Source organism: Camelus bactrianus, chromosome 5 (assembly GCF_048773025.1).
Source record: "Camelus bactrianus isolate YW-2024 breed Bactrian camel chromosome 5, ASM4877302v1, whole genome shotgun sequence".
In the NCBI taxonomy this organism is placed as follows: domain Eukaryota; kingdom Metazoa; phylum Chordata; class Mammalia; order Artiodactyla; family Camelidae; genus Camelus; species Camelus bactrianus.
Window position 1 is genome coordinate 59,525,769 of NC_133543.1, and position 1,087,835 is coordinate 60,613,603.

The following is a 1,087,835-nucleotide window of genomic DNA, read 5'->3' on the forward strand; positions in this document are numbered from 1 at the left end:
TGTAAAACCCATCCACATAAATTGATTTACAATTTTGACTAACACATTTTAAGCGCATTATATAAATCACATAATATATACTTGGATGTATCTTCATTATTGTATTTTGTGTTTCAAACATGTTAGACTTTCCTGATTTAAAAGCCTAAGGAGACAAAGAGTTCACTTTTTTATTTTCTTCATCATCCTAGGGATGTAGTTATATGTTATATGAGACTATTAAACAATCAAACTTGCTCTCATGCACTATTGATGGAACTGTAATTGATATAACCTCTCAGGAAGTTACCTGATTAGTGTGCATATTCTTCAACACAGCAATCCCATATCATCCTAAAGACACACTAAAACATCTAAGCAAAGCAGTGTGTACAAATGTTCATGACACTATAGTCTAAATTTTTAAAAAATGGAAGCAAACTAAGTAACCAACAACAGAGGAATGGAAAAATAAATTATCTGATTATATGTTAACTAAACATTTTATAAGCATAAAGTATTCACATATTAACTTTTGTTATAAAAATAATAAATGCTTTTCCAAAAGCAGTTGGTAGGGGAAGAAATAGTATGCAGCTGGTTTTAGCAGAGTGGTCATGCTCAAGCTAGGTCAAAAATCTGTTAAAATATCAGGGGTTTTGCAACCAAAACTTCATCTGTTCCAATCTATTTTGCATAATAAAAAATAACATATATTAAGCACAATTTGGACAAAACATAAGGAGGCATAGCTTTCTAGATTAGTATTAGGATGCCACTGAAGCATATCCCAAGAATCATGAAATTAAAGTTCATTTGTTTTAAGCCCAACCAATCACCATATTCCCTGGCCTAGGTGAGCTTCCCTACCACTGGGAACTTGCCCTTCTCAAAACAACCCTGCCACCTCTAGACAGGTTCAATAAGGGAATGTTTCTTCTTCAGAGTAATTCCAAATTTATGTGTAAATTTACCCATCTTTATTTCCAAAGCTTACTTCTTCTAAAGAATTTTTAAGTTGCATACAGGCTTCCTGCTTATCCTCTTCCATTGAAAGAAAAAAGAAAACCTTCAGGTGGGGCCATCCAGGTGAAAATTTGGTAAGGTACCAGCTCACCTTTCTTGCCCTGCATATTCTCCAATAATAACAACTAAATATCTAGCCTCTAAGCCCTCTCTCTCCACCGGTCCTAACCTGTAATTCACACTCAGTCTTCCCTTTCATCACTCTTGATATCCTGATATCCTTACATCAGGTCCTTTTCAACTATCCATTTCTTATCTCATGTTAACTTCTTATGAAACATTCAACCATCTCAAAACCCCCAATCCACCCTCTTATCCAGCAGGAACAGCTTAACTCTTGCATTCCTGAAAGGGAGAAGCCATCTAACTTGAGCTTTGTTAACTTTCTTCCTCACCACAAGGAATGCCACAGAATGTCTCTGACTTTCTCTCTCCAAGGTGAGGCCTCCTCCTTGCACACTTGATGCCTGTTTCTCTCCCTTCCTCCTCTGTAGTCGATCTCGTTTCCTTTTGCCTGGCTCCCTCATTGGAGATAATACCTGCACCTCTGAAATACCTTTCATCTCTCCTATTTTACTCATTCTGCCCTCTTACAATTCAATATATTCAGGGGTCTCCTATTTTCAAAATGAGAAAAACTGAAAAACAGAAAAACTTTTCCTTCCCCTCAAGCTGTTGTCGTCTTTCATTTTTACTTTTTCATTAACATTTATTTAAAATTTTAAGTGACTATTTGTACAAGATACCCTACTATGTAGCTCTGTAGTGGAACTAGAGATATAAAAAATAAACAAGAAACAACCTCTGATTTAAAAGCCTAATCTATTTCAGGAGGCAAATACACGAGAAACTTCTTGGGGGAAAAAACTGCCTCCACTTGCTGCTTGAACTTTCTTACCTTCTCCTCAGTCAGATCCATCATCTCCTCAAAGCTCCACTTCCAATAAAATCAATGATATAGTGATTCCTGAATCTCAAGTCTTCCTAGTTCTCACGCTCTTTGACTTTTCTTATTTTAGAAGCTGTTAATGATTGCAAAAGTATTTTCACAAGTGTGTTCAAAGTTAATCTCACAATAACCCTGTAAGGGAGATATCCCACCACAACTCCAAACTCCCACCCTCTTGTAAGAGATGGGGCTCAGGAAGAAGAAGTAATTTACCCAAGATCACCCAGCAAAGACATGACAGAGCCCGGACTAGATCCCATATTTTTGTTTGTTTGTTTTGGCTGAAGTATAGTCAGTTATAATGTGTCAATTTCTGGTGTACAGCATAATATCTCAGTCATGCATATACATACGTATGTTTGTTTTCATATTCTTTAGATTCTAAAGCCTCCACGCTGCTTCCCTTACCCCTGGTACCTTCCATGGCTGACTAAATGAATGACTGCATGCATCTGTATTAATCAACCACATGCATATAGAATGCAGAAAGTTTGAAAGTCTTTATTTCTCTGACCTAATCTGACAGCACGTCATACGGCACTAGGCATGGAATTGCCACCAGTAGTTGTCACCGTCTAGGTTACAACACAAAATGTAAGCTGACCTTAGGCGCCTGGATGGGGAAGATGGTGCCTTGTTTTACCGAAATGCTGTCCTCCTCCAGAATCCTGTCACGAAATTGTCTTATACATGAACAAACTTTATAATAGGATCCTTGGTGCCTAATTCAACAGCCCTAGGCTGAAGAGCAGATGCACTCTCCTTCTATCACATTTCACTACTAGAAGGTAATGCTTTAGTAAAGTTCCAATTTATAAATAATCAACTGCATTCTAGTATATTTGAGTAATCAAAGAAACTGGAGCATCTTAAATACCCAAACGAAATTCCTTGTTGACTTCTCCATCTATATGATCTCTAATTAATGGATTCATTCCCACCTTGTTGTATTCTAATCATTCCGAAACTCTTATGATCCTAGTATCATCTGAAAATCTCTAAATGAATGCCTCATCACCTTCTTTCCTCCTTTCTTGTAAAAAAAAATTATGAACACAGACTATTTAGAATTGCTGCCTCATCTAATTTGTTTGCAGGTAACTTTTTTTAACTGCCTACAGCTGTTGTCCCAGGAAAAAAATGTTGTCTGATAAAGGTAGCTATCCACCTGCTTTTTCTAAAGTAAGAGATATAAACACATCTGGATTTTTATCTTCTGAACAATCTCTTGCTTATAGTCCTAATTAGCCTAGTCATTTAGTTTTATTTGTTGCCATCCTATCTGAACATTTTACTGCCATTTGAAATGTTTTCTGAAACTTAGTGCTTATTTTCTTTCTCTTCTCCAATATGTAATTTTTTCTTAATTTGGCTTGTTTACATTGTTTTCTTCCTCCTTCACATTTTTTTTTTTTGTAAATGGGTATTTTTAAATCTCTTCCATATGTCTCCATAACTGGCCTAAGATCTCCGTTAGGCATTTATTTGTGTAAACTGCTGTCTTCTTTCTTTTTACTTCCTTGGATAAAACCACCTTCATTTTGTTCTATTTTTTGAAGGGCTTATGAGGAAATTGAGCAAAATCTTTATGTTTACAATTAGACAGCCACTTCTTGGGTACTCATCACATGCACAACACTGTGCTAAACTGGGGGATGGAAAAGCCAGGCAGAAGGAAGACCATGAAAATAGAATGGAATACAAGATCTTAAATTCAGGGAAAGCTAAAGTCTAACAGGATAGATAGAATACCTAAAAAAATCAGAATTCAAAAAGATATATGTAAATATGGTAGCCAAGTATAAATGGACTCTGTGAATTCTGAAGGGATAAGCAATGATGAGTTGGAGTTATCAAGGAAGGTTCTTGGGAGTGATGGACATTGCCCAGGGAAGTGTGTAGGATGTCAGTGGTCCAGCTGGTGCTGGCAGTATTCCAGCTGGAGGAAATGGCACAGAGGTAGAAATGAACAACTTGTTCAGGGAGTATCTAATGTGTTGCTGGCTGGACAAGGGAATTAGAGTCAGTGGAAAATGAGCGACCAGGGGAAAGTTGGAGAGAATAGAAGGAAAGAGGGATGTTTATTAACTTTAATTTGCAGGACTTCATCACATAATTTTGATTCTGATCCTTGTCAGTTGTGTCTGCTGCAAATATCACCCCCCAACCCAGCTCCTAGCTTGTCTTCTCTCTTTTTTTGAAGATGACTTGATGAATATGAGTTCTTAATTTTAATTTTAGAGTAGTCAGATTTATCAATCTTCTCCTTTATGATTAGCACTTCAGTATCTTAAGAAATACTTCTCTACCTTGAGGTTAAAAAGATATTCTCCTATGTCTTCTTCAAAAAGTTTTCAAGTTTATCTTTTAAGTTCTTAATCCCTGTGCAGTCAATGGTGGTGATCCACATTTTTTCCTGGCTCAGTTGATTTAATTGTCTTTCCTTTTCCCAGTAATCTACCGTATCTCCTCTGACATATACTAAAAGTTGCACTAGTCTGTTTCAAGTTCTCTGTTCTGTTCCTCTGGCCAATTAAAAAGTAATTTCCTTTACCATTAACTCTTTTAAATGGTGCCTCAATCACAATAACTTCACAATGGATACTTTAATTTGGTACAATATTAAATCTGTAGATCAGTTTGGATATGGTAGGTTGGTAGGTAGCTAGATGAGTCTTCAATGGACCAAAGATGAGAGTTTTCAAGAATCCAGAATTATGATTAATCTAATTCTATGTACTTGAAGTTCAAAGGTTGCTGTTGGGGGTGGGGGTACAAAATGGGATGCCACTGAGTACGTTTTTGAGGTAAATATTTTTTTAAGTCAGGTCATATTTTAGATTGTATAGTGAATGACATTGAGGAAAATAAACACAAGAAATCTGTACCAGCAGAGTCAACACTAGACAATTCAAGTATTAGCTTGGAGAAACCTCATTCTTTTCTTAGAGCCCACATTTTTTGAGGGCGTGGACTGTGTACAGCCAGCACCTAAAGTAATGTCTGACAGATAGTAGCCACTTGATTGTTATGTGAGGCATGGATGAATAAACAAATGAACAATTGAATGGTAGCATCATAGATGAAGTAAATATAAAAATTTTTTTCCGATTTTATTGAGATACAATTGACATACAGCACTGTATAAGTTTGAGGTGTACAGCATGATTTGACTGACATACAAGAAATGACTTACATACATGAAATGATTACCACAATATGTTGATTGAGCATCCATCATCTCATACACAGAGAAAAGAAAAGAAAAAAATTTTTTTCTTGTAATGAGAACTCTTCAGATTTACCCTCTTTACAACTTTCATATATAATATACAACAGTGTTCACTGTATTTTTTAATTTGAATCTTTAGTTCAATTTTATAGACCATAACTCTTCAGTTAGGAAAAAGAGCCTCCATTTACAGTTCCATACAGCTCATCAAATTTTCTTCCTCCTGCACTGCCCTGCAATTGTGTTAATGGTCAGCAGCATTTATTAGCCGTCCAGTGGAATGGACACACTGTGCTCGGTACTGGGAGGAGCTGTGAAAGGAGATAAATGAGTTAAGCAGTCATGGCCCCTGTTGTTCGAGTTTTATTCAAGCTGAGAGTACAAAGTGACCCAAAGAGAAAATGTTAGAGCACATAGGGTAATAAGTGTAAATTAGCTCCATGCAAACTGAGAGCATTGGGGTTGAGAGAATGCAGGCAAAGCGGCAGGTGCCCCTTTGGAAGGTGAGAAACAATGGCGCTCCCGCGAGAGCTTCCTCCTACTGTGGAAGGATTTACTGTGATTTCTTGTTTCTCAAACTATGGTCACAGACCCTTGGTGAGTTATGATGAACATTCATTAAAACAGAAAATATATGTGTTATCTATATTTATCTATATTGACATGGATAATAGGTATCTTCAATTTTATTTATCATTTATATAGATTTATTAATGATTTATTTATTATCTATGTACAAATAGAATAAAATAATTTCATAAGGTATGATTTCAAGAAGAATAACTTCAAAATAGAGTGCATGCATGGCATATCCTGAAAATAAAAAGTGTCAACTTATTAAACTTTTATTTCACTTACTTGCATGGTTTTATATGTGTAGGTATGTGCTGGGCCATAGTATAAACTGTATTTCTTACTGTGCATAGTGATCCAATTTATCTGAAAGCCACTGCTTCTATGCCACAGTAAACTGAGCCACAAAGGTCTGTGCAGCCAGCTGAAAAGCCGGTGCAAGAACAATCGCCCCCTTCTGTCCTGTCCACACAGGGCAATGACTTCCAGGCACTAGTCACTCTATGATTGATAGGCTTAAACTTCGTTACCTTGTCTTGTCAGATTTGCAGGCAGGTAGCCATCTTTGTTTAAAAGAACTTCCCCCAGTTCTTACAGCTACTTGCAAGGCTGGGATCCTGGTGGTGCTTCCCAGCTGTCTATAGATCTGCCATCAGTTTAGAAGTTGTCATCCCATCTTTCAAATCCTTATTCTGCCTACTCAGGTTAGGGCAACCCTCTTCAGCAGTGATGTGTACATCCTATTGCCCCTGCCAGTTCATTCATTCCCAGTCTAGCAGAGCAAGGTCAAGATGAGCCTATAGACACATGTGAATCTCATACTACAATTTCCAAAAATCATATGGTTTATTTTCACTATATTATGTAGAAGAAGCTTACATTCATTTAATGTAGTGTATAGGCAGTTATGCTATCCTCTGAGAGTAAATCCGTAATTATTCTGTAGTAACTGCCTCACATCATTTCTTTTCTAGATAAGCTCTGTAAGTTTTAGAAATTGAGAAAATAATATTCGAACTAATAAAGCTGAAATTGTCAGCACTTTTCCTCTAATGCTCAGTTGTCAACAGTTCTGAAAACAATGAAAAATAAATCTCTAAAGAAACAGGATAAATGGATTCTATCTATGTGTTAGCTTTTTCTTTTGTTTTTGATTATTATTATTTTTTTTTATTGAGAGCCAAACAAGCCAATCCAAGAACCAGGAAAAGGTCAGTTTTACAGATCAATCCTGAATACATCAAATGAGCACATAGCAAGTATCTACCAAGCGGAGAACAACCCAGAAAAGAATCAAAGAGTTAGAAAACAGAGCCAACAAAAAGTAGTAGGCCAATAGGTTAGAGACTGAGTGACCAATTTTTACCATTGTCAGGGCTCTTCCGACTTCAATGAGAATTCTATGTACCAATCAATAGATTTCATGTGCTCCCATGTGAGCAGAAAAACTGCACCTGTAGGTGACAAGCAGAACTTGCTGCAATTATGTCAATTATCTGTTACGGGGAGAGTGCCAGAAGTAAATAGTACAAAGGATGATGGCTCTTAACTAAGGCTAATATACCTGCATAGCTAGAATGTGCTTTTGAATTTTATCATTTATTTTCCATAGAAAGAGAGACTTTGGAAATGATATTAAATTTATTTTGGCCAAGCCAAATGGATTCACTGTATTGAGAGGTAAATTTTTGAGGTTCAAAACAGAGGCTGTATCTTTCTAAGTATACATTCCATCCATGCAAGACTGGTCCTGTCCTTTCCTTTGGTGGGTGAAGCTTATGAACATTCATAACAGAAGACATTTCATAATTCTTTTTTATTGTTTCCCATGCTCATCAGACATTTCATCATACTGTGATTTTCAAAGAGAGTAGCCCCTGGAAGTCCTCCAAATTGCCCTTGGGATGGTCTCAACATACCAATATTTGCAACTCTATCTGTAAATATATAACATTATAAAATATGCCTAATTTCCTTCAATCTATTCTACTTTAGGCCCTTTTCTCCAAAGCTTTCAAATTCCATGACAAAGTTTCAGAGGAAACAGAGTATCCTAATTCTGGATTTACCATACTAAGTATATAAAGACATAAAGAAATGTAATACTTGCCATGAAATAATTTGTCTGGTGTTGCCCTTGGTGCTGGAGGGCACCATGACCTCTGCATTCAAATTTGCAAAGGTTAACCACTATATATAAAAATTGATAAAAAACAATTTTCTTCTGTATAGCATGGGGATCTATATTCAAATCTTGTACCTTTAAATACCTTTAATTAAAAAGAATATGAATATATGTATATACATGCATGACTGGGAAATTATGCTGTACACTAGAAATTGACAAATTGTAACTGACTATACTTCAATCAAAAAAAATTAAAAATTAAAAATAAAAACAAAATCTGTAGGGGAAACAAGCAGGGCCCACCAGTGCTGTTCTAGAAATAAACTGGCAGCTAACAGGGAGGATTGCTTCTTGCTAATTAAGAGACACCCAAGAAGGGTTCTTGACTTTCTGTAGAGTGTTGTAAATCGTCCCTTTTTAGAATGCAGGGTATTTATTTTTAAAGAAAACACACATCTGGTGTTTATACCGGATGGTATGTAGACATTTCCTATTATTATTCATTCTTCTGTCCATTGCTACAGATGCTGTAAGTATCTTCTACACTTTTCCCTTCTCTTAAGGCTAAAAACGGAACCTAACATTAAACATAACAGTAAATAAAGATGCAAAGAAAAGCTAAAATGAAAACCAGGTGCATAATTAGATTAATTTTGTCCTTGGTCACCTCAACAAGACAATATAGTTGCAGTGTAGCCAAATATATATATATATAGAAAGGTAACTCTGGAAAATAAACTCTTCCTTCCATAATTGGACTTTATATAAAATAATATATGCCTACAGAATTGCCCTTAGGTTAAAAACGCTAATTGAAGACCTCTGATCTATTTGTCTGGTTCTGACTTAATTCTCTTTATAACTTAAGAGCTGTACTAACCTTATAACGAACGAACATTTGACTATTTTCTGAAGCTACACCATTCAATGTTTACTTTAATGACATTATTTGGAATCAAGTAAAAGAGTGCATATTCTGATAGCAGAGAATACACTGACAATAGGCTATCCAGAAATAAACTTTAACAGAGGACACTGTATTGCTCTGGATACACACATTTCGAGTCAGGACTTACTGAGGCCTCACCTGGCAGCATCCCCCAACTCCTTCACATCCTCTTCTTTCTGGGGATAAGGGTGAGCCTGGAGAGCATGCACTGTCCTCAACTCCACTGATTCACTGAGCAATATTTATTGAGGGTCTACCATGTACACAGTGTCTTCTAAGGATTTTAATATCTTGAGGACTTTATCGTCAGCATTACTCTCTTTCTAGAATGTCAAGACTTTTAGATTTTTAAGAACTTAAAAAATAAAAACTCTCGTTACCAAAAAATTGAATACCCCAGATATAAGAACAGATCTTAATCCATTCTCCATAAAATCCTTTACAATAAAGAGCAAAGAGACTCAAGTTTACCTCTAGTTAGTAGGTCAAACCTGGGTACCAACTATTTTAGAGATTCCTGAGGAAAAGAGAAGCAAAGTAGAGTTTTGTTAAACTGAACTTTCATCTGCTTGGCCAATAAAAAGATAAAGATTTACTTTAAAATGGTTTTATGTAACTAACATTTTCTAAGGTTTACTCTAAGAGGAGGAAAGGCAAATGACACTGCCTCAGATCACAGAATAAAGGACTTGTGTCATTGGGGGACTGCTCTTGGAAAATTAATAGGTTCCCAAATCAAGCCAGATGATTAATACTGGCTTTCATTTGATCTATAAACCACAATGACAGGCACAGCATGCCCTCGACTTTGCCTGGCATTGTGATTTAATGAAAAGAGAAAGCTTAGAAGAAGACTATGAAGGAAAAAATAAAGGCTTCTGTGTTGGGTCAGAAACTTCTTGATTGATACACCCATTTCTGATTTTGAAATCTTGATCATGGAAGTTTTGTGTATGGTGGATAATTTCTTTAGGAAGATAAATGGGTAAATGGTATTAGTTTTTTAAACACCAGTGACAATTTTATAGAAAGTGATAGCCTCATATTTTCTAAAGGAAATGCCGTTTGCAAAGATACAATGCTGAGGAAAGTAGGGGGAAGTGGATGTGCCAATTGTGGGTGTACTTTCATATAAAATCACCAAATTTTGGTTAAATACAGTCGGTTTTGGAGGCCTGCAAGGCTACATTGGAAGAAGGTTGAGGCCACAGAAGACACAGTTTGAGCAAGCATACCACCAGGCTCTATCTGATCGCAGAGGTTTCAACTTGCGTTGAAAAACCACTATGCAGATGAGAAAGATGGAATATCCAGACGCCACTGTGGAAACCTGGAGCTGTCATAAAGCCCAACCTGGAGTCACTCCCACTGTTTTTCCTAAGACTCGTACCCCAGTCATTGCTTACCATAGCTCAGAACTCTGCTCTGAGATGGTCTACACCCACCAAATCACCTGAACGTTCATTTCCACCTGTCACTTTGGCTCCTGTAATGGCCCTGCCCCGTTCTTCTCCCTGAGCACTTCAGTCTGAGCCTGGTCCAAAGTGGCTTACATACCCTGCTAATTTTGCTTCCAGAGATCTCTTCAGAGACCATAGATTCTTCCCTACCAGCTTCCACTCTCCAGAGGATTTCTTAACTCAGAACAACTAAGAATGTGTGCCACATCTTCACAAAGAGATTCTTTATTCTCTGATTGGATAGTCACATTTGCTTCCATGGTTGGTCTTAGTGTTTTTCTATTTTCCTTTATTCATTCATTTTTTTCCACATTGACTGAGCATCTGCTATATGTTCCAAGCCTCACCTTTGAGTTAAAGACATAGTCCTCATTTCCCTGCAGAACTTAACCTGGGGAGGAGAACAGCCAATTTACAGGTTACGGTGTAAGAATGACAAAAGCTTCAACAGGTGTAAACACAGGGGCTACTGGGCCACTTAAACCAGCCCGCCTGATGAGTTTGCCTGTTTGATTGCAAAATGACTAGGTTGAAATGTCTCACGGTACTCTTTTTCATTAGCAAGCTTTATCCCCCAAATCTCCTGAGATTATTCATTCTAAGAATAATTACTGAGTATTTACAATGAGCTGTTCTATGTTCTATGTGCTATAATTTTAGTACTGAATGGAACAGAAATATATTCCTGCCCTCACGGAGCTTACATTATTCTGCAGGAACCAAAACTTTACTAGGTAACACATGAATAAGTAAAATATAGACAGGGAAGATAGCAGTATGTGTTAAAGAGAAAAATAAAGCAAGAAAGAAGGATATGAACTGGAGAGAGAGGTCAATGTGCTAGGGTGACTAGGGAAGGGCGCTCTGAGAAAGTGACCTCTGCCAAGTGATCTGAAGGATGTGAGAGTGAGCTGTGATGCCGTCTGGGGGAGGGGAAACATTCTGGACAAAGAGAACAGCAAATGAGAAAGGCTCTGTGGCAGGAAAGTGTCTGATATGTCTGAAAACAGTAAGGAAGCAATTATGGCTTGAGATCAGAGAATGGGTTGGTGAGAAATCCCTCTCCTTTTAAAGAAGAGGAGAGAAATTTGCTTCCCAAGCTAGTTTCAGGACCTCATGAAAAGACACAGCATTTGGAGAAGGAAGTAGTCAAGTTATTATCAAGGAGAACAGTGCAGGAGGGCAAAGCCCTGTTTCCTGGACCTGGAGTCACCCTGGTAACCTTCAATCCTCACTCCTTGCTCTCGGTAAAGCATTTAATGTACACGTTTCTTCCAGGGAAGACGAGTGGAAGCAGTAATCTTAAAGGACAACAAGAAGCAACTCAATTACTTCAGGCATATTTAAAGAAAGGTATAAAAGTGATTGTGCATCCTGGGTATTTAGTTTTCCTCCTCACCCCCCCGACCAAAGGTCCTTTCTCAACCTGACATCATGTTGTACAGAAAGTCACCATTGAATGTCAATGGAACAACTTTTTACAAGACTTAAATAAATTATAGTTAAGAATTGAGTCTCCAGAGATCTTTCAACCCCAAATTGACTCACCACCTAGGAAAACAGCTCATAGAGAAATACCAGTGAAACTATCCAGTTTCAGAAAATTTAAAATCAAACACACACATGCACACTGAAAAACAAGTCAAAATTCTAGATTTAAAAAGAAAACAAAAATAGTACCTTCATGACTGCCTCTGAGGCAGTTGTTCTTAATCTTTCATCAATTATGGATTCTTTGTAGAATATGATGAAATATGCAGACTCTGTCTCAGGAAAATGGATATGCATTCAATTTCAAGGGGTTTATAAACCCCATGAAGCCCTTCCATGGAACAGCTCTATAGAGTTGGGATTCAGAGCATCTGCTTTGAAAGAAAAAAAAACCTTTCTTTTTCAAAAAACATTTCTCATATTTAAATTCATTACCATTCCTGAAAACTTCAGAGTTCTAGCTCCATCATCTCCATTTACTGTAAACACACTATAGTTTACAATTCAGTAATCAGAAGGTAAGCTCCCTCCTGACATTAGAGCAAACACAAGGTTGGAGCTGGAGAAAGCAGCTAGCAACAGAATTCAGTGTCAGGGAGACGGTTCATCCAGTTCAGACTATCTGCCTTTGGAGATACCACCATTAAACAGCCTCAGGAGGTATCCTCCAGGCATGGGCTCTGTGATGCCTCGCAGCATCCCATGACCCTGCTAGGAGCCCTCATCCCAGGAGAAGCACTGACTTATGCAAACAGACTTAGCGGTCTTAGAAAGCAGCTTTTATCCCCTCTTCGTGTCAGTGGGTGTTCCCCTGTCCTACCATTTATTCACTGTGCTCACCTGGAGTGGCCTCTAGAATCTCTTTGTAAGCACTAAGCTCTGTTCCAGCATGTAAAGGAGGATATTAAGGAGAGAGGAAGAGAAATATTCTGCCTGCTGGTATTTGTCTCATCTGTGTGCCTGTTAACCTACCAACAAACCTATAAATTTAAGCTTAAACACTGAGATGAATAAAAAAAACAAAACTATAAAACGATACATCGTTACTGCTGGGAAATGGTCCAGAAGAAAGAAGAGTTTAAGCATGCGTATATGCATTGCCTTTTATTTTTGTATTAAAAAAAGAGGTGCTGATACCCTTATTTTAATAAAGTGCAAAATGCTTCTCCCACTCTTTTCCTGTTCCCACACACTCCTCTCTAGCTGCGTTGGTTTGTGAACTTGTTGTTCTCACCAAAGGATTTAGCTAAGAAAGAAATGGTAATTTGTTTAGCTTGATTGAAATCAATGCTGCTTTAACACAGCACTATTCTAGCCCTAACTCGTTCAGTATGTGACACATTCGTAACCCGCGGTATTGGGGGTATGGGAACACTTTGTGTTTTTATAAATGTGTCCCTTCTGGGAGTGAAGTATGCTATCAGCAGGGAGGTGGGGGCAGCCCCCTGAGAATCAAGGACTAGGCTCTTAGGGAAAAAGAAGCCTCCCTCTCCTCTTACTGGGAGCCAGGGCTCAGCCTTCTGGAAAGGTGTTCTGGCTGTGGCAGAAGAGAAGGGGATCCTCTGAGGAGTCACCAGTGCTCCAGTCGTTGACTCTCTCCAGCTCTAGCTCCATGGAGATTCTGCTTGTTTTTAATAAGGGTGATTTCAATCACAGAAATTCTCAGCACGCTACAGAACAATACAGCAGACACAGAGCCTTGGAAATGAACTTTCCAAGTTCCTAACTGAGCATACCAAGAGGTCTCGGGTTGCTGCAGACCTTGGAAGGTGTAGCGTGGGGACTGTCCCTGGGGACTGAGTCAGAGCCTGCAGACACTGAGTTATACAGTCAGCCCCCACCCTCAGAACCATCATGCTGGAGCCGTGGTCCTCAAGTGGGGGCCATGGTGGAACTGGTTTTGATTAAGTTTTATTAGCTCAAGTAAGACAGGGCACCTCTAGCTGTAGAGGCCAGGACTCTCACTAAACATTCCCTAATGTGCGGGACCCCTCCACCCTCTCCTGGACAAAGACTGATTTGGCCCAACACGTCAATAGTGCAGAGGCTGAGAAGTCCTGTGCTAGTGGGAATGAGGGCACAAAGCTTTGGGAGACCGGAGCAGCAGAACTAGTAGGGGCCAAATACAGCCTAGGACCCTATAGGTGGCAGAAATTTGGACTTTTCAATCAAACCTCAAAGGCTTTGAAGACTTCAACATAGGGTAGAATAGTTTTGACTGGATATTTCACTTTAGAATCAGACAAGAGTATCAGAGAGGAGTATTCTATGGCTGCTTGAAGTTAAGGACCTCACCCTCCAGGTAAGTCTTTCATTTTCTGAGTGTGCACGTGTGTAGAGAAAGGTAACACAAATGCAAACATATCCACCTGGAAGGAGGCATTTGTAAGTTGTAAATGAACACAACCTAGGTCCTTTGTGCCACAGACGAGGCTGAGAAGAAAGGTTATACATCCCTTCTTTGCGTTCAACACACTATAGACAAGTGTAGGCTTAAGATAAATGAGCTGTCTCCTGCCCATCAAGACTGAAGCACTGGACCTGAAAAATCTCCCCTGAAGGATTTCTCAGGAGTCACTTTTCAAGGATGGGCCCAGGTTCGTGCAAAGAGCTCTTTCCTCCATCAACGGACACTTCTGTTGTTGCCATGCCTTGGCTACTGTGAATAATGACACAATGAACGTGGTAATGAAGATCTCTCTCTAAGTGATTTTATTTCTTTTGGATATATACCCAGATATGGGATTGCTGGATCATATGGTAATTCTATTTTAAATTTTTTGAGGACCTTCATATTGTTTTCCACAATGACTGTACCAGTTGACATTCCCACCAACAGTGTATAAGGGTCCCCTTTTCTCTACATTCTTGCCAACAATTGGTACATATACACAATAGAATATTATTTACCCTTAAGAAAGAAGGAAATCATGTCATTTGTGACAACATGGATGAATCTGGAGGACATTAGGCTAAGTGAAATAAGCCTGACACAGAAAGGCAAATGCTGTGTGATCTCACTAACATGTGAAACCTAAAAAAGTCAAACCTAGAAACAGAGAGTAGAAGAGTGGTTACTAGAGGGTGAGAGGATTTCCCCCAATCAAAGGATACAGACTTTCAGTCATAAGATGAATTTGTCCTGGAAAACAGTGTGCTGTACAGTGTGCTGACCATAGGTAATAATAATGTATTGTATACTTGAACTTTGCTAAGAGAGAATATCTTAAGTGTTCTCACCACACACACAGAAAAGTAACCATGTGAGGTGATGGATATGTTAATTTGCTTGATTGTAATCATTTCACAATGTATATGTATATCAAAACATCATGTTGTACACCTGAAACACAGATACAATTTTTTTTGTCAATCATACTTCAGTAAAGCTGGAAAAAATTTGACAAGATAAAATACAAAAAAAAAAAAAAAAAAAAAAAAGAGCTCCCCTCTGTCCTCATGAGAATATCACCCTGGGAGAATTTACTGAAGAAGGAGGGCCATGTGCATGAGCATATGCGTGTGAGAGTGGATGTGTTTGTGAATGTGTGTGTAAGTGTGCACGTGCATCCTCCTATCTTTGTCTGAACGTACCCTCCAAGCGTGCTCTGCCAGTAACGAGTGGCCACTTCCCCTTTGGACCTGGGCTTCCTCATAAAGAGAGAGAGCTGGATTCAATGATCTCTAAGGTCCCTTGCCAGCTCTAACATTTCTGGATTCTTTGTAGACAGTCATTTCGTGCCTGCAGAATCATGCCAAATGGCTGCAACCTTTGCTCTCTTCAGTGGCCTTGTGCGAACTCACCAGCACAGCGGGCGGCTCTGTGGGTGGCGAGTACAGATGGGGGGCCTGGATGGACAACATTCCTCGCCTACCTCTCTTGCTCTGAAGATGTGCCTCGAGATAATGTGAGAAAGACTTTAACGGGCTGATTTTACGTGAGGGTCTAGTGACAGAAAAACAGCTTCTAGTCAGTGGTTTACTCAGAGGATCATTCCACAGGAGCTGAGCTGTTTCTAAAATAGTCCCCAAAGTAGCTTAAAAAATAATGGAGATTCTAAAACCAGATCATTTCCTGATGAAAACTCTAGGCCTGCCCAATTTTTAATCTTTTCTGAAATCAGCATGGTTTTTCTTTTTCCCAAAAAGTTATTTAGGATGAAGTCCTTGAATTTTGCCCCTTGGACACATTTACATGTTCTATCTAATTCCTTAATTTTTTTAATCAAGACATTCCTAGCTTTAACTTGTAGTTTGGTGTCTTTGGGGGAAGCAGGGTGTTTATACCTAGTTGTCTGACAAATATACAGCATCCAATATTCAACATTTAAATGCAATTAAAATATAGAATCACAAAAATATTGCGATGATTTAAATTGCTCCAGTTTTAATTAAGGGATTAGGGCAATTTAGGATTAGAAACATAATATAATGCATAATCAAGATGTCATATTTCTATAGGTTTTTTAATAATTTAAAACTCTTATGACTTTAAAGATGAGAGGTATGTGGGTGTATTTGCCAACAATGAGTAATAATGATGCTGGGGAAGAATAGGGAGATGTGAGTAAAAAATATGAAAACTCAGATGTGCTGAGAAATTTTTAAATCTTTCTGTCTGGTGAAATGTTCAACAGTCCTGAATTCTTCCAGGCTAAAAGCAATGCATCCAAATAAAACCTCACATATAAGTGTAATGTGTAATTCAGTAAAGTTGTTAGGACCCATATCTCCATTTAAAAAATTCTTGCTTATTATATTCCTATTTCACTAGGATCATCTTATTTTCTTTATGGCTCTGGGACTTGTGGGACCATTTTAATCTGAATTGATCTAAAATGTGGTCTGTGGATGATAAAACCTAAACGTGTGGTTAAAATTTTTTAAATTAATTGACATTTTCGTTATTCAGCTGGCCTCCAAATTGACTCCATATAAATTATATTGCCATACATAAATCGTTCGAACTTTAGCTGCCACATTTTCCATATAAACCAACAGCAGCTATAAACAGTGTTAAGTGAAGCAAAAAGTGGTTTCCCTATGGAGGCTGGAAATGTGAAGTCTCTCATGATTTTTAGCTTCATATACTTTCACCATCAGCATCTCTCATCACATTTTTAATTAAAGTGGTATCAGTGTCTAATGCAGTACCCAGGCTTGCTGGCTACCAAAGCAAGGTGTGGGCGCAGTAATTGCATCCTAAAGCAGACAAGCATTGGTTCTCACTTAGACCAGCCTCAAATTGCTGATGGGACCTGAGAATCCGTGTACTGGCTGCAGGGGGCACCTGGCCCTTTGATAACTTTTGAACAAAAAACTTGTAAGATCATTTGGTATAATGTCTGACTTCAGGCAGAAGAATAACACAGCTACCTGTATAAGACAGTGATCTAGATCATCATTACCCAATAAAAACATAATGAAAGGCATTTATGCAATTTAAAATTTTCTAGTAGCCACATTTTTAAAAGTATAAAAACAAACAGGTGAAATTAATTCTAATAACACATTTCATTCACTCCAAATCATAATTCTTTCAAGAAGTAATTGATACAAAATTATTGTTTTACATTTTTTTTCATGCCAAACCTTTGAAATCTGACATGTATTTTACATGGACAGCACATCTCAGTTTGTACCAGCCACACTTCAGTTGCTCAGTAGTCACATGTGGCTAGGAACTACTGTACCAATGGTACAGCTCTGGGCCATCAGAGTGGGCCAGGCTGACTTTGCAGCACTGAAGAGCTGAACAGTCTGGGAAAGGGTAGCCCTCCAAAGAGCACTGTTTGGCCCCAGAGATTTAGACAAAGCAGTGGAAGTTAGATTTTTACTTCCACTAGCTGGCCATAGTGGCAATGTTTCCAAAAGAAGGTATAAATAAGCTTTGGTCTGTTCATACAATGGAATACTATGCAATAAGAATGAATGATCTACAATTACATGCAACAATAAGGATGAATTTTGCAAGCATAATATTCAGTGAAAGAAACCAGATATGAAAATCCTGCAGTTTATGTACCCAATTACATACACTACAAAAAACAAAAAAAAACAGGCAAACTAACTCAAGGAGTACAAAATCAAGATAGCATATACCTTTGGTCAGGGAAGTGACTGGAAAGGCATGTAGGGGAGCTTCTCGGTGCTGGTCACATTCTGTTTCTTGAACTGAGTGTGTTTCATTTATGAAAATTCATTGAGCTATACACACTGATAAAATATTAATTTGTCATTAAATACGTTATACTTCAAAATAAAATATTTTTAAAGAAGGGTAAGATTCAAAGTATTAAATCTCTGCATAATTCTGTTCTGGAGCATAAACATATATCATGTACCAAATAACATTAAAAAAGATATGTCAATGCTTCTGACCTAATTCTTTAAAATTTTGGATTTCAAAATAAATTACAAAAACAAAAACAAAACAAAACAAAAAATCTCACAGATATTGATTTCTGAAGATCAACTTCAAAGGTGGTTGGGGGCATGTTGATTTAAATTCATAGGATTCAAAGAATATGAACGGGACTATAGTCAAACTATACCCCATCTTAAAACAGTCCTGAAATTATGGTTTTGCTGGTGTAATCATCGAAAGATGCCTATATTCCCATGTAAAGCTTAAAAATTGTGACCCATGTAATCTAACCTCAGAGTGGAATAGCAGTCAAGCCACAAAAATTAATTTCCCTAGAAGTTTTTGGCTTGTATTGCTGAAATACCATAAAGGGGCCATGTGGAACACAATGATATTGCTTGAAATCCCTTTTCCATACCTAATACTTACATTATTTGCCGCAGCTTCTCCTACATCTCCTCCCGTCAGCACTCTAATCCTTCTCCCCGCCACTTTTCCCCTTTTAGCCAAACTCTGTAAAGCAGGATGCTGCTTTGGAGGAGGCTGAAGGGGGAAGAAATGAAACAGGCAAAGCCTGACTCCTCTTCAGAGGAACAGAGAAAAGGAAGGATGGGAACAAGCATATGTTGACGATTTCTGTCCCATCTCACAGTGTTGGTATCAGATTAGCATCATCTTAGGTTGGGGTCCTGGAGAAAGAGACTCTGAGACAGAGGTTTGTCTGTAAGAGGTTTATTGAGGAGAGCTCTCCAGAACAAGACCTGCTAGAGAACGAGGAAAGCAGGAGAAAAGGGCAGAGTGAGAAGCGGCGTGAAGAGCGGCCTCCCGTAGTCCTACAGGGGAGCTGTGAAACTGTGATGGCCCTTCCGTGGTGTCCTGAATCAAGACAAGGGCTCCAGGCCTTTGTGCCCCCTAATGGACAGTCACTAAATGTGGGCTGCCCCGGGAGGGGGTGTAACCGGGGGAAAGCAGCTCTTCCCAGCAGAGGAGAGCGAGGAAATCAGCTACACGCTAACAGCAGCCAGGGGCCGATGCAGCTGAGGGAAAAAACACCTCAGCCCTGAAGGGTGCACCTAGGTGGCTCGTAACAGCATCCACTACAAGCACTGTATTAAAAGCTGTCTTTTCATCCCAGAAAACAGGAAGTATCTGACTCTACGTTGCTTCTATGATCATCACTCTTCACGTTATGATTTGGAACATCTTTGTCCCTAATTCTTGTTTTGGAAGGCCTCATATGAAATGAGTTTGCTTAGTCTGTTGTTTCAAGCCAGGTAATGACGATCCCTTACATGGAAAGCGTTCTGCCAAATGTCTTTGAGGAGTTCTTTATGCTCAGGCCTCCTCCTCTGAATGTTTCCCTTTAGCTCTTCACACAGCTGTTCGGATCTCTTCTCACCATTTACCCCCTGCACGTTTTTAAGCCAAGAAAAGTTCATTTTCAGCAGTGAAACTGCAGTGTAGTTATGCAGGTTTGATGTTGGTGATGGTAAGTGGCTGGCTCAGATGAAACCGCTCTAGAATTTAACTGCTCAATGCTATATGCCAAAGTCTCCCAGGCCTTTAGGAAATTTGGTTTTCAGCACATCTCAAGTCTGGCTTGAATTTCCCCAGTTATGTTGATGCCAATCCAGTTTCCAAGTCATAGATTTGTTTGATTCCATTTTGTCCTTCCCAATCTATTTAGCATATAGTTTGACTAGGATAGCAAAAATGTGTTTTGGTTTCAGTTGAAATGCTTACATTACTTGTCCATGGTACATACTATGATATATAACCTCAATTTCCTTCAGCCTGATATTCATTTAACTTGGTAGTGAGTCCATGCTTGTCCTAATATGTATTAACATCCAGCACATAGGATAAACATAAAGCAGTCCTAAATCAGTTCCCAGATAGACTGAAAGAGCCATGAAGTCTAACCCAGATCTTCTTATTGAATGCAACTGGAGCTTTATTGATCAACCCTGACCTGGCAACCTATGCCATCTGATCATGTTTTAAGGGCCTGTTGGAACTTTGTGGTGAACAAATCTACTTAGTAGCTGCTTGAATTACCTGAATGTTGTTGGGCACCCTCTCTGTTCAGCCACACCACTAGGCATTGCCTGGCACAGGTCCATGGATAACACATCCTAGCACACCCTGTCCCTACTGTGGGGCCACATCCTAGCTGGTGGGAGGGATGTCAAACTGTGAAACTCCAGGCCCATTGACTGCAGTGTGTCACAGAGTCAGACTGAGCAGCTGGAACTGAGAGAAGCCAAGCAGTTAGGGCCTGGCACATAAATAAGTAGGAACAGGAGTTCAAAGTCAGCCATCAAGCCAGCCATGAATTTGGGGCTTAGAGTAATAAGAGGTCAGGGAGCAGGGAGCCTCTGGAGATCAAGACAAGGCAAGGGACCAGGTGGAAGTGACTGAATTTTATTCAGTAATGATCTAGGCATGTCATAAACTCCCTTTAGTGTCTCCAAGTCATCAGATTGTTCAGCTCTGGCTTCTACAACTAGCCATATTTCAACCCTCTCCAGTAGTTTACCTTTCACATAAGGAGCTTTAAGGAAGAGTCACTCTGTGCTCTTCAAGGGTATAAAAACTATTTTTTTCTTTTTGCCATCAGAGGGCATTTAAAATTTGACTAATTAAGCTTCACAATATCTGTCAGTTAAGTAATAGATTGAAAGAATGTATGGCCCCCTATTGAAATAAAGTCCCATTTGGAACAGAAATTTTCTGAGCTATAACTAGACAGCAGTTGAAGACAAAGTGCCGAGGACAACATATGGGACAAAAATCCAAATGGGTGGAAGGATGAAAATAGGACAGGAAGCTAAAATAGATGTGCACTCAATTTCTTTAGTATAAATAGCATTGTCTGTAATCTCAGGTATATGATTCAGCAATTGTGAATGGAAATCATTTCCAGTATTGCAAATGGGCAAGCAGCTGGTCTATGGATTCTCTTATAAAAGTGGGAAGGGTCTCTGAAAGATTTTGAAAACACTTGATAAATTCCAGTTTGGGGTAAAACTTTTTTCCATTTGTTTATAACTGAAGTCCAAATCTCCTAAAGCAAATAGAAGTGACTGTTTACCACTTAAACAGTAAGTTTTAATCACTGAAGGAAGATGATCTCAGAAAGGGTGGGTACGAAGTACCACAGAGCTGCTGACCTCATTACAAATTCATGACCACTACACTCACTGGGGCTCTGATAGCCACATTGCATTGGTCTGTTCCTCCCAGGGTGAATCCCTGTTCCAATCACAATCAAACTTTCTTCCCCTCCTTAGCTCTCAGCTCCTTTGTTCAGCCTTCATTCTCAACACAGTACCTCACTGTCTAACTTTAATTGGAAAAATTGTCTGATTTCCTTCCCATCCATGTATGACTTTAATCTAATTTTTAACTTAAATTTTTACTCATCTCTTCCTCAAATCCCTTCTGCCTCAAAAAGCAGTGTACTTACTCACTTCCAAAACCAATTCTTCCACTGGATTCTGTCTCCTATCATCTTCTTTAGGGCTTTATTCCATCCATCAAACCTCTCTGTCTAACACCATTTAAAAAAAAAAATCACCTGTTCCAGTCACCTATTATTGTATAATAAGAACTCAAAAACGTTAATGGCTTAGCACCACAACAAATGTTGACTCACTCACCAGTCTGCAGTTTGGGCAGATCAGGCTCCTCAGTTATCCAAGTGGCATCTTCTGGGACAGGAAAGCCCCATAAGGCTTCTCCACTGATGTCTGGTGTCCCAGCTGGGATGCTCAGACCAGCCTGAGAACTGGCTAGACATCTCTCTCTCCTTGTGGCATTTCCATGTGGGTAGCTTGGGTTTCCCCTACAGCAGGATGGTGTCAGGTTCAGACCTCTTACATGGCAATCTGGCTTCTCCAGGGTATAAAAGCAGGTCTTCTTGATGCCTTGACTTGGAAGTCTGCCCAAAGACATCACATTCTATTGGTCACAGGGCCATCCCAGATTCAAGGAGAAGGACTACATAAGGACATGGATACTGAGAGACATAGCTCATTGGGGGTTATCGATTCTCCTTGCAATCAGCTTTCCTTATCCTAATATAATATTTTTCCAACCTTATTCTCCTCAAAGAGTTACAACCCTCTCTCATTTACATTTCATCACCACTTCTTAAAAAATAATTCCCTACTTGTGTTTCCTCCAAGGTAACACCTCTTGTTTCCTCCTCAACCCACGGCAATCTGGCTTCCAATCTCATCACCTTATTAAAAACTAACAGCAACTTCCTAATTGTTAAATCTACATATTTCTCTTTTGTTCTCATCTTATTGTATTTCACTGAATCATTTGTTTCTGTTGACCTCCTTCCTGAAATCCTCTTCTCATTTAGTTTCTAAGATGTTTTGTAGCACTTCTCCAAACTTGCTTCTTCTTAATATTTTTCTTTCTCTTCCTCTGCATAAATATAGGTGGCTTCTGCATCACCCCTACTCCCATGCTACCCAGTCTGTCACTAGGTTATCACAATCCTACCCTGTAAAATTGAGAAACCAACCCCTCTTTCCATTTCCATTGTTCTTACACAATTCAGAGCTTCATCTGTCCCTCAGTAGGCAAATGCAAGAGTCTTCTATTTGATCTCCACCACTCCAGTTTCTGCCCCTTCCAATCCTATAAACTGGTTCAAGAATTACCTTACTTAAACAGAACAATCTATGTGCAAAACCTTTCCCTAGCTATCCACTGCCAATTAGGAAAACTCAGTCTTCTTGTCTTAGTTTGTCAAACCCTGTAATTCTGGTCTTAAACCATATTTTCAGATACCACAGCAAGTCCCCATAGCCTTGGTTTTAGTCCCACAGGACATTTCATAATTTTCTAAAAATGTCTTGTGTTTTCCTGCCTCTTTACTCTTTCTTCAGAGAAGTCATTCTCTAGCATCGTCACCTATTAAAAACTTCCTCATCCTTTAAGGCCAGTCTTCAAAGCTACATTTTCCATGAAGACTACTCAGAACAAATCATTCCACTTGCTTTATGCCCATGGGATTTTATTTAGACATTGATTTTAGAGCATATCACATTATAAGTATAATGTGTTATTATTTTAGCATTCTTCACCAGATTATAAACCCCTTGAAGCTAGAGATTCGGTAATCTCAGCATCTAACACAATTGCTAAGAACTCGATATTTTTGAGTTGAATTGAATAAGCATTATGAAGTAGCTCTTGGCTTTCAACCTTTAGCCAAAGAGTCATGTAAAATGAGATGTTTCCTTTAATACATGTGATTTAGTTACCAGCTTAGAACAAAGGCTCTCTGTGGACAGGGTTGCTAAAATTCTGCCCCACTCAAATCACTCAGTGGTATAAATATTAAATTAAATTCTAGAGGGACAGTTCAAAAATATCTAGAAGTATCAAGCAAAATAGCACTGCATTTCTCCAAATTACCTAGATAATTGCCTTACTTCACCATCTTTTTTACATTATCACTCTAAGATTTATCACTCACTGATGCTCATGAAATTTTAATAACTCTCTGAGATATATGTGACAGTGACACTGCACTTTCACAAGCAACATGCAGACATATAAACATTTCAGTTAAGTGTGTCAAATAGCATGCAGATAAATCAATAGAATGGGATAAGGAAACATTAGTAAGTATTTCATATTGTAAGAACATACTTGATAACTCCCTGTAATGACTACCACAGAATTATACTATCTGCCTGGTGAACAGCAATTAAGGCTCTACCTCACTCACAAATTTATTTCTCAGATGTATAGATCAATAAATCAATTCTCTTTTTCTATCTCCCTATAATTTATTTAACATTCGTGTCTCATCTGTCCTTGCCTAATAAGTTCCAACATTTGCACATTAGGCTGTTTAACCCACCCATAGATTCTCTGTCAACTAGTTAATGATCTGCAAACAAACATTACAGAAGTTCCTGTTTTAAAGGAATCCTAAGGTGAAGACCTCTGCAAACCAAGTGATTTGATTCTAATCTGTACTTTGAAAATTCAACTTTGCATAAATAGCTCATAGGATAGTTTGATAGTTTCAAACATAGTATAAAAAGTGATTACTGAAAAACTGGAATAAAAGTTTATCATTAAATCATTTTAGCTAAGTTCCCCAAAATGATACTTTTTAACTCTAATGCTAGTGATCAGTAGCACATTAGCACCATTAATAAATAGTTCAATTTTAAGATTCTTGGACTAGAGAGCCTTGGATGTTGCAGGAAGGAAGAAGAGAACGGAGAATTTTTCTCTTTCAGTTATTGCTGACTGGTTCAAAGCACTATTTCAAAACTTCAAGATTTGCTATCAGTACTCTTCCATTTCCTACTTTTCTCCCTATGCACTTCCATCCTCAGGGGCTTACTCTATGGTTCTCTTTTTGCAGTCTCTTGCTTGAATGGCATTAAAAGCTATATTTCAGGCTTCAAGATGACATAAATCCATCCTATCTTTTCCAAACTACTCCTCCATCCAGGCAGACGAAGTATGCAGTGAGCAGGGACTCTGGTGGGAGAGGAGAGAGAGTGCCAATCTCATACAGTTGATCTATAACACACCTAAACATGACAGAAGTTGGTTCATATTTTTAAAAAACAATATCTGGATATTCCTTGACAGCATTAATAATGTAGTGAATCAAACATGAGAAGGAAATGGAGAGAAGAGATGATGTTACAGTCCCCTGCGAAGGAAAAGGAACGGAATAGATCTACTAATCGCAATGAAGATGAAGGGAAAGAGGGGGGATGACTCTTTCATCAAATCACACAAGATACGATAGCCATTTGTATGTCAGGGACATTCTTTAGTTGGGAACTTTGTGACAAAGTGAGACCCTCCAATTAACAACAAAAGCAAATAAACCACAAGATCAGTATTTTACACTTATTCAAATATATTAGAAACATATAAATACCCAGCTTGGAAATTAAAAGAAAATTAACTAGAAATAAATAACTGTTCAATCTTGAGAATTAAGTATTTTTCTTTAGAGTTTGAAATAACTCTTAACAATCCATGGAAAATCCCCAAAGTTGAGTGCATTGCTAGTCATATATTTTATGATTTCTTGATTGTGGGAATTATTTATAGAAAAACAAAAATGTTCAACATATTTGCCAACTGAGGAAATGACTAGCTGAATTTTATACCTATAAGGGTAGAATTGATAAGTGGGAAATGTGCCACTTAACCCAGAATCATAAAGGCAAAGTTTTATTTCCTAATCATCCATATAGCTCCTATATTTCCTATAGCATTTTGCTTTGCCTAATATACCATTGCAGTGAATTAACTGTCTCTGTTCCAATCTAAGACTAACCTTTCTACCTACTCCATTGCTTGTTACCTATTCGAGGGCCGTGCTCCTGCAGGTATGTCCTCTCATCTGGATTATCCCCATTAATGTACAAATATGCTTCAATATATCATATTTAAAATAAAAATTTTTCTCCTTGGAGAATTGGCTGATTCCAATGTAAGATAGAAATGGTACAAGATGAGCCTAGAAGATGATGTGATACCAGAGAGCGAGGAAACTATGGAAAAAAACCCCAAAACCTCCCAGGGTATTTCCAAAGGATTCTGAGGTCAAACTGAAGAACCTCCTACAAGGTACAAATGGGAACAATTTGAGCATCAATAAGGATAATAACTACAATGTATTGAAACACATTAAATTATTTAAATCCATGAGTTCATAATAATATTTTAAAAGTTATTCATTGTTAGAGGATACTAAATAACTTACTATTTTTAAAACTGTTAGAGAAAGAATCAAATGTTTATTCTATCTTTCCTAAACAAACTGTAACAGTAGTAACCTAATAAGTGATGAGGGAAGTATTCCAGCTAATAAATACACAACAAAGATAGAATTAGAATGTCACCATTTTTCAATCCATAATGAATTAGCATATCTAGGCATAGAGCATCAATTATTGCTAACATCACAAAAAGAGAGATAACCAGATATTATGTTCTCCTTGATAGATAAACATATAATGAAATAATCTTGCCCTCAAAATTTAAAACCTGAATCTGATTAACCTTTTGGATGCAACTATCAATTTTTTGGAAAGTAAAAAAGAAGACTGTTAAACAAAACCACAGAAGTCCAATCAGACTGTAGGTGACTCTATAAGACAAACTACCTGATTTCTTTAAAAATAATTTGCAAGAGGGGTAAGAGATGGAGAGAGAATCTTTAGACAAGAAATTTAAAAGACGTAATAATGTCAAATCAAAAGAAATTGCAATGTGTGAATCTTGTCTGGAAATTAATTCAAATAAATCATACAAAATTATGACATTTATGAGGTAATTAAAACTTTGAATTCTGGATATTTGATGCTAAGGGATAATTATCAGTTGTTTTTAGGTGCTATTATGGTATTTTGATTATATTTCTTTCCAGAAGGCCCTTATCTTCTAGAGATACACTCTCAAATATTATAGATGAAATAATGATATCTATGATTTGCTTCAAAATAACACAAGGGTAGATAAATTCATAGCAATACAGATTAACAAGATTGCTAATCCTTAAAGCTTTTGGTGGGTATCTGAGGTCTATTGTACTATTGGGTCTAATTTTTTTAAGTTTTAAATTTGCCGTCTTAAAAATATTTTTTTAATTTGTCTCTTGAACATGTTTTTATGTACATCTTCATTTCTCTGCTCCCCATTGGAGCAAAATTCCACATAAGACTCATCTCTATTTCTTTACCTCCCATTCTCATCTTTCAGCCTTTTTGCCTTTTACTTCCCACTGCTCCACAGAAACTCCTGTCCTCTAGATGCCCTATGACCTCCATCTGCCAATCCAACCTTCAATCTCTGTTCTCATCTCACTCAACCTCTTTGCGGCCCTTGACAGTGATTTGACCATTCTTGGTTTCCTCTACTCTCCCTGTCTCACATGCTTCTTCTAATTTCACTGGCTTCTCTGTCTTCAATTCCCCTCAAACTGGCAATGCCTCTGGGCTCCCTGGCAACACATCTTGCTAGGTCATCTCACTCAATTCCACAGCTTTAAACCCAATCTCAATGCTGATGGTGCCCAACTTGGCATTCCCATCCCTAAGCCCCAACTTGTATGTCCAACTCCACTGCAATGTCTAACAGGCAGAGATCTTAAAATTAAGACATGTACAATGAAACCCCTGATCCTGCTCCTGCTCCCTCCCCCTCACATAATCCCCTGACACCATTCCATCCTCTTATTTTAACAAATGCATCACCACCTCCCCAGTCACTCAAGCTAAGAGCCTCAAAGTTACCTTTGATCATTTCTTCCCTACTCTATACATTCAATCTGTATTTAAATTTATCCTAAACCTGATATTAGAGCTTGGGCTGCCATAAAAAATACCATAGACTAAGGGGCTTAAATGACAGAAATTTATTTTTTTCATGGTCCTGGAGGCTGGGCAGTCCAATATCAAGGTGCTGGCCAGTTTGGTTTCTGGTGAGAGCTCTCTTCCTGGCTTACAGAAAACCACCTTCTCACTGCATTCTCCATCACATAGCTGGGAAAGAGTCAGAGAGCATTTATAAGAACACCAATCCTAGCCTATCAGGGCCTCACCTGACTTCACTTAACCTTAATTACATCCTTGTAGGCCCTGTCTCCAAATACAGTCACACTGAGGGTTAGGGCTTCAAATATGAATTTAGGGTGGGAGGGGACAGAAATCAGCCTACAGCATCTGACCACGATTTCAGGGCTTTTACATTTTCCCTTCTGCCTAAAATGCTCGTCTTTCCAGTTTTCTCAGGGCTAGCTCATTTTCAACATACAGATCTCAGGGTGAATATTCCCTCCCAAGACATCCTTCCTTTCCTAAAATACTCATTTTTCCCTCCCTTTCTTAATGACTGTATAACTTCCAGCCTCCCAGATCTTCCTAATGGTTCTAAAGATGATTCAAAGAGTGAGTGACCAGAAACTTATATTAAAAGTATAAAAAATAGATGAGCTTCTAATAATTACTGTATCAAATTAGCCATGTGCTCTGAATTATTTCTGTTTCTCTAACACTGAAATTGAAAAGTGGAAATACAGTATTTCTAACAAAACAAAAATGGAGAGCAGTTATACTATCCCAATCCTTCATTACTTTTCATCTTTATACCTGTACACTCACACACATACACACACACTTACGCATATATGTGAACATTCACTTTTTTCTAATAAAAAACAGGATTATTCTGTATACATATTGCTCCATAATTCATTTTCTCACATAGAACTATACCCTGGCCATTCTTTCTGGGCTATGTAGATCTACCTTTTCCTTTTTAAAAGTCACATTATATTCCGTTGTCTGAACCACAGTTTCTATCTTCATGCTTATAGAGATGGCACTGAGCTTGTTTAAAATTATTCATTAATATAAAGTCCTTTGTGCACGTGTACTTACAGACTCATGCAATTAGTTTTTCAGGCTAGATTCCCAATATTGAGATGGCTCTCTTAAGCGAAATGAACATTTTCATTCTTGAAGTTACATACCTATTTCAATTCTCATCAGCAATATATGGCATGGCTCTCATCAGCTCAAGATGCTCAAAATGTTATCAGAATTCTCCATGTGTGCCAAGCAAACAAAATTATCTTGCGGTTTTAAGTTGCATTTATTTAATTATCAATGAGATAGAACATCTTTACATGTGCCTGTTGGCCATTTTGTATACTATAACTTCTATATTCATGCTGTTTTGTGTAAGTATAACAAAAATATTCTACTAACATTTGAGAGGGCTTACACTAAAACACACACATAACTATTAAAAACAGATAAAATGAAATGCTGGAGATTAAGCTCCTGTGTTGTATGTAAGGCATAAACCCACTTTGCATATGTGCATTTCAAGGAACTGTTAAGGGCTACTTACTATGAAGTAGGCACTCCTCTAAAGCCCTTGGATGCAAAGATGAATATGATCCTGCCCCTGGGCTTGTACTGTTTCTGTGTAATTAACTAAACATCCTAACAAGATAAATTAAAACATAGAAATGACCAGCTTGGCAGCTCCATATTAAAAATTATACATTTACCAAACCTATAGGATACAGACGCACAAATTAGATCATCAGTGGATGTGCTAAGGCAAAATTTGTAATGAGGAAAACAACATAGGACTAGATTTTCACCATAATGAGTAAATTGATCACAGGTTAGCATTAAACACATGTTAGATTTATATAATAAAAATGTGCTGAGGTTTCAGGAGGTGAAAACATTTAATTTCATTGACAGTCAAGAGAATATGCATGAAGAGTTGATGAATTGCCTCTCTTACTTCTTAAAATCTTTGCCTATAGAATCTCTGACGGTTTTACAAATGACTACATCCACCAAGAAAGCGTGTTTGGTTTCTCAGATGAATTCACTCATAAAGGAGTCATAGCAGGTAATAAAATCATTCCAAATATTAAAAGAAAATGAGAGTGAGAACCATGAGTGCAATTCTCTGCAAAGCTGAGAAACAAAACACTTTCACTTTAGACACCTTATCAAATGCTCCAAATCTGAAAATAATTCAGTTCAGGATTTTACACTCAACATCCCAGATGCCCGCACAGTTGGAAAAGTGGGGCTGCCCTGATTCTGGCATATGGTGGAGGTATTTATATGACAAAATGCAACTTTCTTCCCCCCAAACTGCCCAAAGACTATACAGGGTCTGGAGAGATTGATCATTAGGGATGGGTTTTTCTGATCAAAACAGGACAGTAAATTAGCTGGAGAGTGAGACAGCCTGGTAAGGAGCCCTCCCATCTCACCATAGGACAGGCAGCCCTGACCGGTTCCATGAGAAGGAGGTTAATTTTGTTACTGTTGTTCCCTTTCCAAGAAGCCTTGAATCATCATGCAGCAGTGTGGACATTAAAGATTCCATGAGATAAGTCTGAGCAAGGAGACAGAGAGAGAGGATACCATGGAAGCATAGTCAACTTGGAGCTCCACCAGGGAGGCAATAAATGCTATCAGTAGAATTCCTTCCAATGACCAGGGTCTTTTGCCCCAGACACGTCCATCCTAGAGCAGCCTCAATGCCCTGTGCTCTGGAACATCCTTTTACCATGGGAGACAAGTGATCTACTTTGGGCAGCTCTGTGGCATCTTAGAGGGTCTTGGCACTACGGCGTTGGTTCCAGGGCAGTCTCAAAATTATCTGAGGGGCTAGATTTTACTCTAGAGCCCGTTATGGATGGACTAAAAAGTCAGGCAGCCTCTTTGGCCGGAGGCAAGGATTTATGTGGCCACTTTGGAAATCTAATTCAGTGCAAGTCCAGTTCCAGCCTTGATCCTAACAGGTTGAGTTTTGGTATATGCTAATCTCTTGATTCACAATGGAACTGATCAAAATTTGAAAGACCCACAGAAAACTCCCTGTAGTAGGATATAGGTGTCCCTCTCCCTGCCAGATATGTCCGAATCCTAAAACTAGGTATCTGAGAATGTGACCTTATTTGAAAAAAGGGTCTTTGCAGATATAATAAAGTTAAAGATTCTTGAGATGAGATCATCCATCTTGGATTCAGGGTAGGCCCTAAGGGACAGAAGGAGAGAAGACACCAAGACACAGAGGGAAAGGCCATGTGAATATGGAGGCAGGGACTGGAGTGATTCAGCTACAGGCCAGGGAGTGTCAAGGGTTACCCACTGCCACCAGAAGCTAAAAGAGGAGCATGGAAGGCAGTTTCAGAGCCTCCAGGAGGAGCCAATCCTGCAAATGCCTTGATTTTAGACTTCTGTCCTCTAGAAATGTGATGGACTAAATTTCTATGTTTTAAACCATTCAGTTTATGGTAATTCATTACGGCAGCAGTAGGAAACTAATGTAACCCACAATCCAGAGTCACTGAGTTAGTGTGATCTGTTCTGGCAGACAGCACTGGGAATACTGTGACAATCACCCTTTAGGGCACAGTTGGGGTACAGTGGTCAGAACACAGGGTTTGGAGTTGGAGACCTTTGTTAGTTACTGCTGTGCATACTTGGCAAGTCCTTCTAGGCTTTTGTCTCTTCTTGTGAGATCAGGAAGGCAGCCTGGGAAAATAGGACAGAAGTCAGGTAGCATAAGTCAAGAATACATCAGAGGTTATCAACCCTGGTTACATGTTAATATCACCTGGGGGAAGTTCTAAAACTATTGTTTATAAGGCCTGATCTCAGTTAAATCAGAGTCTCTGGGACTGAGCCATGGGCACTGGTAATTTTTTAAATTCCCTAGGCACCACTTCATACCCACTAGAATAACTACTATTAAAAAAACAGAAAATAACAAGTGTTGGCAAGGAGGTAGAGAAACTGGAACCCTTGTGCATTGCTGGTGGGAATGTAAAATGATGCAGCTGCTGTGAAAAACAATATGGCACTTCTTCAAAAAAATAACCCACAATTACCATATGATCTAGTGATTCCACTTCTAGGAATGTACACAAAGGAATTGAAAGTAGGAACTCAAACAGACAACTGTACACCTATGTTCAGAGCAGCATTTTTCACAATAGCCAAAAAGTGGATACAATACAAATGTCCATTAGTATATGAGTAGATAAACCAAGTGTGGTATATATCTAGAATGGAATATTATTCAGCTTTAAAAAAGGAAATTCTGACACACGCTACACGGATGGACCTTGAAGACATTATGCTAACTGAAAAAGCTCCAGACACGAAAGGACAAATATTTTATGATTCCATTTATATAAGGTACCTATAATAGTCAAATTCATAGAGACAGAAAGTAAAATAGTAATTTTCTGGGGCTGGGGAGAGGAGAGAAAGAAGAGCTAGTGTTTAATGGATACAAAATTTCAGTTTGGAAAGATGAAAAAGCTCTAGAGATAGATGGTGGTGATTGTTGCACAACAATGTATTTAATGCCACTGAACTGTACACTTGAAAGTGGCTAAAACGGTAAGTTTTACATCATGTATATCACCATGATAAAAAAACAAAAAAATAGATGTTAACTACACCTATTGTGGTAATCACAATATACCTTAAACTTATACAGTGATATATGTCAATTATTTCTCAATAAAACTGGAGAAAAAATACAAAAAACAAAACAAAAACAAAAACAAAAACCCTTCCTGGGCAATACTGATAAGCAACAGAGTTGAGAAACAGGGATAAGCAATGCCCAAGTTCAGGAGGCTAAGGCAGGTCAGGCAAGTCACTGAAGGGGCCACTTTGTCAATGGCCAGGCAGGAAACTCCACGAGACCCACGACAGGGACTCACTCCTGGGGCTGAGATGCTGAGAGGCTGAGGCAGGAACTCAGTCACCGCAAGGCTGGGTCACCAAAGTCAGAGATGGACCAAAAGAATCACTGATGTGGTGCTGAATCAGTGTTTTTAAAATAGGGTTCCTTCCCAACACTCTGTACAGGACAAAATCGGTCCCACTCATGGGACAAAGGTGAACTTGTTGGGGGAGGGAGTAGGAGAGCGCACCTGACAGGGGACTCAGGAAACGGAAAACCCAAAGACTGTCACAGTCCTGAATCTGCTTTGTTTTCTTAACATCTCAACTCCGCAGATTTTCTTCATGTAGAGAGAAAGCCTGTGAAATTTCAACTCTTCACCCCTTGGGTAAGCTCCCACTCTGCACATCAGTCTGAGAGAGGTTTGAGAGCCTGGAAGCCTTGCATAAGTCTGACAGAGCAGTCTATCGATCTATTTCCAGCGCAGAGTGGGCTGCAGGGAAGAGCTGAGCAAGGGTGCGTGGGAGTGGGGTGAGGGCGTGGACGAATAGATGTTGATTCTGTTCACTTCAGTCCCAGAGGAAGCTGTTTCTGGTCTGGCCCCACAGTCTGGGCATGTATACTCTCCTAGCGCTGCTTTTGGACACGCTTCTTTCAAAAAGTAATAATAATATTGTCAAAACCAAACTTCAGCCCTTTCATTTGAAAAGTTTTCAGCAATCTTGTTAGCTATGAGAGAAAATACAGAGCTTTTGCTTTAGCTATTTATTCTAACCTGGGCCCGTTTCTCCCCAGGTAAGGACTGCATCTGTGGTCTCTCTGGTCTTGTCTCTGCTCAGTTCTGTGGCATCTATGAGAGGATGTTGCTCTTAGCACACCTCATGAAGGAAGAAGGTGGTTGGGAAGTGGGGTTTCACCTGTCAAATGCCACCCCTACCAGCTTCCCAATAGCAGCCCAAGTGTTGAAGGGAAGTACTGCACCTCTCCTATGTTAATGGAGTCAGTAAGAACAACTGTAAACACTTCCTTCAAATGAACTAAGAGGAAACAAAAGGATGAAAGGTAGTCTTCTGTGGTTCCGATACCTTGCAGCTCTGTATGCATATAAATGGGGTATAATTTAGTTAGTCCTGTATTCCGGGGTGAAGCAAGACCACAACGGCAGGTCCAGGTTTGAGGGCTGGACGAATGCTGACTCAGGCCCTGTTAAGGCTGCTTTCCCGTTTTAGGAACAAGCAAACAGGCTGGGGAAAATGAAGGACACACAATGGTGCGAGTATTTGGCTCCCAGGGTTTCTTTGTTCTTTAGGATGCAGTTCCCACATTGGGAGTCCTGGCAGCCATGCAGAGTGAGGACTCCCCTATGTCAGAAGATGCCGTACGTGCGCTTACTGCCTTTTATACTCTTCTAAAAGGGGGTGGGGTGGGAGGGGGCTGCAGGGCCTAGCAGCCTACATCACTCAGGCCTAACGTCCAGGTTCCATGTTCAGGATTTCCAGACGCATTGCAACTGCGTTAGAGCCTAGTCCTCCTTTACTTCTTGTTGAGCCACAGGGTTACTTGGGACTTCAGTGCAACTGGCCTGGCCATGGCCTATCATGGTTGTGAGGGACAAATAATTGTCTCCAAATTCTTTGCCATTTCCACCAAAGAAATTCTACGATGAAGAGGAGCAATCTGTCACAGCAAACATCTCAGAGCAGTGACCACAGTGACAACACTTAGAGGCAAGGCTTGTTTGATGGCTAATTCAGAGATGTGATTCAGAGATCTGTCTTTTTTTTTTTAATTGAAGTATAGTCAATTACAATGTATCTCTGGTGTACAACACAATATCCCAGTCATACATATACATACATATATTTGTTTTCATTTTTTTTCCATTAAAGGTTATTATAAGATATTGAACATAGTTCCCTGTGCTTTACAAAAAAACTTTTAAAAAATTTATTTTTGTATATAGTGGCTAACATTTGTAAACCTCAAACTTCCAAATTTATCTCTTCCCACCCCCTTTCCCCAGTAACCATAAGATTGTTTACTAAGTCTGTGAGTCTGTTTCTGTTTTATAGATGAATTCATAGTGGCCCTTTCAAAAAAAATTTTAGATACCACATACGAGTGATATCATATGGTATTTTTCTTTCTTTTTCTGGCTTACTTTGCTTACAGAGATCTGTCTTGATCATCTAAACCCTCTGGTTGTTCTGAGGACTGTTTCATCTAACAACGCCCTCATCTGCACCATAAAGTAGACTTTCTGAGTGACTAGAAGAATCCCGTCTACCACAGGAAGCCTTGGCTAGTACTGGTGACACCCACGGTTCTTATTTTCTGTCTAACCTTCTTTTCTAGATTCCATGCAGATCCTGGCTCATTCCTGTAGCTTCTCACATTCTTCTGAACCAAGACTTCACCCTGTGGTTTTGACATTTTAAATTTATCTCTTGGATCAAATTCATTCGTATATTTATTAATTCACTTCTTTAAGAAAGATGTATGAAATCTCTATTATTTACCAAAGCAGTGTGCTAGGCACTGAGGGAAACAACAGAGAGAAAAGACATCCTTTTTAGCTTAAAGGTATCCACATTCTAGTTGGGAAAATAGACAATGAAAGCCCTGAGAGAGGTCTACAGATGTGTCTGGAACCAACTATGTTATATATTATTTTATTATTGCTATTATTACTATTTATTGGTTTTTTGAATCACATATCTGTGTATAACCTGATTTTTCAAATTGTGATTTATGATTTTTAAGTTATCCTCATTTTAGACAGTGTTGTATCAATCTCCAAGGCGACTTCTAATGTCTTCACTTCCTGATCTTTATCTTCTTATAAGGCCCCTCCCCACATTAAATCAGTGCTAGTCTGTGTGACCAATAAAATACAGCAGGAGTGACTCCTGAGGTTATAAAATGTATAACTCCCATCTTGGTCTCTTGGATTGCTCACTAGACAACCACATCCTGTGACAATGCTGAAGTGGCCCAAGGAAAGTCTACTGGAAGAGGAATGAAGAACCCTGGCCACAGCCAGCATCAACTTACCAGTCACAGAGTTGACCACCTGAGAAGCAAATATCCCAGCCCTAGTCAAACCTGCAGGTGAGTGCAACCCTGGCTAGGATGTGATTACAACCTCAAGAGATCCCAAACCAGAACCAGCCAGCCAAGCCAACTCCAAATTCCTTACCCATAGATGTCATGAAAGATAACAAATCATTACTATAGTTTTAAGCAAGTAAGTTTTGGGGAAATTTTTTACACAAATTAGATAACTAGATAACTAACACAGCGGGGCTATGCTTTGTTCCTCTGTTATGAGTTGTTCTGCTGTGTGGAATCCCTCTAAATATGCTCTCTCATTGCAGCTCCTTCACGCCTTAAGGCACAGCACAAATATCACCTGTTCTAATAGTGGTTTTCTTGGTTATACTAATCTCAGATCTGTTCCAGTTACTTGGCACATTGCAAGTATTACAATTCCTTGTCTATTTGTCACAACTATTTCTAGATTTTGAGCAATCTAAGGGCAGGCTGTGCTATATTCAAAGTTTACAACATCATAGTACCAGCCTAGGTGCTATGTCTTGTGTATCTTATGTGTGCAATAAATATTTTTAAAGGAATGACATGAACGATCAGTGATAGAGTGTGGTACATAGACAAAATGTGCTACATTAATTTTTACATTTTTGTGTTTCATTTCAAGAGCTCTTTTGTCTTTTACATTTATTTTTCCTGTATTGAAATTAGAGCAGGGAACGAACCTCATCTATTATATCTTTTCTGCCTGCCTATGGCATCTAATATAGTGCTGGATATTCCATGTATGCTCAATAAAGGTTGACTGACTAAGCATTTAATACCTTAAAACAAAAATTCAATAAATGTAGTCCCAGTGACCTGAAAGAGTAATGTTTCTCCTTGTGTGTCTAGTGGATTACCAAGGAGTATCTTAGAGCTGGGGTTTTAGAAACAATTGTCAATGCCAAACTCAAGGACACAACTATCACTGGAAAGGAACTGCCTCAGAGAAGGAAAATTCCCAAAGAATAATAAACAGCTGAAGAAATCAGTCTGTACTTGGTCCATAGAGATCTGGATCTCTTTGATGTAGAGGACTCCCTTTGAAATTTACACCCACGCTGAAATTAGAGATTTCCTTTTAGGAGAGTGAATATCCCATCCTCGGTCAGCCTAAAAGGCAACTTTAGTGATGAGGCTACCTAAGAAATACCTGGACTGCCACTGTGAAGGTGGAGATCACCACTGTGAATTCCTGGCAGAGCAACACCGACAAGGTCCAGCTACAGTCTGCTTGGTGGCCAGTGCTGACTGTGCTCAGCAAGAAGGCTCCATGCATCCTGCTTGTGATGTCCCCCTCTGCACACTGTCCTGAAGAGTCACATTTACCCTCTAGGATGCAAAGCTCTCAGCTCCAGTCCTGCCTATGATTGGCTTATTTCTCTTCATTTGCCTTTATCCATGCTGTGTCTTAACTTTGACTGATTGGTTTATGTCTCCTGGATGAATTTCCTTTCATCCACTTAAGTACCACTAATGAACTTGTGATTAATGAATTCCTTCTCAGTTTCCAAAGTAGGAGTTTTATTGGTAGGAAAGTAAATGCTGACATTACCCAAATTTTCAAAAGAAGAATCAAATTATTTTTTTAAAAGAAAGGAGCCAAAGTTCTGATGATGAAATTATTCTTCAAAACTACTTCTTTATGATATTTGGTATAGCCAGGGTTATGGAAATGAGAATAACATTTTTGTCAAATGAGAGAAAAATACAAAAGTGGAAGGAATATAATGAATATTCAAGCCTTATAATATACTAACATTTACCATTCGGATTTTCAATAATTTAATAGAATACCAAAGCAGGTTTTTATTATTCAACATATTTGCCTCTGGATTATCCATCAGAGATGTAAATGCCTCTAATTCCATCATGTTTATCTTGTAGGTATATTAATAACTGCACAGCTGATGGCTTTTGTGTTTGTATCGACTGTATATTTGTTATTATGAGAACAATAAATATAATTTTAGAAAAGAAAGAGATAAAATTATATAAAGTAGAATTATATCTAGAGGGAATGGAATAAAGTAAAAATTGTTAATAGAAACAGAGCTTTAGGAAATAAATAGATTTAAAAATAAACATTATGGTACAGAGGGTTTTTAAAAATTTGTATACCTACAAAGGATTAAAATGATTTATGGAAGATTTTTTGGCTCTAGACCTTACTTAAATATAATAATTTAGCCTGAAAAACCTTTGGTATTTTATTAAAAAGTTCAACAAAGAATAACAAAACATGATCATCACAATCTTCAAGTGGTATTTATTAAGATCCCATCTACTTCCTTTAAAATCACATCAAGTACATAAATAACAAAATAGGGGCTCATTAAAAACTGATCTTCGTGTAGTTTCTATGTTCATTCTCATAACTGTTTTCACTTACAACATTTTCTACACCACCACAACATTTATAAAGCACCCAACACAGGTCAAGAACTGCACTAATCACTTTAATGTATAATCCTGCTTACCATTCCAGACAACCCCATGGCTAACTACTCAACATGCTGCAGACAGGGAAACTGAGGCATAAAGAGTGAAATAACGTGTCCTGGTTCACACAGTTAGAGGTGGCAGAGCCAGAATTCAAATCATATCTGACTCCAAAGCCTAAGCTCTTATCATTCTACTATGAGAGTAATTAAGAAAGTTAAATCTCCTTCAAAAGATCTGCCCACTTTCCCAGCCCACACAAATGTCACTCCCCTTTCTAAATCAAAGCTTTCTCTATATATGTTACGTGTTGACTATATACTGCTTTATATTGTTATGTATATGTTTAAAGTGTGCAAAATTTGTTTCTCAACTAGACTGTAAACTTCATGAAGGTAGGCTTACTGGCCATACTATCATCAAAAAATAAAAGATGTGTTGGTGAGGATGTGGAGACAAGAGAACCCTTGTACACTGTTGATGGGAATGTAAATGAGTAAAGCTATTAACGAAAACAGTATGGTAGTTCCTCAAGAAACTACAAACAAACAAACAAAAACAAAGCGTAAATACAGGACAGAAATAGACTCACAGACAGAGAATACAGACTTGTGGTTACCAGGGGGGTGGAGGGTGGGAAGGGATAGACTGGGATTTCAAAATTGTAGAATAGATAAACAAGATTACACTGTATAGCACAGGGAAATATACACAAAATGTTATGATAACTCACAGAGAAAAAAATGTGACAATGAGTGTGCATATGTCCATGAATGACTGAAAAATTGTGCTGAACACTGGAATTTGACACAACATTGTAAAATGATTATAAATCAATAAAAAATGTTAAAAAAAAAAAAAGAAACTACTAACAGAATTTTCATATGATCCAGACATCCCTCCTCTGGGTATTTACCCAAAGAAAGTGAAATTGATACCTCACAGAGATACCTGCACTCCCATGTTCACTGCAGCATTATTCACAAAAGGCAAGGTATGGAAACAACCTGTGTCCATCAATGGATGAATGGATAAAGAAACTGAGATTATCTATCTATCTAATGAATATTATCCAGCTTTAAAAAAAGAGAGGCTATCATTTGCAATGAACCTCAAAAACATTATACTAAATGAAATAAGCCAGATACTCTACTAATATGTAATCTAAAAAAGTCAAATACATAGAAATAAAGAATAGGAGGGTGGTTTACCAGGGACCAGGGGATGTGGGAAATAGAGGCATGCTAGTCAGTGAGTACAAAGTTGCAGTTATTTAGCATGGATATGTTTAGAGATCTAATGTACAACATGGTGAGTATAGTTAATAATACTATACTGAACGATGAAAATTTGCTAAGACAGTAGATTTCAGGTGCTCTCAACACACATGCATAAGAGTATCTATGTGAGGAGATAGTATGTTAATTAGCTTGACTGTAGTAATAATTTCACTATACATGTGTATCAAATCATCATGTTGTACATCTTAAATGTATACAACTTTTACTAAAAATAAATATATTAAAAATGTGTCATATACTCTTACAGTTTACCAAACCACTGGCTCATACATAAGCACTCATTAAGTACCAGTTGAATTTAATTGAATGTGACCATTTAAAATAGGTGTTGATGATTAATAAGGTATTAAGCACATTCATCTTAGCATTGTACTAAGCATTTTACATATATTATCTCATATATTAATCCTGGAGGTAAACTGTGAAGTAGGCTTCATCATGCCCATTTTACAAATAAAGAAATGGAAAAAATATTAAATAGTTTGGCCAAGGTCACAAAGAACAAGTGGCAGTGTGGGATTCAAATCCAAATTGTCTAAAAAAATATCTGTCTTCTTATCATCTACTACACTGTTACATTAGGACTTGGCTAGAGAAAGTGATATTAAAAAAATTATTTTTGCTTTTGGGTAAAGAGTGAACAAGAATTGATCAAACAGACAGCATATATCATTTTTATATATTATGTGTCTGAGTACATGGGACTAAATATCAACAACACGACTGATAATTTAATGCTTACTATGAAGTAGGGGAGGAGGTGGGTAGAAGAGAGCCTTTCTAGATACATCACTCACTTGGGGGACAGAAAATTGAATTTAGTCAAAACTATTATCTGTAATCTTTCTAGAACTAAAGACTGACATTTAAATAGTTTCTGATTTCATATGAGATTGCCAACTATTTCTGTTGGAGAAGTGAAGCTACTTTTATTTTATTTCCACAACTTGACTTTTTGAGATGAATTAGCTTTAACATCAGAGATATTCCATAGTTTATTGTTACTGCATTATTAAAGATAACAGTCTTGAATGTTCTCCTTTTGACCACAGATCTCTTGGGATCTACTCTTCCTACTTCAAGTTTGTGTTATATTAAGTATTTTATTTTCTTCCCAGGGGTCATTCTTTCACATCCTCTTGCTTTGTCCTTTCCTAATAGATGATTCACCCCAAAAGAGATTCAATTAAAACAAGTATCGGGGCAGCAGGAGAGATGAAGAGTGTTCAGCAAGCAAGGACCGACCTCTATTTTAATTTCTCATAAAGTGATGACTCACTTCTTTTGCAAACACTGGCTTCACTGAGTGCTTCTGCTCTGCTGTCTCTATACCTTTGCCAAAGATGGCTACAATGGACTGACAGTATCTCTCTTTATTGGGAAGCAATACTTTTGATAGTTTTCCAGGTGGCCATATCAATACATAGCATCATCAATATGCAGGAGCAAAATTGATTTTAGTGGCTAGAGAAACAGTAAAAAGTCTTAGCAGATTTTTCCTTCAGCCTTCTTAAAAATTGCATTTAACTATATATCCCTTCATGATACCATTTTAAAATGGTTAATATGTTTGTCTGACAAAGCAAAAATATAGATCTAGAAAGAACTATTAATGATGAAAAATTAGAGACAGTAGGAAAAAGTGAGTTGCTGCAGAATGAAGTTCAGCTGAGCAAGGCACGAATAAGAAAAGAGAAAAATGGTCTAATACCGTAGAGTAAGATTATTTCAATTCCAAGATGGGAGAAAAAATTCATTTCCCAGGGGAACTGACCATAGGCATATACCGCCTATGTTCACTTCAGCATTTGGTGATGATTCAGAAACAATATAAATGATGAGCCATTATGGTTCACTCTCATGTAAGAGAACATTATGCAGCCATGAAAATGGGTTGTAGAGGTATATTTAATGACATAAGAAAAATTCATTAAATATTATAAAGAAATAAAAACTAGATTATAAAATGGTAGATATAGCATTTGAAAATTGGATAGAAACACACAGATACTCACATGTACACACATAATATAAAGATGGGGAAGATATGCCACAAAATGTTATCAGTACTTAGCTCTGGGTTATGAGTTTGTGGATGGTTTTAATATTTTTCCTCTGTACTTTTGTATATTTTTAAAATTTTCTATAATTAGCGTGTATTACCTTTGCAGTTCCATAATAAAAACAATACATTGTATTTTTAAAAGTGACGGAAACAGAGAAGAAATTCTATTTTTGGAAATAAAGCTGACTAGGTGTCCTAAATAGCTCTTTTATTGAAAACAAGAAATAAAAATAAAACAAACAAAATCTCTCTTTTTAAAATATATTTCCAAGGAGGTAGAGATACACCAAAGCCTAAAACAAAGTCAAAGAGGAACTCCAGGGAGGTAAGCAATTACTCCAATGTCCTTCAGTCTGAGGGCCATATGAGACTCTGGTTAACTGAGCTTGTCTTCAGAACATGTAGGGCGAAGCAGTGGCATGATGGAGCAGCCTATCAACAGCCCGGAGAACTGACTTTACGCACCTCTTCCCAATTTCACATTCAATGGTACCACCTTGGTAGCTTGAAATTAGCCATGTGAGTATAACACAGAAACTGGCAAATGGTACAAATTAGGGAACTTTTTTCCAGAGAGCCAGTCCTTAAGCATTTACCAACACACTACTGAGCATAAAGTTCAAGACAAATCCTAGGCTCTGTGGAAGACAGGGAGTCTAACTGTAGACCCCACATAAAGCTGGGACCCCAAAGAACTACATATTTAGTATAAAAGAGAAGTAGAAACAAGCCTATTCCACAGAAGAAATTATCAAGAAAACAAAATTGATGCTAGGTGGGGGACAAAATATCTTCCCTGAAAATTTAACCACAAACTTAACCTCATGACAGTTTTAGGACCTGAAACTCATACTATCTATGTGTCCTACAAAACTGCAACCAAAAGTGGCCCAGTTGGTGGTATCCCCAGGCTTCTGGCTGATTAACATACAGGTATAAATTATAGTCTGCTCTCCGCATCTAGGGTCCTCCACATCCGAGGAGTCAACCAACCACTGACCATATAGTAGTGTAGTATTTACTACTAAAAAATATTCATGAATAAGTGGACCCTACCAAGTTGAAACCCACATTGTTCAATGGTTAACTGTACTGATAACATTCTAATACTTAAGATTGGCAGTGGGTACACAGGCATTCCTTTTTATTGTTATTATTGATGCCTTAAAATACATTATAAATGTTCTCCTTCACGTTGTCAATATTTAATAAAATATTTTATTAAGCTATTTTTAAAGTAGCCTAAAAGGAAATTCTCCATAGTGTTGACTATAGTTACATTTGAATCATGTGACTATGGGTATTTTTGTTTTTCTGTCTTTTCTGATACTTTCAAACTTCTTCTTGAAACTGTATTAAATTTACAATAAAAATATAATGATGAACATGCTTACTAAAAAAAGAAGCATATGGCTTCAAAACATTATAAATGTCTTTGCATACAATAGTAAACTCAGAGGATCCTATTATCTGGAATCTTGTCTTTTATTAACATATAAATAGGCAATAGTATTTCTAAAATACTACAGAGAAGGAAGGCTCCTTTGGGGCTTGTTTTTTCTCTGGTAAGTAAAAACATAATATCAAGTTTCCAATGAATTAAGGAAGATTTTTAATTACTCTTTGGAACTTATGAATGTTCTTAAACTGAATTACTCCAGTTTCTTAATTATATTTAATGACAAATTAATTAGAGGACTAGGACTGGTAAAATTATAACAAGACTGTTGAGAATTAAATTTGTTTCAGAGTCTGTGGCAAAGATAAGATTGATTTAATTTTGACTCAATGTGTTTATAGAAAGAAAGGGTTAGAATAAGGCACATTGGTAACAGAAGCACTGACACAGGTAGGTTTTTAGACAGAGAATTTGCTTAGGCTTCAAAGCATTTTCAGTAACTAGTTGAATAATCAAATCCTAAAGAGAAAAAAGAGAAAAGAAGAAGACTTTTTAAAATGTGCTGAATTCAACTTATTTTAAAAATTATATTTTGCAAAACCATTTAAGGGAAACAATGAGATAAAAAATACATTGGAAGCTGCTTCATTTTTTTCTAACATTAAAAAAACTAGCTAACTTATAATATGCTAAAGGGTAAATATTGTTTCCTATTTGAAAACTATAGCTTAGCCTGCTCTTAAAATTTTATTTTAAGTGGCCTAAATTAAGCTGTAAGTATTCCTTTAATTTCCAGCTATATTTATTGAGGTATAATCACATACAGTGAAATGCACAGATATTAAATACAGAGTTCAATCCAATTTAACAATGAATACCTCTGAGTAACCCAAACACCTGTAACAATACAGGCCACTACCATCACCCCAGAACTTTCCCTTGTACGCATACCCAATCAACTCATAACCCCATGCAAACACTGCCCTGATCTCTGTTATCATTGACTGAATTTGATTTTTCAAGAATCATGTAGTATTCACTCTTTTGTGTCTGGCTTCTTTCATTCAGCATATTTTAAAAATTGTTTCATGGTTCTTATTCTACTGTGCAATACAATTTGTTTATCCATTTTCCTGTTGATGGCCACCTGGGAGGTTTCCAGTTTTTAGCTATTACAAATAAAGCTGCTATTGATATTTTTGTATAAGGCATTGGTGAACAATATGTTTTAATTTTTCAGATTAAATATTTATGTGTGGGATTGCTGGATTATTAAGTAAATATATTTTTTAAATGCCAAAGAGTTCTCCAAAGAGGTTGTACCATTTTATACTCCTACCACAAATGTATGAGGGCTTTGGTTGATCCACTCCTTGCCAACATGGGTACTGTCAGTCACCTTCATCTCAGTCATCGTGGTGGGTGTGTATTGAGCTGTAATTTTCTCTTTTTGAATATTCTTATCTGGTCTCGATATCAGGGAAATCTGGCTTCATAAAACAAGCTGGGAACTGTTTCTTCTTTCTGTATTTTCTGAAATTTTGGGAAGTTTTATATTTGTCTTATATGAAGGTTTTGAGTTCTTTAATATATATGTCTATCAAGGTTTTTTACATTTTGTCATGTTAGTTTTTGTAATTTGTATCTACTTTGAATTTGCCTATTTCATCTAAGCTATTTAACTTATTGACATAAACTTGTTTATATTATCCCTTTTCATCCTTTAATATCTGCAGAATTTGTACTGATGTCCTCTCTATCATTCTTAGTATTGGCTATTTGCACTTTACCTTTTTTTGATCAGTTCTGTTATTTATCGATTTTATTAATCTTTTCAAAGAACCTAATTTTGACACTTTATTTTTCTGTTTTTGTCCATTTTCTATTTCACTGATTTCAACTCCTGTTTTATTAGATCATCTCTTTTAATTATATTGGGCTTAATTTGCTCTAATTTTTCAAGCTTCTTGGAAACACAGGTCATTTAATCTACATTTGTCCCTAATATAAACTTATATTGAAACTTGTATTATATTATAAAATGAATATGAAATATAAAAATTGAGAAGTAAAAGTATAAGCTTATAATACAAAGATTAAAACTATATATTTTTAGTATAAGCATTTATGTTTGAAATATAAATTTACCTCTAAGCACAGCATTACCTGCATGCCACACATTTTGAAATGTTTTATTTGTTATTTAGTTCTAAATATCTTTAATTTCTTTTGTGATTTCTTCTTTGGTCCATGAGTTATTTAGAAATGTGTTGTTTATTTTCCAAGTATTTGGGTATTTTCTAGACATCTTAATGTTATTAATCTCTAACTTAATATTGTTATGAAATAACAAATGTTGGTGAGGGTCTGGAGAAAAGGGAACCCTGGTACACTGTTGATGGGAATGTAAATTGGTAAACCGTATGGAAAACAGTATGGAATTTCCTCAAAAAACTAAAAATAAAATTACCATATAATCCAGCAATTCCACTCCTGAGTATGTAGCTAAAAAAATAAATAAAAACCCTAATTCAAAAAGATACATGCAGCCCAATATTCATAGCGCCATTATTAACAATAGCCAAGTTATGGAAGCAAACTAAGTGTCCAAAAACAGATGAATGTATAAAGATGTGGTTTATATATACAATGGAATGTTACTCAGCCATAAAGAGAATGAAGATTTGCTATTTGCAACAGTGTGCATGAACATAGAGGGTATTAGGCTAAGTGAAATAAGTTGAACAGAGAAAGATAAATACATATTCTATGTTATCACTTATACATGATATTTAAAAAAATAAAACAAATAAATGCATATAACAAAAGAGAAACAGACTCACAGATATAGAGAACAAACTAGTGGTTCCCAGTGGTAAGAGGGAAGGGGGGAGGGGCAAGATAGAGTAGGGGACCAAACTACTATGTATAAAATAAATAATTATAAAGGATATATTGTAGAGCACAGGAATTTTGTAATAACTTTAAATGGAGTATAATCTAAAAATAATGAATCATTACACTGTACACCTGAAACTAATATTGTAAATCAACTATATGTCAATAAAGAAAAAATACTATTGTGGTCAGAAAACAAATTTCAAAGATTTCAACCTTTGGAATTTATTGAGACTTGTTTTAAGGCCCTTTATATAGTCTATCTTGACAGATTTTCCATGTGAAATTGAGAAGAATTTGTATTCCTTTGTTTCGGCTGTAGTGTTCTGAAAGTGACAATTAGGTCAAGTTAACTGACACAGATTTTCCTGTCTTCTATATCCTTACTGATTTTTTTTTGTCTACTTGCTCTATCATTTACTGAGGTGCTAAAATCTCCCACTAGATTTGTCTGTTTCATACTGATAACTTCAAGCATTTAAGAACTTTATTAGGTGCATACATAAATTTTTTGTTTTATTATTTTGAAATGTCCCTCGTTCATCTAGGAATACTCTTTGTTTTGAAGAGTCTAATATTTTAAAAAGTCTCACTCTGATGGATGAGAGCATATTGTCTTTGCATATAGGGATCTTCCTGAGTCATGACACTAGCCTTTGCTCAGCCTTTAACAATGTGTTTCAAAGCTCAGCCATTTCCTTCTTACCCACTTTTGTGGCAGCGTCCTCCTCCTCTGGCTGTTCCACCAAGAATGGAGCATCTGTGGATCTCTTCTCTCGCTTTCTGAATTGTAGCTTAATAGATTTCTTTACATCCTCAGCTCTCTTCTATGACCCCAGAAAACAAAATAAAACTATGAATTTGTATGTAATCCACATTGTTCTCACTGTTAAGGTAGGAATAATGTTTTCTTGTGACTTTCCATATCCTACACCATAAATGGATGCAGAAGGGCCAGCCTAGGTATTTAATAACCTAAGACTCTCTTAAATCCTATACAAAAGGATTAATCCCATGATTACATTAACTTAGGCTTGATACCATGGGTCCTCAGTCTTTTCTTGATGATGTTACTCGCAATATAATAACAGTTTTTTGAACCATCATGGAGACTATGTCTGATGTAAGTGAACCTCACCCCAAAGAAGCCTCTCAACTCTGGAGCCTCCTCTCCTTCTCACTGCCTCTCCATCATCCTACTTTGTCACCAAGGCTTGCTTATTCTCCAGTGCAGTCTGTACATTGCTGAGAGATAATTCCTAACAAACGCACAGAGCTGATCCTATAACTAGCTTTGAAGCCCTTCAGTGGCTCCCCACAGCACAGATTACCATGCCTTTTATGATCTGGCCCTGCATTATATCTATAGCCTCTTCATTCTAGATCACAAGACATGCTATTCTATTTGTATTGAAAGAGTCTGTTTTGAACTCTATTCTATTTAGTGACAGAAAAGTTAATCTAGTCAATTTGGGGTAAACCCAGTGAAGCCATGAATCTTTCTCTGCATCTTCTACCCTGGATTGATCTTCTCATTCTTTGGTGTCATGGGTCTGTCTTGGAATATTTCAGTTATCACCACTCTTCTACACTGGCAAATCCTGTGATGTCTGAGTACTTGTCTACTCTCTAGTTGTGGGTTTCACACTGTATCTGCTGCTGTGCCTTCTCCCTTTTGGGAGGCCCCAAACCACAAATCCACAGGTTGTCAGTGTCATATTTACAGAAAATCTTTTGGCTATTTCCCTCTCCTGATTGAGTTTCACAAGAATCTATAAAGCATCCTAAGATTCTTCTGTCTATTCCTTGTCTTTAGACTTTTCTAATGCACTCTCCAGTGCTATGATGATATAAAGAATTCTTCAGGGCTTGTCACCTTCCCAGGAAACCCAAAAGGGCTGCAGGTTACGGGACTCCTTAACTCCAAGAATTTCAAATTTATACAAGGTCCTCTGTTTTCCCTTCAAATTCAGAGAATCTTTATTTTAGCTAGGAGCAATAAAAACTAAGCCCTCCTCATCACATATTCTCCCAAATATTCCTGCCTTACTCTTTTGAAACTCAAAGCCAAGACTTGACATCTTTGTTCTCTGGTTCTACTGGGATAACTTCCACTGAGGACAATAGGTCACCTGCCTAATGATTTAAATACTGAAAAGAGTGAACTGGATAATAAAAAGTAATGGGAGGGAGGTGAAAGGGAAAAACATATCAGTTAATATTTCACAACATCCACTACATAAGCCTGTGTTTATTCTTTTCAAATTTGAAGTACTTGGGACCAGTAGAAACAGCAAGAATAGAGATGGCATTCTCTGCAATACTCCTAATAGTTCAATGATTGTATTATTGAGCCTCTGTCAGCAGAACATATACTTGGGTAGGTTTTCGTATTGTGGCCACACAGTTGTGTTAATTATTCACCAGAGTCTCCCTCATCCTACACCTCTGATTAGTAATACACATCAGAAAGACAAGAGATAGGGACTACCATGCAGAGCTGACAGAACTAATTTATTATATAGAAATCTCCTAAAATCTCAGATTATAAGCCACAAGTCTCTTAGAGGTAGGAACATTATAAAAATTATTGGCAGTCCTACTACATTGCAAAGAGATGCATGCCAACTTTTCCTGGGCTTGCTTCTTTATGCTGCATTTGTGGCATGAACTAACATCATGGGGAGCAAAAGATTACCCTTAGATATGTTCAAAAAGGAGAGAAGTCTTTCTTTCAAAAACTTAAAGGAAAGTAGATTCCACAACCCTCCATAGTAAATTTGTACATTTCTCATGTATTCCTTAGGAAAAAATCATGCAGTGACTGAAGAACAGTTTTGACTATTATTTTCTAAACAGATAGGAAACAGTGATCAGCTTGGTTTGTGGGGAGAAACTTATCTGAAGTTCTTTTCCAGAGCTTTCAAATAGGCCGGTATAGTAAAACACAACAAAACAACCAACAATGATAGAAAACAATGCAACAGACATTTAAAACTTTTCAACATTTGTGAAGCTAAATATTGGGGGTTTATGTTGTAAAACTGACTACTTGGGAGAAAAGACTAAAAGAACAAGTGGAAATCATCATTATTAGAACATTTGTTAAGTGTGTAATAGTATGTGAAATGTATTCTACTAGTTGCTGTGTAAAAAGTTCAGAGATCATTGTTCTGTTAGCTTTTGTTGTGTAGCAAAATACTCAAAACAGTGGCTTAAAAAAGCAAACATTTATTAGTTCTTAAAGTTCTGAGGGTTGGCTGAGTGGTTCTTCCAGTCTTTGCCAACCAGATCAGGGCTCACTTATATTTGGTGCCTAGTTGGCCTAGGGGGCTAATTTATTGAGTTGGCTCAATAAAGGCTAGGCAGGTGGCCATGGCCTCTCATCACCCAGCAAGCTAGCCTGGGCTTGTGCACTTGATGGAAAAAGGATTTCCAGCCTGAAGAGAGGCCAAGCCCCACAGACAATACTATTCAAGCCTCCCTGTGCATATTTGCTAATGCTCCATTGGTCAAAGCAAGTCATATACCTAGATTCAAACCTCTTATAGAGGTGTGAAAATATATTCTTGTAAAATGGCTGAAATTCTAACTAGGGTTCAGATAAATACTCAGATTCAGCATTGGGTATCTCTTTTGGTTCCAACAATGGAGTAGCAGAATATATCTCTTAAGGATAAGGGGCATGCAGAGAGACTAGAGATATTTGTGGCCATTAATGCAATCTCCCACATCATGCATTTTTGTATACAGTTAACATGAGGCAATAATTACAGCTGTATTTGAGTTAGAAAGAAGGCCAAAAGTACCTGTAGATTTTACACATCTGTATCTTTTTTCTTTTAACTTGCTTTTGCTCCTGAACAGAAAGTGTACATATAAATCAATGCATTAGCACAAAATGAAGACATTTGTGTAACTAACACTTATTTCTGGAAATAGAACAATACCAGTACCCTAATGGTCCCATTTATCTCTTCTCCCTCCCCAAAGATAACCACTATTCTGATTAGGTCAGTTTTACTGTTTTCCTACTTCATATTATTGGGGTCACATAGTGTGTGTTCCTTTGAGTCTGAGTTCTTTTGAACATTTATGCTCTTTAGATTTATCCATGCTGTTGAACATAGCTATGGTTTTTACCATTTTCATTTCTGTATAGCATTCCATTGCATGAATAAAACACAAGTTTTATTTATCCATTTTACTACTGATGAATGTTTGGGGTATTTCCAATTTAAGGCTATTATGAATAATGCTATTCTGAATATTCTTGTATACATCTTTTTGTGCACATTTGTATACATTTCTTTTGAGAAGAAAGAAGATTAAAAATGTTTGCAGTGTTATTATTGTTTAAATACATAAGTACCCAACATGCAGTGCTCCCCTCCCCCCAGCTTTATTGAAGTATAATTGACATATGAAATTATAAGATAGTTAAAGTGTACAAAGTGATGATTTGATATATGTATATATTGTGAAAGGATGTGCCCCTCATTGAGCTAACACATCTCTCATATCATGTATTTACCTTTGTTTTGTTTTGTTTTGGGTTTTGGTAAGAACATCTATGTTCTATTTTCTTAGCAAATTTTATTTATATAATAGTGTTATCAACTGTAGTCACCACATTATACATTAGATCCTTAGACATTATTTATCTTATAACTGAAAGTTAGCGCCCTTTTACCAACCTCCCACATTGAACATGCAGTGTTCCGCTGTCCTGTTGAGCACCTCGGAGTGAAATTGCTGGCTCGTGGGGAACATGTATGCCCAAATTCAGCTAATATTGTCAAATTGGTTTTACTCATTTATACTCCCAGCACTTCCATGCATTTTTCCCCTCCAACACACTTTGATGCATACATTTTAATCCTCATTTTGGTGTCTAAGGTTTTAAGCATTATTGCCTTCTACTTTCTCTTGCTCTACTATGAAATACATTCTTTCATCAAATGCTTATTAAGTACCTACAAGAGATTTTCAATTTGAACCTGGGGATACAAAGGAATTAAAGTTGAACTTCTGACTTTCAAGAAGCGTCGACAGTAGTAAACAACTCTTTTTCAAAAGTAAAGGCCTATTCCTCTCCAGTGCCTCCCACGTCTCCTATCACTTCTCCAATACCTGCCTCCAGCCTAGTGTGCAATGCAGCGTCTTTCATTAACCACAAGCACAATTTTCCTTCCTCTTTTCCCTCTTTGGATAACTATCCCTAAGAGTTTTATTTGCTTGTTTTTGGACAAAAAGTAATATTAAGGGCACAAGCAAAATTATTCTCAAAACTTGAGGAACAGTGGCAATATTTACTTTTCACATTTTTTTCTGTATTTCAAGGAAGCATCTCTGCATATATTTGTGTAGAATAGGATTTTCAGATGGCATTTATATTGTGAAAGAAGACTCCAAATGTTCGAAGTCTTCTTACTGTTCAGTATTTCATATTGTAAAAGGATCAGGAGAATACATTAGTTGTTAAGGTAATGTGCTCAAGTACCTTTGTGGTTTAAAGGAGGCATTACAGCTCCCAAAATAGCTGCAGTGAGTCCTTTTCACTGGTAATATGAAACCAATTTTTATTTGTGAATTGAATTGTTACATCTGTGCAAAACATTTCAAAGCCCAAGAAGAGTGATGTAGGAAAAGTGAGGTTTTGTTATATAAAAGTAGAGCACTAGTAATAAAATTCACCTCATTTCAAATTAAACTCATTGAAAATCACTAGTAATAAAATTAATCTCATTTAAAAGCACTCATTTAAATATTTCTGTAAAGTATTAAGAGCTACCCAAAAGTCCTTTGTTATAGTTTTTTCACAGGCTATCTTTATTGAGTTTATATTTATTTCCATCTATACCCAAAAGACAGGGCTCCAAGCAGATGTCTGTAAGCAAAAGTATAGTAAGGTGGGAAGAGCTGTCCTCACTACCCAAATGAGTCCAAACTGCCCATCAACAGGAATCACTCTGAATTAATACATACGGTTTTAGTGCAAGTGGTACAAATCTGAATCAAAGTAGCTTAAGTAGAAGAGGAAATTCATTGGTTCATATAACTGGGAAGTCTGGTATCAGCCACAATTAAATTTATTTAGAGAGATAACAAAATTGTGAGGACTCCTCCTTCATCTGGGCACTGATTGCTTTGGAGCTGCCCTGTTGTTCTCTACTGCAAATGGGCTTTTTTTCCATGGGGCAGTGGATGCTCCAGCTTCAATAAACACCTTTCTTGGTCTACGTGCCATTAGACATGGTCCTGTGTTTCACACTCCAAATTGAAAAACTACTGGGGAAGGACTCTGAGTGGCCTGACACAGGTTACATGTTCATTCGTGAACCAGTGGCATTGCTCAGGGGTGTCAGGTGATTTTATGGCCAGGCCAAAGAGTTCCTTCATTGGTAGGTTTACCCAAATTATCTGATGGGAAAGAAGGAATAATCCTCATATAAAAATAGCAAATGCCCTCATAGGGGCTTCCCATATATTGGTCATAAAAATAGTGTTGGAGAAGGGAAGATCTCTGATAACAAAACAGGGTGTTATATAAAGTATGGGACTCATAAAGACTCCTAATTCATACCAGATTCTGTTCCAGGACTTTTTTCTAGGAGGGAAGCCAACTCGCAGGAGGTTCAATCCTATTTGCTCAATCTTTTAGGTTTTGTAATGCATGAAATTACTGATTAAATGACTAGTTAATTCACTTTAACAACCATTTGGCTGTCACTAAAGTGTATGATCAAAAATTAAGGTTTTTGGATATCAGATAACTTAATTCTCTAATATAGAATTAAAAATAATTCAGTAGCCACAGCTGGTTGTTTTCTACTTCTAAAATGTGTCAGTTATAATAAACAGCTACAAGGAGAAACCAGAACCTATATGAGACAATTATATTAACAGGCTAATCATACTTCCATTTACAGAAAATCTACTTTTTAAAATGTCAACCAGAATGTGTTCTCTAGAATGAGATATCAGAATATTTGGCTAAACAAAAACAATATTGCTGCCCACTACTCTATTAAATGATGAGTTCCTCCTTTAAAACAAATCTTGCCCTCACAAAAACAAGAGGGCAGTATAAGTAGACACAGCTTTATACTAGTGGAGACAGTGAGGTTCCCAGAATAAGCACTAGCATTGGGACCCACTAAAGAGTATTTCCTAAGTGCTAGGTCTACGGCAGCGGTAGTCACTGGAGACAATTTTGCCTCTAAGGGCCTATTTGGCAATGTCTGAAGACATTTTTCATTGTCAGGACTGGGAGACTGGTGCTACTGGCATCTAACAGGTAAGGCCAGGGATGCTGCTAAACATTCTAAGGTGTACAGGACAGGCTCCAGCAACAAAGAATTAACTAGCCCAAAATGTCAGTAGTACTGGGGTTAAGAAACCCTGGTCTCTAGTGAGGTTCAGACAGAACGGCAATGTTTAGTAAGACAAAACTCCTGCCACTGGCAAATGAATACTCTATTTGGGGGCGGCGAGGTGGGGGTGTGTGTTAGGATAAAAAATAAAAATGATCTCACTGTACAATACATAAGTGCTAATTACAAGGCCTTTATTATGCATCAGGTGCTGTAGAAGGAAAAGCCATTGCTGGGTTCTGTATCAGGGCAAACTTCATGTTAGCAAAGTGTATGTATGTTCAATCTTGAAAATATGAAGAGGCAAATAGAAAAGGGTATTTTAGGTGGAAGGTAGGAGGCAGGCAGAAATTCAGAGATGAGAAAGAATAGTCTTTCAGGGCAGTAAATAACCAGCCTGGCTAGAACAGGGTCTGTATGGCAGGGTAATCTTAAGAAAGAAATGATTTCATCTGTCATGTGTGATGATGGGGTGGATGAGTCCTGGCTCTGCCATGTCTTAGCTGGGTAGACATGAGCATGTAAGCTGTAAAATTAGGATATCTCTTACCTTACGGTTTTTGTAAAAATTATGACAAATTTCTTGAGTACTGTTCAATGGGTGGCAGCTCCTAGAACAAACATTGAGGAAGACAGATTGAACTTGAACTTTAAAGAAATGCTAGAGGATTAGTTGGACTTCAATGTATAAGGGGAGGACAGGATGAAAGTAATGCTTTAGATTAATAGGAACCTAGGTCGATGGTATACAGCTGGCCACTGCACTGTTCTTTTGACTTTTCTGAATAGCTAACATTTTGCAAAGTATAAGCTGTTCTTTTTTTTTTAAACTTGATCGATTTTTCCTGCAAGAATTTAGGCTCAATTGAAAACAGATCCCTGTTTGTTTGTTCTTTGTTATACCCTTAGAACAGTGCCTGACACACAGATGATCAATAAACTATTGTCCAAGTCCAGCTACAAAATAAAAAGGGCCAGAACTTTGGTGGTGACGGTTTGGGTGGGAAGATATGCAAAGATTTCCAAAAGCAATATAGATAGAATTTGGTGATTTGAGGTCGGGACAAGCTCTGAAAATGCAGTGTGATGAGAGATTGGTGGAATCAACTGCAGTTAAGTTAGAAAAGGTGCAGATCTGAGGAACAATGAATTGTTTAGGATACATGACATTATGGAGAGTACGCTAATGAAATGCAGCACTGAAACCTGACAAAAGTTTTAAAGCTGTTTAGCTGGAGGGGATTACCGAGGTTAGCAAATTAAATGAGGTTTCTCAAGAAAGATGAAAAGCCTATTCTCCCACTATTATGAAGAGCAAAAACCACACAATGATCTTTTTGTATGATAAACAGTGTCATTTCAAAATTAAGTAATAAATTGTTTTTGATGGTCTGGAGTAGAGTCACAAACTGGCTACTCAAAAGCTAATTTTACCTATAGATTGCTTTGTTTGGACTTTCAAAAAACTTTTGGCTGTTTTAAACTCACAGAAAGTCATTGTGAACATTTAGCAATCAAAAGCTACGTACAAATTCTTATTCTTTAACTCTACTGAAAACCAGGCAGATTTGACCACCTTTTGTACAGGCATAATTAGATGGAGCTGAGCATGTGTTGCTGCCTTTTAATAACTCCAGTTTACTATCGCATTTGATTGTTTCATCTGTGTTATCCACCTGGCCCCTGCAGGTATTATGCCTTTGTAGTTCCTGGTCTAGTGGTACTACGTCAGCATCAGTGACAACAGAAACAACATAACAGTAACAATGAGAACTCAGTTTCAGGCCCTGTTCTAAGAACGCCACAGAGATCATTCACTATTTGTGGAAGTTACTATTATTAAACAATTTTACATATGAGAAAACTGAGACCCAGAGGTTAAAAGACCTGTCTGAAGGTGAACCGCCAGCAAGGAATATAGGTGAGATAAAAGTCAGACTCAAATGAGATTTAAGTCAGATTTAAATGTTAGCCAAACAGTAGTAAATTACTCTATATGAACCTGAGTCTTTGTAAAAGGAGGCCTGTGCTCTTCTGTATGTACGTACACATAGACATGCCGTACCCTAAATGACTTTGGTTAGCTGAGTATCTCCTTTCTTCTATCTGTGCAAAGCTGGCCTATGGAGAACTCAATAGCTTCATTCCTCCCCATGCATGGCATTGTGTGGTGAGGAGGGCAGTTTGTAACGGTGAGGAGATGTCCTCTCATTTATCCCTAGAAAACATACAATGCATAGGTCAGACTGACTTCAAGAAATGTATGTTCTGGGAATCAAAATTGGTGCAGCCACTATGGAGGACAGTATGGAGGTTCCTTAAAAAACTAAAAGTAGACTTACCATATGATCCAGCAATCCCACTCCTGGGCATATATCTGGAGAAAAATACAACTCAAAAAGACACAAGCACTCCAGTGTTCACAGCAGTGCTATTACAATAGCCAAGACATTGAAACCCAAATGTCTACTGACGGATGACTGAATAAAGATGTGGTGTGTGTGTATGTGTATATATATAATGGAATAGTACTCAGTCATCAAAAAGAATAATGCCATTTGCAGCAACATGGATGGACTTGGAGATCGTCATTCTAAGTGAAGTAAGCCAGAAAGAGAAAGAAAAAAGCCATGTGATATCACTTATATGTGGAATCTAAAAAAAAAGGACACCAATGAACTTATCTACAAAACTGAAACACTCACAGACAAGAGAACAAACTTATGGTTACCAGGGGGTAGAGGCGGTGTAAGGGATAAATTGGGAATTCGAAAATTGTACCTCTTGGGGAGTGAGGGAAATGTTAGCTATCTTGATTGTGGTGGTGGCTTCATGCATTTATCAAAATTCATCAAATTGTACATCTGAAATATGTGTAGTTTATTGTATAGGAACCATATGACAATAAAGGCATTAAAAAAAAGTATGTTCTAACTGGAGGTATGCAATGTACTCAAAAGTTTTTAAGGACATTTAAAAAGAAACATGTGGGTGGGTATAAATGGAAGTTGTAGAGCATATCCAAGGCTGAAAGGCTGAGGGGACATAAGAGATCAGAATAAGGAGAGCCGGGAAAATCATTTGGCAGTGTTTTAGTTAGAGCTTGGAAGTGTATACACAGAAATGTCCACGCTAAGGGAACAGAGGTTTCCTGAAGGTCACACCGAGCACTCTGGATTCTCTCCTAGCATACCAGTGAACATCAAAGTTTGCACGACTAAAGAAACATTCAGTAGAATAAACATGGAACAGAAGAATCTGAAAGATCAGAAAGGACATCTGACTACATTGGAAAAAGTGAGAATCAGATTAGGACAAAAAATCAGCTCCTAAAAAATCCTGATGCATGAAAGCATAAAATTATAAGGCAGACAAGAATTAGGAAAAAAAAACCCATCAGTTGAGTCAAAATGAAAATGGCATAAACAGGGTACTAAAATCAAGAAAAAAAATTCTCTCTTTAACTATCAGGGATGACCACAACTTTTTTCCCTCTTTCTGACAACACATTTGGGAAACTTGAAATAATGGGTATAGGAACTTGCTTGCTTAAATTAAAAGAACATATACATCTGGGAAAGAAGTACTATAATAGGAAGAATGTGATGGAGAATTACTCTTTGTCACATTTTGATTCTAGAAAAATCTATTCATTTTCTGTGTAGCTATTTTAAAACAATCTTTTTTTTTTAACACTATACTACAAATGACATATAAAAGAGCAATCAATCATGAGTCAGTTAATGAACCTCAGTGTTTTTCTAAGTCTCTGCTAGATGCTGGGGAAAAAGAAAACTAGGATTTATTGAATGCCCACTTTGTGCTATGTATTACTGCTGGCTTTTGACTGCATTATTTCATTTCACCACTACAACTGTGTGAGGTAGGCACAATAAACTAGTTAAAGATGAATGTGAAGGTCAGAGAGATGAAATAATTTGCCGAAGTCCACACAGCTATTGGGTGGCAGGGCTGGTACTCAAATACTACTCTCTCGAGTTTCTGGCCATTCTATCCTCCAGTTGGATGAATGAAGTTCTGGAATGAAGCTAATCTGGGTTAAAATCTGGTCCTGCTACTTACCAGCTTTGTGGCCTGGACTAATTATCCTCTGTGGACTTCACTCTTCTGTAATATGGGGAGACAAAACCAATTTTCAAAGTTAATAGATCTAAAGTTGTGATGGAGTAAAGATGGCTAGAATAGCAGCATTAAAGCAGGTGAGCTGGGTGGGTGGTGGTCAAAGTATGGTGCTTGAAGGAGACTTCAGAGACAGTGTGGACTTTGAAGTCGGCATAAAGGGAGTGACTGTGGGAGTAGGTGGTAGGGATGGAGGAACAGGACATTACAGGCAAGGAAGCTAAGAAACTGAGTAACAATGAGAAATTCATGCAAGGTGATGTGAAAAATCTGCCTGAGTGGCAGACAGTGTATGTGAACACATATCTGATGCTGCAGAAATGCATCAAGAAGGCAAATAGTCCAGTTCCCTACCCATTCCATGTCCTGATATGACTCACTTACACTTAAATACTTCTGCATGAAGGTAGTTAGGTGTTCTGTTAACTGCATTTTAAAGAGTAAATAAAATAGTGAAGCACTAAGAAAAAAACTGAATTAAGTAAAACAGGAAATGTGAACAAAAATTTCCAGGTGATATTTACTATAAATAAACATCTATGCCTCAGCACTTCCTTCTGCCTCAGTTCTTCCCACAGCAAATACCACCTACTTTATTAGAGACCTTCTCTGACCTTCTTATGTAAAATCACCACCTCCCTGCACCCCCTCCATCATCCCACACTCTTTCCTTTCACTACTTTTCCTCATAGCATTTATTACCACCAGGTACACTATACACTATAGTTTAGTAACTCTTTAAGGTCTTAAGTACTCAATAAAAAGAATGGTTTCCCATTTTTACATTTAGAAAAGAAATTATGAACTAAGGTTAAAGTGAAGAAAATAAAATTTCTACTCTGTTGTTCTTTCCTTGTTACCACCTCTGAAGATGAGTGTTCAGTTAAAAATTAACTCTTACTTACTTTCTTTAGGGCTTATAGCCTATGTGCTCCTTGAATCCAATTCGCTGAGCTTCACAGTTCTGGGAAATGTACCTTGTCCACAACAGTCCATTCTAATCACAACCTACCACCTTCTAACCGCTGCAGTTGGAGAAAAAGCTAAAAAGAGTTTTTCCAAGCTGTCAAATTCAATTAATACTTTGGGGGGCCAGAGGGAGAGGAAGAGGAGAGAATAATATTTCTTTATTGATAATGACTTTATTGTTACTTATACTTAAGTTTTTAGACAACAAAAATAGAAAACATTTTGAATCAGCGTATGCCTGAAAGCCAAACATTAAAATGGTGGTCCCATATTCTTGAACCTGAACTTCAGCTAAAACGGATTTTATGTGCTTTTAAGGTGAACAAGTAAGTACAAGTCGTCTATCTAGTAAATAAGGTGAAATGCCTTGTCAGCAAATCTAAAATTTCAGAGGTGATATTTTATTTCAAAGGTAATAAATAATATGGTCACATATTAATTGGTGAGAGTTACAATGATGGAAACCCTTAAAATTCTTATAAAAAATTAGAATTATTTCAGTTAGGCTTGTCCACATTGCTCATGACTGTATGTTTTCCAACAACCTATAAATCTAAATTAAAAATTAAATACATATTAACTTACCAACAGTGATATAACTTCAAGGCTGAGAAAAAGCACTAATCACGAAGAATTCCAATTACATGTTAATCTAACAGTCCAGAAAGAAGAAATGTTATCAATGAAAGAAGTCCTAGTTATAAATAATATAGCTGTATATCTGTTTAAAGACAAAGATAAACCTAGCTTCACCAAAACACTTGTGAAAAAAAATACCCACCTATTTTGTTCAAGACTTAACATGAAACTTAAGATAATTCCTCTACTTTAAAAAAAAGGGTGACTCCTAAGGAAGGTTCATAGCATCTCATTAACAAAGCAAAAATGTTAAACTGAAATGATTTGTCTATTTTGGTCTTCAGTCACAAATAAAAAGCCACTAATAATTCATTATAATAATTCCATAAACAATTGAAAACATTAGCAGAAAAGAAATTTTTGTCAATGAAAAAAATCACTGATTCAATGAGCATTTGATCATTTTATTAACAAAATATAAGCAAGAATTACATCCCTCTCTGGTGAAACTTTTCAAATAATTTTACATGGAGGGTCTTGAGATGTATCAATAAAAAAAAAAAAGTTAAAATGAAAACTTTTTTTAAATGTACAAATACAAACCAGTACTTTATACAAGAATTCTCTATAAAGTTCGTCAATCAATGTAAAAAATAATTTGTTTCAACTGAATATAAGGCATTTATTTCAGTGTCTGTAATTTTGCAGAATTACTTCTTTTGCTTTGTTGGAGACTTTTCCCTTCGTCGGTCCTGATTTTTCTTATATACTCTGGATTGTTCAGAGTATCGGCTAGGTTTTTCCCATCGCCTCTCGGCACCATTCTGATACCTATCTTCATCGCTTCTGGAGCCCGAATGTTTTTTATTCTTTTCTCTTGACTTGGATCTATCTTTTCTTCTAAAATGTTCACTGTCTTTATTTTGGTGTCTGTGCTCATTTTCAGAGAAAGAGTTTCTTCTCTCTCCTCTTTTCTTTTTGGGCTCCCCATGCTTATGTTCCAAATCTACATGCATTTCTTGGTCTCTGTCATTCATGACTCTGCTGTAGCTATTTCGCTCAGAAGGAGCCCCTCTGTCTGAAGTGTACTTTGTGACGGGATCTCTTGAATCTCTGTCTCTGGGCTTCTCTGACCTCCTTTCTCTCTCAGTCCTCGATTCCTGGTGCCGCTGCTCTGGTCTCCTTTCTTCTTGTTTCCTATCGTTTATTTGTTGTTTCCTGATCAATTTATCTACTTCTTTACTTCTGGGGTTCCCATGTCCCTTCTTTCTGGTATCTTTAGCTGCATGTATAAAATGAAATACAGTTAGCTTTTATTTCAATCTTAATTTCATAGTTGAAAAATCACATTTATTGAAACATTATAGGCTTACTAATTCGGATACAGTGGATGCAGAGCCAAACTGGTTGAATGCAAAGTCTGATGACAGAACATTATACAAAATGTTTAGTGTTTAAGAATATACAATATATTAACATTAGCTGCCAACGTAATGTTTCAATCCTTAAACAGCAACTTTAAATAAACTATAGCAAATGTAAAAGTTTTAATGAAGTGACAAAAAATGGTACATTTCCACTTAAAAAATTTCATCCAAAACATAAATTCCAGCCCATGTGCATTATGTCATATATTATGTCAGATCTGGTACATAATTAATATACAATGATCACACATACCAGCAAAGTCTCTTCCTAAAAGATGGGTTGAGTAGATGACTGGGTTTGCTTAACAATATGAATCTATAATATTTCAAATAAAAACCTCCTCCTACAAAACAATAGGTCTGCTATCAGAGAAGCACTAACTGCACTAGCAAAGAAAAGCTTTGTTGAGATACACTCACAGGCTTTAAGAAAACCAAAAAGGCTTGATTGCTGAGTAAGCTCTTCTAAAGAATGCCTTGAAATTTTTAATTTTATTGATATGATCACAAAAATAAATTTTAGATAATTACAATGAGACATTTTACCATGTTAAGCTACAAAACAAGTTTAATCTCTTTATCTGTGTTATTTAGTTTGGGAACATCATCAAAGGTACTGAGATGACCAAAATTTCTGTCAAATTCATATGAATACAGAAAAAAGAATATATGGTGGAAAACTGCCTATTCTTGTCCTGCCGCCACCCAAACCTCATTGTTACCAACCTCTATTTCTCCTGCCAAATGCCTACCCTTGCACAGTCAGTTGGTTTGCCGCTAAGGACCTGTTTCTCTGGTTCCTATCAAGCAGCTCAGCTGAGCTGCAGCTACCCAAGCAGAAACCATCTGGCTCTGTGCAGAATCAACATCTCTCTGACCCTGCTGTACACCACTCTTGGTGCTTCACTGACACTAAAACCTGAGCCATATAATATATAATATGCGTCTCCTCTCTCTTTGGTGTTTGCTTTACAATTTTCTAATTTGGGGGAAGTTCATATGCTTTTATGCTATTTACTATTTTATTGATACAAGTGAAAGCTCTCTACTGAAACTGTATGATGAGGCAAATTAATTTTGAATCAGCAAGCTTCCTTATTGCAGCAGTTCATGCTGTGTTATCATCTGTTCTCAAAACAGATACCATGAAATAACAAATTCTTTTGAATTACAAGAAGTGAATGGTAAATGACCAATGTTAGTATATTTCAATTCAAGAATAAGACTTCCTATGAGCAAATGGAATCTTGCTCTAATAATATAAAGCAGTGAGAGTCCCCTAATTCTGGATGCCACATGGTACATAAAACACTTCGAAGTCAAACAAGGGTGTAAAGACTAACCTTCCAACCTACTATGGTGTGGGGAAAAGTGCTGCCTGTCTGAAATGCACATTAAAAAAACAAGAAATGACATGCATTTTGGACAATCAGACTATCTCTTATTCAGAATAAGAAACTATGATGGAAGAAAGCAGAGTTGGCCCTGGGGAAAACAACAGACCTTCTCAGAAAATGTACATTTGAAAAATCCTTTACTATAGTACTTCCCCTTCCAAGAAGGATGAAGAAGACTGTGGAAGACTAGTAATGCTGCTGAAAACAACTAGAAATGCCAGATAAAATTTTAAAATCTTCTGTTTAAAGGCACTAAAGATCTGGAACAACTTGGGATACTATAAAGAAAGGAAGCGAAAAAAAAAAAGAAAAAAAAAAAAGATGGGCGTATGTGAAAGAAACACAGGAGTCAACCCAAAGGAACTACTAATTGCCAAAGCTGAAATGATTTCAACAACACAATCAATGATAGCATAGAATAAGATAAATACCCATGTCCACACTGATAGAAATATATAGTTGAATTAATAAATAAATGAGGGGGGACAACTCCTTCTTACAGGAGAAATTCAATTACTAAATGTAGAAGAAAACAGACAAATAGAAAAACCACTGTTTGGCAAACACTACAGTAGTAAGGGTTGCAGATAAGATCCAAAGATGGATGCTAAAACTGAAAACTGCAAGTCAGAGGAGAAAAAGGAGATCTGCATAATATCAAATTATCTCCCCACAAGAGACTACTTCACACAGAAAAACAGTTCCCATGAAAAAATCCAGCAGACACCACTTTAGCCAAGTGAGCAAAGTTAATGTCATCAGTAAGACATATCAATATTATGTACTCCTCAATAAGGCACACTAAGAATAATACGTCATTTCTACGGTATTCTGGCCAAAAATGCATAAGCTCATTCTAATCATGAGAAAACATTGGACAGATCTCCATATTGAGGGACATTTTACAAAATAAGTGACCAGAGGACTTCATAAGGGTCAAAGCCATTTGAAACAAGGAAAGCCTGAAAGGAACTACCACTGGGGTAGAAGACTAAAGAAAAATACAATTAAATGCAATGAGGATCCTGGAACAAGACAAAGGACATTTGTGGGAAAATTGATGAAATTCAAATAAGATCTGTTGTTTGGTTAACAGTACTGTTCCAATGTTAATTTCCTGGTTTTGGTAATTGAACTATGGTTATGTAAGATGCTAACATTAGGGGAAGTTGGGTGAGGAATATGTGGGAATTCATGGTACTATTTTTTGCAACTTTCTTATAAGTCAAAAATTAGTTCAAAATAAAAAGTAAAAAATAAAGACACTGGAGAGCTGACCAAAAAAAAAAAGAGGACTAGAGGGGCCAAGATTGAAGAAACGGCAGAACCACAGAGAGGTAAGCTGATGCCACTTTCTCCATGAGCACCTGCTGATTCAGGGCTGCTGCTGAGGGACAGAGACCAGCAGAGCTCTGGTAGCCCTGCAGGGCTGGAGAGACAATATTGGGACTAGTTATTTGCAGTACATAATGTGACAAAAGATACATAACCAGAACACACAAAAGCTCTTACAAATCAACAGAAAAGAGAGCTCAATAAAAACAGGGGGCAAAAGACTTCAACAGCCACTTAACAAAAAGAAAATATCCAAATGGCCAGTAATATATAAAATAGTGCTCAACTTCATTAGAGATCAAGGAAATACAAATTAAAACCACAATGCAATTCATTACAAACCCACCAAAATGGCTAGAATGAAAAAGATGTCAATTAAAGTGTTAGTGAAGATGGGAGTTACTGGAACACTCGTACGTGGCTAGTGGGACTGTAAACTGCAACAACCACTTGGAAAACTGTTTGGCAGTATCTACATACAACCTACAACCCAGTGATTCCACCTTTGGGTACATACCCAACAGAAATACACACACACACATAAAATGTATATATATAAAAAGTGTCCCCACAAATACTATTATAAACATTTTTGGTGACTCTATATATATAGTATATACAAAGATACGTACAAAAAAAGATATGTACAAGAATATTCATGGGAATGCTATAAATTTAAATTTCCATTGAGTAAAAAGGAGAAATGTTAAATATGCTGTGGAATATTCATATAGTGAAAAACTATATAGCAATGAGAATGAATGAACTGTAACTGAGAGCAACAGTACAAATGAATCTCACAAACATAATGCTGAAAGATAAGCCAGAGTTCATAATATGTAATTCTAAGGTTAAAAGCTGGCAAAATTATTTATAGAATTACAAATCAGAACAGTAGCTGCCATGAGGCGGTGGATGGTAATAACTAGAAGAGAGAACAACGAGGACTTCTGTGGTACTGGTCATTCTTGTTCTGGGTGCTAGTTACATGGATGTGGTCTGTTTATGAAAATTCATAAAGTTGTTCACTTATAAGGTATGCACTGAATGTGTGGTATGTGTCAATCACATATATAAAGCTTCACTATTAAAAGTAAAAAATTAAAATTTCTTTAAAATATAAACATCAGAAAAGCTCCTGTAAACTAGATTGATATTATAAATGGCATTTCAGTCAACTCTCAAATAAATATCTGCAAATGGAATATCTTCATTCCTATGAAGAGGATTTCAGAAGGCAATCTTGGCATTATAAATGTTGAATTCAGTACAGACTGCAACAATGATAGACGATCATTTATACTATTAATCCGTGGCTTATAAATAACTGAACTCTAAAATAAATAAGCAATCAAATCACTCTCTTCCCTTGTAAACACTACTAGCAGTATACTCATTGGAAAAGAGCATGATCAATTATAAATGAGTTTCAATACCTGAGGCCGAGCTCTGACTACTGGTGGACGAGGAATCGCTCTCTTCACTAGAAGACTCTGAACTGCTATCACTGCTGTCTGAGGCAGAGGCAGAGGAGTCAGACTCCGAGGAGGAGGATGCAGAAGAGGAAGAGGAGGGGGAGGATTTATTTGGCTCAACATCTGGTTTTTGTGCCACAATGACCTTTGGTGTGTTTTTGAGATGCTCACGCAATTCATCCCTAATTAAAAATATAATCTCTGTTAGATTCAGCTTTGAAGGCAACTGTGAGGTAATTTTATATGCTGAATAACATTCTGATAATAATTCTTACGTTAAACCTCCAAGGCCTATAGAAGTAAAGAAGTTGATGGCAAACCGAGTGTTCCTTGGATTATCACGGGGTAATAATCCTTCAAAGAATGGCTGTAGGGTTCTAAAAAAGAAAAGAAAAATGAACAAGAGAGAACAGACTGCTTCAGGATAAAAAGGCAGAGTCCTTTATATAGTCATTTTTCAGATTTTCTATATATTAATTAGTAAATGAAATACAACCAAGTAAGTGATTTAAAAATCATTTACTAGATTAGGATGCATGCTATTTAAATGAAAGTAGAGTCAAGTCATAAGTTACTAAAATTGATTTCTATAATTATACAACAGAGGTTTTTTAAAAAAAACTTTCCTAAACACACATAAATACTTGGAATACATATACATACACAACACATATAAACTTACATATACATACTTCTATTGTATACGAGTGTATATACAGAAAAGTAAAAAAAAAAAACCACTCCTCTGTTGTATACACATAAACATATGTATACTCAGCACTGTGCAAGGCACTAGGGGAGTGGGGAAAGCAGTCAACAAAAGAGAAATCAAAGATGAAGACTGTATATAATTACTATTTCTACGGAGGGGAAAAATAGAAAAACATTAACAATATAATGTGGTTTTGGACATGTGGTTTCGAGTGCTACACTGAATGGACTAACAAGTGGAGTCAGGAAAAGCATTAAATGGACCAACAAGTGGAGTTAGCAAAGTAGACCAATAAATCAGTATATGAAGCCAAGAGAAGGGGATGGATTGGCCCAGAGCAGGAAGAATCCAGGGCAGATTTGGCAAGTACTAGAGAGGCAGGCTCAAGGGAGAGAGAGGCTGAGAGGAGTACAGCAGAATGAGAAGAAAGTGAGAAGCCACTGTGAACAAGTGGTCAACAGTGTGAGTGAGACCAAGAGGTCAAGAGGCATGAGGACTGAGAAAGATCCTGCAGGTGGTCACTGAGAAAAATCTGAAAGGATTTCATAGTGTGAACGGAGTGGTAGCCAATGTGAGTGGGCAATGGGCAATCTGAATAAATAAGAAATAAGAAAGCTAGGATAGGAATTACATAATAGTCTTGAAACAAAACCCTAGTTCAGTATAGTAATTTGAACAGTTATATGATTGATATTCACCTGTATATATCCACAACTGTCCATTGATAATAAAAAATTATCACTCTAAGGTTCAAAATTAGGGTAAAACTGAAAATAAAACTACAAATATCCATTACTGGAAAACTCCAGTGAGCATGCAAAAAATAATTTGTAAGTTCTAACTAAATTAAAAGAGGCATTAATTCTGCCTTTTCTCTACTTGAACTAAACCATCATTAAAAGTTTCATGTTAGATGGGATTTCAAAATTGTAGAATAGATAAACAAGATTATAATATACTGTATAGCACAGGGAAATATACACAAGATCTTATGGTAGCTCACAGAGAAAAATATGTGACAATTAATATATATATGTTCATGTGTAACTGAAAAATTGTGCTCTACACTGGCATTTGACACAACATTGTAAAATGATTATAAATCAATAAAAAAGTTTCATGTTGTCCTGTGCCACATAGAACATGAGGTTCAGAGCAGTGACTAACGGATGAAGAATGTCCTAAGAACTTAACTTGTATTTTTACTGAGAGTGGACTTACATCTGCTAAAGTAGGGGAAAACCTTTGAGGGCAGTAAGAATAAAAAGTGCTTAATAATCAACTTACTCATCCTTTAATCTTGCATTCAGTTTAGGAAGACCCATGTATTCACACAGTTCTTGGAAAAATATTTTAACAAAAATTCTACTGGATGATGTAGTGGTTTCTTCACTCAGCTTTATACATTCAAGCACCTGAAAATTAAAATTAAAAGAAGGCAATTTTATTTTGGTGTTCAAAGGACATAGATGGTCAAAGACTAAGTAACCAATATTTATAATTTTAAGTGTCCCTTGAAATTATGACTTGGTTGCATCTTCAATCAGAATTATCTCTAAACATCTTCCCTTATGCTGATATGTACTGTTTCTTCAAGAAGTTTAAGACTGCTTCTCTATACTAATTTTCAAAATGTTAAGATGCTATAGAAATAGAGTTCATTCTCTTATCTTGAGTAACGTGTTTTTTTTTATGGCATGGAGGATATTGTCTCTAGCATATAATGCTGAAGCAATGATTACTTGCTCCTAAAACTCACTCATCAAAACGTGGGTGTGTGACAAATTGGGGCAAAATGCCACTTAAAGCATTAAGCTATTGTTTTGTACAGCACATTTAGTACACAATAAGAGTTAAGACAGAGTGATGGCTTGTTCTGAAAACTAAGATTGGAGCTTAAAAATTGAAGCTCACAGAGAGATATTTTAGGATAAATAAAAATAAAAGCAACCTCCAATTTTTTATGGATTATGTGTTCTAGGATCTCATTTGTTTCAGTTGTTTAAAACTTTGATTTCATTTTCCCGAAGAAGGGAGAAAAGTAAGTAAAATAATTATGATTAGCTTCTTGGGTTGGCATATAAATGCCTATTAAAATAGCTGAATACACTTAGTACTTAAAGTATTAAAAAAAAAAAATCAACCCAGTGTTTATAAGTTCAATGATGGGGCTTCATTCTACCACTGGGTTGCAGTATTCTACAATATGATCATCTTTTTCCTTTCTTCTTGAATGTAATTTCTTTCAATTTTTTTAGCAATTTTGTTTTTCTTATAATCTATCACTTTTTATTTTGTATTATCACTATAGACATCTTACCTCTTCTTTTACATGGTATTAAGTTCCTTCAAAGCAGGGACTATATATATTTCATTTTGGATGCCCAGTATCTCTTTCTGGGCCTACAATTGGTGACTTAAACAAATCGTTGTTGAATTAACAGTAGATGTACAATTAAGTGACAGCTTAATGTAGTTCATTCCAGCCCAGTGTACATATGTCCCCATCAAGAATGTCTTTCCTTGTTCCAACTATGACTATTGGAACTCCTCTCTATCCCTTACCCAACTCCAATGTCTGCTAAGAAAAACACACTTTGCCAGAACAATCATTTCTCTCATCCTAACTAGAGGAACTACTAACCATTATTTCCTCAGGAAACAGGCAGTAAACTCAGAGGCTCATGAGCCATCCAACTATGGATTCATGTGGATATCAGTGTGCATGCACATGTGTGTATACAGAGAAGATGAAAATCTATGGTTTTCTCTGAAAACACTCCTAGCCATCACTATTAAAAAGCACCGTAATGTTCGGACTGTTAATATCATCCAGGATGGTATTTCTTACACTCATATATTACACTCATATACTTAGCTTTTTGATCCCATGTTATATGAATATAATCTCAAAGACAGCCATTATAGAACAAGTTTGCGACACAATTCATTTTAAGTACATTTCCTACATAGGAAAAGTTTGGCTATGTTATACTTAATATCTATTTCAGAATAACAGGGGATTAGGAAAGAAGTACAAATATTGATCCATCTACTTACACTCCATGGAAGTGAATCAGTGTATAAAAGGTGAGCAAACATCTTAGCAACATTTCTCAATTTGTTCGTTTCCAAGCGATGGATGGTATCATATTGTTCTTTGAATATACTTTCAAAAGACTCCATGTATTCTTTTTTTAGCATGCAAAATCGCTAATAAATTAAAAAAAGTCAAAACCATTATTAGCATATTAAGTCCTCCTAGATTTATTCCATCAAAAATTAATAAATATTTAGTATATTATATCACTCAATCTTTTTGTGCTGTAGGATGGGTATTCAAAATATGAAGTTAATACGTATCACTGCATCTACCTGAGATTTATATGCTAAAACAAAATTATACATGTAGCTGATCAAAGACACACACATTTGTATACTATAAATATACTTCTCTGTGGGTTGAGTTTGGATTAAAAAAATTACTTTAGTTCATGCTTTATTTGTGCTGCCTGAACACGTACTTGACTTTAGAAACTGCTGTGTAATCGTGAAAAGACAGCATTTAATTGTCCTCTTTGGGAAATCATTACAAAGCATGTAGAATTTCCCAAAGTTCTGCAAGAGTGATACGTGATGTAATGTTAAAAAGAAGTGGGAAAAGAGGAAGCTGCAGAGTGGGAAACCCAAGGAAGGGGAGAACAATTTGCTTTCAGCAAAGATACGTTATATTAGACTAGACCACAGACAGACCTATTAATTCATAATACTTAAGTGAAGAATTCCCTTTCTGATTTCATTAAAATCCAACAAGAAAAATGAGGCTGGAACTCACCCCAGCTAATAAGCCAAAAAATTTCTCGTATGTCCTTTGTTGGGCACAGCAATCAAGTATCATGTTGCAAAGTTCTTTCTATTTGGAAAAAAAAAAATGACATTAATGATTCAAAACACAATGCATTGATGCTATATGAAAGAGACAGCATGAATTTTTAAATAAGGTTTTAAAAAACACAGAATTTCTAAAACTTTGTGCACTTATTTAGTTATGAAGACAAGTAAGAAATTCAATCTATGTCAAGCCTATAGTTTTTTAAAAATCTTCTGTTTGACAGAAATTCCATAGTCATTTATGTTAATTAGACTGATTACAAAATTCTAAATTCAGATTAGTATGAACTACTTCAAGAAAACCTAGTATGTGAAACAGATACATCAAAAAGAGACTGAATATACTGTATTCTAAAAAGATTCTATACAGAAGTCTTTTAAATATAGATCACCAATATGACATCTAACTGTGCTGTCCAGTAAGGCAGCCCCTAGCCACTATTGTAGCTATTTAAATTTAAATTACTTAACACTACGTTAAAATTCACATTTTTTAGTTTCTCAGTCATGCTAGCCACATTTTAAGTATTCGAAAACCACATGTGACTAGTGTAGTGGCTACTGTACTAAACAGCGCAGAATATGAATACTTCTATCACTGCAGAAAGTTCTACTGGACAGTGCTGTTCTAGAAGATGATAATCTAGTTATAAAACTTTCTATTCAAAGGCCTCACTTCACAATGTTTGGTTATTTTTGGATATAATTATATTGCTAGATTATTACTTAAGATTAGTCACAAGCTGCCTCAATTAAAATGTTTATAAACATGTAAGTTCTGAAGAGATGTACTTTGTCAAAATGTAATACAGTACTAAAAACTTCTATGAGGCTTTTCTGAGTTCTACTATATAATGTTAATTTGACATATTAAAATGCATTTTCAACTTTTGCTACCAACATTGTATTTTATAATAACAATAGTTAATAAGGTTTTAAACAATGTCACATAGTAATGTACTGACAGCATTGCTAATAAAGTCAGCACTACCTGCAAAACAAATTACTTTCTTCCCTAGACTAAATGCAAATTACAAGTTATTCCCTGTGGCTTATAATAATTAAATATTTTAACATTTTAATTAAACACTATAGTGATTTTAGGAGAGTCTTTGCAGTGGATGGAAATACATGCACTAAGACACTCTTCCAAATGTTATCAAAATATGATGCTGTTAGTTCTAGAACAACTATCCTCTGGATTAATATTAATAAAATTTATAATGACTTAATTATATTCCTCAAATAATGTGACAAGGTCATACCATAACTTCAGTTCAATTATAATTTTAAAGGTTAACTGACTAATTTATTCTCTTCCAGTGACAACACATCAAGTAGCACCCATAATACAAACAGGTACACTATTATTAATATGCCAATAAATAAACTTTAAGAGGGAAAAATAATTTTTAAAATTTGAAAAGAATAATCTTTTCTCAAAATTCCATTATATGTCATTTTAAGAATTAATCTATATATTAGAACAAAGGTTGGGAGACTTCTTCTGTAAAAGGCCAGACAGTAAGTATTTTAGGCTTTAGCAGTCATATGGGCTCTGCAGCTAGTCAATTCTCCTGCTACAGGGCGAAAGCAGCCACACCAATAGGCATGGCTGTATTCCAATGAAACTTTATTTACAAAAATGGGCAGTGGGCCTGGGCCACAGTCTGCCAATCCCTATAACAGACCATATTTGAAGCCTTAAGACAAAGGACTTGCACCTAATAGTAACTTTGCTGAAATGGTCAAGAAGATCTTTTAGAAGAACTAGAAACCAAAGAGCTTATCAGAGCTGATACATCCACTCTGCACCTGTGCTGGGTCTATCACATGTAAAGCAAAGTGTGAAAAACAAGACCCTGAAACCCATGGCTCAGGGTCCAAGGATCTAAAATCTAGATGGGCAAGAAGCAATATACATAAGAATACAACTAGAAAAAACACCCAAGATAGCCTTTTCAATCTGGTCTTTACTATCCTTGGCACTAGGATTCCATGATACTTTGAATAGTGAAGCATACCGAGTTACAAGACTATGAGCTCCATGGGCCAAGAGGAGGTTAAAACGTGTTTTATGGATCGCTGAATCCCTGACACCTTACAGAGTCCCTGACATATAGTATATGCTGAATATATTTTTGTTAAATGAACTAATGAATTTAAAAAATGGTACATACTCTTCTATATCCAATTAAAGCAATGTAACAACATGTATGGTGATCTTTCTAATTTCTGGGGCAAAGAATGCTTTAGTGCATAAAGCAGACAAACTTAAAGAACAAACTATTGTATGTAAGCCACCATTTGAATCACTCAGAAATCTATGTAAAGTGTCGTGGTTCAGGGAGAATTCCTCCTTTTCCCACAGCCCATTCAAGTAGCCAATTTAAGTCACTGGAATGAGTAGCACATATGAAGCACCCTAGGACTCTTAAGTTTTTAGAGTTATTTAAAAATTTTAGAAAATCTACATTTAAAAAATGAATATTTAGTACTGAGTTATTGTTTCAATTCATGAAACCTATTAACTGTCTTAAATATTTTTATAATAAAAAAAGTATTAACTTACTGTTTGACTCTCAGGAAACTCCATTTTCAGCAATTTGTGAGCACATTCTTCAAAATCTAAACTGTAGAGATAAAATGGTCACAATAGTTAGGTTAAAAACTTGAAGCATAGTTAAACTGTAGCACTCTTTCATACACGAGAATCTTACTTTGATCATTGTTTTAAATAATTATTTTAAACTATAATTTCATACTCTTGTATTGTGGATATAAAAAAGACACAGCTCTTAACTCTACAGAGAATGAAGTACTGGCACATATTACAATGTAGATGAATCTTGACTTCTGCTAAGTGAAAGAAGTCAGACAGAAAGACATATAGTATAATTCCATTATACAAAATGTCCAGAATGCGCATAAATAGACACAGAAAGCAGACAAATTTTTATCACATTGCTAAATATTTCCACTTCTCTCTGATCCAAGTCAGGAAGAGGTGGAAGATGTTCCAGGAGCCCAGTATGACATCTACTGCTTAATCACCACATTTATAAGTTATCTTGATTCACACCCAAACACAGGGCTTCCACATTATATAAAAACTAAGTATAAAAATAGTAAATAGCTAAAATCACTTACAAAGAAAAAAAATTCTTTTTGTATAGTATTCATATAAATTGCATGAAAAGTATTTTCAATATGCTTCACTTAAATTATCAAACTCAATGTGAATTTCAATCAGGAATAATCCTAATATCATTTGATAACAGCAGTATAAAATAATCTGAAATATAATGATTATGCATTTAGTTTTATGGTTCATCTGTATTCCTCAGCTTCTGTTACTTACTGGATTTCATAAGCACAACAGGGGTAATAACCCAGGATAGTAGAATGGAATTAAAATAAAAAACTAAAATGAAAAAAAGAAATCTATCAAGAAAGAGCTTTTATAACAGACAATATTAAACAGTATCTAGTACTAAGTTTAAACTAACTGTAGCTGATAAACCTCAGTAATATAGCAATACCAAAGAGTATTTTAAAAGATGTGACACTTCTTTTCTAGTTTTGTTTTTAAAAAAGTAGAATTAGTACTCAGGAAAAAAATCCTGCAATTTCTGAAAAACAAGTCAAGTAGCTGATGGAAAAATTTTACAACTTTCTTTTTATCTACCAAGTGAAGTATCAGGGAGAAGGTATGACAATCTATTTTTCTTGTTCCTGTTTTATTTTAAAAGTATTGGGTGACTCCCTACACGATGACTGTTTCAGAGCTGCACTAAATGTTAACATTAAATGAACTAAACTTGCTTGATATTTGAAACCAAATGAATTTCAGATTTAACACAGATTAATAATGACTGAGGGAAGGATAAAGAAAAAAGATTTTCCATGATTCCAGTTTTCAAATTGTATTTACAAATGGTTTATTGATGTCTCCAATCTAAGAAACTTCAAATTGTTGAAGATATTATAGACCCACCTCCCTCTGATGCTACAGCTTCAATAATATAACATCAGACTGGAACATCACTCAGGACTATCTAATCTTCAAAAGCAAAGCTAATGGTGTAGTTTTATGTTTTATGTAAATAGAAGAACACTGTTGAAGAAGCCAGAACAGTAAGAAGAGTACTGGTGAGATCAGTCAACCAGTCTTCAAGGAAAGGAAACAAAACAAAACAAAAACCTCCCAAATAGTTCAGTTGCCAGATGCCAGAATTTCTATTCACAAGATTTCCATAAGTGAACAGTTTTTATAAATAATCTAACCTCCTCACAAGATAACCACTGCTGATATGTTAATGTGTTATTTCTAGAATCTGCCTATTTATACAGTTAAGATAGTACTACTGGCTTGGTACTATATAGTGTATATTATTAGTTTTTATTCCTACCCAACATTAAATTAGACCACTTGCCCACATCAATGCTAATTCTCCATTAACCTAATTTTCAATAGTGGCATAACTGGAAATTTTGATTATTTATATTGAGCAGTAAGACTGTTGTTCTCTCTCTTTTTTTTGCACTGAGCAATTCTGTGTATAATTCTGTCAACATGTATTTAAGAAATATAATGAAAAAGAAGGGTCAAATGGCAATTACACCAAGCCACCGATTCATGCTACCAAAAGGCTTCCCATAAAGAACATACCAACTTAAATTTCCACCAAAAATCTTTACATGTATCTAACTGAAATCATTATTAGTACTGAGTACTGTTGCTTTAAAAAAAATAAAGTAAATCACTTCAGCTGTTTTAATGACCAACAATATTACTTATTCATCTAGATTGATATCTGTTTGCTAACATTTTTCATGTTTTATAATCCTATTACATGAGTCTCCCAACCATGTCCTTTAAATACCTGTTTATCAAAGTCCCTGTGTTTCTTTCCTAAAATTATTTTTAATAGGCATTTAGGGGTGGGGAGCTCTTAGCAAACTGACACATAAGGCAGCAGTTATTGTACTGTTACTAGAATTGGTACTATTACATAATAGTGGCTGTCACTTGTCTAATGTTTTAGTTTTTCAAATCCTTGTATGTGATTCAGAGATTACTGAGGTTAGATCAACTAAAAAACATATTTCTTTTAAATAATCATTCAAAGAGCTCCATCATAACTCTTCAAATTATAACAGTATTAAAACAGTGAACCTGCTGTTTACAACTGACTACTGCTGAATTTCTTTTAAAAAAGGACAAATAAAAGGTCAAACTCTAAGAATAGCTACCAATGACAAAAATTTCTCATTTTCCACTCTAAGTTTGTATAAAAAAATTTAATAGTTTTTTCTTTCAAGCGAAAGGCAAAGAAATATGTAAGGATAAACTAAAAAAATTTCTAACCAATGTTTTGCTGTTTAACATTTCTCTTTTTGAAGATGAATCTAAGCCAAAAAGTTTTCAGACAGAATGAAAACAAGATGACTCCTACTTATGAATCATTTTTGCTATTACATCATACTAAATGGAAATATACAAAACTTGGTAACAAAACAAAACTGAGAAAACATTCCTTCTCCAGTGTAAAATATCAACACTGGGCCCACTAAATCAATAGGTTGATTCCTATTCAAAACGACAGCTGTACTAAGCATTTAATATTTTCATTTATTCCTCTTTAAAACCAAATTCACAGCCTTCAAAGAGAATAGGTTCTTTTAACAACATCATAGTAGTTCTTGCTTAACATTACTTTAGAGAGTCCTCAAAACTTTCCTAAGTTTAATTCCTACTTCCATTTATATTCATTTCCATCTGCAAAACAAATCAGTGTCCAAATGTTATCACAACGGTGTTTCTCTGCTTAGAACCAGAGTTAGAAACCAAGTTAGAAAAAAACTAAATGTTAACCTTCCACTACACAATTAAATATGATGCTAGCTCTGTAGCATGGAATTGCTTCCAGGTTTTTATTAGTGATATTTAACTATAAGAAATGACATAGCTAAAAAAAAAAAATGTAATTAGTTGATAGTTAAATAAGTAAAGAAAACTTGCTCTTGAAGTGAAGACCCAACAGTAGGAATCTATTAACAGGGTCTTGGGAGTAGATGAAGGATGGGAGTAGGGAAGCAGGTAGTTTGAGAATCCCTGCAGTGGTATTCAGTTTTCTGCCTTCAGGTTCTAAAAATCTCATTTCCTTGTCTGCCCCCTATTGAAAATAAGGATCAACTGAGCTACAGTATCTTACCTTGACTGAATAGCAAGATAAATTGTACGACGAAATGAGACCAGATTAATTTCTGTTTTGTCATGAATAGTCACCTTTTGTCCTGAAATCAAATATAACAAAATTATAAAACCACAAAAACAAATGTGAAGCACTGAAAATGTATCCCTATACAATATTTTCGTAAATCTACTTAGAATCTAATTTAAAAATACTCTTTCCTATAGTATAAATGAATATTTGTAGAATTCAAAGTAACCATTTCTAGTCTTTTGCCATATTTTAGAGTATTTTAGTTAAGTTTTGTCAGCTCAAAGAAGTCCAGAACTCATCAAGGAAAATTATTTTAGTTTCTGTGTTACCTGCTCATTTAGACATTATAAAAGGATGCACTAACACGGTTGTTTGGTAAAACATTATTTCTATATTTATAATCAGCTATCATGATTATTTGGAAGAAAACGGTAACTTATGGATAGAAGTTCAGTGTCAGAGAACACTGGATCATCATGACAGGTTGGATGGGCCCAATACAAGTATGAGTATTTGTCAAAATTTTCTCTTATCTAACACATGAAAACTTTCTTTAAATATTTAATAGCTTTCATTTGAACAGTATTTTCACATAAAACAAAGAAGTTCACAAGTTAAATGTAGTGCATGGTTAGGAGATGTTTTAAAAAAGGAAGACATTGGAAAAAATTAAACTTATTGTTATAAAATATTTTGTAGAAGAGCTATTATATTACACTCTAAGATAGAACTAAAATATATTATGTCCTAAAAAGGAAAGATATGTTTAATATTTTCAAATATGTAACACAAGTAAATAATAACCAGTATATGTATGTTCTGATGTTTTAACTGAGACTTAAGCAAAATAAAGTTCTGGGCTTAGTTTCCTGTGAAATAATATAACCAAGCTGAAGAGGTAGAACATCATGCCTGCTTCTGTACAAATATAGCTTTTGGCCTCCTCGCTCTATTTTTCCAAAATGAAGAGCAAATATCTAGTCATTCTCTTCTGTCACATTCATGCCAAGGTAACATAAATCACATGCACTCAACATGAAGGCACCATTTTCAGAGTTTATAATCAAAGACAGAAAGTGTCAAATTAAAATTACTGATATTAAAAAATGAATTTCCTTGTTTAATACTTTTAGAGGAGGGTCTTTCAACCTTGCCAATGCTGATATTTTGGGCTGGATAGTACTACATTGTGGGGGGCAGTCCTGTGACTTGCAGGAGATTTAACAGCATCCCTAGCCTTCACCTTACTAGAAACCAGTAGCATCCCTCCCAACCCTCCATAGACTGAGAATCACTGTTTTAGAGGATTACATCAGATTAATTTGAGAATATTTTACAGTATTATTTGAGTAAGCTGTACTTTTACCTTCTTCATCATCATCTCCCTCCTCCTCCTCTTCTTCTTCCTCCTCTTCACTACTTCCTGCATCTTGGTCTGTGTTTGAGTCACTATCTCCTTCATCAAGAATTTCTAAAAGAAGAAAGTAAGTTTAGGAAGTAAGTTTACTGATGAGCAAGTGAGACAAATGTGTCCCATTCTGAGGAGATAATTCTCACTTCACTGTAACCCACAGTGGTGTACAACCAACAAAGATGATCACACAGGCCTCATATTATTGCCTACGTAGTCACAGAGCAATGTAACTCATTTGACTAGAGAGAGCCGTATGTATAATTCTTCTGCTAGACAGAAAGTGGCTATGAAACAACTAAAGCATGAGAAGAACAAAGAACAAGTGGATGAAAGTTTTCCAAAAGAGCAAGAACACTGGGAAAATACATTAGAAATGGAAATTAGCATATTGGAGACAAAATATTATAAGTTCATCATCAGAAAGAAGATAATCTATCATGAACAGCTTGGGCTAGATACAGAAAACAAGAATTAGGCTAAGAATGTTTTTTGAAACATAAGAGAGAAGGAAAAATTGCCTAATTTAGCATTCACTTTAAATAAATAGTAATGAGATTTTTATTAAAATGTATACCTATTAAATAAACATTACAATCAATCCACAGAATTTCTGTATGTAAAACAGAAACTGAAGTTTAAAAGCGTTTAAGAAAATTGGTAAGATGAGTACTTCATTGGATTATCACCTCGTTAAAATATAAGTCACATTCAGAACTGGATGAAAACAGTGATGTAAATAAGAGACTACATAAGGCCAGCTATCATGTTAATAGTAAGCAAATGACAAAACCTAGAATCATATTTTGTCCAATGGTGTGAGCTTCATCAGCCTGACAAAAGATTTTATGACCCTGGCCAACAATTCACTTTTGCATTTTTATTATAATCAGACAAGTTTTAATACAGTTTTGGGGGCAACTAATTTTTAGAAAAATTCTAATTTCTTTATATTTAACTAAGTAGTATAAATCAGGTGCCACATATAATAATGTTAGCAGAGAACTTCATACTATGAGAAACAAATCACTTTATAAAAATGGACAGTTGTCATTCAGCCCTCAGCTGACATACCAATCTTATTTCTAACAAATGTGATTTTAAGAAATGATCTGAAGTGTCTAGTTTATTGTTATATAACACACTACGCAGACCTTTAAAAGTGGAAACTATTTAGTATTCAATAGTAGGAAGACAGGCACTCCTGCTGTTTTCCCAAATGCTGTAAGACCTAAAACACAAGTACACCTGGGTCACTCTAAGGTGCTAATTACTAAAGCTGTGCACACTTCCTGCTGTGGCCATGTTTTTTTTTTAATGCCAGCTCTAGAAGAACATTTTATGAAACAATGAAGGTCAAATGGATTGTCTAGTCGTTTACATCATCCTCCCCTCATCTCTTCACTTTAGGATCGATCTACTTACTGAAATCACGTAGGCAATGACAATTGGATTTCATTAACTGAATAAAGCAATGGTTTCAAAGAATGGTCTGTGAGTCCAAAACTATTTCTTAGTAATACCAAGATACTATCTGCCTTTTCACTGTGCTGACATCTGAAATGGTGATGCAAAAGCAATGATGGTTAAAACTTGCTGCATCCTGAGCACAAATCAAGGCATCAAACTGTACTGTCATTGTACTCTTTACTGCCACATTCTTGTACTGGGGAGAAAAAACCACACACACACACAAACCAGTTTCATTTAAGAATGCCCTGAAGAAAAAATAGAAAATTATTAATTCTGTTAAATCTTAGCCCTTGTGTATAGTCATTTATAACAGTCTGATTAAGAAAATATTAAGTTCATATATAGCACTTCCTTAAAGACAGATGTACACTGGTGAGGGTTATTTCAAGAAAAGGCACTTGGGTGACTGAACTGAAGAAGAATTAGCTATATTTTTCATTTTTACTTGAAAGAATGGCAGGCAAACTAGAGTTGTTAGGTATTTACCATTTTCTCACATATAAACAAATCGAAACTGTCATTTCAAGGAAAATAACCAACAGTATTTGCCACCATGATAAAATTGAGACTCTTCAGATAGAAAAGCAGAATTTTGGAAAACTTGAGGCCAAACCTGTGAGTGTGGGAACTTTCTAAACCTTAGACTCTTCTGACAATATAGGTGGTAGGTAATATGAATAAATGTGATTTCTTGATATATTAATATTTTGATACTGTCAACATAATAAAACTTGGAAGATGTGAATAACTCAGTGAATCAGTATTTTCCAAATGACCAATGCAACATGTTACGAAATCATGCCTTGGTAAAAGATCCATTCAAAGTGACAGGGCAATGAGTTTTAATACTAACAAAGTATGAAAATCCAAGAATATTGTTTCAGGTTTTACAGTACAGTTAATCTTTAAGAAACTACTAGTTGTTAAATATTAATCGACATAGATTAAGGAGGAATATACACAATTATAATTCTGAAAAGGCTATTAAAATACTCCTCCTTTTCCAACTACATATCTGTGTGAGGCTAAATTTCCTTCACATATTTCAATCAAAACAACCTATGGCAACGGATTGAAATGAGAAACAATATGAGAATCCAACTGTTTCCTATTAAACCAGACATTAAACTGTACAAAATATATAAAATATGCCATTCTTCTTCTTAAATTTGTGTTATAGTTATTTTCATAAAAATATGAAACTTAAGTGAACATGTACTAGGTTTATTATTGTTATTTTTGAATTGCTCTTTTTAAAAATATATTCCCAGTTTTAATTCCTTATCAGTAAATGTCAACAGTATAACCCACATAAACAAAAGCTCTTTGGAGTCCTCAATAATTTTTAAGAATGTAAAGGGATCTTGAGACCACAGATTCTAAGCAGTGCTGTAATAAAACTACTTTCCTGGCATTGGCCAAATGCCAACCATCTAAAGAAATGGATGGGGAATTCCCAAGCTAAAAAAAAAAAAATTGTATCAGGTATAATAAGAATTCTACAAAATCATGTAGCATCTTTCATGGAGACTGTAAAAAAAGTTCATAAGAAAAGAAGAAAATGGGTTTAAGGGGTTTCTCCCTATTTGGAAACAAAAGTTATAAAAGAAAAACAGCATCTAAGGAAAGAAATCTATTTATTGGCCCAGATTTTTAGGCCAATGTATAGAAAGGGGAAGCTTCTTACATCTCTACTTTCCCCTTCAACATTCCACATCTAAGCCTGACTAGAGCACAGAATGCAGGCGATGACAGAGGTCTAGGTCTCTGCTCTCTCTTCTGAGGAGCTTTCAGAGTTTTAAGTATTAGTCAGGTAAAATCACAACTTAAGAGAAATAGATCTATAGAATTGTTATATAATTACGATGTATAAAATAATAAATATAATTATATAATAGAATACAGAATGACGTAAGTGGCTCTGAATATTAACTTTAAAAGAAAAATAATGAAACACATGCGAAAAAAACAGTATCAATGTCTAAATATATGCTCTGTGGCAATACAAAGCACTGTATTTTACACAAACAAGTAACATTTACTCCTTAACTCAGACAAGTATCTTGTTCTAGGTCACTTAGCTAGTAATGGCAAAAACAAAATACAAACCAATGTCTGTATAAAGATAGTGCTTACAAAATACTTATGATGTACAAATGATAATAATCAATTTATCCCTTTATTAAGCACCAATACCATATATAACATGGTGACTGATTTCATCAGAAAGATATCAACCTGCCCTCAAGAAATAATAATATATAGAACTCTATAATAAAGTATAGCACTTAACTGAATATTAAATTGGGTGGCAATTTAAGCAGTAATTCTTAAGTGGTAGTGAATTTAATAATGGCCACCAGTAATAAATGAGTATTTCTTAAAAGGAATAGAACTTAAGAGTTGTATGATTTAAAATAGAAAAAGGAGAGGAAAAATGAGTTAAATAATTTAGAATGAAGTAATACCACAGATAAGCGTTAGAAATATAATACATGGGCAAACAGTGAAGAGAATGGCTTCATAAGAGCAAAGATTTCAACAGGTGGGGGTCAGGGAGCTATACCTTTCTATCAGTATTATATAATTATATAAATTGCTTCTACTTATCCAAAAGAAATTATTTTGCAAAAATCTACATACCCTTCTTAATAGCTTTGTACTTCTCTTCATTCTCCATAAAATTAGGATCCATCTTGAAAACATCTTAAAAAAATAAATTAAAAGTTAGTGTTTATTTTCTGTATTTACATTTGTTTGCACTACACTTCCCAACACTCACCCCTGACTTACTAAGAACATCTTCTGGATTATACTCATCTTCCAGAGGGAGCATATGGGTGAACTGATCATCTTCTTCTACTAAGTCAAGCCCTTCTAGGATAACAGGGTGGTCCTTGAATCCATCCTTCCGTACAGCAAACATGACTTCAATCATATACTGAACTCTTTTGTCAATTTCAGACTCATGGAGAATGTTTCGAAGGCGTTCAAATATAGCTAAACAGAAAGATAATAAAATAAGCAATATATATTATAATCCTCAAACAAGAGCTCAATATCAAACCAAGAATACAGACTTACCATTGATTCCTCTTGGTGACACCTGGGTTAATTTGAGACCACATTCCTTGAGAAAACCAATAGCTACTTCAACACTATCATCTGTTGGTCTTTCCAGAAGCAAAGTGAGCATCTCTAAGCATAAAACTTCATGTGCCTTAAATAGAATGAAGACATATAGAATAGAGATAATGCTTTACATACAATTAGTATACTATTGATAGTAATTTAAAAAATCAGTAAATCTAGTTTTTGCAGTGATAATATTGTACATATGATGAACAAAGTTTCATAATGTATATAAAAACACTCTAAACATAGGATACACTTTTTCTTTTATTCCGTTATGCATCTGTGAAGAATTTCCTGATGATTTTTCCAAAATTTTTAATTTACTACACTGAATACAACTATTTGATTATATCCAGAAGAAATACTTATATTTTCTATATAAAAATATGTATTATCTATAGAATATGTCATAACTTATCTCAAAATACAAGTTAAAAATCATTTACTAATTTTTAATCTAAGGTATTTCATAATCACCATATGAAGAACAGTATATGATTCTTTTTATAAGACCCTCCTTCATGACCACAACTCTATATCCATTTCCCAATCATTCTATCAGCAACTCTGTTACCAGGTAGCTCTTAAGTTACATGAATACTAACTTTCTCAAAAAATATCTTTCTAGTAGTTTATTGTTTGCAATGACAGTTGTGAACGCTTTTTAAATTAAATCAAATTCTTTATACTGGCCATGGTCAAAATTTAGAATTTTATAAACAATGCCAGGTAAGGAGAGGGAATAAAATACTGAGAAGCTTTGCTGTGAAAGAAAATGAACTTAGGAAGCATGTTCAAAACATCATTTATATGCCTTTTAAAAATCAGACATTTATTTAAGATGGGGAGAGACAAAGTCTAAATCTCCACTCAGAAAAATATCCTCTTCACACTTAGTACAACATCAAAAATATATATACTGCTTTTATTTTAGGAAGGCAGGAGAGGTTGAACAGTCTTACATCAGGACAAGATAATACTGCTTTGTACCACAGTTTGGAAGATGTGAAATATTTATCACTTTAACTGTTTTGTGACAATGCCAAAAATATCTCCAATGTAAGTGTAATATACATTCAAAAACTGAAACATATTATCTGTGTTGTTATAGACTGTGAAATTAGGTTTAGAGACATGTGAAATTAAGTTTCCATGATTTTAAGTAGAAAATTATCATTCTAATAATACAGCTAACTAGGTTAAAATCTAAAAGGTTTCTAAAAGTGAACACTGGAAAGAATTTCATATAGGAAAGGATTAAAATATTATTTAATGTTAGAGAAATAAAATTAAGTATGACTTTAAAAATTCTTCTTCATATGTATAGATATAATTAAAAAATGGTATCTGAAGGAAATCTCTGAGTATGAACAAGAGTAATTTTAATATTTTCATGTTTAAAATAAAGCTAAATCAAAACTCTCAAATAGCAGATGAATATAAAATAAACACAAATTGAACTATAAAATAAATTATCTGTTTATTTAAAACAGATTAAATTTAATCTACTATATTTTATAAACTGATTCTAAGAAAAGATAAATACTACATATACTATATAGTTATACATATGAATATATACATATACTATGCAGTTGTAGGGAATAGTATTTTGTGTAGAATATCAGCTGTTAGGTTCTCATGAACACTAGGAACAGGGGAAGGAAGTGGAAGAGATAGCAACTTCAAAAAAAAAAAAACAATTAAACTACATTATTTGAAGAAAATATCTGTAGTTAAGTAACCACGTACAATACTAAGAGATCAGTTTGATAAAACTCTTGTTCTAAGTTCCTCTTTATATCAAAAAATACTAAATGCATTTTTCATGGTTCTAAAGGTAAAATATCATTCAAGATACTTTTCCAGAGGACTATAAATCAAAACAAAGATATGTCACTGTAATGGCTCAAGCCTATAGTGTAATGCCACTGAATGGCACCAAATTTTAAAAATAAGTACTTACCACATTTTGGTTAATAAGATGTGCCACAAATTTTGAAGCTGTCAAACAAAGTGGCTGAGAAGGGAAAGTAAAGACAAAGTAAATCTATAAACTAAAACTGATTTTCATTTAACTATAGAATCTATGGCTTATTTACACACTTTATTTAAAATATATAACACACAAGGTAATTTTTACTTATAAACATATGAAAGAGTGCCATTTCTGGCTAAATAGTTATAATTCAACAGCTACAGCCATCATTTTTGTTGCTCATTATTAGAGGCCACGGATATTTACGAGAACAAAAAAAAGTTCTCATGAAACATGCAATTTTATCAACTACAGTTGATACTGGTTTATCAGTCTGCCCCGTAGCAGCCTACTTACAAGCCCATTATATATACCTTATCATTTCTTCGATAGCCTTTTCGAAAATTAAGAATTAACCTTTTGAGGATTAATTCTCCAATTTGTGGAAATTTTGAGTTGATAATTGCCACTAATGCTGCATAAACATGAGTGAAGATTGGAGAAGCACTCTGTGCTTGCAAAACAGATCTGGATAGCAGGCCTCTGATTAAGAGAAAAAAAAAGTAGTCAACAATAATCACCAATTTAATTAGAAGGAAAAAATCCCTCAATTTATAATTGTTTAAAAAAAAATATCCAGCCATATTACTCCCGTGTAAATCATCATAAAAGCTAAATTAGGACTAAATTTTTACCACTTTTACTTAGGGGAAGACTTTGTCTTACTAATAAATAAAAACTGTTTTTGAGAAAACAAAGCTTCAATCTGTGCTTTTGTAAAATAGATTTTACTATAACTTTTCCCCCCCAATTTTTCTCTATAAATATAATTCCTCTTTTCCAGCTCCTGTTCATTACATTTAATCATGAATTTGAGTTTTTAACTTCTTATATTAATTTGTTTAACATTACCCAAAAAGTTAAGGGAGAAAAGACCTGCTTCAAAAGAACTGAACTTAGACTTAATGTGAAGTTTCCATTATGGGCCCAATATTCATAGAAATGAATTCTGTGATTAAAGACCAATTTGAGTGGTTTCCTTCTTTAATGACAGGCTTAAGTCTTCTGTTAGCAAAAATAAGTGAAAATTTGGAATTCTTCTTAGAGAGATAAAGCCAAATCAAAGCATTACAAGAATAATGCTCAAACAATGACAGGAAAATAAAAGGTTCTAGCTTCTAACTCATTTTGAAATGGACATGTTTCTACATACATTTGATAAGAAGAGAGATACAAAGTAGGCTAACTGAAGACTTATTTTCAGCAATGTAATGATAAGTAATTAATTACTAGATTGCCAAAAGGCAGGAAAACAATGTCTTAATAGTTACCAGGTTTAGGTATGACAATTGAACCACTGGAGTAGAAAACGAGAAAAGAGAACTGTTTATAAATTGTAAGGTCTTAAGCTACCCTTATAACGTTCCTGAGTCTGCTTCTTTCTGAGTAAAATGGGAGCAACCGCCTAATCTTTGAGGGCAGTGGTTGCCTCCTTGTCACCTTACTAATCCCTACAACCTGCTACACCTTTGTATTTCCAACGGTTTTGAGATGATGAATCAAGGTCTTAAGAAATGACATGGGAAAAGAGCCTTCAGATTTTAAAATAATAAAACTGGTTTGAGGTAGCTCTTTTATGTATATACAAGTAAATTTTCATTATTCTTCATGAGTTTAATTATTGGAAATAGTCAGTAAACAAGTATCTGTGCAAAAATCATTATGCAGTATCAAAGCTTCTCAAAAAGTAAAAACTCCACACAACCTCTAATGTGGAGTACAAGTTATTTTTGGTAGCTTACATTTTCACAAGAACTGCATTTTAAATAAATATTCTCAATTACCTTTAAAATGAAGTAGTATAATAAGTTAATGATTACTGTTCGTGTAGATGTTATGTTCCTTTGAAAAACTGCTATATAATACTACAAATAAAATAGCTGATGCTTACCTTCCTCTAACTATATTTTCTTGAAGAAGTTCTTGAATAATAATACCGATATTGGAAATGTTGACTTTGTTGATCAGACCATTGATGGACTTCTTTAGGGCTTCCCAGCTCATCCTCTGGTATGCTAAGCTAAAAAGAATTGATTTTAATAAAGATGAAAACTTAGTCAATAATCAAGAGGTTATAATGACACAAAAAATACTAACTATTCCTTAATTTTTAACATTCTTTTTTTTTAAATGGAGTTACTGGGGATTGAACCTGGGACCTTGTGCACACTAAGCACACATTCTACCACAGAGTTATACCCTCACTCCTGCATTTTTAACATTATTTTCACAAAATGACCCAAAATGCAGTACAATATATGACCATTTGGGCACACAAATTACATCCTAAACCGTATTTGATTCTCTGTATACATGATACTCATATATAGACTAATTCCCTTTAATAACATCATAAAATAATGTAAGGTAACATTTTGTTCTATGTCCATGTATACTGTAATTTACAACAGTTATTAGTTAGATTCAATACATGCTTCCTTTACATTGATTAATTTAAACTTGTATTCAAAGGAAATTTTTTGAAATTGAAGTACATTGTTGATTTACAATATTGTGCTCATGTCAGGTGTACAGCAAAGTGACTTGATTTTATATGTGTGTGTGTGTGTGTGTGTGTGTGTGTGTGTGTATAGTTTATTCTTGTCCATTACAGGTTATTACAAGATATTGAATGTAGTTTCCTGTGCTATACAGTAAATCCTTGTTGTTTATCTATTTTATATATGGTAGTGTTTTATCTGTTAATCTCATATTCCTAATTTATCCCTCCCCTTCCCTTCCCCTTTGGTAACCAAAAGTTTGTTTTCTATGTCTTTCAGTCTGTTTCTGTTTTGCAAATAAGTTCATCTGTACTATTTTGTTTTAAAGTAAAAGCAACTATTTTTTATTTTAAATAATAATTATGAAATATTTAAATATAAGCCATAAAAAGGAAATTGTTATTATGTCCCTTCTCATAAAAGCATGACAGAGAAAACTAAATGTTTTAAACTATAAAAAAATAGTATTAATTACAAGAAAGGGGAGTCATATGAAATCATGGGCTGAAAGACTATTCTAAGTATTTTAAAGAACATCTCTATATTTAGGCAGTAGTCTCACAGATATATCAGCTAAATGCTAGATGGCTATGCTGTTTTTTAACTTAGAGCTTAGGTAAATTATTTAGTCTAACTAGGTTTCTCTAGGTTGAAATTGTTAATATTTAAGGTCTTCTAAAGTTCTAAAATGCTATGGTTTTTATGATTATTTCTCTGTGAATATGATTTCAGCTGCCGAAAGTCCTAACTTTCCCTCTTTCTTATACCTCTCTGTCAGGCTGGCGAAGGTAATGAACTTATTAGAATAATATACATAAATACATGGGATTACAAAGGATACCAATCATATTGAAATACAGTTTTCAAACCATGGAAAGAACAGAAATTTGATACAGTATTCTACATGCTTCTTTAGCACATTAAATGACAAGTAGTGGTAGGCATCTTTAATTTACAAGTAGCATAAACAATATTTTGAGGTATTTGTAACAAATAATCTGTTAATACTATGGTCTGTTGCCTAAATTCCTAATAGAAAGAAATGCTAAATTAGATTAATAAAAATAAAGATGCAATTTTCTTTCTGTTCACATTCACAGACTGCCTGAATTCTACCCATGGACCTCTTAAAAGTATGTAGGTTAAGAATCCCTGTTCTGGAGTGGTATATTAAGGAGAGGTAGTAAGAGTTGTCTGCCCTGGTGAGGAAGAGGATTTTATCACTGACACTCTTCTCAGCAGACAATGGAGACAAAAAGCAGACTGATTTGCAGTTAACTTGCAGTTAATTTTATTACCCTTTCTAAATTCTCTGTAGATTATATATATATCCCCTTACTGTCTGCATCCAAGGTGGAACACTCCTACTTACCCTCAACCCTTTAGTATGCTACTGTCTAGAGAAATAAGATCTATGGCTTAATAATGAACCTGATCAGTAAGATACTGTTGACACATAATCACAAACTATCCTATTAAACTTTGGTCAAAAGACTATAATCAAGTACAACTGTACTTCATAATTAGGAAACCTATAATTAATCTGATTTAGTATCTCCTGAAAACAAACAGACTACTCTTACAACTCCTACTTCTGTCTCCTTTACATCCTATAAACAGAGTTCAAATGTGTATAAAATTATCTTCCAAGAATCTGTTTAAAATTGCATATACTGTGGACTCTTTTCTGCCCACTTTATCTATAAAGAAGTATGACTTGGATTAACAATGTTTTGGGTCTTTTACAATTAGGACTGCTTTGGACTGGATTAGAGACAATAAATACTTCTTACTAATGCTCCCAGAATGCCTACATGATCATGAAGCTCCCACAAACCACAGAAGCCAGCTCCAAATCCCTTCTCAACTAACACTCCAGGCATCACTACCAAATGCTGGAATATGACACATCAAGAAAAACTTACATATTAGTTTTAAATTTAATGTCATTTAAATGTCCCCTCCTACCTCACAAATTTTTTAAACTTTACTTCAAAGATTTTTCTTTATTTTATGTAAATGATGTTTCCACTTCAAGCTAATTCTTGTAACAAATTTAGATTTCATTTATATAAGGTTCTCAAGTACTTTCAAGTTGCCATTAAAGTACTCAAGAAAGATGTGGGAAGACTTTCTTGACTCACCAGGAATCTGTTTTCCTTAAAGCATAGCTACCCTCTATCCTAACCATTTACTGACTACCTGGCAATTGAGTGATCATTTCAATCTTGGACCACAGTTTTCCTGGTTACTATCTCATTCCACTAGAGAAAAAGGTCTTGAAAACTTAGCTGCGCTTCCTACATAGTTCCTCACCATCCCAACTATTTTGAAAAGGGAAGAAAAGGTACTTAAAGAGTGAATGGTCATACATGAATTTTGAGTGTCTGCCTTGGTGTACCAAAAAAAACTATAGTCTAAGATATTATGGTCTAGGTAGGAAAAGGCGGGAAAAGGGAAAACTGTCAGCTTTGTCTCACAGATTAGTACTGGGGCTGGCAACCACACCCAAGAGCCAAATGCAGTATACAGCCTGTTTTTTTTTTAAACAGAGCTTTATTGAAACACAGCCACCTTCATTTGTTTAAATGTTGTATCTATGGCTGTTTTCACTACAATGGCAAGGGTGAGTAGCTGTATCAGAGACGGAATAATGCATAAAGCATAAAATATTTACTACATGGCCTTATACACAGAGCCTAAAATACTTACTATCTGGCCTTTTACAGAAAAAGTTTACCAACTCCTGGTTTGATACAACTGGAAAGATCCATTCTAGTTCTAGAATATCAACAATACTCTTGATTATCAATGAAAAATGGATACTACTAATAGGCATGCAACTATAAAAAGAATAGTTTAAAAATAGTTAAAAAAAAGATAGTGATCTTTCCTCAAACTTTTCAATTCATTCATGCAAAACAATAAAGGAATTATGAGCTCATGTCAGGGAAAACAGTAAGCAAGGCTCCATTGGAGCTTCTGAAGGTAGGGAGCAAAGAAGTCCAATTTGAAGTCTCTATCACTGTGGACTCATGCAATTTCTAACAGTCAAGTTTAACTGGACAATAGTTGATTTTTTTTCAATAGGGATAAAACCTTGTATACTTAATGATATTGACATGCCTGTTTTTATCAGTAATCTGTTCTTGCATCATCCTGAGCTTTGCAGGAGGAATATATGCTCCACCCGTGCGAGTAAGGAGAGGATCCAGCTCCTCTTTCTTCTTCTTTGTAGTAGGTTCATCCTGAGCAGATGAACTCTGGGTTACTGATGGTTCTGGGCTTCTTCTCCCAGGAGATGGAGATTTCCGGGATCTTTTCCGATCCACATCTCTTTCTCTTTCTCTGCGTTTTTCTCGGTCTCTGCTTCTGTTAGATAGATAGATAGATGATAGATAGATAGATAGATAGATGTATATAAAGATATATATATATTTTTTTAACAGAGAAAAGACAATACAAATTACATTCTTAAATGAACTATATACTGAACGAGTGAGACCATTTGGGGGTCACAAATTCAGACAAGGAAAAGTGGTTTGGAATGGGGAAGTACCTCACAGACAAAATGTAACTTTAACTAGGTCTTCAAGGCTTGACAGGATTTACACTGGGGGCAAGGTGGCGATGGGGGCAGAGGAAGACAGGATAACATTCCGCAACCAGTACAAGACAAAATAACTCCTGAAAAACTGAGCAAGGATGTTTAGACCAGAATGAGCAGAAACAATAAAGAATCATGTGTAACAGTAGTTGGAAAGATGAGTTCTATTCAGGCTATGAAATCTTAAAAGACAAGCAGCAGACTTTAAGTTTTGTACTCTGGAGGTGATAAGGAATCCTTAACAGTTTCTGAGTGGGAGAGTGACATGAAAACAGTGTTTTAAGAAGACAAACTGGCCTGTGATGTACGTGATAAAACCAGAAGAAACCAGAGTTTATCTCCAATAATGGCAATTTAGGAGTACAAATGTTATTAAAAACACTATAATTTTTGACACTGTTTCTTGATAGAACTGGTATTTTTACTGTAAATCTCAGAATACCAGAAGCCTGTGGTTATTTGAGACAATGTAAAAAAAAAAACAAACAAACAATTTTCCAACCACAATATTGATTTTTTAAAGCAATCAGGGTATTGTTCTCTGAAACTACCAAGAACTAGCAAGAAAGAATGAATTCTTTCTTTCTGCTATCTTTCTCCAGAGAGGAGTTTGTCCACTTGGGTTGTTTTTTTTACATATACTACCTAGAAACTCAGATTACTCTGCTCATGCTTTGCACAATCATGAGTTATATGAATACAAACAAGTATGTTATACAAACCAGTAAGTAAAAACAAGTGTCATTTTATCAGTGCATTACCAAGAAACCGCTCAATTGATTTTAGCTAAATCTAGAAAGTATATTTGAGATAGTCTATATTAATACACCCTACATGGAGAGAGAAAAGCACTCGCCTCCTCAGGTAGCTGTGGAGCAACTGCTTAAAAACTGAAGAGACCCCAGTGACTTCCCATGAGGAAAGAGTCTGCATGTACTAATATAACATGAACAGTAGGGGAAAAAAGTGGTTCCAAACAGAAACCCCAGTTAGTCAAAGGCAGGTGCTGTGAAATCTAGACACTGATTTGCAGTTGAGTTGCTTCTTACCGTGGGTGTAACATGTTCCAAGAGAGTAGCTACAGAAGGAATTTACTGACGGTGGTTATGACTCTTTTAAGAGACACTAGGTAGGCTGCTCACTGGCTGGTAAAATCCTGTCCTTACAGTTACAGTGCTTATTCCTTTAGAGTATAGCAGTAACAGAGTCTTCTGAGTCTGAACAGAAATATTTCTCTTCAAGAGTTCTTGTACTGTTAGCCTTTATATTCTACATAATACACAACCTGCTTACTTCACAGTGTGACTTTGTGGATCGACTTTATACACATACATTGGACCAAACAGAGTTACAGTGAAGTAATACAGTCAGGGATTATGGAAATAACCATTTGCTTTGGAGTCAGAATTGAGCTCAAATCCCAGTTTCATCAGCTACCAGATGGGTTAACTGCAACCTCAAGTAATTTAATCAGTTCAGACCCATTTCCTTGTATGTAAATTTTGAGAAATAGTATCTAGTATGTAAGAGTTTTGACAGTATTTGAGAAAGTATACAGAATGCCCAGCTCACCAATTATGTTAGTAGAAGTTGCTCTTATTAAGTGTCATTAGGGTGATGGCAGATGAGCCTGGCTTTTGGAGGTTAAATTAATCTGACGTTTAAGGATTGGGTATACATTAGAAAGTAAGTAAGAGTGAAAAGGAAATTTTGGCTGCGGGTATCATATAATGTGTTTAGCTCCAAAACTGCAGAGAAGTTTGATCAAAATTCTAGTGGGGTATATAGCCTTGGTGGTCATGGAGTGGCTAATACGAGACGTCAAAAAGGATACAGAACTAGGTGAACAATAAAACATAGCAGACAAGTTTTTGAAACTGGATAACTAACAAGGTGGGTACTCAAGTTCTTCAAGACTCAAGTAAGAGTAATTTATACTTAGATAAAAACTACGTATTTGTACCTTCATTCTGAATGTTCCTCTGCCATTATGTAGGTAAGTAAATTTAGCTCACTTTATGTCATATAATATAAATGACTTTCATTCAGTTAGTAAAGGATCTCAAAAGCTCATATAAGCCAACTCCTCACATAGTACACTATAGTGAATAAAAGCTTGGGCTCTAGAGTCAGACAGACCTGGACTTGCCACTGATACACTTCTAAAACATGAACAAATGACTGAACTTCTCTAGGTCTCATTTTCTTCATCTATAAAACAGACGTATACTTACTGCAAGAAGTTAACACACATTAAGTCCTTGTTAGAAAGCCTGGCACCTAAAAACATCCATTTAATACTAGCTGCAATAATTATAAAGCACAACAAAAATTTAAACAAATATAATGCTTCTGCAGTTAAAATTTCCAGGACTAACCGTGACTCCATGCTACCATCATAAGAACGTCCTCTTCTTGAATGCTCATAATCTGACCTGCTGTAATCAAAGTAATCTCTATCCCGAGGGGATCTTTCTTGTTCTGTGTACCTAACATGTAAAATCAGAAAACCAAAATTGTAAGTTGAAAATAACAATGTTATAAATACTCAGGAAAGTCATATATTGGTAATGGTGAAGCAACTCTGTGACTAAACGAAGTCTTATCAGTCTTAAAAAAACAGCTCATTTTGTTGATGACCATTCATTTAGTTGTGATTATAAAAGCTTTCAGTTTGTATGACAAAACAACTACTGGAATTCACTTAACCAAACTTGACATCCTGATTCATATTGTCTTCAGTAAAAGGTATACAGCTGCATTTCATATATAACTAACAGAAAAAAGGCTATCCTCCAAATAACTACTTTTGCTTAGTTGGCTCATTTTATCAGTTCTGAACAAACGACACCAATTTTATCAGTTGGTTTCCATAAAGACCGGTTTAAGTCCACTCCAGAAGACTATATTTATCAGCTGCTATTCTTAAAAATGCATTATTAGATAGCTGTGAGAATGGACTGAAATTATTAACAAGGATAGCATAAGATCTGTTATTTGAATCTTAAAAATCAATAAAATCAGAGAACCTGAAGAGAAGTTAAATACACACATACGTAACAAATCTACACAGTAACATAATCCATGTTTTATATACACATCTACAATTAATTTATACACACACATACATGTGTGTATATGCACAGAATTTTTCTTTACATATAGAGAGGAGGTGATTGATGAAAGGTAGTAGGTAGATGCAAACCACAGCAATTAACTTGATGTTCATAAAGCAAAGGTTTTAGAGACAGCAGAGTGAAATACGAAAAAAACACACAGAAAGTAAGAGATCAGGCAAATGAAAGAAAGTTTAGAGGATGCTTCTTCCTTTATAACATTTTTAATAGTCAAAGCTTACTAACTGAAGTAACTGAAGTACTACTATGAATGAATGATGGTAACACTTTTGGATCTTTGATCTTGACACAATAATGGTAAGATATAACTTACATAAAAACATTCTGGAAACTATAAAGAGCTATGTAAACATAAAGGATAGTATTAACAGTAAAAGCATTTCAAAATAATGTGATTTCAACTCAGCTTTCCATTTTATAAACTTTCATTCTGTTTAGTATTTGAGACATTAAAATTATTCCCTTTCACTTAAAAAATTCCATAAAATCTAAAATTAATTACTAGAAATTCTGAGTACAGTCATTCAAGGATGATTTGTTCTCAAGCCCACTCAAGTAATATTGCCTATAAAATCATCAAAAAGAAGTTGTTTACCTCAAAATTAGAAATCTAAGAGCTAAATAATTTCTTAAATTTATTATAAAAATTTTAAATGGCATTTGGAACACATAAAACTATTTACCTGTCTTCTGGAGAGGAGGTCCTCTGATACGAATTATAGTTTTCCCTTCTGTCATGACTAGAAGAATGCTGTCAAAGGAAAAAAAGGGGAGGGGGGTATTTAAAAAATTCTGTTAAAAAAACATATAGATAATAACATATTTACCTTGGAAATTTCAAGTGCTTTACGAATTATTTCAAAATGTTTTTTAACCATAATAATTTACATTACATACATTAAAATGAAATTTTCAGGTCATTCGAAGTAAGTGTCTGTGGCAGATATCTGTTTTCTCTATGGATCAAATACTTATTTCATCAAAAAAATTCAAGGTAGAAGAAAATAATTCTCAAATTTCCAATGTCACTTAGTTGATATTTTATTCCTATGTAGTAAGTTATAAATTTATAGAACATCATTTTTATAAAGGCCTTTCCTGGTGAAAAACGTGACCAAGGGCCAGAGGTTTTCTAAAAAGAGCTCACTTCTGTGGTTGCGCCCAAGTCTTATAACACTGCATTTAACTTCTTACCTCCTTTGGCTTGCAAAAACCAATGTTAGTCCAGGTTACTAAATCTAGATAAAATACATAGCTAGAAGAAACTGATTCTAATGTATTTATGAAAATTCATATTTTCATTCTCAGCAAACATTAGTCAAGTGTCTGATATGGCATGTGTGGCATTATGGTAGGCTGAAAGAATTTAAAAAACATGACTCATACAATACAGCTCCTATGCCAAATCCTTTGAAAAATAACAGACATACAAGCAAGTAACTTCGATGTAACATGAGACTGAAAATACATGTCACACTGAGACAGAGATATGACCTATCCAGTTTAAGAACATATCTTCATTTAAAAATCCAAATACAGTGAAGAAGCCAAAATATTTATCTCTATAAATAGGTAGATTTGTTAAACCACTGGTATAAAAACATTCATATTCATAAGCTTATTTTTAAAATTAAAATAATTTTAATTAACTTAATTATAAGAAAGGAAACACAGTATGTTTTAAAAGTATCCTAATCTTGAAATCTAAGAAAAAATAATTCAAATACTGACTAACTTGTTCCATATACTTACATGCTTGCCGCCTTAATGGGAAAAAAATACATTTAAAAATAGAAAATTATACTGCAAAGAAATGTAAACAAGCTTCAATTTCCTCTTATTTTATGACTATATAATTAGTAGCAGTTTGAGTCAAACATTATCACAAGTAAATTGCCAAAACAGTCTCTGTAACTACTGAGTTTCTTAAATAGTACACACTAATTAGACTAATATATGTTGGTGAATAAGCATGTGATCAAAATTCATAATTTAAAGTAGGCAGTCTGACTGCTATTTTACACTGAATGCAAACATCTTAAAATCCTGTTTCTAATGTGTATAAGTTTTAAAAATTATTTCACTTAGCAACACAATTAAATAAAATTGTTCAATATATATGACATAGGTTCCCATCAAACTTGACATCAAGATCCTAAACTAACTACAGAGCACAGGATTCATTCAACTCATGAAACACCAAACACAGTATTTACTCATTTATTATAAGACACAGCCTTTCCCATGTAGACATTCTGGGGGATACAAAACATAGGAAAAACCCTCAAGGAACTTATGATCTTATGGGAGAGAGATGGTTTTAAAGATCTTTACAGTTAAACACATCAGATTATATGTGGAAGAGAGAGAGGAGGAGAACAGAAAGGAGGGGGAAGAGAAGGAGGGGAAGGAGGAGGGAGAGAATAAAACTGCACTGCCTACCTTTTCTTTTACAAGGCATGGCAATTATTTTGATTACATTAGGGAGAAGGCTTCAATTCTGTACTAATGATTTTTAACATCTCTCCGCAACATCTGTTGCGACCAAGAGGGAGAAACCAAAAATATTGAAGTCGTGAATCAAGATTTCGTAAATATGATCAAGTTAACAAATGACTGGCACACACAGGAAGTGCTAACAGGAGATCATGAGCACTGTGGTACAGAGTGCTGAGAGTGACGGTGAATAAATGGGAACTTGAATTGGGCTTTGGTAGATCTCACTAAGTGAAAAATAATTTTGACGTGTGGGTCAAATAATAACAACTTGAATTTCCCTATTTCCCTTATCACAGAGTTTAGATTATATAAGTCAGAGCAATAGTTGAAGATAACATGTTGTCAAAATTACCTTTAAAAATTCTCTAAACTGTTCATTAAGAGAAACAAATACGGTACACTGTGCAGTCACCTGTAGGCTCTGACAATGTAGAGAGAGCAGTTATGAGGTGAATGGAATGGGGAGCCTGTGTCCAGAGGCTTGCACTTCCATTAGGCTCAGGAACAAGGTTTCAAGAGCAAGAGAGAGGAGGAGCTGGAAGAGGTGGGGAGCTAGCTTCGAGCTAGCTAAGGAAGCCACAGTAAGGCACAATGGAAAAACAAGGGACCCCAGCTGGAGCCTCCTGAAACTTACAGTTGAGGCATCAGAACATCAAGAGAGGATCTGAGCTTTACCTGAGGTAAGAATGGGCCCAACCCAGCTAGTGCACCTGCTTACGGCAAAATGGAAAGAAGGAGGCAAACTAAACTGAGAACTGGCTGGGAGGGCCTAGCCAATAAGTGTGAAGGGCCTGCTGACTGAAGACATCTCCTCCTAGGCTGTGCGGATGCCCTAGAGGACCCATCTGGACCACAAGAGGGAAATGAGAAGCACAGTCTAACAGAAAGAGGGTTCTGAGAATGACTAAACACTTCTCCCCACTGTGTAAAAGGGTTAAAGTCTAAACCTGAGTGCTCTTGTCTAACATGGCTTAGTTAAGAGTCAGTTCTGCACAAAGTCCTTGGCTCCTAACACAGAGTCGGCCACCTACAGTCCCCATAATTCATTGTTTAACTGTTGCTGGCTCAATGAGTACAAGTCCCAAAGAGGAAGATATCAGAACACTATATGAAGGTATCTCCTGACAGATGGGGCTAGTTTTGGAAAAAGTGAGCCCCCTGCCAAAGGAGATATGCAAGCACAGGCTGGATGTCTACCAAGCAGGGAGGCTGGACAGTGCCTTCTCATACTCAAAAGAGGTCAGAAGAAATGGCAGCAGAGTCTGCCTTGGGGTCTGTGAATGTATCAATTCCATTTATTAAGCACTTACCAACCCCAAGCCTCGTACCTGATGCCAGCGGTTAAGGAGCTCACATCTACCCACTCTCTTTAAAGGGGTGCAGAGGTGTGGAGAAGGGGAAGGGAGAACTGTCCTTCTTTATAATCAAATAAAAATCGACCTTCTCCTTATTGACTCCAAGACCCAAGAAGTGATGTGACTCTTTGCGTAGATCCATGGACTACACAGATTGGCTTGTAGATCTGCACGGTTGCAAAGAAAAGGAAGTAGAATGGTTTGCTTTCCCGCCAAGGCCACTCACAAGCAGAGGAACAGTTTTGGAGCAGCTGGAGTTACTGGTTCCTGTACTGCTCTGCGCTCCTTTACCATTCTACTATTCTCATAACCTACTCTAGCCACACTAGACCTTTGTCTTTGACCTTGTTGTTCCCTCTGCCTGGCACACTCTTCCCCAGACATGTGCATGGCTAACTCCTTATCTCCGTCAAGTGTGTGCTCTAGAAAGCCCCTTTTCAATGGGTATTCCTTGTTAAAAACTGCACTTTCCCAGTACTACTGATCAACCTTACCCAATATTTTTCCTCCATAGCACAAGTCTAGTCCTTAACACTCTAACATACTATATAATTCACTTATCTATTAAGTTTATGATTTATTTTCTTTCTCCCCTACTAGAATGCAAGCTCCATGACACCAAGGATTTTTGTTTTGTTCACCGTTTTACCCAAAGTGCTTAGAATGATCACTGGGACACATTAAGAATTCAGTGAATATTTGCTGAAAAAATTGAATGTATAATGTCTAACATTACATACAGCACAGAATAAAGAGCTCATTTTTGCATATGAAATATGCAACAAGAGGATCACTGGAAGACATGCAGGAACTGTGACCAACTGAGGAAGGAGATACACATCTTTCATTTCATGCTTACTCAGGAAGGAATGCTTTTTGAGAAGAATGGTGGAATTTCCTGTCGTTTGTTATTTATTTTTCTTTGACATATGCTCACTCATGAGTACCTTCTTCATTCACACATATACACACACACATCCTGTATGTTCTCTAAACTACCCACTTGTACACTACTACTCCCTTCTGGCCAAGTACCTACATATGAAATTGTGTTAAGGTAGATGAGTGTATGATACCACTCTACTGTCTGGTTCTAATGTCCTAATTACATAAATGCATTTTTGTTTAAAGGATAGATAACTGACTACAAGTTTATGTTCATTATTATAAGCTTCAAACACTTACCTTTATTTGTGCCACACTACTTTTCATTTTCTCTTGCCAACTGACGTGATAAACACTCCCTAAGCTGGTCCAAATAACAAGCACTAAAAGGTTTGAATTCCTTGACAGTTTACTTTTTCTGTCTGCAAACGTCACCTGTAAAATATACCAAAGAAAGCTCTGTTAACACTGACAAAATGTGTGTGAAATAATGTTATTCCCACACAATGGACATTTGATCACCTTACTTTTCTTAATAGGCACAGATGTAATTCATAATTAAATGAAATTTCAAAAAACTCTTTAAATAGTTCCATATAATAATGTATAAAAAACACATATTAGTATAAAAGACTCTGAACAAAAAAGCAGTAATAACAAAGGCTTATTAAGCACCAGAAAGTATTCTAATGAGTAAGAAGAACAGAAGTTTTTAATAACTGATGTCTGATAACTTAATTCAAAATGTTCTCATTGAGTGAGACCTATACCTGCATCATAAAACAATACTGTGATATTATAAAAAAGAAGTGAACAGAGAAAACAATTATATAAGAGAAAATAAACAAACCAAGTATGAAATATCTAACATTTCCATTTGAACTAAGAATGAAATATCCAGTGTTCTTGTAATAATGATCAGTCAGATATTTCCACTTCATATGGAAATACAAAGTGCTGAACCAGAATAATCTAATCAAGTCTTAACATGATCTATCAAAGACACAGGGTTTCAGCTACACGCATATATGAGAACTAAGTACTTGGCTCAGAATAAATCTTGTCATCAGTGTTTAATGCACAAATAAAATGTCTTTCAACAGCCATCTATTAAGTAAAACTTAGTAATTTCTGAAAAATGCTGCCTTGATAGTTATGTTCACACAAAACTACTATTCAAGTATTGTATTGGAGTTACGTATCTAAATGACTTAGTTTATGGTATGGTGTAAGGCAATGAAATCACAAATGTAAATGAAATAGAAAAAAAAATTAAAGAGGTATAGAATATAGAGAAAAAACTGTGCTCAGTACCAAAATAACTGAACACAATTGAGGAAAAAAAATCTTAATTTGAATTCAAGAAAGGATGTTACAGATTATCTGGTCCAATTCCTTCTTTTTAAAGATAATAACACTGATGGTCAGATACGTCATTTCAATGTCCTAAGCTATAATAATGCCCTAAGCTATAAAACAAGCTAGTGGTTGGCTAGAAACCTAGCTTAAGGATACCTAATTAGGTATGCTTTTCACTGGACCACATAAACAAATAATCTAGACATTATAAAGGGATATAGAGCTGCTATCATTTAATACAGATGGAGATGTACACAAATCAATAAATCAAGAAAAGTTTCCATAACAATGGTTAGCATGCTATCTAGATTAGTAAAAACAATATATACCAGATTCTTCACAAATTTGTCAATCCATAAAACATAATTGCAATCTGAAGCATACCACTGCTCTGGGACTCCCAGAGAGGAGAGGGCCACGTGCTGGGTATATGCTACCAAACTGACCACCCCTGAACCAACACACACTAAACAGAGTCCTGCTCAGGATCAAAGGACTGAACTAGATGTGAACAACTGCTCAAAAGACAGAATTTGCAACTTAAGTCTAATCAAGTTAATTGCCTGAATAGTCACCATTCCTCCGAGGAATGTACCAGAACCCAAAGTCTTAAGAAAAAAGACAAAGGAATCCAACACTGAGAGACCAACCCAGATACTAAAATTAGCATGCAAGGTTTTTAAAGCATATTCAAAAGTGCAAAGGAAAACATGTTTGAAAGGAATAAAAATAAAGAAAATTTCAGGAAAAAAAAAAAACCAAACAAAAAAATGAACCAAATTGAAGTCCTAGAACTGAAAAATATATGAAGCAAAAAAATCCACTGGATAGACTTAATAGCAAAATGGAGATGAAAGAAAGTAAGCTTGAAATAAGATCATCAGAAATTATCCAAAAGGATAGTGACAAAAAAATTTTTAGTGAACAGTATCAGGGACATGTGGGACAATATCAAAAGGCCTAATGCATGTATATTAAAGTCTAAGAAGGAAAGAGAGAAAGAATGGGATAGAAAAAAGATTTCAAGAAATAACAGCCCAAATTACCCCAAATTTGATGAAAGGCACAAACTTACAGATTCACAAAGCTCAGAGAATACCAGGCAGGATACGTACAAAGAAAACCACACTTTAAGGTCCTGGGTTCAATCCCCAGTATCTCCTCTAAAAAGAAATAAACCTAATTACTTCCCTACTCCCCCACAAAAAAAAAAAAAGAAAGAAAACCACACGTATGCATAGTCATATATAGTTAGTAGTCACACTGCTGAAAACAAAAGATGAAAGAGAAAATCCCGAGAGGCGTAAGAGGAAAAAAAAACAAACACATTATACACAGGGAAATAATTCAAATTATTGCTGGCTTCTCATCAGAAACTAAGGAGACCAGAAGACAGTAGAATAATCTTTAAAGTGCTGAAAGATTAAAAAACTGTTAACCTAGAATTCCAGCAAAAATAATCTTAAAAATGAAGATGAAATAAAGACATTTACTGTTTGAAGAAACAAACAAAACAACTAAGAGAAACTAAGAAAGTGTATCACCAGCAGACCTGTACTGTAAGAAATGCTAAAGGAAGTTCCTCAAGCTGAAGGGAAATTATACCAGATGGAAGTCTGGATTTTCAGAAAGGAATGAAGAACACTGGAAATGAAATGAAAACTTTCTCAAGAAATATAAAAGACTACTTTTTCTCTTATCTAAAATACATTAAGTCTCAAAGAAGACATACAGATGGCCAACAGGCATATGAAAAGGTGCTCAATATCGCTAATTATTAGAGAAATGAAAATCAAAACTATAATGAGATATCACCTTACACCAGTGAGAATGGCCATCATTTAAAAGTCTACAAATAATAAATGTTAGAGAGGGTGTGGAGAAAAGGGAACCCTCCTACATTGTTGGTGGGAATGTAAACTGGTGCAGCCACTATGGAGAACAGTATGGAGGATCCTTAAAAAACTAAAAACAGACTTATCGTATGATCATGAAATCCCACTCCTGGGCATATATCCAGAGAAAACTCTAACTCAAAAAGATACATGCACCCCAATGCTCATGGCAGCACCATTTACAGTGGCCAAGACATGGAAACAATCTAAATGTCCATCGACAAATGATTGGATAAAGAAGCTGTGGTTTATACAGACACACACAGACACGCGTGTGTGTGCGCGCGCACACACACACACACACACAATGGAATAGTACTCAGCCACAAAAATGAAACAATGCCATTTGCAGCAACATGGATGGACCTAGAGATTATCATATTAACTGAAGTCAGACAGAGAAAGACAAATACCTTATGATATCACTTATACGTGGAATCTTAAAAAATGATACAAATGAACTTATTTACAAAACAGAAACAGACTCTCAGACATAGAAAACAAATTTATGGTTACCAAAGGGGAAAGGGATTTGGGGAGGGATAAATTAGGAGTTTGGGATTAACATATATACACTATTATACACAAAATAGATAAACAACAAGGACCTACTGTATAGCATAGGACTCTATAGTCAATCTTAATAACCTATAATGGGAAGAATCTGAAAAAGAATAGTTATATATATATGGATAACTGAATCACTTGGCTGTACACCTGAAACTAACACAATACTGCAAACCAACTATAACAAAAATAGTTTAAAATTTTTTTTAAATACAAAGGTTTGTTTAAAGCAAAAATTATAATGTCTCGAGAGGGCATAGTGTATGCAGATGAAGTATATATGAACTAAAGTGGACCCACATGAGGCAAAGTTTCTAATATTTTTGTGAAATGGTACAATATGAACTCTTAAGAAACCTGTGAAAATTAACAGATATGTATTTTGCTCTCTAGAGCAATGACCAAAAAAAAAAAAAAATACAGATAAAAAGTCTATAGACAAATTAAAATGGGATTTAAAAAATATTTAATTTATAAAGGCAGGAGAGATAATTTATAAAGGCAGAGGGGACAAAAAGAAAAAAATAAGATGGCAGACCTAAATCTAGCTCTGTTAATTATATCCAATATTAATGAACAAACATTTCTAATTAAAAAACAGAAGCTACCCCTCCCTTACCTCAGGTGATACAAGGCACAACCTTGTCTGGCTGGATTTTAGGTCCCACTTGCCTCTCAACAAGATGACTCTGTGCCATACACAAACTACATGATTCTTTTCAAAGATCCTGTTTTTATGGCTATAAATGTATAGAGATATAAAAATCAAAATTTTATTCAACTAACTTTTGCTCAAAGGTAATAGTATTTTTCTTTTTTTACCTCTACTAGCACAGTCTTTATATTCTAACATACCCTTATCACCTAGTATTATTTACACATATACTTGTTCAACAACAACAAATATTTACTGCGCTGTATTATTTTTCCAGGCATCCTTCTAGGCACTGGGTAGAACAGCAATGAACAACCTAAACAAAATCCCCTGCCCACATGGAGCTTATGTTCTACTTACAGGGAGTAATTATATAATGATCAGCAAAGCACTCAGCTACTGAAGCAAAGTGGCTGGCTGGGCTTTTTTCACACATGCCAGTTTCAGATCATTACTTAATACTGTAATCCAGACTGCTAAGTCACTATACCATAATTTGAATTATGAAAACCTGCATGATTGGAGAACTACTTGTACATATCTTGGGGGCTACCTGACTTACTGCAGCAGGAGATGTGGGGTGGGGTGGGGGGGAGGGGTGGTTACCTAGGCATGCTGGTTTTATGAAAGCATCCCCAAGGTAATTCAAATATTCAGCTCTTCCTCAAGATTTCCAGCTTTCCAATTCTGGATAAGAAATTGATTCTCAATTTGTCTTAAACCATAAGCCACTTAAGGTAAAATATAGACTCCACAACTTACCTACTTTATAGTGAAAAACTTAGTCATAAACCACTTGGAAAGGGAAACAAATTCCAAGTATTAATCCTTAACAACTGACCACTAAGAAGCACAAACATGCATGTAAAAAATATCAATATTGGTGCTTTTTAAATCTGAGAAATTCTGGGCACAATTTATGGGGAATAAAATTCTCACTCATAATGCACTGATGGCCACGGCACAGGTTCTTTGGAGCTTAAGATATTGGCCATGATAATTAAAGTAACACTACTACTGCAACATGGTCACGAACACAAACTTCAGCACTGAAATGGAGTTACCCAGGTGATAAAACATGTTCATAAAATGCTTTTATCATCCTTAAAACGAAAACAAAACATGAGAAATTGAGAGAGGGAAAGAAGAGAAAAATCCCTGCATTAACAGAGACAGCCTTCCTATGTAAATTGGATGTTTTTGATAATAATAAATGTTTCAATGATTATGTACTTCTCAAATTAAAAAAAATTTCATATACATCAGCCAAAATAAATTGTATAAATTTTCTTTTGCCTGTATGCTTAAATATGTTCATTAATTGGTGAGATCTGGAATATATTTTATATAAAAATTAAAAGCTTAGAGTACTGTCAATGTCCTTACTATCCATAATTTGTTCTTACTCCCAGGATAATCAGTGACTAAGTCCTTACAAAACTGATGCTGTATTACATATACCTCAATAGAGGATTCCAGGATCTCACTCTTCTCTATTCTAATAATGTGATTATGAAAGTTAATAGTCATGTATTACCCACAGGACTCTCTGCTTCTTCCTTACATTCACTGAAAGACCCCTCCTATGAACCAGCCTCAGGAATTGAATAGTCTAGAAGGAAACTCAAAAGAATCAACTCTAAGCAGAAGACTCTACCTAGTACTCTACTTTTTGCAGGAAATATGCTGATGGATATTGCTGCCATCATTACCTGTGACTGATTTCCAACACTTTTCTGATCCAGGAGAAAAGTCTGAAGACTACTTCTGTCTGAGACCATCAGAACAAGAATCTCCTTACAATGATGCTAGACACCGGTGACTGGCATGCACTTCTTTGCCTATTTTGTTTTGATCTTGATCTTGTTTTTTTCCCCCCTCTCTGCTGACACTTCTAAATCAGCGTTATTCAAGAAAACTTTCTGCGCTGATGTAAATGTTCATATTCTGCAATGGGAGTAGCTACTATGCCAATTCCAATAGTCACTGGCCACATGTGGCTACTAAGCACTTCAGATATGCCTAGGGGAACTGAGAAAATTAATTTTATTTGATTTTAATTAAGTTTACATTTAAACATGAATAGCCACATGTGGCTGCCAATTACCATACTGGACAACACAATTCTAAATAATTAGTAGACACTGGGGCCTTTTAGTCCAGGTACTCCCAGGATCCTTGTTTTTGACAATCTCCAGATATAATACTAATTAATTCTTCAGATATGGGCAAAGTAAAAAAAGTTCATATCCAAATTAATGGGAAAGTCATTTTGTTACTGTCCATGGCAGATTCAGATTACGGGAAATAAGGGATAATATAATAATCCTCATCCTAGAGTTTATCTATGTTGCAATCACCAATGTGTGATCTCCAGAGGCTTAAATGCTGCTCTGCAGCTGCTCTGATGCCAAATGATCATTTAACATAAATAACAAGAAAACCTGGCATTAAGAGATACTACTATCATCACAAGCTCGATACACAATCATGACCCACTGAAAAACAGTGTAGGCAGGGACTGATCACATCACCAGATAATAATGGTCTATTCTTCAGCTTAGGCTGAGTAACCAGGAAGGATATTAATAAAATGAAACAAACAGCCCTGATGACAACCAAGAATTGACAATTGACACAGAAACCACAACTTGTAAAATGGATTTCCAATAACTTGCAAAGCAGAAAAATTATATCAATCTAAGTCACAATGTACATCATGAATTATCTAAGGTCAAATTCTTATTTCTAGTTAGTTCAGACCCATCTGACCCACACAAAATGGTGTCTGTATGGACTCGTGTGTTCTAAAGATACGACCATTTACTGTTCCAGCAACTCTTTGGTTTACAAAGTCTCTCCGGTTTACAAATCCCTGCCAAGGCCATCTGATGACTACTAGGTATGCTACTGGGGATTTTTCATTAATGGGCTTTAACATACAAGAGAAATGAAGCAGTTTCTCCAACAATTCAATGGCATGGGGAACAAAAAAAGAGAAATGAATGGCACAGTTGTTACAGAATAAAAGAGGCCTAACAGACTTAATACAGGTAATACGTAGACCTTATGTAGATCCCAAGTTGGACAATTTGCCCTACTCTAAAATGGGACGTGCTTATGTAGCAGAACCCATGCTAACCTGAATTCAGCAGTAACTCAACTAATATCCTCTATGAAGTCTTTCTTCTAAAAAAGGAGGTGGACTGAAGTTCTTATCTCTTCATAGGGGACAAAATAATGGAAGAGAACACTGTTTAATCCAGTAAGATTGTGAACTTGTTGACAATTATTATAGTCACATCATGGTTTTCTGGGTAGAAGAATAAGAACAGGGTGGAATCTGGACTCTCAGAACTACTTAAATCCTTATAGATATACATTTTCTACCCAAGAGAACTTTTCTTAGTATGTACCTGAAATAAGACTCATTTCACAATCAGCTGTTAACTATATAGTGTGCCCAAATTGATAATAAAAGAGATATTTTAAGCTTTACTGCCAATAATACACCAATTTAAAAAAAAGCATTTTCCTCAACTATATAACATGCTTTCCAATGAGACAAAAGTCATTTAAAAATAATATAACGATTAGTGTCCCAGAGCTGATTGGAATGGTGCATTGGAGAATGTAGGCTGCCCAACACTGTTCAAAACCAGCCAATGGGAGGAATGCCAAAGCCTTTACAGTAGCTCTACACTAACAGATTCCATAGCACATTACAATGATGTTCCTGAGATATCCAGAGATGAACTAATTATATTTCCTGTGTTAGAAGTCATAACTGTGTAGAGTAGATAATAGTAACAACAATAACAAATAGTAATAAACTATGGTAGCCACAAAGTCACTATACCAGGGACCGCATTTATATATTCTTATTCAATCTTCATGATTACCCTGCTTTTGTGATTTTTTTTAAAGCCTTATTTTTCAATGGGAGAATTGAGGTACAGAGAGTTGAAGCAATGTGTATAGGTAAATCACAGCTAGCAAATGGCAGAGCGAAAATTCAAATTCAAGAAGGTTTACCTGATGCCAAAACCATCTGCTATTGCATCCCAATGAAAATGCCAACATTAATAAGTTGACATCAAATCAGTAAATTATAAAATTCAAAGAGATACGATCTCTACTACCCAGAAAATTTTCCTATTCTAAACTGACCCATTCTTCTGAAGTTCTAGGTAGCAAATGTTTTGATGTTAATATAATGAGTCCCTACTTTTTAAACACGCGTAATACTTTTAAGGACTCCTTCATCTAATTTGCATAGTAGAATTTACTGTGACCTAGTACAATATGAGCAAATAAATCATACTGTGTCTTGACTCTATTGTGTAATCTCTAGTATTTCCCTTGGCTACCATTCTAGAGTCTTAAACCTGGTTTCTCTTCTCAACCTACCTACACACTGGGCAATTTTTTATGCATTTTATTTCAAATTACCTCATCTATAAATTTAATGAGTTTTCTTTCTGATCAGTGTCATCTTTCACCTTTCTGCCCTTCAACCATCATAACCAAATACTTTTCCCGCAATCAAGTAACAATCTGTTACATTCCCATGACCCAAAATGTAACCGTGAAATTGACAACATTGTAAAGTAGACTGCTACTGCAGTTCTAACAAAAAAATCCATAAAGTACTATCATCGTCCAGATTTATACAGAATATGCCTATAGGGAAATTCTGAGAGTTCAACATGTGCATGCTTGATACTTAAGACTAATTGGAAATTCCTGCAATGAGAGCAATTTATCTAGAGTTTATAGCCCTCTCTGCTCTTCTTAGCATCACTATGTGGATTTTATGATGAATTATTAAATTTCTCTCTCCTTGTCACAAGTAAGCAACTCAGCAAAACCACACCTGCTCTCCTGAGCAAGGAAGTTATTTTATAAGGAAGTATAGTTTCAGCAAGCTTCAGAAAGTAAAATATTTAATAAGATTTGTTAAGAAGGGCTTAGACTGTTAACTGGAAACTATAAAACTATAAATTCTGCAATTATCTAAAAAACTCAAAAAATTAGAAAATTTTCAACTAATGGCAGAAATGCATTGCTTTCTCAATTATTTGAGTATAATACATCTACCATTGTCCCTTAGGTGTCCTCAACTCAAGTGAGAGGAATTTGCCAAAACATCCTATTCTAAAATTGTTAAAAGAAAGTCAAGGAAGTGAATTCCCTTTAGCTTGCTCTTCTGCATTCTACAAAGTAACATAAGGTACGGCATGGCAAATTTCAAACATTATAAGATTTTAAACAAAACAAAACAAAACAAAAACAAACTTTAGTTGCCCAGTGGAGAAATGGAATATTTAATAGTATTCAAAATAAAAGCTAGTTTAAGTCTCTTCCTAATGCAAAAAACGTAATGCTGGGTGTGTGATGGGATCCTCAGAAAAATCTCCAAATAGAACCTGAGCCCCTGACCCTTCCAAATAGTGATTTTCCTTTTCAGGGAACAGATAAGAGTAACAGATTGGTCACAGTTCTGAAGCATGAATGAAAAGATTGCTATGGCCTTTCCCTATCTGTACTGAAAGAAAACTCCATTGTTTAAGAAAACTGCTTTCTTATTTTTTCTTGCTATTTTTTGGATATATATGTTAATAAGAAATTTGCCCTATGATATGCTACATAAGAAAAAAATGATGTTGTAATGTAAACTTCAGCACAGGTTCACCATTTCAAGAAAAAGGCCAGAACAGTCCTAACCTTTTCAGGAAAAGTCACCAGGGTGACAATCCCTTATCTGCAATTCTGAAATCTGAAAAGCCTTGAAAGTACAAAGATTTTTCTTTAGCTTCTGGCAAACTCATTTAGCGGCAAAATTTGACATGCACTAACTTGGGACTTACTGTGATTCTTCATTTGATGTACTGTAGAAATATTAATGTGTTCGTATTTCTTCCCTGGAGAATTGCTTATGATTAGAGGATGTTGCCCTGGACCCCAAAAGGGGGATTGCTTAATAAATACATTTGCACTGTATTTTTTATCTAAAATCTGAAAAAATTCTGAACGTTAACACAGAATTACAAATAAAGAACTGCAGATCCATCCTCTCCGTCTGCTTCCTGGTACATCATTGTACTAGGTGTACGCTTTGACTCATAACCATTTGAATGCCTGATGGTGACTATGTTCAAGTACAGGGCTGGAAACTGTGTAGACAGTATTGGATATTATTTGGATTTTTTAAGTGATTAGTAATAAATACAATGTAAAAGCCTTTGACTGGTCTGAATCTATGTAGGGGAGACAGTATCAACTTGGGGACATTTTAAGACAGGTTCAGATGAGTTAAAAAATACAACAAAATTTAAAAGTTCTTATTTTAATGAACTCAGTGACACCAATATTCATATCAACAATTACCCATTATAAATTGGGAAATATTATTCCCCCATTCATTTCCTACATCTTGAAGCCAGTCCATATTAATCTGTATTTAAGTTACCATAGAAATTAAAGAGTGATATGATCATTTGGACATGTTACTTAAAACTTTTTTAAAAATTATTTTGTTGGTACACAGGAAGATGCATCATCTAATGTGCTCCCTTTCACCACTATGCAGGCTCTATAAGAGCAGCAATTTGTCAATCTTTGTTTCAAAATTTCTATCAGCTATTTCTCGATTTACAGTATTGATTTTCAAGTGAGTTGGTTTTAACAAAAAATTCTATGTGTTGAACTTCTTTACTGATTCATTTAAATATAAATTATGACATTTATGGGGCAATTTCCTTCACCATTCTCTTTCTCTACACAGCCAAGTTTCTTTTTTTCATAGATGAGTCCACATTAGCTGCCTCTAATTCTTAATCTCCCAATAACCCCTCTTAAACACCACAATTTGGTTTCCCACTCCCACTACTCCACAGGACTTATCAAGGTTACATCATGACCTCCTTGTTGCTAAATCCAGGGGCCACTTCCTTCTTGCATGACACTGCTTCTAGCAGTTGGTACTGAGCTAAACCTCTTGTTCAAGTTCTCACTTTGCAACTTACAGGGACACTAAGTTCATCTGATTTTGCTCTTATCTCTTCCTGTCCGTCCCATTAACATTGTACTATCCCACAGAGTTTAATTTTTCCTTATGGATTTTTGTCTGTTCTATTCATTGCTATAATCCCAAAACAGAAGTCTCTTAATGTCTGTTAAACAAATAAACAGTCCTTATCTTTTCTTTCTCCATATTCTCTCTGGAAGATATCTCCACTGCCACTTTAACTAATATTCATAAGAAAGACTTTATTCCAGCTCAGTATTTTCTATGGGGCTCCAAATCTTTATCTCCAAATGCCTACAGAAACCTCCATGTGGATGTCCCAAAGGTCCTCTGAACTAGGGAAGTCCCAACTGGAACTCATTTCCTCCTCTCCTCAAACCAGCACTTCCTCTAGGATACTACCTATAAAGCTAGCCAAGTGATAGTTTCCCTTCCCTTACTCTCAGTCAGTCATCAAATCCCACTGATTCTACTTTCTCAGTTAATAGGAGATAAAATCAAATCTGCCCATTTTCTCCCCATTCTCGCTGCCACTGTATCATAGAAGAAGGTAGGGAAAAGGCTCCATTTAGGGAAGATCCCATAATAAGACAATCCTGATTTCACTTTAGAAGGCAAATTGTTTTTGACCTCTCTAACAAGATTTTTCACAAAGTCTTTTTTTACCTCTAGGGTACAAGAACTTTCCCAACTTGCCTCTAAAAATATATGCATACTACTAACTGGTAAGGTTCCACTGTATTCTACCCATGCTCGGCAAAAGGACCCTTTAAATATCTGAAAAGCTGCCTACAGAGAAACCCAGGCTTTAAGGTAAAGGTGCATCCCATTATGATATATTCAATACTATGCCACACTTTCCAAATTTCCCTCTAAGTTTCTAAAATGAAAATTCTGTCTCAATACCTACTGTATCAACAATCTGTCTCCTTCTATTCCTTTTTAATAAAAAAGAGCTCCTCATTAGCAGTCCCTCCAGTTACTGAACAAATATAAATCCTAAGGGACAACTCTATTGCTGCTATACCCTCAATCATTTGTACTTATGTCCTCCCAGGCCCACCCTGTTTTGCCTTAATTTCCCCATACTTCACTTGGTTCACAGCTCAACTGCCCGGCAACAGAATTTAACTTTCCTCATTAAGCTCAACACTTCATTCACTGAACAAATATTATTATTATGGGTTTTACTGGTCTAGTGATTAAGCGAAATTTATACCCATTTTTACAATAACAAAGAAGAGACAAAACCTTACATTTCAGACCTATACCATAACCCTCACCATTGTACATAATATATACCTTGTGGCAAAGAAATAGCTTGTTCCTTTTTCATTTTGTCTTAAAGTTTGTATTTGTGCAGGAGTCTCCTTTGCTAACTCATTAAAACAAAAAAAAAACTTGTGTAGAACAAACAGGAAAAAAGAACTAAAAAAAATGATAAGGTTGGAGCCATAACTGATACTTATATTTAAAAAGTGGTTTAAAAAAGCACTTGCAGAGAAAATGAGAAAGTATATGGTTAAAAAGAGAAAAAGTAGGATAGCTATGGTCTTTTTCTACTTTTTTTTTTAACCCTCATTCTTTGGAAAGAAATTAAGAATAGAGGGTTAAAGGCCGTGTCTGTGTATAGTGAGGAGAGATACACATTAAGCTGCACACAAGGCACTGAAATCTGAGAGATGAGAGTTCCTATCCTTAGGCAGAAAAGTTCACATGCTATGGCAATGTTATAAATACAATACTACTGGAAGAAAAGGCAGTGCAACGAAGTGGGTCTGGGGCCTACAGAAAGAAGCGGGTCTAGAAGCAGAAACTTGAAGGACAAGTAGGAAAGCAGAAAAAGGTCATCCCCCATATGAAAAGGGGAAAAAAGGTCACTCGGGCAATGAGACAGCGTATGGCAGGACTCAGAGATACGAAAGGCCTTGTAGAACACTGGATCCTTGAAGTTCTTGGTCACTGGTATACATCCAGAACTTAGGACAGTGCCTGCCACTTAATAGTTCCAATTTTAAAATTAAATATAAAAGGAGGTGTGTGGACTTTTGATGATTATTCCTATTTAGTTCTATGTAGAACTCCTTCTAATGTTTTGACAACTTCTTTACCAAGAATACCACAGCCACCTTATCCCGCATATCAACCCCTACATCTAGGAATCCCCAAGCTGTCTGTCATCAATTGTTTCAAAACAGTACTATCAGGTGGCATCCCCTATCTGTCTTCACCCCATGATAACCTGGAGAGCAGCTTGAATAAACCTCCCTATTGAAATGAGAAAAAGTACCAGTCCCCTTGAAGGCACTGCAAAAGGAAATCTGATCCTGGAGGTGCAGCTACTTCAACTTACCAAAACAAGTCTAATTACTGAATATGCCACAAGCTTTCAAACATTCAGACTACTTTGTTTCTTCTCCCCCAAAATCTGTTCATTAGCTTGCCCTAAGTATATGAGCTGAATATGTTCCACCAAGTCTTATGGCACAGCTTTGAAAATGGGCCTGCTAATGATTTAATTAAAGAGCCAGTTAGTAAATCACATTCTAAATTTTAAAGAAAACTTGGAGCTGGTGGCCACCACAGAGAAGTTTATGAAGTAGCCCCTAGATACATAGCACTACATTCTACTCCAGAGGCTCCTGTCGCCAGGTCTAGAATAAAGCTGTCCTGATAAACTAATTCAGGAAAGGACTCACAGGGTAGCTTCTTAGGTGGAAGTGAACTCTAGTCTGATTCTTTTATGAGTTAGGATCAAAGTCAAGTTAAACATGAACCTCCACTGGGTCTGTCCCCTTAGACAACCTATTCTATAATCACAGGAACCCTTACATCCCCAGGCCAAGGCAGCCCATAACATTTCTGTGGTATCTGTCCACTGGCTAAGATTTATTAGCTTAGCTACAAATAGCAAAGGCTTGCTTTAATCCACTGCTCCCTCTCCTGATGTTATTATTTTTGAAGAAAATGTTTTGAAAGTTTGCACTTTGCTATAGGCCTTGAAATATCTTTTCTAATGTCCACTTGGGAAATGTATATACTGTGACCAAATATTTAGGCTACAGGTTTATTAAGTCTGAAAGTTTCTGAAACTAATATACCAGAGGTCTTTTTGTTCCATTACCCTCCCATGCTAGGATTCTCAGATTTAAACAGAAAAGTAGAGGAATCACAGCAAGGAAGCAAAGTCATCAGTGGGATCAGCTGTATTATCAATAGTCACTTCTTTGTAAAACTAGCTCTAGGCCAGCCATGACTTATATCAAGTTAGGGATATACCAGGTAGTACAAGATTCAGTCCAAACCCAAGTGGGCAATAAATAAACTAATGTTCAAGTTAAGGCGTGGGCACCATAAATACACAACGTATCACCGTGTACTCTCTCAAATACAACAAGCATTGTAGATCACTTGGCAATGTACAATCATCAGGGAGGAGACTTAACCTCTAACAATTCAGCAGCTGGGAAAATGCACAGAGCTAAGAAGTCTGGTTTAGGAAAGATAATTAAGGAGTCTAGGAAGTGTCAGAATTCCAGAAGTGATTGGAGCTCAACTATCCAAAGTACGGAGGGATGTGGTGGCATAATAACAAGGAAATACTGGCTGGCCAAAGATCAAATACTTTGGAGTAAGGAAGGCAACAAACCTGATTCTGGGGGTGGAGGTGAACTATAGCAGACACCTAGGAGATGGGCTTCAACAGTGGCTCTCAAACTAGCTGGCATGAGAAGCATGTGAATGCTTTGGTTAAAAAAGACATCACAGGGCCCGCCACTCCCCAGTTTCTGATTCAACAGGACTGGGGTGAAGCCTAATAATTTACATTTCTAATAAGTTCTACAGAGATACTAATGCTACTGATCCTACTGATTCCGGAGAATCATTTTCAGAACCATTGGGCCAGGGTATTAGATCAAAGTTCTTGGCCTCTGAAGTCTGAGTCCCAGCCAAATGCTCCATGAAAGTGGCATAGGCATTTAAAAGTGGAAGGGCAATATTCAGAACCAAAGAACAAGAAATGAGGCACAGAGAATTCATCAATTATACTGCAGTAGTAATCATAACATAATAGCTGATACTGCATGCCAGGCACTGTGCATGGTACCTTATATGCCTTATTTTTCTTCATCCTCAAGACAACCTGCATTTTTCGTTTGAGAAAGCTGAGACTAGAGATGTTAGGTAATCTGTCCCAAGTGAAAGACCTAATAAGTGCTGAACCAAGACTGGAATTTTTGGTTTACTAGTCCATCACCCAGTACCAATATAAGTAGGCCTCTTCCTCCTCCCATAGATGCTGCTTGTAGAAATGCTTTTTGTTATCAAGATCACACTTTTAACGCCAATTCTAAATTCACTTTTCCATAGTAGGATGTTAACTGAAGTTGACTCCTGAGTTCACTGGCACTCCTATGATTAAGTTTAAATATCGATAAGGAGACAGGTTAACTGATTTTCTGAAGACCAAGTGTGCTCGTTTATCTATCTGCTATTTCCTGTCTGTGGACACCTACAAGTGCAAAGAGAACAATTACCGCACTTTCAATCCCCTAATTCTTGCATCTGGAATAGCCTTTCCCCATTTTTTAATTTATGCATTTATCTCAAATAATTGTTGTGAGGATTAACTGAAAATAGGTTAAGCGGTTATTGCAGTTGGACTCAGTGAAATTATTATATTATATATTACACTTACATGCAGGTGTATTATAGGATCGGAGGTCGAAAGAAAGGTGGTGGAGGTTGGAGACCTAAGTTTGAAAATTACCACCTTACTGGAGGTAGTTCAAGTTATGGAATGATAAAGGGTGACCGAGGAAGAGCACACATAATGAGGAACGGATAGTTCCCAGGACTAAACACTAGAGAGTATCAGTATTTACATGACAAATGAATGAAAAAGAGACGATTAATGACATTTTAAAGAAGCTGTCACAGGATATTACGCTGGAAACAGGAATCAGAGTAGGAAGTTTCACTATTTTTAAACTTACTACTGTTCATTAATCCCACACCCGTGGACTGGGGCACTAAGAAAGGGGCCTTGAGAAGCCCAAACGACTCTATAGGCTCTAAAGGATCCGAGTCCAAAACACACTGCACACGAAAGAGCAGTACCAGCGCTAGTGCTGGATTCCACAATAAAGACACTGCGGCTAGACAATCCTAGGAACCTCACGAGGAAGCTAAGTCCGTCCGCGCAGGCGGGAAGGGAGTACTCTGCCCCCTCCCAACCCGACCCGCTGGGCCTCCTCGGCCAGACCGACACTCCCAGCCCAACCTCGCGGGCCAGCGCGCGGCGGGAGGAGACCCAAGAGCAGCCCGGCGCCACCCACGGTGGTATCAACGAGCCCACACCCACTCCAAGGTCCCCTTCACCTCGCACCCAGTCCGGCAACCCGCCACCCCCAACTCTGGTTCACTGCCTGGAGAGAGTCTACGGAGTTCGGTAATTACCTGGAGCTCCACCGCGCCGCCATTACACCGGATGCACGTCACTTCCTCTTCCCGGGCCCAGCAGTAGAAGGAACGCGGAACGTGAAATACATAAAAAGCCACGCTAAATTGACTTCGAAATGTTATTCTATTAATTTATTTTAAATGCCATCTTGTAATACCAGATTCAGAGCAGTCGATCCGGCCACACTTTTCCCTTCCCAAGGTGGCGACAAAAAATACAAACTACAAAGTCCAGAACCCACCGCAAAGGAGGGCGGAAGTGACGCGCGCAATTGTAGGCTTAGAAAGCCGCAATGTACGACGGGAACGGTAGTTCCTCTGGAGAAGCGCCAGAGAGCGCGTTCAGGACGCCCGCGGGAAACATGGTTGTGAGGAAAATTTAGCAAAATTTACTTTAATCTAAAATTATATTTTTGCGCTTGGCAAAAAAGTAGACGTTAGTGTAGGCACTTTTCCTTGAAAATCTTGAGGAGCGCAGACACCTTTTTCAGACTTTTTACGATAGTTAGACCAAGAACGAATATAAGGAAAAAATGTTACCACATGTTAAGTGACTACTAAGTTTCAAGATTTCAAGCCTAAGTGAATGTTGGACCACAAACAGAGTGAAGTGAGGAGAAACTAATTCTGTAGAGAAGATGTTGCCTCTGTTTTAGTTAAGTTACCAACTGACGAGAGAGACATCGCGAGGAGAGATTGCCTGACTGACTTGGAAATAGCGGTCTGTACAGAGCTCAGAGGTAATCAAGGTATTTTCTTAAACGTTACTTTTCGGTAGTAACAAAACCTAAAAGTTAAGCTACTTGTTACTATTTTGGGAACTGTCTTTTCCTAAAAACAGCTGTATCTTTATGTTCCTCAGCAATGTATAGGTGAGGCCTGGTTTCTCTACACGCTTACCTTTACAATTTTAGAGTGCTAATACTACCAACCTTTTCCTAGAGACACGAGAGTATAATGATTACAGATAAAGACAGTGGAGTGGAACAACTTATGTTTAAAACATGAATCTATTGATATATACTCATGGACAATTACCCTTGGGCAGGTTACTTTACACTGTGTGCCCATTTCCGGATCTGTTAGGTAAAAATAATAGTGCACACCCCATAGGATATTTTTAAGAAGTTATTAGTTGATACACTTGATGCATTTGAGATAATTCCTACTATATAATAGTATTATCTGTCCCTTTTTCATATTTAAGATAATTGGCCATAGTTTAAAGTTCGTTTTGGTACCTTAAAATATTTAAGGGGATAGATTTCAGTCGGACTAATACAGGGCACAGGAAATGAATCTGGTAAGCGTTTGTATCTGTATCTGAAAAAACCATAGTACCACCTCTACAATTATCAATAGAAATAGGAAAGTTAGAGTTGGACCTAGGAGAATTGGATGGAACTGGGAAAGACTAGGTTTGTCATCTGGATCCTAAAGGAAGCAAACGGGGATAGAATTAAGAATGTAAAAAAGGTGAAAAGAAAGCGAGGAAACTAGCTGGGGCAGGAGTAGCTCCAGAGCTAGAGTGCCTCCCTGGGATAAACTGGCTAGGCCCTTGTAACATAGTCTGTCTCAGTCATTGGCCAGAGCCTCCCTGAGAAGAATGTGGCCTTGACTCAAAACCTGAGGTGGGCTTGGAAGTGGTCACAGCTAAAGTCTGTCACCTAACCACATTCTTCGTAACTAGGTAAAAAGCCTTTTATTGAAGAGGTGTCTGAGCAGCACATCTCTGGTTTGTCACAGTTCACCTTTTGCACCATGTAGATTCATTCTCCATACACATTTAGGGAACCGTTTCCTTCCTGAAGAGAAACTTCAGACAGAAGTTAGTGGGACGAACTGTAGTCCCAATCTTTGCAGTTGGTCCTGAGCCACAACTGAACTCATTGCCTTTTTCCTCCACTATCCATTCTAAATTTTCCTCACTCTCAGCTACCATGTGTGCTGGTCTCAGTAATTAAACTAGTGGTGTAAAAACTCTAATTCTTGAGAAATTTAAGCCCCTGTTAAGTCCCCTTCTCAGGCAGGTGTTGCTGCACTTGTCTATTTACAGTCACTATCAGGCAAGGTAGAGGTGCCCAAGTGCTCATATGAGTACCACACGTATTCTTACTTGCCCCCATTGAGTAACATCAAGCTTACCTCCTCCTGATGATCAGAGTTAGCTTCTCTGCCAAGGTGTTGACTCCTTCTTGCCAGCTTGTCCCTGAACTCAAGAAGTTCACAGTTCCCAGGCAGCAGGTGAAGCTTAATTCAGAAGGACCCTTGCTGTGTCCTCTAGCAAGAATACACCACCTTTGGAGACTAGGAACTCTTAACTGACAAAGTTCAGAGTTGCAGGAATGGGGTAAGTACTGTGTCTCTTAGTGGGTCATTGGGAATGATAGTAAATGGGGCTATAGCTGTTTTAATCCATTGTTTTCTGGCTCCATGTATTGTTTCTATCCAGGACCCTGAGCCACATCAGGGTCTACTGCATCCTGGGGAACAGCACCTCATTCTTGCAGGGTATTGTCTCTAAGCAAGTGCTTGAACTTATCCTCAGCAGGCCATTGCAGTGCTATATGAGGCCACCAGCTTCTAAGACATGAAACATGTGATTCAACCAGTGGAATCCATGGTCACAGACACCTCCCTGCACCACCTTTGCTGTAAATTATTTCCCTAGTTGTATGCTTTATTGTATTATATTCCAGGCATGCCTGTGGATCAGGCATTGTGTAAGTCCCCAGATAGTTGTGCTAGGTAAAGATTGCTGGGTATGGAAGGCAACTGCTTACCCAAAATAAATAATCTAGTCCCCATGTTGCCCCTTCCAGGATAGAAAGATCCCAGTGTAGTCAACTTGCCACCAAGTGGTTACTTGATCTCCTAGAGGAGTGATGACGTATTAGGGCTCAACATCAGTCTCTCTTGCTGGCAGATTGAATTTTCAGATGAGGCAGGAAACAGGTCACCTGTGGTAAGTGGAATCCATGCTTCTGGACCCATTCATAGACTCCATTCTCGTCACTGTGGCCATTTTATTCATGTGCCCATTATGCCAGCACTGGGGTGGCCACTGACAAGGACAGGCTAACATCAACTAACTGAGTAATTTTGTCTACTTGGCTGTTTAGTGCTTCTTCCATGATGTATACTTTCTGGTGGACATTGACATGCAATAAAAAGATCACACTTTTTGCCCATACCAGTATTTTTATCCACATACCTCTAGGCCTCCAAGACCTCCTTGTCTGCAGTCTTCTAAATCTCTTTATTTTCAGATATCTGACCAGCTAGTCAGGCTATTTGCCTTTCGCCTACATGTATATCTGTATGTATGTATGTATGTATGTATGTATGTATGTATGTATGTATGTATTTGTCTGTCTGCCTATCTATCTATCTATCTATCGAGAGACCACTTTTCCTTCCATACAAAGTAGATAATGGATGACCAGGTGTACACCTGAAGTTCTGAAGCTCTGCCCATTAGGAAGATTGTCCCTCTCCTCTGTTTTCAAGGCTGTTCCTGACTGAGAGTTTAATGTAGTTGCTGTTCAATTTAAGCTTTTATCCAAGTACTTAGCCAACCTGTCTGTAAACTAAGCCTTTTTTTCTTCTTCAGCTTGTTCAGGACCCCACCTCCTACCCTATATGGCCATCAGTATGAGCTGAGAGAGGGCTGTCAGTGCAATTGCGATGGGTGAGGTCAGGGTTTGCACTATCTGTTGATGCAGATTTCTTGTACCCCCTGGTCTTCTTCATGCCTTTATCCCCAATATAACACTTTCATCTTATGATGAATTGTGACTGGACCCCCAGAATTTATGACATGGTGGATTCAGCAAGACACATTTCACTTGTGCCACTCAGCATCTCACATTCCCCATTTAGCAGTAGCCTGCCAAGAGCTATTTTTCAAAAGTTGTACAACCTTGATCCAGAACCCCAGGAATTTGAACTGTGATTCTTCTACTAAGATTTCCATAAACTCCATACTGCATCTTTTCCTGAAACTGACAACTCTAATGCCATAGGATCTGCCAGATCCTTTAGCCCAAGTATCAAGGCTGCTTGCACTATGGCTCACACCTGCTGTGGAGCCCTTTCTTGTGCCAGGTTGCAAGGCAGCTTTGTATGTCACCTGGTATTATTTGGGCCAGAAATCCAGTCCTAGGCCTGGAGTGCATTGTTCACAGAACCCAAAGCAGCCTCCTAGGCCATGTGCTTTCTCCTTTCTTATAGGGGATGCAAGAGGCAGCAATTTGTCTTTTACTTTAAAAAGGATATTTTATCACTTCCCAGAACACTGGGCCCTTAGAAGCTTTAATGAAGGGACAGGTCCCTGATTCTTCATGGGGTTTATTTCCTAGTCTCTGGAGAACAAACCTCTAGCAGACTAGACACCTCTTGTTAACCTGTTTGAGCAACATGATGTCATTGTTATAATGGATCAATATGATCTTCTACAGAATTTCCAGATAATCCAGATCTCTTTGGACTATATTATGAAAGAGAAGAGTTAACAAAGCCTTGGGGCTAGACTGTCAATGCATGTTGTTATCCGTTTATTTCATGTGGACATGAACTACTTCTAATTGTCTTTCTTGATTGGGGTAGAAAAGAATGCTTTCTCCAAATCAATGGTCACATACCATGTACCTGAGGCCCTATTCTCCTGCTTTAGTAATGATACCAGTCTTGGTATGGCGGCTGCATGTGGGGGCTGCTACTTGTTTGAACTTGGGGTATTCTATAGTCATTCTGCTAATTCATCTGGTTTCTGCAGGTGCCAGAATGTCAAATTAAAGGGAGATGTGATGGGAACTATTATTTCTGTATCCTTTATCTCTGTCATACCCCTGGCATTGTTATATTGTTTTAGATTTACACTCTTGGCCAGGAGAGGCAGTTTGAAAGACTTCTCTTTGGCTTTCCCATTCTGATAGCTCTCACTCTGCAGGCCAAGGACAATATATGGAAATTACTCCAACTGTGAAGTATGTCAATCCCATCTATATACTTGGGACTGGATAAATGACCACTAAGTTAATCTGTGAATCCAGTGGACCATTGTGGGCCAGACTCTGGCCATAACTCCATTTACTACCTGGCCTCCATATACCTCCATTCAAATAGCAGAGCCATGCTGTTGCTTCAGATCTTCAGGTATCAGTGTCAACTCTGACTTGTATCTGATAGCCCTCAAAATATGTGAGTACTCCCCTTTATCCATGTACAGTCATTGAAATAAGTCCAAGTGGGTCGTTGGGGAAAGGCTCATGAGAAGTTTTTTTTTTTTTTTAATTGAAGTACAGTAAGTTATAATATGTCAGTTTCTGGTGTACAGCACAGTGTCCCAGTCATGGATATACATACATATATTCAGGCACGGGGGTATAGCTCAGTAGAGCATTTGACTGCACATATTATTCATTTCATATTCCTTTTTCATTAAAGGTTATTAGAAGATATTGAATGTAGTTCCCTGTGCAATACAGAAGAAACTTGTTTTTTCAGATCTGTTTTTGTATATAGTAGCTAACATTTGCAAATCTCAAACTCCCAAATTTATCCCTTCCTACCCCCTTTCTCTGGTAACCATAATAATGTTTACTATATCTGCGAGTCTATTTCTGTTTTGTAGATGAGTTCATAGTGTCCTTTTTTTTTAAGATTCCACATAAGAGTGAAATCATATGGTATTCTTCTTTCTCTTTCTGGCTTACTTCACTTAGAATGACGATCTCTAAGTCCAACCATGTTGCTGCAAATGACATTATTTTATTCTTTTTATGGCTGAGTAGTATTCCATTGTGTATATATACCACAATATTTTTATCCAGTTATCTGTCAATGGACAATTAGGTGGCTTCCATGTCTTGGCTATACAACATATACTAGATATGATGTTGCAGGGTGCTTGCTCTTGAGACCTACTAAGTCTTCAACCAATAGTCTGAAAACTGGTACAGGTCCAGGAATTGGGCAAGAGATTGTGACTTTTTATTGGGGCAAACACCCTCAGCCTCCTGCACATCCATTCTTGTAATCATGTATATATTAAGCAACACTGTCGTTGGCTGCCCATATATTTTGCCCCTTGTGACACCATGTTCTGTTAACCATTTTCACAACTCCCTATTGGCTGCTGCTCCTATGTTCTGGTTATTATAATTGTGACCTCCTAGCATCTGAGGGTTAAGTGTTGTTCATCCCCTCTTACTTCAGAGCCACATCATCTGCACTGCTACTAATGAACCAAATTCCATGGCAGGCTCTCCTATAGTCAGCCCTGAGTTGTAAAGAGGAATCAGCACTGGATGTCTTTCTTTGTGATGCTGGTGCCCCTCTTACTAGCACATTCCTCTTGGCCATGGGGAATGATATGTCTTTTGGATCCTCCTGTGCAAAGTAATTTTCTGGTAGGTTTTCTGGCCTCACATAATATATTCACTCCAGCATGTCCACTCTCCTGAGCTCTTTATGTCCTTTCTCCAGGGTCAGCTATGGCAATTCAGGCACTTCATTTCCCTCGGCTTGAGCCATTACTCCTCCAGATGTCTGGGAATTACTCTAGCAGCACGTTTGCTCCACCTACTTGGATTCTTTCCAGAGTGTTTAATTCTATATTCCAAGAGAATGCCCCCAAATCAATAAACTCTCTCTGTCTAGTATATTCCAGTGTTCTCTACCACTGAAAAGTTTTAGCAATTGCTCAACCATATTGTGCCAAGTACTAATGGTGCCCCATATACCACCTAGGATGGGCCCAATTTTTTGCCAGTCAGGAAGCGAGGGATCCAGTTTCAAAATCCCAACTCACTATTTAGTTTTTTGAGTCATTCCTGGTGCCACGGTGTCATTTGGGTCCTCTGAGAAGTGGACATTGAGATGGAGACAGGAGAGTAAAAAGTTTGTTGGGGATTGACACCTGTGAAAGGAAAGGGCAGGAAAAAAGATTGAGCAGGAAGTCAACAGACCACAAGGCAGATCTGATGAAGTCTCTGAAAGCCCAGCAGAGAGGTCCAGCGTGAGGATTAGCATTTAGAAGAGTCTTGCACTGGGTGAAAGTCTAGGCCCTTTGTAGCACATCTTGTTTGGTCATTGGCTGAGGCCACCCACCCCCAAGAAGAGCGTGACCTGAGCTCAAAAGCTGAGGCCAAACCTGAAGGAGTTAATAGCTGGAGGCCACAAGTCCTTTCCTGAAGAGGGATCTGAACATCTGAAGGGTACATTTCTGTGTCTGTCACATAGGTACTAGTACTAGAAATAATTACATGTGTTTGGTATGTTCTGTATTTCTTAATTAGTTCACCACTGTTGTAAGGATCACATGGGAGTAATTGTCAAATCAGAAGAGATCTCAGCCTTTCCTGGGTTTAAGTTCATATAAAAATTTCAGAGATTGTAGATTTTAAGGGAATGACCTGAAAATTTGCCACTGCCCTCACTGTTCATAATAGGTTCTTAGTTCATGGGAAACATCGATGAAACCCTTACGAAACAGCTAGAAATAGAAGGAGAATTTTACTCTCCTTCAATCTGATATTATTGGTACTGTAAGAAACTGATCACAGCAATTTGGTCTCATTATTAAGCAGGTTTCTGCTTCTCTCTGAAGCTTACCTGAGACTCTAGTTTAGGCAAGAGGTTAATGATTGTGTCATTAACAGAAAACAGTCTCAGAGCCCTATGAAAAAGACTGTACTAGGTTCTCTGAACTATGGGTATTTCAAAGAACAGAATCTTGGGGACAAGCTTCCAAGGTAAAATTCCTTAGGAAACTTTTAGACTTTATCAGTGTACCAAGTTAGAATTCCCAGGACTCTTTTCTATCCAAAAGGGGACATCCTTCATCAAAGCTAACTATTTGACCCAAGATCCAGTGAAATACAAATTAAGTTCAGTGGACTTAATAAACTATTGAAGGAAATTTTAATATGGTCATTTATTCAGAATATTTTTGGTATTACTTTAATGTTCTGTTTTTTGTGGGTATATGAAAGAGCCCTTTCCTTTTCTTCTGAAGCTACTTCAAGTCTTTAATTTGGTTAACTCTGCCTTTGGGATCTGATTTTCACTAACACTTAAGAATTGAGAAACAGATATTTTTACTGAGTCTCCTTACTTTCATAGTCTTTTTTCAATAAGAATAGTTCTTCCTTTTTATGAGACTACAAATGGACAAACCAACTGTGCAACAAAGCCATACTGGAAGTGTCGCATTTGAGAATAATTCTTATTTAATTGTGTATCATTCAAGGTTGACTTTATATGTCAAGACCAGCTCATGAATGACATTAGCTGTTGGCTTTAGCAGTGAAGGCCAGCCAGCTGAGTTAATGACCACTGATCTAAGGATCCTCACTAATCCCTTTTCCTATGAAGCTCAAATGCTGTCTTGGAGAGGGAGTAAAGGAGGGATGGATCTTGAATGATTAAAGTTTTACTTGGATACCTGAGCATTACTTAGTGTTGTTTTTGTTTTTGTTTTTGTTTGTTTTTGTTTTTGTTTTTGTTTTTGTTTTTGTTTTTGTTTTAGTGGTTGGGCAGTACTAACCTGCAAGGGGTGTTTGGAAATGTGTAAGGATGGTGAAGTTTGTCACCATGCCTGGAAAGGCTGCTCCTGGTATTTTGGAGAAAGAGGAGGTAGGGATGAGAAGGGGCAGGGGTGCTAAATGTCTGCAGAGCTCTGGAAAGAACTATCTTCCCATCATACCCCTTGAATTATCGTGAGAAACACAGAGAGTGCTGAAATCATATTCTCCATTTGGGTTTAGAAGAGTGGCTTAACAGTTTCTGTTTTGTTTAATTTTTCTCCACACAACCCAATGAGTAGAGTTCTTGAGGAAGGTAAGAGTAGTTTAAATCAAATTAAGAATTACTTTTCCTTCTCATATCCCATTTGTAATATGATTGGTCCTGTTACAGCTATACTTAAAAGGAGAGTTAACCAAATGCAACGTCATTATAGCTGTATTTTTAAAAACTGGGAGTACCGACTCCTGGAAGGAACAAGAGATATTCTTTACTTGATTTTCTTTAAGATATGTTTTTGTCTAGGGCACCTAAATCTCAGATGATTATATTTATCACACTCAGAAGCCAAAGCTTTGACCCGCTATTGTGTGACTCAATTCATATCATATTTTGTCCATTTTAACAAGCCTCCAGTGCTTATGTAACCCACATGTAATAACTTAAAAGGTCTGTTGGAACTATTTCTGACAGTTTCTACGAAAACACTTTAATTGGGATGGCCAACAGCTTTTAACTGCCACAGGGGATGTTTTGCTACAGGAGGTGGGTGGGAAAAGAAACAAAAACCCACTAAAGAAGAGGGTTCTTTTACCCACCCCCACCCCAACCTGTGTTTTTCTTTCTGATGATGTTTCCAGAAAGCTGGACTTTCAGACAAATGTTAACGTTTCCAAAAGGCAGACAGTGCCTTTTTCTGTCAGTGAAAGCAGAGGCAGGAGAAAATGCTTTCCAGGGGGAAGTGGAGATGAAGAGGAAAGTTGGGTCTAAGAGTAAGGAAGAGTAAAAGAGAAGACTAAAAGCAGTGAAAAAAAAAGAGAAGGAGAGAAAGAGAGAAATAAATGAAATGGTAACAAGAGTGATATTTCAGAGTCATAATCCAACAGGAGTGAGCAGTAATGATCTTGTATTGCAAGCAAGTGGACAAGGACTCTACCTTTGGTACAAGATAAGAATTTGATGATGATGTGTGCTGCATGCTCGAATCTCAGCACTGCCTGGGCCATTGGGAAGCAGGAGGGAGCACACTGAGTCTGTCTGCAAATTCTGCCTCTGAGAGGGAAGCTGAGATAACCAATCTCGGGTACTAGGGAGCAGTAGAGCATGCTAGTTAAAACATGACGCCCAGAGCCAGATTGATAGTCTAAGTCTAAATTTAATAGCTGAATTAGCTATTTATTGTTACATAACAAATTACACTAAAGCTGAGTGTTTGAAACTACATTTATTATCTCACATTTTCTGGGAGTCAGGAATCAGGTGCAGCTCAGCCGAGTTCTCAGGCTCAAGGTCCCTCACAGGGCTGCAGTCAAGGTGCTGACCAGGGCTGCAGTCATCTCGAGGCCTGACTGGTAGAGGATCTGCTTCCACGCTTGCTCACATGGCTGTTAGTGGCCTCAGGTCCTTGCTGCCCAATGGCCGGAGACATCATTTCCTTGCCACTGATGTGGACCTCTCCCTAGGGCAGCTCACAATATGGCAGCTGGCTTCCATCAGAGCAAACAAGTGGGCACACCAATCTCAAAAGTGACATCTCATCATTTTTGTCTGTTCTTTTCGTTAGAATCAAGTCACTAGGATCATTCCACACTGAGTGGAAGGGAATGACCTCAGGGTGTGAATGCTAGGAGGTCATCTCAGAGGCTTAGGTAACCCAATCTACCAAGCTTCAGTTTCCTTCATGCTATAATAAGGATGAATAATAGCACTTACAACATTAAACTATACAATAAAGAACATTTTTGGGTATGTGTATGTTGTTTGAGGATGAACTAATATAATGTATGTAAAATGCTGAATGTGGGAGAAAACTCTAATCCGAAAAGATACATGCACCCCAGTGTTCACAGCAGCATTATTTACAATAGCCAAGACATAGAAGCAGCTTAAATGTCCATTGAAAGATGAATGGATAAAGAAATTGTGGTGTATATATATATATATTTTTTTCAGCTATAAAAAAGAATGAAAAAATGCCATTTGCAGCAACATTGATGGACCTAGAGATTATCATACAAAGTGAAGTAACTAAGTAACTCAGAAAGAGAAAGGCAAACACTATATGGTATTACTTATATGTGGAATTTTAAATATGATACAATGAACTTATTGACAAAACAGAAATAGACTCAGACATAGAAAACAAAATTATGGTTACTAAAGGGGGTGAGAGAGGGATAAAGTAGGAGTTTGGGATTAACAGATACAAAGTACTATATATAAAACAGATAAAAAACAAGGTCCTACTGCATAGCACAGGGAACTATATTCAATATCCTATAATAAATAATGGAAAGAATATAAATATATATATATGTATGTATATAACTGAATCACTTTACTGTATACCAGAAACTAGCATAACATTATAAATCAACTTCACTTCAATTAGAAAAAATTAAAATGCTGAATGTGGTACCTTACACATTTACTTTTGAAATAATGAACGTTTTTTCCTCCTAGGGATTTCCTTTACTTTTCTTCCATGCAAGTAGCTGGTTTACTTTGCTCATTCCTCAGGAGGGAGGTATGGCTGAACAGGAAGCTGAAGTCCTGCTGGTCTTCCCAGTTTGATTTCCAAAAGCCTAGATCCTATGGAAACAGAAACCAAATAAATGGGAAAAATACTGGGGGAAAAGTAGGTCCTAGGAAGGAAGAGTGGGGTGCATGCTGAGCTTTCTCCTTCTTAAATTAGGCTTCACATATTAGAAAGGTCTTTGTTTTCTAATTCTTTTTTTAACTTGTTTTTATTGAGTTATAGTCATTTTACAATGTTGTGTCAAATTCCAGTGTAGAGCACAATTTTTCAATTATACATGAACATACATACATTCGTTGTCAAATTTTTTTTTCTCTGTGAGCTGCCACAAGATCTTGTATATATTTCCCTGTGCTATACAGTATAATCTTGCTTATCTATTCTACATATGCCTGTCACTATCAACAAATTTTGAAATCCTTTTGAGTAAAGAATTTGGTGAAAATGATGGACATTTGCATAAGCAATTCAGTGAAGGAAAATGGCCAGACTATATTATGAAGAGGGAAGGTGTCTACAATCTTACTGAATCCTTCAGCATGAGTTCTGTAATCCTTGGATTAGGTAGAAGGAAAGTAGCCTGAAAAAGCAATAATGGGGATTTCATTGCCTGGAGTTTAGGTTTAGATTGAGTTAGTACTTAATACTACTTGGTAGTATTTTTAAAGTTGCATATCTGTACACAGCAAGTCACTTAACACTATCTTTGAATACTATAAATATTCTATACACTATTTTTGAATACCATAAATATTCTATCATACAGCCAAAGCTGTGCTAAGAAAAATGCTGACTGTTTGGATGGCTTAAAAGTCACTGTTCAATATATTGAGATATTTAGGGATAAAAAGAAATAAAGGACATTTCTCATAGTTGTGTATTTGATCAATAAATAGAAATTATTACCAAGCACAGGTCACAGTAAGAGATACTGAGAGAAATATGAAGTTTAGGAAAATGTGCTCTACTTCAAATTTTCTATCTAGTTGAGAGCTACTGTCAAGCTGATTTTTTAAAATCTAATTGAGAGCCTCTGCGAAAGGGTTGATTTGACCTATGGTGTCTTTTTATCAGGTTTCACTCCTGATTTTTGAAAATCCCCAGGGAACAAGTCCTTGTTCCACAAACCTGTCACAAGAGACAGGATATCACAGTGGTTAAGGTGGCCAGCCCTGAAGCAAAGATGACTGACAGAATTTATACCTTGGCTCTGCCACTTGGTAGCTGTTTGATCTCGTTCAATTTACTTAAGCATCTCTGTACCTCAGTTTTCCTACCTATAAAGCAGTAAAAGTAATATTACTCATGTCATATGGTTATTGTGAGAACAAAATGAGATAGTCTGCAAAAATACTTAGAACGTATTAGTCCAAGTATGTCTGGCTCAGTAAACATGAGCATATTCTTATTAGCTGGTTGTTACTTTTCTCCATGAAATGACTGCTTTAGGCTTTTCTGCTCACCAGCGATTGCCATCTTATAAGCACTTCATCTAGTTGCTATTTTCTTCCCATCCTAGTTATGCCCCAAAGACAGACATAGTTCCTAACCTTTAATTGCCCAAGGCACAGCTGTGGTGTTTTATAGAACTTTACTGAATCATGCATGAGATGATAATACAATGCAGACAAGGAAAACCTTGGACAAAGCATTAGGTGCCATTTCTCTTGGAGTCCATTAGCCATGCCCTTCCAGAGGGGCTCCTTGGCAGGCTGACTCTGTCCTTTACTCTGCCTTGCTATGATGGTCCAGGGCTTGACTCATTTTCCCCAGAAAGCTGTCCACTCACTCCTGCCCTTCTTTTTGGGGCCCAGGGCCCCCACTCACTCTGGCTCTAGCTTTTTCAAGAGAGAGTAAAAACCAGTCAACATCATCATAATCTCTGCAGAAATAACACATGCCCACAAAGAAAACAGAGCAGATTCCATTCTCATTGTCTGAAGTATCTCCATTCCCACTTTCTTCTTTACTTTGTACAACCTAAAGGCCCATAAAAATGTATTCTCTCAAAGAACTATCTTTTCCCAAATATAAATTTTCTGCTATCACTAGAACAATAGGGACACATTTCAGTCTGATTTTATCTACACCAAACTCCATCCAGAAAAAAACCTCTTTATAATTTCTCTCACAATGAATGTTTTCAGGACACAGGGGAGTGGGGAAGATATTGAATCAGAACGACCAGGTTGTTAGTATGGACAATTGCAGCTCATTTCTGCTGGAGATCCTTTAATAAACTATATACAGTGTTTTCCAACAGAAATGTAATGCAAGCCACATATGCAATTAAAAATTTTTAATAAGTAAAGCTAAAAAAATCAGGTAAAATTAATTTTGACGTTATATTTTAGTTAACATATCCAAAATAATTATAATTTCAACATATAATCAAGAAAAATATGAATGAGATAATTTACCTTTTTTTTATACTATGCCTTTGAGGTTCCATGTGTATTTTACACTTAAAGTGCATGTCTGTTTGGACCAGCTACCTTTCACGTGCTCAGTAGCTATGTTTGGTACTAGCCATATTGGACAGTGTGAAGAACATACCTCGACATTGCCCCTAACAGGACAGTGGGGTCCTTCATTGGCTGAGAGCTGCTCCTGGGGGAGTTAACTTCTGGCCAGCTTGGCATTTCAGCCAACATTGCTCTTGAAGCCAGAGAAAGTTTTCAGGCAAAGAGATGTGAGCCTTTATGCTAAAGAACCATTAGGGGAGCTATCCACCAACCACAGGTGACCTCTGCAGAGGCCAGGGGACGTGGTTAAGGTAACAACAGTGTTCACTACAACTACCTAAAACAATACCTGGCAGCGTTCCATCCTAGTGCTAGCCAAAAATGGCCAACTAGTTACAAAATTGGGATACTGTATTAGGAAAATTACCAAACAAATGTTTTTTTCTCCTCAGCAAAAGAGATTGTTCTCTGGTGAATGTGAAATGATAATGTCCTGAGGTTTTTTTTTTTTCCCCCTTTACTTTCTATTTCCTCCATTTCAAGCCTGCAGATAGATAGAGCCCACCCTTGCCTCAGAAAAGGTTAGTGATAGGTCTAAATATAGAAGACTTTGATGGCTTTTTTTAAAATTGAAGTATAGTTGATTTACAATGTTGTGTTAGTTTCTGGTGTACAGCACAGTGATTTAGTTATACACATATATATTCCTTTTCATATTCTTTTTCATTATAGGTTATTACAAGCTATTGAATATAGTTCCTTGTGCTATACAGTAGGACCTTTGTTTCTGAAAGCAGGCACCTCTGGAGGGGAGTATTCTATAGCAGAGTGGAAGAGAAGTTCACACAGTGAGAGGAAGGAATAGAGGTGCGTAAGTCTGCAAGTAGCGAGAACTTGGGCCCCATTCAGTGGCAGTACCTTAGCATGGGGGGAGCAGTAAAATGGCAAGATTGCAAGAATGCCTGCTTGCACACCTAAGGTGGTAGGACTCCAGGCAAAGTGTAGTGGAGATTTCATTGACTTTAAGCCTGGCACAGAAATGTCAGTCATCATAAGTACCAATGGGCATCTCAGCAGTGATCAGTGTGGACCAAAGATTAGATGGAGACTCCACAGAAATATGCTCTGGGTGAGACTCTTGCACATTTGCAGGGCTCTGGGTCCTAGTAAATTTGCATTATATGTATATGTATTTTTTCTGGATTGGTTCCTTTAAAGTGTCAACATTATCTCTAAAAAGCTTTCAAGAGGTTTTCTGGAAGTATGGGTGGGATTTTTTTTAAATCCCAGATTTCATGAAATGAGCACAAAATTTTCTTTTTCACACTCTAGGGCTGTACCTATGTATCTGTTTTTCTGGCTTCCTTAAAAAAAAAAAAAGGAGCATTTATATTTTAAATAGTTGATATTCTTCGTACATCCTATATTTATAAGATATCAAATCATATACTCCAAAAATAAGAACTAAGTCTTGAGGCTATAGCCAAAAAACGACATATGCATTTTAAATACATTGAGTGAATATTTTAATAGAAACATCATCATTATTGCTGCTACTTATCGATTCTGAAATTTTATTTTATTTTACTTTAATTTTAAGTAAATATACTTTCAGGCCTACTGAAAAGTTGTAAGAATAGCACAATGAATTCTTATACCCTGAAGCAAAATTTCTCAAATGTAACATTTTACCACATCTACTTTATTATTCTTTTTCTCTCTCTTTCTCGCTCTCTACCTCTGTCTCTCTTTCTCCCTCTTCCATTCCTCATACACACACACATGTACTCTCATATATGTATATATGAGATTGTAAGGAAGCTGTAAAAATGTCTCTTTACACTTAAACACTTTGGCATTTATTTTCTAAAAGCAAAGACATTCTCTTACATAATCACAGCACAGTTAAATTCAGGAAATTAACATTGACAGAATACTATGACCTAATCAACAGACCTTATGCAAATGTTGCCCGTTTGCCAGTCCTCAGTGGCAAAAGGAAATCCTGGATCACACATTACTTTCAGGTGTCATGTCTCTTTCATTTCCTTTAATCGGAAACAGTTCCTCAGTTTTTGCTTTTCAGAATTAATCTCTAACTCCAAAATTTATTCGTTTATTTATTTTTCATTTTAATATTATGCCACTTTTAATTTTAAAATGCATGTGGAAGTAGTTACTTAACTATATTTCCATTTCCTAACAACTATTGTGGAGAATTATTATAAAGTAATTTATATAACAGTAGAACTTGCCAAGTAAATACACTTTTTGTAGGTTGGTAAATTTTTTTTATTTGAGTTCTTTTTTATTGAAGTATAATCAGTTTATAATGTTGTGTCAATTTCTGGGACACAGCATAATGTTTCAGTCATACATATACATACATATATTCGTTTTCATATTCTTTTTCATTGTAGGTTACTATAAGATATTGAATATAGTTCCCTGTGCTATACAGTATAAACTTGTTGTTTATCTATTTTTTATACAGTAGTCAGTATTTGTGAATTTCAAACTCCCAATTTAGCCCTTCCCACCCCCTTTATCCCTTCCTTAGTAACCATAAGTTTGTTCTGTATGTCTGCAAGTCTGTTTCTGTTAATAAGTGTTTTTTTTTTTCTTTTATAATGTTGATGTTTTTGAAGAGTATGGATCAGTTGTTTGGTAGAATGCCCTTCAATTTGGATTTGTCTGATGTTTTGTCCTGATTAGATTCAGATTATATGTGCATTTTTGGTGGTAATGCCATAGAAGTGATGATGTGCTTTGTTCTCAGAACATCATATCAGGAGGCACATGATATCAATTCCATTGAGAAAGTCTTATCATGAAATAAATGTCAACTGAAGTAACCAGTCTACTCAGGGACATAGTTGGTTTATATTATGGTGCAAGTTTTTTTATACTGTCATTAGTTGATAACAAACAATTCATGGACTGATACTTTGAGTAGCACTCTTATCCTGTGCATTTGTTGATTATCTTCCTAGTGTTCATTTCTCAATTTGTCCCTTGCACAATAGCCTTTAATCTTTGTTTTAAGGTTTCACCTCAACTTAGGGAAACCAACTCCATCCCCTCACTCTACCAGAGGAGCATATGATCAAGGTTATGTCAATAAAAGCATTGCATCCCTTTGGCTTCAGTATTGTTTCAAGATGGGATGTGACTGATGAAATTTAAATTACAGTGAGTCTTGGGACTTTCGGTGGGAATGCTGGGGCAACAATTTGGTTTCCTTTTGGAAAATGTGCTAGGAATATGAAGTCTGGAATTACTCCAGCCATTGTCACTATGGGGGCTAACCTGAGATCAAAGCTGGCCAGGGAAGGAGGGAACAGTTGAACAAACTGGAGGGGACAGTTGAACTAACTGAAGGGAACAGTTGCTATTGACTTTACAAATGTCTAGATTAAACCTGACTTGATATCTATTTTTGAACTGTTTAGCAATAGTTCTAAACCAAAGTTTGTATTATCTACTATGGGAGGAAATATGTAAGAGTATCTTTGGTTGTGAGGGATGCTATTGTCAGTAGGCTATGACTACTGGCATCTGGTTCCTAAAGTCAGGGACATAAAGGATAGTTCATAATAATAACAAAGAATTGCCCCAGTCAAAATGCCAATAGCAGTACTATCTCCCCAGTTGAGTAACACTTTTAGGTTTCTAGGTTTGGATTGGAATTTTTACTTATTTTGAACTGAAGATATTCTACCTTGCAGGGATACTATTCAGGGAGTATGTATGGATCTAGATAGAGTGTTTATAACTACATCCATTTTGATGGTCATGGCTTATTCTATCCTAGTCATTAAATGTTTTGTATATTACACCAGCTACCAGATCCAGAATTCTGTGCTCTAAGTCTGCTATGTCTGGGGTGAGCCTGAGTGATGAACTTTAGTATTTCAATGCCGTCTTCCTCAAATCCTAATTGCATCTGCAAACTCCACATGAGGGGACTTCTATCTTGGTTTTTTGATTTTTACAATCCAGCCTCTTTTCTTACTGACTTGAACTCTATTCCTTGGCTGGGAATCCTAGGTTATTCCTAAGCCTGTGGCATTTCCCTCTTCCAAAAAACTGGATTCCACTCACCAACACGATGCCAGTGTTTGGAGCACTGTTTTGACCAAGCCTCTTAAGAGTACTGCATTTGGCCTATCTCTCAAAATTTTTCACAGAAGACATTGTTGTAGCTATGCCAAACCACCAGCAGAGCTCCCTCAAGTAACAATGGCATCCTTGACTGACTTGGAGCTAGTCAACTCATCTAAGTACTGAATTTGGCCTGATGACTGCCTCCCATCAGGAGGCCCAGTCCTGAAGTACAGTTAATCCTCAGTTCAGTCTCATCCTGCTTCTTCGGTCTTTGCTTCACCATGTCTCATGTCTGAACCTCATAGGTAATGACAGTGTCTTAAGGAATTAACTGAGGCTCTCCACCTTCCTGAAGCCAGACTCATCCTTCTTCAGAGAGAAAAGAACAGAGATTCTTGTTTGGTAAGGAGTAGTATAGTTTAATATATTATAGAATGGAGATTTAAGAGAGTTATCCAGGTAGAGAAATTTACATTCAAAAACTAATAGAGTAAAAATAACATGAGCTTTGTTGATGGTTACTAAAATTAGCTTCTTATGTTGATTTTGTCACTGGATGAAGGGTTCCTAAATATTTGGGAAGGAGGGATTGCTTTTAGCCTGAAGTTTTTTTTAGCTTTATTGAGGTATAATTGACAAATAAAATTATAAGATATTTAGAATATACCACTTGATGATCTGATATAAACATACACTTGTGAAAGGATTTTCCCTGTCAAATTAATTATAGCATCTATCACCTCACTTTTTTTGGTTTTTGGTGATAACATTTAAGTTCTGCTCTCTTAGCAAATTTCAGTTATACAGTACAGTGTTACCAACTATTGGCACCACGTTTTAGATTAGGTCCTTAGACTTTATTCGTCTTGTAACTGAAAGTTTGTCAACCTCTCCCTATTTCCTCCACCTCTCAGCCTATGGCAATGACTTTTCTACTCTGTTTCTATGACTTTTTTTTTTTTTTTTAAGATTCCACCTATAAGTAGTGCCATATCTTTCCCTGTATGGCTTATTTCACTTAGCATGATGCCCTCCAGGTTCATCTATGTTGTTGCAAGTGGCCAAATATCTTTCTTCTTTTAAGGCTAAATAATAGTTCATTGTATACATATGCCACATTTTCTTTATCCATTCATCCATCAGTGGATGCTTTGGTTATTTCCATATCTTGGCTGTTGTAAATAATGCTGTAGTGAACATGAGAGTAAAGATATCTCTTTGAGATAATGGTTTTGTTCCTTTGGATATATACCCAGAAGTGGGACTGCTGGGCCATATGGTAATTTTATTTTTAATTTCTTGAGGAACCTCTATACTTTTTTCTAAGTAGATATACCACTTTACTTTCCCACCAACAGTGTAAAAATGTTCCCTTATTTCCACATCTTCACCTACATTTGTTATCTCTTGTCTTTTGAGAATAGCGTATCCTGACGTGTGAGGTGATAGCTCCTTGTGGTTTTTATTTGCGTTTCCCTGATGATTAGTGATGTTCAGAACATTTTCATGTGCATTTGGCATTTGTATGCCTTTTTTGGAAAAATGTCTATTTAGTTCATTTGCCCATTTTTAAATTGGTGGTTTTATTTTTTATTTTTATTTTTTTGCTATTGGGTTATATGACTTTCTTGTATATTTTAGGTTTCAGACATGTGGTTTGAAAATATAATCTTCCATTCCATAGATTGGTTGGTGGTTTCCTTTGCTATGCCAAAGCTTTTTAGTTTGATATAGTGTTGTTTTTCCTTTTTATACTTTTGCTTTTGATGTCAAATCCAGAAAACCTTTGCCAAGTTCAAAGTCAGGGAGCTTACTCTAACCTTTTCTTCTAGGAGCTTTATGATTTTAGGTCTTAATACATTTTGAGTTGATTTTTTGATATGTTATAAGGTAGGAGTCCAGGTTTATAATTTGCATGTGGCTATCTGGTTTTCCCAGCACCTTTTATTGATGAGATTGTCTTTTTCCATTGTATATTCTTAGCTTTCTCATAAATCAGTGTTCATTCAACCAATCTATATATTTTGCTTGGAGAATTTTAGTCCATTTATATTTAAAGTAATTATTGATAGGTGTGGGCTTACTATTGCCATGTTGTGTTCTTTGGTTGTTTTGTAGATCCTTTGTTTCTTTCTTCCCCTCTTACTCTCTTCCTCTGTGATTTGATTATTTTCTATAATGGTATACTTTGATTTCTTTCTCTTTATCTTTTGGGTATTTACTATGACTTTTGCTTTGTGGTTACCATAAGGCAACCACAATTTAATTTAATATTAAAATATTATACTTATAACAGTCTATTTTAAGCTGATAACAACTTAACTTAAAATGCATATGAAAGCTCTACATTTTTATACACACCCATTTTATGTTTTTAATCTTTTTATATTGTGTATACATTAACAAATTATTGTACTTAGTTATTTTTGAATACTTTTTTCTTGTAACCTTCATACTAAAGTTAGAAATGATTTACCTACCAATATTACAATATTCTTAATTCAACTAAATTTTGTCCTTGCCATTGAGTTTTGTCTTTCATTTTTCATGTAACTAACACCCTTTTGTTTGAGCTTGAGAAAGTCACTTTAACATTTCTTGTAAGGCTGGTCTAGTGGTGATAAACTCTATCAGCTTTTGTCAGTCTGGGAAACTCTTTATCTCTCCTTCAATTCTACAGGAAAGGTTTGCCAGGCAGAGTATTCTTCTTTGGCAGCTTCTTCTTTTCCAGTACTTTGAATATATCATGTCTCTCTGTTCTGGTCTGCAAAACTTCTGCTGAAATCTGCTGATTATCTTATGGGGGGTTGGGGTGTCTCTTGTATATAACAATTTACTTATCTTTTGCAGCTTTTAAGGTTCTCTCTTTCCATTTAACTTTTGACGTTTTAATTCTAGTGGGTCTCTGGATTCCTCTTATTTTGAACTCTATGAATTTCCTGGATCTGAATGTCTGTTTCTTTCCCCAGGTTAGGGAAGTTTTCAGCCATTGTTTTTTTGAATAAGCTTTCTGTCCTTTCTCTCTCTCTTCTGTGACCCCTTTAATGTGAATATTGGTCCACTTGATGGTGGCCCATAAGTCCCTTAAGATATTGTCACTCTTTTACATTCTATTTGCTCCTCTAATTGGATGAATTACACTGCCTTGTCTTTGAGTTTGCTGATCTTTTCTTCTGCTTCATCTAGTCTGCCATTGAGCCCCTCTATTACAATTTTCAGTTCAATTATTATATTCTTCAGCTCTATGATTTCTGATTGGTACTCTCTTATGTTTTCTATCTACTTATTGAATTCTCAATGAATTGTTCTTCTGACCTCAGGGAGCAGTTTTATGACCAGTATTTTGAACTCTTTATTGCTTAATCACTTATCTCCATTTTATTAATATCTCTTTCTGGAGTTTTATCTTATTCTTTTGTTTGGAACATAGTCTCTGTTTCTTCATTTTCCTTGACTCTCTGTGTTGGTTTCTGTACATCAGATAAAACAGCCACTTCTCTCAGTCTTGACATAGTGGTCTTGTGTAAGCAATTAGCCTTGTTAATCAGCCCAGCCAAGCTCTTGGTTTTCTTTCAAACCATTGTGATTGTCCAAGCTGCCTTCTTTATTCTTGTTGCCTCCCAGTAATTGAGGATGTACCGAGACCCATCAGTGTCCCAAAGGGGAAGATCACAGTTGGCACCTAGATGTGGGCTCATTAGAATCTGGACCCTCAGGCAGCAGCTGGGAAAGTATGTACTTAAGTCCCTTCCAGGGAGAAACTGGGAGATACGTGTTTTTGCCTGCTCCCTCTGTTCTGGCCTTGTTGTATAGCCAAGAAGGCAAGGGGTGCTCCTGTGCTCATTACAAACTATTTCTTTGTTTGCAACAATCCTGTGGGATTTGTGAATGCAAGCCCCATTGGCTGTCAGAGCCAAGCAATTGAGGGCCCATCTCTGAGGCAGCAGCTGCAAAATCTGGGGTGCCATATGTGTGTACAAGCTCTTTCCAGGGAGATACTAGCAACTTGGTTTTATTGTTGGAGCAGGATGAAGGGAGAAGGCAGGAGATGTCTGCCAGCTTCCCCAGTCTCAGTATGATACAGCCCAGCCAAAAATATATACCAAAGTTAGAAGCCTGACCCTCAGGCATCTGCTTTTAAATTATGTAGGTAGATCCCTTTCAGGGAAAGACCAGGAGATGAGCTGAGTCCTAGTCTTTGTTTGCTATAGTCCTGTAGGACTCATGAATGGAAGCCCCTTTGGTAATGAGTGCCAGGTGATCTGGGGACCCATCCCTCAAGTGGCATCTGTAAAAGCTAGAGTTCAGACATTTGTTCAGGCTTCTTCCAGGGAGATACTGGTGACTTGGAGCAGACTAGAGGGAGAAGGCAGAGGAGGTATATTCCAGCTTTCCTGGTCTCTGGAGATGATCACAACCAGCCCCTAGATATATGCTAAATTAGAAGCATGTAGATAAACTTCTTTGTGGGAAATAAAGGGATATGGGCCTTTTTTCCTGCTCTCTCTGTGCTGAGTCCTGGGAAATAGCCAGTTAAGAACTGCTTCTTTGTTTGTTATAGTCTTGTGGGTCTCATGAATGCAAGCCCTTTTGGCTTTCAGAGGTAGGTATTTTGGGGGCTTGTCCCTCAACTGGGAGTTTGAAAAGTTGGAGTGCTAGATGTAGGGTCCAAACCCTTCCCTCCTCAAGGAAAAGCTGGCAGTTGTTTGTTCCCTCCTGATTTTACTGTGCTGTACCAGGGAAATCGTTTATGATGAGAGTGTGTCTCAGCCTTTCCTGCCCATTTCAATGTATTTTCTCATTTCCCCAATACGTAGGAATAGATCAGCTAGTTTCTGGACCTCTTTCATAGGGAATTACTCCACATGTAACTGTATATTCCATACATCTGTGGAAAGTGGGGAGCTCAGGAACCTCCTGTGTTGCCATCTTGATTGACTCTCTATTCTAATTCTGGTCTTCTGAAGTATTGAAGTCACCATGGCTGGAAGAGAGATAATGCCAACAGTGAAGTGGGGGTACATCAGAGGAAGAGAGACCCTGGCATTCCATTCTGCCTCATGAGTATGTGGACTGACAATAGAAGGAAAGCATGGCAAAGAGGAAGATAGCTAATGGCAAATTATTTTAAAGTCTATCAGATGTACCAATAAACAATCCAAAAAAGTAATTTAGAAAACATATCCATTAATAATAGTGTCAAAAAGAATAAAATACTTAGGAATAAATCTAACCAAGGAAGTGAAAGACTTGTATAATGAAGACTATAAAACATTACTAAAAGAAATTAAAGAAGAGACAAGTAAGTGGATAAACATTCCATGTTCATGAATTGGAAAGCAATATTGTTAAGATGTCATACTTCCCAAAGTGATCTACAGATTTAATACAATCTCTCTCAAAATTCCAAAAGCGTTTTTTGAAGAGATAGAAAAATTTATTCTAAAATTCACATCGAATCTTAAGGGACTTTGAGTAGCCAAAACAATATTGAAAAAGAAGAACACAATTGGAGGACTCACACTGCTTCATTTCAAAACATGTTACAAAGCCACAGTAATCAAAACAGTGTAGTGCTAGCATAAAGGCAGACAACTAGACCAATGGGATAAAAGAGAGAGCCCAGAAACAAACCCTCACGTGTTATCAAATGTTATTTGACAGGTGCCGAGACCACTCAGTGGGGAAAGGGCATCTCTTCAACAAATATTGTTTGTAAAACTGGATCCGCATGCAAAAGAGTGCACCACATACAAAAAGTAACTCAAACTATATTAAAGACTTAAAGATGAGATCCAAGACTATAAAACTCCTATAAGGAAACATAAAGGAAAAGCTTCATGACATTGAACTTGGCAATGATTTCTTGGGAAGTGACACCAAAAGCACAGACAACAAAAGCTAAAAATAATATGATTACATTAAACTTAAAAACTTTTGTGTATCAAAGAGCACAGTCAACAGAGTGAAACAGCAACCTACAGAATGGTAGAAAATATTTGCAAATCGTGTATCTGATAAGGAGTTAATATCCAGAATAAATAAAGAATTGTTACAACTCAACAGCAAAAAATCAAATGATCTGACTTTAAACAGTAAGAAAGGACTGAGTAGGTATTTCTCTAAAGAAAATACACAAATGGCCAACAAGCATAAGAAAAAAATGCTCAACATCACTGTATGATCAGGCCACCCAAGATGGCTGCTCTTTTGCTCTCAGTACATCCCCTACTCCACCAGTCCCTTCCTCACCTACATCCTACTCTCCTGACTGACCTCCCCTTTTAATCATAGAGTCTAATCAGTACATGCTTACATACCTGCCCTGGGCCCCAGCTAGTGATTGTTCTGATCTTTAGATCAGAACTGTCTCTGCTATGGTAGTTTATCAAAGGGGCAGTGAGAGGCATGCTCCTCTGCTGTTTTCCCTGACAACTGATGAGGCAACCTGATGTCAGTTTCTCCTATAACTGGTAACCTCCTTCTTCCCTGATAGTGAAGACTGCTGCCGTGTCCTACCTGCCTTCTGTCGCACATGTAAGATCCTCCTATCCATTAAACCGTTGCTGTCTCTGTTGCTGACTCCAGGCTCTTTCTTTGGTCTTGGGGCTGGGCAAGTACAGGGCTTGCCGGCCTGTGGGATACAGTCCCACACTTACCATAATAAAAATGCAACTTGAAACCACAATAAGCTATTACCTTACACCTAGTAGGGTGCCTACTATAAAACCAATAAACAGATAAAAAAAAAATCAGAAAGTAACAAGCTTTGATAAGTATGTTGAGAAATTGGAACTTCTGTGCATTGTCGGTGGGATTACAACATGATGCAACTATTAGGACAGTTCCACAAAAAAGCAGTATGGATGTTCCTCAAAAAATTAGAAATAGAACTATCTTATTATTCAGCAATCCTTTTGGCTGTATATCCAAAAGAATTGAAAGCAGGGAGATATATGCACACCCATGGTCATAGCAGCACTATTCACAATAACCATGAGTGGAAGCATCCCAAATGTCAATCAATGGCTAACTAAATAAACAAAATGTCCATACATACAATGCAATATTATTCAGCCTTAAAAAGGAATAAACTCTTTTTCACATGTTATCACATACTACAACATAGATGGACCTTAAGGGCATTATGTTAAGTGAAGTAACACTTACAATGTTAAGATGTTTGTTGTATAATTTATTATCCCCTTTTATACAGATAAGAGAACTGAACTTGGGCAACTTATGTAAACTATTCCACCAGTAAATGAAAAACAAGGGATCCAAGCTCAGGACATCTGTCTTCAAAGTTTCTCTTAGCTATCTATCTTGACTGGCCAAATTTAAAAGACTAAAATAGCCACAATTTTATTTTGAAGAGGAATAATTTTATTTACTGTACCAACCTTACTTCAGACATTTATAGATTGGCACTTTAAATCTTTTTTGACATAAAGACATTTTCTCTTAATTAAGGCATTTGTGTGAAAATGAGCTAATTCTTTAGTGGTTTATCTGTTCACATTTTCCTTATTCCTTACCTGCAAGTGTAAGCCTCAACATGGGAAATGACAAAGAATTAATAATTAAAACACAGAGGAGAAAGCTGGAGCAAAGAGTCCCTGAAAACCAAAATGTGCTGAGTCCAGAGGAATGACAATGAAATTAGTAGGATTTTTCTTTGTTTATTTGTTTGTTTTTTTACTGACAAGTAACAGTGTCCGGATATGTGCCTATGGGGAAAGGCATAGTTAAAGCAGGAACACTTTAAGGTTTTGTTATCCTCCAACACTTACTTTTGGAAATCCTGCATTACATCATATCAAACACACTTAAATGTACCGATGTACCACATTAAATGTAATGTCTGTGCAGTGAACAGAATATAAATGCTTTTTATAGTTTTGTTTAAAAAATCATTTATGTTTATCTCTGATTTCTAAAGAATCATCATGTTTACTAGACAATTATTTGAAATTAGACAATCTAAACTACAAATTGCTGTCCAGGGTAATGAAATTAATATTAAATTTAATGACGAATGAAATTAATACAACATTTCTTTTGTAGACATTTAGTTATTTTGTTCAGTGTTTGGAGCCAATAAACTTTTGTTTTTCAAAATAGAGCAGTATTTTTTAAAAGCGGATTTACTGAGATGTCATTGACTTACCATGCAAGACACCCATTAAAATGTACAATTCAGTGGATTTTAGTACATTCACAGATATATGCTACCATCACAACAGTCAATTTTAGAACATTTTCATTACCTCAAAAAGAAACATCATGCACTTTGGCTTTTATCCTCCCTACTTGTTTCCTTTCACTCCCTCTCTAGCCCTCAGCACTTTAAAAATTTTTATCTCTATAGATTTTTTAAAAATTCTGGATATTTCATATGAATAAAATAGTATAATACGTAGTCTTTTTTTGACTGATTTCTTTTACTTAGCGTAATGTATTCAGGGTCATCCATGTTGTAGCATGTATCTGTAGTTCATCATTTGTTATGGTTGAATAATATACACATTGTATGGATATATCACATTTTGTTTTTCCATTCATCAGTTGATGGACATGAGGTTATTTCTGATGTTTGCCTATTGTGAACAGTGTTGCGTAAACATTTGTGAATAATTATTTATTTGAATACCTGTTTTCTTTTGGGGATATACATGGTGTGGAATTGCTGGGTCACTGGATACCTCTATGTTCAAATGTTTGAGGAACTGCTAGACTCTTCCAAAGTGGCTGCACCATTTTACATTCTTACTAGTTGTGTATGAGGGTTCTAGTTTCTCCACATCCTTGTCAATAATTGTTATTATCTAGCTTTTGATTCTAACCTCCTAGTAGGCAGGAAGTGGTATCTCATTGTGGTTTTAATTTACATTTCCCTGATGACTAATGATGTTGAGCATCTTTTTATGTGTTGATTAGCCATTTGTATATCTTCCTCGGAGAAATGTCTATTCAAATCTTTTGCCCATTTAAAGAAATGGGTATTTGTCTTTTTATTAATGAGGTATAAAAGTTATTTTTATATTTGGAATACAAGTCCCTAATCAGATATATGTTTTGCAAATATTTTCCCCCATTTTGCGGCTTGTCTTTTTACTTCCTCAGTGATGTCCTTTGAAGCACAAATGTTTCTGATTCTGTTGAAGTTCAATTTATCTATTTTTTTCTTTTGTTGCTTGTGCTTTTGATGTCATATTGAAGAATCTTTTTCCAAAGCCAAAGTCATGAGACTTACCCTTTGGTTTCTTCTAAGGTTTTTATAGCTTTAGCTTTTATAATTTTGTCTTGGATCTATTTTGAGTTAATTTTTTAATAGGGTGTGGAGAAAGAGTTCAGCTTGAGTGTTTTGCCTATTGCTATCCAGTAATTCCAGCACCATCTGTTGAAAGACTCCTTATTAAATGGTGTTGGCACCCTTATCAAAAAGCAGTTAGCCAAAACATGTGATTTTATTTCTTGACTCTCAGTTCTATTCCATTCATCTTTTTGTCTGTCCTTTTGCCAGTACTGCATAGTCTTGTTTACTATTGCTTTGTAGTACGTTTGGAAATCAGGAAGTAAAAGTTTTCTTACTTTTTTTTTTTTTTCAAGATTGTTGTGTCTATTCTGGGCCCCATGAAATTCCAAATAGATATTAGAATCAGTCTGTCAATTTACATAATGAAGTCAGTTGAGATTCTCATAGGCATTGTGTTGAATCTGTAGATCATTTTGTGGAATATTGCCTTTTAGCAATATTAAGTCTTCCAATCCATGATGATGGATTTTTTTCCATTTATTTAGATCTCCTTTAATTTCTTTCAATAATGCTTTGTAGATTTCAAAGTGTAAGTTTTGCACTTCTTTTATTAAACTTATTCCTAGGTATTTTATTCTTTTTAATGCTATTGTGAATGGAATTGTTTTCTTCATTTTTATTTTTGGACTGTTCATTGCCAGTGTATAGAAGTACAACTGATTTTCGTATATTGACCTTGTATCCTACAACCTTGATGAATAGTTCTAATAGTTCTAATTGTTTTTTAGTCTATTCCTTAGGATTTTCTTTATACAATATCATGTCATCTGTGAATAGAGATAATTTTACTTCTTACTTTTCAATCTTGATGTCTTTTATTTCTTTTGCTTGCCTAATTCTTCAGGCTTAAACCTCTCCTACAATCTTGAAGGCACTGGAAGTTGTGAAAGAGACCATTTTTGCCTAATTCCTAATCTTTGGGGGAAGGATCTAGTCTTTTACCATCATTATGTATGATGTCAGCTGTATGTTTTTCAAAGATTCCCTTTATCAGGTTGAAGAAGTTCCCTTGTATTCCTTGCTTATAGTGTGTATTTATCATGAAAGTGTTAAATTTTGTCAAATGTTTTTTCTGTGATAATTATGTGATTTTTATTTTTCATTCTATTGATATGATGTGTTACATCAATTGATTTCCAGATGTTAAATCAACCCATATTCCTGGGGTAAATCCCTCTTGGTCATGGTGTATATATTACTAGAGTCAATTTGCTAGTATTTTCTGAGGATATTTGCATCCATATTCATAAGAGGTAGTATTGGTCTGTAGGTTTTTCTCTTGTGATATCTTTGTCTGGTGTTGGTATGAGGCTAATACAGGTTAATGAGTTGGGAAGTGTTCCCTCTTCTACTTTTTGGAAGAGTTTGTGAAGAGTTGGTTCTTTAAGTGTTTGGTATAATTCACAAGGTAAGCCTGGCTTTGGCTTTCCTTTGTGGGTAGTTTTTTAGTTAATAATTCATTCTCTTCACTAGTTACAGATCTATTCAAATTGTCTATTTCTTCTTGAGTTATTTCAGTAGTTTGTATCTTTCTGTAAATTTGTTTATTTAATCTAATTTGTTGACATACAATTGTTCATAGTATTTATTTATAGTACTTTTTATTTCTATAAGGTCAGTCGTAATTTCCTCTCTTTAACTTCTGATTCCAGTAATTTGAGTTTCTTTCTGTATTTTCATTGATATAACTAAATTTTTGTCAATTTTGTTAATCTTTACAGAGAATGAGATTTGATTTCATTGATTTTCTATGTTGTTTTCACATTCTCATTTAATTAATTTCTGATCTAATTTTTATTATTTCCTTCCTTCTGCTTACTTTAGATTTAATTTGCTGTTTGTTTTCTAATGTTTTAAAGTGGAATGTTAGGGTTTTTTTGAGGTCTTTCTTTTTTCTACATATAGACATTTGCAGGTGTAAATTCATCTCTAAGCACTGCTTTAACTACATCCCATTACTATTGTTTTGTTGTGCCTTCATTTTCATTCATCTCAAATGATTTTGTTTTCCCTTTTGGTTTCTTCATGGATCCACTGGTTATTTAGGAGTGTGTTGTTGAATTTCCACATAATTGTGATTTTCTAATTTTTTTTTCTGTTACTGATTTATACTTTCATTCTATTTTGATTGAAGAACATACTTTGTATTATTTCAACTCTTTTAAATTTTTTGAGATTCATTTTGTGGACTAGCTATGATCTATCCTAGAGAATCTTTCATATGCACTTGAAAGTATATTCTGTTGTTGTTGGGCAGAGTACGATGTAGATATCTGTTAAGCCTACTTGATTTAAAGTGTTGTTCCAGTCTTCTATTTCCTTATTAATCTGTGCAGTTTTTCTATCCATAATTGAAAGTTGAGTTTTAAAGTCTCCAATTATTACTATTAAATAGTCTATTTTTCCTTTCATATATTTCAGTTAATAACTCTTTTATGATCTCACTTTTCTAAGGCCCTCACATATCACAAGCCAAGATCACTGTGCCCATGGTACCCAGTGGGAAAATGGCACAAGCTGAAAGGTCTCCACTGACAAAGTCTGAATGTCTCAACAGATAAAATTTTATTTTGTGGAGATTATTTCGTATTGACACCTCTGGATTTCCAGTGATCTAATTTCCAATGGTCAAATGTTGGGGCAGAATTCTGCTTGCAAGAAGAAGAAAAATAGAAAGTTTTTTAGCTTGTCAAAAACTAAAACAAGGAGAAATTCAATTTGTGAATTGGGGGTGAAAAAAAGACTGATTTCTTGCTTAGGTATTGTGTGTAGAAGCAACAAAATAGGGAAGGAGCAAGAAATAGTTACAGAACAATATAATTTACTGTTAGGGAAAAAGACTGGGTAATTCACTCAAAAACCTTATTTGCTTCCATCAAACCTGTATACTTTCTAGTCCCTATTGTTGTACTTAGATTCCCAAGAGATACAATAATGAAAACACTCCTGGTTGAATGCACCCTTATTCTTAAACAGAGCTTCTATCCTGAATCTTTTTCTATTTTTCTCTCTAAATGACTTAGGTATAGATATCTCCTTTATGATAATGCTTTAAAATTACCTTAAGACCTGAGCCTGGGCCTCCAGATTAGTCTTCTCTTTCTTTGGCATGGAACCCTGGTCCCCTTAGCAAACTATAGTCAGAGGTGTCCTGAAACAAAGGGCTGGATCACCAGAAGTTTTCCAAGAGAGAAAAGAAATATGCAGAATGTAATATCATATTCCTATGATCCTTTAATTCCATCCATAAAATGTTTCACCTGCTTACAATGAGAAGAAGGGTGAATTCAAGACATAATTTCATGGTGACCTTACTGTGTGCCCTTACCTTGACATTGTGCCTTGATACATGACCAGACCTTTACTTGAGGCAGTTCAAGTGGGGCCACTGCTGAAGATTGCTTTATTGCTAACTCTGGCAAAGGGTCTTGTAAAAAAAAAAATACTGTGGATCTTATGAATTTATTTTTAACATGTTAATATTTAATAATGTAACTAGAACTAATGAGTAATAGTGTTAACAGACTTCAACTTCTTAGTAATAAACAGCTTTTTAAGCTAGAAAAAAAGTCCACTAAGAGTAGAATATATGACAAGTTTTGATTAGAAGCTAGGTGTGCAGTAAGGATGTAGTTAATGAGACCCTGCTTGGGGTGGGTCAGGCAGTAGAGGATACTACATGGGAGTACCAAGCCCACTGGGAAACATTAAGAGGAATTTGAGCACTGAGTGCTGAGGGGTCTTCATAAATAGAGAGTATAGAGTAAATGATGTTTGGAGGGAGCCAAAGAAAACTTTTACTTCTTCATAAATTTGCCTGCAGCTAACTCTGCCCTGTTTGACATCAAACTGGGCATCACCAATTTCTGGATTTTAAAGCATATAAAAGTCAAAATGTTATATATTAGCTAATTAATTTTTAAATAACACCATTTATTATTTTTGGGACACTTGCTCAGATTGCATCAACCCATTACATCAAGCAGTGGTGGACATTTATCATTTTAATGATCCAAATGAGCACTCCCTGTACTTCCCATACCGTTCCCCAGACTTACTCAAAAGAAGTGCTTGGGAATGCAGGGATTCAATGGAACCCTCACTTTAAGTTGCTTATCAGATCTCTTGGTTTGAGAAATAAGCCTTTGGAAACTTTGCAATCTTATAGACACTCTTAGTGCCCCAACTGAAGCAATAATTCTGGGAGGGAGTGTCCTTTTGGGGACCCTAATTGTACCATAGAGGTGATATTGATCATGGAGGTAAAAATGATACCCAAAGCTCTGATCCTGAAGACCCAAACTCTGCTAGAATAGGTTGTCCCACATCTAGAGATCCCAAGGAATGGAAGACCAGGCTCTTGGGCATTGCCTCCAGAGTCCTTTCTGACATTAAGCCTGAAAGAGTTAAAGATTATTGCAGGAAATGAATATGGAAATATAGTATTAGGTGTGTGTATGTATTGGAAGGAAGAAGCAAGGAGGGAAGAAAGAAGGAAGCCAATTCCAGATCTTGCCTGACTTCAAAGCTTGAATCTTTTCATTCAGCAAGTTAGAGCCAAATCCTCAACCTAAAAACCTCAAATGCCTTTTGAGTCACTTGGGGCCATGCTTAGAACATCAAGAGTAAGGCACAGCAAGTCTTCAACCACTGTACCTGCTCATGCTTCATTTCTGTTTGCCCATTTCCAGGATATGGGTAATTATTTTTATGCTAGATTAAGGTGAAGGATGGATTTAGTCCTGAGCCTTCCTCTATCTCCCAATCCCAGGCTTCATTCACCCCATTGTCTCTTTTGATTTTGTTCCTCCCGGGACGGTAAAGACCTGATCCCTCTGACTTGATTTATAATCCCTTTGTTTCTCCCTGTAAAGACCAAATGGAGGGAAAGAACTTAAAAAATCCCACCCTCTCCACTCTCTCAACCCTCTCTTCCCTCTCAGCCCTCCCCCACAGTGGTGAAGATATGGAATTACTGGAGGATCTGGTTTCAACACTGATCCAGAGAAGGTCTTCCCCTTCTTAGACTTAGATGACATCAAGGGAAGACTCTGCAAGGCCGTATCTCTGTTGCCATAGAAACTGAGAAGGGAAAGATGTTTCAGAAGTTAAAACAGCAATGTGGAGGTGATATGTTTTCCCCATATTGTGATTTCAGCAGATCATAGTATTCTTGTGCTTTACAGATGGGAAAATTGAGTCTCATCCAGGTTAAGAGACTTGCCTGAAGTCTCAAAATGGCACAGCTCAGCTTTCTTGACTGGACTAGTTTTCTTTTCACTATGCCATGGCTAGTACTTAACAGTTTATTATTTTATGCTTTATTTATTTTTTTAAAAGGTTGTGGCTAAGGGAATTTCCTCACCGTAATGTATGAAATTAGTCTGATTCAGGTCAGAAGAATGAAGTCTTGGAAACATTTCTCAACAGAAAAAGAAGAGAGAAAGAAGGGAACAAAATGTAGATTAAGTATAACATATCAAAGACTATTTGCAATTAAAAAGTCAATAGATACCACATGGTTATTTTATTAATAATAGATTCAATTTATATATCTACAGGGATTTATTGAAAGAAAAGTATTGCCTGTCATTGTATCAGAAAAGAACTGTCCCACAAATACAAGGTATCTTTTTGTATTCAGTTTCTTTTGATTTTATCTTGTCTTGTCAAATACTGTACAAAATGAACAACTTCTGGTAAATACCTAGCAAAGAGTAAAGTGTAACAAATGAAGATGATAATTTTAAAAGTGTCCCTTAGTAAGGTGAGTTTGGGAATACTGCATATGTATATATCACCTCTCTTTCCTTTTCCAACCCACTTCTTCCTTCATCCTTAGTTGCTTTCCAGAGAGGCAGAACCAATATGTATTCCCATTTAATTGTGTGTATGTGTACCACTTTCTTTACTCTCTTACCAACACTGTGTATTACTAATCCCTTTATAAAATTTTGCCCCTCTGATATAGTAAAATAAACTCTTTATTTTAATTTGTAGTTTCCTGATTACTAATGAAGTTGAGTCTATTTCCTGATCATAGTAATAATAGCCAACACTTATTAAATGCATATATCACAGCAATTATTTGCTAAATCCCTTAAATGGATTGCCTCCTTCTTCCTGACGGTACATTTATGAGGTATGATTTCTGATCATATTTACAGATGAAACCAAGGCATAGGGATATCAGTGACTTGTCCAAGGTCACAGCTAGGAAGTAACAGCTTGGACGTGAGTGTAAATAACCTGAGTCTAGAACCCCATGCTCTTAAAGATTATGAGTTATACTACCTTTCTTCACGTGTTTATTGTTTATTTGAATTTTTTATTATGTGAGTAATCTATTCATACCTTTTTCTTTGTTTTATTAACATAGCTACTTGATGCAATTTTATTACCTAAATCAGAGTGTTGCTTCTTGATTATGTTTCCACTACTTTGGACTTGCAGCAGCTCAAAAGACCAGCTTGTAGTAGATCAACAGGAAATTGCTTTAAAGGTTTTTAGAAATTCTCAGGTTTATAAAATTCTTATGTAGCAAAGTGTTAGGGACTATTTAATGTGTTTTAATGCTTTGATAATATAGAAATTTCTAGGTCTTCATTCTCAGTGTCCTAAAATAGTAATTTAGAAAATGTCTACAATATTTAAAAAATGAATCTTTGATGGAGAGGCCTACTTAAAACATTCTTAAATTAAAACCTCAAAAAACCCCAACTCAATTTAATTTTTTTCCAAAAAGATGTAGTTTCCAAGAATATTTTAATCTGTGAGAATATTACACAATTTTAATTGGCGGAAAACATTTGTACAAACCAATAGAAATTGCTAAGAATGGCTTCCAACCAAAATTGTCAGTTTGAGACATTGACTTCCCTTTTTCGCTATTGGAATAATGGTCACAGGTTCCAGTTAATATGTGTTGGTTAGTTTTACAAAAATGAATATGACAGACCAACTTCTGCCTCTGCTTTCTCTTCTTTTTTTCTGGACTCATGTGTTCACTGGTTAACAGAGTTTTTGCCTTTCAGTTAATTTCATTACTTAATTGGTTTTTAAAAGAATACAGAAAAGTTCTCTGCTTGACTTCAGTAACATAAACCAGCCAGAAAACACACACACACACACACACACACACACACACACACACACACACACAACCTTGTGTTTGAAACCAAGTGAATATTTCAAATGTTTTTCTCAGTTGTTTGAGTCTAGTATTATATGACAACTGAAACTATGCTATTAAGGCAGGAAGTAGGATGAAGGCATTGCTAAAATAGTGACTAACCATGGACATTTCTTTGGAAATGCTTACTTCACATTCCTGCTATGATGTTTACAAGGTACTCACCATGAATACAGGTGAGAGACCATGAAAAGAGTTGCTTGGCTGACATTGGCAACATTGGACTTTGGCCCAAACGGATGATGGATCTCCCATTCATCAGAACGGCCACTCAGACATAGTCCCATGGGAACTGGCCACCCTCTTCCTTCTATCTTTTCTAGCCTACGATCTTCTCACCTTTGTGTCTTTCCTTTCCTCTTGCTTCCTCAAAACCATCTCATCCATTGCTCATTCTCATTGTCTTTTAATATAACAGGAAACAGGAGGGAAAAGGTTGAAGAGAGGTAGCCACTGAGGCAGCTGCTGTTTCATTTCCTACCCTCAGCATTGTCCTCTCTCAGCCTCAGGGCTAGTCTCAAATTGTTTGAATATTTCCCACCGTTTCCCCAAATCTGTCCCTTTCCCTGTTCAGCTTCCTGCTGAGAAACTGTCTGGTGTGCTCTTATGAAATACTTCAGGATTCTTCTGAACACGAGGCAAATTTTACTACATAAACCTGCCCTTATCACTTATGTTATCTTTATCTTTTCTTCTAGAGTTGAAGAAGAAGAATGAAAAAAAAAAAAAGCTAGGTATGCAGTAATTGATCTTTTGAGTCATATGTTTTTCATTCTTTTTTTTAGCTCTGTTGAGGTATATTGACAAAATTGAAAGATATTTAAAGTATACCTCAGGGTGATTTGATATATATATACATTGTTAAAGTCACATTTTATCTTTAACTTTAAAAGCAAAATGATGAGAAAACCCACAAAAATAGTTCCATGCTTACTTTGAGGCCAAGATATTAGGGTAAATGCTATAAGCTCACTATGTTTTTTATCTGGCCAGGGAAGAACTCTAGACAGAAGCAACAGATATGGTACTAAAAGTAGAAGTAGCTTGGCTAATTGTTGAGGGCTGTTGATTGGAAAAAAAAAAAAAAGCACAACCTAAACATTGAGAATTATGGCTTATTCAGTAGACTTGCTGAAGACTTAAATCTCTCAGATAGCTCTGAGGGATGCTCTGAAGAGGTAAGGAAGGAGCCAAGATATATAGGACTTTTTGAAAAACAAACAAACAAACAAACAAACAACTCAGGTAGTTGGAACATGAAAAGATTACTGTTAAAGAAAAAGAGACATCTCAAGTTAATGAATTTAGTGCTTTTCTATGTATAGGAAGATGCAAGAGGCTGGGCTCATTAAAATCATTCCTTTGATATGCACATTAACTATCTAGGGCCAGTATCCTTCTTTTCTCCATCCTGAATCCCCTCAGGATGCACAGTTGGAGGTGGCTGCAGTGGCTGATGACTTGATGATTGCCACATTCTTTGTTTACTGATATGGCGGGTGATATTCTTCATCCAGTGGGCAGTGGCCAAGATGGTGGCCTTAATTATCCTCACTCCCGGGAGCTTCTGACTCCAGTTCCCAAGATCCCCATCAGGTTACATTCTATTGGAGCAGCTCCGCAGGCCATGAGAACTGCATCAGAAACTTGGATTTGGGAGTATGAAGAAAAGCTTTGGGGAACAAACTGATGGAACCACAGCTGAGTTTACTCTGTTGATGTACTTGGCCAACATAGTGCTTCACTTTTTTCTTTAAATTTGAAGGCTTTCAGGTGTGGAGTGTCTTCAGTTTACCAGTTTCCACCACTCCCTCCCTGTTACTAAATACAATTCAGTACTAAATAACATTTTCAGTTGTTTATGTGTTTCCCCAATCTTGAAGACATTTACAATCCTGATTACAATTCCATAGCTGGAAATGGAGTATGGAGGGAGGGTGTAATCTTACTTCTTCCCAAAACTTATGTAGGGTGAAGACTTTTATGGCTGGATTTTGAGGTGAAGGGGAAGAAGCTGCTCAGAAGCGATATAAGTTTTTTTGTTTGTTTGCTTTATTCTTATTTTTTTAAATCTCTACTTCTAACACTAGTCCTATAGACTGCATTCCCCACAGCTCTTTCCCTTCTTTCACTTAGAAGCCTCCGTTTTGCTCTGTACTGACCGTGTTCATGCTGAAATGCTGAACAGTTCCCTATGGGAATATATATGTATGTGTATATATTTATTGTTCTTTTGAAAAATCAATAACAACAAAATAGAGCAAAACCAAATTCTGATACACACACTCACATACCCCTGACCTTTGTGATTTTTTTCCTCAAGCAAAAATAGCTCAGCTGAGAAGAATTCATTTGTGGAAAGTTGTAGTTTTAAATTTAATTAAAACAAAAAGACAGTATTTATTACTTAGGATTTCAAATATTTACCTTTTATCTTAATGCAGTGCCTATAACTTTTTATATAATGAAGCAGAGAAGTATTACTATGAGGAATTTCAAACCTTAACTGCATTCTTGTAACTGGCAGTGCAATCTATTTTCCTTTTAATGTTGGTTTTTACTGGTAGATTCTGTGGATAGTTTGACTATCTGGCTATAAAGAATCAAAAACAGAATGAAAAAAATAACTTTGAAGAGTTTAAAAAGAAGAGTTTTTCTTCTTTCTTGGTAATTTCCCTGCAGGATCAACCAAGCAGTGAGCTGTCTTAACTTAATTTCCAGGGAGGAGTGGGAGAGAGTTGGACACAAATTGAAAAAAAAAAAGTCTGATAAAAATAAATCAACAAATTTATTATTTGAGGTGAAAATGAAATCCAATGGAAAAATAGTATATTTTTGTACCTGTGAATAATATGATAAAGAAACCAGTAAGAACTGAAAAATGGTCAAGATAATACATTTTGTGTTTTGTGTATTTTACTGCAATAAAAAAAAAAATGGAAGAAGAAAAAAAAAAAAAAACCAGTAAGAAATGAGACAAGCCATGGATTGTGATTTGATAGGAGAGTTTTGATTGCTGAAGATCACAAACTCAGTATGAGAATGGCTGTTCAAATAAAGAAGCTATTTAGTATGTGTTTAAGTTCTTTAATGTCAACTGTGATTGAGTTTTGATATTTTACCTCTTTAAACTATGGTAGCTTAATCGAAACAGCAGGAGCAGCAAAGCAAAGTAGAAGAAACATAGAACTTGTGGCAGAGAATATTCTTGAAAATTGATACCGTCCACTGGCACCTTGTGCAATTTTAATAAATGTTTTAATTGAATGAAAATCAATTAAATATCCATTAAGGAGCTGTCTGAGAATGTTGTATCATTAGGTAGTAACAGTTGCTGATTTTTCTTAACCATAAGTGGGAAATGTGAAGAAGAAATTGGAGTAAAGAGGACATTTTGGAATGCCATAGCTGACCTGTGAAACCTACTCTAAAGTAGTGATAATTGTGTCTGGCTCATTCATTGCAATTTTGGGGATTTCAGTGGCTGGCACTCATCAACCGGAAAAAAAAAAAACTAAGACTATCAGAGACCAGAATGGGAAGAATGGACCCCTATCCTGAATGATGGATCTTAAACTTCTAGGGGATGGATCCTTTGAAACTTTGATGAAAATTCATTTGCATGTATCCAAAATTATCTATATATAAAATTAATGTCGAGGGTTCATAGGTTGTCAGAATCTCATCCATGAGTCATCCAGAGTTCTGTGGACTTAGAGATAAGAATCTTTTCTCTAAGGTTTGCCTTCAAGTTGAGTAATCAACAATAATGCCCAGAGTCAACTTTGGCTCAATGGTAGCCTGGTCTGGAAGATGGGGGTTAGAAGTAGGAGATTTAGGCAATGCTGACATGCAAAGCTAAGGAGGCATCATGACAAATTCTCCTGATCATCACAGTATTCCAAAGCAGACTCCGTATTGCAACTGAGACTACAGGGAACAGGACTCCATCTCTCCATAAATGAGCAGTTTCAAATAGTTAACCAGCTTCACAGTCCTTATTAAATAAGACAGCCCTAATAGCAGACTAGAGCACTAGTCAAGAACTTGAGGTAAATCCCCCAGTAGCAATTTGGAGAGTATGTGCTGCCTGGAGGACCCACTGGAGCTAAGGGCTTATGCTTGCCAAAGACTATACCTTTAGCATCAAAAGAAATTTACAAGCTTCAAGGAAATTCTGTTTGTACTTCATGCCCTAGTTACAATTGTCTGAGGAATTTCTGAGCTCAAACCTGTGGGTAAAGAGTATCAGAGACAGTAGTTATGGATGGCTAAAAATGTGAAGAAGAGTTCACTGTGCTTATACATCTTATTTCTGGACATGAACTTGGACTGAAGTATGTAGAAGGTATGGTGGTAGCATTTACTCTTTACACTGAAGACCACACATAAAATCGATTTGTACAGAAATGGTATCTTAAGCACTGCTGTTCTTGGGTGAAGGGCAGATTAGAGCTCATTGTATTATGCTGTTTCCTACTGGACTTTCTGCCTCAACCTACTTATTAAGCATTACTTTATTTTTTCTCTTCTAAGTCAGTGATTAAGGCTGTGCTTTAAGGAGAACGTATTTATTATTTGGTATTTCTTCCTCCCCCTTAATGGCTTGCATCATCAGATGCATCCCCCTGAGCATGGGGGATGTCATCTGGCATATGCACACCTGCCACATTTCAGCCCTGCTCTGTCATGCATAAAAGTCCAAGCAACATGCTGTTTAAATTGAGCCACACTGACAGTTTCCGTTCATTCAAATAACATCTGTGAGATTTGTGTGGATTAACATTCAGATGACAGAAATCTAGTTTTTATTCAAATAAAAAGATAAGGACTGGTTTATTTTAACCACGGGCAGGCTCTAGAAAAGACTCACATCTCTTTGGAATGAATCAGTGACTGTTATTTTACCAATGGTTTTCTATCCAGCCTGCCAGGGTCCTGGTACTTTTATAAAAAAATCCAAAAACCATAGCTGAACGTGCAAATAATACTATGTTTCTTATTACTGGGAAATTGCACTCAATAATTAAAAGCTTCAGTAGATGTCCCCTCTGCTCACTGCCCTGGAAGAATCTACTTTTGAAAATTGCTAGGTTTGCCCAAACTCATCCACATACCTGCTTCATTCTTTAAGAGGATGGAATGTAAAAGACTGTGTAGCTTAGAATGACTGACGTCCTTCAGGGGTTGATTTTGGCTAGTCATATAACTATTACATGCTGTGTGACCTGAACGAGACTGAGGAGGGTGGTGGGAGGAGACAGCAGGGGTCAAGATGCAGAACACAGGGGTGCCTGTAGATTCCGTCTGTTGGAGCTGCAGGCCTTATCTCCATGTTGGAGTGCAGATGCCTCACAAAGAGCTGCCCCTCCGCAAGGGTAGACCTGAGGACAGCTTTCAGAACACAAGCTGTAAGGAAGGTGGATTTATGTAAGCTTCTTATTTGTGTTATCATGGGCCAGGTTGTCTTAGAAAGTGAGGAATTGCTTTTTTATTGTAAATGCTGAATCATAAATATAAGCTTAGATGTAATGCCAGAATCTGGAATTTTGTGAACTCCTTTCTCCAGGCCATGTCTAGGAAACATCACAAAGTAGAGCAGGTTAGTTTCTGATGCCTTCCTGTTCTTTGTTTCCAACCCAATCCCCCTCCCCTCAGATACTCCCTGAACTGCAGGTCTTCTTTTTTTCTTATCCCCACCAAAACCTGGTTCCTGTTTTTAAAAAAGTCAGAATCATACCAACATCCACATTAAGCTTAAAAAATAACTAAGTGCTGACTTTTGCTTTGCCTGAAACAAACAAAAAACTAGACACAGTATATGAAACAATGGTTTTAAAGACATTAGAAGATGGAGGACACTAATGCCTAAGAAACAGGCAACAAATGGGGTGAGTCCTATGATGGCTCCAGCTGACTACATTGAGAGAGTCTCCAAGCCGTGGTGTGCTGACAGGGGGAACCCAGGTGTAGCCTGGTGGACTCCCTACGTTGAGAAAAATCAGGATGTTTTTGGTCTCTATGACTGGGGATGCTCTAGACCTCTAGTGAACAGCAGTCAATGGGAAATTCCTGAATAACAAAATAATTTTCCAAGCCAAATTGTGCAAGTGCCAGTGAGGAGAAACACTGGTATGCTCTCTGCCAAGAACAATGAGGAGGCTGAGGGAATATCCAAGACTGTATACTGGGATGACACTGGGGTGCTGAGGATAGAACCATTTCTAAAAACGCGAGCAGTGTACAATTAACTCCTTAGTTTAAGGACTATTTAAAAAGAGAAAATATTATGACATGATACGTATTTTGACCAGTCTGAAGGCTTTGAGGAGAATTTTCTTTGTTTAGGATGTAAAAACCCATGATCCCGAAGTACCCTTTCATTAGTGATATATTCTGATCTTTTTTGAATTTTAATTTTATCCTGGCATGGCCTTTTGTGAACAGTTGTCTTTAAATCAAGAAACATATGGTTCTAATGTGGCATCATGAACTGAGAGTCGCCTTCCTGCAGATGAAATGGCACTTCAGGCAAAGTGCAGACTGCCCACCTCTGAGCATTCTCATCATTAATTATAAGTAAACATCTTGCCCTCTTGATGATAAATGAAAAGAAGCAAGTCTTCCTATTTAATGACTACATTAATTATGAAAGCAAAACATAATTATGCTGGAAAAACAAATCTTTGGTTTCAGAGGATAAGATTATTTTGTCTTACAGCTTATTCACGTAGGTAGAAATCAATACTTGTGTGTTAACAGATGATTGACATATTCAACAAAATTACTTTTATAAATACTGTAGCTTGCCTTTGCTGAGGAGAGCTGGAGATACCTGTTGGCTAATAAGTATTTCACTTTCTTCCCTTGATCAATGCTCCTTGAGTGTGCTCTGTGGAGAGGGATAGTGCCAGGTACTGAGGCACAGGTTGGACAACACAGACACTGTCTTGGCTCTCTTCCTTCTTGAAGTTGCTGTCAGTCCATAAAAGTGAAGTGATTGGGACTGAAGAGGGTGCTTCTCAAGTGAATTTGGTGTGGAAAGGATACAGGGAAAGAATCACTCTGGAGTAGAGTGGGAGCTGGGGTCTGGGGAACAGCTCTGGCACCAATATATGACCCTGAGTAAATCACATTACTCACTGGGCATCAGTTTCTTCATCTGTGAAATGAAGGTATTGCTCTTTCATCTTAAAAGGTTTTTTTTCCCCCCGCTTTAATTTATGGATGGAGGTGATCTACTCTTTGCCCCAAGGGATGGGTTTTCCTCCCAAAGTAAAGTTTATGTGCTAAGCAGAGACCTTACTTAACCCTCCCCTGATGATTCTCTCCCTGCTACATCTATTTGTACAGAGTAAGATGACAGACTGGCTGAAATGATGGAGTATTCATTCTTTCTCCTGCCCTTTTTCCCGTAGGTGAGAGTCATGGTTGTCCCAAATCTCTTAGGAGACTTTCTAGAAGGCTGAAGCCTTTTCAGTTCTGCTGATTATTTAGTCAGTACAATGCATGAATGGGCCCAATGTTTTTATATACATAATTCACCTTAATAACCTCAGACAGTCTGATCTGGCCTAACTTAATACATGTGTAGCTCTATTGTGTATCTTTTCTATTATTACGATTTAGCCTTGATGCCCTATAATTATTAATATAAAAGCTTAAAGAATTACTTTCAGATATTCATCTGGAAGCATGAAGAATAATAGCATTATTTATTTGTCATGGTAATATTTTGGACAATGCCTAAGACATTATAAGCATTCAGTAAATGATAGCTGCTATTTTTCTGATAACTAAGGATGTTTCAGTATTTGGTAGGGCAAGTTATCCCCTCATTATTTTAATTTTCAAAAAATTATTGGCTATTATCACTATATATTTATAAAGGTGACCTTAAAAATGCTTTTAGTAAGGCCCAGAGGGCTGAGGAGAAAAGAATAACACTGTTATCTTTACGGTTTTAGTTTCCCACCCTGTTTCAGTTGTCTGTTGCTGTGCAACAAGCCACCATAAAACCCAGTGCTTCGAAACATAAAATTAATTATTTCTCACAATTTGGTAGGTTGATTAGGTTGAATTGGGCAGTTCTGTTCCATGTAGTATAGGTTGAGGTTGTTTATGTCATCCTATTCAAATAGGAGCTCTGCTAAGTTTGGGCTAGCAAGTCTGACGAGGTCTCTCACATTTTTGGAGCCTCAGTGCATGAAAAGACCTAAATGGATGCCTTAGGTCTTTTCTACATCACCTTTCTCTCTAGGTAGATAGCTTGGACTTCCTTTGATCATGGCAGCATGATAAGACTCCAAAGGTGGAGGCCACAAATGTCTTAAAACCTGGGCTCAGGGCTGCATGGTATCACTTCCACTGCATTCTATTAGTCAAGTCACAAGTCCAGCCTAGTTTCAAGAGGAGGAGAAACAAATTCCACTTGTTGATGGAAGGGGCAACATATACATCCAGGGAGGGGAGAATTTGATGGTGTCTGGTAATGGGCCAGAACCAATGTTGGTTAGTATGGTCAGCAGTCAGGAAAAAGTGCTAGTCATAGTAGCCATGGAGCAAAAGAGAGGGAGGACAAGCTGAAACTCACTGAAACCTCTGTCTCTGTTGCTGCAAATAACTATTATTAGCCTCAGAGAGCGATAGCTGCTGCTTCGCTTCTACCTCCCAAATCCCATTCAAATATTTCTTTTTGCCAATTCTAATTCAGAACCGCACAGAGATGAGAAATCTGGGAACACAGCTCTTGCTTAACCAGGTTGAAAATATAATGATCCAGTGCACTATTTAAGATCATGATTTCTCTCTCTGTTCATTCAAGTCCTTGTTTAAACCAGTTGGTGGTGTTTTATAGTTTTGTTCACATAAGTGTCTTCATTTTATTTACATGTGTTTAGTGAGGTTTCATTGTCTTCAGTGCTTTTGTGAATGGCATTTAAAAATTTTGGGGGTTTATTGTAGTATTTATAGTGCTTTTCAAAGCATATTTATAACTGGACAGATTATTGGTATAATTAGTTCTCAAAGCATTTTTTTTTTACCAGTACAGCTTTATTTTGTACACAGATTATCATATGCAGACATTCAGAGTTACATTTTTTCTTTCCAAAATTTATATTTTTTTCAAGTATAGATACACTAGTTAGCATGACTGAGGAGACCCTCTGATTGAGATTCATTCCTTATAGGGCTCCACACATCTCAGGAAAATACAAAATTTTATTAAAGAGCTTATGATTGTCACTGCTATTTGAGATCCTGTACTCAATCCTGACACAGTATAACCTATAACCTGAAACTTCGACTTTTCTGACTAACACTATTCAGACTCTAAAGAAATGCTTCTCTCCAACTCTTGCCCAATGTCCTTGAAACAAAAGCCAATACAAAGTTTTGGAGACTGCCACTGTGAATGTGGATTGTACCACTGCTGACATAGGTGATGAACACTGTTTTGGAATACAAGGAGTCTTTGAACAATGCAGGTGCTTGGATCATAGGAAAGACATATTCATTAAATCAAAAAACCTTTCTATCATAGAGCATGGATAGAATAGAATTTTGTAGGCATCCATTTTCTTGCTTCTCTTCATCTTGTAACCCACAGTTCTGGAGGTACATATGAATTAGCACAACATTTGCCACAGTTGCATTTGGCAGCTGAGGGATATTTTTTAATATTAAATAATTCACATTACTCTAAGTTTTGTATAAATGTAAATATGGATATAATGTATGAAAACTAATAACAATTCTTCACATTACTCTCTATCTGATGTTTTAATAATGGTGCAAATTTCAGTATAAGTGTTATAAACTGACATAGTGAAAATAAATATTTTGTAGTATTTTCTGTAATGATAATTGATAATACGTAACCCATTATAGTATTTGAGCATAATATAGAGAATTCATGGACATTTCTGAATCCAAACATTACTTTAAGATTTTTATTGACACAATTGAAATTGTCAAAAAAATTATCTGAGATCCACGAGTCAAGGAAGATTGTCTAATTTGGTTTTATTGTCAATAGAATACAAATTATGTGAAACTCTTGACCATAACAATATAATTAGTGATTTCATTGAAATGAATAAAGAGAATGGATTTATCTAACAAATCTATAATGATTTAAAAAAATAAGTAAAAATTTAAAAGATTTATAATAATTTATAAATAGTGTATATTTTTATTTTCTACTCATATGTCTCCATCCCATCAACAGAATATGAAGACAGGTGCACTAATATAAACACCTAGCTGTCTTTGATGTTTTGATGACTTTCATGTCATATAAAATCATTGCTTAACACAGTTTTAAAATTTTTTGAAATCAAGGCTAGTAAGTAGGTGGATGGAACCAAGAAACATCTAGATTATGGATGCACTGTGAATCTCCTTCAATACATAGACTCTTAATGCTGTGTAGGAAGTTCCCTAAGACCTCACACATCTGGAGAGGGGTATGTCAAGTTATGGGATAGAGTATATTTTAATTAGCAGCTTTTTAGCCCGATTTTAAATTTTTAATTGCAGATGTTTTTATTGAGGTATCTGATATATATTAGTTTCAGATGCATAACATAATGATTCAGTATTTTTATATATCAGAATATGATCACCATAATAAGTCTAGTTAACATCATCACTATATACATAGTTACTTTTTTTTTCTTGTGATGAGACGTTTTAAGATCTACTCTCTTAGCAACTTTCAAATATGCAATACAAGATAATTAACTATAATGTACATTATATCCCCATGACTTATTTATTTTATAAATGAAAATTTGTTCCTTTTGACTCCCTTTTCTCATTTGCCCCACCCCCTGCCTTTGCCAATCACCAATCTGTTCTCTATGAGCTTCTTTTTCTTGATTCCACATATAAGTGAGATCATATGATATTTATCTTTTTCTGTCTTACTTATTTCATTTAGCATAATGCCCTAAAGATCAATCCATGTTGTCATGAATAGCAGGACTTCCTTCTTTTTTATGGCTGAATAATAGTCCATTGTATATATTTACACTACATTTCTTTATCCATTCATTCATTGATAGACACTTAGATCTGTTTCCATATCTTGGCTATTGTAAACAGTGCTGCAGTGAACATGGGGGTGTGTGTATCTTTTCAAGTTGGTGTTTTCATTTTTTTCAGATAAATACCCAGAAGTAGAATTGCTGGATGATACAGTAGTTCCATTTTTAATTTTTTGAGGACACTCAATACTATTTTCCATAGTAGCTGAACCAATTTACATTCCCACCAACAGTGTACAAGTGTTCTCTTATCTCCAAATCCTTGCCAACGTTTGTTATTATTATTTTTTTTGTGTGTGAAAATAGCCATTCTGACAGGTGTGAGGCTCATTGTGGTTTGGATTTTCATTTCCCTGATAATTAGTGATGCTGAGCGTGTTTTCATGTACCTGTTGACCATCTATATGCCTTCTTTGGAAAAATGTCTATTAAGACCTCTCTGCCTATTTTTTTAAATGGGATTGTTTGTTTTTATGAGTCTTTATGGATTCTTTATATATTTTAGATATTAACCCCTTATCAGGTGTATGACTTTTCAAATATTTTCTGCCATTCAGTAGGCTGCCTTTTCATTTTATTGATGGTTTCCTTGATGTGAACAAGCTGTTTAGTTTGATGTAGTACCACTTATTTACATTTTTTGCTTTTTTGCCTTTGCTTTTGATGTCAAATCCAAAAAATCACTGCCAAGATCAATGTCAAGGAAATTACCATCTATATTTTCTTCTAGGAGTTTATGATTTTGGGATCTTAACATTCAAGTCTTTAATCCACTTTGAGTTAATTTTTGTGTATGATGTACAATAGTGGTTCAGTTTCATTCTTTTGCTTATGGCTGTCCACAGTTTTCCCAACACCATTATTGAAATATATTTCTCTATTGTATGTTCCTAGCTCTTTTACTGTTGTGAATTAATTGGTTATATACATGTGTTTTTTTTCCCCCTGAGTTCTCTATTCTGTTCTATGTTGTTATGCTTATACCATGCTGTTTTGAGTACTATAGCTTTGTAATGTAGTTTGAAACCAGGAAGTGCGGTGCCTCCAGCTTTGTTCTTTCTCAAGATTGCTTTGACTACTTGGGATCTTGTGTGGGTTCATACAAATTTTAGGATTGTTTGCTTTATTTTTATGAAAAATACCATTAGAATTTTGATAGGGGTTGCATTGAATCTTCAGAGTGCCTTTTTTCTAAAATGTTTCAATAAATATTATATTTGAAGATGATATGTTGATACCAGTATGACTTCTTTTCTATTTCATTCAATTCATTCAACAATTACTTATTGTGAGTCTACTGTGTGTAGTGTGGATAACTTGATTTCTCCTTGAATGTTTATAATTTTGAGTGTTGAAATCTAAATTCTTTTTTACTTGCTATGTTTACCTCTTTATCCTTTTTTTTTTTTAGTTTGAGGAGAATTTCTTGAGCTGATCTCATTCACATTTGTGATTTCTGCACCATGCAGTCTGCTGATTGCTGTTACCATAATGTTTGTAATTCAGCTCCTGACTTTCATATAAAAGTAGTTTTTCCTGGGAGCAAGCAGAGTGTTCTCTTTTTATGGATGCAGTGCTCTCTCAAAGATCTTTGAGGATATAAATGTATATTTTAATTATCAAAGTAAATCTATTTCATAGGACAATATTTGCTTTATTCCTCACTCATTCAACAAATATTTACTGAATGCCCATTATATGCTAGGTATTGTTCTATGCACTGGGCATATATTAATGGGCTAAAGAGGTTTTATATTGATATATGTATGATATATCAATGCACTAAAGGGATTTTTTAAATGTGTTTTTATTGAAGTGTAGTCAGTTTACAATGTTGTGTCAATTTCTGGTGTACAGCATAATAATTTAGTCATACAGGAACATACACTAATTCATTTTCATATTCTGTTTCACCATAAGTTACTACAAGATCTTGAATATGATTCCCTCTACTATACAGTATAAACTTGTTGTTTATCTATTTTATATATATTAGTTAGTATCTGCAAATCCCAAACTCCCAATTTATCCCTTCCCACCCCCTTCCCCACCTTGTAACCATAAGTTTGTTTTCTATGTCTGTGAGCCTGTTTCCTTTTTAGCGTGTCTTTTTTTTTTTCTAGATTCCACATATAAGTGATATCATATGGTATTTTTCTTTCTCTTTCTGGCTACTTCACTTAGAATGACATTCTCCAGGTTCATCCATGTTGTTGTAAATGGCATTATTTTATTATTTTTAATGGCTGAGTAGTATTCCACTGTATAAATATACCACAACTTCTTTATCCAGTCATCTGTTGATGGACATTTAGGTTGTTTAAAGGAATTTTTAAATCCCTGACCTTGTGGGGCTTAATTCTAGTGGGGGAGGAAATATGATCAACAATGAACATAATTTTTAGAAGGTCACATCATCATTCACATGTTCGGTGACTTGCTGGAAAGATTCACCAGACACAGAGGTAGTTGGAATCACAGTTATGTACACACGTCAGGATCTGCAGGGGGAAAAGATTTAACAGGCAGAGTCTGGAGGGGTCCAGGCATAGCCTTCTAAAATTCTCTCACCCAGTGGTTGGCATGTCACAAAGAACTTGCTTCTTCCTCCAGCAATCAAATGTGGCAACACGTGTGCAACAGCATTGTTTCTGCCCAGGGAAGCCTTCTTGAGACTTAGAGTCCAGAGTTTTTATTAGGGGCCAGTCATGTAGGCGTTCTCTGCCTATTCAACCAGCCACATATTACCAAAATTCCATACTCCCAGAAGGAAAGCAGGTGTTCATTGTAAATCATGCTGTTTTTACAAATACAGGCAGACTTCATTTTCCTTTACTTTATTGCTCTTTGTAGATATTGCATATTTTATAAATTGAAGGTTTGTGGCAACCCTGTGTGGAACAAGTCTGTCGGCCCCATTTTTCCAACAGTATTTGCTCACTTCATGTCACGTTTTGGTAATTATCCAATATTTCAAACTTTTTCATTATTATAATGTTTGTTATGGTGATCTGTGGTCAGGAATCTTTGATGCTCACTGAAGGTTTAGATAATGGTTAACATTTTTAGTAAAAAGGAATTTTTAAAGTATGTACATTTTTTAAGATATATGCTATTCAACACTTAATAGACTACAGTATAGTATAAACAACTTTATATGCACTGGGAAACCAAAATATTTGTGTGACTCACTATTTTGTGGTATTTGCTTTATTGTTGTGTTCTGGAACCGAACTTGAAACCTCTCTGAGATTTGCTTGTAGCCTAGGCAACCAACCTTATCAGTAAGTAATGTAGGGGACATTCCAAAATCTAACTTCCCAGGCCTACTCAAGGACCAGCCCCCTAAGCAGGCCCTTTGAAAGAACAACATCAGACCTTCTATGTGAACAATTTCCTGCACAATAATAAACACATAAATCTTATATGTTAATGTAACATGACAAATACCATGAAACAATAGAGCAGGGTAAGGGGGATTGTGGGTGCCAGGTGGGGAAGCAATTTGTAAATAGATTGTATTTTTAAATAGCATTTTTGAGTAAGTGATGTATTTGAACAAAGGCAGAAAGGAGATGAGGCAGCGGGCCATGTGGATAGCTGGAGAGAGAGCTGGCTTTCAGAGGAATACCCAGAGTACAAAGGCGCCCTGGCAGGAGGGTATCTATTATTTTCAAAGAACAACAAGGACAATAATGTTGCTGGAGCAGAGAGTATGGAGGAAAGATTAGGAGAGGTGATCAAAATGGCAGTACTTGGATTTTCATTTCCTGAAGATTTTCATATGTTGTTTTTTGTTTGCTTATCCTTATGCAGAGATTTCTATTAGTGGGAATTGCAATTGGTTCTGCAAACATTTCATGGCTTTCTAGCCAAAATGTTAATCCCAAAGTAAAGAAGAAATTGTACATTTTTAAGATTTTCATATTGCTGGATTAAAAGTTTAATGCTTAGAGAATAGGGTGGAATGGGAGTGGGGACTGTTCAATGCATTGCCTAATTTCTATGGCAAATGAGATTTCTTTCTTTGCCTTCCACAAGTAGGGTCTACTACAACTTGTCCTGACTCCCACTGCTCTCACAAGAACTGCCCTAGGACCAGTCCTCACATAAAGCTCCTGAATTAGGAGTAAGTTAGATTAGAATTCTAGTTGCCTGAGGAAGGCAGTATACCTGGTCTGGGAATGCATTTCAGTTCTCTGCTTACTGTGTGTTTAGTCTGGGTCAGCTGGAACAAAGACTTCTTTTTCTAATGGGCAGTAGAATCTATTGGAATCATAATGGCAGTTGTCTTTTGAATTTAAATATTTGAATTTCAAGAGGGCTTTTTCATCCAGGGCTGGTAAGTAGATGGAACCTAGAAACAGTCTCTAGAAGAGGGATGTGCCTGTGAGCCTCCTTCCAACAGATGGATTGTAATGCTGTCTTGAAAAGCACCCTGAGATAGAGTCCTCACTCACCTAGAGAGGATGTTGTGATTGGTAATTGATGCGTGTGACACAGGGGGAATGAGTAGGCACACCCCTTCCCTGTATTGGGCATCTCTATTCTGGATCTGTTGAAAGAATGACTGTGACTGCAGTTCCAAGCACTGTTAAAAGCAAATAAAGGAGTTCTTTGGGAACTGGAAAGGAACCTACTCTGGTATCCTTCAAGTGGTACCATAGATTCACCATCACGTGTAATCTCCAAGTAGTGTGTAGTGCCAGGTGCAGCATAAGCTTTCTTGCAGTTGGTCTGAGAGCCTAGGTTTCATATAACTGGATCCTCTTGTCCTGTAATTAGGGAAGAGCTGCCACAATCATTAAAGAATAACACCATGCTCAAAGAGAGGCCATTTCATGTTGGTATGTAAGAGATCTAGAAGATGTCATCAAAGACCAACGGCATGGCTGGGATTTGTTCTAGTTATCTATGTTTAGAAGGCAATTGGGAAAAGTTTGGGTTAGACAGACAACATCTCTGGGACCAGATTTTTATGGAAACCTAAATAAGTGCTTAACTCTTAACTGTCTATACAAGTCCTAAATTTTAAGTCCTTTAAGGATGGGGACTCCTAGTTCCCAGCTAAAGCCTCTGGGCCCTTAACACATTTGTTGAACAGTCAGCTCTTGTCAGCCAAACCTGTGGCTTCTAAAGTCCAAATTAATCGCTTGGTTCAAGCATTTTTCCACATAAAGAGATTAGAGGTATGCTATGGAAAGATTGTTGCTCCCAGGTCAGTCTTTTTCGGTACATCAATAAATACATAGCATCATTATTTTCAAGTCTGAAGGCCCTCATCTGAACTCTTTGGAAAATAATGTATTCCTTCCAGGGAAGTTATGAGGATTAAATGAGATAATTCACAGTTTCCAAAGGCACTTTACTGGAACATAATAAATGGTAGTTTCCTTTTCTCCTTTCAAACATGGAAACTTAAGAAAAAGATATAGCATAATCTACAGATTGAGAATAAGGTAATAAAATTCAAAATGGCTTTTGAAGTTTAATAAAGCTGAGTACTCTTGTTTATATATACATTTGCTTTTTTGGTTTAAGTGTAGTTTAAATCAAGCTAAGAACCAATCCAAATAACTTTTTCAATTAATTTTGGCACACATAGAGCTAGTTTGCTCATTATGTTATTACTGTCTGGAATCCTGTTTTCTAGTTTAGTTTATGACTCTGGAAGAAGATTTTTGGTCTGATCTAATGTGTCTTTTCAGAACTATTAGACTTGAGTGTATTTCAGAGAATTCTATGAAAGTTTTGACTATTATTTTAGTTCTCTGTTACTCTTAAAAAATAAAGACGTTGATACCTTGAAAATCGTTAAGATAATTATAATTATGTTCACTATCCCTAACATTTGTAGGATTATCAGAAGATTACAATGGTAATGAAATAAGGTTCTTTCAGTTTTTATGTTATAGATACCATGACAAATTCTTTACTTCCAGGTAAGAAAATATAATGTAAACTGAATGGCAAAATTTCTATCAGTAATGCATAGCTTCTGAAAGAATATTTTTAGTCCTTAGAACTATCAAGAAATGAGTTCCTGATTTGTGTAGGTACCAGACAACAAGAAGAGAATTTTTAAGAAAATAGAAAAGGAGAATTATTCAACTTTAATGAAGCTTATTTCCCAAAATTTATAGTTGTCTCCACAGCACTTACATTATGGGGGAAAAAAGCCAAAATTAATTCATGAATCAGGAATTATAAAGTCTCCCAGGATGATATTGCTATTTTCTAAATAAATTGAGTACTGAATACCAAAGATTTTAAATTTTATTTAAAAAAAAACTACTCTGAATTTTTTAGCTTCTGAATTTTTTTTCAAATCTGAAATTTTAGCAGTTTTGATACTTAGTTGAGCTCTAAATTTTTTTATATTTGAAAACATTGTTTTTTTTTTCCAATAAGCCTCTGGCAATGACATCCTGGACAGGAGTATAGCAGAAATAAATTGGCTTTGTGTTTAAAAATCTCAAAGGACTTAAGATACTCAGTTAAAAAATGCTTTAAAAGAAGGAATATTTCCTTCAGTTTGTAAAAAGTGGCCAGTTTGAAGTTATGCTTTTAAGAAATAATTTTAATATTCATGATGAACATGAAACAGTATCATTGAATGCTGAACTGATATTCTATTAGAATATCTAGAGACCTCTTAAAATGATTGTAAGATTACATAACAGATTTCTGTGTTTTGCATTAAATTGCTGGAAATTTTAATGAAAATGTCAGTAATTGCAGTCAGAAAAATCTTTAAAGCACATATGATTTCTGTTACTTTATAAAGCTTCTCAAAGCTGTCCTGTCACATTGTTTAAATCCCAGTGGAAGGACTGGAACCAGGTAAACTCAGAGTTGTGAAGTATGGTCGGTGAAGTTCATATTTACTGCCCAGAACATCTACATTTGGTGTCCTTTTTACATTCTTGATGTGAGTATTCCCCAGTGCTCATATATAGTATCAAAACCTGTTTACAGATAAAGAGTAGACAAGAGATAGCCATAAGTTTATTTAAACAAGAAAACTGGTGACTTATTGTGTGCCTTTGACTGAGAAAGTAAAAAAATAAATTTTCTTTGCTGCTGTCAATGATCACAGAAGGCAGGCATCTAAAAATACAAGATCCCATTCTTTACGTCAGCTTGATAGCTGCTTTCATAATATTGTCATGAATCATGAGCCAAGGAAAGGCCTTATACATTACCTAGTCCAGTTCCTTTATTTATGGAGGTGATGATGGTGAGAGGTTGGTGGGATGGGGTGGAGTGGGCTCTGAGGCTGAGAAATGATGTAGTTTTCCCAGCATCACAGGTGTAGTGTCAGTGGAAGATTGAAATCCAGACTGCCTAAATGCCAGTGCAGAACTCAGCTTTGTGAAAAGCAATGTTTTCCAATCATGTGTTGATTAACTCTGGAGTTAGACCTTCTGGGTTTAATTTTGGCTCCAGCTCATCCCTTGCTATTTATTTAATCCATGCCTCCATATTAGTGTCTACCTCACAGTCTTGATGAGAAGATTAAATGAACTAAATGAAGCTGAAGATAGCCTGGTATGGTGAGTACTCTACAGATGTTAAGAACACCATGAACTTTGAGGAGTCTGGTCTCCTCTGCCATTTGACCTATATTTAGAATCATTCCAGCCATTAGTCGTTTCAGCCCATGCTGTAGAGAGCTATGCTTTATATGCTTTACTTTTTCAGCCAATTAGGGAGGCGATTCCTATTGATCTATGAATGAAATGCTATTAGACCCACCCTAAAAAAAAGTACTGTACTATCTATCGCTGGTTCTTATAATGTATTAAACTGAAGTTTATATAAGCCAATTCTTTAAACATGAGGTTGAAATCATTCTTTGAAATGATTCTTGCTGTCTGTTTCCAGGGAAACAGTCATTTGGTTTACTTGATATTTCCCAAATGGATCCTATTAGGGTGGTAAAGTAACACTTGATTTTGTTTCTTTGGCATCTACTAATTGCTGCTAGTGCTGAAATAGTGACGTGCTCCCTAATCTGTGTCTAGTATGAAGACAGCTTGAGTGCCTGGGACTAGAACTACACTTCTATTCTTTCTATTCTTATTGGCAAATACTTCATCTCTACATCTATATTAACCCATGAACTTTTTGTTTTAAGACTTATTCAAGTGTTTCCAGAAATGTAGTACTATGATTTTATCCCATAATGGCTGTGAGTTATAGTTAATATGAATGCTAAGTTGTTTTAATCTTGACATATTGTTAAAAGATGTTCCACTGCACCACCTTAGTGAATTACATGCATTTTGCACCTGACAAAGGGATTTTTTAAAGAAATACTGCCCCCTTGTGTTGTAATGTGGTATATTATTGAACAAGGGTAATTTAAAAAAAGGAAACATTGTAAATTCTCTTAATTCTCTTAAGCATATCAAATCTCACTTAGAAAGAACACTAAATAATGTGCAGTGTGTATAATACTTTTTTACACATTAATAAGTAGTAACAGGAAAAAATCATACAGGATGACTGTTTCTTTTATCTTTTTTACAAGAAGCAGCATGTTGCATTTTAGAAACATAATCTATCTTTAGTGAAAGTTCTTTGTGTTTTTGTGTTAGTCTTTGCACACCATTTTACCTGAAGGAAATACTACCATCATATTCATAGGTTTGTATTTCTCTGTCTAATTACTTCACTTAGTATGATAATCTCTAGGTCCTTCCATGTTGCTGCAAATGGCATTATTTCATTCTTTGTTATGGCTGAGTGGTGAAGCAGAAACTAACACAATATTGTAAATTAATTAAACTCCAATAAAAAATAAAAAAATTAAAAATTTAAAAAATAGGTTGGTAATAGTGCTTTACAGATGACAAAGGACTTTTGCTTACGTGATGTCATTTAATCTTCAAATCAACTGTGAGGAGAGATATTACTGTTATTCTTCCTACTTTATAGAAGAAAAAAAGAACATAAGGAATGTTGAATAATGTACCCAAATTAAGACAGTTAAGAAGTGTAATTGGTAAGATCATAAAGAAAGCTAAGGTATGTACCCAAACTCATGTAATTAAGATCTGACCTTAAACACTGAATCCCTTCTGACTACTAAGACATTCAGAAGTCAGTACAGCAGTCATACTGCTGAAACTGTAGAACTAGAACTTTCAGATCATTGATCAAATTGAGGTTTTGTTGTCATTTCATAGCTCTATATTCTATACTTATCTTTGTTTCATGAAACACAGCATTAGATTGCTATTCTTGTCGTTTGGTAAATTTGATTTGTGGGTTAATCAGCATTGTTAAAGAGTGCCAAAAGAAAAAAAAATCAAATTGATTTGCTTGTGTTCTGTACTTAGAAGCATATTTTACAGTTCAAAGAAATCATTTGAGTTGAAGAAGTTACTCAGAGGGAAATGTATCTATAAAGTATCCTAAAATAAAGCCGAAATCAAGTATTACATAGTTAAAAGGGTTTTTTTTTAAATTGAAATGAATAAATAAATTCCCATGATTAAGCTTTTCAATAATACGAGAAAAGGAATTAAGAAAAAAGTTAAGGTTCTTTTCCCCTTGCCAAAATCACATTTTCTTTCCCAGAAGTAAACAGTGTTAGCAATGTGGTATACTTTTGTTTTTCACTATTTTCTATGCATTTACACATATTTCTATGCATTTTTCACTCTATTTTCTATACATATGGACAAATATATTATTTTTATGCGTCATGTGTAGGATTCATTTGTATCCCGTTGACTGCTTTTTTCACTTAGATGTATATTGGAGATCTTTCCACACAAGTATATATAGATCTTCCTTACAGCTTTTTAATTGCTGCAAAGCAATTCATGGTATTACTATGACTGAATTTTTGCATCATTGGTGGCCCTTTAGGATGTTTATTTTTCATGGTTACAAATGGTGCAGGAATGATTTCTTCCTACATGCTTCTTAGGGCACATTCATGACTATTTTCCTAGAATAGATGCCTAAAATTAGAGTTACTGTATCAAAAGGCATGCGTATATTTAGCATTGATAGATAACAGCTAACGTCACCTCCGAAAAGCTGTTACATCTGTGTATTTTGACAAAGCATTCAGGAGAGTGTTCCTTCCCAACACTCTCCTCAAAGCCAAATCATATTAATGTTTATTTTATGCCTATCAGTTGGGTAAAATTTTTTGTTTCCTCATAGTTTTAATTTATATTTTCCTGATTACTGGTGAGGTTCAGAAATTTAACGTCTATTTATCTTTATATTTTTTTCTTCTAAGAATTGCTTATTCCTATCTTTGTCCCTTTATATACTGAAATTTTTTATCTTTCACTTATTGATTTGTAGGAATTCTTTTTATTTAGATTTTAATTTTTTTGTGTTTTATATATAGTAAGTATTTTCTTTACTAAAAAAAGTTTTTGTGATCTTTTTTGGACAGACATTACACATTTTAGATTTGAATCTGTTCATCCTTCTCTTTATAAAGGCAATATTTTTGTCTTACTTCAAAAGATCTTCCCCATTCCATTATTGTAAAATTATTGTCCAGTGTTTTTATACTTTATGATTTCACTTGCTTCCTCTCCCCTCAAATGAATGGCTAATGGGCCAAATAATATTTATTAAATCTCTTAACCTTTTCCACACCAATTTGAATATGATACTATTTTCTCAAGATTTAAATTACTGTGGTTTTAAAATATATTTTTATATCTAGCAAGTCTGTATCCTTTGTTCTTTTTAAAAAGTTAATTACATTACTTAAGGCTTTTTTTTCTTTCCATATGAATTTTACATTGAGACTATTTGGTTTTATGAAATATTCAATTGAACTTTTATTGCTATTGTGTCGATTGTTACATTAATTTGGTGAGACATTACATATTTAAGATATTATGAGTCTTTTCATTTAAAAATTTTGCACATATCAATCCACCTATGTTTTTGATGCAACTGGATATCCAATTGTAAAAAAAATTAGGTGTTAACCTCAATATCATACTCAAAAGTTAATTTCAGATGGAATAGAGAGGTAACTGTAAGAGTGATGTGATATGTCTATATTTCTTACTAGAATCTTTTTTAGATATCTTATTTTTGTTCTATTGTCTGTGGAATCTACTTTTCTATATTATTTTATAACTGATCATTGCTTGTATATTAGAGATTTATTATCAGTGTTTGAATTTTGATCTTGTATTGGCCTCTTACAGAACTCTTATCAGTGCTAGTTATTTCTCAGTTGATCTTCTGAGAATCAATTTTTTCCTCCATAAATAATGATGCTTCTTTCATAGTTTATTCCATGATTATTGGCTTATTCAGAGTTGCATTAGGTTGGAATAATCTTCGCAGTGTGTATTCATCCAGAAATTATTTAAGCATAGATGGTCAAATTGATTGTAATAAAGTGATGGTACAAAGTATTTTATTACTATTTCAAGCATATTTGCTATATCTGCAGTTATATTTCCTTTTGCATGTATGACATTATTTTGATTATTACCTGGAAAGATTTAAAAAAATTTATTTCATTCACCATTTCAAAAAGGTGACTCTTGGTTATATTCATGAAATTATTATTTTTATTTCTAATTTTATCTTTATTAATTCATGTTTAAACTTTTGTTGGAATTTTTTTCTTATTATTTGTTTTTAGCTATTGGCATGTTAACCTTAATTCATTTATTCTTCGTTTTCTTGATTTCCAATATGTACAATTGAGACTAAGTATCTTCCTCATACTGTTGCTTTGGTTTACACCCCATAGATTTTGATGTGCAGTGCTCTTATTTTTCATTCATTTCTAAATAACTTATGATTTTTATTTCCTTCTCCCCTTATTTCCTTCCTCTCTCCTTTTCTCTTTCTTTCATTCACTTGCTTCCTCTCCTCTCTCCTTCTTCCTCTCTTCCTTTTTTTTCTCTTCTTCCAGCCATCCATCCTTTCTTCCATCTCCTTCTTTCTTTCTTCCCCTCTCCCCCTTTTCTTTCATCCTTTCTTCCCTCCTCCTTCCCTTAGAGTGAAAGGTGCTTATTAGAGAGTCCCCTGGGGATCAACACCTGCAGAATGGGGAGGGAAAGGAAGCAGGAAGGACTAGAGGAGCAGCTGGGCTGCAATGCAGGTGTAATGACAGCTCAGCTGATCCCACTGGGAGCTAAATGGCCTGCCAGCATTGTCCCAGGTTTGTCCAAAATGACTAAGCCTTGACCAGCTATCTGATGTGAGCTGCTCTTTGACCTTCTCTTTAGCTGGAGCTCATCTTGGAGGGCCTGAAGGATGAAGGATGTCTGCTGAACAGGAACAACCAGCCCTTCTCTGAAAGGGATGCCGTGTGTTGTTCACCACGTCTCCTACATGCTTAGCACTTTCTCTGCTCACCATTCCTTCTCATACCTTCTTCTGGGGACATTTTTCTTCTGGAAGTGCATCCTTTCAGAATTTCCTTTAGTAAGGATGTGCTTAATTTCTTCCTCATTCTTCAACTGGGTACAAAAATCTAGCTAAGTGTTTGGTGTTTTTTCCCCATCACTTTGAAGATATGATTTCATTATCCTCATTTCCATTGCCACTGTGTAGAAACCTCCTGTCAGTTTGTCGTTCCTTTTTATGTAATCTCTTCTTTCTGGCTGCTTTTAAGATGTTTTTGTCTTTAGTATTCTGCTGTTTCATTCTAATACATCAAATAGATTCCTTTTTATTTTCCCTACTTCTGTTGCCCTTTCTGCATCTTTATCTTCTCCATGAAAAAAATTTTCTGGACATATGCTACATATTTTCTTTCTATTATCTATGCCTTCTGCTTGCTCTCTGTCTCTCTTATCTCTGTCTTTCTCTATCCCCTTTTCTCTCTCAGTAACTTTCAATTTTGGTATAAATTCAAATCTCTAGATAGTTGTAAAAGTAGTAAAGATCACTCCCATATACCCTTTACCGGGATTCACTAATACTTTATATTTTAACCCATTTGCTTTATCTCAGTGCTTTCTCTTTAAGTGTGTGTGTGTGTGTATGTATATGTGTGTGTATTTCATTATTATGGCTACATTTTACATTTCCCCCAAAGTTTAGTGGCATTAAAAACCATTTATTATACAAATAGGTTCTCTGGATCAGGATTCTGGCTAGGGCACAGTGGGCATTCCCAGTCCCTCTTCCTTTCTCTCCCCAACACAATTCCCCCTCTACGTACCCAAACATATACTAATATTATATTTTCTCCATCACTCTTGGGAATTGAGCTGGAGACTATGTTTGTAACTACACTGTGATTTGGAGTAGGTACAAAGTGGACAATGGCTTATTTTTCCAGTTTAGGGTGGAACTCCATTAGAATATTTTATAGTTTTGTAGGAAGGTCATATATTTTGTACTTGTATCAGTTGAATTTGCCCATTCAGACTACAGTGAGCAAGTTTGGGTTTCATAATCAGGTAAGGATTGCATTAAGACCTCCAGAAAAAAACTCAGCGACTTTGTATTCAAAAGCTCTTTTATATAAGAGTTTATATCTGGCAAAGGATACGAGGTTCTGATTGAAAAGCAATCAGATGAGAGCAGTATGCACTTTGTAATACTGTGTAATCTGATAAGCTGTTCCCATCTTACCCTCACTGAGTACAGTGGGCAGGAATACAGTTCTAGGAAGAGATGAACTGTAATATATTCTAATGCCAAGGACAAATTCATGCTGCAGCTTCCAATGTAAAGAATTTAACAAGAGGAATCATCTGTTAAAAAATTTTTGTGAAATTCCCTCATTCCTTTCATTGATTAACCTGATGCTCTTTTACTTTGCACAAAGATCTCCAACCATTAGAATATCACTCTGTGAAAATTATGGTTTAAGGCTTTTCTCCCGAATATTTGTGACAAATGTACAAAATAAATTCTTTCTGAAAGTAAGAATCAAGGCTGCCCCTCTGCAAAACAGACATTTGTCTTTCACATCCAGCTCCTCGTTTTATGTTTGCTACCTATGTTCCAGGCACAGACATGGATTCTCCTGCTCTGTCTCTCCATACTGGCACCTATGTATATACTTGTGTGCACACGTGTCCTGCTTCTCCACCCCCTCCCCCTTCTTCCTTTGGTTTATTGGTCCTTAGTCTTTGTTTTAGGTCCTTTCTGGACTGGGACCTGCCACTAATAACCCACACAGTGGTAATTTTTTGACAATCCAGGCCTTAATGTGTATCAACTCCTTTTCTCTGTAGCTCCCTTTTCTTTGGTCAACACATCCTTTAGCTCTGTTGTGTAGCCCAGCTGTCAGATGTCCAGTGGCAATTAGCTGATCTTCTAAATGCACTATTAATTGACATGCTAAGGTTAAAAAGCTGTAAGAGTATATCTTATTTTCTGAAGCATGTGAACTTTCATGTGTAGATTTATAATCTAACTTCTGGAAATGGGATATGTTAAGCAGAAAGAGAAAGGCTGGAGGAAGAGATTACTTTGGACATTTGCATGGTCTGTTAATATCTCTCAAGGCACCTGTTGTATATAGCCTCTGGTAACTGTGGGGTATATTGCATTGACTACATTAAAATTTCCCTAAGAAATTGAGTCAGACATTCACAGGGAAAGTCTCCTCTCTTCTTCTTCCTTCCTTTTCCTCTCCTTTCTTTTCCTCCATCCCAACTCTTGTTCATGTGTATGTTGGCAATTTTTCTCCTGTAGCATTGTTTTTAAGGAAAATTTTGTGTTTGTGAATAAAAATACCCCAGTGGCCTCAGTTTTCTTTCCTTCCATTAGTATTTTAGCTCCCTGGCATCTGCAACTGACTGTGCATTGGAGTGATGCTGCCAAAGAAGAAATAAAAAAGGAAGTTTTATGTCGATATAGAATTAATTCATAAAGCCTAGGGTGGAGAAGTTAACCTCTGTGCATGAGACTCCCTTCTGATTAACAGATGGCTACAGATCCTACATCCCCAGAAGACTGGATCTTATTATAGCAGGTGTAAAACTATCACTGCTCTGAGTGCATCTCTTTAGAGTTTAGGTCTTAAGTCTACTATTCCCATAAAATAAATCCTGTGGGTGCTCAGATTTTTTAATACGAAGTGTAGAATGAGCTCTTATATTACAAGTAGTGTTTTGAATTACTTTTAAAAAATGTAGTTTCTTTGAACAGTATGTTTTTTCCCTGTGAGATTTTTATTGGGAAATGTTAGATACATTTAAAAAGGTGTACGAGGTACTGCTGTAACAGTATAAATTAGAACTTGTGAGATGCATTTTTTGTTTTCACAAGGTTAGTTCTCTTCAAATAACATTATTTTTGTAATGTTTCACATAACCAGACTTTTGTGCACACAAACACAAAATACATAAAAATACAATTCTATGAAATTTTAAGCTCTTGTAGTAGAGACGTTTTCTAGATATATTTATTCTCTCTCTCTCTGTATATATATATAATGTATACATGTAATGTACACACACACATACTTACTAAGAACCTTAGACAAGTAAACCTGATATGCAGACTTGAGTTCCTTTTTTACAAAGTAGAATAGTATTAATACTGCTCCACTAAATTTTTGTGACAAATAACAAAATACTAGGATGGAATATTTACGTGATAGGGTTTATTAGCTGAGACATTGCTGAGTCTCTCAGAAGGCCTTATGAGCAATCTGCCCCAGAGGTTTTCAGGATTCTCTGGACAATCTTGAATATCAGAACATTTGAGGACCCAGAAATAGACAGTCTCATCCCTGATTTTCATGGGCATTCAGGAGCTCTGTGTGAACAAGCTTGAATCCTGGCCATCTACAGACATGTCCAGTGAAAGAGGCTGAGTGGACAGAAAACAGACTGCAGGGGAGGGCAAAGGAAACTCTGGAAGAGAGACCTCAGAGGGGTCTAAGGAGTCTGATGAAGCTTTATGAGGTTCTGAGTGTTTAGAATCAGCTGTAATTCAGGATAAATCATTAAGCTGCTCTTGAGACTTCTCTGACTCCAATCCTCCGTGGTTGCTGACTGAAAGCCTCTATGTATCCTATGGAATGTGCTCTGTGATAAAAAGAGGAAATTGTGTTCTTAAAGGTCCTCTGCAAGAGCTGGACTTTAGGAAAGGAGGATTGGAGAGAGGTCAGATGGTGTGCTGCAGAAGTAAGGGTTTATATCAGCAGAAGTGGAGAAGGGAAAGTGGCAGAGGAGGGGACACTTGAGACCAAGCTCGGGTCAGGACCATACTGAGGATGGCTATGTTAATTTCCTAGGGCTGCCATAACAAAAAAACACAGACTAGCTGGCTTCAACAACCAAAGTTTATTTTCTCATGGTGCTGGAGGTTGGAAGTCCAAGATTAAGGCGTGGGTAGGTTTTTTTTTTTTCCCCTTGGCTTGCAGATGACCGTCTTCTCCGTATATCTTTATGTGGTCTTTCCTCTATATGCTTGTAGTGTCTGTGTCCTAATCTCTACTTCTTATAAGGACACCAGTCATATTAGATTAGGGTCTACCCATATGACTTCATTTTAACTTAACTACCTCTTTAAAGGCCCTGTCTCCAAAACAGCCATATTCTGAGGTACTGAGAGTTAGGATTTCAACATGTGAATGTGGGAGGGATGCATTTGAACACATAACAGTAACCTTGGTATGACATCAGCAATCTTCTCAGGATCTGCAATGGATGTGATCTACATTTTTTGGGTTACCTGTAAAATACCAATTAAAAATTACATAAATATATAATGTCTTAGAATAAATGCTACAAATGTCAATGAAATGTTAAAAATTAAATGATTTTAACAATATTCCTATTTGCATTGGCTCTAAGTCAGAAATAGCTTTAGGAAATACTCTATTCAGTTTTCGTAAGAATTTTCATATACATTATTTCCTTCTAAAAAGTCTGTGGGGAAGACAGAACACTCTTAGTGTTAAACAGATAAAGAAATTGAATCTGAAAGAAGTTAAGATGACTTGTCCATGGTCCTAAAAACAGGAAACCAAAGATTTGAGAGTCAAAGGGGAATGTTTTGAAACACAGCAATATAGAAATGCATAATGTCTTGTCAGATCAGGTTGCCATATAAAATACCATAGACTGGGTGCTTAAACAACAGTTATTTATTTTACCACAGATCTAGAGGCTGGAAATCCAAGATCAGAGTGCCAGCATGGTCAGGTTCTGGTGAGAACTCTCTTCCTAACATGCAAATGGCTGCCTCGAACCTTATCTTCACATGGCAGAGAGAGAGAGAGAGAGAGAGAGAGAGAGAGGGAAGGCTCTTTGGTGTCTTCTTCTTATAAGGACACTAATTCCATTGTCGGTGCTCCACCCTCATGACCCTATCTAAACCTCATTCCCAAAGTCCCCATCTCCAAAACCATCATGTTGGGGGTTAGGGCTTCATCATATGCATTTGTGGGCGGGGGCAGACACATTCAGTCCAAAGCACAAAGGTAGAATAAATAAAATATGAGGGAAAAGAAAACAATCATAAGCAACTGTAGGATACCATATAGCTATTAAACTATTATAGAATAATTCTGTTTGCATTTATAAAATGCAAGTCATCGATTTTGATGAAACTTAATATATAATTTTTGTGATATTTCTATAATAATGTGGTGTTAATATATACTATCAGAGGCTTTCTTCCTTCCTTTCCTTTTCAGATCAGCAGAAAATGTATATTATTGAGAGCCTACTCTGTTTGTGTGTTTTATTATTTATCATGGATTTTCTCCAGTACTTTGAAGGGCCTGGTAGGTGGTGCTTTACAAATAAGGTGATTGTTGCCTCTTGGTTCCATGCAGAGATGACTGGCAGGGACAATTAACTCAACAGGACACTCCATTGTGATTAATCTAGAAAAAGACCTTTGTCCTCAAAAGCTTGAAGGCATGGACCAGGTAAATTTCTTAGAGCTGCGCTAAGGCCTGTTTTTCAGAGGGGAATGCTAAAGCAGTTTAGTTCATTTTCTCAAATGTGAATGAAGACTATAGTGTCTGAAAGGAAATCTTATTGAATTGGATTTGTTATGACATAAAGTAGTAAGGAGACATTAATATAAATAGGGAAGGTAAAATAACCTTTTTATTTTTATTGTGAATGTCTTATTCTCAATTTACATGCTTAATTAAAGAATTCATAGCAGGACATCAGCAGTTTTATTTACTTATTTATTTAATAAATACTTACATAGTGCTTATCCTTAGCTAGGCCCTCTTTAAAGCAAGAGCACCCCATGAAACAGAAACTGTCATCTATACTATACAGTTGATGAGATGAAGTATCTTGCCAAGGTCACACTTAGCGTTTAGTTTCTCCTAAACTGAATGAAAAAAAATACAGAATTAAAGTAATTGTGCTTAAGAGAAAGGACAGATAATTTTTCCAATAATAATGTATTCCCACCTATCTTGAACAATTGTCATGATATCCTTGAGAAGAGGATTTTGCTCCATGTTCAAATATTGTAGACTCTCACATTATGTAGACTCTCATTTAGTTAGTGTGAATTAAACCATATACACTGAACTGGAGATTATTCCAAAGTGAATGTTTTATATGAACTGTTAATCTGCTGTTCCTTCCTTCTAACTCAGTTCTTCTGGGCATCCTGCCTTGATAGTATCATTCTAATATTTAAAGTTAAAAAATTTTCATATACCATAATCTTTTACATACTAGCCAATAAATACATTCATCAGGTGCTCAGTTGAAGAAAGAAAAATGTATTTCAATACTAGAAAAAAAAAACTGTCTGTTAGATTTAGAGAAGGCAGATGGATCTCCGATGTTTCACCATTTTAAAGGACTTTAAAGGACAGTTTTAAAAAATGTGATTTTTAAAAAATTTTTCAAATTTAAAAAGCTATCTTTATTATCTAATATCCACCTGACATGTAACTTTACTCACTTTATCCAGGAAAGAGCCAGCAGGCTTCTACAACACACTAAAACAAACATGTCAAGAAAATCTGCAAACTCTATATATGCTCTCTCATGCTGGGTCATAATTTCAAGTCTCCCAGTGTGTTTGTCGTTTCAGTTTTGATTTGCTCAAAACACTAAACTTACTCATAACCCAATTGATACCTTGTGTAATGCTCCATGAGATATGCTGACCAGATTATTTATTTATTTGTTTTTATTGAAGTGTAGTCCATTTGCAATGTTGTGTTAATTTCTGGTGTACAGCATAGTGATTCAGGCTATCCATTATAGGCTATTACAAGGTATTGAATATAGTTCCCTGTGCTGTACACAGGGCCTTATTGTTTATCTCTGATCAGATAGTTTAGATGTAGCCTTGTTCTACAGTGACTTTCCAGGATGAAAGTTCTGCTCTAGAAAATCCAACCTTTCCTAGACTAGATTGATGTTGTCTATTCCCTGAGTAAAGAGTTAACAAAATCTTGTTACTTAACTTACTTGGGTGTTTTAGGATCGTTGGAACCAGAAAAGCAGTGGATCAGTCCCAGAAACTGAATGGCTCTCCCCATATTGCTATCTCACAAAGCTCTTTTAAAATTTTTTAAAGTAAACTTTAAAAGCTTTTAAAACTTATTTTTAAAAAGATGTTTATTGAATTATAATAAATAAAGTGCACAGATCACAAGTGTACATCTCAATGTTTTTTCACAAAGTTTTTGAATGGACCTATTAACCACATCAAGAAATGGAACTTTACCAGCATTCAGAAGCACTCAGAAGCCCCTCATGTACCATTCTAGTCATTAGTGCTTCTGTAATGATAACCACTATTCTTTGTTCATTCTTATCGCTGTATAGTACAGTATTCCATAGTATGTTACACCACAACCTATTTATCTGTTCTACCGTTGGTAGAAATCTGGGTCGTTTTTGTAATTTAGCTGTTGTGAATAGTGCTATTATGAACACTGTTACATATCTTTTGGTGAATATTTGCACCCATTTCTGTTAGGTGTATATACTCAGGAGTCATGTTTATATTCAGCTTCAGTAAAAACTACCATTTTCCAAAGTGATTATATCAATTTACACTCTTTGCAGCAGCATATGGTCTATATCTTCATTAAAACCTCAGTGTTTTCTGCCACTTTGAATTTTAGACATTCTGTTGGTTGTGTAGTGTTATTCCATCGTGGTTTAATTTTATTTTCCTGGTAATTAATGGAGTTCAGCATTTTTTCATGCTAACTGGTGATTTAGGTACCTCTTTTATGAAGTTTTGGGGTCTATTTTTGTAATGAGTTGTGCCTTTGTATTATTGATTTGAATGAAGAGATACAGGTTAGGTATAGATACTGATATAGACATAATTTGGATACAAGTCCTTTGTTAGAAAAATGTACGGCCATTATCTTCACCCCTCTGTGGTTTGCCCTTTCATTTTCTTTTTGGTGTCTTAACGTTGAATGGAAATTTTTAATTTTAATGTATATAATTGTATCATTTTCTCCCTCTTGGGTTATCATTTTGCGGGGCCTGTTTAAGAAATTTTTGCCTACCTTACGTTTATGAAGAATTTCTTCTAGGCTTTATTTCAGAAGTTTTGTAGCTTATGTTTCACATTTAAATCTAGAATTATCTAGATTTTAATAATTTAGTAATAGATTTTTGGATGTGGTGTGAACAAGATATCAAGATTCCTTTTTTTGAAAATACAGATGTAAAGTTGTCCTAGTATCATTTTTGATGAAATTATAATAGTATAATTTCAAACAATTTTTTTATGTTTGTTGTTGGTGCCTAGAAAACTAGAGTTGTTTTAAATATTGACCTTATATTCTTGGACTTGCAAAATTCATTTATTAATTCTCATGGTAGAAGTTTTTGGATTTCCAAAGTGTACAATAGTAACTATAGTTTTAAATATAGTTTTAAATAGTAACTCATAATTTTAAATGACAGTTATTTTTCTTTGTTTACCACCATTATTTATTTTTCTTTTCTATTGCACTTTTTAAAACAACCTTCAGGATAAAAATTGGATAGAAGTAGTGATAAGACCACCTATTTCTCAGTCCTGATCTTAGAACAAAAACTTTCAATAATTCACCAACAGAAACAATGTTTGCTATAGTGTTTTCATAGAGATTTATTAACAGATTAAAGAACTTCCCTTCTATCAAATATATTTATGCATTTATTGAGCTGCTCATATGATTCTTCTCCTTTATTTTGTTATTGTGGGAAATTATACTGATGATTTTCAAACGTTAAATTAGTCTTATATTTCTAGAATAATTCCTAGAGTCATGATATATGATATGTATTATCCTTTTTGTATATTACTGCATTAGATTTGCTGTTATTTTGCTTAGGGATTTTGCATCCAAGCTCATTAGAGGTTAGCTTACAATTTTCTAACTTGTATTGTCCATTAAATTTTGCTTTATAGTGACCTAATGAAATGAGTTGAGAAATATTTCCTCTTTTTTAATTTCTGGAAGAATTTGTGCAAGATTGATGCTGTTTCTTCTTCTGTCATATAAGCCTAGAGATTTCTTTGTGTGAAGGTTTTAAACTATAGACTTAATATATTTAAAAATACAAGAAAATTCAGACTTCTTTATTTTTTGCTGAGTTAATCTATTTTAGGAAGTTGTCTACATCTAAATTCTCAAACTGATTTGTATCAAATCAATTTTAATTTGTAAAAAAAAATTTTTTGGTAATAAAATCCTCTCATCTCTTTCAGTATCTGTATGATCTGTGGTGGTTTTCTCTGCTACATTTCTGCCATTGTTTCTTTGAAGCTTCTCAATTTTTTTTTTCTTATTTAACTTTCTAGTTTCTTTGATTCATGGACTGGAGAAGTCTATTCCTTAATTTTTAAGAATGTGAGGATTTTCTAGTTCTTTTTTGTTATTGAATTATGCTTAATTCCATTGTGCTCAGAGAAGAAACTGAAAGATCTCAATCCTTTAAATTTGTTGAGATTTATGGCCCAACATGCATTTTATTTTGATAAATGTTCCACTGATGTTCTAGTATTCTTGAAAAAAAATGTACATTCTGACATTCTTGGGGGCAGGATTGTATACGCATATAATATATATGTGTATATATATGTACAGCCTGTCAAATCTTTACTGTTTTTTTGTCTAATTCATGTATCAGTTATTAAGAGATGTATATTAAAGTCTCCCACTCATGCACATTTATTTTATATATTTTATATATTTGAAGCTACATTATTGAGTGCATATAAATTTTAAATTGCTTCATGTACCTGGTAAATTGATCATTTAATCAGTATGAAATATTAGTTCCTATCTTTAGACAGACTTTGTATGTTCAAGAATACCTAGTCATATTAGAATAGCTACACTAACTTTCTCTTGGTTCATATTTGCCTGTTTTCCATCCTTTCTTTTCAAGCTCTGTGTCCTTATATTTAAAATGTGACTCTTGTAATCAGCATTATAGTTTTTAAAAATTCCAGTCAAATAATATTAACCTTTTAATTGAACTAACTAGTCCAATTACAATTTATTTAATTATGGAGTTACTTGATTTTATGCATACAATCTGAGTTATTTTTTAATTTCCCACTTTAAAAAAATTATTCTTATTTTCTTTTGGATTAATTGAGCTTTAAAGATTATTCTCTTTCCCCAATCAGCTTTTTAGTTATATATTCTTTTTTCTATTCTTTGTTACTTCAGCATTTAAAATATACATTTATTACTTAATAGAGTTATATAAATTTGTATTTTTCCACTTCCCAGACATGTAGACTACTTAGAACACTTTAACTACTTTACTTCCCTACTCCTGCCATTTATGTTATTTTTCAGTCATTTTAATTTTACATATATCTAAACCTTTACAAGACATTATTATTATTATTTAGTACAATCAGTATTCATTTATATTTTTCTTCATACCTATCATTTCTGGTATTCTACATTTCTTTCTCTCTACAATTAAGTGTTCTTTTATTAAAAGCCCTGTTGGATTCTCAACCTCTTATAAGGTTTTTTTTTTTTTTTTTGATAGGAATACTGTTCTCTAATTTTGCAATCATTAATTTCCAACGAACTTCAAGGGAAAATGAACTCACAGGATGAACTTACTCATCCATGGTTCTTTTCTATCTGTGATCTTGCTCCCTCAATTACTGTCTCTATGGCTTTCTATTATTATTGGTAGTAGCCTGAGAATTGACCACTGGATTTGGTAATGTGGAGGTCATTTGTGACCTTGATAAAGACAGTATTGGTGGAGTAGGTGAATGAGGGTGGTATAAAAGTGTTTACCCAGTGCTCAGTCTATATTTCATAATATATATTTTATTTATATTTATGTAATAAATATAAAATATATTTTATAATATATAACATACAGTTTAAATGTGTAATTTCTTCATGCTTTGTGGTAATTAAATAATGTATGTTTATTGTATAAAATTTTAAAAACAGAGAAAATATGAAAAAGAAAATATAAACACCAACAACCAATGAGAAAAAGCAAAAATAAGTCTAAAAATAAGCAATGTTATTACTTCAGGGATAAAGGATGATAGAGACTTGGAATAGGAAAGTGGCAGAGGAGATGGGGAGAAATGGGTAGAGACAGATGCTGGATGTAGGTAGATCAGCATTCTTGCTAACAAATTGGCTGATGGACCATGGTGAGGGAAAGGAAGTTACTGAGAATGACTCAAAGATGTGTGAGTTTTCACTAAATACCTCTCAGAAATCCCTCAAGAGTATGCTAAGTGCACATTTGTCAAAGGAAAGTTTAATTTTTCTTAATTAAAGATAGCATTTAAAATAAATTTGTTTTAAAGATAGTTTTACCACCAAAATGGCTGTCATAAACATTGACATGAGGAATTTGTATCTTTTGCTCTATGAGAAAATGGATTCTTATCCATTCTTCCTCTTGGTGATACTGCTTTCCATGGTGTAATCCTTATTTTCTTTTTCCATCACATTTCAGCATTTAGAAAATTATTCTGATAACTTCAATGTATCTTGGAATTTTTTAAAGAGGGAAACAACTTATTTGCCATCATATGAAAATTAAAATATTCTAGCAATCTTTTGCCTTAAGGTATAGAGTAAAAACAAAGCAGTAAAATATTTATTTTGAAAAAGTAATTCTTAAAACTGTGTCTTTCATTATGACACCAAGATCCTAGGTGAGGGAAAAGGGGACATGTGGCAGAACCTTGATTCTATTTTAAATAATTTGAAATTGGCTTTAATGGTACCCTAGAATTTTTTTAATGTTGTAATGAGTCAAGTCTTATAAAATGAAAATAGAGCCCTTTTGATAATCATTTGTATGTTGTTCAGTGAGAGTCAATGCAAGAAATGAGACTTAAATTCTCAATTAAGGTCTGATACTAACCAGAAAAATAAGCTAACAGGTTTCAGCCATGGTTTATTTGATGCTGTGTTTTTTGGATAGGAGCTCTTCAGCAATATTAGTACTGTCTCATACTTAGGCTGTGGACAGCCTAACTCACACTATGTGGAAAGGTCTCCAGCATTAATAAATTAGAGAATAATTAGAGAAACAGAAAGAAAAATACCATATGATATCACTTATATATGGAGTCTAAAAAAAAAAAAAAGACACAAATGAACTTATTTACAAAACAGAAATAGACTCCCAGTCATAGAAAACAAACTTACATTTACTGGGATGGGGAGGTTGGGAAGGGGTTGGGAGTTTGAGATTTGCAGATACTAACTACTATATATAAAATAGATGAACAACAAGGTCCTACTATACAGTACAGGGAACTATATTCAATACCTTATAGTAACTTATAATAAGAAAGAATATGAAAACGAATATAGGTATGTATATGTGTGACTGAAACATTATGCTGTACACCAGAAATTGACACAACATTGTAAACTGACTATACTTCAATTGAAAAAAAAAAAGAATGAGGAAACTTAAATTCCTTCTCTTAGGACGTCAAAGTGAAATCCTAAAGCCTTGCAGTGAACCCCCATTCCTTACCTGTTGGTCAGTAGGGGTACAGCCACCTTTTCCTCCTCTTTGGTATGCAAGTCACCATAGTGAGTAAGTAAGATCCTAAAACCAATTGATTTCTTAGTGCTGCTCTGCTGTGGTTATGTTTCCTTTAAGTAGAAAATCAGTATATCTTGGTTGAATGTCTCTCACACAGTGATGAGATATAGAAGATGCAGTGTAGTTCTCAAATAATTTATAATCTCTATATAAGTAAAGTCAAGTGTGCATGAAAAACAACCAGCACTGTGAAAAGTGATGGTATCAGCAGGAAAAGTTGCCTGGGGTGGAACTGGATATATTTTGAGAGATTAATTTAAGTGATCGGAGATGTCAGGGATTGAGTGGGGAAGAGATGGCATGAATAAAGACACAGGAATGGTAGTGAGATCAATAATAGTCGCAATAAAACCACAATCATAATTGTAATCAAAAACTTAATAATTGTTAGCCAATCAGGACCCACTTCCTATCCCTGTCCCCATTACCGTAACTGGGGGCCCTACAGTACAGGACAATTGTTAGCAGAAAGGGCATTTTTATAGCCCTTAGCATCCCTTAAGCTGTGAGAATCAGGCATTGTCCTAAGAAGATCTCTCTCAAAGGGAAAAACTTTCACAAAGGTTGTACAACATCCCAAATTTCAATGACTTCCCAAGTACTCACAGATCCCTTCTCCTCCCAGTGCATCACAGAATCACCGATAACCTTGACAAGTGCAGTTGGAGTAGGGACAGAGGGAACATTATCAGTAGGACCTGCAACCTTAAACCTTGGTCTGGAATGTCTCTGATCTCACTATGTGAGCCCTTGCCATTTCTGACCTTCAACAGGGAAGAAGAATTCTGGCAGTGTAGCACAGACATTTTAAACTTTGGCTTTAGCATTGAACTGAGTTCAAATCCTGACTCAACCAGTCACCAGCTATGTGACTTTGGGAAAGTTACCAAGTGCTCTGAGCTTCATGATCTTCACATGAAAAAAAAAGTTAATAATAGTAATGCTTACTTCATTGTTTTTTGGAGATTGAAAGAGAGAGTTCATATAAGCACAGTGTTAAGCACCTAGAAATACTTCATCCCTGTTGACCATTTTTGACTATTGTTTACCTGACACTAGGCAAAGTATTGGGGCCTTTTATCAGTCTCCAAAATCTTCAAACTACCCCCCCTTAACAGAGGTGCTGGGGATTGAACCCAGGACCTCGTGCATGCCAAGCATGTGCTCTATCATTGAGCTATTCCCCCACCTCAAAAATGTGTATTTTAATTTTAGTATCACTTATAATGTCTTATATAATCTCTGGGAGTGCTATAAATCAGTCTGGGAGTTTGGAAATATTTTTTAAGTTATGTATTACATAAAAGAAAAGAAACACTAGATAGTCATTCAAAGTCATCCTATTTTAAGTGGCAGAAAATATTAGAAGAAAGTGCTTATCAGTTCTCAAACTTCTTTATAATTAATACTATTATAAAGCAATAAAAATAGTCGACATTTATTGAACACTAACTTTGTATCAGACATTGGACTGGTATCTTGTAGGTGATGTCTCACTTACGAGGTAGGTGTAGAATTATCCTCATTATTGCAATATCCCCTTTTGTTTACAGATAAAGAAACTGACTGTTAAAAAGTCTGAGTAACTGAGCTATGGCCACATTGCTGGTAAGCAAAGAGTATGGAGACAACCCCAGCAGGCTGTGTTCAAAGTTTTGTTAACCACTTTGCTGTAGGGCACAGTGCTATTATGAGGATGGTGGCTCAACGATCTTGCTGGAGTAGCAGGTCATATGGGAAAGGAGTGGAAGATAAGATTGACAGGGTCATTTGGGGCTGATTTATGAAGGATTGAAATGCAAAGGAACTCTAGAAAAGTCTACCTTGATCATTCTTGAAAAAAAGTTAATTTGTTTGTGTTAGGAACATTATCATGTGGAATGCATGTCTCCCAGTCTGCTGAAATATTTAAATCAAATGGAGGGTGGGTAAAGCGCTTGGCCAAGTGCCAAGGTCCTTAGCGGACACTCCTCATAGAGCGGCTGTTTTGCTTTTTAATACTGTGGAAGTGTTCTCATCTGACCTCCACTTAATAGACTCGCCAGGTTAACCAATGCTATTTCCCTTGCAAAACATTTTAACTGATACTTATGAAAAGCTATGGCTATGCCAGTACAGATCAGCTCTCACCAGGGGTCCTGATGGGTTGTACACTTCCAGGGGATGAAATGTGCTTGTTCCCAAACCTGTTTGACAGCTATCAAGTAGTCTAAATGAATTATTATGTAAACCAATGAAACATGAATGTGGGAGAAAACGAAATTTCTGTGCAAACTTAATTGGATGCTTTGGGTACACTTGATAAAGACAAGTCATTAAAAAAATTATGTCAGATGAGTTGTGGGCAAGCAAATGTAAAAGATAAAAAAACTTATTAAAATCTAGAAATAGTCTACACTCACATTTCTTCTCAAGGGGTTTATAATTCTTGGTTCACTTTAAAGGCACATTGTATCATGGTATAGTTTATGATATGGAACTTGGAATTTACCTTATCCTCCTGTAAAAATAAAAAGACATTCATGTTCTTGTTTACTTAAAAATTACCTCTTAAAAAATCTCTTAAATGTCCTGTATTTGGTTTATGTTTCTGAAAACAAGAAATAAGAGTTGAAAGATTGTGCTTTTCTTTGTGATAGTGACCTTTTTAAAAAGTATCTCAGTCAGCTCCTCAAGGGAGATGAGTGCCCTGTGGTTGATATAGAGTCTTCAATGCAGGGTTTCAAATTTAGAACTTTTCTGGTTTAGAAACTATAAATTATTTATGCAGTATCAAGCTTTTTAAGCTCTGTTTATGACAGGTTGGGATTTTGCCAATCTTGGTTGAAACAGTCTAAATAATTTATCTTGTGTTCCTTCAACCTGCAATACATTCTGAAGCCCAAGAAATGTTAAATAAGCTTTATTTTCTTTTCTGCTATGCTGAGGTCAGGGAGGTTAAGCACTTAGACATTCTTTGAACTCTTCTTGGTCCCTCGTCTTCTCTCAGTGTGCTAGATTTCTTTCTTTACTTTCATATTGTGCCTTTCTTATATATGACATTTCTACTTCATTGAACTTTTTAAAAAAGAATTCTTTATCTCCCATTAATTATCTCTACTGAATTTCTATACATTGTAATTCCAGTCATAAATAAGAGGATATCTTTGCAAGCAAAGAATTCAATTATTTTTGGATCCTATTATCTTTCGAGAGTATGAACAATGAATTAGTCTGATTTGATTTTACTGAAATGTGTGAAACATTAATGATAAACATCAAAAGAGTTCAAGGTTTAGTTAAACTCCTACAATTTGGGCATTTATTTGAATTTTATTTTCAACATGTTAAGTATGAGATAATGCAAATACTGGTAGTTTTTTTCCCTTCATTCAACAGTTTTCAAGATTTATTTATGATATACAGGTAGATTCCTTTTTAATTTCAAAAGCTATGTAATTAATATACCGCAGTCTATTTCTTCTGTGGTTGGTGGATATTTGTTGTTTCCAATTTTTTTGCCACTAAAACAATGTGCATCCTTATTCAATATTAGCGGTTCTCTCAGATATACTCATAGAAATGGAACTGCTGAGCCAGACTGTGTGTATCCTCAAATTTTTATTTTTTATTAAGGTATAATTGACATATAGCATTATATTAGTTTCTGGTGTATAACAGAATGATTTGATATTTGTATACATTGCAAAATGATCGCCGCGGTAAGTCTAGTTAACATCTGTCAGCATACATGGTTACAATTTTTTTTCTTGTGATGAGAAACTTTAAGATCAATCTACTCTCTTAGCAACTTTAAAATATGCAGTACAGTATTATTAAGTATAGTCATGATGCTGTACATTATATCCCTGTGACTTATTTATTTTATAACTGAAAATTTGTAGCTTTTGATACAAATTTATCTATTTTGCCTACCTCCCAACCCCTACCTCTGGCAACCACTAATCTGTTCTCTGTATCTGTGATCTTGTTTTTGTTTGTTTGTTTATTTTTTGTTTGGTATTTGTCTTTGTCTGTCTAACTTACTGAGTTATTTCACTTAGCCTAACACCCTCAAGATCCATGTTGTCACAAAAGGCAAGGTTTCACTGTTTTTAATGGTTGAATAGTATTTCCTTGTGACTGTATTAATGCATATATATATATGTATATCTCACATTTTCTTTATCAATTCATCCATCACTGGGCACTTAGGTTGTTTCCATGTCTTGGCTATTCTAAATAATGCTGGAATGAATATTAGTGTGCATATATCTTCTCAAATTAGTGTTTTCATTTTCTTTGGATAAATATCCAGGAGTTGAATTGCTGAATCATATGGTAGTTCAATATTTTAAGGAGCCTGCATACTGTTCTCTATGGTGGTTGCACCAATTTATATTTCCACCAGCAGTGAAGTTCCCTTTCCTTCATGCTCTTGCCAACACTTATTGTTTCCTGATGTTTTAATAATAGCCATTATAACAAATGTGAGGTAATATCTCATTCTAGTTTTGATTTTCATTTCCCTGATGATTAATGATGTTCAAATATAGTTTTATTTATTTCATGAATCCTAGAACCTGGAGCTACCAGGTTCTAGTAAGCGCAGAATTTTTATTAATTTTGAAAATAGAGAAGTTTGAGAAAAAGGAAATGCATGCTATCAGTATTTGATTATGACAACAAATTCTGTTAATTTTAATAGCCTCATTTCATTAAGAAACAGAAGAATGAAAAGGATGGATAGTAAACATATAAATATGAAATTCTTACACTCAATTAAATGCACATGTGATATTACTAGTGCCATTTATTCTTTTCTGTCATCTATTGAGCTATTTTAGGTAATACTCTATTTTTTAACTTGGGATCCATGTATCACTCATTCTCTGTAAATGGGGTTGGGTGGAGGGCTAGGGGTGATATGTGAGTCAGATGTGTAATCCTTTGTGTAATCCCACCCCCTTGAGTGTAGGCTGGACTTACTGACTTTCACCCCTGATGGGAAATTCTGCAAAATTTCGTTGCTAAGGGACATGGAAATGGGAGAGAAATAGTTGTGGCCAATTTTGCAAACAATCTACCACAGCCTGACATCTGGCTATGATTATTCACATCCTTCTCACAGACAAACTATACTCACTTTCCCCTGAGACTTCCCAAGTCTAATCTAATTACTGCATTATGCTTCAAGTTCAGAGGCTTGAGATCTACATCTGGTCTGGATGCAGCTCCTCTAGACATAGAGACCTCAGACCCAAAAGTACAATTTATCTGTCCATGCACACTCAATCTACAATAGTGAAACATAGCAGGATAGCCACAGCAGACACTTCTATTCAAATAAAGAGAAAGAGCAAAGGCATTTAATAGTCGTGGTCCATAGAAATTCTGAAATCCAACCAAGCAAATATTCCTAGGTCCCCCTACTCAGAGGTAGGAAGTGTTCCTTGATTAAGGCACAGTTCCAATCCTTGGAAGAAGTTCCCCAATAAATCCTTCTTCATGATCCTCAGTTCCACTCTCTAGATGTCCTGTCATTAGAAATCCTACCACAGCACCAAGAGTACAAGCCTGCTCAATGACATGTGGCCCAGTGGCCTCTCCTCACCGCAGGGGACAGCTGAACAATCCCAGAAGAAGAGTCACCCTGTGAATGTGTGAGGAAGTTCAACGGAGCCACTGAATTTCACCCTAAATTGACCTACTGAATCTGAGTTAATGTTTCAAGCCACTTAATTTTAAGCTGGCTTGTTACACAGAAGTAGATAATTTCTAACAGTAAAAAAAATAGTATACCTACTGTGGAAGACAAAAAAATCATAGTCCGTATAAACAGAGTAAATAAAGGTTAGGTTATATCTCCCATCATTTCTCTTTTATTTTCCACCTTTTGGATTTTGTTTTGTTTTGTTTTTGCTTTTCATTCTGGGAAATTTTCTCAACCTCATCTCCCAGCCTTTGTCATATATTTCAGAAATTCACATTTTCATTTTTGACATCTCTTTTGTATTCTGTGTACCTATAGTATTTAAAAATATTAAAATGTGTAAATATATATATAATAAATAGTTGAAAAATATATAGGCAAACCAGATTCTTATGATTTATTCAGTTTAATGAAATAATGACAAAGACAGGAAAAATGTATTTTGTCATATTATTTTATATTCTTCAATAATTCCACCAATATTTTAAATATCAAGCTCACTTTTATGTCCTATAGAAGCATTTTAGAGTTTCAGAGCTTTTGCCTGTGTGATTTTCTTAACATATTCACTCTGGCTTAAATTATCACCTTCATTCCTTCATTCTAATGACTACTGAATGAATCTATAACTTTGCCTTAATCTTCCAGTCTGGCTCTAGTTTTGCATTCCATCAACCTGCAGAATATTTTCTTCTGCCTATCTTGTTACTTAACCTTGACATGCCCCCAAGCCAGATTCATCATCTTGGTGCCACCACTTTTCCTGTCATATTAGCTCAAAACCTTGTGAAGTCAAAATGATTTTCAAAGATGGAAAATTGAGATGTATAAAATGTAACATCCTTTATTTTCCTATAATGAAAATTATATTTTCACCTTATGCATCATTCTTTCTCAAAGTAACAAAGCAACCCAATCACTTTTTGGAAAACTCATTTCTTATGAATCTCCCATTCATATTCAATATTTATATTATATATACATGTATATTTATTATATTATATATATTTGATATTTCTGCTTTTTCTCTCCACTGCAGAGGTGCATTGTTGGTGGGAGGGTTCCCTGTCTCAGTTTCCCTGCCCCATGCTGCCATTGACTGAGAGGTGTAGTCCTCCTTCCATCATCCTTGGTTGTCAGCATCAATTCTTACTTTTGCTGGGATGTCTTTGGGTACCACCACAGTGTATGAACTGAGGAACCAGTATCCCTTTCTGTTGCTATAATTCTTTATCACTATATCTGACACTCCTTCAAGCCAACAATTCAAATAATCTCAGTTGCTTGAGGCCCCTCTCCAGGGCTGCTCTCCAGAGATATAGGACCATAATCAAGACCTGCATGCCTGAAACATCCAAGCCCAATGTCATTTTGGTGGGCAAAAAGGGAGGATAGTCTTCCACTCTATCCTTGGATCCCTAAGGATAAAGGATAGTTGTGACTCTTCTACTTCTTTTTGATCCACAAGAAATGGAATGGGGAGGAGGTGGAGGAATGGGAGTGGGCAGTGTTCAAAGTCCTTAGTCTAAGTGTCTAAACTCTCCTCTTCCCATCTAATTATCTTCTTCCTTTCCAGGGAGAGTTTGCATGGAAGGAGGGCAGGAAAAAAATTTTTCTTCACAATTTTCCTTTAAAATCTTCTGCGTTATGTGCACAATGAAGAATTATTATTTTTTATTGGTATCATTATTACTAGTATTAAACTTTAACTTAAAGCTAATAACTTGGTGTCTTTTTTCTCTTTTCCCAAATACAGCAAAGCCTGCCTCATGTCCCCCAGCCCAACTGAAGGTGGGTCAAGGGGTTAACGTACCTGTGGAGAAAGCACATCAGTTAATACTTCTCATCATCTATTAAGTTCGGACTTATCTGAAACTCCTTCCTCTTCTGGCTTCTATATCCAAGATCCAAGACCTTTCTTTTCTTTAAAATACCTTTCCTTATTTGTGCCTTTTCAATTCTAACAGCTACTGCCCTAGCTAAGACCTTATCAAACATGAGGATTACTGAAATGGCCTCTTGGCAGACCTCAGTGACTCAAGTCTCTTGCAGTTTGAATCTGCCTTCTGTATTGTGGCTGAAATACTTTTCTTTAAACACCACTTTTATCATTTCACTCCTCTATTCAGAAATATACAATGGTTGCCCACTGGGTCAGGTTCAAAAATTTTTGCTTGACTTCTGGGCTGACTGTAATAGGGATTCACTTGATTTATAAAACTTTATTTTTCACTCATCTCAGCAAGACCGTTTCAAGTTGGTTTCCTTATTTTCCTTATTAGTAATACTAATTTTTGCCTTTCATTTTTTTTTATTGATGTGTGGTCAGTTTACAATGTGTCCATTTCTGGTATATAGTATAATGTTTCAGTTGTACATATACATACATATATTCATTTTCATATTCTTTTTCATTATAGGTTACTACAAGATATTGAATATAGTTCCCTGTGCTATACATAGGACCTTGCTGTTTATCTATTCTATATATAGTAGTTAGTATTTGCAAATCTTGAACTCCCAATTTATTCCTTCCCACCTCCTTCCCCTCTGGTAACCATAAGTTTGTTTACTGTCTGTGAGTCTGTTTCTGTTTTGTAGATAGGTCCATTAGTGTGTTCTTTTTTCTGTTCTTTATTTTTCAGCTTCTACATATGAGTGATATCATACGGTATTTTTCTTTCTCTTTCTAGCTTAACTTCACTTAGAGTGACGATCACCAGGTCCATCCATGTTGCAGCAAATGGCATATTTTATTCTTTTTTATGACTGGATAGTATTCCATTGTATGTATGTATGTGTGTATACACACACACACACACACACACACACACACACACACACACACACACACACACACACACACATATACCATAGATTTTTTTATCCAGTCATCTGTCGATGGACATTTAGGTTGTTTCCATATCTTGGCTATTGTAAATAGTGCTGCTATGAGCATTTGGGTGTGTGTATCTTTTTGAATTAGAGTTCCCTCCAGATATATGCCCAGGAGTTGGATTGCTGGATCATATGGTAAGTCTATTTTTAGTTTTTTGAGGAATCTCCATACTGTTTTCCATAATGGCTGCACCAAACTACATTCCCACCAACAGTGTAGGAGGGTTCCCTTTTCTCCACACCCTCTCTGGCAGTTATCATTTGTGGACTTTTTAATGATGGCCAGTCTGACTGGTGAGAGGTGATACCTCATTGTAGTTTTAATTTGCATTTCTCTGATAATTAGTGATACTGAGCATTTCTTCATGTGCCTGTTGGCTATTTGTATGTCTTCACTGGAGAATTGCTAGTTTAGGTGTTCTGCTCATCTTTGGATTGGGTTGTTTGTGTTTTTGTTATTAAGTTGTATGAGCTGTTTATATATTCTGGAAATTAAACCTTTGTCAGTTGCATCATTTGTAAATATTTTCTCCCATTCTGTAGGTTGTTTGTTTTGCTTATGGTTTCCTTTGCTGTAATTTTTGCCTTTGAATTTATGCTGCATTTCTTGCCAGTAATGTCTGCTACTTCTACTTTTTGTCACCCCAGTTTTAACCATCTTTCACGACCCAGTTCAATCTCACCCCTTTCCAGACATCTTTTCCCCAGTGAAGATAATTCACGCTGGTCTTTCTTGCCTCGGATCAGTGGCCCCTAAACTTTCCTGAAGATTAGAATCACCTGGAGATGGGAGTGGCTTTAAAAAATTCCAATGCCCAGGTTATACCCCATACTAAATAAATCAGGATTCCTGGGGTGGGAGCCAGGTGTCAGTATAGTTTAGATCTTCAGGTGATTTCAGTGGGCAGCAAAGTTTTGGGAACCCCTGCTTTTGGTTTACTATAATGTGTGTCAGCTTACCATAACTTTGTGCTTGGCTGTATTTGGTCTAATATTGGTCTCCAATTATATTTTTGTTACTCATCTAGAATGTAAGAAAACGAGTTTCATGCTGATTGAAGCAGAGAGTGTTGTGCTCCAGCCAGATCCCCTGGTATCCCTTTCACCCATCTATTTGCCTGTCCTGCAGCTTTGGCATGGTTTTGATTCCAATGGCCAGTGCCTGTGAGCCTGCTTTGCCAGGCCAACCTCAGGCTCCTCATCTCATGAGCGATGTATTTGGAAGTATGAAATCAGTTCCCTGGCTTCTAGTTTAGCTAAATATCAGAGTGCCCTGCAGGACCAGGTCCTGCAGGGTCAGGTTGAAGCTGCCCTCCATGGGGTTTAGTCTGAAACACATCCTTGCATGACTTTCCTCCCTATTCTGCTTTCTCTGCTCCCTTACTGATTTCTCCTGGGAGCACCTTCTTAATAAATCACTTGCTCACGAATCTTCATCTCAGAGTCTGCCTCTTGGGAACTCAACCTAAGATGCTTATCCCTCCTTCAAAGCAGAGTACTGAGCACATATAAAATTCAATGAAGATTTATTAGAACAGGGATTCTTGATATGAGAAATAGAAACACAATTTAATAAAACCTTAGTTGAAGGTACTGAAATATAATATATTCAGGGGTTCTCTGTAGAATTAGAAATAATACTTTCTTAAATGTAACTTTAAAATCCTGGACATGTTGAAATCTCACTTGGGGTAGGAAATAGAGGCTAGGTAAAATTTCCTCAACAACATTTATAAAAATATCTGAGGAACAGTTTGAGACCAAGCAGTGTATAGCATCAAGGCAATTACCTTGATATCACAATTGAACAACAGGGTGGGAGACATGTAATCTCAAATGACGGATGTTGAGAGGGATTTTTTTCCTTTAGACCTGGGCCTGGGAATTTGCGTTTTCAAGAAATTCCCAGGTTGGCTTCATGACATTAGAGTCACAGGAGAGGGTCAGGCTAGTTTCCTGTAGGTCACCAGTTTCACTCGCCTGGGCTTGGTAAAATTTTATGATTTTTATGAATCATGGAAATGATCAGACAGCAATAGAACCTGCCTGAGATACTGAGAGGCAGGAAAGCAGTAGTCCATCAGTCACATTTGGAACAGTGATTAGAGAAATAAAATTGCTTCTTGTTTATGTTCAAGTGAACATTCAGTGAATGGTTACCCTGAAACCATCAGCTCACCTAGAACCGAATTTTGCACATATCATTTTGTGGCCAGTGAAGCAGAATTTTTACATCTTGAATTGTTTCCTTTTTGAGCCCTTCTTAGGACTAGCAGCAGTGATTTTGCATCTCTTTGTTCTTCCTTACTCTAGCTCTCCCTTGGGTCCATAGGAAAGAATAGAGAATTCAATTTATTCAACTATTTTGTTTATAAGGCATGTGGCTATAGGAATCATTTTTACATTTATATAGATCATGGGCTTTTTTCTTATAATTATTTGTCAGTTATTATGAGGAGGTTTGAGGCTTTAGCATATAAACAAAAGCACATGAACATGTTTTGATATAGTTTCCCGTTTTTACTACCTAATCTTACCAGACTACGCTGGGAAAGCTATTTGTGCATGTTTCTCTGTGTATGCATTTCTTCAGCTAATAGCTTTGCTCTATTTTCATACGACATGTGTATGATTGCAAAAATATCTTTCGCATAACCACAATTTACTGTTTTTGTTTACTTGCCCTTTGGGGTTGTATTACCAATTTGCAAATGATACGGCCCTCTTCTGTTAAAAGTAAACCACCTCCATTTTAGGTTGTTTGATGTAAAACAAAATTCCACTAGATGGCGGTATTGGAATGCAAACTAATATGTCTCTAGTTTCCCTTCTGTCTCTATAAAATCCTCCGTTTGAAATCTGTTGGAGCTTGTCATTTTGGCTTTCGAAGGTCTGCTCCTCCCTAAACTAAATGTATTGGGATGATTTGGTATTTCAGTCATAGACCATGCAATGTTTCCCAGAGACCCCCAGATGACCCTGGGCAAAAACAATGAACAGGCTTTTTTTTTTTTTGGTCCAGTTCTCATACCAGTCATTTCTTTGCTGGTATTTTTGGTTCTCTTGTGCTACTCCACTAATATTTAGGAGCCATCTGATAGTGACACTATCTTTTAACCCTAATCACTGCCCCAGCTGACTGAGGAGCTGATGGATTTACTAGATTAACAGCTGTTAACAATTAACTGATCTTTGCCAGTTTGTCCAGTGCTTCTCCACATATGGTCACTTGACCAGCAGTATCACTGGGGAATTTGTTAAAAAGGCAAATTCTCAGGCCCAAAGCTAGATGTGGTGAATCACAAACTCAGGCCACGGGACCCAACTATCTGGAGTTTCATGAGCCCTCCAGGTGATTCAAATGCACATTGAGCTTGAGAACCACTGTGTTAGATCCTTCCAGGTAAGAAGACTCACCACTTTGAACTAACCTCTTTCCTCTTTTAAAGAAGAACATTAAAAGGCAGACAGGTGGGTGAAAGAAAATTTTAAAGGCGAGCATGTGTTCCATTCGACCTATGGAGAAGCCTGGCTCTGTCCTCAGCTCTGCCTGTCACCACGGAGCCCTTCCATTGCTGTAATACTGAAGCTAGTTTCTAGGATGTCAATGAAGTGGCAAAGTATGATTAGTCATTCCCGTTTCATTTTCGAGAAAGAGGCCGTGAGATGCTTAGGAAGGCCGCCAGATGGCAGCCTCGTTCCTACACTGTCTCTGAGTTACTGAAAGTCAGGTTCTGGCTCTTTAGTTAAAGGCGATCCAGTGGCAGTGGTCATTTATTGGCTGTGCTTATTTATCTCTTTCTCTACTGCGGCTTGCGTCAGACCCACAGAGGGAGAGAGGAATTAAGTGTGTCAGAGAGCTCCTCTGTAAGACTGCGATCCACTCTTGTCCCTGTTTCACTGAATAAATGCTAGGGAGGCTATGAACCTTCAACACGAGGTGAGCCATCTAGTGAGGCTGGGTCTCAATCAAGAGCAGTCGGCTCCAACAGGTGTCTGGAGTAGCTCTGTCTTCTGTCCTTTGATGAATGCTGACTACCTGCACATCCAGATCACTTGGGGGAGCTTTTAAATCTCTTGATGCCCAGGTTGAACCTCATCAAAATCTCAGAGGTAGCTCCAGGCCATCAATATAGTTGAAAGCTTCTGGGTGATTCAGAGTGTATCCAGGACTGAGAACCACTACATTAAAGGAATTGAGATTAAATTTGTGGCAACATCGTTTCAATGGAGAAACCTTGGTTGTTGCCTTATATTCTGGGGTAGATTTCAACAATGGAGTTTCTTGTCTTGGCTAGTTTTGATATTCACATGGAGAGATTTTGTAGTACAAACAGGAAAGGCATCACTGTCCCTCCTCCAACTTTCTACTCCCTTTGTCCTTCCTCTTCCCTTTCACTCTCTCCCTCCCTCCCTCTTTTCTCTTCCTTCCTTCCTTTCTTTCTTTTTTCTTTCTTGCTGTGAAGACTGAAAATCTGAAATTGTGGCTACAATTGGGGCATATTACGGTTGCTTAAAAGGAAAATTTTAACAAAAATATATAATTAGTGTTCTGAGTTTAAAATATTTTAATTTCCTTTTTGCCTCTGGTCACATGTTCTTAGATGCCCTCAGGCTACAGTCCCTATTTTAAAAGATATGATAGTAAAAAATTTACATCAAGCTTGATGAAAGACTGCTATTTTTATCTCATTAGCTAGCACTGAATAGATAGAATGAAAACATTCTATAATAATTGCTCACAGAACTGTGTAGAACTGCTGGCTGGAGTTGGAAATTGTTCTCTAATACGAAGCTCCTTTTGTACTGAACAAGATGAGTTTTATGAAACTGTGTGTGAATATTTTTTACTCTATTTACTCTGGAAAATCCTGTGTGCTTCCGTGCAAAATTCTTAATAACAGGTACAACGAAACCTGGACGGAAACAGTTGTGGCATGTGAAATAGGAAATATGCTTCAACTTGGTATAAAAGTGTAAACAAGTCTAAGCTTAGTTGTTTCCACCGAAGGGGGACCTAAAAAAGCATCTCCAGAAATTTCACTGTTGGTGATACATTGTGGTTCCCTAGGCATCATCTTTAAACATGTACATGTTACTAGAAAAAATAATTTGTTAGGTTCTTACTTGGCAAAAGTTTATCAAGTTGTTCTCTGTGAGTGGAGATTATATGAGAAAATTGGGAGACTCAGGAAAAGGGAGCCCAATGAAAGAGAACAGGCTGGGAAGAAAGTAGAATAAATTAAGGCATGGGGAGTCGATGGGGATTTATTTTCCATTTTGATTTAAGGATAGATCAGGGCCAAAACTGTGGAAATTTTGAAGTGGTTCACTGTAGGATTGTTACCAAACTCAGGTCCAGCTGCTCACTGCTCGAAAATCAATACTGAGAGGCAATTTTTGGTGGAAAGGAAAGTTGCTTTTAATCAGAATGCTGGCAATCTGGGAAGAAGGTGGGGAGGACTCATGTTCCCCAAAAACCAACTCCGAAGATTCTGCTCAGCCATGAAAGTTTTAAAGGGAAAAGGGGAAGTAATCTCAGTTAATCATTGAGATAGGCGTTCAGAGTCTCCACCCCCACCCCCACCCCCGCCCCCGCCTGCAGGCTTGTCGACTTGTGATCTTTAGATGCTGTCTTGTTTGCACAGTTTGTTCACAGTTTGTTCTGAGATTGCTGAAGGGGAAGCTAGGGAAGAGATCTGGTCATCCATTAATTACTTACCCTTCATTTCTACTTCTTTCATCTACAGAAAGAACCAACAGGTTCGGCAAGGTATTGTGTGATCAAAAGATTTGAAAGGTGTACTTGGGCGGGAGATGAGTAGAGCATGGGGGCGCCTGATTTGAAAGTTAGTTACGGTACAACTTTGCTAAAGTGACAAGGTGAAAGGGGTTTCCTGCTGTGGGCGGATTCCTGTAGAGAGCTGCTTACAGGATTAATGCTCTGACTTTTTCCAAGTGACTTTTTCCAAGTGATACTTCATTGGTTTGTGGGTGCCTTAGAGAACCAAAAAAGCTATAGCCTGTATAGTGAAGTGGCCTGCATTCCAGACAGGTTTTCTGGATTCAGACCTCTCCCATTAGTGTAGACATGTCCAAGGCAGTGTGACCTATTCATAATTTAGGCAATCTCTGCATTTGGATCAGCATTAGTTAGGAAACAGTGAACTCCTGAAATCATGGTTTAGATTCAGTTTACATTTAAAATTAACATGCACGGAGTCTTCTGACAGATGGATGTTAAGCACTTCTGTCTATGAGGGATTGGCAAAGGGTTTGAGAAACCTGTTTGGAATCGAACCTGTTTTGTTGTTTAATTGGTAAACTTCTATTCCTATGGTACTATACAAATTTTAGGCATCAGCGCCCTTCTGTCTAAAGACATAAACATATTCAATTAGTGGAGAGCCAGATCATTTGTTTCAGTAGCTGCTTTTATTTTCTGTTGTTGATATGTTCAAATAGTTAAACACTTGCATTCATCTCATCCTATTAAAGGAACTCCATCAGGGAACAGTGAGGTAACATGTTTGGTGACAGCAGGCTTAGTCACCCTGCTGTGAGAAAGAGATGAATAGTGTTTTTTAATCTTACATCTATTGACTCTCTCCTTTTCAAATGTATACACCATTATTGAAAGAAGCTACTGCAGACTATATTTTGTTAACCGTTTATCTTTTTCACATCTTCATTATTAAATCAAGTGGTACATTTACTTACATGGTTCTACATAAACTGAAATTGCTGCATGACATTTCTTATTGTTTATAATTCCCATTTTGAAAGATTGAGTCATGCATTCTTGGAATTCTATAAAAGCTTTCAGTCTTCAAACTAGTAGTTTCCATTTTTTCTTTCTTGGCTATTTGGCTGCCAAATCCTCTCCCATTTTAAGCATTATCTTGCTTATGTTTTGTGATTTACCTGCTATTTGTCAAAACAATTTTTAGAATGATATTTTCTAGTTTCCCATTAGAGCACAGTATGAAGACTTGGATATAAAATATCATATCGGTGATTACTTCCATTAGCCAGAGTCATTTTGTGAAAATTTGGAATTCCAATAAAAACAATTTGAGAAAAATCAATTACTTCATGAATTTAAGAAGAACAAATATTATTCTAAGATAATATTACTGTTTTGAAAGCATAGTATTTCCTTCAGGAAGACTATAGCTAAAATGTAATTTCTTTTATATCCAGGCTAATTTCTTCTAGATCTTGTGATTAATGATTAATTGTATGGCTCATACAAGTCAGATTTATCCCATTCCAGGATATTTCAACCATTTTTCTTGACACTGGTGTAGTGTTTGATAATCTATAGTGTCACAAGATCATTCTTACTAAACAGTGGCTTACTTAAGTGATTAATTTAATTTACTCTTATCATTTCCTTGGTAGAAAAAAAACAAGATTTGGCCAACTTGGTTATAATTCCCCTAAATACTAGGAAATGATTCATATTGACATTTCCCCCACTTTAAAATCTCCAAAATTGGGATGTATCTTAATAATCAAATATATCTTACAATTATAATTGGCAGTGTTTTATTCTTTCTGAGTGACACAGACTAACAATGCATTATACAATCAATGGCATCATAGATTTAAATTACATAGAACTAAATTGAGTTTGGAATTAACAATGATTTAACAGTTTTAGGTTTCCAAAAGGATTTTTGAAGTTTTTGCTTTTATGGTTTATTGTGCAGTCAAGATTCTTGTGCCATTTTCACATACCAAAAGCACTGAGTGCACTGCATAGTGGAAATTCATCACAGTTTAGAACCAACCTGGGCACACTGCTGAGGATATTGACTATTTCTGGCTCTCACCTAATTTGTTTTGAACAAGGCTCTTAAATTACTTGCTATTAGTTGAACTTCTGTTTTCTATAACCATGACGTTATAATTTGGTGTTCTATTCCTGGAGATCCATTTTTAAAAACCATGAAACATTAAAACTGATTATGAAAATATGTGAAGAAATCTTTCACATATCTATATAGGCTCTTACAGGTATGTATCAAGTATTAAAAAGCTATTTTATGAGTGACTTTGGGCTAGTTACTTAATGCAGGGCTAGAATAGTGACTGAAACATGATATTCCTACAGCACTGACATATATACATACATGCCACTGGAGGGGGAATTTTTCTGTAAGGGCATGCCTGAAGGTTTGGCAGGTTAAGTCTGAATGAAAGTCTTTCCTTGCTGGTGAATTTCCTTGGAATATGTGTAGGCATTCATCGTTGTTCCAAATACTTCACAACTGCTTTCAAAATAAGGTCATTTTTTCTCCTCCTCTCCTTCTTCTTTCTCTCTCTCTCTTTTTTTTTTTTTTGCCAATAGTGTTTATTGGATGCCTGTGAAAATCTTTTATTATAAATGTTGGGAAAGAAACATGTGTAGCTTGACTTCTTAAGTGATTTCTTACTCTTCCATCCCAATAAGAAATTAAAACCTAATATTTTTTAGAATCACTAGGGCCTAGGGGGTCAGGGAAGGAAGGGATGTCAGACTTTACCCCAACATTGGCTTTTACCCTGAGAGAAATCGGGGAATCACTGTAGGGTTTTAGCTGAGGAATTACATGATCAACTGACCTTTGAAAAGCATCACTCTAACTGAGAATATGAGATTTCATTTTCACATTAGTAGCTTTATCTACGACAACAAAGGTTGCATTATTGGAGGGGTCATGAGTTAGGCCAGCATTTGTTAATGAAACAGGACCATGGCATGGTGGGGTAAAGTCTTCTAGTCTTTGGGACACATAATATTTCTACCCACTGACAGCTATCCTGCTTCAAGAAGTATATTAATCTCCTTAAGGAGAGTGACTGTAAGTTCATTTTTTTTTTCAGTGTAGCCTCACACATTGTGCCTGTGTATGCTCAGTGACGGGCACTGTCTGTCTCTTTCTTGATAGACTCTGGATATGGGAAGCCGAAGTCCTGTGTGCACAGTGGCTTACATATCAAGGCCAAGTCTCTGTAGTCCAGATTTGGTTGGTAAACAACTCAGCAAAATTATTCAGCCCCTATATTGGATCCCATGCTCAATGATGGGAATATAAAAATGAGTAATGAATGGTTTCTTCCTCAATGAGCTCATGACCTTGGGAAGATGTAAGAGGGTTGGTTGTATGTTCGGATTTTTACTCTTCTTACTGGAGAGGAAACAAATATAACTCTGTTCCATTAAATTTTCTTTGGTCAGACTGTTTTTCTCTTGACTTCAATTTCATTTCATCTTTTTAAGTAGGTACTTCATTTAGAACAAACACCAGTAGAATTTTCCTGAGGAAGATCAGGAAGTGTCTTCTGCTAAAAGTCTTTTCATAAATGTGCTCAGTCTATCTAAATGGTTAAATATGTAAGTAGTAAGGTTAAGTTATTTAAAATTTACGTGGCCTTATCCCATAGGAAGGCTAGACATTTGCTGTGTGATCTAAGACTGATATCCCTCCAGTGAAGTCAAATTTCTGTCTTATCTTAGAATACTTTCTTTGATTTTTTTGCTATAATTCACTGAGAAGTCAGTTTGTTTCCTAAAAATAAGAATGAGAAATACTAGAATTTCTGCATAGGAATTATTTTGAAAAATATGGGAAAACTGTCTGCAGGCAATTAATCCTGCTCTGAGTGGATTTCTTAGCTCTATTACTGTCTTCAGTTCTGCCTAGGGTAACACAATATTTTTGCCACCTGGTAACCATTTAGTGGCTTGCTGTCTGTCAAATTGGAATCATCAATCTAAGATCCACAAAACACACTGACCTCATCAAGAACTATCAGCCACATTAATCACATGGTGAGCAGTAATTAATACCTTTGCCGCATATCTAAGCAGATGCCAAGTGGTAACTGTGCCCAGAGACAGAGTCATTTGGTGGGTGGTCTGAAGGTGTATTCTTTTAGGATGAATTGAGATGTGTTGGTAGGAAACTTGCTGCCCAAATGAATGAGAAAATCAAGGACTCCCTTCCTTATTTGTGTAGCAGTATTGCCTCCAGCGTGTACAGGGTTGTATGGATTTCCTTGATGGCCCTGGGTAAAGCTAATCATCTTTACTCCAGGCTATCACAGTATTTTGGTCATATTTCCCCTAATGCAGTTATCAGAATGTATTTTATATTTATATTTCTAACTCTGGACCAGCACAGTTCCTGACACCTAATACTGTATACCTATTAAATGAAAGATTGAACATGGGTATGAATATGCAATATATACAAACTATGATAAAAGCATGCTCTTTGCAAGTATAGGCTAATTGGTGTCATATTTGTATCCTTATTGCCTAGTAGTTGTTGGGTACAGAGAAGATGCTCAGTAAATGCTTGTTGAATGTACATACTTCTTGCCAAGACTTCAGTCAGATACCTCTGCCCTCAGAATGCTGCTGATAATGTGCATATTGCTGCCAAAAGAAGTTTTAAAGGATACATTTATGTCATAGTTAGAGAATTTTGTAGGAGGCTAGAAATTATACTTACTGTAGGTGAAAATATTTATCTACATTCACCTAAAGGGAAGAATCAGCAAAAGTCCTGATATGTTTTCAGAGTTCTCAGAGGACCTCTGATAAAAAGGAAATACAGAGGATCCAAAATAAAACTTCCTTCTCTAAAACAATTAAAAACCATACACACATACACACACAATTGACTCTAGAAAGGTTATTAGATGTTACAATTTTTTTTACTGTAATCAATAATGACATCAAAACAAAAATAGAATTTATCTTCCTGCTTCCAGCTAAAATGATGAGAAATAAATATCAGCTTTTTATGTTAAAGGACTTAGGTAGCTTATACTATATAGACAGGTTTTGCTAATGGAATAAAATCAATTATACATTAAATATTGTATATAGTTCCCTGTGCTATACAGTTTGAACTTGTTTATCTATTTTATATATATTAGTTAGTATCTGCAAATCTTGAACTCCCAATTTATCCCTTCCCACCCCTGTTCCCCCCTTGGTAACCATAAGTTTCTTTTCTATGTCAGTGAGTCTGTTTCTGTTTTGTAAATAAATTCCTTTACCTTTTTTGTTTTTTTTCAGATTTCACATATGAGTGATATCATATGGTATTTTTCTTTCTCTTTCTGGCTTACTTCACTTAGAATAACAATCTCCAGGTCCATCCCTGTTGCTGCAAATAGCATTCTTTTTATGACTGAGTAGTATTCCATTGTATAAATATACCACAACTTCTTTATCCAGTCATCTGTCGATGGACATTTAGGTTGTTTCCACGTCTTGGCTATTGTAAATAGTACTGCTATAAAAATTGGGGTTTGTGTATTTTTTGGAATTAAGGTTCCCTCTGGATATATGCCCAGGAGTGGGATTGCTGGATCATACAGTAAGTCTATTTTTAGTCTTTTGAGGAATCTCCATACTGTTTTCCATAATGGCTGCACCAAACTACATTCCCACCAACAGTGTAGGAGGGTTCCCTTTTCTCCACACCTTCTCTGGTAGTTATCATTTGTGGACATTTTAATGATGGCTGTTCTGACTAGTGTGATGTGATACCTCATTGTAGTTTTGATTTACATTTCTTTGATAATTATGAGCTTTATTCTTAATAGGAAAAATGTTTAGTGTCCATCAGCCTATTGGGGCTGTGGGAGTGGTGATCAATGAAGAAAATATCTCTAATTTGCCTTACCAATTTAAAGCTTTCTAAAAATTTTAAACAAAAATGACAGGTAATCATGGTCAAAAGCAGATGAGGCTGATTTAGGCTTTCAGGACTTGTCTTTCTCATTTAGTGGCTTGTGTCTTTCTGACCTGCTGCTTTACTCACTTGATATTCTTGTCAATTATTCATTTGCCTAGTTTCAGCCTGGCCCCCAGTCTGATCATCCCATCACGTAGTAGTCAGCTGGCCGGTTGTCTCTCTCGAGCTCCTGGTCTCCACTTCTTTTTCACATCGGTGAGAGGTCTAATGCTTAAAAAGTACCCAAATTAAAAAGACAAACACTTACCTTCCCCATCATTCCCATTTTGTTGGCTTCAATTTTGGAATGAAAAAAAATCTGAAATCATTAAATTTAGTAATTTAATTTCAGCATTAGAATATATATGTTTAAAATGGGTTAAAGTTAATGTCGACCATTTCATCAGTTTTCAAATAGTCTTTCACAGCTATCCATTTCACTACTTTTAACCTCTCTAAGGACAGAGCTCTGTTTCTTTGCACTCCAGGTTGCCCACTCTGGCTTGTAACTCAAAGCATCCATGATATGGGCCTATTTTATTTCATCAGCTTTGAAGAGTTTTTTAAAAGGGTGATAGTAACAGCACTTTAACTCATATGATCAAAATGTGGAAAGCAGTTATACCTGTGCCTGGACATTTTAATATCAGAAAGCTTGCATCATTTGTACTCACCTTAAAAAGACCTGCTGGAGACACTTAGCATACCCTTTTGTTAAACAGAAGTAATTTAGTCATTCCCACCCTGAGAAGATGCTTTGTCATAGCACACATATCTGAGAACTTTACGTTGGATTCATCGTAAAGAAAATTTAAAATGATCAGACCCATAGTTTATTTCTCAAGTTATTCTGATAAATGGTTTTGGCAAATACAGTTTCTCAAGTTGTGTTTCAACCTCCTGCCATTTACTTTCCTAGATTGAAATCTATCAGTTTGAAATGTATTGGCACTATCACATGAAATGAGGTTTGGAGGATATTTAAGAAATGAGACTAAAATTCAGTAGGGGAAATTGAGAGGATTCTATTGAGTAAAGTCTAGTAAACAATAGTATTTGAACTGAGTTCATAGACAATGGAACAAGAAAGCTGTAAGTTTGACAAATTACTATATAAAAGGCAATAAATAATGAGTTATCAGAATTTGGCATTGATTATATGTGGGGTAACTGAGGAATGAATGAGTACATAGTTGTATGATTTTCCTAGTGTTCCTATATGAAGGGCATAAGGTATTTTCATAGCTTGTTCAGTACATTATAGACACATGATTAAAATAAACTCTACTGGCATTAATGCAAAAATGCCAAAAAATTCATCGGATGGTAAAATAAGCACTCCTAGCCACAGAGAGTTGTGAATTGGTATATAAAAGAAACCTTATCTGAAATGGAAAAGATGAAAAACAAAATAACTTATTCACATCCCCTTTTAATCAATAGTACTAGGGTTTTGGTTTCAAACTCCCAAGACACGGATAAACGAAGTAAGTTAAAATGCATAGCACAGTGTTATGTCATGCTGTAGACAGATAAACATAAACATGCCATGAAAAAAAAGACATGGGTATAGGACTTTTTGATTTTGTTGTTGTTGTTCTTAGAATAAAACCTCTGAAGGACAAGATCCTGTTTTTTAGGTCTTGTTTAAGAATTAAAGTAAACCACATGAAGTGGATTTTGAAAGAGTTAAAGAAGAACAGATACTAAAAATGATTTTTCTGCAAGCACAGCAGCAGTTTGAATGCCAGCTGCAGCTTTTGCAAAATAAGCAGGAGCATTTGACCCTTATCCCATAGTAGTTGTGGAAGGAACAATTGTGAAAGGAGGACAGAGAAAGGTCATGAAGACAGGACGTGTGTGTGTGTGTGTGTGTGTGAATATTTGAGTGTGTATCTTTGGGAGGGTGAAAACAGGGAAGGGAGAGGGAGTAGAAGAAATACTCCCAGAGGTACTTCCCCTGACTGCTATGCTTTATGCCTAGATTCTTAGGGCAGGTTAAATCACATCTAACTTGCTGAAAAGAGAAAGAACAGAGAGATCTATGGAAACTGAAGGTCAAGAAAACCCCAAAGAGAAAAACAGATTCAAAAGCATGAGCAGACCAGCGAACACTGAAGCTAGAGTGGGCCGTAGGGCTCCTGGTGGTCCCGAGGTTCAGAAGAATGTATACAGTCATGCCCTGGAGTTGGGCGCCATCTTGAGTCAGTAGAGCTACTTCTTGGAACATTTAGACTGCTATATGTAGAAGTGTCTGAAGAGAGCAACAGAAGAGTCAGAAAGTTTCTTTCATGCAGCAGTGAAGAATAATGCATGAATGTGGAAACATGAATGATAACAGAGCAGTATTAGCAACAGTTGAGTCTGCAAGCCTTGTCCATTAGAAACTGGATTTATATAAGTACAGAATAGAATCTGAGAAATTTTATAGCATGTTATGTTTAGAGCTTTCTTTCACCTCTGTTGGTAGAAGACCATCTTGATATAAGTAAGAAAGATAAAGACAGAGCCAGTACTGGTACTAGGACTTTGTGTGAAGAGAGACTGTTGATTAGAAGAAAATCCCAGTTGAGAAATAAGTGTTGTCTTTAATTATGTATGTGCTTAAGCATATACCAATAATTTTAGAAAATTACCACATTAAATTACCCTGTATAGCATTTTCTCTTTTATTATTTCTTTTCTATTATCATTTAAATATTATGCCACAAACCCTAAGTTGGAAAACTCCATTAAGTTATAAGGTAAAAATATCTGAATCTGAATGAATACAAGCCAATCACATGATCACTTGTCTATTTCATTCATTTATTCATCCACCCATCTATCCATCCATTCATTTATCCAGCCAGCAAACATTTATTGTAAACAGTGTACCTGACACTGAAATATAGGTATTAACAAAATATCCTGCCTGCCCAGGGGTTACAGTCCATAGGTAAGAAAACCACCATTTATTGAATGCAGAGAAATCAGTGTCTCAAGAAAAGCCTGCACAGGGTGTTACTGGAAATGATGGAGTTTGTATACTGATACCCAAAGTAAATGAAATAGTTTTTCTCATACCTGACATTCTGGGTATAAAATTGCAGGGCTGGTGTGGTGGTTCCATAATATCAAAGCTCTAGGTCTTCTATCTGGTTGCTTTGCCATCTCCAGTGTGTTGCTTCATTCACATGGTCCACAGTGGTTCCCACCCACATCCTCACTCCAGCTAGCAGGAAAGGGGATTGAAGCCACTGAGAATTCTCTTAAGAAGACAGCTCAGAAGATGAACACATCCTTTCAGCTCACATTATCACTGGCCAGAAATTAGTTTTATGGTCATACTTAATTGAAAGGCAAGTGAAAAATGGAAATAGATTCTTTCTTGTGGGTGTTCATGCCTTCAGCTAAAAATTGAGAGTTTTACTGCCGCTAGAAACAAGAAAATCATGGGTTGGGGAGAAGGCAACTAGCAATCTCTCCCAGAAAACCTACTTCAATGTGTGTGAGTTAACAGAAGGCTCTTCAAGCATGAAGGGGAGTTTGACAGGCCAACAGCATGAGAAATGGGGCTCCAAGAGGAGCATGTTCATTAACTCACTATGTCCCTAGACCTGAGCACAGTGACTTCCAGGCACTAGTTATTTGTACGCCTGGGATCCTTCAGATGTCTGACTAGGTAACAGCCCTGATTGGGACGAAATGGTACTCAAATGGAGACTATTCCTTTTTTTGGTCAATGTGCTATTACTCTTAGCTAAAGGAACAAAATTATTGCAGGATACATGCTCATAGCCTTTGAATCTCTCCCCACCCTTTATGCAGAATTCTTTGTTGTCATTGCCAAGTTCCTGGGTTTCTGACTTACTGACTAGGACGCTGGCTAGAAATGCAGCATAAAGAATTCTGCTCACATCAGAAAATGCTGCTTCTCCTGGAGGTCAGTAATGGAACAGAAGGCTAGGGGTGCTTTTGGAAACACAAAGATGGGAAATTTCGGGGATTGATTGCTTCAATTCATGGGCGTTAAGAGAAAAATCTATCTAAAAAAGATTATAGAAAACATTTCTTTGTATTATGTGTCGTATTCCTGGTCCCTCTTTTTCTGCCTCTTCAAGACATTTCAGTAAACTCATATATTATTCTTTGGTACTTTGAGTCATCTGATTTTTATTTCTTTTGGATGAAACAGCTGTGCTGAGGTAAGATTTGAGGCTGGGGTAAGAAGACACCATTTTATTTGAAGGACTTAGGATATTACTCTTGCCCAAGTGTTTTTTGAACTTTTAAAAATCAATAAGCTGAATAGATGGCTGCCCATATAATGAAATCTTGGGTTCTAGAAAAAAAAAATTACCAAACTCTCTCTTGCCTACCCAGTTTCCTAGAACCTATTTTTTGATTGTCTACCTTTGGACTAAGCGGTGACTCGTAATTCACCAAAGATATACTGTTTCTCAGTATATCTGAGTAGCTTATTTAGTCTCTAACATTTTAATGCTTATTGATTTAAATTTCAGTTGTCTGATGACTGGAGAAGCTAGGACTTCAGAACAGAAGGGAGAAAACGCCTAGCTGAGGGCAGGTATTTGAAGTAGGAGTGAAGTGAGAGTATAGAAGTGGGGAAAGACAAATTTCATCTACTCATTTTTTGCCCGAGGCTGACTCAGCCACAAAAATTTAAAAATGCAAAATTAAAAAAAAATCTGTATTTCTCAAGGAATTCCTGCTTTATAGAAAAGGCAATATTTCTCACCAGAAAGACTATGTTTTTTCCATGTAATATTACTTCTTAAGGCAAAGTTTTCTCTGAATAAATGAAAGGCATCTGCTATGTTTTCTCTAGATATACTTCTAAGCCTTTCAACAAATTTGAGAAAAAGCTAGAAAGGAATCTTCCTTTCATAGAAACCTATATTTGTTGGATGATTTAAAAATTCATCATGTTTGTCAAAATATGACAATTATTTATCAAACTTGATAGACTTCAGGGCTATTTGGTGGTCTTATTTAATTTATTTTCTTTAAGCAATCCCTCTTCTTCTTTTGACAGATGAATACAAACAGCATTTACAGAATGATATATTTTTCCCAGAGCAATCATGCTTGGATTTAATAATCACCAGTGATGACTCTTTTTCCTCTTTTTTAGCCCTAATTCCAGACTATAATGGAACACAAAAGCAGGTTTATGTGGCAAGCCCCATTTGAAGGATAAGTATAGTCTCAAAGCCCCAGGGAGATGTCTTGTTTATAAAGCTCTTCCTTCCATTAACACTACCTGACCTTCAGGGTGGTCTCACATAGCCCTCTCGTGCCACGAATAACAGGCCTCGGGATGACTAAAACTATGTATGTCACAAATCCTCGACAGCAGAAAACCCAAATTATCTTGTCACCATTTCACACAAATGAAATAGAAGCCCAAGGTAAGGACAAAGACTGCTTTCCACAAGGTGGCAGTGGTCTTTGTGCAAAGAACAGAAGCCAAACATTCACTGGGTCTGTTACCAACTGTGACAAAATTTTGCCCCTGTGAATTTAATGCTTGTGAAAGCCGTGCCATGGTTGTTTACTCTGCCATGGGCTGAGTTCTCAAGAACAATTAGCCCTATTTTCATAGGAGAGGGAAAAAAATGCTGCATATATAATATAATGTCTTATATAATGTCTTTCTCTATGGAGCCAAAAGTATTTTGCAGCTGTTATTTAATTAACCTCACACTATGCCTCTGAGGCAGGAAAAAGGAATTACTGTATATCCTATTTATCACAGTGAATTTAAATAATTTACTGATATCATTCATAGAAAGAAATGGTGGCACAGGGAATAAAACATTCGTTGAGTTCTAATGCATAGCCCTAGTCATTAAACCAAGCTGATTTTCTGTAGAAGCAATGTTATATATTTAGGGAAGAGATCCTATTTAGTCCATATTAAAAACATTTTTTTTCACAAATGCAGATTCCAAAACAGTGGTTTTCCCATTTTAATTTGATCACTTAAGTACATTAGCCTTATGAGTTTATTGCTTAAGAATACTGGTGAGCTTTTAAAACACAAAATCCCGGAGTTCTGTCCTCAGACATTCTGCTTCCATAGATCTGGGATGGGGCTTGGAAATTTGCATATTTTAAATATAACTCAGGTGATTCTGAGACCTGTAGTCTTGCCCTCACTTTGAGACACTGTTCTATGAGCACTGAGTAATATCCTGGTAAGACAGAGAAATTGACCCAATTTTCTGAAATTAAAAGAACCTACTTTCCTTGGAGAAAGATACTGTTTTACATAAAAACTTAAAATATAACACTTTCCCTCAGTTTGAAGGGTAAATCCATAAGTGCAATTATTATGCTTTATTCATAAGTTTTATTTAAAAATCAGTTAACAAAATTTTAAGCATAATTATTTTTAAGCCATACTGTCAGAAGAGAAACTATAATGATTTTTTAAAAATTTAACAGATGCTTTATCTTTCTTTTGAGTTCCATGGTCACATTTGAGTAGGCTTTAGGTAACTGGACTAGTCTACATGGAATATTGTACTTTTAGAACTAGATAGGACCCTAAAGATCTTCAGGTGCCAGGTGTGGTGTAAAAATTAACCCATTTCTTATAGCGTGAATCTGTTCTTCCTGAGTTAGAAATCAACACAAATCTTTTTACTTAGTTTTATCAGCTTGTTTAATTGGACCTCTATAAGCATGTTCAGTAGTTAGGAAAGGATAAATTTGATTGACTCTCTGAGTCAACAGATGCCGTGTTCCTAGAGGTATGAGTCCATGATGCAGGATATTCAGGGAAGATGGTGGGAGGCTGCGTGAAGATGGCTGTGTGACTTGGAGTAATCCTTTACTGGCACTGAAGTGATAAATGGGCTAAGAGTTGGATTTTGAAGGAGGACTTTCCCAAAGGGCCACTGGTGTGCTGCGACTCTCACACTCTCACACTATATATGCCTTCCTTCAAGTCAAGAGAGAGGTGATTTAAAGAAAGCAAAGACTTAATTTGGGCTCCTGGTGGTTTGGTGAACATAATGATGATTGTATAATTCCTACCTGGAAGGCTTTATGGCGGGAGAAGGGCTCTCAGGCTTCTTTGACAGCCAGGTTGCTCTCAGAATAGCTGCATTCTTAAGTCATCGTATTCCTGCTGGTTCTTGGCAGTGTCTGGCTTCCTAGTGTTTACCAGTTTATTCAAGGTGAGGTGATATATTATTTTTGTTTTAATTTGTATTTCTCTGATAACCAGTGAACCTTAGCATCTCATTAAATGCTGTTGTATTTTGATTTTTTTCTTTACATTGCTTATTCATATTCTTTGCCCATTTTTCCCCTGGAGTTGCGATTTTTTTCTTGATTTGTATAGATTCTCAGTAGATTCTAGTCTATGTTCCTGTGTATAGCATCTCCTTGTGTAATTCTTAGATGCTTCAGAAATTATAAATCTATCCTCCCATTCTGTCAATTGCCTATTAACTTTATGGTATCCATCATCGAATAGACACCCTTAATTTGAATGCAATGAAATTCATTCTTTTTTTTTTTCTGCCTTTGTAATTTTGTTTAAGCAGTTCTATCTTGCTTAGGCTATAAAGATGTTTACCCATGTTTTTCTTATTGGTTGCAAATTAATTACCTGCTATATATGTTTATATTTATGCAGAAATGCACAAATTATTTTTATTTGGCTTAGTCTAGAAAACAATTAAGATGATCTGTAATCAAGTAATTATAAAATAAAGCTACTACCATAAAAATAGTTACATTTGAAGTATCAAAAACAAAGGAGACAATTTAAAACTACCTAAGCTAATATTTCTCAACATGAGGTCTGTTGGCCACTTGCATCATAGTTATTTTGGATAGTCATTAAAAAGGCAGATTTGAGGCCCTTATTCCAGACTTGCTTACTCTGAATCTGTTGTTGTGGACCCAGAAATCTTTATTCTTAATATGACTTTTGCGATATTCTGAATGTATACTAACAAGTGTTTAAGACCACTAATCTAAGAGTACTAAGTTTGAGCTTTAAATTAAGATCTAAGCTTTTAGGCAGCACTGACTATGAGGAAAACATTGTAAGATATAAACCTTTTATGACAAAAATAAATGCATTAATTATTTAGGAGAAAAAAGCTCTTTCCTGACTCTAAATTCACTATCCATACTGAATCTGCTTGAATCCTTTTTGCAGAGGACAGTTAGCAATATAAAGACCATCTCTTTAAAAAGTTTTTTTAAAAGAATATTCAGCAATGTTTTTCACCTGATCTTTGGTTTTACTTAATCTTCAACAGAAGCTGAGAGCAAAACATTAGAGTAACCACATGAATGAATTTGCACAACTGAGTTTGAATTAGTTTTTATGCTGTATTGAGGTTAGGAATGAACAACATTTCATTGTGAGGAATATTTTGGTGGAAAGAGGGCAAGGTAAAGACAATTAGTCATCACAGGGCTTATCTTAGGGAGATCCTGGTTCAAAATTTTTACATCAAGATGTAGTGTTGATATGAACATTGGAAGAGTATGAATTTTGAGTTAAAGGTCACCTAAAGTGTTACATAATTGGGGAGTTTGGGAAGAGCAACTGACTACTGGAAACTGAATTTTCAAGGATTCCCAAAGTGCTCTTTCTTTCTTCTCCAAAACTTTCCATTGCTGATCACTAGATGAAAGTCTGAGGAGTCCCTGGTATTAACCTTGTTGTTAGATATCCTACTTAAGGACTCACTATAATTTGATTAAAAAATACTTAGCACTAGCTCAGTGTACCTGGAATCATAGAATTTTAGAATTAGAAACTTAAAAGTTATCTAGCTCAATTCCTCATTTATATGAGAAAACTAGGGCCCCAAAAATGAAGGTGATATGGCTTAGATTATTTGTTTTTTTGGCAAAGCTGAGACTAGAGTTCAGGAATCCTGAGCCAAATGTGAGAGTAAATTGAGGACAGACCTACATCCTGGAGAAAATTGGATTTGAGACAACTTCTGAGGTAGATTTTCTCCCTGTCTGCCAACTTCCAGAGAAGTAAAGAAGGGGATTAGGAGAGCACATTAGATAAATTTTTAAATTTTAAGATAATTGTTGATTCACACACAGTTGTAAGAAACAATACAGAGAGTTATCTTAAATTAATAGAATAAAAGCACTACAAAAATATACAACATTGTAAATCAACTATAATTCAATAAAAACAGTTAAAATAAAAAAAAAAAGTACTACAAAAATAAAGCCATTCTAAAGTGATACCCATATTAAATTCTGAAACTTTGGTTAGGATTTGGGAATTAAATAAACATTTAAGAAAAATATATTTAAGATGAGTAATCTTAAGAATGTGATAAGAAAATCTGGGGACTTGGATTTGATCAATACAGTTTTAGTTAGAATTCTGGCACATGCTTGACATCGATAATTGTACAGGGAGTTCCCAAGCAACAGGCATAAAGATTCAGTTTAGCAAGATGAACAAGCTCTAGGATCTGCTATACAACATTGTACCTGTAGTTAACAGTAATGTTTTGTTCACTTAAAATTTGTTAGGAAGATAGATCTCATATTAAAGGTTCTTACTACAGTAAAGGAAATTGTTGTTCAAACATGAAGCAAGCAATCTATATACAGAAGGTAAGTAAAATTTTGTAAAATAAGGTGGGAGCACCAAAGCAATTCTTGCTGATAAAAGTGAAAGGAAACAATCTTCATTAGAAAAATCTGGAAAATAATATTTCTGGATGACAAAAAATGAATTGGATCTAGATCTATTAGCAGGATATTTTCCATGAAGATATAGAGAAATTAAAACTTATGATTGCCCATAATCAACAGCTAACAAGTATAAGATAGTTATTTACAGAATTCCTATTGAGTCAATAAAAACAGGATTATCAGCAGGGCCAACTCCTTGCCTTAAATAGTTTGTAGTATTAGTAATAGGATAGTTCTTCTTGCCTAATTAAGTTAAGGAAAGTAGCAACAGACCAAAATTATGTAATTTCTAAGTCAGAGTGAAAGAGCTCAAGTTTTGTTTTTATACAAGCAAACAAACAAAATGCTCTTTTAATGGATTCTGGTGGAGAGGACTAGAACTGACCTTGTCCAAGATGAGGCTGTCTTCTCACATTTCATTATTTTATTGCTTGCTCCACTGCCTGACATCAAGGTTACTGGCAGCTTATTCCTAATTTCTAAAGCACTGTCAACAACTATTTCTTTTCCTTCAAAGTGGGATTGAAGTTCTGTGAAATAATTTGAGGTTATAAAAAAAGCTATATATCATAAAACCAAGCAAAAACTAAGAAAATCTTCTCATCTCTCTTTAGCAATCTTAGAATAGCAAAAGTTTAATATTAGCAAATTACTGCATAAGCATTCAGGAAATATCTAGGGACATTGTTAGAACTGAATTTTTAACTAACTGAAGATTTGGGGGAAAATGTATTTTTATATGATTTAGTCTTTTCTAATTTCTCACAACCTTAAACAGTAATTTTTCATTTTCTGATTGTACTGGATATTTTAAAATCCTACCCTGCAAACACTTGCATAAAGCCTTCAACATTTCATGTGTTCACTACTCTTGCTTTGTCATTGGTTAGTTAGAACTTCATTAATGGCTTTAAAAATTTAGCTCTAGTCATTGAATTATTAATCAGAAAATATAAATGATAGATAAGTTGTTCAAGTTAGAACAACTTCCTGTGGAGCCAGGATGGCAGGCTGTTTAGGTAGGTTCAGCAAATCGTGCGGGTGTGAGATACCAGCACATAGAGCAAGACGTTTGTTGGCTGGGACAATAAAGAGCTGCAGGCATGGGTAAGGTTAGGAAGTTGGTGAAGCAGATATGTAACTGTTATCCCTGACACATGACACTTGGACCTCAAGAAGGTGAACTGGCCCAGAAAACATTAGGATTTTTAGAATGAAACCCTTGACCTGAAGCCATAAAGTAATATACTTTTTCAGATGAAGTGTCTTGAAAGCATAGTAATTCCATGTTTTATCACTCCCTTAACTGATAAGTCAGAAACTAAATTTTCTTTTTTCAACTGAAGTATAGTTGATTTACAATATTATATTAGTTTCAGGTGTACAATATAGTGATTCAATATTTTTTATAGATTAAACATCATTTAAAGTTATTATAAACTATTGGCTATATTCTCAGTGATGTACAATATATCCTTGTAGCTTATTTATACCTCTTAATCCCCTATCCATATATTGCTCCTCCCCCTTTCCTCTCCCTACTGGTAAGCACTAGTTTGTTCTCTGTATCTGTGTCTGTTACTGTTTTGTTATGTTCATTAGTTTTCTTTTTGAGATTCATATAAGTAACAACACAGTAATTTCTCCTTCTCTGACTTATTTCACTAAGCATAGTATGCTCTAAGTCCATCCACGTTGTTGCAAATGGCAGAATTTCATTCTTTTTTATGGCTGAGTAATATTCCATTATATACGTACCACATCTTTATCCATTCGTCTGTTGCTGGATACTTGGGTTGCTTCCATAGCTTGGCTATTGTAAATAATGTTGAACATTGGGGTGCATGTATTTTTTGAATTAGTGTTTTTGTTTTTTTCAGATATATACTCAGGAGTGGAATTGTTGGATCATATAACAGTTCTATTTTCAGTCTTTTGAGGAACTTCCACACTGTTTTCCAATTACATCACCACTAGTAGTGTACTAGGGTTCTCTTTTCTCTACATCCTTGCCAACATTTGTTATTTGTAGACTTTTGATGATAGCCATTCTGACAGATGTGAAAGGATATCTCATGGTTTTGATTTGCACTTTTCTGATGATTAGTGATATTGAGCATCTTTTCATATCCCTGTTGGCCATCCGTATGTCTTCTTTGGAAAAATGTCTTTTTAAGTCTTCTGCCTATTTTTTAATTGGGTGTTTGATAGAAACTAAATTTTCTTATGAAAACCACGAGCTTCTTGTCCCATCTTTTTTCACAAGGTAATAATGTTCTACAGTAAGACAATAGAGTCTGTTCACTGATGTGAATCACCTTGTTCTGCCTTTATGAGAATCCAGGGGTTGGTTTTTGAGAGGTGGACTGCTTATCCAGTGTGAGGTTACCAATACTGGATTATTCTCCTATTTTAGCTTCTTTCTCTAGGGAGTGATAGTAATAACTGAATACTTTTGTTTTGCCTTATGAGGAGAAATAACATCATGTTTAAACTTACTTCCCTTTCATTAATTTTTCATTGTACCTTCTGAATTTGTACTCATATAAACTCACACCCCAGTGTAATCCTAGGTTATATTTCTCTTATAGTCTATGAATAGAAACCTTTAAAATTCTGCATCCATAGTTTAGGAACATGAATTAATCATCTGAAACTCTTCACCACTTCTTGACCATTTTACCTTATTACCATGGTAGCCATATGCTCTAAATGTTAATCTGAAAACAATACAAATGAAGAAGATATATTTTATCTCCTTTTCCACTGAATCACTGTCTGGCTGATCAATGGGGAAGTATAAGACCAGGATGATGGACTCTCTATTATTTAATATTAAACACACAGATTTGAGAAATTAGGTACATTTCCCACCATTTTCCATCTTGTGCCTTGGTTACTAGGAAACCATATGAATGTAGCTTGAGGGACAAGGGGAATTTTGAGCTGAGATATCACTGTCTTTAGTTCTCAACAATTTATCTCTTAGAGAAATGTAACTTTACACAAGAGTTGCATGAGGGTTGTCAATTGTACAGTGTAAAGGGTTCTTACTCTATTTTCTTGTTATTCCAATTGAGATTATGAAAAATAATGTTAAATTGGATCTGATATGCATTTGTGGTTAATTTAGAGAGAAGAATTTAGGCAGTAGATCTATTTTCTTCAATAGAGTGACAACTGTAATTTTGGTCTCTTTTGAACCTATAAAATTTGCCTGGCATTATGAATGACTCAGTTAGAGTATGATGGTTTAAATCTAGGCATGTCCTAGTGTGATTTCTTGATCATTCATAAAAATAATAGTTTTATTTTCAGTTGAGAGCACAAATTTGAAGATATCTCATAGGCCAGTGGTTCTTCAAATTTTTTGCAGAATTCTTCTTGGACTGGCCAAGGAAGCCTTGGATGCATCTACTCTGTTCACCGTTTTGGTTGGAAAAACATTGTAGTTATCAAAGTATACTTTTGTTGAGGTACTAGGTTTATATCCACTTTAGTCAGAATGGATAATTCTGTATTTGAGCTGCAACACGTATTAATCTTAAACTCTAAAATCTATTGATTGGAAAAGTATAGCTCATCAGTACTGTTAACATTATGGGGTTAACCGGTAACCCTGGACAACCTTAATTGATGAAGGTAGACTAACCTAATTTTTATAATTGAGATATAAGAACAACAGTGACTGAAAAACTTAGGTGACTTAAAATGAATAATGCATGGAAAAATTAAATTTTCTATCTGAAACTAGTGGGCAGTCCAGCCACGTATTTGTGTGTAAATATATCAGGAACTTAAAAGTTTGGCCATTGTGTGGCAACTAGGAGGTTCCAAGTGTAGGATTAGACACGGGAGGTCTTTTTTTCTCCCAGCTGCCTTTTTGTGTGGTTTCATGTTGAATTCTTTTCCTACTTGTTCCCTCTTGAAGTTACTGTTTGACTTCTACCTGACTTTGCCAGTGAGTGACTGTGTGCCTCCCATAATCTCCAATATATCACTTACATAGAGTACACTTTAACTGAAGATTTGAAATCGTGGTGGCAGTCTACAGCATGGCAGACAACAGAAAATAACCTAAAACCACTGTTTTTACAATTCCTGGCCATCACTACCTTGGGAATTCCTTATGATTATATCTTTCCTTGACTTTATATCTTAATAGAATCTCTTACTCTCAAGAACTTTCCTTCCAATCACACTCAAAATTTTACAAAAGTCTTGAAATAAGATTTGAAATTATAATATTTCATTAACATGTCCTAGTTCAAATTCTTAAGCAGTGTTTGTTTTCCCACTAAGCACAGAAAAATCTAAGCATTTTTTTCTCTTTCTCTCTATTATAAACATATGTAAAAATGAAAGTCATGGAATTACTTGGCATTCACCCATGACATCAGAAAAAAGAACTTTCATTTTTGGTGCATTGTGGCAGCTTATCAAAAGAATTTTGTGTGTATTCTTGACTATTCTTTCTTAATAAGTATTCTTGTATCTGTTATTCATACATTATTCAAGAGTAGTCAAGCTACCTGTACAAACCCAAACTATTTTTGCTGGTATGTAAATATTACTTTAGTGTCATAGGATTGCATATTAAAATGTATTCTAAATTATATTTGAATGTAGAATTTCTTGATCAATGAGTAGCATTCCCTTAGTGATTTTTAGACTCTAGAAATTCGAAATTTTTTATAGTTTTAATGGAGCAATAAAAATAGGATATTTTTTGTCTTGGTGGTAGTGAAGATTTTTTGTTTGTTTTTCTGGTAAGTTCAAATTTCTTGCTACAATCTAATGAATTTTTCTAGAGAAGGCAACCTTTATAACAATATTTAATTTTTAAAAAACATAAATTTTTGGAAATGCTATAGAACTTAATGAAATAAGAGAATTGACTTGAAGCTTAGGAGTATTAAAATAATGATTAAGAGCATTAATTCTGGACCTCTTTTATGTTATTAAAGAGGTACTAAGAGACTTTGTTGTAATGTTCTTTTCCTTTGAAGGCAAAGTCTCTTTCTCCCATGCTTTGTTCCTTTCTGACCCTTGCTCTGATTGTTGCTCCTGTCCTTCCTTCTTGGCTTTCTTCTCCGAAGAAGTGTATGCATATAAGTATATGTTCAGGCTTAATTAATGCCGATATTATTTAACCCCATATTAAGATACTAAAGTATCATTCCCATATACAAGTTATGCCTAACCTTTTTTTTCCCCCCTAATTGGGAGCTTATTTGTTTATAAACCTAACCTAAAGTTTGGTTTGCTTATTTGTTTACATAGGTGTTCTTTAGTTAATAAACTTCCTTGTATCACAAAAATTTATGGTTACTAGGTAATAATATACCAAATCTCAGTTGTTATGTTTAATAGGTCTTAGTGCCCCTTGGCTACAATCTCTTGTGTCTATCAGACAGCTTCTAGTAAAGCATTATGGAAGATGTGAAGACTATGACTAAACCTAAAATTACACTGAGCAGCCACTATAAATCTTCCTTATTTAATGCTGTGTCATATATCAATAACAATAACAGCTAATGCTTGAAGATGGCTGTCAAATACATGATGATTAATCCCACTTTCTCCCTCTCAGTTTGGATTCATTAAAAAAAAATACACAATTCATATACAGAAACATGATACTAGTTTGATTTTTTTTTTTTTTTCTGATAAAGCTGGACTATAGATGTGCCACCACAATCAGATTTCTTGAGATTTGCCCTCGTAGTATATCTTTGGAGTGGCCATTGAAGAAGAGACCTAAAGTAGACATTTGGCTAGATGCATGGGGAATCAACATGGCTTGTATGCCAAAGGAAGAGGTAGGCTTCTAGTTTTACTTCTGGAAAGCCATCCATGGGCTATGATCTCACTGTGCTTCCGATAGAGCAGGGGAAAGAATGTATTTCGCCTTCTTGATGACAGGCTATTACAAAAGAGGAATGGTGGGAGAGGAGAGTCACTCTTGCCAATAGACTTTTCCAAACCTTACCAATCCTTACCAGTGAGATAAGTCACTATTCCTGTCTAATGCCCCAGGGAGGAAAGGGGAGGGAAGGGGAGGCAAAAGAGAAGGGAAGAGAGAGATTGAGAGAGGAAATTGTCCTCAATATTTCTGAATTTAAAGGTGGTCATTCTCACTTCACAGGCAAAAGTAGGAACACCCGGAGAGGTAGAGATAGTCCTCACTTTAATAACAAACATTTAATGACCACTTATTCTGTACTAGGTGCTATGCTAAGTACTTTATATTTATAGTCTTATTTAAAGCCTCATATGCTAATAACCCTTACCTTCCTTAGGACAACTGATCTTATATGATCCATAAGTTTCTAGTAGAGCTTCCAAATATGTACCCTTTAGAGTAAGACGTGCTATTAGATAAAAACATAGATGAATTCTTGAGGGGCTGATAGGTTATTTGGTGGATGATTTAGTTATTAAATGTGGAAGTTAGTAATGACTCTAACAGTGGTCTATAAACCTATTCATAAGAACAGAAACTTTCTTGAAAATCTTAGTCTTAGATTTTGCAGTTGCAAAAATGTTATGCTTTTACCTGAAGAGTTAATGTTTCTTTATATTTTATTTACCCGAAGATTGAATGATTTCCTTTCAATCATTACTGTCCCTATTACCACAATTTAACATGTTATACTCCTGGAAATCTTTAGTTCCTCTTTGTGATAATCCACTCATTTTCTATTCTTTTATATAATTCCCATCATATTACTCTTTACATTCAAACCATTAAAATTATATAAACATATCAGGTTTGGAGGTTTATTTGCCTTTAGCATTTCCTTCTGCATTCTTTTTTATTTGTTTTTGTTTTTTCCTTTTCTCTCCCAGCTTTATTGAGATATAATTGACAAATGACGTTGTGTAAACTTAAGATATACAACACGATCTCCATTCTTAAGACCACTTCCCCACTGTAGTCAGTGTAGTCAGTAAGTGTACAGATACTTCATTCCAGCCAGTTTACTAGAGATACCTGTTTTCCCCATAGAGTAACTGTAAATAAATAAAAAATCGACATTGGAAAATTGTTATGTTAATACAATTTACAAGGAATATTTTGCTTGAGAATTTAGGGTGTAGATGGAGAAGATAACCTCTTTATATCCTGGCATTACTGGGATCCCTGGCAAGCATCACAATTTTTATCTTACAGAGATGGGAAAGGGTGTTGAGAACCAGGCACCAATTAGTTTACCTGAACTTATATGGACTTTATCTTCACTTGAGTGAGAGAGACACAAATACCCGGCCCCTCTGCTCCCTGGATTGTCTTTCTTCTTGATTTATGTCTACTTGAGATATAATATTGCAGCCAGGGCCTTCAGAGGTTAGTCAGAGGTAAATGTCCATTGGGCAATCATGTTTGTGATCTCTGTAGATTATGCTTATAGAATCTTACGATATTTTATTAATCAAAGTCTACTGGCATATGACCCTAAATGTCAAAATATAATGCCTTGTAGATTGAGCATCTATTGTACAAAATAATTGTGCAGAATTACTTTGGCTCATTTGGTTTCTGTTTCAACACCACAATCACTGTACCTGAATAATCTTGAGTTTAAGAAAATTGGAGCCATAGTAATTAGTTGGTGGGCCCTATATCACACAAAGAGGCTATAAAAGTTGTGAAAGATAAATAAAATGTCAGTTTCTTTACTTACAAACCCAGGTCTCTCTACACTTAATTACATTGCTAGGCTGTCATAACATTTTCAGAAAAGGAAAAAAAATCTTTTGTGAGCAAATCTGTCTTCAGATCATCAGTTAATATTTTTATTTCAAAGAGATAAATGCTTTCTGTAATCACTGTATGATCTCTGCACATATTAGATAAGTTTCTTCTTTCTTTTAAATAAGAAAACTCTTGGCTTGTTGAGTTTTCTATGTACTATGTGATACAGTGTCTTGGAAAGCACGTCATTGATTTTTGTTGAGTGAGGCTGCCAGTTTAAACTTTGGAATATAAAATTATTGTTGAAGTTTAAGTCTTGAAATAGTCACTGTGAAGAAAGTTGAGAACAATGAAATAAAATTCTAATTGAAATTGAGGATGAACTGATATTTGTACAAGATATCATTAATTTAGAGATAAGTTTAACAAACCATTTCTATCCTGATTTTTTTCTCAGCCATATTGAAAATAAACATTTGCAATAAGCTAGTATTGATTTTTGTCCCCAAATGAAGAACTCTTCCCAAAATCAAAGCAACTCCAAGATTAAAAACAAAACAAAACAAACCTTAAAGTACTTTTCATAAAGAGAGCAAGTTTTCTTTTTTTAGTTATCCGACTCCGGCAGAATTAGATTGTATGTAAAGATGTCAAAGAAATTTTCAGGTGTAAAATATTTTAGATGGCTCTAAAGCAATAAAATAGCAAATGAAAAATGAGACAAAATGAATTTATATATAAAGTAGTTTATCATCACTTATGCTAGCTGATGGAAAGAGTGTTTGAAGTAATATTATATGATTTAGCTGCAACTATGTGTGGCAATAAATTCAAGTCTAGAGTTATCGTTCAGTCATATAAAATATTGAACACAGCATATCATTTTAAAATGTTGTGTAGTGCACCATGTAGACAGCAAAATGACAATCTACGATAGTACTTTCTGACCCCAGCTCTCCAACAAAGCCACAGTTTAACTGGTCTATTGACAGGGTAGATTATTATAGATTAGAGTGGTTCACATAAGATGGCAGATTCTATTCTTTTGTAATAGTCCGACTGAGTTGCTCTTGAAAACCCTTCATCCAAGAACCTCAAAACGTTACTAATAGGTACTCTTATGTCTGAACGTTTGTCTGATAATTTTTTATTTGCAAGGAATTTGGACTCTTGAGTATTCATCAATTATTCCTATCAGGCATTCAAGCATATTCAAGTCATTTAAAAATGAATCTCTAAGTCCTGGGAGCTCTGATTAACCCCTGTAGAGAAACACCCTTAGACCACTTGGCCTCCAAAGCCCAACTCTCTCATTGGACAATTGACTCATAGTTGTGTCTTGAGTAAGGGGGAACACATCAGTTAGCCTTTCAGACACATTTTATTTTGTGAAGATTGCTATACCCTCATTTGTTTCTGTCCTTACAAGATTATAAGTAAGAATATCACTGGTTTTCATCATTCCACTTGCTTTACAGAAGGCTTGATCTAATTCACATATTATTTTGTTTTTCCAGAAATGATCTATGTATATCAGATATAATTAAACAGTTCTTTGTTATTGCAAACACTTTGAAGAAAGGGTTTCATTTTTGTACTTAGATGATAATTGTATTTTCTTAGAAACCCAACCCCTTTGAATTCTCTTCATATGTTTCTGTGGAATATTTAGCAACTGAAATCTCCTTTATTTTAAGTGTCATGAACAACAGATGGTGCCCCTAAAAAGACTAGTTTCATATTCAAGTCATTTTGCAATAGCAATATCCTTGAATTGTATTCAAAGTAAACTTAGTGCTTCTGAGTACAGATCAGAAAGCCAAATGAATCAGAAGATAGGAATGGAAGAGAATAAGTAATAACTCTTACATTTAAATAAATTCATTGTCATCTTAAATATCAAATCCTGGTCAAAATTACAGTGGTGGAATTTTGATGTCTTTAAGTTTATCCCCAGCCACACTTTGAGACATGAATGAAAGCTTCCCGTGAGACTTCTTAAGGCAGATATGTCTTTAGGATCCTTTCATGAATTTCCTTTGACTCTGGGCTTTGCCTGCACCATCAGCTCTCCTGGACCTTAGGCTACCAGCCCACACTGCTGATTTCGGACTTGCCAAAGTTCGTAATGATATGAACCAAACAATTCTTTATAATAAATCTCTTTATGTGTACACATCCTGTTGGTTTTGTTTCTCTGGAGAACCTCAACTAATACAAATTGATTGTGAGTTTGATACAGAATATGATGGATTGTGAAATGTAGAATGAGTGGGAAGCAGCAAAAATGTAATGAGAAGATTGTAGTTTTACTCTAGATCTGCAACTAGACACCTTTGTGATTCTGGGTGAGTCTCAATGCACTTGAAGATTTTCCTGTATCAAAATGTGATAAACTGTATCAAACAGATAAACTCTTAACATCTTTCGCAGTTTTAACATAGGTGAATACATCCCTGTTGTTCTTGGCCTGGGAGAGGCCAGTAGTTTCCCTGGTACTTCTTTCATCATTACCATGGTGTATTACAAATTATGGGAAACCATGTACAGAGTGGGGGGGGGCATTTATTGAATATATAAGAACGAACATCTATTATTAATGAATTAACGTAAAATGGTAATGCCCATTCATCTTACCCCATACTCAATCAAAATGAAAATAATCAAGTAATCTATTCACAAAACAATCAAATTCTTACTGAAAGCAATTTCTTGCCCATGTTAGACATTAAAAAAAAAACTTTTATTGAAGTATAGTTGATTTACAATGTGTTAGTTTCGGGTGTACAGCAAAGTGTTTCAGTTATAAATATATATATATATATATATATATGTACATATGTATCTATATATACAGGTATGTATATTAAAAACACATATTCTTTTCCAGTTTTTTTACGTAGGTTATTACAAGATACTGAATTTAGTTCCCTGTGCTATACAGTAGGTCCTTGTTGTTTATCTATTTTATGTATAGTACTGTGTATATGTTAATCCCAAACTCCTAATTTATACCCCTTGCCCCTTTCCCCTTTGATACCATAAATTTGTTTTCTGAGACATTTTGTTTTAATACCACTGATAGAGAGTTTAACAATTTTAAAAGAAAAGAGGCCAGGACAATAAGTAAACCAACCTTAAAGAATGATGTTGCCCAGGAATGGGGGTTGAGACTCCCTGAGGCATCAAATAGAATGTTAATGGGAGGCACGATATAATTGCTGCTGTATCAGTGCCTTAGGCAGTTCCTGTTTCCTATTACATGTTTTACTGAATGGTTTTGTTAAGTGATTTCTTTTTTTGCTTCCTCTCCCACCTTCCTTTTGGATCTTGCTTTTAAAAATCCCTATAATTAATTTCTGTCTGTTAACTTTTCATCTTTTCTTCTCATTGTTCCTAGATATTCTTTTATAATGAAATGGAAATTAAATTTTTAATTAGCTCTCTATACTTTTAATCTGCATATCAGTTATTGTCATCAACACTATCATGTTCATTATCTTTAAAGACTTTTGTGCATTTGCTGTGTGCTACTTTTGTAGACACCAAGTAAGTTTATGGAGAAGATGGAATTTATAAGGATTTTAAGATGAATATAGAGAACAAATAAATGAAGAATTATATTAAAATGAAGCAGGTGTTCCAGTTAATAAAGTAGTATGTTACTCCTTTATCATAATTATATGAGTTCAATACAAATTTCAAACACTGAAAATGCAGTTTTAAAAACCATTGCTACATTTTATGAATTATCATTATCATTAAATTGTTCTTAGACTATTGACTGTAAACTGTGTTCCTTGGTCTAAAGGAATGTAATTTGGTGGTCCAAATTGGTATAGTAAGTTTTGTCCCAGTCCTTTTATATTGTTTTGAGCATTTGTATCTCCCACCAGCTATGCAAATCTCTGTTTAGAGTAACTGTCCATTCCTATAGGACCCATTTATAGCCTCCCAGGGTTACCAGTGGTGGCCCTGTGAGATCTGCTTGTCTTCTCTGTTTGGGGCCTTTCCTCCCAGGGAAACCATACAGTTATTTGTGATTGTTCAGCAGTGAGACATGGGTCTTGTAGCAATTCAAACATACTCCTCCATTTCACAACACGTGAACCCGAAGAACCGCTCGTAATTGTCTCTTTCTCACAATCAATTTAGGAAAGTTTCTTCAGGAAGCTGATATCGATTTGCAAAATGAGACAACTCCTCCACATCGTATTTTCTGATTGCGATAGTTTTTGGTCCCCCCACAACCTTGACTATCTTTTTGGTGACCAGAGGTTATAGAAATGCTATTGTTTTTCCAGCATAAATTTTCCTTTTGATAGTGGCGCTAAGATTAGAGGCCAAAATCTTAGCTTAATGTAGCCCCAGAATCCACCTCAACTTTTTGCTTTACTTTGATTTTGGCTATTACAGACAAAAAACCCCAAGGGATTGTGTATGTAGCTTGTTTGTCATGACTTTGCATTTCTTTATGTGTTCAGTGTTGGGGTCTATCATTTCTAAATTCCGCTAGTAACTTTTACCTCTAGTAACTGATAACACAGCTGCTGTCTCATTTTACAGGTAACTTGGTAGCTATCTAGGCATTAAAGGGTCATCAGTCCTTGCCCACACATTGTTTTCCCAAATAATGCTTTCACTATGCGTTAGTGAGTCAAGGTTTTTCTAGAGAATCCCACTTTTTATGCCAACTAAATTATCTAAATTGATACAGAAAAATGTGATAAAATTCAGCCTTCATTCATAACGAAATGAACTCTTAACAAACCAAAAAGGACATTTCTTCAATTTGAAGACATCGAAAAAACCCAGCTTACCCCACTCTCTCCTAGTCCTGCAGTTAACCTCACACTTAATAGTCAAAGACTGAATGTTCTTCCCCTAAGATCAAGAATAAGGTGAGAATGTTTACTCTGATACATCCAGTCAACATTTCTGATACCATATTTTCCATTTCTAGCATTCTTTTTTTTTTTTTTTTCGTTTTTTACAGCTTCCTTCATGCATGCTATCCACATTTTCCCATGGATCTGTTAGCATTTTTATCAGATATTTCAAAGTCCCTGTCTAATAATTCCAACCTTTAAGCCATCTCTGCGTCTTCTTCTATTGATACTTTTCTATCTTGACTACAGGACACGTTTTCATGCTTGTTTGTCTCCTAATGTTTGATTGCATAGAGGGCATTGTGTGTAAAAGAATACTAGACGCTGAAGTTAAAAATATTTACCTCCTCAAACAGTGTGCTTCTTTGTTCACACTGCTAGAGTGGCACCTAAATTAATGTGGTCATCTGTGGTTGTTGAGCTAGTCTGTTGTTAATTTTTTAGCTTTTGTTTGATTCAGGTCACCACTGGCTTCAACATCTTAGGATGGGATCAGGACTTTCCCTTCAATAATTTTTGCAGACAAAGCATTGGCACGATTCCAGAAATTCCTTAGTGGTTTATGCGTGAGCCACCAGCTTTCCTAACTCTTGATTTTTCTCTTTATATTCTGACTACCAGCTTTCTACATTGCTGGAGAATTATCTTTGCACCAGGTGAAGAACTATGGGAAAGATTGGTATGTGGGTTCAGATACACTGTGTAGTTGGGGCTCCTTTGAATTCTAGTGTATAATACCATATGGAATTCCTCTTAAACATATCTGTGGTACATTTGTCCTCATTCTTGTCACCATGCCTAGAATATAAGCAGCTGTGGTCTCTTTTCTCCTAGGAAGGCCTTTTTCATTTCTCAATTAATTCATTTAGGATTTTTTGTTTCCTCAGATTTCTGATGGCTTAAAAATTATGATTTTTGCAGCTTATTTGGTTTGTTTTGGTTGTTATGGTGAGCAGATGGACTCTTAACTTTCTGCATTCTAACCAGACCTATTTTACTTATGCTCTTTTTCATCTTTCTCTCTGGAGTTGAATGCTTTAGTTATTAAGTTATAAAATTTCCTATCGAATAATGAAATCATTTAAAACCATGGATTGGCATCTGAATTAAATTTTTTATATACCCCAGAAGTTTTTATATGTAATGCTTTCATTGCCATTAATTTCTAAATATTATTAATTGCAGTTTTGATTTTAATTCTTCCCAGGAGTACTTAAAAAGTGGTGTGTGTGTGTGTGTGTGTGTAATTCTAGTTTTATTACTAGTAATTCTAGTCATGATCAGAGAGTATAGTGAAAACAATGGCTGCTTTGGGGGAGTCGCAGAGTTCTCTTTATGACCTAACACTCAGTGGCTCTATCTTTAGCTTTGAATGAATGAAAGAAGCTTTCACTGCCAGTAAATGTTACCTATACAGTTTTTAAAAAGCTATTTGTGGATCTAAAGTTTTACCTATATTATTCTATTCAGATCTATTTTTTTCTAATTGATCAATCCAAGAGTAAGAATGATGTGCTATCTCCCATTAGATTGTGTTTCTGTCAACTTCTCTTTGTATTTCCTACAAAAAAAACTATTACCCTTTTGTTACCAAACCAAACTTGGGTCCCCTCGCCTCTCTGTAAAGCCAGTCTACTAACATGGGTTGTGGTGAAGGAAAGGACAGTGTTTATTGGAGGTGCCAAACAAGGCATGTGGGAAGCTAATGCTCAAAAACAGACTCCTTAGTGGGTTTCAGGGAAGAGTTTAAGGGCAAGGTAACGGAGGGGAGTTCCCAAGGTATGTGATCAGCTAGTGCACAGTGATTGGTTTGGCGAGGTAACAGGGCAGTGTCACAAGGTTAACATGATCAGTCCTCCCTCTCCAGCCAGTCTGGGGTCTACATGCTCATGGTCATCATGTAGTTAACTTCCATTTGTTGGGGGTTTTAGGATCTGTAAAACAACTCAGGAATGTGCATCAGACACTGTTATTTATGTATTTCAAGGAGGAACTAACGATTCTGTGACTGCTATATGGATGATTTACTGTGTAAAATGCTAGCAGTTCTCCTGGCCCACCTGTTGTTTTTGTTACTACATGTTCACATGCTTTCAGTAGTTAATTCTTGAGCCAGGCTTTTGTGACTTAAGGTGTTACGGAAACGACAGGCCAGTCAAGAAACAAGCACCACTCGGAGGGTTGGAGTACTCAGATGTATTACGCCGGTGGGCTCAGAGGGGCTTCTGCTCCAAAGCTCTGAGCACCTTCAAGATGTGCACATGAGGTTTTATAGGGTAAAGTACAAGCTTGGGGTATTCGGCCAATAGGCATGGAACAGCTTTAGCAGCATCATAATCACAAAAGTGGAGGTGGGGAGGCAGCAAACCAACATTCCAAAGCCAGATATGTATCTTTGAAAATCCAGCTGGCTAGCAAAAAAAACATGAACAGCAAACCAACACTAATTAACCTAGATTTACAAGTTAGCCCAGCAGAACTCAGATCAGTATTCCAATACTTAGACTTGTTGGCCCAGCCCAGCCTCTCCTTCACATTCCTAGACTTATGAGTTATCTTGTCAGACCAGCCCGGTATTTCCTTCACAAAGGGAGGCCTGAGAGACTAGTTTTTCCACAAACAAGAGGCAGGCAGAGGACATGGCAGGGGAAGGCAGGGATGTCTGTCCTAAGAAGGCCCCATAGCGTCCTGCTAAGTGACACTTGAACTTTTTGTTGCTCTTATTTATTACCTAATGGTTCATGCTAGCTAAACATTTTTCTTACTTTTTTATATATTGTTATTTAACTTGCTAATTATCTTTGCATTTGTATCATTTTGCTTCTGTTTAATTTTTGCATCATTTTGTGTTTGTTTGATAAACATTTTAACATGCTTAGATGTTTAAACTTTATTTTATGTCACATTTTCTTAAGTGTGATTCTTACAATGTATGATTGTAATTTGTTTAAGGTTCATTACTGCAGACTTTGTCTTTAACCCATTTTCACTTATTGTCATAATTGTGTTTTACCTGCTATTTCTGTATTATTTTACATTTTCTATTTTTGCTTCATTTTTTTTCTCCCTGTCCCATCACTCCTCCTCATCCTCCTTTTTCTGCTTCTTTTTCATCCAACTTTCTTGTTGTTGCTATTTTTGTTTCTCTTTGAATTATTTTCAAATTTTACATTGTTTTACATTTTACTAGTTTTTAACTTTTAATTTTAAAATATACCTGACCCTATATTTTTATAATTGTTTCAGTAAAAAAAAATGAATCACTATCGCTTGGCTGCTCAATTGTAAAAGGTGAATAATGCAAACGGGGAGGGTATAACCCAAGCAGTAGAGTGCATGCTTAGCCTGCATGAGGTCCTGTGTTCAAACCCCAGTACCTCCTCTAAAAATAAATAAATAAATAGATCTAATGACCTCCCCCACTAAAAAAGGTGAATAATGCAAAGTATGTATGTGACTTGACCACAAATTTTAACAGCTATTTGATTTCTATAGTTCTTGTTATTTGTGCCAATTTCCCCCAATTCCCATAGTAGATTGGCCTATAGTCTCAAATTTTCAGCATGCTTAAGAGTGTTCATCTTTTTCTGAATTTCCATAGCTTTTTGGGGGGGAAGCTGCTCAAGGCTGATTCATGCATTACTAGCCAGGTGCCCTCTTCCTGAATTTGCCTCCATTAAAATTTCTAGTGGTGGTTGACAAAGCATAGAAAAGCTGTTGATTCTTATTTATCTTTTATTTAGCTAATTTACTGAACTGTCTTATTAATTAAAATGAGTTTGCAACTGATTATAATTATCTGATTATACAATTATATCATCTGGAAATAATGAAAATTGCTGTATTCAATTTTCCAGATTTATTGTTTCTAAATAATCTTCTGTCTTGTTTCACTCTTACTTATGATTTGACTGTTAGTTCAAAATATACAATTGCTTTAGCAATCACTGCATTGTTTATAAATGTTCACAAACTGTGTAATAATCAGTTATTGAATATTTAGATTTTGCCAAGTATCCACATATTAGCTTCCATATTCTTCCTTTTTCTCTGATTGAAGATTACCATTTCTAACCTTCTGGATTCTTTCTCTTTCAGGATTTTCCTACATCACTAACCTGGCTCTGTGATAATGTTTTAACATTTCTTAATACCTCAAGTTAGAGTTAATCTGAACCTAGAATTTTATACTTATTTAGAGTAGCTACTTGCTGTCTTCTACTATAGCCTCACTTGACATACTTCCACACTCTCTGTAAAATGCTTGTCTCACCCTTCTGTTCTATAGGTTGAAGCATGTGGAGTTGTCCTTACATGAAAAAGGGCATCTATAAAGACTCTTCCTTAACCTACATATATGGGTCTATCTAATATAAGTAGTCCTAGCACACAGGCTTTTAAAAATAGATTCCTGTGTATTGTGGGTACAATTGACAAAAAGAACTAGTAAGACCAGTACTGGTTCCAGGCCATGATACTCTTTTATGCTGGGCATTCTCCCTAAGTGGACTTGGCCGACATTGAATGTGATAGTGGTAGCTCTATTAGGACAATGGTTTAACTACTCCTGAGACCCAGTTTTGGAAGAAAGTCAAAAGCACCCATTGGGTTTGGTTTCTACAAATTCCATAATAGTCACACCTGTGATTAGGGCTTAGTTCTCTTTTAGTTTTGCCCACCCTTGTACCCCTGCCCCACAAGTTCTCTTCATTGGCCTATTTCTACTAGAATCTGGGATTTAATTCATTGTTCCTAAACCTAATCCTTTAGGGCAGATGGTTGATTATATCTAGCTTTGCCCTTCCTCACTAATAAGAGCTAATAATTGCTTTCTAAGGGAAGTCTTTTCTCTCATCATCCTGTTTTTCATTGTTGGTTAGAAGGAAAAGCATTGTGATCAAGTGGAGTCAGCTCTCACAGGAAGTCAGATTTGTTTCCTAATTCTGACACTATTACTCATGTTTTGGGAAACCTTTGGCAAAAGTGGGCAGAAGATAAGATGGAGTAATGAAGTATGTTATACAGGAATACTTGGGACAATCAAGGACAGAATAGTAGAGTACCACTTAAATAAGGATAAAAGGATAAATGCAAGTAGCCAAGTGGAGGAAAAGATGTCTTAATCTTTCCACAGATCACAGAGGCAATGTTAGTTTTAGGGAATTCAAGTATTTAGATTTCTGTTCAAACATCTGAGTTAAAAAGCACCCAAGCCAAGACATGGAAACAACCTAAATGTCCATCAAGAGATGATTGGATAAAGAAGGTGTGGTATATTTATACAATGGAATACTACTCAGCCATAAAAACCGACAACATAATGCCATTTGCAGCAACATGGATGCTCCTGGAGAATGTCATTCTAAGTGAAGTAAGCCAGAAAGAGAAAGAAAAATACCATATGAGATCGTTCATATGTGGAATCTAAAAAACAAAAACAAAAACAAACAAACAAACAAAAACAAAGCGTAAATACAGGACAGAAATAGACTCACAGACAGAGACTACAGACTTGTGGTTACCAGGGGGGTGGAAGGTGGGAAGGGATAGACTGGGATTTCAAAATTGTAGAATAGATAAACAAGATTACACTGTATAGCACAGGGAAATATACACAAAATGTTATGATAACTCACAGAGAAAAAAATGTGACAATGAGTGTGTATATGTCCATGAATGACTGAAAAATTGTGCTGAACACTGAAATTTGACACAACATTGTAAAATGATTATAAATCAATAAAAAATGTTAAAAAAAAATAAAAAGGCACCCGAGCCAAGACATGGAAACAACCTAAATGTCCATCAAGAGATGATTGGATAAAGAAGGTGTGGTATATTTATACAATGGAATACTATTCAGCCATAAAAAACGACAACATAATGCCATTTGCAGCAACATGGATGCTCCTGGAGAGCGTCATTCTAAGTGAAGTAAGCCAGACAGAGAAAGAAAAATACCATATGAGATCACTCATATGTGGAATCTAAAAAAATACAAAAATAAACAAACAAAGAAAACATAAATACAAAACAGAAACAGACTCATAGACATAGAATACAAACTTGTGGTTGCCAAGGGGGTGGGGGATGGGAAGTGATAGACTGGGATTTCAAAATGTAGAACAGGTAAACAAGATTATACTGTATAGCACAGGGAAATATATACAAGGTCTTATGGTAACTCACAGAGAAAAAAATGTGACAATGAATATATATATGTTCATGTATAATTGAAAAATTGGGCTCTACACTGGAATTTGACAGAACATTGTAAAATTATTATAAATCAATAAAAAGTGTTAAAAAAAAGAAAACACCCAAAGCTAAATTCTTTACTTCTTTGGTTGACTAATTTTTCAGAAATCAAAGTTAGAAACTTGGAAGCTGCTAGTCTGAACCTAATTCTGTACCATGAAGAAGAACTGGTCAATGAACTGGAAGTTCCAGAACTTGGGGCAGAAGGACTGCTGCCTTCCAAGTCCTCATACAGTCCTGGAAGGGGCACCATGGACAGAGTCAGGTGCCTTGTTAGTTTTAAGAAGAGAGATTCCAAATAAGAGATAAGATGGGCATACTCTTGTATCCTGAAAATATAAAGAGGGAAAAATCTTCAAAGTTTGAGTGCTATCAAAAGCAACATTCAAAATAGGAAAGAAAAAGATCCCTGTGAGTCAAAAGAGATGGAAACAAATGAAGAAAGTGATGCTGCTGTTCACAGAGCCTTCTGAGGGGATTTAAAATATTTACAAAAGTCAGAGGAGATGCGTAACTGAAGATGCATGTAAAAAGTCAATACGGTCCCATAAGAAGATTATCAGGAGGCTAATAGCTGAAATTTGCAAACAGGGGAAAGAGGGTCAGCGCAGAGGACACAAGGGTTCAGTTTTCTGTGTAATCATGCCTGGTATGTTATCAGTTCCTATGCCCTGGATGAGAGCTATCCAAGGAATGTAAAGTCCACTTGGTTATGTGCAGGTATCTCAGGGCATCACTTTAGGTCCTGTCTTTTACTTTCTTTTCCAAATCTGCTTTTTCTGCTTTTGTGTGTGTGTGTGTGTGTGTGTGTGTGTGTGTGTGTGTGTGTGTGTGTATGTGTGTGTATGTGTGTAGTTTAGTTGGATTCTGTCGTTCTAATGTAAACCCATAGATCAATGCTTTGATAAGGCTGCTATATGGCTTATCCCTCTCTTTGCCTAGAAAGGTTTTTTTGTTTGTTTTTTTCCTTAATATTTTGTGGTCAATTTTTCAATCATACAAAAAAGTAGAATTAATACACATATAACTACTACTTACACTTTGATATGGTATTGTTTTGACTTTATTGCAAGGGCTGAACTAGTTTAAAGTAAAATGTAAATCTTGAAGAATTTGTCTAAACTTTGTAGTATACATTTCTAAATTTTTTTAAAGCACATTCTCCTACATAATCACATATTCAAAATTTTCCCATTTTCTCCCAGAATATCTAACTATATTTTTAAAAATTAAGATATAATCAAGGACTATACATTACCTGTAAATCTCTTAAGTTATAGCTCTTAAATTTCTTTTAATCTAGCATACTTCTGCTCCTTCCTCCCTCCACTCTGCCCCTACATTGTCTTTTCCAAGACAGGCCAGTTTTCTTACAGAAAACCTCATATTCTGATTTTTGTCAGCCTTTTTTACATGATATCCATTATTCCCTATTCCCTGTGTTTCTTCATACCTGCAAGTTAGATGTAAAAAGTGTGATTACGGTTAGTTTAAACATTTTTGGCTGCTATACGTACATCACATCAGGAGGCACTTGCTGTCTAGTTATCCCGCTGGGCATTCTGTTTTGGAAATCTCTTGGCTCCCTGCTCTGCAGCTTGAGGGTCACTTATGCTCATGCCTGGCCATACCCCAGCTCTTGGAGCTCTGACCCAGGTGTGATCCCATGAGACATGCATATTCTGTCCCCAACCTGTCATTCTCCTTGGGTAATCCCATCTACTCCTATGGATTTAACAGCCAACCCTGAAAAGATGTTGAGTGATTGATTTTCTATAGAAGATAAAATCAAAATGTCATTCAGGGTAGATTAAATTCAGTTTAGCTTAGAGGTGAGAGACTGCAGTTTTTGTATCTAAGCTGCTGTTCTTCTGTCATTTAGCTTATGATTGAATATACCTATTAGATGGGGAATGCAGACTAAAGTCGTTAGTGCTTCTCTTTATTGCTGGTGTCTATTTCTATAGCTAGACTAAAGAAAATTATATAAAATACAACTCTCTAGCATTCCAGCCTCATGAGTCCCTGGTTGAAACTGCAGTTTATGGTTGATCTACCTGTCAGCACGTTGATCCTCTGCTGGTGGTAGCCAAGAGAAAAACAGAAACTGTTGCAAAGAGCACCTGTCTTTTTAATAATTTACAGTTAGCATTAAATAAATAAAAAGTGAAATGGGGAAAAAAAACTATCCCCAGCTTTATTCTCTTTGAACTTTCACATCTGTGGCACACACATTCACGAAAAATCTGCTTTACTTAGCCTCTGATTTCTAACTATGGAAAATTAAATAATGGTTATTGAAGATGTATGTTTGCGCTTGCAGCTTAACCTTGGCAGAGTGGTAGAGATATGTAGGGCAAATATTCCAGCATTGTAGGTATAAAATCAGGAAAGAAAACTTTTGTACCCTATCAACCAGGAAAATGCAGAAGGCTGCAAATAAGAAAAGAGTTTTTTTAGGGTCTTAGGAATTGTAATTCGGAGACACAGGTTTGGGTAAAACCAAAAATGTTCTGGGGAAGAAAGAGTCAGGGGCTTGTTAAGACAAAGTCATGGGCTTGTACTCTGAAAGAAGAAAGGAAATATTTGTCCTTAAGTGATGGTTGCTATGAGTTGTTTTAGTGAAAACGTCTGATACTATCTTGAGTCTCTGGCAGTGGTTCTGGGTGCCTTCATTAGGACAGTAAGTGGTCAAAAGGTCAAATTCCATCCAGGCTGAAACATGCATCAGTCACACTTCCTAAACAGCCTCCTGGCCCATGTTAGAGCACTGTCTTAGCAATACCAATTCCATTTTGATTTTCCTTTCACAATTCCCACTAATTTACTAAAGCAATTGTCTCTGTGTGACCTTTTGTGTTTTATACCAAGAAGAAAAACTTCCTCTATTTTTCCGGTTCTCTTTTGCACTGATTTGCGTTTTGTCTAGATCAGACTTGGTAAACTTCTTCTGTAAAGAGTCAGATAGTAAATGTTTTAGGTGGTATAGGCATGTGGTTTCTGTCCCAACTACTTGATTATGCTGTTGCAGCTCTAAAGCAGCCACAGACAGAATGAGCTTAGCTGTGCTCCAATAAAGTTTTATTTATAGACATTCAAATTTTAATTTCTTTAATTTTCATGGGTCATTAAATATTATCTTTCTTTAGATTTTTTAAAGAAGATTTGAAAACGTGAAAAACATTCTTAGCTCTCAGGCCATTCAAAAACATAAGAATGGCAGGCTGGATTTGGTCTGTGTAGTTTGCCAACTCTTGGACCTAGTCTTTTGTTTTTAATCCTTATCTATTTCTCTCTCTGCTGTTTTTCTCTTCATTCCTCTTCCTCTCACACACATGTACAATGTTGAACAATTGTTAAGGACAGTGATGTGATACTGTGATTTACAATAGCCAACGTGTATATTTGGTCTTCTTCTGGTCTCTGGCACACAGCTCCTAAAACCCGTTGAATTTCTTCCATGTTGAGAGTGATCAAGCTGTCTTTTATAAAGTTAATGAGATGACTTTTGGAAGCTTGTAGATAACTTAAGGATGAGGGCTGATTGCCGGAGAACTAGCCATATGATTACAGAGCTACAACTTTTAGTCTCACCTCCTCATTCCCTGGAAGTGAGAAGAGTTGAAAATTGAGTTCAGTCACCAATGGCCAATGATTTAATCAATCATAACTATGTAATGAAGCCTCCATAAAACCCCAAAATGTCAGGGTTCAGAGAGATTCCAGGTTGGTGAACACATGGAGATTTGGGGTGAGTGGTGCTCAAGGAGAGCGCGTGGAAGCTCTGTGCCCTTCTCCACACATTGCCCTGTGCATCTCTTCTCTCTGGCTGTTCCTGCGTCATATCCTTTTATAATAAGCTGTTAATCCAGTAAGTAAAATGTTTCTCTGAGTTTTGTGAGCCTCACTGGCAAAGTAATCAAACCTGAGGAGGAGGTCATTGGAACCTCTGGTCTATAGCCAGTAGGTTAGCAGCCCAGGTGAGAACTTGGTTTTGTGACTGGCATGTGAAGTGGGGTGGGGGTGGGGATGGGGGAAATACAGGCTTGTAGTACTGAGACCTTAATCTGTAGGAACTGATTCTATCTCTAGATAGATAGTGTCAGAAATGAGTTGAATTTGAACTTGCTTGGTAGTGTCTGGGAAAAATCCCCCACACTGGAATTGTTGCCCAAAAACAGGCCTCTGTACCCTAATAGCTGAATTGAGACTTGGAGTTTTGAGAAGAACTAGGAAAGAACAGCTTTATGTCTTTGCCAGGCAAAGGGAGCACAGCAGGCTAGTGCCTTAAAGACTGTGAGCCCTTTTTGGGGTAAGAGTCCTGGGGTTTTATAGAAAAATGGGAATGGGAGAGTGGTAACAATTAGGGTGTGAGCAGGGGCTACATTCCTTTCATCTTGATAAGAACTTGCTGTTGTTATGGAGGAATTTAGCAGGGTCTGCCCATTTTCTTGAGATTATAAGTCCATGACTTTCTTTCAAGACTTCTAGGGTAAAAGGATGTTATTCTAAGAAAAGAATGCACAGGGAGGGGAACATGTTAGTCATAAGATCAGTTTAGCTAGAAGTACAAGCCTGAACAACTCAGTAGCCATCTTGTTAGTTTTCTACTCTTTCAGAATTGGTTGCAAAATTGTAAATGGCAACTCATCAAGATATTCATTTACCCTAAAAAATACAAATACAACCCCTTCGTATAAAAAGAAATGATGAATAAATGTAGTGATTTTCACTAATCTCTTTATTAATGCAAGTTATACTGTTACTGCTTTTTTACTTAAATATTGATTATAAAGATCTGACTCAAGGTTAAATCATGTCCTCCAGGATAAGATTTTTCTACATGCATGCTTATAGATTAGACTGCCTTAATCAATAAATAAAATCAACAGGTATTATTAGTTTAATTTTTCTTCTAGCAAATGTTATTCACAACAATTAGTTATTCATAAAATCTCATCTGTACTTATAAGCAATGATCCAAACTATTTTAAGTTTTATTAGATTTCATTAAAGGCAAATTTCAAACAGATACATTGCATCCAAGTAATCATCCAACTAATTTCTGTGGTGAGTTTAAACATATTCACGATTCCTTTGATACTTTTCCCATTGAGATATGGGATTTATCCTCTCCCCTTGAACATGGACTGACTTAATCATTCACTTATAACCAAGGGAAAGCAAGAAATGTGATGCTGTGTAATTTCCAAGGTTAATTCCGAAAAGGCCATGTAGCTTTTGTTTGGTTTTCTTGGGATAATGATTCTTAAACCCCCAGGTCCTCCATGTAAGAAGTCCAACTCCTCTGGGGCTGCCATGCTGCAGGGTCCATGAGTGGATGCTCTGGTTGACAACCCATTTCTAGCCAATAGCCAGTATCAACTGACAGTCATGTGAGTTGATCTGTCTTTGATATCCAACACAGTTGAGTTTCAAATGACCACAGCCCTAGCCAAAATCTGACTATAACCACATGAGACTACAAGTGAGGACCAACTATCTGAGCCCTATAACACCTGAGCAAAATAAATTTTTTTCTTAGCTACTAAATTTAGGGGTAATTTGGCTGCAATAGTACCCAGAACAATAGTATTTTAATGTTAGCAATATTAAGTCTGGACTCAAGAATATCTCAGTCCCATCATTTAGTATCTGTTTGAACTTCAGAAAGTTAACCAATACCTCTAAGTTGTACTTTACTTGATTAAAATGGGGATGATTATAGGACCCATTTCAGAGCTGTATGAGGATTAAACTAGAGAACGGTTTTGGAGTGCCTGATCTATGGTAAATAAATATTAGCTCTGACTATTAAGCATACACACACACACACACACACACATATACACAGGGCCTACTCATGGACATTAAGCCATGCAGTCACATTGGGCTCCATGTTCAGAAACTGTGCTCCATGCTTGGTTTAATGCTCTGCTGTTGACATTTTGAAAATTTTAATGATTTTTGAATGAGAGGACTCACTTTCTTTTTGCACTGGGCCCTGCAAATTATGTTTCCAATCCTGCTCTCCCCTACTTACAACTATAAAGTATTAAATAGTACTCTTAAGCTTTATAATATTCCTAACTTCCAACAATTCTATTTCCAGAAATTTAGCAGATCAAGGAGACCAACTGGGAAATTCAGTTTTTGTAAGTCATGAATTCTAAATGGCTTACATAGGTGGATGGCTTGCCATTTCTCATGAGGTTGCAGTCCAAACGTCAGCAGAGATGTCAATCATCTGACAGCTTGCTTGGGCTGGAGAGTTTACTCATGAGGTCACTTATGTGGTTATTAGCAGGAAACCTCAGCTCTTCACCACGTGAGCTTCTCAATGACACAGCAACTGGCTTTCACCAGAGCAAGTGATTCCAGAGAGAGAGGCAGACTCCACAATTTCCCAAGACCTAGTCTTGGAAGTACTTACCTGCTGTATTTTGTTGATCACACAAGCAAATCCTTATACAATAAGAGAAAGGACTCCACAAGGGCATGAATGCCAGGAAGGGATTTTAAAAAAATGAATAAAGTGCCATTTTCCCCTTTTCTCTATTCATAAAGAATGAAACTACTGTAGAACAAATTAATTTACTCGTTTAATTCTACAAGTAATGAGTAAGGGCTATTGTTAAATTAATTATGGGCCTATTTCCCTAGAATCAATGTCATATAGGACTTCTTATGGAAGTTCTATCAAACATTCTATACAGTGTATCCAAGAGAAGCCCACATTTTTAAAAGAGAGTGCACAATAGACTTGAAAGAGGATGAGATTTTTAGTGGCCAGACCAGCAATCAAATTGTTGTTCTTGCCACTTACCAGTTATGTTGTCTTGTGAAATCACCTAATCTCTTTGAGACTACTGGGCCACAACTGTCAAATGGGGGAAATAATATCTAAATTGTAGCCTTGTTATAAAGATTAAATGTGAAACCTAATAATCTCTCTACAAATATGGTTCCATTTTCCCATTAAGGAGATGCAGAAATGTGTTTCCAGGGATTAGAATGAAAAGAGAAATCTGTGCAAGTGCAGGCCTTTATTAACAATAGATACTAGCCTGGAAATGCTCTCCTTTCTGTTAGAAAAAACTTGATTATAAAATAGTTTGCCATGAGGGATATTGTCCTTTTGACCTGAAAGATTTTGCTGTTAAGTAGCCGCTTTGGGACAATTTCTTTGATACAGTAATATACTCTGGCCAATCACCATCTACAAATTGATTCAAATTAAACCAGAAGGATAATTGAATTTTCATCCTGGCTCGATGGTTGGTTATTTCTTTGCCTCCGGTCTTTCCATTTGCAAATCCATCCCATATTCTGCCCCATATTAACCTTCTTAGGACTCCACTTACAGGCACTCCATTCCCAAATGTAAAACCTTTAGGAGTCTTCCATTGTGTTCAGGATCAAATTAAATTATTTAACAAGTAATTCAATGTCTTCCATAATCTGACCCCATTTTACCTTTTGGCCTTATTTCCAACTTCTCCCTTGTACAAGTTTTCCTTTCCAGTTTTCTCACCTCCTGATTTCTGCCTTCCCCCTTTTCTTTTTTTGCTCATTCTATTAATACTCTCCTTATCTACTTTGCCTGTCCAAACTCAATCCAATCTTAACACCCTCCCTAAATATACAGTATACAGTCTTCTCTGCAAATATTTTATCAGAGCAACAACCCAAATAGTGATTATATGCAGACACATAACTCTCTGTAAAATAGAATGTGATTCATGCCACCAGCATAGTTGAAATTGCTAGAGTAAGAAGAAGGAGAAACCACTTTCAACCTAGGGCTTGAGAAAGGATTCCTTGATGAAGTAGTTAACATTTGAAAGGGTCCTTGAAAAATGGCTTAGAATTTCTAAAGAAATAAGGAGACATCACTCTTGGTAGAGGAATTAGTATATAAAATGAATCAAAGTTTGGAAAATGTAGGGTATTCTCAAGGAATAATGAAAAATTTAGCTTGGACAAAACATAAAATATGAATAGAAATATTTGGGGTCTTGGTAGATTGGAATCTGATTTATAGGGCATTATATATACACCAAATTAAGAAACTTGTACCTTGGATGGACCTAGAGATTATCATACTAAGTGAAATAAGTCAGACAGAGAAAGACAAATATCATATGATATCACTTATATGTGGAATCTAAAAAATGATGCAAATGAACTTGTTTTTCAAAACAGAAACAAACACAGACATAGAGAACAAACTTATGGTTACCAAAGGGGAAAGTTGAGGGGGGAGGATAAATTAGGAGTTTGGGGTTAGCTGATACAAACTACTATATATAAAATAAATGAACAACAACTGAATGACAATTCAGTTATATATATATAACTGAATCACTATGCATTATACCAGAAACTAACACAACATTGTAAATCAACTATACTTCAATTTAAAAAAAATCTGCACTTGAACTCTATTTCAAAAACATTAAAATGGCAGGAGAACTTCAGATAAAATGAGGGGTGTGGTGTGCAGAGCAGAGAGGAATTGAGTAGACTAATTAGGAGACAATTGCAGCCGAATAAAAGAATTTAATTAAGACTTATTTTAGGATGCTCAATAAAGGAATATAAAGAAAAGTGCAGATGTGAAATGAGGGGACAGATGTGAAAGAGGTAGACTTAACATCAAATAATGAATGGAAGAAAGAAGCATGGACGTTATACTTTGATGGGTATTAAATGCTTGTTAAGAGTATGAGCATTGGATCAGTCAGCTTGGGTTTACATCTTGGCCATTTCCAGACTGAAAGACCTGAAAAGTTTCATAAAGTCTATGTTTCAGTTTCCTCATCTGTAAAATGGAAATAAAAGTATGAGAATTAAGTGTTAATATCTGTAAAATACTCAAAACAATACCTGGAAAACATTAAGCTCTATAACTGTTTTTTGCTATTATTGGAATATGAACTAAAATAGGAGGCCATGTAGTAGTTTGTGTACTGAAAAACTGATATAAGGCAGCTGCCTTATAGTCAAGAGATAGGGTAAGAAAGTCTGTGGAAGTTGCAATGCAGAGTTTTCAGAATTTCTTGCTTATAAAAGCAACATAATAAATATGTGATGATTTAATTATTCCTAAATATTTTGGGTCCAAAATAATTTTTACTTAAATAAAAATAATGTTCTCCTTAAATAGGTATCTAAAATTATTTTTAAAAATCTAAAATTTTCCAGGAGAGAGAAGTGTATAACATATATTAAATGTTTACTGTGGCTCAGGCCTGTTAAATGTATCATAATTTTATTCGCATAATGACCATATGAAGCAAGTGTTTTAAAATTAATGTTAAGCTTGTAGAATCTGAGAATCAAATGTTAGAGTTTATCTATTCTCCATTTCCTTCCTGGAGTTGGGGTTTAATAGAAAAATGATAAAAGAATCCCTTTAGTATCAGAAATGAGAAAAGGAGAACACCTATTGTTAGCAGAGAGACCCCCTAAATTGAAACCCACCAATGGGTCTTGCCACTGACTGTGAAAGAATTTGCAGCAGAGGCAGACAGATAAAGTGAATGGCTGCTTTATTGCTCAGGAGAGGAAAAGGAAAGAAAGCACTTGAGTAGGGGGAAAGGTACTGGAGAGGGGAGCTATCAGCCAAGATGGCCAGTCGAGGCATCTCCAGCTGCAGCTCAGGACACATGGACTTTTACGGGAGGCTTCTGCCATCATGTCCTCCTTCTGGGTGTTACAGAGCCAATCGCCTTGTCTTCTGTCCTAGTATGGGCTTTTCTGGTTGTTGTCATGGTAATCATCAACTATCTTGGTGCTGGTGGGTGTATCATTTAGCACACCAGTACATTATAATGAGCATATAATGGGACATAAGGTCCACTGGAAGTCAAGTCCTCCACCATCTTGAGCTCAGTTGGTTCTAACCAGTATTCTTTGCAGCTGCCTCCTGAGACTTAGATAAGAGTAATTGGTTTCTATTCAAGGGAGGGCCAGGGGTATAATGCTGGGGGCAACAGCCTGATGAGGCTGCTTGGTAACAGTTTGTGAGATTATTGAAGGGGAGGCTAGGGAAGAGATCTGGTCATCATGCAATTATCTGTAAAACAACTAGGAATATGCATCAGAAAGTGAATCTGTGACTCCATTGTCCCAGTCATTAACTGCTTAAACTGCTCTTTTATGATTCAGGGAGGCCTTGGGAGACTTTAGCTTTTCTATAAACAAGGCAAAGGTTGGGGGTGGGAGGCCCTCAGGATCCTGCTTGGTATCACTATCAGCCCTATTATTTAGTGTTTTGTAGAAGTACTAAGTAATAAAGTTAAATGGGAAAACTAAAATAGTGAAAAGGAGACACACATTATTGTTACTTCTCTTGCCTGATAACAGTCATTTGTTTCTGCATTCTTTTGTCTTCTTAAGATCTTGATTACCAAGACCTTTCAAGGGCAAGCATTGTGGTCAGGCTTAGATCACAGGATGACTTAGGCCAAAAATGGCTTCTCTTCTGTCAAGAAAGCCATGCCTGGCTGTCTTTCCAGGGACCCCGTACCCTAACTGCTTACAGTGTGGGCAGTGTTGGTTTCCTTTCAGGGCTGTGAGGGAGAATCTGCTCCATGCCTCTCCCCTTGATTCTGGTGGTTCACAGGCAGCCACATCCCTGGCATTCCTTTTGCATCACTCTGATTTCCACCTCCATCTTCACATGACATTCTCCCTGTGTGCTTGTCTGTCTCTTGTCAAATTTCCTTTCTTCCTAAAGACACTGTCGTAATGGATAAGAGCCCACTCTAACAACTTTATCTGAATTAGATCATCTGCAAAAGCATATTCACAAATAGTGGGGGTTAGGACCACAACATCTTTTTGTGAAATTTGGTGAGGCAGGAGGAAGTAGGCAGTCTCATACAGACATGAGGAGTGTAAACTGGCCTTATATTTTGGAAAAAAATTTAGTAATATCTATGAAAAATTTAAGTGAAAATAGTATTTTCCAGACAATTCCCTTTTAGGAAATTTTTCCTATGCATATGCTCACGATCATTCTTCAAGTTATGTGCAGTGTGTTTATCACTGCATTATTTGTATTTGAAAAACAAAATGAAACAAAATTGGACACAGCCTAAATGTCCACCAGTTGAGGACATTGTTAACTAATTCCTACTCATGCACTTGGAGATACTACCTGGCTCGCTCTTTAAGAAACAGAACAGGTTTCTTATATATACTCATTAGGAAAGATCTCCAAAGTATATTAAGTAAAAAATGCAAGACATACAATAATTGTTTTGTATAATTATTTGGTCTGAAGATTTTTAAAGATTAATATACTGGATATGTCAATTATTTACTTGGAGGATGTGCAAGAAACTGTTTACAGTGTTCCCCGTTGCAGAAAGGGTTTGGAACTGGGGACAAGAAGGAGACTTTAAGTTCATAACTTTCCATAGTATTTGAAATTTCTCACCTCTTTCATGTATCATTCATCTTGTTTTTTCTGTTTCTAATATCACCAGAGTTGATGTGTGCTGTGGGATTATGGACAGTTTTATTTTTGTTTTTGTACATTCTGTACTAAAAAGGAACTAATGAATGTTAAGTCAAAAGATGAAAGACTGTCTTCAACACACTGATTGAGATAAGGGATTTTTTTTTCCCTTGGGTAGAAGTTTCCTATAGAGCCACATTCCCAAAGGATGTTTAGTACCTGTTGGAGGGTTATACCCTGTAGTTTCATGGATTTGTGCTCCATGACTTTATTACTTCATTTTTAAGTATGGAAGAAGTAGGGTTCTAGACAGCTTCAGAATTCTAACCAGAAAACTACAGTTGGAAAGGCTATGCATATCACTTTTATGAAAGCCAAAAACAAGAAAACCGTAGTATTTACTTTAGGATGAAATCCAGAACTAAACAAATGCAGTATTTTATTAAAAAGGTGATCTCTTTTTCCAGAAGTTAAATAGTCTGCTCTAAGATCTGTCTTTATTTGCTGTGACCTGGCAGAGTCAACCTTGTTAGCCATCTACCTGTGGGAAAACTTGTTCATACAATCATAGTCAATTCATTTATTTCCTGGATGTGTTACTAAGGTCAGTTCAGACATGAGTGTTTTCTCTATTAACACAGTGGAAGAAGCACTGTAAAGTAACTTTACATTTTGAATAATTTCTAAATAGTGTGCTAATCTCCTCTGAAGAAAAATTAAAGAATGCAAAATATATGAAGCATTTAGATATAGACCAAGAAGAGCCTACCCGCAAGGAATAGAAACATCCTTTTACTCCTTTATAAGCATTCCTGTAGGTTACCAAGTTGAAAATCACTTGTGCTCTGTGAAACCACCTGAGGGTTCTTCTGTTTGTTGTAGATCTTTTCATGTAATAGAGGATTTCATCATTCAGATACCTTCTAAACTGAGCTTACATCAACTTATATTTGAAGACTCTCTTTTTTTCTTTTAATGTGGAAGATTTTGAAATTTTGCATTCATTTTTGGTTTGGTGGGTACAATAAGATTTGTTTCTCAACAGCCAGATTTTTCAAATCTGTCATTTTCTTGCACAACCAGGTAATTCCGAACCAGCTGTGCTGCATGATCCGAGGAGGCCTGTGCAAGAGAAGTTTTATAGAAGTACATTTCATATAGTACCAAGCACTTTTGCTGAACGTGTTAATTTAAATTACTTAAAAGAGACCCATGGGAAAAGGACTTTCATGTTCTTCCTCTTTCTAAACATCATAAAAGTCCCTTGTTAAATGCAAGACAAGTAAAGAACACTGATGTCCTTTTCTGTTAACAGCAATTCCCATCATTGGTTAATCTCCTCATCCTCCTGCATTCTTGATTTTATTTTTATGTATGGCGCCACCGCCCCACTTTAACATATCTGTCATCAAAACTCATCAGTCTTGCCTCCCTTCCCCTTCTCTCTAATAAGTTTTAACCTCCCACAAGTTTTATAAATTTTATCTCTATAATGTTTCTTAAAATTATTTCTCCCTCCTCTGAAACTTGATGGAATCTTATTAGTTCTTTTCTTATAGTGACCACAGTCACTAGTATAGAGCAGATTCTTGGGCTTAGGCACTGAATTACATGACATACACCTGTTACTTTATTTAGCCACCATAACAATTATATAAGGTATGCACCATTATACCCATTCTATAACAAAAAAGGAAATTAAATCAAATTGTTTAAGTAACTTGTCCAAAGTCACACTGGCAGAACTGAAAATAAGATCCAGTGCTGGTTGACTTTAAAGTCCATACTTTTTGTGTACATCCTCCTGCTTCATCTTTGTATATTCATCACCTTTTACTTTATAGTGTGTATAAATGTGTGTTTGTGTGTGTGTATCTCGTTTCCCTTTGGAGACTGTAAATTCTTTTAGGATAGGTCCATGCATGACTATTCACATTTCTCTTCTTATTTCCCTTTACCTCTTATCTCTTAGGGCCATATATTTCTAAAGTGCCCTGAAACATTTGGTAATAGTTTACAATCAAATGAAAATCTTTGCTGGGTAACTTCTGAAACAAAATAAAGTCCTTTATCTTTACAAAGAATCTCTTTCGTAAAAATTAAGGAATGTGGATAGATTTGTGGTCCATTTTATTCTCTAAAAACATAAAAAGAATCTGTGAACACACGGTATTCATCTCTTCAAACACATGAAATTCAAATACAAGTGCCTTGGCATTAAGGATTTGAATTTGTATGCAAGATGTCATAGTTATATAATTTTTCTGTCAGAGAGGGTTGGATATGCTCACTGGCTTTTCAAATTCCCTCATGTATGAGTAGACGTACTTCTAGGGATGTGTGCACTCTCTAATATATGGAAAACTTTATTCATTATGAACAGAAAAATTTCCTTCCCAGCTCTGGGCCATATATAAGAGAATGAATGTTCTATTAGCCAAACAGATATGTAGGACAACTTGCAATGCATTTGCCTGTTATAATAGTTTTTTGGCCATGATTCCAAGCTTATATTCCAGGATTTATATGGTATCAGAATAATGATGGGAATTACAAATCCAGTGCTAGCAACATCTGTTTGAATCTTCACTTTAATAAATTTGTAATTATTTCAGTTGATCTGCATTTTAAGGCCTGCTCTTATCTAGGCTGATTCTTTCCGTCTAATGTTGTTTCCTGCTATTTCAAAATTATTAGTTCCTTTCAGGCTACTTTAGTCCCTCCTCTGGTACTCATACTATGTTCATAGTAGATACCCCTCTAGCTATTAGATTCTGTTTATCTCTTAGTGCCTATTTTGAGTTGTTTATTCCACGAGACACTTTCTCCTATCCCAGACTGTGCTAATCTCTTCTTTTGTGGAATTCCTAAAGTAATTTTTTTCTCTATCCCATTATTGGGTATTATTGTTGTCTAGGTTTTTAAAATTTAGTGCCCCCAGCTCACCTGAAAGTGTCTAGAGGTCAAGATTGACTAGATAACCACCAGACTTCTTGAGTGGTCAGTACTCTTTCCCTAGGTATCAATTTGTTAAGGGCCCCAACCTGACATGATCCAAGCTCATGAAAGCCCCTACCCAAATCCCATGATTCCACACCCACCAATTTAGCCCAATGTGAAGACCAAGTGAAGCAGCTCAGCTCAGCCTGATTTATTTTAGTATAGCGACTTTTCTAGCCTGTTATCTCTGAGTAGAATTCTAAATTATTGTAATATTTAATGAGGCCCTAATGAAATATTTTACTATATTTTCTTCATCGCTGGAGACATATCACTGGATATGAATTTAAAACTTTATGAAGTAAATTTTTTTCTAAGCTATTATCATTGTTTAAAGTTTATACTGTGTAAAGCATATTGAAAGGCAAAATCAGGAATGAAACATATAATAAAAATTACCAAGGTTTCTTATATATGGCCATTTTTTTCTTCCTATTTTTTGTGTTCAACAGATAGGAGTAGAAGTTCCAAGAGGGCAGGCTATTGTCTACCTTGTTTTCTGCCCTGGCTTCTGCTAAATTCTGGGCATAGGGCATTTTTGAATGACTATTTAAAATGACTAGTATAGATTTTTCTTAGGAGTAGAATATGTACTCTTACTTCGTGTTTCCTGAAGTGTGGTTCATAGACCAATTGCTTCAGAACTACCTTGGTGCTAGTTAAAAATGCAGGTTCCTCGGCTCCATCTCTGGGGCATGTTTATTAATGCTTTAGGTTATTCTAAGGCACACAAAAGTTTGAGAGTGACTTCTGTGACTCATGCCTCACGTGAATGTTATGTATTTCTCTTTGATCCATTGTTTGAAATCGTTTGTTATTCTACAATTTCTAGGCTGCATCTTTCTATTTACAAGTGGCCTCATGACTGGTTGAAGCTTGCATTGCTCCATCTGAGAGCATCTGAGCTCACTTCCTGTGGCCCCTGTGCCCTTTCTATTACTTGCAGATTTTATTGGGTAAGCCAAGTTGTTGAACACAAAATATGATTTTCTGGTGAATTGTCCCAAAGATTTTACAAAGGAATGAAGTTTATTTAGTTTAGAAAATCAAAAAGGAAGGAAGGAGGGAGGGAAGGAAATCTTAGAGGTATTCTTTTTTCCATTTCTAAGAATGACATACAAAAATGTAATTTTAAGCATTAAGACACATTCGTTGAACACAAGGGTTTGGATTCATTAGAATCTATCACTAAAAGTCGCCTGTCCCACTACTTGTGTCTGTACCATTCACAGCATAGTTTGGGTGGTGGTCTGCTTCAAGGCAGGGAAACGGTGCAGATAAACCCCCAGATCCCTTTAGCCTCTCCAGTTACCAGGCATTCAGTGACCCACTGCTGTTTTCTCCCCTAGACATTAAAGGACTGGAACAAGATGTCCTACTGTGGGAGAATAGGGCAACAGTGTTGCTGCAAATCCAATCAGTCTCCTTTAGATGTGGTCAGTCTTCTTTCTTCTTTTAGTCTATAAGTCATACTTTTTTTTTAATTGAAGTGTAGTCAGTTGTGTCAATTTCTGGTGTACAGCATAATAGTTCAGTCATACATATGCATACATGTATTCATTTCCATATTCTTTTTTATTATAGGTTACTACCAGATATTGAATATAGTTTCTTGTGCTATACAGTATAAAGTTGTTTCTCTATTGTATATATAGTGTTAGTATCTGCAAATCTCATCACACTTTTGATTTGGTGGCAGCTGTGCATAAATTACATAACTGGAACACTTTTTCTTATCCAATCAGGGAATATCAGTTTGGGAACTTCAAATACCCATGATATTTTTCTTAATTGGAACTATACCATGTGAGCAGTAGTGTGAAAACCTTCTTAACATTTTCTTCTTTTTTCCTTTTTTTTTTAAAGTTGGTGCTTGTGTCCTTACAAGAATAACCTAAAGATAAATATGACAATATCTTCAGTAGATTTAAGGCAGGAGAAAGGCAAGTTATAAATATTAATATTAGTGTGTCTTTTGACACAGCTAGCCTACCAACCCAAATGGCTGTTATCAGCACAATGTGAGTGAGTGACTGCTGGCCTTTCTCCCCATGGCTCTATTCCTAAAGTCACAGTGAGCATATGTGGAAATAGCCAGATTTAATACAAACACAAATGTTTGTTCTAGCTGTGCCTAAGACCTGGTATAACAATCTTTGAAAAGTGAATTGTTTTGCCAAGTAAGGACTTAAACTGTAAACTGATAATTAATAATTCAGGCATATTAGGGTTTCTGCCTTTTTTTTTTAACATCTGAGCTATAAAACATTTCATGTTTGATAACCAAGTGAGAGTTTCTTTAAAGTAAACAAATTGTCGTGAATTTTAATATTCTGAATATGCCAGGGGCTTCTGAAGATCTGTATGTGAGCTTAGACTAGATTATTCACTTTCCATGTTGACAGTCATGCCTGGAATTATGGAAAATGGCATAAACTCAGCTCTGAGATATGGAACCAGGAAGACAAAGCACTTTTTATTTTTATTGCTTTTCGAGGACATGCATCACTCTCACCATCTTTATTGCAGTTGTCACCAGATGCATTTATTCTGTGTGCATCTTCTGTGGTCTCACCCATACATACAAGGTTAAACGCAAGTTTGTTTTCCTGTCCACTCTGAGTTTAAATTCCAAATCATGTGATGATCTTGTGGATTTGAGTTTGATATGTAGAATTTACAAATAAATAATGGGGAAAACCTTGTAGGGGGTGACTAAGGAACAGAAAACTTAGAATTAGAAAAATGTTAACTTCTATTTATGTCTTATGGAAGTTTAGAGGTGCTTTGTGTAACAGATGGATTTTAGCAATATTCAGGATGTGTATAGCATGCTCAAAATAATTTGTGCTGTGTTGGATTCAAATCTCTCACACACACACACATATATATGTATTTATATGAAAATATATATGAAATATGTATAAAATATATTTACCAAACTTAAAGATTATGTTCTATGAGTAGGGAACATGGTTGAAATGTATACTTTTCTATGTTTCTTAATATTCTAAAGTTAGTTACTCACTCAATTCAACTGACTCCAAAGACAAAGCATTTCTTATTAAAAATCAGAAAGAACACTTGCATAGAAAGTGTCCGTTAGAAACAGAGGACTGACGAAAAGGTTCAGAGACATCATTTGTAGTTATATTCAGATGTTATGTTCCATTTAAGCAATGTTGTTTTTCTGTTAAGTATACTATTTGTGTGTGGTAATGTATAAAATTTTGAAACTACAAAAAAAGTATAAAGTGGCAAATTTAGAAAAAAATCATCTGTTATCCTACCATCCAGCATGGTTAACATGTTGATGTATTTTCTTCCCCTTTCTTTTATGTGTGTGCGTGTGTGATACACTTAAATACATACACATATGCTTGTCAAAGTTAAACATGTACACAATGTGATCTATAAATGGAAATCTTTAGAATATGGATGTTAATGGACCTACATAACTAAAATCCTCCTTTCCCACTTCTCAGAAATTGGTAGGATTGCTGCTGAAGCTGCACTCTCATTTAACAGTTTCCTCTCACAATAGTGTTTCTGCTGGATGAAAGAATGTTCAATTCCCAGAAGAGAACATCCATTCTTAACTCTGGACCTATGCACATTCTATTCCCTCTGCCTGGGACACTCTTCTTCTCCACCCTGCGAACTTTCATTTAACCCATTTATACTTATCCTTTTTTAATGAGACTGTTCCTGATCCCCCAGTCCTGGACTAGAGGACCCTATTGTGTCCTCCCAGTGAGTGTATTACTTACTTTTAAAATAGACCATGTGAGATTGTAGCCACTTGCATGTCTATATTTACCACTAGACAGGAGGCTCTGTGAAAGTAGAGATTGAATCTTTTTTGCTTTCCATTGTATACCCAGCACAAAGCTGGCACTTAGTAGGTGCCCAATAAATATGTATTGAATTAACAATAAACCAAACCCTCCAAGTATCACTCATATCTTGTGGGAGCTGATTTTCTCATTTTGTAGAAACCTACAGAGGACTTTTCTGTGTCAGAGTTATGTCCCTCAAATCTCTGATCTGCAGATGAGAAAACTCACTAAAATAATCCTGTGTCTTTATTTTAGAAACCTTTAATTGTTAAATATCCTTGTTTCAATCCAGTAGTTTTATTTGGCTTAATCTCACTTGAGAATACTGAAACCCTTATAAATGGAAACTTTGAGGATAGGTTATATTGTTTCATATTATTAAATTAAAGATTTTTTTTTAAAGCAAAACCAGAAACCTAAGGAAGCATTTTTTTCCCTAGCTTTCTGAAACTTTGCAAAGGAGATCATATGCCTTTATATTTCCAATACCTAGCATATTTTGGGGTCTTGATCAGTGTTTTTACACAAAAGAACGAGGATAACTATCTTTGATATATTTGTAAATGATATTTTGTGACTAACATTTATTAAACGCTTGTTAAATGTAAAGTCATCTCTTGTTATTCCTGTCAATGGGGAAAACCACTGGTGTGGATAATTGAAAACTGAAGGTACTTTGAGTGAGGTGGATGGAAACACTGCCTGGCAACTTCTCAGGATCCATGATGCCTATTGACCTTCTGGATGGATGATTGGATTTGACCAAATTGAGTGGGTCACATGTGTAAACACATTATAAGTTTGACTTCAGTTTTTATTTTCTGCTTGGTTTCAAACTGTATTGTAGGGGAAAATGTAAACTAATGAAGAAAAGACTAGTAAAAATGGAAGCACAGTGAGGGAAAGACAGTAAGACTGAAATATGAGGTTTGATGTCAGTGTTAAAATTAGTAAATATTCAGGATTGCATCACAGATTAATTTGTGAATTTTTTAACATATGGGATTTCAAGGGCTTTAGACAGACTAATAGTTTGGGAAAATTAATTATTGTCTAGTGTAATGAAGAAGGCTGAGAGTACTTCCACTCTAATTTTAAAAATAGATCCTTGAAATTTAAATTTAGGAAAGTGCTCTAGATAGTCTCCAAAGATGGCCATTAATTTCTGCCTTTCTTCTATATTCATGTCACTCTACCAATCAAGAGGTAGAGTCCATCCCTTACCCTTGACTTTGAGCTAGTCCTTTGACTGCCTTTGCCTGATAGAATGGGGCTCAAGTGATGCTATGCCTATTCCAGGACTAGCCCTTAAGGAGACTGGCATCTTCTACTTTATTTCTCTTAAAGCCAGCTGCTATGCAAAAGCCTAACTATCCTGAGACCACGATGCTGTGAGGAAGTCCAAGCTAGCCATGTGGAGTAGCCATGTGGAGAGCATCAAAGTGCCAGACATATGAGTGACGCTTTCTTGGATCTTCCGATGAAGCTCAGTCTTTAGCAGAATGCAGCTGAGTGAGTGACCCCAGCCAATCCCACATGAAGCAGAGGATTCCCCAGCTGAGTCTAGTCAACTGAGAGACTTGTGGAAAAAAAATCGTTGTTTTAAACTGCTTAGTTTTGAGTGGACAGTTTTGCAGTAATGGATAATGAAACAGTAAATGACTCATTGCTGCTAATATTGACTTTAAAATTCTATTTTCTTATAATTGAAATTTGATGAGAGAGTAGAACTCTCACACACACAAATTAATATGTGAGGTGATGAATCTGTTAATTTACTAGGTGAAAGGAATCTTTTCATAATATGTATGTATATCAAGTCACCACAATATACACTTTAAATATATTACAATTTTGTCAATTGTACTTCAGTAAAGCTGAGGAAAAAGAAACCTGAAAAATTTCTATTAGCATGATGTATATATTTACAAGTATTATGTCTAAATATTTACATACATGTATTTATGTGTATATATAAAGCAGATATACCAGATTAGAGCATACATTTTATCTTTTAGCATAAGTTATTACTAATTATAAAAGTGATCAATATTTACAAATTTTCTAGATTATATATTTCTTTTGACTTGTGTCATGACCAAAATCTACTTCTGATTTAAATTAATTTATAACCTTTCTCAACAATTTGAACTAAATGGATAAAAAATTTTCAGCAGATTCCGTCACAAAATGCAAAAGAATTCGAACTGATGCCAATTTCAGACTAGAAATTTTAAATCACCATTTGTTATTAGAAATGGAAAATTTCCTAAAAATACCTAATTGAGACGAGACAGATTTTTATGTGTGTTCTAAGATTAAGATGTGAGCTTAATTGAACATCACTGGAAGGAGAGAGAAAATAAAATTCAAGATATGCAGTTAAAGCTTCCAGCCTTCTAAACCTTTCATCAAGTGATGACTAGCTTCAAAGATCAGTAAAACATTATCAGCACTCCACCAAGCTCATGTACCCCAAATCAAATTCAGAAATGAAAATCAAATAACAGCACTTTGTCCATTAATTCTGTTAGCTTCAAGCCCAGACATAGCAGGGACCCTCGAGGATTTCTAAGAGAACCCCAAGGTTATTGCTTGCTGGCATCTGAGACTCTGGTGAAGATTCAGTGGGAAAACAGATGTTACACCAGAGCTTTGCTTTGTGAAGAATAACAGATGAGTAGATAGAGGCTTTCAATCTGAGAGCAGAACACAGGGTGATCAGAATCCCAATCACTCGGTAGAAGATGATAAAATACAGCAGTGGAGGGATGAATTAAGATGACATGCTGTGTTTTATCAATAAAAGTAGTGGCAAGAGATATATTTCTTACAATTATTTAACCAGGAGAAAGCTCCCGAGAATGATACATTTTGCTTATAAAGCAGTGTGAAGTGGGATAGATCACACTGTCAATTTAATGGCTCAGTTTGCTGCATTTGTATTAGCAGCAAGATTATTCTTTGTATTCATTCAAAATGAATGAAAACGTAGGAAACTGATTCTGACTATAAATCCGTTTCTGCTGGAAACCTTTTGTCATCCTATGCTGTCCTTAGTCGTTAGGATGGAGCAGGTCAGAAAATTGGACAAATGACTCTTTGTATTGGGGAGGCTTTGGTATTCTGCCCTATACATCAGCTTAAACACATGAGATGTTTTTCTCTAGAAATTAAAAGCACGGTTTCCATTTTGAATGAAGGATGTGACATCTACCAGATAATAACATTATAACTCAGTTTAGAGTAATGTGAATGACAGTTCAGTATGATATACTCCGTGAAGGACAGTTTTTAAGATTACTTATTCTCCTAAAAGCGATGTCATGTGTTCAGTGCATTTACTGTATGCCAGTACCACAGTAAGAACACAGAGTTCATTCATCAATAATCAATGGGCAAATACATTGTTACAAGTGTCAAATCTGCAGAAGTATGTTTGCTTTGCAGAAAATCAAATTAGAATTTTCTTCTTCCTTGAAATATGAACTCCCTCATAAATAGATATAAAAGAATATTCAAAGGTAAATGGGAACAGTTTTTTTTTTTTTGGTGATAATTTTCATTGTTATTCCTAGTGATTATTACCATAAAAACTATAAATTGTGTAACTATGTAATATGTTATGACTGAGAACACTGGGACATGCCATTGTGGTTAAAAGCCTGACTGCCTAGGTTCAAATCCCAGCTCTGCAGCTCACTGACTGTGTGACATAGACAATAACTTGTTTCTGTGTGCCTAATTCCCTCATCTTAAAATGGAGATAATTATAGTATTTACTATACAGATTTTAAAATGAGGATTAAATAAGCCAATATATGTAAAACACTCAGGAGTTTTAATAAGTTAGTATATGTAAAACACACAGGGACTGACACATGGTATTTTCTTAATCAATATTAGTTATTATTTTAATACAACATATTCAGGATATTGAGCAGGATGAGGATGTGGACATTCAGGGGAACAATTTCTTTAGAATGTAAGCTACTTTTTCTTCTTTAAAATGAAGGACAATTTTTATTTTTAAGACCTTCAGAAACAGATCTCATTATCTAACTTTGGAACTACTCCATTCTTATCAGGAAATTCTTCAGGGTAATTACCCCACTCTGACTTTGTTCTTAGAGAAATGTATTTATTTGATCACCTTCTCTTCCACTATTCAAGAGCATTGATGATGTTCAACATTTTTTACAAAAATAATTTGATTCCCCCTTCCCCACTCACTTTATAAAGTTACTCTCAAAACCCATCAGTCACTGACTTTAAAACATCTGATCAAAATCTTGATTTTCATTTTAGTACAAACAGTAGAAGTATAAAACATTTTCTCTACCGAACAAGAAATATAACTCTAAACAAGATGAAATGGGAATCTAATGCTGTCATTACTGCTGAAATCCATTGTCCTGAGGTAGAGTGAAATCCATTGCCCTGGGGTAAAGTTCAAACTCCTTGCAGGGTTTATAGGCATGGTCTATGCCCTCCTTTTCTTCCCTCCCCATCTTCCCATCCTCTGCCCAAAAAGCACACGTTCAGTATGCTTCAACCATTACAAGCTTTCCTCAGGTCCTCTGATAGATCATGTTTTTTCCTTCTTCCTAGTCTACATCCTACTTCACAAGGTCTTTACTTATCATTAAGGTGGGTCTGACCTTAGACATTCTTTTTTCCAAGGCGCCATCTTTGATCTCTAAACTCTAGGGCATGTACCCCTCCTATGTGCCCTCATAACAGCTTCTATTATGTCAACCATCACACATTTTATAATTTCTTGTTTAATTATCTGTACCCATCTTGAAGCAAAATGTTCTACAGTTAGCAAAATGTTCTACCATATTTTAATTATTCACCATTTTATCCCTATCACCTAGCAAGATACATATCACATAGTAAGCACTCAAAATGATGCTGAGTGACTGATCAAATGAATGAATGAGCTGCTAGGTTTCTATTTCCACTGCCAGATAATTAAAAGATTTTCAGAAAGGTTATATCTATACTTAAATAACATTTCTTATACGTTGAAAAACATAGGAAGAGGGGAAAACCTAATTTAAAAGAGTTAAGGGGCTTGCTCTTAGCTAGTTACTGAGCTAGAGTAAAATTCCCATCATCACTGAATCTCACTTCTGTCATTAGTGTAGCCTGGGGGAAGCAGAGTTTTGAGGGTTGTATTGGAAGAAGTAAAATATACCTATCTAACAAAATAAGTAGTGAATTTTAAACTACCTATAAATATTCCAAATGAGAAATTGCCTTGAAACTGATGCTATATTAAAGATTTAATATAAATGATGGTTATGTGTGCATAGCTAAAGAACACTCTTGTGCTCATTATTCCATTTTATTGTGCCAGTTTAATAGCCTTGTGATCCTTTTTATTGAATATTGATTATAGTTTTGAATACTTAATATGTTAAATGAGAAAATTACAATAGAGCCAATTTTGTTTCAAAAATGCCCCAATGCTTCCTACAAGACTTTGCTGATTTTTTTTAAACCTGATTTTTTCTTTATCTTAGGTTAACTGGGTTCTAACATGTCACCAAGGTAATAAACCCCCACAGATAGCCTTGCCTAACATGTAAACAGTTCTCACCAACTATGAACTTCAAGCAACTCTATCTTGAGCGTGATTTATGGCCTGTGTTCTCTTTAACCTCCAGATAAATCTGACAGCCTGTCTTTAGATGAAATATTCATGAAGTTTCATAACATTCATTACCATTTTATGATTCTTTTAGTTGGTATAACAACAATCCTTTCTAGCACTCTATTAAATCAGGAAGCAACTTCGTAAATCACTAGCCCAAGTGCAGGAAACCATCACTTGTTAATGTCTTAGCTGTGCTACAAAGCGTGCCCAAGCATAGGGGAAATTCATGCTGCCATTTACATCATCCTCCAACATGCTAATTTGTTTGGGAAAATTCCTGTCTGATCTCTTCCAGCTCTGGGTTTTCTGAACTTGACAACTAAGTGAGAAATCTCTGAAAGCCTTGCATAAAAATATGTTACTCTATGTAAAATGTGCAAAATGCACGATAGCACAAAGCCTCTTCTGCAGGTTACTAGCAGATCATGTTTTCTGGGCAGGCAGAATAGGATTCTAAGAAGCACGCCAGATGGGGGAAAGTAAGTCTCTCTTCTCAAATCCTGCCTCACTTTATCATTTACTTTCAGCACAACTTCTCAAACTTTGCTTCTAGAGCTTCAGATAACTTTGATCTCCTATTACCATCTTGGAAACTGATAAAACTCCAAGGTGGTGGTGCTATTTATATATCTTGGTATGTGTAGCTATTGTCAGAAATACCTTTGAATAATTTTAAAGTGGTCAAAAGACATAATTCCTGAGCTAAAGGAGCTATGTCTTTTCAGTTTCAAGAATCAAAACTTTCTTCTGTGTTACATTGTTTAAAACTATCCTGATAAAATATTTAATGTTCACCATATAAAGATTAGGACCTGAAATTTAAAATTAAAAGGTAGTGATTCATATTATGCTATTTTAAGAGTTTTCTTCTGTTCTTTGGAATCAAACCTTAGTCACATTCAAAAGAGAGAATAAACATAGCTAGGCATATAGTGGATCTTTCAATGGATTTTGTGGTTTGTCATGATTAAGGATGTTATATTTAGGACAAAAGAATATCTGAGTCCAGAAATCTGGGTAAATCATGGTAGTGGGATAGTGGAGGCAGGTTGAGAAATTAAGAAATAATGGAAGTGCCAGACAATTTTTATCATGATGGGAAGTGTGCTGACAAAGAATCAGCAACCCTTTCATTGCCTATTATGTCTTTATCATGGGTAGTTCAGTTCAGAAACTAATGGGAAAACCATTTTAAACCTCTTAATTGCTTACTGTTTTTATATCTATCTCACTCAGAGGGTGCTACATGCAAGCCAGATGGCTGCAAATGTTATTCTGGTTTACAAGCATGGAGATTTTTGTATCACTGCCAAAGCCATTGTCAAAATGTCCTATATCAAAACAAAACAAAAAATAAAATTCTCTGTTTTCCAAACTTCTGAAAATTCTACAATAGCAGTGAAATACCAACCCCCCTGGAGGTTTTGGCAGCTAAAAGGAAAAATTATCCATCCCTAAGCAGCTTGTTGTCTGAACTAACCAAGCAGTGGGGCAGCCAAAAAAGGAACTGCATCATTGAGAAGCTCATGAATTTTCAAACAAGCAGCCTTTGGAATTCAGAACTTCTCATAAGGGTCCAAGCCGAATGGGCTTGGCACAGAAATTAGCCACTCAGAAGGGTCGCGTGGTGACTGGAGGGGGGTTTGGAAGATGCTAACTATATTCACCCTCAGGCAAAGGGAAGGCAGTGCCTATGCATGGTTTTGGATCCAGCTAAGATGTCTCCTAGATATTAGCTACATTGGATCAAAGGCAGTTTTACCTTGAATAATATAGGAAAATATCATGATGAAGTAAAGGTAAATGATTCCAGCCAACACAAGGTGGTACCAACCAACTGTATCTTAGAAATAGAAAAGGCCCATTCTATTCTAAAATTGTGTTCAAACTGAAAAACATAGTTGAAAGTGAATTTCTGACAAATGGATGTTGTTAATATGCAAATATCAGGATGATCTTCTTATAAATTGTATGATCTAGTAAGTTTAGTTCTCCTAAGTCTTCATTCAGAACCCAAACTATTTTTTGATTATCTCCAGAATTGATGTGTTTTAATTTTTTTTGTTGTTGTAAAAGAATTACCAACTTAACATAAGGGAGGATTTTCTAAAGGGTGAGTTAGAAGAGAGTTTTGGCTCTAAGTCTTAAGAAAGCAAAGTAGTTTTCTTGTATTATGAGCTGTTGCTAAGGACACATAGAACAATGAGAACTCAAATGTGTTATTAGCATTGTTTCAGCAGTAGATAAATCTCTCATGTACCATATATTTCTCCCTGAGTATTGCTCATCTATATTCTGCTTCACTTTCTACCTCTTCAATTCTCTCAGTCTTGACATTTCTATTAGTTGAGAGTGTTGGAAGTTGTTACTAGTTGAATTCTCCAGAAGTGGATACCGAGATGGTGTTTGGGGATACACAATGTTTATTAGAGGTCAGTACCCATGGAGGAGAGAGAACGAGGTAGGAGCAGGATTGGACAGAGGGAGAATTTGGCTTGTGATACATGCCTGGCAATATCTTGGCCAACCTTCAGGGCATCTGGAGCAAGAACTGCTGCTTAGTGGGTCTATATTGGGCTATCATGGGGTCCATGCTGCCCCAAGGAAGCACATGACCATGGGGAAGATGGCCTTTAGAAGCTAAAGCAGTCCCTGATGGCACTGGCAGTAGGAGACTATATGTCCAAACTTGTCACAGCTGGTCAACAAGTATTTCTGAGAAGCAGTATCTAGGTGATACATCTCTGTATCTATGATAGAGATCAATATTCGGAAACCAGCCAAGATTCAAGGAACAGAGTATGAGTGTACACAGTCAAGAGACCCAGAAAGCAAGGAGATTAGAAAGCGAGAACTAAAAGCAGCACTAAGAGACCAAAGAGTCTAAGTCAGAGACACAGTCCCAGGCCCCAGACCAGAGCATCTTGCTGGAAAAGCTTCAGATCCAGGAACGAGTCTGACTGACATACGCACCAAACAATGGAGAGAATTTTGAAACTGAGCCAAAGTTCTGGAGAGAATTTTGATACTGGACCACAATTCTACTTCCCATGTTTTTGCAGCTGTGGATAGACAACTAGTCTGAAAGCAAATGTGAGTCTGTTTTCTTAGATGAAGACAATTTAAAAATGTTCTCCAAATTTCCAGTTCACTTGTTAACTCAAATTCACCTGGTACCTTACAGCTTACCTTTATGCTTTGGGTATTGAGGGTCTTCCGTGAATCTTTGAGAAAAAAACAAACAGAAGCCCATGAGTTTGAATTCAGAAAATAAACAATTTTTTATTATTCAGTAATTGTGAATTGCAGTTACTCTGTTAACAATATCTTTTTTCTTCTTCCCAGGATAATACCTTTATTATCTTCAAAGAAAAAAAATACAAACCAATTTACCATTAATTAATTCATTCAACAAATTTAATCGAGTGTCTACCACACATATGCCAGGCACTGTTTTGGGTAATTGAGTGAATAGAACAAAGATTCCTGCCTTTGTAGACCTCAATTATAAACAGATAGTATACAAAAGACCTAATAAGCAATATGGACAAGTGAAAAGTAGATCAGGATTAAAGGAGTTGGAGGGGTAGCTGAAATGGGAGGAAAAAGAATTTTGATCAGTTACAGGTTGGTTGAGGCGGGTCTCTTTGAGATGTCGATATCTGAGCAGTCTTGAAGGCAGTGATGTCTATGAAAAAGTGGTCCCAGCAGAGGATCCGCTCGTGCAGGTGCCTGAGTACTACAGCCTGCTTGGTGTGTCCAGGGAACAGCCAAGAGACTGTTGTGACTGGAATAGAGTGAGGGATGCTGAGGCAGTGATAATGAGATCAGCACAGTAAGGGTCATGAGTGTGTGAGGAGATGGTGGAAAACTTGGGCTTTAGTTCCAACTGAGAGTCAGAGCTGTTGAATTTTGAGTGAGGATGTTAACTATCTGATTTAAAAAAATTTTTTAATTGAATTATAGTCTGTTTACAATGTTGTGCTAATTTCTGGTGTATAGCTAGTGATTCAATTATGCTTATATATGTATTCCTTTTTATATGCTTTTTCATTATAGTCTATTACAAGATATTGAATATAGTTCCCTGTGCTACACATTAGGACCTTGTTGTTTATGTATTTTATATATAGTAGTTAGTATCTGCAAATCCTGAACTGCCAGTTTATCCCCCCATTCACTCCGCCCCCCTTTCCTCCCTGGTAACCATAAGTTTGTTTTCTATGTCTGTGACCATCTGATATGTTTTAAAGGCTCACTCTGTCTGCTCTTGGAAAATAAACTGGAGGGGATGAAGGAAGCAAAGGCAGAAGTCGGGGAGCAGTTAAGAGGCTGGTCTAGTAATTTAGGTAAACAAGACATGGCCTTCCTTTTTGCTGTAGGCTGAACAAAAATTAAAAGGCCAAGTACTACTGTGCTACTGCTTTCACCAGACTTAGATTTCACACTCAAAAGTCAGCAAAAGAACTGCACTTTGAGAGAAATTGTCTATTGTTTGGTTACCTTTGTTCTTTCAGGACTAAAAGGTGACATGAGATAGCAGAGAGCATGTCTGTCTCCTTTGTACTACTCTGGCATTTCAGGATCTGAGAAAACTGCTCTAGTATTGAGGTTTAAATACTGTCATGCCCAGAATTCTGGTCAACCATTCCCAATGCAGCTTGTGTCCTCAGAAATGATTTTTGAAGCAGAAATACACAGTAGGACGTAGACCTTTTTTTGTCTTTCTATAAAAAACATGCTTTCATGAAAATCAAATAACTCCTCCATCAGTGGAGAAAAAAAAAGAAAAGGATGTGTCATATTTGGAGCAACAGTCAGGCAAGGGAATACACTAAGAGTGCAGAAGTTAGATGGGGGCAAAGACGTAAGTTAAAGGAAATAAAGTTTCCTGGGAGGAAAGGCAGAACATGATTAGGTCAGTTCAGGAAACAGTGAAGTGAAAACCACGCTGTCTTGAAAAGTCAGGAGCCCTGCCCCGGGCATGTGCCCAGAGCACAACAGCTTAACACCTTTCACTCTTGGCGTAAGGTCGTTTCTGAAACTGGGTTTTGATTCTCAGACTCTTTCTTTTTGTGGAACTGAGCATTGTTAAAAGTAGTTTTTGATGAAGCTTCTCTAGACACCAGTTATGCTGAACTTAATCATTTACCAGCTGTTCTAAAAAGTACTATATCTGATTGTCAAAGACCTTATGGGTGGCTCCTTAAAAGTTTTCACTTTATTTGATGGGCAGAGGAGTTGTGTGTGTGTGTGTGTGTGTCTGTCTGTTTTTCTGTGTGTCTGTGTATCTGTGTGATTTTCTTCTTAGCATAAAATTGTCTGAATTTTGGTAATTTAAAGAACACAAAATTAGTTTCACAATTCAAAATCTCAGTGACTGTTGCATAAATGGAAAGTTGAAGATCTGTGGCATACTTGGGGATTCATTACATTTCTTTGTTGTCAAATACCACCTGCCATTTTGTTTCTCTGCCTGATTTGTAGAACTCTGAATCTACCATAGGACCCTACCATAGATAGTGTAGATATTGACTAATATCATAACATCTACTTGAAATTGAAAGAAAGAAAGGAAAGGAGTAAGTGTGAGCCATTTACTTCTTCTAATGGTTGGTAAATCCCATCTAAGCTGCCCTACAGTGAAAATTCCTCCCAAGGCCCCAGTGACATAAAATGCATGGAATACAGAAAGATTTTGTCTGATTTTTAAAATTTTCTTTTTAAAATTCAAAACAGGGAATGGATATCTTCAGTCACTGCCTTTTGGAGAGCTCCTTAAGACTCCCGGGGAAACACCAGTGGTGGTAAAATTTCAAGAAGGTAAGTCCAGCTGAGAGGCTGGGAGATTGTGATAGTGCTGATGGTTAAGTCTATAGAGGGCAGGACTAAATAAATTTTCTAGCTAGCTTACTCCAACTTTTCCCTTTTTGGCCAGGGATATCTTCAATTATATTATTTGATACAGAACCTTGTGAACTAACCATTTTTGATTACTTATTGTGTGACTCACACTGTGGTAAGGATACTGAGGACAGAAAAAGGCAACCTGAGACTTGATACGTTCTTTCAAGAAAGTTCCAATCATGTTAGGAGAAAAGACATATATTCATGAAGTAAATGTAAACATTGAAACATAATACATCATTGTATCTCTAAATATATGGTAAGGATGATATATTATGCAATAAAACTGGAATTTTCAGAAATGACTTCCCCTCCAAAACCGGCTGTCACATGCAGAACTTACCAGAAAGATACTAGTCTAATGGCTACTTTAATATCAAACACAAACTGCAGCAAATGAGATATTTGTTCAAGATGTCTTCATGGAAATAGAAACCTATGTTAAGAATATAAGAGGTTTTTGGAAATTGAAATGGGGTGGAAGGATAGAAATCGTTTTTTAAAATGTTTGTTCTAGAGATTGTAATTTTTTAAATTAAGTATAGTTGATGTACCATATTATATTATAAGTTACAAGTGTGCAATATAGTGATTCACAATTTTAAAGGTTATACTTCATTTATAGTTATATAATAATAACTATATTGGTTATATTCCCTGTGCTGTACAATATATCCTTGTAACATATTTTATACATAATAGTTTGTATCTCTTAACCCCCTCCTATTCTCTTTCCCCATTGGTAACCACTAATTTGTTCTCTATATCTGAGAGTCTGTTTCTTTTTTGTTATACTCACTAGTTTGTTGTATTTTTTAGATTCCACACATATGTGATATTGTATAGTATTTTTTTTTCTCTGACTTATTTCACTTAGCATAATACCCTCCAAGTCCATCTATGTTGGTGCAAATGGCAAAATTTCGTTCTCTTTTATGGCTGAGTAGTATTCCATTCCATATGTATATATATATATACACACACACCACATCTTTATCTGTTCATCTGTTGATGGACACTTAGGTTGCTTCCATGTCTTGGCAATTATAAATAATGATGCTATGAACAGTGGGGTGCATGTATCTTTTCAAATCAGCAGATAGAAACCATTTTTTGTGTAGAAACCATTTTTTTGTGCTCATTTTAAGTGCTAAAATTAAAACAATAGGATAAGTTCCAGGTAAGTTTTATTTGGACTACAGTTTTAGACTTCATAGTATTTGAATATCAGAAGCAACTTAGTAAATTTTAATTATTGGGAGATTTCATTTAAAAAGCTAGATTCCCAGGTTCTTTTGAAACATCTGAAGATCTAACCCCTCCAGGTCAGCATTCTTATAGGCAGCCATCTTCGAGAGCTGAGTGGCAGATGGCCTCTTTGTTGTCCACAGCCCATTGCTTTTTACTGTTCTTTACTTTTTCTCCTAGCATGCTTATGTACCTAGCTAGCTCTCTGCTGGCATTTGAATTTGTGATTCCCTAAAGAGGCCCAATCTCCAACCAAAAGCATTCATGCCTTTTGCAGCATCCTTCCTGCTTGAATGCATTATCTGGAAGTTCACTTCTTCTCTAGGCAACTTATTCCAGTGTTGGACACCCCCCTCATTTACTACTGAAAAGCTCTTTTCCTATATTAAGCCTTAATCTTATTCTTCTAATTCTTCTAATTTTACCTGGTTTTGTCCTTTAAAGTAAAAATGTATTTTTTCCCTCCTTTATAGGATGTACCTTCAAATGTATATGATTATCAAACAATGCCAAGAAACCCAGTTTCAAGAAAACTCCTTGTTTTCCATCCTGACCCTGAACATTCCTTATGGTCTTTTTTTTTTCTTTTTTCTTTTTTAGTTCTGTGGATCTTTTCAATTAAGTTTATTATTTTGAGTTGATGGTAGAGTCACATGGAGTTATAAGAAATAATACATAATGATCCAATGTACCCATTACTCAGTTTCCCTCAATGATAATATCTTGTAAAACTACAGTACAATATCAAAACCAGAATATTGATGTTTTATTGTCAAGATACAGAACATTTCCAGCACCACAGGGATGCCTCATGTTGCCCTGTCAGTCACATCTGTATCCACTTCTACCTACTCCTGTCAATCTCTAATATGTTTTCCAATTCTGTAATTTTGTGATTTCAAGAATGTTATATAAATGGAACCATATATTATATAACCTTTCAGGATTTGTATTTTTCACTCAGCATAATTCTCTGGAGCTTCATCTAGGTTGTTCTGTGTGTTAATAGTTCTTGCTTTATTATCACTGAGTAGTATTTCATGCTGTGCATATACCAGTGAGTTTAAGCATTTACCTTTGAAGGACATCTGGGTTATTTCCAGTTTTTTACTATTATCAATAAAGTTATAAACATTCATGTACAGGTTTGTCTGTAAACACAACTCTTCATTTCTCTGGGAAAAATGCCCGGGAGTGCAATTGCTAGGTAATATGGTAGTAAAGTATTTAGTCTTTTAAGAAACTGCTAAGTTCTTTACCAGAGTGGTTGTACTATTTAAATTGCCACCAGTAAGGTATGAGTGATCCAGGTATTTGATACCATTACCAGTATTTTTTATTTTAGTCATTTTGAAATGTGTGTAGTCATAGCTCATCATGTTTTTTATTTGCAATCCTTTAATGGTTAATGATGTTGAACATCTTTTCATATGTTTATTGACATCTGTATATTGTCTTTGGTGAATTATCTCTCTATCTCTTCTGCATTTTTTCCAATTAGATTGGTTGCTTTTTTTTTACTGTTGAATTTTGAGAGTTTTTAAAAAAATATTCTAGATAGAGGCATACCTTAAAGATATTGCAGATTTGGTTCCAGACCACTGCAATAAAGCAAATATAGCAATAAAGCTAGTCACGTGAATTTTTTGGTTTCCCAGTGCATGTAAATTATATTTATGCTATACTGTAGTCTATTAAGTGTCAGTAGCATTATGTCTAAAAAACAATGTATGTACCTTCTTTAAATAATACTGTATTGCCAAAAAAATGCTAACTGTCATCTGAGCCTTTGGTGAGTCATAATCTTTTTGCTGGTGGAAGGTCTTGCCTCATTGTTGATGGCTGCTGGTTGATCAGGGTGGTGATTGCTGAAGGTTAGGGTGGCTATGGCCATTTCTTAGAACGAGACAACAATGAAGTCTGCCTCACTGATTGACTCTTTTTTTTTTCCCCCACAATTTCTCTGCAGCATGCAATGCTGTTTGATAGTGTTTTCCCTAAAGTAGAACTTCTTTCAAAGGTGGAGTCAACCCTCTCAAACCCTGGTGCTGTATTATCAACTAAGTTTATGTAATGTTCTAAATACTTTGTTATAATTTCTACAATCTTCAAGCATATTCACCAGGAGTAGATTCCATCTCAAGAAACCACTTTCTTTGCTCATCCATAAGAAGTAACTCCTTCTCCATTCAAGTGTTATCATGAAATTGCAGCAATTCAGTCACATCTTTAGGCTCCACTCCTAATTCCTGTTGCTGTTTCTACCACATCTGCAGTTACTTCCTCTTCTGAAGTCTTGAACACCTCCAAGCCATCAATGATGGTTGGAATCAACTTTGAAACTCCTATATATTTTGATATTTTGACCTCTTCCCATGAATCATGAATGTTCTTAGTGGCATCTGGAATGGTGAATCCTTTCCAGAAGGTTTTCAATTCATTTTTCCCAGATCCATCAGAGGAATCACAAACTATGGCAGCTATAGCCTTATGAAATGTGTTTCTTAAAGAATAAGACTTAAAAGTCAAAATTAATTCTTGATCCATGGGCTGCAGGATGGATGAAAACAACATTAATCTCATATATCTTCATCAGAGCTCTTGAGTGATCAGGTACATTGTCAATGAGCAGTAATATTTTAAAAGGAATTTTTCTTTTTTTTCTGATCAGTAGGTTTTAACAGTGGGATTAAAATAAACAATAAACCATGCTGTCAACAGATGTGCTGTCACCTAAGCTTTGTTTTTTGAGATAAGCAGAGTAGGTTTACCATAATTTTTCAGGGATTTTCAGAATGGTAAATTAGTATTGGCTTCAACTTAAAGTCAGCAGCTGCATAAGCCTGTCCTTTGAAGCTTTGAAGTCAGGCTTTGACTTCTCTTCTCTAGCTGTGAAAGTCCTAGAATGCTGTTTTATCAACATTGAAAATCTGTATTTAGCCACCTTCATTTGTTATCTGAGCTAGATCTTCTGGATAATTTACTGCAGTTTCTACATCAGGACTTGCTGTTTCATCTTGCACTTCTATGTAAAGGAGATGGCTTTTTTCTGAAAGCTTATGAACCATCCTATGCTAGCTTCCAGCTTTTCTTCCTCTGCTTCCTCTCCTCTCTCAGCCTTCATAGAATTGAAGAGAGTTAAGGCCTCGCTCTGGGTTAGGCTTTGGCTTAACGAAATGTTGTAGCTAGTTTGACCTTGTATCCAGACCACTAAAACTTTCTCCATATCAGCAATAGACTATTTTACTTTCATATTATTCTTTCGTTTACTGGAGTAACACTTTTAATTTTCTTCAAGAACTTTTCCTGTGCATTTACAACTTGGCTAACTGGCACATAAAGCCTAGCTTTCATCCTATCCTGGCATTCAACTTGCCTTTGTCACTAAGCCTAATTATTTCTAGCTTTTGATTTAAAGTGAGAGATGTGTGACTCTTCCCTTCACTTGAATGCTTAGAAGCCATGTTAGGGTTATGAATTTGCCTAATTTCAATATTGTTGTGTCTCAGGGAATAGAGAGGTCTGAGGAGAGGGAGAGAGATGGGGGACTAGCCAGTAGGTAGAGCCGTCAGAACAGAAACATTTTATCAGTTAAGTTCATTGTCTTACATGGGCATGGTTTCAGGGTACCCCCAAAATAATTATAATAGTAATGTCAAAGATCACTGATCACAGTTCATCATTAACACATATGATAGTAAAAGAGTTTGAAATACTTCAGAAATTATCAAAATGGGACATAGAGACAAGAACTGAGCAAATACTGTTGGTAAAATGGTTCCAATAGACTTGCTCCATGCAAACCCTTCATTTTGTAAAGGTTGCAATACCTGAGAAGCACAACAAAGTGAAGCACTATAAAATGAACATCCCTGTACTAGTCCTTTGTGAGATATGTGGCTTGCAAATATTTTCTTCCACTCTGTAGTTTGTATTTTCATCCTCTTAAGGTGTTTTGCAGAGCAGAAGTTTTAAAACTTGGTGAAATCTAATTCATAATTTTTCACTTTATGAGTCATGCTTTTGGTATCAGGTCTAAGAACTCTGCCTAGCCCTGAATCTCCAAGAAGTTTTCCCTTTTTTAAAAAAAAAAAATTTTATTAAATCCATGATTCCATTTTGAGTTAATTTGTTGTATAAGGCATGGAGCTTAGGCTGAGGTTTACTTTTCTTTCCTTCCTGTCTCCCTCCCTTCCTTCCTTCTTTTTTTTTTTTTTTTGCCAATGGATACCCAATTACTCTAGCACCATTTGCTGAAAAGGTCATCTTTACTCAATTGATTTGCTTTACACCTTTGCCGTGAATTAATTAGGCATATTTGTGTAGGTTTGTTTCTGGTTTCTCTATTCTGTTTTATTGACCTCGTGTCTATTCTTCCACCAATACCACATAGTCTTGATTACTGGGTAGACTAATTCCTGGTACTTCATTTTTCTTTTACAAAATTACTTTAGCTAATCTAGTTCCTTTGTCTTTCCATATGAATTTTAGAATAATCTTGTCAATATCTATAAAAAATCTTGTTCAGATTTTGAGGGATACTGTGATAAACCTGTATATCAAGTTGGGGAAAATGGACAGCTTTACTGTGTTGAATCTTCCAAGACATGAACATGGTATGCCTTTTCATTTATTTAGAACTTCATTGATTTCTTTCGTCAGTGTTGTATAGATACAGCACACATATTCTGCACATGCTTTGTTAGATTTACATTCAAGTATTTTATTTCATTTTTTAGTATTGTATTTTCAATTCCAGTGTCCAAGTGTTCATTTTTAGTATATAAACATATAATTGATTTTTGTACATTTATCTTGAATCCTGCAACCTTGCTGAACTCACTTAATAGTTTTAGGAGTTTCTTTCTTTCTTTCTTTCTTTCTTTCTTTCTTTCTTTCTTTCTTTCTTTCTTTCTTTCTTTCTTTCTTTTTTGGTAGATTCCTTGGTATTATCTATGTCATCTATCAGGTCAGCTGCAAATAGGTATAGTTTTATTTTTTTCTTTCAGATCTGTGTGCCTTTTAGTTCCTTTTTACCATAGTGCACTGGCTAGAACTTCTAGCACTATGTTGAATAAGAGCTGTGATAGCAGACTTCCTTACCTTAACTTTTCACAATTAAGTATAATGTTGGCTATGGGTCTTTTTGTAGATCTTTATCAGGTTGAGGAAGTTCTAACTCCCCACTTGGCCTCTGCTGCTAGGGATATGGAGGTGGAGCCATAGTTTTTTTCTGTGGTGTTTGTCTAGAGTACAGTAGTTATTGTCTGAAAGTTTTCTCTCCTGGTAAGCTGGCCCTTTATTTGGTTAGACAGAGAAGGCTTTTGTTGTAGCTGTTACTTTTATTTGGGGGGCCCACTGGCATTTACAGATTGTTAACTTCTTTAGCTTCTAGCTGGGCTATCTGAAGCAAAAAGAAAACTCAGGGAACTCACCACCATGACATTCCTTGGGTCCTTAAGTCTCTAGCTGATCAGCCTTCCTCTCTCCAACTTTCAGAGGCTTTTAATAGTTTTTATATATGATGTCCAGGGTTTTATGTGTACTTGGCAAAGGGAAAAGTAAGTCTACTTTATGTTCTTGGAAGCAGAAGTCTGTACTCTACTTTTGATGGCTACAATGTGATGCATTACCTAATTTTCACCCATGCCTTAGAGAAGACTCAGAAATCCAGAACAGATTGACCACTGGATGGTGACATTTGAATCCAATACCATACTCAGAACAATGTACAACCCAGGCTGGGACAGCTATGGTTTGGCCTTCAACTATACTCGGTGAGTTCAGCTATGTATCCAGCTGTCACAGACAATGTCCTCCTACTATTCCCAAATTATTTGGAATTAATGTCAATGTGAGTGTATAAGGTGGATCAATTTCCTATACCTTCTACACCCAACCTAGAAATTGCAAGTGTACTATCTCTTTTACACATTTATTTAGTTCAGACACCTCTTCTCACTTTGAGCTTGAAGTTCAAGCTCTCTGAATCCTGCAGAGAGCAGGGTCTCAGATCTATAACCTGATCACAGTATTTAGATTGAAAAAGAGCAGGATCTCATTGATATTATGTACCAAGCTCTGCAGAGCCCAGGCTCCTTTCTGGTGCACCTACCATCAAGTGCATATGAAATGTAAATATGTCATCAACTGTCAGAAACCACCTTTTTACTTTGGAAGTCTGTGCAGCATGTTCATAGAATGATTCCTCATAAATACTATCTCTTGTTTCTTTCCATTCCCCATTCCCACCATTCCCACCATTCCTCTGAGTATTCCCAATTTTCTTCCATTCCTCCTTTTCAGGGTCAAATCCATAAGGAATACCACCTCTATTTCTACCCCCAGGAGTGTGACCAGTGACTGTGGTATCTCCTGACTGTGGATTATGGGAGATGTACACTGGGAGGTGCACAGCAGCCATACCTAAGAGCCCAGGAACTTTATGCCCACCAAACCAATATTCTGATAATATAAACCCCCATGAAACCAAAAATTTACCTTAGTTGGATATAGCTGTCATAGGAAATAGGTAAGAATGGGCACTTTCAGATGCTGGGTGAAGAAAGCTGCATATTTTTTTAAAGTGGTGAAAGTGTGACAATATTAAAGGGCACCTAAATAGGGTCACATGGTAATGAAACATAGTCCATGTGATTTAGAGCCAATTTTATGTATACCCCATAGAGGTGCACTGTTCAATACAGTAACTTCACATTGTTTAAATAAAATTCTAAAATTCAGTTCCTTAGTTGCACTTGTCATATTTCAGGTTCTCAAATGTCACACATGGATAGGTCGTCATACTGGATGGTGAAGGGTAGAATTCCCCATTGCTGCAGACAATTCTTTTGGACACTACTGCTGGAGAATATTCTTGTTACTTTCTATTCTCTTCTTACCTTCTAGGCCTTTGACTTTTAGATTTAGTGTTTCCTGTTTTACAGTTTTCCTATTTGACTTTGAAGACCTATCCCATTTGCCCTTTATTGCTGCCTCCAATAGTGCCACCAACCTTAGTTTTGAAGAATTGCTGATAACTCTCGCCAAAGAACTAACTTCTGACGTCTCCTTTTGCTTTTGGTTTCAGATTTATTACTTAGTGCATAATGGTCTCAACCTGCTTACACCTATGCTTAGACACCTCCTGATTTGCCCTTAGCAATTGGTTTGTCTCCTCCCAACTATCTCTCTGAGTCAACTTACCCTAGAATTTTAGTCCATAGCTTTCCTGTTCTGTCTTTAACTCACTGATCTTCATAATATTGCTCTTATCTCTTATGATCTGAAATTGTAAGCAGTAATGTTTCATTAGTCTGCTATAATTGAGCTTCATTTTTAGAGTTATTATTGTGGAAAACCTTTTCAAAATGTGGTTAGTGCTAAATGAACAATATTTTTTTATATTGCAAGAGAGAAATAGAAGTGGGGCTTTATACTAACAGCTATTTGGGAAAAAGCTGGAACATGCATTCCAGATAGATAATTAATTTGTAAAACTATTCATACTATACACAGAGCAATGATGCACACAATTTGAAACTGCCAGCTTCTCTGCACTTTTCACTAAATATTAGTTGGTATTGTTTCATCCACAGAAACATTTCTTAACTAAAATAGCAGTAAAGCTAACTTCATACAATTTTTTAAAAAAATCCAAATTTCTACAATTAATCCCATTTAAAGAAAGAAGATCAGTTAAAAATGACTTGTAATTAATTATGTACAAAGGTTTTTTTTTTCTTAACATTAGCTTGTCTTTTTAAGATGCACAAAGATTGCTAAGGGAAGACTCCTACAGTAAAGAGAATATAGAAGTGAAGGAGAACCAATTAAAGTAGGTAAATTATTAGGAAATGTAATCAACCTTCAGTTATCTAAGGACTTGCCAGTTCGTGTATGTATTCCTTCATCTGTTAGGGAATTGTAGAAAAAGAGAGTAAAATGGAAGTTTAATCACTGATTAAAGCCAGTCTAAAACCTAATTGCATCTCTAAGTATGGTGCATTTCACAAAATGAGCACTTAATAAAACTTATGGAATTGTAGATAAAGGAAAGATAGACTATCACAAATTAAAATCAGTCAAGGAATTTGAAATGCCTCCTGTGTGGAAAGTACACTACTAAGAATTCTACAGAAAACAGAAAATAATTTGTAGATTCTAACCAAAAAAAAAAAAATTAATTATTTAAGAAATGTTTCCATAATGAATGAAAAACAGCAGTGCCTATGATGTTTTCATATAGTTTTGTGAGATACTTTATATAATATTATATATACATGTTTTGATAGTTGGATATTAGAAATATACCCAAATAAAATATTTATAAGATATTATAAATTTTGATTTTTAATTAATAAATAATATTTTATGAGTCCATCTAACAAAACTCAATTTAAAGTAAATTTGCTCTCCTCTGACCAATGATAGGTGTAGAAACTAAATGGACTCTGTGGAGTAGTGGAATGTAACTTCAATCCAAACCTTTTGTCCTATACCCTGTGTATGAAAGAAAGGGCTCCTTTTAAGTAGGATTATTGGGAGGGTGATGAAGGGAACCTCTTGACTTTTATAAGATGTAACTTTTATATTCCTGGCAGTTTTAAAAGTAACTAGAACATGGCTATTATTCTTTCTTCAAAGTAATAAATTAACATTTAAACATGTAAAAGTGGTAGTTGACATCACTACTGCTCATTCGTCAAAGTTCTTCAGTCTTTCCCAGCCTATGTAGTGCCCTGTGGACACTCTGCCTCATTGACTGTCCCTTCCTGGCTGCAGACGTGAGAAGCTCCCCTGTCAGTCAGGGAAGCAGACCCACTCTGAGTGCTGTGGTACCAGGATTTGTGATAGGGACAAGACCTTGCAGAATTGTGGGAGAAGTTGGAGAACCTAAGGCACTAACCAGCCTCTCTGGTGCACTGGTGTGGGTGAGCAGACAAATTATCTTGTTGGGGTGTTTGTTAACTGACATCTGTGCAACTGCTGTACTAGGACCATAAAGGAGAAGTGGTGAAGTCAGTGGAAAGTTACTGTTTCTAGGTCTGGGGATGCCTAGGGGTTCCTGTCTATTAGCAGAGTTAGGAGTTTGGAAGTAGAGCTGAATGCAGGCTGGAGGAGAGTGAGAACAAGCTGAAACTACTGATATGTCTGCATCTGTCTTTCAACATCAAGAAGATTAAAGACAAGCTGAAATCTCCTGGAAGATCTTTGTTTCTCACTGTCTTTAATGAGGATGACCTTCAAAGAGTAATGGCTGCTGTCTCACTCCCTTTTTCCAAATCACATTGATTTCTCTTCGGACCACATTTAACAGAGAACTATACAGGGGAAGAGGCTTCTGGGAAACCTGGTTCCAGATTAGCCAAATTGATAAAGGACAAAACAGCTACAGGCCAGCTTTTGTCAGCTTGGCATCCATGCATAGTGCTTTTAATCATATGTGTAACAAAGAGCTGAATCATGATTCCACCTAACATGATGCATCTACATGCAACTGAAAATGTGCTAACATGACATCCTCTCTCAAAAGAGGACACAAAGGCCCATAGTCATTTCAGCTATCTTTGGGTGATATTCATTCCTTTTCTAGCTGAGTCATGTTCCCTCTTTGATATCTTCTAACTTAAGTATTGACTTATTAGGTTAATTGCTATTAACACATATTGTGTTAGACATAGGGTAATAGGAGAGAGGAAAATAAGGAGAAGGTTGATTAATATATCTGTCTAGACATATGGTTGTACATACACAAATGCATTCCTATCAAAGTAAGGAGGAAATACTCATAACTGCCATAGTCTTAAATTTCTAAATAGTCACATGGTTGTAGCTGGTATTGGTAACTTGCACCTTCTAATATCCATTCCATATTCTCTTTGCCCTCAGCAAGCAGCTTAGCTGATTGTGGTTTTTTAATGGGTGGAGTATCCCAAAGCTGCATTTCTGAAAGGTCTGCGACATTAGCAGTTCTGATTATTTTGAATTTTTTTATTGTTCCATTAATTTTTTATTGTAAGAATATGTGAGTCCTAAGAAATGCCCCAGAGGATCACCTGTCTTGCAGACATCTGCCTGTCTACCCTGTTGTGTAGAAGCAACACAACTGCATTAGATTGCTATTGCTGCAAACCAAGTTAATACATTTAGCAATTTAAGACAATACACATTTATTATCTCACAGTTTCTGTGGGTCAGGAGTTTAGGTATGGTTCAGCTGGGTCCTCTGCTCAGGATTTCATCAGGTTGAAACCAAGTGGTCAGTTGGGTCTGTTTTTCTAAGTTCATTCAGACTGTTGGCAGAATTCAGTTCCTAGTGGTTTGAGGACTGAGATCCCATTTACTTTTTGTGTGTTGGCTTAGGGGAAAGAGAGTCTTTTGAGCTCCTAGAAGCTGCTTTTAGTTGCTAGACATGTGGTCCTCTTATCTTGCAGCATGGCAGCTTTCTTCTTCAATTTCAGCAGGAGAAACTCCTGTACTCCGCTGCAACTGAATCATGTGTAATGTAATCTAATCAAGTAGTGCCTATCTGATCATATGCATAGATCTTGCCCACATGCAAGGAGAAGGAATTAAATTGACATACACACCAGGGAATAGGAGTTTGGGGAGCCACCTTAGAATTCTTGTCAACCACCATTTTCTCCTGGTAGTTAGAATCAATCATTCTACCCACAATTAGTTCCTTCTCTGAATGCTGACTCATTGTCACGAGGAGTGGCCAGGTGGCAATTTCAATTTCGTTTTTTTGGAACTATTGATATGTTCTCCATTGGAAGTGTTCCTTCTTTTGGAACAAAGATCTCTAAACTAGCAGATCCTGAATTTGTGGAGATAGGAAGCCAAAGTTTTGCTAGTGGATCATTAGGATTAGTAGGGAGAGGAGCTATTCCATCTCCCATTCCTTGTTTCTCTAACCAGTGAATCTTGGCTCTGGGGAAGAACCCAGCATGGTATATTGGGCATTGATTCAGATCATATGTTAAATGCTGAAGGACATTACCCCTAGTGCCACAAACTGTGACCCTCCAATTGGCACTGTATCAGAGCCTTTAGACGATCATTTGATTGCTTCCAGGAAATACGGTAAGATCAGTGAATTCAATGAGGAAAAGCCCATTGCTGCTCTTTACTTATTGCGAAATGACTTCTTTGGACAAAAGCAATGCTGTGTGGAATACCACGATGATAAATAAGGTATTCTGTAAGTTCACAGATGGTGGTTTTATCTAAAGACTTGAGGGCCAGGGTTGCAAATCTGTATCCAGAGTAAGTATCTTCTCAAGTGAGAAACATTTGCTGTCCCTTTCATGAAGGAAATGGCTCAAAGTAATCAACCTGCCTCGAGGTGTCTGGTTCTCCTGGGGAATTGTGCACCATATTGGAACTCATAGTTTGTTATTCTCAGGTTGAGTGAGTATTCAGCAGTTGATAGAGTAGCCTTAGTAAATGGAAGTCCATGTTGCTCAGCTCATAAAGAATTTTCACCTTTGCTACCATAACTACTTTATTCATAAACTGGTAGGGCAAAATCAAGAGAGGCTGGGCAAAGAGGCTGACTAGTATCTATAGAATGAGTAATCTTGTCCACCTGGGTATTAAAACCTCTTCTGCTGGTGGTGGTCTTTGGTGGGCATTGACAGGGGACACAGATACCTTCATATTTTCAGAGTCCATTCTCAGACTTCTTCTCCAGAACTCCTTCTCATCAAATCCAATCATTTTTCTTCTAAGTAAACAAACTGTCATTCCTTGCCAAAGAATCAGCATACATCCCCACCTCTGGCCATCTCTCATTCCAGGCAGAATTAAAAAATAGGTGCACTGCTCAAAGTTATACCCACTGGGGATATTTTCCTTCTCCATGGTCCTCAGAGCCACTCCTGAGTGGGGCTGTAGTGGAATACTTCTCTGCTTTTAGGTAGTGCCAGTTTACTGTACAGAACCATCTATAACCCAGCCACTAAATTTTTATTTCTCATCAGTCATCTGGTTAAAGTGACTCCCATTTGTATGGGCTGATAAAGCGGAGGTGGTGTAGCAGGAGTAGAAATCACAGGAATCTGAACTACTCGCTCATGTGTTTTACTTGTGCTTTCAGGAATTGCTCAAGCCTGATCTTGTATATACCTTTTCCAGTTAATGATGTTAATGATGGAGTTATGCTAATCATGGAGTGCTGCTGTTCACTCCCAGTTTTATGGCTTGGTAGATCAATCAACAATCAGTTCTTGAGAGTCAATTTAGTTTTCATGATAATTTGGTAGCCCATGTTAAGCATCCACTTCAATACTGGGTTCGAATAAAAGTCAGATTCTATTTCTCAAAGAGAGAATAGGTATCTGCAAAGGATGACATAACTTTGTGCCAAAATCTTAAAGTTGTGCACTGTTTTTTACCTTTATTGACTTTACAGCAGCTCCGTAACATCCCTATTGCCACAAACACTTCAAGCACAATTGGATCTGCTATATTATATGGACTTACATGAAATTCTAGGATTTTTTGAACATCCTTCTTTTGTTTGGGCCCCAGTAAGGGCTGACAGCCTCTTGGATTACTCCACAATTGGTTATGTATCATCCCCAAATGACGGATGTGTTGCCTGCAGTTCTAAAGAGGCCCATTAGGCACAGTCCCACTCTCTGTGTTAGGAAAGGCCAAATTCAGCGACTTCACCTTGGAAGGGATATAACATGGCTCTGACAGCTAGAATACTAGAAAATTTTCTGTAACTTTTTACATATACATATCTTGCCAAGGTGTCTAAGGTAGTTGCTACCTCCTGCTTTCCAGATCTAATCAGCATGGTATTATCAATGTGGGCAATCAGGACATCTTGTGGAATGGAGAGATGATCGAGGAAGTACACTCTGGACTAGATTATGACATAGGACTGCAGAATTGATATGACCCTGGAGTAGGTTTGTGATGTTGTGTTGCTATCTCTGCTAGGTGAAAGCAGTCATATGATTAGTAGTAACATACCAGGAGCCTGAAAACATGTTAATTTACTTTAGTAAAGAAATCACATGTAGAACTGCAGCTGTAATAGGAGTTGCCACCATCTTAACGATAAGCCACTGTCATTATCTAAGAGCAATCTGTCCTTTACACAGGAAAAACAGGCACATTGGATAGAAATGTGGTAGGAATAGCCACTTTCATGTCTTTCAAGTCACTGATTTTGGCATTTATAACTGCCATCTCACCAGGAATGAAGCACTACCTTTACTTTATTATTTTATGTGTAAGAGTGGTCCTAGAGGTTTCTAGTTGGCCTTCCTCATGATACTGTCCCTTATTCCATGAGTCAAGGAAGTATTACAGAGATTCTGCAGGTTGTTTTTATCTTATTTTTTCTAGTAATGCTTTCCAGAAGCGGGAAAAGAACCATGAGTTGATTTGGGGGATGCACTGGAATTACCATGAGTTAGACCCAAGTCAAAACTTCATCAATTGTGCTTCCAAAAGCTTGTACTATGACTAGCTAGTGGTCACAGTGGTGTTTTAGTTCTTCAGAAATTATCCCAATCCAGAACCAGTGTCCAATAATTTCCTCAAAGTTGGGTAATTTTCTCCTTTCCAGTACATAGTCATCCTGGTAAAAGGCCACATGTCCCTTAGGAAAGGCTAAGAAAAATATTTAGAATATAGTATTTGGCATTGTATCAGGGTCCTTTCTCAAGGGACTCCGCCTTCCTTTCATTCAAATAGCTCTGGGTTTGTGAACTGGCTCAAGTCTTGGAATTGGATAAGGAGTTATGACTATTTTAATGATTCAAGCAGACATTTTTCTCTATTTTGAGATAATTTCCACTTATGCAAATCAAGTAAGACTTTAGGAGTTTTCCCATCTTAGGTACACCATGATAAATTTTCAGATGTCAAGGATCACTGTTGGTCAAATCATTTAAATTACTACTTTGGCTCTGTGGTGTATTACAATAGCTGAGAGTTCCAATTGGTCCTTGCCATGTCAACAAATTCAACACTATCAAACATAATGTTCTTTCTACTACAGCTCAACACCCTTATGAGTCATTGTCATACCTATGTACTCAGGTTTCTTTGGTTAAAAAAATGATAAAAATCTTGCAGATCTTTGGGTGTGTATGGCACTTATTTTGAACCTGACCACTTGGGACTTGCCAGGACTTATCTGGTAGTAGGTCTAGAAGCAAGGAGAGTTGGTGAGAGTTGGTCTTGATTGGGTAGATCCATTCAAGGTAACTATCCCTGGGAGGCCATCTCTATACTTGGACAAGGTGAGAAGGGCTACTTGTACTGGTAAAGGAAGATCAGCACAATCTAGGGAGTCACAGTTCTATTCTTTTTTGGAATCTGCACATCATATTTTTTAGGGTCCCACTCTTTCTTAGTGCCTTCACTATGAGATTGGGAATTCAACTGAGGTTATTATTCAGCCACACAGGGGATTGGACTTTGAGTTTTGTTTCCAGAAATCTTGAGCTACAACTAAAGATGTAAGGGTACCTTTTTGGGGCAGACAGACAAACTTTTTTTTTTTAAACCAGTCCTTGAGATGGGAATTTAACATCCTGAGCCCATCAATTTTTTCCTCCAAGTGTTCTAGTGTACTTAGAACATAACAACCAATCTGTTACACTTTAATTATATTATATTTTTTAATAAGAGAAAACACTTGACCACCCAAAATTTTGCCTTCTCTAGGCATCTGAGTACAGGAAACAATTTAAGTGACATTTTGTAACTATGTGTTACCGAATACCAGAGTTCCCTTTACCACCAGCAATGGGGTCATTAATACCTATATTACCATTTAGTCAGAGAAGTCTTTTTTTTCCATTTGTAAACTTCTGTTCCCCTGGAGCCAATCTTGGTACCAATCATTGTAGCAGATATTGTCAGCCAGGAAAGCAGAGCCATGATAAGTGTTATGGAACAAGGGATTTATTATTGGATAAGAACTGACAAAATTGTAGGCAAGGGAAAAATAAAGAGTGTAAAAGGGCAATTTGCAGATCAGAAAAATCACAAACTAGTACGTCTGAAGCACTGGCACAGGTGAATAAATTGGTGCTTGTCAGGGGACTTGTGAAGCAGATTTGTCTACCTGCCAGCATGGGACTGAGAAGAAAAACAGCTGGAGAAGTATACGGAAGGTGGTTGTCCCTATGAGTGATGGTGACATGGGAATTACTGTTGACTAGAAAGGCTGGTAGTCAGAACAGGAAGTCGAGATGAGTCAGAAGAAGCTAAAATCTTCAATACCTCCACTTTTATTTGTCAGTGTGGGGAGAGCAAAGACAAATGGAATCTGCCGATGGCTCTACATCTGTCTCTCACCATTTCTAGCCATGATGACTTTCAGAGTACAACCACTGCTATTTCACTTCTGCCTTCCGAATCTTGAGCTCTTCTGTTGGCCACCTCTAATTGGGAAACTTAAAGGGGAAAGGGATTCTGGGAAACATAGTTTTAGGTGGGCCAGATTGACAGAGTAAAATTGCCACATCCCTTGTACAACTTGCCAGCTTCTTTTCATGCCTCCAGTGGTGAGCACACCGACCACATGTTGAAACAGCGATGTTGGTAAGATCAAAGTTTCTTGGATTGCTGAGTAACTGTAGAGAGGACGCTTGCCCTCGGGAGTCACACAAACTACAAAAGACTTTATGGGAGAAAGATAAATAAATGTTTGTTGTGTTAATCCACTTAGGTTTTGGGGTTTTTATAGCAGCCCAGCCTCTTCTGGTTAATACACTCCTTCTTCCTTAAAGTAAGGGAAGTTAAGCAAGATGGTTCTTGTTTAGAATGGAGGGTGCTCTTTGGCAATGAAAGGAGCTCTTGCTTTTTGAAGAAGACAGTTACCAGAAGGCCTCTCTGGAAGAAAAACTCCCTGAAGCCAGTGTAGTTATTTGGGTGCGGTGTTTTGGGAAGTAAGTAGCACCTTAGGACTCCTTTTACCATCGAGTAAGAGGAGCCTCCTCTTGATTGAGTGTTTGACTCCAGGAAGGAAGTGGTGTATTCTGGAACAAGTATGTCCCAGACTGAGCTGAGAGACTCCAGTGTTGTCCAAGTGTTGTGTGGTTTCGGACGTGAGTCCCAGCTGAGTGAACTCTGCACTGTCCCAATGCTGTTTTAGCCATATTCCATGTCTTCACTGCTTCTGATTGCTGCTGCTGCTGCTGCTTTATTATCTCTATCGACTGCTTCTGCCTTCTTGTTCTAAATCTCTATTCTCTGAATTCTTAACCAAGTCATACATTCTTATCTTCTATAAAAAACTCTCACACGTGCTTTTTTGAATTCTGCTCTCATGTCTCTAAGTACCGTATGTATGTTTATCATCATTTTGATATTCTGCTGAAACATTTGGTTTAATACCTTTAAAGCCAAATTCATTCATTTTTGATAAAATTGTTTCTTCCTCATTTTGATTTTTCTATTTGTCAATAGTTACTCTACCTGTCTAGTCAATCAAGCCGGAAACCTTCCTTGACCTCTTACAACCAGTCATATTCTATACATTTTCCTTCATTTTTCTCTAGTGCTTTAAATCCCTCTGAACAAGACAGAGGTAGGCCAGTGAAAATCCTATGGGCTTTAAACATATTTGTACATTTTTATTGACTTATGCATCTATTTTAAACTTAGATTTAAAGCTAAATTTTACTACTTTTGTGTTATAATACAATGTGTGTTTGACATTCTGCCCTCAAACATAGTATGCTTAATCTGTTCTCTAATAGCTATATGTAAAAACAAACAAGACAGATTTTAAGAATGTTTTTATAAAGAAATGCTAACAAATGAATGCACATCTGTCTATTAAAAGGGAAAATTTAAAGTTCAAACAAATTTATAAATCATTAATAAAAAGATCTTTATCTTTTGGACAAACCTGGACAATTTACTAAGTGTAGCAGTAAAATTTTTATGTAACTTGTTTATTTATATCTGGAAAATATGGGGAAAATTATAACTTGATTTTGAAACTACTCCTGTAAGAATTTTCAAGACATGGTAATATTTGATAGCCAGAGAAAGTTATGGAATTGCAGTTATAATAAAGTTGTGATATATTTTGAGATGATGTAAGATTCATTTACAATTCAATAAATACCTAGGAATAATAATAGTAACAATATTTCATTGAGTTCTGCACCTTTATGGGTCCAACTCTAGCTCAGAGAAATTCACTCTTAATGATACGTAAAGGCACTCCAGATTAAGTGTCAGCACTTATAAATTTGACCTGATGTAACTGCTTCTCCTGTTTCTTTCAAGCCTTGTTAGCTTCTCAGTCCCATTAATGCTTACTTCATTCAGCTTGATGCAGAATTTGATTTCTGACATACAGCATTATGTGATGGTTGTTTTCTTGTCTTAGAGTAGAATTTACAAGGATTAGATTTTCAAAGGGAGCATTTCCCAGAGCTTACCACCTACACCTATCAATTGGTTTCTTGCATTTGTTCCTTCACAATCATTTTCTAAGCAACTTCTATGTACCTAATAATAGGCTAGGTACTTTGATGATTAAATCAAATAGAACAGTGTACTTACATTCAAACAGCTTATAACGTGTGGAGCAAATATATTAGAAATCAAGCACTACAGTGTAATGTGCTCAATGTTACTTTAGAAGTGGGGGGCACAGAGCTGGAGCAGTGAGTGGCACATAGTAGGTACTTAATAAATTTTAATATTTAACAAATTACCTGTAAATTATGAAGTAAATACTTGAATTTTGAGTAGATTAATGGATGAATAGTTACATAAATTCATCGGTATAATCTGACTGTGGTTTGAGAGAAGGATCTTGACAAATTTCCTAAAAGAGAGAATGTTTGAAATGATTTTCAAAGAATGAAAAAGTTTCAGGACAAAAGAGGCAATATATTGAAGGCAGTTAGAACAAGTATGAAATATAAAGAAATCATAAAAATTACATTGTTCAGGAAAATGATTTCAAAAGCATGGAACAAAGAATTCATATTGTTCTGTGGTTGGAAACTTAAAACTGGTATTTCTAAATTAGAACTCATGAATTCTTACTTAAAATCACTCTTCTGTGTGATTCGCTGTTAGAGAATGAGACTATCAACTAAAGAAGTAATCTAGCTATCACCTCCCCTCCACTGTCCCACCTCTATTGAATTACTCACCCGTGCTGCAGAGTGACCAGCTTATCTCTGAGTCACTCTTCCCTCTTCACTTTCTCCAACACATCCTTCAGTCAGGGTTCACATCCTCATTCCCTCATTCATTCACTCCCAAATATTTGCTGTGTGCCCATTATATTCATCTACATTGCTATCAAAGTGGTATTTCAAATCTGTAAATGTGATTATGTCCCTCTCATTTATTTATAAGAGGCTATTAGGAATGAGATTGTGAAGAGCTTCATAGACTAAATAGTTTATATTCTAAACTAAATAGTATAGTTTAATAGTTCTTTCTCTGAAAGCTAAAGGAATCCATTGAAAGATTTTAAGCCCCAGAGTGACATGTCTCTATTTACATTTTAGAAAGATCCCTCTGAAAGAATCAAAGATGGAGCCCTGGAGAACCAACTGAAGGGTTGTATCAGGGGATGGAGCTGGTGAAAGATACTAAGGAGTAGACAAAGATGGGAGAAATATTTGAAGACAATGGAGTCACAATAGCTAAGGGAGGATGGACTTTCATAAAAAAGGGAGTTCACAATAAGACTTGTATCATGTTAATTCTCCAAAGGAGAGAGAGAGAGAAAGAGAGAGAGAGGGTAGTTCTCACCAATATTTGTCACTCCTTCTATTGGGAGCAGTGAGTGAGGAGACTGGGGAGGGTAGGTGTTCCCATGTTAGGGTTTGAAGCTGGAATATAGTTGGTGTTTGAGAATGATTTGCTTACATTGTATGGTTTTCCACCTCTGACATTTTGGCTTGACAGTCAAACCTATGAAATTTAGAGTGCAGGAGACAACTACAGTTTGTAAGGTCAGTCTTGGTTCCTATCTTCATGAAGTCACTCCCTGTCACCATCCTCTACTCCTTGCTATCCTCTTTGAACTATGCTGGGCAATTCAGATTTTGCCCTGGAATGATCTGAAATGGGTGAAGACTACGTTCAGTAATCTGTCTACTAGGCTGAATTAGAAATGTTTTCCCTATTCTAGTCCCCATCTCATATTGTATTCATTTATATAATTCACTGGGAGTTATATATTCAGTCAAATTACAATATAAAAGTGTTCCAGACAATGCCAGCAGTGGAAACATGACCCAAATTTACACAATCAGAACACCCTCTAATTATTAAATTGCTGAGGGGAAATTAACGCCCAGAATAAATTGGCTTCTAAATTGCAGTCCCAAAGAATTAAAATCCAAAATTTAACTCTCCATTATGTTTTTTGTTTTGCTGATTTTTCCACTGAGTTGAGGTTTTAAGTCGGTGAGTGTTCCTTCAAAAACTGTAACCTGCAGTGGTTTCCACTGCTTCCTTTAGAGGAGGCTGAGAATCAATAGGACACTTGGGGTCATCACAATACTACTTGCTCACTCATACCATTGAGAAAGAACAAAAATCTGTAGGCCCACAGCAGCAATCCTAGCAAAGTCATATGACCAAGGTTTAGGATATAACACCATCCAGGCTCTCACTGCAGATGTTAGCTAAGAATCCTGCATTCTGTGATATCTGGAGGATAGATAAAAATTGGTGGGAAATAGTTTGAAATAGAAATATTTTTGGTTTTAACTTTTCCATAATAGTGGTCAGTTGGCTATCAACAGTTTCCACTTCTGCAGTCCAAAGTTTTCATAGCTTCAAGAGCAAAGTCCGGTACAAACCAATAACCTATGTCACATGCTTCTTCAAAATAAACTTTTCTTTTATTCATTTTTAATTCCCTTGTTTTTGGTTAATACTGACAATTTCAGTGGCTCCATCTCAACTCTTTATGTTCTTCTTTTAGCAGGACTAGAGTTTTTCCCTGTTATGGGCCATTTAGCAGCAGCTAAGAAACAGGACAGGAATGGGAACAAGCAAACTTGGGTTTCTTCCACCAATATTCAAGACTCCCAAAATCTCAACTCCTACAGATTAGGAGATGCTTACTCCAGCCCTGTGCTTCATATTCCAGGCTGAGTCATCTTCCATTAGTACATGTATGAAAGTTTGTTCATTCTCATAGAAGCTTTTCCTGGTTCTGACTTACTCTTTGTGGTACTAAGTCCCAGAAGTGATAGCTCATCTCCAGTTTAAATTCCCCAAAAGAGTCTCTCCTGATCTCAGGAAAGATTACTGTATTTGCACGTATAATCAGATATCTGCTTGTTTGGTTTGAGGGCTCTGAGATGCCCATCATGACTAATAAGATGAATCTCTTCTGCTTTAACCTAAGTGTTGTTCTTAGCACAAGCACATCAGTTAAAATCTTGCTTAAAGCCCCAACTGGCCACTTGCTCACTTGCACTAAAGTCTAGTCACATAGCCTAAGCCTCTTAACACTAGCCACACTCAAGTAGACTCCAGCCATAATATAAACTTCTGCTAACTTCAAACTTCAAAGAACTGAGAAGCAACCACTTGTTAAAGGTGTTCATTTCAGCCACATTAGAGTGTTCAATCTGCCCTTGTCATATTTTGATCTAAAACTGTTTAGGAATTTATTCTCTCAGTTCTCCAGCCAATACATCTTGTACTGGGGATTTAGGATGACGATTAACCACTCTCCTCCTCTAGTTTAATGGATCCTGAAAAATATACATAAGAGCCAGATAAAAGACTTATTTATTTGATGAAATAATTTATTGATAAACCTGGATGGAAAACTTGGATTAGATTTGAGGCCAAAATGGGTTCCTTCCTATTTCTTACTTAAATGATTCTATCCTTCCTATGAGTAGGCACAATGGCTGGAAAACTACAGGTTTCACCTTCCCACGCTGTCCTACTGAGTTTTGTGCATGCAAGAAGCAGCAGAAAGGAAGAACATACAATATAGCTTGCAAGCAAACAACTTGAAAACTAAGGGGCAGAACATGAGAGCTGTTACTATGACTTCATTAACTCTGCTTATTATCAGTCTGGTGCTCACCAGTACTAGGGAGGCTTGGGATACGGTGAATGGAGACATGGGCAGTGGTTTTCTTCCAGATACTTCCAAGAGATTGATATTCTTACTTTATGACCTGACAGGAGTATGGGAGGACAGAGGCCACTTCCCTTTGCAGAAAAGATCACAATGTCAAATGCCACTCAAAAACGTCAAGGTCAAGAAAGATGAAGACAGAGAGTGTTCACAGACTCTAGTATGGTGAAGTTCATTAGTAATCTTAGACTTTTCCATTTCTGTAGTGCGGTGATTCTTGAACTTTAGTGTGCTTCAGAATCACCTGGAGGGCTTGCTAAAACACAGATTGCTGAGCCCCGACTTCTCAGTTTTTTGATTGAGCAGGTCTCGGATGAGGCTGGTTGAATTTGCATCTCCAAGAAGTTCCCAGGTGATGTTGATGCTGCTGATCTAGGGACCACATCTGGAAAACCACTGCTGTAGAGTGTTGAGGACAAAAGCCAAATTGCAACTGTGGGGTGAATGGATTATGAGAGAGTGGAAGCAGGGTATGTTAACTATCCTTTATGAGACAGAGCTGGAAGAAAAGTAGAGATGAATAAATGTTGAGACTAGAGGTTATATTGAGTTGAGGAGGGATTTTCTTTAAGCTATACAGATATCTTTATTTCCATGCCATTTATTGTGACAGGATTTGTTCTGTCATACATTTACAGCTGAACACTATCATGAACTATCTTTCTGTAGTGGTTGTATGTGCCAGATATCTTGTTTGCTCTTGAAGATCTGCTTTCTCTCTCTCTCTCTCTCTCTTTTTTTTTTTTTAATTGAGGTACTGGGGATTGAATGCAGGACCTCCTGCATGCTAAGCATACATTCTACCACTGAGCTATACCTATCCCTCCCCCACTCTCTATTTTTCACCATATCCTCTGAGCTCCTTGCCATCTGGCTTGCTATTGGGTTTGGCCAATGGGGATCTCTGGCAGAGATGAGAGGGAAGAAGGAGACTGAAGTTGGGGCACTTGTTCCCTTGGGCTTCTTCCCTGACATACTGTCTTATGTTGGCTCTGTTTTTGACAAAAGACTATTGCTTCTCTAAAGATTCTTTTCTGATTCTATTAACTCTTGTACCCTCTCATTCCTATTCTCTGTGTTTTATTCTATACCCTGCTCATATCTTTATATGTTAATATTCTATATCAAACCTTCCTTGAATTATCTTACTTTGAGTATACCCTCTTGGTTGCTGAATGATGTAGGGGTGTGTGTGTTTGTGTGTGTGCAGACTAGCCGGCATGCCTCCATGTATGTGTAGGTTTTCCTTTGGGTTACAATCCTTCCTCTACTTTCAGTCCTTGTGATTCAGGTAGGAATGACTTTATTTTTCTCAGATTCAGAAGTCAGCAAGTGATCTGGGTATATTGGTATGTTCCCTGGCCACAGTTCAGCTCAGAGAAGGACATTTGATCTAATTTGTCTCAGCAAGGTTCGGCTCCTACACTAGATATATTTGAAAGCAGTGCTATTTCCTCTGTGGTTGCTAAGCTGGTCCTATGTCAGCATGGATCTTCCTGTGATCCTTATCATCACTTAAGAGATCCTGACCAGGAATGAAGGGCTACAAAGGAAAATGGAAATTAAAAAGGAAGAGAAACAGATTCCTAATGATACCTTTCCAAAACATGAATTCAACTGAAAGTGGCTACTTCTAAGTATTACTGTTTATTTTGCTTAGACCATTTTGAGTTGAGTTCTATAATTTGTAATAAAAAATTTCTGGCTGATATATTCCTTATTCCTTCCGTGTTCTATGTGTGTTCCAATGTTTACCTTTTGGCTTACTACATAATGTTTCTTTGAATTTTCTCTAATTCTCTAGATTCTTCCTAAATCTGCCTTTCTCTTCTTCAAAGGTACATTCATATGTATGGATTCTGTCTTGGACAGTCTTATTAAAAGTGCATGAAAACCATATTTTACCCTGAGGGGAAAAAAAATGGAAAATCTCAAAAAGACATTGGTGGTGGAGTTAAAATACTACATTTGCAATTTTACTGATACATCTGAGGCTCTAAGATAGAAAAGATTCAGTGTCATTTTAAATCTGTAGAATTTGAATCATAAAAAGTACATGAAACTATTATAGGATTACTTCAAAACTATCCTTTGTTTGTACTTTTTACTATAGCTCTTTGGTTAATCTACCATATCTTGAACTAAAAGGATAAGAAGCTAAAAATGTGATAAATGCAGGCAGTAAGACATTAAAGGCAAGAGAATAAAGAGCATTGTCGTGGGGGTAACAGATAAAAATTAAGTGTTAAAATAAGCATAGGACATTGGTGCCTCTGGATTGTGAAGCTTACTCACTCCCACTGCTTAGCAACATTCACCAGGTGCCAGAGAAATCGAATACATGTCTTAAGCTCCAGAATTTGTTAACACCTTTAAATGTGCTTTCCAATTCACTAAAAATGCATTTTAAAAATATGTAAACTGCTACTGTTGAAAGAAGGAAAAATCCATTCCTATAGTTTTTTTTTTAAGCTTTAGCTGTTTATAAAACCTGACAAGCACAAAGAAGAAAATTCATTAATGCCTAGTTTTTTTTTTTAAAAGGAACAATGGTTGAGAAAACAATAAGCTAGTTCTGTGAATCTGAAATATATTTTAGCATTTCAAGGAATAATTTTTTTAATGCCAGATGTTTAAGTTTCCAAGTAAATGGAAAGTTATGAATAGCTTCTTGTCAAAGGGTATCCTCCTTAATTAGTGACTTCATTTGCAGATACTTATTTGCAGTTGCTTCACAAGCTTGTATCCTTCTGTGTTCCGTCTACCCACATTAACACTGGGAGTGATCATGGGGTTCCCCAAGGAAACTGACAGTGACTGGCTACAGACGTACTCCCCTGCCCTACCCTTCACCGTGCACCAGCAGCTGATTTCAGCAGCTGTTGTGATCCCTGGCAGAGGTTCATTCATTTATGCCTTGGGACAGCTGCTTAGGGTGGCAAGGGTTTCCTTGGGTGGCTGGGAGGAGGACAAGCTCTACCTACAGCTGCTCCAGATCTAAATTTTCACTGGCTGTAGCAGAGTGCAGAGAACTAGCAACCCCCTTGTTTATAAGTCTGCCCCTCAGAAGACTGAATCAGAGCGGCAATTCAATTCTTACACATAGCCTGTTCTACTAACAGATGGGAGCCATTAGGAAACTCAGGTGGTGAATTCATACAGGAAAAGGTGTTTGGTCTATTACTGTCTCTTTGAAAAAGAATGACTTTGCCTACTAAGATTCTGTGCAATTCAAAGTGATTGGAGGAGGCACACACTCAGTCTCCCTGCTTAGCCCGGGGAGCTTTCAGCCTTGGATACTCATAGGAATCACCAAGAGCTTAAGGGATGCCCAGGGCCCACTCTTAGGGGTTCCAATTTCCATGGCCTGAGTGGCAGCCTCGGCTTCAGAATGTTAAATAGTTTTCCAGATGGTCGTGTTTGTAACGACCAGCCTAAGCTGAGAAACACTGCTTTAGCCCAACATCTCTGAAATTATTCTCAGAACTACCTTGCTGTCTTCTCAATGAAATCAGAGCATCCTCTTTTGTCTCACCTGAATTCCTGCTTTACATCTGTTTGATTTATACCAAAATACTTAAATTGTCACCTGGCAGTTCTTACCTCCTTTTGCCTTCTCCTCCCCATTGATACTTCATTTTCTAACCATTATATCAAGACATCTCTCTTTTTTTTGGTCCACTATCTATTAGAGTTTCTAAGAAGAATTCCTAAAATTAACAAAACAAGGGTGTATACTAATTTTATTTTTTCTTCCTCTTGATATTTTTTTTCTTCTCCCCTTTTTTTTCTCTACCTACCCAACATGGCTTGCCCTTCTTTAGGTGGAAGCCCTCAAGGAAATGAGGAACTCAGACAAACATTTGTTTAGATATTATATTCTTTTTAAGTTGATGTTCTACTCTGATATTTAATAATTCTCAGAAAAATGTAAGGCTTGAGTAACTAAAAATGTCGTTTAGTACAGAGCAGGGAGGATAGGTCCCAGAAGATGCCTTGTGCTCATCTGTAATTTGGAAAAACTAAGCAATAATTATCTGTGATCTTAGGAGGGAAACACAAAGTTTAATCAACAAAAACAGCTAGTAATTAGGAGTTTGTAAAAAGTAATTAGCACACAATGTTCTATACTTTTCTATTCTCCCCTTGGGCTCTGAAGATACAGCTATCAATATATGAAACAAGAATGATTTTATTTTCATGTCAGTCTGACCACTCATGTTTCCTTGATCAGTCATCAATGGTGGCTAGTATTCTCCAAGAATGGGTCTTGAAGATTTAATAGAAATAGCTACCTGCATTGCCAGAGTGAACTGGGGAGTACATTCTGGGACCTGGAAGTGAAGTGTCTTGTTCAACTCCACACAACAAAAGGAAGAAAAATGGTGTGACAGTGTTTTTAATGTTGAAATTACTTAGATCACATTCCTACACATGTTTGTAGCACAGTATGATAGTTTAACTCATCTACTTCATTGTGCTTTTAGGGACAGAGTGAAGAAAAAAAATAAAAATAAGCATTGATTATATACTATGAGGTCGGATAATTAAACACATCTTGCAGGAAAAGAAACTGAGGTCCAGAGAAATAAAATAACTTGTGGAGTCACTTGGAGGAAAGTGGCCTCCTAGACATTGAAGTCTAGAGTAGGCTGAGCCTAAGTCATGAGACGTTTTCTGATTCAAGAACTAAATCTTGGATTCCAGGTTAGATATGTTACACTTTGGTGATATAAGCTGTAGGTATAGCTCTGCATTTAAGAAATTGGACTTTGGAGACAGTCAAGAATGTGAATCCTGGGTTCAATAAATAATAGCCTCTATGAGTCTCAGCTTTTTCATCTAATGAATGGAATTCTTACTACCTATTTTATGGTGGAATTGAATCCTTTGTAAGTATTCAGTGAGGTATTATGAATAAAACACTCAACTTGGGCTGGCAGAGTAGATTTTCAAAAATGGTAACAGTCTTATTGTTATTGATATTATTTTAGTATTTAATACCTAGAATATGTTAACTATATGTTTTGATACTTAAATTATTTGATAGTCATACTTTGGAGCTTTAGCTACATATTCATTATTCAACATATATTAACTGAGTACCTACATTGGCTCAGTTTTTAGCACAGAGTACATTAGTGAGCACAACGGATAAAAGTATCTGTTCTTGGAGATCTTACATTTGTGGGCTAATTATCCTGCCTTTCTGTTAACAAAAACACTCAAATATTAGGGAATTAGCTATTTAAAACAAAGTCCAGCTTATCTTTTCCATTCTATTTGATATCAAGTATTTCAAAGAGATTTCTTAATTTTCGCCATAGATAAAGTATGAATTTCAGGCATGAAAAAAAGATTGTGTTGCTAACAGCTGTTCCAAATTAACCCATTTAAATTTCTTCGGCTTAGAAGAGGTACTAAAAATCAATTAGTACCATATAAAGGGCCCTGCATAACTATATTATTCATTCTCTGGATCTTTCAACACCTGAAACCATCGTGTTTAAAAATATGGAGTCAATTGATTAAGCATGGTACATGCACCTTAATATTAGCATCACTTAGGAATGTGCTCTGGTAGTTCAGCCAGGAACAAAATAAGGCTCTGTAAAGCCAAGTGCAGCAGTTGATAGACCTCAGATAGAGGTGGCATATCATTTGTTTGGAGTTTGTGGTTCTATTATCAAAGCAGCAAAGGACAGAAGGAAGAATTGAATGGATACAGATTAAAGTAAGAGACTGAAAATCTGAAGGTTAACACTTTCAAGTTTTACTTGTTCTTCCCCTAGTTTCTACATTCCTTTGTGCCTTCTTTTTTTCTTCTGGTGCTGCAGGACTTGGAGGATAGAAAAATCTGAACTGATCTAAAGAATCCCAGAGGATCTTGTAAAAGTTTTTGGGAAGAAATCAAGGGAGGCAAAATAAGAACATTCTTCTGTGTAGGTTAGAATTATTTGATTTTGTCACCGATAGATTCAACCAGTGTTCCAGGTTCTTGTCCCGTCCCAGAAAGAATTCAGAGACAAGACTTAGAGGTTAAAAAGGTAAAGTGAGGATTTATTAAAGGATGGATAGTACTCTCTCAGGGGAGAGCGGGCAGGCTCAGGTGAGCAGCTGCCCTGAGTTTTTTGGCAAGTTAGTTACATAGGGTGTAAAAATGAATGGGTGGAATATTCATTGGGGAGGGAAGGGTTTGGGGTCGTATTCCCTGATTATCGTCCCAACTCCACCTTTCCAAAGGGAGGAGGGATTTTTGTCCTTATTTAGTCTGGATCAGAAGTGTCATGGCATCGGTGCATGATGGGTACTTCTGATCTGCAAGGCTAATTTTATTGAAATGAGGGCATAATGAGTAAAAGGTTACATTTGGACACTGGAAATTCCTGCCTTTTCTGACCTTTCTTTGTTGGTCTCCAGGCCAAAAGGTGTGACTCCTTATCAGCCCAAAGATTCCAGCTTTTCTTTCTCTGCCCAGGGATCCCTGCTGCTCACATGATGTGTGGTTTCCTGCATTTGGCCTGTGCCCCTCCTTTCTGCCCAATTCCTGCCATTTGGTCTGTGTCCCCCTTTCTCTGCTTGTATCTAGCTATCTGCCTGCTCTAACAATTTTTTAAAAAAGGGCTCTGAAAGCCATTTCAAGATGTAAACTTTCTGGAGCAGCTTAATCAAACTACCGCCCACCCATAGCTTTTCCTGTAACTTCACTCCCTGGAGGTTTTTGTCCAACATGTGCAGTAGAGGTATTAGATTCCCCTTTCTTAGCCTATACCTGTGTGCCTGACCATTTTAAATGGTTGCTAACGTGTTGCTAACTGATTAGGCTTAAAAAAAGATCTGTTACTGACTAAAGGAAACAATCAGTGTTGTATACACTCTGAGAGGAAGAGGAAGGGAAAGAGAACAACTCTTTATTTTACTTAATTAAAAGTGACAGTAACTTCATTTTTTTTTTTTTTTTTTTTGCTTGAAAAGGTGTGTGCAGTATGTTTTTTAATTTCCAATTGAGACAGGAAGGGGGCAGGGCACAGCCATTCAAAGAATGATACAGCAATTAACATGAAAATGGTGGAAGATTCAACCCCCAGTAGGCCTTGAGGCTCAAGATTTGACTTCTAGCAGATCTTTAGCTTCATTATACGCCCATTGTAATACATTAACATGGTAAATAACATGCCCACAGGCACCTTGGCAGTCCCAAGACTAGCCACAAAAGGTTAAAGAGTGGGAAATGGCCAACTTCCTGGGAATCCCAGCTCCTTCCCCAGGCTAGTTAGACTGGTCCTTCCACTTACTAGCATATGAAGCCCCCAAGCCCATAAAAATTGGCAACAGGGTGCCTCGCGCTGCCGCCTCCTCTCTCTCCCTCTTCGGAGACAGCCCACACTCTTGTCTATTAATCTGAGCACCCAACCCCCACACCTTGTGGCCTTTCTCTTGCCTTTCAGTGTATCTCTCTGAATAAATCTACCTTTACTCAACTGTGGCTCGCTCTTGAATCCTTTCCTGCTCCAAGCCGAGGACCCACACTTGGTGGGGCAAGTCTCAAGGGCTCAACCGAACCCTGGGACACAGACCTTCTCACACTCCACATCCATTTTTCCTGCATCACAATGACAGTGAGAATGGTTTTAAAGTGTGATTGCACTGATTGTGCTGGATTTACACATGCAGATCAACTCTCCCCCATTCCCCTCACCCAGCCTGCAAGAGGCTGTGCCCTGTTAACTACTTGCCAGCTGGCTTCCAATGAGGTTGGCCAATGGGGAACTTCAACAACAGAAAAGTAGTCAGGGTTGTCTCTTGGATCCTTAATAGTGAGGTTGCCTTAGGCCAGCCTTTAAAGACTTCAGGGGGTGGGGGACAATCAACATAAACTCCTTCTTCTGCTTTTGGTAACCACTCTCTCCTCTTGCCCATCAGGCCTAGAGATACAGAGCACCCTGCTGTTGATTTTCCTAGACTATGCTTTCCCCTCTTTAAACAGGCCCTCTAATTTCAGAATTATGCATTCTCCGCCCCTTTTCTTGCCTTCTCTTGCCTCCCCCTCTTTCTTCCCTTCTAGGATATCTCCAGGTTTATTCCAGTATTCATCTTCTGTTCTTAGGAAAAATGCAACTCAAAATGCCTAGGGGCATAAGTCACAATTGGTCTTGAAAACCGTTTTCATTCTATTCATCTTTCCAGGGGTGGCTTTATTCCCTTACCTGGAACCTAGATGTAGCCAATGAGGCCTGAAGGGAAGACTGCCATCAGAGTTTGGGGGAGACTTTCCCTTCCCAATGAAGAGAGACTTTATCGAAACCATCCTCTCCTTAGGTAGATTCTGATGAGGTATCTGTGCATGACACCCAGAGCTGCTACCACCACCTTGCAACCAGGAGGGAGATATCTCTGACATACTGTGTATGGCTGAGCAGAAAGGAGGAACACAACTAGGCCCTTGCTGAGGTCATTGTGCCTGTGAACTTTCAGTCCTGGAACCACCTGCCTTGTTATGTACAATTGTGTACCCATTATTGATTAAATGATTCATAGTTACTTTTTATATCATTTGCAGCTCAAAGCATCCCAGGTAAGAGAATTATTTTCCTGAATAAAAGTGATTTAAACCAAAATTTTAACATGATACATATCATTTCAAATTACTGTTAACCACTGTAGGTGGCCCACTAACCTAGAGGGAGTGAGCACATAATCAGGAATTATGGTTTGTATGTTAATTGTGTGTATATTCATGGCATAGACATAGTTAAGGAAAATATCTAATCTAGTTCTTGGAAAAAATTATTTTAGGTTAATGAGCAAATGTTTAATATGAAGGAATTACAGCAGTTGGACAATAACGCTAAGAATTATCTTGCAATGTAATTGTCAATTAAAATCAAAGCTCATCTTGTCTTAAAATATTAAATTGCATGTGTTACTGGCAAGGAAAAAAATCAGAACTGAGATATTTTGCAAGTAGAAGTAATCATTTCTATGGATGAGGAAAAGATTAGGTATTAGTCCTCATGGATAGACTTAGCTACTTCCTACAATTAAAAACATGATCATTCTCATCTTTTCGATTATGTGTTCTCTTGTCTCTTGTCTAGAAACCCTGTTCTGTTTTCTTGGTCTGTCAATTCTATCCCTCCTTCATGATCATCCTCTGATGATCAGTGTGCATGCTCCAATAAGCTCTGTCTGGATTGTGCTTTCCTTCTCTTGCTGTGGCACTAATTCACTACTTCTATGGTTATGACCCTTAGACTTAAGATAAAATTCAACATTTTTAAACTGCCCTCCAGGTCCTTGGAGGATGTAGCCTTCATCAGCTTCACCAGCCTCATCCTGTCCTAGGGTGAGTGAACTGGTCACTTGGGCTGCCTTTTCAGTTCTTTGAACACCCTTCCCCTCCACTTTCACCCTACTTTTCTCCTTCCTAGGGATGCTCTCTTGTCATGCTCCCTTTCACCTCCATAAATCCTACTCAGTCTTCAGACACTTGAGAATTAAGTTAGTTTCTCCATTCTTTGTTCTTCAGTCTCTTGGGCTTTCCCTGGGAATACCCACCACAATTGTAATTTTGTGTATGTGCTTGTATCCTAAGTGTCAGCTTCATCCCTTTGAGAATCTCCTTCCTCTAGAATATGAGGGAAAAAGAGGAATGTTTGGCTCCTGACCATTTTGAATTCACTCAGCATCGACTTCACCACATCAAGGGCTCTTGTTTCTACTCTTAGCGATACTGTGAATATTATTTGCTTTGCCTTCCCTTGTGGAACTCTGGGATCACCATCTCCCTCAGTATTTGCTGCTAGCTTCTTCAGCAGGTGGTGATGTGAGAGAGGCTATAATTCTCTTCGCTGACCTTTAACCTAATTACCTACAGTCCTACTAACAAAAGGCAGTCCATGTGTAGCATACCTGAAGTGTTAGGGATTACCAGAGGAAATTACAGTACAGGTGAAAAACATCTTGAAGCTATATGTGAAATAACACCATTCCTAAAGTTCAAGGAAAAGAAACTCACATAGTTTCTCCTTACAGGCAACTCTACTGTCTAATCCCTTTACCCAGTCTTGTGGTCTGCCCTTTTCCACACTGAGAGTGTTAGGTCTTCTCTTCAGACTATCCCGTAATTTTGATTTGTTCAACTCCTTACCCAGAAGTGCTAGTCTCACTTTGTAATTCTTGTCTCTTTATCTACAAGGTTCAGTGAAGATCTGCATTTAACCACAGTGAAATATTTCTTAAAATCTGAGTTCTGTCTAAAATAAAACCATGGAGGCATTCTGTAAGACCATCTCTAGAGGGTTTTTCATTTCAAGGTAGCTAAACTTAGCAGACTTTCTGCTCCTATGAAATGAAGATGTGTTTCCTCTTTCTTTATTAAATCTCTTGGTGGAAGCTGTTGGCACACACACCCCCTCCAAGGAAAAAAAATTTTTGTACACTTAGCTTCGATCTATATTGAGGAATAAAAAATGTTCTCTTAAATCTAACTTAATCTGTACAGTTTATACTCTGCTTAGTGGAGATGAGAGATGACACTTCGTGCAGATAGATGACACTTTCCTTTGTTTAATTCTCCTTCTTGTAGACCATGCTCAGAGAAAGACATAAGAATCAGGGCCCATTATTGTGTTTTTTTAAACAAAACCATATGCCCTTTTTTGGAAAACAAACAAACAAATAAAACAATTAACTATGGAAGCTTTGAAATGACAATTTTCCCTGTACCTTGAGCCAATTTAAATTCCTGGGAAAGGTACTTTTTCCTACTGGTCTCTAATAGGATATGGAAAAATCCAAGTATTTCTCTTCTTCTCCATCTGGGAAGGAAGCACATGGGATAAACTGCTTAATGTCTGTCTCTTGTGCTCAAATTTAAGTCCTAAAGGTGGAAATGGTGTCTGTCTTATTCACAGCTTAGTCCTTGGGGCTGGAACAGTACCATGTGTAAAGTATGTGCTCAGTAAGTACATGTGGAATAAAGAAAGGGAGAGATAAAGGAAAGAAGGTTGGCCTTACACATGATAATAGAGATCCTTCCAAAGGAAGACACAGAAGAGGTTAAGTAACTTGAAAGGGGTCACACAGGTAATGAGTGAATATATCGGAAGTGGAGTGTATGTTTCATACGTACCACTATGTTACCATACTTTGACCAAGACATTATCTAATTCAGTGCCCCAGTAAGGGTCCATGGGGCCATTTTGCCCACAAGAAGAGACTGAAGAGGCCTGCTCTGAGATCTATTCCAGGGATAGTAAAGGGAGATCTCAGTCCCCTAGTGCCAGAAAACCAGGTAGAGTACCAAGCCAATCACTCAGGCAGAGGGAGTAACACTGGCGGCAACTTACTAACAGGTTGGGGGAGGAGAGGAGCACTTTTCAAGAGGCTAGAATCCAGGCATGAACAACAATCAGACTGTGGAGAAGAGGGTCCTATGAAGAGGGAACTAGGGAACTACAAGTACAAGGATGCTGTGAAGGGAACACATTTGATAAGGCCAAGGCCCAGTAAGGAACCAGAGTGGATACAGTGGAGTCAAGAAGTGGTGTGAGCTGAGCAGACAGAAATAGGCAGGGCCCAGTGTCCCCTCTCCCACCTCCCACCCCAGGGACTTTGCAGGTCCTGGCACAGTGTCTGAGTTTGACTCCAGGGTGTTGGGGGGTGGGGAAGTCCTTTGAAGGGCCTAAGTGAAGGAAGAACCATGATCTGATTTTATATCTTAAATCATTCTGGTGCAGTGTGAGAAGGGAGGCTGTCATGGGAAAGAACAGAAGCAAGAAGACCACTACAAAGTGATTGTAGTAGACTACTCGAACCCCAAGAGGGGCCTTGGACTAGGGAGGTGTCATCTTCACGCATGTCACCTGTCTGCATCTGATTAGACTTTCTGCTCTGTGTTCCCATGTTCCTTTTAACAGTCAGTCTTCTATATGATTATTTATCTGTATGTCTTACATCACCAAGATTACAAGTTCGTTATTGACCTTTGGACTAACATAGAATCTAGGACAGGACCTTGCTCAGACCAGGAGCTTAGTCTATTTTTATTTGAATGTGAAATAGCTATTTTGGTAGAGATTCTGATGCCAAAAATGAATTTCATGGTAAATTCATGGGAATTGACTACACTTTTCAGTTTTTGCCTCTGATTTTTATTTGTGTGTTGCCTGCAGCATTTAATATTTTCTGTCATTATTATGGTTATTTGCACACATAGCTTATTTACCCTAATAGAAAATAAGCTACATGAAGGCAAATTACAGTATTTTATTATTTCATACCTCAGTACATATAGTGGGTATTAAATATGTATTTATTGAATGGGTTAGATGTAGGGAAATTCATTTTTAATTTGATAGTTATAGCTGGGAATGGTATGCTGCTATCTTAATGACCAGAACACCTATTTGGCTTCCTAATAAATTTCTCAGCTATTCTCATGGTTATTACAAAAGGAGGGATATAAAACAGTGAATCCTGGAAACTTGAGAAAGGCCTGGTACTGAAAGTTGCTTTTTAAATTATTACCCTTACCTGTCCACAGCTTGTTTTCCATTAGCTCTGAGTTTTCTGAATTTGTGGCTTGTTCCTGTGTCAGCAATAACACATTGAAAGTGTAACTAGCATGTTTCATTTGTGGGCTTGTTCACTGAGGATATATGGGAAGTCTATGGGGTAGCAGAGGACAGGAGGGAATTACGTGTGGGGAAAACATGGGACTGGAATAAAAGGTCCAAAGTCTTCGCTGATGAGATGGTCAACCCAAGATGAGCAAAGCTAAGAACAGGACTGATCTTCCCTCCCTGGCTTTCATGCTCTATCTTTCTTGACCATTAACTTGACAGAGTGCAGAGATGAGGAAGCTACCTCACAGGTGATAGAAGGAGTAAAAATTATAACTAACATTTGCAGAGGACTGGGATTATTTTAAGCACTTTTAATGTATAAACTCATTTAATCCTCACAAGAACCTTGGGCAAGAGATTGCTATTATCTTCATTTTACAAATGGGGAAACTGAGGCACAGAGGTAACTGACTAATGTAACTTGCCCAAGGTCAAGGGAAATTGAAGGGGAATTTCAAAAGATGTGATCCAGAGCTGTTTATATTCATGTAAATGGAAAAAGAAATAGATTCTGGGTGTCAGAAAAATCTCTGAAAATTTATTTCCTCCTCCTTTATCTCTTCCCTGAACAAAGTTCGTCACTGCACATTGAAGCCATACTATAGTTTTTGTGGGAATGAAAAAATGCTTTGGGTAGCAGTATTTCTATTCTACTCTATAAATTATACAGGTCCTTTCTGAGGCAGCCTGTTTAAACATGTTGACTTACCCTTCTTGTAAAATGTTTATAGATATGATTTGCTACGGGGAACTATTTTAAAGACTCCAGGCACTGTTGTGGACTATTATAGCAGCCTCTATAAATCGGTTACAAGGGGCATGCAAATGAGAGCCTTTGAGGGTCAAGGTACAATCATCACCAAAAACCATAAGGAAGATAAGCCATAAGAAAGTAAGAAGAAAAATTCAAATATTTAAATTGCAAATTTGACAGGATACAGGACACTTATATGGCAGCCTAAGAAAACCTGTCATGGGATACAAGAACAAGAATTTATTATAGCTGAACTAGGCCAAACGCAAACATACTCTTGTCTTAAAAAAATTGAAAGGACCAACTCAAATAACAATGAAGGAAGACAAATATGCACACAGGGAAGGCATACAACTCAGTCATGTTGGTATTCCTGCTCTGTAAAAGCTGTTAAGGCACAGATTTAACAAGTTAAGGTAAATTGGGGCTCTGAGTTCACACATACCCTAGATTTATAGTATAATAACTGTCCAAATGTTAATTATCATTTAAAGATGCAAAACAAAAAATAATCCTAGAGGGAAACTATCTATTCACTTGTTGTAGCATTATTAAAAAGAAAATAACTCATTGATTAAAAAAGATAACACCACAGGGATTAATGCATTGCATGCTCATTGTTTGTTTAAAAAAATAGCATTCCAAATTAGTTTACAGGTTGAGGATATGGGTAGGATGAAAACAAACATCCCTTGAGCTTGAGTGCTTACTATTTAGATAAAAATTATCAACCATTTTAAATTTTAGAAAATTAAGACTCGGAGATATTTGAAAAAGAAAAACTTGCCCCAAATCATATAGTTGGTATATCTACAGTAAACTTAGACTAGTATGGTTCTTTCTACTACACAACTTTTTTCTTTAATAAATGCTCAGTTGGATTAAAGGTCAATCTGTTGAAGTTCAGGTTACGGATAGAGGTCAGACCCTTATAGAAATGCAAGATCACAACTCAGCAATGTAGAAATAGGGCATTTTTTTCTATGATCTCTAATAACACATGCTGGCTGGCATATTCCAGTGGATGGAGAAGATAATATAAAATTGACAGCAAGTGGCATTTTAATCACTTGTGCTCACTTTGGGGAGCGAATGTTATTTTGATTTCAATTGTTACTGAAAATTCTCCAAACCCCCAGCATTCAGCTCATACTTGACTTCCAAGATTGGTAAAAATTATTTGCTGTTGAAAGGAACATAGCCTGATTCCTCATCTTTCTCTTCTTTCCTTTATATTCCATGTGTCTGTGCCTGCTTATCCCAAGGTTGGGGGGCAGGGGGAAAGGGGAGGAGAGAGGGGGAGAGGGGGAGGAGGAGAGAGGGAGAAGGAGAGAGGTAGAGAGAGGGAGAGCTAAGGAACAAGGAAGGTGAAGTTCTGCCCTTTGAAGTACCTGTTGGAAAGCGATAGTGAATTTGTGATCCTCTTAATCCAATTGCAAGATTAACATTCCTAAAAAATCATGTATCTGTTATATTTGCCACCCCCACTCCCTAACATGGGATTAAAACCCTTCTGGCTCCTTTTACTCTCAAACATCTAACTTAGTGTTGAGAAAGTACATGACACTCCAGGTTCATTTATGTTAATTTTCACATCAGTGTGATTGAATTATGCAGGTTTTACTGTCCAATAATGGGCCAAGTCAGTGTCAACTGAGCACAAGTGGGCAGTAGTTTGTTTTCTTATTTCTGGAGGCAGTATCATAGTCAGGTAGCAGGTGGCAGGAGCCCTTGAAAGTGGTTTTACCAGGGTATCAAAATCCTAAACTCTAGGGCAAGGGTAAACTGTGAGGTTGAGAGAAGAGATATAAGAGAAATCACTCATGTTAGGTCTCAGGATTGTGAGGATGAACTCCAATAAAAGCTTTCCTTGAGAACCCAAGAGGTTACCTATCCTAAAAATGTAGATCAGTCTTTGATAGTAACAAAATGAAAATTAACTTATAGTCATATGATATTTTAAAGTATTTGTGTTACTTCCACATAGTTGAACTTACTAGATTTTTATAGCACTGCTGTAGGAAGGCAGGGTAGATATTATTAACTTCCATTTTATAATCTGAAAACAGACATTCAAAGATGTTAAGCGATCTGCCCCAGGACCTATAAATTAGAGGGAAAGATCCTAGCTAGGGTCCTTGAGCTTTCTCCATTCCTCTTCCACACCATCTCTCAGTGTTCCTCCCCCTAAAACATATTTCAGCCAAGCAGACCTGACCATGTCCTAACATTTTAGCCTGTACATCACTGTGTATGCTGGAATGCTAACCAAGTCTGCTTTCTCCCTTATGTGAAGGCATCACTAATTGCTAAATACAAAGTGATCTTTCTGTCACCTGAAATATTGTAGCTTTTGTTATCTGTGTGACTTATTAAATATTAATGTAGTTCCTAAAATATAACCAAGGACACTTCAGCTTCTGAAATTCCCTTCTAGACAATTTTTAAAAATCTATTTTCATTTACTCTTTCCTTTTTAACTTTATATGTCTAAAACTCTGTTTTTGTTTGTTTGTTTTTTAAGTTATTGAGCTTTTTCCAGAACAAATTCATATATGTTTTAAAATTCCTTTAGGGACTCTGCAGTGGAAAGCATATAAAAGGTGCTCAATAAATAGCTGGTAAACAAATATGTAAATGTTGAAGATTAATTAGGAAATAGTTTTTCTATTACTTACTCCCACGTAAATGGTGTTTATCTAAATAGTACAAATGGTTTTGCCAGTTGATGTTCTCTCCATGACAAAAAAACTTCACGTTAGTCACAGATTTAGCATATTAATATCTACTTGAGCTAGTTTGTGTACAGATGTCAGAGAACCAGTTTTGGTTATATTTTTAGGATATAGTCATGTTATTCTTGAGATAATCATATTTCATTATTGGTATTGAAACCTTCATTTGACCCAGACATACTAGTATTTATTTAGATCTGTATGTAGATTCTCAGATCCTTAATAATGCACTAATGGTTGATCTTTAAAATACACAGAAGTCAGTTGGTTAAATGTCTTTATGAGCTTCTCTGCCCCTTGAGAATGTCTGTAAACTTGGTTTAAAGCCTGAGTGCATGGCCAGAATGCTTTTCATAATCTCTGCAAATTCTCAGCAGAGGACATAGCTTTGTTTCCTCCTCCTCTCACTTATGTGTAAAGCTCCAAACCTCCTCTGTGTTTTGTTTTGTTAAAATCTACCGGCAGCAAGCATTTTTGATGCTTGATTTTTGTAGGTTTCAATGAAGACATGGGTGCTCTCTGCAGAAATTCCATCACATACTACACAGTCTTTCCTCTTGCTTCACCTCTACTCTCTCCTTTATTTTCATCTCCCTTTTCTCCTTTCCTTTTTTTCTCCCTCTTTTCTTTTCATTTTTAAAGCAAACAGTCCATCGTCTTGTCTTAAGCAAACAGTGTTACCCACATTCAGGCCCCATTATTTCTCACCTTCTGCTCCAAGTAAGGTTATTGCTGCATTCCCTTAACAAAGGGGTGTTCTTTTTCTAAGAAGAATTCTTATACCAGCTAAAACATTTTTTCTTCTTGTTATGAGTGCATCTCCAAGCTGACCACATTCATTATGTCTAAAAAGCAAAATTTGACAATACATGAGTTTTAAGGGAACCCAGAAGCTGAAAACATTGCAAAAAGGCAAACCCTCCAAAATACGGTATGAAGGCCATAGAATATCCAGAATATTTGCTAATTTCATATCAGTTTATCTCTGCATTATTGGAGTTCTCTAAATTTCCACAGAGCATTACATTTACTGCAAAACTGTCTTCCACTGAATATTATAAAACTTAGAGAAGGATGTTACATGCACCCGTAAGATTCCTCAAGTCCATTCTCTACATATAATGACAAGGACAATGAGGCACCGTGAAGTGACTTTCTCAAAACTACACAGTTTGATATGGAACTTAGACTGGATTTGTAGTCTGTTGTCTGCATGTTGGGGATTGGTAACTAAGTTGGCAGGCTTAATCACTCATGAGGCTCTGAGCCGAACAAGGGAAGATGTATAAATTCTCACTGATACAAATTCTGCTCAAATGGCTCCTACAGTAGCGGGGGGTTTTTAAATTTTGTTGCTGACAAAAGCCAAATGGTTCCCTTTCAGGAACTTTTGCTGAAAGAACTGAATTTCCAGCTTTGCCATTTGATGGTTTCTGAATGACAAAAAGCCCAAAAATAATGGGCCAGGGAATTAGCCATGTATTAGGAGGAAGATAATAATTATAATAAAATGGCCTGTGTGGAAAGAAAGAGACTGCAAGCGTGAGAGAATATTAGCATAAATATCTCACCCAAACAACCTGTGATCTCACTTTTCCTTTTCTGTTGCATAAACACTGTTTATACTACTGTAAAATTATAACTATGTTGCAGTAAAGCAGTGGTCCTGTTGCTTGGCTGTGTCAATTGTTTTCTAGGAGTCTTTGCTGAAACTGCCTCAGGCTATGTTTCCCAAACTTGCTGGATCATATTTTCTTTTTTAAATAGATGATTCTTATGATCTGTAAACTCTTGGAGTCACTGGTCTGAAGCTTTATTTTGTAGCTTATATTCTGCATAAAAATCATCTTGAGGAGGGGAGAGGATTTACTAAAATGTAGATTCTTCAGTCTCATCCCTGGAGACCCTAATTCGGAAGATCTGGGATGGAGTTGAGGAATTTTCCTTTTTATAGATCCCCTAGTGATTCTAAAAGAGGTTTGAAGTCTGCACTTGAAGAAGTGCTGGTCTACAGGCTATACCAAAGTAAATGGTTAACATGTTTGCTTTGGATTTAAATGTGTTTATAAATGAAACTTTCTCCCAGGAACTCACAAGAAATCATTCCCTAGATCTGTGTTACTTCCCCAACCACTTTTAAAGTATTAACCTTAGATAGTAATTTTATCTTCTTCCTTCATTGCAATACATTTTCCCTTTATTTGATTTTGTTTAAATTACAATAGTAATACTCACTTTTTTGTAACAAATACTATAAAGATATATGGAGGAATGTTGATTATCATAAACCAGCAATACACACAACTATTGTATGCACATCCATGTCACCTATTTTCAAGACTCTGGGGTCAAGATTCACAGCTGGTATCATCATTCTATACCCTTCTCTTTGCTCATTCAAATACGTACAAAAATGAATACCTATACACACAAGGACTTTTTCCATATGAAATTATCTTGTTTGACATCCCCACATATCAGTAGACGTAAATGTAATTTTGTTTTTTCCAATTTCTTTATTAATTCATTCATCCATAGAATCACATATATTTATATGTGTAATTTTACATAAAAGAGATAATCTCTTATGTGTCGTTTGAAAATTAGTACCGTTTCTTTTTCTTCTTGAGTGGTCTCACCCTTTTTCTCTGTCTTTTTCACTTCCTTCTAACCTTATTGTATACCTAACAACCTTGCTTTATCTTATGTTTTCCTCTATGGATATATAACCATATATAAGGATTTTATCTATATCTGTCTATCTAGTCATCATATTAAATGCTTTTCTGCATCTTTTTTCTTCACCCAATAGTACTTTATGGAAATGTTACCGTGTCAACTGGTATAAAACTAATTCATTCCATTCTAATTGTTGTGTAGTAGTTCATGGTGAATGTTATTCTGCCATTCCTCTTTATGAAAGAATATTAATTTTATTTCTAATTTTTTGCCATTACGAGCAAAAGTACAGAAACATTCTATACTGGTGATTTTATTGTTATGGAATACATTCCCAGGAGCAGGATTGCTAAGAGAAAGAAAAAGCAGATATTGTCTTACTGCTTTCCAAAAAGATTGCAGTAATTTACATTTCTATCAGCAATGTGTGATCATAACTTTCCCCAGCATCCTAAACAGCATATGTGTCGTTAATTTAAATTTTGACAGTCTAATAAATATAGTGACATTTCATTGTTATATTAATTTATGTTTTCTAAATTTATAGTAAGTTTAAGTTTCATTTTCCTTTTGTTTTTACCATTTAGATCTGCTTATTAGTGAACTACTTATTTATATCTATTGCTCATTTTTCCATTGAGTTATTTTTATTGTGAATTTTAACAGGCTCTTTGTACATTATTTCATTGCTCATAATAAACATTAAAACTTTAAAAAAATTTTTCCTATATAAATCATTTAATATTTTAATTCAAAATATGTCTCCTTTCTTGTTTGCATCTTCAGGGTTTTTCTTCTTGGTTAAGAAAAATTCCCACCCTTAAATTAAAAAAAATTATGATTTAAATTTTAAAAATATTTAGGTCTTCTATCCCCCTGTAATTTATTGTTGCTTATGGTATAAGACAGGGTTTCAACTTTGTTGTCTCCTTCTAAGGTAAATGGTTCATGTTCAGCATTTAATAAATTCTTTATTCTTTTTTAAACATCATTATTATATAGTAAATGAATGCATATCCTGGAATTCTTTTTTTATCCTCTTATTGTACCCAATCTGTTTATTCCTATGCTGATACTATATTAATTTGACAGTAGTTTTATGGTATATTTTGATATTGAGTATGAATCTCCTAACTTATCTTTCATTCCTTTTTCTTGGCTATTCTGAGGATTAATTCTTCCATACAAAATTCAAGATCATTTTATCTGATTCTATAACCAGGAATTCTAACTGGAATCACATTCATTTACATGATAATTTTTAAGGGAATTAATATATTCTGCTTTTAAGTCATCACCTAAGAACATTGTATGTTTTCCCATTTATTCACACCTTGTTTTAAGGCCTTCAGTTAATTTTTTAAAGTTAGATTTGTTGATATATAATTAATAATTGGTAAAATGCATCTTTTTGAGATGTGCTGTTTGATGGATTCTGACAAAGTACGTGGCTATATATATCTGCCACTGTAATCAAGACATAGGACTTTTTATCACCTCCCAAAGTTTCCTTGTGCCCTTTTTTATTTAGTTGTCTTTCCTCACCTCCAACCTCTGACAACTATTGATCTCTTCTTCAATTAGTTTTGCCTTTTGCATAATATTATATAAATGAAAGCCTATAGAATGTAACCTTTGGTGTCAACTTTCTTTCACTTAGCATAATTAGTTTAGAAAGTGTTTATGTTGTTGCGTGTATTAGTAGTTTGCATTTTCATTGTAGAGTGAGTATGCTATTGAATAGACATTTTTCCGTTTACCAGGTGATAAGACATTTTGTGGTGATTATGAATAAAGCTGCCTTATATATTTACATATAGGTTTTAGTGTCAACAAATGTCTTCTTTTCTCTTGGGTAAATAACTAGGAATTAGATTGTGGGTTGTGTGATAAGTTATGAACTTTATAAGACACTAGCACACTATTTTTCCAAAGTGGTTATACTATTTTGCATCCCTGCCAGCAGTGTATTAGTTTCAGTTGCTCTATATCCTGGTCAGGACATGATTTTTGTTAGGTCATGTTTTGTTTTGTTTTGTTTTGTTTTGTTTTGTTTTGTTTGTGTGTGTGACTTAAGTCATTCTTAAAGGTGTATAATATCAATGAAATTTTATTAAGTTTTTCATGCGCCTTTTGTGGGGGCCCCAGGAGGTTAAGTTTATTTCTACCTATTTCATTACTGTTGTTTTAGACTTTTCCCATTTATGTGTCTTGATGTAGATTGTACACTAAGGTAAAACTGTTGATTTTGTATATCTATCTCTTATCCATCCACTTACAAATCTCTTCTATAAATTGAGTAATTTTTAAATTAGAATCTCTGGTGTTTCAAGCATACGAGTGCATTATCGGCAAATGACAGTTTTATCTCTTTTTAGATATATGAGTTATTTCATTTTTAAAATTGAATTTGCCAGAACTCCAAAATAACAATAAAAAATAATGACAGCATTGAACATCTCTGCTGAATTCCAAACTATGAATAATCATTTTTAATGTTTTATCTCTTAATGTGATATTTGCTATTCAACTTTGATGGGTAGATTTATTTATATTTAAGTTATCATTGCTATTCCTATTTAGAGTTTTATTAGGCATGTCTGCTGAATATTATCAAATAACTTCTCAGCATCTAATATGATTTTCTGTTTTACATTTTTGCTATGATGAATTACAGTGATACTTTTTCTGATACTGAATGAACTTTGCATTCTCTACTTCTTTTAATAAATTGTTGGCTATGTAAACTTTATTTAAAGTTGGTAAAAAGTAAAATAAAGTATAGTTTACTATTTTCCTTTTTTATTGAGGTAACATTGGTTTATAACATTTAATGTAGGTTTCATTGTGATCTAACTTCTGATAACCATGGTGTGTTCACCACCACAAGTCTAGATTCCATCCATCACCATATGGTTGACTCCCTTTACTCATTTTGCACTCCCCAGACCCCTTTCCTTTCAGGTAATTACTCATCTGTTCTGTTTCTATGTATTTGTTTTTGTTTTATTTATTTACTTACTTATTTAATTTTAATATTCCATGTATGAGTGAAATCATATGGTTATTTGTCTTTTTCCATCTGACTTATTTCACTTAGTATAATACCCTCAAGTTCCTTCCATAATGTTGCAAATGGCAAGTTTTTTTCTTTTTAATGGCTGAGTAGCATTCCGTTGTGTATATACCATATTTTCTTTATCTATTCATCTATTGATTAGGTTGTTTCCATAGCTGGGCTATTGTAAATATTGTTGCAGTGAACACAGGGCTGCATGTACCTTATTGAATTAGCATTTTCGTATTCCTCAGGTAAACACCCAAAAGTGGAATTGCTGGATCATGTGATAGTTCTAGTCTTATTTTTTGAGGAACTTTCATACTGTTTGCCATAATGGCTGTACCAATTTACATTCCTGCCAGCAGAGTATGAGGGCTCCTTTTTCTCCATATCCTCTCCAACACTGGTTATTAATGTCTTTTTGATAACAGCCATTCTAGTGGGCCTGAGATGGTATCTTATTGTGGTTTAGACTTGCATTTCCCTAGTAATCAGTGATACTGAATGTCTTTTCGTTGCCTGTTGGCCATCTGTACGTCCTCTTTGGAAAAATGTCTTTTCAAATCCTCTGCCCAATTTTTAGTCAGGTGGTTTGGTTTTTTGCTATTGAGTTGTATGAATTCTTTATATATTTTGGGTATTTACTTCTTAGCAGATGTATGATTTGCAAATAAGTTCTCCCATTTGGCCCTATTTGGTAGGTTGTCTTTTCATTTTGTTGATGATTTCCTTTGCTATGCAGAAGCTTCTTAGTGTGTGCAGTCCCACTTGTTTATTATTGCTTTTGCTGCCTTTGATTTTGGTATCAAATCCAAAATATTTTTGTCAAGACCAATGCCAAGGAGCTTACTACCTATATTTTTTTCCTAGTAGTTTAATGGTTTCAGGTATTACATTCAAGTCTTTAATCCATTTGGGTTCATTTTTGTGTATGGTGTAAGATACTGGTTTAGTTTCACTGTTTCCCAACACCATTTATTAAAGAGACTGTCTTTTCTCCATTGTATATTCTTGCTTCTTTGTTGTAAATTAATTGCCCATATATATGTGAGATTATTTCTGGGCTTTCAGTTTTGTTCCATTTATCTGTGTGTCTGTTTTTCTGCCAATATCATACTGTTTTGATTACTGTAGTTTTATAGTATAACTTGAATCATGGAGTGTAATATCTCCAGCTTTGTTCTTTTTATTGGCATTTCTTTGCCTATTTAGGGTCTTTTGTAGCTCTGTGCAAATTTTAGACTTTTTAATTTCTGTGGAAAATGTCATTGGGATTTTGTAGAGATTGCATTGAATCTATAGATTGTTTTAAGTAATGTGGACATTAAACAATATTGATTCATCTGTTCTATTAGCACAGAATATCTTTCCATTTTTCCATCTTCATCAATATCTTATAGTTTTCTGTGTACAGGTCTTTCATCTTGGTTAAATTTATCTCTAGGTATTCTTTTTGTTGTGATTGTAAATCTGATTCTTATTTCTCTTTTTGCTAGCTCATCATTAGTGTATAGAAATGCAATAGGTTTTTATATATTGATATTGAACCCTGAAACTTTACTGTATTCACTTATTTCTAAGTTTTTGGTGGAGAATTTAGGGTTTTCTATATACAAAGTCATGTCATCTACAAACAGTGACTGTTTTACTTCTTCCTTCTCAATTTGGATGCTTTTTATTTCTTTCTTTTCCTTCCTAATTCCTCTGGCTTGGACTGTAATACTACTTTGAATAAGAGTGGCGAGTGTCAGCATCCTTGTCTTGTTCCTAATCTTAGAGGGATAGGTTTCAGTTTTTCACCATTGAGTGTGATGTTAACTGTGGTTTTGTCATATATAGTGTTTATTATTTTGAGATATGTTCCTTCTATACCTATTTTATTGAGAGTTTTTATAATAAATGGGTATTAAATCTTGTCAAATTCTTTTTCTGCATCTATTGAGGTGATCATATAATTTTTGTCCTTCATTTTGTTAATGTGATATACTGCATTGATTTTGTGAATGTTGAACCATTCTTGCCTCCCTGGAATCAGTCCCACCTGAGCATAGTATATCATCCTTTTAATATACCTTTGGGTTTACTTTGCCTAGTTTTGTTGATTTTTTCATCTATGTTCATCAGAAACACTGGTCTGTAACTTTCTTTTTATGTGTTTTCTTTGTCTGGTTTTGTTGTGAGGGTAATGTTGGCCTCATAAAATGAGTTAGGGAATGTTCCCTTCTCTTCAGTGCTTTGGAAGAGTTTGAGAAAGATAAGCATTAAATCTTTTTTGAATATTTGGTAGAATTAACCTGTGAAACAGTCTGGCCCTGGACGTTAAGTTTTCTGGGGTAGGTTTTTGATGACAGTTTCAGTCACCTTAGTAGTGATCAGTATTTAGATTTTCTATTTCTTCATGATTCATTCTTAAAAGGTTGTATGATTCTAAGAATTTATCCAATTCTTCTATGTTGTCCAATTTGTTGGCATATAGCTATTCATAGTATTCTCTTATAATCGTTTGTATTTCTTTGGTTACCTACTGAAATTTCTTCTCTCTCACTTCTGATTTTATTTATCTGAGACTTCTCTCACTTTTTCCTTAATGAGACTAACTAAAGATTTGTTAATTTTGTTTATTTTTTCAAAGAACCAGCTGTTAATTTCATTGATCTTTTCTATTGTCTTTTTAGTCTCTATTTTATTTATTTCTGCCCTGATTTTTATTATTTCCTTCCATCTACTGACTTTGGCGTATCTTATTTTCATCTTCATTTGTCTTTAGGTATTTTTTGACTTCTCCTTTGATTTCTTTATTGACCTAATTGTTGTTCAGTAGCATGTTGTTTAGTCTCCATATATTTGTGGTTTTTTCAGCTTTCTTCTTCTAGGTGATACCTAGTTTCACACCATTGCAGTCAGAAAAGATACTTGATATGATTTTAGTCTTAAGTTTATCGAGACTTGTTTTGTGTTCCAATACATCATCCATCCTTGAAAGTGTTTCATGTGCACTTGAGAAGAATGTATATTCTGCTATATTTGGATGGAATGTTCTATATAAATCTGTTGAGGGCATCTAGTCTAATGTTTCAGTTAAGACCAATGTTTCCTTGTTAGCTTTCTGTCTGGATGATCTATCCATGGATGTAAGTAGGATGTTAAGTCCCCTACTGTTATTGTGTTGCTGTCAATTTCTCTCTTATGTCTGTTAATAATTGCTTAATATATTTTGGTGTTTCTATGTTAGTTGCATTTAAAACAATAACTATTATGTCTTAATAGATTATCTGTTTTATCATTGTACAATGTCCATCTTTGTCTCTTGTTACCCTTTTTGGCTTAAAGTCTGTTTTGTCTGATATGAGTATTACTACTCCTGTTTTCTTTTGGCTGCCATTTGCTTGGAGTATTATCTTCCTTCCCCTCACTTTGAGCCTATCTTTGTCTTTAGAGCTGACATGAGTCTCCTGGAGGCAGCATATAGTTGGGTCTTGATTTTGAAATATATTCAGTCACTTAGTGTCTTTTGATTGGTGAATTCAACATATTGACATTCAAGATGGTTATTGACAGACAAAAACTTAGTACTGCTGTTTTATCTTTATTTTCTGGCTGTTCTATATCTCCATTGTTTCTCTCTCCTTGTGTTTCTGTTGTTTTTTAGTTTGGTGATTTTCTATGATTTTTTCTAAGTTTCCTCTTTTAATGTTTGGTGTCCCTACTCTAGATTTATAATTTGTGGTTACCATGAGGTTTGTATAAAATGTAGATAACATAGTCCTTTTTCTGCTCATAACATCTTGTCTTCACTTGCTTATACAAATCCTGTCCTTTTCCTCTTCCTCTTCTATGTTTTTGTTATTTCAAATTACCCCTGTTTTGTTGGTGGTGACCAAATTGCTAGTTTTTATCTCCTTTAACCTTTATCCTATAATTACATGTTTAACAACTTATTCTGTAGAGTTGCAATTTTCTGATTCTATTTATCATCTTACTCAAATTTTTATGTACTTCTACGTTTTTGTTTCAGGTAGAAGAGCTCATTTCAGCATTTCTTGTGAGGCAGGTTTAATAGTGATGAACTCCCTCAGCTTTTGTCTGGGAAAGCCTTTATTTCTCCATAACTGAAGGATAACCTTGCTGGATAGAATATTCTTGGCTGACAGTTTTTAATCTTTCAATATTTTGTGTATGTCATTCCACTCTCTCCTGCCCTGTAGAGTTTCTGCTGAGAAATCTGTTGATAGCCTGATGGGGGTTCTTTGTAGGTTACTGTCTGTTTTTTTTTTTTTTTTTTTTTTTTTTTCCCCTACTTACCTTTAAAATTCTTTCTTCATCATTGACTTTTGACAGTTTTAATACAATGTGTCTTGGAGAAGGTCTTTTTGTGTTGAGATAATTGGGTGTTCTTTTAGCTTCTTGGACTTGTATATCCAGTTTCTTCTCCAGGTTTGGGAAGTTCTCAGCTATTATTTCTTTAAATAAACCCTCTGCTCCCTTCTCTTTCTGGGATACCCGTCACCCTTATGTTGCCTTTCTTGATGGAGCTTCATTGTTCTAGTAGAATTTCTTCATTTAAAAAAAAAATCTTAGTTCTCTCTCCTCTTCTCCTTGAATCATTTCTAGATCTCTGTCTCTGAGCTCATTTATTCTTTCATCCATATGGGCTGCTCTATTTCCAGTGCTTTCTATTTCAGTCTTCATTTCATTTATTGGGTTCTTTAGGTCCAGAATTTGTTTTGTTCTTTATTAGCATTTCAATCTCTTTGGTAAAGTATTCCATCTGTTCATTAATTTTATTCCTGAGCTCATTGGAATGCCTTTCTGAGTTCATTGTAGCTTGTTGAGTTTCCTCATGACAGCTATTTGGAATTCTCTATCAGCTAGACTGCAAACTTCATGACTTTAAGTTTGGTTTTTGAAGGATTGTCATTTTCTTTTTGTAATGCCATGTTACCATGGTTTTTCATGGTGCTTGATGAATTGTTTTTCTCCCAGCACATTTGAAGTGGCAAATGCCTTTCTTACTTAGGTAAGCTTTTAAAAATTTTGATGCTAACAGTTCAATTGATGGATAATTAAAATACTTCATTTTGTTTTTCAGGAAGTGGTATAGCTTAGGTTTTTGGTTTTTCTTACCTGAGCTGCCTCTGGCTATATCTGAGAATTGGCACTGTCTCTACCAGAGGTATTGCTGGTGCCCTTGTCATAGCTGTTTGTGCTTTTGGAGTCATTGGTGCCTTGCTGCTGCTGGTCTTGCTGCTGTTGCTGGTGTCACCAGCAGAGGCACCAGAATGGCAGGTACCTTTGCCATGTTCAGGGTCACTTGGGTCATGAGCACTTCTGCTGTGGTGGGAGTAAGGAAAGTGAGTGCAGAGAGCTGGGGTCACAGGTGCCTCCCCTGTCTCCAGGATTGTCCAGATTGTGGACTGCAAATTGTGGGCACTGCAGCCACTGCTTGGGGTGAGGGACCACAGTTGAGGGTAATGCTGCTGCTGCTGGAGGGACAGAATTGTGGGCTTCACTGCCTCTGCTACCTGGTCCCTTGTAGCCATGGGTGCCTCTGCAGCTGGGAAACCAGAGTTGTGTCCACTTCGTTCCCTGCTGCTACCAGGTTCTCTGGGACTGCAGGCTTAACTGCCATGGCTGGAAGACAGGGATTATGGGCACCACATTTGCTGTTGCCCTGGTTTTGCCTCCTCTACGTGTTGCAATCCACTAACCTTCACATATTTAGATGTGTGGATTTCTCCAGCATCCTGGCATCCTAGTGTGTTGGACAGGGCATCCTAGTGTGTTGGACAGAGCATCCTTGTTGAATCATACATGTTTTACTAGTTGTAAATTGAAGGAGAGACACAAAGGAAGCATATCACACCACCATGATGCTGACATTACTATTATACATTTCATCTCTCTTTTTTCTAAGGTTCACTTCCACTTCCCAGATGAAATCTTTGAAAATTTTGCTTTTAACCTTGCCCCACCAAACTCCAAATCCTAGTTTAGAAATTTTAGTACCAGGTGAATATTAGGATTTCCATTGCAGTGTATCTTTTCTATTTTGAGAAACTTTATCATATGTATTACACATTCCCATGTAATCTAACATTGTTTATTTGTATTTTACAATACATATTTTAAGATTTACTACCTATCACAATTTTCTCTCCTACTCATCTTCTCATATTTATTAAGAGGCTTTATATGACAAGTAATATAATGGATTTAAGCTGGCTGAAAATATAGAAACAATATTAAAACTTTATTTTATCTTAACAGTTCAGAAGTTGGGTTGATTTTATGTTTTGTTGATTCAGTGGTTTAACAATGTCTTCATGCAATCCATTTCTTTCCATCTTTTTACCTTAAAATGCTCGTTGTTGTTTACGCCCTGGAGCCAAACAGAAACCTGGGTAAGATTCTCAGTGTTTTGGATTTCTTTAGTTCCTTTTTTTGTATCTTCCTCTATTGTTTGAGGATGAGGAAATCTACATATACTCTTGAGGCCAGTGTCAGCTTTTTCCTCATGGATCCACAGATTTCTTTTAAGACTCCAGCTGCATTCCTATCATCAGCTTAGGCTCTCCAACCTTGAAAATTCTTCAGTGTCTCTTAGGTAGAACATTACCTGCCTGTGGGAGTTATAGTGGAATTGGAGTTGGGATTGGGGTTGTAAATGAAGGCAGGTGGAAAGTGATCAAGCTGTTCTCTCTCCAGGGCATTCCACTCTCTTCTATTCACTGCATTTTGAAGAAAGCTTGGAAGCCACACAGTGACCCTTATATTACAAACTGAATAATATTTCACAACATCTTTAATTACAATACCAGGAAAATACTTAAAAGATTCTAATTTTGCTATTGGCATTTATTATTCTTTTCTGATTATATGTAATGCAAGTTTTTCCTTGGAAATTTCCTTGGCAAAGCAAGATAGAATAAAATAAAAAATTTTCCACCATCCAGAGGAAGCCAGTTTTTTGATGTCTGAATTTTCTTTCTGTATGTTTTTTTCTTTGCAAATAGATGTATCTAGAAAATATTTTATCTTTTAAATATTATTTGAAGGCATAAATGTATATTTTTCTTTATGTATGCTTTAGTTTGCTTCTGCTTTCTGTTCTGTTCCCGGGACGTACCTATCTTTTCTTGTTATAGTATCACATCATTTTAGTTATCATAGATTTATCATGGGCCTCAATATCTAGTACTGCTAGTTTTCTTTCATTATATTTCTAACTTACCAGTTTTCAAGTTTTTTCTTAAGAGCAATGTGTTTTTCTAAGTCATTGAATATCTATTCATGGAATAAAAGATCTAGGTGATCCATTATATTGTGCCTTTTCATACCTACAATATTTTTGTTTCCTTTGCATATAAATAAAGTGTCAGCTTATTATATAATTCTTAGATTAAAGATCATTTTAATAAAATTTTCTAAATATTACTTTATTATCTGCTGGAAATCATTTCCACATAAGAAATTGGAAAAGACTGATTTTTTTATTCTTTGAAATAAGCTCCAAGTGACTTTTTTCTTTATGGATATTTGTAAGATTTGTTTCTGTATCCTTGATAGTCAAGAATTTCACCGGGATATGTCCAGGAATGTGTTTTTCTTTCCAGTCTTTTACCACAGAATTCTATAATTCATTCCAGTCTGCAGGTATCTACCTATCTTTCTATTTTTGAGTTTGTGAAAATATTTTTCTCCTTTGTTTCTTTCTCTCTCAAAGAAGCTCGTAATTGCTAATTTCTGTCTCCATTCTCTTGCTTTCTGTCTGTGTTATTTTTTTTCCCCCTCATCTTTATCCTTCCCTCTTTTTTGACATTTAGCTCCTCTGACATTAGTCATTCCCACACTTGTGTGCATACTAGGATCACCTGGAGAACTTTTTATGACACATATTTTCAGGCCCTGTGATATCAACTGAATCAGATTCTGTAAGAATAGCAGCTCATGTCTGTATATTTGAAAAGCAGTCCTTGTGGTTCTGATGCAGTAGACTTGTTGACATTTGAGAGCCAATATTCTACATTTTGTTTCTTTCTACTTTAGTGTTGATTCTGCACTTCACTGCTTCCAATGTATGATTTAATTTTGTTATTTTCATTCAGTTTCACTGAATTATTTTCTTACATCTGCCAACTCAGTTTTTGTCTTAGATAATGTTCTGCCTTGTCATGGCAGTTTCTCTTGTTTCATAGAGTCTATGAAACCAGATGGGATCACATTTCCTTCTATGTTCATAAGCATGTTTTTCCTCTATATCTTAAGTGGATTAATTTCCTTGTTTTGTTCTGTGAAATCTTTCCATTGGCTTCTTGAATTGGAAAAGATCTGGCCAAGCCCAATGTGTACTAGACAAGATGTGTTCATTTGCTTTGATCTTCTTTACTATATATTTCTGTGCTGCCAGATTCTCCTTCTTAGAATACATATTAGAACAAAAGTTGATCTACACAGTCCCTAGTGAAATTTCTATTTTATAAAACCTTTTCTTTACAACTCCTTTGACATAGGGAAAGGATTCTTTCACTTTGATTACCTATTCTTTTTTAATATGAATAGGTAACTTTATCCTGAATAATGTGCTAGAAGAACATTTTTGTCCCTTGTGAACACTAAATGTTCGAATGGCTTTTCCTATTGCTGTGCTTACCTATTACTAACAAGATCTCAGATTGCACTTTATTAGAGCCTGTGTTCTGTATTTTTGCCCATGTTGCATTGCTAGGAGATGTGGCTTCATAAATGGCTATAAGAAAAAAGTTATTGATAGATAGGTGGAGGAATGGAAGGCGGAACAAATTCTGGCTCTCTTAAAGAAAATATCTTACATAAAAGGGAGGTCAGTGGTTCTGGCTCCATTTCTCTGAAATTAGGGCTCCCTGAAAGTGAATGGAAATTTTCTCTTAGGTTAATCACTCTTTAGCCACGTCATTGGATCAAAGGTCTAGACCAGCATCCTTAGAAATATGCCAGCCACATAATGTAATTTAAAATGTTCTAGTAACCACACTTAAAAAACTAAATGAAAACAGATGAAATCAGTATTAATAATTTGTTATAGTCACCCCAATAGTCTAAAGTATTATTATTTAAACATGTAACCAATACAAAAATTATTTGAGATAATTTACATTTTTATTTTTTTCAGAGTCTTTGATATATGATATGTATTTTTCACTTTCAGAACGTGTCCATTTGGAATAGCCACATTGCAAGCACTCAGTGGCCACCTGTGATTAGTGGCTATCTTATCACACAGCACAATTCTAGACCGTGATCTTTCTCACTCAGTTCAACTATGCAATTTTATAAGGGAAATACCTTCCCAGATTTCAGCAAATTTTTATAGGTAATTTTGACTTCTACTACTATTTGGACTTTACATCTCTTTCAGTATTTTTATGAAAACTTCTGTGACAAATTTGGCTGTGTAAATTCAATGAGCCATTACCATCTCCTGGAAGATCCTGTTGCTTTGTTACAGCAACCTGAATCCCGTTGAGAGACCAAGCAACACTCGGAGGGTTGGAGAACTCAGGTTTATTATGCCAGAGGGCCCAGAGGAGTTAACACTCCAAGCTCTGGACCCCGATTACAGGTTTACACAGGCTTTTATAGAGTTTTAGGTTTCAATTTTCATGCCGTATGCAAATGAGGTGTTAGAAATGGACCGATCAGGAGTGAGCTTTTGGGAACCAATGGAATTACAGGGGTAAATTTTGTTTTCCTAGAAGCAAGCCATTTTATAGAAGCACAAAAGCAGGAAGGCAATGGCCCTGCCTGGGAGGTCTTGCTGGTCCCTTTGTGGGTTTTGCCCCTTCAACTTAAAAAAAATTAAATGATAATTAACTTTACTTTCTTGTTTTGAATATTAAATCTAGAGTATTATCTGATTATAGTAAAGCCCCTCAGTTATTTGCCTTACTATGATTTAAAAAAATTTTGATAACAATTGCTTATTTTCTTTGCTGTAAGATGTTTAATATCCACATACATTGTTGATTTTAAATTTACTTCAGCAGCATTTCTTAGAAATCTTCAAAAAGTGTTATTTCTTTCCCTCAAAATCCAAATATTTCTATACCCGTGTGCCTATGGTTGACAATGAAATGGAACTTTTTTCTTCTTCCAAGACATCAACTTCTTTAACCCTAAGCCTTCTGAGTATATGCCATTATTCCTATGTTCCCTGAAGTGAGATAAAGGATCTGGGGGGAAAAATAAAGGGGATTATCACTTCTGACACTATGTGGGATCCCTTTAGATTTTTATCTGTTAGAGTCCTCAAGCCTCCTAGGCTTTTAAATAACATATCCTTGTTCTTCAGGCAGAGAGAATTTAGCTGGATAAACCAGCCTGGACAAGATCTTCAGTAACCATTATCTAAGGAAAAGTTGTATTGGGTTTGGAATATACTTCAGGCTATGTATGACCTTGCTAATGGTGGAAGCCATTGTCATACTTGCTCCAGTTGAATGTTAAGTGCTTTTAGATTCTTTTACAGACTAAATGATGTAACTTTTTCCCACTGATCCTGTCTTCATTTCAATTTTAAACATTCTCAATAGGAGAAATAAGAATATTACTGAAAAATATTCTTGTAATGCCCTTGTTGGGGAATATAGGATGAATGTCAATAAATACCGAGACTTAACTGAAATTCTTGCAGCATAATTGACAATTTGTTGGAACCTGTTTGGCTCAAGTTGCAACAATGTGTGTCATAATTAGTTGTGAAATGATGGTTTCTGCTGAGACAAAGAAGATGATACTGGGTTGCTTGTGGTACACTTAACTGGTGACCATTTCATTGTAGCATAGTGTCTAGTTTAAAAAACAAACAAACAAAACCTCTGTAGAGTAAGTCTCTGAGCATAGTTAAGAACACCTTTGGGAATAGCTAGTTGCCCTTTCTTCTATGACCAAAGGGATCACCCAGGAAAAAGTGAAATAAAAAATTGGTCCATATCATTTATTTTTGGCATCACTCAGTGTTTCTCCCCAGAGAAAGGGAGAAATCGTTTGATTCCTCATTAATCCACAGGCTCCTTCAGAAAGGAGCCTCATCCTACTTCCATTTGTTTGCTTTGTAAAACCCTGTGAAGACAGATGTGAACCCAACATGAAGGCAGTCTTTCTCTGAGACTCATTTCCCCATGAGACGTTGTCCTTTATAACTAGCTTAAGCAGAATTTTCCATGATGCTTGTTTAGTACTTATGAAAATATTTCATCAAAATTATGTGCATATTGAAATGGTGGATATGGAATTAATCTGGGGAAACTTTGGACAATCACTTGTCTATGGGTATTAGTGTCTCTTTTTGTGCTATATTTTAGTGACCCAACTTAATAATTCAAATGATACCATAGAAAATGTCTGAAAAAAACAAGTGGTTTCCAAAAAGAAATGCTTTGTCAGGACAGTCTTCTTATTGCATTAAGATGGGCTTTCCTCTCTGATGAAGGGTACACCATGTCTTGGACCACAGAAGAAATGAGACAATGGTATGGTCTGTTTGAAGAGCTGTTCAGAGATGTCCTTCAGGGCAGCTTTGTACTCAAGGCCTCATTTTCTTGTCCTGCATATGAGTAGAGAAGAATGCTTGCTTTAGTCAATGTTTATAACTGTAAATCTCATAGCAGCAAATAAGTAAGTGTGTAAAAGTAGCATGTCTTTGGGAAATCACAGAATTTGGTTAGAATAATAATTTTATCACTTAATAATGTAACTCTTCATACAGTATTTAAATTATTTTGTCTGTTTTTCCTTTTGTATAAAGATTGTTATGTTACTGAGTCCAGGATTGTACTCCTTGCAGCACAACAAGCCAATAAATTGAGACATAAGGTGATGGGACAAGGAATAGTGAATTTATTCAGAAAGCCAACAGACCAAACAGACAGCAGACTTGTGTCCCAAAGAACCATCTTACTTGAGTTAGAATTCAGATTTCTTTTAAACTAAAAGGGGAGAGGGTGTGGCTGGTTATTGCAAACTTCTTGCCAGCCAGACCCCAGATGTGATAATCCTTTGTTCTTGCAGCTGTCCATGTATACTTGGTAATGGTTCCCAACTTTAAACAAGACAAATGTTATTCTCTGCTCTGCAACTTTGTATCTCTGTATGAATGAAAAGTGTTATACCTTTAAAAGTCAAGCTTGGGAGGCAGAGCCTTGAGAATGGGCTATCATGTATATTTCAGGCTCTAGACAACATTCTTTTACTGTTTGAGACAAAGGTGTAGAGACAGCATGATTCAGCACAAGCAACAGAGCACAAAAGTTAGAGGTAAAGGAATAGATCCAGTATGGAATTAGGTTGGTTCTTCTATCATACAGTTATGGATACCTACTATAGGAAACTGTTTAGAAGATCTAAATAATAAATATGAGTGCTTCAACCATATTGCCAGGTATATAACTAGATGCTGGATTCTTTGCCTCAGTGTGGTCAACAGAATGTTGTTATTTGATAAACTTATGCTACTTTCTTATTTTGAAATTGTCAGTTAATGGATAATGAAAATATGGAAGAAAAGATAGGGTTATAGTTTTCTAGCACAAGTCACAGAAGTGTTTGATGATAGAAAAAGGAAATATTAGGGAATATTATCATTCACCTGTGATTAAGATTGTTTTAAACTTAACATAAAATAATTCTTTTAAAGTTCATGCATAAGGGAAAATAATATATAGCTTACTTCTGATTTAAATAGTAACTTTCCTTGATAAAAATCTGTAATCCTGTCCTTTGCTGATTTCGGTTCATAAAAATCTAGGGTAAAATTGGATTTTAGTGAAAATCTGATGGTGCAAATTTTTGTTTCTTCCTTTTTATTTTCTCAATGAATAACTCCTATCTTCAAGATCTTCAAGTATGGTGTACAAAAGTGAAGATAAAATAAAGTATATTTTATAGGAGAATAAATGTTTCATGAATAAATTGATGTGTGCTAGGAAATTCAATGTGGAACATTCTTTTCTTGATATAGTAGCAATTCAAGTGAAAGCATGTTAAATTTAGGGTCCTCTTAAACAGATATTTCTTGGTACTCTTTCTGAATGATGAATACTTTATTTCAAAAATTTATCTAAGGAATTTTATAGACTGGGAAGAAAGGTTATCTTTTTTTTTTTTTTTTTTATATTGTACTAAAATCTCTTCTTTATTATTTCCAGTCAGTTTAAAGAACTTTTTGGTAACAGTTTCTATTGTAGAAGGTGTTATTTAGAAAGAATTTAAAGAATGAATGAAAAAAATTTTAAGAAGGAGATTTTATTTCAAAATCGTGTATTTTCATTGGTACCACCTGTAATTGAGAGGCACTTTGAAATGTTCTGTAGCAATTCTAAAAACCTCTGGCAGTTTCTTGCATTTTATCTGTCTTAACCCACAAGTACAACAGGAATGAAATGACAACATGGCTGACCGAGTCCACAAGGACTTGTGTTGTTGCTACTGTTTAAGAGATCATTCATACCTCATTCAATAGTAATTCCTTTGACTATAACAATCATCTCTCCTCATCCATCTCAGCTAGCAATGCTATTGGTTTTTCTCTAATAATTTCTTATTGTATGTAGATTTCTTTCCCCAACTCAATCATAAGATACCATTTTGTACAAAGTGTAGTCAGACTAATTTTTATATTGCTTTTGTATTTTTCTAGAATAACTTCAGTTTACCATTTGATAGAATAGAAATTTAATCATTTCTTCTTGTCTATAGAAAACCAAACTATGTTGATCTGTATACGTCTATGCTGGAAAGCAAGAGCTCAAGCAGGAGAGTATTTGATACTGAGATGAAGAGCCAGTGCTAAACTCATATTTTATTCCAGGGGGAAATATCTTTTAATTTGGAAGGACAAATACAAAAGTTGTGAACTTAATGTCATCTTGATAATTAATAGGTATATGTATATATTCACAGGGGCCCTTCTCATATTGATTAAAGCTGAATAGAGTGTGTTTGTGAGAGCATGTATGTGTGTGAATGTGTGTACATTTCAAAAAAAAAAATCCAAAGAGACATTATATGAAACTTAGAAAAAATTTTTGAAAAGGGGTTTTGGATGCAAACTCTATGGTCTGCATATGTTTTAGAAGAACAAATGCAAATGATCTATGATGTTGTAACAACTTGAGGGCTTGCTATACTTTTGGTTCATCTCGTATGTTGGCCACAAGGTCTATATGAATACATCATTGTTAAACTCTAGAGGGAAAATATGCCTCCAGTAAGAGGCCGGTTGATAACAGCCCCTCAGATGCATTACCCACAAAAGAATCTTCTAATGTTGCATGTGGTGGATAAGCTAGATGGACTGACTCAACATTTATTCTACCTTCCTTAATGTGCTTTCTGTATGTCAGAGACTGGACAGCTTAAAAGTACTTTTCTCAGACTTCCTTTCGAGCAGAAGCTCCAGATATAATTTAAGTTCAGTCAATCAAATGCACTCATGAGGGGCTTGAATGCAGAGCAGAGTGAAGTGATGAGAGGGAGGGCCTGGAGGGGTCCTGCATTTTCTTGGTGCAGGGTCCAGTGCGGGAGCCAGCAAGTCCAGCAACAGCTTCCTGATACTTGGAGCAATGCTGAGGCGCTGTCTTCCTGATTCCCAGCTTCCTGTCTGGAGTTCAGGTAGCAGTTTCCTTTGATCCAGTTATGCAGTAATGATCTGGGAGTTGCTCCTAGAGGCCCAGCCCAGAGCACTTCTAAACCACCCTGCAATTTTGTAAGCACCTCATTCCCAGTGTTAAATCCCTTTACTTTACTATAGCTGCAGTGTCTTCTGTTGTCTACATTGAACACTAACTGGTAGACAGATGCCTGATAATTCTTTTCCTGTGACTCGATCCCTCTCTACACTCATTCCTTGAGGGTCTATTTTAATCAGTACCTACATCAAAAATGTCCTTATAAGGCCAAAATTAACAAAAATACTCTTATGTTTATATACCTAAGAGACACTGTTAATTGAAAATTAATCCAGGAGTTTCAGAGAGGAAGGTGGCATGAGGATAATTTCATAGTTTTACTAGGGACTGACTTTCGGAGATAATACCATATATTTCCAATATGAATAATCTATTTCCAACAATAATTAAAAGCCATCTGCAGACTGGTAATAATTACCTCAAATTTATCACTTTGGTTCATAAACTTATTTACTTTATTATGGATGAAAACTTTGTTAAATTTTATAGGAACAAATGCCTTATGAATACTTAGCAGTCATTTCTAATCTTCTTATAAAGCTCTACAGGTATTATAAAATACAAGAGGATAATCTTTTAGCCAAAGGGAAAAGCTGCATTTTGGGTTTCTTTTTGCTGATACAATGTGTTTTTCTGATTTAGGATGTGTCCTTTTAAGTTACTCTATACAGCCATGGCAATGCCTCAATGAATTTGTCTTTTTTTCTTTTATCTTTTAAAATACTTCATTTTTTAGAACAACTTTTAGATGTACAGAAAATTTGTGAAGATGGTCCAAAGAGTTCCCATATACCCCTTGTTCAATTTCCTCTATTATTAACATTTTACATAACTATACTTTATTAGTTACAATTGTCAAAGCAGTATAGTATGTTAACTAAGGTTTGTATTTCATTTGATTTTCCTTCGTCTTTACCTAATGATCTCTTTCTATTCCAGGATCCATCCAAGATACCACATTTACATGTAGTCATTCTGTTCCCTTTTACTTATCCACTGAAAGTTACAATATTACAAAAAGTGGTAAGTTATTTGAGGTTTAAATAAATTTTTTTAAAATATATTTATTTTTACTTTGGGGGAGGGATGGAGGTCATTAAGTTTAGTTAGTTTGTTTTTTGTTTATTTAATGGAGGTGCTGGGGATTGAACCCAGGACCTTGTGTGTGCCAAGCACACACTCTACCACTGAGCTATACCCTCCGCCTAAATAAATTTTAGTTGAAGGTACACACCACATTCCAGAAAGGATTCATTCAAAAAATATAGACACAACAATAAAGAGATACAGTTGTTTTGCTTGGTTGCCAGTTATATCATGCCTTCTAAGTTGAAAGTGGGTGTGGGGTCATAATATCCTTTTTGTAGACCTGTTAATAATCCCCCCACTTTTTGCCCTCCTCATTTTTGCTCACTTGTGTTTTCTGTCTCTCTCTCTCTGACTAGGAGGTTCTGAGTTTTCACCTACTTTGGGTCACTTTCCATACCTTTCATTTTCCAGACTGTAACTTCAGCTCTGCCTTGGTCAGTATGCAAGCATTCACTTTAGATATTCATTAAAATCACTTTTATTCTTTTGGTCCCATTTCTCAGACTTTTTTGCTGTTGTCAGTTATACTATATTTATTCCTTTACTATCATTTCAGTGAGTCCTCAGGAGGTAAGGGATATAAATCTGTTTTAAGTCTACCATCTTAACCTGTAAATCTCTTATAAGTGTTTTATAAAAATTATTTTGTCATTATGGTATAGTCATAGTATTAAAAATCCATGTGAAATCACTTACTATTCTTTTTCTTTCATTAAATTAAAAATGATAATCTGTCCTTTTTTAGATGATAATGAAGCACATCCAGTAGAATATTTAACACCTGTCACTTCTTTTATGTAATCTCATTATATCATTCAGCATTTTATTCATTTCCTGGGTTCATTCTGTTGTCTGAAAGCGAAAATAGCCAGCCACCTACAGAAAAAGGATGAGGATTATAACAGGTTTCTTTTGTAATTTTAGTGATTTCACACCTTAAAGGGGGTGCCTGGCCCAAGCATGTTTAAATATGTCATACAGATGGTATGGAACAGAGCCAGCTCACTGGGGTCTCCTCTTTTAGCTAATGAGTTCACTTGCTGCAAAGCAGAATCATTCATGTGTGTATTTCAGTCACCCAGTAATCATCCTATTGCTGGAGGGGTTCCTGCCCTAGAGTTATGGAGAAAGCTGAGAGCATGACAGCCAATGCTGGACAGATGAGATCACAGCACTTTACTAGTCACATGTACTCACAGCCTGGGGGAGGAAGACACTGCATACTATGCTGGGCCATAAGAGGGTTGTCCTTGGGAACAGAGTGAACAATCAGGAGCTGGGGTAGGCAGGTTTCGTAGTAACAATAGCGTACCTGCTCCCTGGTTCTCACAGGATGATCTGATCAGCTTCTTAGAATAATTCTGCAGGCTGGCTGGGAACTGAAATTGCTACTCAGGGATAGGCAAGAATTGCCCTTGATTTGCTTGATAAGGAGGATTGTTTGGCTAGGGGGACTTATCCTTGGGAGCAAAGTAGGGAGGAGAGCCTGCATATAGGCCATTTGAGGCCTTCCCAATTTCGTCAGATCCCAAGGCAGCACATAATATTGGGCCTTAATTTTAGGCCTTAAACTGTAGTGTGCTCCGTATGTAAATAAATAATTTTTAGGTGAGCACTGAGTATGATATTAGTTTTTTCACTTCCACCCCTGCCCCATTATTTAATTACATTTATTAATTTGTTTTCTGAGTAGGCATATTCTTGAAACATCTTCAATCTGTAGTTCAATCCTGTGAAGAGGTGTAGTTTCTTAAAATGTCTAGCAAAGATTTCCCAGACTAAATGACTTGCCTCAGTGTTGATCATATATAAAATACATTTATGGAGTTAAACAGATTAAGCAGTACAAGTAAACTCTCAGTTGAAGTCAGAGTAATTGAACTCAAGTACTCCGAGAAATAAAATTTCCAGTTTTCCTTCGGGAGATAATTGTTGATGGAAATCTCATGTACTTTCGTTACTCAATGATGCCCTAGTTACACACTAATAAATTTTGGAAACAGTCTATTATAAATTGTATAAGTAACTTGGAGTTCTGACTTTTGAGAGGAAGGGAGATTTGTTAGGTAAATGAAAAATAGTTTAAACAGAGTAATATTTGGATTAAGTCTCAATCAGCTATTTTAATGATTAATGGAAACACTTTTGAATGAAGGTCTGTTTGAGCCATGGAAAAGTAAATTCAATTGCAAACTTAGGAACTATCATTCAGGGAAGGAAAATCAACAAGAGAGGAAAACTGGCATAGTGGAAAGAAAATTGGGCTGTGAGTCAGGAAGCCCAAGAACCTGTTTTGAGATCTGACTTTGAATAAGTTATTGAACTTCTCTTCGTTTCTTTCCACACCTGTAAAATGAGGAATAAGCTAAAACAACCTCATAGATATGACCCAGTTCCCAAATTTTGTAATCCAAGAAATCTCTGGACTCTTAACATTTTATGATCATGTCAGCGGCCACATTTTCACAGAGCTTAGGACATCTGCATTCCATTAAAATACATATCTGCTTCCTTTGTTCAAAATATCTGTTTATATGAAATCTTTCTCCCAATCATTATCCCTCTTGGAAATTAAATAAAAGTCTAACTGGAACGCCAAAGCATAAACACACTAATAAACATTTTAATGTAGTCACCTTGTTAATTTTCAGAGAACACCATAAAGAAGTCATAAAATACACTCCTCAGCTAAGAATACCATCAGCCACTGGCTAGGACATTACTTCCCAGTATGTTAGAAACTCCTTATCAGCAGCTGAAAAAAAATAATGCAGTATTCTTGTAATGATACTTAATAGAAAAGGGATACAAGATATCTTTGAAAATAAAATAAAAACATGGGGAAAGGCTGTTTCTTAGTTAGCCAAAATTAGCCAGCTAAACAGCTCCAAAAATGATTTAAGTTGTACTACCAGTAGCCTTTTCCTTGGTGTCACAAAATTACCATGGATTTGTTTGCCCTTTATCTGGAATAGTTAATAGTAATAGTAGCGGTACTGATAGCTGATGTGTGCTGAGTACTTACTATTCAAAATGCTTCATATTCATTAAGTCATTTAATCTTCATACTTAGGTTACATGTGAGAAGTTTGGGACAAATAGTGTTTAAACATTTACTCAGTCACACAACTAAGGGTTAAATGGTAAGGCAATGATTTGAACCTGGCAGTCTGACATACGAACTGTTATGTGGAGGAGCATGGAGGATAATTGTAGAATAAACTGCCAAAAGGCAAGCTAGTGCCGCCAAAATATCAAGCAAGTTGAGAAAGGCACAAGAATCCTAATGTAGATCGAAAAGTAGATGATAATATTCTATTTTGCACTTGGGAAGAAAGTCATCGTTTTCTTCTTGCCTTTCTCTTTGTTTTTCCTAAATATATATGTCACAGAATAGTCAAGGGGGCCTTTTGAGAGGCAGAGGAAAGATTTAAGGGAGATTTAGTGTTGAGCATTTTGGGAGAGAGAAAACACACACTACTTCTTGCCCCTCAGCAGCCATCTTCTGCTCCTTGCTTGCTGGGAGAGTCTGCCTCCCATGAGAGAAGTTGAGAAGGCCAAAAAGGCTGAGAGGGAGCATTTTTAAACTGCAGATTCTATTCTCTAGTAGACATAGGACTGTGTAAGGTAATCTATTTTTAATTCAGTAAGATTTGGTAGTTTTTATCTTTCATAGTATTTGCTTATTTCATCTAAATTTTATATTTATTGATGTAAAGTTGTACATAATATTCTTTATTATTCTTTTAATGTCATAGGGTATATAGTCAGGTTCCCTTTCTTATTTCTGATACTGGTAATTTGTATATACTGTCTCCCTTTCATCAGTCTGGCTAGAGATTAATTAAATGTATTAATCTTTTCAAAGGATGAATTTTGGGTTTCATTGGTTTTATTTATTGTCTTTCTGTTCTATATTTTACTTACTACTACCCACACTTTTCTTTTTAAAAATATTTATTTATTTATTTATTTATTTATTTATTTATTTATTTAATTTTATTTTTGTGGGGGAGGTAATTCGGTTTATTTAGTTTTTAATGGCGGTACCAGGGATTGAACCTAGAACTTCCTGCATGCTAATCACACACTCTATCGCTGAGATACACCCTTTTTTCCCTGTTCTGTCCACATTTTTATTGTCTTCTTTCCCACTATTTTGAATTTAATTTGCCATTCCTTTTCTAATTTGGTAGACTGAAAACTTAGAAAACAAAAAATCTCAAATCCAATGTCTAATACAATCAATTAATGCTTTAAATATCTAAGTACTACTTTACCTGCATCCCACAATTTTGAAATGGGATGCTTTAAATATTATTTAGTTCAAAAGTATTTTCCAGTTTTCTTCATAATTTAACCCATGGGTTCAAAGGGGTGATTTATTTAATTTCTATATATTTGGTACTTTTGTTTTTGTTGATTTCTAATTTAATTTGTTGTGGTCAGAGAACATACTCTGTAATTTTTTAGTGTTTTGAAATCTGTAGAGACTTGTTTATAGACCTGCTGTTGTCTTTCTTGGTACCTATTCCATGTGCATTGGAAAGGAATGTGTATTCTGCATTTGTTAAGTGGTAATGTTCTATAAATGTCAAATAGACAATCACAAAAGTGATTGATAGTATAATTCAGAGATACTCTACCTTACTGATTTTATTTCTCTAGTTCTTGTATCAATCACTGAAACTGATGTGTTAAAGATTCCAGCTATGATTGAGCATTTGTCTGTTTCTTTATTTCTGTAAATTTTTATTTCATATATGTTGAAGCTCTTTTTTGAGAGGCATATATGTATACGTATAATTGTTATCTTACTAATGTTCTGACTCTTATTATTATTAAAAGATTCTTCATTGTCTATAGTAATGTCTACTCTTTAAGTCTATTTTTTGATATAAATAAAGCCACTCCAGCTTTCTTACTCTGTTTTACATGACATATCTTTTCCCAGAATTTTATATTTATTATTTGTGACTTTGCACTTGTGTCTCTTGTAGATAGCACATAGGTGATACCTCATTGTAGTTTTGATTTGCATTACTCTAATAATCAGTATTATTGAGCCTTTTTTATGTGCCTATTGGCAATTTGTATGTCTTCATTGGAGAATTGCTTATTTAGGTCTTCTGCTTATTTTTGGATTGGGCTGTTGTTGTTGGATTTTTTGTTGTTAAGTTGTGTGAGCTGGTTATATATTCTGGAAACTAAACCATATCAGTCACATCATTTGCAAATACTTTCTCCCATTCCGTAGGCTGTCCTTTTGCTTTGCTTATGGTTTCCTTTGCTGTGCAAAAGCTTATAAGTTTAATTAGGTCCCATTTGTTTATTTTTGCTTTTATTTCTATTGCCTGGGTAGACTGCCCTAGGAGAATATTGCTAGGATTTATGTCAGAGAATGTTTTGCCTGTTTTCTTCTCAGATGTTTATGGTGTCTTGTCTTATATTTAAATCTTTAAGCCATTTTAAGTTTATTTTTGTGTAAGGTGTGAGGGAGTATGTTAACTTCATTGATTTACATGCAGCTCTCCAGTTTTTCCAACACCACTTGCTGAAGAGACTGTATTTTCTCCATTGTATATTCTTGCCTCTTTTGTCAAAGATTAATTGACTGTAAGTCTGTGGGTTCATTTCTGGGCTCTGTATTCTGTTCCATTGACCTATATGTCTCTTTTTGTGCCAATATTACACTGTGTAGATAACTGTAGCTCTGTTGTATTGTCTGAAGTCTGAGAGGGTTATTCCTCCAACTTCATTCTTTTTCTTCAGTATTGCTTTGGCAATTCTGGATCTTTCTGTGATTTCATATAAATTTTAGGATATTTGTTCTAGTTCTGTAAAAAATGTCATGATTAACTTGATGAGGATCTCATTAAATCTATAGATTGCTTTGGGTTGATTGGAGTTTTAATTCCATTGATATTTAAAGCAATTTTTGATATTGCTTATTTAGGGCTGTCATGCTTTTGGATCTTCATTTGCCTCATCTTTTTTTCCCCTTTGTTCCTCCTTTTCTGCTTTCTTTTGTTTTATCAGATAGTTTTATTTCAGTTCCTTAATTGGATTTTTTAGCTCAATTTCTTTCTTTTATAATTGCTTTCTTTTATAATGATTATTTTAAGGATTGCAATATGCTCTTAAATTTATCCCAATCTGTTTAACATTATTACCTAAATACTTCACGTAAATTACAGAAACTTTGAAGCAGTATACTGTAACTAATCCCCTCTCTTTAATGTTACTGCATCTGTATGTATACGTTATGAATTCATTAGATATAATGTTTTATATTTGGCTCTAAACCTATATCCCTTAAGGAAATTAAGAAAAGGAAAAGGATTATAGTACCTTATTTTTAATCACATTTATAATTTCTGGTACTCTCCATCCCTTTCAGTGGTTCTGAGTGTTTCCTTCAGACTGAAGAACTTACTTTAGTACTTTCTGTAGTTCAGCTTGGATGGCAAAAACCTCTCTCATTTTTTGTTAACTGCCCAAAGCCATCTTTTTTAATTTTCTTTTTTGGAAGATAGCTTTGGTAGGTATTCTATTCTCATTTGATGTTTTCTTTCCTTTTAGCACTTTTTCATGTCTTCTGGATTCCAGTTTTTAAGAAGTTAGTTTTTGCTTAATATATTTTGAAGCTCTGTTATTATGTACCTACAAATTAGGGTTATTATGTCCTCTTGATGAATTATTCCTTTTATTGTTATGAAATAATCTATATCCCTGGCAATATTCTTTCCTCTGAAATTTACTTTATTTTATATTAACAGAGTCACTCCAATTTTCTTTTGATTACTGTTAGCATAGTATATCTCTTTCCCATCATTCTATTTTGAATCAAATCTGACCTTACACTTAAAGTAGATTCTCGTAGGCAGCTTATAGTTCGGTAACACCAATCTGAGAATTTTTGCTTTTTATTTTGTGTCTTTTGATTATTTACATTTAATGTAATTATTACTCCTTCTAATACTTTCATGTAATTCTTACCCTAACCATGGTAGTTTTCCCACATGCATGCACTAATCATTAATCAGCTAATCCAAGAAGTTACTCCACAGATCTCTAGGCTTCCCATTCTGTGGAGTGTTCTCCTTTTGGGTACTATGTTGTGCAGACTCTTAAGTGTCTTGATCTTCCTAGTCTTCCAGCTGCATCTCAGCTCAGGGAACCCGCTGAGCTGTACCTGGATTGTTCTTCCCTATGCTGTAGCCTAAAAACTCCCTCCAGGCAGTAATCTGGACAATTGTAGGCCTTGCTTTTTTGCTCCCAAACTTTTGGGAATCACTGTCTTATACTAAATGATATCCATATTTTGTCTGAACTTTCAGTTGTTCCAGTGAGAGGGTAAATCCAGTCTTTGTTACTCTATCTCAGTCAGAAGTAAAGGTCCTGATCAGAGTAAATTTAAGAGATAAAAATACTGCATAAGTAATCTACATGTCAGGTCCCAGTCACTATATTTTTATATTTATTTACTTTTTGAGATATAATTTATATACTATAAAATACACAAATCTTAATATGAAGATTGATAAATTTTACACATGTATAAACATAGGAAAGTATCACCCATATCAAGATACAGAACGTTTCTACTACCCTAGAAGATTCCTTTGCATCCCTTCCCTGTTAGTACCTACATCTCTGCTCTGCAGAAGTAGCACTATTCTAACTTCTACCACCATAGTTTACTTCTATTTTGTTCAAACTTGATATGAATGGAAATATATTTTTTGTACCTTTTTGTGCAATGGCATCTTTCACCATATTGGTTTTGAGATCCATATGTTATGTTGTGTATATCAGTAATTCATTGATTTTTTAAAAAAAGTTACTGTGTACTATCATTTAAAAAAATTTTATCCATTCTCTTATTGATGGTTATTTGGATGGTTTCCATTTGGGGATTTTTTGAATAGATTTGTTATGAATATACTTGCAGTCATTATTATAATAATTTTTTTCTACAGGAATCAAAAAAATGAGCAAGAAAACCTTTTACTGAAATTAGTAGTTGATAGTAAGTGATGCTGTTTAGAACCATTTAATCTTAAATAGCTACTTATACAATATTTCTGCATATCTTCATTATAATAATCATTTAGATTATATACAAAGATGACCCAAATTATTACTTGTTTTAAACTGACTAATCTCCAAAGAAAGGTTTTTAAATGATAATTTGTGCATGCTATAATGATAATTTGAATATAACCTGAGTTAATAAAATTAATATCTTGTGGGCTAAGCTTTGCTGAACACTTACTAGGTACTGTTAATGTTAAAGATGTTTTATCTTCGCAACAATAGAAGTAGAAAATATTCTATGTAACTTGTGATATAACTGAGCCTTACTTATGTTAAGTGAGTTGTTCTATATAACATACCTGTAAATAAACAGTGTTGCTAGAATTAGAATTCAAGTTGGTCTGGCTTCAGTGCCTGAGATTTCTTTATCAAAGCAGATTTACTAATAGGTGCTGCTGACTAGAAGAGGGATAACTAATTTATGTGCATTACTAAACTTTTCTGATTGTTAGCCAATTCTATTACTATGATTTTGATTACCAAGTTAGTACTTTTAAGTACAGAACATATCACAATTCAGAATTCATATTTCAGCAATGGGGTTATGTCAGCACAAATTTATACACTTGTTTACAGAACAGTTCTTTTTAGTGGTTCAGAGACTGTGATATATTGATGCTAGTCTTATGATTGCTTTTATACATCTTTAGCTGGGCATTATTGGTCTAAATCAATCTTGATTATGACATGTTCAGACATCATCACTCCCACAATGAATCCTTCTTAACCAAATGATTTTTTTATGAGGAAAAAGCAATAAAACAATTTTATTCCTCAAGTATTCTTTAGTTTTATAAAAATGACTAATTTTAGTTCCCATGGAATTGTTGAAAGTTTCTCTATGAAAGCCATTTAGTTGTGGTCTTGTTCTGTCAATTCAATCGTTAGTTTATTGTAACAATAATATAATAATCATGAAGGACAGATAGCAAGGTAAGCACACACTAATTTCCTATGACACTAGCAGCATGATGATTATGGAAATGGCAAATGAAGCTCTTAAGATACAGGAAGTCCATTACTAGGATGTAGTAAGATGTAGTTCATAGAGGCATTTATTTCAGCTGCACCTGTTAGTCAAATGCTCTATCAGCATTTAAGCATATGTTTTCCAAGGTTATGGCTAGGCTATTTAAATGTTTTCTAAGCAGGGCTTAAATTACAAGCACCTAAGCTGACCTTGAAAAATAGACTCACACATATAAATGCAATGTAAGTTGATTTGAGCTTTAAGCCAAGAAGACATGATTAGTAGTTCTGTGGATTGACAAGGGAATAATTTAAGATCATCAGTGATTTAAGCACTGATCAAGCAACAGAAGTGAACATAGCTGGGTATGGATCATAGGTAAATTTAAGAAGTGAATGTAAATTTAGAAGGAAATAATAGTATTTCAGTTGATTTTAAAGACTTTTTTTTTTTCCCCCAAAGAGAGATAAAGAAGGTAATTCAGAGGAGGTAAAGAAATTGAATGTGACGTGAAGACTCCTAGAAATGCAGAGGAGGGTGATGTGAACTAGTGGAGAGAGAGTTAACTGAAGAGTTAGGTCAGGATTTGAGAACTCTCATCTCTCTTACCACTGCGTGGCCCTCAGCATGTTGCAAACCTTTGACATCTGATTTCCACATCCACAAAAGAAGAGATTGTAGTAAACGAGGCCTGAAGGCCCTCTGGTTCTGACCCAGTGACTGAGTTTCCTGCTTACTGGGAGCACAGATCAGAATTATTGTCATTGGGAATAAGGGAACATGTCTAGTTTTCCAGTCTGTGGGAAAAGTTTAGGCTCACCTACAAAAGAGGTTAGCAAAAATATGAGGGTCATTTTAACCATAACTGTGGATTAAATTGATTAGCTTACTCCATCTACCGGGTAGTAACTGTACAATAGGGTCTTTTACTACCTGATTTACTTGTAAATTAGAGTTGCAATTTCCTAGAACCACTTTGCCATTGACCTTATGGAAAATAGCCCTAATCTTAGTTAATAGTCTCTAAGTAAGCTATTTCTGGCCATTTTGTAAGAAATCCATATTTAATTAAGATTATTTATGAGTGGTCTTTAAAAAGAATAGTTTTCACCTCCTTAACAAAGTGAAAGATAAAAATTATGTGATGATTTCCATAAATGCAAAAAAATGACAAAATTCAACATCCATTTTATCACAAAATGTTTTTTATCATAAAACTCAGCAAAGCAGTTATAAAGGGAATGTACCTCAATGTAACACAGGCTATATATGACAAACACATAGTTAACGTCATACTCAATAACGAAAAGCTAAAAACTTTTCTAAGACAGGAACAAGACAAGGGTGTCCACTTTCATCACTTTCATTCAACATAGTACTGGAAGTCTTAGCCAGAGCAAGGGAAGAAAAAGAAATAAAAGGCATCCAAATTGGAAAAGAGGCAATAAAACTCACTATTTGCAAATGGCATAATGTTATATAACCCTAAGGACTCCATCAAAAAACTGTTACAACTAATAAATGAATTCAGTTAAGTTGCAGGATACAAAATCAATACACAAACTCTGTTATGTTTCTATACACTAATAACAGTCAGAAAGACAAGTTAAGAAAACAATCCTATTTACCATTGCATCAAAATGAATAAAATACCTAGGAATAAACTTAACCAAGGAGGTGAGAGACCTGTATATAGAAAACTACAAGACAATAGTGAAAGAAATGGAAGAAGACACAAACAAATGGGAATTTATTCTGTGCTCATGGATTGGGTGAATTGATATTGTTAAAATGCACAAAGGAATCTATAGATTTACTGCAATCCCTATCAAAATTCTAACGGTAATTTTCATAGAAATAGAACAAATAATCCTAAAATTAGTAGGGAACCACAAAAGACCCCAGAGTCAAAGCAATCCTGAGAAAGAACAACTAAGCTGGACACATTATACCCCTGATTTCAAACAATATTAGAAAGCTATAATAATTAAAACAGTATGGTATTGGCATGAAAACAGACACATAGATGAGTGGAACAAAACAGAGAGCCCAGAAATAATCCATAGGTATATGGTCAATTAATTTACTACAAAGGAGCCAAGGATATACAATAGGGAAAGGACAATCTCTTCAAAAAATGGTACTGGGAAAACTGGACAGCCACATGCAAAAGAATGAAACTTGATCACTATCTTACACTATACATAAAAATTAACTCAGAATTAATTAAAGACTTAAATATAAGACCTGAGAGCTGAAAGCATAAAAGTCCTAGAATAAAACATAGGAGGTAAACCCCTTTACATAGGTCTTGGGGATGATTTTTTGAATATGACACCAAAAGCAAAAGCAGCCAAAGCAAAAGTAAATAAATGGGACTACATCAAACTAAAAAGCTTCTGCACAGCAAGGGAAATCATCAACAAAAAGAAACGGCAAACTGATGAACAGGAGAAAATATTTACAAATCATATATCTGATAAGGGGTAAATATCCAAAATACACAGAGAAATCATATAACTTAATAGCAAAAAAAAAAAAATTCAATTAAAAACAGGCTGAAGATCTGAATAGGTATTTTTCTAAAGAAGACATACAGATGCCCAATAGGTTCATGAAAAAAAGATGTTCAAAATCATTAATCAAGGATGTGCTAGTCAAAACTACAATGAGTTATTACCTCACACCTGTTAGAATGGCTATTAATCAAAAAGACAAGAAATAACTTTTGGCAAGTATGTGGAAAAAAGGGAACCCTTGTGCACTGTTGGTGGGAATGTGAATTGGTGCAGCCACTATGGGAAACAGTGTGGAGATTCCTCAAAAATTAAGAATAAAACTATGTGTGATCCAGCAATTCCACTTCTGGGTATTTATCCAAAGTAATGAAAATACTAACTTGAAAAGATCTGTGCACCACCCTCCAATGTTTCATTTATACTAACCAAGATATGGAAACAACTGAAGTGTCCACCAATAGATGAATGAATAAAGAAAATTTGGTGTATATACACAACAGAACATTATTTAACCATAAAAAGAATGAAATCTCACCATTTTTGATAACATAGATGGACCTCAAGAACATCGTGCTAAGTGAAATAAGTCAGACAGAGAAAAACAACATATGATCTCTCTTACATGAGGGATCTAAAGAATGAACAAATAAATTTTAGACACAAACAAAAGAACAAGTTCCTAGATACAAAAAACAGACTGGTGGTTGCCAAAGGTTGAGGATAGGGTTGGGATAAATAGATGAAGGGGTCAAAAGCCTAAAGGAAAAAAAAAAAAAAAGCTTGGGATATAGTTAGTCTGGAGACTATTAGGTCCTGGGAAAATTGACTTATGAAACTAAAACTCATGGTATTTTGGGGTCTACTGGAAGTAACAGTAAGTCCTAGTACAGTGTAATGGTAGTATTTTCAGAGCACCATTGACGTAGATTCCTGTGATCTGACTCAAATGATCCTTCCATCAGGAAATACATGTAGCATATTTTATTCTGGCCTAACAAATGTTATTAATAGATTTGTGTATTTTTTTGAGCACTTCTCCTAAGATTACTTTTGTCAGGGCAATTTTTTGCATTGATTAGTGATTTCACTTGGCAATTGTTTTTCATGATATTGCATCATGCTGTCAGTTATTTGGAGGGGGCTCCAATTTTTTTATAACTATTTTAAATGCCATTCGTGGCTATGAGAGCTGAGTCTGCCAAAGCTCCTTGAGCAGTTTTCTTGTTACCATGAATTCACCATCTTTATAAGTAATCAAAAAAAAAAAAAAAAAAAAAAAACCAAAACCAAAGTGAAAAAAAAGTAACAATTTTCCTTTGTTAGCAGATTTGAGGTATAGTGAAATTAAAATATGTTTTCTATGGAAAGAGTTTTTTTGGTTTTTGCTTCTTTTAATCAAAATGGCAGATGTACTTCATTAATTAAAAGAATATTTATTGAGGATCAACTATAGGCTAAGTGTTGTTCTAGAAGCAGAGAATATAGCAGTGAACCATCTCAGACAAGGTTTCAGCTCTCATAAAGCATATGTGATAGTGTGGTCCAAGTAATTTGTAAAATTAGAGTCTCACATAGTGATAAGTACAGAGAATAGCTAGTCATGAAATAGGAGTGTTGGCTATCTCAGATGAGAGCAATCAGAGGAGGATTCTCTGAGGAGGTGACTGTGAACTGAGATCTGAGTGAAAAGAAGTGAGCTAAGGCAAGGTCAAGGGTGAAGACATTCAAGCTTACAGCAAGCACAAAGACCTGGAGCAAAGTGTATGCTTGGGGTGTAAGAAAAGGTCAAGATGGAGAAAGTATTGTGAGCAAATAGGAAGCATAGTTCTCTGAACCTTAATTTGCTGAGCGTAAAATAAAGATTATAATACTTCCCTCATAGAGCTGTTAAGGAAATGGGAACACACCTACTGTGTACCAATGCTGCTGTTGTGAACAACAAATGCATGCTCTTGTTCAGTGCATGAAAAAAGACCTGACTTATGTTCAATATGTAATTTTTGTAATTATGCTATTTTATCCTTGAATAGATGAATGGTTTATAGTTAGAGTTTGCAAAACATTTCCATGTGTCTTATACAATATATTTCTTAGACTTTTGAAGCAGTGTACAGCATTCCTGGTCAGAATTTTATGTGTCTGGTCATTTGCCAGTGAATGTCCTGTTATCTCTTTATGGCTGATTCTGAATTATAAGGTAATTGTTGTTGAGACTGGTTGTAAAAACCCAAAGGCAGCTGCTCAGAATCTGAAAGTACCCTTGTCAAAAGAGGTTGCCATTTAATAATATTTTTTCTGGAAAATTTAAAATATATATGCATAAGTATTTGAAGGATTGAAGTGTATTCTAAGTCTATAGTGAAATAGAATTATATTCTGGACAGTGTATCCTAAATCTATAATGATACAGAGTTATATATGAAGAGTTCACATCATTGTAGGGCATGTTGTTTTAACACATTTGGAGTCACATTATATAAACCTAGAATCATAATAGCTTAGTGGGAGAAGGTACTTCAGAGATTAGATTGTCTAGTCTATTAATTTTACATTTCACAAACTATGCTCCAAAGAATATTTCAGTAGATATTAACAAGCATTACATATGTGTGCATACACACTCTCACACACACAGTTGAAAAGCAGGGTTTTAAAAGAACTTCTGTGGCTTTCTGTAGGGCTTAGAGCTTTCATCTGTTAATACACATTGTGAATTCTCAAGTCAAGAATATAAATTATAGCAATTTTCAAACTTGTTTAATCAATTACATAATCTTTATCCCAACCCATGGAATAGTTTTTAATATCTCATTTTACTAACATTTCATGGAACACAATTTGGAAAAATGTGACTTAACTTTCTACACAATGAAGGAATGTTCTTGCAAGCATCTTTCATGTGTGACTATTTAACTTTGGTTTGAATAATTCTAGTAATGGAGATCTTCCAATCCCATATTTCCAAATATTTCCTTGCACCTCGTACTCATTACTTTAGTTCAGCCTCCTATAGGTATAATGACAATAATTGACATTTATGGAACACTTATTATTGCTAGAAACTTTAAAGAACACTTTATATCTGTAAGTTAACTGAACATGTTTAACCTATGAGGTAGGGTACTACTTTTATCCTCATTCACAGTTAAGGAATTTGGGCACAGGGAAGTTAAATATCTTGTCCAGGGATTTATTTAACTTGGACAGTTAAATAGCTGTAATTCATGAGGCCAGTGTTCAAACAGAGGTACTCTACAAGTAGTGGGGAAAAAACATTCTAGTCTAGTCTTCTGCATTTTTTCAACAATGTAATTCAGTGCAATTCAAACAACTTAGATCTATATTGCTTGTATGACTTTGTCTTTTTTAACTTTCATATACGAGGCCCAGACTTCCTCCACGTGACATTATATCATATCTCCTCCAAGTCTTCTTTCTTGAAGTTAATCATCTAACTTGAGTTAATCATCCCCAATTCTTTTATCTCTTTTTCAAAATGGTGTATTTCCCCAATCTGCTTCCTAGTCTAGTATTCCAATTTGACATGTTTTCTCTTAATATTCTCTTTATGATATTTTTGAATTAAAACAAATAATACAGCATAAGCTTTGGAATCAGAGCTAGATGTAGGTGCTGGCCCACTGCTTCATTAACTTGTATTGACAGAGCTCAGGTTTCCTCCCTTATAAAACTGGGAGTATAATATGTACTTTAGTTATTGTCTATGAGGATTAAATGGGATGATGTATTTTTAGGGGACATTTATTTGTTCTGGCACAGGATAGGCGGTGCAATAAATGTTGATTCCTTCCTCCTTTCCTTTGGTGATGCCAATCTGGTCCATGTATGGGGGCTCCTTCCTGCCCAGGTTGCATTTCTACTCTGCATCTACCCATAAATCATTTTTTTCCTTCCACTGTCTTTCCTGGAAGATAAATGCATTTTCTTATCTTTTGTTCAGAGATTTTGTCACCTTATAATGAACTGTCTTTCATTTTGTCCCCAAATCATGGGGGACCCAAATTCTGGCTTTGTGTAGCCTGAATAATGACCCCCAAATATGTCTCTATCCTAGTCTTCAGATATTGTGAAAATATTAGTTTATATGACAAAAGAGACTTTGCATATGATTAAATTGACTACCTTGAGATGGAGAGATTCTCCTGGATTGTCTTAGTTGGTTCAGTGTAATCACAAGTGTTCTTAAAAAAGGAAGGCAGTAAAGTTAGAGTCTAAGAGAAGGTACATGGATTGAAACAGAGCACAAAAATTGAGTGGTATCCATTGAAGATGGAGGAAGGGACCATGAACCAACCAGTGTTGGAAGCCTCTAGAAGCTGGATAAAGCAAGGGAACAGATTCTCCCTACAGTGTCTAGAGGGAATGTAGCCCTGTAGACACATGTTAGATTTCTGATCCTCAGAGGTGTGAGATAATAAAATGAGTTAATCCACTCAGTTTGTAGTCATTGTTTATAGCAAAAGTAAGAAATTTATACACTGTATGACCATATGGCAGTTAAACTTTCTAAGGCTCAGTTTTCTATCAGGATTGTGGTGAAGTTTGGATATAATACATGGAAAAATCCTCTACAAAATTCCTAGAACATAATAAACTCTTGATAAGTGTTAGAAGCTGTAATAGAGGAAATAGCATTTCAAACACTTTCACTATTTAATTGAAGCCCATATGTAAGCATGGCATCATCAAAATTGTGAGACCTGATCTTGTGCCTGATTCAGGGATCTTTATGTAGCATTACTATGGCTTCTGGCTTCAGTCATTAATTATTATATGTTGTATCTTTACTTAAAACACTCTGATAGCTCTTTCTGTCTCATTGAAAATAATATTTGAACATGGAGCATGGTTTACAAGGCCATGCAGAATCTGGCTTCTGCCTGTATTCATAGCCACATGTCAGTCATCTGTGCTCCAACCACTCTGCACTTCCTTACCTCAGGGATTTTTGTTAAATATTTCTTCTGCTCAGAGTGTAGCACTATTTCCTTCTGATCACTCAGGTCAGCTCAAATATCCCATCTTCAGGAAGGCCTTCTCTGATGGTACCAGCTTATGTTGCTCAGCAACCAGGCTCTCTCTCTCTCATATTCTCATTTCTTTGACTTCATCATACTTATATTTATGCCTGTTTTTGCATGTTCACTATCCATCTCCCCTACTTTACTCATGGTGTAAGCGCCACAAATGCAGGAAACTGTCTGCTTTGGTCACAGCTGTAGGTTCACTATCCTTCGCAAGACACCTGGGGTATCAAAAAATAAATAAAACATGAATAGTAGCTTCTAGTGCTTGTGGCATTTCTACTCTACTGAATACCAGGTTTCCTGATGGTACTCATCTCCTTGTATGTGGCCTGAGAGCAACTCTCCTACCTGTTGATGGTTCAGATCTCTCTACCAGCAGCTGAAAATCCTAGTATGGCTCTGTATAATCTCCAAGTCCTGGCTTTCCACTCTGGTTTATCTTCAGTTTACAAATCCCTAGATCTTAAGGGCTAAAATTCCAGCTACCATGCTTTTGACAATGTCTCTTACTTCAAGCTTCTTGTTTACTGTCTACAACTGAAATGTCTGTCTACTTCAGATAATCTAAACCAGTTCTACCATTTAAAAAATTCTAGATAGTTGCCATATAGTTTACAACATTCATTTTACTCACCACTGTCTGTATTCAGGTATTATTACACCATTTCACATTCAGTATAAGAAGCTTATGATAATACACTTCCAAACTCTCTCTTTGACCTGTTTTGTTATTACTGTTATACATTTTATTTTTATATATTTCATAAACCCCACAATAGAATATTAATATTATTACTTTATAAAGTTAATTATTTTATAGCAATTAGAAATAAGGAAAATTTATTTATCTTTGTTGTTCCATTTTCAGAGATCTTCATTTCTTTGTGTAGATCCAAGCTTTGATCTAATATTGTCCTCTTTCTGCCTAAAGAACATCCTTTAACATTTCTTTTAGTGTAAATCTCTTGGCAGTGTGATATCTCTTAAGATTTTGTTTTTCTGAAACTTTTATTTTTGCTTTCATTTTTGTAAAGATACTTTCATTGAGTTTAGGATTCTTGGTTGACAGGGTTTTTTCTTGCAACAATTTAAAGGTATCACTCCATTGTCTTCTGCTTTGCACGGTTACAGATAAGAAAGCTGCTCTAGTTCTTTGTGGGGTTTTTTGTTGTTGTTTTTGATGTGTGGTATGTCCTTTTTGTTTTTCTTGGTTACTTTTAAGATTTTCTCTTTATGTTCATTGCAATTTGACTATCATGTGTGATGTGTTTGTTGTTTTGTTTTATTTTTATTTTGTTTTTAATTTGGTCCTTCCTGCAGTTCTCTGAGTTTCTTGGATTTGTGGTTGGATATATTTAACAATTTAAGGAAAAATTCTTGGCCTTTGTCTCTTCAAACATTTCTTTGTCGTGTTATCTCTCACCTCCTGCATGACTCCAGTTACATATATATGTTAGTCCACTTGATATTGTTCAATAGTTTCATGCTTTGTCCTATAATTTTTCACTTTCTTCCCTCCTCTTTTCTTTGTGAGGCTAATTTACATTGATCTATCTTCATGTTCAATGATTCTTAAGTCACGTCAGGTCTGTTGATAAGCCTATCAGAGTAATGCTCTGATACATTTCATTTCTACAATTTTCACTCAATTCTTTCTGATAGTTCCCAACTTTTTTCTAAAAATTTTTATCTGCTTATGCATGGTCACCTTTTTTACTTGAGCTTTTAACAAATTAATCAGTTATTTTACAGTCTCAGTGTGATGGTTCAGATATTTGGGTCATCTCCGGGACTGGTTCCATGTGTGAATTTTATTACTTCTTCACAGTAGTTTGTTTTTTTCCTTCCTTATTGGAATTTCTTATAATTTTTATCTGAATGTAAAGCATTAAGTACAAAATAGTTGAAAGTGAGGTAAATATTATTTATACCCAGTAATAGGGTCTTCTTCTGTTAGGTCAATGGTGTAGGGGATTAAGTCAGTCTAGTTAGGAGCTGTGCTGAACTTGGTGTCTTTGTCTATTTAGACTTCTATAAAAGAAATGCTGTAGAATTAGAGGCCTTATAAACAGTGGAAGTGTATTTATTACAGTTCTGGAAGCTGGAAAGTCCAAGATCAAAGTGTTAATAGATCTGGTGTTTGGCGAGAGCCCACTTCCTGGTTCGTAGTATTTTTTCACTCTGTCCTCACATGGCAAAAGGCACAGGAGATCTCTTGGGGGTCTCTTTTATAAAGGCACTAACATCATTCAGATGGGCTCTGCTTTTATGGCCTAGTCACCTCCCAAAGGCTCTATCTCCAGTATCATCACATTGGAGCTTAGGGTATCAACATGTAAAATTTAGGAGGTAAAAAATATTCAATTCACAACCTTTGGGTTTAGTTTTTTAAATGCATCATAGGCTTTAAATTCCTCTCATTGTGGCTCCATTCCTTGTGCTGAGAATGAGGCTGTGAAGCCAGGGGAACATTCTGAGGGTTTGTACTCCACTCTCAGGGGGCAGCCATTCTTGCACACTTGCATAATGTTTTTATCCATGCTGTGGCTCCTCACCCAGTGTAGACTCTGCTGTTGGTCACTCACTGGGCGGATGGCAATAGGTTTCTATTGTCTTGCTCTCAGGTTGGAGCCTTTGCACTAGGCCTTGGGTTTGGACTTTCTTGGTATTCCTGCCTCTCCTCATGGCAGTCAAACTTGGCCCTATTTCTGTGGTTAATCTTGGGCAAAAATTTTCTACCCTTTCCTAAGTATTAACAGATTAGCTCTGCTTGATACTGGAATAGGTCCTCGAGATAGATGCTTTTCTGCTCCTCCCCCAAGCATACAGATATTTTTTTTCAACTTTAGCTTCAAACACAACAGGATCTTTTTTGTTCCTTAAAGATGATGGATTTTGTCCCCTTTTCCTTAGTGACTTCAAGGCTTTGCTTTAAGTGAGAGAAGGAGCCAGGCATCTGCTAATCACCTCCAAGTCTGTTATACCCATGGGTTCTTTCTCTGAATACTCTGCTCCATTTTTCTTATGAGCACCCAGTGGAGGTTCATGGAAAAAAAGTGGGGAGTGGGGGACCTGCTAGTGAGTAAAATAGGAAACCAACAATGTTTGGAGTTCTCAGCTCTTCCAGATAGACACACTAGCCCCTGCTGTCCAACAGTTTGTGAAAATTGTAGCTGATTTCCTCTAATCTCACTTAGGTGTGCTGACTGCTCCTAGCTTTCACTGTTGATCACAAGTGAAACAGGCTGCATGTTTTGTTTCTCTTTGGAGAAGCTTGTCCCAATTTGGAATTCAGCCAACTCACTTACCCTGCCTGTCAACTCTTTGGCCAACTAAAATTAGGATTTTATGGTTTCTACCTTATCCTTGTTAGAGAGTGAACAACACTTTTTTTTTTTCCCCCAGGTTTCTGCATCCCAAGCAGAAGTGGGGAAACCCAGCTAGTTTTAAGGCTGATTCTACCATGTGGATATCAATCCTTCTCATTCCTGACTCTGGCTTCTTTTCCTCAGGGCTTTTTCTAGATCTTAGGTATCAGGATAGCTACTTTCACAGCTAAAAATACTCCTGTTCTAAAGGAATAGTTTCACTGAACAGCTCACAATTGTAGTTTCCCATCTGAAGGATGCCTCCAGCTTGCAGCTGGCAGGATAGAGGCAGCTCAGTGTTTAGTCTGTTGCAATATGCTTCTTTCTTCTTTAGACTTCCTTTGCTGATTCATCACTCAGGTGTTAAAATTTGGTAATTTTCATAATCATGCCATCACAGGTTCAACAGAACAAAATATTCTGTTAGAAGATAACAAACAGTAAACCTTAAAAGATAACAGATGTGACTCTCAGAAATGGATAAGGGGTGTTTCATAACAGAATGTAATAATTTAAAGGTAATTTCTTAAAAAGATTGGTCATGATTATATATTTTTTTAAAGTTTTTTAAAAATGATTAATTTTGCCTTATAGAACAGGAATTGGTACCCAACAATGAGAGCCACATTTAAGAAAAATGGCTTACATTTAAGTGGCTGTCTATTTGGGGCAGATTCACTGTAAGTTCAGAGGTAGCAGGTAAAGATAAATCTAATATGTCTCACAGGAATAGATTTTAAAGTAATAAGTTAAAAGCATTAACCAGAAAAACAGGTTTTCTTTGACTAGCAAGGAACTAAAAGAAGGCAAAGACTGCAAATGAATACTGCTTTTATTGCAAAAGCACACAGAGATAAACTCATCCCTTGAGGGGTACCCCCAACTGTATGAAGGGATTGTATGCAACAGAGGAGTCTTAATAGTAATGAGCAATAATTGGCACTTACAGCTGACCTTTCCCATAAAATCCCCTAAGGACTTATTGCACATTGAATATTATACTAATCTAAAATAATAAAGAGGATCGTTAGGCATAAAAAGTATTTCAGATATTGGCAGGACCCATAAACTGTTAAAGAGAGAATTTCTAAAAGCTATCTAGGGATTACAAAGCAAAGTCTTACTTTCATTTATTGGGTAGGTAACATAAACAGGTGAAGATGGCTGGCTGTAATATAGTAGGAAGTGGTGAGCTTAGAGTGCCCTTTGTAAAGATTTTCAAATATAAATTAAAAAAAAATTTTTTTGTCAGCCAAATTAAATAAATCTGTAGGCTCTAGATCCTTCCCCAACATACCTGCAAAATGACATTTTACCAATAAGGTAACTAAAGTGGTCAATTTCCTATCTTACTATGTCATATAGCCAATTTTTATAAGACATATTTACTTGGCAGCTAGTAATTGAATCTAAATCCTAAGGTCTTCCGAGACATCTCTTGCAGCTAAGAGTACAGCAATGCCCAAAAATCTTTGTAGATTTAATAATATATTAAAGCCCTACTCAGGCAATGCTCCTCAAATTAGAACAGTGTTCATCACCTAATGGAGGCTTATCTGGCTTACACCAAATCTATGAACTAGGCAACAAGTTTCCTTCTTCAAGGCTAGGTTAGATATTTAACAGGAAAGACGAGTGAAGCAAAGATAAATCTTTTCTCTCTTCTTGTTCTTTGGAAAACATTAGCCCAAGAGAACATGTTTTATCTAACAAGTGTTTGTTGAACACACTATAGAATGATGGAGAATATAACTTGCCTACTGATTTGGCAGATAGCAGGGCACATTTCTATCTATAGGAAGAAAAACGGCTAATATCAAGTATAATAAGGTGTAGGGAAGAAAATGTTTAGAAATAAACTGGTCAATTCTATGGCTCGTAGGAATAGAATAGTTTGTGCTATTTTCTGTGGGACCAAACACAATTCCTGGATTTGGGTAAGTGTGTGAGACTGAAAGCTGCGTTTAGTAGAATCACAGTTCTGATTGATGCACTGAAGGAAGGTGAAATACTTGTCTCATTTGTCATGATCAGGACCTGAGAAGGCAAACCTCGTAGGCTGCATTTAAAATCTACAGAGTAAACACAGCATTGTTTCCTGGGACTTCACTGCATGAATTCCAATAGTTTAGAAGTAAGTAATAGTGGGAAATCTTTATAGACTTTCTGATATTTTTCTTAATTGAGATCCAAGAATAGGCAGGATCACATAATTAATGGATCACTCTGATTTAGTCCTTTGGGTCTGAGTTGATTTTTAGTTATAAAAAGGTAATTCTATTATCTGATATAGACAAATCTAAAAGCTTCTTATTATTTGTATTGCCTTTTAAGCCCCTCTCCAAATGTGTATAGAATTCTATGTTGACTTAACTTGGTTTTAACATAATGTTAATTAAACATGTTCAAACATAAAATAGATAAAATCCCAAATGCTAATAGCTCTTATACAAACATAAAATCCAATAAATACACTGATTTGAGATATGAAAAACTATAAGCAGAATACAATTGAAGCAAACATATAACAAGATAAAAGATATTGCTTTGCTGACATGTCATTTCTGGTTGACATGGGAAGAGTATTGATTGCATGATAGATAGTCCAGCATCTTAGTCTTACTGTGTATGCTGTGTTGACTCAATTTCCCACAGCTTTTCCCACCCCAAACTAAAATTTATCCTAGAGCACTTCACAGAGCCCTCAGCATCTGTTCACACCCTATAGTTTGAGAAAGGCTGGCACACAGGCTATGGGACTTGCTCAGTGCTTTACACTACTTGTGACACATTTTAAAAGACCCCATGTAAATAAATGAAGCGGTAAAAAATAAAGCAAATATAAATACAGCTTGCACTTCTAAAAAAGCAAAACATGACAACAATAAAAGTGCTTAAGGAGACTTTTTTAAATACAGAATTTTCTCATAGGAATCAAACTATTGAAATGATTACCAGCATCCCCTTTCCCACTAGTTGTTATTATTTTTTCTTGTGATCATTTCACTAGTTCTTACAGAATGGTCCCATGGGAAGCTGCTCTGAAATGCCTTTTCAGTCTCTTGAGTCCATGACCAGTGGTAAGTGGTCACAGCCATTTTGTGAAAGACCAACCCATAGTTAGGAAGGCTGAGGCCAGTGGGCAGGTCCTGAACCTGCTCAATCTGAGGAAGATTATTCAGGGAAATTACATCTAAACTTTGGGAGTTAAGAAGAACAACATCTTGGGATGCTGACTTAATTTAACTCTATCACTCCAGCTTTGGTTGATGTTATAGCCTGATGGGGATTAAATAAAGACTGTTGACTCCTAACTTGTAATGTTTCCCAAGAATCGTAGTGAAGAATTATACATTTAGCAACTTTACTCTTTCATTCATGCAGTGGATTTTTTTAGAAGGCAGCCCCACCCATAGTTGACCTTGGTGTCATGTGTTGTGATCTTTAATAAGGAAACTGAGGCTAATTTCAACTGATTCCTACTTCTGTGGCTTTTGGCTCAATATCCTGCCCAAGACAAAGTTTGAAAACCCCCTAGACTGAATATTGTTACATCCTTTCTTAAATGTTAAAATATCTTCTAGAATATAGAATATACTAGGTTTATTTCCTATGTTGCTGAGGTATTTCCTTTTTGACAATTTTATGGATATTTAGCAATTAAGGAGAATGGTGATCTGTGACACTTAAAATCTATGCATGTTTTGACATCTGTCTAGAAGTCAATATTATGCAACCCACAAATTTCAAGATAAACTTAGACATAAGTCACTCTGCTGTACACCTGAAACTAACATTGTAAATTGACTAAACTTCAGTAAAAAATAAGAAGAAAAAAAGTTTCTCTTCTGTAACATTCAATATAGTTAAACATATTTTTACATGTTTCAGCTTATCAGTTTTATCATTACCACTAAGTTATCATCTATTTATTCAAATGCATTTGGTACAGTACACTGGGAAGAAAGATGCATGTTTCTTCAAATATATAGCTATTGGAAATGAGAAAATGCTCTGTGTTGAATTTCACACAGCAGTTTTCACAGGAACGTTCTCTCCTTATCTATGATTTCTGAAATCCTTCTTACGACCATCCTCCTCTGATTGAATCCCTTTTCAGAGAAGAGCGGGTTATTTTTTTATTATTATTATTTTAACAAACCCTACTAATTTTATTTTAAAATTTATTGTCTCAGAATTGAAAACTATAAACCTTAAATTCACAGAATTTTTTGGATAGCAGGATTTGAAATTTAATCACTGCATGGACTGAAACAATACAGATAGGTGAATTACATTAAATATCATCCCTGGAATGTCTGAAAATGCTGCTGTGCTATTGCTGCTTTCATCAACTAGGACTAGCCTCATTGTTCTAAATCACCTTTTGTTAGTAAAGAGAAACCTAATCACAAGATCTGCTAAGTTAAGAGGATGTGTACTTGTCAAATTGTATCTGGAGTTATTGCTGGGATAAACCCACTGCTGACGTAAATTCAATAAAAATAATTAAGATGCAAAAGAGGGGCAATGATGTAATAAGTTTTTGTTTATTTATCATACTTCAGACTTACTCTCAAGTGAGATTTTCCTTAAAAATTGCATTAATGAGCAAGAACCATATGGCTTGAGATGGAGATATTGCAAGAGTGGCATAAATCCAGCTGTCCATTTCCAGCACATAAGCATATTTTATTTGCTGTTTAATTGTTTCTAGTAAAAGAATTTGCTTATGTGCTAAGTATACACAAAATATTTCATTTTCTTTTTATATGGTTAATAATGGACATTTCATCATCATTATTATCTTACATTTACACAGCACCTTTTGTTTGAGGAACTCATGTAATTTATAACCAAATCACAAGATCATTTATGTAAATATTTTATGTGCCTATTTAGCAACCTTGAAGCTTGCCATGTGTTCACATTCATGGAGTCACAAATAATTTATAGGAGGTCAATTACAAGGAAAGGGATTTTTAAAATTTCATTTTCTGTTTATTCAAGCTGTGGAATTGGGAAGTAGAGGCAAAAGGGGCTAAGTAAGGGGGGAGATGTAACATGTCAGCCTGAATTTCCTGCTAATTGTATGAAATATATCTGTTGGGAGGGGAGGAAAAGGACGAGAACTTAGGAAACTTTTTTTTTTGAATGTGCTCTGAATGAAAAGTGAATTAATGTAATACCTTCATTACTTTTAAAATTCCCAAATATTTTAAATGATTTTTTTCAACTACCTTTTAAACTGAGGTATTAATAACATTGTGTCCTTTTCTGTTCATATGCAAAAATCCTTTATTGAGGGCCACTGTGTATAATATACTTTATTAGACTATCGTGTTTGTTCTAACTTCAGAACGAGTATTAGTTCAGAACTCACAGGCTTTCAGTCTGATCCATAATATATGTGTAGTTTGGTTTGTAGTTTACAATTTTTAAAAATTAGATACAATGTTTAAAAATTAAAATATTATACACAATATTCTGGATATGGGGCTAATTTCAGAAAATCAGAAAATTTGTCAATACTGGATTTAAGTTTCTTCATAGCAGTGGTTTACTGGGGCCTAGTAGCCTGGCTCCTTTCATGTGGGCATGCCTGCTTTAGTGATCCACCTCTCTCACACTCCATAACTGTAGGTAGTTAACAGAGTATCATGTTTGAAGTGATGGAAGAGAAACAACAGGAGATTAAACAGAGAATTATGTAGGGACCATATTTGATGAATCTTGTAGAATATCAGAAAGAGGTTGGACTTTTATTTTGCGGACAACGGGAAGCCTTTGACATACTGTAAATAAGAAAGTGGTGTGATTTTATTTACTTTGTAGGAAAAAACACTGATAGTAGCATGAAGGATGGATGGATGGCTTGAGACTGGATGGAGAGAGACGGTTAAAGAGCCCATTGCTATAATCTATGGAAGAATGATGGTAGTTTGAATAGATAGCCAAGTGAATAGAATTTTGTGTTAAACTAGATATGATGAGTAAGAGACAGGTCATAGTCTAGAAAGAATGCCATAATATTTCTCTTATGTGAGACTAACTGGATGGTGCCACCATCAAGTTGGAAAAGAAGTGAAAAGAAGAAGAAGTAATTTAGTTTTGAATATCTTGAGGTCAAGGTTTTGTGGCACATCCAGATTGGAAATACACTGTAGGCAGATGGAAATATGACTCTGAAGCTTGTGGAAGTGGAGGATATTGATATCTAAGTTGGAAGTAATACACTAGTGGAGGACAAAAAGCAGGAGGAAAGGCAAGACAGAATCTTGTAGAACACCAAAGAAAGAGTAATGAAATACAATGAAAAAGATAATTTTTTTAAAAGAGCAGTTTCAGGTTTACAGCAGAATTGAGCAGAAAATACAGAGTTCCCACATAGCCCTCCCCGTCCAACATGTATACTCCCCTACCCTCAACATCCCTCATCCGTGTGGCATATTTGTTACTATTGATGCACCAACATGGACACATTATTATCAACCGAAGTCCATAATTTGCATTAGGGTTCACTCTTGATGTTGTATATTCTATGGGCTTTGACAAATGCATAATGACATGTAGTCACCACTATAGTATCATACAGAATAATTTCATTGCCCTAAAAATCCCTTGTGTTCCATCTGTTCATTCCTCCCTCCCTCCCTCCCACCAAACCCCTGGAAACCACGATCTTTTTATTGTTTCTGTAGCTGTGCCTTTTCCAAAATGTCATTTGGTTGGAATCATACAGTTTGTAGCCTTTTCAGACTGGCTTCTTTCATTTAGTAATATGTCTTTTTTAAGTTTCTTCCATGTCTTTCATGGCTCGATAGCTCAGATTTTTCACTGCACATATATTTTTTAATTTACATACCTGTACTGTTCATTGTTTCTGAGAATGTTTAGAGCTTTAGCTCTTTAAACTTATAGTTATCAAAGGAATAAAGCCAACCACAAAATAAAAATTTATTCAAAAAATACATACACCTTGCTATTAAAAGCAACATTATTTATAATTGCCAAAATATGGAAGCATCTCAAGTGCACATCAACAGTTGAATAGATAATGAAGATGCAGAGTGTATATATATGCATATATATGTAATGGAATACAACTCACCCGTAAGAAAGAAGGATACTTTGTCATTTGCAGCCCTCCATTCACTTTTTTCCCACTTCAAAAACCAGATTTTATAACTGACATAAACATTTCCATTACATCAAAAACAACAAAATACCTAGAAATCGAAATGACACAAAGAAATGGAAAGATTCCTTGTGCTCTTGGATTGGAAGAATCAGCACTATCAAAATGGCCACACTACCCAAAGCAATCCATAGATCCAATGCAACCCTTATCAAAATGCTCATGATATTCCTCACAGAACTAGAACAGACAATTCCAAAATTTAAAAGGAAGAACAAAACACCCCGAACTGCCAAAGCAGTCTTTTGTAGATCTTTCTTTTTCTCTTTCTTCTTTTTGTTCTCTTTTCTTATGGTTTGATGACTAGAGAAGGTCCTTTAACATTTGTTGTGAGGTTGGTTTGGGGGTACTGATATCTTTTAGCTTTTGCTTATCTGTGAAGCTTTTGATTTCTCCATCAAGTCTGAATGAGAGCCTTGCTGGATAGGGTATTCTTGGTTGTAAGTTTTCCCCTTTCATCACTTTAAATATATTATGCCACTCCCTTCTGGCTTACAGGGTTTCTGCTGAAAAAATCAGCTAATAACCTTATGGGAGTTCCCTTGTATGTTATTTGTTGCTTTTCTCTTGCTAATTTTAATATTTTCTCCTTATCCTTAATTTTTGTCAATTTGATGACTACGTGCCTTGGTGTGTTCCTCTTTGGGTTGAGCTTGTGTGGTACTCCCTGTGCTTCCTGGACTTGGGAGACTGTTTCCTTTCCCAAGTTGGGGAAGTTTTCAGTGATTTAAAAAAGATAATTTTTAAAAGGAGGAATTGCTTAAAAGGGTTAGAAGTCAAGCATAACCAAGTGTTCATTAGATTTAGCTACTGGTTAAGAATAGTTTGGTAAAGTAGAAAAAGTTTATTTGTAGTATGCATTAAGGAATAAAAGGAAGTTGAGAAAATGTAGACTAGATGTCCATTCCCAGTAATATGGCAGATCAGATGTATTGGAAACTCATTTAAAACCATTTGGGAAGTTTATATTAAAATAGTAATTATTATTTTAAATGTATAATTGGACTCTTAAAAATGTAAGAGTAAATTCCCAGGGCCAAAAACATGAAGGTAACTGAAAATTGGAGTGCTGAGGATGTACGGCAGATATTATGAGGTTTATTGATCTTATGAACCAAGGGTCTTGGCATGTAGTACTTCTATAGGGACAAGTGATAAAGCTGTGGGCCCGACAACATAGTAGTATCTGAAAGCGAAAACTCCCACAGAAAGTTTGAAGGGCCAACACTCAGTAAAATGACCTACTTTAAAAAAAAGTCTACCCACCAGCGCAGGGAGATGTTACGCCTTTATCTTGACATTTAGAGAAAAACATTCTTCCATAAGACTTTATTACAACAGACTTGTCTTCATACCAGTTTGGAGTTCTAATTTGTACTGTCCACACAAGTGAAGAACCCCAAGCCTTGCCATTAATAAAAAAAAACTTGTCAAAACCCAGTAAAACCTTTTGGTATCGATAAGAATCTAACATAAAATCCTTCTGTATGACATAAATTCAACCCTAAACTTACTGAATACCAACAATAAAGTTTCATCAAATGTATGCTTAAAATCTAAAATTACAGTATATGTGGAAACAATCCACTGGGAATGGGAGTCAGAAGATAGGACATACGGTAGGAATAAACCATTAAAGCCTTCATATAGTTCCATTATAAAATAAGTATGTTACTAATAACTAAAACATGAGGAAAATACATGATACTATTGAAAAGGTAAGAATAAATGTAGATCTTCTAGACATGGAAAATAAAGTTACTAACTTAAAGAATATTCAGTAGATTAAACAGTTGATTAGACACAGTCAAAAACGATATGAGGTAACCAGAAGATGGATCTTAGTAAATAACTCAAAATGCAGCAAATAGAGATAAAGAGAAGGGAAACTGAAAAGGGGTTAAGAGCCATTTAAACTATAAAGAAAAGGCCCAATATATATCTAATTAGAATGCTAAAAAATGAGACCAGAGTGAAAGTGAGTGTGACACTCTTAGGTTATTTCCATTGCTTCAAAATCTTCCCATTTTCGAGTCTCAACTGAGTTTTGTCCTTCTCCATCAAGCTCATAGTGCTACATCCCACTTCCTCAGATTTATCACTCCCTGATCCTACATTTCTATAGTCTGAATCACACAACTCAATGCTAGCTATATAGTGTTTTACATAATTTTTACTTGCTGTTTGAATATTTGTTTTGTTTTTACCTTTGTGTACATTGTAAGTACTTCTAAAATTTATACTTAGTTTGTATCCTTCACTTTTTCAATCTAAATGAGAAGATTGTATGCAGTAAAATTCTTGTTGGCTGATTATTAATTAGTATATTCTTAGCTAATACAAATAAAATTTGCCATTGATCCAAATGAAAAATAAACAGGAATATAGTGATGCTACTAGGAAACAAAAAAGGTGTCATTCTGTTATTATTATAGTGCATTATATAAACTATAGCATTTATTCTAAAAGAAAAGCAGTTGGTGATAATGATACTACCTGGAAAAATTACCCATAGACTTCTGAAAATTTCTATTCATCATGTGTTTTTGTTATATCATCACTAGTATTTAATTTACCATTTTTTTCGTCAATAGTGAGTTCTTTTTTAAAATCCCTCTATTGATATAAGTTATAGTATTGATTTCTCCAAATTGCCTAATGGTCTACTTGAATTACTGGCAAACTATAGTGATCTTGTCTTGTTCTGTGTACAAGCTTCTTTTTAATCAATTTTCTAGATACTCAGCAGTCAGATTATTACCAACCTCAGTTTAAAAGGATTTATGCTCTTCACTGCCAATTTACATTCAGGTGTAAAATGTCAGAGACAAATTTGAGTACAGAAGTTGATGGAGGCAATTCAATATTACTATGTTTAAAAAGAGATTACTTGTTATATTCGTATTCACTATATTTCAACAGGATTCTGACTTGAAAATCAGAGCATTAGTCAATTCTGTAATGACACAGTAACTCAAGGGCTATAGAGACAAGTTCAGGGCAGATCAATAATATTACACAAATAATAAATTTCAGTAATAATATAAACATAATATTTGAGAAACTTATAAAATCAAAGGTTTAACATGTTTCCACTAGAGCACTAGAAGTGTAATTTCAAGGGCTGAAGAATTACAACTCTGATAAGAAATGAATATTATGAGGTGTTACATCCAACATATCAGGAAAGAGGCAGATTTTTGAGGCTTTTTTTTATCAGACATACATGAGATACAAATATAGACTCAAATAATTAAGATAAAATTTAACTCTAATATATACCATCAAATTATATGTGCTACTTAGAAAAACATTAACATGAATAGAAGGTCAGTGATTTTTAGAAAGGAATCGTAACTAGTAGACTAAAAATTGTCAACACAAAGCTACATTCTAGTCAAATATTCTTGACCCCAAGAAAATTTTCTGCCACTTGGTGTTAATATTTGGACCATCTGTAAAATAAGAAGGTCCAAATTAGAGTTGTTTTATGGCTGCCAAGATTTTTATAACAGAAAACATCTGTGATAAGTTTCAACAGCAGTCCTGCATTGCGATAGAAACTATGAGTGAAGAAAAGGGTCTTCTATGTGCAAGGTCTGTGTGTAGCTCTCACCTGGAGGAAAAAACACCCTTGGCAGAGTGCTGGGCTATTAAGAGTCTTTCTGTAATAACAGAAACTTGCATGAGGTGGTCTCTTAGGTCCTTCTCGTCAAGTTTTAATGCTTTATGTGGTGAGTTTAATGCTTTACTCCTCTGTGAGTCATCCCATGAGCTTAGTGCCTGGCATGGATCTAATCTCTGAAGTCAATTTTCAATAAAAATACGTAATTCTTCTTTTTTTTTTTTTAAATAATGTAGTTGTGGAAATAGTCTAGGGTTTATGAACATGAAATATGGTAAAGGCAACATTATATATCAAGTGCTCTAGCCTGTGTCTTCCTTAGGATATTATTTGGCTTAACACATAAACTAACTGATCACTGGGGAGTTTGTTTCCTCTGAGTAGTTATTGCCTGGCAAAGAGACATATGGTTGCATGCATTTAAATTCTTCATTAAAAATGTTTACAGGAGGGAAAAAGTAATATACTCTAAAATGGCAAACATTATAGACGGTTGCAGAATTCAGCTCCAAAGAGTTTTATATCATTACTTTACTACTTAGAAATAAACATTATGCCTAAACAAGTTGTTTATACAAACTACAAGTAACTCACTTCCCTGAGTAAATATTTAGCTTGAAAGTATTCCCCAAACATTCTCTTATTCTAATTGGCATGGGGTACAGGGAGAGAATGTATTTAATCATATAATTATACAGAATTTTCAAAGAAGAAAACGTTTTGTTGGTGTTTTTTCTTTTAGTTGAAAAAATATAGATTATTTTGTTAGTTCTGTGGTTAAATAGGACTATACTGATTGTCAGAAATTAATTAGTTTGATTTTGATTTAAGAATTTGATTTTGATTAATGCCCCCATCCACTTAGCAGTCAGAGTTGGCAACACAGTGTTCATTCTGAACTAGATATGGGTAATTGCAATGTTCTTCCTACCATCTTCTGCTGGTCCTCTCCTGCTCACACAAAAATCAAAATAGTAAGAAAGAAAGACTAAGCTACATCAATAAGTAGGCCAATTCGACAGCTCTTAGGGATACTAAACCCACAACTAGATTAAAAGAAGAGTTGTTTAAAACAAACCAATTCATCTAAAGGAGAACAATAAAAATGGTGGTTGAAATACTTATTACTGATGAAAGAGGGAGGTGATAGTGTTCTTTTTTTTTTTTTTTTTTTTTTTTCCTGAGAGGAGAAAAAGTTTCAGATACAAAGTTCCAGGCACAATGCTAGATAAGCATTTGGATGAAGTACAAAGGGTAACAGGGAAATACAACAGGGAGCTCTAATCTGGTTAAGGGTCTAACTGATGTTCACATTAGTAGTGGAATTAATAGCAGTAAGTCTCTTTCCTCTTGGAATTTATGGTCCAGTAACAATACCAAATAGAGAAACATTTCTTCGTAGTCAAGGGTATGCCATAAATTGAAGTACAATTTTTCCACTTGTGTTGCCTATCCACGACCTTTAAAAATATATTACCCTAGATATGGTTCCTTTTAGATTTCTTAGACTTAATAAACATCTGTCAAATCTATTTCAGTCCCCAGATCTAGCTCAGTAGTCATGTCAACAGTTTTGATGTCACAACTTTAGAATATAGGTTATTGCCAACTCAACTCCTGATTTCTAAATATCCAAATTGTTTAGCATGTTATTCAAGGCAATTTATGATCTTTGGGGGTAAAAAAAGAGGAATGTTTCTAATCTCAGCTCCAATTACTTTCATTAATGTTTTCTACAATCCTGCCAAATTACTCAACTTTTTTCATTTTTTAGTTTAATATGGAGGTTATACAAAGCAATATTTTACAAAGGTAGGAAAAATGAGCAAGGGATATAAGCAGGAAGTTAACAAGAAAACACCCCCCACCCAACTTCAACACACCCATGTACACTCTCCTCTAAACAAAAAGACAACACAGTACAGTAAATTTCCATTCAACACATGAAAAGACTTTAAAGTTAAAATTAAAGAAATACAAATCAAAATATTAAGATTCTATTTTCACTTCTCAGATTGGAAAATAACAAAATTTTTCTGTTTCCCAGTGTATATATATATATATATATATATATATATATATATATATATATCCATCTTTATCCATTCATCCACTAATAGTTGCTTAGATTGTTTCCTATTCTTGGCTATTTGAAGAATGCAGCAATGAATATGGGAGTGCAGACCTATTTAAGATCTTCTTGGTTGGCAGGTTTGTTTTTTTTCTTCAGTACTTTGAATATATACTTTGAATATATCATGCCACTTCCATCTGTCCTTCAGATTTCTGCTGAAAAATCTGCTGATGGTCTTTTGGGTATTCCCTAGTACATAACAAGTTGTTTTTATCCAGCTGCTTTTAAGATTCTTTCCTTGTCTTTAATTTTTTATAATTTAATTATAATGTGTATTGGTGTAGGTCTGTTTGGGTTCTTATTTGGAACTTTCTGGGCTTCCTGGATCTGGATGTCTGTTTCTTCCCCAGGTTATGGAAGTTTTCAGCCATTATTTCTTCGAATAAGCTTTCTGACCATTTCTCTTCTGGGATCCTAGTAATGCAAATATTGATCTACTTCTTCGTATCTCATAATTCTCTTAAGCTATCCTCACCCTTTTTCATTGTTTTTTCCTTTTGCTTCTCGGATTGGATGAATTCCACTGCCCTGTCTGAGTCTGCTGATCGCCTCCTCCACTTCATCTAGTCTGGTGTTAAATCCCTGTATTGAATTTTTCAGTTCAGTTATTGTATTCTTCAGCACTGTGATTTTTGTTTGGTACTTTCTTATATTTTCTACTTCTTTGTTGAAATTCTCACTTTGTTTATGCATTGTTCTCCTGACTTTAGTGAGCATACTTATGAGTATTGTTTTGAACTCTTTATTAGGTAAATCACTTATCGCCATTTCATTAAGGTCTGATTCTGGAGTTTCATCTTGTTCTTTTGTTTGGAACATATCTTTCTTTCTTCATTTTCCTTCACTAGTGATTTACGCTTAATCACTCTTTTTTTTTTTTGATTTCTGGCATAAGATAAAACAGCCACCTCTCCTAGTCTTGATGGTGTTGTCTTGTGTAGGACATAAACCTTATTATTTAGTCCAATCTGAGCTCTTGGTTGTCTTTCAAACCTTTTGATTTAAACTGCCTTCTTTGTTTTAGTGGCTCCCAGTAGTTGAGATTGTGCCAACACCTGTTACTGTCTTAAAGGAGAGGATATCAATCAGCACTTAGATGCAGGCTAATTGCAAGCCAGACCCTCAGGCAGCAGCTTTTAAAGTATAAAAATACACTTATTTCAGGGGAAGACTGGAAAATGGGCATTTCTGTCTGCTCCTTCTGCACTGAACCCAGGGAGTGGGGAATAACCAGTTAAGAACCATTTGTTACAGTCCTGTGGGACCATTGAACTTAAGTTCTACTGGCCATCAGAGCCTGGTGATCAAGGGGTACATCTCCTGCGCAGCAGCTGCAAAAGTTGAAGCACCAGATGTGTGCACAAGCTCCTTCTAGAAAGACACCAGTGACTTGGAGTGAGCCAGAGAGAGAATGTGGAGATAGCACATGCTGGCCTCCAGAGTCTTCAGAAGGGATTGCAGTCAGCCCCTAGATGTATGCTAGTTTAGATAACAGATTTTGAATTCTGCAAATAGGCTTCTTTCAGAGAAAGACTGGGAGATGGTGTTTTTGTCTGTTCTCTCTCTGCTGAGCTGCAGAGGGGAGGGATGTGTGTGAGGGAATAGACACAGTGAGTCCTCATGAACCTATTAAGGACTGTTTCCTTGTTTGCTATAGTCTTTTGGGTCTCATGGACCCCTTTGGCTTTCTGAGCTAGGTATTTGGGGGCATGTCCCTCAAATGGAAATCTTAAAAGTTGAGGTGCTAGATATTGGGTAAAACTCTTTGCTCAGAAGCTGGGAGTTGAGCATTCCCTCCTCATTGTATGTCACTACACTGGGGGTGGAGTTTATGGTGAGAGTGCCTCAGCCTTTCCTACCCATATCACTGTGAGGATTTCTTCATTTGCCCAAAATGTAGGAGTCTCTCAGCTCTTTTCTGGATTCCTTTCAGAGGAATTTTTTCCATGCGCAGCTGTTGATTTTGTGTGTCCATGGGGAGAGGTAATTTCAAAGAGCTTTCTACATCACTATCTTGGATCAGAACTCCATGTATGTTCTTTATGTCTATTACTCTGCTGAGAATGTCTCTTTTCATTTATTTCAAATATTTTTCCTTTATCTCATGAAGCTCAGTTATAATATCCACTTTAAAGACTTTGACTAATAGTTCTGACATCTGGGACATTTCAGATTTTTAATCGCTTGATTATTTTTTCCCTTGAGATTTCCCTTGATATTTTCTGCTTTTTATGTCAGGTGATTTTGGGTTGCATCCTGGACATTGTTCAGACTCTGAGTCCTGTTATAGTTCTTTAGAAAGTATTGTTTTCATGTTAGCAGGCTATCAACCTGGCTAGGCTCACTTCATAAGGTCTGTTTATGTCTTCTTTGGGCAGTCATTGAAATTTCAGTTAATTTCCCTAAGTCTTTTCTGTGATGGTTTGCATCTGTCTTACGAATGCATTATTGAGGGGTTAGGCTGAGCCTTACATGAACTCACATAAAGAACCTCTTCAGTCTCTTTCTGGAGGTTTCTCTCTTTCAGCCCCCTATCCCCAAACTATTTGTCCAGAGAAGCTCTTTTCCTGATTATTCTGGCCAAAAAGATGAATTTGATATTGTAGTTTTTAAAGCCCACAATGGCATGTTGCTCTGAAACTAAGACCTTTCTCAGGGCAGAGTTGGGAGAGAAGAAAATAACATATTGGTAATTTCTCTAGGTTTTTCACTCCCCTGCACAATCTTCCTATTTCTGTTTATTTGTAGAATTTTCAGCCAGGTAGGTAGGTGTTCGTTTTTTGTGTCTCATACAGAATTTTTAGTTTTAATCAGAGGAAGAGATGGGCACTAGGGTGCTATGCCACCCTACTAGAACTGACCTTCTTCTTTTGATTATAATTTTAGGAAATAAATGATAGACATTATTTCTACAGTTGGAGCATTTTAACTAGGGCTACATCAGTTGAAATCTAGATGTACAAGTTGTAAATCTCTTTTTCTAAGATGGCCTTTTTTCCCCTTCTTTGTTTTAACCTGGATTTGAAATTGTTGGGCAAGCCAGAGCTATTTCAAAGTGCCTACATGCATATTTTTGTGCAATTTTCTAATCTTTTAATATCAGGTTTATCAGAAGAACTGCTTGATGATGATGCTCTTGCTAATTCTTTATTAATTCAGATTTGCTCCCTGATGATTTAATGAACCCTAAATAGAAAAGAGTCTATTACTGTTTTGAACAAGGATTGGTTTTTTGGGGTTTTTTTTTGTTTTTTTTTTTTGCATTGTCTGCTATCTGCTCTGCCTTTCACTGTAGCAAGCAGGGAATTCACCAGTAGGATCTGCCTCCTGTTCTTTCACACTTGGTAGTGTTCATTGCCACTTACTATGAGGTGCTCTCTTTCATTAAATCCTTGGTAATGGACTGACAGCTTATTTCACAACCAAAACCTACCTTAAATGCTTCATCAGTTGATCAGATACTTACTGTGTGCTGCCTTACAACTTCTCAGTCTACCTTTTTGCTGTGGCTGTTGCTGTAGCAACTGACTGCACACAAATATAACCTCACAATCCCCATATTCTTCCAAGCCTTCCAGGTTAGGAATAGCAGCTCCCTTTGCCTTTTGTAGGAGTGAGCTGCCTCTTTTTGCCTGAAGACTTAAAACTACCCTGGCTGTGATGGCTGCCTCATAAATGATGCTTATTCTCTCAAAATCATCCCCTTCCCCACCATTGACTCAAGATCATTAATTAGGATCAATAATAGCACAGCCCAGAAGGAAATAATATACTGAACCAAATAACTGTACGGTCTGGCTAATATGTACCAACATATGTATGGGAAAACACATGTAGGAGAGGATCTTGAGGGAATTGGACCAGAAAGGGGAGAATATAAGGCTCAGTAGGGAGGAATGTATTGGCAGTGTGCTCCTGTGACTCATGGTTGAATGTCCTGGCAAGGACTCCTGGAATTGGCCCTAATATGCTTCTGGGATGGCTCTTTGAAGCTTGGACACAATGATGTATAGTTAATTGAGTAGAGATGCTAGAACTGCTTTGGCACAGTATTAAGAAAGGGATTTGAAGGCTTAGGGAGGGAAGCTTTTAGTTTGGGTTTACTGTGTGAGAACAGAGTACCTGCTTGCTGATTAGATTCCTCAGCAGGGCCAGGAAGAAACTTCCTTCATTAAGGCATCAAGAAATAAAGACCTGGTGAGTACTTGCATTTTTGAAAGCTCACTGGAAGTTGTCATCTCCTACTGTCAAGCCAGCATTGACAGTAAGGGATATTACCATTTAACTAGGCTCTTTAGTATTAGTTGGATGGATAGGGTTCTAAAATAGAAAAGGATCAAATAGCAGCATTTACCTGATGGCAGCAAGGTATAGTGTAGGCAGTAAAGTCATAGTAGCAACCAGCATGCTTTGACTTGTGGGACCTGTGTCAGTGACTAATAGAGCATTGTGTTCCTAGGGATGAAACAGAGAGGAAGCTGATTAGGGTTTTGCTTGACCTGTATAACCAAAAAATAATAATGATAAAAACCAAGGGCTGACAAACAGAAGTCTGATGTCAGTCACTGCAATGGAAAATCCTTATCCCTCATGAGCTTCCAGGTATACTGAGCTCTCACAGTCACAGTGCATTAATTGAAGCCATTGGCAGGTCCCCTGTGACCGGCAATTAACCCCCAGTTGACCACAGCTTTAACCAGTGAATACTATCTTTTGGCTGGTGTTCCTCTTTTTCTCTTTTCTTAGTTCAAGTCACTCTATTCTAGTTCCTTGGAAACAGTTCTCAGAAAACTGTTTACATGAAGATCCTTGTCTTGGGGTCTGCTGTTTTCAGAAGAATCAACGAGAACAAAATTAGTCACATTGGAGCTTTAAACTTAACTTTTCACTGATAATGAAGTATTTGTAAAGTTAAATCACTATTCAGGTGTAAGTTCTTATCATTGTCATTTTTGTTTCATATTGCAATATTTTCTAATTGATGCCTCTCAAAACTGGTCTTGAGGGATAATTTCTCAGTAATAGTTACATGATTAAATAAATTTTAGGAATGCTACATGTGTCTCTCTTAGAAACTCATGAAAACATTGTCATATTAGAGCCTGTAAGAGATTCTGTGTAAATAATTCTATTTAATTTCACTTAACTTCTCATTTCCCAAGTTTATTTGACAAAAAGTCCTGTTCTCACTTATTAAAATCTCACAAGTTTAATGCTTCCCAGAATAACATTTTAGGAAATTCTATTTGTTTCAAAAAACGTGGAGTCCTTTGATTTCAGAAGTCCTTGAGAAATGTCTTTTATCGGTGGCTTAGGGATCAGTATCCAAATGTCCAGTGTATCATATTTAAGAGTCATGTTTTTCATTTCAGAATCTACTTAAGTAAAGACCAGGACTGTTCTTTATAAGATGGTTTTATAATTTAGGGAGGAGATACTTTCCCCCTAAGTTTCTGGGGAAAATGCCATGATTGAAATCATAATAATATTTTCAGTTGGGTGGGGATATGTCATATAATTATAATAAAATGTTAAGTATTTAACACAATGTCTGGATATTAGCAACTACTCAATCAGTGTCAACTATTATTTTTAATATATCATGAGTATTATTGTGATTAAAGGAGCATTTATAATTTCTCTTGGAGTTGAGACCAGGGGATTTTCAGCTCTGGCTGTGTATCTGGATTATCTTAAAGTAACGACCCCAGAGATTTTGTTGTGGGGTTTTGTCACCTGCATTTTAAAAAGCTTTTCTGGTGAAAGCATAGAACTACAACAAACCTAGGATTAGCCAGCAAAAAGCCCAGTGAAGTTTAAAATGTAAAAACTTTCAGAGTTGAGGGTCAATTCCAAGAGATGTTAATGGTACAGGCATACCTTGGAGATTTTTGCAGGTTTGATTCCAGACCACAACAATAAAGCAAATATTGCAATAAAACGAGTCACATGAATTGTTTGGTTTCCAAGTACATATATGTTTACACTAAGCTATAGGCTATTAAGTGTGCAATAGCATTTGCCTAAAGAACAATGTACATACCTTCATCACAAATATTTTATTACTAAAAAATACTAACTATCATCTGAGCCTTTGGTGAGTTGTAATCTTTTTGCTGGTGGAGGGTCTTGCCTTGATGTTGATGGTTGCTGACTGATTAGGGTGATGATTGTTGAAGGTTGGGGTGGCTGTGGCCATTTTTAAAAATGAGACAGCAATGAAGTTTGCCACACCAGTTGACTCTTCCTTTCATAAATGATTTCTCTGTAGCATGCAATGCTGTTTGATAGCATTTTACCCATAGTAGAACTTCTTTCAAAAATGGAGTCAATCCTCTCAAACCCTCCCACTGCTTTATCAACTAGGTTATCTAATATTCTTAACCTGTCATCATTTTAGCATCTTCACTAGGAGTAGATTCCATCTTAAGAAACCACTTTCTTTACTCATCCACAAGAAGTAACTTCTCATCCAAGTTTTATCATGAGATTGCAGCAATATAGTCACATTTTCAGGCTCCACTTCTAATTCTAGTTCTCTTGCTATTTCCACTACATCTGCAGTTACTTCCTCCACTGAAGTCTTGAACCCTTCCACGTTATTGAAACTCCTGTTTGTGTTGATGTTTTGACCTCTTCCCATGAATCACAAATGTTCTTATGGCATTTAGAATGGTGAATCCTATCCAAAAGATTTTCAATTGATTATTCCCAGATCTATGAGAGGAATCACTGTCTATGACAGCTATAGCCTTATGAAACGTATTTATTAAACAGTAAGACTCAAATATCAAAATTACCCCTGATCCCTGGGCTGCTGGATGGATGTTGTGTTAGATGGCATGAAAACAACATGAATTTCATTGAACGTCTCCATCAGAACTCTTGGATGACTAAGTGCATTGTCACTGAGTCACTATTTTGAAAGGAATTTTTTTTTTTTTGAGTAGTAAACCATGTAATAAACAAATGTGTTTTCATCTAGGCTTTTTTTCCCATTTATAGAGCACAAGCAGAGTAGATTTAGCATGATTTTTTAAATTTTTGTTTTTAAATTTGGGGACGTAATTAGGTTTATTTATTATTTATCTTTAACAGAAGTACTAGGGATTGAACCCAGGACCTTATGCATGCTAAGCATGTACTCTGCCACTGAGCTATACCCTCCCCTGACTTAGCATAATTTTTAAAGGCCCTAGGATTTTCAGGGTGGTAATGAGTATTGGCTTCAACTTAAAGTCATCAGCTGCATTAGCCCCTAATAAGAGAGTCAGCCTGTCCTTTGATGATTCGAAGCCAGGCATTGATTTCTGCTCTCTGCTATGAAAGATGGCATCTTCTTCCAATAGAAGGTTATTTTGTCTACATTGAATATTTGTTGTTTAGTGGAGCCACCTTCATTAATGATCTCAGCTTGATCTTCTGGATAACTTGCTGCAGCTTCTACATCAGCCCTGGGTGTTTCATCTTCCATCTTCGTGTTACGGAGATTGCTTCTTTTCTTAAACCTCATGAATCAACCTCTGCTAACTTCAAATTTTGCTCCTGCAGCTTCCTCACTTCTCTATGTCTTAATAGAATTGAAGACTGTTAGGGCCTTGCTCTGGATTAGGCTTTGGCTTAAGGGAATATTGTGGCTGGTTTGATCTTCTATCCAGACCACTAAAACTTTCTCCATAACAACAATAAAGCTGTTTCGCTTTCTTATCATTGTGTGTTCACTAGAGTAGAACTTTTCGTTTCCTTCAAGATCTTTTCCTTTGCATTCCCACCTTGGCTAATTGTTTGGTGCAAGAGGCATAGCTTTTGGCCCTTCTAGGTTTTTGATATGCCTTCTTCAGTAAGCTTAATCATTTCTAGCTTTTGATTTAAAATGAGAGATGTGTGACTCTTCCTTTCACTTGAACACTTAGAAGCCATTCAAGTGTTATGATTTGGCCTAATTTCAATATTGTTGTGTCCCAGGGAATAGGGAGGTTTGAGGAGAGAGCAAGAAGTGTGTGTGTGGGGGCAGCAAATTGGTAAAGCAGTCAGAGCACACACAACATTTATGGATTAAGTTAGCCATCTTATATGGGCATGGTTTGTGCTGCTCTAAAAGGATTACAGTAGTAACATAAGATCTCTGATCACAGATCACCGTAACAAATATAATAAAAAAAAAGTTTGGAATATTGTGTGAATTACCAAAATGTGACACAAAGACATGAAATGAGCAATTGTTGCAAAAATGGCGCCAGTAGACTTGCTTGAAACAGGGTTGACGCAAACATCAAATTTGTAAAAATGTGATATCTGTGAAGTACAATAAAGCAAATTCAAAGTGCAATAAAAAAAGTGTATAACAGAGGTTAAGTTATGGGGTCAGAATGAGTGAATACATGGTTTGACAATATTTGATAGGAAAATTAAGGAAATGATGTTGATGAACTAAGTTCAAGTGTGAAAAAGTGCTACTAATATTTTGCTCAGTACTTCAAGTTAATCTTTTCTTAGAATTTCTTTTATAAGGTTAATCATACTGTAACATGTAAATGTTACCTCTGCACTTCGAATATAACCACATTCTTTTCATTGGTATTTATTATGTGTTTATTCCTGGAGAACACAACTCTCCAAGGTTGAGGAGTAAGGTAGATGATGATTTCTGTTCTCATGAGAATGGGGAAACAAACTGGCAGATCTCTCTTAGTTTCTTTCTCCTCTTGCTGAGTTTAATCTCTAACAATTTACTTGCAAGAATGATAACCAACTAAAAAGTATAATAGTAAAAGTTAATCATTTATAGTAACATCATCAATAACCATTATTACAATAGTTCAGAATAAACTTATCAAAAATGGCCAAGACCTATGTAAAAATGGTTGTAGAACTCTGGGAAGGCAAAAAAGAAAATCTTTGATGGAAAAACTGCAACATTTCAAATTCTTAAATCATCCCAAATTAACCTACATTTAAGTACATCTCATTCAAGACCCCAGCTTCTTTTTTAAAGAAAATATGATTATCAATTTCATCTGAAAGAATAGTAATAACTATTACCCATTGGCCAAGGGCACCCACTCATGATGCTGTGGTGGATATTACTCCGGAAAACTAGCACAAGATGCTGCTGCTGCTGATCTCAGCCAGGGCCAGCAGCTGCTGCTAGGTAATACCTCTATTTCCTTTCCTTCCTAGCCTCCTGCAAGTACATCTCATGGGAGAATCCAAGCCAGAAGCTTTGGGGAGAGGGATTCTGACAACTGTAGTTTGAGACTTTTCCTCTCTAACACAGTAGAGAATGTGGGTAGGAGCAGGGATGATGTCAAGCTGAAAACAGATAATGTGGCACAGCATCCTGCCTCTGAAAATTCTGTTTTGTGAGGGTGGGAGTTTGCATTTTCTCAAAGTAGTGACAATAGCAACTTCTACTCCACATACTCTTCCTACAATGTGACTTAAATTCTTCCCCTATTAAGAAGTTGTGTCCCTATTTCCTCTTTGAATCTCAAAGAGCTTGTGACTACAGTGGAAATTACTGTGTAACTTTTGAAACTGGGTCATGAACAGTAATACATCTTCCATCTGGCTCCCTCAAGACAATCACTCTTCTACTCCATCCACAATGTTGTGGGAAAGTTTAATGCGCCCCACATGTGGCATGCTTTACTGGGGATTGTCAGCAGTCCACAGTTATGCATCTGGTCAGGTATTTGCCTTTCCCTTTGAAGTCAGGTACATTGCTGCTACCTTGTTCCCCTCTTCCTCAGAAAATATGGCTTCCTTGGGATCCTGGAATAGTATAGAAAAGATAAAGAACTATGTGGTCTGCAAAATCTTAGAAAATTATTAACCTTGGGATACCACTGCATCATGGATGCAAGCAACATGCTATTTAAGCCTCTCAAAGCAAAGCATTTTTACAAGTCTTTCTAAGTTGTACTGACTTCCCACGTTGTGAAGTTTTGCATGATCTCTTCTTCTATCAGTGACTCTGGCAATTATTTATCACAAGCTGCCTTCCTTTATGGGCATACAGGAAGAACTAACTGAAAAACTGAGCCTGAAAATGAAACCTTTGTGTATAGTTTCCCAATTCAGATGTTTGTCCTAGGTTTTGTAGAATAACCTTATCTGTGTGTAAGCTCTTGGCATCTTGTAATATTTAATGGTTGTTCATTAGCTTTGAAAAATTTCTGAGGTGATTCTGGGAAGTTCCAACATCCTGCAGCCAGAAGAACCTTGAAGTTCAATATATCCTGAAAAAAGTTTAGATGAGAGGTGTTTCTAGAATTATTTATCAACAGGTGGCTCTATCTACAATTAAGGAAATTAAGATGGTAGAGGCTTATATGAACAATATCTAGGAAGAGAAAGAAGAAAGGTAGAAGTGTGTGCACACATGTACCTAAAACTCAAACTTTTGTTGAATTCATTCAAAGGATGAATGAATAAAATGAAATACCCACTCCTTTCACACCTGTACTCTAGGTATACAGTGTAGAGCATACCTGTCATTTAATATATCCTCTTAAAGTATTTGTAGAAATTTTGCTTATGCTTTAAGGTAGTGTTCCTAGTTTGGTGAGGCTAAAGCTTAAAATTTTGAGATAATGATTTTCATATGCATTATTTGTAAATGAGCAATTTGTATGTATAATGTGGCTAAAAAAACCAAAATGCTTTAAAGAGCTAGAACTCTTTCCTCTGAGTTGGCCCCTTAATATCTACTCCTGTCTAGCAACAGCACAGGTATTCCATTCTTCCTTTAGAGTTTTACTGAGAGTTCAGTGACCTGTCCTTCAGTCTGCCATGTAACTGTCCTCTTCTGAGCCCTTCAGCACTGCTATCCCTCTGTGTCATTTTACATCTACCTTGATATAACAAACTGGTTTTGCAGTTCTGCATCACAACGTTCAGAGCTGTTCCCAGTCAGCTCTTACCAGGCATACCACCAAAAGGCTAATGTGGTGGCTTGAAAGGTGCTTATCAGATTGAAAGCTAAAGTGTTCATTTGAAAGATATATGCCAGAAATCATGCTTTATGCTGAGTGTACCTCATAGACTCATTAAAAAGAAATAATCAGGAGCTAACTTATAACTAAAAATTACATTGTAAGAATTTAGAGCCACAAAGTCCAGTATATTTTTCTATTTCTGCAATATTTATTTCTTGACATTTTTATTCTGAAAATTGTCACATCTTCAGAATAGTTAGCATTTCTTTATCCTTTTTCCTTTCTTGTGTCCTATTTTTTTTTCTAGAACTTATCCCTGATTACTTCAGGATACACTCCCTAAGTGTAAGGACATTCTTATGCATAACTATGGTATTTTATCACACCTAAGAAAATGAACAATACTTCCATAATGTCATAAAATATTTAGTGCAATCCAGAGTTTCCCAGTTGCCCACCAAATATCATTTTCTTGCTCAAATGTTTTTCTTCAGAGAAATCTAGGGAGAAAAAAAGAACATCTTCATTGTGGTGATACCTTCTTATGTTGTATGAATGGGAATCCTCTCCTGATCTCTCTTTGATGGTGGTGTTTTCATCTCTCGTTTCTACACACACTGAAGATTAGGTGACTGTACGGCATCCATGATGTGGGTTTGTCCTCTTTGGTGCAGGAAATCTGTGTATGTTAACTATCTCTATGTTGGGAGGCTTGAAAGTGATGCACGGTGCCTGTCCTCTGACTGCAGAAGAGGAGAGAGGATCTGATTTTTATTCCTAGAGCTCTGGGCACATTTGAGCACTTATTTCAGATTTACCTTGATATAACAAATGGGTTTTGCAATTCCTCTCCACAGAGCTTGAATCTCATCAAACTGCCAACAATAAACATTTTATATCTTGAGGCACTTTGGATATTTGCGACATCTTTCTTTATATAAATTGAGTAAGACACAGCTTAACTCCTCATCGCTGACTGCAGTGTCTTTAAAGCTTATGCTGTTTTTTTTTTTCTTTGAATCATCTTTATATTTCAGTTTTTACTTTTAAAAGTATCAGTGTCCCCTTTCTTTCTAGAAGCTTTTTAGAAATGTTGGTGCATTTCCTTCTTACTAGAATAGTTTCCTGAAACCAAAAGCATGCTATTGATGTCTACTTTTGTGATGTGTGAATTTTACTTTTCAAAGCCTTTTAACAGATTTTTTAAATTAAAAACCAAAGAAGGAGAGTAATTGCTAATTTTAGAATCGAATCATTTGGAGACATGTCAACAGGTTAATTTGCAGGGGAAATTAATGGTGAGACTACTGTACTGTGAAAATAAAAGGAGAAAATTTGACTGGGTTAAGTATTCAAGTATGACCTTATAGAATAGTCCTTCAGTTTGGCACTGAGACGACAGACCAGTGACCCAAATTGGACTCTTTCTTTTTTCCTATTTTCTTAGGACTAGTGGAGTTAAACTGTGATTTTCCTGAGAACCATCCTTTCCAACTTAAGGGCAAGTATGTGATTTCTAAGTAAGCCGAGCATCAAATAGAACTTTCTAGTTTGAGTATGATAATGGTAGTAAGAGGGAAGCTCTTAAAATGAGCAAACAATAATAGCAAATGTAAGCTTAAAATATAATTATGTACATCATATTTTAATAGAATACTTTAATGAAACTAATGATCTTTAAGTTGTGGCAAATATATTATGGCATTTCAGCATATGAATGGATTGTTTATTCTCTAGTGCTGTGTTAGGTACACAAATAAAATTTTATCTTTTTAAACACTGATTAACTTTAATACTGAAACTGAGTTCTCCTAGGAAAAAAGATCATGTCAAGACTGTAACTTGTCTTGTTTTTTATGCATTTTGGATTTTACAAGCCAAATAATGGCATCCAACTTCACATTATGAGGATACTATTCCACAGCCTTCTAGGAATGATGTCATTCTTCTCCCATAGCATCAGTTCCTGAGAGACTTCACACCATTAATTGGAATCTTGAAAGTTTTTCTGCAAAACATGCTAAGGGCATTAGAACTTTCCTGTTTTACTCAATGAGCAGCGGTGGAACATCTCTCTTCCTAAATAAGATGCTAAGAAATAAAACCCCCATCATCTCCCTACCCTGCCCTTGGCATCCTTGGGCACTAAAAGTATGTGTCATACTGATGTGCAAAACACAGTTTAAAATGTCTGCTGGTGACAGTGGCTCTAATGTGACCATTAGAAAAGCCCCATTCCAATATCCAGTCCCCAGCTCATGGATACTTTGTGCAGCAGCTGTTTTCTGCAGCAAGTGCTTATTCTCCTCTCTTTTCTCCCAGGCACTAGATCACTGAGCGCTCAGCTTTTACCGACACTTAGAACTTCTACAGGCTCATTGAAGAGTTTAAAGGACGAAAAGGTCCCTCCTCGCCACAAGGGACTTTGTAAGACAGTAATCTTTCCCTAGTAGAGGGCAGTATCCGGGCACAGAGTGAGGGCTTTTACTGTGTCTGCAGCTTAGATAGAAAGCTTGACCTCCTTGAGCCGTTAGCTTGCATCCGAGGTTATAAATTTGTTTAGTTTGGCATTTGCCTGTTGCCTCACTTCTAACTCCTTGACACCTCGTGGTGATCTGTGGTCTCAGTCTGGGAATGTGCCCAGAGCCCACTCAGTAAGGCTTGTCAGGTTGCGCTCTTTTATTTACATTTCCAGACTAGCGTTCTCGCCACGCCAGCACTAGTCTTACTTTGTGTTAAAGATGGGAACCTTTGCTTTCTCTAATAATAGGTTTTAAATCAGGAGTAAGAGAACTTTAACTCAGTCTGCGTGGAGGGCAGAATATATGGTACAGTGAATAAACAAAGACCTAGAAGGCTTTTGTCAGCCTAAAATACTCCCTGCGATTGTGTTTGATAAAATAATAATAATTACAGTGATGGCTGATGCTTGTTACTGAAAACCTGTAATTTCTAACAGCTGTGGTGAGACCATGACAGCTACCAGCACGTATAAAATAAAATGTGCATTTCTTTGGACTGAGATTGCCCATATGTGTAAATAGCCTACTTACTATACCTGATTTTTTAAATTAGTGATTTACCTAAATCACCATCAAGATTTATACATTTTCAAAATTTTTATCTAATGAGCTCTAAAGAAATTCTGAAGCCAATGAATTCTCTTAAATAAATAAATTAATAGAGCATATCATAATATAGTTTATTAGAGAAACTGGTTATGTCATGGCTCCAATTACGTGGATACTACAAATATAATATAAACCAAAGAGTTATTCAATAGGCAGAAATTTGCCCTTTTCCCCAGCATTAGTACCATCAAGAGACTATGGTAGAAGAGGGATTGCATGGGTGATTTTCATAGTAACCAACTAGTATATTACCAAATTTGCATTTCCACTGCCATTATAATTTATTAAGGTGAAGAGAAGATCCTCTGCAGTTCTCTCTTTAATATTTTGACAGATTTTGTATTATCTAACATCATTTGCTAAATAAGCACCTACTAAATGCAAAGAGGACACAGTGCTTGGTCTCAGGGGGAATAAGCGAATAGAGTACCTGCCACAAGGAATACCTAACTTATTATAAGTTAATTTGAGATAAGAACTTTAAGATTGGAATAAACATATAACTATAGGTATTTAGAGGTGACGATTTGCAGTTTGAGACAAGGAAAGCTTCCAAAGGAAGAAGCCAGGATTTAAGTGGTTGCAAGTGATAACAGAAATTGACCCTGGTTACTTTAAAACAAGAAATGTGATTTATTTTGCTGCAGTCAAATAGATATTTTGGGGCTAGGGTGAGGAAGGGGACAGGATATCCTTCTCATCAAGAGGCAAATTCTATTTCTCTTGCGTAGAAAGAGAGCACTAGAAAGGGAGATGTTCAGGGCAGATGAACCCATGGCTGGGCAATACAGACTTGGTATTTAGCTGAGTCTTACTGGTTTCAAGAGGCAGATATAGGTAGGAAGGGTGGGAATTCTAAGTGAAGGAAAGGTTAGGAGCTAGAGTGTCAACATGGAAGTCTTCAAGTCAGAGTAGACATTGTTCATTCGAGTGAAGCAATCATGTGCATGTTATTTTACATTTTCAATTCAGGACAGAATCAGAATTTGGAGACAAGACTAGTCTTGTAGATAAATTTGTATCAGAATGTGGTTATATTCCTTTCATTCTGTTTTCCTCCAGGAGGTTTTGATATTATTACATATGTAAATATAAAATTAATGTGTCAGTCAACAAAATGAATTAAATCCTTCCTAAGTTGGTATGAAATCATAAATATGTTTGAAAACAATTCTGCAAGCTGATTTTTCATAAACAATTTGGTATCCTTTCATAGCTTGGATGAAGCTTCTTGGCTCAACAGGGAGGCAGAGAAAAAAACACAGTATTATGGCCTCTGGTCCTGAAAAAAAAAGCTGTGGTTGATTAAATGCCAGTTGGTTGTAAATGATAACCCACATAAACAGTGGGAAGTCATTACACTTAAGTAGTGAATTCTAATTTAATTTTATGGTTTTGGAAGAAAATTCCCTAGGCCAGTTACAGAAGCTAAGAAATGGTGACTGAGCTGAGTGGTGGAGGGGCTGTAAGCCTGGTTGGCCAGCTCTCAGGTGACCTACCCCTGCAGTGGCAACTGTCTACCTAGATTCTTCCCTCATTCTCCTGATGGAGTAATTTTGTCATTTAATCATAAATGTATAAGTCCTAAATTCATATAAAAGCCACACCACCAAATTTGTGTTTGATATCCATGTGTTTCAGTTATCTATTGTATTGCTATATAGAAAAATTCTTTGAAACTTAGTATCTTTATATCTAAGAATTTAGTATGTCAGGATTCTATCAGGGCTTAGCTGGGTGATTCTTTTGCTTCAGGTGGTGTCATCCGGGGTCCCTTGGTGATATCCATTGGTGTCTTGGCTAGTCTGAAGGAAGCAAGACAGCTTCACTCATAAGCTTGGTGTTTTGATAGTGACAGTTGTAAGGTTGGGCTCACCTGGGCTCCTTTCTTTCTCCATAGAGTTGTAGGACCCCTTCGTGTATTCTCTCCAGTGGGATTGTCAAACTTCTTATATCGAGGTTTGGATCTCCTAGAGACCAATGTGGAAGTTGCCAGTCATCCTAAAGGTTAGGTCTGGGGCTGGAAAAGTGCTATGTCCACTATACACCATTGGCTAAAATAGTCACAGGCCAGCCTATATTGAAAAGGAGGATAAATAGTATTTCCCTCTTGATGAGAAGGATATCCAAGAATTTGTAGCCCTCTTTAATCCACCCTTTTATGCACAAAACAGTATATACTCTAGAAATGAATCTTAAAAAAAAACTGAAACTGTTAATATGTAGAATTACATAACCTTTGCAGATCACTGGAAAATTACTGTTGATGGTCAAACTATTTCTTCACCTCATGCAGTCCTGCCGAATAAGCATCTAGAGCAGAATACCATTGGATCAAAGAACACTTTAAAAAGTAAGAGATCTTTATAGATTTCTCTCTGTGAAAATTTGATGTACCAAACTGGTATTTCACTAGTGCCTTGACCTCCATACCTTTTGTGACTACTTGGATTGTGCTTGTCTTCTAAGGCAATTCTTCCTCAACTGTTTGCTTGACATGCATGTCTTCACCTTTTCTCAAGTGCTAAACTGTATAGCTTATTTGTTGGGTGGTGTAGATGTGTATCCCAGGCAACAGATGCAATACACCCTGTTGTCTTGGCAGCACACATACTTTAAGCACCACACTGCTTCTCCTAACCCTGTTAAGATTGTCTTTTTTGGCACTGGCTGACAGTAAGTGGAGTAACATGTAAAGACATCTTTTGGCATTGATTTGGCTTTACAGTCAAAAGACAAAAAGAGATTACCTTTCAACATTTTGTCCTGGGGTTGTTGATCTAATCTGATCTACACAGGGGTTCATATAATGATGTGAGTTGTGTTGGGCAGGCATCTGGAACTATCTGGCTAGAAGAAAGGTATTGGAAATCAGAACGAATCAGGAAAAATTAGCATAGCAGTCAAACGGAGCCAATTCAGGTGCTATATTGACTGACTGCAAGAATATGTCACATAGCAACATAATCACACACAGTAAAGGAAGAAAAAGTTACACAGACATGATGTGAGGGAAGAAAATATCATAGACTATTACATAGCCATGATAGGACTGAATTTATTCAAGCCCTTGCAAAACCTACCAAGATTCACTTCCAGGTGTTTTGAAATGTTTGGGATCAGAAGAGGAAAAATAAAATAAATAAAATGTGATTTCTAAAATTTACTTTTGGATTTCCTTCTCTGCTTCTGTGCTTCAATTCAATAAGTGTTTATTAACTTACACCTGTTAAGTATATTTTCCTGTATTCATACATTTAACAAGATTTACTGAGAAACTGAAACATACCAGGCAGTGGGCCAGGAGCTAGAGACTTGCTGGTGAGCAAAAATAGGCGTATTTCCACGCTCTCAGGAGCTTTTAGACTATTTAGGGAGATAAGTAAATAAATCAATGGTTTATAAATACAATTGTGATATGTACTGGTATCGGGTACATAAATATTCATATTTGAAAAACTCAGGATTTCAGGGCGTTTACCTGATAGAGTCTATTTCTTACTCATTCTGCAGTTCAACATGGTTGTTCCTTACTATGTAGTGATCTGGGTGGCTATTCGTGGGCAGCAATCAGGGACAGAAGTTCCTTTCATCTTGTGGCTCATGTTTATCTCTAGACACACAAGTTGTCTTCGTTTAGCTGAAAAATGAGATGGTGGGGGAAGAGCAGAGTATTATATGTGGGAAGGTTTTATGGCCTGGCTTAGAAATGGTGTACCTCACTCATGTCCACATTCTGTTGTTCACAATTCAGTCACATGATCAAGGAGACTGCATGAAATAGAATCTAGTTGTGTGCCCCAGAGGAGGAGAGAAATTGCCAACCAGTTTGCCAAAACCTATGAATGAAAAGAACAGTGTGCTTTCCAATGTGATAAAGGAAAAAAAGTACAGGACATATCATCATGAAGCTTACAGTTTTTTTGGTAAAATATACTAATGAGATGTTTAAATAGTACTGCAAGGCAAACTGTATTTGAATGTAAGAGAGCACCAGAGGAAGAATTATTTACCATCATTGAATCTAATTCCATTTTGTATGTAAAAAATGGAAGTCCAAGTTTGTGTTATCCATGAACATGAGGTATCTTTCCATTTGTTTGTGTCTTCAATTTCTTTTATCAAAATCTTATAGTTTTCATTGTACAGATCTTTCACTTCCTTGAATAAATTTATTCCTAAGTGTTTTATTATCTTTGGTGTTACTGTGAATAGAATTATTTTCTTTATTTCTCAGATGTTATGTGGCTAGTATATAATTGATTTCTGTATGTTGATTGTATATTCTTCAACTCTGAGTTTGTTGATGAGTTTCAACATTTTTTTTAGATGAGTCTGTAGAATTTTCCATATATAAGATCATATCGATTGCAAACAAAGGCAATTTTACTTCTTCTTTTTTGATTTGGATGCCTTTTATTTCTTTATCTTGTTTGATTGCTCTAGCTCGGACTTGCGGTATTATGTTGAATGAAAGCAGTGATAGTGGCACTCTTGTTAAAGTACTTGCTAAGGTAAAATGACTAATTAGTTTCGCAGCTGGGTCACATACTTTTCAGAGAAGTTTGTAACACTCAGTGTTCACACACACACACATACATACACTCCTTACCCACATAATTGACTCCTATGTCCTATTTCCTGTCACACAAGCCAACATAAAGGCATTAGACTAACCATTAAAGGTGCTTATTCCTATTGCTGAACTTTCTTTGGAGGAATCCAATCAAAGGGACCTGGATCCTCAGTCAAATCACTGCCCACGACTGGTAATTACTATTTACCAGAGAAGCCCATGTGTGAAGTTGGACCTTGCTTAATTGGTCTGGTGGGTTGGGGCCGAAACTCATTCAGAGACTAAAACTGATCCACACAAATACATTTCAGAGCTATCTTTCTTGGAGGCTCAGAAATGTGCCATCTGGCCACAGAGGCTGACTGAGGGTTGAGTTCTTTGTACCGTCAGATATGGCAGTAGTTGAAGCCTGGGCTGGCTTCAAGGTCACTCTTAAATAGGAGAGAGTAGTTACCTTCATTGCATATCTTTATATATTCATAAAAAGTATTATATTAGAAAAAAATCAAAGTTAGGCCATTTTTTTTTTTTGACTCAATTTCTGGGATAAGAATTAGAAAGAAATGGTAGTAGGCTAATGGAGACTATCAGTCACTAAACAAATTAGTGCCTATGTCTTCCCCAGGCTTCCTTATATTATGTTTTCTGAAAGTGATAGGTATAATATGTAATGTGTAAATCATGCTATTGGAAAACTGAGGTTGAGTATTGTTTTGATATGAGTAACACTTAGACAAGCAAAAGGGATTAGGCAGTGTCTCAAAATATATTTTGCAGATGTCTGGCTTCCTAATCCCTAGAGTGCCTAATAAAATGCAGATTCCTGGGCCATTTCTGGTTTGAAGAGTGAAACTCTTGACCTGTGATTCTCACACCTTTGACCTGTGATCCTACATGTTCAACAGAATTACCTTTATCTTAAAAGAAAGCTGCTAGAGAGGAATGGAGAAAAACTTGAATAATGGCTTTGGAATATAAAGCATAAGACTGCTCTTCTGCATTTCCTAAAGTCATATGTCAATTTAGTAAGTAAAAGTTGTCTTAATAATTCCAGATTTGGGTCTATTGAAAGGCTATCTCTGTGCATGATCAGATCAAATATATAATTCATTCTTGCTTTTTTAAGACAACTAGTCAAAAAGAATTATTTGTCTGTAGTGATGGCTGTGTGCTAGAATCAGCTGTCATGGATTATGTTTGGTATGTCAGAGGCCATGTGAGAATCAGCTGTCAGGCATGGAATACAATTGTACAGTTGCTATGGGTCAAAGGAGAGAGCGTTTTTGCTCATGGAATTTTGACATTGTGTCAAGGGTTGTATAACTAGTTACAATTAACAAAAGTGAGGTTCCCAGAAAGTCCCACTAAAAATTCTAAAGCCCTGAAATATTTCCTGATTATGAAAGATTCATATTATGAGTCTAATATTCCTTATGGGATTATGAGATGATAAGTAAACATTTTCCATGCTAAATCCTGATCCTAATTTTTTAATTAAGGTTTTTAGAGGGACTCATACTTGAAACTCTGAATTTGACTTTCTTGAAATTATTCAGTTATTGTGGGTAGAGGCTAATAAATTGATTGTTGATTTTTTTCATTGATCATATAGAGTATAGAAGGAGTTCAATATGTACTTTTTGAATTAATGCTCTGTAAAGAATCCAGAATTCTTGGTGAACTGTTAATAAATGCAGAACCATGAAATTGCCTATCCTGGCATGCCATCAGTAGTGGGGAGTTGGATTCTAAGACTCTTGCTTCCTTCTCTTAGTTTCTATCCACGCAGGGGTCACTGATCAGCCATACAAAATATATTTGGCTTGTGGATGTATTTAATTTGGAAGACAGAGCTTGTTAAACTGTTTTTTAATTAAATAAAGCAATTTGAAAATTGGATGATTCCCCATAAAAACTCAGCTTTCTGGATTCTTATGAAAAGTCAGAACATTGGCCACATTCCCCCATGGCAGCCATCAGAAGTGCCACTCTGGATGATTAAGTGCTCTCCAGCAGGAACCTGCTTCACTCTTTGATACTACCAGCTTCTAAGTTTTCAAACCCTTAAAGGCTTGAGGCTCATTCTTGTTAAAATGATCTGCCCCCCTCTTTTAAATTTCTAGTGCCCTTCACTTAGGATCCTCTCAACATGACAACTTACTCTCTGAGGGGAAACAGACTACTTTATTACATTTTGTAAAGATGTATGTGTCTAATAAATATACAAAGGAGGACAGTTTGAGGCACACAAAATTCGTCTAGATTTGTTAAGTTTAGATGTATTTCTGTTTTCTGTTGGGATAAGAAACAAAGTTAATAAAATGAAATGTATTAGGGGGATATGTGAAGTCCTAGATTTACTTAAGTATGAATATACAAATACTTAAATACAACATCGATTAGGAAGTGCAAGATGATAGAGATATAACTCGGCAGTATTTTTATGAAGACAGTATTAGTAAGTGAAAAGTTCAATATGCATTGGTAGAGTGATATGACTACTTTAGAAAATGCAAAAAAGAGGTGCGTTAATAGAAATGTACAAGTGATGGAAACTGGTCTTTTGTACTCTGTGTTTGTCAAACTGGGTAGGGAGGGATGTTTTCTCTGAAGTTTTAAGAAGGCCTTGACCACAGAGCTCTAGGAAAATATGAGAACAGGTGACTGCTATGGAGAGGCCTAGGAATCAAGTTATAGAAGAAATGGTTGACAAAGTGATGTTTTCACCGGAGAATATGGAAAGAGGTAAGGGAAGTAGGCAAAGACTTAAAATATTTGAAGAGCTGTTAAACAGTAGAGCACGTACACTTGTCCTCTGTGACTCCAAGGAGCAGAAAATGATAAAGACTTGTATATTTTTGAAAATAGGGAACAAGACAAACTGCAGATTGTTCAGACTAGTGACACTGAAGACTGTGTATGGGGAACTAAGGAATCTTTATTAACATGTGGATTTTGACCTGTTTTAAAAGAGATGGAGATGACAAAGGGCCAAGATAGACAAAACAGAGTCTTGACAAGTTCACTTACATTTTTATTCTAGAATTTTAAAAGTTTATAAAAGTCACAAAGACATCAGACAGAAGGAAAGTCCAGGGAAAAGTACTTTGAGTCCTATAATTGAGAGAAAATAACATTTTTGATGCTAAGCTTTCAAATTCCTTCTGAGAAATTATACATATACATAAATTTTTCTTTCTCAAAATTGAGATTCTACTATAGCAATTTTCCTATAGTTTCTTTTTCCATGTCAAAATACATAAATGCCTTGTCCTTTCATATTTGTAAACGTATATTAAATTACTAGTAGCATGCTATAATATTATACTATATTCCTGTACCATAATTAAAAGTTTAAAATTCATTTGTCTTTGGACATCTATACTGTTTCCTATTGAGATAAAGTATGAAAAATGATGAAATATATCATGTTATCAAATTAATTCTGTAGGATATATTTCTAAAATGGGATGATAGTATCAAAGGCTATGCATTCTTTTAGGGACTGTGACATATTTCACAAATTTCCCTTCAAAAAATGTTTCCCAGTCTTAATTTTTCTGTGATTAAATATATATATTTTTGATTATTAAAACTTTAGTGTATTTTTTACATCTTGCATTTATATTTACTTTTTGGGTAATTACATGTTCATATATTTAGCCCATATTTTATTTATTTATTTATTTATTTAAAGTATAATCAGTTACAATGTGTCAATGTCAGGTGTACAGTATAATGTTTCAGTCATACATATGCATATATATATTTGTTTTCATATTCTTTTTCTTTATAGGTTACTACAAGATTTTGAATATAGTTCCCTGTGTTATACAGAAGAAATTTGTTTTTTCTCTTTTATATATAGTAGTCAATATTTGCACATCTCAAACTCCCAGTTTATCCTCTCCCACCCCTTTTTCTCCCAGTAACCATAAGTTTGTTTACTATGTCTGTGAGTCAGTTTGTTTTGTAAATAAGTTAATTAGTGTCTTTTTTCTTTTTTTCTTTTTAGATTCCACATATGAGTGATATCATATGGTATTTTTCTTTCTCTTTCTGTTAACCCATATTTTTAGATGTTCATCTTTTCCTTGATTTTCAAAAGCTTTTTTATTTAGGCTATTAGTGCATTGCCTTTTGTATATAGTTAAATACTTTTTCTTGTTTATATTTATATTTCAAGCTTATTTGTGATATATATCAACTGTGTAGGGCCTAAGATTTTACCCTACTTGGAAGCTAGTAAGTTACCTTGCCACAATTTCATAGATGCTGGCAAAAGACATGAGACTTCTGGATCAGAGAAAATGAATAATTTAATACAGAAATAGCCAGAATCTCAGCATTTTCTTCAGCTGATTTTCCAAGCCCCAGTTCCCACAGGGCATCATGACAAGGGCCAGGTGATGTTTGCATTGCAGTGGATTGCATTGTAGGATAGTAACCCCAAACTTAGAAAGCCCCAATATTTTAAAATAGCCAGCAAGAAACTCTGACCAGTATTTGCCCTAGAAGGAGACATTATTATGACAGATAGTGGACAAACATACCCTATCTCTGTTTCCCAAGACTGTTGCTAAATAACCATTCTTGGAAAGATAATTCAGAAAAGCTTGTCAATTCCTTGGTTCCCAAGACATGCAGAAATAGAAGAGACCTATAAAGCACTGTCTTCTGACAGTATATACCATAAATAGTTTAAAAACTATATAGTAAAATTTATCATTCTTAAACAGTTTATTTTATTATTAGACTGAAGATGTTTTTCCCTTTTTGGGAAGAATTGTTTAGCTGCTCAATTGGAGAATTTCCACACCCCTATGCCAGTACTTATCAGAGGTTTCTACTGAGGCATTCCAATAGAAGAGGTCTGCTTCATGAATGAATTTCTAAGTCCCCCACTTTGTCTTGAATATTCAAGAAGAAGGTTTTTTCTATTTAATGAACTATTTGTTTTAATACATAAATAATATTTTCCCAAATTCAAGTACAGTTCATATAGGAAGATGTGCCTTATTCCTCCTTTAGCTTTGATCATTCTGGTTCACCATATTATATTCCTTATAAATATATTGATGTATACTTAGTACCAACTACCTACCAGAAATTGGTCCAAGTACTTTACCTATATGAGTTTATTTTGTTCTTACAATCATCTGAGATACGTACTATTCCCCCCACTGTTTCACAAATGTGAAGCTGAGGCTCAGAGCAACAAGAAATGTATTCAAGACCAAATTCTTGAGTTTGAGAATTATAGTCACACTCATCTGGTTTCAATGAGAAATTTTTATGCTTATATCCTTGGGAAAAAATGAATAAATTTAGGTATACTATTGATCAGAGAGGTGATCTATGCGATACTGACATTTTCTATATCTGTAACTCATTTAAGAATCTAAGAACAGCTACTCATCTTGCAGCAGGAAGAAATGCTTTCTCTCACTTATTCACACACACACACACATACAATATTGCATGTAATTTGGGGGTTATTTTAAATGATGTATTTGATATTAACATAGTGGTATGGGAAGAGCTCTGTGCCTTAAGTTCACTTATTTATTATATTTTCATTTATCCTTTAGTGCTTTAAAACTTCTGGCATCAGATATTTTTAGTAACTTAATTTCATATCAAATACTTATATAGATGCCCAATGAGGTAAAAGTAGAGCATCTATAGTTGAAGCAAACATGAGAGGCTGGATTATTTGGTCTTGTCTTCATCCATCATGGGGGAGCAGAATGGAATCTGCATAAGAAGACAGATTCTGGAGTCAGGAAACTGGGGTCCAAATTGTGGCTCTACATAAGAATTGTTTCAAAAATATTTTACAACTCGTAATGCAGGGCATTGACCAGTCAGAATGGACATAGCCTGTAAACAGCTAATATAGCCACACTAGCTCAACCAGCTCTGGCTCTATCATTCACTAGCATCTGTAAAATGAGCTTAGGAATAGTTATTATCTCATAAGATTTTTATATGTTTAGATGTGATAAGCACTTAGAACAATGTTTGGTAGAAAGAGGTACTCATTACCTATCAGCAACAGCAGCATTGTGACTAATCCTTGAAGATCTTCCATGGAACTCCAGAACTTTACAGTTAAAATGTTTAAAACTCTCTGCTTAAGAGAAGGCAGGGAATATCTTGTTAAATTTGTGAATGGTGCAAGTCTCTAAAGGATACTATTTGGACTGAAGAATTTGGGATCAGAGATATTGAAAAGCTAGCAAGAAAATACAGTGCCATTCAGTAGGGATAAATACACAGTTCTGCATTTAAAGTTAAGATAAAAAATGACGAGTTTATAGGAAGGGGAAAAAAATCCAAGAATTAAAAGGGATTCTAGTGAAAAAATACTCCAGGGTTTTAGCTCACCAACTGACAGGAAGTATGCAGTTGCCTCCAACTAAGGTTAATATGATTTTTGCCACAGTGACCTTATTAATGCTGCCACTCTGAGTAGTCACACGACATCTGTGTTGAGGACCAGGTACCAGGCTGTAGATAGACACACAGATGTATTCAGAACGTGTGAAGGAGGGTGAATAACGAAGAGTCTCAAAACCAGGAAGGGTAACCAGGAGTGTTTTACCTAGTAGAGATCTAAGGGGAGCTGATGGTGATTTTCTGATGCCTGGGTAACTCAGACATGGATGAGTTCACTGTGCTCTGGCAGGAAGGAATAGAACTGATCAGTGAAATTCACAGAAAGGCAAAGTTCAGCTCTGCATAAAGTATGCCTGAAATAGATCTGCCTGCCTACAAAAGATACTTGTTCAAGTGGAGTTGTTAAAAACCAGAGAGGATAGTAGTGGGATAAAAAATGCTGTAAAGAGAATTTTGTCATTGGTGAGAAGTTAGTACTTTCTTGACTTCCTTTCGAAAACTCCAAATTTATAACTTCAAGTTATGATAGAAGTTGAAGGATGAATGGAAGAATGAAGAAAAAGTATGGAAGTTGAATAAATACAATTTAGTTACTCTGGAAAGAAAATTTTATCACAACTTATGAATTTTCTAAGAACTAGAATGGTGGAAGAATGGAATAGGCTGCTTTCTGAAAAAGTGAGCTTCTACTTTTGGAGCTGGTCACTGGATGATGTAGTCATGCATCCTTGGCAACGGGTCACTACTTGGAAAATTTCATTCTGTTGAATGAGTTATCACCTGTCATGTCTGGAATGTTGTTTGAAGGGTTCTTGAATTATTGGAAGATGTATTAGATGAAGTCTAAATCTTCCAATTCTAAGATTTTGTTATTTTGATTGTGTCCGTCTTTTATCCAAGTATATTTTGTCATATTTGTTCCATATTAAATCTTTTCAATGCCCACTGAGAAAAGCTCTATTTATAAAAACAAAATCAATATTATATGAACCAAACATAATTTCTGTTCCAGAAGTTTTTTTTATTGCTTTTACAGAGCTGCTTAGTTAACTTTGAGTCTGTTATTAATAAATCATAATGATGTTTGGTCATTCTTAGAGAAGAGAGATTTTCCTTATTTATCCCCAAATCTTGTAAATATAGAAGATAAGTAATAAAAGTATTGAGGCCTCAGATACTCATCAGGATTTTAAAGTATGTTTGAATACAGGTTTTTCTCTTTAAAATATGTAGATTAGAACTTTTCAGTTCAAAAGAATGTAAAACTATTAGTTATTAGGTGTTAAATTATTAGGCCACAGTATGTTTTTAGTTACATTTTTCTCATTATAAAAGTAACATATTAATTTACAAAACGGGGCAAAACCCATAGACATGAAGAGGAAAGTAAAGATCACTTACTGATTTAGTGTACTAGGGCTGCCTTAACAAATGACCTCAAACTTGGTGACTTAAAACAACGAAAATGTGTTTGCTACAGTTCTGGAGCAAAGTCCTAAATCAAGATGTCAGCAGGGCTATGCTCCCTCTGAAGAATCTAGGGAGGGATCTTTCCTTCCTTCTTCCTAGCTTCTGGTAGCTCCCAGCAGTCCTTAACATTCCTCTGTTTGTAGCTGCATCACCTCAATCTCTGCCTCTGTCTTCACCTGTCCTCCTTCTGCGTGTCTGTATGGGTTACCTCTTCTTACAATAAGGACACTAGTCATTGGGTTTAGGGCCCAGCATAATCCAGTCTGACCTCATCTTAGCTAATTACATATGCAGATTACCTACTTCCAAATAAAATCACATTCTGTGGTTCCAGATGGATATGAATTTTGAGGGGGCACTATTCAAGCCACTGTACCTAAAATCTCATTTCTGTTAATATTTTGATGTACATCTTTTAATTTTTATTTTAGTCATATTTATTATGAAACTGGAATCTTAGTACACATTCTGCTTTGGACCTACATACTTTATTTGATATTATGAATTTGTCTTGTAGCATTAACTAATTATCTATATGTGACATTTCCAATATACCAAATCAATTCAACCAATACTCTGTTGATGAATATGTTGCTATATTGCCCCCTCCTTTTCATTATTACAAATGAGGTTCCTTGTATATAAATCTCTGGATACATTAGTGATTGTTTCCATAATGTGAAGTCCTATGTTAGATATGGAATTGTTTGGTCCAAGGGTATATTTTTTCCCCAAACTTTTAATAATATTCACCTTATACTATTTGATATGCTAGAAGGTAGATAAGCAGACTGAGTGTATTTATGCCTTTTTAAAAAACTGAAGTATAGTTAGTTTACCATGTTTCAGTCATACATGTACATATATATATTCCTTTTCATATTCTTTTTCATTATAGGTTACTATAAGATATTGAATATAGTTCCCTGTGCTATACAGAAGAATCTTGTTGTTTATCTGTTTTACATAGAGTAGTTAGTATCTGCAAATTGCAAACTCCCAATTTATCCCTTCCTATCCCCTTCCTCCGCTGGTAACCGTAAGTTTGTTTTCTATGTCTGTGAGTCTGTTTCTGTTTAGTAAATAAGTTCATTTTCTCATTTTTTTAGATTCCACATATGAGTGATATAATATGGTATTTTTCTTTCTCTTTCTGGCTTACGTCACCTAGTATGACAATCTCCAGTTCCATCCATGTTGCTGCAAATGGCTTGATTTTATTCGTTTTTATGGCTGAATGGTGTTTATGCCTTTTTGAAAAGAATCAACTTAGTTCTAGGGAAAATTTTATTAAACTTCCAGCATGTCATCTTGTCAATATTTATATTTAATATATTAATGTTACGGGTAGTTTATGTTACAGGTTAGACCTTGAAATAAGGCAATTTTGGTTTTGGACAAATACTGTACATGACTGATTAGAAAGGACTGTTTCCTTTTTTGTTTTTTCTAACCCCACTCATTCTCACATGTGTTTGGTCTTCATCAGCATTAATGGTGGATTCTAAGGAGACTGTAGAGAGCAGAGCACATAAAGAGCACAATGTGCCTAAGGTTTTGAGGCTTCCTTTACATAGTGCTTTGAAAGCTGGGCGTATGACCAGATATGTGTACCAATACTGCCAGATTGATCAGAGTCATTATTTATATATAAAAATAAAAGTATTGAAGATATTTTCTGAGGCTTTAGACTTTTTGAAATTAATTGTTATTTGTTCTTTTACTAAGAACATTGAAATCTATTTTGGTGGGGGTCATAAATTTAGATGCTTAGAGGGTAGGTAATAAAAATCAGCAAAGCTGAGAAGTTACTAGCACTGTAAATCCTAAAAACAACAGTCTGAAAACAGTATTTTTGGCATGTCCTCATCTAAAAAATCATGGTTTACTCATTTCTATGTGTAAAAAATGGGCCTACAGTTGCCAGATTGTGATTTTGTTTTAAGGAAATGCCAGATATTCTAAATTTTTGGTGAAATACCCTAATTTTTAATAATAGATAAATTAAAATTGTGACAAAAAATCCTTCCAAAGCAAAAACAACCCTTTTTGTAGAGAATATTTGCTTTTATAAAATCAGCCTATGACTTTTATTCTAAATTTTGACTTTCGTTTATTTGAGTGTTCATTTTTCTGATAAGTTTACTGTTGTATTTTTTTGTAGTCAGAGTTTCAGTTTGCCACCTCTTATCCTTAACTAACCAAAGGGCACTTAGCATGGGGGGAAAAAGACATTCAGAATGTTGTGGTATACTTTCCAAATATGTTAGCACACAGCTGGTCAACCTTAAAATTGTAATGTCAACTTAAATCCCTTTTTTGGCAGTCAATCAATTCTTTTTGTCTTTCAAGCATCTCAAAAGGTCAAATGGAGAATTTTACTCTTTGTGCATAAAACTCTCAGTCTTACCTTTTGGGATAAGAGTGGAGTCTCAATAATTTAAGACATGTAGGAAATCAGGATATCCAACTAATAAGTCAGTTGATTTCATTTGCAGAGGACAATTTAAATGGGATATATTTAATATACTTGATTTAAATAGTTGATTGTATATTGAAAATAAGGTCATAATTTTAGTATTTTAATTTCCTTTTATTAAAGTTTAGCTAATGATACTATCCTAAATGCATCTACTTTTATAATAATTCTTCTATGCATAAAATTTTATATGTAAAAATTTTCCCAAACTGATATGTATTATAATAAGGTCTGTGGTTTTCCTACTGATATAAAAACTAGGAGTCTTAATATTCATTATGGGGTATAATGAAAATATTAGAATAAAGTTGGTAATAGTTCTTTAGAGTTGGTATCAAAATAGGTTTTAAATAATTCTGCTATACATTGCTGCTGATTGTATAATATGGATCACAAGATCCAAAATGTTAATTAGTTCTGTACTATTTGCTCATGTGAGATTGACAATTTAATTGGTTGTCTTCAGTGCGTACTATGTCAATCACAGTATTTACAATCTAGTTTTCTTACACTAGCTTAATTGTCAAGTGAAACAAACTTGTATATTTCTGTCTAAGATTGATTCTTTTTAATGGCCAATCACAACATGATTTTCCTTAGAGAGCGTCCTTATTTCTTGGTTCAGTCAAAAGATACAAAGCGCTATTGACTAGAAAATGGCTTGAGCTCCAAACTTGTAATTGAAAAAGAGAGATTTTAAAGGAAAATATGGACAGATAGATGCATTAGAAAATTCACACTTCTGTTGTTCTCCCATACCAGTGGTTTCTCAGAGAAGTCCTGTGTTAAGTAGAAAAGAAATTTGTAGAAGAGAAAAATAAGCATGACCTATATAAAATTGATGAATTTGCTGCTCAGCAGAAGTGATAATACTGTCTTTCCAGACTGGGTTATTTTGGGAGAAAGAATACCAGTGCAAATATTTAAATCTGAACTTCCTTTAGTTCTCATAGCTCGCTAACTAGTGGCACATGTTAAATGATATAAAGATATGCCTTTGGTTGGCAAATTTTAAATCCTTAAAATTTTAATACAGTGGAATTGGCTTGATAGGCCTGATAAAAATCAGAATAACTTATTAATGTCTTCCTTGTTAGGAAGGTACAGGGAACCTTTCCAGGAATGATCCATATGCATGATACTATGTTGGATGAACAGTGGAAATAGTCAAATACATTTTGTGACAGTTCAGGGATCACATAGAAGTGACTTTCTAGTTTATAACACCAGGATAACTTTCATCAATTATGGAAAAGTCAAATATACACATTTCTGAATACTCATAAACCATGGGCTTGGGTATTCATGTGTGTGTGTAGTTATGGAGAAAAGAATGTCCATTTTTTTTGTAGCGTAGATTTGAAACTAAAGATGACCCACAGGCTGTTTTTCATAATAACAGCTTTATTGAAATATAATTTACATACCATAAAATTCATGCTTTTGAAACATATAACTCAGATATTCACAGAGTTGTACAACCATTGCCACTAATTTTAAAACATTTCATCACCCTAAAAAAGAGCTCCTGTACCCATTAACAGCCACAAATTCCTCCTCTCCCATGCTCTGGCAAAAGCTATTCTATTTTCTATTTCTGAAATTTCATATAAATGGAATCATACAATATATGCCCATTTTTGTCTGTTTTTTTTCACTTCGCATAATGTTTTCAAAGTTCATTTATGTTATAACATGTATCAGTACTTCATTTATTTTTATGACTGAATGATATCATATTTCTATATATACCATTTTGTTTAGCGATTCACCAGTTGACAGGCATTTGGGTCAGTTCCTCCTTTTGGCTATTGTGAATAATGTTGTTATAACATTCATGTACAGATTTTTTGTGTGGACATGTTTTTAAGTTCTCTTGAATATATATACCTATGAATGAAATTGCTAGGTCATTAAGTTACTTTTCATTCAACATTTTAACTTAACTGCCAAACTGTTTTCCAAACCAGCTGTACCAGTTTACATTTATAGCAATGTATTGAGGGTTACAATTTCTCCTCATCCTAGCAAACACTGTGTATTTTCTGTCTTTTGCAAGTTAGCCATCCTACTGAGTGTGAAGTTGTATCTCATTGTGTTTCTGTTTGCATTTCCCAAGTGATTAATGATGCTGAACATTTTTTTCACATGCTTAGTGACCACTTTTCTATCTACTTTGGAGAAATGTCTATTCACATCTTTTTTCCTATTTTTAATTTTTTTTTATTATTGTAAGAATTCTTTATATTTTATAAATACAAATCCATTCTCAGGTGTATGATTTATCTGGTGTCCTTTATCAGATATAGTTTTTTCCCCCACTTACTTGAAGATTTTTTTTTAATTCAGTTATAGTCATTTTACAATGTTGTGTCAATTTCCAATGTACAGCACAATTTTTCATTTATACATGAACATACATATATTGTTGCATTTTTTTTTTTTGCTGTGAGCTACCACAAGATCTTGTATATATTTCCCTGTGCTGTACAGTGTAATCTTGTTTATCTATTCTACATATGCCTGTCAGTATCTACAAATTTCAAACTCCCAGTGTGTGGAATATATTTTTTGAAGCACAAAAGTTTTTTTTTAAATACAATAATTCATTATCTTTAATACTCTCTGAGAGGCAAATGAAAAGCAATAATGGTTTTGTTAATTAAAAATATTGAGATATAGTTGTATAATATTATATAAATTTCAGGTGTACAACATAGTGCTTCACAATTTTTAAAGGTTATACTCTATTTATAGTTATAAAATATTGGCTATATTCCTTATGCTGTATATGTATCCTATAACTGGAAATTTGGATCTTTTGCTCCCTTTCACTCATTTTGCCCCCCACCCCTACCTCTGGCAGCCACCAATCTTTTCTCTATACCTACGAGTTTGATTTCTTTTTTTAGATTCCACAAATAAGTCAGATCATACAATATTTTCTTCTCGTCTGACTTAATTTGCTTAGCACAGTGCCCTCATGGTCCATTCATGTTGTCACAAATGGCAAGATTTCCTTTTTTTAATGGCTGAATAATATGTGTATATATAAATGTGAGATGTACATATCACATTTTCATTATCCATTCATCCATCAGTGGACATTTAGGTTGTTTTATGTCCTGGCTATTGTAAATAATACTGCAGTGAACATGGAGGTACAGATATGTTTTGAAGATAATTGTTTCTTTCAGGTAAATACCCAGAAGTGAAATGTCTGGATTATATAATAGTTCTATTTTTAATTTTTTGAGGAATCTCCATACTGTTTGCCATAGTGGCTACACCAATTTACATTCCCACCAACTGTGCCGGATGCTTCCCTTTTTTCCACATCCTTGCCAGCATGCATTCTCTTGTCTTTTTGATAATAACCATTCTAACAGGTGTGAAATGATGTCTCATTGTGGTTTTGATTTGCATTTCCCTAGTAATTAGTGATGCTGAACATCTTTTCATGTGCCAGTTGGCCATCTGTATAACTTCTGTGGAAAAATGTCTGTTCACATCCTCTGCCTATTTTTAAATCAAGTTGTTTGTTTCTGTTGAGTTATATGAGTCCTTTATATATTTTGAACATTAACCCCTTATCAGATATATTATTTGCAAATATTTTATCCCATTTCATAGGTTTCCTTTTCCTTTTATTGGTTTCTTTAGCTGTGCAGAAGCTTTTTAGTTTGATGTAGTCCCATTTGATTATTTTTGCTTTTGTTGCCTTTCCTTTTGGTGTCAAATCCAAAAAAATGATCACCAAGACTGATGTCAAGCTGCTTACTCCCCTTGTTTTCTTCTAGGAGTTTTGTGCTTTCAGGTCTTACATTCAAGTATTTAATCCATTTTGAGTTGATTTCTGTGTATAGTGTAAGACTGCAGTCCAATTTCATTCTTTTGTATGTGACCAGTTTTCCCAGCATCATTTATGGAAGAGGCTTTCCTTTACCCATTGAATACTCTTGTGTCTTTTCTCACAAATTAATTGATTGTTTATGTGTCAGTTTATTTATGGATTTTCTGTTCTGTTAAATTCATCTATGTGTCTGTTTTTATGCCAATATATACTGTTTTGATTACTATAGCTTTGCAATGTAGTTTGAAATGGGAAAGCGTAATGTCTCCAGTTTTGTTGTTCTGTCTCAAAATTGCTTTGGCTATTCAGGGTCTTTTGTGTCCATACAAATTTTATGATTGATTGTTCTATTTCTATGAAAATGCCACTGAAATTTTGATAGGAATTGCATTGACTCTTCAGATTTCTTTGGGTAGTATCGACATTTTAACAATATTAATTCTTCCAACCCATTAACGCAGAATATTTTTCCATTTATTTCTGTCATCTTCAGGTTCTTTCATCAGTGTCATTTAGTTTTCAGTGTACAGATTTTTTACCTCCTTGGTCTAGGAATTTATTTATTTTGATGCAATTGTAAATGGGATTTTTTTAAACTTCTCTTTCTGATAGTTTGTTATTAGTTTATACAAATGCAACTGATTTTTTGTATACTGATTTTATAATCTGCAACTTTACTGAATTTACTAATTCTGTTCGGTGGAGTCTTCAGGCTTTTCTATTTATAGTATCATGTCATTTGCAAATAGAAACAGTTTTACTTCCTCCTTTCCAATTTGGATGCCTTTTATTTTCTTGCATAATTGCTCTGGCTATACTTCTAGACTATGTTGAATAAAATTGGTGAGAGTGAGCAGTCTTGTCTTTTTCCTGACCTTAGGGGAAAACTTTCAGCTCTTCACCATTGAGTATCAGCTTTTTGTATATGGTCTTTATTATATTGAGCTACATTCCTTCTATACTCAATTTGTTGAGAGTTTTTTTTTTTAATCATGAATGTTACATTGAATTTTGTCAAATGCCTTTTCTCCTTGAGAAGATCATAGGATTTTTATCCTTCATTTTGTTAATGTTCTGTACCACATTGATTTGTGGATGTTGAACTGGTCTTGCATCCCTGATAAAAGTTTTTACTTTTGATGAAGTTCAGTTTATCTAGTTTACCCTTGGACAATGCAAGGGTTAATGTTTGTTTAACTTATATCTGGTCCTCTGTATCTGTGGTCCCTCCTCATTCTTGGATTCAACAAAGCATAGACTGTGTGGTATTGTAGTGTTTGCTATTGAGATTTATCTGTATATAAGTGAACCCACACAGTTCAAGACTGTGTTGAATTGTTCAAGGGTTAACTACAATTTTACCTTACTGCTTGAGCTTTTGGAGTCATATCTAAGGTTCACATTGTCAAATCCAAGATCACAAAGTTTTTTTGTGTTTTTCTCTTAAAAGTGTTACCCACTTCTGCATTTAGGTTGGTTCATTTTGAGTTAACTTTTATATGTGATATAAGGTGGGGGTCCAATTTTATTAGTTTGCATCTGGATATCTAGCTGTTCCAGCATTAATTCTTAAAAAGACAAATTCATTACCCATTGAATTATTTTTGCACTTTTTTTCAAAAATCAATTGACCATAAATGTAAGGGTTTATATCTGCACTCTCAATTCCATTTCATTGATCTATATGTCTGTTCTCAAGCCAGTACAACACTATCCTGATTACTATAGCTTTTTTTTTATCAAGGTATATTCAGAATATAGTTTTATAGTAAGTATTTTTAAGACTTCTTTTAAAGTAGTTTTAGGTTCATAACATAATTGAGAGGAAGGTACAGAAATTTTCCCTATAACCACTGCCTGTACACACGTATAACCATCCCTATTATCAACACCAGAGTCATCAGAATGGTACATTTGTTACCAAGGATAAAACCACATTAACACATTATAATCACTTAAAGTCCATAATTTATCTTAAATTTAACTCTCAGTATTATATATAATATGGATTTTGACAAATGTATATTGACATATATCATCATTATAACCACATAGAGTATATTCATTCCCCTGAAAGTCTCTGTGTTCTGTATATTTATCCCCTTGTTCCACCACCAGCAACCACTGATATTTTTATTTTCTCCGTAGTTTTGCCATTTCTAGATCATACAGCATATAACCTTTTCAAACTGTCTTCTTTTACTTGGTAATATTCATTTTAAGTTTCTTTCATGTCTTTCCATGGATTAATGGTCATTTCATTTTAGCGCTCAATAATATTCTGTCATTTGGATGTACCATACTTTGTTTAGCTGTTCACCTACTGAAGGATATCTTGGTTACTTTTAAGTTCTGGCAGTTAAAAATAAAACTGCTTTAATCATCTGTGTATAGTTTTTTGTGTGGACGTAAGTTTTCCTATTCTTTGGGTAAATACCAGGGAATGTAACTGTTGGATCCCATGGTAGAAGTACGTTTAGTTCTGGAACAAAGCACCAAAGTGTCGTCCAAAGTGGCTGTACCATTTTGCATTCCTACCAGCAGTGAATGACAATTCCCACTGCTCCAAATCCTTGCCAACATTTAGTGTTGCCAGTGTTCTGGATTTTGACCATTCTAATAAGTATTAGTAACTCGTTGTTTTAATTTGCATTTTCCTGATGACATATGATGTGGAACTGGAACATCTTATCATATGCTTATTTTCCATCTGTAACTTTGGTGAGTTGTTAATGCCTTTGGTCCATTTTTTAATTGGGCTGTTTGTTTTCTTATAGTTGAGTCCTTTGTATATTTTGGATAACTGTCCTTTGTCAAGTGCACCTTTTGCACATGTTTTGTCTCAGTCTGTGACTTGTCTTCTCATTCTCAGTTTTCTTACAGAGCAGAAGTTTTTAATTTTAGTGAAGACCACTTCTCCTGTGTTAACTGACATGCTTTACTGTTTCATTTCATGTCTCATGATCTTTTGTTGAAAACTGGACATCTTCAATAATATGTGGTTACTCTCGAAATCTCGATTCTCCCCTCCCCCCTTTACAAAGTTTTGTTGTTTTTCTGTTTTTCCAGGACTAATTCTGTACTCTTTGTTATATGAAGCCACTGACATCTCTGTTTAGGTGATTCAGTGGCCAGCTGATGATTGGTTAGAGATTTTCTTAAATATATTGAATCAGTAATTCTCCCAGTCTTTGATAAGCAGCCTTGTGTGCATGTTGAGACATACTTTCAATGCTCTGGCAATTTGCACTATGTCTTAACTTTCACTTCCTGATTATGCAGAGCTGTAGATGAGAGTTGAGGACCTTTTCAAGTCTTTCCTCAGCACTCACACAGCCCTGAGTACAGTCTTTTCTTGAGTATAGCCCTGCATATGTGGGTCACCTTCTAAGTATCCAGGAATATGTCAGAACTTTTCAAAGCCCCTTACAGACATCTAATCTCTAATTTTTCCTTTTATTTTTTCTGGTCAGTCTCTTGTTTTCCCCAACTGTTATCACTGCCTAAGACAGCTGCAGCATTGAAGAATTGCTCCTAATCATTTTAGACAAATACTTTCAAATAAAGGTCTGCTCTCACTGAGCAAGTTCTGAGTCAGGTCAAATAAATACAAGTTCTAAGAGTGGTGGTCTTCAGGGAGCTGTCAGACAGATCAACTAACAATAATTGTCTGGAAATGGGACTTCATGGGGAGCTCTAAATCCATTATGCTAAGCTGATGGCTTTCACAGTAGATTGCAAGGCTGTTGGTTTTCGAGGATTTCACAGAGGTGGTAAGATCAGATGGGAATAGAAAGTTAAAACACCACAAAGCTCACTGCTTTTTACCAAGATTCAGCCAGTTTTCCTGAATGAATGGTTCCTTGGATTATTGCAAGCCATTGGTTAATTTTCAGTTTTGAAACTCTGAAACTCAGAATTTTGAAACTTTCCTATTGTTCAAATTAATTTTCTGAAAAAGGAGTTTTTTGGAGATCATTGTAGTAAAACTGCAGGTTACAAAATCAACATACAAAAATCTTGTACATTTCTATACACTAACAATTATCTAGCAGAAAGAGAAACTAAGAAAATAATTCCATTTACAATTTGCAACAAAAATGAATAAAATACAGAGGAATAAATTTAATGAAGAATGTGAAAGATCTGTATATTGAAAACAATAGGACATTGCTGAAAAAATTGAAGACACAAAGAAATGGAAAAATATTTCATGCCCATGGTTGGAAGAATTAACAATGTTGAAATGCCATTACAACCTAAAGCGATCTATAGATTAATGCAATTCCTATCAAAATCCCAATAACATTTTTCATAGAAATAGAACAAAAAAATCCTAAATTTATATGAACCCACAAAAGACCCTGAATAACCAAAGCGATCCTGAACAAAGCTGATGGTATCACATTCTCTGATTTCAAATTATACCACAAAACTATGGTCGTCAAAACAGCATGATATTGGCAGAAAAACAGACAAACAGACCAGTGGAACAGAATTGAGAGCCCAGAAATAAACCCACAAATCTATGGACAATTAATTTATGACAAAGGAGTAAAAACATGCAAAGGAGAAAGGATAGTCTCTTCAATAAATGGTGTTGGGAAAACTGGGCAGACACATACAAAAAAAAAAAAGAATCTAGACCATTATCTTACATAATACACAAAAATCAACACAAAATGGATTATAGACTTGAATGCAAGATCTGAAACCACAAAATTCCTAGAGGAAAATATAGGCAATATGGTCTTTGACATTGGTCTCAGCAATATTTTTCTGTATATGTTTCCTCAGGCAAGGTAAACAAAAGCAAAAATAAACAAATTGGACTTCATTAAACTAAAAAGCTTCTGCACAGTGAGGGGAACTATCAACAAAATGAAAAGACAACCTACTGAATAAGATAAGATGTGCAAATCATATTTCTGGTAAGGGGTTAATATCCAAAATATGTAAGAAACTCATGTAAATCAGCAACAAAAAGAACCTGGTTTAAAAATGGACAGGGAATCTGAATAGACATTTTTCCAAAGAAGACATGCAGATGGCCAATGGGCATATACAAAGATGTTCAAAATCACTAATAATCTAGGAAATGCAAATCAAAACTGCAATAAGATATTACCTTGTGCTCATTAGAATGGCTGTTATCCAAAAAGCAGGAAATAGCAAATGTTGGAGAGGATGTGGAAAAGAGTACCCTTGTAAACTGCTGATGGGAATCTAAAGTTGTGCACCCTTTATGGCAAACAGTATGGAAATTCTTCGAAAATTAAGAGTAAAAGTACTATAGGATCCAGCTATTTCACTTCTGGGTATTTGAAGAATGCAAAAACATTAATTTGAAAAGAGTATTTTCATTGCAGCATAATTTAAAATAGCCAGGATATGTAAACAACCTAAGTACCAATTGATGGATGAATGGATAAAGAAGATGTGGTATATATAGGATGGATACTACTCAGCAATAAAAAAGATGAAGTCTTGCCATTTGCAACAATATGATTGAAACTTGAGGGTATTATGCTAAGTGAAGTAAGTCAGATGGAGAAAGACAAATCCCATATGATTTCACTCATATGGAATATAAAAAATTTACAAAATGAACAAACCAAACAAAAACAAACATGTAGATACATGGAAAAGAGTGGCGTTTACCAGAGGGGAAGAGGGATGGTGAGAGGGAAAAATGGGTAAAAGGGTCAACTGTATGGTGGTGGATGGAAACTAAACTTTTTGTGGTGAGCATGCAGTAGTATATACAGAAGTTGAAATAAAATGTTGTACACGTGAAATGTATAATGTTACAAACTATAATTACCTTGATAAAATAAAAAAATTAAATGGATGTTTTTGTGGAGTAAGAACTGGATGACTTGGAGAAAAGATGAGAATGATGTGCTCTTCACTGTAGACATTTTTGTGCTTTTGAATGTTGTATACAATGTACTATCATTTATTTTTTAGCTAAAAAATAAATAAAATACTATTATTATTTTGCTGTTTTTACTTTTTTGTTTCTATTATTGATTGTTATCTATGATAGCGAAATTAAAAAATAATTATTTTGCACATGACATGATTATCAGTTTAAATGCCATGACAATAAATCTACTCAATTAAAATTAAGTTATAGGATCATGTACAATACATATATTTTTATGTCACAAATATGATTTATATCATGTGTTGATGTAGAAGACACAAAAATGTTCTTACATTCAATATAATCTGTTTGTTTATATCTTTTTTCCTCTCTTTTCCATCCACATATTTTCTAGAGAAACAGGCACTGCTGGTCTGATGTACAGCAGGGACTACTAAGAAGCTAGCCTCCACCAGACAAATAAACACTGTAGTCTCTTTACTCAGATTGGTTCCTGTAGTTATTAGAGCTACCCCAAAATATTCTGCTTTATCTTCTCCACTCCATTTGAAGCCAAGTGCATCCATGTGACTTTGACCAATGAAATGTCAGGAGAAGTGATGTGTGCTACTTCTAGTCAGAAGCTTTAAGTATCACATTCCCTTCTTCCTCCCTCAGTGACTGTGGAAACATGTCAAGATGGTGATTCAGTTAACTGGATCTCTGAATGATCATCGAGAGTGCATCATGCCTGCTGACATGTAGTATGAATCAGAAATAGACTTTTATTGTTTTAACCCACTGAGACTTGCAGGTTGTTTGTTATCCCAGCATAACCTTACCTGTCCTTACTGATACAAGTTCAGATCTCAGCTCTTCGACAGCTATTAAGTGGCTTTGTGATCTATATTGCAAATTGGTCCCAAGTAGAAGACACAAAGTAGAATTATTTTATCTCACTTTCCCCTGTTATTAATTAATGAGAAGAATGAAGAAATTGAGGCTCAAGGCTATACAGCTACTCAGTGGGTGAGCAAAGACTAGAAGCCAGTTCCTCTTCCGTGTCAATCCAGTGCTTCAATACTGTATTAAGTATATTTAATTACCTTTCTAATACTAAATAAGAAGTGTCAGAATCTTTATTCTGAGAAAGATTGAGGCAAGCAACTTTTCACTCCTTAGTTTTAGTGCTTCTGGAAGTTTGACAATTAAAGTCTACCTGGGAATGGTGGGAACATCAGTCTATTTATCTCCACATCTTACAAGTCACTAACATTAGTCAGATTTTTTTTTAGGTTGCACAGTTATTAGCATAATTTTCAAACATATGTTTCTATTTGCTATTTGAGGAAGTGAAGTTGCAGTGTTGTCAGCTTGTAGAACTTCAAATTCTAGATGTCAGGGAACACATCAAAACCTAATTCAGAAAAGACAGAGATAATGCTTCTTGTGTCAAATGTTGTTTAAAGTCATTAGATATACTGCAATTCTCTTTGAAGAGTTCAACTTGCTCCCTTCTCTAAGATGACATCTTGGAGTCATTCTATTTCAGCCAAAAAAATAAAAACTCTTGTAAATATGTTTTTGCTTATTACTTAAAACATTACAAATTATATTAGATAATTTTTAATAATATGATATACTGGTTGTTATTTTAATCATTTATTTGTACTTAATTGATGTGCTGTGGTATTGTATTCATTGTGTCATATGTTGTTTGATCCTACATCAGGTTAAATGTGACCAAATATTACACCAGGTATTACAAATGAATGCTTGTTTTCAGTAAACTATAAACAACATAGGAATAGTATACTGCTTCCAAAGTATAAGATTGGTAAATAAGTGAAATGAGTAAAGTTTACAAAAGTTAAGATTGCATTTCTAGGTGATACCTGCCTGAATATGGAGACTAGTTCATTCTGTAGTCAAGTAAATATTTGAGTGCCTATAATACTCCAAGCACAGTTCTTGACCCTGGGAATAGATCTGAGAATAAAACAAAAATCCTTTCGTTATGACATTTATATGATAGTGGAATAAACAGGAAATATGTAAATAAGTAAATTAGATATATAAATAAGTAAATTAGAATATAAAATAAGGTAGTGATAAATGCTAAAAAGAAAATTATAGCAAGATATGGGGCTAGAGAAGAGTTGTTACTATTAGAGAGGGTTGTTTTTTAGGAAACCATACTCGGGCAGGGCATTTATGTAGGGAGGGGATGAGCCATGTGATTACCTGGGGGAAGATTGTTTCAAGAAGTAGTTCCAGTAAATATAAAGAGTCTAAGGTAGGAGAGTGTTGGAGACTTGCAAAGAGGCCAACAAAGTGTCATGAGCAAGCAGAAAAATGGTAGGAAATGGGAGTGACAATTTATCTGAAACCAGGTAAGGTAGGATCTAATAGGCCGCAGTAGAAATTTAGGACTTTATTCTGTGTGTCAGAAAACTACATCAGGGTGTCCAGGAGCTTGGTGGCATGACATAATTTCCATTTTAAAATACTTTCTCTGGTTACTGTGGGGAGAACTGGCTGTTGATTTACCAGAAAAAACCCGAAGAATTCTTGGGGCTTCAAGTGATGAGTCTAGGAGGCAGATGGAGATGACTTGGATTAGGTTGGGGCAGGATATTATTTAAATGTAGTTCTATCAGGATTCATTTGATGGATTGGAAGAAAAGTTGTAAGAAACAGGGAAGAACCAAGGGTGACGTCAAGGTTTTTTAACTTGAGATGCTTTACAGCAATAACTGCTGTGATAAGAATCTCTAGGGAAAGAGCATGTTCGGCAAGGGGCAGAGGAATGAATTAAGAGCTCAGTTATGGATTTACTAGGATGGAAATGCCCATTAGGCATCAGAATAAAATATGAAGATTCCGAGGAGAGGTTCATTCTGGAGATAGAAATCTGGGAGTCATCAGCATATAGAATGTGTTGAAGGCCATTGGGATGGATGAAATCATGTAAGAGTAAGGGACACGATAGCATTTCAAGGTTGGGGAGATGGAGAGGCTCCAGCAGAGAAGACTGAGAGGTAGCAACCACCTGAGTAAGAAAAAAATCAGGAGAATATGGTATACTGAATTACAAGTTAAAAATAAAAAAGATTTAGAAGAGGAGGAAGAGAGAGTGATGAACTGTATCAAATGATGCTGAGAGTTTGAGCTAAGAGAGTGAAATAGAAAGGGGTGAGGGTAGAGAGATGAGACTGAGTCTAGCTGTGATCGATATTATAGCATGCTTTTATGATATCAAAGATACAGAGAAGAGGAGGAAGTGATGATGTAATGAGGGAAAAGAGAGAGGAGATAATTGCATGAGAAAAGTCCTTGATTAGGTAGAGCTGGGACCCAGTGTGTGAGAGAAGTTGGCCCATATAGAACATGGACAGAGTATACATTGAATCAGTGTGGAGGCAGCGCATGCAGGGTTACAGATGCTTGTGGATTGGCACATCTGGTGGAGAGGATGAAGAAGAGCTCTTCTGATTGATTGATTGATTGATTGATTGATTGATGAAACAAGAAGGAAGGTCAGCAGCTCTGAGAAAACAGTTTACTTATCTGTCTCCCTCCGCAGATTTTTGTGAGAGTTAGGGATCATGTCTTCCCTATCTTTATATTAGCATCTGACCCAGTGCCTGGCACACATTAAGTACCTCATAAAGGATTATAAAATGCAAATGAATAATGTTTAAAAATTACTTTTGGCTTCACCTTTTCTTGTTTTAATTGAAATAGAGTTGATTTACAATATTGTGTTAGTTTCTGGTGTACAGCATAGTGATTCAGTTATATATATATTTGGCTGCACCTTTTCTTAATACGTAACTTGAATGTATTTATATTAATGTTTATTTTATTGGAGTAGAGTTAAAGATAGTTTACAGAAGGCTGATTGTGAATATCTTACCTCAGTGCCAGGCTCTCCTGAGCTGGCATTTGTTTTATTTTAGAAGTTGAAGTTTATTGATTCTCTCAGGCTCATTAGAGACTATGTGTAGGCAAAACATACAATAAAATATGTCCAAATAGCCAGCATTTCTCCTTTTCTGCTAAGATAAATTTCTAAGTGACTGATAATATTGTCAGTGATGGTCCTAACTTGTAAAAATATATTAACAATTTTCCAGGTGAAAGGTGACACGAAATGTAAGAATTTCGGCTGTTTTGAGAGGAATCTCCAGAAAGAGTGAGTAGCAAGGAATCACTATATATATTTTTCTATGTTGACTTTGAGATTTCTCTCACAAAGGTTTCTGAATCTCAACACTTGACATTTCAGTCTGGATAATCCTTTGTTGTGAGGATTGTGGGGAGGGTCGGGAGCTGTTCTGAGCATTGTAGGATGTTTAGTGCTATCTTTGGCATCTGTCCACTAAATGGCAGTAGCACCACTATCCCAAGTGTGACAACTATCAACATCTCTAGACATTGCCAAATGTTCCCTGTAGTCAGGGTAGGGATGGGGAAGAAGATTGCCCTGGTTTGAGAACCACTACTGAAAAGAACAGAAAAAGTTGCCCCAGGCTTTTGACTCATTTATTCTAGAAACAGATTATTCTTCTGAGGACAGTTGTGGCATTTTTATCTAATGAGAGTGTAGCTATGAAGATATTATCACAGGAATGGCAATTGAGACTGTAAATTCCCATTTCACAGTCACAGAATACCTTAATCCTGGATACAATACAAAACATTCAAAGCTAAATACACATCAGTTAGCATGGAGCCAAAGCTGTCATGTGGAAGAGAAACTCAATTGCCAGAAGTGTATTTCTGGAAGGCAGGAAGGCAGACCTGTGACCCATGGTGCTAATTATAGAGAGACATAGTTTGATTCCTGATAAGGGTGATGGTTCTGATGATTAGCAGTGTCTAAAAATGGAATAGGTGGCCCCAGAGTTTCTTTTCCATTGTCAATCAAGCTCAAATCACATGGTAACATTTAAGGAATATCACAGAAAGAATTAAAGCATTGGTTGGATTTGAGATTCCATTCAATCCTGTGAGTCCAGAAAGATCAGGAGGGCCATTGAACACCCAAAATGAAGTTACATTGGAAAAAAATCATCAAGAATGAAAGGCCAGGGAGCAGTAATGGGAAACAGCAAAGTTAAATTGGTGTTCTAATGAGGAAGGCATTCATCTTCAGCAGGAATAGCTCGGGAAGGAGGGATGCGAGAATTCAAATGTGCAAGAGTCCTCACTTTGAGATTCTCTGAGACTCTGGCCTTATGACTTGAGGGAGTTCTTTGAATTGTCTTGATGGTGGCTAAGGACCCCCCATTAAATCCATCCCCACTTCTTGATGGCAACTTCTACCACTTTCAGGAGTTCGTAAAATGGTTATAAGAATTCACTAGGGTGCTTGTTGGCCACGCATATTTGTGGGAAACATATGCAGAGTTTCCATTTCCTTAAGTCTCTTTGTGAGCTAGTGCTTCTGCATTTTAAACAAGCACCCTTAGGAATTCCAATACAGGCAGACTGTGATCACCCTTTGGGCAACATTGTTTTGGAAGATATAGTTCAGGATGCTGTCTGACTCCTACCTGAGCCTTGTGAATTTTTGTAGTTTTCCCAGGAAAGAGACATTTCTAGAAATTTCTAGAACAGCAGTTAGACTACCTATGTTAAGTGTTAAACTTCTAATCTAACGGTCACTCTGGTATTCCCTTCCAAGAGCTGATGTGAAATTCAAGGAGTGCAGTGATGTTTTTCTGGAAATGTGGCATGCTTTTTGGGGGGTGTGGTTAGGGGAGATTGTTTATTTTCTGGTAATAAATGATTCTCTCTGATATTTCCTCCCTCCCAAGTGACTAAATTCCCAAGCTCTAAAAAGCCTGATAGTCCTAAAAGAAAATGTTTAGAAAATTTTAGCATAAGTCAGTACCATTACCAGTAGCCTCATTCAGGCAATAATGACATAGAACCTCCTCAGCTGGGTGACTTATTCATGGAGTAACTCATTTGAAAGAAACTCCTCGTAAAGCCACTGGAGTATCAAACAAACCAGAGTGACTAGAGATTGATGTCATTGTTTAACCACTGTAACACCAGTGTGTCTTCCCTTTTATATTTCTGGAGCGGACAGATTTTTATATTGAATGTCTTTGGCTGTGTCCAGGTGTTAGCAGAAAACCAGGGTTCAGTGGAGAAGGCATCCCTAGGTAGTTTCTGTAGTTTCAATTAGTGATCCTGAACTCTGATCCTTGTCTTCTGACTCCTATCTCCTGTGTGTGATACTCCCTGTATCTCCATAAGAATTTTGACTCTGTCATCCTATTTACCTGGTTAAAACTTCTTTTTGTTGAATCTGCCTGACCTCATACCCTAATCCTTGATCAAGCTTGAAGAAGTATAATTTGACCATCACTAATCTACACTTGCCATTCTTCTCCTATGATACACTTGGAAAAGCCAATAAAGTCAATATTTGTTCCTTGGTTTCATGTATCATTGATTCAGAAGCAGACTTAGCAGGAAGCTAATTGAGCTTAAACTTTAGAGCCTGTATTGCTTGGGCTGCTTCCAAGGACCAGAGATGGCCTGAGCAGAGCATTCATATGGCATATGGTTTTAAAATATTTGCAAAAAATGGCATTTTGAGTACTCTCTGTCAAGAATGCTGTCTCCTTCCATGAGGATCCTAACTCTATCCCTTCAGTATGACAGTGTTTGTGTGGGAATTTTGGGGATCTAGGTGAGGGAAGTAGAGTCAGGAATACATTTCATTTGAGTAGATATATTTTTGTTGTTTGTAGTATAAGAGATACATTTATGACGTATCCAGTCACACCCATGACTCAAAGTAGGACTTGCTTCTAGAAGTTTCCCACTGTGCCAACTTGCTTGATGTCATGTCAGAAATGTGCAAGGGGAAGGTCATATCTTGATGTGATCAGGTCCCACAGAACCCATCACAAGACATATGAGGGCAGACAAGGAGAAACAAGGGTGGAAATGTACAGAGGTGGAAGTTATCTGTGGTCAATTTCTCCAAAATGCTGATGTGTGAAATTGTAAGCAGAAGATGCAATTCTTACTGACATCAGGTCAAAGCAGAAGTTCCCTCCTGTCAGAAATGTACTCAATGATGAATACACACAATTACAAATGTACTACACATATAATATTTTAAAGAGATCAAGGAGTTTATTAGAATTCCTAGTATGAAAGCACAAACCTGAAGTAGCAAAAATAGTACATCTAAGTGTGCAGAACCATGTTTTATACATTTCAATTATCAATAATGAAAACCGTATTTCAATCAGCTACTCTAGAGAAAAGAGTGAATAGTCATTATGCTTTCTCTGTGGAAAACGGTGTCACAAAATTGTGGTTATATGAAAAGGTAATAAAAGCGTCTGAGCCAAAAATTTTCGGAAGAAGTCTTTAGATTGTGTGTCAGGCATTGATTAAATTTTTATTATTTTCCTGGAATTTGTATGTTTGATGTATGTGTCAGCCTTTTAAAAATTGTGATTTATTGTGATTTCTTTCTTTGTTCTAAGTGTATGTTCATTTTTTACGAAATTATGCATTTGTGATTTTGTGTTCTTTTTTTTCCCCTAAGTCAGTGGTTTCAAAGTTTATTGTGCATCAAAATCACCTGGAGGGCTTGTTAAAACAGTTTCTGATTCAGGAGCTCTAGGGTGGGACCTGAGAATTCATATTTCTAATAAGTTCCCAGATGCTGCTGCTGCTGTTTGGGACCACACTGTGCCAACCACAGAGAACCGTCTCCCTAGAAGTTCCCCCTCCTACTTCTTTCCTCACTCTTAGCCATACTAAGTTAGCACCTCAGCATTGCTTCTCTACGTGGGTGGAGCGGGTAAGTCCTTATATTATTTTTCTAAAAAAGGTCTCTAAACTCTAAGCTTTAGGTCAGATAAAACCTGGATGTGCCCTTTGGTTATTTTCTAACACTTTTCTGAGTTAGTTTCTTGTGAAAACTGCTGGCTTACCCGTGAATGGCTGTTGTAAACAGTAACCAGATAATAGGAAGATCTGGGTGCTTCAAAAAGTTTCTAAAAATAGCCATTTCTAACAGCCTTCTCCGAAGTTCCACCAACATAGGAAGTTATGGAATCTGTAGTAATAATAGTATAAGAACTTTTATTTATTTAAGCCTTTACAATTTCGGGATAGTTTTATTTACTTTGCTTCACTAGATATTCAGAACAACTCTGCAGAATATCACAAAATCAGTAAGGTAGGGAGCATCCTAGAATCCTGGTTCCTAGCCTAAAGGGGTTATTCCCACCACAATCCACAAACTGCACACAAAAAAAAAATGTGGCAAAGGGAAATTTTGAATAAATAAACAGTGAAATTTTGAACAAATCTGCCAGTTTTAGAGGCAAAATGTTAAGTGCTTTCCAAATGATTCCAGGTAGACCTACTTCTCAGTGTGTGATCCACTTTTCTGGCACAGAAATCAATTACCGTGAACCCTTGACTCACATTCTGTTTCTAATTATAACTGTCAGGAATCTGTTGATATTTTGCAGGCAAAATCAAGATTGCATGATTCTGCCTTACAGAATTGAGAGATGCGAAAATATGTAAAAAGAGGGACTTCCTAGGGATATGATGTATAATGTTTCATAACATCAGAGTATCTTTCCTACTGAATCTATCACTTGCATGTGAGATTGACTATGATGATGAGAGCAAGATGGAGGTAAAAATAGGGGAACAAGAAATTCATGGTTGATGTGAAATGCCTTCATAAACCATGCCCCCTACCAGTGCCTCCATCTTTAGTATCCTGCTACCTTCCCAAACCACATAGCAATTCTGCAGTCTTTTGACTCCCGTCATGAAGATTTTGCACAGCATCACCACCTGACATCAGCTACCTCATCATTCTCTTCACATTTGTATTGTTTTCCCTCCTCCCTGTGGGGCTATCTCTTGGTGCTCTTTTTTATACATATGGAGATAGTTGATGGTATTTGTATTTACATGTTTTTGTCCCTTGTACTTATCTTGAAGTAATCGCTAGGAAGTCATATACCTGTAAGAATAATTGACTCTCTTTTTCTCTGGTAGCATTGTACAGTATTTATGATGTAAGGGGGTTTTCATCCTTCTTGCCACTAACAAAGCTAAGTAAGATGGCAGATGTACCTGACAGGTGAAGTCACAGAAGAAAGGGAGAGAAAGAAGGCATTAGGGCAGTGGTATAAATAATATGGTAAAGAGAAGTGAGAGAGAATGCAGAAGTCAACACGAGAATGTCCTATGAATAAAATAAGTTGCCCTTCAGGTTCCCAAGCAGTGAGATTCCTGGAAAGTTGTCATCCTCTTTCTCCCTGTACCTCCCATTCCCACCATGTGATTTAATCTCTGTAAGGAGACCTACAGTTGGCCTTTTTGCCTCTATACCTACTGCAATGCCTTGTGTACACAATAAGCAGGTATGATTACAGTATATTATTTAACCCCAAAGTGACTGCACATTGACTTGCCATGCTATGCCAGAAACTAACAGTTTACACTGAGTTAGCATCTCAATGTCAGTAGCAGCTTGGTCCAGTTTAGAGTTTAGTTTTAGAATCAGAGTGACCAGCATTCCCACCTTGATTGGATAGCTGATGAGCTGAGTGAACTTGAACACATCATTTGGTCTTTCTTAGACTCAGTTTCCTTACCTGTAAAAAATTGAAACAACAGTAGTACCTATCTCACATATTTATGAAAAGTAATTTTCACAAAGTATATACTGTACTGGCTCAGTTCCGACGTAGAGTCAGTAATGGCATAGATGATGAGATTGAAAGCTTACTGAGCATTGACTGTATGGTTGGGCTCAGTATATGGTAGCTACTTTTCTTTTCTCTTTTCCTTTTTTAATAGTATATCGCTCACCTAGCTGCCTATGAAGATTTCTCAGATTTTCGTATTTCCCTATGCAAGCCCAGTCAAATAGCAATTGAATCGGGGCCTTGGGGTGCCTGTAAAGCAGTATTCATGTTGTTATTGTTGCCTACCTTCAGTGAAGGGTATTAGAACTGCAGCCAGTAGATGACTTAATGTGTGAGGAAAACTTCTAGCAATGCAGCCCAGGGACCATTAGCCTGTTTACAATTCACCAACTAATATAGTGGTTATATTTTACAAATGAAAAATAATCATCCCACGCCTTCCTTAAGTAAAAACTACAGTTTCATGTCCAATTGAATGCAACAAAGCCCGAAAAAATTTTTTAAAAGGCAGTCGGCCAGGTCTTTATTGCAGGAACATCGGAGAAATGAACCAGCTGAGCTACTTACCGTCTGCTTAAATTTCTCAACTATCGATCCTTGCAGCAGAGGAGCTATTTATAGGTCCTATGTCTCCTTTAAATCCTACCCTCCTAGGGATCTAGCTAGACTAGGAAAAGCCCCATTTTGTTCAGGATTGCATAGTCTGCCCACCGAACATGGTTTTGAATTAATCTGGAGTCTGATTACAGTCCCTGAAACTATTCAAGTATTAATGGTTTCCCTGTCAGCATTTAATGAGCATTTCCTTTGGATTGTTAGTCTTCATTGTTTTATTCATTTACTTACAATTTTTGATCACCAGTTTAGGTAAGATGTAGGTATTTATTTCTAAGGTCATTGGGATGACAGCTGGAGAGGACAATGGAACAATTAATACGACTTAAAATTCAAGCGTGGGAAGTTGGCAAGCTAAAATATGAACATAAAGATGCCCCTGGAAGCCGTGTGTCTCAAGTTGCTGAAACTGCTGTAGAAACCATTTGAAATCCTGGAGAGCAGGGACGATGTTATAGGCACTGTCTCCGTACTTTTAGTACCTAGAGTGATGCCAAGTTCCTAGCCCCAGGGGAGGAAAAGGAAAGAGGAAAATACCCAACCAAAATGTAGCAGAGTAAGACATTAATTAAAACATTCCTTTCATGCTGGAAACAAGCTGTAGATTCATTGACATGCCAGAGCTTTCATTGAACCATGTCTGAAATCAACATGTACTTGATGCTTTATTTCATCTGAGATAGAATGTCGGTGTCTGCGGATAGAATTAGTGCAAGTGTCCTTTCTGTTTTATTCACGATCCTTCTCAATCCCTCATCAAGTGACAACTTCAATAGCTATTCAAAAGAAAGGTGCGTGTGCATAGAACTAGAACATTTCTTACAAGGAGCTAAGAAGGTCAGCAGGAATTTCAAGGTTAGAGGTACCTTCTCTAACTTGGGGGGAACTCTGAGGTAAAAGATAGTTTATAAAAATATATCTCTTTTTAATAAAGTGCTTGGCTTTGGGAGTATACCACCTAAGCATTCTTGGGGAAAAATACTGTCATTTTAATAATGGCCTTAATGGCCAGCTTTTAGTCACTTTTTAAGGTTTTCAGATACAATAAAATAAAATCTCAAAGCTTTTAATTTCAAGAGAGATGATGTAATTGGTTTGTTTTTCTATACTTGAGGCTGTATAAGATGCCTGGGGAACCTAGAAATTTTGAATGCTCTGGTTCAGACGGAAATACAGGCATAGGAAGAACCAGTGGGCAGAAAAATCAGTAAATGAAATAGCACCACATGGCAGTTCAGACCCCAGACTCAAGAGCAGGATGACACTAGGTATCTGTTCTTAGAAAAACTTCTTAGCCTCTCTGTGCCTTGATTTTCTCGTTTATAAAATGTGGGTAATAGTAGTACCTTTCTCTTGGGGTTGAGGATTACGTTATTTAGTTAACCAATGTAAAGCTCTTAAAAATGTATCTCATCCATTTTAAATAAATTTTGGCAATTATTGGAAGACAGAGAAGAATGTTGGAAAGAAACACAAATATCAAAATGTCCATTGCTTGTTAAATGCAATCAATTTGTCTTTCCTCTTAAGCTCAGAGACAGAAGACAGGTCTGTTGTAACTCTTCCGTCCTGTGAGTCAGGAAGGCTCTAGATGGGGTAACTGTTAGTGCAGATTTAAGGACTTTAAGAGAAGGAACAGGATGCAGCAATCACAGCCATCTCCAGCGGATGGTTGTTCCGTTCAACAGGCACTCAGTGGAGAGATGCTGGGCCAGTCCCAAGAGTCATTGTGCCAGCAGCAGCTGCGGGCTCACTGGGGGAAGGAATGGAGCAGTAGTTCTCAACTCTTGTTTTGTGGGTTGTACCATCTCCCCCTCACAGTGTGCTTCCAATATTACAGAGTATAACATCATGTTATTTTCTTCAGTCGATAATTGGTTTGGTCCATGTCTGCCAGAGTTGAGTTTTGAACAGAATGTCCACTATGAGTTGACTGAGAGTGAGCTGATGTTTCCAGTTCAGAAGCACAGGTAGCAGGTTCAAAGGGAAGTCAAGTATTTGCTTGCACTTTGTCTTACGAGGAAAGCTCAGAGGGGGCAGATTAAAACAGTGCCAGAGCTAAAGGACAGCATGGTGCTTTTGTAAAGCACATGAGGTCCAGCAATCTCGTAGTTATGACAGTTGGTTGTCATGGCTGACTTCCTTCACTTGGGATATTTTTAATCCCCCCGAGTGTTTCTCCCTCATCCCACCCTTAATTCTAGTTCCTGAGAGTCCCAGGAACAGAGTTGGGAATCACTAGACTGAGTGCCAAGGATTGTAAGTTAGGTTTCTAGGTCACTGAGAAATCTTCGGTATTTGAATGTAGTCTTTCTGTATACAGATTGGAATATTTCTTAAGGAAATAATTATAAATTATTTTATTACCATAAAAGGGCAGAATCTTGGGAATAAAGAAGGGATGGGAAGGTAAACCTTCTCCTAAAATTTTCATATGAAACTTTTGCCCTGAGTAATTATTGGTTAGTCAATTAATTTTTTTTTAAATGTGCCTGTGCTCAACTGGGAAATTGTTGTTAATTCTGGTAGGGTAGATTGTTCCATTCATACAAACTAATATTTCCACTTAGCAATTTTTTTTAGAATAGTATTTATGGCAGACATGCACTAGACAAACCAGAGGCCTTGCATTTGCCATAATTTTGCAAAAAAAAAAAGTTACTGTGCTAAACACAATAATTACAGTTATTTTTTCTTCAGTGGAAAGCTTAGTATTAAAATTTCTGTTCATGTTCCAGAATCTGTTGATGTCTAAACAGTTTTATGAAGTGACTGATCTGTCTGATTAATATAAAACTGTGACCCTATTGGTAGCTTGAAATATATATACAGTGTATATGTCAGAAATACTTAAAATGGGAAATAAATGTTTTATGGCAAATAGTAAGAATATATTTATTGTTGATGTTGCTTTCAGAACAGAAAATAAGGCAGTGGGAGTAGGGGCTTGAGGAGATAGAAGCTTCAACCAGACATTGGAAGACCCAGGTTCTTAGTCCCAACATAGAAGCTTAACTGGAAACAAGCATGTCTCCAAACCTCATTAAGTTTCATATTTCACCTATGTAAATGAGAATGCTAACATCTCATCCAATCATCCCACCAAGTGTCTGTGAGGATTTAGCAATACAATATATATGAAAGTACTGTATAAATCTATGGTACTATTGATCCAAGAATGGTCTTTTGGGACCCTATTTTCTTCTTGATATCAATATTTAGGTTTCCCTGATTTAAAATGTACTTTTCTTATTACACAAGGAATATATGAATATATTATCATAGAAATCCAGGCATTACCATAATATACAGAAAAGGAAATGCAAGATCCTTGTCTCACCTGACTCCAAATCTTTCTTTTTTTTTAGTGGTGACACTATAAACAGTTTGAGTTTCCTTTCAGAAATTTTCTAAGCATACATACATGTATATATATATATGACATACAATTTTATTGCAGATAATTCAGATCAAAGGTTTATTTCTAACTGACAACTTTAGCATATTAAAACAGAAAAAAATTTCCCCACCTTTCCCCTCTAAGAAAAATGTAGCATAATTAACACTGCAGTTGTTTCATGGAGAAGATTGACTGTGAAAAGTTAAAGGAGTGTAGGAGATGTGGAAAGGGTTTGGTAACCGCGACAAGAACAAAATCCATATACAAATGAATGTATTTCAGTTGTCGTCAGGAAACCCCACTGTGTTAACAAATGGGAAATAACACTTCATGGCAGCCAATCTAAAATAATCTCTATGTGATGAGTACCACTGGCAGATCTGCCAGGACTTACTGATTCTCGGTGTGATCACACAGATTTCATTGGTCACAAACAGAGAAAAGCACATGATTGCACTGAAAACGTTGATGGTGCTGCCAGCCCAGAAATCACAGCTCAGGCTCCACGATAGCAGACTATCACACCTGCCACTTGACAGGTGTGCACTAAAATTTATGAAAAGCTTTTCTAGCCAAGCCATCGGGCTGCTGAAAAGAATGGTGGATGCCTTGGGCCTTGACATTTATTACAGCTTTGCCAGCATATCTGTCTTGTAGAGTGTGATTTGAAAAACGATATGTCTAACCATGATCTTAATAAGCTCATTTGTTCCAGGAGCTCATTGTACTTGGGCTTGCTGATAGAAGAGGAGAGGGCCAATGATATAAATAAAGGAGACTTCCTCGTGAAATTGCTCTGCTTATTTTAATACGGAGACAGTCTGATGCTTAACATTGCCAGTTGCCTGTACCTAAGAGAGGAATTACAACGTGGCTTTGAGATGTTTCAAACTGAGGGTCCAGTTCTTTAAAAACCTTGGTTTCACTCAGTTTGGTCCGAAACACTGAAATTAGAGCATGTGATACATATATTCTGGTGAAGATGCAAATATATTAATAGGAGCCAAGAAAGATAGGTCTTTAAATATATTTTAAAAGAAAACTTTGCATTTTTCTTATTAACCACCCATTTATAAGGACACAAAATATTTTGTGTATTTTCTCATTTATTATCAAAATACCCTTGAAGGACAAAGATGGGACCAGTATCATCCTGTTAGGACAGTATAAGCAAGAGGAAGTTAAACAAAATGTTTCAAATCAGCTTTCCCTGTCTTGTATCATGATCAGCCCACACATTGCTCAATTTTCGTGTACTTCCCTCTGGATAAATAAAAGCCTTAACCCACATCTCCTATATCTGAAGACATTTAGTTTGATAAATGTGCTTACCTATTAAGATACAATACTCATTTAAGAGAGGATTATAATAATTTTAAAAGCATTATTATGTTATCAGTACAAACAATATTTCTTATCTATGGAGGACCTGATCTTGTTTTTCTTGCTCTGCCCACTACTACTAAAGAAGTATTTCATTTAGTAAAAATATTATCTTCTTTTTTCTGCCTCTAATGTCTTTATTCCAGCCAATTAGCGTATTCTTCCCTGCCCACCTCTGTGCCTCCTAATCTCAGTCATCTGGAGGAACAGCCTTCCTGGTGAAAATAAACTAAAAAAGACTAAAATTAAAAAACAAAATTAGAGAAGGAACAACGATAGAAGTATAAGAAGAATACAGAAGTCTATTAAAAGACCTCAAAGGGGAAGAAAATTATGTAAAATTCCACGTAAATGAATCCTTAAGTCTCAAAGAAATGAAATGGACAATTTTCTAGAGAATGTTAATTACTACAATTAATTTAGGAATCAGTATCAAACACAAACAGAGCTATTTGTGTGTCCACAGCCATGGAGGAAGCTGTACTCTCCATCAGAGTTTTCAGTTACCTTAAAAAAAATTGATTCAAAGCAGGGTAGGTTTACCAAGATCCTTTCATATTTTCCAAGGGAATAAAGAACCCCGTGATAAATTCTTCCATAATATAGAAAAGATTTGTGTTAACCTGATAATGAAACTTGATAAAGATGATACACACACAAAAAAATCACCCACTAGGCTCCCGAAATGTACATGAATAAATATATAATAGTCCAAAATAAAATACAAGTAAATTGAATCCAACATAATATTTTAAAATACATTTTTCCTTAAAGGAATATACAGATGATTCACTAGTAAGAAATTGTTAAATATGCTATGTTGATTGATCAAAATAGAAAAAACATTATTTTACTGATTATTTTACTAAAAGCACTTGATACATTTCAAAGTCCATTTTAAGCCCAGTTCAAATGCTGCTTCTTTCAAAAACCCTTCCTTGATTCTTTGGCTGAAAGTAAATGCTACGTTGAACTGGTCATATCCCTGCATTTCTTTTTTGCTTACAACATTTTCCACATTATGTCTTGGATTATAGAAATCGTGTATATACTCCATGTGATTTTCTTAGCTGTAATCACCAATTGGTAGGAATCCTATCTGTGTTTATTTCTCATGTCTCAGAACCCAGATGAGAGTAGCTTCCTTATAAGTACTTGCTAAATAAATAAATGCTTGAAATAGAGTACATCCTAATTAAAGTTACAAATGCCAGTATGTGTATAGATAAGAATAACAATTACTTGTATAAGCATCTTCCTTTGGCATTGTTTAATAATTGGGAACATCAGTATATAACAGAGGTCAGAATGGAAACTTTCTAACTGCTTTGTCATCATGATAATTCTTCTCTGACAATACCAAAGGACTGTATATTTTATTTCATAACAGGAGTTACAATAATATTTACCCTGGGAAGATTATTGTTGTTTCTTTCTTTTTCATGTTTGGAGAACAGGTGTAAATTTTCTAGGCAATGTGATAATGCAACAAAGGAAATTAATTTGTATAAATATTTGAAAATCATAAAGTTGGAACAGTCATATTAGGAAGTTATATAATAAATGGAAGTTCTTATTAAAATAATAAATACATTCCCTCTAAATAATTTTAAATGCTTTTACCAAATTTATCTCCTATGATTTTGGTTGGGTCACCTTACACATACACTCATTTTATTATGGGTCTTTAGTAAAGAATTATACCTTAGGGATAAAATCCAAAGTGACCTCATATTATACAGAATTTGCTCTATAATGTTTATAATAAAGATGGTCCCATAGTGCTCTGATTTTCAAATTATAAATTATAGATATGTCTTCCACATGTTTAGTTAACTTCTCTGTGGCTATTTCATAGAGCAACTGCATGATGCAGTGGAAAAAACACAGGATTTAGTACCAGATAGAGCTGGTGTCTTATTATTGCTCTGGCATATATGTGTCTGGGTGAACTTGAGAGAGTTACCTAATGATTCTAAGCTTCAACTTGTTCGTTCCCCACATAGAGACAAATACTTTATATTTATGCTGCACGTTTATAAAGCATATAATGATTTTAAAATCACTCAGCACATAGCAAGTGCTTAAACATTGCTCTTACCCTTGTATAAAAGATAATGGATCATAGGGATATCTCTGCCTTCACTAATTGTTCTAAGAAGCTCTTTCTTCTGAGCATGTAGAAGGGAAAAAAGCATAGATTTCAGGAGAACAGGAAGAAGCCTATTGTGTCTCAGTGAGTTATCCAGTGTTTGGCACTAGAGATGTTCAATCAGTTGAAAAAGAGATGTTTTTGTTTTTGTTTTTGTTTTTTCACTTTATGACTACCAAAAGCTGATTTCTAAAAATCACATGATATAAAATTTTCATTGATAATTTTAAACTCTTAAAATTATTCAGTATCTCTTTTGACATCCTCACCCACCTCCATTATTCCAAATAAAACCCAAATTTGTCTGTATTCATTTCTCTTAGGACTTATTTATAAAGTTATTTCATTTTATGTTTGTTTTCTTCTGCATTTAGTCTTATTAATAGGCCGAACCCAATAGGATATGAACATAACAATACTTGTTTAATCTTTTCTTCCAGTTGTTCTCGCAACAGGACTATGTATGCAGACTTTCCCTTTATTGTCTCCTAAGGCTATCTCAAACAGATCCCATAACTCTTTGATCATTTCCCATTATTAAAAAGTTATTTTTAGTTGAGCCAGGCTTAAAACACCTACCTCATATTCAATTTTATCTCTGTCTCTCCCCGTCTTCCCAGGAATACCTGGACTTCATCTTGAAGTGGGAAGGAAGCATAGTCTACTCTTTGATTCATCTTCCCCCTCTCACTTCTGGATCAGTATCTCTGGGGGTTGAAGCCTGGGAGCAGAGAATAAGAAAGATGGAAAGGGACAGGTGTCTCTTTCCTAGTTGGCCTTGTGGTCATCTCTTGGCTGTTGATGCTTTTCTGGAGAACCCTGACTGGCCATTGATGTTCTCTTGCCAGCAGACACCCAAATGCTATCACTTTCTTTGAAGGCATGGTTGAGTTCTGCTGCTGCTCTATGGGGACATCCTCCATCACTGCCAAGATTTTTCCTCTCTGCTTTTTCATATATATCCCAGCAGGCCATTCCATGGATGCTTGTTACTCATGTTATTTTTTCCAGCAGATGATCAACTTGGATAGGGGTTCTAGGAGGTTCACAAGTTAGGCTAACTTTCATTGTGTCTAATTGAACCACCAACTTGCCATGCCAAGTAAGTGCAGGTGGCTCCCTGGTTGAACTCTTCTCTGCCCTGCTGTCTCTCTCCACTTCTTTTCTCTCTAGCTCAAATAAATGCAGGGAGAAGATCAGCAAATTTACTGCCATGGGAGTATTCTAATGGGAAATGAAATGCCAGTCTTCCTTGCTCACTGGCATCCTCAACCTCTTTGAAAGATTCTTTTGGATCTCTTTCCCTGTGACTCTCTTTGGACCCTTCTTCTGAATACAGTCAACATCTCAGGAATCTTTCAATTCTCTCCCTCTCATGTCTGTCTCCTTGCTTCCCACTTGGTGTTCAGTGGAAATAGCCTGGGGTTATGAAGCTCTGGGATAAGAGCTGAAGGTAGCAGAGATAGTTTGGCTGTCTTCTAATGCATTCTAAAGTGGTTTTCTTTTTTCCTTCCTAATTTTGCTCTCTTTAGAATATCAGGTACTTAATAAAAATTTGCCCTCAAGTCTGAATCTTAGTAACCGGTTCTGGTGAAAGAAGAAAAAACCTGTCACCTTTCTGTTAATGTCTAAAAAGTAGTATTGTGTTTTTTCTTCAACATTTCAAATCAAAATGATGAAATTCTAATTCGTTGTGCAGATATTATTCTGTTTTTTCCTTAGAAAGTAAGGAAACTGAGGTGATAAAGGAAAGTCTAAGAGTGGCAAATTTCTAAAAATTTCCTCCAGTAAATCACTACAATTCTCAAGGGGTGGTGGGACAGGGTAAATGAAATTAACTGAAGCAAGCAAAAAGTACTAACAGTGTGTTGTAAACTTTAAGTAAACCTGGCTGGGTAGAATACAGGTGGAACTAGCTTACTCTAGTTCTTCTTCAAGATGAAGCAATGAGCTGCTGTGAGACATAAGAAATGGAAATTTAAGCAAACTCCATATAGCCCATAGGAGGGACAGGAATCGTCTAGTGTAGCCTCTTAACCCACCAAAGATGCAAAGATGCAAAGATGCACACCAGGAAGCACTCAGTTGTTGCAGTGGCAAATTATCAAGTCTTTGGCTAACCCAAATAGAAAGTCTGTCAGTGGTGGGATTTTCTCTGAGATAACTTTTTTTTTTTTTTTTTGTCTACTGGTTTCATCCGAATCTAAAGAATACCTCTCCAGAAGGATGGTGCACTCTCTGCCTTGGATATAAAAGTACCAACAAAGAGTCCAGATTCAATCACACACAAAGACTGGAAGTATTTATATATGTCGTTTAGATAGTAGATTCAGGTCAGGATATTTAAAAAAAAAACTCTGTTTCAGGCATTTAAAGATGACCAAACCTTTCATTTATTCTTGGAGATACTTGCATCAAATTAAGAGATTTAGAGGAGTTCATAGCATACAGCAAGTCCAGAAATTATTTCTTTTAGATATCAAGAATTTCAATACATACTTTCAAACATGAAATTAAGATTAAGAACAAGTTTCTGTCATACATTCAAAAAGGGAAGTTCTGAAAAACTTCCCCTTTGGAACAACAATTGCAGTTACCTACTGGAAGAGTTACTCTATCAAAAAGTGGGATTGAATGAAAAAGAGGAACTTGGGTTCAGGGATCAGAAGACACTATACTGGAGAGAGACAAGGAGAATCCTCATGGTGATAGCAAAGGGAAATATGAGAGTGAGAGATATGTACTAGTGACATGTCAGTACAGATGGGAGCTGAGAGATTCAGAGAGATCTAAGAAGATGAGACTGATGGGAGATATTATATTGAAGAATTAGAAAACTAATCAGAACAAAGCAATTAATTGGGAGAGCTTATAAAAGAAAAAGTGAAATCACTTTATACTACATGGTTCAACTTTTAACATTTGCTTAATCATAATTACATTAAAAATGAATGCTGATCTAACCAAGAATTAATTGGATACTAGATGGATGAGAAATATGTGGGTGAGGGAGAGTAGTGGTGAAAAAGCTAAATCTTTATTATCCACAGTAAACAGAAACAGTTTTTAAACGTCAGCATAAACTGAATATTTTGAAAAATGATTTTTGAAATGTCATAATCAAAGATTGGATAGTGGTTGCCTCTATGGAGCAAAACTGAGGGTTTAGAGGAAATCTTTGGGACAGTGATAAAATTTAGAAAATTACTATTGGTAAATACTTCAATAACAAATATAAAACATACTTTTGATAAAAATGAAAGGCAAAAGTACATTTTATAAAAGAATAAGAGAAGAGACACTGGGCATATTACTGTAGAGTCTGCTTGTTGCGCCCATATATCTGCTTGCCTCTTATTCCATGGTAATAGAATTTTTTAGCTAATCTCATGGTAGCCAAGAATAAAAACCATATTTATCAGCCTGCCATCAAAGTAGGTAGAGCCATTTGACATCTCTGGCCAATGAGACGTAAACAGTAGCATCTTACAGCAGTTTTTCAAAGCCTCCTTAAGAAATACCGTATGTGCTCTTTGCTTTCTTCTTCATCTTCATCACTTCCTTAATCTTCATTCCTTTCTCCCTCCTGAGACTGGGAACATGGATGATACTATCCAGGCCCATAAACTTAATGCTACTCACAACTGAGTAATAAACACAGAAGGAACCCATTCCCTGACACAAGGGAGCACCCTCTCTATCCTAGACCACGAACTTTCTAAAATACTTAAACCAGAGTTATTTGGGGCTTCTCACATCCATGGTTGAAGTTAATCTTAATTGGTAAGCATATTTTGCAATGTTAATATTAAACTTACAATTCAAGATAAAAAATAGAAATAAGAATCAAACATTAGAATGAGAATATTATGTCTCATATTGGTTCTTTTCTAATCAAAACAATGTAATTCTGGAACCACTATAATCAGAAAGCTTATTAGAATAAAATAAAAAGAATAGAAATGTTCAAGTATATAAAAAGTTTTAAGTATATAAAAATGTGATTAATAATGCATTTCAGATTAGTGCAGTATATTCAAGGAGTTATTATAAAATACATATACATAGCATATAAATACATATATGAAATATATAATATATTGAAAAAGTAAAAACTTTCCTGGGACTAAAAGAGTAAAAACCAGCTTGTACAAGAAAAAGAAAAAGTAGTTCTGCCATTCATCAGTCTTTGGGTACAGACACAGATAAAACCTATTCCAAAGTTGACAAGAACCACTGTTTCTTCTAAGGTGATATAGCAACTGTAAAAATGCGAAAACAATACCCTCTTTGAGTAACCACCATTATTGTACTAGTTATGTTCCCAGACCACTTTGCTGCACCCATTTATTACTGGGGATACACAATTGCTAAGCCATCCTTGTCGGGTGACAGCGCCCGATTCCAAGTTAACCTGTCTTCTCCAATCCCACCTCAGAAACAATAACCAATTCAGAACTGATCCCAGAGCACCTTATCTCCTCTTCGAAATACTTGTGTGGGACTCAGAGCTTACAGAGACATTTCTTTCCTTCTGCTGAAGGGCAGCATCCCATGGTTCCTCTGGAGTTCCTCATCTCACTCTGAGTCAATAAATCTGATTTTGTGAGACTACCAGCTTGTTCCTGTGGTAGTCTGACTGGTTACACTTTAACAGTATAATTATACATCTTATAGTTTATATATACAAAGTTGGAACTTTATATATAAACACCTTAAGATAAATTTCAGATAGTTTAAAATGAAATATTTAATGAAATGAAATCATAAATGTACTAGAAGAAAATATACATGATTATCAATGTAGTATTTTATTCAGATGGATTTTTTACCACTAATATCAGAACTCACAAAGGAAAATTTTGCTAGATTTGATTAATTAAACATTTTAAACTTTTATGTAGTAAAAGAAAAAACACAGTAAGGAAAATTAAAGGGCAAATGACAAATTGGAAAAAAATTGCAAAATATAAGCTATAAAATAACATGTCTAATTTATGAAAAGATTTACCAATAAATTTTTTTAAATCCGTATCTCTTCTAGAACAATAGTCAAAAGTTCAAGCATAAAAATGTTTTAAATAAAATATGAAATTTCTTAACATTACTAATAATCACAGAGATATAGATTAGAACAATGTAATGAGTTGAATTGTATTTCCCAGAAATATATGTTGAAGTCCAAGCTCCTAGTTCTATGAATGTGACCTTATTTGGAAATAGGGCTTTTGCAAATGTAATCAAGTAAGATGAAGTTATTTGAGTTAGTCCTAACCCAGTATGACTGATGTCCTTAGAAAGGGGAAATTTGGACATAGAGATATACAGGGAGAATACATGTGACAGCAGAGGAAGAGACTGGGGTATTGTGGCTGCAAGCCAAGGAACAACTAAAGATTGCCAACCACCAATAAAAGTTTGAAAGAGGCAAGGAAGGATTCTCTCTTATAAATTTTAGGCGAGCTTAACCCTGCTAGCACATAGACTTCTAGCCTCCAGAACTATGAGACAATAAATTCCTGTTGTTTTGAAGGCACCTAGTTTGCGCTTTGTTATGGCAGTGCTACAAACCTAATTCAAACAGTAATAATGTACCATTTTCCAACTCTCAGGTAAAGATTAAAATTACTTTCATAATTGCTTAGGATGAAATGGAAATTAGTATAATAGTTTTCTGGAACAATTTGGCATAAAGTTCGTATATATTGAACCTCCAGTTCTACTGCTAGGAATTCAACCTAAAAATGAGTGGAAAAGTAGGGAAAATATGTAATGAGCACATAAATGTTTATAATAATGTAAAATTGTAAAAAAAAAATCTAATATTAGGAGAGAATAAGCTATAACACCATCCTTAAAATTAAAAAGATTCGTATTTATTGAAATGGAAATTTGATACATTTTTAGTGGAAGAAAATTCAGAGGGGGTTCTATCTATGAAGCACATGAAAAGATATAAAGTATTGATGGTGGTTATTATCTGAGAGATAGAATACAATTAGTTTTTCTTTTGTAAAATAACAAGTGTGCACTTTTTGATTACATGCCAATTATTGATTCATTATTTTAATGAATAGATACAATAGTTTAAATCATATGCTTTTCCTTTAGAGTCAGTTTGATTTCTGCCACTTTTTTTTCCAATTAGGATACTTTTAAATATGCTAAATTATGTTTTCTGCAGGGATATTAAGAGTAAAGTTAGTAAATAAATGTGACCAATACATTGAACAAGCAGTTTTCACAATGTATAATAGCAAAGCAATTTGATTTTGTGTCTCACAGTCTCCTTAAATCTAATCAGTGGGTATTATTCCCCACCTTGACAACTGGATAAAATTGTTTTCTGATTACTCTTAGGTAATAGAAATCACACATACAACACACTCCAAATCTCAACTCAGTAATTAAAAAGATCCTGTCCCAGATAATAATCAAACTTTTGAGACTGACAGCAGGCAGAACCTGAATGTAGGAAAACTGATCTTTCCTCTCCCTTCATTATTCTAGTGTTTCTACTTTTCTTTCAGGCTCCTAAGAAGGAGAGAAGTAAAGGGGCAGGAGGATGGAAAAATTATTACATGATCGATTTTTTCCTAAGATACTTGGTGCTCTGTGAGTCTGGCAAATCTTATAGCTGCTCCTTTCTGGCGAACATGTTGAGAGTTTCTTCAGGTAGTCTCACTAAGTACATCCTCTCTGCAATGTCCTGTGATGCAGGTGCTGCATTTTCCTCCGGCTGCAGCTTTGCTCCAGCTTCTCCCATAGCCCCTGATTTTTTTTCACTCCTCAGTCTTTGCTGTTGGCATCTCATTATCTCACATCCTCTAATGGGTTCTTGGTCATGATGGGTAAAACTCACCTAGGGATGGAGCATCTATTTTCTTCTTGTTCAGCTGCAGGAAGCAGTCATTTTAATATTCTATCACATATGGTTTTTATTTTTTCAATATATGTAAGTTGTTTATGAAGGGAGATGATCTAGTTCATGGCTAATGGCAAATGGCCAACTTGGGAATAATTGTTGCTACCGATCATGTGAGAGCATTCCACATTCTTTGTACTTTTAAACAAATTAGCCTGTGTTTCTCCCCCTATGCTACCAAAAGCATCCTCACTAGAATTATTTATTTTACTTTTCCTCCAACTACCACTCTTACTTCCTTTTCTTCAAATTGTAGACTCAGGTATTTTATAAACATTTATTTACCTTCTTTCTTTTAAGATACATTTTTCCCCTTTCCAAAACTCACCTTGCATTTTTTTTTTTTCACAAAAAGCTCTACATCGTCACAAGAAACAATGTCTTAAACTTCCTGGGAGAAAGATTAAAGCAGCTGGCCACGATCCATGGAATTCATTCTCTTCCTTCACTTGAGGAAGGCCCCTAGGGAAAGAAAAGGAAGCAGATGACCCAGTCTAATCTCCTTGTCACATGGAACACTGGGTAAATAGACTAATACTATTTGTTAGGAGAAAGAGACTTTATCTCTAAAATACCCTTAGCAGGAGGTCCCTGACTAAGGGATTACCTACAATAAATGGAACCCAAGATAAATGACATGGCTCTTTGGAGAATGTCACATTGGCTTCAAAACTCCATTGAGTATAAAATTGAAACCTTTCATAATTTAAACATGGCCCACTGTGTGAGGAACCTGAGGGCCTCCCTTTTAGATTTGATCTGTTATCCTGAGCTAGAGATGTATGTCCCTTGTGGGAAGAAAGGACTTGGAAGCCACCATTGATGTCCTAGAACTCACTCTGCTTCATCTGAGCCTCTTAAATGCCTTATAGTCTTACTTAGTAAGGTTTGATACTGAATAAAATCTCTGAGTCATATGAATCTGGTTTGACAGTCTGATCCTGTGTGCTAGCTCATTTCTTCAACTTCTCTTTAAGAGGTTCATTTCAGGTTGCACCACATTAATAAGAGTGAACTTCTTCCAGGAGTTTTGTGACTACTTCCAAAATATGTCACACTGATATATTCTTGACCTTGACTTCAACTTATTCATGACTAGGATTATGTTTCTATTTTGGGAAAGGCATCTATAAGTGCCATTTTTGCAATTAACTGATCATAAATGTTTCCAACATACATTTGGTTATACCTATAGGTGTTATTTGAACAATGAATGAGCTGCCTGCTCCTAATGGACTCTGTATGATTTATCTTTTTTTTTTTTTTAAAGATTTGTATCATCTTAAATTTTTAGAATCATTTTAATTTCTTTTTTTTTTTTTCATTTTTCTCTCTCTGGTTTTTTAATTTTCTTTGATTTTTTTGGTAGTAAGTCATATATGCAAGTCCTTTTTAAATTTTTGCTCCTGGACATCTAAGTCTAGTCCAGATCTTGCATTCTACTCAGGTCTGGAGACATTACTCTATTTCCTGGTTGGTATCAAATGACTATATAACATCATTCCTCTCTCTTTAGTCTTCTCTTTTCCTGCCATTTTAAGATGCTAATAATTTGGCTTTCTTCACCTGGGGAAAACAAAAATCACTGAGCTAACTTAATACAATTGATACCAATATCTCTAACAACTGCCACAATGCCAAGTGTGTAAAGAATTGGCATTCATTTTTGGCTAGATCTAATTATCTTAAAAAAGGCCCATTGGATATGAAGTAAACTCAAGAAACATTTGCTGCACTGTTCTGGAAACTGGAAGGTACAAAGATTGTATTCTAATGGCTGTGATTAAGGATTGTACCATGATACAAGGCCAAAGGGAGAAATGAGAGAAATAGAAGACACCGTGGTTGGAGCAGAGGGGAATTAACTCCTTTTAAGTTAGAAAAAATAAGAAAACTTTAATATAAGAAGTATCACTTCAATACTGGGTCTTGATGCATAGGGTTGTTGAATAGTGTATAAGAAGTCAGGGTTTCTACAGAGAAATAGTAATAGGAGATAGATAGATAGATAGATAGATAGATAGATAGATAGATAGATAGATAGATAGATAGATAGATAGATAAAGAACATTAGATAAGATTTATCATAAGGAATTGACTCGTGCAATTATTGATACTGAGAAATCCCATGTTCAAGATGGAGACCGAGGAAAGCCAATGATGTAAATTCCAGTTTGAGTCTGTAGGCATGAGAACCAAGAGCACCAAGTGTGTAAGGCCCCATCCAAGAGCAGAAGAAAACCAATGTCTCAGCTCAGGGGTCAGGCAGAGAGAGAGAATTCAATTCCATTCCATTCGAGCCCTCAGTGTTTGGATGATACCCATCTATCTTGGGGAGGACAGTCTGTTTTACTCAGTCCACCAATTCAAATGTTAATCTCTTCCAGAAGCACCCTCACAGACACACCAAAAATAATGCTTGACTAAGTATCTGGACATCCTCTGGCCCAGTCAAGTTAATACATAAATCTGACCATGGTAAATAGAGTTCAAGGATAGGGCAGAATAAGAGGAGAGGGACAGTTAAAGGTAAGAGTGACTAAGAGATTAGCAGAAGCAGCTTGGAGAAAATGGCTGGCTATTTAAGGGTCCTTGGGTTACCTTACAAAGGGTTGCCCTTGATTATCGCATATATTGGCTCTTTTTGAATCAGAAAACAATTCAGCGGCTCTCTTTATATGATGAGGATTGCAGTGTAAAGTAAAACTGCTCTGAGTATTTGAAGTCCTTGAATAAAGAGCTCTACCTGACAAAGTGACTGTCTCTCACCAGCCCTGCTGCCATCATCCTAGACAAGTCCCCATCACCTCTCTTCTTGATACAGCTCTCAACCTGGGTCCCTGTTTCTAATTTTGCCCCATTTTACTACTCTCCAGGACAGATGGAATGATTCTGTTAAAACTCAGTGAGATTCTGCCATGTCGCCTGGGCTCAAAACCCTTCAAAGACCTCTTCTCCCGCAGAGTGAAGCCCAAATCTTTCTTGTGATACTCAAGGTGTGTTTCCCCTCATCCCATCTCAGGCCTGGTCTCTAGTATTTGGCCCTCTTTCACTCCTCAGTGAGAACATTGGCCACTTTGCTGTTTCTTACTCCTTCAAGATTGAATCCTGCCTCATGGTCTTTGCACTTGCTGTCTCCACTTGTGGGTGATCTTGCCCCAGAGGTGTGTGTGAGGCTCATCTCCTCACTTCCTTTAGATCTTCACTCAAGTCACTTTCTCAGTGAGGTCTTTCCTCAACAAAGAATCTACGCTTTCAGCTCTCACTCCCCACCCTTCATCCACATTTCCTATTACTCTTCTCTGCCTTTATTCAGAACTTTCTACTTATTATTTTACATGCTATATATTTTATTTATTTATTTTTTAACTTTGTGTCTCTCTGGGTAGACTGCAGTCTCTGTGAAGGCAGGAATTCTTGTCTGTTTTGATTACTGTTCTATCTCTCCATGACTATCTCCATGCCTATCTCTCCAAAAGTCCCTGGCACATTATAGATGCTAATAAATATGTCTTGGATGAATGAATAAATTAATGTTGTTTGTTATAGAATCCCTGTTGCCGTATCTTTTGTATGCATATCTTATGAATGTAGTAGTTTGGTTTTTTAATTCATGATATAACATGGGAAATAATTATTCAAAAAATTTTAAAGTTTTGTAGTTACAAGGTTTGCAATGCTCTGTGATGTAAAAAAGAAATGTTTCAAAGATAGAAACTATTTCTTAAAATTCAATTAAAATTTTTAAAATATAAGAAAATCAAAAGATAGCAGACTTTTTTTTCATCTTATCTTCTGACTGGGATGCTGGTGCTATAACTATTAGGAACTTCACTAGTGACCATATGGCTGAATGATCTTACTATGGACCTTTGAATTAATTTGCATTTTCATTATAACTCTGCTTCTAAATTGTATGTATTACGTTTGGTCGGTTGTATACTCTTAAGAATTGAAGAATTCTTATTTCATTGAAGAATATATATCTTAAGGTGAAATCTAAGTAGTGTGTACATTCCAAATTAAAATTTTTTAAATACCTAGATTATTAACAACAACAACAACAAAAAACTGAGTTATTTGCTTCATTTAATGTGCCTCCTACCACTTTCCATGCACCTCTAAGAGATGACCTCTCATATGATCATATCATTATTTGTTTACTAAGTAGATTTGGTGAAATTTAAAGAAAATTGCTGTTTGAAAGTTAGTTGTTTCTCTATTTAGGTTAAGTTGCTAACTGTAGGGTAGACCTCTTAATTCAGCAAAAGTGTCTAAGACCTTCTCCCCAGCACCTCTATAATCTCCACAACCAAAATGATCTTAAATATAAGGCTGGAGGTAGCAGCTAAGTTAGGAGAAGTGTAAATAGACCCTTATGACTTAGGGGAGACTGGTCTTTCCAGTCGCTGGCCTATGGATCTGGTCACTGGGGAGTAAGTAGTGAATTAGAAAAAAAGGAACTTGGAGTGAATAGAAAAGGAAATAAAGCACCCTCCCACACACATACACAAATGATGATAGAGTTTGTGGTGCAAGATGTTTATTAGGGATCAACTCTTACGAGAGGAAGGAGGGGAAAGTAGGGCTTCCAGAGGAAAAAGCTGAATTGTGATTGAAGCCTGACAGAGTCCAGGCCAACCTGGCAGGGAGCCTGGCACTGAACCTGTGGGTGTGCTGAGTGTTACCTGTCAATGATCCATGTTAAAGTGAAGTGATTAGGCCTTTCTAACTGTGCCTTATTGAGTCACAGGTTGTGGCTGCCCTTAGGTGAGGCTTCCTCTCACACTTTCTCTTGGATCACTCACCCTGGAGAAGCCACTATCATGTTGTGAGACAGCCCTCTAGAGAGTCTCACTTGGTGAAGGACTAAGGGACCCCATCAGTAAGCTTGGAAGTGGACCCTCCAGACCCCCAAGCACAGAAGAACCTTCATGAGACTGCAGTCACAACCAACTGCCTGATGCAACCTTATGAGTGACTTTGAGCCACATGTACCTAAGCCATATTCTGATTCATGAGCTATAAAAATTTGAGATAAAATTCTTGTTTTAAGCTCCTAAGTTTTGTGTTAAGTTTGATAGCAGCGGTAGATAATTCATACAGCTATGACAAACCCTGAAGGCAGCAAGTCCTTCTCTGAAGAAGGATCTGGGTGGCCCATCTCCATATTCATTATAGTCCCCGCTTCTGTCCCTTGTATCCACTTTTCTGTATATATTTGGGCAGCAGCTCCTCCAGGGTTCTTGTGGGTCTCTTTACCTGAGTGGAAATTTAAAAGAGGGAGATTATCAGAATCAACTCCAGCCCCACTGCTGCAGTTGATCTCAGACCACAATCACTCCTTTCTTTCCCCTGTACTATTTTTTTAGATTTCTTCCACCCCCAGTCACCACCTCTGCTGGTCTTGTTGGTGGCTTATCTGGTATCATTATCCAGATTCTCATCCCTAAGGGGTCCAGTCTCTTGGTCGCTAGGCTCTTCTCCTGACCTGCGTTGCTGTATCTGTTTACACTTACAGTTGCACAAGGGAGCACCACACGGCCCCCAAGTGGGTCAGCTGGGTCCTGCATGTATTTCTTCCAATCCTAATTGTGTAACAGCAGTTCTGCCTCTTCCTGATGATCTGATTCAGTGATTCCTGCCAAGATGGTAACTTTTCTTCTTGCCCCAAATCCCTAGACTGCAGTCATAGCTTATAGGACTTTTATGTTTTCCTCTGATTGTCGTCCTTTTGTAGACCAGGACTTTGAACCCTGCAGAATGCAGAGTTGCAGGGACAGGAAGCAAAAAGTTCTCCATGGATCTTTGGTTACCATTGTAAGTGGGACAATGAAGACTCAGTTGTCATTTGAGTGTTAATAATGATGTTGGTCTCCATGTTCTGGGGTGAGTACCCCAAAGGAATTCCTTCCCTTTCATGTACAGAAAGGAAAAAGGGAAACTGATAATTGGGTTGCCCAAGGGCAGATGGTTTCATCAGACTTTCCTTTAAGGACTGTCATCCAACTCTTCCCATAAAACTGGGGTTGTTGTTATTGAGTAAAACATACAGAGGTTTGGCCATAAGAGAAAAATTTAGAATCCAATTTCAGCAGTTTCCAACTGGCCTGAGAAAGCCTCACAGTTGGTGCTAAGTTTTGGGCTTGGGAAAATTTAGGACACTATGAAGTCTATCTGGATCTAGGTGTAGCTTTTGTTCTGATATTGGATGCCCTAAATATCAAACCTGGGTTTGGGCAAACTGCAATTTTTTGGCAACCTTATGTCCCTTTAAGGCTAAAAGCTTTAGCAAATAGATGCTGTCTTCCTGCTGAGAAGGAGAGCAAAAAAGCAAATCATCTTCATTATTACAACAGAGTAGAGCTCTAGACAACTTTATGTCATCCAGTTCAGCCTTCAGGATTTGCAAAAAATAAGAAATACTCTTAGTATAACCCTGAGGCATTACTGTCCAGATGAATTGTTTTTCCTCCCAACTGAAGGTAGAAAGGTATTGGCTACCTTATCAGTTGGAATACTGAAGAATACACTGCATAAATCAGTTACAGTAAAGAATTTACTTCTAGTGGGAAAGGGATGTTAGTAATAAATACACATTAGGAACAATAGGGTGTTGAGGGATAACAATGTTGTTTACTATTCGAAGGTGTTGGATAAACCTCCACCTTTGGCCCTTAAGTTATCTCACTGGTAAAAAGAGAGTGTTTCAGGGGCTAGTAAAAGAGATCATGAAACCTTGAGCCTTATAATCTTTTATTATGGACTTTATGCCTTCAAGGGTTTCTTGACTTATAGGGTATTGATTAATTCTGGAGAGAGGTTTGTGCAGTCTATTTGAATTTTGATAGGAAGTACACTGTGAATTTTACTGACAGCGGTTAGAGAATTTGCCCATAAGGAAAGTGGTAACTGATTCAATAGGGACAAATTATTGGTGTTTCCAGAATCTACTCTGGTACCATTGGAGATGAAACAAATAAAAGATGTCAAAGTGTCATTTAATTCACCCAGTTGGTTACTTTGATGACTACTATCAAATTCTAGAATTACCTCCCCTTTTTGGGAGAAGAAGAAATTTCAGCATTATATTTCTCTAAGAATTTTTGGCCTAATAAATGGATAGGGATGGAGGAACAAAGGAGAAAAGGGTGTATAACTCTCAAAGGGCCTAAAAGAAGGAAATATGTTCAGAGACAGGAACCTCTGGAGGTTCATTAACAATCCCAACTATTTGAACTATTTTAATATTCCATATTAGGGGCTGTTTTATAGTGGTGGGGTTGAGCACCAAGAGTGTGGCTCTGGTATCCATTAGAAATGGAAGAGATTCATTCCTCAATCTGGAGAAATATTTCTCTAAACCGCTTAAGAATAAGGATTAGGAAGAACCCCTATAGTTCCTTGGAGCCCCGTCACTGAGAATTAAGAGGACACTGAATAGGTTGGTTAGATGGCTGACGATACCTAACCTCTTAAATGTATAACAATCTCTTTTCTAACATCTTGGCTCTTTGCAATAATAGCAGAAACTAGGAGGGTTTTGGTTTCGTTTAGAAGCCTGCATTTGCTGGAGTTGAACATTAAGAATTTTACTGGTCTTCCTTGGAGGTGACTCATTTAGAATACAAGAGAGCTGGCTTGCCAGATTAATGAAATCTGGAGTGGACATAGTTTCTCATTCCATCCTGGTCCTTTTTACTAAAAGGGAAATGTCCCCATTCAGCCTATTAATAAAAATAGAGTTAGAAGCTACACAGGTGGAATCAACATCTTAAGATCAGAATTTTCTTTAAAAAAACATTCTGAAGTCAATTGTAATAATTATAAACAGGTTTGTCAGATTTTCATGTGCAAGCATGAATTTTGTTCCGATCAGCAGGCATTGGAAAACCCCTAGGAATTGCTCGATGAAGTCATCTAGAGATTGTGTAAGTCTAATCGTATAATAAGTTATCTGGCTGGTTTCCCAGTTGTAATTCTAGACACCTTTGAGGATTTTCCCAATTAGCGTTTTCATCCAACGCTGGGTCTGGCCTTCATGGACAATCATATGAACTAGCTGATAAAAGTCAAAGAAACCAGATTGATATGTGTGAATGACTATATTGACTTCCTCAGCAAATCTGTGAGGATCTTTGGTGACTTTGGGAGAATCTTGGATTGCAGTTCAACTTTAGTTCAGGAAATACAAGAAATTGAGAGTTTAGTTCCTGGATCCTTATAAGGTATAATTTTAAAGGAAGAGTTTTGATCAGTTCAGAGGAAAAGGGAGTTAGGGGAGTTTCAGAGAAAAGGAGAAATTGGTGAAATAATTAGTATGAGGATTTGAGGTTATAGCAGATTTACAGGAGTAGAAGGGATGAAGAAAGATGGAAATAAAGGCAGAGTCATGCTCTGAAGAGCCGAGGGAGAAAGACACGATGGCACCAGAGGCAGAACGTGAGACAAAGAAGCCAAGGGAGAAGAATCTTGGACGTTAGGAGTCATTTTTATCTTTTTTAATCATTTGTTTGCCTCAGTTAATATTAAGATAGTATTTTGCAGAGGGACAATTTTAGATTCCTGATAAGGTTGAGAAACTTCAAAATACCATTTGAAATAAACATTCCACTCAGTTCTGGAAATTTTTGAGCTACTGTAGTCCAATTCAGTTTTAAGGAAATTAAGTTTGGGGATTTCAGAAGTTCCCCCAAATGGCCGTTGGTATTCTAAACTGCCTTTAGTCAGGTCTGTCCATGTGGTTAGAAATGCACATAAGGAAAGACCACAGTTTTTAAACATAAAATAGATCAGAGTCCCTGTAGGTGGGAAGTCCTTCAAATACTTAGATAACTGGGATCCTGTTTCCTAAAGGTTGTCCCTCTAGAATAAAGAACAATTTTCAAACAGCTTAGACACAACCAGCTCACTTGGAACAGTTTGCAAGCCTGAATATCAGCTAGTTCAAAAGAAATCGCTGGTTCTGGAGGAGCCAGGTCAAAGGCTTTTTTGGACAGTTTCCAGAGAATAGCCCTCCCAAAGGAGAGGCTGACAGCTGAATTGGCACAGTCTCATTTGAAGCAGCCCCTTCCCAGAGGAATTGGACTGAAAGCTGCTGAAACAGTCTGATCATGAGAAGAATAAAGTGTCAAACAAGGTCTCACATCAGAGCAAGGCCTTAACCAGAAAGACGAAACCTTTAAAGAAATCTTGAATAAAACCCGGAGAACTTCCAATTCCTGGAGAGCATGGGCTTAATTCAAAGGAGAAAGACATAACTTCAAATTCCAAGATCAGTGAGAAAAACAGGGAGTGACAGTGGGCTCAATTGTGGATCCCGCCCCTGTTTGCTCACCAGTCCCAGAGCCATCAGGAGCTTCTTTGGTTCCACCAAAATGTGGACCTGAAACAAACAGGCTGCCAAATATCTCTCCAGCAAAGATGAATTTGTTCGGAATCAGCGGAGAGTTGCAGTTTGGGGTTTGCAATCATACTGAGCCACGTCCAAGTTCCACCATGGCAAGGGAAGGAGAATGCTTTTATAGAGAGGAAAAAGAAGTTGGGAGGGAGTAAACCAAGAGTCTGTGACTTTTCATTGGCTGAGTCCTTGCCAGGAAAGAAGAGGAGTTATTCTTTTTCCTGTTGGGCTCTGCTATCGCCACAGGGTATGAGAGCTCCCACTTCTGATATCCCAGCTCTATTTAATTAAAGTTTTTGTTTATTAACTTGTTTATAGTTTCTATACTGTAGATGAATAATTTCACAATTCCTCACACAGAATGCCGCCTGAGGCCTGTGGGCAAAAAGAGCAAACCCATGCCTGCAATACATGTTATACCTAGTCCTATGAACATAAACTAATGATCCCTCCAGGATGGAAGTGGCTCATGTGGCTAGATGGGCGCTTTGAATAATGCCATATCTGGGGCTCCACACTGATGTTTATTGTTGGCAGGCTGGAAATTCAGTAACTAAACTGACCTTAATAAGTGGAGTCTACGATGCTGGCACATTCATGTTCTTTTCTGCCACTGTGACCATTTTATTCATCTGCTCCTCAAGCCAACACTGAGGTGGCTGATGACAGAGGCTGGCTGATGTTAACTGGCTGAGTTATTGTATCTATTTGGTTGATTACTGCATCTTCTGTGGTAGATATTCTTTTGTGGATGTTGACTTATGATACACAGATTTTCGCTTTATGCCTTTTCATATATGCCCTTCTCATAGATATTCCACATGTTTAACTCAGCCTCCTTATCCTCAAACTTCTAATCTTTTTCTTTCCATGTTCCTGAAGAGATGGTCAGGCATTTCACCATTGCCTGTAAGTCTGAATGTGTAATAACCTCACTAGTTTTATCCAAAAAGAATGATAAGGTACACTGCACCTAATCTGTCTATTTGGAGGTTTTCCTCCTTCTTTACTTCATCATTCAAGATTCCCCATACATCTGTAAGAGTGAGCTGAGAGAGGGACATGGTATAACAGTGGTTGATTTCAATTCTGCTTGTGCTCATTCACATATGTACCATTTTACCTTATGATGGATTGCTTCTGGGTCAACAGTAATCATTTGGAGGGTCTTACAGGACTCAACTCATGATGGACAGTTCCAGCCATATGTTCACTTTGTGAGTCATGGTCAGAGATTCCATCTTTACTTAAGCCCAGTAGCATGCCAGGAATTATTTTTCAAAAGATGTGTAATTTTATACTGCAGATGGTAATATCATGCCCCAAAACTTCAGAGGACCTACTTTATAATTCTCCCATTGGGACTTTCCATATGGTATCTCTTCCCACCACTGATACCTCCCACACCACAGGATGGACCAGATCATATGGTCCAAGTGTGAGGGCTGCTTATACTCTAGCCAAGACCTTCAGCAGAACTGTTTCCTGCTTTGCAACTCACTTAAAGCTGACAGTCTTATCATTCTGGATATTGATGTGGGATGCACTGATTCCAGAGATGGCAGAGGCCCACCAGTATGGTGCTTCTTTATCCATGGTAAGATGCACAAAATGTGACAATTCGGTCTTTAAAGTAAAGTAAATGTAATGTCTTGGCATACCTTAACCATTGGACTCCTAAAAATTTATGATTGTGCTAGTCCCCTGAATCTTTAAATAAAGTTTATTTCCTTCCCTCTGGAGTACATGTGACTTGCTGTGACCTCCAATATGCCAACCATCTCTTGCTCATCTGACCCAGTCAGATTAATGGATCAAGTGGTATTTTGTGTGATGTCCAGATCATCTTACACTTATGAAAGAAGGCTGAGAATTAACATTCCTAGGGCAAAACTTAAGATTCTCCTTGCCTACTCCCATTTCTTCTTCCTTTGTCTTTCACAAGAGTTTCTCCCAATCAATCTCTCCTACTTCTAATCCCAATTAATGTCTGTTTCTCAGAATACCTGAATGGGCACATGCCCCTACTCTTCCAAGGATGTCTTGACATTTCAGGTCTTCAAACATCAGTGTCAACTGTGACTTTGTGTGTGACTGTTCTTAAATCATCTGGATATATCTTATTTTCTGTAGGGTACAGTTGTCTGAGTAAATGACCATAGATCCCTATGGGGAAGGAATAAGGGAGTCATTGCTGTGTAAATTTGATGTTGTGTGCAGGATCTTGGTTCCAAGGATCCAACCACCTCTTCAGTTATTGTGCCATAGGTCTGAGAAATAGCTCAGGTCTGAAAAATGAATAAAGGATTGCAACTTTTTATTAGGACAACAGTTTTCAGCCCTCTTAAAACTTTTCATTCATGCTTGAGTTCTTCTGCTATTACAAATTGAGAAGTACCCTTGTCAGCTACACATCTCTGTAACCCTTAGGGTGTTGTATTCTGCTAACTCTCCATAACTCTTTGCAGCTCAAGTTCTCTTGGCTTTTGTGTTTGGCCTTCTTTGAAATAAAGTCATTCATACTATTAGGTACTAGGCTTTGTCCTCAACTTTCTCTGCCCCCCACCCCGTGAATAATGACAACTTCTTTGTATGTATGTAACCAAAAACGTTCACTGGCTTTCATATCTGGATTTTAGTTGGCTGTCACTCACCCTTTGCTGTACTATATACCTTTCCGTATATAGAGCATCAATGGCACTTAGTCATCTAATTTGTTACCTTATAGCTACTGTTTCTTCCATATGACTCAAATACCTGATAGGCTGTATGTACCCAGTGCACTCATTTTCACTGCACACCCACCTAATTCTCCTCCAGTGGAACATTTAACAACTAGACTCCCACTTTGTGCCAGGGCTGTTAGTGTTTTGCCTCCACGAGTGATGGGGCATTCATTGCCAGCTGGGCGTAAGTGATCCAGCTTTAAAACTGTCTTCTTGCTTGCTTTCTCAGACCACTCTGGAAAACAACCATCACTTCTGAGACACTAAGATGAAGTCTGAGATACAAAATGTTTATTAGGGATCAACACCTGTAAAAAGAAGGGAGGAGAAGCAGTTTTGGAAAGAGGACAAAAAAAAAACAAACAGTAAAGCTGCCCAGCAAAGTCTGAGCCCACCCTGCAGAAAGTTCTGGAATGAATATTGCAGTCAGAGTGTCCCATGTCAGACCAAAATGGCTAGGCTTTTATACTCACTCAGTGACTGGATGTTGGTTGCCCCAAGAAGGGCAGGATCTTGGGCCAAGCAGCTCTCTGCAGCTTAGGCAGACCTTGAAAGCACTGAGAACTAGAGGCCCTCTGCTGACCATATTTCCTGCAGCTGGGCAGCCATCTTCCTTTGAAGGGAGCTCTGTGTTGCATATCTCAGTGTGTACCACAGGGAATCTGTACTGTTAACCAGAGTTCAATAGCCAGGTCTTGGTGGATGGTTGTTTTAAGACCCAAATTTACTTCTCACTCAGGCAAATTGGCACTGGGGTAAAGGTTGTACTCTGGAAACAATGGGCTTTTGAGCTTATGAGTTTAAATCATGAAGTCATAATCTAGATTGCCTGAGCATTGAACACCTTGACCTTGGGTAGCACTAGAAGTTGCATTCTTCTTCCTGAAGGAATCTCTGTGATCTGTGCAGATATATGGGTCAGCAAGGTTGGTACTGAAGCCAATGGACAGGAATATGTTAAAATTTGCAAAACAACTCTGTGAATACACTAAAAACCACTGGATTATACTTTTAAATGGGTGAGTTGTAGTATATCTGAATTTTATCTTGATATAGTTGCTAAAATTTTTCTGCTTATCTATTTATAGTCAAATAAAAGGCAAATTATTCCCAATCTGGCTTTCTGGGGAACTTGTTACAGCCTCAGGAAATCACTTTACTTTTGAAGGAAAACTGAGTAAGCCTCCCAGATACATTGTACAAGGTAGGGTGAAGAAGGGGGAGATGCTAGAGTGTCTACTATTTTTGGCAAAGAGGGTTTTCCAGCAATTATTTTGAGTATGAAAACTTAATGACAGTGTATATCCTGGGTTGGTAAAGAGGATCAACTAAATACATTTACTTATATGTTAGTCTTTTTAAAGGAACTTCTTTGGTAAGTTGTATTTTTTCCAGAAAGGCTTCCAAGGACCTACTCTAAGCTTCTTGAGGATAGTGAAACCATTGACTGTTGCTTTAAAATGGTTCACTCATTCTTTCAGTCATCATTCCTTCAAAAGCATTTTTATGTATCCACTAAATAGTGAACATTAAGCTGGCCACTGTGAATACAGAATTGATTGGGATGGCCCCTGCCTTCATAGAGGGGAAGGTAATGAAGAGTTAGAATTATAGTATATTTTGCTATACTCTATAATAAATGTATGGAGAGAGTTCATGGGGACAAAAAGTAGAGCAAGATCTTGTTGATGTTTTGTTTAAATCACTTGTAGTAAAATTTGTGCTTGTAAAAATTATATTTGGCTTACAAAACTTAAGTGGTTTCTTAACAGTATTTATTATTCTTTTCTTTCTCTTACTCTTCCCTTCCAGTTTCCTTCTGGGTTCTTTCACCTTTCTTAATGAAACAGAAAATCTGCTTATAGAAAAACACACCAACCTAGGTAAATACTATCACAAAATACCAAACTAATTAACCAAAGGACAGGCAGGGATATAATGCTAGTAATGCTTCTGATAAATTCTTCACTGAATTATTGTGATCTCTAGGAGAATATGCATGCAAAACACTTCAGCAAGAGCCTGGTACATCTAGTTAGGAATAGTTGTAAAGGGGGAAAAATCTGATTTTGTGTCTGGGCAGATGTGCCTGGAGGCATTGAAGATTAAAAAGTGTTAAAATGGGAAGAAATTGTATAGATCTATCATCATTTGTATTCTAAGAACCATTCTGTTCCGAATGGAGGCTGAAGGGTTCCCGGACTTGTTGCATAAGAACACAGTATCTGAACTGTGAGAGGGTTTTGACTCTACCGCAAGGACACCACATGGACCCCTCACACCCACATATAGAGCCGCTCTTAACCAGGTTGACACAGCAGCAGATGGCCAGTGCCAACAGTGGAAGCAATTCTTACTAGGGATTTTACAAAACGACTCAGACCTGGCCAGAACCAGAAACATCTAATTCCCATTCCAATGTGATTTGTGATCTAAAACTTTGCATAAAAATAGCATCAACTGCTTCAACACTGAACGAATAATTATTAATAGCTTTTGGAGAGATGTTAAAGTACTCTTCTTGTGGAGTGCACATGTGATTTATTTCTTTTTTTCTTATCAAATATGACTTGTATTTAATAAAGTCTCTTTCTCCTCCAGTTCTGAACCACAGATGCAATACTTGTTTAATGCAGTGTAATGTGGATTGCAGTCGTCAAGGGCCATAAATAAAACACCTCAGAAAGCACTGTGATCAGGTTGCCTGTTGCATATGGACTGCTGTGAACCAATCTGACACCAGCTGCAGGCTATTTCTACTCAGCAATTCAGCATACTGGGAGTGAGATGCCAAGGTTTCCTTGGGCAAACCAAACAGGTCAAAGCTAGGGTCTGTGGCCAGAGGTCATTATTTATTATAAAAGTTTAATGGACATAGAAATAAATTAGATATAAGAGAACATTAGTTAACAAGCATATATATACCATTTCAGAAATTAATATTGATTATCATAGTTATCAAAGTTTTGTAAAAGAATATTATGTTCTGCTTCAAGACTGTGAAAATAATTAGTTTGCGTTTATTGCCTAAGGTTATGAGGGCAGGATTGGGTCCTTATTTGGCTTTCATCTAAATTCACAAAAGAGCATATACAATTTTCTTTTCTTTTTGTGATCCTTATCATCAAATAAGAGCTAGATATTGGAAAATATTCCATTTAAAATATCATGATATATTGAGGACAGAATTTATGAAACAAATTCTGCTGGTATTTTGAGATTTATCTTGACATCAGCATAGTCATTAATCACAAGATTCAGAGTTCTGGAGTATGATTTTGCTCCTCTTTGTCTGATTACTTGGTCAACCTGATTGGGGAAGAAATTGTTTATTGAATGAGATGGTGACTTGACATTTTTACAGACACTCTCTCTTTGGGAAAGATGGCTATACTTTTGGATATGATAGTGACTTGCTTAAAAATGAGAATATCACAAATATTTTGGGAATAATAACTACTGAAAAGTTGAAGGAGGAAAATTCATGCTTACTTTCATAACTTTTATATGATCACTTATCTTAAATATTTAAGAAGTAGTTTTAAAAAATATTGTTAGATAAATATGCTTTAGCCACCTTCCTGGCTTACTGGAAGTATTATTATTATGTGTTCCCGTATTTTCTGTTTCAGTTAATCATTAGAAGACATAATGAATTTTTTTTTTTTTGTCATGAGTTTATTTCTGGCTAGAACTCTAAAATATGAGCTTTATAAATGATGTGATGGGACCTCTGCTATCTGGATAAATTTGGAGAAAGAGTAATCAAGGTATTAGATGCTCTGGGATCCTTAAGACAATTTGTCATGATCTCACTTTTCTGTTTCCACTTTTAATTAATCTTCAGCATATTTCATTAGACAAAATCTTCTGTCTTGCTCTGGCATCAGCCTCAATTTGTTTATACTTCTCTCTCTCCTTCTGCCCTGAATTTCTTTCCCTTTGGCCTCAACCCTTACGCCAACTCTGTTCCTAACCCTCAGTCTTCTACCTCCTTTTCTGGCTTCAGTCACAATTCAAATTTTTTCAGCATTAAACCGACAACAAAAATGCTGGAGAGCTAAGATTGAGAGTATCTGCTGCATTATTCCTTTAAAGGAAAACCAATAGGCCTTGGGAAAAGGAAAAATAACATTTGTTCTTTTGTCCAATGTGTATGCCATTTTTACCCATTTTTATTTCATCTTGCTCAGATACAGTGAAAAACTAATGCTGCTATTAGAAAAACAACTAGGAAATACTATTTCAAATTTTTTACCTGTTAAATTTGTAAATCCAAGTTAGTTGAGTTTCTACTGAAATGATAAAATAATCTCAAGCCTACATTTTTTTTTTTAGAAGCGAGTATTTTGTAATTGTCATGCTGCGTGGAGGGTGATAACTGAGGATCATTCTTTGACTTTCTCACAACATGTTAGTGTACTGCTCCAGTAAGAACCAATTAAGAACATTTTGTTTTAAAGTATAGCATAGGTAAAAATTTAACTTTTACATATCAGGGTTTTTTCTATGTTAATTAAAGGTGAATTCCTCAAAAGTGATAATAGGAGATCACTTTCTGAAAGATTATGTGACCCAGTTATTTAGAAACCTAGATATTTAGTGATAAGTTGTAATATTAGGACTCAAAGAAGGCACAATTAATTTAAAAAACAAAACATCAATGTTGCTGTAAAATCCTAAGACGTCACATTATTGATTTTTTTTTAATCAAAAGGTGAGGGCTTTGGTTTGAAAAATATTTTACTGTAAGGATTGGTAGTTTTTATTTACCATGCTGTGTTTCTAGACTGTGTTTATAGACGGTGTATTTATAGGCTCTAATGTGAATGAAATAAAATGACACCCCAATTGTGGGCTAACCTTTTAGAATATGTATTACTTAATTCTTGTTTTTAATGTCACAACAGTTGATCACTTATCCTACTGACATTTTATTAACATTTACAGTCATTTATTAAAAGAAATTTAATTTTGTTACTGTTTTTTCAACTGTGAAGCAAAGATTTATTCTGATTGCTCTTTTTCTTTACAGTCCCTCACTTCAGGTCATGATGTGGTTGAGGAGAGTAGATAAAGCCAGGTTGCCAATGTAATTTTCAGATATTTTTAAAACTTCTCCCACATCAGCTACCTGTTACTAAAATTTTCAAACCATGTTTTGCTTGGTGGTCACTCAGAGTCCTGATTTAAGTTAAAGCCAAGCCTGTGTAATAGTGGCAAAAATTAATGTTAAGTATCCTAACATTGTTTTGAATTTATCACAGCTCATAGAAATGGGACATGCTAACCAATCATTAACATATTTTTTCCATAAGCGTTATACCTAAAAGGTCAAATTTGCATATGATAAAAGAGCATGAAGCTAATTAAAGAATCCATGATCTTTTGATCTTTGGAATCCTAAAACCACACTGTCCTGGCACCTAACCATTTGGTAGTGGGACCAGTGGGGCACTAGAAATTTTTCCATATATGGTATGTATTTGTCATGTTCATGAACACCTGTGTCTCATGGCTGAAGAGACCTAGTCAATGTCAACAATTAATGCATGGAGGAAGAGTGGGAGGGACTGTTGAGCAGAGTGGGTAGACACTCATGTTTTGGAGCCAGACAGGACAAGTTCTCCAGCCCAGATACCTTGGTATGGGGAGATACCGATGGCGGGTAGGGAAGTCGCTCGGTGGTAGAGCGCATGCTTAGCATGCACAAGGTCCTGGGTTCAATTTCCAGTACCTCCACTAAAAAAAAAAAAAAAAAAAAAAAGTGCTGGTAAAATAAAACGCATTATTAATCTGGAAATCTCTATCCACTGAAAATATCCCTGAAAATGATACCTCAGGCATTACCTTTCTATGTCTTGATATGCTCAGCTGTAAAATAGGAATATAATAACAACTGCATCTTACAAGGCTAATATTCAATGAGATAATTCAGGGAAAGTGCTTATTCAGTACAATACCTTGCCTATAGTAAATATTAAATAAATATGAGTTGTCATCGTTACTAAAACTGTGCTGCTATAATTTTAGGTGTTGCTACTTAACTAGAGCATGACTTTCCTTGGATAATAAGGCTTCTACTTAAAGTGTCTAGATTCCAGGTATGGAAACTTGGTTGAAATAGTCACATCTCCTATCACCTCACAACAGGAGTTCAGGGATTTTGTAAAAGTAGCTAGAATGAAGGTTTTAGCCCCAATTTTTCAATATTTAGTTGGAATATACAGAAGAATATATCTGTAGTTTCTTAGTCATTATATAAACTCTATGTAGTATTTCCTTGTCAGACAGGAGTGGAAGGACGTTTCTTCAGTGGTTTACAAAGTGTGATTCTCAGATCAGCAACATCAGCAGTGCCTGGAAACTTTAGCACTTGGCCCCTATCCCTGACTTCCTGAATCAGAAGCCCTATTTTATGTGTAGTAATGTGTATCTGTTAATCTCAAACTTCTAATTTATCACTCTCTTCTCCTTCCCCTTTGGTAACCATGGTTTGTTTTCTATGTCTATAAGTCTATTTCTGGTTTGTATATAAAATAAGATTGTATCACTTCTAATCTGTGAGCTCTTGAATATAGTATTTTCCTGCAGTTTTTGCAAAGGGTATTCTATATCAATTAGGTCAACTTTATTTGTTGTGTTTCTTGTATCTTTATATAATTATTGACTTTTTTCTGAACTTTCTATGAATTACTTTGAGAAATATATTAAAATCTCCAACTATGGTTGTAAAAAAAAAAAAAAAAAAAAAAGAAAGAAACTCTAGAGTGAGACCCACCAAGCTGTATTTGAACAAGCCTTCCTGATGATTCTGGATGCATGCTAAGGTTTGGGATCCAGTGCTTTATTTAGTGTTTCTAGTAACAGGAGGCTGGAGATACTAATGGTTGTTATGTAGAAATTAAATGAGGAAAGATCCTTTATATTGATGAAATGATCCCTGCTTTATAATCTTGTATTGAGAGAACAGATTTGGCGGGTGATTATGCATCTCTGGGGTGGGCCCAAGTGAAGAACCTGAGGGTGGGTAGATTTAGGAGAAAGATGATGATTATATCTGAAAGGGTTTAGTGTTTGAAGAGTCTTGGCTGTGGAATGTTTGAAGAGTCTTACCTATTGAAGGCCGTCCCTGGAATTATGTTGGAGTAGCAAAAGTGACCCTCATGATACATAAAGCAGTATTAAAATCATTGGTTTCATAGCTCATATTCTTCATTTTCTTTGATTTAACTTTTAAGGGATTATGATCAGTTTAAAGTGTTTTTAAATCAAAATAGAAATTAAAAACTGGGTTGGAAAATTAACAGATAATGGAAGTGCTAAGGAAGCTAAAGAATTTGCCTCCTCACTTAAGGCTGAACATGGATAGAAGTTTCTAGAATATGAATCTGGAGTTTAGGCATTGGTTAGTTCTCGTTTCAGCCCTACCTAATTTAATTACCTGTGCATTTTCTAAATGGAGTGATAATTGGCCCCGAAAGTCAGTGTAAGATAATGAGAAAAGCCCATTCTCTAGAATAGGTTAAAATAGACCTGGGTTAATGTCACTTACTGGCTATTGACTTATATTATGCAAATTTCCAAGAGTCAGGTTTTTAATTTATAAAATAGGGCTAATGATCCTAATCTTTAGGATAGTGGTTCCCCAAATGGGAAGACAGCAGTGCTTTTCCTTGGAGGGAAGTTTTGGTAGTTACAGGATTAGAAAAAATGGTGACATTCATTGAGCAGGGATCAGGGGTTGCTGGCCCCCATGTGGTGTGTGGGACAGTCCCACCATGGAGGACTGCACCATGTCCTGCAATAATTTTCAGTGTCCTCAAGACATCCATGTAGGTACAAATCTTCTTCATAATTATCTAAGCCTAGAATCTAATGGTGTTTTGCATACAAACATATTTTTGCATAATTTTAAAATACACTGAATTTTTCAGGAATGTAGATTACTGTTATGTAAATTGAGGGAAGATTATACTTTGTTTTGTTTGTGCTTTCTTATCAAAAGTTGTTCGCCCTTTTGGAAAAGAAAAATCACATAGCTAGGAGCAACTCTGCATTACATTTGACCTTCAGTAAAACAGCCATATTAGACTGTTTTTGAGGAGGCTGTATTCATAGTGGTATTACATATGGGTGTAACTGACTAACTCATGTGTCTTCTAATAATTGTGCCTGGCATTTCCTCATTCAAATAAAGTAATTGAAATAAATTAGGAGTATGGGATTAACACATACACATTACTATATATAAAGTATAAACAACAAGGACCTACTGTATAGCATAGGAAACTATTTCAATTTCTTGCAGTAAGCTATAATAGAAAAGAATCTGAAAATATATACATATGTGTGTGTGTATATAGATGTATGTATATGTACAACTGAACCAATTTGCTGTACACCTGAAACTAACATTATAAATCGACTACACTTCAATAAAAAATAAAATTTAAGAAGTATTATTTTAATATAAACCATTTTCTTTTTATTTTTCCTTTATATTATAACTAGAACATTATATTGATTTTTAAAATTTATGGTGCAGGTAATTTATATTAGCTATTAATTTCATTTCAAGATAGTAAATGTGGAATAACACAATACTGTTCTGAAAAGAAGATGTTAGATCTGAAGGCTGGGTCTGCTTTCAACTTGAGAGGGTTAAATGAGGCAATGTTAGTAAGTGGTTAACATAATATCTAGTACATATGTAGTAGCTATTATTATCATAATTAGGAGGCAGTGGCACTGGTGAGATTGGACACCAGTGTAAGTCAGGGCAGGGTGGCTGTTCACAGGTCAAGACGTCTGTTTCTTGCCTAAGAATGCAGATCTGAGCCAGCCCCATGCTGGACATGTGCCTATGGGGACCTCTATTTTGGGATGGTGGTGAGAGCAGCCTAGGAGTTCTGAATTTAATGCTGAGACTAAGAGAAGGGAGAGATAGGAGCCAACCTGAATTGGAAATAATGGGAAAGTTAGGAATTAGATTCAACACATTGCTTCTCAGTCCACATTGGACAGACAGTAGTGTGGTAGGTGTTTCTGTTGCTACTATTACTCTTACTCTCTGGTGACTGGTTCAGCCTGTGCAAGTCCCTTGAGTGTTGCAGGTATTGCTTTTACATTTTATATGTTACTAGAGTGAATTATTAAAAGGGAGTAAGCCTCACGCAGCATTTTAGAAAACAAGCAGGGCTTGTTTTGGAATGACAGCAGTGGGCTGAAGTCTTTGCCATTCTAACTGGTTCATAACCATAATGCACTGGAGTGGTTCAATAGGAATTCTACCACTATCCCCAATTCCCATTTGGCTCTTGAGTTGTGACTGCTTCTCAGGACTTGGATATCAACAGTGCTTGTGGTCAATAAAGTAGTTGAATTCTTGAACAAGAGTTCAGAGACATTTTATGGGCTAGATGGTATTGTAAGATAGGCTTCTCTTCTTCTTCCTATATGGTAATCTCAGGTGTTACAATACAGTTTCATAGGAACTGATGATGTGTCAAGTGCAATGATAGATATAGTTTTGATTAATGTAAGGAGAGTATCTCTCTATACCTAAGCTAGTTAGAAAGAACAGATTAAAACCTTTGTTTAAGAACTCTTCTATGGATTTTTATGCCAAGACAAGGCAACAATCTAGATGATGTTTCTTTAGAGAATTGCAACCATTTGCCCAGGTGTGGCCACTTGCTTTGTAAAGCTGATTAGCCAGAATATGTAAAATACCCAGTGAGGGTTTATGTAATTCTTGAGGATAATGATAATCACATTATGTAAATAGTTAAATGCAAGTGAGACAGTATTCTAGGTCATTATATACTGAAATAATAGTTGACCAGTGAATAGCATTAATCAATAGGAGACCTAGGTATTTCTAGCTGAAACCTTTCACAAATGTAACAGTGAGGCAGTCAGTATGACCTGGAAGGATAGACTTCAACATCTGTGTCTTAGAATATGCAGACTGGAAATGAAAGATGATCCTGTCCCAGAAGCCACTTCACCTGTGATGTTTGTTTGACTAGAACACTTCAAAAAACAGAAATACACATTGTCATTTAGGAATACACAGGCTTTCAAAATGCTGTCAATTCTGCCATAATTTATTTATGTGGTGGAAATGTCCCCTCCCCTCTGCTTTTTCAATGCTGTTTCAGTAAAAATAAAAAGCCTAGGAAATTTCTTTAAGGGATATTCACCTTCTTTCCTTTGACTCTCGACTTGTCATACAAAATATGTTGTTCTCTTCATAAATGTATATTTTTCCTGAAAGCTAATTCTGTGTAAAGCACATTCTGGATGGTACAATCTCTAGTTTGTTACCAGCTCAGAAAGGAACAGACATGATTCCAACTGGGACTCCAAGTCTCCACACTTATAATTGAAATATATACTGTACATGGTTCCTTTGCCTTCAACATTAATACCCATCTGCTGAAATGGCAAGGTGCCTGCTCTCTGGTTGATTGGATGGATGCTCTGGAGCACAGGTGCCTGGCAATGATGGGTTTAGAGAAATCCCCGACATAACATTGTTCGTGACATTTCCTCTGCGGGACGTCTCTCCTGGGTATATGTTATACGGAGGGCTCTCTCTTCCTGTCTGATGTCATGACTGCTGCTGGACATCTTCAGAAATGTCTGTTCATCATTAAAAGCAAAAGGCTTAGAACCAGGTGACATTTAAAAAGTAGAAATCATAATATTTTGAGTTTTGAGGTCTAGCTTAAAAGTTTTAAAAATACATTCTTGGAAAAATCTTAAATACCAAGTTTTTAAACTCAACAGTATTCTTCTAGGTATCATTTAGTCATTACTCACATTTTATGACCTATGAAAGTTGGTGATATAAAACCAAAAATCATGCTGTAGTAGTATACATGTGTCTGTATGTTATGAGATGTATGCATAAGAATTTCAAAGTAAAGGTTGTCTTTTGGTTACCTCCTATAAAGCTATTGGGGCCCCTCAAAAAACCTTTTTAAAGCTCTTAACCAATATTATTTTTCTCCCCTCTGGTTATTTCTCTTGGAAGGAAATACCCCATTGGGGTAGCTAGTGGACTTATTGTTTAATCCCTCAGGAATCAGGTGTGATAGTACATTATCCTAACTTTGGTTTCTAAAATTCTAAGTCTTTAGCAGAGGCAAGAGTTTAAAAGATTAGACTAGATATTTGGGAAAAGGAAAGGGAAGAGCACAGGGTCTCCTAAGCCCAATTTGCAGTCTAGAAAACAATCCCTTAGGCTGGAAAAAAGGGATGGAAAAGAAGAGATGAGATACAAATATGTAAAAAGGCCTTAGAGAGAGCATTATCTGTGTCCATCACTTGGGCAAAGCACAGAGGTACTTACTATAGGACCTCAAAGGAGAAATGACTGTGAGCTTCCTTTAGGTACTTCCGAGCCATAGAAAGCTTTGCAGAAATACCCACAACTCAGGTTCACTGAGCCGAGGATTATTTCAAGGCTGTATCCTACCTTTTGCCCAAATGGTTCAAGGATCCAAGAATCCATGCCCCTTTCTCTCATCTGTTGTGAATTGGCCACATGTAAACCCTCTGGCACTTTGTTACAACCTTAAGAAGGAAGAATGAAATTCCAGATTCACTCAGTAGATTTCTTTTCTCTTGGGAGGTTTACAATTGATTTGAGGTGTTACAGAATACAAAGTTTTATGCCTAGTTCATCTAAGCATGTGTACTGAGATTCATAGTAACTCAGTTATTCATATGTTGTGAATTGTTCTAGAAAATATTTAAAGACTATTTCAGAACTTTTAGAATTTTCTTTTCTACTTTTGATCCATTTATTTCTTACTTTTGAACCTTTTATTAAATTGTTTATGTGGCATGCCCTCTTTAGGTGGAGCACGGATTACTTGGGTTGCCCATTCTGTTCACTAGAAGCCTGACTCAACAGCCTGATATATTTTAGTTCACCTATCTAACTATAGCCATACTTAGAGGAGATTTTAGCTTAGTATTTTGCAAAAACAAAAACAACAAAAAAGGATTTTTTGATAGTGACCAAATTGATATATCATAATAAGAACTCTTATTCAATCTAGTGCTTATATTTATATATAGTTATTTGCAAAAGCTATGTATTGAGTTGGTTATCAGTGTGTCTATCTTCTGCTTCCTCTTTCCTTAGGAATATGTAATAATCTCATATCCACTCACAAAAATTCTGATCCAGAGAGAATCCCCTTTAGTGGGTGTCATGCTTCTCTTGTGCCGTGATGTCTGTATGTTAGTTTCAAGCCTCTTATGACTGGGACCTTTGCTTTCCCTCTGTCTTTGCTTACAGAATCACACAAAGACAACTGTAAGCACTAAAACATTCTTGGTAGATTTCCATGGAAGATGTTGCTTGTCCCCAAAATGTTTCTTGTGCATTCTCAGTGCGAATGGCTGTCTGGTGTTGCCCCTCTGATGCTTTTCATTGGAGTGTTTGTGTTCTCATTGACCACTGTTCCTGTTGCCTGATCAGTATTCCGAATGCACCACTGGGGATCTGCAGTGAGGAGAGTGGTGAGGGCTCTTTAAATGTCTTCTGTGGGCAAAAATCACTTTAGGTATGGTCCAAAATAAAAGCAGAAGTTCCCCATTAGTCAATCAAGACAATAGTGGGTTAATGCAACTTGGCTTTCTTTTGCCATCTTTCTGTTTATTTACTTGCTGTCTTTTACTTCATATCCAAGAAAGACTGGGCATATTTGTACTCAAGAACCTGCAGAAACGTCTGTAAAACCTGACCCTTGACTGTGGACCTCTGCTCCCTTTGCTTGTAATTGTGTTATTACCTAAATTGGCCACTGCCTACTGCTTTAGTATCAATAGTTTTCAAAAGCTGGGTTTACCTCAGTGAGGAAAAGCAATTTCTAGTGTGACCAAAACTGTAGAACTCTTTCTGATTCTCAAACAACCCCTAAGAGTTCTAAACGGTACTTTGGGACCTCTTGTTATGCTCTAATCAGACAAGGGAAAAATAGAAAGAAACATATGGGAATAATTCATAAGACATTTATACCACATAATCTAGTTATATAAATCCATGCATCAGGAGAATTCCTGGGAATAATTTTCATTGATTAACCTTTATGTCAATTTGTTATTTTAAAATAACAAAGATCTTTAGCCTCTGATCCTTCCAGTTTAGTTATTATCAAACTAATTATTTGATAGGTAACAGGTAATTTCTTTTAGTTATCTTGTCCTCTAATGATTTCTTAAAGAGTGCTTTACAGTTTCTCTAGATGATCTATCTCCTTCTTTCAATTTTTAAGTAGAGAAACGAAACAAGGTGATAGACCATTAATATTATCTTTTTTAGTATGATAAATGAGATATTTCCAAAATCTGTTTAGTTTATAACACTTCATTGAATATAGCATGTAGTGAATTAATTATATTGATACAGGGAAAAACATAAACCATGTTGAAAATATTTTACACGAAAATCTGCCAATTTGAAGTTTGGAGGTACAATATTAGAGGCAGTGCTTTTTATCTGATATTACTGTCAAATTTTTAAAAGGAAAATGACTAGGCAAAATCTCTGTTTAGACAGTTTTACTCAATTAAAATGAAATTAAGCTGGTTATGTGGCAAATTAAGGCTAAATCATCTTACTTGAAATAAATTGTTGCAGCAAATAATATTGCAGGGATTTTTTTCCCTTTTTGTTTTATTCTGCTAATGTAGATCTAACCTCTATATGAATCTCAAGAAACAACAACAAATAGAATCCAAATATAGCAAACTGGAGTTAGATTTATACCATAAATTCAGCATCGTCTATTTAGGCAAGACTGACATTGCACTAAAAGCCTGATAGAGATTCCATGTTTATTTACTTCAGAGTGCTGAATCAAGCCCAAATGAAAAGTGATTTATAAATTGCTTATTCAGTGAACTTGAATAAATAACTCACAAATCAATGTCTTTACAAGAATCTGGTAACCAGCCCACTTCATTTGAAACCATACTGCAGCCTATCGATTCCCTCCTCTGGATAATGTTGAACAGGAAAAACACAAAAAGAAGCAGGGCATTCTACTTACCTGTTCAATTCCAAAAGAGGGGAAAATGTGACTGGATTTTTAAAAATAACCCTCTTTCCAGCTACCACTAACACCTTCAGAACTAAACAAGAGGGACTTCTCAAGTGAACCTTGTGCTTTATGGGACCTGGATCTGACTTTACCACAATGCTCCTCGTAGGGCCGGGAGTCCACAGAGCAACTAGATGTGTCTACCTAGAGCTCAGGTTCCCTCCTTCTAGACTGTGCTTCACGGGCCTGGGACCCCCAAGCCCACCTCCATAAATGTGAAAAAAGAAGTTCTAAGACTAAGCAAGAGAGTCAGAGAAAGGGCCCCTTCCCTGACTAGATACTTGTGTTAAATAGGAGGGGAAAACCTGCAGTTTTGTTCTGCAGTTCCTCCAAGTGGGTTTCAGTAGGACTTGAGATTGCTGATAATCTTTCTCACTCACAAACCCAAGCAGCATGGGAAATCTTTCAAGGTTTCCTGTTACAACATGATTTTTTCCCAATGATTCTGTTTCTTTTAAAGTCAAACATCTTGTCACCTGAAGTCAAAACATTTTCTTCAGGGCCTTGCAGAGACTTGTCCAACTGGTTTATGGGATGAAAAATGTTTGCTGAGTATGTTAGTCTGCAGCTATTCTTTATCAGCCAAGCACGTAGTAAAATCTGGCCTTCTGTGTCCTTCCAAGTATTCCTACAATTTACCTTTCAGCTCCCACACCCTAGAGAGATTTCCTTCTATGCAAAGTATACGAATTTCTGTAGGTAGCATATTTACGTCATCCAGGTTTCTAAAAAAAATCCTTGAATGTACCAATCTGACATTATTGGAGCCTTTCTTTCTTTCTTTCTTTCTTTCTTTCAACAAACACAGAACCTTTCATGTAGCTGATCATTGATAGGGCACCCATTAACATAGATGCCAGTAGTCCCCCAAGACTTTTGTTTCCAGATGTGATGGCACAGCAGTAACTAAATTTCAGCCTTTGCTTGTTTGGGCAGGCTGGATGCAACGAAGTTTTCTTGAAATTCACCTCCATGTATAACCATACAAATGCTACAACATGACATTTATCAGTGAAATCTGTTGACTCATGGACCTATAATGGGAAGCTGTTGTTCTGTAGTTTATTATCCCAAAGCTCTTCAGCATCATGTGGCATGTCATTAATATGGCAACTTATCACACCATGTAATATGGAATCATGTCAATTTCTCATACTTGTCAGCATTTTACTCACTGTGTATTTACATGCTGTTATTATTAAATTTTCACTAAGTGCATGATTTTTTTCATTTTTCTGAGCAATAGGCTCTGTTACTAAGTAACTTGCTTCCTTAGTCTTTTCACTAAATGGGACTTTTTTAACAAAAGTTTTACTCTAAAATAAATATGTTTATTTTATCTAAAATAATCAATAGGTCACTTGTCAAATGGCTGTGATTTGTATTCACGTGTCTTTTTAATTTTCCTGCAGCCACTGATTCATTTTCATAATGTGGTAACCACAATTTGATAACCAACCCATGCAAAACTCATTGATAACTAGTTTATTGTAAAAGTGAACTGACTTTGCGTCTTTTCTCACATTAGTACAGGGAAGTGACTCAAGTTTGCAACTCTTCTCACTCATCTTACCAGAATTATCCATAAACCTAGGCCTAGAATCTTCCTCTTCCACTTCACTGTGTCTTCAAAAATTGCCGTAATAGAATGCCAGACATTTTGGAAAACATGAACACTGATAAAGTATGACAGAATGATATCATAAATAACAAATGAAAAAAATCACAAAAACATGAAACCACAATGTAATTCACTGCTACCCTACACAATCACATTTTCCAATATAGTAACAGCAAAGCAGTGTGAGAGAAGCTGTCATGAAACATAAAAAAACTTTTTCTAGAATAAAAATTTTCCTTCAGTTTTCTATTATACCAGTAGAACTAGGTCACTCCTATAAGGCAGTCATTGGCACATAAGAGGAAGATGGGGAGACAGTTTGGAATGGAGATGCTGATATCATCAATTTACTACTCTCCCTTTGTGTACCACAGTGTTCACCATTTATCAGTGACCTCCCTTAACTCATGGAATAGTTGAGAATGCACTCTATCAAGTGATGCGTTTCTACTGTACACTGTCACACAGAGCTGTAAGACTGCTAATGAAATTGCTCTTGGGACCATTCAGTAACTAGACATCACTGCAAATGCTCATACTGTGTGGTGTGTGAAGTTTAAAAAGAAAAAAATGCCCCCTCTCTCCCCAATCTAGTGAAACCCCTAGTAACATCTTGTAGAACCCTAGAGTTCCATGGAAACTCAGTTGCGAAATCAGCCTTAGTTGCCCTAATTTATTTCATTTCATGGTGTGCACCAGATTCTCTCCACTTTATGCTCTTCAGTTATCATTCATTCTTGGAATGCTTCTGCACCATTGACTCCTGGATACTCAAGCCTCCAAATTAGTTTATATGCCCCCATTATGCCCTTTCACAGTTCCCTATACTGCTATTCATAGCACTTACCACAACTGCATTAGAATAATTAATAATGCCAGTGGTGGTTGGCCATCATTCTCTACTTGGTCGTAAATGGCATGATTGCAGGGCCCTTGTCTCTTGTGTTAACTGCTAAATTTTCACTCCATACTATGATCAAGACTTCCAGGAATAATGTTGACCTTGGCTTTTGTGGCTTGGATTTTACTGAGTCGATATATGAACAAATCAGTGAACAAGATGAAACCACAGAATTCTAGCAGATGATGGACATGGAAACTAGGACAGCACAGTAGATTGTACAGCTGGCCCCAGATCACCCATGAACACTCTGGTATGCATTACACAGGTATGCGTTATGCAGAAAGACAGGGAAGAGGTCCAAAGGAATGTCACAACCATATCAAATTTTTGTTTTAAAAACTGAGCCTTTCAGGGCATAAATTACAATTAAAATTTTTAGAAATATAGTCAGAGTTCCAACTTCATGTGACATAAAGCATTCTCAATTTTCTGGCATGAAATTCCTGATGCTGCTTGTGTGGATCATCAGGTGAATTTTTTTTTCTCAGAGTCCAGGAATAAAATGACTTATTGAGCAAAGGAGGCAGTTGTCTTTGCAACAACACTGGTCTTAAAGGGGGACCTTGGCTGCATTTTGGCTATGAGCTGTACTCTCCCTCCAGAAGTCATATGCTCTTTTTCTGGGCAGTATGGGTGGAGGAAATGAGAAGAAGCAAACAAATGGGCCCTGGGTTCCAATGCTGTGTGTATATTTTATTTTTAATGATTACAATGGGAGTTTTTTAAATTGCTTCCATGCAAAGGCATTCTCTGGCAGAAGGTAAAAACTTCAAGCTAAGCAGTTATTAATCTCTTCCCAGAGACACTGCTCTGTAGTATGAAATGCTGCCTCTGTACTTTCTAGACCTTGTGCCAAGTTAAAAAATAGATTTTGGAGTTAGAGACTAAATATGAGACTCCTTGATTTGTGATAAATAAGAAGTGTTTCCAGTCAGTAGACCATAAAAAAGAACACCTGTTTAGGGTTTAGATCAGATTTTTGAATTCAGATTAGACCAAATTCTGTTTTTTTTTTAATTAAAAAAATTTTTATTGAGGTATAGTTGATTTACAGTATTATGTAAGTTTCAGATGTATAATGTAGTGATTCACAATTTTTAAAGATGGTACTCCATTTGTAGTTATTATAAAATACTGACTACATTCCCTGTGCTTTACAATATATCTTTGTAGCTTATTTATTTTATATGCAATACTTTGTATCTCTTAATCCGCTACCTCTATCTTATCCCTCCCCACTACGCTTTCCACATTGGTAACACTAGTTTGTTCTCTATATTTGTGAATCTGTTTTCTTTTTGTTATATTCACTAGTTTTATTTTCTAAATTGCACATATAAATGATAACATACAGAATTTGTTTTTCTCTGTCTGACTTATAAAACCAAAAATAGAACTACTATATGATTTGATTTTTCTTTGACCTTCGTAATATTTTTTTTCTATTTTGTAGCATTACAGAGCTATTTCCATGGGAAGAAAACATTTAAAAGAAATTTTTAATAAAACATATTGCCCTTGTTTTAATAGAAGAGTATTTTCTATTTATTGTGAATTTTTCAAGTAAAACTATTCTAAGAAACACCTTTAACCATATTTTCACCCTTTTAATTTATCATTCAAACTTAGCAAAATTTCAGCATCATAAAACAACTAAGAAAATCTAAGAAAACATTATGCCTTGGAGGGAAGGTATAGCTCAGTGGTAGAGTGCTTGCTTATCATACACAAGGTCCTGGGTTCAATCCCCAGTACCTCTATGTCTATATATAAAACCGAATCACCCCCCCCAAAAAAAACAACAACAACAACAAAAAGAAATGATTATGCCTCAAATGAAAAATTTAACAAGTCTAACTGTCGCAGGAAAAAAATAAACTTACCTTTTACTTCTCAAAAATTTAAAGCCTTAGAAGACCTCTATAAAAAGGTATAACATTCATATTTCAACAAACTATTAACCAAAAATTGATTTTGGTGGAGAATATGCTGTGGAAACATTCTATTAAGAGAATGGTTCAGTCATTGCAAACCTGCTTTATTTTCAAATGCCTGGATCAGGCACTACTTCAAAATTCAGCTAATCCTGTGTGATTTTAATAGAGATGGTTCCCTGGATTCTAGTATTTGGCTTGAGTGTATGATAGCTTGCTATGCATAGTCAGAGAATTTGGTTCACCTCCAGATGATTGCTTTCATTTCTTCAAGTGTTGTTTATGGAAATCGACATTCCACAGTTTAGTCATGAATTCTCAGAATGTAAACAATAAAGAACTCTCTACCTTGAACAAATAATTTACAGTCTATAAAACTAGAATCGGCCAGGACAGAAATAGTCCTTATCATTAACATATTACAGATTTCATTATTCTTCTAACAAATATGTTTCACTGGGATCATTTAATTAATAAAATATATTTTAAGAATAAGCATTAAAACACTAGTAAAAGAGTAAGTCAGTCCAGGAGTATATGGACACATTCAACACAGAAGATCATATTCTTTAGGTAGAAGGAATTTTCCTTCAAACTTCCTCTAACTCACTTCTCCCAGAAAATAAATGAAAAGAAACTTTGTTTCAACATTTTATAAAATGAAATAACTTTAGGTTCCATCTGATTTTTCTATTCCTTTATTACTTTTTTAAATTTCAAGTTGCAAGACAGGTAAAGATTGCAAGATACTAGAAATGTCTGTTTTTCTGTTGCCTGGAGAAAGAGAGCAAGTAGTGGAAGGATTATGAATACCAGTGTAAATACCTTGATGAACAAGAGGGTCTCATGGGGCAATCAGAAAACAACTGAATTTTTTTCACTGTTCAGACCTATTGCATGAGGTTAGTATTTACCCAGCTCCTTGATGAAATCTTGGGCAAACCCATGACTCAGGGAGTCACTCATAGAAAATGAAAATTCCCCCAACCACTTCAAGGCACAGGTCAGTCTCATTTCCATAACGAATATATCCAGCCTGGCATAATTAGCCAGTTAACACTCCATATTTATTTTTAAGTTAATTGTCTCCCTCCTTGGACCTACCCAGGCTGGCCTCCTGTGGTGGGGAATGAGGGTAAAGACTTGGTGAGATTCTTTCACTCTCAATCTAGAAATTCTCCCCCCACCCATTTTCATCTTTCTAATTGAGTTTTTGATCTTCCATGGTTGGAGTATGAATGGGGGCAGAGGAGGTAAAATGAGAGGCAGCAGGAAAGTTTTACTTGAAGAAAACATTTAAGAATTAGCATCAGCACTCTCTGGGTGTGGTGGTGGTTTCTGCCACATGATTTCTGTGAGCTCCCAGGAGATGCCTTCTCTTTGGGGATTTCTCTTTATCAGTGGCCTTGACAGAGGTAACATCTTTCTCAAACTGCTTCCTTATAATGTCTTCTAGAGTTCCTCTGCTCTCAGCAGATTACCTCCACCTTCTTTCTGCTCAGCTTCTCTGATCCCTGAAAGCGAGGTCTTCAAAAGGCTCATATTATCATGCTGAGAGAGGCCCACATTTGGTCCTTAGGAAAAATGTGTCCCTTTGCCCTGAGACACAGGTGGTACAGAGCCATCCCAGTGCAGCCACTTTCTCCTTGCTTCATTCCCAGGCTTTGGCCAGCCCCAGTGTTGTCAGCCTCGATTTTCTTAGAAGTCAGGCAGACAACCATCCACCGAGTCTCCCCAGGCTCCAGGGACACACATGAAACCCTCTGAGTGCTGCCTGGAAAGCACCATTTCCTGGGCATGAGGTGAGCAGGAGATAACTCCAACTTCTACTTGAAGGGAATCTCTGGGAATACGAGCTCTCTATAAGAGTTCTTTCTACAGCCATCAAACACTCAAGCCTTTTATGGGCCAAGTGTGGGTAAGAGATTAATAATCACAAAACTGGTCTTTGGCCTTCTCCCTTCAAATCTTACATGTTTATCTTGTACCTCAATTAGAATGAGATATTAATTGTTTGGGGGCTTCAGTCCACTTCAGCATCCTGTTACATCTGGTTCTTGTTAAGAGATTGCAGTTTAGCTTCTTGTGTAAATAATCGACAAATTCTAGGGTTTATGTTTAAATTTTTGCTTTATTGTTCATGAAAGCCAAAGAAGAATAGCTCAGTTCACCCAATAAGTACCATTTTGAAGATGCTACAGTTAGTTATCTTTGGCATTATCAGCCTTTGTTTTCTGGGACTTCGTTCTACTCTTTCAGGTATTTCTATCCTTATTTTCATTTATTTCTCTTCCAAAACATTTTACTTATAAAAAAACCACATTTCAGTCAATTTAAAAGTTAACCCTTGGGTTCTGGACCCGAACCTTTTCAAATGTCACTGGAACTTTTTGGTCTGCCATTCATTTTTTTCTTCTACTTGTTCAGTGACACCAACTTTGAAGGAGTCTCCCTGTTGAGCCTGGAGACACTTTTCCTTCCCTCCCTCTTCCGCTTCTTTCCCTCCCTCTCTCTCTTCCTCTCTTCTTCCCTCATGACTATATATATTGAGTATCTATTATGTTCTAGACATGATACCAAAGGCTGATATGGATACCATCCATAAAAACAATACAAAACACACACACATGCACACACACACACACACACACACACACACACACACACACAGAGCTTTACTTGATCATGTGCTCTCTTCTGGGTACCACTTTATCTTTCTTCTTTTATCTTCTTTTTATATGCATTTCATAGCCCTCAATTTTCCTTCTTCTGTTTCTTCTGGGCTATCTTTTCTTCCGAGCAGGCTCATTTTTTGGTTTAGATGCAGCCTGTTGCTTTTCCATGAGGGTCATCTCCATGTGCTTTGGTTGCTCCCAGTGTGATCTCTGTCAACATCTTGAAGACTTTGTTCACCTCATGTGTTCAATGACCAGAAAATCTACTTCTAAATCCTGAAGTTCAGCATTATTTTCTGCATTTTTAAGCACATGTAGGAAAGATTCAGCACTCTTTTTGAGCCACTGACACCATTTCAAACTTCACTCTAACCTGAGGATGCTAGCCAGCTATACCATTGCATGGAATGCATGTGATTTATTTAAGAACAAAACAAAACACTCCCTCACCTCATAACCCTCTCCAGTTGTTGGCATATCTCTCTGTACTCTCACAGCCAAACTTCTTGTCTTATCATTGCTCTATTTTCTCGCCTCCCATTTACTCTTCAGCACTTTCTAATTTGCCCTTTGTGCTCATCCCATTATTTAAACCTCTTTCTTGCGAAGGTCCTTATTGCTAAATCCATGGAGGCTTTTTGATTCCATATTCTGTTTTACTTCTTGGCAGCATTTGGCACTATTGGCTACTTCCTACTTAAAGAAAAAAAAATCCTTTCTTTTATTGTAGATTCCCCCCCCCCCTTTATTTCTGTGTTCTTTCTCCATCTCCTTTGGAGACCTCTTTAATTCTGACCATCCTCAAAATATGGGTTTTTTTAGGGGTCTTTCCATTCTTAAATCACTTATCTTGTCACTTTAAATTCTCTAACTGCACAATTTCATCCCCAAACTTCAGTCATTATCTAAAAAACTCCCAAATCTATCTTCTTAGATGGCACTTCTGAGCTCCAGTCTCTCCTCACCAGCTGCCTATTAGATATATCCACATGGATTTCCCATGGAAACTTTAAATGTGTGTCCAGTACTGAAACTCTTCCATTTTTTAAACACATTATTCTTTTGTCCTTTGTCGCTGAAAGAGAACATCCTCTTCACCTGGTGCAAGCCAGAAATCTGAGTTGACATGCAGTCAAACTCCAAGCCTAGATCTGCCTTTTCACTGTTGCTCAGACCTCTGTACTTCTATAAGACTGCTCTTACCCCAGCCCTGACCATTCCACACCCTTTCTTAGCTTCCAGTAGCAGCTTCTCAACTCATCTCCATGACTCCCATGTTGCCTCCCCTTCTCAACATACCTCATATTGCAGGCAGAGTGACCTTCCAGCATCAATCTCTGCAGCCCCTTCCTGGAAATGTCTATCTCCAACCACGTGATGGTGGGCCTCTGTGGCCCTATGTTTATTACCTCTTGCTGGTAACAACAACAAAAACCAAACAGGATGGACACCTGGGCTAATTAGATATGCTTTCTTGGGAAACTGGGGTTAACACCAAGAACTGTTAATTTATCTTTATTAAATATTTTAACTGGAATAACTTGCACATGTGGTAGTTATGAGGCAGAGTCTTCTGCCATGTGCACAAGAAAGCAAAGAATTTAGCTCAAGGAGACAGGGAGAAGTCTATGTTACCAAAAGTGGGCTACCTGCTCGCTGCTCATTAAATCAATAAGCAGAGGCAATGTTGATAGAAAAGAAAATTGCTTTTAATCAGAATGTCAGCAATCTAGGGAGATGGTGGATTTATGTCCTTAAGGGCCATCTGTGAATATTCTGCTCAGCCATGGAAGTTTTAAAGGGAAAAATGGAAATAATCACTGGGATAGGGGTCTGAGTCAGTGCCACCCCCACCTCCTGAAATACATTCAGGACTGTCAGTTCTCTGTGAATTTTCTTCAGATGCTGTCTTGTTCACACAGTTTGTGAGATTACCAAAGGGGAAGCTGAGAGAGATCTGGTCATCTATTAATTACTTACTCCCATTTCTACTTCTTTGATCTAGGAAAGAACCAACAGGTTAGGCAAGGTATTGTGTGATCGAAAGAAAGGCATTTGGGTGCCTGGTTGAAGGTTAGTCACAAGACAAAAGGGGCCTTCTGCCTAGAGCTCTTTCCTGCCAAAAGCTGTCTGCATGGTGGTAGTTACAGTATCTGTAAAATAACTCAGCCTAATCATCAGGTGAATGAGCCTGCTCTTTTGTGACTCAGGAAGCCTGAGAGACTTTACCTTTTCTATAAATAGGAGGCATGGGCTGGGGTAGGGGGGCACCCCCTGCAGGGTCCTGCTTGGTTTCATACATACAGAAAGGAGCAGAGATACTATTCCATTGCCTCAAAAGAGAGAGTCAAGCTTGACTTCTGTTGGCTTTAGAGTTCCCCTCATGAGGTTCAGCCAGTCTTTCAGGTTCATGATTTATCCCTGAGTCTATAATTTCCTAAATGGGTCTGAGCTCCCCAGCCAGTGTGCTGAAGACTCATACTTCATATTCACCCCTCAAGCCCTCAGGGCAGCTGGAGTCCCCAGGCTGATTGCCTCCTGCCACAAGCAGTCTTGTCTGTTTTCCCCAGGGTGCTGTATAAATATTATCATTTTCCTTCTGTGCCAGGATATAAAAAAGGTGGAAAAGCGCTATAATATATAGTTAATAAATTTCTCCTTTTTGCTGAAGTCAACTCAAGTGGGATTCTGGTTTCTGCCGCTGAAAGCTTTGACTAAGACATCTTTCCAGAATGTAGATTTGAGCTGATTTTTCTCATGTGTAAAACCATATAGTGCTTCTTTAATATCTTGTGGGTTTAGTTCACATTTCTTTGATGTAACATAAAGAAAGAAGGTACTATTTTCAGTGAAAAATATGCCAGACTTCCTGTAATTGTGGGTCTTTGCACATATGTTACGACACTTCCCCCCACTCCTCTCTCTCTCTTTGCTTGGTTAACACCTACTGATTTGTTATTGTTGTTGTTCTTTTCAATGTAGATGTCATGTGCTTTGGAAAGTGTTCCTCTAACTTCCACATTTATGGCTCAGTGTCCCTCCTTAGCTATGCCTTTATAGAAGTCTGTCAAATAGACTTCTACTTGCCTACACCACTCTGAATAGTAATTTCCTATTTACTTATCCAGTGGGAGAGTATAGCTCAAGTGGTAGAGTATGTGCTTAGCATGCACGAGGTCTTGGGTTCAATCCCTACCTCCTCTAAAAATAAATAAACCTAATTACCTCTCCCCTCCACTAAAAATAATAATAATAATAATAATAATAATAATAATAATAATAATAATAATAATAATAATAATAATAATAATAATATACTTATCCAATCTGTGTCTTGAAGGCAGAGTCAGTATCTATTTTGTTTATTATTGTATTCTCAGCAACTGGCATGGGAAGTGAAAAATAAATAGTTATTTTGGGAGCAAGAGTATCCACAGTCCTTAGGTTTGTCCTTACTCAGTTGCTTCTTCCATTCCCTTTCAAAACAATTCTGTACATTCCCCCATCCTCTCCAAGCTCTTGTCTCATTCTGGCCCTATATAGTCTCCTTTCCTAGCCAACTGAGGCTGCCACATGCTGCCTTCCTTTACTCCCTATCCTTTCATGCGCAGTCACCTAATCTACAGCCATGGTGTCTTCTACTCTCTGAAAATGAGGTGCTCTATTTTCTGTTCACAGCCAACTCCATCTCCACCTCCTTCAACCCATCTCATTCTCACCTCTTTCAGGACAGCTGCCATCTTTCCATATCTGTCTTAAAATCTTAATTGACTCCTTTCCCTCAACCTATAAACTTAGGCAATTTTTCCATCCTAAAATGTTAATGAATTCTTTTCCCTGGGAATACTGAACTACTTAGAATTTTGGAATATTCCCAGTGCTTTCACATTCTTTTGCTATCTATGCAATTCCTTCTACATGGAATTAGCCTTTTTTCCTATGCATTCAAATAAAATCTTAACCATCATGGTCCATCCTCAGCACCATTGTATTCATGAAATCTTTCTTGATATCTCAACTAAATATGATCACTTTCCTGTACCTTTCTTGAGTCATTTATTAAAACTTATTTTACCTTATAGTTTTTTTGTGTGTATTTACCTCCACAACTAAACTACTAGAGCACCAACTCATTACCCCAAAACTATAACGTAAACTGATTGAAGGTGATACTCATTTTTGTATTTTTATGGTATCTAGCATAAGTTGATAGGTAAGACAAAATGGCATAATACCAATAATAATATTTAATATTTATTCTTCAGTATGTTCTAGGCATTTTTCACAAACTGTTTTACTTAATTTTCATGACAATCATTGAAGTTATGCTATTATTATCTCATTATAAAAATAAGGCAGGCTATAAAAGGCATATATTTGTCATAATGCAGATATAAGCTAGAATCTTGACTCTACCACCCACTGGTAATTATATCTGGAAAGTTATTTAATCTCCCTGCAACTTATCTGTGGTAGTGTCCTATCTCATAAGGTTGTTGTAAGTATTTAAAGAACTAATAGTGCCTGTCAGGTAGAGATTACTTAATAAACATTAATTCCCTCTTTCTTTCTCTTCTTTTGCACATGCAGATACTCAATGAGTGTCTGTTAAAATAAGTTAAATATTTCTGTATCTGGGTACCACCACATACAGGGCTAAAGAATATGTTGTTCCCATGTGCCTGGTAAATTGCTAATTTAAACTATGACTGTGCCTTGCCCTACCTCTGGAAGTGTATTGAACCTGCATAGGGAATTTGGAGACATTGAAAGAATGGAGTAGACGATACAACACTGTCTCGTCATTTCTTTAAACAATCAATAATACACTAAGGACAGAAGCCAAGAGTAGAAAACAAAAACATTGGGTATGTATTTCTAATTACTATGTGTATATAATACATTATACAAATGTATTTGAGTAAAGCAATCATTTATTATGCTCATGGATCATGAGATGGGTCACAAAGGGACAGCTTATCTCTGCTCCACAGTCCCTGGGGCCTCAGTTGGGAGACTCAAGAGTAGGAGCTGGAGTCATTTGAAGGCTTGCTCATAGTTGGTAGTTGTAATTAGGACTCAGTTTTTCTCCATGGCAAATTCTCTCTATGGTCTCTCTGTTTGGGCTTGTCTGGACTTGCTTACTGCATGGTGGCTTGGTTCCCACAGTGACTGGAGACAGAGAGGGCAGGGAAAGGGAAAGAAATAGAGGAAATACAGACTCTTGATCAAAATGTTGATGTCACATTATATGAAGAATATGTAATATGGGACATATATTGGTGCAGCCATCTTGGGAAAATATAACGTGCCACAGAAGAGATATATGCATCCCTGGCATTTCTGTAGCCCGTTATGAAGATTATTAAATGTAAGCTTCAAGTTGTAATTTTCAAGGTGTAAAATGATAAAAATCAAGGTGATTACTTCAACCAGGTTTTATCTTAAGGCTGACATTTTAGTAACATATCTAATAGTTGTTCCAAGTACAATAAAAATGGCAAGATTTCATCTTAAGATGCAGGCAAAATGATAGGGGGGAAATATTCTGGTGCCTTTTGAGTCATTACAAAGCAGGTACTTTAACAGTTATTTGCTTGTTTTCCCAACGAAGTCTCCATTCCCAAATTTTCTTCCCCAAGAATATATTTCCATGCCCAGAATACTTTCAAGTAATAGCTGAAATTAAAAAGTTGAAGTGTTTTGCTTTTGGCAGTGAGTTTGACATCATTCTTCTTAACCAAAATATTACTTTTTGGCTTTAAATTAAAATATCTAAAGATCTCATCCTTAATCTTTCCAGAAGGTCTGTCAGGGGACCAAAATGAGAAAACTACTCTTAGGATCACACAGTCAGATTCTGATCCAGATAAAGTATCAGCCAAATTTATACTGCAGAAACAAACTCTCTGCCCTTTACTATTTTTATCACAACCTTCCTATGAATTTTTCTTCCTCATTTAATATGAAATATCTTTAATAATCTTCCATTCCGGAACTAGAGTTATTTGTTAGATATTAAAACCTTTCAGTAAGGTAACTTAAATTTACAAAAGAATGTGAATGATTCAGTATACTCTCTTTAAAGCAGATTTTGATGGGAGGAAGGGTTAGGGAAGTCGCATGCTGGCCTGAGAGGGAGCGTGCAGACTGGGGAGGACGAGACACCTAACGTCAAGCTTCATGTAGGTCTCTCTTTGCCCAGGCCCATTCTGTACGTGGTCCTAGTTTAGACATAGAAGAAAACTATGAAGTTGAACAGAAACATAAGAAGTACTAAGCAATATGGATGAGTGAAACAGACATTCTAGGGTTACATAATTTCAGTCAGAGAAAATGAGCTGTAAGATGGAAGAAAGATGGCAGCACAGCAGCTAACCTGGCACATAGAGCTCAGAAATTTAAGCGAAAATTTTGGCATGAGAAATCGAGGTGCGTACAAACCAGGTCTTCTAGGACAGCTATCAACAGTAACAGGGTCTGGTCTGGGTGGGAGGGACCAAGCATTTTTCAGGTGCAACCTCAGCTAGAGATGAGGATACAGAGTTAACCTTTGAATATTGTAGGCTGATGACAACATCATGACATTTCTGAAATTCTCAAGTCTCTATGACCCATGAAAATGAGGCGCTCCTGGATGATTTATGAAATAGTTTGTCATGCAATTTATTGAGTCACATTCAGGACATTTACCTGTTTGCTTAGCTAAAAATCTTAAATGCTCTCTATATTCCCAAAACTCAATACCTACATATGTCTTGATTTATGATACAAGAATAACTCCTGAGCTAACATTTTAGACATAAGATGATTGGAGAAATATAGTCAGTATGTAGATGGAAGAGAATGCACAAACTAATACAGAGAAAGAGATCAAAGATATAAAATGTGTGAAAATTATCTTTTCAGCTTTTGTAAAGCACTACAGAGGCACAAATATAAAGATAGTACATATAATGTTACTTGGAGGACACTTTTGGTTATAAGTGCTGAGCGGAAGAGATCAAAATAAATCTTTTTGAAAATAAGTTTTTAACTGACTTCTGAAACTTTCTCACAAAGGAAGTGCAAACATTTTAAAAAAATGAACAGGTATTAAAGGATTTATTTTCCATTTAACACCCTGAGTCAGTTTTCTGATTTGTTATTTTCCGACAGTTCCTTTAGTATAGACCTTAATGTGTTCTGCTCCTAATCACCTTTCACAGAGCAATATAAAGACAGGATTACAGGGCACACGTATCACTGAAAAGAGTCTCTTTGTCCCACAGCAATAGTTAGGTGGATACTAGACAATTATGAATTAAAAAGCATAATAATCATTAAATGCAGTACATCAAGGTAATTATGTAACAGAACTAATCACTGTTCAGGTATTTCATAGTTTTATCAAATGATTGAGGTTTCAGTTGATTACCTGTCTCAAGTGTAGTTGTTAAGCAACTGAAAATTGCTTGAAATAGATTGAAAAATAATTTTTAAAATAAATCTATGAAACATCGACTTGGCTCTTATAATCCACCTTGGCTCTGCCCACCATAATCCAGGCTGCTCTGTTTCTAGCAACAGGAAATGAGGGTGAAATGAAAGAAGCCCAGAGTTTAGAAACAGAATTCCCTGGATATAGACCTCGGGCTCCCACTTCTGGGACTGAGTAGCTGTCAGATTTGGGGCAAACTGCAGAACTTCTCTGAGCCTCATTTTCCTCATACAGAAATGAGAAACCATGCTCCTTTATACATTATAGTGTTTTGGGAAATCAAATTGGTTCAAATATAAGAATGAGAATATATTTTGTAGACAGAAGTCTAGACTCTAATTTTTTGGATATATCAGGGATTATAACCCTAACATGCAGACTCCATCTGATACTGTTTGATTTACGCAATTATCTCTCATTATTACAACAACTTCCAAATCTTTTCCTCCCTCTGTATGTTGCATAAATTAAAAAAGAAACATAAATCAACAAATTTGTATTAAGTGAAATTTAGGTTCCAGGGGACTAGAGCTCACATGACTACATGTAACAAAAATTTGAAGATTATTATTAGTATATAAGATATATTTTATATATGATATAAAGATGTATGTGATAAATACATGAGTTCATGTTTAATTCTGCATCTGATTGTCTTCATGTTCACTCTCTAGCTTTTAATAGGTTTCCTTGATTTCATTTAGGTCTTGGGAACAAGGACTATGTGTCATCTCCTAGCCTAGTCTAATTTATTTAATCATATGAAATGCATGTTTTCATTTTCAAATGAGTAAAGTGCTGAGAAAATAGTGTTGGCCATGTTGCATATAACAAAACTGTGGATGCTAAGAGCCAGTGTAATTTAAGCAAATGGTTATGTTTATAGAGTAGCAAAACTAATGCTTTCTGACAGTTGCTCTGGCTTGTATCTTAACCTCTATTTTCCCAGTTACAAATAGAAAGTAGAAAATCTATGCTGCCCTGGAGGGGTGCTAAAGATGTATTATGAGTATCGGTCCCTGCAAGTGGGAAAACTCAAGTTCAGTCTTGATAATAAATTTTGGCTCTCTTTGCTTTTGTCCATTTACAATATCATACATGTGAAAACCTTTGCATCTTCACCTAGAGATATGTCAAAGGGTCAATATTCTAAAATTACACTGACCATTTTAGACTGTGAACGTATAAAATATAAAATTGAAATATATTATCACATTAAAGTTTTGGCAATGTGATGTATTGAAAAACAAACAAAGGAACACTAAATGCCCTAAAAAGAACTCCTGGCTTTGTTTCTTCCCTTCCACCTACTGATCCGGTAAATGTGGGCAATGTGACATATCTGGTTCTTCGTCAACTCTGATAAAACAAGACTATGTGAACGTAGGGACTAAACCAGATGATTTTTATAGCCCTAAAATCTATGATTATAATATTATAATAATGATTTTAACCAATGGCTCAGGGGCTGTGGGGATAAAATTCAACATCATAAGAATGCTTAACATCCTTCCATCACAGACCAATAAAATATCATCCTGAGGTTATATTCTTACATGTGAGGTTAATTCTTTAACAAGAACCTATTAACTAACTACAATATTCTGTGTTCTCTGAAAACCTGGAGGGGAAAGGGAAGGGAGAAGAAGATGAATAAGTCACAGTGCCTTCTCTAGGGGGCTGTTTCCAATCTAGAGGAAAAATAGACACACAGACAAATAATTACGATAGAGTGTGGGAAATATGATGATGGCCATTTGCACAGAGAACTATAAGAGTTGAGTGGAAGATGGAAGGCTCTGGGATAAGGTTGTTAGACCAGCCTGATACACTTCAACATGGTTGATACTGCAGGGTCATATGATAGATGTGCCACTGAAGAAGGAGCCAGAACACTTAGGTTCTGTTCTTACCAACTTCACTTACTATCAACTCTTCTGGTTTACAGTATGACCTAGAGCAAATCATTTTAGTTTTTCCATCTGGAAAATGAAAGAGTTTATGCTAGACAATTTCTAATTCTATTAAAGCTCTAAAACCCTACCACTCTCTGGCAGATATGCCAATTGTCTATCTGATATTCATTTCTTCCTTCTTTCTTAAGAAAATAGAATCTCATTTTTATTTGAAGTTGTAATATTCAGATAAACACTCGATTCCCACGTGCATCTTTTTTTTTTTTTTAAATAGAGATGACTGTGTGACACATTCTGGCCAATGAAAACAAAATGGAATGCTTTATTTTCCTGGTATAGACACTACCCTTCTTCCTTTTTCACTTTCTTCTTCTTTCTGCCTAGAATATGGAACAACACAATGAATGTAAATGCTGCCATTAGGTTGGAAGAGACGGAAGCTGTAAGCAGCCTAAATCCCTAATGGGTCCCTTAACAGCTACACTGACCCTAAAATACTTACATCTAGACTTGTTACCTAAATAATATTTATAATCTGGTTTCTGTTGCAAGCAGCTAAATTCAATCCTAATTTATACAGATCCTTAAGCTTTAGTATCAAAAGATGGTATATTCTGAATTCAGAAGCTGGGCTAAATTATAGGTCAACATAACATAGTTTTTTTTTTTTAATATATTTTATTGAAGTATAGTCAGTTTGCAATGTTGTGTCAATTTCTGGTGTACAGCATAATACTTTAGTCATAAAGAAACATACATATATTCATTTTCATATTCTTTTTCACCGTAAGTTACTACAAGATATTGAATATAATTCCCTGTGCTATACAGTATAAACTTGTTGTTTATCTATTTTATATATATTAGTTAGTATCTGCAAATTTCAAACTCTCAATTTATCCCTTCCCACCCCCTTCCCCACTGGTAACCATAGTTTGTTTTCTATGTCTGTGAGTCTGTTTCTGTTTTGTAAATAAGTTTGTCTGTTTTTTTTTTTTTTTTAGATTCCACATGTAAGTGATATCATATGGTATTTTTCTTTCTCTTTCTGGCTTACTTCACTTAGAATTACATTCTCCAGGTCCATCCATGTTGCTGCAAATGGCATTTTTATGGCTAAGTAGTATTCCATTATATAAATATACCACAGCTTCTTTATCCAGTCATCTGTTGATGGACATCTGTTGATGGACATATCTTAGCTATTGTAAATAGTGCTGCTATGAACATTGGGGTACATGTATCAACATGACATAGTTCTACATATTAGTATCTGAATGAGTGTCTGTATGTGTGTATGAGCATGTGGGCATACATATGTACATGTCATATGTTGATACTATGATACTGTGTAAGTTGTAAGTCAGTGATTCTCAGATTTATATCCCCACCTGAGTCTTCTCTTCTGACCTCTAAGCCAATTGCCATCCTAATATCTCTCCTTGGATGTCTTAGAGCTCCCTCTAACAAAAAAATTATCCAAACCTAACTCTTAAAATACACAGACATACCACCAAATCCAAATGTTCATCCAATGTTTGCCATCTTCTTATTGGCATTTCCATCTAATTAGATACTTAGGCCAGACATCTTGAAATTAGCTGTGGCATTCTCTGCTCCTATGCAATATAGAGCCAAAAGCTTCTTACGTTCTTCTCTCAGTGTACTTGTAATTTAATTTCTTTGGGTCTCAGTTTTCTCATTTGTAAAATGGACATAATAATAGTATTTATAGTATAGAATTGTTTTCAAGATTGAATTAGTTAATACATATAAAGTATTAGAACAATGCTTGACACATGCTAAAGTGTTCAAAATATTAATTTTTTGGAAATAGAAGTAATATGGTCATTACAGTTGTCAGAAATTTATGCACTTTGATACTGAGTGAGTGAATGTAGATAGATGTATAATTTTTATTTTGATTTGGTTTAGTATTCACTGCGAGTGGTGCAAGTCCGGCTCTGTATGTATATATACTTCAATATATACCTTGGAAGTAAACTGAAAAATTAATGGATCTAAAATTCATGCAACAAATATTTAATGCACACTTCCTATGGGTCAGGACCTTTTCTCAGAATTGAATATACAATGGTGAACATGCAAAGTCCATATTAGAACTTAGAAAGTCCACATCTGCTTCTTCATCAGTAAAATAAAATGGTTAAATTAGAAGTAGATGATATCAAATTCCTTATGATAAAAAAAATCAGAATCTCTTGTTATATAAAATAATGTGCTATATCAGTGGAAAGACATGAAACTGGAATGTGAAAACCCTTCAATGCTAGGCTAAGGAGTGTGGCCACAGTTTGATTTGCAGTAGATACCCTTTAAATGATATCTAGTAAAATTATTTAACTGGTACAATAACAATTATGTTTTAGGGAGTTTAATTGGGAAGCATTATATAGGATGGATTGGATTCAGGATTTTCACAATTAGAAATACCACCCCAGGATGGGAAATGGTGATTGCAGTGTACCTGGAAGAGACAGGACCTCCAGCACTCCTGGAAACTATGCAAAAAGGTAGTTCATAGCATGGTATGTGGCTGAAATATGAAACCTCTCTAGATCTGGGCTTGTTTTGGTTGAAAAATATTTTTAAAGGGTTTGTGGTATATGTGTATATAAACAAAGATTTGTGTCATTAAACAACTTTCATGCCAGGTGCCTAAATAGAAGGTTGCATGGAGCCATGAGACATGAGGAGGAGACTCCTTTGTTTACACCTTCATCTGGGACCAGGCATGGAGATAGGAAATACTTTATTTAGTAGAACAGAAATTGTACCTGGAGGCTGGCTCCCCGTACTTTGGGCTTAGTGTGCCCAAACCACTGTACATTGTCCCCAGGAAACACCTTGCCTTCCTGTAGTGCATTTGCTTGGCCTGGCTGCCCAGGTTACATCAGCCATTCAGTGCAAGCAGCCACAGTACATCAGGCAGGAATAAGACTCTTCTTCTGACAGAGTGTGCTTTCCTGGATTCTCTCCCTGAGATGATAGTAACCAAGATGGACCCTTTGGATTAAGATGTCATCCCTAGGGGGTCTTAAAACAATCAATAATGAGAGGATTCTGAAGAGATGGAATAAAGCCTTAAAATTTTTAATTTTAATGAAAGAAACGTGACTTAATTTTGCCCCTCATACTGGTAAGTGGAACATACCGATTGAATTAGAATGGAACCCCCCCCCCAAAAAAAGAATGGAACTCCCAAATGATAATGTTATAAAAGATCGAGCAATAAAAATATCAAAGAGATGTTGATGAGATTTTTTGAGTGAGAATTCATTCTTTGTGTTGTGAGAACTGCCTTATACTCTAAGAACTGATTTATGTTTTAGGAATATGGGTTGTGTCAGTTTTTATCATCATGTCCAATGTGCCTTTTCAATGGTACAGTGTCCCATTTATTTAGAACTTTGTCACATTCCCCCCATGATCTGTCTGGCAGAAGCCCATTCATCTTTGAAAGTCCAGCTCAGGTGTCACCTCTTTCAGGAATCTTTTATAGACTTCAAGAGAGAGAATTAGTCCCTCCTTTTTCCTTTGATACCTTTATAAATGATTCACTCTTTTATTGTTGCCCTTGTTACACTGTATTGCATTTCTCCGTTAGACAACAAGCTTCTTAGTTACGCTCATGTCAGAATCTTCATTGCCATACCAGTCAGTGCCCATAGAGTCTGTTTAATAAGTATTTGTTTAATGAATGAATGAAAGTTCAACAAAAATATATTGATCCCTAGTTACATAACAACACTGTGGCTAGAAAAGTGATCAATAGTGATTAAAAGAGTTATCTCTGTCCCTGGAACTTGCAGTATATTTGGCGGGTGAGGAGACTTGGTATGAGGGACACAAAATCTATATCTATGGAGGCACATAGGAGGAATATGCCTCCTGTGTCCAAATATTTGAATATTATCTATTTCTATCTTAAAAGTAATGATATTATTCAGAAAGCAATTAATTTTAAAGCTAAAGAGAGAAAATGGCTAAGACTGTGGATGCCACTGAAATCTGAATTAGTAAGCTTTGTGTTTTTGAATGTGTACCCTCACAGTTGAATTAATACTGAAATATATTTTGAATCAAACTTTATAAAAATAGGTCTTTTGTAATGTGAACTGGGCCAATAATTCTTGGACAGTGTAGGGTTGACAGAGTCAAGACTTGATAGTTTCATCATCTATATTCAAGATATGCATTATTTTTTGTTGTTGTTCTGACATAGTTAGAAAACCCTTCAGAGTGGTTTACTTTCAAAGGGTCTCATTCTAGAAAAAAGGATACATTTTTAAAGTAAGTACTTCAGTAACGTAATAAAGATCAATGATCTACTTAATGTGACAGTCAGGGTGCTTCCACTGCAATCTTTCCCAAAAACTATCAAATAATTGTAGCTCATGGCACCTTAGTTGTCCTATTTCCTTAAAAAATTGATACATATTCTGTGAGGTAGAGAAATGTTTCTTTATGTTTGCATCACTGCTTATATATGCATTTAAAAGTTTGGTGTGTACAATTAGCTATGCATGTGTGTGTGTGTGTGTGTGTGTGTGTGTAATTTGTGTATTACACTATTTGCTACAGGTACACATAAAATATGACCAGAATTCCTTCTAAATTACATCTGAGAACACGTCTTAAGAGCAATAATGAACATCTTGGTTTTTATCTTTTAACTCAGTCTACTTCATACAGTCTGTTTAATATGGTGTATGTCATGACTTATAAATGGAAATAAAGCTGTGAATAGCTACTGAGTCAATTGTGTTCATCATGTAGGTTATTAGAGATGAAAACAATGTGCCTTTCTGGATGTATGTTTGCAGCATTTCAGAATAAGTTCTCAGGGTGAGGGTAGCCAAATTTCAGTCATGATTACTAGTATTTTTAAATGTTGTTCTTTCTCGTATTTGTAGTATATAGAGATTGTTTTCAAAATTAGATGATGCTTTAAATTATAAAGATGAAACAAACAGTGACAAGTTAGTATTTGAATTCTAAAAAATATAACATAATACAGTGAAATATGTCTACTGGAAAAATTCTAAAAAATTAAGGATTTCAATTTCTCAAGATTATGTTCTTGTTGTTTGTTTTCAATTTAAACTGCATCTTGGACAAGTGTGTTGACATGGATTCTGATTACTTTTTAGACTACAAAAGGAATTTTCCAATTTAGATAAATGATTTCCTAATAAATGTGAATGGAGAGTAACAGATTGCATATAACTACATCCCATAAGTAACTCACTGTTGCACCTTCTTCTCTATTATTTTCTATATAATGACATATTGATGAAATGCAAATAAAGTAATAGAGGACCTGATGGCGTTATACTACTTGGAAAACGTTAGTCTCCTTTCACTGACAGAGACCACTGAAATAGCTGAATTGTGGTTATAAAGAAATATGACTGATATTTTTATTAAATCATTTAATCTAATGAAGGATCCTCATGTCAGAATACTTAACTAGAATGATTTTCATTGCTCAATTTTGAAATTCAAATTTTGAAACTGTCTTCAAAGCTATTTTTCCCCCTCTGGTAGTGTATTTTTGAATGATTTCAATAAATAGTGGCACCATTCCTTTAGTAGATGATCAAATCTTCTTAAAACTTAGTGTTGTAAAAAGATACAGAAGGGCTGAAACTCTCTAATGGCCCATTAGGGTAAGGCATTGCTCAAGCATTGGATTCATGAGACTGACCTTACTATTACTCATCTAGAAATGCCTTTGTTACCAATGTGTTAAGAACTATTTTACTTTTTAGAAACACCTGAAAGTCATATAAGTTCTAGGTTTTTGACATTTGGATTTAAACAAGCTAGATTTCAATTTTACTTAAGAAAGAAAAAAGTCTGGCAATGAGTAATGAGATGTATTATGTTATATGTCTCATGAATTTCCAAGTAGAGGTTTTAAAAGCACATTGGAACCTTGATTTTTAATCAGTGGGTCACATGAGAATTTTCAGGTAGGTTAAAGATGGAAGTAATACAATTTAAAAAATCATAGTCAATACTATAACATAAATTTTATTTGAAAATGAAGCGCTTCCATTGTTTTTATAATGGAATTGAGAGAGAAATTTTGTTAAAATCTTCTTGGCAAGGTCAAATATTCAGAAGGTCAATTAAGAAAGCATGGATAGCAACCTTTTATTTAATTGAAGGTTGACACATATTTGTTATTTATAATATCTATGGAACACATAAGGCAAGTTTATGCTGCTTTTCATATTATATACCATATTTATATTTATGTTGGCCATATATTTCATTTAAAAATAAACTTTGAGACCACATCTGCTTAGGAAGTCTCAAGAGAGCATCAATTCCAACTTAAAAGTAGGAACAAGCTGAATAACCTACAAAATCACATTTTTAAAAAGCTCATCAGAAATATGTTTGTAAAGAAAAGTCATCAACTGCAATTCATAAAATAATAAATTCCTCCTAGGGAAGAAGAGACCTGTGGCTCCATCTATCCTTGGCAGAGCAGTGGGGGAGGGGAGGAAACTGTGAGAAAGAAGAGAATAGTTGACCTTGTGATGAATTTGTAAAGGCTGAGAATGAATGCATGATCATTTAGAATACTCGAGAGCCTGGGAGAAAATTTTTTTGTACCCATAAGTCTTTTCCAAGATCCTTCACAAAGTATTCATAAGAAAGGCTAAAGTTGACTGAGCAAGAAAATGAAAGAACCCTTTCTGAGGTGTATGGGCATCAGCCTTACTGAAGTCAGGAAGAATTGAGGGAAACCCAACAGGCACTCCAAGCCTTACACTGAGACCAGATAATGACTATCTGCAGCTAAAGGTGAGGACAGAAGAGAAACCCCTTCCAAGATGCAGGTGCATAGAGCCTGCTAAAGGCTGAGAAAGGGACAGGAAACCTGAGGCAGGTGCTCCAGGCACATAGACCCCAAACTCTGATAAAGGAAATATTTGTTCTTGCCATCAAATCATTTGAAGCCTGTGGTGAACTGAATGTATGTAATTCAACAACAGAAACCCAGACTTAAGAAATTTTTAAAATTAGGTTGGTGCTAGTGGCCAGAGAGAAGGAGATGTGCACCTTTTTTTAAGGCATAAATGTAATTTACTTCAGTCTCTTCTGTTTAACCCACTATGTCTGGTATTCAATTAAAACTTCTGAATAGTAAAAAAAATTTAAATAAAGTATAGCTGATATGCTAAGGAAGAAAAGAAAATAATCATATAAAATGCTCAATTAAAACCAAGAAAAGCAGAAAGAGTAGAAGACAAAAATATGAAAAAGAGCAAGGGCAAAAAAGTACAAATAGGGTAGATATTAATTCAACTATATCAGGAATCACTTTGAATGACAGCAGTTTAAATTCACCACTTAAAAGATAGAGATTATTAGACTAGATCAAAAAGCATGAGCCAACTATATGTTGCCTACAAGAAACTCACTTTAAATATAAAAATCATATGGATTAAGAAGTTGTGGTATATTTATACAATGGAATACTACTCAGCAATAAAAAAGAATAAAATAATGCTATTTGCAGCAACATGGATGGATTTAGAGATCATCATTATAAGTGAAGTAAGCCAGAAAGAGAAAAAATGCCATATGATACCACTCATATGTGTAATTTAATTTTTTTTAAAAAGGGGAAAAAAAGGACATTAATGAACTCATCTATAAAACAGAAACAGACTTGCAGATATAGTTAAACAATTTTATGGTTACCCAGGGGAAAAGGGGCGGGAAGGGATAAATTTGGGAGTTTGAGATTTGCAAAGGTTAACCACTATATGTAAAAATAGATAAAAAAAAAACAAATCTCTTCTGTATAGCACAGGGAACTATATTCAATATCCTGTAATAACCCTTAATGAAAAAGAACATGAAAATGAATATGTGTGTGTGTATATATATATATCTATCTATCTGGGACATTATGTTGTATACCAGAAATTGATACATTGTAACTGACTATACTTCAATTAAAAAAATAAAAGAATGTATGGATTAAAAATAAATGGCTAGAGAAAAAAAATATACCATGCTATCACAATCAAAAGAACACAGGAGTAACTATATTATTTCATAAAGGGCAGACTTCAAAGTAAGAAAGTTATCAGGGTAAAGCAGGACATTACTATGATAAAAGAGTGAATTTTCTAAGATAAAATTCTTGTGTAATCAGCTAATAAAAAAGGATCAAACTACATGAGGTAAAAAATGATAGAAATTCAAGAGGAAATAGATGAATCCACCATCATAGTTGAAGACTTCAATACCCCTCTCTTAGAAATAGACAGATACAGTAGGCAGAAAATCAGTAAGGACATCATTGAACTCAACAACACCATCAATCTCAACTGGTTATAATGACATCTAAATAGACTACTTCATCGAACAACAGCAGAATACAAATTTTTTCTCAAGTTCACATGAAACTTTCAACAAGGTAGACACGTTCCAGGCCATTAAACATATTTTAACAAATTTAAACGAATAGAAACCATACAATATCTGCTCTCAAAACACAAATTAAATTAGAAATCTATGTAGAAAATCCAAAAGATTCCATTTAAAAAATGCTTTTGGAACTAATAAGCAATTATAGCAAGATTGCAGGATATGAGCTTAATATTAAAAAGTTGATTGTTTTCCTATATGCCAGTAATGAAAAAGTGGAATGAAATTAAAAATGCAATTCAATTCACATTAGAACATTTCAAAAAATAAAATGGGTATAAATCTAACAAAACTTGGATAAGATCTATATGAGGAAAACTACAGAACTCTCATAAATGAAGTCAAAGAACTAAATAAATCAGGAGATAGATATTCCGTGTTCATGGATAGGATGACTCAATATTGTCAAGGCTTCAGTTCTTCCCAGTTTGATCTATAGAGTAAATGTGATCTCAATCAAAATCTAAGTAAATTATTTTGTATACATCAAGAAAATATTATAATGTTTATATGGAGAGGTAAAAGACCCATAATAGCTAATATAATATTGAAGAAGAACTAAGTTGAAAAACAGATGCTTCTCAAGCTAAAGACTTACTATAAAGCTGCAGCAATCAAACAGTATGGTATTTGAAAAGAGAAAGAGAGAGAAAACTATAGAAGAGTGGAACAGAATAGAGAACCCAGAAATAAACACACATAAATATAGTTAGCTGATCTACAAAGCAGCAAAGGCAAAACAATGGAGAAAAAACAGTCTTTTCAACATATGGTGCTGGAACAACTGGATATCCATATGCAAAACAATGAGTCTAAATACAGAACTTCACAAAAATCAACTCAAAGATGTATCATTGACTTAAATGTAAAATGCAAAACTATAAAACCTCCAGAATATAACACGGGAGAAGACCTAGATGACCTTGGGTATGGTGACAACACCACCAAAACATGATTCATCAAAGAAATCATTGATAAGCTGGATTTTGTTAAAGTTAAAAACTTCTCTGCTAGAGACAGTATCAAGAGAGTTAGAACACAAGCCAGAGGCTAGGAGAACATATCTGTGAAAGACACATCTGATAAAGGATTATATCCAAGATATACAAAGAATTCTTAAAACTCAATGACAAGAAAACAAACAACCCAATTAAAAAATAAGCCAAAGGCCTTTACAGACACCTCACCAAAGAAGAAATACAGATGGCAAATAAACATATGGAAAGATGCTTCTTATCATCTGTAATCAGGAAAGTGCAAATTAAAACAACAATAGGATACCACTATACATCTGTTAGGATGACTCAAATCTGCAACACCAAATGCTGATGAGGATGTGGAGCAATAGGAACTTTTATACATTGCTGATATGCAAAATTGGGTATGCAAAATGATATGGCCCCTTTGGAAGATAGTTTGATGATTTCTTATGGAACTAAACATGCTTTCGCTATATGATGTAGCAATTGTGGTACTTGGTATTTACCCAAAGATGAAAATGTATGTGCACACAAAAACTGGCACACAAATGTTTTTAGCAGCTTTATTTATAATTGCCAAAATTTGGAAGCAATTAAGATGTCCTTCAGTAGCTGAATAGATAAATTAACAGTGGTACATTCAGACAATGGAATATTATTCAGCCCTTAAAGAACTGAACTATCAATCCATGAAAAGACATAAGGAATCTTACATGTGTATTGCTTAAGTGAAAGAAGCCAATTTGAGAAGGCTAAATACTATAACATTCCAACTATATGACATTCTAGAAATGGCCAAACATTGGAGATATTAAAAAGATCTGTGGTTGCCAAGATGATGCTTGTGGAGATATAAATACACAGAGCACAGAGGATTTCTAGGGCAGTGAAAATACTCTGTATGATATTATACTGATAGATATATACCATTATACATTTGTCTAAACCCAAAGAATATACAACATCAAAAAAATTTAAGAGGTACAAACTTCCAATTAATAAGTAAATAAATCATGGAAATGTAATCTACAGCATAGGGAATATAGTCAAATGTATTGCAATAACTTTGCATGGTAGCAGATGGTAACTAGACTTACCATGATGATCATTTCATAATATATAAAAAATATCAAATTACTATGTTATACACCTAAAACTTATATAATATTGTTCGATTATACTTCCATTACAAAAATGGAATGAAAGGTTAACAATTAATTTGGATAAAAGTTAAAAAAAAAAAAGTGAACCCTAAGGTAAACTGTGGACTTTGGATGATTATGATGTGTCAGTGTAGGTTCATTCTTGGTAAAAAATGTACCATCCTGGTGAGTGATATTAATAATAAGGGAGGCTTTCCATGTGTGGGGACAGAAAGTATATGAGAATCTATTTACCTTCCTCTCATATGTTGTAAATGTAAAACTTCTCCAAAAAAATCTTAAACCCCCAAAACAAGACAAACAACGAATTAAAAGTGGTCAGGAGACTTGAATATTCATATAATTAAAAGAAGATATATCTATGGCCAATAACATATGGAGATGTGCTGAATATCATTTGTCATCAGGGAAACACAAATTAATTTCATAATGAGACACCACTAAACATTCCCTAGAATGGCTAAAATGAGAAAAATTTACAAGAGCCAATGTTAGGAAGGATATGGACCAATCAAAATCTCTTACATTCTTACTGGGTGTGTAAAATGGTGCAGCCTTTGGAAAACATTCTGAAAGTTTTTTTTTTTTTAAGTTGAACATACATCTCCTTATTATCAATCAGTCTGACATATAGGTATTGTCAAAAAGAAATGAAAACATATGTTTACAAAAAGCTTTTTACAAGTGTGCATAGCATCACTATTCATAATAACCTCCAACTGAAAACAACCCCTGTTCCATCAGCAAGAGCATGAATAAACAAACTGCTACATGTTCAGAAACTTGAGTACTGCTCAGCAATAAAAAGAAATAAACTAGTGACACATGGGAAAACATGGATGGATCTCAACAAAATTATGCTCAGTGAGTGAAGCCAGGCGCAAAAGATTACATACATTCATGTGAAGTTTTAAAACTGGCAAAGTTCATCTGTGGTGAGAGAGAACAGAACAATGACTACTTCTGACAGGAGGGGAGTGAGGAGGTGGGTGGTGAGACAGACTGAGAAGTGACACATAGGGACTTTCTAGCATAATGGAAATGTTTTATACTTTGATGGCGGTTGGATTGCACTGCAATATGCATTGGTCAAAACCGATCAAATTTTAATTTAGATCTGCTTTTTCACTCTATCTAAGTTAATGTCAAAAAGTAAACTTTGATTATCTAATAACTGACATTAAACCTTAAAAAGTCCATTATTTTATATGTTATGTTTCATCTGCAACTTAAAGTAACATCTATCAGCATAACGGAAATGAGGGCACTATTAACGTTGGGTCACTTGAAGCTGCCCTCTAGAATCTTAAGGTGGTGTAAGGTATTAGGCTACAGAGATAAATATATATATATATATATAGAGAGAGAGAGAGAGAGAGAGAGAGAGAGAGAGAAGTTAAATTTCATTTATTGAGTCTTAGACATTGCTGGGTGTCTAGAACATTTCACACCCACCAATTAACACACACATTCATTGATCTGCCAGTAAGACAGTGACAGCTTTTTAAAGATCTTTGAGCAAAAAAAAAAAAAAAAAAAAAAAAAGATTGATTCTAATCTAGATTCATACGTATTACAAAAGATAGAGTCAAAATTTCTCAACAAGTTTTATGTTTATGAACACTGAGCAGTAATACTATATGGCCCTCTGATTTGCATAAAAATCATAAAAACTTATTTTTAATTGTTTTATTAATGATTCTTTTCAGAAAGTGCAACTAACCAAAGTACATGAAATTAAACAGTAATAAAACATACCAGCAATCTCTACAGGCTGTGAAAATTTGTTTAATACAATCCTCTTAATTGTTAGGGGGAAAAAGCAACTCTGTTTGAAAAATTCTTGTGAAACGTTGCATTCTGAGTGTTTTCCCAAAAAAAATTACTTGGAGTGGAAATTGAAAAGATATTTTAGAATATTTTCTTATCCAAATATATAGCCAAAGCTGAACAGATTTAAATAAGAGCATTAAATTCCCAGTTTCCTGAAGATCAGAGTATTGTCCTCCTTCTCTATTGGCTATCATGAAGGAAATTGATGCTTAGCTTTTATATATGCTTAATCTGTGCTTAAAACTATCGTGAGGAAAAAATGTTCTTTTCCTAACGTTCGGAGCACCTCACTGTCATTGAGGCTGCATGCATATTCTTCACTGTAGATATGCTGAAATGTGACTGCAGCAGGGATAGAGTGGGCAGTGATTAGAAGCAGCATTGGATTATTGGTCCAACAACTCTCTGTTTTAGGATTTGAGGGATGCACTAATTGTTCTTCTCCAATTATTGACCTTCAAAAGTATGTTCATCCATCTATGAAATGGCCTTAACCTCATCATCAAGGAACTCCGTAAGGCAAAAACTCTGCCTTAGTAAATATATTTTATTTTCCCTGCATTGGATGGATATGAATGCTGGTCTTAAAGCCCTTTTGATTCATACTGAGGATTGTTACTTAAAAAATGAAATTATATGTGGCTATATTTAAGCATTAATGTTTGTAGTTTTCGTAAATTGAGTATAGTAGGGACAATATAAATTTTCAAATCTTCAAAAACAAAAACATAAATCAGTGGCTATTGGCATATTCAGCAGATGGATTCGAGGTTTTGAAAATATATTGAGTTTCCATAGAGCTGACTCCAGCATTATTCTCATTATATACTACAAACATTTGTAAGTGAATATCATTTTGGATATTATCAATGAGTGACAAAATTGTGTTTTAAGTTTCTTGTGTTGATACAGTTCTCAAAAACCAGGGCCTTGAACATAATGTCATTTTAAAAAATCAACTGATCTATCTGAGGGATGACGTATAATCATTCTTACAAATGTTTAGTTGTTGCCAACAGATTTTTGCAGACAAGTTTTTGAAATGTCAAAGATAGCTTCAAGAAAATTATTTTGGAGAGTTTTGTGGTGAAATCTCTCTTCTTTGAAATAAGTGAGGGGCTTCTGTATGTACTTAACATATATTTGTGAAGTTTATTTGTCTTTATTTTTCAAGAAAAAAATCAAGGCAAATGGCTTCATATTTGTGCTCTGCCCTCCACACTACCTCAGATAATGGTGTTGTGTTGTATATGTGATACAGAATATTGCTGTCTTAAGATATAAACACACAGAGTATATATAAAACCCTGGTTAGGTAACTGCTATTGTGTATAACTTTAGAAATTATGGCAGCCAGTGTCTTTAGGATCAACAATATTAAATTATTTTAAAAACGACAATGGCATATACACATATGCTATTGTTCTATCTACCTACCTGTCTACATATTATATATATAGCAATATATATTTTTGATATATGTAGGTAGGTAGGTAGATGTCTAGCTAATTAGATAGATATTAGAATATTTTTAAAAGCACTTTTTTTTTTCTTCCCAAGGTAACAAAGGAAAGAGAGCAGGAAAATGAGACTCTGAAGAGGAGTTAGAGATTTTGAGAGGACTTAGGTGACATGTTTAAAGTCAGAGAGTGACTTAGCAAAAGCAGAAATGAGGGACTGGGTTTCCTGATGTCAGACCCCAGTTATTGTTACCATATAACTAGGTTATCATTACACACATAGTCTAAATAATCTGTAATTTCCATTTTGAATTTATTTTAACCCTGGACACTTTTTAAAAGAATGTCTTTACCTTTTCAGTGGTTATATCCTTTTGTCATCTATCTATCATTTTGTCATCTATCTCATGTTGTCAATAGAGTTTTATTGGCCTGTGGTGAAAAGACAAATGATCTGTTTAAATTCTACATAATGAAATATTTTAAGTTATTATATATTACCTAAAATATGTATTAATGATTACACATATAAGCATATGACTGTTAAAATTAACCATGTTAAATAAATTACTCTGATTCTCCATATTCCTACTTTTTAAACTCATTTGATTTGCATAGTTTATTGGCCCCACAGCATCCATTCCTACTTTTTCCAATTGTTGTTCCATGGGGAAGTCTCCTCATTCCCATTGTCCTTCAAGTGTTTTCGATAAGCTTGACCCTACCCCTGTTACCACAGGTAGACCATGGGTCCTGCATGGCTCCATGAGAAAGCATGAACCCCAGGGCTCATGCAGTAGCTACCAGAAGAGAGCTCATCTGATGCTGAATGTTTGTTGAAAAAAATCTGAGACATATAGCTGTTGCAGTTATTTTTTGGCCATGAAGGGAGAGCCTGGATCTGAGTGAGGGACCACCATTTGGAGCCTGAGAACGAAACATTAATCATCATGAAAGATTATGTAGAAAAACAGAGAAACACTCTGTCATTCAGTCCTGCTATTTGCTTTACTTTTAAAAAAATTTTCACCATCATGATTTTCATTTCAAAGATTTAATTACTTCTTTTTTTTCACAGCAGCCTGTTTTTATTGTATGGATATGAGAGCCCTTTGAATTTCTCTGAAGATAGTAATATTACTCATTTTAAAGTTCTCTTCTACCTTTTTGCATCAGCATTTTCATTTGGGACTTATTTCTATGGGATTTTGTTTGGTTTTCCTCAAAACTTTGATGACCTTGGGTTTATTCATATTTATAGTACTAGTAACTGGATGTAGTCTCCCTAATACAAATGGAAACCTCTCTTCCCCTGATAAGAAATGCTCACAAAAAGTGCTGGCTCTAGTTTGTGGGTGCAGAGAATACTTGTCCTTGCTGTCCAGAGTTTAACCTCTTGATAGTCCTTCATCCATTGTTATGACTGCCTATGGACTGTCCTGATTTTTTTCTCACTCCCTTCTTAACTCAGCTTCCTTCAACAAATCTCATTTTACTTAGAGAGCTTTAATAATAGTTTTTTTTTCCCTTGGGGACAAATATTGTAGCCAAAAATTGACATTGGGAAGACTGGAACAAATATTCCACAGCCTTTAAATTAATTATGATGCCTACTGCTAGACAGCTTACTGACATACCAGACCCATTCCTGATCTTGGGGTTATTCTTTGGTTCTGTTGGGAAGGTTTACTTTTGAGAAGAGAGCTTCTCTTTCTCTTCAACTGTGTTAGGTTTCGTGTTTGGTCTGTTCCCAGCTGTTCCCTACTTTCTTGAAATTTCTTAATTTCAGGTCTGTTGACAGTAGCATTTCCGTGATATCACACATTTATTCTTATTTGTACACTTCTTTCATTTGAATGGGCTTTGTCATAAGAAGCAAAGTAAAGGTTTTTACTTAGCCATTTTAGAAAGAGAAGTCTTCTAGACGGTCTTTTTACTACTGTTGTCACTTATCATTTTGATTCTACTTAATATCTAGAAAGATATTTTCTACTAGAAATTCTGATATTAAATTCTAGTGATTTTTTAATTTATAATATTAAGAATAAAATTTTAAAAATATATTTAAAACTTATAATTTAAAAAATACAATTTCCTAACAGTTTGAAAAATACAATTTAAACTAAAAAATATGATTTCCTAACAGTTTTCCAACTCACTGCTAAATTGGGTCTGAATCTCTTGAAGGGCCTTTGAGGCTATTCAGTGACTTACAAGTAATACTTAGTGCGCATACAGGTATTCTCCCCTAGGTCAATAAGGAAACAAAATAGTTTTTTTTCAGGTGAATAGTGGTTGTCAGTCTTCTTTACCCAGAGATTTCCAGAATTTCTATCTGGAATTCTAGGAAAGGAAGGTAACCAAAACTGACAGTTGTCAGGCTCACCCTCCATATCTCCCCAAATTGCAATGAAAGATGGAAAGAATATTCTGACTGCAGCTGAGTTGAAAGTCGGATGTGAATTTCTTCTTCTCCCTTTCTCACTTGTGGGCCATCACTTCCTCTCGACTCACCAAGTCTCAACTGAGGGAAACATTCACTCTATCCTTATCAGAAAAAGCTTGGACATCTCTTTCTGAGAAATTACAATGGGAAATATTTTATGTAGGAATCAGATCATCTCAAGGCTTGTCACTCTTAATTTCCACCACTAATTAGACTTTCCTATCTCTAAGGATAAAGGGAAAGTAAATATTGCCTTACTGAAACCAGGACAAGCTTTCATTTAGAGTCAGATGATTAACTTCCTGCGTGACTAAAGCATGTAAAGTGGAAGACCTAATGCCGTTTTGGCTGTGCTAGAACATTTCAGTTTATGAGGGGGAAAAAAGGCAGAATAAACTGACATTATGTATCTATTGATTTCCAGGAATATCACTTTGTAATGAGATAAATGAAGTCTCTGTGCAGTAATGCATTCAACATAATTTTCTTTTTTTCTAACAGAGGCACTGCTTTTATAAGATGACCACTACTATAATACTAAAGTTATGTAGCTTGGAATGACATCTTATCTAATTTATGTTAATTTTGCTACTGGAAAAAAGGTTAACTGAAGGTAGGATTTTAACGACATAATATCCAATTGTGGAGTTCATTTTGCAAAAGTAAATTCACTGGCATAATAAACTATCTCAAAAAAATGACATGAGAACTTGAGGACTTAGTCTGGTGTGAAGAAGGAGGAATACAGGAATATAATTGAGATGATTCTTCTCTATTAAGAGAAAGTAATTTTCCAGAACAGTATTACATCTGATGTTATTTTTAAGAGGAATAAATCATTAAAATTTGGTGGTTGTGGCTAGTTAGCTTAGTTTAAACTAAGGACAAGGACACAGATTTGATTCCCAGACAGATTTATTATATTGTTAATGATTTATGACAGCAAACTATCATCATGCTCCAAATCAATGTTCTCAGAAATGTGAGCCCATGATCACTAAGTGATCCAAAGAACTTATCAACACAAACAACTTAAAGTATGAAGGATTGAGGGTGTTAAAATACTGCAATATTTTGTTTTCCATAGATCAGTGCATTAAATTCAGTTAGCTCCAGGGGGAAGGTTTCTGTATATGCCCCCGTTTACATTATTGTGACTTTTAGTATTTTAGAAAAAATAAAGCAATGGTGTATGTTTAAGAAATTACTAAACTGGATAGCAGTGGAAGTGGCTGGCCACTTAGCAATTTGTTTTTAACAAGTTTTGCTGCTTTAGTTTATTGAGGAGTTTACAGGGTATCAACCAGTCCAATTCTCAAATGTATTAACTCTGTTCTTCTGAGAGAGCTTACAATTTTAGACTAGTAAAAAAAAAAAAAAACACTGATGACAAAACATAAGAAAAAAGATTCAAATTGATACCGTGACAGCCATTAGTGTCTAATGAGGATTGACAGAATTAAATAGCTTTCTCTGTTAGCCAAGTTCTCATTGATGACTCGTCAAGGTCACTTGACACTTCTGCTTTAGATGGAGAGTAAATGGAGATCCAAGGAAATATGACAATAAGATCCAAAGGAAAGTGACATGTCTTTATGACAGAAGGTACTCAACTGGAGAGTATAATAATCACTTGGAAAAGATATGGAGACCTTTCAGCCACTGACAAAGCCAGTCTGATTATTATTGTACAGAAAGAAACTACTTTCTCCTGTTGTGTTATTCATCAGATTATTTTATTCATGAATATGTGTTTTAAATATATATTGAACTTCTAAATTAAATTACAATAGTATAGGAATAACACAGTTCTTCCCCACTAAATTCATTTTTCCTTCCAATTTTTGTTCATATGCTCTGTGTTTTAACAATTCAGTCATGTTTATACAAATTTGTATTCTTTCTTCAATTATTATTTCCAAATATTTTCCATATCTTCTTAGTTTTGTATTTTTCAAAGTGAGTATTTTTAATGGTTGCACAGTTTTTGATCTGATTAATGTGTGAAATTGTAGCCATCCCCCTCCTATTGAACATAAAATTATTTTCATACTGTCACTAATACAATGTTAGAACAGGCACCATCAAGTACCTCTAATGGAATATTACTCAGCTATAAAAAAGAATGAAATAATACCATTAGTAGCAATGTGGATGGACCTAGAGATTGTTATACTAAGTGAAATAAGTCAGAGAGAGAAAAACAAATATCATATGCTATCACTTACAAGTGGAATGTAAAAAAAAATGATACAAATGAACTTATATACAAAACAGAGATAGATTCACAGACACAGAAAACAAATTTATGGTTACCAAAGGAGATGGGGGAGGGAAGGATAAATTAGGAGTTTGAGATTAACAGATATAAGCTACTATACATACAATAGATAAACAAGATCCTACTGTATAACACAGGGAACTATATTCAGTATCTTATAATAACCTCTAATGAACAAGAATCTGAAAAAGAATATAAATATATAACTGAATCACTTTGCTATATACCTGAAACATTGTAAATCAACTATACTTCAATTAAAAAAAATAACTTCACATTCTGAAGAAATTCACCAACCACTTTCCTGCAAAGCTTTCAAAGAGGCAGCAGATCCAGCCTTCTGTCACCTCATCCTATTATCTTTCTTTCTTTTCAAATCACATACATGCAGAGGACTGGGAGGATAAGGGACGGATGCTGACTGGGAATGAGAGGTACCCAAGCTTCAAGATATGTGAGAGAATGGCTTCCAAGGGAGTCACTCTTAAGAGTTAGGGGTGTATGCAAGAAAGGGCAGCTTCTTATCTCCTTTCAGATATATGCTTAGGAGCAGAGTTCTAAATCTGCTCCTCTGACTGTGTAATATTACTTTTATTGAGATATAATTGTCATGTAACATGATGTAAGTTTAAGGGGTACAGTGTATTGATATGATACATTTATATACTTCAATATGATTGCTCCTGTAGCGTTAGCTAACACCTCTATCATATCATCTAATTATTATTTCTGTTTTGTGATCAAAACAATTCAGATCTACTCTCTTAGCAACTTTGAAGTTTACAATACTTTTTTATTATACAATGTTTTTATTTATTGTTGACTATAATCACTATGTGGATTAGATCTCTGGGACTTATTTACCTCCTACTTGCAAGTTTGTATCCTTACACAACATTTCTCTGATCTGTCTATGTAATCTTGAAGAGAACTAAAAAGAGATGGTAGGGTTTAGAGAAGAGATTAGAAACAACATACTCTCCCATGTTTGGCTTTGTGAATTTCCCCTTTATCAAGAAGCTACCAGAGCAGATAGTCCACCCAAGAATGCTGTGTCTCAGACCTGGGGGTCCAGGCAGTAAGAGGCTGCAGGGTTGATCGTGGATGGTAAGAACTAAGACAGGGGTGGAGGCAAAAGAGTTTCAGCCAGAGTAAGATCTTCTGTGACAGTGAACCACACATTAGCAAGGCTCTTCATGGAACCAAACATGTGCCTCATAAGAGAATCAGCATTTTGATACCAGCCACACAGAAGGCTCTAATGATCAGTCAGTGTTAGCCAGAGAAGCAGCAACAACCTATACACAGAATGCTGTGGTCTCATTCGGTTGAGAAAGAGATGTTTGTCCTTCTGTCCATCCTCCCCAGCTACCTCCCAGTACTAGAGAAGCTCAAGGTAGAGGAGGAGAGTTGTATTAAAAGCAGCCATACTTGACTCTCCACTCCAATATCCTTCAATCAAAAGTCGAATCCACAGTCAGAGGGAGAGGAGAGCTTTGAATTATATGTGAGATTTGATTTGTAAACTGGATTGGACTTTTTACTAATTCAAAGGAGCATGAAAATTTTGGATTCATTTAGTTTAGACATCCAGGGAAGGAAAAAGGGAATTTGACATAATCGATTTTCAAAAAGCGACTTCTTTCTTTGCTGATTTCCCAACAAATCAAGATCTTTGGTTTACTCTTTGTGAAAAGAAAACTACAACATGTCACTTTTCTAGAGTTAGAAATGAAGTTAGAGAATTAATAATAGAAATTTCAAGCCAAATGATGTTGATGAAGATGATGATGATGTTAATAGTAGCAATAGCTCACTTTATTGAATATCTATTACATGTCAGGCACGGTTCTAAAGGCTTTACATCCATGTATTATCTCATTTAGTCTTTCAAACAACCCAAAGAGGCAGATACTCTCGTAGTCTCATTTTATAGATGAGAAAGGGGAGAGACAGAGGTTAAGTGACTTGCACAAGGACACACATCTAAGAAGTGGCAGGATTAATTGAAACCAGGCATTCTGATCCCATAGCCCTTGCTTTCAATGAATTGCATTTTATTTTTACTACTTTTATTGAACACTATACTTTGTCAAAGATACACCTGAAATCCTGCATCGAAACCATTCTTTCAATTTCCTATAAACAATTTCTTTCTGAGTTGCCATGCCCTTTAATTTGCATAATACATTCTAGCATTAAGAATAATGCCATATACTTTTTTGTACCCCCACCCCCACCCTAGGCTCCCCTCTCCTTCCTTATACTCCACCTGCCCCTGAATAGCATGTAACAGGTTGCAAAGAACATAGACAGTCTTCACTCATGGATGTTGACTGTCTTTCTTTAACCCATTATTTTGTAGGCAGCTGTAGCAAAAATCTGAGAGAAAAAAAATCCTTTAAGCTTCAGTAAGAAACGAACTTCTCTGACTACCTATTCTCAGTTAACAAAATTTAAATACCATTTAGATGACGGATATTGCTCTCATTTCAAACATTCAATACTTTTGTAAATCTATTTTTCGAACTAATTTTATGCCTAATAATCATTCTGCTCGAGTACCAATAACCCACATTGCATGACATCCTGGCTCCGCTGGAAAGCTGCTTTCTCTGAGAAACGGTTGGCAAGTACCAAATTTATTCTGCGCAAATTGTTTTTATAGCAGCTTGATGTTCTTCAATCTTTTCTTAAATTGAACATTGGTAAGATACAATGTAAACTGCCTTGCAGCTACATTGGATTTGCCATGCTCGCTCTCCACACTTGGAATTAGATTGATGTTTCATTTTACACAAAGGATATTTTAAAGAGCTCTGAGTATACCTCCATACTACATGCAGAGCATATTTCCTCATTATTTTCATATTTCTTCAGTTTCCTTCTCTCTCTCTCTCTCTTTTTAAATCAGACAGCAATTTGATTACTCCCTTGGGTCAGGAGAACAACTCGTATTTCCGACGAGCACTCACGACAGGTTTTTGCAAAGTGTGCTTAGAAATCGCAGCAATGACAGGGATCTCTGCGTGCTCATTAGAAAGTAGTTAAATCACAGGGTCCAAGTATGAATCTTTAAAAGATAACTCTAATTTATGGATGTATTTTATCAAAATAAAAATACACTGGAGGAGGAAAAATGTTCACGGAGATTCTCATGCTCTGAGATATTTTTCAAGGCAGCGGTTTCCTTAGCAGAGTTTGCCAATAATCATCAATTCGTCTCCTTAAGCACATAATTCAATCTATTCAATGTTGTGCTATGACAGTGCTGATGAGCTCTTAATTCTCCTCTATTTATTACATCAGATGTAACAGCGGTGACCTTAATGAAACATCAGTTAAGACTAAAATGTCAGTGCCATACTTTTAAAGACGGACTCAAGTGCCAAATTCCAAAGGTCAACATGATATTTTGAAGAGGGTCATTCAAACATATATTAAGTGTTAAAAGAATATAATTGAAATCTCTTAATAATTTGATATATTTTAATTTTTAAAAAGTAAAGCTGTGCAGGAATGGCTAAAGTTTAGAAAGTATTGGCGACGATCTGACTTTAGTTTTACTTGACTGTTGTGAATCCCCTAAAAGTACAAATTTTACTCTCTCTTGCAAATAGCTATATCCTATTGATAGTATAGGGTAGGAAAGTGGAAAACATTGTCAGCCCACACTGGTCCTCTCAATACCCATAGTCTGAACTGATTTTAAGCACTTTGTTGACAATGTGTCACATTGTCTTAGAAAATTTAGCCATTTGAGTAGAGCTGTTGAATTGATTACTTTTGGACTGAATTAGCTGAATTGAATTAAATGGATACTTTTGAAATCTTTATGTCATAGTCTCAATGTGGAGTAAGCTATAAAATCAATTTAATCATAAATTTTGAGAGCCTGCTATGTTCAGGGTTCTTTGTTAGGTGTGGAAATAAGGGGTATTTTGAATACCCTATTCTTGTCTTCAAGGAGCATACAACCCAGTAGGAGGAATAAGAGACACAACAATTATTCTGATCTCTGACTCAGTAATGAGATTATTCAATGGAACCCCAAACACATGGCTCTTCAGTCAGTGACCACTGCCAGCAAAGTGACTACCTCAGTGCAATCTATTCTGTCAGTATGAAATATAATTGGAAAGTTCTTTGTTGCACTGAGCTAAAATCTGTTTCTTTGTGGTTTCTTTCCATTGATTTTTATTCTGGTCCTTTGAATCAAGAACAGCCTAATCCCTCTTCTGCAGGAAAGCTTTAAAACTATGTAAAGATCCGTATGTCACCATTTTGGCTCAATATACTTCAACAAACATCTTTATTTTCTCTTCCAACTAAACCCCACTAGTTTCTTCTTTAATTAATTTTATGGAATGATATTTTTGAGATACTTCTGCCCCTTCCCCCGTCTTACCCCATTTATCTTATTCTGGTTGGGAGAAAAAGCCTATGTGGTTTAAAAATATAAACTTTTAATACAATGGCATGCTTTAGACTAACTATGAATTGGAGGTTAGATTGCACTGAGCACAAAATGCCATAGTAAATCACAATGCTAGAATGCTCAATATTCTTTAAGGATTTGTCCTGTGAGTCAAATTTTTCAAAAACTTAAAAAATCTACCCTGTCAGCACTCATAATCTGGATGGATGGGTGTTGCTAGTGCTGAAAAATGCAAAGCAGTGTTCTCCACACTGCAGATACACAAAGATTGTCCTTTCCTTTTCATCTGCAGCCACCATCTAAGAATCTGTTTCATTTCCTCACAGTCTGTTGACACCTTTAGTCAAAAAGTCACCCCATCTGTGAGACTCCATGCCATATTGTTCTGTCTGCCAGGGATGGTTTCACTCCACTCCCAGCTCCGCTACACCACTTGCAATTGGGCTGCAGTGTCTTTAAAAGGCTTTCTCAGTTCACCCTCCTCTTTAGCTGCCATTTGGACACCTCCTGTTATATGTTTGTTGTGTATCTCTTATGGAGCAGAGGTCTGTACCTACAGTGGCTGCTGTTTTAGAGTGATTGCTCCAGGAGCTTCTTGGAGATCCCAGATTGTCTCAATTTATGCTAATTTTGGCTGGCTGATGACAACGAATTTCAGGGAATCTGCTACAACATCAAGGGTATGTCAAAGACATAGCAGGCATCTTGAAGATCAGGCATAACTATTGCACAGATCCACATTTCAGTCTGTCCTATGGGATATGATTTTTTTAAATTAATTCTTTATTTTTTTTTTCTTGTCAATTAGCACAGCTCTAGAAGTCTGGTTACAGACTAGAGAATTCAGTGATAATTTTTGACTATATCATTCAAGGTAATCTTAGGTCTGAGAAGGTTATTTTGGTAGTTTCCATTTTTTTTTTAAGGTTTAACTTAAATAACAGTGCCAATAACAATGGCAACAAATTCCCACTAAAAGTTATAGAACATGTTGTGCACGAGAACAGGACTTTATGGCCAAGCCACCCTTTCCTTATCCTTCTTGAAGGACTTCTCATTCATGCTCCAAGACGTTCTGCTCTTTTAGGATCTTTTCAGGACAGTGTGTGATGGTGAGGACATCAACTATAGGGGAACAGAGATCTGGACTCCTAACCCAGCTCTACTGCTCACTATCACAGAGACTTAGAACATCGTATGTGAAACTGTGATAATACCACTGATTTTCAGAGGGTTATGCGAAGGATTAAATATGTGTAAAGTCAAGGCATACATGTATGCTGCCCTTGCTTTGTTCTCCCAAATCAATTCGTGTTGTACTTTCCTAATGAGACTTTGCTTCATGCTCCATTAGAGTCATTTGTGTATTTGCTTAGCATCCTGATGGCAGATACTCTGTCCCTTTCACCTTTCACCCTTAGATATTCAGCCATGAATAACAGATTTTTTTTTTCAGTAAATTCTTCTATGTAGTAGCCAGGGCCTTGCCTAAGCTCTTGAGGCTTCCATTGTATGGTTTACTTCCTAGAGACACAAAACTGGCTCAGAACCCACACCTAAAAACACTGAAGTAGAAACTGAATTACTTAGTTGCCATTTCCCCTCTCCAACCTCCCTGTTCCTCTCCTTCTGGAATGCAACAAAAATGTGAATCTGGAGTAGGTTCTGGTAAATATTTGTCTTATTGTTTCCTCAAATGTGTGGCCCACCACACTAGCTCCACTAGATGATAAATAGGAGTTAGTGAAAAACATGGTTTACATGATCAAAGGAGTTTAAAAAAATCTGGTTCAAGAAAGATTAAAAATGTTTTTCAGTTATAGGATGATTTAGCACTTCCAATATGCTAATATAATATTTAAAGACACAGAAAATTAACATGGAAGAGAAAAATTTTGAAAATAGAATTATAACCCAGGACAACTGTTACTAAAGAACTGAACCTGATGGAATCTGAGAAGAGATGAAGAAATACTAGGACTTCAGATTCTCTAGTGGATCTGTCCTAAGAAAAGAGGCACCTTTCTTAGGATGAATTTTGGCAGAAGAAACAAGAGATAACTGGGGATGTGCTGGACACGCGCAGTGGGTGTATTTGCTCACACACTGCTTCCAGCCTTGGTTCCTGAAGTAAATGTCTGCTCGGTGCTCAGCTACCTGTTCAAGATCAATTTCCCCTTTTTCTTCTGAGCAGAACACCCTGCCTTTCCCTCTGAGGGTGCTGTCTTCTCTAACTCAATTCATTTGTACAGTGTGTGGCTGAGTCCACCCCAGCTCCTAAATCTGGCCCGTAATGTGTGTTTTCTCTGCTGTCTACAGTCATTCGTTCAGGGAAGGATCTGTGAGCTAGTTTGGGGACTCAAGTTCAACTCTTAGGAGAAAGAAACCCTCTCAGGGCTGGCCAGACTGATAGGAATTAGGCACAGAGCTGCCGGTGGTCCTTTTGCCACTTTGCAGGGAAAGCAGTCTAATGGTAATGGAGAAAATAGGAAGCCTAGGAGGGAGAGGCCTAGCCCTGATGATAGCATGTCTAGCTTTGCAGGGCACCTTCTGGCTTCTGTTTGCCTTTTCAGAACTCTCTCCACCTTTCTCCACAGGCTTTCTATCCCAGGGGTCTGGCCTGTGGAGACTACTTAGAGTGCCTTCTGGCTTCCAGGTGGTGTGGGACCCTGGGGAGCCCTCGTGGAATAAAGTGAGGTACTATGGGTCTCTCTGCAGAACTGTCTCAGGCTGGTTTGTCAAGACTCCTTCCAGGTTCTAGTAACTTCTCCCTTCTCTCATATCATTGGGCCTAGAGGTGGTAATGGCTCTACTCCTGCAAAACCTGGATCACCGTACTAGCCCATTTTCATTCACACAATTTCATAATCATCCTGTGTAAATAAACCGTTCTTGTTATTCTAGTACAAGTGTGCCAGCTGTTTCCAGTTGAGATACCCGGTGATACACCAACCTTGCCTGAAATCAGCCCAACTGCAGACATATCACATACAGGAGCAGAAACATCCTGGTGTTGTGCTTAATCCATTTTGAGAAGTGTTTCTATCACTTGCAACTAGAAAGAGTCTTGACTAATACAATCTCTTAACCCCCTGGGGCCACCTTGTACATTCTACTTGGAAAATAATTGCTTTAGAAATATAGGCAGACATATTATGAGAGTGAAAACTCACTCAGGTTGGAATGCAATTCTCAAGCCAATCCATCATGTCACTCATGATCCATTAATCCCTGTTCTGTAGAATGAAAGCCACCCTACTGCCCATGTGAAAACAACATGACCTCTGCTGCCTAGATTTTCAACCAAATTCTTATTCACGCAAGTTTCTAACACATACAAGTAAAAGTATGAATCAGGCCAAAACATACTTCTTCCATTTAAAAGGTGTGAAAAGAGCAAAGAGAAATGGCCTTTTCTGTTTACTCAACTCAGCAGCTGAGCAGTTCATTAGCAAATTCTGAATGCATGTAGGTCATAAGCTCCAGGAAACTGGAGGCTATTTTATAAAGCAATCTTAGAAAGGCAACCTTTAAGTCAAAAGTACTATTCCCTGGTGAGGTTTATTAATTGAATCATTTGTTTACAAAAGGTGAACACGGTTCTAAGTGACAGTACTGTTTGCACAGTGGCACCAATATTAGGAAGCTTATGTGTAATGCTTTAGTAATGTAGAAAAAGATGCCTCCTGAGTCAGGGGTATTTGTTTAGCCCTTTGAAATCCTGTAATTCTAGCAACTCCCTGAGCATGACTTGAGTTAGCTTATTAAGGTTAAAAATAGTCTTTAAAATATTGCTAATGAGTACCATGAAGTACATCCTATCTTTTCCATACTTGCCAGAGACTTCTTAATGTGAATCTTGTGTTGGATATTAAATAGTGGAAAAGGGGAAAAAAACCAAAAAGTAAAGGGGGGTGTCTAGGTCTCACTTTTTACTTCATTACTATTCTTCAAACAAGGTTAAATTTTACAAGAAGTTATTTCTAGAATGAAGACTTAATTTAATTGTCTTTGTCAGTAAATATTTTCTCTTAGTTAAACCATAATTTCTTGTAGAGACTGGCAGGAGGAGTAAATAAGCAGGTTAAAGTTAGACCTTTTTTGAAAAACTTTAGTTTTACCTGATAATAATTCACTGATAAACTTTAATGTTGTTTTGAAGTAAATCAGTTCTGAAATATTCAACTTCAGAAGTATTCAAAAGTTTATGTATTTTAATTATTATAAAATGACTGCAGTCATGTGAAATTGTTTTCTCTATTTGTAGAGATGGCTAGCTGCCCACCACAAGATTTTTTTTTTCCCTTCCATAGTATGCAGGGGGAGCTGGGAAGTGACTTCTTGGCCAGCAAATGTGTGTGTAACAGACCTTACGGTGAGGTGTGACCATATGATTAACTCACAATGGACTGTGAATAGAAGAGACATGTGCTCTTCTGCACTAAGACTTTTAGAAGCAGGCATGCCTTCTTATGATCCATTTATCTTTAGAGAACTAGATACAAATGACAACAATGTCCAGAGCCTCAAAAAGAAAGGAATTTGGGTCTCTTTCTGGACTGCCAAGTGGAAAACTGTCCAAAAGTTACCTTGCACTGTTACACGAGTAAGAAATAAGATTTTTATTGCATTCGAATCATACACATTTGGCCTCTATATTTTAAAATCCACAACTAGTCTACTTTAACTAACATACATACTTTTTAAAACAAGTTATCCTGGGCTGTATGAATCTAACCCCACTGGGTAGATAAGACTCCAATGTATATAACAGAGGATGTTTGGCTGGCTGAACTGGACCCAGATATGGATGGTATAGAAAATACTCCTCTCCCCCTTTCCTTGCACATATTTGGATGTTCTGTATGGGAGCATTTGCTTAGTAATTAAAGGAAGGGAGAGGAGTTTGCCCCAAAGTAGCATCCAGTAGGAGGATGAAGTGGATGGTATGAGGTCTAATCCCTATTTCAGCACAAGATCTGGATCTGAACCCTCATAGATGAGAATACCAGCAACTAACAGAGACCACAGGCCACAAACTTGACAACATGGTGGAGCCAACTAGTTCTGTTTGGGGCCAAGAAGGTAAGGCCTAACCAAGAGTTTAAAAGAGAGTTAATATTCCTGCCTCTGTCCAGATCTCAGCACTAAAGACAGGCAGCTGTGGGATAGCTGGATACAGGATGCTTAGCCTAGACAGTGGCATTCACAAGATAGGCACCTTCAGTGTGGGCCACGGACGGGCTGAAAATGTCCTCCCCCCGAGACATCTGCCATCGTTCTCCTAGCCATAACATCACTATGAGTGGTAAATACCAGGAGGTAGGAAGGTAGTAGTATTACCTCTGTTTTACAAATCAAGAAACAGGCATACAGAGATAAAGTAACTTGCCTACTGTTGTGTAGCTGGTAAATGGCAGCGTTAGAATCTGATCCAGGCAGTTTGAATTCAGAGTCTGAGCTTAAATTGTTATGCTATACTTTCTCCCCCAATCCATAGGGAATGCATTTCTTGGAAGAGAGTGAGCCTCTTACCAAGTTAAGCATTCCAGTCATGAGAGAACAACAATCAGAAACAATCAGGAATTCTTGGAGAGAGGGTACTTCATGTAATTCCAGATAGGTAGAGGCTTCGCAAAAATGTAAACACCACCCCCTTTGGTAGCCATGGTCCCATGAGTCCAAGGGACTGATGAATTTCATTAACTCATCATTTCCTCTCTAGGTCACAGTCAATAGGATTATGCCACACATAGGTAGATGACATAGATTTAAATTGCTAGATATTTAACTATAACTGAAGAAATTAGTATGATTGATGTAGTACCATTTTTTTTTCTTTACTGTAAAACAAACTCTGGGCTGCTTATATTCAACAGATAGAATAGTAGGGAAGGAAACTGTACATTAAGACAGTGAAAGAAAAAATAGATTTCTGCAGTAACCAATGGTGTTACTCATGTCACTGTTCCTTTGGGGTTAAGGGTGACTTCCTCTATGAATGTCTTATGTATATGAACATAAATGACTAATGGAGCCAATCTGGCTACATATTTCCCAGAGGAAGGAGTGAGCCTGTGTGTATTGTTTCTCCTGACCCTATTTTCCTCTCTTTGTAGTTGACAATGGAAAACTACTGTATTTCTTGTGGCAGTGTTTTTCTTTTTCTTTTGAATTATTAGGAGGGCTGATCCTGGGTGTACTGAACAATGTTTTAAACTTTCAGAGTGACTATCATGGTAGGGCTGAGGGTTGTTCCATGTTGTTCTGCTCCCACATTTACCTGGGCCATTGGAGATTCTGGACCACCTATCTCAGCTCCTAAATCCTACCAAGGAGCCATAGGTAATAACCCACAGTACTAGGGATCATTCTCCCTTGTAAGACTTGGTTCTTCTCACCTCTACATTTGCCCCTTTTCAGTCTGTTTTCTACACCACAGCCAGGTGAGCCTTTTTTGTAAAATATGAGTCAGATCCAATCACTCTCCTACCAGAAATTCTCCAATAGCTTCCCTGTACAGTGAAAAAAGTAGCCAACCACCTTACAAAACCTGCCTCTGGCTGTTTTTCCAGCATCATTAGCCAGCACTCACCCCTAACCCTTCCTCGGCCTCTGGCCTCCTCTTCTCCAGTATGCCAACCTCACTCTCCCCTTGGCCTGCCCCATAGTTTTCACTTGGCAGCTCTTCCCCAGATACCTCCTGGCTCACTCTCACACTCCACTGGGGCTCCACTCAAAGGTGCTTCCTCAGAAAGGACTTCCCTCACTACTTCCTTCAAGACAGCACCTTGGATACTATGCAGCCTCTTACCCGGCTTCATTTTTCTTCCGAATTCTTAACACTGCCAGGCTGGGTCAGGTGGGTCTTGTTGGCAAAGACATCAGAGGGTTTTGTGCAAAGTTATCTTCTCAGTTTATCTCCTCATCACTAATCTGGTTTGAAAGGACCATGTTCGCTACTTTGTTGAACTATTCAAAGGAACAGGGTGGGAGTTAGGAAGCTATTATGTTAATTCAAGTGAGAGATGATGGTGGCTTGGGTCAGAGTCTAGAGGAGGTGACAGGGGGATCCGATTCTGGATAAAATTAGAAGTTAGAATTGGCCTTCAGTGTGCCCTTTGCTTATATAAAAGTATTAGAGAGAAACATACTTGGAAGTGTCTGCAACTTGCCTAATCCATATGGCCACGTGGACCCATGGGCCTCTTCAGAGACAAGGCTTATTAACAGCTCCTGGTAGTCTCTTTCATCCACTCATGATGATTCTGCTCCTGTTTGCATGTTTTTCACTTGCACATATTTCTGTGGAATTAAAACAAGCTAAGTGTTTATGTTTAGTTCACTGGGAGTTACATGTTCCAATTAGAGAACTCACCAATAAATCCCTTTATGAGGCTTTTTTCAAGAATTGCAATTACTTTAGGTAGGTGAATTTGATCAAAAAGTTGTTGGCTCTCCAGCTTTGCATTCTCTATTGTTACCCCCACCTCTGCTTCAGAAAAAAGAGTAATAACCAGTAGCCATGGACTCTATCCTAAGGTTTAGAAAGGAGAAGGAGGCTCAGTGATCATTTCTATTTTACAAAACTTCTCTGAAATATTACAATTATCTTGCATTGACTATGCACTAGATTTAGGGATTTTTATTTTAATGACTTTATGGAGATACTTAATCTCACAGAGCTAGAATACTAATTACCATACTATGTTGCAATAGAAAAACAGCAAATTACTCAAATTTTAATTATGATACTCAGTTTTAAACAAGTGTATAATAATTGACTTTGTGTGCAATAATTGATTTGTCATTTAAGCAGTAATTTTTTATGCAAATAGAGTACTTTATATGTGTGAACCAGTTATTATAAAATTAATTACTGAATATAATATCTTACAGAGCTGACTATCAGGAGTTCTTCTTGCTGGCTTATCCATTCATGCAAAATATGGGTTTTTATGTACAGAGATGAGCTTTATAACCAAAGGAAACGAAACCACATTCTACATACGTGCTAAATGTGCCTTTCATTGTAATTATCCTTTTCAAGTGCTTTATAAACACTTTTCCTCAAGGCTCTCCATTAATGAATTTTCTCAGTATCCCTGTAAACATTTTAAATCTCCCACATTTTGGAGATGTGGAAATTTATTCTGTGGCTAAATATTAAATATTTGGGTGATACTCACTTTGTGGCATCACTAATTGTATTTGCTGGCCTGATTTCCTTCTATGAGGGTCAATTTTTTTTTTTATTTTTTTTTTCTCTTAGAGATGTCAGAGACAATTGAGGTTAGTGATTGGGGCCCTTATGAAGGCATAGTCTCAAGAGGGAAAGGAACTCAGAAGACCCCTCAATATTTGTGCATATCAACATAGCATATGGCTATACATGGGCATCATAGCACAGTCATGACAGCACTATAGAAACTTCTGAGACCTTCTTTACATTTCCCAGGAAACTCCTCAGATCTTTCAGTCCACTTAAACTGGATATTTGTTCAAAGCCACTTGACATCATTTTCTCCCAATTCCCATGCCTGGCCCTAAGCTTACCACTAAGGGAAGTTTAGCAGACATTTCTTTGGAAGCAATTTTTGAAGCCAAAGATGGCTCATAATTGAGGCTCTAGAGTCTAATTAAACACAACAACACATTATTTTGGCCTTCAGATCATTTACCTTCCCTAATACTACCAAGATTTAAATGTTGTCTTTGTATGGTTTAGCTTTTCACCGATAGCAGGGATGCTTCATAAGGTTGTGGCTGGTGGTTTACCAGCATCCCCAAAGTCTAGAACAATGTCTGTCACAGGAGGCACTTAATAAATATTTGCTGAACAAATAAGTGGTTACAATACATTGTCTTTTTAAATTTTTATTAAGAACTAAAAATGCTATTGGTGTGTATTATAAATAATGAGAAATTTTGCATTGAGTAGGTTTCCTATTAATGTTGATACTAAAAATGTAGAGTACATTATTGGGAAAAGTAGTTAAAATTGACTTTCTTCTGAATACTTTTTGCGATCATACATAAAGGCATCTTTGAAAGTTATTAAATTTTGGTTAGCACAGTAATAGGAATTTCTCCACAAAAGAAGTTACACTGAAGACAGTATTAGAAAGTGATTGGTAACAAGTGGAATAAAAGTGATTTAGATTCAAATCTCAGTTCTACTGTTTAGTGGCTTTCCACAGTTGCCGCGATGCTCAGCCCTCCTCGGCTACTAACCCTTTTACAGGACATGATTTTCTGCACCTGTTAACTGATCTCTGCTGAGATGCCAACTCATAGTCCTCTCAGTCTCTTTATCTGCAAAATGGGGATAACAATGCCCCAGAGCTGTTTAGTGATTGATTTCAGTCATGTAATTGAACACCTTCGTATGTTATCAGGTACAAGACTAGCACTAAATAAATACTGAGTATTATTACTATTAATTTTATTATAAGCAGACATGAATACTCTAACTTAGAACCATGCCTGATCTTTAGAAATGAAGTCATTTTCCATATATGATTCTGACTCTTAAATACAGATGGTTGATATCATCACACTTTTAAAACTCTACATATTATCAACATCCTAAATAATATTTTTTTAAAGTTGGGAAAGGTTATTCACTGAGCAAAAAAAATTCTTGAATTCAGTGAATATGGGTTGTTTTTCCTCATAGATATTAATTCTAGGCCAATGACGTTACAGGTTGTTGAATTTAGATACAGTTGGGGGAAATTTCCCAACACAAGTGATAGATTTGTCTTGTTTTTCTTTAATTTGTATCAAATAAATGGCTTCTAAATCTAGTCAGTGTGACTGAGCTTTCCCTGAACATTATTGACTTCCTTCTTTGTGACCTCTGACCAAAAACTATAAAATATAAAATTACAGCTTTCTTCCTATCAAAAATTCTGCCTATAAAACATAGGACATAGAGATATGGTAGTTTATGGGAAAAACTGTGAAGCAGGTGAAAATTAGACTTGAGAGTCTTGTCTTTTCCAGTCAGCCTATCCCACTGTCCTTCACTGAAACCTAGTGCCCACCATGCCAAATTCCTATAGTGTTAACAGTTAATCCCCACTGAGGTGTTAACTGCTAATCACTGAATGAGTTGTTCTCCACAGGAGTATTTGAGTATAGCAGGGACTCTTGAACACTTAAAAAAATCAAGACCCAAGTAAATAAATCTCTAATTGTGTGATTATAGGCCTCCGACAAACAATAGAGGAAATGGTAGGCGTGTGGACAGGATTTCTTCAAGGTACCTCGAATGTCCTCTGAAGTTAGCCTTCAAATAATAATGAATATTGTATTAAACTTTACCATCTCAAAATATTTTGACATACACTATTTCATGGGATTTCACACCATTCTAGTGTAGTAATTAGGGAAATGTTATTATCCTTATCTAACAAATAGAGTGTAAAATATAATGGAGTGAAGCTATTTTCTCAAAATTATATATTTAATGACTGATTTTGTGAAGTCTAGAGGCTTTTTACTCTTTACTCTTGTAGTTGTGTTTGACCTTTTTCTTACTATCATAATCATACAAGACCTACCATCAAAATATTGACAGAACCCAAACATTTCTCTTTGCCTCCATTGCTAACATCCTAGTCACCATCATTTGTTATCCAAATTGTGCAGTAGCTCCCCAACTGGCTTTCTTGCTTCTGCTATTATCCCTTATTCTCAACAAATCAGCCGAAAGGATTCTTTTAAAAAGTAAGTCAAGTTGTGCTGCTGATATACCAAGTAGCTTCCAGTAGCTTCCCATCTAACTCAGAGTAAAAAGCAACTTCCTTATAATGATATTCAACTCTTGGGCTGCTCCATATGGTTGATAGGCTCTACCCTGCATGTGGCACGAGGCTGAAGCACCTAATAGAGGCTAATAGAGGCTGAAATCCATTCATCAAACCATGTGTCCTAGTGTTTATTGATATGCACCTTTTTCTAAGTCTCACAGAGTTGCTACATGGGCCAGCCGAAGCCTTTCACCTAAATATTCCAGACCTTATTGGTCACCATTGATGCCCACCCCATGCTCACCCAGCACCGATTGCTCTGGCCCAGCAACATTGACCTCCTTGCTCTTCCCTGAAAATACTAATAGCCAAGCATCACACGAGCAGTACCCTTTGATTATACACATATAGGAAAAGAATGTGGTGGAAAATTTTATGACTTTATCAAGATTGCCACTTCCTGAGACCCACAGGCAAAATTTATATCTTGTCAGGAAGGGGAGAGATCAATTTCCATAAATAACTTACAAATATTGTTTCTAGAGGAAAAGGAAACTGTACACCTGTCCAGATAAACTAAACTGGCCCCAACACAGGCCCAGTGACAGGAAAACAATGTAGCCACTGAAACGAAATTATGTTAAGGTTAGTAAGGAAGACTTATTCCAGTATAGCCTTCAAGACTCAGCTACTTTACATGGTGTGGTATTTGGGAAAAAGAACAAGCGTATAAATGTGACCTAAGACAACTAATAACTCTTAGAGCCCAAGCACACTGTTATGACCCTTGCAAGATCTTGAGTCAGTATGATTACTGCAGAATGAACAGTCTACAGTGCTGCACCAGAATCAACTCCAACAGCATCACTATGTGGCAGCAACATAAAGTCACAATCCAGGCTAATTATATCTTCTCCATGTAGCTAAGGGAAGTATCCAGAAATAGGAATGGACCCCTTTGTATTGAACAAAGTACAAAGAGCTTATTATTTGAAAGAGCCTCAAAAACATACACCTGGACCTTATTATTGAGTTCTCTTAGGGATTTTGCTACTCAGAGCATTGTTTAAGAACTTCTTAGTCTCCTAAAAGGGAAGAATATTGCACAGACCCAGGAGGTACATGTTTTTAAAACCAGAATTGTATGTATATACACACACATATATAATACATAATTATACATAGTAAATTTTTTAAAGTTTATATCTGCATCTGCTCTCAGTATAAGAAGAAACAAATTTTTTTAAGATTGTGGAGCGTGCGTGTATGATCACATGTTTTTCAAGGGCTTCATGGTCCTATGAAGTCCACTAAGACATACTATCTTCTTGAAAGGACAGGGGAAAAAAACACTTGTTTTGCAAAAGAGAAAAAGCCATCAAGAAAGAGAGAGAGGAGAAAACCAAAACCAAATCAATTGTTACTTTTAAAATAGTTTACTATCATTACATTTTAAATGAAATTTGTCTGGCAAAGGGACAGTAACTTGTAAAGTTCTTTGTTCAGGTCTGAGAAGCCCAACAGTGGCTGCTTAAACAATTAACATTTACTTATCGAAAGATTACTAGACCCTGTTCTATGACCAGAGGATGAAAAAAAAATCTTCCTGAAAAGTTCATTTAGTCCCCTAAAGCCATAGTATCCGATTATGGAATTATAACACTCCATTCATGAAACATCTCCCCAGTGACAAATGACTGTTTTTATATCTTGCAATAAACAGCAAAGAGCAATGAAATGTGATGTCCCCAGGTACCCTGATGGCTTGATGCATGTATAAAGTCTTCATTTGCCTTCTTTGGCAGCTGTATTTCTTTCCTGAGAGACATTGCTCCTGTCAGCTGGGCTGTTTTTTCCATCCCTTCTTGAAGTGTTAGTGGTGCAGACCAGGGGAAAAGAGGACAGACTACAAAGTTCTCAAGTGTGAAATTGAACCTATCGCCAAACCCTGAAAATACTCTCTTTGTGGCTCAGCAAAAGTTCCATTAACGCTGGTTTATTTCTGGGTGCCACAGTAGTTCTTCTTGATTATATCCAGCCCCAGCTGTGGAAGTAATAGAACTGTCTTGTGAATCAGTTAGTACATGGGAAACTGTTGTACCTTAAAAAAATTTCCAAGCACCTGAGCTGGAGAATGTTTATCTCATCCGTACCTTAAATTATAGAAATTCAACTGTCCTTATTGAGGATGAGCTTATTTTCTAAACACTTTTAGAAGTTAGGCATCAGAACTCATGAGCTGAGATTTTGTTACTCTCAATTTTTCTCCCACAAAACAAACGTTCCCATGAATGGCGTAGGAATGGCTGTTCAAAGGAATTCTTTTTCATTTACAAAGAGCTTTTTTGGTGGATTGATGCATCATTTCAAAATCTCCTAATACTATTTCTATTTGCAATACTGATTTTCAATATTTAAAACTGATCATAATCTTTTATTTGGTGTTTGTAAGGTGGAAAAAACTACCCTTGAGGGGCAAATCATCTGAATTGTCTAGCATAGTTTGGGGCACATGGTTTATTAGTTTCTTTTATGTTTAGATTTTTTTTCAACTTAAAATATTTTCTCTCCTTTTTGACAAGTCCTGTGTCCAATGCAGCTACTGTCCCTCTTTAAAACAGGTTGTTCTACATCAACAACTCATAAAACCAATAGAGACAGAAGATTTCACATATTAAAGAAAAGAGTTCAGTTTAAGGGCAGTTTACAGTTGGGCTAAGGACTCTTTTCCAGGCAGTCAGAATTTTCAATAAGTCCCACACAAGCAGTGAAGTATAATATAAATGTTAATGTATCAAGAAAGAGTAAATCTCAGTTGGTAGAAATAAAGTATATAAACCAGTTATGATTAATGTTGTTCATCTGACCTTTCTGGGGTATGATCTGTTCTCCTATATGTCACATGACCCTATAATTATAGGGATTCCAGCCTCCTATATGTACACACAAGTGTTTGTGCAGGGTAATATACAACACCTAGCACTGGTGGCCTTCATTAAATATTAACTAATATAATGCACATGCTGCCTCACTTAAAAAGTAAATACTACCTTGTTTTAAAATGTCTTAAATTTTCATCTGTGCAAAGGACTATACCTTGAATTTGTAATGCTATTTTTAGATGATTTGTTTTATGATGCTAGTTTTATAAGTGAGCTAAATTGCCCAGGTTTTCAGTGTCCTGTCAGGGCAGTGGTGCAAAAGCAGCTTTGCCTATTCAGCATCAGTGCAGGAAGAACAATATATGTGGGCTCTTAGGATTGCAGCCAGGTACCCTGCTACAGGCCATGGTGTGATTGCTTTCTCTTTTTCTCCTGAGGTTGATGCCTGCTGTCAGAAAACATATAGATTGATCTGATCACCTTCTTTTCCTCCCTCCCTGGTATCCTACATAAAAAATAAAAATAAAAACTAAAAAAGTGATCTTACTCTATTGAAAGAGATAATTGTGCTGTATTTCAAATAGCTCAACATCAGCCTTCAGGAGTCATTGGCCACTCAGGCACACATTTGATCAAAGGTATCTCAAATGCTTTTTTTTCCCCTTGTATTCTAAGGACATATTCGTACAAGTGATAGACCCTTATATGCAATTCTTGGTGTCTTAGCTTTAACCTCACACTTTCTCTCCTTAAGAAAGTAGATATTGTAACCCTGGCAGGGTGTCAACTCAGCCTTCCCCCCAGTCCCTTCTGACACTGGGGTTTTGTTTTCTAGACCGCCTGCCTGGTTTCAAGCTAGTTTGCCAAACACAGATACTTGTGGAAGATTTGGAAGGCAAAGCAGAAAAGAAAAGAGAAAACCATTAATTCTAAGAAGCCACGAAATGCAGTGGCATCAGAGGCTTTTCTGCCAACTCCTGCTTTGCACACCAAATGGCCAGTCACAACATATTCTTAGATTGACCACAAGCTTAACTTACCCATCCGTTCCAGGGCTTTGAAATCATTAATGATTGTTTCTTTGAACCAGTGCCTACAATTGCTCAGCTCCTGCCACATTTGTGCAAACTGTAACTTCTATATTGAATCATTTATTCCTAGAATAATTGCAGAGACTCTGTTTTTCTGAATAAACTGAGACTGACCAAACCCAGAGAGAGCCATTTTATAGGTATAACTTTGCATCTACTCTGATTTAAGAAGGAAAATAAATTATTCAATTAAATGTCAGCACTTTATTGTTAACAACAATACTTGCAGTACATTTCATGAAAGTGTATGAAAAAATTTGTGTGTTTTGACACTATGGTTAAGTAACTCTTCCTCTATTATTATTAGTAGTAGTAGTACCGCTCCCCTGTCATATATTAGCTACAGTAGTCCCCCCTTATTTGTGGTTTCTCCTTCTGTAGCTTCAGTTACCAGTTTTGTTCAACCAGGGTTTGAAAATATTGAATGGAAAGTTCCAGAATAAACAATTCATAGATTTTAAATAGAGTGCCATTCTGAGTATTGTGATGAAATCATGCACTGCCCTGATCCATCCCACCCAAACTCGAATCATCCCTTTATCCAGTATTTCCAGCCCATTGGTCACTTAGTAGCCATCTTGATTATCAGATGGACTGTCATTCAAATCCCTCCTCAGGGGACACACTATACACCCCTTAGTTCTCTGCTTATTTTTGGTATCCCAGTGCTTGTATTCAAGTTGCCCTGATTTTACAGAATAATGGCCCCAAGGGCAGTGATGCTGGCAATTCAGATAAACCAAGGAGAAGCCATAGTAAAGTGCTTCCTCTAAGTGAAAAAGTGAAAATTCTCACCTTAATAAAGAAAGGAGAAAAAATTAGTTTGCTGAGGTTGCTAAGATCTACTGTAAAAAATGAATCTTCTGTCCATGAAATTGTGAAGAAGGGAAAAGAAATTTGAGCTAGTTTTACTATCGCATCTCAAACTGCAAAAGTTATAGTAAATAACAGTGCCACAGTGCATAGTAAATGCTTAAAGATGGAAAAGGCATTAAATTTGTAAAGTAAGATATTTTGAGAGAGAGAGCATGAGGCCACATTCACACAACTTTTATTAAGAATGTTGTTATAATTGTTCTATTTTATTATTAATTATTGTTAATCTCCTACAGTGCCTAATTTATAAATAAACTTTATCATAGGTATGTACAGTAGAATAGGGTTGGGTACTATCTGTGGTTTCAGGCATGCACTAGGGGTCTTAGAACATATCCCCTATGGATGACTGGGGACTACTGTAGTGTACTGAAATTCCATCTAGTAAAGCATTAGCATGAGTGGATGCCTTACTGTTCACTTAAGCAATAATACACATATATGCACACACACATACACACACACACAAATTTACCTGCTTTACCCTCATTACACAAATCCCTACTCAGGGAACACACTGCTCACTCCTTAGTTCTTTGTTTATTTTTGGTAACCTGAAAGCTGACAGACACACTGACCTACCCTCTCTCTTGTCTAGCCAGTTACAAATAAGCAATCCTCTTCCTCTCCCATCATCCCTTTGTATTCATTCTTCCTCTTTTCTGCCTGAAGTCTTCTGAGGGAAAAGTGATTGTTGATATTCTACCAAATGGTGGAACAAATATGGACTTTGAGCGGAGAAACTTGTATTTGAATTCATTCCTTTTTGGATACTAAACAGAGTAATGCAAAGCCTCAGCAATGTGTCTGCTAGGTCATGGGTGTTCAACACATGTTAGTTTACTAGACAAGACTTGACCCCTCTAAACTTTGGTTTCCTCACCTGTAAAAAGGCAGGACTGATGCTATCCACCCATGAGGGTGCAGTGAGGTGAAATGAGGGTATGCTTAGCACAGGGCATGGAGTAGTGAGAAGCCAGTCACTGGTATCTGCTTCTGTTGTTAATCCCTCACCAGAAATATAGTTTATGAGTTTCTCAAATGCAACTCTCTCTTTTTAAAATCAAACCCAAGGTAGATCTGCCTTTCTGAAAATTTCATTGGATAGCCAGAAAAATCTCCTCTGCCCTTGGAGTCACTCTTGGTGCTACACAGAAGCCTAGTGTACACCTTACTGACTTGTTATGCCATCTCTATAAGGTTTTATTTTGATTCACTGAACATCTGTGATGGTGAGTTTTATGTGTCCACTTGGCCAGTTTTTCAAACACTAATCTAGTTGTTCTGTGAAAGTATTTCTGTAGAGACAATTCATGTCTTCAATTAGTTGATTTTAAGTAAAGGAGATTATCCTGCATAATCTGAGTGGACCTGATCTAAGCAGTTGAAAGCTGTAAAAGTAAAACTGCGATTTCCCTGAGGAAGAAGAAATTCCTTCTGTGGATGGCAGTGTCAGCTCCTGCTGACGGTTTCCAGCCCACTGGGCCTTTGGATTTCAGACTTACCTAGCCAGCACCCACAATCATGTAGGCTGGCTTCCCTGCAACAGATTTCTTCGTATGATTCCACTTCTCCCTTTACTCACAGAACCCTGTCTGATTCAATATACTAATGCCTATATGAATGTATTTGCCTTCTAGCTCACTAACTGCAGTTTAGAGGAATACATAGTTGGCTATCTATTATGACATTTTTTAAAACATTTTTTATTGATTTATAATCATTTTACAATGTTGTTTCAAATTCCAGTGTTCAGCACAATTTTTCAGTTATATTATGACATTAAAGATTAGCCTTGAATGATCTGCATATCAAAATCTAGTGAAATAAGGAGGATTGAATACATGATTGTGGTTTTTACTAATACATATGGTTTACTTCACTGAATTTCACTGAAATGTATCTTGGCCTCTTTTCCCTCACTCTATCCCTACTGTCCCCATTCTAGGCTAAGAAAAACAACAGATTAGTTTAAATTGTGGAGTTAGTTATTAGGTGCCCAAGTGAATATGTATTTTCTTTAGGATGATCAAACATAAGCAACAAAATCGAGTATTGTTTACAAAAAAAAAAAAAAATTCCAGGTGGCCAGATGGGAAGGAAAAAGATGAGGAAAGTAACTGACTTGTAGATGAAAGTAGATTTGTAGTACTTGAATACATAAAATATTTCATGAAGCTACTTATAGTCATTACCATTAAAATAGATAACTTATAAGACTATACATTCTGAAAAATTTAAAGACAGGGATAGAAGCCAATAGTACAATATTTTCCTTTTGTCGGTCTTAAAAATTCCTTTCTTTGTACCTATGCTTCTATAGCACTAACAGAATGTGTTATTATTTAATGGGTAAAGTGTTTACATAACTAGTATTTATAAATTACCCCATACTAACAAACACTACGAGTGCTTACCAAACATGTCCTGGAGAGGACTAGTTCTCTAATTTTAGAACCTTCATTAATTAGCTTAATAATTCTTTGATCATAGAGAGTGAGGATCTACAGCTTTTTCTGTAGTTTGTTCTGTTTGGCCATGTGTCCTCACATGCCTTCCTCATCATCTTTCTTCCTACAATCTTAGGTCTCTTTAAGTTCCATCCTTGGTCATTTCTCCCTTTCTCTATTTCTCTTTCTCTTCTAATTCAAATTTCCTTCATTCCTTCCTCCTCCTCCTCTTCTTCTTTTTTTTTTTTTTTAATTCATTACTTTCCTTTGGGACCATTTCACAAGCATCTTCATCATCTCCTCTCTAAGCAGATGACCTCCCCAGAGGAAAGACCCTATCACAAGGGAAACAGTTTGGGCTCAGGGCTATAGTTTGTCAGTTTGTACGCTGGCGTCTGTTGGTTCAGCACAGTACTTTGTGTGGCAAGTGTGGTTGTCCTTTAGTTTTATCTAGCATTAGAACTCATTTCCTGTTTCAGGAGACTCCCCAGCTCCCTTGTCATGAAGGTGGTGAGCATATGAACTCAGCTCGCCAACTGGCCACAACTTCAGGGCACTGAGACTCCTGGAGGAGCTCAGACACTGAGAGTGTGGTTCTCTTGCTGTGATGGAGAGCTGGCAGAGGCCAGTGAAGCAGCTACTGTAGGATTTCCAGTTGGAGTCCCAAGCAGATCATGCCTGCAGTCTGAATCTGCTGTGTTCTCTTTTCAGAGCTTGTTCTTTACACTTTCTAGGAGTCCTGTGAGCTCTGCAAGAGCTTTCCAGTATATTCCTTTTCTGATCACTTTAGCCTGTGTTGTTTCTGTTGTTTGTAATCAAGAACTGTGTCTGCCGAACACACTTTAAATGTGTTCTGTCATGTTAAGGGTGGGGTTGCAGTGTCTCTGCTAAATGACATGAGGGGATGAGGGTAGAAGGGCAGGGACTCTGTCTGCTATTTGAAAAGACCTCTTTACCCATGGATATCCTGGTGCAGAGACCTGTACCATTTGGCTTGCTTAATTGATGGTAGTAACTTGATAACTGATTGAGTTTCTGGAAACTTTGCCCATGGTTTCCACTCAGAGGATGACAGGCAAACATTCCTAAGACCACTCTGCTGTTGGTTCCCTGATGTGTTATTATCAAGTTACTCTTTGTGCCTATGAAGTGAGAAGAAATCAGTTGCCAATCTAGTTGAGAAACATTACAAAGGAGTGATATGTATGGTGAACTTGCAACTTCTTGAAAGAAATGGTATAGAAATTACAGATCCTCGTGCTGTTAGTCATTCAACAAAAAAATTATAAGAATTACTTTTTCTATTATAAAATCAGTAAATGTCTAAGCCATAAAACTCGGAACATACAGAAAATCATAAAGGAGGAATAATCCTTCATAATCCCAGGACATAGAGTTAATATTTTGTATAGTCACTAAAAGTTTTCTAAAGGCAGCAATATTTCTTTGCTGTTCTGACTACAGAATCATATGAAAGTTTGAGAGTTGTTTAAGTTCATAGTTTTTAATTCATGTAGAAATGTCCTTGATGTCCAAGTATTATTAATCTAAAAGCTGTTGGACGAGCACCCTTCGATAGCTCAGCTGGTAGAGCAGAGGACTGTAGAAGCTATTGGGGAGGGGAAGATTTCCCTCTACCCTTCTTGGTCCTTTTGGCTGGTATAATAATTAAATTGACACAAGGCATATTAACAGGAAGAAAAAAAATCAATTTCATGTATACAAAGATCTCATAGATATATGACTCAAAGTAGCAATCAAAGCAGTTAGCTTTTATACATTTTAGATAAGGAAACAATTTCTGAGGAACTGACAAGACAGAGAAGTTTGAGTTTGTGGTATAGGTTAGTAAAGAAGTAACAAGATTTGTTATATAGCCTTCTCAGCCTTGAGTTCCCCATCTCTGATGATAAGGATGTCTGTCTACCCTCTGGTACAGGGAGAGTACCTTTCACATGGGAGATTTATTTCCTGCTTTCAGAGGACGAGGGAGGGTCAGAGTATCCTCCTTGCATTGGCTGCTTCTTAAGTAACTTTAAAATAATCAGTACACAAAGTGACATATTTGGGGGTGGTCTGCTTGATACCCATAGAGGCCAAATTATGATTCTAGAGAATAAGTAGACATGAGTCAGTCTTCTTTAATGAGTGGTTGGTACTCCAGGGGAGAAGGGCAGAAAGCCAAGGTCTATGAATGTGGAGAAATGAGTTTTGTCCAGGGATGTGGTCATAGTTCAAGGTGGCTGGAGGTCAGTGGAGGAGTGGGTCAATAGGCAGGTGTTAACATCACAAATGACTCCGGCATTTGAATTTTATCCTGAAATTAGAGATGATCTTTAGAAGGAATCACAGCAGCGGAATAAGTTAATCAGATCTGCTTTCTCGAAATGTGATTCATCAGCATTTTGATTCATCAGAGAGGATTGGGGGTGAAGAGTAGAGCAAGACCACAAGCAAGTTACTCCGTTGCAGTAGTCTAGCAGCAACGATAGGACTGGAAACAGAAGCAGCGGCAGTGGCATGGAGATAAAAAATAAAATACTAGAATCACTGAGTAAGGGAAACCAGACAACCTGCTATTTGGATGTAAGTGTACAGAGTGAAGAAAGCCACCTTACTAATGCTATGTGATTGATCACCATGTGCTTAGTGGCAGAAGCAGAAGGAAGATATTTTCACATCTATTCTAAATTCATTCCCTAGCCACATCTCTGAATAATGATTCTGGGAGGAAAAAGCAATGGTTAAATTCATGTTCTCACCTAACCTGTTCTTTCTTGGTTCACCCAGGCACTCTCAACTTTTCCCAAAGGAAAGTAATAAACCAAGCTCAAATTAAGATGTTGCAGAGTGGTTTCAGACAGTGTAGACCAAGGATTACCTGCATCAAAATCTTAAAGGGGCTGGGCTGGATATCTGCATTTAAACAAGTATCAAGATGATTTTTATGTCCAGTAAATTTTGGTAACCACTGTGACAGAGACTTAACATCTCAACTTTCTCAGGAGTATTTTAAGAGAGGAACACAAAATAAAATAATACAATTCAATATGTATTTATTCAGTATGTTTAATGCCTTTGCTAAATGCCGTTTGCTCTTCCAAATTACATCCATATACAGGGTAACAGATGGGAAGGGAGGAAGAGAGAGAGGCAAAGAGCAGACCACAGGTCAAATAAGTAAATAAGTAATGCTGGAATTTAGATATTCCTCAACAGGTCAGCAGAAGAGATATTTTTGTAGTATGAGAGCTAACTCTTCTCAGGAAGCCTTAAATCCCAATCCTCAGGTGAATGTCTCCTCTGTTTCTAGAAACAAACCCTATCTTTCCAGGCTAACTCAGAACATAACTTTTCCTAACTTTTTGAAGTAAATCTAAGAGAGTTCCCCCAAATATTGTTAGAGCCACAAATAGGACCCAAACCCGCCCTTCCATAAGTTTAATTGCCTTTGTATTTGCAATTATAAATGATTTTGTAATGTTGTTCTAGATATTCTAAACATAATTGATTTTAACAAGGAGTTGGCAATAAAGCTCATTTTAGAGCCTTTTAGCTTTAAGTGGAAATTCATAAAAATCAAACTGAGATGTAAGAAATTGATTGACTCTTACACACCAATGTATGATCTAAAATAAAAATTCCCATCACAAAACAATTACCTCTAATGATGTAAAAGGGAAAATTTTAGAGTCTGATTATTTCATTCTTAGCTATAAGGGAAAAGGTTGAACACACCACACTGACAGTGTTTAAAACAGAAAACATATTCAACATCTGTTTAACCTCAGTTGGAAGGAGATCTCCTTGAAAGTATTTTTTATGCCTTTTAGATTGCTTCATATTATCAAGGGACTCCATTTCCACTATATATAACTACCTATTTAATGTGATGAACAGCTTTACAGGGGGATTGGGCTATAGTTGAAAATACAAAAATATTCAATAGATATAAAAACCTGGCTTAGTTTTCATTGCTATTGCAATAGAGTAACGCTAGATCACTTTAGGTTAATAGAGCAAAGTATTTTTAGAAATTACTGGACCTTGAATAGGTTTTAAAGCAGTGGAAATAAGATTTGAGAACTTTAAAAAATGCAGAAAGATTCACATTTATAGCTTTGTCATAATGTGAAAGCAAGCATTAGAAAAACTTTCAACTTATTATGGCTTTTAAACAATAAATCCTTTATTGAATATAAGATAAGCTTGACAAAGAAAACTTATTTCAAGAGTAATAGCTGATTTTCTATAACGTTAATATGAGCATACGTGTCTAACACCCTCCTTCCCAGTTAACAAGTGGAATGGAAAATAGAATATAAGAATAGGGAAAGCTTTAACCAAGTGGAAATTAGGAAGTTAAAACATTCATACTCCAAAACTTTGAGAAATTTTTGCAAAGTAAGTACAGATGTAATGTTTCTAAGAAAGGGAAAGACAATTTGTGAATCTCTGAAGTCATGGCTTTCAGGGGAAGTAAGTACAAGAGATTCCAACATCCTCTTACGCTCACTGCACATTTATCCCTAACTCACAGGGGCGAAGGCTGGAGGCAGACACCCATGTGACTGTCCACATTAGCTGGGAAAGCCCTAGTGATGATCACTTCTCCACACCTCATCCAAACACACTTGATGTGGACTACTGAGACAGGCAAAGAGCTAGCATATGTCTGCAGTCACCTTTCATTAAGAGGAAGTGGACAAGGGCAAGCACACGGGAGAAATGAGGGTTAGAGCAGACTATTTCTGGCTGCCATGTCAAAGAAGAGAAAGATGCCTTCAACCTAAAGTAAAGCTGGCTGCCATAGCTGCCTCAGCCTCAAGTGCCATTTAGACTGGTCCCAGAAAAGTGAAATTCTGAAATAGCAAAGTAACACTGTAACAATTCTAAATTTTCTTTTTCTCCTTTTCTCTAGTCTTATCAGATTACAGTAGGAATTCAAGCACTCTTACAAAACCAATGTCTGCTCCTGCCTAGACAATAATAGACCTTCCTCCATAGTGATAGTAATGATGATGATTGTGGTGGTGATGAAACAGTGGTTATAATGGCAACACCCATTCACTGAGTGATTTCCATCTGCGTGACACTGAAGTAAGCTCCTTCTGGTATTATTTCAGTTACTCATAACTGAATTTAATAATAAATAATCATTTATTTTTAATGATCATAATCATTAGACAGGGTTTTTATAGTAGGTGTCATTATTAGGATTATTTTATAAATGAGGATACTGAGCTTAGAGAAAATAATTAACTTACCCCAGTTTGTTTATCTAGAGAGAAACTGAGTTAGGATTTGAATTTAGGATGAGAAAACAGAGAAAATATCAATGAATTCAAGAGATGATAGGTATCTACCTGAGGAATCAGAGCAAATGAGAGAATGAAGAGTACTAAAGTTTGAAAAAGCTCAAACCCATGTTTTTTAAGGGTGAAATGAGACTAATGTGAGATCTGAAAGGCTTCAATGTACTTTAAAAAAAATTAAAAAGTTTGCTAAATTTAAAAGCACAGTGGAGGCAGGACACACCAGACTGAATAAAATGAAACCAATAATATAGAAAAAAAGCTTAAGAATCCTTCCAGAATTTAGGAAAAGAAGTAAAATAACGAGAGAAAAGATAAGAGACAGGAAGAACAGATCTGAGAGATGTAACATACAAATAATAGGAATCCAAGGAATCCAAACTGAGCAGATAGAGAAAATAAAAATAAATAATAAGAAGAAAGTTTTCTTGAAACACAGTTTGTGTCTTCAGGCCAAAAGAACTAGAAAAGTTCTAGACAAAAAAGATTTCCTACCAAAAAAAAGGAAGTCTAGCAGAGAGAGAAAAGCTGGAGGAAAAGATCTTGAATAACGATCTAGAGAGAGAAGGGAATAAAAGATTGTGGCCTGAGCATTCTATACTGTCAAGTTGCTGTTTATGAACAAGGGTAACTGAAAGTTATTCTCATATGAGGAAAGATCTAGAAAATCTCACATTTATGCCCTGCCTGAAGAGAAAAAAAAAATAAAACCTCAAATAATTAGTGCTTTAGACTAAGATTTTAATCAAAGTAGAAAACATAGTAACAGGGAGATAATTAAGAAAAATTAAGATTATTAGTGAAGAGCGAAACCAGTGGAACACAAATGATTTTGATAACTATGATGCATTGATTTTTTTTTTCTGTTACAATAACAAACCACCACAAACTCAGTGGCTTAAACAATACAAATATATTTTCTTCCAATTCTACAGGTTAGAAGTCTGACATGCATCTCTCTGGGCTAAAATCAAGGTGTCACCAGGGCTGTGTTCCTTTCGAAGGCTCTAGGGGAAAATTTGTCTCATCACCTTTTTCAGCCTTCAGAAGCTGTCAACATGTATGATATTACACTCCTTTGTAAAATCTAGAGATAAAGATGAAATTTAAATGTCTGTCATTAGTTCCACTATTCCACCCTTAGATGGGTTATGTGGAAAAAAGGGAGACAGGGGGCTGATACAGAAAAGTGAAGGAAATTCAGGAAAGCTAAATTTTAGAATATGGGGAGATTAAATACAAACTCATATACAAAATATAAATGAAATGTAAATTACAGGATAATTTTGAAATTTTTCATTTGCTTGGTCTACATTTAAAGCATTAAGTCATAACTTTTAATACTACCTATAATTTAAAGTGATACACAAACTTTGTGTGCATATAAAATATGGACATATACATGTATATTCATACATATGTATATATAGATATGTGTACTACATATATATAAGTTATCAAGGAAGAAATAAGGCTTTAGCTCAGAGAAGCTGTTTCTTAAAGCAGGTTTTCACATACTGTTGTGCAAAGGGTGCAACTAAGAGGAGTGTAAACATAAGTTACACTTTAAAACCTACTTTGGCTAAAACATTGAATTCTTTTTAACTGATGAAAGAAAAATGGAATTATTTAATATTTCCAATCCAGTTTTTAAAAAATAGTGTTAATTTCTGCCTGTTAAAGGAGATCATTACTTGTCCCCTAAATCTGTGGGTATTTTTGTTGGACGTTGATTCATTAAAAGAAAATTCATACGCAAACCGTTCCCGCCAGTTGTCTGAAAAGCAAAAGGAAATAAATTGGCAGGAGGAGTTTAGGCCTGAATGAGAACTTTGGTTGTCTACTTCCTTTCCAACATGTACAGGGGAAAATTTGTGAGGTTATTTCCAAACTGGAAAATTTGATCAGATTATACCCAGGCTTCTGAATTTTAAAAAGGTATATTTACAAGGAAAGTATTGGCAGGGCTTACTATTACATACATTCTAATGAAGTATATGACTATTACATTTAAAAGCACATTTTAAAAGTGATACGAATGAATTCCAGGGTAGCTGTAATTTGGGGGAGGGAACCATGCCATAAAACAAATGAGTGAATGAATAGGAAAAGTTTCATTTGAAGAGATTAAATCTTTAAGAAGAACGTGGAGCAGACTTACTCTGTGTTGCCCTCTGAGTTAAGTTCCTCCTAACTGCCACTTCAGACCCACTCTCTACCTTTCTAGACACTGGGCCTACAATTACTACAATTTCAAGACCTGGGCCAGCAAACTTTTCCTATAAAGAGCCAGAGAACAAATATTTAGGCTTTGTAGGCCATATGGCCTCTGTTACGAATACTTACCTCCACTGTTGTAGCCAAAATCAGCTACAGGCTGCCTTTATGTATTAAAAAAGGCTGTGTGCAGAAAGAAAGAAAAATCTGTGTGCCTGTTCTAGACTCTAGCCTCCAATTGCCTGTAGCTAAGTGAGTCTAGGTAATGTAGTTTATAGATCACAAGCCTTGTGAGACAAGATGTTAGAAAACAGGATTCTTAGAGTATGAGGAGAAAATACCATCACAAATAGTACAAAGGTAAAGCTCCCTTTTAAATTATAAGAAAACTCCCTTTAAAACTATAAGAAAACTATCCAGAAAAGCAGAAAAAAAAATTCTGATGAATTTTTTTTTTAAAGTCCTAAGATACAAATTTCTTTATGAAATAAGGAAAGAAAACATGATAAGGGGCAGGATCATTGACAACTATTCAGTTCCAAGGCTGAGAGATAAGACTGCTTAAGAATGAGTCTGGAGCAAGACAGCAGAGAATCCCTCACCAGTGCTGTCACAAGGTTAGAAAATACCGAATAATGAGCAACAAATGTCTGCTCCCGAGAAAGAGGTAAGCAAATTAAGGTACAAGCACAAAGGGAAGGCTGAGAGCTAAACATGGAGCAAGAACATTGAGGAAAAACCCTCTGGCAACATGGCTCCCAAGATTAACACAAGATAACCTGAAGGGAACAGTAGCAACAGCAAAATTCAAACCAGCTCAGAGACTGAGTAAATTGATTCAACCTCCCACAGTACTGGTCTAACAGAAGAGGCATGCCCATATCCAGGCACAAATATTATGTGACTCAGTTCCTACTTATGCTGCACACAATCACTGGCATTCAATTTAAAAAGAAAAAGAAATATGAGACACAGACAAGAAAAAAGAAGCCACTATCAAGAGACAAAGCAAATAAAAGAACCAGATTCAAAAGTGATCCAAACATTGGAAATACCAGAGAGGGAAATTTTAAGTACCTATCATTAATAAAATTAATAAATAATAAGTTATAGTTTGTAGTAGAAAACATAGTCAAAGGCCTGAACAAATTTTGAATTTCACAGAGAGCTGAAAGCTCTAAGAAATAGTCAAAGAGAAATGTTAGAAATACCTTCCAAAAATGAAGATGAAATAGTTTTTGAGACTGGTGAATAAATAAACCAATAAGTAAATAAATAAATATATTTTTAAAATAAGAGAATTTATTAGCAGATCTGCACCACAGGAAAATTTAAACACATGCATACATACACACAGGTCATTAGGTAAAAGGAAAATGATATGGAACAGAAACCTAGAGCTACACAAATACAAGTAAGTGAAGAACTCTAGGAGTAGTTAAAATGAAGGTAAATATAAAAGACATTTTTCCTCACTTTCACTTGCTCCAGAAAATAACTGAATGACTAAAGAAAAACTGGTAGTTGTACATTAAGAGTTTGTAGCATATTTAAATGTAAAGTGGATGACACCATTTACATCATTGGCAGTATGCTATTTTAAGAATTGTGCTCTAAATAAAGCAGCATAATGTTATTTGAAGTACACTGTTATTAATTAATGATGTAATTGAAAGCCCTGAGGAGCCACTACATTTTTAAAAAGAGGTATATATAATCTAATCATGGAGATGAAATAGAATTGGGTAAATTAATCAAAATTAAGCCATGAAAAAAGAGACAAGAAAGAACAAAGAACTGATAGAACAAATGGAAAACAAATAGCAAGATGGTAGATTTTAATTAAACTGTATCAATATTTACCCTTTATAAAAATGGCTTAAATACACTAATTAAAATATAAAGACTGTCAGATTGGATAATATCTTAGTCTTTTCAGGCTGCTATAACAGAGTACCATAGACTGGACAGCTTATAAAAAACAAATTTATTTCTCACAGTTCTGGAGACTGGAGGTTCAAGACCGAGGCACTGGCAGATTTGATGTCTGGTGAGAGCCCATTTCCTGATTCATAGACAGCTGTCTTCTCACTGTGTCCTCACAGCTCTCTGGGGTCTTTTTCACAAGGGCACTAATCCCATTCAAGAGGGCTCTGCCCTCATCATCTGTTCACCTAAGCCCCCACCTCCTAAGACCATCACATTGAGGGTTAAGATTTCAACATATGAATTGGAGGCTAGGAGATGGCACATTCAATTTATAGTAGATAAAAAGCAAGACCCAACTTTACTGTCTAGATGAAACCATTTGAATATAAAGAAAAATGTAAATTAAAAGCAAAAGAATGAAAATATATATGCTATGCCAACACTAATCAAAAGAAGTTGGGGTGATTATATTAATGTCAGACAAAATAGACTTCAGATCAAGGAATACAACCGGGAAACAAAGAGGGATATTACATAATGTTAAAGGTGCAATTAAATAATAAGACATAGCATTCCTAAACAGGTATGCACTTAACAACAAAACTTCAAATTACATGAAGTAAAAACTGATAGAATTAAAAGGAGAAATAGACAAATCCACAATTAATTTTGGAGACATCAAAGCTCTTCTCTCAAAAATCAATAGAACAGGTAAACAAAAAAACCAGTAGGATACAGAAGACTTAAAAAACACTATCACCTAACTTCATCTAATTAGAACTTATAGAATATTATACCCAATAATAGCAAAGTACACACTTTTTTCAAGTACTTATGGAACATTCACCAATATAGACCATATTCTGATATGTAAATCAAATAGTAAGTTTTAAAAGAATTTAAATCATATGTTCTCTGTAACAAAAGTCAACTAGAAATCAGTATTGTAAAGACATTTGCAAAATATCTTAGTATCTGAAATTAGATAACACTTTTAAAAACAATTCATGAGGCAAAGAATTCACAAGGGAAATCACAAAATTTTGAATTGAATAAAAATCAAAACATCACATCAGATGTTATGGGTTGTTGCTTAAGTAGTGCTTGGAGAAAAATCTATACAACAAATGCTTATATTAGGAAAGAACAAAGATCCTAAATCTATTATCTAGGTTTCTACCTTAAAAAAATATAAAAAGAAGGACAAACTAAGCCTAAAGGAAACGGGAGGAAATTATGTTTAATCAGAAACAGAAAAACAATGGAATGAAACAATAAACTTTTTTATTTTTTGGCAAATTAATAAAAATGATAAAACTCAAGCCAGGTTGATCAGGAAAAAAAGAAGACACAAGTGACCAACACCTGGAATGAATAAGGAACATCACTGTAGAATCTACAGATATTAAAAGGACAATAACAGGCTGTCAGGTTTATGTCCTTAAATTTGACAACTTAGAAGAAATGAACAAATTTTTTAGAAGACACAAACTAACAAAGCACACTGAAGAAGATACAGATAATCTGATTGGTCTGATAGCTACTAAAGAAATTAAATTTGTAGTCAAGGAGTTTTTAATAAAGAAGACTCCAGACCTAGATGTTCTCACCTGTAAATTCTATCATACATTTAAGGAAGAAATTATGACAATTATACAAAACTTTTCAAGGAAATAGAGGTTAAAAGAACACTTCTATCTTGTTTTATGAGGTCATCATTACCCTGATATCAAAACCAAAGTACAAGAAAGTGATAGGATAGTCTCTATGAATAAACAGATGAATGAATAAATGAATAAATCAAAGTGAATCAAAAAGGCAAAGCTATATTGATGAAAAACCAGTGTTTGCCAAGGGCTGGGCTGGGGCTGGGGTGGAAATTGACTACAAAAGGGCCTGAAATCATTTTGGGTAGGAATGAAACTTGATGTTTGTGGCAGTTACACGACTATATACATTGGTCAAATCTCGCAGATCTGTATACTAAGAAAGGTAAATATTGCTGCATGTAAATTAGACCTCAGTGAATCTGACCTCAAAAAAAAAAAAAAAAACCTGTTACCCTACATTCAAGCAAAATAAGAACAAATTTATTTCCTCAGATATTTTTTGAATGATTGTGGTGTAAGTGACACTTTTTGAGGACTACTATCTAGATATACCTTTTTCTTTTCATTTTAAGTATAATGTAAGCTGTATGTAACATACTGATTTTTTACAGTAAACATTTTCATTGACATAAAATACTATGTTAATGGCTCAATTAAAGTATTACTTAAGAAAGCTTTTCTACTCTTTAAAATTCTGAATTCCCTTTATTCTCATGACAAATGTGTAAGCAAGTAGGTAAAATCATGAGCATAAAACCACTTTGTTTAAAAAACTATTTCAGAAATTCACAATGAAATAAATGATGTTTTTGTTCTTGTTCTATTACTTAGTAAGGAAAATTCTTACTCTAAGCATCATTTTAAAATTTGGATAGATGAAACTTTTTTCTATACAATGCTTTTGACAATAAGCATGCCATTATTTGGAAAGAGAAGGACAAGTGAAAGAGTGTTAGAAATGACGCAGAGACTTTGAATTACTTTTTTTAATGAAGTGTATTGATAAATCACTTACCTCACACAATAACCCACAATCAATATGCTATAAAACTAATTACCATGAATTAGAAAGAAGTGAGAAATGTTAGTTTATCCTTTAAGTACTAATGCTGTAATACTTAGCATCATTTTAATGAGTTGCCTTGTGATTTATGCATCATCCAGCATTAACTGAAAAGAGACATCTCAAGTAATACCACATTTAGAAATAGATAAAGAGGTATTTTTGTAAATAAACAAAGCGTTATATAAAATTTCATTTTAGACACATACTTTAAGTAACAAATCATTGTATGAATTTGGGTTAAAATTTCTTTCTAAGAAAATGTGTATGTATTCATATCTGATGCTCTCTAAGCCACATGTTTTGATTGATGCAGGCTGAAATCTACTAAAGGCAGGTAAATATATTCAATATTAACTACTGTAAACTGGGCCATTTCACTATTTCATGGTACCTAACTGATTTCACCATCATATCTGTTTATAATATTCCTGATTTGCATGAATGAGAAGAAAAACTCTCTCCCCAAACTTCAGCTTATTTTTATTACTTATTATACAAATATTTTAGAACTTATGATTAAACATCAAATAAAAGGACAGCATTTCTTCACAATCTTGTCACCTCAACAAATCAAACTTTAAAATTTTCTGTTATCCTTTTGAAGCCTTGACAATATGTAGTATAGTAAACATAGCAACAAAACCATTTATTTATCTATTCACTCATTCACCAAGTATTTATTAAGTGCCAGCATTATTTTAGAAGCTTGGGATATAGTAGATGAAAAAAAATCTCTGTTTTCATGAAGATCAAATTCCAAGGAGCTGAAGACAGATGATTTTTTAAAAAGTAAGTTATATTACAGTTAGAAGGTGATAAATCCTTTGTTAAAAAATAGAAAAGATATGGGGAGTCGGGTTTCAGGAATGCCAGAGTGGGGCGAGGGGCACTGCAATGATAAATACAAGTATAAACAGAGTAGGTCTTTTTGAGAAGGCAACACTGGAACAAAGACTTAAAGGAGGTGAAGCTGTTAGCCATGTGTATATTAAAGCAAAGAGAGTTCCAGACATGGCTAGAGCCAGGCTGAGGCCCTAGGCAGCAACACGACTGGGGCCAGTAATGGCTGGAGCGCAGTGAGCAGTGTGAAAAGTGGAAGGAAGTGAAGTGAGAGAGGTGATGGGAGAGGGGTTCCTGGAGGGCTTTGTGAGCCACTGTAAAGCCTTTAGCTCTTGGGTGGTATAATTATGTTGTATTCCTGTTGCTTATTTTTCCCCCACTTACCATTCTATCAGAAACGTTTTCCATATCAGTTCATCCTCTTCTACATCAGGTATATGGCATCATAAAAAGAAAGCAATTCCCCAGGTGATGTTAGCCTGACCAACAGAGCATAAACAACCTTCTATGAAAAAAGAAAACAGGGAAAGACACAATCCAATAGATTCTATTTTGGGGATCCTCATTTTTCTCACAATTTATTTCCACTTACCTTTTCTCATCCCCATTACCACATATAGGTGCCTAGAGAAAAAAACTGTTTTAATATTCATATACCTTAAAGTATTAGAGACTTAATTTTGTTTGTTGTTGACATTTTTTATTTTGGATGTGGATGAAGCAATGTTTAACACAAAGGGAAATTGCAGAAAAAGAATTTCAGACATTGGGACCTTTTCCCATCATGTGTAAGGAAGACCTTATCTAAAGGACTACTGGGATATAAACACAATAATGGTCAGTATAACAGATGAGTCCTTAGTAAGCCAATGTGTTTACCCTTCTATGAATGAATGTGGCTAGAACTGGAATTTAGTCCAAAAAGTGATTGTTTAAAACCACATAACTTGAGGCACATATTCCTCCCATTATAGCTTTAAGATAGTCTGTCTTCTTCTCAAGGAATAGTATGAGGATTGATCTGTCTCACACCCGTGTTTCATATCTCTGTGCTAGCCGTTCTGCAAACTTCACTGATTTTTCCAAAACTATCGTCAGTGCCCTTTGTATACGTGATAAATAGAAACCAGAGCTTGCTCATTACTATGAAATGCTTTCATGATCTCATATTATTATTTCTTTTTTGATGCAGCCAGCTAAAATGTGTTCTTGAAATGTGGCAATTAAACAACAGATTCAAATTTTGCTTTTTGCTTTCAAGTGACTAGCTAATTAGATGGTTTATTATTTAAATGCTACCCAACCTATGTGATGGTTCATTATATTTATTTACAGTGCAAATATAAACTTAAAAACAAAAAGCTTAGAATAAATATTAGTTACATAAAATTGAATGCACCCATTTCATTACGTGTTATTTTGCCAATTTCACATTAGACGTGCTCATATGTGGAAGCACATTGGTCAGTCAAATTAATTCTCTCACATCTTCATCATTTATTCCTTACAGGAATAGTCATTCCTAAGAATTAAAATGAAATTTTTCAGATGTTGTTTTGCTTGATTGTTATGTTATATTTAGACAAACATTTCCCTTTTAGTGCTATCAAAGCTGTCTAATGTGATATACTCTGTTTGTAAAAACACACTTGTGGTTTCTTTGAGTCCATACTTTATTTCATTGATATAAATGCATGGATTTCAGTCAACTTAAACTCCTATTTATAGGAGTCAGAATTGTTTTTAGTTACATACAATAGATATCGTTTTTCCTCATTTTTGTTTCTAAACCATTTCTTCTTCAGCAGCACCTACTTCTTGGAAATGCATTTTATCATTTTTTCTCTTTTCTATCGTCTACCAACTCCAGGCAACTGTCCTCCCCACCATATGTAACTAATATACGGGTCACTCTAACCTTCGTTCTACTGACTTATTATCTACAACAATTGTTGGCAGGAAGGTCCTTGTCACAGGAAGAATTCAGAAACAAGACATGGAGGTCAAGAAAGCAAAGCAAGAATTTATTAAGGTATACATAGTATGCTTTCAAGGAATGAGCAGACCAACCCAAGTGGGTAGCTGCCCTGAGTTTCCTTGGCAACCTCATTATATGAGTATAAAAATGAATAGGCAGAATATGCATTGGCAGGAAGGGGTTTGGGGTCATCTCTCTTGATCTTCATTCCAACTCCACCTTCCCAGGTGGGGAGGAGGAATTTTTTAGTCTTTGTTTAGTCTTGATTGGGAAGTTGGATGAGATCATAATGAACAAAAGGTTACATTCAGATAGGGGAATTGTAAGCAAAAGGTTACATTTAGATGGAGATCATAATGAATGAAAGGTTACATTTAGATGGTGGAGATTCCTGTCTTGTCCCAGCTGTCCAAGACAGTTGTCAACCCAGAATGTATGGTTTTTTATCAGTCCAGAGGATCCTGTTTTTCTTGGTCCGTCCAAGGACCCTCATTGTTCACAAGATGTGTGGTTTTCTGCCATTTGATCCGTGTCCCTATTTCTCTGTTCATATCTAGCTATCTGCCTGCTCTAACTCAATGACCCAACCTACACCTGGCATCTCAATTCCTTGGCATGTTCCCTTCAAATGGTCTTTTTCTCCTTAGCTGTACAACCTTGAAAAATCTCAATTTCAAACATATCCCTCTCTGACTTCCAATATTTTCAACTTTGTGACTGTGTACTTGCATTTGACCACATTAGGACCTCTAATCCATTCACTCCACTGTTTTTCACCCTCAGTCACCTCCATGTCCCCATCCCCTTCCTCATTCAGCTTAGATTCTGAGTCTATCAAAATCAACACATCTCGTTCAACATCTTTGCCTCTCTATCCCAAAATTCTCTTTCTCTTTTACCTATATCCATGAATCTTAATAGCCACTCATATACTGCCAGGTAATTATGCTATACCCCTCTAATAAACTCCTTTCCCTAGTCTCTGAAATGGATACTTCAATCCTTTTCTCTGAGTTTCTAACACACGTCCCCATCCCCTTCTTAGCCAATGACTGTCTCGTATTGGAGAGAAAATAGATTAGAACTACTTTCTTTTTTCACAGCCAAATGCACCAACCAACCTACATCTATATCCACATTTCTATTGAAATAGAAAAAAATAATCTGTCTGCCTTTCTAATGTTAACCTTCCATTTGTGTTCTGGATTAACCCCATTCAGTTCTCTGGGGTAGTACCATGCAGTCACTAACAGTGAAGATCAGTCACTTAACTTGTATGCCTTAGTTTTCTCATCGATAACATGGGGATAATAATAGTAACTCACTAAAGTGAGTGAGGAGTAATTAGTAAATACAGAGTAAACAGATCAGAGCTGGGCATAGCAAGTACTTTACAAAATTCAACCGTTTTTACTTTTCCTTAAAGTTTTTATTTCTGAAATTTTCCGCATTATCTCCAGCAGCAATTCCTCACTCCCACCCAGATCATCCCCATCAGTGTTTGAAGACAATGTAAAACTGCCTCTAGACACCAGGAAGTTCTGCCTCCAACTGCGCCATATATTCACTGGATATATTCACTGTCTCTCCTTCCTCATTTTTAGTTCTTTCTTCAACCCTTTTTAATCAAGCTTTTGAACCCACCACTGAAATAAATCTAATAAAGGTCATCATAGCTGCAGTTGACATGGTTGACTTCTCCTTTTATCTTCAAACTCTTTATTTTATAGATTTTTTTCTACTACACTCAATAGTACTCACTGCTAATTTACTCACTTCTTCTAATTTACTTTTATTATTTATTTCCACTTGGGAAACATTCTCCATGGGTCTCTTGCTATTTTCAGCATATCTTGCAAGCAAAGGAACTGGCTCTCTTTATTCCATCCTGTCTTTTCAGGAATTTTTGTGTAGCAAATAGCCTTGGATAATATAGATGGTGCCTCTCCACAGTTCCAAGGGTAGGTTTGTTTATTGCCCAGTGTAATAAAATAATGTCTCCCTCTGGGGCAGAAGTGGAAAAGCCTTACTGTCTGTTAGAAAGGTTCAAGTTTCCTTAGTTCATAGTTTTTCAGTTATTGCACAAACCCACTACAGGTACCGCATCTACCTAGACCTCTCTCTGTCACCCACGGTGGAACTTGGAAGCCAGGGGAGCTGATATTAATATGCCAGTGTTCGTGATACCTGCTATGCTGTTGAGTAATAAAGCCCTTGGTCTCTGATCCGGGAGCCTCATATCTTCTGTTAGGATTCATAAAACTTTAGCAAGCAAACCTGTCAACTTGCAAGAAGGGCAAAATTTCAGGCCTTTTACAATTCTTGCCAGTTCCTCTATATATTAGAATGTTTTAAGTTTAGCCCTTGTCATTTTTTCTTCTCCATCAGCATATCCTTCCTTGGCAAGCTTATCCATTATCCTGATAACGCCTAAGTGTTTAATTCCAGCCATGCTCTCTCCACCAAGCTCCAGATTCTTAGATTCAGTTTGCCTTAAGTTTTGTCTTAGCTATCTAATAGCTATCTTACATTTCATATAGTAAAAATAATTAATATTCACCATCCCCTGCCCTGCCCCCAATTTACTCATTCCCAAGTATTTATCCACTCAGTAAATAGCATTATTATCTACCCAGCTGTTTAGTTCAAAAACCTAGGCCCTATCACATTTAGCTTTAAAATATAAATACTGTCACTTCTCCTTGCTGCAGCCTATCACCTTGGTTTGAGTCTCTTAAAACATGTATGCATTATAGCAGTAGACTCTTAATGACTTTCTTACTCCTTAATAATTATCTCTATGTCAGCCAAAGTGTTTTTAATCATAATCCAATGATGCCACCCCCTGCTTAAAAATCTTTACTTTTCACTCTCAGTAGAATAAAATCCAAATATCTTTCCATTAATCATATTTATTTCAAAATCCAGAGGCAAACATGTTTAATAATTGTTTCCTCCTAATCCTTTTAACAATTATGTTTCCTTATAATCTTGTTTGAATTCCCTAATTCCATTAAAATGCTGTATGATTCATATTTTTAATGGCAGCATAATATTTCATCCTATGACTTCAACAGAATTTATGTAACTAATATCCTAGAGTTGGACATTTGATTTTCCTGAAGTCAAAGAATAAGATCTCCATAAGATAGATAGAAGTCTTGTGGCAACTCTGAGAGAATACATTTTCTAGCAGCATTAGGGAAGGAAGTTATGGTTTAGGAATGGACCATACCTTTAGATAATTAGTTCTCAACTGAGGACTCTCTAAATGAAAGTCTACTTTATGCACAGTAAGTATATGCCTACAGTTAAGTAGTTTTATAGCATTTAAACTAACTGATCTAAAAATAAATTTTGGAAGAGTTAGTTTTAAAAAGTGAGAAAGGGATAAGGAAGCAGCTGGGTGGATACATTTCTGAGGCATAACTAAAATAAGACCTAAAGATCTTTTGGATTAGCATCTAAGACAGAAGAGCCTTCTCTTACACTCCGATTATAAAGACTAGAGTGGTTTGGAGGGAAAGGATCTACCAAATATCTGTGCTGCCCATCGTCTTCAAAATAAAGATGTATAGTTCAACAATATTGACAAGGAATAGTTATGTTAGTATGTTTATCCAGAATTTACCAGTCATCAGTTTTAACAAGTAGTGATACTGTATTTTACCTAGAACTGAGATTTATTACTTTTTGGTAACATGGATTCCTTTTTTGATTTCTGATTTAAAATAAAAAACCTCCCCAGGAAATGCTCATATACATATAAATATAAAATTTTGTGTACACATCCCAGAGATTCAGAAATGCTCTAAAAAAAATTGTTTCATTCTAGCTTAAGAATCACTAAGAAGATGAGAACTAACAGTATTTAGAAGAATTCTCACTGACAATATCAAGAAATATAGACTATTAGCAAAGGAAGAAATTTATAAAATAATCACAAGATCTCAAAATAGATGGGAATTTATTGCAGTGGTAAATAGCTCTGTATACCTCATGTGAGAATTCCATAATTGTTTAATTGGATTTGAACAGGGTATTATGACAGACGTTCACAGCACATTCTCTGAGTTATCAAGAATGGCTAAATCATCTTTGGAGTTTCTAACTAAGAAAGCATTTAATTTTAAAAGAGTTCCATCAAAAAACACTTAGAATTAGAAATTTAAAAAGTGATATGTCCAACAATTCCACTGAAGAGACCATTTCATTCCCCAATGATGCCAAATAAATAAGTTGCTACTATGACAATATCAGTTCTTTTCTCATATAATTGTTTTCTCACACATACCTGAAACTTTTCTTAGTTAACACATCACTTCAATTAAGAGGCGCATTCAGGGAATCACCTTCTTTTTAAAATTTAACCTAATTTTATAGTTGATTTACAAATATATTAGTTTCAGGTATATGACATAGTGATTCAATACTATTATAGATTATACTCCATTTAAAGTCATTATAAAATATTGGCTATGTTCTCTTGCTATACAATTTATCCTTGTATCTTATTTATTTTACACATAGTGGTTTGTATCTCTTAATCCCCTATCCCTATCTTGCCCTTCCTCCATCCCACTTCCCACTGGTAACAATTAGTTTGTCCTCTATATCTATGAGTCTGTTTCTCTTATTATATTCGTTTGTTTTATTTTTTAGATTCCACATATGAGTGATAATATACAGTAATTGTCTTTCTCTGTCTGACTGATTTCACTGAGCATAATATACTCTAGGTCCATCCATGGATTTCATTCTTTTTTATGGCTGATTGAATAATCCGTTGTATGTAATCCACATCTTCCTTATCATTAATCTATTGATGAACACTTCAGTTGTTCCATATCTTGGCTATTGTAAATAATGCTGCTGTGAACACTGGGGTGCATGTTTCCTTTTGTTTTCTTCGTTATATGCCCAGGAGTAGAATTAGTGGACACCTGATAGTTCTACTTTTAGTTTTTGAGGAAACTCTATACTCTTATTCCCAGTGGCTGCACCAATTTACATTCCCACGAATGGTGTAGTAGGGTTCCCTTTTGTGCACACCTTCACCAGTATTTGCTATTTGTGTTCTTTTTGATGATAGCACATTGACAGGTTTGAGGTAATGTCTCATTCTGGTTTTGATTTGCATTTCTCTGATGATTGGCATTTTTGAAACATCTTGTCATGTGCCTGTTGGCCATCTGTATGTCTTCTATGGAAAACTGTCTATTCAGGTCTTCTATTCATTTTTCAATCTGGTTGTTTGCTTTTTATTGTTGAGTTGTATGAGCTGTTTATATATTTTGGATATTAACCCCTTATTGATTATGTCATTTGCAAATATTTTCTCCCATTCTGTAGGTTGTATTTTCATTTGTTGATGGTTTCCTTTGTTTTTCAAAAGCTTTTAAGTTTAATTAGGAAATATTTGTTTATTTTTTATTCTGTTTCCTTTGCCTAAGGAGACATATCCAATAAATATTGCTACAGCTTATGTTGAAGAGTGTTCTGTTTATGTTGTTTCTTGCTTCTAGGAATTAAATGGTTTTCAGTCTTACATTTAGGTCTTTAATCCATTTTTAATTTATTTTTGTATATGGTATGAGAAAATGACCTAATTTTATTTTCTGCATATGGCTGTACAGTTTTCCCAGTGACACTTATTGAAGAGACTGTATATTCCCCATTGTGTGTTTTTGCCTTCCTTGTCCTAAATTAATTGACCGTATGTGTGTAGGTTTATTTCTGGGCTCTCTATTCTTTTCCTTTGATTCATGTGTCTGCTCTTGTGCCAGCACCATATTGTTTTGATTACTGTAGCTTTGCAATATAGTCTGAAGTCAGGGAGCATGATGCTTCCAGCTTTGTTCTTTTTTCTCTAGATTGCCTTGGCTATTTGAGTCTTTTGTAGTTCCATATAACTTTTAGGATTATTTGTTCTAGTTTTGTGAAAAATGTCATAGGTATTTTGATAGGGATTACATTAAATCTGTAAATTGCTATAGTAGTAATTCTTCCAATTCAATAACGTGGAATATTTTTCCATTTCATGGTATAATCTTCAATTTCCTACACCAGTGTTTTATAGTTTTCAGAATATAGGTCTTTCACCTCCTTGGTTAAATTTATTCCTAGGTATTTTACTCTTTTTTGTGTGATTTTAGCAGGATTGTTTTCTGACTTTCTCTTTCTGATAGTTCATTATTGATATATAAAAAGCAATATATTTCTAAATATTAATCTTGTATTTTGCTACTTAACTGAATTCATTTATTAGTTCTAATAGTTTTTGGTGGAGACTTTAGGGTTTTCTATATATAGTTATCATGTCATCTGCAAATGGTGACAGTTTTATTCCTTCCCTTTTTTTTTTTTAAACATTTTTTTTAATGAGTTATAGTCATTTTACATGGTTGGTAGACTTCCTCCGTGAAGGCATCAGGTCCTGGACATTTGTTTGCAAGGAGTTTTTTGGTTGCTGATTCAATTTCACAAGTAGTGATAGGTTTGTTCTGATTACTGTGTCTTCCTGAATCAGTCTTAGAATATTGCATGTTTCTAGGAAATTATCCATTTCTTCTAGGTTGTCCAATTTGTTGGCATTTAACTATAATGTTCTCTAATGATTTTTTATATCTTTGTGATATCAGCTGAATTTCTCCTCTTCCATTTCTTGCTTTGTTTGGGTCTTCTCTGTTTTTTTCTTAATGAACCGGGCTAAAGGATTGTCAATTTTATCTTAAAAAAAAATAAGCTCTTGGCTTCATTGATCTTTTCTATTTTTTTCTGTCTCCATTTTGCTTATTTATGCTCTGATCTTTATTATTTCCACCCTTCTGCTGACTAGGTTTTCTTTGTTCTTTTTCTAATTCCTTTAGACAGTATGTTACGTTGTTTTACTGAGTTTCCTTTCTTTCTTAAGGTAGGCTTGAATCTCTATATACTTTACTCTTAGAACTGCTTTTGCTATGTACTGTAGATTTTGGAACTTTTTTTTCATTTGTCTTTAGGTATTTTCTGATTTCCTCTTTGATCTCTTCATGACCCACTGGTTTTTTAGTAGTATGTTATTTAGTCTCCACATGTTTTGTTTTTCTCATTTTTCTTTCTGTAATTGATTTCTAGTTTCATACTATTGAAGTAAGAAAAAATGTTTAATTTCTTAATTTCAATCTTAAATGTATTAAGATTTCTTTTGTAGCCTAGCATGTGATCCCTCCTAGAGAAATTTCCATTTGCACTTGAAAAGAATGTGTATTCTGCTGATTTTGGATAGAATGTCCATGGGTTTTATATATGTTGACCAATAACTGTATTCGTTTTAAACTAATAGTCACATAAGTTCAAACACATTCTAACAGATCTACATTTTTTACTCTCCCACATTCTGTTTTTGAAGTCATATTGTAAATCTTCATGACTGTCCCTTTAGAGTTTATTGTAGTTACAGTAATCTTACATTTTTTTGTATTTTAATCTTTGTACTCACTTATTTAAGTGATTGATCCACAGTCTTTACTATATATTTTCCTTTGTTTTTTTTGATTTTTCCTTTCCTATAAATTCTTACTTCTTGTTGTAACTTTTTTTCCCACTTAGACCCTTTAAGACTTCTTGTAGGATCAGTTTGGTGTTGATGATCTCTCTTCATTTTTGCTTGTTGGAGAAGTTCTTTATCTCTCCTTCAATTCTGAATAATCTTGCTGGGTAGAGTATCCTAGGTAGATTTTTCCTTTGCAGCACTTTAAATATATCATACCACCCTCTTCTGGCTTGCAAAGTTTCTGCAGAAAAATCAACTGATAGCCTTATGGGGCTTCCCTTGTATGTTACTCTTTGTTTTTTTTCTTGCTGCCTTTATAATTCTCTCTTTAACTTTTGCCATTTTAATTATGATAGGTCTTGGTATGGGACTCTTACAGTTAATCTTATTTGAGACTCTCTGTGCTTCCTGTAACTTAATATCTTTCACGTTTGGGAAGTTTTCAACCATAATTTCATCCAGTGCATTTTCTGACCACTTTCTCTCTCTCTTTCCTTTCTGGGATCCTTAAAAACACAAGTGTAAATATGCTTGATGTTGTCCCAGAGATCCCTTAAACCATTCTCATTTTTAAACATTTGTTTTCCTTATTGCTGTTTTCATTGGGTGATTTCCAGTATTCTATTTTCCAGATCACTTATGCATCCTTCTATATTACCTACTCAACTGTTAATTCCTTCCAGTATATTTTTTATTTCAGTTTTTGTATTCAACTCTGGTTCTTTCTTATATTTTCTAGTTCCTTGTTAAAATCATTGTGTTCATCTATTCTTTTCCCAAGTTCAGTTAGCATTCTTATTACTAATGCTTTGAACTCTTTATCTGGTAAATTATTTACCTCTGTTTCATTAGGAGTTTTTCAGGGTTTTTTTCCTATTCTTTTGTTTGAGAAAAATTCCTCTGTCTTCTTATTTTGTTTAACTTTCTTTGTTTCTATGAAATTAGGAGAAATAGTTACCTATCCTGGTCTTTGTGTGGGCACATTCCTATGCAGTCTGTGTGTGTCTAGTGGCTTTGGTGGGATAGCTGGATCTGAAGTGAGCATGAATCACATCTTCCTCCAGGGTGTGCTGGCAGCTACCACCTTGGTGAGAACTAGGACTAGAGATAGAAAGGCTAGAGGTGGAACCAAGTGTGAGCTGGGGCTTCTTCTATGCTCAGTGGCCACCACTGCCCAGTAGTTGGATCAGGTGTAGGGTCAGAGCTCAAGGTGCTGGAACAGATGCTCTGAGGGTCAAGTCTGAGCTGGTTCCCTTCCCTCCCCTCTAAGTGTGCAGTCACCCTCTGGCAGTAGCACCTGCACCCTAGTGGTGAGCAGCACCACAGTAAGAAGGGCTAGAGTGGGTGCGCAGTGCATGCCAGGGTGCACTGGGACAGTCCTGACAAGTCAGTCATTGCCCCAGACAGCTTTTAATTGGCTTTCTTTGTGTATGCACTGGCAATGGCTGGTCAGATGCAGTCCTGGGTATGAGCCAGCTCTGTTCCTTATATTTGTCTACTCTCCTCAGTAGTGGCATCCTCTATTCTAGTGGAGAGCTCACTGGAGTAAGAGGGGCTGGTGCAAGTCCCTGATGTGGGCTGGGGTGAATGCTGGGGTGTTCACGAGAAACTGGCCTAGAGCCCCAGGTTATTTTCAGTCTTTTTCCTCCATCTTGTTTCCAGGAGTAAGTAAACGTGTGTGTGCTATTCAGGAGTGGAGTCCTGGTTTCTTACAACCCTCTGGTAAATTCCACTAGTTTCCAAATCAGCTAAGGGGACTCATCATCCTAGTGTCAGATCCCGAGGCTGGGTTGCCCAATATGTGGCTTGAACTGCTTACTCCCTGGGGAGGATCCCTGAGCCCTTGATATCTCCCTCCTCTTCTCTGTCCCCTGCTGGCATCATGGACCCAGACCCAATCTCTTCTCCTCCCTTTCTATCCACTTCCGTATGGATCTTTCTTTATAGCCTTGGTTGTGGAAGAGCCTTACTGTCAGTCTTCAGTTTGGTTTTAGCAAAAGTTGCTTCACAGGTAGTTGTATTTTTGATGTGTCTTTGAGGGAAGCATCCTCCTCTGCCATCTTGATCTTCCTCTCCAAACTCCGTATCATTCTTTTAAAATGTATCCAAGGAATATGTCATGTTTTCACTATTGCTTGTTGCTTGGCTTCACCAGTGAAGCTTCTGCTAGAGTCCAGTGTTTTGTTCAGTCTTCTCCAGTGGGAAGGGAAGGCAGTGAGCCAGGGTACCCACACTCAGAGTACTATGTGGGCATCACCTAGCCTTGAACGTGCATGGTGTTCAGCTGGGGATCACTTTCTTATAGTTAAGAAACTTTTATCATTTTGCTAAAATTGACCCTTGTTATAAATTTACATAACTTAAATGAATGAAAAAACTCATCATTTAAATAAATCTTCTGATGAAAATTTATTTAATGTGAATTTCTTTAAAACTCATTGACTTTACCACTTCACTGACATTAGGATGGCTGTAAGACAGACATTAAACAAGATTTGGTGAGGGTGTGGAGAAACTAAAGCACTTGGGAATATAAAATGGGACAGCTACTTTGGAAAACAGTTTCACAATTTCTTTAAAAAGTTAAACATAGAGTTACCGTATGACCCAGGATTTCCACTCCTAGGTATCTGTCCAAGAGAGCTGAAAATATATGTTCACAGAAGAACATGTACATGACTATTCATAACAGTCAAACATGTTCATAGTAGCCAAAAAGTGGAAACAGCCTAAATGTCCATTAACTGATGGATGTGTAAGCAAAAAATGCTATATGTACACAGTGGAATATTATTCAATCATAAAAAGATTGAAACATTGATGCGACAAGGATAAATTTTGAAAACATCATACTAAGTGAAAGAAACCATATACAAAAGGACAAATGTTGTATGATTCCATTTATATGAAGTACCCAGAGTAGGCAGATGTATAGAGACAGAAAGTAGGTTAGTGTTTTCCAGGTCCTGGTAGGAGGGGGGAATGAGGAGTAACTTCGTTCTTCCCCCTCCTTCTTCCTTTTCCTCCCTCTCCCTCCCCCTACCAATTACAGACTCCTGAAGGGTATTTCTGTTGTGAAGTAAACATCTCTGCCAAGATGTTACAAGAGGGCACGGAACGCTTTCTTTGGTACTCCATTTCCTTACTGATTTATTTGGTTCAAATTAAGTATTTGATCTTTTAGCTACAAAGCAAATGCAGTCCAGCTTGGGGATGCTGGAAATTGTTAATTAGGAAAATGACAGGGGGAAAGAGAAGAAATTTAGCAAGTATACTTCAGCTTTTTATGAAGGAAAGTAGTAAACCGCTACATAAACATCTGTGGTTTAGGAGAACACCATATACTTTATTATTAAGCAGAATTCATGAGGCTGCAGAGGATACACTGATGACAGCATATATTTGCTAGAACTAGATAAATTGCCTGAGAGTAGAAAGGTTACATTTGTTAATAATAACATCATAAGATAATTTTATTATTTTCCCTCAGGGAAGGATTTTTCAATACTGTACTGAGTATGAAGGATTCCCTCTCTTCATTCACTGACCTTGTATGTTTTTATCTAATGGAAAAATAACATTCATTCAACTTTATAAACTATTCTATAAACTCTGAGGCTTTTTCCTCCTGGGCCTTAGCATCTGAACCATGTGTACTTTGCCCTGTCATCCAACCACTGAGATTTCCTCTCTTGATTCTCAGTTGACATGAATAGACACAGAGTTCTGGGTAATTGCTACACTGAAATTTTACTTCTTTCACAGAATTTTTTGTTATAATGATAATGTGCTTAGTCAGTACCCAACCTATTTATTTTGAAATTGTCCAGGAAACATTTCCTTTTAGAAGAGAAATTATCTTTGTGAATCATTGCAGCCATAAAAATTTGATGGTTGCTTATAAAATGGTCAACATGATTAAGCAAGTCATGTAACAGTGTTTCATTTCTGGTTGTCTAGAAGGAATTATAACAATGATTGGCATACTTCAGGCACTGAAATCACAATATGAAACTAATTTTAAAGAGTAGGAAGATAAGAATTTATTCAAAATGCGCTAAAAGTTTCCATCATCAGCAATTGAGACATGTGGTCAGTATCCTTTAAGGAGAAAAGAAAGAGTATAAGTGTTTCTGTCAACTCTATTTCCAGCTGTAGAGGAAGGAATAGAGAGAAATGTGTAAATTCCTAGATAAAAAGCCTTCCTTAGTATGGAGGATAATGGGATAAAGAGAGTCTCTGAAGGAGATCAGTAAAATATCAGGATTTCATGTTAAGTCATACGAGTCAAGGCTTGGCTCTAGGAAGGGACAGGGATTTTGGATCATTGAAATAGGTACTATGGTGACACAGATGTGGGGACAGTTCACATAGGTGACCAGTCTAAAGGAGGCATATGGAGGCAACAAAAATATCTATCACATCAATATAAAGATTCCAGTAGTAGTTTCTCCAATTTCTGAAACTATTTCCACCCCGGGTTTTTAGTAATTTCTTTGAAATCTCCATCTCTTGTAATACTCATCTCCATTATCAGCGTAACTGCCTTAGGCTAGTTCTAATAGCCCAGCTTTACTCTTCATTATAAGAATGTGATCACAAATCCTTCTGATGTTGGCAGAGAAGTCTAGGCACCACCAGGTCTCATTTCATGAAATTGATGTAATAACCTATGAAAAATGATGACAGTATAATATTTGTGTCAAATATTTTGTGAGCTACAGTCACAGTTCTTTGAACACCTAGGAAATAAGAAGATATATTAATTCAAGACATCAGTGATGTTATTATTTATATCATCATTACTAAATATTAGGTGACTTCTCAATACTTTCTATAGTTTTATTTTTTTAGGTATGACTGGGTTCTATTATCTTTTGACTTATGATTTTAATATCACATCAAATACGTGATACTTCAAAAATAAAGAAGAATAAGTGAGATATATTCCAGAAAAATAATCCTAAAATAGAACACTCTATTGTATTATGGGAGACTTGAAAAAGTATTTCTGAACATTTTCTTCTAACATTTTCTTCATATGAAGATATCAAAATCTGTCCCGGTTTAAGATTTTGCTCTGATTTCTTTAATGTATTCATTCTGTTTAGTTCTTCTGTTCTGATTTGCTAATTTGCTTTAATCCTTAAAGATACATGAGTATGTTTGTATTTTTAGGTTGATCTGAAGGGCAGCGTTGAGTTAATCATACTGCTCAGCTCTTTTGCACATTGTCATCGTTCATTTCTGTCAATTCAAGGCTCCAAATGTGTCTTTTGTATTTTTTTCCTTCTTGCCAGTGCTCTCTCCCATTCCCCTTGTGCTCATGGGCATTACCCAATTTGTGATACAGGTCTTAAATATTCACATATCCTTGTAGTATTCTTTTGTGGGAGGGTAATTTTAAATTCATATATATAGGATATTTTGCTATTACCCATGTCATTCTTTCACTGTATCCTTTTGGTTATTCATCCACTGCATTAACATTTTATTTAAACACACATATTTTTCACACCAAGTATGCCTCCCTGGTTCTTGTTTATAAATGCTCGTTCTGCTTTATCTTCCAACTATTCTCTCTTAATTGTTTGAGAATTTTCATTAGTTTTATTTTGAGTTAACAGATCGTAAGTAAATAATTAATAGGAGCTGGTACATCTAGTATTTGCAGGTGGGTTTGTTGCCTTTGCTTCATAACGGTTATGTTTCTCAGATGTCTAGTGGTTTTTGCCTTTGAACTCGTTTGTCTCTGGCTGGTTTTGTAAATAAGGAGGCCCAGTTCCAGCGTGTGCTGCTCCTGAGGGCTGAAAGTGGGTGGGTGGAGGATGATTCTGGGCAGAGTGCCTGCCAGTCTGGATTTGACCATCCCTCTTTGCTGTCTCCTCACCAGACAATCCTTACTGCTTGGTTATAGTTGGTTAACACTAAGATGGGTTTGCTGTAATCAGCAGCCCTTTTGTTCTCCATCTTAGTCTTTGTCAGGCTCCTGTGCAACCTCAGTGTTATCCACTGATCCAGTGACACTGAGTAGGCAATGCTCTCTTTCTGTCCCTTGAACTATCATGTGGCCAGGACAATTTTTAAAAATACAGTTTAAAAGCGCTCCCCATCTTATTCCCCTACTATGTTACCTTGTTACTCAGCCCCATCTCCTCCGTTTTCAAACACTTCTCCACATCTTTGTTTGTTTGTTTGTTTTCTTCCTTTTTAAAATCTACTTTATTTTACCTCTAGGACAACTTCTGGGATGAGAGGAGGAGAGTATGCCAACATCTAGGCCAATGCTCAATTTTGTTGAATACCATCCATATTTGTTTTCAAATGATGGATATCAAAATAGCACAAACTTTAATGGAACGCTTTCTGTGCTAGGCCTGTGCTAAGTGTTGTTCCATGCATTATGTTATCTAATCCTCAGAAACATTCTAGAAAATAAGTACTTTTATCATCTTCATTTCACAGGTGAGAGAATTGAAGTCTAGATAAGCTACTTCACACAACCATTAACAGAGCCAAGGTGCAAATTTAGGCTGTCAGATTCCAAAGTCTGTTCTTTTTAGGCCATATTTTAATTTAGTGTTTTGGTTTAAATTATGTTTGTTCTGGGTGAATAGACTTCATGGTGTCCAAAAATCTGAAAGTGTGTCCAAAATTTTGTGTTTGTACCTACAAGACATTTTTACCAAGGATTGAGGCCATTGTTTCCATTAAATTCTCTAAAGTGTCCACGAGTTCCCACAAGGTGAAGAACCACTTTAAGTGACATGAAAACTTACATGAGGGCTTAGATGCTAAAGTTAGCCAGTAATACAGAAGGAAAAAAAATGGTATATAGTGATTTACCACTGAAATTTTCTTCAATGACTCTCATACTACTTAGACTGAACCAATAGAAGCTCAAAAGCCAAGAATTAATATTTTTTATTTCTCTTCACTTTTGGTGCTGTTATTTCTTTTCCTTGTTCTCCAAGTAAATTAGAGAACAATTTACTTTGAACATATGATAGGAGTGAAGAAAGGAGGGTTAAATAAAGAATTTTCTGTCAGTAAACTTGTACAATTGTGTTCATTTATTTCAGTGCACAAATGATAGAAATTAACTGCAAATTGAGAAAAAAAAATTAAGACTCAATATCAACCTGGTATGAAGAAGAGCAGATAAACAGCAATGTGTTCAGTGGCTGGTTCTCCATGCCCTAAAGCCTGTGCTGTCATATACTAGCCCTAGGAGTTGAGTGCCTCAATGACTTTGTTCGCTTTAGTTGGAATCTGGTGGATTTTCCATTCATGGGCTCTCAGGAGGATGAGGCCTGCTAAAAAAACTTCTGACAGTTCTTTCTGGCTAATAGAATACTCTTTGATGAGGCTTAGAATAACAATCTGTCCAAGATGTCAGATACTCAACTTGGCTCAACCTCAGAGCTGACCAGAGCTCTCAGGGTTCCTTTGTAACAGAGGTACCCCTAGTTCAATTTTCCCAAAGCCCTCTTCAAAGCAGGTAGGTGATCTATGCTCAAGAGAAGCCTGAACTGAATAGGCCTCGGGAAACAGATCAATAAACCAGGCAGTTAGATCAACCTTTGCTCTTCTGAAGTAAGCTCTAAAGCATAAACATATTTCATAGAAAAACACTTACATGATAGACATGTGAGACTCTTTAAAATGTCATGTGAAAGTTAGAGTACAATAAACTATCTAAATAAAATGAGAGATGAGCTAGTTTATCTATTTCAGAAAATGAGAGGGTCGAAAATGTCAGCATTTGTCATATGTTACTTTCAGAATTCAGTCATCCATTTAAAACAATAGTGATTTATAAATTTGAAAGAAAAAAATGTCTGCCCATTTCAGTTTCAATATGTTTTTTGTTCTCTAGAAACTGTCAGTTTACTGGTTTGGGTTTCTGGTCCCACATGGACCTTAAATAAAACTCCTCTGTGAGGTGTTAGTCAGTAGCTTGTAGAAAATGTTTTCATGCCAAAGGCACAGAATGTGGATCTTGAGTTGTCCCAGAAGGAGTCACAGACTCTGAAGGTGTCAGGGTAAAATGTCTCCATCTTATAATCTCTCCTAGAGGCAAGGAACTTCTCACTTCCAGAATAAATTGATGGTGAAATCCATTTTTTTTTAAGCTGGCAAGATGATGATCAGCAAAGCTTTCACTTCAGCTTGCTGACAAGGGAAAAAAACCTGTCCTGGTTTCAAGGTGTATGTGACTTGTGAAATGGAAGACTGTATAACCTGGCATGCACGATGGTTCCACCGAAAGTCTTTGAGTGTTATAAGCACAACTATTTGTAAATTGCACTCATATGGGGATACCACTCCTCCCTCTTGTAGGTGTGGGTTTGATTCTTCCTTTCTACAGTTCCCCAATATGACATTCTCTCTATTTGATGGTCCCTAAGCATCTCATTCCATTCAAAACCCCATTGTGGTGTTCTCATGTGTAAACCATAGTGCAGCTTTACATAAACTGTAATAGGCTTTCGCATTTGTTTCGAATATCCATTTAACTGTGAGCAAATATCACCATCTTATTTTATAGCTGAAAACAGAGAGATAAGATAGGATCACTACTACACAATCTGAGCTCCCTATTCTACTTTTTTTTTCTTTTTTTTTTTTAATCTTTTCTTTGGACTGGAGTTCTCAAACTGAAGTGTGTATAAGACTCATTGAAGTTGCTTCCTAAAAATAATATGAGTCATAGTTAATATAGTGCTTAATATGTGCCAGACACTCTTAAGCACCTCACATATATCAACTGATTTTTCCTTACAACAACCTGAATTAAATATTATGATTATGCCATTTCACAGGAAAGAAAGTGAAACGACGAAGAGGTCTTGTCAATTTCTCAAATTTGAACATTTAGTAAAGCCTGGAACTAGAATTCAGATGAAGGAAGCCTGTTCCAGGGTCTGTGCTTTTACTCATTCTGCTGGTCCCTAGAGGATTCTTTTTTCCTTTTCCCTGAGATTTTGGAATCAGAGTGTCTGGGGGTGGGGCCCAGGAATCCAAATTTTCAACATACAGTTCCTCCAGTTCCCAGATCACGCTAAGGCCAGGGGTTCTCAGATCATACTTTGAAAAGCATTGACTTTGGGATTTAAAGACAGAGTTGGTCTTTGGGAGTCATATACTACAGTGAGAATTCCCCTGGGGGACATTATAAACTAACAAGTTATATGCAGTAGAGAAAAATACAGGGGGGATATGACTTGAGATGGTGCTTGATGATTAGGAAAAAGTAAGAGATATCAAAGGAGAAGACTGATGGTAAGAAAAGCCACAGGGGGAAAAAACACACACAGACATTGTCTGCCTTATAATTTTCCTTGGAGCTTGATTTGCGCAAGACTGCTCAGTACCAAATTTGAAAAGAGAATGTAAGTTTCTTTCCCAAGTAGTTTTGAGGAAAGTCAGCGGAAATAGGCAGTGACAGAAGGCTTATATCAGAATTATTTACTAAATGATAACAACTCAAGTTTCCTGGCTTGTAGGATCTGTAACTGCACTGTCCAAAATGTTAATCACTAGTCACATTATTTAAATTAATCAAAGTTAAATCAAACTTAAAATTCAGTATCTCAATCATCCTGGCCTTATCTCAAGTGTTAAATAGATGTAAGTGGCTACCATATTGGACGGCACACAGATCTAGAATCTTGCCATCTTTGCAGAAAGTTTTGTTGGACAGTGCTGATCTGTAGACCTTGTCCCAACTATTAACAATTCTTTTTTCTTACCATTAGCAAAATCTTCTCTGTTAAAGTAACTAGATGATGGATATTTAACATTCACAGTTATGCCTGTTTTGAGAACACCCAGAGATGTAATTTGTAATTTTGCGGTGCTGGTCACTTAGCATCACATTTTAACTGGGATTTGTTATTTTCCCACTGTTTGTTTTACATGGGGTTACATGGGGTTAGAAGGAGGGTGGTCTGTGAGAATTATAAACCATGGCAATCTTCCCTCAAATGTTAATAGGCTATCTCCCATGTAAATATCACAAGGAGTTCCAGATGAACACAAATATGACCTCTTAGATTTCATATTTAGCTTGGATATGACTTTTTACCCTCCATTATTATTGTAAATCATGGATGGCAGATATTTAAGATGTTCTGCCCTGATATAAGTCAGCAGTGAATTTATTAGATTAACATACACAACCCATTGTCACACAAACTAAAGCATCTGCTGAATGCACCATCTGGGGGCTCACTGGGTCTTCAAAGACTCCCTAGCAGCAAACTGTCTTGGTTCCAGTCCCCTTCCTCCAGCAGAACATTGAGCTGTTGGCTATGATTCAACCTCCTCTGGATAGACTGCTCTGGCCTTCTACCTGACCCCAGGGCCATGAAATTGTAACTCTGGCCTGCCATTTTAGGGTCATATTCTTAGAGTTATTTTGAACATTTTCCTGAAAGTGTGGTTCAGCACACAGATATCCATTCCCTGGAGTGAGTTTTAGAGGAGATCTAGTTAGCTCTAATGAAGTAGACTCTGCCCAGTGATCTAAGCAGCAAATAATTAGAATAGACTTTGGTAAAGAATAGCTCTTAGCTGTTGGTTAAGTCAATTTAAAATGTTTTTTTTTCAGCTTGAAATATGAATTATATTATATATACAGTTATTATCTGAATTATACCAATCCTCCCTCTCTTATACTAAATAGAACCCTACACAAAAAATTCAAAATCATTGACACTTAGAACTGAAATGGAATTTTGAGATCACTTGTTCTAACCTCCTTTCTTTCCAAAGGGGGAAGTGTATCTCAGAAAGGCTAAGAAAGTTTCTCAAGATCCCTAGGCTAATTAAGGAATTAGTACTACCAATACATATCTTCTAATCTTTTGTACAGTATTATTTCTACCATGTCATCCTTTTCTGTAGGAGTAAAGACTTGCACTATCATATAGATAGTATGAAAATCTCTTACTCCTAAGGGAAGATGCTTGGACTCCACTTCTAGAAAGGGCATCAATTAACAATAGCTAATGCATACATGGGGCTAAGTGTATGCTAGGCACTCTCCTAAGCACCATGGATCTGTGATCTCATTTAGTCCTCATGACAACACTATGAGTTCCTATTATTATTCCCATTTTACAGATGAGTGACCTAAATCACAGTGAGGTTAAGTAACTTGCCTGCGAGCACACAGCTAATACTTGGCAGAAACTCCATTCACATTTAGGAAGTACAGTTCCAGCCTCTACACTCTAACTACACTGCTTTGCTGCCTATAAGGCTTATGTCAGGGACCACCAACCAGGATGAGTAAATGCATGCAGATGATTTTGGTAAAACTTCTGTGTGTATAGAGTGCTTAGTTCTAAAGCAACATTTTAATAACATTTTCCAATTAGCATTTATGAAAACCAAAGCTGTTATTTTCATTAAGGCATTTATTATTAAAGGCACTGTTTCTGTTTCTTAACTAAAACCTTTCAGTGATCTTAATGAGTCCAGCAACCAAGTAGCGAGTAGGCACAGCAGTAGAACCTGCTACTTTGTTGGTGATACTAAGCAGTCATTTCTCACTGGCAACAGCAGCACTGGCAGACTAATGCGGTTCTCTGCTCTCTGGAGTGCAGCGCTTCTGAACAGACACAAGTCACATAATCAGGAGGGATTTCCATTTGAAACCGTGAAATAGTCTGGGGTTGTTAGTCAGGGAAATATTATTCCTGCTTTCTGCGGATGTGTTGATATCACAGTGAAAAGGGAGAAAGTTTTCTGATGAAAATAGACTCACTTATGTTCATATAAACATGCTGGCTTATATATAGAGGAAGTGCCTGGGCCTGTCACAAAATCAGCTGTTGAGCAGAGGTTAAGGAGAAGTGATTCCCAGAATGAGCCCTCAGCCAGTATGGGGTATGTCATGTTCGTAAAAGTAACAACAGGAGTATTTGACCTACTGAGTTAGAGAAATATAAAACATGGAAAGGATAGTGTGTCTGGATGGTGAGCTCCTTTTTGGTGAAGATATGTGTCATGTTTCTTTGCTTTCTGCCTAGAGTCCCACACAGTCCCTGGTTTAGCTAGATGAGATGGACACATGGTTGAATGAATGGGAGTGGAACCAGAGACAGAGACCCTACAGGGAGAGAAGCCATAAGAATGGTTCTTCCTGGCTTAATCTTGGCTATTAGTGCAGAAGGAAGCTTTCATCTGTAGTCTCATCACTGATCAGCTTGCCAATATGTAGCCAGATGTTAATTTCTCTGAACCACAGGGCTCACTTCTTATCCTATTGGGTAGTAGTAAAGATAAAAGTAGGCAACATTTGTAAAATGCTTTATAAAATTAGATAATATTTGTAAATTTTTATTTTTGAAATTATTAGTCATATATCAGTCTAAAGTGACATATAGGTGTAAGTTATGAATAAATCTTTTCATAATTGGAAAATTAGTGGTGAACAAAACCACTTTGATTAAAGAAAACATATCTACCTCTTAACCCCCATTGTGAGTTTCCTATCTTTGAGCACCTCCTATTTCCACTACTGTTGAGGATTAATTATAGCCAAAATTTCTTCCTCCTCACCCTCTGTCTACTCCATCCTCCATATATGGTCTTCTAAAGTAGGTATGTATTTTTTAATCTAAATACTGCAGAGAATAAACCCTATTCAGAGTCTCCTGGAGTGACCAACTGTCCATCATTGGACTTCAGTCACTTCCAATTATAGCATCATTTATTGCCAATCAGAATATTCAAGGGAGGAACTAAAAAGCCTTCATAAGATAGATGAAAAAAATCTCTGGGTAGTGAATTGCCAACCACACGGGTCCCTGGTGAAACTTTAATCTTCATACAAATCCCCTGAGATCTTACTAAAAGGAAAATACTGAATGAGTAGATCCGGGCTGGAGCCTAGGTTTCTGAACTGCCCAGGTGGTATCAACACTGCTGGTCTGTGATCTATACTTAGAATGACCAGAGCCTGTACTGTGATTCCAAACATTTCCAAGTGTGAGGTCAAGCTTAAAAATTTTAGTATTGGCATTTATTCTGGTTATAAATTTTAAAATACATAGAAGCAAAAAATCATAATCTCACCAACCAAAGACATTAACTATAACTTAATTGGTTTATATATGGTATATATAAATAACAAACCAAACTTGGGGTCTTTCTATCCACATTGTTTTAAAGCTGCATTTAAATAACTTTAAAAGCACTCCAATAATACATACTAATTTTAGAAACTCCATAAAATAAAAACACGTAAAAAGAAGATAAAAATCACCTGGAATTTCACTCTTGGACACAAGGCACAAACAATATTAGCATGTCAATATATTCTGTTTCATATGCCCCCACCCAAGCCAAATCCATGGCCACTGCACCATGTTCCAACACCATGATAAGACTGACAGAAAGACATAGATACATCAAGTTAAAATTGCTTGAAGTAAATTTATTAAAAAAAAAAAAACTAGGAGATTATTAAATAGCATGGAATGGAGAATGCAGAACTTTCCAAGCTTCTCAGAGTCGTCCATTGATGTATAGTCCTGGAGGTTGCAGAGGGTGTACATGCAACTGTGAATATATCTGAGTTTTCTGACTTCAGATCATACACATTTCCCCAACACCATAGTTATAAATCAGTGTCAAGATAATGAGTCAGAACATAATTTTATGGAAAAATAAATGATAAAATCTTACTGTAAGTGGTATCCTATGAGCTCAGCGGTTGAGTACTAACATAATCTGGCCTGCTAGAAGTCAATCTAGGTTTACCCTTTATCCCTTCCCAGAAGTTCATGATGATTGTGAAAACTAGCAGTAGGTATCACCATAAGACATTCTCTCACTAATTCTAATTACTTTAAATGGAGGTGAAACAGCCATATCTCTGCAGTTTTCCAGTTGAATCAATGCCAGTCAGGAAGTAGCAGTCTAAGAGGGCAAATTTCCCTGAGTGCTAGTAGGTAAATGACCCTGTATTTCCTCATATGAAATGATTATCTTTGATACCCATTACTGCCAAGTTGCTCTGAATTGCAAATAGGGATTTGTGCTGATGAAGGGAGGTGCTGATGCATAAATCAGATTCTTAAAACTCACAAAAGACAGACAGGCACACACCCACACCCACACTGACATGCTTACTCTCATACGAAGGGTAGTTAGAGCTTTTCCTTGGCACCAGAGATTTGTGCTCTCCTGAGCATCCGAGGGATAGAACAAAAAGTTGAACTAGAAGTCCAATGAACCATTTCTAGTTTCTTCTTTTTATTCCATTTAGTATGTCACCATAATCCTTTAAAATCTCTAACCAATGTGCTTCTGGGTCTCAGACACTGAAATCAAAGTGTCATCTGGGGCTGCAATCTCATGTGAGGTTCAACTGGGGAAGTCTCCACCTCCAAGATGACGTGGTTGTTGGCCACACTCAGTTCTTTGTAGGTTGGTGGACTGAGGGCTTCAGTTTCTTACTGGCTGTCAGTCAGAGGTTGCCCTAAGTTTCTTGCCAGGTGGGCTCACCCATCATAGCCATTTGTTTCCTCAAAACCATTGAGAGAGACTCTCTCAACAAGACTGCAATCTTATGTAATATATTTATATGTTTATGTAATATGACATGTATGTATGTAATGACACATATCCCATCACCTCTATTAGTTACAAGTGTCAGATCCTGCTCACACTCAAAGGGACAGGATCGTATGAGGATGAGAATATCATCCACATATACTATATATGTATATATATAAATATTATATATGTATATGTATGTTTGTATACATATGATTTACTTTAAGGAATTGGCTCATGCAGCTGCTGGGCTGGCAACTCAGGCAGGACTTGATTATGTAGTTTTTTTCTTCCAGTTTTATTGAGGTATAATTAACAAATAGCACTGTATAAGTTTCAGGTATATGGCAAAATGATTTGATTTACATGCATTATGGAATGATTATCACAATAAGTTTAGTGAAAATCCATTATCTCATACAGATACAAAATTGAAGAGAGAAAAAAATTTTGTGATGAGAACTTCTAGCACTTACTCTCTTAACAGCTTTAACATGTAACAGCTTTGCTAGCTTTAACATAACAGCTTTGTTAACTATGTTTATAATATGTTTATGTCATGTTGTACAGTACATCTCTAGTACTTATTTATCTTATAACTAGGTTTGTAGTATCTTTTGACTGCCTTTATCTAATTCTCCCTCCCCCTCCCCTGGCCTCTGGGTGGCAATCTCTCTTTCTGTGAGTTTGTATGTTTGTCTGTTTTTAAAGTCTAAGATGGTGTCATTTTGAGGCAGAATCTCTTTTTCTCTGGGAAACTTCAGTTTTTGCTCTTAAGGCATTCAACTGATAAGATTCACCCATATTATTAAAGGAAATCTCCTTTACTTAAAGTTAACTACTTCCACAAAATACCTTCATAGCAACACCTAGATTAGTGTTTGACTAATGACTGGTACCATATCCTGGCTGAACTGACTGAGTTAGTTTCCTAGGGCTGCTGTCGTAGAGCACCACAAACTGGATGGCTTTAAACAACTGAAATTTATTCTTCCACAGTTCTGGAAGCTTTAAGGGTGAAATCAAGGTGTTGGCAGGGCCATATTCCCTTAAAGCTTCTGGGGGAGGATTCTTCCTGGGCTCTTCCAGCTTCTGGTAGTCTCAAGCATTCTTTGGCTTATGGTAACAGTACTCCATTCTCTGCCTCTATCTTCACATAGCCGTCCTCCCTCTGTGTCTGTTGGTGTCTAAAATTTCTTCTTAGAAGGACATTAGTCATGTTGGATTAAAGCCCACCCTAATCCAGTAGGACTTAATTTTAAATTGATTATTCCTGCAAAGACCCCATTTCCAAAATAGGTCACATTCACAAGTACTGGGTTTTAGGACTTCAGTATATCTTTTGCAAGGGGGCACAATCCAACCCATAGCACTGACCATAATAGGCATTTATGCACCAATTCCTGTTTGGCATTGGTTGAGGGCTGTTCTCAGGGCTGTTAACACTCTGGAAATCCAGCTTGCCTTGAGAGTGGGCCAAGAACATTGAGGCCAGAGAAAACCCTCCGGCATCAGGCGGAGCTTGCTGTGAAAAGCCATTAGCTTGTGTGAGAGCAGTGAGTGCAGAGGGGTTATGGGGACGGGGGTGGGGTGTGGACGCCATTCACTGCACATGGAAAACACCTGCCAAGGGATGTCCAGAGGTGACATTTACCTTAGAATTCACACTGTGTCCACAGCAAGTTCATCAATCTCACCATAAACAAGGTACAGCGTGGTTTACACCCTGAAACCCAAATGACTAGAAAGAAGACAAGCTACTGTTTCACAATTCTTGTTTGAAGTGATAAACAGAATTTAATCATGGAAAGGAAACTTTTTTTTTTTCCTTTTGGGTAAAATGCTTCATAGGCCTCTTTGGTTATACAAAGGTAAAGCTAAACATTATCCTGTAATGGTGAGATGTGAGACAACTTCTCTAATTGTGATTTAAATTACATCTCAGCAGAACTTCTTTTGACCTTGACTATGAAGCAGACCTTAGGCTAACTGGAGAGAATGAATATTCACTTTCTAAAAATCTTTCAGAGGGAACACAAGAGGGTTGGTTGTCGGGCTTAGACAATAGATATGAAGAGCCCAGTACACCTCTACAGAGAGTTACAGGTTTATCTACAGGTAATCCGGGTCTGCAGTGTGGCAGCAAGCTAGGGCCTAAGATGCAGCAGGACCTGTGGAGGGGCCCAGTCTGAAGTTTGAAAAAGATGTAATACTTGGGTTAATATGCCAGGGCTGCTGTAACAAAGTACCACAAGCTAAGTGGTTTAAACAAGAGATATACATTGTCTGACAGTTCTGTAGGTGAGAAGTCCCACATCAAAGTGTCAGCAGGGCCTTGCTCCCTCCGTAAAGACTATGGAAAGATCTGTTCCAGGCCTCTCTCCAAGATTCTTGTATTTCCTTGGCTTGTGGCAACTCCAATCTTCACATGACATTCTCCTTGTGTGTGTGTCTTTCTGTCCAAAGTTCCCCTTTTTATAAGGATACCAGTCAGGTTAGATTAGGGGCCTTCCTTACTCATGTATAACTTCATTTTAACTTAACTAATTGCATCTGCAACAACCCTATTTCTGGATAAGTTCATATTCTGAGGTACTAGGGCCTGGGTCTTCAACAACTCGTGACAGTGCCTTCATCTCATAGTTATACCTTTGTCCAATTTTAAGAATTCTTTCCTCTTTCTTTCTTTCTTTCTTTCTTCCTTTCTTTCTTCCTTTCTTCCTTCCTTCCTTCCTTTCTTTCTTTCTTTCTTTCTTTCTTTCTTTCTTTCTTTCTTTCTTTCTTTCTTTCTTTCTTTCTTTTTCTTTTTTTTTTTTTTTGTGGTTATTCTTTTTTATAAGCCCACATCTTTAGTGAAATAAACTAGGTTTGTTGTCCACCCTGGGCCAAGTCTGCGGTGAGGCTGTATAGGAAAACTTCCACTGAAGCATGGTGACGCTGGTTAGGACATGCAAAAAGCAACTGGCAAAGAAATCTGCTGATGGGGAGGAAGACGGTTGACAGAGGTGTTAAGTGACAACCAGAACAAGTTTTAGGATTTTCAGATATTCCTAAGAAACCAAGAAATAGAAGGGGTGAAAAGATAGAATTCCCTGCTAATCAAGCAGGATAGAGACTGGGACTACTGTTACTTATATTTTGAAAGGAAGAATGAATCCAAAAACAAACAAATAAATACAACAAAACAGAAACAGACTCATAGATACAGAGAAAAAAAACTGATGGTTCCCAGTGGGGAAAGGGATGCAGAGAAGGACAAGACAGGGAAAGGAGATTAGGAGGTACAAACTAGGTGTAAAATAAATAATCTACAAGGATATGTTGTACTGAAAAGTAATAGAGCCCACATTTTACAATAATTTTAAATGGAAGATTAATCTATAAAGATGTCAAATCACTGTGTTGTACACCTAAAACTAATCTAATGTTATAAATCAATTATGCTTCAATAAAAATAAACTATAAAAAGTGGCAATTTCATATGGTTCAGTCACACACACACACACACACACAGAGTGAATCCAAAGTGGAGTGCTTGGGTATATGTGGTTCTAAACCTAATTTTTCCAGAATCCTTAGAAAAGATCCATCTCCCAGGGACAGACCCCCATCAATGAAGTGACTGAGTTTGCTGTATTTCAACTGCAACATCAGTTAACTAATTTAGATTATTACAATTTCTAGGTAGACTAGAACACTCAAATTGGCCAATCAGTATATATACTCCCTGAGGACAACTTCTTGTAGGAAGCCCATCAGAATGCAAATTCACTTATTTTCAATTAAAAAACATATCATCATAGGCAAATTGGATATTGGTGTCAGTCTTCCCAATGTAGTCCCTCCTGTGAGCCAAAGGACACCTGCAACGTCAGAATCAGAACAGCACAAGCGAGTATTAGCTGACTGGAACACTCAGGTGCATCACATTCTAGGAGTCTGGTCTGCCCATCCCACAGACAGAAATACCTCTCACGCATACTCCCGGACTCAGAACAAGATAGGTTAAGAAATAATACAAATCTATTTGATCTTGTCTTTTCTGTTTTCCAGAGTGACTCTGCATCCACCATTTGCATTATCCTTCTCCAAGAAAAAGTAAACACACGTGTTTAGATTTCGTCATACATAGAGGTCTTCATATCCCATTTCTATGCTCCTAATTTACAAGGGTTCCCAAGCCCTTTCATCACAGAGTCATAAGTGTTTTCTCACTTAATCTCCTCCACTGACTGTCCACAACCATAGCGTGTGGATTTTGCTTTGTCTACCGGAGAATGTAATGTCCCTCCCGTCCAATTTTGTGGAAAGGAGCACTTCTCCATGATTTACACATCTAACAAGACTCAAGACACTGGAGTTCTCTGACATAGGTACAGATTTTAAAAGATCTTGTCCAGGCTGAAAATGATCTTGTGATCTTAGTGGAACCCTCTCATTTTATAAATAGCTGGAAAAGCTCTGTGAGCTGCTCACACACACATGGAGGTAGTGACCTGGCCTCTTGGACTCTCATTTGCTGCCTCCCTCTGTGCCAGGCTGCCTCTGGCTGCTGGGTTTTCCAGGTTTCAGTTGCTTCTGCAGTATGTCCAAGAGTGTTCACTCATAATGATCTGAACTTTCCCTTATTCCTTTCTCTCTTTCTCCCCTCACAGAGGATGGAATACCGCAGAACCAAATCACTAAAATGTAAAAACATTGAGAGGGTTTAGATTTTTTTTCCTCTTGTATTTCTTGTCGGGGAAAAACACACCTCTATGTCATATAGACAAAGTAGATTCTTTTGGAGAATTGTTTACAATGGGCTGCTCTGTAGTGGCTATTGGCTGTGACCTGCTGGGAAATGAATTGAGTCGTTCAAACATGTTGGTAGCCTACTACTGAAAATTTATTTTCTCATTCTAATGAAAGATGATGGCTTCTTCAATCATAAATTTAGCCTGTTTTTATTAAATATTGTAAGTGTCATCAGCATAGGATCTATTGTGCTGGGCTTCTGGAGAAGCAAATAGTCACTTACTGAGCTTGATTTGGCTTGATGTGGTATGACATGCAAGATAATTTATTCCTGCTTTAAGTCCAATTAAGGGAAAACAATCCCCAGAACAGTGGAGGTTTTGATGGTCTTTTATACGGATTACAAAGACGACTTTTGGAAGGAAAATTTACTCTTAGATGGTCCTTTCCACCATTTGAGTAGGAAAAATTATTTTTCTTACAAAATTCACTGTTGAGAAATACAAGGAGTCAGTGCATATCTTTGAGTCAGTTATAGTAACTACAAGGCTAAATGCGCATCCATCTTTCACTGTTCCACAAGCATCACATGCGAGAGGAGATTGTGGTACAGCATAAAGGGGGGAAGCACAGGTTCTGGGGCCACACCAGCTGAGCTGGCATTCCACCTCCTTCACTTCTTAGCTCTGTGACTTTGGCAAGGTGCTTGACCTCTCTGGACTTAATTTTCTCATCTACAAAATTAAGATGATGATGAACAGTGTCCACTTTCAGAGTTGGTGTAAGAGTTGAATATTTTAATGCCTGTAATATATAAGAATACCTGCTGCTAATGAAACTAAGTAAATATTAGCTAATATCATAATTACTATCACATATCACATTTGAACAGATAATAGTCAATATAGAGTCCAAAGTCTAATATCACTCAGGATGGCCAGATATGAATCACATATCTACCTCTAACATTATCGAAGCAACTTAAAATTGCTTCAGGTTTTTATTTACATCAAATGTGGCTTTACATACATGTAATAGACAGAAAATGTGTCTTGGAGTCATGCAGTTCAAGCATTAAATCATGGCTCTGCCATTTACCATCTCAGTAACCAAACGATTAGCATTATGGTGTCTTATGTCCCTGTCTACAGAATGGAATAATAATAATACTTATTCATAGCTAATATTTGTCCATAGTATCGGTAAGTTGATACCTACTATGTATTAGGCCCTGATTTAAGAATTCACTTTGTCTTAACAATCAACCTGTGAGGAATAAGTCCTTGTCCCAGCTTAGACAGTTATAATTAGTCAAACTGGGATTGAAATCCAGGCAGCTTGATTCCAAAGCACAAGCTCTTAGCTACTGCATATGGAATGCATTCATTCATTCCACAAATATTTATTGCATGTCTCACATGTGTCTAGGTGGCTTAGATACAGCAGTGTATAAAATAGAGAAAACAAACAAATGCCTCCTGACATTATGTTTAAATTTTTCTTTTTCTTTTTGAGGTTTTGTTTTTTTTTTTACAATTTCACATTTTTTAAGTTTATTTTTTTTAAAAATTTTGAGGGGTATTTAGGTATTTATTTACTTATTTATTTTTAGTTAGGGGTTCTTGGGATTGAACCCAGGACCTTGTGCATGGAGAGTGCAAAGATAAGGATGAGAAAGAAACTTTTCAATCTGCAAAAACTGGATTTCCAAATAGTTTCACTTACTGAGTGCAGACTTGGACTCAGTCTTCTGATAATTACATACAAAGCCCTCTTTCTAAGGAATAGGAGTGGAGCATGTAGGCAGGATTTTATCAAATCAGGGAAATCCCTGAAAATGCTAGACTTTTTTTTCTTTCTTTCTTTTCTCCTGGTGAAGCATTTAGTATGAATTGTGAGGAAAACGGACAGGAAATAAGGAGACCACTTGCAAAGTAATTGCAACCGTCCAGTGGTAGGGGCTGAAGCCACCAATCTTAGTGACACTTTGGAAATTTAATCTCAAGGCCCAGATCTTTGAGACAAGCAAGTGGAAAATGTTGATGATGACACTTGAATTTTTAACCTGGCCAATGTGAGGAATGGGAAAGTGAGTTAGCAGCTGGTTTGTGGGGAGGATGATATTTTGGGGACAAATTAAAGTTGACATTCAATCCATTATGCTCTCTAGATGGCTCATGAAAATCGAGCTGAAGTGAAAAGAGGAGCCAGGAGGAGGGAGAAAGACAGGACATTCTAGAGATAAAATGTAAAGATCCATGACGTTCAAGCTCTTTCTCTCTAGATAAGACGAGGCCTATTCTAGCAAAATTCTATGTGGGCCAATTTCAGATTGTAGCTATTGGTTTTCTTCTTTCTTTTGATATTGTGACTTATAATAAGAAATATATATTTGGTCTTTGTCCCTATTTCTGGCACAGAGCTCCCAAAACCCTTGAAATTTCCTAAAAGCTGAGCGTGATCAAGTTATCTTTTGTTATGTTAATGACATGACTTTTGAAAAGCAACTAAGGGTAGGGGCTGGTTGCCTGTGGAGCCAAAACTGATTAGAGGGTAGGAACTTTCCACCCAACCCTGACCTTGGGGTAAAGAGAGGGGCTGGAGATGGAATGCAGTCACCAATGGTCAGTGACTTAGTCTTGCCTATATGATGAAGCTTCTGTAGAAACCCAAAAGTACAGGTTTCAGAGAGTTTCTGGGTTGATAAGCGCATGGAGATTGGGGAGAGTGGTGCACTCAGAGAGCACAGAACTTCCATGCTCTTTCCCCATGCTTTGCCGTATACATCTCTTCTGGCTATTCGTGCATTACATCCTTTTATAGTAAACCAGTAATGTAGTAAGTAACTTGTTTCTCTGACTTCTGTGAGAACTCTAGAAAATTAACTGAACCCTAGGAGGGGGTCATGGAACTCTGTGATATATAAGCCAGTCAATCAGAAGTACAGGTCAGAACCTGGATTTATGCCTTGCATCTAAAGTCCAAGGAGGGTATCGCTAGAACCTCCAGTCTATAGCCAATGAATCAGAAGCACTTTTGCCTGGCATCTGAAGTAAGGGTGCAGGAATGTTGGGGGATGAGTCTTGTAGGACTGAACCCTTAACCTGTGGAATTTGATAGATACTCCCCTGGTAGATAGTGTCATAACTGAGTTGAGTTCTTAGACACCCTGCTGGTGTCCGAGACTTGCTTGGTCGTATGTGGGGAACCCCCCCGACAAATACACACACAGGTTGAGATTGGTCTCAAAACACCAAAGACTTTCCTTATTAAAAAATAAAATCATAGTTTTATTGATTCATAAAAAATTAAATATACAGCCTGATGTTTGTGAAGAATTCAGCCTGAAATTCTTGACCTCAATTTTCTTCTTTAAGAGAGAATTTTGTTAGTGACCAGAAGGACGCTCTGTGTGTTTGTCCAGAGAATGGACAATGCCCATACTCTAGAAGAATGAAAGACCCTAGATTTCTTGGAAGTGATTTTAGGATTGTCTTACTGTTTATCTTCCCAGGTCAACAAATTACTTCCCACCTCCTTTCCTCTGCCTCTCCAAAATCTAACCATTCATGCAAATTCTGTCTAAACACACCTCATCCTTGAAGCTTCCTCTTGTCTACACTCATATTTCTTTGTTCTTTAAACTCCTTTAGCAATTTGTTTATAGCCATTGTTGACATCTATTTAGTGATGTGCAAGTCTCCTTGTTAGAGTCTAATATTTTTGAGAACTTAGACTGTCACTCATTTTCCCAGCCTCCAGGTACCTTGCACATACTAAAAGGTGGTTAAATGATTGGTGAATAAATATATGTGCAATCACCTAGTTTGCTGAGGACATCCTCTATACAAGGAAGTGTTCTAAACACGTTACACAGGCTACCTCATTTCATCTTTGCCATGACCCTTTGAGATAAGAACTGTTATTTTGCGTAAGAGAAGATGAGGGTAGGACTTACTCACTGGCCATTTAAGTAGCAGAGTTAGGATATGACCCCAGGCACCCTGGCCCACAGATCTGAGCCTGTGATCTTAGTTATTGTGTATACTGTCCCTTGCTGGTACTATAGTACATGTTCCAATTTGCTTACCATATACAGTTGGGGGAGAAAGGGGCAAGATAAAGCTTAGCGCACTGCCTTTGTAATTATGGATACATGACTTTGTACAAGTCATAAATAAATTTCTCAGGCTCCCCAGGTAAGATAAGTTAATAGTAGTATGTATTTTAGGAAATTTTTTGTGGGGATTAAATGAGATGATGCACATAAAGTGTGCATAATAAAAATGAACCTTTGGAATGATGGGAAGGGTCTTCCTAAGGTGTGTAACTCATATCATCCCCTTCCAAATCACAAGGTTACCTGCCATCTGGGAGTGATAATCTTGGCATCTGCCGTTTTGTGTTTGGTGCTACATTATTTTTCCCGAGAGCAATGATTTCCAGCCAGTATGAAGCTATCCAGTAACAGTTGTGAAAATACAGAAAGCAGCACTCATGCACTCTAGTGGGAATATGCAACAGGCCAAAAAGAAAACTGAAGACCTTATAATTTTAAAACCAAATATTGAATCTCCCTCAAATGTTTAATTGTAGGCATTTCTTAGTGTCTTATTATTGAGTGATCATCAACCCATTAATATTATACTTTACTCTGCGTGGTAGCACATTGATGGATTTTTCTTTCTCAACCAGCCTATCGTGTTGTATGTTGTCTGTAGCACTTGGAATGCAGAATTAAATAAACATACAGATAGGAAAGAAAGGTCATTTGAAAAAGATATATTTTGGTTTATTTATTTTAAAAGATCTTTTTTCATTCTTTGGGATTTTTCTGAAAAAAAAAGTACTTAATCTCAAAATTACAATAAGAAACAAAAAGATGCAAACTCCACTGAGGGAGATGAGATAAAATTGGTTGAAGAAGAAACATATGCTTTAATTCCCTTTTATTCCTCAGATAAAATAATTCACCTAATACTAATCGGTAAGCCAGGGAATGACAAGAGCAAATAATCATTTTATTGCAGTGAAACTTTGTGTGCAGAATTTCAGGACAGGACCTATTCTTATCCTTGAGGGGAAAAAAAAGTTAAGTATCTGATTTACAATACCTACTTATCTCCTTAGAAGAATTTCTAGTGTTGGCAAGACCTCATATAACATTAATAACTTGAGTCAGGATTTATCAAGAGGTCTGGGGTACATATTAGTTTTTCTTTAACTTTTTCCTCACCTCTTTTGAATTATGGAAGTGGGAGCAATTTTTTAAAACTATTTGGTGGGTCTGTCACTTTGAGTAGTAGCATTTGCAGTGTATGCCTTGAGTTTGAATATGAATGTAAAACAGCTACAACCAAATGGCCTATAAGATATCATTAGTTTTTTTACACCATATCTGCTAGGGTATGACATTTTAAAATTTTACAGTGCAAAATATAAGCTTTCAAAATATTAATTGAAATGCAATAGGAAGTGAAGTAGCATATAGGGAACCTAGTTTACTGTTTTGAATTGCGGCCTTCATAAATCTCACTCTGCTAAAATGATGACACTTGTATTTTGCCTGCATTAAAATCATTTTAGGAGGTAATTGGTTTAGCTTATTGTAATACTGCCTGATAATATTTCTTTTGCTTTTCAAGCAAAGGGTAAGGTATCATTAAATTATTGTCACATGGGGAAGTCATGTATTACAAATGTTATTGAGTACAGAATATAAAATGGACTCGAGAAAAATAAACGCACTTCACACAGGCGACTCACTGCACATTTCACTGCATTATTCAACTCATTCAAATATGCTTCTTGATGGACTAGAATTACTTGGTAACTCTTTTTAGTTATTTTTATTACTTTAAATTTATTGATTGAAAATATATACAAATATATAACATAAATCATAGAAAGATATATTTTGGATAAGTCACCTGATTCTACTTTAGTATTGAATTAGATGTGTTATTGTTTTGAGCATTTAAAAAATAAGGTATATCAAAGTAGAATTTTTGTTGTTGAGCCCGAATTTAGGGAGAGAATGCCTAGGTTTTTATAGCTTTATTGTAATTTTTTGAATTCCCATAGTCAGAAAAATTAAACTTTTTAAAACAAAGATTCTCACAATTACCTATAAGTACGATATATAAATACATATGTATACACACATATACGTATGTGTGTGTATATATACACCTATGTAATCGTATTTTCCAGTAATGATTCTTTTTAATGATTTAAAACATAATGCTATTGAACTAAATTGAGTATATATTTAACTAATTCATCCAATCAGCTAAACATTTTCCCTCCATAAAGATTAAAAAAAGAGAAAAATCAATAATCTATAGCTTTTCTTCAAGGCTAAGGTGAACTGGCTGAATTGACCAGTTCTAGGGGAACAGTTGGTTCAGAATTCACCACCCAGGAGTCTAAAGTTTCCCTGGCATCCAGCTTAATGTTGTGTGTACCAGTTGTATCCAGTCTTTTTAACAGTTCTAGCATGTGCTTTTTACTTACTTAGCCTGATATTTTACCACAATACCCAACTGGGGGTCAAGTGCCTTTTGAACTGTTGGCAAAGTCTCAATCAGCTAAGCACATAAAACGTGTAAATATGTTGGAAGAGATAATGGATGCACTGATGGATACCTCCCCAGCAAAAAAATCAGAGGCTGTCATTCAGCCTGCTGAAAAGCAGGAATGGAAAGTAGGACTGACAGCACTGAGCAGGGAAGACAGAGCTGGAGTAGCTGAAGCAAGGAGGTAGGGGTAACAATCCTGGAGGTAGTCAACGGTTGGCTGCTCTATAGCATCCTAGTACCTAAATCTAAGCAATTTACCAGCTGGAGATGCTTGGGAAGGCAAAAGAATAAAATTGCTATACTTCTATCGCAACGTGGGTAAAATTAATGTTTAATTTTGAGAGCCAGTAGAAGACTATTCTTTAACTACCAGCATCTGCTATAATAAAATGATTTTATATATAAATACCATACTCTGTAGTTCAGTTGGTTGGTTGGTTGGCTGTCAGGTTGTGGATAATGTGGGCTGGGTTTTTGTTTCTGTTTTTTATCGAAATATAGTTGATGTACAGTATTATATGTTTCATGTACACACATAGTGACTCACAATCTTTAAAGGTTATATTCCATTTATAGTTATTGTAAAATATTGGCTATATTTCCTGTATTGTATAATATATCCTTGTAGCTTATTTATTTTATACATAGTTTGTACCTCTTAACCCCATAACCGTATTTTGCCCCATCCTTTTTCTCTCTCCCCAGTGGTAACCACTAGTTTGTTCTCTGTATCTGTGAGCCTGTTACTGTTTTGTTATGTCACTAGTTTGTTGTGTTTTTTAGATTCCACATATACATGATATCACATAGTACTTGTCTTCATCTGATTCATTTAATTTAGTATAATATCCTCCAAGATTCATCCATGTTGTTGCAAATGGCAAAATTTCAATCTTTTATATGGCTGAGTGTATATATATATATATATATATATATATACCACATCTTCTTTATCCTTTGATCTGTTGATGGACACTTAATTTGCTCCCATATCTTGGCAATTATAAATAATGCTGATATGAACACTGGAGTGCATGTATTTTTTCTAATTAGTGTTTTTTTTTTTCTTCAGATACATACCCAGGAGTAGAATTGCTGGGTGGTATGGTAGTTCTGTTTTTAGTTTTTTGAGAAACCTCCACACTGTTTTTCCAGTGCCTGCACCAGTTTATATTCCCATCAAAAGTGTACTAGGGTTCCCTTTTCTCCACATCCTCACCAACATTTGTTATTTGTGTTCTCTTTGGTGATAGCCATTATGAAAGGTGTGAGGTGATAACTCATTGTAATTTTAATTTACATGTCTCTGATGATCTGATGATTCATGATGTTGAGCATCTTTTCATATACCTGTTGACCATCTGTATGTCTTCTTGGACTGGATTTTATGAAATTAAGTGAACTTTAAGACTGAAAAAACTAAACATCTTGGCACATGGGGATTTCAAAGCTAATTCATTTGTGACACATCACACAGTCAATACCTCAATCAAAGTACAAAGGGAAAATATCCAGACAACTGAAATATAAACATGAGAAGCACATGTGAGATATAGCAAGCTTTAAGGTAGTTGGCCATTGCAAGTGATAAGACAGGAAGCATTACAGAGCCAAATCAGCTAAAACAAACAGTACCAATTAAAAATAGGGCCTAATGGAAACTATTTATTTGTCAGCTCTTGACTCTGCAGATATGGAAAGTCTATTTGCTACAGAGATTTGTTCGTGGTTTTAACTATATTTAAGCAAGAATTTTAAATATTTTCAGATTTCAACTCAGCAGAAGTATTAGAGGTTAGGAGAAAAAAAATTAGTATCATTAAATTTAATGGATTGTCTAGGCTTTTGATGTTTTTAATTTCCATGGTTTTGGTTTTCCTTCTGCTTTAATACTCAGTTCTTTTATCTGTGGAAATTATTACATTCTATCTTTCTTAATTATTTACTCTAATGAATGGAAGTAGTGACACTGGTGTAACTGGATAAAAATCATCCAGAAATATTTGATTTCGATATATCATGGTACCATCAAGGTACCATTGTAAGCATGGCATGTTTAGAAAATTTTCCTGATATTTTGTACATATACACTATATATCTATGGCAAAAATATTTGATTACATATTGTTTTTGTCACCATCTCTCTTTTATGTATATAATTAGCTGACCATGAAAATTGTAAAATATATGTTGACCCTGACAGTTAAGCTCTGAATTAGAACCAGGTATCCCAACTTTTAGTATAACTCTTTGTCTTATTATACACATGATCTCGATCAAGGCATTTACTTCTCTGAGTCTCAGTTTCCTCATTCTCAGGAATAAAGAATGTCTTTTTGTTGATCTTGCTGTGGGGAGCAAGTGCTATAAGGTATGTTACTCTACTTTGATATATGTATGAATTAAAACTCAACAGTCTATGGACAAATGAGCTTGGCGTCCATCTTCGATAAAATCCTAGAATGGAATAGAAAGTAGAGTTTACTTAACCTAAAATGTATCTAATCTCTCTTCCTTGTTTCATGGAATTTTTTTTTCTTGGTCAGGAAAACATAAAAAATATTAGATCTAAGCTTAAAGACACTTGATAGAATCTCTTTTGACCTTTCTGTGGACAGATTTTATAAATATAGTGAATTCAAGAAAAAAGAAGTAGAACTAAAATTTGCTGAGCACCTCTCTCTGTGTTGGTTACAGTGCTTGATGATGACATACGTTATCCTGTGTAGTTCTCCCAACCTTGTAACTAACCTCTGGGGAGCAGTATAACATGGGTGGATGAAAGTACATGCTCTGAAATTAGAATACCTCCTTTAAATTCCAGCTCTTTCACTTCCAAGCTGTGTGACCTAAAGGAAGTTATTTAACTTCAGTCTGCCTTAGTTTTTTTCACCTGAGGCACATTGAAGTTGTAAATAAAATAGTTTATACCTTCATGGGATTATCCTGAGGATTAAATGAATAAATACCTGTAAAACCCCTTACGATACTGCCTGGCTCATGGTTAACAGTTAATATATAATGATTGCCTGCAGGTTTTTTTTAAACAATTATTAAACGTTAACTCAGAAAACTGTAGCTCATTAAGAAATTTGCCCAAAGTCCCACAGAAATGGAAAAACGGAGCAATGATTCAGGTCTGTCTGAATCAGACCCACTGCCTTGTATGGCTCCAACACTTTATTCTCTAAACACCTCCGTAGTGTGCTATGTGGACTACTGGACTCTGTTGAAGGTATGAGATGATGGAGCAGGTGTATATCACAGCACTGCAACCAACTAAGTATGCAGTGTTTGATATTTCTGTGCTCAAAATTCCTTCAGCCTCCCCACCACTGGAAACTTCCCACTCCGCTAGACATGACTTTCTGTGATCCTGGTCTTCTGTCATCTTCTCTAATATTTCTATCTTTCTCTTTTTCTCTCTCTCTTTCTCTCTCTGTCTCTCTGTCTCTCTCTCTGTCTCTGTCTCTCTCTCTCTCTCTCTTCCCTCTTCTTCTCTATTCTTACTATCCCTCCTCTCTTTTATGATCTCCCTCACCTTTGCAGTCTTGGTAACTTCTTATGCTGAGTGGTTTTGCTTCTACTTTGCTTACTTGTCCTTTTTCAGCACATTTCTTACGTAAAAGAGACTTGGATACTGACTGTCACATACCTTCCCAGCTGTGCATCTGACCGTTTTGCTTTCCAGCTCTAAAATCTGGGATATTCTTCTCTTACCTCCAGAATAAAATTTTAACTCTTTCCAATGGGATTTAAAGACCCATTTTTTTTTTCCAATCTGTATCTTAGCTGTTTTTCTAGCATGACTATCATTATCATAAAAAAGTGAAAAAGAAAAGTGAAGAAAAAAGTTTTAAAAACCACTTATATCCACACCAAGATAAGACATGTTGCTCTTTCAATGTCTGTCCTTACAACTACATCTTATAAATATAGTAACATGTATTTTATTATATAAAAACTTAAACTCACTTCATATTCTTTTTTGTAACCTATTTTTAAGAAATGAACAGTATGTTGTTTTCTTATATCAATAAGTATTCATCTACAATATTATTCTTTTTTAACTTTTTTGCAGGGGGAGGTGATTAGGTTTATTAAATATTATTCTTAATGGCTGAAGAGATTGTTGATAGAAACCCCTAACATTAATTTTCTCAATCTATGTACCTGAATATTTAGGCTTTTCCCAATTTTTTAACATTATGAGCAAGAATGTTATAAATGTCTTTATAGCCAGAGCATTTCATATCTCTTTACAGTTTTCAGTATAAGTTTACAAATGCAGAATTGGTGGATCAGTGTGTTGTTGTAAAAATTGTTTCACTCAAACCTTGAGTAGGACTATATGTTATCAAGTTGCAAATATTTGTCAAATTTTTGGTGAAAATTATATTTCATGGCTATACCTAATGTTGCATAACTTTTTCAAGAACTTAGCACATTTGGGTAGTTTTCATGTATATTTCAGTATTTCAGTGGGACTGGGTGATCTACAGTCCACAGTGGTCTGTTGCCATCCATGACAGAAGCTCTGGAATGATCTCTCTAAGAGAATTGATATGTTGGGAGTTGTGATTGTGACTAGCATGTTAGAAAGCTCCAAAGTAGTTGAGTTGTGTCTGCCCACATGTCTAGAGTAGTCACTGTGTTAGTGTCCAGACCAGTCCCCTCTGAGCCATCAGTGTGCATAGTAGATTACATGTCCTGGTGGCCAGTTTGCACTGTTCATGTGCATGGGACTGTTCAGGAGTCCCAAGACAAGCTCTAACTGTCTCTAGAACACTCAGTATATCTTGGCTGTCGAGTTGGGATAACTCTCCAGAAAGTCAGGGTGTCGTCACCCATGTCTTTGTTTTATTGCCAAACTTCCTCACTAGTTTGTACAAAGATAGGTTTCTCTAGTTGGGAATAAAACTGTTATCCAAGAGAGGATACTAGAAGTGGATTCACCTTTCCTTTTGTAATTCTGGTTAGATGAGCAGGAAGTGAGGTTCTACCCAGAGCCCAGGTTGGCTAAGAGTCCTGAAAATACTATGAAAAAGGCCCTTTCAATACTTTATACTGCTAACAGAGCACTTTAAATTGTATTGTGATAGACTTTAGACTTTTTGACATGGCTTATAGGGACTTTCTTGTGTGACCATGTCTTAGAGTGGGTTCCCCAGAAGGAGACACTGAAATGAGGATTTGAGCAGTTCATTTGGTGGATGAAGGCAATGCTGGCAGAGAAGTGGGGAAATAAGACATGGGAGAGGAGTCAATAATTGGTTTCTTATCAAATATTATTATCATTTTACATGAAAGAAGACATGCTTATAGAAACTAACTCATTCACCAAAGGTCACATGTGTAGTAATTGATGGAAATAGATCTTGAACCCAGGTCTTTGTGCCTCCTTCTCCAGAGCTATCTACCACACCACACCACTCTCTGTTATTACTGAAGTGAGAGAGGAAAAACACGATCTCCTTTTTAGATACTAATGCAGACCCTCCCTTGCAGAAGAATGCTGACAAGCCCTCTGTAATTTATATTTGAGAACAAATTTAAATGGTATGATCAAGAGCACACAGATATTGAGAAACGGGATCTGGTTAAGAACGTAGGGCTTTGATATTCCATGATGCTCTTTGCCCCACACAATCTGACTGCTTTTCCTGGGAAGGAAATATAATGATGCTTTTATGTTCCTGGCCAGGAAATGTTTATAAATCATAATGTACCATTTGCAAGTGATGTTACCTTATGAATATTAAAAGACTAGGAAATGGCATTGGCTTTTGTTGAAAACCTTGAGTGACCCTGTAACAGACACAATAAATGATTGCTTTTATTGCAGTGCCCTCTAAATATTATTAAAACTCTTTATAGTAGGCAATAAATAATGGCAAACGAATCCATGATTTATAGCAATTACAGTACAGATGAGTTGGATTCATGTGCTGCACTGTAATGAAGATAATAGCTCAAAACACACGAGAAACAGTCACTCAGTGAAATATGAGCTGATTTGCATGATCCATGTCCCTCGAGTAACCTGTAATTGGCTATTATGAAATGGACTAAGAATGATTTGGTCTGCAAATAAGAGAAGTGGTACAAAATTACCATATAATCTGTGTGAATTTTTTTTTTATTTTTAAAAACTATTTTTATGGCGTATGGGATCTGTGACCCTGTATTTGACATGTGTGAGTATTCAACAGTTAAGAACCATGCTTCTCTCCTTTGAAATTGGTATCACTTCAACTTTATTCATAGTAAACATACAAAATTGCTATCTTTTAGCTTCAAAATGTACTACATTCTTTCAGAGTAACCGTTTTAAGGATAGATTTTGTAGGTGAGGCTAAAAAAGCATGAGATTTCTAAACAAAGGAATTCAAAATTTATGTGCAACTTATTTGGCAAAGCAAATTTAGGTAACTTATATTGATATTTTAGATATCAGGAAATTGCTAATGAAAACTTGGCTTTCTTGAGTTTTTTCATGTTCACCTAAGTCTCTTTTTGACTCCTCCCAATAGAAAGCCACACTAAAGCAATAACAGTCCACGTGAAACTTCTTTTCTTGGTGGAATAAGCTGCCATTTTTGAAAGGCAGCAAAGGGAGCTGTGCCAATATGGTATTTCATGACTAGACCGTCTGTCACACTCCTGAAATCTCACTCTCATTATCACACAAATAACCCAAGGGATAGAGCTAGTCCCACTGGCAAGGGGGATCATCAGTGTTTATCCTAAGCTATTGTTACAGTGGCCATAATGGGAAAAGGTATACCATAATTAAGAGCTATAGCCAACTAATTAAGTCAAATTACATCTAATTATAAATCCAATAATCTATGCCAAAACTAGTTGTTGATAGCTAAGGGAAAAATAATACAGTTTTAATTAACCTCCATTATGAATCACTATTTCAAAGTTTTTTTTATTAAAAATATTTTTCTAGGATAAATACTATGGCTTTCTTCTATCTAATGTTTCTGTTTAGGAATAAATAAAAAATCAAAAATTATTTTAATAAAGAAAACTTTGCCCTTAAAATTTATAAATTAATTATGTTAATTATTAACTATTTCTAGAAAATTTGAAAGGAAAATATAAGCTAATACTGGTGCTGGATAATTATTTAATAAACTATAATAAAATATTCCTGGAACAAATTAACAAGGATATGTAAAAGCTGGAAATGGTCAACAGTGGACTTATTAAATAATGAGATGGAAAGTAAGGTGCACATAATGAGAAAATGTGAAGCTATGTAATCTCCAAGATAACAAGGGACAAATTAATAACTTTCCAAATAATTGAAAAATGGAAATAAGGAAAATGCTGACAAGCAGTTTTAAATATTCACCATGGATTTGAGCAAAAATACATTAAAAATATTAGTTTAGCATAAGGAGCTTACTAATCATAAAGGTGATTAATATTACATAATCTCCTGCAGAAAGCTATGAAATTTTAATCTCAGGGTATCTTTAAAATTAATACATATGTGTGTAAATAAAACATCCATATGAAATATCTGGAGACTGAGCATGAATAACAGCTCTAAGTATCTCTTTTCCCTCTAATGTTGCTTGATAATTCAAAGAAAATGAAAGTCTAATTTTGGCTTATGGATGATTACTTAGGGATAAATCCAATTTGAAGTACATCAACCTACCCTCTTCTAGGTAAGAAATGTGATAAGCTATACATCATGTAACCACAGATACCTAAAATAAAGAGAGATTTCTCAAGCTTGTGCATCGATGCTCCTAAGATGACAAGGCTAGTATGCTGGGATTTCACAACTGGATTGTTACAATACCTGATGTCTAAGCTTAACGACATATTCATGTGTTTATTAAATAAACACCTATTAGCCAACTGCTATGTGTCAGCCATTGCACTAGACAGATGTGTAGACCACGAAGTATAAAAAAGACTCAACTGTTGACCTCTAGAAATTATGGAATAGAAGGAAAGATAAGATCTGTACAAAAATTACGGAGTTAAAAAGAATTAGAAGTATCATGACAAAGACCAACAAAGTGCTGGGGTTTCAAGAACTAAGTAACCATTTGTTGGAAATGATATGTCAGGACATTTCATAACAATTACACTATTTAATAATCATGAAGAATAGGTAAGACTTGGATAGAAAAGAAGATTATCAAAGGTAATTCTCTGCAAACCAAGTGAGAATGATGAATTTAAAGAGCTTTACTGTTAGCCATTGTTGTCTTTGTTTTTCTTGTTCAGTTCAATCACACATGCTGAATTATGTGCCAAGCTCTACAGTAAAGATGAGACGTTTATAGTCTTATCCTTACATAGAGTTAAACTTTATTGAATTACAAGCTTTGTACTGGTGAGCCTTTCTTCTAAAAGAGTATAGACATTTTCTCTTTTCACTCTCTCTTCTCTTCTGAGGGGATTCAATCCATACCCCTAACTTTTATTATCATCTACATAGCTTATAAATTTCTTTGGCAACCTAGAATTCTCTTCAGGGTTCCAGGCCATATTTCAGCTGCCTACTTGATATCTCATGCACCAAACTAAAACTGTCTAAAACAGAATTTTTAATCTTTCCCCCTAAACCTGGCCTTCCCCCTGTATTTCCTCTCTTGATAGATGACCCCAAGATCCATCTAGTCTTGCAAGTCTGAGACCAAGGAATCATCTTGAATGCTTACCTCTCATTACATGCCATAATAAATTTACCAACAATTCCAATAATCAACTTCACTATTAAAAATCTCTTATATTTGTCCATTTCTCCTCATGTTACCTGATAATAAACTGATCCACATTACCATTTTCTTTCATATGGACCACTGCATTACATTATTTTCTTAATGTCAATTTTTGTCTCTTTCCAGTTTATTCCCCTTACACCAACTGGAGTGATTTCTGTAAATTGAAATCTTATCACGTAACTTTCTTGCTTAAACCTTCCAAAGGCCATCAGAATTAAGTCCACATTTGTAAATAAGTGTATAAAGTCTTTCATGATCTGATCTCTGTCTTGTTCTGCAACCTGATCTCAAAGTGGACTCTCCTTACTGTCTTGGGTGTAGCTTTATTCAGGTTCTCAGATGTGCCATTCTCCCTCCAGCGTCATAGTTCCTCTGCATATGCTTTTCCCTGGCCTGGATAGAGTCCTTTCTGCCACACCCACTGCCTTACTTTCAACTGATTTATTTCTACTATTTATCAGATCTCAGCTTGAATACCACTCCATTAAGAAAACTGTACATCACCACCAGTAGTTTTCCTTTGTGATTTTTTTTACCTATTTACATACAATTCAATGGTGAAAAGTCAAGTTAGATAATGTGAAGATGGATTTATAGTTTAACATGGTGAAAAGCATATGCATTTATCTCTTCTCCTGCTCCCACACCACTCATTCAAAATGTGTAAACACATAGGAACAAAGAGAATAGGACATAAATCAGTGGTAGACTACAAAGTTAAACCTGATAATTGGGGATGGAAAGTAAACTGAATGAGTTGAATCTGTCTTACAGGAGCAGGGATTGATATCACCTAAAAGATCATACAGTTAATATCATATTCAATGGTGAAAAGCTGAAAGCATTCCCTCTAAGATCAGGAACAAGACAAGGATGGCCACTCTCACCACTTTATTCAATATAGTTTTGAAAGTCCTAGCTACAGCAGTCAGAGAAGAAAAAGGAATAAAAGGAATCCAAATTGGAAAGGAAGAAGTAAATATGTTACTGCTTGCAGATGACATGAAACTATACATAGAAAATCCTAAAAATCCTACCAGAAAATTAGTAGAGTTCATCAAATAATTTGGTAAAGTTGCAGGATAAAAAGTTAATGTACAGAAATCTATTACATTTCTTTATACTAACAATGAAATATCAGAAAGAGAAATTAAGGAAACAGTCCCATTTACCATCACATCAAAAAGAATGAAACATCTAGAAATAAACCTAACTAAGGAGGTAAAAGACTTGTACTCAGAAAACTGTAATATACTGCTGAAAATAATTGAAGATGACACAGACAGGTGGAAAGATATATCATGTTCTTGGACTGGAAGAATTAACATTGTTAAAATGGTCACGCTATGCAAGGCAATCTACAGATTCAATGCAATCTCTATCTAAACACCAAGAGCATTTTTCACAGAGATAGGACAAATAATTTTAAAAATTTTGTAGAAACACAAGAGACCCCCAAATAGCCAAAAGGATCTTGAGAAAGGAGAATAGAGCTGGAGGAATCACACTCCCTGAATTCAGACTATACTATAGAGCTACAGTAATCAAAACAGTATGGTACTGGCACAAAAACAGACACATAGATCAATAAAACAGAATAGAGAATGCAGAAATAAACCTATGCACTGATGGTCAATTAATTTACAACAATATAGGCAAGAATATACAATGGAGAAAAAACTCTTTTCAGTAAGTGGTACTGGGAAAATCAGGCAGCTACGTGACATAAAAGAATAAAATTAGAACATTCTCTAGCACCATATACAAAAATAACTTGACAATGAATTAAAGATATAAATATAAAATTGGAGACCATAAAACTCCTAGAGGAAAACATAGGCAGAACACTCTGACATACATTGAAGCAATATTCTTTTTCTATGTAAGGAAATAGAAGCAAAAATAAATAAATGGAACCTAATTAAACTTAAAAGGTTTTGCACAGCAAAGGAAACCATCAACAAAATAAATAGACAACCTACTGAGTGGGAGAAAATATTTGCAAATAATATGACCAATAAGAGGTTAATATCTAAAATATACAAACAACTCATACAACTCAACATCAAAAAAAAAAAAAAAAAAAAGCTAAACAACTCAATTTAAAATTGGGCAGAAGAACTGAATATTTTTCCAAAGAGGATATATAGATGGCCACATGAAAAGATTTTCAACATTCTGTTAATCAACAGAAATTCAAATTAAAACCACAATGAGATATAACCTCACACCTGTCAGTTTGGCTGTCATCAAAAAGAACACAAATAACAAATATTGGTGAGAATGTGGAGAAAAGAGAACCCTCATATACTGTTGATGGGAATGTAAATTGGTGCAGCCACTGTGGAAAACAGTGTGGAGGTTTCTCAAAAAACTAAAAATAGAACTACCATATGACCCAGCAATTCCACATCTGGGTATACATGTATGTGTATATGTGTATTAGTTTTCTAATTTGAACAGAAACATTTACCCCAGTGTTCGTAGCAGCATTATTTATAATTTCCAAGATATGGAACTAACCTAATTATCCATCAACAGATAAATGGATCAAGAAGAAAAGAAGTGGTATATATATGTGAATATTATATATATATATATATGTGTGTGTGTGTGTGTGTGTGTGTATATGTAATGGAACACTATTCACCCATAAAAAGGACAAAATTTTGCCATTTGCAACAACATGGATGGACTTGGAAGGTATTACACTAGGTGAAATAAGTCAGATAGAGAAAGACAAATACTGTATGATGTCACATTTAGAATCTAAAAAATAAAACAAACTAATGATTATAACAAAAAAGAAACAGACTCACAGACATAGAAAACAAACTAGTGATTACCAGTGGGGAGAGGGAAGCAGGGCACGGCAAGATATGTGTAGGGAATTAAGAGGTACAAACTATTATATATAAAATAAATAACCTACAAGGATATATTATACAACACAGGGAATATAGTCAATATTTTGTGATAACTATAAATGGGGTATAAACTTTAAAAATTTTGAATCACTCTGTTGTATACCTGTAACTTATATAATACTCTACATCAATTATACTTCAATTTAAAAATATAAATAAATATAGACCAAAATAAAAAGATATACAAAGATACAATTAAACAAATATGGCTTCCTTGGCTCTTCACAGGATTCACTGGAAGTTACATGGTCAAGGCATTTCTTGAGGAATAAGGGGTAAGCAGGTGAGAGGAGTTCAAAAAGTACAGGCTCATTGATTTTGCAGCACTGGGCTAAAATTTAGCTATATTAACACTCAAGGGTTTATAATTCATAACTAATAACACATGATGGAAGTCTTCCTATGCTACAGTCCATACTTCCATGTTCTAGTTCTTGTTCTTCATTAAGCCAACGTCTGGTCTTCCAAATCAAGGCACAGGAACCGAAATAACATCACACATCTCCAAAACAATGTTGGAAAGAAAAAGGAATTGAAACAAAACCTTCAAAGTTCTAAAGGGAGATTGATTTCTGATGAGATTTTATGACCAGTGTGACAAGCAATAAAGTATGAGAGTAGAATAAAAAGACATTTTCAGAGATGTAAGTCATCAAAAGTTTTACCCTGAACGAACACTTTCTTGGGAATCTGGAGGATGTATACTCCATCAAGAAAGAACAGGTTTTAGAATCTAGGTAACAGAGGCTCCTACACAACAAAAATCCAAAGGGATCTTCCAGGAAATGGCAAGGGAAAACCTCAAAACAAGAGCTGTGCACATATTTGAGGATGAGGACAGAAGGATCCTGGGAAAAAACAGGACTGATTGACTACCTAACTAATTTGGCCTTGTAGAAAACAATATAACTGAAAATAATAAAAAGGCATTTTTTGTTTCTGAAAAAATAAAATGAAGTACAACAGAGAAAATGTAATTATGTTATTTTGCTAACCAGTCAATATTGTTGATAATGTCACAATAGTATAAACATTGGGATAATAGGCAAGAGGTTGTAAAGTGTAAGAAAGCCAAATTCTTGTCTTCTAAAATATGCATTTATCCTTTTAGCTTACAATGTCATTTCTAGGAGTCTGTCTCAAAAAATATTGCAAAAAATTTTAAATGACTTTTACTCAGTGTTATTTACTCTGATATTATTTGTAACAGCAAAAATGGATATGATTCAATTGTTCTTTAATAGAGAACTCATTTAATAAACAATGGTACATTCTCACAATAAGATATAATGCAGCTACAGAAAAGGAATAAGATCTAGACATTGTTAAATGACAAAAATCAAGGTAGAGATATTATTCTTCATAGAACAATTATGACTAAAAAATACAAAGCAAATAACTGAATCACCATTTTATAATTGCTCAAGAAATAAATGATTCAGGATAAAATCGTCATTGCAAAAGACCATTAGAAAAAAGGTTTAATACTTAATTCTACAGTAGAGAGATCAGAGTGTCATTCCCTGCTCTCACTTTTCAATCACAGCATCTACTGAGTGTGGGAGAACCAGATTTTATCCAAATACTGTATACCTCTCGCGGTCTGGAGAGAAAACTTAAGCCACCATCTTAAATTCAACTTTTTTAACTTTTTAAATTTATCTTAAAATTTTAACATAAGCAGTACATTCTACTCTATAATATATGCACTTGTTTTAAGAGAGCATTATCACTGTTTTAATTATATACCACTGAGCAAACTTGATGCTCCAGAAATATGCACCTTATCTTTTCTGTAGTTTCACATACTTTCTGCCTTTCTAGCTTAAATAAAATTTTCCATCATAATCTCTTTAGCATGTGTTAGTAAGTGAGAGAGAGAGAGAGAGAAAGTGTGTGTGTGTGTGTGTGTGTGTGTGTGTGTGTGTGTGTGTGTGTGACAGGGAGAGAGAGAGAGGTGAATCAGCCAGTGTAGGCAACATTTTGATTTTGATGGTAAAAACAGAATTGAAGAGAGTATCTAAGATGACACTATGAATGCCTTCTTTGTTAAGTGGATGAATTTTAAGGTAAAGAAGATATAGGATTGTTAGCAAGTAAGAAAAGGTAACTGGCAGAGTAGGGATAGAAGATGACAGAAAGCAGGACTGTTTAATGGAACAGTGCAAAAGAGGGAAGGAGAGAAATAGCAAAGAATGCAGAAAAGATTGCTGAAAATATAGTGGCTCAGTAAGCTGTCTGTGGAATGCAAATATTTGGTTAAATTTTCACCAAATCAAAATATGTGAGATTCACTTTTATCTCCAACTCCTAAATTCTAATTTACCCTCTGGAGAATTGGTTTAGCTTTCTAGAGTATCTCAGTCTATTTTAATTTAATTTCACCTGTATAAAATTGTAGTAGCTAAAATTTAGTGCTTACTGTGTACCAGACACTGTTCTAAGTACCAAGAATGTGTTAACTCAAATAACCCCTTGGGAAATACTGGATAGTATTTTTATCTCCAAATCCTAAAGCAGGTACTAAGAGAGAGTGGTTAAGTAATTTGCACAAGTCAGACATCCAATAAGTTGTAGAACCAGAATTGAAACACAGGCATTCTAATTCCAGAACTTGCATGCTTAATCAACCTAATACAAGCAGTTAGTTTTGAAACCTTATGAATTACCATTGTTAAAGCTTTACAATAATCTGTTTTCTGACTTCTAACACATCTTTAAAACAACAGCAAACTAAAGCAACTTGAGCAGAATGAATGTACAACAAGTAGAAGGAAAACCATTTTTTTAAAGAAAAAATTTAAAACAATGTGTATTCCTAATGTAGAGTATGCCATTCTTAAGAGAAAAACAATACTATTCGGTGTGGTAATTTACTAATATAAATATAACCAGTTAATTTCAGAGTTATGCAAGATAACTGATCAAGGTCCTAAATGAGCCATAGAAAATTTGTTTCACATATAAATTCAATTGTGTTAATAATGGTCATTTATCAGTGTCAGCAATGGCAGGTGGAATAAAATTCGTGACTTCTATTAATAAGTAAATAAAAGTGGGATTTTCTATTACTGAACAAAGATCATGTTAAAACATTAAATTGCAAAAACTATTTTAGTCATAAAATGCATAGTTTTTCATCTGATTAGTCCCCATACATAATGATAAAAGCCTAATATTTATTATTAAATATGTGCTGGATATAGTAAATATCTTGCTCTAAAATCTTTTTGGCATTTCTAGCTATGGATATTATTCCGGAGAAATTGTTTAATTGCATTTTGGGCATGTTCTTATTTTTAGAAAAAAAAGTTTATTTTTTACTTCCTTTTTTTCTTAGTATTATGTACAAAAACTGAATCACTTGAAAAAAAGCATAGGAGCTTATGATTTCCTTTTAAATAGAATAAAATGTTCACATGTTCTACACTGGTGCTATCAACTAAATCTCTTAAGAATCATGTAATTGAACTGACATTTAACTTGGCAATTAAGGAAATTATCTTAGCTTCTTGTTTGATTTACATTGGGAAGTTGGTGTTTTTAGGTTAACTGAGAGTTGATACTTTAAATGATGGCAAATATCCAGAGTCAAGTGGATTTGCTTATGGAAGACTTCTGCTTCAAGCTGGAATAGACTAGCTAGGACAGACAATATGTCTACCAAAAATCACTAGAATATTCAGATCGATCGATCTATCTATCTATCTATCTGTCTATCTATCTATATCTGTATTTGAGGCATCGTAGGGCCACTCAGGCAACCAAGACTTGAAAAACTGAGATCCCAGAAGAAGGAGAACCACAGAAAAGTGAACCGATGTTCTTTGAGTTATTTCTTCACCATAAGCATTTCTATATCTTGGTTCTTATTGAGAGACTGAATCCAAGCAGAAGGCCACGGTGAAGAGCTAGAGTTGTCAGCAGACCACAGTCTCTCAAGACTAGAGAGACATGTCAGGAGATCAGGACCCTGTGATTAGAGGGGCTGAGATCCAGGTGAGATGAGAGGCACTGAGCAACAACCCCAATTCTCAGTGCTTTTCCCCTCTAGACATTTGTCCTATTTTTAAGCTTCTTAGAGAAAGTCGCTAAGAAGCTAACCAGAAAACCATTGAAAAGGTGAATGGAGTTAGAAATAATTAATAAAATTAGCAAGTTCACTGAGTACAAGGTTTATCAATGAATTCCTACATTATGGAGTGAACTGTGTCCCCTCAAAATTCATATCTTGAAGTGCTAACCCCCAGTACCTCAGAATGTGACTCTTTTTGGAGATGGAGCCTTTAAAGAGGTAATTGAGTTAAAATTATGTCATTGTCAGTCCTAATCTAGTAAGACTGGTATCCTTATAAGAAGAGGAGATTAAGACACAGTGACACACAGAGGGAAGATAATGTGAAGACACAATGAGAACTAGCCAACTACAAGTCAAGGAGAGAACCTCAGAAGAAACCAACCCTCTGACACCTCAATATCATACCTCTAGCCTCCAGAATTTTAAGAAAATAATTTTTTGTTGTTTAAGCCACCCAGTCTGTGCAATTTTGCTATGACAGCCCTAGAAAACTAATATATTCTATATGTCAGTGATGAATAAGAATTGTACATTTTAAAATAATGACATTTCAATAACCTCCCCCCCCAAATCATTAAAACCTAGGAATAAACATAAGTACACAGTTCTTTCTTATATGTGAACTGTATTCCATTACCCAACAAATACTTCCTTGAATCCTGCTTATTTTGGGCATTTCATAATTTCAGGAGCAGTCCTAGGTTATGTATCTTCATCAATTCATTAGGCTTTCGTTCTTCCAAAAGTTCACAGTCACAGAAAACTGAGATTGTCCCTATAAAGGTCAGAGTCTTTAGCTTCTTTTCCCCAAACAGTAATTATTATAAAATTCTTCAATGTTACTTTAATTGAAATGGCCATTAACGAATGTACAGTTCTTAAGACTGAAAAACAAAAATAATGAAAGTATTGAAAGAAAATTCCAAAAAACTTGTTCACAATTTTCATGTAGGAGCCGTCTTCCTAAATGAAAAGTGAAACACAAGCCATTGTGGAAAACATTGGTAGATATGACAACATGAATATTAACATTTTCTGCACAGCTAGAAACGTCTCAACAAAGTTAAAAGTTAAATGAAAGATCAGAAGAAACGATTTGCAATATACAAAGAGTTCCAGTGAATAAATAAGAAGACTCTCAGTTCTCTATTTCAAATATGGCTTATGTAGACAAGGTATTAATACTCAGAGAAGAAACATGTTAAGCGCTGGGAATACAAGGAAAAATAAGGCATAATTATTGCCATCCAGAGGCCAACACTCCAATGGTGGAATGTTTGAATAAGCAAACAGTTATGAGACAAAGTCAGTTAGTATAATGAAGTTGTGAACACATTTTTATGGTTACATAGAAATGAGAGGGCCTAATCTGAATTGAGGTCAGTGAAATGTGATGTGGAGAAGAAAGCAAAAGGTGAGGGATGATGTCACATGGAAAGGGAAACATCAGCAATCTCCTGAAGGCAGAGGAAAAAGAAACTAGGCAGGTAACAAGTTGGCAGGAGTTTGAGGCAAGGCAATGGAGTGAGTAAGGAAAGACATTTCAGGCAGAGGGAATAACTTGTAAAATGTCAAGTGTTTTGGGATGCTTTGGAGGGAAATGAAGAAAAACATACACAGATTAAAAAATCCCCTCTCTAAAGAAGCAAAGCAAACTTCCACATTCTGGCTGTTGGGCTGTGAACATTCTTCATTGTACACCACCACTGATGGTAAGGAGGTAGCATCTAGGTGCTAACTTAGGATATTTCTGTGCTGGGCTGAACCATGCAGGCCTTAAATCAATGAGGATTGAGTTCTGCTATAACTTTAGGTTCATTAAGTTGTTATTTCTAATGTTAAATTTCTTTTTCCTTCAAGTACTGACCCATTTCTTCTCTCCTGAAACCTTTCATTTCAGCCCTGTTTTCAAAACAAGGTCTCGTATACCATGCTACTTACTCTTTACCCGGAATCTCCATCCCTGCCAGAGTAGATAATTCTTTCAATCACAGCAATTACTAGATTGTTTACTTTAAATGTATCTCTGTAAACACAACAAGCTGCTTTCGAAAAACAAGAGTGGCAATTACAGAAACTTTTTTTCGTTTTGTTTCAAAATGACTCATCCTATCTGATGAGTGAACCTCAGAGAAGCAGACTGGGTCTTTGTTTACTATCCAGTGGAGTCTATTAAATTACTCTTCTCTGTTGACACACTGTTTTATAAAGTTAAATTTCACCAAAATTGACTTCCAAACAATTGATTATGAAATCTAATCACAAGCACTTACCTATTGAAGGCCCCCATAAGCATAGCTAAATTATGGCTTTTTCCAAATTTGTATTAGATTAAATTATCTAGGATTTTCCTGAAGTTTATATTCTATATTCCTTGGTATTATAATGCAGAGAAATAGAAATTGGAAGATCCTCATAAAAACCTAATAATGACCTAAATTATTGGTGAACTATAAAGTCCGAAAATTGATTTAGTTAAAAATTATTTGTTAGTTATCTTCAGTTCAATTTTGCCATTAGAAAATAAATCCCCTAGAAGAGACATTTCCTTCAAGAATAGTAAATACAATTTATATGCAATTTCTTTTCTATAAACACAATCTATTTCTTAACATAATATCTGTGAAGAATTCAAATTGGCTAATTTTAAAATGTAAAAATCAGCTATATAAAAGAAAATGGTTACAATACGGTTATATTGTTCATTCTTTCATTTTGATGTATAATCAAAATATTACATGTACTCAAGCACATGCTTTCGGAAAAGAATATAGTGCACAAATAACATAATAAAAACTTAAATTGACCAAATATTATATTATTCTACCTTTATTTTGTACATGAGCTAAATATTGTCAAATTACCATGATTCAAAGTAAAAGGTAGCATGTCAATTTAGCTGATTATCACCTATCAAAAATGAATAATGAATATCAATTTTTAAAGCCTCCTAATTCATTTTCAGATGATACTGTGTTTAGTGTCTCTTAGTTTGCTCTACCTTGTGATTTTATGTCCACTAGAGCTATACATTTTATTAAAGGCTGAGACATGGATTTGGGAGTAATTGAGTCTTTAATAAGTCATTTTTTCCAAGTCAATTTAACATCAACATATTGGAGTATATTTAAAGAGTGGTCATGTTGACAAGAACAAAAACATTTTGTTACTTCAAATTCATGTTTGTTGTTAGCATCAGTGAATTTAAACTCACATAAACACTTGGGCAAATAAGAACAAAATTACCAAATATCACAAAGGTAAACATATATTTATATCAATGTACTATAAATAAACTCATTAACAGGATTTTGAACATTTAAAATTCATGTATAAATTGAATGAGTTAGCATTTTTGCCTGGGGAAGTGTTTTCAGTCCCTAGGGAAAAGTAGGTAAATATGTCTATTCCGTTTTTGCCCAGCATAAATGGCAGAGCTGGTGTTTTCTAATTCATTTTGTTTCTTTAGCTGTGAAGCAAAAATTTTTAAGATGATCCCATCCTCACCCGTACAGATCAAAGCAAATGTATTTTTCTATAAATTAAAAATGACCAATCTCAAATGGGCCCTCACTACTATTCAATTACTCTAACGTACTGGTCAACTTTTTCCCTCCTTCTGTCAGCAATTTAAACTTGCCCTTTCCTCAAACATCCAACCCCTGTCTCTGTCTCACCTTTCTTTTTATCTTAGCAATTAGTCTCACCACCTATGTTACTAGGAACACATTGAGCCACTTAATGGGTACTCATTCCTTCATTTTCAAACATAAAATCTACCTGTATCAGCACCTATTTTATGTCCTTTTCTCCTATTGCAGTTAAGGATATTTTCCTCTGGCTACCTAAGGCCAATGACTCTGTCTATACTTAGATCTCTCCCACTCTGCTTTTTCAACAATCTACACTATTGATTTTCCCTTCCCTCTGTGGAATGTTCAATCCCCACTCTCAACACTATTCTTTTCCTTCAAGTGTTTGGACTATTAAAAAACAAAACTAAGCAAAATGATAACCTTCCCTGGGCCCCACATCCCCTTTTTAACCCTTTACAGCCGACTTTCCCAGAAGAGTTGTCTGCAATCACATCACTTTCTCCATTTACTAACACCCCACACCCTCCCCAACCACTCCAATTTGATTCTCTCATCTGTCATTCTATCCAAATAGTAATCTCAAAATTCACTAATAACCTCAGAGTTGATTCCAAAGGGCACCTTTTTGGTCTTCATCTTACTTTATTCAACATTTGCTAATTATTTATTCAGCACCTACTATAGTCTAGGGACATTGTAAACATTTGGGACATATTAGAGAACAAAACAAAGATTCCTGTCTTTGTGAAGCTTATATTCTTGGACAAGTCTTAGCAGCGATAACACCCTTGATGACTCATTCCTACTAGAAGCACTTTCTCCCCTTTGTTTCCTTAAAAAAATAATAAGCTGGCTTTCCTTCTACCCTGCTGGGCATTTCTCCTCTGGTTTATTCTATTTTAACTGATCATTAAATGGTGAACTTCTCCAATTTTCAATCTCCTAGGCAGTCTTCTCACTCTCATGATAGTATGTCCAGCCATTTAATTGATATCTTTTCTTGGACTGTCAAAATTACCTCATATTCAACAAATCTCAAATTGGATTGATGGTATTTCCTCTCGAATCAGTGTTTCCTAGCTCAGAGGATGGTACCACCATTTATCTATTTATACCGTCTTGTTAATCTTCCTTTCCAATCCAAATCAAGTCCTGTCATTTTTATTTCTCAGATGTTTTTTTTTTGTCCATCCTACTGCCATCAGTCTAGTCCTGGCACTAATGACTCTCATCTGAATTAATATCTGTGATATTAATTTATAGTAAGAAATATATACACACATAAATACATACATATATATATACACACACATAAATACATACATGTGTATATTCTGGCACAGATCTCCCAAGATGCTTTGAATTTTCTAGGTGATAAAAGCAATAAAGGTGTCTTGATATTTATACTAAACTCCTATCATTTATATCTGAGTTTATGTTAATGAGGCAATATTTGTAAAGCACCTAAGGATGGGGCTGGATACCAGGGAAATTAACCATGTGATTAAAGGGTTGGAACTTTCAGTCCCACTCTTCTGACCTCTGGGAAGGGGAGAGGGGCTGGAGGTTGAATCACTTGCTAGTGGCCAATGATTTAATTAGACATGCTGTGGAATGAAGCTTCCAAAAAAATTTAAAAGGATAGGGTTCCAAGAGCTTCCAGGTTGGTGAACACATGGAGATGTGGGGAGAGTGGTGCTCAGCAACAGCATAGAAGCTTTGCCCCTTCCCACATACCGTGCCCTGTGCATCTCTCTCATCTGGCTATTTCTGAGTTTTATATATATGTGTGTATATATATATATTTATATATATATATATATTTATTTTTATTATTGAAGTATAGTCAGTTTATAATGTGTTGATTTCTGGTATACAGCACAATGCTTCAGTCATACATGAACATACATATATTCATTTTCATGTTCTTTTTTCACCATAAGTTACTACAAGATATTGAATATAGTTCCCTGCACTATAAAGCATGAACATGTTGTTTATCTGTTTTATATATCAGTTAGTATCTGCAAATCTCTAACTCCCAATTTATCCTCTCCAACCCCTCTACACACTGGTAACAACAGGTTTGTTCTCTATGTCTGAGAGTCTGTTTCTGTTTTGCAAATAAGTTTGTTTATCTTTTTTTTTAGATTCCACATAGAAGTGATATCATATGGTATTTTTCTTTCTCTTTCTGGCTTATTTCACTTAAGATGACAATCTCCAGGTCTATCTATTTTGCTGCAAATGGCATTATTTTATTATTTTTATGGCTGAGTAGTATTCCATTGTATAAATATACCACAACTTCTTTATCCAGTCATCTGTCAGTGGACATTTAGGTTGTTTCTATGTCTTGGCTATAGTAAATAGTGCTGCTATGAACAATGGGGTGCAGGTATCTTTTTAAATTAAGGTTCCCTCTGGATATATGCCCAGGAGTAGGATTGCTGGATCATATAATAAGTCTGTTTTTAGTCTTTTGAGGAATTTCTGTACTGTTTTCCATAATGGCAGCACCAAACATTCCCACCAGCAGTGTAGGAGGGTTCCCTTTTCTGCACACCCTGTCCAGCACTTATCATTTGTAGACTTTTGGATGATGGCCAGTCTGACTGGTGTGAGGTGATACCTCATTGTAGTTTTGATTTGCATTTCTCTGATAATTAGCGATGTTGAGCATTTTTTCATGTGCCTATTGGCCATTTGTATGTCTTCATTGGACAATTGCTTGTTTAGGTCTTCTGCCTATTTCTGGATTGGGTTGTTTATTTTTTTTCTTATTAAGTTGTATGAGCTGTTTATATATTCTGGAGATTAAGCCCTTGTCAGTCTCATCTTTTGCAAATATTTTCTCCCATCCTGTAGATTGTCTTTTTGTATCGCTTATGGTTTCCTTTGCTGTGCAAAAGCTGAGTTATATTCTTTTATAATAAACTGGTAATCTAGTAAGTAAAATGTTGTTCTGAGTTCTGTGAGTTGCTCCAGCAAACTAATGAATCACCTGAGCCTTGTATCTTTCAGTGAGAAGGATGCCCAAATATATGAGTATTAGGTAAAAGATCTTTAATCTTGGAGCACAGTCATGGACTGCCACTGTGGTGCCAGCAGGGACTTGAGCTAGCAGTCACCTCACCATGAGTGTAGACAAGCTGCCAGGACTGGGAGGGTGGGAGGAGAGATGATTAGAGAGAGCACAGAGAATTTTTAAAGCAGTGAAAATATTCTATATGGTATTATAATGATGGCTATATGTCATTGTATTTTTGTCCAAACTCGCAGAATAAACAACACCCAGTGTGAATCCTAAGGTAAGCTATGGACTCTGGGTAATTATGATGTGTCAATGTAGGTTTATCCTTTGTAGAAAAGCAAAACAAAAACCATTCTGCTGAGTGATGTTGATAATGGGGGAGATTATGCATGTGTGAGGGCAGAGGATAAATAGGAAATCTCTGTACCTTCCTCTCATTTTTATTATAAATATAAAACTAAAAACATTTGCCTTTAAAAAAATTTAACACTAATGACAAAGAAATATGTGTACTATTCACTGCAAAAAAATTTTTAAGCCTGTTTGTTTATGGTGATCCTTCCTAGTACCAGGTTACTAATCGTGTTACCTAGTTCTAAGCAGCAAGCTTCAGGGTCCTCAGTAAAAAGATTTACTTTCCAAAAGTCTCACGGAAGCAGCTGTTTTGCATGAGGCCAGATGCTGACAGAGAAAAATATGCACAGGGACAGAGGAAAAGATTTTTAAAAACATAAAAAATAAAACCTGTTTCTCTGCCTTCCAGGGGTGTTTTGTTTGTTTTGTTTTGTCTGTTAAGAATTGTTTTTCTTTCTACATTTCAGAAACAACTACTCCATCACTTCTTTTTAAGCTTGATGATGAAGTGGGTTGCATCTTTAACATGGATCCTTTCATGATTTTTTTTTCTTTTTAAATCTATGATCTTTCTCAGGAAGTTTTGAGATTGTTAGTGTTTCTGTGTATCTTTTAAAGGTCTTGGGCCTCTGTCTCCTGCTTGGCCTGCAGCCTTTCTGGATCTTATATCCCACATTACACTGTTGACTCCCACTGCTGGCAGGGATCACGGATGCTCAGTGATTAATGCTGGAACCTAGGATCCTGCTCCAACCACTGGCGCTGATGCTAATGTTGGTCTCTGTCTTTCATTCTCATCACACATGCTCCACAACAGGACTATCAGGTCCCTCTTTATGTTCATTCTTTCTCACTCCCTCCCTCTGCCTCTCTCCATCACTATCCCCATCTCTATCCCAAATGTCTTTCACATAGGATTTGGGACAGACACCTGAGTTTCCATCTCAATTCATCAATCCAAACAAATAAATTCTTTCTGTCTGTAAATGTTCATGTCGTTTTGTTGTGATGGTGTTCTGTAATACATAAGATAGTTACCTTGCTTCCAAAGCAGTATGTTCCTGTATCTGCTCAAATGAATTATTCTTCTCATCTTATGGCATAAAAATCAGCTTTATGCCAAAGTATGGGCAGACCCAAATAAATCTATTGACTGAAAAGAAAAAGAGAAAAAGAAATGACACACATCGCTGTGTTTTCTAAGGTGTTTCTTTTCTCATTTTTTTTTTTTTTTTGCCATGTACGTAGACCTAATCTGACATTTGATTTAATGCATGTGCGCTGGAGAGTGCAATGTTACCAAGGACGAGTGATGTCAGCTCCAATTACACAAACCACAGGAGACACAACAGGCAGGGCACAGCAAAAAGGGAGAGGAGTGAGAAACATTTGACAACTTGCAATTATTATTCTCTGTGGTACCATTTTACTCTCCCTCTCCTCCAATTTCTGCATGGTATCTTTTTTCAAAGGTCTTTCTCCTCCCTATTGTCCCTGTAAACACTGCATACACCATAGCACAGCGGAATAATGTGTTGGCATGTTGATACCTTTGTTTGATCCCTCTCGCAGTTCTAAAGGCTGGGAAGATCAAGGTGCTGGCAGATTTGGTGTCTGGTGAGGAGCTGCTTCCTGGTTTGTAGATGGCTGTGTTCTCACTGTATCTTCACCTGGCAGAAGAAACAATTTTCTAGGAGCTCCTTTTAAGGGCACTAATCCCATTCAAAGGAGCTCCACTCTCATGACCAAATCACCTCCCAAAGTTCCCAATTCCAAATACTGTCACATTTGGCATTAAGATTTTGACATACAAACTTTGGGGAGACACAAACATTTGGTTCACAGTGGTCTTCACCATCTTTCCCCTATTTCCCCTCCCCCCACAGAAGCAGCTGTTTGGCTCTGAATCACTTGCCTACAGGGAAGGCTGTGGCCAGCAGGAGTCAGACTTCCAGGGAATTCCTCAGGCTAAGCCCAGAGGGAGAAGAAGATTTAAGGATAAGGCAATAATATCTTGATCAGATCCACAAAGGAGCAAGGGGAACTTCTTCCCCTTCAAAAGAAAAAATAAATTAAAAGTTCATAAATTAGCAAGGAAGGAAAACCAAGGGGTAAACTTCCTCCCAGTTTGAAGAAATTTGAAGGTAGACTCTTTCAGATTTGCTACAAAAACAGATGTGTAACAGTTTTATAGTAGTAGCAGTAGCAGTAATTGTGAGAATTTCTGTATATTCCTTTTACTTGACCTACATCTCTTCCATACTCAGGGTATGAGCAAAAATCAGACCGATCATAGCTTTCATACTTCAAAGTATTTATTTTTCTTTAATTGTAATTTACAACATGAAGTAAGATCATCATGAACACTATGTGTCTATTCTGAGCTTTTCAATCCATGAGGTATTCTAATTAATTCACTACCTTTGACTTCAAAAGTCTTACACTTATGGCAAAAAATCATTGGTTTTTAGAATGGCAACATTCCCTTTTCCTCATTATACTCAATTTTCCCATGACTTCCAAATGTTCCAACATGCATCTGACTAAAAATGGTGTACATCTGACTCCTTGATTTCTAACCAAACTCAAATATTCCCAGATGGTTTGAGATATAGGAATAAACCATTAAGCATTTAAAAGAAAGTCCAAATTATGGAGTAGTAGAAATTATTTAGATGTTATAGCATAGTCTAATATGTGCAGTTGTTTCTTTCGTTTATTTTAGATGACTCCTTTATCCATATCCAAGAAGTCTCACCTTTTTCTGTCAGAAAGCACAGATTGTAGTGAGCTGCTTCTCTTTTTGAGGTTAGAATAGTGATTTCTCTGCACCTAAATGAACTTACACTCCTTTTCATATACATCTCCTCCTGCCAGGATGATACCTGACTTCCATACCTGTAAAAACAGGTAATTACACACATCTTGCAGAGATCTCTTTCCTTACTTATACAGAATTAATTCCTGAAGCTTTGTGATACTTGGCTCTTCTCCACACTCCTGGAATATCCTTGCTCAAGACCCCATAAAAGACTATCTGACCTATTAAGCCTGAGGGTATAGCAGCTCTATACCTACAAAACCACATATCTCAGTTTCTTTTCATTTACCTGTTGATTTATCATACACTTGAATCTTTGGGCCTTATTCTTTCCCAATGGTACAGGGAGACTATTTTGCAAACATTAAACTAATCTATTCTTTTCTCCTGTCTTATTTCCTTGTTGCCTTCTACCTCTAATGCTGGGCTATGATGTGCGTTTCCCCAGGGAGTACCAAAAAGTACCTACAGGATAAAGAAGTTGCTGTCAAGGGTAACAAGACAGTTTGCTTGATAAAAGCCAAACTTTATGGGTTGAGAAAAGAGATTCTAAATTTCCAAGCTCTTCCTTCTATATAATGAGTGCTAGACCTGAAGGACTTGGTCATTAAGCTTTATCTAAGAAAAAGTTCAGCCATATAAGAAGAAGTGGATATATTTATGTGGGCTCAGAAGCAAAGTGATCATTGGGGTATAGTCAGCATAGAGAGCAAAAATGAGTTTTCCAGAAGAGATCTAGGCTAAGGGATTGCACTCTGGGAGCCAGGTCAGCAAGTGTCATTAACAATTGCTTTTAGTTAACAAAAAGCCTTTTACTATCTTCTCATCATGCAAATTGATGGGGGAGGCCTGATGGATTATGAGGCCTTCTAACCAGCACTCCTCTGTGAGCCATCTACAAAGCCATCAGAGGTCCCAGAGCACACTATTACCTCCATATAGGATGAGAAGCCCATGATCTGCCGTCCCATGGGAATAAAGGACAACTTCCCACCCTTACTCCTTCCATGCTGTAAGTCTAGGATATTGCATAAGTGCAAGGTGGGATGGATACACACTTTGCTGAGGAGCCAAGTGATTCTTTGAGGTGAACAAAGTGGATTACCATGGGCTTACACCCATTGATAGGTGATTCTAGGCACAGAAGCAGAAAGGCAGAATTTATGACTCAAGAATAAGTCATAAATTGTCAGGGGGTACAAGGCCTAGGTTCCTGCCAAACATCTTAATTCCTTTAGGAACCAGGAAGGCCTCTTAGGGTGGTCTTCCCTCTCCCCCTCTTCCTGCTGTTTATATATTACTTAATCTTCAAGACTTATGACCTATGTCAACTCCTCTAAAAATTCTTGCCCAGTATCCTCCACCAAGGGCAAGTTAGGTACCAACCTTTCTTCTCTCAAAGTATGTTTCTATAATAGCATTTACTTAGACTATAATTGTTTTCAAACTTGCCTATCTTCCTTCAGAATTTAGAGAGAATGTGTCTTTTATCTCTATATCCCTTTCTATACATTAGCACAGTGCCTTGATATTATTATAAAGTCTCAATATATATTGTTATATGATTGAATGATCATATAAATGAATGAATGTGCAACAGTTCTGTCAATCCAAATATATGGGGATTCACAATGCTATCTGTGTAAATTTGGAAGAATTTTTGGTTTAAAGTATAAAAGGATGTGATCAAGTAAAAAATTCCTCTATGCACATTATTTTGTTTGAAGAGAGTTTTAAGCCAAGTTGGAGATTTAAAAAAGAAATAAATAACCATAAATGAGCTTCAGACACACAGTAGTAATACAAAACATGTGGCCTAAGACTGTATGTATCTTGTTGGAACAAATCAAGAGAAGTAATTTAATGGTCCACTGAGTTGTAGGTCATCGTCCCCTGGTGAGGTCCCCTTTGTACTGTCATTTCATTACCTCTACCTGTTCACTCTTTAATCAATTGTCACAGAGCTCCAGGGCTCTATGGGGTGAATATAAAGCTATCAAACTAATTCTGGAGTCTGAGCTAGACCCTTCTCAACACTACTGTTAAGACCCAAAGCACTAAGGCTTCGAAAATAGGTGTTTGGAGATGCAAAGGGGAGGCCACAGTTACTATTTCAAAGATTTTACAGAGAAAGGGCTCCCTATAAATCAGTGGGTTATCTTGGTAGCAGTTCATTATAAATGAAGCATTGTTTTAGGTTAGGTTGTTTCTTGGGATATAAGGGTATGATACTAAAAAGTACACCTAGTGGAAATCCTTTCTATTATGAACTATATATACTGTATAGATATGTGACCGTGGGTGAGCAATTCCTATTTTAAGGGGTCCTAAAAACTATTTTTAATTTTAGTCTACTATTATTTAAAATTTTATGCCAATTTTATTTAAAATGTTAATATAGCTAAATTTTATCCCCTCCTGACATACTATACATTTGATGTCTATTTTCTTTCTCTACTGGCATTTCAGCTCTGTGATATTTTGCTCAGGGCCTAGGAATGGTAATTAAGTAGTTGTTGAGTGAATGGTACTTCTTAAATAACACATATTAACCTCATCTTTCTCGTTACTTCACTTTCTTCTTCCCATCCCTTTACATTCCTTACATTACTTTCCTTGTGTCCCATTTTCAATCTTCTATTAATGTCTAGAATTTTCAGTTATGCAAATAAGAAACATTTCTAAGCATGAGGAGGTTTTTACTTAATACCCCAAAAAACTAAATATGAGGCACTTTTATATATTATATGTATTCAATGTTGAACAATCAGTCAATGTCATAGAAATTAAACTGGTTATGTGGCATATGTGTAGGAAAACTCAGCTTCAACATAAGCACACATATGCATATATGCCTACTCCCTTCCAATTATCTGATTTTTTTCTTCACTTTTTTAAAGCAAATTCTATTGATATTTGCAAATAATGATTCACTTTATCCACACTGGGTGGTAACATTATTTTCTAAGGAAATAATTGGGGCTCCTCAGCCTTTGTCCAGTGAAGTCTTCTTTCAGTAACATATTAGCATTAAAGCTTTAATATGCAGTACTTATAGAAGTGATGGCTTCCTGAACTCTTACTATTACCTAAATTTAAACAATATAATTAGTTAAGCACTAGTCCCCAGGACATACTAAGTCCCGAGGCACTTGACACTTGTAACATTTGAAGAGCTGACAGGGTATTTAAGCAGTTGGCACAAGCTGACATGAGAACTGCTTAACTTGCAGACTATCTAGTGGAAAGTTGAAGTCTGCTGAATTGGCTATTAGAAATACACAGAGCCAAGAATCCTATTTTAGTTCCGGTTCACACAGTGACAAGCTGCATAGCCCTGGGCAACTTGGCACCTTTCTTCACCAATAGCAGAAATGATGTCCACTGATCTCAGATGTGTGGTGAGAATTAATAGTTTGGAAATATTTTGAGCTCTAATCATGTACAATATTTTTCCCTGAAAAATAATTTTATACATTTATCCATCTAGGACTTTCAGACAAATCTTTAAATTGAAAATGTATCTTTTTTTTTGTACTTTCCTCTCCTGCAGCATTTTTCCCAACCGTCTTAAAGTACTGATAGACCTGTTGACTCTTTTTGTTTTACCTGCCAAGAAAATTCCTGAAAGACATTCTAATGAACTTCAGAAGCAACTGATTAGCATATCTTAAATCCTAGTTCATCACTGTTAACTTGTTGTCTTTCCCCAAGATCTTAAAATATTTACAAATTGACGTGGGATTTCCAAGTGCTTATTTGATAGATAAGCCTGTTACATTTACAATGAAGAGATAGACAGGGAGAGATGCATCACTCTTACACACTGAAGTTTCTTGGGGGCTGGAACTGTGCTTGGGTCATCTCTGTATAGTACCTGAGATGAACAGAGTTTTGCTTGAAGAGATGCTTAAAATGTTTGGATTTGCTCGATTTAAATAAATACACACAATATACTTTGCTTTCTTTTATGATCCATTAAAATTTTTGAAATATGGCTTTGAGACTTTTGAAAACCCTAGCACAGATTATGAATGAGTCTAGTTGGGTATGTAAAATGCAGATGATTGTTCTATCACTGGCACTGATTTATGACTCTTTCTGCCTTTTAAAGAGTTATCATGTCCCTTAGTGATTCTCCATTCTGCTCTTCAGGTATTGTTTTGGAACTAAGACTATTTCTGTGTCCCATGGTTTTCTCAGGGAAAGAAGTATGTCTCCTGCACACAGATTTAGTAAGATGACAGCTGTACGCTAGAGGGAGGTAATGCTGATTTAGAGATTCAAAGATAAAGATTAAAATTAAAGTTAGCAGTAATATAGCATTTCTTACAGAAAGTTGAAGTTGGAAGAAGTTCAGTCCAGGAAATTACTATTGAAGATTCTTATGGACGCTAATTTTGTTCTAAATCAATCACTCACTCATGAGGATAAAGCTGGATTGGACTATAGCCATATCTGGTCAATGTAAAATGCTCCAAGTTACAACATTTAGTCCATTTTACCAAAATGTTATCATCCATTTTACCAGTCTAGCCATGCTGATATGTTAGAATCAGTTGATTGTTTCTTTCTTCTAGACTTAAGAAATTTAGATTTTCTTTTTAAACATCTATGTCAAAAAAAGTTTGACATATCCACCTTGTGGATTTTTTGAGATAATCAACTTCTTAAAATGTTAACAAATAGGATTTTGATAGTTGTCCTAAGTCTTCAAAAAAAGGTCTCCAAGTATGTCAAATTTGGGTATCCCAGGATCTGTGGCTTGGGTAACACTGTCCCGTAGGAACTTGTCTGGAATATGCAGTTGGAACCCATTAAATTGAATCTTGAACCTTCTCCTCACTAGCTTGTAACCAGGTAGGAATCTTTTTTTCCCTACTCTTTCTTTACCTCTCAGGTTTCAAATCTAGCTTTACCCAACTACTAGCTGTACCAAGTCCACAAACATGCTAACCTCCTTCCCAACAACAAACATTCACATGGCTTTTCCATTTACTTAGAATGCTTTCTATACTTGCTTCACACTTAAGTCCCATTGGTCTTTCAAGGGCATTGGGCATCACCCCCTTGGAGAATCCTTCCCTGACTCACCTAGTGTAGATTAGGTGCCTTTCTTATCCCAATGCTCAACACTTCATACCCTGTATTGTGAAGATTTGTTTTCTCCTCTCCTTGAGAACAGGACTGTGTCATTTATCTTGCCTTTCATGAAACACAGTGATTAATCACTGAGTGTTTACTGCATGCCCCTCTGAATGAATGGATACCTTTTCATTTTAATGCTGCCTTTGGCATCCATTTTATCCAGAACTGATATTATCAACATGAACAGCATAAACAGTGATGGTTACTCCCACCTTTTTACAGCTGGGGCAGTCAAGGGGGACATGGACAAATGGTTATGGTTTCCTGTCCTTTGTCCATTTAATGTTAGCCACTTATTTCATGTGACCATGACAATGCTTGTTTACAAATAAGTACTGAGTCTCTGCTATTAGCCTGGCACTGAGGAAACAATATAAAGATGTCTTTGTTTTCAAGGAGTTTAGAGCTCGGTTGAGATGAACATTAAAACACATAATCAGCGTTCTCATAGAAGTGTGTTCAGTGAGGATATATAATGAAAGAACAGAAGAGGAAGCATTAATTCCACCTTAGAGAAGGCAGGAGAAACATGACCCAGAGGTCACATTTAAGCTGGGTTCTCCAAGAAGAGAGAAGTGGTATTTCCAGGCAAAGCAGACATCATATGCAAAGGCATGAAAGAGTGAAATTGTTACCATTCTCATAGCTTGACTAAGATTCAACCATTTATTTTCTCCAGTTCAGGCAAATACCTTATAAAGTTGAAACAATAATTCTTTCTTACAGAGGTACTCTCCCATGGGGGTGTTTTTTATAATAAGAGTAAATTAGGTTTAATGAAAATTCAGTATTTTAATATCATGGCATCAAAGGCTAAATCTCCACTGTATTCAAAGGCAAAAATCCCTCTGTGGTGAAGAATTATTCTACTCATTGCATAGGATACTTGCTTGCCTCTGCTGAGGAGGCTGGTGCTGATATCTAATCCACTAGTCATGGGGTGTTGTTACAGGTCACTGGAAGGCATAACATCAGTCCTCATCCAACCCTCTTCAGCTGTGCCAGCAGCAACATGTGAGTGAAGAAGGCAGCATGGTAGGTCCTATACCCTCCCATCTGCACATCTACCCCAACCCGGTCCATGCCAAAACTTGAAATGGCCTGAGGTCCATGACAAAGGACTTCGTCACTCTTCCTGACTGTGCTGTCAGTAAAGGAGAGCCTCTAAATGAAATTTAGCACTTTGAGAAGTTCAAGAGATGGCAAATCAAACAAGATGCCTTGACATAGTGATAAATAAAATAATACTGCAAGTTTACAGTGACCTTAATAAATCATTTTCAGGACCAGGTATGATAAGTTTTTGGATCACCAGTCCTTGGAAAGTACCTGTAACATCAAGGGTACTAGATAATTTTTTGTTTTAAATGAATATATCAAAGGGTGCAGGGCTGGAGGGATTATAAAGGTAAAATTAGCTCAAGTGCAAGTTTTTGCTTTGTAAGTTACAGTTGTAGCTTGAAACCAGTAGGGAAACAGAGAGGCAGCACAAAAGTGATTCAGTATTGTCAAAAAATTACTTTGTGATTTGTCCTGCAGTGATCAAACTACCTCACAGGAATCAATGAGCTCCCCTGGGTAAGGGAGAGCGGCATGTGTGAGCTTTCTTCCAGAGGAGAAGAGCATGCCCAAGAGCACATTATAAAGGGATTTCAAGATGCCATATGTATATTCTTCCAAGCTTCTGTGATAACTATGAAAAATTTTATACACAAAACGTGATTTTATGATCACCCCAGTTATGTGACAATCCCAAACATCACCATGATAAAACATACTCTTCACGTTTCCCTTCTCCCTGGGTCCTTGCTTCCCTCACTCTCATACCAGAGTTGCTCTGGCCAACGATACTGTGCTGTGTGAGTCAAGTAAAGCTGAGAATCACCATATTGTTCTTGATTTGAAAACTTGAACAGATTTGCCTCTTGCTTTACAAATTCCACAGGTTGTGGTTGGTTGGGAAAGTGTCTGGCAGAGATTAAATTTGAAACATCAGATTGTCATTTTCATCATTGCTTTTCTAGCCTTAGACACATTAATTAGTGTGGTGACAGGCTGCATGTTGACAGGCTGCCAAAAATGGTCCGCAGTTTTGGTGGACAAAGAAGCATGAGAGACAGGAGGTGTTAGGTGTTTGAGAACAAAGTGTTCTTAATGATATGTTGGTCCTGAATTTCTCCACATATTCCTTTTGGGTAGAAGAATGCAGGGATTCAAATTTGTCCAAAAGACCAGAATGAGATAGTGTTATTTTCTTAAAAAGAAGAATCTAAGCATGACACCTGAGAAGTGGTTTATTCATTCTGACGCTTCAGCTTTTTGTACCTACTGTGGCTTTTGCTGAAGGTTTTCTCTGCCTTGCTCTTTTGTTTTCCACTTACTCAAATCCTGTCCAATTACTCAACTACTGTTGACTTCTCATTGCCTAGTATAAGTCTTATTATTCCAGTTTACCCTGATTATTTTCTTCTACTTCTTGCATATAGTATATACTATTTAATTTGTAGTAGTATAATCTTAATTGGGTTAAGTGTTTTAAGATCACCTTTTATAACTAAGAAGCATTGCCTTATACAAGTTTCATATCTTCCATAGTATCTGATAAAGTCCTATTGATCTCTAGACATTTAGTTTAATAAAATGAATTGTTAAAGATGAACAAGAATAGTATCTCTTACTTATAAATTTATTTTATATTTCAAAATCCTTCCACATATATTATTCTATGTGATCCTTAAATGAATCTTGTGAAGTCTGTAGACCAGATAATTTCATTTCCATATGAAAAATACACACAGAAACTAATAGCAATTAGATGAACTGACAGAAGTTCCAAAACTTGTATGTGGTAGAGCCAGGGCTAAATGATAGGTCTTCTGACACATAATATTCAGGGAGAAATATATCTAGCCCCAATATATGGAGTGGCTTATTGAACCAATGTTAAAATGATACCATTAAACTTGACTTTTGGACATTTAAAGAGACATTTCTTGACAATGAAAAATGGATGAGAAAGTTTTATGTAGATCTAAGAAGGAAATGCTTATAGAAGTTCTTGCTCAGTTCATCCAACTGGGAGAAACTTAAAAGCTAATTTGAACATAGTCCCAATTTGTCACATTATTATTTTTTCCCCAAGAAATTAAGAAGGAATTATATGTAATTGCCAGGTCAAAACAGCACCAGATGTGTGTGACCTAAAACAGCAAATTGTGACAAGGGCTTTCCAAGTATTACACTTAAGGACATATGTCTTATTAAATCTGTATTACCCAAGATGGATTAGACATACATGGCACACAGTAAAGCTATTTTAAAGAGGAGACAAATGGGAAACAGACATCTGTATTTTTATAGAGATCAGCTGGCATTTAAAACAGAAATCTATGTTAATTTTAATTGATTTTTAAAGTCATTTTAATATTTTGAGGTTATTTGAACTCCAAGTAGATTACAGAAGTTTTTCTGTATGAAATTCAATACAATTTTTGTCTATAGTAATCACCCAAGAAAATACGGACTAATTCTTTATCCAAAATTTTTTTTCAATTGAACCTTATTCTTTGAGCAAAGAAGATACCTTTTGTTGAATTTTGCCATATCTTTAGGCTGAAGAGTACAATAGCTTTAATCTCCCTCCTGGTAGTAAGTAGCAAAATTTCCTAATGTAGATTTCACGGTTTCCATTTACTGTAGTGTCACTCAAGCAAAGCAGGTAATTAGCAATTAGATTGGCAGCCAAGAGAGAAGGGACAGGAGTGGGTCCTGGAGAAATCACAGTGTACTCAGACTTCTAAATATTTTAGTTAGAGTTCTTTAATCATACAATATAGAACTAGAAAAATCACTGAATATCACTGAGTTCAAACTTCTCATTTTCAGATAAGGAAACAGAGAGGTTAAGAATCTTCCCTAAGGACAGCTCTTTGAATATTGTTATCTTACCTATGTCTCAACATTGTTTCTCAACCTCAACTATGAACTTAACTTGTTTCTAATCCAGCATTTCATCCCTGGCCCCCCAAAAAATGTTCCTCTAAAAAATGATCAGTGATAAAACTATGTTTGTAAATAGTATACACTTTACTCTTCTTAGATATTCACAATTCTCATTGGAATTTTGCTACAGACTCTCAGTCATTTCTCAGGTTTGCAAGTTTACATTTCTTTACATAATCATTTGGTGGATGTTGGTCTCCAATCAATGGGCTGAAAGCTATAAGAGGGCAAGGATTGTCTCTATTTTTATACACCATTGGATCCCCAGCATGTAATACATTGATATATTAACACATACCAAAACATACTTTTATGGTTTTATATATCGAAAGTTGTGAGAAGTTGTACGATAAGGAAAAGAATGAGTAACTTAGTTTAATTCAAAATTTCCCAAAGCTATTTGATCAAACACTCACTTGTTTAATTTAGCACTTAACAGTAACTTACTTTTACCACAAATGAACTCAACTCTTTGAGTTATATGGAAAACAGGGAATCATTTACATTTATAATGCATTTTTAATGTTCCTTTTTCTTTTTCCCTACTCTAATTCACACACCTTTCTTATACAGAAGTTTAAATATAAAGTAGAACCCCTTTTAAGACTGAGTCTGGGGAAAAACATTAACATCCAAAATCTTGACTGACTTGGTGTTAAAATTTTTTGTATACATTAGATGTAGTCACATAATTGGTAAATGCTAAATCTTACATTGTAAAATATTGGTCAATGTCATTTTGATTTTCAACTGGAATATTAAGTTTATATATCATTTTTCTTTTTGTGTTAGCTTTAATGAATAGATAGGCCTTTTTATTTTATGGTACCCTACATTAAATGTTATCATCCTTTTTTTCTGCCTAAATTCAAATTCTTGTCACCTAAAAAAAAAAAAAAAAAAAAGCCTATATACCAAAGCATATTCCCTTAACTTGGGATACATGAAAAGCAGACTTCAGTGCCTTTTTCAGAGAGTACAAATTCAGAGAAAAGAAATGAGAAATACAAGGGTGGTGAAGCAGGAAGACGACAGAACCAATAAGAGGATATCTAAATAAGCTGGCCAGATCTCCTGATCCAGGAGCTCTTGCCCTCAAAGAGCCCAATCAGCTGTATCTCAGGACCTTCCCTGTGAGTTGGGGAGGGAGCAGATAAATGATTTTCTAGTAACTTCCATTTCCCACTTCTGAATCGTGCATGCTTGGTTCTTTGGGGGCTCCTGCATCCACAGTACTAGGGAAGCCATGGGGGCAGTGAGAGAGAGAGGGATATCAGGTACCCGGCATAATGCTGTCAGCAGATCGTGCCTTTGCAAGGTTGGCTGAAGCCCACGGAGAGCTGGGCCCTGTGGTGGTTGCAGAACAAGGGACGGTGGTGGCTAAGAGAATGGAGAGGTATGTAACAGATGTCTGGTACATCTGCAACTAACAGTGCCATCAGAAGTTAAAGTGTAAAATTTCTCATCTAGTGTTCCTGGATTTTTTTTATGACTCATCTTTATTGCGAAGCTGGACATTTTGATGTAGACACTTTAGTAGGAATACATGAAACGTTTTGTCATGATATAAAACCTTTAACAAAACTTAAAAAGTGACATAAGCAATAGATCCTTGTGATTCCCTTCATTATTCCTGACTCTGTACTGTCATACGGCTCAGGAGTGGGGAGAGACTGAGTGATACAGTGCACGGAAGAGGGTCAAGGATGGTTTAGAGAAAGGTGGTAAAACCGAAGGAGGAGGGAAAGCTCACGGAGAAGAAGGAAGCCGTGATACTCAGAGAAGAAATAAGGATAGGGGGTCAGGTGGGAGTCGGGCACATTATTGCAGGCAACACCTGATTCATCTTTGTAAGTACTAAGACAATGAAAGTGTCGTTGGTGTCAAAATATGATCATTTCCCTTCGTGGCCAAAGACTGTGTTTGAACAGCTTTGTGTCCTTAGACAAGTCTTTTTACCTTCATTGGTCATTTCCTTATCTGAAGACTGAGGGATCTGGATCTCATCAGATAACTTCTAAGATCCTGTCCAACTATAGAATAACAGAGTTATAGCTAATGTTAATTGAGAGTTTCGGTTCAAGTACAAATTCATTTAGTGATATTTGTGGTTTAAACTCATTTAGTAATGCTTACAAGATAGGTGACATTTGGAGCCCAGCCGTGCTGTCCCTTTAACTGTTCCTTGAACTGGACCAGAAGCATTAACAGTCCGTAGCAGTGGGGAGCTTAACTCAGCTGCGGTCTGAGGAGCTGAGCCCCAGGGACCGCACTGTGTGTTATCTGCAGACCTGTGTTCCCATTTTTGTTTTGCTCCAGAAACCCATGGGAAAGGCCTTTGGCTCCAGTCCTTAAAGCTTTCTTTAAAAAGTCCTTGAAACAAAGATTTTTAACTTTTTTTTTCCTTCTTATTGTTTGGAAGAAGAAAAGTCAGAATGGAAAATAAAAAGAACTAAGAAAAGAGCAATCAAGTAGACCCTTCCTTAGGTGTTTGCTTTTGTCTTTTTCTCTATGGAGAAATTGGACACAGATGTGATGCTGTATGTTTCATGCATGTGTGTTTCACACCCTCACTCTACTTCCCATACAGTGTGAAACTGTATCTAACCTTCCAGCATTTTAGTTAGAATGAACTTTCCAAGTTAGAATTTCCTTTTAGGTTAGTTCATACTTACCTAAAACCTAAATCACATGAGAAGAAAAAAAAAAAAAAACTTAAGCAGAGCCAATGAAGTTATGGCAACGTCAAAGCATATACCAACATAGCAATTGTGAGAACAAAAGTTCGTAAGAAAACTGTTAAGTAATATGCCTATAAAATAGGGGTAATCCGATAAAAATGTCAGAATTAATCACAAGTATTGTTCTGCATATTGTTATCCTCTTAATATTTGATAGATTCTGTCTTGGATTCCCCCAATGGGTTGCATGGTTAAAACTGTTGTGTCCAAAAAGAAGATGATGTTCTCAGAGTAGCAAATGCTTTTAAATCCAATTAAACGACAGATACAACAGAGAGGAAGCCCCAGCTGCATGTACCAGTATGAAAGGAGCTTTGATTTCTTGTGTGGTATTAATAGCTCCTTAATTTTTCTTGGACTCTTTCCTAATCAGTGGCCAGACAGCTGGCCAGAGATCGGGGGCGGTCTGTGACCAGACAATTGTTTTTCTCTTATGTGGGAATCAGACCTGCAGCCTGGGCTGTGTTAACACTCTTCTCTAATGAAAGTAACCAGTGGAGCTAGATCCCAATAGGAAATTCCTGTGAGCTGTCTTGACCCTTTATTATTACAAAATGAAAATGTGTCCTTTAGTGGTCCTCCTCCACTCTTAAATAAAGAGAAATCCTTGGTTGATTTTTGTGTCTTTGTTCCAAACGAATAAACCAAGACATACTCGGTTTGTGTTTGGCAGTATTCTGTGGAAGCTATACTGCAAGTTTTTCGAGCATGGAAAAAAGTACATAATCCAATATTTTAGACCACAGCCTTGGAAACAGCTGGGATGCTAGTGCCGTTGCACTGAAAATCACCTTAATTTAATTCTTACTAAGGAAAAAGATATCCTCTTTTGGATTTCCCTTGGATGTGTGTTCTCAGAGTGCCTGATTTCATCCATGGCATTAATCCCTGTACATTGTATATGGCCACAAATATATATTCATAAACTTCTCTTTTCTCTCTAAATAGCTTCTTGGATCCAGGAAGCAACATTCTCAAACAATACCATTTTGTGCCCTCGCTGTTTGGAAATGGTGCATGTGAAGGAACTTTGAAAAGTATACAAGTGCCGTACGATCATATGGGGACATGATTATTACAGAGTTGTCTGTCCATATTTTTAGCTGAGAGAAGCCTTTGAAATCTCCACGTAGGAAGTTTGGGAAATGGATATAACATACAGGCAAAAAGTGTATCTCCTGTTGTATAAGGCAGTCATCGTTCTTTAAATTTCTTATGGAAGCCACTGCAGGATCATTTGGGGGTTCTTATTAAAATGTTGACTCCTGGGCTCTAGATCTTAGACCATCTGCATCAGGACCTCTCAGGCTTGAATATCTGTATTTTATACGACCCTGTGGTTCCTTGTGCAAATCAAAGCAGAGAAGCACTGCTCTAAGGGAGTGGTATGCTCTTGGTTCTCTTCTCAGTCACTCAAGGGCTAGAAATGTGACTCCAGTATTAGTCAAATCCCAGGACAGTTTGCTGGGCAGGACAATGGAGTTCTCTGTAGTGTTATAAGCTAGTTGGGGGAAAATATTTTTTTAAAATGTTTTCCCCTAATGGGAATGACAGGAGGGTGCTGACTGCTTGGCTCTCCAACATCTTGGCCATCCCTCCAACTCTCTTGTGCCTTCCACGATGGCAGGGACAATGGAAAGAGACTCAGGTTTGCAGTGAAAGCCCCAGCTCATAATGCTATTTGTGTCTCTTTGCCCCACATTGCCTTTGCTACCAGTATTTCTCTCTCTGGGATCAGAAGAAATTCAATGTAAGTGAATGTCAGAATTGGGGCCCAATGCCATAATCTAGGCTCGGAGTTTCCCTATTAGAAGGGATCATGAGTGTTTAGGGCGGTGGTTCTTATACATCAGAAATCAGCTGCACGGCTCATTCAAAACGTGGCTGGGCTCCACCTGCAAAGCTTCTGATTCAGTAGGTCCGGGATGGGCTCAAGAAATGTGTATTTCTAACAAGCTTCCAGGTGATGCTGCTGAGCCATAGACTGTACAATTAGAACCACTGGTTGAGAGTCAGCCTCCAATTGTCAGCACTGCTGAAATTGATATTCCAGGAAAAATATAAGAACTACAAAGTTCCCTCACTCACCCCATGAAATGTGCCACAAAACAAGCACAGCTATATAATGTAAGTTTATTTTTTGTTTTGTTTTTGGAATTCAAGCCCTAGAAGTTACTACCTAGTTGGTTGCCCTAGATTCTTTTTTTTTTTTTTTTTTTTTTTTTTTTTTACTATCTTTGGTCAGAGGCAACCATGCCAGGTTCTCCTCAGGGGACTCAGTGGATTTTCTTCAGTCAATCTGAATCACGCCAACCATGTGTTCTCAATTTATTCATTATATAAATCATCATCTTCAGAAGGTTGCATGTAGGAGAGCTGAAGTGAAACTAAAATAAAAGACACACACACACACACACACACACACACACACACACGTGTGTGTGTGCATGTGCACAAAACAGCCAGCGTCTTTTGTCGCTTTCTTTCCTGATCAGGGTCCTCAGAGACTGTTAGCTAAATTCTTCATTGTGTTTGTGTGGCAGTTAAATATTGAGCAAAAAAGAGGGATAGGGCCCTTAATATATTGAGTATGAGTCATAAACCTGGGTGGGAATGGAAATAGAACTCAATGGAATTACCCTGTACTCAAAGATTTAGCAGGAAATAAAAAGATTCATGTCTGGAACACTTTGGATCCAAGAACCAGGTTTGCTCAGAAGCAGAGGGAGTGTCCCAGTGAAGGGTGAAAAGCCTTCTGAATTTGTCATGTGAGCTGACAACTATTGCTGGGGCTTTGAACAAAAATCCTCCAAGTTGGTGAGGAATGAAATCAGCTTAAAATTCAGTTTTTGATCTCTTAGTTAGAATAGAAACTCTGGAGAAAAGTTAGAAAGTGAAGCAAAAAGAATAAGCAGTTTTAACCCTTCATATGATAGGAAAGAAACCAACCTCAGAAGCAGGCCAAGTTGAAGAAATTCAGCTAGACAGAAAGAAGTAGGGACATACTGGAGAAAGCAGTAAGGGAACAACAGACAACACAATCTCTTCCCCTGTGGAACTCTCTAGGTCAACATAAGGTGACTTCCCCTGGCCCAGGGGTGGCTGGGGCATTTTTTTTTTCTCTTCCCCAAGCATAGTGTAAAAGCTCTAGTAATTTTCCTCTAGTTCCTCTCCATGACCAACCATCCCTGGCCATGCTATTTTTACATCAAAATGATCAGACCTGAGAAAGGACTTCAAAGTGAGTGTATATAAAGCAACCCTCTTTGAGTTCTGGGCCAGTTGTAGTGGCCACACTTGGGCAAAAGCCCTCTTCTGTTCACTGCACACACACACACAAACTCACACAACCCCTCATATGGTTTAGACCTGCACACTGGCATTCCACATTGCAGTTCAGAACTTGGGCACAATTTCTCAACTAATTAGTTCCTTTGCTTTGTTTTATTTTCTAATTGTATGTTTTATTCCGAGGCCTTGCAGGGAGGGTGATTGATTAAGAACAAGTTTTGGGTGTTAGTATATCTTTTGGCATTGCATTTTAACATTCCTAAATTCTCTTTGCTTGGATTCTATAGGGTTAGAAAACTGGCATAGAAAGAATCAAAACTTGTCATTTGCTCAACTCAGAAAGCTTTGGTCTTAATATGATTCCATCACTCACCTGATTCCATCACTTACCTGCTAACGCCCAGCACTATTAGGAAAATAATAACATAGTTTTATTTAGGAAAAATGCCAGTCCATTCCTTCCATTAGGAAAAATGTCAGGCCATTTTCTTCCATCTATCACAACTCAAAGGTAAATTTCTCCCCATATATCAGCATATACAACTAAAGGATTCCAAGTTAAATTTGAATTTTGGAAAAATGACTAGTCATTTTTTAGTATAAGTAGGTCCCATGCAGTATTTGGAGTATACTAAAAGATTATCTATTATTTATCAGAAATTCAAATTTAACCAGGCATCCTTCTACCCAGCCATTCTAGTATTAGGTCTTCACAATCTACACCTGTGACTCTCAACGCTGACTCCCCATAAGATTCACCTGAGACACTTTTAAATAAAACTCCTGCCCAGGGCCCACCCCAGACAAATTAAATCAGAAACTTTACAGAAGGGGTGCAGGAAAAAACACTTGTTTCAGAGCTCTTTGGTAATTCCCTTGTGTGGCTAGAGTTGAGAACTACTGGTCTACAGACTTTTCAACCATTCTTTTCTCTTATTTGTTTCCAAATGTCTGTTCTGGCTATTGATTGTTTTATGTGTCTTCTAACTTTTCTACACCTTTGGTAACTTTTTGACTTCTTACCCTAAACAGTTAGAACCTGAATGGTTGGTGGAGATAAAGACCATATTCCTAATTATTAAAACAGCAAGAATGTGTGTGTGTATGTGTGTGTATGGTATGTGGCCTGAGTAGAATCTAGAGCAGGGAACAAGCCCATAGCATGTTTGATGAAGTTCCAAGGTAGTGTCTTTGAGCAACATGATAGTATACTTTGAACTGTACTAATAGCATTTACAGTTCAATGCCTACATTCATGTGACAAAATGCATATGAATATTTGAATATTTAGTAGAGAAGGACTATTAACAACTCCATTCTTTAAGACTGAGTTTAGAGTTCTGTTTGGAACTATTATAATATACTAATTGTAGTTGGGGTCTTCTTAGTTTATGAATCATCCCACCCAGTAATGAGAGATCATTTGTTTGAATGTCATACATGTATCATAGGAATTGTTAGGTTCAGTCCATACTTTCACATGACTGTTAATGCATAAGGATGTAGGAATATTATCTATCACAATAGGACTGTAGACAGGAACTTAATTTACATGGATGTGCCAATTTTTTCTAATTATGGCAGTTAGTCCCTAATAATCTTTAAAAATTCATAGTAGAATCTACAAATGTCAAACTCCCAATTTATCCCTCCCAATCCTCTTTCCCTCCTGGTGACCATAAGTTTGTTTTCCATGTCTGTGGGTCTGTCTCTGTTTTGTAAATAAATTCATTTGTGTCTCTTTTTTTGTAGGTACTAACTACCAGATAAAAAATAGATAAGCAGCAAAGTCCTACTGTATAGCACAGGAAACTATGTTCAATACATTGTAATAGCCTATAATGAAAAAGAATATGAAAAGGAATATATATAGATGTATAACTGAATCACTATACTATACACCAGAAATTAACACAACATTGTAAATCGACTATACTTTAATTTTAATTTTAAAAAAAATTTGTTTTAATTTTGTAAGAGTCCTCACTGTATTTCTCTTCCTAACCAACTGCCCTTGCACTTGTATGAGAAACTCCAAGATTGAGACTTAATGGTGCTTAAGTTAGAACCCTGCCTCTCTGCATAAAGGAGAAAAACTTTCCTTAGTTGTTAATACTCTTTGTACTCTAAGCCAAAGTAGACCCTGAAATTAGAGTAAGTTTTCCAAAATAGAAGGATCTAACAAATATGGAATGTTAGGCCCAATCAAAGCCAGACAAGACAAAAACTCCCTGATCTCACCTGAGTTGTGTGAAATGGCATTTGTGTATCACAGAAATTTATTTTGTTTCCTAAGTTTATTTATGTGATATTCAGTTTATTTAAGTGATTTATAAAATAATATAACACCTAGGCCTCTTTTTTTATATTGTTAGGTCACAACTTCAAATATCTTATTTTTCATCTCAGTTAAAAACTTTACTTTTGCCTATGGTTTAGATACTTTGTTCTACCTAATTTTTAAAATCTTCTTAATTTGATAGTGTTTTATGATGCATATAAACTAGAAAAAACCAAACATGCAATATTTCTTAATCGGACATGAGAAGGATGGGATGTTTTCAGACATAAAAACTTAATTCCTCAAAATTATGACACCCATCCTTCCAGCTCCTCTAAAAAGAGAACTGTCTTCTGGGGAAGATAGTTCATAGGAGGGAAACAGGATCTAACGGAAAATCTGTTTACAATGAAACATTTTGACAGCTCAAGTAAGTAAACAGGTTTCCCAGGTGCAAAGCAGTATCTTAAATGCCCCTCTGGCTAGAATAGTACACAGATTTATCCTTCAGGGAAAAAAAAAACCAGGTTAATGAAAGGAAAATAAACTAAAATAATTTTCTAAAGATATTAGCAATTTAGTTATTAAGACACATCTAAACAGAATGAACTAACTTTTTGCTTACTTTAACATGGAAAAATTTAGTGTCTGTTCCTTTTTAAGCCTTTTGGGGAAAAAAGAGATGTCCATTTAAACCATGGATTTCTTGCTAAGCATGCATATACTTGTCTATGTGCAGCCATGAATTAGGAAGGAGTGGCACAGAAAATATTCAGACCTGCCCATTCTCTAGGGTCTGATTATGCATGTTTTTAAAAATAATCTGTCAAACCATTTGCTTCTTCTACATCACTGAATTTTGCACACTGACCATGGCACTTACACTAAAGGTAAGAATCATTAAAGGGAAAAAAAAAAAAAGGTAAAATTCAACCATATACAGACAATTGAATTGATTGGCTAGAATTCTATTGCTTTTAGCCAAAGGCTGTCGTAGAGCTCATCTAGGAAAGGATTTGTTGCTAGTTGTGCAATAGACATGCAATAATTGTGTAATGAATGAAAGAACAGAGCAAAAAGATGTTAGGGATTCCCAAGGAATTGCGATTTTCTTTGTATTCTGATGTTTCTGTGTTTCATTAATGGGGGATTTGTGGAAATAATCCCTTTACTCAGGCATACCATGTTTGAGAGACATGCTTTTGTGTTTTTAAAATATATTGTGCATGACAAGAGTTATTCCTTCAACAAATGTTTATTAAATGTCTGTAATATATGCATTTAGATAGCATGTGGTAATCCCTTTGACAATTATGTCTTTCATTTGTGTGTGCACACACACATAGAGAGAAGGGTTTGTCCTATTTTATTTCACAATTAACCATGGATAATATTTAAAGAGCATAGTGAGCATATGTACATGGGAAGCAGGCACCGAGGAAAGCATTTTAAAAACATTGTTTCATCTAATCCTCCAGAAAATGCTATAAAAGTTTGTGTAATTAGCCTCTTTTGAAGATGAGAAAAGTGAAGCTTAGAGAGAGAAAGCAAGTTGCCCAAGGTTACCCAGTGCTGGCGCCGGGTTTTGTAAGCAGACATCCTGACTCCAGAGACCAGAGTCATTCACGAGATAGTACTGCACGAGACACCTTATTTAATAATGATACTGGCACAACAAATGTAGAGGCATTTGGGTCCTAATTATGACAGGTTTATGGAAAAGACTAGGGAATCATAAAAGAGGAAAGTGGGAGAGCACAAGAAACTCTGAGATGATTACATTGGTGCTTGATTTCTGCACAGCACCATCATAACTGCTACAGAAAACAACCTGCTAGTAGAGAGAGTACAGGATTTTGAAAGAGCAGATATTTGACCTGAATCATAAAGTACAAATAAGCATTTGTCCAGAAACAGACTCACAGACATAGAGAACAAACTTATGGTTTCCAGGGGGTAAAAGGGGTGGGAAGGGATAAATTGGGAGTTTGAAATTTGCATCTCGTGTAGAGTGATGGAAATGTTAGCTATCTTGATTGTGGTGGTGGTTTCATGGGTGTATACATCTATCAAAATTCATCAAATTGTTCATCTGAAATACGTGTGGTTTACTGTACAGGAACCATACCACAATAAAGGTGTTAAAAAAAAAATAAGAGTATGTCTTTGGACGGCAGCAGTTTCTACATTCTCATCAGAGCAAATTATGCTGCTAGAAATCACCTGGGTTGTTCCAACAATGCAAGTCTGACATCATGTCCAACATAAATGAGAGATGAGGAGGGAGGGAAAATCATGCAGGTACTACAAGGTATGTTGAAAATTCTGGGCTCCTCTAACTAAAGAATAAATGAGATGATAGATACCAAGAATGTGAGATATAAGGGCCCAGTAAATAGAGCTACTGTAATCATTGATGTTATGATGAATGCTGAGCACCTGGCAAAAACGGAAAGTTTTTTTTCTTTTTAAGGAAAGCAACAGCTAAAGTTAGGGGGGAATATCAACAGAAAATTTACAACAAAGAAGTATCCAAACAGAAATAGATGTGTGTAGTTTTTAAAGTTCAGCCAACACTTGTATGCTGAACACTTACTCTGTGTTGTGCATTGTTCTAAGTGCTTTACATAGATTAGCTCTTTCAGTGTTATCAAGAACTTGACGAACAAGATTGCTATTATTATTTGCATTTTACAGTTGGCGAAAATGAGGCAGAGAATTCACACAGCAAAAAAGTGATCAAATCTGTATTTGATCTCAGGTAGTCAGTCACTCCAGCCCCTTCACGTTCAACAACTACCGGTTGCTGCCTTTCAAGCATCTCTATCTCTTTGGGGACATGAAAATATTTAGTGATCCAGTGAAAAGAGCTTAAGTTGTAGACATCACTCCTTGAAGGTGTCTTCTACCTGAAAAGAATGCCCCAAAGTTTAGAATCCTAGCAAAGTTCTTACTGGCTTTTTCAACTGTTGCTAGATATTCCCTTGACCTCTCTGCCTTCCCCACTGTGAAATTAGTATTTTAGCCAAAGGAGTAAGACATATTCTGTAAGAGAGCATTTCCACATTACTATCTGTTTTTTTTTATCTTCTAAGATGTGTATTTAAATAAAAACCAAGTGAAATGGTGTTCTACACTGAAAATTGACACATTGTAAACTATCACTCAATAAAACAAAATTAAAAAAAAAAGGAAAGAAAACCAAGTGAAGAGGGAAATAGGCCGAACTTTGAAATTATATTTACTTTTGACTTATAAGTTAAAAGAATCCTCTGGGGTCTCAGGAACATTCACAGTAAACCATTCCGACCCTGGCCTTATGGTAAAGTATCTAAACCCTTTTGACAGTTGAGCCTCAAATATCTGTCATCAGATTCCCTCTAGATACTTTCAGCTGCTTATTTGATTGCCCAGCTGACCCGAAGTTCAACATTTTAAATCTCTTAAGTCTGTTTTTCTCCTAAGGGCATAGAGTAGGACGGCTTTAATTTATTCCTTTTCCTGCTACCGTGTCTTCATAATATGTGCTCCTAGCTGCACACGATCATTTTATCTTCTCATTGAAAGTCAAGGAGGCTGCGAAGCCATTTAGCTTACCAGGAGCAGGTGGTACCAGGTGTTGGAATACATGACTCCATTACTTGGGGAGAAAATACAAATCACCCAGGAAGTGTTCTTGGGTGCACAAAGCAGCTGGGCTAATAAGGGATCGAGGTCTCAATAAGGGTAGCAATTTTTGTTTTCAGAATGAATAATCTTTCTCACACACATAGATTTCTCAAAGCATTTGTTTATGTTTTTCTTCGTAAAAAATGTCACAAAGAGACTGGGGTCCTATCACTTGCTAAATGTTAAACGTAACAGTTTTTTAAAAAACGGTCTTTGACTTAAGTTTCATATTCCTGGACCCAGATGATATAAGCTTCAAACACCATGAAGCTCACTCTCTGAAGTCCACACTTATATTCCTGATACATTTCCAGGAAAGGCAGTAGCTCCTAATTATATGAAGTAAGTAGTCACATAGGGTCTGGCATGTAGATGGCACCAAATCAACGGACAATATTACTTTTAATAATAAGCTACTAAGGAAGCACCTGCTATGAACCAGGTAATGCACACAAGTGTGTTTTCTATAAACTTCCTGACACACGTTTTATACCCCTGTTTATTGATGAGTAGACTGAGTTTCAGAGAAATTAATGGACAGCCAGTTAAGTCTAAGACAGGTCATTCTGCTTCCTGTGGTCTTGGTGACATGTTGGTTGCAGGATATGGCAGAAATTCCTCTAAGATACACAGTGATACATAGCATTCAGTAGTCAGCCTGTTCAGATGGAAAGGGAGCTTTTTTTTTTTAATTGAAGTACAGTCAGTTACAATGTGTCAATTTCTGGTGCACAGTACAATGTCCCAGTCATGCATATACATACATATAATTGTTTTCATATTCTTTTTCATTAAATGCTATTACAGATATTGAATAAAGTTCCCTGTACTATTAGGAAGAAGAAACTTGGGTTTTTTAATCTATTTTTATATATAGTGGCTAACATTTGCTAATCTCATTCTCCCAAATTTATCCCTTCCCACTCCCTTTCTCCCAGTAACCGTAAGATTGTTTACTATGTCTGCAAATCTGTTTCTGTTTTGTAGATGTGTTCATTAGTGCCCTTTTTTTTTTTTCTTGTTTTGAAGAGTCCGCATACGAGTGATATCATATGGTATTTTTCTTACTCTTTCTGGCTTACTTCACTTAGAATAACAATATCTAGGTCCATCCATGTTGCTGCAAATGGCATTATTTTAATCTTTTTATGGCTGAGTAATACTCCTTTGTATAAATATAGCATGGCTTCTTTATCTAGTCATCTGTCAATGGACATTTATGTTGCTTCCATGTATTGGTTATTGTATGTAGTTCTGCTTGTGAACATTGGGGTGCATATATCTTTTCAAATTAGAATTTCCTCAGGATATATGCCCAGGAGTGGGATTGGTGGATCATATGGTAAGTCTATTTTTAGTTTTTTGTGGAATCCTCATACTGTTTTCCATAATGGCTGCATCAAACTACATTCCCACTAGCAGTGTAGGAAGAAAATAGGCAGCATTTTTTTTTCCTTCAGTGGAAGAGTTATAGACCCTTAAGTCCCACTTTGGAGGATAAGTCTGCTTTCCTTCTCACATCACAGAAAACTCCCCTCATAAATGTTCACCATGATATCTGGGGGTGATCCCTAGCCAGCAAAGTGAAATTTAAAAGAAAACAAACATGGGGGAGAGGAGATTGTTTATGATCACCTAGCATATATGAAGCACTGTGCTAAATTCAGGGATAAAGTGAGCCATCAAGGACAAAGTACTCTTCTCTGCCTGAATCTAGCATTAAAAGAGATAGGTGACATGTCAGTTATCTATAAAGGCATGATTGAGGGTAAGCAATATAATAGGGGACAAGTAAAGTCCTGTAGGAAGTCCAAAGACAGAGAAAACACTTGATTCTGTTGAATGGGGTCAGGGAAGACTTGAAAAGGAAATGATATTTGAGTTGAAATTTTAAGGATAAATAGAAACTTTATAGGTTAAGGAAGGTGAAGAAAAGGTTCATGTCTTATACATTCAAAACATAATCAGGCACAAGAGATACAATGATGAATAAAGACATGGTCTTGTCTTGGTGGGAGAGATTTAGATGATATGGTGCCTCTCGTTGTCCAGTGGGAGATGGGATATTTTGATAGTCTGGTGTATACCAAAATGGTGAAATGGAAGTCTTTCTAAGTCAGTTTCCTCTAAGGCCCAAAGGCTAAGACATAGTGCCTCCACATTTTAAAGTGAGGTAGTGGACCATCCATGCAGGAAATGATCTAAAAGTCTGTCAGCAAAAATGATCAACTATTTTCCAGACCTTGAACTTTGCATCTCTAGGGATAGAGGTGAAGAAAGAAGCTTTCATTTGAATGACGTTTGGAGGTCTGATTATTGGTGTAGTTGGACCTTTTCAATCCTAAAGTGAAGCACTCTCTAAGACACAAATTGTCAGGAAGAGAAATAGTTCACAGAGATGTAATCAAAAACAGAATTTAGAACATATGGTTTCTAGTCATGTTTATAAACCATAGATATATGTAAAATGCCCTTGGAAGCTGTAACAAATGCCCTCCAGTGAACGAACTGCAGTTTTTTTCATTAATTTTTTTCCTAAATATACTTCCCAGTAACTGAATTTTGATCCATAATATGGAGCAGTGAGTTTGAGTTCTCTTCTGACAGAGAGCAGATGTGCTGTTCTCACTGTGGTGTCATGAGGTGGCGTGGTGGTTTAGGGTTCAGTCTTCCCAGCCATTAACGTACACTGGAATCATCTGGGGACCTTGCTACCTTGCAGATTCTGATTCTGGGTCTGAGGTGGAGCCTGAGAATCTGCGTTTCTACCATGCTCCCAGGTAAAGTCAAAGCTGAAAGGTTTAGAGTGCAGATTTGGGGACCTAGACAGCTGGAGCTGGATCAAAATTCTAGCCTGCCATTTATTTCTATGTCCTTGGACAAGGTCCTTAACCTCTGTGTGCCTCCGTTTCCTGTTCTGTAAAGTGGGGTTATGGCAGTAGTATATACATTATAGGTGTATTGTGTAGATTAGGGTGGTTAGGAAATTGTACATTTCAACACTGCTATGATGTATATACTACAACTGTAAAGTAATTCAAAAAGAGAGCTCTGTGTGTTTACTATTAGTTATGGCTAAAACTGACTCCTCAGTGAGGAAGTTTAATTACGTTCTTCTTTTAATTTTATTTTTATTTGTTTGTTGAGATATTTAATATATTCACACACTTCAAGATTCTAAATGCCCTAAAATGAAGTTCTCTTGCCATTCTTATTTTATCTCCCAGTTCTCCTCCAAACAATTAACAAACATTACCAATTTAAAATGATTTTTAGAAATGGCCTCAGCTAATGGCATTTGAGTTTTTCCCTCATTCACCAGAATCCTTATTGTATAGAGTTCCAGAATTCTACACAATAAGAACTTATAGAACTATGAGAACCTAACCTCCCTACCCACTAACTTCATTCCATTAAAATAATAATAATAATAATAATAAGCTGATTTTGGTCTCTCTGTCTATCTGAGGAAAAAAAATCTGAGTACACAGGACAGCAACCAAAGCTGGGGTTTTTTCATTTTCAAAAGGGAACCAAGGCTATTAAAGCCCCTCTAAGGACAATTTAATCTACTTGCAGGACTGAAGCCATGATGTTGATTCCAAACTTGTATAGAATTCTCCCTGACCCTGAACCAAAAGAACCTGCCCCAGTCCATTGGCTCTCATCTTCCACCCAGTAGAAGCAGCATGCCTTTCATCATGGAGTTCCTTTGACCATGGTTCAACTCCATTTTCCCTAGGATGGTCCACAATGATTCTTACTCTACTCCCAGGTTTATTAATGGGCTCCAGTCCAAAGCAGAAGGCTTGATGCTGGAAGCCAGTAGGCTTCCCTGCTCCTAAAAAATGACTGGGCATTCCCTACCTGGAGATGGCTTAAGTGATTGGGCAATTCAGGACTCACAACTAGAATCAGGGCTTTTTACAAATGTCAATAACACACACACATGCACTCTCTCTCTCCTTTGGCTGTATTGTTCTATTTCTGAATGACTGAGAAGCTTCCTCTGAAATATGTTAGGTTGAGATCATGAAGCTAAAAATTCAATGTCTTGGGTAAATGAGCCTTTTTAATACGTCTGAAAGAGATTTGCATTCTGAAAATTCATTTCCTTCTGTTCAAGTTTGCAGACTTCTTGTTGTTGTAACTCTAACAACAAGACATCTGGGCTGAGAAATGGGTGAGTAGGCCACACCTTTTTCTGTCAGCCTTGGGAAAACCTCCAAATTCCTCAGCTTTTATGACAGGAATCTGTTTCCTCTACCTGGGATTCAGGTCCCTACTAAATTGGATGTGATTTGCCTTAACATGTTCATAACCTGCTGTCAAAGTGCATGCTACCTGCTTGGATGTCTGGTTACCTTTTGAAGATCTTTTAATGTTTATTTGTTCTGTTAAGCTAGTTATTTCTGGGGAGGTAAATACCCAGATTGGCAATGGTTCTAGTAGAACGTGTCCAGTAGCTGGTGAGAAGTAAAAGAATTGCTTTTTTCTAGGGATGAAATTTAGTGCAAGAGTTGAATCTGGAGGTAACTTTATACTGATTTCCAACATGGATGCCAACACCATTGATTAAATCATAGTTCACCCTGCTGCCTTAGGTTGGCTATCTTGAGCTTGGTTACATAAATAAATTAAATAAATAAATAAATAAATAAATAAATAAATAAATAAATAAATAATCCTTTTCATCAAAATTTACCCTTAACATAGACTTTCTAGAACCATTTTCTACTCCTAGCTCCCTTCTGACATTAAGGATATGAATGAAAATGAGCTGAAGGAAAAAGCTTTCGAATCTTATTAAGGGCCTTTGGACATTTTATCACCTTCATGCTATATATAAGTTGACTTTATTCAAGAAATTCTGGGCAAACTTTTGTTTTTATGCAAAAAGTGCATGTTTTTATGTAATGTGTTGCTTATTTTTATTTTTAAAGGCTTTGTGATGATACACATTTAAAAACGAAAATAAGCCTAGTAAAATGTGCTCATTTGAGGTTTTTATTTGTTTGTTTATTTTAGCCACAAATGTATTATAATGTAGAACTCTAGTATGTAACTTCCTGGTAGAAGGGTGGTTGGGAGAAGCTGGGCCCTCATTCAGTGTGCTCTTCTTCATCTACCACCCTGGGGCAACCTCTAAGGCAGAATTGCACAGAATTCTCTGCACTCTCCCCCAAAGACTCTGTGGAACACAGATTGAAAACCATTGCCCCAAACAAGTATAATATGATTCAGTTCACCAAAATCATTTCTGCATAGGGTTACAGGAATACTTCCCTTGGGGAATTTAGACAAATCTGTATTGTTACATGTGAGTTGCAATAACTCAATGAGCAAAGAGTGGTTCCATAGTATGCCATTTTTAAAGTCTGTCAGTTTTTGTATTTGGCATATTGCAGGCTAATGAAAATTGCTGATACGGTGGGAGAAATAATCAATGAGGAATGTTTATTACAATGACACAACGTAAGGAACACATTAAGGCAAACTATTGCTCCCATTTCAGTTCTTTCAAAATGCATTGCTTTATTGTGCATTCATTCTTGTTTCTACAGAAACTGATTTGTAGTTGCAAAACAATAAATATTTATCTCATATGGATTTTTAAAGGTGACTGATTTATAAAAATCAATAACTGTCTTTTGTCAGCTCATGGACTGACATGATTGCCTTCATTTTCAAACATAAAACAACTGCATTAAAATAACATTAAGTGAGAAACATTGGCTGACAACAGGAAGAGAAATTCTTAAATGAAAACTGCTCCAGCCAGTTTTAATCAGTTCCTATCATGCTTTTTATTATAGTGCAAATGGGCTCTATTAAAAGGAAAGCCAATTCCAGATGCTGATGCAAATAATTATAGCTGCCTTTAGCCTCTAGTTAGTGTCATTAACTAATGGTTTCAAAATATGTGATTTATTTCAGAAAGAACATTTTCCTTTAACAATGAGACAGAAAATTGGGCTTTGTCTATCTAATGTCAAATATGCAGATAAAAACTGAAAAAATAATGTCTCTTTTTTGGCTATTTAAAACAATTGGAACAATTGATGAAATTACTTCATATGGATAAACTTCAAGTTCATTAGTTCAGCAATTCCCAAATTAGTTTTGGTTCTATGTTCTGTTGAGTGTGAGAAATTCTGTATACTTTATTTACCCTGCCCAGTCCACCATTTGAGATTATAATGTATATTCGCACAATAATGGCCCTGGAAAATTTTGCAGTAAAGATTTCTGTCTGTCTTGTTTATCTTCTGTCTTTCCCAAATTAGTTTGAAAGTGGAAAAAAAATTAATATATATAGGTTAATATTCTGCATTACTGCCTTCCATGGAATTCCCTTCTGAGAAATTCTGAGTGAAGGGTCTATTTTTTAACAAACAGCAATATGTTAAATCAAACATCCAGACGCTCGGTCAAAAAATTGCAATTAGGCAATCAGAAGTTTTAACTAAGTTTTAAAAACAATAATTTTTTAAGTCTCTAAAAGAATGCTGATCATTGAAATATGCCTCTTGAAATACTTGATTTTTCACTCTTCAAAGTTCTAATGATATGCAAATTGACTTGTGCTGAATGTTGTATTTCTTAGCATTGATCCATTCATTTAATTCCATTAGCTTATGTGTAGTTCTATTACTGTATATGGCCCAGGAATTGTACTTTTTTTTTTCTTTTTGCTCATGTCTCCCAGTGAAGGTATGGAAGTCTGCTGCTCAGTTGTTCCTTCAAGAAAAGCTTATTCAGCTGTAAGTAAGGTAGTGAGCTGACAGCCTCCAGCTGTTACACCTTCAGGAGGTGCTTGAGCTTTCAAGTCAAGGCCATGCCTGTCCTGGGCAGCACCTAGTGATCCAGGTCTGCTGGGATACTGGTGTCTGGCCGTTTCTGCCAATGCAGGACTCCTCTAACAAGCAATGTTTTTCCTGGAGCTCCCCAATGTGTTGACCAAGATTTTGTCATCTCTGAGTTGTGACTTGAAAGCTCTTCCTGCCCAGTCCTCTTTCTCCTCCTGCTTTATCACCCACAACCCTTACTTTTAATAACTCTTTTCTGGTCCTAACTCTGCCTTGGTATCTGCTTCCAAAAGGGCCCTACTGGCATTCCATTGATCTTCAAAATACTTTAGAGACAGGGTCATGTCTTTACATTGCATTTTAAATATCTCTCACACAAAGGTTAAATAATAAGCACTCAATCAGGTGAATTTTCAGTATAATTTAGGTCAGAAAGGATGCATAAATATACATACAGATTCTGAGGGAGATGCCATAGTTGAATCATTTTTGTTACCTAGGTTGTGTATGTATGAGTGCATGAATAAAAACTGTGTAGAAGTTAGTAGAATGTTTATGTAAAAGAGTCAACTTTATTGTGGTTCAAGGTAACCTTTACCCCTATTTCTGGATGACTTCAACAAAGAAGACTTTGTCCCAACACCATCTATGAAGTCAGGTCTTTAGAATATTATATCCCATCTGCACAACTGGAATGCATTTAGAAATCATTTTAATTCAGGAGACAGATTTTTGAAAAAGATATCCTAGGAAGATTAATTTAACATTTGTGTGCATAACAGATGAAAGGGAGAAGACTAAAAAGCAAAATCATTCTAGGAGACATTTACAGCAACCATTAGTTTGGATTATCATCATCAAACAGATACTGGCTGATGCCTACAACATGCCAGGCATTTTACATACATTTACATGTTTAAGACTCACAAAATGCCTAAAGTATAGGTATTAAAATTGAGAGAAGAGAGGCTCAGAAAGAACTTGTTCAACTTTCTCAAACTGCCACCTGTGTGGGAATAGGGATTCCTTTAAGACTAGCATTGTTTTCAATAACTTTGTCTAAATCAAAAAAAAAAACACAAAAGTTGTGTGTGTATGGTGGTGGGTGATCATTTCTGTGGGGCTTGGACTCCAGAAAAGATACATAAAGAAAGATAAGGCGTGATCTGACTGGTAATGTGAGTACAGGTGAGCAAGAGGTGATTGCCAGTAAGTCTGGGAATCTAGAAAAATGAGAGTTCATACAGGAAACTAAATCATGGTACTTGGAGAAGGCACCAGATGGGTAAAAAAAGGCCATAAAAAATAAACTGAGATCAGAGAAACCCAAAGCAAGAAGATAATAAGGAATTAAGTACAGAGATCAAGTACAGTATAAGAGCAGTCTTCTCAAACAGGGGTGGGCAATGGTGACCACAGGACAAAGCTGGCCTGCTCTCTGTTTTGGCAAATAAAATTTGATTGGAACACAGTCCCACTTACTCATTTACTTATTGTCTATGGCCTGCTTTCACATTATAAGAGTAGAGTTGAGTAGTTAGTTGTAACAAAGACTATATGACCCAGAAAGCCTGAAATATTTACTCTAAGACCTTTTACAGAAAAACTTTGTTGCCACCTATTCTAGAAGGCTTTTATAGTTGGGCTTGTGATCATAGATCTAAAGCAGGGATTGGCTAAATATTTTCTATAAAGGGCCATATAATAAACAGTTTCAACTACAAATGATCTCTGCTGCGTAATCTTTTTTATTTGGCTCCAGTAATTTTAAAATGTAGAATTATTCTTAGCTCCTAGACAGCTAAAGGCCAGATTTGTCCTGTAAGCCATAGCTTGCTGGTTCTCAATCTAAAAGAAGCTCTCTACCCTCTGCCCTTTTATCATTTTTCATATTAAACACAAGCGAAAAATAGATGAATGTTTTCAGTTAGGAGCTGAATTCAGCAGGTGCTTATAGTTTCAGATTACAGCTGAGGCAAGAGACTAAACTATTTGGGGAAAAATAATTGCCATTACAAAGGAAATTCTGCTTTTATTTTACTGGTCACATGAATTTATAAACTGGCTTTCCTCTTAATTGGGTTGATTTGACTGTGCTTAGACAGTCAAATCAAGTTCCTCAAGTTATACTGACTTGAGGAAGCAGGTATAAGAATTGAGATTTGTATCACCACTCCATAATGTGTATCCATTCAGATTATTCGACCCTGTTTCATCTTTGAGACTCTGGTATTGAGCAGTATGGGCTTGGTTTGGAGAATGCAGAATCCTCAAAGTGGGATGTGACTCTGCATCTTCGGAGTAATGAAGGTCATCCTGGCTTTTGACTCACAGCCTATCCTTTAATCTCCTTGCCAGTGTCAGGCACAGTGAAGGATCTTACCCTGATACCTATTCATGTCCTGCTCCTTGAAACTACTGGAGACACTTATTCTATCAAACAATCACCTTTTCTGGATCAAAGCCCAGTTATGTAATAGTTAGGGAGGCAGAAAAGCAAGAGAAGTCTTACTCTTCTATCAATTACTGGTCCCTCTGTTCCTCTTTATGATTCCAATATGATAAGCCACCTCTTTGTTGTATATCCAGATTTAGAAATGGTAATTCACTCTATGATAATGGTATAAATAGCTCAAAGTTACTGAATGCTGTGTGCCAGCTCTCTTGCTCATTATCTCATTGACTCAACAGAGACCTTGCATTAAATGATCACTGTTCTTATTCCCACTTTACATCTGAGTAAACTAAAGTTTAGAGAGATAAAGCAACTAATTCGACATCTAGCACGTAACAGTGCTTGGAATTGGGGCCAAGTCTGTATGACCCCAGAGGCAATTTTATACTGCATTTGTAATGAAGTATAATCATCCCTTTGTCACTTTGTTTGATTCCTTTCTTGAAGGGGTTTTATGACATTTTATGATGATTTTTAAATATCATGAAAAAGAAAAGATATTAAGAATTAGGCCCAAAATATCTGGAATGTTTTAATGATTTTTCAGTTTTGAAAACATATATTCATGTATTATCTTCCCTCTATTACATTATTGAGAATCTCTGGATGTTAACTGGTTAATTACATTTAAAAAATTAGAGAAATGTTCAAAGTATGTAATATAGAAATGAGTTACTGCTGGATTAAAATACACTTTATTATGTCAGTAATAATGTTTCTCAGATCCTTTAATTCTAAAAATACTGGATGTTTTCATGCAGTATTTCTACCTTGTTATATATATTATCTTCACAAAAGATAACAAAAATGTCAGATACCAAGTTATTTGGGAAGAATTCAGACTAATACCCAGAAAATGAAAAATAGTCTGAATTAAATGTGAATTAAAATCAATAAGAACAAATGCATGGTAGTATACTCAGAACTGATTAATTCTCCCCACAAATATAAAATAAGGATGCACTTTAAATAACAATTTAGGGAAAGAGACTTAAGAGGGACAGAGAACCATGTACTAAATCTTAGTGTATTGAATCTCATCATGTAGACTCTTCCAATGAGAATGTATTAATAAATGCAGAAATATTTTCCTATTAAGTTTTGGAAACTCCACAGGAAAAAATTTGGTAATAAGTTGGTATCCATGAATATAAAACATAAATATAGCCTTACAGTATATAAGACATTTTGCTTCATGATTAACATACATTGTCTCATTTGTTCATCACAAAACCCTACATCATCTTCATACTTGGAGAAGAGTAAAGCTTAGAGAAATACATGGATATTTTGGCAAAAATATGATTATCTAAAGGAATGCATTGAAATTGTGATGGTCTAGTCTTCTTTAGTGATGCTTTAAGCATACTTTTTTTTTTTCAATTCAACAAGCATTTATTGAGCAGTTCTATAACCCAGCATGGTGTTAGCTGCTATAAGCAGATACAAAAGGAGAAGACACCATGATTTGCCTTAAAGAAATTTATTGTGTAATTTGGGAGATAAATAATTTATATATGAAACAGCTGGAGAACAGAATATGACAATACCTAATTAAGTGTGAGTTTGTGCAACAAAATACAAGCACAGTTATTTGACAAGTGAAAAGACATATCTGTACAATGTTAAAATTCTGTGTAGTGACATAAAGCTGGGATAGTTGAGATTTTTGATTATTTAAAGTGAAAAACATAGTAATTTAAAAGATGTTTATTTAAAATATCCTTTAGCTCAATCTAAACACCAGTTACATACCTGATCACTTAGTCCATGAGACACTAAATGAATTCAGGAAAACTTTGCTCCCTTTTAGACTTAGTCCATTGAGTACAAACTTTATTATGTTTTATCCACTATTCTTTCTTTGTCTCTAATATCCTAAAGATTAATTCACTTTGTTTTGCAGTAAGTCTTCTGTGTATTCTAAATACAGTTTATTTTTTCAGTGTCCAGGTATTCTGAGTTGTATTTTTTAGAAAGTAGGCCTCAAAGAGCACAGTCATCTGCTTAGTTTTGTGTAAGGAGGCCATGTGGCATAGAAACCCCACTACATTCTGTGTGTGTTGTTTTTTCTCCATTGCTTGCTAGGTGGTAATGGTCTAGAAGATTCCTTTTTTGTTGTTGTTAAGTGTGGTAAGAACAGTTAAGTGAGAGGTACTCTTTTAACACTTTTTAAGTGTATCATACAGTGTTGTTAACTACAGGTACAATGTTGAATAGTAGATCACTAGAACTTAATCATCTAGCATAACTAAAGCATTAAAAGCATACATTTTTTAAAGTTAAAAAGGACTATGTTAAAAGATAAATTGAGGCATGTTAAAAGATAAATTGTGGCATATTAAAAAATTTAAGAGTTTGAGCAAAAGTCGATTCAAAGCAAGCAGCACCAAACCTGAAGTATTAGAAGGGCTTACTGACAGGATCTAGGAGCAAGACTTTAAAAAGAAAAAAAAAAATTCATACAATTTGTAAAGGTCACACTCTATTTATAGTTATTACAAAATATTGGCTATGTTTCCCATATTGTAAAATACATCCTTAAGCTTATCTTACACCCAATAATTTGTATCTCCTACTCCCCTACTTCTATATTGCTCCTCCCCACTCTCCCCACTGGTAACCAACTACTAGTTTGTTCCCTTCATCTGTGAGTCTGCTTATTTTTTTGTTATATTTACTGGTTTCTTGTATTTTTTAGATTCCACATGTAAGGGATATTATATAGTATTTGTCTTTCTCTGACTTTTTTCACATAGCAAAATGCCCTCCAAGTCCACCCATGTTGCTGCAAATGTCACAATTTCATTCTTTTTTATGGCTGAGCAGTATTCCATTGTGCATATATACCACATCTTCTTTATCCAGTCATCTGTTGATGGACACAGGTTGCTTCCATATCTTGGCAACTATAAATAATGCTACTATGAACATCAGGGTGCACATATGTTTTCCAGTTAGTGTTTTGGGGTTTTGAGGGGGATATATACCCAAGAGTGGAATTGCTGGGTGGTATGATAGTTCTATATTTAGTTTTTTGAAAAACTTCCAAACTGTTTTCCACAGTGGCTGCACCAATTTACATTCCCACCAATAGCACACAACGGTTCCTTTTTTCCCACATCTTTATCAACATTTGTTATTTGTGGTCTTATTGATGATGGCCATTCTGACAGATGTGAGGTGATGTCTCATTGTGGTTTTAATTTGCATTTTCCTAATGATTAACGATGCTGAGCGTCTTTTCACATGCCTGTTGGCCATCTGCACCTCCTCTTTGGAAAAATGTCTATTCATTCCTTCTGCCCATTTTGTTTTGTTTGATGTTGAGTTGTATGAGCTGTTTATATATGTTGGATATTAATCCCTTATCAGTCATATCATTTGCAAATATTTTCTCCCATTCAGTAGGCTAGCTTTTCATTTTGTCAGTGGTTTCCTTTGCTGTACAAAAGCTTTTATGTTTAATTAGGTCCCATTTGTTTATTTTTGCTTTTAGTTTAGGGGCAAGACTTTTATAGAGAAGAAGTGGAAGCAAAGCAAGGGAATTATTTGATCGGCAATAGCTTTAGAAATTGCCTTATTTGGGAAAGCCCAGTTGGCTGTTTGTGGTTGGTTGTCCTCAGGCTTAAGTTTTAGTTTGCTGATATAGGCTACTAAGGTATTAGAACCACCCCAGGCTAATGACCTCTTTGTTTAATTAATTTAACAACTGTTACATAAATATAGAATGAACACATCAAAGATTTATTAAATCATTAAGGAGAGAACCAATAAGATGGTAAAGCATTTTAAAAAACTAGATATTTATAAGCTGTTCTTAAAAGGACTTTAAAAACAAGACTTCTAGAGTAGATACAAAATAATCGATAATATCCTATAGAGCAAGAAAAACAGTTTTTTTTTTTTAAGTGTAACCTTTGGAATTATCTTTTCTACCAGACAATTTATTTGCATCTCTACCAGACAAGGCTACAAATCAACATGTAACCTTACCAAGTCTGAGCCCTTAATTAATTATAAATAACAAAGTCAAGCAAAGATATATCCTCTAGGCACTTAAATAATCTTGAGGTGGACAGAGTGACCACCTGTTCTGGTTTTCAAAGAACTGAGGGGTTTCCCAAACATGGGACTTTCAGAGTTCAAACCAGGAAAGTCCTGGGCAACCCAGGATATTTGGTCTTACTAAAAATGCACCAGTGTGACATGGAAAGGACATGCTGCATCCTCTTGACCTTGTGTCAAGAGAATTTTTCTTAATGTGAGGTTGCAATAATGATTCTGTCTTCTTAGTGACTTCAAACCTGGAAAAAGCTTAAAATAGATAGACATTGGAAAGTTACCTTAATTTGCATTACACTCACAAAAAATAAAACCTGATTTTTAGTTATTTATTAAAATGCTGCTGCTCAGGACAGCAAAATGTGTAAGAAGCACCATCATAGGTTTCTACTGTAGTATGTCAGTGTGGTCTGAATTTGGTCACCAGTAAAGTTCAGCGTACAACATCTCTTCTCACACTTTGTGTTTGTGTTCATCTACAATGCAAATTTTTTGTGTTGTACAGTAATCATCTGTGATTTGGTTACTTTCCTGAGTTCATTGTGTGAAACTGACCCAAGCTAAACTTTGAGACTTTCCAGGGTCTTTTTTTCCTTTTTTTTTTTTTTTTAAAGAGTAAAGAAGGAAAGTCTAAGAGAGATTCTTTAAAGCCATCAAATTCTAGAATATTGCATATCCACAGTCACCAGAATCTACCTCCTCGATGTATTTTCTCCTTTCCACCAGCACATTCAAACATGCTTGGTATTGGGCTTCTCAGGTTGTCATCCTGGAGACTGCAGGCTTCCTAGAGAAGTCCTGAGCAGTAGATAAGGAATGGTAAAGATACCTTCGTCCAGTCTGCCACTTTTTTTTCCTTCTCTAACTGGCCCCCAGTTGTGTCAAGTCTACCTCAGAGATGGTTTCTGAATGATGGTGAGCTATCTAGAAATAGAGGCCAGAAGAATGCCTCTAAAGCATCAGTAAGTTTCTCAGAAATGGTGCTACCCATCTTCAGCTTGTGAAAAAGGTCTTAAAGTTTTTCCTAGACAGGGTGGTTATTGCCTGGAAATTTTTTCAAATCAGAAATAATCAATAGCTGAAAAGAACCTAAAATTATACTAAAATCCCCTCCATTGGTAATATAATTAGGATATATATTTTGTTAAAACTTCTGCTATATTTAAAGATCTTTCTGATAATAAATTCTATTCTGAACAACTGTCTACACACCTGGCTTAGATGGAGGTAGTAGTTACAGTCTGACCCCAATGGTGGAGACTGCAAAAGGTGGTCTCTTCTCTCAGTTGCCTTAGAGTCACAGGAAGACTCAAAGCACAAGGGTGTGAAAGAACATTGAACTTAGTGAAATACACAAACTACATGAAACAGATAGCTAAGTGATTGTATATCGCTAACTCCTGGGCAAATAGATAGAAAATTGATCAAGGAGGGTTGCAGAATGACTCATCAGAGCTGGGGAAGAGGGTGTTGGGGCTCAATCAATCTTAAAGTTACATTCTATACTTTTTATCTGATGCCAAAATGTAATTGAACATTGTTTATCATAATGTATGAAGTTAACCAAAATATTACCTCCAAGTTCTTTGCCTTTATGAATGAAATTTAACTTGGTTAGAAAATACAAGTCTCTCTTCCTTCTTCCTTCCATCTCTGTATAGAAGAGCATTCTGGCCATGACTTATTTGTAAAAGTATATAGTTCCTGGATCATAGATTATTTATGGGTACATATTTAGCTTGTACATATTTAGCTTTAATCATTAGGCCCTTGGGGTATGATATAACATAAGATGTTGGTATGAGACAGATCTTTTCTTCTCTGTTGTTTTGAGTGTGTGTGTGTGTGTGTGTCTGTCTGTGTTATTTATGAAAAGGATAGTTTGAGTCTGTGTTTCAAGTCATCAGGTATGGTGCTTGTAGGTACTTTATGTAATATTTCAAAATATGGGCCAATAGCCAAAGAAAGTATTCCCTGTTATGATATTACTGCTTAATAGTAAACCACTAAAGCCTCTGAATCCCTGGGTGGCAGTAGGACTAAGTCAGCACATGTGAGCTATGGGGAGTACATTTAGATGGAATTCTGTTGGATTTCAGCCCTTTGTTTCTCACTGATTCTAAGGGGAGGCAAATAGATGGCAGAGATATTGCTTTACAGTGGATCATTTAGAGTCCTCAGGGTGGGCTTCCCCTCAACTGCATGAGGCTATAAATTAGTCACAGGAGTGCCCCAAATTACTGTTGGTTGGACTAGTTTCTTCTTTGGGAACCCCCTGCTAGCTGTGTGGCACACAAGCTCCTGATAAGTGGACTGAACGCTCCTCGAGGAAGAAAGAGGAGATATCTTTCCCCAGTGTTGTTCTTCCTTAACTACTACAATGATGTTCTGCATACAGTAATGTGAAACGTACCTGGGAGGCTAACCATGTTAGCTTTTCAAAAGATAGTTACCAGGACCATGTGACTTGTGCCATTCAGTATTTTTCCCCAAACAATATTCACTAATGAAACTATGACCAAGTAAAAAGTCTACAGAGAAGTCCAGGAAACAGGGCTGCCTGTATAGCTGCTGGTGACACTCGCTCAATGCACATTAGGGCCTTGGGAAGGCACCACCGCACTGCTGTGTTGTTGTTGTTGTTGTTGTTGTTGTTGTTGTTGACATTTGGTTTATGACATGTAAAATTTTATCTTAAGTCTGTTTAGCAATATTGGTAGTATTTCTCTTGTATACTGTAAATTCCTATGAACATTTTTTATCTAGCCATTTTTATATCACAGCAAATTCTCAAAACAAATAATAGTTTTATAATAGCAGTACTTTGCATTCTAAGGCTGCCAAATATTCTGTAATAATTTGTACTATATGAAGGAGAAAAGAATAGGGGGAGTTAGGGAAAAAGGAAAGAGCTGAAATTTTAGCAGAGGCTACCAAGATTCTCTGTCCTACTCACTGAGCAGTGTGGTCTGGAGAAATTACAGAACTTCTCTATGCCCTCGTGTTCTCCTTCTAAAACACTTTTTTAAACTTGCTTAGTAACAACACAACCATTTTCTTGAGTACATTTTTTTTCTTCACAAAGCACACAACAAAAGATAAACTAGTTAAGCTATTTTCTGTGCATGCCTTGGAACAAGAATGTTCTGTTAGCAGAGTAATCTCTTCAATTTCTTGTTGTATTCATCTGTAGGATGACACATCTCAGAAACTTCAAAGACAGAAGGCAGGAAAATATAGCTGAGAGATAAACAGGTTATTTAGTCTAGCTCATGGGAAAAGCAGCAAGCAAAGGCTAACACATTATAAGCCTTCTAGAATTTGTTGACTTGTGTGAACATTAAAGCTCTTTATTTGATTTTTAAAATGAAACTTTTAACTTCAAGCTGCCAAGCAGAAGCATTTTCATCCTAGACAATAAAAGAATACTAACTGGCCTTATCATTGGCAGATTATGGGCTGTGATATAGAGATGAGAAACTTGATCCTTACAGATATCGTATCTGTTGCTGTGATCACCTCACTCTGAAGATGATGTGACATGATTTGACTGATCATAAAATATATTATCTGGTTGATCTCCCATACTTTATTATGCTGTCTTGAAAGATATAGATGTTTCCCCCATTTGTTTAAGTTTCTTTTCTTTGAGAATTACAACAAATAATCTTCTTAGGCAAAAACAGATCTTAAAAGGTCAGCCTTTTTTAACCATTCATGCAGAACATCTCAAATTGCTATCAAAGTAGAAAGTAATTTAACTCTTCCTTATTTCATGAATGAAAATAATGATCATTGGACTAAGAAAAGGTATAAACAACTTCTGGTAAATTTTTCACAGAAATGAATGTAATTATCAGGGTAATACTAGTAACACCTGCTAGGACTTTGGAAATAAACTTGCAAAACATTATTTTAAGACTTCTTTTTCATTGTAAATATTTTTGGTTAGATGCAAATTTTTTTTCAATTTTCAGTGTGTTTACCTTTTAATCTTTTATGGTATTTTTTTCAAAATTTTATTGGCCCTAAAAAGATGTTTATATTTTTGTCAGAAACTTTTGAGATTCAAGTTTTAGCTCTTAAACATATACAATGTTAGCATTATTCTTTGTCACTGAACTTTCACAGCTCTCCCTGTGACAGGCTATCAGAAAACATGTCTCTGAAAAGACAGGTTAGCTCTTCAGAGGCAATCAGTGATGCAATTCTCAGTGATGTGCTACACCCCATCAGAGTGCCCTGACTGTTCCTGTGTGCAGTGATGTGATGTCTGAACTATTTGTGTGCTCTGTCATAAGATAGCATTAGCAGATGTAATGGGAACAGATCACTCTTTTGCGGAAGTATTTATGGCAGTGCTTTCAAAGGACCATTCAGTCTGCAATAGCAACTGACGAAGCATGTAGCAAGGACTGTTTCTAAAACCATGTGGGCTAAAATGTCATCCAACAAGGCAGTTAAAATGTGTTAACTTAATATGTGTATAACCAGAGATTAGAAAGCACTGGCTGGCATATTGGAGCAGATTCAATGCATGGGCATTTTCAGTAAAAGAGAAGTAAGTAATCATCTTATGTTGAAGGGGCTAGGTTAAATTGCTGTAATATAAGAAGAAGGCTTTCCTATCACATATTTTATACTGCCCAACAAGGCACCTCTTCTTATCCAAAACGCACCTTCTTTTACCGGCCAAAGCTTTTTTTTTTTTTTTTAAAGCATTATAGATACTGTTTTCCGAGCAGTGCTCAAAACCACACTTCACAGCACTTGAACGCAACACATTTAAATGTGAAACTGAACCAGTGTTACTTTTTTTAGGCTGCTGACAAATTTTCTATCAAAAATGCATAGAAGATTAATTAATTTAACAGGTGAACATAAGTGTGATATTGGCCACATACAATAGCATTCATCCCTCATAGGCAGCATTGCATTCATTTATTAAGCACTTCACTGTGCTCTAATTATTGAATGTCTTTTTATCCAAAAGCTGCCTAGAAGTAGGTCCTAAAATATTATGCCCAGCCAATGGATGCTGGCAAATCTTTGTGAAAAGTTTGCCAAAGGTGCTGAGAAATCCCTGAAAGGACAAGGAGAGAAAGTTAAATGCATTCAGCTAAAAGACCAGGAATACTACAAGGATGTGATTTTTGGATACTTTTTAATAGTTTTATTACTTTGGCCTACTTAGTGCAGTGATAATTTACTAAACAGGAGCAATTTAGTAAAGAGACTCCAGAAATGTAAAAGAATTATTGCACCCTGGAAAAAACTACACAGCATTTGCTCTGAAAAGATGGGACCCAGCATTTCCAATAAAGTTGATTTACTACTTAATGCACATCGGAAACAGCATAGTGTTGGTTCAGAGAGCAGTTTGTAGCAATTTGATTTACACTAATCAGATGAAATGGTGCATTTCCTGACACATAAATGAAGTACACGTTTTTTAAAAATTACTTAAGAAAATAGCTATTCAAGCTGTTTGGGCATCATGGTGGAAACTAGCGGACATTTCTCACTTACATTAAATTGATGAAGTTTAGTTGCCTCTAAAGATACATCTTTGTAATCATCTCTCTTGTAAGTTTAGTCTTAGAAATTAAAAATTCATCTTTCTAATTTTACTTAGCCTTATATCAAAAATATTTTTAAATATATGAGAGACATGGAGGATAGAATGAGACAGTCCAGCCAAATATGAGTTCTAAAATGAGAGAAAATATGTAAAAAATGATGCCATTAAATGTTTTTCTTATATGATGGATTGAATGTTTGTGTGAGGGCAGAAATTTTATAAGGCTTACATTCCACACACATGTGTTGAGCACCTACTATATGCCAGGCACAGTGCTAGATGCTTGAAAGACAAAATTGTATACGACATGGTCCTTTAATATAACAAATTCGAATTTATGATTGGAGGTAACTTGGCATTAGAGAATTATCTAAAAGGGCGTCCAAACCAGACCAAGTAGGTTAGAGATATCTCCCAAAGCCTGAGTTGAGCTGGAAGAATAGTTAGTCATTTTTCAGGTTAATAGTAGTATGTTCTTGTTTGAGGCCAAGGAGCAATGAGTCTAGAGGGTATTCCAGGCAGAAAATATGGCTCAGACAAAAGCATGGGTATGTGTGCATGTCCTCCAGATGGGATAGGGCCTAGAGTAGTGGGAGAGTAGAGAGCAGAGGGAGAGAGATAAAACAGAGCCAGGTGGGAGTGGGTAAGCAGACATCACACCATGAAGGACTCACAGGCTTTGCCAAGGAACCCAGGACTAATTCTGAGGGGTCCTGAGGAACTGTAGAAGGCTTCTAAGCAAGGCAGCAACATGATCATATTTGTCTTTTAGGAAGAGAAGTAGAGAAGAGATGGGTAAAAAAAAATATGGAGACAGGGAGACACATTAGAGGCTGTTGTAGTAAAAGTGAAGACCTAAAATAAGTCATTCATAGTAGGAGAGGGAGATTAGACAGATATTACAGTGGTAGAATCAAATTCAACTGAAGATGAGTTCTATGTGAGACATGAGTAGGAGGGAGGACTCAAGTACAAAGTCCAGTTTGGGGTATGTATGTTTTCTACAGATAACTAGAAGGTAACATTGATACTAAACCATACTATAAGAGAAGGAAGAAGAGGGGCAGGTTTGAGGGAAAAGATGTTAATTATGTTGTGTTTAATGCAAATCTAGAGTTTATCAGAGAGATTTGGGCTGGGAGATAGATTTTGAAGGTGTTGGAATAAAGAAGATCATTGGACTTATTATGCGCAAGATGTCTCAAAAAATGAGCAGAAGACATAAACTTTCATCCAGTGAAGACATACAAATGGCCAATAGGCACATGAAAAAATGCTCAGTATCACTAATTATCAGAGAAATGCAAAGCAAAACTACCATGAGATATCACTTCACACTGGTCAGAGTGGCCATGATTAAAAAGTCCATATATGATAACTGCTGGAGAAGGCATGGAGAAAAGGGAACCCTCCTACACTGTTGGTGGGAATGTAGTTTGGTGCAGCCATTATGGAAAACAGTATGGAGATTCCTTAAAAAACTAAAAATAGACTTACCCTTTGATCTAGCAATCCCACTCCTGGGCATATATCTGGAGGAAACTCTAATTTCAAAAGATACATGCACCCCACTGTCAGCACTATTTACAATAGTCAAGACATGGAAGCAACCTAAATGTCCATCGACAGATGATTGGATAAAGAAGCTGTGTATACACACACACACACACACACACACACACACACACACACGATGGAGTACTACTTAGGCATAAAAAATAAATAAAATAATGCCATTTGCAGCAACATGGATGAGCCTAGAGAACATCATACTAAGTAAAGTAAGCCAGAAAGAGAAAGAAAAATACCATATGATATCATTTATATGTAGAATCTTAAAAAAAAAAAAAAAGAGGACACAAATGAACTTATTTACAGAGACAGACTCACAGACATAGAAAACAAACTTATGGTTACCCGGGAGAGATGGAGGTAGGAAGGGATAAATTGACAGTTTGGGATTTGCAGATACTACCTACTATATATAAAATAGATAAACAGAAAGGTCCTACTGTGTATAGAGAACTATATTCAGTACCCTGTAATAGCCTATAATAAAAAAGAATGTGAAAATGAATATCTAAATGTATAAATAAATCACTGTGCTGTACACCAGAAATTAAGACAACATTGTAAATTGACTGTATTTCAATTTTTTTAAAAAGTGTAGTGAAAATATGTAGAGAAGGAAAACAGCTCAAGATAAGACTATCGGGAGAAAATACATACATAAGTACTATTGAAGGAATGCAAGTCTATAGAGCAAACTTTAAAAAGACATCCAGAAAAGCCCAAGGAAAGGAAGAATGCTTTAAAGATGACAAGGAGAAAGAATTTCAAGAAAGAGTCATTTAAGATACTTAAGGTCTGTGGTAAATTAACATGAAGATTGAAGAAAGTTCATTGGAGTAAAGAAGGCATTTCAAGGAGTTGGGGAGACCTAATTGAGCAGTGGACTGGAGAAGGGAAAGGAGAAGAGAAAATGATACCAGTAACTGTAAGCAAGAGAGGGGAAAGGGTAGTACTTAAAAGAGAGAGATAGGGTCAAGGGATGTTTCTATTTTAAAGAAAAGGGAGATTTGAATAAGTTTATATTTTGAGAACAAAGATGAAATGAAATGAAATGAAAAGATGACCTCGGTTGAAGAAAGAACCAAAAGAGAAGGTGGTGATGGCTCAGTCTCTTGAGTAGGCAGGTAATGGTCTTACCCAGGGAAGGAAGAGGCAGAGGTACCACTGAGAGGAACAAAGAGGGAAGAAGAGATTTGTATGCAGACAAGTTTAAAAGTTAGGAGGATCAAGGCATTGGGTGGGGGTGGAGTTGGGCAAACACACAGCAGTGAATAGATTGGGGTGATTGCAGATGAATGGTCTCTAACTCCAGCCAGATCTCAGCACCATCTGAAAATCCATGTGTGTGTCTCTCATCAAGTTCCTTAACCCCTGAATGGAATAACTCTGAGGATAATATGCTAGCTACACTGACTCTTAGAGTTTTCCATTTTACCCAGATTTTACCTACAGTGGTAACTTGTTTGATACCACATGCTTTATTTCATGTGTCTCCTTTCTTGTGTCACTTCCCCACTCCCCACTAATGTTTCCAGGAATCACATCACAAATAAACAACTTGTATGCAAATCGTTTTTCAGGATTGGCTTTTGGGGAAATTAAAACAAATTAGGTGCATAAAATAACGCCTGGCATAGAGTAAGCACTCAATAAATGTTTTTTATATGTAAATCATAAGGAATAATAAGGAGAGTAAGTGATATTATTTATATAAGTTGCTTACTTTAGTGCATGGCACATAGAATGTGTTCCATAAGTAACCATATTGTTGAGATCTGGGAAAGGCTGTTTCATTTTTAGGACCTGTACCATGTAGAGTTTGAGAGAATGAACAACTACGTGGGATGAGTCAAGAGAAGCAGAGGCCACTAGGAAGATCCAGGCAAGAGAAGAGGCAGCATTCCTAGAGTGGGCTGAGGAATGAAGGGTAGTTCCACGTGAAACAAGGCTTCCTTAGCCTGTTTTGGTCATGTTTGTGGACCATTAGGGTAAGAGCAGAAGATGTGCATGTGAGCAGGGGAAGATAGAAAGAGATAAACAGAGGTTTTCATTTGGGGTGGGTGATCGAGGATGACTGAAATGTGAAGCAGAGTGGGATGAACTGACCTCGTGGTACAACATAAATTGCTTCACTCTATCCCAGGCTGAGACCAAAAACCAAATGAAGCTAGCAGTTGACAGAAGGAGTTGGAGTTCAGAAGCAAAGCCCATAGGTCAGACATAGGGTTACTGAGTCTAAGCCCATTTTGCTTGCCTCACAATAGGCCAATAAATCAAGAGACAAGCTGTTGGGGCAGTCAAGGAATAGGGACTTTATTTGGAAAGCCAGCAGACTTAGAAGTTGGTGGGTTAGTGTCCCAAAGAATCATCTTATCCAAGTTAGAATTCAGGCTTCTTTTATACCAAAAGGGGAGGGGGTCTGACTGGTTTTGCAAACTTCTTGGTGCTGGCCAGACCCCAGAGGGGATGTGATACTCCTTCATTCTTGCAGCTGTCCCTGTAGGTCTGGTCGCAATGTTCCTGTAAACCTCCAACAAAACAAATGTTATTCTCTGTTTTGCAACTTTTTATCTCTGTATGAATGAAAAGTGTTATACCTTTAAAGGTCAAGCCTGGGAGGCAAAGCCTTGAGAAAGGGCTATTGTGTATATTTCAGGTTCTAGGCAACATTCTTTTACTGTCTGAGACAAAGGTGCAGAGCCAGCATGACTGAGCACAGGCAACAGAGTGCAAAGGTTAGAGCTAAAGAAATAGATCCAATATGGAGTCAGGTTTGTTCTTCTCTGTTACAGTCATAATATGCATTGACAGATGGGTGTCTGCAGGTTTAACCAGGACAAACAGTGATAACATAAAGGAAGAAAAACAGAGCATGTTCATTAACCTGTGTCTCCTCTTGTTCTATTGTGCATAATAATCATTCTTATGCTTATATAACTTGCTGTGCCTTGAGAGTAATAATCTGTAATTACCAGTAAATATGGACCAAATTCCTACTATTGCAATACCAATTATATGCAGTAATTCCTTGAATACTCCACTAGAGAAATTTGAACACAGAAATGAGGATAAAGGGGAGAATTTAGTCCCTACCATTAGAATGTAAGTCCAAGCATATGAAATAAGCCCTGCTTACTGCCTTGCTAGGTGGCAGTGAAATGCAGATTCAGCAAGCATTTCCCACATGCTGGGAACTTCACTTATATTGTTGCATTTAGGAAATGTCTTCAGGTAGGCAGCAGTGCAGATGTGGCGGTTTTAGCTGCAGTTTTGCAGCCCAGGTTGCTTTTGGCTGTACAACATTTCAGCAGTCAGAAAGAAAAGATGAAGTCCCACTGCTTCCTCAAGGCAGTGGCAACTAGAGGACATTGCTACCTCCCTCTGGGCAGCTGTGACAACCTCCCATCTCACCCTTGAGTCCCTCTCAACCCCTCACCATATTGAATTCCTCTGAGGTGATAAAATTGTAGAAATAAGGGAAGACAGAGGAGAAAGGCTGAAATAAGATTTTCAAGAGAGGAAAAAGTGAGACAAGAAAGGAAAAGGTCAAAATAAAAATGGAGACCTAGGAGTGACAAAAAACGTTATATAGAAAATAAGAAAAAATGGTGTTTGGAAATGAGCTTTTTGCTCATGTCAGGATACTTAGTTCTACACCAAAAACGCATATTCAGCCTAGATGACAAATTAGCATGTAATCTAATCACATGGGGGAAAGGAAGTTGCAAATATTTTCCCAAAGCCATTATGAAAAATGTGTCCAGCCAAGGCCTTACATTTCTACTCTTATTCTGGATAATCTTTCAAGTCAGAGAAGGTAGAAACAATGTTCAGAGTTTGTAAAACTATGTGGTTGAAAAGAGCCCAGTTCTGATTTCAGAGCCCAAATCACAAGCTCTTTCTATTTAATTGTAATGAAAATGGAAGGTTTTTATTAGGTTGGTGTTTGTAAAGAAAAATTCAAATAAGCATTAGGGGATTTTAATCCCCTGATGAGGTGGTTACCTGCTGCATTATTTAGAACACTTGGGACTCCAACTGCTGCCCTTTTGTGTGCCAGGCTGCCATTGACTGATGTAAGGGCCTCAGAATTTCTCCCTGAGGAGAAATAATCAATGAAAATCCTTTACCAAGACTAGTCCCTGAGGTGGGTCCTCCCCTAGCTAGACATCTAAGGGGTGATTTTTTTCACAGATCATATTAACTTACTACCACAGTAACAGTAACACTCATCGTAGTTGCTAAATTTTGCAAATTAACAAATGACAAGATGATGGCACAGGTCACTGGTACATGCTTATGTGTTGGACTTATGCTTAATTCTGATTAAGAGTTTGATTTGTATGTTACACCTCCACTCATCTGAATAAAAAGGTGATGAGAGTAGAGGCACCAAACCTTGTTAGACCTCCATGATTATATTACAGTTTTGCATAAAATGGAATTAAACTTTCCAATGTTTTATTACTACAGTGTATTAGCAAAATTCTATTATGCAATTAAAACATTAGCTACAACAAACATAAATATTGCTTTGTGTTCTTAATTAGAGCACTTTCATAATCACTGTTCACTCGTGTATAAGTAGTTTGCATACAACTAGAAGCACTTTATATGAATTAAATTAATATAAAAGTGGGATTTCAAGCTTTTAAATCTGCTTTTTCTACAAATGGAAATTGTTGTATGGTTGAAAGGTACAAAGGGATAAAACTGACATTGAACTCCAGTATAACCTGGTGGCTCTAAGTGCCTTGACCCTGGGTTCAAATCCTTGCTCTGCCACCTATTAGCCATGACACCTAGAACAAGTTGCTTCACCTCTCTGTGCCTCAGTTTTCAGATCAGTAAAATAGGAGTGCCAATTATGATGAAAACATTTTCCAGGCTTGTTGTAAAAATTAAATGCATTGATAGATCATGCCACTTAGAACAGTACCTGACACAGAATAAGCACTGCATGAATGATGGTGATTAATATCATTATTATTGCTCAATTGTCAGAGGAGCTATTAATCTAAATTATGAAGATTAAGGTCTCTAATAAGCTTTCTCAGTAGATCCCAAAGAACCTCTAGGTAAGCAAAGCAAGTAATCAATAGAAAAAAAATTTTCCCCATAGAGATGCAAAGTAGAAGCCTGCTGAATCAGTTATGTCAGGTCAATGTTTAAGGTCAGACTTCCATCCAGATGGCGCAATGAAACAATAGTAAGAGTAGAAGAAGCCAGAGGACTCTGCCGAAGAAGGAAAACTCTTCATCCTTCTCCCCAAGGAAGTCTTCCACTCCTTCCTCACTCCTTCTCTAGAAAGAGATCTAATGGGTTAGAGTTGAGGAATCCAGTGAGTCCGTCTTTGTCATTGGGGGATGGGGAAAATGGGACCACTGTTTACTGGGTTCCTCTTGTGGCACAAGGAAAAGGCATGCACAGAACTTGTTTTCTTGAAGAAGATTATCACTTGCACTCTCTTCTCCAGTCCTTTCTGCAGTCAACCAGAGTGTGCTGAAATCCTGCTTCAGTGATTTAGTCATAGGGAGGAAAAAAGCCCTTGGGCTATGTGTGCCAGTCCAGTTTATCTGAGCATCTGTTGGACTTCAGGACAGCAGCCCATCTAACAGTAAAGAGATAATCTGCTTCCTTGGGCTACCATTCCTTGCTTGTATCTGTCTCTCCCAGTTGGCTGTGGTCTAGAGGTAGGATTTGGATATTTCTAAATCTTTCATCAAATCCCATCTAAAAACATCTCAATCCCAACACATTTCTTAATATCATTTAAGAGGGAAACTGAGGCCCCTTGGGAAAAAGTAACTTGCCCAAGGTCACATGATAGTGGTAGCACTGTGACTTGAAATCAAGTTTCCTGATTTCTAGTTTAATATTCAAAAATTGGATAAAATAGCTACAAAAGGTGGACGAATTATATATATATATAAAAAACTTCCAGTGCTTTGAAATATACAGGCATACCTCAGAGATAAGTTTGGTTTTGGTTCCAGATCATAGCAAAACGGATATTGCAATAAAGGGACTCACAAATTTTTTTGGTTTCCCAGTGCATATAAAAGTTATGTTTATACTATGTAGTGTATGTTAAATGTGTGATAGCATTGTGTCTAAAAAAAACAAATGTACATACCTTCAAAATTAAAATACTTTATTAAAAATACTTTATTGCTGGAAAATGCTAACCATCACCTGAGCCTTCAGTGAGTTGTAATCTTTTTGCTGGTGGAGGATTTTGCCTCAGTGCTGATGGCTGCTGACTGCTCAGGGTGGTGTTTCCTGAGGTTTGGGGTGGCTGAGGCCATTTCTTAAAATAAGACAACTATGAAGTTTGCCCAATCAATTGACTCTTGCTTTTACGAACAATTTCTTTGTAGCATACAATGCTGTTTCATAGCATTTTACCCACAATAGATCTTCTTTCAAAACTGGAGTAAATATCCTCAAACCCTGCCACTGCTTTATCAACTAAGTTTATGTAATATTATAAAACCTTTGTTGTCATTTCAACAAGCTTCACAGCATCTTCACCAGAAGTAGATTCTGTCTTAAGAAACCCACCTTCTTTGCTCATCCACAAGAAGCAACTCCTCATTCATTTAATTTTATCATAAGATTGCAGCAATTCGTTCACATTTTCAGGCTCCACTTCTAATTCTAGTTCTCTTGCCATTTCCACCACATCCTATACTGAAGCCTTGAACCTGTCTAAGTCATCTATCAGGGTTGGAATCAGCTTTTTCAAAACTCCTGCTAATGTTGGTATTTTGACTTCTTCACATGAATCATAAGTGTTCTTAATGGCACCTGGAAAAGTGAATCCTTTCCAGAAGGTTTTCAGTTTACTTTGCCCAGATTCATCAGAGGAATCACTGTCTCTGGCAGCTGTCTTATTACAAAATGTATTTCTTAAAGCATAAAGCTTGAAGGTCAAAATTACTTTTTGATCCATGGGTGAAGGATGGATGTTACATTAGCAGGCATGAAAACAACATTAATCTTGTTGTACGTCTCCATCTGAGCTCTCAGGTGACCAAGTACATTGCCAATGAGCAGTCGTATTTTGAAAGAAATTTTTTTCTTTTTCTTGAGCAGTAGTTCTCAACAATGGGCTTAAAATATTCAGTTAAGCATGCTATAAACAGATATACTATTTATCTAGGCTTTGCTGTTCTATTTATAGAGTACAGGCAGAGTAGATTTATCATTATACCAAAGAGCCCTAGGACTTTCCAATTAAATGAGCATTGACTTCAACTTTAAGTTACTCTAAAAAGAGAATCACCCTGTCTTTTGAAGCTTTGAAGCCAGACATTGACTTCTCCTCCCTAGCTATGAAAGTCCTAGATGGCATCTTCTTTCAATAGAAGGCTGTTTTATCAACATTGAAAATCTGTTGTTTATTGTAGCCACCTTCACTAGTTAATCTGAGCTAGATTTTCTAGATAACTTGCTGTAGCTTCTACTTCAGCCTTCTTGTTTCATCTTGCACTTTTATGTTATAAAGATGGCTTCTTTCCTTAAATCTCATGAACCAGCCTCTGCTATCTTCAAACTTCTCTTCTGCACCTTCCTCACCTCTCTTAGCCTTCATAGAATTGAAGAGAGTTAAGGTCTTGCTCTAGTTTAGTCTTTGGCTTAAAGGAATGCACAACATTTAATCTTCTGTCCAGACTAAGAGAAATTTCTCCATATCAGCAATAAGTCTGTTTTACTTTCTTATCACTCATGTGTTCACTGGAGTGGCACTTTTAATTTCCTTCCAGAACTTTTTCTTCACATTTACAACTTGGCTAACTATTTAGCATAAGAGTTCTAGCTTTCAGCCTATCTAAGTTTTCAATATGCCTTCCTCAACTAAATTTAAACATTTCTAGCTTTTGATTAAAGTGAGAGATGTATGACTCTTCCCTTCACTTGAAAACTTAAGAGGCCACCGCAGAGTTATTAATTGGCTTAATTTCAATAGTGTTGTGTCTCAAAGAATAGGGAGCTGTGAAGAAAGGGAGAGAGGACAAGGGAATGGCCGGTTGGTGGAGCAGTCACAACTGTGGAGCACACACAACATTTATCAATGAAATTTGTCATCTTATATGGGCATGGTTTGTGGTGCCCCCAAACACCACACATGTTATAATAGTAACATCAGAGATCACGGATCACACATTGCCATAACAAATATAATAATAATGAAAAAGTTTGAAATGTTGGGAGAATTAACAAAGTGTGACATGGAGACAGGAACTGAGCAAATTCTGTTGGAAAAATGGCACCAATAGACTTGGTTTACACAAGGTTGTCACAAACCTTCCATTTGTAAAAAAAAAAAAAAAAGCAATATCTTTGAAGCATAATAAAACAAGGTGTGCCTGTAATTTTTAAAGTAAACAAGCATACACTCTGCTTTTGTATAGAACTGAGATTTTAGCCAAGCTTTACTTTTTTCTTCCAGAACCTTTTTCATTTTCTTAGCCAGATTCCCACTTACACAATTATATCCTGTTCACATAGGCTATCTTTCTATCTCAGTTGGACAGAGCGTACTTCCATCTAATTATTCTTGCTCTCCTAATTGGCTTTTCAGGCTTTTTATATGAGCTTGGAATTATTGTGCTTCCTCTCTGCACTTCACGGTGTCCTTAGGGAGCCATTGAATAAATTACTTTTTTCAGTGTGCTGTGTGGTGCCCTGGTGCCCTGAAAGAGTTAATTCACTTTGGAGAGGTGAGCAGTTATTCACCCTAGAACCATGACTATTACTGACCCAAAGGGAGCTATAACAATCCAGGCATTTGGCCAATTAACCACATGCTGGCTCAGCAGACATTCAGTAGGTAGGTACCCAACCATTGTTTATGCCCCATTGGAAGTGACTCAACTGTGGGGAATATGTGACTGGTTCAACTGAGTCCCTGGTCACCCTAAGAGAAGAAGCTAGAAGTATTTCTGCCAAGAACACCTATTTAGATTTACATCTGGGCGATAAGGGGGCCCTTTTTCTGTTGACAACTGTCCCTAGGAAGTTCTGAGTATACAAGTTGGTTCTTCAATGTCCCTACCCAAACAGGGTATCATATTCCCCAAAGAAGCTTCTCAGGGGTTCCAACTAAAGAAAAAAATAAGTAAATGCAGAGTGTTATTCCACCCTCTAGTACTGTTCAATAGAAGTATAATGTGAACCACATATATAATTTTAAATGTTCTAGTAGCTATATTAAGAAAATTAAAAATAAGCTGGTAAAATTAACTTTAATCATATATTTTGTTTAAAACAAGCTGGTAAAATTAACTTTAATCATATATTTTGTTTAACCCAATATATGCACAAAATTGTCATTTCAAGAGGAAATAAACATTAAAATATTATTATGGGATATTTTACATATTTTGTGTTTGTACAAAGTCTTTGAAATATGATGTGTATTTTACAGTAAAGCACATCTCATTTTGGTACTAGCCATATTTTAAGTAGTCTGTAATCACATGTGGCTGATGGCTGCCATACTGGCAGCACAGCTCTACAGGTGATCTAGCCTTGGAGAAGACCACATTTTGCTCTCCTCCTCACTTGTTTGTTTGCTTTTCTGGTTGGTTGGTTGGTTGGTTGGTTGGCTTGGATTTTTGCCAAGAAAATCCAAATCCCCTGAGCTTGCTCAGTTCTTTGTAGGTTTGGTCCTGCATCTTCAGAATGTTCTACATACTTGACCAGTTTTCAAAGACATTTACATTATGGGACACTTGTTTGCTTTTTATCTCAATTCCTGGGATAAAAGCCAGGCTGGAAAATGATGAAAGTAGAGCTATAGCACTTCAGACATGTGGAAACTGTAAGAAAAATCTGCTTTTCTTTCTTTTTTCTTGAGATAGAGGGGAGGTGAGAAATACTGGGAAAATGAAAATCAATTTCAATATTTCCATGAAACATTAAGAATCTACTATAAGCCAGGCCCTTATGGGACAAAGATGAGCAAGCCATAATTATAGCCACTGAGAAGACTGTAGTTTAGCAGAGAAGATTGTCCCAAGAATGATTTGATAGGATATAGAATGTCAATGAGAGGTAAGCACAGACTTTATTTGAGCAAACTGAATGAAGTTTACCCTAAACTGGGATACAAAGGCAATGGTAGATGTACAGGAACTAAAATCAGTAGTTCTGGGTAATTGATTAGATCCAGGAGATAAGATTCAAAGCAACTAAGCAGAGATTTCAGGGAGAAAGTCAATGTAGAGGTGAAGATGGTGGCTTCTATTTTTGAAGAGCTTAAATGTACATCTGCAACACCCCCATGGACTTTCACCAACAGACAGTTACATACAGGTCTGATGCTTACGCATGAAGACAGTAAATAATACCTACTGTTTATAGATCATTTAATGAGGTCAAGGACTTTACATTTGTAACTCCATTTAATGGACAGAATGACCTTATGAGGCATAAATTATTATGATCAATTTTACAGATGTAGAAGATCAGGCATAAGTGTCACAGTAAGTTAAGTGGACCATGCAGTTAGGAGCCAGGATTCAAACTTCAGGTGGTTTGAGCCCACAGTTTCCAACTGTACTCAAAGTTTTATCGTTTGTCATCTAGTTATAACTTTATAAATTAGATACATTTCACTTCTAGTAATTTTTAGTTATGAAGTAAGGTATAACCAACTGTAATAATTTGATTTTAAATATATTATTTTGTAACAAATGGTTGGATATTTACAATATCTAGGATCTCTTTGTTTTTGCTAACTTATGAAGACAAATTTTAAGAACAAAGGTAATTGATAATACTAAAAATTGAAACTTTAGACAATTCTTAGACCTGATAACTTCCATAGTGTTAAGTAGTCACAGAAAACTATCACTGTCAGGAAAGAAACCTCTACTACCCGCTATCTGCCATCAATTCCCTAACTCCCCCTCCCATCATTTTTATCTTTTCAGTGGCAAGAAAATAAATGATTATTAAAAAATCATTTAAGGTAACTTTCCTATAGGATGATTATCTATGTCTATTTATTTTTATTTTCTTACTGTCATTACCAGAGCTTTTGCTTGGTGCCTCACTTGACCTTGGGTTCTAAAACCCAGTGCTTTACAGGGCCCAAGGTCCCCACTCTTCTTCATGGCCTCCATTTCTATTTTCTGCACCAAGAGTGTGTATAGATACTGTTAGTTACTGTTTATGTACAAATCAAGACTTCACTTGGGACCCCAATACTGTCACCCACTTGCCTGAGCATTAATGATCACCCCCCTTACTCTAATGCTACTCTCAGCCACTTTAGATGGCCCTGCGAGAGCCATTAGACAAGACATTTGAATGCTATAATTGGATGACTCTCAAAGTCTAGCCCTTACAATCTGATTAGGTCTCTGAGAAATGGTATCATGTATTTCCAACCTTCCTCTTTCTGCACGGGCCTGCCATGGAGTACCCAACATGGCTCTTGGCAAAAGGTGTTCATGCTTTTACTATAGTTTTATTGTAGTTGCTTTTAGTGTATAGGGCCCATAATCACACAGTAGTATGCCTATTACAGAAAACTTTCTTATTTCCAGGCATTTCAGAAACTGTTTTGAAAAAGTAAATTTCAGATGACAAAATAAATGAAACTTTTCTATTTGCTTAAAACTCATAAAGCAAAATTATCTCTTTTTTTTTGGTAAAAAAAAAATGAAATGGCCTTAATAATTCTACAGCTAGAATCTCTCCTAAAATTCAACTAACTAGGTTATAATTAAGTTGTTACAAGACTGATAACTATAAATAGAATGATAAGTTCATCAGCTAGGCCTTATTTAACAGAACTGTCAAGACACAACCTTGTTCTTTCTCTCTTCCTCTCAGTTGTGCCAATTAGCCTCCTTAATAACTCTTGTCTAGGCTTAAACATATTTGGAGCCTTTCTATTCATGAGGCTGGTCAGATTGCTTCCCAAGTGACATTTTCTGAAGAAGCCCAGATCTTACTGAAATCATCTCACATGCCAGCCTGACAATGTAGCTGAAATCATCATTAAGTAATATTGGGAACAAAAACCAATGACTTAGTTAGCTAATAGAGCTGTGATCCATTTGTATAAGTAACCATATTTATTTACCCTGATTATAACCTATTGTCACTATAAGAAAAAGTAGCATCTTTCATTTATTTTTAGAATACACAAATATTTATTGAGTGATTATTGCCCATGCTATAAGCACAATGAAGGCTTTGAGGACATAAGAGAACATCACAACATGGATAAAGTCTCTTCCCTTAATGGGTCTATATTTTCATGTATACTGATGAGGAAAGAAAAGTATTGAATGGCATATTAGTCAAGGTATAGGCTAGGTTATGCTCTGGAAAAATACATCCCCCAAACTTACTAGCTTCTGAAAATAGTGCTTTATCTCTCACTTTCCCTTCATGCCCTTTGCAGGTGAGCTGGGGCTCTGCTCCACATCTCTTCGCTCTCGGATTCAGGCAAATAGAGTAGCCACTATCTCAAATTTCCTGGTCACTGGGGCTTAGGAAAGAAAGCACTCTAGAGGGTCTTGCACTATTACTTTAATGCCTTGGTCTATAAGAGATACTTTTTTTTCTTCTACTCCCAACTAAGTAACCAGAACTTGTCATGTGAACTCATCCAAGTGCAAGGAGACATATATGGCTGGGAGGCAGAGAATGGGAATATCTGAAAAGCTTTAATGACTTCCAGGGATGTGCAAGTTCTGACGTTGAGGAGGAGACAAGTAGAGGCCTTTAGTGTGGCAAGCATCCTAGGTCCTGCAGAATAACACTTTTGGAGCTCTGGGCATCCAAGATAATGCCTGAAAATACAAAAAACTGGAAAAGGGGCTAAAGGAGCAGAGGAAGAAGGAATTACTGTTATTGATTGTCTACCCTATTTCAGTCACTTTCATTTTATTGTATTAAATGTTCAAACATTGAAATTTAAGGGACTGAGGAGGGAAACAAAATGTTTAGCAGTGAACAAGGACCTAGAGGTATTCCAAAGGTAAACTAGACTCACTGAGGTATCTGATCTAGTGACATGGTACCAGATACAACATAGTATATGGAAACTGACACCTGCAACAGCTAACTAGGTAAATGTATTCTTCAAGCTTTACCTGAATGTTCTATCTGAGATCTAAGAAGAAACTGTGAAAATGTAACTCACAGAAATACCTAGAAGAACAAAGCCTCCTCTGCCTTCACACCCACAGTTTTAACTCAGAAACATTAGGATTGTGTGTATTCTGTGTGCGTGGCCTCCAGACTTCCTACACATGTTAATATTCTTCCTACTTCCATTATATGAAACAGTGAAAAGAGAGAGATACAGCTTAGAACAAGGCCAGCAAGAGCTCTAGGTCTTCTTTCTCTTTCTTTCTATTTTCACTCACTTTTCTTCCATGCTTGGATCCCTAAATTGCCTCTGCTTCCTATGTCTTTCCAGTATCTTTGTCTCACTCACCCATTCTGTTCATTCTTCATCTTCTGATATTAAATGATTAAGCACTCTGTGGGTTTCAGCTTAGAGTAATATATTTCTTTATTTGGTGCTTTTTTTTTCTTAAGCTCTTTTATTTGTATTGCCTTATTATATCTTACATTACCGAATTCAGTAAAAAGTTAAAAGATATGGATGATGTTACCAAGTAAACACATTTCAAAGTAAAGAATTGGTACACTGATTGGTATACTAATATTCAGAGAGCTCAAAGCATTTGGAAACCATTCCCTCAGTTAAGACATCAATTTCAGCCCAGGTTTCAGAATTGAATATCAAAAAACAAACTTGTGAACTGAACAGTTTTGCCTTTTTCTTTACAATCTTTTAAACTGAAGTAGAGTCAGTTTACAATGTTGTGTCAGTTTCTGGTGTACAGCACAATTTTGCATTGTCACAGGATAATCACTCTGTAGACAAATAGGGCTATGTCATAGGATTCCTGAAATAGAATGAATCTTTTGGAAGATAAAACAGACTTTGTTAGAATGCTGTGAAATTTAAAGTTTTAGAGAAACTTGGGAGATAACATATAACTACAGTCAATACTTATGAGAAATAATTTTGGAGAATGAGTGGAAATGAAGTAGGTTACAGATAACCTCAAACTGCATGCAGTTCGAATAACACAGTCAACTCTTCATTACCTTGAAATGGGTAATGAAAGCCAGTTTACAGATCCATTAAACACTGGATAAACCATAGCCAGGATCTGGGAAAATCTCATTTCTCAGCGAGGCTGAACAATTAGGTAATGATGAATTTAGAGTTGAAGGGCAGCTCTCCAAGGTACAGGAACTGAAGAGCCAGACTTTGAGTAGTGCTGTTAGTAGAGTGGATCTAGTATGCCAGATTAGGTGACTCCAGACCTGGAATCCAGGCTCCCCACCACTGCAGAGGAGCTGATAATCAGGGCTAATGCCCCAGGGCTTGATTACATGCCCTGTAGGCAAAGTGACCTAATCCCAAATCACTGCTGTACCTTAAACACCTCCACCTGAAAATGAGCTAATCCACAAACCCATTACTCCACAAACCAATTAATTCACCCTCAGATAATCAGGAATGAATTGTATGTACGTGTGTGTGTGCATTTTAATACATCATGATCAGAAACAAAAGGAGCAATTTTCCATACCTGAAGGCCCAGAAATTCTATTTAGGATATAATAGAAACATTTATTGTTCCTCATCTTTTAGTCCAAATGTAAAAAAGACAAAGTGTAGGGAGGGATGGTTGAGGTCAGTGGTAGATCATGTGCTTAGCATGCATGAGTTTCTGGGTTCAATCCCCAGTACCTCCATTAAAAATAAATAAATACCCCTTAAAATTTTTTGTTTAATTTTTTAAAAAATACAAAGTATATTGAAAAGTATCCTTACCAACTGCTTTCTATACCCCCAAAGTTAACATTTTTAAGCCTTCTGAACCTAGTGATTATTTTCTAAATGAACAAAAATTTACTTTTCAATGGATATTGTATTATTATCATTAATTGATTTAAATAACATGTATTGAGCACCTGTTATACATCAAGCCAAAGAGCATCTACTATGTAATGGGTTACAGCTTTGTGATAAGAAATTTATATTCTTAATACCAAGTATTTAGGACATCATAACCAAATACTGACAGGTACAGCACAAAAGCATGTACTGGGCATGTAGCATATAGGATTAAAACTACAAGGGTAATGAATTAAAACAACATGCTATAAACACAGATTTATAATAAGGGGAAATTTGATCAATACACCAAAATTTCAATCTTTTTGAAATAGAGCTTTTCTATTTGTGATAAACCAGTGAACTAATTATATCAGTAGCATCAGTCAGTACTTTTCAGTTTTCTTTGCAGGCTGAACCTTCTCTTTTCTAATCCAAGGGAGAGATCTTAATCTAGACTATGGGTTGGCACAAACTGTGGCCTGTGAGCCAAATCCATGCCTCAAACTAAGAATGGCTTTTACATTTTAAAGATTATTAAAAACAAAGACTATACAACAGAGACTGTATGTGACTCACAGAGTCTAAAATATTTACTAGCTAGACCATTGTAGAAAAAACTCACTGACCTCTAGTCTGGAATATTCCTAGACTCCTCTCTCTTCTTCATTTCTTCTTCTTCTTTTTTTTTAATGGATACATTGGTGACTGAACCCAGGATCTTGTGCATGCTAAGCATGAGCTCTAGAACTGAGCTATACCCACCGTCACCCCCTGCACTATACCCTGCCACCCCTGCTTCTTAAATCCAAATTAGTGTCTACCTCTGCCACAAGTGCTTTTTCTCTTTCCCCTGTGCAAACTGTCCTCATTTGTGACTCCACTGCAGCTTGACAAATGTGGTTCTCTGGCTCCAATCTCACCTTTCTCCAACCATCCACTATAATGTCACCAGAAAAATGTTTTAAAGAATAGAAGTAATCTGGTCCATCTCAGTGAATCTTTTCTTGACATTCCACCACCACTACAATGTATGTGCTTGCTTCTACTAGTCTCTGCTCTTGTGCAGATGTCTGTGCAACATACTTCACATTCAGGATTTATCAGCAGATTAGCTTTCCCTCTAACCTGGGAGCTCCCATCAGCATAGATACAGATAGAACATTTGCCATGAAGAAGATGTGTTTCAAAGACTAAGTGAGTGAATGAATTTAATTCAGTGTTTTTTGAGTGTAGAAAAAGTTCCTAGGACTCTGGATATCTTTGGAAGAGAAGAGGATAGGTATGTGCCACCAAGAGAATGTTTGGCAAAAAAGTAAAACTAGGAGAACTGAAAACCAACTTCTCATCTGCCTCTCATGCTAATATCTCCTTTCATGAATGCATTTGAATATATAAAGTTTTTAAATGTTTAAATTATGCACAACACTAAGATGTGTACTTTACATGTTTTCCCAGTTATTTTCGTTTTATAAAGTTGCCATATGTGTGAATATAGAACTGAAAATTGACAGAATGGGTGCATTTTGTGTGTGTGGAGAATAAGGATTAGAGGAAAGCAGGAAGACAGAAGAAAGACAGAAGAGCTTACCACTGGCTGCTTCCCTGCTTCTAATTTCTTTCCCCTAGCTCCAGAAACAAGGCAATCTCCTTGCCTTCTCAGCTTCCCTTTTTATTAGTCAGGGTAGACTGTGCTATGCTAAAATAAAAATTCATTCCAAAATCTCATGACCTTGACATAGCTAAGGCTTATTCCTTGCCCATGTTACATATTCATTTTTGATCAGCATGGGCTCTCCTCCACATGGTCACTCAAGATCCTAGACTGATCGTGGCTCCACCAACCAGACATTTACCTTTCGGGATATTCGATTCTCTTCTTTTAAGAGAAGAAAGTATATAAAACCTCATATTCACATCTTCTATGCTTTATTCCATTGCTCAGAGCTGGTCACGTGACCCTACCTAAATGCAAGGCACTGGGAAGTACAGTCTCTCTTGTACTAGGAAAGAGAAAGGAATCAGGTATTGTTTACTAGTAATGTCTACCACCCCTTTCAGATGAACTATTTGTCTCCAGGAAGACAAAACTATCCATGTTGTAGTACAGAATTAGAATTTCTGATTATGTAGTTTGGAAAGTGTCCTCCTCAGGGATTATTGATTTCCTACACATTTGGCTAGCAATCCAATAAACTCTGGTTGTGGTTCCAGTCCCATCTTTCACACCTTCAGTTTATGTTGAGATTTTTTCCCCTAAGCACCCCACTTCACCAGTCAAGAAAATAGCAGATATTTACTCCTGAAATAAGTACCTTCTCTGATCATGTAAACAACAGCTCTCTAGTGGTCTCCCAATTCTCCTGATTTCCCGGGGATAAATGGAACCAGAACAATAGCCCACAGATTAGAAATTAGAGCAATAGCTCAGGACCCTGCATACTTCTGTATATATGGTGAAAACTGAGATAAAAGATAGGGTGGGAATGGACTACTGGGATCCAGGCATACATGAGCTGTATCTCTATACTTCCTCATTAGTATGAATGCAACATAGGGAACCACCACTTCACATCCCAAAGCGTTTTATGTTAGCTGTCTTGGAGTCTTCCTTTTCCTTTCTTGGCTGCCTTGGATGTCCATTTTAGCATGCTGCCACCTACAAATGTTGAGAAGACCATTGTCACAGTTCTCCCAGTCTCAAAGGACTGAATTAGAAAGACAACTTTTGAAATCTCTATCAATGATTCCCTGTACCCTGCTCAGATACCAGAAAACCTAAAAGTGGAATGAATATGTGTTGGATAAGAGATGAGTACCGTTTAGATGAGCCCATATTAAAAGCATATACAAACATAATTTGTTAATCAAATGGAATCTTAGTCATTGTTCCTCCTTAAGATTGTAGTTAATTCAGTGCTTGCTTGAGACCAGATGTCTGGTTAGTCACGTCTCCTGAAGAGAAAGAAACCAGAAGACTCTACCAGCTTTGAAAAGAGAAAAGTAAGAGACTGTTAGCAACACAGCCTAATTTTTGCAGGGAAAAAAAAAGGCTTCCTGTGGACAAAAGGTAGAAACTTCCAGTTATAAGGTAAATAAATGCTAGGAATGTAATGTACAACATAAGTAGTATAATTAATACTGCTGTATGTTAGATGTGAAAGTTGTTGAGGATAAATCCTAGGAGTTCTCATCACAGGGAAAAATTTTTTCTATATTTTTAATTTTGTATCTATATGAGATGATGGATGTTCACTAAACTCATCATGATAATCATTTCATGATATATGTCAGTCAAATCATTACATTGTACACCTTAAACTTATACAATGCTACATGTCAACACATCTCAATAAAACTGGAAGAAAAACACAACACAACAAAACAAAAAAATTAATACCTCGTCTCCTCAACTCCAAGCAGTTATTTTCATATTTAAAGTTTTTTCTCAAATGGAGAACTGTATTGTACTTAGTGCATACTCTGAAAATTTATTAAATCATTTTTTTACTATCAATGGTGCTTTAGAATCGAGGAGCTAATAAGAATAAATATTTCTGTTTCGTGAAAAAGATACATACATACATACATACATACATACATACATACATACATACATACATACGTACGTACGCAGATAAAAGGCTCCCTGCTCCTAACAGGAGGAAGATCCTATGAGTTAAGAGCATAAAACACTCATAAGGAGCCCAGATGCCAGCCACCAAGCTATTCTATGGATAAGGTGAAGACATTTCTCTTCTGCTTGTCATTTTTGGTTATGGATCTTTTCTCTTTCTTCCCTTCCATGTGTCTGTGGATGGACCTATAGTGATCTCCTATTTGTGAAAATCTCCCTAATAACTCTCCCTTCTGCCACCTCTTGGGAGGTCTACCAAGGAGATTACAGGGTGGCTCAGTGTACCCATAGTTTGGTCCTCACCTTGTCAGCCTGCATAGCCTGTTTCCAAAATTTGAATGAGTTGTTAATGTTTAAAATTCAAGGAATTTCTTATAAAATTCAGGATGCCTGACTACTCTGGTAATACTGGGGCTGCATTGCCCCCATGGCAACTTTTGGCTAGAGCTGAGTAGCAGCTGCTCCCTTTAAAGGAGGAAAGAGCACAAAAAGTCTCTAGTCTCTCTACTCCCCATTGTCTTGTTAATAGTGAGGCTGGACATTTAATGTCAGGTTAGCTTTGATGTTTTCCTTGGACTCCCAGCCTATTAATCATTTTTCTGTCTGGTGCCTTTCAATATTTGAATTTGTAACCTCTCACTAGTAGAACCAAGTTGTAGTCAAATCATCAAAGTTAGATAGAGTATTCTTGGACATATTTTACATGCCCTAGAAAGCCAAGATCCAGGTATCAGCTTAGAGGAGAGAAATCTAAGAGGCTGCCTACCTTGCCCCAGCCTTAGGCAAAAAGAGTCCTGACCAGCCATGTAATTGAATCCAATGGGTCAAGTGCAAAAGGTAGAATTAAGACCCAGCTAGTGTGCATTTGACAGAAGAATTGCACATGTATTATCTGATTGGTTATATTCTTTAATGGCATGTAACAAAAACAAACATAATCCCAAATGGTCTGTCCAAAAAGGTGTTCTGTTGGTTCAATCACTGAAAAGTGTAGGAGTCAGTCTGGTTTTAAGTAGAGCTAGACCAGAGGCACAAGTGATATCATCAGCATGAGATTTCTGTCTCCATCTTCTGGCTCTGCATCTTCTGGCTCTGCTCTCAGACAGCCACCTTGCACATGGTCACAAAATGGCTGTCAGCATTGCCAGAGCAATGCCCTTTAAGGCCCATATCTAACAGAAGAGATCTTTATCTTAGCATTCCAGGAAAAGCCTAAATACATCATACCAATTCTGATGGGGACTGATTGGTCCTGGTCTCTGTAGCCCAGGGAAAGTCAATCAGGCACCAGTGACAGGTCAAGTGCTCCACCAGAAAAGTAAAAGTGGAATGGGGAAGGCAGGGCAGGTGTAATCTGCCAGATGGAAAGCCACTAGGGTTACCAGGAGATGAGCGAAAAAATGAATGATGGATAGCATCAGTAGCTGATTTCGACTATATCTGGGCCACTTGTTAAAAAAGAAATTCCCACCACCCAGGTATTCTGATTCATGAGGCCCAGGAACTTTCTTATTTAATAAGATCCCAAGGGATTCTGATGCCAGAAGTTATTAACTGAAACTTTGTGAAACACTTTGAGACTGCAGTGTCTTATTACAACTAAAAATTAATTCGTAATTATAGGCCAGGAACTGTATTAAGTACATTTACAGCCATTATTTCAGATAATCCTTAAACAATTCTATGAAGTAGGACCATTATTAACCTCATTTTTGGATAAGGAAATGAAGCTTAAGAAGTTTAATAATTTTCCCCATGACACATAGATAATAAAAAGCGACAGAAACAAGATTCAAACCCACAACTATCTGACTGTAAAGTTAATGTTGTTACTGCTCTGTTATAATGTCTGCATCCCTTTAGATTTCTGTGCTTGCCGTAGATTGAAGGATGATTCCTGAGTTGGAGAGTTTGATCTTGCCATTCTTTGACATGAACAACTTACTGATATTCACCAGAGTGAGTCACTATGTTTGGCAAAGTTATATCAAACATCAGTGTCTTGTTCCCACACTGCTGTATACTGTATGTAGCCTTAGGAAAGTTACATCAGCTTTCTGAATCTGAGTTTCCCTTTCTGTAAAAGATTATTGATTTTATTTCATAAGGTTGACACAGGAATTAAGTAAATAACTGTAAGTGCCAAAACCATACCTGTCCTCAGTAAATTCTGGGTATTTTTTTTCCATCTATGTGTTTAATTGTAAATGATCAGATGATGATTTCTTTTCCTATCATTTTGTTGCTGCTGCTGATTCATGAGAAGTTTCACTGTGGGCCCCCATTACCCTCAGCCTAGGCACCAACCAGTTCTGGCCAATTTGTGGTCTTCAGAGTGTTTGTGATGCCCACAGCAGCTGGTATTTCAGTTTGAGAGAGGTGCTCAGGGATTGGAAAGAGAGGAAAGAACAAATATTTATTAAGTGCTTGTTATATAGCAGGCATGCTTCAGAAAAATACTTTGTTTTTTTATTATTATTGAGGTATAATTGACATATAACCATATATTAGTTTCAAGTGGACAATATGTTGATTTAATATTTGTATACACTGCAAAATAATCACCACAATAAGAGTAGTTAACATCTGTCACCATACAAATTTTTTTACAGATTTTTCTCTTGTGATGAGAACTTTTAATATCTACTCTCTTAGCAACTTTCAAATGTGCAATACAATATTATTAACTTTAGTCACCATGCTGTACACTACACCCCAAGGACCTATTTGTCTTATAACTTACTGGAAATTTGTACCTTTCAACCCCCTTTATCCATTTCATCCACCCCTATCCCCCACCTCTGGCATCCACCAACCTTTCCTCTATGTTTATGAGCTTGTTTTTTGTTTCTTTGTTTTAGTTTCCATATATAAATGATACTATGTAGTATTTATCTTTCTCTCTCTGGCTTATTTTACTTGGCATAATGCCCTCAAGGTCCATCCATGTTAGAGCAAATGGCAAGATTTCCTTTTTATTTTTATAGCTGAATACAGTACACCTACACAAACAAACACACACACACACACCCCAAACATACATTTTCTTTATTCATTCATCCACTCTTGGACACTTAGATTGATTCCACGTCTTTGCTATTGTAAATGATGCTGCAGTGAACATTCTTGTCTTGTTCCTGATCTTAGAGGAAAAGATTTCAACTTTTCACCATTTAGTATGATATTAGCAGTAAGCTTGTTATATACAGCTTTTATTATGTTGATATATGTTCCCTCTAGACCCACTTTGCTGAGAGTTTTTATCATAAATGGATATTGAATGTGTCAAATGCTTTTTCTGCATTTATTGAGAGAATCATATGACTTTTTATCCTTTTATTTTGTTAATGCAGTAAGTATATCACATTGATTGATTTGCACAAGTTGAACTACCTTGATAAGTTTAAACAACAATGCTGCACATTATAGATGAGGACTCTGAATCCTGGAGAAGTTATTTGCCCAAGGTCACTCCCCCAGGCAGGTGGGGAGATCCAGAATTTGAACCCATACCTCATCCTAGTGACTCCACAAGCAGTGGAGTTTTCTGCATGTGTTATTTCCTTGGGAAAGTAAAACCCTCATTATGAATGTAAACTATTCTCCTGGTGCTGACTCTACTTGAATAGACTTTATTAGTGAAAACTTCAGTTTGCTAGACATATTAATACTCAAAAACAGAATGGAAAGAAATCAACAAATGTGAAAATGGAGCACTGGCAGTTTTACTGATGAGCCTTACAATACCAGAGAAGTTGTTAATCTATTTTAACCTATTATGAAAAAGAATATATATATATACACATATATATTTGAATCACTATACTGTACACCAGAAACTAACGCAACATTATAAATCAACTATACTTCAATTAAAAAAAGAAAAACAAATGAAAAAAAGCAACACTGGAAAAGTATTGATTTCGACAATAATAAACATACCTTTTTTTAAATAGTCTGAGCTCACCTTTTCTTACTCTAGGGTAGAAATTAGGAATTGAAAGTAATCAAATACTAGTGTAATAGATTCTCTAAAAGGAAAACACCATGGTTTTGAACACATATCAAGTTTTTCTCTTTTCTTTTCCCTGAGAATAAAAATCCTTCTGAAATCCTCAGTTGAGTTAGAGGAGGTTTTTATTTAAGAAATGTAATAAATTTATGACTAAGATAAGGCTTTGCAAAGTTGCCTTTCTCATTTGCTTTGCATTCAATTCCTTTAGTAGAATGGCAGAAAAATTCAATTGAATCAGGAAAGAAACTCACTGTAGTTCCAGAACTTGATCAATTATCTAACGATCCTATGAAACCAAATATATTTGTATGACTGTGTGTGTGTGTATGTGTGTATATATATGTGTGTGTGTGTGTGTATATATATATATATATATATATGATACAATCCATTTTATCTTTATAAGTTGGTTATCATTGTTCTTTCTGCAGCTCAGGAAGGAAATTCTTTGGGTTTTTTCTAAAACTTCCTAAAGTTCAAATACTCTGTCCCTGCTCCCATTGGCTGTCAGTATTCTGAAAATGACAGTAATTCTGTTTCTGATCTACAGAAGCCACTCTCACCATGTATCTGAAAGCAAAACCAACATACTTGTCAAATAAAGGATTTCAAATATTGATTTTAAAATATTTTCATTATTATAAAATGCTAAGTAGCTATAAGTAAGTGTACACATTCTCAAAATAACTAAAAGTTAGTTCCAAAATTTTTGCAAAGGTTTTATAGGATGATACAAACAATATAAATGCTATGTTCTTCCTTCACAGACCAGGCTCAGATTTTGAGGAGTATATGCCAACATAAAAAACAATATATAAATTCTCCAAATTCTTTTAAAAGGCAAGATTAGCCTAAAGAAGCCTAATTATTAATATCCAATGTGTGAATACTGGGAGCTGGAAGGAGGGAAAAGAGGATAAGTGATTCCTTCTTAGGCACAAACTGACCTTTATACAAAGTTGTTGTTTAGTCAAAGAATTCCTTTGACATCGCTATTCTTTTTTCTCATTGCCTCAACTAAATCCTAGTTCTCCTGTCTAGGCAGCTAAAGACTCTACTATCCCCTTATTCTACCTCACATGGGATCCTGCCAGGACTTGAATTGGACCCCAGTAACGGGGGGCTCAGGAAGTCATGCACTCCAAAATCATGATCTTCATTCTTTTAATAAAACTAATCTGTGAAATAGCATCCCTTTAATCTTCCTAAAAATATATGCACCTTGATCCAAACCAAACTCTAGTATGGTGGTTCTTCAATGTTAGAACCACTTGGAGAGATTGTCCAAATGCAAATTCCCAGAATTTCCCCACAGACATTCTGATTCAGTAGGTCTGAAATAGGGTTCAGGAATTCACCTGAAAAGACCACAGATGCTTGTGATGCAGTAGTTCAGCAAACTAAACTTTGAGAAAAACTACTTTATCAATGAAAAATAGATGGAAAATAAAGTAAAATAAAATAAAGACAGAACAGAGGAAGAAGTCTCACATGCCCTCTCATCTGACCCTCTCCACATCACGCCTGCCTTCCTTATCCTCCTGAAGATATGGCACACAAGCTTCTGAGCCAAAGACTCTGTCCCTTGAATCACTAAGCTATCCCTGTTTTAACCATTCTCCATATCTCTTTGAAATTAAGTGGAGTACCCCTTACTCCACTTTCACCACACACCTATCCTTCTCTTGAGGGCTATCGTATTTGGCAGTGAAAGAAGGTATTTGGAAAAAAGCAATTGAAAAGGTATGAAAGACCTTGTTTAGTGAATTGTGTTTAAAAGATATTCAAATATTTTTTATGCCTTTGTAACCATTTTTTTAAGCGATACCCCCACCTTAGACAACATTTTCCCCAGTCTGCCTATACTGGATTGAATAGTTGTCCCCATCAATTCCTGTCCATCTGGAACCTGAGAATGAGACTATTTGGAAGTGAGGTGTTTGCAGATTTAATTAGTTAAGATGAGGTCACAGGTCTTACCATAGCAGAGTGGTGCTCTAATCCAATGACTAATGTTCCCATAAGTAGAGAAAATAGAGGCACAGAGCTGAGGTGCACAGAGAAAGGGGGAAATCTGTGGGGTGATGGAGGCAGGTGTAGCAGTGGTGCATCTACAAGGCAAGGAATGCCAAGAATTGGTGGCGTTCCTTAAAGCTAGGAAGAGACATGGGCTGGATTCTCCCTTAGAGTCCCCACTAGGAGCTGACCATGCTGACATCTTGACTTTGGACTTCTGGCCTCTAGTAGATCTGGCAGAGAATAAATTTCCATTGTTTTATGTTACCTAGTTTACAGCAATTTGTTATAGCAGCCTTGGAAAAATGGTATATATGACCCTTCCAGGTTTACCTATGATGATGGTGTTCTTGGTCAACACCATTGTGTGGAGGAGACTATAGACATGGAAAAAGCAAGAAATTACTCTCCTGGTGCTTCTGTGGTTTGGTCTGGCATCAAAGGAATCTGCTTTTCTTGCACTAAGCATCACTCAAGTTATTTATGTTTCAAGTTAAGGTGGATAAGAAAATTGTGAGTCAACACAATTGTTTTTTAATGATTTATGGAAAACACTTATAGGTACACGCATAATATATTGAGATTTTATGCAGTATTTCATAGATTTTGAATATTTAGACCCATTCAATTTTCAGAGATCTCTGTGACAAGTAAACCAAGTCACTAGTTTTAATCCCAAGCTTAGAATATAACCTGAACCTCTTTTAATAGTCTTCAGTGTTATCAAGTACAGCTCTTGCTCCCCACTCCCCCAATCAATATTCTGGCCACCCTGCCCTTTCTATTCATTGAATTTTATTTCCTACTCAGGACACTGGTACCTGCTTTTCCCTCTGAGTGGTATACACTTTTTCCCCTGATCTTGGACAGCTGACTCCTTCTCAATCTTCAGGTCTCACTCAAATGTCATCCCCTCATCAGGGTTTGTCCTGACCCCTACCCCAAACTGATGTTGGAGCCCCCAGACACTCTGTATCACATGATTTTACTTATTTCCATTACAGAATTTATCACAGTCTATAATATTTTTAGTCATCTGCTCATCTCCCACCCTCTTCCACCACTATTAGAATTTGAGCTGGGGGGGGTTGGGTATAGCTCAGTGGTAGGGCACATGCTTAGCATGCACAAGGTCCTGGGTTCAATCCTCAATACCTCCATTAAAAATAAAAATAAATAAATAAACCTAATTACCTCCCCTCCTCCGAAAAACAAAACAAAACAAAACAAAAAAGAATGTGAGCTTGAAAAGAAAAGTTTTCTTGTCTGTCTTACTCACTGCTGGACTCAGCACCTAGAACAGCATCTTGTCCACAGCTGGTCCTCATAATTAATTTGTTCAATTAATTCGTTTTACTAAGCACCTGTGCCAGGATTTGAACTTGAGTTGAACTTGACTCCAGAACTCAAGCTCTTAAATACTCTGTTTGACTAACATTTCAACTATAGCAAGTGACAGTAGATAGTTCAAGATAACAATGGTTGGCATCAGTCAAGGAAGATTTCTTGGAGAAGTTGTGTGTGAATGATTTGGATTCAGGCAAAAATTTAAAGAATATTCCAGACCAGGTGAACACGCAGAATGAGAAATAAGCTGAATTTGCAATGTAAATGACAAGGAAAGCTTAATTTTAATTCTAATGGAATTGATATTAAGCATACACAACATAACCCTTGGTGGGAAAGTTCTGTGTTTTTTTTTTTTTTATTGAAGTATAGTCAGTTACAATATGTCAATTTCTGGGGTACAGCCTAATGTTTCAGTCATACATATACATCCATATATTTGTTTACATATTCTTTGTCATTATAGATTACTACAAGGTGTTAAATATAGTTCCCTGTGCTATACAGAAGAAACTTGTTGTTTATCTATTTTATATATAGTAGTTAGCACTCTTTTTTCGTGTTTGCTCAGAACTATTCCATAATTTTCAGCATGACTGATACCTGGTAGAAAGAGCAATGGGAATTAGGGGCAAGGGTGAGGGGCAAGAACTGAACAAATAAAATGTTTTCAGTTTGCAAATAAATTGATTTAACCATTCTCCAAAATGTACCTTATTTCATCCTGTTTCCAAGAATATGCCGCTTTCATTTTGAAGTCTAATGTTGTTAAATAAGAAAGCCTAATTAATATATAGGAAAAAGTATTATTCACCTCACTCAAATGCTTAGAAAAATATACTTTGCTTTACAACCCGTGATTCACAAACAAAGCTGAGGGCCAACTACAAACCACAACTCCCACTCGGAGATAATGAAGCATGAAATGGCACTTTAGAATTAAAATTACAGTGAGAGAAAGTGCCTTTCCGAACTCAAAGAAAAAAAATAATATTGAGATGTTAAACAAAACTGCAGCAAACACTCTTGACGGTTATTAGCCAATAAATACTATGTTGTTTGCAGGGGGTATTTTCCTTCCAGTTTCTGTGAGTCTTTGTTTTTCCTAAATGTTGTAATATTTCTTATGAGAACAATTTATTGATACATGTGATTTAAAATCATTTTCAGAAAAAATATACTGGAGCCTAGAGTTTCATTACATCAGGTAGCTATTGTGGTCAAACTCTAAATGTTACTTTGAGTTACCCTCATAGAACACTTCAGACATCTCTGCTTCTTGAATTGTTATGTGTTTTTATGCTTTCATTTGAATTTGTTTATTTGCTACCCTATCAATAACCTGAACACTTAACTTTTTCCAAATATTAAAGAAATTTGCTCATGATCCAGCAGGTAAACAGTTCATACATACAAAACCCAAGGGAACTATTCCTCTCCTTTTGATCTTAAGTTTTATTCAAGAAAGAATAAAAATATCTTTATTCAAATATTTTATTTAATTTCTAAGTATGTCATATTAAGCCTGCAAACATTTTTATCCTTATTCTTTTTGATCTTGCTGTTATAATGACATTAAAATTACATATATCCATTCCTGAATGTTGGTGATTTTTTTTTTAATTCATGAGAATAATGCATTTTGTATGGTAGGAAATAAAATTAATAGTGATTTTATTTTTCTCTCTAAATAACAGGAAATGTTTCCAATTATTTGTTAGAGCAGGACATTTGGTACAGATAATGTTGCTATAGCAACTTTAGAACAGTCTTAATTTGGGCCACAGTGAGTGCACCCACTTGTTTTAAATTCATCATTCAGTCTAATCTAGCATTTACATGAAGAGCTACATTTGCAAACACTGCAGCAGGGTTGCCTATGTGGAAAGTTGTTTAGGAATACTATGCCTCAAATTTCTACCAGCAGTCACGGCATCTATTAAACAGAGCTTATATCACATTACCACGAGCTCTAGTGTTTATTAAGGAAAACTAAAACCTTACTCCAATTTTACTCAAGATTAAACGCTTTGAAGATCTATTTAACCTTAACAGGTCTCTGAAAATATTTTGACACTAAAATACACTTTACTTTCTAGTGTGAAGCCTTACAAAATCTTGGAAAAGAGACTTTATTATGTTCGCTTGGAGAAAGATATTTTAGCTTATTCTGCATTAGCTTTTTTCTACTGTAACAATACCATGTACCTATAAGAAACTTGACAATGTTTACACATACTTAGGCTCAAGGTAGTTTCAGATGAGGATACAGGTGTTTCCCAGTTCTAGGGAAGCATGCTAAATGTGCACTGGTCTTTAGGTTTCAATCTCATAAAGGCTAAAATGATTCCATTTTATGATTCTAAGTAAAATTCAATCTTTGTTACAAGTGAGGTATTACCTTTGAGGCAGCAAATATTGTCACACGCTTCATCTCTGCCTGGAATTTATTTCTTGTGCCCTATGTTAGGATTCAATTCAAATGTTCGATCATCTACCAAACCTTCCCAGATTGGCACTGCAGAGTCTTCCTCTTCTCCAGAACATTGGGTCTGGACTGGGCTCTGCTGTTTCACATACTCATTTGCATATTTCTCACTGCTAGACTGAGAGTTCCATGAGGAACACCTGCTAAGCTTTAGTGTTTTCTTCCCCCAAAGCCAAAACAAATTCAACAAACATTTGTTTTAATGAACCAACACATAGCTATTGACCACCTACCATGAACCATGATAAAAAGTGTTCTGGATTTATTATTTTCATTTGAGGCACTATATCCTGAAATGACACTTGCGAATATAAGGCAATAAATGTCATCTGTAAAATAACTAAAACCAACAATAAGAGCAAGAAGCTATATGACAGTTTAAGAGACAGTCATCTAGGAGATCAGAGGTTTTAAAGAAACCGGAAGATCCGAACTAAACCATAAGTATAACTGGGAATTGAGGAGGTAGCCAGAGAGTGTGGAAAGTTTTTTTTCCGGAGAAGAGCAAAAGCAAAAAGCAGTGGAAACAGGAAAATTGATTGAGGGACAGTAAATATGCAAATGTCGTTGTGTCTACAGCTGTCTGAAGGAGAGGGATTCCTTAAGAGTGGTTAAGACAAGGTGCCTTAAAAAATGACTGGAAATTATACAGAAGGATCTTAAATTATACACTACAGAGTTCCAATGTCCAGACCTAGAATTAATTCTGCTATTTATTATTAACTATTACTTTACCCTAGGAACATTTTTAGAACAACAATAAGTAAAATAGTCATGACAAAGTAATAAATGAAATATCATATTCTTAAATTAACTATTTCCTAATAAGATTATATTTAATAGATACTTCTCACAAGACAGAAATGCAATGAAACAGTATAATTTAGGAAAAGATAAATTTCGTTGCTCTCTCATCTGCCATGAACTGTTAGTTCCATACTTTTAATGTCAAAATACTTAAAACAGAAACAAACAAAACCCTATTTCTATAAAAAAGAATTGAGCTAATGATAGAGAAAAGTTTTAAAGATCATCCTCATGATTCAAGAAACCTTACAAAGGGAAGCTCTTACACTTTGCATTATAAAACTGTTATGTCCAAGAAAATAAATTTTCTAGAGTAAAGAAAATAGGCTATTGACATTTGCTATCAAAATAGTCATTATATATGCTCAAGAGAAGAAGAAAACAGGTAAAACTTAAATCATTAAAAGGAAAAATGTGGGAGGTTATAAATCTAATTGAATGAGAGGTTAAGACATGTAACTTTGTATAAAAGACTCATTCTGAAGAAAAACTAAATAAACATTAGGTGGGAGTCAATGATTACAGCAAATGAAGATTGGATTTAGAAAACAGTAAGGAGTACAGGTGTAGAGTGACACAGGCAACAAATACAAAGGCCTAACGCTTAACCTTTAAATCAGTGACCTGGGAGGCTCAAACACACTCTGATGGGTATGAAAAGCATAAATAAAATAGCATAAAAAGCCATACACCAAATTAACAAAATGTTATGATTCAGGATCAAAATTTCCTATCAATAGGAAAAATAAAAGATAAGGAGCTTGGTTTTAATAACATGATATTAAACCAATTATGAGAAGGAAAGACAGTATAAAATGGAATGGATAATTCTATACTTTTGCCTCCTGAGAGGGTTGAGGATTAATGAGATGACAACACAGTTCCATTTGATACAAAAGGAAGGCAATGAAGCTTCAATGGAAAAATGTCTTTATTAATGAGGAAGTATGTTTTGTTTGAACATTAAAAATTATAAGCTTAGAATTTCCCATACTAGAGTCCTAGCAAAATAGACTTGCTGCTATTTTAGGGGCTTACACTGCTATTTCAAAAATAATCATAGGTAAGGATTCTCCCTAACCTGTATGAGGCAATTAACAAGTAATTGTCCTTTTATTTTTTTTTTTTAGCTCTATAGAGAATACTTTCTCATCTTTCTGAACATTATTCATTTATTCACATCCTCATATAAATAAATACAATAAAACTAGAATGTGATATATAGAAAATATAATAATAGTGTCACATATATTAATCATTTACCATACATATTGCAAGCACTATGCTAAACCTGCTCAATGTTAACATATTAAGCACATTCACTACAATAACTTATATGATTCTCAGTGTGACTGTGCTATTTATCAACTCATTGCCTCTCCACTCCAGATCTACCCTTCATTCCCTGTTCTGAAAAAAAATGGAGCTGGATCCTTTAAATATTTTTCCTTTGCAAAATGGCACAAGGTATCATCAGTAGAGGTTGTAGAAGGACACTGAAGGAAGAAGGAATGCTTCTCTTCCTGAGTCTGGTATGTTTCCCTTGCCATGCTACATGCAGCAGCTAGCAGCACCAGTGGCCAGAATCTTTCCCCAGCTCCCCTAAGTCAGCTTCATGCCAAACACCATGGGAGAAGCATCTCCCTATGGACGGCTTCCCCTGGTGTCTCCTTGGGCCACTTCACAGCCAGCAAATTCCACTGTTCTTCCCTGGGTGCTCCAACTCAGCCCTCAGGTCATAGCTGCTCCTTAGAAACTGCTATAGCTGTATTCTGTAGAGTTCTCTTTACTTCTTGCTAGTCTATCCTCTGTCACCTCTGATCCCCTATTAAAGCTAAAAATTCTATATATTAAACTTTGTTCAAATAACTGTGAGGTTTTTGTCTCATGCTTGGAATCTAACACAGTGCCTTTATGAGGCAACAGTTAGTGAGGCATTTTATTGATAGAAACCAGACTAAGAGAATAACTTTTCCAATATTGTATAGCTAATAAGTGGGAGAATTGGAATTTGAACCTTGCTTTTTTTAACTTCACAGCTCAAGTACTTAGCCATTTATGACCAGCTATAAAGAAAAATAGTTCCCTCTTTTATTCTTAGAAGTGTCCCAGTTTGTCTGATAAATTACATGGCTATTCTAATTACATTAGACTATTTCTCATTTTGTTTAAACCAGCAGTTCTCAAGCCTTTACCTTGTGACACAAATGAGAGTGAAAGTCATGTGACTTTCTCTATCCAATTCCTTTAGCCCCTTTCACACTCAAGAAAGCATATACCAAGACAAACTCAAGAATATTAATATGGAGATAACCTTAAATCAACTCTAGTTTATTGGAAAGGCAAGTCTTTCACATATTTTATATTTTGTCTACTATCAGTAGTTAATTACTTATGACAACTTACAGCTGATTGAGACACTAAATGTGTTGAAAAATGGTTAGTCTAACCTATTTACTAAGGAAACATCCTCATATGTAAGCTAAAGCTTTTCAGTTGCTCTATATAATACACAATTTATTGTGTACAATATAATATATGAATTGTTAATAGTCGGTGCATGCTTTATTAATATTCAAGTGTATTGCTTTATTAACATACTTAAAAAAGAGTTGATTATTCCAAAGGTGCAAAGCTACATCTCAAGCAAAACAGTTGCTTTGATGCTTTATCACTAACCTAAATACTAACTTTTTACATGTAAATAGTTCAGAGTAGGGACTCTAGATAGCAAAGGCACACACTAAACTGTGCATCTCACAAAGAACATCCTACAACAAATTTAAAGAAATGTGGCAGGATCTTGACTTTACATCTTCAGATAAATAACTAAACATTTTTTCCCAATAAACTATAAATAAAGATTCTTTAAGAATATCCATAACTTTCTAGGGTTATAAAACACAGTTTTGCCCAGCTTTACTTCAGATGACAAGGATCTAAAGACCACTGAAATTGTAGTTCCCCTCCCCAAATTTTAGAAACCAGAAGATTCAGAAGAGGGATGGAATATAGGGTAATTTGGGAATGAGAGAGTGGGACATCATAGGTGCTCAATAACTAAATAACAAATCAGTGTGTTGAGTTGATAGATGAATACTGTTTCTCATACAAGCATCACGGGCAGTTACCCAATAGGCTTACCTCGGTGTCAATATTGTGTAACCTGAGCATCTGAAACGTGCGAGATATTGACAATTTCAGACTCGCATTTGGAGTTAGGAGAAGTACTTGGAAATCCAACCTTGTTATCTAAAGAATTGTATGGTTCATGTGTTTAGGTGGGGATAAAAGACCAACACTGGGCCTTACTTTACCAAGAGTCTATCCCCGACTAGCACTATGACCCGTCATTCTTGAGGCTTTGTCTGCCAGCTTCTCAACAGGGCTTTGGCTTATGGGAGTCGCTGCATCTGCTTGCTGCATGCTAGTGGGACCTGCCTCCCTTAAGATATTTAATATCTATCACGGAGGCACCAGATTCCTGACAGCAAAAGAATACTAATGAATGCTATAGAAGCAGGTTCAGGAAAGATTACAGAAATTGTTTACAGAAGGCTTAAAATGGATGTTATACTAACTGCTCGCCTTAGTTTCCTTTTATTGCTTCTAGAAATCAGATATTGTTCATGAGGTTATTTGGTATTATTTGGTGATTTGGATTCTCTCTAGATATTACAGATATTACAGATATTCTTATTCTTTCCTAGAATCACAAAAGAGTTGGTTGATAAGACCGAATATTGCTTGAATGCATAGCAGTATATCTCCGGTTATCAAGCTCCAGTTCTCAGCTAGAATATTCATTTGAAAAATACTTTGTGTGTTTTGCCTTAGTAAATTTTTGTGCTGATTACAATGTGAGAGTTTTCTTCTGTGGTTATACAACCTCATTTTCGCAGTATGTGTTTTTGAACACAGGCTATAATGCACTCATAATAAAAGTAAATATGCATGCAATGACAAAACATTATATGTACCTTTTAGAGATATTTTTTTCTGGTGAAGTGTTTATTCATGATGACCTTTGCATATTTAGAGCCAATTATTTTGGCTAATTATAATCAATTATTTTTCAAGACAAAATTGGAAATGCATGCTATAGGCTGTATAGAGAATAATGTTTAACAGCATAACAAGAGCTACTGAATTTATCCCAAGGCAATTGGAAGGTATTAAAACTTTAGCTAGATTTGATTTTTTGAAAAAAGCCATATGCCTTTTATTTCTCTGTGAATTAATGGATTATTTCTTGATTATAAAAGAAATAGGACTAGGGAAACCCACTGCACATGCTTCTCTTCTTCCACACTTTTAATGAGGTGGCAAGAGAGTCACCTCCAACCCATTTTTGATGCCTCAACCTGCCACTCAGGCAGTACCAGTTTTTGATGGTTTGATGATTTCAATGTCAAAGCCATACTGGGATTCTCCGAAGCTTTCAGCCAGCAGTAAGGAAAATTTTTAGATGTATGATATCAATAACACTGTTATGGGGCTGGAGGCTCTGAGGTGTAAATACTTAAGCTGTTAAAAGGGCTAAAAAAAAAGCAACAAGCAATTGTTAAGTAATGGAAACCTTCAGTAATTACTAGCCCCACTGCCTTGGCTGTAACAGGCAAAATGCGCTGCATCCCATCACACATCCTGTGATTCACCCCATCCCCCATGAGACAGAGATTAATGCTGCAATATCAAAGAAGGAAAATGTGATTACACCAGATTTTATTGTAATACCATTATCGATTTGTTGCCATAATAACGTAGGATGCACATTGCTTTACTTCAGTAAGTTTTTATTTTTCTACATTTCCCCCTAGAGATTTGAAAGCCTATATGTCTATAAAATTGCAACCTGGAATCTGCAATTGGAAAGGCCTATCTATTGTTCTAAAGTTTCCTTTAATCTGACTATCCGGGTAGGCATAAACTATCATAGTAATAGAATGTATATCCTCAGTACTATAAATTTTCCATCATTGGGCACCTGTCTCAAGTGTACCTTAATATGGAAGGTGTATCTAGACATACTGAGATTTTTCCTCCATCTTAGTCATTTTTATTTGCGGGATGAAATGGCTTCTGCAGTATGATAGATTTCAAACTTAAACACCCAATAACCCATGACGCCAGCCTTTCCCTCACTACTCTCTTTAAAGTAGAAAACATATTTCAGTTAGTCTTATTAAAACAAAACAAAAAAGCTTTTGAATTTTTCAAGCTTTCTATTGTCCCATCATTGATTGCCTTTTAAATGACACATTTGTCTCATTTTTGGTTGTATATTTGCCAGTAATATTATTTTGTTAGTAAAACCAAACTTCATCGTAAATTATTACTTCATATGTGGATTCATATGAAGTCTGTGGATTCAGTATGTCTTCTGAAATACTACATTTTATGTAATAGGCACCTTTTGTGACACAAATATTATTCCTTGCCAAGTCTTCCATTCCCTACCTTCACTCTCTCCCTAGGTCAGGTCATCTAGTCTCATGGCTTTGTGTACCACTTACATAGGGATAGTTTCCAAGTTTGTATCTCTAGCTCAAATCTCTTCTGAGTTCAGACTCCTACAGCCAACTGTCTAGTTAACATAGTGTCTCAAGGCCATCTCAGCCTTCACAAATTCTAAGTGAAGCTGTTGGCTCCCTTTAAACCTGCTTCTCTTCTTCATCTCAATAAATGTCATCACTATCCACCCAGCTGATTATGCCAGAAAGCTAGGGATTCTCCTTCTCTTCATTCCCCACATCCAGTCCAACAGCACGTTCTGATGGTTCTGTTCCTCAAATGTGTCCAAACCCATCCCCTCCATCCACACCCATCCCCCGCCCCCTGCCCTTGAGGCTGCTGACTGCCCTGCCCTTGCCAGTATCCACTCAAGCTGTCCTCTTATCCATTTCCCTACATAAGAAATGAATATTCTTTTAAAATATAATTTAGATCATGTCACATCATAATTTGACTTAGAATAGAATGAAAAATCCTTGGTATTCTATTTAGAGTCAAGTCTAAACATCTTACTCTGATTTGCCAAGCCTGGCCAAGCCCATCTTGGCAACATGACTTCCTGTTGTTTCCCCTCTGCTAGATGGGCACCAGCCACTCTTCAGGTCCCACCTCGGGGAATGTGAAAGTACTATTTCTCTGCTGTGACTGCTCTCCCTCCTGATGTCTGAATTCCCAGTTCCTCTTCACCCTCCAGGTCTCAGTTTAAGTATCACCTGCCTAGAGAGTTTTCTTCCTGACCACTTAAGTATGATCCCAGCCCCCTACATCACCACCATTATTTCCTTTTATAGCACCTGCTCTATTTTCTTCATAACACTTTCTAAAATCCGTAATTGCTCATTTAATTTATTTACTTTTAATTGCCTATCTTTCTCTCCAGAGTAAAATTTCATTTAGGGCAAGGATATTATCTTCCTTGCTTATCTTTACAACCCCAGAGCCCAACACAGTGTTGGTCGCATAAGAAATGATCAATAAACAGGCTGAGTGGTGTTCCTCTGGACCATCATTTAATAGAGTCTTATCTGGTGGTGCTTATTCACGTCTGTCCCCATCATCTACTTCACTTCCTTTATTCACAATAAACATTGAAAAGTTATTTCAAGTTCTATTACCTTACCACTGCTGACTTATCATTCAGAAATAACCTGAAAGATGTGAATCAACTTATCTTTCAAGTATTTTCCTAAATTTGCTCATTTCTTCACCTATCAGGTATATGGGTTTGCGTTCAGTCACAAATGGCCACAAAAGTTCAGTGGCTTCATACAATGAAAGTTTATTTCTACTCATGTTCTATGTCCCGGGCACATCAGCAAAAGACTCTGCTCTGGTCATTCAGGGATGCGAATGAATGAGCAGAGGTCTCAGCGCCTTCTGGCTGCAAGTGTGTCATAGTGCCACCTCAGTTTCCATGGAAGGAGAACAGAGAAATTAGATGTCAAACATACTTTTTCCTTATTCCAGAAATAGCACACCACACCTCTGCTCACATTTCATTGGCCAGAACTACTGGTATGTCCCTGCCTAACTACAAGGAACCAGTAAGTGATAAACTCAAGGATAAACTCTCTCTGCCACTCCTGCTATACTATCCATATGGCATAACTAACAATCTTAAAGTTTTTAGAACTCTCTGTCTTTCTATTGTAGATGAAGGAGGTGTGTGTATGTGTATATTTATATATATATTGCTCAGCTTAAATATATGGCACTTATTTGTAATGTAATTCAATTTAGGAGAGAGTATTTATATATACATGAGCAGTTAATATGCACAACTCACATTGAACAAAACCTTGAAAAGATCTTGTGTTTCATAACATACTGTGTAAATTGATATAATAAAGGCAACAGTGTAACTGTGGGTGAGAAAAATAGAAATAAGAAAAATGAAAAGAATATTTTATTCAGCCATAAAAATAAATACTATCTCAAGTGTAATTTGTTCTTTCAGTCTGACAAAAGACATATATGCATTAAGATATTAAAAAAAAAAGTTCCCATGGATCCCCACTGCTCTCTAGATCAAAAACTTTTCACTATAACTGTGAAAGTCTTCCATCACTTAATATTACCTTATCTACTATACTCTTTCAAAAATAAATCTTTATTTGTGCTAAAGATTTGGCCTAGCTCTAGCAATGGAAATCAGAAAAATATATGGTCTTTGACTTCAAGAAATCCATTTAATGAGGGAAGGCTGACACTTATAAATGCTTAAGTATAGTATGATGATGCTTCCAAGTACTATAGGAACAGAGAAGAGAGGTAGAGAAGCCTTCATGGGAGTGGTGATATTTGATCAGAAACTTAAAGAATTATTTGAGGGGAATGGGAGTGGGGAATCCAGTTCAAAAATCACTAGACCAAGTTCCAGCGAGAGGTTTGTGCCCAACTACATTGCATATCAATATAAAAGCCCATGCTCACATCTTTAGCCAGGCCACCTGTGTTGGGGAGCAGTCCAAAGAGATGGAGAGTAGTTGATTAGGTATAGAAAACAGTGAAAGGTGCTCAAAAAGAGAGCAAAGCATGTATAAGGTCACAAAGAAATGAAAGAGCCTGGTGTGTATCAAATTGACAAATGCCAAAAGTTGAATCTCATATTCCATTGGGAAGGCTGTCTCATACTTTGCTAAGGCAAAAAGTACAACCCCTAGAGAGAAGAATTTGACAACCTCTAGTAAAACTGCCTATATGTTATCGATTGACTCAGCAATTCCTTTCTAGGACTCTATCCCAAAATTGACACTGGCAAAAGCATGAAAAGACATTATGTACAAGCCTATTGATTACAGCCTTATTTTTAAAACAAAAAAATAGAAACAAAATTAACTTTCAGTCAACAGGGACTAGCTGAATAAACTATGATCCATCTATACAATACAGACACTGCACCTGGAAAAGTCACAGAGACTATCTTTATTAACTACAATGGCATACCTTATATTTAAGTAAAAAGTAAGTGACGAAGAATAAGTATAGGGTACTATCATTGATCTGGGCAAGGAGGGACGTGAGTATTTATATTATATACATTGAACATATGAAATTGTCATGTTTAGTTTAACAAGCAGTCAGATATTGATAATTTGATGTCCTATTTAATGTATCCATATTAGCCTATATTTTTAAAAGTGAAAAAGTAAAAATTTCAAATGATGTCTTCAAGATACAATGACACATATCCTAGATTTACCATAAATAATCCCAATTTACACTTGTTTCCAAGGTGTAGTTATTAATACAATCACTTTTCACTCTTAAAAGTATCTCAATATAGACCAAAATTTTATGGTCATATAGGGGACAGAGGGGGAGAAAAGATGAAAGGACAGGTTGGAATGAAGAAATAAGGGTAAAAAGAACAGAGATAGAATTTGACTACTTGAACACTGTTTTGTCAATTTAACATTGAAAATATATAAATATTTTAAATTAAAAGTTAAATGAAAACAATAAAGCTCAAGGCATGTTTATTTGGTAGCATAACTATACAGAAACAATTTAGAATGACATAAAAATGCAATAATGGTTCCTTAGTGGGAAAAGAAAAAAGAAGAACTGTAAACATATCTTAAGCTATTTTCATAAATTATTGTATTCTTGATACTGTTGGTATTATTCTAAGATAGCTTTGTGTATAGTACAGAGTAAAAGCAAGTGAATAATTGTACTGGCATCATTAACAACCAAGATTTTCAGCATGAGAGAAGAGATGATAAAGAGAAATTTCAGTAAATATTCAGTAGCTCTCAATTTGAATATAAAAGCTTTAGTGGGAACTCAGGATATATGCTTTATATTGCAATATATATTTATATATAAAACACCTTATTTTTTTTTTAGAGCAACTACAGGTTCATAGCAAAATTGAGAGGAAAGTACAGAGATTTCCTATGTACTTCTTGCCTCCACACATGCTTAAACTACATTAACATCAACATCACTCACCAGAGTGGAATAATTTCTACAGTTGATGAACCCACATTGATACCCAAAGCCCATAGATTATACCAGGGTTTACTCTTGGTGTTATCCATTCTATGGGTTTGGACAAATGTGCAATGACACGTTTTTATCATTATAACATCATACAAAGTATTTTCACTGCTCTAAAAATGCTCTGTTCTCTACCTGTTCATCCCTCCCAACCCCCACACATGGCAACTGCTATCTTTTTACTGTCTCCATAGTTTTGCTATTTCCAGACTATCATTTTGTTTTCTTACAATGTCTTTGTCTGGTTTTGGAATCAAGTTAATCCTGGTCTCATGAGTTAGGTAGTAGTCCCTCGGCTTCTATCTTCTGAAAAAGACTAGAGAATAGGCATAATTTCTTCCTTAAATGTTTGGTGAATTTACCAGGAACCCATCTGTGCCTGGTACTTTCTTTTTTGGAAGAGTATTAACTAAAGATTTTATTTCTTTAATAGATATAGGCTTATTCAGATGGTCTGTTTCTTCTTTTGTGAGTTTTGGCAGATTGTCTTTTTCAAAAAATTGGTCCATTTCATCTAGGTTATCAAATTTGTCAACATAGAGTTGTTCAGAGCATTCCTTTATTATCCTTTTAATGTCCAATGGATCTGTAGTGATGGTCACACTTTCATTTCTGATATTAGTAATTTGTATCCTCTTCTGTTTTTTTGTATTTAGTCTGGCTAGAGGCTTATCAATTTTATTTATTTTTCTCAAGGGACCATACTTTGGTTTCATTGATTTTCTCTATTGATTTAGTTTTCAATTTTGTTTATTTCCACTTTAATTCTTAGTACTTTTCTTTTGCTTACATTGGGTTTAATTTGCTCTTATTTTTCTAGTTTCCTGATGTGTTATATCTTGAAAACCAACAAACAAAAACATATTCCTAATTCTGTACACTGAAAAAATGTAGAGACAATGACTAATTCAGTCGCTCTGAGCATGCCTAGCATCCACATTGTGGTCACTACTATGAATTCTTTCTAAAAGGAGCCAGGGATCCTTGAAGAAATAGATGCCTCCAGACTCTGGGTAGGAAAAGTCAAGATAGCCTGAATTTCTTGTTATACCAGCAAGCAAAGAAGCTCTCAATGACTACTAAACCCAAGGAAAAGGATTCAGGGTGCAGCTTGAATAGCCTCCCACTGGCATAAGAGGGTGGAAAGGAGAGACTCTTGCATTTATCCTGCTTTTCTTTAACTGTACCTCAGTATAAGCAATTACTTTATATTTGGAAACTTCTCTTTATGGAAGTGTTCATACTAATAAATAAAGCTTTTGAAACTCAAATATTACTGGTTTACATTCCTAGTTAATTAATCAATCTGGAAAATGATCATCAATAAGATTATAAAAGGACTTGGAGAGGGGAGAGTATAGCTCAGCAGTAGAGTGCGTGCCTAGCATGCACGAGGTCCTGGGTTCAATCCTCAGTACCTCCACTTAAATAAATAAATAAGTCTAATTACCTACCCCCACCCCAAAAATGAAACTCTTGACCTACTGTATAGCACAGGGAACTATATTCAATTTCTTGCAATAACATGTAATGGAAAAGAATTTGAAAAGAAAAAAAATATGTATGTATGTATATGTATAACTGAATCATTTTGCTATACACCTGAAACTAACCAACTACACTTTAATAAAAAATAAAATTTTTTAAAATTTAATAAATAAAAGGACTTGCAGTTAGTTGTTATGTAACTTCTGAGGATGTACACATCACCTCTGTAGTAGTCTGATAATGCATTTTGATGTAATAATCAGTACACACAGAATACAAGGATCATCACAGGGATGCAACCAGCACAACCTGAAAAGTGGAAAATCCATTAGAAAACTACCTGTTTTTTTGAACAAAGAATGTAAGATAAAAAGAAAAAAGAAAGAGGTAGACTCTACAGGCCTAATTAAACTTAAGAGACATGTCAAACAATTGCAGTATTTGGACTTATTTGTAACTTGATTCAAACAAGCAAAATATATAGAGCAAAAATGTAGTCAGTTATAAGATGGTATCTAGAAAATGTGAATACAAGCTGGATATTTGATTATCGATTATTGTTCATCTACACTTCATAGTTACAGCATATAATTATGGTTAATGTACTTCACAAGCAAACAAAAACCTCAAATACTCTATTGGCAATTCCTACAGATCAAAAGAAATATCTTTTTTTCTTCTCTGGAGCACATGCCTCTTGGCCTTGCTACATTTTCTCTGTAGTATCTCATCTCTACTGTCAAATCCAAAGAACTGACACCAGAAACCAAAGGCTTTAACTCTAGGAAGACTGTGAGCAGTGGATGGCTACGGTGTTACCTTGCAAATAATGACCAGAGGAAAATCCCAGAATATCTGGGGGGAGTAGGAGCAGATTGCCATTGGGCTATAGGAAAATCAGTTTACAAACCAGAATGGGTGGTTACAAACAGGAGGAAAGCTGAAACAGGTGCTGAGAAACTAAGTTTAGCTGAGTAATAAGAATGGAATCCAGGTTAAAGATAGAGTCAGAACAGATGGAACAAAAGTTGAGCAGTAAGCAATGTTGAATAACCAGAACAGGAACAGTGTCAGAACCAGAATCAAGAAAGATACAGAAATCAGGGGGAGTGGTTAGCTCAGTGGTAGAGTGCATGCCTAGCGTGCATGAGGTCCTGGGTTCAATCCGCGGTACCTCCACTAAAAATTAAAATAAAATGAATAAACCTAATTACCCCCCCCAAAAAAACAAAACAAAACCAAAAAATACAGAAATCAATCTCTGAAGAAGCAATAGAGAACAGAATCTTACCAGCTTGTTATGAAGAAAACTTCCCTTGAAGCAAGGGTAATTTTTAAAGCATTGGCCAGAAGCTTTTTCTCAAAACTTCACTTGCCTTAAAAGAATTTTGGTTCTGGGTAGGTAGGAAATTATATGCTGTTTACTACACAATTATACATTATTCATTGTACATACTAACTGTAAAAAAAAAAAGAAAAGAAACCTTAATGGCAGCATATCATAGTGTTTAGTTAAGGAGTAAATAAAATTAAGTATTTAAAGCACATTCAAAGCACTTATTTAAAGCTCCTTAAATGTTATTTTCAAAACAATAACAACTAATATTGAAGGGAGGTTGTGTTTGTAAATTATATCTTGTTGAAGAAGGTCACTAAATCCTGTCATTTCTACTCCTTTAAGGTCTTTAAACTTATTTCTCCTTGACGTCTCTGCTGACATAACTTTAGTTTAAGCCGATGGTTCTCAGAATGTAATCCAGGGATCCCTGAGGGTTCCTGAGACTCTTTCAAGGGGTCCATGAGGTCAAAACGATTTCATAACAATATTAAGATATCATTTGTCCATTTTTACTCTCACTGTCTCCCAGATATTCAGCAGAATTTTCCAGAAGCTACATGACATGTGATGACATCTTTACTCTGATGACTACTAGAAAATGTGTTTGCTCTTGTGCTTTAAAGCTTTCTCACTTTTTGTTTCTATTATAGTAAAGATCAATAGATAGAACTTATATAACTGTAAATTCTTGAGGCCCTCCATGATTTTTAAGAGTTTAAAGGGGCCCTAAAAACAAAAAGATTGAGAACTGCTACTTTAAACCATCATTTGTTGCTTTAATTTTTACAAGTGCTTCCTAATATATTCCTCCCTCTTTCTAATTTCTCCAGAATTCTCACTCAAAAATGCAAAACTGATTATATTGCATTTCTGCCTAAAATTTTTATATCTCTTATAATGTGTAAGATGGAGAAGTAGCAAAACCCAGTGGAACAAATAAGTGAGCCTTTGGTTTCATCTAGGGCTGAAATTCCATGTGTGTCAGACTGTTAACTGTCCCCAAATAACAATTTATGTTACCTCATTTTTGTAATAAAACCCTCTGAGTTTTAGCTTGAACACATGACATTACCACTAGAGATTACTCCCTTGAACATAAGCGTGGTCATATGATGTTGGGCACTGGGAGATATAAGCAGCTTCCAGGTCAAGTTGTCCAAAATAGAAACTGGTTTCCTTATACTTCTTTCCTCTTTTCCACAAGCTTCAGTGGGAACTAGAGGCTGCTGAGGCAGCCTCAGCCATGTGGATGAAAATCATACTTACCTACTTCAGGTTGTCTGCCCAAGACCATACTGTTTCATGGGAAAAAAATTAGCGTGTCATGAGTCAGTTTTGACCAAGTAGGCAAAGATCTGGGCCTAACCTCAACCCAGTGCTTGCATGACCTGAATTCCTCAGATAAATTTGTATAGAAGGCTCTTTCTAGATATTTTTAGATTCCTACTCTGGGTTCTCATTAACCTGGGCATGCTCTAAACAATACTTTTTCATTTATCCTTTTACTTAATGTTAATGAAGTACACTAAGCACTGTGCACAGTAGTATAGCAATATTTAGTCTCTATTCAATACATCTAGCAACACCATGGGATTCCAAATGGGGAAAAAAAAAAAGTGTTCTGATAGGCATACAGAGCAAAGTGACACTTGTTGAGGTCCCTGCTACTTGTGGACAGACCCAGAAACCATGTGACTGGGCTCTTGGCTGTTGGACAGACTTGGGAACAAGTGATAGGGTTCCAGATTTATTAGACAGGGCAGTTAAGAAGAAAGTGGGACACTAGTTCCAGGCTCAGTTTGTGAAAAAGAGCGAGGTCTGCCCAGAGGGGACCCTGGGTATGACTGAGAAGTAAGCACATCTTTTATAAAGCATGGCCTATTCTCGAATCCAGGAGAAACTGAACATGGAATTAGAAGATGAGTGACCCAAGCTCATCAAGAGCTGAAGAAGCCAAATAAGGAGAAATGTTTCTGCAGTAACAGGGGATGTGTGTGGAATGTTGGAATTATACCTTTTGTAGACATACTTTTTTTTCCATGTGAAAAAGGCACATACTTTCCCAGCCCATTTTTTGTTTAAAATGGAAATGTGCCCCTTTTGGGGAATTGACAGTGTTATGATAACATTTTTACTGAAAATAGTTTCAAATTTTATATTGTTTTTAGATTGAACCATATGAAATTGCTGCTTTGTGGATCAGACACAGAGTCAAAGACTCACACAACTGTAAGAAGGTAGGAGTGAAGGCCAGGAAGGCCTCTTTTGAGAAATCAGAAAATGCAAGAATTGCAGGTAAGCCAGCCCCAAAGATCACAGATACCTGCAGCCTCAAAGTGGCTTGTACTCAGGAGGATGTCAAAATGCCAAAGGTAAAAACCTTACCTCTGCCATCTACCTGGGGTCTGTCTAAAGCTAAAGCATAATGGCTTTTCCTTCTCTTCTCTTACAAATCTAACGCAAGTGCCTTTCATTGATAGTTTCTAATTTGAATCCTGCTGGCAAGGGAATGTGTAGAACACAGTTTTGAGGTGTTACACCCCTGTGGTACAGTAGGGAACCTAGAGGAGCTTTAACGTATGTTAATGTCATTTTTATTGATTAGACTCTGGGTAGAGTTTCTGGAGTAGAATAAATAAGAGTTCAAAGCAGAAAGAGAAGGTAGAGGAGGTTATGTGTCAACTCAGACTCCTTTCCTCTCAAGTGGCCCTTTTCCCTTTGCTCCCTCTGCTTCTCCAGTGCCCCCTTTATTGTGGATAAATGGAGATGCTGCTAACACTCATACCTCAGATGGGTGTGTGTACACATGTGTGTGTGCACATGGGTGTGTACTTCCTTAGGATCCATAAAAAAAGACTTTTAGTTATTTTACTGTCCTCTACACCTCCCTTCATTCAAGGAATAAAAGTCACATCTACAATTTTTAAATTGGGGGAATTGGAGTTGTTTCGAAATGTATGTAACATATTGACCAGGAAAGAGGGATATCTGGGATTCCCTGCTATAACATTAAATATATACTTTATTCATTGATGTCCATTTACAACAAAAACTGATGTGTTATTGTTAATGAAAATATAATTTTTCATTTGGTAAAGATGCCCCCAGACCCACTATTTCAGTTTTTCAGATTGATTATTTAAGAAACCAGTGGCAGATTAAATCATGGGGCTTTCATTGTAATTAAATCTAATTCTTGGACATTATATTAATGCTGGACTATCAGTATAATAATGGCCACCAGTGTACTTTTCATTTATATTTCCACAATACTATCTATCTATGGAAGGCAGCTAATTTGTCATAATGGAAAGTTAGTGTTCTTAAGGTACATTTTAAAAGGGTAATTTCTTATGACTTGACCACAATAGTTCATGCTGGGGAATTATATCATTTTTTTCAATATGTCAATGTTAATCCATTTTGCAGTCTGTTTAAGCCTGGTTGGGTGCTCAGTGGTTAAAGCTGTAATTGTCTCACACATTGTCGTAAATACATAGAAAGACATTGAGAGAAATTATCTGTGAAAATAGTTTCATGTATCTTGGGAATTATAGAATAATTTATGATGACATTTGAAATAATTTTTAAGGTTTTTAAAAAAGGACTGAGTTAAATTACTTAGGAGAAATAACAATGCGTCTGTCTCTTCAGACTATATTTTTTAATTTGTTTCCTAGATCTAAATACTCAAGCCCATCGTAGAAAGTATATTTTAAAATGAATACTCAATCCACATATAATTCTGCTGCCTAGAAACACCACCGTTTAAAATATATATCTTTTCTTCCCTTTTTAAAAAAAAAGTATCTATGTAGAAGTAGGTATATGTATTGGAGGGTGCACACATGAATGTGGATGTGTGTGTTTTCTATCAAATTAGGAACATAATATCTTTTATTCACTATTTAAATATAGGAGACTCCATCAGCATTTAGTGTTGAAAAGTGGTATCTGAAGACAGATTGATTTTTACTGCTTTGTAGATAACTGGAATTTATAAGATCTAGGATTTTGTTGATATGGGTGGATTATATCAATAGATTTTCAAACGTTAAGCCAGCCTTGCATCCTACTTGGTCATTTTGTAATACATTTTAAATATTTCTGAATTCTAGTTGCTAATATTTTGTTAAGGATTTTTGTGTCTAAGGGACATTGGTCTATAGGCTTGCTTTGTTTTCTGGGATTTTTTTTTTGTCTTCCTCTGATTTAGTATGAGGTTAATTAATACTGGCCTCATAAAACAAGTTGGGAAGTGTTCCTTACTCTTCTGTATTCTGAAAAAGGTTGTGTAGAATTCATGTTCATTCCTCTTTAAATAGCAGAATTCTCCAGTGAAATAATTTTGTCCCAGAGATACCATCTTCAGGAGCTTTTAAACTATGAATTCAATTTCTTTAATGGTTATATTGCTATTCAAGTTATTTTGTCTTAGTTAAAATTTGGTAGTTTGTGATTTTCAAGGCACTGGTCCATTTCTTCTAGGTTTGTTAATTAAAGAGCATAAAATTGTCCATGGTATTTCCGTATTATTTTTTTAATGTCTGCAGGAGTCTGTGGTGATTCTTTTTAATCAGTTAAATTTTGTGAAAGTAAAATGCACAGATCTGAACAGCACAGTTTCATGACTTTTGACAAATATATACACCCATATAACCATTGCCAGAATCAAAATGAAGAATATTTCCATCTGTCTTGAAAGTTCACTTGACTTCCTCGTCAGTCAATAAGCAGCATCCCTGAGGAAACCACTGATATGATTTCTATCATTCTAGAACAGGGGTTGGCAAACTACAGCTCAAACCAGTTAAATCTGGACTACCACTTCTTTGTGTAAAGAAAGTTTTACTGGAACAAAGTCACACCCATTTTTGAATGCACTGTGTACTGCTGCTTTCACACTACAAGGGCAAGGTTGAGTCCTTGAGACTGAGACATTATGGCCCACACTGGGGAAGTGAGTCTTTTCTGGACTTTTCAGTGTTCCTGCAAAGACCCAGTCTCCTGAGCTATGAAAGTTGACATGTCATAAAAATAGAGAATGCTTCCATTTGTCTCCTAGAAAATTTTTATTTCACATTTGAAGGGTGTGTATTTACATTTCAAAGGGGAATGGAACTGGGAGCCATTTGTTTTCATTTCAAAGGAATGTAAAATAGGACCTTCCTTTTTTCTTCCCTGTGAAGATGTATTTACATTAGAGAGGTAAGATGTGTGTCCTTCTCTCAGAAGGAGTGGAGGGCAGCTGAATAGCAGTTCCCATATAAACCCCCAGATACATAATTCTGGGGTTCCTCTCCTGTGGTTCAAAAACTTCCTTTTTATATTGCAGGCCTAAACTCCTGCTTTGTGCACATTGCCCTGCAGGGAGAGAACTAGGAGCAGGGAACCTATGCAATGAGTGCTGTCAGCAGTAATAGTCTGCCTTTGATCCAGAAACTTCTCCTTTGCTTTCAGGACAAAACAAATGAATATAGATACTAAAAATTTATTGCCACAAAGCCTAAAATGTTTACATCTGGCCCTTTACAGAAAAAGTTTGCCAACCCCTGTTTTAGAGTAGTATTACTGTTCTTGAACTGAAATATATGGAATCACAAGTTTATACTCCATCTGGTTTCTTTTTAACATAGTGCTTTAGAGATCTATTCATATTGTTGTGTGTATCAACAGTTCTTTTAATCTCTGAGTAAATTCCATTAAGTGACTATCCTACCATTTTGTTATTTATTTTCTGTTGATGAACATTTGAGCTGTTTTCAGTTTTTGGTTATTATGAACAAAGTTATTATGAACATTCTTGTACAACTCTTTGTAGACACGTGCTTTTATTTTTCTTGGGTATATCTTCTGAGTCATAGAAAAGATATACATTTAACTTTATTAAAAAATCTTGTTTTCCAAAACTGGTTGAATCGTTTTACACTGTCAGTGTCAATGTATTAGAGTTCTAGTTGATTCAAATCATTATCAGTACTTAGTATGATCAGTCTTTTTAATTTAAGCCATTCTGTGGGTGTGAAGTGGTACCTTCCTGAAGTTTTAATTGCATTTTTCTAAATAGTAATGATGTTGGGCTCCATTTTGGGGTACTTATGAACCAATCATGTGTCTTTTGTGAAGTGTGTGTCAAAACCTCTATTGCTTGTCTTTTTAAATTTTATTTTTAGTAGTTCACTTTATAGTTTGGATTAAAGTCATTTGTCAAATGTGTGTATTGCGAATATATTTCCCAGTCGGTGACTTGCCTTTTCATTTTCTTAAGAGTATTTTGTGGATGAGAAGTTTTTTAATTTTGATAAAACTCTGTTTATCAGTGTGTTCTTTTGTGGTTGGGGATTTATTTGCCCTAAGAAGTCTTTGCCTATTCTACAGTGAGCAAATTTGTGTTTTCTTCCAGAAACTATATCCATTTAGATTTTACATTTAGGTCTATGGGCTACTTTGAATTAACTTTTATGTATGGTGTTAGGAATGGTGTCCAGGTTTTGGTTTTGTTTTTCTGTAGAACATCCAGTTTTTCCAGCAATATTTGTTGAATATATCTTCCTTTCCTGCTTAATTTCTTTGGTTACCTTTATTGAAATTCAATTGCTGTATAGGAGTGAACCTGCTTCTGAACTCTCTATTCTGTCTGCTGATTTATTTGTCTGTGAGTATGCTCATACTACACTAACTTAATGTTTGTGGCTTCATAGTTTATCTCAAATTAAGTTGCCTTCCAGCTATTTTTCTTCTTCAAGATTTTCTTGGCTATCCTAGTTCTTCTGAATTTCCATTTGAATTTTAGAATCAGCTTATCTACTTCTACAAAATAGTCTGCTGGAATTTTGACTGAATCTATAGATAAATTTGAGGATAATTAACATCTAAAAATACTGAGCTTTTTCAATCTATAAGCATAATATATCTCTTTATTTATTTAGATCTTCTTTAATTTCTCTCAAAGTATCATTTAGCATTTTTCGTTGTACAAGTCTTGTAAACCTTTCATTAAATTTATTCCTGAGAACTTGATGGGGTTTTGTTTAATGCTATTGTTTTTTCAGTCTCAAATTAGCCATTGACAGAATGTAAAAATACTATTTATTTTTGTAAAGGGACCTTGTCTCATACAATCTTACTAAACTCACTTATTAGTTCTAATAGTTTGCTTATACATTTATCTGGATTTTCTCTTACGTAATCAGTTTTCTGTTTCTTTCCAAACAAAACACATATGATTACTACACAGGTTACTAACTTATAGCCTTAAGAAACTAAACTCATTGGTATGCAAATGAAAAAAACTGAGGTGTAAGAAATGGTATATTTAGTGAGTGCTTTGCTGAGCTAGTACACGGTCCTCCTCTGATTCGAAGGCCAGGAGTTTGTGACCAAACTGCCATTAGGTGAGAATAAGATGACTCTCAGAATTAATGTCCCACTTCTATGCCTGACAAGTTAAATTCAGCTACGTTTCCAAAGCAGCTTCAATCCTAGGATGCTCCTCAGCAGTGTCTGCTCCCTATGTACTGAAAAGTTGTAAATAGGTTGCCTTTTTGAAATTCACACAAATTTTTTTTTTATTCTTGGAATTAAAAGAAAATCCTGGAATAACTGTAGGTGTGAGTCTCCTGATCGTGTCTTATGTCTATCCATAAACCTTACTTTAACCCAAGAACATGTTTTTTGCTTGTTTTAAATTTTTATTAGTGTTCCTCCAATAATTAGATTTTAGTTCTTACCAGTGACTTCTGTCCATTTATCCAAAAAGTATTTAAGCTGTATGTTTCCAGTACTGCAGTAGGTCCTGGATTATGAAGTATAAGCAAAAACAAATCCATTTCCTGCTCTTATGATACTTCAAGTTGAGTGAGAGGACTGCTATTTAGTTTTGTGTGTGGTTCAAATTCTCAGTTCCTAAGCTATAGGTCAGAGAATAGGGAATAAATAAAATATCAATCCCCTGCCACTTTTTTTTCCAAGCAGGTGACTCTGCTGGATCACGCAAGGCAAATATAGGCTGGCCATAAATCTCATTACTTAGTGTATATTATCCCTACATTCCATTAACAGCATGTCAGACTGCACTGACTTTCAGAATTATTGAGTTTCCATCTCTTTTGGGGGAAATCAGGAGAAGATGTGTCAAAACCTATAAGTCAGATTATTTTAAGACAGAATTTTAAATGACCTTTTAATGTAATCAATTTGTATTCCTAAGTATTTTTCCTAATTTCTAATGCTTTCTGATATTTTTCATTAGATTTCATTTTAAGTCGCCTGGAAATGAGCATCTTATTGTTCAAACCAGTTATCCTTACTGAACAATTTCATAATGCACTGTTTTTTAAAAAATATTCCACTTTTCTATAACTATTACTATCACTATTTTTAAAATATAATCCTTGTTTTGAATCAAAACACACCCTTACAAGTGACTCTATAGAGAAAAATAGCCCATACTAAGACAAATTATCTGCACACAAAGTTAGTTACAAATGTCAGAAGAAAAACTCTTCATACCAACTTGCTCAGCATCTGATTTTCTGCTAATTCTCTTTAGTGGAGTACCCATTTCCTGTGGATAAGTTTTATACTTATTTTTTAAAATCACAAAATAATTGCTGCTTCTCTAGATGATTTTGAACTCTAGGTGAAAATGTTTTGTGCATCAATTTCGAGTCTTTTTTGGCATCCATCTCTTCATTTTGTTTCTAAAATGGATATATTATTTGCAGAAGAATTATATGCAGATTACTGCTTGTAGTGTCATTTATTCTTTTTCAAATTACACAGTTCTCCCTCAGTTCAGGAATCATTTACATTATAAAAGATATATACAAGAGGAAGTAATTAATTTGCTTTTATTATAAGCCCCAGAATCCTCTGTCCTAATGTTATGTCAGTGCTTTACTCATGTCTGACCTTGACCTCATCAGTAGGGACAAGAAAATGAAGGGACTTTCCTCTGTCTGTGTCTGACCTACAGTTCTGGAAGATCAGCTAGTAGCAGTAGAACATTATTTTGAATTTTAGTTGGCAGGAGGAAAAAAATGTGAGAGAGACTAGTTTGATGCTAAAGATCACTGTGTCTGGGAATCTGTTCTCAGTGGAAGAACGGATTGTATTTTTCAGCATTTACAGAAAGAATTTTCAGTTGCATGCTTCTCTCCCCCAAAAACAAACTCATGGTGTTTTGGGTTCCTCTATTTGTTACTTCTTTCTGCTAAATGGTTTCTGATTTGCCTGAAGAAAAGAAGCATAATCCAATGCACTGTTCCTTACCAATGAGTTTGGAGGTTTGTGTGTGTAAAGAAGGAATTGATGTCTCAAAATATTCATGGGTTTTTCATTTTTCCTTGTGGACTTATTTCAGGGATACAAAGTTATATGCCTATAGGGCCCAAGCAGGTAAAAAAAAGTCATGATTCCAGCTTGGTATAAAGCACTAGAGATTGGTGGGTCCTCGAGATTACAAGCCTCAGCTAAAATCCTTCCAGTCCTAATTTTTAAACATTGCTTTAGCTAAACTGAACACTGGGGAGGGAGAGGGGGAGATAAGGACGTTTCAGCCATGAAGACAATGGTTTCTTGCTTTTATCTGGGTGGCTGGCATGAAGTACCTTCTCTCTTTAATTCTATGAATGGCTGTAAGAGGGAAGTATCACTGTCCCCATTTGATCAATGAACAGAGAGACCAGTAATGTGTAGATGTACTTATAAGTATATGTAAATAAATATGCCTACATGTACTTATGTAGATTATTATATGTATAGCTATGTGAAAGGTAGAATCGCATAGCAAAAGTACCATCAAATTAAGAAACAAACTGGACTTCAATATCGCTTCTGCCACCGATTTCACATACTATATGGTGGAATCACTTAGCCCTTCTTTGCCTTTTTTTTCTTCTGTAAAATGGGGATTTGTCATACTTTTTAAAAATTAAGAGAGGCAATATTTGTGAAAGTACTTGATCAACATAAAAAAGTTAAAGTAAACCAAGGTATGAATTAACTTTCACAGAGTATGGACATCCATGACTCTATAGAGACAACCTGGGAGTGGATGTGGGAGATGGGTGCTGTAGAACTAGGTTAGGCAGAATAAAGATCTCCCAAAGATGTCCCCATCCTAATCCCAGGATTTATGAACATGTTAAGGTACCTGGCATAAAGGAATTGAGATGCAGATGGAATTAGAGTTGCTAATCAGATGCCCTTCATATAAGGAGATTATCCTGGATTTTCGGTGTAGTATGCCAGTAGAGAAGGACTCAACCTGCCTGTGAATGCGCGCAGCTTCTAGGAGCTGGAAGCCTCCAGAAAAAACACAGCCCTGCTGACACTTTGATGTCAGGCCAGTGAGACTCATTTCCAAACTTTGACCTCCAGAACTGGAGCATAATAAATTCGTGATGTTTAAGCCATGAAGGTTGTGGTAATTTGTTACAACAGCAGTTGGAAACTAATACAAGAGCTGATGACAGAGAGGACCCGTAAATGATCCCTGCCATGTGTCTGAAGGACTCCCCACCAATTCACAGGAAAGTCAGACTGAATACCATCAGACTAAGCCTTTTCCTTTGAGTCTGGCGGCTTTCTGGATACTTGTCTTGGGCCATTTCACCACTGTAGAAATCAGAGAGGATTCTCTGGACAGGAACTCATGAAAAGAGGACACCTTTGAGGGTGATAAATATGTCATTTGCAACCTACCAAGTGTACACTTTAAATATTTGCCATTTATTGAATATCAGTTGTACCTCAATAAAGCTGCCTTTAAAAAATGAAATGTGGACTCTTCTGATTTTCAAGTGTCTCTCACTCTGCCAAGTACAGCAGTGGGCTCAGAAGTATCAGTGGTGATGTGGGCCATGTCCTGTGATGTAGGCCATGAATTTTATGTGGTTCACAACTTGCTTCCCAGCATGAGTCCTGAACTATAACTTCTTAGCGGCTGTAAAAAGAAGGTTTGGGGTTTCACTTGGCACCTTATTTTCTCAATGTAGCAATAGCTAATTCTCTCTTTTCCCTTCAGATCTTTCTTGTAGTACAGAGAAGCAGAAATACATCCATGTGCCTCCCCCTGAGCGTCCATTGTCTTATCCTGTCATGACCAGGAGGGAAAGGCTGCCCTTGTCTCAGGGGTGTGGGGGAAACAAAATAAATGCCGAGTTAATCCAACCTGCTTGTTGGGTTAACTCCACTCGTTAATGTCGCTCCTTCTGGGCTTTACTTCATTTCTGGAATTCACAGTTCAAGATATGGGACTACCTTGACGCATGGCTGTGCTACCATATTAGAAGGAACTGACTTCTTAACGTTCCCCTTTTCCGCCTCTATCCACCTCCCATACCCACCACTCTGCCTCCAAGGACACACCACCTGCTTATTCGCCAGCTTCTAGGCTCTTCAGGTACAGTGAGCTTTGAGCTAATCATGTCACAAAATTTACTTTATCCACCTAAGTTAACTCCAGGTTGTCTCTATGAACTTGAACAGATCAGTTTCTGTTCTCTTGTCTGTAAAATGGAAATGATATTTTCTAGCTGCTCCCTTCTTCATACTGATAAACAGGAGGCTGGAAATATCCACACAGTTCTGAGTTCCTCAGAAATGTGGCTAAATAGAAATTATGTGATACATGTAAGTATTCATCATAGACATGCCTAATGGGGAAAAAAAGCTACATGAAGAAAGAGAGTGTTATGGTCATTAGGGAGAGTTACAGCGAATTCCCCAGGTTCCTTTTAGAGCAGAAGTTAAGCCCGAGTCTCATTCGTGGAATGTGCCCAATCCACTCAATCATGTAACCTCTGGGGGTGCTTCTTTTGGTTTAATTTGCTTCCTCTGGATACCCCCAAATTTCATAGTATTTTCACAAAAATAGTTGTATTCATCCCAATGTTTTTCTCCTTTCATTATTATTTTTTCCCTTGAATATAAATGTATTTGTTGAAACGTATTTGCATCAGTAATGATGGACTTGCCATGATATTTCAAAATTATATTTTGTATTAGTAAGTATATTACAAAATTGTGTTTCTGGTCTCTCTTTAGAGGCAAGAAGAAGGGTAGCATTTGAATCAAGGCTATGAGGTAAACCTTTCTTTCTCTCTCTCTGATAGATACACACACGTCCTTGTATACACACGTGCCAACACAGACACAAACACCCCACCGCCAGGAGGAGATGGCTGTATATTGAACCTGAAGAAGACCTCAACTACCACTCACTCTTTGAAATCCTTTGTATATTCTTAAGCCTTTAGAGTTCAGTGTTGTTTTTATATGCTCTCCTTTTGGATAATGAAAGAGATACGTACAACATTCTGTATATTAATGCCATAAATGTCTGCCTCTGGCAAAGCCTTAATGTATGAACAAAGAAAGGAATTGTTCACACAGCAAAACATACGATGAGAAATGAATATCGGTGGTGGAAACCTCTCTGTTAGAGGGAATTTCAGATCATTTCAATGTTTACATTTGCAACTCAAACATATTGACAGAGCAATGCAAATAGATGTACACTAGGAGATGCAGGAAGAAAATTATTTGCACAGATACTGCAAAGATTTTCTAGCTGTGTGAGAAATGAAAATGCATTTTTGGCATATTTGGTAAACTGAATGTTATTAAGAGGACAAACCTCATGTAAAAGGGAGATAAGCAGAAATTGATTTCAATATTATTGCAGGGCAAAGTAAATAATCTTGATGCATTCAACCTTTATAAATGTGCAAAACCAGATTAATTTTCCCAATTACAAACTTTAATAATGTTGAATTACTTTTAAAACATAGATTAGGATATGAGATTGAGGGTAATAATAATCCACAAATGTGTTCTAAAGGATATTAATAAATCTTTGATTAAACAAATTAGGGAGGAGATGGGGAAGAGAGAAAAGATGCTCTGCTAAATCAAGTTAAAGCAGTATCCTCAAGACTTCTCAAATCTTTAAAGGCTAATATATATACATTCTGAATCTCTAAATGGAAATAGAGTGTGCAATGTTTCCAAATTTTGTAGACCTGGAAACTTTGAAGGACCAAAAACTCTGAGGAACATATAAGTAATTGAATGTCTTCCCAATTGATTTAGTCCTAGAGTTAAACTGAACTGCACATTCTTACTCTAGACACTGCTACAATGCCACTATTGAAATCTGATTTTCTACAGATGAATAAAGGTTTATAGAAATTCAAGTAGAGGCATCATTGTTCTGCAGCTTGGTTCCTGAAACCCAGATCTCCATTGCTGAGAGTTGCAGTGGTTATGTTGGAGAATTGCTGACCAGATAGTCACAAGGAGTCATGACCAGGTGGTCTCATAATATATTGGTGAAGTCGCCATGATAGAGGTCCAGAAATTTGACTTTGTCATGACCAATATCGTAATATCAATCCCAAAGGTCAGGCTCAGATTAGTTCTTAAAATTGCATTTATTTATGATAAAAAACATAATTGTCAAGGCAACCCCCCCCCCCCATCTAGTACCTCTTCTCTTTATAGTTCAGTCTATCTAGGAAGCCAGATTAAATTCAGAAGGTTATTGGGTGAGGGTGGATCAGAGCACGAGGAGCTAGTGATACGACCAACATCGTTAATGACAGGACTTCAGCCTCAGTCATAGTAGAGTATCATGGGACCCCTGCCTACTGCTTTTTCTATCACACTATTCTTCAGTGTGTTGTTCTTTTTTTTTTTTTTCTTTTTTCTAAACACTTCAACTTGACTTAGCCTGTGCTTCTTTACTTATGATAATGTGCTTTAAGGTGCATCAGCAGGCTTAGTTGTGATGTTTCAGTTAGACTTCACCTAAAGCTATACCCTCATAACTGGGTGGATTGGAGAAAACTATTATTGCCCACTCTGATTTTCCATATTTTTATCATGGTCACTTTATTCCCACATTCTGAGAATATCTTGCTATCATCTCTCTTTGCTTGCTATGGACCAAACCTGGTAAATTCAGACTTCTCCATTGCACTATTGCTTGCCTAGAGGTGTTAATTAATCAATTAGACACTGCCACTTACCTACATGTGTAGTATAGCGGAGCATGTGCCATACACATCCATTAGGATTTCCTCTATCACAGTGAAGAGGAGGGAAGAACAGAAGTGCTGAAGAGCTCGTGCCTCTGGAAGCAGCTCACAACCAATAACAAACAAACTTCAGTCTCCTCATCCCCAGATATGACACCTCTGAGGTTTATTTTGCATCATCTCCCAGAAGTCTCCAGTGGGATTAAGTCACAATTGCCCACAACAGCAACCTGCTCATTAAACACTTCACAGATTGTCTTTCTTTCCCTATTTCATTTATCCACTCCTGGGCTGATGTTTTCTAGGATCACTTCCCAAATAACTTACCTGCACCTCAAATTCCAGTCTCTGAGTTCCAGCAGAACCCAACCTAAGACAACATGTAACTATAGAGCTCAATTAGAAATCTAGTCTGGCCCCAGAAATGTTGACTTTCTTCCTGGTGCTTCAATTCATTTTAAGTCATTTTAATTACCTATGCCTGGACTTATGTAACTCTGTAGAATTTATATTTGCTTATGTATTATTGACCAATCCCTGACATGTAGTGACTACTCTACCTTTCTTGTGAAAAACACTCTTAAATCAGATGAGTCAATGTTCTGCCTGTGGTTTGGTCCATGTAGAACATACTGCTCATATCATGAAGGGAAGCCAAATGACAGTGTTCAGAACAGCTTGGCTGACTTACCTGTGTTGGTGATAAGGCAATAAAATAGCTCGGTGAAGCTCCGTCTCTCTTTTCCCCCTCTCTTGCCTATAGATGAATAAAAGGTTTAGTTTAGGATCTAGTTTTCCAGAAATATAGTTCAGTTTCTAATTGTAGTGCATTATTTTTGGTAGAACATATTTTTGATGGTGTTATACATGCTGAAGGGTTAATCCCATTTTTGGAAACTGAGCAAGAGGTAAATAAGTAACTATAACATGGGACAAATCAAGATCCAGGCACTGCTCTGCTTTCTACAATTATTATCTTGCTTATAACAGAAGGAGAATGCATTTAGTGTTTTTTAAGGAATTTTTCTAAATCTAAAATTTTAATTTCTGTGACTCTAACTACCAAAATTTTTTATTGTCAGATGTTATAAAGTTGATAGAAATTATTATTAAAATAAAAGGGAAAGATTTGCTTCTATATCGTAGAAACTAGAATATACAAGATTATTTCCTTTTTTTGCATTTGAAAATTAGCTTTACGTTAATTTTAGGCTAACAGTGTTTAAAAAATAACTTCTCATCTAGGTCAGGATGGAACATCAGAAAAAATGTATATGTTGCTATTTTATTTCATCTTTTAAAAAAACTTAAAGATCCAAACTGGAAGGTGTACTGCAGTGATTCCAAATATTGATATAAGACACGAAAAAGTCATGTTTTGATTTAAAAGGATTGCTAGTTTGGTTGAACCACTATTCTTTTATTGGAAGGCAAGGAGCCAGACCCTGCAAATAACATAGTTGGTTGATGTGTTAAGGTAGATCTTTACCTCTTTGGCATGATACTTAAGGATAGGTTGGACTAATTTATAGGATGAAATGGCCTTTACAATGAAAAAACAAACTATCAAAATTGTTGAAATGTCCTTAAAAGCCTTTAAACTTTACATGGCTCTGAATTCCTTTGTGTAAATTAATCAGAAATATAAGGATTTTGTTATCTTAAAATATATTTTTATTTTTAAAATGAAGAGCTATGCCTTCCAGTATGAAATTGAAATATTCAATGTAGAGTATATGAAAGGTATATTGATGTTAAACTTCTTAAATTTTATTACTATATTGTGTATTGTGGATATGTGATTAAACAATTTTGGTCTTAGGAAGTGCATGCTGAAGTGTTATGGGTTTATAAAGCTACCACATGACTTTATAAAGAAAGAATATAATAAAGCAAATGTGGGGAAGTGTTAAAAATGCATAAAATTAAAAAAAAAAACCCAGCAGCATCACTTCATGATGTTTAAGAAGCTATAAACATAGCAGGGAGCTCTTCAACTGGACAGAACTTATCCTTTGAAAGGTGTTGTCACTGACCATGGGAGACTTATGATCTTCAATCTTCCCCAGAAAATGAAAGACCAGCTTTGAAGCTGATGTTTCCATAGCCTTTCAGTAGAGGTGGATAAGTAAAAGACAAACCCAAGCTAGCATTCAGTGACCTGAGAGAGAACTCTATTGCAACTAGATTCCAAACAAAGTTCATCCTTGGGCCAGTCTGACACCTGCTGGAATGTTCAGTGTCCTTGGCAGGGTCTACGCTCCATTGGATTGTTCTTCACATGTCTTTCTGGATCTTAGTTATGTCACCTGTAGCCCCTTTTCTCTCAGCAAGGACCTGTTTGTCCTACTTAGTTTTCTCAAATATTCCAACATATCCATGCTCCTATATTTCAACATATCTTAGCAAAAGGACCCTATTCTTCTTCAGGAACATCTGCTTGTGTTCCTAGACTTCTCATGTAGGAAATGTAAATTACAGAACTCCTTTCTGAATACTTCTGGACATGGGAAATAGTTCCCTGCCAAATAGATTCCTAAAACAATTAGTAATGAAAAGCAATAATTTTTCTGATATTCTTCATTTTCACATGTTCGTGAAACTCCCGTGGTCTTTTCTCACTGCTTAGGAAATATGGAAACATTTCAGGGAAGCATTGAAGGAACGAATTTATATGCCTAGGCTCTCATAAATCCTCAATTAAATGATAGATGTCTTTCATACAGAATAATATTTGTTTACATGTTTTTCTTTCTCAGACTGTGTCCTAATGGTTGCTCACCATTATCCTGCTAGTTTAAGCTTCTCAGAACCTGTGACACCCCGAATTTGGTCATCATATAATTTCATAGTGACATTTTTATTTTCTTTACCCCCGAGGGTTTAAATATCTGGATGTAGTCAAACTAGGTGGATAATAATAGGTTACGTTTATTGAGTCCTTGTTATTTGTGGTATTGTGCTGAGTTCTTTTCATGCATGATCTTACTTAATCTTCTCAATATCCTTAGAAGCTAGGTCCTTATTAATTAACCACATCTTACAAAGATGAAAGCTAAGGCCTAGATTATAAGTATCTTGGCCAAAGTTGTACAGCTAGTCCCTTGTAGAACTAGAACTCAAACTCACATAGACTGCAAATCTCTGAAGAGGCAATTTTATCTAACTACTCCATTTCTACTAAAGAAGTAATTTTCAAGGATCTACAGGGAAAATATTAATAAACTGGAAATAAATTACCAGCTGTCATGATCCTCTTGTAGCTCACAGATTGCACCCTTCTACCATATAAATACACATCAACAGCAAACATTTGGATACGCTCCAGTGTCAGTTAAAAGAAAATACAGAATAGGGAACACTATGTGAGCGTCTTAAATTCAAACTTCTATTTCATTATTGTCCCCACAAATGCCTTTTCCTCCTCCAAACTGGTGTCAAGGAGTGGTTACTTGTTCACTTTTTCTTTTTTCTTTTTTTAAACTACATTTTGGGTTATATTTGTCAAACATTTTTGTGTTTGCCTCTTATGTGACTGAAATGATCAAACAAATCACTTGCCCTCCATTGGCATGCTGGGGCATATGGGGATGTACCACAAATGTTTCCTGAGTGTGCTGCCAAATTTTGTGCAATGTGTAAAATGTATTTTGGTTACCACTAAGGATGCATATGGTCACTGAAATATCTCTCAGATGGGATATGGAGGAAAAGAGGTCCCATAATTTGATCTGGAGCAGGTTAGGACTTGCTGAGATGGAGAAGAAGAAATAAAAGCTGGCTGGTGTATTTTCAAGGTGGCTTCAAAGTAAAATGGTGGGTTCCTTAGAAAAATCCAGATTTTTGTCACTTGGCTTCTTAAGAAAGAATATATCTGCAATAATCAGTTATTCTCAAGCAGAGGCCCATTGCTAAAGGCCAACCTCTTAAATCCTGGGATGACTATGACTGCATTTATAGATTGGTGATATGTTGTTAGACTCTTAATGTGATCATGTGGTTATCACTGTAAGTGGTGACACAAATCCGAAAAGTTCAAGACTGGCTGAAATGACTGTCTTCTGAAATAGACTGATTTTTGAATTTTGTGCATAAGACTTACTTTAGAAAAAATTATCCTCCATCTTTTTCCTTCAAGCGACTTTCTTATCCTTCAGAACATTGGTGCCCTCTTGCCACCCTATAATTTTTCATGTTCCCCTCATTCTACCACACTTGAGTCTGAGCTCCTAAATAGTCATCTTCCTCATCATACTAGTTTCTGGTCAGACCTCAACAAACCAAACCAATTTAACTGCTTGGAATAATTGACTACCTGATAGTCTGTTAGTATTAGTAATCTAAATATCTGAGGTCTGTGAGCTTCAGGATCAAGTCTAATCTGTCACTTGGACAGAATTGCCAAGCTGATTTTGTATGCTTAGTCACTGCTATTGACTGAAAGATGCCTACCCATCCAAGCCACAAAAATGATCAATCTATAAATAACCATGTATATATCACACACCTATATTCACCTATGTACTATTTAGGAAGAAAAACAATCAATCTTTATATCTTTATGAAGAAAACCTGATTTTTACCTAAATTATTAAATGTTGATTCATTGAATAGTATTTTCTCAAATACTAGAAAAGAACATAAACAACCTTTGAAACATCAAAAAATCATGGAGCATATGCTTCATTGTTTTTAGAAGATCACATCTTGACACACTTAGACAGATGCCTCCCCCCAACCCCCATCCTCATAGGAGCTTTCACTTTCTTTTTTTTAATCAAATGCAGAAACTACTCTGCAAATGTGAGCCTCTCTTTGCCGATAAATGTGCCGCTCTTAGCCAAAAGCACAAATTTATATTTGTATGGCTCATCTCCAAATCCCACTAGTTGCCCTCAGTGAATGTGCTAATTGCATTTCTTAGCTCTCCATTTTCTTCGCTTAGCCTTTGTGGTTTTATGCACATTTTACTAGATGTTACACTTTCCTTGTGTTTAGCTTTTATTTGCATGACACCAAAGTGTGAGTCAGTTGGCTCGTTGCATTTTGCATACATCATGCATAATGAATACTAAAGTGAAGATTATCTTTTCACTGAGCAAAACTGAAAACATGTGTTTCTCTGCCAAATCTGCTTTGATGAAAACCAGAGAAACCTAAAATGTTGGGCAGTATAGGGTAAAGCAGTCTTTCTACAATCCAATCTTCTGAGCCATGGGAGGCTTTGTTTCTTGCCCTCTTTTATGTTATACATACCTCAGTATTCTTTAATTTTGACAAGTGAGATCAAAGAAAACCCTGCTTAAATTCTTTAATCAAAGTGCGAGGTGTAATGTTTGTATATCTATGTTTCTGTACATGTGTAGTTATGGTTGCCATATGATTTTGCACTTTGATAAAATATGCTATATATGTTACATTATAATAATTCAGATTTATTCTTAAACATATAGAAAAGAGAAACGATCATAAAGAAATTGAAATAATCCCAAATCTTAATAGCGTTAGTATAATTTTTTTTAACATACCATTTTTCTTGTGCTAAATTCTTGTCTGCAATAAGGCTTTCTGTCTATTCTTGCCTCCTTCCGTGTCTTGTTTTCACTCTTTTAAGTTTACAATATGTTTTAATATCATAATATTGCAAATACACCCCTCATTATTTCAAATGGAATTGCATTGCTTCTCTGGAATAATTTGTGAGAGAACTTTGTGCCACCATCCAGTACAGGAAAAAAAATCATCCTGGAGTTTTTCTGTTGCTTCACTTTCCCACTTTGGAAAGAAACTCAGCCTATGCAGGGTTTCTTCTTGGAGAAGCACCTGCCACTGTGTTTTTCATCTATTTGCTGGCTTACTTGCTGTGGTCCCTGATCAATGACCCTGCCTCACCAAGTTATGAGCTGTTGAGGTTTCCTCATATTATTTCAGAGGCACCCTATACTTTCTCAAAAAGGAGAACATAAATCTCTTTATGTTGGGTCCCCCTGCATAGTTCTAGCAGAAAGCCCCTGAAGCTTAGGGTCTGGAGATAGTAACTTTCAACCTTTACGGCATGAATGTACGTTATAGTTGGCAGAATAACGGCCCCTCAAAGGTGTTCATGCACCCAGGAACATGTGAATATGTTACCTTGCCTAGCAAAGAACACTTTGAAGATCTGATTCAGTTGAGAACATTGAGATGGAGAAATTATCCTGGATTATCCAAGTGGGTCCAGTCTAACCACTTGGTGCTTAAAGGTGAAGAAGCTTTCACAGCTGTGGCCAGAGGGAGATAAGACTAGGAAAAACACTCAAAGAGATGCTTTGAAGACAGAGAGGAAGGGGCCTCAAGCTAAGGAATGTGAGAGGTCTCTAGAAGATGGAAAAAAGCAAGGAATCGAATTCTCTCAGTCTCCAGGAAGAAATGCAACCCTGTCAACACCTTGATTTTAACCCAGTGAAACCCATATTAGAATTCTGATTTGTAGATAATACATTTGTATTGTTTTAAGTCACTTGAATTTATGGTAACTTGTTATAGCAGCAATGAAAAATGAATACCCTGCTTTTCTCCAGTTTTTTGTTTTTGTTTTTTAAATTCCATTGGACATTTCCCTGGGATTGCTAGATAGAAGGGAGGTGCAAGGGAGTTAGATACCTGTGCTCTTTGGCCATGATACTGAAAAGGTCTGTAGCAGGAGCATTCCAGAAGGGAGGGAGGGTGGAAGGGAAGAAGGAAAGAAGGAATAAAGAAAAAGAGAGGAAAGAAAGAGAGAGGGAGGGCTGGAGGGAGGTTGGTTCTTTTAATATCGTGGTTACATTCCAGTTTTAGGTTTTGCCCCCAAGAAGTTGAAATTTGCCAAATAATCTTTTTAGTTTGGGGAGAGTCTTAGTCTGACATGTGACAGCAGAGTGGTCTGTACAACGGTAGTTGTATCGCTGGCAAGAGACAGGAAGGACCGTGGTCTACATCGTCACACATACAGACTTGACTGCTAGTTTTAGCTACACGTAATTGAAAGGATTCCTGAATTCCTTCTGTTACCATGTTGAAATATACAAAATTCTGTTTTCCAAGTATAAGCATTGGTAAAAACTTGTCTCATAAATTACAAAATAAAATTATTTATCTACCAAGAGCTTCTAAAGAAATCATCTATGACTTTTTTTATTATAATAGAATTCTACTTAAACTGATGAAAACTGTTCCTGAAGAAAAAAGAATCCTAAAATGTAATACTTCCTTTCTGTTTTTTTTTTTTTTTAAGTATCCAAAACTTGAGAATAAGAAAAGGACACTGCATGTCCTTTCAGTGTCCTTTCAATGGCACATCCTAGGACTATATAAGTCTGTGGAGGATGTACTTTTGTTGCACTTACTACTTACTATTGATTAAGGCACAGCTTTGTAAGTTGCATGTGAAATTATGTATTTTTGTCCAATAGAGATGCAAATTCTTTCTTTACAGTAGAAAAGGTAACCACAAAGGTTGTGTTTTATTGCTGACATTAATCAATTTTGTCTCTAACTTAGCCAACTTATTTCGCTTACTTCAGTGTTCCTTTCCCGACTAATGATATAAACTGCTGGTCATAAAATTCTTCACTAAGTTTACCACTGTGCTGGTTTACTCTTTAATGGGTTAAAAAATCTTTGACATATGTTCATTTTATATTTGTATGAGTCATCTTTTTAAATTTTTGAAAATTATATTTTGGCATTCTAAAATATTTTAGCTATATGTGTATGTATCTGTGTGTATGTGTATGTGTGCATGAAACTACCAATGATGTCATTTAAGCAATATTAATAAAGGGATTGTATGTTGGTCTTAATTATATTTGTAATTATGTTTGTGTATATATGCATATCCATATATATGTTAGAAATATTAAGAAATATTTGAAGACGTCTAGACAGTACTTAATGTCTGAAATTCAGTTGCCAAAAAACTACTAAACATAATAAATTATGAAGTTATACATTATTTCTTATTCTGGAACAAAAATATTTATAGAAATATTTTTTGTAAAGCCAAAATGTGGAATCTAGATTTTGAATTTAGGGTCTGAGAAAATTATTTCTTGTTCTCTTTTACCCTTCATATGGAACATATGCAACAATTTTTAATCAATTTTTAATTTATAATTTAAATACTAAGCAATGAAGAGATTTACATAAAAGATTTTATAACTACAGTCATTTTCACTGTAGAACTGTGGTTTCTTATTATTTCTAGCTCTTAAAATGTTAATGTACTACATAGCTGTGTGATTTTACAGGACAGTTTAATTCCCCTGAAAATATAGACCTGAGTGAAGAGTCCAAATTAAAAAGAAATTAATATGTTTCAAATATTAAGTTATTTTTCTGATCCTCTGAGTTCTGTAATATCTAGGCCTGTTGAAAATTTTACTCAAAGAAAGCTACCAACAACCAATCCTAGTTGGGAATTTTTCACATTACCAGAAAATAAAAATGGTTTTAGAATGGGTATTTCGTGTTTGTTTCATTATATTAATTACCAACAAATATTACAATAATCAAAATTCTGTTGGCATAGAAACTAGCAGAAACCTATCCATCAAATACACCAGCTCTTTACCAGCTCTTTCTACACAGAATAAAAATCTTCATCATTTGCTCTTCCCAGAATCTTTCTAGTTTGGGACCACATGCTACTTAAAAGGCTAAATTAATCCATACATGTGAAAATTTTACTTGAGAAGTTTTAATAATAAATAATATTTGAATTCCAAGTTTGATATACCTATTTTAGAGAAGCAAAAGTTACACCAAAATTATAATAGCAGATTTGGGCTTTCATGACAAGTTCAGAAAACCTAAGTTTTTTGCCCTGCACTGCCCAAAATGCTAACACCTCTCCACATGTGATATTTGCACATAAGATTAAATTAATTAAAATTAAAGAAAATGTGACATTCAGTCCTTTATTGCACTAGCCACCTTTCTAGTGCTCAACATCGTCACGTCGTTGGTGGCTCTACTATTGGACAGGGCAGATACAGAACATTTCCATCATTGCAGAAAATTCTACTTGACAGTGCTGTTCTAGACTTCTGTCTTGTTGATCATACTTCTTCCTCTTTTCAAATGTAAAGGATAAATTTGATCTAAAGCTTAAGCAATATAAGACTGAACAGATAACATATAAGAGAACAAGCTCAACATCCTTAAATCATGAAGCAGAGAATTTCAATATGCTTCACATTTATCTATGTTTTAAGTGCAGAGAACATTCTCTACCTAGTCTTTTTTTTTTTTGAGCTTTTATATTTGAATTTATTCTTCATTTAACTTTTAAAATACTACTATAGTTGAATATTAAAACAAAAACAATAGCAAGTAGTGAGCATATTATGATTATAGTCCTTCACTCATTCACTACTGCAAATAAAATGCCAGTAGTGAGTATATTCACTGGCCTCATTAAGAGGTCTGACACTAAACACAGCTCCAAGGATGATGTTCATCATCTTCATATGCTTCTCAATTGTAATGGTGCCATCTTTCCTGATTTGGATTAAAGTCCACTAGCTCTACCTGGTCCATTTCATCAGTCTCTTCTACTTCCTTCCTCTCAGGTAGGAGTTTTTCCAGCAAAGAGAGTTTATCAGGGTAGAGGAGGTCATTCTCAGGAAAGTTTACCTTAAATTCAATGATTAAGTGACCCTTTTCACATGGTCTACAATAAATTGGCATTCCTTCATTTAGCACACACTTGATATCTACATGCTTGGCAATCTGACCTGCATGAGAAGTGATGACTCTTGTTTAGTTGTCAATAGTAGATGTTGGCTTTTGGAAGCCACACAATGCCTCAACCAGCTGTATGTCCATACATACGAAAAAGTCTTCTTGTTGAGTAAAAATAGCATGGACTTCTGATCTAAAACAATGATAGTATCTCCTGGCTCCAGTCCTAGTTCTTGGTCTCCTTCACCATAGAATGCTATCTTCTGGCCATCTTTTATGCCTTTGTCAATATGAACTTCTAGAATTATCTTCTCTCGAACTATCTTCCTTCCATTGCAGCTTTACATCTGTCTTTAGGACTGATCCACTCCCTGTGGCCCTGGCACTCCATACATACAGACTGAATTTGCTGAACCATTCCCTGTCCTATCTGATTAATTCTTACTTGCATTGCAGTACCACAGCAATTGGGACAGCATTCTACTGCTCCTTTCTTACCAGCTTGGCCTTCACATTTGTCACAAATCACATTCTTTTGCAGTGCTTGTTTTCTTGTTGCACCATTATATAAATCTTCCAAGGTTACCAAGAGTTGATGTACAACATTTTAACCTCTCCTTTCTCTCTGCATCCTTCCTCCTCCTTCAAAAAACATATCAGAGATATCCACAGGGGAGCCAAAACTGTCCCCAGCTCCACCTTCTTTAATTGCCTGTTCTCCTTCTTTGTCAAATAATTCCCTTTGGTTTGCATCAAAGAGCACTTCATAAGCTTGACAAATGTATTTAAACTTCTCTCCTCCATTTGGGTTCTTATCAGGTTGGTACTTCAAGGCCAGCTTCCTGTAAGCCTTTTTCAACTCTTTGTGGTGGCATTGGGTTTGACCTCCATGCTTATTCTTTAGACTAAAATGCATAGAATATTCTTCATCCATTCTCAAGATTTCTTAAAATTGTTTTGATTTTGAGTGAGGGTCATTTATAATATTAATGAAAATTAATAAATATCCAATTAAAAATCAAACATCCATAGAAAATAAATGGTATTTTATCAATTCAGAATTCACTACTCTTGACCAAAAACCAATAAAAATCAGAATATGGATAATTTTATCTCATGATGCTTTGTTTTCCACACTGCAAAAATATTTACTAATTTTCTTTAATACACCTATGATTTCCATTTATTGGGCCAAATTCAGTAGTCATTACTCATTACCTCAGCAAGAATGAAAGTTTAAGTCAGTGCTTGTTCCAGGCATCTTTTTTCCTGTCCATTCTAATGATAGGCAGTTGCATCATACTGGTGGTGATTGTGATTGCTTTAAAATAATTTAATTTAAATGATTTCTGCAATAAAATAAAGGTAAAATGGAATATCTACTATTTTATACCTAGGGACTTCACATGACATTTATCACTTCTTAATATTAATCCTATGTTTTAATCTTTTTGTAGATCAAGTTATGTTTATTCAACTTAATGGAAAGAATGTAGAAACTCTTTAGAATCCTAAAGAAACCTTCCTTTTGTAATGATTCATAGTGTTATTATTTAGAATTTTAATTATAGAGATTTTCATGAAAATTAACATAGCCTGATAAATTGCAAATGTATAAACAGTTTTCCAGAGTTTTCAAGCAGTCAAAGGAAACCTCTGTGACATTTTTTTGAGAAAATATGCAAAGAGAGGAATATTACTGATATTCTACTTCTCCCAAGATCTAGATAACCCAACATTGTATGTGAAGAAAAAGTTAATTTGAGTCTTGAGCTAGAGATTCTGATGATTTAAATGTTATTTTAGGAGACAAAATAGATGGTAAAATGACAATACATTGTTTTTAAATATCACATATGTGTATGTGTGTTTAATGTAATTTCTCATGTAAAAAGAGCCCAACTGAGTAATTTTAAAATCAAATATTGGCAATAGGGGAAACATTAACCTAAACCAAAATTAAAATATGTGTTTTTCATTAAATTATATTGATTTAAATAAAACCACTTTTATTCAAATCACTGATGGAACAGTGAAAGTTTCATAATCTTGCCTAGTTACAGCAATCAAAAAGTGAAGTTCTAAGCCTGAGAAAATGATTATATCTCTTGTAGATTACATGAAATGCACATAATCTTGAGTTAAAAGCACTCTAATTTCCAACCAATATTTAAAGTAGAACAAAGTGCTGTTATGAAAGAGTGGTTAACTATCAGATTTATCAATGTAATTAACTGCATTAACAGATTGAAAAGACAATTTGTGTTATCATTTCATAAGATGCATAAAAAAAATTTGATGTAATAGACATTCAACTATGGTTTAAAAATAAAATCTTAGTAAAAGGAAATAGAAATTGCCCTTACGTTATAATGTATATTTAGCAAAAACCTCTGGTAAACAGTAAAATGACAATACATTGTATTTAAATATCATATATGTGTCCTATCTGACACAGTATTTAGAAGCAGTCCTATTAAAGTCAAGAGGTAGATAATTCTGTCAGGTCTAGTACAATACACATTGTTGTGAGGTTCTTACAGTAAGACAAGATGAGGAAAAAAGTGTAAAAAACAAAAACTGGAAAAAAATGTTGCGTTCAGGCAGTATGTCTGAATGTAGAAAAAATTAAAAGATGTTTATAAATAAATGTTTATTATTAGGGAGAACAATAATATTCTTGGATGCAAGACCAACTTCCAAAAATTAATAACTTTCCAGTACACAAGAGGCAACTAATTAGAAAATATAATAGTGACAACAATCAAAAGGAGCCTAGCATAAGATGACCAAGACTTTTGTTGAGGCAATTGCACCCGTTGTTGAAGGACATAAAAGAAGTTGTGACTAAATGTCAAGATGCGCCAAATTCACTAATGAGGTGACTCCATATTGAAATTAAGTTAATTCTCCACTAACTCCCATAGAATTTTAATGCAATAAAATAAAAATCCCATAGGATTCTCTGTGCAACCAGATAAATTGAGTCTAAAATTCAGATGAAAGACTAAAGTTCCAAGAGTTGGCCGATTTTGTGGAAAATGAAAAGAGAAAATTTGCTTTGCCAGATATCAAGATCTATAATAAAAGTATGACAAAGAAAATAGTATTTATCAGGGCAAAGACAGACAGTCTAATGAGCAAAACAGAAAGGCCCATGTATGTGCAGAAGCATGACTCATGACCAAGTTAATAACTGACCATTATACAGGAGAAAAAAACAGGAATTCATTCTCTTAATGTATCAAAAATAAATTGCCAATGCATAAAAACTAAAAATTTTTGCAGTGAAAACTAAAACTTTTAGAAGACATCAAAATAAGAAAGAATTTCTTAACAAAACAGGAAGATCACAACCATAACAGAAAATATTTGTACACTTATCTATATTCAAATTTTAACAAAAGTAAGCCACATTACAGAGATATAGGGATATACTGTGAGACACACTGCAGTATGGGAGAAGATATTATAATGTGATTTTTGATAAAGATTGAGTGCCTGAAATCCATAAAAAGTTCCTCCAAATCAGTAAGTTAACAGCAAATGACCGAATGGCCTGTAAATATACAGAAAGATGCTCAGCCTCACCAGTAATCAGCAAAGTGCACAATAATACAGTGAAATACCATTTTACAACCATAAAATTGGCAACACTTAAGAAGCTTTACAGTACCAAGTTTTGTCAAAGATTAAGGAAGAGTTTGAATTCTCCTGTACTGCTAATGGAAATATAAATGAGTTAGTTAAAGCCACTTTGGGGATCAATTTAAAAATATCTAATAAATGTGAAGATGTACATACGTTATAATCCAACAATACTATTTCTAGGGATATTAGACTCAGTATGTAGAAACCCTCATTTATGCACATAAGGGGAAATATATAAGGATAATTGTTAAGGTATTATCTAGAATATTTAAAATTTAGAAACAATTTTGACATATATCAACAGGAAAATAAATAAGCAAATTTTTCTATGTTTTTGCCAAGGAATACTGTTAAGCCATAAAGTTAGTAAATTGGAAATTAATGCTTGGGCATGACTACATTTCATAAACAAGATTTTGAAGTAAAAGTTTTCAAAATTTTAAGCTTCCTTAAGGAAGAGTTTTCAGACACTTAAACAAAAATGAAAGAAAAATGTTTGTGTTCCTCCCATGCAGGAGGCAACAGAGGCTGAAACTCAGGAGTTTGGGATTCACAGGTACACAATACTATATATAAAATAGATAAACAACAAGGACCTACTACATAACACAGGGAACTATATTCAGTTTCTTGTAATAAGAAAATTCATTGAGCTGTACACATTAGATTTGTGCACTTTTCATATGCTTCAATAAAAAGGTTTTTTAAATGGGGGGGGGGGGAGTGGCTTTCTTTGAGAGAGAGCATATGCTTTCACATTCACCTTGGTCCCCATCCTACCCTTCTATATCTCCAAAATAAAGAATAATTGGTTGCCATTTTGTATCACTTTGGTAGAGTTTTTCTTATAGCAAACAAGTGTTTTCCTTTATCTGTGTCTCCATGAAAAGGCTTTTGATATAAAGTTTTAAAACAAAAAAGAACACAACATATTGTTTGCAAACATTTTGTTATATTGCACTAATTATAAAATTGTTGAAAACATGGATAGGAAAGATATATATCTTAAGGAAACTGTTTATTTGTGAAGGAAGAGGGGATGAGTTTGATTAGAGTGGAATAAAACTTTATCTGAACATTTGATTAAATGTAGAAAATCAGCAAATCTGGCAAAACATTGACATTAGTTAAATCTAAATGATGGATTTACAGCTGTTCATGATATTATTCTTGTTTGTACATTTTGAATCATTGTGAAATGATAAAAAAGAATAATTTTAAAAGTATTCTGTGCAAACAGAAAAGCAGTAGAAAAATAAAGAGCAGGTTTTGAAAAGATCAATAAATTGACAAATCTCTAGCAAGGCTGTCAAAAGAAAGAGAGACCCAGAGAAAGAGACAGAGAAGACTGAAATTACCAACATCTCAAATGAAATAGGGAATATCACTATGAACCCCCCAGATATCAACAGAATAGTAAGGAAATACCACAAGTTTACACACATACATTTGACAACTTAGACAAAACATTGACCAGTTCCTTAAAAAACATGAACATCTACAAGTCATCCAAGTTATAGTAGGTCATTTGAATAGCCATATAACTATTAAGGAAATTTAATTTATAGTTTTACAGTTCCTCCAAAGAAGAAATGTCCATGCCTGGATAATTTTGATGAGGAATTCAAACATTTATAGAAGTAACACCAATTCTATACAGTTTCCTAACTCACCTTGTGAGCTTATTTTACCCTGATACCAAAACCAGATAAAGAGAGTATAACAACAACAAAAACAAAAAGACAGGACAAAACAAAGACCCCTATAGACCAATATCCTTCATGATCATGGAAGTAAAACATAAAACCATAGAACTCCTAGAAGATAACATAGGAGAAAAACTAGATTACCTTGAGAATGGCAATTCCATTTTAATACAACACCAAAGACGTGATCCATAAAAGAAATAACTGGTAAGCTGGACTTCATTAAAATAAAACATTTCTGTTCTATGAAAGACTCTGTCAAAGGAGTGAGAAGACAAGTTACTGACTAGGAGAAAATATTTGCAAAAGACCTATCTGATAAAGGATTGTTATTCAAAGTACACAAAAAAAATCAAAACTCAACAAAAGGAAAGCAAATGACCTAATTAAAGGGCCAACGATCTTAACAGACACCTCATTGAAAAGAAATACAGATGGCAAATAAATAAGCATATGAAAAGATGTTCCATATCAAATGTCATCAGGGAAATGCAAATTAAAACAGCAATGAGATGCCTCTACACATCTATTAGAATGGCCAAAATCTGAAACATTAACAACACCAAATGCTGGAGAAGATGTGGAGCCAGAGGAACTCTCCTACATTGTTGGTGGAAATGCAAAATGGTACAGTCACTTTGGGAGACAATTTGGTAATTTCTTGCAAAACTAAACGTACTCTTACTATAGGATCCAGCTACCATATTTTCTGTTATTTATCCAAAGGAGTTGAAAATTTGTGTGTACACAAAAACTTGCACACAGATGTTTACAGCAGCTTTATTCATAAATGGATAACTAAACTATGGTACATCCAGATAATGGAATATTATTCAGCACCCAAAGGAACTAAACTATCAGGTCATGAAAATCATGGAGAAACCTTAAATTCATAATACCAAGTGAAAGAGGCTAATCTGAAAAGGCTATATACTGTGCATTTCCCACTATATGACATTCTGAAAATGGCAAAACTATGGAAACAGTAAAAAGATCAGTGGTCACTAGAGGTTAGTGAGGAGGGAAGGATGAAAAGTGGAACAGTGAAGATATTATGGAAGTGAAAATATTCTGTAAGATACTGTAACAGTGGGGACATGTCATTATACATTTGTCTAAACCCATAAAATTTACAGCACCAAGAGTGAACTGTAATATAAAGTACCAGACTTAGGGTAATAATGATGTGTCAATGTAGATTCACCAGTTGTAGCAAATGTACCATTCTGGTGGGGGATGATGATAATAAGAAAGGCTATGCACGTGTGAGGGCAAGGGGAAATATGGGATGTATGTATACCTATCTTTCAATTTTGCTGTAAACCTAAAGCCACCTTAAAAATTGTCTTTTAAAAAACTTAGTAAAATGCCCTGACATGAAATAAATATTTGAACTCGAACATATGCTAACCTATAACTGCTCCTCCTTGCTTATCATCCAGTCGCAAACTCCTTAGACTGGTCTAAGACTGTCAGTGATAGGAATCTGACTTCCCTCCCACTGCTTTCCCATACATCCATCCCTTATCATCCACCCCAGCTGAGCTGATCTCACAGTTCCTGCCTCTGTGCTTTTCCTCCACCCTGTGTCCTCCACATAGTCTCTACCAGTCAAGAGTTTGTCCATTCTTCAATGCTCAGCTCCCTGGTTTTTTCTCCCTGAGATATTTCTCTTCTTATAAATCAGAATGAGTCACCCCTTTATCTAAACCCTTCTATGGCAGCTGGACCTCTTTTATGTCACCAAGAGATTAGACACTCCCATGTGTGATGTGTGTGTGTGTGTGTGTGTGTGTGTGTGTGTGTGTGTGTGTGTGTGTGTTTGCCTGATTTTTGTCCACTTTTTATCCCCTAATCTGCTAGATTTCCTGGCACAGAGTGAATGAGCAATAGATACATTTATTAAATTAAATAGCATTAAAATTGACTTTTTAATGACTTTTTTTCTGGATCATGGTTTCCTACAGAGGAATAACAATTTATTGGACTTTGGGAAAAGTCTTAAAATACTGCAGTGTAAATGGGATGGAAATGCTGCAGTGTAAAAATAGTAGCCCATTCCATGTAGCAGTAAAGAATATGGTAAAATGAGGGGCATAACTTTATCATTGGTGTGTCATCTGAAATATTTTCCTAAAGTTAAAACATTTAAGAACTACTTGGTGGTGTGTTTGGAATGCTTTTCCTCAGCAATGTTAAATCTAATTTTTCTGAAGGAAAGTGTGACATGAAGGAAAATATACATAAAATAGTATGCTGTGACTACTAATGTGGAATGATTTCATGTGTCAGATAAAAGGAGGTAAATCAGCATATCTGTTATCGGCATCATCTCTATATGCCTATCATCATACCTATCAATTACTTTCTTCAGTTCATTTTGCTTCTCTTTGTAAAGTAGATCAGTCAACTGTCATTTTATTAGAACACCACATTGTGCTATATGTGTTTTGCTCATCAGATAGCGGAGTTAGTTAAGATTTAAAATAAAAAGATTTCTTTCATTTTATAGATACTCCAATTACCAGTCATTCATCATAAGTTACAACAATATTTAGATACTCAAGCACGTATATTATTGAGAATAAGATATTTATCTATTATATTCAATAATATAATATTTTAATCACCTAGAAAGTTTATAGTCTTATTATTTTCCTCATTATGGCTTTAGTTTTTAAGTTAACATAATAGTGTAAATATTATAACAGCATGGGCCCTCTTGGTCAGGGATATTATAACATTCTATTTCTGGAGTAGAGTTCTTCAGGATAAATGGAAGGGTCCAGTAGTGTTGCCATCTGAACTGTAACTAAGCATGCATCCTTAGCTCTGGGAGTTATGTGCCTAGCAAACACAAAATACCCTCTAGTTTTCTGGATAATTGGTGTGCCTGAGATGTGTTAGTCACTATCGATGGTCTGTCTGAGCAAAATGCTTGTTATTTTTTTAAAACCAGCATCAAATAAAGCCAATAAAACATTAAGTTCTTCTGCCTTATTAACTTCAGCAGTGTAAGCATTTCTCAGAGCAACAGTGCCACTAAGAAATCTACCCTATTAGGCTTGAATCCTTCTCCTCTCCAAATGCTTCATTCATTCATGTAACAAATATGTATTGTACCTAATGTATCCCAGGCCCTGGGATACAGAAAGTACTAGTATTCAAGAAAATTCAACCTAGTGGGGGATATATATTAACAAAAAAATTATATTACAGTGTGGTGTGTATAATTCATTAAACCACCTAACAGAACTATATTGAACACTCACTATATGTGCCTAGTATTGTGGTATTTTAAGAACTAGAACTAACATCATAAGCAAACAGACATAGTCATTGCCTTTAGAGAGCTCTTTAAAAAAAAAATAGAAGATAAAATTGGTAGTTAATGGTAGTAATCAATAACTAGGTTATATAACAGATAAGTGGGAGTTTAAAGTTGGAGAACACACAAATAATTACTTTCAAGGTTCTAACATGCTTTGTTTATTAAATTATTCATTTATAGAACTTACTACATGCTAGGCTCTATTATAAGCACTTATTAATTCATTGACTCCCCCATAACAACCCTACTATTATTTATCCCTCTCTGAAAATGAGAGGCCAATCAACTTCCCCAAGGTCACAGAGCTATTACGTGTTAATATTGGAACTCCATCCAGGCAATCTAGCTCATGAATCCATATTCCTAACCACTAATCTTAGCTGCCTTTCACAAATCACATGTGACAATAGTCATGTTCCATGGCCTATTGCCATAGAAAATAAAGAGAAAGGGATAGCTCTGGTGAAAAAGATATCAGCCTGAGCTACTTAGAGAACATACTGTTGGTAGGTAGCATGCTGGATGTGAGTCTTAAATTTAAGAAAGATAGCTGGGCTAAAGGTAGAGATTCGAGAGTTGCCAACTTACGTGAAAGCCTTAAGAGTAGGTGATCTCACTTAGTGATTCCCAAACACTGATCCACAGACCATTTCAGGTCCATGCTGAAGCTTACAGCAGGTCTTAGCAAAGTAGAAATAAGTATTGCTGAAGGATTTGATACCTTGTTATGTTATGTGCCAACTGGACTGGGCAGAGGGATGCCCAGATAGCCCATTAAGCCTTATTTCTGGGTATGTCTATGAGGGTGTTTCTGGCAGAGATTAGCATTTGAATTGGTGAACTGAGTAAAGCAGATGACCCTCCCCAGTGTGAGTGGGGCTTATCCAGTCCACTGAGGGCCTATAAATAACTAAAATGCTAAAGAAAGTTGAAGTCTCTCTCTGCCTCAATGTTTTAGCTGGGACATCAATCTCCTCCTGCTATTGGTGCTTCTGGTTCTCAGGCCTTCAGACTCAGGCTGGAATCTACACCATCAGCTCTCTGGATCTCAGGTCTTAAAACTATCACTGACTTTCCTGGATCTCCAGCTTGTCACAGATACTTTGTGAGACTTCTCAGCCACCATCATCACAAGAGCCAATACCTTATAATAAACCTCTTTCTAATAGATATAGATGATAGATAGATAGATAGATAGATAGATAGATAGATAGATAGATAGATAGATAGAGATAGATAGATAGATAGATAGATAGATAGATAGATAGATAGATAGAGAAAGCTTTAGATATGGATATACAGATACATCTCATATTGGATCTGTTTCTGTGGAGAGCTCTAATATAGTGCCCAAATTCTATCTTTCATGCTTTTCCCCATACATAATTATAGTCAATAGAGAATACACACAAAGAACAGTCATTAGAACATAGCTAAGACCTAAAGTCATATGGACCTGTTACTCACACTGCACATTTGAAACTTGGAATCCAGCAGAGGAAATAATGGTTACAGAGGAGACCCTGTCTTACCACCTCAGTTATAAGCTAAGACCTGAGGGGAAAATGGCTGCTTAAATTGATTACCATGTGAGGAGAGGAATGCAATAGGTCTAGAGAATATTCAGTCCAGGAAAGACTTACAATGATCATATTAATAAAATATCTAATATGTTTGAACATAGTTATATTTACACAGCTGGCAAGAGCTTAGAGATAAATTATTGACAGGACATAGAAAATTAAGTAAATAAGTAAATTAAATAAACACAATTATTAATCATAGAAAATACAGTTGTTATGCAGCAAGAGAATCATAGTGTATTGCATGGTCCTGCTTTTAAAGTTGTGATAATGTAAATGATGCATGTTTTATAACCAAAATTATATAACAGTATTGATGGGATGGGGATAGAATGTGCGTTGAAGAGATAAGGACTATGAGACAGAAGGGCACTAAATCTTTATCTTCCAAATTATCAAATCGATACACAATGCCTAAAACTCAAAAAACAGTAACTGACACATTTAGTTGAGAGATATAGAGATAAATACCAAATAACCAGTTAAGAACTGAGTGTAGTGGTTTCCAGTAAGGAAAAGGGAAGGCTTGGGGACTACTGTTTTTCCTAACACAATCCAAGGTGCTATTGAATTCTACTTAACTGTAATTTTTGTTTTAAAGTTAAATGATACATAAACTTGAAGGGGGGAAGGCAACATGATGAAAGCCATAGATAGCAGAATTTGTATTGGTAAATATCAAAATAGTGAGCTCCTGGAAAATAGGGTTGAAAAATTCCACCAGAGACAGAAAGTTCTACTATCCAGAAAACAGGAGTTTCTATAGAAGAGCTAAATAAGTAAACAAATAAATCAGATTTAAAGAGATTGAATATCCATGGGGATGACATCCTTGGAGATGACAAAAATAATAGATAACAAATATCCTATACCTGGGCCATTATAGTGAAACTTAAGATTATAAAAGACAAAGAAAAATTTCTAAAAGCTTCCAAAGAGAAAGAAGAGAATACTAATCAAGAAAAGAATGTTAATCAGATTGACATCTGGCTTCCCAGCAAAACCCCTGAAAATAAGGCAGTGGAGGAATATTTTCAAAATATAGAAGGAAATTATTTGAGAATATGATATCTTCCTAGACTGTCATTTAAAAGTAAAAGTGAAATTAAGACATTCTCATGCACTCAAGGCATCAGAAGTTTTGTGTAACAAGGAAACTCTAAAAACATTCTCTGAGAAAGTACTACAATAAAAAGTAGAGTACTACTAGAAGTATGACAAGAATTGATGAACAAGTAACTTAGTAAAGTTATTGTGGTATAGAATAGCAAGGACCAAAATTTTTTTAAAAAGCAAGCAAGAAAAAAAAATAAATGAAAGTCAAAAAAAGAGAAAAAGAAAATTCATTTTAACACAGAACTAAAATCCTAGAACTTAAATTCTGCCAACACAGGAGCAAAACCAAAGGTGGAGAGGCAAAAAGATATAAATTATTTATCTTAGGTAAGGGAGTATATAGATACTGGAAAAGTCATAAAATTGGCAAGAAGAATTAACCTTACAATTGCCTTAAAATGTTAGTGACATCAATGGAAAAAGAGAAAAAAATGTATATTGCATTTTAATCAGCAAAAAATTTGGTTTATCCAATGCAAAATATGAAAGAATGAAAAACAGAAATAGATACAGTAAAGAGAAAATATAAAGTAAGTTAGAATTTTTAATGTCTCGATATAGAAACAAGTATAACTATAAATAAATTTAAATTGCCAATAAGAAGACAGAGATAATCAGATTAAATTTAAAAAGCAGTATCTAGCAATGCATTATCAGAATAATGCAAGATAAGCTTACAAATTCTATAACACTTCTTCCAAATAGCAAATAGAAGATATACCATTTTCAGTAATAACAAATATTCTGCAGTAAATAGGAATTAACAAAGAATTTACAAGACCCTTGAAGAAAACTGCAAAAATCAATCAAAAGACAAAAATTTGAATAAGTAAAAAGATACTCCATGCTTATGTAAAGGATGACTTAATAGTATTAAGATGTCTAGTCTCCACAAATTATGTACAAAACCAATGTAATTACAATTAAAATATAGCTAGCTTTTTTTCAAAAATGTTCAGAAACATGCTTATTTAAAACCAAAATAACAGATTACAGATCAATAAATAACTATGTTGAATGTTTTTTAAATTTGCAAAATTGGGAAGAAAAGGTTGGCATCTAGCCTACCAGCATTCAAACATACTAATAGTCTTAAAAGAGAGAACAGAAGCATAATCTTTAGTTAAAAACATATATATTAGTGGATTTGAATGCATCAAAATAAGGATATTTATTCAAAGAAAAAAATAATATCCTAGACAAATCCAACCAACACTGACGCTATAGAAGAGATTTGTAACACCTAAAACTGACAAAGGAATGATACAGGGGAGTTAAGAGGAACTACATCAGGAAAATAAGAAAAGGAGAATAAACCCAAACTTGATAACAGGCATTTAAGAAAAGGAGAAGCACAAATGTTAAGTAATGAAACAAATAGATCCCACTTTAAACTTCAGGGATTGAAAAACAGTAGAAAGCAGACAAGGATATGGGGAAACAGAAACCACCATAGTTCAACTGGTGTTTCGTAGAATGGTTCAGCTATTCTGGAGAGCAACGTGGCTGTTCTTAGTAATATTAAGGGAAAAATATACCCTCTGTCCAGCAGCCCCTACTATCGGAATTTGCTCTCCAGAGAAATTCTCAACTAGGGGCGTGCGAGAGTATGCATATTACAGAGGAGTTGAGGGTATCTAGATGTCCCTCACTGAGGGAAACTGAGTTGGATAAAGGGGGTGGATGCCTACTATGGAATATTATTCAGCATTAGAAGAAATAAGCTTCTTAAGTTGTGCCCTAGGAACAAAGATGTATCTTGAAGACATAGTGTAGGAAAAGTAAAAACCAAAATGGAATCTATGGTGAAACCGACTTTATGTCAATTAAAAACATATGTAAAAATATTACTACATATTTTACATATTAAAACCATTGTCCATACAGGCGAGTGCAATTGAAGGATAATAACATGAAAAGAACAGACTAACAGATAGAGGGGCCTTGTGGAACGATGCTGATACTGTGACATGAACTGAAAAGACCAACTCTATACTCTTTGGCTGAGCAGGGAGGAAGGCAAAGAAGGCAGGTGGAAGAGGGAGAAAAGAAAAAGTAAACATTTTTAAATCCAGACCTTTCAATACCTATCAGTTTCTCATTAAGTTAGTCTGATTAATACCAAATTATGACATAACTTGTGCATAAACTTTTTTCTGTTAGATCTATGGAGTTCTCTGAACACCCAAGTTCTGCCATACTACAGGTCATTCTAGACTCTCCAGTTTTGATCCAAATAGGGGGACAAAAACCTAACAACAGGCATTTCCTTCACAGGCCTCAGGGGTTGCCATGTGTATGAAGTCCGGGAACCTTGAAGCAAATGTATGAAGAGAGTCCCCCAGACAATTAGCCTCCAGACCAATTTAAGTGGTAGAATCTCTGATCTTCGGAAGTATGACCATGGGTCTATCTTACTACTAAGCAAAGTATTAGTTTCCTCAAATAGGCTTTTGTTCAAAACCTTAATTCTTAATTTCTTCATGAGACCATCTTTTTACATTACACTAGTATAAAATACTACACTCTTAAGAGTGCCAACATTCTTAAAATAATGAACTGCTCAATAATCATCATTCAGGAATATTTTGATGATGGAGATTTTAGATTCCAAAGTGAGTGATATGACTTCCTGAATGGATTTCCAGTCTCAGACAAGAGCGAGTGCAGAGTATTTAAAATAAGGAATAAACAGGGGAATTCCAGAAAACCGTGGAAATTTATGAAAGTGACAGAGAGCAAAGGCAGTACAGAAAACAGTGGCAAAGGTGGTAAATGCAGTGAGAAGACTGGAAAGACGAGCATTAGGAAATAGCCACAGCAACAGAAACAGAAGAGGGAAATGGAAAACAGGTAGAATGTTTGCTGAGGTAAATGCTGTACTCATTCGTCCCACTGCACTTCTTGATTGCTCACCCTGTGGCTGGCTCTGGGAAAACAGCTGTGAAGAAAACCTTACCTCAGAACCAACACTCTCATATGGAAGACAGGTCAGAAAATAATGAAGATCCATTATGTTAGGCACTGGAATAAGGGTGTAAAAATGCTGCGGGAAGACATGGGGAGAGTAATCAATGCTCACCACAAGGTTTAAGAAAAGATTCACTGGATGGCATTTGACCCCCAATCAAAGCCAAAGAGCAATGTGAGGATAATCACTGAGTAACTAATGCAGTCTTATAATTTATTAGTATTTTATATTTACTAAAGACTCATTTTGGAATGATCTCTGGCTGATAGAATATGAACATCTTTTTTTAATTATTGTGAGCTAACCACATTTCGTCTGATTCTTTTGATGGAAATATGATTTTGAAAGATAATTTCACTAATATAATTCTTATCAAGATGTTTGACCAAATTTTCCCTAAGTTGACCTAAAAATAACTCACATTTCTTTTAAGAGTTAAAAATTTATTCCTTTCAAAAATAAGATTCATTTTATTTGACTTTAACAACTCCTATGGCATTACTCCAATAAATGCAGCATAATTTAATTAATGCAATTTGAAAATAAAATTAATTACACCATAGTAGTATCTCAGTTTAGCTTTGAAGATCATGGAACAAATGATAAAAATACTAAAAGGTAAAGAAATTATTATATAGGTTAATGCCTAGCACAGTGCCTGGCAGGGCACAAATGTTTCCTGATTAAATATATAAACTATAATACATCAATATGAACAATTTAATCATTTACAATGAGTTTACTAAATTAATTGAGAATGAGATTGGTCAAACTACTCACTGAAATGAATTGACCATTTGTCTGAGTAACTCAGATATCTAGTCAGATCCTGTAGTCACAACAGTTTTCCAGGTAGATGAAGATTTAGTCTCTATCTCCATGTAGAAACTAGCACTGACAATAATTCACATTAATGGAGTATTCCCGTGCCAGAAGAAGAAAAGTTCAAATCCTTCCTGAATAACAGCAGTCCTCATCAGTACGTTACTGGTTGAATCTTCATCATCCAGCTTAAATGTAAATAGCAGTAGTAGGCAATATGCTGAATTTTCCCCCATGACAAGAGCAAAACAAAAGAAAAATGCACAGGAGTTCTTGTGAACACAAAACTTACCAAGAACAGAAAGTGTAATATATGAGGCTGATGTAAGATGGTAACATTTCTCTTTGTATAATTCAATGCCTGTTTTCAAAACACAGTATCTACAAAAGAAGATATTAAGATAAATTCAGACAAACTCCCTTTGAAATCAAAACCTAAATGCTTCAACCTGAACTTAAAAATGGGTGCTCCAAGTTCCAGTTAGAGCTAGAAAATTGAGTCCTGAGCTGTCATTTGTTTCCAAATTGCATTGCAGTTTCCCAAAAGACAAAGGAAAATAGGGTGGGGAGCATTTTCCAGAAACGACACTTAGAATAGTTTGACTTGGCTGTTGTTTACAATGAAAGTTGTTTAAAAGATAACGTAAGTGACTCTTGCAGATAGGACCCTGAGAATTGAAAGTTACCTGTCAGAAGATGATCTTAATACTATCTGCATATAAAATAGCTCCTCCAGAACACAGAAATATCACATAACATAACATTGGTGACAGGGAATATGGTTCCTTCTGAACTTTAGTCATAGAGGTTTATTTCATCAGTGATTTCAGAACTGTCTGAATGTTTTGAATTTTTAGAAATAGATTTGTAACACATATTTATGTATATATTTATCTTGTTTGATTGTCATACTCAGGGGTTGGAGGAGGAAGTAGAATTTTTATTCTTTGTTCTGTTAAGAATCGAATATATGACCTACACAAAGCAGATCAGTCAAATTTCCACGAGGCCGTGTTAGCTGCCTTCCCACAGGTGCAGGGTAATAATTGTCAGGCTCTTGGTGCAAGCAATGGAGCCAACTGGCCATCAGGAGTGAAAAGGGAATTCTTAAAAGAGTATGAAGTCTGCAGATTGGAGGGAGGTTGTTCTGGAAAATGTGTGAGACCCAAAGGGATTCTGGGAGTTAGGCAGCATGGACTTTCTGGCCAAGACACTAACACTGGATACAACAATCAGACATGCATTGCCTCGACTCACCACACCTTCATGCAAAGCCCTAGGATGCTTGGTTCTGTCTGCCCAGGGGTGGGGAGAGAGAGGATTTTCCCATTCAGCTTCCATGACAGAAGTGGAGCACTGGATCCCACTAACACTATGCCCAAAGCAGTCTTCCTAAAAAGGAAGGCAGGTATTAGATAACAGAAACAAAAAGAAGAAATTAAGAGAAAAATATCTATGGTATTATTGTTCCCTCTTCTCTGAAAGATCCAAAATATGAAGACAGAGCAAGAGCTAGAAAAGCCTTCTCTTTTAGGCTTACCTGATTACCTTCAGAGCCCTGGGACCCTATATGCATTTTAAAGGCTAATTTAAATGGCTGCAATACATTTGAATGTCTTAGATGAAAGACAGTTTTCAAAACACCATTTCAGTCAACTGGAATTTCAATGAAACCTCAAACATAATCTATTTACACACATTTTATAAATGACATGACACTAAGCTGTTGGATAAAATGTGAAAGAAGCAATAAATGAACAGATGTTCTGTTAACATGGTATCTATACATTTGGAAAGGTACAGAATGACTTTGAGTATGATACCTTATCTTAGGGAAAACTGTTGTCATTGAAATGAATCTCTGATTTGTAGACAAAGATGATGGGAACATGAAGATGTTAAAATCACAGGCCAAATACATTATAATAAATAACACAGCAGTCAAAATTGCTCTATGACAGATAAAATAAAAATCTAGTACAGCTAGAGTTTGGCATTAAAAAAAGAGGAAATCAACCCATAGAAATAATTGTCAAACTTTTTTTTTTTCTAATGGCTCCTGAAGAGTGCTTTAGATGCCTGAGTTTGAAAATCTCAGTCCAGAATATAAAACTTATGTCCAAATCCATTCTCCACACAGGAACCAAAGTGAACTTTCTAAAACACAAATTGGATCATGTTATTCCCCTTTCTTAAACCTTCACATGTCTTCTTATGCCACTTAGAATTTAATTCAAACAGCATTCTGGAACCTCCAGTACCCTCTGCTTTCCGCCCTTGAAACCTTGCCTCTAGCCAATTCTCCCCTTTGTTTTCTGTCTCCTGGACTCACTGGCATTTCAGTATCTTGAGAAAGCCCAAGCTCTTTCCAACCTCAGGACCTTTGCACATCCTATTTTCTTTGCTTAGAATGTCCTTGCTCCTTTTCCACCTTCCTTTCTCATGGCTAGTTACTACTTAACCATCAAATCTCAGCTTAAATGAGGACCCACCCATCCCCAATAATAAGCAAAATGTAAAATTCTTTACTTATTATCTATCACCCCCATGGGACTATATACATCTTGAGGGTAGTGGATGGGTCTTTCTCTTCCCTGCACATTTCACAGTATCTGACAAGTAGCAAGTATTCAATTAACATTGGTTGTACAAATCAGTGAGTTTTGAATAAATATTTTATTCTGTCATTTTCATCTTTTTAGAAAGGTCAAGTATATTTTATATGAAATAGTATTGTGTTTCATGATTCAGATGAATTATTTTTAAACAGATGAGATAAAAGTGTAAATTATCAAGTTCACCAAAGCAAACTAATTTGCTGCAGTTTCAAAATAAGGAGATACCCTGTAATTAAGGCTGAGCTCTTACTGGCACAGTAGCTAAGAGAGGAGCCCAAGGAGACAGGCTGATTGAGTTGGAATCTGGGCTGACCTCTGTGTCAGCTGTAAGACCTTAAATAAATTACTTTCTGAAACTCAACTTTCTCATCTGAAAAGTGGGAGAAATAATCCCCTCATTGGGTTGAGGTGAGGATTAAATAGACACCATAAAGAAAGCATCTGAAATAGCACCTGTCATATTGTGAACAATTATTATTACCCAAGTAAAACCTCCAAGTTCAGTGCAGGGACTTTTGTACATTGAAAATTGCAACATTTTTTATAATCGTTAGACCTTGACCCAACTTACTTGCCAGGTTGCCCAAAGTGATGAAAATCATTTTAGAGTCTGTGTTATGCTGTCTTTCTAACCTCATGCCAAAAAAGCTCTGCTTATATGGAGCTTCATCAGTTATTTTGGAGTATCTGCCTTAGCCAGCTATTTTGATCACTTCCCAACTTGAACATGTTTTGGTTATTTGAAATGTTGAAGTCAACATTTTTAAAAAGAAATTGGACCTGATCTGCACCTGGCATTATTTATTACTCTAAATTATTTGAATCTTATCCAGCTTCAAACCCCCATCTGTAAAAAGTGCTGGCAAGCAGAGAAAAAAATATATGAACTATTACGTGTTATAATATGCTTCTTCTTCCCCTGAGCTCTTATCCCCATGACATTTGGCATCATTTTGAAGTTATGCAGAGCACAGTATCAGTCTAATAATTGCCTACACATTGTTATCAAATGCTTTTCAGGAAAGAAACAACAATACTTTCATAATAACAAAAAAGTAAAAGAAAACAGGTTTAAAGATGCCTTTTTTATGAAAAATGAAATGGCTCATTATCTGAACTCATGGCTGATGATCCTGGTTATTAAAGTCATATATAGAACAATGTATACACATTAATAGCCTCTTGTAATCCTTGTCAGCTAGAATTCTATAAATACAGCATTTTCCTTTCAATCATTCTGGAGCACCCTCTCCAGATTATATTTAGTCTTTATTTTAACAACAGCATATGTTTCTTTCTTTTTCTTTTTCTTTTTTTAATGGAGGTACTGGGGATTAAACCCAGAACCTCATGCATGCTAAGCATGCATTCTACCACTGAGCTATACCCACCTTCCCTTCTCCCCCGCCAAAACTGTATGTTTCTGCCAGGTTGTGTACCTATTTAGTCTTATTCTGTATGTTCAACTGTTTCTACCAGGTGCTTCTGAACAATATTATTAAACAAAACATTGTTATTCAGTGCCTTTAGACTTGAAAAATATAAGCAATTTTTACTTATGTATTAGAAAAGAAAATTGTAGAATCATAAAATATAGACTTTAGTGGGATCTTGAATATGTTCTGTCTCAACCAAGGCTGGGGACTTTTGAACAAAGCACTCACAACTCAGAACAGCACTCACTCTATTTCTACACCTCTTTGCTAATGGAATTATTTGGGTTTAATTAGGTTCAAATGTGCCTTCCTGAAACTTTTGGATCTACTCTAGAGAGCTTCACAGGATACATCTAATCCTTTTACTACATGACTTTCCATAAAAATGAGAAGACAATGATTATATCACCCACCCCCCAAATACTTTAGTTTGTATTTGAAATATTGAGTTTGTTATCTTCAAAAAAGAAGTTGGACTCAGTCTGCACTCCTAAGTTTCCATTTCCACAGTCTACATATTTTCAGGTCCTTTTGTTAGTGGGTAGTACAGTCATAATTAACAGTTCATTCTTGAGATCTCCCTTAAGAAGTAGAGTTATAGAAATCAAGTCTACTTGGGCTAATTTTATTCCTCCTTTATTTTCAAAATTCCATAATATTAGAGCCTATATTGGGTTGAAGGTGACCCCCACAAAAGGTATGTACCCATCCTAACCCCTGAAGTCTGTGGACATGACTTCTTTGGAAAAGGAGGTTTTGCAGATATAAGTAAGTTAAGAGTCTTGAGATCACTCAGGATTTAGAGTGGATCCTACATCTAAAGCCAAGAATACCTATAAGAGACACACAGAGGAGAGACACATGGAGAGATGACCAGAAGACAGGGACAGAAATTGGAGTGATGCACTCACAAGCCAAGGAAAACGTGCAGCCACTAGAAGCTGGAAGAGGCAAGAAAGAATTCTCCCCAAAACCTCCAGAGGGAACATAACTTTATTTCAGGCTTCTGGACTCTAGAACTATGAGAGATTAAACTTCTGTTGTTACAAGCCACCTACATAGTAATAATGTATTTTAGCAACCATAGGAAACTGATACAGAGTTCTCTATCATTCTGCATTTCCAAATCTATTCAATAGAGCAGCTGCCAAGTGAGAGCCCATTCTCCTTTCTTTTGATTTAAAAAAAATTAATTCATTAATTTTATTTACCAGTAATGCTCCTGCCACCAATCGTGAAAAGTGGGTTATTAGAGGAGACTGTGAAACTGTGTAAAAGAGAAAAAAAAATGTATACCCACAGGCACAAACACACAAACTTTCACATACAGTGTTATTGACCAACCATATAAGAGCCAATAACCCTGTATTCGGTTGCTGGGGCTGCTATGACAAAGTTCTATAAACTGGAAGACTTAAACAGAAATGTATTTTCTCACAGGTCTAGAGGCCAGAAGTCCAAGATCAAAGCTGCAGCAGGATTGATTCCTTTGAAAGCTGTGAGGAAGAAAACTCTCTCTGAGCCTCTAGTGGTTTGCTGGCAATATTTGGCATTCCTTGGCATGTAGAAGCATCACCCCAATTTCTTTCTTCATCTCCACATAGCATTTTCTTTATGTACTTTCTGTCTCCAACTTAAGGACACCAGCCATAATGGATTAGAGGCCCACCTACTTCAATAAGACCTAGTCTTAACTAATTACTTCTGCAATGACCCTATTTCCAGATCAGGTCATATTCTCAAGTACGAGAGGTTAGGACTTAGCATATGAATTTGGAGGAGGACACAGTTTAACCCATAATAACCCCTCAAATTAATTACCCTTGAGGTACATACTACATGTTCAGAATTGTGCTCACTGTCATATGAAGTAGAAAGATTTGTGTCATGGTTTCTACTCTGAAAGAATTTCCTTGGATGGACATGTTAAATAATAACTAGAAAAACTTAAGATTACTTAATTTGTGTGACATGAAGACAAATACTGTGTGATTCCACTTTTATCAGGTATCTAAAGTAGTCAAATTTATAGAAAGTAGAACAGTGGTTCCCAGGGCCTGAGCAGGGGTGGGGGAAGTAAAAAGGGGAGTTGTTTGATGGTTTAATGGGTATAGAGTTTCAGTTTTGCAAGATGAAAATGTTCTCGAGGTCTGTTTCACAACATTGTGAATATACTTAACACTACCAAACTATACACTTAAAAATGGTCAAGATGATAAACTTTATGTTATATGTTTTTTACAATAGTAAAAAATAAAATAACCAAAGCAAAGAATAGAGTAGATGGGTTCAAGAACAAATTAGACATACACTCTAAAGTATGAGGAATAAATAATAAGAATGTCAAAAAATAAGATTTCATGAAAGTCATGGAAGACAAGAAAAGATAGAGGCAATATTAAAGACCAGAGGCAAGTGAGGAGAAATCACTCACAGCTTCAGAAGAGTTCCTAGATCAGAAAAAGGACATTAGTGAAAAACTGGTTTAAAAAAATTAACTAGTAAATAGAAGAAAAATAAAGTTTAGTTTAGTTAATCTTGTCCCAAAGTTACATTCTTGTTCTTGATAGTTGTACTATGGTAAGGTTAGATTAGTTGTTAGAGAAAAGGGGGATTAGAGCTATAAGTACCTCCTTTGACCTATTTTTGCACCTTTTCTGTAAGTCTAAAGTGTGTTCATAATTTTAAAAAAAAATAGACTTGCAGCACAGTGTAAACTGCTATGTTCATATCCTAGTACTACCACTTAACTAGCTGTGTGAATTTGAAAAAGTTACTTAACCTCTCTGGTACTCATATTCCTTATATGTAAGATGAGAATGTTACCAACATTTACGTCTTTTTTTTTTTTTTAATTTTTATTGAGGTGTAGTTGATTTACAATGTTAGTTTCAGGTGTACAGCAAAGTAATTCAGTTATACATATACATACTTTTTTTTTCTTTTCAGATTCTTTTCCATTTTATGTTATGACAAGAAATTAAATATAGTTCCCTGTGCTATACAGTAGGTCCTTGTGGTTTATCTATTTTATAATATCGTGATGTGTATCTGTTGATCCCCAACCCCTAATTTATCCCTCCCTGCCCTTTCCCCTTTGGTAACCATAATTTGTTTTCTATGTCCATGAGTCTGGTTTTAGTTTGTAAATAGAATTTCTATAATTTTGTTTTAGATTCCACATATAATTGATATTACATATTTGTCCTTCTCTGTCTGACTTTACTCAATATGATAATCTCTAGGTCCATCCATCTTTCTGCAAATGGCATTATTTCATTTTTTTTTAATGGTTGAGTAATATACCACTTTGTGTTTGTGTGTGTGTGTTTCTCTTTTTAATTGAGTTATAGTCAGTTTACAATGTTGTGTCAATTTCTGGTGTACAGCACAATTTTTCAGTCATACATGGACATACATATGTTCATTTTCATATTCTTTATACCACATCTTCTTTATGCAGTCATCTGTTGATGGATACCGGCATTTACTTCACTTGGTTGTTATAAAGATTAAATGAGTGAATAATAGTAAGATGCCTGGCACATAACAAGCATTATAAAAGTGAAAGATAAAAATGTAAATTATTGCTAAAAGGATGTGTTGACTAGTTAAGAATGTAATTGGTTAATAAAACATTCAGAGTCTCTGAAGAGAAAGCAAGGAGAAACAAATCATTGAGAAGAGGTTCAACTTTGGACAGTATAAAGGATACTTTTTCTGTTGAGGCTAGAGGAAAGATTGTGGGATGGGTATATAATAATGTATCTAATTGAAAACAAAAAGTCAAAGGACTTTCTTACCTAAAAGGTGATTTATATTTCATAAAATAGAATTCTTGACTAAATATGAGATGGTGGAAGGAGTTAAAGAAATTGGCCTGTGTATGTTTGTAGTCAGGATGGAGGAATCTTCTGGGGAAGGCAAAAAAGTCAGGTGACCCTTGTAGACATGTTGATAGCTGAACACCTTGTAAGTAGACTGATGATATTTGCTAGAAAGAGAGCCTTTATCTATGGAATTCTTTTAACAGGATGTTCCTATTTTAGGATTGCTCACAATAAACAGACCTAGCTTTATGGATTTATGGGGCATGGCTCTCCAGAAAATGTCACACAAGCTAAGTGACTATTTGGGGTACAAAATGGAGATATTTCATAACCTAAATGCTCCTGCTTTATAAAATAACCCATGAGCATTTTCTAGAGGCCCCTGTGCCTGTTGATTGCTCATATCCTTGAAAGTACTAGTAAAGCTTGTTAGTGGAGAAGATCTCTGAGTTATGTGAGCCAATTTGATGAACATATCCTTCAGGTTAGCTCAATGAACAGGAAATAACGGAGCAAGAGGTGTAAGGAAATTAAACTTGGAACAGAGAAGGGAGCTGACAAAGGAGATGTAGAGCAAGTGTTGAAGACCTAGGGACTAGAGACAATGAATGGATAGTGTCACCAGTCCTTGTGGACATGTAATTTCTCCAGGAGTGCTCAGCAAACTGAATATAGGAAATGAGAAGGTGCATGGTTCAGCCAATGGAAATGGGTCTTTTTTAAAGGATGACAGTAGCTGACAAGACTAGAAAGAAGATAATGGAATTGAGGGCACTTGAAAAAAGAGAGAAAGAAAGAGAAAGAGAGAGGTTTAAGTGCAGTATTATGAGGTCAAAGTTGAATATGGAAGGGAGTGAAAACATAAGAGCTCTATGGGGTAGGCTATGGAGCAAGGCCTGAATTTGAATCATTGTCCTCCAACTTCTCTTAAGCCTCAGTTTCCTCATGTGTGAAATGGGATAATAATTCCTACTTCATTGGCTTGTCATATGGTTTAAATGATATAATGTGGTAAAGCACTCAGGACAATGTAAGTGCACAGTAGACTGTCATTTATTGAATAAATTGGTTGTAAGAAAATGAAGAGGTCAAGAAGATCAAAGCTTTGATGAAGTTAAGACATGGTTGGCAGAAGTAAATAACTGAAAGGCTTGAAAGAATCTGAAGCTGGTCAGAGAATGGAGTATTAGAGTTTACGATTTCAAGTATGAAACCTTTTCAGGGAATAGAAAGGTGCAGGGTGAGGAGCCAGTGTCCCGTGGGCAACTAACATGCATGAGTGTAGCAGTCACTGTCATTGATGGAATCAGAACTATGAGGCTTCTGGCACCAATCCCCAAAGAATCAGTTTTAACATTTTTTTCTTCTCACTGATGTAAGCCTCATGCAGCTAAAATTAACCCTACCTTATAAATTCTTAACACTCTGAAGTTTGTGTTGGAAACAGATTGATTTGGTTTTTATTTCTTGCATAATGTAAACATTGCTGAGGACAAGGGTGCCTTTCTCATCCTGTTAACCTCGGTGGATCCAGTTCTGCTATTTCCCCGTGAACAATGCATTATCTGAGGTCCATTAAGCAATGAGGCAAGAAACACTATTTATGCAATGGCAGTTTTCATTTAAATTATATTGTAAACAATATTCCATTTGGCTAACTTATGAAATCAAAGCGTAAAGCATATTCTAGCATAGTTTCTAAAGAACAGATCAGTTCAAATCACTAACAGATTTGCAGAAATTGGTTATGTAATGTAATATTTCAGCAGAGTGAATGATTTAAATTAATGTAACTTGTTGAAGTTAATAGTAACACACTTGAGAATAATTCACAGAGATGTTTAATCAAAGGAAAACATATAAACATCAGAAATAGACAAGGTTAGAAATATACTAATATCAATGTTAATGACATTCACATGGTTCTTCTACATTTTTGTGGTATAAATAGTCCAGAAAACACACAGTAACCAATAATTTGAAAAAAATAGAAAACTGAGAATTTATAATAGCATGACCAATGCTCTTGCATATAATTATAAGAAATTATAAAATTGGCAGGTAAAACTGTAATCCTAAATATTATATCCATGTGATATCCATGTAGTTTAAGTATTGATTAGGCTCCTGTTCAGAATAATTTTATTTCTACTTTGAGTATACAAAAATGTTATTATGTTGTATTCATAAATAAGGGTTTTTTTTTTTTCAATTTAGACTATTCTACAAAATACCAAGCATCCAAATATTTAGAAAATTGGCATGGCTGATTTTTTTGGTATAATATAATATATAGTATCATAGTAAAACATAGTATAATATGTACAAGCATAGTAACATAACAGTATTATGGTTTTATGCTTTGTAAAATTTTAGTTGGTAGATTTTGTCATAAATTTTTATGAGAATAGTTCATTCTTTCCAAGTGAAAAAAGAAGTGGTTTGACAGCTCTTTCTGTTATCATTATAAACTGGTAGCTAAATCCATTCTAAAGTTATAGTGAAGATAAGGTTTCTGTTGTTTAAATCTGTCCAAAAAGGAATATGCTATTGTATAACATCTTAAAAGTTTTAATCACTTTATCTTCTTTTTCTGTTCTTTTCTCACATCTGCCCCTTTAATGCAGGATTTGGCCAAGGTCCTATCCTCTGACTTCTTCTATTTTTCTCTCCTTTAAAATGTTATTATAATCAAAGAAATGCACGCTTGTTACAATTACTCAAATACTACCAAAAAATAGATGATGGAAAACAACAGTATCCCTCAAATTTTCTTCCACTCCCTTGTCTGTTCCTCAGAAACAACCTCTTAACAATTTCTATTTTAATAACTAAATAATATGCTTTAAATCCTTCAGTTTATTGATCTGACAACTTGATGCTATCTATCAGCCAGCATGCTGAATTTTGAGATCTAGTGTGTTAGTACTATCTCCTATTCCTACCTTTGCTTCCTTCTCCCGATGTGTATAGTTAGTGTATTATTATTTTTAATTCTCCAAATCCTTACATTCATCATTTTAAGTAATATCCTTAATCATGTCTCTTGTTCTATTAATTTAGATAGAATCCCTTAACTCTCCACTTAAAAAATTAAGATATTTGGCTCCCTACTCTTCCTTCTACTTTTCTTCCATCCCAGTATCCCTTCCACTTCCCACACTCTGTCAACTAGCTTTTATTTTTAAGCCTCCAGGGTTGTTAACACTCACCTTCTATCTTGCAACCACAGCCCAGCTTTCTATGTTTTTCCCCAGATTAAATGTAGCGGCCCAGAAACAGCATTTACATGATCACTATTATATAAATATTGTTCAAAGTTGGACCAAGACTGTACAAAAATTGCATTACATTTTCCTATAGTTCTAATGTTACAACCCCCAGGAACACTCAAGGGAGATTGTGGCGGCTTTGCAATGTGTCCATGTGTACTATGATCAGTGAGGCTGAACTACATTTCCCGGAATTCCTTTCCTACGTGATTCCTGTTAGTGTGGGCCAGGAGAGGCATTTTGTATGAAAGTTTGAAGGCCAAACTGAAGTAGTCATATTGTTTTTCTGCTCAGTAGTCTGAGTCAGGGACAAGAGAAGCTGTCGAACTCTTGCACATTTTTGCACATTTACTGGCTCACTGTGTTGGCAAGGAGGCAAGGAGCCTACCACTCCTGCATCTCTCCCTAGATCTTTCAGTTTCTTTGATCTCTGAGCCAGGTGGATGTTTAATTCCATTACAAAAGGAGCCAGTTTATCCCGCAGAACACACACATCATCAAAGTTGGAGGTGGTGAGAAATTGGCACAGATTTCAGTCTGTTCTTGTAGATTTCAGCTAGTGTTCATTGTTTCTGGTATGCTTACTCCACACTATTTTTTTTTTTAATCTTCCCTTCCTCATCTTCTGTCCTGCAGACTTCTTCAAGCTTCAGACATCGGATGCCAGATGCCTTATGATGTAAACAGCTTCTACAATTTTATGTTTCTACATCCACTTCAAATGAACGTTTTTTAAACATTCTACAATTGCTTAAAATTATATCACATCTTAGTTTGCTTCATATTTTTCCCTGAACTTTCTCATTGCATTTCTTTGTTCCTTGAATTTGTGACTTTACCATTCTCATATTTTTCCACCTTCTCAATCATATTGTCTATGGAGTTCCTTTTTCTCCTCCCAGACATCAACTCCCTAGAGTCATCTCTCTTCAGTGCTAATCCAGTACTGTGCAAAGCTGTAGTTCTCTGATTTCTTTGACTTCTTTGCCAAGTTAGATTGACTGTTTCCTGGATCCCATATCTCCTTTTTTGGTGTCCTTTCCTGTCTTGCTGGAATATATCCTGTAGTCACTTATAGAGAAAAAGTTGATGAAGAATGAATCTTTTGAATCTTTGTGTATCTATATATGTCTTAAATAGCCCTCATGTTTGGTTGATGGTTTGAGCATAAAATATTTTTTCCTCAGAAATTTGAAGAACTTCTTTATAGAAGGTCTTAGTGTCTTGTATCCTTAGTGCTTCAGAAAATTTAATTACAATATGCTTTTGTGAGTATCTTTTTTGTAGTTCTAGATACTCAGTGAATCTTAATATAAAGGTTCATTTTTTTTTCAGTTTTGGATAATTTCCTTCTATTTTTGTCTTTGATAATTCTCCTTTCACCACTACAACACACACACATACAACTTTTTGTCCTGTCTTTCTAAAACTATAATTAATCAAAATTCAAATATTCCATACTTGAATCCTATGCCTCATCTTTTCACTAACATTTACATTACTTTCTAATTTTGGTCAACTTTCTGGGGGATTTTTTTTCCCTTCAGTAGTCATATTTTAATCTATAAGAACTTTTAAAAAAAATTCCCTTATAATTCCCTTTGTGTTGCCTTTCTGTTCTCAGATAAAAAATGTAATATCTTCTTGAGTCTCTCTGAATATATTAGATACTTCAAGTGAAATGGAAAAGATATCTGGACCTTGATTATTTAACTAGCTAAAAAAGGATAATAATAACTATTCCATAGTATTATTGTAAGTATTAAATCAGGTAATGTATGAAAAATGACTTCCGTAAATTACAAAATATGTAAGTGTAATAGAAAAAAGATACTTAAATTATTATATATTCCTACATGATAATGTTTCAGAGAACAGCAAGCAAATGCTTTCATTAACTTTGCTTTATAGTCTTATTCCCTTGTATATTGTTCTGTACACATAAAGTGCCAGCCACATCACACAACAAAATTTTCCAAGTTATTTTTCTGAGTATTTTGCTGTCATATCTCTGATTTGCCTTTTTTCTTGTGGTGGAGACTACCATGTGTCCCCAATATTTATTTTCCACATCTTCTTCAGTAATAAAATCCTCAGTTTTTAGCCAGACACGTCATTTTTCTACCTCTCCACCTCTCCTGTGGTTGATTCTGGAAATAAACAAAATCATTGTATGAAATTTCTGGCAAGTGTCCAGAAATAAAGGGAACGTGTTTTTCCTTCCTACCATTTCCTTCCTTCCTGCTGGCTGGAATGCAGATGTGATGACCTAAAATCAAGCAGCCATCTTGCAGCCTGAGCTGGAAGCTATATGCAGAAGATGAGTAGAAAAACAACATAGAGATCACCCCGGATTCCTACCCCCAAGCACTGTACCAGTGCTCTACTAATTATATCTGGATTACCTTTATGGGAGGGGGACACAATTTCCTAGCTTTTTGGACCAGTGTTATTTGGGGTTTTTTACTGCTCAAAGATGAATCCTAACTAATACACTCTCCATCAGTGCATGACATTATTTGCTCATCTTTTGAGGCTCAGCTCTCTCTAGTAGCCTTGCCTTATGAAGCATCCCCAATCAAAATTATCTCATCTCTAGAGTGTATTTTTTATGAGACCAAGAACCCTGTTTATTTTACTCACTACTGTATGCTTAGTGCCTAGAACAACATGTAGGGTATATTAGGTAATCTTTAAATAGTGTTATGATCTTTAGGACTTTGGGGTTACCTACTATAACTATATGCTTCTCCCACAACTCAAATTGTAACCTCACCCATAACTGTCTATGGGTAAAACCATATATGTGATAGCACCCATTTTGCTCATTTATATACAATACATGTCTGATAGTACTGATGAATTGAATGCTTTAAGATGATAATAAGCTTAATAATATATAAAATTTAAATTTTAAAGAAAATTTAAATACAAGTGTTAAAATTTATGGTGAACTACATCAAGGCTACCATCAAAAAGTAGTGTTTCCTCTCTCCTGATGATAATGAGACAATTAAGTGATTCTATATTAAGCATCATAAAGCAAATCATAGTCTGACTTTGGGAAGTTTACTGAATTCCTAAACCTCAGTTTTTTCATCACTTATATGGGTTCAGTATCTACCATATTTGGCATCTTGCTCTGTGTTTAACACATGTGCTCGGTAAATGGTAGTGACAATTCTTGAAATGACTAATAGGACACGTTACCATTAACATGTAAAGACTGAAGGTTTTACGTACACTCGTTTATTCATCAAATACTTGCTTGGTGCCTACAAATAATCTGGAGTCTGAGTATACCAGGTCCGTGTTCATCCTCGAGGAATAGAGCCACTAAACACAAAATTACAAATGGGGAAGAAACAGGCAGAAGAAGGCCAGGTCATGCAGTTTGCAAGTCATGGTAAGGATCTAAGAAATCTATTGTAGGGTTTTAGGAGAGTGTGAAGGGCTCATAGGTCAAGTTTACATAAAAAGATATCCTTAAAAGATTACTTCTCCCCAGACCCTCAGCCTCCTTGTCCTTTAGTTTCTACTCACCCTTTGGAACTGAGCTCAAATGACATTTCCTCAGGGAAGTCCTCGCTGGTGCCCCGGGTTACAACTGGTTTTCCTATTACACCTGGTCGTTCTCCTTCAGAGTATCACAATAGAATAGAATAGTTAATAATAAGTATAAAAACACTTGCTTCTACATAAGATTTTTAAAACAAGTCATTCCATATATGTCATGTTTTCTACTGAAATAAATTCTATGCTTTGAAACACAATCACCTAATTATATTTTTAAGTAAGCAAGTTCAATTCATTCATTTAATAAAATAAAAATTTATAAAAGTTTTATAATATTTTATTTTATTAAAAAATAAATACTTTTGGATATATGTATATATAAAAATGTGCATAAATGGTCACAATTTCAAATATAAAAGACCATAATGCATAGATGCTTTAAACATGTTTATTTTTAGGGTATTAGGTAATAGTACTATTTTAAATATTAATATGTTCCATGTGAAGCAAGAAACTGAATACACTTATAAGACACTTATTTAACAGTCTATTTATATTTTTAAAAGTAAAAGTAAGTTACTTAGATTTTCTCTTAAAATCATGGCAATAGTGTTAAAATCCTCTCTTCTCTGTTATGACACCTAGCATCTTTCAAATATTGAGAAGTATATTATGAGCATGTTTGTTTTCATATGTAAGAAAAACCGATTGATTTTTTTTTTTTTTAGCAACAAAAATCAGGTCATGGGAGAAAGAGGAAGGAGTCTGATGCATTCATCCTAAAATGACGAGGCTAGTGTAATTGAGAAGTAAAAGGTTATGTAAATGAAGGAGGTTAAGACCCAAAAGGTTATGACACAGCTGGATCATTCTCATTATAAAAACATTAACATAGATGAGGACAATCTGCAGACCAGCCAAATCCAAAGTGCACAACTGGACCCAGGGGAACTGAAACAATTTCAATCGTTTCCTTAAACATAGAGCTAAACAGTTTGAGTTTAAAAGGGTTGCTAAGTTATTTAGAAGAACTGTTTAATCTTTAACCATAAACTATTAAGCTAAAGAGATTTTTTTGATCTATTACTTACTTCTAGAGAGCAATAGATTTATTATTCACATATTCTGAATGAGCTTGCATCAATCACTCTGAGACATTCAATCAAATTTATCTTGAAAAATGAAATGGCAAATGCATTTAAATTCAAGAAAGCCAATTTGGGGCAATTGACTATAATTAAGAATGTTCACTGGGATGAGGTCTTCTAGATTCATGAATATATAAGAAAAAGCCTTGAAAACACTAAAAGTTAAATACCAGAGTTGGGATTTTGACAACCAACTGAAAGGAATAAGATTGGAAAGAAGGTTTGTGTTAGTGAGTGAGGGAGTAACTGAGTGAGTGATGAGTATGTATGAGTGTGTTTAGGGGTGTGTGTGCATCTGTGCGTGCACGTGCATGTGTATAAAATCACAGTTAAGGTTACCGAAAGGGGAAATTGTAATTCTTCTTTCTCCCAACCCCCAAGTGTCACCACTACCAGAAAGTGATATATTCTCCATCTTCACTCCTCCTATAAAATAAAGACTTGGAGTGTTGTGAGTTTCTAGTTAAATTATGAAAAAAAAATTGACAAGAAAGTCTTTGAAGTGTATACTTTAAGAAGAGTATGCCCTGGTGGTGTAGTATCAGACAAATTCACTTTCTGATGCTAAGCTTTTAGGGAGAAGCAGAAGGTTCCCTGCCACTCTCTTGAGTAGATACTGATTGAGCAGTCACTAGAGTTAGTATTCTTGCAGAACTAGACAGTCAGTCCCACTTCACAGAGCAAACAGGCTCTGCTTCTGAAACAGGTCTTTTCACCATAAGTTTGCACCTTAAAAAGATGGTACTTCCTTAAGTGCAGTTAAATTTGATGCCCTGAGCTTGTTATAGTCCCAGTCACACCTTCAACTGGCTTCTCCCCAAAAAGCACCATACTGATGTCGCCGGCAGGCACTGCTGTCAATTTAATTAATACTTTTTGACTACACAATCTTCAAAAGCGTAGCTCTCAATTTAACCGAAAAACTTGCCATGATGCCAAAAATTAACATATTCTACTGCCTTCACTCTTCCAACAACCGTATTTGAATAACGGCCAAATACAGAACACTCTCGGGTAGGTACCTCAGGAATACACAGATACATTAAGAGCTGGGTGTGGTTTAAAAAAAAAAAGTACAGTCAACTAAAACACAAGACAGAGTGTGGCGAATGCCAAAAGTTAGAGTCAAAGGCTGTGGATATTCAGTAAAGATGGAGAACATTCTCACTTCTGTTTCACCCACTGCAGTAATAATCTGTTTCCAAAGACTTGCTCTGTCCCTTACCACCCACCACTCCAGGACTCATTTCTCTCCTGTCCCACATCCATCCCAGCACAGACATCAGTTTCTCTGAGCCATCAATTTCTTAACCTTTTTGTCTCTTTACTAGTCTACTCTGCAAATTCCAAACTAGAGAACATTCCAAACTTCCAGTGCCTCTGTTCCTAAAAACAGGTATTCATTTTATTTTCATTGAAGTACAGTTGATGTACAACGTAAGTTACAGATATACAATATAGTGATTCACAATTTTAAAGGTTATACTCTATTTATAGTTATTGTAAAATATGGGCTAAATTCCTTGTGTTGTATGGTATATCTTTATAGCTTATTTTATACATAATAGTTTGTACCTCTTAATCCCTTACCCCTATATTGTCCTCCCCTCTTCCCTCTTCCCACTGGTAATTACTAGTTTGTTTTCTTTATCTGTGAGTCTTTTTTGTTTGTTTGTTATATTCACTAGTTTGTTTTATAAAAATAGGTATTCTTGATGGAGAACCACACAGAATTGTAGAGAATGATGCCACTGTTACAAAGTTAAGATGTCTGATCTCAAAGAGGCCTTTAGGACAACTTGTTAATTCTTTTATTTTCTTCAGCGATTCTCCCTCTCTTGTTCTCTTCAGCAAATATCCAGACCCTGCAATATTCTCTGTCAATCTACTATTCAACCACTACTCCTCACCCTCAGCAGAGGTTGCCTGAAAAACACAGACAGAAAATCAAGGTCATAGAGTATGAACTCCCTCAGTTTCTAATTCTCATACTTGCTTCCTAAAGCGTTTTTTTTTTTTCCCCTTCCTACTTCCCTATTCAGGCCTGGTTTCCCCATCAGTGCTCTAGAGCTCAACCAGCCCCCTCCAAGACTGTCCTTCAGCAATTTTTAGTCCTTTTCATCTTCTATTGGTTCTCCTCCACTACCTCTTTCCTCTCAGCCTGCAAACCTGTGCCAGTCTCTCTTTCTTTGCAAATAACCCTTCCATACCTTGTGTGCCACTCTCTCTTTTGACTTCACTTCATTAATATGTGTAATCATTGCTTTTTTCAGATTACGAAGGTTCGCTGTAGAATATTTGAAAGTTTCAGAAATGTGTAACTAAATAAAATTTGTCCAAAAGTGATCATTTTAGTTAACTCTTTAACATATTGATGTATTCCATCTAGTATTTTGTTCTGCGCATTTGTATGTCTGGGTTGTTTTATTTTGTGATACAAATTTTTTTAATTGAAGTATACTTAGTTACAATGTGTCAATTTCTGGTGTACAGCACAATGTTCCAGTCATGCATATACATACATATATTGTTTTCATAATATTTTTCATTAAAGGTTATTATAAGGTATTGAATATAGTTCCCTGTGCTGTACAGAAGAAATCCGGCTTTTATCTATTTTTATATATAGTGGCTAACATTTGTAAATCTCAAATTCCCAAATTTATCCCTTCCCACCTTGTTTCCCTTCGGTAACCGTAAGATTGTTTACTATGTCTGCGAGTCTGTTTCTGTTTCATAAATGAGTCTGTGTCCTCTTTTTTCTTTTTCCTTTTTTTTCAGATTCTATGTATGAGTGATATCATATTGTATTTTTCTTTCTCTTTCTGGCTTACTTCACACAGATTGATGATCTCCAGGTCCATCCATGTTGCTGCAAATGGCATTATTTTATTCTGTTTATGGATGAGTAGTATTCCATTATATAAATATACCACAACTTCTTTATCCAGTCATCTGTATTTTGTGACACAGTTTAACTTAAGTTTAATGTAGCTTAAGTCCTAATGTTTTTGCCTTATACAAGAATATTATCTTTGTCAACAAATGTTTCTTGGAAAATAATTTTAATGGCAGCATGTTAGTCAATTTCTTGCTGTAGAAAACATTTTCTACCACACTGTGGCACTGAGAAAAATTTTATAATATTTGTCAGTTCAGTAGGCAAATAAACATATGTGTATGAATTTGACTTTTGGAAATTTAGATATTATTTTATCTATGGCCATTTTATCTTCTTTTATGAAATATCTGTTGATGTTTTTGCCAGGTTTCCATTTATTTAGAAGACTGTTTAGAGCATTAGCCCTTTTTCACATGTGTACCAATAATTTTCCCACTTTGTTATATGCCTTTTAATTTATGGTGTTATTTTAAATTTAAATTATCACATTTCTTTCAGATTTATTCTGTTGCTTTGATGCACTTTAAATCATCTCCCCTTTTAAAAATCTACATAATTTTCTTTCCCATAGAGACTTCAGTTGTTTACATTTAACTCTTTCACATACCTGTAATTTATTTGAGGCTACAGTATGAAGTGAAAACCCAATTTCACTTGATATTTTTCATAATATAGGTAACAGTGATGTCAGTAGCATTTATTAAATCATCATTCTTGTCCCTCTGATTTACGATGTCATCTTTGTCATATATTCTATTTGCCATCTTGTTGACCCTTTCTTGTCCTTCTGCTGCTTAGCTCTGGACCCCAAGCTGGCTGACCTTCATAGACTTTGCCCACATCCCCATGTGAACAGGTAGAAAGCACTGAGGGAAGGAGCTAAGGTGTTTCTCCTCGCTCTCTGCTTCAGGTGGTATCCTGGGCAGAGGTCGCACTTCCTCTCAGGCACTCTGTCCCATGATTCTACTTCATCCCTAGTTGACCCAGCCCCTGAGCCCTGGGAACTCCATGCCCTCCCTTTGCTCCTCCAGCCTAAAGGTATAGCAGCTGCAGCTGTATTTTCATCTTTCAGTGGCTTCTCAGTCTCTTCTCTCATCTGTGTAACTCATTACACAAGTTAGTTTCCCTCTGCTTTAGGCATTCAGTTTAATTTCAGTGTTCCTGTTTGGAACCTAACTGATAAAGCTGTCATTGCTATTCATTGATGCATGTGTACCAGGGCTACAATTTTAATCATTGTAACTTTTATAAAATATTTTAATTTTACTTGTCTTGAAAAAATGCTATTACCTAATTATGTTTTAGGAAAACTAATTTTTCCAAGTGAACTTAAAAATTATTTTGTCACTCTATCCTATTGACATGCTTAAAGATACACTCATGTGAGTAAACAAAAATGTCTATGAAATGTTTATGGAAGGCTTGTTTGTTCTAGTAAAAAGAAAACTGAAAACAACCAATGTTAAATTTATGATATAGTTATACAATGCGATACTCTAGGTCCTTAAAAAGAATGTGTAACATACACTGCTATAGGAGTATAAGTAGCTATAATTACTTTTCAAAACGCTTTGGGAGTGCCTGCTAAAACTAAATGTATGAATACCCGATCACCTGGCTGTCCCACTTCTAGGTGTGCACCCAGCAGAAGTGTGTGCATAGGTTCACAGACAGAGATGTAAAGAATGTCCCCACAGCTCTATTCATAATATTTCCTGTCTGGGAACAACCCAAATATCCACTAAAAGAGGAATGTACAAATTGTATTACATTCATGTAATGTAATATGGCAATGAAAAGCCAAATTACTGAATGACTCAAATATAATGTTGACTGTAAGAGACCAGATACTATAATAACATCCTGCTTGATTCCATTTGTATAAAGTTCAAAAAATAGGTAACATTAATCAATTCTGAAACAAGTGACAGTAGTGTTTACCTTTGGGGAATTATGGTTGGAAAGGGACATGAGGGAGGAATGATTTCTGCACTCTTTTGTATGTATGATAAATTTCAATTTTAGAAGCTTAAGAATGTATAAGGTAGATTCCATATGTATTGATGTAGAAAGATATCCAAGTTATGCTGCTAAGTTAAATTAAATAGTTGTTGGAGTGTACATAAAGAAAGAGTCCATATGTGTTAAAAAAAGAAAGACTATTACATATACGTGTGTGTATGTGTGTATAAGTATATATTCATGTGTGAATACAAACACACATATACACACACACACACACATACAAGAGAAAATAAGATAATGGAAGATTGGTTTGATTTTTTTCCCCACAAACATGAAGCATTTTTATAATAAAAATTTATTAATAAAAAATCAATGAAATAGACGTAGCACTGAAACTGTAAGTTAATTTAGGAAAATAATTCTGTCTGATAATATTGTTTTCCTAGCCAGAAATAAGGTACACTCACCATGTGTTCATCTCTTTTTTTATACCCTCCAGTCAAGATTTTTAACTTTCTTCCATAAGCCCTGCATGAGTCTTGGGAGGTTATTCCTGTGTGTTACTCATTTATCATTGCTCTTATTAATTAAATTGTTTACTAACAAAGTTTCTCAAAAGAGAAGTCTAACCTTCTATTTCCTTGTTTCCCTTTCATTTCTAACCTGCTCAACCCTAATGAAGCCGTTCTGGCAGAGATTCTTAGTTGCCAAGTATAACAGATGGCTTCCATTTTTCAGCATGATACTTTTAGACAGTTATTAATTCATTAATTCAATAAATATTTGTTAATCACTCGGTGTATGCTAGACACAGTGCCATACACTGTAGGTTCAGAGGAAACATAAGCCCTACCCTCAAATTGCTTGTACCTTAATGGAGCAAACAGTAGATGGGCACTTACCACCCACTGTGGAGTGTGCTGAAGGAGAGATAAGCACAAGATCCTGTGGGCAAGCATCGAAGGGCACCTATCCAGGTTTGTGTTATTGGAAACCACTAATTGTATAAGATGTTGTATAAGTTGAAACCTAACTCTTATGAAGTCAGGACAAGAATGATGAATATGCTAGACCTACTTAAGATTATTTTATAACCTTCAGAAGGTCAGAATTAAGAGAAAGAACAGTGTATTTCAGCAAATTTAAGGAAATGCTACTAATTCCAGTACGGCTGAATTCTAGAACTTGGGGTAGGTAACTGTAGAAAGTTAGACTAAAACAGAAAGCAGAAGGCAGGTCATAAGGCCTTTAGTGGCATTCTAAGGAGTTTGGAGGTCGGTGACAAACCACTAAAGATATTAAAAATAGGAGCTGATATGATCAAATTTGCACTTTAGAAAATGGAATTAAGCTGCAGTATAAAGAGCAGATTAGAGTGGCGGAGGTACTGAAAGCAAGGACCTCCTACTTGTTTTATAATCTAGACAGCAGAAATGAAGGGAGGTAATAAGATTCCAGAAATCGAGTAAGTGAAAGTAAGAAGACAGGGGAATTAACTGGATGTAGGAGGTTAAGGGTTGAAGGGAGTCAAGGATGAACACAAGGTTAGGAGGAAGATCCGGAGACTGTAATGTCACATAGGCCAAAGCGGGGAGGGGAGAGAAGGAAGGAGCATTTTGAGAAGAAAAAGTGGACCAAAGTTTAAAGTGCAGTGATGGAGGCAAGTAAATAGAGACTTCCTTAGCATCAAACTCTCTTAATAAATACAGGTTCATTGGTGTTCTAGAAACAAAAGCCAGATTACATTAGGCTGAGGACTGAATGAAAGTTGAGAAAAATGAAGTCATTGAATGTAGAAAGAGAAAGATAATAAAGATAGATGGGGGATGAAGGATGGCTGGTGATAAAAAAAAATAGTAGAGACCTGACCACGTAAATGCTGACGGGGAGAAACCTTGTAGATATTAAAGAGAAAAGATAGGTGAGTGTAGAGTCCAAGATGAAGTGGGAAAAGATGGCTCCCATACACTGGAGCAGAAAGATCCTGGATCAGAAGGCGGAGCACCTACTCCACTGTGACTGGACGGAAGGGAGGCAAGAGAAGGCAGCATGAGCTGGGAGGTGTGCAAATCCGGTGCGAGGAGTTCGGGGAAAGTTCCCTTTGATATTGTCTATTTCCTCTGTCCATTGTCTGCTTTGAGTGAAAAGTGAGACAGAGAGATCAAAGGTTTGAGGAGACAGAAAAGTTGAAAAAACGACTGTGGAAATTAATAGGGGGAATCAGTTAGAGAAACTCAGAAAATGCTCCAGGCAGATTTCAGGACCCAGCTCTTGTGGAAACTGTTAATTTGTCAGACCATCAGGCTGCTGTTTGTGCTAATCTTCTCCAGCAGTACTTAGTAGCCCAGGAGGGAGAGTGGAGAAAGTGGGCAATGAAATTGGCTGAAACTTGGGCTTTGCCGGTGGGTACAAGGGAAGGGAAAGTGGCGAGAGTTAAGAGAAATGGCAAGAAAGAGGTTAAAATGCTGGACAGAGATGGAAGTGAAGAAAGGAGGGGACCTTGGATAAAAATAAAGGGAGCCAGAAATTGTTGATCTCTATGAGGTTGTGGAATAGTGGTGAGGAGAACCAGAAGGATAAGAATTTGTGGTAGAGGAGCAAATCGTGAATATTTCAGAAATGCAGCCATGGCTGATGAAGCATGGTCTGAGTTAGGGGCATGGAAGTGGTGGTCTGAGATGGAATGGAGGTGAAGTCATTGGTATGGAAAAAAAGAAGCTAACAAGAGGCTAGGGTGTTCTCTGAAAGACCCAGTGATCACTGTGGTTACCCCCAGATGATGACAAAATAGGAGTAGAAAGAAAGATGCATAAGGGGCCAAAATATCTAATGAATGAAAGGCGGTGACTGGAAAGTTTATGAGAGCAGAATGTATACTGTGAACCTCCAAGGAGGAGAGAGATAGAGACTCATAAAGAGTCTGGATGTGGCATTGGCTCAGGAGAATGTTGAGCTTACACCCGCCTCCCCAGCTTGATGTGAGAAAATAGGTGGTACCCATTTAAGAGAAGCCAGTTTTCAGTGAAGGTCAGGGAGTGGGATCAATAGTCTCTGCAGACGGTAAGGATGCAGGAAAGGCAGATGACAGGGGATAGGCACGGCAGAGGGTGGTATGGAAGGGTCTGGAAACTGGTGGAGGGGTGTGGTGGGGTAGAGGCGCCGTGGGATTCATCGACTCTAATTGGGAGCATTTCATGCCTAAACGATCGTCATAAACTCCTGGCTGACCACTCTGCTTCCACCTTTGCTCTTTGAAATTCATTTTCCCTGAAGCATCTGGATTAGATTATATAAAATGTAGTTCTAATCCTGTCATGCATTTCTCTGATTAAAATCCTCCACTGTTTTCCTCCAATCTCTAGTGCTAATTGCAAACTCCTAAAATTAGCTCTGTATACAAGTCTCTACAGTTGTCTGGCTTCTGTCCATCCTCTCAGCCTTATCTCCTCAGAGGCCCTCACATGTACCCTGTCCCTCGGTTATAATGAACTACATGAAACTTCCCCAAACTCCACATACTCTAAGTGGAGATACGGTAAAAATAAAATTCCAGGTAGAATAAACAGTCTGAGGAGAGATACAGAGATGAGGGCATTGAGAAATGTCAAGAGATACAATTTAACTGGACTCCAAAATATAATTAGACAGTAAGACATGAAAAATAAGGACTGCTCATAGCTATGATTCTCGAGTAAAGTCCTGCCTCTTTGAAATGTATTAGAATATAGACGCTTTTAATTTTTCTCCAGCAATTTAATTTTATGCACCTGCCAGGCTAAATATTTTTGATTAAGATACACTTGTCTGATGCTGCTATTAATAATTACTGTACACATGACCTTTTCTTCATCTTTCCAATTTTTATATAGTCAAACTTTTTGATAATGAGAGGCATGTTGCTTAAGAGGTACTCTTCACAGCATGTAACTCGTAACAGACACCTTGCAAAAATGTGTGTGAGTTTGTATATTTTTCAAAGATAATGAGGAGAAAGATTTAAAATCTGTTCAAACGTTTTCTGGCAAAATGTGCATGAATCGTGCCAAAAGGAATTGCATTTTGCATGCCTTCAATCTGTTTTTGAAATATTTGTAGATACAGGCAACATCTGTTCCACTGGACAGAGATATACTGCAGGTGCTAATAACTTTGGAAAGCCCTGATTTTAAAAGTTTGTACTTGCAAATTAAATATTTTTAAACAGATACGTGCTGAAGTTCTCTAAGTAAACTTTAAAATTTTGTTTATTCATAGAAATTATCGAGAAAATATTTTACATAATAAACCAAAATCTAAAACTTAGGGAATTTTCTGAATGATTTAATCATGTGTTAAATACACCTACTGGCAAAATATAAAATTGCAACCCAGCTCTATTCAGCATAGATGGTGGGAGGTGAGGCAGAGAACTGAGGGAACACTAGAAATGTGTAAAAGAGATTTCAATATTGGGCAAAAGCAAAAGCTGTATAGTCTTGAGAGAACATGACTGTGAGTTAAAAAAAAATCCACATGTAAAGAAAATGATGAAAAAGTATTACCGAACTACAAAAAAAAAAAAAAAAGGAGGGAATGATTTGGTGGAAATTTCTGCTCTCACAGCACACATAAAGGCTGGATCTGGTTTAGGATTAGTAAATTCTCTAACTGCTGATGCACCAGCAGTGACCAGATTTGTCAACTGGAGTAATAGTGTTTCAGGACAGTATAAGTATGAATTAAAATAGCTGAAAATAAGATTCACTTTATAAAAATCTATTTTGCAGTAAATTACATGAAATGGTAGACATCTCTTCTTACGGTTACAGAAGGAGTGTCTTTGACAGTGTGCTGATTGTCATTATACAGCATCTTTCAAATTTCAGGAAGTCTTACATTAGTAGATTGTGAAATCCATTTGAATCAAATCATAAAATTTTTAAGTGAAAAATAATGGAAAATATGACATCGTATCACAGAGAGTAGGGGTAAGAATTGTTAAAATCTTGTTTCGAATGTGTGTGTATGAAAAAGATATGAAATATATTTCCTATTGTAGATCACAGTCTTTAAAAAAAAAAAAAAAGGCTTGAAACCCATTATCAAAGGGAATGCCTCCATGGAAGCTCTTTGTAGGCTGACCTAGTTGCACTTCGATCTTAGAAGCAGATCTAAATCAGAGAAGATCCTGGGTCAGATAAAGTCTTGGGCATTACAGACTCCTCTGAGGGCCGGAAGTACCAGATGCCAGGAAACATTCTAAGGGAGGTGACAGAGAGTTAAGTGGGGATCGCAACACTTACCTACTCCTACCTAGCAACTGAAGGAGTCCAGGCTGGGCTTTGGAGGAAGAAGCGTACATCTATGCTACTCCATGAAACATTCACCCCATTTCTTCAGAGTACATAAAGAAATAATAGCAAGGGAATACACAGCTGGTTTTATAATTAACAAGGAAAGCGTGCCTTATTTACTATTATCGTCATGGAATCAGTATTCCAGGGTCCATGGGTATTGGTCACACAGATACTAAATATTTCATGTGATTTAGGGATTCACATGCCTAAAGCAGGAAACAAAACCCTGCATATCTAATGAGTTGAAAAGTTGTTGTTGTGTATGTGAATGATAAATATAGTAATACTTTTATCTAGCCTGATCAGAAAATGAGGTGTTGAAAGACTGGTAAGGAGGTTGATCTAGGGAGGAGAACTAGGAGGCTAGTTGGTTTGGAACTAAGTTAGGAGGGACACAATTTTCACTGCACATGCTTTTGCAACTCTTGAATTTTAAATCATGTGCATTTTATCAGTCTTAAAAAAAAATCATTATTTGGTGGGGGAAGGGTATAGCTCAGTAGTAGAGTGCATGCTTAGCATTCAAAAGATCCTGAGTTCAATCCCCAGTACCTCCATCAAAAAATAAATAAATGAATAAACTGAATTACCTCTCCCTTCAAAAACATTATTATTTGCATTTAGAAAAATAAACATCAAACATCAGTGAAATTTTCATATAAACAAAATTAGCTCTGTATGGGACACCTTATTTGTTGTTCAGCCAATAGCCATCTCCTCGATCTTTTTTGTTAAAAATCCCTGATTTTTTCCTGGTGGTAACATCCAAGCCCCAGAAGGTGAATCAAGATTAAACTATATCAAGCTGGTGATGATAGGAAAAACCAGACCAGAGAAGGGTGCTGCTTCAAACTTAGAAGCATGGATAGCTGGCCCAAAAGAGGGAGCTGAGGCAATTATTATGGTGTAAATATACCTTCTACCTTCCCCTCTGTGCTAAGTCATAAGCGAAAAAGTATTTGTCAATGACTGACACAATAAACATGATCACGTACATACACACACACTCACCCCTCTAAAAGCAGGCAGTGATCATCAAACTTAGCTTTCACAAAAAGGTCTTCTCAAATACACAGATATGAACAGTATCAAAAAAATCACAAAACATTTGAAGGAAAACCATTATGAAAGAAAGCAACAAATAATTTAAAGAAACAAATATTTTCAGGGGGATTTGAAAGGCTATCTCAGCAATGAAAATAACAGACTGAATTATAAATTTTGAAATTAAAAAAATATGTGGTCATTAGTACAAAAAAAAAAAAAGAAGAATTGTTGGACTATATAGTAGAATGATAATACCTGAAAAGTAAATTAGAGAGCTAGACTATTAGGGCAATGGCTTCTTCTCCTACAGTTCAGCACAGAGACAAACAGACTTGGACAAAGGTAAGAAACATGGAAGAAAGATCCAGAAGGTCCAACATTCACCCAGTGTGAGTTTCTAAAAGGACTGATATGAGGAAACAGTCAAAAACAAAATAGGGTAAGGGATGCTCAAAGCTTAAGAAATATAGTTTTCTGTTTAAAAGGGATCTACCAGGTCTAAGCAGGATAAATAAAAAGAACAACTACCTAGAAACACTTGGGAAAATGCAAAAGAGGAAAGATAATTTTAAGATCCTTAAAACTTCAAGTGACTGAAGCAAAAAATATAATTAAAAAGGAATGAGATTAAGATGATAGACTTCTCTTTGGTAAAAATGGATATTAAAAGATAATGGAACAATTCTGAAAAGTTCTAAAGGGGAAAAATGTATGAAATTACAAGTTTATGCCAAAAATCATTCATATTAGAAAAAATATTGAAACAATAGATGGCAAGGAAAATGTATAGAAAATAAGGAATTTTGATATGTATAAACTTTTTAAAAATTATGGCAAGAACAGACATAGCAGTTAAGAATAATATAAATGGGATGTGGGCTTCTATTTATTGAAAGTCAGATTTTCAAATTAAGTAAAAACAAACAAAATCTATATCTAAATGCATGATATTTACAAAAGATTTATCTAAAGTAATATGATATGATATGTAATATGATACATAATTTGAAAAGAAAAATAATGAAGAAAAATACATCATAAAACTGCTAACAATAAGGAAGCAGATATAAAAATGTCAGCATCAGACAAAATAGAAATCAAGACAAAGCATGAAAAGGAAAAAGAATGATACATAGAGATGAAAGGAACAATGTAAAAATATATACTCTTTATCCTTTATGTTCTTAACAGCAGAAATAGGTAAAATGGAGAGAAATACAAGAGAAATTAATACATGCCCATAGTCAGAGATTTTAATAGATCTTGCTTATAAATTGACAGATCAAGTAAACTAAAAATAAAGTTAGAATTCAATAGCACAGACAACTTTCAAAATAGGTTTTATAAATAATGAATATATCAGGAACTTTATATCCAAGGGACCACTCATTAAAAATGATCAGTTTTTTAATCCACAAAAAAAATCTCAACAGGCAAAATTCTCTCATCTCAAAGCAGTAAAATCACAAAGCTGCTCAGGTTTATGAAGTGTTTACTATGGTTGCCAGACTTGTTCTAAGCTAAGGTTGCCAGATTTAGCAAATAAAAGTACAAGATGTCCAGTTAAATTGGAATTTAATATATCCAAGGATTATTTTTATAGACCTTAGAAATTATAGAAAATTTTAGAGATAATAAACTTTAGAGATAATAAAAGCATTGGGGGGAAAATTTATGTGTCCTTCTAAGATAATTTTATAACTTTTATACCTAAACTAGACAAGCATGGCATAAAAAGTCAAACCATAGGCCAAGTTTACTTTTAAGTATAGCTACAAAACTTCTAAATAAAAAATTAATAGATTAAATGCAGCAGTGTGTTAAAAGTTGCTTGATACCGGAAATACAAGGAAGATGCAACACTATGAAATGTAATATAATTTATTTTTTTAAAGATTAAAGAGAAAAAACACAAAATCATATCAAAAAATTCAAAAATCCCATTTATTAAAAGCTATACCTATTTATGATATTTTTTATTTGACAAATATGTAATACAAAGGGAACTTTCCTAACTTGATGAGGCATAACTATCTAAACATCAGCAATGGAAAATTAGAAAATATAAAGAAAAAAAGGCCTAGCCATAATGGAAAATGGCAAAAACAATTAAAGAAAATATCTAGGAATAAAACTAATGCAAATGTGTAATATCTACAGTAAAAACACTACCATAGAAGATATAATTAAATATGGAAACATACCCTATTCTTAACAATAAATTACAAAATAAATGCAATCACAATTCAAAGCCTGACAAGATTTTTTAAATGAAACTGGACAGTCCAGTTCTCAGAAAAAAAGCAAAAATAGCCAATAATTTTTATCAAAAGAGGGAAAAAGATGGAGAATTTATACTATCAAATTTCAAAATATGCTCTAAAAATATAGCAATTAGCATTGTATCACAGTAATACATTAATATACATAAAGAAATGGAAGAGAACAGAATCCACAGTGAGGGGTAATTATGAACCATTGAGAAAAAGACTGAACAAATGGAGGCCAAAAAAAAAAATTGTTAGATTCCTAAATTAGTGCCAAGACAAAAACAACATGAATTCTAGGAAGATTAAAGATATAAATGTCTATTTGCAGCAACATGGATGGACCTAGAGATTATCATCCTAAGTGAAGTAAGTCAGAAAAGAAAAAGACAAGTACCATATGATTTCATTTATATGTGGAATCTAAAAACATGACAGAAATGAACTTATTTACAAAACAGACACAGCCTCACAGACATAGAAAACAAACTTATGGTTACCAATGGGAAAGGGGAGGGGAGGGATAAATTTGAAGTTCAAGATTTACAGATACTAATTACTATATATAAAATAGATAAACAACAAGGCCCTACCCTATATAGCACAGGGAATTGCATTCAATATCTTGTAATAATCTATAATGAAAAAGAAAATATATATATATGAATCACTGTGCTGTACACCAGAAACTTAACACAACATTGTAAATCGACTAAACTTCAATTTAAAAAATTCAAAAAACGTAAATGTCTAAAATAGAACTATAAAAGCATTCAAAAATATATTTGTAATCTTGGAGTACAGAAGAACTTTGAAAGATATAAAGTACATATGGCATAAAAGAAACTATTGGTGAATTTGATCTTAACACTTAAAACATGTACATGAAAAGAGAATAATATTCCTCCCAATATTATTAATTTTCACCATTAAGAAATGTAGAATCTTCAGAAGAAATGGCTCAAAACCAAGGAAGTTAAAGAACTAACAAATGTTCAAGGCCTACTAAGTGATTGACTCCATGCTGGAGGCTTGACAGACTATTCCATTTAATCTCAGGGAATCTTCATCAAACCTAAAAAGGTATGTTACTATCATCATGTTGCTGAAGAAAACACTTGCCTTTAGTCACATATCAAGCAGTTGGCTGGAGTGGAATTCTAACCCAACGCATTTAGCACCATCTTGACTCTCTGCTAAATAAGAAAACATATGGAAGTATACAGAAAATTGCATCACTGAATAGCCTTGACAAGTAGTGTATCAATTAGGATTGGTACACTAAGATAGAAATAAGCAATTAAAATGTGCTCAGAGAAAACGGTTATTTAGTATGTTGTGTGGAAAGGACAAAGGATGAGAAGAAGGAAGCAGAAGACTCATTAAGAGGCCACTGAAACGTTTAGTAAAACACTGTGAGAGCCTGGACTGGTCAGTCTTCCAAGGCATGAATCTGTCAAATATTACAAAGTGCTAACTCACAGCACATAGAGCCAGATTCAGCTGTAAAAAAAATTATTTCAGTCTACTTCCAAGGTTTTAACCCGGTGGCTGGTGTGCTGACAGCATTGATACTGTTTGTTAGTAAAGAGGAGTGGTGGCCAACTAAAAATGTGACCTAAGACTGCCTCTTGTGAGATCATGTAAATTGTCACTCATCTCCATAAACTTCCCTTCTGAATACTAGGTGCAGTGATTTTGTGTCTTGGGAAGTTCCCAGACCATTAAGTAGAGACAGTAGAAAGCTTATGAAAGGGGTTCTCTGAGAGAAATTTGGGGTCTTCTGAGGGTTTCTTGATTTCAAAAAGACAGAATCTATTTAAAGAATATAAGATCCTGTTATTCAAGTTAGCAGATAATGGGAAGATTTCTTCAGTGTGTTTTTTTTTTTTTCTATTGATAGGAATAATTCTGAAGTATTTGTACTTCATTTATTTAAAACAATTTTGTCAATCCCTATTCTGTGTCAGTCTACTAGGTTAACACCACCCATCCTGAAGTCTTCGAATCCACTAGGTCCCTTTAAAGTCCTGCACTGGTTTAAGACAGTAGTGAGCTTTGCAATGAATATAGCCATTCAAATTACAGGATTGGGGGCACCTAGAGTATGGTCTTGGCCCAGCATGCCAACTAAAATATGAAACCTTGCCTAGTAATCTCTCCCCTATATGCCCAATTTATGTGACTCAATGTCTGCCTCAATTTTCGTTTGCTTTCATCCGGTAAAACTGGCACCACCCATCTAGCCTGAGCCTGACGAGTACATGGTTCTTTCCAGCCTCTTAGAGGGCTTAGTTCTGCATCTGTACCCACAAGTGGCAGTTAGGTTGACTTTAACATGAACTAACAACCTGGAATCCAAGTACTGCTGATCCCCAACTGTTTCAATGTTTGCTGAGCTCCCATGGTCAATGAGACTTAGACTGATAGTCCACATCTTTGAAAAAGAACATCCTTCAAAGTGTGAACAATTCCCCATGAATAAATTAGGGAGAAAATAAAAACCATGGCCTGAATTGAACAAAAAGGGAAAATTAAAATGTTGCTGTTTGGTTATTATGGTACATAGTATCACCAGTAAACAATTGAAAATGTTTATTTTGATGGGCAGTTAAAAATATTTTCCTTCAATGTATATTGTTTGTTATGGCCAATAAAATTCTTAGCTGTTCCCACTTTGAACATTTGAGTTAGAATGTAACATTTGGGAGTAAATATCATTTTGGCCAGATGAAGACTGCTGTCTTGTGTAAGCTGAAATAGTCAGTTTTCCCCAGGAAAAAAAATGGTAAGTAAATGTAAAGCAATGTGCCAATTTATTTGTGAGACTTAAGCCATCTAAAAAAAGTGAGAAAAGAATGACTTTAAGCTTTTCTCCTCCAATAAAAAAACCTATAAACTAGAGATTCCTTTTTTTTCCTTTTTGAAAATACAGTCTAGTGCCTTGAGTGGTTTCTTTCTCAGCATATAATTGATTCTCAGAATGACATTCACTTTAAGTGTGGACATTTGTGCCTTTGGGACAGAAGCTGTTGTTTCTACCTTTGTCATTGTGTACAACAGTTATAGTAGGAGAACTATTTTCTCCCCAAATTGCCACTTAAGAGACCTAGAAAACTAACCAAAGTCATTTGGTATGTTTATAAAGACAAAACAATCTTTCTGCCATAAACAAAGTGGAGGAAAAAGACAACTGAACTAATGTTATCTTTATCACTGGGAATATACCACAAGTCATTAAAAATAGAGGCATGTAAAATATTTAAGGATACAGTTAAAATGGTAGTGTATTGAAATATTTGAAAAGGATCTAAAAATTAGGAAAGATTTTTTCAGACCAGCAAAAAATGATGAAACTTAAAAAAAAAAAAGACTACAGACTACAGATATAAAAACTTTTTCAGTGTATTTTCTTATCTCTTTCCTTTTTGAGAAAAGAACTTGCATGAAAGATGGAATAAAATGTGCCTCACATGCCCAGTGAATACTGGAACAGATAGATGCATTTGTGACTAAGTAACTTTTTCTCTTAGCTATGGTAATAAATCATCATTGTTATTTACAATTGATTCATAATTCTAATGAGCAAAAATGATGTATTTATCCAGCTAGAGATAAAAATTCAAAATCATATAACTTGAGTGAACCAACTATGAACTATATAAACATCACAGCTGGAAAAAATCAGAAACTAAGGATCAGTTAAGTGTTAATTTAAGTATAAATATATATATATAGTGTTGTACATATATTTATTTCTTTTTCTTCCCCAGGGCTTGTAGATGGATTTAGTGATTATAAAATGAATATGACTAAGAATGACCTAAATTAACAAGTATATTACAATGAAATATATTTTTAAGCAGTAAATTACTACAGTGTTCTGATGAGAATGTGTACCATTTTACTTCAAATTGACCTTCCAGTAACCACAAAATTTGTTACTATTATATTTGTTTAACAACCTACAAATAGTAAAGTATTGTTATTTTTATTAATTATTAATATTTTACCAAATTTCTTGCTAGAAGTTAGAATTCTAATGTATACACTAAAGTTTATTTTAAATTGTCCCCTAGTATTGTACTACATTTTTATCAGTATTCCAAATCCTCAGAAACTTCCAAGTTCAGTCTTTTAAACCTGAAATTTGTTTACCTAAGTACCTGGAAAAAATGAGAAAGAAAAAAAGGCTGTTATTATGTTGGCCAATGAACCAGAATTTTTACACAACTTAAAAATATAATTTATAAGAGATTTGTTTAGAATGTTGGCCTTCCTATAATCAAAAAAGATAATGCCTCAAATTGTTATAGCTTTCTTTCAGAATATTCTCAGGGGATTGTTATATGGTTAAATATACTTTTCTATGCAAAAAAAATAATGTGTTAAACTTTAACCTAAATATATGAGGTGTTTAGATGTAACAATACCATCCACAAAAGAATGCACTATAAATTTCCTAAAAACATTTTTCCTATTGCATTTCTAATTCAACCTGAAAAAAGATCAATTTGCACACAATTTTTAGAAGTTCAGCTATTCAGTAATGTATCATAAATCTCTATTTTTCTCACATCATGCTCACAAAATGAGTATGAGCCATTATCTCCCTTCTCTGCATACAAGAATATGGAAATCCAAAGAGGTCATGCCTTTGCCTCATCATTTAGATACAAAACAGGTTCATTGTCCATGTTTCCTAGTTTACTGATATTTTCATTTCAAAGAAGTTCATATTCAGAGTTTCATACCTGAAATAACCATAGTCTGGAAAAAAGTTTAAGTTAAAAATTAAAAGGCAAATAACCTTTAACATTGGTCTTATACTTCTGATGACCACTATCATCAAGTGAATATCATTTTCATAGGGACATGGAATAGTTTATAAGCTGGCAGATATTTTTGGTTGAGAGAAAAATATTTTAAACCTATAAACAAAGTTTATATGTTTTACTCAAAGTTTTTGTCTCTCTAGATTATTTTTAATAATGAAGTTTAAAGTACAGAACTGAACCCTACATAATGTTTGACAAGGTAAAAATCTCCTTATATGTGAATCTACGAGGAAGGGTTGTGTTTGTGTAAGCTAAACTTATCCTTTTCAACAAAAAAAAAGAGAGAGAGAGAGACAAGTTTGAGTCAATTTTGAGGAAGCGTGTAAAGGAAAATGTTTGCAGAGGCTAAGCAGGTATACATATGTGAATGGGCTGGCTGAATGCAAAGTAACTAGAATATGTAAATAGGGCATATAAAGAAAAACAAATGCCTAGCCCAACTATAAGCAATCAAGCACAAAAATTTCAAAATCCTGTGATAGTCATTGACTACTCCAAAGGCTCTCTAACTAGAAGCCACCAGTTTGCAACCCTTGCTTAGGTAAAATTTAGAAAACAAGTCACCTTGGAGCTTTTAAGCTTTGTTTTGAGAGTCAGTTGAACCAGCCTCTCCTATTTTACAAATTCCAATTTTGCATCAGTTACTTCTGGAGAAGAATATAGAAGAATATAAAACTATTTTTTGGTTTGACAAAGGCTGCTGCTCCTAATAACCTCTTGAAATGCAGGACATCACAGAGAGAAGGGAGAAATTTTTCCTAGCAGTAGAGAAAGCTACTAGAAAGAAAGACGTTTCAACCTAACTTCTTCTCTGTGCTCAGGACTTGAGCTGGCCTAACTGGGGGTCAGACAACACCAATGACTGCAAAGACGACCTTGCCATGCTGTGAGGGAGAATCCAAAAGCCAGGACACTAGAAGCCCCTTCAAGCTTTTTGCCTCATAATTGACGTACAAAACAAATGTTTTGTGCATGAATGTGACTGAAAAAGCTACAACCTGGATGCCAGGTACAGGAATTGACCAAAGATTTCATGACTGAATGAAAACAGATAGTCTTTGCTCAATGGAAAGGAACAAATCATAATAGCAACACTCAGTGGTGAAAAGAGAGGCAACCCTGAATCAAGGACCTACAGTGAACCAATCAGAATGTCCCACTGCTCACCACCTCATGCTTGGAAACAGCTCCAACAACTATGGATGGATCTTAGTAAGTAAGCCCCAGGAATCTTGAACAACTGGCCCTATGGTGTCCTAAGTGGGAGATTCTGGTCATCTGCCTTATATGGCGCATGAAGATAGAGGAGGGATCAAGTAATTAACTGACAAGTGCTTAATTTCCAGAATATATTCAGTTCATACAACTCATACAGCTTAATAACAAGACAACAAACAATCCAATTCAAAAATGGGCAGAAGACCTAAACAAGCAATTCTCGAATAAAGATCTACAAATGGCCAATAGGCACATGAAAGAATGCTCAATATCACTAATTATCAGAGAAATGCAAATCAAAACTACAATGAGGTTTTACCTCACACCAGTCAGAATAGCCATCATTAAAAAGTCCACAAACGATAAATGCTGGAGAGGGTGTAGAGAAAAGGGAACCCTCCTACACTGTTGATGGAAATGTAGTTTGGTGCAACCATTATGGAAAACAGTACAGAGATTCCTTAAAAAACTAAAAAAAAGACTTACCCTTTGATCTAGCAATCTCACTCCTGGGCATAGATCCAGAGGAATATCTAATTTGAAAAGATACATGCACCCCAATGTTCACAGCAGCACTATTTACAAAAGCCAAGACATGGAAGCAACCTAAATGTTTATCTACAGATGACTAGATAAAGAAGATGTGGTATATATGTGTGTGTGTATGTGTGTGTGTGTGTGTGTGTGTGTGTGTGTGTGTGTGTGTGTAATATATGGAATATTACTCAGCCATAAAAAAGAATGAAATAGTGCCATTTGCAGCAACATAGATGGACATAGAAATTATCATTCTAAGTAAAGTAAGTCAAACAGGGAAAGACAAATATCATATGATATCACTTATATTTGGAATCTAAAAAATGATATAAATGAACTTATTTACAAAACAGAAATAGACTCAGACATAGAAAACAAGCTTATGGTTACCAAAGGGGAAAGGATGAGGGAGGGATAAATTAGGAGTTTGGGATTAACAGATACACACTACTATATATAAAATAAATAAATAACAAGGTCCTACTGTATAGCACAGGGAACTATATTCAATATCTTGTAATAACCTATAATGGAAAAGAATATGAAAGGGAATATATGTATGTACATGTATGACTGAAACATTATGCTATACATCAGAAGTTGACACAACATTGTAAACTGTACTTCAATTTAAAAAAGTAATTAGAGAAATAGAAAAATGTCATATTTATAGCACTGGTAGATTCTGGTTGCATCTAGTTTATTAAGAAATTAAAGATTTATGAATACATTGTTCAGGTAGAGGATTCAAATTCAAATTCTTATTTAGAGCTTGTAGTGCTATGGTTCCTTTTATAAATAAAAATTTTTAAAACAACACATATTCAAAAAAGTACGAATGTTTATCTTTAGTATATTTTAGTTATATTTAATAAATAAAATCTAGTGATGAAGATCTGATTTTGCATTTGCATCATACATCATTTTACTTTTACTTCTTCATTTCAGCTTCACTGCACCAATGTGAATAAGACCAAGTTACAGTTGATATTCAAGACTTAGAGGATGAGGGGAAGAATAAATTAGGAGTTCAGAATTAACATATACACACTACTATATATAAAATAGATAAGCAACAAGGACCTACTGTATAGCACAGGGAACTATATTCAATATCTTGTAATAACCTATAATGAAAAAGAATCTGAAAAAGAAAATATACGTCTGCATATGTATAACTGAATCACTTTGCTATATACCTGAAACTAACACAACATTGTAAATTCGATATAAAATTAATTAATTAATTTTTAAAAAAGACTTAGAGGATATATAATATTTGAAAAGTTAGACCAAGCACCCAGGTCTTTTGGACCAAGTCACTATGCGTACAGTAATCGAGAACCTCAAATAAACAGCCAAGTACACCTTAAAGTCTCTTAGGATCAAGAGTATAAAGGGAGTTGATATTTCTCTCCCTGTCCACTCTGGCCAATGTCTGTTTCAGCTACCTACATTTTTGTATTTGGGGAGCAGAAAAGAGAAAGAGGAAGAAGGCAATGCTGCTTGCCAAAAGAGAAACCAGAACGGAGATCCCCCTGATACTCCTTCCCCACCTTTCCCAAAATGTGGTCAAAGGACTCTTGTGTTAGAGTCTCATGAAGGCTTGGTACCAACAAAGAGCCTCAGGCTCACCTCCCCAGTCCATGCCCAGGATCTCTCAGGTGACCTATGGGGAATCTTCATTTTTAACAGCCTTCCCAGGTGTTTAGTCTGTGCACTAACGTGTGTAAGGACCACTGTCTACTCCCTGCAAGAAGTGCCTTACATATTAGCTTAAAGTCCTAGTGTTAAAGTTATTTGATTAACAGCATTTTCAATATCACATAATTTGTTTATAAAATCTTAATGAATGGGTCTGTGTTTAAGTCATTATAAATTACAGAAAATGACTGCATTTTTTTCATCTCCGATAGTTAATTTACCAGAAATGAATCAGGTTATGAATTGGCTTTTGAAATAAATACCATGTTGTTTTTAAATATTTCCCTTCTGTTTTCAACTAGTAAAATATCTTATGTCTTACAGAAAATATATAGAACATTAAAAGAAAGGTCAATATTGAAATTGGAGTCTTGTAATAAAATGATATGGAAAATGTGAATATGGTTTGTTTAGTCTAATGCCTCCAGAATTTCAGTTACTCCCTTCATTAAATCTGACGGTTACCACAGTACTATTTAGATCTTACTCAATTCTGACAAAAGGCACTTTGGTGAAACAAGATTGGAAGATTTGAGTTAGGTAAATTTCTGCTTTAGAAAAGACAATGCTTAGGAGAAAAAGAAAAAAGAAAAATTGAAGCTACCTATAATGAAAACTCAAATGAATTTATATACAAGTCAGTATTTTTTCTATATAAAAGACCAATTTTCTTAATATCATTTATTTACTAATACCTTCTTTTTTGATTGAATTCTAATGTTCTTCTGTTATGTCCTAAGTTCTTATAGATGTTTGGCATTAGGTCTATACCATTTTGTTTCAATTATTAGCACTTTATACTGTCATAAGTTATGCTAGGACCAGACTCCTCTCTTTGTTCTACTTTTTCATAATTGTTTTGGACTATGAACCCCTCATATAGGTTTCAGATTCAGTTTGGTTCAATGTGCTATTTAGAATTTTATTTGAATTGCATTTCAATGATTAATTATTAAAGGGATATTTGACATATTTCTAGTTTTGAGTCTTTTAATCCATAATCATGACAAGTTTTCATGTTATTCTTTAATATCATTTTGTGTTTCTGTAATAAAGTTCTTATACATCTTTTGGGAAGTTATTTCTATGGATTTGTATTTTTGAGTAGTATATATTTTCTGTTAGATTTCATTTCTGGTTATTGCTGATGCACAGAATTATTTTTGTGTCCTGATTCTTTTTGTATTTGGGAATCCTTTCATACTCTCTTTTTAGTTTTAACATTTGTCTGCATAGGTTCTTGAACTTGATGTATACTCTGTCACATACAAATGAAAATCACATTCCCTCCTCCTTCCCTCTCATTATTCTTTATTTTTTAATTTTCTCATCTTAATGTATCAGCCAGATTCTTCAGTAAAATACTGAATAAGAGGTTGACAGGATGCATTCATTTTCTAACTTCAATCAAAATGTTTCTAAATCTTTGCCACTAAATATTTGTAGAGAATTTTGTTGGTTGTCCTTTATGGAATTAAGGTAGTTCTATTTTTAGCTTGTAAAGAGTTTATATGTAATATATTTTATCAACTTCTTCTTTGGAAACCATTGAGTTGTTCTCTTTAACCCTTTAGTCTACAAATATGGGCTACTGCTTTAGTGGGTTTTCTGATGCTAATCTGTCTTTATGCTCCTAATATAAACCCTCTTGGTTATCATGTATTATTTTTTAGTACTGGTGGATTTGACATGGTAATGATTTACTTAGGATTTTTACATTAGTGTTTATATTGCATAGCCTTTCTTACTGGTCTCCGCACTCTTTTGTGTCTTCCTTAGAGAGTATTTGCCACACACCTGCAATGGATCGTTCTAAATTGGATCATGTTACTGGAACTAAAAACAAAAGTTGCTAAGAGCTTACAAAACACTATATCAGCCACTCCCACAATCTCTCTGAATGCATCTCCTGTCCCATTACCCTTGCTCCTTTCTCACTCCTCTGCTTGCTATTTCTTAAACCAACACATATACCCTTGCCTTAGGGCGTTTGCCTCGCTGGCCTCTCTGCCTAGAGTGCTTTCTCCCAGAAGTCTGCATGGTCACTCTGTTTTTTTACGGCTGCTCAAATACCATCATAAGTGAAACTTCCTTAATGACTCTATTTAAATTAATACCCCCTTCTCTCTCTATCCTACTCAACTTACTTTATTTTTCTTCATAGCATTTGCCATCACATGACTTAGTTTATATTTACCTTTGTGTATTAATTCGTGATTGATTTCCAGACAACTAAAATGAGAGTTCCATGAAAGCAATCATTTTATTTGTTTTATTTGTCATTGTTTGTATCCCCATCAGTGAACATGTCTGGATCATGGTAGGTATTCAAGAAAATGGGAGATAATATTGTATTGGATACCTGCCTGTGGTACCTGCTTGAAGAAACACTGTCCATTCACTCATTCAGTAAATATTACCCATTTGCAATGTGCCAGACACTAGTGTGTTCTTGCCAGGGTTCTGGTTTCTGAGAGTGATGGCGTCCACTCTCACCAGGGGAAGGTCAGCTGCTCAATCACTTGCCCAGATCAAGGTACACAGTGCTTCTGAACATCATTTTCTCAAGTCAGTCCTTTCCTAAATCCTGGCTTTGCGCTAGTATTTCAGCTCTAGCTCTCCGATTCCAAGGAGCCTTCAAACAGGATTCCTTTTCCACTAAGGTGTGAGACCAATGATATTCCTTATTCCTGCCCTTACCCAACCCTTCCACCCCAGCCTATGTTCTGTTTTGATTTGTTTCTCCATCACCTAGCATTTCACTTCTGTTCCTGCTCACTCTGGCTGAGGTTCTTTATTTCTGGCTCATGGAGGTTTCTCTATGGGATTAATGATTGACTATTTATTCAAAACATTTATTAGCTTTTAACCAGCATATCCAGGTATTGGTGGCAAAGAGACATGGCCTTTTGTGTTGGCTAAAATTTTGTCATGGGAACTGAAATTTTCATAAGTATCTGAGAAACTGTGCTTATAACTCTGGATATTACACATAGTAAATAATTGTGTAGATTCACTTCCAACGCAATGTGCTCTTAGGACTCCAATAAAAAATAAAAATCCTAGTTCTTTCTATATTGACTTTTCATCTCATTGTCCTTAAAAATAAACTTTTAAATGCCCCATTCTAAATCTTCCATACTCTTTATGACTGTTTTTGTGAATCATTGGTATTCCATAGACCTATGAGTGTAAATTATCATTCCAAAGATCCTACGTTATATTCAGTGTGTCACATTGGAGTCTTAGGCCAGAGTTATTTTACTGCATCTCAAGGTGTCAGTAAAATTTGCCCCCAAAAGCTCTCACTAAAGATACTGTAGTAAAGAATCTCTTAATATGAGCAAAGGTAAAAATACTCAGAGAAGGTAAAAATGCACAGCAGAGCCCCAGATCAGAGACAGTGCATTTATAATTGAACAACTTTTGCAAAACTCAATAAACATTGAATAAAGGTATTTCTTCCCATCTCTGCCATGCCAATTCTGCAATGCCACTGTAAGAAATCCTTCCCTAAAGAGCTTAGCTCTCCCCCATTTCATTAAACAGTTGGCTGAATGTATTCAACATTTATTAGATTAATTTAGCCATCTTTCTTTGAAAGGGAATGCCCTCCCAAAGTTCTTTTTTCTTCTTCTTCTCTTTTTCATCTTTTTAGTTTTCAGTGGATTTTTTAATGGCTGTATACCAAGAATATTAATTATGAGGGAAAATGTCCAGTCATTTTTTTCAAACAGCACACTAATTACTTTGTATACAATCCTAAAACTAGAATGTTTAGATTTAATAGTCACTCACATGGCTTATGTCTACCTAATGCCAAATAGGTTAAATAAATATATTCTTCCCTAAAACTGAATCATGTTAATGAATAAACCAGTTGAAATTATCTTTGCCATTTGCTATAGGCAAAAGAATTGACTAATTGACTTGGTTTAATAGAAGATCTAAAGATGCTCTCCATTATTTTGTACCATTTGTATGAAAGACATTTCAGAGTGTTCTGTTAGCTTCAGAAGTGAAATCAGGATTTGATGTACTTATCATTCCTCATAATATATAACAGTAAGTCAGGGCAAAAAGAATGTATTGGGCATTCTCTGTTCAAGTTCAGTAACAGGTAGAATCAAGTACTAGTTCAGAGCCCAAACTCCAAAGCCAGCCTATCTGGATTCAATCCACTTCCAAGCTGTGTGACCTTGAGAAAGTTAGTTCATCTGTAAAAAGTTTCTTCTTCATTATAATAGTCTAAGGTTGTTATAGGATGAAATAGTTATAAACAAAGAGCTTAAGACAGGGCCTGGCACATATAAGTACATTATAACTGTGAGCTCACTCGCTCTTTCTCTCTTACCCACAAATTATAGTCATAAAAAATTATGTTTCCCACAACAGTGCTACATTCATACATAAACATAGCAATGAGGTCACATTTATTTTATCTTTACTCATAGTTCCTTAGGAAGTGATGTGTTTAGATTTAAGGTATATTAATCTGATTAAAGACCAGATTGGACTCATGCTTGTCTAATATTGCTCTTTCTAAGTTAGAGTATCAATAATCCAATCTTACAGCAATTATCAATTTGAGTACATATTATTTTTAAGGGGTTAGGCAGCAGATTAATAGAACTATTCAGAAATCATATATTCCAGTCATCCTTCAACCACTCCTCCCAAAAAGATAAATAAAATCAGAAAGTAACTTGATTAAATAAGAAAAAATAATAAATCTTGAGCAGGAAGATTTCCTTTTCATTTTCAAAGCCTCATTATCAACTTCTCTTTCCTTTCCCTCCAAATAGACAGTATAGAATCTACATTTCTAAAAACTGGAAAATGGTATTATTGCTATTAAGTGGAATTAATAATATTAAATACTAGCAACATTTGAGAAGTCAAGACCTCTTTATTAGTATAAAATTCATGATACCTATATCTTTTTCATTTTTATAACATGAATAAAAAATACTTTAGATAGTAATGAAATGACTTGGTTTAATGCCTAGAAATTTAAATATACCACTCTTGGATACCAAGTAGTATAAACAGGTTAAAAATTCTCCAACATATGTCAAGAATGTGTAGAAAAGGGAACCCTAGTACAGTGTTGGTGGGAACGCAAATTGGTGCAGCCACTATAGAAAACAATACGGCAGTTCCCTCAAAATACTAAAAATAGAACTACTATATGATCCAGGAATTCCACTCCTGCGTATATATCCAAAGAAAATGAAAACACTAATTCAAAAAGAAACATGTATCCCATTGTTTATCCAATGTTCATAGAAGCATTATTTACAATAGCCAAGATATGGAAGTAACCTAAGTGCCCATCAAAAGATGAATGGATAAAGAATATATATACATATATAGGAATATTACTCAGCCATAGAAAAGAATGAAAATTTGCCATTTGCAACAACATGGATGGACCTGGAAGGCATTATGGTTAGTGAAATAAGTTAGACAGAGGAAGATAAACACTGTATGTTATTACTAATATGTGTAATCTAAAAAAATGAACAAACAAATGAATATAACAAAACATAAGCAACCTTACAGAGAACAAACTAGTAGTTACCAGTAGAAAGAGGGAAGAGGTAAAGGATAACATAGGGTAGGCCATTAAGAGATACAAAATACTATGTATAAAATAGATAAGCAACAAGGATAGATTCTATAGCACAGGGATTATTTTGTAACAACTATTATTTTGTAACAACTTTAAATATAGTATAATCTATAAAAATATTGAATCACTATGCTTACACCTGAAACTAATATAATATTTTAAGTCAACTATACTTTAATTGAAAATTTTTTTAATTTCTCCAACATAAAATATGCTGAAGACTTCATTTCTACTTTTTTCAAGACAATATCAACATATTAGTTTTCTAACTTAAGATAAATATAGTTATACAAATAAAATACAGTGAGGATATACCTTTAACCCATTTAAGCATATGTTACTTATGATCAAGTGTAAATTATTATCAAGGATATATATATGTATTACATAAAGCATGTGGATAGATTCAGTTAAAAAGTAGTCCAATTTCTATATATATCCTCAGAAAGGATTTTCTGGGATTTGTTTCCGATCACTGAAATTTTTTATCTGTACAAAAATTTTTAATTAAATCCAAATGCTGAAAGCAAATTTTTTTCCTACATATTTGGAAAAGTTTTTTTCCTTTTTCTTAGTACAAGACATCTTTCATTTGTCCCGTAGATAATGCTTTCCACTGGTGTCCCCCCTGCTCTCTGCTGTGGGAGAACATTTGTGGACTATAATGGCTCCCTTGCACACTGGCTTCCTGTTGGGTTTGGTTAATGAAGAACACTGGCATGGGATCAAAAGGAAGAAAGAGAGTGAAGTCATGGTATTTGTGCCACCAGCTGACTGAATGCTCAACCAAAAGTCACAGCTGCTGTCAGGCAGACCTCACCACCAGCCTCTGTGTCTCTGATTTTCCGGTGCTATTCTCTTCCCCTTGTCCCTTCTTGCCTGGGAGATAATCTGGGCTCCAGATACTTTTCCCTCCCCTTGTCCCTTCTTGCCTGGGGTGGTAACAGCTGTCACTAGCCCTGGTTACTACAGAATCCCTGGTGATTTTCCCACACTCTGCCCACAATAAACAACCTCTTTATCGAACTATTGTCAAATTATAGTAAACGTATGCCATTTCATTATACTCAAGACCCTTAGCTAAAGTTTCCTGCCAAGACCATGACTGATACCCTTACCTAAAAGTTCTGTGAGATAACCCAAATTATGTGCTTTATTTTGTTCTAGAAAATAGAGCTTACATTAAACAGAATATTTGGATTTTGTTTGTTTTTAGCACTCCTTTGTATTTCATGTTGCCATCTTTCCTCCCCTTAGTTGTCCAAGGTATTCAGGACTGGGCTCCTTGACTGCCCTCCACCCTTTCCTGAACCAACCATTCCAGTAGTGCTTCATATCAAGAGCTTGTCTTCTGCTTCCCCAGCATGAACATTTACACATCTTAGTTCTGTTTCCCAGGCACCTAATTACAGGTGAAAGCTACAGAACTGTGATAACATGATAATTGGTTGGTTAGCATATTTTGATAGATCTTTTCTGGAAGCAATGCCTTAGTTCAAGGAATTGTAGTAGATTTCTGGACAAAGTATTTTAGGTTGAACAGACTTTGCGCTGCTTGAAAATCATTCCCTTAGAGGTGATCATTTACTTTGCCTGAAAATGGAGCTGGATATGTTATATTCAGTAGATTCATGGCTTTTAACAAAAATTTGAGGATTGTAAAAATAAATGCAACAGTGATTTTAGACGTGTTCTAATGGGAGGTTAAAAGAATTTTGTCTTTGCAAATAAATTAAGACACACATTGTCTAACAACAGCATTCTTCTAGTAACTGTTGAAAATCCATTATGTGCAATATGTGAGGAACAAATTTCATGTTCATTAGTTTCATAATATTAAAAGATTGAAAAAGGATTCAATTAAAGATATATAAAACTTAGAGCTTATTTATATATAACTGGATTGTATTGGTGATTGTTTTGTGGAGATAACTTTTTTTTAAGCAATCAGCCAAATTTTAAAAATGCTATTTTCTCATGTTTAAAGACAGTCCAAAAATGTACTCTGGTAGCACCACTTGTCTCCTCGCAAGTAGTAGAATATCACAAGCTATTTAAGTCACAGTGAAGGTTTAAGTTTCCATCTCTTTACTTAAAATTGCCTTCAATTTTTCTTGATCACAATTATGAGATGATAGAGCTCTCATATTGGCTTAACAGATGACCTACATCTAAGGGTACAGTTTTAAGTCATTGCAATTCAATCCCCAGCTCTGTTTATCAAGATTGATGCTTAAGTGATGCTGAACAATGAGAGCCTAGATTAAGTGATGAGAAGTGGCTTTGATAAAATGTCACAAATACAAATCTCAGCATTGGTCCCAAAAAAATCTATATCTTTTAATAATTAAAGATATAGTAGTTAAGTGATGCCAAGATTTTGGAAGTTATTGTGAAAAACTAAAAATGTTGTATTAATAAAGCCAATTAAAATGATATTACAATAATGATATTACATTTCTCTCAATCATTTTCTCATCAAACTTCAAATCATACTCAAATCTACAAAAGCAATATCTATGTCTTGATGAGTGGGAATAAATCATGCTTATAATGAAAACAGAGTACAGAGACATTTGAAAAGAAAGAGGACTCAGATTTTAAATATGAAAAATAATGTACAGTTATAGGATCAGAAAGAAGAGAAAATTTATGTTATTGATTACTAGTTGGAAATATTTTTGATTGGACTGTCCTGGGACTAATTTTGAATCATCTCTCCAACATGAAGAGCCCAAATACAAGCTCACTTGACAAATTTTGCTTTAATGGATGTACTGATTTCTGTGGTCCCTGAAAAGAGAAAAATTCATAAGGTGAGGCCCACAGTTGCATTGACTCTGCCTGAAGACCATTTCCTGACCATGGCAGAGAAAACCAGAGTCCAGAAAGAGCGTAGAATTCCTACTGAGTCAAAGTGAAAGCGATTAGAGTATGGGATAGCTAAAATGACTAGACTCTGTGCAGCAAGTTACCCAAGAGAAGGCAGTAATATATGGGGAAAGTCTGAAGTCATATAGGATTCCCAGATGAGTCTTTGCTGATGGCTGGTTTGAATATTGACAGTGCAAGACTGTCTGGGGCTTACAACAGAGTGGCTGCTGTGGAATTTAGAACAGAATAGACATACCAGAGATCAAACAGGGACTGGAGATGTTGGAGAGCTAGCTCAGCCAGAGTGGAGATATTTCTTTAACACCTTGTGAACACCCTAGATACCCAGCTGAGGCAACAGAAATAACAAGCCTTAGAAGTAAGAAACATGCCTTAGAATAAAGTTTGCTTTAGAGCTACCTTAACAAAGCCTGAAACTGTGCTCTGAAAAAAATCCCCAGGAGAAACAGTATTTAAAGATGTTTGAGTTTTACTAAGCTAAAGAGCTTGAGAACTACTTGGGATTTTCACAGATTTGTCCTAACAGTAAAAACAAGCTGACATAAGTTCACATTGACCAGCCAGTAACGGAACTAACTACAAAAGCAAAAATCAACACTCCACGAAGTAAAATAATAGTCCAGAGTCTCTACAAAATACCATTGATAATGTCCAGTATACAATTTAAAAATATGAGGTGTGCAAAGAAAAGTGAAAGTGTAGCCCATAGTCAAAAAATTTAAAAAGCAAGCAGTAGGAATAGAACCTGAGATAAGCCTGGATGTTAGATTTAGCTGAGAGCTATAAATATGTTCAAGGAATTAAGGGAAAATCTGTTCAAAATTAAAAGAAGGTATTATTTTAATGAATGAACAGGTAGATAACCCTAAGCAGAGAAATAGAAACTGTTTTTTTAAAGGAAGCAGATAGAATTGTTAAACGAACAAGTACAATAACTGTAACAGAAATTTCACTGAATGAGTTTAACTTCAGACTGTAAATGTCAGAAGATATCTGATTGTAGAAGTCAGAAAAAAGAAAAATGAGGCAGAATATTAAAAACCCATGGGACAATATAAAATTGATAAACAGAGAGGAGAGTGAGACTAAGGCCTGAAAAAATGAGAAATTATCCTAAATTTTCTGGAAAAAAGAACCAAAAACTATTTGTAAGTTAAAGAAGCTCAATCAGCTGTAAGCTGAATCTATTCAAGGAAAACCACATTTGAAATATGACTGTCTGAGAGCCAAGTAGAAAAAGAAAATCCTGAAAGCATCCAGAGTTTATCTGGCGTGCTACAAGGGGAACAATATGAATAACAGCTGACTTCTCAGAAACACTAAAGGTCAGAAGGCAAAGAAGGACATCTTTAACATCCTTATTTAGAAATTCTCAACTCAGAATTCTATATATAGAGAAAATTGTCTCAAAAAACTCAGGGTGAAATAAAGACAATGTTAGATATATAAATGTTAAATTTGTTGCCAGCTGACCTGCACTAAAAACAAAATACTGGAGACTTTTCTTCAGACTGAACAGAAATCACATCAGATGGGAATGAGGACCTACAGGAAGTAATGAGTCCCATAAAAAATAAATAAATGAATGGATTAATATAAAGGATTATGTTTTTGCTTCATATGATTTCCTTCAAAGGCAACTGACTGACTGAAGCAAAACAATTGCAATGGAAGATGAGATTTGTAACATATGAAAAGTGAAATATGTGACAATAATAGCATGAATACTGTGAAAGGTAAATGCAATTATATTGTTGTAAGATTATTACTTTTGTGAAGTCAGAAGTAGAAAGTGTGAAGTGACATTTGTGAGATGGAATGTGGTACCATTTTGAATATAAAAAGACTTTGATGAGTTATGGATGAATTTTGCTAACTTTAGAACAACCAGTAAAAATAAAGATTATACCTAAGAAACCAATGGAGAAATAAAATGGAATACCAAAAACGCTCTAAATAAGGCAGGAGAGAAGCAACAGAAGAATAAAAACTAATGGGAAAGTGGAAAATGAATTGAAAAATCCAAATCTGAACACGTTAATAATCACATTAAATATAAGTAGATTAACATTACACTTTAAAAGGTAAAGACTATCAGACTTAATATAAAGGGTGATCCACCCATATGCTTTCTACCAGGGATACATATACTTTAAAGATACAAATAAGTTAAAAGAATGAAAAAAGATATACTATGCAAAGTGTGAGCATAGGAAAGCTGATGTTTCTATATTAATGTCAAGACAAATAAGATATAAAGAGGAATATTTTGTAATGATAAAAGTAATTCATCAGTAAAATATAAAAATTCTAAATTTTTGTGCATCTGATAACAGATCCTCAAAGTTCATGAAGTAAAAACTAACAGACCTGAAGAGAAATTTTGACAAACCCATAATCATATGTGGAGATTTTAGCAGCCCTCTTTCAGTAATTGAAAGAAAAAATACAGGAAAATCAGTTAAGATATGAAAGTTTGAAAAACACTATCCACCAACTTGATCTGACATTTAAAGAATGTCACACCCCAAAACTGCAGAATACACATTCTGAAAAGTGCAATTAAAAGACTGAACATGGAACATTTGCCGTGATAGGCCATGTGCAAGGACATAAAATAAGTCTCAAAAAATTCAGAAGACTGAAATCTTGGAGTATATTCTGTGACCACAACAAAGTCAACTTAGAAATCAATAACAATAAGAAATCTAGAAATCTTCCAAATAGTTGGAAATTAAATAACATACTTCAAAAATAACATGAAAGTCAAAGAAGAAATCACAAGGGAAGCTAAAAAAATTTTTTAAGTATTAATAAAAGTACAATATATAAAAATTTGTGGGATTTGGCTGAAAAAGTGCTTGGATGAAATTGATAACTTTAAAGGCCTATATTACAAGAGAAAAAAGAAACCTAAATCAATGATTTAGGTTTCTACCTAAGAAGTTATAAAACAGGAAATTTAATGCAGTCAGAAAGAAATAATACATATAAGAGCATGTGTCAATAAAAAGAGAATACCTAAAACAATAAGAAACTAATCAAACCAGATGCTATTTCTTTGAAAAGATTAATAAAAAATACTATGCCCTGTGTAAAACTAATATTTAAAAGAGAGGGAAAAAGGACAAATTAACAACATCAAGAATGATATAAAGTATATCACTGCAGATCATGTAGATTTTAAAAAGATACTAGAGGAGATTACAAATAATTTTATGCCAATAAATTTGAAACTTTAGATGAAATTTTAAAATTTCTTGAAAAAGTGACATAGCAAAATTGACACAAGAATAAATAGAATATATGAATAGTGTAAATCTATTAAAGAAATTGAATGTACAATCAAAAACCTTCCCTCCCAAAAAAATACCAGGCCTAGGTGACTTAACTGTTAAGTTTTAGCAAACATTTAAGGAAGAAATAAAAACAGCCTTACATAAATTCTTTCATAAAAAGAAGGGGAGAGAACACTCCTTAATTCAATTTATGAGGCTATAACTCTCATATAAAAACCTGACAAAGACATTGAAACAAAAGAAACCACACATCAATATTCCTCATGAGTACAAACACAAAAATACTCAATAAAATATTAGCAAATTGAATCCAGTAATATATATATGAAAGATAACAAGTCAGATTTACCTTGGGAATGTAAGGTTGGTTCAAAATTGAAAAAATCAATTCATGTAATTCACCATATTAATAGATTAAGGAGAAAAACCATATAATTATCTGAAAAGACAGAGAAACATTTGAAAAATTCAACATTCATTCATGGTAATTTTAAAAATACCCTCAGCAAACAAGTAATAGAAGGAAACATTCTCAACTTTCTAAAGGACATCAACAAAAATCCTACAGATAATATTATATTTCATGGTGAAAATTGCATGTTTTTTTCACAACACTGGGGATAAGGCACAGATGTTTGATCTTCCCATTTCTATTCAACATTGTGCTGGATATCCTAGCCAAAATAATAGAGCATTAAAAAGAAATAAAATGTCCATAGATTGGAAAGGAAGAAGCAAAACAGATGGATTGATGCTAAGGAATCTACAAGACAACTGCTACAGTCAATAAGACAATTTATCAAAGGTGCAAGATAAAAGGTCTAATCCAAAAATCTGTGGTATTTCCATATGCTATCAAAAAATAATCATAAATTAGATCTGTAAATATAATATTCAATATTATCCAAAAACAAAATGTATAGGTATCAGTTTAATGAAAAATGTTCAAGACTTCTGCATGGAAAATAACGAACATTGCTGAGAGGTATTAAAGAAAATCTATATAAATGGAAAAGTTATGCTTCATTTATGGAGCAATAGTCTTAACATGTATGTTCTCCCAAATTGATTTATAGATTCAATGCAACCCCCAATAAATACCCAAAAAGAGTTTTGGAGAAACTGATAGTCTTTTCCAAAATCTATATGAAAATGTTAAGGACTCAGTATTACCAAAACAATTTTGAAAAAGAACTAAGTTGGAGACCTTATACTAACTCATGTTAAAACTTAGCATAAAGTTTCAGTAATTGAGGTAGTGTAGTATTGGTAAAAAGATGGAGATACAGATCAAAGGAACAGAATAGACGGTTTAAAGTAAAACCATTTCTATACTGCTAATTGATTTTCAGCAAGTTAATTAAATGAGGAAGGGAAAAATCTTTACACAAATGATACTGAAATAATTGGTAATTCATATGAAAAAAAGTGAACCTCACACCATACACACACAAAAAGATACATTAAATATACATTATATATTTATTTATTAAACCTAAATGTATAAATAAAAGTATAAAACTTTTAGAAAAAACATTGAAGAAAAATTTTTCAAACCTGGATAGGTGATTATTTTTTAGGCAGAACACAAAAAAAAACATAAATGACAAAAGAAAAATTAATAAATCGGACTTTGTTGAAGTGTAAATCTTCTCTTTAAAAAGCACCATTAAGAAAATTGAGAAAGCAAGGCACAGACTGGGATAAAATATTCAAAATATGTATATTTGAGGTAAGATTTGTATCCAAGACACATGAAGAATTCAAACTAAATAATAAAAAGAAAACTCAATTATAAAATTGGCCAAAAACTTGAACAGACATGAATGGGCAATAAGTATTTGAAAAGATTCCGACATCAGCCATCAAGGAAGTCACAGTGAGACTCCACTACACAACCACTGAAACAATGACAGTTTAAAAACTGACAACATTCAGATGTGAAGCAACTGAAACTCTCACAAATGACTGATGAGAGTATAAAATGGTATAACCACTCTGTAAAACAGTTTGGCGGTTTCAGGTAAAGTCAAATATATACTTACCGTAAAACCATCAATTTCACTCCTAGGTACTTTTCCAAGAGAAATAGAAACATACATCCTCAGAAAATACTTACATGCTGATATTTACAACAATTTTATTCATAATAGGCAAAACTAGAAATGATCCAAATGTCTGTCAACAGGTGAATGAATAAACAATTTGTGGCATACTTATACAGTAGAATAGTACTCACCAAAGAAAAGGTTCAGATTACTGGTACCTGCAACAACATGTGTGAATCTCAATGAGGAGCCTAACACAAAAGAGTACGTGCTGTAGGAGTTCGTTCATACAAGTCCTAAAATGGGTAAAAACTAATCTACAAAGATGGAAATCAGATCAGTTGTTGCCTGGAGAGGGAGAACAGAAGAGTTTGAAGGCATGAGGGAACTTTCTAGGGTGATGAAAATCTTCTGAGTCTTGAATGGGTTGGAGGTACCCACTTGAAAGTACATAAGCTTTGCAAGACTTTTGAACTATATACTTAAAATGTGCACATTTTACTTTATTTAAAGTATTTTCCAATAAAGTTGACATAAAAAAAAGTAAAATTTTGGAATGAAACAATGATTGGTGAAAATTCATACATACCTGTCTCAAAGGCAATAATTAATGTAAGAGGGAAAGGAGATGCCTGATGGATGCAGTCAATTCATCTACTATATTGAGTATAGGTTGAGAATTCATGTTGCTGGTGGGTGCTGTTATAACCTGAACACATGATGCTGTGTCAGCCTGAGTTAGCGGTTTACAAAAGTTGAGTCAGACTTAGCTTATAGGCAATTATGAATTAGGCATAAAGTATAATTGCTGTTGCTGTATTTTTAGTGAAGTGAAATTGTAGTATGTTTTCCCAGAGCCTAACTGAAAAGCACGAAAAAAAAAGTTGATTTGTAAACTTTATTTAAGGATTGCTCTCTACATGGAAGAATATTAGTAAAATTAAACTGAAACAACAATAAAAAGAATCCTATCTATTCTGGAGATTTCTGACCTTCACCAAGTGACTAAAGTTACTAGAGGTTTTACCTATTACTCAACCAAGAATATTGTGTCTTACCAAAGCTAAAGCTTTCTTAGATAGAAGCCATACACCTCTCAGATATTAGTAGACTCTCCTAAGGACGTTGCTGAGACTTTGGCATTGGAAGCAACATCTACATCCGAATGTGAGTGTCTGGAGTGTTTACCCAGAAGGAATTGCAGGCTGCTTTTAAACACTGTCCTTGTTCAGCTCTTGATCATCTCTAAATGAACCATTTCAACCGCTTCCTAAATAAGACTGTTCTCCATATAATATCAGAGTTGTCTCTTTAAAACATAAATGTGACCGTGCTAACTTTAGCTAACTCTCCCACTGTAAACAAGAGAGTCACATACTCTTTGGTGTAAGATGCCTGGCTCCTCACACTATGGTCCCAGCCAGTCTTTCCAGTTCCCTCTCCCACCGCACCTTTTCCACAATTGTCTGGCATTTCTGAATTCACCATTTGCCAGTCATGCCATGTTCACTCATAAAGAAGAAAAAAGAGGAAAAAAAAATAACATGAGGTTATATATTTCTGGTTTCCCTTCTGTGCCAAAGCATCTTCAAACAGGATGAGAGTGGCACCCAAGACACCTTGCCTCTTTTCCCAGATCCTGACAGTGTTTCAGTTCATACTTCAGAACATATCCAAGGCCTGGAGCACAAGGATACTCTGTACATGATTTTAAATAAAACACCTTTATTATAAAAATTGAAAAATGGCTAGAGGAAGGAAATGTATCCTACTCATCGGCACTTCTAGAAGTGCACAAAAGACTGCATTGTGCTTTACCCAGTAATTATTATTAAGCATTTGTATAGAACTTTATATTTACAAAGTGCTTTGTAGTCCTCTATAATATTATTCCTCACAGCAGCCTTATGAGGTAGGTTGGTATTGTTAAATCTATTTTACACCACTTCAGGATGTCCTCTTTTGAAGTCCTTTGAAATAAACCTTGAAGAATCAAAACCCTTCAGTGTGTCTGGGAGAACAAGGTGAAAAATACCCCACGGTGAAAGTTTCTGTTAAAAAAGAAATCCCAAAGGGAGCCCATGTGCTGGAGAAGGAGATCAGAGACCAAAACAGGAGCTGGAAATTGCATCAATTTGATTTGGAAATAATGGGCAGCCTGAATACATAGAGGTCCATGGACTCGGCTGGACATGGGATCTGTTTTCTTCTTACTTCTCTAGAACACTTGGTCTCTGGTACTGATAAATTATCAGTAAACCAAATGTTTTTATATGACATCCAGATAAGATTGATGCCCTTTATCTTCATTTTTTATGTTTCTATATCATACCACACATAATGTGAAATGATGAAATGCAGTACAATTAGTCACTGGGTTCTGTTACATAGTGAAACATTAATCAGCGCAGAAGAAGAAATTTCTATTTGCATAACCTTGGAAGACAAATTTTAACTTTTTTTCTGTTTTAACAATGATTCACAGTTTATGGAAAAGGTGGAGAATAAATAAAAGTTGGAAAGGCTGGAAATTTTTATCCATACTTCTAATAACCAAGATAACGAAAATCAAAAATTTCATATTTTATTTGCATCTTTATCTAAGCATATTTTACATTTTTCTGCTTCTATAATACATATAATTTTGCATACTCTTTTTTCATTTAGCATTTTAACATACACATTATTCTGTGTTTTGTGTAACAAACACTGTGACCTGTAACTCTGCTAAGCCTGCAGAAATTTACTGAGTTCTAGAAAGCACAGAGATTTTAGCACTATCCTAAAATAGCATTACCTTAAAAATAGCATTATTCTTGAAACCTAATATGATAAACCTCCCTAGTAATGGCAGAAATCTGTCACAATTTGCATGAAATGGATCATCAGTCTCATGGCTTTAAATACCATCTACATGCTGTTAACTCCCAAATTTTATGCTCATGTTTCTCTTCGGAATTCCAAACTTATATATCCAAATGCCCATTCAGCCTTTTCACTTGAATGTTTAATGAACATCTCCAAACCTAAACTGAACAATACTGAACTCCCGATATCAGTCTCCCTCATACCCCAACTCAGCCTGCTCCTCCAGGGATCTTCCCATCTGAGTTAATGGAAACCCTATGATGCTTCTAGTCTAGAACACAGAAGTGTTAGTTATATTTAGCATGTTCTAAGTTACATTCCTCATACTTATTTATCTTATTACTGGAAGTTTATTCCTTTTGAACACCTTCATCTATTTCCCATTCCCCCAATCCCATACCTCTAGTAAACAAGTTTGATCTCTCTCTCAGTGAGTTTGTTTTTTTAAGTATAACTGACATACACTGTATTAGTTCCTGTTACTCAGCACAGTGATTTAGTATTTCTGTACATTTCAAAATGATCACCACAATAAGTCTAATTATAATATATCACCCTACAAAAATATTACATAGTTATTGACTATATTCAACACTGTACATAGCAAAATATATGTGATTATTTTAAGTTGTGGATCTCTAAGTTCAAAAGCATTTTAGCAACTCTGCATTTTCACTCCTCCCCACCAGACATTTGCTGTTTTTGTCATCATATATTATGGTTTTTATTTTGTTTATCCCTTAACTACTTATTATAGATCTAGATGATTTTATTCCTTTGTTTTTTAACCTTCCTACTAGCTTTATACATGGCAACTTACTACCTTTGCTGTATATTTGCCTTTACCAGTGAAATTTTTCCTTTTGTAATTTTCTTGTTTCTAGTTGTGACCTTTTCTTTTTCACTTAAAGAAATCCCTTTGACTTTTGTTGTAAAGCTGGTGTGGTGGTGCTGAACTCTTTTAGATTTTGCTTGTTTATAAAACTTTTTATCTCTGCATCAAATCTGAATGAAAGCCTTGCTGGGTAGAGTATTCTTGGTTGATGGTTTTACCCTTTCATCATTTTAAACATATCATGCCACTCCCTTCTGGCCTACAGAGTTCCTGCTGAAAAGTCAGCTCATAGCCTTATGCAAGTTTCCATGTACCTAACTTGTTGCTTTTCCCTTGCTGTTTTTAGTATTTTCTCTTTAGTATCTTTAACTTTGCTATTTTAATTATAATTTGTCTTGGTGTGGTCCTCTTTGGGTTGATCTTGTTTGGGACTCTCTATGCTTCCTGGACCTGGATGTCTGTTTCCTTTCCCAGGTTAAGGGAGCTTTCAGCTCTTGTGGCCTCAAATATATTCTCTGCCCCTTTCTCTCTCTCTTTTTCTTATGGGATCCCAATATCGTGAATGTTAGGATGCTTGATTTTGTCCCAGAGGTCTATTAAACTGTCTTCATTTCTTTTTATTCTTTTTTCTGTTCAGCTTCAGTGATTTCTACTACTCTGTCTTCCAGCTCATTGATTCATTCCTCTGTATCATTTAATCTACTGTTGATTCCTTCTAATGTATTTTTCATTTCAGTTATTGTATTCTTCATCTCTGTTTGGTTGTTCTTTATATTTTCTAACTCTGTTAAAAACTCCTCACCCTGTTCATCCAATATTCTCCCAAGTTCTTTGAATATCTTTATGATCATTACTTTGAATTCTTTATCAGGTAGATTGCCTATCTCCACTTCACTTAGTTCTTCTTCTGGGGTTTTATCTTCTTCTTTTGTTTGGAAGCTATTCCTCTGTTGCCTCATTTTGCCTAACTTGCTATTCTTATTTCCATGTATCTGATATGCTGGCTACATTTACTGACCTTAGAGAAGTGGCCTTTTGTAGGAGATGTCCTGTGCATCTTAGCAGCACTCTCTTCTCTGGTCACAGAGCTATATGTTCTAGGGGTGCCCCCTATTTAGGCTGTGGATCCCTCTATTGTGGTGGGCTGAGTACTGTGGGCAATCAGGCAGGCATGGCTTGCCCCCAGTCCAGTTGGTTGTCAGGTCCTGCCTTGCACTGAGGCTGCCAGCCACCAGTTGGTGGAGCCAGGTCATGAGGATGCTGGCTGTAAGGCCCCAGGGGTTCCCTGGGCTAGTGCTGGTCCACTGGTGGGAAGATCAGGAGTGGTGTTGCAGGGCCAGAATCTAGTGTTGACCTGCCGGTAGATGGGATCAGTTTCTGACATGGCTGGCTGTGGGGTCCAGGGTGTCCCAAAACTGGTTTTGGCCCACTGGTGAGTGGGGCTGGATCTTGGAGCAGCTGGCTTAGGGGTCTAAGGTGTCTTAGAGCTGGTATCAGCCTGTGGTGGTGGGACTGGGGCCTGGGGAGCCCCAGAGCTACTGCCAACTCACTGATGGGCTGAGCTGGATCCTAGGGTCTCTGGCTGCAGGGCCCTGGGGATTCCAGGGCTAGTGCCAGTGCATTGGTATTTGGGGTGGAGTCTTGGGCTCTCCAGTGAACAGGGCCGGTTCCTGGGGTGGCTGTGGGATCAGTGGGTCTTCAGGCAGAAGGCCTGCTTGTGGGTGGGGCTGTGTCCTTGCCTGGCTAGTTGCTGGGCCTGAGGCATCTCAGTACTGGTGCCCAAAGCACTGGTGAATGGGGGTCAGGTCCCAGCACTAAAAAGCTCAGGGAGGAATCCAAAATGGTGCTCCCCAGCACCAGTGTCCACATGGTAGACTCTGGCTTTCCTGAAAGTAAGTCCTGCTGACCTTCGAAGCCAAATGTTCAGGGGCTCATCTTCCCAGTGCAGGACCCCCATCTGGGGAGTCCAGTGTGGGGCTCAGGTCGCTTGCTCCTTGGAGAGAACCTCTGCAATTGTAATTATCCTCCCATTTGTGGGTCACCCACCCGGGGGTATGGGTCTTGACTATACCGCATCTCTGCCCTCTTACCCATCTCCTTGTGGTTCTTTCTTTATATCTTTAGTTGTAGACAATCTTTTTTGCTAGTCTTTCTTATCAGTATTGCTCTGTAAATAGTTGTAATTTTGGTATGCCCATGGGAGGAGCTTAGGGTCTTCCTATTGTGCCATCTTGGCCACCTCTCATACCATTTCTTAAAAAAAATTAATCACAGAAAAGAATTTTATGTTGCTAAGATGTCATTAGTAAACCAAATGAACATACATCAATTGTAAGTAATCATGAATATAACAAAATTAATTTTGTGCAGCAGCCTATTTGATTTTTAGCAAGTGAAATATCATTTGCACTAGGCTCTATTCCAATGTTCAAAATTTATAAGGTTTTCACAAGAGTCAAAATAACTAAAAATAAACAAAAATATTAACATTTTATTAAGTCTTTCTTAAGACTAAATAAATAGAATTTATTCAAAGTCCTAACCAAACAAATTAATGTTCCAAAGTAGCGGAGTTCCAAAGAGAGAAATTTAACTGACTCTGCAGAAAAGAATTAGTAAGGTAAGTTTAACTTACAAAATCAGTTGTCAAAACAAATTATTGAATAATCATTTTAATTGTGTATAGTGGGGAAAATCCTTAAAGATTTAGACCTATACGTGTAAGTTAAATGACTTATCCAGATCATACGTTAAACCTTAAAAATTGACTTAAATGTAAGTGAAAGCTAAGACTTTGTTTTTATTTACACAGTTTTATTTCCACAGTTTTATTTCCACAGTTTCAGTTACCTGTAGTCAACTGGGGTCCAAAAATATTAAATGGAAAATTACAAAAATAAACAACTCATAAGTTTTAAATTGTGCTCCATTCTGAGCAGCTTAATGAAATCTTGAGACATCTCACTCTGTCCTGCCGCAGATGTAAATATCCCTTTGTCCATGTATTCTGCCTGTTAGTCACTCAGGAGCTGTCTCCGTTATCAGATGGTCCGTCATGGTGCTTGTGTTCAAGTAACTCTTGTTTTACTTAATAATGGCCCAAAGTGTCAGAGCAGTGATGCTGGCAATTCAGATCTGCCAAATAGGGGCCATAAAGTGCTTCCTTTAAGTGAAAAGGTGAAAGTCCTCAACTTAATAAGAACAGGAAAAAATGTATGCTGAGGTTGCTAAGATCTATGGTAAGAATAAATCTTCTATCCGTGAAATTGTGAGGAAGGAAAAAGAAATTCATGCTGGTTTTGCTGTTGTACTTCAGACTGCCAAAGTTAGGGCCATAGTGCTTAGTTACGATGGAAAAGGCATTAAATTTGTACAATATTTTGAGAGGAAGAGACTACAGTCACATAACTTCTATTCCAGTATATTGTTATAATTGTTCTATTTTATTATTAGTTATTGCGTTAATCTCTTTCTGTGCCAATTTATAAATTAAACTTTTAAAAATATATTATTTTATTTTTTATTTTTATTTTTTATTGAAATGTAGTCAATTTACAATGTTAGTTTCATGTGTACAGCAAAGCAATTCAGTTATACATATACATACATATATTTTTTTCAGATTCGTCTCTATTATAAATTAAACTTTATCATAGGTGTGTATGTATAGGAAAAATATAGTAGATACTGGGTTCAGTACTATCCTCAGTTCCAGGCATCCCCTGGGCATCTTAGAACATGTACCCTGCAGATAAGGGGGGACTATTGTACTAACAAAGCTCCACTTCAGGGACAATTTATCACTTTTTCTAAAAGCACTGACACAAACTTTGGTGGTTATTGCTGTATAGTAGGCCATATGTTGCATGGCATAGTATGGCATATGGGAGGCTAACTTTGTAACAATGCAATTTTAGATTTTTGAAGATATACACATATATGAAAACTATCAATTAAGTTATTTTTTTACCCTGGTGAAATATATATATATATATATATATATATATATATATATATATATATATATATATATCACTTCGAAACCCATTCTCCTAAAAATAGACTGTATATATTTTACTCAAAAATGTAGTACAACTTATAGCTTTTAAAATGTCATTTCCTATTTATCATGCAAGACCATATTCAGATTTCCTTGTGCAGTTTTTCAGTTGCTAATTACTAAAAGAAAACATACGACAATTGTGATCTTCTATGAGAAGGGTATGTTATGAAGATGCTCTGCCAAAAATTGATAAAATTAAAGAGAAATACCATTATGAAAATAAAATTCCCAACTATAATATTTTATTTCTTTAATCAATAATTTTCTTGAGTATATCATATACAGACCAAATAATTGCTTAATCATCTACCAAGACATTAGTAACATCTGTAAATTCCCTTCTAGATGTGAATTACCTCCGTTAAAGTTGAGGAAAAGAGATGAAATGTTTGTTTCACTCAAATATAGTACAAATTCAATATGCATTTTATTATCACAGAGCTAGTCCTAATCATACTGTCACACTACTAGAATTCTACTATCCTTCGATACTGCAACCTTGTTAAAGTTCTAGAAATTCTCTTCCTGGCATTACCAAATAATTTATCATTTGAGGAGTGTTTCAGTTCAATTGCATCTGTTCAGATACTAAAATAAATTTATATCCCTTTGTTTAACAAAAGTGTACTGTACCTCTTGCATGAGCTAGTCATTGTTCTCTTCCTAGAAATCCCATAGTCAGCCAGATAGATGTGGAGCAGGGAAAATGGAATTAAACAAATAACTATAAGTTTTCAGTTAATCATACAGATTGAACACAACAGTGTACCTCTACTTTCTCCTGAAAAGCCACTAAAATGACAGTAAAATGCACAAAATCACAAAGACAAAGAGAATAGGAAAGAACAGATAACAGACAGTATGAATCAAACAAATTGGGGGGAAAAAAAAGAAATTATATGGATAATTGTTAACTGACTCAGGTTTCAACCGTCCCTCTGCTGAGTGCCTGGGTCGGGGGAAGTGGATGCCCAGGGCAGTGTGAGGCGGTCATTAAGAGATAAACTGATTCATTCGTATCTCAAAATTCCACAAAAGTCATGCAAGAGGAATCAGCAACCTCTGCCATCAGGTGTGTAAGCTGAGGCTGAAGACAATTGCATTGATTCAAGTCTGAATGAAGAACATTTAGGCCCCTCTAGTCTCTGCCCCAGCCCAACAGATTACTCTCTGGAGATCTTGAACCCAGAGGCTCTACTAGGAGACAACAGGAGTAAGAAAGGGAGTCAATCAAATCCTGTATCCTTTGTGCTCAATGTGGATACTCAGTCCCTTTCCCTTCAGCTCTCAGAATGCTTGTTGCTGCTTTGTATTACCCTTCCCCTTGTCTCAAGGCAGGAGATTGGAAGTCCCTCTCTGAAGAATTCAGCAAGGCCATGAGAAAATACCTATCAATACTGACAGTTGGGATTTCCAAAGAAATGGTCTGCTATGCCCAGTTATTCACAGTGAGTCTCACCAGTTAGCAGAGTCCACACAGAAATTCTAATTTATCATTCAATGTCTTACTTTTAAATAGAAATGGATAGTTAAAGACCATGATACATAAGTAGAGGGAATCTAACTTAGAAGACCAGACCAAAATAAAGAAATAAGAAAATGAAAGAAAACTGGAGAAAACAAAGACCGTATTACCATATCAAGGAACAAAAGAAAATTTCAAGCAACTGTACTAAATCCCCTTCAGGAGATAAGAGATGTGGCATTCATAAAACAAGAACAAAATGCTACTTTTAAAAAGTGGGATAACATTCAGAGAACAATAATGAGCCCTTAAAAATTTAAAATATGATAACAGAAAAGTCTGGGAGATAAAGTGGAGTGAATCGCCTATAAACTAAAACAAAATTTAAAAGTAAAATAAAATCACAGAGACAAGGAAAATATTAGAAAAAAAAATCTAAAAAGAGCATCATTTCAGAAAATGGAAGAAACCTAATAGGAATTCCAGAATGAAATAACTGAGAAATAAGAGGAAATTAACAATAAAATAATACTAGAAATATTCTCAGGATTGAAGTATACAGCTTTCAGCTTGAAAGAGCTCAGAGAGTTCCCAGTCCAGTGAGTCAAAACTGATCCATGACAAACTCCCCTTTTATTAAATTTTAGAAAACCTGTAATAAAAAGAGAATTCTCAGGAAAAAAGCATAAAAGCAGGAAAAAGCAAACAAGCAAACAAACAGGTTGCATCCAAATAATAAAGAATCAGAATGACCTTATAATTTGCAAAACAATAATGGAGATTTGCCTTTAAATTCCTGAAAAGAAGTTATTTCCAACCCGTAAGTAAATCCACAATCAAACAAGTGTAAAAGTAGAATAAAAACAAATCTAGACATTCACAGCTTCAACAATTTATTTCAGGGATGCATTCATTCTCCAAAGAGTTCTGGAGAATACACTGCAGTAAAACAAAGATATAAGCCAAGAAAAAGGAAAGCATGTGATCTAAGATACACAGAATTCACAGAAAGGCAAATCCCAGGACGAGGGTGAAGAGAAGATCCAAGCATGACAAGATCCAACTTGACAGTTGATGTCCCAAGCATGGAGAACAATAAGAAGTTTAGACTGGGGTAGAAGGATAGAGGGCACCAAGACACAAGTCAGATGTCCCCAAAGAGGTGGGGGTGGGGGAGCAACAGAACTGAAAGGTGATCAAATATGCCCTATCATACTGAAAGGCATGTCACATAAAGTTGGGGGATGAACCAATAATAGATACAAGAAAACTAAAAAATAAATTTAAAAAAATCTTTAAAAATCACTAATCTCAAGGGGAAAAAAGGTATTTGAAAAGAAAAGGAAACATAACCAAAATACACTCTGTGGTTCAGCAGTAAAGATTTGTATAAGAACAGTGCATACTAATGGTAATCTAAATACTGACTGTTTATTTTTCCAAATTGGCTAATGAGGGAATATATAGTGGGAAATGTGGAGGAATATGAGACTTAAATCTTAATCCTTTATAGTAGAATGTCAGTAGATAATGACTATAATTTTAAAATCCATGAAATTGCCGTATAAACTCTCAGAGATGCCTGGGACAGGGCACTGCTGTTTCCGTTGTGCATACTGCAGTACTGTTTAACTTTTTAAGCCATGTATACCTATTGTTTGAATAAAAATTAAAATTATGTAAGTGCTAATATAATTATATAACAAGTATGAAGGAAAAGTATTAGGAGTCATGTGAGATTACTTCAATCGCCTTAAGTTGACAAAAGTAACACACATATTATTTTTCTCTGTGTTAGCCTGAGTTCCCTATGGGAGGAAAAATTGTGTAGAAGAGATTTCAGGGTGGGTATCTGTGGCAACAGCACTCCCAAGGGAGAGAGGGGAGCAGGATTGGACAAAGGGAGGAGTTAAGCTGAGAGGCAGTTGCAACAAATGCCTTACAGGATGCCCTGGGGCTGGGATAGCTCCTAAGAATTGCCCCTAAGAAAGTGGAGATCCCAGGTCTTTGACTTCATTGCCCAGTCACTGGATGAGGACCAGTCTCAGAGAAGATGTGCAACCTTGGACATAGTATCAAGTAAAGCAGCTTCCTCTGAAGGCAGGAAATTCCTGGAGAGGATTCAGCTCTGACCCATCAGCCAGTTGGCTGAAAATGAGTGTGTTGGTCCTGACTGGGGGATTTAAGTGGCACACTAGAGCCTCCACTAAAATCCTTCCCTTATTAACAGATCAAGTTGCAGAGTTTTGTATATCAGATTGGGGAATTTAAAAGCTTTTTCATTTTTTTTTTAAAACACAGAAGTTAAAAACACTTTTTGAGATGGTGGGTAACATTCAGAGATGGACCTCAATGGTTTATTTTCTCCATCATGTTACTAAAGTGTACCAGAAACAGTGCTTTTGTAGGCTAATCATAAAATGGAATTAAAGTTCTCTGAGAAAATGCATTGAGTCCCCCTTTGAATGCAGGGGTGCATCTCTTGCCTAGTAACTTGCAGCAGATGTGGAGACTCCACTTTACCTGATGTGTATCTTATTGGAGCTCCTGCTCCAAAAGTCTGGAAGTAAGACTGTAGGAGGGTAGGGGGAACAGAGGAGGAGAGAGATGAGGGCTGCCAGGCATCAGCAATACAAGGGTTTTCCCCTCTTCTCCTAACTTTCCCTCTTTGCCCAAGAAGCCACTGGAAGTCCTCCCACTACCTACCATCTCTTGGATGAGCTTTAAAGTGGGTTAAGACAATGTCATCATGGCAGCTTCTGTCGTGTGTTCTGCAATATTTAAATAGAAAAGAACAAAGAAGGAGAAGCTCTATAGTCAGCAGAAAGAGAATTCTTGCCAGCTGAATCTACTGTTTGTGAGAGACTCCTGATTCCTTTTAGCCTGTGTTTACTGAGTGCCTAATATGTCCCTGGCATCATGTAGGACACCAGGAAGGATGCAAGGATAAATCTACAAGATCCAGATACTTGAGCCAGCGATTGAAATATTGGGGATTGCCTGTTGTGAGAAAACTGAATTTAATCTAACCTTGCTGAGGAATGTTGAAGGATTTGACTAATCTTAAGTATTAGATACAACATCAGAGGCAACCTTAGAAAGTACTGATAAAGAATTAAGAAGAACAAAACCTCAGAGTAAGCTTGATGTAACTACTGATGCAAATTGAGTATCTGCTGACCATTTAGTAAAAATAGAATGATATATAACAACTGTAGCTTTAATTCCACATAAATAGAGTTGAAAATTCACTACAACATTGTAGCTACTTGCTGGCTACCTGCATGCCTTCAAGGTATTTGCTTTACTCAACAATAAAATCAGCTCATTCTAAATTTATGAATTGTCATGTCCCTTTGGGTCCCAATTTCTCTTCTTTTCTCCCAACACTATGTATGTATAGGCTTTACTGAACAATAAGAAAAATATATACACATACTATCATTCAAAAATAGCAAGGAATTGTCATGAATATTTAACTGTAAGACTCATTCGATAACCTTTAGAACTCTTCCAAGCATTATGATTTCATGGGGGATTCAGTTTTTAGCAAACTGCTCTTTACAACATATTTTAAATAAAAAGTAAAGTATGCTTTTCAACCACCTTAAAATCAAAGGGCATTTGAAAATATTTATCTAATAAACAATATCACTCTCTCCTGAATATGTCTTTCAACAAATTAGATAATAATGGTAAATATAAAATAACATGTATTTTATGTTGAACGGTCCAAAATATTCAATGTGCTTTCCTCTAGAGCAGCTCTAGAGGAAACATATTTCATGTAAAAGTCAAGTTTCCTTCTGCCTAAGTCATAGTTTTGTCTGTTTGCATAATGTTACTAATATTTTGCCCTTGTCACATTTTCTCCCATTCCTAGACAGTTTTGTGATGGGTTTATCATTGTTATTTTATTTTGGTCACAAACCATGAGTAATTCATTTTTCCATTGATTTATGCTATTTATAAAGTTCCACATCAACTATTACTGAAGTTCAGCTTTTGAATTCTGACAGCTCTAGTAAATAAAACACTATCCGCAACAGAGAAATTGCTGAGTCCTGTTTGGAAGAATTCTCATTTGACCTAATTGTCCAAATGCAGTCGGCACTGCCTTCACAGAACCAGATTATAGGAAATTGCTCTTACCATGAAGACACGTTAATTATCTTTGATATTTCAGTGTGTAAATAGTACACAATTGTTTGTATTTATGTATCTGATCAGGTACTATTCAAAGGCATCTGCAAATACCATGCTCCAAAACACAATGTCTTCTCCTAAACAATGCTGAAAAATTCCATGTGTAATTGTGTGCAATCATTGATAAAATCATATTCATGTCAAGTAGGGAATTGCATACCCATGTTGGCACCGATGAAGTGCTGTACTCTCCATTATACCAAGAGGAGGCTTATGTTTTGTTACCTAGTAAGAGGCAGGTGGTCTAACCACCCCCTTGAACAACTGGCAGCTTAGTTTACATTCCGCAGAGCAGCTGCCTCCTCCTATTTTAACTGGAATTGCATCACAAAACACAACAGTCACTTGTGCAACTTGTACCACTGACAGGAACTGCCCTTATTCCCACAGTATTCTGCAATATTCGGGAAGGTTATCTAATTTCCTCACATTTAATACTGTTTAGAAGTCTGTCCAATTCAAGTATTTTTCTTTACTAATACCTAGTGTTGTTAGCAAACCTTTAACTTTTCTAAGTCTTGTTAATGCCAAAATCATTCAACATTTTAAGGTATTGTTACAGAGAACTTGGGATTCTCTAACTGGGAACTTAGAACTCAAAGACACTCAAAGTATTCACTGAGAATGAACAAAGCAAACAGTATATATTAAGAACTGTATACTGTTTACTTGGGAGGTAACTATAACAAAAGCAGCTTCAAAAACTCAACAGTATGGTTTTGGTATTGATAGACTGATTTCTTAATCAATCCCTCCTCATCAAGATGTAGTGAAACCCTTAGCCACTGGAAAATGCCTGGGTCTCTGACGGGCTCACATGGACATCCTCTTTCATTGCAAATTCATTATCCTTCCTGAATCCCATTCCTGTCTACTTCAACCAAGATCGACTCTGTAATCAGAGCTTCTGATAGTAAATGAAGACCTTCTCTGACTCTCTGTCTACATCTGCTCCAAGTCCACTCTTTCAGCACAGATTCTTTATCCATGTTTCAAGAAGACCACAACCGTGGCAATTTGTCTGAAGTTGTTTTTATAAGCAAAGCTCTGCCCTTCTGCAAAAAAACACAAAACAAAACACATAAACAAACAAACAAAAGAAACCCAAACAACAACAAAAAGCACTCTCCACATTCATTTCATTTTAAGCCTTGACCCACATGGATGGTAACTGAGTAAAACAGCTACTGTAGTTGTCAACTTCCCAGGGATGACCTCTCTCTGTTTACAGTTTTGTAGTTTTTTTCTAATGTTTAATGTAGCAGCTAGAGGAGTTTTATATCTCACTCCAGCTTTTGGCAAGATGAGAAGAGAACAGCTTCCAGGCTTGGTGTAACGTTAAAAATTCTTCCTTTGGGATCCTTCTGTTTAGACCTACACATTCCCCTCCCCACCACCATCCCCTCTCAGGTGCCTGGGGCCTTACTGTTTAACCATTTGGTGACCCCTTTCCCACAGCCTACCTATGCAGAAGCAGAACACTCAAAATTATTTAGACCATGATGCCAGTCAAAGCAATTCATTTTCTTTGGTCTTTTAATAACTCATTAATACTACCTTCATGTTAACTGCCACACATAAAGAATCCATTTGACTAAAATTTGACCATCTGATCTAATGAATATTAGATCAGAACCTAGTTCAGTTACTAGTGTTTGTTCCTTAAAGGAGAAAGGCAGGAAACTGTAACTTGTCTCATTGTCTCCTCTCGCTTCTTATATAAGACTCAACTGGCTGTCAGCTAAGTCTAAGCTTAGAAACTTTCTAAGGAAAAATAAGCATTTGCCAACTGAAATGGAACACAAATCACTTCAATACCTTAGATTTGTACTTCGAGCAGTGTCAAACTAAACCAATCATGGCGGGAAGTGATGGAGTATTAGCTCTGGATTTCAAGTTATTGTAATTTTTCAATGTCTATCTCACATTTTTGGCTGTCTGTCAGATATAATTACCTTGGAAATCCCATCTTCAGTGTTAGTTCTCTGCTTAGGGCCTCAAGGGAACAGCTATAAAAATGAATTAGTCCCAGGAAAACAAACTACTTATGGGTATTTTCCACATGGTGTTTGGATGACAGAATAGACATTCTATAACCTTGACGTGACAGGCGTGCAAGGTGGTAGGTGCACAGTATTGGAGAAGGCAATGAATACAAAGATGATTCTACATGGTTCCACCCATCGCAGCCCCGACTCGAATGTGTAAAGATAAACATGGATACTGTTCTCAAATTATGTGAAAAATCTATTTATTGCCTTCTTCATTTGAAGATCTGTAACCTTCAATTACCAAAAGAGTGAAACAATTTCATTTAGTGCTGTTTTTGTGTTCCGTCCACTAAAATTTCTTACTTTCATAAACAGTGGTACCAGGAAGTGATCATTTGAATAATCTTCTAGAAGAGTAGGGCAGAGTGGTTCAGATCAATGGTTCTCTCCCAAGTCTGCTGCCTCCTAGTTGTATGACCTTGGGTAAGCTATTCAACCACTAATTAACCCTTTCATTCATGAAATGAAAAAAAGGTAATACTGAATTCATAGAATAAAGGTTAAATGAGATAAGGCATATGGAGATTAGCACAGATCATTATTATTGTTTTGTCCAAATATAAATTCTGAAACATGTAACTTCTAGTGTAAATTGTAGGATGCACTATTCAATTTTTTAAAGATTTTGTTGAATTTATGTATATGTCTAATATTTATATGTGCTAGGAGGTTTTTGCATTGAATATGTTCACATTTAATCACATATCTAACTGTAAAATCTATTTTTCTATATATACAGCAAATTACTTTAAACAGATATCCCATAGATATGTTATGGTGCCCCCCAATCAAACATCTGTGGCCACATTTTAATAAAGACAGCAAATATGTTAATAAGCAAGAAGAGTTATAAATGCAGACAGCTAAATGTTCCCAACCCTGCCCTGGGCTTCTAATCAAGTACCCATTAATAAGTTACCAAATATAAGAATGACTGGGATATGTAGCACCAGGCTTTAGGAGATACAGGGCTATACCTAAATAAGCACCAATTTAGGCTGACTCATCATGTATATTGAATAAATATTATAAACTCATGACATGCCAGGATGCACTCAGGTCTATTTATTTATTGGATGATTGCTCCAGTACCATCCTCAGACCATGCACATGAAACAGGCATTTTGGAGGTTTCAGTCCAATATCCAATGGGAGAGACAGAAAATAAACAATATGTATTATGAATTGTATTATGTATTGTGAAAAAATAACCAGGACACAGTATATTTGTATAAAGGGTAATTACCCATCATAAATGACCCAAGAAATGTTCTCTGGGGAATTAACAGTTAAGTTGAGAGCTGAAGGATGGAAGGGTCAGTAATGTGACTAATAGGGAAGAGGGTATTACAGACTGAATGTGTCCCCTCCAATTCATATGTTGAAACCTTACCCCTCAATGTGATGGCATTAGAAGGTGGAGCCTCTGAACATACTTAATATTAGATGAGGTCATGAGGGTGGAGCCCTTGTGAATAGGATTAGTGCCCTTATAAGAGTCACCAGAGAGCTGGCTCCCCCTCTCTGCTCTCTGCCATCAGAGGACACAGTGAGAAAGCTGGCAGTCTGCAAACTTGAAGAGGGTCCTCACAGAACTCACCAGTGCAGGCACCCTGATCTTGGACCTTTAGTCTCCAGATCCATGAGAAGTAATTCCTGTTGTTTATAAGCCACCAAATCTATAGTTTGTTTTAGCAGCCCAAATTCACTAATACAGGAGGTCTTATGCAAAGTGGTTAGGGATATTGGTCAGAAGCCAGACAGGAAATGCTAAAGCAGGAACACTCCAGATTACTATTTGCACAGAGGACATCTAACAGTGTTCCACAGGAAATATCACCCTACTGCCTTCTCAGACATGAGTGTCGTTGCAGCTTTGAATCAGAAAGTGACTTTTCTGACCAAAGAGGACAATTATAGTGTCTCCTTCCCCAGAGACCAGTAAAGAAGGATGAGTGTGGATGGGAGGACGGAGCTGATTGAGTTAAAAGGAGCTGCAGGGCAAACAGAGCCAGCTGCCTGCATTTCAAAGGCAAGTAAAGCCTCAGGTTCAATTACTTAAAGGAGGTACTTTATTTCAGTTTATAGAGCTTAAGAATGGGCTAAAACAACAAAGATAACAATCAGGGCCATTTGTAAGAGTAAAATAGTATGGAGTACACACAAAAGAAGGTGCAGAACTTGGCCAATTCAAAAGAAAAGAAGTCCATCTGACCAGAATGAAAAATATACTCTTGTCTGCAATAATTATCACCAGCTTGTGAGAAGAAACTGAAGGTTAATGCCATTAATTCCACAAATATTTATTGTGTTACATCAGGGTACAAAGAAAACAAGAAGACAAAGATACCTGCTCCCAGGGAACCTCAGGGAACCAAACGTGCTGGGAGAGTGAGGGGAGTGATGACTGGCAAAAGCATTAAACACAGGGAATAAGTAAATTACATAGGATGTTAGAAAATGCTAAGTGCTGGCGAAAAAGAAAAGGTCCAGTAAGAAAGGGAAGATGGAGCTGAGAGAAGGGTTGATTCACGATATTAAATTGTTGTTCAAGCCAGGCCTCATTGAAAAGGTGACAATTTGATTTCTGTAACTGAATCCCTTTGCTGTACACCTGAAACTAACACAACATTGTAAATCAACTATACTTCAATTTTAAAAAGACACATGCACCAAAAAAAGAAAAGAAAAGAAAAGAAAAGAAAAGAAAAGAAAAGAAAAGAAAAGGGAAGAAAAGAAAAGAAAAGGTGACATTTAAGCAAAGATTTGAAGGAGATGAAGAAATTCCTCCAGCAGCTATCTGAAGGAAGAGAAATCTAGGTTAAAAGATTATCCAGCTCAGGCATTGCTGAAGGTACTTACACTTAAGTTTTGGGTAGTAAAATGAGTATTTCATTCATTTATATAATTATATACATATTAAAATATCATGTAAGCATGAATTATCATTTTCCAGCAAATCCTTTTCCTGCCTTCAACTAAGTAAAAGAACCCTTCCAGGTGTCACTAGAAATAGATTCCAAGGCTTCTTGGACCTTAACAACCATGATCCATACTCTGGATCCCAGAGTAGGCAAAATAAAGGGAGTAGTACTCATTACAAAATGCTGCTTTGTATTGGATTATTCTTGTCCCGGCATGTTCCACAGTCTATTAGGTAGTGTAGTGGAAATCAATGTGTCATAATCCCTCCCTGAGGAGTAACTAAAAAGTAAGTTAGCTTAGTATCCAACTTTCACTTCTGACTTTTAGTCACAGGTACTCTGCTTTCCTCAGCTGTAAGGCAAATGTTGAAAGCTGATGAGGAGGCTTGGAAGAGTCAAGGAAAGCTTCCACACCAACTCTTCCCACCATCCCAGGTGAGAGAGCTGTCTTAAGTGAAGTGAAAAATGATTCAGGACTTAAGATGATATTATTCTTTAGAATAAACTCTGAGATATATATATATAGGCAGTTCAATGATCCCTGAATGTGTGAAAAGAGATACCTAGGTTTTTTAATGATGGCACGTGGGGGAGAAGTTTGCTAACAAAAGCAAAAATGTGATGTAATTATTGAAGGAGCCAGTCAAATCTTAAAGCAGCATGCATGGAAATATAGATATTCAATACCTTGCAATGTCCCATAATATATAACTGAATCACTATGCTGTACACCAGAAATTAACACAACATTGTGAATTGACTATACTTCAATAAAAATAAATAAATAAATAAATAAATAAAAAGAAATATAGTATCCAGGTCTTAAAAGTAATCCAGTGTATTTTGCATCAATCCTATTATGTCTGACTACTAAAGTTCATTTCTGAGCTTTACATTTTAAAAAAAAGATGTTAAAAAGGAGTAGTTAGGTTGGAGCATCATGACCTCAGTGATGTGGGGGTACAGAAACCACCATATGAGGAATGGTTAATGACACCACATTTAAAGACAAGATAAGACAGAACCTTCAGATATTAGGAGGGCTGTCCTCATAGTTTTCATAGAAGTTTTTAGCACATTCTTTATGACAGAATGAGGCCCAGTGGCAGGCAGTTAAGAAGAAGCAGAATTTTGGCACAGCATAAGGAGAAACTTTGTGAAAATTAAAACTGTCTAGATTGAAAAAAAAAAGAAGAAGAAGTGCCTTATCAGCTCATGAACTAAACCGTGGTTATTTGAAGTATTCAAAAAGAATTTGGATGGTGAACTAGTGTTAGAATTCCCATATATAATGGAATCCTACTGTCTAGGCTTGGTCTTTGAAAATTTTTCCCATATCCACATTCCTTAATTTTATGATGTTTAGAAATGAGTAACAGCTAATCAAAAATGCCTTCTCTTCTGAATCCTACATGTCACATAAAAGTTAGTATAAATTTAGGAAACTTGATTTATATGTCTATTGATATAATGATTATTACCCAAGCAATCATGCACCAAATTAAAAGTGCTAGGAGTAAGATAATAATGCTTAGTGATCAGCTGCCTTAAATGACAATGACGAATTAGGTCATTCTGGTTCCTAGTTTATTACCTTTTATCTCCACACATTCTTCTGGCCCTGCTTTGTGACACCAGAACTGGGCTCCGCAGACCACATCTCTCCTTCGCCAGCTGGCTTAGTGTTAGATTCTGCCGATAGAGGGCGCTAGGAGAGACCAAAAGGCTGGAAGGAGGGAGTTTTTCCTCCGAGTTCTGTTCTTCATGCTGTCCTGAGAAAATTGGAGCAGCTGGGAGTCCTGGAAGTCTTCCCCACGGGGGTGGCAGCTCTCATGGTTCTGCAGTAGCAGAGCATCTCCATCTACTTTCTCCATCAACCCAGTATCAGGTAGCACGGTCCTGCGGTAGCCATAGCTTCTCTTCAGGGATCTGAATCTAAGCTGCTAAGAGAGCCTTTCTTCCAGAACTCCCTTCCTTTTTCTAATTTTGTTAAGTCCTAAGATTCCTTTCTACAGTTGCCACCTCAGAATACCTTAGAGTTCTCTTTTACCTCTTCTGGTAGTCAACCATCCTATACCTAGTTGATAATAATTCATATTTATGTTTTCCTGCTCAACTTACTGCTTTGGGTCCTATTGTACCATGACTGTACCATGACTGTACCATGATTATACCGTGACTAATACAAAACTTGACAACAAAAATGAAAACAAAGAGCAAAAACCAATTCAAAACCTCTTGTTATTATTTTCTCCCAAAACTGTCATACAACAAATAAGAATGTTATTCTCTTTCCCCTGACTTTGTGATTATTTCTGGGGTAGTGGTTGAGTGGCAATGGTTTTAAACACGTTTCATTGGACACCAGTCCTGTTCTGACAGAAGAGTTTGATGAGTGTTTTCTAAATTCGTAGTCTTCCTACAGCTTGCCTGACCATAGCCCCAAGGACTGCTTAGAAATATTTGGAGCCCTTATTTGTGGGAAGCAGAAGCTTGACATGATAATCAGTCATGGAAAATCTCATGTAAAAAAAAGAAATTAACACATGTCACACTAGTTTCTTTTGTATCAGATTTAACTACATCCAGTGATTATGAAAAAGATGCTAAAAACTCAGGATCTACTTCAAGCCTACATATCAAATAATACCTTATAATATGGCATAAAAATTGTGTACTCATGTTTGTGTATAAATATATATATAAACTATAAATGTCCAGTCACCTCTGCAGATCACAGTAGATTCTGAGTACTTGTCCCTGACTCAAATTATATGAAACAAGACAGTAATCGCCAAAAAAATAAGTAATGTGATAGAAGAGATCAAAACATTAAAAGTCAAATGTTTGCCATTTCTTCTCTTCTACTGCTTGTGAAAGACTTTTCGTTGCTCAACTATACTTCTTCATTATGCTGGTTTAGAATGTTGGTGCTGCTGGAGATTATAGGTATAGACAGAGAATGAAAAAAGCCAGATAAAGAGAGTGATTTTGTTCTGCAACACAATAAAGTGTGGAGAGCAAAGAAGGAGCAAATAAAAGGTCCTTTAGGTGTTGACAGAGGGAACAAAAAAGTGGGAGGAATAGAGAACTGAGGATTGACATAGACATTGCCAGGGAGAATCTGACACACACAGAGTTTTAGTTGGGAGATGGAGAAACAAAATGTGTGATTACATTAAAGGCAGGGATTTGGGGGAAAGACACTCAAAGAAAATTTTAATATGTTTTCCTGTGTGATGCCTGTTTAATATTCCCCATAGTACCTTCAATAAAATATAATAAATTTTTCCATTGCTTTTCAAGGCTTTTTCTGTTTTAATTGGTTTGGCATATTTGTCTCTTTTGGAAATGACAGGAGAAAAGAGACCAGCCTCAAGATGGCCCAGTTAATCAGGACCCAAATGACAAGGAGAAGCCTTCCCAGACTATGCTGCACCTTTCTATTACATGCTTTTAATACAAATCAGTTTTCCATTAAAAAAAATTGCAACTGGAAAAAGTAATGAACACATACAACTCTTTGTATTATATATATGTTCCATTTTTCCTACCCTATATTTTATAATATAATTCAAACATACCCCTTACTATCGAGTTAAAGATGTCCATTAGTCCTTATACATAAAAGCTAGACCTTCTTAGATACTGTTCAGGTTATAGAGTATACTGTTAAGTTTCATTCTCTAATAAAATGCATAGTGCTGGGTGACGTTATTTATATGGTCAAGATTATACTCTTCACATAAAAACAAGTGCTGAAATTAAAAGGAAATATGCCAAATACTCATTGGTTAATATATTTTTTACTTCAGAGTGCCACTTATTTTTTTCTATATCTGGAAAAAACATTTAATACCTGCTTGGGAGTTTGGGGACTGAATAATGAGAGGAAGCCAAGAGGAATAGTGCCCAGCTCTGCCATCAGTCTAGTGGGCAAGAATAATTTAAATGTGGCACAATTGATGAGCCCTCCTGATTGCAAGAGTGTCTTCTGATATTCTAGAAACTAAGGTCTTTCTGTTTGTTTGTTTGTTTTTACCCTTCCAGAGTATTCCTTATCATATAAAAATGTAAACTATTTTTATGTTTAATATCAAATAAGTGTTCAACACTTCACTTAAATTACAAAAGTATACATGTATACAAATAACAAATATAGTGTCCATTCCAATTTCTTTTTTAATTTAATTAATTTTAAAAACTGAAGTATAGTTGATTTACAATGTTGTGTTAGTTTCAGGTTATATAGCAAAGTGATTCAGTTTTACATATACATATATATATATTCTTTTTCAAATTCTTTTACATTATAGGTTGTTACAAGATATTGAATATAGTTTCCTGTGCCATATAGTAGGTCCTTGTTGTTTTATATATAGTAGTGTGTATCTGTTCTTCTTAAAATTATGATTTATCCCTCCCCTATCCTTTTCCCTTTGGTAACAATAAGTTTGTTTTCTATGTCTGTGAGTCTATTTCTGTTTTGTAAATAAATTCATTTGAATCTTTTTTTAGATTCCACATATAAATTATATCATATGATACTTGTTTTCTCTGTCTGGCTTTCTTCACTTAGAATGATAATCTCTGGATCCATCCATGTTGCTGCAAATGGCATTGTTTAATTATGTTTATGGCTGAATAATATTCCATTGTATATATATACCACATCTTCCTTATCTAATCATCTGTTGATGGACATTTAGGTTGCTTCCATGTCTTGGCTATTGTAAATAGTGCTGCTGTGAACATTGGGGTGCATTTATGTTTTCAAATTAGAGTTTTTGTTTCTTCTAATTATGTGCCCAGGAGTGGGATTGCTGGATTGTATGGCAACTCTATTTTTAGTTTTTTAAGGAACCTCCATACTGTTCTCCAGAGTAGTTGCACCAAATTACATTCCCACCAACAGTGTAGGAGGGCTCCCTTTTCTCCACACCCTCTCCAACATTTATTATTTGTAGATTTTTTAATGATGGCCATTCTGACTGATGTGAGGTGATATCTCATTGTAGTTTTGATTTGCATTTCTGTAATAATTAGTGATGTTGAGCATCTCTTCATGTACCTGTTGGCCATCTGTGTGTCCTCTTTAGAGAAACATCTATTTAGATCTTCTGTCCATTTTTGATTTTTTTTGATATTGAACTGTATAATCTGTATGTTTTAGAAATTGATCCCTTGTTGCTTTCTCCTATTCTATAGGCTATCTTTTTTGTTTTGTTTATGGTTTCCTTTGCTGTGCAAAAGCTTTTAAGTTTAATTAAGTCCCTTTTGTTTATTTTTGGTTTATTTCTATTACTCTAGGAGATAGATCCAAAAAAAATATTGCTGTGATTTATGTCAGAGTGTTCTGCTTATATTTTCCTCTCAGAGTTCCATAGTATTCAGTCCCACATTCAGGTCCCCAATCCATCCCAAGTCCATCTTCATATATGGTGTCAGAGAATGCTCCAACCTCATTCCTTCATACACAGTTGTCCAGCTTTCCCAGCACCACCCACCGAAGAGACTGTCCTCTCTCCACTGCATACTCCTGCCTCCCTTGTCATAGATCAATTGACCATAAGTGCATAGGTTCATTTCTGGGCCCTCCATCCTGCTCTGTCTATCCATGTGTCTGTCTCCCTGCCAGTACCATGCTGCCTTGACCACTGTAGCTCTGCCATATAGTCTGAAGTCAGGGAGAATGATTCCCCCAGCTCTCCTCCCCCCTCGCAAGATTGCTTTGGCTATTCAGGGACCCCTGTGTTTCCACACAAATTTTTAAATTATTTGTTCCAGTTCTATGAAAAATGCCATTGGTAATTGACAGGGATTTCATTGAATTTGTAGGTTTCCTTGGGTAATATTGTTATTTTAACAATATTGATTCTTCCAAGCCAAGAACACAGTATATCTTTCCATTTGATTGTGTCATCTTCAGTTTCTTTCATCAGCATCTCGTGATTTTCAGCATCTTATAGGTCTTTCTGTTTTTTGTGTAAGAGAAACTGTACTATTTGAAAGCCTCCATTTTTTATTATATAAAACTACTGTCTCTGAGTATTGTGGGTTTCACTTCTAATAACAGAGAATTAATTCTTTCAGACCAATTCCCCCACAAATAATAATAAGAAACTTTGGACAAAGAGAGTTTCTTAATTACCAGGGCTGGGACTAAGATGAGTTGAGTAAGTACAAAATTTAAGAGGTGTTGCAAACTCCGTAATAAGAGAAGTCACATTCTAATGCATGTTTTAAAAAATCAAGATTAGTGCAAAAATTCTATGGTGAACATAGTATGGAAATTTTAGATAAAAATAGGGCCAGTGTTACTGATTTTTCTCTTTTACCACTGGTTCTAATATGGCTCAGCATGGCTCTGGTACTAATCCCATCTGTATTTAAAATGTTGGTGTTTTTCTGATCATGTATTTTTGCATTAACTTAGAAAACAAGAATTAGAATGAAGGATATTCCATGGGTTCTGTGAAGGAGGTAGTTGCCGAGGGAACAACTGAGAGAGAAATAATACCCCAAAATGAGTGGGGATCATTTCAGCTCTATCCAAACTAATCACAGTTATTCCCCTACAAAGTGTCAAAAATGTGAATGTTATCCTTTCAACAGTACCGAACGTTTCCCCACCATTAAGGTTAAGTACCAGTTTCATCTTAAGCTCTGCCTGGTGTTTGGTGCTCTCTGTAGTCCAGAGTAATTCCCATCTGGAACACTACAGAACAACTTGACAGTCTGAACCAAAACTTCTACAAACAGAATCATTATCTAGTTACCACCAAAGAAAGTCTCCAAAAGTAGGAAAAAAAAAAAAAAAGATCTTTTGGAAATGGCCTCCCTCTCAGGTTATTTGGGTACAAATCTACAGAATTTGGTAAAAGGGATGTAGAGTAGACTCAGAAAAATGCTCTGCCAGGACCCTTTCAGGAAGTACTCGCTGTGTGGCTCTGGGAGATATAGTCAGAAGGCTGCGAGCTCCTCACAGGGTTCACCTGAGCTGTAAAGAGCCTCCTGTCCTGACATCACACCCTTCTCAGTGCCGCCCATAACTGCCAAATGAGCAGGGCAGGAGCTGAAGAGCCCTCAGCATTCTGATCTAAAGCAAACAACTCCGAAGGGCAATATTCCTGCACAGCTCCTGGCTCCAAGATGTGTTTTCCGGCATTGGTTCAATTTCTCCCAAGGCCCAGCCCTGCCTCTTCTGCCTTCCTCTCACAACTCTCACTCCAAAACTCATCTCCGCATTTGCTTCCTGAAAACCCAACCTGAGACAGAGTGATAAACTAGATGACATTCTGTTCTTTTTACAATTATTATTCTGAACAATAACCAGACAAAAAAATAATGCAAAAGAATGAATAAATGTACAACTCCATTTGCAATGTATCTCTTTGAGCTCTCAATTTAGATCTGAATTATACAGAGTTGTAATTGGCATGTATGTGTGATTTTGAATTCAGATTTTTTGACTGACATTTTTTAACACATGATACTTTGTAGCAAATTTGTCCACATATTTGTTTTTTTGCAATGCCCTTGTGGTATTCCATGGTGGATTCTTAACTGTCTCCAAATTTATGGCCCTAAATTTTTTCTATTTTTTCACTGCTTAAGATAGTGCTGTTATAAATATTTTTGTACAAATTGCTTGCTTTCTTTTTTGATTAATTCCTTTGACAATTGCTTTCCTAGAGTTGGATCAGAGTCTGTGAATAACAGCGCTGGGACCAGTTAGTAGAGGAGAAAGGAAGACTAAAAGGGAAAAAAATAAGGAATCACATAACCACCAGCTTTTCCTTTCTCATATATAAAAGATGTATATAAATGGAGTGAATATAAATCTGGAATAACCTGAAATTACAAGTCCTGGCTAATTTCATTTTCCCTATGAATCTTATCAAATAACCCTACTATAAAGTAATTTGTACTTTGAATATGAATATTGAATTATATTTGTTTGTAGCACCATTATCCAAAATCCAGTTCATAGAATATTAGACGACTGATGTTTACAATGAAGTAAAAAAAGTTCTGAGGATAAACAAGTTTGGCAAATGCATATTAAAGAAACCCCTGAAGATTAATAAGATAGAGGGTTATGTTAAAGGCAAAATTCCTACAGCAAAGAAACATTAAATTTATTTAATCCACCTAGCCAGTAAAATTAATAAGGAAAACAGTTTGTAAAACTATGGTATATATGATATCATAAAAAAAACTTTAGAAAAAATGTATTATATCCACACTTACTATTTAACATGTACCTATCTTTCTACAAAAACCCATTTATGCATTATATTATTATCCCCTCCAAACCTACCACCCATCTAGGTGCATTTTAGACGTTTTATAATGGTTTATGAAATTGCATTAAACATCTGTTAAAAATCACTTTGTTCATCACTAGACATTGATATAAAATAGTTTTAAGGAAAGATAACAGCTGAGGGGAGCTACAGAAAAAAAATCATAGAACTTATGTTGAATTATTTTTGTTGTGTATATGAAGTTGTTCTGTAGGAACAAGAGCACTCAGCAGATGTACAGACCCATTATCTTTTCACATGGCAATATGTTCCTCCTTTCAGAAAATGTGAGCAAGTTTGGAACGTACAATAATACAAAAGAGGCTGAAATGCAAAGCAGAGAAAATGGAAATGATTGGCATAAACTAATGAAATTATCATAAGAGCTTTACAGAGGTGAGCTTTAATGGGGGCATTAACCGTTGATGTTCACCATCCAGCGAAGCATCCAGATATATTCTAATCCTGCTAAATACTTGGAGCAGCAGGTTTCCAGCACATATATCCACAGGCACATCCCACATTAAAACCCAATGTCAGTGGCTTTCATATATTGTTGTTTCATCCTTGACCCCCTCTCAAAAGGCTCATTGGATCTACTCCATGACTCACATAACCTGTGTAGTCAGAAACAGGTGTTTGGAAATCTACATCTGGTGATAAATATTAAAGACAGAAGATGAGAGTTCTGAAACAGTCTACTTAATTCATTCTCACTTGGCATTGCCACCACTAGCAGCACTATTACAGACTGAGCTCCAAGGACTACCGGAAATCCTCTCCCCTCTTGAAATTCCAAATTGTATTTCTTGTATTTCTCACTGTATTTTTAGATTGTCATAAAATTATTACTTGAGAAAAGATTTTAGAAATCAAGACTACTCCCTCATTTTACAGTTGAGAAAACTGAAAGCCAGAAAGTGAAAAGTACTTGCCCAGATTCAGAGAATAAATTTTGTGTAAATGTGTATGAAAAGACAGTGCCTCTTGGCTCCTACTACAATTTTTTTTTCATTGCATTATTCTAAGAAACTCTACAAGTATTGCCCAGAAATACTGCATTATGGTTAAAAAGTACAAGTTCTGAAGTTAGGAAGACTTAGGTAACAAAACGAATCTTATTTAACCTCTCTTAGCTTAGTTTATTCATTAGTAAAAGAATAATACCATTCTTTATGACAGTATTGTTGTGAGTTTTATATAACATAGAACATGGTTAAGTGCCAAAAAACTATTAACTATTATTATTATATATGTAACTAAAATTTATTTTCTGTATATTACCATAGCCTTCTAAAACTGTTGCTAGTTTGGAGATTAGTCTCATGTAAGTTATAAGCCAGGTGTCTATCCAAAATTCATGCTTTGGCTTCTGGGAGGAGGGAGTAGAGATACTTATCCCTATTCCTCTCACTAAATACAACTAAAAATCTAGGACATTGTATATAAAACAAACATGGGAAGATTTTCAAAAGTGGAAAGAAAAAGGTGGCAATCTGGGGAACTCAGAACCCTAGGATCTACATGACAGTGAATTCCCTGCATTTTCTCACCTCATACATCCCAGGCTGGGTACAGAAGAAGCCAGTAACCCAAAAAATGCTAATGACAGAGACAAAAAAATCTCCAAGAAAAGCCTGCCCTCCTTTCCAATGGGCTGGGAAAGGGGCAGCCTAGCAAAATGGCAAACATTTAGACAATAACCACAGGAAAGCCCACTCCTACAAACAAAAACTAGACTGTCACCCTTCTCATGCTGTAAGGACGGGCCAAAACTCTCTCCCTTCCTCCCAAGTGGTGTCAGAGGAACCTAGTGGAGTCAGGACTTTAACCACGGCTCAGTGGTAACAAAGGCCACCCCAACAGGGCTGGTGGAGGCTTTGTGGTAAGCAGTAAAGAGATGTTCTGCCCAACCCTCTACCCTCCAGCTAGGGTGGTGTCAACAGAGGCCAAGTGGGGAGGTGATTTTTGACCAAAGTTCAAAAGTAATACAATGGAGGAAAGATAAGCTTTTCAACAAATAGTGCTGGAGCAACTGAATATCTGTAAGCAAAAGAATATAAACCTCGACCTAAACTTTAAACAGCTTACAAAGAATTAACTCAAAATAAGTAATAGATTTAACTATACAATGTAAAACTGTAAGACTTTTAGAAAATAACATAGGAGAAATTTGGGGGGAACCTAGGCTTGGTGAAGAGTTGGTAGACATGATGCCAAAAGTACAGTCCATAAAAGTGAAGAATCAATAAATTTGACTTCATCAAAATGAAACTTTTGCTCTGTGAAAGATCTTGCTAAGAGGATGAAAAGACAAGCTACAGAGTAGGAGAGAATATTTGCAAACATGTCTGACAAAGCACACATCTAGAACTCCTAAAACTGAACAGTAAAAGCAAATAATGCAATTAGAAAATGGGCAAGAAACATGAAGAGACATTTCATTGAAGAGGGTAGAATGCATGTGAAAAAAATGTTTGGCATCACGTGCTATTAGGGAAACGCAAATTAAAGCCATGATGAGATATCACTGTATACATATCGGCATTATAAAATTTTAAAAAAACGTGATAACACAAAATGCTAGCAAGAATGCAGATACTTGATATCTTTTACATTGCTGGTAGGAATATAAAATGATACAGCCACTCTGGAAAACAGTTTGGCAGTTTCTTAAAACAATTAAACATACACTTATCATACAACCCAGCAATTGTACTCCTAGGCATTTATCTCAGAGAAATGAAACATTATTGTAACAGCAGTGTTGTAAGCCAAAAACTGAAAACAAACAAAATGTAAGACTGCTGAGCAGTAAAAAGAAATGATGTATTATTGATACATACAACAACTTGGATGGTTCTCAAGGACATGCTAAGTGGAAAAAGAAAAATCTCTAAAGGGCACATACACTGTGAGTCTATTTCTATAAAATGGTAAAATTTTAGGGACATAAAACAGGTTAATAGTTGACAAGGGTTAGGGATGGTGTAGGGAGGGAATTGCTTGTTGCTGTGAAGGGATAGCACAAGGGGACTCTTTGTGATGGTGAGATGGTTCTGTATCTTGATTGTCCTGATGGTTACAGAAGTCTACACGTGAGATAAAATAACACAGAATTATACACACACATCATGTCAATGTCTAATTCCTGTCTTTAATATTATATTATAATTACATAAGATGGACCATTGAGGGAAACTGAACAAAGGGTACAGGTGTCCTCTATTTACTACCTTTACAACTTCCTGTGAATCTAGAATTACTTCCAAATAAAAAGTCTGTTTTGTTTTGTTTTGATTTCATTTGGGAGGCATTCCTGGGCAACAACAGAGGCTTAAATGACTTCCAGTCGGAAGAACCATGCTCTGAAAAGGGCAGTTGATAGCAAAGTGCAACTCAAAGGAAGTTTGGCTACCAATTGAAGGGAAACACCATGCATAGAGACATCTGTGGCCAAGAGAACCATCACTCCTTTCCAATATGAGTTCCAAGTAGGTTTAACGGTTTTCAACCCTTGACTGCAGATTAGAACTAAGTGGAGTTTTTTTTTTTTTTTTACATCTTTAATATCCAGCCCTACCTCCAGTAATTCTGACTCTTTTAAGTTAGAAGATCATAATTATCCTAGAAGATTCTAAAGTACAGTCTGCATTGAGGAACACCATATTACACTAAAGAATGTAACATCAGTTCAGTGTCTGAAATGTGACACTCTTTTGAGCCCTGTAAAGGCAAAGTAAACCCAAAGATTTATGCAATTCTAGTGGTAAGGTAATTTTAAGCCCAGTTTCTGAACCCCCTGAACCTCCTAAATCTTAATTAATGGAGCAATATTCAGAACCCAGGCAGTTTAAAAATACCATAGGTGGTTTTTCAATGTGCTGCGTTTAAAAAAGAAATCAGTGTTTTATCTATTGGATATCACTGATTCTCTCAAATGATCCTCTTCCTTCTTCACGGCTATTAATAAGATGCAAGAAAAAAGAAGTGCTCTAAATTTCAAGCACTCATGTGTGCTGAAATACTTCTAGAAGGGGAAATCCTACATGGTGTAAACCAAGGTAAAGAGCAGCAGGGAGCCTCTCCAGGAGAGGAGAATGACAAATGTGTTCTCTAAGGAGGCTTCGGCACAAATTTAAAAATTTAAAATTATTAAGCTTTATATTTATTACTATAATTGTGAAAGATTATCAGAATTCCACATTAATATTTATAGTTTCAATTAAACTTTATTTAACAACAGTTAATGATGTTCCGGAGCAAAGCTGCATATTACAGTTAATATGTATCTGAGATATAGGGCAAAATCCTGGAAACAGTTTGGGAGCTAAAGTAGAGAGCTTCTGTTCCTGTCTCTGCTACCCTGCTTACTGGTTATTTGACCCTGGGTGAGTTCTTTATCAGTCTCCTCATGTGTAAATTTGAAATAAAAATATTCCAAGGAATTAAGAAAATACTAATATGAGAAAGCACTTTACTCTGCAGAGTGCTAAACATTTGTCATTGTCATAATTATTACCATTTTAAAAATTCAATTCTTAATTGTTAGCTGCCCGCTTATAGGTCAGTGAAACTAACTTTTTAAAAACCTTGTGGTTTATATAATTAGAGCAAGTTTCCCCTGATCAAAACTACTGTATGGAGAATCAACAGTTAATTGAAGGGTGATGGTTTCCAAATTGCAAATGCCTTAGGCATATTTGCTGACACTGATGAATCCTATTAATTATAACTCATGGACACGGCCAGCTCCCTTGGCATATAGAGCCATGTGGCCCACAAATACTGGATGCCATTTACAATTTCCTTTTAGAAATCTAAAAGATACATTTGATTTCTATAACTAGCTTTTCCATTAAAGGGCACTTCACTTGTGCTGGCACTAGATTTTTAAGCCTTAGATTTAGGAGCTGAGGATTTCTAACAGTGTACAGCTAGCAGTCAGTATTGCACACCCTAAAGCAATGTGGAGGACCACAAGGATATCAGGAAGAATTTCAAAACGTCTGCATATTCAGTACTAATTGGGAAGTATGAACATGATGTTGAATAGTTTGAGAATGAAAATATAAAATTATACAACAATCCTAAATAATAAATTACAAATAATCCTCAATGAATGATTTATAGAATGATCGAATAATTTAAGAACTAGCTATGACTTAGATATTGAAAATCACAAATAATATTTTTATTGGGACCATTTTAGCATTACCCATAAATTATAACTTTGTAATTAATAAAAATATTTTTAATATGCAAGTATGGTGACTTGCCTTCTTTTCTCTAGACATGTAACTGATTTCATGTTTCTATTTCAAATCCATTAATTCCACATCTTTAAGAAAATTACTGTTAAAAATTAAGATTTAAAGTACAAATGTAAACCTGATGATTCCTCAATATCCATCATTTTCTTTACTGCAGCTTTCTTCCTCCCTCAAGTTGAGATATCTACTTCAAAGTACACCTTTACACATGTCCTTATATGTGGAAGCAATAGGCAATGTGATTTTATTGGCTTGTCTGTTTTGTTTATACCTCTTTTTCTCCCAAACAATTACAATGTCCTATTATAAACAGCCACATCATAACATGGAATAATTAGCCAAGGAAACTGAGATAAATAGCATAATGAGCATTCAAAAAATAAGGTGAAGCTCAAAGTAGTTTAGAATCTATATGGCCCAGAGTACTTGCCAGAGAAAGGCTACAAATTTAGCTTTAGGAGGAAAATACAATTGATTAATAATACACAAGGTCCAGATGCTCAGGAGGTGTGGTTATTTCTGGGGCTGACATATGTGAGACATCTCTCCCAAGCATCATCATAAACTGGACCCTCTTTGATAGTAAATGACATCATCAACACCACCTCTGCACCGGTGGTAAGTGTCACAGGACTTTTCTTATAGCCTCTCTCTAAGCTGGTTAATGCCATAGCATTAAAGTTCAGGAAAATTAATTTTACAGGATTCCAAACCATGCAGAACAGGGACCCAGTTCCCTAACAAGCAAGAAATATCGACTTGAACAATAGCCAAATACACAGTAGCAAAGTGACTCCATCTTACTCCATGGTTAATTTTAAAGTTGACTAGAGGAAAGACTTTTATTGAGACTTTTATTTCATATGTAACAAGACAGAATTTGGAGGCTAGGGATGCTGTTACAATATTGTTTTAGTTTGCTGGAGGAACACTCTGGAGCTATTGTGATAACTCCAACAACTGACTGGTTTTATTTAATCATATTTCTGTGATCTAAAAATCTCAAAAGAATTTGTCAAAATAATTATCTTAAAGTTGGATCAGAGAAGATAGTATTGTCCTTAAATTAAATTACAGAATATCTTATAAAAGGTTGAACTTAATGCTCTATTCAACATTTTTTTTTACTGCCATACTATCAAAGTAATAATAATTGACTATTGAGCATGCACAGCGTGAAAGGTGCTGAATAATATTCTTTTAAAAAGAGCAACTGATACTGTCCTCAGATGCACATGCTATGTAAATATTTGAGGTTGGAATTTGGTTTGAAGTATTTAGAAAAGGGAAGGAGATATTTAAATGAGACAAATGGTTTAGAAGCTTAATGGAAACGGATAGCAATTAGCGGGAAAGCTAAGCCGGAAGCGCCGCGGCAAACAGTTCCGGCCGAAGAGGAGCAGGTGATGGGAGCCCGGGATGGGAGAACCGACAGAGGGTAAGTAGAAATTGCTTACTCCAGCTTTGTTTCGCCGTCACTTGAGAATAAAACAATTTTAAAGTTGAAAAATAGCGTAAGTGGTGCTAGAAGATGGAAGTCCACGCCAGGTCATCGTTTATTCCTCCTCTCCTACTTCCCATTTCCCTCCTGTCCTTCTTCCTTCTTTCTATTCGCTTCTCACAAAAAGCCAGGATGTGTGTTAACAGCTTTGTCGTCTTCTCCATTTTGTCAGAAAGGGCCACAGACTCCCTCACAACTGCAACCTGGCGTTAATGTAAAGGAGAGAGGAAAAGAACCTGTACTTAAAAGGATAGGAGGATTGGGTGGAAAGGGATTGGCTACTAAATCTTTTTTTTCAGGTTCAGAAAGTCTAGAAAAACTCAATGAAGCACAGGAGGGAAGAGGCTAATATGGCTTAAAGTTTTACCAGGTTCACTTTCACGAGCAACAAGTTGTAAATTCCCAGCTCAGGAAATCAGTTTTAACTGGGAAAAGAGGGGCAAGCTGGAATAGGTACAGAATTGTTGCGGTATTACTACTTGGTTTATTCTGATTATACTTAATATTGCACAATAAAATTCAAAATATACCATACTAATGATTTTAATTTCATGTTTTCTTTTTTGAGGCGACCACTTAAGTAGCCTGAGACATTAGTATTGTGACAGGAAATTCTGGACGTACTTGTAAACTACTCACCTTCAAATATCTTGACCATTAAAAACCTAATTGAAATCATGTTATGTCAAATAAGATGAATAGTTCAAGAAACAATATACATGAAGAATGAAAATATTTGGGAGGAAAATAAATCTAATTACCCACTGGTGTGTGGGGGAAAGCAGGTGTTTGCTCTTAAGGATAGTAACTTTAATTGTGGCGATTCCTTGCTTTTTGGTGATGGAAAAGCCATTGGAGTTTTCAAAACACATGTCTATCAAATTATAATAATAACTGTGTATGTATACATCTTGAAGTGGAATACAAATTAAAGTTTAAATATTAAAATAAATATGTTATTGAATAATGAGAAAAATTAAAGATATATTAAAAATTACCTAGACTTGGTAGTTAGTGCCAAATATCTTCACAGAAGATTTAGCCAAACACTTTTAAATTTTTATCAGAGTGAGAAGTATTCAAAGGACTAACCCAAAGATAAGTGGCCAAAATTTTTGAAGAAGCACGAATTTTCAATTTCAATTTCAAAAAGCATGAATTAAGATTCTGTGTAGGAGTCGTATTATATAGCAGAAAAAAAGTGGCTGAATTTCAGAGGCCTGGATTTTAGAACACCCATTTTATCTTTTCATCACTCCAAATTTTCCCTTGTATATAAAATGAAAGCTTTGTACTAAATGTCTTGACTTCCTTTCTAATTCTCATACTTTATGAATCTGCAAAATCTTATGATAAGAGAACATACTCTCAATCCAAGATTAATGTTCAAAATTTTATTACTTTCCAGGATTCAAACTATACACACTATGATCTCATTTTTTCAAAGAATATTTACACACAGAAGAATTCTAGGAGGGTACACACCAAAGTACCAACACTTATTTTATTTAACAGATGTTTATTATCACTACCATGTGCCAGGTTCTGCAGTCCTCTCCGTGGACATGGCGGGGAGCAGAGGGGCCTGGGCCTTGCCCTCATGCAGCATGTGGTCTAGTGGCTCTGTCTCTGGGAGGTGGAAGTGCAGTGTGGTTTTCTTTCTTTTTTTTTTAAATCTCACTTCTGAAGTTGCTACATTTAACACTTTTGTAATAAGAGAAAGTTACTAATTAAAAATATCCACTGTTTTCAAGAATCACAGTCCTTCTATATATCTGTACAATAATGTACAAAAGAATACTCAGAACTTGAGTGACTCCAGGATTTTTAACAAAAGCAAGGCAATTGATTCAATCTGTTCTCACAAGTGATGGGTTTTTGTAAATTTTCTTGCTGATTTATTATTATATATCAGACCCTTGTGGCCAGGTGACCAGAGGATCCAGGTTAGGAACATCAGACTGCTTACAATTCTAGACCCTATCTAGAAACCTAGGAGACTCTTGTAAGCACTGTGATCATAAGATACCCAGAATAAACTATTTTTAAATAAAAGTATTATGGACATACCTCAATAGTCAAATGCCCTATAGTAAAAATGTACAGTGCTACCCTTAGATTTGATCCTAAACTATAGAGTAGCCTCTTTGACAAGGTTCATAATAGTGTCAAAATCCTTTCTTACAGGCCCACAGTGTTGCCCTCTTCTTGATTCATTTTTTTCCTAGTCATTGTCTGTTGATATCTGCTTAGTTTTGTATGACTCACTATTGTCGTCTTATAGTTCTCCTAGTCTAAGGACCTATTTGGAGAAATCAGAAATTCCTTCAAATGTTTGCAATAGTTAGGTTTTTCAGCCAGAAATGCCTTTCTTTCTCATTACATTTCTGCAACTTTTCTTTCCTTTCTAAATTTTCTTTTCATAAATTTCTTCTTCTAAATCCTCCATAAGCCTACATTCCACATGAATTTCACCTGATTGCATTTTAGAAATTATTGCTGTTGTGCTGTTAGTTATTTTTTCCAATCTCATAATATATAGCTTCTTGGATATTTTCATTACTATGATTTTATCATTAGTATTATTGCTATGATTATCAGTACTTGATTACTAATATTTAAAAGCAGACATATTTGTAAGCAACATACTAATTATAGCCGCAATGAATACATATTAATAAATGTGATATTGAGGATGGCCTAGGTAATAATATCAGAAAAAAATGTTTTCATTTTTTAGTAATCTAGGTGGGAGTGTTATCATTTCTCTAGGGCAGCCTAATTTAGTAATTTCAGTAATTTTGGAAAATTCAGGATAATATACTAGAAATAGCATTGATCTATTAATTTGTAGAGCTGAATTTTAACCACTCTTCTCTCAGTGTCCTATAGTCTTTTTTGGAGAGGTGGAGGAGGCAATTAGGCTTAGTTAGTTAGTTTAGTTAGCTAGTTAGTTATCTATTTATTTTTATCCGAGTTACCTGGGATTGAACACAGGACCTCGTGCATGCTAAGCATGCACTCTACTAGTGAGCTATACCCTTTCCTGCATAGTCTTTAATAGTGGTATTTTATTATTTTGCACCTAAGCTACATTCATCATGCTACAGTTTAAGCCTGTGTCATGATATCGTCTAACCAGTAGAAATAGTCTCTATTTTTTATCTATAGTTTAAGGTGTATTAGGTTGAAATTTTCCCTCATTGTGTCTTATCACCAACTTTTTGATTTATCTTAACAAAAATGTTTTAAGTCTTATAAATAACAAGGTTCTTTTGCAGACATGAATTCAAACTCTATCTCAGCCCTCAAAGAAATTTCAATCTAGCTAGGGAAATAAATTATAATAACCCAGATTTGGTTATTAGCTGAGCTTAATCTAAGTTCCTTTGGGCTGTAGGGTGTAAACTACAAAGTGTACAGTGTAAACTTCATATTCATCTGAATATGAAGATAATCTGGCTACAACAGACCTCATTAATCACCAGTATTGATTCAGTAGTCCTGGCTGACTTGGCAGATTTACCTATTTCTCCTCACCTCTTGGCCCAGCATAGAGTACATATCATAAAATATCCAAAGTGCTTTCCTCTGAACAACACTTTGATAGATATTATTATGTGTATTTTATACATAGGGAAATTAGGACTCAGAAGTTAAGGTCTTTGCCCAAGTGCCACATCTAGGGTTCCTTTTGAGCCCAAGTCCCAATCTGCTCAGTAAAACATGGTCACTATGGAACCACTAATGTCAGAATCATTGTTCCTTTAGTAAATCCCCCAACCAACCACCTGGATGGGTACACAGAAACAGTAGAACTTGATCTGTGCAAAATTTGTGGAGACTGTTGCCTTTTCTACATTCATAATTAAGGCATTTCTAGAAGGAATGAGAATTGAGAACTGCAATCAATTAACAGTCACTGCCTACAATATTGTGTTGTAAAGGATTCTGAAGACTTATTTGAGATTAATTTTTAAAAAGAGCCATAATTAATTATTGATGTTACTGTGGACATAGAAAAGGGAAGTAGTTGTATGCAGCTAAAGTATTTTTTCATCGTTCATCACCTGTAGAGTAGCACAGTTTATACATTTTACCTACAATATAATTTTACTGATTTATGGTCACTTTATTTTTCACTACCATCCATGCTGTCATCTACCATGACCCTCTGCTTGGCCCTCCCTTATCATACAACACACTAATTTTCCTCTTCTTGCTTATAGTAACCATCTCCTTCAGACAGTTCTTTTTATAATCATTAGGGGGAAGGATCCTTAACCCATTTAATTTATCTTTATGGAGAGACCATAGTTTGTCACTCTGAATAGCTAGATATTACAGGGATATAAAGAATCAAAGTTAACATATAGGAATAAAAAGTAATTTATAGTCACAAAGAATTGAGTTATGGTTACCATAGTAACCTTTACTATGAACATTAAGGCTTTCTAAGGTAGAAAACTCAACCATAATAGTACAGAAACATAGCTTTTTCATGCTTAATAAGCCAGAGATATTATATATCATAACTGTTTGCAATAAATTCCTTCTGTGGAGTAAAGAAACCTCTAAGATGGTAAATCAGCAATTTTTAAGGGTTGACTAGCTTCTTCGAAATGTCCTGTGGGCAGAAAACCAATATACCTACTACTGCAAACTGTCTATTGATATCTCTGTAATAAGAGAAATAAAAATAAACATTTGGACATATAATAGTCTTGGAAATAAAAACAAATTTCTAATGAAATCAGAGAACCTGAGAGTAGGTAAGGACCTTAGAGACCAGCCTTGAAGCAGAAATGGGTTGTATAGATTCCCTTATAGATTGCAGCCAGCCTTGGCTGAAACCTCCAACAATAGAGATCTTCTTTTCTCACCAAGCAGCCCTTCTTATTGTTGTACAGATTGAGGTGCTGTTATCAAGCTGTTTCTGTGAGTCAACAATCTGCCTTCTTTTTGCTTTCATCCAGCAAATGATTCCTGCTCTGCGCTCTAGAATGACACTGAGAGAAAATAACCCCTATAACAATACTTGACAGTTCTTTAGGTATTTGAAGCCAGCTGTTACGGGTTTTCACTGGTCTGATTCCTAAGGTTAACCTGTCTTAGTTCCTTCAGCTCTTCCTGTAGATCACAGCTTCCTGACACTGCCAGCATCTACTGGTCACATTACAGACTGTAGAGTTCTCCCCTGAATTGAGTGAGCAAAGTAACTTTTTCATGTATCTGTTGGATTCCAGGCATTGGACCAACTAAACACTGCAAATTGTTTCACGTGAACTGCTGCCTCATTGCTTTTTCCTACTGTTTTGTGCTTATATGTTAGTCTAGGTGGCAGCCTTTTATTCCTGCTAAATTTCTTCTCATTGTTTGGGTCTGATATTTTTTTGCCAGGAAATAGAATTTGGCAGGGTTGGGAAGTAAAGTTTTGAATCTTAAGGCTGCAAAACTTTTTCTTTCTCATATCTTCTATTTCCATTGATAAGAGTATTGATCAGGATAGATAACAGGAAGGGAACCCTCTGGTCTTCCATGTTTACCCTCATTCCGGATTGAAAAAGACATAGTGATAAGACCATAATCTTTTCTTTTTATGCCTAAGTATCCTTTGTAAAACCTTTTAGACCTTACAGCCGCCTGTAAGGTTGACTTACTTGCAAGGCCACACAGCTACCAGTAGCACAGTGAGGACTAGAACACAGCCTAATTTCCCCCTTATATCCTATTGTAGTTTTCAGTGGGATCCGTGCTTACCCTGAGGAGGAAAACTGTCTCCATCACTACCCACACAGCTACCATTGAGATCCAGGCAGCATCAGGAAAAAAGGGACATCTTCAGCATCCCTTAGCCTCATCTGCACTCTATTCATGATAAACTCAGCTAGCCAATATTTGAAATAATATAGCCATCACTTTTTCAGTTAATAGCTGTTAAAGAAGCTGTGACTATTACCTGGACTATTATCTCACCTATATTACCAACTTATCTGTAAGGATATTATGAGAGGTAATTCTTTTTTCTAAAATTATTATATACCAGTCTTAACATTCTGTCCTTACCAATCTAGTAACTCTGATAAAATATAATAAAGTACTTTGGAACATTTTATACTAGAGAAGGCATGTAAAATATTATATTCTTTTCTAAATAGTTATCATTTATGTAATAATTTGTTCTCTCATCTCACAGTGAATAGATTTTCATTTTTCTGAAATGGTGACATTATTACCTTTCCAGTCTCCTGAAATCCTTTGCAGGACTCAATGATTTTTTAGTATCTTGCTAATAGACAACTGATGAAAGTTTCTTTGCCATCTTGAAATGATACTTTGCTTGCTTCTGGAGGCTAAAACTCATTTGCAGTTATCAGAAGTTTCATATTACCTTTTTACATATCTTGCTCTATGATTCCTTCTATAATTTGTTGATTTTCCACTTTTATTTGAAAACCTTGACATTTTATAGCAAACATGGAAGCAAAACAGGTTTTGGATCTTGTTTGTGACATCTAGAAATCTGAAATCCTTTGCCTCTAATGCTGAATCTAACCCTTTCTTCTTCTTCCTACTCTAAACACAGCTTAAAAGTCAAGTGGGATGTTTCCAGGACTTTTTTTCAAAACCTCAGTTTACTCCAGGTCTTATTCTTTCAGATATTATTTCTAGATATTTATGCTGCCCTTTTGAATTAGGTCTTATTTTTGAGTCTCTTTTTCATTGTCTGTGTGTCTTTTTAAACAAAAGATGTTAATCAGAAAGCTCCTTATATAATCACACTCATTTTTTACTGATGCTTCCTTGTGTTCTTTTTCTTTGACATACTTCACTTTCAATGCCACTTTTACAAATCTCCAACCCTCAGAAAAGTTTTTAAACAAAGAAAGAAAAAAAATGAAGAAATCTCTTACCCATTATATGCTATATATCATTTTACAGTTCCTAATTTAGAAATAAACCTGTCTTTCCACTGAAATTTTTGAAATCTGTTTTCCTACTTTATTACTTTTTTATGGTCTTTGAGTTACTGGCAAGTACAAATTAGCCAAGAATATGACCAGGGAAACCTTCATACTACAGACAAATAGTTGTGATAAATGAGTTTGACCAGATGTTTTCCTCTTTGATTTAAGCAGAAAAAATCTGGGGAAATATTTTTCCCAATTCATAGAGATTTCCTGTGGATAAAGCCTTGGCAGCACCAAACGGGATGAGAAAGGTCTTTGTAAAAGTAAATTGTTAGTCAGTGAAGTGTGATTACTATTATTGCTGGCATGCTACTCCCTTAGAATTATTATTCCATGTGGTGGAAAATTTGAAGATGTACAGGAAAATTATTAAATTTCCAGTGTATGCAGGCTTGATATCTTTCAGACCTGCTCTTTTGTATGTATTAACGCATAGCAGATTAGGCTTATCAGAAATCCTGACATGTAGAAATAAGCCCTATCATTATGGATTAGCTGCCTTGGGAGCTGATCAGTTACAGTGATGCTAACCAGAGACAAGGTTGCGAACATAAAGGCCACCTCCATCAAAGTCACTTGGGAACCTTGACAAGTGGTAGACGAAAAAGAGTTGGAACCTTGACAAGCAGAAATTCATCTTGTTACAGTCAGTTCTTTGGTGTACACAGTACAGTGATGCTAGACCTATAGGTTAGACGATTCTTTCCTTCCATTTATTTCATCATCCAGTCTCCAAAGTAGGATACTTTGATCACCAGAAGATGTGAAGAAAAACAACACATGAGAGCCCCATAAAACTTCTTTGTTATTTCCCTCATTCCAGGATTAATAACATGCCAGAATTGCAGATTTCTAACTCATCTGGAATAATAGCAACCATCGTATCAACCAGCATTTCATAACGCACCTTACAAATGCTATCTCATTTAATACTCAAAGAGCCCTATAGGGTAGGTGTAACTATTCCAATTGTACAGGTAAGAAAACTGAGTTTCTTAGAGTATCAATCACTTGCCTCAAGTGAAAAAGGTAGACAGTGACAGCATGAGGACATCAATGAGCACAAATTTCCTTCAATTTCCAATACTGTGTTCTTTTCACTACATGACAACTGTGAGGAAATTTATGATTGCTTTAAAAATTCCATCAGAAGGGTTCAAAGAAGAGATAGAGGCAGAAGTTAGGGAGTACAGGTCTGTAATAAATTATATAAGAAGAAGGTAGACCTAAATAGCAAGAGCCTCAACTGGAAATAAAAGAAATTTGAAGAACCGTTATATAAAAGGATTAGATGAAAACTATGTGATGATGAGAATGTCAATTGCTCTTATTCTCAATTGATATGAATCCTAAGATTAATTTAAAGTTAGCTCCACTTGCAATGAGCATATACCTTGAGTGAGAAATTTTTGTGGCTGTGACCACTAAAATGGGGATGTTTGTTACTACAGTATAACTTATGCTCTCTGACAGATATATTCCCCCTTCTATGTGTCTATCCTAAAAGAACTGGATAAATAGTGAAATGTACACTAATACAGCCTCTTAATAATGATTTTCCTCTTCATTTATTATTTTTTTAACTAACAGATTAAAATCACATGGGATTTAAATATTTCTAAAGAATATGATACCAATACAGTAAAAACTAGGAAGGTGAAATGATCATATGGTAGTTCTATTTTTAGTTTTTTGAGGAAATTCCATACTGTTTTGCACAGCAGCTGCAGCAATTTACATTCCCGCCTACAATGTGCGAGGGTTCCCTTTTTCCTACATCTTCACCAGCATTTGTTTTTTGTGTTCTTTTTGATGATAGCCATTCTGACAAGTGGGAGGTGACATCTCATTGTGGTTTTGATTTGCATTTCACCGATGATTAGCAATGTTGAGCACCTTTTCATGTGCCTGCTGGTCATCTGCCTTTCTTCTCTGGAAAAATGTTCAGCTCTTCTGCTCACTTTTTAATCAGGTGGTTTGGGTTTGTTTGTTTGTTTGTTTGTTTGTTTGATGTTTAGTTGTATGAGCTCTTTATTTATGTTGGATATTAATTGCTTGTCAGTCGTATCATTTGCAAATATTTCCTCCCACTCAGTAGATTGTCTTTTTGTTTTGTTGGTGCTTTATTTTGCTATGCAAAAGATTTTAAGTTTAATTTGGTCCCATTTGTTTACTTTTGCTTTTATTTCCTTTGCTTTAGGCGACAGATCCAAAAAAATATTGCTGCAATTTATGTCAAAGAGTGTTCTCCTCATTTTCCTTTAGGAGTTTTATAGTGTCCAGTCTTACATTTAGGTGTTTAATCCATTTTGAGTTTATTTTTGTATACACTGTTAGAGAATGTTCTAAATTCATTTTTTTACATGTAGCTGTCCAGTTTTCCCTACACCATTTATTGAAGAGATTGTATTTTCTCTGTTATATGTTCTTGCCTACTTTGTCATAGATTAATTGACCATAAGTGTGTGGGTTTATTTCTGGACTTTCTATCCTGTTCCATTGATCTATGTGTCTGTTTTTGTGCCAATACCTTACTGTTTTGAGTACTGTAGCCTTACAGTATAGTCTGAGATCCAGGAGCATGATTCCTTTAAGTCTGTTCTTCTTTATCAAGATTGTTTTGGCTATTTGGGGTCTTTTTTGTTTCCATTCAAATTTGAAAATTATTTGTTCCAGTTCTGTGAAAAATACCACATGACCTAGCAATTCCCAATGGTCAAAAAATAAAACAATAAAAAGCAAAGGGCAGTGGTCTACACACCTACTGCCCAGATCCTGATTTCTAAATACCTTTCTCCACTTAATGGAACCAGGGCTTTTCAGGAAAATGGCTGATTCCAGGGCTAGCACAAGGACAGTGAGCCTAGACTGTCATGTTGTGCCAGAAAGTAGAAAGTGTTCTAAAGATAGTTAGGATATGTCAAAAGAACACAGAAGCTTGCTTGAAGTGGTCCTATTTGCCAAATCTGGTCCAATTTGAGCACCAGTAATAAAGGTTATATATTAATAATGAATATAATAATGTTAATATAGTATGTTAATAAATGTTAATAAAGATTATTTTATTTGCTAAAATTAGAATCCATTAGACCACACTGATATAAAGAAAAACTAAGTACATAGAGAAAAAGAGAAAGCTCTTCAGTAGAGTAGAAAGCAAACAATATAGAAGGAATGATGGAATTAGAAAATCACCATTTGGCAACCATTATGTTAATAATTGATTCACATGTGAAACAACATCAGATACTAAAATTAGTGCATGAAAGTTTGAGGAATAACCAAATTTTTTTTTGTCTTAAAGTGTATACTCACAAGATACCTATTAATTACAAAGAGAAATATGGTATCTTTACACTAGAATAACCTGGCAAATATCTTAACCAAGTGATCAAAGTTAATATCATCAGTAAGTAAACAGAACTGCAGCTCGTGCCCCCTGGTGCAGTTCACTGAGGAAAACATCACTTCCGTGCTGTTCCTGCCAAAATTGTATGACATGAGCCTAATCATGAGAAAACATCAGACTAACCCAAACTGAGAAAAATTCTACTAACTGCTTGGCCTATGCTCTTTCAAAAATGCCAAAGGCATGACATGCAAAGAAGGCACAGAAACTGTTCCAGATTCAGTGATACTAAAGAGATAAGGCAATGAATACAACTCATGGGTTTTCTTGCTAAAAAGAACATTTCTGGGATCATTGAAGAAATCTGGATCTTCTAGGATTGTATCAATCCTAGATACTAGTATTGTATCGATATTAATACAGAGGACTAGATGTAGAAAATGTAGAGGATACTAGTATTGTAGCAATATTAATTTCTTAACTTTGTTAAATGTACTGAGATTATATAAAAATGTTCTGGATTTTAGGAAATACACAATGAAGTATTGAAGGGTAAAGGAGTACTCTGTCTGCAACTTACTCTCAATGCCGGAAAAAACGTGTGTGAGTATATGTGGAGAGAGAAAAGGAGAGAGAGAGGAAAAGGAGGAGAAGAAAACAAATGATAAAATGTTACTAAGATTCTGGGGGAAAGCTATATTCTTTGTTTATTCTTGCAATTGTTCTATGAATCTCAGAATTTGCAAACAGAAAATTTTATAAACAGTACTCTAGTGAACATCACTATCTATAAATATCTGTGTTATTCTGAAGATGTTACTGTAGGATAAATTCTAAGTGGAATTGGTAAATCAAAGAATATACACATTTTAGGTTTTCCAGAGAAACTAACAAAATTCTTCTGTTTTACTCTTGTCTATGATTTGACAATCCACAAATGACACAGAAGGTAGTGCATTTTCTGACACCTCAACATCGATGAACACTGTCCTGCTTTTGAATGCAACTCTGATAAGTAAGAACTGAGATCTTGCTTTGGGGTTTTCATTCCTTTGCTTGGTAGAGAGGTTGAACATCTTTTCATATATTCAACAATCATTTGAATTTCATTCTCTTTAAAGTGCCTGTTCATACACTTTGCCATTTCAGGTGTCATTTTTTTCTTAATAATTTATAAGAATTATTAATATGTTAAGAACAGTAACCAATGTAATATTGATTATAAATGTTGATTTCACTAGCGTAACCTGTCTTAAACTTTTTAATAGTGTTTTATAATTTTATATAATCAAATCAGTCTTTTCCTTAGGGATTCAGGATTTCATGTCAGGTTTAGAAATGTCTTTTCTATCCCCAAGAATATAAAAACATTCTTCTATGTTTCTTTTTCTGAAATTTTATTATTTTATTATTAATATGTAAGTCCACCAAAGCTGTTTTGCTTTCTAGATCATTATTAAAGTCGTCTTTGGTGGATGATAAACTAAGTCTATATAAAACTTTTTTTAATATATCAACAGAAGGGAAATTAATAGCAACCTGTAAAAGAAATGCTCCACACGTTCTATATTTTAAATGGTTGTGTCACAGAGTAGTTCAGTTTCCCTGGCTTGCTAAAGATTTATGACTGATTTGGATCACAAGGACAGGTTTGCTAGATTCTCCCCCAATCCCAGTCCTACTCTAACAGATGACAGCGTGTGTAGGAAAAATGCTGTCACCCTTCCCAAATAAGCTATCTTTTCCCAGAAATAATATCTTAGAGTAAATATCCGCCTGGAGAGAATCAACTTGTTTTCTGCTTAGATGGGGCTGGCAGGCAGTGTCAGTCCCTTTGATCCCTTGAAAGCACATGGGCCTGTGGGCTGCCACCCTCTTGAAGGATCCTGTCATTCCCTGTCAATCTGTATTAGACAAGGATGGTGTTTTCTAACAATTTATCTCATTCAAGGTGATTTAGTTATTTTCTGCCGAGATTATGCTGGAGGATGTCGTTACTTTTGTCCTGTCTGTCTCGTTATTTTTATTGCCAGAAAATGTTGTCGTTTACTTTCACTGATAATCCATCTCTCTGGGAGAAGATTGTATTAATACTTTCATGCTGGGTAAAAGCTCCATTTTTACATGGAAAAACACAGAAATAAGATTTCTGTCTCTGTTCTTTGAAGACGCTGTCATAAATAAACAATAAACAACCCTGAGAAAAAAGGGCTTTGAAAGTAGCAACATGTTATGAGCAGAATACTTCAGCAAGGAGAGAGCATCTGTATAAGCATTCAGTTACATGCAAATCGACCTCTTTGAATCATACCACGTTGGTTAAGAGGAAAGCTTTGGACTTAGTCATTGCTAGCGAGGTAACACTGAATGTGTGTTACACACACTTGTAGTTTCATTTGCCTTATCTGTAAAATAGAAAAATGGTACTGTGCCCTAGTGTTATTGTGAAGATTTAAATCCATGGAAAATACTTGAATACTACTTGGCACATAATAAGAAATCAAGGAGCATTAGCTTTTGTCATGGCCATCATCATCATTGTCATAAATAATCCTTATATGTTGCAATCATAACTATCTAAAATAATTAGATTCTAAAATAGCATAACATATTTAATCCTTAATAGTATTATCTATAATACACAACTGCCCTTGTACTGGATATTGACAGATATTGATGGGACCAAAAGCTTCTCATTAATTCATGAGCTATTAAAACAAAGAAATCTGTACAGCAGTTACAGACTGGAATATTTTTAATAATATAGCTTTAGTTAAGTCAGGCCTCTACAAGATAAATTTTCCATTTGGGATAGTAACATTTTACCATAACTACCTCTGTAATTGAAGAGGACTGTAATGGACTTGCTGTAAATAAAGTAAGGCTTCTTTCCCATGGTGTCTTCTGCCTTTTTTGTGGACCATTCTGGGAAAGGCCTGACATCTCTTTCATTTACACCTCCAACAGCTCCTTGCACAACCACTAGATTTCTCATCTTATGATTCCCTGACTCCTCTCATATCCCCTCTTGTTCAAGTCCCTGCTCCAATATTCCTCCCAGCCACCCCTACCACCATCCAATTTAGAAAGGTTTTATGATTACTCCTGTTCTGTTATTCTTCCTTTTTTATGAAAACAACATTTGATAAATGTGGGCATTCATGTAACTCACACATCTGTCAGGAAATAGAGCATTTCTCTGTTCAGGAAGGTCCTTGTGCCCCTTTTCCTGGACAGTCCCTCCTACCCAGAAAATAACTCTATTCTGATGTCTATCACAAAAAAAATTAACTTTGCATGGTTGAGAACTTCATGTAAGTGAAATCACGCAATACACGCTTTTTGGATTCTGGCTTCTTTCACTGAGCATAATATTTTTTGAGTTGCATCCACGTTGCCGAGTGTGCCACTAATTTGATCTTTTTTTACTGAACAGTATTCCATTGTAAGAATATACCAATTTGTTTATCTGTTCTCCAATTAATGGACAAACACCTGGGCAGTTTCAAGTTCTTACTATTATGAATAGATTTGCTATAAACGTTCTTCTACTAGGCTTTCTGTTCATCCATGATTTTCATTTCTCTCAGATGAACATTAGGAAGTACAATGCTATGTAAATACATGATTTTTAACTTGAACTCCACAAGAAACTAACAAACTATTTCTCAAGGTGGTTTACCATTTTTATTCCCACTAGCATTATGAGAATTCTGACAGCATTTGGTTTTGCAAGTTATTTTTTGTTTTTGTTTTAAATATTAAGCCTGCTTATAAGAGATATCTTGTGGTTTTCATTTGCTTTCCTGTGCTTGATGATGCTGAGCAATAAGTTCTTTGTCAGATATATATCTTGAATATTTTCTCCCCATTTGTGAATTCATTTCTTAGTGATGTCTTTGGAAAAACAAGTTTTGATTTTGATGAACTTCAATTAACAACGTACTTTTCTTTCATGAGTAGTGCTTTCTGTATCATTGCTAAGAAATTTTCACTTTGCTCAAGATTGCAAAGCTATTTTACAATGAATTTGTCTAGAAGTATTAACAATTATCTTTTATGTGTAAGTCTATAAGCCCTTTTGAATTAATTTTGGTGTATAATATGGAGTCGCTAGAGTGGTGTGTTCATTTTTCCCACGTGGATATCCAATGTTCCCACACCATTGGTTGAAAAACTTTCCTTTGCCACAGGACTACTTTGGTATTTTTATATTAAATCATTTGACCATATGTACAATAGGTTTATTTGGAGGTCCTTTATTCTGTGCCCTTGATCTATTTGTATTTAACCAGTACCACACTGTTGTGATTGCTGAACCTTTATACAAGTTTTGAAATTAAGTAATGTAAGCCCTCCAACTTTTAAGATTGTTTTGGCCAACCTAGAGATTTGGGCAAATCTTCCATATAAGTTTTAGAATCAGCCTGTCAGTTTCTCCAAAATGTCTTGTATTTATTTTCATTAAGATTTCATTGAATATGCAGATCAACTTGGGAAGAATTTATATCTTTTTTCCCTCATTGTGTTAACTGTTTATTAAGAGGTTCTTGAGGTAGTCAGATTTTCACAGAAATAAAAGATTTCAAAAAACAATGTAACCTCCATCAAAACACAGTGCTATTTGTCCATTTTCAGGGTCTATCCTTCCAAATCCTGTTTCAAAGCTCCTCTGGTTTCTTTCCCTAGGGACTAGCCCTCTATTGCAGATAATAGATTTCTGTTACTCCAGGACTCTGTCTCAGCTAATAATGCTCAAGGTTTTAAGGGAATTTTAGGAAGAAATTCTTAGAATTGAAAAACTTTTCATAGTCAAATGAGTGAATTGTTAATGGAGGAATTTGGGATAGTAAGAAAGACATTTTTGGTATAGAGCCCTACAGACATTTATTTCATGTCAAAGGGATAATCTAGTAGTCTGCGTATTATTAAATTCAAGTCACTGTCTTACCAAATATTCCCAAATATACTACCGAGCATCTAATAACACAGGATAATATATACATATAAATGATAGAATTATTTTATCCAATAATATTTATTAAAACTTTCATACTGCGTGTTACTGTTTTACTCGTCTTTTGCCATCCCTCAGCAAGGGAAGAATTTGTATCTTAAAACTATTGAGTCTTCCCATCCAAGAACATGGTTTAGCTTTTTATTGATTTAAGTTTGTTTTAGTTGCTCTCAGTAGTGTTTTGTAGTTTTCAGTGTAAAGATTCTACACTTTTTTTGTTAAATTTATGTCAAAGTATTTTGTGTTTTTGAATGTTGCTGCAAATGCTGATTTTTTTAATTTCTTTTTTCAATTGTTCATTGTTTTTGTAGAGAAAAATAATTGAGTTTCATATACTGACTGGATTTTTAACATGTTAAATTTACTTACTTTCAGTAGGTATTTGGAGATTTTTGAGAATTTTCTGTACACAACCATATTACCTGAAAATAGTTTTGTGTTTTCCTTCAAATCTTAAGTCTTTTTTTTCTTTCTGAATTGGCTAGAATGTCTATCTGATAAAATTTTGTACAGAAGTGGGGGAACTTTTAACATTTCAGTACTGAGCAGTAGGCTTTTCATAAGTGTGTTCTATCAGATAGATGAAGTTTCCAACTATCTCTGGTTTCTTGTGAATTTTTATTATGAATATTTGCTAAATATTACCAAATACTGTTTATGTATTTTTCGCAATGATGGTGGGGGTTTTCCCACTTTAGTAAACTATTGCAATATAATCTGAATTATGTTGATTTTTGAGAGTTAAAAGAATCTTGCATTTATGTCTAAATCCTATGTGGTCATGATGTGTTACAGTTTTAATATGTATTACTTATGTTGATGTGCTAATATTTTATTAAGATTTCCTGCAACTATAGTTATGAGAAATTTGATTAATCATTTCTGGTAGTATTTTAATCTGATTTTGATAATAGCATTACAATGGCCTTACAAAATTTGAATTGTCTTTTTCTCCTCTATTTTCTGAAAGAATTTGTGTAAGTTTAGTATTATTTCTTAATTAAATGTGTGGTAGAACTGACCAGTGAAGCTATCTGGGCCAGGAATTTTCTTTGTGGAAAGGTTTTGATAAAAGTTCAATCCCTGTAACGTTAGAAAGTATATTGGCTTTTTGTTGCAGTGTAACAAATCATCCCTAAAACTTAGCAGCTTAAAAGAACAAACATTTATTATATCTCATAGTTTCTGTGGGTCAAGAAATCAGGGAGCAGCTTCTTCAGGTGCCTCCAGCTCAGAATCTCTCAGGAGATTTCCGTTGAGCTATCAACCTAAACTGCAGTCATCTGAAGTCTCAGCTGAAGGAGGATCCACCTTAAGCTTACTCATGTGGTTTTTAGCAGGTCTCAGGATCTCTCTGGTCATTAGCAGGAAACCCTGGCTCCTCCCTTTGTTGGTTTCCGCCTGGGCTGCCTACCTGTCCACACAACATGGCAGCTGACTTGCCCCAGAGTGAGTGATGCAAGTCATATATGTGTGTGTACATATATATACATAGAGAGAGAGACAGAGAGAACATCCCATTATGTCTTTCATAAGCAGATCTCAGAAGTAACATGCCATAATTTCTGTTGTATTCTATTGGTGTGAATACTAGTAGTGCTAAAAGAACAAATCAGTACAATCATAAGCAGTGGGAAAATAAATATGTAATTTTTTAAAAGAAAGTATTTCCTCCAATAATCTCTGCACACATGTTGGGAGTTTTATGTTTCTTTCTGACACTAATGTGGAAAGACATTGACAAACTGGAATAGGTAGGCCAAATAATAGTCACCCAACATTGTATGAATGTTGTTTGAATAAATCTGGGGCTAGGGTGGCCATGTTGCCACTGCTTGGAAATCAAGAGATGGAGGGACACCTGATGAGATCATTTGACCTTGCATCTCCCATCAAGTCCTGGTCACCTCACGCAGGCTCCAATATGCAGTGCTGTGTCATCACTCCTCTCCCCACCACATACACCCCTATTTAGCTCCATTTCATGGCTTTTGATCTGAATTCGGAAAAAAGAGAGGAAGAAAAGTTGGAAGGGAAGGAGGGATGAGCAGAGGGAAGGAGTAAGGAAGAGAGCTTGGATTTCTTTTTTTTTTTTTTTTTTTTAAAGAGAGCTATGTAAGGAATCAGAGAAATTTATTTTAGACAAAACAGGAAGGGAACCATGACCATTGTCTTCAAGTAGGTTAAGGACCCACAAATAGAAACACAAAAGGAACTTATTTTGAATTCAATGATGTAAGTTACAAGGAGGCACATTTGCTTCAGTATAAGCAATGTAGTGTTTTAACAATGTGAGCTGTCAAAAGGTAAAATGGGATGCCTTGTAAAGTTATGAACCCCTTGTAACCAGAAGCATTCAAGCAGAGACTAGTTGACAATTGTCAGAGTTTTCTACAGAAGATTCGTTCCTATTTTTAAAGAAGGGTAGTACCAAATGGCAACTAAATTAGTTAATCTGGGTAAGTAACTAACTTGAAAACCCTGGGCTTTCATTTCGTCTTTTTATTTCCTGAGTCCTTACACACCACACTTTTCAACATAACTCAAAACTTGTCTGAAAGAAGATATTTGGGAAAAATTGTACTCCCAGTTTTGTAGTAGCAAAAATAATTAGGTCCTGATCTTTTTGCAATTCAGAACAATCTAGTCAATACTTTAAATACAAACAACCTAACAGGACACACATTTCCCTTTTGAAAAATAGAACTACTCTGAATTACACGAAGAGAAATACCCTCTGGACAAAATTTAAACCATTACATGCCATATCAAGGTAAGAAAAATGTTATTTTTATCAGCAGGGGACTGTAGAGTGTTTCCTATGAAAACAAGCATGACAAAGTGAAGAAACAAAAAAAAAGATAAATTTATAAATCACTGGAGTTTAGATAACGGAGTAAAATCTCAGGTCCTTATAGAATAAATTTCACACGTGAGTGTTTATTCCTTTAAACAATAAAAGTTTTGTTTTGATAGAAATCTTTTTACACATGTGTAGGCACGTTTGCCACTTTCCTGCCTTGTTAAACAGAGGCAATATATATATATACTTGAAAGTGCCTTCCTGACCCCCACAGTTATCACTCTATACTCAACTTACATAGATGCCCTTGGAGTCTGTTGTATATATACAGATAGCCCTACATTAGCACCCCACTGATGTGTGTTTTGACTAGTAGTGTCTCCTCTTTAAAGTTTTTTGGTTTTCTTCCTTACTATCAGAATCCAGTCTGTCATTCTTCAATGCCGTTAATAAGTCTAGCAGCCTTTTTCCTGACATTAAATTTGCTGCTTTTTATCTGCTGCTGTTTTGAAAATGGATAATTTAAGCAGAATAAGAACACATAAGAGAGATTAGATCAAAAGGGTGGACTGAGCACATGTGTGTAGCACACCTTTCCCAAATCCTTAGAGATGGAAGAAAGGATGTGCTGTATGTGCGATACAAGAATGTATGACATGTTTATAATGAATTTATCTGAAGTGGAAAATTCCTTAGAAAGAACACACTGGCGTATATTAGTTCATACGCCCTCCCTGTGTTACTGGAACTGGGATCGAGGATTTGTGATGTAGAGACAATCAAAACCTTGTGGCTCATGGAAGGGTTAATTCCTAAAAGATTGGGGGTAGGGTGGCTTGACAGACAAACAAAGCATGTTTAGTATGCTGACACTTGCTCCAAGAGGCCTTCCCCACCACCATCCTGGCCACTTGCCAAATTTTGAGAAACTTGGATTTCAGAATGAGAAACTGACCCTTTTCCATTTAACTTGAGCAGAATTCACATTATCTTCAAGCCAATATGAGAACATCTCATAAGAATGGTAAACTCTCATTTATATGTAAGTTATATTACTCAACCCATAAAATGTACCTTAACAGTTGTGAAGCTAGAGACTCATGACTTTTTTCAGTTCTGGAAAATTCCAAGTTATCATTGCTTCAAATGTTACCTCTCTCTGTCAATCCCTCCATTCTCTTCCTCTAGAACTCTTATTAGAAAGATGTTAGAATCTTCGTATCTATCCTCAATATCTCCTAATTGATTTTTCCTATCTTAACCTCTTTTGTCTTTCTGTGCTGTGTTTTAGGTGAAATTCTCAGACAGTCTTCTCATTCTCTAACTTTCTCTTTTACGAAGTCAATTTATCAGCCATCTGTTACTGCCCAACAAATCACTTCAAAACATAGTGGTTTAAAATGAGAGTAGTCTCTTATTTCTCATGATTTTGGGAGTTGGCTAGCTGGTTTTTCTGCTCATCTTGCCTGGACTCCTTCATGAAACTGCATTCACCTGGCAGGTCAGCGAGGGTCTGAGCTTCACTGGCTTGTCAGACAGCTGAGATGACATGATCTCTCACTATCTAGATTTCTTTCATGCTGGCTTTAATGTTCCCAGAAGCAAGGCCAATACTCAAGTACTTTTCAAACCTCTACCTGAGTCAGTTTTGCTAAGAATCCATTGATGAAAACAAGTCCTGTTGCCTAGCCCAGATTCAAGGGGTGGAGAAACAGACTCCACCTTTTGATGGCAGGAGCTGCAAAGAATGTTTGGCCGTTCTTTGTAACTTATCATACCTGGCTAGAGTTTATCCACCTTCCATATTTTGTATTGTGAATATAGTCTTTCATTTCCAATATTTCTAACTATTTCTTTTCCATATCCACATACTCTTTTTTTATGCCTATTTTATTTTATGAAATCTTGTTCTTTGTAATGAATTCCTTTCTTTTTTGGAAAGAGCAAACTAATTTTAAGGTCTTTGTCATATTGTGCATGCAGTTGATTTCATAGAGGGTAAATTTATTTTCTGATTGTTGATTTTGTTGTCTTTTTTTATCATTACTTTTTCCATGAGATTCATTTGAGGGGTAGATTTTGTTTTGAATTGTTGTTTTGGTTTGTTCTGTCTCTCTCCTGTACCCGTCTTATTTCTACTTACTCTCCCACTCCTTCAGACCTTGGGTCCAGAATTGAGGCTCAATAATGTATTCTGGGATCCCTACACTATTATGGCCTATGGGTTTATAATGGATTTAGGCCTTGGCAACAGAAGCGCCTTGACTCAGTTCCTAATCACAAGTCCTCTTGCTTCCTTAGCCTGCAGCTTCCTGTAAGCCCCAGACAGTAGGTCAGCAACAAGGAGAAAAGCAGAAAACTAGAGCCTTTCTCTTTTCAACTTCCTTTCAAAGGAGTGAGTAGGGGAGACCCCAGTCCAGCCACTGGCTTCAAACTATGAAACAGACCAGATTCCCCATCTCCTGGAGAGAATTTAAAATGTTCATTACCAGCAGGAGCCATCCAGTCCCTACTTCTGTTTCCAGGCCCATCATCTGGCAGGACTTCAGCTTCACTCCCACTTACTCATTCACACTTCTCTGTTTATGAGCCATGTAAGTGTTTAAATGTTTTGGACTGTGTCTATGGCTTTTACATTTTATCTGTTATGACTGTGGGTGTTATCTAGGGGAAGAATATTATACATGAATCTCATACCCAACCAACCAAAGCCCACAATAGTTTCAGCAAAGCACCTGACATTAACTCAGAAGTACATGACAGTAAGCACATGAAAAGATGTTCGATATCATTGGCCATTAGGGAAATAAAAATCAAAACCACAGTGAGATGCTACCACACCATTTCTAGAATAGCTAAAATGAAAGGCTGATCATACCAAGTGTTAGCAAGGATACAGAGCAACAGGAGTGCTCGTACATTGCTGGTGAGAATGAAAAATTAGACAATCAATTTGGAAAAGAGCTTGGCAGTTTTTTAAAAAGTTGAACAGATACCTCCATATATGATTTAGCCAGTCCACTCTTTGTTATTTATCCAATTAATGCATTCTTCCACATAAACCCTTGTACATGAATGTTTATGACAGCTTTATTTGTAACAGCCCAAAATGGGAAGCAGTCCAAATTCCATCAACAGCTGGTTGGGTACATACACTGTGGTGTACACATACAAGGCAATGCTACTTGGCAATTAAAAAAGAATGAACTGTTAATACAAACATCAGCATGACTAAATTCTCAAAATAATTAAGTTGAGGGAAAGAAGTCAGACAAAAAAGAATACATACTACAGGGTTTCATTTATAAACATTCTAGAAAATGCAGACTAATCTTTAGTGACAAAAAGGAGATCAGGAGTACTCTGGGGACGAAGAGGGGAAACAGAAGGGAGGAAGGGAGAAATGATAGACTTGTTAGGGAGCTGTGGGAGGTTGTGGCCGTATTCATCATGGTGATGGCTTCAGAATACAGTAGCTCCTCCTTATCCCCAGGTTTGTTTTTCACAGTGTCAGTTACCTGAGGTCAGCTGGGTCTGAAAATATTAAATAGAAAATTCTAGAAAAAATTCATGAAATTTAAATGGCGTGCTGTTCGAAGTAGCGTGATGAAATCTTTTGCTGTCCCACTCCCTCCTGCCCAGAACATGCGTGGCTTATCTCTTTGTTTTGTCCTATCCGTTAGTCACGTAGTATCCATCTTGGGTATCACATCAACTGCTGCCTATCACAGTGCTTGTGTTCAAGCAACCCTTACTTTGCTTCATAATGGCCCCCACGCCAAGAGGAACGATGCTGGCAATTTGGGTATGCCAAAGAGAAGCCGTAAGTGCTTTCTTTAAGTGAAAAGGTGAAAGTTCTTGACTTAGTAAAGAAAGAAACAAAATCATATGCTGAGGTTGCTAAGATCTGCCAATCTTCTAGCTGTAAAACAGTGAAGAAGGAAAAAGAAATGCATGCTAGCCTCAAACTGCGGAAGTTATAGCCACAGTGTGTGGTAAGTGCTTAGTTGAGATGGAAAAGCCATTGAATTTGTACAATGGGATATTCTGAGAGAGAAAGAGAGAGGCCACATTCATATAACTTTTATTAAATTATATTATAATTGTTTGATTTTATTATTAGTTGTTGTTAATTCTTACTGTGCCTAATTTATAAACTGAGCTTTATCATAGGTATGTATGCATAGGAAAAAGCGTAGTATGTATAGAATTCGGTTTCAGGCATCACTCAGGGTCTTGGAACATATCCTCCTACAGAAAAGGGAAGATTACTGTACATGCCTGTCAAACTATATTTTAAGTCATACACTTTAAATATATCCGGTTTCTTATACACCAATTATGCCTTAACAAAGCTGTTTAAAAAATATAATTTGCCGTTATTATATAATCTGAGCTGGTTTAGCTTGTGCACATTAGTTTCGCTTACAAGTATAATATTGAAAAAAATATTAACAGTGACAACTAACATTTATTGGGCACTTTGCCATGCCAGTTATGTTAAGCGTTTTACTTAGGTCTCACTTGACCCCCCCTTCAGCAAATTTACCAGCTAGGTACCACTAATACCTTCATTATCTAGAGAAAGAAACTGGGGCTTCAAAGGACTAAGTAAGTTACCTAATCAGGGACTCATGTGCTAAGTGGCGAAGGTGGAATTTGAACCATATGCTATGGTTCTAGGGCCCAAGCTCTTAACACCACCCCAATCAAGTGAGAAAGGACAATTTCCCTCACTCTTACTGTTTCCTAGTCTTGATCTTTGAAACTGTCCTCTCGCTCCGTGCTCCCTCACCCCCATTTTTATCTCCAGGAAACACTAATTAGTCAGTTCCCAGGATGGGAGTCAGGAAAGAACACCACCTTTTGGTTTTACTGCACCAGCTTCCATGTGTAAGGAAAACACTGAAAGACTTTGCAATTGTATGTGGATTGTCCTTGCTAGTTTCTGCAGCTAGTGATGATCACCTTTGCTTGTCTTTGGGCAATTTTACAACTTTGTAGAGATAGAAATTAACTTGTCAGAAATGGGTGGTAATGCAAACAATTCCTGTCCATAGAAATGCAAATTGTGTCTGGTGGAATGCTATTGCTTACTTCCCTGGAAGTGATGTCTTTTGACCAGTGTTTTATCCACTTATATATTCATTTCAGCATTCCTCATCTGACTCTAAGTTGTCTTTTGAACTGATTGTAACGTCTCCTGGTTCCCTCATTAATTACTGAGTTAAAATCTTTGACATATGTTCATTTTATGTTTGTATGAGAGTAATGATTTTATCCTTTAAGAAAATCTATCCTTTAACCCATTGATATAATAGTATACTTTGAAATAATTTGAAAAATATGTTAGCTAATAGAGCAGCTCACTGAATTCAGTGATCTCTTCCTAACCCTGTCCAACCGTGAAATTCCCTTCAGTGTATATTTTCAATGACTGGGAGAATTTCAGTTCTAATGTAAGACAATGGTGAGCCCCTTCCATTGCATCTAGTTAGGAAAAGTAAGATTTGGGAGAGGAAAATAGAGCATAGAAATAAAATAGAGGTTGGGAATTAAAAATGGGGCTATTTTTTTCACCTACAAAGGGATGTAACGTTTTAAAAAAGTAAGAAGGGGAAAAGTAGATGTAGCCTTTAGGAATGCCTTCTTGTGATATCTTTAACAAGAAAGGAAGGAAGCCAAATGCATGTTCTTTGGCTTGAAGTGATCATAGAAAGAACTGAGATTTTGTAAAACATAGTATTTGGAAAGAGTAAGAAATGCCTGCTTTATGATGGTGAGTGTATTAAACACATGATGTATGGTTTTCTCCAGTTCAAATATCCAAGTTCTTTTCTGTCTCTTAGCTAAAACAGTAAGGAGGTTTAGACAGGAGATGAGGAGGCCTGATGAGGTGCAGGTCCCTAGAGCATAAGATTAAATAACCTTGGACACAGAAAATTGGAAAAGCATCGATAGATTCAGAACTGAACCAAAGATTCTTATGACCCAGATTATCTACCATCAAGAAAATAAATTGATGGCTGACTGTTTAAAACTGGAAGGGAAGGAAATTCTGAGAGATTTCCATAAGAAAAGTAAGTAAATGAGAATTATAGAGTATATACTGTTATCATTTAAGGTATATAAAATATTGATGCTGTACTTATGAATAAGTAATGTTTTATCTGAGATGACATTCAAAATGTTTAACAACCTTAAGACATGAGAAAGACCTATTTGGAAGATGCTGTAGGGCCGAGGTTCTGGAGGCCCCTTGTTGCGCTTAACGTTGACTGGGCTTCGTGCTGGATCTAAGGAAGTCAGTAGGCCTCAGGGGAGTAACCAAGACCTCTGGGGCCAGGGTTTGGCAGTTGGAAGGCTTGGGGCAGTGGCTATTTACAAATTGTATAGAAGAATTTCACTATTTTAAATAAAATGCTTCTCTCTCTCTCTCCCTACCTCTGTCTCTGTCTGTCTCTCTCTCTCCTCTCCTCCTCCTCCTCCTTTTCTTCTGCCTCTCTCTGTCTCTCTCTCATGTCCTTGTTACTGCTCACCTCATCAGAAAAGAGCAAAGAATTTGTAAGAGAATTGGTCACTGTATGAGGTTTGGAATGTGCATAGCTACAAATAATAGAAAATCCTACCATAATGGCTTAAACAGGAGGGTTTTCTCATGTTATGTTTAGACAGACCAGCGATGAGCAGTCTAGGGCTAGGGCATGGGGATACATAGTGACAGCCTCCAGGACCCAGGCCCCTTCCATCTTCATCTTCACCATCCTAGCCACCCTCATCACACTTGTTGACTCATGATTGCAAGACGACTCATTCTTGCACCCCCTCATTTTCAGGAGTGTCAGGAGAGAATGAGATGAAAGAGTGAAGGAGTGGTATGTCTTGGGAGAGCATCCACACAACAGACTTCTGCTTGCCTTTGGCCAGAAGTATGTCATGTTACCCGTCCTAGGTGCCAGGCAGCATCAGGGGATCAGTACTTTTAATGATGCACTTTGTTCGCTTGAACAAAAGGAGAATTTGTTAGTAAGGATGAAGGGGAAATTAAATATTGGTTTGATAAAAGGTAGCGCTTACCACACTCTATCACTTAAAAACTCTATCAAAAATTGGATAGAATTGGTTCTACCAATGAATTCTTAACACTTATGAAAAAGTCTTAAAATAGCAAAGTGCAGTTCACTCTGCTATGAGTTTTTATTTATTAATAATAGTTATTGGGGGGAGGTAATTAGGTTTGTTTGTTTGTTTGTTTATTTATTTATGTATTTAATGGAGGTACTGGGAATTGAACCCATGACCTCGTGCATGCTAGGCACACACTTCGCCACTGAGCTATACCCACCCTTCTTTATGAGTTTTTAAATAATGTATTGTGTCATTCAGTAAATGCTGTATTTAAATTTCACATCTGCAAAGATGTGTATAATTACAACCTCATGTTTAAGTGGAAACTGTTGTATTACGTATAAGCTGTTTCCAAACATGTAGAACTAATCAAATTTCTAAGCCAAATTTCTTCATCTGTGCAGAAAAAAACACTCCTCATTGATGTTCACATAAAAGCTTCTCGTGAATGTAGGATTAATTTTTGTAGTGTTTGAGGACAGAGAAAGGGCATAACTTAAAGATTGTAAAACTATCTTAGTTGAAGCAATCAAATATAAAGGAATTTTCAACTTAAAAAATATTTGAATTTTGGAGTTACCTACCACTTTGAGGTCATTACGTTTTGCTCTTCCTGGTTCTGCTGCTTTTCCAGAGTGATGTTCAGTTTCCATTCTGTCTTCCTCTACTTTTGCTTGACTTTTAATTTTTTTCTCTGTCTTAGAAGAGAATTTTTACAAGAGCAGTAAAGAGCTTTGCTCCAAATTGCCCAACATCACATATCCCTACTCTAAAAAATGGGAGCCTCGTCTCTCTCTGCAGAGGATTTTCATAGTTTCTAGTGCAGCAAATGCAATGCAAAAAGTTATGCTCCCAGTTTAAAAACATCTATAACATAATTTGTAAGAGTTCATTGGAGAATAACCCTTGCATAATGTTTGAGCATGCTTATTTAGTCTGAATCCCTGTTTAGGAAGAAAAATGTTCTCAGAATATATATAATATATATATATATATTTTTTTTGAAACTGTAAATACTAGTGAATTCTCTCCTCAAAGTGCAGCAGAGTAGAGGGGAATCAGGGAAAGACTAACATATAAAGTCAGCCCTTCGTATGCCCTGGTTTCATAGCTGAGGATTCAACAAGCCATGGATTAAAAATATTCAGAAAAAAAAATCCAGAAATTTCCAAAAAGCAAAACTTAAATTTACCCTATGCCGGCAACTATTTACATAGCATTTACATTGTATTTACAACTATTTACATAGCATTTACATTGTATTAGCTATTCTAAGTAATCTAGAGACGATTTAAAGTATATGGGAGGATGTGTGTAGGTTATATGCAAATACTACATCATTTGATATAAGGGACTTGAGCATCCTCAGATTTTGGTATCCTTGGGGGTGGGACAATCCTGGAACCAATCCCCCTCAGATACCGAGGGACGGCTGTGCAGTTAAGATACTAATATTCACATTTCACACACATAGTGCTATTACGCCTCAATCAAAAACTAAATAATTCTCTTAAAAATAAAAGTGGTGGGTAGCAAGACATTTCCAAGATAGATCTTAGTTCTGTATTTTAAGTTATACTTATATGCAATTCAAATTAACTCAACGTAAATAGTCTGAAATACTTATTATATTGGTTTAAGCCCATTTACCCTAAAATTTATGTCACTAATGACCAATGTGTGGTGGTGACCTCCTTTCCTTCTCTCCTTTCTCAAAGCCCAGACAAAAGCCTGTTTGACATTGAATGGACTCAGTGAGTCACCTAGATCTAATCAGAATTAGCTTTAAACTTGGCTAGAATTTGGTGTCACTGTAAAATGTCATATCCTGCTAGTGAGGATATAAGTTGCTTCAACCATTTGGAAGGTTATTTGGTAATGTAGCAGGAGATTTTAAAAGGCACAGAAATTCTTCTTTGTGCTCACATCTGATCAGCTCCTTTGGATAAAGTAGATTTATTATAGGGTGATGTTTGTCATAGCATATTTATAAAAGAAAAAATGGAAATAATCTAATTATTAAATTGTTAGAACATAACCTAATACATGGTTATGATCAAAGATACCATGAATATTAAGATAGGGTTTGACACAGCATATGTATATATGATCTAAATTTTTTAAATTATTCGGGCAATAATACTCAACATTAAAAAAATTACTGAGAGGAAATTCAACCAGGTAGTAGTTATATATAGGGAAAAAGATTGCAAATATTCCACATGTATTTGGTAACTATTTCGATTAATTTCCTAAACATAGAAATGATATGAATGAAGTATATTGTTATTTTTAAGTTTTATGTTATATTTTCAAATGACCATCCAGAAGTATTATAGTGATTTATATATTTTTATTGTAAGCAAGCCAATTTCTGCTTATGTGCACCTAGCTTACCAAATCTTCTGTATTTTTATTGTCCAAATCATTAGAATTTAAGAAGAATATTTTAGTAGTAAAAAAATACTTGCACACAGATGAAAAATAGCTGTGAAGATATAGTATCAGAAAGTCAGCTCAAATAAGATACAATACTCCATCCCTCAGCAGTGAGTGTTAGTTTCTTGTAACCAGCATGAGACCTATACATCAACCTCAGAGATCTTCCTTTCTTTCACTGATTGGTAGATGTTTCTACTTAAGTGTCTCATCATCCATCTTACATTAAAAGTGCCAAAAATGGGACTGCAAACCCAGCTTCCACCAGCTTCATTTCTATCAGTGCTACTGTCCTTCTCTCACACTTGAAACCTTTGAGCTACCTTTGACTTCTCTTTCCTGGCCTACCATATCCAATGACCAAATCATAAACTCTGCTGTTCTCTGTCCTTCCTTTTCCAGTTCTATAGCTCCCACGCTAGCACAGGTTTTGATTACCTCTTTTATGCAACAAATATCTATCGAACAGCTAGTTTGCACAAGGCATTCCACTGTGACAGTATTAGGACAGATGCTGTTCCTACCTTCATGGAATTTATATAGTGCAGCAGGGTGAACAGTCAATAAATGACAAATTATATAGTTAATCATGTAACTACAGTTTCTTCCAAGAAGAAGGACTAAGAATTGTAACAGTAACTAACCTGAGAGACACATCTAGTCTGGAGGGCTCAAGCGAAGATTTCTTGAGTGGGAACCATTTGCCTTGAGCTCTGAAGTGATGATGTTAACTACGTGAAGCAGGGAGAGAGCAATCTAGACATAAAGAACAATGTGTTCAAGGAAACTGAGGAGGAAAGGACCTGGGGCGTTCAGAACACTGCGCAAAGCCATTTGGATAGAGGACAAAGAGAGGAGGTCTGCCCTGAGGCTGGCAGAGTGGGGCGGCCAGATCATGCTGCCCTTGTAGGTTATGTGCTAGATTGTAGCCCTCAAACAGCCTAAAATTAGCTGCTCTGCCCCCAGGTTACATAGCCTGTTCAATTCCTATTGCCTACTACAACTAGATGCATCTTTCTAAAAGATCTGCTGGAATACCTCCATTTCCAGACACTAAGAAAACAGAAGAAAAAAAAATTATCACTTAGAAGCTCACCACTGCCTACAGACTCAGTAGACTCCTTGGGCTTTGGTTGGGGTTGAATTGTGTCTCCCCCGCCCCTACCAATTTGTATGTTGAAGTCTCTACCCCGAGGATCTCACAATGTGACCTTATTTGAAAATAGGAGAAATAAAATCATTGCAGATGTAATAGTGAAGAGGAGTCATTCTGGAGTAGGGTGGGCTGCTAATCCATATGACAGTTGTCCTTATTAAAAGGGGAAATTTGGACACAGACATACGCACACAGGGAGAACACCATGTACACACTGCAGTTACACTGTCACAAGCCAAGGAACTTCCAGAAGCTAGAAGATAGCCCCAGAACAGATCCTTTGCTAACACCTTCACAGGGAGCACGGCTGCGTCAGGACCTTGGTCTCAACCTTCTGGACTCCATGTGAGGCAGTACATTTCTGTATAAGCCACTCAGTTTGTGGTATTTTGTTATGGGAGTCCTAGCAAACTAATACATTCTATTAAGCTTGTTTTTTTCTTTTGCGATAAACTGAACTGTTGTCCCCATATACGCAAGAGGACTATCACCTTTCTTGTTTTCCTATTTCCTGACTAAAATGCTCTTCATTTCTCTCTCCTTATCTGTATCAGTTCTTCTTTTAAAGCTCATCTATATAAGGCTTTTGAAGCCTTATATAATTAGTTTTAATGTCATATTCATGCAACTTTTGTAAGCCACCTTAAATAATTTGGGGGACATGATGGAATCAAATAAATGAACACAAAGAGTGTGGTACCTAATTGCAATACTATTCATTGTCTGTGTCAACTGAAGAAAATGCGCAACCTAAAAGTTGAGAGTTATGTTTTATTCGGTGGACTTTCTAAGGACTGGAGCCTGGGAGGCAGCCTCTCAGATGGCTCTATGAGAATGTTCTCAAGAGTAGGGGAGGAACCAGGATATATAGGAGTTTTTGGAAGAAAGACCAGGTAATCAGAACATCAAAAGATTACTGTTAATTAAAGAATACCAGATATCTCAAGTTAAGGAATTTATCACTTTTCTATATATGGGAGGGTGCAAAAGTCTGGGTTTACTGAAATCATTCCTTTGTTATGCACCTAGCTATTTCGAGCCAGTATATCTAGGGCCAGTATCCTGTTCTTTCCCACCCTGAGTTCCCTCAAGGTGCACTGCTGAGGATGGCTGCAGAGGTGGGGCTGCCCGCTTGTCTCCAGCCTGAGTTCCCTCCAGTCCCCTGGAGGCAGTGGTACTCGCTGATGACTTGATGACCACAGCATCCTTTGTTTTCTGATACGGCAGGCAACATTTTTCATTCACATCTGTTATATGACACCTTGTGTTGCCACCTTGTCATGCCTTCTTCCTACAACTAGATTGTGCATGTCATGACCTTTCTTTGCTTATTTGAATCCTCCCAAAGTAGTTCACCAAATCCTATTTGATTATCTGAAATGAGAGTCCCTGATTGATCTCTTGTAAAAACCTGATCTAGTTGATTTCCAGATTTCATTTGAAGATGAAACCAGCAGTAAGGTGCCCAGTAAAGAGACTAGTGCAAACACACAAAGAAAAAATAAAGGGCCTGAGCTGTCACTGGAGTGGAAATGAAGACGAGCAAGTCTGTGGTGACCTTCCATTTTCTGGCTTGGACCACGTGAATGTGGATGTTCTTGCTATTTTCCAAGTCATTGACTACAGGAGGAAATACAGGTGCCGTTTGCTCTTTCACTCATTCACTTACCAAGTGACTTATTTTAGTTTCAACTATAAATCACATGCTGTTCTACATACTGAGAATATTGTGTGAACAAAATAAACTTGGTGCCTGCCCTCTTGGATCTAGCACTTTAGTAATGGAGAAAAATGCATTAGCAAATAAATATTGAATTATAATTGTGGTAAAAACAATAGAGAAAACCAGAGTAATAAGAGACAGTGAGAAGGTTTATACATAATAGTGTTGTTGGAAAAAATGATTTTTATTTTACACAGTTATTTTTTAGATGATTATGGGGATATCCTCTTGGAAAAGTCCCAATGCAGTGTGTATAGAGAATGGAACTGGGAGGAGAACTTGGCCTTGGGATCAAACATTTTGGGGTTCATCAGTAGATTGACATCAGTTAAAACCATGGATCTCAATTATGACCTCAAGAGAAAATGTGTAAGGTTATTGAATTGTCAATTATTTAAAGGAGAGTACTTTTTAAAAAATTGTTTTAACTTTTTATTTTGAGGTAATGATAGGTTCACATAGAGTTATAAGAAATAATACAGAGAGATCACATGCATCCTTTACTCACTTGACCCTAAGGCCAATTCATGTATAACCATAGTATAATATTACAAACAGGAAATTTATATTGACACAATCTACCAACCTTATTCAGATTGTACCCATTTTATATGCACTCAGTTGTGAGTGTATATTGAGTTGTATGCAGTATTATCACTTGTGTTGACTCGTGTGACCACCAGTCAAGACACAGAACAACCCCATCATAAGACTCACTTGTGCCACCCTTTTATAGCCAGGCACCTCATTTTCTATCAGTAAGAGTACTTTTAGACGTAGATTTCTTGAAGTATCGGCACTGATTAATTTTATTCTGAGAATTTTTTTTTACATCAGTACAGGGTTTAAATATCACTTCAAATAATTTTCATTAAATTATAATATTAGCATCCACAAAAATTGTTACTAATGGGGTATGGTATCAACTTTCCATTTGGTAAGTTTGTAAGACTGAAGAGGCTGTTAAGCTTAATGCTTAAAAGGCACAGAATGGTGTCAGGGCTTCTGGTTTCAAACATAGGCTTCAGCACTTGCTATGTGACCGTAGGTTAGTTACTTAAAATCTTTCATATCAGTTTGCATCTCTGGGAAATGGTGCTAAGCCTTATACATCCATGTTGTGAAAAAAAATGCTGTCAGTCAGTGGCACACTGTAAGTGCTCAGCTAAAATGTAGTAGCAATCCAAGTATTATTCTTATTTTTAATATTCGTAGTATCAATAGTTGTGGCAGTAGTAGTAGATAGGAACAGTCGTGGTAAATACTTGTTCTGGGAGAACTTTCTGGAGATCTGTGCAATATTTTGGGCTAGAGAATCGTCAATATTTTGATATTCTTCTGGTAATGTTGCAGTTTCTCATACGACCATAAAAGAGAGATGTGTTTCTTTTCTGTGTTTGAGGTAGGGATGTGAGAAAAAGAAAGAGGATCATGGAAACAGTAAGAAATAAGCCCAGGCAACCAAAGACGTGCCTTCTACCGCGGGAACTCAAAATCTTAGGATTTTTCAAGATCCCCATTTGTTCCTGGGACCTCAGATACTTGGTACTGTTAAGATCATTTCCCACTTCAAATAGATGTGGATATTATTTCTTTATTGTACTATTACAATATTTTAAAATATGAAAATGTTGTTAAATGACCTTAATTACTGGGACTGATTGTGAGGGAGCCAAAGATGTGACAGACAACTTTAATGTTTGTTTACCTTTACCCCTTTATTCCATTTAGACATTTTAACCCTGAACATGTAGTACTTTTATTTTAATTAATTTTTTATTTTGGCGGGGAGGGGGAGATAATTTGGTTGGTTGGTTGGTTAGTTTGTTTATTAACAGAGGAACTGGGGATTGAACCCAGGACCTCCTGCATGCTAAAACTAAGTGCAGCACTCTACCACTGAGCTATACTCCCCCCCCCAAACATGTAGTACTTTTATCATTTAAAATACAGTTTTTTTTTTAATTTAAGCTACACAAGAAAGCTATAAAACAAACAAAATAACTTAGATTATACTGTTGACAACTCATGATGCTTGTAAAAATCTAGAAATATTATCTGATAAATACTATAGGTAGTATCCTCCCTTCCCCATACTTTTTTTGATCGGAGTAAAGTGCTTTTAAGTCTGGTCTATTGCTAATATTATTTCCAGGTGTTAAATTTAGGTAGCTCTTTGTAAACTATTTCATTTTAAAATTGACTAGTGTCATGAACAGCAGTCAAGCCTGGATGCTTGACCAGAACAGTCTCAGTGTCTTCTTTTAAGAATCTCTTTCTTCTGTATAGCACAGGGAACAATATTCAATATCTTGTAATAACATTTATATATTCTTGAGAAAGAATATGAAAATGAATATATGTATGTATATGCATGACTGAGCTATTATGCTTTATACCAGAAATTGACACATTGTAACTGACTACACCTCAATTTTAAAAAAGAGTCTCTTTCTCTGGAACTTCCAGCCATGAGTCCAGGAACTTCTGAACTTACTGCTAGATAGACTCCTTTAGGACTAGAGTCAAGCAAGAATTTCATTTCTGCTATGATGTAGATTGCAGTAAGTGATTTGTACAGCCCTTTAAAGTCTTTTAAATGTTTTCACATCTGTTGTCTCATTCTCTCTTCCAAATCACCCTATGAAACAGGCAAAATAGGGAGAATGTATTATAGGACCATTTCCTAATGGTGTATGACATGTCTTTTTTTTTTTTAACATGTCTTTTTATATAAGATATTTTGTTAGTTAAACCAGCATAAGCTTCAGGATTCCTGATTCCATTTTCCAGCTATGTAACACTGGTTATGATAATTAGAGAGACGGCAGAAGTTTCTCTTAGTTGTGTTTCCTCCTTTGTCAATTGCCTGCTCATCACTTTTGCCCTTTTTTATCTATCAAGACTTAGACTATTTTGTTGTTGATAGTAATGAGTTCTAGATAGTAAAGATATTAATCATTTTTTAATTACAGATGTTACAAATATCTTCTAAGTGATTGTGGGTTTCCTGTTTAATTTTTGTGCTGTCTTTTGATAAAAGAAGTTTTTCATTTTAACTCTGAGCTGATAAATATTCTTCCAAAAGTTTCAAAGTTTTGCTTTTTATACTCAGGTCTTTAATTCCACCATGCCTCCCACCCCCCTGCTTAATTGTGTGCAAAAGATGAGGGTTTTCCAATTTTTCCCGTATGAAATACCGAAGTTGGGAACTGCTACTGTGCAATACAGCAGTCTGGCTGTTGTCCTTCAAGCCTAGGCCTGTGTACTGAACAGGATCAGAATTTATTTATTGAAGTTTGTCTTCTTCCCACTGATGTGAACTGCTAGCTTGTTCATGGTTTATTTATGTCCAGCTGGCCTGTTTGTCTATTCCAGTGCTGACACCACGTTGTCTTAATGTAGTTTCAAGTCTTCGTATTTGGTAGAGCACATCTTTTCAACTTGTTCATCTTCAAAGTTGTCTTGACTAGTTCCAGCCCTTTGGTTTTTCATGCATTTTTTCAGCTTTATTAAGGTATAATTGACAAATAGAAATTATATATATTTAAAGTATACAACTTGATATTTTGATAACACTCATACATTATGAACTAATTACCAGAATCAAGCTAGTTAACATATCTATCACCTCACATAGTTATCATTTTCTCTCTTTCTTTTTTTCTTTCTTTCTCTCTTTCTCTTCTTCCCTTCTTTCTTTCATTCTATCCTTTGTGGTGAGGATGCTAAGGATCTATCCCTTTAGCAGATTTCAGAACAGAAATACAGTATTATTAACATAGTCACCATGCTACAAGCTATATCTTCAGAGCTTATTCATCTTGCATAACTGATACTTTGAAACCTTTAACCAAGGTTTATCCCCCATCCTGGCCCCTGGTAACCGTTTTCTACTCTCTCCTTCTATGACTCTATTTTAGATTTCACATATAAGTGATATACAATATTTGTCTCTCTGTGTCTGGCTTATTTCACTAAGCCTATTGTCCCCCAAGTTCATTCACGTTGTCACAAATGTCAAGATTTCCTCCTTTTTGAAGGCTGAATAATAATATTCTAGTGTATTTATGTGTGTGATTGAGATTTTTTTATTCACATTTTCTTTACCCATTCATCCTATGATGGACATTTAGGTTGTTTCCAAATCTTGGCTGTTGTGTGTGGTAATTCTGCAACAAATATGAGAGTGTTCTTCAAGATCCAGATTTCATTTTCTTTGAGTGTATACTCAGGATCGGGATTGTTGGGTCATATGTTGGTTCTATTTTTAATTTTTTGTGGACTCCATACTGTTTTCCATATGGCTACCAATTTACATTCCCTCTGACAGTATACAGGGGTTTCCTTTCATCTACAATATCACCAACACTTTTGTATTTTTGGTAATAGCCATCCTAACAGATGTGAGGCAACATCTCATTGTGATTTGGATTTGCATTTCCCTGATGATTAGTAATGTTGAGCACTTTGTCATGTACCCATTGGCCATTTGTATGTCTTCTTTTAAGACATGTCTATTTAGATCCTTTGCCTATTTTTCAGTGGGGTTATTTTATAATTCATATGTTGAAATCCTGACCCCCAGTGGAATGGTATTAGGAGGTGGAGCCTTTGGGAAGTAATTAGATCATGTGGATGGAACCCTTATGATTGGGATTAGTGTCCTTATAAAAGAGATGCGTAGAGACCTCCCTTGCCTTCCCCATGTGAGGACAGAGCAAAAAGATAGTCACTTAAGAACCAGAAGGCTGGCTCTCACCAGACATTAAATCTGCTGGTGCCTTGATCTTGGACTTCCCAGACTTCAGAACTGTAAGAAACAGATTTCTGTTGTTAATAAGCCACCTGGCCTATGGTATTTTTGTTATAGCAGCCGGAATAGACTAACACAGTTTTCCTGTTTAGAATTGCTTTTTACTTTTCAAAATGGTAGTTGAATTATCCTTAAAAAGAAGAACTCACACAACATCCCAATAAGTACAACAGGTAAAAGTGAGACTGCTGTGGATAAACCTAGGGTGGCTAAGCTAGAGCTGGATCTGCTCTTTCTCCTCCATCTACCCTGACAGTCCTCTTTGAGGTACTTGTGAAATCCTGTAACACCTGGAACTGAATCTGAAACCATTGATTTAGAGTGTCTCTCCTTTTCCAGGCATACAAGGAGATATTTGTTTTATTTATTAGGAAGTGACAGAGAGACACATCCTCCCTCTACATACCAAGTTCTTCCTTGATGGTTAGTTGGCCATGGGGTGTGTGAAAATCACTCCAATCCTGTTTACTGAACCTTGGCAGCAACAGCCAGAACAGGGCAGCTGGTGTCAAGCCCAGGATTGGGTTTGCCAGCTTCTTTTGTTGTGTTATTTTTCCTGACAGTACAACTGATCCTCCAGTTGTCTGACAGCGATTCAGTAGAAGAGGAGAAGAAGCCCTCAGAGCTCTCTTAAATTACATTTTATATACCTTAGCACCAGCTGATCTCAGGAATGTGCTGCTAAAAAGGAGGGTGCCTGAGCCTCTGTCAAAAGTATGCTATCCAAACGAGCAGTCAGTGTTGTTTGTGCACCAGGAGTTTCAGAGGATGTTCCAAAATCAATGTGGAATATTCACAATTTATACTTTTCTACCCAAGAGAGGGCTTTCTATAGAGGACATTGTACATGAGAAATAGGTTATTATATTAATGAAAACTGCTTGATTGTGTTATGACCCTCTTTTCTTTGGTAGTCATATATGCATGGTCTTCTAGGATCTAGATATCTTAGAATATGTCACAACAGGTAATTTAATAGATTCTTACAAAGAAAATTTTCCTACTTAAATTAAAATATAGTAGCTATGCAATATGTATATAAACTTAGCATATGTAGTAGACTAAATAATGGCTCCAAATATATCCAAGTTCTAATCCCTGGAACCGGTGAATTTACTTAAATGGCAATGGAGACTTTGAGGATGTGATTAGGGATCTTGAGATGGGAGGATTATCCTGCATATCTAGGTGGCTGCTAAATGTAATCATAAATATCCTTGTAAGAGGGAGGCAGAGGGAGACTTGACACAGAAGAGGGAAAGCCACATAACCTCAACAGAAAGAAAGATCTAGAGGTGCAATCTGGCTGGCTCTGAAGAAGGAATAAGGGGCTGTGAGACAAGGAGTGCAGCTCTAGAAGCTGGAAAAGGCAGGGACACCAATTCTCCCTTGTCCTGGAGCCTCTGAAGCAAGCATAGCCCTGTCAATACCTTGAATTCAGCCCAGTGAAACTGACTCCAGACTTCTGACCTCCAGTACTGTAAGGGAATAAATGTTTGTTGTTTTAAGACACAAAGTTTATGGTAATTGGTAACAGCAGCCTTAGGAAGCTAACTTAGCATGTTCTGGATATATGGCAAGAAAAGAAGGTGAGGGAATAAAAAAAAAAAATCAAAGCAAATGTAGTCAAGATGTCCTAATTCCAAACCTCTGAGAATTCCGAACTAAGAGTTTATAACCTAAGGATTTTTTTTGTTGTTGTTATGCCAATCTTTCTTTTCACAGGACTCTAAAATTCACACGCTAAACTCAACAAAATGCAGCTAATACAGATGTTCCTACACACTTGATCATAGAATAGCACTGGTGTGGGATATTTTTACTGGTCTTTGGATGAAGTGAGGAAAATAATGATGATATAATGAGTTTTTTTCCCAAATTTAACTTATGTAAACATTTGCTTTTATATGTTATATTTATATTATTATTCCTTTATAAAACTATGTTATAATATGCTGGTGTTATAATTTTAAGAAGTTTAGAATCAGGAAGCAAAGTTAAAGCTGTCAATTGGCCCTAACATATTTGGGAACTTTTACTGGTCTATTAAATTCACCAGTGTAGTAACTATTTACCTGATGTAAGCAATGAATCATAAACATTTTTCTGCCTAATCAGCTTAATTAGTTAGTTATTGCTGATGTAATAAATTACTATGAACAGTGTCTTACAACAACAAAAATGTATTGTATTGCTGTTCTGTGGGTTAGAAATCTGACCTGGGTCTCAACTAGGCTAACCTCAAGGTATGGGGAGGCCTATGTTCTCTGGAGGTTCTAGGGGAGAAAGCATTCCTTGTCTTTTCTTTTGCTTTGCTCCTGAAGGCTTCCAGCAGCCCTTGGTTGGTAGCTCTTTCCTCCCTCCTCAAAGTCACCAACAGCAGAATGACTGCTCCTCACAGCACTCATATAACTCTGACCTCTTGTTTCACTACACCTCCTCTTTTTTCTGCCTCGCTCTTTCACTTTTAATGATCCTTGTGATTACATGGGGCCCACCTGGATAATCCAGGCTAATCTCCCTATTTTAAGATCAACTGATTAGCTACCCTAATTCATCTGCAACCTTAATTTCCCTTTGCCCTGTAACCTTACATATTCACAGGTTCCAGGGATAAAGATACGGACATCTTTCTCTCTTTTTTTGGCAGGAGAGACGGGCATTATTCTGCCTACCACATTAACAGACAGCCTAAACAGCAACTAAGACAGAAGTATTAATGTGGTTTAAGTTTGGTTATTTCCTTAGGATAAGTTATGAGCATTGAAATTGCTGGATATATGCACATCGTAAAAGTTTTTCAAGCATATTGTCAAATTGCTTTGCAAAAACCATTGCAAACTATTACACAAAATATCACATCAAATTAAAGATTAGATTCTATGATGCATTATCATTTCATATGCCCTTACTGAAGAAAAATGATTGCCAATTAAACTATGATACTATTTTATCTCACATAGAATTCTTATTTTATAGTTATTTAAAGAATTTTCTTAAACTTACTTGGCCTTGGGTTTTATCATGCATCACAACAATATGAAGAGCTGTGGCCAAGTTCAGGCAGTCACGGGCAATGCTGAATGCATCAGAAGTGCTGGCTGGCTGATAGTGATTTAAGACCTCATCGATTGGATGGTACATTTTGATTTCAAAGATGTTAAAATGTGCACATTAGAATCAATGAAATGTAATATATAGAAACCCTTGGAATATGATGATTTAACATTCCTGATTCCCACTCTTCACTAGTAACTGAGATGGTCCGTGATGGGAGGTGATTTCAACTTTGCTGAGACACATGTTGCTTGTGTCCCGTGTCATTATGGGACAGGTTACCTCAGTGAGTGAGCGAGTGTGGTGGATTAGGCACTCAACTCACATGGCCATGAACACACCTGTACAGCAACTGACACTTGCCTTGCCTCTCTATGCCTAAATTTAAGAATATGCAAACATTTCCTGTAACTCTCATGAGTGTTGAGACTGTGGTGGCAGTTATAAAAAACAACAACAACAAAAAAAAAAAACAGCACATGTTACCCAAGGGGAAAAAAGGGTTTCAAAACAGGTGCTTGAATAATTGAAAAATAACTCTCACTTATTTACTGTGTGTCAGCCACCTTGTTAAGGGCTCTGTCAACATTTCCCCGCTTAACCTCCCACAACTAACAGCCTTGTACGGAAGATATAGATATGCCCATTTTGTAGATGAAAAAAGTGAGTCCTGGACTAGGTAATGAAATGTTCCAGGAAACAAAGCTAGAGGGGCAGGGCTAGGTTTTGAATCCTAATTTGTTTGAGGCTAATTACTGTACACACTACCTTATATTAATTATATCTAAGCAAGTAACTCACTGATTGCTTCCAACTTACTGAAATTACATTAAAGCTAGGAGGAATTTTTCTACCTCTACTGTAATTCATCTTTCTTACTGGATAATGCTAATAAGATACCTTACGAAAGCATATCTATAAAAATGAGTAAACTTCAAGGAGTAACAGCACAAAATATAGATTTATCTTTTGTTTTCCCCCCTAAACTGAGAATGGCTAAAATCTGCTTCCCTCCTAAGGGCATCCCTGCTACCTCCAGCTACCATTTGAAAATGATTTATTCTGCATAGTTTTTTAATTAGTAATATATTTTTGCTAAGTATTCAAAAACGTGTTGTTGAACAAGAACACCACATATTAAAAATAATCATTATAAATTGAAATACAGGGGCAATTTATATCATGGGTGTATTTCAACCTTAATAGAGAGGTATAAACACTTGTATACTCTGGACATTTACTGCCTCATATAATAGAATGGAACTGAAGTTCCATTTTCAAAGAAATCTGAAAAAAGATAACCTAATAATCTCTTTCTAGATATTGTTGGTCTGCAAAAATTTGAATAATCACTGACATTTACTTTTTAGTAAATAGACATTCTTTCCTTACTGTTTCTCCACCTCACTGATTCTCAGCATCCATACTACTAAGTAGTTCTCCGCCTTGACCGTACATTGGAATCACCTGGGGGAGTTTCGAAACAGTGCTAATGTCTGGGCCTCACCTCCCAGAGCTTATGATCTGATTAATTGGGAGTGTGACCTCTGCATCAGGAGTTTTAATGGCTCCCCAGCCATCAACAGATGATTCTAATATGCAGCCCAAGTTGAGAACCACAAATATAAAGAGTTAGATAATAGAAAATACATCTGTGAGTTTGAGAAGTTAGGCTGATTCTACTGGCTTAACAGCGATACTTTTGAATTCACTACAGATTTCCTGGTATATTTTGTATCTGTTTCTAACACCACAGAAAATGGAGATTTAGTTGTGTTGCTAAATACTCTAGGCAGTTCATGGACCAAGAAATATAACCAGATCATTATCTCATTGTAACTCTGCTCCTGAAATTATCTTACTTGTTTCTGGAATTCTATAACAAATTTGAGTTTGGATCATAGCACCAGAAAATTCAATAGTACTACTGTCTTGGGGGAGGGGATTCGGAGTGTATAGTAATAAGGTTTAAAATTTATAACTTACCATCTTGGGCAGTAATCCTGGCCAAGTTTCTTAAAAGACAATTTGACACACTAATAAAACTTCTGCCAACATAATCTTTTGTGGAGCCAAAATAACTTTAGCTACGATAAACTGGCCCCAATGCATGAATTTATGAAACAAAACAATTGTAATAAGCTATCTATACTTCTGATGTTGCTGTTTTCTCTAAAAACACATATAGAAGAGAGCAAGATTTTGTATAGCAAGTGGTAGAGATGCAGTTAGGCTCCAAATAATAATTTTTATTCATATTGAATTTTATAATTTTTTTCACCTTCTTCACAATAAAGTTCTTTCTTTGGTTTCCATGGAGATTTGAAGTCACCTCTCTTCTTGGTAATGTTCTTTCTTAAATAAATGTTTTTACAGCTCAAGCAGTGTACTAATAAGGTAATTTAAAAGAAAATTCATGACTGGTTGATGAGACGCTATCATGATGCTGTCAAGAAGGATAAGGTAAGTCACTGTGATGTTTATATTTGGCATTATTGCTGTTTCTAATTAGCATATTTACCTCTGGCTCAGACTCTACATCATTTTACATCAATACTCCACTTTACATGGCTCCTTAGTGTTATGTCTTCTAAATAGACAATTGGCAACCGCAATAGCAAACACTCCGTAAGAGGAAAATATGATCTCTTAAGAGGAAAGTGTCACCTACTGGGACTTGATGTCAGCGAATGAATATTCATTCAAATAAACATCTGTTACTTCCACAAGCCACTGCAGTAAATCAGTTTTAAGAAGCTATACGGAGATGAATATCATATCACCTTCGCTCACCCCAAATCAATCTCTTTAAAATGGGATCCCATTTATTAGGATTTTACATCCCACATCCCACACTAAACCACATTGTAGCTACTTAGCTCAGGCAATATAGAGCCTATGCATATGCTCCTGATGTCAGTCACTGATATTATTTGTTACTTATTCCATATTTGCATCACCTAAGTTATGTGGTGTATCAAGTTACGTGGTTGTGAATGCTGCAGTGTTGATCCGTGTTTTCAGTCTTTAACAGACAAGTGCTTGTTCTTGTAGCAGATTGACTGGGCACACACGCATACATACACACATGAATGTATACATATTTGTACTCTTTTACTAATTAGAATAAGTTTACTCAAATTAAGTCATTAATGCATACACTGTCCCAGAGTAAGCACAAATTGCCTGGTGATGCTGAGAATCTTCTCTAGACAACTCACTATTTTATATACTCACATAGTTAAATGCACAAGTATAGTTTATTAGTGTTCTTTTCAGAAGCCCAGAAATTTCAGCATTCTATAAACTACCCTATAGCTGACATTAGGCACAAATGAATTCTTGATCCTATTATAAAGTGAAGAGTCTAATCAATGTTAAAATGTTCTTATATCTAAACTTGGATATATTTTTAAAATTTGAAAGAAAATGTTAAATTTCAGCATGAAATACTTTGTATTTAAGATGGGCCATCTCTCCTAATATTGAAGTGATTGAGTACCAAGATTTATTTTCATAATCTCTCACTTACTAAGAGTTTGTCCACTTTGGGAGACTTTTCTTCTATTGAGAGTTACTGACCTGCATGTATAACACTAGTAAGGAACAATTTTGAAATAACTTTTGTTTTGTTTTAATGGAAATGCAGAGGAGAGTGGGATGATATATACATTTGATTTAATAAATACAATAATTTAAAATTTAGGTCAACATAGCAGGCTAAAAGGGATAGTAGAGAAAAGGAACAAAGAAAATAGCATAGAGAAGAATGAACTGGAGAGAAATTGGCAGAAGAAAAATTGCCCAAAGGGACCACAAATCATTTCCAATCTTTACAAGAGCTTTCTTTCATGTCTCTTTCTCACTGGACAGTCTCTGTCAACCCCAGCATCCAAAGATTGTCCAAAAGCAACCCCCTTGGGATACCTAAAACTTCCCCATCCTTCACTGGCTATCAACATCTGTAGCCTGTCCCAAAGGTACCAAGTCTTTCCCTTTTGACTATGGGGCCGGTGATGCTAGTTCCTCTTCCTCCTGTCCCCTCACTCAGAATGCCACTGATTTATTTAGAAGTGGCAGAGCGTAGCAGTCAAGAGCATAGGTTTTTTGGCCAGAGTCCACCATTTATTAGCCATTTGACCTTGGGCACATTGTTTTAATCTCTCTGTGCCTAGTTTTCTCATCTGTAACAGTAACATATAATAACAGCACCTGCCTCATGGGGGCTACTGAGAGAATTAAATGGGTCAATGTATATAAAATACAGCATAAAAGACAACAGGTGTTACAGAAGCTTTTGCTGTTATTCAACAAATATTTATTGAGCTGCAACAGCATGCTGGGCACTGGGGATACAGTTGTGATGGCAGGGAGTGGGTGAAAGAGACCAGTATCTGAAACATCTTTGCCAGAGGGTTGAACTCTGAACTCTGTTCTCTTTAAAAAAAAAAAAAAAAAAAAGAGGGTAACCAGCTACAATGCAAAAAATAATTCAACTGCTGCTTTTTTAACCATATAATTATCCTAAGATAGAAGCTGTTTTCCATCTCCTCAACCAGTGTCTACTTCTTCAGAGCGTGTGTGTGTGTGTGTGTGTGTGTGTGTGTGTGTGTGTGTGTGTTTTGAAAGACATTCCATCTACATTCAGAAATGCAGTCTTCTCAGTTGTTCAGTGTGTACTCAATGTTTGTCTGCTCTTTTACCTCCTCTGGCTTCTCTGATGTATTTGAAGGCAGTAAAAGCACAAACCTAAAGGGCTGCTTATTACATGAAGAATAGGTGAATGAAATTCTGCCATTGTTTTTTAGGCAGGAAGTTCCTGTCTTGAACCTTGAAGGCCTTAAGCCATCCTCCTGATTAGAAACCCTTCAGAGCAGAGGTGGTATCATGTCTTGTTTGGCACCTATCTTCTAGCGTGGGGTTTTGTCCTTAAAAAGGCATTTGTTATGTTTATTAAATGAGTAAATAAAGCCTCAGATATGGAAATTTCTCTAGTTCAGTTTGTGGAGGTTTTTGTGTGGGTGGCAAAAATAGCCATATGTAAGTTATGGACTTCTTTTAAAAGAAATTTTTCCAGGGACAAGAAAAAAATTAAGTTTAGAATTCATCTGACCAGAAGTGGAAATCTCATCTGATGTAAACAACTTGTTAGAAATGACATTATTTTCTTTATAAAATTCCAAACAACTAGAACTATCAGCGTATGTATTTTCCACTTAAATTTACAGCTGGTTTGGATGCACATGTATTCATGTAGCTAAAATAACTAGAAGTGGGGTAGGACAGGGGTGGAGGGGGTAACCGGTTACGGTAGTCTTTATGTACAAAAGACATTCAAATTTTTTAAAGCCAAATTGAATGTTAACGGTTAATCAACTTGTGTGGCTACATATGGCCTTAAATTATTGTTGGCATGATCTTGCTATTAAGCAGTGCTAGAATTCTTTAAAAAACACTGCTGGGGATGCATATAGCTCAGTGGCAGAGTGCATGCTTAGCATGCATGAGGTTCTGTGTTCAATCCCCAGTACCTCTATTAAAAAATAAAATGAGATTAAAAAAAAGAATATAAAAATCTTGAAAAAATAAAAATAAAAAAAGCACTACTAGCCATACTAGTTAATTCAGTTTGTTCAGCAGGACTTCCTTAAGCAATCGCATAAATCATAGATTCTGCAATCGGAAAGAACCTCCAGACTCATTTTGCTGATGAGGAACCTGCATCTAGAAGGCTGAAGCCTAGTTCCTGTGATTGGAACTAGAACCCAAGATGCCAGGTATCTGGGTCAAATGACCATGCCGTTCTGATTAAGAGCTAGAGAAAGTTGGACCAAATATGTAACAGCTTTATTTTTCCATTGGTCCTTTTAAATACCTCTGCCAATGAGTCTGAGATTGATTGAGGTTGATTGATTTTCATCTTAATTGCTAGCATTTAGCTTTATAGAACACATAACTTGATCTCTTCTATGTAGATAGTTCATAAAGCAGATTAGAAAAAATTTGCTGCCCTACCGTATTTTTAGAAAAGAACGTAAGCCAATATTCATCCTCTGACTGTGGTTCTATAAGGAGTTTGGTGTGAAAATATGGTCATTGTTCTCCTGACATGTATTGCAGAGGTTAGGGTCACATACTGAACACCCTTAATTTATTTAAACATAAGGACCTATTGTCCTTTAACTTCTCTAAATAATTTTGGACTCCTGTATGCTTGGCCTATGCTGCTCTTCGTGAAAATTAGGTCCATAAATATATCAGGCAGTGTAAAAAGATCTAGTTTCTTGTTGTTGCTTGTTACTCCTAACACTCCCTTCAGTTGACTTTGAGTGTGGCGGTATCTTAGTGTCCATTCATTCATTCAGGAATTATTTACTTAATATTATATGCCAGGCACTGTATTAGGCACAAAACACATATAGTCCTTGCCCTCATTCTAGTAGGGGGATAAAAGAATATTGAAGAAATAATCACACAAATACATACTTACTTACAAACTGTGAAAAGTACTATATAATTATATATAGGATGTTATGAGTGATTATGACAGGATTACCAAATTTATATCAGTGTATCAGAGCTCTTTCTCATGCTTATGAACAAGGGTGAGAAAAGGCTGTTACACTTTTAAAAACTTTATGATGATATCTTTTTGACATTTCTATAGGAGCTAGTGGCCTGGAAAACTGGACTATTTGCCCTGGTGGATAAGACAATATAGTGAAATGGAGGCACAATTCAGACTTTAGGGAAGTAATTTAGTGTCTCTGAGACTCAGTTTCCCTGGTTAAAAGTCTAGTACATCAGTATCCTTTTGTTGGATTACAAGCACTGACACTAAGTGATCATTACTTAATATGAGTCCAAGGTGGATATGCTACTTACTTGCACCACACACTGAGTATATATTCTTACTGAAAATTAGCTATCATTTTTTTTAACACACTCACATCACTCTTTGATGCTTACATTATCTTAGTTATTTTTGGATATTATATTCCAGAGATGTTAAAATCATATGCATTCTGATATTTTACTAGGCACACCTTTGAGATCTTTTATAAATTATGACAAACCTCTAGAATTTGGACATAAAAAAAAAAAGTATAACTCTTAACATAAGTAATATCCCCATTTAAAAATATTACTTTACTTCTTTAGTTATTAAGATATTTAAATAAAATGTAAACTTGTTTATCATGGCAAATGAAACTACTTTCTTTGCAGCCTCAAATTAAAGCATATTTCTTTTTTAAAAAAATTTATAAACTTTTATTGAAGTATAATTAATTTACCATCTTGTGTTAGTTTCAGGTGTATAACAAAATGATTCAGAATATATATATACACACACACACTTTTTCAGATTCTTTTCCATTATAGGTTATTATAAGATATTGAATATAGTTCCCTGTGCTATGCAGTAGGTCCTTGTTGTTTACCTATTTTATATATAGTAGTGTGTATATGTTAATCCCATACTCCCAATTTATCCCTCCCTCCTTCCCCTTTGGTAACCATAAGTTTATTTTCTATGTCTGTGAGTCTATTTTGTAAATAAGTTCATTTGTATTATTTTTTTGGGTTCCACATATAAGTGATATCACATGATATTTATCTTTCTCTGAGTTACTTCACTTAATATGATAATCTATAGGACTTTCCATGTTGCTGCAAATGACAGGATTTCATTCTTTTTTATGCCTGAGTAATATTCCATTGTATATATACCACATCTCCTTTATCCATTTATCTGTCAGTGGACATTAGGTTGTTTCCATGTCTTGGCTACTGTAAATAGTGCTGCTATGAACATTGGGGTGCATGTATCTTTTTGAATTAGAGTCATCTCCAGATTAAAGTCTATTTTTTCTTACTGAATCTCTTCCAATTAGATAACCACTTGTGTAATGTAGAAAAGGTGGCCAGAATCACAAGTAAACAGGCCTTTAACCCAAAATGATTATTTGCATATTTCTTCCAAATCTCTTTTATACATTTTCCAGACAATCATTTTGTGCCTACAGTTTTATTTTCTGAAGCAGAAAGTATACACTTAACCTGATTTTACACATGACATATTGTAAAGCATTTAGGAAAAATTTAAGTGACATAATTAATGTTAAGTAAAAACATCAGTTAAAAAGATGATATATGACATCTTTGTTAGTCTCTTTAACTAAGCTGATCTCACAGAAAAGGATTTACCCTGAGAAGAAACTGAGGGCAAAAATGGTTATGATACTCACCATTTTGTATTCATGTACATTCCATTGAGTGAATGGACCATAATTTACTAAAGCATAGCCTTTATGTTGGACAGTTTGAGTGGTTTCCATTTTTATATAGTATAAATTACATTGGGATAAACATTGTCAGGCATATGGCATTTTTTAATATTTTGGATTATTTCCTTAGGATAGATTCCCAGAAGTAGAATTACTAGGTTAAAGGGTATGAACACTTTTATGACTCTTGAAGCACACTGCCAAATTGCTTTTCCAAAAAAAGGTTATATCAATTTACAATTCCACCAGCAATATAGGAAAGTGCCCTTCTCACAATATTCTCACAGTTATTTGGCATCATACAGTTTATAGATTTGCAAATTTTGTGAACAATATACATACAGTAATATACATTTCTTAGATTTTTAAGGCAACATGTAGTTTAATAGCCTCCAATTTCTAACAAGTCCTTTTAACTGTCTCTGATGATTTGATATTTTTTTGTCTACATGAAATTACATGTGATGTGTATTAATCCTTTTTCACAGTACAAACTACTTTGTCTATTTTGTTGTTTCAACTTGGTGCTTGCATGTGTATGTGTGTCAAGAAGCATATTGAGAATTCAATTTTTGTATCTAGTCAAACACATGTTTTCTTCTGTGATTTTTTTTTCTGTTGGTTTTTAGCATATTGTATCATAACTCATCTCTTTCTACATTAGTAATGAAATTATTCTGATTTTTCTAAGGAGTGACTTTTAAAAATTTAACTCTTGAAGTCATCTGTAATTTATATTGATGTGTAAGGAAGGCAGGGTTCTAAGTGAGCTTTTCCATATTGGGAACTAGTTACCTCAATATCATTAATCAAATAATCCTTCGTTTTTCTGTGGTTTAGATAGTCTCACTTGCTACCTATGAAATCATCTGATTCTTGGTTACTTTTCTTGTTTCAGTGATCTGTCTGTCCTTGAGCCTGATCTCATTGTTTTATTTAACGAAGAGGCCCTTCACACAATTTTTTAAGGATTTTTTTAAATGGCCTTGCCTATTTTTTCTTATATCAGTATTAAAACTGACAACTTCCAAAACAGTCTACTTGATTTTCATCATTTCTTTTAATTTATAAAAATAACAATTTTGTAAAAAAACTGTTAAAACAGTATTTATTTTCACCAAAAGTACACTTCTGCATTTATTCACATCATTTATTCCTCATTATAAAAGTAGTACCTGCTTGTTTAGAAAAAAGGAAAAATATTGAATATAGAAAGAATTAAAAAAGTAATCACAATTGCTTTAAAGTGTAAGCACAGTTAACCTTTTAGAGTATGTTCCTTTCAGATATTTTTGTCTTGCTAGTTGTAAAGATATGGTACATATTCATTTGACAGAGAATTTACTGAGCACTTACTTTGTGTCACTTTCCAAGGCATTGAGTCAGGCTCTGACTTCACAAAATAGAAAAATCCTGCCCTCATTAACATTTTAACATAATCCATTTTTGTATTTTCGCGTACTCCTCGTATGTATTATTTTAATAACTGCAAAGTTTGTTTTGTGGGTGAATCAGTTTGTGTAATCATTTTCCTATAGTTGGACATTTCCAATTTTTCAATGCTATTTTTTCCACATTTAAAATGTTTCCTTAAGATATATTTCTTGAAATGGAGAAATTTGGTTAAAGCATATGAACACATTTAGGGCTCTTGACCCAAACTTCCAAAGTGCTTTTCAAACAGCTTGGAAGAACTAACTTTCACTGTAACTGGAAATGGATAAAGGGAAACTTTTTTTTTTTACTGCTTTGCCAGCTATGATTATAATCAGTAAAATCTGTTTTTGTTATTTTGATAGATATCTCATTTTAATTGTCCTTTTTTGACACCTAGCAAGGTTGAGGGTTTTTTTAAATAATGCCAAATAAATAAATACATATATATATTTTTAAAATGTATCTTTTCATGCCTTTTGTCCTACTAAGGTACTTACGTTTTCATCTCATGTGTACAAGCTCTTCATGGAGTAAAGACTTGAGCCCTTTTTGGTACATACACTCCCTCAGAGTTATCGCAAAGGAGAAAAGTAGGAAATGATTACCAAGTTTGTGCCCTGAAGTCCCTGAAGTGAAACAGAGACTTATGGCACCTTCCCATTTCCAGGACCCACCCAGCCTGAGGTCTGGCACACAGCAGCTTTTATAGGCATGACACAATGGAGGAACACTAGTTGTCAATCAGTGCATTGGACTCTGGGGGTCCAGAGACAGAGACTAACAGTGGTGATCATGGTTTCTTAAACTAAGCCTGGGCCAAGAAATGACTTCCTAATCAACTAAACTTTTTTATTTAATTTTTTTCATGGCTAGAAAGAGAAAATGTTATAGCCAGAGGACAAAAGGATACAAGTGATTGAGAGCATCTGAGACAGCCTGAAAAAAGGGTGAAATGAAGGGATGTTGAAAAGGTTATTGGTTGGAAAGAAATAAACAAAAGCACTCTGAAATCAACAAAACAATAAGTACTTATTCTGTATTCATGGTGCGTGAGGTATGTTGTTGACCACGGTGGGTGATTGAAAAAAATCTCTAGCCTCACCATATTCAGACACTTACTGAAATGTTATATTCCTGTAGAATTTTTGGTTATACACACATACAGTTATGCACATACATAACACTGAAAGGCACAGGAGAAAGCATCTCCCAAACTAGGGAAGTCTATAGGATTCTGGGGCATGCCTTGTCTGCCCTTATAATGATTAGTTCTTTTTGGTTACAGCATTTAGGGGAAAAGCAGAGAAGAGGGCACTGTGGCCCTATCAGCTGTACGTGGATTTAATATCTTTCCTCTTTAGTATCTGCCTCTCAGTTGTGGTGAGAAGCAGGCAGGACCCCATATCAAGAAGAGAAAAATAAGAGAACAAGAGGGAACAATCTTCCTGTGTAGCTGATGCCTACTTTGTGGTACTATTTTGATAGGTCATACGGGAAAAATTTTTATCACATATTTTATAGAATAATTTGCATCAGGTGAAGTTTGTAGGCCCTCAGGAGTGCCTATGAAACATGATCCCTGATTTCAAGGGTAGACATGGCAAAAACAAGAGAAAGGTAAAATATTTACAAAACTGGGTGTCCCCTGAGGAAGAACTTCATGTTCGGTAACAGTTGATAACTTCCAAGTTGCTTCTGGTCAAGATGGTGATGTCATGTTACCTTGGAGGAGAGCTGGGAGCTGGAAGGAATCACTTGAAGGACCCCTTTAGTCAGATGAATAAAGGTAGCTGGGTACCTAATATTTGGGGGCAGACCACTAATCTCCTTGACCAAGGAGCCATTCATTCTCTTTATGGTGACTTTTAAACAATTTGGTATGTACTGTTTATTGAACACCTATTGTGTCCCAGGTACTTTGCCCAGAGCATTATCTTTATTATCACTTACTGATGCCTCCAGGCCCAGTTCATTGCTACTTCTTTTCACCCACACCCCATGACACATAACCCCAAACTGAACTACTAATTCCATCATTAATTTTTAATTGATAATAATACTCCACTCATTCTGTTCACTCCTTTAATGCAGCCGTTCTCATCCTACAGTCTACATTGCTGGCTGTCCCACTACGCATTAGGCTCAGTAAGAGCAGCACCCATATTTCACTCCAGTTTCTCAGCATTTGGTAGTTCCTAAGTGTTCTGTTGAGTGAATATTGATCGGAAATCCAAGACTTCAAACTAATTGAAGAGTCGTGAAATTATTGAGCAAGAGTGGATTTAGAACTTCTGATCCTATGTCCTTTTACATATGAAAAGAGTAAGTTGGAAAGAGTAACTTGCCTGAGGTCATGTGAACCTGATAGAATATTAGAATCCAGTTCCCTTGCTTTTCAATCCAATATTGTTTCTTCTATCATGGAAAATGCCTCTGAAACACAACCAAGTATCTATCTTCCAATCTCATAGCCCCACCCAAATCCTATCAGCAATTGGTCTTTGAGCCTTCAGTCTACTTCTGTGATAGTAAGTTTCCTAAAAGAACCTTTTTTGTATATAGCTTTCCTCTCACAACTTCCCATTCCAAACAAAGCAAAGTCCAAACTCCAAATTGGCTGGCCTTTGCTGTAGCATCACGGTGTAGAAGTTGGGGAAGCCTTCTGTCTGTATTTTCACTAACAAGCTCTTTCCACAAGGACCCTTTGATCCAGCCAAATCAAAATGCTTGTCAACATAGACACCAGGCTCTTTCTTCAACATTTGAGACTTCCTATTCGTTCTGACTAGACTAGCCCTCCTCCTTATCAACCTGGTGGACTTTAATGATCTGTTCCTCTTCTGGACTGGTTGCGTCTAGTACAGAATTAGAGAGACCTGGCTTTAGTAACACAGTAATTGAATGAGTGAATTTTGAGTGTCCAGCACCTAGAGCATAACCCTTCAAAAGGGCTGAATGACTGTGTCTTTGGAAAATTACAGAAACGTTAACTTACTTTTCAGAATTGTAAGCAAGCTTTTACCAAAAGTTTTCTATTTGGAAGAAAGATAAGTAAATGTTGGCTCCCTCAGCCTTTTTTTCCTTCTTTTAATTCTAGTTCATCTGTTATGCTGCCATTCTCAGTCCATGAACTCTACATTCTCCCAGCACCCCTGCCCCTGACACTTGTGGGAGAGGAATCCACAAATTCCTTTGGGGCTCCATCACTGGAGCAAGTTCTCAGTAGCCGGACAAGGTCTGGGCTGCAAACAGGAAGTTTTTGTACTTCTGGCTACTTTATGCCTGGGGCAAAACTGCAGAATCCACCTGCAGACTGCTAGTGAGAATGACCAAACGAAACTAACCTTCACTGTCCCCATCTGAAAGCTTTCCTGTATGGACATTCTGACCCGGTATCAGTCAGGGCTTCTCTTTCCAGAACTGGCGTCTAGCATGCACGTCAGAACAGCCACGCAGCAAAGCATCAGGTTTGAATCCTCCTTACTCCCCTCTTCACTCTAAAAAAGCTTGAGCGGAACATTTAAAATATTGTTTTGGATTTTGAAGTTTTTCGAAGCATCCAAAGGACTGTCCCCTTTAGTGAGATGAAGGCCAAAGAGAAGTAGATGCTGGTCACCTAGTATCGAAATACTTCTCTCCTCAATACCCAAGACCCCGATCTTGCCACCCTGAGCTCACACGAGGGGCAAGAGGCAGCCTTCCTCCTCTGCTGCCGGGCCTTATTAATGACACCCACTAGTCTCCAGTTTTCCAGGGCAAACTCCCGACCACGCGACCCGGGCCCTTGCCCAGGAGTGAGGGCCCCGGTCCACGCCGGCCCCTGTGCCGGCAGCAGGGATGCGGCCAGCCCCAGGGATGACCCTGGTCCCAGCCTGCGGGGCGGGTAGTCCAATGGGCAGCCTCGCTCCGGAGGCGGGCTCAGGCCGGAAGCCACCCCGCGGCACAGCGGCCCCGCGAGACGGCGCCCGCGCCCCCGCCTTCTCCAGCACGGGCTCCGCGGCCAAGGGTGGCAGGGGCCAGCCCGCTGGGTCCCCGCCGCGCTCTTTGTCCGGGCCGCGCGCGGGCGGCCGCGTGCGCCCCCCGGGTGAAGGGAGGCACGGGGAGAGCGCGCGGGAGCGCGCGGGAAGAGCTCGTGCCCGCCGGCCGCCGGTGGCGCGCGTTCCTCCGCCAGGCAAGCAGCGAGCGAGCACGCGCGCTGCCGCCGCCGCGCCCGCCCCTCCCCCCGCGCTCGCCTCGGAACTTGCTGACTGCGCGGCCGGGAGGAGCCGAGCCGGGCGGCGGCGGCGGGAGGCCACAGCGGCGAGGGTCTCCCGCGTCCCCTCCGCCTTGCCGGGAGCTCGCACCCTCGCCCAGCCGAGCTCCCCCCCCCCCTTTTTTCCGAAGGCGCTGGGCGGCGCCACCCTCCGGCCGGAGCCCGGCACTGCACAACCCCCTCCGACTTTCAATGTTCCACACTCCCCGGCCAGAGCCTCCTCGGCTTCTTTTTTTCCCTCCCCCCCCTTTCCCCCCCCCAGCTGCCTCCATTTCCTTAAGGAAGGGTTTTTTTCTCTCTCCCTCCCCCACACCGTAGCGGCGCGCGAGCGGGCCGGGCGGGCGGCCGAGGTAAGGCGGCGGGGCCGGGGGGCCGCGTGGGGGGCGGCCGGGGCGGCGGCGGTGGGGGAGGGGGCGGGGGCGGGCAGCTTTGTTCGCGCCGGGCGCCCGCGCCGCCGATGTCCGCGAGCCGCGGCGGGGCCGGCTGGGCAGCTCGCATCACTTGGCGCCCGGCGCGGCGAGCGCTGCCCGCGGCCCCCGCGCGGCCCTCCCCACAAAGGGCCGCGGAGCTGCGTGGCCGCCGCCGCCGGCCGCGGCTCGCCTCTGCGGGCGCGGAAATTTGTTGCACTTCTTGGGGCTTTGTTTGTTTGTTTGTTTTTCCTCTGGTTTTTCTTTTTCGTTATTTTGGACAAAATGTCGGTCCGCGATGTAAAAATTGAGCGAGGAACCTTTCTGGCATGGGGAGCTTTGCAGAAGGTGCAGTTTGGATTCTGCTTTTCCCAGGGTGGCAGCTCGGTCTTGGCCGGATGAATCTTCGCTGCTGGCCGTGGAAACGGCTGGAGCAGCTCGTTAGTTGATTTTTTAAATTCCTAAGTGTTGTATTTAAAGGCTTACGTGCACAGAGGAGGAATCGCCACCTTAAATAAGCATATGGGCGATTAACAGGGTATGTTTTTCCTCTCGGGAAGGGAATTTGGTAGCTTTGACCAATGTCAGTGTGTAAATATTTAGACGTTATTAGTGACTTTTTAACATTTTTCAGCGAGATCTGTTATTTACAGTGTGTCATATGTTATTAATGCTCGTTGCCTAAGTTCCCTGGCAAATCTGTTTCTTGCCTTCTGAGAAAGTAGACAATTGATAGATTGTCTAAGGGATGGAAAAAAAATGTGAGTGGGTTTCCTAACTTGAGTTCGGTAAATCCCTGAACGCTGGCGTTGTAAGACGCATCACCTCCCCTGTAACCTTGCTGTACGATGAGATAAGTGTGAACACTTTTGAAGCCTTTTCATTAAAATACGATTTTAGGTGAAGATTACGGGAAGACACTGCTGTTGATTTATTTCTTAGATTTACATTTCCTTTCTTTCCCCCTCTTCTCCTTAAAAGTTTCCCAAGAAATAACTTCACCAAGATGTCCAGTGATCGGCAAAGGTCCGATGATGAGAGCCCGAGCACCAGCAGTGGTAGTTCAGATGCGGACCAGCGAGACCCAGCCGCTCCAGAGCCTGAAGAACAAGAAGAAAGAAAACCTTCTGCCACCCAGCAGAAGAAAAACACCAAACTCTCTAGCAAAACCACTGCTAAGTTATCCACTAGTGCTAAAAGGTAACGTGTACAAAAAGGATTAAGCACGTTGTCAGGTTGTCTTCCAAATGGTTGGACACTAGTGTTGGTTTTACATCAGTAGCAATAGTTCAGAAGTGTTTCCTTCGTGATCAGTTTTATTTGGACTTGAATGAGTTGTCATTCTTTAGGTGGTATATAAGCCACCTCCAAACTTGTTATGTACTTTGCTAACAACTTCAGTGCGAGTGTCTTTGCATAGAGATTGGACCAACGTCTGACAGGTTGTTTGAGGAGTTGGCAAGGAAAATTTGGTGAACCCAAATTAGCTGGTATATTGAGGATGTTTCCTTTTTATGAGTCATACTCTTCTTCATTGAAATCGACACTTCTAGAGATCAGCAGCAGTGCCTCTCTTCCTGAAACTTAATGATCAGAAATGGTCACGTTTGCTAGAAAATTTGTGAATTCAAGGCCTTGGCTATATGTGAAAGCAGGCTTAAAAATTGTGCGCCCAACCCGCTTTCAGTTTTACAAACGTGATTGTGAAGTCCTGCATCCCACGTATTACTTTCTGTAGTTAAGCTAAGGTTCCACCTCTGTGTCCTTGTGAGGACAAATAAAACTGAAAATTTGCCATTTGCCTTTACATTTTAGGTGGTGCTAGGTAATTGTAAACTTTTTTTTGTCATTGTGCTAATTCACTCTAAAACTTGTGGATATGCTTGACACGTTAATACTCAACAGCAGGAGAAACATATTTTGTTGGATATAAGTGAAAAATCATTTGTTTCCTGTTGATTTATATTATTTGTGGCAAAAAAAGATTCTGTCGATGGGACTCCATCAGTGGTATAATAGCGGAGTATCTATGAATTCTAGTAATTATGCGTGAGATGATTCTATAGCATTAGCCAATATCGACGTTTTGATTTTTATTGATCACAACTAAAAGAAAAAGAAAATATAAAAGCTGATCAGATATTGGCGTACTGTAGTGATTCTGAAGTACTCTTTTTTTCTATAGATTTTTCTCACTGCGTTGTATCAGTAATCAAGTATTAATAACAAGAATATTTTGTGAAATTAAAGCAGTCTTTGAAATAACTTAAAATCCTCAGTTTGTTGTAATCTTGTTGAGAAACATATTAAACACATCTTAAGTTTGAAAGCATTTTAAATTTGAATAAAATAAGAGAACTGCTTTTTTCCCCCCCTCTTAACTCAAAGCTGTCATTGTCTCTTCTCCTCCTAAATTGTATCAAATTTAAGTGCTGTACTTAAGGTTAGGGAAAACAAATACAGTTAAATAAGAATGCCAGAGTCCCTGGGAAGTTTTTCACTGGTAAAAATATTTGTAAATTTCAAACTTTTTTCTGACAGATAACATGTTGTCAAAAATTATTAATGTGCTCTCACAGCAGCCTGTTAATTCTTGCCTCGGTAAAAGTGACTTGAAGTCATTGTCAAATACTCTACTGCTTTCCCTCCTCCCTTCTTGTCTCATTTGCATATAAGCTTGCAAAGAGAATTTCTTTGGTAAAAAGTGTTTTAAAATACATTTTATATCCTTTGCTGAGTACTAGTGGAGGACTATTTCTCAAATCAGGTGTAATTGTCTTATTTATGTACAGTAGCAAGTGAGAAAAAAAGCTGCAAAGTTTCTGTGAAGGGATTTGGGTTATGCCTCTGAGAACAAAGAGGAAGCAGCCATGTTAGCATTACTGAAGGCGAAGCCAGCCTTGCATTTAACTGCATGGTGGTAGAGGGCAGTGTAATTCCCCGGTTATTCTGTACACTCTCAAATCCTTTTTGTCTGTTCTCATTTCATTAACAGAATTCAGAAGGAGCTAGCTGAAATAACCCTTGATCCTCCTCCTAACTGCAGGTAAGAAACAAATTTTGTTGTTTTAATTTCAAACTGTGGAAAAATATCAGGAGATTCATGTGTCATCCTTGGATACGTGTGCTGCAGAAGAGGCTGCATTTGCTTCTCCAGCTTTGCAAGTGGATTAGGCAAAAATTGTTTACGGTGAATTAAATTTGGGAGGAAAAAAAAATCTTTTTCGCGTGTATCACATATTTTGGACTTACTGAATATATTGATTTGTGCTTTTCGCTGGGATTAGTATGAATGGTGCTGATTTTTGTTCTGTTTTAATATTTCTGTAGAGGGTGTTTATTCAGAAGTATATTGCAGAAACTTCCAAAATTCTGCTAAGCTTTAAAGTTACTGCTTGTGTGCAGTCGAAGCTGACCTTCCAAATTTAGAAATTGCTGAATGTGGTGTTAGAAAATGTAAATGCAATAAACAAGAATGTGGTTGTTTCTGTTTGATTTATTCGTAACATGCCTTAAGGACAAATTTTATGTGTTAAGCTAATGGTGTTAGTTAGTGTTTTCTAGAGAATGCATTGTTGGAATTGTTTACATTTTAATCAAATAGCCTAATTACTTGGGAAAATTCTTAGTAATTTTGATACTTGAAATATGTGTATGAAAAGCAGTAAATGAATTGGAATTCATGGGAAGAAGTCATTTGAGTGAAACTCATGTACAGTAGTACAAGATCTTTGGTTGGTATAAGGTGCATTAAAAGTAACTGTTGATAATTTTTTCCCTGAAACATTTTTTTTTCAATTCATCTCACTTAGTGCTCAGTTTTTCAGCAGTGACTTTATGCCTTCCAAAATTCATCAAACTTAGAAAAAGTCTTATAGATAATTTGAATGGATGTATGTGTTCAAGAATGAGAGTGGCTGCTAGAAATAAGGTAGTGTTATGGTTTGGTACGAAAATGTTTTTTTTGTCTTATATTTTTGCAGCAAGCTGTGTTCACTTGTGATGATCAGACCTATTTCTGAAGTCTATTTGAGATATAATTGGGTATAATCCGGTTGCTTCTTACTGTGTGTGTTAACCCAGTCCTCTGATAAGGTGATCTGATCCTGATTTATCCAGTAAATTAACAGTTTTGCTCACATTTGTTATCAGCCATTTCACTTCAAAAAGGAAACATGAATGTAAACAGGTAGCAGTATGTCAGATCTCAAAGTATTACTGAAGAGCTGTGCTATCCAGTCATGTAGCCACTGGCCACTTGTGGCTGTTGACCATTTCAGTTGTAGTCCAAAATGAGGTGTGCTTTAAGTGTACACATCAGAGTTTGAAAACTTAGTATGAATAAAAAAATGTAAAATACCTTACTATTTAAAAAAGTATTTATTACATGTTGAAATCTTAATATTTTTGATATACTGGGTTTAGAAAATGTTTTAAAATTAAAACCTTTTTTACGAGTTTAATGTGGTTATTAGACAATTTAAAATTACATATGTGGCACACAATATTTCTATTAAACAGCACTTCTTTAGAGAATAAATAAAAGTATTTCCTTCTAGGCTTCTAAATGATATGTCAGATCTGTAGCTATTTAGGGAGGTCAAGTTAAATTTGCTCTCTGGAGAATTACTTGCAGAGGATATTCTGGTATTTCCCGTTTATAAAAGATGTAAAGATCTATCAGTTCAAGAGTCTTAAATGTTTTTAAATTGCATGTAAACATTTTTAAAGGTTTTTGTTGATTTTCTGCATAGGGCACAAACTAGTGTACATATATAAATGTAGCGCGCCCAGTAGACATGTGTTGAATGCCCTCAGAGCAGTAGTTTAGAGTTGCAGTTCCTGAAGAAATTTGCTTTTCGTGTTTAACCCAGGAATGTTTCCACAAGGTCACTGAGGATTACTTTAGAAGAAGTAGGGTCTTTCTTGCGGATAGAAAGTTTGACTTTTTTTTATTTTGCTCTTTATGTACCAAATTTCTTTCCAGTCCATGCAATAATGCTTCACATTTAGTGGTTAGACTAGTGAAATAGTGAACCTTTGGGCTTGCTTGTGAACAGGAACTTGAAATACATCATCTGTGCTTTTCCTCATCACAACTTGTGGTGACTGTCAGCTGTTGCAAATGACATCATTCAGTTCACTGGTTCTTGTAAATATATTAGTTTCTTTGTGACTGTGTGAGTGATTAAAGAAAACACAAACAAAATATGCATCTTAGTAGGGAACTAGAGAAGTTCTTTATTAGTTTGGGGACAGTTGTCTTCCATATATCAGACATAAATGATCCACATACTTTTGTGTGTTTTATTGTAAGTGTCTTCAGATTCTTTTGGGTGGAAGATCTAGTCCTGGTCCTTGAGCAGGAATTTGGAATATTGAATGGGAGTCATTTGAGGATTTTGATGGCTAAGTCTGAATTTGTATTTTTACCGTCATGTCAGGTACATTATTGTGGTGTTCTTGTAATTGACTGGTGCTTTGGTGAAAATTTTAGCTTTATAGTGATTGTACGGTTTAAATTTATTAATTTATGTTATAACCAAAAATGGGATTCTATACTAATAAATTCTAGAATATGTAGATTCATATTGCCCGAAATCTATGAAACCTGATTCTTTTGACTTTCATGTGTAGTTAATCAGAATTCCATTATGGTTTTGAATATGATTTTTACAAGCTTGTCAAAGTATGTGACACATTTAATTCTTCCTTGGGGAAGAAATGTAAAGTATATCTGTGTACATTCAGGAAAAAGTTGAATGAAATACAGGAAAACTCAACGAACCCAAAGTAACTCAGACTTGATTAAGATTTTTTCTTAACTCCCTTCCTATGTTTAATGAATAAAATAGTCTAGTTATTATATAGCTGTGTCTAAAGTATCTACACCCAGGGTGATCATAGGATAGTCTTAATTGTTAAATTAAATTTATGGCTTTAAATATGTTTGAATATATTTTGATAGTATTGGTATTTCTTTTTATGATAGTATAACAGTTTGATGAAATGTTATTTCCAATGATTTGGAATCAGTTTTATGTATTGGAGTGCCTTAGACCAAAGCATTTTAAACATAGAGATATAACGTTCAGTGACTTCAGTTTGTACTCCTTACTGTATTCTAAATTAGGGTGTAAACAGTTGTTACACCAATGAAAATGAAGGGAAATTGCATTATGGGCATTTCCTGATCAGTTTTTAGAGAAAGTTATTTATTTACTAGAATTGATGAGTGATTTGCATTTAAGACATTTATTTACTTATTTCTGTATTGAAGTATAGTCAGTTTACAATGTGTTAATTTCTGGTGTACAGCATAATAGTTCAGTTATATATATATGTATGTACATATTCGTTTTCATATTCTTTTTCATTATAGGTTACTACAAGATATTGAATATAGTTCCCTATGCTATACAGTAGAACCTGGTTTATTTTATTTATGATAGTTAGTATCTGCAAATCTCTGACTCCCAATTTCTCCCTTCCCATCAACAACCCCCCACACACACCCCTCCGGTAATCATAAGTTTGTTTTCTATGTCTGTGAGTTTGTTTCTGTTTTGTAAGTAAGTTCACTTATCTTTTTTTTAGATTTCACATATGAGTGATGTGGTATTTTTCTTTCTCTTTCTGACTTCACTTAGAATGACAATCTCCAGGTCCATCCATGTTGCTGCAAATGGCCTTATTTTATTATTTTTTATGGCTGAGAAGCATTCCATTGTATATAAATATACCACAGAGTCTTTATCCAGTCATCTGTCCAGGGACATTTAGGTTTCTTCCATGTCTTGGCTATTATAAATAGTGTTGCTGTGAACATTGGGGTGCATGTATCTTTTTGAATTTAAATTCCCTCCGGATGTATTCCTGGATCCTGTAGTAAGTCTATTTTTAGTCTTTTGAGGAATCTCCATACTGTTTTCCATAACGGCTGCACCAAACTACATTCCCACCAACAGTGTAGGAGGGTTCCTTTTTCTCCACACCCTCTCCAGCACTTACTGTTTGTGGACTTTTGAATGATGGCCATTCTGACTGGTGTGAGGTGATACTTCATTGTAGTTTTGATTTGCATTTCTTTGATAATTAGCAATATTGAGCATTTTTTCATGTGCCTATTGGCCATTTGTATGTCTCCATTGGAGAATTGCTTGTTTAGGTCTTCTGCCCATTTTTGGATTGGTTTTATTTTTTTAATTATTAAGTTGTATGAGCTGTTTATATATTCTAGAAATTAAGCCCTTGTCAGTCTCATCTTTTGCAAATATTTTCTTCCATTCTGTAGGTTGTCGTTTTGTTTTACTTTTGGTTTCTTTTGCTGTGCAAAAGCTTATAAGTTTAATTAGGTCCGATTTGTTTGTTTTTGCCTTTATTTCTATTGCCTGGGTAGACTATCCTAAGAGAGCATTGCTAAGATTTGTATCAGATAATGTTTTACCTATGTTTTCTTCTGAGAGGTTTATAGTGTCTTGTCTTAACGTTTAAGTCTTTAAGGCATTGAGTTTATTTTGTGTATGGTGTGAGAGAGTATTCTAACTTCATTGACTTATATGCAGCTATCCAGTTTCCCAACACCATTTGCTGATGAGACTGTCTTTACTCCATTGTATATTCTTGCCTCCTTTGTCGAAGATTAACTGACCAAAAGTCTGTGGGTTTTATTTCTGGGCTCTCGATTCTGTTCCATGGATCCATATGTCTGTTTTTGTGCCAGTGCCATGCTGTTTTGATTACTGTAGCTTGGTAGTATTGTCTGAAGTCTGGGAGGGTTATTACTCCAGCTTCATTCTTTTTCTTCAGTATTGCTTTAGCAACTCTGGGTCTTCTGTGATTCCATATAAATTTTAGGATTATCTGTTCTAGTTCTGTGAAAAATGTCCTGGGTAATTTGATAGGGATCGTACTAAGTCTGTAGATTGTTTTGGGTAGTATGGCCATTTTAACAATATTAATTCCTCCAATCCAAGAACATGGGATAGCTTTCCATTTCTTGAAGTCATCTTTAATTTCCTTAGTCAGTGTTTTGTAGTTCTCCACATATAAGTCTTTCACTTTCTTGGTCAGTTTTATTCCTAGGTGTTTTTGGTTTTTTTGGATGTGATCTTAAAAGGGATTGTTTCTTCACTTTCCTTTTTCGATATTTCATTGTTAGTGTAAAGAAATGCAACTGATTTCTGTATGTTCATCTTGTATCCTGCTAACCTTGCCAAATTCTTTTGTCAGTTCTGGTAGTTTTTGTGCAGTGCCTTTAGGGTTTTCTGAATATAGTTTCATGTCATCCACATATAGTAACAATTTTACCTCTTCTTTTCCAATTTAGATCCCTTTTATTTAAGACATTTATGTTCCATCTGTTTCCCAAAGGGTGTCCTTGTCCTCTCTGTTACCACTTGCCATGTGGCAAAAGTTTAGAAAGGTGCTGGATTTTTAACTCAGCCTCTGATTCTTTCCATATCTGAGAAACTACAAATATATACTCTTGAAATATTCTTTAATATGTTCAAGTTGAATCTACGTTAAGGTAGATATTCAGAGACATTTGTAAATAGTTTTTGGATGTAGACAAGGCCTTATTGGGAGGGAGGTGTAACAGTATCAAGTTATAGTATTAATATGCAAAACTTGAAAGTAGGTACTATAGTACTTACAAGTTTTGCTAATTTCCCTCTTTTTAAAAAAATTTTTACAAAGGAAGCAGTTAAGTTCTAAACCAGAAGTTGGCAACCTCTGATTTACTCATAAGCCTAATTGTCTGACCGAGGATGAACTCTGCCTCCTTTTGAGGGTCACCACCACTCTGCACCATTTTCTAAGAAAGATAGAACTTTGCTCCTCAAAGGGTGGTCTTCAGAACAGCAGCATCTTACAGGTGGGATTTTTTTAGAAATGTGGAATCTTGCCTTCACCACTGCAGAAGTACTGAATTAGGATCTGAATTTCAGTAAGAGTCCCAGGTAAATTGTATGTATATAAAGGTTTGAAAAGCACCGGCACTGGAGCTGGACTGTCTGGGTTCAAATCCCTGCTTTGGCACTTACTGACTGTATTATCTTAGATAAGTTATGGACTATTTCTTTCACTTTCTTAGCTTTCTAATGGAGATTAAAATGATACCCCTACCCTTTGTAAGTTTGGTTTAAGGATTAGATGAAGAAATGTTTTAAAGTTCTTTAACAATTAAATTTGGTCAGTGAAGTGGCCAGAGAGGGTTAAAGAACTGGTTTAGCAGTATGCCGTCACTCTTGCTGGCATTTTCTTCAGCACATCAGCATCCTACTATAGAAATAATTTTATCTTAATCAACTTTGCACCTGCTTTTGAGAACATATCAAGTAGCTGTTTTTCTGATGTTAGTAAAAGCAGTTCCTTGGAACTTGAGGAAAAAAGAAAATAAACCTAAGAACTTTGGGCAAAGGTGAACAAATAGTATATATATATCCCTTTAAAGGAATATGCGTAAGGTTAATGGTACTTAATTCAACAGAGAATTCTCTGACTGTCCAGTAAATTGTAAAAAATAATTTTCAAATAAGGGCAGTAGTTGTGTTTTTCTTTTTAAATATTCAATTGTAAGAATTTGTAGTTCTACTGAGAATGAGATTATATCAATATTTGCAAAATTTAGATTTTGAATTGATATAGTTCACCAGTTATCTAAACATACCACTTTCTTTCCTTCTCTGCAATATAAGGGGAGATTTTGGAAGTTTTTTCTAATTGGTGTATGAAGGCAGGTTGTGATCAAAATAACGTTTGATATCTACAGCTTTGTTGATTGCTTATACAATACTTGGCTTTAAACCCCCTCACATGGATAGGTTGCTTTTTCTTTTTTACTTATATATTAGATTGGTATTGTTTACATTAGCTGGTGTGTGCTTTGTGTAAGTACCCTATTTTATAAAACAAAATTGTGTGATAAATCATCTAGTCCTTTTGTTTTCAACTCTTGAAAAAAAATCCTGTAATTGCCTTTTTATAAAAACTAAATCTTACTTGGAAGCTCAATTTGTAAAACTGATAAATATAGAACTACTCTGACTGGAGAGGTGTTTTCCATTATTAATTAATTAAATTTTGGCATCAGCATAGACCTCAAAAATCATGAGGATTTTTCTTGGTACTTGGACATTACTGATCATTTTAAGTGGTATTTTATTTTTCAAGAAGCTAATAGTTGCTTCAGCACAACAGTGATACATAATCCAGTATGTTAATGCTATATACTATAATTATTTACTTGTCTACCTTCTGCAAGAGTTAGCTTTCCTTTGAAAGGATTGTCTTAAATGTTGTGTCTTGCTTCATACAGTGCATTGCATGTAAAGATTCATTAAATTAATGAATAAATTGAAGTCTGTCAAATTGACAGTAATAGAAATTCCAGGCAAAACAATGATTTTGGATTGGAGAAAATCTGTTATATATCCCGTATATTCTTTACTTTTTCAAAATTTTAATTTTTATATGATTAATCAAAGGTATTTGGCTGCCATCTTTATTACAAAAGGACACTGATTCACAGTAAGGCTAATCATTTCCCTTATATATGCCAGTGTAGCAGAAAGATTCAGTACTGTTGTGACTAAAAATTTTTTCCAAAAGAATGTTGTGATTGAAAATAATATTCTCTCCTCTCCCCTAAAAAGTTACATTTTTATTAGGAATTTATTATGTCCAATACGGATAATGCAGTCAGAAAGTGGGTGAAAACTGTATGTTCGTTTAAAAAGTTATGTGGTTACTTTGCAAGATCCCAAATTGTTTTGTTCCTTTCTGTAGGTAACCAGTTGGTACCTTATTCCCTCCTTGAATGAGTCACTGTGACAACAGATGGATATGTTTATTTCTAAGAGAGGCAACGAATCATTGTTCCTTAACATGCAAGAGCATTCGGACTGAGAATGGAGAACTTGATCTGTCATTCTCATCTTTCCTACAAAATTAAAGATTAAAAACAGAATAAAACCACTTGTAGACCTAGAGAAATAGAAAGTGTTTTTTTTCTCTTCCCATGTTGCTTTTAACAGGGAACTATGTTTAACATTTTATTAGTATCTAGAAGAAAAAACATCTTTAAACTTTTAATATTTCTCTTGCCTCTGGATCAGCAGTTCTCATCTGGGGACAAGTTTTGCCTTCCTGTCCCCCTGTGCCCCCTGCCTGGGCCTAGGGGACAGTTGGCAATGCCTAGAGACTTTTCGCAATTGAGGGGAGAGGGGCTGCTACTGATACTTGGTGAGTAGAGGGCCAGGATGCTACTAAATAACCATGCATTGCCTAGATCAACCCCCTTTAGCAGAGATTTATCTGGACTAAGATGTTGGTAGTGCTTAGGTTGAGAAATCCTGCTGTAGACTTTTGCATAATTTTTCTGTCTTACTAGTGATGCCTACTGAATACATTCTTCTATATCTTCCTCAGAGCTGCTATCCCTACCTCCCACTACTTTGATGCTATAGTTTATATTTATCCTATATATTCTGATACATGTGTGTGTTTTTATGTGAACCTACAGGAATGGCTACCTTGAGTACCTGCTAAATTATGGTCTATTGGGGCCAGAAATGCTTACAGCAGTATTTTTAATTAACTAGTCTCCTACTAGTTAGTTATACCCTCCCATGATTTAGCTTTAGGCTGGTTGTATCTTTGTGGGACTAGGAATTTTGTAGTACTATCAAGTAGAAATACCATTGGAAAATCATCAAAACTCAGTTTGATTCAGTACATTGATTGAACTACAAACAGGTTAGAAAGCCATGCTCTTCATTTGATTTTTATTTGCATCATTAAGACAATACAGAGATTATTCTATTATTGTTACAAGTCACAGTCCTTTATGTCAAACCCTTCAGGCCAGCAGTGTTTCAGTATGTAGAACTTTTCAGATTTTAGAAAGGGATTGTGATGTGTTTGTTGTATTTTATGTAACACCCCTAGTGGGACCTGGGGCAGCACTCCATAATGAGACACATTCATATTTCTACACCAAAACTGTATGAATAGTCATACTAAGTAGGATAAATAGAGACTACAGATAGTTTGAGTTTAGTTCATGTTTGGTGTTGCTGCCAAATTTTTTGGCTCCAAACTTATTTATTTATTTTTATTTAAGAACCTTTGATTTTAGAGCTTTTGGGATTCCAGAATTGTGGGTAAGCAGTTGTAGCCCTGTATTACTTCTATTACAATGACAAATGACTCCAGCTCTTTTACTGTTGGTGAAAGGGTGTTTAAAGTCTTGTTCTGCTTTTCTTTCTCTTACCTGTTTCTTAATATCGATTTTAGTTTCTCAGATGTTATTTTTGGATTGTTGCTTTAAAAAAATTTTTTTTCAGTGGCAGTACTGGGATTTGAATCTAGGACCTTGTGCATGTTAAGCACGTGCTCTACCACTGAACTCGTAATATCCTCCCCCCTCTTTTTTATTTTTTATTTTTTATTATGTTATTTTTACTTTTATTTTATTTTTTTGATTTTGGTGTTGTTAGGTTTGTTTGTTGAATAGAAGTACTGGGGATTGAATCCAGGACCTGGTGCATGCTTAGCACACGCTCTACCACTGAGCTATACCCTCTCCCCAGATTGTTGCTTTTTTTTAATTCTATAACTTGTATGCTTAACAACAAAATTTACCCTCTTGATTTTAGAGTTCTTTCTCCTTTAGGTGAAACTTTAAGTATCAGTTTCTTTTTAAGTTATTCTGTATATACTGGGTTACTTTTTCTAGTTTGCTATCAATATTCTTTTAATCATTCTATTCACTCAGGATATACAAAATTATACAGAAAGGAGGTATCTCTTAATATTAAACACAGAACTTGTCATCTTTATGTATGCATTTTGTCTTACAGCATTTGAGTGCAGTTAGGCTATAAAAGGATATGTTGAATTTTGCTAAGCTGTGTTGCATTAACAAACAAACCTAGAAAGCTTATAACATGAACATACAAACATTTATTTCTCTCTGGTATGAAGTCCACTAGAAGTCCAAGGACTCTCTTGGATAGCTCTTCCATGTGTTGACTCGGATCTGTGTGGCTTACATCTTGTAGCTCTGCCATTAGGAATGTGTGTCCAGGCAAGATAGCTAGAGGGTCATGTGCTGGCTTTTAAGTGCTTTGGTCTGGAAATAAGACATGAATTAATCACACAGCCTCAACTAACTGCAAGGTGGCTGGGAAATGTAGGGGAACATATGGGTATTCAGCAAGAAATCAGTCTCTCTCCCACAAAGGATATATACTTCATGAATAGGTGACTTTCACTCTCACTTTAGAAGAAGGAAGAGGAAATAATTGAGCACCCAGTCTGACACTGCTGGATTCCATAGTATAGTGCCTATTAATATGCTGTCTTTTTCAGTTCCCAGAACAATCCAATGAAGTATCGTCCTTGTTAAGATTTCAAAATCTAACCTGAGAGTTGTCACATAGGTAGTGCAAATACATAACAGATCCAGGGCAAAAATCTAGGCTTGCTTTTGATGTAGAAGTAAGCATTTTTGCTTTTGTACAGTGCTGCTTGAGAAACCTGGTAAAAGCATTCAGAATTGTTTATGGGTCTATAGGTATATGCTTAGTGTAAGTATATCCCATTTGTTTTTTAATGAAACAGTCTCTTGAAGGATCTAAAATACCTTATGGTTTTAGAATCTGGCAAGTGAGATCCATGTGGTGAGTTGGAGAGAGGAGTTTCCTTCTTTGGCTTGGGGTTGCTAGGCTCACCTTAGGTTGTTTTTCTGTTTTGTTTGTTTGTTTGTTTTATCATTTAGAAGCATTTTCTTTTCAGGGAACATTCCCTAGTTTACCAGCTCTCTTGCGTGCCTACTCTCTTTCCGTGTAAGGAAGGTCAGGGATTGAATACGATCGTAACAGAAAAGGCAAATCTTTATTCTCTGGCTTGTAGTTCCTTGTATAAGGCTTTTATTTGGGTGAAGAAATGACTTTAAATCTACCTCTGCTTTTTTCTCTGGGGTATTGTGAAACAGTCCATGCTTATGAATTGCTTTGAAGTTGGGGGAAAAAAATCTCTCTGCGGATAAGAATTTCTAGCTTTATGGAGGAAAACCCCAGTCACATAGGATTTTAGGAGTATTTTAATGCTGATTTCTCAGCAACATGTGTACTTAACTGTTTTTTAATGCTGGTACCAGATCTGACTTTTTATAGAAACTTGGCTTTATATTAGATCCCTCTAAATTCTATCTTGCTTTATACAGTTTTGTAGTTTATTTAAGCACTATTTTTTTCTCCAAACTTGTGACTTTATACAAAAATTATTCCCATTTATTAGTATGGGGATTTGCTTTTTTTCCTAAGACTGTCTTTTGAATAGGAGCTGGTCCATTTAGCAAAACAGACCTAATGTTTTCAGGGTGACCTGCTACGTATATATAATTCATTTTAGATCAATGAAACTAATGAGTTTTATGAATCAGATCTGTGTTTTGCATCTTATCTAAATTTAACATTAAGTTCTAAAGCTTTCAGATTTTTCTTCTGTTGACATTTCATCAATTTTATAAGGGTGTATAAGGAAACAGCCTAAGCTTGTTTTTAGCACCTGTTTTGGCTGTGATGGTCAGTAAGAAGTGATTAACCTTAAGTAATAGCAAGAGAGTAAAATTTGTAGAGTTATTAAATTTTTAAAAATCCCAGCTTCTGCTGTTTGGTCCTTGGTGTATATAATAATTGTTTTCATTTGATGATTTTTTGCAACAAACAAGACTTTGAAAGGAATTGGAATATTGCTGTGTTCATTCCTTGTCCAAGATTTAGTCTGCCTGTTTTGAAGGGATTTGGACCAGTTATGCCATTCCTAAGTTTCTTTGCTGCTTCACTGTCCCAGAGCAAATATACTTTGTCATTCTGTTTAACTTCTAGCTTGTCTGGGGAAAAATAAAGACATCTCTAGTCTGAAATTGCTTTTGGGAGTGTTGCTCCACGTGTTTTGGTCTGAGTGAAAGGCCTAGGGAAACATGAATTTTGTTACCTTTTTATTTTATTTTCCTTTACTTATAAATCATCATGATGATCCTCCCTTTATATCCATGAGACTCACTTTTTATAAACACCATTCATTCCCTTTCTGAGGGTGGTTATTTGTAGTTTGTTTTGCCATTTACAATCTTATAGGTCCTTTACAAATGGATCATTTTTTAACATTAAATTTTAGTAGGTCAAGAATCCATTTATTTAGGGTCCCCTGGAGAATTGATCTCAGAAGATTGCAGCTACATATTTTTTATGGCTTCCTATTGCTTTCTGTAGTCTCCTCAATTTAAACAGTAGCAACAACAAAATGTAGAGGGCATCATAAGGCCTTGGCTTTATGGCTTTATTTTTGTTTCACTCTTGTTTCTAAGGGTATTGGTAATATTTGTTAGATTTGTAATGTATATACACTTGTAAATTTACCTGCTATCACAGTCAGGAAAAATCTGGCATTTGAAGGGTTTGAAAACAAACTTCAATGCATGTAACCATGTGGAATTCAATGACGTTTTAACTAGTGGACCTTTAGATTTTCTTTATTTTATTTACACCAGTATCTGTTTAAAAATTTTAAAGACATTTCTGTGTATCCTCCCAGATGCTTAATATCCCCATATCCATTAGAGGACTATGCCGAGTATTCATTTTGTTCTTTTATAGCCCTGAAATAAACTTATTGCAAATGATCACTTCTCCCTCCTGCTGACGTTTCTTAATCTTTAAAATTAGCTTTTTATTATGGAGAACTTGAAACATATATAAAAGGAAATGGACTAGTGTGATGAATACGCCTGTAGCCTTCATCCAGTCTCAGTAGTTGCCAACCCTTGACCACTCTTGTTTAATCTGTCCCCATCCATTTCCCCTTCCAATATTACACTGAAGCAAATTTCAGACGTCATCTCATCTGCATTTTTAAAGAACAGATATTAAAAGTGTGCATTTTCAAAACACAAGAACTTCTTTTAACTTAACCACAAAGTCATTAGCACATCTGAAAATATCAAAGTTTCTAAATCAGTCACTGTTCAGATTTACGGATGTGTCAGCGATGTCCACCTTCCCTCCCCACAACTAATTTGAATGAGTATCCAAATAAAATAGATACTTTGTGTGATTGGTTGGTGTCTTTTTTTATCTCTTCTAATCTGTAAGTTTTCTCTTTCTCTGTTACTGTTTTTATCTTTTTCATTTTTGTAGTTTATTTAATGAAGACACATGGCTGAGTTTCTCTGTCTGAATTTTGCATATTGCACTTTTATGGCCTAGTTTAATATCTTCTTTGTGTTCAGTGTTTCCTATAAATTTGAGAGTTAGGTCAAGAGGCTTGATCAGATTCAGGAATGACACTCCTCCCACCTTCTGCCCTTTTTTCTTTTTCTTTCTTTCTTGTTTATTTATTTATTTTTTAACAAAACTGCTTCATCGGTGGTACTAAGCTTTTCCATCAGGAAATATAAGATCTGATTATCTTTTTGTGATGCTGGCAGCCATTGGAATACATCTCTGAAGAGAAACTTACCCACATCTTCTATAGTGAAGACAGAATAAGTGCTTAATTCTTTTCCTTGTTTATCGGATTTATTTTTCCTTCTGTTTCAAAATAATGAGTTATTTTCCTAGTATCCTTTTCAGACGGATTGTGAACTCATATTTGTTGTGTTTGAATTCATCATAGTTCTTCAGTATATTGCCACTATAATCCTTATAGACCTTCTTAATTTTAGTAAACTTCAACTTAAATTGCTTAGCCTTAGAAAACTTTGTATATATAAAAGTTGCATGGACATAATTTGGTGATAAAATAATGCAAATGCATGTTATTCAACTTAACCATTGCCCAAGGTATTATTTTGAAAACTGAATACTTGTTGGAGCTATTGTTTTAAGCATATGACATTCTCCTAGCCACCTCTTCATCATTTGTCAAGGGATAATTAATGTCTTAGCATTAGAATAACTGAAATACCTTCATTAGAAATATAGGTCTGTTTTCAAGTTCTGAATTATAATAGATCAAGGTGGAATGCAAAGACCTTTAACAGAATCAAATTAATCACAAGAATTAAATTTAAAAATGAACTTTACTGTCATCTAAATATACACGACAAGCAGTCTTCTTTGTCTCTTGACAGTGTTTCTGACCAGGGTCCCCTTTGGCATTTTGGGCCATGTTGTGCTTTGCCTTGGAAGGTTGTATCCTTGGACTCAGCAGACATGCTAGTAGGGCCTCTCCCAGTATTGTGCCCCTGCAGACACCTCGTACCATTTCCAGATGTTCGGGGGCAGGGGATTATCATTTTCAGTTGCAAATTACTCTTCTAGATTCCACATTTTAATGATAGCAAATCATAGTGCTGTAATAAAAGTATTTTTGTATAGCATTGCTTCACGTAGTGTGAATAATTTGTAGTAGACTTCTTATGTAAAATCTGTCATGACCTAATGTGTATGATTTTACTGCATATGTAATTGTCTTCTATGGAAAAATAGACATTTATCTTTGTATATTCCTTTGATCTTTTTATTATTAGTGAATTTGATTTTATTTAGGAAAATTTGTGCTCTCAGCAGGATTTTTCTGCCAGCCCTTTGCCTCAAACTGAACTTTACCTTTTCATTCACCTCCAGTCTCTTATTATTAACCTCGTCCCGTTTCTGAGAGATTTTTTTTATGCGCATTTAATTCTGTCATCTTTTTTTCTTTTCCACTATATGGCTTCCCATTTATCTTTAGTTTATTGAGCCATCTGTATAGCCACATCTCCACTTTTCTGTCTTGTATCTCATTCATCGTTTTGTAATCTGGCTTTTTCTCTTCTATTTTATTTTAAAAAACCACTTGGTAATCTAGCTGTGAATGTTTTCTTCGTATGACTTACTTTTAATTTCTTTTTTAAGTGCCTATCTTCCTATGTCTCTTTACTTTCAACTTCTTTTTGACATTCCTGAAATGCATCTTCTTTCTCCTAATTACTCTTCTTTAGTATTTAGTATTCCCTCATATGTATGGTATCTTTTATCCTGGCTCATCTCCCCTGGGCACTCATGCCACATTGTATCACAGCTGCTTTTTGATTATGAAATTCCTTCAGAAATCTCAGTGGTTGTTCATCAAAATTTTCTGCATTTGGCTCTTCATTTATCTTTATTTTTATCTTCTCTTAATGTATAAAAGCCCTGTGCTCTAGCAGAAGTGGTCTGTTTCTCACCTCTGGGCATAACATGGGTTTTCTATGCTCTGCATCTTTGTTTACAACTTCTCTCATTTCCTAGAATGGCTTTCATCCACCAAACAGTAGTGCTCCTTTAAGGCCCATTTCAAATCCTACATCTTGTGAAGCCTTTCCTGTGCATCTCTCTTTTGAGAGATTTACATATTGTTTATTCTCTGCTACTCACTGCCTTTTGTCATGTACTCTTTCTTCCCAACTGAACTAGGCACCAAGTCTGGGTATGGATCTTAGTTTTTTTTTTGTTGTTTTTTTTTCAACTCTTAGTATAATACTCTTGCACTACATTTTAGAATAATGTTAATGAACTTGTTAGTTGAAAGTAGTTCTGAAACTAGCCAAATTTTCAAAGATGTGGCATACTACGGGAACCCTGCTTTGACCATACCTCCTGGTTTATATTTTTTGTCTTAGTGTAATTGTTACTGGCATTTCCTTCCACTTTCAGAAATATCCCAGGTAGTATGATAAATTGTAGGGTTTTTACCCTGATGCTCTATGTGGACAGTGTTTTGCTTAGGCTTGGTGAATCAAGAGGTTCTTGTGATCAACCATTATCCAAAGCAGAGATTCTGATTTAGTAGTCCAAGGCTGGCCTGAGAATGTGAATTTTGAAAAGCATGTCTTAGGATTCAGGTACTAGCTGCACTCTAATCTTTTTTTTTTTTTTTTTTTTTTGAGAAATAGTGGTCTTGAGGCTTAAGGTCTTTGTTGGGATGAGGAGAGTGGGAAAGGGGCAAGGGAGATAATGAATTACCATGTATTCTCTATGATGCCAGAGAAGGACAGTTAAGATCATGTTTCTTAATTGATTTTAATGGCTTTTTCTAAGGTAAGCATCCCCTGTACTTCGCCTGTGTCATAATGCAGAAGTATTGGTGAAAGTGTGTGGGAGGTGTCTGCTAAACATTAAGGCCATGTGTGTACGTATATGTATGTGTGTGTAGCTAATGACTTAATGAGGGCATGAAATTTTAGAGCAAACAGCTGAAAATAAAAGTAAATCAGAACTTAATAAGATGCAACTTCAAAAGAAGATTGCACAAGCTCCAAGCACCAGAGACATCCCCAAATCTAAGTGCTTTTATTAAAAAAAAAGAAAAAAGAAAAAAAAAATTTTAAGTGCAGCATACTCTTTTAAGATAATCAGCAGAGGATGGATGATTCATTTGAAAATGTGGATTAGATTATTTGTAAATTAACTTTTAAAAACGTATACTTTTTACTTTCATTAAATATTCTTCTCTGCAGATTTACAGATGTTTTAAACTTCTAAGTGGTGGCTATTTCCCATGTTATCTTTTATTCTAGAGCATAGGAAAAGATAAAAAACTACCTTAAGTGTGTTTTGAGGCAAATACAACCTAAATGCCCACTCATGATACCAGTGCTACCATAATGACCATCATCTAATCTCACTGATGAACAAGAGTATTAAAATTGTAAAAACAAACAGAATTCATTTATTAGAAGAGAATAAATAGTACCCCTCAAACAAAGGATGTTTGTTGCATGACTGTGAAGAATGGCAGTTCCCAGTCCTCTGACATACCACAGTAGGCTAAAGATGAAAAGTTTATGGAGCATCTCGAGAAATACGTACTATAACAACAACAAAAGAATCAGACTCACAGGTATAGAAAACAAGTTAGTGGTTTCCAGAGGGGAGGAGCAGAGCAGTATAGAGGTAAGGGATTAAGAGGTACAAACTATTATGTATAAAATTAGCTACAACCATATATTGCACTTCAAACAGGGAATATAGTCAATACTTTATAGTAACTATAAAAGGAGTATAACCTTTAAAAATTGTGAATAACTGTATTGTACACCTGTAACTTATATTGTACATCGGTTATGTTTCAGTTTTTTTTTTTTAAAGAAAAAAATACAATATGAAGTAAAAGCATCAGGTACATTATATCCACTCATCAGTTATGGACAGTTGGGTTGTTTCCACTTTTTGTCTGTTGTAAGTTGTGCTGCTATGAACTTATCTATACAGGCATTTGTTTGAATATCTGTTTTTAGTTATTCAGTATAAAAAAGTGATGTTTGTCCATGTCCTTGTGTTTTAATAATGGAAATATCCACTTTTCTGGCTGTTGCACATGGAAATTCAAGGGCTTGAATTTTGCAGGCAGCAGGCAATACAGCATAATAGAAGCCCAGTTGTCAATATCTGGAACTACAGGTGGCCTTCCACACCTAGCTGGCAAATGAAATTCTAGGAAACACCTCTTAGATTCGTATTAATGGGCTTCTGTTTTAATGAAAATGTGTATCAGTTGTCGTCTGCATGATAAAAGCACTAGTACCTTAGTAACAACATAACGTTCAAGTATAATCTGTCGTATATATTAATATGCGTAGTTTGTATTGTTTGCTGGTGTTAGCAAGTCCTAAGAGGTTGTATGAAAATGTATGGAAGTGTGACAGGAAATGTAGATTGTGTAAATTGGCAGATACACATCTCTTTTTTTGTTGTTAGAGACAAACTTAGGAATGATTGCAAATGAAAAAAATCTTCTAAACTCATAGATTTGTAGTTGAATTATAAATCAACTACACTTCAATAAAATTTTTTTAAAATTGTAATGCAAACCACATACATAATTTTCAGTTTTCTGGTAGCCATATTGAAATGTAAAAAGAAATATGAAATTAATTTTAATATACTTCTCTTAATGCAAATATCCAAAATTATTATTTAAGCATGTCAACAGTATAAAATTATTAATGAGCTGTTTTACATTTTGGGGAGTAGAATATCTTTGAAATTTTGTCTCTATTTTACATTTTCAATGATAGTTCAGTTCAGACTAGCCACTTTGTAAGTGCTTGTGGTAGGTCGCTAGTGGCTGCTGTAATGGACAGCATAGATTTAGAATGTTTGCCCTGTATCATACTGTCTGTCATGGATTAACTCGTCTTTTACTCTCTCTTACCTCTGTTAACTGAGCATAGATTTCAAGAACTGGGGCACACCCCAGTTTGTAAAAGGAAGGTGAATAACCCTTCTTGGCTAGAAGTGATTGGATGTGAGAGGTCTGAAAGAAAGCTCAACACCCAGTATAGAAATGCAAGCTGTTTTCCATAGGATTCTGTTTTGAAACATCTCTCTCTCTGCCCATGATTCTTCATTATTGGTATCTTATGGTAGTAGTACATGCATACTTTTTGTCTGAGAGAGAATCTATTCTCTTTGAGAATGAAAAGTATATCTTGAACATCACTTCTGTGACAGGAAGTATATCTGGCCTAATTAGAATTCCTAGACGAAGTTTAGTAAGGAGCTTACGTTGGACTTGAAAGTATTTTTATTGGCTTTCTAAGCTGAAATATCATTTGTTATGAGTTTTTTATATTAATACCTTTTAAGCATAGGTGAGCTAATGCATTTGAACGCTTTCATCTTGTTACAGATAATTTGCCATTAGCAATACTCATGTTTCGGACAACCTCTAATGAGCAGATAAGGTGTTCTCACTCTGGACATTTTGTAGAAGTACTTTTCAAGTAACTTGAATTCAAATTATGTATGTGTTACTTTCTAAGAACTTACTTCCAGGAGGGATAATACTGTCTCAAGATGTGAAGTTGACTTAATCTCATTACAGTTGGACTGTATTTGATGTGAACTTTAAATAAGATAGTTCCCTGTTTTTTGGATTATAATTTTTATTCACAACCCTAATACCATAGTTTGCTGTTTTTGAACACTTACTTTGAATAGTAAAAAACTTAATAAAACAAAATTTGTTTGCACATAGTACATGATAGAACCAGGTTGTTTTCCAAGACTCCTAGTCTTGTATACTTTTATTGTTGTTTACTTTTTTCTTATGTGTTGAATTAGGACAAGTGTCACTTAATTGCAGCTATGCATGCTCATTTGAAACAACAGCTATTACTTATTGACTATGCTCAGTATTTTGCTAAGTAATTTACATGTGTTACTATATTTCTCAGTTCTCAAGGCAGTATTACCATCTTTTTAGAAATGAGAAGAGTAAATCTTTGAGAGATTAAGTAACTAGTCTAAAGACATACTAATTAATTCTGATCCCGAAGGTCATGCCATCCTTCACCCTGCCTTAGATATTCTCATGGCATCAGGTGTGAATGTGCATGTGTGTGCCCGAGTGTGTGTGTTTATATGTGTGTGTCTGTATGTATGCATGCGAGAATATGCATGCGGAGTAGGGTGAAGAGATAAGGATAATCAGTTTAGCACAGTACTCAGTGATGAGGAATACTTGTCGATTTATGTTTGCCTTGTATATGCATGCTTAGGGCGTGCTTCTTTTTAAAGAGGTCAAGGCGTTATAGTCTGCTTTATTTGACAGGTGATATAGTAAGTGACTACCAAGGCTGCTGTTGCTTCTTGGCCTTTTGCCAAATGTAGTTTAAAGACTAGTGTTGGTGTATTAAATCTTAAGGCAGACTATATCTTATTAAAAAATATTTTGAAAAGCTTTAAATAAAACCCAAGAGTTCATATTTGCATATACTTGCATACTGGCAGCCTGTAAGCCAAATGCAGCACTGTGTGTTTGTGAATTATTTTTAAAAAATGACTTTAAATGCCTCTGTCAGGACTCATTTGGTTACAGTAGTAGAAAATTCAAGCCAGACTGATATGAGGGAAAAAAATAATTTTTTTGCATAACATAATAATGGCACAACTGAATAAGCTGTCTCACATAACTACAAGTTGAGGATAGAGTTAGCCTTAGGCATCCCCTCAGCATCTGACTTACCTCTCCATCTGCCAGCTCTGCTTCCTTTTAGTTGACTCCAGCATTGGACAGGCTTTCTCGTTGTGGTCATTGGATAACTGCTGGTACCTCCCAGCTACATCCTTTAGGTTCAGATGCAGTTGTGAAACACTGTAAGATTCCTGGCCTCAGTATTTCTGTCAGAAGTCCAGTTGCATTTCTTTAATTCTAATTGGTTTCATCGTTGAATCAGTCACAATGGGGTGAGTGGAGTTGGGGTGGAATGATACATATTTACAGTTTATGCCTATCCCTGAGATTGGGTTAGACATATAGGTTATGAGAAGGGTTGCAAATGCAAAATGGGTTACCACAAATTAGGTGACTGGATCTGTATAGCAAAATCAATATGCATATGTTTTGGGGTGGCAGGTATTCTTTATTTTAGCATAGTCCTCACTCTTCCCCATATGCTGGTTTATTTAAGTAATTTACATTACCTGCTTTGTACTTTAGAGCATTTGGGTTTAATTCCTTTGGTTTATAGCTTCCTGTTATAAGGATTATTGAAGAATTTGTTGTGTTTCTATAAATGTGTATTTTTCCCTACTCCATTTAACGAATTTATTTTTATAGCTTTAATCTTTTGGATATCTGTATCTAAAATACTTTTTGAATATGAAATTATTTGTTTGAGTTGTGGAACGGCAAAGATGTTTACAAAAGATTGAGTTAATTTTTTTGAATGACTTTACTAAAACAAGTTTATTTGTTGGTTAGACCTCAGCTAGATGTCTTGAACTGCTTCTGGCAGTTTTTTAGAAGATCCTGTAGCCAAGATTATGGCTTGTATGTATTGTTTCAGCTACACGAAGAGCTACTACTCTAAATACCAGTGGATAAACTGAGGGTTACATGGCTGCCATAGTTGAAAGGAAGAGGGTCCAAGCCTGGTCCTGTAGGAACAGAATCAGAGGCATTTCCTGGGTCCCTTATTCTGAGAGCAAGCCAGAGCTGGAAGAGGAGGAGAGGCACAAGTCTGTAGCAGTATTTGGGATTTATGTCAATGGGAAAAAATTAATAGAGTGGGAGCTAGAATTGAGCACAACTAATGTAGAAAAATTCCTCCGACAAGATTCTCTTGCACTAGCATTAGTTTCAGAGGCGTAGGGTTTGCTCTTGTAGTCATATCTTCTCATGTTTTAAAGACACACCTCTCTTTGCAGTGTCTGTATTTACTCTCTCCATATTGATTGTGATTCCATGTTTTGTCGACTTTCACTCTTTGCCTTTCCAGATTCCATGAAGGCTAATCCTTTTGAGTCTAGGGTAGTCAGATAAAATACAGGACACCTAATTAAATCTGAATATCAGATAAACAACAAATAACTTGTTAGTATAAGTATGGCCCAAATATACATGGGATATACTAAATATATCTTATTTATCTGAAATTTAAATTTAACTGGGTATCCTAAGTTTTTCTTCAAATAAACTTTTTATTTTGAAATAATTGTAGATTTGTATGCAGTTGTAAAAAATAATTGAGAGACTTACTTGCTAAATCTGGCAACCCTCTCTGGGTCTTTTCACCATAAGGCAACCCAACCTCCAAACAGTTGTGTTTTATCAATAATAAGTATTAGTTTAAAATCTTTGGGAGCCCTCTAATAACTCAGACAACGCTGATTTTTTAAAGAGTAGTGTTTGACGTAAGATACTACTAAAAGTACTTGAACATTTTCAAAATTGCAGAATAAAATTACTTTAAAAGCTATGCAGAATTTAGAATATTTAATAATTTAATCTCCTTTCTAGCAGGATAGTGCCTTGGAAATGCTAGGAAGCAGTGAGCTAATTTAGCTTGAGGGTTCTCTGAGCAGGTAATATTTTGAGCCAAGTAGTCTCAGGTCTCTTTCATCTTCCAATCCTTTAAAGCTGTTACAACTCCCTTGACCCAGATTTGGCAGGAGGGTGTATAATCCTATGTTTCCTAGCAGTTTGTGGTGATTTCATAACTGTGGAATTATAATTTGCCTACCATAGCTTTGAGTAAGATGAGAAAAAGAAAAGTGACCCTTCCGGTTTTCAGAGTTCTTGAGTCAGATGGGAACATCCTTTTTCCTCCTCTTGACGGTAGATGGTATGGCAGGGGGAAAGCCGTGGCCAACTTGTTTCCCACACAGCTGCTTAGTCAGTCCCAGCTGTTACTCTCCATTGTTAAACAGACCTCTGTAGTGCTTTTATTTCGGAATAGACTGAACTGGGGGAAAGGAGAGGAAGTGGAACTGTGAAGTAAAACTGTATACTAAGTAAAAGTGTTAAAACTAAGTAAAAATTGATCATCTCTTTTTTCCTTTATGGTTGGAATAACTTGGGCAGATAGCTATAGAACATTGTTTTCTAATAAGGAGATGGATAGTGGAGCTGGAATTAGTTAGTCCACTGGCCCTCCCACTGGGTCAGCTTTGTTCTCCAGCTTTACTCTGGGGGGTGCACTGCGTCAGTATGTTCTTTGTGCCACCACTCACTGGGAGGCAAGCCTGTGAATGGAGGCCAGGAGAGCAGAGGTGCAGCTGCAGGGCTCTGTCTGCACCAACATTGTCCAAAAGAGCTTTCTGCAGTGGTTGAAATGTTTGATCGGCCACGTGTGGCAACTGAGCACTTCAAAGGTGGCTAGTACGAATGAGGAACTGAATTTGTAATTTAATTTTACTCATTTTAAACTTTAGTAACCACATGTGGCTAGTGGCTACCATATTGAACAGAGTCTTAAATCTTTATCGAAGCTTATCCAGGAATGGGCAAGTCAGTTTGTGTTTGTTTCCCCAATCATACACTGCAAATACAGCCAAACAAATACAGTATTTTTTTGTATTTTGTATTTTGAATCATCTGTAGTCTGGATTTTTAAAGTAGAGCTTGACTAGTGTGACGATCTTACCAGTTTAAACTTTGGCCTTTGTGGTAAACTTACTAGTTGTGACACCATGGAGCCTCTACAGAATAGAAAAATATGATAGCTGCACTGGACAGGCAGTTAGTTTGTATATGTTTTGTTTTTCTTCTTGAATTTATATGGACACTTTGCAAATAATTCTGGTATTTATTGAACAATTACTCTTGCCAGGCATGATTCCAAGTCTCACAGACGCCTTATGGATATTATTCTCACTTTGAGATAAGAAAGTTGAGGCATAGAGAAAGAAAGTAATGGCCTAGGATCACACAGTTGGTAAAAGGTGAAACCAAGATTTGAACTCAGCCATACTGGCACCAGAGTGCATGCTCTTAACTGCTGTACTGCACTGGTCTCAAGTTATTTAGGTGGCCGCATACATTTTCTTGGCATGCATAGAAGTTGACTACTGGTGGAAAATGCATTCTTAGTTCCAACTGAGGTCCAGGGATGTATACTGCAGCCCTGATTGTGTAAGGAAAGGTTTCCCAGTTTCAAGCCGTTGAGGGAAGTAATGGGTGCAGTTCTGGATTGTAGCTGAGCAAGAAGCTTGGGCCTGCTGTGGCAGTCTCATGTGGTTAAGAGGATAGTGGAGGGGGAGGGGAATTCCTCAGTGGCTTTGGGTTGGGAAAAGGATGTACTTAAAGCAGGTCAAAGGGCACTGGGCATGCTTAAGGCAGGTCAGCTTCTTACAAGCAGACATTAAACAGTTACTTAGAGGTGATGGTTTAAGCTCTTGAGAGCTACGTTTGACATAGTAATTTGATAGATTATGACCGTATATCTTTGACAAAGTCATTCAGTCTCACATTACTTTTTCCTCATCAGACTAGGGTATAATTTCCTTTTTTTTTCCAATGGGAATATAAAATTAGTTGAATGGAATAACATTGGATCTTGATTCATTAAATGCTATAGCAGTATTAAAGATGGTTGTTCTAAAACAGTGTTATTTTGTACTATTTATGTAAGATAAAGGGAGTCATTATTTCTTTTAGCCAACTCTGACATTTTCTCACCTGCCTGCTCCTATTGAAAGAATGTCCTATCTGATCCCTGATTTTCCCGAGTAATTAATTTAATGTTAGTGTGATGTATTTCCTAGGCATATACTATTTTTGATGATGAGAGATTGGACACATTACACAATAAGTAGCTGGAAAATAAATGATCTTTTCCACCATTTATCTGTAGAGCCACTGTGAGTTATTAGGTTATATTGCTTTTTTATTGTAGTATATACACCTGTTTGAAATCAATGAACAAATGTAAATTTCTTCCTTTCAGTATTTATTTTCCTTCTACTAAAGTATTGATTGTGAAAATTTCTTCTGACTCCTGAACTCTAAAGTGTATGCTGGTGGTACTTATTTGTTTAGGAAATGTAAGAAACACTGTTATAAGGATTTGTTGATATCTAGATTTTCAAGGTGGTAGTAATAAAGTACACTGGCACTTAGCTACTTTATAAATACTTTTCTTTCATAAAAGTAGAATTTGTCATTTTTATTAACTTTTCCAGCTTTTTAAATACATGTTTTACTCTTTCTTAATTGTCCTCTTAATGTGCTTGTATTTTGTTGTTGTAAATACTATTTCTATTCTGTTCTGTCCATTCTAGCCAAATAAGTGATTATAATAGGATTCGAGTCATTTCCATTTTTTTTACCCTTTCTGGATCATAGTAATATTTTACCAACTAGAAACAGAATAATATGAAAGTCTACCAAAATACTATTTCTGGTGCAGTACAGGTATAATAATTAGAAGATATATATTTGTGGTAGACTATATTCTTTTATATTATTAGTTATGTATCTATATAGTTCTCATTTTCCTTCAAAGAAATCAGTAGAAGGCTCAATTTTAGGTGTCTTAAAGCTGGTTACTAACGTGTTATTGGTACTATTATTTCTTGTTTGTCCTATCCTTTACAATATTGAAGGGTTGTTTTTCAAGATGGTTGCTTTTTGCTGGTTTGTTTTTAAAATAAGAGTAGTGGTTGATATTCTTGGCTGTAGAAGAAATTGAAGGGATATTCGTGTATTTCTAGGTTTGCCTATCTGCCCTAATCTTTTTGTGTGCTCCCCAGTATTAGCAGATTACTGTCACTAATAAAAAGAAGATTATATACAGAAAGTATGCAGATTTTTAATATTTCTATCAGATTGAAAAATTTGCTCACTATAGTGTAAAAATTCTATCAGGACTGGCATTGTTTTAGTTAGATTTTGATAGTTGTTTTGTGGCTACCAAAAATGGATTCAGAAGTTACATGTGAACTTGATTTCTCAGTCAGATATAAAAGGAAAACAGTAACTAATAATTTTTCTCAATTTTGCATTATATTTTCCTTTTGCCGTGTTTGGATAAACAGTTTTTTATAGTGAGACTTCAAAATAACTAAAATGGCCTTTGATGGAACCAATTTGGCGGGGAACAGCTTTCTGATAAAAAGAAGTGTAATGTTAAAGAGTGTTGGATATATGTACCTCCAGCTTGTAGTTTTTGTTATATCCTCTTCCTTTTTTGCATTCTACTCTTACATCAATGTGCTTATCGACAGTGTTCAAATCTGTCTCAGACTTTCATGTGTGCTTTGGGTACCTTTGCGAAAATGAACCTACTGATTTATTATTAGTGATTCCCCTGAGTTAAAACTTCTTACTGAAGACTTACTGTCTTCAACCACACATCATAAAACAGACAGGCCCTTTACGGACCTACCTACTGTTAGCCCCTTGCTTTGTTAGGAAAGTCAAGGAGCAATTTGGTGACTTGGCTGTGAGGTCTTGACTCAGTTTTGATCAGAGCCAGAACAAAAGTTCAAATCTCCAGGGTTCAGCCCAACGTTCTTTCTAATGTTCCTCAAGCAAATTTTCTTTTAGAAAGATAACCCAGTAGCTGCAAAGGAACTGTGATGTAGAAGTGTCATTTCTAACTATGTTAGTTGCCTGGTAATGCTTTTCCACTTGTCACATTTCGTCTTATGCCAGCATTGTGTGATCTGTAACAGTTTAATCACTGAGATTCTCTGGCAAGTTGCGTTATAAAAATTGGATCATATCATTATTTATTGTTTTTATTTTAGCTTTTGAAGTGAATGAACCATGTGTCTTCCTTTTAACTGCTTTTAGGAAGAACAAATGGTAAAGATTGACTATAACATTTTCTTCCAGTTGTTCAATTTCACATTATGGACAGTGGTTTTATTTGTTTGTAGAATTCTCTGAGTGAGGTTTACTAGGTAAAGTGGACTCCATAGACTGTATCGTGTTTTCCTGTCATTTTAGTGTTTTCAGAATTGAACTTCCATTTTATGTGTAAGAGCAGCTTTATTTTGTTCCTCTGTGAGGTGGACTTCATTTGTTATGTGTGTGTGTTGGGGGAATTGTTGTTTTCTTTTGACAGAAGGCAGTGTGATTGGTCACTAGCCACAGATTTGTTTTGTTCCTTGCCAAGAATGACATTTTAAAGTAGTATGCATATTCCTTTTTTGTGTGGCAATTCTGACTAGCTTAGCAACATTGATTAGATTGGTTTTAATAAATCTGTTACATGTAATAGTGTATGCTGGGAGTTTTTTAAACTTAAGTCAGGTAAATGTTTTATTTTGTTTTATTGAGTTAATAGAGAGTTAAGATGTTGGTTAGTTATAGTTGGCATTTGAATCAGTATGGTCTTATAATTTACGTCATTTCCTAGGTCGTTTTCTGTATATTTAGGTACTTAACTAGATTTTAAACAAACATGGTCAAGGGGTAAAGTGTGTTTATTTGTATGTGTGTCTGTATACACACACATGCATATGTGCATGCACTCTCATGGATTCATGTTTGTGTATAACTGATTTTAAGTCATTTGTCAAATAACTACATGTTGTCAGATAAGCACACAGAGGTTGAACACTTAGCAGTACAAAATAATCTCTTTGTTATGCCTGAAGCCAGTTTGGAAGATCTGACTAGTAAAAAGAGTGCAGTGTATTTTATGTTTACTAATAGTTTAACACACCCACATGCCTGTGTACACATGTTTGTCATTTGTACATACATATTTATATATATATATATATATGGAACTAACATCTTTTCAATTAAGGTGTTAAGCCATTTGATGATGTTACACGTTGGACTAAAAGTTTTAGTCATGAATTTAGAGATATTGATAAATGTTGACATTTCTTATACTGAGTATTTCTGGAGTCTCTACTATGTGTTAAACATTACTTGGTGCTGAAAATGTAACAGTGAATAAATCAGGCTTTGTCTCTGCCCATATACTTCTTTCTTTTTAGTCAGGAAGACATATACGTCAATTTGTTCTTAATTGCCAATATGTTAAGTACAACAAAGAAAAAATACTGTTGTGTTAGATGCCATGGGGGTTTTGTAAGTTATCTATTGCTGCTTAATAAATTACCCCACAACTTAATGGCTAAAATAGCAAACATTATTATCTCATACTTTGAGGTCAAGAATTTGGAGAGGATTAGCTGAGTGATTCTGGTTAAAGATCTTCCATGAAGTTGCAGTTGGGGTATCAGCAGGCTATAGCTGTCTGCAGGCTTGATTAGATTGCACGATCCATTTTCAAGATGGCTCACTCATAGTTGGCTGGAGGTCTTTGTTCCTTGCCACATAGGCGTCTCCATAGACTCCTTAAATGTCCTCCACAGTAAGCAGGTTCTCCATGTGGCCTGGGTGTCCTTAAAACACGATGGCCAAGTTTCAAGGGCAAGCATTCTGGGAGAGACAGAGAACTAGGTGGAAGCTGCATTGCCTTTTCTAACCTAGCCTTGGAGGTCATACAGCGTTACTTCTGCTGCATTCTGTTCATCAGGGTAGTCTCAAAGCCCCCACCTCCCCCCAGTTCAGGAGAGGAGAAAGGGGCTGTGCTTCTTAAAAGGGAATCACAAGATTCTGGAAAAAAAGCATTTGGACCACAAGTATTGATGTGGTCATTTTTGGAAAGTATAAGCTGCTGCAGAAGGGAGAGCAAGAGAGGATGCTGGCAGATCAAGTTAATGTGCTTCTCTTAGTGAGGAGGGAGATGATGGTGATGGCAGTGGGGATGGAAAGAACTGAATACATGTAAGAGATTTGCCAGAAGAAGGACAGAATCTAGTGATTGGAAAGATGTGGATGTTAGGGATGACTTCTGTGTTCCACATGTGAGCAGTCAAGTGGATGTGGTACCATGCGCTGGGATGGGAAATCTTATACAAAGACCAAAGTGGGGATGGAGGTTTTGTGTTTGTTTTTGTTTTCAGTGGTTGTGGTTGTAGTGGGCTGAGTTGGGAAGATTCTAAGTTCTTTTCTCTACAGATTGAATTTGAGTTATGTGAGAGACATTCAGTGGAAATGGAATGCTGCTAGTCTAGCTCAGAGAAGCAGTCTGAGCCAGAAATAATTGCTTGAGAATTTTAGGTATATGTTTAGATGGCAGTAGGTATAGGCAAATTCTTAGGTGAATGTGAACTGAGAAGATAAAAAGGGGGAAAAGTTCTGAGGAATGTTATCTTTAAATGGTTGATTAGTGGAGGGTACATCAGCACATAAGACTGACAAGGACTGCCTGAGGGGTAGGAAGAAAACAAGAAGAATGTTAGTATGTTAGGGAATCCTAAGGAAGATAGTGTTTTAAGAGTGCATAAAAGTCAAGCAAGTTGAGGACTGAGTAATGTTTTGTGGATTTGGCCTTTTGGGGGTGACTTTAGCAAAATTGCCTTTGGAGAGGAGTGGAGTTGAAAACAAATTGGATTGGTGTGATAATCTGGTGAGAAGGGAGGAATGGAGATGCCTGATGAGGCAGCTCTTAAGAAGCATGGTTAAGGAGGGGAGGAGAGGGACTGAGGCCAGTAGCTGCAGAGTGAAATGAAGTAGAGGTTCTTTTTTAATTAAAGAAATTTCCCCTTTTAAAAATGAAAGGGGCTTGACACTTTAAATGTTTATTTAATAATAATCGAGAGAGAGAGATGAACGGTAGGAAGAACCCAGAGCGAAAGAAATCATTTTGTATTTGAGGGGAGAGCCTGGAAATACCAGAACAGAGAAGAGGTGAGTTCGGGGCTAGCAATTTGAATCCCATCTGAAGACTGTATTACAGACAAGAAGATGGAGATAGAGTGAATAGCATCTGGATCTGGTTTAAAAGAGAGAACTCAGTGTAGGAGACAGAATTAGACCCGAAATGGAACCTTGATGATAAGAGTGGCTGGAACTGAGAATGAAACACTTCTTGGGACAAGGAAAGGAGGGCCAGAGAGATTGGGAAGTCTGGAAGATACATAGAACTGGAAGCTCAGATTAAAGCAGAACAGTGACCAGGACTCTCCAGAGACTGAAGAAGTATACAGATGAAGTCTGAGGCCCAAGAGGGGCCACTGGGACAGGTATGGAAAGGACCTGTGAGGGGAGCTCAGAAATGAAAGTTTAGAGGTAGGTACATCTGAGATTGGGACCCTAGAGGCTGAGTTGGGGGCATAGGAGGGGGAACCAAGTACAGGTCTCTCTTGGACCATGCCAACATTTTTCCTCCTAAGACTGGACCATGAATGCTGCAGTTTGGGCAGTTTTCGTACAAACTATCTTAAGTCATCTCCTGTTTGTGTGTAGTAGTATGGATACTACCATTTCAGTAGATGTGACTGATTCTAAATTTGGTTTATCTGTCCCTTCCGGCCCTGGGTTCTTCCCTTTTGTGTAGAAGTACTTTTCTGTGTCATACATCACTTACTTGAAAAGTGATAAATTAAAGATTTTATTGGCTTATTTGAAAAGTGATTTATTAAAATCTTTTATTTAAATAATACTTAGATCCAGAATACTCCTTCAGCCTGCCTTGTCTTTCAGCTGCCAGCTAAAAAGAGGGCTTAGATAGCCAGGGCATAGGGAACGTAGGTGGCCTTTCTAAAAAGAGTGATTGACCTCAGGGACTGACAGTCCTACTGGCTGCAGAATCTTTTGATTACAGGAATCCCATCCCTTCTGTTGTCAACCATCATCTTCCAACTCCCAAGCCTGATTACTTTTTCGTCCATTTCCTTTCAATGGTATTTTTACTTTCTGCCTCTCTCTTTCTACCTAGAGATCACCCCAGTTAATTATGTTGTTCATAATGAGACTGCCACAGTGGCTTTGCTTTGGTTTCATTCATGCTTGTTGGACTTTCATTTGCTTTGCTCTTGGTACTTTGTTGGCTGTCTCTTCTAAAAGGAATATTCTTGAATAACTAATAAAAAAGGTTATGTTACAGTAAGTTCTTTGTGCCAATAAAATCTAAAGAACACTGTTTATACCTAAAGATTCTATCCTTGGAGGACTGTATGTGATGTACGTGCATCCATAAACACAACACACAAGCATCCATGTTTACACATGTGGTTAATGTTTTCATCTATACACACATGTATTTGACCTATTGGAAGATAGTGTGTGTGCAGTAAATCTATTGAGGTGTTGTGTGTATACACACATATACACATGTACACAAATGTGTATTTCAGTGCAGATGATCTAGTCATTGTTAGCGTCTGTGCCAAAGGACCCAAGGGAGTGTAGGTAGTTAAACTTGTGCCTTTCTTACTTGCTGACACCTTTGTATTTTGTTTCAATTTCTAATGTTTGTTCTTTTATTAGACCTTTTAATAAGCAGGTTCTGAAGAGCTTGAAGAAGGAAGTCATTTTAATTACAGGAGTTAGTTTAGGTTTTTTCATTCTAGTTTTGCATTCTTCCAGGGTTCTTTGTCTTTGATTTGATACAGTGGTTTTACTTCAATAAATGGTCATAACGTAGTAGTATAATGTATATAATTTTTTTTTCTCAGTATTTGGAGGATCTAGAAAAGCTCAAATGCCAAAAGCGCAAAGCCAAAATGCCTTTTGTGTAAGGAAGAATTATTTTCCTGATGAACAATTATCTGGACTAGGAGCAGGAGAGATCCAGGTTGTTTAGTCTCAGATTTTCCATTGTAAAATGAGGAAGTTGAAAGTACTAAAATTCTGAAGTTTCTTTGCAGCTCTATAATTTATGACAATGTGGGTCCATGAAATTCTTAGCTGACAGACATTAAATCATTGGAGCATATTCAGCTAGTGCTCAAAATTTGCTGCCTGTAAATGTCACTCAGAAGCATATAAACTTTGCATTAGTCTCTTTTTCCTCCCTACTGTATATATATTCAAACTTCCAAATATACTGTGCAGTGGCCTTTTTAACTTGTTTCAGGTTGTTACTTTTGAAACCACAATATGGATTTTATTTTCATTTTGCATATTGAAGTTATTATTAAGTAACTATAAAACTTTTAAGAATTGGGAACTTTATTTGTAACTATATCAAAATTTATTTTCATTGGAAGGCACAAAATATCGCCACATTTTGAGTTACTGTAGGTTAGGACCTCAGTGTATCTTTTTGGGGAGGGGGGAGGCACAATTCAACCCATCGCAGTTGATAAGATTGTAATTGTAAATAATAATGTACTAAAACCAGATTATTGTCCTCTTGCTCCTTATTTCATAATTCTTTCAACACTGCCACTACCACCTTTCCATCTGCTGAGCAAATGTTACTGAATTCTCTGTTTCTGGTATCTAAAATCAAATAAAAGCCTTAGTGTAGATTCAGAGAAATGTTGAGATTTGTTTTCACATAAAGCAACAAGGAAAAAAGTGGACAGTTAGAAGTGGGCTTCACATCTTATGCGTAAGAAGAAACATACAGGTAGTCATAGGAAGTAGAAAACTTTAAGTTCACCTTCACGTATCCAGGAATTCCTAGATTTGAGTGTAAAATCTAGTGATATGATTGTAGTTGACTGGGTAGATTACAACACAAATTTTTAGATTCAGAGAATGATAGAAGATGGAAAAGAAAGGGGGAATTTTATCCTTTCTGTTTCATAATATTTTGTTTGGAAATGTTTCAGTATATTAATGCATTAGCTTTTAAAACTTATGAAAGGGTTGTTGCATACTTTGTCAGCAACTTTATAGACTACTTTGTATAAAAAGCGGTAATTATTTCAGGAAAGGTCGTTTAACGGGTTCGAAAATATGGAGTAGATAATTGCTATAGCAATATACTACTTACTGTGAACTTGCATAAATAATAACATAGCTGGAATTAAAAAGTATGAGATTAGTCAGGATTACTGGCAAACAGGATATTAAATCCCAGTAGAGTATTGTTCTCTCCCTCTTGAAATTATTCATTTAAATTACATTTTTCTGTCCTAATTCAAGTTTTAAAATTAAGTATTCACATAATTGCAAACCACTACCACCCCCCAGTTACAGTTTTTCTTTGGGTTGTGCTATATCAGTCAGTAGCTGTGGTCATGGAACGAAGTAAATTTAATAGTGTTTGAACCTATGGATTTCGTAATATTCTTATAGACTAATTATCTGACTTTGTTAGTTTATACTTCATCTTTTTCAAGAACCATATCTAGATTGGAAAATGTTTTTGGAGTTTGTTTTTTTTTAACTTATATGATTTCTAAGGGTACCTGTAGGCTCAGAGTAACAGTCCTGAGAATTTGTGGCTTCTTTTTATGTGAAACTGTGTTTTTCTCTTTTGATCCGTTGTTTTGTTAAGAATAAAAGCTTCCCTGCCTCACTCACAACTTTTCTGAAAATAAAAAAATGTGTGTATCATTGTGGAACTTGTAAAACACACTCCAGATGTAATAAGATGTCATTGATGATAATACTAGAACTGAAGTGAGAATGTATGTTGATGTCCTCTGATTAATGTTTGTTATGGTAAATATACTATAAATCTAGGGATCATGGACTTTTTTTTTTAAGTGAATGTTTAATAGTTATTTGATGGCTTTGAAATTTAACGTTTTCAATAAGACTGTCTTGAAAATAAGATTAATTTTGCTAGCTCCATCCCTTTCAGGAAGATTTACCAGATAGTTGGAAAAAGAAATTTAGTCAATTCTTGTTATTTTCAGTGGTTATGTTTGCCAATAACATTGAATTCATGGCTAGTGGCACTAATAGTTCTTGCCTGAAGAGAGCTTATACAGCACATATATTTCTTAGGGCACATCAGAGCCTTCTTGCATTTAGGGACACTAGGTAGCACTTGTGCATGTATGCTACAGGGACATTTCAAATAGCAAATCACCCATAAAAAGCACAAAAATGGAAAAAAAAAAAAAAGTGGCACTAAATCGACCATGGAGGGAGCAATTGTTTACAGTATGAGAGCTGAAACCAGAAGGCAGTGTTTTCTTGTTGTACCTTAGTTTAGACTGAAAATTTTTGCCGCTCTGCACATGCCTCAAATGACTGCAAAAGCACCTCCAGTGTTCCATTTGGGGTCTGTAAATGTATTTGGGGGAGTAGGTGAATTTACAAATACCAAAGTGACCAATTAATGAGGATCAACTGTATACTGAACAGTGAAAGAGTGAGTTAGGTTATTAAATTGTTAAAGGTAAATTCAGAGACTTTTCATCTGAATTCCTTAAATTTATGTTTTTAGTAAATAGTACCTCTTCTATTTTTGTCTTCTGATTTCTCAAACAATAAGATCTCCATTATCAATGGTATTTGTAACAAATAGTCAAATATAATTTAATGTCTTGCCCTTTCATTTGATAAGATAAGAAATCTACTTAAGGAATATAATGAAGTGCTGGGTGGCATCAGAAAGATGGCAGAGGACTTGGTTTTTCTGATGCCTATTATCGTTACTGTTGCATATCAGCTCCACTAATAAAAGTAGAACAGTAGCAAAATAGTCCTCATGATCTCACTGACAGGACAACCAACTTTTAAAAATTATTAATAAAGATTTTTAGCATCTAGCCTAATCATTTCTTGTGGTGTTAGTCATATGTGGGTGAGCTCTGGGACCAAAGCTGGAAGTATTCTCACAGAGTTAAAAATATCAAGTGATTTTTAAAGTCAACAGTGTTCTGAGGTACAGGTTAGGATTTAGGGTGTGTCTGGGCATTTGTCCAGAGACCAGACCACTTTGCTCAATATGCTTGAATTCCTAAATGTATTCAGTGGCCTTAACACTCTCCTAAATAGACCAGAAACTCTGCTCTTAATGATACATAAGACAGTATAGTGAGTTTGCTCTCTGAAAATGTTTTCATTTTTATTAGTAGTTTTTTATTTATAAATAAATATAATTCATACAATATTGTTATCTTGGTTTTTGTCACTGAAAATGTTATTTTTTTTTCACCGATGTTAAAATGCGTTCTGCCTTGTTGGGCAAGATAACTTTGATAGTTTCCTTCGCTATTTATTATGAAAACAGATGTGCTTGCCTGGAATATATGTATTTAAGGGTATTCTTTTAGAATAGTTATCTAAGAGTTACCTTTAATCGTAGTTGTTACATACCACATGTCACTTTTTTCTGGATTTAAGTAACTAAAATGCTGCGTTACTGAACTTGCCTCAGAAATGATAGAAATATGAGGTCATTATATTAAATATTAATTCTGAATTTGAATCATACTATTGGCTGTTAATAATCTTTCAGAGTCCCATCTACATATATTAGTAGTAAAGAATCATTTTATTGATAATCTGTTAGACTTAATAATGAGAAAAAAGGAAAATTTAGAACAAGTCTAATGTCAGTGTATATAGCCCGTTCTTATTTTGAAACTCTCTAAGATAGTTAAACTTTATGGAAACAATTTTCAAGAGAGTGGGAAAGGGATTTATGGAAATTTGTACATAAATTTGTACTCAAATTTTACCTTACATGTGTAAAAATTATTTTTGATGTTTAAAAAATGTTAAAATTTGAGTAATACCAGGCAGCAATTTTATTTCATTTGGAGGGTCAACAGAGTAGTTAATAGAATGACAATAGAACTGAAGAGACTTTTGCTATAGGAACAAATGTGTGAGGATAATGAATAAATAGTTTTAATTAAAACAGCAGGAAAAACGGAAACAGCAAAGTCAAATCCTTTGGAAGATTTAGTAAAAGTTTTTGAAAATAATGATTTGAGGCTATTACTGTAGACATTGTTAAAGAAACAGAAAAAATAGGCTTTTCGAGTATAGCAGATGTAGATTTACATATTCAATAGGTTGTTTTGGCATTTTCTTGTAATCTGATTTTTTTTAAATATAAGAAGACATTGAATAAGACACCTGCACTCTCATAGAGAATTTTTATTTCTGGTGGTTTCTAGATCTTGTACGTCTGAAGATAAGAAAGACACACCTCTGTGGGTGTTTGTTTTCTGTCAGCCAGTTATTAGATCTTTCAAGCATTTTTTGATAATCCTGGGGAAATGCCCTCCCGTGGCTGAAAAGAAAGACTGGGGAAGAGGGAAAGCTACATGTAAGAGGGGTTAGATTGAATGATTAGTGTTCTTCAAATTGCAATAATGCTGTTAATTTAAATGTTTGACTCTTGTATATGAGATTTGCTCCACCATCACTTCAAGTAGGTTACAGTACCTTGACTGGACTGCCTGTATATATCTTTTGTGTCAATCAATATGGTTATGTTTAATTAAATCTGTGGCAGTGGCAGTGGCAGTATTGGATCTATTGTACATAAATTGTCAATAAACTTGTGTTAGTTTGATATTGATTGAAATTCATGTCCAATTTGAATCTATTGACCATGTGCCATTTTGTATAATGTCTATGGTTATTGTAAACATAAGGCTGATAACCAGTTACCTGGGCAGTTATATTTTAAATGTTTCAATTTGCATTTTACTAACCTGTCAGAAATAGCTCTGTCCATGAAGCTAATTATTTGTTAATATAAGGATTTGTGAACCAGCATTCTGCAGCATATTCGAACTTTTAGTTTATTCTTCCTAATTTAAGCTAAATCTCTATTCAGAAATGTTTAAGTAATGTATACCCTTAAAATATTACCACCTAAAACTAACATTGTAAGTGGACCACACTTCAATAAAAAAATAATTAAAAAAAACAGAAAACCAAAAAACAAGATGGTTGATTGAGCCTGGGGATGGGATAGAAGTTTGGGGAGAAAATAGAGATGTGACGTAGTCCCTTGGAATGGTGAGAAAGTGTAGAGACTAAGCGACTATCATAGAATGGCTATATGGACGTGAGAGCAGTCTGTAAGGTAGATACTTTTGGTGACCACATTATACAGTATGAGTACAGACCTGAAATAGGGGGAGAGTAGAATAAGCAAGTGAATGATAAGGTAAGAGAAAGAAAATGTGATTGTTATAATAATGTACCAAGGGATTCAAGATAAATAAGAAAGAGCTAGATAATGATTATATTAGTTTCTTTTTGCTGCTGTAACAAATAACATCACAAGTTTATTACCTAACAGTTTTGAAGGTCAGATGTCTGACTCAGGTCTCACTGGGCTCAAATCAGAGTGTCGGAAAGGCTGAGTTCCTTTCTGAGAGTCTTGTAGAAAACATTTCTTTGCGACTTTTAGCTTCTGGGGGCTGCTTACAAAAAAAAAAAAATGTTATCTGCAGCTCGTAAAATTAAAAGTCTTATATTTTATAACTCATGTTAACTTCAAATATGTAGTAAATATATATGTATATTTATGTATGTACATATGTGTACAAGTTAAATCTTAGAATATAAGGTGGACTATAACAAAAAGCGTAGGCAAGTTTATAGTCACAGTATCTTGCTTTTTGCTTTTCTGATTAAGATGTTAGTAATGCATCATGGCCAGCCAAACCTCTTGTTTGAAATGAGAGGTATGGTTAACCATGATTTAAAATGCCAAATAAACTTGAAAGTAGAACTGTTTAACCCATTAAATGAAAAGATCTTGCCAGGAATTCCTAGATGTAAAGCCATTTAATTCTAAGGTTTGACTTAAAAAATAAGAATTTATTTATGGATAAACTTCAAAAAATTTTTGTCATTTGAGCATTATGGAGGCTAGATATTTTGGGGTTTTTTTTTTGTTTTTGAAGGTCTGAAAAATGTGTTACACAATTACGAGATGCCAGAGTATTGGAGCATATTGTATCTTTTAAAGGTAATTTTGAGTGACAGAAAAGCCCCAATTCTCTTTTAGTGTCCTTTTTAAAATCAAGTATTGAAGCTGAATATAGTTTGGCTAGGTTTTGCTTGCTGTCTCCCATTCTAACATCACTGTCAACTCTGCTTCCCTAGGCATTTGATTCTATAGGAAAAAAGGAATATTCTTATTTTATTTGTAAGTATACTATTATCATTGAGTATCCATGCAGCACATGATGCATATTTTAAAAATAAGTGTAGCATGCTCTGAAGCATAATAATAAACACTAATTCAGGAACTAGAATACAACATTGAACCTATATTCATTTGTATCAAGTCTTCTCCTTCCTCTCAGCCAGAAGAGATTTTTAAAAATTATTCCCATACCACTTTAAAACTGTAAGTCCTCTGTATATTCCTAAACAGTGTATCTTTTGCTTATTTTTGAGCTTTATATAGTTGGTATCATAGTGTAATTAGACTTCTACAATCTTCTTTTTTCTCTTTTGTTGATATTTTGAAAATTTTAATGAAATATAATTGACATATAATATTAGTTTCAAGTGTGTAACATAGTGATTTGACTTATGGATATTTTGGGAAATGTCACCACAGTTAAGTCTAGTTAATGTCCATAACCACACATACTTAGAATTTTTTTTTCCTGATAACTTTTAAGATGTACTGTCTCAGCAACTCTTAAATATAAAACACATATAATATTTTAAATATAAAATAGTCACCATGCTGTATGTTACATCCTCAGAACCTGTTCATTTTCTAACTGGAAGTTTGTACCTAATTGACTGCCTTCATCTGTTTAGCCAACTCCCCATCCTTCCACCTCTGGCAACAACCAGTTTGTTCTCTATATCCTTTTTTTCCCCCCAAAGATTCCACATATAAATGAGATCATATGGTATTTGTCTTTCTGTATCTGATTTATTTCACTTAATGCCTTCAGAGTCCATCCATGTAGCCGCAAATGGTATGATTTCATTCTTTTTTATGGCTGAGTAATATTCCATTATATATATTTTCTTTATGTGTTTATCCATCAGTGGACACTTAGGTTGCTTCCATCTCTTAGCTATTGTGAACAGTGCTGCAGTGAATGGGAGTGGGGGAGATACATCTTTTTGAGTTAAGTGTTATTGTTTCCTTCAGATAAATACCCAAAAATGCAGGATCATGCAATAATTCTGTTACTAAATTTTTGAGGAACTTCCATAGTCTTGTTTTCCATAGTCTGTGATGCACAAGTCTTCCCTTTTCTCCACATCCTTTCCAACAGTTGTTATCTCTTGGCTTTTTGACAGTAGTCATTCTAACAGACATGAAATAATAGCTCAATGTGTTTTTGACTTGCATTTCTCTGATTGATGATGTTGAACACTTCTCATGTTCCTATTGTCCATGTGTATGTCCTCTTTAGAAAGATGTTTATTCAGATCTTCTGCCCATTTTTAAACGAGGTTTTTTGGGGGGGTGGGACTATTGAGTTGTATGTGTTCTTTAATATAGTTTAGATATTAACCTCTTGTTAGGTATTATGATTTGCAAATATTTTCTCCCATTCTGTAGGTTGCCTTTTCATTTTGTTGATGGTTTCTTTTGCTGTGCAAAACTGCTTTTCAGTTTGATGTAGTCCCACTTGTTTGCTTTTGTTTTCAGTATGTATCCATTTATTTTTGCTTTTATTCCCTTTGCTTTTGGTGATCTATGTTGAGAAGCTTACCGCCTATGTTTTCTTCTATGACTTAGTTTTATGGTTTGAGGTCTTATATTTAAGTTTCAGTCCATTTTGAGTTGATTTTTGTATTTGGTATATATTTGGTCCACTTTTGTTCTTTTGCATGTGGCTGTCAAGTTTAAAGGCTTGCCCTTCATATTTATTTTAAATCTGTTTGGAATTGGTTCTTCGAATAGTATAAGTTGGTCCAGTTGCATTTTTCTTTACATGGATAGCTATTTGTTTTAGTACATTTAGTACCATTTATTGAACAGTGTCTCCAGTGTCACCTCTGTCATTTCTTGATTCTGTGTTAGGTTCTGTGCTAGGCTCTTCTGTTTTATTGATCAGATTTTCTATATCTGCATAGATACTACATGATACTGTTTTAATTACTAGAATTCTAATGACTGGATTTCTGGTAGGGCAAGAATCCATATGTTTCATCAGAAGTTTCTTGATTGATCCATGTAATTTGAGAATCAGCTTATTAAAATTTTGAAGAATTCTTTTTGTGTCTTTGGAATTTTGTTGAATTTATTTATCAAATTAGAAGTGAAATTCTTAAAAATGTTGAATTTCTTTGTCCATGAACATAGTACATCACCTCATTAATTTAGGACTTCTTTGATTACAGTTATGTTTTATAATTTGTTCTATGAAAGTACTGTACATCTTTTGCTAGATTTATTCCTAGGTATGTAGCATTTTTGATGGTATTGTAAATTACGTCATCTAAAAATTTCAGTTTGTTCCTCTTCTATTTAGAAATTAAGCTGATTTTTTTCTTGTTTTTATATCTTGCAATCTTCCCTAAACTCTTTTATGAAATCTAATAATTTTCTTATATGTTTTTTGAGCTTTCCATGTAGACAGTTTTATTAAATCTGAATGACAGTTTTCATTCTTTTTTTTCTTTTTTTTTTTTAATCCCTTTTTGCTTAATTCTTTATCTTACTGTAATGCCCACAAGGTCATGAATGGGCTTCCTGTATTCTAGATTTTAAACAGTGTGGTACAAATTTTTATCTTTAAAAATGATGTTTGATGTGTATGTTTGAAAGATTATTTAGTTTAAGATTAGTTAACAAAGCTCTTTTTTCTAATTTTCTAAGAAGATATTTTGTTTTTGTTGGTGATGTACTTATGTAAACTCTTCATTGGGTATTAAATTTTTCATCAAATGCTTATCTGCTATCCAAAGAAATAAAAAAATCTGTTAATATGAGAAATTGCATTTGTATGTTTTTCTAATGTCAAACTAACTTTGCATTCCTAATTTGGTTATGTGGTATGTCATCCTTTTTAATATAAACAATTTTGGATGTTTTGCATCTGTGTTCATTTATGAGATTAGCTTTTAGCTCTTTTTAAAAAATTTTTGCTTTATTAGCCTGTTTTTAATATCAAGGTTACATTGGCCTTTTAAAAGAAATCTTTTTGATTCTTCAAATAATTTTAAGACTAGAGTACTCTTTTGCTTAAAATTTGGTAGAACTCTCCTGTAAAATAGTATCTGGACCTAGTGTTTTTTTTATTTGGAGTGGCTTAGGGTAGAGAAAAGGCTAACTACCATCCATTTCCTTATTGATTACAGCAGTATTCTTATAGTCTGTTTCTTTTGGTAAGTTATCATTTTATAGGAATAGGACTATTTGTCTTCAAGATATTTTTCATGTCTATTTTTTGTGCATTTTTCAGTCAGTCTTGTCAGAGGTTTGTATATTTTGTTAGTCTTGGCCAAAATAAACCAAAAAAAAAAAAAAACCCTTTTGATCTTTGTTGATTCTCTATTTTGTGTTTGTGTTTTATTTCACTAATTTACACATTTATTTTTGTAACTTTTCTAAATTATTGTAGCTTGTCGTGTTCTTTTTGTAGTATGTTTGTTTGTTTTTAGTTTGGGTGTTTAGCTCACTAATCATCAGCTTTTCTTCTTTAATGTAAGCCTCCAAACTGTTAAGCTTACCTCTAAGAACTGTTTTTGTGATTCTAGAAATTTGTTAAGACATGCTTTTTGGCCTAATATGTTGTTAGGTTTTGTAAGTATTTCAAGTATATTTGAGAAACATGCGTCTTCTCTGATTGTTAGATGTAGGGTTCTGTGTGTCTCCATTATATAAAGCTCAGTAATTCTGTAGTTCAGATATTTTATATTTTTGGTATTTTTCCTGCGTTGAAAACAAGTATGGAAATGTGTGCATTTTTTCTAATCTCTCCCATAGCACTTTATCTTGAGACTATTTTACTAGGTAAAGCAAATTTAAAGTGATGTCTCAGTAAATTGAAACGTGTATTTTTATAGCTTTTGGGTTTTGTCTTTTAAAAATACCATAGTACTCTGTATGTATCTGTGTGTGAGACAGAGAATTTAGCTTGACAGTTTCTGAAAAGTGATCCATTTATATTTATTGGATTGAGGCTTGTTTCTACCATCTACTTAGTACTTTCTATTTTTCTATCCTTGTCTGTCCCTGTCACACTACACTCTCCACCGCCCTCCATCATCCTGCAATTCTTTTTTAAATTTATTGAAGGTTTTTTGCATGTTTATTAGGGCCTTTTTCCCCCCCATTTTTTTCTCTTCATCTGTTTTTGGAAGATATACACTATTTCTGTTTTCTTACGGTTCCCTTGAAATTTTATCATGCCTACTTAAGGAAAGTCCCAAGTTAATATCTGAACACCCTTTCGTACAGTACAAGGAGTTTGGAACAGTTTAACTCCAATCAGCTCCTTTCCTGATTTAAAATGGTTCCAGACTAACACTTTTTAAAATGCCAATGTTTCTGTGTAACTTAGTTGGCCAGGCTCACAAATCCACTTTGGAAATGCCATGTAACCTACGCTTATCATCCAAGAGTTATTCTCTGCAGTAGGACGCATGCATCAGGGAGGGACTCCATTAGCAAAATGTGGCCATCAGAAGCTCCTGATAATTGCTCTTCGGAGGTTTTTACTCTCTGAAGAAGCAGAAGCTTCTAGTGCTACTCTGAGCAGATTCATTCTGTGCTAAGTTTTCGTTGAGAAACATCTCTGACAAAATGAACTTTCATATTGAAGTAATATCTTATGAAAGCTAAAGTGAACATCATTATTTCAAAGGAAAAGAAAAATCGAACATGTCCCTACTTATTCATCTGGTAGCAATTTAAGAAATAACATATTCAACATTAATTTTTAATTGATGACATTTATTTCTCTGGAGAGTCAGCTTCTGCTATGTGATAAAATGTATGTTATTCTTTCATATACATATATTCTTTCATATATATATACACACACACACATATACATACCACAGAAAAATCATTTAGCTAATTTATTCTAATAACCCCTATCAAAGGGAACCTCTGTAATATAGATCGTCTGGATAGGATAATGAAGCTTCAAAAATACATTAGAGTAAATTATTCAATATTTTCACATATGTTCTTTGTATCTTAGAACTTTCTTACTTGTATGCATTCCTTTACTGTTAACTTTCAATCTTTTTAACCTGGTTATTTCCTTTTTCTTTTTTTTTTTCCTGAATAAGAAAAATTTAGTCTCTGAAAACAGAAGAGAAAATTTTGAGTATGTCACCCTTAACTTGGACATGCAAAGAAAATGAGATGGAAAAGATAAAAATTTTAAATGTTTCTTTATTCCCAACTATGATTCAGAACCACTGAAATTTATGGGCAAGTGTTTCATGTAATTTTAGGACTATCTGACACTATCTGAAATTTCTTGGAGCTAGCATGTTGCAGTATTATTTTATGCCCTACTCAAATTTTAGTATGTATATTGAATTGTGTTTCATTTCTGTTTATATTGACGTTTCAAAGGAGGTACTGAGAAGGATGAAATGTGGCTTTTAACAGATGAAACAGTTTTATATAGATAACACAACTTTATCATTGTCGTGGAAATTTTTCTAAACTTAGCATGTTTAAAGGATATGTAATAATATCTTCAGGGAAAAATTGGTTTCAGAGTTATAATTTATGAAAGGTAGAAAAAGGGGTAAGGTGAGACACTAGTATTTTAGGTAATTCCAGGTCAATGAATTCTATTTGAATAAATGGCAGAATTCCCTTTGGAAAAGTTGCATAATGTATATAATATACAAATAATTCATAAACCATTCAAATCACTTAATTACTTTAGGCTTAGTATTCATAATTTTAAATTAGTGTATATTATAGCAAAAGAACTGTTTTGTTTTAGTATTTGTTGCATTGTCTTTAAGGGAGAAAACCATTTTTAATAGTGAAAAGTGAAATCACAAGTGAAAAATTTCTGAGGTATCTTGCTGCCCTGTGATTTGTGTGGTGCAAGGATATAATGGAAGTATACATATGGAGATAGACAGATATATAAGGTTATATAAGGATGAGTATATAATGATATAAATAAAATATCTTTATACATAATAATATATCTTTATATGTATTTGTTTTATATACATACACATTTACATATATAATTCATTTTCTGGTATATTCTTTTTGCTGTTAGCAGTGGTTCTTTTAACTGCTAATTTTTCTTTTTTATATGCAAGAATATCATTTTATTGATTTTTTTAGATGTGTTCCTAAAGGGTATGAATTAATTTTTAAATAATTTTTACTGTTACACAAGTCTTACTTTATATCTTCCCAGGGTTCTTGCAGTGGGTGTATGAGGACAAGGGGAGGGTCATATAATGGGCAGTATACGCTTACAGTGGATTTTTGAAAATCCTTCAGTAGTCAGCTGCCTTTGAGTTCAAGATTTATTTTATGTGGTATTGAACTCTAAAGGTATATATTAAAGTGATGTGTGTGTGTGTGCGCATGTATATACACATTTATACATACATATATATATGTGGTGGGTAATATCAATACAGTACATTCTTTAAACAGCAGAGGCATAATCCTCGTTTTCCTGAGTGGTATGTTTGAATATATAACTGTATTTGAATACATATTGTATATAATACCAAATTTTTAACTGAAATGGACAGCTTGGAGGGACTGGTTATGGCTGTCACCATTTTGGATATTACAATTTTTGGAAATGAAGAACAAAGTTGGAGGACTCGGACTACCTGATTCCAAAACATACTATGTAAAGCTACAGTAATCAAGATAGTGTGGTATTAGTATAAGGATAGACATACAGATCAGTGGAACAGAATAGAGAGCCCTGAAGTAGATCAGCACAAAAATGGTCAATTGATTTTTGAAAGTCGTGCCAAGGTAATTCAGTAGGGAGAAGATTTTAACAGATGGTGCTAGATGCAACTGCATATCCATGTGCAAAGTAATATCTTGACCTTTGCCTTGCATCATCTGTAAAAATTATCTAAAAATGGGTCATGTTTAAAGGTAAAGGCTAATGTGATAAAACTTCAAGAATAAACATATGGAACATTTTTTATGACCTTGGTTTAAGCAAAGATTTCTTAGGTTTCAAAAAGCATGAAATAAAAGGACAAATATGGGTAAATTGACTTCATCAAAATAAAAGACTCTATGAGTCGGGGTACAGCTCAGTGATAGAATGCATGCTTAGCATGCACAAGGTTCTGGGATCAATCTCCAGTTTAAACAAATTAAAAATAAAAGACCCTATTGAGAAAATGGAAAGTCAAGTCACTGACAGGGAGAAAATGTTTGCAAAACCTGTGTTTGATAATAGACTTGTATTGAAAACATTTAAAGACTCATATCTCAATTGTGGGAAAAACAGACCAGTTCAAAATGGGGAAAAGATTGAATAGTTGTGTCACCTACAAAGCTGTATAAATTCCAGTGGTGCTTAACATTATTAGTCATAAAGGAAAAGCATTTTAAAACTACAGCGAGATATAACACAGAGAGACTAGAATGGTTAAATTGAAAAAAATATACTAAGGGTTGGGTAGGATTTGGAGTAGTTGGAGCTGTCATACATTACTATTGAGAAAGTAACATTTTGAATATCCACTTTGAATAATAGTTTGGCAATTTATTTTACTATAAACATACACTTACCATATGACTAGGTGTTGAGGGTTGAACTGTGCTCCCCCAAAAGGTATGTTTAAGTCCTAACCCTAACCTCAAAATGTAAGCTTATCTAGAATTAGGGTCATTGTGCTTAATATAAGGTCTTACTGAAGTAGGGAGTTCTTAATCCACTGACTTGTGTTCTTCCAAGAAGAGGAGAGAGACAGAGGAAACAGAGGAGAGAGACTCACATGTAAATACAGAGACATGAAGGGAGAATGCCATATGATGATGGAAGCAGAGGTTGGAGTTTTGCAGCTGTAAACCAAGGACTGCCAAGGATTACTGGCACTGACAGAAGCCAAGAAAAAGACACCGGCAGGTTCTTTGCTGAGCTTCAAGAGAGTATCGCCCTACCGACACCTTGATTTCACAAAGAGAATACACTTCTGTTGTTTTAAGCCACCCAGTTTGTGATACTTTGTTGAGGCATCTTTGGAAAATGAATACACCCACTGATACCACTTATAGGGATTTTCTTAAGAGAAATGAAAACATGTTTTTACAGAGATGTACTTGCATATTTATAGCAGTTGTAGTCCTAATAGCCAAAAACTGAAAACAATCTAATGTCTATGAACTGGGTGACGAATAGAAATTGTGATATATCTGTATGGAAAAATGAACTACTGCCACACAACAGGACGTGAATGAGTACAAAGGGATTACGCTAAATGAATGAACCCTGTCACAAAACTATGCATACTCTACTATTGATAGTGACATTCTAGAAAAGGCCAACCTATAATAACAGAAAGCAGATCAGTGGTTCCCAGGGCATAGGGGTTGGAAGAAGAGATTAACTGGCAGAGGACCGTGAGGAAACTTGAGGTAGTGAAAATGCTCGATGTTACAATTGTGGCAATGTTACAGGTCTTTATATATATTTGTCATGATTTATTGATTTATTCACTTCAAAATGGTGAATTTTACTGTAAATAAGCTGTAACTCAACAGAGCTGATTATAACGTTTTAAAGGGAATGTAACAAATGGTTATATTGAATATATAATGAGTATACTTTTAGGTTGAATGAAAAAACATCTAAGATTGTACAAACAGTACTTTTTGCCACTGTAAATTTTCTGATAATAGTGTGCTGTATCTCAGTAACTTAGAAGTGAAGGTAATGTACTCTAGGAAAGGATTCTGGTGATGATGAAGACACTGATGTCAAGGAGTTGAATAAAATTTTACTGAAATATGAGAATAAAGAAAAGCATTATTTATGAGTTAATTTATTATTTTATTGGGTGATTTCAAGTATCTGTAACTAAACTACTAAATATTTTAAATGGTCGTTTAATAGTTTCCTTGACATTCCTAAAAACTGATATATTTAAATAGGAAGGAAAGTCTTTTCTTTTTTTCACTGGGAAAATAATGGATTGCCTTATATTCAGGTATGCGTAGAGCCTTCTGTTACACACAGTTAAGCAGGGTTGGTACATCCTCCTTCAGTCTTCCGTGGGACATTGAACTATCTCTAGTTCTGCGCATGCTATGCTGTATTGCATTTAACCATTGTGTACATTTAGATTATGTGGCATTTTACTTACCTTTTTTTTTATCCCTGCCACGGTCTGTAGTGCCTGATTTCTGGTGTACATAAAATAAAAAATTGGACGGGACAAAATTATTTTTATAAAGAATCAATCTTGTGCCATAATGCCTTTTATCATGCTTGACAGTTATTCAACAAGCATTTAGTAAGTGTTCTGTGGAAAGCATTATAGTAGCAGTTTTGGGATGTATGAAAATGCTGTAACACCTAAACGTTTAAGGTTAGAATAAATTGTAATCTCTGTTTAGTGTAAAGTATAATTTAAAGGACGAGGGTGGTACTTACTAGAGCTTTCAGGTGGATCACAGGTTAAAATACTGGAAAAACTGTTAAACCTGATGACAAAGAAAATCACTTTTCAGCAGCTATAAAATTTTAAATAATCGTAGTTTAGATGTCATTTAACAAAACAGTTCCTGGGATTTTTATAAAATTATTCTCCTTAGTGTCATATTGTTAGGTTGATCAAAAGAGTTGGACTGTGCAGTGTATGAAATAGTCTTTTACCTTAGAAGAATGGAAGACTTGAATTTTCCAAAGTGGGATCTTAGAAATTCCTTCTTATGCTTCAGCACATTTCCTTGTCTCTAAAGAAGTACAATGAAGAGTAATGCTTCAGAGATTCACTGGCATTTTCTTTTCCTATTTAAAGTAGATTTTAGAGTGTTAAATAGCACTTGAGACAAAGCTCTTTACCTCTCCTCACAGGGGTATTGAACAGTAATAGAAGCTTAGTATGAAATATCTTTTTTATAGATGATCAGTAGCTCAATACTAATTGTTCAAATGGTTGTCAGGGTTTTTCTGAGTGCTGTGAAACATAAGAATTCTTAATACTGCAAATTGTGATAAGGTTTTGTCAAACAGAATTATATTCATATCATGGCTGGTAATTTCACTCAGTGAGTTGAATGACAACTAATACTTGGACAGCAGGCAGTGTGGTCTAGAAGAGCACTGGAGTGTGAGGTAGAAGGCCTCATCTCCACCATCACAAGGTGGAGGGTCACCTGGGCAGACATCAGCACTATTGACTTAGTGCTGTAATAGTGCCTATCCTTTAGGCAATAGAAAGCAATTGGGAAGGAGAAAATGTTTGTGAAACCTTCTGCTATATCTGTCAAAACTAAGAAATTAATATTGGTAAATTACTGCTAACTAAACTATAGATTTACTCAGATTTTATTTTTATTTTTTTCACTAATATCCTTTTGTTGGTTTCAGGATACCACATTCCATTAAATTGTCATGGCTCTTTGATCTAACACATCAATTTTCAAGCATTTTTAAAGTTTTCCATATGTTTGAAAATTAGCGTTTGCCTGTCTTAAGAAACAGAATATGTACTGAACATCACTCAGTCTTGTCTTGTTAACTCAAGGCTATTATTGTGGAACATGTTACTGTTCATTGTCTTCAGGGGTTGTTTACACGTATCATGTTATCTGCCTTGACCTCAAGTTATCTGCCTTGACCTCAAGCTGCAGTGTTCTAATTGGCCCTTCAGTGTAACGTAACCAAAAAGCCAAAAAACAATGTGTATTGGGTAAGTTCGAAAAGAGGGAGAAGTCAGTTTTAGCATTAGGGAGGGCTTTCTATTTATCAATGAATTCAGATAAAGAATATTGAAAGAGGCAGGAGCTTTCAGGGAGATGAGAGAAATGGCGTGATCAAAGATATGAGGAATTTTTCCAAGGATTCCAGAGGATTCCAGGCCTTCCCAATATGGTTAGTTTGCTACTTTCATTCTTGAAAGGGCAGGTATGGGGCCTGGAAGCTTAAAATTCAAGTCTGTACAACTGGAATGATAAGTGAAAATACTGTTTTTAAAAATAGCTTTTTTTTATTATAAAAGTATAATTATTGAGAATATTTGGTAAGACAAAAGCAAAAATACACATAATAAAAATTAACTATGATTTCAGTGTTAATATTTTTATCCATTCTCTTTAAAATATGATATTCAATAATGAACATATTTTTTAAACATTTTGATTTTGACTACTAGTAATACAATTTTTGACCTTTTTTTACATTAGTCTATCATGAGCATTCCTCCATGTCAGTAAATAATCTTCCGAATCTTGATTTATAGTGGCTATATCATAGTTCATTGAAAACCGTAAGTCACTTAACTATTACCATTTTGTTGGGCATTTGAGTCTCACTGTTATTTTGTCTTAAGCCTCCTTGTACAGAAATCTTTATCCACATCTCTGTTTATTCTCTTAGGACAGCTTCTTGGAAGTGGGATTCCTTGTCAAATAGCTCTTGATACATGTGGCTAAAGAACCTTTAAAAAAAGTTATACTCCTTTCTCCTCCCGTCGGTAATATGTGAGATGACTGTCCCTCCCACACTTTTGCTATCAAGTGCTACAATTTTTGGTCTTCCGAAGGGCCAGGTTTTATTTTGAAGATTATTTTGACCTTGTTGAGTTTGAGATGACAGTTGGACGGACAAGTATTATGTTCAGTAAGTAGTGCTTGAAGCAGCAGAGTGATAAATACAAAATACACAATGCTACAACTAAAGATTTAGAAACCATCTATACATAGTTTATGTGAAACAGGGTATCTCTAAGCGATAATCGTCTATAGTGTGTGTAATGATTTCTGTGGTATATATAGCAAAAAGTAGGGTGCTAGAGACTGGAACTTGAGAGCAAACCCAGATAATAAGAGGTAGAAGTAGAAAAAAAGAATCTTTCAAGGTGACAGAGAATTTGGGTTTACATTAATAGAAGGTTGTTTTCTGTATGCCCTTATCCTAAGGTGTATTCAGTTTTACCTTACTTTGTAAGCATCTCCTTTTGTAATTCCAAATTTCTACCCTGGTTTCAGTATTCCAGTGTTATGCCAATAAAACTGCTTTATGTCACATAGATTAATGTATTCTTGATCTTCTTAGTGAACCTTTTGCTGTTTTATATTCTTAGGTGATATTACTAAAGTCCCTGAATAGTAGTTACAGATCTGTTTTAAAAGTATTTTATAGCACAGTGGTCATATAATATCTAGTAATGTTACTGGTTAATGTTCTAGACTTAATAATTACTACAATTAATAATGTATTTTCCCACTATGTGGAATTTTCTTGATGTTAGAATGTAAATTGAAAGAAGTTACTAATTTTAAATAGATTTAAAATCAGATTTTATCCATCTCTAATAGCTCTACCCAGTATTTATGATTTTAAGTCTGCTTCTGCTTTATAATCAGAGAAGGAGGGAAATGGCAAGAAAGCGGAGAACAGGAAAAGAAAGGATCTTAAACTGTCATGAACAATTTACTTCTTAGAGACAAAAGTATAGGCAAAATTATTTGTTTATTATATGAGTATATTTGTGAGACATTTTCTCACTTGACCATTTTTATTTTTAGTTGTTATATTCTGCTGGTTATCATTGTAGCTTGGAGGTGGTGGTAAGTTGTGCAGGGAGGCTAGCATGCCCCTGGCTGAGCCCAGCAAAGAGGCATCACCTTCATAAATCCAGTATAATCCAAAAATGATCATGAGTTTTGGCAAAAAGTTATCATAGCCTGTTAACATCTGTCTGCACAATAGGAGTAACAATTACAGAGCCTAGGTAATTATGTCTTATCTGAAGACTGGAATATTTTCTTATGTTTCCATTCTGCTATTTTCCATTCTTCCTGTGTATCAGGTCTTTTTTCCCCTCTCCCCCCTAAGTCGTTTTGAATCTTGGCTGTACTTTATATCACCTGATGAGCTTTTAAACCTTTCTAAGCTCAGACCACACCCTACAATCCACGCTGATTAAATCAATCTCCCAGAGCCAGGGCCTAGGAATCAGTAATTTTTAAATCTCCACGGGTGATTCTGCTTGGCAGCCACGGTTGCGACCCATGGTTTTAGATATGTAGTACCATCAGTGAACCTCGTAGTTCTTAAGGGGGTTGCTTATTAAAATCACCTGGGAGATTTTCTCTACACTATTTCTTCCCTCCCTCTCTGCTTATTGAGCGAACCAGTGTTAACCGATGGGAACTTAGTCCATTCCTTAGATGTATTAGGACAGTGCAAACTCAAAGGATCAGTTTGTTAAGTATAATTTTTCCTGTACTTCTTTTGGGAAATGTCCTGCTTATGTAAGTGACTTTGCATTTATCCAGTATTATTTCATGTTAATAATTTTGTGGGTTTTGTTCAATATTGGTAAATCGCTAGAGATCATATCTGTTCTGTTCATTAGTCTATTTTCAGTACCTAGTAGTGCCCTGCATATAGTGGATACTCAGTGAATGTTTCAACAGTGAGTCATTAACACTGAGTTTTGGGAGTACCTCACTTAGGATTTTATATCTATATGTACTACCTATATTATGAAGCTCTATAATTACATTATTCATTGAGGAAAAAGATCTTCCATAAAACAGAATATAAGCAAGAAATAGATTTATTGGATTTTGAAAGTTTTGCAGGTCAGGGATTCAATATGGACATTATTATTTTGAACAAAGATGCAAGATGCAGCATACAACACAAACAATTCATACTTCGCCCTCAAGTTAAACTTTAAAACAAAACAAAATAAAACAAAACGTGAAAAAATGAATAGACAGATAGGCACTTTTAGAGTCTGTGCTTAATTTAAGCTTCATGATAAACTGAGCTAAAGCTTGGCATATTTATCAGCTTGTTAGTCGTATTTTACCCAGTCGTAGTCTGTCTTTAATGTAGAAGGTGGTAAATTAAAATGAAATGATCCTGTCAAATATGATTGGCTTGTGATACAGATTTACAGTATATTGGCAAAATGGCTTATGTTTTGGATGAGCCCTACCCTTTACAATGAGCAAAGACTGGGAGGAAGGAAGTTACCTTAAGAAAGGACAAGTCATTCTAGCCAAGATACTGAAAAGCTCTTATTAAGTCTGTGTTATTCCAGCATTAGGGAATCTCTAGTGCCGGAGTGTTAGGATTGAAGATGACAAAGCGTATCATACAAAGTCACTCTGCCTATTCAAAATCCTTTATGGTTTCGATTTTCTCCTGTGGTCTTTGCTTTAACCACATAAAACTCACTGGGGTTTTATTCCCCCCTTTATTTTTTAAATTAAGAACAGAGTTTTAAAAAAAAAATCCTTTTTGGTGCGTAGTGAACAATTCAGGATAGAATAGAAAAGAGTATACAGTGAAAAGTAGGTTTCCTTTTTACTCCAGAGCACCAGATTCTTCTCAGAGGAAACCAGTATTAGCATGTTCTTGTGTATCTTTCCAGAAAGAGTCAGTTTATATTGCCAGCATACACATGCAAGCAGCTTTTTGTGATTTGTACTTATAATAGAAGCATTCATATCCACTGCTCTGTACCTTCCTTCTTCTTTTTCTCCCCTCAACCTCCCCAGTTTAATGTATGTCTTGGAGATCTTTCCAAATGTCTTTCTTGTTTTCCTCACTGAGCTGGTATGATCCCCGTATCCTTACTAGATGAAGTCGTCCTTAGTCTCTATCATCCTTTTCAAGCTCAGCTTTCCCCCATATCTCTTCATATAATTAGTCTCTCTTCTGCTTTGTTCCCATTTACTTTTTTTGCCCGTCTACTGCATACCTGTCGCAGGTCTGCCACGTATTGTCATGACTTCTATGCCGTTCTCGCATCCCAGGTGTCTTCTGCTTGTCTCACTCTGTGCTCTTTCCATAATCTGGCTCATCCCACCTACAGGACTTTAACCACCTGTGTACCAAGGTCTCACGAGTTTATTTCAACAGCCCAGGCCCCAATTCTGAGTTGTAGATACATGTATCTTTTCTTATTTCTCCTGTATCTCAAAGGCATCTTAATCCTGGTATGTCCAAAACCGTCTCTTTTTTCAGTGTCTCTGTTTGTAAGAGGCATCTGTATCCATCTAAGTTGTGCAATCCAGAAAACTATAACTTCTTCTTGATATCTCGCCCTCCCTCATCTCCTGTGTTGTAAAAACATAAGTTTGGTTGATTTCTACCTCCTAAATCTCTCAAATCCATCCTCTTCTAGTTACCTCTAATACCATCTTCGCCCAGTCTGCCATCACCTTCACCTGAATTATCACAGCGGTCCACCCACATAGCCCCTCTTGTCTTCTTTCAGACCAGTTTCCACACAGCAATATGAGGAAGGTTTTCAAAATGTAAATATTAGTATGATACCCTCCCTTAAAATACTTTGATGTCTTTCTGTTGCTGTTATGATTAAGATAAAGATCTTTAATAAAGCCTGACAACTTGGGTAGTAAATTCCCTTTTCAGTTCATCTCTTACTGAATTCCCCCTTGTTCTCTTTGCTTCTGCCACTAGACTTACTTCCAGCCTCTGCCATTCACCTTGCTCCTTACTACCTCGGCATTTCCATATACTGTCCAGTCTTCCCCAGCTCTTCTCTTTTACCTTCTCCTAGTTAACTCCCACTATTTCAAATATCATCTCAAACATTGGTTACTCTGTGAATCTTCCCTGATCTTCCTAACTAGGTCACATCCTCCTGGCAGGCAGCAAAGTATACCTCTCCTTTGTATCCCATTTTCTGTTTTGCCGTGTGTGTGTGTGTGTGTGTGTGTGTGTGTGTGTGTGCGCTTTTATCTGATTAATCGCTATATCCCTAGCTAGACAGCAGTCTCCCTGAAGGCAGTGGCCTTCATGTCTTTAGTTGCCTGCGCAGGTGCTCAGCACAAAATTACTGTCAGATATTTAATAAATAAATGAGTGAACTTGTTTCTGTTTTTTCTATTGAATCAGGTTTGGAGAGTGCAAAATACTACACTTTGCAAAAGTTCAAATACATATTTCAGATTCAGACTGAATTCATGTACTCAACAAGGCACGGTATGGCTTACTAAGTGATGCCATTCTTTACCAGACTTCACAGGTCTTATATTTACCAGAAAAAGGTCACTCTCCGGCGGGGGGAATGGGAAGATAATTGTGAACTGCTGGCAGATTGCTAGGTCTCTCTTTTAGTTAGTGGAATTATTTCCCTGTATTGTTTCCGAAACCATTTCCCCTCTTCTGTTGTCTTATATCTCCTCCCTAATAAATCGTGAACTCCTAGTTGCTTTCAGCGTAGAGAAATACGACTTTCCAAAGCACTCAGGAATAGCTCCTGTTCACTTATGAAATAGTTGTTTGAAGTTTGGAAAGAAATATAAAGGTATGGTTAAGATTGTATTCTCCCTAGACAGATGGGCTGTGTCTGCCGACATACTTGCCATGAGGCTTTAGGGGAAGCTACTTATTAACTGCTGTGAGCCTTGGTTTTCTCATCTGGGAAGCTGAGATAGAGTATCTGTCTCATAGTATTATGGTGAGGATTGAATGAGATGTACAGCATTTAACATAGTGACTCCTGGCAACATACAAGTGCTCAATCCATGCACATGGTTGCTGTTGTTGGTGGAGCTGCTATTCCTGTTGGGACACATTTTCTCAATACAAAGTTTGCCTAGTTTAGTTCACACATGTCCATTTAGCATTTGACTACTTAATGTAATTAAATTTGTTTTACATGGCAGGGATATCCTAAAGCCCTCACCACCATTGATAACCTCATTAAGATGAACAACTCACCGATAAATGAGATTACTTTCTCCCCTACCCAACTTCCCTCGGGGAAGGTAGAACTCCAGGCTTCAGCTCAGAGACAGTAGAGGGGAGCAGGAGGGAAAAGGGTGATGGGTGTTTGTGGGAGCAGTTTGATGGGGGGAATATGTAGGCTTGACGTGTCCATTAGTAAAAGAAAACTCAGGGATCTTCACATACCACGTACCACATTTAAAGTTATGTGGGAAATGGTTTAAGTTGATTTGTGAGCCAGCTTTGAAACCACCATTTATATTACTGTGGTTAAAACCTAATCCAAGTTTCAGATTACCTGATTTTAAAACAAATTTTTGGAATGCATCCCCTTTGTAAGTTTTAAACTGTTTTTATAAACCAACACTTAAAACAGTTACTACTTCTTGCTTTAATATAAAAGAATTTACTGGTTCTAAACTTTATTTGTATTTTTTAAGTTAATAAGCTTTATTTTTAGAACAGTTCTAAATTCATAGCAAAACTGAGCAGAAAGTATAGAAAGTTCCCATATACCTGTTGTCCTCACATGTGCAACTTCCTCACTACTGACATCTCATACCACACTGGTACCTTTGTTACTGTTGATGAACCTACATTTGACGTGTTATTGCTCAGTGTCCACAGTTTACATTAGGGTTCAGTTCACTCTTGGGTGTTTTACATTCTGTGGGTTTAGATGAATGTAAATGTACCATACAGAATAGTTATGTCCTGAAGATCCTGCGTTTGGCCTGTTCATCCCAGCCTCCCCATTAAACCCTAGCAACCACTTACTTTTTACTATCCTTATGTTCTGACTTTTCTAGAATGTCGTATAGTTGGAATCATACAGTATGTAACCTTTCAGATTGGCTTCTTCTTCCTAGCAATATGCATTTAAATTTCCTCCATGTCTTTTCATGGCTTGCTAGCCCATTTCTTTTGAGTGCTGAATAATGTTCCACCATCTGGATATACCAGTTTATTTACCCATTTAACTACTAGAAGGACATCTTGGTTGCTTCAAAGTTTTGGTCATTATGAATAAAGCTGCTGTAAACATCCGTGTATAGGTTTTTGCATAGATATAAGTTTTCAGTTTATTAAATATCAAGTCACACAGTTGCTGGAGTATATGGTAAGAGTATGTTTAGTTTTATAAGAAACTGTCAAACTGTCTTCCAAAGTGGCTGTACCATTTTGCATTCCCACCAGTCGTGAATGAGAGTCTGTTGCTCCACATACTTGTCAGTGTTTGTTTTGAATATTGGCTATTCATGTAGGTATATAGTAGTATCTGGCTATTGTTTTAAGTTGAACTTCCTTGATGACATGTCTTAGTCCGTTTGGACTGCTGTAACAGTCTTCTCACTGTCCTTCCGTAAAAGAAGGGGCAGCAGAACTCAGAGATTCTTTTATAAGGGCACTAATTGAAGGCTACATTCTTGTAACCTGATCACCTCCTAGAGTGCCCCCTCCCCCTCCACACACATATAGATCACATTGGGAGTTGGGATTTCAATATGAATTGGGGGGGCACACATTTAGTTTATACCAACATAGGATGTTGAACAACTTTTCGTATGTTTATTTGCCATCCGTGTATCTTTTTAAAAAATTTTTTTAACTTTTTTATTTTATTGAAGTATAGTTGATTTACAATGTTGGATTAGTTTCTGGTGTACAGCATAATGATTCAAGTGTGTGTGTGTGTGTGTATTCTTTTTCATTACAGATCACTACAAACTATTGCATATAGATCCCTGTGCTATACAGTAGGACCTTGTTGTTTATCCTGTACACAGTAGTTTGTATCTGTCAATCCCAAACTCCCAGTTTATTACTGTCTCCCCGCTTCCTCCCAGTAATCATAACTTCCTGTTTTGTAAATAAGTTTCATTTGTATCATTTTTTAAAAATTCCACATGTAAGTGAAATCATATAATATTTGTCTTTGTCTGACTTACTTCACTTGGTATGATAATCTATAGGTCCACTTATGTTGCTGCAAATGGCATTATTCATTCCTTTTAATGGCTGAATAATATTCCACTCTGTGTGTGTGTGTGTGTGTGTGTGTGTGTGTGTGTGTGTGTGTGTGTGTGCGTGTGCACCCGCGCGCGCGCACGCACACACACATCACATTTTCTTTATCCATTCATTTATCGGTGGAAATTTAGATTGCTTCCATGTCTTGGCTATTGTAAATAGTGCTGCTATGAACATTGGGGTGTGTGGGTCTTTTTGAATTATAGTTTTCTTCAGATATATGCCCAGGAATGGGATTAATGTGGTAACTCTGTTTTTAGTTTAAGGAACCTCCGTGCTCTTCTCCATAGTGGCTACAGCAATTTACATTCCCACCAACAGTGTAGGAGGGTTTCTTTTTCTCCACACCCTCTCCAGAATTTATTACTTGTAGATTTTTTGATGGTGGCCATTCTGACCAGTGTGAGGTGGTACCCCATTGTGGTTGATTTGCATTTCTCTGGTAATTAGCGATGTTGAGCATCTTTTCATGTGCCTGTTTGCCATCTGTATGTCTTTGAAGAAATGTGTGTTTAGATCTTCTGCCTATTTTTTGATTTTTTTTTTTTTGATAATTGAGTTGTGTGAGCTGCTTGTATATTTTAGAAATTAATCCCTTGTCAGTCGTGTCATTTGCAAACATTTTCTCCCATTCTGGAGGTTTTTTTCATTTTGCTTATGGTTTCCTTTGCTGGGCAAAAGCTTTTAAGTTTAATTAGGTCCCATTTGTTTATTTTTGTTTTTATTTCCATTACTCCAAACCGGATCCAAAAAAAATATTGCTGTGATTTATGTCAGTTTTTTCCTCTAGTTTTTGTGTATGGTATTGATTCTTTTACATGTAGTTGTCCAGTTTTCCCAGCACTACTTATTGAAGACACTGTCCTTTCTCCGTCATACATTCTTGTCTCCTTTATCATAGATAAATTGACCATAAGTGCGTGGCTTTATTTCTGGACTTTCTGTCCTCTTCCATTGATCTATGTTTCTGTTTTTGTGCCAGTACCATGCTGTTTTGACTACTGTAGCTTTGTAGTATAGTCTAAAGCCAGGGAGCCTGATTCCTCCAGCTCCCTTCTTTCTCAAGATTGTTTTGGCTATTTGGGGTCTTTCCTGTTTCCATACAAATTTAACAATTTTTTGTCCTAGTTCTGTGAAAAATGCCATTGGTAGTTTGATAGGGATTACACTGAAATCTGTAGACTGTCTTGGGTAGTATGATCATTTTAACAGTATTGATTCTTCTAATCCAGAAACATGGTATATCTTTCCGTCTGTTTTTGTCATCTTCAGTTTCTTTTATCAGTGTCTTAATAGTTTTTGGAGTACAGGTCTTTTGCCTCCTTAGGTAGGTTTATTCCTAGGTATTTTATTCTTCTTGATGCGATGGTGAATGGGATTGCTTCCTTAATTTTTCTTTATGATATTTCATTGTTAGTGTATTAATTTTGTATCCTGCAACCTTACCGAATTCACTGATGAGCTCTAGTAGTTTTCTGGTAGCATCTTTAGGTTTTCTATGTATAGTATCATGTCATCTGCAGACAGTGACAGTTTTATTACTTCTTTTCCATTTTGGATTCCTTTTATTTATTTTTCTTCTGATTACTGTGGCTAGGACTTCCAAAACTGTGTTCAATAAAAGTGGCAAGAGAGGACATCTTTGTCTTGTTCCTGATCTTAGAGGGAATGCTTTCAGGTTTTCACCATTGAGTATGATATTAGCTGTCGCCTTTATTATGTTGAGGTATGCTCCATCTGTGTCCATTTCCTGGACGTTTTTTTTTTTTATCATAAATGGATGTTGCATTTTATCAAAAGCTTTTTCTGCATCTATTGAGATGATCATATGGTTTTTCTTCTTTAATTTGTTAATGTGGTGTATAGCATTGACTGTGGATATTGAAAAATTCTTGCATCCCTGGGATAAATCCCACTTGATCATGGTGTATGATCCTTTTAATGTACTGTTGGAGTTGGTTTGCTAGTGTTAACTCTTCTCTAAATAGTCGGTAATATTCCCCTGTAAAGCCATCTGGTCCTGGACTTTGGTTTATTGAGAAGTTTTAAATTACTGATTAGTTTTCAGTATTGTTCATTTGCCTGTTCATAGTTTCTATTTCTTCCTGGTTCAGTCTTGGCAAATTGTACCTTTCTGAGAAATTGTCTTTTTCTGTAGATTGTCCATTTTATTAATGCATAGTTGTTTGTAATAGTCTCTTATGGTTCTTTGTATTTCTTTGGTATTGGTTTCACTTCTCCTTGTTTGTTTCCGATTTTACTGATTGGGGTCCTCTCCCTTTTTTTCTTGATGAATCTGGCTAAAGGTTTATCAGTTTTGTGTATCTTTTCAAAGACCCAGCTTTTAGTTTCATTTATCTTTTCTTTTAGTGTCTGTTTCATTTACTTCTGGTCTAATCTTTATGATTTGTTTCCTTCTACTAACTTTGGGTTTTGTTTATTCTTTTTTTCTCTAGTTTCTTTAGATGTAGGGTTATGTTGTTTATTTGAGATTTTTGTTTGTTTCCTGATATGCTTGTATCACTGTAAACTTCCCTCTTAGAACTTTTGCTGCATCACATAGGTTTTGGATCATCGTTTTTGTTTTCATTTGTCACCAGGTATTTTTTCAATTTCCTCTTTGATTTCTTCAATGATCCATTGGTTGTTTAATAGCATATTGTTTAGCCTCCCCCATGTTTGTGTTTTTTGCAGTTTTTTCCTGGTAGTTGATTTCTAGTCTCATAGACTTGTGATCAGAAAAGATGCTTGATATCGTTTCATTTGTCTTAAGTTTACTGAGGCTTGCTTTGTGGCCCAGCCTGTGATCTAGCCTAGAGAATGTTCCAAGTTCACTAGAGAAGAATGTGTATTCTGCTGCTTTCAGATGGAATGCTGTGTAAGTATCAATTAAAGTCACCTGGTCTACTGTGTCACTTAAGGTCTGTATTTCCTTATTGATTTTTCTGTCTGGATGATCTGTCCATTGATGTAAGTAGGGTGTTAAGGTCCTCCACAGTTAATGTGTTACTGTCAGTTTCTCCTTTTATGTCTCTTAACAATTGATTTGTATACTTGAGGTGCTCCTATGTTGGGTGCATATGTATTTACAATCATTGTATCTTACTGGATTGATCCCTTGATCATTATGTAGTATCCCTTGTCTCTTGTAACAGTCTTTATTTTAAAGTTTATTTTGTCTGATATAAGTATTGCTACTCTAGCTTTCTTTTGGTTTCCATTTGCATGAAATACTTTTCCCTCACTTTCAGTGTGTATGTTATCTTTAGATCTGAAGCGGGTCTCTCTAGACAGCATATATATGGGTCTTGTTTTTGTATCCATTCAGCCAGTCTATGTCTTTGGGTTGAAGAGTTTAATCTGATTACATTTAACATAATTATTGATACATATATTCTTACTGCCATTTTGTTAATTGTTTTGTATTTTTTCTTGTAGGTCTTTATTTCCCTTTCATCTTTTGTTCTCATGATTTGGTAACTGTCTTTATCATTATGTTTGGATTCCTCCTTTTTTGTGTTTTACATCTATGTTAGATTTCTGATTTGAGGTTACCATGAGGTTTTGGTATAAAAGTCTATGTGTGTGCATGATTATTTTAAGTTGATGATCTCTTAATTTCAAATACATTTTTAAATACCCTGCATTTGTACTCTCCCCTCATGATTACTGGTTTTGATACCATATTTTACATCTAATTGTTTCATGTTTCCTTTAACTGCTTATTGTAGATACAGGTGATTTTACTACCTTTGTCTTTTAACTTCCCTATTAGTTTGTGTGTAGATGATTTGCTACCTTTACTGTATGTTTGCCTTTCCCAGTGAGCTTTTCCATTTTGTAATTTTCTCGTTTCTAGTTGTGATCTTTTCTTTTCTACCTAGAGAAGTTCCTTAGCGTTTGTTGTAAATCTGGTTTGGCAGTGCTGAATTCTTTTAGCTTTTGCTTATCTGTAAAGCTTTTGATTTCTCTGCCAAATCTGATCCAGATCCTTGCTGGTTGTATTCTTCATTGTAGTTTTTCCCCTTTCATCACTTTAAATATATTGTGCTACTTCTTTCTGACCTTCAGAGTTTCTGCTGAAAAATTAGCTGATTTATGTCAACCAATAACCTTTGGGAGTCCCCTTGTATGTTACTTGTTGCTTTTCTCTTGTTGCTTTTAATATTTTCTCCTTACCTCTGATTTTTGTCAGTTTGATTACTGTGTACCTCATTGTGCTCCTCTTTGGGTTAATCCCATGTGGAACACTGTGCTTCCTGGACTTGGGTGACTGTTTCCTTTCCCATGTTAGGGAAGTCTTCAGCTATTAACTCTTCAAATATTTTCTCAGACCCTTTCTCTCTTCTCCCTCTGCGGTCCCAGTAATGCAAATGTTAGTGTGCTTAATATTATCCCAGACGTCTCTTAAAACTTTCCTCATTTCTTGTCATTCTTTTTTCCTTTTTCTCTTCTGCGCAGTGATTTTCACTGCTCTGTCTTTAAGCTCTCTGATCTGTTCTTCTGCCTTATTTATTCTGCTCTTGATTCCTTCTAGTATATTTTTCATTTCAGTTATTGTAGTCTTCAACTCTATTTGGTGGTTCTTTATATTTTCTAACTCTTCGTTAAAAATTTCTGACTTCCTGCTCTGTGCATCTGTTCTTCTCCTGAGTTCTTGGGTCATCTTCATGCTTATTCCTCTGAACTCTTTCTCTGGTAGATTGTCTGTCTTCACGTAACTTAGTTCTTCTGAGGTTGTATCTTGTTCTCTTGTCTGGAACATACTCCTCTGCCACCTCACTTTGTCTAAAATTCTATTTGTGTTTTATGTATGTGGTGGGTTAGTTAATGTTTCTTGACTTGGGAGAAGTGAACCTCTATAGGGGACATCCTTTGTGTTCCAGCAGTGCACTCCCCTCTCTGGGTGCAAGGGCCAGAGGCCAGCTGGTCCCAGGGTAGGGATCTGACATGTGTTTGCAGATCTGGTTCTGCAGGCTATGGCATTGTAGGGTTTTTTTTGCTTCTAGTGTCTGCCCCCTGGTGGATGAGGTTGATCTAAAGGCTTGTTTAGGCTTCATTGTGAGAGAGACCAGTGCCTGCCTACTGGTGGGTAGAGCTGGGTCCTGGCCCTTGGTGGATAGGGTTGTGTCTAAGGGCGTGCCTAGAGGAGGCTGTTGGCTCAGGAAGTCTTTAGGCAGCCTATCTGCTGGGTGCGGCTGTGTTTCCACCCAGTTAGTTGTTTGGCCTTAGACCTCCCAGCAACTGTAGCCTATGGGCTATTGGGTGGAGCTGGGTCTTAGTGCTAAAGATCCAAGCAGGATGTCAGCCTCCAGGAGAGCTCATGCAGATGAACACTTCCTGAATGTTCACCACCAGCTTTTATGTCCCCAGGATGAGCCACAGTGGCTCCCCTACCTCCCCAGGAGACACTTTAAGACCAGCAGTCAGGTCTGGCCAAGGCCCCTGTGAAATCACTGCTTTGGCCCTTGGTCCTGGTGCTTGTGAGATTTTGCATACACTCTTTAACAGTGAAGTCTGTTTCCCGCAGTCCTGTTTAGCTCCTGCATTTAAACCCCACTGACCTTCAAAGCCAGATACACTGGGGTCTCCTCCTCTTGGTGCCAGAACCACAGGCTGGGGTGCCTGACATGGGGCTCAGAGCTCTCACTTCTGTTGGAGAACCTCTGCAATGTGATTGTTCTCCAGATTTTGGGTCCCCTACCTTGGGGATATGGGTCCCGATTATATCGTGAGTGCACCTCACGTACCATTCTGCTGTGGTTCCCCCTTTATGTCTCCAGTTGTAGAAGATCTGTTTTGGTAGGTTCCAGTCTTTTATCATGGTTGTTCAGCAATCAGTTGTGGTTTTGTTGTATTTGTAAGAGGAGGTAGGTTCAAGGTCCTTCTTCCCTGCCATCTTGACAAGATCTGTGTGTATCTTCTTTGGTGAGGCGTCTGTTCAGGTCTTTTGTCCATTTTTTAATTAGGTTGTTTTTGTTTTAATTGTTCTAAGTTCTAAGAGTTCTTTATATGTCTTGGATAACAGTCCTAATCAGATGTTTTTTTGCAAATATTTACTCCCAATCTGTGACATACCTTCTCATTCTCTTGATGCTGCCTTTTACAGAAAAGAAAATTTTAGTTTTAATGAAGTTCATCTTACCAGTTATTTCTTTCATGGATGGTGCCTTTGGTGTTACATCTAAAAAGTTAACACCATGGCCCGAGGTCAGTTAGGTTTTCTCTTATATTATCTTCTAGGAGTTTTATAGTTTTACATTTTATATTAGGTCTGTAGTCTATTCTGAGTTAGTGTTTGTGAAGGGTCTAAGGTCTGTTTCTAAATTTCATTTTTTTAACATGTGGATGTCCAGTTGTTACAGCACTATGTTTTGAAAAGACTATCTTTGCTTCATTGTATTGCCTTTGCTCCTTTGTCAAAGGTCACTTGACTTTATGTGGGTCTGTTTCTGTTCTGTCCTATTGATCTGTATGTCTGTTCTTTTGCCAGTACTGTACTGCCTTGATTAATGTTGTTGTATATTAAGTTTTGAAGTTGGATAGTGTCAGTCCTCTGACTTTGTTCTTCAATATTGAGTTGGTTATTCTGGGTCTTTGCCTTGCCATGTGAAGTTTATAATCAGTTTATTTCTACCCACAGAGTAATTTGCTGGGATTTTGATGGGTTTGCATTAAATCTATAGATCAAATTGAAAGCAGTACATCTTGACTATATTGTGATTTTTTTACCCATGAACATAGAATATTCTCCATTTATTTAGTTCTTTGATTTGTATTTTTAATTGCTTTTGTTTTGTTTTGTTTTTGGGAGGGGGGAATCTGGTTTATTTATTATTTTTTTATTTGTTTATTTTAATGGCAGTACTGGGAATTGAACCCAGGACCTTGTGCATGCTAGGGACACACTCTACCAATGAGCTATACCCTCGTCTCCTTTAATTGATATTTTTAATTAATATATAGTGTCTTAAAATTTATTCATAATGGTAAGTTCTGTTGAAGTTACATCAACATGGCATCTTGGTTCAAGCTCTTTCAGTTTTATAGCCATAAAATTAAACCTATGCTTAAATAAGAACTTTGTATTAGGAAATTTTTTTTTCATTTTAGATGCATACTACACACACAGGTATATTTATTTTAACAATTTAATGGTTTCAAATGGGGTACTCACTGTTACACCAGTTTTCATAGTTATGTCAGGTGTTGAGTCATTGTATTATTTTCTCTTTGAATTTAGTTCACCTTATTTTAAGATTGTCATAGGGATAAAAACCATGTAGAATTTAGTATAAATCTTTGCATTTGGCTTCATACAGGCTTAAAAGGTGTGTTTGTAAAAGCATTATGTTAAAAAAAAAGGATATTTGTAAAATTGAATCTGTTATTAAATTAAGCATTTGAAAGTTCTTATGGGAGTCACTCCAGTTCTGTAAAAGTCTAGTGTTTATAACCCATGCAGTAACAATAATTGCTGAATTAATATTCAACCAGTGAGAAAATGGACTTTGCTAAGATATTAGTCCTCATGCTGCTAATGCTTAAAATAATGTCACTCATTTACAGTAACAGCAGCTAGTAACAGAAAATTCCTGTGTGTAAGTTTGTCACTCAATCTAAACTTTGTACCTGCTTTTTACTTCTGTTTTCTGTAGAAGATATATAATAGCTTATGGAAAACATGGTTGTTTAAAAGAAGGAAAGGAATGTTTGCAGGGGAAAAACAGTAAAATCATAGTGCTTCCCCTTTTCTTAATAGTATTTAAACAGAATTTAAGTCCTCAATTACGGAATTTAACAACTGATCTTTCTGGCATTCGCAGATACTGATACTTGACATTGATTAGCAAATATTAAATAAACAAAGAATCTGTTAATTTTGTCTCTGCCTTTTCATAATTTGACTTAGAACTGGAATGAATTTTACTTTTGCTGTATCGATGGAGTAAATTACTGGGTAAGTGAACCCTTTCTTACAAAGTTAAGACAGGTTTCCCCCCAAAAGTAGTGTTCCTGTGACACCATGTGTAAGCTGAAATGGCATCAAGTGAAGAAGCAGTTACCTCGTGACACGTCTTGCTAAAGATGTACAAAATAAATTGAAATAAAGTGCAGGTGCTTGAGTTTCAAGCTATGACAGCTCAATGCTGAGATGTTGAGTGTAGTTCCCAGGGAGCTTAGCGGTGCCACTCTCACTGCTCAGGGTGTGTGCTGCTTCTATAATAATTTGCTGCAAAACAAACACAACATTGTTTTTGCTTGTTACCTTTTTGTGTAAAAGTGAAAATCCTCTTTGGATTTCTTTTGGCTGGTGAAAATAGGTGCTAATGCAGGTTTTTCTGGTAAAAGCAAAGTGGCATACAGTGAATTTTTGAAAAGTAGGGGATACTGTATAAGAAACAGTTCCCTTTCTGTTTCCCTTTCCTCATTTCCTTCTCTTTCTTTTGCCGTGAAACATGCTCTGTGAGATCTCCCTTTCTTCTCCCCTTGGGCAGATCCCACAACTCTTTAGTCACTTTGAGTTACTAAAATGTGTCTTAATTTTCAGGGCATTAAAAAAGCCCAGTCCACTGTAAGCTAGAGTCCAGTCCACATCTTGTCACCTCATGGGAGCTTACGTTCTAGTGGGAGACAGACAATAATAAGTAAGATAAATAGATAAAATGTGTAATATGTTAGTAATAGATGCTATGGAGAAAAAATAGAAAGGAGGATGAAATATGGTGGAGGTAGTGTGTGACATTTTAAGATAGAGTGGCCAGGAAAGGCATCACGAAGGTGACTTTTGAGTCAAGAAAGACTTGCAGAAAGTGATGGAGCAAACATGTGGCTATCTTGAGGAAGAGCATTCCAGGCAGAGACACACTGGTGCAGAGGCCCTGAGGTGGAAATGTACATTATGTGGTAGAGAAATAGGTTGCTGTAGCCAGTAGACCAAGGAAGAGAGGAACAGACAAGAAGGATGGTAGTGGTGTTGGTGGTGGCAAATTATACAGTGTATAGGTCATAAGGCTTTGACTTTAACACAGAATAAGAAGGTAAGCCTTTGGAAGATTTTGACCATAGTTAATACGATGTGATTTACTTTGTAACTGTTGCTCTGCCTGGTTGTCATATTGAGAATAGACTACCATGGTGCCGGTTGGTGTCCCAGGTAGAAGTGAGGAGGCTAGAGTAATTATTAAGGCAGAGGTGTTTTCAGTCAAGGTTGGGCTGATAGGAGTAGGGAGAAGTAATAGAATTTGGGGTATGTTTTGAAGATAAAACCAATAGAACTTCCTGATACACAGGATATAGGATAGAGTGTTGTCAAGAATGAGGTCTAGGCATTTGCCCTGAGAAACTAAAAGCATAGGGTTGCCATTAGCTGAAGCAGAGAAGCTTGTAAGAAGAATTGGAATATCAGGAACTCACTTTGGGACATGTTAAATTTGAGGTGCTTTTCAAAATTACAGAATTCAAAATATTAGATTTCAAAAAAAGATCGTTTAGTGAGCATTTAAGTGTATAGCCCTGGAATTCAGAATTTAAATATAGGCTGGAGATACAGATTAGGTGGTTAAGGGTTATTGGTGCTGTTGAAAGCCACAAGACTGCAGATCAACAAAAGAGTGGATGTAGGTAGAAAGGAGAAGAGATTTAAGGACTGAGCTCTGGAGAACTGGCAATATTTAGAGGTGAGAGAGATAAGGAACAGCAATAGTGATTGAGAAGGAGGGGCCAGGGAAATTAGAAGGAAAGTAAGTATGTTATTCTAGCAACAAAGCAGAGAAAGTATATCAAGGAGGAAGTGATCAACTATGTCAAATGTTGTAGGCCAGTCAAATAAGACGAAGATTGAAAAAGAGCATTGGATCTAGCAGTGAGGTCATTGGTGACCTCGGATGAGAGTGGTTTCAATGGAGCAGTGGGTAGTAAAAGCCTGTTAAGAGGTAGTTGAGATGAAAGCTGGAAGGCGTAGAGGAATCTTTTTAATAAAGATTGGGGAAATGGGATTGTAGTATTCTTATGGGCATGGTTTACCAGAGAGGGAAAAATAGATGATCCAAGAGGGAGTATGGAATTGCTGGAGTCTTGTCCTTTTGGGAAAGAGAAAGAGAAAGATTGAGAACTGGTGAAAAGGTATGGGTAGCACCTATCTTGAGATTGTCAGCATTTATCATTCATTTTGTGCTCAGCTGTGAAGCCTCAGTGGCAGGTGAACTACTAGCCTATAAAATGTTGTGTTTAAATTAGGGTGGAGTCAGTTATGCATCCACCCCTGCCCCCATCTCTTGACTAGCAGGTGGCACCTTTGTGAGAAGGAAAATAGGGGCCATATTCCAGACAAGGCAGCCAACACAAGGGCTGGATTTTAGCCCTAACTCACCTTAGGCTAGATGTCATTAGAACAGAAAAGGAGTCACACATCCCTACTGAGTCTACTCCAAGACAGGATGGATAGTCGCATTTAATATTCTACTGTAATAACCTTATCTTTAGTGTGTTTTGGCAAAATAGTGTAAGTGAGAAGAAAGCAAATTTAAGAAGAATTTGGTGTGGGAATCCCAGCTCTTCTACCAACTGACAGCAGGGGATTTAAGATGGATCACTTCCTTTCTATGCCTTGGTTTCTTCAAGTGTAACAGGACGGGTTTGGCTTCAGCCAGATCCTTTTCATGCTGAAATTCTGTGATTCATTAAAATATAGTAATCCCCACCTTACCTTCTGTCCAGCCATCTGGAGCATAACATAGTTCTAAGAACCAAAAAATATCACTGAGGAAATTTGGCTTCTTTGGAAAACAGCTCCCTTTGGGTTCCTACCCGAGTTAGTATTTGCAAAATTTGACTAAAAATTAAATTACATATAGTAGCGTTGAAATTATAAGAGGAAATATAAATATAACAAAACCATTGAGATCACTAGAGATTTATTCAGACTGTCCAAATTTTGTCAGTCACTTTGTTGCTGTGGGGCATATGGAAAGTTATTTAACTCTGAACTTTATAGTTTCCTCATCTAAAATTAGGAATATAATAATAATACCTACTTTATAGATTTGTGAGAAGAATTAACTGAGATATTCACTATGAAGCTTTGGAAAATGCCTGGCTTATAATAGAGTAATCCTTAGCTGTTTTTTTTATTGTTGTTGTTGTTGTTGTTGTTATTATTATTATTATTATTATTAGGCATATATAGTTTAGAAACATTTTAGTAAAGCAGCTATAAGTAAAGTTTCTTACACCGTAATTTAGTTTTATAATGATTACCCTGAGTCATCAAGGGAAAAATTAGCTTAGAAAAGGAAATGCCTTTGAATCAGGTTAAACTTTTGGGGGGAAGAAAATTGATACTCCATTTTGTATTTTTTAGTTACAGTGAAAATTCCCTTAGGAAACATACCTGATTCTCAAATGATGACAGAACAATAAGCCATTACTGTAATTAGTTCCAGTTGCTGCATATACTTAAAACACATCAAATAGTTTAAGTGTATTTTTCCTAAATAGACCATAATAGTAAGATTTTATTACTCATATATATGTCTTATGAATATATATATGTGTGTGTGTGTGTGTATACACACACACACACACACACACACCCTTTCTGCATGAATTGTTTTTCATAGCACCCATTGGATTATTGATAGCATTGCTTACTTAATGTTTACAGTCTACAGTTTTGTTTTACAGAATCAGTAAGGTATAGTTAAATCATTTGAACTATACCTGAATATCCTTTGTAATATGATTCATTTATCAATGCTGGTTTGCATTTACTTAAATCAGACATGAAGATAATTTCTAAACTGATGGTCACTTTGAAAGACAAAAAGCTTTATACATGCATTAGTTCAGGAAGTTAAGATAATCAATGATGTAAAGGTTGGAGGAAAATGGAAGTCTGTAAGGTAAATTTGAAGAGGGTTTAAGGAGTATTGAAACGAATACTTACCAACAAATAATGGTGGGTTTAGATTTTATTTGAATTATTGCTTGTATTTTATAAATGAAATGATGGTATTGAGCACAACGTAATGAGCTTGGGATTTAGTAGCACCTAGCACTCAGACCTTGAACAACATTCCCACTAATAGGAACGCGGGCTCATTGAAAAAATGGCTGATTTCAGGGATAGGAGCCTGAAACACCCAGTTAAGCCAGAAAGTAAGAAAGTGCTCCAAAAATTGATGGCGGTCTGTCATGAGGGGTCATTTTGAAGGGGTTCCCACTAGGCAAATCTGGGATAATTTGAGCATCAAAATAATTAAATGCAATAATAATTACAAACTGTTAGGGGAAAAAAAGCAATCTATGAGACCTCACCAATAATACACATACAAACAGAAGAAGAGGGGGCTCAAGGGCCAACTGGTAAATATGGAGGAAGTGCTGAAGCTGGAAAATTATTATTTTATCACCATCATAGTAAAGCTTAGCTCAGCCAGGAATCACAAGTCGGTGTTAAATGTAGGGGAGAAATTTTGATGAAGAGTAGAATATTTGCATGGGTCCTAAAGTGTCCAAAGATTGCTTCTTGGTTGCAGGGAAAAGATACTAAGTAAGCAGCAGGAAAATTGGACAGCACTTGATTTGGATAATGAAAAAAGCATCACCAGTTAGGGACATGTACCTGTGGATGTGACACGCTGAGAAGAACACAGCATCACTTATGTACTCTTCTCTCCAGGAATGCACTACCTGCAACTAATCGTGAGGAAACAACAGACAAGTTGAAAATGACGAGCTTATATTAAGAAGAACTATATTCTTCAAAAATGTTAACATTATAAAAGGCAAAGTAAGGCTGAAAGGCTTTATATTAAAGGAGACTAAAGGCACAGGACATAGATGATCCCAAGATTGGATCCTGTATCTGGAGGAAAATTTTTTTTAAAATTTAAGGCACTTATTGGGTCAGTTGACATTATTTTGCAAATTGTAGGTATTGTATAGAATTTATGTTTACTGAAATTTAGCTATATTGCAATTGTATTAGAGTTTTAGAAAATGTACACTGAAGTATTTATGGCAACTTACTCTCAAATGGCTCAAAAAAGCATTTTATGTCTGTTTGGTGTGTGTGTGTATGTATGTGTAACATATATTTTTTGTTTGTTTTTTGTTTTTTTAGGAGAGGGGGATAGGGAGAGGCAGTTGATAAAGCAAATGGAGCAAAATGCTAACAAAAAGATTCTGGATAAAGTTATGCAAGTGTTCTTTGTTCTTGCAATTTTTATATAGTTAGAAATAATTCCAAGTATGTTTTTACACATACATGCTTGCAGAGGTTGGTTGAGGCTTATTTCTTTTATTGTTATCTCTTATTGTTCTAGGTTGCTAATTTACCTTTGATACTTAATTGGCTTAAGATGTTAACGTTCATTGCTCACAGATATACACATTGACTTTTAATTTCTTTTAAATAGTGCTGGGCCTAAAGGAGATAACATTTATGAATGGAGATCGACTATACTTGGTCCACCAGGTTCTGTATATGAAGGTGGTGTGTTTTTTCTGGATATCACATTTTCATCCGATTATCCATTTAAGCCACCAAAGGTAAGAACCTAGAAGTTGCATTCTTTAATATTTATCCTTCTCCAAAATCAGTTTATTCTAGAGGTTAAATGCATGAATTCAGTTATTTTTATTTGTTTTTCATGGATTATACAAAAACTCATGTAACCAAGGATTTTAAAACTGCGAAAGTAATTGATTTCTGTCTTTTACAAATACCTTTGTAATCAGCGGAGGGTTTAATTGTAAATGGAAGTATGCCACTTGGCACATCAATAAGCAGATAAATTTTAGCTTTATCATAGGAGATAGTATCCTATGAACCTTATTTTAAGAAACCTGTTGTAATAAAATACATCTGTTTGACAGATTACAGAAATAAGGGTTAAATAACTTGAATTTTATGCTTGATACTCTATAGATGAACAAAAACTAGAGAACTATAGTGAAGAAGAGAGAACTAACACTATTCAGTAAACTTATTTTGTGCTCTGTAGGTATGATGCATTAATGGGAATGAGGGTGGCTGGGTGACTTATGCCTCCTGTTGTCTCTGAATATGAATTAGGTGGATAACAGAAGAAGTTCCTTGTAATGACTGGCAATGACTTTTCAAGTCTTAAACATAACAATTATTTGAATTGCTTTCTCTTCTGACTTCTCAGTCTATAAAATGGTCAAGCCAACAGGTAGAAATCACCAGTGGTAAGCCTGAGCATAATTGTGCTCTAGTTAGACTTCCCACATGTCAGGGAATAGTGCATAATCAAGCTTTTAACTCTGATGAAGTGTTTTTCTTTTCAGCATGGTTCCTTGTGTTCCCTCTACTATTTAAAATATATATAACGATTGAATGCCTGTGCTCATGTGCATGTGTTGTGTGTGTGTGTGTGTGTGTGTAAAAATAAAGGGTTTGTTTTGTTTAAAAAGAGAAGGCAGATCATTTCTCCCTATCTAACGAGGTAACAACAGTTCCACCTAGTGGTATGTACCTCAGATTGCAGACACCAAGGTTCCCTATCACCTGGAGGTATTTGCTCTCAACTAAGGTTGTCAGTTTTTTGAGTGCGCTGCGCTGTGTTCCCATGAGCATCTAAGATCTTTAAATCATTGTCTTATTTAATGCTCTTGGGTCTGTAGAGTATCCCTTGCTAGATCAGTCAAAAAAAGGGACAAAACCCTCATTAATAATACTGCAGATTATGTTCACATTCAAAATGACACATGGTAACTGTCAGTAAATCACTAATTATTCAGTTTGCATTTAGTGCTTAAGTTTTCTGTTATTTTGGAAAACAAAATCTTACCAGAACAGCTCATGATTGTATTTATAGTGATGCTTATTTCTACTTGCCTGATTTTTTCATACTGGAAATTAGTTTTAACATGGTAGCAAAATTAGAAAAAAGTTTGCAAGATTTATGTTTATGAAATGAATTTTTGTATGTGAAGGAAAGTTTGTTAAAGAAAAAGCTCGTATTTTTCTTAGCATCTTTTAATGGAAAATAGAAATTGACTAGCATAGCTTTATATATGGGTTGTCGTAATTGTTTTGGTTAATATAATGGTTATTTATGAATTTAGCATGTTAATTTTTTACTAAAGTCTCAATGTTTTCATTTTCTAACCCTTTAATGTTGATTCATTCCTCTTCTCTAAGATACCATATCATAAAGCATTATTCAGATTTATAGTTGGACAAGTGAAAAACAAGACTTCTGCTGTTATCTTGGTTTAGGTACAATTATTCCTTTACAGTTCTCCTTATTTTTGAAGTTCAGATAAGGTGTTGAACTTCTTGAAGAATAATAGAAATTTAATTCTCTTCTGTTCATTGATTGCTAAAACCTGAAAGGATTTAAAATGTTAATTGTTTGTAAGCCACACATATCTATTGAGTAGTCAGCTGTCAGTGATTTGAAAATACGGTATTTCCATAGTTTAGAGCCGAGCTGTCTGATAGAAATACAATGCAAGCTACACTTTTAATTTTAAATTTTCCAGTAGCTACATTAAAAATGATAGAAACGAAAATTAATTTTAATAATATGTTTTATTTAACCCAGTATATCCAAAAATATTGTCATGTCAACATGTAATCAATGTAAGTATGATTAACACCATGTTTTACGTTCTGTTTGTTATTGAGTGTTTGAAATCTGGTATGTATTTTACACTTTTAGCCCATCTTAATTCTAGTAGCCACGTTTTAAGAGTATTTGTAATTAGTATGTACTATATTAGAATAGTTACAGAGGTATATACAGTAATGCCTTCTATCCTCCAGGAATACATTCCAGGACTCCCAGTGGATGCCTGAAACCACAGATAGTACTGAACCATATATAATGCTGTTTTTTCCTATGCGTACATAGCTATTATAAAGTTTAATGTATAAATTAGGCACAGTAAAAAGTTAATGATAACTAATAATAAAGTAGAGCAGTTATAACTGCACTGTAATAAAAGTTATGTGAATGTGGTCTCTCTCTCTCAAAATATCTTGTACAGATTTGATGTGTTTTTCCATCGTAACTAAGCATTTGTGGTCATCACTTTTGCAGGTTGAGGTAGAACAGAAAAATTGGCACAGATTTCTTTTTCTTTTTTTCACAATTTCATGGATAGAAGACACATTCTTACCATTGATCTTAGCAGCCTCGGTGTAGGGTTTTTTTTTCCTACCCTTATTAAGTTGAGAACTTTCCCCATTTTACTTGAAATGAGCACTTTACGGCTTCTTTTTGGCATTATCTGAATTGCCAACATTACTACTCTTGGCTTTGGAGCCACTACTAAGAAAAGTAAGGATGCTACTAGATACACTCAAGGGCAGAATCATGCTGACAAACCCAGGCAGGGTGGAGCAGGACCCCGCAAGATTTCATCACGCTACTCAAAAAGCACACAATTTAAAACTTATGAATTGTTTATTTCTGGAATTTTTTGGACCCCAGTTGACCTCAGGTAACTGAAACTGCACAAGCAAAAGTATAAATTAAAGGGGACTACTGTGGTCCTTTTCTTCTCCCCTGCTAGACCAGTGGTTTATTTCTTGTTTGTAATTAGTCATCCTTATCAGAAGTACACTTCTGAGGGGTTTAAATATCCTCTTCACAGATTCCACTCAGGAGATCACTACGTTGCTAGTTCGAAGGGATCAGGAACTGTCTCTTTGCAACTCCAAATTAAGAATTAACTACCCAAATTATGTTTGATTGTTTTGAAACCTGCCAGTATTTGTTCCTATGATTTATTCTCTTTTTCTCGTCTCAAGGATATAATAGCTTCCTTTAGTCAGTAGCTTAAGATATTGTTTTATTTTACTGTATTAGTCTAGCAAGACAGTGAGCTAGTAGTGGAAATGAAAGGCTGGCAATTTCACCAACCTTCCTCTAAATCCTCCAGTATTTTCTGACACGTGGCAAGAAATTAGCTGAGTTGATGCTGATTTTTTCCTAGTTTTATGTTTAAAAAAATTCTTCACTAGTTTCTCTTACTTTAACCACCAAAACATTCTGTTCTCTGTCACTTCCTGTCTTTAAACGGGTGTGTATGTTCATGCCCACACATAACATACATAGAGTTTACTGTATCATTCATTTAGATTAAACAGATGAATGACTCCTTTTGGTTTAAAAGCAATGTAGTTCCTTTGTGCTGGATAAAAAGAAAATTTCTTTGAACTGAAATAAATAAAATTGTTTAATTTTGTTATTACTTAAACCTAGTGTTTGATTAGCTCTTCAGTGAAATGATTTGCTATGGTCTATGATGTGTTTTACTTCATTTTTGCTGGTGGGAGTTTTAGTTGGTAATAAAACTTTAATTTTCTTCCTGTTTTTGTCACTGCCCCTAGGTTACTTTCCGTACCAGAATCTATCACTGCAACATCAACAGTCAGGGAGTCATCTGCCTGGACATCCTCAAAGACAACTGGAGTCCTGCTTTGACTATTTCAAAGGTTTTGCTGTCGATTTGTTCTCTTTTGACAGACTGCAACCCTGGTAAGCAGATTTTAATTAACACATACAATGAGGCTACAAAAACCAGTGCATTTTTTCCAGTTAGCCTATATATGGATTTGAAAACAAAATACTGTTGGTAGAAAGATCAGCATAAAGGATTTTTTGAGGAAATTATCAATGCCATTTCAATTAGAATAGACCAAAAGTTTCATAATCACTTCCTTTAGTTTGTTAATGGCATGCTACTCTGTAATTATTGTCTCCCTGTCATTGATGGACTCTGTTTTCATTATGAAGTTGTTCAGACCACTCTTGACAGGAGTGGAGCCATGTCCCTGACACCATTGCTTGCTTCTCTTGCTCCTCCACACTGCCATGTGCTTAAAGCAGCCACTCAGTTGTGAAGGGCTTCTTGTTCTCCCTGCCTTTTTGGATTATGGTTCATTCTATTAGACGTAGTAATAGTGGATATTAAAATGAGAGCTTGTAAGAGAGTTGGACGAGATTATGATTATAAAAACTCAGAGATAAAGTCGTTAGTGCCTAATTTGGAACATTTTTAAGAAATGCATAACTGCCGCACATGATCTTTAATATGGGTAGCTGACTTGAAAAAAAGTAATGTTTAGGCCTGGGATTTCGCCTATGTTATCTTAATAAGTGGCCATTTTTTAAAAGAAGTTGATGTACTTTTTCTAAATATTTAATCGCCAAAGGCCATTACTATTATCTTAGGCCCAGCAGTTACACGTATAGCAAGTTAGATAGATAGGAAAAACTCTCTAAGATTTATTAATTTAAAAAGCAAAGCACTGAAAAAAAATACATGCATAACAATAATATTCTAAATGCTTTTAAATATGTATAATATCTCTGGATAGAAATACTGTAAACAGGTATCAGTTGTTTTCTAGGAAGAGAAACTTCTGAGTAGTTAGAGTCAGGAAGGAAGAGGACTTTGCTGTTTACCGGCTGTCATTTGTTATACTTCAGATATTGTGCCATGTACATGGTACGTGGCCTACCTTTTTGAAAAGCAAATTGAAAATAAAAGCTCACATCTTAAATTCAGTTTCTATCTCAGAATTCTATTTAAAACAAAATGACAAATAAGTTTTTAAATGAAGATAAGGTAATGCTTTGGGTCATATCATTGCACAGAATGAAGGAAACATTTCATTCTGAAGAGAATTGCATCATAAGATCTGAGTTTTTAAAAATTACTTTTTTTAATATCCATGGAAAGACAGAAATACAATCACCTAGCACACTTTTATTGTTCAGTAAAATGCCAAGAATGAGAAATAGTTTTTGTATATTAAAGGCATTTATGTTTTAAAAAATTGAGTTTATTAACAATATATTTTAGTTAAAGGGACTTTTCCAATTTGAATATTAAAATATATAGATGATTGTGTTACTTTAAACATTTTTCTTTTGAAAAATTAGCCATTGTATATCAAAATACTGCCAAAAAATCAGCATTTCAATTCAATAGAATCAACAGAATATTAGAACTGAACCTTTAAGACATCATATCATATCTTATAATGTTCTTTCTACTTTTCCAGCGGATCCTCTGGTTGGAAGCATAGCCACTCAGTATTTGACCAACAGAGCAGAACATGACAGGATAGCCAGACAGTGGACCAAGAGATACGCAACATAATTGACATGATTTGTATGCAGTGTGAAGGAGCAGAGGCATCTTCTCACTGTGCTGCAAATCTTTATAGCCTTTACAATACGGACTTCTGTGTATATGTTATACTGATTCTACTCTCTGCTTTTATCCTTTGGAGACTGGGAGACTCCCCAAAAAGGTAAATGCTATCAAGAGTAGAACTTTGTAGCTGTAGATTAGTTATGTTTAAAACGCCTACTTGCAAGTCTTGCTTCTTTGGGATATCAAAATGTATTTTGTGATGTACTAAGGATACTGGTCCTGAAGTCTACCAAATATTATAGTGCATTTTAGCCTAATTCATTATCTGTATGAAGTTATAAAAGTAGCCGTAGATGACTAGGAATTATGTCATTTGTATTAAACCCGGATCTATTTCTGAGTATGTGGTTCATGCTGTTGTGAAAAATGTTTTACCTTTTACCTTTGTCAGTTTGTAATGAGAGAATTTCCTTTTACCCTTTGTAGCTCAGAGAGCACCTGATGTATCATCTCAAACACAATAAACATGCTCCTGAAGGCATAGTTTCCTGTCGTAATATTTTAAGTCAGTCTTGTTAGAAGGTGTGTCTGAGATGATTGTCGATGAAATAAAAATGGCAATATGAAAACTACTAAGGACTAGTACAAATAAATCAATTATTAAATTGAAAACATTTCAAATCTTATAAATGTGTAGAGATTTTTTCCTTTAAGTCCCAGTGAGAGAATACGTGAGCTTAAATATACAAAACTGAATTTTAAACCATTGTTCCCCAAAACACATAAAGCTCTACTTTGATAATATATTTGAGCTAAAAATAACATGAAATCCTGGCTTATAAGATTGTGTTTCCAAAATGGTGATTTCTGCCCACCATTGGGCAGTATTGTCAAATAATTTTAATCTGGTAGTTCTTCTATGTCTTTTGTGCATTTTTTACTTCTGAGAGTGTTCTTGAATCTTCATGGTGTTTTTTGGTGTGAATTGCCATTCATACAATGGCACCTGTCCAGCCAGAGGTAGAGTGGAATGCAAACCCTTGTCCGCCCTGGAGGTAGAACAGAACTCTGGATTAGTGTGCAGTTGTGGCATTGTTTCTCAATTGAAAAAATACCACGTTTTAAGAGTTTTATGGTGGGGAGGGTATAGCTCAAGTGGTAGAGCGCTTGCTTAGCATGCATGAGGTCCTGGGTTCAATCCCCAGGACCTACTCTAAAAATAAATAAACCTAGTTACCTCCCCCCCCCACCAAAATAAAACAGTTAAATAATACAATAATAAAAAAATTGAAAAAAAAACATGAGTTTTATGGGTTTTATAAATTCTTTCTAGTTATAATTATTAAATATTAGACTTATAGGAATTGAATTACTTTTCAATATTCAGATTTGGTCAACAGAGTATAAATTGTTTCTATGACTGGGATGGTTATTGAGGTAATTCTCTGGTCATGTAGCCAAGGTTATAGAATATGGTGAAATGTCTTCTCCACCTAAATGTGGAAATAGAATACCATCTTAAAATTTACAGAGTGGAATTATTAGCGTAAAAAATACTTTGCCTTAAGATAATAAAGTGAAACATTAGTGGTTATATATACCCTCACTAAGAATAATGGACTCCTACTTGAATATTTGTCAGTAGAAGTCTTAAATCAGGGTAAAAATAAAATTAAACTTTTGTATCTATCTTTCATGTAAACACACCCTCTACCAAACCTCTCTACATTACAAAGGTATACCAAACAAAATGGTAATGTTTTGAAGAATTCAGGCTTAAGCCTATGAAAACCCCTGCACTTTGACTATTTTAAGCAATAACTAATAATCTGTACTGGATTTCATGTCAGTGCAATGAGAATGGGGCCTTTTGTGTAAACTATGTCTATGTAGGCGAGCAATGGAAAGTAGTTTTTCCCCACTTCCAATATTGTGCATTCTACATCCTAAAGTAATAAACTTCTTGGTGCTAGAAAAGCTTCCATCATAGTGAGCATTAGGATGTTGGGGGATGGTCTCCTCGGACTTCGTTCATTTGCTGTCAGCCTAGTTACTACCTAATTACAGCCTAATTACTCTCACCAGCCTACTCTGCTTACTTGTAGGCTGTGTCCTGTACTCACCTGGGACAGTGGAGAGAATTGGTTATGGAAAGATATTTGTGGCTCTTCCAAACTAACTTATGGCCTTAAATAAGACACTTTAACTTCTTTGAAGCTTGCAAAAGAGTTGAATTTGATTATTTCCCTCGTCTGTATTAGTCCTCAAACTCAGTGTTTCTAATCTTGTAAAATTTGTTATGCTTATTCCGCTTTCTCTTGCAGGGAACAGGCTACAGTTGCACATGGACTGAAAAATAAGTCATCGTTTGGGTACCTACTATTAGGTTCTCTTAAAATGCTGAATTTTGTTTTTTAATCTTGTTTTCTGTGTCTGATTTACTTCCCAGTTACATAGATGTTCATTTATGTAAACTGTAAATAGGGTTTTCTTTCCATGAAACTTCACTCTAGATGTAAATTGTGGTGTTTTAAAACCTATACTTTTTCTCATTCATTAAGAGCAAATTTTACAAGAGGCAAGTCCAGATGTAATGTTATATGAGTGTTCAAGAGTGGCCATGGCACCGTGCATCCTGTTGAGCCTGGAGTGCAATCATTATGATCATGTGCCCTCAGGGGACCGTGCAGTGCACCACCACTACACACCAGGCGTTGCTTAGTTCCTTTCAGCTTGTTTAATACCCTCGGAAGAGCTTTAGGAGAGAAGACACTTTGATGACCCTCACTTGGTAAAGTAAAACTCATTCATGGACAGATTAGATAAATTGCCCCAGATTAAACGCCAGTGTGATGTGAAAGTGTAGCCCCCATTCTTTACCACTAGGCTAAGTGTTTCTGTATATAGCATTGCTGTTAATATTGAATTTAAATATATATTTATGTGAAAGTAGATATATATAGATTAATTGAACACTTGTGAAAATTAATCTATAAATTAAAGTACAATTTTGCGTTTTAGTAAATCCTTTTTTTAATCTTCTATTTTAAAGTCTCAAATGGAACCTTACAAAATAAGGCTTTCTTAATTGATTCTGATGAATATGAGGTACGTTTATCCTCTGTCTTAGACATTTGTCATAGGAATACTTTAAAAATCACCAATTTCCCTTTTTTTAATTTGAAAAATGAGATACATTATGTTAAATGTATTTAGCCATATATCACATAACCACATCAAAAGCTTATATTGTTAAATATATCAATCATTTAATGACAAACCTTTTTCAAAATAACAAGATACATTAGTTATCTAAACTTTTTTTTTTTGCTCATGTATATGTTACTGTTTCTAATAAGAACTTTGAGATGTTGTGTACTTGGAGTCAACCTTGCTACTTGTCCAAGTGTGCTCTTAAAGCAATACAAGGACCGTATTGTAAAACTTAAGTCAATTTTAGTCCTTTGGCTTTACGTATTAACCTACCTTGTAGTTATGCTAATGCGGTATATTAACACATTTTCGGTTGACATTTATACTGTGGTCTTTGGACAGAATTATGGCATGATTTGAAGCATAAATTACCTTCCTAAAACCATTGCAAATTATTTTAAGAGGCTGAGATAATGACTACAATAATTATATTATCCACTTAAATTTTAGTGTTTCTTATTTTAGGTAAATAGAATATATAAATAAATCCATTTGTTTCATGTCTAAGTTACTAAGATTTTTTAAGTAATACCCAAATGATAAAAAAAATTTCATTACATTTTAGTAGGTAGACATTATTTGAAACATCAGTTTTTTGTAACTAGTTTGTCAACTTTTTTTGGTAAAGTTATTCATTGATTTAAATGTGTACCTCTCCAGTGTACGATGGAATATTTCTACCTAGTGGAGTGATAGTCCTTTCAAAATGGTTATAAAATGAGTTTCTGGGACTGGTTTATAAACTGCACTGCCATTAGTGAATAGGTGGTGTTAAAACTGTCAGACAGAATGAACCTAGACATTACCAATGAGTGCATTTAGAGAAATTTAAATTCTCTTCAGATCTTTTGTATCTCTAGGTTACCTTGTTGAAATCCCATGAAATGTAATGTCATTTATGCAGGTCCATCCAACACAGAACATTAAAAACAATTTTTTTCCCCAGATCTTCTAATTCCTAAAGTTTATCTCAAGTCCAGCTCTTTTGGTAAAACTTTTCCGTTTTATTATCACATACCCTTAGTCTGTCAGTCTGTGTGTTTCTCTGAGACACCATCTGTACAAACATCAGAAATAATAGAAGAAATTCAAGCATGTGTGTATTTCCAAGTGCCAGCAACAAGCCAGGTGCCCTCCTCGGCAAGAATCCTTTTCTCTTTTTCTTTCTTTTTTCCTTTTGGATGGGGTGGGTAGAGAGCGATGATGCTATATACCACCTTAACCGACTTTCATGGTGAGCTTAATTCTGCAAATTTTAAGAGTTTGCTAATTAATCAAAGGTCTTTTCGGACACTGATGCATACAGAGATGAATACATTGTTACATCCTTAAATAGTTTATCATTTTCCTGTCCAAATAGATTTTCCCTCTTCTTAGCAGAGGAGAACACATCTTTGGAAATCTGTATCCATTTTCTGTTGAATGAGAAGTTAAACAGATGTCCTTGCTGATTTAGCTATGAAAATATTAGTATAATAATTTGGTAAGTTTTATCCAATCTATATGATGATATTAAACATAGTTAATACTATTTGATGCTTTTAAAATAATTAGTGTCTTTCAAACTACACTGAATACCTAATATCTCTAATGTGCATTTTGGCATTCTGTTATAGTCAGTTCAACACCTTACACATTTCTGGAAAATATCTGTAGTCCTTGTCTGCGTATCTCAACCCAGTATCTAACATATGATATGTTTGCTGAATGAATCAATACTATATCATGGATGTAATCTTCACCATAAGGTTATCTAGAAACCACATCTTCTGTAATTCCCTGTCATACTGATTCAGTGCTTTATATGTGGTAAGTGCTGGATATTCCTGTTAACTTGAAATGTGAGACATGGCAATGGGTTATTTTCATAACCAACTTTATGTTTACTTATTTAAAATGGAGAATGAATTAATCTTGTAATTTTAAAAGCCCTTAAATATACCAAAATGCTTTTCACCCTATAGAATTTACATCATTCCTATTATCATTACTATCTTCTTAAGCAATGTATTTCTCCTATTCCTTTTTACTGGTAAAAAGAAAGGCACAATGGAATACATGAATCTGCTTATGATACTCTTTTAGGGGAATCTCATAGGAAAAGTTAAAAGAGCCTTTGAAAAAATTTCTTTGAAAACTATTTTAGGAAAAAGGAACAAGTATATGATGTAGCAGTATGGAGGACGCAGCCCTTGAGTGCTGGAAGTTGTTTATTGAAATATTACCCTTTCCTTCCCTACTTGTAGCTTCTGTGAAAAAGGGAAATAGAATAGGATAAACAACCATACAGGTCACTTTTTTATTTTTCCTTGTTGTTTCTGTGCCAGTAAGTGTAATTGAAAAGTGACAGGGTCAAAGCTGCATAATTTCAGAAATGTAATTCCAGCTTCTCACTTACTGTACCTTGTCTTTCTTAAGTCAGTTGAGCAGATTCAGGTATGTTCTCTGTTTATTTTGATCCAGCCCCATCCCAGACGAAGTGGGGAGTAAGGGAAACTTGTGGAGAAACAGGTTACTGAGTGTTGTGTGTCACCAAGAAAAGCCCTAACACTTAGGGGACGAGCACGTAAGGAATGCTAAAGGACTGAGATTGGAGTGCTTATGACAGGTCTTTATGTGAACATTTCATGCTTTCATGCAGAGTGGTAGAGAAGAGTAATTATGGAGCAGGGGACTAATGCTTTATGTTGGAGCATCACTGGCGCCCTTACCTGATTCCTTTATTATTTCTAGGAGCACTTTAGCCCCCTGCTGAACTCTTTCCATGAAACTCCCAAATGGCAAAGGTCATTTTAAGTGTACACGTGGGACATTTTTTTCTTCTGTAGTTTTTTTTAATGACACACATTTTAGTTATATGTTTCCTTGTTTGATCACGAGCCCCTAGAAATCAGGGATCCAGTTCATCGCATTCAGTCAGTAAGTCAGCAGTTGTGTACTCTGGCAAACACTGGTTTAGGTGCTTAGGATCAGCAGTTAACAAAGCACATGAAAATCCCTGTCCTTAGGACATTTACTTTCCAGTTCAAGGAGACAGACAAAAAGAGTTTAAGAAGGGAGGAAAAGTATATGTATACGTGATGGTAAGTGCTGTGGAGAAAACTGAAGCAGGGAAGAGAAACAGGGAGTGTGTGCTGAGAGGGAGAAAGGGGAGGTTGCAGTTGTAAAAGAGTAATCAGGGAAGAGACCGCACCAGAAAGATGGACCTGAACCCAGAACTGAAGATGGTGAGGGATAAGCCACGTGGGGAAAGGGATTCCAGGCGAAGGAAATAGCAAATGAAAGACCTGGCAGCAGGAGCGTGCCCGTGCCCGGTGCTTGCTGAAAGCACAGCAAGGGACTGGGGGAGGTGGGGCAGAGAGCAATCAGAAGAGTAAGAGGTGAAGCTGGAGAGGTCACATGGGGTCTCGTAGTCACTGGTAGTGCTTTGTGAGGAGTTTGGGGAGTATAAATAAGGTGGAAGCCATTGCAGAGGTTTTTAGCCAGAGTGATAGGATTACGATATGTTTGAGAATTTCAGATTACTGTTAGGGAAAAGACTTGGTATGGGGAGAGGGAGCCGGCTTAGAGACACTTGATGACTGTGATACTGGTGGCAGTAGTGGAGGTAGAAAGAAATGACCAGACTCTGGCTGAAGGTAGAACTAGTAAGATTTGCTGATAGATTTAACTATGTGGTGTGAAAAAGGAATCAAACTTCGGCACCTGAGCAAACTAGAAAGCTGGCGTTGCAGTTAATTAAAATGAGGAACCTGGGGGTGGAGCAAGATTGGAGAAAGATGGAGAGCTTAGTTTTTGGCAAGTTTGAAGTGCCTATTAAACATCTAAATGGAAGTGTCAGAGCAGTGGATATACAAATCTGGTATTTGGGAGTTAGTTCTGGGCCAGGCACATACATCTGGGACTCATGAGTGGTGATATTTACAGCTATGAGACTGTATGAGATCATCAAGGAAATGAGTGCTTCTAGAGAAGAAAGAAGTCTGGGCACTCGGACATTTAAGGAGCCGAGGACACGAGGAAGCAGCAAAGGAATCCTGGAAGGAGCGATCAGAGAAGTAAAAGGAAAACCTCAGGAGGGTGTGGGGACCTGAGAAGGAAGTGAAGAGTTTCATGGAGGTGGGAATGATCTATGCCTTCAGATGTGACTGATGAGTCAACTAAGATGCAAACCAAAATGTCCATTTTATTTAGCAGCTGACGATTGGTGGTCATCGGACTGATACAAGTGGTTTTGCTAGCATGGTGAGATCAAAAGCTCTGTTGGAGTCAGTGCCAAAGGTAAAGAAAGGAGAGAAATTGTAGACTTCTGACAGTTTTGCAATAGAGAAATGGGGAGTATTGGAGTGGTGGTGTTTTTTTAAGATGGGGGAATATTACATTGTATGTTGATGGGAAAGATAAATAGGGGGAAATGGATGAGTAGGGCAGAGAGGCAGTGTCCTAGAGAAAATCATCTGCAGCACTGTGTACTGAAGGTGTTTCCAAAGCTCTCTGCACTTCCCTGGGACATTTCTCTCTTTTCCAGACTAGACTGGGAACTCTTGGGAATCATAGTACCCCCACTTAAAGTGGAAATGGACTTCACCAAACTCTTGAATTCTCCTGGTTAGGCAGGGGGACATGGGATCCAGCACACGTGACGTGGTTGTCCTTTGCTGGGCACTCAGTCATCTCATCCCATCCCTAGTTAATAGGAGAACCAGCGGAGGCCAGGCTGTGGGGTAGGCGGGGTAGTGGAAAGCTCTCTTGTGGCTTCTGCTCCTGCCATGCGGTGGTGGATATGGCTGAAGGGGGTACGGGGAGACCAGAGCTCATGTGTCTGTGACTCTTCTGTGCCCAGGAGAGCGAGCGCTTCGTGTACTGTTGAGAGAATGTTGGTAATTAAAATTCAAATTCCCATAGCATCTGGAATGCTGCTGCTTTTTCATCACATGAGATTAGCAATTGTTAGTTGATTTGAATCTTAAGCACCTTAGTATTTTCTTTCCTTCAAGTGATTTTCCTTGTCATTGAAGAATCTACCTTGATACCAGATTTAACTGGATTGAACAATTTAAATCAACAAGTTTTAAATATTTGTTGAAAGCTAATACTGCTTTAAATGCTAGAAGCAAAGGAATCTTAATGTTTCCCGAGGAGCTCATCATAGTCTGATCAGGGTGAGGTGTCCTAGGTAAGTACAGAGAGCTTTGGAAACACCTCAGTAGGCGATGTGGGAGATGGCTTCTCAATTGGCTAGAGGAAAGTGGCTTATCAAAAATCCTTTCTTGCCCATTCAGATGATTCTAGAGAATAGAGCAGTCTGCTTTGTAGATGTGGTCAAAGGAGGACACAGTGATGCCAGCTCCTGTGGCCTGGACTTCTACCCCTAGTTCTGCGGTTAGACACTCAGTTCCAGGCCTTCTATCTCTTTACTTTACTTGAAAGTAGGGAATTTGAAAAGCAAGTTTCTTTTCCGGAGAACCCATGGGGCAGTGAGCTAATGACCAGGGCTCGGACCTCTCTATTCTGTTTCCCCTCCCTGCTGCTCTCCTGACTTCCTGCTTCCCAAGGCTCGTACACAGGAAATGAGGCGTATCTTACTTGGCTTTTTTTCTCTGAAAACCCAGACAGAGACAGGCCCGAATGATAATTGGCTCAACCGCTTAATTTTGCTTAGAGTCAAGTCTGAATTAAATACTTAGAAGTTACCTTTTCCCCCCGATTGAGTCTCGCTGAACAGGTACTTTGGCTCTGTGATTTTCTGCAAATTTAAACCCAACTGTACTGATTATCTCAACTTAAATAGGTTATAACTCTTCTTTCCTAACTTAAATTACTCATAACAATATTAGTTAGAGTATCTCACACATATACAGGTGAATAGGGGCTGTCTTTTTTCCCTGTTTCTTAGGACATCATGTTTTGATTCTGTCCCCTCCTTTGCAGACCTAGTCTTACTCAGGCCCTTATCTGCAGGGGCCCTGTAACGTATCCTCTGGTCGTTACCAAAGACTCCGATTGATTCACTGTCACGTCATCTTCCCACAGTAAGCTCTGTCAGCACACTCCTTGCTCCTAAGACTTGAATCGTGGCCCATTGTTTTCAGAATAAAGTCCAAACTCCTTAGAAGCCCAGCTCTCTGTCCTGACATCAGTATGCATCCATCTCTTTCAACAGTAGGTTCAGATGCACTTGTTTTCAGTGAAGTCCGGAGTCATTCTTGCCAATGGCAGCAGTTCTATCGATCACTTAAAAATATTTCCTCAGAGAAACAGCAATAGTGACTCACTGAGAAAACTTCCTTAATCTTCTGACTCTTCTTCAAGGCTTTCTGCTCATAGGACTACAACTCTTTGATGCTCTGACACTTTTATCATTTCTGTTACTATGAGTGGTTCAAGGTATTGACGCATATAACCTTCTTGCTGGCTGTGTCAAGTTTCAAGCATCAGAAAATGGATTGCTTAAGGTACTTTGCTAGGCACACCAGTATTTTAAATCTGAATTGATAAACTGGGTGCTTCAAGACAGATGGTACATTGCTTCTGTGCCTGAGAGCACTTGGCAGTGCTGAAATTGAGCCTTCTGTTCAGTCCAGAATAATTCAGTGATGAGTGGGCAACTTTGTACTTTTTTTTTTTTTTTTGCTGGATTTGAAGATTTGGAAGTGTTTTAGCTTACATATTAACTATATGTAAGCGCCTTCGTAAAATGCCATCCAAGCATAGGCAAGCACATAATCAGTGGATGAGCACTGTGTATCAGTTTGGCATATGGCACCCCTTGTTTTTATTTTCATTATGGTGATATGTTTCTAGTAAGATTAACAAGTATTCGGCCACATTTAAACATGGGCACGAAACTTTCCAGGTTTAAAGTTAACTGTTAGCTAGGCTAATGTTAGTGAAGATCAAAGGAGAGGTTTTTCACATGCTACTGAAGGGAGTCCAAAAGAGCTGAGGTTTTTAAGTCTCATGTTGATCACCTCAGTTGGTTTGCCTAGTTAACACCTCTCCTCAAGCACCTTCCTAAGGCAGCATTTCCTTTTAAACTCCCTCTGGAAGACTGCAAGGAACAGCATCTCTAAAGCTCTTTATGTTGTTACTTAAACTTAGAAATTGTTTTGTATTCTTTTTGACTTGCAGCTTGTTAGAGCTTTCTCAATGATTACCTAGAAGTGTATTTTCCCTCTTCATGTATTTTCAAAGTAGGACTTAACGTAACTCTGGTTGTCATTAGGGGAGCACTGGGTGTTAGGATGCCAAAAGCCCACAATGTGAGGACACTCCAGCCAGGCACACCTGAAGAGAAACGGCTAAAGCGCCATCATTCTGCACTGGGTTGTGGGTTATGTTGAAGGAGGATGATGGTGATGGATTTAGGAGACGGTATTCTACTGTACTGTACTGTGGAGAAAACGTCCAGCCCGTTTAAGCTTCGGGGAAAGGTTTACTCCTTTGAGCTGGAGTTGAAAATGTTGTATTGCCTGCTCTCATAATGCTGGAAGGATAAAGAGATCAATAAAAGGTTTCCTCGGATACTTTAAGTCAAACTTGTCTCTATTTTCTTCTACATTTCCAGGGAAGCCAAGATCACAAAGGCTGAGGATTCTGTTAGTACTGATTCTATAACGTTACTGTAAGTTTTCTTTCTGACACTAACTATATCGTGCACAGGTACTCTGACCACGTCTCTAGACTGATCACATAAAACACACCTGTGGGCTGATCTTGTAAGAGTCACCTCTTCTTTAGCATCTACAGCTCAACATGTCCGGAAGACTCGGGTTCTGTCTCCTGCGTAGTGTCGTGCCCAGGAGAATGGAGCTGGGAGAGTGGTTTAGGAGGACACATGCTTGCACCCAAGTGACTGGTGGCTTCTCTGAAAAATCACTGGAATCTGCTTATTTAACACAGTAAGGGATAGTAACCTTAGCTCTAAAGTCTGGGTCCCGCCCAGAATCTTTAAAATCACAGTTTCCAAAATAAAATATCATTGAATAAAATTTACACATATGTAAAAACTCATTACCAAGGGTTGTAGCCTGGCATGTTTTGACATTTTATCGTGAAAGAAATGAATGGAGATCACAACTTTTACATTTTAGTTGTATTATCGCTTAGAGGAATTAAAGGTTATCGATGTATCACACGTGAGTGAACACTCCAATAGTAATTATTTCAATTCTGACTCCTGGGTCTTTGGATTCTGAACTCTAGAGTTGAAATAGTTTAATTTAACTACCAGCCTATAGTAGAGTAAGCTTTCAGATTTCTTATGCACTGTCTCCCTGTATAAGTGGGAATTTTTTTTTACCTTCTCTGGGCCTGGATTTTCTGGATTATATAATTGAACAAAATGAACAACATTGCTGAAATGTAATGATGAGAAAAATTTGTTTCGTAGTAAAACACTGGGCAGTGTAAAGTATCCGAAAAGACTTAAGCAGTAAAACAATACAATTGCAAACTGTGGATAATTACATGTTTGCAGCAGGAAGATTCACTATTAGAACATTGTTTTTGCTTGTGCTAATAGGTTGTGTTGCATCTTTTTTGTTGTTTTTTGTTTGTTTTTGTCTCTGGGCTCCGAAGATTGACATTTACTGTTATTTGCCAAGGACATAAGTGAGTATATCTCTTTTTAAAAAATGTAATGAACCAATAATGAATATACATTTATTTAAGAGTGCTTGGTTATAATTAAGCAACGTAGCTGCGATAAGATTTGTCTAGGACTTTACACTTGAGAGCTGGTCTGGTCTAATCATTTCTAGACGATTCTTCTGACTCCCAGACAAAAATGAAAGAGTAATGGAGTTAAGAATTTAGAGTCACTCTGGCTGTGGTGGGAACAAACTGAAGTACGTTCTTCTCTAGACAAAAATCACACATTTCCTAATCCTTGAGGTTTCTCTTAGGTCCATGTTGTCTCCAGACCAACAGTAAGGTAGTTTCACTTTTTTTTTCTTTCTTTTTTCCAGAAGAGGTGTGGTGGAAGGGTCTGCCAGAACCAGAGGCTAAGCAAACAGCAGTATAAAAAAATTTCTTTATTCCAGCTTCCAGGATTTACCCTTCTCAGCCTTTCCTGTGCGTTGGAATCATGAAGCCATTAAACAAGAAGTGTCAAGACATCTCATCCGTGGTTGAAGCGAGGTGGAAAAGAAGGAAGCAGGCAGGTGTAGACCAAGTAGACCCTCTGCACTCAGTCCTTCCCACTCTCACTATAGGGGTGGGGAGAGGGGACAGAATTTAAATTTGTTCTGCAACAGGTATGATGTGATTGTGACTGTCATCCAACAAATACTGGTTTATCTTCATTTAACTAATTACATGTTAAAGTATGTGGGTGTCACCTTTACCTCTTCCCAATGCCACTGAACATTAATTTCTTGTAGTCTTTGGAAGGGATGGAGAGGAAACACAGAGCCACCGTGTCATGATGGTGCTAGACATTTGAAAGCTAAGGGCAATAGAAACATTTTACATTTTTATTCCAAAGTAAATGCAGTGTATTAAATGAGCAGGTTTAGATAAATGTTTAGTGAGATGCCAAAAAGCTTACACAGACATTTGCTTAAAGAAGCTTTCCCTCAGGATTTAATAAAATTCTAACCACAAAGAGGTACAAAAATTAATTCACGGGATGCAATGAAAAACCTAGAAAGCTTACTTGCCCCACATTTTCCTCCCCTCCCCTCCCCTTCCCTTCTCAGGCTCCTCCTCTCCCTTCCCTCCCCCCAGCCTCCCAGCAGTCATTGGAGAAAAAAAGAGCAGGTGAGCATATGGTTACATTGTTCCTCTAAACTTTGATTCAGTGGAAGATTTGGTCAGAGGGAGGTTCGGGGGGATCTCCCAGAACTATAATGTGAAACAGCTCTTTACCGCTCCTGTCTCATTGTACAAGTGAAAACTTAAATATGCAGGAAGTATAGCTTTGTTTTATAATTCATTTGTATATTTTCTTGATGCTTTGTGTAAAGACCAAAAGGTGCTTTTGCCTCTCTGCTCTGATCAGCACTGTGGAGTTATTTTGGGGTGCATGGTATTCCATAGCACACCATAAATCTCCACTAGATGTCAGTGTGTCACCAGGTGAAACCTGTTCAGCATGCTCTCCAGACCTGTTCTTGAAATTCCAGAAAGGTGAATTCATCTATGATTTTTTTTAACCAGAATGATATAGAGAAGTTTCCGTATACAGGTTAGTAATAAGCTATGTTTGTCCTGATGAATATTAATGAAAGAGAAATCTTTTATTTAAAAAATCCAGTACCTTTCATCTGAGGATTTCAAAATGCTTCACTTGTATTCTGGTTTTTGCCGTAATACCCCCAAAAAGGTAGAATGCAAATATTCAATATACATTTTATAGTAGAGTCACCTGAAGTGCCAGGGGACAAGGTGATTGGCTCAGGATAACACAGACTTCGTCCAGTGGCCCCAGGCTGGGATTTCTGCCATCACAGGGCCTGCTCCACCCAAGTAGCCCTGCTGCTCCTTCGCTGTGGAAGGCGTATCTAGATGCCGGTGCCCCTCATTTTTCATTTGTATTAACCACTTTGCCTAAAAAAACAGCTCAAGGAAAGCGGAATAATAATTAAGAATGATTGAGACTATTGATTGAATAGCACAAAGAAAACAACCTGGATGATAACAACTCTGCATTACCTGTGCTGTTTTACAGGCAGTGACCCAGACTAGTGCGAGCCTTGTCTTAGTGTATGCACACACCTGGAGGAGGAAAGAAAGACAAGAATTTGGTCTGGAAGGTTGAAGCTTCTGGGTATTTGGGGATTATGGGACATACCACATACTGTAGCTTTTACACCGATTTTCTTGAACAGGAGTATACCTATAATCCTGTATTTTAGGACTGAAATAGTGATATTCTCAAAAATGTGTAAATATGGAGGTTACAACTATACAAAAATTGTATTTGTAGACAAAGATGAAAAGAATACACAAACAAGATATTAGGGTGATGGGATTATGGGTAAATTTAATTTTCCACTCCATGTGGTCATACTGTTTTTGTAATAAATAAAAAGAGAAAAATGATTTTTCTTTTATTGTCCATCTTGTAAAGATTTGCCACAATCTCAACTTCAGAAAATCTTATCAATATGGTACACTATAAACAGTTGAGATTCAAGATTTGATTTGGTTTGCTTACTTCAAATGTTTTAATTTAATTATGGAAACCGAGGTTAAACTGGCAGAAGTGGAGGGTCATATTTTCAAACCTTACTGTGAATGATCTTAAGTAAAAGTAAACATTTGCCCCAATCCCAGCAGGCAGCTCGCTATACTGTTTAGTGCATTGCTGATGTTCATTTCGATGAAGAAATGTTTAATAAATGTAGCTCTCTTCCGTTTGTGTTCTCATTTGAAACAGTGCAAGGTTAATGAAGTTGCCATGAAGTTCAAGAGATTTTTCAAATTCAAAAATTATGATAGCTATTGATTTTGCATGCTTGGACCTATGTCTTTTTTTTTTTTTTTTTTTTAGTTTACATTTGTGTACTGATCATTGTTTCTTTTTTTTTTTTACATTTTTTTATTGAGTTATAGTCATTTTACAATGTGTCAAATTCCAGTGTAGAGCACAATTTTTCAGTTATACATGAACTTCACATTTTTTTTTCTCTGTGAGCTACCACAAGATCTTGTATATATTTCCCTGTGCTATACAATATCGTCTTGTTTATCTTGGACCTGTGTCTTGACTCAGAACGTATATATATGAAACCATGCATGAATCAAATTGAGGTATAAAATAACAGCTCACGCATGTGAAAGAAAACTTGTGCTTTTATATGTTTCTTTTCAGTAATAACGTGTAGCCACCATTGAATTATGTGTAAAAACTTCATGGACAGTTGTAAAATTCATACAACTGATCGTTCTGATACACATGCCTGGCTACTCCACACGACCATTGGAGAGGCTAGGCATGTGTATCAGAACTGCCATAGGAAACTTTTTAAAAACCATGTATGTTTCCCTGCCACTATCCTCATCCTGTAATCGTGGATTTCCCGATTTGGCAGCGGGGTAGGTGGTTGGCAAGAGTGTGCACTTCTAGGACTTTTCAGGATGCTGCAATGTACGGGTGTCTACAGGACCTTCAAAATCACTCCCACCCCAGGTATGTACTCAGTTTAAGTTAATTCTTGGATTCCTGGAGCCACTAAAATGTTAGTGTTAGGCCTAGCCTAAAACACCTTAAGTGCTGGGCTCACAGCTCAAGTTACTAGACAGTTGAAACAAATCTAAGTCATAGGTTAGATGATTAGACTTTCATTTGGAGGTGAATTCTTCAATCACTTCTTATTAAATAGAAAGGAAAGGAATCCAGGTGGAGGAGCAGAACCAGCTCAGCCTCCCTCATGTTTGATTTGTAGCATATCAAAAACTACAGCTCCCACAAAACTTATTTTCTGCACCAATTTCTCACTGTGCATAGAATTCCACCAATAGATTCATTCTTAGGCTTAAAGTATGATCATCTTCAGAAAGCTTTCCTTTTTAATGCTGCTGTTACTGGAATCAGTAACACGTTGAGTTGTATCAGTTTTATCAGTGACTGTACACTTAAGTTCATTAGCTGGGAAGTCACTCCCCACCCCTGACACACAGCTGAAGCAAGTTGTTGGACATGGGGATTTTGGTAAGGGAAAGAGTGAAAAGAAGCCCAGAGCACTCTACTGCTTGAGAGGAAGAGCAGGAGGGGGCTGGGGCTGATTGCCCGAGGGAGTCCCCTCCAGGAGCTCAATTAACTAAAAGAGGCATGCTCTGATTATAGGACTGGGGCAGGAGACCTGCATTTCAAGCTCCCAGGTGAGGTCCATGCTGCTGGTATAGAAGAACTTCATCTCCTTCACCTGTGTCCTGTAACCCAGCATGCAGGCGTCCCTGAGACCAGAAGTTCTAGTTACTGCACTTGAGTGAGACTAAGAGTCACCTGGAAGACTTGTTAAAGCAAATTCCTGGGCCCTGCCTCAGAGATTCCTACCTCACAGTAGGTAAAGGCTGCACATTTGCCTTTCTAACTGCTGATTCCGGGACTTTGAGTAGCCAGGTTTTAGACAACACATCTCCAAGTCACATCTGCAACCCTGGCAGAGCACCTGACATCCCAACGTCGCTGAAGTTCTAAAGTTGTGTGTGCTTCCTGACGTGCTGTGAAGGTAAGCCCAGCATCCTCATGTGCCAAAAAAAACGTTTTCTAGATCTCCCATTCACATTCTCGTGACATTGTCTTTCTTGTCTTTGTAAGCTTAGCCACACACAAGAGGATCAAGATTTTGTATTGATGGCTTGCATGCTAAGTTATCAGAAGGATAAAGAATAGAAATTCAGTAGGCATGGACCTCAAAATCATTTAGATCAGTTTCCAGGCTGTGGTGGGTTGAAGTGCTTGAAATCCACAACCTGCTCACGGACGTTCAGCAGGAGTTGGGAATGATACAGTTTTAAATGTTGCAGACTTTTCTTGGCTAAATTTCTTCAGAAGTTTGATAGAAATATTTTAAGAACTTGGAAATTCTTTTTTTATCTTATTTTAAGAATTTGACACATTGAAAATGTATTTTAAAAAACCTCCATAGACAACAGGAAGAAATTTCTTCAAGTTCTTGTGTCCTTAGAACGAGTCTTATCTTCTGGTTACGTTAAAGGATAAAGATGGGGCTAAGTATAAAAGTATTTTCACTTAAAATAAGTTAACTTGCAAGAAATTTCAGTCTTGTTATTGAAACAGCTTAAAATACAAAACTTACTCAGATTTTTGTTTGCAACTAGCAGCTCCCTTTCCAGTTTGATCAGTTATCTTTTCTTCAGTATCTTTGGGTGTTATTACCTTTATTATTATGAGAAAATACAGTTACAGTTCCTTGACCTTCACATAGCAGTTTAAAGGTTCATTTTAAGGCTTAACAAAAATTTATCTCAAAGATTAGTTACATTAAATATTATTTTGAAATATTTTTAAAGCATTAAGTATAGCAGTTAGTTTTTTTTTTTTTTCATTTTTAAATCAGTTTTACTTTTGTTAACATGTAGCCTTCCTACTTGAGGTATAATGTGCTGTGATTTGTAAAATATCTCTCAGCAGCCATGTATTTAAAAACGTTAGCTTACCTCTTTGGAGATTTGTGTGAGAATTGATACATAATAAAGTGCCCCATGCCACAGCTGGGTACTACAATTGGAAATAGCCAAGAAACCTTGGTTTCATACCAATATAATAACATGTACTGTGTGAAATTACAATAATAATATTTGTCAAAAGTTGCTTGTTAGAGGCTGGTCTACTTAGCTGTGCTCGTCTGAATAAATCTATTGAAAGCACATTTCTTTTCCTCCCAGATTTATAGAAACCTCTAGGTCATGTGCTATCGTGGATGGATTGCTTAGGTAGCGTTCCGTGTTAATAGTTAAGTTACATTACGTTTCCGTTCTATCACTATGAAAGATTTTCAAATGGGAAAACTTCTAGACCCCACCAACACAGGCCAGTTTCCTCTGTGATAATGCTCTCACAGAAGCAGACTCTTCCCTCAGCAGAAATCGCTTCAGTGTGTAACTAGGCTGTTTTCTTACTTGTGCGTATATCCTCCCCACCTGGGCATCTGAAGCACGTGGGCACGAGGACCACGGCTTCTCACTCTGCGTTGCAGGCCCAGGGCCCAGCCTAGGGGTAGTCGCTCAAGAAATACTTTTTATTATCAGTTACTTGCTATGAAAGATTTTTCTTACTCACATGTCACAGATATCATTTCCCTAGGCCTTGGGGGCCAATCAGAACGTGTGTTAATAGTTATTTTGTACTTGGTCCCTCAAATTTCTCTCTGGTTCAAATAAAGGAGAGGTGATTGCTTGCATGTCTCCCAGCTGCCACCCTCCTCTGGTTAAGTGTGGCTGCTTTGATTTTCTAGCACTGACTTCCTGGCACAGGCCTGGAGCCCACGGGCTGTGGCCACTACTGCCCCACAGCTCCCACCCCTGCGCCTGGAGCGCCCCGTCCTCACACAAAAGCTGCAGCTTCCAGGGAGAGGGGAGCTCTCAAGGCCTGAGAGCGAGCTTTCTCCTCTGTAACAGAAAGCCACACTTTTCTTTTTTTCTTTTTTTTTTTTTTTAACTGAAGTATGGTCCGTTTACAGTGTTGTGTTAATTTCTGGTGTGCAGCTAGTGATTCAGTTATACATATATATTCCTTTTCGTATTCTTTTTCATTATGGGCTATTACAAGCTATTGAATATAGCTCCCTGTGCTATGCTGTGGGACCTTGTTGTCTATCCATTTTATACATAATAGTTAGTGTCTGCAAATCTCAAACTCGCAGTTTACCCCTCCACACCCCTCCTCCCCGTAACCATAACCTTGTTTTCTGTCTGTGAGTCTGTAGGAGCCATACTTTTCTGCTCGCATTTCTGGTGAACTTAGCGGCCTCTCTGAGGCCAGAGACTGTTGAAGACCTTGTTGTCTCATCCTAGACTCCAAGTTGGCTCCTTAGAAAGAGTTGTCATTTTTCTGTATTCAAAGTCTAACCTGACGATGGATGCGTTTTCGTGCCCTTACTAAATCCCTGTGAACACAGCATATTTGAGAGGTGGTTTTTCTCCTTCTGTGTTAGGAACTTGAGGCTTTGGTTTGGTTCCTTCTGGTAAAACCGAATCCCCCAGAGCCCGTTATCAAAGGGGCTGGCTAGCCATACACAATGTTTCTAACGCTTCCGAAGTTGTTTTATGAGTTGCTTCTTACCATTCTCAACCCTACCCAACCTGAGCCTTCTCTCCCTCGTCTTCCAGGGAGATCTGGGCTCATCCACCACGCTGTGTCCTACTCACTAGGTGCCAGATCATCTTTGCCCTGCCAGCCACGTGTCTCCCCCTCCTGGGCCTAATTTTTTGTGAGAAGGGGCTTTTTAAAAAATAATTAATTAATTTTTTATTTTTTTTAACTGAAGTGTAGTCAGTTACAGCGTGTCAATCTGTGGTGTACAGTATAATGAGAAGGGGATTTTTTGACTACTAAAGTGTCTTAAAATGGGACATTGAGGAAACATAGCAGCAAATGGTTTGCATCAAATTTATTTCTACGTTTAGCATTGTTGCTAGGGAGTGGTTGTAGATAGAAAGTGTATCAAGATTTTTGAGTTTAAAATAAAAATCTCGGCCATCTGTACTGTTTCAAGTTCTTCTTGTTTTTAATAGGACAACTTTGTTTTATACCTTTGGAATATGGTTGACTTTTCCCTACCCTGGTTTTTGTCACAGTAAGACGCTGCATGTGGTGTGGCAGTTAACAACATAGGCTCTTTACCCCGTGTTAGCTGTTTGGCTTTGGGTAAATTACTTAACCTCTCAGTGGTTTAAGTTTTTCATCTGTAAGATGTACACCACAATAGTGCTTCCTTTTTAGGGTTGCTGTAATGAGAGAAGGGCTGTCAAGAGGGTAGCATAACTCTACGTGAGCCTGGCATGTATTAGGTGCTCCATCAGTGTCAGTCATGGTGCTTTTTGAACGCACAATATCAAACAGCTCTTCATAGTCTTTGTCTAAAAAATACGATTCCTTTTTTTAAAATAATCTGACCAGTTCTTTTTCTAGCTCTAATCTCATGGTTAACTGCACCTACTCTACCACCTTATAGGGAGCTTATTTATTTAGCATAAGCATTTCCAGCCATAGGTGAACTAAAAAAAAGAAAAAGAAGAAGAAGAAGAAGAAGATGGAAGAATAAAGCAGAGGTAAACTGTGTCATGGAATAGCCTTGTCAGGATGTTGCGAAAGAACCCATCCTTGGCCCGAATCTCAGCACACTTTTTTGGAGTAACCTCATGAAGCTTGCTTGTATTTGGCAAATGTCTGAGTGTTTCATCCTGTTGAGGACAGATTTCCTGGGCGGTGTGTGACGGGCAGGTCCCTGGGGCCCATGCGTGCTGCTTTTCTGTTCCTATATGTCCTGCATCTGCCACCGCCGGGTGTATCATTGTGCTCTCAGTCATCGACACTCAAGCCTTCAGAACTTGGTTCTAGGAATTGGCAGCAGCAAGAATAAGGGAATGAAATTCTCATTTTTTTCGATCATCTCTTTCTATTTTGTGTGATTGTACTCTTTAATATGTAGGTCCATCGTTTATAGTACATACACTGATTGCTGAAAACCACTTATTTAGCAAACGTTTGTTGGTTGCATAGTCTTTATTGTTCAGCTTTCAGAAGTGATTTGGAGGAACCAAGGTAGGAGGTGGAGTAGCTGTGCTTCAGGAAAAGTCATTTAAGTGTTTTTCATTCTTAAATACATAATTTAGGTTTTCCTACTTATAGAGAAAATGTTTTCCCTGAAAATGTCTCTTGATTTTATTTCTAGGCCCCTCCATTTTTAATTAGCATAGATGGTCTTTGTTAAAACACACTGCTAGGAAAATCCTTTTAGTCGAATTGAAGCAGTGTCTTCACTGGATCTGACCTAAGATCCCTGTGAAAGGGGTGATTTGTTTCTCTTTCCTAAGGGGTAAGCGGGCAGCTGGCACTGTTTTGCCCAGGTGGCCTTGGGGGCCTCAAGAGAGGGCAGGGCCAGGTCTTGACCATATATTTTAAGGGTGACAACCATCTTCAGAACTCCGCTCAGTGCTTGTGTTAAAAGGCCACTCTAACTCCTGGGGCTGGATCGGGATGAAGAAGGAGTGCGGCCACGGGGAGGAGCCTCGGTGTGCAGGGCCGCAGTTGGGACAGCACTGCGGGGCCCTCAGCTGCCCTGGTACCCACGGGAAGCCTGTGCAGCACTGAATGGTCAAAGGCTCTGACCGTGCTCGTCAAAGCATGAGACGTCTCTCTCTCTCCTGCGAGGACTAGAGCGGGGAGAACAATCTAGATAAAGGAGGCACCATGCAGAAAGGCCTGATAGAGCAGAAGGCGTAGGTGAGGTTTTGAGGAGCAGAGCTGATAGACTTGGTGACTAACTGGATCAGAAACATGAAGAAGGGGGTGAATTTTTAAAAATGGTCCGGAACCTTCTAGTTTGGATGACTTGCTCCACAGTCATACTGTCAATCAAGAAGGGAAATAGTACTAAGGGGCAGTGACAGTAAGAGAGGGGGGACTCCCCCTGCTGTTCCTTGTCCTCTCCATATGGCATTTCTTTGATTCCCTAGAATCTCAACACAGGGAATTTTTAAAAAAATTTTTATTGAAGTGCGGTTGATTTGCAATGTTAGTTTCAGGTGTACAGAAAAGTGATTCAGTTATATATATATACATACATACATATTTTCTTTTCAGATTCTTTTTCATTATATGTTATTACAAGAAATTGAATATAGTACCCAACACAGGAAATTTTAATGAGGCTAAGTAACTTGCCAAAGGTTGCAAAGCTGAAGTGGCAGAACCTGGATCCAGACTCAGGCCCCTGTAAGTGCAGGGCCAGTGGCTTTCTGTCACACCAAAGCAGACAGCCCAGAAGGCACACTGCCTCAGTCAGGGGGCTCCTTACAGTGCTTGCTCTCTGCCCCATTTCTAAAAATGATCCCAGGTACTGAAATGGCCCCCAAATTAATAACTATTTTAAGGACTCCATGTCTGCCCACTCATACTTTTTCACTTTGCATCAAATGCTGACTATTTAATTGAAGAGAAATTATCCATACAATTGAATCACCAAAAAGACAGTGCTGAAGTGTTTTGCTGTTTTGATAATGATACATTTGCACGGGCCTTGAAACTGAGTATCAGATGTTCTGTGCCAAATGGACTGCCAGCCCTACGATCCTATTACATGGAACCTCTCTCACTGGGAGTGTTCACATTAGAAGGCCTTCCTTCCCTAGTGCAGCATGCTGCTGCAGACACAATTAGCTGCCTCAGAGCCCAGACTGGCTCAGGTCCTGAACAATATTGGCAGGAGACACATCAACATTGTTTCCATTTCTCATTATAGAGACCATAGACTCTATGTTGCCCAAAATCCAAAGCAGTGTCTCTTGAACTGTGGTACCACAACTCAACACTGGGTTGAAGTTAATGTACAAGTGCCTGGGCCCCACTCCAAATGCACTCTCACAGAAATTACTGCAAAGTCATCCAAGAATCTGCACGTGCATAAATATGACTTATGTCCAATATGATTTTCATATACACTAACATTTGAAATGATGGGTCAAGATGGATGTTGACAGGCCACCTTTGTGATTGTGCCATTGACGCTAGAGGCCCTCCTCCCAGGGGAACAGGCAAGACGCGGTCTTTGGAAATATTTTTTTTAGAACCATCTACTGTTCATTTTTCTTCTACAGGAGCGCACAAGATGTCATTATTTTTATTTACTTATGATCATTGCTATAGTCAGGAAACCCATGTTACAGCAACAGCTTTCTAAAAAGTTGCCTCTTGCTGGTTAAAGTGTATATGCTTTGATGAGAGGGGTATTTCATATGCTACAAAACATTGGTGTTTAATTTTCATGGCATTATTCTTTTTGAATTTCTGTAGCTGTAATCTGCAGTGACTTCTGTTGGAGTTGGCCCCAAATATCTTTCTCCCCAGTAATGCACTAGCATCGTGTCGTGCAGCACTACCTTAGAACGGTGCTCAGTCAGTGACACTGGAAGCAAAACCATGTCCCGTAGGGAGCACAGCGCACCACCATCACTGATTTTCTGACCAGAATCATATGAAACTGAAAGTGACCAAGAGAGAGCAAAGCAAAGTGTTCCTGTGGACAGCTTTGTGGCTCCACAATCTTCGTATTTGTAGAGTGAGCAATAAAATAATTTGATGAATGCATTTATCCATGCTGTTAAAGGTGAGAGATGTCAATTGAAGACCCTCAGCCAAAAATATGTTGTGCCCTGAAAACTCTACTTAGCACTGAATAAGGAGTCCTTTTTGAGAGACATTTCAATTGTATTTGATAAGTAAACAGAGGAGATCTGTTCTACTCACTGGGAGACCTCGAGTCCTGCCCTCCCCGAATGAAAAGTTTTGTAGCTTGTGATTATGATAAAGATTAATTTGGGAGTATCAGCCAAAGTGCTGTGACATAGAATTAGTATATAATCCCAGAGAAATGAGAATTGATGAGATTGTATGTTATCATGAATGATTCTGCTTAAAACATATAGCTGAAAAGTTGAGAGACTCAGACAATTCCCTTGTCATTTGTCTCTACAGCATTAAACAATGACACTCCCTGATATTTTAGGTTACTTTTATTGAGTTGACTGGCTGGTTCTCTGGTCTAGAGACTAAGGTATATGCATATGAAAAAATAGGGGGTAATCATCATATTAGTGACACACACATGATACACACATATATCCTAAAGCCATTAACGGGGGATTGGGTGGAGAGATGGCTGGTTCTGGGCTGGACTAATCAGGAAGGCTTCCTGGAAGAAGAGGCTATTGAGCTGAACTTTGATAGAAATTGAATAGAGAGCGGAAGATGGGAGAAGAGCATGGTAATACCTCTGATGATAATGAAAAAAGTACGTTTGGTAGATGGTGTGCTAAGAAATAGTTGTAGGAGAATACTTGCATTGAAAAAGGGTGAAAAATGAGGTTGAAAAAGTGAATGTACTGAAAATAGGTAGGTTCCCTGAGAATGATGGGGCACATGCAATATCTTTGGCCCTGGGGTCTTCAAAATATATGCTCCTGAAAACAAAATTACCAATGCACAGTGAAAGCCCCTCTTGGCATCCACCTCACACAGAAGTTCACTGGGGAGACAGTGGAGATAGGAATTTGCATCAGCCAAGGAAATACCTTAAAACTGAGCAAGCCCATCAGACCGTCCTTCTTCACCCAGTCTGCCATGGAGGGTAGATTCTTCTTACCTCTTCCCAGGTTTGTTTCCATCTTGCTGGCTCTTCTCCCTCCTTCTCTCTTACCTTTGCTCATTTTTGCCCCTTTTATTTAGAGGGGAAAAGACAAATGAAAAATCCCTCTCTTTATCTCCTGCTGCGTGGCTTCTGGTCCTCTGCCCTCTTGTTTCCCGCTAAGGCCTGCACTGAGGGGGCAACGGGAGAGCACTTGAGTAGAGACATGTTCCTGAACCAAGACAGTTCTCTCCCTAAGAGAAATTCTGGTGTCAGCTGGGAAAGTTCTAACAAAGTAACTTCGTTTCATAGACAGTGACAAACGAGGAACGTAACATATTTTCTCCAGTTCCTCCTAGCTTGCCCCTGTAGCTCAAGCCCTCTGTCTCATTGACTTGGACCCTCCACCTACATCCTCTTTGTAAAGGGCAGTGGTTTTGTTTCCTGGTGATCCAGCTCCTTCTCCTCCCCGCCCCCCCCCTCCCCTCCCACTCCTTCCTCCCCTGTGGTGATGAGAGAAGGATAAAACTGCCCCTGCCAGGAAAAGTCACTTAAGACCCGGTGTCCTTTACAGTGCTCCCTGGGAGCAACTAATTTTCATTACTCGTTAATGACTTCTTGCCCAACATAATATGGGTTTTACATCTACATACATTCAGTTATTTAATTATCTCCATGACCATGTGAGAGAGCTATAATTATCCCCATTTTTATACATGTGGGAGCCCAAGATTTGAGAAATGAAATAACCTGTCCAAGACAATACAGCAAATTCAAGGCAGAATAAGAATTTGAAACCAATTCTGTCTTCAGAGATTTTGTTTGAGTCTTTATTCCTTTCTACTATTTCAGCTTCTCTTCCAAATTTTTCTTCAGTTCTTGGCTTGACCGGAACAAGAACTGAAGCTGTGTTAATGTGAACATAACCACCAGCGTGTCATGTCTTAAATTACTATTGAAATTACATCCTTGAACAAACATGCCTTATATTAATGATCCTTTTTATGCATTTCTCTGTACTGCAGTCACGCAAAACACCTGACCAGTTTATCTTTGCTTTTCCATTTTCTGTGTAAGGACTTCTTTAGAGCATATCCTGTATTACTTAATGCAGATTCATTCCTCTCGGCTTTCAAGTCTACTCTCAACATATCCTTAAAAACACTACTATATCGGTCAGGTTCTCCAGAGGAACAGAACCAACAGGGTACGAGTATATACACACAGAGATTAGATAGGTTGATCAAAAGAGAGACTTCCTTTAAGGAACAGTTTCACATGATTATGGAAAAGGCAAAATCTGCAAGCCAGGCTGGAGAGCATGGGAAGAATTGCAATTTGTGTTCAAAGACAGGCTCAGAGGCAGAATTCTCTCTTCCCCTTGGGTTTCAGTCTGTTTTCTCTTATTTAATATCTTCAACTGATTAGAGGAGGCCCACCCACATTATGGCGAGTTAACTGCTTTACTCAGAGTCTATGATTTAAATATTAACCCATCCCCCAAATTTCTTCACCATAACATAACAAATAGTGTTTAACCAAATATCTGGGTACCATGGCCTAATCAAGTTGACACAAAATGAAGCATAACAACTACTTACCCCCAAGCTGCTTCTTTTACTTAGATGTACATTTGCATGTGCAGGAAAATGTCCTGCAGTACACATGCTTTACAACTAGAGAGGATACGTCACCTTGGGCAGTGGGTAAGGGTGAGGAACTTGCTTTTTTGGTAGTACCAAGTATACAGGATAGGGGAGGGAGTTCAGGTATCCAATTGCCAATGAGACACACTTAACTTTCAATCAATTCTCTGTGAATTTAGTAATACCTAAAAAGAATTCATCATTGCCAAATGAGTTCCATTCTAGGTGTGCAGGGCTGTTTCAATATCTAAAAATCAATCAATGTAGTCCACAATATTGAATTGCTCAAATTTTTTTTCAGAGTACATGGTGATCACTGTTACTTGTACATCATCCCTTGGTATCTGTGGGAGATTGATTCCATCATGGATACCCAAATCCACAGATGCTCAAGTCCGTCCCATAGTTGGCCCTCCATATCCGTGGTTCCACACCCATGGATTCAACCAACCATGGATCATGTTGTATTGGAGTATTTATTGAAAAAATTCCACATATAAACGTTCACTTCGAGCAGTTCAAACCTGTGTTGTTCAAGGGTCAACTATATTTCAAATTACTTTTTAAACAAAATAAAACACATATAGTAAAGGTAAAATAATCATACAAAGTTATGAGGAATTTCCTGGGCCTCTGTTCCACCCCTCCCCCGCTCCTGATTCCCATTTCCCATGGGTATCTATTTAACTCTCTTAACTTTTTTTTTTTTTTTCTGATTTTAAACTCTCTGTTTCCAATAACACATTTATGGAGCTATGTCTTGGCGTTCCAATTTGAGACGTTATCTATTGACACAACATTCTACCATGGCAGATGGAGTTTTATACTTCCTCTCCCCCATACCTTCTCCCAATTTCCTTCATGTTGCCTTTGGGTTAAATCTATATTCAGTGTTACATTATTATGACAGTGTAAAAGTCTTCCACAGCAAAGCAGTACTTTATTTTACAATTAAATATCCCTTCTTATACAACTTACTGCCCCCCCTAAAAATTGCATTGTTTTATTTTGTTTACATATTTTTCTATGTTCTTATGGTTAAATCATTTCCAAACAACTACATCTCTAAAACTTATCTTAGTATAGTTTAACACATAGCTAACCTCTCAGTTTAAATTTTTCCCTCAGAGTCAGCACTCTGAACCCTCTGTCTTCCATTCCAGTTCTAATCACATACTATTTATTGTTTAATAATTTCTTCCCTGTTTATTTTATCTGAATTAGTTTTCTGGAACTCCTTTTAATGGATATTAGAACTCCTCATTTGATTCTATTATTGTCTTATTTTTCCTCTTCTGTTTTCATGCTTTTTCTGTTTTTGTTTTGTTTCATTTAATTGTCTAAGAGACATCCTCAACATTACCTCCCAACCTGTCATTGACTCTTTTATTCTATTAAGTTTTTAGTTTTCAAAAACTCATTTAATTCTCCAGCTATTCCCTTTTCTGGTACTTGCTGTCTTTCTTCATGAATGCAATCTCTTCCGTCTCTCTTTTAACTTTCCTTCAGCTTACTGCATTGTCCATGATTCTTAACAAAATTTTTATGTTCCTGCTTTTTTACTTTTCTTTCATATCAGAAGATTTCTTTAAATGCCAGGTGATTCTTGATTGTTCGTATTTAAGCGTCAGTCACTAAAAAGCTGATTGGCAGTTCTATGTGTGTGAATGTATTGTTGACTACATGGGTTTCACCATGGGATATAAGGATTTTCAATGGTAAAAACAGCTGAAGTCCAGTATAGGTGGAATTTTCCTCTTGGGTTTAGTTTAGTAACCAAAGGAATCTTCTAGTTTTCAGCCTGGGAGTATATCTTGTCTGCTGGCAACTGAGTGTGGACTGGAGCATGGTTGGCATTGAGGGGGACAGGAGGACTGGAATGTTGCTGCTGGCATGCAGGCTCTTTTCTAACACCTCTGTTTTCCATAGATGCCTCACCCTCTTTTAGCTGTCTGTTGTCCTAGAAGCACCCATTACAGGAGAATGGTGGAAGGTTGTACAGGGGCAGGTGGGAGTTCAGGTATCCAGCTGCCAATCAGACACACAAAACTTTCAGTCAGTTCTCCACAGATTCAGCAATATCTGAAAAGAATTTATCATTACCAAGTGTGTTTCAGTCTAGGTATGCAAGGCTATTTCAATTTCTAAAAATCAATCAGTGTGGTTCCCTATATTGATAGACTAAAGAGGAAAAGAAAACACATGATCATATCAATTGATATAGAAAAAACACTGGACAAAGTTTAGCAACGATTCATGATACAAACTCTCAGAAAAATAGAAATAGAGGGGAACTTCCTTGGCTTGATAAAGATAATCTACAAAATGCCTACACTTAATATTATAGTTAATAGTGAAAAACTGAATGCTTTTCTTCTAAGATAAAGAACAAAACAAGGATATTCACACTCACCACCCTCATTTAACGTAATGCTGGAAGTTCTAGTCCATGCATTAAGGCAAGAAAAGGAAATAAAATAATACAGATTGAAAGAAAGTAATAAAACTGTTCCTATTTTCAGATCACATGGTTGTTTTTACAGAAAATCCCAAGAAAGCTACAAAAAAATTCTAGATCTAATAAGTGAGTTTAGTAAGGTCACAAGATACAAGATAAACATACAAAAATTAGTAGTGTTTCTATATACTAACAATGAGCACATGGACATTAAAATTTAAAATAAAATGTCATTCAAAATCACTCAGCAAAAGAGAAACACTTAGATGTAAATCTAACAAAACATGTGCAGGCCTTGTATGCTGAAAACTATGCAACACTGATGAAAGAAATCAAAGATCTATGTAAATGCAGGGAAACACCCTGTAATGAATTGGCAAACTCGACATAGTAAAAGGCCATTCTTTCAAACTGATAATACATGTTTATGTCAATTCCCATCAAAATCTCAGCAAGATTATTTGTAGATACAGAAAAGATTATTTTAAAACATATATGGAAAAGCAAAAGAACTAAAATAGCCAAAACCATTTTAAAAAATAGTAAAGTAGGAGAAATTTTTTTACTCAGTCTCAAGACTTACTGTACAGCTATGGCAATCAGGACTGTGTGGTTGTGCAGAGGGATGGAGAACCTAGAAATAGATTCATGTAAATACACCCAACTAATTTTGGACAAAGGCACAAAAGCAATTTAATGGAGGAAAGATAATGTTGAAAAACAATGGTGCTGGAACAATTGAAAATCTATGGGCCAAAAAATAAATAACTTTGAACTAAGTCTTTTACAGAATATTTTATGTACTTTATACAAAAATTTAATTAATACATAGACTTAAATGTAAACAATAAAACTAACATTTTTAGGAAAATAACGTGAGAAAATCTTCAGGATCTAGGGCTAGGCAAAGTGCTCTTTTTTTTTTTTTTTTGGCTGTGGGAGGTAATTGGTTTTATTTTTTTTTAGAGGAGGTACTGGGGATTGAACCCAGGACCTCGTGTTTGCTAAGCATGTGATCTACCTCTTGAGCTATACCCTCCACCCTAGGCAAAGTGATCTTAAACTCAATAGCAAAACCGTAACCCCTAACAAGAATTAAACTTCATCAAAATTCAAAAATAAAAATTTAGCTCTGGGAAAGACCTTGTTAGGAGAATAAAAAGAAGAGCCCACAGAGAAAAAAAGCCGGGAGAAAGTATTGGCAAACATATCCAACAAAGAACTGACATGTAAGAACGTGAAAAGTAATATATATAAGACTGAATCACTATGCTGTACACCAGAAACTAACACAACATTGTAAATCAACTTTGCTTCAATTAAAAAAATAAACTGATACGTAGACTATGTAAAGAACTGTCAAAAGTCAACATTAAAAAAATCCAATATGTAAATGGACAGAGATGTGAAGAAACATTTCACTGAAGAGGATATACTGATAGCAACTAAGCACATGAAAAGATGTTCAACAGTCCAGCTATTTGGGAAACACAAATTAAGATAGCAATGGGATATCACTACACGCCTAATCGAATAGCTAAAATAAAACTGGTGAACATATCAAATGATGGCAAGGATTCAGAGAAACTGAATCACTCATACATTGCTGGTGGGAATGTAAAATGGTACAGCCACTCTGGAAACTGGCTTGGTGTTTTGTTTAAAAAAAAAAAAAAGCCACTTCTATATGACCCAGCAATTAAACTCCAGGGCATTATCTCAGAGACGTGAAGAATTACGTTCATGCGAAAACTTGTATGCAAATAATCATAGCAACTTTATTGGCAATAGTCCCAAACTAGAAGCAACCTAGGTGTCCTGCAACAAGTGAATATTTAAACTGTGGTACATCCGTATGATGGATTACTTGGCAATAAAAAGGAATGAACTATTGGTATAGGTTACAAGTTGGATGAATCTCCAGAAGATTATGCTAAGTGAAAAGAGTTAATCCCCAAAAGTTATATACTACATGGTTAGATTTTTATAACATTCTTGAAATGATGAAATTATAGAAATGGAGAACAAATTAGTGGTTGCCAGTGGTTAAGGAGAAAGTGGGGGTTGGAGAGAATTGAGTGCAGCTATAAAAGTGTAACATGAGTGATGCTGTTGGTGTTGAAAATATTCTGTATCTTGACTGTCAATATCCTGGTGATTTTGCACTATAGTTTTGCAAGATGTTACTCTGAGGGGAAACTGGATAGAGTACACAGACTACTATGTCTTACAGCTGCGTGTTACAGTTATCTTGTGCAACAGCATGTGCAGTTGCCTCAGAATAAAAAGTTTAATCAAGAAAATTTTAAAAATCATGTTGAAGATAGTGTATCAATTTAATGCAGAAATAAATTCGTTATATTATACTCAAGGGTCAGTGCCTATGCTGGTGAGCACTAATGCAATTTTGTACAAAAGCTGTGAGATTAGACCAACCTGTCATGAGACTGTCTCTCTGCTGTATTGCCTCTTGGACATATCTTCTTCCCCATACCTTTTCCCAAAGAGAACCTAACCACTTCTGATTACTGAATATTCTAAAATGTTCAACAATATTTTTTAAAGTTTTAAATATTGAGTTTACAAAATATGCTAGTTAAGGATATCTTTTTACCCTCGACAGGATATAGTAATGTTGACTTCACACCAAGTTCCCAACAACTATCTATTTGTAATTTAAAGACTAAGGATTTTACATATTTACTTATTGAAGAACTTCTTGTAGAATTTAGCACCTGGAAAAGTGGCTATATTTGTCACAGTGATCCAGGAAGAAAATGGGAGTGCGAGAGGATGGCCATGTCCCACGTCTTGGTCGAGCCCCTGGGACTTGCCCCACCAAGTGAAGGTCCTTGGCTTTGTGCAGGAAAGAATTCAAGAGTGAGCCACAGTTGAGTAAAAGTAGGTTTATTCAGGGAGATACACATTCCATAGACAAAGTGCAGGCCATCTCAGAAGGCCAGAGAGGTCATGAAGTGCGGTGGTGGTGGGGATGGTTAAAGTAAAAGTAGATACACACTCCATAGACAGAATGTGGACCATCTCAAAAGGCAAGAGAAAAGCCTAGGAGATACACATTCCATAGACAGAATGCGGGCCATCTTAGAGCGGGGAACGGCCCCAGCATGGTCAGATCGGGTCAGTCTGGTCGGCTAGGAAAATCGAGATGGGCCCTGAGGTGTGGGCGTTGTTAAGTTTTTATGGGCTTGGTAACTTCATATGCTAACGACTGGGAGGATTATTCCAACTACTTTGGGGAAGGAGGCACCGAGCCATCACCCACTTTTTGACCTGTTATGGTCAGCCTCAACAATGTTCTGGCAGCTGTGGGAGTGCCTTTAGCATGCTATTGTATTTTAATGAGTGTATATTGAAGCTCTCGGTCTACAGGGAGTTGAATCCCATTGCTAATTTCTGTGTGATTCTTTTAATGGTTGTGCCCTGCCCCTGGGCCTCATGTCTCAAAGGTTCTTCAGAGAAGCAGAACAAACAGGACTTACGTGTGTCTGTATGTATGTTTGTAGGTAGGTATGTAAGTATTATAAGGAATTAGCTCACGTGAGTACTGAGGCTGAGAAGCCCACAGCCAGGCAGAATTCCAGTCTGAATCTCAAGATCTGAGAACTGGGAGAGCCAGTGGTGTAACTTCTAACCTGCGTTTGAGCCAGAAGGCAAGAGAAGACTGACGTCCCAGCTGAAGACAGTCAGAGAGAGAGAGAATTCTCTTAGTTAGCCTTTTATTCTATCAGGCCTTCAAGTGTTTGGAGGAGGACCACTCACACTGGGGAGGGCAATCTACCTTACTCTGTGCATTCAAATATTAATCTCACCCGGGAAGCCCCTCACAGGCACACACAGCATATTGTTGAACCGAATATCTGGGCACCCCATGGCCCAGTCAAGTTGATGCATGCGATTAACCATCACAGTGGCAGAGCTTATACTGACCTTTGAAATATAGTGAAAAATATGAATATCGACAAAAAAAAGAAGAGAATATCAAGGGTAGAAAGTGCTTGTCAGGCCATGAAACAGAAGTCAAGCATTCCAGTGCATTTCTCTTTTGTTGGGGTGGTGGGTGGGTGGGGGTCTGTGCCCCACCCACGCCAGGCTAGTCCTTCTCCACTCCCAGACAGCAGTGCACCCAGGTCTCGTGATCTAAAACGTGTTTTCTTTTTTACTTTTCTAAACCCGTTTTCCAGCTTCATTTTTCATTTTGTGAGGACCCCAGAATAATAATAAATAAAGAACTGCTAACTCAAGAGTACAGAAATGATGGTGTAGGTTTAATGTTTCCATTAACAAAGGAACATTTTAACGTGAAAACTGACCACGGACGTTATTCCTCTGCCAGTTGTGTCAGCCTCTTCTGTGGCTATGGGTGGAGTCTCATTCGGAAGATAATGGCTAACGTCTAACAGCACAGTTCTTTGTGAAGGTTGATATGAGTCCAGATGGTCCTGATTTCATTCCTTGTCTATTAAAGACGTTATACACCCTCCCTAGTTCTTTTTACCTCCACATAGTTCTCAACTTTTCTATTTTTAGACACCTGGTGAGCAATAAGTGCTGCCTCCAGTGTCCTTTTGTCACTGTGCAACCAGCGCAGCCTGGAGCACTTACTGGAGGCTCCAAACATCCTGCCTCTTCTGTGAAGAATGTTTCTTAACCCAGGTCTGCAGAGCTTGTCAAACTGCAAGAGTGGAATGGTTTGAGTATTTCCTTACATTTATTGTATGCCTTTTACGGATAACGTCTCTCCTTTGGACTATTGTATCTCTTTTTCTAGGGAAAAATGGAAACTTCAATTTTCATCACTCAGTTTACATTCACATTCAACATGACAAATCTTTCTTCAAATGAAAAGTTTCAGAGGTGGTTTTACTGATTATAAAAGCCACATGTAATACTTAGCTTTGGTTTTCTTTTTAAACCATGTACCATGTTTTAGGTTTAGAATTTGTTTAGTTTCAAGTAGGGAATACCTCCACTGATTTAGATTGTAAATCTAGGACTAGATTGTAAAACATGTCTTTTCTCACCTTGGTCTTCAACTCACCCAGTTCCCACTGTGAAGGTAGTTTTTCCAGCTCCTTGTCTCTCCTTCTAAAGAGACTATATATATAAAAGAAAATGTATTTTTGTTCAAGTGGTAGTTTATGAAGCGCATTGTTCTATTTCATGCTTTTCCCCCTCTTAACCAAATATCTTGCAGCTTGTTCCATGGCAAGAGAAAGATCTGTTTCATACTTTACTTTACGAATGTGCCATAATTTACGTAAACTGATTAACAGTGAAGCTTACAAATAATTGTGTGATCTTATCCTCACATCAGCTCAGACACAGGAGAAGGTTCTAAAGTGTAGGAGAAATCCGTAGAAATTCACCCACCCTTTTTTTTTTAAACAGGCAGCAGTCATATCAAATCTATGGTTTTCGTGTACTTGATAAATAACACAAAGCAAAATGGCTTTAAATAATGTTTTAATTTCAATGGCTAACATTCTATGAATTTTATGGGGGAGGAGATCTTCAGACCTGGAAATGACATGCGTGCTTGTTTTTGCTTGGTTTCACTCTCCGCTTTTTCCTTTTTGAGGTCTCTCTTCTGTTTTTCTTTTCCTCCCGCTTTCCTTCCTTTTTTAGTCCTCTCTCCGGTTGTAAATGTATCAAGGGCTGCTGTTTGGCGTCTCTGAACGGGCCGATTGAGAGCGAAGTAACCACTAGGTGGTGGTGCAAGAACACCAGGAAAAGTGGTTTTGTAAACAGAGGAAGAATTAGTTTTGATTTCCTGCTCAGTTTTTAAATTGCTATCCACTTGGGCCCTTAAATGCCTCCTGAGGGATGTCGCTGTGAGCGCTGTTTAGCAGTTGAGCCAACATAAAATTGGTACTGAGCCTTAGAACAGCTGTTACAGACCTCTTTATGTGGATGTTGAGACTTTTTAAAAATGCTCATTGCTTGAAAATGTTAACTCTTCGGTAGGAACCCGTTAAGTTGTCTGAGTGATTTGAAGGGCTTGCTTGTATTTCTGACTGATTTACAGATCTTGCAATGTTACAGTGGAGACTACTTAGAATTTATAATTGTGCTTTATTTAGCTGGCTTAATTTTCAGTTAAAAAAAAAATGACAGTTTCCTAGCTCCTCCCGATAGAAAAGAAAAAAGCATCTGCTTACTTACTATGGTATTATCCTATCAACCACAATTTTTTATTTTATACAACTGCAGCATTGATCTTCATTTAAATGAGTAAAATATGTATTTTAGATGATTTTGGAATTTGATGTGGAAGTATTTTCTGTGTAGGGGTTAGCTTCATTAATGATTGGAAGTCTACCCTGTCCCTTTTAATATCCTGGATCTATGCTTAAATTTTTTGAATTGGTTGATTCTCCTAAAATCACACACACACACAGGAGTCCAGCATAAATACTGAAGGATCTTTGCTTATTTTAGGATTGTACAATCATTTACCTTTACTCTCGGCTGAAATTCCATATAAGATATTCAGTACAGGAGTGTGGGTACAGCTACGCGGTCAGGCAGTCTGCCGGAAGACGCACACACAAGCTCTCAGCCTGTGTGACATCCCGGTTGGATCTGTGGATGTGAGTGTCCGACTCTCCTGCTTTGTCACAGTGTGCCAAGTGACAAATCCACATCTTCCTGAGAAGTAAGCCTACAACAGAGTACCTACTGACTTGCTTTCATGGGTCAGGTATTTTTGGACAAGCGTTGAGGCGTATCACTCATTTCCATAGCTATTGATATTTCTACACGTCATTTTTACTAGTGCTCAGTGGGTTAGAAAATGAAGAAGCAAACATTTTCACTACATTGCCTCACAGGTTTTGATGATAATAGACCCTTCTTACCATTTAACATGTCTAGTTGTCCTAATGAAATTCTCTGATCGGGTATCCAATAAGGGTCTGTTATTACATCACACCTGAAGCTTTCATTTAAGGCGTTTGGTGTTTAACTAAAGGGAAGAATTGCTTCTTTGTACCTGTTCACACATTAGGAAAAAAAATCGAGGGGGTTCAATTCAATGGAAGAGCACTAATTTAAAAGACCTTCCTTAGATGGTGAAACCGTTACAACACTGTTCCAGGAAATAAAATCAACAGCAACCGATTCCTTGCTTTTATTCAGAAAGATAGCCTGTTTTGTGATCTGCAAGGTTTAAATCAATTGAACGATAGGGAAATCTCTCCCCTGAAATGGCTATTACGCAGCTTGCAACCTTTTGTTCAAGAGATTAAGTTTGCATCTCCTCACATTATCTCCTTGTAATTGGAAAACTTTCATTTTGACAGAGGAAATGTGCCAGTAACCCTGTGAGCTTTGCCACAAGCCAATGCAGAATGCCATCTGGAGGATGCATGCCCCAGTCGTGCAGCAGCCTCCTGTCGGCTTGTATCTGGAACTTTGCAACAGAACAACTAATAGCATCTTAAGCTCCATTTGTCTAGCCCGCTAGTGCTCTTGGCAGAGGTCATAACCAGCAGTGGTTTTGTTGATTTGCTGCATCAAATGTAATTAGGTTAAAGCACTCACTGACAGAGGCTCTGATAATGGCATAAAAGCCTCAGGCTCACATTTACCCATTGTGTCAAATTTAAGTTTAGATCAACAAAGACATACTAATTTCATCACAGAACAATAGAACTTAATAATTTTTAAAGCTGTTTATTTGGAACAACACGATTTTCTTTCCTTTGGATCACATCATTGTTTCATTTTTTCCCTCTCCTTTTATTTTATTTTTCAGTCGTTGGCTTCCAGTGAAGTGGCCAATATTTCCTGCTAGGAAAGACAGCGTCATGTGTAGTCTATCCATACATCCCTCCCGAACCTTCCATCTGAGTGCCTTGTGGAAAATGAGGAGACGTTTTTATCAGTTTACTTTGAACTCTAACAGTTTCACACTCATAAGGGTAGAGGTAACATTATTACTGACCCTTTAACCCTTGCTTACTGGAAACCTCCAGTAGTGCCAGAAGCCTCTTTAGAAATGAGTCATTCTCAGGCTCTGAGTAAGATGGAGAAACCATTACTTGGGGTGAAATTTAGGGCAAAGCTGGGCCCAGAGCACGAGATAGACTTTAGCTGCTGTTAAGAGTCAAAAGAAAAATATCAAAAAGAATTTCTTTTCTTGCAGAGAAGAAAAAGCTCAGCAGATATAAGGTTTAACAGTTTCCTGCATAAATATTGGAAAACAAATCAACAGGGGTCTGTGCAAGAGAGGGAGAGCTTGGACTTGGTCTCTGGGGGGTGGTAGCACTTCTCTGGAATGGCCGTGCTGATGACCTGGCTGCTAGTTTAAAGAACTAGCAGAGGAGTTAAGTGTGATGTCACGTGCAAAACAACAATGATATGTGAAATGCATTGCATATATATTTTTAATTGAAGTATAGTTGGTTTACAATGTTGTGCTAGTTTCTAATGTACAGCGTAGTGATTCAGTTATACATATATATACATTCTTTTTCATAGTCTTTTTAATTACAGGGTATTATAAGATATTGAATATAGTTTCCTGTGCTATACAGAAGAAACTTTTTTATTTTATATATAGTAGTGAGTATCTGTTAATCCCAAACTCTTAATTTATACCTCCCACCCTCCTTTCCCTTTTAGTAACCATGTTTGTTTTCTATGTCTGTGATTCTGTTTCTGTTTTGTAAATAAGTTCATTTGTATCATTTTTCTGATTCCACATATAAGTAATATCATATGATATTTGTCTTTCTCTGTCTGATTTACTTAGTATGATAATTTCCAGGTCCATCCATTTTGCTGCAAATGGCATTATTTCATTCTTTTTTATGACTGAGTAATATTCCACTGTGTGTGTATGTATGTGTGTGTGTGTATATGTATGTATGTGTCTTCTTTATTCAGTCATCTGTTGATAGAATTTAGGTTGCTTCTATGTCTTGGCTATTATAAATAGTGCTGCTAGGAATATTGGGGTTCATGCATCTTTTCAAATTAGAGTTTTCTCTGGGTATCTGTCCAGGAATGGGATTGCTGCATCATATGGTAACTCCATTTTCACTTTTTTAAGGGAATTCCATACTGTTTTCCATAGTGGCTGCACCAAAGTGTATTCCCACCAACAGTGTACAAAGGATGTTCCCTTTACTCCACATCCTCTCCATCATTTATTGTTGGTGGACATTTTGATGGTGGCCATTCTGACTGGTGTGAGGTGATACCTCATTGTAGTTTTGATTTGCATTTCTCTGATAATTAGAGATGTTGAGCCTCTTTTCATGTGCCTATTGGCCATCCAGTATGTCTTCTTTGGAGAAATGTCTATTTGGAAATACATTTTTTATTTGCTTCTAAATTTCCTCTCACTTCCACTGGTTCTCTAACATCCCTCTAATATTGGAACTTGCAAAGAAATCACTCTGAAATTTCCAGGGAATGGCAGTGATTTCCGTGGACTTTGTACCTCGTTGCAGAAGGAAGCTGTCTTACTTGGAGTGTTCCAGGTATGCTGCTTTTGATAAAAGCAATAGGCGTATGTGAGAATGAGGTTAAGTAAGTGTTTATTTGAGGATTTAATATCACACACACTCTAGGAATAAAGCAATTATCGTGCTGTTAATTTCATATTCATGTATGGCTTATTTATTTGTTGTTTACCTCTCTGCATAATGAAAATGCCATAGAAATCTGCTTCTTCTGGCACTCTAATTTTAAATGATGCTGAATGTTATGTATAATTTTAAGTCACAGATTGCTAATTCCATTCTATTTTAAATACTCTATGTATGAGAAGCCCCTATGTTGCAAAATCCTTTTTAAGCAGAATCCAAGTATAACTGTCTAATTACAGAATAGGTAGTTAATAGTTAACCTAACCTACTAGTTTAAATAATTTAATAATTAAAACATGAAGTCTAAGTATTATATATATGTATAGTGTGTATGTGTATATGTATGTATATATGTATGTATGTGTGTATATATATGTATGTATGTGTATATGTGTGTGTGTGTGTGTGTGTGTGTGTGTGTGTGTGTGTGTGTGTGTGTGTGTGTGTATACATATATATATTCCTATGGAGGTACTGGGGGTTGAACCCAGGACCTTATGTATGCACTCTACCACTGAGTTATACCCATCTCCCTGGCATTATATTTTGAACCATATAGTTATCTGAGCCATTCACATATTTATCTCCCCTATATTTCCAAGAATCAACACCTTAGTTACTTTTCTGATAGATATCATGTAGTCAGAAGATAATAGTGCATTGCCCCTGCTGATAAATTGTATCTGGCTTACATGTAATCTCATGGCAGAGTCAATGTTTGGTGAAGTGATTCTGAAATCTCCAGGGTAGTACAGTTTTCATCTATTTACATGACTGGATATTTTTTAAGACCCAGTCACTGGCAGAATTCTAAGCTAGTTCATCTGGTGATGTAACTCAGAAAAAGAAAGAGAGAAATTCATAGCCAATGTTTGTGAAGTCCCTCTCCAGTCTGGGAATCCACTCACGTTACATGCTCAAATTCTCCTTCCTGACCCTTTCTTACACTTCTCTGCTTAATACCAGATGCATATCTGGAACCAGAATGATGTACTCAATACTTCCTTTATTTAACAAGTATGACTGCATGCCCACCATATGCATAGATAAGGTTCTCTCCTCCTGGGCAGCTGCAGCCTGATTGAGAAGATACACAGATGTGAAATACTGAACAAATAATAACTGCAAGTCAGTCTACATGGAAATACTCCAAAGGCAGAAATTGTTGAGGAAATTCATATCTGAGAACTCTTAACACAGTCTGCAAAGCTTGGTACATGCCAGTTGTTCAATTTCCATTGTTATTTACAAATGTGAATCTTTGAATTAAGGGGGGAAAAAAAGCACCATCTGCCTACCCGAGTAATAACACTTGGTTTTATTCCCAAGCATATCGACCACTGGTTTGGCATTTTTAACTAACTGAAGCACTTTTCTCATTAGAGTGTCCATGTCTACAAAGGGCCTTTTTGTTCTTGTTGCTCATTTTAACATTTCTGCCCCTTTACTCTGCCTTTTGGTGGACTTGAAGCTTTCTATTTATAAATATGGCCAGCTTGTCAGATGACCCTGGCAGTCTAGATATGTCATATGCAGGATACTGGCCTCTGCCAGTTACTTATTCAATCAATCCTTTTATCTGCTGATGGCTTAATCAATATTTATATTGAGTGCCTGTTTTCTGTGGAGACAAAGGACATATATAGCCCTTTAAAGGTGCTCAAAAGACAATATGATACCTGCACTCAATGAAATTTCAGTCAGAGAGAAAGTGCATATAAAAATATTCTATTTTAAGCAGAACTTTCTAATTGCCAGAGTGAATGTGACACCTTTATTCATTCAGTCAACCATTTATTCAATAAATATTTACTGAGCGTCATGATGTGTCAGGTACTCTGTGATTCATAAGAGGTAGCAAGGTGAGTAAGTCGTGCGTGTTGCCTGCCCAGCCCTATATGAATTTGGAGGAAGTAGATTCCATTGTCAGCTAGAACCTGGCTGCTCAGTGTGTACCTGAGCGCTGGCAGCAGCGTCTCCTAGGAGCTTGTAGAAATGCACAATCTCCAACTTTGTCTAGAGCTGTTGAACAGAATCTGCATTTTAACAAGGTGCTCAAGGGACTTGAAGTAAAGTGTGAAAAAGTAGAGGATTATGGAAGGCTTTATAGAGAAGCTGAGAGAAGTAGGCATCACCAAGCTTTATTAAAAGAGGAAGGAAGACAAATTTAGGCAGGTTACAGCATTTGTCTTCATCTGTTGGGGCCTCTGTACCAGAACATCATAGACTGGATGGCTTATGAACAACAGAAGTTTTCCCTCTGTTTCACGCAGCTCTGAAGGCTGAGAAGTGCCCAGCAGATTCGGTGTCTGTTGTGGGTCTGCTTCCTGGTCCATAGACCCCGTCTCCCCTCTGTGTCCTCCCGTGGTGGAAGGAGCGATGGAACTCTCTGGGTTTTCTCTTTTTCTGACGGCGCTAATCCCATTCAGGAGGGTTCTGCTCTTATGATCTCATCCCCTCCCAAAGGTCCCACCTTCTTATTCCATCATTTTGGTGATTAGGTTTCAACATATAAATTTTAGTGGGCAGTGGGGGACACCAACATTCAGTCTAGAGCAGAGAGGTTTCGATATAAATCCAAAACATGACTCCAGATGTCAAGTTTTGGAAGCTAGTTGGAAATAATACTAAAGAAATGGTGGCAAAAGACCCAGTAATGGTTGGTGATCCATAGGGAAGAGTAATGATTGATAAAGTACGATAAGATGAGATTCAAAACTGAGAGGAAGCAGACTGATTTAGATTCTAGACACTGGAAGTAGGGGTGGGTTGCCAGTGGCAATGCAGCGGCTGGATGTGGAACTTTCTTGTCTGGAGCATGTGGAGGTAACCATTAATATTTTTGAAGGTGATTTTTCTTGGGGGAGGGTAGTTAGGTTTATTTATTTGTTTATTGTTATTATTTTAAATGGAGGTCCTAGGGATTGAACTCAGGACCTTGTGTACACTGAACATGTGCTCTACCACTGAGCCAAAGACGATTTTTATTTTTATTTGTTTATTTTATTGAAGTATAGTCAGTTACAATGTGTCAATTTCTGGTGTACAATGTAATGTCCCTGTCATGTGTATATACATATATATTCGTTTTAGTATTCTTTTTCATTAAAGGTTATTATAAGAGATTGACTATGGTTCCTTGTGCTATTCAGAAGAAATTTGTTTTTTATCTATTTTTATATATAGTGGTTAACATTTGCAAATCTCAAACTCCCAAATTAATTTTTAAGGCTGATATTTTTTGAATCCTAAAATCACAGTGAATGTCAACAAGTTGATATAAATCAAGGTATAGCATTTTCCATACATCAGTTTTTCTAAAACACATATAACTTATTAGACCTTCAGTTTGGGAGAGAAGGAGTTATCAGGTCGACTGGATCAGTAGTCTTGCTTCAGAATTGATGGAGTGTGTTTTTTGGCAGAAAAAAGCTCTTTACACCTTTATCTTCAGAGAGTTATGTCTTTATGATCAAGCCAGGTCCTACCAAGATTGTGAGACAGTGAGTTTTATCTGCGGTGCCTTTATCTACTTCAATCATGCTTCCTGTTACCCTCTTCTTAGCTTTTACAAACTTTAACACACAAGGACGTGTAGATACTATGATGGCAAAGGTTCATGAGCATAATATTGATGGACTGGTGACCTTCTCAAAAATATCTTTTTGAGTCACACAATGTCAAGTGGCTTCTGTCCTCTGTGAGGTCTGTCCTCTGCACAGGGATACTTCCATTCTCAAGTTTGAAAGAATTGGGGAGGGGGGCAATTCTGTGTATCCCAATCAACCTTATGGCAATCATAAAAAATTTCCATTGGCTTATTAGGCCCTTAAGTCTGCCCCCACAAACGATTTCAGTTCTGAGATGCTTTCAAAATGACATCCATAACTCATGTTTTATGGGCATCTATTGGTGTGGCATCCGGTGTGCTTTACACACATGACTTGTCTACACACAAACTTGAGCTGACAGGGAGAAGCCTGCAGCTCTCCAATAAATGACAGACTTAATCAGCGAGACGTAGAGCCCAGAGCAGTGTCCCGACAAAGATTACCTTACAAAGCTCAGAGAATGCCATCTGAAAATTCCCAATGCTGATGTTTCAGATTTATCAGCACAATCATGAGAAGTTATTCTTTCCTCTGAAGAGAATGTCTCAAGACAACTTGGTTGATAAGTCAAGCATTTTCTTTTCTTTGTCACCAAGCATGGGAAGCTGGCGATGGGAGGGTGGCTATGCAGGGCTTTGGACGAAGAGCTTCCTAGCTAGAGGTAGAGTCCATGGGGGAGATTTCTGTAGCGTGCTGTGATTGATTGATGTGATCATTTGGGATGGTATTTTCAAAGTGAATTTTTTTTTTGTAATTTAGACAGACCTGTTTTGGGGTGAACCTTTGCTACATAGCCACAGAAATGTCCCCTCATCAAATGAATCAGTAGCTGTGTTGAGCATTAGTAAATGCACTGTGTTTAAAGGATAATACTTCTCATAGCTTTGAGTTCCTTAGGTGACAGTGTTGCAGTACCCATCTGAGTTATATACGAGGGTTTCAATGGTGGCAAATCTTCACTGTTCAAGGGGAGATTTGGTATTTTCCTTATGAAGTTCATCTGGAGCCTGTGCCATAAATTAGTCAGGTATCAAGTTCTAGTCAAAAGAAATATACAAGAAAGGATGGATGAAAGGGAGAAAAAAGGGAAAAAAGAAAGACCAAGTAACTGTGAAGTAAGAAGAATTTTACACATATGTATTGAAGTCTCTCTTTAGTTGCAAATAGCAGCACATGACTTTATAATTTCTTTCAAAAGAGATTGTGATGGAAGTAAATTTTTGAATATATATGTTCCAGCGTGTTTGTCCCAAATAGGTTTTATTGTTCTGCTGTCAGATGGAATACTTACGAATTACTTGATTTTAGCAATCACTTTTCAATAATTATTTCTATAATGAAAGCCACACTAAATACAAAAATGGACTATTTCTGTCATTATGAAATTAGAAGTTCTTAGTTTGATTTTTTTAATGTACGAAAATGAGAGTTTATAAAATTTCACATCATATCATTGGAAAGTACAGAACAGGTAAGAATATTTTCTTTAATTCCTCAAAGGAAAGCTGCATTTTATGTGGTAATTCATAAGGATCACAAATATCGTTTCTGAAAATACGAGAGTAGAGTCAAATTATTTTCTAACACACGCTAAGGTCACATTTTTTTCCCATCTACATTGGACATCCTTTGGCTCAGTCAATTCTATATTTTTTGTCTCTTTATGCTAATGTTTTATTTTATCTCAAACTTTCTTCCCACTGTGTCAGAGTCTCACCAGTGAGAATGACTCAAAATAGCTTTCTCAGTTAAGGAAAATCAAAAAAGAACAAAGCAAAAAATTGGGTGTTGTTCGAAACAGCGGCATGGTGACTGGCTATTGGAGTTCAGCCTATGAAAGAGAAAAATGTGGTAGCAAAAGTGTCAGCTCATAAATGATTATCAGTGGGAAAAATGTCACACATCATGTGGCCTCTGTCTGTTAATTTAATGTGATGCACTTGAGTGTAAAAATAATGGGCTCTGTCAGCCTTATTAATTATCTATGCTTGTTCTAGAAGTCAGGATCATGAAATGCCTCCCAACCACCTGATGTAATGGGTCATTTTAGAGCTTCGCAGGCAAGTCTCTGAGCGAGCAATTGGCAATTCTAACGGCCCGCTCATCTGCGGTTAGGGGTGTTGTACTGAGCTGGACTCACATAATAGCGTTATTGGCCACAAGATGATGGAATAATCGATCTTTCTATAGTGGATTTCTTTAGCCTGGTGGGACAAATTTCCTACTTAATGAAACCATTTTGATGCCTGGGGTGCTCCCCTAGCTCATGATGCCTCTGTTTGTCCATTATTGTTTAAATATACTGCATTTAGGTTAATGGTGGAAGCACATTAGTCTGGTCTAATTACTCACATGGGCTTCTTTGGTGTATTCTTTTATGTGGCCCTTAGAAAACCAGACAGGCTAGCCGAATGGTTGTCCAACATTGGAAACTGTTAGTACCTTCATGCCTGAGACTATGGGGCATTTTAAGCAAAAAGTATTTGTGAGTGAGACACTGGCTGCTAAGCGCGATTGCTGCTTTCATTCTTCAAGTGCGCTGATCCACGACGGTGTGTGTGGAACGTTTACGCTCTGAGTTGCTGAATGGCAAAGACTAGGTCTCTTTTTCTGCCTTGGATTTTGGCATCGTGTTAAGTGCCCAATGACTCTGTAACGTGTGTTTGTGAAGGGTAGGGATTCTCGGGAAAACACACAAAGGTTGGGTCAAGAAGCCTGTATTTCCGTTCCTTTTGATACTTGCTGGCTGTGTGACATTGGACAAGTCATTTATCCTCTCTGAATCTCAGCTGATCACCTTTAAAAGAATTATAATTATAGCCTTTCAACTTACAATCTTCCTGTTTGAGGATCAGATTAGATTATGCAACAAATGGTAAAATGCTTTTTAGGTGTTTGATGGTATTATCCCTCTATTACTACTACTACTACTATTATTACTTGAAATTTTTTTTATTATTAAATAAGCTTTCAGATCTGATCTCCTCCTATACATCTGTAATTTTGTGATGCTCTTTCTTACAAAGTTCAGGAAAACATTTTGTTGCTACTATTTTCTGTGCAAATGGCTATATATCTAGTGTCCTAGGAATATAGCTTCCTTAGATCATTCTGGAAAGAAAAACTGTTATGAAGGAATGAAAGTGAAAACTTGATAAATATTCAGGTCTACATGCCATGTAAGAGTTATGGAACAGTCTAATTAGATGAAGATCATTGTTTATATAGTTTCTTCCCATTGTGACTAGACTGATAACCAGACTTAGAGACGCCATTTAGAGGTATGTCTCATCAACATAGAATAATTAGTAAATTAATATCTACCAACAAAGCTTTGCCCTTTAATAGTGACTCTTTAATAGTGAAAGCTAATTGTTCAGCTAAAGCTATAGGACACTGAGTCAGTCACTTAACCCACCTGAACTAGAGTTTTATTGTGTAAAATGAGGAAGTAATGTTGCATGATCTCTAAGGCCCTTTTGAGCTCCGAAAAGATTTGGGTCTCTCATTTTGTATGTCTTTGAGGATGACATAGGTAAATGATATTAAACTTTTCACACCAGGGAAAGAATCAGCTATTTGAAATGGTTCTTCTCGGTCAGATACTCTCTACTATATTCCCTACTCATTTTCGTAATAGCTTTTGCCACAGCCTCTAATTATCTTATTTGTTCACCTTCCTGCTGAGGTTTTTCTTCTCCATGAGGCTAGAGATTGTCTGGATCACAGACGGAGACCCAGTGCCTAGAAAGCTGAGTGCGTGGCATGTAATGGGGAGTCCAATAAGTATTTGTTGAATGAATGACTATGAATGCACGCACTCAACTCTGAGTGCAGAGTGCAGCCTCCTTATTCTTTAAAATAACCTCACTCAGAATTCAGTGGGATAAAGTTGTGGCTGTATCTACCGTTTATGTAAGAGAATCACTGGAGGACATGGTTTAATGTTTTGCTTCCTATATTTGACAGCCATCTGTATTTTATTCATTGATGGTTTTCATACTGGAGCTAATCAAGAGGGGGATTGTCGTCAGCAAGTTGTTTATGTGCTTGGTTTTTCCACAACTAAATTTGAGTAGCCATTTTGTTTCTAAAATATATGATTACGTGTCATACTTGAGTGTATAGTAATTCCATTTTGGCAGTTTTTTTATTTTGCAAAATAAATTTGTCCGTTAGGGATATGCATTTTCATGTGAGAGAAGAATTTTTATCACCATTAAATGTGAACTGTAGATTTTAGAATTCGCTATGAAAAGTACTGTATCTTTAAATTTCCTACCAAGATATTAGAACAGTGCCTGTTCTTCCCCACTTACATAGTTTCCCATAACATGAAAATGTTTGAAACTCTTGTAATGTATCTTTCATGTACTGGCTAAATTACTCCTTACTTCAACATACATTCAAGTTAAGGTCAATCGGGGAGGTACTTTCTTAGCTTTAGATTTGTTGGAGAGGTAGACCTTTGTTTGTGAGACATTAGACCGTGGACCTTGACTCCCAGTGAAGTAAACCCTTTCAAATTAGAAAAAAAAGTTCAAATTGACCTGGAACATGGGATCATGAATATCAGTGACAGGAGTCTGTCATTCCCAGTCATAGGACTCTATAATCTCACTCTTTTGAGCAGTTAAGGGGGGCATTATCTTTCATTGTCCTTGTTTATATACAACATAAAATGGCTTTCTAACAATATTAATATTATCTAGGAACTAACAATGTTTCGTCATTGAAAAGCTGTCAAATTTTGGTAGAGAGTGTTTACGACAGTTTGTGGGAGACAAACCATTGCAGCCTTCTGTTCTTCACCTGGCCCTGCCCGTGGACCTGGGAACCATTCCTGATAGTACAGTTAAGCTCATGTGTGTTTCATAAGAATACTTGAGATTACAGTTTAGCCAGGAGGTAAAAACAAACCCAGTCACGCAGTAGAGAACACAGGTTGTGTGACGTGTCAAGGACAACAGGAAGATCATTCGCATTTGCTTGCCTGCAGGATATTTGCTGTGCCTTGGCCACAGTGGGCAAAATGCTCTTTGGAATATCCTTGCTGTGTAGCAAGAGTTGAACAAGAGACTCTCATCACAAATTTCATTCCGTACCACAGATGCATGTGTGTATATTTCCACGGTACTCTTATTTTGACAATTCTTGAGCTGCAGCACATTGCATATCAATTGAGTACTACTGGTTTTGAATTGTCTTTAAAAAGGTGCAAATTATGGCTTCAAAGTGACCCGACAGAGGTGCAAATGAACGTTAGCACAACATTTCTGAAATGGAATCATTTAAAATATACACATAGATATGAACGCAGAGTCAGTCTACTTCATTTTTTCAGTTGGGAGTTTGCTGCCTTAAAATGGGGAATAAATGTGTGAATGCTATCCAGGGTGTGAAATTCTCCATTTGTACAGACTTGAAAATTGGTATTAATTATGAATATAGAAATAGCAGAAATTATACACAAGTTTAGCAACATTTTAATTTTAAACACAAGTATTGCAGGGGAAGAGTTTAAAATTTTTCTTATAGTCTTTTGACATTAACAAGTTAGCGTTTTCCTAACAGCCTACAAATGCTACTCTTGTCATTTTAAAACAGAAAATTGCTTTGATTAATCTTTTTTATTTCTAAAGTTGCTTATTCTAAGTAGGTCTGACTCTGATAAACCCAAGAGCCCCAACTTAACCCAACTAAACGTAGCTTTTTCTCTCTCCTCACGTTGGTGGACAATGGGTCTCAGCTGCAGGGAGCATTCGAGAAGCTTGCCCAGTCTCCAGGCCAGCTGGAAGGCCAGGCTCCCCTGCTCTCAGCCAAATAGACACTGGCGCTGAGTTACCCCAGGGCAGAGCTTTAACATGGTTTGAATGAAGCTTGGATTTTGAAGTCTCCATCCGTTTAGGTGGATGTCACCGGGAGTCCAAGACTCCTCTTTCATTAACTGGCCTCTCACATCGATAGCAACAGTGACACAAAACAGCCAACCGCTAAAACAGTTGGTTCTTTTTTATTATTTGTAATTTTGTCTATTTGCATGAGAGCCTGGCAGCATATGGCTTGATGAATTAAAAAAAACAAAACCCTGTAAACTCTCATCTACTGGCCAGAGCTTTCAGCTCATGGCATGAGCTAGGGCCAGTGTGGCTCCACCTGCCACTTGTCTGGGCGGGTGGGGGGGCATAAACTGATGACCTACTGGGTTTCTGCAGCCAAATAGTGCTCGGCTAATGCCATGATTTAATTCCTAACAGTACTGTCAGAGATGGCTAGATGTGGCAACACCCACTGTTTCAATAGTAAATCTGATTGGCAAGCTACCCGCTCTCTGCCCTGCCTAATATTCTATGCTAATTATGCCCTATCAGGCCAACAGGAATGGAAAGGAGCAGAAGTGCTTTCGAATCCATGCACGCAGGTCAGCTTTGAGTAGAAACATATAGGGATGTACGCTCACATTATTAAAGGGAACTCACATTAAAGGGGACTAGCGGCAAACCAGAGAAAGAAACAAACCCCTCTGCGATGCATCTATTTCCTTATACACTCGGTCTTTCAAAGTTGAAGATTTATATGGTTCTTGGATTTTGGTTTTTCTGAATTATCCATTTTTTTAAATACTAAAGTTGGAGAAAAGAAATTCATTTTATGATTTCTTTCGAGAACTGAATCTTTCTTTGCCTTAAACAAATGATGATTTGGAGTCATACTTCATCGTTAAACCAAGTCACAATCTTTTTCCTGTCCTTAATTTTGTGTGCATTTATGATTATATAATGTCAAACAAACTATACAAACATAGAAACAAGGTACAGACTTTCATTAATTTAATGAATTGGTTTGAATGTAAAACATCAAGTCATTTTGAAATTCAAAATTAGTCTATGAACTCATTTTGATATAGTTGAGAAATCTTTCATTTTCCATGCATTTTAAGATTGCTGAATATATTTATACTAAAGACATGTAGTCAGAATCACTAGCCATCAAAGAAAAGAGGAAATAATTGGGGAAGTAAAAGCTTCTATGATCTTACGAAGTGAGAGGTTTTTTGACAAGTCACAGCAGACACGTTCAGTACTGTGAGACTGAGCACAGTCAGGACAGTTTACAATACCCAACACACATTCCTGCTAGATGCATGGCATGGTGAGCCCACTAAATCCTAAGAATAACTGTGCGAGATATTTTCTGTTTATTATTTTATATTTAACAGACAGTAGAGAAAGGGCACCGACCAATCAGAATGATAGCACTGGAGCAGCCTCCCTGCTTGGTGAGGCATTGATCCTTTGGTTCCTGAATTTGGTGAGGGCCAGAGGATCCTGGTGTGGGCTGTCGGGATTGATGGGATGTGGCCTACTTACCAATGTATGGAAGTGCTTCAACTCTTCACCAAGCACTGTGGCAACACCTCTGTGTGCTGGCTGACCATCGGCCCCAGAGGTAGGTGTTATGTCATAGATGAAGACATTGACGCTTAGAGAGGTTAATTAACTTGCTCACAATCACACAACTAATAGGAGGCAGAGCCAGAATTCAAATCCATATCAGTCTCACTCCAAACACTGAGTTCTTTGTTCCATGCCATGTCGCTACTATAATGCTTCCTGGAAATTTTGCACTGAAGAGTCGAGTCCAATTTTTGCTGAGATTCCATCTGAGTATTGAGGATAAAGACTCTAGCAAGTGATGAAGGTTGTCTGAGAGCAGAGAAAATCTCTCTAGTTCAAATTCGACCAACTGACGTTAGAGTGGTACATGTTCCTACACATAACTGACGCTTAATAGTTTGTGCATTTAAAATAAAGCTTTTATATAGAGAGCTATGTAGGAAATGTACCAGCCCTCTTTTTAGATAATATACAATTCTAGGTAAGAGCAAGATATTAAACTATTTAAAAATACTGTTATTTTTCTTCTAGTTGAAGTGATTCAGTCTAAATAGAAATGAACAAAGTGAGCAAGTTTGGCTTTAATTCAAAATGAGTATAAATAGCTAAAGGTTACCTGAAACTAGCACAATATTGTAAATCAACTGTACTTCAATTAAAAGAATAAAGTTCAAATTATAAGGGACACTTCAAGGCTTAAAATTTTCATGTATAAAAGTGAAGTTTGTCCTGAGCAGTAACATATATTAAGTGCTATCTGGTAGTGGATTTTTTCCTAAGGAAATAGGTTTTGCAAAGAAATTTCAAATTGATGAGATGCTATGTTCTGTCCCTTCCATGGGACCAAAGAAAGACTATAGATATATTCAAATGTATACCACATTTGATTTAGAAAACTAAGTTCAAGAGTATTGATTTTTACCAGAGAGAATGTAGCTGCAAACTGTCCCTAAAGTATGAATAGACTTTGTTCCAAGTGTTTATTTGTAATTCGGTATCCTAAAATTTTATATGCAAATTTCCATAAATAAAATTGAAATGTCAGTAGCTATGTCCTCAGTCTGGCCAGTGAAATTTATTTTACCTATGATGCTTCTCAACTATAGAGCTTATTGAGTGTTAGGCTCTACTTTTCATGCATTATATTGCTAATGAGAGAACAATATTCTGACTCCAAATTCATTCCCAGGAATATACTCGCACTTGGACCTTCAGTTTTGACATAAAGCAATCAAACCGAAAACCCACAGTTAAGATCTCATCCTCCCATATTTTCTCAGGAATAAGACAGAAGTTCATCAAGGAAGAGACTGAAGGATAAAGTTAATTGCTAGATTTGCAGTGTGATTCCAGGAAAGCACTTTGAAGAACACTATAAACCTAAGTGTTAGAAATTCCAACTATCAGCATGGATTGGAGCACTTAGAATTTAAGAGCTGGATAGAACTTCAGAGAACAGCAAGTTAGGCATATCCTTTTAATATGAATAAATTTAATAAGTCTTTCTCCTCCCTCTTCATCTAATTCATAAACAAGTTAGGGCCAAAGAATCTCCATGCCTTTGCCTGGACCATTTTTTTCGTTGGGATGTTGGAAACTCACTATATAGCAACATTCTCAGCTAAGTCCCATGCCAAGAAATGTTTATCTAATAATCTTCCTTTCATTAGAGCATCCATTCTGATACCAGGGTCTATTCATTGTGCAAATATTTCTTAACATTTCTATCCTGTGCACGGTACCATCCTAGTTGGTAGGTAAATACAGAAATAATAAAATGGGGTTTCCACCCTCAAGAAGATTATCTTCTAGGCAAGAAGAAAAGATACATGCAATAAGGTCAAACAGCAATTCAAGAGCTTAAAAAGAATGTAAAAACTTGCTCGCAAAATAAATAGTTCAGGTGAGAGATGCCACAAGTTCAGAGGAAGGAAAGAGCCCTGTGGTGGAACTGAGAGCATTTCGTGGAAGGGCAGCTGCGGCTGGGACTTAAAAGTATTTTCTTGAGTGGATGAAAACAGAGCAAAAGCACAGAGCATAGGAAAGAAAGGATTCAACACCAATCGGTGATTTACTGAAACAAGTTAATGAGACAGAAGACTGAGTCCAGGTTTAATGAGTGTATCTACACTAAGCCATAATCACCTGCTAACAAGTTGTATAGGCGCAGTGATAACCTCCTGATATGGTATAGCAGCCTCAAACTGCGGGGAGGGGTGAGGAGGAGGAGAGGGGAAGGAGATATGGGGAGGGGGAGAGGAGGTGGGCAGGGGGCAGACGCTCATCTCCACTACACACCAGAGATTTGGTTTGGGATGAGAAGCTAGTCTTTTCCTGTCTAACGTTTGAATGTGAAATGAGAGGCTTGAGTCTGATGGTTTGGGTTGAGAAGCTAGACTTCCTGTCTAATGTTTCTTCAAACATGAAATGAGGAGTTTGGGTTTTATGGTCTCTAAAGTCCCATCCAGCTCTTAGTTTCTGAATGCTTTGATTCATTCTGATGAAAGGAGAGTAGCAGGGTAGTTGCAGAACAGAGAGGAGAAGGGAGTACCAGGAAAGGGGCTCTGAAGAGGACCAGAAGGAAGTCGGAGTGGTGGGCGGCCCACGGTGGGGAGCCAAGCAGAGGCAAGAGCGAGTCCTGAGGGGGGTTCTTGTGCTTTGAAATGATAGTTGGTCTGGCCCGGAGATTCTGTCTCACTACCTTAAACTCCCTTTATTAAGCACACCTGCTCACTAGCTGCGCCCTTCCTTCTCCCTCCTGCCCTTCCTCCACTGGCATCACCACCCTGCCCGCTGACCCTGTGCACCCGAATAGCAGACGCAGACAGCACAGAGAAACGGGTCTCTGCTGCTTTATTGTGGCAGCTCCTGGAGCTCTTGATTTTCCCTTTTTGATTTGTACGTTTTGAATCGCTGCTGACGGTGGCGGCTGCGACTGGGTTCCTTTGGTGTAGGGGTGCAAGGCCAACAGCGTGATGGCTCTTTCCTACAAACCTGCACAGAAGCACCTTGAGACAACATGTTCCAGGATCTCCAGCTCTGCGTGGGATAGAGGAAAGGTTAGTTAGGAGTAGGGACCAAAAAGAGACCTAGTGATTGCAACTCTTAGGATCCCACGGGGAAAAGACTCTCATTATCAAAAAAGCGGGAGCAGTGACAAGCTAGAGAGCCTGGGCCAGTATCCAAAGCTTTTTTTTTTTTTTTGATTTGCCAGATGCAGCCTTATGGGGTACTGCCATCAATGCGTATTTATCGAGCACCTACTATGTGCCAGACACAATTACAGATGCTGTAATTTCTCTTAGGTCTAAACCCTTATGATAAATGAAATAGAAATAGTTTTATGAAATAGAAATAGTTTTTTCAAAAGGGACTGGTGGGAGCAGGGTATAGCTCCAAGTGGTAGAACGTATGCTTAGCTCGCACAAGGTCCTGGGTTCAGTCCCCAGCACCTCCATTAAAAAAATTAATGAAGTAAATCTAATTATCCCCCACCCAAAAAAAGGAAACAAAAACAAACAAAATAACTAAAACTTTTTTTTAAAAAAGGCATTAGTAAAGGGATTAGTATCTCATGATGTATTTCTGCTTCCTGTGGTAGCACTTAGACCCTTCACCATCGTGAACATCTGTTAGCATCCCTGTTTTTTCTGGCATGGGCTGTATTATTGAAAGCACCTCAGTACACTGCATTAACATTTTTTAAAGTGATCAATCTAACTAAAATATTTCTTGAGAAGTGTTACATGGATATGCTTGCCATTTATTTTTGTTCTGTGAGAGAAATGCCTCCTGACCTTAAAAAACATCTTACTGATATCCCAGCCTTGTTCCCTGTCAGCATCCTCTGTACTCCACCAATGGAGAACTACCCACTGTACTATTTTCTGCCCCTGGATCTTTGCACAAGCTAGGCCGCCCGCTGGGAATGCATTTCCTTGTGTGGAAAATGCATGTAGGATACTCTTTTTTTTTTTAATTATTTATATCATTTGTTCTTTTTTTTTTTTTTTATTGAAGTATAGTCCATTACAGCATGTCAATTTCTAGTGCACAGCACAATGTCCCAGTCATGCATGGACATACATATATTTATTTTCATATTCTTTTTCATTAAAGGTTATTATAAGATATTAAATATAGTTCCCTGTGCTATACAGAAGAAACTTGTTTTTTTTTTTATCTGTTTTTATATATAGTGACTAATATTGGCAAATCTCAACCTCTTTACAACTAGTGAAAATAATCTCCTTTGGTCAATTCTTCTGCTGCAGTTAGAGTGCCAATTTCCCTATTTGAGGTCCAATGTATTCTGTACAAATTCCTGTTTTCCTCACTCTCACAGCTATTTGCTTAGTTTTCTTTTCCCAACCAGACTTTATGAATTCACTGAGGGCAGGAATTGTGTCTTATTTGTGGCTAGATCCTCAGGGTATAAAGAAGAGAAGCTCAATACATGCCTAATAAATTAGATGAATGAATAAGTGGATGAATGGATGAACAGACAAGCAAATGATATGCATGCATCCACTGAACTCCTAGGAGCACATCATGCTGCTACTGTGAGGAATACCAAGAAATACAAGATGGGCTCCTCCCTGATAGTACTTACCAGGTGCCATCGCAATGTGTTATAAAGGATATGTGTAGTGGTTCCTGAGTAATACCCTTTAAAGGAAGAGGGCTCCCCTTTCTCAAAAATACAATCTTATAAAAGTCTTTGTAAGTTGGAAGAAATATTTTTTAAAAGGCAGAACTCTGTAGTTAAAGAAAATGCAGCAGTCCAAATGCTTCCCTCCTCCATAGTAGATATAGTGAAAATATTTAGCTGCCCGAAGGCACACGATCACTACCATTGACTTCTCAGTTTTAGTCTTGGAGGCTGACCTGAACTTAGTATGTTCAGTGCTAGATTACTCAACCTTTCTGCTCCACAGAAACTCACCTCCGTAACCACCGCTTGCTGCTTTCTCTTTTCGAGTAAGCCTACACCCAAAGCCTCTGTCAGATGTCATGGAGATGAGACTTCACGAGGTAAGTGGAAAAAAACCCAAACACAAAAAAACAGGAACAAACGCTTTTCAAAACAGAATTTGGTGAAGGCATCGGCCCAAGAATGAGAGGAAGCACCACCTTGCAGGGTTTCCTATTTGGGGTGTGGAAGGGACACACAGCCCCAGTTTACGTGGAATCGTAGATGGTGTGAGAGAAAAGAGGCAGAGCCTGGGTTCCCAAGTGCGGCATCTGACAGGGAAGCAGGCTGTGTCGTCTAGACGAGAGGAAATGCTTCATTTTTCGTGGGAAGGTTTTCAGGATTTTAAGAGCCAAATGATGGCTAGAAAATACAACTGAAGTTTTACTGACTCCTTGGTTTTTAGAAGACTTTGTTCTTTCTTTTTGTTTCATTCTAAAAGTCTATCTTTAAGCCCAACACGCAAAGTAAAACTTGGTTAAATTGGTGCTTCCAAAAACATACAGTCCTGTTACACAGCAGACATCTTCTTTTCCTTTTTTTTTTTTTTTTTTTTTTTTTTTTTGTAAATATCCCCTCAGGAGTTTTAAACTCAGGGTGGAATTAACGTCATGTCTAAGACTTCTGGTAGCCTCCTTTTGGCAAATACAAAGTACATGGCTATTTTAAATGGCTGTTTAATGATCATCTGAAAATGCTACAAGTTTCCATGTTTGAAAGAGTTTTTTTTCTCTACATTGTAAATATTAGTTTATTAAGGACTCCTTAAACCTTCTTTTTCCATGAAAAGGCAGCATAGACTTGAGAGAGATTTGTGGTTCTTGTTCTTCAAGGAGCAGCCTCCCCCTTGACCTTCAGACCTTTTGTGCTTTTTCTAAACTGCCCTCTTCCACCCTCACAGAATGTAAGCTACACCCATTAAGACATATCAGTTAAGAAATGAAACTAGAGGCTTTGAGAATAGATTGGACCATGGTGATTAAAACAGATTCCTTTTAAATTTTGATTGTATCAATTCTACACATTCTTTTTTTTTTTCATTTTTCACTCAGAGCTTTTTTTTTTAACATTTTTTTAATTGAGTTATTGTCATTTTACAATGTTGGTATCAGTTTCCAGGGTAGAGCACAATTTTTCAGTTATACAAGAACATACATATATTCATTGTCACATTTTTTTTTGCTGTGAGCTACCACAAGATCTTGTATATATTTTCCTACGCTATACAGTATAATCTTGTTTATTCTACATATGCCTGTCAGTATCTACAAATTTTGAACTCCCAGTATGTCCCTTCCCACCCCTCTCCCAATTCTACACATTCTTATTGGTCTACACTACTTTATAATAATTATAGTTGAGAGTCAGCATTTTGGCATATTTAAAAGACCGTGTCTTTCTAACATAGAAAATTACATTGTGTGTTGTCACCTTTTGGGCCTTTTAGCAATTTATACTGTTCAATAGCTTTCTGATACATTGTGCCAATTTGAAGTCTCCAGTTCCAGCTCTGGCCACTTTTATCCCAGAGGACATTGGACCTGAGATGATACCAGAATTTGAATTTTTCTCAACCAGAGTTAATTTTTTTTTCCCATTGTGAAACTGTCCTTTTTCTCACAGGTAGATCTAATATCCAGACCTCTCTCTGGATTTGACAGATAGAATAAGCTAACAGAGATATTCTGCATTTGTATAGTTTTTATATACATATGGGTTGTTCTCCTAACACCTATTCAGTTATGAGCAGGTTTTATAGAACAGCAGACTCAAATGGCTGACAAATAGCTGTGTAGACCCGGGAACCCGACTACCTGTATTTAACTGCCTAAACCACTGCTGACTGTTTGTGTGATCTTAGGCAAATTACTTAATAGCCATCTGCCTTAGTTTCCTCATCTGTAATGATGGCTTCTGCCACATTGGATTGTTTAGTGAGATCATTTATGAAGTGTTTACAACAGTGCATGTTGCATAGTAAGTCCTATTTATGGGTTTATTGGGGAAAAAACTAAATGCTCAGCCTCCCTAGGAGTCAGGAAAATGAAAATGAAAAATAACAGTTAGCTGTCACTTTACACCTCTTAAATTATTAAAAATTAGACACATAGTATCACTTGGGATCAGGAAAAAGTGCACTCCTGGACTGCTTGTAGAAATGGGAATTGTGATAGCCTTTTTGGGGACCAATCTAGCAATACCTGTGGACGTTTATTGTGGCATTTTTTTTTAATTGAAGTATAGTTGATTTACAATGTTGTGTTAATTTCTGGTGTACAGCATAGTGATTCATTCGTACATATAAATGCATTCTTTTTCATTATAGGTTATTACAAGGTATTGAATATAGTTCCCTATGCTATACCATAGGTCCTTGCCATTTATCTACTTTATATATAGTAGTTTTTATCTGCTAATCCAGACTCTTAGTTTATCCCCTCCCCCTTTCCCCTGTGGTAACCATGTTTGTTTTCTATGTCCATGAGTCTGTTTCTGTTTTGTAAATAAGTTCATTTATGTCGTTTTTTTGACTCCACATATAAGTGATATTACATGATACTTGTCTTTCTCTGTCTGACTTACTTCACTTAGTATGGTTACCTCTAGGTCCATCCATGTTGCTACAGTTGTGGCATTTTATAAAGCACCTACCACCACAGACCAAGCTCTACATCACCGGCTGGGTACCCATTGGCCCCTTTGCCTGTCCCTCATCAATGTGTCTTAGCTACAGTGGTGTTGCCTTTGTTCTCAGACACCCTGAGCACCTCTCCCTTCAGAAACTTGGTGCTTGCTGTTCCTTCCAGCTAGATAGCTTTTCTCTTAACACTCCACATGGCTTGCTCCCTCAAGTCATTCAGGTTTCTCATCAAACATTTCCTCAAGCCTTCCCTGATCACCTCCTTTAAGGTCATAAGTAATTTCCTTTACCTTTCCAGCTCCTTATTTAGCTTCATGAAAATACATTATGTTGCATGATAAATGATTGCCTGTCCCCTCCACTGAAATGGCTGTTCTTAGAAGGTAAGGACTTTGTTTTGTTCATTTCTCTATCCCTAGAGAATGGGCACTAGAGGGCATTTAATAAAGACCTGTTGCTTGAACAAATTGTTTGTGGTAGCAAATGAACAAACATAAACAAAGGGAATAGCCATCGGTAATGGCTGGGTTATTGGTTGGATGAATCATGATGTATCAATAACATGATATTTATATAGCTACTGAGGAGAGTGGATTTGATCTGTCTGTATCATTGAGGAGTTTCTAAAATGTATTTTTAAGGAAGAAGTGCAGGTGCAGAAAAGTATATATAATAGGACCCCAAACAATGATCAAACCTTCCATCTACTACCTACCTCATGACTGCATGAGAATGGGTACAGAAAGCTCTCTACCAGGGTGTAAGTGTTGGTGATCTAGCGGAGAGCATGCAGGCTGAGTGTTGAGCAGGGTGTGGACAGGGGGAGCCAGGGGGCTACATGTTGGCTGGAAGGGAAATAAAATGATAGCCAATGTGAGATTCAGCTTCACTTGCTTCTTCTAGATACACTTCACAGCAGCTTCTGTCAAATCCTTCCCCACCCTGCCCCACCCCATGACCCATCAGGCTCTGACGCATCGTGGTTGATTTGACCCAGTTAATTACTCTCCTTCGAAATTCAGCTCTGGGGACTGGGTAGAGGTTCCAGGCAGTGACTCAGGCCTTGTCTTTGCCCACCACTTGGAATCTCTCTGCATTGTCTGAAAAAGATACTTGTTTTTTTAATCAGTGTAATTTACTCTTGTTTTTTATGCAATGAATCCTTGATATTCTTATGACTGTTAGCTATCACTTTTGGAAGGGTTCTGAAAGAAACACTATGAAATTCATTCCTGACTACTTAAGCTTTTGTGGTTCACTGGGGCCTGGAAAACTCCTGAGACAGGGAAGTGTACGTGAGAGGAGGACAACTGAATTCATGGTGATGTGCTTCACACACATGACATGAAGAGAACTCTGCAGGGCCCTCTGATAGAAGCTTGGGGAAGGAATATTGAATTAGAAATGGTAAACATTCTGAAAATAAAGCAGCATTGTCTTAGAAATGCAAGAAGGCAAAAGCAAAATATATGATTAAAATCATTAGCAACACAGTTAATGACCAGAGAGCCCATATTTTAAGAAGAGTTTGTCCCCTTTATCAGAGCTTTCAGTTATCTGAATTTTTACATTTATTAGTCTGGTTGTATTTTCTACCAGCTCTAAGGATGGAGTTGTGGACCACTTTCATTGACATTGGATGGCAGTTTGCAGGCACCCATTTATCTTCACTTTAAATACAAGACTTTAAGAATACTAATTCTAAATTCACATTCCCTGAAGGCAAAATAAAGATTTCACAGTGATTTTTATCTTATTTTATTTTCTATTTTTACAGTGATTGATCTTAGATGATACAAATGGTCTTGCTACTTTATGTGTGTTACTGCATCTATCTTTACAGGATTTCTAGTTTATTACTGTTCTAAAGATGAACATCAAGGGTATAACTTAGGAAGAACATTAAAAATTATCTGAGTATGATAAGACATTGGACTGATACAAAACCATTTCAGAATTTTTAAATTAGTTCAAAATTATTTTTCTGAGAGGAGAAAAAGATATTTAAACCCTAAAGTTGGGAAAAAGAAATCCTGAAAGTATTTTTCTGTGCTTTAGGTTCTCTTTGAGTGATTGCTTTCCGAACATCCACATGTTTACAAAACCACTCTTTCGTTTTTGCAAAAACATGTGCATGTTGTGAAGAGAAGTATGGGGAGTGATAGACCGTGCAGTGTAAGAATTCTGAATTTCTAACACACAAGCTTAATAACCAAAACAGCAACAAATTGCAGAGATTAGAAACTGTTTTCTTTCCCTATAGATGCTGGGCTTCGACAATTACTTGTTTAGGATGGAAGTCTTTAGATTATGTGAACTGGCAGAGCTCAAAAGAAATACATTAATAAAGAAATGCAAATATGCTTTTCACTATCCTTTGGGAAAGAAATCAGCAGTACAGAAAAGAGCAGCAGGTCAGATTACTGATCTTCCTGTGATCTCATGATTGACCTATCACCGTCTGTTGCTTTAAGTTAACTCCTCTGAAAGATTTTTTTCTTTGGAAAGAGGGTAGGGGTATGCAGTGTCCTTTTCAAAATTAATGAGCTGGACTTCTTGAATAATAAAAATCGTGCTGAAAGCTCTTGCTATTAGAATCCTGTGGGAAGTTTGCATCTGTTGATTAGCTGAGAAACTTACTTTCAGAATTAACATGCAACAGTCATCCCAGCTGCTTTCTGTACAAGCCAGTCTAGATATTAGACATCAGCTCAGTAACTTGTGTGACAAGATAGGTTTCTACAGAGAGCACCCCACCCCTACCCCTGTACCCTAGGGTTTTGCTTAATTGTAAAGTCTAACGTCTTTATCCTTTTTAAGATCTTGAAACCTAAAACAATTCATTAATGTACTTCAATCTTATTAGTAGAGAAAATTAGTGGTAGAAAATGTATTGACTAATTAAAATGGCCTTTCATCCTGGGCACCCAGAGTTACCCTGGAGAATCTTCACAGTAGTAGAAATAAAAGCCTTAGTGGGCTCTTCTCTGTGTTATAAATGTGTCTGCCAAGCAATATGCTCAGAAGTTTATTAATGGACAGCTGTTTAAGATAATGTTCTTTACAAATGTCATTGGCCTCCCTGCTTCATACTTGTGGCCTCCCTCTCAGATTTATAATTTTCTGTTTTCATCTTAAAACTACATGAACTTTATTCTTCTTTGATGATACTTTACTAGGAATGAATGAACAGAATGTCTTTCTTTTTAACTGTACATGTGCACTGATATTATCTGCTACTTTATAAGAGGAAGTACTGAGAGAGAAATAGGTTTAAAAATAATTTCATGTGGAGAGCTCAGTAATGTCTTCATGTGATGCAAATATAAAAATGCTCAAAAAAGTTAAAAAAATTAAGAAAAATAGACATGTTAACTGGAAAATGAGCAATAGGCACGTCTTTTTACATGTGAATACGGAGCTCTTTAAAATAAGTGTTTTAAAAATTCATACCTAAAATTTTATGAGTAGTACAACTTCTAATATTTCATTTTATGACCCACACATTATTTATCTTATGTTCAAAGTTAACTTGAATAAATGTTTAATTTTTGTATCATCTCTTAATCCCATTCTCCTTTATGTTCTCTCTCTCTCCATACACACACACACACACCCCCCCCCCCACCCACCCCTACCCCTTTTTTATTTACAAATGCACACATGGAATATTTTAATGGACACTAAAAGATAGAGGTCCATATAAAACTTCACATAAAAACTTCACTATAAGCACTAAAATTTTATTTAGAAAATGCAAAGAAACTATTCCTAAGAAATGAAAAAAATAATTGATTATACAGGCTAATTTTTCAAGGTTGTAGAATACACGGATACAAATTATATATACTGTATTACTCATAAACTATAATGTCAGTGAAGAGTTTCTTCAGTGAATAATTTGATTTAGGAATGAAGGGAGGCTTGCTTTTGTGACAATAAGATGTATTCTTCCATTATTGGCGCCTACAAGAATAAAGCCTTTCCACATCCTCTGGGTTCCCTAACTACTGAAGGAGACCTCACTGTCAGTATATCCTGGGTTTGGTCCAAGGAGGTTTATGCTCAAAGCGTCAGCATTTCTAATCGACTTCATCAAGGACAGCGAGGAGTCGTAAACACGAGGAACACAGCTTCTCCTGGCTTCAGCATCATGCGGTATCCTCTGGTCGCAAATTATACCTTAATTTACTTTTGTTGACTTTCAACTAGACAGGATGTTGAAGAGATTCATGTAGAATGAACCCTGGATCTAGGCCAAGTGGAAAGTTCATACCCTTTCTTATATTTTACTTTCTGGTGCCTTTTCCCACAACTTTTATATATTGCTCAGTAACTGACAACCACAAGTTTATATTTGTTTTTGTCTGTTTGTTTTTCTGAAAGCTACACCTCAAGTAGATTTGTTAAAAATAGAATCCGATTGTCTGGTTGTCACCTAAACCATATTGCAACCAAATTATTGCTAAGATTTATTGTTTGCTAACGGATTTGCTCACTGTTGAACAGACATGGTTCATAAGCCATTAGGAATTGCAGATTTTCTTTTTTTCAATTTTACTTTTTATTGAAGTGTAGTTGATTTAAAGTGTTAGTTTCAGGGCAGCAGAGCAATTCAGTTATACATATACATACATTTATACATTTTTTTCAGATTCTTTTCCATTATAGCTTATTATAAGAAATTGAATGTAGTTCCCTGTGCTATCCAGTAGGTCCTTGTTGTTCATCTATTTTATATATAGTACTGTGTATCTGTTAATCCCAAACTCCTAGTTTATCCCTATCCCTAGAATTACAGATTTTCTTGACCTAAGCCTTCCAGATCCAGTACTAGTTAGCCAAGAAATTGAGGTAGGGAGAGGTGTTTCAACTCCAAGAGGGGAGAATAAATAGTCCTTCTTTCATGAAAATGCAAATAATTTAGGAGGCTGAAGGGGAAAATATGGAGGGGATAGGGTTGGCCAAGAAGAGGGAATAGAAAGAGAAGGGTAAAAAAAAATAGAAGCATGCAAATTCAAAATTCAAGCTAAGAATGGAAAACTCAGGAACTAAAAAGGATAGCCAGCAAAGTAAGAGGAGGTAGGATCCCAGGAGGAAAAAAAAAAAAGGGAGTTGTGAGAAGAATGGAGCCATCTGTAGTGTCAAATGCGGCAATGAGCTCAAGTAACAGGAGAACAGAAGCAGCTCAGGGAAGCCGGTGAGTGCAATTTCATGGTGGACTTTGAGAGAGCAGATTGAGAAGACTGATTGGCTGTGGGGAGTGGGAAGCGGAGCCAGTGAGCATAAACAACACTTACAGAAATATTTGGTGATGGGCAGGAAGAAGCAGAGGGACTCGCTTGAGCTGGAGAGAAGAGTGAGGGAAGAGATGCATTTGATTTTTTGGTTTTTGAAAATAAAACTGCATTTCTGAAATGAATATGAGGATTTAACCTAAAAAGTTCTTGAAGTGTTTAGAAGGTTTCAAGGCCATCACTTAATTATAATTAAATAGAAATAAACAAATGGACAAAGTTAATCTAAGTAGTCGTTTGAAGTAATTTACATTATGCTTAAACACAAAATTTGCTTATTTTTGAACTGTGATAGGCTTAATTTAGGTAGGATACACTGATGTATAAATATCAATTATAGTGACAAAGTTCACATCTTCATTTCTGTGAATTCTCTATATTCTGTACCTTAGTGATGACACAAGCCAAGTTATAATGCTGTTAGTTTAACATTAAGTTAGAATGCATTAAATCTTCAGCATATGCTAACATATTTCATAAAAATACAAGAAATAACTTTCACTACAATAGTTTTCAATAAAACTTTAAAAAATAATAACATTAAATAGAAAAACAAAAGAAGACTTCTGTCAATTAAGTTCAACAATAATCGTGTTATTTAGCAGTGGATTAACGAATAGAAACAAGTGTAAGAAGACACTAATTGTTAGTTTAGAAGCTATCGTAAATGGATGTGCATTCCTGCTGGTTCAGCCTTTGGTGAATAAAATGATGATCAGATGCTTTAAACTTGATATGGATTGGATTTAAACAACTTACGAAAATTGAAAAGTTTGTCCTCTTCATTCTAAACTGCTAAATGTTGGTGTTTCTTAGGGAAGTAACTGGATTCCCCTTCTCTTCTCTGACTAATCTGTCCCTAGATGATTTCATTCATTCCCAAGGTCTGATGTACCATCTACACACTGATGACTTCCAAATTTATCTCTAGCCACCACCACTTGTCTAAGCTCACGTATCTGCTTTTTCCTTCTTTCCTTCTCCTCCTTTTCTGATAGCTTAATTAAGGAATCATTTGACATTAAGTAAACTGCACAGATTTAAAATGAAGAATTTGGTAAGTTTTGACATATGTAATTAATTACCCATGAAACCACCACCACAAACAAAATAGTGAACATAGTGATCACCCAAAAGCTTCCTCATGTCTTTTCTAGTTCCTACCGTTTCCCCTGCCCCCTCACTAGTCCCTGGGCAACTGAAAATCTGCTTTCAGTCACTAGGCATTGGTTTACATATCCCAGAAGTCTATAAATGGAATGATTTAATGCAATGTAAAGAATCTTCTGGTAGTATTTAAAGGGTTTCAGAGCTATAGATTTAAGATGACAAAATACAAATGAACAAGGTGAATTTAAACAGACATTTGCAAAAATGTTTTTCTTTGTCTTGCCTTTTATCACTCATCCTAATTACTGTGTGATTCATCCACGTTGTTGCATTTATCAGTAGTTCATTCCCTTTTCTTGCTGAGTAGTGGTGTTCCATTGCAGTGGCATTCCGTTGTGAGTACACCACGATTCATTTATCCATTTACTTGCTGGTGGACATTGGAGTTGTTTCCAATTTCTGGCTATTACAAATAAATCTGCTATGAATGTTTGCATAAGCCTTTGGATGGACATTGTTTTAGTTTATCTTGGGTAAATACCCAGGAATGGACTGGCTGGATCATGTGGTAGGTATATGTTTAAATTTCTCGGAAGATGCCAACTTGTTTTCTAATGTGGCTGTACCATTGTTATTCCCACCACCAGTATGAGAGCTCTAGCTGTTCCTCATCCTTGTCAACACTTGGTATGGTCAGTATTTTAAATTCTAATGGGTGTGTGTGTACTATTTTCTCATTGTAGTTTTAATTTGTATATCCCTAACAATACATGATGTTGAGTGACTTCAGTGCTTACTTGCAAAATGTGTTTCATTTTTGGTGATGTTAATGTTCAAATCTTTTGCCCATTTTAAAAAATTGGGTTGTTTGATTTCTTATTATTGAGTTTTGAGAATAAATATATTCTTCTTCTAGAATATATTTATATCAAAATATATGTATGTATTTCAAGGTACAAGTTCTTTAGCAGATAGATAATTTGCAAATGTTTTCTCCCAGTCTGTGGCTTGTCTTCATTCTCTCCTCAGGGTCTTTCACAAAGCAGATGTCTTTAATTTTGATAAAGTACAACTGACTGATTTTCTATTTTCTGTATCACGGTTTTGGTGTCATATCTAAAAAATATTTGTCTAAACCAGGGTCACAACAATTTTCTATTATATTTTCTACCAGAAATTTTATATTTCTATGTTCTACATTTAGATGTAGGGTTCATTGTGAATGTATTTTCATGTGGTATGAAGTATGAATCAAAGCTCACTTTATTGCATATGAATATCCAATTCCTGCATCTGGATATTCAATTATTTCAGAACCACATTTTGAAAGACAATCCTTTCTCTGTTGAGTTGCCTTTTGCCCTTGTCAAAACTAATTGTCTATGTAAGTGTAGGTTTATTTCTGGATTCTATTTTATTCCATTAATCTGTGTATTTTCATGCCAATACCATACTGCTTTCATTAATGTAGCTAATATCAATCTTGAAAACCAGTAGCATTACTCTTCTAATTTTTTAAGTTGTTTTGGCTATTCTATTTCAATGTTTTACATTTCCATATGAATTTTAGAATGAGCTCAATTAAGCTCTATTTGTTTTTAATTCTTTTTTTCTCATTGTTTTGTTTTGATAATTCCTACTGCCATGTCTTTCAGTCCACTAAATATTTTCTTCTGCAACGACTAATCTGCTTTTTATATGATTCAGTGTACTTTTCATCTCAGATGTTGAAGTTTTCATTTCTGAAATTTTTATTTTGTCTTTTTTATATTTTCCATGTTTCCTTTTGAGTTTTTTGAAATATGGAAAACAATTATATAATAACTGTTTCAATATTATTGACCCTAATTCTAACATCTGTGCCATTTCTGGGTCAGTTGCAGCTGATTTTTTTTTTTTTTTTTTTTCTTATAATGGATTGTATTTTCCTGCTACTTTACATGCCTGGTGATTTCTGATTTGATGTCAGGCATTGTGAGTTTTACCTTGTTTACCTTGTTTTTTGTTTTGTTTTGTTTTGTTTTTATTCCTAGAAATATTTTGGGATTTTATTCTGGGATGCAGTTAAACTACCTGGAAACAATTTGATCCCTTTAGGTCTTCTTTGAAAATTCATTTGGTGGGATCAGAGCAGTGTTTAAGGCAATTACATTATTGCAGCAAGATCCTTCTGAATACTTTCCAATGCTCCATAAATCATGAGGTTTTCCAGTCTGGCTAGGGTAAACAGGACTATCCCCAGTCCATGCGAGCTCCAGGTTCTTTTCACTCTCATCCTTTGAGATGGTTCTTTCTTAGTCCTCAGGGAATTTACTCAAATCCATGTGATGGTCAGTGCTCCACTAAATACTTGAGGGAGGTTCTCTGCAGATTTCCAGACTTTTTTTTTTTTCTCTCAATGCAGCTCTCTCCTCTCCAGCTTTTTGTCCTGTAAACTCAAGCTTTCTGTCTCTCTCTACACTCTCAGCTCCATCTCCTCAACTTGGGGATTTTACCAGATTTCCGTTTCCTGTGCCACTTTGTGGGAACTTTCTCGGGTATTTCAATAAGATCATCTTAAGGCTCACCTCATTTGTCCCCTGTATCTCACTCTCCTTTGTTAACATATATCAAGTGTCTTGAAAACAAGTCCTTTATATATTTTGTTAGCTTATTTTGGCTAAATGTGGAAGGCTTCTCTAGCTAGCTTCCTGACATCTCTCTTCACTTGGATGACTCACATTTGTCTTAAACTTAACATATCTAAAGAAGAACTCTAACTTCCCCTCAGAAAACCCTTACCCCCCTCCTCCCTGCCTTTTTTTAACCATCCCAATATATTGTACCATCAACACACAGTTGCTCAAACTTGAAACTTGGAAATCTTTCTTGATTTCTTTTGCTTCTTCATAACAAAATCCAGTCCTTTAGCAAGTCATGTATTATACCTCCCAAACACACCTTCAGTCCAGTTATTTCTCTCCATTTCTACTTCTACCATCCTAGTTGAGGGTACAGTCATCTTTCACTGGGATTATTGTAATAGTCTAATTGATCTCTCCATTTCCTTCTTTACTTCCTCCTCCAGCCCACCATACTCATCACATAGCAGTGTTTCTGAGCTTTTAAAACTGTTAGCCAAGTGAAATTACACTTCTTAAAATCCTTTAAAATACTTCTCATTGCACATAAAATAAAAATCCAAACTCCTTACAATGTCCTGTAAGATACAAAAACTTGACCAACCTTATCTTGAACTCTTCCCTTCCTCCTTAACTGTGCTCTGGTCACAACATCTATCCTTTCTAGAAAATTCCAAACTTTCCTACCTTAGAGATTTGCCGCCACCTAGAATGTTCCATTTCTAGTTTTGTGGTATGACTGATGCCATCATATCTTTCAAGTCTTGACCTAAATAATGGCTCTGCAGACAAGCTTTCACTGACTTTCCCATTTAGTGACTCTCTTGTTTGCTATCATAATACTCTGCCTTTCATCTTCATACAACTCAGTCATCTTGCAATTATATTTTGTAATTAGATAGCTATTTATTTACATATTTTATACCTATCGCTCTTTACTAGATCATAAAGTTTGGAGGATCTGAACCACATCTTTTTGCTCACTGCTATATTCCCAGTACTTAACACTGCCTATCACGTAGCAGGTATTCAATACTTTGTTGATTGAATGAAGAATATGATTGAGTTGAAATCATATTTGGTGTGATTTCCTGATGCTAGAAAAACTATCATTGCTACTTTTTATTGACTGCTAAAATTCCACAATTAGGGAATAATCTTTTTGGTCTGAGAGTTTTTACTTTAGAGAAAAATTAGGCTTTTTAGACTTAATTTATGAGGTTTTTTTCCTGATAAACACAAAAATCAGAGGGTATGTGAATACTGGTCACATGAGAAGGATATTAAGGGGAGAAAAAGTGAGAATATGGAAGGAAGAAGCAAAAAAGGGCTCTGGGGTATACAATACAGATACTACCTCTGTCATATTTACCTGTGCTTAGTGAATCCTAATCTATTTATTTCAGTATCTATATTTGTATTGACTGTATGTTCCATTGGCTATAGTGTAGTGTACTTAACAGTTTTAATTTGCTCAGTCTTACTGCCAGACAACTTGGACTTCTTAAAATGTTTTCCAAATATCCACAAGGAATCTTCAGGAAAATACAGGGACAGTGAAGGACCAGTGATATTTATGAGGGATCAGATTGTATTCTCTATGTTCAAAAGCACTGTTCTCATTTTTGCAAGAGATTCTCACGTTAGGAATATTGTCCTCATCTATAAAAATTGTCAAGATTCTGTGATTTGCCAAATCTTAAGTAGCTAGTATTAGCTATTGGGTGACTGATCTCACTGTTCAGTGACATATAGAATTTCTAAAAGCATAATTGTTAAATTAACGCCAGTCTTTGTGCTGTATTTTTGTTTGTTTTGCTGCTGTGTGTTTACCTGTCTGTTGGAATGTAAGTTCAGAGATTAACCTTCCAAACTATTAAAAATGTGGTGTACTTTTAATATCTAAAATTCTAGGTAGGCACTGGTGTGTCAAAGTTTATGATCTAAGTTCTTGGCCCTTTCCTCTTTTCAGTAGATATCAGATTGCACTGATGAGATCGGAGGTAACTAGGGTTCAATCCTTATTCAGCCAGCTGCAGTGGGGCAGGCCAGTCTCACTGCCAGGTTGAGATTGGTATCTGTGCAATTGAAGGGTATGGTTTCCACTTTCTCTCTTCTCTTCCCTACCACGTTGTCCGTCAAGTTTTGGCTGCTGGGTGACCTCCTTTAGTTTATTGCTTTCTCATTAAATTTCATTTATTCATAAATATTTATGAAGTGAATACCATGCTCCAGGCACTAATTTAGTGCTAGAAATTTAGAGTAAACTAAAGATGAAAATATGTGCTTGTGGAGCTGATATTCTAGCAGGGAATTAAACATTAACCAAAACAAATGAATAAATTACATAATTTGTTAGACAGTGTTACACACTTTGAAGAAAAATACAGCAAGGAAGGGGAATTAGAGAGCCAGGAATGGTTTGGGGTGGGAAGAACTGCAATTGTAAATAGGGTAACCAGGGAAGGCCTCACTGAGGAAATGATATGGGCTAAGACGTGAAAGGGGTAAGGAGGGGGTCTGTGTAGGGTTCTGGGGTGAGAGTTTTCCAGTTAGAGGGAACTGCAAGTGCTCCATGGTGGGAGCAGGCCAGGAATATTCTAGATGCAGCGAGGAGGTCAGAGAGGGTAGGGTGGGGTTAGCAAGAGGAAAGTACTATGAGGTGAAGTGAAAAAGAAGTACAGAATAACAGATCGTGTCAGACTCTATACAGCCCTGTGAGTACTTTAGCTTTGAAATAAGAGTCTGTTGGAAATTTTCCCCAGAATAGTGATATGTTCTGACAAATTTTAAAGGATCATTTTGGGTTCTGTGCTAAAAATAGACTGCAGAGGCAAAGATTAAATCTGGGAGAGCACTTAGAGGCTATTTTCGTATTCCTGGCTGGATGCAGGTGCTTGAACCAGGCAAGTGACAGTGAAGGTAATGAGAAGCAGTGAAATTCTGGGTATTTTTGAATGTGGAGCTGACAGAATTTGGACGAGATTGGATATGGGTGTGAAAGAAACAGCAAATTCAAGAATGATTCCATGGTTCTGAGATCTTTTGTTCTGGAAAACTAGAAAAGTGGGTTTATCATTAACAAAGACAGGAAGACAGTTAGAAGAGCACCTTTTGGAAGAGAAGGTCAGGATTCTGGACATTTTAAAGTGGAGATATTTCTACCAGATATCTTTACTGGTATCAAGTAGGCAGTTTTTATTTATCTTTATTTTTTATTGCAATATAGTTGATTTACAATGTTGTGTTTGAGGTGTACAGCAAAGTAATTCAGTTATATATATATATATATATATATATATATATATATATTTGTTTTCTCTTTCAGATTCTTTTTCATTATAGGTTATTACAAGATACTGAGTATAGTTCCCTGTACTATACAGTAGGCCCTTATTGGTTATCTATTTTATATATAGTAATGTATATATGTTAATTCCTAATTTTCCCACCCAATGAATAGATAAAGAAGATGTGGTACATATGTACAGTGGAATATTACTCAGCCACAAAGAGAATGAAATAATGTCATTTGCAGCAACATGCCTGAACCTAAAGATTATGATACTGAGTGAAGTAAACCAGACAGAGAAAGATAAATATCATATGATATCACTTACATGTGGAAATCTAAAAAAAAAAAGTGGGAGAGGAGGGACAGACAAACTTATTTACAAAACAGAAATAGACTCATAGGCATAGAAAACAAACTTACGGTTACCAAAGGGGAAAGTAGGCAGTTTTTAATCTGAATGAGATTAAAGGAGGAGCCAGGCTGGAATAGATGGTTTTGAGGGCTGTGAGACTGAATGCTTTCCTTAAAAGACAACAGTATGGGTAGAGGAGAGAAGGTGTATGAGGTCTGAGCTCTGAGATACTCCAATATTAGCATATCATAGGGATGGCAGCCAGTGAGTTAGGAAGAAAATTAGTGTGGACGTGAAAGCAAAGTGAAAAAAGGAGGAGAAAGTAATCAGCCTTGTAAAATTCTGCTGATAGAATAAATGAGATAAAACTGAACATTAATCTGTATGTACAGAATATGGAGGTCCTTGGTGGTCTTAGAAACAGCAGTTTTTGTGTAAGGTTGGCACCAAAGCCTGAGTGGAGTCCATTTAAGAGAAAGTTGCAAGGATGTGAATATGGGCCCTTTCCTTGTAAACATTAGTGTCATTTAGAAGATTTTTATTCCAGACAAAGAATGATTACATCCACACAGACACTGAGCTGTTCTCTGCAGTATTTCGCACTGCACTTGACTGTAAAACACACTGTGAGCTCTCCGTCTGGCCATTGGGTGTGACCTCCAGGGCTGATTAGTAATTTTGTTCTTGGAAAAATCTCCACTTTCCCTGAACTGTAGAGTAGTCACCCTTTCTTGATTAAACAGAAGAAATGCCTATGTATGTCATATAGAAAAGTATATGCCAAATAAAGGAACTGGAATATCTATTAATTCTACACTTTGGTTATTTGTCTAGCCTTTTTTGGTGGGTTAGAGCTTCTCTTCAGGACAGAAAATGCTTTTAGCAAATGAGAGAAATTAGTACCAAATATTGCCCACTAAAGGGAGAAAATTTGGTGCGTGTGTGTATTCATAAGTTTATGTGGGAGGGAGAAGGTTATATGTTTTTCGCACATGAGTGAAAAAGTTTGTGAGAGAAGGAAAAAAAAGACCGGTTGAAAACTGGCTGTGAAATATTTTCTTTGTGTGTGTATGTATGTGTTTACACACACATGTGGGCACATATATATGTGTGCGTGTGTTGCTTGTTTATTTTAAAATAATATCACACTTACAGAAAAATTTTAAGTCCAATACAAATAACTTTTCTCTCCTGAGAATAAGTTGACAACATGTTGCCACTTCAACCCCCTATATTTTAGTGTGTAATTTCTATTCTAAAAAAGGACATTTTCCTATATTACCACAGCACAGCCATCAGAGTCAGGAAATAAATGCTGATACATTGCTATCATTTAACTCACAGAACCTATCCAAGTTTCACCAATTGTCTCGAAAAAGTCCTTTAAAATAAAAGGACCCGATCATGTGATGCGTTTAGATGCATTTAGACTCTTGAAACTTTTCATCTGGAACAGTTCCTCAGCGTTTCCTTGATTTTTGCGACCTAGACGCTAGTCAGCTATTTTGTAGACTGTTCCTCAATTTGAGTATGTTTGATATTTTCTCAGTATTAGTATTAATGCAATTTTTAGCATCAGTATCACAGAAGAGATGCTATGGTTTTTTGTAATGTATTGTAAGACATTGTATGGCCCACTATTTCACTTTGTCTCATTACGGATGATATAACTCTGATCACTTAGTTAAGGTTGGGTTTGTTAGGTTTCTCCAGTGTAAACTGACTCTTGCTCCCTTTGTAATTTAATCACTACTTGTGTAGAGATAATTTGAAATTAGGCAAATATCTCATTCCTTTCCCAACCTGAGCAAATAGCTTCCTTGTCTGGCTCAGGCTTCAACTGTGCTCCAGGATCGCCCTCACTCTCTCTTTCTTTCCACATAGCCAATTTCCTAACCCCATCTGGGCTCTAACGGCTCTAACAGCACAATACCGTACACCAGGCTGGGCCACAGTCAACCCCTCATCAATCTCACCTCACTAGGAAGAAACGAAGGAGTTAAGGAAAGAAAAGTGGATTTTCTTTGCATGTAGAATATATTCTATGAGATTTTAATGAACTGTTATCCATAATTCTCAGTGTTCTTTAATCTATGAGGTTGCCAAATTTAGGAAGCATATGCAGTCTTAACTCATGTTAAATCATATTACCTTTCTCATAGTAAACTCAATAAATGTGACTTAATGGAGATATATTTATTCATTCCTAGCTTCAAAGTCTTTTTTCAACCAACTTCATAAAATACTTGTGTTTTCATCTTTGTGAGAGATTAAAAAATTTTATTTTTTACTCTATCCCTTTCAGTCTAGGGTTTCATTCATTTTTTTCTGATACTTTTGAGTTGTTGGGCTGTTGGAAAACCGTATGAGTTTTCAGAAATACATTATCTGAGGAGACAGTACCATTTCCCTCAGTTTCGGTAATTGTGGAAAAAGTGCCGCTGCTGCCCTGGCCCCAGTCCAGTCGAAGAGGACTTGTGTCTCTGTCCCTCCGTAAGTCAAAAGGAAGATCTGGGAATCAGTGTCATTTGAATAAGAATACATTGATTCTTTACAATTTCCTTTTTCTCGTTTTCGCAAGCATAGGTAATCTATTTGGTGTATTTAATCCTAGCATACATTCATGCCACACTTAATACAAACATGAGTCATATAACTTACTAGAACAATTTTTTAAAGATAAGTATGTACTTTTAAACTTTTTAATTGGGTTTATAATTTTATGTCATTATATGGTATATGTACATTATATGTTTTATATACGAATTTATATATGAATATCATCTATGCTACTTAATGAAAAATCAACATAAAAAAAAAGATGAGGAAATAGTTTAAATCATGGGTTTAAAAGAGGACGAGAGTTTAGGACAAATGAGAAGAAGCCAGAGAAGAACGGATCTGAGGACAGTTTCTGAGTAAGTGTAAAGACGGAAGGTAGAAGAAGAAAAGTAGATGCAGGTGGCCAGGGCTGGAGGGAGAAAACCGGGCTAGTGTAGAAGCAGGGATATTAAAGGAGAGGGAATCTCAAAAAGCTGCAGTTGGTAAATAGTGTAGACTGTCATTCGGTGACGTTGCATTTGGAAATTAGGTGATGGTTGGAGGCCAGTGGGAATGCAAATTCAGTGGAATAGTGTGGAGAAAACCAGATTCTGGGAGATGAGGTCAAGTTGGGAAAAATAAAAATAAAATCTAGGTACTCCTTAAGTTTCAGGTAATAGTTCAAACGCCACCTCGAACAGGAAGCCTCACCTGAGCCCCCTGCTGGCAGTCGCTTTTTTAGCACCCCGCCTCCTGACCATATCACTTAACTAAACTTTCACTTGATTTATTATTTAATTCTGATTTTGCTGTCAGTACAGGACAAGGATCACATCTTTACTCATAAAGCACCTAATATACTGCTTGACATATTACAGGTGCTCTGTAAGTAAATTTTAGCATGAAAGCAATGAATAGTTTGAGAGAGCAACGTGGTTATGTATTCAACTACAATTGAATAACCCCAGAAAAAGACTTGGTTAACCTTTCCCACCAAGATCTTCAAAATTAGATAAAAGGAGAATGGACTGAAAAACAAGTTTCCAAATCAAGCAATAAAATTAAAAAAACAAAACCTGAGATTCTAATGCCTGGATATTCAGGTTATTGTAAGTATAAAATGGAGAAGTGTAGAGAAATGGGCACCAGATCACATTGGTTTAACTTGGGGCTACACATTAGATTTCTGATCTTTTGGTGTAACTTGTGTAAACCTCATTTCTTCATTTTAAAAATGAAGCATATTGTAGTCTAACACTAAAGTGGTCGTAAGGTTTAGATGTGTATAAACCTTGTATATATATAGTACATGCTCAACAAATATGAAGTAGTGTGATGCCTACCCCACTTTTCTATTCTTGTTCTCTGTTCTTTATTTAATTTTAAAATGATTGAATTTAGTGAAATAAAAGAGACCTTCCAAAGAATACTAGTGTACAAAAGTTTTCATGTTTCAGACACCTTAGTGAAAGAGTTGTGAGCTTCTAGAAGGAAGGAACCCTGTCTTGTCTTCCAGTTCATCTCCCGTATCTGGTGCACACTGTGCACTACATATAGAATTTCATTACCAAATAGACAATAAATATGAAAATATTCATCCTTCCTTTACTTCCTGTCTCTATTGTGAGTGTGCTTTCTTATGCTGAAAAATTAAACCAGAATCAAGAGTACCGTCCCTGATGAAAAACTGAGGTAAGTATGGTCTTAAAAGTATCAAGGACTTAAAAATCAAAGTACTGAAACAAAGCCAGTTTTGAGGTGTTTGGTAAACCTGCACTCCTTAGACCTTGCTTGACAAAATCAGTTCTGATCTGTCAGATAATCACAGTGCAATTACCTTATCTGCCATCTAATCCTCACAGTCTCTTTTGATTATTACAGATAGCTCAGATGTCGTTTTTAAAAATTGAAAAACAAATTGATTTTGTTTTTCTGCACTGCCACCACCAAAAAGCAGTCTGCACGCCTTTCATTAGTAGAACTGTGTGTATAATTTACACATAAAGCTATCATAGACTTATCATCCTAGACAGTATGCCTGGGGATAATGTGGAAATTATGCCCTTTTGTGTAACTGGGAAGGTCTCCAAGATGAGTGCCATTTCTTGGAACAGCAAAATTCTTTTCTCACATGAGCTACATGACAGAGGAGTGTTACACAGCTCACCCATGGATGCTGGCAGCCAAATGACACCCAGACAGAGTTCTGATTCGGCATTGTGTAATTGGAAATCCCTGTGGTGCAGTAACTTTGCAATGTGCACAGTGATCTAAATTAATGTCTCACTTCTACTTGGGGAGAACTAGGCTGCCAGCGATTTCATTTTTTAGTTGAGAGACACAGTTTATCTTAGAGAAAATTGTGATGGATGTTTCTGCATGTCTGTTTGGCAAAATGAAGACGTGTTTTGCACTGTCCTTTTTGTTTTTCTGCTTAATCCTTGGAGGCGTATGAGCTTAATACACTTCTGTGTGTTTGTGCGTGGTCTTGTCTGTGTGTGCTTCCTCATCCACTCAGTTGCTCTCAGGTACTAGGAAGGCTCGGAAGGTGCCTTGTCTATTGTCAACGTCACTTTTACGTACATGGTTGATTAGTGGCCAAAATATGGGAGATAACTCTTCCTAAAGTAGCAGCTAGTCTTCTGTCAGATTCCAAAGATAAAGTCATTGGTTACTCTAGACTTACAGTTGGCTCTGTTTCCTATGACTTCTGACTTTTTTCCTTTCCTGGATTTATTTGCCTTTTTTTTTTTTTCAAATTAATTCAATGGTATTACTGCTCTTGGATCTAATTTTTTAAATAAATGTTTGTTTACCTATGGCTTTTTCATAACAAGATTTCTTTCCGTGGAAATTATTTCCTTTGGTTCATTTTCAGTGTTGCGTTTGTTGCTGTTGTTGTTGTTCATGTTTTATGGTAATACTGGACAGGGGCTTTTACCTAGAAAGAGATGATACCAGTCATTTAGGAATTGGCATTTTGATCCTTTGTTGAATTCAAATGTATATGGAAGCCCTCCACCTACCATTAACCTTACTTGGATTCTCTAGGATGTTTACATTTCAAAAGGAAAATGTCTTTACATGAAAAATAAGCCCGGGCAGTGAAAGAAAAGAATGTATCTTTTATGGAAAACCAGGCTGTTCCTCTGTCTATAACTTGCAGCCATTTCTAGCTCACCTGTCCTGATCTAAGTTTCCACATAATCTTTCTTGAACCCTGGCAGCAGTCTCCTAACTAGCTTCTGCACACGTGTTCTGACCCCCTCTAAACTGTTCTTCACACACACAATTTTCACTGGATCACACCAGCCTCCTCTCCTCAAAACCAACCACATGCCCAAGCTTAAAATTATTCAGTGGTTTTCCTCTGTTCTTAAGTTCTTAAGATAAGAAAACCAGCTCTTATGGCTTGCAGGGACTGGCCAACTCTCTAGCCTCACCTTATTTACTCCATGCTTCTCCTTCTCTGAGCTCCCATCTCACTTGCCTTCCTTCAGGTTCCCCCAAGGGGCCAGGTTCCCTCCTTCCACACCTAGAGCCTTGTACCTGGAACCCAGCAGCTCACACTTCTTATCCTGTCAACTCCATTCTTCTGATTATCGACTCAGTTATCACTTCCTCGGGGAAGATTTCCCTCACCAACACAGTTTGTTCATTTCCTTTTAATGTTATACTCCCATAAGAACTGTTTTTTTCTCCTTTGTAATACTTTTTACAGTTGCAAGTTTACATTCCTTTTGTATAATAATTTTGATTAATATCTATCTTCCTTAAGACATGAAGGCAGAGATTGTATTCCTTTTTTCGCTTGACTTTGTATCCCACCACCAAATACAGCATCTGGGATGTGATAGGAGTTCCATAAATACTTTTTTAATTTTTTTTTTTTTTAATGAATGAATGAAGAAAGGAAGCCACATGGCAAGACTTTGGAAGAAAACTTTACTAAGTTTGCTGTGATTGTTGAAGACTAGGAAATATGTCCAGTAAGCTCTTAAAGTGTATTAGAGATTTATTTTGTTGAGACGATTCTGGTTATTGAGTTCACCAGCTGCAACTGAAAGCAAGGATCACTTTGATTTAATCTGAGTAGTCTTTTCAGGGAAAAGGCCTTAACTCATGAAAGACGATGAATCTGGTTTGGATTCTAATCTCCTTGGTGTTTACAGATGGAGTTTGGGAAGTGGTCGGTTTGTCTGAAATGCCCACGTGAGGAAATATATAATCATATCGTAACAACAGACATGTATCGGGTTCTCGCCACGTGGCAGTGTGCTAATTTCAAACCCCGTGATAACTCATTTTGAGTCACCAGTCTTCTGAGGCATTGGTGCTTCCACTACCTGCTTTTCATAAGTGAAGAAACTGAAATACATTAAATAACTTACCTGAGGTCACAGAATTGGTAGGTGGATCTGAAACGTTTGTAGGATGCTAGAACCCAGCTCTTATACTGCCTTACTTAAAGGAACATTACTAACATCTTTGTGTTTTGTCTAGCAAGTAGGAGATGAACATTCTGTGTTTTGCCAGCTAAGTAGGAGTAGGGGATGAACGCTTATCTTTAAGAATAAGTGTGGATTTCTTGTTCTCCCCCAATGTAAATATCATCTAGATTACATTTTCAAAACAGAAAGAAATAAGAATTAAAATGATAACCTATCTTACTCTTTCTACTCCCTTCGAACATTATTTGGATTGTCTGAATCTATACACTAGAATTTTAATGCTGTGTTTGACAAGGTTCAAGTGTTAGTAACAATAACACGATACCTCACACTCGTACACCATTTTACAAGTTATTAGGTACTTTTGATTACATGCTGAATTTAGTTCTCTCGAATACCCCATATAATAGGAATTAGGATCTCTACTTTAAAGATATGATGGTGAGAATTAGAGCTTTCCAACATATAGTGTTTGGCTAGATCCAAATCTTATGACCCCAGGATCAACTACACAGACATTGTTACCATAGGGACCCCTCAATTACCCCAAAATTATAGGATAATCTGCTTCTGGGAAACAGATCTCCACAGACAGGTTCTGAGCACTATTCAACATATGCTGAAATATTTTGTTGCAATGTGTTGTATTTTATTTAATGTCTTCTGTGAAATTTAAGTGAAATTCAGTAAACATGATTTATTGGACAGAAAAGAGAGAAACTAAGGCTTTTTTTTTTTTTTTGGATTAAAGAAGTTTACCTGTCAAGCTATACTCACACATATATTTACTTTATATACAAGCATTAGTAATTATTTTACAAGACTGCCAAAGAAATATGATTAGCATCATTTTCTTCACAGTTCATTAGTATCATGATTTCTAGTAAAAATGGTCTCAAACTGAGCTTAATGCTGCTATTTTCTTATTGTTAGCTGCTGGGAATAACAAGAAGTACAAAACATTTAAATAGATGTTAAAACAATTAAAGTGGCGTTTTTATAAGAGGTCATAATATTAAGGCACAAATGATGGAGTTTTTAATACAGTAATTATTGTCTTCTATTTTCTGAAAGTCTATTTTCTAAAAGCTTTCGTTTTAATCGTGCTCCGTTTACACCAAACCATTAAAACTTTCTTCAGTGTGGCATTAGCACAAGAAATGAGTGATGACAGGGAAGCCTGTGCGGTCTCCAGACCTCCACCATTTTCACTTTGAAGGCCTGAGAGCAAGTGTGCATTGAAATTTTACCAGCATTTACCAGAATGCAGTGGAAATAAAAACCGAAAAGACTTCTTTCAGATTTTTTTCTTACTTAATAGCTCAAAGTAGAGTATGATTTAGATTTCGCATCAAGTTTTGACTCTTTTCCACAGTATGTTAATATCTACACGCTACCACATTGCCTCCCATTGTGGTTTGGAAGATGGGAATTCTGTGACTGGATAAAAGCAGAATAAAGAAACAACTCACTATTTTTTCACTAAAGCCTCCCTAGATATAAACCAATAGGGTCAGCTGGGAGTTGTAGCACTAGTTACAGTTGGTTATCTAAAATCAGAATTACAGAACACAATGTTCTGAAGTTTTGAGTTGAAAGGTGACATGTTGCAATCAGTGTTTGTTTCATTTTGCAAAATACAGAAGTTCCTTTTTTTTTTTTAAACAGTTTTGACCTTTATAGAGAAATTTACCAGAAAACAGCATGTTGTTGGATTCCTCCCTCAGCGGCACAGTTAACTTTATTAAGTATTGTATGTCTCACTTTCTACCATTGTGGAAGCCTTTGCTCTTTGGAGGAGAAAACCTAGACACTGACAAGACATGTGTGTGTAATAGCAGGAAACATGAGCTCCAAAAGACCTGGAGTACAGTCCTGGGCCTGCCACCTACTAGCCTTGAAACAGGCTCTTCGCCCACTGAGTGACAGGAAAGTACAGCTAATGGCCCCTGCCCTTCCTAAGTCCCAGTCACCATGGGGCCACAAGCTTCTGCAAGTGATAATTCTATGAAGCTTTATGCCAAATGATGTCTCCATCATTCTTAGCCTTTACACAAGGACTGACAAATGAACAATTCTTCTATCTTGTTCCTTAATATCAGAGTCCACATTATCCCAGTCACAAAACGAGTGGCTCAGGAAGGGTAGTTCTGGAAGAAGCAGGTAACGGCAGACAAGTTGGTCAGAACAACAAGGTTGTGAGGATGTTTGCATACTTCACTAGCTGTCTTTGTTTTTATTCTCAGCCCTCTGTAGCACTTTAAATGGCAGGGCGTTTGAGCATGGGTATCCCAGTTACTGAGGGTCAAGGTTAAGCTGTTTCTAGGATGGTGGCAATTAGTTGTTGGCCACAGCTGGTTTCCTCGTCATCTCTCTCAGGAACTGTCAAGAGTATTTACGATTATGCTGATCACCAGACATGGATATCCAAATGCTCTGAAGTGGTTTGATTCTGCCATGTTGCTATCATTATAACATAAAATGTGGTATGTTTTTCAACTTCTTTTGAGTTAGAGCCAATGTCATTGAAGGTGGTAATGGTAGTGGAATAAACCAGTAACAAGAGGCAGCTCACACTGGTGCCTTTTTTCTCTTAAAGTTCATTTGGCATCACAGCTAAGAATACATTTGGTCCAGCTCACACTTCCCATCTCTTACACACGGGGAACAAGACTCATTTCTTTCTTTTTTTAAGGTTGACATAATTTTTGAGTAGATGACATATTCAAATGATTTAACAAACAGAAAATGTACAAATACACATGAAAAATCTTCCTTGCTTCCCTGCCCACATACTTAGTTCACAAAAGGCATCCTTCTCCCCCACTGCCACAGACAAGACAACCCTGCTATAGGTTCCTTGTGTATATTTTTAATAGCTATAACCCAATATAATTATACATTATTTGTCTTTCTTAAAAAACCTGCAAGTGTCTTAAGATAATATACGTAGTTTGGCACCTTAATTATTTTTACTTAATAACATATGCTTTCTTCTTCGGCAATACTCGCCATGTAATTGTATGTAAAAAATTATCCCTTTGAGGGTTTGCTTCTCAGGATACACTTCTGTAACTTTCTATAGTTTTTCTCAATGAACTGGGGAAAAGCAAGGTAACTGATTCTTTCAGAAGTTGAGCAAAAAAGTGAAAAGAGTTGATGTTATTATATTTATGTTTTGAGAACAGGTCCTCTCAGTACGTGCTGTTCGGAGCTCTTGGGCATCCTGTTAAATGTCCTTCCTGTTTTCTAAAGAAATTAATGTGTATGAGTGTATTTATGTCTCCTCCAGCTCATCACGGTGTTGGTGTAATTACCTGATATTTAAAGAAAATCACAAAGGTCTAGTCAGATTTGCCTTTCAGAGATATCTCAGGGAAGTCCTGGGCAAACATCATAGAGCCTAAAAACTTAGGCATTGTCTGCCTTGCTTTGTTCTCTGTAAGTATATATATATGTATTTTTGGAGAGAGATCATTAGGATTTTTTTAGTTAGTCCTAATGTATCCAACACATGTTTTCAGCAAAGTTTAACATAGTTTTCTTTCAGTAAGAATAAAAAATATTAAACACAGTTGAAAAATACCAGAATTTATAATCCTAACTAAAAGCATATTATTTACTGACTTACTTAATGTTTCTTAAATATTTATCCATTAAAAAAAATCACATACTGGTCATGAATACTGTTTCAGATGGTTTTTAGTTATGTAAATTATTTCCCTCCTGACTGTGTAATTACATGATGGACTGGTTCCTAGAGTATCATATACTTAATGTGAGTTTCTAAAAATGCTTTAATCATATAATTGCTAGTTTATCAAGTAGAAAATATAGGTCTGAGAACACTATCATTATGTCATTATTCTTCACAAAAGACTGTGAAACACACTGAAGAGACCATTGTGAGGCAAATAACAGTTTTCTATGGTATCTGAATTTGCAAGGCTTAAAAAAAAAAAAGGAACAGCAGAGAAAGTGCCTAAAGGTAAAGAGTTTAACATCTAGCCAAGCAATTTATCTTGTATCTCTGTCTGTGAAAATCAGTCCAAAGTGAAGTGAATAGGGAAGAAGAGAACAGTAAAGCTAGTAGATTATCTAACTCAGTGAGTGGCACTGATATTTAATAATTGATTCGCTAAGCTCCATGGAGAAAGCCTAAAGGAGATGAAATAAACTTGACACTATCTGCCTTAGAGTCTAGTTTCATTCTTCCCGTGCTTGTTATCATTGCATGTGCCACATTCAGATGAAATTCCGAGAGAGAATGGTTTAAAGTCGCTTGGTCTAGAGCCAGTAGAAACAGGGAGTATAATCTGGGATGACTAAGGGGTACATTCAAATCTAGTTTTGTGGATCTCAGAGATTAAAACAAAATTTTTTTTGACTTATTTGACTCAGTGGGTCAGAAAATCTATTTTCAACAAAGTCTAGTAAAGTCCAAGCTAAAGCTGCTCCATCTGTGGGTCCCGTGTGAGAAGACATCTAAAAAGTGTCTCTCTTTCCATCAATATGTATTTGTTATACACACACCAACACCCACACCCACACCCACTACACACACACACACACCCACACACACACATTTTTTCCCCTCCCTCATTTCAGTGGTTACAGCTATAGCTCTGAGCAAACCAAAGGAAAGAGGAAAACCAAAACTAGATTTACAGGAAAAGGGGAGGGGCTGAAGGTCTTCCTATGTTGTGGCCTCAAGATTAGGTAATAATCTACTCTGTTATTGTTTAATCTGCTACTGAATCTAGTTCATGATTAATATATCCAGATCATTTGTATTTTATGCAATAAAAGCATTTTTTATCTCATGAAGCAGTGATCTGAAAAGTGATTAAGTTGTTAAAATACTGCTACATTTTGCTGTTCAATCCTTTGATTTCCCTTCACCTGTTCAGGTGAAACTAAAACCAACATTCTAAGAAAATGTTGAGTTTTTAAAGATGTTCATTTTAAAGATGTTCATGATTGAAAGTGGATTCATTTCTGGTTATTCAGGTCTGGCACTGGGAGGAGGTCTGTTGGTTGGTGGCTTCTATGACTTAGGCTGGGAGCAGTGTAGGGGACCGCTTCAGACCCTGGGTTAATGGGTCACAGTATGTAGGTTTGAATCTGCCACTTACCACTCTGTGACTTTGATCAACTTACTTAGCATCTCGGTGCTTTAATTTCCCCATTTGTAAAATGGAGATGGTAATATTAGGTACCTCATAGAAGATTAAAGGCTATTACGTGTGCAAAGTGCTTAGAACTCAGTGGGACAGGTGGTCCACACTCATTAAATGTTAGTTCCTGATTTACTTTCCAGTAATCCCTCCAGTTCTCTGCATCTGTACCTTTCTCCTCTTTCTCCTATACCATCTTCACCAGTCTGTGATACCACCTTTCACATAAATAGTTGGTACTTAAAACTAAACTAGAATTTGTTTAAAAAGTATCTCTGCCACTTAATAGCTGGGTAATCTTGAAAAATTATTTAATTTCTGAACCTAATTTTTCTCATCTGTAGGAACCTGTTTTCGTGGAGGCTCAAATGACATTAAATGTGAAAATACTTTAAAAGTTACAAATTATTAGAGATTGTAGCTTGAAGTGTGAGCTATGGAAAGACAAAGATCATATCCTTGTTTCTTTCTTTGAACACAAGTTATTATTTCCATTTGAATAGATCTTTATTTTGGAAAACTGGAAAATACAGAAAATCAAGAAAAAAATTTATATTTCTTCTACTCAAATATTATTAACATTTTGATATAGTTCTATTTATTTTCCATGTTTTATATTATTTAAGTTACACTGTGGAAATGTAATTTAATATTGATCATTTCTTACTTTAATTTTTGCATATTGCTAACAAACCAACGTTAAAATATAATTCAAGCTGTAATTCCTTAAATCACTCCTGTCAATTTCTCTCTATATTATATACACATGCATATATATGTACAGTGCAGTTTTTTTTTTCTTCTTGATTTGTGTGTTTTGTTTGCCTTGCGGTGTAATATACACACAGCCTTTATTTTGCACTTTTGGATGGTGAAGAGTTTTCCTTTTGGATGCTGAAATCTAACATAAGAGCAGTAATTCTATCCCCAAATCAGGTACCTTTTATTCAGCTACATTATAAATAATCAAGATGTTCTTTTCTTAGGTATATTTGTCTTTATACCTTGATTGTAGCAAAATAAGAAGGAAAAATCATTATGAATATTTAAGGTTGAGGGTGAGAAGTTGACAAAACTCTCAACTCTAAGAATACAGAAATTTGAAACCCCCACAGACTAACATAATCTGAAACCAATCATCAATAAATTAAGTTATAGACTGACAGTGATTTTGAATCTGCAGATGATCAAAATGGTTGCAAATATACAGACACTGAAATAATTTTAAGTTAGTTAAATCATAGTTTATTAAAACATCATAGTATTTACAGTTATTTAAGGACTTTTTTTTAAACATAAGTTGTGGTATAATTTTTGCCAACCACCTACTTATTACTAACTAACCATACAATATGATTTGAGAACTTAGAAAAAGCAAAAGAAAAATAGAAAAAAGACAATGAGTACAGGTGCAAAAAATACAAAAACAAAACAAAACAAAACAAAAAAACAAAAAAAAAAAAACCAAAACGCACCCAGAGTGAAAGAGATGCTCAGGTGAAAGGACACCTATAAGACTGGATCTGAGGCAAGCACATCCGCGGAGATGCACTTTAGCAAGTTGAATCAGGCCTTAGATTTTGGATGGTTCAGCTGAGCTTGCTTTCCATACATATGTTTAATTTTTTTCATTTAAGAAATATTTATTAAGTGTCTACTATGTGCTAGACCATCTGCTAAGACATTGGGGTTTAAAATGAAAAGAGTTGATAAAGTCTCTGCCCTCCAGAACCCAGAGTAAGGATGAAGACAGGTACAAACGCAGATAATTTAAAAGGCAACATGGCAAGAGCAGTGATGGTGTTAGGCTCAGGTTATTATAACATCCAGGAGAACGAACACGCAGCCTCACCCGAGGTAGAGTCGGGGAGTACAGTTTCAGGGAAGGATTCCTGGGGAGGTGACATCGGATTGTACAACAATGGGCAGTTAGGCATGGGGGAAGGTAGAAGACACATAAACCACTCCTGGAAGTGACAAGGGTCTGTTGCTTTAGTTCCGTGTTGTTGGTGCGTGATCTGTGAGGCTGGAAGACTGGGCAGGTGGGCAAGGCTAGGCCACGAACGAGCTCGGTAGCCATATGAAGAGGCTTGGGCTTTACTCTGGAGGGGAAGGGGATCGTTTGAGAGATTTATACCTTCAGCTTACACTTTAGATAGTCAGGTCATCCTGCTATCTCTGTGGAGGATGGAGTTGAAGCAGACAGAATGTTTATGTTCTGCAACATTTTAGAATTTCCTCATAAAAGATCTTCAGAAAATTAATTAAAAAGCCTAAAAATCACTCTGTGGTTTTTGTGTGATAAGCTTGCTCTTTTCTGTGGAGAGAGAAGCCTGTGAGGGGAAAATACAGTGTGGAGATGGATTATTGGGAAAGAATGACAATGGGACTTCCCTCCCAGGCTCCATGGCAGTCAAGGGAAAATGGAAGCTCTGCTCGTTGGAGACCATATAGGTGGAAACTGCTTAACAATTACCACTGGAGAACAGTTTTCTTAGAAGTATAATTTTGACTGGTGGGGGGGACTTATTTAGGAATAAGTTACTGGTTTAATCAATTTGGCAATCCAGGCTTTACTTCTTATCAGATTTCATTTAAATTTCCAATATTCATATTGAAGAACTAGAAAGGGTAAATTACAGAGTGGTAAAATTAAGATAGAAGAGTCTCTCTATATAAAATAGATAAACAACAAGGACCTACCATATAGCTCAGGGAACAATATTCAATTTCTTGTAATGAGCTGTAATGGAAAATAATCTGCAAAAAAATATGTATGTATATGTATAACTGAATCACTTTGCTGTACACCTGAAATGAACATTGTAAATCAAACACACTTTAACAAAAAAAAAAAAGAATTAAAGTTAGAAGAGTCTAAGATAATAAACAAATTTCTCACTGATCATAAAGGATTATAAACTTTAAAAAGGATTATAGCCAAAAAAATTAAGTAATTGTGTAAGAGCAAATATGAATTTTGTTAATAATGAACAATGTTTTTCATTATGAACAAACCAACACAGAGAGAGCCCTAAATCAGATAAACATCTTTTAGATTACTGCAGCTTTCTCATTACCCATTTCAGTGGCAGTCCCAAAATATTCTCTAACTCTCATTCTCACCCGTCACTCCTCTGATTTCGTGCTGGCACAAAAAACCTCACATATGTTGGAGAAGATGGTTTGTAAGTGGTTGGGATCTGGCTTTAGAAAAGAAAGGCATTATTAGGGATACACAGTGACTTACCACACAGATAAAGCTCTACCCCCAGTGTCCATTGTGGATTAGCGAGGATTGCTTTATTGATTATTTTAATTAGTATTAGAGTAAAGAAGGCAGAGTGACATGTCTAATTTATGTCTGAGACAGCTTTTTCTGGCCAGTGAAATCTCAGAGAGGAGAAAATGCAGGCTCTGCAAGTGAGCAAAAAACAGCCAGTAACTTTGGTCCAGACAAGTGTAAGCAGTCTTTATGTAAAATAATTAGAACTTTATGACTCAACGGACATCTTATAGATGATTTTTTTGGTCAATGTCAGCTTGACATTCTTTCACGACCAGAGTTGAGAATTATGAGGATGAAGTGAATCACCATAAGTAAAGCATCTAGCTTAGTAGCTACTCTTTTTTTTTTTTGATAGTGATTATCATTTGACTGACTTATTCAACACTCTATTAGCTCTAGGAAACTGACTCAAATAAACGATTTATTCAAGTTGAGCCAGTACTAAACCTACTTTTTCTGCTTCCAAATCCCATGATCATTATTTTTTTTTCCCAAGAAAATTCATCAGAAACGTTTCAATTAACCTGGTCTGAAAGAACTTCAAAGGCCAGCACCTGAAATGTATATGGAAACACATCTAACTGGCTTGCTTAAGACATTACAAGTCAAATCCAAACTAGAGGAGAGGAAATCCTCAAAAATTTCAAATATTTACCTATCACTTAAAATTCTGTGTCCCACACTCCTCCCAGATTGTAAATTAAGCTGTGTCTTCCCACTGAGGCCTACTTCTTATCTCTTGGGAGTAAAGTATGTGGGATTATCCTTTGTATGATTCTTTGTGGTTCAACTGTGAGTCAAACAGCTGAGTTTTAAGATACCAAAACTGCCTAAGCTGCCCTTAGCAAGGAACCCAGTGTGGATATGTATTATATAGCATTATACTATTACTCTGTTTGCTATGGAAATTACATTATTTTGGGGTAGGCAGTATCTTTAAGGCCCCATGACCCTTACTTGAGAGGTCTTTTAAGAATCACAGTTGTAAACATGGACTCAATTAATTTTACACCCTCTTTTACAATTTTTTTCCTGCACGTATTTTAAGTTACATTCACACCTATTAGTAAACTAATGCCTGCATTTCTTCTCACGTTTGGCCTTGTCTTTTTTTGTACACATTTTTCTACATTTTCTCATCCACTTCTAACTTGGCTTCACACTTTATTTTTAATACTAGAGCTCATTAGTTTTACTTCTTTTATACTTGGCCTGTATCACTTTTTGCTTATTCTCAGCGAAAGAGCCTGCTTTGCCAAAAAACAATGTAGAAAATAATAACGTTCTTACTTGAAATTGTTGCTAAAACTACCATGCTATTAAAGAATGGTAAAGATAAGAAAAAAGAGCTTATTTCCGGCAAGTGAAGATCTTAGCTTAAAAAAAAAAAAATCCAGTCATCAGGTTTATCTAATAAAAGTTTCAAATTGTCAAATTTATATTTTAAATCTTTTTGGTCTATCACAGAAAATGGAGGCCTCCTTATCAAACCCATAAAAGCACGAATCCAAGTTGGCGCTTGCCTGTTAAAAATCAAATCATCTTTTTCAGGCTGCTCTTAGTTCTTTGAAATTTTGTTATTGAATAATAAAAAAAATTGGCTCCTTCAATCTCTATTATTTGAATACTATGTTTCTTTAAGCTATGTACTTTTATCTGGCAGAAACAAGTTTCATCTAGCCTAAATATTCAATTAAATTGATGTATTTTGAAAATGCATTAAAGGAACCACAAAGAAAATTTATGCTGCTATTTCTAACTATCTAAAATATGAGTGTTAGGGCTGTTTATTAAAGCTTTATCTTTGCTACTCAAGAACAGGAAAATTCAAGCTGCGTGTATTTGTGCAACTAGGGTTACTGTTAAAATATTTAACAACAAACAGGACAGGAAACAACTAATCATAACAAACTCATTATTTTGCTGTGGACTGTTTGAGTGCATGCAATTAGATTTCTGTCAACATCAAAAAGTAGCAATACATTTGCCAGCAGGTTATTGTATTTCCATGTTATCAAACCATGGCTTAACATTATTTGCAATAAAATAAACTCATTTGCTAAGTAACATTTTATTCTAATTTTTCATTGTAATCAATACAAGTTGATTTAACAAAAATTATTGCCACAACTACTATTGCTAAAATAATTGGTTATAATTATTCTAGTGTGGTGTAATTATTAGTCAGACTGAAATGTGGGGAGAAGCAATCATAATTTGAGGTGCTACACAGATCTGGTACAAGGATGTTTTCAAAGTATGAGATTTGACTAAAATATACTGGCTCATAATGTTCAGTTGTAATTATACCACAGAGTACTTCGAGTCTCAAGAATTTATACTTTCAGATTATTACAAATATACAAATAGTTTACAACTCAGATACTATAATTATGTATGTATTAGATATATAATGTATGTAGTATTTGAATGTCATATTTGTATGATTTTCTAATAAATATATAATTTAAACTATATGGTTATATATAAATATATAGCATTATATTATATATGTTAAACAAGTACATTATACATATTATAGTTATATAATTATATAAACATATAATACATATAGTTATCTAGTTTTACAACGTGTATATAATTTGATTGGATAGTATATATCACCTCACTCCAATAAGAGACAATAGGGGAACAGTACAGTAGTAGGGAAGCAGTTGATATAAGGGAATCCACTCCACGTGTTTCAGATCTGTTCCTTATTAACTATACGGCTTGGGGTACTTAATTTCTGTAAATCTTAGTTTTTTCAACTTTAAATGGGCAAAAATAACATCCTTTGAGAATTTTTTTTGAGAACGAAATGAGAGAATGTATAGGAAATATTTACTGAGGTGGCTGGTAATTGGTAAACATAAAATAAGCAGTAGGTGGAGGAGAAAAGGAGAGGGAGAAGCAGTTCACAGCAGCAAGAGGTTTTATCAGGGTTAATGCATTCACTTACATTGTCCCAATTCTAGTGACCACACTGACCTACCTTGGAATATGTAATGTGAGTTTCAAAAACAAAGCATGAATTTAAAACTTCAAAAACAAGGAAAAATAATTTGATGTTCTCAAATGAGTAGTGGGTTGGTTATTTGAGTAACTCAAGGTTGTGAGACTTACGAGAATGAGAATGACCAATGTGAGGGAAGATCTGCCAAGGCATCAATTTTAGCATGTGGTTTAAGATTACAGAATTCTTACAGAATACTTTGTGTTGTGGGAAAATACTTATTTTAAGTTACTCTTCAATTTTAAGGGTTCATATCAAGGCTAAGACTAGCATTTGTAACATGAGAAGGTTGATATGTGTAAAAACCAAGCCACAAAGTCAGTGCTTCCCAAACATTGGCCGAGATGGTCTCAGTTAACAATAGGATTCTCTATGTGGCTTTCCTCAGTTCCACAGTCAGAACTCCCACCAGAAATGCTGAAGGGATTCTCTGAAACAATAATCGCTGTGAAAATTTTTCTGCTTACTTTGCTTCTCAAACTTGGAAGTCCATTAGCATTTCTGATTTCACAACTAGAGGTTTAAGGAAGGAAACTTGTCTTCAGGAATCTTAGCGAATACTCTAAGCATAAACAACATTTTGTGTTTTTGTTTCATTAAGGACTAAGTGCTGTGCAAAGAGTAAACAAATAAAAGAATAATTCCTATGTCAGATTTCTCAAGAGAAGGTTTTATCTTGGTAGATTTAGAAAAGAGAAAGAAAAAAATAGATATAGTGATGTTAATTAATTAATTAATTAATTAATTAATTATACCACTGTATTAAAGTTTTCTAGGGTACCTGATTGTCTAGGATGTCATATTATCTAAATATGCTGTATTTATTGAATTATTTTGTCCAAGGAACTCGAAACACTTTATATAAATTCAAACCTGTATGTTTACATCTGAGTGCCAGTTTGATTTTTTAACATTGCTGTAAACAACATTCTGATACCTATTCGCATAAGGCTTTCAGAATACTGACGTAACCCAAGCCCTTACTTGCCCTACCCTGTGAGGGAGGTATTGTCAGCTTTCTTGTTGACAGGAAATTAGAACCCAGCTGAAGTTCTAATGGCATGTCTCACATTTGTAAAGGCAATGGCGTAACCGTGAGAAATGTAAAGATATAGAGGGTAGATCCCCAATTCCCGTAAAGTTTAAGAACATGTTGATAGAATGGGTAAACCAGCAGGTAAACCTTGCCACACTGAGTGGAGGGTGAAAGATGCTTTATATGAACAGTTATAAATCTTGAGTTTTTGAGGCAGGTTAGGAAACAGGTTTTCTGAGGGACTGAAAGAGCAGGGGCAAAAGAGCAAACAATTCTAAATTTATTGGCACATGTGTACCAGTATATATCTCGCCTCCATTCTTGAAAGGTATTTTCATGACATATAGAATTTTCGGTTGACAGATTTTTTTTTTCTTTCCACCCATTAAGGATGTTTCTTAGAGTTCTAGCCCCTGTTTTGTTTTGTTTTGTTTTTAACATTTTTTATTGATTTATAATCATTTTACAATGTTGTGTCAAATTCCAGTGTAGAGCACAATTTTTCAATTATACATGAATATATATATATTCATTGTCACATTCCTTTCTCTGTGAGCTACCATAAGATCTTGTATATATTTCCCTGTGCTATACAGTATAATCTTGTTTATCTAGTCTACAATTTTGAAATCCCAGTCTGTCTCTTCCCACCCCCCAACCCCTTGGCAACCACAAATCTGTATTCTATGTCTGTGAGTCTATTTCTGTTCTGTATTTATGCTTTCTTTGTTTTTTGTTTTTGTTTTTGTTTTTGTTTTTGTTTTTGTTTTTTCCTAGATTCCACATATGAGTGATCTCATATGGTAGCTTTCTTTCTCTTTCTGGCTTACTTCACTTAGAATGACATTCTCCAGGAGCATCCATGTTGCTGCAAATGGCGTTATGTTGTTGGTTTTTATGGCTGGGTAGTATTCCATTGTATAAATATACCACCTCTTCTTTATCCAGTCACCTGTTGGTGGACATTTAGGCTGTTTCCATGTCTTGGCTATTGTAAATAGTGCTGCTATGAACTTTGGGGTGCAGGTGTCATCCTGAAGTAGGGTTCCTTCTGGATATCTTTGGCTTGCAAGACCGTGATATATCGATGTCACCTGGCACGGGTGTCTTGAAGTTAAGTTTGTTATACTGAATGATCCACTTTCCTGGCTTACATTTCTCCAGGAAACGCTTTGCGCTCTCTATGGCTCTCCATTAGCATTGCCACTGTCATGGGCCCAGCGCCTCCAGGAATGGGGATGATGAAGCTCTCCTTGGCCTCATTGTACAGCACGTCACCCACAACTCTCCTCCCACTTGCTTTTGTATTGTCTGGGACATAATTGATTCCACAGTCGATGACTATTGCCCCAGGTTTGATCCAATCCCCTTTCACCATTTCAGGCTGACCAACTGCAACCACCAGGATGTCACCTTTATTTACCTCCTCGTTCAGATTGGCAGTCCTGGAGTGGCAGGTGGTCACTGTGGCATGGTTCCACAGAAGCAAGTCATGCATCAGGGCACCAACTATCTTGCTGTCCCTGACCACAACAGCATGCCTCCTGGCAATCTTTACCCCTGTCTCTTTGATGAATTCCAAGCATCCTTTGGGTGTACAAGGGATGAAACAGTCATTGAGGTCACCTTTAGCAAGTTTTCCAGCATTGATGCTACTCAGTCCGTCCACATCCTTTTCGGGTGCAATAGCATTGACCAGTGCTTCAGTGTTAAAGGGATTCTCTGAATTTAAAGGTAGCTGCTCTATGAACCCATGTACAGTGAGGTCTTCATTCAAAGACGTCATGCACTCTAACACCTCAGATTCTGTGGCCATGTATGGTAACTTAATGTGCTTGACTTTGATCCCAACTTCTTCAGCAGCCTTCAGCTTCACACTTATATAAAGGTTAGAATCATCTCTGTTGCCAACCTGTAAAATTGCCAGACCTGGTGAGAAGCCAGGTACTTGCGCCTTCATCTGAATGATTTGGTTCTTCAGGTTCCTCCCTTATTTGTGCTGAGATCACCTTCCCATTCAGGATTTCCGCCGGCACCATGACCTTTATTAGTCTGCTGCCCACAATGGACGCCGCCAAAAATCGAGGTTCGACTCTCTTCTAGCCCCTGTTGTTTCTGATGAGATGTCAGCAGTCATTTGAATCGTTCCTCTATATGAAATATATCATTGTTATTTGACTTCTGTCAACATTTGTCTCTTTTTATTTTATTTTTAGTAGTTTATTATGATGGATCTATGTGCATGTAGATTTGGGGAGATAGTTATTCTGTTTGTGGTTTGCTGAGCTTGAATCTGTACATTTATGTCTTTTTTTAAAACCAAATTTTGGGAAAATTTAGCCATTATTTCTTCCAATATTTTTTCTGTTATAGTCTCTCTTCTATTTTCCTGGGACTCTAGTTACACCCATGTAATCACTATTGAAAATATCCCTTCAAATCCCTGAAACTATTTATTTTTTTCCAGTCATCTTCTCTCTGTTCTTCAGATTGGACTATTTTTATTGATCTATCTTTACATTCACTGACTTCTGTCATTGTAGTTCTGTTCTTTAGCCCATTCAGTAGATTTTAAATTTCAGATATTGCATTTTCAGGTCTAGAATTTCCATTTGATTCTTTTTTAGTTCTTATTTATCTGTTGACATTTTATGTCTTTTTATTTGTTGAACATATATTTTCCTTTATGTCCTTGAGTATAATTATAATGACTGCTTTAAAAGCCTTATTTGCTAATTTCAACTTCTGTGTCATCTCAGGGTTGGTCTCAATGGACTATCTTTTCTCTTAAGAATGTCTCATATTTTCCTGTTTCTTTGTATGTCCAAGAATTTTAGATTTTATCCTTGTCATTTGAATGATATGTTGTAGAAACTCTGGTTTATGTTATTTATCTAAAGAACATTGAGTTTTGTAAAATTTTTCAGGAGGCAGTTAGCTTGGTAGAACCCAAGTTATAAACTCTTGCTCTTCTTCAGTGGGCAGCAGCTCAAATTTAACTTCAGTTATTTTAGTTTTATTTAGGCTTTGTAGTTGCCCCACACAAGCATAGTTAAGGGGCCAGTCAAAGATTTGGACTTCCCCTGTAAATCCTTCCCACCTTTCCAACTGGTTCTTTCAGTTATGTGACATTGGAAGTGTAAGTTACTCTCTGTAAGCCTCAGTCTCCCCACGAGGAGGTAATGGTAATTTGAGAGTTTTAGTTTAATGGCAGTGTACAGGGTGAAGGGAATATAAAAATACAGAACCAGCTAACAAGTTTAATAAAGAATCATAAACCTATAGAAAAATAAGGGGTAAACTAGCCTGAGAAATTTATTTACATCCTTTCATTTTACTGAGGAGGAATTTGATACATAGGAAGATGCAGTGACTTATCCAAGGCTGTTAATTGTTAATTTATTTTGGGTAGATGCTGGAGATGTTTCCAGAATTCTACTCAGAATTTTTTTCCCGCTATACCCTACTTACTAGGCAATGAAATGAACTATGTTGGAGACTCTGCAGAGAATGCAGAGAAACCAAGTGGATTCATGAAAGTTTGTGGAGGAAGATTTGCTGACCAGTCAGGTGATGGCTTGGAAGTCCTGAAAGAGAGATAGCTACAATTTAGACCACTGATAACTAGAAGAATAATGTCACTAACTGAAATAAGTAATGGACATTGGTAAGAAAGGTGGTGAGTTAGCAAAGGATTTGGATAGTATGTGAGGAAATTTTTTATGAAGGAAGTCTGCTAGAGGTTTGTAATAGGATATTTAGACAGACTGGGAAAATCTATCTATGATGGCCTTAAAACCAGGATAGTTTTCTGTGGTGGCTTAAGTGTAGCATTGCTTGTAAGCAAGAAGTGACATTCTATGATTTCTCAAAGTCCTTCTGAAGCCTGGAATTCTTTGAAGTTCTTAGAGTCAGTGCACATGGCTTGTAAACTGGATGTTGGCTGTGGAACATAAAAATATGAAGGATTTGAAATGACCTTTTAAATGGAAGGGGAATCAGCTATTCCACATCAGAAGGGTTACGGTCGTGTAACCTTTCCAAATTCTGCAGACTGCAGTGCTTTTAAAGACTCAAGAATCTGAAACTTCATCCATGTGCTAAGCATACGTAGCCAGCATGTCTGCTGAGGCGGTTACAGAGAAGGAAGGCTGCTTTATCAAGAGGTAGCATCTGCACCAGACAACTAGGAGGGCACTAGAGCTGAATTTCATCAGCAGAAGGAGGATGAACCTGACCAAGTTGTTGTCCCAACAGTTTCCTGTTGAAGATGACTTTGTAACCTAAAGAAGTTACATTTAACGTCACTTTAGTTTTCTGGCTCAGTTGGTAAGTAGTATGCTTTCATCATTGTTGGTTTTCTTCAAGCATAAACATGGACTCAAAATAATGTTAAAAAAAAAGTGTTGTTTAAGAAAAATGCTATATTTCGGCCTGTATTATTGTGAGAGAAATCAGAGTGATCAAAAATGATGTTTCAAAATCCTGCTTGAACTTGTCTTAGGCTAGGACCCAAAAAGCTATATCTACTGTGGAAGTATGTGACTCTTGGTGCTCTAGAACAAGTAAGTTTGCTACATTTCAGTGGAGTAGTTTATTTACAGCATCTTGATGAGAGAAAGTATGGAGGCTACTAGTCCATTTGACTAAAGTGGTGGGTACCACTTAAGAAGACAGATGTCTTCAAAGCTATGGTCTTTTTCTTTACAGTACATGGATTTTATTTCAATGACTATTATAGAGTAGTCAGAAGGACATGGGATAGAAATTATTAACTTTATTAATTTAGGCAAACTAGAGAAAATTGGTAGTAATTATTGCTGTTGGTGTGTAACAGTGTGATCTCAGTAAAGCCTGCATTGAAATTGGCCATTTGGGGATGGTGACTGCCCTCAGTATCCATCTATTTGGATAGGATGGAGAGGACCTTCAGGGATGAAGTTTTGTGCACTGAATCTTTGGGCCATAGGGAAGGATGATACGGAAATGTCAAGGATATGATGGGGTATACTCATAAACCTAGTCTATGGGTTAGAGTCAGCCTGCCCAGCTCTGAATGTAATAAAGAAGGATGCAGAGCCATTTTGGTACCTGGAAGGTTTTGCTGCTTTGTGAGCAGTTGAAAGCAGGAGTTTTGGTGTACAGATGTCTCTTAGCCAAATGGTGGCATACTGCAAACAAACTAGAACTAGTCTTTCTTTTCCTTGTAGCATTAAAAAGGTCGTATTCTTGTTCTAAAATCTATAGCCAATTTCATGGAGAAATATGGAATGAAATTCTTGATGAAAAGTTATGTAATTTAATAAGAAGGGTTTAGCTCAGTGGTAGAGTGTGTGCCTAGCATGCACAAGGTCCTGAGTTCAATCCCCAGAACTTCCATTAAATAAATAAATAACCTCTAATTACTTTCCTCCCCCAAAATTAAAAAAAACAAAGTTATGCAATTTGTATATATATTTACTGAAGTATAGTCTGATGTACAGCATAATGCTTCAGTCATACATGAACATACATATATTTGTTTTTATATTCTTTTTCACCATAGGTTACTATAAGATATTGAATACAGTTCCCTGTACTGTACAGTAGGAACTTGTTTATCTAAGGTTATGCAATTTAATATTGGTCACAGCCTTGCTTTTAGCAATGTTTTAGAAAATAAACATATTTATCATTTATATCTTCATCATAAATTTTCAGCTGGATTCTTGAGTATCAATGTGGGACAATAAGAGATGAAGACAAAGTGATGATCTAAATCATGATGAACATTGCAATGAAATAGGATTTTATTTGTAACTCAGTTGAGGATCAAGAGAAGCATTGAGAGCAAAGGTGAAACAGCAGAGCTTCTTACTGCCTTTTGGTTATACCTAGATAGTGTTTTAAACTGTAATACCCCCTGATAAGAGTGATGCTGGGTTGGGGGTACAAACTGTATCTACTGTGTCATACCTGGTACACTATACATATTAATATGTATTGCACACCTGCTGTAGACATTACTGTTTGCAATTCTTGATCTAGAAGTATGTCTTCCTACTCCTAGAAACACTATACCTTTGCATTACATAAATATCATCAGGTCTGACCAACCTTTCAGTTCAAGTAGTCTCATTAACATTAATGCTAACTAATTATGGTTCTTTACATATATGACTATTGGATTGCAATACCACCTATTTCTGCAAATCTCCGGGGATGTCTCATATGCAAGAGGAAAAAACAAAACAAAAAAAACCCTCTCAGATTTTCCACCATGCTGCCAAGAAGTCTTTTGAGGGAGTTGTCACATCACAACCACTGTGGTTGATGTATTCTTGGGAAAGGCATCTTCCCTGCCACTTAACGGGCCTCAAGAGTGGCTATTGCTGCTTGGCCACTGCTCTGCAGGCCCCACTAGATGTTGCCACCTTCTTTTGGTCCAGGGGTGGAGATGTTCCTTTTTCCATATTAGTTTCAAACTTCTATTTAGGTGTCAGAGCCCATCATCTCATAGTTTTACTAGAAAACATCATCTTTAGCTCTGAATATAGTTTTTCTCCTTCGTGTGTCACAAAACCCATCCTTAGAATGGTGTGGCAGAATGACACCAGAACATCCCATTGTTTACCATTTTTTCTCTTATTTTCCCTAGGTTCTTCCAATCCCCAACTCCCACACCTCACACTTCCTTCTTTCAACAAAAAAAAGTACAGAAGCTCAAATGTATTTCAACTCCTCCAAATGGACACTCAATTTTAAAGATGATCTTTGGTCCCTCAAACAGATAAGGGAGCCCACTTTTGAACTAGCAGGACACAGCACTAGATTAATATTACTTAGTGTAGGTAAAAAACTGCATTTATTTTCATGGTCTGCATGTGTATTCATAATCAAGTTAATGTAAATATACCCACAAGCACAATCCTTGTAAAATCTCTGTTTCAAGAATTGGAACTGTTCTTCATCTATTCCAGTAAACTGTACCTAAATATTCCTTTCTTCCCATCTTTGGTTTACTGATACCACTACAGCTAAGCTAATGTATATTCAATTCTTTGCATTTCTTCTAAAGGAATGTTAAAAAAGCACTTGTTAGCGTTGCATTGTGGTGCTTTTTCCCATCTCCAAATATATCACCCTCCTTAAAAACTCAATTCGGGACTCCTATCTTTGAATCTTTCCTTGATTAATCATGTCTTGCTTTGGCAGCCATCATATTAATTCCCACTTTATGATTTTTTTTTTAATGGAGCACTGCTTTCTCAAAAGATATTAATAAGTGTTCTTTTGAAGGGGCAGGAAAAGAAATTTGTGGTCAACTAAGTTTGGGTCATTCTCCTCATGATATCCATCTTTTTCAGTGTACTTGACTATATTAAGGGCTCCAGGAAGTTTTTCAATAAAGAAACTAATTTACTTTTGTATCCAGTGTTATTAACATATATGTTCCAATATTTATGTTACATTTGCAATATATTACAGCTTTGTTGAACTGCAGATTTCTTAAGAATAAATAAATGTCCTCTATTTCTAACTCTTCTTGATACCTCGTTGACGACCATGTATAGTTTAGCTAAACTTACTTATTATATACAAGACACCATGAACCATTGAGGTCCTGAAGGTTCAAAGATGAATAATTCTTCTAAAGATTTATAGAATAACAAGTAGCTTTCCATAAACAGTGTGATGCTGATAGTTAACATTTGTTGAATTATAAGTTCCTTGGAATTTGATTTCTAGCTCTTTCTGCAACAGTTTAGTTCTGTTTCCACTTAAGAATCTGTTAATCTTTTTTCTCTGTTGTTATTATGCAACTATAAAGAGATTTTTAAAGATACTTGAAAACCAAGGTAAAAAGTTACCAAAATATTACACAGGGATTATAATTTTGTTTTCTGTTTCACTTTGATTATGAAAAAGTAAGAATATAAATATCAAGCATGAATCTACTTTACTTATTCTTTGGAAACATATTTATTCTTCAATAAGAAATTGAAAATTTCTAACAAGAAGAATCAAGGGATTATGAAGTAGCCAAATAAGGCTTTAAAACAGTGTCCCTAAAAATCCGATATCCCAAAAGCAAGAAGCAATAGGAGACAGAGATAATGGCAGGAAGAGGTGAGTTATGTTGCTGGTGAGAATGTGAGGCTGCTGTCGTGGTTATTGAAGGAGTTTGGGCTCATTGGATGGTGGGCACGAGTGGTAATTTCTAATGCTCAGATTAGTTGCTTTTTGACCCAAGAGGTAGACATTCAGAGTTCATAGTAATCCCCCATTTCTCAAGAATTAGCCGTAGTGTTCTACTACAGAGGAGTCTAATCCATTTGGAGCTAAAAGAGTTCTGGCCACAAAAGGAATATTTTTTGGTTCATTCTGTAATTCAACAAAGCCTTGTTGGGTCCCTTTTGGATGTCGTGAATGTGTTAGGCTCAGAGGCGGTGACGGTGGTTGTAGTATTAGTTAAAAATCAATAATATCTTCTGAGGAGGATGTAATCTTTTGCAAGAGATAGAAAGTTTAATGCAATATGAAAAGTTTAAAAATATAACACAATAAGAAGCATATGGAAGATGTTACTATCACACGGTAGAGGAAAACACAACGAAACTTTGAAAAAGTTTTTGAGGAGTGTCTGGTTTTGCTCTAACTTATTTAGGAGGGTGAAGGCAAAATGTTAAGACACACAAAACAGAAACAAAATAAATAAAATAGTGTGAGGAGGTGTAGGAAAACAAATATTAGGGTTAAAATTCTGGTGAGTGAATACACATGTTATGTTACAGAGAAAAATTTCAAGAAGCTGCTCCTGGAGTTAGACAGGGCTTGTCCCATAAAATACGAACTCTGACCTTTTAATGAAGCAGGACCTTCCTACATTCTATGGGACAATAGTGATCTCTGGCATTAGCCTTGGAGTAAAAATCATGGTGGTGTTGGGAGACTGCTGGCTGTGGCATAGTTTCCATGGCAGATCTCAAGATATATTAAGATTCTTACAGCCCACCAAGTTCTACATACTTGTGCTAATACACCAAGAAGAAAAAGATACCATTGAGAAAAATATCTAGAATGTATTTCTTGTAAATTTTAATTCTAAGATAGAAACTGACAGTTTGGGTTAAGAGCCATAATTTGGAAAAAAAAAATTCTTCCTGTATTTGAAAGTCAAGAGTTTGGAATAGAAAGAAGAATAGGGAAGTGAAATATTGACTTCACAAAGAATGCTGAAGAACATAATTTTTTTTTTTTTTATTCCATTGCTCATGATGAGAAACACATGAGTCTGTCAAGAGGAGGAAACAGCATAAGAGTCTGTCAGGATAATCTCAGATTTGAGAAGAGAATTTAAACTAAAATAGGAGAGAGTTTTGGCATAAGAAAAGCAAAATGAGGAAAGGAGTCAAGTATTTCTTAGGGGGAAAAATGATCAGAAGCTATTACCGAAGCTTTGGATATCTCTGTTCCAATTTCCAAAATACAATCATTTATCAAAGGAAGAAAAAGATTTCAGACGAATGCTACCACCTGGCTGTCCTCAAGGATTGTCCCTGCTTGCATCTCCTGCTCTTGCCCAGATAGGTTTGGATTCCACTGCTTTTGGAGGCTAAAATGGGCCAGGAATGGACTGGCCCCTCCATGCCCTTTATCGAGGGTCTCATTAAGACTTCTGCCCACATCCTCTCAAACCACAATGAAGTTAATTATATTTCTTAGCCCTAGGTCTGCCTTAGTCCAGCATCTTCCATTTCTCAGGCAACTTAGGTCTTGGCAAGCCTGGTGCTGAATCACTCTTATGTTTACAATTCCAATATACTGGATAGATATAGATCCTAATAAAACTTTAGGGAGGTCCTTAACTGCTAAGATCATACCTGTGATTTTATATTCTGTGTTAAAAATATGAATATAATTACAAATTGAGACTACCAGACTGTCTCTGTCTTTAGTAACAGTCCCTAGTAAGCTGCCAATTATGGGAACGGTCTTCCGAAGATGTTTCTTAGCCTCCCATAGCTGGTGAGGGCAGAAGTCCTTTGATCTGTGAAAAAAAAAAACACAGAAACATAGGAGCTGGTGGTGGTGGTGGAGCAAGAGAAGGAGGAGGAAGAGGAAAGAAGGAAGAGGAGGGAGACTTGTCTCACTTTCTTTACCCCCACATTCCCTTCCACCCCTGGAGTTGACCATGACCAGTGTCTGAATCTGTCCCTTCACCCCTGACAAGGCCAAACTCTCCTCTGGTTCATCAGTTCATCTTATTTCCACTCTACCAAATTGCAGTTTTCCAAAGAAACTTATTTTATTGTGATCAGATGCATCTTTTTAATAAAAGGGGTAAATTTGGGAAGATTTGTTGAATATTTTGTGGATTCATAAAGACATTTGTGACACATGTATTCTAACCCAGAAACAAGAGGCCACATGTATATTCATCATTGCTAAAGTCAAAATGTATGTAAAAACAGAGTTAACTAAAAATTATTTCATTAACATTTTAAATAATTTTAAAAGCCATGGTTTACTGCACTAAAAGGCAGTAATGGAATGGAGTGAAAATCACTTTAGCTTTCTCACGTTTCTCCAATTAAAATTATTTGGCAGATGTTCTGAAGACAAAAGTTTTTAAAGATTAAATCCATATTTCCTCTATGAGAAATGGCTATGGTTGGATTATGCTAAAGGCAATATTTCCATTTATTCTATCTAATATTTTATTTTGATTTTTTTCTTTCTTCCCCTCTCTTGCTGAGACAGACATGGAGGAATCTGTTGATTATGAAAATATGACATGACTTTTTCTAGCTGAGACTTCTAATTTCTAGAAATCAAAGGTTCTAACTCCAAATTCAACTCATTAGTTAAGATCTCCAAATAAATTAACTTTAATATGAAAGGAGAGCTGCTAAAAGGACTAGTCCTTAAAGTCTTTAAACCCAAGATTTATATACAAAAGATTACTAAATCAAGTGTATCTAGGAGCATAAATATCATTCAAAAAAGGTAAGTGAAATCTGATTCTTTAAATCAAAAGACCATGTTATCAGAGATGTGGCAAAATAGCACAATTGTATAGGAACTGCATAGAGATGGAAGAAAGTCTAAGACAGGGCTTCTCAAACTTTACTAGGCATATGAAGGAGCTGAGGTGAAGATCTCATTAAAATGCAAATTCTGCTTCAGTTGAGCTGGGTGAAGCCTTAGTTCTGCATTTCTAACAAGTTTTCAGGGAACACCTAAACTCCTGGTCCTTGCATCCCATTTTGTTATGTGGATGAAGAACTGGAGTAAATTTCATGATTCCACTTTATTTTACTCTGTCTCTCTTCTCTCTAGCAGTTGATCTACCTTTTAATCGAGGCAGGTCAGGGTGAATTGTGATACTAAAAGGACAAAGATGAAGGAATCATTTCTATAAAACTTTGCTGCCTATAAAGCATCCGGAGAGAAGTTATGCATCCTTTCACAGATTAGTTTGCCAAGATGGCTCATGGGCTACAACAGAAATTATAAGACCATTAGTAACATATGTATCACATGAGGTTTTTTTTTTTTGTGTCACGTGGTTTTGTTGATAAAGGTAGGAAAGTTGGAATTTTCTACTAACCTGCATGTTTGTTATTAATATGTCTTTTAGTAGTTTGAAAACAAGGATATTATGACTTGAATTGGAAAAAAATGTATAAAAGATAAAGATATACACAAGTTCCTACTGTATAGCACAGGGAGCTAATTCAATATCTTGTAATAGCCTATAATGAAAAAAAAATATGAAAAGGACTATATATATATATATTTATAACTGAATCACTATGCTGTACACCAGAAATTAACACAACATTGTAACCTGACTATACTTCAATTTAAAAAAAGTATATAGGATATAAATAAATGATTTGGCACCATTGTAATGATTTATTTCTGGCTTATCACTTTAAATGTATACACTTTTTCTGGTAATTATGTTGCTTATCATTCTGTACAAATCTGTGGGCCCCTTCATGGCCAGGATTGCACCTCATACTCGCCCTAAGTGCTCGGCAGGGTCCAGTTATTTCTAGGTGCATGGTAGTACTTTGGACAGCATGTATTTTGCAGGCAAGATGCTTAAGTATAAAGCCTGTCCTGCAAAGAAATCTGCAGTTAAGGGTGCACGTGTGGTTCCAATTTTCACTTCCTGAGAATCATTTATTTCGAGGTGACTCTTGTCCTGTTTAACTTTTGCATAGAGTCTTGTCCAGTGTTTGAAAAGGAGCCTGAAAAGAACTTCTGATGAATTCTCTCGAAACAAATTATGTCACTTTTAGGATTGTAAACATTTGCTAAATAATTTGTTGACGTTTGGGGATGAGTTTATTATACTATTCTCTTTTTTCCTGTACATTTGAAATTTTGTGTAATCAATCTAAAAGAAACAAGGAATCAAGAGAAAATATTAGTTATAAGTTTAAGTGTGTCTAAGAACAGAGAAAGTAAAATGGACACACAGACATGCATGAATGTATGTATTAATAAATTGAGGCATATGTTTGTAATTTGATAGAACTGTAAGTTCAAAAATCTTATAAAAATATTTATTTGAAAAATTATTTTTTCCTAGAAACTAAAAAGGATCAAGTTTTTAGACTTTTATCACTGTCCTGATCTATTCAAATAGGTTTAAAATGGTTAAATGTGAGGGGATATTTTAAAGGGCACAATGCCTAAGGGGGAACGTATAGCTCAGTGGTAGATTGCATGCTTGTCATGCACGAGGTCTCCTGGGTTCAATCCACAGTGCCTCCATTAAAATAAATAAATAAACCTAATTACCTCCCCCACCTCCAATAAAGAAAAAAAGGCTACAATGCCTAGTGAAATTTCCCTGGTCATTATCAGGATAGAAAACAAAGCTTTGGGTTTAGCTGTTATATGGACCCATCAGTTGTTCTGGCCCTGCTCATGTACTGAATTGGTCTGTCTTCTGAAATACTGGTCACCAAGAAAGACTACCTGAGAGCTTGGGTTGATCAGTACAAATCTGATACTACTGTTAGTTAAACAGTGGGGCGATCATTCATGCCCTTTTTAAAAAAACAAGGGCATATTAAGAAAATGTTTTTAAATTATTATTTTTCCCTTAATGGAGGTACTGGGGATTGAACCCATGGACCTTGTGCACACCAAGCATACACTCTACCACTGAGCTATACCCACAGCCTCTCAAAGGGCATTTTTATACAAGAAACTGTTCTAAGGACTTAAGAAGAAACAAGATATATTAGGTTTTTTCTTTCTTCAATATCTTGTTGTTTAGTTGAGAAGATTTCACTTGTGTATTTAATTGTAACACAAAGAGACTGCTTGTCCCACCAGGAAGTTATAAATGAAGAATAGGAGGTGGGCAAAAGCATTTTTGCCTTGGAAGGGTGCTCCATTGATCATGGGCCAGTAAAACTAACCTCATGTTAAAAAGACTTCTGATATGTCAATGTGAGAAATGTTATTTTCTGACCTGAACATGTCTTACCCTTTAGACCTTGACTTTATTTAGATCGACATTAATAAACATAAGCAGGTCAAAGCTGCAATTTAACATTTTAGTTCCTGATGTAGGTTATAAACTGTTGAGTATACACACAAAGTTATAGACGTGTATGTACAGTATGACTCAAATTTTGTAATAATTCATGTGTATATTCATATGTTTCTATACATGTCTGTGTAGATCTGGGAAATTTTAAGTAAGATATACACCCAACTTTAAGAGTAGTTAAGTCTAGAGGATGGAATTAGATGAAATGGGGAGAAAATTTTACATGTTGGTCAGCTTTGGGAGATTTTTACTTTTTAGTATTTCACAAATTAAAGAATTATGATTTCAGTTCCAATATAGAAAGGATCTTTAAAAAGTATCTAGTCCATGTCTCTGTCTTTAGACAAAATAATAAAATCATGTGTAGGGTCTTTTCTTATCTTTGGTTTTAGATTTTCCCTTTATTTAAACAAAACAGTACAGTATAGCTTCATATTGTTGCTTATCTAACAATACTGGAAGGAAAATACACCAAAATTAATAGCATGGTTGTGTGAGACTGGAGTGATCAATTTTTTTCCCTTATAGTCTAAATTTTCTATAGTTTTTTTTATGTTTTGATAAATATTAATTAGTTTAAACAAAAAAGGTTATCTAAAATACATTGGCTTATATAATGACATGCTCATACATTGCAAGACTATTGTAGGATTTAAGTTTACAATGCATTTCAAGACTATTACAAGAATAAGCTTACAGTTAGGTATGTCTTATTTCTAAAACATAAGTTACATTTATACATTATACGGTATGTAAGCAACTAACAAATTAATGATGACCAGCTTCGAGGAGAACTTTTATTCTACTAAGTCAGTGTTGCATTCACATTAGAACCATAACGCAAAAGGACATTTCACAAAGATCTGTTAAAAATGTCAAGATGTTTTGGTTATTTTTTTTTCCCTAAAAATCAACGGTAAAATTGGGTTGTAACATTGTCAGATATCAACATATTTATTAGGAAACATTCATCCTGCATTTTCCACTCTAGCTACCTGACAGCTGCAGGTAATGGAAAAGTCAAGGCCCCTAGTTTTACAACCAGGTCCACCACACACATACCAGATGATCATCTCTTAGTATGTCTCTTACGCTCTATGTCAGTTTCCTCATTTGTTAAAAAAAGGAGGAGGAGGAGAGAAAGAGAAGGAGGAGGAGAGGAAGAGGAAGAAGAAGAGGAAGAAAAGGAGGAAGAGGAAGAAGAGGAAGAAGAAGAAGAAGAAAGAAGAAGAAAGAAGAAGAAAGAAGAAGACAAGACCTAAGAGAAAAAAAGATTCTTCTCTTTTTCTCTTCCCTTGGTGGAATATATCTGCTACATTTTCATCTAAGAAGCCTTCCACTGGATCGGTCAGGGTTCCTAGAGTGAGGAATGGATGAAGGAGAGAAAGGAGCTAATGTTTATTGGATGTCTTCTTGGTGGCGGCAGGGCTGGGCTTCATGGGCACGTTGACCAGTGCAGTCGTACAGAGCTCCATGCTCAGTAGGGTCCTGTGCTTGGTTTTAAGATACTAGGGTCACCATTCTAAAATTCTTAATAATTTTATCTCTGATTTTGTGATCTGTAATTGATGTCGGATATGACAATGGAGAAGTGCTGGGGGCCTCTCGGCTGCCTCCCTGACACTCCGTGATGGTTTCTTGGTTGCCAACCTCCTTTGCCCCTGGCTCCCTGGGCCCTGACTGGTTTCCCCATCCTGATCTGTCAGTGACAGCTGGGACCTCTTCCCTCATTAAGGGCCTGGGCGCAGGCGCGGGGAGGGTCTCTCCTGCTCCAGGTGTCTAAGAGCCCGGCATTGCATGGGGTGGGGGTGGGGGTGGAGCAAGCCTTTTACCCACTAGGGATCTAGGTAGTTAGTGCATCCCAGCTGACTTGAGTTGGAGTGTTGAGCTCGTAGGAAGGGAAGATACCTGGCTTAACAGCCCTACCCCCAACCGAGGCCCGGCGCGTGCGTTGGGCGGCTGGTGCGAGGGCACACCTGGCAGCAATGGGCTTCAGCGTGCAGATGCACATGCGCTATGTGACACGTGCCGGGCGAGGGGGAGGCGCTGTGAGCGCCTGCGCGAGGAACGCCCGGGCTGCAGAGAGCGCGCCGTGAAGCAGCAAGCGGAAAACGCCGCGTGAGACCGCGAAAGAAAGGTAAAGGTTTTATGTTTTGGTGTCTGTAATGACACTTTTTAACCAGAGGTTCCATAGTTTCACTCTGCTCTGGGCCCTGCAAATTATTTAGCCTGTTTGGAGTGTCTAAATGTGCCTTAGGTTGCTGAAAAGATTAGAAGAGGTTAGGTACGGTAAGCGTCTAGCAAAGCGTCTGATAACCTAGGGACTGATAAACAGAGGAATTGGGAAGTAAACTGCGGGCCTTCAAAGGCTAAAAAGATTAGGAGGGAAATTCTGGAAGGGACTGCTGATTCTGCCAGAGTCGCAGATGAAGAATCCTTCCCTTTTGCTTTTCTCTCCCCATCTTCAGTATGGGTGGCTCATTCTAGCGGGTGGTTTGTTCCTTTGCTATTAGAGATTTTTTTGCGGACTCGTTTGTGAGGTTTTTGGTAACATTACTTAGGAAGTGTTCGGCAATGTTGGAGCAGCCTGAGAAAGGATGCTGGGTTGAGCAAATCCTTTGCAGTGCCGCATCCAACTGGGCACCTGAGCAGTGTTTTGGTAACAGGTTGGAAAGGTGGCTATGAAATGTAACAAATGGGAGGCTGCTTAAAGCGCCTTTCCTGCCGCCTCTCTTTTCTCAGGTAGATTTCTTGTTCTGTGTGTGCTTGAACTTCAAAGTAGAGCATGGCAGGAGTGGCATGAATCTGTGAAAGGTTTAAGGCTCTCAGTAGAAGGAGGAAAAAAAAAAACCTTAGCTTATGGGAGGAGAAACTGCTCTGTTTTTGTATATTGAGTATTAGCTTAACCTTGAGGCGTTTACTCAGCTTGTTGAAAAACATTTTCCAGAAAATTAAGCCTCTGTTTTATCGCATTTTTACTTTTGCCACTAACCCATGGGTAGTAATCTCAGAAATCTTATATTTTGGCCAGTAAAATAACTCATGAGTATAATATGTTTGGTCTGGGGAAATCTATTTTTATTCATTACATGGTACATGGAGTGCACTGTACTTTCTTCCAAGTAACTTTTGGAAGATATCTGGCAAAATAATTCAGTCTAACTAGCAGTTATTTTTTGGAGACTGGTATTGTTTTGACATGGAGAGCATTGAAAACATATGGTCTTTCATGTCTCTTGCCTTGTGCTTTCCTTGAAAATGTTTATATTTGCTTGTGGTAAAATGCATTAAGTTTCATAATCCTGAACAACCTTCTGGTACACAGATTCACTTTCAAGCAGTACAACTGGGGAAACAGAAGTTTTTACAAAAAAGATGAGATTTTCTTACGTAGCTATGCATTTTATACAATGCAGGTGCCAATTTTGATCTTTTTTCCCCGCTAATGTTCAAATTCCAAAGCAACTGCTAGGATACATTATCTTTATGCCACCTCCCCAATAGCTCATTATTCTTCATCATTCTAAGTTTGGCCAAAATCTGTCAGCCCCAAAGTGACGGCAAAGTCTGTGCTCATTTACGTGGTTTCTACAGTGTTCATCGACCCTTGTGATTATGACGGTAAATGTTTCCTGCGCACATGGTGGAAGGAGATTGGCCCAATAGAAGGGTTTTTCTTGACACAGGATGACTATAAAAAGGACATTTTCTTCATACACTATGATGGATCTACTGGGTGTTATTGCTAGTGCTGTTTCCTTTATGTTCAGAATCAGTAATCTGTCTTTCTCCTTAGCATTTCTCATATTTAAGTCAAAGAGGTAAGAGGTAGTTTTGGCTGTGTCATCAACAGTGGAAATTCAGAGTAAATTTGGAAGACATCTAAATGTACATGTTTAAAAAACAGATTGTTTTCAGGTATATTTAAATCAAATTTCAATTATAGATTACATGCTAGTTGGGCAAGCTTTACATTTTGATTTATTTTGTTATATGCATTATAATTTAATAGAATACACACTATCTTTTTAAGCCATATGCATACTTTGACTTTGCTGGCCTTTGTTTCAGTCAGTGGCAAGTTCAGCCTGAAACAGTAGTCAATACTAAATTTAGAGTTCCATCATGCTGGTGATGGACTTTATACCAAACTAGAATTCTGAGACCCAGTTACAAGATTGGACATATACCTTACTGTGTTCAGTGTTGAAAGTCTGCAACTTTTCTTTTCAAAGCCCCAATATAGTATTTATATAGGGAAATATCCCAGGTATGTTTTAATTTCTCAATTTATTAGAATTGTATGTCTTTTAGAGAATCTCAGCATACTAAAGGAAGATTTCAAGAAATAGTCCTTGCCCCAAATGTGTGGCAACACCAATGAAAGTATCAGTGTAACTGTAATACCCAGTGCTCATCTTATAATGAATGTGGTTTTCTAAGCACACAATTTTCCAGTGCTTTGGGCTAATTTTCAACAAAAAATTATTTCATCTTTATTTGAGGTGTTAAAAAAGGCAAAACAGCTTCACTTTAAGCACTTTGGAATTCATTCAAAATTCAAATTATTAAAAGTGATTCAATCTGTTCGCTGTCTTAGGTTTTTCAGAGATTATCCACCTGCAGTAAATTGAAAAACTAGGAAAGACTGTATTGTTAGAACGTTTTCCAGTTGGACCATTAAGTACTTTCTGGAGATTTCTTCCCTGAAAAACAATGAGTATGACATGTACTGTTTGTTCTATTTATTTTGAGAAGGAGATAATAATAGCAAAAAAGAAACAGTCATCAAGATGTACAAATATTCCCATATGGGCAGCATGTGAATTCTCAAGGTTAAGGCCCTTTGAGAGGGATTTTGACTTTATGGGAGTTACATGGGCATAGGGATGGGAGAATCAGGCCAATGCTTATTAGTATGATTAAACCATTCTTGCAAAGGCTCTAACTAGAATAGAAACAAGTCATCCAGAACCTGACTGAAGTGTGGTAATGAATATAATAAGCTTCAGAAGCAAGAGAAATCAGGGTGCTTCCAAATGGTTTAGTTTGGTATTAAAATTAGAGGGCTCTCATCTTAAAGCGAGTATTTAGTAACATCAGCATTTTCAGATACTGCTCTGAAAATGTTGATGAGTACAGCAAGACCCAAGTAAAGAGTAATTCTGATTATCCAGTTTCATTGTGTTCAAGGAAGACATACTGGAACTTGTGAAAAGTGCATGCCATAAAGTCATCAGAAATGATATGCTCCTGGCTTGTAAATTCTTGATATTCTAGCTGTATTTCTTATTATGATCTTGATCACCTGAAATCTATTTAGTGTGCTTTGTAATCTCTCCATTGCCCATCTCAAGCCAATAAAATGTTTTGTCATTTGAATATATTTCTATTTTAGCGAGACCCAGCCGTGGAGCAGATTTCTGAGACTGAATTTGAATGGTTTTCATTCAGAGCTTGGTGGATTGGGAACATTTTTGCAGTGAAAGCTACAGAGAAGGGAGCTTTGCCCTCTTAAGGGTATATTCTAAAGTCAGTCAAAATTGAACAAATCTAGGTCGAATATTTCAAAATACAATTTTAATTCCTCAACTTTAACATTATAAACAGAAAAATATTGTTGAAAAAAGTTTTTTCTTACTACAAACCACTTTTCAGTATATCAAGATGAACAGGATTCAGTTGAAGAACAGTCACTGTATCTTTTGAGGAAAAACAATTGTGGTGATTTTATCTCATCTTATTTAGACCTGTTCCGGCTGCAGGCAGATATGTGTGAGGAGGCTAGGCAGTGGGCCTCCTGACCTTGCTGTCCTTCCTCTAATGAGGCCTGTAACTGTATCTGAGCCACTAAAGCAGATCAATTTGAGGCACTTGTGTGTTTTGTTTTGGAGACGCGTTGTACCATGGCCTCTTGCTTGACTAAGGGGATTTGACAAATGCAGCAAAACCCACATAGACGCTGGCCTCTCTTGAGGCACCAGTGGGCAGCTATGGGCCTAAACTGGACTCTGCAAGCAGCAGCTGAACAAGGCCCCTTGTGATTCTCCTGGCTGGTCAGAAATTCTTCCAAATCATGTCTAGTCCTTAGGAAGCAATCTCTAGTCACATCCTAATGAGAAGCCTTGGAAAATTCCCTTCACCTGGTAGCTCACTTTATCGGTCACTTGGAACTGAGTACTGGGGGAAATGAACAAAAATCAAGGTCTTCTGTGAAGGCAGACGGCACTCTTACTCATTGCATATATATAGTTCAGAGGAGTATTAAAAAAAAAGGGGGGAAGGTTAATACAATGTGTATTGTAGAATCCATTTCTAGAGAGTGTCATGAATTGTCAGAGCTGGAAAATTCTCAAAACTAGAGGTCATTTTGTCTAATCTATTCACCTCCTTTTCTTTTGCCTTAAGTAAACAGGGCTGGGCTGATTCTGTGACATAATTGCCAAGCCTTGCTTATGTGACAAGGTGCAGAAGTTAAGTGGCTACCTGGCACACTGAGACTTAAATTCCTGTTTCCCTGACTAATGATCAATTGTTTTTCTAGAGGTATTTCTTTCTAATAGACTTTTAAAGATGTGCCTATAACTAACCAACATTGTCCACCCTTGATCCGTGACATCTCATGAATTCCTAAATTCGCAAGATACGTGTTTACATAACTTACCTCATCTTAACAATCTTTTCAACTTTCAGTGAAGTTTTCTTTCTCACTAACTAAACAGTTTTTACTCCGACTAGAGTAGGGGTGAAAACTGTGTGTCTTTTACTTCTGTGTGAAGTTCATATCATTTTAAGGCACTAAGTCACTGCTGAATTTAACATCCTAATCTTGCAGACAACCAGTGCTCTCATTGGCTTTTTTACTTCTATCTCCAGATCTAGAGTTAAATGTCTTGGGGAAGAGAAGTTGGAAATGGAGTAATATACATATGTGTGTGTGTATATATATATATTTTTTTCACTAGAGGCTTGATGACATAAAATGTTGACACTCAGGCCCACTCACCAGCCAGTTTTCTCTTTTGTCTGAATATTGCTGAATTTTGTGAGACGTTGAAAATATAAATGTTAAATTTACCAGTGCCAGGTGTCTACTGTATCACTAAATTAACCCAGTGTAAGATCTTTTGACAAAATCTTTTTAATTTCTGAAAGTACTACACAACCCACCAGTCTCCTTTATCTGTCTCTCCATCCATCCGTCCATCCAGGCACTGACTTACCTGACTCACCAGGCCTCTCTATTGAGTGATGTATCGTCAGGTCAGTAGACGGGTCTACCAATCACCTAATTAGAAACAGAGCTTAACAATCAACATGCCAAAAAGGAGAGGCCCCTTGGTTAAGAACAGGTATACTGTGTCCCTAGGCCTTTTGGTCTCTTAACTCTGTATCCAGTGACTATCAGGCTGAATTGAATCTAGAATCCCTGAAAGGTTTGTTTAGTCTTCATTGCATTTCTAGGTTTTTTTTGTTTTTGTTTTTGTTTTTGTTTTTGTTTTTGTTTTTTTTTTAGCAGCATTCACATGACATGTTCTCTTTCTACAGTCTTTATTTCTTCCAGTCTCACAGCTTTCATGAGCTATGGTAGCTAATTCTCAAAAATACATAACAATTTTTTATTAAGTAGTCACTGTGAATCACTTGTGCATCTCCCTTAGGTCGGCATCTCAAGGAAAGTAGGCTCTAAATTATCCTCTTTTTATAGATGTTGAAGCTGAGCTCTGCCTGATTTCAGAGCCCAGGCCTTTAATGGCTATGCTCTATTGACTTTGAGAAGCAGCTTCATCTCTTGATGAATGTCTCCACCAGGGTGTTCAGCGGGCAACAGCAGCTCAGCTCACCATGCCTCAGAGCAAGTCCCCCCTGGGAAAATCAACAACAGCACGAAACTTTTCTCACTATTTCTGTTAGTGGAACCACCATCCTAGTCTGGGCAGAGATCTCAGTGTCATATTTAATTGCTTGCTCTTTCTCTGTCTTTTCTTCCCATTCCGTGAGTTGGCTGGTCCTGTCTCTGCACTGTCTCTGACAGGCGTCTTTTTCTTTCCGTTGCCACTCATAACCCCAAACTCCAACCATCTTTACCTCTTACTTCAATACTGAATTGGCTTCTAATTGTTTCTCTCCATCTCTCTTCTTCCTCTGCAATTAACTTGATTTTCCTTTTCAAGATGAAGCTTCTTAAAGCACACCTTCAATTGGCCACTTAAATCCTCAAAATATTTCAGAGCTTTGACATTGGCTGCCAGATAAAGAACAAATGCTTCTAGCTGGTGTTCAATGTCTTCCTTTATGGTGGAGGTAAAAAAACAAGCTTCACATACCTACATGCATTAGACACATGTGAAGCAAGGTTCAAGAAAAGCTTTTGTCTTTACCACAAACAACAACAACAACAACAACAATCAAGCCAGCCTAGACATGATAATAAACAGCTGACACTTGCAGAGGCAGTAGGAAGTGTGGGGACCTGTGGCCACGAACAGAGTGTGTGCCCTCTCCGGGGTCCACCCCTGCTCGTCTCCACTGATGACTGGTATGTGGGAAGGCAGATCCAGCGTTGCTGCCAGAACTTTAGATTTTTCAAGAGAAGCCAAACATTTCAAGTAGTATGTATAAATCTCCCATTATTTAAATACTGGTAGCTATTTAAATCAATTACTCTTTCTCTCTGTCTCTGTCTCTTTCTTTCTGTTTCTATTTCTTCAGTTAGAAAATAAAACTAAACACTGACCAGACCAAACAGCTCATCAGTAGCTGAATTCAGCTCATGGTCCGACAGCACTGTTCCCTCTATGTGTAGTATGTTCTTCTCACTCCCCAATGTAGGATTTATGTTCCATACCTTGACTTTCTCCCATCACAACCTCTGTGGGCCTGTGTCTCTGCCTCTGTTCTTATAGTCCCTATCCCAGGAAAGCCTTCTTTACATCCAATCTATTGGAATCTTACCTGTCATTGCAGTCCACCTCAGATTCTATGTCCTCCACAAAGTTCCTTCTGATCCTCTAAGGGGACATCTTACTGTTTTGTTTTTTTTTTTCATTTTCATATTCTTTTTCATTAAAGGTTATTACAAGATGCTGACTATAGTTCCCTTTACTATACAGAATAAACTTATCTATTTTATATATAGTAGTGTGTATCTGCAAATCTCAAACTCCCAGTATATCCCTTCCCACCCCTTCTCCCCACTGGTAAGCATAAGATTGGTTACTATGTCTGGGAGTCTGTTTCTGTTTTATAGATGAGTTTATAGTGTCTTTTATTTAATTTTTATTTTTAGATTCCACATATGAGTGATATCATATGGTATTTTTCTTTCTCTTTCTGGCTTACTTCACTTAGAATGATGATCTCTAGGTCCATTCATGTTGCTGCAAATGGCCTTATTTTATTATTTTTATGGCTGAGTAGTATTCCATTGTATAAATATACCACAACTTCTTTATCCACTCATTTGTTGATAGACATTTAGGTTGCTGCCATGTCTTGGCTATTGTACATAATGCTGCTATGAACATTGGGGTGTGTGTGTCTTTTTGAATTAGAGTTCCCTCCAGATATATGCCCAGGAGTGGGATTGCTGGATCATATAGTAAATCTATTTTAGTTTTTTGAGGAATCTCCATACTGTTTTCCATAGTGGCTGCACCAGACTACATTCCCACCAGCAGTGTAGAAGGGTTCCCTTTTCTCCACACCCTCTCCAGCAGTTATCATTTCTGGACTTTTGACTGTGGTTTTTTTTTTTTTTTAACAAATTTTGAGTCATCCTTTTTGTGGTGCATTTCTTAACTCTGCCTTGCACATTAGCTGTTGATGCTTACATGCTCCTACTTGACTGGAAGATGTGTGAGGTAAGACCATCTTTGGAACCTCATGGTCTTTATAAATAGCACTTCTCTATATAGCTGAAGTTCAATAAATCTGATTTTGAACTTGCCAAGAGATGGGAGGAAGAGTCATTACCCAGAGTCTTTACTTTTTGTTTTGATTTAGAAATTGCAGCTCATCTGCTTCTTATCAAAAGAAGGTGGGACCATCCCATCCTCTTCTCCCTCCCATAGCCCAGATGCCATTTCCACTGTGTCTGTGAGAAATTGCCTTTGTGGCACAGGATGTGACATGGAATCTGCTTACTTCCAGGATGAAAAGCGTCACTGTGCAGGGAGACCATCTGGTATGTGGAAGGTTGATCTTGGCCTGGAGCCTTTCTCAGTAGTGGGATCATAGCCTACTCCTTTTTCAAGAGTGAGGCCACAGATTTGCTCATTCTAGTTCTCATTTAGAGCCCTTTTGATTCGTCTTTCAGGCACCATAAAGTATCAGTCAGTCTTCAGTCAGTGCTCTGAACCTGAACTTTGTCCGCTATACCACATCAAGTTCTGAACTGCTTCTGCTGATCAGATAACAGGCAATCAGGCGGGCTACCACAGAGCCTGTAAATGACCACACAGTACATTGGTGACTTAGTCATGGATATTTAAAAGCACTCAGCCTGAGCAGATTTTTATTGATGAATGACAAGTACTTCGCTGTGTTTGTACCATCATACTGCAATTTAAAAGTAAACCTGCTGCAGTGGTTAGAACCTTGATTTTCAGATGTAGGAGAGCCTTCATAGGAAGCAGTTCTCCTTTTTACTGCTGGTGTTCAGGTGTATCCTAGGTCGTGTGCTACTGACTACTCGGGTTGCTGGCCAGTACTCATCTTTAAATGGGCTTAACTTTTACTTATGACAGATCTGACCCTTTAAAAAGAATTGACGCTGGTACTGTACCAGCCCCCTGTGGTCCAGGAGGTTTCCTGAGGGAATACTGGGAATTCTCTGAAGCGGGGGGTGCTGACAGGGCCATCCGCTTAGCTTGTTAACTTTCAGTATAATATGCAGTGTTGCATTCAGTAGAGTAGGTTTATGGGTTATATTTTTTAATTTAAAAAATTAACCCTCACAAAATGGACAGGTGGCTTAAGATGGTTTCAGGAAAGAAGCAGAGGGTTAACGATAATACTGATAATAACCAGCCAAGCAAATTTTAACAAAGATAAAAATTCTTTTGCATAATGAGTGGATGATGAGAAATACATGTTATGGTTTATTTTGCTTTATTATCAGTGTTTTTCTTTCTCAGTAATTCCTTTCTACACTGTTTATAAAGGCTAGCCTGCCCCTTGAGGAGTCAGTGTGGCATGAGGCATTGCAGAGTGTCTGCATTTGTGGCCAGGAGCTGTGAGGCTGTGAGCGGTGAGCCTGGGGGCCTGAGAGCCCCTTGGATGGCATAAGGCAGATGCATTAGGGGCCTCAGAAACTACACTGGAGGAGCCTTGTGTTGAGAGGACTCAGTGGAGCCAGCATGGCAGGATGCTGGCTGGGGGTTAGATGGGTGCTCATTCCTCCAACCCTCTCTCCTGCCTTGGTACCTTAGAGCCCCCTCCCCCAGCCCCTACGAGTGAGCAGCAGAGGGAAGAAGGGAGAGAAATGCTAGGACTGAGAACGAATTTCAGCTACTGTGTGGAATTGGGGGCTTAAAAGAGAACTCAGAGTCATTTATAGACAAGTAAAGTTTCTTTTTTTAATAGATCTGAATTTGTAACCTGAAAATTACACCAGGTCCTTTACGCAGAGAGCAGTTTCGGTTCCCCTGTGTTTATCTTCCTGTTCTAGACCAGTGGTTCTCAACTTGTCTACACTTTGGTTTCACCTGGGGGGCTTAAAAAACTTACCGGTATCTCTGTGCCACATCCCCAGAGATTGTCATTTTAATCAATCTGGAGCGTGAGCTGAATTTTGCAACTTTTAAATGATGCCAGGTGACCCTAATGTGCAGACAAGTTTGGGAATCACTGTTTTAGAACATTTCCAGTGTTCTGTCAGTACATAAGTAATATGGTTCATTTCTGTGCCTTTTCAAACAAGGTCACCTATTCTTAATGACCAGTTTTGAACTGCAAAACCCTGTGTTTGAAAAAAATCCAAATACAGTTGAAATTACAACTTACTTTGTATCACATGTAATCAGGCTCCAGTACTACATAAAAAGCAAACAAAACTAAAAATTTTTCCCTGCAGTCTTTTAAATGACAGCCCTCTGCAGCATGTGGTCTTGTTCCCACACAAATTGCATTAGATAGAGATTGTTTTGTGAATTATGTATAAGTAGGTGTATGTATGTACATAGGCAGTGGATGGGGAAATAACCCAGATATCTTCTCCTTACCATACATCACATTAGTGTCTTGGGCAGGGTGTCCTTTTCCATTATTTCCTGTTAGTAGAAGCTCTTCAGAGTAAAGATTAAAATATCTCTTCCACGTACAGACTAAACCCTTATTTTATTCTTAAAGCACCTGGTGCAGTTGATTCTCCCTGATGAAGACTCTTTAACTTTATTCTTTTCCCCGTTCCCCCGGTTCAGATCAGGATCTCCTTCCTGGATTACTACAATAGTTTCCTAACTAGTTTTACTGCACCCTGACCTGTTCCCTTCCAGCCTATTCACAAAACCACTAGAGTAATCTTCCTAAAACATGAGTGGGATCATTGCACTCTACAGCTGTGCAAAGGTTCCCATAGCCTTCCTGATAAAATCTAAACCACTTAACTTGCTTTGGCAATTCCTTTGTGTTCTAACCACTGCTCCTCCAGGCTGACTCCATCAGCCTGCCTCATCTGCACCTAAGCTCCAGTCCTGGGACTTGTAGTCTCTGAGCAGCACCAAGCCATGAGAGTTCTTCCATCAAGTTTGGCTTACTCTTATACAAGGACACTTTGATTTGGGAATGTTTGTGGATTCTTAAAGCCCAGATTGCTAAAAATCCTTAAAGCATTTGGTGCTTCTTGGATCACCACACACACTGCTCTGTAATCCAGTTCTCTGTTTTGCTCAATGTTACTTTCCAGAATCCAACACTGTGTGGTATGTAGAGGATGGAGAAGAAATATTTCTTGCCTAAATGAAGGAATAGAGGTCTTTGCCCTCTTTGCTCCTCACTATTTGCCACTCCCAGCTCCTCTTGAGCTAGAAAGCTTTCTGGCTAAAAACAGATGAGTCGTGAAGTATGGCTGCAGGGGCAGCTGTGTGAGGAGACAGATGCTCTTCAGCTGAACTTCTTGACATCACCAGTTTGGAGATTGTGATCAAATGCCAAGTCTGTTGTCATCTCTTCTAAAAGTTCTGGGGGGAGAACACATCTGCCTTTTCATTTCTGGAATTAGTCAAGACCATACTGTGTAGAGTGAGTAATTAGCTACATATTTATGAATGGTTTTTGTTAAGTTGGTTCAACTATATGACTTTATGTTTTTATATTATAAATATTAATCTGCCCATGGTATTTCTTTGACTTTTATTATAACTCTAAATTATATATTCTTTGTTCAGTTGCCAGGAATTTGGCCAGTTACAATAGCAGTTTTTAGTTTTAAGTTTAAAATGAGCGAGTACAGAACATAGTGTGTCTAAAGCTGAGCTTTTCTATGTTTTAATCTTAATGTAGCAATAATTCGAAGATAAATGAACTTCAGAAGTTTCTTGAGTCTTTTTAAAGATCATTTTCTCCATACATTTTTTGATTATATCTACAAATGGAAATATTTATATTAAATATTTATATTTTAGAAGTTGACCATGGACTTTACCTGATTAGTATTTATCACTAGGAACACGGAGCATAGGACATGTGCACTACTTGATGGTCTGCAAAATAAAGGTGGGTGGCAAGAAGGAAAAAAAAAAAGCACATAGACTTCTCTAGTTTTTTTTTTTTTTAATAAATCTATTTGTTATTTCTGTTGTCTTAACAAGTTCCCCAGTCACTTGGTAGATCTTTGAAGGCATCAACAATGGTGTCTGTTGCCTTCTAAGCAGGCAGCACTATAGTAGGTTTTGTAAAATGTGAAAGGAAATGATCTTCTAGTATGTAAAACTTTATCTTTGACATTTACTATGAAGGAAGTAGTATGACATGTGGAGTGGCTCTCATAATAGACTAAGCACAACACAAAATACAACGAGAAAACTATGTAAAAGGAAATTAACCCACTCATCACTAGTCTTTTCATGAGAGCTGCCGTCTTTTCTAGACCCCAGATGCCTGGAAATGCATTACTCATAATTCTTGATCCAGGACATACTACCATCGTCTGACTAAGCATGACCCTTTTTTGTTTATTTGTTTTAATAATATAAAGATGTCCGCTTAAAGAGCCTACAGCCTAACCCAAGAACTGGAATATTATGTTTATCTTAAATTTATCTGTACATCTTTTCTGCCTCCCTTCTCTCCCCTCAAAGGTAAACAGTATCCCAAATTTTGTATTTATTATTCCTTTTAAAAGTAGTTTTATTTCATAGATATAAACAAAAAATAGGCACATGTCTAAATAATAATTATTTAGTTTTGTTTTAATTTTGCTTCTTTTCATTCAACATTGTTACTAAGGTTCATCCATTTCCTTATATCTGTAATTCATTTTTTTTCTTTTACTGTTTTATAGTATATGCTGAACATGTACCACAGTTGATCTACCCATTTTCCTGTGAATGGGCATTTGGAATTTTCTTAGCAGTTGCTTTTCTAACCTGTGATGTAGGATCTCTCTTACGTGGGTCCCTGGTGCACACATGGAAATATTCACCTTGCATGTACCTTGGAAGGCACTTGCTGCCCAGAGGGTAGACTCATTTTCAAATATACATGATTTATAACTTTATAAATTGTCCTCATAAAACCAGGGAGACAGATTCACTCTCTAACACTTGGTATTGTCAGACTACTTAATTTTTGCCACATATTTTGAAAAATGATATTGTATTGTGATCTGATAGATATTGTCAAGATTTTTGATGAGATCCACTTCATCTGTATTGGTCACATGTATTTCTTTTGTCTAAACTATTTATTCCTGTCTTCCTCTCATTTAAAAATTTTTTTTCTTATTGATTTGTATGACTTTTTGTATATTCTTGATGCTGTCACTAGTTAAATGTGTTTCAAGTGTCCTCTCCCATTTTGTGACCAGTCTTGCCATTTTCTTTAAATGTCTTTAATTTTAATATGGTTAACTGTGTCAATATCTTTGTTTATGAAGAGCGATTTTACACACAAACACGCACACACATATTAAAACATGGTATTTAACATCTATGATTGTGTACACTTATGATTCCAAATATCATTTTTATGACTCCAAATCTCATAATTTGAAAAACAAATTATTTCTGGGATGGAAGATACCAAAGCATTTATACAATATTGATTGCAAGTGATTTTCTGAAATGAAATCTGTTCAGATCTCTTTATCTTAGTATTGAATAAATAGTGCCTTCTATATTTAGTATAGACAAAACTCCAGTCTTTAAAGATTCTACTGATAATTTTCTGTTTATCCAAGGCCAAAAATTATACATTATACACAATGAGAAAATGTGTATTCTTGCTAGAGATGCCTCCTCATAATTATTTGACATATATTTATAGGCAGGTAACTAATGATGAATTCATAATACCTTTTGAAACATAAATGCAGCACATAAAGTTACAGCTGATTCTTACCCGGTCCTTGCTAGATACCAGGCACTGTTCTAGTTACACCTCAGGCATTAATCCACATAGTTCTCACAACCACCCGTGAGGTAGGCACCCCTATTCCCACTTACACATGATGAAGCAGTCACAGAGGTCAAGCAACTCGCCCCAGTTGTCCTGAAGAATAGTGAAACTAGAATCTGAACTCAAGCCATCAGGACACTTTTGGAAACAAAAGGGACTGCAGTTCAGGACGCCTTGGGACAGTAGGCGTAACCAGGTGGAGAGGGAGTCTGGCCAGCCAAGGTGTGTGATAAAAATTCCAAACAAAGGAAACAAAGAACGTAATCCGGTTTCTGTAGGTCTTTGCATCCTTTCACGTGTGAGGATTGACAGCTAGTTCTTTTCCTTTTAGCTTTGAACCGTCGTTCACACATTAAGGCATCAACACAGAGCAGGACCCAGCATCTGGGTCCCGTCAGAGTGGGCCTCAGAAATTTCTTGCTCCGTCTTCTCCGTGACTGCCTAGATTCAGCCAGAGAAGCCTCTGCGCTTCACCTGTGTGCGTCGTAAGACTTCGTTGTTGCAGTGTGATCTCTTTTAGATAAAAATACAGATGACGTATCCAAGCCTTCATGCAGTGTAAGAGGAAGGAAAGAAAAATCGGGTTTTTGAAATAGAGCTCAAAGATGAGAGAGCAGTGAAGCTGAGACTTTTGGGCTTCTGAGTCCTTATTTGGCTTTTCTGCTAATTTGTCATTGTAAATATTGCTGCTTAAAAAAAAAACAACTGTAATAGGGAACAAATTAATGTCAGTCTTCTTAAAGCACCCTGAAAAGCATAATGTATACGTGACCATCATTTACTATCATTTTTGTGTAAAGATAAGTTAATACAAGGTTTCCTCTTTCTTTTTCTAACTTCTTTAATTGGGTTCATTTTAAGGCCAGGTGTGGTATATATTTTTAAACTTTCTGCATGTTGTGATATTTTGACATCTCAAAAAATGAATCTTTCTAGCTAGGAAGAAATGGCCCCTCCTGGGCCAAGCTAATTCTTGGAGCTAGCACAGGGCCCAGCCCAAGCATGCCTTTGATATGCAAACTCACTGGTCCAAAGCAACACCTGGCCTTTACCAACCCCTCCCTCCCCCAGAAGCCCTATTCCTCTGCTTTCATCATCCCAGGGCCAGGTACCAAGCACCTAGAGGACCATCCCTAGGGCCAGGGCCCACTGAAATTACCCAAACCAGAATCCTAAACCATTTACCTGGCCTGGCTTGCTCTTCCCACACAAACCCTGTAAAGGCGGAGGCTGGAGCTCTCCTTATACTCCTGTCTTTTGCCTCTGACCCCCAGGGTGTCCACGTGCCCTGCACACATGCCCTGCTGCACTGCAGGTCTCTAGGACCTGTGACTCTAATATATCTTGTTTTCCTGAGACTCTCCTCAGTCTCTTCTTGTGGCACCCCCTCAACTGACCACCTCATAAAACAACACAAAACAGGCCAGAAATTTGGAAAGAGAAAAATTTAAAAATCAAGGGAAAGAAGGAAGTCAACAAAGTGCTCTGGGGATTGGGAGTCGCTCTCCATCAAGCAGCAGCAGCATGTCCTTCTCAGACATTTGCTTATCGGCAGCTAAACCTGCCCCTGACTTTCAGCTCCCCGTCTGCATGAATGCCACCTGCTGTTGTCTGTGGACAAGGAGTGACAACTGCAGGAAAGAGAAAGGATGGTACTGCATTCAAGTAACACTGCTCTCCTAGGATCGGTCCTGGTTCAAGTGCTGTTCATTTATAGAGAGGCCTTACAGTTGAAAAGAAGAACTTGAAAAGGCTTTCTTTTACTTAATCGATTTCTTGGTTGTGTTTTTTCATGAAGTGCTGTTGTTGATTCAGCACTATTAACCTTGTTGAATAAGCATCTACACGTATAAGAAAAATCGGATCCTTACTTGTAATGAGCTATGAGTGATTCTCTGGCGTTCCCTTATTGGCGTCGTACAGAAGCCAGTACATTTGGCTTAACGTTTGACTTCATTTCTCTTAGCCACATCCAGAAACAGAAGCTCTTAAACTGAGCAACAGCTATTAATCACGGGGATGTCAGGCTCCTACATGTAACAGGTGATTACTGAGTGTTTGTCAGAGGCACAGTAGAGTGAGTCACTGATTATTTTTAAGACTATGATGTGACCCTTATTTTATCATGACATTTTCCTGAATGTTGGCACGCTTGAAATTCAAATGGGAAAAGAACCTGGCTTCTTCATTGTGAAAGGACAGGTATAGACCAAGTTTATCTTAAAACTACTTTTTACTTAGGGGTTGTATTTTGCTAGTAAGTAATATATTTTTAATCTGTTATTAATGATAAAGAAAGAATTTGGGGAGAACAGCTGTACCTTCATTTCACACGGAGCCTTGGCTCCTCAGAATGATATTCCAAAATCTTTGTGTTGGTTGTAAGTTATAAATTTATTTGATTCTTCACTTGAAGTATTCAAGAGATTTTTTAAGAGACTCGTGTGTGTGTGTGTGTGTGTGTGTGTGTGGTAATTTATCTGGCATAAAATTCAGGTGAAATTCTCTTTATTTAATAAAGGCGTATTTTGGAATTTCAAGAACTATGTAAGTCAGATAAAAAGCCACATTTATTAGCCCCAGGAGATCATTGTAAAACTCACACATAAAATTAATTTCTCAAAACACACAGAAGAAAACATAGAACTCCCTATAGATTATATCAGCCGTCAGGGAACAGTGATACATTGTTCTTCTCCACTAAGTTGCTTCACCACCAGCAGGTTTTAGTTAACATTATTATGATAGTGAATGACCCTAAAGAGGGCTCCCTCGTTCGCTTAAGTCTCCTTCCTAATAACCTACAGCTGTGTGAGCACCATCAGCTGTGGGAGTTTCTGATGGGCACATTAAAAGTGTTGGAATGTCACTCCATATGGTTCTTATGGACTTCCTTTGACGACTCATAATATTCCATCAGTCCAGCTGTCAATGGCCAATTCCTCAGCTGGGCTGGTGACTTGAAATGCTAGTCACCAGTCTTTAATTGTTTCTCATTGTTGTTACTAAAAAGGGAAGAGCTGTTTGGGTAAAAAATGAAGAGGCACTTGTTTCAAATTAAAGCAGCAAAGGTTCTGAATAGGACCATCTCTTCAAACCTCAGTAAACTTTGGTTTTTTAATACACGAGCGTCCACTTTGCTGTGGGGCTGCAGAGTAACTTGGAGGAGAAATTGTTATTGTTTCAGTTGCATGAAAATATAATCACATGTTTACAAAAGTGGCCCCAAATGCAGCACTGGGCACACGTTGAAGAAGTGATCTTATCTTGTTGGCTTGTACTGGAGATTTTTAACTTTAAAGCTTGTTTACTGAAAAAAAGTAGTGAACATAGAGAGGTAAAGTCAGTTTTACCGTAAAATTTTAATTTGGAAACAGTGGGATTGTTACGTCTTTCATTTGGGAAAACAAAGAGGGCATAGTTGAAACAGCAGAAAACCTACAAACTATATATAAAATTAAATAGTATTTAAAGGTAAAAACAGGTAAATATATAAAGCCTAATTCTGTAAAGAGGGTAAAGTTTTATTTTTTTTAATCTTCTATTTTAGTACTAAATCTGAATTTCGAACCAGTCTTAACAGAGCTTTGGCAATTTATTGTCAAAAGGAATTGTCAGAAAAAAATAATGTGTTGATGTTTATATGTTACCCTTGTTGAATTTTAGACATTTGCCTCTTTAAATTGGAATATTCTTTTGTTTTAAGAAGATTGGTAGAAAGGAGATAGTTCCTAGGGAAAACAGTTTAGAATGACTGCCTTTATATCTTGAGGCTTCTCTTTAAATATTCATTTAATTTCTCTATATTCTTGTTTACCTGTTTTCATAGAAGGTAAAAAAATACCAGATTAACTCTGGGATATGAGGAATGTCTTTATAAATATTCATAAATACTTTTCCAGTAGTTCTAAGGCCTGTACAAGTGATGTGGAAACAAAAATGAATAATAATGATTATTCCTATTTCATTAGGTGTTAGAGTCTGTGAACTATTCTTAAATCTTCAAAGTCTATTAAGGCATATTTTTATAACAGCTCAAAGCTAAAAACTCTAAGGAACATTAGCAGAACGTCATTTACCCAAAATTAATGGGCCCCGAAGCAGTTGGAATTCCAAGAAAAAGGATATCATTGTATGATCCTCGCCTCTCTAATTAGAGAGCCGCTTTGTTTCAGTGTTCTCCTCCCATTGCTGAGGGTTCGCTTAGATCCTGGTATATCTCTCACTGCTTTATCTCTCCTCACATGTTTCATGTCTTCATTGTGAAGACATACTTTTATAAGAAACTTTTCTATTATACCTTGCAGATAAATCGCAATAGTTGGCCCCTCAACTCTTTTCTTACATGGTGTAAGAAATGTAATACTTGTTCTTTAAAATTCTCCCTTGAAGTTTGAAAGCTGGTGGAGAGAAGGTGCTTTATTCACTTACTAAACTCTTTTCTACAATGTGTTGACATCTTTAAGATATATCTTAGAAAACAGGATGCTAAGAATTGCCAGGATCAGGACAGAAGTGTAAATATTTGAAATTTGATAATTAAGGGGGCTTGTTAAATACTGGCAAACAAGTACTTCAGTGTAGAATATAGACCTTTATATAACACAGTAAGCAATCTCATTTCTTAAATACTTCAACCAGGATTTAGTTATCAAGCCTGTTTGTGGTTTTATTTCACAAAACATTGAAAAAAAGAGAAGGAAAGATAAGAAAGAAAAAGCACAAGATAAAAATTAGAAAGGTGTCCAGCACAATAATTTATTAACTTTTTAAAAAATATGATGATCCTAGGTCTGTTTTTTCTGCACTTGGAGTAAAATTATGGTTAAGTCAATGACCACCCCTGTCCCACCAGATGTTCCCTAACACATTCTAACTGAGGAAGTGCAGGAAGGGAGCATCTCACTTATTAGACACACCTTAAGCAGTGGGTTTGGTTATAAAAATTAGACTCTGGGAAAACTGAGGGGATGAAGAGTAGGGAAACTATTTCATGATAAAAAATAAGCAGGAATTTTGGGAGCTCAGGGAAGCTGGGAATGTAGTCACTGAAAAAATGACTGAAGGGGCCAGAACACCTGGACATTGATGTGCAGAAACGTGCATCTAGACATGGACCTTCATTACACACTTCACAAAAATTAACTCAAAATGGATCGTCGACCTAAATGTAAAACTATAAAACTCTAGAAAGTAGCATAGGAGAAATATCTCAATGACCTTGGGTGTGGCAGTGACTTTAAATGTAACACCAAAGGTACCAGCCCTGAAAATAAATTGATAAACTGGGCTTCATTAAAATTAAAAACTGCTCTTTGAAGGACAGTGTCAGGAGAATGAGAAGACAAGCCAGACTTGGAGAAAATATTTGCAAAAGCCCTATGCGATAAAGGACTATTGTCCAAAATATACAAAGAACTCTCAAAACTCAACAATAAGAAAATAGCCTGACTAAAAAACGGGCAAGATTGCCCATCCACCATGTGAAGGTACAGCAAGAGGATGGCCAGAACCAGGAAGCAGCCCCTCATCAGACACTGAGTCTGCCGGTGCCTTCACCTTGGACTTCCTGGCCTCCAGAACTGTGAGAAATACGGTTCTGTTGTTTATAAGGCAAAGACAGACAAACAAACAAAAAACCCAAAACCAAGAAACAAAAAAAAAATGAGCAAGAAGCCTGAACAGACACTTCACAAAAGAAGATATACAGATCCGAACAGCCCATGAGAAGATATTTCGTATCATATGTCATTTGGAAATTGCAAACAAAACAACAATGAGGTACCACTACACACCTATTAGAATAGCCAAGAATAACACTGTTAACACCAAATCCTGGGGAGGATTTAGAGCAGCAGAAACTCTTGTTCATTGCTGGTGGGATGCCAAATAGTACAGCCACTTTGGAAGATGGTTTGACAGTTTCTTGCAGAGTTAAATACCCTCACCATATGATCAAGCATTTGTGCTCCTTGGTATTTACCTTAATGAATGGAAAACTTAAGTCTACACAGAAGCTTGTTCAGTGATGTTTATAGCATCTTTATCCATAGTGACCTAAGCCTGGAAGCAACCAAGATGTCCTTCAGTAGGTGAATGGATAAATAAACTGTGGTGCCTCCAGACAATGGAATATTATTCGTCACTAAAAAGAATGACTTATTAAGTCATGAAAAGACATGGAGGAGGCTTAAGTTAATATTAATAAGTGAAAGAAACCCAACTGAAAAGGCTGTACTGTATGACTCCAGCTATATGGCGTTCTGGAAAAGGCAAAGCTACGAAGACAGATCCATGCTTGCCAGGAACTAGGGGGAGGGAGGGATGAACAGGCAGAGCAAGAGGATTTTTAGGGCAGTGAGACTATTCTGTGTGATACTACAGTGGTGGATACGTGTCATTAAATATTTGTCAAAATCCATAAAATATACAATAAGAGTGAAACCTTATGAAAACTCTGGTTTTGGGGTAGATAAGGATGTGTCAGTGTTGGTCCATTGATTTTAACAAATACCCGCTGTGGTGCTGGATGTTGATCGTAGGAGAAGTTGTACATGTGTTGGAGCAGGGGGTGTATGGGAATGCTGTACTTTCTGCTCGGTTTTTCTGTGAAATTAAAACTGCACTAAAACGTTAAGTGCACTTAAGTGGCTGAGGACTTTTACAGAGCAGAGGTGATATTTAATCTCAAGGTGCCTCAAGCAGCTATGAGCTGCCATGCATCTCCCTCCGCTGCCACAGACCTTCCATGCAGGCTGTTCTGCGTGTCCTTGAGCTAGTCAGAATTTGGGGTAGTAAAGAACTTGGGATGGTGGAAGCAGTGTAGCATGGAAAGAGCTCACAAGAAAAATCAGGGCACTGCGAGAGAGCTTGTCAGAGAAGCAGCCAGCAAGTGGATGGTTCAGGAGTGAACCAGCTCACCTTTTCCCTAGAAAGACATTAAGGAAGGTAAGTGTTGGTTAGAGATTGCACTTGACGGGCTGGGATGATGGTGGATGAGCCGACATCTGCTTTCTTATCTGCACAAAGGGTTTTTATATTTTGCCTTTTATAATGCTTCTTTTGGGGTTGGTAGGGGATGAAATACTGAAGAAAGTGTTAGACTCATAACAGATACCACTTTAAGTTGTAAGTGAATGGAGAGAAAGTGTAAGAGGCAAACTTAACACAAGATGGGTAAGAATAAAGGTGTTAAATATAAACATTACCTATTTCATTAATTTTCCATTTTTAAAAAGCAATCATAGCAGTTTTCTAAAGAGGACATAAAAATGAGTAGATTTTAAGCTAAAGCTCATGGGTACATGAAGAGATAAAGAATATCGATGGAAACAGAAAGTGGTTTGTTTTTTTTTTTTAAGTTCTAAACTGTGACATAAGGAAATCTCATAGTTCAGTCAACTAGAAGGGAGATAAAATAGTGTCCAGGCATTTCTTAATTGGAAATTTCTTTCAGCCCAAAAAGAAACTTTCCATCTGTTCTAGCTTCTGCTTACTGTGGTTCAAGAATTTCTCCAACTTAACAAGTAGGTGTGACAATTGTGACATCTGGGAATTTTTATAAGGATGCACAAAAGAGAGTTGAGGTGGCTGGTAGCTGGTTTCATAGGCTTTTCCCAGATTGCTGATATACACACAGAATGAAAATAGCTGATCACGTGGCATGTTTATACCTCTTTTTTAAAAAGAAGCTTCGAATTGATGTGATATTGGAATTGTCCTTTTTTTAAAAAACCCATTTATCATGAGAAGAGCAGAAAGTGGTTTGCCCAGTTGCCACAGAAGGATTTAGGAGATGTGACTTCTAGGTCTGTTTGTGGGGCTAATCTCCTTGTAGCTTTCAGAAAATTGCCTCATTTCTCTTTGACTCAATTTGTCCACTGGTAAAAAAAATGCAGATTTAAGTACCTGGCTATTCTGAATATCCTGGACTGTTGAGGAAGGAGATATCCTGGGGATCTAGTTGCTACAGACTGAATGTTTGTGTCCCTCCCCGCCTAGATTTCTGCAATGAAATCCTCATATCCAATTTGATGATATTACTAGATGGGACTTTTGAGAGGTACTTAAGCCATGAGGATGGAGCCACCATGAATGGGATCAGTGCTTATAAAAGTGGCTGCAGAGGGTGAGGGCATAGCTCAAGTGGCAGACAGCATGCTTAGCATGCACAGGGTCCTGGGTTCAGTCCATAGTACCCAGTGTTTATTTATAAATAAATAAGCAAATAAACCTAATTACATTCCTCTCCTCCAAAAAAAGTGGCTGCAGAGAGCTCCCTAGCCCTTACACTCTGTGAGGACACCATGGGAGGGCGCAGGCTGCGAACTGGGAAGCCGGTCTTCCCCAGAACACAACCATGCTGCCACCTTGATCTTGGACTTCCCAGCCTCCAGAACTGTAAGAAAGACATTTGTGTGGTTTCTAAGTTACCCAGCCTGTGGCAGTTTGTTATAGCGGCCTGAACAGATGAAGACAACAGTCTGAATGCCAGTGAAGATGGTTACAGTTGAGACGTTCCCCACCTCTTATGCTTACTTGGAAACGCTGGATTCTGAAGCTTTATAATTTCTCCCTTTCATTTGAGAGGAAAACAAAACAAAACTAAACATGATCTTAAAAAGTTTAGAACTTCTGAATATGGCTTGAATATATAAATTTTTCTTTCCATCTCTTAAAAACTTAAAAAAATTATCTTAATTTATTAAATTATTTTTCATTTGTTTTCATAGCTGTGTAATGTCTCCAGTATTTCATTGTGCTTTTCAGTAAGTGTCAGGCACCTGGTGAAGCAAACGTTTTGGTGTAACCCTTATCTTTCTGTCTTTCACATTTGGAAATTGAACAGTGAGAGTGCCACTTTAGTTGGTATTGTACTGTGTGCCCAAAGCAAGACTTTCTTGTCCTCCTGAATCTAATGTGTACTCCAATTTAACTTTGAGTTTGAAATGGTTTTCTGTAGTCTCTCTGTACAGGTCATCCAGATGTGGTTTTCAGGGGTGGCTCCAGGTGACCAGAGGGTTCTGTGTACCTGGCTCATCACCTAGTCTTCAGACCATGTCACCTCGTCATCACCTAGTCTTCAGAACCCGTGTGCCTTCCCATTTGAAAAGGTCTTGGGTTCAGGCCACTCAGTCATTGTTTGTAAAAGGGACCTTTCTTGTCCATGTTCTCTTCCTTTGATTTGATTAGAATTTTACGGGAAGGAGGTGACATACGAGACAGGCTGAGAAATTGAGGAATTCTGATGCAAACAAACTTTCCTAATGTTATGTAAGTGAATAATAGTTGGGAGTTAGTATTTCCTTTAATTACTAGGCTGAAGTGCACATTTCCTCTCATACCCCGCAGGAATATGAGAGACTTTCAGCTCTTAAATAATCCTTCATGTTTTGTTGACTTGCTAGAATCTTGTATTTGCTGTTCTATTATCTATACCTATGCCTGTGCCTAAAATGTTGAGAACATTAACAGAGTCAAAAATAGAGGAAGAAAGAATAGATACATTACCACAAAATGTATGAAGAGATACTGAACTGAAGATTAATTAGGAAAACAAAACCACACATTGAGATACCATGTTATACTGAATAGACTGAAAAAATTAAGCAATCCAACAATACCAAGTGTTGGTGAAGATGCAGATAAACTGGATTTCTGATTCATTGTTGGTAGGAATACAAATGAGTTCAGCAACTTTAGAGCCTAGTTAGGCATTAGTTTGTAAATGAGGGCTTTTGTATACCACGTGACTCAGCCGTTCCACTCACTTATGTATATACAGTCATGTGGTGTGTACAAGGAAACGGGTATGATAAACGTGTTTATAATAGCTGCACACTGGCAAGAACCCAGTCGTGGTCCCCGAAGTAATCAGTGATAGTGTCGTGAACCAAGGATAGTGATTCTGCACAACTGGTGTGCATCCAAAATAGAAGACTAAATAAAACAAGAAGGACCAAGAGGAGCACCTAACACAGCATCTAACACACAGAATGCATCCAATCATTTCTTGAATAGATGAATGATAAAAAATCATTCATTTTGGGTCTTTATGTGACTCTTTAGGGACTGACGAATGTTTAAACGGCCTCTCCTGACAAATCTGTTTTCTGCTGATGAGACAACAAATACTTACCAAGAGCCCCGTTACCAAAAATTTTCACATCACTTAATGATTCTGTATTATATCCATTTGTATTTTACTGTGTATGTGGTACTAAAAATGTTCACCCTGCTCATTTTGTAACAGGAACCAGCTTATAGACTTCTGGAGGGCAAAGGCCACATTCTCAGTTTCCTTTTTCTTTTCTACAGAACTACATGGAGTGGGCAGTCAGTAACTGTTAAGGACCTAATGGCGAAACAAAAATGTATGCAAAACTTCCTCTTTTAAAAAAAGTCTATTTTGAAAAGAACAAATCATGATCAAAAGCAGAACCTTTCAGCCAGGCTCAAGTGCTTCGTGAGGTCAAGTGGATCCCCTGAAAGATAAGTTTAATGCATAGACAGTGAAGTGGCTGTTGTCTTTATGTGTAGGAATATATTTGTGACAAATACACGGATATTTTTATGTGGTAATTCTAGGATGTAATGAAATTCTTAGCACGCAAGGCATCAATGATAGAAAAACATTGTATATCTGATAACTCATCCAATTAAAAACATCTCAACAATGTGCTGTGCTCATTATCTTGCTAGGAAAAATGGAATCCAGAAAGCTGTTGATATTTCGGTTCTAAGAGGTTATTTTTGTTGTTGTTGTTTAATCAAGTACCAATCAGGAGAGATGCACTTTATAACAGGAGAGCCAATTTATCTAACATCAAAACTACCCAGGCAGTTAGCCTTAGATGACTATTTGTGCTCTGTTACCCTATTTCCAATTAAACTGTACTTCCTGTTGTTATAGTGGTTACAAGAGGCGCAAATTTAAAGAGAAAAAGAAAATGTACTTCCCTACTCTTTCCCTTCTACCTAGTACATCTCCAATTAAAACCTTCTAATATGCTAATTGGTTCATGTGCACCAGATGAGATTCTTTTGATAGAAAGCAACAGAAATCCCAAACTGAAATAGCTTAACTGAAAAGGAAGCTTATTGTTTAATTGAGCACTCTGTGTCGGAGATGACCAGAATTTGTTACTGGCTCTGCTTACTCTAGGTTGGCTCGACTTTAAGACAAGCTTTTTAGCAGTGGCTGTGTCATCTAACAGGAAAAAGAACTTATGTCCTTCAAGAGTAGACCAAAAACTTGTTCTTAAGAGTTGATATTGAACCATGGACCCATCCCCGAATCAATCAGTGTGTCCAGGGGAACAGAATTGGTTTAGACCTGCAGAATGAGTCTACCTCTGTGGACATGATTGGGGAAGTCAGTTGCTTCCAAACACATAGGCTGCATCTGGAAAGAATAAATACTTGGACAGAATTTAGGGTCCTGTAACCAAGGTGCTGAATGGTCCAGTTATCTACTATATCATACCTTTCAAGTTGGTTCCATATTTTCTTACAATATCTTTAATAACTATGTTGTATTTTTATGTATCTGGCTATCCATCTAATATTTTGTATAGAAGTATGAGGGACACTTGGCAAGACAGAAGAGTTTTTTGTTTCTCTGTTGGTGAAAGAACGTACAGGTCACTTTTTTGTTAGGTGACTACAAGGGGTCAATTTAAAGCAAATTTCCTTAATTCTGAGGAGGCTTTCTTGAAGGCCACTTATTATTTAAATAGAAGTAGGAACTCATTGACTCAGGAAGAGTATTCATGAGAATATTTTATGACTCTAAAGTTTTCTCCATGTATCTTTTGCAATGCAAGTTTGGAGAAAAGGAGTAAATTTGCCTTGTCAAAGACTTCTAAGAGGGAATAAAATGTCCCCATTTCATTTGAGTCCACCTTATCATAACATCCAGTAGATTGAGATACTTTCAAATAAGTTCACCTTTGTCCCCAAAGAAGCTTTTGTCCCAAGAGAAGGCAGATATTTGATGAGTAGATTGTAGGAAATCATGAAGGAAGATTCTTTCCACAACAGTCCATGCTGAGAAGATGTCCCTGTTACAAGGAGACATTGTGGGAACAAAGGCTTACACTGAAAAGGAAAAGAAGCTCTGTCACTTCGGGAGTCTGTGCGTGGCACACGCTGCAGCTTGTGCTGCATCGCTGGGGAGGGTGAAAGGTTCAAATGAATGCACTGGACCAGATCAGTTAAGTACAGAGAATTTGTGTGGCAGTGACAGTTGAATGTTCGGGCTGGTATGAAACTGGTCAGACAGCTTGAGTGCTTTCTCTTCCTCCTCCTCTGGTCTTTCTCTTTCCCTCCCTCCATCTCTCCTTCCCTTCCCATGTTAATTCTGCTGACGATGAGTAACTGAGAAACAGGGATGACCCCTTTGGCTGGCATAAGTATCCACAGTTCTTGACAACGTGGTTAAGGGGAGAGGTTTCAAGAGGTAGCAACTGGACTTCCTTATAAGTTGGTCCTGTGGAGGGGCTGAATGGTTAATTTAAATATTAAAAAGATTTATGATCTTAATTATCCCTCAAGCTGGTGATGCAAGTCACATTGATTTTACTAAATTAATTAAAAGAAAAAACCCCAAACTTAAAGAATCATTCTTAAGGATTCTGCTTCCTGCTTTCTAGCTTCCAAACCTGATCAGGCATAAAATTATCTTTAAAATAAACCATTCCACACCATCAAATGGGGGTTCAGATGGTAATAACATATCTAAAGAGAAGTGAAACAATTGGAAAAGGAGAAGGGGTCAACAGAGAAAACAGGGGCCAGAGAGTCGAGCACTGCCACTTCCCATCCCCTTAGAGGGAGCGCTGGCTCATAGACCTGTTAGCCGTCTTGGCAGGAATATCTCAGTTCTCAGTCAAGTTTCCTCAGCCAGATGCCACAGACCAATGAAGTCAAATAATTAGCTCCTTTCATTTTCAAATTCCATGTTCATGAAGCAGACTTCTAATTATATTTTGGCCTTCCCATAGGGAAAGAATTCACTAAATAAACTATATTAAACTGGAATCCATGGTGACAGAGGATCGCAAAATCAAACTGAGCCTTGAAAACACTAATTTCAAAATTAATAGAAAAAATACATTGCAAAATAGAAAATAAATGACAATACCATTCTCAATTCAATCACATCCATCTTGCCTTTGGTGGTTGAGGTTGTAGATAAAGAAACTGAGGCACAGAAAAGTTAAGTAACTTGTTCAGGGTCACACAGCTGATTTGTGGTAAATTGGGATTTGAACCCTCTAAATGAGTCCATTATGCTATATCTTAATAAATACAGTTACTCTTCCTGGAGAACTTTATATTCTATACGTATTTTTAAATTGAGATTATTGACATAGCTTCTAAATGGGTTTAAAAAACTTTTAAAATGATTTTGGCATCCAGTGGAACAAATTAACTAAAGGATCCGTTCTGAATTTCCTAAACTATTTGAATAATTTCACTTTAGATGAAATGTTAGCCTAGGATGCACCTAACTGTAAGTAACCTCTCTCCCTGCGTCTGTCCTCTTTCACCCTCTCAAAGTTTCCAAGTGCCATCAGAAACATCTGATTGGCTGAGCTCAACTCCTCTCAGCCGGCTAGATGCAGTTAACTTCCTTAGGCGTATGACAGGAAACTCTCACATAATGCCTTGGATGGAGAAAGAATCCCCAGTGCAAGGAGTTACCCTTTTGTGTTAGCATACCCCAGATGTGGTCTAAGATATCCTCAGCCCTTGCCTTGTACTGAGACACTCGGCACTTGATTGGTTCCTCAGGAAACATCCAATTTTTTTTAATTTTTATTTTTTATTGAAGTATAGTTGATTTACAATGTTTCAGGTGTACAACAAAGTGATTCCATTATACATATACATATATTTTTCAGATTCTTTTCCATTCCGGGTTATTACAAGATATTGAATATAATTCCCTGTGCTGTACAGTAGGTTCTTGTTGTTTACCTATTTTCTGTGTAGTAGTGTATATCTGTTAATCCCCAATTCCAGATTTATCCCTCCTCCCCTTTCCCCTTTTGATAACTGTAGTTTGTTTTCTATGCTGAGTCTGTTTCTGTTTTGTAAATAAGTTATTTTGTATAATTTTTTTTAGATCCCACATATAGGTGATATCTTATGATATTTGTCTTTCTCAGAACATGTCCAATTTTATAATACATTCATGAGAAATTAATATTTTACTTAAACTCTTATGTACAGAGGATAGAATTTCCATTGCCCAGCAGAACCTTAATACAATACTTTATTATGTTATTTGGTTTTCATGCTCAAAATTCTCTTCCTGCCATTAGCCTCAACTGTCATTTTTTCCCCTTCCTTTACACAGTCCCTAAAAATGCCTCTGCTGTCTTGATTATTTTAGTTCTGTGCAAACTCCAGTTGGCAAAACAAATGCCCTGTCTTCAGTGGCAGAGGGACTATCTATTACCAACTCTACTGCCTACAGGTAACCCTGATGTGGGCTGGGGCTTTGTGTAAGGAAGGAGGGAATAGAGGAAACCATTAATGAACTCTGAGGCTGTGTACCTTGCTTTAAAGACACTCAAATTCAATGAAAAACATCCAAGCAAACAAAACCCAAAGGACACGAAACAAAACAAAATACTTCTGTGGGCTGAGTTTAGTTGATTCACCATCCTTTCTTCAGTGTCCCTCAGTCTACCCTGAGTGACCTTTCAAAATTTTCAAGCAATGCAAAGCTCTTTCACAGCAGGAATTCTAGGCTACGAAAATAGCAGTGTGTGATGACTAGTAGACACGGTGAGGGAGAGAGTTGGACAGATGCTTCACGAATGCTCTCTGGGCTTATAGGTGGGAAAACTGATTAATCCACACTAAAATCAAAACAGGTAAATAACAGTCCCAAATCCGAAAACCAACTGTCTATTTTATAATTACAGTAACAGTCTGTATCCTTATTTGGCACTTACTTTGCTGTGTAGTATTGCGGAGACAATTTGGTTTTTTACTCTGGACAGAGTAGGTTTTCTCCTCTGGATTCTGACCCAGAATGCAGATGTAGAGGCTTAAATTAAAAGCAGGGATTTAGATGCAAGTTGGTAGGAATCTGGCACTTTGGCAGTTTTCTTTTCTCTCTCTCTCTCTCTCTCTCTCTCTCTCTCTCTCTCTCTCTCTCTCTCTCTCTCTCTCTCTCTCTCTCTTTTTTCTTTCTAATTGTAGCATTGCCCTTATTTGAATCACTTCAGGGGTGATAACATATACATAAAACAGAGCCATTAGATTTTGGTGGGAAAGGGTACAAATAAACTTGTTCTGTTTTTTCTCAAGCATTAGATTTTCAGTCGGGTTTTGTAGCATCTCAGAAAATGCTATAACTGAATAGAGTATTAATGTACCTAAAAGCTAAACATTGATAATCTGTAACAAACAATCTGCTAAATGTTAATACAATTTATCGTTTTAAAAAATTTATAAACATGACATATTGCACGCACTTGGTGCTAATCTATTTTAGACATTCATTTGGTTTGACCTATGACCGTAATATATTATGTTTCTTGAGAGATTTATCTTGTCATTTGGAAACAGGATTACAATTAATGCGACACATGACTTTAAATTACTACCTCAACTAGAGATGTGTAAGTAATGAATAAGCCACAGCTTTGAACCCTCTGTTTATAATTTAAATTACCATCCTTTAGCTCATGCATCATTGTAATCCATTAAATAAGTCGCAGAATCAAAGAACCACGTAATTTTTGAGTCTAGATCTATGGATGCCATTGTTCCATTTAATATACCTAACTCTTGGCTAATGTATCCAAATCCATGTAGTAAAAGCAATCATGAGAGACAGCATTTATATGTTTGTGTTAATACTAAAGTAAAATTATAGCCAGACTTCATATACACTAGATGTACAAAAGCATTATCCTTTTCTACTGCATTCCACTTTTAAGGAAAAAAAAATATGATATGGGAAAAAGTGAGCTCATACTAAAGACTTGGCCTACAAGGCAGTTTTTAGGAGAGAGCTCTGTAGGAAAAAGTTCAGTTTGTTGTGTTTCCCACAGCTTCTCATTGTTGACTTTGACAGACTGTAAGTTCTGGAAAGGCACAGACTAGAAACTCACTAAATATTTGATGAATGATGTCTGTGGTAATAAATGATAACCATTTATAGTGAATAATGGCAGGTTAAATTTTGCTCACTATCCTCCATTTGCTCTGATTGGATGGATACACTTAGTTATTAAGCTCTTACTGTATGCTAGGCATTGTACTACAGCGTATTTTATGTGTAAACTCATGTTTTGTGTATTAACTCATGTAGATATCACATATATTTCTATATAACATATACTTAATGTAAATTAAATATTTATATATAATGTATATAGATAAAACTTCTCTCCAAAAAGGTAATCAGGTTCTGAAGAGCAGCTATTGTCTTAAACTTCATTAGTGTTTTTCCCCATGTGTCTGGCAAAATGCTATCACATAATTGTCACTCATTGAAGACTTGTAGAGTGAAAATTAAGACGTTCTTTTGTGACTTCACATTTTATAGTGCCCTAGAAAACAAATACTCTCCCAAGGCTAATAGAACTATGAACAACCCAAAGCAGTGGTAAAATAGTAAAACTCAGAGAAGCCTGGCTTTCTCTCTAATGTATTAAAATGCTGTAGATTTACTGGATTCAGTCCATCCACAAGTGAAATGCTTGGTATTAGCCTGGAGTGGGGGAAAAATAAACTTCTGTTCATTTATAGTCTAGCGGAAGAGCCCAGAGTAGTATGTACGAACATGAGAAATATTAAATGGTGAATCAGGTGGTACCATCTAGAGCATGAGTCCCGAGAAAAAGGTAATAGAAAGAGAACAGAATAATGGAGTCGTTCCCTGACTACATGGGCCTTTGAGTCAGACAGATGGGGCATGAATCTGGACTCTGTTACTTTTTCTGCTGTGTACCCAGAGGCATGTTACTTCAGGGCTCTGAGCCTTTTGCCTCTCTATAATGGAGTACTGCCTCCCCACGGAGTTGTGACGAAGTCATGTACATCAAAGGCTTAGAACACTGCTTTGCACAAGGTGAATACTCACTTGGATTAGTCAAAAAAGGCTTTGGGTGAAGCGATCATTTAGCTGGACCTTAAAGGGCTAGGCTTTGGGTGAGAGAGGGAGGGATCAAGGGCAGTCCAGGCAGAGAAGGCAGGGATGAGAACAGTGCCTCTAAGAGAGAGGGAGGGAGTCCTTGAGGCAGGATGGGAGATATCAGCAGCAGGGGAAAATTACATCTGTTCAGTAAAATGGGTCGAGTTAGTTGGGAGCCTTGATAGCATGCCAGAGGTGTCTAGATTGGAAATGGCAGGATGCTCATCTGTCCCTCTCTCTGTCTTCAGAACTCCGAGCCTGAGTTTTAGATGGCATATGATTGTGAATAAATACCCCTTTCTGTATGTTTGTGTTTTTTTCCCCAGCACTTGGCATGTTGTCTTGTGTATCATGGGCAATGAATATATTGTTTTTATATAAATTCATGGTTTGCATGTTGGCATTCCTTCACTTTGCCCTTGGTTGCACGGGCCTGACATGTGCATATGTATGGTTATCCCTCTATGAAAAAGGAAGCGTATATACGTATTAAAGATGCCTAATAGGTGCTTAGAAATCATAGAATTAAAGTTCTACAGAAGTGTAATATGACTGGATTCTACCTAGAGGGTATGTTTATGCATGTTGTCTTCTGTTGTGGTGCTAAATTATTTGGAATCATTTATAGCATATTCTCTTAAGGAAGTACTCCAAAATGTCAGGTTTTAATAATAGCATTAATTAACTACATATTAATTTAGAATATTTGCATCTAAACTTTTCCCCAAGTTTTAAAATAAGGAAATTTACATCTTTTGGCAATTTGAATTTCAGGTTTTTGAATTTACGATGTTTAATAAATTAAAATAAATAAATAAATAAATTAAGGCCATCAGTCAGTAACTTGACCTACAGAATGACTCAGTGTGACACATCATGAAAAAAGGAAATGGGACATTTTTCAAAATACCAGACTTAATTTTAAGTGAAATTAATCTATTAGCTACCTACCAGATTGCTTGGTTTCCCTAGGCCCAAAGGCCTGGGAATGATTTGTTTTTTACTGAACTTGGCTATTGTACTCTCAGGCAAATGAGTCTGAAAAAATAAATTTTTATTCTCTGTTCTTTAGAAACAGCTATTTGAGGAGGTTATAGGATTTTCCTGGGTGTCTGATTGAAGCTGTCTGATTCTTATGTAGATTTTCTCTAACGTACAACCCTTGGTTTACAGAACAGGGGCTCACAGGACAGGGGCTGCCTAGCAGAAGCCATAGTCTAATTATGATATCATTAGAAATATTTAAATATAAATAACATTCTGTATTTGTCCTTGTCACTTGTCTGGGTTTTGACAGGAGGAGCCAGTTTTGATGGGATTCCTGTGGCCCCATAGATTTTTATCCTGTTATCCAATTTTCCGCTGCACTGCTCTCCTTCTGTCAAACTGACTGCCAGCCAGCCTTACATTTTCCCGGGAGGAGGAGCAAAGCTTTGTATCATGGTGGACAGAAGAAGGAGCACAAAAAACTGATTTTTTCCCTCCAAGGCCTGCACTGTCTCTTTCTAATGGAAAATTCCATTGTCTGGGGGTTGGAGGATGGGGGACAGGGAAGAGGAAAGACCTTACGTTTTCATTTGGTGGCACAAGATAATGTTGTAGAGCAGACTCACATACAAGGTGAGCACTGTAGAGATCAGAAGAGAGTTTTCTGGGACACGCAGAGTCACAGGAGTGGTTGAAATGCCGCCGAAACTGGTTTGTGCTAAGTGTTGCCCAGCATTTCAAATATCGACTTGCTGCTGTATAAAGTAAGAGGATACTTACCAATCATGGTATAAGGGAGAAGAGAGGGAGCATTTCTTTCCAGGTGACGATGACATAGTGGCTGCTATTTTTTTTTCAACATTTTTTATTGATTTATAATCATTTTACAATGTTGTGTCAAATTCCAGTGTAGAGCACAATTTTTCAACTGGCTGCTGTTTTATTTGGGGTCTTTCCATGGACTTTGGCTCATGGTTCAGGGCTTAGGAGCAGAAATCAGACAGGTCACAAAAATGATTGGATATGACAGAGTGTTAAACAGTAGGGAAGACTGAGGAGTGGGGTGAGGTGGCAAGCCAGGCCCCCATCTGAAGGCCTTCAAAATGCCAAATTGCAAAAACCAAACCACAACATACTCTTCAGGCCACATATTATTAAGATGAATGTGGCTTATGGCCTTTTGGGTGAAATTTCTGGATTAGAGAAAGCGTGGTCCTGTGGATCTGCCAAGGAAGCAGGGATACATGAGGTACCTGAGCGGGCAGGTTTTAATAATTGTGATCACTTATTGTTAAGATTAAGACCTTTTTGTGTCTCAGGGGCTGTATTTTTTTAGTATCATTTAAGTCTTATGCTAATCTTTGAAAAATTGATTCATTACATGTGTAAAAAAGCATCAAGTTCAACAAATATTTTTCTTCTCTTACATTATAAGTTAATCATGTGAGTTTCTGTTCAAAGCTTGGGAATATATTTAGCACCATATGGATAATTTCTATACCTGTAAGTATAAATGCATTATATGAAATCAAAAATGTTGAACTATGTAAGTTCCATTCTGTCAACTATTAAAATTCCAAGTTCCATTCTGAATTTAGTGAAATGTCTTAGTGAATAGGATATGATTTCCTCATAAGGATGTGAGTCCTTAAGATACTGGAAACAGAAGTGAAGGATATTCATCCTCCTTTCTGGGGAGTCTGTGCTTTAAAATGGAGATTGTACAACCTTACGGTCTAGGGATTTTTGTTTTTACCTGTGGTCACATGATAAATGAAAAAGATTAATCTACCTTTTGACATCACGGAGGGTGGTGATGCCTTTCAGAGTTCTGGGCTTTGGGGAGTTGCTTAATCAGTGCTTGAGTGAATGTATTTGCTGACTTAATATAGGAGTCAGATCAGTGAAAGAAAGCCATTGCGTCCTGGTCATGGGTACAAATACAGTCCTCTTGACTATATTTTTAAACATTTTTGAGCCCTTTAATCAAATTACATTCCGAATTTATAATAATTTAGTCTTTGGTGGGTTCTCTGTATATGAACTGATGTTTTGAAAAGAGTTAAACACCTAAAACATCACTTGATTTGCCTTTTTACTCACACTATGGTGTCTAGTCAATCATGTACCATTTTCCCCCTCCATTTTAAGAGACATGGGTAAGAGACAAATTAAGAAAAAGGCAGGGCTGTTTAATAACAGTATTTTAGTGTTCACACTAGTTTTTAACAAAGCTGAAATAAGTAAGTCAGTACCTCTGTAGTGGGAGAAGCTAAACATCCAGCTATTGAAAGAAGGTTGTAATTTCTTTTGCTGTCAAATCTGTATGTTAACTTTAGCTCCTGAAATTCTATTCTATTTTAGTACAAGATTAAAGAAATACACATATATTCTACATTGTTTCCATATAAAGTATTCTGCTCATTGGCTATCTACATAGTTTGTTCAAATTATAACACATTAACCAGATGAGTAAGATGAATTCAATAGTATAGTCTTGAGTAAGTAGCAGATGGAATAGCCTGGTTATTGTACTTACGTGTATTGTATGTGGACACATAGAGAACATCAAGAACAAAAAGAAGCTAGAAGTGTTAACATACACTCTCTGTCTCTTTTAAGGAGAAGAACCAGATACCAGTATTTTCTGGCTTAATTCACAGGGGCAAGGTTTTACCATTTTTCAGTGACTCAAGACTGTAATACGTGAACCCAGCTGCACAGTGTCAGTGTCAGAATCTCTTGAGGTGGATTTTCCTGCTTTTCACTAGAATGAATTTAAACTAGAAACAAAAAATCATGAGAAACTATTTCCACGTGTATCTGTATACTTTTTTTTTTAATACAGTCGAGGCCATGGAAGATCACCCTCAAGATTTCCTGGCTTCCTGTTTGTGTCCTCCTTGTATCATTACGCTTCTAGTCTGCACCATTTTTCAATTCACCGTCTCCAATAGCATTTTAATAGTGTCTTTTTTGCTGGCTCATATGGAGAACATTGATTCCGTTGTTCCAATAACAGTGTGAAATATAGTTTGTGGTTGCTTTTTGGGCTAAAAGAAACTCATTATAACTTCCTGTTCTTCCATGTGTTGCCAAAAATGTTAGTGTTGGTCAGGCCTGGAGGTATCTGAATCAATCTGTGACTACTTTTTAGATTTTCACAACAGCACATTTCGTAAATACAGCAAAATTTGCCACAAGAGTTGGACTTAAAATAATCAGGGCTCTCTATCTCTACCAAAGACAAACAGAAAAAAATAAAACCTGTTGGGATGAGCAATTCTTACAGATTTCTAAGGGAAATTCCACGTGTGTAATCCTTTTATGTACTGAGGCATATAAAGGGATGGAACACTTAGCTATTCTAAAAGTTAAAATTCTAAGTGAATCACTCAACATTTATAAACAAAAAAAGGAAAATATTTAATGGAAAATTCCAGTTCTCTAAAGAGGACTTGCTTTTCAGAAGGTGACCCACTGACCAGCAGCTCCAGTACTACCTGGATGCCTGAAATGGTGAACCCTCGGCCTTATTCCTAGACCTTCACAGTCAGCATCCGCATATTAACAAGACCCCAGGGGGCTTGTGAGCACATTCAAGTTACAGAAGCACGTAGTTCATTTCTATGCAGTCAGCACAATAACTTCAAACATCACTAGATGAAGTTTTTAAAGCATTGAGATTCACAGAGGCAAACTACTTTGTAAATACAGTCTAAATGATTTCTGTTTCAATCCAGCACAAGTAAATGAATCTCTCTAGTATGGCCAACTTAATTTTTAATGGCTGTTGTAAGCTTAAGGATAGATAAGCTTAGAACAGAAACCATAAAACAAAATCAAACCCCAAAGGTCACATTTGAAAAACCAAAATACTTACAGACATGGTATAAAATATCCATGTGTGTTTAATTGTATGAATCTTCAAAACCATGCATTTTTAAAAATTACTTAAGTTGTTGGTAAGATAGTTACTTTTGACTTATTTGAGTGTAAGAATGCCACTGGGGAAGGAAACATATGTTTTCCTTTTCTCAAAATTCAAAACTGGCTGAATGAATTAAACTCAAACTTAGGAAAATAATTTACCTTCAGGCTGATCCTTTCTCATCACAGTGACAACCAGAGTTTGAGTGACTTAAGTGACATTTACGGACATCTGTAATTATAGGTTTTAATAAGAGATATGTTCTCCTTTATTATTCAGATTTGATCATTATGTCTGAGAATTGATGGTAAAAGTGATCAGTGATACTTGTTCTGTTTGGATGCCTGTTGATCTGATGGTACAACAGAATTGTTTTCTTAGATGTTCTCATTTTTTTCCCCCTCCTGTCCTCTTCCAGTTCTTCCCTCCCCTTCCCCTCCCCTCCCTCTCCTCCTCCTCTCTCTCCTCAAATAAGTAGTTGAGTGCCTGTTATATATGTGGCTTTGTTTCAGACTATAAAAAGATTCAAAAGGGATAGAAGACTTGACTCTCATTTTCCAGAATCTTCCAAGTCCCTAATATTTTCCTGAGATAAAACACCGTCTTGACATATCCTACCTTAGTGTTTTTTTTGCCGTCATTATATATTCAGGGCCAGTTACTTCTATTTTCCACTCTAGTTTCTTTGTTCTCCTTCCACATCACCCTTGTTTGTTTATAAGTAGATCAGTTACTATGGAAACTTTACTGTTTTGGGTGTGGTGACCACCGCAGTTTGTGTATGATTCTTCACATTTGAGTATTCGAGATCACACATCACCCTCTTAATACTCTTCATGCTTTGTTTCTAGATGTTCTGTATTTTGACTAAGACGTTATCCTGTAAAACAGTTTTTACTTGTTTTAGTGTATTTGAAATTTTACTTTAGACATACTCACCAAAAAAATTATGTTGCCCACAAACATATTTGTATCAAACAGAAATTCTATTTCAACATCTTGTAAAAGTTAACAAGGAAGGCATGTTGATTTGGTCCGTGGATAGATCCAACTCTATCACAGAATTTACCAAACTTTATAAATTCTTAAAAAGACATTAAAACAAATGAATGTAAATTTAAAAAAATACTTTAAAAAATCTAGATTTCATGGTTGGTTTCCTGTAGAGTGAACGTGGGGATTTTTTTTTCTCATCTCATGTCATAGAGTGAAAGGTTCCAACTTAATTAATTCGTGGGCCCCACTACTGAAACTCGACAATAGACAGGTTAATAGGAGAAAAGGTTATTATGCAAGTGGGTTTATTCAGTAGTGAGTAACTAGCAGACTAGCCAGAGGTAAGGGTTTATATATCAATTTAACCAAAACAAGGGTGAGGCGATGGGTATGGGGTGGGGGTGGGAGTGGGAGTGGTTAGGTCTTCAGTGTAAAAGTATAGAAGGTTCTATCGTGCAGTCTTCTTGGAAAGGGGCTGGAAGTTGCCCCAGGAAGGGGGTTAAAGGCAGCTCTCTTTTTGGGAGGCTTTACTTTCCTCAGATAAGAGAAGTTCAGATACCATTTCTTTATGCTGATCCCTTCAATGGTTTTTCCAAACTTTCTCATTATACCTGTGTTTAAAAAGTTATGTTTTGCATTTCTGATATGCATTAATGCTTATTCTACTTAAATAAACATAAGAAATATGTGTTAGTATACAGTAGCCTTGAAAGTATGTATGTCTTTAAAAAGGAATTTGAGATTTAGCCTCTGTGCTCTACTATGAAGTGGTAGAACTGGTAAGAATGGCTAGCAGGGCCTCTTTGTTAAAATTATGGCATAATATATACATCGTGTAACCACTGACCCAGTGGGCTACATTCTTCACCTCATGAAAGATGCTTTAAAAAGAGCTATTTAAGGAATGACCAGTTGGAAAAACACAATGGTGGATGCATTTGTGTTTGGCTTCCATCTTCGGGCTTCATGGTCCCCAGATTTTCATGTTTCTTTCCAGCTCAGCGTATTCCTCATGGTCTTCGATTTCTGGCTTCTTCCCCTGGTCCCTTAGTGTTTACATGTCTGTCTGTCTGTCTGTCTGTCTGTCTGTCTTTCAATAGACTGTAGCTCCTCAAGGGAAATGAGGGAGCATTACTCATCTTTTCCCCCTGTATCTGGTGCCTGGTATGTTGTAAGTGGACTACATCTTGTACCAAATATTTGAGGAACCAAATTTTTATTTATCCTGCCAGAAATCCCCAATGATGGAAAAGTTTAGGGATTGGTGGATATTTTGGATCCTAAAATCACTCCTCTTGAATGATGAATTCTCCCCTTATGCCTGTGACCTGGAGTGTGGGCAGAGGCTGTTCCTCTCTCTTAATTGTTCTTTCCCCCTATGTGGACGTGTTACACCAGGAGGAGAAGCTACCTGGTGCAGCTACCTGCCTTATCAGCGGGGATCCAGGGGCACTGGGGAAGCTGTGGCTGTTGTAGCATTCTCTTCCAGCCAGCTTGTCTGTGGAACAACTACTACCAATATTAAAAAGTAATTACCATTACAGCCATAATTAACTGCAGCAAGCATTCACCATTTATTGATTACCAAGCCCTATGCCTGGCATCTAGCATAGATTTCTTGTTTATTTCTTCCAATAACCTTAAAAAGGAAGATATTATCTCCATTTTACACTTGAGAAAATGGAAACTCAGAACCGAAATCACTTGACCAAATTTACACAGCTCAGTAGAGAAGCATTCCCAAGTCAGTCTCCTCATCACACAGTTGAGGGCCATGACCTCCCTTGCTAGAGCAGCACAGGTGGTCAGATTACCCTACTGTCAACAGAGAACCAGTGCAGTTGAGGACACAGTAGGAAGACATGAAATGTTTTGATTGGTCATTTTATGTTAGCTCCCACAGTGGGCATGGCTGGGGACCTATGAGAGAAAGGAGAATGAGCCCCACGTATAAGCTTCATTATTATTTTATTATTAGTTTAAAATCTTTAACCACACATAATTTGCTTTTTAAAGTCAAGTCTTTGGGAGAGTGAGTTAAGTTAGCTAAAATTTTGCCTTTTACACTGAGATTAGCTTTCCCCAAATGTTCAGTTATTAGAGTATAACTTTGGGGAGATTTCAAACAATCCAAGTAAAATCAAAGTAATACACAGACATAGCTATAAATATAACTATTTATTTGTAGTTCTCTGATGAACATATTCAGCCACCTGGAGAAATAAAAGTGCTGAATAATTAAGATACATAAAAATAGTGATTCCAATGACTATTTTCCTTTGGAGGTACTATGTCTTTATTGGTTAACATGCCTTTTATGCTTTTTTAACAATACATTTTTGTGTCTGGAAATTTTGAGACTGGCAGTGTTGTCTGCAAGGAGAGGAGATGGAGAAACTGCAGAATGAGCTCCACTGTCGTTTGTGCCAAAGGCAGGTGGTCAGTGCCCTGTGGTGACAAGAGCGGCTGATAGGACTGGCGTCTTCCCTTGCAGCTCAGCCTCAGGAGCCGGGGTGCAGTGAGTGGAAGGTGCAGGCCCTGGGTGGCCAAGCACAGATGTTGTGCCTCAGTCATCGGAGGGTCCCCATGCTGCAGAAGCCCTCTGAACAGCTTCTGTCCTTTAACAGAAGCCCTGAGACCCCAGACAGGATTTTGTTGATATTTTCTTTGGAAAAAATTGTTGATTTCAGTCAAGCAACATACGATATTTCATTAAAACATGCACCTTTAAAGTAACCCATTTAATCTAGAGATTGCTTAAATTGTAGATTTCCAGGTTAGTTTTAATGTGAATACATTGATAGCAGAGTGATAGTACTAAAACCAGTTCAGCATTTGGAGAGAGAAAGAAAACTGGAATGATTTGAAAGTAAATTGTGAGCTTTTTTATGTTTTAGAGGAACAGACCATGCCAGTTCCAAATGTGTATTTCTTTTTCTCTGTGTAAGTTTTATGACTTGATCAATAGCCATCGCTATTTGTGACTAGTTTTTTTTTTAATGTACAATTTAAAAAGTGAGTTATTTGCTGTAAGATTACAACCAAGTATTTTGGTTCTCTTCTCCCTTTCTGATGATGAGATGAACTTCCAAGATCCTGTGTCTACAAATTTTCTAAGAGTTAATGAAGATTAAACTCTTTCTTCCTCCCTCAACATTTCTTGCAGGAATAGAGGTCTGAAAAAGATGCAGGTGGTTTTCATTAATAAGAAACAAAGACCACAGTTTTTCATCTGAAACCATTACCGAGTGCATGGAGGCACACTGGCTTATCCTTACTCTCTGGTGAGGGTGGTTCACTGGAAAGAGGAGATAATTCTGCTCCTCTTACCTCCTTTCACATAGACTCCCTCTACAGGCTTGGCCAGAGGGCTCTGAGCTGGCTTCTCAACTGAGAGTGACAGAAAGTCCTTTGTCTCAAAATGTGAATCATGTGCCTTTTAATTCCACTGTGATTGTTTTACTCTACAGGGTCTAGAAAGTTTTCTTGGGTTCTGAGACTCCCTTTTTAAAGAAATGCAGAAACTCTTGAGATGGTTTAGTTATCATTACTTCTTTAATAGGATAGAATTGATAGTAACAAGGGTAAAATGGCCCTTAGAACAGGCATGATGGTTGGAGGGTACCTAAGTGTTGGAAGGGTGGCGAGGAATGGAGACTGTGGCTAATAATTCTACATTGTACGTCAGTCAGCACTTTCCATGCAGTATCTTGGCTCCATCTATAACATAGGGTTTAACTGTTGAGTATTGAAGAGAACCCCTTTATATTTGACAGTATCTTGGAAATAATTTTACAGACATCTTCTGACATGGAACTAATGTCATTGGTACCTAGGTCATAGTGCCTGGGATAATAATATGGGGCCACCAACTAGGAACACTGAAAAACCCATGAGGATATGCTAGTTTGTATGGGCCTCCATTGGGGGAATTTCGTGGGCCTGTTGACTGTTTTTCTGCACTTGTGCCAGAACCAGATGTGGTTCTGAATTATCTGATCAGTTCAGTCTGAAGAAGGATTAAGTAGGTGCCAGCCTCTTACTACCTTCTTCATAGCGCCCCCTCCTGACTCTCTACCCCCACTTTGTGGTGGCGTGGGGTGGGGTCTGTGTCTTAAGACTACTATTCAAAAGATATATTTGGTACATCTACATGTCTGGATTCTTGAGACTCAAAAAGTTCCTAGCAATTAAAAAAAATCTGTTTACTTTTGAAAGCCTTTGAAATATTGCTACAGCTTAGGTTCTTCAGACAGTTTGGGATGCAAGAGGTTTATTAAGGATTAACACCTGTGGGAGGGAAGGTGGTGAAACTAAGGGCAGAGGAAGAAGTCAAACTGTAAGGGAGACCTGGCAAGGCCTTGTCCAATCTGGCAGGCACCTCTGGAGAGAGCATTATCTGTCAGGGTCTTGGGCCAAAATGACTGGGCTTTTGTGCCCCTGCCTGGCTTAATCAGAGCATGCAGGCTGGCCCACGTAGGGTGAGGCTGTGGGCAAGGTAGCTCTCTACAATTAAAGCCTATCCTCAAAGAGCTGACTGCACACATCTTTGTTTCCGTGATGTCTTTTCACTACTTGATATCTCCCCGAATGGTTGAGTTATTAACTTTGTGGGTTTCTTTATCATTTATAATATTGGTTTATTTCCCCAAAGTGTTGGAGTTTATAACTGCAGTCACTTGAGTGTTGCATAAAGATTAAGAGTACGGGCTTGGCACTCTTATTTAACATAGTAATGGAAGTCCTAGTCAGAGCAGTTAGGCATAAAAAAGAAATAAAAGGCACCCAAATTGGAAAGGAAGAAGCAAAACTGTCACTATTTGCAGATGACATGACTTTATATATAGAAAACCCTAAAGACTACCAAAAATAGAAATAATAAATGATTTCAATAAAGTTGTAGAGTATAAAATCAACATACAAAAATATGTTGTATTTCTATATGCTAACAATGAGCTAACAAAAAAAGAAATTAAGAAAATCCCACTTATATTCACAACAAAAAAATAAAATACCTAGGAATAAATTTAACCAAAGAATTGAAAGGCTTGTACACTGAAAACTAAAGGCATTGCTGAAAGAAATTGGAGACTCAAATAAATGGAAAGATATTCTGTGCTCATGGATTGGAAAAATTAACAATTTGAAAATGTCCATATTACCTAAAGCAATCTACAGATTCAGTGCAATTCCTATAAAAATCCACAGGGCATTTTTCACAGAAATAGTACAAAACACTGAAAAATTTATATGGAACCACAGAAGACCCCCCCAAATCAAGTAATCCTGAGAAAAAAGAACAAAGCTGATGGCATCGCATCCCCTGATTTCAAACTATATTACAAGGGTTTAGTAACCAAAACAGCATGGCACTGGCAGAAAAATAGACACATAGATCAGTGGAACAGAACTGAGAGCCCAGAAATAAATGCACCAATATATTGGCAATTTAATTTATGACAGAGGAGCAAAGAGCGTACAATGAAGAAAGAATAGTTTCTTCATTAAGTGGGAAAACAGGACAACCACAAACAAAAAGTGAAACTAGATCAGTATATTACAGAATACACAGGATTTAACTCAAAATGGGTTAGCAGCTTAAATGGAAAACCTGAAGTCATAAAACTCCTAGAAGAAAACATAGGTAGTACACTCTTTAACATTGGTCTTTGCAGTATCTTTCTAGGTATGTCTCCTTAGCCAAGGAAAACAGAAGCAAAAATAAGCAAATTGGACTAAATCAAACTAAAAAGCTTCTGCACAGCAAAGGAAACTATCAATAAAATGAAAAGAAAACTTTCCGAACAGTAGAAGATATTTGAAACATATATCTACTTAGGGGTTAATATCCAAAATATATAAAGACCTCATACAACTCAACAACAACAAAAAAATCAAACAGCCCAGTTAAAAGATAGACACTGGAGCTGAATAGATATTTTTTCCAAAGAAGACATACAGGTGGCCAACAGGCACATGAAAAATGTTCAGCATCACTAATTATTAGGAAAATGCAAATCAAAGCCACAGTGAGATATTGCCTCTAGCCTGTTACAATGGCTATAAAAGGCAAGGAAGAACAAGTGTTGGTAAGAATGGGGAGAAAAGGGAACCTTTGTACACTGTTGGTGGGAATGTCACTGTATCATGATGGATGGAAACTCAATTTTGCTGGTGAACATGCTGCAGTGTACACAGAAGTAGAAATACAATGCACACAGGAAACAATGTTATAAATCAGTGTAGCCTCAATAAAAAAAATTTTTTTAAATGTATAGGGATGTAGCTCGGTGGTAGAGCACATGCTTAGCATGTACAAGGTCCTGGGTTCAATTCCCAGTACCTCCATTAAAAAAATAAAAAATAAAAAAAGTTAAAAGAGTTAAGAGCTTTGTTACCTCTATCACTTACTAGCTGTTTAGCCCAGAGTAGTTTTCTTAACCTCTCTGAATACCAGCCTCCCCATTTGTGAGTCTTTGGATGATTGAATGAGGAATGCATGCAAATTTATTAGCTCAGTATCTGGCATATTGTATGTGCCCAGTAAATGTTATTTGTTATTAATAACAATTTTTGTCATCCTTATTCTCTGCCCTCACTTGATTCAGAATTTAGAGGCTGAGAAAATTTCCAGATGCACTGGTCAATATTAGAAGAAACCAACTCCCAAAATATATCTGCCTATTAGGCATCATGGTAGCAGAACAAAAACTAAGTTAAAATAATTAAATAAGTGCAAGGCAAGGGGTGAGAGAAAACACCATCTGCCAGCTCTCCGTGAGTCATTTAGGAGGAGTTGGAGGATAATGAAGGCCATTGCATTCTGGTCATGGATGGGTCCTTCTGCTTGGCTGGTGTTACCGCCTTTCTCCAAATAAAAATAGCCCATGCATCCTTTACTACAGCTCAGTAAACACAGATTATGTGAATAAAAATAAAAGGATGCACAACAAAATCTTTGGGGAGATTTGCCGCAATTTATTTTGTTTCCTAGTGTACCCGTGAATTTCAGTACAATCAACAGTTTAATCCAAACAGACAGGCATTCGTTTTTTGACTGTATATAGTCAGTTTTATACTGTTTTCCTAGCAGGACTGTCCTTCAAAATGCTCATCAGAGCCACGGAACGATCTTTCAGTTTAAAGCAGCATGGTAGATTGAGTACAGCCCTGCATGTGGCTCAGAGGCTTACATTTGAGTTTGACCGCCTTCTACCTGTGAGGACAGGGAGGATTTTCCACGCCTTGGTTTCTCTTCAACCAAATGGTGATGCCAGTCAATCTTGCAACATTTAAATGAGATCATATGAGAGATAAGCAAAGTGTTCTTTTAAAAAACGCTTTGTAGATATTAGTTGATCATGACTAGACAACTGTTTTTGAAGGACAGTTTCACATTGTGATTTTTGAGATTAAACTACCTGTTCGTAGCCAGGCGCAGTTACTTAAGTTGGGGCAGTTTACCTGGGGAAATTACTTGAATTTTGGTGCCTCAGTGATCTTTTTTGTAAAATGGGAAGAATAACATACTGACTTTATCAGGTTGTTATGAGGACTCCTTGAGATGATGTGGGTCAGACACTCCAAGGTCAGTGCTTGGCGTGGAGCACTTATTTGGCTGCTATTACTGTGATTTTAATTCTAGAGCAAATAGGAGTCATTTCTTTGTGTTTTGCACCATTAAAAGTACTACTTTTCTGAGTGATTCTGGAATGGCTTACTAATATTTTTAATTCTGGAATTATATATAGTGACCCTCACTTATAGCTGGCATTCAGGGGTGATTGCAATAAAAGAAAGAAGATAGGGAAGGGGCCCTTGAAAAAGGGAGAGTAGTTCTAGGTTCTGTTTTGTTTTTAAAGATATTTATATCATCAAATTGATTTTAATTTTAAAAGCACAGATTATAAGAAGTATATAATATAATGTAGAACAGATGTGGTGGTCTAGAGCCTGGGATTATAGTCCTTCCTCTGCCGATAACAACTGTATATGGACATGGAATAAAAAATGTAATATCACTGGCCCCCAAAGAGGTGGGTGGAGGAGATCAGTGCATCTCAAGCTTGGCCATTAAAATCACTGGGAGTGATGTTGAAAATAATGATTCTGACTCCATCAGGTCCACCTCGGGTCAACTGCATTATAACCACTCTAGGGAAGAACCAGTCACCAAGTGTACCAGGTGTTCGGCATACACAGTGAGGCCCAGGGACCACCTGACTGGGCGATCACTAGGGCGTCTTCCAACTGGGGAATCTTGTACATCTGTACATCTCTCTTTCCTGCAGTCATGCAAATAAAGGGTGCTTCTTCAAATGAAAAAAGATACAGAGAGGTAGCTAAAGAAGGTTAAGGGATTCGATTTAAGCTATTAGCTTCTGACAAAAAGCAAATCATTTTCTGAACCTCACTGTTCACCATAAACCTCTCTCCTTATCAGTGGTGTGGTGACGCCTTCAGTTGTGCAGACTATAGTGACTCAGCTATCCCCTTTTCAGTTTCGATTTACCTGTTTTTTATGTGAAAAGTGCTACCCTTGTAGAAGCTTGTTTCTAATACAGGCAAAACACTTAATGCAACATTTAAAAAATCACACATAAGGCCTCACCTCTGCATATGGGTACCAAGAAAAGAAAGAAAAAGTGGGAAACTTTCCAGAGAGGGATTTTCTTATTCACTGATCTCAGCACTGAGCCATCAGCCTGCAAAGAATGTTTTTGTAATAGAAATATTCAGTGTAAAACACCAGCGATTTCCATTTATATCATCAAAACGATGGAAGCAGCATATGGCTTAGATTAGGAAAGTGAACGTTAGCTATGAGGGTGCATTTGCAGGAGACATTAATTAGGACTGAGAGTACCTCAAGTACTTGGAAAACGAATTTGTTTAATAAGCTTCATGGTTTGCAGATGCCATTTCCTCTTCCTTCGCCGTGATTCCAAATAAAGCAGTTTTATCTGTGCAGAACTAAGCACACTTGAGAAGTCACATGGTGTTTATGCTCCGCTCCATTCATGTTTGAAAGCAAATTGACAGGCTCTTCACATGAGTAAGATATCTCTTACAGCAGTACACACAAGTGAGGGCATCGTCATGCTAAATCAGGATCTGATTTTAAGCTTGATGTGTTCAGAGCTTTGCCTTTCAAGAGACCTCCATTCAGTGTCTACTGCAGCCGAATGCTGATGTGCTATCTCTATTCCTGGAGACACTGCCCTGCAGTGTGCTTGAGTGGAGGACACTGCACGTGTCCTGTCTTGCGTTTGTATCAGTTCCTGCTGCTTCCTTTGATCAGAGGCTGATAAAATGTCTCTTGAGCTTTGTGGAACTGATGAAAGCCAGGTGTCTGGGCTAAGTATTTGGAACTTGATTCTTGGCATTATCATGATGTTACTATATGTCAGGACATTTTAAAACATGAACACACAGCCTTAGATACGTGGACTTCTTGGGTGGATACTGGTTGGAGCAACTGACATGTGGGTTATGTTGAACCCTCAAAAGCATATACTGTATCACTTTCTTAATCTTGGAGTGTGTAGTGACTCTCTTGGGACAAATAAACATTTCCTGTGAGGTCCCCCTCTTGCATAAATGCTAGCCTTGAGTTTTAGATTCCTTGCTACTTTAAGTGAACTCATTTTAAGATAAGTAAAAATTTTCAGCTGTCTTAGTGGTTCTTGGTGAAAAAGGCAAAGATCAAATGGAAACTGAGAAAGAACTTGTTCTCTCATTAAGGTATCATTTTTGGTAGGGATCATTTTTGGTAGGGTCTGTGGACAAGTAGACCAGGGTAGTGATTAAGAGTAAGGATCTGGGGCCAGACTTCTTAGCTTTAAGTCTTAGCTCTATTATGTGCTTTAAATCTCAGGCAAGTTACTAAATTCTGTGTGCCTCAGTTTCCTCATCTATAAGATGGAGATAATGACAAATTGAGTTAGTGTTTGTAAGGTGATTGGTTTCTATACATTAAAAGCACTTAATAAATGCTACTGTCCATTGAGCAGAGCCCCATGCTGGCAGTCCTGTTAATTTTAAGTGAGTATCTTTTTTCAGAACCGGGTTGATTCTATGAGCCTAATCTATGGTTCCACTTCTGTTCTGAGGCTGGTGATAAATGGTTTTGTGATGCCACATGAAGAGTGTGAACCCCAAATACCTAACTGTCCCTGTTTATAAAGTATTCAGTGCTGCTTATAAGTTATGTTGGAAGAAAAGAAGACAATTCTCATTAAAAAAAAAAAAAAAGAGGCCATTCAGCTCCACTGGGAGAGTATACAGCAGGACCAGAAAATACATGTAATAACTTATTAATCAAAACTTTTCCAAAAATAACATAAATGTCATGATATGAGACACCTTTTAATAGGTCACTTTTTTAGCATTAGATCCCTGAATCACAATAATAAGAAATGTTACAGAATTATGACTGATTCCCAGTTTGCATCCTTCAAGTATTTTATTTTGGCCAATCATTTACTAAAAACAAAACAAAAACTCATTTGCTTTTTTGTTTCTAAGTTGCCCCGCCTAGTTCCAAAATGGATTTAAGGCCACTGAAAAGCGCTTCGTGAGTATGTCCAGAAAACAGGAGTTACCAATGTTTATCATCTTGTGGCTTTCAGTATCACTACTTGTTGGAAAGAAGTCAATGATATTTTTCTTCCCATTTTCATTTAAGCACATTATCTTTGGCTGCCACATGTGCTATTCATTAAAATCCAATAGAAACCAAGTAAGAAACTGTTTTAAGGAAAAGTCACTTGTTTCAGAACTTGGTATTAAATATCCATATTATTTATTATTAGATTATGAACTGAGAATCAGCAAGTGGTTGTGACACCTGATAACACCTTTCTGACCCCACCCATGTTACCTCATGACACCTTTCTGACCCCACCCAATCTTCAGTTTCTCTGATGTGTTTGTGGTGACTTTTTTCATAGTTATCTAACTGGGTCCTAAGATAAGAGGTGAACATGGGTGAGGAGAGAGTTGTTTCCCTTGACACATACCAAGACTTCAGTAAATGTTGGTGGTGGTGAGTGTGTTTTTCCCTTGACACATACCAAGACTTCAGTAAATTTTGGTGGTGGTGAGTGTGTTTTTCATACTGAACGTAATAAATTTGAGACAATTACGGGAATATGGAAGACTTGGTATATAGCGCTATTGTTAAGTGTGTGAACTCAGCCAGATCACTTTATGTTCTTCAAACTCAGCCCTTCATCTGTGAAATGAAGAGCATGAGATAGTTCCCAACTCTCCTTTCTAACTAACATGCAGTGATCGTAAGGTACTAGGAATTAGCATAATTGTAGAGACTCTAGAAGTTGCATAATGACTTGAATGGATAATTCCTTAAAATTTTGTTTACTTTGCTCACCTAACACAAAACCAAAATAGGGAGGCTGTAATATATTCAGATAGCTGACAGATATAACCAAGGCTTTTCATTCTGTTTTGTATAATTTTAGTGTCATACTCTTATTAATATGTCCCTTGACTTCTTTTTGACTCTTGGAGGTAGGTGTATTTATGTATTAATTTGTTAATGGTACAGAATGGACACATGTAATTGATTGAGAAGGAATTTATTTTTGTCAAGCAAATTGCTAAAAATCAATATGCATTAATTCAAGAAATATTTTTTCAGTAATCTGGTAAATAGGAGTAAAACAGTAACTAGCACATGGGGCTTGCCCCAAGAAGCTTATGATCTAGTGGGAGTACAGAAAAATTAGTTGATAACCAGAAAACTGTTCAGTACGGATGATGATTAGGGAAAGCACAAAATGAGCACATGGGGGCACCTAATCCAGCTCAGGGAAATGATTACAGATTTCACAGAAGACATGGCATGTCAGTGGATGATTGGAGTTGGTCAGAATATGGGATTGTTCCAGGCAGAGTAAAACAGCACATGTGAGAACCCGGAGGTGAGGAAGAGCCAGGAATGTGTGAATGTGCAAGCTCGGAAGGTAACTTACAGCATATGTTTGTGGGGGAAGGGGAGAGGAGGAAAGCAACAGGGAGATGATGAGTCTACAAGGGAGCACAGGGCATTTGGGTTGGATCTTGAGGAAAATAAACACGCATTGGAGGGTTTTCCACTGAGGAGTAACATGTAATATTAACATTAAAAAAAGATAAAACACTGGAGAGTGGCAAATGATTTGGAGTAGAACTGCAGATGAGAGATGAGAGCTCTGCAACAATAAGCTAGGCTGGAGGTTATGGGGGCCTGAGGTAGAGGTAATAGGGTAAAAGAAAAGATGGATTCAAGGAGTGTTAAGGAGATAGAATCAACAGGCTTGATGCTGGATTCATTCAAAAAATATTTGTTGGATTTCTGTGTCTGCATATTATGGAGTAGTTGGTATTAAATATACCTTCTCACTGTAAATAACTATGAAACCTGGACAAGTTATGTAAAATATTATTTGTAAGTATTGGATAATAGCTCAGTGCTGGGCTACAATCCTTGGGAAAGGGGAAGCTCACGAAGTAAGTCCCAGGCTCACACAGGCTTTCTCTCAGAGAACATTTTCCAGGCTGTCGTGTAAGGAGAGAAAAACCCAAGTGAGCAGCAGTTTTCCCAAATGAAGGATAAGTTTGTGGCTGCTAAGTTGGCTGAGATTTGGGTTAAGGACACTAAGAATGGAAGACCTGCAGAGAAGAAACCCAACACGTCTAAGTGGAAGTATTTCTTAGGTCTTTGGTCAACTCCTGGACTACACAAATGTAGGGTGAAATTCCAGAATGTTTGGAAGAGAGCCTCTTTCGGACGGCTGAGAGCTAAGTAGACATTCCAGTGTAGGGGAGATGTTAGAATACAATCCTAGCCAGAGGGAAACCCCGAGCATCGGATCCCAGAAACCACACTCTGGAACTAAGTATCATGTCTTAGGAGTGAAAACAAAACTAGAATAGACCATCCTAACAAAGGCCTCACCAAGTTAGGGTAAATCTGCAGTAACTTAACTGCCTGCCATGACAAAACCCAACCATTTTTTAAGTCAACATCATGTAGTGCTCCTATGGTGTATTATGCACAATGTTCAGCATTTAATAAAATATAACCACACATTCAAAGAAGTAGGAAAAACATCTGATAATCAAATGATAAGAGTGTTAATAAAAGCAAACCTAGATATGGTGCTGATAAGAACTTCATATTTCAAGACTTTATGTGTAGATATTATTTCAGCTATAAATGAGACAGAAAAAAATATGAACTCATGGAACTTCTACTTTAGAGAGAGGAAACAGATACTAGAGAAGATGAATAAGTAAAATATTTGGTATGTTAGATGCTGAAAAAATGCTATAGAGAGAAATAAACAAGATAGGGCATATTAAGAAGGTGGGATTTTAAGTAGGGGGTCAGAAAAAGATAAATGTGTGGTGCTGAGTGAAAGTGAAATTAAAGATGATATCTATGTTTTGAACTTGTGCTTTTATATTGCCTTGAGATAGGCAATATATGAGGAGGAACAGAGTTACTTGTAGGGAGGTGATATTTTGGGAATGTATATGAGGTGTCTGTGAGACTTTAATTGGAATTTCAGGGTAGGCAGTTGGACACATGCATTTGGAGAGCCAAAGATGTTAATTTGGAAATGACCAGCATTTGATAAAATCTATGACAGTATAAAATGAGAAGGAAAAAACAGTGGAGTACTTCAGGATTTCAAAGACAAACATGAGACATAGAAGTATGTCAGTGAGACTGATAAAAAGCTGGTAACATGAGATAATCCAGTAGAATATGTGGTCATGGCAGTCAAGTGTTTTAGCAGGAGGAAGTGGTCAGTGGTGCCAGACACTGAGAAATCAAATAAAATAAGCACTAAAATGTTTTCTTGGATCTATTTAGAAACAACGTGGTAAAAATTGGTGAAAATTATGAAAATGTGGGGCAGAATTCAGATTGCAATGCAATGAAGAGAAAAATGAGAAGTAAATCTGTTAAAAATATTGACAACTCTAATTCTGGTTATAAAGGGCAGTAATTGACAAGGGCTGTCAGGGTAAGGGACTGTGAGGAGTGTGTGTGTGTAAAGAATGAAGACTTAAACATGTAAGTCTACTTACAAATACTTTTTGAAGGACTACTTAACTATGCAATCTATTGGTAAGGGATGAGAGCATGATAATATATTAAGTACATGGTATTTTAATTTTGGGGGTGATATGCTTCAGTGCCACCCTGGAGGCACAGAGGAAACTTTTTTGTTACACAGTTGTGTTGCCAAATGCAAGTTCGTGTGCCCTATGCACCATGAGGGCATACAAACTGAAACACTGGAGTTAGGAGCAGAGAAGGGTTTATTGCAGGGCTGAGCAAGGAGGATGGCGTGGCTCATGCCCAAGAAAACCCCGAACTCCCCAAAGGGTTTCAGCAAAGCATATTTAAAGGCCAAGTAAGGGAGGGGGGTCCAGGTACGTGGTCAGCTGGTTCATGATTCTCTGATTGGTTGACGCTGAGATAACAGGGAGGTCAGCACAATCAACCCCTAGGCGCCAGAAGGCCTGGGAGCCACGTGCTCTCTATTGTCAGGTAGTTAATTTCTTCCCTTTGGTGGTGGTTTTTAGCATCTGAAAAACTCAGGAAATATACATGGGATACTATTATCCGGGTACTTCAGAGAGGAGCTACAGCAGAGGATATGGGGAGGGGTCTGTCCCAGGAAGGCCCCACAGGGTCCTGTTGGTTACAGTTGCTCAAGTCATATTAATGCCAAATCTTGCATGCCAGAACTTCTAGCTGTATCTCAGATTCTTCCTCATTTAACTTGTTATAAGTAACGTCTTTTGTTCAAAACACTAAAGGAGAAAAATTTTATGACAATTTTTCTTACTCAGTTTACTTAACATTGGCTCTAGTGAAGTTCTAACCTAGCTCAATTTATATACATCTCAAATTAAAAGAAACTAAAAAAATTACTGCAATGATTGTTTTTTTGAGATTAGACTTCAAAAATTATTTTAAATGGATGCATCTTTTGCTATCTACATAGGCACACTTTCTTCTATGCTTACCCACATTATTCCTTAAACAGGGAAAATATAATGTTTGTTACAGTCTAGCTTAACCACTGAGCCTGAGTTATAATAATTGATATTTTTGTCAGTAATGTGTTCAATTCCTGTCTAGACTTTTAAAGGAGTCCAAAACTTTTAAACGAGGACTTCTGTGCAATTAGGCTTTCTTCTATTAATGGATGTATATGAACAAAGTAAATAACTCTAAGAAGTCTGTTATCTTCTTTATTCAAGTTTAAAATAAATATTAATTCAAGATGGTCTGGATTAAATTTCTAAGAATAAATTGATAAAAATGAGAATATATCTGAGAACTTGTGCCATAATATCCCAAGGGGAAAAATTCGAGGAAATTTTGAAGTTCATGTTTACTATGCGAGTGAAAATGAACTGTGACAAGAACTTTATGCCCATTGAATGCATGAGAATTGAGTCTCTGAGCTTGCTTCTGGCAAGATTGAAAGACTTCAAAAGTAAAATATTTTAAGAACTATCTTTTGGTTTGAAAAGTTAAAAAAAAATTTATCTACTAGAAATACATACTTTTCCAAGAATCACCAATTGATGTTTGAGACATTCATATTTTCAGACTAATTTAGGATTTCTTTTTACTATTAATGCTTTCTGCAGACTCAGTTTGTTATTCATCTTGACGTCTTTTGCATTAAAAACATCTAGTTATTCCTAAAGTATCTCTTTACTTATGAATGGAGATCGCCAAGAAAGATAAGCTATTTCAACAAGTCATTTTGAAGAACTAATTATTGCTGTATTATACTCTTAATGTTCAAAGTGATCATATGACACTTAAGCTATCTTGGTTCTGATAAACTTGAAAACAACCAAAAGAATTTAATGGGAATAATGACATTCTTTTATGTCGCTTAAGGGAGTCTATTGAACAGGATGACCTGCTGTGCTCTTTAAACCCAGAGGGAAAGATTATTCTTAACAGGATATGAAATCTAATACTGATCTGTGTTCAGTTAGCTTTTCCAAAAGTCTAGAAACATCTTGAAATACTAGTTTAGTATGTGGTTTATATAAAGTTCATGTTCTAAAGATGAATAGGATTTATTACTTGGGAATTAAAGTCAAATTTTCACTTCAGTAGGCTAAATAAAGCAGGCTGTAGAGATGAACAGTTTGTATTTTGCACATAGACACCCCTTCTGATAGGACTATGTAATTGACCTGGTGTAATATAATATTTGAGTTTGAGGTTAGAATCCCAGTCTTTTCTTCATGTGGATGGAGGCAGGAGGAGAGAAATACACATCTTTTTCACTCTCTTCCCTAGTAGTTGTCCATTATCTGAAGCATGCAGCCTTCCAGCCTCAGATGGTCTGCAGTAATGGCCACACTTCCCTATACGTCAAACAGACCAAGGCTACTCAACGGAGACCTTCATCTCTGGCCTTTCCTCCTCCTCCCTACTTTCTTATCAGGTTCTTAAATACTGTTGAGTACCTTGTCTCAAACTTTTGGGCCTTTTGGAAGTCACTAAATAGTCATGCTCTCCGCCATTGTGAATGGCTAATTTCCATGCCAGGATCATCTCCGGTTTAGCAGTAAGGAGTCAGCACATCACTTTACCTCTCGTTGGGAAGGTGCTTTATACAAGGTCTGCTGGATTATAATATACCCTTGCTGCTCAGGATGGGGTACCTGAGTGTTGTCACTTCATGTCCAGTTTCCATGGTTCTCTGGATTTTCCTGAAGTTTGTAGCAAGACAGATTAAAGAAAATTTTTTACAGCTCTTTAGGACTCTCCTGTGTACATGAAAGGGACATGAAAGGTGTTGGCAGGCCCAAGAAAATGAGCCTACCAATTAGTTATCCAGACAGGCATCATGAGTGATAAAGGAACCAGAAACTTGTTCTTGTGATTTAAAGCCAAACTTGACTTCAGTTTAAATACGACTCCTAACCAAATAGAAAACCTTGCTTGCAGTGGTTAATTTTATGTGTCATTGTGACTGGGCCATGGTACCCAGACATTTGATCAAATGGTATTCTGAATGTTTCTGTGAAGGTGTCTTTTTTTTTTTTAAAGATAAGATTTAGCATCTGAATCTGTGGACTTTAAGTAGATTACTCTCTATAATGTGGATGAGTCTTATCCAATCAGTTGAAGGCCTTAAAAGATTGACCTCCCTGAGCAGAACAAGAAGGAATTCTGCCAGCAGACTCTATGCACTCAGATTGCAACTCTTCTCTGAGTCTCCAGCCTCAGCAGGTTATGCCATCACATTCAGGACTTGTTAACCCTCTACAACTTACAATTGGTATGAACTAATTTCTTAAAATAAATCTCTCTATATATATATTCACACATCCTTTTGGTTCTGTTTCTTTTGAGAACCCTGACCTGTTGCTTAAACATAAAATTAGAATAATGCCTGGCCCATGAGAAGAACCAAAATTATTGAAATGATCCAGTGAATAAAAATATATGCCAGGAATTTTGTTTAGTAAAAATAATTTAATTGTGAAATCTTGAGGGAAAGGAGAATGGGTCTTCATACCTTTGAATCCAAGAAGGTACAATCTTCCTTGCACCTTTTTAAACTTGAAGGTTTAAAAAACCGTTCTACTTCAGGAAACAAAAGATCTGCATTCTAGTCTTGGCATTGCTTGCCATTAGTTTTGTGCCCCTTGAACTAGCCAGGTCCCCAGTTTCTTCAACTGTAAAATGACAGGTGGGAGTTAGTTGATCTTTCAAGTCCTTTTGGTTGTGAAATGTCTCAATTCTGGAATTCTCTCTGAAACCCCTTCCAGCATGGTTACTCTGAATATATCACTCATCCCTATGGATTCCACTAACCAGCTCCCAAGGCAGTGATACTGTAGGACAGATACATAAAGTCCTGATAGTTATGTGGTTAAAGGGGAAATAATAAAATAAATCCCCCATATGTCGTTACTGAGTGTCAATGATGTTTCCTTCCTCCAGCAGGCACTGCGGAGAAAATTTGGAGGCAGTAGAAGTTGACTGTGTTTAGAGCTGATAAATGAATGTTACAATCTCTTTCACATTTTTCTTTGAGAATAAAGAAAAGGCCTCATCACTAAATTATATCATGAATAAAATTTCTCTAATTTAAAATCACTGCTTTGCCTGTGTAGGAACTTGGTGGTTTGCCAACAACTCAATTTCTTGAGAAAGCTATAGGTCATTTTGCAGCCCAGCATTTAATAGTATTGTCTCACAAATGTGGTTTCATCGTTCTATTTTGTCACCTGTTTGGGACTATAATACAGGCTCCAAATAATAAAACTTTAATGACCTGGACAATATTTCATATTTCATCTCCAAACATATTTCTTTTACAGAAAATTTTGTGAACTTTCTCTGCCATATTCATTGAATGGAGATATTAATCTAGCTGAAGAATAAGAGATCATTGAAATTATTGATCTTTTCAAAGGATAAAAGAGTTACCAAGTGCCTGCTTTTATTAAGTTATCATGGGAAGAAGTTCACTACCAATAAGATCAACATTAACTGGAATTTCAGTTAAGATCATTTTTCCTAAAATAGTTGCTTTTTTTTTGGTTGTTGGAAACTCAATATTTGATGTCAGAAAATATAGACAAAAGGAGAACATTTAAAATAAGAATACCTCCCATCTGACAGCTACACAAAGTGTTTCCCTCCAGAACAATTAAAGGAAAAATATCCTTTTTTTCTAAAAGTAAAAAATGGATAGAAAATTGATCATAAAATATCACTTCATTATATATAGTAAAAAATCTTAATCTGTTGATACCCTGTTTTGCATTAACTAAACTTGTCATTAAGATTGTAAATTGGTACAGCCACTGGAAAACAGTATGGGTTTTCCTTAAAAAATTGAAAATAGAACTGTCATATGATCCAGCAATGCCACTTCTGGAAAAAATATATCCAAAGGTAACAAAAACACTGACTTGATAAGATCTGCCCCTTTATGTCCATGGCAGCATTATTTACAGTAGTCAAGACATGGAAACAACCTAAGTGCCATTGATGGATGAATGGATAAAGAAGTTGTGGTATATACATATAATGGTATATTATTTAGCCATAAAAAACAAGGAAATCATACCATTTGCAACAACATGGATGGACCTTGAAGGCATTATGCTAAGTGAAATAACTCAAACAGAGAAAGACAAATACTGTATGATCTCATTTACATGTGGAATCTAAATAAAGAAAAAGAAATAAAACTCAAGAAAAAGAAATCAGACTTGTGGTTACCAATTGCAGAGGGTGTGGGGAGGGGAATGTAGGAAGGTGATCAAAAGGTACAAACTTCTGGTTGCAAGATAAATAAGAACTAGGGATGCAATGTGCAATATGATGACTATCGTTCATACTGCTGTGTGATATATAGGAAAGTAAATCCTCAGAGTCCTCATCACAAGGAGAAATTTTCCCTTTTCTTTCTTTCTTTTCTTTTTATTGTATTTATAGGAGAAGATGGATGTTTGCTTGAACCTAAGTGGTAATCGTTTCACAATATGTGTAAATCAAACCATCATGCTGCCCACCTTAAACTTACACAGTGATATATATGCCAATTATTTCTCAGTAAAATCAGAAAAAACATATTAAGTGATTTAAAATATCACAAAAAAGTCTTTTTCATCATCAAGGAAAAAATTATATTCACATCTATTTCCTTCAAATATTTTTATGGCTTAAATTTTTATTTTACCAGGAGGCATTTGGTATAAAATGTAGTGTAGCAATCTAAATATATATGAACACATATATAGTTAATGACCAACTCTTGAACTCAATATATTTTATTGAATAATCCATTTTCCCCTCACTGATTTGAAGCATTACCATATCATGTGTTAAATTCTTATTTGTTTGTTTTTGTTCCTGTACTTTCTACCCTGTTCCATTGATACACCCACCTGTTCCTTCACTAGCTCAGCAATATATTTTAAAAGATGGCTTTGCAATATTTTAATATTTCTTTGATTACTTTTAGGCTATTTCTTTCATTACTTTTATTTTTCATCATTTTCTTGGATCTTTTCATGAATTTCACTCAAGTGATTTCTAGAATAATCTTTTTTCTCTCCAATTTGATTGTCATTCTCTTTGTCATGCATTAAAATATAAGATTATAATCAGTAGCCTTTTAAAAATCTTAAAATACAAAATATTTCTTCCATAGAGTTTTTTAACATTCATTAATTTAGGGCATGGTCCTAATTACCTCTATCTTTATCCCTCCCATCTTCCTATTAGAGCCAAAGTGCAATTTAAAAATTGCAAAGTAGAATGAAGTGTCAAGGCTTAGCTAGGTGACAAAAGCCAGGAAAACACTTAAGACTTAAATATTTAAGAATTGTACAAAAAGTTGTTTTGCTTTATATTGTCTAGATGAATGATGTACATTTTTATATGTATATGTATGAATCCAAGTTTGTCTTTCTTCAGACTTCAAAAAGTTAGAGATTTTGTAATTATACTAGTCAAGTTCAAGACTTTAATACAGCATTTTTAGCCATTTCAATGACTGAACACATACTTAAAATGTAGAGGTTGACTGTCAATTTTATCCTTGCTTCTTTATTTTTTATGTTTTAATTATATCCAAATTTCTTTGGATAGCCTTTAAATTGTAGGGATTTTTTTCTTCTGTTTCTCCTTCTTTATTTCTTAGATTTTGATTATATCAGAATGTCTTTATGTAGCCTCTAAATTGTAGGCTTTTGTTTCGGTCAATATTTATTATTCTGTCAGGCCTAAGTTTATAAAAACAATCCCATATTAATCAATAGATTCTTTTTCTCCTATGAGGATGAATGGATGGATCGATGGGTGGGTGGGTGGGTGGATGAATGGATTCCCTTTGAACTTTTCCCTTTTCTCTCAGGACCTACCTGTGGTATGTAACTTGACAATGATGACTGAGAATTTTGGTTATTGGAGGGACCTTGGTGTCTTGGATTTTTGCAGGGTCTCCTGTAGTGACTTTCTGTATCATGAACAGTAAAGGTCATCACATGGCTTACTTTGCCATTCTCATCCTGTGTGCCTACCAGGTACACAGAGTTGAATGAATTCAAAGAAACAGTGGAGGGGTCAATGATTCAGGTCATATGTTGGAAACTCACTTGTAAGAACCCAATCAGTTTATAATTATTCAGCTTTTAGCTCACAAACAAAGTAAAGGATCCAGCTGTTTGATACTTATATCCCTTCACTACTCTGGACATTTTTCCTGGCTTAGTATTGGGAAATAAAGGAACAGACCAGCCCAAGCTAGAAGGGATAAAAAATGAATGTCAAAGAATAACTTCACCTGAAGAGAACCAAAATTAGCTGTGCCACTTTTAGGTGCCATTGGGTGCAGGCAAACGGTTACAGGTTTTCACCCACCTCTAAGGACTTCTATGAATTTTTTCACCTAAATATTTTTAATCCTAATCCTCAGAATACTGAATTCTACAAAAAATTAAAGAAAATATATTTCTTCATAAACAGTTATTTTTAATAAAAGAATTGTGCTGTAAATTTTAACTCATGGCAATAAGTTAGTAAAAACTGGATTTATTTGATATTATCAAAACCGCCCACATTTAACGCAGATGTTCAGCAAAAGATTTAGAAACTTTCTGGAAGTTCTCATTAGCTGAGGTAAATTAGAAGGATATTTATGGATAATAAAGTGTTCAAGTGCATGTTTCCTTGATCACTTTTTATCAGGCTAGTAAATACCAGTAGCTGGTTTGCTTATTCTTTAGGAAGTTCTTACGGGTGTCAGTAGCACCAAAGCCCCATGTTTTAATGCTTCTAAATGTCAGAGCAGTTGACTGGCAAGAGGGTATTCTGAGCAAACACAAACTCCAGCTCACCTGATGAGCCTCATCGCATCTCCAGGTCCTCTTGTTTTTGAAATAGCTCGTGGGATCTATATAGACAGGAGTGTTTTTTCCCAAGGGATCTAATTTGTTATGGGGTATCTGCCTCCTGGTCCAAAGGGCCTCTCGGAGCTTAATTCCTATATAGGAGTCAGGGAATATATAGAGAGTAAAATAATTAAGAAGGCAGTAGAAAGTACTGTTACGTTTACAATGGATTCTTTTAATCCAAATCCAGTCCCCGGTATGCATACCTCTTTCTTCATTAGATCTGACTCATTCTCTCAGGAGCCCAAAAGATTCAAGACAGATCAAGACTAGATTCTAAATCTGCTGAGAGCTACAGGACAATATAACTATTTTTAGAACTTGTAAACACTCTGAGTGGGGGTGTAAGGACTTAAAAATCAAGTATATTGTTCACTGACAATCATGTCTGCCTTGGGGATCATCATCCAGAAAAGCCAATCATAAACAATCTAACCTGAGGTATTCAGAATGACCTCAGGAGAGGTTTTGCATGTTGGGAAGGGTAAGAACTACTTTGAGGAATGTATATTTTGACTGATCTTGAGGGTCATGGATGTCAAGCTAAATTTCAGCTGTCTTATAAGCAATGTAAGGAGAACAATTGAAGCTTATGATCAAGAACTAACTGTGAAAATGGTGGGTTAGAGTGGATTAAACATGCCATAGGTTGAGAGCTGGCAACACTTAGAGGCAGACAAACAAGTCCAGGTGAGCCGCACACAGTCATACAGGTAAAGGTAATGTGTGCCTGAAGGAGAGAAAGAAACCCAGGGACCATTATGAAGATTAATTATGAGTGGCAACTAATTGCTTATAAGAACAATGAAGGTGGATGTGAACTCTACCAGACATTTTGAGTAAGAGAAATGAAGTGGCAGAAATGCTACTGAAAGTTATACGCTATCCAGAAAGTTTCTGGCTTTAGGCACAAGTGGTGATTTTAAGCAGAAAGCCCTGGGAAGAGTTCCACATAAAGTGTCAGATATTAAGATCATGGGTCAGCTTTCTGGTTACTTGCCAATGTGTCACTCTGAGCCAGGCCAGAAAAGGATGGAGAAGGATGAGTTATCATGTGATGACACTCTGAAGTCTCTGGGACCCTGAAAGGAAGCACTAAGTTAGGATGTGGATGCAGAAAGGGGGAACATATGGAAAGCAAAGTGCCTGCTTCACACTCGTGGCAAGGGAAACCCTGACCAATAGCATTTGAATTAAAGGGTTGTATGGGGTTATAAGTCAGAGTCAGGGAACACAGAAGCCCAGGTGAATATTTCAAACAGAGGGAATTTTATGCTGGACACTCTTGACAGAGGTGATGTGAGGGCCAAGGAGACCTACAGGAATTGGTGTGCAAACCCAGAGATTAAGCCCAGCAGGAAACCACCAGACCCCTAGGGCTGAAGGGACTAAAAGGAGGTGGTGTTACCAGAGCCCAGAAGCTGAAACCACAGAGAGAGGCTGTCTGCTGACAGCTGGAATGAGAGGAGATGCAGTCAGTGCTAACAGCATCACAGGAGGCAGAGAGGAGGAGAGAAATACCCTGGCCTCACTCCTTAGCCTGTCCTCCAACCTCCCATCATTGCCTCCTGTTGGCCACGCCTACCTGCACGCTGAGGGCAAGGGCGCCTGTGAAATGTGATCTCCCGCAACACAGAGGAGGGGAAGGAGCAGATCTAAACAGAAAAAGGCACATATAGCCAGCTCACCTCAGCTTACCTAATATAGAGTATTCTAAAGTCTTGAGGGCTACCTTCTGAGAAACTTTTGGAATGTAAATGTAAATTAAAATGTTGATATTTTTTCTCCTCTGTAACTGCAGTCCAAACAAAATTGCAATAATACTGAACACAGAGAATTTAATGGTCATTTAAAATGGTGTTCAGCTGCCAAACCAGCCTTCAGTCTCCCTCCCCCCTCCATTTCTTTACCTTTTTGCTATTACCCTGTACTACTTATCTGGTTGTCACAAAGCTGAGCATCTGCAAACAAACAAACAAACAAAACCAAAAAACTAGTAGCTCTGCCATTTTAAAAAGAACAGATGAAAGTTTTCCATGATGAATGTTTTTTAGAAGATAATTGTGTTCCTCCTCTTTTGTAATTATGACTGAAGTTTATTTCATATTTTGCAAATAATTTACATTCTCCTGGCTAGAGGACTGGAAAACATTCATGTTTTTAGATGCTTTGACTTTGACTTTCTGTGGGTCTCTTGGAAAGTCATTTATTCTATCAGAAACTGTACTTCCTTTCATAGAAACAAGGAACAGAAGCCAAGGACAAAGAAAAGGGGATATAAGTTGGAGTACCAGGGTGCCCCACAATAAAGGAATCAATGTTCCCTGTGTTATTTGCCCCTTTTTGTAGCACCAGGGAACTGAGTCTAGTGTTTGGTGGAAAATAATAATAATAATTAACATTTCTTGAGTACTCGCTATTTGCCAGATAAAATTTTTAATGCTTGACGTATTACCTCATTTAATCCTTAAAACAAACCTATGAGAGTGGTATCCTTATAATCCTGTTTTGTAGGTGAAGTAAACCAGGGAGCAGAGGGGAGTTTGCCCAGTCACATACGAGACATGTAGTAGAGGCAGCATTTGAACCTTGCAGTTTGTGCCCAGAGCCCAGGCTGTACCCATCTCAGGCAGTCTCAGACCTGGAGACTGAGGGCCAGTGACACTCCCACAGACTTCGTGAGGTCGGAGGAGATGGATTATTGGTGAGCTCCTTCTAAGGTTCTGTTTGACAAATGTGCTTGCACAGCTACCAGCAGTGGAGGGAGAAGATTTCTGGTGCCCAGATGGAGGCAGGAGAGAGCAGTGGTCAAGCACATGGAGTCCAGTCAGTTTGACCTGGCTTCTTAGGTATTTTACATAGATTTGGGTGTTGGTTACTTCATCTATAAAATAGTAATGAATATCTACTGCATAGGGCATTTGTAAGAATTAAATGAAATTTTAATTATTCATTACCTAAATCCATTTTGGGTGTGTGTGTGCGTGTGTATATATATATATATAATATATATATAAAACATCATTTTTATCCATTCATTGGTTGGTGCACACTTGGGTTGTTCTATATCTTGACTATTGTGAATAATGCTGCAGTAAATGTGGGAGTGCAGATATCTCTTCCTGAGGAAGACAGTTTCCACTCCAACCCACTCAGCCTCCGGCCCTGCTCCTCAGCATTGCTGAATTCTGACTGGAGGCTTTCTTCCCTGATTTCAGATTAATCATTGTCCAGGTAAACGATGCATTGCAGAGGCCCGCATTGAAAAGAGATGTCCAGTGAGAGATGTACCACCATTCATTTTGCTGTTAAGTAAGGGCAAGAGAGTTCTGAATTTATACCCGACCTACACAGCCTTTGGAATGGCTGTTTAATTGACCATTACGTATATGCATGCAAATATAAACTCTCTTTATAAATATGAGAAATATGCCACCAAACATTGATGGCTTTTCCCAGCCATCAAGGGAATAAGCATGTATTGAATGGATGACAAATCTTTACTAACTCCTTTCCTCTGTGGGAGATCCTGTTAACCTCAAAGGAGGTGGGACACCCCAAACTTGTGGTTCAGAACACACACATACACACACACACGCGTGCACACAAAAACCAGATTTCACCTTTTTATTTCTTTACCAATTCATAAATACTATAGAAATTGGCAAGATAAGTCCGAGGAAAAAGTTTGAATTTCTTGAATTTTTTGTGTACATCCTGATAAAAATGAATGCGAAAGAAAAGTGAACATGTTTTGAATCAGTGGGCCGTAGCTACTCTCTTGCTGCCGTCATTTGGCAGTAGGGTTTGCTGAGAGGAGTATATATTAAATAGTGTGGTGAGAACCATCCCATGGGGGAAAACAGAATAAAATGCAAAGCCCCAACCTTTTAGATTTGTGTCTACTGAGGGTCTCTGTGATAGTGTGGCAAAGCTCCAGGCTTTAAGCACTTGGCCTTTGCAATTGGATTTTAAAAGATCCCAAGCCATAAATTCTGGTTGCAATTAGAGCTGGTGAAAAGAAAAATACCCTAGGAGTTATTAATATGTAAATCTAGTAATTTGGGAAATTGAATGATCTCAGGTTAGGGTTTCTGAATTTATGCAATCTAATTTTAACCAAAATGACATCACACTTCGACAGTTCTGCATAAATTTGACAGCCAATTGCATAATGTTTCTTTAAAAATTAGTACAGAAAAAGAGTGCTTAGAGAGAGCCTAAGACAAAGACACGCATGTGGCTACAGTGCGTCACACCAGTGATTCACTGAACTCTCATTCCCAAGGCAGCCAATGTCATAGGTTTGGATAGGAAAAAAATCTAGTAACAAAGGAAGTTATGTCTTTACAAATGTGGCAGAATGATTCCTTTAGAAATATTCTCTTCTATTTTTGTCAAACTTAGAATATTTTATCTCAATGCTGGCATAAGCAGAATAACCAATGTTTCTTATCTCTGCCAGTAGTCTTGTCATTGAGAAGGATAGTGTTGATAGGTGGAGATTTATTTTTGGAAATGCTCAGTGGCCGAGCCTGTAGACACAGCTGGATCAATTGTGAAAGGGGATACACGGCTAATCAGTTTACAGTGTGGACATGAGATTTGACCACTGTTACTCTGCTTTATAAGCACCTAAAACAATCTCAAGTAACCTGAGATAGTCACATAGTTCTTTTGCCTGACTAAAATAACAAATTGGGATAGTTAGCAGGCTGCATTCCTCAGTTCATTTCCTCGTGGTACTGTAAACATCGGTGGGGGGGCACTCCATATTCTTTTATCATGCTGAAATCTGAATCAAATATTCGTTCAGACCCAGATTCATCAGAGCCAATATCCTGTCTTTGACAGTCACATGCAGGGCAGATTTGCCAGGAAGAGCATAGCTTTCTCCAAGTTAAGAATTGTTGATTTCCCTTAATAATCTTTCATGGCATAAATGTAATTGTTTATGTGGTTATTTGTATTTAAGGCTCATTACAGTGTGCGTCTATGTAAGGAAGTATGTCTCTTTGTTGTTTAAAAACCTAGCTAGTTAAAGCTCCAAGAGTGTCACCTGATTTGAATACTCAAGAATTTGGCAGATGAGTTTATGTGGGTCAACTTAGAAAATCAGCATTGGCCTTGGAGTAGGAAAACTTGGGTTTGAATCTTAGCTTTCCCACTGTTAAGTGGCTAATTAGGAGCAAGCAATTTAAATTCAGAGCCTCATTTGCTTTTGAAACTTGGTGTTACTAATCCCTGCCATACCTTGATTCATTTATTCTATCATCTGTCCTATATTTATTGAACACTTAGTACGTGTTAGGCCCTTTAGTAGGTTTTAGTGATACAAATAGTGAATAACAACTCAGTACCTACAGTCCAAGAACTCATCCATAAGTAGAGGTATGTTGTGAAAGAGTAATTAGGACACCATTGGAAGAGGTATCATCATTGAGACGGGACCAAAATGCCAGGAAATTGAAAACAAAAGTGAATTTATTTCTCTGCTTTGGGGAGGGTTTCAGAAAAGAGATAACCTTTTATATATCCCAAAGAGCCAAGAAGAGGATGAACAGGCATGGAGGTATGAAAGGGCATGGCTTATTTAGGGAACCGTGAAAAACACTGTGTAATTGTTGTAGAATATGAGGAATGGAGTGAGAGGAAACACATTCCTTTACCACAGAATTCTAACAATCATATCCATTATGCCCCCTATCACTTGTAGGCTTATCTGTCCTTTCAAAAGCATCCAGTGGATTATTCAGGTACTTTTTTTCTTTAAAAAGTATGTCCCCATTTTTCATATGTTTCTTTTTTGTGCTTAAATGTTCAGTAATGCTTCTTTTTAATATGGATTCAACTAGACTTTCAGATGTGGGGAGAAGACTCACCAACTTTTATTTTCCAGAGTCTTCCTTGGAAAGTACCTTGGGGTTGGGAGTTGTACTGGCCATTTCTCATTTTTTCTAACACGGTGGTCCAAACTGCAAAGATACATATGCTGTCCATTCATTCTACAATTTCAGCATCTAGTTCTCTTAATATTCTTAGGTGGATACCTTTCAGCCCCATTCTGTGAACTTGAAGGCAGCAAAAAATTGTCCATAGCCATGAGACCCAAGAAAATTCTGTGTGGTTGTGAACTTTTATCTGAGTCTTAAAGGATAAATTGAAAGTGAGTCGGCATTCCAGACAGAGGAAACATCATAAATAAGGTGCAGAGGCAAAGGAACTCAGGACAGGGAACTCGAAGGAAGACAGAGGAAATACGGCCATTGAATGGGAAATCAAGATGGCCTCCTTGCATTTGGGCTTTATGCAAGAGCTAGTTTGCCGTAAGCCAAGATTTTACATCAGAAATAAGACTAGGATTGTTCTCTAGGAAAATGAATGATAAGTCTGACTGTAGAGGGAAGATTGGGGATGGGGAATCCAGCTAGTGAATATTTAGAGAATTTTTAGAAGGTTTGAATTGCGATTGCTATATTGAAAACAAAGAGAAGGAAACAAATTAGAGATACGTTCTGAAAGTGGAATCAATTACCAAGTAACTAATGGGGAGGAGAGGGGGCTAAAATGATATCAAGCTTTGGAACTGAAGTGATGCTAGTTCCATGAATAGAAACTGAGAGCACGGAAGGAGGAGGAAGAGAATGTTTCAGGGAGAATATGATGAGTTAGTTAGCCACACATATGTAAGTAGAGATAATAGACTACTTATAAAATTAGATACGTGGATTGGAGAACATAAAACCTTTACAGTTGCCTGGCATTTGTGTCTGCTGCTTTTCTGGTCTTTGACTGTAATAGACTAAAGTGAAAGGTGAATTAGGATTACAAACCTATCCTCCCAAGTTTACTGAGTAGGAAGTAAAATATTGTTCTAATCTAATCATACAACACCCTCATCAGTGTAGCCTCTCTTCCCATCAGTGTGTGTTCCCTCACCTGGTCTCTAACTCAGCAGCCTCAATTAGATCCTCAGCAAACAGAGAATCTCTGTCTCTCCCCGTTCCTCCTGTGTGACAGCTGGAAAAGGTTGTTGGTTCTGAACCCAGATAGCTTCTGTGTCTTTCTCTTTCTCAACTCCTGTAATTAATCTTTTGCAGACTGACAATAATTCTGCTGTCTTCATTTCACAGACAAACTCATATGGCTTTGCAACACTTCAGATAACTTATTACTAAGTTAGAAAGGAATGGAGATACTCCTTCAGGCTTTTCTAGTTGTGCCATGTGCTGTCAGGTCAACACACTTCCCAACACACTAAGCAGGCACAGATGGTGCCCATTCCCTCAGTGACAGAATCATCCAGCAATGTCAAAGGCATTTACATCCTTGAGAGAGAGATGCCTTATGACTAAAAGCTTCCTACCATGTGTACTCCAAAATGCAGAAATGAAAGTCCAATAACAGTTCATGTCCAATTATGTTAAACTTTAATTACTTGAATCATTTAGAAATAAACTCAGTTACTTTGTTTTATTATTAAGTCTCCAAGGACCCTTTCTAGAATGACATTAGTGTGCTTGACTTGAAGGTGTCTATACTAATGATTATGCAAAATTCAAAATTGGCCACAGTGTTCTATAATCAATCATGTATTTTAAACCACTGTGGTAAAGCTGTGAAAGGAAAGGTGAAATGTTCAGGAAAATGGTCTCTAATTTGGATGATATAAACTATATCTTGTATTTCCTTAATCACTTTTCTTATCCTTTATTTTATATATTACTGCATTGAATTTGTTTCTGTAAATGTGACCCTAAATCATCTGTTTAAATAACACATAAATTTGATATTACAGACATTGTAAACTTTCCCCATCCTATCCTTGTGGTTGCCATTTCCTTTTCTACTTTAAAGACAGCTAGTGTTAATTTTTTTTAAATATAATTTGAAACTCTTGAAGAATCTGGTGACCTGAATTTTAATCCCAATTCTGGCATTAACTCTTTGCATAATCTTTGTCAACTTCCTTACTTTCTCTGAATCTCAGATTCCTCGTATCTAAAGAGCTTAGGTTATTAAACTAAGTTCTCTCCATTTTTGAAATTCTGTTGCTAAAAAAAAGAAATTTTATTGCTGTATGATATGATCAGATGAAAATCATAAACAGATAATGATATAAGTGTAAAATAAAGTTTAATGGTATATAAAAATTTTATTTTTCTTCATTAAAGTTATATTATTTTGGGTCTAAAATATAAAGTAAAAAAACCATAAAGTTACAAATGAAAATATTTCAATTTTGAAAATGCCAGACATGGGAGCACATCTTCATATAGTCTGTATTATTTCTATCTCTGAACGTTTCTGCCCACAGTGGTTGTATCATCTGAAAATATTTCCTTTACTAGTTGAACCATAATTATGTTGAAGGAAACACATATACATTTTGTGTATTTATTGGTTTATTCTTAGTTGATTTTATCATCATAAGTATGTTTAAAATATAAAGAAGCAGAGAGGAACAAAGCAGCAACTCTTTAAACCCATAGACACCGAAGGAAGGTAGGAGAAAGTGAGCTGTTGGTTCCACAGCAGATTCATGTCCCACTGTGTTGGAATAGGTCACTGTTTTGCTCCATTCTCTCCAGACCTGTCTGCTATTAAAAGTCTGTCTTGTAGTCTGACATCTTGAAAATTCATCCAGCTCATTGAGATGGTATTGGATTGTGATCACATAATGATATCGGTCAAAGCCAAAACTTAGAATGTGAATCTATGAACTTAGAATGTGAAGTTACGTCATGAATGTTTTTATTACATAAAATCAGGGGTCACTGAATTGTAGAAACATTGAAAACAAAATATTTTTGAAAAACTTTCATAGCACATAAATGTCTCTAGTTGCTTGGTTTTCTGCTTTTCCCCTTTTAAGGCATAATTTAAGTAAAATCCACAATTTTTAGTGAGTTTTGAAAAACTTACACAGTTGTATAATCACCCCCAAAATCAAGGTACAGAATAGTTCCATTACTCTGATCCCCAGTTTCTTGATGTTACTTCGTAGCTAATCCGTCCACCTTTCCCAGGCCCTGACAACTCTTGATCTGTTTTCTCTCCCTATAGTTTTGCCTTTGCAAGACTATTGTATAAATGAAACCACCCAATACGTAGACTTTTGTGTCTAGATTCTTTCCCTTAGCATAGTGCATTTGGCACTATTCATGTTGTTGCCTTTATCGTTAGTACTTTCCTTTTTTTTTTTTTTTACTGCTGAGTAATATTCCATCATGTGGTTGTAACCTCCTTTTCTGTGCATTTCTAGTGATTGTTTCTCAGTTTGGTGATTTCTAATAGATTCAATATAAACATTTGTATTCAGATTTTAGTGTGATCATAGATTTTCATTTCCTTTGTTAAATACCTAAGAATGGATGGTATGGTAGGTTTATATAGCTGTACCATTTTGAATTTCCACTACCAAAATATGAGAATTCTAGTTGTTTTACATCACTGCCAGCAATTGGCATTGTCATTTCTTTTAAGCCATTCTGATAGATATGTAGTGATATATCATTGAGGTTTTAATTTGTATTTACCTAGTGTTTAGCGGTGTTGAGTACCTTATGTCTTCATTTACCACTTACATATCTTTTTTGGTGAAATGTCTGCTCAAATCTTTCATATATGGTGTGAGATACAGATTGAGATTTGTTTATTTGCTTATTGTAAAGGAATATCCAATTTTTCTAGCACAGTTCGTTGAATAGAATATCTTTTCTCCATTGGTGTGTTTTGCATCTTTGTCACAAATCAGTTGATCATACAAGTGGGAATCTATTTCTGGATACTTTATTCTGTTCCATGGATGGATGGAGATATATATATATGTGTATGTATATATATATACATACACATATATATATTTCCCCACAATATCACACTGTCTTGATTTCTGTAGCCTTATAGTTGGTCTGGAAATCAGGTAGTGTGACTACATCATCCTTGTTTTTCTTCAAA

General features: G+C 36.2%; 2 protein-coding genes, 1 long non-coding RNA gene, 2 other non-coding genes and 2 pseudogenes across 9 annotated transcripts; 3 read left to right on the forward strand and 4 right to left on the reverse strand.

The window, feature by feature from the left end:
* Positions 1-59,109: 59,109 nt before the first annotated feature.
* Positions 59,110-114,294, reverse strand: CWC22 (CWC22 spliceosome associated protein homolog). 2 transcript variants are annotated; one of them, XM_010959983.3, is made up of 20 exons: positions 114,141-114,294; positions 97,475-97,609; positions 93,119-93,186; positions 91,677-91,787; positions 88,818-89,063; positions 85,082-85,210; positions 83,505-83,673; positions 83,119-83,172; positions 81,102-81,237; positions 80,811-81,017; positions 80,661-80,723; positions 76,500-76,604; positions 75,122-75,203; positions 71,476-71,536; positions 68,848-68,925; positions 68,073-68,225; positions 66,300-66,427; positions 64,576-64,677; positions 64,262-64,482; positions 59,110-59,948 (listed from the first exon to the last, which is right to left on the reverse strand). In XM_010959983.3, exons 2-20 carry the CDS (start codon positions 97,499-97,501, stop codon positions 59,377-59,379), a joined length of 2,712 nt encoding a protein of 903 aa, XP_010958285.1. In that variant the 5' UTR covers positions 97,502-97,609; positions 114,141-114,294; the 3' UTR covers positions 59,110-59,376. The 2 variants fall into 2 exon arrangements, with proteins under 2 accessions (XP_010958285.1, XP_045376362.1); XM_045520406.2 differs by lacking the exon at positions 114,141-114,294 and adding an exon at positions 101,615-101,636.
* A 181-nt stretch (positions 114,295-114,475) lies between these two features.
* LOC141577722 (uncharacterized) lies at positions 114,476-671,103 on the forward strand. Its single transcript, XR_012507068.1, has 4 exons — positions 114,476-114,883; positions 263,158-263,241; positions 399,195-399,253; positions 662,511-671,103. It is a non-coding gene; the product is annotated as an uncharacterized LOC141577722 (long non-coding RNA).
* Positions 449,717-449,789, forward strand: TRNAD-AUC (transfer RNA aspartic acid (anticodon AUC)). Its single transcript has one exon. It is a non-coding gene; the product is annotated as a tRNA-Asp (tRNA).
* A 12,719-nt stretch (positions 671,104-683,822) lies between the features above and the next one.
* LOC105072983 (dnaJ homolog subfamily A member 1 pseudogene) lies at positions 683,823-684,980 on the reverse strand (annotated as a pseudogene).
* Positions 684,981-836,434: 151,454 nt separating this feature from the next.
* UBE2E3 (ubiquitin conjugating enzyme E2 E3) lies at positions 836,435-915,633 on the forward strand. 4 transcript variants are annotated; one of them, XM_074363986.1, is made up of 6 exons: positions 836,435-836,630; positions 838,100-838,318; positions 840,114-840,164; positions 909,366-909,498; positions 913,316-913,463; positions 914,996-915,633. In XM_074363986.1, the coding sequence occupies exons 2-6, from the start codon at positions 838,125-838,127 to the stop codon at positions 915,091-915,093; spliced, it is 624 nt and encodes a 207-aa protein (XP_074220087.1). In that variant the 5' UTR covers positions 836,435-836,630; positions 838,100-838,124; the 3' UTR covers positions 915,094-915,633. The 4 variants fall into 4 exon arrangements, with proteins under 4 accessions (XP_074220087.1, XP_074220086.1, XP_010958288.1 ...); XM_074363985.1 differs by lacking the exon at positions 836,435-836,630 and adding an exon at positions 836,653-837,061; XM_010959986.3 differs by lacking the exon at positions 836,435-836,630 and adding an exon at positions 837,230-837,466.
* An 89,163-nt stretch (positions 915,634-1,004,796) lies between these two features.
* LOC141577627 (C-1-tetrahydrofolate synthase, cytoplasmic pseudogene) lies at positions 1,004,797-1,005,606 on the reverse strand (annotated as a pseudogene).
* An 11,149-nt stretch (positions 1,005,607-1,016,755) lies between these two features.
* Positions 1,016,756-1,016,828, reverse strand: TRNAT-GGU (transfer RNA threonine (anticodon GGU)). The gene has a single exon. It is a non-coding gene; the product is annotated as a tRNA-Thr (tRNA).
* Between the last annotated feature and the right edge of the window lie 71,007 nt (positions 1,016,829-1,087,835).

Excerpts from the sequence above, each read along its gene's own strand:
- CWC22 (XM_010959983.3), bottom strand. The coding sequence starts at position 97,501 with ATGAAAAGTAGTGTGGCACAAATAAAG. Across the intron at positions 80,724-80,810 it reads TAATCCAGAAGATGTTCTTA|ATGTTTTCAAGATGGATCCT; the intron begins GTAAGTCAGGGG and ends TATTTTTTTAAG. Across the intron at positions 71,537-75,121 it reads TATCTTGCTATTCAGTCAAG|TTTAGATTTTGAAGAATGTG; the intron begins GTAAGATACTGT and ends TTATCTCTACAG.
- UBE2E3 (XM_074363986.1), top strand. The coding sequence starts at position 838,125 with ATGTCCAGTGATCGGCAAAGGTCCGATGATGAGAGCCCGAGCACCAGC. Across the intron at positions 838,319-840,113 it reads TTATCCACTAGTGCTAAAAG|AATTCAGAAGGAGCTAGCTG; the intron begins GTAACGTGTACA and ends TTTCATTAACAG. Across the intron at positions 909,499-913,315 it reads ATCCATTTAAGCCACCAAAG|GTTACTTTCCGTACCAGAAT; the intron begins GTAAGAACCTAG and ends CACTGCCCCTAG.